The sequence below is a fragment of the Muntiacus reevesi genome, chromosome 4 (genome assembly GCF_963930625.1).
Source record: "Muntiacus reevesi chromosome 4, mMunRee1.1, whole genome shotgun sequence".
NCBI classification, from domain to species: domain Eukaryota; kingdom Metazoa; phylum Chordata; class Mammalia; order Artiodactyla; family Cervidae; genus Muntiacus; species Muntiacus reevesi.
Window position 1 is genome coordinate 127,248,328 of NC_089252.1, and position 1,153,433 is coordinate 128,401,760.

Genomic DNA, 1,153,433 nt, shown 5'->3' on the forward strand with positions numbered 1-1,153,433 from the left:
GATGAATGCCCTACATTTAATCCTCATAACTACACTTGAAGTAGGTAGCTAGAGTTACTCATTTTAAATATGTAGAATGAATGGATAGGAAATTTAGGTACTTTGCCCAAGGACATGAAAAGTGGCAGAACCTGTTTCATACCTAAGCCTTTCTTGGTTCCAAAGGTCTAGTTCATGACCACGAGAGCACATTTAAGTCCTCTTTTATTGTTCAGTATTAGCCAATTCATCTATACTGGTAGGTTTGCATTCTGTTTTAAAGTTTTATTAAGACTGCCAGATAGTCCACAGATTAATAAATTACTGAAAACTAGACCATTTGTTTTTGCTTTATTTAATCGAGTTAAAGCTTTACTCGGTAAATCTTATAATAAAGCAGAGTTCTTATGTGTATGGGCTATATACCAACTCACCTTAATTTCCTGCTGTGTTTTATATAATTTTACTTTCTAGAGCTTAGCTCAGAGCCTTAAATATAAGTGCCCAGTGAAAAATTGTTGAACAAGTGAATCTAGTTTATATTTAGGTCTTAAATGTGATTTTTTTTTTATAACTGTTGTCTTTTGTGTGTTGACTATGGCAAACTATGAATCACAATAATAGTAACACATCTGTTTTGCTTTGTAGGTGTAAGACTATGTTAACTGCTGTAAATATGTTAACTCATCTAGTCTTTGCAATAATCTTATGAGATTACTAGTACTCCTATTTTACAGATGAGGAAACTGAGGTAGAGAGCAATTAAGAAATTTGCCAACATCATATAGCTTGTCAGTAGTGAAACCAGGCTTTGAACTCAGGTTGTCTGGCTCCAGAGACTTACAGTCTCGATAGCAGTTAAGAGGAGAAGAATTGAGTAGTACCAACTTACCTGTAATCAAAGCTATGGTTTTTCCAGTAGTCATGTACGGATGTGAGAGTTGGACCATAAAGAAGGCTGAATGCTGAAGAATTGATACTTTCAAATTGTGGTGCTGGTAAAGACTCTTGAGAGTCCCAGAGAGGACTGCAAGGAGATCAAACTGGTTAATCCCAAAGAAAATCAACCCTGAATATTCATTGGAAGGACTGATGCTGAAACTCCAATACTTGGGCCACCTGATTTGAAGAGCTACCTCATTGGAAAAGATCCTGATGCTGGGAAAGATTGAAGGCCAAAGGAGAAGGGGGCAGCAGAGGATGAGATGGTTAGATAGCGTCACCAACTTATTGGACATGAATTTGAGCAAACTCTGAGAGATAGTGGAGAAGAGAGGAGCCTGGCATCCTGCAGTCCATGGAATCACAGAGTCAGACATGACTTCGCGACTGAACAACAACAGAGCTTACCTGGGAAACATCAGATTGCCTTTTCCTGTTTTCCCTTCATCTATCCTCATATTGTGCCACAACACACACACTTCTTCCACTCTCACCCCACTTCTTTCGCTCACTCCCCCAAATTGCACTTAGGATGGACAAATTATTTATCATTATAGACAAGGATAGTCTTGAGAGTAAAGTTCAATTCAGTTCAGTTGCTCAGTCCTGTCCCACTCTTTGTGACCCCGTGGACTGCATCACATCAGGCCTCCCTGTCCATCACCAACTCCCAGAGTTTACTCAAACTCACATCCATTGAGTCAGTGATGCCATCCAACCATCTCATCCCCCGTCATCCCTTTTTCCTGCCTTCAATCTTTCCCAGCATCAGGGTCTTTTCCAATGAGTCAGTTCTTTGCATCAGATGGTCAAAGTATTGGAACTTCAGCTTCAGCATTAGTCCTTCTAATGAATATTCAGGATTGATGTCCTGGTTGGATCTCCTTGCAGTCCAAGGGACTCTCAAGAGTCTCCTCCAACACCACAGTTCAAAACCATCAATACTTTGACGCTCAGCTTTCTTTATAGTTCAACTCTCACATCCTTCCTTGACTACTAGAAAAACAATAGCTATGACTAGGTGGACCTTTGTTGGCAAAGTAATGTCTCTGCTTTTTAGTATGCTGTCTAGGCTGGTCATAACTTTTCTTCTGAGGAGCAAGCATCTTTTAGTTTAATGGCTGCAGTCACCATCTGCAGTCATTTTGGAGCCCCCAAATAAAAAGTCTGCTACTGTTTCCATTGTTTCCCCATCTATTTGCCATGAAGTGATGGGACCAGATACCATGATTTTGGTTTCTGAATGTTGAGTTTTAAGTTAATTTTTTCATTCTCCTCTTTCAAGAGGCTCTTTAGTTCTTCTTTGCTTTCTGCCCATAAGGGTGGTATCATCTGCATATCTGAGGTTACTGATATTTCTCCTGGCAATCTTAATTCCAGCTTATGCTTCACCTATTCCAGCATTTCTCATGATATACTCTGAATATAAGTTAAATAAGCAGGGTGACAATATACGGCCTTGACATACTCCTTTCCCTATTTGGAACCAGTCTGTTGTTCCAAGTCCAGTTCTAATTGTTGCTTCTTGATCTGCATACAGATTGCCCAGAAGTCAGGTAAGGAGGTCTGGTATTCCCATCTCTTTCAGAATTTTCCACAGTTTATGGTGATCCACACAGTCAAAGGCTTTGGCATAGTCAATAAAGCAGAAGTAGATGTTTTTCTGGAGCTCTTTTGCTTTTTCGATGTTCCAGTGGATGTTGGCAATTTGATCTCTGGTTCCTTTACCTTTTCTAAATCCAGCTTGAACATCTGGAAGTTCACAGTTCATGTACTGTTGAAGCTTGGATAATTTTGAGCATTACCTTGCAAGCATGTGAGATGAGTGCAATTGTGCGGTAGTTTGAGCATTCTTTGGCATTGCCTTTCTTTTGGAGTGGAATGAAACCTGAACTTTTCCAGTCCTGTTGCCACAGCCATTTCCCAAATTTGCTGGCATATTGAGTGCAGCACTTTAAAGCATCATCTTTTAGGATTTGAAATAGCTCAACTGGAATTCCATCATCTCCACTAGCTTTGTTTGTAATGATTCTTCTTAAGGCCCACTTGACTTGGCATTCCAGGATTTCTGGCTCTTGGTGAGTGATCACACCATTATGATTATCTGGGTCGTGAAGATCTTTTTTGTACAGTTCTTCTGTGTATTCTTGCCACCTCTTCTTAATATCTTCTGCTTCTGTTAGGTCCATATCATTTCTGTCCTTTATTGTGCCCATCTTTGCATGAAAAGTTTTCTTGATATCTCTAAATTTCTTGAAGAGATCTCTAATCTTTCCCATTCTGTTGTTTTCCTCTGTTTCTTTGCATTGATCGCTGAGGAAGGCTTTCTTATCTCTCCTTGCTATTCTTTGGAGCTCTGTATTCAAATGGGTGTTTCCTTTTCTCATTTGCCTTTTGCTTCTCTTCTATTTGATGTAGCTATTTGATGTAGCTGTTTGTAAGTCCTTCTCAGACAACCATTTTGCCTTTTTGCATTTCTTTTTCTTAGGGATGGTCTTGATCACTGTCTCCTGTACAATGTCACGAATCTCCATCCATAATTCTTCAGGCACTCTCTATCAGATCTAAACCCTTGAATATATTCGTCACTTCCACTGTATTGTTGTAAGGGATTTGATAGGTCATACCTGAATGGTCTAGTGGTTTCCCCTTCTTCTTCAATTTAAGTCTGAATTTGGCAATAAGGAGTTCATGGTCTGAGCCACAGTCAGTTCCTGGTCTTGTTTTTGCTGACTGTATAGAGCTTCTCCATCTTTGGCTGCAAAGAATATAATCAATCTGATTTCGGTGTTGACCATCTGGTGATGTCCATGTGTAGAGTCTTCTCTTGTGTTGTTGGAAGAGGGTGTTTGCTATGACCAGTGCGTCTTCTTGGCAAAACTCTGTTAGCCTTTGCCCTGCTTCATTCCATACTCCAAGGCCAGATTTTCCTGTTACTCCAGGTGTTTCTTGACTTTCTACTTTTGCATTCCAGTCCTCTATAATGAAAAGGACATCTTTTTTTGGGTGTTAGTTCTAGAAGATCTTGTAGGTCTTCACAGAACCATTGAACTTCTGCTTCTTCAGCATTAGTGGTTGGGGCATAGACTTGGGTTACTGTTTTATTGAATGGTTTGCCTTGGAAACAAACAGAGATCATTCTGTCATTTTTGAGATTGCATCAAAGTACTGCATTTTGGACTCTTGTTGACTATGTTGGCTACTCCATTTCTTCTAAGGGATTCTTGCCCACAGGAGTAGATATAATGGTCATCTGAGTTAAGTTCACCCATTCCAATCCATTTTAGTTTGCTGATTCCTAAAATGTGGATTCCTAAAAGTTGGCTTAAAGCTCAACATTCAGAAAACTAAGATCATGGCATCTGGTCCCATCACTTCATGGCAAGTAGATGGGGAAACAGTGGAAACAGTGGCTGACTTTATATTTTTGGACTCCAAAATCACTGCAGATGGTGATTGCAGCCATGAAATTAAAAGATGCTTACTCCTTAGAAGGAAAGTTATTACCAACCTAGACAGCATATTAAAAAGCAGAGACATTACTTTGCCAACAAAGGTCCGTCTAGTCAAGGCTATGGTTTTTCCAGTGGTCATGTATGGATGTGAGAGTTGGACTGTGAAGAAAGCTGAGCGCCGAAGAATTGATGGTTTTGAACTGTGGTGTTGGAGAAGACTCTTGAGAGTCCCTTGGACTGCAAGGAGATCCAACCAGTCCATCCTAAAGGAGATCAGTCCTGGGTGTTCATTAGAAGGACTGATGCTGAAGCTGAAACTCCAATACTTTGGCCATCTGATGTGAAGAGCTGACTCATTTTGCAAAGACCCTGATGCTGGGAAAGGTCAGAAGGAGAAGGGGATGACAGAGGATGAGATGGCTGGATGGCATCACCGACTCAATGGACATGGGTTTGAGTAATCTCCGGGAGTTGGTGATGGACAGGGATGCCTGGCATGCTGAGTTTCCTGGGGTCACAAAGAGTTGGAGATGACTGAGCGACTGAACTGAACTGAACTGAAAATGTTGACATTCACTCTTGACATCTCCTGTTTGAGCACTTCCAATTTACCTTGCCTCATGGACCTAATATTCCAGGTTCCTATGCAATATTGCTCTTTACAGCATCAGTCTTTACTTCCATCACCAGTCACATCCATAACTGGGTGTTGTTTTTGATTTGGCTCCATCCCTTCATTCTCTCTAGAGTTATTTCTCCACTGATCTCCAGTAGCATATTGGGCACCTACCGACCTGCGGAGTTCATCTTTCAGTGCCCTATTTTTTGCCTTTTCATACTGTTCATGGGGTTCTCAAGGCAAGAGCACTGAAGTGGTTTGCCATTCCCTTCTCCAGTGGACAGCGTTTTGTCAGAACTCTCCACCATGACCCTTCCGTCTTGGGTGGCCCCACACGGCATGGCTTAGTTTCACTGAGTTAGGCTAACACTGGAGCAGTGGTTTCGCGGTGCTGGAGCAGCTGTGAGGGGATACCTTACGTCGCAGGGCTAAGGAGAAGCCCCAGGAAGACGTAAGTGCTGGAGCGCTGGCTGTGCGGCGCTGGAGTGACTGTGAGGATATAACGCACGTCCAAGGGCAGAGAAGCCCCATCAAAATGGTAGGAGGGGCAAAATTGCATTCAGAATCAAACCCCATACCCGCCAGAGACGCCCAGAGGGCTCAAACATACATTGTGCGCACCAGGACCAAGAGAGCCCACAGAGACTGAGCCAGAGCTGAGTCTGGGTGTCTCCCGTCTCGGTGCGGGTCGGCAGTGGACTGCGCAGGGGCAGAGGCTCTGCGTGCAGCAGACCTGGGTGTGGCATAAGCCCTCCTGGAGCAGGTCCCCACTAACCCCATCATAGAGCCTCCAGAACTTACCCAGGATTGGGAAACAGACCCTTGGAGGCACAGACAGAACCTTGTGGACACCAGGGCCCAGGAGAAGGAGCAGTGGCCCCACAAGAGACTGACCCAGACTTGCCTGTGAGTGTCCAGGAGTCTCTGGCGTAGGCATGGGTCAACAGTGGCCTGCTGCAGGGTTGGGGGCATTGAGTGTAGCAGTGCCTGCACGGGACCTTCTGAAGGAGCTCCCCATTATCTTCATTACCTCCACCATAGTTCTGCCTCAGGTCAAACAACAGGGAGGGAACACAGCCCCACCCATCAAACAGAAAATTGGATTAAAGATTTACTGAGCATGGCCTCGCCCATCAGAACAAGACTGTTTCCCCCTCAGTCAGTCTCTCCCATCAGGAAGCTTCCACAAGCCTCTTATCCTTCTTTGAGAGTAAAAGGTGGTGCTAACTGGATGGAATGCCAGGACAAAAAGCATAAGCACAGACTACCCTGGAAACCAGGATTTTGGGTCTCCTTGTTGTTGTTTGGAGTTTCATGAAATAAGCACAATGAAATAGATGTACAAAGTTTGCCAGCCCATTTTACAGGATATTAAGCTGTTTCCAATAATTTGCTATTTTTAAAAGAAAGCTGCAGTGTATAATATTATGCCTTCATGTTTCAAATCTATGTGTGAGTAAATCTACAGGATAATCTTTGCTGGGCTAAAGATTATATATACTTGTAGCTTTGATAGACATTGCTGTAATTCACTCCAAAGAGGTTTTACCAATACATATTTCTATCAACATGTATGAGAGTGCCAGATCCCAAATACTTGCCAACATACTATGCATAAACTTCAGAGCTTTGCCTATGTGATAGGTGAAAAATGACATTTCAGTGTGAAATATGTTTGCATTTCTCATTTTTATTTCCTTTTTATAAACTATTTGTACTCTTTTCCTATTTTGCTTTTTCTATTGAGTGGATGGCTTTGCTATTTGACTTGTGTGGGCTCTTAGTAACACTGGTTGAAATGTATTTTCCAAGTCTGTTATTTGTCTTTTCATTGTGCTCATTCATGATAGTTTCTGCTGTGCTGAAAATTTTTCTTTCTTATAATTGTATTTATTTGTATTATGTGTTTAGGTTTTTATTCAGACTTAGGAAGTCTCCCAAAATCTAAAGTTTGTGTTTAAAAAAAACCCAGCGTGGTTTCCTTAACTTTTATAGTTATTTTTTACATTTTTATAATTTATCCACCTGAAATTTATCTTATGTAAAGGGGCTAGTGAATTTGCTCAGTCGTGTCTGACTCTTTGCAGCCCCATGACTGTAGCCCACCAGACTTCTCCATCCATGGGATTTTCCAGACAAGAATACTGGAGTGGGTTGCCATTTCCTTCTCCAGGGGATCTTCCCAACCCAGGGATCGAACCCAAGTCTCCCACATTGCAGGCAGATGCTTTAACCCTCTGAGCCACCAAGGAAGCCCAAAAATACTGGAGTGGGTTGCTATTCCCTTCTCCAGGGGATCTTCCTGACCCAGGGATCAAACCTGGGTCTCTCACATTGCAGGTAGATTGTTTACCGTCTGAGCCACCAGGGAAGCCCTGTAAAGGGGCTAACAAATAGAATAAACTTAATTTTCAGAAGACTACCTAGTTTTCCAATACTATTTGTTAATCCATCTTTCCCCACAATTTGTAATGCTACCTGTTGTTGTTCAGTCCCTCAGTCATGTCTGACTCTTTGTGACTCCATGGACCGCAGCACACCAGACTTCCCTGTCATTCACCATCTCCTGGAGCTTGCTGAAACTCATGTCCATTGAGTTGGTGATGCCATCCAACCATCTCATCCTCTGTTATCCCCTTCTCCTCCTGCCTTCAATCTTTCCCAGTATCAGGGTCTTTTCCAATGAGTTGGCTCTTCATATCAGGTGGCCAAAGTATTGGAGTTTCAGCTTTATCATCAGTCCTTTCAATGAACATTCAGGACTGATTTCCTTTAGGATGGACTGGTTTGATCTCCTTGCTGTCCAAGGACTCTCAAGAGTCTTCTCTAGCACCACGTTTTGAAGGCATCAATTCTTCAGCACTCAGCCTTTTTTATTGTCCCTCTCTACAGCCATACATGACTACTGGGAAAACCATAGCTTTGACTATATGAACCTTTATCAATTAATGTTTTTTCTTTTTAATATGCTCTCTAGGTTTGTCATTGCTTTTCTTCCAAAGAGCAAGCATCTTTTAATTTCATTGCTGCAGTCACCATCTGCAGTGATTTTGGAGCCCCCTAAAATAATGTCTGTCACTGTTTCCATTGTTTTCCCATCTATTTGCCATGAAGTGATGGAACTGGATATCATCATCTTAGTTTTCTGAATGTTGAGTTTTAAGTCAGCTTTTTCACTCTCCTCTTTCACCTTATCGAGAGGCTCTTTAATTCCTCTTTGTTTTCTGCTGTGAGAGTGGTGTCATCTGCATGTCTGAGGTGATTGATGTTTCTTCTGGCAGTCTTGATTTCAGCTTTTATACTGAATTCTAGTATGTATTTGACCCTAATCCTGGATTTTTTGTAGTGTTTCATTAATCTCTCTGTCTACTTGTATGTAGGTAAAGATTGTTTTAATTAGCATAGCTTTATTATATATCTTAAATATATAATAAGGCTACTTCCTCCAGTTTATATATATTTTTGAAGAATTATCCTGTTCTTTTATGTCTTCTTTATATATAAAGTTTGGAATTAGATTGTCTAATTATGTGGATACATAAAATTTTTCTCCTATTGAATGGTTTACAAATACACACACAGACATACCAAACCCAAACTCACACATAAAACAAATAAGTTCTCTCCTACCAAAAACACAGTTACTGTTACAGTTATTAGAGAATATATGTTTATACACAGCATACACACATGTTATTTTATGAACTCAACTATACAGGTAAATAAGAGTATATAAGAATTCAATATCAAAACCATCACACATATATTACTCTTTGCACATTTCTTTAAGCAACCACAGGGCTTTTCTTCCATTACAGTTAGGCTGTGAATTATCTCCAATTTTCTAAGAAGAAGAGTTTTTTAGTCAGTGAGTGAAGTCAAGAGAATTTTAATTTAAATTTATTTTCCTGTCTTTTCTATCTTCTCTCCTTCAGCAGTGTCAAGGTTTGTCAGTGACATCAACTGTACATTCCAACTTTTTCTTTTAGAAAACTGAAGAAGTAGGGGAAACACAATTACCCAAAAATGCATTATCCAAACTCTTTGGTCCTTTTAATCCCAGAGAAAAATTTAGAGAGTTGTTTCTTTCTGTAATATAATTTTATTGGAATCACTCAATTTACTCATATTTACTTAAATATTCATTCATATTTGCTCAATTTATTTTATGATTTTTAAAAGAGAAAGAAATGTTTTTGCTTTCAGTAACTATTGTATTTTATCTCACATGATTCTGTAGTCATCATTGTGAAATACAAACAGAGTTTTGTGTTAGACCTCATGGCTTCCTTCTAACCCATAGCTATCCTGCTTACTAACACTGTGTGGCCATTCTCTTTAGTCATCCATGCTCATTTAAGATTTTTTTGCTTTTGCTTTTCTTGGTAACCGTACCAGTGTGGCTTCCAGAAGGAGAGGTGTTGATACATAAGTGATGTGTCTCACAGCTAGTAGTCTTTTTTTCCCCCCTGAAGTTGGCTTTGTTTGATCTCTCCCCTAAATGAGGTTTTTAGAATATATGAAGAAAATCTCTTTGGTAGAAAAAACAAAATTTCAAAAAAGAGTTTTTCTCATCACCATCCAACATCTTTGTGATGATTTTGTTCCTGAAGATAACTTTAGAAAGTCATCTCTGGACCATGAGAACACAAATTTGTCCTGGTTCTTGACAGCCCACAGTATTTTAGATGAGGACTTCTCTAAACAAGTAGCTTAATGTGATGATTATGAATGTTTGGGAATTCCATGCTGGATGTGTGAGGAGAAAAGTGTCACTGTTTTAGGAGGTGAACATTACTACTTAGACTGAATGTTCACTGATGTCTTGCAAAAGAAGTATTAACTGTGCAATAGCTAGGGATGCAATTAAGATGTGTATGTGTGTGTGTGTGTGTGTGTGTGTGTGTGTTTAGCCAAATACTGCTGAGGTATTAAGGTAGACTTGGAAGTCAGATAGACTTGGATGGGAACTCTGACTATACAACATATAAGGGTCATGAGCTTGGGCATACTGCTTAATCTCTCTAGACCTCAGCATCTTCAATCATTTTAATGGTGTGTGTGTGTGTGTATGTAAATGCTAACTTTGCTGAATTAACTAAGATATATAAATACACCAAACCAAGTGGTTAAAAAATAATAGATATTATTTTAAGTTTAAAAACTGCCTCTAGTAAGAATGTAATATAAATATTAAAAAGCCAGAGTCACTTATATGTGGAATCTAAACAAACTGAATTGTAAAGACAGAGAGTAGAATGGAGGTCAGCAGGGGCTAGGGGTTGGGGAGATGGGGGGATGTTGTTCAAGTGTATAAACTTGCAACTAGTGGATAAATAAGTTCTGGAAATCTAGTGTGCAACACAGTGATTATAGTCATCAATACTGCATTATAAAAATGAAAGTTGCTACGAGACTGGATCTTAATTGTTTTTAATGGAAAAAAGAAATGATAATTAAGTGACATGATAAAGATGTTAGCTAACAGTACAGTAGTGATCTTACTGCAATAAACAAATGGACCAAACAACGAAAAAAAAAAAAAGGTTAGTTGATAAGAACTAAAATAAGTCTACAAACTGAAACTTATATAACTGACTACACAGTCTCACCCTTTTTGTAATTAGCAGAGTACTCCTGGTTTCACTTCTTACTGGCTTTATTGCTTCGTGTTATTCACTCAGTCTTGTCTGACTCTATATTTCATGTGTAACCCATGAAATATAGGCCATCAGTCTCCTCTGTCCATGGAATCAGCTATTCTCTGTAGTGAGTGCTGTATGTGTTAATATTGTAATCACCTTATTCAGTTGTAAAGGGAATGAAATAGAATTCGTATCATAATGCCTTCTTCACAATACTTGCTAAGTAAGTCACTTCAGTCGTGTCTGACTCTTCGCGACGGTGTGGACTGTAGCCCACCAGGCCCTCTGTCCATGGGACTCTCCAGACAAGAATACTGGAGTGGGCTGCCCAGCCCTTCTCCAGGGAATCTTCCCAACTCAGGCGTTGAACCCATGTCTCTTATGTCTTCTGCATTGGCAGGCGGGCTCTTCACCACTGGTGCCACCTGGGAAGTCCTCTTCACGATGAATATTCAGTAAATATTAATTGCTGTGGCTGTCACTGTTTGCGTCTAGTTCCAGCTGTACATTAGCCCTTGGCTTACCGCAGTCAGATTAATTTTGTGCAAGTAACACTTTTGTCATGTTTTACTCACGCTAAACTCTCTCAGTGATTGCCTACACTTGTAATAGTGGTCCTCCTTAGACTATCTCTAACCTCCTCCTTTTAATGTATTCCCCGGGAATGTTTCACATGATCACTTCACCTAGTTAAAAGGTTTTCTCCTCGTTCATTGTTCGTCAAGAACTGTAACTAGTCTGAAATTTTACCTTACTTAGAAGCTAACAAATCAGCCTGCCACAGTTTCAGGGAAGAAGACTTGAAATTCCTGGGTCGTTACTCACAGCACAGCGATCAGCATGAGCCTCTTGTTTGCATCCACTCTTCTTACTCCCCGAATCCCAGTGGCGAGGGGGAGGGCGGTGGGGACGGCAGAGAAGCCCGGGTCCCGTGCTCGTGCAGTGAGCTTGTGTCATAGCTGAGGAACTTCAAGCTCAGTATGACTGATATTCTCTGGAACTCAATAGATAGTAATTTCAGAGAGCTTAGTTGTGATGTAGAACCTGAAACAGTATTTGTTACTATATTGTACTAAAACGGTCTCCATCTTTGAGCAAATATTTCACCCATGTATAATTGCATGACATATTTATCTTTTGAAAAATATTGGTTTCCTAAGGTTATGTCCATCTAATACTGACACATTTCCACATATAGAATAAAAGATTACATTTGTTCATATCATTTTAAACAGTAACAGAATAAAAAAATCTTTAAATATTGGGAAACAGTGAGGCTCATGGAATCAGATACAAGATTTCCAAAATTTCAATTTTCCTAATATCCTATTTAAGATGAATTGTATGCTTTTCTGATATTCATGAAAAAAGTGTTTTAGATATTCAACTTGAAACTCAAGGATTCACATAATTGCTTTTCTTTGAGACAAGCATTGTTTCAATATGTCAGAAGTGCTTTATATGTACTTTTAAGTTAATCCCACAGAATATTTAAGAGTTAAGATTTTGAAAAATGAGTACTTTTTGATGAAGCGGTAATGCAATGATATTCTAGTAGAGTTGCTGCCCCTGACTTACTCATGTTTCCAGCAGTTGTGTCACTGTTGTTTTTTGCACCATTGGTACAAATGTCAACACAGTGAAAATAGCAAATAACATCTTAGTATTTTTATGAATATAATTTTGACCTTGTGGACACCTGGAAAGGGTTTCCGAACTCCCCAGTGATCTTGGATCATTTGTGAGAACTGCTGAGGTAGGGAGACCTGTTAGGAGGCAATGACAACAGGAACTCGAGATAGGGTTGAACACAGAATGTGGAGCATGAAGGAAAAGTGATTTGAGAAATGGAGCACACTGATTCTAAGTTGTCTATGAAAAGTTCAGGTACAGATTTCTGGTAGCCTTTAGAAAATATGAGTCTGAATAGAAAGTCTGGTTTAATGATATGTAAAATGGAGATGTCCACACATAGATTGAAGTCATGGGATTGTGATTATCATAGTGGTTTAAGGTATAGGCTGCTTTATTTTAAATTCTAGTTCTGCTGCTTTCTTTTTCCAACTTATTTTTATTATAGTTGAATTACAGTGTTGTGTTAATTAAACAGCAAAGTGACTCAGTTATACACATGTATTTATGCATATACATTCTTTTTCATATTCTTTCCCATTATGGTTTGTCACAAGATATTTAATATAGTTCCGTGTGCTATACAGTAGGACCTATTGTTTATCCACTCTCTATATATCAGTTTGCATGTGTTAATCCTAAACAGATTAACCACTCCTACCCTCTCCCAGGCTTCCCTGATAGCTCAGTTAGTAAAGAATTTGCCTGCAATGTGGGAGACCTGGGTTCCATCCCTGGGTTTGGAAGATCCTCTGGAGAAGGGCTAGGCTACCCACTCCAGTATTCTTGGGCTTCCCTTGTGACTCAGCTGGTAAAGAATCCGCCTGCAATGTGGGAGACCTGGGTTCCGTCCCTGGGTTGGGAAGATCTGCTGGAGAAGGGAAAGGCTACCCACTCCAATATTCTGGCCTGGAGAATTCCATGGACTGTATAGTCCTTGGGGTCACAACGAATTGGACCCGTCTGAGTGACTTTCACTTTCACTTTTCCTATGCTCTCCGACCCCCCTTCCCCTTGGCAACCATCAGTCTATTCTCTATTTCCCCAATTTTTGTTTTTGTTTCATATATAGGTTCACTTGTGACATATTTTAGATTCCACATATAAGTAATATCATCAACTATTTGTCTTTCAGACTTAGTCTGATAATCTCTAGGTGAATCCATGTTGCTGCAAATGCTATTATTTTGTTCTTTTATGTGGCTAATTAGTATTCCATTGTATGTATGCATGATATCTTTATCCGTTCGTCTGTCAATGGATATATAGGTTGTTTACATATCTTGGCTATTGTGAGTCCTGCTACTATGATCATAGGGGTGCATGTATCATTTTTTAAATGATTTTTTGATGTGAACCATTTTGAAAGCCTTTATTGAATCTGTTACAAAATTGCTTCTGTCTTATGTTTTGGTTTTTGGCTGTGAGACATGTAGGACCTTAGCCCTTCAACCAGGGATTGAATCCCTGCCCCCTGCATTGGAAGGTGAAGTCTTAACCATTGGAACACCAGGGAAGTCCCTGTCTTTTTGAATTATAGTTTTATTTGGATATATGCCCAAGAGTGGAATTGCTGGATCAGGTGGTAATTCTATTTTTAGTTTTCTGAGGAACCTCCATACTGTTTTCTGCAGTGGCTTTGCCAACTTACATTCCCACTGACAGTGTAGGAGGGTTCCCTTTTTTCCATACCTTCTCCAGCATTTAAAAAAAAATTATTTATTTTAATTGGAGGCTAATTACTTTACAGTGTTGTAGTGGTTTTTGCCATACATTGACATGAATCAGCCGTGGGTGTACATGTGTCCCCCATCCTGATCCCCCTCCCACCTCCCTCCCACCCCATCTCTCAGGGTCATCCCAGGGCACCGGCTTTGAGTGCCCTGTGTCACAGCATTTGTTGTTTGTAGACTTTTTAACGATGGCCATTCTAGCTGTCAGCCACTTCCTTAATCTGTCTGTTGGCATCCTCATCTCGAAAATGGATAGATAATGTAATGATATTTACCTCAAGTGGTTGTTATGAGGATTATGTATGTTAATATTTGCACAATGCTTAGAATAGTTTGGCATATAGTAATACACACATGTGTATTAATTTATATATGAAATCCATATGCATATAATTTTAAGAATAAGTGAAGTAAAAAAATGGGAGTATATGAGATTATTCTGGGAGAATATTGGGGAAGAAGAAGGCTGAGGAATGAAGGCAACTGATATTAAGAGAAAAGAAAAAAGAAACAAGAAGCCAATTAAAGAGACAGGGATGAGAGATGAGAGAGGCAGGGGAAAACTCTGGAGGGCGGTTTTCTGGAAGCCCAGGAGGCGTGTGCAGCAGTGTGGACTTAGGCAGGAATGTAAACCCTGAGATGGCAGGTGCTGCGTCTGCTCTGTTCTTGGCTGATTTCCCCGGACTTAGCGTTGTGCCTGATAGAGAGCAGGTGCCCAGTAATTATTTGGTGAATGAATATTGTTATGGAGAAGTCAGGAAAGATAAGGCCCTGAATATATTCACTTCTGATTAGCAAAAGTAGGTCAGCTGGGGACTTAGACCCTATATATAGTGCCAAACTAACATCAGAATCAGATGTGAAAATGTTCCTACTCTGTAGTTTGACCCTTCGATTGTTTTTTATTTATTTATCTGGCTGTGCCAGGTCTTGGTTGCAGCATGCAAGGTCTTCGTTGTGTTGTGTGGGATCTAGTTCCCTGATCAGGGACCAAACCTGGGCTCCCTGCATTGGGAGCACAGAGTCTTAGGCCTGGAGCACCGGTGAAGTCCTGAGTTATTGTCTTTTATAACCATGGTTCCATTACAATTTTATGAAACCAGTGTGAAGTCTCAATTTTTCAAATAAGTAGATTCTGCCCATGTTCACAGTAATATTTTTAGTCTTTTTTCCTAAATGCCAGAATCAGTCATTAGATAGAAGACCTGATCATTAACCAGGTCACTGGATGACTCAAGATTCCGTTATTTGACCTCATACTGAAAATATGAAGGCCAAACAGAGTTTGTCTGACAAGCAGCACTCCCAGTGGTCTTTTCTGCTTTTCAGTTTTACTGCACAGGAAAAATGTAATCAGATCTAAAGCACTACTTTTCCTTTATTTGGACCAGTGGCAGCATATTGTTCTTCATTGAGATTGATCTGGCTGTAAAAATCTGCACATGAGAAGGTAGTTGCAGCTGAATACCAGCGCCACATTTTCTGGGCTGCTTAGATCAGTGGATTCCGTTTAACTTGTGTCAGATTAAATTTCCCTAATTATTACGTTAATTTTGCCACTTCCTTGCTCAGAAATGTTCTGTGGAGTGTACATTGAAGCCTATTTAATCTGCCTAAGTTCCCTTTGGAACTCGCCCCTGAAGAAATGCTGTGCTATGGTCACACTAGGCTACATTCTTTTCTTTTCTCAAACACTTCATTTTGCTACTTGTTTAACTTTTGTTAGATCTAGTATTAGAAATCTTATAATATTTGTTTTGAATGGAATAGTATATGTTATCTAATAGATTATTACTGGTACTTAGGAACATGTCATCAATTTTTTGTTGCTTTTTTATCCATAAACCTGGTGGCTTTTAAAAATTGTCATGCCTGAATATAGGGTCTGTTGAATTTTCTGTGGTGACAGCCATATTTTCCACAAATAATGACATGTCTCCTTCTTTCCAATTATTTTGCCAAAAATTTTTATTGACTTGTATGTTTTAGAACTTACCCTAAAGTGTTCAGTAGAAGCAGTGATAACTGGCAGCCCTGTCTTTTTGCTGACATTTAAAAGAATGCTTCTCAAATTTCATCATTGAGCTACTTGATGAATCAATGTATATGTGAGTCAGCACTCCAGATGTTTGTGAGATAGGGCTTTTGACCAATCTGACTGGGTTTTGTTCTAGCTTTGTCACTTATGGTAGTGTTCAGTTCAGTTCAGTCACTCAGTCATGTCCGATTCTTTGTGACCCCATGGACTGCAGCACACCAGGCTTCCCTGTCCATCACCAACTCCTGGAGCTTACTCAAACTCATGTCCATCAAGTCAGTGATGCCATCCAACCAACTCATCCTCTGCCGTCCCCTTCTCCTCCTGCCTTCAGTCTTCCCCAGTATCAGGGTCTTTTCAAATGAGTCAGTTCTTCACATCAGTGGGCCAAATTACTAGAGCTTCAGCTTCAGCATCAGTCCTTCCAATTAATATTCAGGACTGATTTCCTTTAGGATGGACTGGTTTGATCTCCTTGCAGTTCAAGGGACTCTCAAGAGTCTTCTCCAACACCACAGGTCAAAAGCATCAGTTCTTCAGCACTCAGCTTTCTTTATAGTCCAACTCTCACATCCATACATGACCACTGGAAAAGCCATAGCCTTGACCAGATGGACCTTGTTGACAAAGTAATGTCTCTGCTTTTTAATATGCCATCTAGGTTGGTCACAGTTTTTCTTCCAAGGAGCAAGCATCTTTTAATTTCATGACTGCAGTCACCATCTGCAGTGATTTTGGAGCCCCCCAAAATAAAGTCTCTCACTGTTTCCATTGTTTCCCTTTACTTGTCATGAATGATGGGACCAGATGCCATGATCTTAGTTTTCTGAATGCTGAGTTTTAAGCCAGTTTTTTTAACTCTCCTCTTTCACTTTCAACAAGAGGCTCTTTAATTCTTTGCTTTCTGCCATAACCTCAGATATCAACATCTAAGGTTATTGATGTTTCTCCTGGCAATCTTGATTCTGGCTTGTGCTTTATCCAGCCAGGCATTTTGCGTGATATATTCTGCATATAAGTTAAATAAGCAGGGTGACAATATACAGCCTCAATATGCTCCTTTCCCAATTTGGAACCAGTCTGTTGTTCCATGTCTGGGTCTAACTGTTGCTTCTTGACCTGCATACAGATTTCTCTGGAGGCAGGTCAGGTGGTCTGATATTCCCATCTCTTTAAGAATTTTCCACAGTTTGATGTGATCCACAGGGCAAAGGCTTTGGCATATTCAATAAAGCAGAAGTAAATATTTTTCTGGAACTCTCTTGCTTTTTCAGTGATCCAGTGGATGTTGGCAATTTGATCTCTGGTTCCTCTGCCTTTTCTAAATACAGCTTGAACTTCTGAAAGCTCACAGTTCAAGGCTGCCTTGGAGAATTTTGAGCATTACTTTGCTAGTGTGTGAGATCAGTGCAATTGTGCGGTAGTTTGAGCATTCTTTGGCACTGCCTTTCTTTGGGATTGGAATGGAAACTGACCTTTTCCAGTTCTGTGGCCACTGCTGAGTTTTCCAAATTTGCTGGCATATTGAGCGCAACACTTTCACAGCATCATTTTTTAGGATTTGAAATAGCTCAACTGGAATTCCATCACCTCCACTAGCTTTGTTCACAGTGATGCTTCCTAAGGCCCACTTGACTTCACATTCCAGGATGTCTGGCTCTAGGTGAGTGATCACACCATCGTGGTTATCTGGGTCATGAAGGTCTTTTTTGTATAGTTGTTCTGTGTATTCTTGCCACCTCTTCTTAATATTTTCTGTTTCTGTTAGGTCCATACCATTTCTGTCCTTTATTGTGCCCATCTTTCCATGAAATGTAGCCTTGGTATCTCTAATTTTCTTGAAGAGATCTCTAGTTTTTCCCATTCTTTTGGTTTCCTCTATTTCTTTGCATTGATCACTGAGGAAGGCTTTCTTATCTCTCCTTGCTGTTCTTTGGAAGTCTGCATTCAAATGGGTGTATCTTCCCTTTTCTTCTTTGCCTTTAGCTTCATTGTGTTACATTGGACAAATTAACTCTGACTTAATTTCCTCATGTGTAATAGAGAGGGAAAGAGCACATAAACACATGGTTGTTGTAAAGATTCAACGAGTTAATACTTGTAAAGTGCTTACAGACATCTGGCATATAGCAAACATGATATTAAGGTTCCTTATAAAATATAAGGCTTCCCTGGTGGCACAGACAGTAAAATGTCTGCCTGCAATGCGGGAGACCTGGGTTTGTTTCCTGGGTCAGGAAGATCTCCTGGAAAAGGAAATGGTAACCCACTCTAGTACACTTGCCTGTAAAATCCCGTGGACAGAGAAGCCTGGTAGGTTACAGTACATGGGGTTGCAAAGAGTCAGACACGACTGAGCGACTTCACATGGTCATAGTCATGGTCATAGAAATATATTGAATTAATTATTTGAAATTTCTCATTCAATATATCACTTTAATTTATAATATTATATTGAATGGCCTTTAAGTTCCTGACATAAATCATGTTTGATTGTGAGTTTAAAGGGATTGTATTGTAAATTGGTAGAGCTATTATAGGGAACAGAATGGAGGGTCCTTAGAAAACAGTATGGAGGGTCCTTTATCTATAAAAATAGAGCTACCATTTTTGTTGTTGTTGTTCAGTGACTAAGTTGTGTCCAACTATTTTGACCCCATGAACTTCAGCACACGAGGCTTCTCTGTCCTCTACTATATCCCAGACTTTCCTCAGATTCATGTCTATTGACTCAGTGATGCTATCTGACCATTTTTTCCTCTGCCACCGCCTTCTTCTTTTGCCTTCAATCTTCCCCAGCATCAGGGACTTTTCCAATGAGTTGGCTCTTCACATTAGGTAGCCAAAGTATTGGAGCTTCAGCTTCAGCATCAGTCCTTCCAATGAACGTTCAGGGTTGATTTCCTTTGGGATTGACTGGTTTGATCTCCTTACAGTCCAGGGGACTCTCAAGAGTCTTCATCAGCAGAATACAAAAGCATCAATTCTTCCTCGCTTAGCCTTGTTTATGGTCCAGCTCTCACATCAATACATTTCTACCAGAAAACTAGACCTTTGTTGGCAAAGTGATATCTCTGCTTTTCAACATAGTGTCTAGGTTTGTCATAGCTTTCCTTCAAAAGAGCAAGCCTCTTTTAATTTCATGGCTGCAGTAGCCATCTGCAGTGATTTTGGAGCCCAAGAAAATAAAATCTGTCGCTACTTCCACTTTTTCCTCTTCTGTTTGCCATGAATTGATGGGACCAGATGCCATGATCTTCGTTTTTTGAATGTTGTGTTTTAAGCCAGTTTTTTCACTTGCCTCTTTTACCTTTATCAAGAGGCTCTTTAGTTCTTCTTCACTGACTACCATTAGAGTGGTATCATTGGCATATCTGAGATTGTTGATATTTTCTCCAGCAATCTTGATTCCAGCTTGTGACTCATTCAATCTGGTATTTGCATAGAAGTTAAACAATTAGGATGACAATATACAGCCTTGTTGTACTCCTTTCCCAATTTGGAACCAGTCAGTTGTTCCATGTCTGGTGCTAACTCTTGCTTCTTGATCTGCATACAGGTTTTTCAGGAGGCAGGTAAGTTGGCCTGGTATTCCCATTTCTCTAAGAATTTTCCACAGTTTGTTGTGATCCACACAGTCAAAGGTTTTCGTGTAGTCAGTGAAGCAGAAATAGATGTTTTTTTCTGGAAATCCCTTGCTTTCTCCATGATCCAGCAGATGTTGGCAATTTGATCTCTGGTTCCTCTGCCTTTTCTAAATCCAGCTTGTGTATCAGGAAGTTCTCAGTTCACGTACTACTGAAGCCTGGCTTGAAGGATTTTGATCATAACCTTGCTAGCACATGAAATGAGTGCAATTGTACGGTAGTTTGAACATTCTTTGGCACTGCCTTTCTTTGAGATTGAAATGAAAATTATCTTTTCCAGTCCTGTGGCCCCTGCTGAGTTCTCCAAATTTGCTGATTTACTGTGTGCAGCACTCTAACAGCATCATCTTTTAGTATTTGAAATAGCTCAGTTGTAATTCCATCACCTCCACTAGCTTTACTTGAAGTAATGCTCCTAAAGCCCACTTGACTTCACACTCCAGGGTGTCCAGCTCTAGGTGAGTGACCACACCATCATGGTTATCCAGGTCAATGAGACCTTTCATGTATAGTTCCTCTGTGTGTTCTTGCCATCTCTGCTTAATATCTTCTGCTTCTGACAGGTTGTTATAGTTTCTTTCCTTTAACATACTTGTCCTTGCGTGAAATATTTCCTTGATAACTCCAGTTTTCTCAAAGAGATCTCTAGTCTTTCTCATTCTGTTGTTTTCCTCTATTTCTTTGCATTGTTCATTAAAAAAGTCCTTCTTATCTCTCCTTGCTAGTCTCTGGAGTTCTGCATTCAGTTGGGTATATCTTTCCCTTTCTCCCTTGACTTTTGCTTCTCTTCTTTCCTCAGTCATTTGTAAAGCCTCCTCAGATAATCACTTTGCCTTATTGCATTTGTTTTTCTTTGGGATGGTTTTGGTTGCTGCCTCCTGTAGAGTGTGTTTTGAAACTCTGTCCATGGGTCTTCAGGCATTCTGTCTACCAGATCGAATATCTTGAATCTATTTGTGACCTCCACTGAATAATCATAAGGGATTTAACTTAGGTCATACCTAAATGGCCTAGTGGTTTTCCCTGCTTTCTTCAGATTAAGCCTGAATAAGCGTCTGATGATTCAGCCACCTGGAGTCAGCTCCAGGTCTGTTTTTGCTGACTCTATAGAGCTTCTCCATTTTCAGCTGCAGAGAATATAATCAGTCTGATTTTGGTATTGACCATCTGGTGATGTCCATGTGTAGAGTTGTTACTTGGATTGTTGGGAAGGGTGTTTACTATGAGCAGTGTGTCCTCTTGACAAAACTATGTTAACCTTTTCCCTAACTCATTTTGTACTTCAAGGCGAACTTGCCTGTTATTTTGGGCGTCTCTTGACTTCCTACTTTTGTATTTCAATCCCCTATGATGAAAAGGACGTCTTTTGTGTGTGTGTTAGTCCTAGTAGGTCTTGTAGGTCTTCCTAGAACCATTCAACTTCAACTTCTTCAGCATCAGTGGTTGGTGAATACACTTGGATTACTGTGATGTTGAATTGTTTGCCTAGCAAGCAAACCAAGATCATTCTGTCCTTTTTGAGGTCGCATCAAAGAACTGCATTTCAGACTCTTTTGTTGACTATCAGGGCTATTCCATTTCTATTAAGGGATTCTTGTGTACAGTAATAGATATAATGGTCATCTGAATTAAATTCACCCATCCCCATACAATTTAGTTCACTGAGTCCTAAGATGTTCATGTTCAGTCTTGCCATATACTGCTTGACCACATCCAGTTTGCCTTGATTCATGGACCTAATATTTCAGGTTCCTATGTGATATTTTTCTTACCAGCACTGAACTTATTTTCACTGCCACATACATCCCCAAACTGAGCATCATTTCTGCTTTCTCCCAGCCACTTCATTCTTTCTGGTGCTAGTAGTAATTGCCCTCTGCTCTTCGATACACTTTCCGACCTATGGAGCTGGTTATCTTCTGGTGTCATATCTTTTCGCCTTTTCATACTGTTCATGGGTTTCTCCTGGCAAGAATACTGGAGTGGATTGCCGTTTCCTTCTCCAGTGACCGCATTTTGTCAGAACTCTTCACTATGACACATCTGTCTTGGGTAGCCCTGCATGGCGTGGCTCACAGCTTTATTGAGTTATATAAGCCCTTTTGCCACAACAAGGCTGTGGTCCGTAAAGGGGAGAGCTACCATATGATTCTGTGGTTCCACTCTTGAGCATATATCTGGAGAAGACCATAATTCAAAAAGATATATGCATCTCAGTGTTCACTGCAACACTATTTACAATAGTTAAGACGTGGAAGCAGCCTAAATGTCCACTGAAAGATGAATGGATAAAGAAGATGTAGTATTTTTTGCAATGGAATTACTTAGCCATGAAAAGAAATAATGTCATTTTTAGCAACATGAGTGAACCTAGAGATTATCATACTGAGTGAAGTAAGCCAAAGACAAATATTATATGATATTGCTTCTATGTGGAATCTAAAAAAAAAATGATACAAATGAACTTATATATGGAAACAGGCCCACAGACATAAAAGACAAATTTATGGTTACAAGGGGAAAGAGAGGGAGGAAGAAATTAGGAGTTTGGGGTTAACAAATACATACTACTATATATAAAGTAGATAACCAAAAAGGACATACTATGTAGCTCAGGGAACTAGTCTTAGTTTTTCGTGATTACCTATAAGGGAGAAGAATCTGAAAAATTAGATATATACATGTATATATAACTGAATCACTTTGCTATACACCTAAAACTAAGACAACACTATAAATCAAAAATTACTCAATAAAAATTGATTAATTAAAAAATACATAGTTCGCTTCTGTTCAATACTGTACTGGAGGGTCTAGTCAGGGCAATTAGGCAAAAGAAGTAATAGACATATAGTTTGGAAAGGAAGAGGTAAAATTATACCTGCAGTATAATGCAGGTATATAATGATATTATATACAGAAATCCTAAGGAATTTACACTAAAAAAACCTATTAGGGCTAATAAGCAAATTCAGCAAAGTTGCAGGATATGAGAAATATATGAAAAGCAATTGTATTTCTAGTTATCTAGCAATGAATAATTAAAAAGGAAATTAAAATAATTCCAGTTTTTTTTTTTTTTTATAATTCCAGTTTTAACTGCATCAAAAATAAAACATTTAGGAATGAAGTTAACAAAAGAAGTGTATTTGAAATCTGTTTCCCATATTGCTTTCTTTCCTGCAGTTAGAATGTGACTGCAATATTCAGGAACTTTGTTTTGTTCATTCATTTTTTCCAGCACCTAGAATACTGCCTAGCATGTCATACTGTTTGATAAATAGTTATTGAGTATGTAATTGTATAGATTAATGAAAAGGCTTGTATTATTAGATAATTATCATACTGGTTTGGTAGACAACATTGATAAAATCTCTAAAGTTGTTTTGTTTTGGGGCTCTGATCCACAGTAATATTGGGCATAGTACAGATACAGTTATGGGCTTCCCTAGTGGCTTAGTCGGAGAAGGCAATGGCAACCCGCTCCAGTACTCTTGCCTGGAAAATCCTATGGATGGAGGAGCCTGGTAGGATGCAGTCCATGGGTCACTAGGAGTTGGACACGACTGAGCAACTTCACTTTCACTGTTCACTTTCATGCATTGGAGAAGGAAATGGCAACCCACTCCAGTGTTCTTGCCTGGAGAATCCCAGGGACGGCGGAGCCTGGTGGGCTGCTGTCTATGGGCTCGCACAGAGTTGGACACCACTGAAGTGACTTAGCAGCAACAGCAGTAGCTTAGTGGTAAAGAATCCGCCTTCCAATGCAGGAGACGTGGGTTCAATCCCTGGATCGGGAAGATCCCCTGGAGAAGGAAATGGCAACCCACTGCATTATTCTTTCCTTAGAAATCCCATGACAGAGGAAACTGGCAGTCTACAGTATATGGGCTCACAAGAGAGTTGGACACAGCTTAGCGACTAAACAACAATGGATACAGTTATGGAGCTGGGGATCTTTGAATCAGTTTCTGATCTTAAGACGGTTCTTTTTATCCTACTTTCTCAGACCCAACACATCCTAATAAACCACAGTCCCTAGCATCAAGTAAGTTGTTTTTTAAGCATCCTACATGTGTATAGTGTTCCAACCCAGCTGCAGCCTTAGGCAGGATGCCTGGATCATGCTGTTTATCCTCCCAAGTCTTGCTCACTGCATGACTTTATGTTCTGTTTCTGGCCTGTGGAGATATTTATCTTGATTTTGTACCTAGCTAATGTCAGATGCTTTTATCTTTTTATACATTTCCAATCATGGCTGATGGCTTGAAACAACAAGAGCCTGGTAATTTATGAACTCACTAAACCATCTCAATTAGAAGTCCTCATGCATTTCCAAATAATGTTCAAATTATTGCCAAATTTAATACCCAGGAGACAGCACATAAAAATTCGAATTTACACTTTATCTTGAAAATTTGGAACATCTGGCAACACTCGGCTTGCTTTTCTGCATGTGACGACTGAGTGGAGATAAGTAAATATTAAGACCCTTCAATTGGTCATTACTGTACAAGTTGCCAAGTTCTCGCCACTGCACATGTTCTTAAACTTGACAGAAAAATGGCTTCACTCCTTTGCTTTATCTGCTTGACCCCTGTAGGTCTTTTAATTTGTGATCCATATTTTGGGTACCTGATGAGCTAAAGCATCACGTAATTTATTGAGAGGTTAAAAAACAAAAACCCCCCAACAGAAACGCAGGGATCATTTTGAACTGTGTGTTAGAAATGAAACAGGAGAGAGTCAGTGAGCTTTCATTCTGTGTCTTTGAGTCCCAAATTTCCAAACCTACTAAACTCTTTCATTTTAGGCCAACTTCTGCCCTTACAGTTTTTTTTTTTTTTTTTTCTGGATTAAAGTTTATACCTGTGAATGCCCTGGAATCGAGTGATGCAGTTACAGAGTGACTAATATAACACTAAGAATGTCATGTATCTAGTCTTCTGTCAAGGTAAGATCTTTTTAATTCAATAAAGAAATGACTCACTTAATGATACTGATAAGCTTTTCTTCCTAAATTGGACTTAGTGGTTATGAGAATCAAATTTCTCATGTATGAAAAATCTAGGTCATCAGCTCTTTTTGTCCACCTACCACAGATAGTCTTCCCAGAATAATCCTGGCCAGTCCCAAGTATACTTGGTTTGGTTTGGTTCTTAAGTCATGTCCGACTCTTGTGACGCCATAGACTGTTCCCCACCAGGCTCCTCTGTCCATGGGATTCTCCAGGCAAGAATACTGGAATGGGTTGCCATTTCCTTCTCCAGGGGATCTTCCCGACCCAAGAATCGAGCCCAGGTCTCCTGCATCACAGGCAGACTCTTTACTGACTGAGCCCCCAGGGAAGCCTAATTGTTATACCTACTGAAGAATAAATTTCTGGTTTATACTAAGTATAAACCATCCAAAAATGTGCATATGTCCAAGACTAGCAAGGGAATGGGCATTTGCCTAGTTTATGTGATTACTTGTAGAGTTTCAGAAAAAAACCCTATTGCTTCCCATATTTACTAGTGAGTCATGGCGCCAGAATGACTATCTCTCACTTATTCAGGTTGGCCCAGTTAAGCCAATGTTGAAGAGCAAATGCATCCTTTATGTTTGTGTCATCTGTCATCTTTAGTTAGATCTGCTCAGGTGGCCAGGACAGAGAGTCATTCAGGCAATGTCGTGTGGATAGGGATATTTTGAAAAGATGTGAGGTGATGAACAGCAATAAAGGAGCCTCCTTAGCAGCTTTACAGAGTGTCCTTCATGGAATCTTATTTGTCGCTGTTCAGTGTTTAGCTACTGCAACTCTAGTGATCTAATAGCATCTTTAGTAACGTGATCATTTGCCCACCCACAGAAGTGGGCATTCATTGGTCCTTTCAAATTTTAATGCCTCAGTTTTCCTTTTTTCTGCTTCTTTCTTTTTCTGATACAAAATCTACTGCTTTTTCCCTATTGCTTCTATTTTCTTGTGATGTAATTTCTCTCTATCTTATATTCTTAAATTCAAAACTACTTTTGATCTTGTTTGAACTTCTAATGCTTTGTTACTCAAAAACTCTGGTCCTATCGAATGCAATCTAAAGATTCAATGCAATCTCTATCAAATTACCAATGGCATTTTCCCCAGAACTAGAACAAAAAATTTCACAATTAATGCAGAAACACAAAAGACTCTGAATAGCCAAAGCAATTGTGAGAAAGAAGAATGAAGCTGGAGGAATCAACCTCGCTGACTTCAGACTATACTACAAAGCTACAGTCATCAAGACAGTATGGTACTGGCACAAAAACAGAAATATAGATCAATAGAACAAGACAGAGATAAACCCACCCAATAAAGTACTGTAAGTAATTTATTTTTGGCAAAGGAGGCAAGAATATACAATGGGGCAAAGATAGCCTCTTCAACAAGTGGTGCTTGGAAAACTGGACAGCTATGTGTAAAAGAATGAAATTAGAACACTTCCTAACACCATCAGTTCAGTTCAGTTGCTCGGTCATGTTCGACTCTTTTTGACCCCATGGACTGCAGCATGCCAGGCCTCCCTGTCCATCACCAACTCCCAGAGCTTTCTCACTCTTGTCTATTGAGTCAGGGATGCCGTCCAACCATCTCATCCTCTGTTGTTCCCTTCTCTTCTTGCCTTTGATCTTTCCCAGCATCAGGGTCTTTTCCAAGGAGTCAGTTCTTTGCATCAGGTGGCCAAAGTATTGGAGTTTCAGCCTCAGCATCAGTTCTTCCAATGAACATTCAGGACTGATTTCCTTTAGGATGAACTGGTTCGATCTCCTTGAAGTCCAAGGGACTTTCAACAGTTTTCTCCAACACCATGGTTCAAAAGCATCAGTTTTTCAGCACTCAGTTTTCTTTATAGCCCCAATTCTCACATCCATACATGACTACTGGAGAAACCATAGCTTTGACTAGATGGACCTTTGCTGACAAAGTAATGTTGCTGATTTTTAATATGCTGTCTTGGTTGGTCATAACTTTTCTTCCAAGGAGTAAGTGTCTTTCAATTTCATGGCTGCAGTGATTTTAGTGCTCAAAAAATAAAGTCTGTCACTGTTTCCACTGTTTCCCCATCTATTTGCCATAAAGTGATGGGACTAGGTGCCATGATCTTAGATTTCTGAATGGATATTGTCACCCTGCTTATTTAACTTATATGCAGAATATATCATGCAAAATGCTGGGCTTGATGAAGCACAAGCTGGAATCAAAATTGCCAGGAGAAATATCAATAACCTCAGATATGCAGATGACACCACTCTTATGGCAGAAAGCAAAGAAGAACTAAAAAGTCTCTTGATGAAAGTGAAAGAGGAGAATGAAAAAATTAACTTAAAACTCAACATTCAGAAACCAAGATCATGGTATCTGGTCCCATCACTTCATGGCAAATTGATGGGGAAACAGTGGAAATAGTGAGGGACTATTTTTTTGGGCTCCGAAATCACTGCAGATGGTGACTGCAGCCATGAAATTAAAAGACACTTGCTCCTTGGAAGAAAAGCCATGACCAGCCTAGACAGCATATTAAAAAGCAGAGATTACTTTGCCAGCAAGGTCCATCTAGTCAAAGCTATGGTTTTTCCATTAGTCATGTTTGGATGTGAGAGTTGGACTATAAAGAAAGCTGAGCACTGAAGAACTGATGCTTTTGAACTGTGGTGTTGGAGAAGACTTTTGAGAGTCCCTTGGACTTCAAGGAGATCGAACCAGTCCATCCTAAAGGAAATCAGTCCTGAATATTCATTGGAAGGACTGATGCTAAAGCTGAAACTCCAATATTTTGGCCACCTGTTGTGAAGAAATGACTCATTGGAAAAGACCCTGATGCTGGGGAAGATTGAAGGCAGGAGAAGGGCACAACAGAGGATGAGATGTTTGGATGGCATCAGCTACTTGATGGACGAGTTTGGGCAAGCTCTGGGAGTTGGTGATGGACAGGGAGGCCTGGCATTCTGCATTCCATGGGGTGGCAAAGAGTTAGAGATGACTGAGTGACTAAACTGAACTGTAATATTCAGCCATAAAAAGGAATGCATTTGAGTCAGTTCTAATGAGGTGGATGAACCTGGAGCCTATTATGCAGACTGAAGTTAGTTAGAAAGAGAACGACTAATAGTGTATATTAATACATATGTGGAATCTAGAAAGATGATACTAATGAAATTATTTGCAGGGCAGCAATGGAGACAGTGGAAATGGCAGCCCACACCTATACTCTTGCCTGGGGAATCCCATGGACAGAGGAGCCTCATGGGCTGCAGTCTATGGGGTCGCAAAGAGTTGGACACGACTGAGCCACTAACACATACGGTGGAGACAGAGACATACAGAACAGACTTGTGGACACTGGAGCGGGGAGGAAGAAGAGGGTGGGATGTGTGGGGTGAGTAACATGGAAATATATGCATTACCATATATAAAATAAATAGCCAGTGGGAATTTGCTGTAGGCCTCAGGGAACTCAAACCAGGGCTCTAATAACCTAGAGGAGTGGGATGGGGAGGGTGGTAGAGGGAGGTTCTAGAGGGAGGGGACATCTGTATACCTATGGCTGATTCATGTTGATGTTTGGCAGAAACCAACAGAATTCTATAAACCAATTGTTTTTCAATTAAAAACTAAGAAAAACTCTGGTCCTTAGACCAGCAATATCAACACTAACTTAGAATTTTTTAGAAATGCCAAATATCAGGTCCCCCCCGACTTCAAACTTGAATCATATTCTGCATATTATTAGCAAGAACTTCAAGACTGAAGAAGTATTGCTTTAATGTGGTAACCCCTTTGCCTTTTCCCCAACCATCAATCCCACCTTATCTTTTTCTTCTTTTCATCAACATTGTTTAATTTAGATCACACAGATGCTTTATTTGATAACACTATCAACAAATACTGTTAAGTCCCTGGTGCCTTTATCTCTTAAACACTGATTTTTAAAAATTTATTTGACAGGAGTCAAACTCTGAATCAATGCATCTATGTGCCATCTCTATACCTACTGCTGAATAGCCTGACATTGCCAAAAAAGTCACTTACCAGACAGATTGATTCCAATATATTGGATTCTTTAAGTCTGCCAATTCTTCCATGCCTTCCTGGTAAATTCTCTCCATTTTGAAAAGTTGCTTTAAGAATTGTACACTCCAGTCAAACTTTAAATATTTGTAACTCCTCTTCATTCTCAGCAGATGACTTCTCCTCCTACTTCCTGAAGAAAATAGAAGACATCAGATGGGAACTCCCTCAGCTTCCTGCTACCAAATTCATACAGTTCCATCTGTACCCATGATCTTCTCTTTTCCTCCTGTTTCAGTATAGGATATAGTCTGGTCATTGAGAGCCAGTCTTTCCCCCCGTGTTTGAATCTCATCCCTTCATGCCTTGTCAGAAATCGTATCAACTCCTCTCTGGCTCCACTCTGCTTTTTATTTGGCATATCCTTCTAAATTGGATTATTTCCGATTACATGTAAAGTTGTTCATGTATTTTCCATCTAAAAACAATGTTCTTTTATTGACTTCCATGTTCCCCCTCCAGTTCCTTTCAATGTTTTCCGTTTCTTTAAATCTAAAGTTCCTAAAGAGTAGTTTTCATTATTTGGTGAGTTCATTTCCTCACCTCTCACTGTTCAACCCTTTTCAGTATGGTGGTTTTTTGCTAGCATTGAACCAGAACATCCATGGCTAATATTACTGGTGACCTCATGATTTAAATCCAATAGATATTTTCCACTAATTTTTTTTTCTGATCTCCCAGAGCGCTTACTCACTATTTGTTTCTTGAAACGTGTTTATTTTGGTTTCCAGGGCACCATGTTATCGAAGTTTTCTGCCTTACTTTCTAGCATTTCTTTCTCTTTTACTTTGCAGACTTATCCTTCTCTTACTAGTTAGTTCTAAGCACTTTCCCTTTGTGTTTTGTACTCTTTTATAGGTTGGGTCCACTAGATCAGATGTTGTCATGATGAAGTTTGGTGTACAAGTCGTTCATTATGAATCAACACCTGGGGGAGGAAGGAAAAGATGTGAGAAAGAAGTTGAACTTTGGCAGAGTCCCAACAAAGCTTTGTCCAGCCTGAGAGTGGAGGTGAGGGAATTTTAAATCATGGATGCATCCACCGTTGGATTAACATGGCTGAGCTTCATACTCCTCCCTTACTTACTAGAAATGAGGTGTCCAGAAAAGGCATGAGATCCCGTGAGGAGGTTCTTTCAGCTGAGGCCGATGGTGGAGGAGCAGGAGGACATCTGTTGGGAGATGTAAATGATGCACCTTTGTGTCTATCACGAGTTCTCTTTCTGGACAGCACTTGCCATGTCCATGGCTCAGTTTTCACCAATTTGCTAATGTCTCCCAAATTTATACATCCATACCTCTGACCTTCTGACACATACACTCAGTTGCCTATTCAATATCTCTCCTTGGATGCCTCAAAGAGTTCATGAGGCCAGCATTTCTAAACCTCGTAACAAATCTTGTCAAACTTATCTCCTAAATATCTTATGAATCTGCTCACTTCTCTCCTTTTCTAAAGACACTGCTTCAGTCTGTACTATTTGCTGTAGCCCGATCTCCTGCAGAGCTATTCTGTTTGGTCTGTCAAGTCCACTCTGTAGCTTTCATCAGTTTATTATATTGCAGCTATAGAAATATTTTATACACGTTTGAGTGTGTTACCTCCTCTCTGTCCCCAACTCCCATCCCTTTAGGGACTTACCATTGTTGTTTTAGATAGAGACCAAAATAATGAACGTAGCCCTCAAAGGCTTCTGTATTTGGCTCCTATCTATGTCTTTAGCTTAACCTCACTCCATTCCTTTCCTCGATCCCTGTATCCCAGTGGCACTGACTGATTTTCCAGTGGGCTCACAAGAATCTCACAGTACTGTTCCCTCTTCTAGTAGTATTCTTCTCCAATTGCTCAGCTTGTTACCTCTAGTTCACCTTTATCTCTCAGCTCAATCCACCTTTTTTCCCCCAGATAAGTCTTCTTGAGCCTGTCATACTGAGTCAGTTCTCACAGCACTGTTTTACTTCCTCATAGCACATGTGTTAGAATATAAATGTATGCTCATTCATGTGACTGACTGACTAATGTTTAACTTCCCCATTAGTAAGCTCAATGAGCACAGAAAACAGCTGAACTTTCTTCAATGTCCACAGTATTTGGGGCCCTACCTAACCCAGAGTATATCCTCAGTCTATACGTACTGAATAAATGTAAATGTCCAAAGCTAGAGCACTTGAAAGGATTGCTAGCCACCATCCAATATAGAGCCCATCATGCAAACTTTTTATTTCAGGCTACCAAAAGGCTCTTGGTTCAGCCTGTTCATTGCTTCTGGGGAGGAAGTTGGTTTAAATCTATGTAGTCTAATCACATGCAACCAACCTCAGCCAATCTTGCATTAGGAGTTACATGTTGCTTTTTCAGAAGGTACCTATGGGTATAACGGGTCTTGGAGGATGAGAGGCACTTCCTTAGTTTCATATTCCCTAGTTTCATAGTTTATTTACATTTGTGATTAAATGACATTAGATTATAGTCTTGGTGAATATAAGAGAAAAAAAACTACCCATACTTTTCTTCCATGACTGTGATATTAGTGTCATTTTAAGCACAATTTTTAATAAGCAAGTCCTATTGAATGTGCTCTTAACTCTGACTGAGTAGAGTTATAGGAAAGTTACCTTAGAAATGTTCACTGTAGCTGGTATTATACAAAATCTAAATATTTTGCCCATATAAATGCATGAATACTAATGATTTTCCTCTGGAAAATTCTCAAAGTGATTTGCCAATACACAGAATGTTCACCAATACCAGCCAGGTCTGAGACTGCAGCGGGGGGAAGCTGGGGGCAGTTGTTTAATGTAGCATGATTAGGCTTTTTCAAAATGCAAATATAAAAGAATACCTTATTCAACTGAAGCTTCAGGGGAAATTTAGAAAGGCAAATGCAATTATGCAGGTCAGATAGCTGCCAAAGAAGGAGTTGGCCAACATCTTTAATTTTGTAAAGAGGGCTGTTATCATTTTATATATATAAATCTCCATCTGCCCCTGGGGAGATAATGAGTCCTTTAGGGTACAAAGTGAAGAAATATTTTTCATAAAGAATTAGTTATATGTAAATTATAATTATTGGTGCCAAGATACATATAGCATTTGCTATCAAATGGACAACCATACTTCATATAACCAATGCTAAGCAGTGGTCAAGGCCTAAAATTACTATGCATGAATTTTAATTTTTTAACTCTGTGGTGATAGCAGACAGAAGAGAAGCATATTACTTACCACATTGTCTCTTGAAAAATGGCTTGAGAAAATCTAGTTGGAACATATATAAACAGCTAGTGTTTAGAAAATAAATGTTACACAACACACATATGTACATATATATATACTTATTATTTTCCTTACCCGCTAAGCAAAATCCTGAGCTCAGTAAAAATTCTTTTAGGTTCTTGTGTAGTCTTGCTTTCATCAGAAGCCAAGAGATCAAATGAAAAGAGTTGATCTTTTTTTAATATCAAGCATTTATAAATAAATTCATTTTACTGTGTACCAAAAATGTATTCACCTGGGGTTGGGAACTAGGGATATGAGAGTGAGCAAAACTAGATGGTCTCTACCTTAGCATTTACAGTACATCAAGTATGATAGATTATAATGAAGCAATCATGCCAACAACTATAAAGCTACAACTGGGTCCAAAGATGTCAAAGAGAGGTACCCAGTACAGTTCCAAGAAAACTGAAAATAAGTATAATGGGTGAACTGTTGTGGTCAAGCAGGTCAGGGAGAATCTGTCATTCTCTGAAGAGGAGATGTTTGAGCAGAGCTCTGAAGAATGAAAACAGAAAACCTGCCAGGCAAAAACGAGAGCCTATGTGACATTTCTGTGGCGGTAGGTTGCCTAGTATGTAGGAATAACTGAAGGAAGACCAGTGAGGTACAGTGATGGGAGCACGAGGAAGGTATGACGGGACGCAGGGTCGAAGGACCTGGACTGCGTGGGTTCCACATGCCATGTCAGGTTGTTTGGTTTTTCCATCCAGGGAAACACAAAATATTAAAGTATTCTAAAGAGAAGGCAACAAGATCCAATTTGTATTAACTCCTCAGATTAATGTCAATTAAATTTAGACTGCCAATGTATATATACTGGTAACGTGTGTGGAATAATACATGTGTATAGAACATCAGCACATCTTATTTCATCCCATGTCCTTAAATATAGGGAGATATTTTGAAAATGAATTTTGGACTGAGACTGGTTGTGGGGGAGGGAAAAGCGGCAAAAGGGGATTATTCAAAGTACTGAAAACCTACTCCCAGGATCGAGCGCAGCGGCACCCCTAGGCCAGGGGCACCTCTGGTGTGGCAGAAGGTGATTGAATTACTCAGATATGAAGATCATCTTCTAGATTTTGTGTAAAAGGCCCCGGATATTTCAAGTGGCCATTTTGGAAGTACAGTGTTTTTGGATAATTTTACCCCAGAAGTTTATTAAAATTGGCAAGAATCATTCTGAAGTGAATTGATAGTAGTGAACAATTCTACAAGCTACTTAAACAGAGATCCAGGCATTTCTTCAGTATTTTGGTTCAAACGGATTATATAAATGGTTTAAGTGTTTCAGCTGGTGGTAGTTTTACCTTCCCCCAACCCCTCCCATGTTGTTGGTGTTCTTCAGCCAAAACTGTAAGATATATTTGATTTGTGTACTGAGTAGTTTGGCAGTTTCAAATTACTGTTTAAGTATTGCTGAAGTTTTTCATGGCAGTTTATTTTTACCTTTATTAAAAGTTTTAGGGTTATCGTTACCATCTTTCTAAATTCCATATATATGCGTTAGTATACTGTATTGGTCTTTATCTTTCTGGCTTACTTCACTCTGTATAATGGGCTCCAGTTTCATCCATCTCATTAGAACTGATTCAAATGAATTCTTTTTAATGGCTGAGTAATATTCCATGGTGTATATGTACCACAGCTTCCTTATCCATTCGTCTTCTGATGGGCATCTAGGTTGCTTCCATGTCCTGGCTATTATAAACAATGCTGCAGAGACACAGATGTATAGAACAGACTTTTGGACTCTGTGGGAGAAGGTGAGGGTGGGATGTTTCGAGAGAACAGCATCGGAACATGTATATTATCAAGGGTGAAACAGATCACCAGCCCAGGTTGGATGCATGAGACAAGTGCTCGGGGCTGGTGCACTGGGAAGACCCAGAGGGATCGGGTGGAGAGGGAGGTGGGAGGAGGGAACGGGATGGGGAATACATGTAAATCCATGGCTGATTCATGTCAATGTATAGCAAAAACCACTACAATGTCGTAAAGTAATTAGCCTCCAACTAAGAAAAATAAATGGGGAAAAAAAAGTTTTAGGAATTTTTGACCTCAGTGCTTTTCATGTCACAATGGGACAACTTTTCTAAATGAAGACACTGAATGAATACAGAGTTTTTTTGCTCTTATCTTTTATTTACGTGGAAATTTAAGATGTGGCAGTTTCCCAGCAGCATGGTAGTATTGAGATAACTGTGTGTCTCTGTTTATGCTGATGCTTAGGAATGCTCTTCAGATGTGAAATTTTCTTTTTGTTTTTGCTTTTGACTCATAAATTGGATTATTTCATCTGGCGTGGATAAGTACAACAGTGACAAGTACATGGAATAATAAAGAAGACTTTAAAATCTTAAAATCCAAGGAACTTGGGTAATTCTGGTGATAGCCATATGAAAACTTTAAAACAGAAGTATGGGTAGCTGACTGAAGTAACTCTGTGTCAAATAGCCATAGGTTAAGTGTCTTCAAAGAACTTGGATATTATTTCAGAGGATACAAAATAAAAAGCAAACTGGAAAACATAAGATTACGGAGACAAACCCAACACCTTCCTGTGCAGTCCTGTTGGAATTTGGACTTGCCATGAGGTATTGAAACCTTGTTTCGCTGAGTTGGAAAGACTGGACCTAAATGGCGCAGCATGACTTTGCTCCAGCCTGGCTTAATTTTCCTACCCCACCATCATCAACAAAATCGTCATTGAATTTTGAAAAGCATTCTGAAAACTTTTCATGGACAGAAAATCATTATGATGTGAACCGCCGATGATTCAACTCTTCAGATGGCTTTGATTCTGGTATTGGACGTCCTAATGGAGGTAACTTTGGAAGGAAAGAAAAAAATGAATGGCGTACACATGGACAAAATGGTACTGAAAACATAAATCATTGAGGGGGATACCATGGTGGAAGTTCCCATTCTCGTAGCAGTATTTTCCATTCTAGAAAAAGCCAAGGACTACATGAAAACAACATACCTGACAGTGAAACAGGGAGGAAAGAAGACAAGAGAGAATACAAGCAGTTTGAGGCTGAGGATTTTCCATCTCTAAATCCTGAATAGGAGAGAGAACCAAATCAGAATAAATCTTTAGCTGCAGGTGTATGGGGCCTACACGCCCAGACACACACATACCCAACCAAAAAAATCTCCCAAGCTCCTCTCTTAGAATATACCCTGAATCCTAAATCTAGAACTCAAAGGATGCTGGTCATTAAGAAAGGTAATACAAAGACTTACAATTATCTGGATTCCCAGTAGTAGGAAATCTTCAGCCATAGTCAGTTAAGAATGGGACTGGTCCAAGTGTTTATAAAGGCTTAGTTTCTAAACCTGCTGCTCTACCTACAAAACCTACACAATGGAAAAGCCAAACTAAAGAAAATAAAGTTGGGACTTCTTCCCTCATGAGTCTACATATGGTGTTGGCAACTTTAATGCTTTTAAATAAACTGCCAAGAATTTTAGTCCATCAACAACTTCAGTGAAAGAGTGTAATCGCTCAGATTCTTCTTCACCTGTTGACAAACTTAATCAGCAGCCTTGTCTAACCAAACTGACACGAATGTGCACAGATAAGAAGAGTGAGATTTTGAAAGCACTGAAAAGGGACAGAGTGGAAGAGGAACATGAAGATGAAAGCCATGTGGGCTCAGAAAAGGATGACGACCCATTTAATTTGCCTAACAGCAATAGTACTCACCAAGGAAGGGATATAAACCGAAACTTCGATGAAAATGAAATTCCACAAGAGAATGGCAATGCCTCGGTAATTTCCCAACAGATCATTCGGTCTTCAGCCTTCCCACAGATTGATGTTCTTTCTAGTTCACTTGAAGCAGAACACAGATTGTTAAAGGAGATGGGTTGGCAAGAAGACAGTGAAAATGATGAAACATGTGTACCCTTAACTGAGGATGAAAGGAGAGAATTCCAAGTTATTAGTGAACAGTTACAGAAGAGTGGTCTGAGGAAAAATGGTATTTTGAGAAATGGCCTGATCTGTGACTTCGAGTTTGGACCCTGGAGAAACAGCACTTTCAAACCCACTGTTGAGAATGACGGCACAGAATGACAGCAGTGACACATCAGATGACGACGATGTGCGAAGGATTTCTTGACAGCTTTAGAAATTTTAGTGTGATACATCTCTCACACTGTTTGGGGGAAATTATAAAAATGAAGAACTGTAATTTATGTAGTAAAATACCCCATTAGAAGATGATTTTTTGGGGGGACTTCAATATGAAGAAAACCAAAAATGTTGTGTTGGACTGTGTTGAACATTATTTCTTTGTAAATGAATGTTGTAGAAATGAGGACTTTGGTTGATCCAACATTGACTTTCTTCATCACTGCAGCATTTCTCTGACTAGCAATGTGATAATGTAACAAATGAGAGTTTCTCATTTAATAATTAAAAAATTGTGTAATGTTTAAAAAAAAAGAAAGAAAATGAATTTTGATACTCATCACTATTTTGAGAATGATTAATAAAGTAATTAAATGGAATTCATTAAAAAAGTAGAAATGGCTTTGTTTTTCAAACACAGAAACTATCTTGGTTAATGGAAGATTTAAAAAGGTGAAGATTAATAAGTATTTTGAATATAGATGGATAGAGGGTGAGAAGCAAGTGACAGAAAGATGGAAGCATGTAAACGAGAAATTGAAAAATATAAGGTCAAGTTTGGGTACTCAAAAATATAAAATGTTAAGTCTGGGCCTTGAAAAATAATGTTTAGTCTGAATGCAAAGGAGACACTAGAAAGTAAAATAAATGAGAAAAGTAATGTGCTTTTGAGTTTTTCCATTTTTTTCTGTTTTGCCATTCCTGCATTTTTTCTTTAGGAGGAGAACTCCCTCCTACAAGGGTGGTTCATGTATTTTGAGCAGAACTGACCCCACCCACCAGCTCCGAGGGTAGCCAATCAGAGTTCTTCATTTCCAGGGCCACAGATTGATTTAGGAATGGGCCTTTGATTCAAAGCCCTAATATTCATTGTAAACAGTGATGCTGAAGCTGAAGCTCCAGTACTTTGGCCACCTGATGCAAACAGCCAACTCATTGGAAAAGACACTGATGCTGGGAAAGACTGAAGGCAAAGGGAGAAAGCAGCAGAGGATGAGATGGCTGGATGGCATCACTGATTGAATAGACATGAACTTGGTCATGCTTTGGTGAGGGACAGGGAAGCCTGGCGTGCTGTAGTCCATGGGGTTGTGAAAATTCGGACATGACTTGGTGACTGAACAGCAACAGGTATGATTCAAGAAGACATAAAAGGAGCCATTCCTGTAATAATTTCAGAAGCTAATGGGTGTCCTCTCTCTTTGGGGGATGGCTAGTGTAGCAATGTATTAAGATTCAAGTATTCTGTTTTGCAATCAGTGAAGAATTTGTCTGAAAATGACAACAGAAAGTAAAGCAGAGCCAAGAAATGGAGGAAAAAACAGGTTGCAATTGACAGTGGTTAACCTCCTGGAACCAGATACACTTTGAAGTTTCCAGTTATACAGCCTAATCATTAAAAAAAAAAAAAAAATAGGTTTAAGCTAGCTTGAGTTGAGTTTCTGTCATTTGAAACTATTAGTAAAAGCCTTGCCTTTGCACCAGTCTTACAGAAAGCTCATACCTGGACCAATCTAACCATCTGTCATCTCTGTACACCTGGGATCTTAAAAATAATTGTAAAGTCACTGTAAGAATACTTCAGAAATGTAAAGTGCTGCTGGCGATTACATGAGCTTATGGGTTGGTGCCATGAAACAGCTGGGACTTCAACACTGCTTGGAGAGAGAGAGAGATATATATATATATATATATATATATATATATATATATATATAAAAACCTCATTAATAAATATAATATAATAAATATAATAAACCTCATTATATATATATATAAATATATATATATATAAACATCATTATATTAATATCCTCTATCCTATTAATTTTACCTTCATTCTTGGTAGATGATGCTTCCTTTTACTTCACTGAGAAAATTGAAACCAGAATGTCCCTCTGCCTACCAATTGCTCAGCATCTGCAGTCATCCTTTCTTCTTTTCCTTTTGAGACATCACAAGGAGAGGCTTTCTTCTTCCTGCTCAGAATAACTCTATCTTGTGCTTTGATTTCCATTTTCTTCACTTCCTTATGGACCTTGCTCTGTTGATCTTCTTGTTCCCTGTGTTATCACTCCCTCTCTATTGGTTCTTCATGTGTATTCTCTTCCGTTCAAAATAACTTTCTCGATTTCATATCCTCCTCCTCTATCTGTGGCACCTTCTTTATTTTTCCTTCACAACCACGCTTTTTGAAAGAGTTACTTAGATATCTCTATTTCCTAACCTCTCATTTGTGCGTTAACTCACTACAGTCTGACTTCTGCTCCTAACTTGGTTGTTTGCTCAGATAAAGGTCCCCAGTGACATCCATAGAAGCAAATCTTTTCACTCCTCATCTTCCTTGACCTTTCTGCAGCACCTGGCATTGTTGATGGCCCTTGGTTTGGAATGGTCTCCCCCTTGTCTGCCATGAGCCTTCTCTGCAGTGATGTAGATTTTAGCTCTCAGGTTGTTTTCTTCTGTAGCTCACCATTGAGGAATCAGCCTGCCTCATGATATGCACTAATTTATTAAACACATATATTGTGCCTGATCCATTAGCTATGTAATTATAAATATTCTTTTAGGTAGGTTCTATAATTATCTATGCTGTACAAATTGGAAAATTGAAGCCAAGAGAGGTTATATAACTTGCTTAAGAGAATGAGTCTTGTCCGACATGGAGTTAGGACTTGAATCCAGAGTCTGCTTTGTACTGTTTTAGCTAAGCTTTTAAATTATATACAAATAGGAAAATGAATGGCTTGATGAACTTTCTCAAAGTAAACATATCTGTATAACCAGAAAATAGATCAATAAGCAGAATGTTCCCAGAACCCCCAAAGCCTCCTTGTATCATCACTACACCTCCACAGAGGATAACCAGTATCTAGAATTCTAATACCACAGATATTTTACTTGTTTTTCAACTTCATATAAGTGGATCATGGAATCATTCAGGATATATGTAAGATTCATTCATTGAGTTATATGCATTTAATATGAAAAATTCATTCATTGTTATTACATTATTATATTTTAGCACTTCATTGTGTAGATATACCACTATTTGTCCATTCTACTATTGAATGGACTTTGGGGTTGCCTCTTGTATTTTTTTTTTTCCTATATCAAATTGTACTGCTGTAAGTATTCTTGTATATATCTTTTGAGGGACATTTTGTGCATTTCTGTTTGCTGTAGACAGAGGATTAGAATTGCAAGTCATGGGGGATGTCTATATTGGTATTAGTAGACATGACAAATGATTTTCCCAACTGACTTTATCTTCATGACTGACTATTTCAGATCCTGTGTGCTCAAAATAAGCTGATTATCTTCCTAGTATAATAGAAAGATTTTGTTTACTGATCATATCCCTTACATGTACCCTTCAAGCAGAATTTATTTTTATATGTATGGAGGGTACTTTTATCTGTACCAGGATCTGCATTTATTATTATATTGATAAGACTTTTATCTCCTTTATTGACTGCAAAAGTAGAATATTGCTCTGAGTAAAATTATTTTTAGATGTGCTTTGTTCTCTTTTATCTTTGCCCAAAGCCTATGGGCACATCAGCTAGAAGTCACTATAGTTATGTTGCTCTGAATGTGGCTGCCTTTCATTTGGCCTTGCTTAAATACTCTTCATGGATGTGGTAGTCAGAAATATCATAGTCACATCCTTTGCTTTAACATTTTCCCTATAAAGGGACAGGGTAGATTTTGCTTCACTTAGGGCCACAGTAGGTGATTAGTGCCACAGCAAGCAATTATTATTGCACAGTGCTCTAATTGTTATTCTTTCTTGGACCAGCTGAATCAAACCCTAGAAATTCATGTGTGATGGAAAACATACTGCTAACCCAGTGGTTTTCTCTAAAGGAAGCCCATTGTGAGGACTAATTTCCACTCTATACTTTAAATAAAGTCTCTTCATTCTTTGAGAGATTCCTTTATCCCACATGTGGATAAGTTAAAGCCTAGCATTACCCAGCTGGAATGTTACATGAACATATACAAGCAAAAATGCCCCAAATAATATTCTCATGTGTTTGACAGATATATTTAATTCCTCTTGTTTGCTTCACTCATATGCTCTGGCTGTCTCTTCTACCCATTTTATCAAGTGAAGAATATACTTGTTGGGTTCATCTTCTTTCATGGGATAAATAAATAGATATATAGATAGGTACATAATATGCTTTTTATAAAATCTATTTAGTATATAACATTATATGAGTTTATGGTATACAACATATTGATTTGACACACAAATACATGTAATATGTATCATTGTTATATGGTTGCCATTGTAACAATAGTTAGCACCTCTGTCATATTACATAATTATCATTTCTCTTTCTTTGTGGTAGAAATAGTTAGATCTAGTCCTTTTGTAAGTTTGATGATTATCATTCAATATTATTGTCTATATTCACAATTCTATATGTTAGGTCTCTAGGACTTATTTTTTAATTCTAGTTTTTATTGTTTAAAAAATACATCACTGTCATAAATACATACATATACATACTTTTCTATACATATATATCTAGGAAGAAACATAAACATTTAAACTTTATCACTAACTAGAAGTGAAAAGGGTTTTCAAAAATGTAATTGTATACTGAATAAACATTAAATAAGAAAAATAGGATGTAAGACAACTATGCTCATTTTCATTCTCATTACTGCTTACATTTTTTTGTTTGTATGTTTGTAGGACTTATTTAATATACATATAAGATGAACTAGAAATGTTAAGAGATTAAGTAGGAAGTTAAGAGGTACCTGGATAACAGGCAAATTTGGCTTTGGAGTACAAAATGAAGCAGGGCAAAGGCTAACAGAGTTTTGCCAAGAGGACGCACTGGTCATAGCAAACACCCTCTTCCAGCAACACAAGAGAAGACTCTACACATGGACATCACCAGATGGTCAACACTGAAATCAGATTGATTATATTCTTTGCAGTCAAAGATGGAGAATCTCTATACAGTCAGCAAAAATAAGACCAAGAGCTGACTGTGGCTCAGATCATGAACTCCTTATTGCCAAATTCGGACTTAAATTGAAGAAAGGAGGGAAAACCACCGGACTGTTCGGGTATGACCTAAATCAAATCCCTTAAGATTATACAATGACAGTGACAAACAGATTCAAGGGATTAGATCTGATAGAGAGTGCCTGAAGAACTATGGATGGAGGTTTGTGACATAGGTACGGAGGCAGTGATCAAGACCATCCCCAAGAAGAAGAAATGCAAAAAGGCAAAATGGTTGTCTGACGAGGCCTTACAAACAGCTGAGAAAAGAAGAGAAGCTAAAGACAAAGTAGAAAAGGAAAGATATACCCATTTGAATGCAGAGTTCCAAAGAAAAGCAAGGAGAGATAAGAAAGCCTTCTTCAGTGGTCAGTGCAAAGCAATAGAGGAAAACAATAGAATGGGAAAGACTAGAGATCTCTTCAAGAAAATGAGAGCTACCAAGAGAGCATTTCATACAAAGATGGGCACAATAAAGGACAGAAATGGTATGGACCTAACAAAAGCCAAAGATATTAGGAAGAGATGGCAAGAATACACAGTAGAACTATACAAAAAAGACCTTCATGACCCACATAACCACGATGGTGTGATCACTCACCTAGAGCCAGACATCTTGGAATGTGACGTCAAGTGGGCCTTAGGAAGCATCACTGTGAACAAAGCTAGTGGAGGCGATGGAATTCCAGTTGAGCTATTTCAAATCCTAAAAGGTGATGCTATGAAAGTGTTGTGCTCAATATGCCAGCAAATTTGGAAAACTCAGCAGTGGCCTCAGGACTGGAAAACGTGTTTTCATTCCAATCCCAAAGAAAGGCAATGCCAAAGAATGTTTGAAGTACCACACAATTGCACTCATCTCACATGCTTGCGAAGTAATGCTCAAAATTCTCCAAGGCAGATATGACCCAGCAATACCACTTCTGGGCATACACACTGAGGACACCAGATCTGAAAGAGACACGTGCACACCAATGTTCATCGCAGCACTGTTTATAATAGCCAGGAAATGGAAACGACCTAGATGCCCATCAGCAGACGAATGGATAAGGAAGCTGTGGTATATACACACCATGGAATATTACTCAGCCATTAAAAAGAATTCATTTGAATCAGTTCTAATGAGATGGATGAAACTGGAGCCCATTATACAGAGTGAAGTAAGCCAGAAAGATAAAGACCAATACAGCATACTAACACATATGTATGGAATTTAGAAAGATGGTAATGATAACCCTATATGCAAAACAGAAAAAGAGACACAGATGTACAGAACAGACTTTTGGACTCTGTGGGAGAAGGCGAGAGTGGGTTGTTTCGAGAGAACAGCATGTATATTATCTATAGTGAAACAGATCACCAGCCCAGGTGGGATGCATGAGGCAAGTGCTCGGGCCTGGTGCACTGGGAAGACCCAGAGGAATCGGGTGGAGAGGGAGGTGGGACGGGGGATCGGGATGGGGAATACATGTAACTCCATGGCTGATTCATGTCAATGCATGACAAAACCCACTGCAATGTTGTGAAGTAATTAGCCTCCAACTAATAAAAATAAATGAAAAAAAAATTCTCCAAGGAAGTCTTCAACAGTATGTGAATTGTGAGCTTCCAGGTGTTCAAGCTGGATTTAGAAAGGGTAGAGGAACCAGAGATCAAATTGCCAACATCCACTGGATCATTGACAAAGCAAGAGAATTCCAGTAAAAATGTCTATTTCCGCTTTTTTGTCTATGCCAAAGTCTTTGACTGTGTGGATCACAACAAACTGTGGAAAATTCTTAAAGAGATGGGAATACCAGACCGCCTTACCTGTCTCCTGAGAAATCTGTATGCAGGTCAAGAAGCAACAGTTAGAACCAGTCATGGAGAAATAGACTGGTTCCAAATAGGGAGAGGAGTACATCAAGGTAGTATATTGTCACCATGCTTATTTAACTTATATGCAGAATATATCATGCAAAATGCAGGGCTGGATGAAGCACAATCTGGAATCAAGTTTGCTGGGACAAATATCAATAACCTCAGATATGTAGATTACAGCACCCTTATGGCAGAAAGCAAAGAACTAAAGAGCCTCTTGATGAAAGTGAAAGAGGAGAGTGAAAAAGTTGGCTTAAAACTCAACATTCAGAAAACTAAGACCATGGCATCTGGTCCCATCACTTCATGGCAAATTGATGGGGAAACAATGGAAACAGTATGAAACTTTATTTTTTTGGGTTCCAAAATCACTGCAGATGGTGACTGCAGGCATGAAATTAAAAGACTCCTGTTCCTTGGAAAAATAGCTCTGACCACCTAAGATAGCACATTAAAAAGCAGAGACATTACTTTGCCAACAAAGGTCCATCTAGTCAAAGCTACAGTTTTTCCAGTAGTCATGTATGGGTGTGAGAGTTGGAGTATAAAGAAAGTTGAGTGCTGAAGAAGTGGTGCTTTTGAATTGTGATGTTCGAGAAGACTCTTGAGAGTCCCTTGGACTGCAAGGAGATCAAACCACTCAATCCTAAAGGAAATCAGTCCTGCATATTCATTGGAAGGCCTAATGCTGAAGTTGAAACTCTAATACTTTGGCCACCTGATGGGAGAACTGACTTATTGGAGAAGACCCTGATGCTGGGAAGTATTGAAGGTCGGGGGAGAAGGGGACAACAGAGGATGAGATGGTTGGATGGCATCACTGATTCAATGGACGTGAGTTTGAGGAAGCTCAGGGTGTTGGTGACAGACAGGGAGGCCTGGCATGCTCCAGTCCATGGGATTGCAAAATCGAACATGACTGAGTGACAAAACTGAACTGAACACTAAGTGATTTCTCAGTCCTTCAGGAATGTATAGTTTGTGATCTTTAAACACTTTGGAAAAAATAATCTTGTGAATGAATGCTTTGACTTAGTATGGAGACATTGTGACAATACAGTGGCAGTCAACACTCACAGTTCCATGAATTATTTTTCTATATAAATAATGAGGAAGAACATGTTTCTAGAAGTAAAGGCACTTTTAACCTTTTAAAATTAAGCTTAATATTTGCTGTGATTCCACAACCTTATGGAAGTAAGAAACTTGTGAATTGGTTCATGTTTGTGAGGAAAGGAAATAAAAATGACAGTTACAACAGAACTGAACAATTCAGAGACAAAATTTCTTTTATTTGCTACTCATTCACTCTTCAGAACACAGATAATATTAGATACTTATCATATCACGCAAAAGGAAAAGGGCAGACTTCATGGGACTGATCATCATTCACAAGCAATTAATTCTAGACGAAAACAAATATAAATAATGCATATCCCTCACTTTTTTGTCAGTATGGCTGCCTTGAGCCAGTATTTTAGCATTTAAGAAACAAATTATTCAACATGAATTGCTTGTGAATGATGATCAGTCCCATGAAGTCTGCCCTTTTCCTTTTGCGTGATGTGACAAGTATCTAATATTATCTGTGTTCTGAAGAGTGAGTGAGTAGCAAATAAAAGAAATTTTTTTTGTCTCTGAATTGTTCAGTTCTGTTGTAACTGTCATTTTTATTCCCTTTCCTCTTTTCAGTAAGTTGTTTGAAAATCTTTAATATCTCCCTCCACTATCGTCCTAGAAATAACTAGACTATTTAGAAGAGTTTTATAACCCTATTCAGAGGGCAAGATTTTCTTCTTTTTATGTTTCAGTCTTGCCAAGAGGGTGATATCTGTTGCGTATTGGAACCTGGTACAGTTAAAACTTCACGTGGATATCCATGGAATCAGGCCAGGCCTTACAGATCCTGGCTCAGTCTCTTTTTGTTGTGTCTCTGTGTTCAAGTAACTTAAATATATCAAATTCTTCTTTGATAAAATAGCAACTATAATAATGGCTCATATTTATTAACCTAGGCACTAGTCTACATACTTAAATATATTAACAATATCTATAAAAATTCTTTGCATTAGATAATATTATGATTACTAATTGCAGATAAAGGGAAGACATTAATACTGTAATTATTACAATTTTGCCAAAAAGAGAAATTGATGCTAGCAAAGATGCATTAAGTTACTTTCCCAAGGAACACAGCTAGTAAATGACAGAGCTAGAAGCTGAACTATACTAAATACTACATTGTCTGTTACTTGCCAGGTCTTGTTGTGAGAATTAGTTAATTCTAGTAAAAACACATCATCATGAACTTTGCCTAATAAGTTCTCAGTAAGTGGTGATTATAACTGTTTTCATTGAGATAGCAAGGAAGAAAAAAGGCATAGCAGTGAGAATGGGAGGTAGAGTATCTGTTATTTTCACTGTAGGTGTCCCGTACCTGGAACAGTGCTTTTTGGTAAATGAAGGGATGCATAATGATTGATCTTGGGGCAGGATGACATTGGATAGAATTGATGGAAACCTTGTCTAAGGGTACAAAACGTTCTAAGTGTGTCCTGAATGACCTTGTTCAGTTAGTGGCCCTTACAGTTCGTTACAGTTTGTGTAACCCAGGTGGCGCTATTGGTAAAGAACCCGCCTGCCAATGCAGGAGACACAAGAGATGTAGGTTCGATCCCTGGGCCGGGAGGACCCCTTGGAGGAGGAAATGGCAACCCACTCCAGTATTCTTGCCTGGGAAGTCCCATGGGCAGAGGAGCCTGGTGGGCTGCAGTCCATGGAATTGCAGAGTCGGACACGAGTGAGCCCACCTGCACACACAGTTTGTTTCTGTAATCATAATAAAGCTGAGAAGGGGATGTAGGAATAAGAGAAATGAAAAGAGGCTTTAAGAAAAAGTCCAAAAAGATGTTACTGTTATAATAATTTCAATTTTTTTTATTAATTGTAGTTGTATTTGGTAGCAGAAAAAGAGAAGGAAAAAAACTCACAATAAAATGTTAATTTGTTGTAGATTTGTTGCAATTGAAAAGAAAGAATGAACATCCTGTGATTTGCTGGAATTAAAAGTAATGATTATTCAACCTTTGGGAAATGTTGTGAATGCTATTTCAAGTTACTTTTTTGAATGAATACCAAAAGTAATATTAATGTGAAATTTTTGTCAGTTCATGTCTCTGTGAGGAGAAGGAACAAATTCACTCCATTGCAGTGTATATATTCACACAAATATTTCCAAGAACAGTGGTGATGTTTTGTTATCCTTGGCTGATGACATTCAACTACTTTAATTAAATAATTTATTTTATCTTTAATAGGTCACTATAGTAATTCAACTTTTAAATATGATACATGAGACAGGGCGCTCAGGGCTAGTGCACTGGGATGACCCTGAGGGATGGGATGGGGAGGGAGTGGGGAAGGGGGTTCAGGATGGGGAACACATGTACATCTGTGGCTGATTCATGTCAATGTATGGCAAAAACCATTACAATATTGTAAAGTAATTAGCCTCCAATTAAAATAAATAAAAATATTAAATAATAATAAACGTTATTATTTAATAAATAATAACTATTTAATAAATTATTATTAATAATAATACATGTATATAGTTTAGCAAAAAAGAAATCATTGAACCATTGTAAAATATATAATTTGTGCTTTTCTTGTATCATATGTGTTAATCATCTATAAGTCTGTCTTCTTAAGGATAAAGAGGCAAGATCTCTGTTAAAATAAGCTGTCACTATAGTAAATCTCTTGTAACCCTGGAGTAGTTAAAACTTTCAATTCTCAAGTGTTAAACATGCTGTATTAAGTTTGGCTAATACTATTTTTGTTTGAGAAAACAGGCCATTAGTTTTGCCAAACTGTATCTTTTTGGATTGCATTTAAAATTTTGTTTTAAAAAATATAAACAGGGTTTAAATCTAAACAAGAACAAATTGAAAAAAAATATGACTCTGTAGTCATTATCGTCACTCATTTTTAAATTCTGGGAGAAAACACCACCAAAAGTCAAATTTGCTTAAACAATTATAATTGCAAGAGACGGGTGCTACCTGGCAAGTTTCTGCTTTCATTACGCCTCTAAAGAATGAGGAAAGCAGGCACTCTTCCTGTTTGCTTTGTTTCCACCATGGCTAAAAACACACAAATTTGTATGCAATGGAAAAATGCATGTTTAACACTCAAATTGGTATACATGCTATGAATGCATCATACTGTATTTTGATATCAGATCCACTGAAACATCAGGGAGGAAATAATTCGTTTTTATTTTCTTGGAGACAGGGAAACCATTATTACTTTTAAGTATGCTCAAACATAGATTAAAAATTCTAATGCAGTCATTTAAGGTTAAATAATTATCAACATTTATATGTTTATTATATGCCAGGGACTTACAAGCACTTTCCATATTTTAATTCATTTAAGCCTCATTACAGACCTATAGTGTAGTTATTATCCTCATTTTAAGATGAGAAAATTGATTCTCAGAGAAGTAAAGCCGCACAGCTAGTAAGCAGTTAATAAAACGTTTGAGAAACCTTCGTTGTGTCAAGCACTATCCTAAGCACCAGGGTGCATGTGTATGTGCCCAGTTCCCAAGTTGTGTCCAACTCTTGGTGACCCCGTGGACTTAGACCACCAGGCTCCTCTGTCCAAGGGATCTTGCAGGCAAGAATACTAGAGTGGGTTGCCACTTCCTTCCAGAAATGAGTAAAGCAGAAGGCAATAAAAAATACTGAGGGTTTGCATATTTTGATAGGATAGTTGGGAAAATTTTCATTGGAAGGGAGAAAATTTACTTGGGTAAAGATTTTTTTCACAATTTTGAAAGGTTATACTTTATTTATAGTCATTATAAAATATTGGCTATATTTCCTATGTTATACAATATATCCTTGTAGCTTTTTAAAAACATTTACTTATTTTTTAATTGAAGGACAATTGCTTTACAGAATCTTGTTGTTTTCTGTCAAACGTTAGCAATAATCAGCTGTAGGTATACATATGGTCCTCTTGAAACTCCCTCTCATTTCCCTCCCCATCCCACCCCTCTAGATTGTTACAGAGCCCCTGTTTGAGTTCCCTGAGTCATACAGAAAATTCCAATTGGCTATTATTTTATATATGGTAATGTGTATGTTTCCATGTTACTCTTTCCACACATCCCACCCTCTTCTTTCTCCCCTCCCCCTGTGTTCATAAGTCTGTTCTCTATATCTGTTTCTCCATTGCTGCCCTGCAAATAATTTCATCAGTATCATATTTCTAGATTCCATATGTATGCATTAGTATACAGTATTTATCTTTCCCTTTCTGACTTACTTCACTCTGTATAATAGGCTTTAGGTGCATCCACCTCATTAGAACTGACTCAAATGTGTTTTTATGGAGTAATATTCATCTGTTGATGCACATCTAGGTTGCTTCCATATTCTAGCTATTTTTGTAAATAGTACTGCAGTGAACAGTGAAAATTGGGGTACATGTGTCTTTTTCAATTTTGGTTTCCTCAGGGTATATGCCTATTAGTGGGATTGCTGGGTCATTGGGTAAAGATTTGAAGGAATTAACTAAGGAAAAAAAACTTTTTGCCATGTGAAATTAAGGAAGGTTTTTAGATATCGAGCCCTGTAGAAGATTACAATTTGGAAATGAATCGGCTTGAGTTGATGATTAAATATAAACTATTTATACCAACTACAGTTTTGTACTGCATATTTTCTCTGTATCCGTTAAGACCCATTGTCTACTATTCAGCAGTCTCCTCTGTGCCCTAGGAGCTTGTGAGTATGTGCTGTTTTGGTGTCTTTGTTCTTTGGCTTCTGGTTTGGTTTGGCCAGTGGGAACCCCAGCAAGAGCAGAAAGGAAAGAGGAGAGGTCAGGTATTTATTGCCTTTTGGCTTCTCTGAGGGGTCTCTATGGGCTGGAGACACCTCTCTACCTAAGGTTGTGACCTCTATCAGATGTCTCCCTCCACAAGACTATGTCCTTTGGCCTCGGATCATTGTTCCCTCCCCACACCTTCTGGCTTAGGATGGTAAAGATGTCCTCCTGTTACTAGCTAAAGATGCTGGGCTGTCTCTTATGCTTTCCCTTGACCCCTTTCCTTTGCAAAGAGTCTCTTTATTAAACACTTTCTAAAGATTGCCTGAATATGCTTTCCTCTCCCTGATGTGATCTTGATGGACAGTCACCATGTTCCCTGCATATCTGGCATGCCACATCTTCTTGATAAGGTTTTTGAATTTGCTTGTCACCATAAATTCCTCTAGCCAACGAACATGAGTACAAATGTGTAGTTATTAGATATTTAATGCACTCAATGTTTGCATTTTCCCTCCATCTAGTCCCATCTTTTGATAAAGTATTTGTAATTGAAAAGCATTTGTAAATGACTATGAAATCCCTTTAACTTTTTTTTCTTTCATAACATGTTTATTGAGATAAAATTAGATATCACAAAGTTTACTTTTTGAAAGATATGATTCAGTTGTTTTTAGTATAGTCACAAATAATCACATCTGTATAATTCCAGAATATTTTCATTATCCCCCAAAGAAACCCCATTCCCATTAGCAATCACTCTCCATTCCCCTTTCTCCATTGCTCCTTGCAACTACTAATCTGTTTTCTGTCTCTGTGGATTTGCATATTTGGAATGTTTCATATAAATGAAATTATGCAGTATATGGCCTTTTGTGTGTGGCTTATTTCAACTTGCATAATTTTCTCAAGGTTTATCCATGTCATAGCATGTATCAGAACTTCATTCCTCTTTATGGCAGAACAATATTCCAGTATGTGGATATATCACATTTTGTTTATCCATTCATGAGTTGTTGGGTATTTGCATTGTTTCTACTTTTTGACTATTTTAAATAGTGCTGCCATGAACGTTTGTGTACAAGTTTTCCAATTCTCTTGGGTATATATATATATATATATATTTATATACCTAGGAATGAGAGTTGTTGAAGCATATGATAACTCTATGTTTAACATTTGGAGGAACTTTCATACTGTTCTCCAAGGTGATTTTACATTCCTGCCAACAGTGCATGAGGGTTGCACTTGTTATTAGCTGTTTTTTGATTATAACCATCTTGGTAGATGTGAAATAATATCTCTTTTATAGTTTTGATATGAATTTCTCTGATGACTAACAGTGTTGAACATCTTTCCATGTACTTGTTGGTTATTTATATACTTTCTTTGAGGAAATGCTTATTCAAATCCTTTGTCCATTTATTAAAACATCTTTTTTATTTGGACCATTTTTAAAGTCTTTATTGAATTGTTAAAATATTGTTTCTGTTTTATGTGTTTTCTTTGTTTTTGTTTTTGGCAGGTAGGCATTGGGATCTCAGCTCCCAGACCAGGGATCAAAACTGCAACCCCTACATTTCAAGGAGAAGTCTTGATTTTTTAATTAATTAATTTATTTTAATTGGAGGCTAGTTCAGTTCAGTCACTCAATCCTATCTGAGTCTTTACTACCCCATGGACTGCAGCATGTCAGGCCTCGCTGCCCATCACCAACTCCTGGAGTTTACTCAAACTCATGTCCATTGAGTCAGTGATGCCATTCGACCATCTCTTCTCTGTCATCCCCTTCTCCCACCTTCAATCTTTCCCAGCATCAGGGTCTTTTCAAATAAGTCAGTTCTTTGTATCAGGTGGCCAAAGTATTGGAGTTTCAGCTTCAGCATCAGCCCTTCCAATGAATATTCAGGACTGATTTCCTTTAGGATGGACTCGTTGGATCTCCTTGCAGTCCAAGGGACTCTCAAGAGTCTTCTCTAACACCATAGTTCAAAAGCATCAATCCTTCAGTGCTCAGCTTTCTTTATAGTCCAACTCTCACAGCATGATTACTGGAAAAACAATAGCTTTGACTAGGTGGATCTTTGTTGGCAAAGTAATGTCTCTGCTTTTTAATATGTTGTCTTGGAAATTCTAGCAAACAGAATCCAACAACATATTAAAAAAAATCATACACCATGACCAAGTGGGCTTTATCCCAGGAATGCAAGGATTCTTTAATATCCGCAAATCAATCAACGTAATACACCACATTAACAAATTGAAAGATAAAAACCATATGATTATCTCAATAGATGCAGAGAAAGCCTTTGACAAAATTCAACACTCATTTATGATTAAAACTCTCCAGAAAGCAGGAATAGAAGGAACATACCTCAACATAATAAAAGCTATATATGACAAACCCACAGCAAGCATCACCCTCAATGGTGAAAAATTGAAAGCATTTCCTCTGAAATCAGGAACAAGACAAGGATGCCCACTCTCACCACTACTATTCAACATAGTGTTGGAAGTTTTGGCCACAGCAATCAGAGCAGAAAAACACATAAAAGGAATCCATATAGGAAAAGAAGAAGTGAAACTCTCACTGTTTGCAGATGACATGATCCTCTACATAGAAAACCCTAAAGACTCTTCCAGAAAATTACTAGAGCTAATCAATGAATATAGTAAAGTTGCAGGATATAAAATTAACACACAGAAATCCCTTGCATTCCTATACACTAACAATGAAAAAACAGAAAGAGGAATTAAGGAAACAATACCATTCACCATTGCAACAAAAAGAATAAAATACTTAGGAGTATATCTACCTAAAGAAACAAAAGACCTATACATAGAAAACTATAAAACACTGATGAAAGAAATCAAAGAGGACACAAACAGATGGAGAAACATACCGTGCTCATGGATTGGAAGAATCAATATTATCAAAATGGCTATTCTACCCAAAGCAATCTATAGATTCAATGCAATCCCTATCAAGTTACCAACGGTATTTTTCACAGAACTAGAACAAATAATTTCACAATTTGTATGGAAATACAAAAAACCTCGAATAGCCAAAGTAATCTTGAGAAAGAAGAATGGAACTGGAGGAATCAACCTGCCTGACTTCAGACTCTACTACAAAGCCACAGTCATCAAGACAGTATGGTACTGGCACAAAGACAGAAATATAGATCAATGGAATAGAATAGAAAGCCCAGAGATAAATCCACGAACCTATGGACACCTCATCTTTGACAAAGGAGGCAAGGATATACAATGGAAAAAAGACAATCTCTTTAACAAGTGGTGCTGGGAAAACTGGTCAACCACTTGTAAAAGAATGAAACTAGAACACTTTCTAACACCATACACAAAAATAAACTCAAAATGGATTAAAGATCTAAATGTAAGACCAGAAACTATAAAACTCCTAGAGGAGAACATAGGCAAAACACTCTCCGACATAAATCACAGCAAGATCTTCTATGACCCACCTCCCAGAATATTGGAAATAAAAGCAAAAATAAACAAATGGGACCTAATGAAAATTAAAAGCTTTTGCACAACAAAGGAAACTATAAGTAAGGTGAAAAGACAGCCCTCAGATTGGGAGAAAATAATAACAAATGAGGAAACAGACAAAGGATTAATCTCAAAAATATACAAGCAACTCCTGAAGCTCAATTCCAGAAAAATAAACGACCCAATCAAAAAATGGGCCAAAGAACTAAACAGACATTTCTCCAAAGAAGACATACAGATGGCTAACAAACACATGAAAAGATGCTCAACATCACTCATCATCAGAGAAATGCAAATCAAAACCACAATGAGGTACCATTACACGCCAGTCAGGATGGCTGCTATCCAAAAGTCTACAAGCAATAAATGCTGGAGAGGGTGTGGAGAAAAGGGAACCCTCTTACACTGTTGGTGGGAATGCAAACTAGTACAGCCACTATGGAAAACAGTGTGGAGATTTCTTAAAAAACTTGAAATAGAACTGCCATATGACCCAGCAATACCACTTCTAGGCATACACACTGAGAAATCCAGATCTGAAAGAGACACGTGCACCCCAATGTTCATTGCAGCACTGTTTATAATAGCCAGGACATGGAAGCAACCCAGATGCCCATCAGCAGATGAATGGATAAGGAAGCTGTGGTACATATACACCATGGAATATTACTCAGCCGTTAAAAAGAGTTCATTTGAATCAGTTCTAATGAGATGGATGAAACTGGAGCCCATTATACAGAGTGAAGTAAGCCAGAAAGATAAAGAACATTACAGTATACTAACACATATATACGGAATTTAGATAGATGGTGGCGATAACCCTATATGCAAAACAGAAAAAAAGACACAGAAGTACAGAAAAGACTTTTGAACTCTGTGGGAGAACGTGAGGGTGGGATGTTTTGAAAGAACAGCATGTATATTATCTATGGTGAAACGGACCACCAGCCCAGGTAGGATACATGAGTCAGGTGCTCGGGCCTGGTGCACTGGGAGGACCCTGAGGAGTCGGGTGGGGAGGGAGGTGGGAGAGGGGATCGGGATGGGGAATACGTGTAACTATATGGCTGATTCATGTCAATGTATGACAAAACCCACTGAAATGTTGTAAAGTGATTGGCCTCCAACTAATAAAATAATATTTAAAAAAAAAAAAAAAACCTTAATATGTTGTCTTGGTTGGTCATAACTTTTCTTCCAAAGAGTGTCTTTTAATTTCATGGCTGTAGTCACCATCTGCAGTGACTTTGGAGCCCCCAAAATAAAGTCTGTCACGGTTTCCACTATTTCCTCATCTATTTCCTTGAAGTGATGGGACCAGATGCCATGATCAAATTGCCAACATCTGTTGGATCATAGAAAAAGCAAGAGAGTTACAGAAAAACATCTGCTTTATTGACTACGCCAAAGCCTTTGACTGTGTGAATCACAACAAACTGTGGAAAATTCTTAAAGAGATGGGAATACCAGACCACCTGACCTGCCTCTTGAGAAATCTGTATGCAGGTCAGGAAGCAATAGTTAGAACCGGACATGGAACAACAGACTGGTCCCAAATCGGGAAAAGAGTACGTCAAGGCTGTATATTGTTGCTCTGCTAGTTTAACTTCTATGCAGAGTACATCATGAGAAATGCTGGACTGGATGAAGGACAAGCTGGAATCAAGATTGCGAGGAGAAATATCAATAACCTCAGATAAGCAGATGACACCACCCTTATGGCAGAAAGTGAAGAGGAACTAAAGAGCCTCTTGATGAAAGTGATAGAGGAGAGTGAAAAGTTAGCTTACAACTCAGAGACTTTAGATGTCCTTTAAACTCTTTTTATGAAAATTTATGAATATATTTCTGACAGTGGTTAGGTATAAGGGAGCAGGGAAAGAGTGCATACTTTAAAGAGAAAAAATGTGTAAAACAGATTTCCTAGAAAGAATGTTTTTATTAGTGACAGATTTGGAGAAGGCAATGGCACCTCACTCCAGTACTCTTGCCTGGAAAAATCCCATGGATGGAGGAGCCTGGTGGACTGCAGTCCATGGGGTCGCTAAGAGTCAGACACGACTGAGCGACTTCACTTTCACTTTTTTCTTTCATGCATTGGAGAAGGAAATGGCAGCCCACTCCAGTGTTCTTGCCTAGAGAATCCCAGGGACAGGGGAGCCTGGTGGGCTGATGTCTATGGGGTCGCACAGAGTTGGACACGACTGAAGTGACTTAGCTTAGCTTAGCTTAGCTTAGTGACAGGTTATAGCTAATATGATTTTCTAAATGATATAAATACACTGATGTAATATTATGATAGTTTAAAAAGGAAATCAATAATAAACTCAAATATACTAAGTAAAGTGAATCTTTAGTACTCCCTCTGAAACACTGAGTAAGATGTTATAATCTTGATTTTCTGTTAGGATCACTGTAGACTTTATTTTCTAAATGGGAAAAGTTAAAAATAAGAATTGGGTCAGAAAACTTGCTTTTAATTGATATTTTAATTTTATTGCTAGATTGACATTACCAAGAGAAATGTTCCTAAGATGCATTAAAAAAATCAGCAAACAACAGAAAGCAGCAGCAATTTCAGTATCATTATTGACAGGCAGCAACACTGACTAGCAGCAGCCAACATTTATTGATTTTTTATCAAATGATAGGCACCATGCTAAAGTCATTGGATTTTCTCATTTAATCTGCACAATAATGCTGTGATTATATACTAATCCCCATTTTGCAGATGAAGAAGTAGAGTAGCTTGCCTGAGGTCACATGGTCAGTGAATGACTGAGCTGGAGTTGCAGTCCAGGCAGTGTGACCCTGTCCTTGTGACTCTAGGCTGAGAAGCTTTCTAAAATAGTTCACTGGTTGGACCAATGTAGACAAGCAAAATTTTTTTCTTAATGAGCCCCTTCTCAATTTGCACTTTTGACTTGCTTAATAGCTTAAATAAGGCCTCCGTATGTATTTCTTAGATTGATGTGCAGAAAACATCCTTGCCAGTGAAGTACATAAAATGGTATTCATTCTTCTTACTTACTACATTTGTAGTCATTGAGAATACTCTTTTTTTCCCAAAGCAATTATATTTCAACTTTTTTTCAAAGATGGAATATTTTTAATGATAAAAGGTACAATTTACAAAGAAGATAGACATCATAAACCATTAGGCACCTTAACACCAAAGAAAAACAGATACATAAAGGAAAAATCAGAAAAAATATAAGGGAAAAGAAAAAATATATAATCATAGTGAGACATATTAAGGTTTCTCTGAGACTATTTTATCAAGAGCAGAAAAAATAAGAATAGGAGCATCTTGAACTAAGTCATTAATAATTTAAATATAATAGATTTATATCTAAATAATTTATATTAATCATATACTACATAAATGTATTTACAATTTTGTATCTCATATGCTGTTATTAGATGTCCATAGGACATTTAGAAAAATTGGCTAAAAGATAAACTAAATTTAGATATTACTAAATTTCAAAAAGTAGAATTTTTTTGTGTGTGTGTATGATTCAGTTATACACATTATTTTTGAAATTATTCTCCATTATTGGTTATTGCAAGACATTGAATATAGTTCCCTGTGCTATACATTAAACCTTTGTTGCTTGTTGCATATATATATTTTTAAATTAGAAATCTAGCAGGGAATACTAACTCTTAATAAAGGAGAACTACCAAATAAATTTGACAAGTCAAACTTACACAGAGAATTAAGTCAATTATTTAAAAAATAAATCTATTCTAACATTTTGTTAAAATTTTACATTTTTTAAACATTAACCAGAAGCACTGTAATGTTGGAAGCCAAAAGCAAATCTGGAATGTGTGTATTTCAAATAGTCTAACAAAGAATTCTCAAGATCAACAAAACAATTAAATAAGATGGCATTGGAAGCACTGAATATAATATATCAACAAAGTAATTTTGAATTGTCTGATAGCATTTGGGGATAGAAATAAACAAGTAGGATATCATGTCCATTCTTTGCTGGTGAATATGTATTTTTAAACAAATGAAATAATACAAAAAAAATTTAAACACTGTATGTTCTTACTTAGAGTTCTTTTTTTAAGTCTATGTGTTAACTTTTGAAGGTGATGGGATAGAAAGGAGGCTAAGACATGACTGTTACATTAAAAGTGTCATATATTTTTTTCTGTTTATAAATGTAAACTCTGTTCTTATACAATAGTATATAGATTTATGGTCTTTTCCTAGGCCTATAACTTTCTCGCCCTCTCTCTTTTATGTCCAAGGGGAACTGGATTATCTGGAAATTCTGCCAAGTATCTGCATGGTCCTGCACATTGATAACATCAAGCTAGTTCAGTTAGATGAGCTAACTCTTAAGACCAGATGAGCCAAAAGTGACTAGCGGACTGGAGGCCTTAGTAAGACTCATGCATTCCAGAGGGTGAAGGGTAAAGAGATTCAGAGGGCTCCCACATCACTGAAATTGTTAAAGGCCTAGTGGTCAGGGTCATACTGGGGCATCCCCTCCAAAGTAAAGGACAAATAATTACATCTGAACCTCCTACCAGTAAGAAGGCAGTCTAATTCCTGTCTGACTTCTCTGGGTTCTGTGAGCACTGTTAGAGGGAGCACACAGGAAAGGTCAAATATAATGGGAGGTGCTTGTTATTTTTTCCTGTGGGGGAGATGGTTAACACACCATCATATTCTCTTTCTATAAAAACAAACTATATATTATCTGTATGTTATTTATTCTTATGGGAGGAGACAACAAAGAAATAGATATACAGTTTTTCCCTTGAAAACTATTTGTTCTTCCCATTAGACTGTAAGCTCCTTGAAAGTGGAAGATGTATCCCAGCATCTAAAATTATGGCCAGCACATAGCAGTCTCTCAGAGAGTATGTGATTGAATGAATGAATGAATGAATAAATGTAGAATATAAGCATAATAAATATATACTCATAAGTATATGGAAGGAAAGCTACGATAAACCTTGACAGCATACTAAAAAGCAGAGACATCATTTTGCCTACAAAGGTCTGTATAGTCAGTGAAAGTCGCTCAGTCATGTCCAACTCTTTGTGATCCCATGGACTGTACAGTCCATGGAATTCTCCAGGCCAGAATACTGGAGCGGGTAGCCTTTCCCTTCTCCAGGGGATCTTTCCAACCCAGGGATAGAACCCAGGTCTTCCTCTTTGCAGGCGAATTCTTTACCAGTTGAGCCACAAGGGAAACTGTATAGTCAAAGCTATGGTTTTTCCAGTAGTCATGTATGGATGTGAATTGGACCATAAAGAAGACTGAACACCGGATAACTGATTCTTTCAAATTGTAATGCTGGAGAAGACTCTTGAGAGTCCCTTGGAGTGCAAGGAGATCAAACCAGTCAGTCCTAAAGGAAATCAATCCTGAATATTCTTTGAAAGGACTGGTACTGAAGCTGAAGCTCCAATGCTTTGACCACCTGATGTGAAGAGCAGACTCATTGGAAAATGCTGGGAAAGATTGAAGGGCAAAGGAGAAGCAGCAGCAGCAGATGAGATGGTTAGATAGTATCACAGACTCAATGGACGTGAATCTGAGCCAACTCTGGAAGATAGTGGAGGACATAGGAGCCTGGTGTGCTGCAGTCCATGAGGTTGCAGAGTTGGACTTTGCGACTTTATGACTTAGCGACAAAACAACAGTATGTACATAAATATATAGTATATAATGTATAACACATAAACACACACATAAGTGTCAGTTCAGTTCAGTTCAGTCACTCAGTCATGTCCAACTCTTCACAATCTCATGGACTGCAGCATGCCAGGCTTCCCTGTCCATCACCAACTCCCGAAGTTAACTCAAACTCATGTCCATCGAGTTGGTGATCCCCAGCCATCTCATCCTTCCACATATAAGTGTGGAAGGGATATATCTCTTCATTTCCTATAAATTTGGGCCCTTCTTTACTCACTTAAGGTACTTGAGAGTACCCTGGTTTAGAAATAAACACACAGAGAAGCTTTAGCCTAAGTGTGAGACCGAAGATTTTGCCACTTGGCTATAGAACCATATTTTCACCTTCAAAAATTAGACATGAGGTGGGGGAAGGGACCAGAAGCATGGAGACACAATTGGAGAGAGGAAGGTGCAAAGGGAGTGGAGTTAGAAGGATAAGGTAGAGAAGGAGTTCCCATGGCTGGGTGAGGACCAGGGAATAGAGTGCAGTTTTCCTGAAGTGTGAATCACCCGTGGACATCCTGCTGCCTAACAGTGCTGCAAGCCCACTGAAAGGATGTGGGTGCAGATGCACGTGAAGGGAGACCTCCTTCTGGTTCATGTTGGAAGTGGTCAGAACCAAGGCGGTGACAGGCACACAGCCCCTGTCAGTAAACACGACCATCTGCTTAGAGTTCCTTCTATGTCCCAGGACTGTAGAAGCATTAGCCTAATAATCTTTATAATAACTCTATTTTTCAGACATTAAAAAAAAAGAAGATCAGGTCAATTATGTAATTAAGACAAAGTCATAAAGCCAGCCAGAACTGTTTTGGATTAAAATTCAGCTGTCTTAATTCCAAAGTTAGGTTTTAAAATTCCAGCGTGCTACCTCACTGAGCTCTTGGTCCTGGTTGTTTGAATAGTGCTCTCTTTTTCTACTTGGACAGGAATAATTTCTGCTACTTAAACACTGGGCAAGTTACTTCATTTCTTTAAGGCCCAGTGTCTATAAAAGAAAGATATCACTGATTTCATAAGATTACTGTGAGCCTTAAATGAGTTATCTATGCAAGTTGCTTAGACAGCACTTTGCTCAGAATAAGCACTTAAGGTTTCTTTATTATTATATCTGACCTTCTCCTGGGACTTTAAGAAAGTTTTTATTTTAAAAAGGAAAATACTTGAAATGGATGAGAACCTCTGCATTAGAATCCAACCTCATCTCTAAGGAGCTATGACTTGGAAAGCCACTTAAACTTTTTCTTATTTATTTTCCTATAGAGTGGTTTTAATGAAAAATGAGATTGCGCATATATATTACTAAACACAGTGTTTGAAAAACCATTAGTACTCACTATGTGATAAGGATGAGAAACATGATCATTATGATTTAATCGTTAGCCATAATTGAAAATTTACTTGGTTGAAATAGGAAATGTGTGACAGAATGAAGACAGCAAGACCACAATTTTTCAGCACATTTTATGAGTCTTTCTCTGTGCTAGACAATACTGTACAGTAAATAATGATGAGGGCCCTAACTAAAAGCAACTTACTGCCTAATTTGGGATACATGAGTGAGTGATAGTAGCTCAGTTGTGTTCGACTTTTTGTGACCCCACCTATTGTAGCCTGCCAGGCTCCTCTGTTAGTGGAATTCTCCAGGCAAGAGTACTGGAGTGGGTTGCCATTTCCTTCTCTAGGGGATCTAGGATATGGGATATGAATCACCCACAAATGGGATAATGTTTCTAAAGCTCTTGTCTGTCACAGAGTGGGAGCTCAGTCACTGAGAGCTGACATTATTGTTAGGTTATTATTTATCAGAAAGTACAAAGAGCTAACCAATATAATACCAGCAATTAGAGTCTAAGGTTTTGTATAATAAGGGGATTACTAGGAAAACAGTATGGAGACTCCTCAAAAAATTGAGCACAAAACTCTACCATATGATCCAGCTGTCCCACTTCTGGGTGTTTTATCCAAAGAAGGCAAAAACACTGATTTGAAAAGATATATTCACCCCTGTGTTCATCACAGCGTTATTTACAACAGTCAAGATGTGGAAATAACCTAAGTGACCATCAAGGGATGAATGGATAAAGAAGATGTGAGATATATATATCTATAGATATATATAATATATAGATATATATATAATATATATAGTTATATAAATATAAATATATTAAAATATATTTATAAAAATATAATTATATATATAATGGAAGTACTACTCAGTCATAAAAAAGATGAAATCTTGCCATTTGTAACAATATGGATGGGACTTGAGGGTATTGAGGGTAATAAGCTAAGTGAAATACATCAGAGAAAGATAAACACCATATGATTTCACTCGTATATAGAATGTAAAAAACAAACAAAAATAGATGAACAAACTGAACTAAACAAAAATAAGCATGTAGATATGTAGAGAACAAAGCAGTGGCTGCAGCAGGTAAGGAGTGGCAGTAAGTACAGAGGGCAAAGAGTGAAATGGGTAAATGAGATCAACTGTGTAATTTTTGGACAGAAACTAAATTTTTGGTGGTGAGCATGTGGTAGTATATATAGAAGTAGAAATATAATGTTATACACATGAACTTTATATAACATTGTAAACCAATGTAAGCTCAATAAAAAATCAAGTTAAGAACATCTAAATGAAACATTCTCACTGAGGTCTAACAAATAGATCTCAATTCCACTGTAGACAGTATTATGTAATCTGTTAAAAAATTTATTTATGATATAAAGTAAAAAATATAAGATAAAATAGCATAGAATAAAATAAAGATACCTTGCTACTGAACCAGGTTCATTTGCCCAACAAGTCTAAGATCCACCTCCCTAAAGGTGAGGGAGTAGGATCTTTATGGGGATAAGTGGGGTGGTCCTAGGCATGGGGAAAGGTGATTAGAGGTAGTAAAAGAATAAGGTAATCAATGCTTTGCACAAGCGCAACTGAATTACATGTTTCTGTATATTTTAAATCAGAGGCGCATAGCACAATTGAAGAATGGAGTTTTCTGGCCTTCTGATGTCAAAAAGCTAGTCATTGGACACCCTTGTAGGCCCAGTTTGAGAGGCTGTGGTCCCAACCAGCTCCAGACCATTTGTACTTGTCAGGGCAGACTCCAAGTTCCTGTAAAACAACTGGGCTTCCTGAAGCTGTCAAAGTGTGCAGTTAAAGAGAGGGAAAATTGAAAGAAAAGGGGGGAAAAAAGTGAGCTTCATCAGTGAAGGCAATTTACAAGTAAATGGGTTTTAACAAGCTGTTTCCTTTTCTGGTGTCCTGTAGCTCACAAATTTCCATTAGTTATCAGCTTCTGTTAATTCTGTGGGGCTCAGTTTCCACCTCATTTAATATACATTGTTGATTCATGAACATTGACCTCACAGCCATGTCAATATAACTTGTATCTGAGGTAAGATAATTTAACACATGTTCTCTCTGTAAGAAATCACAGCTTTCTTATGCTTAGGAATACTAGACAGCTTTTCAGTATGTGCTTGGGTGTCATTTTAAATGGCAAAATGTCAACAAAAACCATGAAAAGACAAAAGCATGGTATTAAGTAGAAGACAAAAGGGACAAAATTGGGAAAGGAGTATGTCAAGGCTGTATATTGTCGCCTTGCTTATTTAACTCATATGCAGAGTACATCATGAGAAATACTGGGCTGGATGAAGCACAAGCTGGAACCAAGATGACTGGGAGAAACATCGATTACTTCAGATATGCAGATGATACCCTTCTAATGGCAGAACGTGCAGAGGAACTAAAGAGTCTTTTGATGAGGGTGAAAGAGGAGAGTGAAAAAGCTGGCTTAAAACTCAGCATTCAGAAAACTAAGATCATGGCATCTGGTCTCATCACTTCATGGCAAGTAGATGGGGAAAAAATGAAAACAGTGGCAGATTTTATATTGTTGGGCTCCAAAATTACTGCAGACAGTCACTGTAGCCACGAAATTAAAAGATGCTTGCTCCTTGGAAGAAAAACTATGACAAACCTAGACAGCATGTCAAAAAGCAGAGACATCGTTTTGCTGGCAAAGATCCGTATAGTCAAAGCTTTGTTTTTTCCAGTAATTATGTGCAAATGTCAAAGTTGGACCATAAAGAAGGCTGAGCACCAAGGAATTGATGCTTTCAGATTGTGGTGTTGGAGAAGACTCTTTAGAGTCCCTTGGAGTGCAAGGAGATCCACCCAGTCCATCCTAAAGGAAATCAGTCTTGAATATTCATTGGAAGCATTGATGCTGAAGTTGAAGCTCCAGTTCTTTGGACACCTGATGTGAAGAGCCGACTCACTGAAAAAGTCCCTGATGGGAAAGATTGAGGGCAGGAGGAGAAGAGGGTGACAAAAGATGAGATGGTTGGATGGCATCACTGACTCAATAGGCAAGAGTTTGAGCAAACTCTGGAAGACAGTGAAGGGCAGGGAAGCCTGGTGTGCGTCCTTAAGGTCACAGAGTCAGATGAGACTCAGTGACTGAACAACAACAAAAGGGACACATTTACGATAGAGCAACTGAAATTACATGTGGAGTGTAGTCTTGTTTGAATACAGCTAGAAACATGCTGCCCTGTATATGTCATAAATGACTGAAAGCGCCGTTAAGTATTGATTTCAGGGTTACAAATAAATTTCAGTTAGTGCTGTAGGTGAGATTGCGAATGCCAGAATCTGTGAATAATGTATATTGTGAATCTGGAGGACTGACTTCATAGAAAAGGGAGTTTTGAGGAAGCCCTTGTAAGATAAGCAAATAAAGATGGGAGAGATAGGGGAGGGAGAGATGCCAGCCTTTATGGAGTCTAGTCACCCTCTTTTCTTTTTTTTTTTTTAATTTTGTTTTATATATTTATATATATATATATATATTTTATTAGCTGGAGGCTAATTATTTTACAATATTGTAGTGGTTTTTGCCTTACATTGACATGAATCAGCCATGGATCTACATGTGTTCCCCATCCCGATCCCCCCTCCCACCTCCCTTCCCACCCTCTTTTCTTCCTGACCACAGATTATTTGCTTACTCTAGGATATCATGCTGTCTCCCAGGCTGAATCTTACAATTAAATTTTGTATTGTACAGAAGCAGTTTTTTCTGTTCCTTAAAGAAGCAGTTTAATAATCAAACACAGGGTGGCATCTGATTTATAAAGTATTGTTATATATCTATCTATAACTAACCTTTTTTTTTTTTTTTGCCCATGAATAAAAATAGGCTGGAGATTTCATACTTGGGGATAGATATCAATTAAAAACCCTAGTCCAACCTGCAACTAAAGCTGCAAATTCAGACAGATTATTGTTATTATTTTGTTGTCATATGTCTACAATAGACAGAGGGGAGAGAAAATTGTGGGGAGGATGATCAAGGAGAGCCTTTCAAATCTTATAATGCTTCCCAATACCCAAATTAGTTTATGTTATTTTTGATTGTCTTTAAGTGGGGGAAAAAATGATTTCCCCTTAATCCGTAATTCAAACATTGCTTCTCAAAGTGATGAAAATAGCATGTAGGTATTAGTCAAGGATTTGCTTTTCCAAGATTTGGCTGAAAACCAAACCAAAACTTCCATGTGCTCCAATAAACCCAATGTTTCTCATAGGTTGCTATTTCTAATCCCTGTTTCCATGGAAATGGACTTTACATCAGCAAAAAGGGGATGAGGTACTGAGTGATTTATACCCTCTGTTTGATATATTAAGTGATTTGCCACTGTTCTTTTCCTTTTCTGTAGAAATTGTCTAAGAATATTTTTCTTGTAGGGCTCTCAGACCTTCAGATTAAAGGAGCTGTAGAAATATAACCCTTACGGGATAAAGCCAGGCTTCCCTGGTGGCTCAGGCAGTAAAGAATCCACCTGCAATGTGGGAGACTTGGGTTCGATCCCTGGGTTAGGAAGATCCCCTGGAGGAGGGCATGGCAACCCACTCCAGTATTCTTGCCTGGAAGATCTCCATAGACAGAGGAGCCTGGCGGGCTACAGTCCATGGGGTCGCAGAGTCGGGCACGACTTGAGGGACTAAGCGAGCTACACAAGGTTGATAAAGACACAGCTGGTACCTTCCTGATGGGACTCGGGGAGACAGAGGCTGATGTGGTCATAAGAGAACAAACCTCAAAGTCATGGTAGTTGGCTCTTCTACTCAAAATGCTTTACTCGAAATGGGAGATTTATGAAACATTTGCAATATTTCCTACAACAAGGTAAAATAAAATTATTATTAAAATCATAGTTTAAGAATGATGTTTATTTTTCCCTCTGGAGGATGATTTGGCCTTTGATAAATCTAAGAACCTCTGGAGACTCACTCAGTTGGGTATATCAGTGGTTTGATTCCAGTCATCTTCCAGGAAGGAAACTGGCAATTCTGACAGGTCTACTTATGGACCCCTGCTCTGTGGCCATTGTTGCTGCTGCTTCTCCATGAATGGGAATAATTCATTAATCAAAAGTCAGTTCTCAGGGAGTCAATTACACCTGTCTCCTGCCAGTTTCCTTTTTGTCTTGGGCTAAATTTACCTGCTTCCTGAGTCTGGAAAATAGTGATCCCTTGACAGGTTGACACTCTCAAAGTCTGTCCAAGAGCTCGGGACTTTCAGCTACCCTGTTGATAGCACTATTGTTAATTTAAAAATGTTGTTTCAATGAAAATTAGTAGTGAAATCCTGTATAGATTCCTACAGTTGATTTCAACATTGTAGAAAACACATGGTTTTTCAAACTACTAGAAAGTGCGTGACTGAATTCACTGTATTAACCTGAGTTCGAGTGTTATGGAAAACTCGTAACAAGTTCGTTATTTTAAAGAAGTTAATCTTTTTTCCTTTTTCCTTCAAACTGGTGTTGGTGAGCCATTCTTCCAACTCTAGAATGTTTATGCAAAGGAAGAATGATTCAATCTGACTGTAGTCATTGTGCTAAGATGAACAAATCCTTCCCTACTTTTGTTTTTCCAGTTCCTCTACTTTCACTTTTTCCATCTGTGGCTGTTTCCCATTTCAAATGGAGAAAATAATAGTACACTAAAAAAATTCTTTTCAGTTACCAAGGCAACTTTTTCTTAACTCCTCTCTCTGGCTCAGAAGCTTCTTGACATTCAGCAATTATTCCATTTTCTTTATGTAGGCATATATTCCTATAGCACTAGGTTCAGAGCTGACACTGATAAAGCATTAAACAGGAGTGTGAAGAAAATTTTATAATTCCTGCATACTTATGGATAGCATGCAATGAATGGCAAAACGGAAAGCCCCAATTAAAAAAAAAGAGTGTCTTTTGCTGTGATTCAAATATTTTCTTTAAAAGCACTTAAGACGTTCCTACAGAATCTCCTGCTTTCTCATTTTAACAAATCCTTCTTGCTCCTCCTACTTGCTCCTCCTATGTGAAAGGTTGATGTTTCCACAAGAGTTCAAACAGAATGGCGTAGTACAAGCCAGAACAGGCTGAATGCCTCTAAGTTCTTTTTGTGGTGGTGAGTGGGTGGAATGCATATTCTTAACACAGAGAGTTCTAAGTACTTTGAATATTTTAGTGTAAGAATCAAGGTAATCACATACATCCTCATTCTAGAACTTTTTCCTTCTCATCACCCCTTCCCAACAGTATCCTCCTTTCTGATGTTAAGGCTCTTTCTTGTATGCTGTCCAAAAACGCAAAGCTGAATGGAGACTGTTTTCACCCCTCGTTTACAGTCTGTGCTTCCTTACAATGCATTATAATTCAGTTTATATAAAGTAAGAAAAATAATTGTTTATAGTCTTGCTGTGACATATTCATCAGGAGGCAGTGTGGAGAGAATGTTAGAAGAGATGGTTTTAAAAAATAGTGCCTGATCCTATATATTTTTTCATCATTGTAATTGTGATTAAAATCTAATCATTGTAATTGTGAAAGAAGTTTTAAAAAAATGGACATCTAATAGATGAAAAAACTGAGACTAACACTGGTAAAGCAGATTTCCAAGGAACAGAGCTAGTTACAAGGGACACTTGAGGTTGGAGTACATGTTTATCTGAGTCCCATGATTTACACATAAAGAGGAAATTGTTACAGATAAAATGATGTGGTATTGATACCTTTAGTGCATTTTAACCGAAAGTCATTTGTGAAGAACTCTAAAATTAATCTGCTCCCTTTCAATTTTTTTTTTTTATTCTGGAGAAAGAGTATTTGATCTCCAAGGACCAACTGAAATCAAGTACAGTTGATGTTTGAACAGCTTGGGGGTCACCAACTCCCCATGCAGTTGAAAAACCCTGTTTAATTTTTGGCTCATCCAAAACTTAACTAAGAACCTACTATTGACTGGAAGCCTTACCAATAATATAAACTGTCGATTAATATATATTTTATGTATTATTTATTATATACTGTTTTTCTTACAATAACATAAGCTAGAGAAAATGTTGGTAAGAAAATCATAAAGAAGAGAAAATGCATTTAAAGTACTATACTGTTTATTGATAGCATAAGTTTACATTGTCTGTTTACAGAAGAAATTGTCAGTACCTACATCAATATTATCTTATATATTACAAATTTATATATTACAATATATATTTTATATATTACAAAATACATATTAATAACACTAGACCTCAAAAATGAAAAGATAATGTGAGATGATTGATAGCCTAGTGTAATTGATGGCTCATGTACAGTTTGTGTTTGTTTGGACAAGCTTTGGTAAATTTTAACTATTTATTATAGATCTTTATATATCTTATGGTGATGTTGTGGTTTAGTCCGTCATGTCTTACTCTTCTGCAACCCCATGGACTGTTGCCTGCCAGGCTCCTCACTCTGTGTGATTTTCTGGGCAATATTACTGGAGTGGTTTGCCATTTTTTCCTCCAGGGGATTTTCCCAAGCCAGGGATCAAACCTGCATCTCTGTGTCTCCTGCATTACAACCAGATTCTTTACTGCTGAGCTACTGGGGAAGGTCATATTTTATGGTAGTAAATGATAAAATAATATATGCATATATTTTATGTATTCATGACACATCTGTTGCTTTTTTTTTTTTTTTTTGGTATTCTATGCTGTGCGATTGGTTTATGAGTTTTTTCAAATTGTTCCAAATCTTCCCCCCAAATTTCCAATATATTTATTGAAAAAAATTTGCAAATAAGTGGACCCATGAAGTTGACTTTATTTTTCTGGGCTTCAAAATCACTGCAGATGGTGGCTGCAGCCATGAAATTAAAAGACATTTACTCCTTGGAAAGAAAGTTATGACCAACCTAGACAGCATATTAAAAATCAGAGACATTACTTTGCCAACAAAGGTCTGTTTAGTCAAGGCTATGGTTTTTCCAGTGGTCATGTATGGATGTGAGAGTTGGACTGTGAAGAAAGCTGAGCACTGAAGAATTGATACTTTTGAGCTGTGATATTGGAGAAGACTCTTGAGAGTCCCTTGGATTGCAAAGAGATCCAACCCGTCCGTCCTAAAGGAGATCAGTCCTGGGTGTTCATTGGAAGGACTGATGCTGAAGCAGAAACTCCAATAATTTGGCCACCTAATGTGAAGAGCTGATTCATTGGAAAAGACCCTGATGCTGGGAAAGATTGAGGGCAAGAGGAGAAGGGGATGACAGAGGATGAGATGGTTGGATGGCATCACTGACTGAATGGACATGGGTTTGGGTGGACTCTGGGAGTTGGTGATGGATAGGGAGGCCTGGTGTGCTGTGGTTCATGGGGTCACAGAGTCGGACATGACTGAGGACTGAACTGAACTGCTGAAGTTCAAATTGTGTTGTTCAAGGGTCATCTGTAGTATTCTTAACTCTGCAACACAATCTTTCGTTGTTTGATGTAACAATGTATTAAAACCAGGCCTCCATTAATTCCAAACCTGTAAATCTATTTGTCAGTTCAGGATGTGACCCACAAACATGGTGGGCAAAGAGAGACCAAAGAAAGAGGCAGGCAGCTCCAGATTGCTAGATGGCAGTTTTGATACACAAGAGAACTTACACAGGAGGCTTGTCTTGGGTGGCTGCAAGGTCAGCGTATCTCTGCTCTCCCTGTGCTGTGCTTGGTTCTCTGTTGTGTCCAGCTCTTTGTGACCCCATGGACTATAGCCCACCAGGCTCCTCTGTCCGGGGGGTTCTCCAGGCAAGAATACTGGGATGGGTTGCCATGCCTTCCTCCAGGGGATCTTCCAGGAATCAAACCAGGATCTCCTGGATTGCAGGTGGATTCTTTACCAGCTTAGCTACCAGGTAAGCCTCTGCATCTCTCTACCAGAATCTTAAAAGTTTATATAAAGGTCTTAACTGAGTTTGGCACATATTCAGTCCAGATGGTTGCAACACCTGTGGTTCTGGAGGAGGTCATCAAGAGGCTGTTGACCTGTGAACTGGACCAGGACAGTTGGAGGCTCCTTATACCCAACCCTGTCCTTGGAATGTACCTTCCACTCACTATTCCCATAGCCAGAGCTGTGGGCGAAATTTCAAGGATGCAACCTTGAGAAAGTTTCTGTTTAGACCATCTGAACACTTGCATGTCCAGACTCTGTAATCTTGTGGTGGGACCATGGTTCTGACTTTTTAAAAAGCTTCCCACATGACTTGCATAGTTACCCAATGTTTTGGGGATCACCGTTTTGTGGCTGACATGAATAACATTCTATATCCTACATGCAACGTCATGTCCTGGCAGGAAGGCACCAGAAGACAGGATTATTTTATAAATGAAACAGTTTCTACATTGTGTGCATGCAGAAAATACTTGTTGAATGTATGTATAATGCCATCATTTTGATATTATGGTAACCAGCCTCCTTTAAATGGGACACAAGATAGATGTACCATGTGAAAACTCAAGGCCAACCACTGCCCACCGACAGCTGTCACAGCTTCACAGCTCTCACAGATTCTGGAAAGGGGTGCTCAGAAAAGCCATGAGCATGTAGTGATTCAAAATCTGCTGCTCGTCATCATCACCTGGGGGTTCCAACAAATTGATACATTGGCCCCAGTCAAGACCAGTTAAATCAAAGATGCCAAGACAGGCATGTATGTGTGCTAAGTCGCCTCAGTTGTACCAGACTCTTTGCAGTCCTATGGACTGTAGCCTACTGGGCTCCTCTGTCCGTGGGATTTTCCAGGCAAGAATACTGGAGTGCGCTGCCATTTCCTACTCTAGGGGATCTTCCAGATCCAGGGGTTGAACCTGAGCCTCTTTCAACTCGTGCATTGCCTGGCAGGTTCTTTACCACTAGAGCCATGTGGGAAGACACAAGAGAGGCATATTCTGTGCTAATTGTGGCATCAAGCACTTAACCTAACTTGGGGAAAGACCTAACATTGTTGGCTAGTTGGAATCAAGTATACGTTTAATAATAAAATGGCCACGGTATCTTAATTCTTCATTGCCTTCCTTATTCTTCTAAAAAGGCATATCTTGGATCAGGGAGGTGAGAGCAAGGGTGTCGGTGAGGTTGAGGGGAGCTGCCTAAATAAGTACGTCTTAAGGGTGAGGCATTATTTCGGGTGTCTATACATAATGTCACCAGGGAAGGCAATGGCACCCCACTCCAGTGCTCTTGCCTGGAAAATCCCATGGACGGAGGAGCCTGGTAGGCTGCAGTCCATGGGGTCGCTGAGTCGGACTTGACTGAGCAACTTCACTTTCACTTTTCACTTTCATGCACCGGAGAAGGAAATGGCAACCCACTCCAGTGTTCTTGCCTGGAGAATCCCAGGAACAGGGGAGCCTGGTGGGCTGCCATCTATGGGGTCGCGCAGAGTCAGACACAACTGAAGTGACTCAGCAGCATACATAATGTCACACAAAAGCTTTAGTACTAATTGTATATCATCAATCTAAGAAATCTGGTGAATTCATAGAATATAAAATTATGAATCAGAAATGTTAGAAAATAAAACTAAAATTAATAAAACACGCTGAGAAAAAAATCTGTGACTGAAGCAGAAATTTCCTATCTTTGGGTAAAATGTACTTAGAACTATTTTAAGAATATATGCAATAGAGGTAACTGTGGGTTTAAAACATCTGTGGAGAGAAAAAATCAAAATAAATTTGATTTTCACTCAGTTATAAAATGCAAGAGGTAAAAGACATCCTGGGGTTCGTCCTTCATTTTTTAAAAAAGTTATTTACTTATTTTGGGCTATGCTAGGTCTTCCCTGATGGTTGGGCTCTTCTCTAGTTTCAGCGAGCGGGTGCTACTGTCTAGTTGTGGTGTGCAACTTCTCATTGTGGCGGCATCTCTTGGTGCGGAGCACAGGCTCCAGGGTGTGCGCGCTTCAGTGTTTGTGGCACATGGGCTCAGTAGCTGTGGCTTTTGTACTCTGGACCACGGGCTTAATAGTTTGGGCACACTAGCCTGGTTGCTCCACAGCATGTGACATCTTCCTGGACTAGGGATCGAACCCGTGTCTCCTGTATCGGCAGGTAGATTGTTTACCCAGGAAGCCCCATCCTTCATTTTAAAGAGAAGTTAGGGTACTTGTCTAAGGTCACACAGCTAGCTGGGAAGAGTTCTCATATACCAGCTAAATTTCTGAAGGAAATAGAAATAGTGATATCAATTCAGAAGATGTTATTTCAATATATCCCACAAATTTTACCTTTGCACTGTATATTTTTATTGCTCTTAGAAACTATTCAGATTTTTCTACTTAAGATTTTTTCCATCTGGACAAGTAAAACTAGTAAAAGTATTAACGTTTTTAGCCCAACCTATATAAATGTTTGAATATATATTAGGAATTGCAAGTATTGTGAAACTTTATTTTAATGCAAAAAGTGAAAATTGCTAATAACATTTTCTTTCCTATTCCCCAAATCTTGTCTTTGCTTACTACACCTGCTTTTTTTTTACCCAGACTTTATGATCCTGGATAAGAAGTGATACATTGATATCCCTGTCATGACTGGATTTAAATAACTATTTATGAAGATGGTTTATGGACAAGTTTACAAAGCACTGGAGCTTTACTGTGAATACAAGAGGGTTTTCATAATGGAAATCATGACTGGCTTGGTTCCAAATGGTACTGGGAAAAATAACATTAGCCATTTGCAGATAAAAACATTTCCATCAAAATATGAGCAGACTTTTTTTGGATGTGTTCAGAGTTAGTCATAAGACCAAATATCATTTCATTAAAAATAAAAGAGAATCATTCCAAGACCCACAAGGATGGAGGGATGCAAACTGTAACTACTGGTGTGATTGATGAAAATATTTGCTGCTTTCAAGGCCATGGTGTCTTGTCAGTTGTTATATTCAGATGTCATCAGTCACTGTCTGTGTGTGCAAAGTTTACACATGAGCCAGTGACAAGTGAAAGAAGGCTCTTTAGTTCTTAGAAGCTTCGTCTCCTTATGACATCATCACTTCTTCCTTCTATTTTTGGAACAGAATGGCCTTTACAGTACCAGGAACTACCTCTTGCGGATGCCATTGTATATTCAAGGTCTTCACAGCCTATGTCCAGGGTCTCATGTCACTGCTTTGTTCATCTGGTTTAGGTTTATTTCTCAATGGAGTAGTGGCCGCCTTTGTGTCTGTTTTCTCTCTCCAGAAATTGAGTGTCCATCTTCTTTCCCTTTCCTTTATCTTCCCTCTGCTTTTCTCCATCTGTTTTTATTAATTCCTTCTCTCTTCTTTATATATTTCTTCAGCTGATGCACACTCTTAGATCTTCAAGCAACTGGCACATATTCTATAGGGCATGCAGATTTTGCAACCATCTTGTGAAAGACACATATACACATGCATATTCACATGTACTGTGTCCCTCCCCCTCAACACACAGTTCTGTGCTCCATGCCTCACTAGTAAGTCCTTATCACTATGATGATTAGGATTGAGTCACTCCTTATTTTATAACTTCTTTGGCTATATGTGATTTTATTTTATTTTTAAAAATTTTTTTCATTTATTTTTATTAGTTGGAGGTTAATTACTTTACAATATTGTAGTAGTTTTTGCCATACATTGACATGAATCAGCCATGGATTTACATTTTTTAGCAATTTCACTGAAGTAAAATGAACTGCTTCCAAAACATTATTTTTCACTCTGTAGAATGACAGAAACTACAAATGAGTTTAATGTCCACTATTATATTCCCTTCTGTAATGATTAAAATCATATATACATGGGGGAACACAAATTTAGTGAAATGTTATTAAAATAGTTAAAAGAAGCATACATCTTGTAAGTTGCTAATATTGGGAACTTGGAAAATGGACTTTTACAATTCAGTCATTTAACCGATTGGCTTTCAGTGAACTGACTTTAGAAAATTTTATTTTTGGCATATTGATGTGCTTTCCTTTCAGATACCTTACATCATTTGAACTTTACAGTAATTCTGATGATTATTCTGCAATAATTCTGAATAATTTTTCATTTTGTAATGGCAAGTAGGTGAAGTCATATCCAGTTTTCTTAACACAAATTATTCTAAGCATTGTGAATCATAGCGAGATGCACACACTTTGCCAATTTGTCTCCTAATTGGTGATATGAGAGTTGATCTCTTGGCTAAAAAGTGGCATTTGCTAGCTGTTGCCATTGTTGTGTTACGTTTTTTTCCTTGTTGCAAACCATAGTAATCTATGTGAGAAATGCTATGAGAATATGTAAATATCCTGTTCAATAAACTGTCAACCAGTGGTTTTAACATCCATTGATGACTTTTGCTTAAATTAATTATTACCTTATTGGTTTCACAAAGGCTTTTCTTTCCTTTTCTTCTTTGGCATGCCACAAGTCTTTGTGAGATCTTAGTTCCCCGACAAGGGATCAAACCCAGGCTCCTGGCAATGGGAGTTCAGAGTCCTAGTCACAGGACCACCATGGTGTTTTTCTAATTCTAGTATTAATTCTACATTTATTAACTGGCATTTTTCTATAAAGAAGTTCTCTCCCACTCCTCTTTCCTTTGTATCACTCTGGATAATTGGATTTTAAAAAATAACTCACTATCATTGTTATTCTTTCTAAGTTGAAATTATCACAGGTTTAGCTTTAGGATAGCGCTTGTGTCCTCTGACTTGTTTCTCTCAGGTTTTGAGCCTTTCTTTGCTGTATAACATGACAAAATACCCCAGGCTCATCTTGTACTTTTTCTGCCCCACATCTGGAACCGTGAATTTCTTTGAGAAGACTGGATGGAAAGGTGTTTAGAAGCAAAAATCTAACACTAAGTGTGTTCACTGCTACTAGGCTGTTTTTTTTGGAACAGAATGGCCTTTACAGTACCAGGAACTGGTACTCTAGGCTCTTGCAGAGGTCAGAACTGGAAATAAAATTAAAAAATGAGTTCATGTTGATACCTGTATTTTAAATCAATCAAAAAGGGTTTTTCCTTCTTCCATTCCACATTTGCAGCTTCTTTCTCCCTCAGTGAAAACTGTTTCCCCAAACATTAATGTATTTATTCATTTGCTTTATCATGCAATTTTAAGTTCATAGTACTTTTTTTTGTCTCTGAGTTATGCTGTAAATATTCATTGTGAGACATTTTATTTGCTGTTCTTATTGATCCATATGATTTTTAAAAGAATGTTTAGACAAATTTGGATTATGACTTCATTATTCTGTGGGGACACAGAAAACTATTAACTGTGTTTTCAAGCTTTTAAAGCCTTGAGTTGACCCATATTCTATCAATCTTCATTTCATTATTACCACAAAAACACTTGATTTGTCACACCCAGTTTTAAGGGATGAGAGAAGTGGAAATCTATTACAGGCCTAGAGGGATAAGGAATACCGCCGATGACAAAACATCAATCTCAGTGACCAAAAATCACCTATAAAATATACAACCAAGAAATCTTTGTTAAGGCTTTAGCTATTCTCTTAGACTAGGTTGTCCAGAAAACAAATCCTGAGGCAAAAGTGTATGTGACACTTTTAATCAGGGAATACCGGGAAGCTGGTGTGAGTTAAAAGGAGAATGAGGCAGAGAAGGAGTGACAGCTAGATGAGGATATATTCTGAGCTGATCATAATATCAGCTGATATCAAATGCAAATGATTTCTCACTCTTGAAAGGCCTCCTTACAATGCTGCTAAGTCGCTTCTGTCGTGTCCGACTCTGTGCGACCCCATAGATGGCAGCCCACCAGGCTCCGCCATCCTTGGAATTCTCCAGGCAAGAACACTGGAGTGGGTTGCCATTTCCTTCTCCAATGTGTGAAAATGAAAAGTGAAAGTGAAGTCGCTCAGTCGTGTCCGACTCTTAGTCCCCGTGGACTGCAGCCCACCAGGCTCCTCCATCCATGGGATTTTCCAGGCAAGAGTACTGGAGTGGGTTGCCAAATAGAGCCTGTTAAATTACATCCCTGGCCAGTCCATGTTAGAAAGAAGAAATTATCCCTCAGTTCTCATCTTCCATTGCTCAAAGGATTACTTCATAAAGTGCTAGCTGCTCTGCACTTTGGGTTTGCATGTGTGTGGTTTGGGCAAGCGAGCCAATGTCTTTATACCTCAGTGGCAATAGGAAAGCCCTGGGTTAGGAGATGAAAGATATATTCATTGACATGCTGCTGCGTAAAACTATTGGAATCCCTATAGAATTGATTGTCAAAATGAAGGTTCGGGTGGACTAGTTGGACAAGGACCCCAAAGACACATGGGGCTAAGACTATATGTGGTGAAGCATAAGAAATATCTGACATAATCACTTTTATCTCTGAATCTTAGTTATCATCTTAATTATATCTATAAAATGGAGGCAATAATAATTATCTATGGGTAGCATATATTTATGCCAACAGGGAAGCCATGTTGCATATGTAATAAAACTCATCATGTCTTCTATAAGACAAGTCATTTTTCTGACTCTAATTTGTTCATTAATGACATTTGAATTGTTCTTATTTAGATTTAAGGTGTTGGAGCTATCTGTGACTCCTGCAGCTTTTTACTGTGCAATGACAGTTAAAAGCCTGGTCATGTAGAACCTAACTCCACAGTGGCTCTCGAATCTGTTATGTAATTCCCAACACCATCACTTTAATTCAGGCTGAGCACATTTTGCCTGAAATAGCCACCCGATGTTTTCTGTACTTTCCACCTCTTCTTTCTCTTGCTCGCTCTGAAAACAGTCCACAATAATCTTCCTAAAGCATCTGATAATGTTTTTCTTCATAATGTCAACTACTTCCAAAATTCTACCAAATTAAATTTAACCTTCTTTCTGTAGGGTATAGAACAATCCACAAATTAATTAAACCTGCCTTATCCACCTGGTCTGTTTTGCTAATATCCATGTGTCCGATTGTAACAAAATTAGATTCACAGGTTTTCTTGGACATACTGGACTTTCTTGATGTTATTCCTTGCTCATATTTTCTTAAATCTTTTTTAAAAAAATTGAAGCATAGTTGATTTACCATATTGTGTTAGTTTCATGTATAAGCAAAGTGATTCAATTTTTGTCAGATTCTTTTCCATTACAGGTTATTGCAAGATACTAAATATAGTTCCCTGTGCTATACAGTAAGTCCTTGTTTGTCTATTTTAGATACAGTAGTGTGTATCTGTTAATTCCCAACTCCTTAATTTATACTCCCTCAGTTTTTCCCCTTTGGAAACTGTAAGTTTTTCTCTGTGTTTGTGAATCAGTTTTGTAAGTAAATTCATCTGCATCATCTTTTTTATATTCCATTATAAGTAATATCTTATAATATTCATCTTTGTCTGACTTACTTCATTTAGTATAATAATCTCTAGGTTCATTCATGTTGTTGCAGATGGTGCTATGTCATTCTTTTTATGGCTGAGTAATATTCCATTAGGCCTTTTATACAGTTCATGAGGTTCTCATGGCAAGTATACTGGGGTGGTGCCATTCCCTTTTCCAGTGGATCACATTTTGTCAGAAACCTCAGCTATGACCCATCTGTCTTGGGTGGCTCTGCATGACATGATTCATAGCATCACTTGGTTATGCAAGCCCCTTTGCCATGACTGTGATCTGTGAAGGAGGAGAGTGAAGAACTGGCTTAAGATCAAATATTAAAAAAAAAAAACTAAGATAATGGTACCTGGCCCCATTACTTCATGGCAAATAGAAAGGGGAAAGGTGGAAGTAATGACAGATTTCCTCTTCCTGGGCTCCAAAATCACTGTGGATGGCGACTGCATACATGAAATCAGAAGACAGTTGCTTCTTGGCAGGAAAGTGATGACAAAGCTAGACAGTGTGTTGAAAAGCAGATACATTAGTCTGCCAACAAAGGTCCATATAGTTGAGGCTATGGTCTTTCCAGTGGCCACATAGCGTTGTGAGAGCTGGGCTATAAACAAAGCAGAACGCCAAAAAAATTGACGCCTTTCAACTGTGGTGCTGGAGAAGACTCCTGAAAGCCCCTTGGACTGCAAGAAGATCAAACCAGTCAATCTTAAGGGAAATCAACCCTGAATATTTACTGGAAGGACTGATGCTGAAACTCCAGTATTTTGATCATCTGATGCGAACAGATGACTCATTGAAAAAGTCCCTGATGCTGGGAAAGATCGACAGCAGAAGGAGAAGAGGGTGTCAGAGGAAAAGATGGCTGGACGGCATCACCGCTGCAATGAACATGAACTTGGGCAAACTCTGGGAGAGGGAGGCCTGGTGTGCTGCAGTCCATGGAGTCACAAGGAGTCAGACATGACTGGGAGCCTGAACAACAACAACAACAACAACAACAACAATAACATTCTATTATATGTTTGTGAGTGCTAAGTTGCTTCAGTAGGATACATACCACACCTTCTTTATCCTTTCATCTGTCAATGAATGGTTAAGTTGTTCTGTATCTTGTCTACTGTGAATAGACATGAACCTGCTATGAACATTGGGGTGCATATGAATTTTCAAATTAGCATTTTTATTTTTTTCCAAATATATGCCCAGGAGTGGAATTTCTGGATCTTATGGCAACACTATTTTTAATTTTTAAAGGAACCCCCATACTGTTCTCCATAGTGGCTGCACCAATTTACATTCCCACCAACCATGCAGGCTTCTGTGATGGCTCAGATGGTAAAGAATCTGCCTGCAATGTGAGATATCCAGATTTGATCTCCAAATCAGAAAGATCCCCTGGAGAAGGAAATGGCAACCCATTCCAGTATTCTTGACTGGAGAATCCCATGGACAGGGGAGCCTGGTGGGCTACAGTCCGTGGGGTTGCAAAGAGTCAGACATGACTGAGCAACTCACACACACACCAGCAGTGCAAAAGAGTTCCCTTTTCTCCACACCCTCTCCAGCATTTTTTATTTGTAGACTTTTTGGTTATGGCCATTCTGACTGGTATGAGGTGATATCTTTTTGTAGTTTTGATTTGCATTTCTCTAATAATTAGCGATTCTGAGCATCTTTTCATGTGCCTGTTGGTCATATGTATGTCCTCTGGAAAATATTTCCCTTGATCTTAAATGCCCTATGCCCTTTTTATTACTGCTGTTTCTTGAAAATATTCACCTTCCTTCAAAACATATCTTTAAAATTATCTCCTTCAGGAAGACTGGGCTGTGTCATCAGGCCTGCTGTTTTAATCATCACCGGTAGCCAATCTCTTGCGGGGTATTCTGTGTTCTTCACTTCTTATCTGGGCTGTTTTTAACCTTCTTTTAAAGAAAAGTGTATATGTGGTGGGTGAGAGTGTGTGTGTGCGTGCACACGTGTATATGTACATGTACATGTGGCTATTATATTATCAGTGCCACATCCTGAGTTGCTGTCCTGTTTAAGAGTTTAGCCCAAGGGAGGGAAGAGGTGAACTTGGAAGGCTCAGATAAGGGAAATTGGAGGTGATTATGCTCCTGTTTCCAGAACAAGATAACCATGTTCTGTATTTCCTAGATAAAGCTCCTTGATCATACAAACCTATAGAAAGATCTTTCTCAGCTGCCACCAGGCTATGAAGCATGATTGAGACAGATTGATGCTAATCAATTTTGCAAAGACTGTGTATGTATCTGCTGTTTTGGATAATCTGGCAGGATTGGGAAAGGGTCAGAAGAAATGTCTTCTTTTTCCTGAAAGCTTAGGAAGGTGAAGGGGACATTGAATCTCATGTACCAAAAATGTTTAATTACAAACAACTAAAGTCAATTACATTAAAAAAATTTAGTAAACAATAGTTCAACCAATAAATCTCTACCAGAGCCCTTTAGAGTAATGTAAAATATTATTTGACAGTTTTAAACACTCAGATATCACTTGCTTTATTTGGATGGAGTTATTTTTACTAATAACAAAATTGGGGAGAAATGACATTGCATATAAGCTAACATTTTGTACTAGTGAGAATATATTTTGGTAGGAAAAAGATTATGGCTAAAAATAGTAACCTGGAAAAGTCATTTTATCAGGCAGATTCTGACTGAGAGAGATCCTAAAATGCTTGTCTTAAGAAGCTGTTAACCTTAGATATGTTTTTCAATCATTTTAAGGAAAGGAACAAGATTGCCTCTTGATATTGATATTGGATATTAAACAAGGTTTCTGGTTTCAAAGTAAATAGGCTTTTATTTATTGAGAAGAGGCCTGGTTATAAGGAGGAAGCTGGCTAATTTTGGCCCATTTCCCTGGAATCACAGTTTCCTATTTGATGGGAATGTGAGGAGCATGATTGTTTATACTCCAGAAAAGACAGTGGGAAGAAGAGAGGAAAGAGCATCAGGGGACTGACCTTTTGACCCAGCTGACAGCCAAAGAATCCAAGATTTTAGAATTAGCTTGCAGTGCATCAGGGGTAAATCTTCCTGAGGCAAATGAAATATGATTCTGAGTTCTGTGAAGAATGCAGGGCTCTCTCCCAACTATCTCTTAAATTTGTTCTCTCTCCTTCATCGTTTCTCCACAGGATACATGCAACAGTTTCTTAGCTGGTCCCATTGCTAGCAGATTGACCAAGCTTCAGTTCACAGTTTGCTGCTAGTGTCATAACTGAAATGACAGAAATTGTCTGTTTTTGCTTTCCAAGACGGTATCTGGCAGTAATAGATAAATAAAAACACTTTAAAAATTAGTGAATGAATGCATTTTTCAAAATAAGAAATTCAAAAATTTGTTCTTGAACTCTGGGGTCCTTAAGCAGTGGTGGAACAAAGGATCATATGAGGCTAAGGAAAGGGGATGGCCTTTAAATTCTTCAAATCTTTGTTATCTACCCCTGTTGTGTATGAATGCATGCATGCTAGGTTGCTTCAGTCGTGTCTGTTTCTTTGCAACGCTATGGACTGTAGTCCTCTAGGCTGCTCTGTCCATGGGTTCTCTAGGCATGAATACTGGATTGGGTTGCCATGCCCTCCTTCAGATAATCTTCCCAGCCCAGGGATCAAACCTATGTCTCTTTCGTCACCTGCATCAGAAGGCAGATTCTTTACCACAAGCATCACCTGGGAAGCCTCCTGTAGGGCATACTGTGGTGCAGCCTCCAGATCCTGCCTTCATCACCAAGACCTTCATTCCCTCTAGGGCTGACAATGTTGGCTGTTGACGGTTCACAACTGATTCCTTCCCTAAAAAATTAATTTGGGGACTTCCCTGGCGCTCCAGCAATTAAGAGATTATTCTTCCACTGCAGGGGGCTTGGGTTCAGTTTTTGGTCAGGGAACTAAGATCCCACATGCCATGCTGCAACAGCTACAGGGAAAAAAAAAAAAAGAAAATTACTGAGTTAGCCCCAAAACCAACCATACCATGGTTCTAGTAGTGCTGAGCTGTCTTTAACTTCATTCAAAACAATTTTGTTACAATAGATTGTATTGTGACAGCTGTTATATCACTGTGCATTTAAGAAAACAAAAATTGCTGAATTTTTGTGTAGCCATTTTAATATTGAAGGTGAAAGAAAAAATATTTTCAACATATTATGCTTTATTATTTCAAAAAAGGTAAAAAAGCAACTGAAATGCAAAAAAGGATTAGTACAGTGTATGGAGAAGGTACTGTAATTGATCAAACAGGTCTAAAGTGGTTTGTGAAGTTTCATGCTGGGGATTTCCCACTGGATGATGCGCCGCTGTCAACTCGACCAGTTGAAGTTTATAGCGATCAAATCAAGACATTAATTGAGAGCAACTGGGAGAGTAGCATAGAAACACATACATTACCATATGTAAAATTAGATAGCCAGTGGAAATTTGCTATATGGCACAGGGAGCTCAAATCTGGTGCTCTGTGATAATCTAGAGGGATGAGAATGGAGGTGAGAGGGAGGTTCAAGAGGGAAGGGACATATGTATATCTATGGCTGATTCATGTCAAAATATGACAGAAACCAACACAATACTATAAAGCAATTATCCTCCAATTAAAAATAAACAAATTTAAAGAATCAATATCATACAGCATGGGAGATAGGCAACATACTCAAGGTATCCAAACAAGCTTTGAGCATCATTTGCAACACCTTGGTTATGTTTATTGCTTAGATGTTTGGGTTCCATGTAAGTTAAGCAAAAAAAGAAAAAAAAAAAACACCTTCTTGACTGTATTTCTACATACTATTCTCTCTATTGAGATGTAAAGAAAACATTCTGTTTTTAAAACAAATTGTGATGGGTGATGAAAAATGGATACTGTACAATAATGTGGAATGAAAGAGATCAGGGGGACAAGTAAAATGAACCACTATGATGCACGCCAAAGATTTGTCTTCATCCAAAGAAGGTGATGTTGTGTATATAGTAGGATTGGAAGGTCTGTTATGAGCTCCTTCCAGAAAACCAGATGATTAATTCTAGCAAGTGCTGCTCCCAATTAGACCAGCTGAAAGTAGCACTCGAGCATCCGGAATTAGTCACCCCACTCGAGCATCCGGAATTAGTCACCAGAAAATGTATAATCTTCCATTAGAATAATGCAAGACCACATGTTTCTTTGATGACCAGGCAAAAACTGTTACAACTTAACTGGGAAGTTCTGGTCCATCTATTGTGTTCACCAGACATTGCACCTTTGGATTTCAATTTATTTAGGTCTTCACAAAATTCTCTAAATGAAAAGAATTTCAATTCCCTGAAAGACTGTAAAAGGCACTTAGAACAGTTCTTTGCTCTAAAAGGTAAAAAGTTTTAGGAATATGGAATTATGAAGTTGCTTGGAAAATAGCAAAAGGTAGTAGTGAACAAAACAGTGTTTTGTCTATAGTTCAAATAAAGTTTGAACTATAGTTCAATTGTTCATAGTTTATAGTTCAATAAAGTTCCTGGTGAAAAGGAACAATATGTCTTTAATTTTTACTTTAAAACTGAAGGAAGTTTTTGGCCAATCCAGTGTATATCCATAGTGGGAGTTCTTTCTGGGTTTCTGTGGCTAGAGACCAGTCTTTCTGTCCCTCGGTAATCTTAAACAGGAACAATTTGTGCTGAGTTCTGGTGATTAGAAGTGTGCCTGAGTTACTGAGGAGTAAGACTACAAGAAATACACAGAAAATATATGGGATGACACATACTTATTGTTTGTACTTAGAACATGATTTTATAAACATGACAAAGACATAGCTGCAAAACCGTCATACAGCTAATATAAATAACTCAAGCCAAAAATATATCTGAGGCTCTAATGAACTTATTTAAGTAATTTAAGATTGATTCAAACATTGTCAAAGCTATTCTTTATTTTTGAGTTATGTAGATAACTAAAAAGAAAAAACGTACTTGGGATCACATCAAAGATTCTTATGCAGATACACTTCTACCTTATGAATTTAGTTCTAAGATAATATTCCCACAAGAAAGGAGAAAAAATGCACTATCACCCAACACTAAAATAATTTGAAGTGCCTCCATGTTCCCTCTTCATGGCCATTATGACATACTTTGATAATCAAGAAAGGCAAAAATTATTGTCCTTGTTTATTTCACAGGGTTATGGCAAGGCAAAAATGAGATAGCAGGCAAAGAGGAAGTTGAAAGTAAGGGACAATACAGTGTACATTGCACTGGTAATTTTCAGCACGATTATTTAATGGAAGAGGGGAATACTCTCCTAGCTGGTCAAGACGTGGCAGTGGAGAAAAAATCCAGATGTAGATTCAGAAGATAATTTCTTTGCATAATCTTTGCTGACTATGTTTATAGAAGTAAATGTCAAGGTAAGCTTGGCAAGGAACGAAAGAGATGAGTCACATTTCTCCAGTCTCATTCCCGAGATGTTATCTTTTACCTTTCTGAGTATGTACAAGGCTGACACTGGGTTTCTGATCCTTTATGGGAAACAGTATGCAAACACTCAAATAAGAGCAGGGCAGTCATTTTTCATATGGGCTTTGTTTTCATTTCTATGACTTGGAAAGACCAAGTTTCCAAACGCAGAAATCCATGTAGTTGCCCTGCAACTCAAGTCCTTGCTTGCACCCTGGACTTAATAATGCAATTAGTTTTAGCCATGCTCTTAGAAGCGAACTTGAGCTTTGAATTGAAAACACTTTTCTCTGTGTCTTGCTTTCACATCAAACACAGCCAAGTTCATTTAGTGAGTAGAAAGGTATGAATAAAACTTGTCAGTACTTCTGTCTTCTTGTGTTTTAAGTATATTTTCCTATGTCTCTGGAACAGCTTCTATATAATCAGCCATTATGCTATAACCTGCCAAGCCAACAGGTGTTAACAACAAGAATCTATGCCAGTTGCTTTTAGGATACATTGACTTTTATGGCTAAAAATCTTGGCTTAATATGCTAGTAGAAAAGACTATTTTACAACTTCCTTATAGCTTTATAATGAGCCCTTTCTCAGCTTCAATATTTTGGATCATTGTCTCATTTTTTGCTTTTCTTTTAGTTCCAAACTTCTTTACAATATTTTATATTTGTCACCTCTCCTTTCTATTTATTCTTTATTTTCTTGTGGTCTTGATTCAGCTCCCCTACTATCCTAAAATTTTCTTCACAGTTCATCACTAGTAAACTTTTAGGAAACATACGTAAAGACTCTTAAAACTGACATTTTTTGGACCTTCCTGTGACAGTTGTTTGTTGATTGCCCTCACTGCCTTAAACTCCTCCTTTTTTCTCTTAACTTCTGTGATACTACATAAGACTGATTCTCAAAACCAGCAGATATTCTCAATTTCTCTATTTTGATTATGGCTTAAAACCACAAAGTTATTCTGTACTCATCTCCGTCTCTTTTCTATTAAGTCTTAGCTCTTTTCCCTTTGTAATATTCTTTCTCCTTTCTTCCTTCCAATCCCACTGTTATTACCCTTGTCCAAGTTGTGTGTCATGCTTGTTCTTAACTGGCCTCTTTGTATTCAGTTTTTCCTCATTCCAACTGTTACTAAGCTACTGCTAGATTTTTTTCCCCCAAAACACTTTTTCTAAACAAGTCACTCCATCATGCTCTGTGCTTGAAAGTGGCTGGATTCAAGCCGTTTGGGAATGCATCTGTTTGAAGATGTATTTCCCTTAAAACTAGACAAATACTTACAGTGAAGATGCAGATCAGTAACTGCCTTGGATGCAAATACTGAGGTGGGCCAATTTAGTCTGAGGCTTGGAGTCAGATTGCGTAGGCTAGAAGTCAGGGCTGTGCAATCAAGGCAATTAAAAGGGTGAAATGTAGCTTCTGCAGAACTGGGTTGAGTACTATTAGGGGCTTTAAAGCAGAAAACACAGGCGAGTCTGAGTACGAATGAGGGTAGGTATTGTGGCATGTGTTCAAAGGAAAGAGCCAATCAGTGATTCTTTCTTATGGAGTAAAGTTGTGTTCAACTGTTTGAGAAAGAGTCTAAAGAAATAGGCTAAGGATTTCCTAGGCTGATTTGCAGGAGGGTGATTCTTCCATGAGTTCCTTTATATGGACCAGTTGTTTTAACCAGATGAATGTAATTAATTGTCCCCTAGCCCATTCTAGGGGCTTTTCAGGTAGCTCTAGTGGTAAAGAACCCACCTGCCAGTGCAGGAGACAGAAGAGACATGAGTTTTATCCCTGGGTCAGGAGCATCCCTTGGAGGAGGGCGTAGAAACCCACTCCAGTATTCTTGCCTGGAGAATCCCATGGCCAGAGGAGCCTCGAGGGCTACAGTCCATCGGGCTGCAAAGACTCAGGACTCGGCTGAGTGACTAAGCAGAGCGCAGCACAGCACCGCACGCAGAGCCCATTCTCACACCTCTGCTGTGTTCTGTCTGTCAGGCTGTGATCGTTCTCCTCTGCTTCCATGGATTCCACCTTTCCTTTAAAAATCACGTGTGTTTTATCTGCTGTCAGTTACTTCTATGTTCAAAGAAATGACAGTGAACGATGGCTAACTTAAGTCATCTATCCCTTCCCCTCCCACCAAAAAAGGATGGAGAGTTAGAATTTATTAGAACTCATAGAAACCATACTTAGGCTAGATGGCAAGGATTAGGGCAGCTGGAGCTAAGGAAACTGGAAGGGCAGGAAGCAAGAGACATAGCAAGCATCTTACGGCAAAAAATAGCCTGGTAAGGACTCCATCCCTGCTACTGCTGCCGCCACAATCGTGACCTCCAACTGTGCCTTGTTATTGCATCAGAATTCCAATGGACATGAGTTTGAGCAAACTCTGGGAGATAGTGAAGGACAGGGAAGCTCGGCCTGCTGCAGTCTATGGGGTCGCAAAGAGTCATACATGACTTAGTGACTGAACAACAAAATTCCAAGACCTGATATACAGCATCCAGTTGTTTGTTCTAGTTTGATCTCTGTTTTCCCAGTGTACAGAGAATAGTAGCTCCAACCAAGAGCATACACAGTGGGACTTTCCCCATGAAAAAAATGAATATTGCTAGGAAAAGGAGGGTCAGATGCTGGAGAGGCCCCAAGTGATATATTCCCACTATCAATTTCCTCCAATAACTGTTCCTATATATGCCAGCTCAAAGTGCCTACTATTGCTCTTTAAAGCTTTTATCCCCCTTCTGCTGCTCATTTGGTGTGTAATCCCCAACAGTTAATTCTGTTACTATATGTCTTTAAAATTTTTTTTTCTTTTTTTTTTTTTTTCATTTATTTTTATTAGTTGGAGGCTAATTACTTTATAATATTGTAGTGATTTTTGCCATACATTGACATGAATCAGCCATGGATTTACATGTGTTCCCCATCCCGATCCCCCCTCTCACCTCCTTTTTTTAAGAAGATGTAAAGACCTTAAAGAAGAACTAAAGAGCCTCTTGATGAAAGAGGAGAGTGAAAAAGCTGGCTTAAAACTCAACATTCAGAAAACTCTGATCATGGCATCTGGTCCCATCACTTCATGGCAAATAGATGTGGAAACAGTGTCAGACTTTATTTTTTGGGCTCCAAAATCACTGCAGATGGTGATTGCAGCCATGAAATTAAAATGCACTTACTCCTTGGAAGGAAAGTTATGACCAACCTAGATAGCATATTAAAAAGAAGAGACATTACTTTGCCAACAAAGTCCGTCTGGTCAAGGGTATGGTTTTTCCAGTAGTCAGGTATGGATGTGAGAGTTGGACTATAAAGAAAACTGAGCGCTGAAGAATTGATGCTTTTGAACTGTGGTGTTGGAGAAGACTTGAGAGTCCCTTGGACTGCAAAGGAGATCCAACCAGTCCATCCTAAAGGAGATCAGTCCTGGGTGTTCATTGGAAGGACTGATATTGAAGCTGACACTCCAATATTTTGGCCACCTGATGTGAAGAGCTAACTCATTTGAAAAGACCCTGATGTTGGGAAAGATTGAGGGCAGGAGGAGAAGGGGAGACAGAAGATGAGCTGGTTAGATGCTTTTACGATATTGCATTGCTTAAACTGCAAGAATAAATGTTGAATGAACATGCAATTTCAATAAACATTTCATCTTTCTTCATTAACTACTTGGGTTTCTCAGTATCACTTGGAAAATTGTTTGAAATACTGTTTTGCAGACCCCACAACAGACCTGCTGAATCAAACACTCTACAAGTGGGACCCCCAAATTTCTTTTTAAAAAGATCTGGATGATTCCGATGAATGTTAAGGCTTGAGAACTGCTAGCTTGTCTTCTGTCTCACTGTCGATATCTTTATGTGGCTCTATACTTATTTATAAGTCATGCTGAATGCCTGTAGTCTATGTATTGTATTTTATTATATGCCATAATTAAACTGTATTTGAATTTTCCTTTATATTTTCCAGTTCCTATTTTTAATTTGTCTTGTGTATTCATGGAGGGTGCTCTTGGTGAATGAGGCCTCACATAAAAAATCCAAAAATATTGTATGTTGAGTGTACTTATGTGAATGCCAGTTATTATATTTCAGGATAAGCCTCAGATCTGTTTTCCCAGGGTCCTGGACATTTTGTATCTACTGGGAGTGAAGCACAATGAGAAACAAAACTTCATCCATTCAGGCAAGATTTATCTCTGCCACTTTATGGCGTTTGTCAGAGGAGCTAAACGTTTTGGTCATTGATTTTACATTGCCTTCTCTTCCAAGCTTTGCTGGGGCATCAGTAAGGATGGCAGCATATAAATTATGTTTCCACATCTCTCAAGTCTACCTGGGATTCACTGGAAATCTGCCCAGATGCTCAAGATTTGATGATGCACGAGTTAAATGTTCATCCTCTCTTCTTTAAAACATAATGGTTGTCTGCTGGTCATTTTAGCCATCACACTTTTCAGGACCAGGTGTCTATTCCAAGTGAATGAATGTTCCTGCCCTGCTCTTCTCACCTGCGTATCAAACACATTGAACCTTATGAAGTTGGTTTTGAAGATAATGTTAGGATTTATGAATGTTTTTTCCCATTTTCAACAGGGAAATGAGTCAGAAATGGCAAAGTGACTAGTTAATTTCCCTTCTCTTTATGCAGCTCTCCTGTTACATTTATAATAAAAGTGTACTTTACTTGAGTCTAATTCAGTTCATTTATTCTGATTTTTGAGTTTAAAATACAAGTAAAGTGAGTAAACTAGTTTACATCGCCTAGATTAGGTTTTAGTTACTTCTTTTTCTTGTGTCTTTAAGTTTATCACTTGGATCTTGCTTCTATATTTAAAATGTACTTAATAAAAAGATCTTCTTTCCCTTCCCTCTGTCTCTCCTCCTTCATCACCCCTCCCCTCCCTCCTCCTGCGGCTCCCAGCTTCACTTTAATTATGAAAAAAGAAAAGAAAAGCCAACAAACATTTGTTGAACATTTATTCTGTCCCAGGAACTGTACTTCTTCAGATTCTTTTTTCAAGCTATTTTATTCATGGTAATCTTTCCTACTCCCACTGGTTCAACGATCATCTTTCTACTGAGACTTTCATTCTCTAGACAATGTGTCACCTATTTCTATTGACTCAGCTTCATAAACCTCCCTTAAATCTATCCTTACCACTCTATCATCACTGACTTACTCATCTTTCAGCCTAAGTGTCTAACAGAACTCTTAATTGGTTTCCCTGACCTCATTTTCTCCAGCCTTTAGTGCACATGTATTTTTTATCACTATCAAAATGATCTTTCCAACATGCAAATCTAGTCAGTGATTAATTCAGCAAAAATTTATTGTGTGTCTACTGTTTTCCCAGATGCTTTGTGCTGTGAATATTTCTTTGAATATGGCAAGGTCTAAAACCTCAAAATATTCCTATTTGGCAGAAGAGACAGACGAATAATTGGACAATTATTATGGAATGTAATATGTAAAAGGATAAAAATATGTGCACAGTATTAAAGAAGGAAAAATGAGTCTTGAGCAGTGAGTTGGTAGAGAGATTTAGGAAAAACTTGTTGGGCAAAATAATATCCTGAAAGGCATCTTGAAAGATGAATAGAAGATAATTTAGGAAGAAGATGAAGGTCAGGATGGACATGGATGCTAGAGAAAAAGATTACCAGGGGTAATCTTAAGCAAAAGCAACAAAAATGAAAGAGCTTGATGTTTTCAGAACTGAAGAAATTCTGTTTATTGTTAGTTTAAGCTCCTAATTTGGGGGATAGTATATTATGCGACAATAAATGCAGGAACTGAAGGACTGTTTACAAAAATAGTATAAAGAAAATTTGGACTAGATTGGTAGCTACAGAGATGGAGAGAAAGATATGGACATAAGCAATGCATAGGAATTAAGATCTTTAGGATATGGCGTTGACTAGATGGTAGTGAGAGTGAGTGAGGGAATAGAATCAAGGATGGCTCTTCAGATAAATTCCAACTTGGCCATAACATAGACACTACTCCCCCCAACACTTAAAACTTGTTAATGTTGTCCAGTTTCTCAGTTGTGTCCGACTCTTTGTGACCCCATGGACTGCAGCACACCAGGCTTCCCTGTCCTTCACCATCTCCTGGAGTTTGCTGAAACTCGTGTCCATTGAGTCGGTGATGCCATCCAACCATCTCATCCTCTGTCATCCCCTTCTCCTCCTGCCTTCAATCTTTCCCAGCATCGGGGTCTTTTCCAATGAGTTGGTTCTTTCCATCAGGTGGCCAAAGTATTGGAGTTTCAGCTTCAGCATCAGTCCTTCCAATGAATATTCAGGGTTGATTTCTTTAGGACTGAGTTGTTTGATCTCCTTGCTGTCCAAGAGACTCTCAGGAGTCTTCTCCAGCACCACAATTCAAAGGCATCAGTTCTTCAGCACTTAGCCTTTATTGTCCAGCTCTCACATTCATACGTGACTACTGGAAAAACCATAGCTTTGACTATATGGACCTTTGTAGGCAAAGTAATGTCTCTGCTTTTTAACATGCTGGTTAGGATTGTCATTAACAAATCTTGTTAATGGTTCTTCATTCTTTCTAGGAAAAAGATAAAACATCAACATAGATAACTCTGACTCTACAAGCTGTCTCTTTTCTTATCTTACCAAATTTATTACCATTTTCCCCCTTTTATTTCCCCTTCTCCTGCTATTGATTTTGGAACATATGTTCTCTTGCTTTTTCTTCCTTTTCTTCTGATGATCCCTATTTTAGGAATGTCTTTTCTCTTCGACTCAACCTCAACTGCTCACATGTACTTCAACCACACAAAACATTCTTTTAAGAATACCATGTTTCTCCCATCCCTCCACCCAAGTTAAATATTTGGTTTTCCCTGTTATTGCAGCATTTTGTGCTGTCGCCTACCAGGGTCCTTTGTTCATGGGTTTCTTCAGGCAAGAATACTGGAGTGGGTTACCATGCCCCCCTCCATGGGATCTTCCCAACCCAGGGGTCGAATCCATGTCTTCTGTGTCTCCTGCATTGGCAGGCAGATTCTTTACCACTAGCACCACCTGGGAAGCCCATATTGTCATATTACATTGTAATTATTTGTTCACATGTCTGCCTTTTCTTTTGAACTATGGACTTTTCAAAAAATGTTCATTATCTTACTTTTATTCCTGCTGTAACTGCCTATACTAGCATCCTATATGTAGTGTTTTAATCAGTGCTTATTGAATATATGAATGAAAGAATGTCATTTAAATCAGTGAAATATCATTATATCTTTGCTGAATTTTCAAGTTCTGTACTTTGAGATAACATATTGAAGATATTTACATATGAAATTTATCTGAAAATTAATGCAACTTTACAGAATCTGTGATCACCTGTCCTTGGTCTCTCCACAGCCTAATCATTCAATCAATTTTTACTTGGTTTGTGATTTTTTCTTTATTTTTTGTTACCCATAGTAAAATACTTTCTATTTCTGACATTTCTTCATATCCCAGTAGTCCAAGAAGATGAGAGGCATATGGAGAATCCCTGGTTTCAACTTACAGCTTGAACCTAAACCCAGTAAAGCTTAGGCTAGATGAGCCAGCCTACAGACAATGCACAGATGTGTGATCAAGAAAAAAAATACTGCTTTTTAGAACCACTGAATTTCAGCATTTTTGTTAAATAGAGTTATCACAGCAATAGCTGACTGATAAAATCAGTTCCTTTCTTTCTTTCCCTTCCATTCTCAATGCTACCATCCTCTTTCTTTTATTACTCACCTGTAGTATTGCTGTAGACCACTGAGAAAAGTCTTCCAACCTTTAATTTATTTTCCTTTCAACTTACTTTATGTACTACATCAGATTAATCTTCCTGTTCTAAACTGTTCAATGGTTTCATATTATTCTTCAAATAAAGTCCAGATAAGTAGTCTGTCTCCATTTGTTGAAATTCTATTTGTCCTTCAACGTCCATCTCAAATGTCACTTTCTTTAGACCCCTACTGTCTTCCTTCCAACTGATGGGCTCTGGTTTCTCCCAAGGACTTTAGCATCTCCCCTATTCTCCTGTGCCTCAGCCCCTGGTGACCAGTCTTCTGTTCGCTGTTTGGTTTTTTAGATTCTATATACAGAAAAGCATGTGATATGTGATATCGTATGATATGTGATATCATACAACATTTATCTTTATCTGTTTGGCTTATTTCATCAAGCATAATGCCCTCAAGGTCCATCTGTGTTGTCCAAATAGCTTGATTTCCACTTTTTTAAAGCAAATATATGTATACATATAAATACATATATACACACACATCCCCTTTATTCATTCATCTGCTGATATCTCCAACTTCTAAATACTGAAATTCTCCAGCATTTAGTCGTTGAAAACTCTTATTTTTGTTTATTCTGCTTAGAATATTTCATTTTCTTGAATTTATGGATTGATATATTTCATTAGGTTTGAAAAATTATTGGTTATCATCTCTTCAGCTATTGCCTCTGTCCTCTTCTTTTTGTAAATCCAGTTATATATGTTAGCTTTCACAGTGCAGTGTAGCCCTATTACCACATGCCTTGATTTTTGTTTTCTAGTTTATTTTTTGTGAACTCTTCCAGTTTTCTATTTTTCTTTTCAGTCTGATATAGTTTTCTTTTATATCCTTCCGTGATTTCTTAATCTTGGTAATTACAATTTTAGCTGTTTTCAAATTTGCTGTGATTTCTTTTTATGGTTTCCAGCTGTCAGCTTTCTATGAATAAAGTAAACATGATTGTCTCAAAGTCTAATTATGGAAATGTCAACATCTGGAACCCTGGTGGATCTCTCGACTGTGTACTATTTCTGCCATGTCTCCTTGTCTACTTTAGTATCTTTGATTGCATATCAGATATTGTATTTGAAGTTGGTTGTAGAACACTTTGAGGCCGACACATATAGTATGTTCTTTCATATAGGCTCTAATAGTTTTTATGAAGTTCCCGAGGGCACTAGCAATCTAGGATCACCTTAATTCAGAGTCAGTATTGAGATTTTTCTGGATTACTCAAATAATTTGAAGTCAGAATCTTTGATGCTTTTCTGAAGATATGCATGTTTTTATAATAGATAAGGATTTACTTTAAAAGTATGTATTTATTTATTTGGTTGCGTTGGTCTTATTTACAGCATGCCAAATCTTTTGCTGCATCCTGCGGACTTCTCCCTAGTTGTGGCATGCAAACTTAGTTGCCCTGTGCCATGTGGAATCTTAGTTCCCTGACCAGGGTTTGAACTCACATCCCTGGCTGCATTGAATCCTTGCATTAGAAGGTGAATTCTTAACCACTGGACCACCAGGGCAGTCCCAGCATTTACATTTTAGCGAAAGAATTATTTTGTTTACTTTCTTGTTATTCTCACTCTTATGCAATTTTATAAAATCTCATGACTTTAAACATTCTCTATACATAGGCTTGAATTTATTTCTTAACCCTGGATGTTTCCCTTGAATTCCAGTCTTTGTATATCCAGGGTCTACTCTGTTGTCTCAATTCAGATATTTAACAACATTTTCAAATTAAACCTGTCTGAAAATAAACTCCAGCTTTTCCCCAAAGCCTGCTCTTCTTGAAATCTTTCCAATCTCTGTTGATGGCAGATCTATCCTGTATACTTTGTCTAAAAATCGTAACACCTTCCTTCTTTTCCTTTCACATTCTCTTGCAAATCATTTGGTAAATTCGTTTAATTTTAAAGTTAAAATATGTTTCACCTTCAGCAATATTACTCTGGTCACAGTTGGTGACCAGGTCACAGCACTTATAGTGGATTAGTATCATTGCCTTCTATCAGGTTTCCCTGCATCCACATAGAGAGTAAGATACCTTTTGGACCTCATGAGCTATGCCGCATGGTATATTTTTGACCTCTTCTGCTACTTGGTTCCTAGTTCTTAGCTGGTTTTCAAACATTCCAGGAATGCTTCAGGCTCTCGGATGTGCTCACCCCTCTACCTGGACCATATTTTCTTCAGACAGCTGCAAAGGAAACTATGAGTCTTTTTTCAAATGACTCTTATCAGGGAGGCTTTTTCTGACCACCCTGCTTACAGTTGTCATCTTCACCCTACTCTAATCCTTCCCAATAGCTCATCATTCCCTGTAATAGTTCTGCTTTATTTTTTAAATAGCATTTATCATCCTCTGCAATACTATTTTATTTCTTTATGTTTACTTCCTATTTTTCTGTCTTTCCTTCCATTCCATTAAATTGTAAGCTTCACAAAGATCTTGATCTATTTTCCTTACTAACAAACTCCCAACACCAAGAATATATTGCATGGCACATGATAATGTTAAATAAGTATTTGTTAACTGAGTAAATGTTCCCAGTCAGAGGAAAAAAGTGCACATTTGTGGTCATTTTCAGAACTGAAATCTTATTAATGCAAAAAGCCTGCTTCCCTTTGGGGCAACGAAACAAGATTGCTTAAAATATAATCAACAATAAGTATTTAATCCCTCAAACTTTATCCTATTAAGTTGATTGTAGCTGTCCAGTTTATAATGAAATGCCAGTGGTTACTCTAGTTTTATGTTATAAAGGAATTTTGAGGCAGCAAATTAAAAAATGTCACTGAATTGATATATACTGAAAATTCAATTACCATCTGCTTCTCTATGCTTCTGGCACAATCGATTGTGAGTATTATTTTTGTGTTCACACAGTGAAAGGCATTGGTGTGGTGTTTCACACAGACCACTTTAATCTGCCTGGACAGTACTCTGATGAACTTCTGAGAAATGGCAGTGACCAAAATCTCTTGCCAAATTACATATTTGAGCCAGGACACATCGGGACACCGAGTTAGATGTTTTAATATTATCCTACTCACTGCTCATACCTTAATAGGCTTTCAAAACATTTAATGCTAACCAAATTCTGAGAATTTATTTTTAATCCTGATTTTACAGATGAGGAAGCAAATGGGGAAGAAGTTAAATGGCTTATTTAAAGCTGTGTCACAGATTAACAGCACACTGGGACTTTGTGCCAGGCACTCTTGTCTCATGTTTCTAAGTTTATTAATGTCATGATTTGATGCCAGCATAATCCAGGAATCTAGGCCTGAGGAACATAATTTATCTTCTAGGGATGCTGTTGTGATGACCTGAGACTTCCCTGTTAAAATCCACGGTCTGAAACTAGACCTGGTTCACACTGATGAACAATGGAGCTCTAATGTGTGTTTCTGCATATGAGTTAAATAAGCAGGGTGACAATATGCAGTCTTGACGTACTCCTTTTCCTATTTGGAACCAGTCTCTTGTTCCATGTCCAGTTCTAACTGTTGCTTCCTGACCTGCATATAGGTTTCTCAAGAGGCAGGTCAGGTGGTCTGGTATGCCCATCTCTTTCAGAATTTTCCACAGTTTATTGTGATCCACACAGTCAAAGGCTTTGGCATAGTCAATAAAGCAGAAGTAGATGATGTTTTTTCTGGAATTCTGTTGTTTTTTCGATGATCCATCGGATGTTGGCAATTTGATCTCTGGTTCCTCTGCCTTTTCTAAAACCAGCTTGAACATCTGGAAGTTCATCGTTCACGTATTGCTGAAGCCTGGCTTGGAGAATTTTGAGCATTACTTTATTAGCGTGTAAGATGAGTACAATTGTGTGGTAGTTTGAGCATTCTTTGGCATCGCCTTTCTTTGGGATTGGAATGAAAACTGACCTTTTCCAGTCCTGTGGCCACTGCTGAGTTTTCCAAATTTGCTGGCATATTGGATGCAGCACTTTCACAGCATCATCTTTCAGGATTTGAAATAGTTCAACTGGAATTCCATCACCTTCACTAGCTTTGTTCGTAGTGATGCTTTCTAAGGCCTGCTTGACTTCACATTCCAGGATGTCTGGCTCTAGGTGAGTGATCACACCATCGTGATTATCTGTGTCATGAAGATCTTTTTTGCACAGTTATTCTGTGTATTCTTGTCACCTCTTCTTAATATCTTCTGCTTCTGTTAGGTCCCTACCATTTCTGTTTTATTGTGCCAATCTGCATAAAATGTTCTCTTGGTATCTTTAATTTTCTTGAAGAGATCGCTAGTCTTTCACATTCTATTGTTTTCCTCTATTACTTTGCATTGTTCACTTAGGAAGGTTTCTTATCTCTCCTTGCTATTCTTTGTAACTCTGCATTCAAATGGGTATATCTTTCCTTTTCTCCTTTGCTTTTCACTTCCCTTCTTTTCACAGCTATTTGTAAGGCCTCCTCAGACAGTCATTTTGCTTTTTTGCGTTTCTTTTTCTTGGGGATGGTCTTGATTCCTGTCTCCTGTACAATGTCATGAACCTCCATCCATAGTTCATCAGGCACTCTGTCTATCAGATCTAGTCCCTTAAATCTATTTCTCACTTCCACTGTATAGTCATAAAGAATTTGATATAGGTCATACCTGAATGGTCTAGTGGTTTTCTCCACTTTCTTCAATTTCAGTCTGAATTTGGCAATGAGTTAGCACAAGCTGGAATCAAGATTGCCGGGAGAAATATCAATAACCTCACATATGCAGATGACACCACCCTTATAGCAGAAAGTGAAGAAGAACTAAAGAGTCTCTTGATGAAAGTGAGAGAGGAGAGTGAAAAAGTTGGCTTAGAGCTCCACATTCATAAAACTAAGATCATGGCATCTGGTCCCATCACTTTACGGCAAATAGATGGGGGAACAGTGGAAACAGTGGCTGACTTTATTTTTCTGGGCTCCCAAATAACTGCAAATGGTGATTGCAGCCATGAAATTAAAAGACGCTTATTCCTTGGAAGGAAAATTATGACCAACATAGACAGCATATTGAAAAGCAGAGACATTACTTTGTCAACAAAGGTCCATCTAGTCAAGGCTATGGTTTTTCCAGTGGTCATGTATGGATGTGAGAGTTGGACTATAAAGAAAACTGAGTGCCGAAGATTTGATGCTTTTGAACTATGGTGTTGGAGAAGACTCTTGAGAGTCCCTTGGACAGCAAGGAGATCGAACCAGTCCATCCTAAAGAGATCAGTCCTGAATATTCATTGGAAGGACTGATGCTGAAGCTGAAACTCTGATACTTGGCCACCTGATGCAAAGAGTTGACTCATTTGAAAAGACCCTGGTCCTGGGAAAGATTGAGGGCAGGAGGAGAAGGAGACAACGGAGGATGAGATGTTTGGATGGCATCACTGACTCAATGGACATGATTTGGGAGTTGGTGATGGTAGGAAGGCCTGGCATGCTGCGGCTCATCGGGTTGCAAAGAGTCGGACACTACTGAGCGGCTGAATTGATACTGATACTGCACGTGTGTTTCTCTTTTAGGAAGAAGTATCATTTTAGTGTTTCCCAACTTTATAGATAGAGGGTCTAAAATAATATGCTTAATGGAATAATAAAGAGTTCCACATGTTCTGATGTTAGTACAATGGAGTAGTTTATAGAGTTAGAATTTTCTTCTCCAGGAGAATAGAGTCAAGTTAGGTATCACTTTGCTAGACAACCACACACTCAGTTATAGATATGTGGAGTAGCTTGTTGTGTATCAAAATCCATGTGTTCCTTTATGGGTACAAGGGATTATTACTGTATCTTGTCCTTGGGCCAGGACTCCTTTCTTTATATTAGAAAGAGGGGCTTAGAAGTATAATTATACTAGGTTAAAACTGCCAATTGGTTGATAAAACTCTTTTTTTATTCTTTCATATTCTTAATTTCCTCATCTGTACAATAACGATCATTACAGACTCTCTCTAACAAAGTTGTTATAAGAATTAACTACAATAATATCAGGTTGAATGTTTGAAGCAGTGCTTGGCACAGGCCAAGTACTAAATGACTGTGTTTTCATTCTTCTCATTTTCCTCATAGCCATTATTAAATGATGATGATTATTAAATGAAGATGAGAACATATGTTCTCCAGATGAAGACAGTGGAGATAGTGAGGAATTCTTTTCATCCCCTATATTTCAAAGATTGGCTATGAGATCTTTTGCTATCAGGTGCAAGAACATCAACTACTTTAGTGGATAACTCCAACATGGAAAGTCAACAGCTAAATTAGAATTTTAAAGCAATAAAAGCAAATGTCAAGAAAATATTAGGTCATTTTTACTTAGATTTTAAAAATGGTATGAGTATAATAACAGACTCTAGTTGAATAGCTAATTGATGTGAACTCAGAAAATAGAAGTTAGAGTGAAGGTATCAGTATAAAACTCGTGTTAACAGGTGGCACATAAATAACGGAAATTTTGGGGGAGGTGAATGAGTAAATAATTTGGTGGGAAGATGGTTGTTCCCTAGCCTAATTACAAGTCTATGAAGATGTCCAAAGTGGCAGACATATAGATTGTCTTACCTATATCTTTTCCAACTTTCTTTTAATGTGTCCTTTTGTATTGCAGAGATTGGAAGCTAAAAACCATTTCTCCTCCACTCCTTTAAAAATGAGAGTGCCAGGTGTTGTTTAGGTCTTATCAGTCAGCTGAACTTGTATAAGATTTGAATTTGCACCTGAATTATGCCATGAAAAGAAGAGCAAGAGTATCCATTTTTCTGGTTGAGATTGCTGTAGAGGTGGATGCCACTGGGTCTGGCCTTGAAAGTGGCTGCTCCTAGAGTTCAGTTTTAAGGTTGATTTTGATGTCTGTTCTGTTAATTATTTGTGCCCAGTTTTGCCAGCAAGGTGTACATTTTCAGACAGTCTTACCATCTTTAATTAAACAAATAAATCACATCAAATTTCAACTATTATTATTATTGTTATTACTTTGTTAAGAAGCAGAGTACAATGTTGAAAAATGAGGACATTTTTCAACACTCATAACTGAGTTGGGACCACCCAGCCTGTGCCACTAACAGCCTGGTGACCTTTGGCAAGTTTCTTAATTTCTCTGTGTATCAGTTTCTTCATTTGGAAAATGTGGATAATAATATCTTCCTCTGAATGTTGTAAAGATTGAATAGTCAGTATACATAAAGTGCTTAGAATGGTACCTTGCTTGTGGTACATATATGGCATCAGCTGTTATTAATATCTTTCCAATTTGTTAAATGTGAATTTGAGCATTAAAGTGTCTAAATGATGTGAAATTCTGACTTATTAAAAGAGAACAACTAGTATTTCTGGGAAAACATGTGGACTTTAGTGATTTTAGTAACTGACTATTTTTTTCCCACATTTGTGAAATAAACATACACAGAATAGTTTTTTTGAGTTCACCTAATAAAAACAGTGTACATAGATTATTCAGATAATTGTTAATATAACATAGTTTGCTCCATGAGAGAAATAAAAAAGTGATCTTTCTGTAGGTCTTACAGATGTTTATTGGAACCTAATGATCTTTTTATTCTTATAATTTTTTCTTGAAAAGGAAGCAGTAGATAATACTCTGTCACATTTACTGGGTTCTTAAATTGTTTAAAGTAGGGTGATGATTTCAAAGAAAGAAAGTCAAGATATTTTTTATTAGCTATAGAAGTAAAATTAGGCTATGGAATGAATCTTCTCTTTTGCATTGGTGAGCCTATTTGTGGAACATTAACATCTATAGTATCTTATCTTTATTTTTCCTCCTCTAATGGAAAGGTGACTGTTAATGTTTCATTTTTCAAACATCAGGATACATGATCAGAAGGTGAAAGTGCTCAGGTATGGATACGCAGGAAATCAGGTGCTTCTTTGTTGGCGTGTGGTGTGCAGGGGTGAAGAATGCTGCCTCCAGAGAACCTGGGTGTTCTGAGCCCCCTGCTCAGCACTCACTCCGCTCCACTCCTCCAGGTGCTCACCACATGCTCGCTGATAAGCGCAGAGGCTCTCTAACAACAGGCAGGCTTGCGGTATCAGGTCTTGCCATGCCCTGGACTGAGCTTCTTCAAGGATGTCAGCTGCCTTTGCTTTCCTTTTCCAGTCTGTTTCTAGGATCTCTGAGACTCAAGGAAACGGTCAGCCACCAGTCAAGACTTTTTATGTCAATTCAACAAAGGGACATAAAAGTCAAGAATTTCGGGTTGCTCACATTCTAGGTAGAATGTTCAAAGTTAATGACTGATAAATCTATCTATCTATATATATATAGATTTGTAGTAGAAAGAATATTTATATTTTACAGTTTGCTGCAAAATTCATTTGGGGGAAGGATAGACTCTGTTTAAGAAAATACCCTCATGGTCACTGTGAGAATGATCTGAGAAACTACCCCTGACACACCCAGCTTTCACTTTTTTCACTCTCCTCCTTTTTTCTCCTGTGGGCTTGGTCAAGGTAGGATTGACTGAGATCAGGAGGGAACTGCACTGCTCACTTCGTATAAGGATAGGAGAACATTTGTGTTTCTGAGAGAAGATCAAGCGAGACAAGGAGAGAAGCTCTTAGAAGGAGGAAGATAAGAGAAAGATTTAGATCAGCACTATATATATATAATATTTTAATATTTATGTATTATTTGTATATGAAATTATTTAATGTATAAAATATAATGTGTCATATAGATATATAATTTAAAATTTTCCAGTGGGAAGGCTTAAAAAGAAAATGGTGAAGTTAATTTTAATAATATATTTTACACTCACAGCATGTCCCGATTTGGACTAGCCAGATTTCAAGAGCTCAGTGGCCCACGTGGCTAGTGGTTACTGTATTGGGCAGCACAGTATAGTGAGAGGAGCCCTACATCAAGTTCTGAGTTGTGGGAACAGATGAGGGTTCTTAATTTAAAAATTCTCATTCATTTTCTGTGTTATGCCAAGATTTAACCCCCTCTCCACCACCGCCGTGTCTTCAGTAAAGTGCTGTAATTGTATGTAGAGTATTTTTTGAAACTTATTTTTATCTGTACTGGCAGGAATACAGTTTCTTAAGTATTCACCCAAGCCAGGAACATAATGTCTCTCCCTCATTTCCAGAAGCCTGATAAAGCCAAGTCTCATTCATTCTACAGCCTTAACATCTCCTGTATTCCTCTCCTCCTCTCTATCTCCACTTTGCTTTGTTTGCACTGTATGCTAAAAAGAAAAGGGGCTGCATTCCACAGTTGGATTACACAAGGCAGAGAAATAAAACAGCCACCAGAAAACAGATGTGAGTGAGGTAAGAACCCAACCTCATGTCTGACTCTTTGCGACCCCATGGACTGTAGCCCGCCAGGCTCCTCTGTCCATGGAATTCTCCAGGCACGAATACTGGAATGGGCTGCCATTTCTTTTTTTCCAGGGGATCTTCCTGACCCAGTGGTTGAACCCAGGTCTCCTGCCTTGCAGGAAGATTCTTTACCATCTGGGCTATAGGGAAATCTCACAAGAACCCAACTGAAAGGACAAATCAGAGAAGGCTTAGAGATATGGCAAGTTTCCCACTCTGCACTGGATGGGAGCTTGACTCATTTTTATTCAAGTACTAAAATTAAAATTAAATTAAAATTAAAATTAAATTAAAAATTTGGAGAAGTTCATACCGTTCAAACAAGCAGTAATTTTTATGGGAAGGCATAGGTGTGAGATCTGAGAAAGGCTACCTAGGATGAATTAACATAGCAATATTCTATCTTGGGAAAGTAATTTGCTGGCCAGAACTAAATTACAGGTCAACAATATGGTATAGTACAGGTTTGGATACAAAACTGGTATTGACATATGGTTATTTATAGTCTTTGTTTTCACATTTAAGATGACTAACATATATTTTATAGCAGGAATATTAATGTATAATGGGGTGCTCCCTCAGACCCCATGTTTGGATGTGACATAATATAAAGTATATGCACTTTTTGCTTTTTGAAGTCCTCAAAATTTAGAATCTCAAATTCCAGGTGGCCTCTTGAGTTTCTGGTAAGGGACTGTTGACCTAAATTTGGATTGAAGGTGGGGTGAGGGCAGGGGGAGGAGGAATGGGAAAAGCTTTCCTAAAATGCCTCACATCACAGCCTTGACTTGTCAGCTTTCTGCTTACAGACACACCCCTTCTTCCGTGGTGATTGAACAAAGGTTCTTTCTCTCTTTTCCTTAGCAGCCTCATATCTTTCATTCTTTGTTGTTGGTCTTCCTCTGAAGTCCTACAGGGCTGTGTATAGTTCTCCACATAAAATCCTAGCAGTGTTGGATAGTTAGGAAAAACTCTTGAGTCTCAAATAAAAGTTGCTGTTAATCAGAAGTTCACTTCAGAATTTTTTTGATGCAAAAGAGAAGATTGACTCAGATTGATTACGTTTGAATGTGTAGCTTGATCTTGAAGGCATGTAGAAAGCAGGACATGGGCAGTAAATATGTGCCTAATGTTATGCATCTGTCACTATTTTATATATAGCATAGTGATTCTAATCCTTTTGGAAGAGTAAGCAGCTCATGGAGTATGCTATTCAGGTATACTATATAAATCTAGAGATTCTTTCATCTATAAGAGTTAACTGCTCTCTAGATGGGGCTACTAATTTGTGTGGGTTTTTTTTTAAGTGATTGAAGTACAATTGATTTACAGTATTGTGTTAATTTATACCATATAGCAAAATGACTCCGTTATATACATACATATACATTGCTGCTGTTATTCAGTCACTAAGTCTTTGCGACCCCATGAACTGCAACACACCAGGCTTCCCTGTCCTTCACTGTCTCCCTGAGTTTGCTCAAACTCATGTCCATTGAGTTGGTGATGGTATTCAATGATTTCGTCCTCTGTTGCCACCTTTTACTGGCCTCAGTCTTTCCCAGCATCAGGGTCTTTTCCAGTGACTTAGCTCTTCGAATCAGGTGGCCAAAGTATTGGAGTTTCAACTTCAGTATCAGTCCTTCCAGTGAATATTCAAGGTTGGCTTCCTTTAGGATTGACTGGTTTGATCTCCTTGCTGTCCAAGGGACTGTTAGGAGTCTCCTCCAGTTTCTCATTCGAAATCATCAATTCTCCAGTGCTTAGCCTTCTCTTTGGTCTAACTCTCACATCTGTACATGACTACTGGGAAAAAAAATGCATGCACATAAATATGTACTAATATATGCATTCTTTTTCATATTCTTTTCCATTATGGTTTATCACAGGGTATTGAATATGGTTTCCTGAGCTATACAGTAAGACCTGGTAGTTTATCCATTCTATATCTAATAGCTTGCGCCTGTTAATCCCAGACTCTCAGTCCATTCCTTTCCCACCCCCGTGGCAACCACATGTCTATTCTTATGTCCGTGAGTTTGTTTCTGTTTTGTGGGTAAGTTCATTTATGTCATATTTTAGATTCCATAAATAAGTGATTAGCTGGGGCTAATATGTTATATACCCAGAGAATAATTTATTGATACATGGCCAGAGAGATTTCTTGGGTATATTCAGAGGCATCCGCAATACTCTGATATTTTGTATCTTTCTTTATATAAAGCCTGATGCAAACTCTAGGAAGGAGTTTGTGCTCTCTCAAATTGAGAATCCCGCATGACCAAAAGTCTTTGTTCCCCACAAATCTCTTCAGATTATTTTTTTCTGTTTATCTTACCAAGCCAAACTTCTTTCAAGAATTATATTTCTTCTATGTGATATTCATTTTGAAAATGCTTCTCTTTCTATGTAGCAATGACAGAATAATGTGTTCCTTGCTGAACAGAATGCTGAGTAATTTCTTATCCAATAAAAATGAAAAAATGAAGCTGTTCAGAAGAAACTTCCAAATGGCCTGCAAAGAAAACTCCACCAGTAAGATACGCCAGCAAGCTGGGAGATCAAAGGGTAACATTCAGGACTCATCCATTTGCATTTATCTTTTATCTGGGCAGCAAATAATGTGCCAGTCATTGGCCTTTTACTGTTTCTAAGGCAGCAAACAAATATTATAGTAACTGGAGAAAAGACCTGCAGCCTTGTGGTTGATAAAAGAAAACTCTAAAGTAGGCCTTCAGTTTACAGGCAACTACCGTGATTGGTTTTCAGTCAGAGACCAGACAGAGCAGTAGTTATTGGCCTATGTTGAGTCCTATCACCACAGAAGAGTAAGGACCCTTTCTCCAGAAAGACGCATGCACACACAGTTTTACATAATTTAGGTATTAGTGTATGGATTCTCTGAAGCCTATGTCTGTACCCCAGAGTAATTCTAGAAATAGAAGAGCATAGAAAGCAAGTATAAATATATTTTTTAATTTTTTTTTAATTTTTACTTTTAAACTCTGTTCTGGATTATAATGCTTTGTTTTGTATTGGTATCTTAAAGAAATTACTAAGAAAAAGTAATGGTCAGTTATTTAATTCTGGAATTGTAAGTGACTGAAATAACAGACAATAGGAATCACAATAAGATTAATTTCAAAATCCTGGCAGGACAGACCATCTGGGGATTTTCCCAAGGACTAAAGTGTCAATTTATCTGGAGACACTAAAAGAATTCTATCAAAAGAGGCTCTGTGGGAGTAGAACCACCTTCCTCATACTTGAGTTAATGCTGCCATTCTGCAGCATGAGTTTGGACCTTTGAAAGAGTAGGGGGAATAATGGGGCTGAGAGGTCAGGGCAGCAGTTAACCAGGCAGTGACATCTCTGTGAATGGTCTCCAACTTAAAAGACATTAAAGAATTACTGTTAACTAAGGAGCATACTGAATTCCATGCCTCATGGAATCCAGCAACACTATCTAAACACTAACTTTCTAGGGCCTTGAAATTCATTTTCTGGGCAGTTTTCGTAGCTATTGTCCTTGTCTCCCTTTTTGGGCTGCTCCAGTGGCTCAATGGTCAAGAATCTGCCTGCAATACAGGAGACACTGGTTCAGTTTCTGGGTTGGGAAGATCTGGACAGAGGAGCCTAGTGGGCTACAGTGCGTGGGATCACAAAAGAGTTGGATGTGACCTAGCGACTCAACAACAATGACTCATATTTTATTCTTTTTGCAACCAGGTATGGTGATTATTACTGGGCTTCTCAGGGGGCACTAGTGATAAAGAACCCACCTACCAATGCAAGCGCTGTAAGAGATGTGGCTTCGATCCCTGCATTGGGAAGATCCCCTGGAGGAGGGCATGGCAACCCACTCCAGTATTCTTGCCTGGAGAACCCCACGGACAGAGGAGCCATAGGGTCGCAAAGAGTCAGACATGACTGAAGTGACTTAGCACGCATGCACATGGTGATTATTATTACCATTCTTATTTTTTGGATGAGGAAATGAAGGTCAGAGAGGTCAAATAACTTGCCTCTACATCCTCATTGTGATAAATCTGGGACTTCAAGTTTTTGATTTCCCTTCTTTTGACTCAGTCAAGAACAATACATGCCACATAGTGACACTTACAGGCATTGGTCTGGTTATCACTATCAGTGAGAATTTGTAAAATGAAACTGAGTTCTTATAGGGCAGGAAGGATCAGGGCCACACAAGTGTGCTAAGCTCCAAGAAGCATAGATCATTGGGGCATGGGCGATAGAGAATAGTGGCTCTTGGGATTTGGTAGCAAAAAACATAGAAAATAGAATCCTTACTTCTCAGTTCTCTCAGCCTACTCCAACATAGCACAGTTTGATGATGAGGTGAAAGGGGTCTTTAGAAATGAGAAAAAAAAAAAAAAAAAGCAGAGGCCCAGTCAACCATGTGCTTCATTCTTTACTAAAGAAGATGCTGGGAAGCTTTTTCCCTCCCCAATTCCAGTTTGAAGCTGAAAGGCCAGAGGCACTAGAACAAATAGTGACCAAGGCACAGTATGTTCTAAACCTCATGACAAAGTAGATGCAGATAAATAGCAGGAACTGGAGGGCACTCATCCAAGAGTCCCGAAGGAACACGAGAGTAAAATAGTCTGCGGGTCTAAGGCAATTTATAGTCATGGATGACCCTTGCGTGTTCCAGAGTTTGAGGACAGGTAACAAATCCAGTTCCCCGTTAACAAAAAATTCAACATTTGTTGCTGATTTGTTTTTATTTCTACTTAAAACCATCAACTCACAAGTGTTCATTGAGTATTTTGTGTTAGACATTATGACTTATTATGTTTTTGACCTTTCAGATTGACTTTTGCTAGATTTCCAGAAAGCTCAACCAATACCCAGACATTTCACAAGAATTCTTACAGATATAGCTAGCAGCCTGTGTATTCAGGACTTTAATCTATTATATGTTAAATACCACTAGTTTAGGAAAAGAAAATCACAGACCAATACCCAAAATCCATAATATAGTTGAACAAAATTAGTTTTCTTTCAAGTTATTTAACAGATGATGTTTTATGGATTTTTTCTAAATAGAAACGAGGTTTCTGAATGAGGATTACGGGAAAGTGTATGTTTATTTATTTTCTGTCCTGCTAAACTAGAAATGCTTCTCTGGATTTTTTTTTTTTTTTAATAGAAGGTTAGAATGACTTTGGGTTGATACTTTTAAGTTCTTTTATTCCACACTTTTCAGTCAACTTACAACACTATCAGAAAAAAGAACTCTGATAGCGTCTTTAACAGTGGAGATATTGACCCAAGATAAGCAGTATATAGGTGAAAAGGTACTTTGCTGATGGCTTTTAAAATGCAGCAATTAAGGCAATACTTTTGGCTGTAGAAGTTGCAAACTTTTTTTTTTTAATCTTTAAATAATACTAACCTGTAAAAGACAGCTGGATTTCTGCTCCCGGCTCCATCTTTCTATAACTCAGATGTTAAGGGAAGACAGAGGACCTATGGGAAAGAAGAGGGAGGAAAAGAAAGAGTCACACTTGGCTGTTCTTAATATTAATTGCATTGTATACCCCTGACTGTTGCTAGGACCAGGGTAGTAGTAACGAGTCTGTAACATATTTGTATATCTTTTAATTTTGGACGACATAGTATGATTATACATTCCTAGAAAGCGTCATGTAATGGTGGGTCATGTAATAGTAAGATTCCTTTCTATTTTATCTTTTCATTGTATATATTACCTGGTTGAAGAAGTGAGGTTTTTTTGTTGTTGTTGTAAAGAGAAGAAAGTTAGACTTCAAGAGGTTAGAGGAGGTTGTGTTTGACCTTCCTAAATTGTAGTCATTCTTAGAGACCTGTATTTTATAGATGGTAAATAAAGCTTTTCTTATATCTACCTATAAATTAGTGCTGGTCTTTGAGTGAGAAATTAATGTGTTCCTCAGAAATTGCTGCTAGTTACCTGGAAATTTTCTTCACAAGGAATAAGGAGTCAACATTATGTCTAAATGTAACATGAAGCCGGAGTTTATGAATGTGCTCTTCTTTGGAACTACTGTCAAAATTATAGAGGGCCAACATTTGTCTTTTTCTGCTTTCTGAAGTAAGTGCTGGTTGAGCTGAATTGTGATGAGTTGAATAGTATTCCAACTTCAAACTTTTGTTCATATTGTATCTCCAGACTCTACAAACAAACATCTTGAGCATCTATTAAGATCTGGGACATTGTGATGTTTAGGAAGATGTTGTTCAGTCACATGTCATGTCCAACTCTTTGTGAACCCATGGACTGCAGCACACCAGGCTTCCCTGTCCTCCACTGTCTCCTGGAGCTTGCTTAAATTCATGTCCATTGAGTCAGTGATGCTATCTAACCATCTCATCCTCTGCTGCCTGCTTCTCCTTTTGCCTTCAATCTTTCCCAGCATCAGGAGCTTTTCCAGTGGGTCAGTTCTTCGCCTCGGGTGGCCAAACTATTGGAGCTTCAGCTTCAGCATTAGTCCTTCCAATGAATATTCAAGACTGATTTCCTTTAGGACTGGTTTGATTTCCTTGCAGTCCAAGGGACTCTCAAGAGTCTTCTCTAACACCACAGTTCAAAAGCATCAGTTCTTCAGTGCTCAGCCTTCTTTATGGTTCAGCTCTCACATCCACACATGGCTAATGGAAAAACCATTTGACCATACGGACCTTTGTAGGCAAAATGATGTCTCTGCTTTTTAATATGCTGTCTAGGTTTTTCATGGCTTTCCTTCCAAGGAGCAAGCGTCTTTTAATTTCATAGCTGCAGTCACTGTCTGAAGTGATTTTGGAGCCCAAGAAAATAAAGTCTCTTTCCACTTTTCCCTCTTCTATTTGCCCTGAAGTGATGGGATTGGATGCCGTAATCTTAGTTTTTGAATGTTGAGTTTCAAGTCAGCTTTTTCACTCTCCTCTTTCACCCTCATCAAGAGACTCTTTAGTTCCTCTTCACTTTCTGCCATTAGAGTGATATCTGCATATCCAAAGTTGTTGGTATTTCTCCAGGCAATCTTGATTCCAGCTTGTGATTCATCTAGCTGACATTTTGCATGATGTACTGTGCATATAAGTTAAATAAGCAGGGTTACAATATACAGACTTGACATAATCCTTTTCCAATTTTGAACCAGTCAGTTGTTCCATGTCCAGTTCTAACTCTTGCTTCTTGACTTACGTACAGGTTTCTCACAAAACAGGTCAGGTGGTCTGGTATTCTGGTATTTTCTTTAAGAATTTTCCACAATAATTTTGTTGTGATCCACACAATCAAAGGCTTTACTGTAGTCAATGAAGCACAAGTAGATGTTTTTCTGGAATTCCCTTGTTTAGGAAGATAGGCTTTGATACAGAACTAGGTTGCCATTGTGGTTCCACTGCTAACTAGCCATGTAATTTCTTGACCTCTTTGTATCTCAGCTGTTTTATTTGTAAAATATAATATTAGTGCCTTCCTTATAGAGTTGAGGAACATAATGTATCAGGTTAGTCTGGGAACTGTTTGTGTTCAGATCTATTCCTTGCCCTTCCCCAGCTCTACTTTGTGTCCTAAAGAGGCTGACTCCTGGGAGCTACATTTCCCCAGGCTCCTGTGTCAGCAGACTGCTGGCCACTAAAAAATTGAGGGGGTGGAAAGAAGGGAGCCCTGGAGAAGGGAAAGGGTACCCACTCTAGCATTTTGGCCTGGAGAAGTCCATGGACTGTATGGTCCATGAGGTCGCAAAGAGCCGGACATGACTGAGCGACTTTCACATCACGTTCCCAGAGAAGGGAGAGGCCAAGGCATTTCCCCTTCCCTGGTGGCTCAGATGGTAAAGAATCTGCTGGCAAAGCCGGGGACCCAGGTTCAGTCCCTGGGTCAGGAAGATCCCCTGGAGAAGGGAATGGCCACCCACTCCAGTGTTCTTGCCTGGAGAATTCCATGGACAGAGGAGCCTTGCGGGCTTCAGTCCAGGCTGCAAAGAGTCTGATACGACTGAGTGATAACACTCTTCGTTTCAGGGATATTCTCGGGCAACAGCTGTATCTTTTCCATGGCACCAGCCCCTGCTGGACAGATGCATCTTGCTTCCTACTTCCTTCAGGTGTCCCTAGCTTCTAGGCTCCTTCCTCCTTTTTCTCTTCATCCTATGGGTTATGGTGGCTTCCTGCCACTACTGCTCTCTGACTTTACCTCACTCTTCCCTGTTTGAGTTTCAGCCCCTCCAATCACTTGTAGAACCAATTCCCTAGATTAATTTATCTGTCATAAATTCTTAACATGGTTTCTGCTTTCCTGCTAGATTTTTCACATGTATATAAAATATTTAGTGTACTGCCTGGCCAATAGTATTTTATCCTTAGATGATAGGTATAAACAAATACAAACCAAGTAGAAATGAGGAAATTTGTAAGCAGTTTAAGTATAAGGAAAAAAACCCACAGCATACATGTCCACAGTTCCAAAGTCTGTAAAATCTCTGAAAATCCAAGTTTTTAAAAAATAAGCTTGTGGCAAATTCATTTGATTACAATGAACTGACATGTTTCATTGCATGACATGGGAGTGTTTTATCTCAGAAGACCGATCAGGCTCTACTGGGAATGTTATGTAATAAATGGTATGTGTGTATATTCTTTATATAAACTCTCCAAAATTCTGAATTCAGAAATTCATTAGACCCAAGGATTTGGAATAGGGGATTGTGTGGTCATATCGGATTTCAGAAAAAGAAAAAATTGAAGTGGCTTTGAAGAATGGAGGTGACAGGAGATGGGGAATTCTGAGTAAAAAGACAATTCTAAAGAAAAATGTGGAAAAAAGAAAAAAAATGAGGTGAATGTGAAAAATAGTAAGTAGAAAAAGGAAGACGAAAAAAGAGAGAGTAAGTAGGATACAGATTATAAAAAACTCTTCAAATGTTGGATTTTATTGTTACGAAACAGAGAGTCATTGAATTTTGAGCAGAAGAGTGACTTAAATAAACATTGTGTTTAAATAAGTATTTATCTAGGTAGGCCGGCATAAAGAAAAAAACTTTTAGAGATGGAGATGCATTTAACAGGCTAATTTAACAGGATGAGTAAGTGCAACTGAAGTGACACAGTGGCATGACAAACAAAGTACAAATATAGACTCTATAGAACTTGATAAGTAATTGGATATGGGGGAAGAGAAAGCATCATGGTTAATTTTATGTGTCAGCTTGACTGGGCTAATGGATGCACACATAGCTGATAAAACTTTATTTTTGTGAGGATATTTCCAGAAGAGATTAGTATATGAACCAGTAGATTGAGCATAGAAGATTGCCCTCACCAATATGTGTGGGTGTCATCCAGTCCACTGAAGATCAAATAGAACAGAAAGACCAAGAAAGATCATGACCTGAGACATCCATCTTCTCCTGCCCTTGGACATTTGCGCTCCCAATCAGTAGGCCTTTAGACTTGGGCCAGGACTGACCTGCTGTCTTGGTTCTCAGAACTTTGGGTTTGAGTTGGATCTTACCACTGACTTTCCTGGTCCTCCAGTTTGCAGACTGCAGATTGTGGACTTTCTATAATTGATTTCTTTCTGTATACCTTTATATATCCTATTGATTCTGTTTCTCTGGAGAATCTTGACTACTACAGAAGGATATATAGAATAATTAAGTGTTTGTGTGGGCAATTGAAAGAACAGTGCTGCTGTTAGAAGGGATAGGCTACCCACTCCAGTATTCTTGAGCTTCTCTGGTGGGCTCAAGCAGTGAAGAATCTGCCTGCAATGTGGGAAATCTGGGTTCAATCCCTGGGTTGGGAAGATCCCCTGGAGAAGGAAACCACTACCCACTCCAGTATTCTGGCCTGAAGAATTCCATGGACAGAGGAGTCTGGCAGGCTACAGTCCCTGAGGTAGCAAAGAGTCGGACTTTGACTTAGAAGGTATACATACACGAGGCAGAAAGAGGAGCAAGTTTTTGTGGAAGATAGTATGTTTAAGTTATGATATATTGAGAGACTCAAATATTAAAACAATTTGGAAATGATAGGATATTTATGAAGATGGCAAGTAAATATCAATTTTGGTAGAGTCATTTATGGATTCATGAGATTTTGAGAAAATCAATTTTGAATATGTTTTTCATTTGAAATTAGCATGTAGAAATCTGATTGCTGAACTGATGTATTTGCTTTGGTAAAGCTCTCCAAAACAAAAGCCTTGGCAATGCTAGAATTTAAATATATATATATACTTTAGGTAAAACTAGAAATTTACATTCTGATGGTAACAATCCACTTTTCTAGCAAATGTGCCACAGTTCCAGAATTACAAATTCAATGAACCCATAATTATGAAAAAAATTCCAGAGTGACATTCATGATTTTCACTTCTTGTGAATGTGGAATTACCATTTTAAGGTGATATGAAAATTCTTATTATTTTAAAGTAGTTTGTAAAGTGGACATTCATCACCTTTTCTGTGACATGTCAGTCATAAAACCACAAGCATATTTCATCATTGCTCAAGTACCACTGAAACTGCAGTGTCACAGAAACAGATGGCCTTCTCTAATTATAGAGAAAGTGCCTTGCTTAAAGGCAAACAGTCTTCAAATTTACATCTAGCTCCTTTTTATTTAGTGGGTCTCCTTGTGGCTAGAGTGGAATTAACTGTGGTAAATACACACAAAGACACCTGTATTAGTGTCTTTAGAGCTGCCATAACAAAATACCCCAGATGGAGTGGCCGAAGCAACAGAAATTTACTGTCTCATGTGTTTGGAGGCTGTAAGTCCAAATCAAGGTATGAGCAGAGTTAGTTCCACTTGAGGTCTGTGAGGGAAGGATTTGTTCCAGGCTTCTCTTCTTGGCTTATAGATGACTATCTTCCTTATGCATGTCTATCTGTGTCCAGATTTCCCCTTTCATGAGGGCATCAGTCATATTGGATTGGAGTGTACTTTTATGATCTCATTTTAATCTTATTATCTCTTAAAGACCCTATCTCCAAATAAGGTCACATTTTGAGGCACCGAGAGTTAAGGGTCTACCGTATCTGTTTTGGGGGAGGGATACAATTCAACCTGTAAGAATGCTTCCTCATAAGTAAGGTATATTCCTACGACTGAAGTGCTCCTAAATCCCACTTTAATATAGAGAAATATTAGAAAAACGCTCTGGAATTTCTTGAGAACTAGATAGAAAGCTTGCTGCTGAGCAGATGTAAGGATCTCCTGGTTGGTAGGCAGGCACAGCTGTTTCAAGGAGGAAAATTGATAATAATTGAAAGATGATTATTTGCTCAATGAGTCTGCTTTACTTAGAATAAAGATATTATCTTCAAAAAATAAGAACCTGGATACAACATAATTGTCTACCTATGATTAAAAGCAATAATTTTGATATGGAAAATTTTTTGAGAGGTACTTTTATCTCATTTAAGTATTTGTCTTAACTTTTTATTTTGTTAATTATAAGTTCCTATTGACAGGGCTTTGTCTTATACTTGAAATGTAGTGAGTTTGTCAAGTGAATGAGTAAATTAGTGAGCAAATGACATTGTTATATAGCATTATCATTTGGGGGAAGAATAAGGAAGAGGAAATAAAAAATGAATAATAGAATCCCATATAAATAGAATTAAAATATCATGGAACATTATAACTTAGAGGTTTTGGAGATCTTTGTAAGTGGAAAGTTTATTTCCTCCTTTTATAATGGAGAATTGAGGTTCAAAGATGTCAGTGTTTCTGAGACCAAGTTAGTATTGTGGTGCAGGCATTTTGAAATCAGTTTTTGCTGTTTAACCGGTAATCATTTATTTTCAAGATTTGTAGGTCAACTGAGGGTTGACTGCTCTCAGCTGGACATGGTTGGTGACTCTGTTGAGACAGTCTGGGCTCTGCTCATACATCTGGAAGTCAGCTGAGCTAGGCTGCTCTTGACTTTGATTTGACTTTGCTCTCCATGTCTCTCATTTTTCTCCTAGCAAACTTGAGTATGTTCTCATGGCAATGACAGAAGAGGAGAAAGCCCAATTGTGCAAGCTCTTTCAAGCTTTTGGTTAGGTCATGTTGCTAATATTCCATTGGTGAAGTCAAAGGGCTGAGCTCAAGGTGAAGGGATGGGATGTATTTCCCCTCTTCAGTGAAAGGAGCTGTGAAGTTACATGGCAAAGGCCATGGATATGGGGGTGTTGTGAAGAATTGAGGCTTTAAACTACTGCAAGTGATGAATGTTGGGGAGGGTGAAATAGAGGGTGGGAGTTTGTGACTTTTTTTTGGCTAAGAATAAGGTACATGCAACCTTGGCTTTACTGCACATTTTTGAGAAAATTTGCTGTCCTCAGTTTCTTTATGAGCAGGGATGAATGATATCTGTTATTATTGGATAATTGTAAAAAATAAAGAAGAAGCACTTATAGAACATTCATCATGTAGTATATTTTGAAGGTCCCTTCCCTCCTTTTCAGGGTAATTTAGGGGTGTACATCCCTAAAAACCAAAAAGACCATTACAAAGCAAAAGGCAAATAGACACACAAGGTACCAATGTACAGCAGTGCTTTAATACAGAAGAGGAACAAAACAGGAGAACATTTTCTTGGCCTGAAGAAGACATTCAGCGAAGATTAACAGAGAGGACTGGAGAGGGTATTCCAAGGGTTGAGGACGATAAAACAAAATGTGGGGATTATGTCAAAATGAACATATTTCCAAGATGGTCTCACTCCAGTGTTTTCCCCCATGTGGGAGACTAGAGAAAGAGGCCAGTCCCAGATGCCCCTTCACTAACCTTCACTTCTGATTATGTCAGGGTCCCTTAGGACCCTGACCAATACACCTTTCTACTGTAAAGTCAGTATGAGAGACAGGTGGTGCCATTGTGCTCTTTCCAGAAGGAAGCTTTGCTGAATTAGTGATATCCTGTTTTTAAAAAATATCTTTCATACATTTGCCTTTTTGCCTGGAAAATGCTTTCATCAGGGCTATTTGTATTCTCTGACAGAAGATAGCAGGTACTGTGTCGTATAGTTGCTTTTCGCTTCCCCTCCTCTACTTTTCTTTCCTTCCTTCTTTCTACCCTCCCTTTCTCCTTCCTTCCTTTCTTCTTCTGTTTACTTGCTATGTGCAGAAAGATAAAAGAGATGACATTTGAAATCTAAGCAATGTTTGTACAAAACTATAGAGCTGGTGTTTTGTGGGGAAAAGTCAGATAATTTGGTTCCCATTTTATATTAGGAAAATTTTAAGTGCTGGTATTTCTATTTATGCATTATACTGTTTATGACATACTTCTAACCTAAATACCCTCACTCTCAATGACCTACTTGCCCCCTTGTAGTCTGTTGCCAAATTTTATATATATATTACTTCTACAATATCTCAGGGCTTCCCAGGTGGAGCTAGTGGTAAAGAACCTCCCTGCCAATGCAGGTAGACGTAACAGACCTGGATTTGATCCCTGGTTCAGAAAGATCCCCTGGAGGAGAAGATGACAACCTGCTCCAGTGTTCTTGCGTTAGAATCCATGGACAGAGGAGCCTGGTGGGCTGTAGTCCACGATATCTTAAGAACTGATTTTCTTTGATTCTATATCTGCATTCATCTTAAAATCTTATTCTATGGTGCATTTGAAATAGACACAAACTTGAATGTATGATGACTTAATTAGGTTTTTTTCTTCATAGCCAAACTCAACTTAGCCTACCAATCCCATGTACAAGTCTAGCAGAAACTCATTCTTAAATTCAAGGGCAACACAGTTATGCCATATATTCCTGGATGGGATATCAGACAAGAGCCTCCTCTGGGGTCTAGATTCTGCCTGCGTTGTTTCCTGTCTCATCCTCTGATGTTGTCACATGGGGCCAGGCTGAGCCATTTGCAGTTCCTCAAACAGTGCTGTCTCTGCCTCTGCTTTCAAACATGTGGTTCTTTCAGTTGAGTAAACCATGTCCCCCTTTCTGTCTCATCACTTATATGCAAGTGAATGAACAAATATCTAGTCTCTTTATTTGATCTCTCTTTCAGAAAATTCAATAAATACCTAGTTTACAAAAATCCTATGGAAGGGAAGTTATTCCCATTCCAAAGGTGGAGAACCTGATGTTCAAAGATATACTCAGGATCATAAAATTGATAAATATGTGAGTTATGCAGATGGAATTGAAATTTCTGCTTCTGACTCTAAATTTTGTGTCTCACACTCTACTTACCATAACCTATTTATTCATGTAGCAGATATTTGTGGAACTCCTCGTATGTATTAATCACTGGTATACAGAGACAGTTCAAAAATTCTCACAGTTCAGTGGGAATGGTGCATATGTGGAGAGATAAGCCCAATGACTGGAGAAGAATTAAATGGCAGTAGAATTAGAGGTAGAGAAAAGGAGAAGTGCCCCTTTGGGAAAGTGTGAGAATACTCCCAAAAGAGATAACATTCCAATTAATCTTTAAACCTAAGTAAGCCTTTCCTAAGCTGAATGAAATTCAGGCAGATGGTACTTCATTTAAAATGTTGGTAGTTTGTTTATTATGCATTGACTTCCATTTAAGAAAGCATTTACTTATTTGGCTGCGTTGGGTCTCACTTGTGGCACACAGGATCTTTGTCGAGGCGGGCTCTTAGTTCTCCAACCAGGGATGGAAACTGAATCCCCTGCCCTGGAATGTGGATTCTCAACCCCTGGACCAGCAGGGAAGTTCCTTGACTTAGATTTTTAAAAATATTACATTAAAGTATTTGTCTTGAGTTTTTAGGGTTTTTTTATTTTGTGCCCCTTTAAACTTTGTGTTTGAAGTAACTTTTCCAGTGAAAGATGACAGTTTAGGTTTGGTAGAGTGAAAAGTGCGAATTGGTATCAGTGATGGGGAGTTGGAGACTGTCCGTAGATAGGGTACCTGCTGGATTGTGTGACTGAGTAACAGATTAGAAATTCTGATTTTGATTTTTTTCAATAGTCGTTGGAAGTTTTTGTAAAAATTGAGAGTGGTAAAATCAGATTTAAACTTTGGAAAATCTCTTTATAGATTACTCAGTGGAGGGGGCAAGATTTGAACATGGCAGTAAATTAACAGCTGGTTTCATCAAATAAGATTAATATTAAAAATTTAAATAAAAGTCTAAAAGATAGCTATGCATTGGGAGTAATATGATCTTATATCGTAATTAAAAATTTCTCTTACTAATTATATAATTAATTCTTTCTTCATGGGATGCTAATTTGTCCAAGATTTTTAAAAGAAAAACCATCTTATCTTCTACTTTTTAATATTTTATTTGACTCTAAACTGTAAAATGATGGCAAAGTGCAGCTTTACATCTCTATCCCATAGTATCTTATCTCCTGAACATCGCTTTATGTGTTCTCAAAAAAAATCAACAGCATAAACCTCAGAGTTGATATTGTGACCACCAAGTGAAACACACATACACACAAAATAAGTGCAAAAAGCCTGAGCAATTAAAAGTATCTCCCAGTTACTCAGGAGTTCCCTCTCCTAATACTTTATAAACTTTTTCAACCCTAATGAGTAGAAGGCTCCTCCACCACATGAATGTTTAGCTCATTTAGTCTGGTTTTTTCATTTGTTGACTTAGCAACAGTCTTTGACTCTGAGAGCTAAAAAAAAATACATGCTATAAGCAGTAAATGCTGATTTACCTAACTAAGTAAGCATCCTTGAAGACAATTAGTTCAAATATAGGTCATCCAGAGTACGTCATGTTTTATTAAGTTGTGCTGATTTTTTTGAGAGGGTTCTCAGAGTAACTATACTGAAGAATTAAGATATGAAAATGCTAAGTGATGGCCGCATCCACTGTTCCCGAACAGTTTGCAACATGTCATCAACAAGAGTCATGGCAATAAAGGTATGAAGTTAAAAGAATGGAGCAAAGACTTAGGTAAGTTTTTTCCTGGAAAAATATTAATTACTCTGGAAGGTAATAAGTAACTTTATTTTGGTAGTAACTTCTGGCTGACCTGAAGGATATTGTTTAATAGATTTTTCTAAGTTTTCTTGATAGATTTTCATCATCACTCAGTGCTAAGTGCCATATCTTGGATGTTATCATCTCTTTTTTCAGTGGCCAGAGAAATAGTTGTTGAGAAGTCCCTCTCTAGTTTGGTAAACAGACCATCTTTAAGCAATTAGGAAAATGAATATGTATCTGTAGCAGATGTTATTTTGGCTCTGTGATCATCTTCCCTCCCCTTTTCTCCTTTGTTTTCTTTCACCCTTTTATAGTTTTATATTTTACATTTAGGTCTATGATCCATCTTGAGTTTTTTTTGTATAAAGTCGAAGTTCAGGTTAAGGTAATTTTTGTTTTTGTTTTTGTTTTTTTTGCATATGAATGTCCAGTTGTTCTTGCACCATTTGTTGAAAAGAAATCCTTTCTCCATTGAATTATTTACACATTGCCAAATACCAGATGACTATACTTGTGTTTATTATTCTGTTTCACTGACCTTTGCTCTTTCACCGTTACTCTGTTTTGATCATTGAAGCTTTATATAGTAAGTTTGAAAAATCAGATACTGTGATTCCTCCAACTTTGATCTTCCTTTGGTTTTTAATTGTTTTGGTTATTTTAGTTCTTTTACTTCCTCGAAAACTTTTAAAATCAGCTTGCTTATATTGTCTGGGAAGAAGAATCATGCTTCTTCTGGGTTTTTAATTGAGATTTTATTAAATTTAGATCAATAAATAGATCAATTAAGGGAGATTCCTCATCTTAACAGTATTCTGTCTTCCAACACATGGATATTGTGTATCTCCATTTTTTCATATCTTCTTCAATTTCTTTCATCTATGTTTTGAAGTCTTCAGCATATGTATTATGCAAGTATTTATCAGATTTACACCTTAGTATTTCATCTTTTTTGGAGTTGTTATAAACAGTACTTTTTAAAGATTTAGTTTTTATTTGTACATTCATAGTATATAGAAACAGGGATGGGTTTTTATATTGATGTGACACTGCTAAACTCACTCTTAATTCCAGGAGCTTTCTTTAAATATACTTTGGGATTTTTTATGTGCAAAATCATGTACTCTGCTAATAGGGGTTGTTTTATCTCTTTCTTTCCAAACTAAATGCATGCCTTTGTTTTTTCCTCTCCTGCTTTTTTGCTATGACTGGAATCTCCAGGAATATTGAAAAGGAATGGTGAGAGCAGATATCTTTGCCTTGTTCCTTATCTTAGAGCACATTCAGTTTTTTACCACTAAATATTATATTACTTGGTATTTTGCAGATTCCATAATCAGATTAAGAAAGTTTCCTTCTATTTCTCCTTTTTAAATATTTTTTTAAAATATCATGAATAAATTTTAATTTTGTGGAAGGCTTTCCTGCCTATATTTATATGATTGCATGGTCATTCTTCTTTAGTGTGCTAATAAGATACATTACATTGATTTTTGAATGTTGATCCAGCATTGAATTCCCTGGATAAATCATAGCCATGATGTATTATCTTTTTAAAATATTGCCAGATTCAATTTCCTAAGATATTTATATCTACATTCATGAGGCATATAGTTCTATAATTTTATGTTTTGTACTTTGGTATAAGAATAATGTGGCCCACTTAAATTAGCTTGAAAGTATTATCTCTACTTTTATTTTCTGGAAAAGACTGTGGAGAAATGGTATTATTTGTTCCTCAGAGATTTGGCAGATTTTGACAGTGAAACCATTTGTGCCTAGAATCTGCTTTGTTGGAATGTTTTTGAATTTTATTTAATAATTATATGAATATCCAGGTTAGCTATTTCTTTTTGAGTGAGTTTTAGTATATTTCTTATTTCAAGAAATTATTTTCTAGAAATTGGCCCATTTTACCTAAATTGTTAAATTTTAGGACATAAACTTGTTCATAATATTCCTTTACTATTAATATTCTTTGAGGGTCAGTGACGGCTGTATTGAACCCCTCTTTCATTATTTATATTAATGGTTTGTGTTTCTCTCTTTTATTATTCATCAGTTTGGCTAGTGGTTTATCGAGTTCTTTGATTTTTTTCAAAGAATCCTTTTTTTTTTCTATAAATGTACTGCATTGTTTTTTGCTTTTGATTTTCATTGCTTTCTGCTCTTTATCATTTCCTTTCCTCTACTTGTTTTGGATTTAGTTTGCTCTTCAAGTCTCTTAAGATAGACACTAGACCTTTCTTCTTTTCCAAGATAGGCATCTAATGCTGTAAGTTTTTCTTCAAGAAGTGCTCTGATTGAATCGCACAAATTTTGATATATTTTATTTATTTTCATTTTTATTTTGTTAAAAATATTTTCTAATCCAACCTCCCTTTGCAGCCTCATCTTCTAACACATCCCTCATGTATTAAATACCTTGCGTTGCAGGTATTTTAGTAAAGAGAATACTTTTAGAACTTAAAAAAATTTTAGAACTTTTTCTAAAACACTGTTTTGTCAGCTGATGAAGTAGGCACTTTATATACTTGTTTGATTTTATGCTTTTGTTCCTTTGCTTTTGATGTTTCTGTTACTGTGAATATCCTTTTTCTTAGTTCAATCTGTCAGTCTTATCCTCCTCAAATGTTATATGCTTCCTCTGATCACTTTCTGGTGAAGCAATATCTCTTCTGAGTTCCTGGAGTATATTATGCCTTGCTTATGTCATTTAATACTTACTTCCTTAGACTTACCCATTTTCTTTGACTCCAGAGCAGTGGTCCCCAATCTTTTTGGCACTAGGGACTGGTTTCGTGGAAGACAATTATTCCATGGACTGGGGCTGGGGTGGGAATGGTTTCTGGATGATTCAGGCACATTAAATTTATTGTGCTCTTTATTTCTAATGTAATGCTGCCATTGATCTAACAGGAGGTACTGGTTCGTGGCCCGGAAGCTGGGAACCCTTGCTCTAGAGGACATTGGTAGCTTTACTCTGAGTAAGGCAAACAGTGGTCAGAGAAAACAGTTTTCCAGGTTTTTTTGATTGCAGAATTTCCCTAAATGGTTTCTTTGTGTACTTGATTACTCCTACAGGTGCCAAATACCTAATTATGTGGTGATGATAGAGGCAGCATCTACTGACTCTTCTTTGCCAGCTAAACTTACACCCAGAATGCAGAAGAATATTTACCCTGTTCTTTGCTCAGGGTTTCCAGTGATAAAAAAATCTAGAGTGTACACATTTGGCATGTTTGTGAAAAATTACGTGTTGCACCGGTAGTCTGACTCATCCCCATGTACCAAATAAAAATCCATTTGCTTTCTTCAAGACTTCTCTTTCTTCCTCTACCACTGCCCTTCCCTCCAACACACTCTGCTTTTGTCCTTTTTATTCCTTCTTTTGTCTAGCTCGAGGTCTCTACCTTCCTGCCTGTTCAAGTCACAGCCCTATTCCCAGGAGTTAACAAGGCCCTTGTCTTATTTCTTTCAAATCATACACTGCTAAGTCACTTCAGTCGTGTCTGGCTCTGTGCGACCCCATCCCTAGGATTCTCCAGGCAAGAACACTGGAGTGGGTTGCCATTTCCTTCTCCAATGCATAAAAGTGAAAAGTGAGAGTGAAGTCACTCAGTCATGTCCAACTCTTCGCGACCCCATGGACTGCAGCCTACCAGGCTCCTCCATCCATGGGATTTTCCAGGCAAGAGTACTGGAGTGTGGTGCCATCACCATCTCCAAAATCATACACTACTGTATATGAAATAGATAACCAACAAGGATGTAATGTACAGTACAGGGAACTATGCTCAATATTTCATAATAACCTATAAGAGAAAAGAATCTGAAAAAAATATGTATGTATGTAAAACTGAAACACTTTGCTTTCCACCTGAAACTAATACAACACTGTAAATCAACTATACTTTAATAAAAGAAAAATAAAGCTGGGAAAAAAAAACACCAAATCATATGGATGAAGATTTGCCAATGTGAGTCACTGTTCTTCTTGTGACTGGCTCTGGAGAGGTAGATGTTGGCTCAAGAGGTGGGGAAGGGTGGTGGATTGCCTTGTACACTCAGTTCAGTTCAATCACTCAGTCATGTCTGACTCTTTGAGACCCCATGGACTGCAGGATGCAAGGCTTCCCCGTCTATCACCAACTCCTGGAGCTTGCTCAGAATCATGTCCATTGAGTTGGTGATGCCATCCAACCATCTCATCCTCTGTCTTCCCCTTCTTCTCCTGCCCTCAATCTTTCCCTGTATCAAGGCCTTTTCTAAGGAGTCAGTTCTTCACATCAGGTGGCCAAAGTATTGGAGGTTCAGCTTTAGCATCAGTCCTTCCAATGAATATTCAGGACTGATTTCCTTTAGAATTGAGTGATTTTATCTCCTTGCTGTTCAAGAGAATCCCAAAGTCTATTCCAACACCACAGTTCAAAAGCATCTATTCTTCAGCATTCAGCTTTCTTTACAGTCCAAATTTCACAGCTATACATGACTTCTGGGAAAACCATAGCTTTGACTGGACAGACCTTTGTTGGAAAAATAATGTCTCTGCTTTTTAATATGCTGTCTAGGTTTGTCAAAGCTTTTCTTCGAAGAAGCAAGCATCTTTTAATTTCATGGCTGCAGTCACCATTTACAGTGATTTTGGAGCCTAAGAAAATAAAGTCTGTCACTGTTTCCACTGTTCCCCCATCTATTCACCATGAAAAGATGAGACTGGACACCATGATTGTCATTTTTTGAATGTTGAGTTTTAAGCCAGCTTTTTCACTCTCTTCTTTCACCTTCATCAAGAGGCTCTTTTGTTCCTCTTCACTTTCTGCTATAAGGGTAGTGTCATCTACATATCTGAGGTTTTTCATATTTCTCCTGGCAGCTTCCAGCTTGTGCTTTATCCAGCCCGGCATTTCACATGATGTACTATGCATAGAAGTTAAATAAGCAGGGTGACAATATACAGCCTTGACATACTCCTTTCCCAGTTTGGAACCAGTCCATTGTTCATGTCCGGTTCTAACTGTTGCTTGTTGACCTACATACAGGTTTCTCAGGAGGTAGGTAAGTTGGTCTGGTATTCCCATCTCTTGAAGAATTTTTCACAATTTATTGTGATCCACACAGTCAAAGGCTTTGACATAGTCAATAAAGCAGAAGTAGGGTTTTCATGAAACTCTCTTGCTGTTTTGATTATCCAATGGATGTTGGCAATTTGATTTCCTCTGCCTTTTCTAAATCCAGCTTGTACATCTGGAAGTTCTCAGTTCATGTACTGTTAAGCCTAACTTGGAGAATTTTGATTATTACTTTGCTAGTGTGTGAGATGAGTGCAATTGTGCTGTAGTTTGAACATTCTTTGGCATTGCCTTTCTATGGGGTTGGAATGAAAACTGACATTTTCTAGTCCTGTGGCCATTGCTGAGTTTTCCAAATTTGCTGGCATATTGGATGCAGCACTTTCACAGCATCATCTTTTAGGATTTGAAATAGTTCTAATGGAATTCCATCACCTTCACTAGCTTTGTTCTTAGTGATGCTTCCTAAGGCCCACTTGACTTGGCATTCCAGGATGTCTTGCTCTAGGTGAGTGATCACACCATCGTGGTTATCTGGGTCATGAAGGTCTTTTTTGTATAGTTCTTCTGTGTATTCTTGCCACCTCTTAATATTTTCTGCTTCTGTTAGGTTCGTACAATTTCTGTCCTTTATTGTGGCCATCTGTGCATGAAATGTTCCCTTGGTATCTCTAATTTTCTTGAAGAGATCCCATTCTTTTGTCTTTCCCATTCTTTTTGTCTTTCCCATTCTATTGTTTTCCTCTATTTCTTTGCGTGTATTATTTAGGAAGGCTTTCTTATTTCTCCTTGCTATTCTTTGGAACTCTGCATTCAAATGGATATATTTTTCCATTTCTCTTTAGCCTGTCACTTCTCTTCTCTCCTCTGCTATTTGTAAGGCCTCATCAGACAACCATTTTGCCTTTCATTTTGGGGGGATGGTTTTCATCACCGCCACTTGTACAATGTCATGAACCTCCATCCATAGTTCTTCAGGTACTCTATCAGTTATAATCCCCTGAATCTATTTGTCACTTCCACTGTATTATTGTAAGAGATTTGAATTAGTTCATACCTGAATGGCCTAGTGGTTTTCCCTACTTTCTTCAATTTAAGTCTGAATTTGGCAATAAGCAGTTCATGATCTGAGCCACAGTCAACTCCTGGTCTTGTTTTTGCTGACTGTATAGAGCTTCTCCATCTTCGACTGCAAAGACTATAATCCATATGATTTCAGTATTGACCATCTGGTGATGTCCTTGTGTAGAGCCCTCTCTTGTGTTTTTGGGAGAGGGTATTTGCTATTTTCTTGGCAAAACGCTGTTAGCCTTCTACCAGAGTCTTAGAGTTTTAGTTTCTCTGTGCCCTCGGTGAAGTGGGCAGTTGGTTGGATCTGCACCTGCAGCCCCCGAGCTCCAGTGCCCCCACCGTGGTGCCGCTTGCTGCCTCCTGCTGTGCTGCCCCCTGGGTCTCGGAGAAGCCCTGGGGCACCACTCCCCCAGGCTACAGCTCCATGAGATGCCCCGTGCATCCTGGCGCGTTCCTCAGCTGGGCTGCCCAGCTGACACGTACTAACTGCGCTCACCAGGGGACTGCCCAGGCGGGCTATCTGCCGTGGCTGCCAAGACACTTCTGGGTTCAGTCCACCAGGAAAGCTCTTGGATAAGAATTGGCTCTCCGTCTTAGCTCTGTGCATGAAACTCTGTCCCAGATCCAAACCAAGATTCTCAGGAATGGGATTGCTGGATCATATGGCAATTCTATCAGTAAGATATATCAGTAAGATGGTGGAGTAGAAGGATGTGTGCTCATCTTCTCTTGCAAGAACTCCAAAATTGCAACTCACTGCTGAACAACCATTGACAGGAGTCCACCTGGGTCCCACCAGAAAAAGATACCTCATGTCAAAGGGCAAAAGAGAAGCCCCAACAACATGGTAGGAGAGGTGGAATCTCATTTAGAATCAAAACCCCACACCCTCCAGAGATGTCCAGAGGGTGCAAACAAAACCTCCTGTGCCTCAGGACCCAGAGACCCCACAGAAGTTGAGCCAGACTTGCCTTTTACACTGACTTGCATTTGTTTCTCCCTGGCTCAATTTTTTCTGCCTTCCCTGAGTATTTTTAAAAAGATGTGATCTAACATCATTCATGTTGAGTTCTTATCAATAGCTATCTTTTAAGATTTATATACACTCTTTTATGTATCTCCCAATTCTGTTAGCTTAGTCTTGGAAGATACATCATCTAATTACTTTTTCTAAATTTCTGTGGTTCTTTTCTCCTACCCATTGACTATAGTGAGCAGAAGGAAAGGCTCTTCATCACATTTGATATGTTTGTATACACACATATAAATTTTTATTCATGTGTTGCCCACTTATCATTACTTACCATGGTGCTGGACATTTTAATGAATAATATTGAAAATGAATGAGTTCAGTTAAGACACAGTTCAATAAAAAAACAAGTAAAATACCTGGTAAAGTTTCAAAATGAAGAAAATCTAATCAGATTTGCCAACCTGTTGAGGCAAACAATACAGAATTATTAAAAATACAAATTTGGCTCCAAATGCATAGAATGCATGAAAGAAGTACAGTACTTACCCAAAATGTTGTAAGTATATTTTCTATTCACCATATATATTCTCAGTGGAAATAAAACAAGAAGTATTTAAGTCACTCATATAGACATATATGGTAGAATTAGGTGATATGCAGTGCTTAATTTAATATCTATTTATGAGAATTAAGGCTTTCGAAACACACCTATCATCAAAGTGTTAGATACAAATTTCTCAGTTTTAGATATGAAGCTCTCAGATGAATCAAGTTGAAAATAAATTGGCATATTAAAATGACTCAGAAAATTATTTAAAACAAAAACTTTTTATTCAGGAAAATGTGTTGAATTGTGTTTTTAAAAGTGAATCCCACCTTTGGATTAATCATGAAAATAACTACTCTCTGAGCAGCTATGGACAGAGTTTATAGTACATAAATATTAAACTGTGAGTGGCTGTAAATATATGTTGACAGTTATTCTTTAAAAAAATTTAAAAGGAGTAAGCGTGATTCACATTTTTACTCAGGGGACCTTGTGTTCCTTCATCTAGAAAGGCAAATCCTTCTCTTCATGCGTCCTTAGGTTCTGCCCCTAAGTTTTTTTTCCACATTAAACACTTCTTTCATACCATGTGTCAGACTGGGTAGATTGGCAACTCCATTTCAGGTGTGGTCCTTGTCTGGGGGTAATGATGGGACCAATATCAAGGTGACTGTTATCCTGGCTTGCTCTTTTAGCTTTTGTCCATACCGAGATGAAGATTGAAGTTTCATTTCAACAACCCAGACATATATATCTATTTTAACAATGGTCAAATGAAGTTGCTTTAAAATAAGACTTTGGAATAATTGAGGTAAATTCTGAAAACACAAAATAAAGCTATCAGTAATTTAAAGATAAGCTTTAAAGTAGTAAATATAGGCTTATAAGTGACAAGTTACAATCAGTTCAGTTCAGTCGCTCAGTCATGTCTGACTCTTTGTGACCTCGTGGACACCAGGCTTCCCTGTCCATCACCAACTCCCGGAGCTTACTCAAACTCATGTCCATTGAGTCAGTGATGCCATCCTGCCATCTCATCCTCTGTTGTTCCCTTCTCCTCCTTCCTGCAATCTTTCCTAGCATCAGGGTCTTTTCTAGGGAGTTAGTTCTTTGCATGAGGTGGTCAAAGTATTGGAGTTTCAGCTTTAACATCAGTCATTCCAATGAATATTCAGGACTGATTTCCTTTAGGATTGACTGGTTTGATTTCCTTGCAGCCCTAGGGAGTTTTAAGAATCTTCTCTAACACCACAGTTCAAAAACATCACTTCTTCAGCACTCAGCTTTCTTTATAGTCCAACTCTCACATCTCTACATGACTACTGGGAAAACCATAGCTTTGACTATGTGAATTTTGTTGGCAAAGTAATGTCTCTGCTTTTTATTTTTATTTTTTTCCCCATTTATTTTTATTAGTTGGAGGCTAATTACTTTACAATATTGTAGTGGTTTTAAAAAACTGAAAATAGAACTGCCATATGATCCAGCAATCCCACTCCTGGGCATACACACCGAGGAAACCAGATCTCAAAGAGACACGTGTACCCCAATGTTCATCGCAGCACTGTTTATGTCTCTGCTTTTTAATATGCTGTCTAGGTTGGTCACAGTTTTTCTTCCAAGGAGCAAACATCTTTTAATTTCATGACTGCAGTCACCATCTGCAGTGATTTTGGAGCCCAAGAAAATAAAGTCTGTCACTGTTTCCACTGTTCCCCCATCTATTTGCCATGAAGTGATGGGACCAGATGCCATGGCCTTCATTTTCTGAATGTTGAGTTTTAAGCCAGCTTTTTCATTCTCCTCTTTCACCTTCATCAAGAGGCTCCTTAGTTCCTATTCACTTTCTGCCATTAAAGTGTTGTCATCTGCATATTGAGGTTGTTGATATTTCTCCTGGCAATCTTGATTCCAGCTGTGCTTCATCCAGCCCAGCATTTCTCATGATGTACTGTGCATATAAGTTAAATAAGCAGGGTGATATACAGCCTTGACATACTCCTTTCCCAGTTACAATATGTGTACTTAATAATCACTCTTTATTAGAGAAGAGGAAAACATTGGATTGTTTTTAGTTTCCTGCTATTACAAATAAGTCTAACTTCCATAGACATCCATGTGTAAGTTTATGTGTGGATTGTTACTTTCATATCTCTTTGGTAAAACTTGTAAATAGAATTTTTCTATCATATAGTAGGTATAAAATACCTTTTAAAGAAATTGTCAAGCTTTTTTTTCGAAGTAATTGCGCCATTTTACATTTCTAGTACAAGGATGTGAGAATTCCAGTTGTCCTGGAAATTTTAATGTTAATCCGTCTTCCCCTAGTGACAAATGATGTTGAACATCTTTTGATGTGCTTATTTGGCATCAACATATCTTCCTTTATCTTTCTTGGTGAACTGTCTGTTCGATTTTTTACTCCATCTTTAAAAATTTGTTGTTTGTTTTATTGAGTTATAAGAAATACGTATATGTATATATGCACACGCATATATGTTTTCATTCTAGATCAATCCTTTATTGGAAAAATGTTTTCTCCAAATAGTTTTTGAAGAATAAAAGTTTCTAAATTTGATGGAATAAAACGTGATGTTTTTATAGTTTGTGTCTTTTGTATTATATTAAAAAATCTTTGCAAAAACAAGGTGATGAAGATCTCTTGAATTTTCTGCTAGAAATTTTTGCTCTTAATTTAAGGTTCATGATCCATTTTAAGTTAATTTTATATAAGTTCCCTAACCACGTGGCTATCCAGTTGTCCCAGCACCATTTGTTAGGAAGATTTTCATTTCCCTATTGAATTGCATTACATTAGTACAGTTGTAGAAAACAAGCTGATCATATATGTACTGATCTATTTCTGTATTCACTGTTTCATTTTTCTGAGCTCATTGTCTGTGTTTTCAATAATACTATGTTGTTATTTATTGTAACTTTGTAATAGGCCTTGAAATTGAAAAGATAGATCCCTCAACTACATTTTTTAACAATTTTTTTTTTCTTTGCTGAAGTCTTTGCAGTTTTATTTTATGTATTTATTTTTTCCTTTATTTTTTATTATTTGGAGGCTAATTACTTTACAATATTGTAGTGGTTTTTGCCACACATTGACATGAATCAGCCATGGATTTACATGTGTTCCCCATCCTGAACCCCCCTCCCATGTCCCTCCCCATCCCATCCCCCTGGGTCATTCTAGTGCACCAGCCCTGAGCACTTGTCTCATGCATCCAACCTGGACTGGTGATCTGTTTCACACTTGATAATATACATGTTTCAGTGGTATTCTCTCAGATCATCCCACACTCACCTTCTCCCATGGAGTCCAAGATTCCGTTCTATACATCTGTGTCTCTTTTTCTGTCTTGCATATAGGGTTATCATTGCCCTCTTTCTAAATTCCATACATATGCATTAATATACTGTATTGGTGTTTATCTTTCTGGCTTACTTCACTCTGTATAATGGGCTCCAGTTTCATACATCTCATTAGAACTGATTCAAATGAATTCTTTTTAACGGCTGAGTAATATTGGTGTATATGTACCACAGCTTTCTTATCCATTCGTCTGCTGATGGGCATCTAGGTTGCTTCCATGTCCTGGCTATTATAAACAGTGCTGTGATGAACATTGGGGTGCACGTGTCTCTTTCAGATCTGGTTTCCTCAGTGTGTATGGCCAGGAGTGGGATTGCTGGGTCATATGGCAGTTCTATTTCCAATTTTTTAGGGAATCTCCACACTGTTCTCTGTAGTGGCTGTACTAGTTTGCATTCCCACCAAAGAGGATTCCCTTTTCTCCATACCCTCTCCAGCATTTATTGCTTGTAGACTTTTGGATAGCAGCCATTCTGACTGGCGTGTAATGGCACCTCATTGTGGTTTTGATTTGCATTTCTCTGATAATGAGTGATGTTGAGCATCTTTTCATGTGTTTGTTAGCCATCTGTGTGTCTTCTTTGGAGAAATGTCTGTTTAGTTCTTTGGCCCATTTTTTGATTGGGTCGTTTATTTTTCTGGAATTGAGCTGCAGGAGTTGCTTGTATATTTTTGAGACTAATCCTTTGTTGCTTTGTTTGTATTATTTTCTCCCATTCTGAAGGCTGTCTTTTCACCTTGCTTATAGTTTCCTTTGTTGTGCAAAAGCTTTTAAGTTTCATTATGTCCCATTTGTTTATTTTTGCTTTTATTTCCAATATTCTGGGAGGTGGGTCATAGAGGATCCTGCTGTGATTCATGTCAGAGAGTGTTTTGCCTATGTTCTCCTCTAGGAGTTTTATAGTTTCTGGTCTTACATTTATTTATTTATTTATTTAAAAAATTTTTTTAATTGGAGGATAATTTCTTTATAATATTGTGTTAATTTCTGCCATACATCAAAATATGAATCAGCCACAGTTATACACATGGCACCTCCCTCTTGAGTCTCCCTCCCACCTTCCACTCCATCTGGCTTTTTAGAGGAACAAAGACAGATGACTATTGACACTTTCGTGATTCTAAAATGATTGAATTGAGTGTCTCAAGTCACACTTGGATGATAGTCACCAGTTTTTCCTACTGGATAATCAAAGAGATAAACCAGGTGGAACATGAGCATCAGAGTGAGATGAATTTAAAAGGTGGTTACTGTTTACTGTGTGACCTTGTACACATTATTAACTTTTCTCAAAGTTTTCTCATTTGTAGCATAGGTGATGATGATGGTATTCATGGGGTACTAGCCTGCTTAGGCTCTATAGCAAAATACCACAGACTAGGTGGCCTAAAGAATAGAAATTCATTTTCTCACAGTCATTGAGGCTGGAAAGTCTAAGATCATGCTTTTAGCAAATTTGGATTCTGGTGAGATCTCTCTTCCTGGCTTGTAGATGACTGTCTTCTTGCTGTATCCTCATCTGGCCTTTCCTTTTTTTTTTTTTCCATTTATTTTTATTAGTTGGAGGCTAATTACTTTACAATATTGTAGTGGTTTTTGCCATACATTGACATAAATCAGCCATGGATTTACATGTGTTCCCCATCCCTCTGGGTCTTCCCAGTGCACCAGCCCTGAGCACTTGTCTCATGCATCCAACTGGTCTTACATTTAGATCTTTAATCCATTTTGAGTTTATTTTTGTGTATGGTGTTAGAAAGTGTTCTAGTTTCATTCTTTTACAAGTGGTTGACCAGTTTTCCCAGCACCACTTGTTAAAGAGGTTGTCTATTTTCCATTGTTTATCCTTGCCTCCTTTGTCAAAGATAAGGTGTCCATAGGTTCGTGGATTTATCTCTGGGCTTTCTATTCTGTTTCATTGATCTATATTTCTGTCTTTGTGCCAGTACCATACTGTCTTGATGACTGTGGCTTTGTAGTAGAGTCTGAAGTCAGACAGGTAGATTCCTCCAGTTCCATTCTTCTTTCTCAAGATTACTTTGGCTATTCGAGGTTATTTGTATTTCCATACATATTGTGAAATTATTTGTTCTAGTTCTGTGAAGAATACCTTTGGTAGCTTGATAGGTATTGCATTGAATCTATAGATTGCTTTGGGTAGTATAGTCATTTTCACAATATTGATTCTTCTGATCCATGAACACAGTCTATTTCTCCATCTATTTGTGTCCTCTTTGATTTCTTTCATCAGTGTTTTATAGTTTTCTATATATAGGTGTTTAGTTTCTTTAGGTAGATATATTCCTAAGTATTTTATTCTTTGTTGTTGTTGCAATGGTGAATGGTATTGTTTCCTTAATTTCTCTTTCTGTTTTCTCATTGTTAGTGTATAGGAATGTAAGGGATTTCTGTGTATTAATTTTATATCCTGCAACTTTGCTATATTCATTGATTAGCTCTAGTAATTTTCTGGTAGAGTCTTTAGGGTTTTCTATGTAGAGGATCATGTCATCTGCAAACAGTGAGAGTTTTACTTCTTTTCCTGTCTGGATTCCTTTTATTTCTTTTTCTGCCCTGATTGCTGTGGCCAAAACTTCCAAAACTATGTTGAATAGTAGTGGTGAGAGTGGGCACCCTTGTCTTGTTCCTGGTTTTAGGGGAAATGCTTTCAATTTTTCACCTTTGAGGATAATGTTTGCTGTGGGTTTGTCATATATAGCTTTTATTATGTTTAACATTCTTTATTAAAATTGTTTTGGTGGTTCTCTGTCCTTTGAAGTTTTACAAAAATGTCTATGGAGACTTTGTTTGGGATGCCGTTTAATCTATAGGTCAATTTGGGGAAAAATTACATCCAAACAATATTAAGTCTTCTAATCCATGAATATGGTGCATGTCTCCATTTACTTAGGTCTTTTAATTTTTGCAGTATATTTTGAATTTTTAGTGTACAGGGCTTACCCTTATTATGTTTGTTCTTTAAGATTGCTCTTAAGCTTTGTTAGAATAAATCAGAGCAACTTTTAGTCTGAGGTTAATTTGCTTCACTACCAAAGTAATACTCTTCCAAATACTTTACCCAGTACCTGTGAATTACAAAGTTTTCCACTATGTCTTATGGGAACTTGAACTATTCCTAGCCCTAGGTGGGTTGTATTTGTTGTTGTTTTTGCTGGCATCAGATGGTTTATACTTACATGCATATACTCACCAATACTCAAGTGCATTTTTAAGGGGGGCTTTCTGCAGGTTTCAGGATTGCTCCCCCGTCTTCAGTACTCTGTCTTGCAAACTCTGCCTGTCTCAGCCTGCTGCATCTCTCAGCTTGTTCTCTGAACTCAAAGAGATCACCAGTCTTTGCCTGGGATTCCCATCTCTACTCAGACACTAGACTGGGACAATTGAAATGCTCGATACTGTTTCTCTCAGTGATCACTTTCAGTGTTACCTGACATCCAGTATCTGAAAACCATTGTTTCATACATTTTGTACAGGTTTTTGGTTGTTTCAGTTGGGAAGGTAAATCTGGTCCCTGTTACTCCATTTTTGCGAGAAACAGAAGTAATATTACTTCTAAGATATTCCTTCTACCCCTTGTCTTTTAGCATTTGTACATTTAAGAAATTTTTGTTATTTTAATTGGCGGATAGTTGCTTTACAAATGTTGTGTTGGTTTCTGCTATATAACAATGAGAACCAGCTGTGAGTATACATATAACCCCTTCCTATGAGCTTCCCTCCAACCCACCCCCATCCCACCCCCCAAGTCATCACAGAGCCCGAGCTGAGTTCCCCGTGCTATACCCCTGCTTCCTGCTCAGTGTCTAGTTTCCACATGGTCGGATATATAAGTCAGTACTGCTCTCTCAATTCGTCCCACCCTGTCCTTCCCCTGCTCATCCACAAGTCCATTCTCTACATCTGTGACTCTATTCCTGCCCTACAAAGAGGCATTTGTACATCTTTATTTTGAAAGTTATATCTCTCTGCTTAGTATGTAAATTATGACTTTTTAATTTTAACTATTGCTTTTGAGGTGGAAGTTTCAGGTAAAACTTGAATCCCAGTAGAGAACTGAGATATAGAAACGGTTGTGCATTTGAAGGCTTATTAATCACAAAACGTGGCTTTCTAAGAAGAGTAAAGCTGGCGCCAAGTAGGTCTGAAAATGCCCTGAGCCAGCAGGAAAAGGAGATGGGCTTGGCTTTTACTTTGATTAGGTGGTGGGGCTATTCACCCTGGGGCAGGCTTACATGATTTGAACTTGTGCTGGAGCCAGAGGAGAGCTGTCTTATCAGCTTGCCCACATGTGGTACCAAAGAAGAAGTGGGAGTGGCGAAGCTTGAAAGCTGTCAACACTCAAACATCAGAAATGGAGTCATACTCTTAATTTACAACTCACTCTCATATTTGGCTGATGACTGAAAAGAGTCATGTTTCATTTAATTGAACTTGACCTTTTTAAAGTAAGTCATTATGGCTCTATGTAAGTCTTATAGCCTGAGGTCAGTAAGGGAGGTAAAAGCTTTATTAAATGCTTAGCAAGTGCCCAGCATTGTGATTTTGAGAAGGGAAATGAGTATCTTGATCACTTTCAGTAATGTTTGGAACTCTGATGCAGCTAGGTAGTGAGACCTTGTACTGTGGCTTTAAGTATGTGCAGAACATGTGAAATTTTAGTTTATATTTTGGGTATATACACGGCAAGATATTTCCAAAGCTCTTTACTCTAAATAAAGAAAGTAAATTAGAGATACCAAGGGAACATTTCATGCAAAAATGGGCTCAATAAAGGACAGAAATGGTATGGACCTAACAGAAGCAGAAGATATTAAGAAGAGGTGATAAGGATACACAGAAGAACTGTACAAAAAAGATCTTCACGACCCAGATAATCACAATGGTGTGATCACTCACCTAGAGCCAGACATCCTGGAATGTGAAGTCAAGTGGACCTTAGAAAGCATCACTATGAACAAAGCTAGAGGATGTGATGAATTCCAGTTGAGCTATTTCAAATCCTGAAATATGATGTTGTGAAAGTGCTGTGTTCAATATGCCAGCAAATTTGGAAAACTCAGCAGTGGCCACAGGACTGGAAAAGGTCAGTTTTCATTCCAATCCCTAAGAAAGACAATGCCAAAGAATGCTCAAACTATCGCACAATTGCACTCATCTCACACGCTAGTAAAGTAATGCTCAAAATTCTCGAAGCCAGGCTTCAGCAATACGTGAACCGAGAACTTCCAGATGTTCAAGCTGGTTTTAGAAAAGGCAGAGGAACCAGAGATCAAATTGCTAATATTCACTGGATCATCAAAAAGGCAAGAGAGTTCCAGAAAAATATCTATTTATGCTTTATTGACTACACCAAAGCCTTCGACTGTGTGGATCACAATAAACTGTGGAAAATTCTAAAAGAGATAGGAATACCAGACCACCTGACCTGTCTCTTGAGAAAGCTATATGCAGGTCAGGAAGCAACAGACTGGTTCCAAATAGGAAAAAGAGTACGTCAAGGCTTTATATTGTCACCCTGCTTATTTAACTTCTATGCAGAGTACATCATGAGAAACGCTGATCTGGAAGAAGCACAAGTTGGAATTAAGATTGCCAGGAGAAATATCAATCACCTCAGATATGCAGATGACACCACCCTTATGGCAGAGAGTGAAGAGGAACTAAAAAGCCTCTTAATGAAAGTGAAAGAGGAGAGTGAAAAAGTTGGCTTAAAGCTTAACATTCAGAAAACTAAGAACATGGCATCTGGTCCCATCACCTCATGGGAAATAGATGGGAAGACAGGGGAAACAGTGTCAGACTTTATTTTTTGGGGCTCCAAAATCACTGCAGATGGTGATTGCAGCCATGAAATTAAAAGATGCTTACTCCTTGGAAGGAAAGTTATGGCCAACCTAGATAGCATATGAAAAAGTAGAGACATTACTTTGTCAACAAAGGTCCGTATGGCCAAGGCTATGATTTTTCAGGGGTCATGTATGGATGTGAGAGTTGGAGTGTGAAGAAAGCTGAGCGTCGGAAAATTGATGCTTTTGAACTGTGGTGTTGGAGAAGACTCTTGAGAGTCCCTTGGACTGCAGGGAGATCCTGCCAGTCCATCCTGAAGGAGATCAGTCCTGGGTGTTCATTGGAAGGACTGATGCTGAAGCTGAAACTCCAATACTTTGGCCACCTGATGCAAAGAGTTGACTCATTGGAAAAGACCCTGATGCTGGGAGGGATTGGGGGCAGGAGGAGAAGGGGATGACAGAGAATGAGATGGTTGGATGGCACCACCGACTTGATGGGTATGAGTTTGAGTAAACTCTGTGAGTTTGTGATGGACAGGGAGGCCTGGCATGCTGCAGTTCGTGGGGTCTCAAGGAGTTGGACACGACTGAGTGACTGAACTAACTAGCTAACTAACTAACTAACTAACCTAGAGTAAGAAATTGTTCTTGCTGGACTAGATGAACAGACTAATGACATTGACTAAACAAGTTTTTTGGGCTTCCTTGGTGCCTTAGATGGTAAAGAGTCTTCCTGCAGTGCGGAAGACCTGGGTTCGATTGCTGGGTCAGGAAGATCCCCTGGAGAAGGAAATGGCAACCTGCTCCAGTATTCTTGCCTGGAAAATCCCATGGATGGAGGAGCCTGGCAGGTCCATGGGGTCACAAAGAGCCAGACACGACTGAGCGAGAATTGTACAAATGGTGCCAAAATTTTTCCAGGGCATCCTGTACATGATGTTTTTGATTGTGTTGGCTTTTGGGTTCCATCCATGCTTTGAGATATCCTAGTTAAAGCAGCAGCCCTTCAGTGAATATCCATCACATGTTGGTATTCATAAAGCACTGTTCATAAAGTACAAAAAAACCCACCTCCTTAGCTATTCCCTCAGCTGTTAGAACTGGACATGGAACAATAGACTGGTTCCAAATCAGGAAAGGAGTTTGTCAACGCAGTATACTGTCACCCTGCTTATTTAACTTACATGCAGAGTACATCATGTGAAGTGCCGGGCTGGATGAAGTACAAGCTGGAATCAAGATTGCTGGAAGAAATATCAATAACCTCACATATGCAGATGACACCACCCTTATGGCAGAAGACGAAGAAGAACTAAAGAGCCTCTTGATGAAGGTGAAAGAAGAGAGTTAAAAAGTTGGGCTAAAACTCACCATGCAGAAAACGAAGATCATGGCATCTGGTCTCATCATTTCATGGCAAATAGATGGGGAAACAATGGAAACAGTGAGATACTTTATTTTCTCGGGCTCCAAAATCACTGCAGATGGTGACTGCAGTCATGAAAATAAAAGATGCTTGCTCCTTGGAAGAAAAGCTGTGACCAACCTAGACAGCATATTAAAAAGCAGAGACATTACTTTGCCAACAAAGGTCCGTCTAGTCAAAGCTATGGTTTTTCCAGTAGTCATGTATGGATGTGAGAGTTGGACTATAAAGAAAGCTGAGTGCTGAAGAATTGATGCTTTTGAAGTGTGGTGTTGGAGAATACTCTTGAGAGTCTCTTGGACTGCAAAGAGATCCAACCTTTAGTCAATCCTAAAGGAAATCAGTCGTGACTGATGTTGAAGCTGAAACTCCAATACTTTGGCCACCTAATATGAAGAACCGACTCATTGGAAAAGACCTTGATGCTGATAAAGATTGAAGGTGGGAGGAGAAGGGGACGACAGAGGATGAGATGGCTAGATGGCATCACTGACTCTATGGGCATGAGTTTGAGTAAACTCCGGGAGTTGGTGATGGACAGGGAGACATGGTGTACCGCAGTCCATGGGGTCACAAAGAGTCAGACACGGCTGAGCGACTGAACTGAACTGAGTTCCCAAGGGGCTCCTCAGATAGCAAAGGGATCTTTGAGAGGGCTGACTTTGTCTGGAAATAAGGCATATTTATATGGTCAGGTACTGAAGGATAAGAGCTGTAGCTAAGACAGCTCCTCCTGGGAGTAAGACATGCCAGAAAGGCCGGGTTTGTCTCTATCCTGTGGAGACCATTTCTGTTTTAGCAGAGAGGCCTTGGGGGCCTCGCTGAGCTTGCAGAGCACTGTATTCATAACGCAAAGCATAATGGGCAGCTGGGTGTGGAGGACCGTGGTCAAGGCCTGTGAGAGCTTTAGTTTCCAGGATGACCCAGAATACAGTCAATGATTGTCCCTTTAACGGGGAAATCTGATATGGCTGAGGAGGGCAATATTTTACCCCAGAAGTCTGTCGGCAACTTATGGCCATCATGGATGGTCCATAGACTTCAACAGGCAATAGAGGGAGTTGCTAAAGCCTCAATATGGCGAAGTCTCTGGGGGAACACTCAGGAGAGTGCTCTAGTATTGTCATTTGGACAGATTCTAGAGCCTTTAGTGTGAGGATTCTCATTCAAGGTGGGTCAATTTGGGAAAAACAACATAAATGAGATTAAGAAAGATTTAAGTGAGGAACACCATCAGAACCTAACTAGGCTTGAAAGATGTTGAGCTTGTTTTAGCACTGTGGGTGCCTAGAGGGTTGACAGCTGTTTCTTGACAGTGCTGGGATGGAGTGGCTTTTAGGAACGTGACAGCTGTGGGTACCACAGTGACGACTCTTCCTCACATAAGTGACTGACCGTAGGTAGTCTGTATACAACAGGAGTGGGCCTGTATAGTCCACAATGTATCAGCCTTCCTCCTGAGTGCTGTCTAAAATTAGGGCCCATGCCTGGTTGAGACATACATCCGGTGGTCACAGGGTAAGAGTCATTCTCCTGAGTTTAGAGTCAGTCACAACTTATGCTGGGATCAAACTCATGATTCAGTCTGAGATACACAGATAGATTTGGTCCAGGACACATGACCCAGGGTCTCTTTAAGGAGGACCCCGAACTTATACTCCTATCTCTTAAATGTTAGTTTTGAAAACTTTCTGCTGAGGTCAGTTAAATCGAGAGGCTCAGCACGACACGGCAAATGCGGCACAGAGCAGCACAGCTCAAACTGCAAGCTTGCCAACACGCAGCCGCAAATCTCAAAGAACGTTCTAGAAAGCAGGCAGCAGAGCCAGTTGCTTGATCCAATACATTCCCTTTATACCAGTTTGCATCAGCATAGGAAAAGAAAAGTAAATAGTACATGGTTATACTAAAACAAAGAGCTCTTGATTTAGTATATCAGTTAAAAAATAACTCTATTACAGTGTGGCTGGTACACATGGAAGTAGGATGAAGGCACAAAAGAGAGTGTCATCATCTTTTCTAGGGTAGAGAAGGATTTAAAAAGAAGGGGACACTTGAGTTTGTCTGGAAGGAAGATTAGGAGTTTGCCAGGTGGAAAACTGGGGGAGTAGGGATGGGGTGGATTGGTATTATAAGCTGAAAGAATTGTACCTGCAAAAATGTGCAATAGTACCTTTAAATAATTATAAGAAGCTCAGGATGGTTGAAGCAGACCATTCACAACAACAGTTAGGCTAAAGCAGAAAATGGAGAGCTTTATGTTTCACTGAAGGAAAATCATGTTAAAATTTGCATTTGGAAGATCAGTATTGCAGCAGTATATGAATGCCTTAGGTGAAATATCTAGAAGCAGGGAGGCCCAAGGCCTCCCTTCACATTAGCCCATGTGAAACTTTTATGCAAATTAGATAATGGTATCCTGGAACACAGCAAACTGTGGACAATTATTAAAGAGAGGGGAATACCAGACCACCTTACCTGTCTCCTGAGAAACCTGTACTCAGGTCAAGAAGCAACAGTTAGAACCAGACATGGAACAATGGACTGGTTAAAAATTGGGAAAGGAGTATATCAAGGCTGTATATTGTCACCCTGATTATTTCTTATTTAACATCTATGCAGAGTACATCATGTGAAATGCCAGGCTGGACGACTCACAAGCTGGAATCAAGATTGCCTGGAGAAATATCCACAACCTAAAGTATAGAGTTGACACTACTTTAATGGCAGAATGTGAAGAGGAACTAAAGAACCTCTTGATGAAGGTGAAAGATGAGTGTGAAAAAGTTGGCTTAAAACTTAACATTCAAAAAACTAAGATCATGGCATCCACTCCCATCACTTCATGGCAAATAGATGGGGAAAAAATGGAAACAGTGACAGATTTTATTTACTTGGGCTTCAAAATCACTGCAGACAATGACTGCAGGCATAAAATTAAAAAACACCTACTCCTTGGAAGAAAAGCTATGTCAAACCTGGACAACATATTGAAAGGCAGAGACATCACTTTGCTGACAAAGATCCATCTGGTCAAAGCTATGGTTTTTCCAGTATTCATGTGTGAATGTCAGAGTTGGACCATAAAGAAGACTGAGTACTAAAGAATTTATACTTTCCAACTATCGTGCTGGAGAAGACTCTTGAGAGTCCCTTGGATTGCAAGGATATCAAACCAGTTAATCCTAAAGGAAATCAGTCCTGAATATTCATTGGAAAGACTGATGTTGAAGCTGAAGCTCCAATACTTTGGCCACCTTATGTGAAGAGCCGACTTGTTGGAAAAGACCCTGATACTGGGAAAGATTGAGGGCAAGAGGAGAAAGGGGTGCCAGAGGATGAGTTGGTTGGATGGTATATGATGCCATCCATAGACATGAGTTTGAGCAAACTCAGGGTCTCTCCCTGAAGGACAGGGAAGACTGGTGTGCTGCAGTCCATGGGGTCGCAAAGAGTTGGGCACAACTTAGTGACTGAACAACAATCCTTTCTCAAGGTATCTTATTTGTTAGAAAATTCATATTACTGATTACAGTGGATGTTTTATTGTGAAGTGAAAAACTTTTGTAAAAATTCATATAGATGTATAATGCGTATAAAGTAAATGGTGCCTTTATCAACAATCTCAAGTGTGGTGAATATGCAGAGCACACACTGTGCAAGCCTGCATATCTATCATCTGTCAAAGCCAGTAGCAACACCATAAGATGATATAAACCAAGGGCTTGATGATCTATGATTATTCAGACTTGAAATTCTAGATGTAAAATTTGAAAAAGGAGTAGGACTCTTAAGAAGGCTCCTGGCCCTTGGGAAATGGGTGGCTAATTGTGTCATCTACTAAAATGGGTAATAAAGGAAACAGGGTGGTAGTTGGAGGAGATATTTTAGGAAATGATTGTTTGGCTTCATTTTAGATGTACGAAATTTGTAGTGTTTTTGAATTTACCTATAGGCAGTTAGGGGCTTCCCAGGTGATGCTAGGGGTAAAGAACCTGCCTGCCGGTGAAGGACACATAAGAGATGCAGGCTTGATCCCTGGTTCAGGAAGAGTCCCTGGAGGAGGGCATAGTATGCTCACTTGGAGAATCCCATGGACAGGGGAGCCTGGCAGGCTACAGTTCATAGAGTTGCAGAGTTGGACACAACTGAAATGACTTTGCGCACGTGGAGAGGCAGTTAGATATGTTGATTTGGAACTCAAGACAAAAAAAGTAGATTTAAATCACAGATTAAATAGTCACCAACAAATTGGCAGTCGTAAAAGACATGATAATATGTCATGCTTAATTACAGGAAATTGCGTGGCTGAAAGAATCAAAAGTAAGCATGGTTCCATCATCTCTTTCTCCCAGTTTTTTCTGATACTGTCTCATGGTTCTTGTATGATTTCATCCAGGGAGAAATTGAGTCTCCCTAACAACTGGTATTGGATTTTCATTCTTCTACCCTGATGTGTGGGAACTTGGAGACAGATTTAATTCAGCTTTAGAGAAGTGAAGCCCTCTGCCTTTTCTTGAATCTACCAATTCATACTCTCTATGTAGAGGCGACAAAACTTCCTGGTTGAAGACCCTGGCTCTGGAGGCCAGTGTTCCTTCAGCATGAGAATGTGGCAGCCTAAAGTGGAACATGGCACGTATAGAGAAGAGCCAGCAAAATGGGGATAACACAATGATAAGGGAACTCGGGATAGAGAAGCAGTGGGTGAGGTGGTTAGGGACCTTGACTCTGAGATCAGATTGCCTGGGTTATAATGCAAGCTCTGCCTCTTATTTGCTATATTCACATGTTAATTCGTCTCATTGAGTCAATTTCCTCATCTGTAAGATGGGACAATAATGGAATGACCTCATAGAGTTATTTTATTAATCATAGGATTCAATGAAATGATGTGTATAAAACTTTTAATTTAGTGCCTACCACATTTGTCTTTAGCAAGTGCTAGTGATGTGCATTTTATATAAGGAATTATGTGCTTGCTGTCGGTGGCTGTGTCTTTACAGTCTGTATGGAAAATGTAACTATAATTACTTGATACTAATTCTAATTTATTCATAAAAGGATTTGATGTGGCATTATCGTTAGATACAAATATATAGAGATCAGAAGAAAAGGACAAATAAGTTGAGTCCTATAAAGCCAAGGAGACATAGAAGCACATGCCATAAAGTCCAATACTGTATCTTCAAGTGGCCATAATTCAACTTACCAAAATAAAAAGAGTGGAAGATATGTTTTGGGCTGTTCCTTCTTTCCAAGATAGTTCCTGGGGTTATGCCATTTGTATATTTTCACTCTGCACTCCTTGCACCTTGGCAGTAATGTTTCACTCTTCTTAAGAGAAAATGTTTTCAGAAAGTTCTTTTCTCTGGTCTTCCCAGTTTTGATTATGTGTTCTACCATATGCCCAACTCAGAAGTAAAACTTTGGGCATATCTTGGCTCATTTCTCCCTATATCTCCTCTATGTCTTCCTCCCTTGCAGTGCCTCTCCCATCAGATCTCACCTTTTCATTCTCACCGTCATCCCTCTGGTTTACATCTTCATAACTTCCTGGATGTCCTTTATATTATTTCCCTGTTTTTTCCCCCTCTCCTGTTTGATCTCACCCTATGTTTTATCTCTGACAAAAACATCCCTAGCAGATGTAGCTTCCCCAAACAGCTCTAATGCTATTATCCACTTGCTCAAAAGCTTTGAGTGGCTCCCTATCGCACTCCAAGTAAAAGATAAACACCTGATGTTCAAGGGATGCTCACAGTCTAATCCCACTTTTTATTTCCAGATTTATCTTTTACCATGTTCCAACACATAGCTGTGTTCTCATTACTACCCCAGTGCTTTCTTCTTTCCTTTCCCCGCATGTTAAGAGCAAGGTCTTAATGGTCTCTGTGCTCTGTGAAGCACAGAGTAGAATGCCTTGCTTAAGGTAGAGAGTTCAGCTAAAAACTGGAGTTTTGTTTTTTGTGAATTCAAAACCCATGGAGTGCTGCCCTCTTTTGGTTACAGTAGCCCAGAGTCCAAACCACCAAATAGGGCATGATGCTGAATGACTCATCTTTTCCTTCCAGTTAGAACCCTCATGGAAACAAATAAGGCAGGGTGAAATAATTCCACTCTCTTTTCTCATTTTATCTAGCTTCACAGATTGTTTGTTTAGGAAGATAGAAAGAAGATAAAATTCTGTATAGAAAACTTGGACCTCTACTGATTCAAAATCATATATTATATGTAAACTCAGAGCTGGAATAAATCCAGTAGTACTTTGAACATTTCCAGAAGTCCAAGAATATTCAGATTTTAACATAGACTTTTATGTAAAGATTAGGCGATAATCAAAGAACATATATTCCCTAAAGACTTTGTAAGGTTAAGGAGAGGCTCTGGATTAAAAGGATACTGAGGCGAGTAGCAAGGTGAGTTTTTCACACTGATACTTGGTGTTTGGTCAAGTAAGAAATAATGTGACCTGCCTTAGAAGATAAATAGTATTTCTCCTTTATTTCTTTAAATTAATTTTTTCATTGGAATATAGCTGATTTACAATGTGATGGTCTCTGCTGTCCAGTGAGTCAGTTACGCATATACATAAACCCACTCTTTTTTAGATTCTGTTCCCATATAGGTCATATTAGTAGTGAGTAGAGTTCTCTGAGCTATCCAGTAGGTTCTGGTTGATAAAGAGTACCTCTGCAGGGCCTTGCTGGGTTCCCAGTTTGTGACCTCACCTGAGCCTGTCTTGAAGACCCAGAAGAAGTAGAGAGGGAGAATGACTCCAAGTCTAATAAGAAAGATGGTCGTATTTTAAATAAGGGATGACAGGATAATAGATGCACAGGAAAAAGATCCCAAGTGAATAAGTCCTCTTGATTATGATATGAATGTCTAGGGCTATTAATTTTAGAGCTTTGTAACCATGTCTTTGTTATGAATCAGATTGACCCTCACTAGGTATACAGAATACCAATAGCAGATAAGCATGCACTGTAAAGAACAGGAAATCTCAATTAAGGCAGGCCTTCAGCTTTATCTGAGATGTCAGTAAAACCAAACTTCCTTGGATCTGAAAGGGAAAGGCCTTCTAAAACTGAAACTCAGTGGGTGACAGGATGCTCCACACCTCTCAGAGGAGGATGGAAATGTTGTGGGCTAGTGCCTAATGTAATCTTGGCACCATCTTTGATGAGGAGCTAATGTTAGCAGAAAGATCAGGTGTCAGTCATGACCAGAGTTATTCCTTACTATCTTGAGAAGGTCACCGGATTGTTGCCCCTTCTTTTTTGAAACCTGATCTGGGGACCGCAAACAGCCACAATGAGTTGGATCACTGCCACATGTTCTAAATTGGGCTGACAAGGCTGACTCGGTGCCAGGAGCAGACACAGGATGCAGCTTGAAATATTCAGATGGAAAGTGGGTCGGGTTCTTTTTCATTTTCAAGAATGCTATTTGAGGAGATAGGATTGTATAAGAACATCAAAGAGTAAATTGTTGATAAATGAGATTTGTCTTACATTTGGGTAAAGGAGGAGATCCACAAAAGTCTGCTCCCTTTCCATGTTAAATTTTAGGTTGTGGGTTACTGTGCTGTCTTGGGAGGCTGCTGTTTCTTTCCAATGCAGTGGACCTTCTCTTTAACATTGTAAATTTAAAATTTGTTCAAAGGTCTATATGAAACAATGGAAAATCCTTTTTGTGAACAAGGATATGTACACAGCCATAAATACAGTTTCTTTTATTTCTGTGTGAATTTTCAAGCAGCACCTCACTAGAGTTGAACTTTTGCTATATAAATAAAGACATCTGGTGTATCCAAGGAATTTCAGTCTCTAGAGAACAGGATCATAAACAATCGATCCTCCCAGAAATTTCAGTATGTTAGCTTGAGTGATGCTTTCCCACAGCACTACTTTAATCATTTTATCTGGTTTTAATCTTCTAAGGGCTTGATAATTTGGTCTCTCTAATCTAATCTTTTATTGTGGGTATATAAGGAAAAAGTCTACCCCACCACTTTTGGTAATGTAAAGAAAAATGCATCTTTTCAGGTATTTTGCTGAATGAATCACAGATACTCAAATTAAGAGAGTTTGGAAGACGGAAGTATATTATTCCATTTTTCTGATGGGAAAATGAGACATAGAAGGGGTAAGTTCAAGGTCCCACGTACCACAACTATTAACTGCTAAACGTGATCCAGATTTTGTGAATCCCAGCTGAATAATCTTTTTTACTTAACACTGTCTTCAACTTGATGTTTATTTTCTTTGAGGGATGAATATCAAGCATGTCTCTTAGTAAAACAAAGAAAATCCAATCTTTGACCAGTTGACCAAATAAGACCCACCAGCTGGGAAACTGGCTGTCTCATAAAAGTGAAATTAGCTTTTTTCTGCTTTTTCTTTTTTCTTTAACCTCTCCTGCACTCTTTAGTAGAAATTGTTTAGTATTGTTTCATTTCATGGAAGAAATGAATTTCTGGGAGGCTTCTGAAACTAGAATATGTTTGTCTAGAAGACCAAAAGGGATTGATCAAAAAAGTCTTATCACTGAATGCTGGCCAGAGAGTGACTCAATCCACAAAGCTGTATTAGAATCTTAAACATGAACACTACTGCCTGACCCCACACCCCGAAAGTAACATTTCTTTGGTCAGGGTGGGGCTCTCTAAAATAGTTCTAAACATGCAGGCCAGGTTTGAGAGCTACAATTTGATGCCCCTTATTCCATAGGGACAGTGAGCTTGTGGATTCCAGTCTTTCTGCTAGGGTGGTCTTCTGAGGAATAATTTTAAGTGAAGCTAAGAAATCAGATAGCAATATGGAATGAGGCTCCGGAGGGATAGAAAAACAGCTGAATGTAATGAAAAGACTCCCTTAAAACCTGTTTCCACTTTTTCCCTTAGGTTTGACTAGACCTCCAGTAAAGCCTGGGTGGTTGGAAGTATGGAAGGAACATAGATTGACAGGGCCTTCTGAGCATGGCCCCTGCCAGAACTGGCCCCAGGTCCTCCGGCACCATTTTCATAGCAAGTTGAAATACTCTGGACTCTACCTTTTAAATTTGGATGTATAACAATGCTGGGGGCATTCCAGGTGGCTCAGTGGCAGAGAGGCCACCTGCCTATGCAGGATATGAGTGTTGGATCCCTGGTTTGGAAAGATCCCCTGGAGAAGGAAATGGCAACCCAAATCCAGTATTCTTGCCTGGGAAATTCGATGGACTGAGGAGCCTGGCAGGCTACAGTCCATGGGGTTGCAAAGAGTCAGACACGACTGAGCGATTAAACAGCAACAGTGTAACAATGCTGTTGTTTTTATGATTTATTTTGGCACACAATGGCACTAATAGCAAGTATTCACTGAAATTATATTTGGATGTGACTTATGGACACACTATTATCTGCTGAGCTATTTGTTTGGGAACAGAATGTGCCCTGCGTCTTAAGTGACCCATAAAAGTATCTCCCGGGTCCAGTAAAACATATACTTCAACTAGTACAATTTTTAAATACCTTAATGCTTAGAAATAATACAAAGACATTCAAAGGAGTATAAAAAAATAGTTAAAGCTGATGTGTACTTTTTCTTCTGGACAAGAAGATATCAGTGGCATCAGGTCAATGATTGCAGTTTGGTAAGAAGCTATTCAGGAGTTTATCTAATGCCAAAAGCATGGGCAGAGTGAACACTTATAGCTCGGTATGAGAGTTAATTCAAGTGTTGTTTAGTGTTAGCATTCTTAGTGGTTCCTCTTTAAGAGCAGTTCTTCCTTTACTTTTCCCGAGCTGGGACGAAAGGGTCTGGTGAGGCTACAGCAAACAGCGAAAGGACAGCTGTCTACCTAAGGCAGCCAGTTCTCTGCCAGAAACTCTGTGAGCGTTCAGACTGCGCTGGGAAGACTGCCCTGGGGGTAGTTTCATCCATAGGCGTGAGACCACCATATCTTCACTTTTCAGGACAGATCCGTTCTGGCCACAAGACATACTTTAAGTTTATATTTATATTATGGCCTTATAAATATTGAATATTGCCAGATACCTGCTATTTTAGAACAAGGCAGGGAAGTGCCAAGTGATTTTTTTTTTTTAAAAACCACTTAATGTGTTGCTTAATACATTTAAATTTACTCAAATTTAATTCCTAAAGATTTGTTGTTTGTTATTTCTCCTTCAAAATGAGAATGACACGTCCAAACAGTTAACCTGTTATTGAGATGGCATATTAAGACCCTTTTTTGACAATTGGTTCTTTAAAGGCTTTGCTGTTAAACTAGTTTCTAAAGATTCGTTGTAACACATAACATAAAAGAGTGATGCTCAGGGCCTGCTAGTGTGAGTGAGTTCTGGTCCCAGCTCCTCCTCTCACTAGGTCTGTGACATTATCAGCAAATCATCTTGATCTCTCTTCCTAGAGCTATAGAATGCACTGGGACTTTTACACCGGCTTGAAATGCTATGGTGCACTTAACCACTGTTTGCATTTCATTGAAGAAATTCTAAAATGAAACTTCATACAGATTTGCTTTCAAAAAATCCACTCTGTATAAATTATGACATTAGTCATCACTTAGAAGAACCACAATTTATATTCAAGAATATGTACCAAATTATTTGTGAAAGAGGTAGCAAGATGGACCCCCACCGACCCTCTGCCCAATCCTCACTCTTTCCATCTATGGGAAAGCTCAACTTTCCTGGCCTGTGTCTGTTGGAAGTTCTGATACGTGCTTTTGTCTCTCTTGGATACTCTCAGGACATGTCATGTGGTAAACTTTTTGATGAAACTAGTGTGACAAGTCAGACTCCAGAGCCAGACTTTCTCCTTGGCGATGGCTTCCGTTCTCACAGACCTTGCTCTGCAGCTGGTCTTCCACCTCCAGCAAAGCCGGCGCAGTAACGCGGGGCCCCGGCCTGCATGTCCAGTCACTGTCGCCGCACTGGCCTGACTGGGATGGCCTCGGTCCAAGACCAGCCGGTCACCCGCCTCCCCCACCCACAGAATTCTCTCTCAGAGTCGTATTCTTAGTCCCTCCTTCTTTGCTGAGCCATATGACCTTACTTTCTCACAGAGCTCTATGGGAAAATAGAGGCTACGTGTGTGCTCCACTTGGTTAAAAGTGAATTTCCATGCAGGAAATGTTGCTTTGGCTAAAATAAGGTCCTGGGTTTAACATAAAAAGGGAAGTTTCTCCAAGATTCTGTGACGCATTACCCAACTGAAACTCTTGTCGCTTAAAATAAAAATAGCCTGTTCTCTTAATAGACAGGTCTTTTTGGTGGAAAATGCTGTGTAATCCTATGTGGAAAAGGATATGTATATTTTTGTCCAATGTATTATTATATTTTAAATGAGGGAAACAGCTGTCAAATAAAAAGCTTTGATAATTGATGAAAATAATTAAAACCTGGTAAGTGGCTGTTAGAAATTATGTTTAAAAAATTTTAACCATTAAACTTCTAAAAGTAAGCACAGTGAGTATATAGTATATATCAATGTTTCATGAATAAAAAGAAAGTTATTACTTTGATAAGCAGTTGAAATTAGAGAAAATGTCCTCTTCACTGTTACACAGTATGGCCTTATTCAATATGATTTTTTAAACATATCTGTTGAGTTTTAGAAAATTTTTGGTAGAGTTATAGCAGCAAGATTTAGAGAATTGGATATCTGTAATGGACACTCTAACCCCCTTAATCTGGAAAATATAAAATGTCCTCTAGATGGAGCACCAAGACTTTCCTTTGTTAAGATAAGGAAGTCTTATTTTTGTAAAAGGAACCCCAGGATTTCATATTAAACAGAAAATAAGGAACTTTTTCTTAACTTTGGCATGTATTACCCGGAAAACCTACTATTAGATGAAGGAAATGTTATATTTCAGGCAATTTATCCTTACATGTAAAATGTGTTTGATTTTTAATTCCAAGTGAGATCCACTGAGTTCTGGCATGTGGATGAGCCAGAAAAGCTGCACATGTTCTCTAAAGACTTGAGAGTGAGTATGAGGTGGGGACGGTGAGGGCTTAGAGCCACAGGGGTCAGGAAACGGCCCTTTACTAGACAGATGCATCTCCAAAAGTGGCTGCAATGTCTACCTATCTCCAAAGGTAACTGCAATGTCTGTTGAAGAAGTAAGCATGAATGTGAAATATAGAAAGGAAGCTAGAAGTCACCTAACGCATTCTTCTCATTTTGCCAAAGAAGAAATTGAGACCTAGAGAAGCAGATGTCTTTCTTTTAGCCTGATGCAAGTAGATGGGGAAAAAATGAAAACAGTAACAGACTTTATTTTCTTGGGCTCCAAAATGATTGCAGATGGTGACTGCAACCATGAAATTAAAAGACATTTACTCCTTGGAAGAAAAGTTATGACATACCTAGACAGCATATTAAAAAGCAGAGACATTACTTTGCCAACAAAGGTCCATCTAGTCAAAGCTATGTTTTTTCCAGTGGTCATGTATGGATGTGAGAGTTGGACTATAAAGAAAGCTGAGCACAGGAGAATTGATGCTTTTGAACTGTGGTGTTGGAGGAGACTCTTGAGAGTCCCTTGGACTGCAAGGAGTTCCAACCAGTCCATCCTAAAGGAAATCAGTCCTGAATATTCACTGGAAGGACTGTTGCTGAAGCTGAACCTCCAGTACTTTGGCCACCTGATGCGAAGAACTGACTCATTGGAAAAAGATCCTGATGCTGGGAAAGATTGAAGGTGCAAGGAGAAGAGGATGATAGAGAATGAGATAGCATCAATGATTCGATGGACATGAATTTGAGCAAGCTCCGGGAGTTGGTAATGGATAGGGAAGCCTGGCGTGCTGCAGTCCATGGTGTCGCAGAGTTGGACACAACTGAGCGACTGAACTGAACTGAATTAGTGATATCACAGATAAAATTGAATGAAGCTTTGTGGTTTTAGATGTTTAAAAACACGTTTTCTTCTAAAACACATTTTCCTTTGGGAATTATGTTCCCAGAAGTGTATGGACTCTCACGATGGAAACTGACATGTACCAGGAAATTCCTTCTGTATAGCCAAGGTTTAGTCATGTGACCTAATATTTGAGGAACTTAAATCTTGAGTAGAGTGTTTTGTTTTTTTTTTAAGAAGATAGGAAACAGTGTGAATTCATTTCTTAGGCAGCCTTATAATCTAATATCCATTTTACTAAGCATGATTCTTTTTTCCCCGAGCTTTACTGAGATATTATTGACTTAATTGTGTAAGCTTAAGGTGCACAGCATGATGATTTGAAATCCGTATACACTGTGAAATCTAAGCATGATTCTTCAACATTCCTATTAGTTCTGTGAGATGTCCAATAATCCTTTTGCTTAGGTTGGCCAGAGTTAGTTTCTGATACTTGCAACTAAAGAACCTTGTGATTTCAGCAATTGCCATCTACTCAATAAGGAAGCAAGACCTTTTAAATTTAAATCACCCAGCAGAGTTGCCTTAATTACATAATTTAAGAGTATTTAAGACTGATTTGTATGGGAAACATAAAAGCACTCCTATCTAATTGCCTTGACCAGAAACGTAATCTGAATATTATGTTCTAGATCTTTTGAGCAATGGTAAAAGTTGAATTCTAGTCATTAACCTAACAACACTATTGCAGTAAATACTTGTTTCCTCAGTAAGACAAGTTTTCCCGTATGTACTGTTATACTAGAGAAAGCTCTAAAATTATATTTAAGATAGCATTTACATTCTTTTCTGATGATATAAGTCATACGGATTTATTTTGCTCAGGCTTTTTCCTAAACTTAAAAATTACGTAAAATGAACATTGCTTCTTTTTGTTAGAAATGAGAAAAAAAATTCTCCAAACTGGTAAAGTTGTACAAATAGTAAGCTATAGAAGTATGTGAGTCAGACTAAAATAACAGTGAAATATTATGGCTGTTGAGATATTTTCCTCATTCAGATTCCTTCTCAAAAGCATTTGGCTTAACCCTGCTATGTCAAAAATGTGTATAAAAACCTCATTTTTCTTTCCAATGTAATTTCTTTTAATATACCCAGCAAATAATCACTCATTTCCACCCCCACCCCCCATTGGCTAGTATCTCAGAATATAATTTTTTAAAGGGACTTTGATGTTTATAAAAGTTTCTTAGGCTATTATAACTAATCTTTGGAATGATGCAGTATGATATGAGTTATAACCTGACAAGTGTCATGTTTTAACAATGAAATCTACTGGAAACAGGCCATTCTTATCTTAATGACATTTTAAGACAATATTTGCAGTTTGGCTTAGGTTGTGAAACAGGGGAGAAGAATGCTGCAAAGCCTGAGAGCAGGCACACGGGCCTCACAAGCACGCCAGCAGAGGGCTTTCTGGGCTTGCTGCGCATGCCTTGTTAATGGCACATTTACAGTGCAATTGAAGAAAACTTACCTGATAAAATATAAACTCAGATTAAAGGGAAATCAATTTCCTAGATATAAGCTACCTAATTAGATAGAAAGGCTGGTTGTAGATTGAAATTTATATGATTTATTTCAACCTAATGTTTGACTTTTTAATGTAGCATTCTTTTGAAGGTCGCAGTGTGTGTTAATCACGTAGAAGTGCACATTGTGAGGTCCACTTCTATTAGATTTTGATACAGGTAGTATTTTGATACAGGTAGTATTAGATTTTGATACAGGTAGTATCTTGCTGTGACTTTAATTGGGCTGCACTGTCGTGGCTCTGGAACCAGGTCCTACTGACTCATGAAAGACCATTATTAAATTTGCAGGAATTTAATGAGTCAGACATGAAATTAAAAGACGCTGGCTCCTTGGAAGAAAAGTTATGACAAATCTCGACAGCATATTGAAAAGCAGAGGCATCACTTTGCTGACAATGGTCCATATGGTCAAAGCTATGGTTTTTCCAATAGTTATGTACGGATGTGAGAGTTGGACTGTAAAGAAGGCTGAGCACTGAAGAATTGAAGCTTCTGAAGTGTGGTACTGGAGAAGACTCTTGAGAGTTCCTTGGTCTGCAAGGAGATCAAACCAATCAATCCTAAAGGAAATCAAACCTGAATATTCACTGAATATTCACCCTCTGCTGGCTCACTTTTGAAAGCCAATGTGCCTGCTCTCAGGCTTTGGAGCATTCTTTTCCCCTGTTTCACAACCTGAGCCAAACTGCAAATTTTGTCTTAAAACGTCATTAAGATAAGAATGGCCTGTTTCCAGTAGATTTCATTGTTAAAACATGACATGTCTGTTTAAAATCATATCATATTGCATTATTCCAAAGATTAGTTATAATAGCCTAAGAAACTTTTATAAACATCAAACTCCTTTAAAAAGTTGTATTCTGAGATACTAGGGGTGGAAGTGAGTGATTATTTGCTGGGAAGGACTGATGCTGAAGCTGAAATTTCAACACTTCGGCCATCTGATGCGAATAGCTGACTTATTGGAAAAGACCCTGGTGCTGGGAAAGATTCAAGGCAGGAGGAATAGGGGGTGACAGAGGATGAGATGGTTGGATGGCATCACCGACTCAATAGCCATGTGTTTGAGCAAACTCAGGGAGAGAGTGTAGGAGAGGGAAGCCTGGCCTGTTGCAGTCCATGGGGTTGCAGAGTCTGACACGACGTAACGACATAATGACAAAAATGAGTCAGTTGGTTTCACATTTGTAGCTCAAAACTGACCGTGGTGGGAGTATTTACATGATGGAAATCTTTAAACACTCTAAATCTGGGCCCTCCTCCCCCCGCCCCCCCCCCCCCCCAGCTGGTTGATATACATTTACCAGCACATCACGGGATATATTGATTTGAAAAAGGGGGAGATTTTCTCGAGAATCATGCCATCTCATACCATTTTCATGCCCATACATGCCACCTCTGTCCAGCTTGGCTGAACGCACAGAAAGTCGTTCCTGAAGGTTTGGTTTCAGTGCCTTCAGCATTGGGAGGTCAGTTTGGCTCTTGCTCCACCATCAAGTAGGTGGGGTCTGGAGATGGCTCTGGAATACCTCTGGGATTTGGTGGGGAGGGGGCTGGGCGGGTGAGACAGTGAGTGCAGGCCTCCGTGTGTCTGTGAGCACTGGACTGCAGCCCCTCTGTCCTCGTCCGTTGTTTATTTTCTCCCCTCTGATCTTTCGCCGGATGTAGTAAATGAGATTGTCCCAAGTGAGGTTAACCTGTCTTAGTTCTGTCTTGTAAAATGCTGTAGCCTTCACACTTCACATGCCATTTGGCATTGATGTAATCATATTATTTATAAATGTGGTGGGGCCTCTGTTTTATGAACACCACACACAGATGTGCAATAAAAAATTAAATTCTTTATTTTTTTCTGTAGCTGACCTTATTATGACCACCATCCAGGGCCTCTGCTTGGTTGGCTTAGGTTAATGTCCTTTAGAATTCCAGTTCCTTCCCCAGCTGTCATCTGGGTGTGGGGTGCACTTGTCTTGGACTGTATTTGGGACACTGACTCTGAGATTTGTGCAGCATTCTCTGAACTCGTGTTGGTCTCTGCTGGGAGTCACTGGTCTAGACTGCTCAGTAATCTTTGCTAGACAATCAATCTTCTCCCTAGTTTTTTTCCAATGTTTGCAGCTGCTGATGGTGGCTTCTGTAACTCTTGTCTCGTTCCACAGCTGTTTTCTCTGATGGTACTGGGCTCTCCCTCAGCTCTCACTGGCTTTGTGGAATACTTTAAAGTCTGAATACTTGGTCATGCAGTCCAACCCGCAGACTTCTACTTCTGAGGTAGTTCAGATAGCTACCGTCTTGAAGGTTCTGAAGTCAGAACAATCTTCTGCAGCATTCCCGTGGAGGCCTGGTCTCATCTGTCAAGAGGCATCTATCCAGTGGCTGGGAGACCTCCACTCAGGTCCTCCCTTGACTTATTCCAACTTGGTGTCTACCTTCAACATGTCCTTTGTGGAGCCACCTTCTTTCCTATCATTGATTCTTTCTGCTCCCCACAGTCTTTCTGGATATACGTGATGACCTGTAACTTCTTCCTCTTGCCACATTGGGAATCCTTTATAAAAGTCTATGACCCAGTTCCCCCGCCCCCCCAAAAAAAACTCTATGACCCAGTTCCTTAGTCCTGCCTCTTAATATGTAAGAGTGGGAGATAAGTGTCTATACTGTAGAACATCTCCTTCTTTGTTGGAAAAGCTTGGCTTTTAAGTTTATTATCTTTTTGCAGACAAAATATCCTATTTTGTAGGTTTGAAACTGAATATTACATTTTCCCCTTTTCCCTCTGAATAATTTGAAATCCCAAATACGGATGTATGCCTCCTTCTAACTTGGGAAGGGTCATACACATAAAATTGCAAAAGAGTAAAACATATTATTGATAACATATTTAAAACATTGTCCCCATTATGTAATTGTCACTTCACTCACCCTCTGGGTTATACACTTTATGCAAGAAGGCTCTCTTATGGCTCAAGAACAGTTCTCTCCTTTTTTTTTTAATTAAAAATTTTTTTCTTTTGACCACGCTGAATGGCTTGTAGGGTCTTGGTTCCCTGACCAAGAATTGAGCCTGGGCCCACAGCAGTGAAGGCGCCTAACCATTGGACCCCAGGGTACTCCCCAAGAGCTGTTCTCTTTTGAGCAGCCTCTTAGGGTTTGTGTTTTTAGTAACTCCCTCTTTGTGGTTTTATCCCTATCAATTCTTAAATAAGTAATTGTATCCCTTTAAATAAGCAAACAAGAAACTCTACATGGGCTTCACATATGGCCAAACTTGCTTTTCCTCTAGTGTTTCCTATCTCTAGTGACATCACCACCCACTCAATCTTGCCAGATAATGTCATCCTTTACACCGTCTTTCCTCTCCTGCCCCATGGCTGATTAACTAGCAAATTCTATTTCTTTACTTACAAATGTTTCTCGAATTAATTTCTTTTTCTCACTTCTCACATCTTTCACCCTAGTCCCAATTACTATCAGCTCTTAACCATTTCTTAACATTGGTCTCTTGCAGCTGTTTTCCTGCATTTACTTTCATTCCCAATGAATGTAGAGTAATCTTAAAACAAACAGATAAATAAAAAAAATAATGTATGCATGTGTGTATATTTTTGTGTATAGATTAATATATGTGCATAAATACATACATATGTATACATACACATACATATATATAAAATCTTGTTTATGTTACTCCTTTGCTTCAAACTCTCCACTACTTTCTAGTCTTCTGAAGATAAAGTTCAAAATTCTTTATTGTTGTTCAGTCACTCAGTCGTGTCCAACTCTGCGACCCCATGGACTGCAGCATGCCAGGCTTCCCTGTTCTTCACCATCTCCCAGAGTTTGCTCAAACTCATGTCCACTGAGTCGATGATGCTATCTAACCATCTCATGCTCTATCATCCCCTTCTCCTGCCCTCAATCTTTCCCAGCACCAGGGACTTTCCCAGTGACCTGGCTCTTTGCATCAGTTGGCTGAAGTATTGGAGCTTCAGCTTCAGCATCAGTCCTTCCAATGAATATGTAAGGTTGGTTTCTTTTAGGATGGACTGGTTTGATCTCCTTGCTGTCCAAGGGACTCTCAAGAGTGTTCTCCAACACCACAGTTCGAAAGTGTAAAAATTCTTCTTCCCAAAGCACTTGAATGACCTCGCTTTGCAGCTCCCAAATCCCAGTCTTGCTTTCTTCTCTCCCTGGCTCACTCTGCTCCAGAGGCACTAAACCTTTTATTTCTTCAAATTTCCTGTTCTCGCTCCTTCTTAAGGCATCTACATAAACTGTTTTTTTCCTGCTTGGTAAAGCCTTGGTTCTCTCTGGTTAACTCTGGTTCTCAGTTTAAAAGTAATCTTCTCTTAGAAGTCCCTCTGACCCTCCCCTTTCCTGCAAGTCTCTTTCAAGACATCTTGTACTTTCTTTAAGAACACATATTGCAATCAAATAATTTCATAATTATTTTAATGTTTTTTACCTCACTGAAGAGACTATCATATTCATTTTTCTTTCTTTTTTTTTTTCGCTTAGAATTATAGTGCCCTTTTAATTATAGTGCCCATCAATGAAGAGATGCTTTGAGTGTTTTATTTTTATATGTTTCATCTTCATACTAGCTAACATAGTGTTTTACCCCGAGTAAATGTCCTAAAACTTATACCAAAAAATAATTATTTTCTCTGTATTTTCCCCTCTGTCTCTTGCTATCTTCTCTTCCATAAGAAAAGGAGAGTTCTTTGTGAGATATTTCTGAAGATCAAAGCAATCAAATTCAAACCAAGAAGTAAGTCAGGTGTTAGATTCTGAAATATTGATTTCAACTTTCTGTAGCAGTTTGCTATCAGAGACTTTTTAAGAAAATGTCCTTTAGACCTTCTGATGGATCTCAGTTGCCTCCAGGAGCAAGTCCCTTATATTTAGCATGGAACATAAGGCTTTCCATGATCTGAACTTTGCCTCTCTTCCTCACCTCATTTTCATTACACTTCATCCTACCCACCAATCCTGCCTAATAGACCCACGCATCAGGAAAGGGAGATGATCATCAACATCATTATTACCATCCCCACTAACAATATTTATTAGGAATTAGTTTATATCAAACACTCTGTGAGCGCTTGTGGGGACATACAAAGATGTAAGCCAGAATCACAGCTCTCAATCACCTATTAATCTAATAGAAGTGACAAATATGAAAGATAAATTACAATATAAATTAGTTGACTAGCAAGTGCCAAATAGTGGTTGACAGCAGGAGTGCAATTTCCTGAGATGCTAACGGGTGCTCTGCTTTGGTTTTATCTTTCTTCAAGTAAATGTGACTCTGGGAGGGGATACTTAACGTTCTGCCCATTTCTTCGAAGATAAGTCCTATGATTTATCCACTTCTTTGTGTAATCTTCCTTCTTCCTCATCTTCAAAATTATTGTAATCATAAGGAACAGATATTTGTCAGTGACCAATGGGGCCTCATCCAAGTCTCCTTGAGCCCTTGGCTCACTAACTTTATAAACTCCACTTATATGTGGAGAGCAATGCTTGGATTCATTCACATGGTGGAGTTAACATGATCCATTGGATAATGCCATGCATTAAAATATAAAATAAAAGAGCCTTTGAAAACCCTACTTCCCTAAGGGTATTATAGCAGAGGCGTATATTAATTAGCAATTAGTTTTGAGACAAGGAGGAAAGGAAGTGATTAAAATGTGTTCCATGCCCTCAAAACCCCACAGTAGGTGAGACAGACCAGTAAATAAATAATAATATATTGTTCTGAGAGCAATGACAGTGGTATGGATGATAGGACTGAGCACCTTATTACTGGAGAAAGGCTACACAGTAGAGGCGATGTTTAAATTTTATCTAGAAGATGAGTGAGAATTAGCTTTGGGAATTCCCTGGTGGTCCAGTGGTGAGGACTCTATAATTTCACTGCCAAGGGCCCAAATTCTCTGGTTGGGGAACTAAGATCCCATAAGCTGTGTGGTGTGGGGGAAAAAAAACTCAAGAATTAACTTTGATCTACCAGAAAAGAGTGGATATTAGGTCTCCTATCTCTAATCCTGTGTATTTTCCCATCTGTTTTCCCAGAAGGAGTAGTTCTTAGGCATAACCTGTGAAGAAAAGTGAAACTAGATGCTTTCTTCCAGGCCTGGTGAAAGACCACCCTGAAGAGGAAGCCCTCCCAAGTGCCAGCCAAGGACAGACCATATCACCACCTCTAATTGCTCTATTGAAGCACTGAGCTTTTACTAATTCTTCTAAATGATCCTCTAATATTGTTGCATAAAACCAACAACCCCAAACCTTATGGCACAGTAGGTATTTATTTTTTTGGACCATGTGAATCAGCTCTTTGAGGCCATTTTACACTGGAATCTTCTCTACACAGTTCCTCATTGTCCTTGGACTAGTGGCAACCCAGGACAGATTCTTTGTCTGAGGGATGATGCAAATGCAAGGGAACAATCCAAAACTCTGAAGCACATGTAACATCTCAGCTGGAGTTATATCTGCTAACATTATATTGGCCAAAGAGTCATGTGACCAATTCAAACATCAATGGCAAGGGGAAATACACTTCTACTACTCCAGTGAGAGGTCCTGCAAAAACACACAGAAAAGAGAAGACATATGATTCTGTAACTCGGAGAATATGAATGAAGAACTGGAAACAATAATCTACCCAAGGGTGTTCCTACCTGTTGTCTGCATATACCACATAATTTTTAGATGAAAGCCTTCATCTCTAAGCTACAGTGCTGAAAAATGTCTCTCAAATTCCCAGTCTTGTCACAACTTCCCTGTGTCATTGAAGTTGCCACGACTCCTACCAGTGGAGTACTGTAAAAGAAGTATAACCTAGAGGTTCTCCTGGATCTGATGCTCAGATAGCAGAGCATATTCAGCACACTGCTTGGTGAAGACTATTTCATGTTGCGTTACTTCTGTTTCTCTTGGAGTTATCACTCATAACTTTCATCTCCCTCTCTTATCTAATGTTTTTCAAGAAGGCTTTTTGGGGAAAATATAATATCTTTGGGTATATGTACATCCTGGTTCTCTAGTTTTTTCCTATCTAAACAGACAATTTGGGAACCTTGGAATAGTAATCCAAACCTAATTTTAGTATCTCTTACAGTTATGGCAGAAAGTGAAGAAGAGCTGAAGAGTCTCTTGATGAAAGTAAAAGAGGAGAGTGAAAAATTTGGCCGAAAGCTCAACATTCAGAAAACTAAGATCGTGGCATCTGGTCCTGTCACTTCATGGAAAATAGATGGAGAAACAGTGAAAACAGGCAGACTTTATTTTTTTGGGTTCCAAAGCCACTGAAGATGGTGACTGCAGCCATGAAATTAAAAGGCACTTACTCCTTGGAAGAAAAGTTATGACCAACCTAGACAGCATATTAAAAAGCAGAAACATTACTTTGCCAACAAAGGTCCATTTAGTCAAGGCTATGGTTTTTCCAGTGGTCATGTATGGATGTGAGAGTTGGACTATAAAGAAAGCTGAGTGCCAAAGAATTGATGCTTTTGAACTGTGGTGTTGGGGAAGACTCTTGAGAGTCCCTTGGACTGCAAGGAGTTCCAACCAGTCCATCCTAAAGGAAATCAGTCCTGAATATTCACTGGAAGGACTGATGTTGAAGCTGAAACTCTGATACTTTGGCCACCTGATGCGAAGAACTGACTCACTTGAAAAGACCCTGATGCTGGGAAAGATTGAAGGCAGGAGGAGAAGGGGATGACAGAGGATGAGATGGTTGGATGGCATCACTGACTCAATGGAGATAAGTTTGAGTAAACTCTGGGAGTTGGTGATGGACAGGGAGGCCTGGCGTGCTGCAGTCCATGGGGTTGCAGAGTCAGACACGACTGAGCGATTGAACTGAACTGAACTGAACAGCTAATAGGAGGTCTTTCCCAAGATCTGTAATTGGCAAGCTAGAGACCTGGGAGGGTCAATGATACAGTTCTTGTCCAATTCTGAATCCGAAGGCAGAAGAGGACACATGTCCCAGTTCAAAACAGGCAGATAGAGACAATGAATCCTTCCTTACTTGCCTTTTTATTATATGCAGTTCTCCAGTGGGTTGGATGAGGCTCACCCACACTGCGGAGGGCAATCTGCTTTGTTCAGTCTACCAATTCACACATTAATCTCCTCCAGAAATACCTTCACGGACACATTCAAAATACTATTGATATTTAACTGAATATCTGGACATCCAGTGGTTCTGTCAAGTTAACACATAAAATCAGCTATGGCCATCCATTTTCTTAACTCCTCTGTTTCAGTTATTGATCATTGCATGTCAAGGAATAAAACGCTAACCAGGTTAACTCAAGTAAAAAGGAAGTGATCGGGTAGATGTCATAGAAACTAAAAATGTGATGAAGCATCCTCTCCATCACTTTCTCTGCTTCCTCTGGAACATCTGTTCCATTCTCCTATTTCTTTTTGCAGAATAGCTTTCTTTGCTTGTATAACAACATGTACATGACTGGAAAATAGCTGCCATCTCTAATTATGTGTGACCAAAATGTTCCAGGGCCCACATCCTTATAACAATATGTGACTTTTGTCTCTATGATTTGTGTTTCAACACCTGAGAAAGAGAACTGGATCTATTGTAGGACTACCATGTATTATTTTGTTTAACATCCAGTGCCTGTCCCTAGTTGGGCTTCCCTGGTGGCTCAGAGGTTAAAGTGTTTGGCCAGAAAATGTAAGTGCATGTTAGTTCCTATTGCTGCTATAACAAATGACCACAGACTTAATGGCTAAAAACAACACAAGTTTGTTATCTTTTGGTTCTGGAGGTCAGAAATCTGAAATGAGTTTCACTGGGCTAGAATCAAGATGTTGGCAGAACTGCATTCCTTCTGGAAGCTCTAGGAGAGAATCTTTTCCATTGCCTGCTTCTAGAAGCTCCTTGAAATCCATGGCTTATGGCTGCTTCATCCGTCTTTGAATCTGTCTTGCACTCCAATTCTTTTGATTTCTGCTTTCACTGATAAGGACTCAGTGGTTACATTGGGCCCACAGGGAATTAAATTAGTTAACTTAATTTCATCCATAAATCTCTTTTGCAGTGTAAGGCAAAATAGACACACTCTGGAAATTAGGACATGAATGTCTTTGGGGAGCCATTATTCCACCTATCATAGTGAGAGTTGCAAAGTTGTGATCCCAATGGAGCAGAAGCTATGTAGCCTCTGGGAGGAATTCCTCTGCATAAGAAGTGTGGAAAGAAGAGGAAGCAAATTAGCAAATTAAATAACAGACCCATTTCATCTTCCCAAACAAGGGACTGTTTACTAGCAGGTGATGAGGCTGGCCCTCTACCTCCACTTAATTTTTCCAACCTCTGTTTCGTTCTCCTCCAGGGGATCTGTCAGTGTCTCCATATTTGTAATTCACTTGCATTTCTTTTTTGGAATAGAATGGACTAGTTTGGTATTTAATGTCCCCAAAGCTAGATTCCCTTTTACAACACAAATGCCTAACCTCCTTAGATTCATGGTTCAGAAAACACTGAATGTGATGGAGCTGGGCTTGGGAATCTGTGTTTATAATATACTCCCTAGGTGATTGTCTTGCATACACCAAAGTTTGAGAATCACCTCTGTATTCTATAGCAAAGTTGATAAACTTATCTTGTTAGAAGAGAAGACTGAAAAAAACCTTCCAAGGGAACTAGTATGTTTTCACTGCAGCTTTTGGGAGATAATGATAACAATTTTGCATGTAACTCAGTAAGACTAATTCAGGTTGGTAGCCAGAGAAGAGGTCATGTCAAGATAAAGGGGAAACACTTTTTGGGGCTGATCTGACCTTCCTGTGACTCTCAAATCACAATGAAGGGCTTAGTTTTTTTTTTTTTGAGTTATGTTTTCGTATTGATTTGTGCTCTGCTGAAAACCACAATGATGCCGTCTCTAAAGGCAGTTTTTCTGTGTTAACCTTGCCAGCATAGTAAAAGTAGAAGATGATAAGCTGATGTTTGACTCTCCAGGCTGCAAGTTGCAGTGGCTATTGTCATAAATTTTCATCAGGTGACTGAGTTGGAATCTTGGTGTTATATGAAGCCATCCCAACCACGACATTTAAGGATCTGACAGGTTTTGATATATTTTAAATAGTTTGATCCAAGTATGAGATGTTTTGATATGCTTGCTTTGTAAGTTTGTAATTGTGTGTTTTGAATAACTTGGATATCATTAATACAAGAGTTAATGAGGTAAATATTTACCTGTGAATCATCAGTTCAGTTCAGTTCAGTCACTCAGTCGTGTCTGACTCTTTGCAACCCCACGAACCACAGCACGACAGGCCTCCCTGTCCATCACCAACTCCCAGAGTTCACCCAAACCCATGTCCATTGAGTTGGTGATACCATCCAACCATCTCATCCTCTGTCATCCTCTTCTCCTCCTGCCCTCAATCTTTCCCAGCATCAGGGTCTTTTCAAATGAGTCAGCTCTTCACATCAGGTGGCCGAAGTATCAGAGTTTCAGCTTCAGCAACAGTCCTTCCAGTGAATATTCAGGACTGATTTCCTTTAGGATGGACTGGTTGGACCTCCTTGCAGTCCAAGGGACTCTCAAGAGTCTTCCCTAACACCACAGTTCAAAAGCATCAGTTCTCTGGCGCTCAGCTTTCTTTATAGTCCAACTCTCACATCCATACATGACCACTGGAAAAACCGTCTAGCCTTGACTAAATGGACCTTTGTTGGCAAAGTAATGTCTCTGCTTTTTAATATGCTGTCTAGGCTGGTCATAACTTTCCTTCCAAGGAGTAAGCGTCTTTTAATTTCATGTCTGCAATCACCATCTGCAGTGATTTTGGAGCCCAGAAAAGTAAAGTCATAGATGGCTCTATACTAAAGTCTAATTCAGTTGAGAATGTATGTTGCCTAGAAAGAATGTATGTAATAGCCTAGAAAATAAGAGCATATAATTTTTGATTGTTGGTGGTTCTGTTTTTGGCAGTACAGCCGATTAAACGACCTAAAAATTTGTCAGCTATTAAATGCCTGGGCATGCTGAAAAGAAAAATAGTCATTTTTTAAGTGGTTGGATGGAAGTAGGGAATATCACCAGAGGCCAAAAACAAAGCAGAAACTAGATTTGGCATTCCCTTACTTTGAGTCTGGGATCTGAATTTTTACTCAGTACGTTGGGAACTCTCAAGTTGAGAAATTTGCATGAAATTCCTTACAGCAATTGGCAGAAGGAGATAGAAACTCTTTTTTGGAGGAGCACATTTTCACCCTTGGCAGTGAAGAATCATCATAGAAAATGTTGTACCACACATGGACCCCAAATTCAAAGTGACAAAATCTATGAGGTAGTTTACCCTAAGTTTGAGAAGCAAACATAACCAGGAACAAGGTTAGAAACCTCTTCCCCTTGAGAAATTCAGGTAACTTTATCCCTCCAGCAACTGTAAAATATAAATCCAAAATGATCAAAGATTAAAACAGAATTGAAAACATGAGAAACCAACTTAATTTATATTGTTATATATACATACAGTGCGTTGTGTATTACATGATATATTATAAATGCACATGCAATGTGCTATAGTATGTAAGTACTTTAGAAAAAAGAGAACTATAGGAAATACTGGTTTTATATCTTGAACTTGATGCTTAAATGTTGGCAAGATGAAACTTTAGTTGTAGGAACATTACTTCTTTCAAGATGAAAGATAGTGGCACCATAGCAACTTGAAAAATGAGTGTCCCTATAAAATAATACATTAACTTCTGTGGGTGAACTTTAAATTGAAGTTATGACCAATATAGATCTACTTATGACACACAGTCTGTATTTAGGAAAGCTGAGATAGATGTCATCTGGAAATTAATTTACATGAAATACCAGAAAGTGCCAAGCAACACACCTCATGAAAGCATAAATAGAACACTGAAAAACTACTTTATAATAAAGCAGTTAAATTCAGAGTGGTTAAAATTACATCAAAGATACAGGATTCTTTTTGCTGCTCAATGATAACATAATTCTGGATAAAATCACTAACCTGAAATGTGTTAGGTTTAGTAAAGCAAGTGAGGAATAATTGCATTTCACTAGTAGAATGTGATATGATGGGAATCAAATGTTATCTATTTTAGATTTGAATTCAATGAATGAAAAATGAGTGCTATACAAATCACCAAAGAAGTTAACTTTTCTTAAAGATGATAAACTTAATTAAAAATATTCCTCTGTTATTGATGTAAGCTCAACAATTTCCCATACCTGCCAGTTGTTTTTAATGTGATGTGTTGAAGCCAATAGTTTGTCAGGTGTCAACTTTCTAAAGATCATATTCCATGTGGGAAAATGTGCAGTGTTCTTGTAGCAGAAAGGGAACTACTTATCCCATGCATTATGTAGTTGCCTCAGACTTTTTATGAACTTAATATCTCTTCACAAGAGGGCGACTGACTCACTCTTTGCCAGAGTTCCTTTGTCAGGGTAGAATGAAATATAAAAGCTGTCAACTAAATTTTGACAGTAATAACTTCAAGTGGCAGCAGTCATAAATTTCTTTTTTGTGTGGTTCTGGGTTTAATCTTTCATCTAAGCTCTCTATTGTAGCTATTCATGGAAGTCTGTTTTGCTTATTTCATGCAGCCTACCATTTACTGTAATGACTTCATAAAACAGTCATTTGAAAAAGAACTTGGAATTTCTGGTATTGTTTCCTCTGCCATTGTTCATTCTTTCCTAATCTCCCACCTACTCTAAACCTGGATGCAGGAGGAATGGAAAGCCAGCACACCCTAAACCTCCAGCTATAAAGGAATGGTCACCCTGAGAAGTCTCACTATAATTTCTACTGTTTTCTTTACCAGACAAATTAATTTATAGGTTTTAAATACATAGAGTTCAAAATAGAATAAGAGTAATAAAAATGCCAGATGATATAGCCTTGGAATTTTCAACTTTAACTTGTGAAAATAGTTGCGATGCGTTTGAATTGAACGTTTAAAGATACTGTATGAAATTTGAGGTGAAAAGTTGAGAGTTCTTACATTTGAATTAAGTACATAAAGTATCTAAGTATTATATTAGAAGTAAATACTTTTCTCAGGCTTTATATTGCTGTTTACTTATCCTTCCTCACCAAGTTCTGGTAGTATTTAGAAATAACTGTAAATATTTTCAAAATGTTTCTTTTTTGAACCATGAAATTCAACTTTGGCTGCCATTTTTGATTTTTCTATAAGTATGTCATTTGTGAAAAGTTTTAAGTCAAGTAGTTACCAGATTGAGGAAAAAATAATCCTAAAATATGATTTATAGAATCTTCACATTTTAGGTTGATTTTTATAGGAAATTATGAAGCTAAGAGAAACTGTTTTAAATTAAGGAGAGGACTTAGTAATGTGTATTTGTTATATACATTTCCATGCTTTTCAGAAAGAGGTAATAAATATTCTGTTGTAAATAAATTTGGTGCATTGAATTAAAAATTTTTTTGTAGGAAAATTATTGTTCTCTAAACTAATTTCATGCTTTTAAATTTAATTTATTCCGTATTCACATCTTAAGTGTGTAGAATATTAATTTTAATTGTGGTTGAGTAGATACATATTTTTAGACCAATAATTAGAGTGTAACTATAAATAACTAGGCCTATCTGTTTAGAATTATATCAATTTATTGTCTAAGTAGTTTGAGTAATGACCAATAACCTTTTAATAAATATTTATTAAACACATGCTACACTTAAATTATTTAAACTAATTCATCAAAATTTTACAATGAGTGTACACATATGTGTGTGTGTATAGGCATAGAACTACTTATATTTTGAGGAAGTTTATGTGTTTCTTCATGCTTAAAATATGAATTTATAGGGAAGCATCTTCTCTTGGCTCATAGAATTAGCAATTATATAGGCAGTGGAAAGGCATTAAAATCATGTAAAACAAGAGTAAAAGATTATTAAGTTTGAGACATAGACAGGAAACTATATAATAGGTGTTGGGCATGCAATGTATCAGGATATCAAGGATATTTTCACAGAAAAGACCAGGAAGTCACTGCAAAGAAAGTGACTGAGTACAGCAAGATATTAAGAACTGCTGTGTGTTTTTTTCTCAAGGCAGTTCTTGTGTGGTTAGAGATTCTTCACTACTGTGTCCCCATCTGCTAAGTGAGTCTGATACTTGTGCAGGTAACTGAGGGGATCTGTTATGGAAATGTGCACTCATTGTACAATCATGGCCTTCACTCGTTTATGGGGCTTAGCTCATTTCTTTGGAGTTCATTGTGAAATATTAGAGTTGTTCTCTGATACTAATCCAGGTAATCAGTCACTTCCAGAGAAGAGTACACTTTCTGCTGAATTAAGAAGACCTTCCTTGTTGTCTAATTGGGTACGTGTCATAGAGGATGGAAAAACAGTGTGTGAAGGAAGGTTTTTGGGATTAGGTGAGTTACTTTATTTTCTTTTTAAAATCAAATATTAGACTCTCATCTTTTTGTATTATTTTCTGCTTCAATTGAAGAATGTTTAACAGAAAGATCTGTGGGCACATGAACAGTTCAACTTAAACTACACTGTAATGAGACTAGAGTTGAAAACATATGCACATAATTTTAGTTTACTTATAAATCTTAAAGAAAAGTTTATGAGAACATCTAGACATTCAGGGAATGATCGATAGGATTTTATTTCATCTTCCTTCAAAGGACAGTAATTATTTCATGAATAAAACATGGAAGAGATCAACAGTTAGGAATAATGTTTATCTCTTATGACATCAGGAGATAATAGTGTTTTTTGTTTGTATGATGCTACTGTCTTTAGAAGTCATAAAAGGCTAACAATATAGGCCACAAAGGGTATGATGTGCAGGAGTAGGTAGGGTGTAACTAATACGGGCTCAGGTAAGAAGCTGCCATGCATTGCTAATGACTCAGCCAAAGGGTTGCCTGCAAGTTCCGAAGCTTCAGATGCTGTATGTGGTTAGAGAGGCTGGAATTCCTTTCTGAATTCCTGTATTACAAAGCTACATTTATAAGAATTAGAGCACTCTACAAATACTCATACTTCTAAGATGCCATCATAGTAACGACCAACAATTTAGTTACATTTCAGGGGAAAAGGCTATACTGAAATGAACATTGTGAGAAAACGCAATTTAATGATACCTTGGAGTATATTCTTGCTTCATATACTGCTGTTTTCATTACAAGGTAAGAACTCATATTAAACTTTTACCTTACTTTACTGTTTTTTAGTCTTTCTTGTAAATGGTGGAAACTGCTTCCTCTTATACTGTAAAGCACTTTGAAGTCGTTAGAATAGGTATATACTAAATGACACTCAGATTATGGGAAAATTTTTAATAACGTAGATAATTTGGAACTTTTAGTTTTAAATTTATGAGTCTCTTTTTTAAATGTTAAAATCATGATTTTATTATGATATAAAACTGTACTAGAAGAAGCTCTGATTAAAATATTTGTATAAATTAAATATTTGAAAGTTTATAGTAGACAAGGAGACATTGAGTACTTAAACTTTCTTGATGTCATCAAGTCAAAGAATGGCAAAAGAATGTTTAGGAAGGATTTAACATTTGAGACTATGAATTGATTTTCAATTATAGCAAGATATTTATAAATTAATTTTTATAAAGTATTTTTATGACAGAAAGCATTTATGTACATTTAGCCATACATTTATTTACATTTAATCATTGAAAATGGCTGTATATTTTGGGACTTGTAGAGGAAGTGGGAAAAATTACTAAAGTGTAAAAAACTAGCATGGTTACAGACACTATCTTCCAATCCTAGTAGTGACTGAAACTCCAAGGAGAAATAGTCTAGTTGAGAGTTAGAGGGGACTTTGAAGGTGGACTTGGCCCCCACCATCATTTTGTGATGTGCTTGCTGAACTTTGGTATTTGCTAAGTGGTAGGATGGGACTAAAGCTTGGATCTCTGTCTTCAAAGACTAGTGCTTATTCTACTGTATTCACGTCCCTGTATGTACACTGCCCATTCTTTCTGGGTTACTGGTCACCCTGATGGTTCATAAGGAATTTGCTGGTCAAAATCTCAGTCTGTATTTGAGAATTACATTTAAACTTGTTTTATAATCAGAACACATAGCCAAGATATTTGGATAATTTTTTTCATTCTTATCACATATATTTATCTCTGGCAGGCTATATTTGTACATCATCCATCTTGACGAGAACATCAAAGTGAGTATTTCTTGTTCTTTATGTCCTCTGAAACATAAAGATAATGGGAATGAGCAAAGCTCAGCAGATTGTGTATCTGGTTTCAAAAAAATTAATGAAATACTTTACAAAACAAGGGCATGAGATGTAGTTCTTTAAACATTTCCACAAATTAAAAATTATTAAGCATTTACTTCCTTATCAATGGAACAAAATTATTTCCTTTTATTTTAATTATAAGAGGAATTTTTGGTGGTATCCAATGACTGTGGATACTAAGGAGACATTATTTTCATTTCAAAAGAAGTTATTAATATATTCAGTAATTTTCTATTGTTATTAGTATGCATCATTGATTAGAAATGTGCAATAATCTTAACAGATTAAAGCAGTTTTTAATGATAAAAAGAATAAAATGATTCTAGCAGTCAGTAATGAAAATTATTTTTTGGACTAGACTGATCTGCTTGATGAAAAGCAGAATTCTACCCATTGATTTTGATAATTTGGTTTGGTGTGCTTACTCACAGTAATGTTAATCTGAAGACATGGAAAAGAGAGAGAATTGAGTATTCCATTTGAAAAAAGTGAACCTGCACTTGTCGGATACTTATGAAGTATTTTATGAAGGCACGTGGAGCAATTATCCTGCATGTTGGTGCTACAGTGTTACACTATTTTGTTTATTTCTCTATCTCAAAGTTCCTTCCTAAAATGCAGTTTACATCAGAGACTGAAGAGATCTGGGCACACTCCCGAATTTTGTAAAATGAGACAGCGCCACCACACAAATCTAACCCCTCCAAAAGGGGGAGGGGGACCTTTTCAGTGTTAAACCAAGAAAGAGCTCTTTGATAAAGTGATGGAAATCGGGAGGAAAACATCAGCTCTCTCTTGGGAAAGGCTTGTTCAGGTTGCCTAGGGGCCTTTGACTATACAAGTTCTTTTTGTTTTCTTCCAGAAACAGGTTTAATGAAAATGGACAGAAAAGAGCTCTTTTAGCAGCCCAGGTAGGTTATGCCTCAGATGGAGAGAGAAGCCGAGAAATAATCCATTCTGCTTTGGGCTCTGCTGTCACTTTAACAATGAGACCTTTGTGGAGGCAAATAAAATGCTGAAAACAAGACAAGAAGGAGGAGGAAGAGGCAAAGTAACTTCTCTAGCGCTGTTCTGCGACCCTCCAGCTGAGGCTTAGTTCACAATTACTTGTTTGTGGTCAAATGCTTTTTTGCTATTCACCTCAGTTCCCTACTGATAGGTTACCACAATTTGTGAGAGATTTAATTTCATTACTTGCCAGAACATTTTAATTGGGTTAAAAATTAAGTACAATATCAGAGGACAATGAAAATAGGACAGATGCGAGCAAACAGGAGCAGAGAACGGTGTACACAATCTGAGTTAAGTACCACAAAAGGGCACCAGAGGTGTCCTAGTGTCCTGACAAACAGGTTTTATATTATCTAATAAATCTAAATTATAGCACTGATGAAGAAGTGATTTTTCTTTTTTTAGAGGGGTTCAGTAGCACTGAATTTGAGGACACCTTTTTGCTTGGGTCCTTTTATCTAAATGATATTACGTGACATAATCGTAATATCTTCAAATTATGGTTGGAATGTTTAAATGGGTGGATTTTTAAAAATATTTCTCTGTTAAAGATGGATGGTAAGATAAAGAATGCTAACTCAATAAAGGCATTTCTTTGGAAAGTAATATGACTTGAGTATTTATGTAGCAGACAGCTTATATATTCAAGGTCTTTGTCAAATGCTGAATTGTAATCAATTTCTATTAGCATTTTCTGATGGATGCCTGATTATTTTATATTTAAAGATATAAATATATCTTTAATATATTTATATATTAGATATATTATATATTTTATTATATATTGTATATTAGATATATTTAATATATAATTTAACTTAAAGATAATTGAAAAAAAAAGAGATCTGATATGCTGTTGTGACAATTCAGAAGACAGAACTAATTTATCCTCAACAAGAATGACGATCTTTGTACTAGAATAGGCAAAGAATTATCTATGAAAGGGAAACACTTTTTTTTTCTTAATAAGTATTTTGTGTACTTAAGTACTTAATGTATCATGTGAAGTGGTTAAAATGGTTTTTCTCTGAGAAATGTTCAGTACATGTTTACCAGTAGACCATGGTAGCCACAAAAAGACATCCACACGACTCAGTAGAAAATTCAATTTTGAGAAAAACTTCATTCAGGTAGAAACTACTAGATTGGAGGACCTGTGAAATACCCCACAGTTGTCATGTTAAGCAACCTATGGATGGGCTTATACTATTGACCCATTTGGATGTTTTTAGAATTTGTACAATTTACCCCCCAGAGTTATGTTAATGCCTGCCTTTTGTTAATAAGTGAGAAATGCACTTGTCTTGATTCCTTTTAGAGAGACTGAAGAGCTAGACACTTCTATTTCCTGCAGCTGGAGAACATGCACCAACATTATTTAACATCTGAACACACTTTAAGAGAAGAAATGTTAAAGAAGGGCAATGAGGTTGCAATGATGCCTTGCACAGCTTAGGACTGAAATTTCATCTGTGTCAAAGGCCATGCACAGATTCACTTCCCCACTCTAGGAAAACAGACTGATCTGTGCACCTAAGGACTCAGGAATACGCTGACAATGAGTTGACAGTGAGCAGAGAAGGGCGGATGCGTGCTTCTGCCGATGTCCCCGTCACTGTGCCCTGTCTCTGTACTGTCTCTGACTGTCTCTGTCCTGTCTCTGTACCGTCTCTGTACCATCTCTGACTGTCTCTCTGTCTCTGACTGTCTCTGTGAGTCTCTGTCCTGTCTCTGTGCTGTCTCTGTACCATCTCTGTCTGTCTCTGACCATCTCTGCACTGTCTCTGACTGTCTCTGTCTTGTCTCTGCACTGTCTCTGACTGTCTCTGTACCGTCTCTGTACCATCTCTGACTGTCTCTCTGACTGTCTCTGTACCATCTCTGTCCTGTCTCTGACTGTCTCTGACCATCTCTGCACTGACTCTGTGCTATCTCTGACTGTCTCTGTCCTGTCTCTGTACCATCTCTGTCTGTCTCTGACCATCTCTGCACTGTCTCTGACTGTCTCTGACGGTCTCTGCACTGTCTCTGACCGTCTCTGACTGTCTCTGTACCGTCTGACTGTCTCTGACTGTGTCTGTGCTGTCTCTGTACCGTCTCTGACTGTCTCTGTACCATCTCTGTCCTGTCTCTGACTGTCTCTGACCATCTCTGCACTGACTCTGTGCTATCTCTGACTGTCTCTGTCCTGTCTCTGTACCGTCTCTGACTGTCTCTGACCATCTCTGCACTGTCTCTGACTGTCTCTGACGGTCTCTGCACTGTCTCTGACCGTCTCTGACTGTCTCTGTACCGTCTGACTGTCTCTGACTGTGTCTGTGCTGTCTCTGTACCGTCTCTGACTGTCTCTGTACCATCTCTGTCCTGTCTCTGACTGTCTCTGACCATCTCTGCACTGACTCTGTGCTATCTCTGACTGTCTCTGTCCTGTCTCTGTACCGTCTCTGACTGTCTCTGACCATCTCTGCACTGTCTCTGACTGTCTCTGACGGTCTCTGCACTGTCTCTGACCGTCTCTGACTGTCTCTGTACCGTCTGACTGTCTCTGACTGTGTCTGTGCTGTCTCTGTACCGTCTCTGACTGTCTCTGTACCATCTCTGTACTGTCTCTGACTGTCTCTGACCGTCTCTGCACTATCTCTGACCGTCTCTGACTGTCTCTGACCATCTCTGACCGTCTCTGCACTGTCTCTGACTGTCTCTGTCTCTGTACCGTCTCTGACTGTCTCTGACCATCTCTGACTGTCTCTGACCGTCTCTGCACTGTCTCTGACTGTCTCTGGCTGTCTCTGATCATCTCTGACCGTCTCTGACTGTCTCTGTGCCACTCTCCCTTTGACTGTGTATTGCAGGATTTCTCTGCGCTCCTCACCCTCCTGTGGATCTGTAATCGGCACTGAGGAGGAATGGGCTGTCCTTTTTCCTCAGTTATGTGAATATATGCACCCACAGCTTGTAACTTTTTTTGCATTTGTGTCACATTTCAAAATTCTTCCCTGAAAGCAGAGGCAAATTGTTTATTAGAGGGCAGGGATAATTTGCATATGCCAGAGTGGGGTGAGGGGAGGAAAAGGAGCCAAGGAAGGGAGACAATCCAGTACATCTCTGTTAATGAGGGGTCATCCTGCTTTAAACATCTGGGGCTCAGTCTTGTGGGCATCCCTCCAAGGAACTTTGTAGAGTGTTTTAGAATTGTTTCTCCAAGGAATCGCGTAGCTGGGATACTTATCCACCCACACCTGCCTCTCACTGGTGGAGGGCAGCTTCTGGGGGCACTTAAATCTCCTGAAAGGCATTTCTCTTGTCTGTTCTGCTTGGACTCTACACTGAGGCAGAGACAAAAAGAAGATGGTGCTTGAGAGTTTCAGCGTGCTCAAACCCCCAGATGCAGGCAAAGTTCAAGATGGGCTAAGAGGATGTGAGGAGGGGCATCAACAGAACGTTTTGTAGTCATGGTTCTAAACAGCTTTGGGAGGCAGATCACTCCCATTTGCGTAAGGTCTATTTTTGGTTCAGTTGGTATTTGTTGACAACTTAAAAGGGGCCGTGCTAGACCATGAACAGCAGTGCTTGTTTTCTAGAAACTCAGAGTCTAGTGGAGGCAGACCTGTAAAGAAGTCCTTTCTGTGTGACTTGTTCATTGAATCGAAGGCACCACCAATTATTTGCTATTGTTTGTATAACATGAAAAATGAAAAAACCTCCAATTATAAACATAAGATATGCCATTCTGAGTTCAGATCTGTTGTAAAAATAAAAGCTGTGTGTCATGTCTTAGCATTAGTGAAACATTATAATATGATGCATAGAATGTCACAGTGAATAGGATATTGTGGTGACCTAGGTAGTCACTGTGGTTTCCATGGAGGAGGTGCAGCCTAAGTTGAGTGAAAAACATATTATATATTTTTGTCTTGGTCTAGTATTATCCAGTATAGTTAGTGAACTTTAATCAGTTTTTGCTTAATAATATAAGTAGGTAACATATTTACAAAAACTTATTATGAGCCTAGCACCATTCTTGCTGCTTTACTTATCTCATTTCATTTAATTCTCACAATTCTGTGAGACAGTTATTGTTATTCCATTTTACAGATTGGGAAACTGAGACTGATCAGGTTAAATAATTTGTTCTCATTAATGGGCCTGTATGAGCCAGAGCTGAAGTCAATATATACCGTTAGTGAGCACCAGCAATGACTCATTAGCACCAACACGAGATGAGTTTGGTGCCCGGTAATACCGGAGGTTGTGTTAGGTTTGGGCAGCCCCGGACAATATAGCTAAAGAGAGCGTAAGCCTTGTCTTGGGGGAATCCAGGTCATAGACTGTTGTGAGTCTGACTTAGTTTGAAGAGAGAGGAAAGGGCAAAAAGAGGAGGTTGGACAGTGAGGACAAAATCTCGGAGGAATGAAAGCAGACCACAGTGAGCCATGATATGGGCCAAAGACTTTAGAAAAGAGCCTTGAAGAGGTGAGTGGGGGTGTCCTTTTGTCTGCCATGGGGCAGCTTTGCCTGTTAAAAGAAAACTTTACCACGTAGAAAGGAGACCAGAATCTGTTGAAAAAGGGCTTTGTACCTGAAATCACATTTTTTATCCTCCTTTCTTCTTATCCTTCACTCTTTCCAGTTTTTCTAACATCCTCTGGTAGTCAATTTAGCTATTATGTGGCAAATTTGGGGAATATGTATTCTTCTGGTGAATGTAAAAATCCTATTGGAAAGGACATATTGCCCCAGATCATACACCAAATTGGCATTAAATTGGAATAAAAAGCCACAATTGATTAGTTTTAATAATCCACAATTATTTACTACTACCCCGTATTAACCTCTCTAAATCTTATAATTTTATCTGAGTTCCTTAGATTAATATACACCTCTTTCTTGCTAATCTTCTATGTATGAGATGTTATGCTGGAATCTTTATATACATTTATTAAAATTCATTGTTACAGCTACACAGTGAAGTATGTATCATTGTTCCCATTTTACAGACAAGTAAAAGAAGGCGCTAAGCAGTTAAGAAATTTGCCTTAGAGTAAATAGTGGCAGAATCAGGCCTCTAATCCAGAACCTTTTGATTCTATAATTTATGCTCCTAATGAACACCCTGATGTCCTTTGGGCTCTATGAAAAGATACATTTAACTGATCTATGAACTTTAGAGTGGCAGCTCTTTGGAGACTTAGGATGCCACGCTCCCACTTCTGCGGCTGAGGCTCCTGTGGATGGTGTCTTGCCCAGATGGGCTGCAGACAGCGGGTACACTTCTGTCTGTTGGTCCTTCCATCCTGTGCATTTTCTCCAAACTCATCTGTACTTGGAAATATTTAAAAACTGCTACTTCTGCAGGCAAGGCAGTCAGCTAATGCAAAGATTAGATTCCGACCAGGCTCTTTTCCAAAGAGGGCAGGGAGGCAGAACTGAGGTCAGAGAGGATGAAGGACTTGTCAGATTCAGGAAACAAAATCAAACCTTGAAGTCAAATCTAACTACAACCCAGGAGGAATCCTTTATGCCGCTCCAAGATTTTGCCTTACTAGTCCAAGGAAATATGGAATCAGTCAGAAATCTTTATGATTTCTGTGTTTATAGCTGTTTTCCAGGTTTTCCAATTTGCATGTTTGTCTTGAATGAAATAATTTAATTCTCTTGAATTCTGATTTCTTTCTTTTAAAGTTTGAAGCAACTTCTCCAAGATACTTCTTCCATGAAGCTATTAATTGGGGTGAGAGCAAAATAAAAGGTCAGTGCTAAATCTGCGGTTTTGTATTTGCTTTCTCAAAAGACCCCTTTGGGGAGTATAGTGAATGAACTCTGTAATTTCCGTATAATGCGTGAAGGAATCTGAACTAGGGTGGTGATAGTATTTAGTATTAGTTTAGGTTTGCTTCACATACAAATATGAATTATATTTGGAAACAAGCAATGTTAAACAGACAAAGCTCTTAAGCTGTATGACCAGGAAAGATATCATTGGATATCAGACTTTTTTTTTTTTTTTCCTGAATCAATTGATTCTTTGACATTGCTCTTTGCGCTTACCAGTTTCTCATTTAGCAGAATGCTAATGGTAGTTTGAAATTCAATTTGATTTTTTTTTTTTTTTTGTATTTAAAAAACAGGGGTTTCTGACCAGTTTTGTTTTGGTATCTGTTTTCAGGAGAATAAACAGGGTTGTAAATAAATTTTTGAAGGTGATAATTATGTATGCTTATGTAATTACTTTGACATTTATTGATTGGAAAAATACAATATTGTGACCTAAGGTAAAATTCAAAGATATATGTAGATATGTACCCCCACCAGAAAAAGAGAACTGCATTTAAATTTATGACAAATGTCATCTTTATCTATATTTATGATCAAAATTAAAACAGCTCATTTCTTGTCAGTTAAGATATAATTAGAGAGTTGTATGTCTTTAAAAGTGGAGACATTTTAAATCAATGGATCTTAAGGTGCAAGGATAATAGAGTTTTAAATTCTTGCCTTCTGCAGAACTGTGGTTAAAATACCACAATTAGACTAGTGCCTTTCATGACCTTACCATACTCCAAAGAGAGCCAGTCTTTAGTAAACACCTTATGGTCACTCAAAGATGTTCTCTAGTTCTCTTGATGTGCTGCTTAAATCCTTTCTGTTGAGGTTTGCCAGTGTTTCTTGTCCTCTCCTTATTAGAGGAGGGATTTTCACTGTGATTCATTTGCAGCTTTCAAACTCACTCAGGAGCTCATAGTTTCTTTCTTTCTCTTTCCAACATAATCCTTCAGGGTGATTTTTCTTCCCGTGAAAGAAAAAAATATTTTTGGTGACAACCAGCAGCAGCTTTGGCTTCTGCCCCATTAAAATTAGCTATGGGTCAGAAAGGATGCGTCATTTGCAATTAAGCCTGAGGATTAATGCACAACTTCAAATAGAATGTTTAATCGTTCTCTTAAAAAATAAGAATTTCTTTTCGAGTTCTATACTGTGCCTCATCCCTTGAGCTAATGATGGACGTTTGTCTTTAACGCCACACTTGCTCCTGGAGAGGTAGCTGATCAGTCGTGCAGCTGGTGCCAAATTCTGTCAAGGGAATCATCTGCAGCCTGTGTGTTTCTGGTTCTCATCATCAGGGACAGGGATTCCTTACATGGGAACTTGACCTTTCAATTGCCTGAAGGAGGCTAACCTTTGCTCTCAGGGTAGTTTGAGATGTGAAAGCCTGTCTTTCTTGTTTCACAGCACACATAATGAAATGAATTAGATAGAGACTTGAGGAGCTTAATTCTTTAGCTTATCAAGGCAGTAGGCCCAGGGTTCTGTTTGAGTTAACAGAGGTTACAGTTAGTCCAAGCTAAATCTTGACAGATTGTGTTTATAAAAACTGATGCATGCCAGAAGATAACTGATTGTTTTTGCCCTCAGGTTCTTGTCCTCATGAATGCCTTAACGGAGCTTTCTGTTCTAAGGCTGGTACATGTGACTGTCAAATATTTCAGGCTCTTGGGACACGGTGCCAGATTGGTAAGTTTCAGGGATACTTATGAGAGAATTATGAGGTGCTACAGAGAGCATGAAGGCATAATTTGCTGTATTAGTGTTCATCCTTTGGGATTTGGGACAATCACATTGTGTATTAACTAGAGTATACACGATTTATTTCCAGTAATTTTGAAACAATGCGAAAGAAAATGGGTATGCCCTCTTTCACTTCTCATTGAACTCTACTAGTTCAAGTATTTTTTCTGTTTTTAGATTTTTTATTTAATTTTTAAAGTATAGTTGACTTACAGTATTATTTTTTTTTTCATATTTTTTCTATCATGGTTCAAAGATATTGACTATAGTTCTCTGTGCTATACAATAGGACCTTTTAGTTTGCCCATTCTATATATAACAGTTTGCATCTGCTGGTCCCAGACTCCCAATCCAACCCTTTCCCATTTCCAACCACCTTGGCAGCCACAAGTCTGCTCTGTAAGTCTATGAATCTATTTCTGTTTTGAAGATAGGTTCATTTGTGTCATAGTTTAGATTCTACATATGAGTGATATCATGTGATATTTGTCTTTCTCTTTCTGACTTACTTTGCTTAGTGTGATAATCTCTGGGTCCATCCATGTAGCTGTAAATAGCATTATTTTATTCTTTTTTTTTTATGGCTGAGGAGTATGCCACTGTATGTATGTATCACAACTTTATCCATTCATCTGTCAATGGACATTAGGTTGTCTCCATGTCTCGGCTCTTGTGAATAGTTGCTGCTATGAACATAGAAGAGCATGTATCTTTTTGAATTACAGTTTTGTCCAGATATATGCCCAGGAATGGGCTTTTAGTTTTTTGAGGAACCTCCATACTGCTTTCCATAATGGCAGTATCTATTTACTTTCCCAACAGTGGAGTAGGAGGGTCCCCTTTTCTCCACATCCTCTCCTGCATATTTGTTATTTGTAGACTTTTACATGATGGCCATTCTGACCAGTGTGAGATGGTACCTCATTGTAGTTTTGATTTGCTTTGCTCTGATAATTAGTGATTTTTGTATGTCTTCTTTAGAAAAATGTTTATTTGGGTCTTCTCATTTTTTAAATCATGTTGTTTGTTTTGTTTTATTGTTATTGAGCTGTGTTGTGCATTTGAGCTGATTGTACATTTTTGGAATTAAGCTTTTGTTTCTCGCATCACTTGCAAATATTTTCTCTCAGTCCATAAGTTGTCTTTTCTTTCTAAGCTTTCCTTTGCTGTACAAAAGCTTATGTTTGGTTAGATCCCATTTGTTTATTTTTTGCTTTAATTTATGTTGCCTTGGGAGGCTGATCTAAGGAAATATTGGTATGATTTATGTAAAATAAAGCTTTGCCTGTGTTCTTCTAGGAGTTTCATGATGTCATATCTTATATGTAAGTCTTTAAGTCATTTTGAGCTCATTTTTGTAGGTGGTATGGAGTGTTCTAGCTTCATAGATTTACATGTGGCTGTCCAGCTTTCCCAACACCACTTGCTGAAGAGTTTGTCTTTTCTCCATTGTATATTCTTGCCTCCTTTGATAAAGATTAATTGACCATAGGTGTGTGGGTTTATTTCTGGGCTATCTATTCTGTTTTATTGATCCATATGTCTGTTTTTATTCCAGCACCACACTGATTTGATTACTGTAGATTTGTAGTATTATCTGAAGTCTGGGAGGGTTAGGCTTCCTGCTTCATTATTTTTCCTCAGGATTGCTTTGTCAATCCTGGGACTTTCATGGTTCATACAAATTTTAGGATTATTTGTTCTAGTTCTGTGAAAAATGTCATGGTTAATTTGATAGGGATTGCATTATATTGGTATTTCACTTTGGGTAGTATGGCTATTTTAACAATATTAATTCTTCCAACCCTAGAGCGTGGGATATTTTTCCATTTCTTTAAATCATCTTCAATTTCCTATATCAGTATCTTATAGTTCTCAGGGTATGAGTCTTAAACTTCCTTGGTCAGGTTTATTCCTAAAGTACTTTTTAAAAATGTGATTCAAGTTTTTTTTTTTTTTCCATTTTAAATTGTATTTGCCTATTAAAACCAGGTTTCCATTCATCCTTCTTTTGCTGTATAAATTAGATTTGTTATTTGGAGCCACTCATTCTTTTTTGACTTTGAATTAATGGAATATTCTGAACATGGGCTTTTCTGGCAGCTCAGACAGTAAAGAATCTGCCTGTAATTCCAGAGACCCAGGTTCAATTCCTGGGTCAGGAAGATTTCCTGGAGAAGGGAATGGCTACTCACTCCAATATTCTTGCCTGGAGAATCCCATGGACAGAGGAGCCTGATGGGCTACAGTCCATCGGGTCACAAAGAGTTGGATATGACTGAGCAACTAACACTTACACTTTTTGAAAGAGAGAAATAGTACTGAGAACTCTTCAGAGCAGAGGGTTCTTAAATATTTTTTTTATCCACAGTATCTAATATAGAACCCTACATCGATAATAAATAATAAAATCCATTTGTTTAATGAGTATTTACTGAGCATCTACTAGATCCCAGGCTGGACACTGGGAACAGTGAATAATATAGATATGTTTCTGCCCTGATGGAGATTACAGTCTAGAGGAGAGGACCAGGATATAGGAACAGTAATTACATTATGATGTGCTATAAAGTACAAGATTTTATGAAAATATGCAACAGACATAAGGCATACTATCAGAAAAGACTGCCAGAATAATGAATAACTAGCTCTGTATTTTTTCCTGGAAAGGTCTAAGTTGGCCAAAGTTAATCCGTTTACATAAATTACAAAAAGAAAAGATATGACTGTGCCTTCTCTCTATGCTACCTATAGAGTATATTAATATACTCTAATGTCTTAATCAATGAATGCTCAGTAAATGTCACTGATTCCCATATTAATTGAGAAAGAAGGGTAGAGAAAATAAAAATGGGCCATCCACAAAGGTGTAAAGGGAGATAGACATGGAGGCAACAGGAGATGACTCTGCATGCTGTAAGACAAACACTGCTTACAATGTGACCAGTTTGAGGTCATGAATTCTGAAATTCTTTGGAATTTGGATGACTAATGCTCCCCATTCCCAGGTCCCAGACTTATAAACATGACTTTTTGGCCAATGGTTAGTTTTCTCTGTGGATCCTAAGTTACTTTCAAAGAATTGCAGAGACCAGAACATTCTGATACTGCCAGTATAAATTTTTAGGATACTTTGTGGTGACATTCCTCTTTTTTAGAGCCATTATATTTGCATTATCACTGTCACCTTCTTTTACTGTATCATTCTTCCCTCTCTTTCTCTCCTCCAAAGTCTTTGTTTGAAAGCAAAAATTAAGGAAGTTTCTAGCATAAATCCTTTCTTCAACTTGAAGATCATGTTTTTCTTCAGGGGAACTTGATAGTTTTGAGAGCTGCTGGTAATTTGATGTTAGGTATTTTTCTCTGTGATATTGTCCACCAAAGAAGTAAGCATTACCTTTAATGAAAATTAGAATCACCTACCATGCAGATGGTGACTGCAGCCATGAAATTAAAAGATGCTTATTCCTTGGAAGGAAAGTTATGACCAGCCTAGACAGCATACTAAAAAGCAGAGACATTACTTTGCCAACAAAGGTCCGTCTGGTCAAGGCTATGGTTTTTCCAGTGGTCATGTATGGATGTGAGAGTTGCACTGTGAAGAAAGCTGAGCGCCTAAGAATTGATGCTTTTGAACTGTGGTGTTGGAGACTCTTGAGAGTCCCTTGGACTGCAAGGAGATCCAACCAGTCCATCCTGAAGGAGATAAGTCCTGGGTGTTCATTGGAAGGACTGATGCTGAAGCTGAAACTTCAGTACTTTGGCTACCTCATGCGAAGACTTGACTCATTTGAAAAGACCCTGATGCTGGGAGGGATTGGGGGCAGGAGGAGAAGGGGACAACAGAGGATGAGATGGCTGGATGGCATCACTGACTCTATGGGCATGAGTTTGATTAAACTCCGGGAGTTTGTGATGGACAGGGAAGCCTGGCGTGCTGCGATTCATGGGGTCACAAAGAGTCAGACACGACTGAGCGACTGAACTGAACTCAACTGAACCATGACTGAACTTTGTAAGAAACAACTATCATTTGTGTTTTATTCTACTGAATATTATCCTCTTTCTTTTCAGTGCCAAACATGGGCAATGGCAGAGATGGGATTTGCAAAACCTGGGGACAATACCACTTTGAAACTTTTGATGGCATCTACTATTATTTCCCTGGAAACTGTTCTTACATTTTTGCAAAGGACTGTGGTAATTTGGAACCTCGGTATACTGTGTGGGTAGGTGATCCTAGGACATAATTAATTCTTTCTGGCCAAGTCTGTATTTTTAAAGTACTAGATAAATGATGAAAAATATATAATAATCATAGCATGAATACTTAGTGCTCTTATTAGGGAAGGAGGGGGCTGATTCTGAATGGGATGGACCAAATCTGTAACTATTTTGAGCATGTTTCTATGAAGATGGGGCCTAGGACTGGGAGAAGACTGGTTTGGATCCATAAGGTAGGGACATGTAGGCAATGCAGGAATGTCTGTATCATGGATATTGTAATGTCAACTCCAGTTGATATACTCATTTTTCAATTTTTATTTAGCTTCAGGCATCAATCATGCTATTTGTATATGTTTCCTTCTTGGCATTTCCAGTGTGATGGTCATCTGGAGTTTCTTTTTTTTTTTTTTCATTTATTTTTATTAGTTGGAGGCTAATTACTTTACAATATTGTGGTGGGTTTTGTCATACATTGACATGGTTTTACATGTATTCCCCATCCCGATCCCCCCTCCCACCTCCCTCTCTACCCGTTCCCTCCTGGAGTTTCTTAAAAGACATATCTCAGTGTGAACTGGGGACTGGAGTTTATGAAATGGAATGTATGAGTCGCATAAACACAAGCTAGAGGATATGGGGACAGGTAGCTAATTTCTAGGTAGATTTATACTATATGATTAAACTCAGAGTTAGTTCTTAGTTGCAGCATTCTTGCTTCAGAAGAATTCATAGGAGAAACATCTCGAAATGTAAGCTTCAGAGTGCCTCTGGCTGATGTAAGGACGTCAGGAAGGGACCTTTTCCCCTGCCTGCGTCTTCTGAATTTTCTGATACCTCAAAGCAAAACCAGAAAACTGCAGTGCTGTCCTGTTCTAAAGCTAAAGCCCTCCATAACCATCATTTGTTTGAATCTCTTTTTGAATCTGTCTGACATGTTGGAGTTGCCTAACTCTCCCCCTCTCTTAGATGAGGGAAATGTTAAAAATTCAGTCCTGATGCTTTTTAATGGCAACAAATCCCTGTGACCTCAAAAGAAAATGGTCTATTGAAAGTTAACTTATGGGACATAAGGGTAAAACTGGAGGTCTCTTTAGATAGGGGAGTTAGGGATATGCATTTTTAGTTCACACAGGGCTCCTGTTCTCAGTTCACTGTTGTCCTTTGCTCCTCCACTCTGGGAAGGAGTTACTGACTTTATCACTCAAACACCTTCTGACTCTTTCATTGAAATGTTCTTGTCCAGTGTCTGGCCCTTTTGAGGACTGAGGTGTCAACTAGATAATTGGGAGATAACACACAAAGCTCTGTGCTTTCAGAGTTAATAGATATTGTTTCTACTTGGCTCAGTTTGGTTGGTGGAATTTGTTTTCATATCAACAAATCCATTTATTTGAAATGTCATCTTTTCTCTGATTGTAAAGTTGTTCACCTCTTTTGTAGAAAATTGAAAAAATTCAAAGTATAAAAATACTATTAGAATTATCAGTCAAGACTTACTAGCGCTAATGGCTTCATATATTTCCCTCTAAATTTTTCCTCTGGACTTTATACACACTTATAAAGTTGAAACTTTACTATGTATAATTTTCTTCCTCACAATTTCACCTAATATTGTATCAAGAACTATTTTCCACATCAAATGTTTTTGACAAACACAAATTTTTTTAGCTGTACTTGTTCCAACTATGGAGTACTGAAATTATTTAATTATATTGTTTTAGATATTTAGATTTTAAAATATTTCAGTATTTTAAAGGATATGTATTTATAAATATCTTTATGCATATATACTTTTATATTTTTGACTCTTTTTCTTTAAATTCAATTTTATTTTTATGAAAATAATACATATATTTAGTTTAAAAGATCTGATCAAGATACATGAAGGTAAATAGCCCCTCTTTCCTTCACTCCTTGACCCCAGCTAAAATCTGACTCTCCAAAAGCAATTACTTCAATTTTTTAGCTATTTCTTCTTGTTTTTACCTAACACATTAAAATGTGCTGTTATTTCTTTATTTTTCAAAGTTAGGACTTATTTATTCACTTTTTACTATGGAAAATGGGAAGTCATCTGTCACATCATCCTTCCTGCTTCTATACAAACACACACATGCACACACACACACTTTCCTTTCCTCTTGTTAGTGGAATTACATCACTGTTATTGGTTACATCATATGTGGTTTTTACATTATTGTCATTTACATATATCACATATATGAAGAACAGCTATATAAGTGTTGTTGAGAGCCTAGCCTCATGTTACTGTGATTTCATTTCTCTTTGTACAATTTTATAAAATTAAGTTATCTCATTTTTTGTTTGCTGCAATTTCTATACTTTAATCATTTTTTTCCTTCAACTCCTCTCAATATGGTCAGATAAATCAGGCAGTCTCGATTTCTCTTTCCTTCCCATGAGTTATCCCTTTCTCAGTTTTTCAGCCTCCTGTTCCAGTTGGGACTGGTTGCTTTTGAGCCTACTGTACACCTAGCATTGGGAATTTCTTTTCACATTTTCCTGGTGAGTTTCATTCTTCTCTCTCCTGGATTGGTCTCCCTGTTTCTTGTGCTTAGTCACTCAGGTATGTTTGACTCTCTGCGGCTCTAGGGACTATAGCCTACTAGCCTCCTCTGTCCATGAAATTTTCCAGGCAAGAATACTGGAGCAGGCTGCCATTTCCTACACCAGAGGATCTTCCTGACCCAGGAATAGAACCCGTATATGTTACATCTCCTGCATTGACAGGCAGATTCTTTACCCCTAGAGCCACACTTGTTTCTTAGGTCCTGTGAGATGTCTAGCAATTCTTGAGTTTTTGTTTGTAATTGAGACACAGGCTCTGAAAGCTCACTGGGTGCTCTGCTCATGTGGGCAGTGCTTGTATGTAGTACTTTCTGGACTGAGACGCTTGTGTGTGGCCAGTTGAAGGGGCAGGAATCCTTTCCAGTCTTAACCAGTTTAACTCAAACTAGGCTCCCCTGACTTCAAGTTCCTGGAAAACAACTTGGGCAACTTAGACTACCTGCTCCTTGGAGTACGTGCCTATCTTTTGTAGCAACAGTTAAGATGACCTTGATTAGTGAAGGCAAGTGAAATGGATTTGACTAGTGGTTATTCATATCTCAAGAGTGCATAGGAGGTAAATTTTTGAAGTCGGTTATAGTTTGGAAATCACTTTCAGAATTTTAAAATTCAATTCATTCTGATTTCTGATCATTTTGCATATGATCTTTTAAAATTCACCCTCTCTTTACAAAAATTTTTAGTTCTCTTTATCTCCAATATTTTGAGATATCATGTGAGTTGCTTTTTTTCCCCATATATTGTGCTGGGTACTTGATGAGCCCTTTCTAGCATTTCAAACAATTTAGTTTTGGAATAATATTTATTTCTTAATTTCCTCTCTTTCAGTAATTCTGTAACTCAGATATTGGAGCTCCTGTCCCAAGTGATTCCTTAATTTTCTCATTGATTCATTTCTTTTTTCCATCTTTTTGCTTTTTTGTTTTGATATTTCTTTCCAACTATTAGGTATTTATTTTCCAGAATTCTATTTCAGTTATAAGTTTTTCCTATCATATTATCAATATCCAATCGCTTATTTTTATTCCTTGAATTTCACTTTTAGCATCGTTTTTTCTTGTTTCATGAATGGCATTTTCTCACTTTTCTCCCTGAAGATACCAATTATAGATTTTTGGAAGTTTATTTTTCTAAATTGTTTTTGACTCCTTTAATCTCCTTTTTTTTTTTTTTTTTTGGTTTATTTGGCATCTGCCTTTCATGTTGCAGGCTTTCATCAAATGATCCATGAATGTTTATTCACATTTGAGTATTAGGTTCTAAAGGCTGGTTAGAAGCTCTGAATATGTGGATGGGGACTTTCTTGCCTAGTGGGAACTTGAGCAGGAAACCTCTAGTTTCATTAAATAAGCCCCAGATATTGATATCTGTGGGGCTTCCCTGATGGCTTCAATGGTAGAGTCTGCCTGCAATTGGAAAACCCAGGTTCAATCCCTGAGTTGGGGAGATCCCTGGAACAGGAAATGGCTACCCACTCCAGGATTCTTACCTGGAAAATTCCATGGACAGAGGAGCCTGTCCAGTCCATGGGGCTGCAAAGAGTCAGATATGACTGGGCAACTTTTATTTTCACTTCATTAGTATCTGTACATCTTTCTCCATTTTGTTTCTTCAAGGAAAATCTTCCACTATCCAGTCTGAGGTCCTATGTCTGGATTCCTGGATACCGAGAACATTTTAGTTATACTTCTACTTTAGACTTTTGCATTTGCTATTCCTTTTGCCTGGAATGGTCTAAATATCCACGTGGCTTGCTCTTGTATTTCCTTCATCTTTATTACTAGAATTTCCTCTTCTCAGTGAGGCTTTTGTTGGCCATTCAACCTAAACTGCCCCCCTGCCCTGACTGTCAACAACCCTTGATACACACACTCTCTGTCTCTTTTCTCCATTTAATATTTCACCATGTCATTTAGCCTAGTATATATTTCAGTTACATGTAATTTTATTTTTTATTAACTGTTTTCCTCTAATGAAATTTGTTTCATGAGGACAGGTATTTTTGTCTATTTTGTTTGATTAATATATCTCCAGAATCTAGAACAGTCCTCAGTACATAAGTGATCAGTAAAATTTGCCTATTAATCACTAAATTAATATATATTACATTCTTACAATATTAAAATTTTATATTATTATTGGTGATTTTCCTTATCAATTTTATGCTTTGAAAGTTCTTTTCTATCTATGTAGTTTTCTATATTTTTTTCAGTTATTTTCTGGTGTCATTATTTGGACCTTTTGAGATTTATGTTGGTGGAGTAAGAGAATCTGATATTCCTCTTCTCCTTTCTTCCTCTCCTCTCTTTTCTTCCTTACTTAAATTTTTTTTTTTACTGGTAAACTAATTTTCTCATCAAACTTTTGATAATCACTCTTCCCTGAAGTGCCTGCACAATTTTATTTTTAGAGAGTTTTAGTTACTTTTGCAACCTTTAAACATTACTCTATGTAGAACTCCATTTGAAACTCTATTTCATGATTTTCTGTTTCATAAACAGGTAAAAATTATGGACACGAAAATTACAAATGTGTTTCTTTGTGGTGCTCTACTGTCTTCCTATCAGAACTATTTTTTTTTCTTCTGATACATACCACATAGTTTTAGACTATTACATCCTGCATGTGAAGATTCAGCTCATTTAAATAAATAAGCTAGAATAACTTGTGGTTTATGAAGTTAATTCTGTTGTCCAATTCCTGAGGTCAATATCTTTTTTTTCTCTTGGAAATCCTAAATGTAGTTATAATTTTTAAAGGGTCATGGAACTAATGCTTTAAAACTGTAGACATGTGTTGTGGACTTAATAACTCAAATGAAAACATGTATATGTGTTGTTGTTGGTTTCTGTGCTTCCTCTTGTTTTTCTCCCTTTAAGGTTCATAATAGCCCTAAGTGCCTTGGTTCAGTGTATTACTGTTATCGCTCGATCAGCTTGTTCTTTTCAAACCAAGAAGAAATTCGAATTTATGGGCATGAAATAAAAAAGAATGGAATCAGGTAAGATATGATAAATGATATAATGAAAACATCACAGATTCACAGAATTTCTAACTATCTCACTCTGGAACTGAATGTGGAGAGTAGGAAGAGAGGATTTCTTCAGCGGTAACCTTTTAGTTGGGCTTCTCAGGTGGTGCTAGTGGTAAAGAACTCTCCTGCCAATGCAGGAGACATATGAGACACAGATTCAATCCCTGGGTTAGGAGGATCTCCTGGAGAAGGAAATGCATGGAGAATTCCATGGCCAGAGGAGCATGGTGAACTATGGTCCATGGGGTCTCAAAGAGTCGAACACAACAACAACCTTTAAGTTACAGCATTTGCTGTTGTCCTTTAGTTGCTAAGTCAAGTCTTTTGCAACCCCATGGACTATAGCCTATCAGGCTGCTCCATCCATGGAATTTCCCAGGCAGGAATACTGGAGTAGATTGCTATTTCCTTCTCCAGGGATTTTCCTGACCAGGGATCGAACTCATGTTGCCTGCAGTAGCCGGTGGATTCTTTATCACTGAGCCACCAGGGAAGCCCTGAATTAGAGCATGCAGACATCAAAATTTCAGTAGCTCCAAAGCTAGCCAGGTAACAAGAAATCTGAACAGTTTAGCCTCCCTAACGTTTGTGCAGGACACACATACACCTTTATTGGTAGAAATAAGATTGTTACATCTACTTGTAAGAGAGATTAAGGAAAAATCCTCATAGTTCAACTCTTAAATTATTTTTTGCTATCTTTCGTAAATCTTTCTTCTTCTTTTTTAAACAATCAAATTACAACTCAACCTCTGAAAATCCACTCCAAATTTGTGTAAATGAACTTTAGGTATCACTTAGGATCTTCTGTTAGAGTTACTTGCAATAAATAACTGGTCTTGAATAGATAAGAGAGCGGCTCACTTCTAGAATTGAAACTTTTGGGGAAATGGATGTCAATTTAGTTGATAGAAGGTTTTACATTTTAAACTAGAAGTACAGTGTAATAATCTATCTTCCAAACTTAATAAGTATAGAAATACTCAATTTTAAGTTGCCTCTCAACCCTTGACACATTCTGTTTTCTCTGCCTAATATTTCTCTTTCATGTCATCAAGCATAGTATATATTTTAGTTACATTTTGTCATAAATTTTGTTAACTGTTTTACTCTAATAGGGCATATTTTATGATGGCAGGTATTTTTTTTTCTGTTTTGGCTGACATTACTTTGTCAAGAAAAGTAATTATCTGATAGAACAATTCTATCCATCATTCAGAATTCACCAGCAAGTGTCTGAACCATGGGAATTCTTTTTGGTACAATAGCTGTAGCAACCTATGCTTTCTCAATTTAGATTCCTCAAGAGGCAGCAGGTGACAGCAGAAAGGCTTTAGATGAAGCACCAGGGGAGGCAGGCTCTGACCCAGGCTCTGTCATAGTCAAGCAACCCCAAGCACCCCCTCTTGGGCTTATTTTCTTGATCAATTGGGTTCTGTACTTTTCAATTTCTTATAAAAAAAAGCTTATCCATTTGAATGGGAAGGTAATATATTTATGTATATATTTCTTGGAGCTCAATTTAAATAGTGGTTTGGGATTTTTATATGGAATTTGGGGTAGCATAGTGGGCACCTAAAATTATGGTTTTATAAAACAAAAGTGTCATTCAATTAGATTTTCAAGAATACTAACCCTTTGTTAAAAATAGGAGATCACATTTAAATTTTAAGTCAGAGAAAATATTTTTTTGAAGATTTCCATTTGTGTAATAAAAAGGAGATGGTTTTCTTATTATTCAGCTACATTGCTTATAATAATGCTCTTCTTGGCCTAGGACCTATCTCATAGCAGGAGCTAGAGAAATGTTTACCAAAAGGAAATCAAATGTGTGAGACTTTGCACCTCATATTTTACCTTTCTCGATTTCAATTGCTTTCCCTGTGAAATGAAGGGTTTTGGTACATATGAACCTGTGAATAATTTTCAGAATGAATCTGTGCATTCATTTTAGTTTACATTGTTATTGTTTCCTGCCTGGGTTGCATGGGGTTTTTCTTAAATTTATGGGAGATTATCAAATTTTTAGAATCACCACTCCTCTTTACTAGCATCTTTTATTTTATTTTCAAAAATTGTGTACTTAATCAAATTTACTGTGAAAGAGATCATGTGACAAATGACTAAACCAAGGAATACCCACAACAGAGCAACTATACCTCCCTGCAGTGAACATCCCATTGCAATGGAATATCTTTATAAAACATGACTTACTTTTCTCAAGTATAGCTTTTGTAAACTTGCAAACTTAAAAAATATTATTCATACTAACTTTTACCTTCAATTTAAAATGAATTTCTTATGTTTTTAATTTTAGTAAGTATAGATTATGATAGGAAAGTCTTCTTATTTATTCTTCAATGTAAATTTTAGTTATTTTCTTATTCTTAAATGAAATCTTATAACTAGATAATTATCCGCAAACATCCTTGTGCAAATGATTATAGACATTTGAATCATAATGAGTATTCTTAATCTTATAGTTTTTATTTCATGTAGCCATGATCGCTTTCTGGAGAGGAACTCAATAATTCAAAATTTTTGAGAGAAATATATGAACTTACCTACTAACCTCTCATTTTACTCACTTTATTGTTTATAATTTTCAGTTACCATGGCTATTTTAGTAAAAATGATTTTTTTCTCTCATTTCCTTAATTACTAACACCTGCTCTTTCCTGTAATACTTTCTGATGGAAGGAGGACAGTGTTCTTTCAAAAGCATTCTAGGTGACTTACTGTGCTTTTAAAGTGCCTGACTTTTTCGTTTTCTTCAGCTCTATTATGTCTCTCAGTTCTCTTGTATGTGTACGTGTTTGTGAAAAGTGGAAAGACTAGACATTGGATCAGGAGTTTAACTATTCAGTGTGACCCTTGCTTAAATAGATCAAATTGTATGCAACTTAAAAATTATGAATATAATCCCTATGCAATACTGCATGGAAAGTATCTTTAAAGATATACTTTGCAGCATTAAAGCTGTAAATCATAATTAATGATGCCTAGACTTTTTTTGTGGGAAATGATGATTTGTATCCAGGTGATATTTTGAGGATAGGAGCTCTTAATTCCTTATAGCCAATTTTAAAACAAAATTAAACAAAATCACCACTGAATCAACGTGTTTACACACTTTGAGCGTTGTTTGTTCTTACTTCAAAATTGTTGAGCACTGTTTTTAGATGATCTTAAACTCTCTTTAAGTATAAAATCTAAATAAGTATGCAGAAATAGGTATAATTTTTCCTTCATTTATTTCAATATTAAAATTTCAAAAATGTTGGGATTTTCTATATGGTGCTTCCTTGGTAAATCTAATTGCATGGTTTATTCAACAATTTTGAATAATAATTATCTCTTATTTCTCCGTCACTTCAAGAAAGAAATAGATCATCTGTAACTGATGTTTCATCATAATTCTTAGATTGCCTGTGTTCTGTTTTTCAAGTTTGACATTGCCTCAGACAATTGGACAGGTTTTCATTGAGAAACTAGCTGACTATATTCTGGTGAAAACAACCTTTGGTTTTTCATTGGCTTGGGATGGAATATCTGGAATTTACTTGAAGCTGTCTGAGGAGCATAAAGGGAAATCATGTGGCCTATGTGCAAACTACAATGGCATTCAATCTGATGATTTCATCATTCAGCAAGGTGAGCAGGTGGAGGAGAAGAAATGGGTGGGTACCTCTGAGGTCTTCTTTCTGCACTGATCACTCTGTTTATATACCCAGAAGGGTACAAAACTTGTTCTAGGTTGGGTAAAAAATGGTAGCTATTACTTGCCTGCTTACATGATTTTAAGTGACGTTTGAACAGGAAAAGGTTTTTGTGTCATTCTTGACATCCATGAGCTAATTTACATTTGTTAAATTAATACAAGCCAGGTGTTACTCATGGAACGAATACTAAGCATTTACTTTGTGTCTGGCACTGTTGTAGGAGCTTGGGATATGTCAGGGAGCAAAGCAAAAACTCCTCCCTTCTTGGGGCTTATATTTTAGTGATTCAAACCCATTTGGGGCAAACTTTACTTTTGGGCAAAACGTATTTTGCTTCTAGTCTGGATAGGAATAAATTAAATGACTGCCACACAGTAGTTTTGTGAATGTAATAAAATGTAAGCAGAATTTATAAAAGTTGAAAAATAACTTGGAAAGGTTTTTTTTTCTTATCATGTATGATGATGTACACATCATTCACTCAACTTCATTCTAAGTCATGAAACTAATCTCCGTGAGCTATTAAAAATAGGTTCTGTTTTAGTATGGGTACTAGTGTGCAATGGCAACAAAATAAGAGAACAACAGGACTCACTCATGATTTACAGCTGTATATAAATGTGTAATAAAAAAGAATTCTGTGCTTAGTACCAGCAGACCTGGCTTTGCATCTTGTTCTAAGTCTTACAGGTTTTATAACTTGAGGCATCTCAATTAATCTCTCTGATACTCAGTTTCTTCAGCTGTAAAATAGGAATTAAAATAATTTGGAACTCACAGTGTTATTAATAATCATAACATAGATTCATAGTATTTCTAGTAATAGTTAATATGAGTACATGGGCTTCCCAGATGGCTCAAGAATCTATCTGCTAGGCAGAGGACGTGAGTTTGATCCCTGGAGCAAGAAGATCCCCTGGAGAGGAAAATGGTAACCCAGTCCAATATTCCTGCCTGGGAAATCCCTTGGACATAGGAGCCTGGCAAGCTATAGTCCATGGGGTCAGAAAAAATTGGACATGACTTAGCAACTACACAACAATAACATTTTGACTACATAGCTACGTTATCCCCATCTCTTACAACATCGTTCATGTAAGTGAAAGTCACTCAGTGATGTCTGACTCTTTGTGACTCCATGGACTATACAGTCTGTGGAATTCTCTAGGCCAGAATACTGGAGTGGGTAGCCTTTCCCATCTCCAGGGGATCTTCCCAACCCAGGGATTGAAGCCAGGTCTCCTGCCTTGAGGTGGATTGTTTACTAGCTGAGCCATGTAAGGTGGGTGGTATTTTCTTAATTTTACGATGAGGACACAAGGTGATGTGCCTGATGTAACATAGGTTACAAATGGTGCTATCAGAATTGAGTTATAGCTCCAACTCGCTCCCAATGCTATGCCTAGATAAATCTGTAAAAGTGCTATATAATACTTTTTGTTTTACATTATAAAATTACTGAGAAGAGTTGCCCATATGTTGTGTTTTAAGGGAATGATAGTCCTACTTAGAGTGTCTGGAATCAAATTCTGCTTTGCCACTTATTAAACTTTCTAAGTTTAATGGTATACTAATAGTGTATACTTCATAGAGTTGCAACATTTAAATGAGATAATCTGTGTAAAATACTTAGTACAGTGCCTGGCTTGGCACATTGTTAACTACTGAATTATTTACTGTTAATTATTGTTAATTATTTACTGTAATTATTAATTATTGTTAATTGCTGGCTAATTTATAGTCATCTCCAAGTGCTCTCAATAAGCCTATAATGGAGCCAACAGGAGAATGTTTGATTAAAGACATTGCTTTAAGAGGTCCTTGTAAATATGCTAACATTTCCCCTGTATGGATACTGCTTTGTCAGTGTTAGTTTACTAGTAGCTAAAGAGCAGGACTTCGAGGAGTCAATTTTCTTACATAAAAAATGGAGATAATAATAATAACCCTGAGGCTTTCCCAGATTGTGAGGATCTAATGAGAAAATGTAAACAAACGTGTTTAAAAGTGAGCACAATACAAATATGCAGCTTAGAGATCATCCTGAAATGGTGCTTTGCATCCAGGTGGGTATTTAGAGATGAGAGAGTTCGCAGAGTTGGCATGTTGAGACTGTATTAGGAAGTAGGGTTTTGGACCCAGGCAGAACCAATCAGATGTTAATTGATCTTTTTTCTTCTGTATCAAAACTTTATGAGTATTATTGAGAGCTAGAAAAGAGTTCCAGTAGACTGCTATGGGTAACTTCCCTGGGGACGTTTAGGGAGCATGGTACAGAAATGCAGATAGAAAATAGCGTCTGCTCTTGTTAGAGGCAGAGAGATTCAGATTAGGGTTTGAGTTAAAAGTCAGACAGACTTTGATAACCTGGAACATGGAATGGTTGCTCGCAGTGACATAATGGGGCTGCATGTAAAGGACTGTTAGCAGGTTATTTGTGGGAAAGACCAGAAGGAGGAAATTCGACTGAATTATGGCTGAGCTGGCAGTTGGCAAGAAGGATCCTGGAAAGTATGTGGAAGAGAGATTTCAGCTTTTTCACAATTTTATTTAGTGTATACTGTAAAGTAGGCGTCCCAGGTGGCCCTAGTGGTAAAGAACCCGCCTGCCAATGCAGAAGATACAGGAGACGTGGGTTCGATCCCTAGGTCGGGAAGATCCCCTGGAGGAGGACATGGCAACCCACTCCAGTACTCTTGCCTAGAGAATCTCATGGACAGAGGAGCCTGGTGGGCTACAGTCCATAGGGTCGCAAAGAGTTGAATATGACTGAAGTGACTTAGCATGCCTGCACATAGTGTAAAGCAGAATGATTTAAAGAACTAACTTACAATAATTTATAAGGATGTGGCTAGAACCTGCCTTTTGATTTTCTTCCATACTGTAATAATGCAAGAAGATGTCCACAGTTGAGCTGTATTACCTTTAGCTTAAAGATGCCTAGTATTCATATATCCCCTCCCTTTTGAACCTTCCTCCCATCTCCCAAATGTATACCTATAGCTGATTCATGTTCAGGTTTGACAGAAGACAAGAAAATAGTGTAAGGCAATTATCCTTCAATAAAAAATAAATTAAAAAAAAATGACTAGTATTTCCTTGAAACTAATCAGCAAAGTGTGTACTTTGCTGATTAGATAAATCTTTAGAGGCAGAGCAGTAGTTTGACTGAATGCCATTGAATTCATTGTTTCTTAACAGTGATTAAAATGGTATTTCTCTGTGCATTCCTATGCATTCTTCAGGCATGATTTCACAAAGAAATGAGATTTTTCAGAATTTCTGTAGATATAGAAAGATTTAAGTTTGTTGTCTAGTTGAGATTCTTATTCCATAATTCATGTCTATAGCTAACTACACACATCCTAGAACCCCTGATTTTCTCTTGTTTTTCCCAGCATAATAATTAATAGTGTCTCTCTTTCACTCTCAGAAGTGTCCCAATATGGACAATAAATTACTTCATTTGTAGCACATTTTATATGAAGCATTTTAATTTTAGTTTTGCAGGCTCCAGGACCACCAGTTGGTATGAATTTTAAGTCTCATAGTAATGCCATGCAGTGTAATAAAAATAGCTAAATATGTGGTTAAAAGTTGGAATTAAAATGATCTCTACAGGATTGCCCAGGTTGTTTAGTTACATTAAAATTTGTGTATAAATATGGGGAAAAGTGGGCCTCTAGGAAATATTTTTGATTTGTCAGACCTTTAAAATATGCTGGAGACTTCCCTGGTTGTCCGGTAATTAAAAATCCACTTTGTAAAAAAAAAAAAAAAAGAACCACTGTGCGGTGCAGAGGTGCAGATTTGATCCCGAGTGGGTGAACTAAGGTCCTCCACGTGGGCAGCTAAGCTGGTGCATCACAACTAGAGTGTCCGTGCATGACAGCGAAAGATCTGCATGACAACAAAGGTCTTGAGGGCAGCAGAGAAACCCATCGCGGCCGAATAAACGAATACATATGTTCAAAATGACCTTTGAAAGAAAAACTTATGATGATGCTTTGAAATGAAATGTGACTACAAATGTATTTAAAAGGAACATTAGTTTTCCCTTTAAAAAATTAAGTATGTTAGATCCAACCTATGCTTTGCTGAGTGTGACACATTTCCAACACTATCAGAGAATGAGGTGGACCAAACATCTAGGATTCTAATAATCTATTTAATAAACATGGCAAACTTCCTTGTACTTATTTGTTCCCTCACTTAGCAAATATATTTTGAGCACCCACTCTATACAAGATAGTAAACTAGGGATCCAGCAATAGGATAGCTTAGACAAGCTCTCCCCCTTCATTTAGTAGAAGGCAAAATGAATAAAGAGACAAATTAAAACACAATTTTTTGTGAGCAATAGCAGCTGTGAAAAAAAAGGGGGAAAGGAGACTGATAGAACAGTGTTTGTTTAGAGGGTCTAGATCACGTGCCAGAGAAAGCCTCTCTGAGGAGGTCATACTGAATAGAATTCCACATGAAGTCAGGGAGAGTGCAGAGGGAAGGTTGGGGGGAAGAGTGATACTGAAGGAGGAAATGCAAAAGCAAAAGCAGAAGCAGGGTGGGAATGAGCATGAGTGAAGAATGGTGTAAAGCCCAAATGATTGGAGTTGGTTGACCAAGAATAGGAGTGGAAGATGTAAGAGAGGTGGGGTGGGGTAGCGTGGATGAGGAGGTGGGGAGTCGGGGAAGTGCAGAGGCCAGATAAGAAAGTCTTTCAGGCCCCAGTAAAGTTTGGGATTTTATACTAACAGAGCAAAGCTTTCTAATGGGTAAACTTCCACGATCTTTCCAACAATTGGTAGTAGTAAGTAGACATCTTCTTATCTGGAAGAAACGGAGAGTAGTGAACCATATGACTTGCTATTTTTGATTCTCGTGGTGCAGTAACTTGTATTGTAGGTAGACCTGTGGCTGTGTATATCTCAGTGGTGGAGAAGCTAACTCAGACATGAAGGCTAGCTGTTAGATGGAACTTCAAGATGTCGTCTTGTTTGGATCTGCTAAGGAACCATGGTTTCAGATTCAGCCCTTGTCTGAATGTGGGGCAGAATTCATGTTCATGTCAGGCCCTGGACTTGTCCTCGGACGGACAGAAGGCCCAGAGTGCTCTCCAGAGACTGTCCGCTTGTTGCTGCAGTACATTAGCTCCTGAATCTTGCTTCAGAATACTGCCGGGATGGTATCTGGATTCTTAATCTGTCCTGAGCATCTTTAGAAACACTATTCAGCATAGTCACATGAAATTAATTCACTTCTTAGTCCCCTCTTCTCCAGCTGTCTTTTCCATTTTTTCATTGTCTGTCCATCCTCTGAAATCTCCACGAGGGCTCTAGGTACCCCTAAAGGGAGCTACAATTTTAGTAAGGTTCTGACTAATGTCAAGTAGAATGAAAGGGCTGTCTGAAAATTTTTATGCCAAACTTTTACTTACATTTTTAGTTTTATGCATATGTACCTCTTCTGCCGTATACACTGCAGGCTAATTAGTACTTTCCTGGTGTGCACGTGGTGCCTGCCACTCACTTTCAACCCTCCCCCATGCTCCTCCAAAGAAGCTTGCTTTTCTACTCCAAGAGTATTAGTGGTATTTGGTATTTAAACTTTGTTCAGTTTATTCTTATGGATATTATGCTAAAGCAATTCCATAGTCTAATATCATTGGTAATTATAAAGTTACTGAGTTTAGCTTTTTGACCAGAAATTTTATGTTGGTGAACTGTGTGATTGTGGAAAGTGATCCCATTACACATATTTGTATGTGTGTGTTTGTGTGTAATAGAGGACTATACAGAAGACATTGCTGTGTTTGCAAATAGCTGGTCGGTGCAGACTGCAGATGACACCAAATGTGTACCCACACCCTCAGATTTTCCAAATCCTTGCTCCAGCGGAATGCCAGCATTTGAGGTAAATATAATGTGAAAAACTTTGGCATGTTGGATACAGCACAGGTATAATTGTATTTGTATATTTCACATTAAGCATTTTTAGTGTAAACACAACATAATTAAACGCTGTTAAATTCCAGAAATGTAATGCAAGAAGAATAAATTTGTGTTTACTTCCAAAATGATGAATGCAATGAGCTTCATAAAAGTGGTGCTCATTATGAAAATAGTTAGAAAATGTTGTTTAAATTTATAAGCCTACATACCTTCTCTTTCCTATTAAGAACAGAGAATCTTGCAAATAGATCAACAGAACAAAATGAGAGTACATGCATATCATTTAGTATGTTCTAGTGACTACCATCTTTTTCTGCATAGGCAATCTTCTTCAAGTGTCAGATCCTGTTGCAATTTCCCTTTTTGAGCTGCCATGAATATATTGATCCATATTTATATATTGCCAGCTGTGTTAATGATCTTTGCAAGTAAGTGAAATAATTAGTATTTATAATGAAACTCTTTTATCCAAAAAGAAGAGCAAAAACCATTCTATAACTTTACTATCTCAGCAGTTGGGATGTAGTGGGAAATGTAAAACATAAGCTGTACTAACAGCTATTAAAAATTTACTGGGTAATATACACATTGCACTTGAAAATATGTGATGATAATGATGATGATGGTGATGAAAGTTGCTCAGTCATGTCTGACTCTTTGCGACCCCAAGAATTCTCCAGGCCAGAATACTGGAGTGGGTAACCTTTTCCTTCTCCAGGGGATCTTCCCAACCCAGGGATCAAACCCAGGTCTCTTGCATTGCAGGCAAATTCTTTACCAGTTGAGACACAAGGGAAGCCCGAAAATATGTGGGTTATTTTCAAGTATCTTTTGATACTGATTTATCACATAATTCCACAGTGATAAGAGAACAGACTCTATATGATTTCAATACCTTTAGGCTGTGAAAGTTTGGCACTTTGTTTTATGTCCCTGGATATGTTCCAGTGTCTCCTAGTTTATAGTCTATGGGAACTTGAATAGAATTTGTATCCTACTTTGTATGAAAATTGTATAAGTCTTAATTATTTTTCTTTGGTTCATGGTGTTTTCCAGGCCTACCATATCCTTCTACTTTCCTGTATATTCATTCTATTAATTTTTGAGAGTTTGATGTTGAAACTCCAACTAAAAAAAGAGTATAAATAATGAAAATATGAAGAAATGAGACATGAGTTATATTGATGATAAAGTTACAGATTCTGCTAAGAACATTGCCTTATGTATTGCCTGTGTGTGTAACTGAAAGAAATGCTAAATATAAACAGAAAATTAGGGAAAATAAACATGTAATATTTTTCACACCAAGGTTACAGTCTCCTACATTCACTCCTGGGGTAAGAACACCAGACAAAGGTGGTTGTCTAGGGAGTAAATTCAGTGAGACTCATCATAGTATGTTCATCAATATAGATTACCATTATTGAAGTCTTTTTATTTTTCAAAAATTTAACAAGTAAAAGATACATGCACACCAGTATTCATAGCAGCACTATTAACAATAGCCAATATATGGAAACAATTTAAGTGTCCGTGAACAGATAAATGGATAAAGAGGATGTGGCATAAGGGGACATATGTATATATGTGGCAGAGTCATGTTGATGTATGGCAAAAACCAATACAATATTGTAAAGCAAATATCCTTGGATTCAAACTAAATAAAGAAAGAAGATGTGACATATCTATATATACAATGAAATACTACTCAGTCATAAAAGGAATGAAATAACTCCATTTGCAGCAACATGGATGAACCTAGAGATTATCAGGTCAAGTCAGAAAGAGAAAGACAAATACCATATGCTATCACTTATATGTGAAATCTAAAATACTATGCAAATTAACTTATTTATTAAATAGAAACAGACAATCATAGAAGACAAGCTTATGTTACCAAAGGGGAAGAGCTGTGGGGAGGGATAAATTAGGAGTTTGGGACTAGCAGATACAAACTACTGTATATAAAATAGATAAAGAACAAAGTCCTACTGAATAGAGCAGGGAACTGTATTCAATATCCTGTAATAAAACATAATGGAAAAGAAAATGAAAATGAATGTGTATATATGTATAACTGAATCACTTTGCTATACACCAAAAACTAACACAACATTGTAAATCAATTATACTTCGATTTGAAAAAAAATTACCAAATGTATGTGATTAGCTATCTTGAATATTAGAGAGTATCTAAAGAAATTTTTAATATGCTTTTATTTTTTAAGTATTCCCAGAAGTATAAATGGGATATGGAAACATAGTTATGAAAGACCAGACTAATTTTTGTTTGAATAAAACCTCTGAAATTAAATCCTGGTAGCTTGTTAGGAGGTTTAAATTTACTAAAGGTGAAAACAAACGGGAAAGTTTGAGGTAGTGTGAAATTATGTTACTTATAATCACTCTGCCTTTAATTAGATTAAGATAATTATAAAAATAATGAATGCAATGACATTTTCCAGATATGAAAATGAGATTGTTTGGGATATTTGTTAATTTTGAGTTAAGTACAGTTATATCTTTATTTGTATGTATAGTCTAAATTTCAGGGATTTTTTAATTAATCCAGGAGCTTTGAAAGAATACTCCCTCTGCCCAAAATATTGAGTACTGACCTTTCTTTATATTTAACAAGATTCTGTTCTCTATTTGGTTTTACTTTTCATTTAAATGCTGTATTGTTATATCTCTGTTCTATCAGTCTCTTCTGGAGGGATCTGTAAGTAGTCCATTGCCCTTATTTCTGGCAGATCCAGAAAAGTCATTCTCCATTTATTAGTTGGGATACTGTTAGGCTGCTTCAATTGGCAGAATATCAGGGACTTCAATTAAATTGAATGCTTGTATTTCTCTCATGTGAAGTCCAGGCTGGCAAGCGGTCTTGGGTTCATAGTGTGTGTCTGCTCCCCGAGTTTTCCATTGACTCAGTGATACCCTTGGCTATGTCATCTCCCAGGGCCTAGGATATTATTCTCAATTTCATTGTCAAAAACCGTCTCACCACTGCCATGTCCATCTTTTAGCCCTTAGGAAGGGAGAAAAGGAAATAAAGAGCTGTCATAGCTGTCAGTAAAGAATCTGCCTGTGGTGCAGGAGACCTGGGTTCAATCTCTGGGTCAGGAAGATCCCCTGGAGAGGGAAAGGCAAACCCATTCCAGTATTCTTGCCTGGAAAATCCCATGGACAGAGAAGCCCGGTAGGCTACAGCCCATGGGGTCGCAAGAGTCGGACACGACTTAGTGACTAAACCACCACCACCAGCACTTTTCAGGAAGAGATCTAGAAGTTTCATGAACATTTTCACTTTTAACCCTTTGGCCAAAACTTAGAAACATGGCCACCCCTAGAAGTAAGGACAGCTGGGAAATGTTGTCTTTGGCTGGGCAGCCATATGCCCAGCAAAAACTTGCAGGTTCTAATATTATAAAGAAGAGGGACCTGGGCACAAAATGTAGCCTGCTGTACCTGCTTCATCTGAAATTTCATCATTAAGAAGTTCACATTTTTGTCTCTTGAAATTTTGCTGTGTTTACACTTTGAATTTTGAAACGTAGTTGCTTTCTTTAGTGCAAATAAAAACAGCAGAATAGTGAAACACCTTTACTGGTTGAAATCAACTGACACCTTAAGATATGTATTTGAGCTGAAGAAACCAGGCAAAGCAGGCATGTAAACCAAAAAAAAAAAAAAAAAAAAGACTATGCAAGTGAGTAAGTGTGCATTGATAAAATGGAAGAGGGAAGTTACCACAGTTGGCCTTTTACTCTCCTCAATAGTCCATCCAGGACTACACCCGCCTACATTCTTTTTCCCCTAAAGGAGATTCTGTTCACTTCTTATATTAAAGAACTGCCTCACAGGGATTCTATACCATGATTATATAATTATGAATCTGTTGACTACAAATTTCCTGCTTGGACTAGGATAGTATATTGAATTCAATTTAATACATATTTCCTGAGTGTCTATTCTGAGCTGAGCATTATGTCACATTATGTCACATCTTGGTGCAATAGAAACAATTTATTATGTTGATTTTTAATTTATTTTATTTTACTTTAAGCATTTTTTGTGAAGTATAATTGACTTACAATATTATATTAGTTTCAGGTATATAACATAGTGATTCCATATGTTTATGGATTCTTTTCTATTTAGAGTTATTTAAAAATATTGACTATATTCTCGTAGTAAAAAAAAAAAAAATTGACTATATTCTCTATGCTGTACACTTCATGTTTGTATCTTGTTTATTTTATACCTAGTAGCTTGCAGCTCTTAACCCCTATTTTCTCCTATTTTGTCCCACCCCACTCCCTCTCCCTACTAGTTTGATAACCACTAGTTTTGTTCTCTGTGAGTCGGTTTTTCTTTTGCTATATTCATTCATTTTGTTTTTTAAAAATTTGACCTATAAGTGAAAACACACAGTATTTGCTTTCTTACTAAGCATAATACCCTTCAGGCCCATCCATGTTTCTGCAAATGGCAAAATTGTGTTCCCTGTTTTGACTGTGTAATATTCCATTTATAATATGGTCTTTATCCGTTCACCTGTTGATGGACACTTAGGTTGCTTCCATATCTTGTCTGTTACAAGTAACGCTATGTGCTAAGTCACTTCAGTCATATCCAACTCTTTGCGACTCTCTGGACAGAAGCCTGCCAGGTCCTCTGACCATGGGATTCTCCAGGCAAGAATACTAGAGTGAGTTGCCATGCCCTCCTTCAGGGAGTCTTCCCAACCCAGGGATCAAACTCGTATCTATTATGTCTCCCGTATTGTCAGTTGAGTTCTTTACTACTAACTTCCCTGATGGCTCAGATGTAAAAAAACTGCCTGCAGTGCAGAAGATCTGTGTTCAATCCCTGAGTCGGGAAGATCACTTGGAGAAGGAAATGGCAACTCACTCCAGTATTCTTGCCAGGAAAATCCCATGGACAGAGGAGCCTGGCAGGCTATAGTCCCTGAGGTCACAAAGTCAGACACGACTGAGCAACTAACACTTTCATTTTTAGTGCCTCTTGGGAAGGATGGCAAAACAAATCTGGGGTGTTTACAGAAAACAAAAAGTGTGACTGGAGCATGGTGAATGGAAGAGAGAGAGAAGAGATAAAGTTAGAGAAGTAGGCAGGGTCTAGATCCAGATTACCCAGAGTCTTAGGGCTCATAGTAAGGAGTATGAATTTTTGCTTGATCTTATTTCATATAACCTGACTATTCTCAGAATTGAATTTGCCTTTTGCCTAGTTTCTTAACTTCTGCTTATTCCAGGTAGGTTGACTGTGTTTTAGCCTGGATTATGTCAGAATGTCAGTTAATTTGTTTATAATGTAATAAATCAAGGGGGGAGGGGGTAGTACAAAGTGAAAATGCAAGGCTCCTTGTTAAAAAAAAAAAATTGCTAAGCGTTCAAGATAGTGATAGCAGAGCATGAAACCAATGCAGGGTTCAGCTAAGTGACGGCCTGTTTGAGAGCAGGGCCTGTGTGACTGACTGCACAGGTCACGTTCCCGTGAAGCTGTTTCTGATGTTGGTAAATTTTGCTTAAAAAAAGTGAATGCCTTCTACTGATGAAAAAATAATGCTGCTGTGAACGTTGATAATAAGCATGTATCTTTTCAAGTCAGTGCTTTTGCATTCTTCAGATACATACCCAAGAGTGGAACTGCTTGATCGAAGGGTAATTCTATTTTTAGTTTTTTGAGGAATTTTCATTCTCTTTCCCATAGTGGCTACACCATTTTCCATTCCCACCAGCAGTTCACTTGAGTTCCTTTTTCTCCACCTCTTCACCAGCAATTTGTTATTTGTTGTGTTTTGTTTTTTTTGACAACAGCCATTATGACAGGTGCACAGTGATATCTCATTGTGGTTTTGACTTGTATTTCCCTGATGATTAGTGACATTGAGCATCCTTTCATGTGTCTGTTGGCCATGGAAACAGAAACACTTTAGAAATAGTCCCTGTCCTAGGAACTCAGATTCTCATGGGGCAGAAAAACAGGTTCTTAGCAATTGTACCTGGTTTAAGTGCAAAGTATAGTGAGTGTGGAGGAGAGAACTACTAGCCTTACCAGGGAGTGCCTAGAGAAAATGATAGCTGAGTTGGAATTTGAAGGATGATGCAATACCAGTCCTTGAACTCAGGTCCTCCTCATTCTGCTTCTAATAATGATAAATTTAGCAGCAAGGAAATGTTTCTAATCTTGCCACACCCAAGTCAATTGATTTAAAAACAATTGCTACTTAATGCTTATTTTCCTTATTAAAGTTAACATCCAAAATGGACAAGTAAACTAATTTTCCCGTCAGTAAATAATTTGTTGCCCAACTGTTGTTTTTATGCAATGCCATATGTAAAGTGCCTAGTACAGTTCCTAGTGTAACATAGACACAATAAACAATTAGAGTAATAGTTGCGTTATGTTGGAAAACCAATATTCAGTTACTTTATTAGCTTCCAAAGCCTCCCTTAATTGTAGGAAAAATACATACGTTTAAAGTAAATCATAAATTTAACATCTTTCTAAGAATTCAACAGTTTTAACTGACCCTGTTTTTCAGAGACCTGTTTGGAGATTTAGAATATTTTCTATGCTTCTGAAATCTTCAGTCCTTTTTTTTCTTCTAAAGCTTAGTTAATTGGACTAGATAATCTGCATGACTCCAATTACAGTAACACAGGATAAGGGCAATTTGAGATCAGTGGTTTTTACAATAGAAATACTGAAAATGCTAAGGTTCACAAAATACAACATTCCTAATGTTGTAAAGATATTTACCTATTTAGACTTTCAGTTGGGTTGAAAAACAAGCCCACTACCTTATAAACACTGTTGATTTTATAGATGCCTTATTAATCTGCTTTGGGAATTGGCTGACCTCTTATATTTGTTTGGGGGAGTTTCTAAGGTGATTATAAAAAAATACTTAGGGCTTATTCACTCTTGGCAACATTAGCAAAGTAACTGGCTTTAGTAATTTAAACCTGAAAGAATTAAAAATCTTCTAAATCTCAAATGAAATGCTATTTATTTAAACCTTCACAAGTGCTTATTATTAGTATTGATTTTATTCCAGCATGTAAACTATCAAAAGCATGGTATCTTAGAAATCATTTTCATATTTGATGTTTTTGTTGTGATAGAATTATTAAATAGGATTAATTAATAATAATATTGATAGGATTTATTAAATTTTGAAAGGCCTGGGATGCTTTGTGTGGGAGCAAAATAATACAAAGATTCTAGAACAAATGTCATAATTAAAATAGAAATCTTTTTCAGTATGGTACTCCTTTGAGTCCAAAGAAAAATGGCCAAATTATTGAAAGACTTAAATGAAACAATTTACTTAGTCTTTTAAACCTGGGATCCCATGTTTATATGTTTTCTGCATTATTATACATTATATACATATACATAAGCTGACATCAACTAATATTAGAATATTCACCACATAGTCAGCATTTCTCCAGAACAAGAGCTCAATGGCATAGTTCCTGTCAATATTTCCTGTATGACTTTTGATCTGTCTTTTCACTTTCCAGAACTCATGATGATGAGACCTATTGTCGAGCGGCCACCGAGTACGCTAGAGCCTGTTCCCATGCGGGCTACCCTATTCAAGATTGGAGAGATGACTTTCCAGCATGCAGTATGTTTCCTTAGTTTCCAGCCATGTCTGTGTACTTCTGTTAATTTTAGGCTTATCCTAGTACTCAAAACTTACCCTACTGTTCAAAACTAGTGAACTGCAAAGACTTGTTATTGATGCAATAATATTGGTAAACCTTTGAATACTTTTAAAACACTCTAATCTTTGTCTTTATCTGACTTTCTTCACTTATGATAATCTCTCACATATGTTGCTGTAAATAGCATTATTTCATTCTTTTTATGACTGAGTAATATTCTAAGATAAATACCATATGATAATGCGTACATATGGAATCTAAAGATAAAAAGAAACAAACGAACTTATTTCCAAAATAGAAAGAGACTCACAGACACAGAAAAAAACCAAGGGGAAAAGAGAGGTGGGGGAAGAAAAAACTAGGAGGCTGAGATTAAAATATACACACTATGAGGTATAAAGTAGATAACCAATAGGGACCTACAGTGTAGTACAGGGAACCATACTCAATATAATGTGATAATGCATAAGGGAAAATAATCTGAAAAAGAATTTGTATGTATAAACTATGCATGACATATATTTTATATATATATAACTGAATCACTGTGCCATACACCTGAAACCTACACAATATTGTAAATCAACTATACTTCAATAAAAAAATCAAAACAGACAAAAAAACCACTGTAATCTTTTTCAAAGAGAGTTGCATAGTGTTGACGTCCTGCTCACCTGTTTGCCCGTTTTAGTTGATAAATGTGATGACAGCTTTGTCCATCGGGATTGTATCAGTTGTTGCCCACCCACCTGCACATTCGAGAAGCAGTGTCTTGGGAGCAATCTCCATTGTCTCGATGGATGTTACTGTGCAGATGGTAAGTGCTTCCTGAAAGAAACCGTGTCTGTGCTCACTGTGGCTGGAACCCTGTGATCCAAGAGCCATGCCTTAGCGTCCTCTCTTGGGATGTTAGGGCTATTGCAAACTTTCTCCCCTTGTAGGATTTGATCCTTGAAGTGACTACAAGGAATGGATACTTTGCTTTAATTAAAGGCTTTCATCCCTGAGTCAGGAAGATCCCCTGGAGAAGGAAATGGCAACCCACTCCAGTATTCTTGCCTGGGAAATCCCATGGACAGAGGAACCTGGTGGGCTGCAGTCCATGGGGTCACAAAATAGTTGGACATGACAGCGACTAAACAACAGCAACTATAATTTATATATTTTCATTTTTTAAAGACAAAATCAAATTCAGAAAAAAGTCTTCATATCTTGGTAGCACAAGATTTTAGTCCTGATGTAGTTTTAATATTTGTAATTAGAAGTGACATAGCAAATGTTAGAGATGGGATTTAAATCCGCAATACAAATTAATAGATATTTATAAGAACATTGAGGATTTACTCAAACCCTTTTATTTTTGCAGATTAAAAAATACAATCCCAGAGATGTTGAGTATTTTCCTACTGTTGTGTACTTAATACGAGTGAGGACTACTTAAAATCAGATCTGTTGACCTCGGTCCACTGTTCTGTCAATGCTCCTCAAAGTCCGTTGGACCTGTGCCAGGCCTGAACTGTTTCTCCCAGTCAATGATGTGATAAGGACTTTGCACCAGAACATAAATCCATGCACCAGAATATAATTCCTTTGACCAGAAAGTCTTACTCTGGAAAATGATCAGCTGCATCAAAGAATGTGCTTAGTAACATTGGTTCAACCACCTTTACTCGTTAGAAAGAAGTAACAAATGTGGCTCTACTGTATTAGCGCTTTGCGAAGCATTTTCTGTCTCTTTAATACCTGTGTGATGATAATGTAAATCTCTCACTTTCACATAAACAGAAATTAAACAGGATAAATTCAATACTTTCTCCCTCCTCTCCTCCCCTCTTCTCTCAAAAGCAAAGAGACATTTGTTGCCCTATTTCTGTGTTCTGAGTCTTAACATTTTGATAGCAGGTAATGGGATAAGAAAGTTGAAAATCGCTGAAATAGTAGCTACTGATTGAGACAGAGCCAGGCTCCTTAAAAGTAATTTGTATTTCTAGCACCTAGTGAAAGCAAGTGTTCGATAAAAGTTGGCCAAATTATTTTATTCAAAGAATATAATTCTTATTATTTCTTATGTGCATTTGATATATTTTTCTTAAATAGGCCTCATAATGGAAAATGGGACTTGCATCTCCTTGGAAAACTGTCCATGCAATTTTCATGGATTAGCTTATTCAATTGGCTCAAAAATTGAACAAGAATGTACTGAATGGTATGTGATCAATTACAGCTAATTATTTATGGGTCCTGACTAGGGGACAATTGTATCTTGACATATATTTAAAGAGATATACTTTTTACTGATTTTTCTTCCAAAATTTCCCAGACTCAGTTTCATTGTATTTAAAGCCTTTACAGTAACATCGGGGTAGGAGGTATTTTCTTTTATGATGTAACTTTTCTCACTTCCGTTGGTAATTCTATAAATTTTTTATATCCATGTGATGAACTATTGAATAATCACTAATTTGCACATGCTTTTACTCATAGAATTTGACGGTTCTCATGTCCTTCTGTATTGAGTACTTTAAAAATTGACTCTTCATATCACCAATTTTGGGCCATGATTAGAGACTTTTCAACATTCTTAAATTAGCTAACTAGTTAGCTACTATAGCCAAAGATTAAATCCCTTTAGGGCAGTCTAAAAAGAAATAGAGGTATAAATGTCATTAGGCAATTTTCCCTTTGCTGTCTGTGTATATAACTGAAATACAATTGAAAACTAGCCCTGTTTTTAGATACTGACTTGAATTCCTGCCTTTCAGAGATTATTCTTTGCTCCAAAATTCATTATCTGTTTGATGGTAGAAGGCAGAATTTATCTTACAAAGGGAATATCTTTTCTCTCTCTTTAATGTCTGATGATCTTCAAAGCCAACTCTAAAAGTTTTAAGTAGATGCAGTGACTTGTTAATCTTAACTCGTTATTTGTATTTTTCTAATGATACAGGTGAATGCTTTATTGTGTGTGGCCTTTCTTTTGGTTTAAGCAGTGAGGGAAGGAAAGAAACAGTTCTCTGCTTAGTACTTTTGTTCTTGACTAATCTGTATTACTGTTGTATCATCTTTATTGATTTTTAAATACGGCATGCAATAAATAATAATTTAGGTGCTGACCTAAAAGTTCAGTTAATTGAGCTTTTGGAGAGGTATTTTTCAAGTCAGATTATTCTGAACCTAAGAAACGAGATACATTCGCTACATTAACCAATACATTACTGCAAACATTCATACAGTTTCTCTGTGCAATTAGATTAATATTTTTATCATTTTATTTAGTGTATGTGTTGGTGGAGTTTGGAACTGCACTGAGCATGACTGCCCAGGTAATCTTTAAAATGTTTTTAAAGAAAATGTCTTGATTTTTCTTGAAATTGAGGAGAAAGCTAGCATTGATATTCATAAGGTCTTTTCATATATAACAAGAGATGTAATGCTCTTTAAATCCAGGTATTTAGAGGATAAGTGGAAAATTGAATAAATGATAGCTCTGAGCAGACAACTTTGGCAAAAATTTATGAAAATTGTACAAATATTATAAACTCTAAAAAAATGTGGAACAGCTATAATTAAATAAATTTAAAATTTAATCAAATAATATAATTTAGCGAGTTTGTCAAACTAGTAAATTTTTAACACTTTAACTATTCTTTTTAATACCTAAATAGTTACTCTAAGTCGGTCTACTGCTTTTTTTTGACCTACTGCTTTTTAAGAATAAACATAATTTCTTCCTCCTTCTTTTCTCCATTTTTCTTCCTCTTCTCTTCCTCTACCCACCCCTGCTTCTCCTTCTTCTAGTTCAGTGCTCCGTTGTAGGTGATTCTCATTTTACTACTTTTGATGGTCGACATTATTCTTTCATTGGAATGTGCCAATACATCCTTGTAAAAGGAACTGGAAAAGATAAATTCACAATTACTTTACAGAAAGCTCACTGTGAACAGGTAAGAGCATTTCAAAATGACCAGAGGAGTGTTCATTTTTTTTGGCTCAAACTTCTTATCTAGGTTAAAAATAGTAACATGAATAGGTATAGTTGTTTTCTTCAAAAATCAGACACCATTGATTGTTAAGATGCATCATTATTCTGTATACCACAATGAAAAAAACATGTTGATGATTGATCTATGTATGCTATTAACTATATAATGTCTCCTGATTTCAAAGATAGCGAAATATAAAAAAGTCTTAGGTTAAATATTATATATTTATTGCATTTTTTTCTTAAGAATGGTGTTTGTATGTACAGATTTTTGAAACATTTCATGTATGACTGCATAATAAGATTCTGTTGCCTCAAAACTACTGTCTTAAAGATGATTTTTGACAGAATTTAATAAGTTTCACATCATTCTAAATAGATATGATGGCTTTTTTTTTTTTAGCTTGTGGGAATATTTATTTTAGATCTTTTCTTGAAATAAACACATCCATTATTTGTAAACAAAGAAACACAGATCTTTCATTTCTCTTTCTAAGTCAAGTAGTCACAATTTTGCCAAAATCTTTTATTCTACTTTTATTCCAACATAAAATGGTTGTTTCCAACAAAATTCCAATCTAGTTTATAAGCTTTTTTTAGTTTGATTTTTTTTTTCTCCTGTGCAGTATGTCAGAGTCTTAATTAGCTTTCTACATGGAATTCTAATTCTCTTGGTTCTTTTCTATACTGAATTTTTTACATCTAAATACCACAGATGAATTTGGAAAGGTACTTTATGTCCTATGGAAAACATAATTATTGGCCCTTTATTGAAAACATTTCTATTTAATAATCTGTGAAAGGCATATATATGCATATATGGTATATTTAATGTAAAGATATATTTTGTTAGTAATGGGGCTACATGAGATTCACAATAAAATGTGAGACTACTTTCTAATATTGCTTATTCTCAAGTCTTCTGTATACCAGAAATCTTTACCTGTGCGCACTCTCTCCTTTCTTCTCTCCTTCATCTTTTCCATTTTTCTCTTCCACTGTCCTTGTCCCTGACTAGCTCTCTCTTTTCCTCTCTCATTCCTTTAATTGATAATTTGATTTTTATGCAGAATCTTGGCTTGGTCTGCCTTCAGTCTGTAACTCTGATTCTGGAGGATGATTTTAACAAACAAGTGACCCTCAGTAGGGGAGGACAGATCCTCACCAGTCCTAACCAAGGCTTCAACCTGAATGGTAAGAAGCAATGCTAATGGTATATTTTTCTTACATTAACAATAAAAACACAACCTAAATGGAGTCTTCTTCCATTAACTGACTAACCTAACATTTATTGAGTGCCTGTGTGTTTCCAGGTCCTCAGCCAAACTTAGTGGAGACCACCACGTTTATGGGGCTTAGTGTTTATCTCAAGTGGCATTAGTGTTTATCTCAAGTGTCGTGTGGGACAGTGCAGACACAGAATATTTCCATTGTTGCAGAGAGTTCTATTGGGTAATGCTGTGCCTGGATATTTTCAGTTTGGATTTGATGCTGAAACAGTGGTAGCCATCTGAAAAACACTGAAAGAGGCTAGGGATCTCCAGTGAAAATGGAGAGAACTTGAGGTTTTGAAGACTGGCTTCTCTGATAACTCAGTTGGTAAAGAATCCTCCTGCAATGCAGGAGGTCCTGGTTCAATTCCTGGGCTGAGAAGATCCGCTGGAAAAGGGATAGGCTACCTATTCCAGTATTCTTGGGCTTCTCCTGTGGCTCAGCTGGTAAAGAATCTGCCTGCAGTGCGGGAGACCTGGGTTCGATCCCTGGGTTGAGAAGATCTCCTGGAGAAGGGAAAGGCTACCCACTCCAGTATTCTGGCCTGGAGAATTCCATGGACTGTATAGTCCATGGGATCACAAAGAGTCAGACACGACTGAGCAACTTTCACTTCACTTCAAGTGGCCTAGAGTTTGGAAGAGGAAAGATTCAAGTAAATGACCACTTAAAGATATGATAAACTCAAAGATATGAATAGAGACTTTGGGAGTCTAAATGATTAGGTATATCTCATCCAGCACTGGGTGTGCTGGTGTGGTCAGGAAGTTCTTCTTAAAGAAAGGATATCCAATTGAGCATTGACAGCTGAGGAATTGCCAGGATGAAGGAGATGGGGAAAGTGTTCTAGGCCTAGCAAAGAAGAGAACTATGTAGTATGTTAAGGGGAACTTTAACTAGTTTGGCATTGCTACAGCATGAAGAAGTTAAGTATAGAATGTCCAGAGATCAGAATAAGGAAAGAAATGGGCATGAGAATGAGGAGGGTCTTATTTTTTTGATTGAAGTATAGTTAATTTACAATATAAGTTTCAGGTATACAACACAGTGCTTCGATATTTTAATAGATCAAAGCCATTCCAAAACAATGGCTGTATTTCCTTTTGCTATACAATACATCCTTCTTCCTTATCTATTTTATACATAGTAGTTTATATCTCTTAATCTCATGAGGAAGGCTTTATATACAGGGCATTAATACTTTGTAATTTTCCTGGGAGGCTGTGTTCAGGCCCGTGTTCTAGTGTAGTTACTTATAACAGTCACTTTTGCTTTCAGAAGTGCTTGATTTGTATTAAAAATTACATGATCACACTCAGTGTCATCCAAGGGTATTGACTGAACTTGATATGAAACTGATATGCAATTGTTATCGTTTGAACTTGTTTGTGTACAAAGATGACAATCTCATATGCTTCAACCAAATAAGCAAGTGAGTTTAAATGAGGAGACTGACAGTCCTTTTTGTCTTGGTAGACTACTATAACAACGCTATGGACATGGATTTGAGAAGTATTAGAAAGGAGACATGGAGCATAGTTAGGACGTTATTAGAGTAGGGCATAAGGATTTGAGGAGGAACCGATACGAGGCAGTGACAGTAGAGATGGAAAGAAGAAAACAGATTGAACTTTTATTTAGGAAAAAAAGTGTTATCTACCCGGCGATGGAACGGCAATAAGAAAAATGATGTGTTCAAAGAATAATGCTCAGATTTCTGGGTCTGGTGACAGACTGATGACAGAAATTGTGATAGGGAGTGCAGGAAGAACTTTTATGGTGGCAAAAGTCAAATTCGATCTTTCTTTTTAAAACTAACTCATTTATTTTAATTGGAAGATAATTACTCCACAATATTATGATGGTTTTTGCCATACATCAACATGAATCTTGAACACAAGTTTCTCTTCTGTAAAGATATCTCATAAAATGATGCTTCTCTAGGGCTGTGCATCTCTTTTTCACTGAATGTCTCGAGGGAGTGGGGAATTTTTGAAAAAGTGACACTTCCTTATTGAATCATGACCAATTTGGGGGACATAACACACACACACACACACACACACACACACACGTAAAGGACCATAGATCCGATTTTAAATGTCTGACTGTCTATCCCCACCCCGTATGAGATGCTTGCCAGCTGAAATTACATGTAAACCTGACATTCTGTTAAAAATATCTGCTCTCCTCCAGAAAGAAGGGCAGAAGGGAAATGGAAGAAAAGAAAGCAGGCACAGGGTGGCAAAAATTGGCCCTGGGGCACAGAGCACTGGGAAGAAGTCTTTGGAAGCAGATCCCTGATGTTGTATATTAGCATTTCAGAGCGTTGCCTGTGAATCTCAGAGCTGATTTATGTATGTTCTTTTCCTGCAGGAATTGTTGAAATTCAGACTCTGTCATCCTTATTTATTCTTCTAAAAACCACATTTGGTTTAAAGATTCTGTTCGCTGTAGATGGGGAAAGAGTTTATATTCAGCTATCTAGTGCGTGGAAAAGAAGAACATTAGGTCTATGTGGCACATTTAACGGGAACATAAGGGATGATTTTCTGTAAGTATGATCTCTGAACATGACGTGATGACTAGTAATTTAGAGGATATAAATTCTCACATTAAAAATGCTTACTTACCTAATAATAGCTTAGTCATTGCTGTTCCAAGAGCTTGACATGGATCATCATATTTAAATATTGTAGCAACCCCCTGATTGGTAACTCCATTTTATAGATAAAGAAGCTAACTGACACCAAAGTGACAAATAAATAGCTCAAAATCACTTAGCTCAAAAACAGTGGAGCTGACTCTGAATTTAGTTAGCGAGACTCAAGAGGCTGAGGGCTACCCGTGGAATAACTTCCCACTACTCTCTCCCTGCCACCTATCAAGCTTAACAGTATTTTATTTTTTAAAAACTGCTGCCTTAAAAAAAACTTAATATCATTTGGTGTGAATGACAGTAAATTATACTTTAATAATCTTGATATCACTTGGTATAAGTGATATCTCTAAAGCAACATTGTGGCATCTAAGTTAATTGGATTTTGTCATAGTTGGTGTTTTATTAGGGAAAAAAAGCAATAAAATACATTTATATCCCTTGTATTGACAAAGCACTTTCACCTGCATATAGAACAGCTCAGAGTATAGCTTAATATAAATGCTTTGCACACCTGTTATTGTGCTAAGCACTGTGGGAAAATTAAGGTAGTAACATGTGGTCCCCATTCTCAAGGAGCTTATGTTGCAGACTGGGAGGGGATAGCTATCTTTAAGAAATAATTTATTCAGAACTTCCCTGGTGGTCCAGTGGTTAAGACTTCGCCTCCCAGTGCAGGGGATGTGAGTTTGATCCTCAAACTGGGAGCCAATATGCCACATCTTCATGGCCAAAAAAAAACCAAAACATAAACCAGAAGCAATATCATAACAAATTCAACAAAGACTTTAAAAAGGTCCAGGTAAAAAAGTTTTTAAAAAAGGAACAGTTTGTTCTAGGCAAGGTATTAATCATGCACGCACACACACACACACATACAGACACATAAATTCTGAGGTAATTTCAAAAAGTTAAGTGCTGACCTGTGTGGTCGTGGCTAGTAGCACAGGAGAATTTTAAGTAGGCAAGTGTGGATTGGGTAGGCAGGGAACATTTCCTGAAGGAGCCATTTTCCAAATGCCATTTTTAAAAAAGCACTTCTGTATATTCTTCCTGCTTTGGGTTCTTTTCCCTTCCTAGTGTTCCTCCTTAACTCCTATTTATTTTTCAAACCAACTGAGTCAGTATTTGTTTCAAAAAGTGAGTTTATATCCCACCAAAGTTAATTTTGACTCTGTTATCTATGAACATCTGTCATTGATTTCTCTGATTTCTACTTAAAACTGCAAGAGCTTTGAGAATAAAGACCACATCCTTAATAAATTCTTTATTCTTAACTAGCATAGAACCCTATATGCCTTAGACAGTTGAGCTGAATAGAGATAGGACCTTTGATACAGTACCAAGAATAAAAATTGGATCAGCAAAGAGAAAGAGCTTTAACCTTTTTTTTAATTTCAAAAGAGAGCTTCTTTTATATTTTCTCATGTGTAATTTATTTACTTTTAGGTCATTTAGGTTTTTGTTTCATTTATAGGTAGGTCAGAATATTGATATCTTTATCACATTTGTGAAACAGAAATATATTAAGTGCCTTGGTTAAGATGTACAGAGGCGGCATTAAGCTTTCTTTCTCCTCTTGTTTGTCAGAATGGGTTAGTAGTCAATGTTTAACAGACGGTAGATCTGTCTGCCTCTTTCGAAGGCACCATGTATAAACATTCAGGCCTGATAACAGTGATGGAGAATATTTCAGAGATAATTTTCAAACATTGTTTAGTTTTCCAGCATACGCAGTTAAAATTCCTTGCATCACAAAAGTTAATGTGAATCTGCAAACATAATGGAATGTAAAATATTAATTGCTTGAAAGTTTATTTTGTATGCCTTGTTTTAGTAAGTTAACCACGGTGAACTGAAAGGCTATTTTGTAAAATGAGATGCCATAAATAAATGGGTCTACATTTTAGCTCCTATTTTTTGGTGTTTATTATTTTAAGTGAATTAAGTGAAATAAGAGAGCCAAGTTCTGAGTCAGTTCCTCCTGGGACCCCTGAGTACAACCGCCACCTTGACCAGTTATTTTATTGTGCTTTGTAGGGTGGAGAGGAGTGGAGAGGCAAAGAAGGAGACCTAGTTCAGGTTATGCCATTTCTGTGAGTCTTTGTGTTCTCATTGGAGCAAAATGAGATTTTGGATTGGGTGTTTGTTATCATTCTATATATTTTAGAATAGTTTCATTTTGAGGGATAGGAAAAAGAAGGAAAGTGAAGTAGCTCAGTTGTGTCCGACTCTGCGACCCCATGGACTGTAGCCTACAAGCTTCCTCCATCCATGGGATTTTCCAGGCAAGAGTACTGGAGTGGGGTTGCCACTTCCTTCTCCAGAGGATCTTCCCCACCCAGGGATTGAACCCGGGTCTCCTGCATTGCAAGCAGATGCTTTTGCCATCTGAGCCATGAGCGAAACTAAAAAGAAGGAAAGGATGGATATAAGGAATGAGGATTGGGGAGTGGCTTGTATGGCCCCCTTTTCTTCTCCTGTCTCAGTCATTGTGGAGAGAAGCTCCGTATAGCTTCATAATGGTGATTGAAATGAATGGTAAGCAAAGTAGTTATGCTTACTAAGACACTAAAAGGGCCGAAATAAATGCTAGTCTGCTATTTGGCCATGCTGTAGCAATTAATGCAGTTATGGCTTGCATTGGAGAAGGCAATGGCACTCCACTCCAGTACTCTTGCCTGGAAAATCCCATGGATGGAGGAGCTTGGTAGGCTGCAGACCATGGGGTAGCTAAGAGGCGGAAACGACTGAGCGACTTCACTTTCACTTTTCACTTTCATGCATTGGAGAAGGAAATGGCAACCCACTCCATTGTTCTTGCCTGGAGAATCCCAGGGACGGGGGAGCTTGGTGGGCTGCCCTCTATGGGGTTGCACAGAGTCGGACACTAGTGAAGCGACTTAGCAGCAGCAGCAGCAGCCGCATGGCTTGCATTAGTAAAGTTTTGCTTGGTCAGATCTTCCTACAGGAAACCTAGTCCAATCTGATTCTTTAAGTGGTTCTGACAGTATTTGACACTGTTCTAGTAGGGATTATCTCCCAGTATCTATCGTCTGAAGAGTTCATAAATCTTGATGACTGCTGGAGGGGGCGTTTTAGTGTCAGGCTCTTAAACACTGTTGTGGTTTATAAGCCTGAAGGGTAGATATTTCTATCCCATTTTGGTTTGTTGAGTAAACTTGGATGAAGAGTGCCTTTTATACCACTTCTCCTCAATTTTCATTTGGTTTGTTTGCCCAACTTCACAATGGAACCTCTGTATTTCAGGCTTCATAATGAAGTATCCTGGCAGTATAGACTATGTATTGTTTAGGACATTTGTCTTTACCTTGAAAAGAATCACTTGAGTTCCCTACCTCTACCTCACTAAACACTGATGTTTTGGTTGTTTGCATTTTCATTAAATTGGTGTGAATTACATTTGAATCCCCACTCTTCAGCACTGAGTGTCACCAGCTGAGTGAGCGTTAATATTTCTCTAAATTTCTGCTTTTCCTTCTCTCTAAAGTGGGGAAACACTTTACAAGGCTTTCTTCACAAGGCTTATTGAAAGTGAAAGTGAAGTCGTGTCCGACTCTTTGTGACCCCATGAACTGTAGCCCACCAGGCTCCTCTGTCCATGGGATTCTCCAGTCAAGAATACTGGAGTGGGTTGCCATTTCCTTCTCCAGGGGATCTTCCCGACCCTGGGTTCCAACCCAGGTCTCCTGGATTGTGGGCAGATGCTTTAACCTCCGAGCCACCAGGGAAGCCCAAGGCTTATTGAAGTGATTATTAAATAAAATCATATATATCCAAGATTTGACATGTTGTAAAGTCTTAATAACAGGAAGCTAAAGCCATGTATATTTTAAAATGTAATAAAACATTTCAAACTCTAAGATATTTCTTGTAGATTAAAAAAGTAGTATTCTTTTTTCAATATTTGAAGACTCTGAAGGAAGGAAATAAATGGGAGAGACTAAGAGAATATTTGCTTTCTAGTTCTCCATCAGGCATGATAGAAGGTACCCCACAGCTTCATGCAAATGCGTGGAGAGTTTCTTCTACTTGTTTTGCACCTGTTCATGTTCCTATGGTGGACCCCTGCAACATTAATCAACAAAACAGTGAGTCTTTTTGCATGTCAACATAGGAAAATGTTCTCTTTATTACTGTAATTTTGTAAAATTAGCAATTTTAAATTCTCATTTTCTTCATTATGATAAATCAATGCCATTCCTTATGTATTTTTGTTTAATACATATGCCTCTTTATGTAATCTAGGTTACTTAAAAAAGAACTCCAGAAAATGACTATTTCATTTATTATTCTGCATTCGTAAATTTCCTTGTTTTAGGTGCTCAGAAAACCCTCAGTTGTTCTCAAATGTGAGCTAGCATTTTGTATATTGCAGATTTTGTAAATGCTAAAGAAAGATCTCTGGAGTATTATAACGCTCATATAATCTTGGGATGTTCAGTTTTGGTTCCATAGCATGACCGTGCATCTGGAATCTTCTGTTTATTACTGACACGTGATGAGTTCCTACTCATCATGTATTATTGCTTCATGAGCAGGAAGTCAGTGATCCAGAAAAGCTTTGTGCCATCAGGTGTGCAATAATTTGAGATGCTCACACTCCAGTTTCAGTTTACAGTGATAGTGCAACTCAGATGCCAATAATTTGGGGCTGTACTTTTTTTTTACTAGAGCAACAGCAGACCATGGGAAAGGCTAGTTTACTATTCAATAAAATAAGGCACTATTTTTGGTAAAATCACTTTGTGAAAAAAGTTGATGTGTATGCTTAAATAGACATTTGTATAATTTAATATTGTTCCTTTAACTATTTTGGCTAGTTTACTGTTATTTTGTGGTGGTTGTTTGGAGGGATTCTGTTTATTGTTCTGTGATCCTTATTATTAATTTGTGATTTTAGTGTTCTGGCAAGAACACAAGATAATCTTGATTTTGTGGGGGGAGCGGGGGGCGGTGCTCAGTCACGTCCGACTCTTGGCGATCCCATGGACTGTAGCCTGCAAAGCCCTCAGTCCATGGAATTTTTTCCAGGCAAGAATACTGGAGTGTTTTGCCATTTCCTACTCTAGGAATTTTCTTTTAGTACTGGATTTTTATCTAGGTCAACTTCTAAACTTAAAGAAGTTTGTTAATATCTTGGGTCATTTTTCCTGACTGTAATAAAAGGAATAGACTCGAGTATTTTGCTTTCTATGATTTAATGATTTTAACCTCATTTCCATTTAACAACACTTTCCTTCCCATTCTCTCCTCAACTTTTTACTAATAGATTTAGTCCTTCTCATTTCATTTTTCCTGCTCAGTTTGTTTCTAAAATTTTCACTTCCTTCCTTGATATTTTGATAATTTTATTTCTAATGTTCTTATTAGGATGTATCTTTTGTTTATTTATTAAGCTTATCTTTTATTCCATTACTATGTTGCATTGCATTGATTATTTTCAAATACTAAACTAAACTTCATTCATAGGATAAACCTTATTCTGTGATGAATTAGCATCATCATTAGCATTTTTATGTATTACTAGATTGCTATTATTTTGTTGAAGATATTTTACTTATATTATGAAGGATATTTGTTTATATTTTTCTTTTAGTGTCTGTGAGATTTGTGGTATCAGGGTTATGCTAGTCTAAGTGGCCAGCATATTTGATTGAAATTTTGATTGAATCTATCTAAACTTCAAGTTTTCTTTGTTAAATTATTTTTGAGCTCTTGAAAAAAAAAAAAAACAGCATGTAAAAGTTAGAGTAGAGTCCAGTTGATAAATTCAGTTTTTCTCTGGTTGTTTCTTTAATGACTTCCTTTATTACCTGCTATTTTGTTACATATATATATTTATCACTTTTGTCCTTGTATCATATGTCTTCTATGACTTATATATTTTCTTCATGCTTGCCTTGAACTTTTTTTTTTTAATTTCAAATAGGTAAATTCAAAAACATCCCCAAAGAAAGTAAAGTAAAACAGACAAAAGTTAATTCTAATGTGGATTCTGAAGGATATTTTTAAACAAGGATTTTTCTGAGTCACCCTTTCACTTAATGTCAGTAGGAATATTTTTGATCTACAAATCCTTAGAGCATATAATACAACTAACTCTCTGCTTGGAGAGCCTGGTAATTTGAAGTGTGCATGCCAATAGTATACTGTTACATAGTCTAAATCCTTTATTTTCACATATTATGTGCTTAACAATACAAAAATGTAATACTCAGGTAATTACTCATAATTAGCATGTGTTTCCAATAATATATTTAAAATACTTCACAAAATAGGTTCAGCATAATCCCTTAATAATGAAAAAATTCTAAAACTCTAGCAGCTCATCTTGTGTCTCAAAGACAATGACAGCTCCAAGACTGATTAATTTTTCTTCCATGAGGAAGTCAATGCAATCAAGGTCCATTACACCAAGAAATCACAGTAGGCTTTTTTCAGAAAGATGAAATCTAGATTGTTTTGTCAAACTTGGTTACTCCCACTGAGAATTATATCTGATCAGTCTTTCTCAAGGGAAAAAATCAACAAATTCAAAATCCGATTACACAGATCCCCTCAGATGGCTTGGTAGTGATACTTCAGAGCCTTTAGCATATGCTCCATTATCAACTTCTATTAATTATTCATTTATTCACAGATTCATTTATCAAACAGTATTGAGCTCCTAATATTTACCAGACATTGTGCACTGTGCCTTGTGTGGATACCGCATTCAATGATGATGTGGCATCTACCTCATTACCATTTAACTCAGAGACTCCACTGGGGTGAGATGATTCCCAGTCCTTCCTGGATAATGTATCCTGGGGAGTTGCTGTAACATCCACAATCTGGCACTACGTTGATTTTGTATGGTTGTCTGGAGATAAACCTTCTAATACTCATCAATTATTTATAGCAAAATTGGGGTGATTTCCCAAGATGATCCACAGGCAATGGGGTAATTGAGGCGACTTCTATCAGTTAACCTTTCTGTTACTCAAGTTATTCAGGTATGACACAATACCTTTTTTGCTAAAAGAATATTAAATATGGAATAAGTGCTGTTACCAATATTATTGAAAGCAAACCCCTCCCCCCAAAAAAGGTATAAGATGAAGATACTGACACTTACTGAATGTGCAGTACAGTGTACTTCTAGAAAAGTAAGATGCCTTGGCTAGTGCTGGAATTTGATACTTAGGGGTATTTGATACTAGCTAGACTAGTAAATGAAGTGCTAATGGGGTTCTTTGTCTGTTAGTTGGATATGCAGCACACTGTGATGTTATCCACCAGGAGCTCTTTGCTCCTTGCCACATCTACATTAGCCCTGGGCTATACTATCAGCTGTGCCGCCACGATGCATGCAAGTGTGGAAGCGCCTGTCTGTGCAATGCTCTTGCCCACTATGCCTACCTCTGTGGCCAACGTGGCATTCCCATTGATTTCAGAGCTCAGATTTCATTCTGTGGTGAGTATGATGGCAGTGGCACTGATGAAGATGATCAAATAGAACTTCAGAGATTTTTGCATTTGTAATTGTTGCTATTTTTCAATAAAAAGTAACATTTGCTTAAGTTATTTGAAATACTAATATAATGTGTCAACATGAAGAAAATGGGGGATTACCTTATTTCTTAAATTTGGAGCTCTGTTAGATAAGACAATAGCTTTTGACTATTTTTACCATAAGCAAAATTAGTGTAGCTATCCTGGCATCTCCTGTATTATGAACAGATTTCTTCTCATCTAGAAGTTGGCAAATTAAACCCTTGGGCTTCCTGTATTTTGTAAATAAATTTTACTGTCCATATGTTTGCATATTTAGCTACAAGGGCAGAGCTGGGTAGTTGTAACAGAGACTGTATAGCCTGGAAAGTTGAAACTATTCACCATTTCAGTTCAGTTCAGTTGCTCAGTTGTGTCCAACTCTTTGTGACCCCATGGACTGTAGAATGCCAGGCTTCCCTGTCCATCACCAACTCCCAGAGCTTGCTTAAACTCATGTCTTTCGAGTTGGTGATGGCCATCCACCATCTCATCCTCTGTCGTCCCCTTCTCCTCCTGTCTTCAATCTTTCCCAGGATCAGGATCTTTTCAAATGAGTCAGTTCTTGGCATCAGGTGGCCAAAGTATTGGAGCCTCAGCTTATCCTCAGTCCTTCCAATGAATATTCAGGGCTATTTCCTTTCAGATTAACTGACTTGATCTCCTTGCAGTCCAAGGGACTCTCAAGAGTCTTCTCCAGCACCACAGTTCAAAAGCATCAATTCTTCAGTGCTCAGCTTTCTATATAGTCCAACTCTCACATCCATACATGACTACTGGAAAAACCAAGGCTTTGACTAGATAGACCTTTGTTGACAAAGTAATGTCTCTGCTTTTTAATATGCTATCTAGGTTTGTCATAACTTTTCTTCCAAGGAGCAAGCGTCTTTTAAGTTCATGACTGTAGTCACCATCTGCAGTGATTTTGGAGCCCAGAAAAATAAAGTCTGTCACTGTTTCCATTGTTTCCCCATCTATTTTTCATGAAGTGATGGGATTGAAAAATAAAGTCTGTCACTGTTTCCATTGTTTCCCCATCTATTTTTCATGAAGTGATGGGATTGGATGCCTTTATCTTCATTTTTTGAATGTTGAGTTTTAAGCCAACTTTTTCATTTTCCTCTTTCACTTTCATTAAGAGGCTCTTTTGTTCTTCTTCACTTTCTGCCATAAGGGTGGTGTCATCTGCATATCTGAGGTTATTGATATTTCTCCCAGCAATCTTGATTCCAGTTTGTGCTTCATCCAGCCCAGCATTTCGCATGATGCACTCTGCATAGAAGTTAAATAAGCAGGGTGGCAATATACAGCCTTGACGTACTCCTTTCACTATTTGGAACCAGTCTGTTGTTCCATATCCAGTTCTAACTGTTGCTTCTTGACCTGCATACATATTTCTCAGGAGGCAGGTAAGTGGTCTGGTATTCCCATCTCTTTCAGAATTTTCCAGTTTGTTTTGATCAACGCAGTCAAAGGTTTTGGTATAGTCAATAAAGCAGAAGGAGATGTTTTTCTGGAAATTTCTTGCTTTTTCAATGATCCAACAGATATTGGCAATTTGATCTCTGGTCCCTCTGCCTTTTCTAAATCCAGCTTGAACATCTGGAAGTTCACAGTTCATATACTGTTGAAGCCTGGCTTGGAGAATTTTGAGCATTACTTTACTAGCGTGTGAGATGAGTGCAATTGTGGGGTAGTTTGAGCATTCTTTGGGATTGACTTTCTTTGGGATTGGAATGAAAACTGACCTTTTCCAGTCCTGTGGCCACTGCGGAGTTTTCCAAATTTGCTGGCATATTGCATGCAGCACTTTCACAGCATCATCTTTTAGGATTTGAAATAGATTAACTGGAATTCTATCACCTTCACTAGCTTTGTTCGTAGTGATGCTTCCTAAGGTCCACTTGACTTTGCATCCCAGGATGTCTTGCTCTAGGTTGGTGATCACACTATCATGATGATCTGGGTCATGAAGAACTTTTTGTATAGTTCTTCTGTGTATTCTTGCCACCTCTTCTTAATCTCTTCTGCTTCTGTTAGGTTCATACCATTTCTGTCCTTTATTGTGCCCATCTTTGCATGCAATGTTCTCTTGGTATCTCTAATTTTCTTGAAGAGATCTCTAGTCTTTCCCATTCTATTGTTTTCCTCTATTTCTTTGCATTGATCACTGAGGAAGGCTTTCTTATCTTTCCTTGCCATCCTTTGGAACCATTTAGCTTGTTCCAGAAAATGTTTGCTGACCTCTGCTGTAGGCCATCTTTTCAACTGAGTTAGGTGATTTTTTTGGACGTATTAGTTAAGAGCCTACCAGTTCCTCCCCTTGAAAAGGACCAACTTTCATTTTTCATTTCCTTAAGAGTTAAATATAAGGTCAAAAATCACTGCGACCCACTCTCGCTTTCTCTTCTTAAAGTTCTGTATTTTTTTTTTTACCTCTGTCATCCTAAGAAGTTACCTTCCCCTCCCCCCTCTTTTTTTTTCCTCACAAGAGCAGTTGTACGATTAACATTATTTCAGTTCTTTTACCCAGCATTTCTGAGGTGTCTGTGCAAGTGTGTTTTTAGAATATTTTAGTTTGCCTACTGTAATCAATTCAGTTTCTTCTAAAAAGAAATTGGAAGGATTTAGCAAAGGATATAAACATGATTTAAAAGGCAAAAAACAGGATCTGTGAGCATAGATCAATAAAATCAAGTTTTGTGTTACTTGTAGATGACAAAGTTTACTTAGGATTAAATAATGTCATAAAGAAGATGTGCCAACATAGCAGTAAACAAGTTTAAAATGTGAGGACAGTAGCTTTATGTAGACAGATAAAATACCTTAAATGTACTAAGAAAATTGTAGCACAGGCTGTTAAAGAATGTTATGAAATGGCACAGTTAAATATAGTTCACATAGAAATTGTATTCTGCTTTGGTTAAAGTTCTGTTGAGGCAAAGAATTGTTTGTTTATTTATTTATGTTATAGCAGTCAGTGATGTTCTCGGTTTATTGACGTAGAAGACCTTTTCTCATGATTTGTGTCTATCATAGACTTATCACCCAGCATACAATGCTTCTGGGTGCTGTGGAGATCCTTCTCAACCGATGCTTCTCCGTCCTCAGGGGTGGTGTGTCAGAAAGGCATGATGTACCATCACTGCGCGTCCTTCTGCCGCCGCTCCTGCCTCTCCCTCTCCTCCCCAGAGCAGTGCAACGATGACTGTGCTGAAGGCTGCAACTGTCCTGAAGGCAAATACTATGAGGACACGCTCAGCTTCTGTGTGCCCGTGTACGTCCCAAACATGTGTTGGCAGCATCCAGTTTTTAATCTCTTATCTCCCTTACAGGACCAATGGGCTGTCATGCCTGTTTCTTTTCTCCCTGTCTTTTTTTTTAATCAAATCAACTCAGAACCATAAATTTTTTCCACTATTAAATGTCACTTTTTCCATAAAATAAGTGTGCATATATGCAAGAATCTGCTTGTGAGTTGTTTCTTTAATATTTCTTAATATCCTTACTCTTATTTATTTATTTGTTAACCCTGTGTGTGCTCACAAATCACTACAGAAAGAGCTAAGGAATCTGAAGTGTAATCCCAAAGTTCATTCCTATGTGATTTTGCTGTATCAATAATAATAGCAAGGTTTATGCCTCGCTGTCATGTGGCAAATTGTAGTAGCAGGATTGTAATGTCTCTCAGCATTCAGAAATTTCTCAAATCTCACATGACATAAAGACTTTGTTGTCTACATAAGGTTACATGATATATTGGTTGTGTTTCTCTGAAATGCCTCCAGGGACATTTTTGTGACAAAGACAACATAGTCTTTGTGTGACTAAAACAATACAGCGTATGAGTTTTGGGAAACAAAATCTAAAGCTGCACAAGATTTCACATTTGTTTAACAGAATTGCATGGAATTTTGTGCAGTAATGTCATTGCTAGACTGTGCCTTTAAAGTACCAATACTGCATGTGGTCTGTGTGAAGTTCAGTGTTGTTTTTTCTTAAATATATCCTATTTTGTTAATTTAACCTTTTTTTCCCCCTTACAGATTTCACTGCCGGTGTCATTACAGAGGCAGTATTTACCAACCCGGAGAGCTCATCCCAACACCCTCAGGCTTATGGTAGATTTCAGTAATGGTGATTGTTCTTGACAAATAACATGGAGTGATATAACTTCTTAACCAAATCCATAAATTAAAATATGACATCCATAATTTGAAAAATACAGAACCTTAATATATAAACTGTTAAACCATATGTATTGCATTTATATATATTTAACTCAAATATATACATATATACATTAAACCACATACACACATACACACACACACACACACACACATTTCACTTCAGCATGGAATGCCTAAGTCTTGTGCTCATAACTGCAGAAAAGAGCTATGAGTTAGAGTGTCAAACAGTGAAATGGAATGCCTTTGATCAGTTCTCAATAGTTAAGGGTGAGATGGCTCTCACCTTAGTTCTCAAATAATAGTTAAGGGTGAGATGAATGGTTAAATGCTGTAAGTTACTGAGGTGTTTTAGTTTTGTGGCTTATGCATTGGCTCAGAAAATGCAATTTCAAATTGGAATTCACCATGTCACACTCTGGAGTCAGAGTGTGCCTCCCAAAGGACAACCATTCTAGTGAGAAAATGCTTGTTCATAAGAAAACACTCCTTCGAGTTGTAACCTGTTAAAAATGCAAACATGTCCATGCAGCAGTCCTCATAGATCTATATCCAACTCCTAACCCCCTTTTAGTTGCAGCATAGGGGCCCACAGATAATGACAGACATAAGTGGATAGTAGTAATAACCATTGCAATAATCGTATCTGTCCTTTACTGTGCACTTTCTATAGTCCTGGTATCATTCTGGGAGTTTTACATCTATTAAAACACCCATCACTCTAACCCTAAGAGGCAGGTACAGTTGCTACAGCCCCCGTGTACACGTGAGGAAATGAGGCACAACAGTTAAGCACCTTGGTAACAAAGCCAGGATTCATTCCCGGACAGCCTGGCTCTGCAGTGCTTGCTCTGTCTGTTTTGCTTTGCAGCTTATTTTGTATCCATGACAGAGTATTGTTTATGCACAATTTGTATTTACTGTTATGTGCATCTCCCTTCCTTTCCCTCAATCGAGATGCAAAGGCAACCAGCTCTTGGCTCTATCTACAGTAGCTTGCACTATTAGCCATAGTTTCCCAAGCCATAAATCTGGGAGCTGTCTTTGACTCTTTCCTCCTCTTCAACACCCCTACCCAGTATACTCCCAATGCCTTAGATTTTATTTCCTCCATACAGTTGAAATCCATTTCCTCCTTTCTATCACCTCTGTCTTAGCAATATCTCTCAGCATCTCTTCCCTGGACGTTTCTACTTGATCTTCTTGTCTTTAGTTTTGTCTCCTTCCACTCTACCAAGATGTTATATTGCTCTTAAACTTAACATAATTGAATTTAAGTAAACTTGGCAAAAACAAAGGAACCTTCCCACCTCAGTGAGAAAAAAATTCCATTTGTCTCATCGTCTCATTTGCCATTCCTCTTAAAAAACCCGTGTCCCAGAATCAGTATGACATGAAAGCCCTGGTTCTGTGACCTGAGATCCCTGTGTCTTGGTTCCTCTCTGCCATTTGCAGCGTGAGTCATATTTCTGAGGGTCATCCTAGTGTTAGAAAAAGAAGCATATTTTTTGTATTACATGGCCCTTTTCTGTTAGTCAGCTTCTTCATCGGGGCTCAAATATAGAAAGCATGATCTAGTCCAGAGCTGGAGGCAAAACTGTTTATGTTGGGCTTATTGAGAATTAGTGTAAAAATCTTTCTTTATCATGATAACTCCTTAAGGGATTTTCACGATTCATATTGCCTGAATTTGGTTTTTGCTTTATGCCCTGACTTTGGAACTCAGGTTGTAAGATGTGACTCCACAGTCTCTTCTACGTTGCTGCCAGAATGACTTTTCTAGAATTCAAACCAACGATATCACATCTCTTTAGTGACTCACTTCAGGGATACAGTCTTAGTGTCCTAATAGAAGCTGGCCTTTAACACTTTGCTGCAGGCCTCTCCGGTTACGTCCCACATGGCACTCTGTTGCATAGAAAGCTATTCCACCCCTACCTGACTTTTTACTACATCTTCACTCAGCGTGACAACATTCCTACTTTATCTATATTGTAACTTCCTTCCTGTCTTCAAAATTTTGCAGACTTTGTCTTCTTTCCCTAATGTCAATTGCTAACAGATTTTGAAACATTGTTACGTGTTTTACTTGTGTTAGTATGTCTTAAACAGTTGTATGTTGCATATCACACTGGCTCAATTATTTATTTGTATGTCTTCTCTCCTTCTGGAACATATTAGGCACTTGGGTAAAGACTGAGAATTTTGGTCTTTGAATTCATGCTAATCACAGTGCCTCAGACATATATCAGTGTTTGATAAAAGTGTGTTGAGCTGAAATAGCTCTCTTCAAATCAGTTCTAAACCAATAACTTATTTACAAAAACCTCTGGGAAAAAAATCTTATTTGTCAATTCTTGTATGTTATATTGTTTTTTAAACAGAAAAATCTTGAGGTTTGTTTCATGAATTAACTATCTGTTCACTTCTAGCCAGTGTTCAAATGGGACCGTGAAATGTGATGAATTAGCATCGCCCTCTACTGGTAAGACCTAGATAGATGTTTTCCTTAGAGAGAAGGCGTGCTGTCCCTACTGGTAGAGCAGAAGTTTTGAATTCATCACAGGCCTCCTTGCCAATGCGCGTGGGGGAACAGCCTTAGGAATGCTTTTCTACACGGGGCTCTCGTGCTTCCTAACTTTTTCACCTCTGGAATTATAATATTTGTTGGACAGTGTGGGGTGAACATGTAAGGCTGCTTAGGGCAGAGCTGATCAACCCAGGGAGGCTGTCTGATGCTCCCTGTCCCAGCACCACCTCAGGTCCACCGAACGCTTTAGGGATGTGTATCCAAGCACCTGCTGGAAGTCACTTGTGCAACAGCAGCTGGGAGACCCTACTCCAGACCAGCAATTCTTAGATTCCGAATGTACACACAAAAAAACCTAGGGATCTTGTTAAAATAATGATTCTGATTCAGTAGGTGAGGGTGATGCCTGCAACATTTCTGTTGGTGGCCAAAGTGATGCTAATGTTCCTGGGTTCAGGGCTACATTTTAAGTAGCAAAGCTTTAGGACTAGCAGCCATCAGTTAACAATGGTATGTAAAATGACATCGACTCCCATTCTTTTGAAAATATCATATTATGATTACATATCATTCCTGAAGACCATATATATTAGGAGACCTTTTGTATTATTTATTTTTCACCACCCAGAAAGCCTCAAATTTATGGTCACTGTGGAGAAATTCTAGGCAAATACTAAACAAAGCTACCTTCTGTTGATTTTAATGGATAGCAAGAGTGTAGGCTGATAAAACCACTTGTGAGCTATTGCTTTGTTATTTATTTGCACAGTTATATATTTTCTAAATTAGCTTTGAATTAATTATATGCCCTTGATTCAATTTATCAGGATTCAGGCTGTCTAGGGCTTATTTACAGGGTATGTTCATGAACTGTACACATACTTGGGAGCTGCGGGGCTCTCCCCGCCTTGACTCATCTGCACTGGGTGGCTCAGTATTGAAGGAAAGGAAGCCCAGGTGGCCAGGCTTGTCGCAGACGAATCCCCAAGTTTCCTTTTGGCCCCACATAAGAGGTGGTAATCCCTCTGAACTCAAAAGCTTTCTGGAGCAATATGTAGCCCCTGTAATTATGCCCATTTTCTGCACTTCCACATTATAGTGAAAGGTGTTAGTCACTCAGTCATGCCTGACTCTTTGTGGCCCCATAGACTGTAGCCTGCCAGGCTCCTCTGCCCATGGAATTCTCCAGGCAAGAATACTGGATAGAATACAAGGGGGTGGCCATGCCCCTTCCAGGGGATCTTGAGACCCAGGGACCCCAGGTTCAACCCTGGGGTCCCTGGGTCTCCTGCATTGCAGGCAGATCCTTTACCGTCTAAGCCACCAGGAAGGAGTAACATAAATAGTGACTCAGGGGTGAAGCAAGATCTAAAAGTATCATGTGTTGGTTGTAAACACATAGCTTTGTAAAAGTTTAAACATACGGTACTGTCAGTCCTCAAAAAATGATAATATATATTTAGATTAATCAAAATACCCTGTTTCTTGATCTCAGGAAGGTATATACTAGTTGTTGAGTTGTTTTCTTATGGAAGGCAGCTTAAGTTTTCAAACTCAAAATAGATTTTGGAAATTTAGGTGATTAAAGGAAATCTGACTAGAGAATGGTTTAAGCTCATGAACCAAACATCACAGAGTAAAATCAGTTATTACTGGGGTCATCAGTTATTACTGGTAAAATATACTGTGTTCTATAGTTAATTGTGTTTTGATGACAAACGCATGTAAATGTGATTGTGTATATGGAGCAAATACAAAGTTAAACATATTTTGTCTGTGCCTTGTTCCTGAAGTTCACATCTGCCCTGAGGGAAAGCAGTATTTCGACTGTAGGTTTCCTGACCCTGAATTACCAGCTGGTGGTATAAATTGTGAAACTACATGTGCAAATTTGGCTATGAACTTCACTTGCGCCCCATCGTCACCCTGCATAAGTGGCTGTGTTTGTGCTCCAGGGTAAGCACATTATTTTTCTTGATAATACAGAATGTTTAGGATTTGATAGAAAGCACAAAAGCACTTAAAAACATTATTTATAGAAATAGCTAAAATTGTGTTCTGATTGGTGGTTAGCTCTGAACTGGTAACTAGATTACTGCTGTAGTTATTTGTCTGTTCTTATGGGACATATCACATATGTGGGAGATGCATGCCACATGGACCACATGGCTAAATAATGTCACAATATGTTGTCTACATGATATAATTAAAGTAATGCAGTGAATTGAGGGGAGAACTCACTTCAGGATGGACTTAGCATTTATCCCTGATCCAACTGTGATTTTGGGAAAATTATAGTGAGCCACTTTGCATTCGAAATACTCGAAGTGCATTTCTTTTGTATACTCTTTTTTAAAAAATTAATTATTTATTTTAACTGGAGGCTAATTAGTTTACAGTATTGTAGTGGTTTTTGCCATACATTGACTTGAATCAGCCATGCGTGTACATGTGTCCCCCATCTGGAACCCCAGTCCCTCCTCCCTCCCCATCCCATCCCTCTGGGTTGTCCCAGTGCACTGGCTTAGAGTGCCCTGTCTCATGCATCAAACTTGAACTGGTGATCTCTTTCACGTATGGTGATATACATGTTTCAGTGCTACTCTCTCAAATCATCCCACCCTCACCTTCTCCCACAGAGTTCAAAAGTGCGTTCTTTATATCTGTGTCTCTTTTGCTATCTCACATATAGGGTTATCATTATCATCTTTCTAAATTCCATATATATGTGTTACTATACTGTATTTGTGTTTTTCTTTCTGACATACTTCACTCTATATAATGGGCTCTAGTTTCATCTACCTCGTTAGAACTGATTCAAATGCATTCTTTTTAATGGCTGAGTAATATTCCATTGTGTATATGTACCATGGCTTTCTAATCCATTTGTCTGCCAATGGACATCTAGGTTGCTTCCATGTCCTGGCTATTGTAAACAGTGCTGCGATGAACATTGGGGTACACGTGTCTCTTTCAGATCTGTTTTCCTCGGTGTGTATGCCCAGCAGTGGGATTGCTGGGTCATATGGCAGTTCCATTTCCCGTTTTTTAAGGAATTTCCACACTGTTCTCCATAGTGGCTGTACTAGTTTGCATTCCCACCAACAATGTAACAGGGTTCCATTTTCTCCGCACCCTCATTTATTGTTTGTAGACTTTTTGATAGCAGCCGTTCTGACTGGTGTGAGATGGTACCTTATTGTGGTTTTGATTTGCATTTCTCTGTTAATGAGTGATGTTGAGCATCTTTTCATGTGCTTGTTAGCCATCTGTATGTCTTCTTTGGAGAAATAACTGTTTAGTTCTTTGGCCCATTTTTTGATTGGGTCATTTATTTTTCTGGAATTGAGCTGCATGAGCTGCTTGTATATTTTTGAGATTAATTCTATGTCAGTTGCTTCATTTGCTATTATTTTTTCCCATTCTGAAAGCTGTCTTTTCACCTTGCTTATAGTTTACTTTGTTGTGCAAAAGCTTTTAAATTTCATTAGGTCCCATTTGTTTATTTTTGCTTTTATTTCCAATATTCTGGGAGGTGGGTCATAGAGGATCCTGCTGTCATTTATGTTAAAGAGTGTTTTGCCTATGTTCTCCTCTAGGAGTTTTATAGTTTCTGGTCTTACATTTAGATCTTTAATCCATTTTGAGTTTATTTTTGTGTATGGTGTTAGAAAGTGTTCTAGTTTCATTCTTTTACAAGTGGTTGATCAGTTTTCCCAGCCCCACTTGTTAAAGAGATTGTCTTTTCGCCACTGTTTATTCTTGCCTCCTTTGTCAAATATGAGGTGTCCATAGGTGCGTGGATTTATCTCTGGGCTTTCTATTTTGTTCCATTGATCTATATTTCTGTCTTTGTGCCAGTACCATACTCTGTTGATGACTATAGCTTTGTAGTATAGCTTGAAGTCAGGCAGGTTGATTCCTCCAGTTCCATTCTTCTTTTTCAAGATTGTTTTGGCTATATGAGATTTTTTGTATTCCCATAAAAATTGTGAAATTATTTGTTCTAGTTCTCTGAAAAATATCATTGGTAGCTTGATAGGAATTGCATTGAATCTATAGATTGCTTTGGGTAGTATACTCATTTTCACTATATTTCTGATCTGTGAACATGGTATATTTGTCCATCTATTTGTGTCATCTTTGATTTCTTTCATCAGTGTTTTATAGTTTTCTATATATAGGTCTTTTGTTTCTTTAGGTAGATTTATTCCTAAGTAGTTTATTATTTTGTCACAATGGTGAATGGAATTGTTTCCTTAATTTCTCTTTCTGTTTTCTCATTGTTAGTGTATAGGAATGCAAGGGATTTCTGTGTATTAATTTTATATCCTGCAACTTTACTATATTCATTGACTAGCTCTAGTAGTTTTCTGATGGTGTCTTTAGGGTTTTCTGTAGAGGATCATGTCATCTGTAAGCAGTGAGAGTTTTACTTCTTTTCCAATTTGGATTCCTTTTATTTCTTTTTCTGTTCTGACTGCTGTGGCTAAAACTTCTAAAACTATGTTGAATAGTAGTGGTGAGAGTGGGCATCCTTATCTTGTTCCTGACTTTAGGGGAAATGCTTTCAGTTTTTCACCATTGAGGATAATGTTTGCTGTGGGTTTATCATATATGGCTTTTATTATGTTGAGGTATGTTCCTTCTATGTCTGCTTTCTGGAGGGTTTTTTTTTTTTTTTTTTTTTTTATCACAAATGGGTGTTGAATTTTGTAAAAGGCTTTTGCTTCATCTATTGAGATAATCATATGGTTTTTATCTTTCAATTTGTTAATGTGGTGTATCACATTGATTGATTTGTGAATAGTGAAGAATCCTTGCATCCCTGGGATAAAGCCCACTTAGTCATGATGCATGATCTTTTTAATATGTTGTTGGATTCTGTTTGCTAGAATTTTGTTGAGGATTTTTGCATCTATGTTCATCAGTGATATTGTCCTGTAGGTTTCTTTTTTTGTGGCATCTTTGTCTGCTTTTTGTATTAGGGTGATGGTGGCCTCATAGAATGAGTTGGGAGTTTACCTTCCTCTGCAATTTTCTGGAAGAGTTTGAGTGGGATTTGTGTTAGCTCTTCTCTAAACTTTTGGTAGAATTCACCTGTGAAGCCATCTGGCCCTGGGCTTTTGTCTGTTGGAAGATTTTTTATTACAGTTTTGATTTCTATGCTTATGATGCATCTGTTAAGATTTTCTATTTCTTCCTGTTTCAGTTTTGGAAGGTTATACTTTTCTAAGAATTCATTCATTTCTTCCAAGTTGTACATTTTATTGTCATATAGTTGCTGATAGCAGTCTCTTATGATCTTTTTTATTTCTGTGTTGTCGTGATTTCTCCATTTTCATTTCCAATTTTGTTGATTTGATTCTCCTCCCCACCCCCTCCTTGTTTTTGATGAGTCTGGCTAATGGTTTGTCTATTTTATTTATCTTCTCAAAGAACCAGCTTTTAGTTTTGTTGATTTTTGCTATAGTCTCCTTTGTTTCTTTTTCATTTATTTCTGCCCTAATTTTTATGATTTCTTTCCTTCTAGTAACCCTGGGGTTCTTCATTTCTCCTTTTTCTAGTTGTTTTAGGTGTAAAGTTAGGTTATTTATTTGATTTTTCTCTTGTTTCTTGAGGTAAGCTTGTATTGCTATGAACCTTCCCCTTAGCACTGCTCTTACTGAATCCCATAGGTTTGGGGTTGTTGTGTTTTCATTTTTATTTGTTTCTATGCATATTTTGATTTCTTTTTTGATTTCTTCTGTGATTTGTTGGTTATTCAGAAATGTGCTGTTTAGCCTCCATGTGTTTGTATTTTTAATAGTTTTTATCCTGCAAGTTCAGTTCTGTTGCTCAGTTGTGTCTGGCTCTTACAACCTCATGGACTCCTGCATGCAAGGACTCCTGCCCATCACCAAGTCCCAGAGTTTACTCAAACTCATGTCCATTGAGTCAGTGATGCCATCCAACCATTTCATTCTCTGTCATCCCCTTCTCCTCCTGCCTTCAATCTTTCCCAGCTTCAGGGTCTTTTCAAATGAGTCAGTTCTTTGCATCAGGGGGCCAAAGTATTGGAGTTTCAGCATCAGTCCTTTCAATGAATATTCAGGACTGATTTCCTTTAGGATGGACTGGTTGGAACTCCTTGCAGTCCAAGGGACTCTCAAGAGTCTTCTCCAACACCACAGTTCAAAAGCATCAATTCTTCGGCACTCAGCTTACTTTATAGTTCAACTCTCACATCCATACATTACTACTGGAAAAACCATAGCTTTGTCTAGATCAATCTTTGTTGGCAAAGTAATGTCTCTGCTTTTTAGTATGCTGTCTAGGTTTGTCATAACTTTTCTTCCAAGGAGCAAGCATCTTTTAATTCCATGGCTGTAGTCACCATCTGCAGTGATTTTGGAGCCCCCCAAAAGAAAATCTGTCACTGTTTCCATTGTTTCCCCATCTGTTTGCCATGAACTGATGTGAACAGATGCCATGATCTTTTTTTTTTTTCCTGAATGTTGAGTTTTAAGCCAACTTTTTCATCTCCTCTTTCACTTACATCAAGAGGCTATTTAGTTCTTCATTTCTGCCATAAGGGTGGTGTCATCTGCATCTCTGAGGTTATTGATATTTCTCCTGGCAATCTTGATTCCAGCTTGTGCTTCATCTAGCCCAGCGTTTCTCCTGATGTACTCTGCATATAAGTTAAATAAGCAGGGTGACAATATACAATCTTGATGTACTCCTTTCCCAGCCACCAGTCTGTTGTTCCACATCTGGTTTTAACTGTTGCTTCCTGACCTGTATATAGATATTTCAAGAGGCAGGTCAAGTATTCTGGTATTCCCATCTCTTGAAGAATTTTACATAGTTTATTGTTGTCCACATAGTCAAAGTCTTTGGCATAGTCATTAAAGCAGAAGTAGATATTTTTCTGGAATTCTCGCTTTTTCGTTGATCCAACAGATGTTGGCAATTTGATCTCTCGGTCCTCTGCCTTTTCTAAATCCAGCTTGAACATCTGGAAGTTCACAGTTCATGTACTGTTGAAGCCTGGCTTGGAGAATTTTGAGCATTACTTTACTAGCGTGTGAGATGAGTGCAATTGTGGGGTAGTTTGAGCTTTCTTTGGGATTGCCTTTCTTTAGGATTGGAATGAAAACTGACCTTTTCCAGTCCTGCGGCCACTGCGGAGTTTTCCAAATTTTCTGGCGTATTGAGTGCAGCACTTTCACAGCATCATCTTTTAGGATTTGAAATAGCTTAACTGGAATTCCATCACCTTCACTAGCTTTGTTTGTAGTGATGCTTCCTAAGGCCCCTTGACTTTGCATCCCAGGATGTCTTGCTCTAGGTTGGTGATCACACCATCATGTGTGTGTCATGGGTCATGAAGAACTTCTGGGTCATGAAGAACTTTTTGTATAGTTCTTCTGTGTATTTTTGCCACCTCTTCATAATCTCTTCTGCTTCTTTTAGGGTCATACCATTTCTGTCCTTTATTGTGCCCATCTTTGCATGAAATGTTCCCTTTGTATCTCTAATTTTCTTGAAGAGATCTTTAGTCTTTCCCATTCTATTGTTTTCCTCTATTTCTTTGCATTGATCACTGAGGAAGGCTTTCTTATCTTTCCTTGCTATTCGTTGAAACTCTGCATTCAAACAGTAATGTCTTTCCCTTTCTCCTTTGCCTTTCGCTTCTCTGTTCACAACTATTTGTAAGGCCTCCTAAGGCAAACATTTTGCCTTTTTGTCTTTCTTTTCCTTGGAATGACATCTAATCTTGTGATCATACAAGATGCTTGAAATGATTTCAGTTTTTTTGAATTTACCAAGGCTAGATTTATGGCCCAGGATGTGGTCTATCCTGGAGAATGCTCCGTGTGCACTTGAGAAAAAGGTGTAATTCATTGTTTTGGGGTGAAATGTCCTATAGATACCAATTAAGTCTAACTGATCCGTTGTATCATTTAAAGTTTGTGTTTCCTTGCAAATTTTCTGTTTGTATGATCTATCCATAGGTGTAAGTGGGGTATTAAAGTCCCCCACTATTATTGTGTTACTGTTAATTTCCCCTTTCATACTTGTTAGCATTTGCCTTACATATTGTGGTGTTCCTATGTTGGGTGCACATATATTTATAATTGTTATATCTTCTTTGATTGATCCTTTGATCATTATATAGTGTCCTTCTTTGTCTCTTTTCACAGCCTTTACTTTGAAATAATTACTTTGAAATAATTTAAAAGTCATTTTGTCTGATGTGAGTATTGCTATTCCTGCTTTCTTTTGGTCTCCATTTGCGTGAAATATCTTTTTCCATTCCTTCACTTCAGTCTGTATGTGTCCCTTGTTTTGAGGTGGGTCTCTTGTAGACAGCATATATTGGGCTCTTGTTTTTGTATCCATTCAGCCAGTCTGTCTTTTGGTTGGGGTAGTCAACCCATTTACATTTAAAGTAATTATTGATAAGTGTGATCCCATTGCCATTTACTTTGTTGTTTTGGGTTTGAGTTTATAAACCTTTTCTGTGTTTCATGTCGAGAAGATCCTTTAGCATTTGTTGAAGAGCTGGTTTGGTGGTGCTGAATTTGCTCAGCTTTTGTTTGTAAAGCTTTTGGTTTCTCCTTCATATTTGAATGAGATCCTTGCTGGGTATAGTAATCTGGGTTGTAGGTTTTTCTTTTTCATCACTTAAGTATGTCCTGCCATTCTCTTCTGGCCTGAAGAGTTTCTATTGAAAGATCAGCTGTTATCCTTATGTGGATCCATATGTGTGTTATTTATTGCTTTTCCCTTGCTGCTTTTAATATTTGCTCTTTGTGTTTTATCTTTGTTAATTTGATTAATATGTGTCTTGTGGTGTTTTGCCTTGGGTTTATCCTATTTGGGTCTCTCTGGGTTTCTTGGACTTGTGTGGCTGTTTCCTTCCCCATTTTAGGGAAATTCTCAAATATTATCACCTCAAGTATTTTCTCATGGCTTTTCTTTTTGTCTTCTTCTCCTGGGACTCCTATGATTCAAATGTTGGGGTGTTTAACATTGCCTCAGAAGTCTCTGAGATTGTCCTCATTTCTTTTAATTGTTTTTCCTCTCTGCTTTGTTTATTTCCACCTTTCTATCTTCCACCTCACTTAGCCTATCTTCTGCCTCCGTTATTCTACTGTTGGTTCTCTTCAGAGTGCTTTTGATCTCAGTTATTGCATTATTCATTATTGCTTGATTCTTTTTTATTTCTTCTAGGTCCTTGTTAAACATTTCTTGCATCTTCTCAATCCTTGTTTCTGGTGTATTTATCTGTAACTCCATTTTGTTTTCAAGATTTTGGATCATTCTTACTATCATTATTCTGAATTCTTTTTCAGGTAGACTCCCTATCTCCTCCTCTTGTTTGGTTTGGGTGGACACTTATCATATTCCTTTACCTGCTGGATATTTCTCTGCCTTTTCATTTTGTTTAGATTGCTGTGTTTGGGGTGGCCTTTCTGTAGGCTGGAAGTTTGTGGTTCCTTTTTATTGTGGAGGTTCTTCCCTGTGGGTGGGGTTGGACTAGTGGCTTGTCAAGGTTTCCTGGTTAGGGAAGCTTGCGTCGGTGTTCTGGTGGGTGGAGTTGGATCTCTTCTCTCTGGAGTGCAATGAAGTGTCTAGTAGAGAGTTTTGGGGTGTCTGTGGGTTTGGCATGACTTTGGACAGCCTATACTTTAATGCTCAGGGCTGTCTTGCTGTGTTGCTGGAGAGTTAGTGTGGTATGTCTTGCTCTGGAACTTGTTGCCTCTTGGGTGGAGCTTGGTTTCCTATGGAGGTTTTTGGATGAGCTCTTGTCAGTTAATGCTCCCTGGAATCAGGAGTTCTCTGGGGTTCTCAAGTTTTGGATTTAAACCTCCTGCCTCTGTTTTTCAGTCTCATTGTTACAGTAGCCTCAAGACTTCCCCATCCATACAGCACAGATGATAAAACCTCTAGATTAATGGAGAAAAGATCCTCCACAGTGAGGGACACCCAGAGAAGTTCTCAGAGTTACATGGACAAGAGAAGAGGGAGGAGGGAGATACAGGTGACCAGGAGGAGAAGAGGGGGAATCAAAAGGGGAGAGAGCAATCTAGCCAATAATAAATCCCCTATGTGTTCTCCACAGTCTGGAACACCCAGAAAGGTTCATGGAGTTACATAGAGAAGAGAAGAGTGAGGAAGGAGATAGAGGTGACCAGGAGGAGACGTTCAGTTCAGTTCAGTCACTCAGTCATGTCTGACTCTTTGCGACCCCATGAATTGCATCATGCCAGGCCTCCCTGTCCATCACCAACTCCCAGAGTTTACTCAAACTCATGTCCATCAAGTTGGTGATGCCATCCAGCCATCTCATCCTCTGTCATCCCCTTCTCCTCCTGCCCCCAGTCCCTCCCAGCATCAGGGTCTTTTCCAATGAGTCAACTCTTCACATGAGGTGGCCAAAGTATTGGAGTTTCAGCTTCAGCATCAGTCCTTCCAATGAACACCCAGGACTGATCTCATTTAGGATGGACTGGTTGGATCTCCTTGCAGTCCAAGGGGCTCTCAAGAGTCTTCTCCAACACCACAGTTCAAAAGCATCAATTTTTCGGTGCTCAGCTTTCTTCACAGTCCAACTCTCACATCCATACATGACCACTGGAAAAACCAGAGCCTTGACCAGACGGACCTTTGTTGGCAAAGTAATGTCTCTGCTTTTTAATATACTATCTAGGTTGGTCATAACTTTCCTTCCAAGGAGTAAGCATCTTTTAATTTCATGACTGCAATCACCATCTGTAGTGATTTTGGAGCCCCAAAAAATAAAGTCTGACACTGTTTCCATTGTTTCCCCATCTATTTGCCATGAAGTGATGGGACCAGATGCCATGATCTTAGTTTTCTGAATGTTGAGCTTTAAGCCAACTTTTTCACTCTCCTCTTTCACTTTCATCAAGAGCCTTTTTAGTTCATCTTCACTTTCTGCCATAAGGGTGGTGCCATCTGCATATCTGAGGTTATTGATATTTGTCCTGGCAATCTTGATTCCAGCTTGTGCTTCTTCCAGCCCAGTGTTTCTCATGATGTACTCTGCATATAAGTTAAGACGGGGAGTCAAAAGGGAAGAGACCAATCTAGCCAGTAATCAGTTCTCTAAGTGTTCTCCACAGCCGGGAACATCCAGAGAGATTCACAGAGTTAAGTAGAGAAGAGAAGTGGGAGGGAGGAGATAGAGGTGACCTGGGGGAAAGCCAAAAGCAGAGAGAGCAATCAAGCCAGTAATCACACCCCTAAGTAAAAATGGATACTGAAGATTAGATTCTTAAAGGTACAAAATTAATACCAAATACCACAAAGAAAAAGATTAAAAATCTAGAGGTTAGACTCTCAAAAATATAATATTAAAAATACAAAACAAAATCAATCACAAAAAGTATTAAAAAAATATATGAAACTTGCTTTAAAAATAGGACCTTTTTTGCAAGGTAATAATAGTTTATAAAAATGAAAATGAGTAACAAAGAACTTAAAAATTAAAAAATTTTTACAAATAAAAAATGCTAATAGTAAAAATATGTCTAGGAATTTCTTTGGATCTGTTGTGGGCAGTGTGGGGTCAGTTCAGTTTCAGATAGTTCCTTTTTCCAGCTTGTACTTCTTCTCAAGGTCTATAATTCCCTTCTAATGCTTAGTCAATGTTAACTACAGGGTTTTAATCTGTTGCACCTGTCATTTCCAGAGCTGTTCCTCTCTTTGCAAGTCTCTCCAGTGTCTAATTTTCACTCTGACACAAGGGGCGGAGGTGGTCACTAATTTAGGCTCACTTGTTCAGTTGTGCTATGGGGAGGGAGGGGCGCTGCAAACAAATATCCCTGGCGTGTGTGGGGAGTGCTCGTGGTTTATGGACCACACTGGGTTTGCTCCAGCTCACTGCAGCATGCCCTTTCCTAGTCTACACTGCTCAGGTTCCAGGTTGCTCTGCAGGGGTGCTGTCCAAAGCAGACCCAGCACTTCATGCACCTCCCAGGTCTAAGCTGCTCAGGTTCAGGTTCTCGGGTCCTTCACAAGGGCGCAGACTGGGTTGGGCGTGCGTTTTGTGCCTTTCCCAGGTTTGAGCAGCTCAGGCGACCGGGTACTTGTGGAGCATCCTGTCCCAGGAGGACCGTGCGTCTTAATCACCTCCCGGGTCCTGGTCACTTGGTTTCCTGGGTGCGCTGTGAGAGCGCCGTCTCAGGAGTGCCGTGTGTCTCCTCTGGGGAGCTGATCTCAGGCTGCGACCCTACTGGCAGATGTCAACCATCCAGGATCCCGGGAAGACTGGGTTAGCAACTGGGAGCCTGCTCACAGTTTGGTGAAGGATGCCGGTCTCTGGGACCAAGATTGCCCCTTGCCTTCCGGCTCTGGCTGTCACACCCCGGCCTCTCCGCGTCCGGCAGAGGGCGTGTGGGGGAGAGGGCTGTACGCAGCCGGCTAACTCTCCTTTGGTATTCGCTCAATCCTTTGTTCTGTGAGTCGGCCAGGCTGCGTGTTAGGTTAGAGCCTTTCGCAGGAAAGTTCTCTCTCTGTCTTTTTCTCTCTCTGGCTATCCCACAGTTTGGGTTGCTATCTCACGTTAGCCCCCAGATTGTCCTCAGGGCATTCAGGCCTGGTCCTTGCCCTAAGCACCAATGATGCAGCCCGTGCCTACCTGACCAGTACCCGCTCATGGGTGGTGGATGCGAGCATCTGGGCTACTTACTTCTCTGCTGAGAGTTGTGGTTAGGTGCATATTTTCTGGGTTTTGTGTTTTTTCCACCCCCCCACGCCCCCCACCCCTGTTTATGTTGCCCTCTGAGATTCCAAAACTCCCCACAGACCCGTGGTGAGAGGGTTTACCTGCTATTTGGAAACGTGTCCTCCTTCACGACTCCCTCCTCAGGACGGGTCTCCATCCCTCTCTTTTGTCTCTCTTTTTGTCTTTTATATTTTGTCCTACCTCCTTTTGAAGAGAACAGTCTGCCTTTCTGGGTGCCTGGAATCCTCTGCCAGCAGTCAGAAGTTGTTTTGTGGAAGTTGCTTAGCATTCGAATGATCTTTTGATGAATTTGTGTGGGAGGAAGTGGTCTCCCCATCCTATTCCTCCGCCATCTTGGGACTGCCCCTCTTTTGTATATTCTGTTGGCTATTACTGTTGTTGATGTTAAGTTATGTTATTAATACCAGTTTCCTTATCTAATGGATGTTACATAAAGTGGTGTGTTGAGGTTATTTAGGCAGTGGGTAACAGTGGGAGCTCTGGCTTCAGACACACCTGTTTCAGATCCCAGCCCTGTCGATACTAGCTGAATGCTTTTTCTGCAAGTTCCTTTAAAGACCCAATTAAGCATTGTGAAATGTGGCGTGTGTGTGTGTGTTTGTGCACATTTGTGTATACTCATTAAATATGGGTGACTATTTTATGGCGGCTTCCCTTGTGGTCAGCTGGTAAAGAATCTGCCTGCAATACAGGAGACCTGGGTTCGACCCCTGGGTTGGGAAGATCCCCTGGAGAAGGAAAAGGCTACCCACTCCAGTATTCTTCCATGGGATTGCAAAGAGTCTACACGACTGAGTGACTTTCACTTTTCTTTTATGGCAGCATAATTTACTCTTACCTTTGTAAATTTGCTTTAGTAGCAGAAATCCCTAGTACTCGTGGAAGGTAAATACAGAATCTGGTGGCTCTTCACTTCCTCGCAGGCACACGTGGAATCTGGCCTCAGCAGCCTTCCCTCTTCTGATGATGGAGGGAAGCAGTGCACAGTGGGAGGGCCACTTAAGGCAAACAGGTCACGCATTCTTTCTCAATGAACATATTCACACAGAGCGATTTCTGAGCTCAATTCATATCAGCCGGGAGCAAAGAAGAGAGAGGTTTTGTGGTCGGTTTCCCAGGAGAGTAACATTTGTCTAAATGGTCCCCATCTGAAATAGGTTGAAGACAGAAGTAACTTGGGACTGTATCAATCTCTTTATTAAAGAAAGGACACAGAAGGAGTGTGAAAGAATAAAGCCTTGCATGGGAAAATAAAGGCAAGTAGAAATCAGGCCATAGAGCAGACGAGCAAGGAAGGCATTTAGTAAAAAGGACAAAGGAAATAAAATCTTTGTTATAGTAAACGAATTGAATCTTACAACATTACTTGATTTATTTGACTTGATTATGACTCAGGGATGCATGGTTGATTAGATAAAACTACATCCTAATTTTGTTTCATATGCTTGTGGTCAATGATATTATTTTAGAAAATATCTATTTGCTGTCCTCTTTGACTTTTATTTCAACAATGATTAATTAATTTGCTAGTCAAATCTTATTATAAAAACTTAAAGTAATTTTCTTCCACCTTCTCTTGTTTTATTGAAATAAATAAAGTTTGAATTGACTAAGAGTCTTCTGACTGGAAATAATTTTGTAACATAGAACTTTCTATTATAAAGTTGCTTATGGTACTATGATTTGGATTGACTTCCATGTGACTTGAGTGGCTTATTTTAGGACAATAAGCCTGATACCACTTGTTTTTGAGGGGTTTCTTATAGTCCCAGCAGTTTTTCAAGTACAAATGAACCTTAGTTTAGAAATCATACCTTAGTTTAGAAATCACTGTGGATTAAATAAATGTAAAGTAATATAGCAGAAAGAGACATACAGAACTGGGTTAAAATGCTGACCCTCTTTCTTATTAGCTAAAGTACCTCAGAGCAAATCTTAACCACGTGGAGTCTCAACTTTATTTTTTTTAAAACAAATGTACTATCTACTTCATAGATGGTTGAGTATATGCAGCACACCAGGCATATGGTAGGTGCTCAGCAAATGTTTATTTTATGACTAACCCCACTTCCCAAACCTGCTTAAAGCAGACAATTCATAGTGATTTACAACTCTCTTCTTCCTTCTTCCAGTTTGCATTAGTTATGAAAAACTCATCAGTCATCAGCATAACCATTTAAAACCACTGCTTTGGCTGGTTATACAAGAATTGTACTTACCACATTTAATGTAGTATAATCTATAAGAATACTGAATCACTATGCTGTTACACCAGAAGCTAACGTAATATTACAAATCAAACGCTAACAGAGTTTTGCCAGGAGAACACACTGGTCATAGCAAACACCCTCTTCCAACAACACAAGAGATGACTCTACACATGGACATCACCAGATGGCCAATAAATCAGCTATACTTCAATTAACAACTGAAGTGAATGATACTTTAAGAAATAAAAGAAATGAGAATTAAAAAAAATTGTGGTGCAGTTCAGTGAGGCAACCCTTATCTAAACAATTCAACATCCAATGTTTACAAACTACCTAATGTGTGGGACCTTTTATTAAGACATAGGGAAGATAGTACTAGAACAGACACATGTAAGAAAACAATAGAATCTACCTTACGGAATTGTCACTGGGATTAGATGAGTCAATGATACATGTAAAGTGAGTGGAACAATGGTTGGGCCGTGGTTAGCACTCAAAAATGCTAGTTTTTGTTATTGTTTTCTCTATAAGACACTTAATGAGTTACTTGCAGTTCATTGGATGAACCCTCCAATAAAGGTTTGTATAGATTGCTACGTATGGGGACTGTGGTACATAAAAGAATGCACTAAAAAGATTGCACTAAATTGGATCTTTAGTGATGAGAAAAAATCTTTTAGTTTTCTAGGCAGAAGATGCTGTCCTCAGTGAAAGTCACTGAAAGTTTGGGAAGGTTAAGGGGAGAAATTATGGGCTCTAGGGCACTGTTGTCAGAAAGAAAGCAAACTGAATGAGATGATGCATATTTATATAGACAGTTTCACTTCTTCACCTTTACTCAACGACTGTGTCTGCTCTGTGTTGGACATTGGAACACAACCATTGACAGGATATTCATGGTCTTTTGGAGTGAAACTTCAAGTGGGCAACATACACATTGAATAAAGACTCACTTTACTGTGTTAGATGAACTATGAGTGAGGAAGCAGAGAACTAGGGGAACATATGTGATTATTTATATTTGAGAGAGGAGGCAAGAAGTCAGGATCCCTGACTTGTGTGTTAATATTTGAAGCAAATATTGAAGAAAGGTACCTTACTTCCTCTTTAATTGTCTTTTCAGAATATCTCATGTTACCCAGAAATTTAGGCTCCTGTCTCCCTTTTATTGTACTAAGCGATAGCAAAAAGTTTAAAATATTGCATCCAGTCATTTGCCTGGCCTTTATTTCTGTGATATGAAAGATACTATGTGGTAAAATAGGGGAGAAAGACTGGATTTGACTCTTCCATGGTTTAGATAGAACATGCTTACAACTGTTGTAACAAATATAGATGGTTTTGAATATGACAAGATTGCTGATTTTTTTAAAAACTGAAATTAGTAGTTGATATTAAATAGCATTTGCTTCTTCTTGAAAGGATGGCAGAGCACAAAGGAAAGTGTTACATTCCTGAAAGCTGTCCCTGTATCTGGAAAGATTGGGAGTACCTCTCAGGGGAAGTGATTGCCACACCATGCTATACCTGGTAACGAGATCTGTTTATTGTACAACTTCTCTAAGAAATTTTACTAGTTCCAGTCATCTTGTATTTACTTAATGTGATAAATTTCATCAGAAAGCAAGCCAAATCTGAGTAAATACGATTTTAAAGGCCTTCAGGAGTTGATGAGAAGATACTACCTACAGGGGGATCATTATTTTTATGCCTATTTGTTCGACCAAGAAGTAAAAAATGAACTATGACAACTTGAAAATATAATAGGAAAAGCATATCACTAATTTATAAATAATAAATGTTCCAAAGAGAAGGTCATATTTGATGGAAAGTATTCTGTTTGGAAATAATCCAAAAGAATTCCATAAAATAAAATTAAAATACAGTTTCCTTGAAATGTGGATAAAAATTCAAGCTTGTGAATAAGTCCTGTCTGTGATTGAACAACAACAAAAGGTATTGAAATGGACTCAAGTAAAGGAGATAACATTGTAGTCTTTTGGTGACTGGCAGGTTTATGTTTAGTTTTTCGTTCCATCACCTGTTTTCAAAGTGACCCAGACACAATTTCTGGGCTTGTTTGTGATGTCTTAAGACAGAATGGTAAATATATGCCTTATCTAGCACTGTAATAAAATGTTATCAAAAAGAATTGGCCATATTTATAAGAGCTATTGACTCAGTGAATACCCTTGAATACAAACCTTCCAATACTTATGCTCCCTGAAAAATACTAATTAGATTATTTTCTAATAGTGTTTGTCGACGAGGAATGTTCAATTGCACATATTATCCATGCCCAGCAGTGTGCACAGTATATGGGGACCGGCATTATCATTCTTTTGATGGACTGGAATATGATTATATCAGTGATTGCCAGGTATTTTTGATAAAGGTATGTCACAGTTATGTTGTTTGGTTGCTAAGTCTTATCCGACTCTTTGCCACTCCATGAAGTATACCTGCCAGGCTCCTCTGTTCGTGGGATTTCCCAGGCAAGAAAACTGGAGTAGGTTGCCATTTCCTTCTCCAGGAGATTTTCCCGACCCAGGGGTCAAACCCAGGTCTCCTGCATTGCAGGCAGTTTTTTTTTTGTTTGTTTTTTTTTTACCGCTGAGCCACCTGGGAAGCAAATGTCACAATTACTTGTTTTAGTTACAGTTATGTAGAGACAATGTAAAAAACAAGTATGTTAAACCATGACATATCACATCCACATCTCTTTAGTAAAGCCCATAAAATTTATAGCAATTTTAAATTAATTTCCTTAACTAATTGTAAAGTTTTATTATTTGTAAGTGATGAGCTGATTTCATAACCTTTCTGTGCCTCTGACTTCTCATTTGTAAAATGAGGATAATAATTGTCCCTATCTCCCAGGGGTAGTTCTCAAGATTGAATGAAATAAATATAATAAATAAATGAAATGAAATGAAATAAATAAATATAGAATTCAAATCAATGAAATGAAATGCACATAGTACTTACTATTAGGTAACTGCTCAGTAAACATCAACTGTTTTTATTTTTATTGGTTTAATTTGGTGAATGTAAATATAGGGCATTAAATCATGTATTGGACCATGTATTGTTTATAATTGTATCAATTAAAATGACATTATCCTCATTTCTAGACATGCTATTTTGTTGATATGTTTTGGTAAACTCTGGGCTTTGTATATCTGATAGAATCCTTAAAATTTCTCATATCTTTAATGCATTTGGATTTTCTGTATCCCTAAATTTTATTTAGACATCGTTGAGTCCCAGAATCACATTTCTAAATGAAAAATATAAATTTTAGGAAGAAGTTGCCCAAGAATAAGCAAAATAACATCTTTTCACCCAGCAAGGTAACCTGTGATTTTCTTGAATGTGTGTTTTCTTCTGGGTAAGGCTTTTATGTTATTAGTATATGTCAAGAAAGTAACACCCATTTTGTATTAGTTATTAAACAAATAGTAAATCTATAGCCTTCCAAACTTAAGCAAAGCTCCTGCTATGTTTCAAGGGAAACCATCGAGTTTCCCTTTCAGTACTACTTTTAGCCTCTTTTATGAACAATTTTAAGTTTCTTAAAGAATAAATCCCTGGGAATGGATTTGGCAGTTAGATAATTACAGAAGATGACAAGGTGCCCGTAGGGGGTGTGTGTGTGTGTGTGTGTGTGTGTGTGTGTGTGTGTGTGTGTGTGTGTGTGTGTATGTGTGTGTGTGGTTTTGATACATCTTGGCGCACAGGAAAGTCACAGTGATACATATCCATTCTATGAGTCTTTGTCCTCTTCAAACAAGTATTATTTTGCAAATAATTTTACATGAGGATTTTCTTACCTCTTGAAGTTTAGTTTGTAAATTGAGAAGCCTGGAAAAGTAAAAAACAATTTAGAGATTTGAATGCATAAACTGATACTTTTTTTTCCTCACGATGTTTCAGACTGATTTTATACCAAATCCTTGCTTTCCTTGATATTTAGGTGTCTCTGATACTCCTTAAGAGCCCTCTTCCTTTGCATTTCTGGCTGTTATGCTCTTGTGGTCCTTCACTGTCTCTTCTGGTTTCTCCTTTGTCTCTTTGTTACCTTTTCTTTTTGCATAAGTCCCAGACCATAGATGACTGAGTTGGCCCCTTCAGGGCAAGGACCAAACCCTAGTCACCATTGTTTTAGCAGTGCTGACACCATGCTGGGAACACAGTTGTCCACTGAATGTTTACTGAACTGGATGTCTGTGCTGGGGTCTCTCTCCTTTCCTCCTAATGCTTGGTAAGGTCATCCACCTCTATAATTTAACCTCACCTACAAGCTGATGAGTTCCAAACTGACATGGACAGTTCTGACCTCACCTTCTAGGCTGCCTTCTGACTCAAGTTCATCCCTATAATAATACATATTTTTCGTTCTGTTAATCTAAGACTCACATTGCTATCATGTCATTGCTTTTTAAGAACTGCAGCTGACTCCCATTTACCAGCTTCCATAAAATCGAACTTCTCAGGATAATCCAAGGGTTTTTCTCAGGGTATTTTTCTGTACCTGATTGCCTCTACTCCCTCAAAGTGACTTTTCTAGTTCATATTTATCTGTTCTGTTCTTACACATCCTATAGTATTTGATAGTCCTCATGTCAAAAGTAAGCAACCCATTACATTCTGATTATTTCATATGTGCTCAATTAGATTGTGTGTCATTTTATGTCAGAGAATACATTTTATGTCAGAGAATACATTTTATGTGTTCTCTGTTATACTTCTTTCGAGTTCCTCACTAGGGCTAACACAATTATGGTTGTATTTTAAGAGCTAAAAAATTACTTGCTCTGTTTTTAACCATTTTTTAGAGGGTAGAATTCAAAAAGTTACATTTAATTAGTAATCTTATATTTGTTATAAATGCATACATATGCCTTGAACATGAAGTATATAGAGCAGTGTTCTTAAACTTTAGTATGTATGCATATAACTTGGAAATCTTGTTAAAATCTAGGTTCTGATTTTATGTGTTTGGAGCAGTATCTTGGAGTCTGCAATTTTAAGTAAACTACTTTGATGTTTCATGTCCATTGTCTACTCTTTGAATAGGAAGAATGTAAAGCATTTCCTTCTTTAAAACACCAATTTTAACCATTTTAAAAATTCTCCTCTTCTTCTGGATAGTAAACTTTGTCACATCTAGAAAAAAACAAAGTATCTGACAATACTGTATCAAATATGACTATCCATCATTAATGATACTGTTGCAGGAAGGGGGACCCCTTCCAGGGCCCGAAACTGGGCTCTTGTCTAACACTCGGAAATGAATTGTCCGAGGAGACACATGCTGACAAAGCAAGAGATTTTATTGGGAAAGGGCACCCGGGTGGAGAACAGGAGGGTAAGGGAACCCAGGAGAACTGCTCTGCCGCGTGGCTCGCAGTCTTGGGTTTTATGGTGATGGGATTCATTTCCGGGTGGTCTTTGACCAATCATTCTAATTCAGAGTCTTTCCTGGTGGCGCACGCATCGCTCAGCCAAGGTGGATGCTAGCAAGAGGGATTCTGGGAAGTGGACGGACAGGTAGTGTCTCCTTTCGATCCTTCCCGAACTCTTCCGGCTGGTGGTGGCTTATTAGTTCCGTATTCCTTATCAGGATCTCCTGCCATAAAACAACTCATGCAAATGGTTACTATGGTGCCTGGCCAGGGTGGGCGGTTTCAGTCAGTGTGTTTTCCCTAACAATACTGTATCAAACATTGAATATATCATTAAGGTTAATTAATGATGCTTTTTGTGGTTTCATTTTAAGTAGCAAAAAAAATTCTGCCAAACTTTGTTTTCACTTTGTGTATGGAAAAATTATTTAGAAGTATTTACTAAAAGCATTTTAAACCTTGTCCATGTATTACCATCTTTGTAAACATTTTCCAATGTGTGGTCTTTGCTCACACATTATCATTTCATTCATTTAATACACAATTTTCAGAGCCTATGTAAACTGTTAGCAAAGACATTCCTTCTCTATATATTAGGATAGATTTCTCCAAGAAAATTCTGAAGTTTTGAAAACAGGGATCATACTCTGTATTTCTTTTTTCCTTCCCCTCTATCGTTTTGCAAAATGCTGGGCATTTAGCAAACTCTTAATAACTACTTATTTGATCTGCCTGGCTCTTTCTTAACTCATAATCTGTCTTTGCCATAGAGAAATCATAGTATTTTCCATTGTATTTTCAAATAATTTTTCTTAGTTGAAGTATAATTAATTTACAGTATTATGTTAGTTTCAAGTATACAGAAAAGAGATTGTGCAGAAAGTAGAATATTTGTCTCAACCCTGATTCCTGACAAAATGAAATTATCTTCTCATGTCTGATGCTGAATGATGATAACAGTCATTTTTATTGGTACTGAATATAAGAGTGCCATTTTATTTGGCAGGCAAGAGCCATTAACGTTTGGTTTTCAGGCTTTGTAAACCTCATTTCCTCTCATCACTTCAATTTGCTGCTATATTCTTCTGTAAAGATACATACATCATATTCAGTCTCAAGTTTTAATGAGATATGCCTACCTGTAAATGAGAAGACATGTCGCAGGGAGTATTAGTCCAACATTTGGATAAAATGTTAAATATCTGGGTTAAGATCTATCATTAGGGTTCAAGTGGCAAAAATTAGGTATAAAGAGTATGAAAAATCTAAAGTTTTAAGTTTTAGAATTGTATATGATTTTTTTTCTCTGCCAAAGCAGAATTATTCTTTTTTATTTAATAATGTTCTTTTAAAAAAGAAAATGTGCTTACAAAGAATAATCTTTGAAAATTAAAAATGAAAACTTATGTTAGTAATTAATTAGAATTATACTAGTGAATTATTGATTGTATTTTAATGAGCATATTATTGAAATTAATAAGCCAGAACCAGGACCCCAGAATGGATGGGGTAGTTTGACCAACATATACTTAACAAGCCAAGAAATATTTTATTTGACCATGGAGTAGTAATGATTTCATATCAAAGACAAATTAGTGATTAACAAATGCAACCTAATAGTCATGGCTTTGAAATATTATCATGTCAGATAGTAAATTTTTCAATGCTTGGAGATGTTCTACTGCAATAGTTTTATAGTTGTTATTATTATTATTATTTTTGCTTATTCCATCTGCTTCTTTTTCATGGCAAGCTCTTTTTTTTTTTTTTTTTGAGAATCAGCATTTCCTTTGAGAAGGATAGAATGACTGCCAGCAGCATTCATTGACTTGCTGCTTTTTCAGAGGCAGGATCCACTTCTGTGGATAGCATATTTAATTCCTCCTTCTTTGTCAAGCAGCTCTCTTTCCTCCCTGTCTTGATTACAAATTCTAGGCTTTATCTTTGTCATTTGTAAAGCATTTTTATTTGGTAAAACCTATCATTTACTTTTTTGGGCCCTGTGAAGTATATAGTAATATAATTCATAAAAATTTCACTTTTATTTGCCAATTGGACTTTTAAAAATTAATGCTTACTCAACTTTATCTTAAAGTATAATGCTACTTGACTCTGACATTCAAAGGAATAGTAAGCCTGTTTTTTAATCTCTGGATTGTGGAGTCTTAGGAAACTTTGTTCCAAGTGAATACTTACCCTATCTTTGTTTATGTTTAACAAACTGTAAAAATTCAAATTCTCTGATATTTTATTCATTTTGAGGCTGTTTATGTTATACTGTACTATACTGTAAATAGCGCTTGGAATATAGCCCAGTAGTTTTTACATGTATTGAAGCAAACCTATGATAAAGTCATCATTGTATTTCCTGAGGTAAGACTTTTTTAAGAGTAAAAAGAGTTGAGAAAGCAAACAGCAACTTGACCTCTGCTATGAGCTCAGAGAAAGAGAACATTGGGTGTTTTCAGCAAAAGTGAGAAATTTAATATTCCAACTCCCAGATTTCGGAGTCAAACCTTGCTTCCATTACCTATGACAAGCCCCAGTCCCTGCTAGTTTTCTTCCTATAACTTGTTCTAGATTTGACTTTTCAACATTCTGTTCAGTTGATACCTCAAATGTTTGCTGCTCTCCTTAAGTCTCTGAAAACCCTTCTAATATCACTCGCAAATGTATATTATTGCATCATTTTTCATATCATTTTTCTGTGTGATTTCTATGTGTCAGGGCCTATGCTGAAAAGTGAAGGTAAAGGATGTGCAACATAGATATGAGTCTTGCCTCCTCCTTCAAAATTTAGATTGGTGTGAGAGAGTCTAAATCACCAAGTCACAGGATTCAGATAAAATTGCAACTGTAAAAGTTAATGATGACATTTGCAAAATCCAGTTGAAACTTTTTAATGTTTATGTTCCTTTTTGGAAGTAGTTCTTACTTTGTATTCTCTGAGGTATCCCTCCTGCCTCTGCTGGTCTTCGTCTTTGACCCCCCCCTCAGGCTCTTCTGGTGGACTCTTTCTTAAAACACTGGGTCTCACAAGTTCCGTATTTTCATGTCTGTCTCCTCATAAGATTCTTAGTTACCTGTAATCTCATGATATCTTGAAGGATAGACCTGTATGTATTTGTATATGTGTGTGTGTATTTATCCATTCATCATCCATCCATCTGTCTATCTAGGGAAATGAAAACAGAGAGTAAAAGAAGTCAAAGGAAATCATTACACTCTATTTAGGCAGATATAAAGATCTAGATAGAGCTTTCTCTGTCAAATAAGAGTAAAATGAAAATTAATGGCACAGTAATTATAAAATAGTGTGGCACTTCGAGAGAGAGAGAGAGAGAAAGAAGTAGCATGTAAACATTATGTGAAAATTTCACTGTGAATAAAATTTATCTCCCCATAAATAAAAATATTTTCTGCCTTCCAGAGGTTATGAAAGACATGATGGAATTAACTAATAAAATTTTAAGTGTATATTCAGGGGATATAAGTAAGTGAAAAAGAAAATGATAAAAATAAAGAACAAATTGCAGACCAAAACACATTGTAGAGTTGAGATGTAAGCATTTCTTTTAAAAGATAAGCATATGATCCTTTGCTTACTTTCCTTTCCTTTTGGTTCAAATGTGAGAGATAACTGGCTAGAGTTGTCTTTGTGTGTGTATGTGTGTGTGTGAAATACAGTCCCTTGGTCCATCAAAGAAGGTGCTGCTTTGAGGCCCTTCAGCTGTGGAATATAACCCATGGCTGACTGAAGCTGTTGTACCAGCAGTGACTCCTTGTGGTATAGTTATCCTTCATGGGGCTGGGACTATGACAAGTCTTCAGCTGACATGTCAAGTAAAATAATATATTACCTTCAGAGATACTGATGTTTTATAGTTCAGAATCACTTGGGAGAATATTCTCTATCAATGTTTTCAGTACCTAAGCATAGAAGTTTTGAGGAATCCATGTGGCACATGGCTCTTGACCTTTTTACTCTAGTTTTATAATCATTTCTTACTGTGTTGCTTAGCAACTCTGTAACATTATCTTCAAACCTAATATTAGCTTGAAATATATTAGAAATGGAAATTGGAGAAACATGGCTCATAGGAATTGATATTGTTTCAAGTTACTGTCCGCATAATATAATATTACCAGGCAGACCATACAATATAGACTACTTCTTGGCATTTCTGAGTTAATATACAGACTAGAGCTAATACTGAGGCACTTTAATTAATAGTAATAGAAATGTAATGGTAATAGAAATCCTTGCAGCCAGCTTTTCAGATCCCTTAATCTAATAAATCTTGCTGACAAAGGTTTGTCTAGTCAAATCTCAGTTTTTCCAGTAGTCATGTGTGGATGTGAGAGTTGAATCATAAAGAAAGCTGAGCACCAAAGAATTGATGCTTTCTAACTGTGGTGTTGGAGAAGACTCTTGAGAGTCCCTTGGACAGCAAGGAGATCAAACCAGTCAATCCTAAAGGAAATCAGTCCTGAATATTCATTGGAAGGACTGATGCTGAAGCTGAAACTCCAATACTTTGGCCACCAGATGCAAAGAACTGACTCATTGCAAAAGACCCTGATGCTGGGAAAGATTGAGGGCAGGAGGAGAAGAAGGGGATGGCAGTGGATGAGATGATTGGATGGCATCACTGATTCAATGGACATGAGTTTGAGCAAACTCTGGAAGATAGTGAAAGATAGGGAAGCCTGGAGTGTTGCAGTCCATAGGGTCACAAAGAGTCAGACATGACTGACTGAATAATCACAGAGAGGAAAAGTAAAACAAAACCCTGACTTATATATTTCTTCTTTGAAAATCATTCATAAGGGCAGAAATGTATGGCATTTTTATTTTTTTTTTGAGTAATACAATGCCATAATCATCTTAATGACCCTTATTATTCTCCTTTTCAAAATTTAGGCAATACTTTAGAAAATAATTATTAAGAAGAAGAAAAAGTTCTCAGTTCCTATGAGTAAGGAAAACTGGGTCACAAAGGGGCACATTAATTACTCTGTCAAGAGCATTCATTATAAACCTGTTGTCTAGGCAACATGCTATAGTAATTACTAATAAGACAGAATTTGGCCAGAACAAGAAATATGTTGTGCTAGTATTCATATTGTTGGTGATATAAAAAACTAAGTATGGAGAATTTATATCAAAACCTATATGATTTCCAGACATTTGAGAGAATTGTCAATTTCCTTTCTATGATATCCCACCTTCCACAAGTTAGTGGAAGGACTCGTAGCAATGGGGCTTTAACTTTCATAGCGATAAGGACCACTTCAAAGATGTAGTGAAAACCATGGACTCTCTTCCTAGAACATTATACATACTCAAAACAATCTTTTACAATGAGCTTCCAGGATCTATAGAAATATTGAAACCAATTCATGAAAATGGGATACAAAATCAGAAACTGTGTTTCCAGAGTGAGTTCTTGGTGGATTGGAGAGGGAAGTGGCTGAAGGCAGGTGATGGTAAGGATATGGAGAGCAGGTTGAATTTAGAGTGTGAGAGATTACATAACATTCTCTGAAACTAAACTTTCCCTATAACCTACAATTGAATTTTCTCCTCAACCATTTCTAAACTCTTCCTAATTTCTCTAGAAGTGGCATTAAGAAAAAACAGGGTTTTGAACTCTGTTCTTATTTAGCTAAATGACTTTGGACATTCATTTAATCCTTAACCTCTGTTTCTTTATCTATAAAATGGAGATAATGCATAATTCAAGAACTGTGATAAGACTTAAATGAGATCATGCATGTAAAGTTCAAAGTAAACCCTCATATGCATTATTTTATTTACTAACACAGTATCAAAGTTTTATATTTATTTTGATTTTATCTTTAGGCAAATAATTATTTAGCCAGAGAACTCCTTAAAATACAGCAAAAAATATTGTCTAAATGAAAATATCTCTTTTAAAATTTCCTTAAGTGACGTATCTTATCGGATGTTTGATGGGAAAAAACTGGTTGATAAATCTGAGCTGTAATAGTAAATGAAAAGTATGAAAAGGCAAAAAGACATGACACTGAAAGAGGAACTCCCCAGGTCAATAGGTGCCCTGTATGCGACTGGAGAGGAGAGAAGAAATAGCTCCAGAAGGAATGAAAAGGCTAAGCCAAAGTGGAGACAATGCCCAGTTGTGGATGAGTCTGATGGTGAAAATAAAAAGTCCAATGCTGTAAAGAATGATATTGCATAGGAACCTGGAATGTTAGGTCCATGAATCACAGTAAATTGGATGTGGTCGAACATGAGATGGCAAGAGTGAACATCGACATTTTAGGGATCAGTGAACTAAACTGGAAGGGAGTGGGTGAATTTACTCAGATGACCATTATATCTACTACTGTGGGCAATAATCCCTTAGAAGAAATGGACTAGCCCTCTGATCCATGGCTGATTCATGTCAATGTATGACAAAACCCACTACAATATTGTAAAGTAATTAACCTCCAAATAATAAAAATAAATGAAAAAAAAAAAAAAAAGAGTCTGAAATGCAGAACATGCTTGCAATCTCAAAAACAACAGAATGATCTCGATTTGTTTCCAAGGCAAACCATTGAATATCATAGTAATCCAAGTATATGCCCCAACCAGTAATGCTAAAAAATCTGAAGTTTAAAAGTTCTATGAAGACGTACAAGATCTTCTAGACTAACACCCCCAAAAGATGTCCTTTTCATTATAGGGGACTGGAATGCAAAAGTAGGAAGTCAAGAGGTATCTGGAGTAACAAGCAAGTTTGGTCTTGGAGTACAAAATGAAGCAGGGCAAAGGCTAACAGAGTTTTGTCAAAGAACGCACTGGTCATAGCAAACACCAGTTCCAGCAACACAAAAGATGACTCTACACATGGACATCACTGGATGATCAATACCAAAATCAAATTGAATTATATTCTTTGCAGTCAAAGATGGAGAAGCTCTATACAGTCAGCAAAAACAAGACGGGGAACTGACTGTGCCTCAGATCGTGAACTCCTTATTGCAAAATTCAGACTTAAATTGAAGAAAGTAGGGAAAACCACAGAAGGTGAAGTTGCTCAGTCGTGTCTGACTCTTTGCGACCCCACGGACTGTAGCCTACCAGGCTCGTCCATCCATGGGATTTTCCAGGCAAGAGTACTGGAGTGGGTTGCCATTTCCTTCTCCAAGTAGGCCATTCAGGTACAACCTAATTCAAATCCATTATGATTATACAGTAACTGACTAATAGATTTAAAGGATTAGATCTGATAGACAGAGTGCCTGAAGAACTATGGATGGAGGTTCATGACATTGTACAGAAGGCAGTGATCAAAACCATCACCAAGAAAAATAGATGCAAAAAGGCAAAACAGTCATCTGAGGAGGCTTTACAAATAGCAGAGTAAAGAAGAAATGCAAAGGAGAAAAGGAAAGATATACCCATCTGAATGCAGAGTTCCAAAGAATAGCAAGAAGAGATAAGAAAGCCTTCCTACGTGAACAATGCAAAGAAACAATAGAATGGGAAAGACTAAAGATCTCTTCAAGAAGATGGGAGATACCAAGGGAACATTTCATGCAAAGATGGGCTCAATAAAGGACAGAAATGGTAGGGAACTAAAAGAAGCAGAATATATTAAGAAAAGGTGGCAAGAATACACCGAAGAGCTGTACAAAAAAGATCTTCATGACCCAGATAACCACGATTGTGTGATCACTCAGAGCCAGACATCCTGGAATGAGAAGTCAGGTGGGCCTTATGAAGCTTCACTACAAACAGAGCTAGTGGAGGTGATAGAATTCCAGCTGAGCTACCTCAAATCCTAAAAGATGTTTCTGTGAAAGTGCTGCACTCACTATGTCAGCAAGTTTGGAAAACTCAGCAGTGGCCACATGATTGGAAAAGATCAGTTTTCATTCCAATTCTAAAGAAAAGCAATGCCAAAGAATGTTCAGACAATGGCACAATTTTCTTGGACTCCAAAATCACTGCAGATGGTGACTGCAGCCATGAAATTAAAAGATGCTTGCTCCTTGGAAGAAAACGTATGTCAAACCTAGAGAGCATATTAGAAAGCAGAGACATTACTTTGCCAACAAAGGTCCACATAGTCAAATCTATGGTTTTCCCAATAGCCATTTATGGATATGAGAGTTGGGCCAAAAAGAAGGTTGAGTGCTGAAGAATTGATGCTTTCAAACTGTGGTGCTGCAAACAGCTCTTGAGAGTCTCTTGGGCTGCAAGGAGATAAAATCAGTCAATCCTAAAGGAAATCAGTCAATCCTAAAGGAAATCAGTCCTGAAGATTCTTTGGAAGGACTGATGCTGAAGTTGAAGCTCCAATACTTTGGCCACATGATATGAAGAGCTGACTCATTAGAAAAGACCCTGATGCTGGGAAAGATTGAAGGCAGGAGGAGAAGGGAACAGCAGAGGATGAGATGGTTGGATGGCATTGCCAACTCAGTGGACATGAGTTTGATCAAGCTCTGGGAGATGGTGAAGGGCAGGGAAGCCTGATGTGCTGCAGTCCATGGGGCTATAAAGAGTCATACATGACTAGCAACTGAACAAGCACAGCAAATAATAAAATGGAAAGAAAGCTTTCTTGGAACAACATATTAAGAGGAGATATTATAGATAAAAGTTTGGAGATTGAGTTAACTTGCTATATTTTTATTAAATTCTTTACATTATGAGATAAAAAATGATTTTTATTTTAGGAGTAAGTTGTATTTCATTTTCAATATAATTCATTATAAATCTCAGAATTCTTTAAGATTTAATGAAAAATAAGTAAAAATTATTATAATATAGATTTGTATTAATATAATATTTTTGACATTTCAGAGTACAGATGATTCAGATATATCTGTCATTGCCCAGAACAAGAAATGCTTTGACAACGATATTGTTTGTTCTAAAAGTGTTTTGATTTCGGTTGGGGCCACTGAGATTTACCTGAATGATTCTCCTTACAAACAGGTTAGTGAATTATTTTTTGTAAAATCATTTTAACTTGTCCTGAGTATACTGAAAAGAAAATAGAAGCAGTTTGAGGTACTTTTCTTTATAAGTGGTTACTAGATTTTAATTTTTTTCTTTGTCATTTTATGTGGCTTCAGTAAATCATACTTGATTTGTCTCTTTTGTTTACACTCCACATCTCCATTTGCCAATTCTTTCCTTGCCATCAGTTACCTGGAGTATTTCAACATTATCCAAGATAGACATTATCCAAGCTATCCAAGCTAGCCTCCAGTTTTAGTTCATCCCCTCTGATCCATCTTGCCAGACTGTGGCCAGGGTGATTTTTCTAAGATGGATATCTCATCTCCTGTCACCCTTGTGTTTTGAAACTTTCAGATGACCTCCCATGGCCCTTACAAGGCCTCCCCAACCTGGCCATGGCCACCTCTCCTGCTGCGTGTCTCATCAGCTTCTGCTTCAAGCCCATGTTCTAGAAATTGGAGCTTTTATCAGTTCTTCAAATGCTCTGTATTTTTCTCTCACCTCTGACTATTAATGAATGCCATCGCTCCTACCTGGATCAACCTTTCCATTTAACCTACTCTTATGTGACAAGTCTTATCTTATCTCCTTCAAGGAGACCCTCCTCATGTGCTCAAGCTCCCTGTCAACATGTGCATCACACTTTGGTGAGATTACTTGTGAGGTGGTCTGTCTTTTCTATTTGTCTATGAGTTCTGTGAGAATTGAGACCACTGTTTTCTTTGTTCATTCTTGTACTTGGAGGTAGTGCAATTTGAAAGAATGAATAAATTTCATTCATTCACTCATTTATTCAAATGTTTACTTTATACCAAAATATGTGTTAATTATTGTGGCCACAACAATGAAAAGACACTGTACTTTGCTTTCAACTTATACTCAGTTGAGGGATCCATTCAAGTAAATGAGGCTGTGTGGTGTGATATGCGATGGTAAGAGTGTGCTTAGGAAAGCAGGACCATCCCTAAGAAGAAGACCTCAGCCAACTTGGGATGTTGAGGGTAGTTGTAAAGAGCATAGCCTTTGGAGTCAGTCAGTACTCACTTAGAACCCCTGTTCTGTCACCTGCTAAGTCCGTCACTTTGGGCAACCCCTACAAGCTGCAGCTTTCACATTTGTAAATTTGGGATGGTTATGAAACCCCCTTCCTAAGTTCGTATGAGAGTTAAATGAAAGATGTATTTCAGGAAATTCCTCTCCTCCTCACCTTCATCCTCCTTATTTTTGAAGGCTCAGAAGACATGCTTTGGGGAAAATGATTGGAACTGAATCTTTAAAGGTTAGCCAGGTGAGGAGAGAGCATAGAAAGATAGTACAGAGGAACAGTCATGTTGAAAGGAACAGAGTTGGAAGATAAAATGGCGTGTTTGGAGAACTCAAGCGGTCTAGTTTGGTGGAGGTGGATGGAGATGTTGGAGGAAGGGTGAGGCAAAGAGATTCCGGGAGGAGTGTCCACACTGACCTTCACGCAGGAAGCTTAGGGACAAGGGCAGTGATAAGACGGCTGTGTAATATATTTGAACTTACTTTACAAGGAAGACATTTTGGAATTAAGCAACATAATTTGACATATGGCCTTTAAAAGTGGCCTATTTTTGAGTTTTTAGATGAGCACTTCTCAGTCTGGTTTGCAAAAATTCTGCATTCAGTCATCTAGAATATTAATCATAAGCTGGTTCATGAACTCCACCTCAGGTATTAGAATGGCTGAAGCTGATGACAACATTTTAATGGTACCCCAAATTCTTCTGTACACTAATATTTGAGAATTGGTGCCCTAGATCAGAGCTCATGTCCCAGTCAGAAATGTTGAGACCAATCAGTCAGTGATCAAGATTTGAGTAAAACAGTATAAGTCATGTTGACATCTTTTTGAAATAATTACTGCAGTTTGGGGGAGCCTTCAGCTGGATATTAATTTATTGGTGAAAGTTTTCTCTAAGAAAAAAGATGTGTTTTAAAAAAAAGAAAAACTGAAAACAGTAAATGCTCTTATAAAGACTGTTTGTCCGGCTCTTTGCGACCCCATGGACTGTAGCCTAGCAGGCTCCTCTGTCCATGGGATTTTCCAGGCAAGAATGCTGGAGTGGGTTGCCATTTCCTTCTCCAGGGGGTCTTCCCTACCCAAGGATTGAAACCAGGTCTCCAGCATTGTAGGCAGACGTTTTATTGTCTGAGCCACCAGGCAAGTCCAAGAAAAAGGATGTGTTAAAAAAAAAAGAAAAACTGGAAATAGTAAATGCTCTTACAAAGACTGTTTGACACATTTTTGAAGTGGTAATTGCAGCTCTGTGTAACTTTCATCTTGCATTTTTCACCTGAATGGAGCTGTTGATGAATCTCCTTCATATCAGTTGTGAAGTATAAAAGAAGATGAAGAAAAATCATAAAAATAGTTCGACCCTAACAAATCCCTGGTTAATATTTTTTCTTAAACATCAAAAGTGAAAATAAGTACCATTTATTTTATGGCAGATGGATTGCTCATTTAGGGGAAGGGAAAAAAACCTGTTATTTTTTCAATAAATATACAATTCTAATTTTATCAAGTATGTAGGATATAAACATGAGTTTATTTAAGCTGTATTTTAAATTTTTTAATTCTTCACTTTTATAACTTATTTCTAACATCACTTGAGTTTATTTACAGTACTGTAATTCTCCTCTGAAGTGGTGGTCTCTATTTTGGGCAATGCATAATACTTCATTCTTATAAGAAGAAACATCTTTGCTTCCTAATCTGAAAAAACGGAAGTACAGTATCTCTTTCTGACCCAAGAGAATTGTTCTCTTGTAGCAAACTGCCCTGTCTAATAAAAATGAAGGATTTAGCTCTATAGGCAAATATAGAGAATGAACTTTTACATCAGGATAACTAATACAAAACCAATCTGAAGGAAGTCCAATAATCTTATCCAAAAATTTATTTTATGTTCCAGTGATATGTCAACCAGCCCGAGGGAAGTTTAATAGGAAAATACATGACAAAGTGTTTCATGGATTGGAAAGGAGCTCTAAGCTACAAGCATTTCACTTACTTCCTTTGATTATTGCTGCTCAGGCTGGAAGCTGGGAACTCTGAGTAGGCCAGTGCAAGAAGGTATTAAAAATATATGAGTTACCCTTGATCTAGAAGGTGCAGATACTGCCGTAAACTTGACAAAGTACATCTTGCTAGGAGCTAACATTCACAAAGGGAGGAAGACAGATAATAAAGCCAAAGACAAATCAGATGATGAAAAGGTCCTGAAAAGTATAATCAAAATGATAAAAATAGATTCTATGGCAGAGAGTGATATGGCAGACTGGTATGCTACATTTTGTGGACCTAGTGAAATGAAAATGTATACCGCCTTGATGAAAACAGGAATTTTTTCCCTTTGTTTTGTAGTCTTTCTTGACTTGCCATAGTGTTTTTTCTTTATTACTTAATGCCTTGCTTACTTGGACACAAGTATACTTCCAGGTTGAACGCAGACCCTTACAGGTACTGAGGACATTGCCCATAACTCCAGCGTGGTGCTTGGAAGCAGAAAGAAATGAGGTTAGGTAGAGTCCATTAACAAAATATTTACTGTCCTATACAATATACTGAGCACTTGCAAGTATGATGTTGGTCTAGGAGACTGAAAACTTCTTGTGAATATGAGTTTATGTGATTTACCCTATGAAAGACTTATAAAAATGTACACTCTAGTATAATGTTTCCCAAACTATGCTTTTGTTATTCCTTGGGAGAAAAAATAACCAAAGGATTTCATATCTCCTTCACAATTTTAATTTTGCTTCTGGTTAAAAATTTACTTTATTTGCTTTGATTTAACCATGCATTTTAAAAATTATAATGTGAGTTAATTTCAGTTTAGAGTCAGCATAATCTTTTGTAGGGTATAACTCTTACCCATAAAGAACATTGCATATTTTCACTTTAGGTTGAAGGTACTCTAAATTTTCCCAATAGATTCCATCCTTTCTAGCACACACATTATGTTCTTTTAGTACACAAACATCATCTGTCACTTTACTATTAAAAATCCTCTGTTGAGGGCATTTTGCATATGAAATAACAGCCATTGACTGTGATGGGAAACTTGATGGCAAAGAGTCTCAGACTATGCTTGTCATGGAATCCATGCTGTAGCTATCTGTGCTTTCTCTAGTTCTGTAAAAATCTCGAACTTCCTGCCCCCCCCCAAGCCTTTATTTAGCCGATTCCCTTTGCTTGCAATGATTTCTTTCCTCATTGTATTTTCCATCCCTTTTTATTTTCCTATTTATGATCTCCTACAGATCAATAATATATGTCCTACCTCTTGCAAGAAGCCTTCCTGAGTTCCTTTGATGGAGATTCATCTCCTCATCCTCCTTACCCCCTCTTTCTCTCTCTATAGACAGACACACACACATTTTATGCTTACGTTTTTCAATTATGCAAAGTCATACGTTTTTGGTGGTTGTTGTCTCTGAGTCCTGTCTGACTCTTTGTGGCCCGATGGACTGCAGCACATTAGGCTTCCCTGTCCTTCACTATCTTCTGGAGTTTGCTCATATTCATGCCCATTGACATTTTTGGTACTCAATCATATTTATTGACCATCAATATAGAGTTGTTGGCTCAGCAGGTGTATCCACCTAATGTACTGTATGTCCACGCCTTGTCTGTGCTCTTCTCTATAACTGAAATACATTTTTCTCTTTGCCCATTTATCTATGTTGAGCCTATCTACCAGTTTGTGTCTTGTTATCAACTGTATGTTTTTCCTATTTTATTCATTTGTTTTGTCTTTCATTATAAAATTAAGGAAAGATAGGGCTAAGCAAAAATGCTAGTACATAGATACTTATTGATGGATATTAATTTAATTAATGTTTGCATTTGGTGAGAAAATAAGAAATTCATTTTTTTCTTTATTATGTTTTTTCTCTTTTTTTGAAGAAACGATCGGGTTTTTTTCTGGAAAATAAACCAACGTATCAGTTGTGGAAGGCAGGGTACTACGTGGTGGTATACTTTCCAGAGAAAGACATCACTGTTCTTTGGGATGAAAAGACAACCATCCATATCAAAGTTGGACCACAGTGGAAGGTAAGTCAACCTACTTTGTAGGTCAATCCAAATGAGATACAAGAAGTGAAATTACATTTGACTTTTTAATGTTTTATGGAAATAAAGTGATTGATGTTTTCCTTTGAGAAATGTTATATTTTTAGAATAACTAAGTCAGATCCCAGGGAAGAGTAACTTTACCAAGTGTTGCATACCATTTTTTTTAACTTCAACCTTAACAGTGTCCAGTTTTCCAAAGTTACTTAGTTCGGCTTCTTTTATTCCCACTCCCTACAGCATGGTTATATGATATTGTTTGTAATACAGTTGGATTTATTAAAATTTACATCCATCTTTTCATCCACTTTCTGGATATTCTTAAGCATACATTCAGTAAAATTCTTTAAAAATGTGAAATAACTTATTTTTATGATCTGCAGTTCTATGAATTTTAACACATGCATGGAGTTGTGTATCCACCACCACAGTTCTAGAAAGAACAGATCTGTCAGCTTCCAAATTTCTTCTGTGTTGCCCTTTTATTGTCAATTGCTACTTCTAACCCTTCACCCTGGGCAACCACTGTATAGTTTTGCCTTTTCTGGATACAGTATAAACGAAATCATGCAATATATAGTTTTTCGGGTCTGGCTTCTTTGACTTGATGGAACACATTCAAGATTCATTCATATTTTTGAATGAATGAATTGTTTGTTCCTGTTTACTGCTGGTTGATACTCTTGTTGTATGGATGTACTAGTTTGTTTTATCCATTAATACTCAGTCTGTTGTTTATCCAGTTGAATACTCAGTCTGGATTGTTTACAGTCCTTTTCAATTTATATTTTACATTGTTTTAATGATTGCTTATTATTAAATATTGCACTAAATATTATTAGAAATTTTTATTGTTTTAGATGTTTAAAATTTTAGTCCTTAAATGTTGAAGTGAATATAGAATATTTCATGGTAATTTTCTTTTACTTTAGAACAAATTATCAGGATTATGTGGAAACTTTGACAAATGTACTTCAAATGATATGACCACATCCAATAACTTAGAAGTGAGAAATGCCCAGGTATTTGGAGATAGTTGGGCATTAGGACAGGTAAGTGGAATACATATTATATTTTAGAACAAAACAAATATTTTCTGGAGTATTTATCCACTAAAACATTTTATTTTTAGAGGAAAATTTATTTAGGTAATACTGTTTTATATAATATTTGTGTAGTAATTTATAGTTGACAAACTCAAACTTCTTTTACATTTAATTTCTCATGCAATCCTTGTGACAATCTGGTAATGTAAAGGATATTAACTGCATATTATAGATGAAGAAATTGAGGCTTAGGAAGGTTAAATTACTTGTCTACTATTGTGTATCCAGAAAGTCACAGAGATGATGGTCAAATTCTCATCTTCTAATCTCATGATTTTCCTTTCTAATGCTCTTTCAATATATTTGTATTTCTAATGATGTATCTTTTGTCAACTCAAGGTAATGAATAAATAAAGATGAAATTTCTTAACATTTGTTCTCCAGACAAGGCTGTGTGTGGGGTGGGGAGGGGTAAAGAGTGAATTCCTGGCCAACTACCTTAGGGAGCAGTTAGGATGAATTAAGTCAGGCATATTTCTTTTTTGAAAGATTTCCTGAGGCATTATATGCCTCCAGGGAAGGGATGTGTTTGAAGGAATTCCCACATTTACTGACACAGAGCTTATGCTTTTGTATATCAGTTCTCAAAGAAATAGTTTTCTATAGGATAGAATCTGAGAAACGCTGAACTAAGAAAACAGTCAAAATGGAAATTTGTTCTACTCTTTTCTTCTTCTTTTTTCTTAAACCTATTTTTTCTAATTAAAAATAGAGTCTGCAACTACAATTTCCTGGTTGGTTACTATTTGATTAGTTGTTTTACTATTTTGCCTAGTTTACTAATATATGTAAATCTCTTTAAAAAATTAAAAGGGGATTAGGGTTAAACATTCACCCAATTTAGTAAAATTTAAGCAGTATATTTCATTGTGATTTGCATTAAAAAGTATAAAGGTTTTATTTTTTGATATAAAATGAATTAAGGAATACTTAATTTATAATCATACTTAAATATTTGTACTAGTCAAAGAATTTTAAACTCATTTATACCTAATGGACAAAGCCGAAAAAAATTTTTTTTCATTCAGTAAGTTCTGTTTAGCACTTAATGTTTTCCAATCGAAATGAACACATAATGTAATTAAAACATAGCCACTGCCCTTGGGAATTTAGCTTAGCAGATGAGGTAGAAAAATTAGCAATGGTACAGTGAGACAGGTGCTTTGATATAGGTGCATTCAACATGGAGTTTGTGGTCAAAGGAAGATGCCATTGAGACGATTCTCACAAGACTCACAGGAGCAATAAAACTGGAGGTGATGGGAAAGAGCGTAGCAGCAAAGGAAGGAGCAGCCCTTTGGAAGGTGTCAGGAAGACTAGAGTGAGCATGGTGCCTGCGTGCTAAGTTGCTTCTTTCGTGTCCGAGTGTGTGTGAGCCCATGGACTCTAGTCCATCAGGCTCCTCTCTCGACAGGATTTTCCAGGGGAGAATACAGGAGTGAGTTGTCATGGCCTCCTGCAGGGGATTTTCCCGAGCCACGGATTGAACCCATGTCTCTCACGTTTCCTACATTGGCAGGCAGGTTCTCTACCACTAGCGCCACCTGGGAAGCCTGAGCATAGTGGTGGTTGTTGTTCAGTTGCTCAGTCGTGTCTGACTCTCTGTGACCCCATGGACTGCAACACGCCAGGCTTCCCTGTCCTTCACCATCTCCTGGAGCCTGCTCAAACTCATGTCCATTGAGTTGGTCATGCCATCTAACTATTTTGTCCTCTGTCGTCCCCTTCTCCTTCTGCTTTCAGCTTCTGATGCTTTCATAGCTTCAGGGTCTTTTCTAAAGAGTCAGTTCTTCACATCAGGTGGTCAAAGTATTGGAGCTTCAGCTTCAGCATCAGTCCTTCCAATGAATATTCAGGACTGATTTGATCTCCTTGCAGTCCAAGGGACTCTTGAGAGTCTTCTCCAACACCACAGTTCAAAAGCATCAGTTCTTTAGCACTCAGCCTTCTTAATGGTCCAGCTCTCACATCCATACATGACTACTGGAAAAACCATAGCTTTGACTAGATGGACATTTTTGTTGGCAAAATAATGTCTGTACTTTGTTCTCTAGGTTGGTCATAGCTTTTCTTCCAAGGAGCAAGCATCTTAATTCCATGGATGCAGTCACCATCTGCAGTGATTTTGGAGCCCAAGAAAATAAAATCTGTCACTGTTTCCACTGTTTCCCCATCTATATGCCATGAAGTGATGGGACTGGATGCCATGATCTTCGTTTTTTGAATGTTGAGTTTTAAGCCAGCTTTTTCATGCTCCTCTTTCACCTTCATCAAGAGGTTGTTTTGTTCCTCTTTGCTTTCTTCCATAAGGATGGTGTCATCTACATATCTGAGGTTATTGATATTTCTCCCCATAATCTTGATTCCAGCTTGTGAGTCATCCAGCCCAGCATTTCGTATGATGGACTCTGCATAGAAGTTCAATAAACAGGGTAAAAACATACAGTCTTGACATACTCGTTTCCCAATTTTGAACCAGTCCATTGTTTCATGTCTGTGTCTAACTGCTTCTTCTTGTTCTGTATACAGATTTCACAGGAGGAAGGTAAGGTGGCCTGGTATCCCCTTCTCTTTAAGAACTTTCCAGTTTGTTGTGATCCACACAGTCAAAGGCTTTGGCATAGTCAATAAAGCAGAAGTAGATGCTTTTCTGGAACTCTCTTGCTTTCTCTATGACCCAACGGATGTTGGCAATTTGATCTCTGGTTCCTCTGTCTTTTCTAAATCCAGCTTGAACATCTGGAAGTTCTTGGTTCATGTAGTATTGAAGCCTAACTTGGAGGATTTTGAGCATTACTTGTTAGCATATATAATGAAATGCAATTGTGTGGTAGTTTGAATATTTTTTGGCATTTCTTTTCTTTGGGACTGGAATGAAAACTGACCTTTCCAGTCCTGTGGCCGCTGCTGTGTTTTCCAAATTTGCTGGCATATTGATTGTAGCACTTTCACAGCATCATCTTTTAGGATTTGAAATAGCTCAGCTAGAATTCCATCACCTCCACTAGCTTTGTTCGTAGTGATGCTTCCTAAGGCCCACTTGACTTCACATTCCAGGATGTCTGGCTCTAGGTGAGTTGCCACACCATCATGATTATCTGGGTCATGAAGATCTTTTTTTGTATAGTTCTGTGTATTCTTGCCACCTCTTAATACCTTCTGCTTCTGTTAGGTCCATACTGTTTCTGTTCTTTATTGTGCCCACCTTTGCATGAAATGTTCCCTTGGTATCTCTCATTTTCTTGAAGAGATCTCTAGTCTTTCCCATTCTATTGTTTCCTCTATTTTTTTGCACTGATCACTGAGGAAGGCTTTCTTATCTCTCCTTGCTATTCTTTGGAACTCTGCAGTCAGATGGGTATGTCTTTCCTTTTCTCCTTTGCCTTTAGCTTCTCTTCTCTCCTCTGCTAGCTGTAAGGCTTTCTCAGACAACCATTTTCCCTTATGAATTTCTTTTTTTGGGGATGGTTTTGATCACTGCCTCTTATATAGTGTTACAAACTTCTGTCCATAGTTTTTCAGGCACTCTGTCTATCAGGTCTAATCCCTTGAATATATTTGTCACTTCCAGTGTATAATCGTAAACGGGTTTGATTTAGGTCAAACCTGAATGGCCTAGTGGTTTTCCATACTTTCTTCAATTTAAGTCTGAATTTGGCAATAAGGAGTTCATGATTTGAGTATGGTACCTTACAGGAATTTTATGCAATTCATTATGTCTGTTGTAAATGGTCTGAAGTAGGGAATGGCTGGAATGCAAAATATAGGGCTCTAATATTTGTGTGCTAGGATCTAAACTCAATGTCTCTTAACTAGTTAGGCTCTTATAATCCAACTAAGAAATGTTACATTTAGAAGATTTAGCAAACTGTCCAAATTTGAGAGACACCTGAAACATCAGACTCTGTTGAAAGGATTGCAAAATGAAGTATTGATTTGAAGAATTCAAGAAAGTCTCCCATCTTCCTGGATTACTGGTTAGACACTGGTGCCCTTCCGCTAGACAGGGCAAAGAGGAAAGTTGGTGGGAGGGAACAGTGGGGACAAGATAATGGTGTAAAAAAGAGTACAGGTCAGCATATGTTGAGAGAGAAGTGACAGAGATTTTATGTGGAAATGAGATTTTAGAAAAGAGTTCTGGGATGGAAATATGGAAATGTCCAAGTTTGGAGATTTCAGAAAAGAGATCTGGGATTTGGCAGTTACTATTATATACAGGGAGCTTCCCTTGTGGCTCAGCTGGTAAAGAATCCACCCACAATGCAGGAGATGTGGGTTCAATTCCTGGGTTGGGAAGATCCCCTGGAGAAGGGAAAGGCTAACCATTCCAGTATTCTGGCCTGCAGAATTCCATGGACTGTATTGTCCATGGGGTCACAGAGTCTGCTGAAGGCATGAGAAGTGTATAGAATGAAGAAAATAGAGACTCGAAGGTCAAGCCTTGCAGAGAAGGGAAGTGGAATGAGGAAGGGGAATAGCAGCGAATGAATTAGGAGGAAACCCACCAGAAAATGTTGCCGCCAGAATCATGTGAGCCATGTAAGAAGGGCAAAGTACAACACAGGGTCAGAGATAGGGAGAGATCAGATGAGATGAGACTGAAAAGTTGCCTTTATATTTAGTAAGGAGGAGATCAGTGATCACCTTTTCCAGGCCAGTTTGAGGGAGGTGGATTAGAAGAGGCAGGGACCAAATTGCCGAGTATCTGGGAGGTAAGCTGCAGTTGCTTGAGTATATGTGACTCCTCAGAGGATGGTTTGTGATAGAAATGAAAGACGTGCAAGTTAAAGGAAAAAGAATAATTCGCTTATGAAAAATTTTTAGTCATGTAGCACCACCGTTGACAGTTTAAAAATTATTTAACGTCACTCTCTAATATTGTTATGGTTTTAATAGTAAATTTAGTTACTTTCAAAAATAATATATGCTATTAACATGAACTGGCTGAGCACAGGTGCTCTCAGTAAAGTCTGTCTAAAAGAATGAGAATATATTAGATATGATTGTAGTGGGTGAAGTCAGACTAGGTTACTCTGGTTTCAGCTTCAGAAATTTCCTCATTAAAAACTTTCTTTTCTCCCTTAACTTTTTCCACAGTGCGAAACCCCGGTTGAATCATTTAAACCCTGTGAGGCGCATCAAAGCAAATTTCCTTATGCCAAGAAAGAATGTTCCATTTTGTACAGTGATGTTTTTGCTCCTTGTCGCAATATGGTGAGTACTTTATTAAACTTTCCGACTTAAACAAGTACTTCAGTGTCTTAATATTGAGATTAACTGGACAAATTATTTAAATGCCCTGTGGTTTTTTAGGTATACTGCCTAACCCTTATTAGGAAGACCGATTTGGTAATTTGTTTTTCTATAGAACTGGCACATTAGGTGATTTACATTCTTCCTCATGCCATCTTATTAACAAAGTACATTTGTACATATTTGTTAATGGTCTTTTTCATTTTACGAAACATTTTTATGTTCATTATCAAAGCTATAAATGCTTGGTTTTCTTCAGAGAACAACACAAATTGCATTTTTCTCCTTAACCCAAAGTATAGTTTAAAATGATTATTAGTGGCACATTTAAAATACTTTTAGAAGCACATCCCAAAGATAGAATGTAATTTGTTTAGAAATTAACTTTCTAAATGTCTTTCCAACATAACAATTTTAGGTCCCAATAGAAGTTTTAAAAGTAGTTTAAGATATCATTAAAAACAAAGTACATTTGGAAGCAGAACATTCTTTTAATGCCATGCAAATATGCCAATAATGAAACAATGTGCTTCTACAAAATATAAATCTGTTGTATTGAAGATATTGAAATTGTGTTTGTCAGTCCTATCCCCTGTTTTGCTAGTTCTTTGATCTTACATTTGCCTAATAAATTCTTTTGGGCAAATAGAGGTTTGAGATATTTAGAACTCTCTAGGTGGCAGTGTTAAGCTGATTACAGCAAATTTTGAAAATCTACCAGTTAGTTTTCTTTTAGAAGGCTGAATTTTAATCAACTGTAGTTAGTACGTTTTGAAATTAATTTATCTTTTACTTCATTGCAGATTGATGTCACTTCCTTTGCTAAAAATTGTCATGAAGACACGTGTAACTGTAACCTTGGTGGGGACTGTGAATGTTTATGCACAAGCATAGCAGCGTATGCATACAAGTGTTGTCAGGAAGGGGTTTCTGTTCATTGGAGATCATCTACTGTTTGTTGTGAGTACCCTAATTAGAACATCATCATTAGGTGGGAAGCTTATGAGGAGATTCATGTTGTCTTATCTTAGAAGTGATACCATGGAACTCATGGACATCAAATTTAAGATGAGTAAATTTTATATTCTTTTGACAAGGTATATAAATTGTAGTATAGCTAAAGGATTTATAAAAGAAACTTTGAAGTAAGTTTTTCTGTTCTGTGTTTGACTTATCACTGTAACATTTGCACTATAAATTATGTACCATCCTTGGAGAAATTGTTTAGCTCTCTCTTATGGCTATGAAATTCCACTGTTCTAGTGATAAGAAATATTGTTTTAAAAACATCATTTTGAATTTGTATTCAGATTTGACCTTTTAAACTTTTCGTTTACTCCTATAGATAGTACATCATCTGATAAACAGTTTATGATTTTAACACTTTCAGCAGACTATAGGTTGGCTAATATATTTGCCTACTTATAAAATAATCTTAGGAAATTTAATAAATTATTACACAGTACTCTTAAAGAATCCTCTTAGCTCAGAGAAAATTCCCAAATAATGATGTCATTGAGTTCTTTCACCTGGTTATTGGTAAATCATATTTTGTACATATTCAAGCTAAGTGGTCAGATTCTTATTTAGTTTAATATTTCTTCTTTTACCCTTTTAGCACTTGATTGTGACTACTACAATGAAGGTATGTGACATATAAAGATTATCGGGATACTATTTTATTAAATGTATCTTTGGATTCACAGTTTTTGAACAACTTTTCTGGGAACAAAGTATGAATAGTTCATAATTTGGCATACAGTTAATCCTGGAACAAGGCGGGGGTTGAGGGCACTCACCCTCCGCAATTGGTCACCCTCATATTCACAGTTCTATGTTCTCGGATTCAACTGACCATGGATTGTACTGTTGTTGTTCAGTTGCTTAGATTGTGTCTAACTCTTTTGTGACCCCATGGACTGTAGCCCACCAGGCTCCTCTGTCCATGGAATTTCCCAGGCAAGAATGCTGGCATGGGTTGCCATTTCCTTCTCTAGAGGATCTTCCAACCCAGGACTCAAATCCACGTCTCCTGCACTGGCAGGCAGATTCTTACCATTGAAGCCACCAGCGAACCCCACAGTGCTATATATTTCCTACTGAAGCAAATCTGCTTAGAAGTGGACTTGCACAGTTCAAATCATGTTGTTTGTGTCAACTGCATGACTCAATGAAAGCCATCGCCTTCTAAAATGTATCTAAATTTCTAAGTATTTGTGTTAAAATTTATTCCCTTGAAAAACAATAGAGTGTTGTAACTAAGTTCTCAGCATCAAGGAAGCTCTTAGTAGTCCTAGAATAACATGAAGGAATGAATGAATGAGTAAAGTTAGCTAATTTTTTTGGTAAAAAGGATGAAGGATATACATACCTCTTACCATTATGAATAAAAATGGACATTGTTTGAACTCTATTATGCTGTGGAAATTATAGAAAGAAATAATAATATAGAAATTTAGCTGTCATTTTACAGAAAATAATTATTTATATATTATCAGAATGAGAACTTACTGATTTAGTAATAATGAAAGTATCCTAGTCCCCCAAGCATTCAAATTTGCAACAGGAAGTCTAAAAGGAGTCAGTTCAGTTCAGTCGCTCAGTTATGTCTGACTCTTTGTGACCCCGTGGACTGCAGCACGCTAGGCCTCCCTGTCCATCACCAACTCCCGGAGTTTACTCAAACTAATGTCCATCGAGTTGGTGATGCCATCCAACCATCTCATCCTCTGTTGTCCCCTTCTCCTCCTGCCTTCAATATTTTCCAGCATCAGGGTCTTTTCCAATGAGTCAATGAGGCTAACAGGAGGTGCTGCCTAAAACCAAGGCATAGATGTAAGAGACTGAGAGTTATATCCTCATTGAAAATGCCAGACATTAGCAGAACCGATGCTGCTTTTTGTCAAACCTATTTGATGAGGAAGGCCTAGCCACTGAAACCTAATTCAGACAAAAAAAAAAAGATGATCCAGGGAGGTGTCCGTTTTATTAGTAACTGGGCAAAAATCCATGATGAATAGGTTAGATTAACAGTTATAGGAGAGCTGACCCATTACAGAAAAAGTCCAAACCAAATGAGCCAGGGAGAATAGTCAACGATAAAAGTACAAAGAAAGCCAGAAAATTTTAGTAAAATAGAGATGATACGTTAAAAAGAAAATGGACGTTTTAGTCAGAGGAGCCTGCTGTGCTGCAGTCCATGGAGTCACAAAAAGTCAGACACAACTTAGTGACTGAAGAACAACAAATCCCTAATTATAACAATAGTTTTTGTTGCATTAATGATATTTTTATCATATAATTTAAGCTTCAAAATATGCCTGAAAAGCTTAACATTGTTATTAGTATCATTATTAACACTACAAAGGAAGAAATGGAGCGTAGATGAATGAAATAACTTGGTCCAAGTCATATAGCCAAAATGTGGTAAATGGGTTTATGGACAATCTAAGTCCGAACCGATGAGCTTGGTCTCTGTGCTGCACTGTCTGGTAATGGTTAGCACGTCCCAGCCGAGGGAGGACCACAGCACATCTTTATCATGTGCTCTAACGCAACGTGCAGACCGTAATAGGAGAAAATGCGTCAGTAACGCCCTCACTTAGGAATTCCTGCCTCATACAGCTCGGCTGTGAAAAATCTCCATCTGTGCCTTTATACTTCCTGGTGTTCCTTCTGCAGTCTCTTGGAAGCAGAAGCAGAATTTTCTATGAATACTGAATTTCTACCTCTTGCTGCTTCAGACGTACTGCTTTTTGTTAATTAATCTGCTGCATTTCTTTCTTCTAAGGTGTTACAAGATTCTTGAAATCAGCTCTTCTAGTTTCATTTGTTAACACTGTATTGGTAGTATTCAGAGGGTGAGCAAGGGACATTTTCTTTCATGAGCGTCAAGAGATTCTGTTTCCTGTGATCAAAGTAATAGGCAATAGAGGCAACCTGCCAAGGAAAGGAAGAGATTGTGGAAGGATGCGATGCCTAAGGTGGATAATTGAAGGGGAATGAAGAATTGTGGAAATTGTTGATACTAATAAAAATAAATCATTTAAAATGGTTATCCTTAACTTGTTTCATCTCAATTTCACAACTATTGTAAAATTACCTAGTCTTTGCCCAGTCATAGCTGGTGTTTTCTCTGGACACTATGTTATTAAAATACTTAAATTATTCAAAACAAATGCAGAGATAAAAGACTGTGACTCTATAGGAGGAAATGTTTTTAAAAGTAGGAAACTTCAGAGGTTGCTGATGAGATGAGTTTATAACCCTTCACACAATGACTTTCTATAATAGTTTCATGTTCATTTTTATGGAATTTGCTAAAAATATAAAGGTTCTGTTGCTGCAAGGAGCAGAAGACTTCAATATTTTGCTAAAAATTGTTACATAAGTTTTTATGTTCAGAGTGCTTCTATCAGATCAGATATACTGAATACTGTTTAAATAATCAATACAGGAAATGATTACTTTTAGTATACAGAAATTATAATTCTCCCTACAGAAGATTAATGATAAAGTCAATGACTTTTGCCTTCAATTGCTAGTGAAAATGCAGGAAAGCAATTCACATGCAAGATATCCATCAACTGGGAGTTGATTCAGAAGCTTTCATTTTTTTATACAAATGGATTTCTCAGATGACAATTGTCTCTTCACATTGTTGTAGGAAGGCACTTGTCTTGTAGGGGAGAAAATATTTTGTTTAGTGGTCTGTCTCCTTTCTCCTATTCTCCTCTTGGACATCTGTGCCTGAGGGTGCTTGGAGCTCACAAGCTGTATTTGTATATGTCTTCTTCATTTTGAATTGTATTTCATAACTTATACATTTATGTACTCATTTGTACATTATTTACATATTCACACAAATCTATGTATTTATACGTTTATGTATGTTTTCTTCTTAAAAGTCTAAGTTACTTCTGTCTTTCCTAGAGAATGAACTTGTAGGTGGTGGAGATGATGATGTAGTTCTGTTTGGATGTTATAGATATTAGGTCCCAGAGAAACTGTGCAGGGTCTACATTTGTAACAACTCCTAAAGTCTTCACTGTATCTGATCAGTTCCATCTTGGTGTGGGAGCAACAATGTTCAAATCTCTATGTGTACTCAAGGTGTCTGAAAGTGAAAGTCGCTCAGTAGTGTCTGACTGTTGCGACCCCATGGATTGTAGCCTGTCAGGCACCTCTGTCCATTGAATTCTCCAGGCAAGAATTCTGAAGCGGGTAACTGTTTTTTTCTCCAAGGGAGCTTCACACCCAGGGATTGAACCCAGGTCTCCCACACTGTAGGTGGAATTTTGACCATCCAAGCCCAACCGTGTCTGGGTCCTTTTGTCATGGCTTAGAAGTGTTTCCAGCTCCTCAAAGTTGAAGTGTCTTGTTGATGAGTCAGTGGATGGGACAGTGCTTGAGAATAACTTCTTCTATAACCCCTTCTCCTGGCCCTGTGATGGAAATTTTGGGTCTTGCTCTCCTTCATGTTTGGGAGACTTTTAAGCCCTCTAATTCAATTATCTTCTCCCCTTCTCTTATGCCTGGTCTTGGTCCTGAAAGGGGAAAAACCCAGGTGGTTGATTTCTCTGATTTTTTTCCCCTCCATCTTAAGGATAGGTTGGGAAAGGAAAACTGTCCTTGAGACAAAAAGTGAAGAAAAGAGGAAAAATGAAATTCACTGAGTGCAACCAGATTGATCTTTTATGAAATCACCTACCACACCTATATTAGAATTTTATATAACCTACAACATAAATACCTAAATATAACTGTAAAAAGTACACAGCTAATAATTATGTGATTTAATTTGGATAATTCAGAAGAAACATCAAAATTTTATAGTACCTCACTTTTTTAAAAACATTAAACATCATAGATTGGGTTAAAGGTAAACTGACCTTGCTGTCATAAAACAATGCATAAGTTTATTTTGAATATCAGTGAGCTTTTAAAATAAATTATATGCTTTTCTTTATAAGATGAAGTTCTTAGAAATATTAGTTTGAGTTTCAGGTTTAGTTACATACTAACTAGTTTTTTTTTTTTACTACAGTATTTTCCACTTTATATGAAATGGTTTAAGTGCATAGAAATGATAACATATGTAAAATGACACTTGACTTCTCTGTTCAGCGTCATCTTATTTTCTTCTCTATAGACATACCTCACTGATGAAATTCAATAATTCCCAAAGCAGTAAAATATCATATATGATATCTGTGAATTCTGTTTTAATGCAATGAACCTACTAAGAAGAAATGATTTTTAGAAGACTAACAGAATGTCTTCCATTGATAGAACTAAACTTAAGTTTATGTACAGTAGAATCTTAAAATATCAAGGTGAAAGGTTGCCTAGACAAACATATTCATAGAGGTGAGGAAATTTGAGGTCTAGAAATCTTAAGTCAACCTTTAGTCATCACTGCTAAGTATTTGTGTATATATATAAACACACACACACACATTCATGTATATATATATCCTAAAGCACATATTCTAGGGACCTCCCTGGTGATCCAGTGGTTAAGACTTTGCCTTTCAATGCAGGGGGTGCGGGTTCAATCCCTGGTCAGGAAGCTAAGATCCCACATGCCTCATGGCCAAAAACCCGAAACATAAAAACAACAGAAGCAATATTGTAACGAATTCAATAAAAACTTTAAAAAACGGTCCACATCAAAAGAAATAAATGACATGTTCTAAATACATATCTATATATTCCAGATCAATATAATGCATCCTTTTTAATAATTTTATTTACTCATTTATTTTTGGCTCTGCTGGGTCTTGGTTGCTGTGCTGGCTATTTGGTGGAGAGTGAGAGTGTCTCTCGAGTTGCAATGTGTGGGCTTCTCGTTGTGGTGGCACAGGCTCCAGGGGTCACGGGCTTCAGTAGTTGTGGTGTGTGAACTCAGTAATTGTGGCTCCAGGGCTCTAGAGCACAGGTTAGATAGTTGTGGCACATGGGCTTAGTCGCTCTGGGTCATGTGGGATCTCCCCAGACTAGGGATTGAACTCGTGTCTTCTGCATTGTCAGACAGATTCTTTACCACTGAGCAACCAGGGAAGCCCTGATATAGTCTTTTTGAAAAGAGTTCATTTTGTTCATGATAAATGTTTAAATGCTCAATGATTTTGGAGTACTTTTGTTATTAAAATTTATTCCATTGAAATGACAGCTTGAAATGTAAAACTCCTGTGCAAATTTATAATTTTCTCATTTGTATTTGACTAGGACTTGGAGAAGGACCATATATGCTGGCAAGTTATGGACAGACTGGCCTTATTCTGGGAGCCAATATGACCAGTGGAAGCATTTTCTCTCTGCCAAGAAGTAGTATTCATGGCAATTTATTTTTTAATTTTATGATCACTCCAGGCCTTTTCAAAGAGAAGGCATCATGTAAGTAGAATTTGCAACAGAAAATAATGATGTAGTTTTTCATTTATACATGCAGTAAATGTTAATTGGGGAATTTAATATGTTTATGTCATCTTTCTAGGTGCTCTAAAGGATTTGAAATAAAATAAGACACTGGCACACCAACCAGCTCTCTCTTTTGTATATAAAATCATTTCTTTGTTAATCTATTGGTGTATATATATATAGATGTAATTAGAATTACAGTTGTTTGGTTGGGTTTTTGGTCCTTGGTAAAGCACAGCTTCAATTTTCATTCTATTAGTCACAGAATTTAATTAGAAACTTTTGACTATTTTTAATTGTCTGCTGATAATTGACATGTGAAAGATTTTAATGCCATATGAAAGAAAAAAGTCATAATTTAATATCAAGGAAGTTAAATTAAGAGCATAAATCAAAGTCTAGACAGTCACTGAGACAGACTGTTGTCCTTATGTGGCCTTGTCTGTCTTGGTACCTGGGCCCGCATTTACTGGCTTGCCCCTGTAGATTTATACTGGTTGTATCCACTTGGCATCTGTTCTAACTGATGGTTGGTGTCCCTTTCTGATGCATGATGTTCAGGGTACATTGTTACTATTCTAACCCTGCTTAGAACTATGCATGTTGTGTTCTATCAACATAGGAAATATTTATTGAATGAATGAATCTGACCTAACTTTTACTAATTTTGAGAACTCTCCTGATTTTCCAGTTAAAATAAATTGCTTTATTCTTGTAAAAAGAGCTCCTTTAGTTCTTTTAATCTGTGAAAACACCTATCACAGTCTAAGTTCTCGTTTATGTGTTAGTTATATATTTTTTCTTTTATAATTTTTAAATTCTTATTTTCATATTCCAGGGCTCAGTATAAGGGTTTGTAAATTTTAGGACACAATGAATTCTTTTGGAATCATTTATTGGACTTGAGAGAGCTCTTTATTGTATAATTTAAAATAATTAATGTTTTTAATAGAAAAATCCTTAGGTTCCAATTAAGTAAGACCTAAAGAAATTAATGCCTAAGAAATTAAATCTAAGTGCTCAGTTAAGAAACTTATACTGTGGGTTATACAAATGTAAGAGAAACTTTTAAAACACATAACAAAAAAGTGTGACATTGCTCAAAGGCTTTATAGTTTTTCATTAGTTTTTTGATCATCTCTAGGGAAATAGACAATAAGGTTGAGTAAATAGTCATTTCTTAATGAAGTAAAATCACTTGAAAGAACATTTGCTCATTAAGAATTCAGTAATATTGAAAAGCAGTGACATGTCTAAATTGATCTGTTTCTCTATTTCTTTTTCTTTTCTATCATCCAATTTAGCCATTTATAGATTTTTCACATTTGAAAATGTTAAAGCTTGCAAGTGCAAATGTATGTCCAATTAATTATTCAGCTATTTGTATGGAGTTGTACATTCTGGGGTCCCAGGTTGACATTTCTTTTTTTTTTTTTCCCTCCATGAACATGATCAATTATTTTAAAAAATAGAACTTAGGAAAGACTGGTATTTTTGGAGCTGTCACTCTTATGCATTGCCTTAAAATATTATTTTTTTCCTTTAGAGATCTGTAATTCATTCCTAAAATCTTTGAGAATGGCATTAACTATTCATGACAATTGTACAGTTCTGTTTTTGTCAACCTTATACGTGAATTTTACAATGCCAGTGCTGCTGATCCACCTTCTCCGGAGAGCCCAGGGAGTTGTCAAACAGACTGCTCTGTTTTCCAGCATTGGCACTCGTTTCTCTGGAATCTGCTGAAAGGCCCAACTACTTTCTCTGTGTCCACGATGATGACGCTCTTAGTTTGAAACTGTGGGAAGCGAATTCAGCCTTTCAGCGGAGAGCCACGTTTTTTCACCATCAGGACCTCTGGATTCCTGGTTACAGCGCTTTTGAGTTATACAACAAGAAAGGCTTTTTCATCATATTGACAGATTCTAGTGCTAAAGCAGCAAAATATGATGATTCTGAAGAATTTAAGCATTTAAGCAGCTTCAGTGTGGAAGGTATGTGTCCTGAGATGTCCATATATTAAGTAGATAATTTAAGGAGTGACAGAAAATATATTAGATTTTTAACTTAAAAATTATTTTAATGTGTATAATTAGTTGTATGACCTTAGTGAGTTTCTTAACCTCCCTATCCTTAAGTTTACACATCTTTCTCATGGAAGAAACAATACCTACTTTATAGGGTTATTTTGCTACATAAGTTAATGTAGTAAATTGTTTAGAATAGCCTTAAATGACATTATTTTTTATGATTGTCTCAATTTTTACTTTCAGTGCTGTCTGGGCTTTGGAAATAGAGCTTACCCATGTCTTCTTCTTGTAGAGTTTTGTATCTACTTTTTCTTTCATAGAAGGCAACTTCTCACTTAGTCTGATTCTTAATGACAAAGATGATGTGTTTATCTCTTTGAATAATTTGAATACTTTGAATGTGTTCTTTGAATACTTCGAAGTCCAATTCTACTGACCTCTAGATTTTTCTGGTTCAGCAGAATCCCCGTCTTATTTCTAGAGATCCTTGCAGTTCTATAGCTATTGAATTTTCTAAATTTCAGAGAGGAATCCTCACTGCCTCACCCAGTGTTAAAAGTCATGCTTTATTTTCAAAACCTAGGAGCTCAATATTTGCCTTGGATCTCCCAAACTTTTTCATTCTAACCAACTTTTCTAAGTAATTCTAAGAAAGCTAGTCATTTGCTTTTTTTTTGTTGTGGTTAAATTTCTATAAATCTCTTTGGATGTTAGAAAGTTCAAACTGAACTTCAAATATTTGCCTATTGAATGGGGTTCCTGGTCTCATGAGAAAGAGTCACTGACGTGTATACAATACTCTGTAGAGTAAGTGTGATGGTTTTACTTGAGTTTTATTAAAAGTTGAATTTTGCAAGCCTCTATTTCCCCTCCATTACATAAATCCACTCCATCATAACCAGACCCAGTGGTTATCTACCTGAGCTTTGAACAACTGCAGTCAATGGCATCATCCGAATCTCAGAAACCCATCTTTGTGGGCTTCCCAAACTTAGGAGACACTCTGGGTTTATTCTAGTCTTGGAACCAATCCTCTTTTATGACCCATGATTCTAGTAACCCAAGTTTAACTCTTATTTTAATAATGAGATGTATAAATGCCTTCCCAAGAGCCTCATTTTCCTTCTCAAACCTTGGAATTAAATTATATCTTAAGTCCAAGTAACATAACCTGTTTCCTGAACTTTCTGCCTTATGGAGCTCTCTTCTTCAGAGATAATCTTGGACTGCTGCAGAAGGACTGCTCTGTGATGGGGGAAGGGGAAAGTATTAGCTGAGTTTGCAGGAGAAAAAGTGTCCATTAAGGGAAGTTATTGTAACTACGAGCATGTATTATTAAAATCAATTCATTCATTTGTGTCATCAGATAATACCATGTGCAAGGCAATGAGTTAAATTCTGTGGGAAGAACAAAGTTGGAGTGGTCTCCTTAAGCTTCATGTCAGGCAATATGTCTTTGGTCTTGCCATTTTCCTAATTGAATTTGGCATGTCACTTGGCTCCTGTTAACCCCAATTTCCTCATTTATAAAATGGAGATAATATTCACTCAATAGTGTTGTTGCAAGGATAAAATAGAATAATGGACAGAAAGCTATTTTGTAACAACTTAAATTCCAAATAAGTGTGTGCTATTATCATGATACATAGATCAGTGAACACCAAGAAAACATAAATAAAGGAAGATGATTTAGAATTGTCCTTAGTCTCCTCCCACCTCTTGCTTGTTTAAATATTTGGAAGAAGAACTAACGTTTTGATGTTCAACCTGAGCATGAAATGTCTTGATCACCAAGCAGTTACACTGTTTCCTGCCCCCCTCCCCACACCTCTGTCGCCCTGTCTTTTCCACAGCATTATAATCAAAAAAGATTCAAACCCCGAAGGGTTTACTATTATAAACCACTACGTTCCAAGCTGCCCGTTAAAAATATGCACAATCTAAACTTCATTTTTTCCCCAGAAATCCAGGCCGCAGTACCCTACAGGAGGATGTGTGAATGGAAATATGAACCTTGTGCCTCTCCCTGTTTTAAAACGTGCAGTGACCCTGAAGCTCTCGCATGTAAATTTCTTCCACCGTAAGTCATGTTTAACCACTAATGAACAGATTCTAGCATTAGCAGATTCTGTTCCCAGTGATTATTTTTTTTAGATTAAAAAAATTCTCAAGAATAATTTATTCTAGTTCCCCATTCATGAATTTGTTTCATTTTATTCAAGCAGTAGTTATTGAGAGTCTGCTCTATGCCAGCAATTCTTGTAGCTGCTGGGATACAGTATTGAACAAAGTATTTATCTTTCTTTAGCTTAAACATTTTGCTGCACTGAGGCAAAGAATAAAAAATTAAAATGTAAATCTATAATGTGATCTATTGTTTAGATGGATGTATAATGGGAAAAAATAAAGGAAGGGAACAGGGAGCATAACACAGGTATGTGTGTTTGCTCATTAATACATGGCGATCAGGGAAGAACAGGTTGACAAGACAACATCTAGTAAGAGATGTGAAGGAAGTGAGGAAGCTAGCCATGTGGATGTCTGGGGGAAAAACCTTCCAATCTGAGAAAAGTATGAAGGTCCAGGGTGGGAATATGTCTGGTGTGTTTGGGGATGGGCATGGAGGCTAATTAATTGGGGCAAAGTGAACAAAACTGAGAGACATATAAGAAAACGCCGGAAAAAGTGTCTGGTCTATCATCTAGGGCCTTGTAGCCTGTCGTGAGGACTTTGTCCTTTTCTCTGAGTAATGTCCTGGTGTATTTCGGAGCAGCGGTGCGGACACGGTCCTTTCACAAGTTTACACTGGCTATTGCACTGACTTTGGGGAAGGGGGAGAACGAGGGCAGAAGTGGGCAGTGACACAGACAGGCCGTGAAGGGAATTTCACTGGGCTGGTAGCCCTGGAGGTTATGGGGGAAGTGAACAGATTCTGCCTGCATTTTGAATTTAAGCCCATAGGGGTGCTGATAGATTTAACACCAATTATGAGAGAAAGAGGCTTCCTCGGTGGCTGAGTGGTTAAGAATCCACCTGCGGTGCAGGAGACGCGGCTTCGATCTCTGGGTTGGGAAGATCCCTTGAGGAGGGCATGGAAACCCACTCCAGTATTCTTGCCTGGAGAATCCCATGGACAGAGGAGCCTGTTGGGCTGCAGTGTACAGGGTCATGAAGAGTCGGGCACGACTGAAGTGACTGAACATGCATGCGTGCACATGAGAGAAAGAGGAGGTGAGGACCCAGCTCAGGTCTCAGCATTTCATTGATTTCAGAGTCGTATGAAATTGCCATCTTTGTGGTCAAATCTGGTCAAATATCAACAAACTCAAATGATTCAATTTAATGGAAGGACTGAACTGCCAGTTACTGAGATAAGGAAGATACTAAGAGGAGCAGTTTAGGGAGAAAGTCAGGAATTTGGTTTCAAGGATTTTAAATTTGAGACTGAAAATTATTCTTTGGATTTGGTAATCTGGAGAATAGGAAGAGGCAAAATAAAGATTGACAGTGTAACAGCTTTTTTGCTTTGTTTTGTTTTAAAGCAGTTTTTTTTGTTGTTGTTGTAAAGTAGACCAGAAAAATGCAACAGTAGTAGGAGGGAATATTTTTAAATGAATCATATTCCATTAGTCATTTATGAGCTTCTGCTCTACAACAAATACTGGTACTACAGAAGGCTCTGGCATATGAATAAGTGAGATGCAGTCCCTATTTCAAGGAGTTCAAAGTCTTGAGGAAGAAGACAGGAACACTAGCAGATAACTGACAGTGTGGGGAAAGAGGCCCGGAGGAATAAATGCCACAAGCACAGCACAGTGAAGTATTTATATATAACACGACCCTCACTGTGCTAAGTGCTATAAAATGGGCAATCGCACTGTTCCTGCTGTCAGAAGAGAAAACAAACCAAGGCACAGAGAAGTTAAGCAGCTTGCCTCAGACCACACAGCTTTCAGGCAGCTGAGCCAGAGTTTGAACGACATCCTGTCGGGCCACATGTGCTATGGGAACAGAGAGAAGGAAATGATCAGTTCAGTTCAGTCACTCAGTCATGTCCAACTCTTTGCGACCCCATGAATTGCAGCATGCCAGGCTTCCCTGTCCATCACCAACTCCTGGAGTCCACCCAAACCCATGTCCATTGAGTCGGTGATGCCATCCAACCATCTCATCCTCTGTCGTTCCCTTCTCCTCCTGCCCCCAATCCCTCCCACAGCATCAGGGTCTTTTCCAATGAGTCAACTCTTGGCATCAGGTGGCCAAAGTATTGGAATTTCAGCTTCAGCATCAGTCCTTCCAATGAACACCCAGGACTGATCCCCTTCAGGATGGACTGGTTGGATCTCCTTGCAGTCCAAGGGACTCTCAAGAGTCTTCTCTAACACCACAGTTCAAAAGCATCAATTTTTCAGCGCTCAGCTTTCTTCACAGTCCAACTCTCACATCCATAGATGACCACTGGAAAAACCAAAGCCTTGACTAGACGGACCTTTGTTGACAAAGTAATGTTGCTGCTTTTTAATATTCTGTCTAGGTTACTTTTATTTTCTTAAAAATGAAAGCAACCAGTTCTTTCTGAAAATGAACCTTCACCATTCACTTGGATCCTTCACATTCACAAACCTATTTCCTGTCTCTGTTGGGAGCCATCAGCAGGTGGGGAAATAACATAGGGAGGAGAGTATGCTGGGGAGGAAGGGATAAAAGAGAGGCGAATAAGACCATCCCTGGAACTGGGAAGGAAATGGAGCTATATTTGAAGTGGCATTTAGCTAGTTCGTTTCTTGTGGCATATGCAGTCTCCAGGGTGGTTGAACCCAGACCTTCAGCGCTTCACTGTTTGGTCTATAGTTCCCCCAGAGTTTCTGCTTTGGTGCGGTTAGAGCGTGGAGCAGAGACTCAGGATGAAACTTCACCCCACCAAGCCAGTTCTCATCTCTGTCTTCATCACCGTTTCCTTTCTGCTGCGCCCCTTTTCTTGGCTGAGGCACCTCACTGTGGCTCCTCCTGGTCCTTGCAGTCCTGCGAGGAGACCCAGGCACTGGGTTGGCATGTCAACATCGCCCACACACCTCCTCCAAGTCCCCAGCAGAACCACCATGCTGGTTCTAGAGGATTTCCGTTTCTGGCACATAGCAAGTGTTGAAAATAAAAATATCTAGTGGAAATGAGAACTTTCATAAGAAAATATGCCAACTAGCATAGCCTAGAGCCCATATGTAAGTAGAGCTATTCCTATTACATAATATGCCTATTATAAGAACTGTTCTGCATCTGAGGCGTGTTTATCAGTCAGAAGTTGACTAAATTACCAGTTGTTTGACAGAGTAAAGAGAACCCTGCTATGTGCAACCATGAAGACATTTTAAAGGAACAAGTTACTGGGTTTTGGAAGATATTTTTAAAAGAATAGCTGTGGTTTTGACTTGCATAAAGCAGTTGCAAAATAATTGAGTTGCATAAAAAAGTGGTGTTTATTTGAGGAGAGCCAACTGTCCCTGATATTTTCAGTAATTTAGTAACTTTTTCTTATGTGCTTGACAAAATTTAGAGTAGGATAGGAATATCATATACTGGTTAAAGTTTTATTATTTAACTTCATTTTATGAAATAAATAATTGGTCTCATAAGCTAGGCTGTTCATGTTTCTTTAAAAAATTTGTGAAGAAAGTATCCCAGAGGCGACCACGCAGTCACCTGTTATAAGAGAAGCTAGCTTTTCTTGGGTTCGATTTCCTTCCACGAACAAGCGCCCTCTGGTGGCAACACATGCCCAGAGTATCTGGTTAGTTCATATCCACACTGAGTTGGAAGGGGGTTGTGTGTATTTTGGGTCCAAACTTTTACTTTATAGTTAAGGCAATTGGAAATATTTTACAAGACTGAGAGACATTCCTGGATGTACAGTGGTTAAAATTCCACTTTCAGTGCAGAGTGGGCTGGTTAAATCTCTGGTCAAGTAACTAAGATTCCATATGCCGTATAGCCAAAAAAATTTTATTTAAATAAGTAAAATATTAAAAATAGTATTATAGCCTGCTGGTGTATTTTAGAGGCAGACAAGCAAGCCTTTTAAAACCCGTATGTACATTAATTCTCTCTAGTATGTGTGAGTCTAAGAGCTAGCTGTATTTGAAGGGTATATTTCTTTTCAATCAAAACAAATTGAACTCTGACACCCAATTGAATGAGAAGGAAGATGTAGTGTCAGTCATCATCTTGGCTTCATTCCCTTAGAGCAGAAGCATTCAGGATGGTCTCATCTGTTTTGGACTCTTGATTCTCAAATCCATTCTTAAAACTTGGGATTCTTGAAAATGCAATGTGCCACATAAAAGATCAGATGTTTTGGAGCTTGAGGTTCAGTCTCCTTAGGCTCATATACAACCATCTCCTCTCTGAGCACTGCTGCTATTTCAGACACGGGCCCTGAGGCTCTTGAGAGAACTGTAGCCTCTGCCATTCCCCCTCTCTGTTCTCCTAGAGCAACCATATCCCGACTCCATGTCTGCCACCCAGAGATTTCTAATTACATTCCAAAGACCGTAGGGCTTAATAATGGGCAGAGACAGCCACTGAACATTCTGATTTTGTCCTACCAACATCCTTATGAATATTCAAATAGTGTCTCTATCTTCTTATATCTGAGGGACTGTAGGAAAATAATAGTATGATGAATATAGAGTAAAATCACAATAAAGGATTCTTCTGCATTTCCATTAATTTATAGAAATGGCCTTGGTGTGTGCCAAATTTAAGCATATGTTTTGAATATCCTGTGTTCAGATTCTGCCTCAATCATGACTATCTTGTTATCATCCACTAGCTGTGGTTTCATACAATGTGGTATGAACAGCAAGTGGAGCCATCCTTAGTGTTCGACAAGGAGAACAGAAAAAGTTTAGGAAAACTGTATCTTCAGTTCAGTTCAGTTCAGTTTAGTTGCTCAGTCAGGCCTGACTCTTTGTGACCCCATGAACCACAGCACACCAGTCCTCCCTGTCCATCATCAGCTCCCGGAGTCCACCCAAACTCATGTCCATTGAGTTGGTGATGCCACCAACCATCTCATCCTCTGTTGTCCCCTTCTCCTCCTGCCCTCAATCTTGCCCAGTATCAGGGTCTTTTCAGATGAGTCAGTTCTTCACACCAGGTGGCCAAAGTATTGGAATTTCAGCTTCAGCATCAAGTCCTTCCAATGAACACCCAGGACTGATCTCTTTTAGGATGGACTGGTTGGATCTCCTTGCAGTCCAAGGGACTCTCAAGAATCTTCTCCAACACCACAGTTCAAAAGCATCAATTCTTTGGCGCTCAGCTTTCTTTATAGTCCAACTCTCATATCCATACATGACTACTGGAAAAATCATAGCTTTGACTAGACGGACCTTTGTGGACAAAGTAATGTCTCTGCTTTTTAATATGCTGTCTAGGTTGGTTATAACTTTCCTTCCAAGGAGTAAGTGTCTTTTAATTTCATGGCTGCAATCACCATCTGCAGTGATTTTGGAGCCCAGAAAAATAAAGTCAGCTAGTTTCCACTGTTTCCCCATCTATTTGCCATGAAGTGATGGGACCAGATGCCATGATCTTAGTTTTCTGAATGTTGAGCTTTAAGCCAGCGTTTTCACTCTTCTCTTTCACTTTCATCAAGAGGCTCTTTAGCTCTTCTTCACTTTCTGCCATAAGGGTGGTGTCATCTGCATATCTGAGGTTATTGATATTTCTCCTGGCAATCTTGATTCCAGCTTGTGCTTCCCCCAGCCCAGCATTTCTCATCATGTACTCTGCATGTAAGTTAAATAAGCAGGGCGACAATATACAGCCTTGATGTACTCCTTTTCCTATTTGGAACCAATCTGTTGTTCCATGTCCAGTTCTAACTGTCTCTTCCTGACCTGCATACAGGTTATATTTTATATATATTTATATATATATATATAAGATATAATATGCATATATTAGATGCCATATATTGTTATATTAAATTTTTTCTTTAATTTTTTTCATGTGAAGGATTGAAGGATGCTTGCCCTACTGCCCTAAACATATGATCCTTGATGAAGTCACTCTCAAATGTGTCTATCCAGAAGACTGTGAGTTGAATCTTACTTAACTTATTCTGAAGTGTAAAATACTTGAATATATTTATATGGTGGCAAGTAACTATAAAAACAGACATTTTAGACAAACAATAAACCTTCATAAGATACTCCTTCATTGTCTTTTTCAAAAATTTTTTTTGTCTTGAGTTACTTTTAAAACCATGCAAATTTTTCTTCTGACATTCCTCTTGCATCCTCTCTCCCAAACATTTTCTTTATATGACCATTCTTATATGAACTGTGTGGGCTTCACTTTGAGCAAAACAGACTAAAGAAGAGTATCTTTGTTTCTTTGCAGGCATACCTCTGATTCCCACAGAGCCAGCATTAATTTCACCAGGTAAGCCATCTCTTACCCATGTTTACAAGTATTGTAATTTTAGACATTAAATTAGCATTATGTAGTTTAGATCTTCGCACACTTGAACAGCTGCCGGTGTTAGTTATACCCAGCCCACTGGAGAACCCAGGAGTCGCTTTTGTTTCACTAAGTAGCTGTTTACTGGATCAACGAGCCACATTTTCAGAATGGTTTCTGCATCTGGTCTGTCTCTGTCCTATTTCAGTTAGCACAGATAATGAGAATGCCCCTCGCATTTTTGCCTAGAATTTGTTTCTGTTCAGCCTCTCAGTCATGTCTGACTCTTTGTGACCCCAAGGACTGCAGCACACCAGGCTTCCCTGTCCTTCACCATCTCCCAGAGTTTACTCAAACTCATGTCCATTGAGTTGATGATGCCATTCAACCTTCTCATCCTCTGTTGTACCCTTCTCCTGCCTTCAGTCTTGCCCAGCATCAGGGTCTTTTCCAGTGAATGAGTTCTTCACATCAGGTGGCCAAAGTGTTGGAGCTTCAGCTTCAGCATTGGTCTTTCCAATGAATATTCATAGTTGATTTCCTTTAGGATGGACTGGTTTGATCTCCAAGGGACTCTCAAGGGTCTTCTCCAATACCGCATTTCAAAAGCATCAATTCTTCGGTGCTCAGCCTTCTATATGGTCCAACTTTCACATCCGTCCATGACTACTGGAAAAAGCACAGCTTTGACTAAACGGACCTAGTCAGCAAAGTGAGAGCTCTGCTTTTGAGTATGCTGTCTAGGTTTGTCATAGCTTTTCTTCCGAGGAGCAAGTGTCTTTTAATTTTATGGCTGCAATCACCACCTGCAGTGATTTCGGAGCCCAGGAAAATAAAATCTGCCAATTTCCCACTGTTTACCCATCTATTTGCCATGAAGTGACGGGACCAGGTGCCATGATCTTCACTTTTTGAATGTTGAGTTTTAGGTCAGCTTTTTCACACTCCTCTTTCACCTTCATCAAGAGGCTCTTTAGTTCCCCCTCACTTTCCTCCATTAAAGTAGTATCATCTGAATATCGAAGGTTGTTGATTTTTTTCCTGGAAATCTTGATTCCAGCTTACGATTCATCCAGCCCAGCATTTCTATGATGTACTCTGCATATAAGTTAAATAAGCAGGGTGACAGTATACAGGCTTGATGTGCTCCTTTCCCAGTTGTGAACTAGTCGGTTGTTCTATGCATGCTAAGCTGGGCTCAGTTGTGTTTGACACTTTATGACCCTATGGACTACAGCCCACTGGGCGCCTGTCCATGGGATTAACCAGGGAAGAATACTGGAGTGAGTTGCCATTTTCTCTTCCAGGGGATCTTCTCAACCCAGGGATTAAACCCTCATCTCTTATGTCTCCTACAGTGGTGCGGGTTCTTTACCATTAGCTCCACCTGGGAAGCCCATCATTTCTAACTATTGCTTCTTGACCTGCATACAGGTTTCTCAGGAGGCAGGTAGGGTGGTCTCTTATTCCCATGTCTTTAAGAATTTTCCAGTTTGTTGCGATCCACACAGTAAAAAGTTTAGCGTAGTAGTAGATGTAGATGTAGAAGATGTAGAGGAAGTAGATGTTGGCATAAATCCTCTTGGATGAGATTGCTATTAGCCCTATCATAGAGACTGCTGACTCTATGACTGGGCTGCCTTAGGCCAAGCAACTAAGGGGCCTCAGCCATCAGCAGAAAATTGGATTAAAGGTTTACTGAGCATGGCCCTGCCCACCAGAGGAAGACCCAGTTTTCCCCACAGCCAGTCCCTCCCATCAGGAAGCTTGCATAGGCCTCTCTTATTTTTATCCATCAGAGGGCAGACAGAAGCAAGAACTACAATCCCATTTTAGTCTGTAAAAATGTCATATTCTCTAGAAGTTACAACATCTAATAAACTATGAACCCAGCTTTTAGGACCAAGTAATAGAAGTTTTTATTCTACTGTATTATAATATGTTTTTAGAATATATAAAATAAGTTATTTATGAAATTTATTAAAAATTTATTTAAAAAAGTTTTCTCTGATGTCATTGTGGTAGACTGAATAATGGTCCCCCAAAGATGTCCTTGTCGTCATCTCCAGAATTTGTGAAAATGGGACCTTGCATGCTGAAGATGTAGTGAAGTTAAGAATTTTGAGATGGGGAAGTTTTCCTGAATTATCCGTATGAGCCCAGTGTAATCACAAAGATCCTTAAAAGAGTAGGATGGTCAGAGTCAGAGGAGATAATGCATGTGAGAAGTCAAAATTAGCAGGGAAGGACAAAGGGAGAGGGGGAAGAAGAGAAAGAGAGAGACTGGGATTTGAAAATATTATTCTGTGGTTTTGAAGATGGAGGAAGAGACCATGATGCATCAATATATTCATGCAATCCATAGTTGGAAAAGCAAGGAAACAAATTCTTCCATAAAGACTCCAGAAGGAATACAGTCATTGCTGATACCTTGATTTTAGGACTTCTGACTTCCAGAACCACAACATAATAATTTGGTGATGTTTTAAACCACTAGACTTGTAATAATTTGTTTGTAGCAGCCACAGGAAACTAATATGGTCATTTTAGATAGTATCAACAATGGATACTGCAATTACAGCTGGACAAAATTTCAGCCATTCTTTTTGGCACAAGGAGTTCATCAAAGCTGTATATTGTCACCCTGCTTATTTAACTTATATGCAGAGTACATCATGTGAAATACCAGAATGAATGAAGCACAAGCTGGAATTGAGATTGCTGTGAGAAATACCAATAACCTCAGATATTTGGATGACACCACTCTTATGGCAGAAAGCAAAGAGGAACTAAAGAACCTCTTGATGAAGGTGAAAGAGGAGAGTGAAAAAGATACCTTAAACCTCAACATTGAAAAAACAAGGATCATGACATCTGATTCCATCACTTCATGGCAAATAGATGGAGAAACAATGGAAACAGTGACAGACTTTATTTTCTTGGGATCCAAAATCACTGCAGATGGTGACTGAGTGTGTGTGCACAATCATGTCCAACTCTTTGCAACCCCATGGATTGTAGCCCATCAGGTTCCTCTGTCCATGGAATTTTCCAGGCAATAATTCTGGAGTGGGTTGCCATTTCCTTCTCCAGGATGGTGGCTGCAGCCATGAAGTTAAAAGATAGCTTCGGAAGTTGGTGATGGACAGGAAAGCCTAGCATTCAGAGGTCCATGGGGTCCAAAGAGTCTGACACGACTGAACGACTGAACTGAGCTGCTCCTTGGAAGAAAAGCTATGACAAACCTAGACAGCATATTAAAAAGCAGAGACATTACTTTGCCAAGAAAGATTCCAATAGTCAAAGCTATTGTTTTTCCAGTAGTCATGTGTGGATGTGAGAGTTGGGCCATTAAGAAGGCTGAGTGGGAAGAATTGTTGCTTTCGAACTGTGGTGTTGTAGAAGACTCTTGAGCGGCTAAAAATCAGTAGTCCTTCAGACTTTGAATGTTTTAGAGATCCCTTTATTACTAACAAAAAACTTTAGAAGGCATCTTACAAATACGTTTCAGTTCAGTTCAGTTCTGTTGCTCAGTTGTGACCAGCTCTTTGTGACCCCGTGGACTGCTGCATGCCAGGCTTCCCTGTCCACCACTAACTCCCGAAGCTTGCTCAAACTCATATCCATCGAGTTGGTGATGCCATCCAACCATCTCATCCTCTGTCGTCCCCTTCTCCTCCTGCTTTCAATCTTCCCCAGCATCAGGGTCTTTTCCAATGAGTCGGCTCTTCGCAACAGGTGGCCAAAGTATTGGAGCATCAGTTTCAGCATCGGTCCTTCCAATGAATGTTCAGGACTGATTTCCTTTAGGATTGGTTGGTGGGATCTCCTTGCAATCCAGGGGACTCTCAAAAGCTTTTTCCAACACCACAGTGCAAAAGCATCAGTTCTTCAGCACTCAGCTTTCTTTATAGTCCAACTCTCACATCCATACATGACTACTGGAAAAACCATAGCTTTGACTAGATGGACCTTTGTTGGCAAAGTAATGTCTTTACTTTTCAATATGCTGTCTAGGTTGGTTATGGCTTTTCTTCTAAGGAGTAAGCATCTTTTAATTTCATGGCTGCAGTCACCATCTGCAGTGATTTTGGAGCCCCCCAAAATAGTCTCTCACTGTTTCCACTGTTTCCCCATCTATTTGCCATGAAGTGATGGGACCGGATGCCATGATCTTCATTTTCTGAATGTTTACCAGTCATATTTCCCCTTTCCATGGATACCTTCTTTACCACATCCTCAACTGGGGTCTTGATTAGTCCATAGCATCATTTATTCTGCTTGCAAAGAAAACATTCTAGAGATTCACTGGGAAATGAATCAACCTCGCTATGTATTTTAAGAATTCAACAAAATTTTTAACTCCTGAGCAGTCTTTAGTGATACTGTTGGTATTTCTACCAGTTCAAACAAATGTGTTTCACCATCAAGGCAGTGAAGGTGTTTATAGAATGGTGCCTCAAAGCCAGGAATCAGAATTCCCAAGTTCAAATTCTGCCTTTGACACTTACTAGCTTACTTTTCTACAGCTTAGACTCCTTATCTGTAAAATGACAATAATATTATTATCTACTTCACAGGGTTCTTGTTAGAATTGAGTGAAATAATCTATATAAAATTTCTGATCATGGTGTCTGTCACAAATGAATTTTATACATGATCAATACCACTTCACTAATGTTGGGGACCTCTTTATTTCCTTCAGGTCCAGAAACGATTACTCCATCAGCCTTCACTGCAGTTGACATGCTAACAACGACGACAGGTTTGGAATGTGAGGTATGACTGAGTAATATCTTCAGCTATCTGTCATTTCCTGATTGTGTCTATTAATGTTTCTGTATCACTATACAAATGCTATTAAAATTCTCTTGGTATGCTCTCAAGTCTTTCTTTGTTAAATTAAGTATGCCTTACATTTTAACAATTGTATTTCCTTAACTGTCAGATATTTCTTAATAATTAGATTCTGGTTACACTAAGAAAAATGAAATGATATGCAAATGAAGTCTTAAAGATGATTCCTTAATAACAATAATTTTGTGATAATTAGGTGTAATAATAATTATGTGTGTTAACTTAATTCTCATTTATTGATTTATTACTTAGATAATTTATTCATTTGATAATAATAATTAAGTGTGATTAGTTAATAATTGTTCAACGATGATAATTCTTTATAATAATAAAGGGTATATTTTGGGTTCCTCTGTAAATTAGGCATTCAAAAATATTTATTAAGCAGCTACTATATGCCATCTGTTGATCTGTGCACACGTTCAGTCATGTCAGACTCTGTGCAACCCTTTGAACTGTAGCCCACCAGGCTCCTCTGTCCATGGGATTATCCAGGCAAGAATACTAGAGTGGGTTGCAATTTTCTCCTCCAAGGGATCATCCTGACCCAGAGCTCAAACCTGCATCTCCTGTGTCTCCTGCATTGCAGGCAAATTCTTTACCTGCTGAACCACTGGGGCACTGTGCAAAATGATGAGAATATACGAGTAAGCAAAAAAGATAAGGTCATTGGATCCCAGAGCTAGTAATTGTCTTGGCTGATACTTGAGAAATTATCTCCTTACTCCAAATATGCCACTTGTTCTGATAAACCAATTATTTATCCAACTGATATTTATTCAGCACTATTGCTGGCTAGGAGGTATTCAGGTAAATTACTGCTTTTACAGAGTCTACATTGTATTGGATTCTAAAGTAGTCAATAAGCAAAATTAATTTGCCAAGTTATGCAAAACATTACAGATTGCTGCTCAGGAGAAAAATAAAACTATTTTCAATGAAATGATTTTCACTGATCCTCATTCATAGAGTAACTGTTACTTTAAAGAAAAAATCTGAAGAAGCTGAGAGAGTGAACCATGCAGAGCAATCCAGGCAGAGGGGTCAGCAAGTGCAAAGGCCCTGAACTGAGAATGTAGCTAACATCATAAAACAATGAAAGAGTAGCAAGGAGGTCATGCAGTAAGTCCAGAGTAAGATAGTAGGAAATAGATTACGTAAGGCCTTGTGGATGATTGTAAAGACTGTGGCTTTCATTCTAAGTGATTTAGGAAGAGCAAACAGAGATTTTTGAGCAGAGGAATTGTATGATCTGATTGCTTTCAAGATCGTTTCGGCTTCTGTGTTGAGAGTAGGGTGTAAAGAGACAGTAGAAGCAGTTACAAGAGGCTATTGCGGGAATTTAGATGAGAGACTGCTGGTGATAGTAGTGAAGATGGTGAGAAATGCCTGGATTCTGGATCTATTCTGAAGATAGAGGCTATGGAAATTGCTGAGGAATTAGATATGGGGTGTGAATGAAAAGGGGCTTCCCAGGTGCGCCAGTGGTTAAGAACCGATGTGCCAGTGCAGGAGACATGAGAGACTCGGGTTTGATCCCTGGATCAGGAAGATTCCCTGGAGGGGGGCACGGCAACCCACTCCCGTATTCTTGCCTGGAGAATCTCAAGGACAGAGGAGCCTGGCAGGCTCCATAGGGTCGCAAAGAGTCAGATGTAACTGAAGTGACTTAACATGCAGGTACACGCTCAAATGAAAAAGAGGCATGCAGAATTCTAAGGGTTTTGCCTTGAACAACTGAAGGATAAAGTTGATATTAATCAGAATGGAGAAATTGTGGGACATGAAGGCCTAGGGTGGGTATAGCCAAGAGTTCAGTTTCTCCATGTAAAGATTAAGATTCCTCTTAGACATCAAAAGGCTATTAATATGTACATACAGATTTGGTGAACACGAGTGAAGTGTAGTGCAGAGATTCAGTTAAGCTGAAATTTTCATATTTCTCAGTGGATAAATGTTACTTAATATTTTGGGATTAGATGAGGTCACAAAAGGATTGAGTGTAGTCATGGAAGAGAGTTGACCACTGCAACTTCAACAATTGAGAAATAAAGACAAACATGCAAAGGATATCAACCACTGAAACAGCAGAGAATGGAGGAAGGGGCAGGTGACCTGGCAGCCAAGGGAAGAAAAATAGTAAGAAACATGGAGTAACAAGCTGGACTAAATATGCCAGTAGATCAAATCTGAGCTTAAAGATCCTTTGCTAGAGTGGAAGGTATAGATGCTTTAGGTAGTTTAGATGTTGTTTAGGGGTTTTAGTTTCCTTCTAACCACTTTCATTTTCTTGGTTAAATGGAAAGGAGGATCAATATCTAGGAATTGATACAATTCATACACAGATAATTTTGCAAGATTGAATTTGAATTTGACTATTTGCCTACCTTTGGCTTTTAAATTGAGAAGTCCTCACTTAATAATTTTACTATTTAGAAAATTATTTGCCTCTTATCCTTTTAATTTGATTACGTATAACATTGGAATGATAGAAACCAATCTACAAAATTTAGGGAGCTTAAATGAAAAGAACTACTTCATTAGTGCATGATACGTAATAGGTGCGAAAGAGGTGTTAATTTTCCTTCCTCCATTCCCTGAGATACAGTGTGAAGTAGTGGTCAACAGCACTGATTTTTCAGAGTAGCAATGCCTGAATTTAAGTTCTGATTCACTATCTACTAGCTATGAAACTTGGGGAATTTAGTTTGACCTTAAACCTGATTTCCTATCTATGAAATAGGGAAAAATTTTAATACCTACCTCAGAGGGTGTTTTTGTGGAAATAAAATGGACTAATTAGAACAATGTCTGGAGTGTAATAAGTGGTATGATATTTATCACTGCTACAGTTATTATTATAATTTATATAGAATATAATTTATAAACTTTGAAAAATCTGTAACTTTATCTAGAAATCTGTAAGCAATATGTGAAAAAATAAATTTTAGTGATTCTATTCAGATACTGCCAAACTGATATCACATTTGATTTTTAATGAAATATTTGGATAATATTAAGTTGTAATTTTTTAAACTGACATTAACAGAAGTCTTAATCATACTAGCTTTATACAACATAATATGAAAGGTCAACTGCCACTGTTTTAAGTCTGCTGACAGAACACTAATCTAGACAATTTAGGACAAGACTTCAGTTTTCTCAGAAGTTGGGTATGTGAGCAGTTCTGATATCAAATCAATATTAAGGTAAAGTTAAATGAATCATACTGCCGAGTATTTTAGAGAAGATACCTCAACAAAAGTCATTGTGAAATTTTCATTGTTCATTTTTGAAAAGATTTTGTATTTCGGAAGTGTATAGTATAAGCAATGTGAATGGGAAATTTAAGAATTAAAACATTAGTTGAAAATGGAAAAAAATGCATTAATTTTCTTTTTTATTAACAGCCTCAACAATTTGATCCTGTTTATAATTGTAGCCAATACATATGCCTTCACATGGAATGGAAGCTATACAACTGGTCTCTTCATTGCCCAAAGGCCTTGGAGATGCCTGACTGTGGTTTCCGGGGGAGACCTGTTCAAGTGAACACTGATATCTGCTGCCCCGAGTGGGAATGTCCCTGTGAGTGTGCATTTCTTATGTGGCAATCGATTTTAAATCTGGGGGAGATGGTTACTTTTTTGAAGCTATCACTTCATCAAGTCAAAGTTCATTTGACTTATGATTTTGGTTTCCAATAACTTTCAGAGTTGCTTTTTGTCAAACATAATAAAACCAATTTGAAAGATGTTTTTAAAGGAGAAGTTATTACTGTAATACAAATAACTAGCTAATAGACTAAATCTACTCGCTTTTTAGGTCGGTGTTCCATGTTGTCAGAGCTCAGCATTATTACTTTTGATGGAAATAATGCAGCATTATATAGTATGGCTTCTTATATCTTAGTGAGAATTCCTGGGGAAGTTATAGTTGCTCATATTGAAAAATGTTCCATGAATCAGGTAAGTCAGAATTTATTCTTGTGTCATTTATTCATGAATCAGCAGCTGAAGTATGTCACAACATTAGGTATTCCCACAATAAGAAGGGACTCAAGAATTCACTGAGATTTATCTTCTGGTACTTAAAATGTGAATATATTTCAAGTGAATATATTTAGAGGCATATAATATTAATCCAAATAATGTTTTTAAAAATCAAGTAGTGTATGTTTTTAAAGTGTTTTTTCTTTATACCTTTCTTTTTTTCAGAATGGAAACTCATTTAAAAAGCTAGTGAGTATTTGCAAAATGTCTAGTAAATTACTTCTGTTTATTGCTAAAATTATGTTTAACTCCAAAAAGTTTCAATTTTTTTTCAAATGAAGGCTTCCTCTGGAAGAGTCTCTGGACTTTGTTTTAAGAAGTTAAATTTGACCACATCTCTACATAAAGTACTTGTCAATCGGATAGCAAGAAAGGTAGGAACACAAAGTTAAAACATATCTTCACCTTAGATGAAACTGAGAAATTATGTAAGTATAGTTATTTCCCAAAAGAGGGGAATTAGGCGTGTCAGTGAATTTTCATTGCTATGATGTCTAATCATTCTTTTTACGGACAGTATAAAAGTGTGTTCATAATCTTATATGTCTCCTACCATAACCTGCCAACTGTTGCAAATGTCTCTGCCTTTGTGAGGTTAACCGAAACCACCATGTTAAACATTCTGAAGCTCTCTTGATAATGTGAGTTGCCAAACTTCCTAATGTTAGAGTTAATGTTAGTGTTTCAAACTAGACAAAGTGGAAATAAGGTGAAAGAGGGGATCATACGGAGCAAAGAGTAGCAGGCAGCCAAGAATACCAGAATGAAGACCACTGAGAGAACAAATGGAAAGAGTAGTTTTGAAGTATAGATGCCATTGATTGAGAGGTAAAATAAGAAAAAAAAATGAAAGAATAGTTAAATTTACTGAAATAAATGGGAGAAGAGCAATGCATCATTAAATAGTTGGAAAGGGAGCCTTTTGATTTTACGGGGAAAACCTTTATCCCAAGGAATTATGCTTACCCAATAGGAGTGTTGAAAGCTGGATGATTCACTCAGATATATAGTGCAGTGCGTGCTCAGTCGTGTCTGACTCTTTGCAGCCCTGTGGACTGTAGCCCACCCACCAGGCTACTCTGCCCATGGGATTCTCCAGGCAAGAATATTGGAAAGGGTACCATTTCCTCCTCCAGGGATCTTCCTAACCCACAGATCGAGCCCATGTCTCTTGCGTCTCCTGCATTGGCAGGCAGATTCTTTATCACTAGTGCCACCTGGGAAGCCCTCAGATATACATGGTGCTTTCAAAAATAGAAGAAAGTAATATAAAAAGGTTTAGCTCAAAATGACTGAGATGTTATGTGTTTTTCAGAAATACTTCTGTTAGCACAGGCCATAGATTCTGAACTGAAAACAGTGTTAAAGCAAGTCTATATACAGTAAAATGTCAGAAAATTTAGGAGCAGTGACCCTATAGGAGACTGATCCAGACTTGCCTATGAGTGTCCAGGAGTCTCCGGCGGAGACGTGGGTTGGCAGTGGCCTGTTGCAGGGTTGGAGGCACTGAGGTCGGCAACGCATGCAGGGGACCTTCTGAAGAAGGTCGCCGTTATCTTCATTACCTTCACCATAGTTTGGTCTGAGGTCAAACAACAGGGACGGAACACAGCCCTCCCTGCCCATCAACAGAAAATTGGATTAAAGATTTACTGAGCATGGCCCTGCCCATCAGAACAAGACCCAGTTTCTAGTCAGTCTCTCCCATCAGGGAATGTCCATAAACCTCTTATCCTTCTCCATCAGAGGGCAGACAGAATGAAAACCACAATCACAGAAAATGAATCAATCTGATCACATGGACTACTGCCTTATCTAACTCATAGAAACTATGAGCCATGCCGTATAAGGCCACCCAAGTCAGACGGGTCATGGTGGAGGGTTCTGAAAAAAGGTGGTCCACTGGAGAAGGGAATGGCAAACCACTTCAGTATTCTTGCCTTGAGAACCCCATGAACAGCATGAAAAGGCAAAAAGATATGACCCTGAAAGATGAACTCCCCCGGTCAGTAGGTGCCCAATATGCTACTGGAGGAGAGTAGAGAAATACTCCAGAAAAAATGAAGGGATGGAACCAAAGCAAAAACAACCCCCAGTTGTGGATGTGACTAGTGATGGAAGTAAAGTCTGACATTGTAAAGAACAATCTTACATAGGAACCTGGAATGTTAGGTCCATGAATCAAGGCAAATTGGAAGTGGTCAAACAGGAGATGGCAACAGAGAACATCAACATTTTAGGAATCAGCGAACTAAAATGGACTGGAATGGGTGAATTTAACTCAGATGACCATTGTATCTACTTCTGTGGGCAGGAATCCCTTAGAAGAAATGGAGTAGCCATCATAGTCAACATGCGTGCAATCTCAAGAATGACAGAATGATCTCTGTTTGTTTCCAAGGCAAACCATTCAATATCACGGTAATCCAAGTATATGCCCCAACCAGTAATGCTAAAAAAGCTGTAGTTGAAAAGTTCTATGATGATGTACAAGATCTTCTAGATCTAACACCCCCAAAAGATGTCCTTTTCATTATAGGGGACTGGAATGCAAAAGTAGGAAGTCAGGAGGTATCTGGAGTAACAAGCAAGTTTAATCTTGGAGTACAAAATGAAGCAGGGCAAAGGCTAACAGAGTTTTGTCACTGGTCATAGCAAACACCCTCTTGCAACAATACAAGAGAAGACTCTACACATGGACATCATCGGATGGTCAATACTGAAATCAGATTGATTATATTCTTCACAGTCAAAGATGGAGACACTCTATATAGTCAGCAAAAATAAGACGGGGAGCTGACTGTGGCTCAGATCATGAACTCCTTATTACAAAATTCAGACAAAAATTGAAGAAAGTAGGGAAAATCATGACACCATTCAGATATGACCTAAATCACATCCCTTATGATTATACAGTGGAAGTGACAAATAGATTCAAGGGATTAGATCTGATGGACAGAGTACCTGAAGAACTGTGGACAGAGGTTCCTGACATTGTACATGAGGCAGTGATCAAGACCATCCCCAAGAAAAAGAAATGCAAAAAGAAAAATGGTTTTCTGAGGAGGCCTTACAAATAGCTGAGAAAAGAAAAGATGTGAAAGGCAAAGGAGAAAAGGAAAGATATACCCATTTGAATGCAGAGTTCCAAAGAATAGCAAGGAGAGATAAGAAAGCCTTCGTCAGTGACCAAAGCAAAAAAAAAAAAAAAAAAAAAAATAGAGGAAAACAATAGAATGGGAAAGACTAGAGATCTCTTCAAGAAAAATGAAAGATACCAAGGGAATATTTCAGGCAAAGATGAGCACAATAAAGGACAGAAACAATATGGACCTAACATAAGCAGGAGATATTAAGAAGAGGTGGCAAGAATACATAGAAGAACTATACAAAAAAGATTTTCATGACCCAGATAACCGTGATGGTGTAATCACTCACCTAGAGCCAGACATCCTGGAATGTGAAGTCAAGTGGACCTGAGGAGGCATCACCATGAACAAAGCTAGTGGATGTGATGGAATTCCAGTTGAGTTATTTCAAATCCTGAAAGATGATGCTGTGAAAGTGCTGCACTCAATATGCCAGAAAATTTGGAAAACTCAGCAGTGGTCACAGGACTGGAAAAGGGTAGCTTTCATTCCAAATTCAAAGAATGGCAATGCCAAAGAACGTTCAAACTACCACACAAGTGTACTCATCTCACACGCTAGCAAAAGAATGCTCAAAATTCTCCAAGCCAGGCTTCAACAATATGTGAACCATAAACTTCCAGATGTTCAAGCTGGATTTAGAAAAGGCAAGGGAACCAGAGATCCAATTGCCAACATCCGAAGGATCATCAAAAAAGCAAGAGAGTTCCAGAAAAACATCTACTTCTGCTTTATTGACTATGCCAAAGCCTTCAACTTTGTGGTTCACAACAAATTGTGGAAAATTCTTAGAGATGGTAATACCAGACCACCTTACCTGCCTGTTGAGAAATCTTTGTGCAGGTCACGAAGCAACAGTTAGAACTGGACGTGGAACAACAGACTTGTTCCAAGTAGGGAAAGGAGTACATCAGGGCTGTATATTGTCACCCTGCTTATTTAACTTATATGCAGAGTACATCATGAGAAGTGCCAGGCTGTGTGAGGCACAAGCTGGAATCAAGATTGCTGGGAGAAATATCAATAACCTCAGATACATAGATGACACCACACTTATGGCAGAAAGTGAAGAAGAACTAAACAGCTTCTTGATGAAAGTTTAAGAGGAGAGTGAAAAAGTTGGCTTAAAACTCAACAGTCAGAAAGCTAAGATCATGGCATCTGGTCCCATCACCTCATGGCAAATAGATGGGGAGACAATGGAAACAGAGACTTTGTTTTTTGGGCTCCAAAATTACTGCAGATGGTGACTGCAGCCATGAAACTAAAAGATGCGTGCTCCTTGAAAGAAAAGCTATGGCCAACCTAGATGGCATTTTAAAAAACAGAGACATTACTTTGCCAACAAAGGTCCATGTAGTCAAAGCTATGGTTTTTCCAGTAGTCATGATGTATGGATATGAGAGTTGGACTATAAAGAAAGCTGAACATCAGAGAATTGTTGCTTTTTAACGTTGGTATTGGAGAACTCATGAGAGTCCCTTGGACTGCAAGGAGATCAAACCAGTCAATCCTAAAGGAAATCAGTCCTGAATATTCATTGGAAGGACTGATGCTGAATCTGAAACTCCAATACTTTGGCCACCTGATGCGAAGAACTGACTCATTGGAAAAGACCCTGATGCTGGGAAAGATTGAAGGCAGGAGGAAAAGGGGAGGACAGAGGATGAGATGCTTGGATGGCATCACTCACTCTGTGGCCCTCTGTTTGAACAAGCCCTGGGAGTTGGTGACGGACAGGGAGGCCTGGTGTCCTCCAGTCCATGGGGTCACAAAGAGTCAGACATGGCTGAGCGACTGAACTGAACTGAAACTTAAAATTGAATGCATGGCTTTTTTGGATGCTAGAGTATCTGTACATATCTTTGACTTTAATAAGGGTGATGTATAATAGAGGGTAGGAAATAAGCTTAAACCTGGTCAGCACTATAGTTGTGAGCATTTGGGTGGAAGGGCTTATTTTTGGCTTCGGCTGAACTGATGATTGGTCATGTATTCAGTTGAAATCTTTTTAACTTAAAAAATCATTTAGTGAGCTTATGTGATAAAATGAAACAGTTTCTGATCTCAGGTAACTTGCAGTTGTGTGTGGGGGTGCATACATGTAATTTTCTGCCAGTTAGAGGCAGCAGGAGCTAAAATGTTAACGTCATGACCAAGATATCATGGGAACAGAGATAAGGCTCATTTAAATGCCATGTATAGGAGGGTCAAATAGATATTTTTGGAGAAGGTGACACCTAAGATAAATCTTAAAGAATGAGTAGAAATTCAGCAGACAAAGGATGTTTCAGCTTGAGGGTGGCAGTATGAGGAAGATTTAAAGATTAGAAATTGGATGGTTAGTCAGGTATAACTTTGAGAATTTTACTGAGAGTTATATAGCTCATGGTTCATTGTCATCACTGTTATTTAAAGCACTGTTTTCAAAGGAAAATCCTTAGATTGCTTATATTCATATTACAAAGAAAGCATGTTAAAAATATAAAATCTAAATTCCAGCTGAAACCTTGAAAGTAGAATTTCTGAAAATCCTAATCTTTACCAAGCCTCACAGATGGTTATTATGAGCATTATAAGTAGACAAACACTGATTTAGATCAAAAAGAGAACCCAGATTAAAGAAAACCTCCTGATAAAAAAACTTTATCTTAAATTTATATTAGGAAGCAATAGTGTAATCAATATATATTGAGGGAAGCCAATTAAAATAGTATATAACTTAGAAGAAAGTTTGCTTTTGTAGAAAACAAAGGGCCATATTGTTTAGCCACTGAGCAGCGTCTGACTCTTTTGTGACCCCCGGGACTGTAGCCTGCTGAGATCCTCTGTTTATGGGGTTTTCCAGGCAAGAATACTGCAGTGGGTTATCATTTCCTTCTCCAGGGCATCTTCTTGACCCAGGGATTGAACCCAAGGCTCCTGCCACAACCCATGCATTGGCAGGCAGACTCTTTACCACGCAGCCACCTGGGAAGCCCCCAGATATTGAATATAACAAGACACAGCCAAAGAGCAATAAAAGGATTTAGGAGTTCTGAGAGACTGACAGCAACAGGGTATATGTTAAAACGTAAATATTGTTCTAATAGGTGCAAATGCATTATGTAATTTTAGGTAGAAGTGGATTCTGTTGTTGTGCCTTTGCCTTTTTCAAATCAAGATCTGTCCATAGAGGATTCTGGTTCAATGTATGTGATTACTACTCCAGCTGGACTAATCATAAAGTGGACTCATCTTACGGGGATCGTAGACATTCATTTTGGCTCTCAGTTTAACTTGTCATCCTACACAGAAGGACTCTGTGGTGAGCACTGCTTTTCAAATACCTGTTCCTTCTTCTTTTTCTTCTGTTCACATTACACAGCTTTGGCCCCTCATTCCCTGCTTTGTTTGGATTGGAGAGATGTTACTAACTCTCAGTACCTCACATGAATACTGAAGGAAACAGTCTTTCTATAAATGGAAAGGAAGAAGCAAGATAATACTGTTCAACTTGGGTGTTTTTAAGAGATACATGCTTACCACTATTGCTACAATACTGTTTGCATTCCTATTATCTCATCTTTATTAAGCATTAATGAAGTGTCAGGCATTATTTTACAAACTTTAACTCATTCGATTCTAGCAGTAGCCGTAATAAGTAGGCACCAGTGTTAATTTATAAGTGATAAAACTGAGGCATAGAATAATTAAAAACTTAACTTTGTTTCTTAGTTACTTTTTAAAGTTTGAAGTCAAAGAAAGCTTAGTTAAGTCATCTTGAAAGGTATGTTCTCAGAACCCAATGTTCTGAATATTAGTCCCAGTTTTGTTATGAAGTGTAAAGCCTAGATGTACCTTTACACTTAGGTTTCATATCATAATATCTTATATAGATACATAGTTACAAGCCAAAGGAAACAAATCAGAAATATCTCTAGGTATGTTAAAAAAATTTTTTTGACTGGTGTCTGCTAGGCTATCCCCTTTACAGATGTTTAAGTGAACATCAGTTTCCTTATCTTTTAAATGAGACTAGTAAAATCTACCTTCAAGATTGTTGTTAGAATTGAATGTGAAAGTTAATGTAAAACTCTGAAGACATTGTTTAAGGCCGTCAATAAATATTAGCTTAGCACAAATATACCTATTTTAAGCTCACTAAATATTAATTGAGTAAAACTTTATGAATGAGTTCCTGAGTATCTGACCTTATGCTTGATTCTGACGACTCAAAAGAAAGAGACCAGGTCCTTACTCTCAACAAACTGCCTGAAATACCCAAATTTCTTCTTCAAAAATGTGAAGCCTTTAGTGGAAAGTTTGGCTAAAATGGTTGATAATGTCCTTGCCTGCTTAGAGCATGCCAAACATAGCCCAGCCTCCTCTGGTGACTTAAGTTATCATTGTGGATATAGTTATTGAGTATGCATTGTATTGTGTGTACATAAAAATTCAATAGGTATTACTGAATAATAACTCAGAGACATTGGGAATGCATATTTTTTTCTGATGTATCACTTCTGTGTGCTGTGACTTCTGTTTGATTTTCATGTTTGTTTTCTTCTTTTACTGTCAGCTCGTGCTTTTATGGAGACAGTATGCTAACTGGAGTCTTAACTAATCACTACAGAGAAGGGGCTAGGGTCACCTTTTTGCTAACAAAGGTCACCCTCCAAACTTCCTGACTTCTACAGTGGGAGAGTGGTGGTTTGTTTAAAGAAAAGCAGGGTGCTGCCTGACAGAGTGGTAGTGACCCAAGTTGAGCATGGACCCCGGAATGGGAGGTCTATATTGACAACTTGTTCTACAAAGAAATGTGAGGTCTCCACGAGTGGTGGCTGCAGGGGCAATGAAAACGTGTTTTTACTAGCAATTACCTTTCCCCAGGAGAGTTAGACTTTTAAAACGGCTGTTTTACAGTATAGTTGACTTGAGGTATTTCTATTTTTGTTTGTTTGTTTTGGTTATTTATTGATTTATTTTTCGCTGTATTCAGTCTCCTGTATATTTACAGGTGTGGGGCAACTATGGCAGCAGAAACCCTTATTGATCTTGATATAACTGCTTGAGGATTAAGATTTGATACTTGAAAAAAAATGTTTAACTCATATCTTTTATAGCTAGGAGTCCTAGAAATTAAGAAAAACTTATATCTTAAAGTAGAGTGGAATTCAGGTAAGGTAAGATCAGGATCTAGGTCCATTTCTCTCTACTTCCCTTGGCTTTGCACTTGACTAGATAAAAAGTAAGTTATGCCCGCTAGTTTGGAGAATACCTCGTCAGATTTAAGAACTACTTAAATTAGGAGATAGTGGCGATAGTGAAAGAGGACTGAGACAGGATCAATCATCTCTTTCTTCTCCTATGATCTTTTCACAAATCTTGACTTCTAGGATCATGGTTTCTTTCTTACTTGGTTAAGAAAGCTCTACACTAATCCATGTGTAATTTTAAAAAAATCTATTAACATTAGAGTCAAAGGACGTAAATTTGGTACTTGATTCAGTAAATTATTTATTCATTTTAAAGCAGTTATTGAGTTGATTTATTTCTGCTGCTGGCTATATTAGGTTAAAGTGAAAAGAATTTTCTTCTAAACATCACACATCTTTTTAGGAAATTGCAATGAAGATCCAGATGACGATCTAAGGATGCAAAATGGCACAATCATTACAAATATGGAAGACATAGAATTGTTTATTAAGAGCTGGGAAATTGAGAAATCATTTGAAGTGACAACAAGAAGGCCTGTGAGAAACTGTACTGAGCATGACTGTAGTCACTGCATTGAGTTATTAAATAGAAGAGTTTTCATCCCATGCCATGATAAAGTAAGCTGAAAGCAACCATAAATCAGAACTGCTGTGTTAGACGTGTTGAGAGTAAAAGCCAATAAATTCTTGCTCTTGCCATGATGTTCTTCCACTAAGAATAGTTCATCCCCAGGGGAATTCAAAATCATTTACTGTTTATTGACTTACAGAACAGGAAGAATAACTTAACTTTTCCCCCATGTATTTTTATGAACTGTATCTCCAGCTTTCAAGAAAAATGAGACTTTGTCCTATGAATAAATTCCCATAGAGGAAAGAGATGAATGCTACTTGATAACCCAGCATAAAGTCCAAGACAGTGAGGCTTCAGGCAGCTGTCAGGTGTATGGCCTCTCAGGCGTGTACTTGTAATAGAATCTGCCACATGGTCAATCTAATTGCTCTCTCTTAGTCTCTGACTTCCTGACTTTAGGTGACTGGTAGATATTTACACAACCCGTATTGTTTAAAAAAGGATCCATTGTTAGAAACAAAGGACAAGCAGATGCAGCATCTCATGAATCATTAAGTGAAACGTTTATGAGTATCAAGCACCTGCTAGGTGCTGTGATAAACTCCTGTGATGCAAAGATGAGTCAGACCCTCTCCTCACTCTCCAGAAGTCTGGAAGGAAGGCAAGTCCGTGAACAGATTCATCACAGACACACTGCGGAGATGAATAGGAGCCCACGTTAGAAGCCTTCCCAGAGTTTCAGACATTTGAATTATTTGGAAGGATGTTTGCCAGGAGAGAAGAGGAGGAAGGGAGACCGAGGCAAAGGAAACAGTATGACAGGAGCTGGGTTGCTAGAAATGACTGCGTTAGGAAAACATTGAAATAGCTTAATGCAAGACTACGGGGAGGGGTCTGGGAAGGAGAGTGAGTGAACTGTCCAAGCAGGACTTCACTCTGCAGTATCTTCCATGCTCCTCCAGTGATTGTGGATGCCATAGACCTCAGCCTGTCCTGTGAGTTTTCTGAGGGAAAAGGCAAAGGATGTGAAGTCATGGGATAAAAATGGTGTATCTTTCCGGGGCTTCAGTTTTACTCAGAGATTTGCAGGCAAATACATTTTAAATGTTTATGTTTTAAAGTGCATGTGTATAAAAATGAAAAAAAATTGCAAATAATTTTAAACTCATTTCAGTGCCATTGTCATCTATCTTTTTAAAGCATAACAACTTTCAAAAATTGCTTTTTTAACTGGGAACTTATAAGATTGATTATTAAATCAGGAGACTTTTCAGCTTGACTATTCAAGGCATAGTGAAGCAACACAGGATACCATTTAATCTGTGATAGTCCCAGCTTTCCCTTCAGATCGTCCCAGTGAATTTGACGGCAAAAGAAGGGGTATTGTTTATTTAGTTTTCCTACCTCTAATATTCATCCTCGTTTGCAAATGTCCACATAGTAGGCAGATGATCTTTTGAAAATGGAAACACGATTGGATTATTTCTCTACCTAAAATCCTTCGGGGTCTTTCACTTACTTTTAGAATACATTCTTAACTTCTCATCAGGGCTTATAATTTCCTTTGTGCTTTGGCCTGCCTTCTTTTCCAGCTTCCTCTTGTCTACATTTTTCTGGTTGTCTAAGGTCCAGGCATTTCAGTCTCCTTTCAGTTGTTTCACTATTTCGAGATTTTCCTGTGAATGGGCTTTTATGCCTACAGTGTCCTAAGCTGGAACACTGCTCTCCTCTGATCTCTTTAAGCATGGTGACTCCTCTTTAGGTTCTAGATAGAGGCTTTAGCTGTGAGATCCACAAGAACAGGTTTGTTTTAGTCACCTTTGTATTATTTATGCATAGTAGGGTGCCTGATATGTAGTTAGGTGCCCAATAAATTGTGGAAGGATGCATAACTGAATGGATGAATGGAGGATACAGGAGAATCAGCTTTTGTGGGTTTAGTAGAGAAAGGATACAATTTTTTCATATTGAACAAATTAAGTCGTGTGGGACTTTAAGGCTAAAATACCCAGAAAAATTTTGAAGCCATTCTAGATCTCAGAAGAGACTAGTTGAATCCAGAGATTGGATTTGGGGAGTTATTAGTATAGGGAGTTTCTAAAATAACAATGACTCATATATGATGTGCCAGGGTCTGCTCTGAACACTTTCCAAATATTATCTCACAGCAGTCTTAAGTAGTAGTAGGGTTTTTATTAACTCTATTTAACTTACGAAGAAACTGAGGTGAAGATGTAAATGCCCAAGATGGTGGTAGAAACTGGGGAAATGGATGAGCCCAGGAAGAACATCTGTAGTGAATAGACAGGGCTATGGAAGAAAGTGTTAAGTTGCTCAGCTGTGTCTGACTCTTTGCAACCCCCATGGGCAGTAGCCTGCCAGGTTCCCCTGTCCATGGGATTCTCCAGGCAAGAATACTGGAGTGGGTTGCCATTTCCTTCTCCAGGGGATTTTCCTGACCCAGAGACTGAACACATCCCCCACACTGCATGGAAAAAGGGTCTAGACAAATATTCAGAATGAGGCAGGAAGAGAAGGCAACAATGAACAGACGAAAAGGCCCCAGAGTGCGGTGCTGTCAGAGTCAAAGGAGAGGGTCAAGAAACAGGGGGGCGTGCACGGCATCATAGGCCTCTGGGAGGTCGAGGAGGGTTTACAATATCAGTGTCCCTGGATTTGGCAAGTAGGGGGCCTCTTGATGATCAAAGCAAGTATTCCATGCTAAATGAAATGTTTGGAAACTGAGAAGATTCAATAGTTGAGACTAAAAAGGAGGTAATGTCTTGGTTTTTATAGATATGGACCTTGTATAAGAAATAATGGCATAAGAAAAATATCAAGTATTTTTACCTGATACTTTGCCCTGTCTAAATAGAGCATCTGAATATAGATGCTCAATATGTTTGCTGAATAAATGAGTAGAAAATAATGTAGTAAATATTGTTACAAGTTAAATTATTTAGATTTCAGGTATCTCTAGGTCAAAACGAAATATAATCTGTAGAAAAAAATGAGTTCCTAATTAAGTTGAGGCATGATAAATTATGCAAATTGTTTGACCAATGTTCAATATTAGTCCATAATTTTTGGAGAAGCTTTTATAACCTTATTTAATGAGCAATGCCATCTAAGAAAGCTGTGAAAAAAGTGAAAGTGTTAGTCACTCAGTTGCATCCAACTTTTTGTGACACCATGAATTGTAGCCTGCCCTGCCCCTCTGTCCATGGATTTCTCCAGGCAAGAATATAGGAGTGGGTAGCCATTCGTTTCTCCAGGGAATCTTCACGACACGGGGATCGAACTCGGGTCTCTTGCATTGCAGGCCGATTCTCCACTGTGTGAGCCACCAGGAAAGAAAGCTGTTGGAGCTTTTAATGTTACATATAATGGATCAAAGTCTTATTCAGTACATAAAAAAGAGGATATAATCCAAAGTGTAATATCAGAAATAGATTTTTGCTAGGACCACATACTCAATTTCTTTTCCATCTTTGTAAAATAGGTTTATTTGTAACATAAACAATTTTGTAAAATAGACAATATTTGGGGTTTCCCAGGTGGCACTAATGGTAAAGAACCTGCCTGCCAGTGCAGGAGGCGTAGGAGACGCAGGTTCGATCGCTGGGTCAGGAAGGTCCCCTGGAGAAGGCACGGCAGCCCACTCCAGTGTCCTTGCCTGGAGAATCCAAGGCACAGAGGAGCCTGGTGGGCTACAGTCCATAGGGTCTCAAAGAAGCAACTTAGCATGCACAGACAACATTTGTCTTATCTAAACTGTGTGTTTAAACAATTATAAATTCAGAAGTGACATCTAATACTATGAAAATTTAAAGCTCTCAGGCAAAGAGGAACTGTTATGAATACTGACTTCCTACTACCTTTTGATTCTCCAAATAGTTTTAGTCTTGGAGAATCAAAAATCAGTCTAGCTTAGGGCCTTCAGTTCAGTCCAGTTCAGTCACTCAGTCATGTCTGACTCTTTGCAACCCCATGGATGGCAGCACGCAAGGCTTTCCTGTCCATCACCAACTCCCAGAGCCTACTCAAACTCATGTGCATCATGTCAGTGATGCCATCCAGCCTTCTCATTCTCTGTCGTCCCCTTTTCCTCCCTCCTTCAATCTTTGCCAGCAGCAGGGTCTTTTCCAATGAGTCAGTTCTTCTCATCAGGTGGCCAAAGTATTGGAGTTTCAGCTTCAGCATCAGTCCTTCCAGTGAATATTCAGGACTGATTTCCTTTAAGATTGACTGGTTAGATCTCCTTGCAGTCCAAGGGACTCTTGAGAGTCTTCTCCAACACCACAGTTCAAAAGCATCAATTCTTCAGTGCTCAGCTTTCTTTATAACCCAACTCTCACATCCATACCTGACCACTGGAAAAACCAAGGCTTTGACTAGATGGACCTTTGCTGGTAAAGTACTGTCTCTGCTTTTTAATATGCCATCTAGGTTGGTCATAGCTTTCCTTCCAAGGAGCAAGCATCTTTTAATTTCATGGCAGCAGTCACCATCTGCACTGATTTTGGAGCCCCCCAAAATAAAGTCTCTCATTGTTTCCATTGTCTCCCCATCTATTTACCATGAGATGATGGAACTGGATGCCATAATCTTAGTTTTCTGAATGTTGAGTTTTAAGCCAACTTTTTCACTCTCCTCTTTCACTTTCATCAAGAGGGTCTTTGGTTCTTCTTCTGCCGTAAGTGTGGTGTCATCTGCGTATCTGAGGTTACTGATATTTCTCCCAGCATTCTTGATTCAGCTTGTGCTTCATCCAGCCCAGAGTTTTTCATGATGTACTCTGCATAGAAGTTAAATAAGCAGGGTGACAATATACAGCCTTGATGTACTCCTTTTCCTATTTGGAACCAGTCTGTTGTTCCATGTCCAGTTCTAACTGTTGCTTCTTGACCTGCACAAAGATTTCTCAACAGGCAGGTAAAATGGTCTGGTATTCCCATTTCTTTAGAATTTTCAACAGTTTGTTGTGATCCACACAGTCAAAAGCTTTGGCGTAGTCAATAAAGCGGAAGTAGATGCTTTTCTGGAACTCTCTTGTTTTTTCAATGATCCAACAGATGTTGGCAATTTGATCTCTGGTTCCTCTGCCTTTTCTAAATCTAGCTTGAACATCTGGAAGTTTATGGTTCACATATTGCTGAAGCCTGGCTTGGAGAATTTTGAACATTACTTTGCTAGCGTGTGAGATGAGTGCAATTGTGTGGTACTTCAAACATTTTTTGACATTGTCTTTCTTTGGGATTGGAATGAAAGCTACCTTTTTCCAGTCCTGTGGCCACTGCTGAGTTTTCCAGATTTGCTGGCCTATTGAATGCAGCACTCTCACAGCATCATCTTTTAGGATTTGAAATAGCTTAACTGGAATTCCATCACCTCCACTAGCTTTGTTCGTAGTGATGCTTCCTAAGGCCCACTTGACTTCACATTCCAGGATGTCTGGCTCTAGGTGAGTGATCACACCATCATGATTATCTGGGTCATGAAGATCTTTTATGTACAGTTCTTCTGTGTATTCTTGCCACCTCTTCCTAATATCTTCTGCTTCTGTTAGGTCCCTACCGTTTCTGTCCTTTATTGTGCCCATCTTTGCATGAAATATTCCCTTGGTATCTCTCATTTCCTTGAAGAGATCTCTAGTCTTTTCCATTCTATTGTTTTCCTCTATTTCTTTGCATTGATCACTGAGGAAGGTTTTCTTATCTCTCTTTGCTATTTTTTGGAACTCCACATTCGAATGGGTATATCTTTCCTTTTCTCCCTTGCCTTTAGCTTCTCTTCTTTTCTGAGCTATTTGTAAGGCCTCCTGAGACAACCATTTTTCTTTTTGCATTTCTTTTTCTTGGGGATGGTCGTGATCATTGCCTCATGTACAGTGTCATCAACCTCTGTACATAGTTCTTCAGGCACTTACTTCATCAGATATAATCCCATGATATAATCCCATGAATCTATTTGTCACTTCCACTGTATAATCCTAAGGGATTTGATTTAGGTCATCAGATACATAAAATAACATAACTTATCCCAGGCCACAATGTGTCTCTAGGTTTCACCACAAGACTTTTGTGAAAAGATGTGGATCAACTATACCTATTTTTGGAACTATGAATGTGATGCCCTTTCTGCATATGTGGCTGTATGCAACAAGTTTGACATTTGTATTCCATGGAGAACACCTGATTACTGCTGTAAGTAGTACACTGCAAACTGTATTTTCCAACAATCAAATAACATTTCAGTTTTTTTGTGTGCGTGTCTTTCTTTTTATTTTCATCACGAAATAATTTTGTAAGAATAAAATGAATGTAAATGTAACCTATAGTTAGAGGTCATCACTCCCCCTTAAGCACCTTTTGTTTTTATCCTGGTATAAATTTAAAGTAAGGGGGAGGATCAAGAAGGTGGCGTAGCAAGACCCTGAATTTCCCTCCTCCAACAGACATACCAAAATTACAGTTACTTACAGATGAACTATCTATACGACTGACCTGAAGACTAGCAGAAAAGATATTTCACAGATAAAGAGATAAGAAAAGAACACCACCAGAATGGGTGGGAGAGGCAGAGATACAGTATGGTCAGGACCCACACCCCTTGGTCTGTGACCCACGAACAGAAGGTGTACACCACGGTAGACCTCCTTCTTAAGAAGTGAGAAGTCTGATTCCCACATTGGCCTCCCCAGCCTAGAAGTCCTGCACCAGGAAGACGAGTTCCCAGAACTTCTGGCTTTGAAAACCAGTAGTACTCTTGGCTAGAAAATCCCATGGATGGATGGAGGAGCCTGGTAGGCTGCGGTCCATGGGGTCGCTAAGAGTCAGACATGACTGAGAGGCTTCACTTTCACTTTTCACTTTCATGCATTGGAAAAGGAAACGGCAGCCCACTGCAGTGTTCTTGCCTGGAGAATCCCAGGGATGGGGGAGCCTGGTGGGCTGCCATCTAAGGGGTCACACAGAGTCAGACATGACTGAAGCGACAGCAGCAGCAGCAGCAGCAAGGCTTATGCTGGGGAAAGCTGGAGACCTATAGGAAACAGAGCCTCTGCCCTTAAAGGAAATGCACAAAATCGCCTGTGCTCCCAGTCCCAGGGCAGAGGAAGTAGTCAGGAAGGACCCTGGGTCAGAACGACTTGCTGGTCTTGGAGAGCCTCCAGGAGAGGCAGGAGGCACCTAGGACTCCCCTGGGAACGGAGATGCTGACAGCATCCATTTCGGGAGCTGATTCTGTGATCACACTGGCACTGGCAAAAGACTGTTTTGGAATCCTTCCCTCGTCTGTTAGTTCCAGAAGCTTATCTGCCCTCCAGTGAGCCAGACCCAGCCTCAAGCCTTTTAGGATCTGCAGACAGCCATGCAGAAAGCCTGCCCCAGCCTCCAGGGTCCCCCAGACACTGAGGCATTGCACCCTGGCCACGGGCCAGCCTGGCCCACCAGGGCACCCATGGTGGCTGGCGCTGCCACCGCTGAGGCATGCACACAGGCTACGTAGGGGGCGCTGCTAGAGCACATAGCTCTATAGACCAGAGAGAAGCGTGCCCTGATAACAAAAAGCAGAAAAAGACACCAAAGAAAAGAAAATTACAGATCAATATCACTGATGAACATAGATACAAAAGCCCTCAACAAAACATCAGCAAACTGAATTCAGCAAAACATTAAAAGAATCATGCATTCTGATGAAGGGATTTACCCTAGGGATGCCAGTGATGCTTCAGCATCTGCAATCAATCATTATGATAAGCCACATTACCCAACTGAAGAGTAAAAATCATATCCATAGTTTAAAAAAAGATGTTTTTGACAAAATTCAGCCTCCACTGATGATAAAACTCTCTCAACAAGCCGGGTACAGAGGGAACATAGCTCAACATAATAAAAGCCGTATTTGATAAAACTACAGCTAGCATCATACTCAACAGTGAAACTTTTTCATCTCCCCCTCCCCAGATAGAATAAAATACATAGAAAAAGAATATATTGGAGCCTCTAGTTCCATGATTCCACTTCAGAAATAAGGCAGCTCCTGGTGTCCTCTCTCCAGGCCTCTCCTCTCCCTGCAGACCCAGTTCTTGTTCAGTTGCTCAGCCGTGTCTCTTTGTGACCCCATGGACTGCAGCATGCCAGGCTTCCCTGTCTGTCACCAATGCCAGGAGCTTGCTCAAACTCATGTCCATCAAGTCGGTGATGCTATCTGACCATCTTGTCCTCTGTCGTCCCCTTCTCCTCCTGCCTTCAGTTTTCCCCAGGATCAGGGTATTTTCCCCCAGAGGTAATCACTATTCAAGGGTGGGGTTGCTTGATTCATTGGGAACATATGACATCTTCAGTATCACTAGATTATGAAATCATTCTCTGCTAATATCTTACCAGTTTATGCCCCCACCCTCTGCATGTTCATTTTTTTATGAGTATGACTTTTTAAGATCACATAAAAGCAACATGAATTCTCTGAAACATCATTTAGAAACTGCTCAGCAACAGTAGTTTTTTTTGACAGTGAAGGATTAAGCCTAAACATGTGGCATTTTTCTTTTTTAGGGCTTGGTCGAGTTGCATAGTTAAAACATATTTCTGTTCTTATTCTGAGTGGACCGCTGGATCTCTTCCCACTGCACAGGGCAGTAACTTCATAATGGTTGACTCTATATTTATGCCAACCAAAGTTGGGCTGCGTATTGGTAGTATTTATTTGATATAAATCAGATGAACTTTCCCCACTGTGACATAATACCAGTTGGACACCTGGAAGATGCTCAAAAATACTCACTGATTGTTTTGTCTCTAATTTATGGTTACATAATGCTGAAAAATGGATTTGGAAGAGGCTGAGAGTGTGCAAAAATTTACTTTCAGAGACAAAACTGACATTTCTTCCTCTTACTAGAATTCAAGTAGGTCACTTTTATCATTACCAAATTCTGTCCTTGGTTATTCATAGCTCTGACTTGTCCAGAGGGGAAGGAATATCAACCCTGTGTGCGACCTTGTGAAGCAAGAACATGTCTGAACAGATGGTTCTATGAACATTCTTCATGTTTGAATTTAAGAGAAGACTGTGTGTGCAAAAATGGAACCATTCTTCATAGGCCGGATTCAACCCAGTGTATTCCAGAGAAAGAATGTGGTAAGCAGAAAAGTAAAACAACACCTTAGGGGCCCAGGAAATAAACAAATAAGACTTTTTAGACTTTTTTTAAATCTTGGAGAAATGTGCTGAGAAGGATTAATCAAAGTTCACCTAAGTGTTGGAAAGGAAACAAGTATGTTGTTCAATTGTAATATGATTTCAATCAAAGTTGCCAAAATTGGGGGATTCAGTGGTAATATGTTTTATTTCTACTTATGCCGATAATAACCAGAAAAGAATATGGCAAATTAAGAATGAAGAGAACAGTATGTGGACTCAATTGAAATTCCAGTTATTTCATGTATTAATGATTCTGCTTTACATGAGTCTGAAATTGCGCATCTGCAAAATGTGGAAAGTAATAGGACTTATACCACAAGGTTAGTGTGAGGATACATAAAAAAATAGAAGGAATTTTGCAACAGTGCCTAGAGAAAAATAAGCACTCAAGAAGTTTCAGAAAGTGCTATTATCTGAGAGAAAACATCCAGTATTTCTGCTTTCATTTTCAACCTATTTTATTTTGACACATAGTCTCTAAGGTGGTTGTGGATTTGAAAAAGTACAAAATTGAGAAAACTGCCATACAGCACTTTTTATCTATCACAAGAATCGTTGTTATGGTCAAAAGTAGAGAATAATTAAAGGGAAAGGCAAGTAGAAGCAAAATGCATATAAAGTTTCAGAAACAACTTTGTATTTGCCATTGAGAGAATATTTGTGGAAGAATTTGAGAATACACAGGCACGCTTATATATCTTTTTAGGGGCCTGAGAGATTGGTTTGGTCGTAAATAAAGAAAAGTTCATTGGAAGCTTGGAATATGGTGGTCACTTCATTTATCTTTATTATCCTTAAAGAACTACTAAAGGGCTATATTTGTTGTTAAGTAAAATGTTCATGATAAAATGACCAGAATCATTAAACAGTATTTGCTTGACTGCCTACTTCTCACATTTAGATTTTAAAGCTGGAATCTTTTGAATTTTGATTGACAAACATGTTGATGTGAGGTAGAGACTACTTTATTTTCTAATACTACTCAATTTTTGTAGTTAATATTTTAAAGCTAATTTAAATTTATGTTACTGAGTTTGTTTAAGTTAAATAAATTGTACTAGCAAGACTTAAAGTGAATACAAAATAATTAACAGATCATCTTATTTGTAGAAGAGGTCATGCAAATTTACAGATAGTAGTAGAAGGGAAAAATATTTTCCATGGACTACAAAAAGTTCATTAAAGAAAAATGTAAGCTAGTAGTTGGTGAGCAAAAAGAAGAAGCTGCGAAAAGCTAGGTAACATGACAGGTTATCTGTGCCCCTGGACCAAGTCACAGTCTGAAATCAAAACATCACAGCTTGATTTATTTTCATGCCCAAGTCCTAAGTGATATAACATTGACTGTCTTTTTAAGCGTGCACTGACAGTGAAGACCAGCCTCGAACTGCTGGTGAAGTTTGGAATGGGGGCATTGACGAATGTGCCCTGTACAAATGTTTCGCGAATGGAAGCATTATTCCCATAGAACCTGACTGTGATGAACAGCCCTCGCCAGTTTGTGAACGAGAAGCTGAAGTCGTCCTGGGCTTCGTTGATAGGTGGACCTGCTGTTCAAAGGAAGTTTGCAGTATGTATGCAGGCTGAAGCCTTATAGCCTATTAATGCCACAAAATATGTTGATATTCTTTGAGAAAAAACAGGGCATGTATGATGCTTGGTGTTAAAAAAAAATGTCCAGGGTTAAAGTAACTATTGCCATAAGTTACACTTTCTCAAAGCAACTTTTACCTCATTATAGTTTTGTTGATTTTGCAAACGGACATGCAAAACTCTAGCTATTATAAATTAATAACATTCTGAAAGACATAACAACAAAAGGGTCTGGGAGTCTTTGACTTATGATAACCAGGGTCAAAGACAATAATCGGTAACCTTAAATCTGCTGCCTTTTCACATATGACCATTCTGTGAGCTGAATGGGTTTAATTGCAGTGTAAAAACATGATAATGAGAATCCTTTTCCTGCTTTAAGTTAGAACCTCAGGATTTTAGTTGTGTACACAATTTTTTTTATATTTCTGATTATTTCCAGGATGTGACATGACTTTGTGTGAAACTGCCATTCCAACATGTACAAATAGTCAAAAACTGGTTGTTGGTCATAGCCCCATTTCTTGCTGTCCACAGTACCAATGTGGTGAGTAAACAACTAGGAAAAGTGAGATTCATTGTTCACTCAGAGTAGAGGATTAGATTCTCATTTTTGTGTCTACAAAAAAATTTATCAAACAGATTGTTTGCAGAACTGTCTTGCTAAAGGTAGTTTTTTTTAAACCTATGACTTCTTTGTAAATGTGTATATATATGAACTTTAATTATATTTATTATATATAATATATATGAGTTCACTTTAGAGATCTTAATTTTAGTATAAATATGTATTTTAAGTGTATACATTTGTATGTTTTAAATATAAAAAATCTGCTGTTTCCTATATATTTCTGCTGATATTTTATAGCAGTGTATATACATATATATACACACAAACACATACATGTATATAGATGATTAATCATGTATATATGATTAAGGTAAAGTATATATATTTTTTAAATGTATATTTACATATATTTTTATGTAAAATATTTATTTTTATATTAATAAACTGCTATTGCCTATATATTTCTTCTAAGATTAAGATTTTTTTAAATGAACTAATTATTACTAACTTCAAAGAGAAATGAACCACACTATTTCATTTATTCATCTTTCTCTATATAAATTTCCAAATAACTTGGTGTTTTTGCAGAATGTGACCCATTCAAATGCCCCACAATTTCAATACCAGAATGCAGAGAAGATCAATTCATGATTCAGGTTCAAGAGGAAGAGACTTGCTGCTTTTCTCCTCTCTGTGGTAAGTATTTTGTGAGATAATTTCTTGGAAGAAGAGGAAAGATCAAAGGAAAATCTCTTATATGATGTGAATTTCATGGAACTCATGGTAATCAATATTCTGCCAATATACTCATAAAATTCAACTAGATTAAAGTGGTAGAAAAAAAAAGATATAGCATTTTAAATGATTATTGACAATTATTACAATTAGTACTACTTGTCCCTATTGACAGACTATGTATATAAGTCAAAACCTAATCAAAGATAATACAATCAATTAAAAAATAAAGCTACCACATAGTTCTTTTTAGAGAAAAAATTTAGTCCTGACTTTCCTGAAGAACTAAGTAAATAAAGGACTCTACTTTGCAGTGTAGCTCTTTAAAACTTCATCTGCTGTATAGGATATGTATAAGCACAATGATGTCGAAAGAGAAATGAAAGGTGTCTAGAAAAGGACTATATTTGGTGCTGTATATTCTGTCTGATGAACTGGACTTTCAAACATAAACAGTTCTCTCTTTTTCATTTCATTGGGGAATTATCATATCAAAGACTGGTGATTAATGTAGGTTTCAGATGAACCCATGTAGATCACAGCACTTCTTTGTGTATAATTTAAGTTTCTTTGACTGCAGTGGCAACAACTGATTGATTCCGCATAGCCTACACACCATCAATTATTGGGAGAATTGGGGGATCAAGATTTTGTAGGATTGAGATGAATCAGAACAGCCAAACCCTGGGAAGGAGAGAAACCAGCTTCTTTAGGTGGCAGTCACTAATGATTGAGTCGGCCACATCCATTTATTTCCTGTCTTGATGTGCCTCTATGACTCAAATGGTATAGAAAGATATTCTGACTCATCTAAAGTGGGTTTTTCCTACACAAAGACTGATAAGAATGAGGCACCTTTATTTAGAGTCACTCCAAGACTGTGTGGTTGGGGCATTTCCTCAGATTCATTGAGAGTTATCATCAAAGCTGGAAGAAGGATACTAAGAGTTCAGAAGAACATGTGCCTACATGTTCATCCATAATTGGAGTAATTGTTCATCCTAATTGTTCATCCATATATTGGAATAATCAAGAGTAGTGAATTAAGAAAAGTTAAGTAAATCAATGGTATTTTTTAATCCTAGTAAGAACAAATTACTCCTGAGATCTCAATGTCCTGTACTTCTGGTAAGATGGTTCTTCTTATATCGTGGTGCTTGGGAAAGTATAAAATAATACATTCAGATAATATTATTTTTATGACCAAATAAGGAGGTCTGTTTTCTAAATCCTTATTTTCCTTGTTTCCTGTTTAGTTTTATATAATGTATTTTGTTTTGACTTTATATGTGTACAGTCATTTGACCTTCTAACTAGTTTGTTTTTAGCTCAACCATGACTTTGCCTTTTTGTTTCATCTTTAGTTTGCAAACCTTGCACTGAACCTATTCCACTGTGTACTGACGGAGAATTTCTCACTGTGGATCTTAATACTACACACTTCTGTTGTCCTCAATATTACTGTGGTAAATATATTTTAATTAATTAAAAATATTTAGATATGTTTGGCATTTAAGAAGTCCAGTGCCTCTTTTTACAATTTGTTTAAAGCTAATTTTTATTTGTTTTGTTTGTTTAGTCTTGGCTGCACTCAGCCTTCATTGCTGCCTGCGGGCTTTCTCTAGTTGTGGCGAGCAAGGGCCGCTCCTCACTGCAGTGCCCGGGCTTCCCACTGGGGTGGCTTCTCCTGCTGCAGAGCATGGACTGTAGGCATGTAGGCTGCATTAGTTGTGGCCCATGGGCTCTAGGGTGTGGGCTCAGTAGTTGTGAGGCTCAGGCTTAGTTGCCCATTGGCACATGGGATCTTCTCGGACCAGGGACCAAACCCATGTCCCCTGCACTGTCAGGCAGATTCTTAACCACGCATCACCAGGGAAGGCTCAGGCCAGTGCATGTTAGTTGTACGGTTATGTCAGACCTTAGCTGATTTCTAGTATATTAAATACAGAGTGCTTCTCGGACAATTTTGTTACCTCCCCAAAATAGATTAGCTATGAGGTTTCTCCTCATCCTAGACTTTCTAGATTTCCAAGTGATTCCATATCCTTTTCACTTCCTTTCTCTTCTTGACCCCTGCCATTTCTCAGGGCTCTTGACCAAAGGAGCATGTCCTAGCTGTACTGCTATTGTCTTATCTGCTTGCGAGTCCTTTGTTCTGTCCTTATCGACACATTGCAATTGGGTGGTAGGCGGGCAGCTCTGGGGAGATCCCAGTACATCAGTAACGGCAGTGGATGATAGCTAGTGAATGATAGCTAATGATAGCTAGCATTTAAATGAAGTTAATCTTTACCCATGTTATTTCTTAAATTTAGTGTGTGAGCCAAATCTTTGTCCTATGCCTCTACTCATCTGTGCAGAAGATATGAATCTTGTGAAAGAAAATGTATCTGGTCAATGTTGTCCAACATGGCATTGTGGTAACTAATTTTTATATTTTAAAGTCTTATTACGTTGTATTAGTATATTATGATCAATATAAATATGTTGATTTTTGCCTTTTAGAATGTAGCTGTGAAAATCTTGTTATGCCAACTTGTGAAGTGGTAAGAGCACATATTTTGACTGAATTTTAATATAATATAAATCAATTTTTTCTTCCTTTATTTCTTTCATTTCTGATTTCTTCTCAGAGTAAATGGAATTATTCTCTTTAAGTTGTAATGAAGTAAATTAAAAGAAATCTGCTTTGATATAGAGAGCAGTCAACATTTTATATTTTATTAGAGATTGGAAGTTCAGTTCAGTTCAGTCACTCAGTTGTGTCCGACTCTTTGTGACCCCATGGATGCCAGGCCTCCCTGTCCATCACCAACTCCCGGAGTTTACTCAAACTCATGTTCATTGAGTCGGTGATGCCATCCAACAATCTTATCCTCTGTCGTCCCCTTCTCCTCCTGCTTTCAATCTTTCCCAGCAGCAGGGTCTTTTCCATTGCGTCAGTTCTTCACATCAGGTGGCCAAAGTATTAGAGTTTCAGCTTCAGCATCAGTCCTTCCAATGAATACTCAGAATTGATTTCCTTTAGGATGGACTGGTTTGATCCCCTTGCAGTCCAAGGGACTCTCAAAAGCCTTCTCCAACACTTCTCCAACACAGTTCAAAAGCATCCATTCTTTGGCGCTCAGCTTTCTTTATAGTCCAATTCTCACAACCATACATGACTATTGGAAAAACCATAGCTTTGACTAGACGGACATTTGTTGGCAAAGTAATGTCTCTGTTTCTTAATATGCTGTCTAGGTTGGTCATAGCTTTTCTTCCAAGGTGCAAGTGTCTTTTAATTTCATGGCTGCAGTCACCATCTGCAGTGATTTTGGAGCCCCCAAAAATTAAGTCTCTCATTGTTTCTATGGTCTCCCCATCTATCTGCCATGAAGTGATGGGACCGGATGCCATGATCTTAGTTTTCTGAATGTTCAGTTTTAAGCCAACTTTTTCACTCTCCTCTTTCACTTTTATCAGGAGGCAGTTTAGTTCTTCTTTGCTTTCTGCCATAAGTGTGGTGTCATTTGCATATCTGAGGTTATTGGTATTTCACCCGGCAATCTTGATTCCAGCTTGTGCTTTATCCAGTTCAGCACTTCACATGATGTACTCTGCATATAAGTTAAATAAGTAGGGTGACAATATATAACCTTGATGTACTCCTTTCCCAATTTAAAACTAGTCTGTTCCATGTCCAGTTCTAACTGTTGCTTCTTGACCTGCACAAAGATTTCTCAGGAGACAGGTAAGGTGGTCTGGTATTCCCATCTCTTTAAAAATTTTCCACAGTTTGTTGTGAGCCACACAGTCAAAGGCTTTAGCATAGTCAATAAAACAAAATAATGTTTTTCTGGAACTCCCTTGCTTTTTCAATGATCCAATGGATGTTGGAAATTTGATCTCTGGTTCCTCTGCCTTTTCTAAATCCAGATTGAATATCTGGAAGTTCATGATTTACATACTGTTGAAGCCTGGCTTGGAGAATTTTGAGCATTCCTTTGCTAGCGTGTGAGATGAGTGCAATTGTGCAGTAGTTTGAGCATTCTTTGGCATTGCCTTTCTTTGGGATTGGAATGAAAACTGCCCTTTTTCCAGTCCTGTGGCCACTGCTGAGTCTTCCAGATTTGCTGGCATATTGAGTACAGCACTTTCACAGTATCATCTTTTAGGATTTGAAATAGGTCAACTGGAATTCCATCACCTCCACTAGCTTTGTTCGTAGTGATGCTTCCCAAGGCCCATTTGACTTCGCATTCCAGGATGTCTGGTTCTTGGTAAGTGATCACATGATCATTTTGTCCTATGGTGCCTGAATCCTCTGGTCTTATATCTACATAAGTTCACTGGTCTAAAATGAAGCACAATATTGAAAATATATTATCTCAATATTGAAAGTGTTCCCAGTGATTCTTTTAGAAAGTGTACTAATAATACATTTGTTTCAGAGGAGGAGGAGGTATAAATAGGTAACTAGTTGTCTGTACCTTCTTAGGAGTTATCTATGAACACGCAAACCTTCTAGGATTTACAAAAATTTAACTTTTAGAAACAATAATTATGACTCTGGTATCACTTATTTAACTATTTTAGATGGACACTTATGGATATGGATATCCATTATATGTATAACCATTATATCCAAGTATATGGATAATCATTAGATATGACACTTTGCAAGTCTTTTTATTTTTTCTTTAAATATTTACCTCTATGATATGCCTCTAAGAGTTGAGATAGATAATATATTCCTGGCCTTATCTATCAAAGAAGACATGTTTGGGCTTCCCTCATAGCTCAGTCAATAAAGAATCTGCCTGCAATGCAGGAGACCCGGGTTCAATTCCTGGGTCAGGAAGATCCCCTGGAAAAGGAAATGACAACCCACCCCAGTATTCTCGCCTAGAGAATCCCATGGACAGAGGAGCCTGGCAGGCTACAGGCCACAGTGTTTTTTTTTTAAAGTATCTTGTCTTTGACACTGAAACAAATATTTAATAATATATTTCTTTTTTACTAACAGCTTTATTGAAATATAATTCCCATATCATACAATTCAGCCATTTAGAGTGTGAAATTAAATGGTTTTTATTTTGCTTACAGATTGTGCAACCATCAGTACAATCAATTACAGAAAAATTGTGTTACCCTCTGCCCCAGGAAACTCTGTACCTCTTAGGAGTTACTAGTGTCCCTCAAAACTCCCTCAACCTAGGAAATCACAATATATTCTCTATCTCTATAGATTTTCTTATTCTTAATATTTCATTTAAATGAAATCATATAAGATGTGGTCTTTTGTGATTCCTTTTGCTTAGCATAAGGTTGTCAAGATTCATCTGTGTTGTAGCATGTATCAGTACTTCATTTCTTTTCTTACTCTTAAATAATATTCAATTTTATGGATATAACCAGACATTTGTCCAAATAAAATATGCAGTGGACAAGAGCACTTGCAGAGTTCCTTAACATCATTAGCTATTAGTTAGTGACTCAGATGGTAAAGATCTGCCTATAGTGTGGACCAAATTTGATCCCTGAATCCGAAAGATCCCCTGGAGAAGGGGGTGGCTACCCACTCTGGTATTCTTGCCTGGAGAATTCCATGGACAAAGGAGGCTTGCAGTTCAGTCCATGGAGTCACAAAGAGTCAGACACGACTGAGTCACTAACCCTTTCACTTTTTCAAATGCAAATCAGAACTACAGTGAGAGATCACTTCACACTCACTAAAATGACAGATATTAGTACATGTTGGCAAGGATGTGGAGAAATTGGAAACTTCATGCTCTGCTGTGGGAATACAAAACTAGCTGCTTTGGAAGACAGTCTGGTAATTACTCAAAAGGTTAAATATATAGTTACCATGTGACTCAGCAATTCCACTCCTAAGTATATATCCATGAGAAATGAAAACGTGTGTCCACACAAAGATTGAATGTTCATAGTGGCACCATTCATAATAGCTAAAAAGTGGAAACATTTTGAGGTGATTTTGCTATGACTGTAAAGGGGAGGGATGCTTGCTTGAGGATAAAAAAAAATACCATTATATTTGATTAATATTAAGTATTGGTAGAACAATCAAGGAGGTATTTCCTCTGATTGACATTGGGTACTTATGAGAATAAAAGTGTAACTAAATCTGTGAGTAGGATCTCAGAGGAAACAAGTTAGGAACGAAGATGAGGAGATTTAAGCCTAAACTTGAGCGGACACTGTGGGCATTGTGCTCTAACTATTGGAAAACAGGTAAGTGACTTAAAAAAGTTAGTGAGAGCCTACTTACTTATCTAATCTTTTGGAATAGTTTATGCAGTGGGAGAGCTTGATTTATTACTATTTTTAACTCTATATTTCTAATATTTTATTTCTAGTCCCACTGGAATTGTATACTGACTAAAAGTCATAAAAACATCAAATGTGTTAATGTTTATGAAATTACTTTGCAATCCATAAAGCACTATAAAAAGTAGAATATTACTTTTTGGAGGAAGTGCCTTTTATATTTTACTATGAATTTATCTGAGTTATTTTTTGTGTTGATAATCAAATTAGCGTTTATTACTGTCATATGAAAATTAAAGATACCCAGGAAAAGTTGATGTTTAAAATACAATTCTTGAAACTTTAGGCCTGAGTCCTACTTGAGAAGAACCAATACAGTTTTCCTAGTAAAGAAAAGTTTAAGCGTTGGTCATGACAGCAATTTCCTTACTATCTTGCCTGGAAGATGTCATGGACAGAGGAGCCTGGTGGGCGATACTCCATGGGTTGCAGAGAGGCAGACACGACTCAGCAGGCAGCAGCGCGGAGCAGAGAGAGAGAGAGATTATAGCGCTTCCTGTACATCAGCTTATGTGAAGCCCTTATATATGTTGATCCATTTGTTTCTTTCAACAGTTCTAAGAGGCAGACAGTATTGTCGCCATTTTGTAAATGAGGAAGGTGAGGAGCAGACTCCTTACGTAACCTGCCCTCGATCACACAGCTAGTAAGTAGCAGAGCAAGGCTGGCAGAAGGGCGGTGTTGCTCCTGAGCCTGGGTTATTAATCGTTCCCCCTTCTGCTCTTGTTTTATATGCTACAGCAGCGTTGCTCTGTGCATACGTCAGAGTTCTGGACCACCTCTATAGAGCAGAGCGAGAACATTTTCCTCAAGAGAAGTTTCTACAATTAGTAAACATTCTCTTATCTTGAATTGCCCACTAGAAGCTCCGAGTCAAACAATATAATTTTAAAGTTAGGACAAACCATAAAGATCGTCTTATCCATCTCCACTCATTTAATAGCTAAGGAAAGTAAGGTTTAGACAGACTATGTGGTCTATGATCATGTTGCTTATTGTGAGTTTTTTCCTTAGGTTACTAATTATGCTGGGTTAATCAAAGCTTGTTCCCGATCAAATATTTACTATGAAGTTGCTGTGTGGTTGTGGGGTAGGATACTTATTAGATGTTATATTGTGTATTTTTTTCAATGGTAATACAATAAACTATGTTGGTAAGTCATATAATAATAATAATATCTTTCTAATAGGGAGAATTTACTGCAATAGACTACAACTTTCAGAGTGACTGTGGATGTGTACAGTATCTCTGTGGTAACTATGTCTTTGAAACTTTTAAATGATAATCATATTATTGGTATATTCACTATTAAAATTAAAAATTAAATTAATTTTAGTTTTTAAAAAATTAAAAATTATTTTTGAGATATATTACACATTTTAAGCCATGCCAGTTTTTGAGTATAAAAAGTGTACTTTTCATTCTTTAATTTCCTCTTGTGTAATATTCCTAAATGTTCTGAGAAACTTCATAAGTGAAGTCGCTCAGAAACTTGTTAACAAGACATAAAAATTATTCTTTTTCAGAGGCTTCACAGAATCTAAAGTTGATGCCAAGTTTCTTTCTTGTGTATATAATTGAATTTAAAAATAGATAACATATAAAAGTGAGAGATTTTTGTTCACTCTTGTATTATTATTGATGTTGACACTGCATGGCATAAGGTTGATTTTTCTATGAAATAACAAATCTTCATATTAAGTAGGTTAATAGAAAATAAACATTTGTTCAATAGCTTGAAACTTTGGCATTTTTATATGAGAGAGGAATTAAGCCCAGCATTGGCAAGGCACAAAGAGTTTCTGAGCTGAATTCTTCATTACTATTCTAGCCTACCTAAAGCCACTTTCAAAGATATGATAGCGCATTAAATCAGCTACCTTCACTGTAAAGGATGACTTATATAATTATATATTTTGCAGCACAATAAAATTGAAAAATTTTCTCTCAGAATAACAAAAACATGAAACATCATGCAATCCCTTCATGAAGAGGCCTACTGTTATTGATTTATATTTTTGCCTTCATTTCTATCCATTCCCCCAAATTGTCATGTTATGTTTCCAGAGGAGGGAATAGCAAGTAGCTTGATGATCACTTTAGGCTAAAATTCTAGAATATGCTATATATTATAGATTTTAGAGAAAGTTCAAACAGTAAATAGTAGTTGAGTTTATATATAATTTCTTACTGTATGTTAAAGAATAAATGTCACATTCATTATTAAGTGAACTCTTGAGCCATTAACAATATATAAGGTTAAAGATCTTTAATGGTTTTTTAAAAAATTGCACATCACAATAAAAACATAGTCTTAAATAAAAGTTCTATTGATTGATTAATAAAAAAACCTGAATATCATACTTTTTGTTGACTTTTTATCTTTTCTTAGAAAAGGATGATGTGTGTGTATTTCAAGAAATATCAGTATTGAATCCTGGCCAATCTATGATAAGGTATTTGGAAGGGGATTTTTGTTACATGGTAGAGTGTCTTGAAGAAAAAGATAACCATACAGGCTTCCACACTTTGAACTTTACAATGGTGAATTGTTCAAAAGAATGTGATATTGTAAGTATTTTTTCTAAGTCATTCTGGTACAAGCTAATTAATCTTAAAATGGCAGCTGTAGAATTTGAACAAGTAAATACTCTATAATTTAAAAATATATACTTAAATAGTGCTTTAAAAATCTATCAATTTGTAATGTATCTATATAATACAGTATCCTTTTCCTGTGTATAACCTTGAGTTTCAGGAATCTTATTTTCTTTTCTTTTTTTAAAATTATTTATTTATTCACGTATTTGGTTGCATTGGGTCTTAGTTGTGGCACATGGGCTTAGTCGCCTCATGGCATGTGGAATCTTCCTGCACCAGGGATTGAACCCATGTCCTTGCATTGCCAAGCAGATTCTTAACCCCTGGGCCACAGGGAAATCCCAGGAGTTTTATTTTCTATACAGCTTGTTTGACCTGAGCTTTTTACATCTGCTTGATGAATCTTGGATGTTAACAACTACTTCACCTCCAATACAGCTATATAAAGTTATTTGATATGCCTCAAATTCAACCTTAGAAATGCTTACAGATATTCTAAGAGAGCATAATTTTTAAAATTTCTTTTTAGTTGGAGGATAATCACTTTACAATGTTGTGTTGGTTTCTGCCACACATCAACATGAATCAACCATAGTATGCATATGTCCTCTTCCTCCTGACCCTCCCTCTGAGAGCATATGTTATAATGGGAAGCACTTTCAGAATTATTTCATTAAAAATATCAGTACTGTTCTTTGCTAATTCAAATTATTATCACTATGCACAGCACCAGGTATATACTCCATCTCCAAGTGATTATGATTGTTGTGGTACCTGCAAAAATATATCCTGCAAATTTCAAATGGAAAATGGAACAACAGTTATATATGAGGTATGAATTACTTCGTTCCTGAAATGTATTCCTCTGGAGGGTGGCGCTCCATGCTATTTTCTGAATAAGGTGTTCACATAAATTTGAAAAATCTCTCTCTCTCTCACACACTGTTCTACATACAGTAAGTACACCCAATGCAGAGCACACTTGCAACACACAAGACATGGTTAACATTTTAAAGTCCGTGATTCTTTGTCAGATCCTTACTTTCCCCCCAGATGTTAGGAATGGGCTTTGAGAAATGTTGAGTTCTAATAATTAGAACAACGGAAAAGAGTGTTATTTTATTCACTCATTTGAAATGAAGCATTTTAACAAAAGTATGAAACTCAAGATGTTAGTACTTTAGTATTTCAGGTATTGAAGATTTCAGTAGGTAAGAAATAAGAAAAGATTTAAGATATTCGAAAAATTTTAAAAGAAGATTTCAAGAGTAATGAGTGCTGTATCACACCTTTCCATAATATAATAATTATTCAGAATTCTTCCATTATCTCATAATAACTCTATGTAGGTTTGCAGACTGACCCACTCTTCCCTTTTTTAGAACAGAAGAAGGAAACCATGTAATTTTAGTACAGTTATTCGTGAGGTCATCAGATTTAGGAGGGTCACAAATTCTGATTATAATTTGCGTTACCTGAGGATAGTTCCAATTTATTATTGCTATCCTTAAGTTTTTCCATTAATAGTTTACTTATATGGAGGTCTTATTTATGGTATTCTTAATTACATGGAATTAGCTATATACCCAAAAGGAAAACAGATTTCTCCAATCCTGTGCATTTTACTAAGTAAGAGAAAGTTAACAATTATCTTATTTTATAACAATATAATGTATGCTTATTGTCCATTTGTTTTATAATTATGTGAAAAATAGTGTTATTGATTTAAATAATGTTGATATTATTTATCTGTTTAATCATAGCAATGTTTCTGCTTCATATTATATTTTTTAAAGAGGGAGTCTTGAAAAAGCAAGCTTATAAAAATAATGAGAAGACAGGTGTCAGTGAGAGAAATGAATCAGAGGTTACTTGAAAATATACAGTTATGTGGGGATTTTAGTAAAGAGGAAAATAAACTCTATAGATGTCAATAATACAGAAACTATTGGTGTATATAATCAGTATTCACAGTGATAACTCTCACATTTAAATAAAAGATTAAATTATGTTTAGAATATTTATAATGAACACAAGTCATATAGGTAAATATTCATCAAGATTGTTATAATAACTCTTGGCTCTTTCAAAGATAAGTTTTATTTATCTAGAAATCTAATTCCTATGGAACAAATAATTTTTGATTCCAGATAAATTTGAATGTACTATTTGAATTGAATATTAGAATTAATATTTGATTTTGAATGTTTTATCTTCTTTTAGACCTGGACTTGTAGATCTTTTCCAGTTGAGGTTCATAGAGGATCTGAAGACATTTATAAATTAAAATAGAATCTACAGAAAGGGAAGCTTGTAAGAATTTTTGCTGGTCCACAAGGAATCTTCAAGTCAGAGTTTAACTAACGTTTTAAAATTTGGGTTATAAAAAATATATAGATTAACAATTACAGCCTAATAATTATAGTATAATTAGTTTCAGCTGATTTTATTTGTAAATAGGAATTCTGAAATCAGGAGTTAAATAAACAATTACTATCTTAAAAATTTGTTAAAGAATAGGGATACATTTAAAAATAACCAGAGGGTATAGAAAACTAGAACTATAAGTGAATAATCACTATCATCCAAAGATTTTTAAATTTTTTGGTGATAAGGGAGTAGAAGAAAAAACAAACATGCCTCAAGTGAGGAGTCATATTAACTAATATGATTTGTTGTTTTATAATTAGTGAGGGAATATTAGAGCAAGACCTTTGACACTTGGCCAAATTAGATAACTAATTTTGTAATAGAAAAAGACGCTGAGTTGCTTCTTTCCTCTCTATTGTTTTGTTCCACGTTTACCTCTCAGTTATAGTATGAAACCAAACACACCCACCCACCTGCCACATACACATATTTTTAATCATTTTAGATAGGTTTAGGTACAGTTCCAGACAGATATTTTATGTCACAAGAAGCTCTCTAAATCTTGACTTGACTTTTGATTCAGTAAGATGGGAAACATTATACTTATGAAATATAGCAGATTTTAATAAGCAAACAGAATCTTTCTCTTTTATTTTTAGGAGGGGAGCACCTGGCACTATAATTGTACAACATTTGAATGTGTTAAGACTGATGAAGGGGCAATGATTCTTAACTACAGTATGGTCTGTCCACCTTTTAATGAGACTGAATGCAAAATGGTTTGTACTTTGTTATAGCCAAGAAAATTTAGCATTAAATATAATTTTTAAAATGCATATTAATATGTTTTCCAAGGTCATACATACATGGTTTATTTATTTTGGTAAATGTTTTATTTTCATATATACATAAAAGTTTGATTATATTTCCTGTTTGACAGTTTGAGTTGTACATGGCACTCCAAATAATTTTGACTCTCCCTGAGTGGACATGATACTATCTCTGGGTTTTTAATATGTAGACCAAAGGATTATTGAAAAATCTTTTGATTAGCCGACTTAGCCTCTCTTTCAATATGGATTAATAAACTAATTGATCTGAACTTGGTCAAGTTTCTCTTACTTAAACACACAGCAGATTTTTGATGTCATTTGCTTTTTAATGCATGCTGGCCTAAGTGAACTTTGTCACAGATTCTCTGAGCATGGGTCACTGTGAAGCTCAACTTATGCCAGAGCATAGCTGATCCTTCAGTTTTGCTCTTCCAATTCCTTATTCTCCCAGAGAAGAGCCCGTTGGGACAGTAGATTTTTGAAAGTCACATAGTTTTTTAAAAAGATTCTTGTAGCCTTAATTATTTAGGAAATAATAATCCCTAATGAAAAGTAAACTTTATTCTATTGTGTGAGGCAGTATTTTTATTTCAGTGTAAAGAAATAGCATGATTTCATTGATTTTTTCCAACATGTGCCCTTTTAGTGATGATAGTTAGCTAGCTGGCTGAATAACAAGATATAATATGTACAAAGGTAATAGAATTTTAGCTCTTTAAAGAATCTTAGGCATCATCTTATTTCACAAATCCATTTTTCTAGAATAAATTATTCTTTTATTTGAATTACAATTAGTGAGTTACTAAAAGCAATCAGGAAATTATGGTAAGAATTCCAAAAGATAATCAATGAAATTTTCTTAATTTAGCCTTTGGCAAGAGACATTCAGAAGTAGAAGATTTGTTTAAAATAATACAATATTAGAGAAAAAGAGATATCATTTTAACATTCAGTTATATTCAGGAACTCAGTCTTGTTTCAAAAAGTAGTTTATTTCAAGGAGTCTAAAAAACACACTGATCTCTGTTTAGAGTGCCTCTCGACTTGGTAAGAAAATCTTTTGTTGTATTTTAAATGTGTTCTTTTAAGTAAGTTAATCTTTATGCACTCTTTTTCATATTACTTATGAAGAAATAACAATATTGAAAGTTTTAAAATATCTGCTCCTAATTTTAAAAATAAAAATTGTTATTAGATATAGTTGTTTCAATCCTTTTTCTATAAAAGTCTTTGTGATATTTAGTAAATATATTGAAAAGTTAGTTTTCTGTTTCTAATCTAGGAGGAAATGAGCAAACATTGAGTTTTAACACTATTCTTTCTCTCATCCTAGAATGAAGGGATTGTGAAGCTTTATAATGAAGGCTGTTGCAGGATCTGTAAGTGAGGACAAATTATATACATTAATTTGATTAGTTTTAATTGTTCATGATTATGATTTTTCTCATAAGATTCACTTCTTATGTTGCAATGAGGGAAATGTATTTTGTAATGTTTATTGTTTAAATTTTTTATGGCAAGTGGTTGATTATTTTGTAATTTAGTCTTTATCTTCTAGAGCATAAATACAGTTTTTAATTTAGGTGAATTTTAATCTAAATTTAATTTAAATTTTAGAAAAGTCTTTCTCACTGCATTTCTCAAAAGGTATTGCACAGAATTTCAGTAGGGCTTAAGTTTTATAAGTACTCTATGGTTTCAAGAACTCTATGTGCTTTATTTTTTTTTTCTTTATTTAAAAAAAATTTTTTTTTATTAGTTGGAGGCTAATTACTTCACAACATTTCAGTGGGTTTTGTCATACATTGACATGAATCAGCCATAGAGTCACACGTATTCCCCATCCCGATCCCCCCTCCCACCTCCCTCTCCACCCGATTCCTCTGGGTCCTCCCAGTGCACCAGGCCCGAGCGCTTGTCTCATGCATCCCACCTGGGCTGGTGATCTGTTTCACCATAGATAATATACATGCTGAAGAACTCTATGTGCTTTAAACTACACAAAATTGTATGAGACTCCAATAAGGACATAGAGAGTATGATATTTTCCAAACCTATTTGAACAAATCTATGGTTCTGTATAATTAATACATTTGAGAAATACCAATTTAGTGAGTTATATTTAAATAATATGTATATAAAATATCCAATAAATGCAAATAAACATATTTGTACATAAATTTATATTTATTTGAATTATATGGTTTATTTCATAGTGCTTTATAACACCCTTTGAAGAGTGTTCAAAGTAGAGGAAATGGCAAAGTGCAGTCATAGAATAGGAATGAAAGTGATAAAAGAGGATAAGGACATTAAAGGTCATGTTAAAGGTGAAATAGAATAGAGGGGTATTTGTGCAACTTTTATTTGTATGCTTCTGAATTTATTTTTCAACTACTTATGAGTTTATGTCCAGATAAAAATATAAATGTTAGAAAATTTGGCATAAACAGTAATTTTAATATTGTTTACAGAAGCTTTTGGGAAAAAGACTTCAACACAATTCATGTTAATAATGCCATTGTGTAGCATTGGATTCTTAGTCACAAGAATTCTATAACCCCATGTTTATTATTAGAGAAGTGAGTATATTTATGTTTTCTGAGGGCAGAGAAGGGAATATCTGTTTGACTGACCATATTACTACTATTGATTGTCAGCCACATGCCAACACTCTGTTAAACCCATTGCAGATAACACGGCAACCAGTCTTCACCACAATTCTGGGAAGTATGTGGGAAATAGGTGTGATTTCCCTTACAGCTGAGGAAACAAAGATTCAGAAAAGTAGATTACACTCATAATCAGTGGTAGACTTAAGTCTCTCCAGGGCCTGGCCTCAGGATTGTTCAGTTTGGCCCAGCTCCTTGAAGTTGCAGAATAGTAACAAGCTGCCTCGTTTTCTCCAATCTGATGTGTAAGAACCTGTGAGGTAGTGTCTGCTTTGGCTTTAGAGAAAATGCCAAAGCATTTTGTAGTCTTTGCTTTTGGGTGACCAGGCTTTATCAGAAAGACTGCAGATGTTGGCTATTATCACAGGTACTATGCTAAACAACACGTGTTAACAATTATGAAGACACTGAGGAATGAATAGAAAATGGCTCTTGGCACAAACAAATTCAATCAGCTAGGATGTCCCAGTTTCACTTATTGAATGAATGAACACAAACAAATGTTTGCTGAGCACCTCTCATGTGGCAGACACTCTTTTAGGTACTGGGACTGATAGAGGATGAAATGATCTCTGCACGCATCACACATGTTATCGAGAAGGGGAGGAAGCAGTAACTGGTAAACACACACCGTTAGGTCACGTGCTGACGAACGGTACAAAGAACAACAGTGCAGAAATCAAGGGATGGAGAGGGAGGGGGATTGGGTAGTTCATTTAAGTGGGTGATTAGAGAATGCGTCTCTGATGAGGTGTCACTTGAATAGAGACTGAATGTCCGCGGGAGCCAGTTGGGAAGAGTGGAGAGTGTTCACAGTGGAGGAAGTGGCCAAGTGCAGTCACAGCACAGGGGTTAAAGTGACAGAAGAGGATAAGGACTTATAGGTCATGTGAAAGATGTTTCTTTCTTGACTAGTCTTTCTTTTAAAACTTGTATGACAATAAAAGTGTTAATGAAGTAACCAATGCGTGAAAGCATCATAAGACATGAAATAGCTTGCCCTCTGTCACCACCACTGAGTCTCAGGCCATGCTGTCGTTGGAGATGCAGGAATGAGGATGACCAAGTGTAAGAGACTGTTGTTGTTCAGTCGCTCTGAACAGCTCATGACTGTTGTTCAGTTATGTTGGACCCTTTGAAACCCCATAAACTGCAGCACACCAGGCTTCCCTGTCCTTCACCATCTCCCGGATCTTGCTCAAACTCATGTCCATTGAGTCAGTGATGCCATCCCACATACATCTCATCCTCTGTCGTCCTCTTCTCCTCCTGCCTTCAACCTTTCCCAGCATTAGGGTCTTTTCTAATGAAGTGGCTCATCACATCAGGTGGCCAAAGTTTTGGAGCTTGAGCTTCAGCATCAGTCCTTCCAATGAATATTCAGGACTGATTTCCTTTAGGATGGACTAGTTTGATCTTCTTGCAGTCCAAGGAACTCTCAAGAGTTTTCTCTAACACCACAGTTCAAAAGCACCAATTATTCTCTGCTCTGCCTTCTTTATGGTCCAACTCTCACATCCATACATGACCACTGGAAAAACCATAGCCTTGACTAGACTGATATTTGTCAGCAATGTCTCTGCTTTTTAATATACTGTCTAGGTTGGTCATAGCTTTTCTTCCAAGGAGCAAGCATCTTTTAATTTCATGGCTGCAGTCACCATCTGCAGTAATTTTGGAGCACAAAAAAATAAAGTCTGTTACTGTTTCCCTTGTTTCCCTATCTTTTTGCCATGAAGTGATGGGACCAGATGCCATGATCTTAGTTTTCTGAATGTTGAGTTTTAGGCCAGCTTTTTCACTCTCCTCTTTCACCTTCATCATGAGGCTCTTTCCTTCCTCTTTGCTTTCTGCCATAAGGGTGGTGTCATCTACATATCTGAGGTAACTGATATTTCTCCCAGCAATCTGGATTTCAGTCTGTGCTTCTTCCAGCCTGGCATTTCACATGATGTACTCAGATGTAAGTTAAATAAATAGGGTGACAATCAATATACAGCCTTGACGTATTCCTTTCCCAATTTGGAACCATCCATTGTTACATATCAGCGTCTAGCTGGTGCTTCTTGACCAGCATACAGGTTTCGCAGCAGGCAGGGTAAGGTGGTCTGGTATTCCCATCTCTTGAAGAATTTTCCACAGTTTTTGTGATCCACACAGTCAAAGGCTTTAGCATAGTCAATGAAGCAAAAGTATGTGTTTTCCTGGAATTCTCTTGTTTTTTCTATGATCCAACGGATGTTGGCAATTTGATCTCTGGTTCCTCTACCTTTTCTAAATCCAGCTGGTATATCTGGAAGTTCTGGGTTCACATACTTTTGAAGCCTGGCATGGAGAACTTTGCTAGCATGTGAAATGGGTGCAATTGTGCAGTAGTTTGACCATTCTTTGGCATTGCCCTCCTTTGGGCCTGGAATGAAAACTGACCTGTTCCAGTCCTGTGGCCTCTGCTGAGTTTTCCAAATTTGCTGGCATACTGAGTGCAGCACTTTCACAGCATCATCTTTTAGGATTTGAAATAGCTCAACTGGAATTCCATCACCTCCATTAGCTTTGTTCATAGTGATGCTTCCTAAGGCCCACTTGACTTTGCATTCCAGGATATCTGGCTCCAGGTGATGATCACACCATCGTGGTTATCTGGGTCATGAAGATCTTTATTGTATAGCTCTTCTTGCCACCTCCCCTTAATATCTTCTGCTTCTGTTAGGTCCATACCGTTTGTGTCCTTTACTGTGCCCATCTTTGCATGAAATGTTCCCTTGGTATCTCTAATTTTCTTGAAGAGATCTCTAGTCTTTCCCATTCTGTTGTTTTCCTCTATTTCTTTGCATTGGTCATTTTGGAAGTTCCTTGTGTGCACCAGGACCGAGGGAAAGAAGCAGTGATCCCCACAAGAGACTGAGCCAGACCTGCCTTTGCGTGTCTGAGTGTCTCCTGCAGATACACAGCTCAGCAATGGCCTGCTGCAGGGCCAGGGGCTCTGGCTTCAGCAGACCTGGAGATATTGCATGTTGCTAAAGTCCTCTTGGAGATGGTTGCCACTAGTGCCACTATAGAGCTGCTGAGCAGACGACCCATAAGCTGGAGAACAATTACACCAAAAAAGTCCTCACACTGTTGTAAGCGTTGTAGGGCCCACGACAGATTTCCCAACCTGGGGATCTGGCAAATGGACTGAGAGCCTCCAGGGAAACAGACTCTAGGAGGGCACAAACAAACCATTGTGCACACCAGGACCCAAGACAAAGGACCAGTGTCCTCACGAGAGACTGAGCCAGACTTGCCTGTGAGTGCCTGGGAGCCTCCAGCAGAGATGTGGGTTGACAGTGGCCTGCTGTGGGGTCAAGGGTATGGACTACAGCAGTCTTAGGAGTAGCAGTGTGCTGGCATAAGTACTTTGGAAGGAAATCACCATTACCTCCATTACCCCATCAGCAGAAAATTGGATTAAAGATTTTTTGAGCATAGCCTTGCCCACCAGAGCAAGACCCAGTTTTCCCCACAGCCAGTCCTTCCCGTCAGGAAGCTTCCATAAGCCTCTTATCCTCATCCATCAGAGGGCAGACAGAATGAAAATCACAGTCACAGAAAACTAACTGAACTGATCACGTGGATCACAGCCTTGTCCAACTCAGTGCAACAATGAATCATGCCATGTAGGGCCACCTAAGATGAACTGGTCATGGTGGAGAGTTCTGACAAAACGTGGTCCACTGGAGAAGGGAATGGCAAACCACTGCAGCATTCCTGTCTTGAGAACCCCATGAACAGCATGAAAAGGGAAAAATAGGAGACTGAGGAGGAGACATAAAGAGACTGGGGGAAAACCAGAGTGTGCTCTTGGAGCCAAGTGCAGAAAGTGTATCCAGGAGGAAAGACTAATGGATTGACACAAACGTTGCTGAGAAGTCAAGTAGGAAGAGGACAGACACAGTCTTTGAATACAGCAACTGAAGGTCATGGATGACAAGAACAGTTAATTTTAGGCAATCTTGCTACCCATCTGTACTTCAACCAGAGTAGCTTAACTTTTATATACTTCACTTCATACAAGCATTTATTTTAAATAAAGATTTTGTAACTCAACTCATTTGAAGATTGGAGCTCTAACTCCAGTCTTTTGCAAATAAGGAAACTCAGCAGAATGGTTCAATGGCTTTCCTAAAGTGACAAAGCAAATTCTTAATAGTAACAGGGTGAGACGAGAACCTTGGTTGTTTTGCATCTTGCTTCAGGAATTACATCCACTATCATACAGCATTAAATATATATTATTGGGTTTATTATCAAGTGATAATCCATCATGCACACAGAGGCATAATAATATGTTATTACTTAATATAGGACAATTTCATTAGAAATTGTGACATCATTTCAGAGCCATAAAATCAAGTATGAGTCATTCATACATTTCAACATGGTTGGTAACAATTCAGTTACATTTATGCATAACTTTACATTAATATCCAGTAAGATAGTGATCTAAAATTTATCAATTTATATTGTAAAAGAGATTTATATATGTATGTATGCCTTAATTACGTACATGTATATTTATCTATATATAACATGGTTGATTTTTTTATCAGTTCGGTTCAGTCACTCAGTCGTGTCCGACTCTTTGCGACCCCATGAATCCCAGTACTCCAGGCCTCCCTGTCCATTACCAACTCCCGGAGTTTACTCAAACTCACGTCCATTGAGTCGGTGATGCCATCCAACCATCTCATCCTCTGTTGTCCCCTTCTCCTTCTGCCCCCAGTCCCTCCCAGCATCAGGGTCTTTTCCACTGAGTCAACTCTTCGCATGAGGTGGCCAAAGTACTGGAGTTTCAGCTTCAACATCAGTCCTTCCAATGAACACCCAGTACTGATCTCCTTTAGGATGGACTGGTTGGATCTCCTTGCAGTCCAAGGGACTTTGAAGAGTCTTCTCCAGCACCACAGTTCAAAAGCATCAGTTCTTCAGTGCTCAGCTTTCTTCACAGTCCAACTCTCACATCCATACATGACCACGGGAAAAACCATAGCCTTGACTAGACGGATCTTTGTTGGCAAAGTAATGTCTCTGCTTTTTAATATGCTGTCTAGGTTGGCCATAATTTTCCTTTCAAGGAATAAGCATCTTTAATTTCATGGCTGCAATCACCATCTGCAGTGATTTTGGGGCTCCCCAAAAATAAAGTCTGGCACTGTTTCCACTGTTTCCCCATCTATTTCCCATGAAGTGATGGAATCAGATGCCATGATCTTAGTTTTCTGAATGTTGAGCTTTAAGCCCACTTTTTCACTCTGCTCTTTCACTTTCATCAAGAGGCTTTTTAGTTCCTCTTCACTTTCTGCTATAAGGGTGGTGTCATCTGCATACCTGAGGTTATTGATATTTCTCCCAGCAGTCTTGATTCCAGCTTGTGCTTCCTCCAGCCCAGTGTTTCTCATGATGTACTCTGCATATAAGTTAAATAAGCAGGGTGACAATATACAGCCTTGACCTACTCCTTTTCCTATTTCGAACCAGTCTGTTGTTCCATGTCCAGTTCTAACTGTTGCTTCCTGACCTGCATATAGGTTTCTCAAGAGGCAGGTCAGGTGGTCTGGTATTGCCATCTCTTTCAGAATTTTCCACAGTTTATTGTGATCCACACAGTCAAAGGTTTTGGCATAGTCATTAATGCAGAAATAGATGTTTTTCTGGAACTGTCTTGCTTTTTTAATCATCTTTTGGATGTTGGTAATTTGATCTCTGGTTCCTCTTATGTTCATTCTTGCTCAGGCTCAAGCTGAGTCTTTTGTTTTGTACTTAGAATTTTTTTATGTATAATATTAAAATATACACTGCACACACAGATTGATGTTAGCATTACTCCATGTGTGAAATATGTTTGATTTATGATTGTAATAATTATTCTAAAACAATAAGGTAAAGAGATATATATATATAAAGCTAGATAATATGTGAGAAAATCTATTTAGAAATTAAAAATAAATATTGAACATAAACTACATAAGAGTAAAATTTCAACTACCTCATTGTAGAAATATATCTCATATAAATCTATCAGTTTTCAATTTTAAATATATTCATATGTATAATTGAATTAAGAAACAATTTGACATGAACCTTTGGATGAATAAATACATTCTATGTTTTATCAGGCAAACGAGAAGAAAGAATATGCCAGAAAGTCATTATTAAGTCAATTATAAGGAAACAGGACTGTATAAGTCAAAGCTCTGTAAGTGGATAAATATAATTTGTTATTACAGGTTCTGTCTTTCCAGAAGTATATGTGTGTCAGCACTGATAAGTTTGTAAGCAAACAAAATGCCAACACTTAAAATATTTAACTTTCAGATTATTCTTACATTCTAATATTGACATATTCGGTTTGTGAAGAAGTGCAAATTTATTCTTGGCATAAATAATCAGCAGTTCTGAATGATAATTTCAATCCAGAGAGATGGAAATTTAAGTCTAAATATACTTGACCATATATTGTCTTAAGTATGCAATTTTAATTAGCAAAAATAGTCTTATGTCTAAGTTTGTCCACTTTTACAAGACCTATATGATTCTGTAGTCTACTTAGTTGTGATATGATACAACTTAAATAGAATCATTAGATTGTGATTAATATATTCCATAGATCTATCTAGTTATGTGTTCATGTTTCATTCTTTGAGTTGTGTCAGATTGCCATCTTGGACAATCAATACGCTACCTTCAGTTCAGTCCAGTTGCTCAGTCGTGTCCAACTCTTTGCGACGCCATGGACTGCAGCACACCAGGCCTCCCTGTCCATCACCAACTCCTGGTGCTTACTCAAACCCATGTCCATTGAGTCGGTGATGCCATACCACCATCTTGTCCTCTGTTGTCCCCTTTTCCTCCCACCTTCCATCTTTGCCAGCGTCAGGGTCTTTTCAAATGAGTCAGTTCTTCTCATCAGGTGGCCAAAGTATTGGAGTTTTGGCTTCAGCATCGGTCCTTCCAATGAATATTCAGGACTGATTTCTTTAAGATGGATGGTTGGATCTCCTTGCTGTCCAAGGGACTCTACCTTAGTGGAATCAATATCACTGTTTTAAAAGTTTTAAGACATTTTCTCATTGTCTCTCCTTACAGATAAATGTTGCATCTTGTGATGGAAAATGCCCATCAGCTACCATATATAACATCAATATTGAGAGCCATCTAAGATTCTGTAAGTGTTGTCGTGAAAACGGGGTGCGCAACTTGACTGTGCCACTCTATTGCTCAGGCAATGGCACTGAAGTCCTGCACACTCTCCAGGAACCTATAGACTGCACATGCCAGTGGAATTGAACTCCTGGATTCTAAGAACTCTATGCAACATCATAAGGTCAAATGGAGTTAACTTTTATCAGCTCTTTTTAAGGCGCCTGGCAGATTTATACTGTTTAATAATAATATGTATTTTTCAGATTATTGGATATAGCAGTTTAACACTTGCTGCAAAATGTATACAATTTCCAAGAAAAATTAGATTTATTGATTTAGTCTATTTTACAGAATCAAATGAACTTAAGGTGTTCAGCTGAAATTCTGTTATGTAGATAACTGCAACATGAAATTATATTCTCATCTATTAGAAAGTTGTTTTGTAGGATTCTTTCAGTTTCACTCAATTTTTCTTTTAAAGTCTGCCATAGATTTTAAAATTAAGATACTCTTTTATTGCTAGTGTTTATTCTGGCAAATGTAATCAGCTAATAGTGACAATTTTAATTTAGATAGTCATAAAGAGCAGTCTGCATAGAGACAGATCATAGAACAATAGGATTTTAGATTATTTAAATTCTGAGTGGATATTAAGGATGTAATTGAAAATTTCCCTTAGTTTGCAAGTTTTTCACATAATCAGAGGAGCTGTGTGACTTGTACAAATTCATTTGGTGTAATAATATAATGAATTCATGTTAACAGTTGGATTAAGTCCTCACCTTTTACCTTCCAGTAATGTGTTCTTTTCTTTTGAACAGTGTGGTAAGGTGTGTATCACAGAACCTTTTATTCTTAAAGAGTTTGCTTTGCCTAGAATTAAGAATTTTAAATTCAGTGCCTTTAGGAAAGGAAAAATGCCACAGGTACATATGTATATACATCCGTATAATAGTTACCTGAATAATAAGGAATGGGGAAATATAGCATCAGTTGCTAAATAGTGGAGAGAGATCTTGGGTTTTTATTTTATTTTTTCCCCATTACAACTGTTTTAAAATAGGTAATTATTATTTTATAATGTTTAGTTAGCTCTTTTACTGTTTATTTTAATGTTTATTTTAGTTTATTTACTGTTAATTTTAATGTTTAGTTAGCTATTTTACATTATTTTATAATGTTTAGTTAGCTATTTACTGTCTCATAGATGTCTGTTTTTTGAGATGTATTCAATATTTGCCTATTGAAGCTGCATGCTGTTTTTCTGTTTATGTTGCTGTTTTGCCAATGAAGGATGAAATAAAGTTGTTTGAATGTATTAGTAATTCTACAATGGAATGCTGTACTCTTTAAATACAGTAGATTATTGACATTTACAATGAACATAGTCTGAGATTTATATAAATCTCCCAATTCTTTGCCACTCATAGTGTATAATTATTTGATTTTCTTCATCTGTAAAAAGGAGAGAATGCAGCACTTAATATGCTTATTTTGAGGATCAAATGAAGTCAAACATCAGTGAGAGAACAGCAAAATTGCAGTGAAAAGCAGATATGGGAGCCTGGTGGACTAGGCTGAGCTAGGTGATTTGGTTCTATTTCAAAATTATGCTACCCAGAAAAATTACAACAGGTTGGATATTTTGGGGCCTCCAAGGTTACTTAGAAATGGATTAAAGAAAGAAATGAACATTGCATCTTCAAAGCCCCATGATCTACTGTATATAAAAATTGATTTTATCTTATTTGTGCATAACAACACTTGTAAGTATTCTGTCTAAGACATTAACATTTCAATATTCATTGACTCCTGTTAACATCTAGACTGAATCAAATGTTTTTGGTTAAAATATGTTAACACTTTGCTTAAAGTGCCTCAAATGAGGCACATAATATTATATATTGTATACCACGATTTCTTTATTTTCATGTTCTGTTAAATATTTACTGTTATATTAAAATACTTAATTATCTTTAAACACATTTGTGGGAAAAAGGGAAACCTTCTCCTAGGACTTCATAAATATTCTAAATACAACCAACATATATTGAGTACCTCCTATATGCCAGGTACTGTTCTAAGCTCTGAGAATATGGGCAATATGAATAGACACCGTGCTTACCCTCATGTCACTTACAGTCTAGTGAAAAAGTAGGTATTGGATAAATAAGCACGCCTGTGGAGAAAGTCCATGAAGGAGAACCCAAAATTCTTTGAAAGGAGTTCAAGGTGGCCATCAAATCAGCAGAGGGGGCACAAATAGACTTTCCATAAATGGTGCTGGGACAACTGGATAGTAATCTGAATAAAGAGATGTTAACCCAGGGTTGATGCAGTCTGAGATATAAACTTCTCCATGTAGAACAATATATGTTTTGACTTTTGAACTATATCTGTATCATATATTCCTCATACTTAAGTTAGTTATAAGTATAAAGGATCTTAGAAAAGAACAGTCAGGCAAGGAGACTGAGAAAGAATAGTCATAGAGGTTGGAGTTAAGCCCAGAGCCTCAGTGAAGCAGCCACAGAATCCAGGGAAATAGAAGGTTGTGCCAAGGATTGGAGTTATGATCTGTCAAATGTTGATGAAGAATCATTTGATTTATAGAAATGGAACTCACTTGTGTTTTTTATTATGAGCAAAAGCCAAAATGAAGTGGTGTCTTAGTTTGGGCTGGTATAATAAAACCGCATAAACCGAGCAACTTAAAAACAACAGACATTTGTTTCTTACAGTTCTAGATGCTGGGAAGTCCAAGATCAAGGTGCCAGCAGATTTGGCATCTGGTAATGGTCTGCTTCCTGGTTCAAAGATGGTCTTTTTGCTGTATCCTTTCATGACAGAAGGGTAAAAGGACGTTCTGGTCTCTTATAAAAGGACACGAATCCCATTCAAGGGGGTTCCCCTCTCATACTCCATTCACTGCCCAAAGGACTCACCTTCTAATACCATCATATGAAAGGTTAGTATTTCAACATAGGAATTTTGAGGGAACGTTAACATTCAGCCCATTGCAAATGAGTTGAAAGGTGATGAGTAGACGATTAATTGGACTCAGTATGTGCACTGTTCCTGATGTACTCATGCCTAGATTTGGTCAGATACATGCTTCTGTTTCTGCAGCTGCTGTCACTGAACCCGCTCCCATCTCCATGGTAGTTTCTCCTCCCAGACAGCCTGAGGCTCCTAGACAGGAACAGCACAGCACGTGTGCCATGGGTCCAGACTCACCCATCTGCCTCCTTGCCTTATTCTGACCACTGAGAAAGGACTGCATCCTTCCCCCAAGCCTGCCATAGGGGATCTGGTTTCTCTCACCACTTATGAGCCTAGAAAAAGCACTATGCCCCCTGATCACCATGAAGAACTGAGAAATGCAGCCTGGAAAAAAAGGAGGAAATAATACCCTGTGGGATAAACTTTGAACAATGAAGGACAGGTCCAGGAACCAGCAGGTAAATTTCTCACTGTCACTCCTCATCCTCAATGACTGTTCCAAGATGTGTGATTCCATTTGGCCTTTCCAGATATATCTGTATTTTTTGTAAGCAGTGGCCTGCTCTATAACAATTGGACTTGTATTAGCTTTTGTTCCTCTTCTTTCTTACTCTCCTTAAATCAGTTCCTTGAAGAGTCTTCTTCACCTCAGTAAATAATAACTGTCAAACAGCTGTCAAACTACATTAAAACTACAAGTTGTCATTTATAGCTCTTTAAATCAAGAGTGTTTGATTTACTGTCATGTTGGAAAGAAGAGTAAACTCTCTTGTATTGTTTGTAGAAAAGATATAAAACATGCATATGAATGATTTCTATTGTTATTTTACTGGTTTTTCTCCCTGCCTCTCCTGATCCGATGTTAAATTAAGCATAATTTTTAATTTCTTTAAGGATTTTTAGTGAAAACAATCTTGAGAAAAAAAGAACAAAGCTGGAGTCAGCATGCTGCCTTACTTCAGACTATACTACAAAGCTACAGTAGTTAAAATAATATGGTATTGGCACAAAAACAAATACATGTATCAGAATAGAGAGCCCAGAAATAAACCCACACACCTATGATCAATTAATTTATGACAAAGGAAGCATTAAGATACAATGGAGAAAAGACGGTCTATTCAATAAATGGTACTGGAAAAATTGGACAGCTACACGTAGAAGAATAAAATTAGAACATTTTCACACAGCATATACAAAAATAAACAAAATGGATTAAAGACATAAATGGAAGATCAGAGACCATAAAACTCTTAGAAGAAAATATAGGCAGAACACTCTGACATAAATCATAGCAATATTTTTTTGAATCTGTCTCACAAGGCAAAGGCAATTGTTTCAAAGGCAAAAATAAATGGGACTTAATTAAACTTAAAAGTTTTTGCACAGCAAAAGAAAGCATCAACAAAAGAGTGAGACAAGCTACTGAAGGGGAGAAAATATTTGCAAATGATATGACCTATAAGGGGCAGATATAAAACATATAGACAGCTCATTCAATTCAATGTAAAAAATTTAACAACCCAATTTAAAAATAGGCAGAAGACCTGAATAGACACTTTTTCCCCAAGAAGACTAACAGGCATATTAGTCTTGAGAAAAAAAAATGCTCAACATTGCTGATCATCAGAGAAATGCAAATCAAAACCACAATTAGGTATCATCTCATTCCGGTCAGAAAGGTCACAATCAAAAAGCCCACAAACAACAAATGCTGGAGAGGGTGTGGAGAAAAGAGACTCCTCTTACACTGTTGGTGGGAATGCAAACTGGTACAGCCACTATGGAGAACAGTGTGGAGATTCCTTTAAAAACTGGAACTAGAACTGCCATACAACCCAGCAATCCCACTGCTGTTTATACACACGGAGAAAACCAGAATTGAAAGAGACACGTGCACCCCAATGTTCATTGCAGCACTGTTTACAATAGCCAGGACATGGAAGCAACCTAGATGCCCATCAGCAGACGCATGGATAAGAAAGCTGTGGTACATATACACAGTAGAATACTACTCAGCTATAAAAAGGATGCATTTGAGTCAGTTCTAATGAGGTGGATGAAACTGAAGCCTGTTATAGAGTGAAGTGAGTCAGAAAGAGAAACACCAATACAGTATATTAATGCATATATATATATATGTATATATATATATATATATATATGTGGAATTTAGAAAGACGATAATGACAATCCTATATGCAAAGCAGCAAGAGACACACAGATGTAAAAACAGACTTTTGAACTTTGTGGGAGAAGGTGAAGGTGGGATGATTTGAGAGAATATCATTGAAACATGTATATTCAGTTCAGTTCAGTCGCTCAGTTGTGTCCAACACTTTGCGACCCCACGAACTGCAGCATGCCAGGCCTCTCTGTCCATCACCAACTCCTGGAGTCCACCCAAACCCATGTCCATTGAGTTGGTGATGCCATCCAACCATCTCATCCTCTGTCGTCCCCTTCTCCTCCTGCCCTCAGTCTTTCCCAGCATCAGGGTCTTTTCAAATGAGTCAGCTCTTTGCATCAGGTGGCCGAAGTAATGGAGTTTTAGCTTTGACATCAGGCCTTCCAATGAACACCCAGGACTGATCTCATTTAGGATGAACTGGTTGGATCTCCTTGCAGTCCAAGGGACTCTCAAGAGTCTTCTCCAATACCACAGTTCAAAAGTATCAATTCTTCGGCGCTCAGCTTTCTTTATAGTCCAACTCTAACATCCATACATGACCACTGGAAAAACCACAACCTTGACTAGACAGACCTTTGTTGGCAAAGTAACGTCTCTGGTTTTTAATATGCTGTTTAGGTTGGTCATAACTTTCCTTCCAAGGAGTAAGGGTCTTTTTATTTCATGGCACAATCACCATCTGCAGTGATTTTGGAGCCCAGAAAAATAAAAGTCAGCCACTGTTTCCACTGTTTCCCCATCTATTTGCCTGAAGTATGGGACCAGATGCCATGATCTTAGTTTTCTGAATGTTGAGTCTTAAGATAACTTTTTCACTCTCCTCTTTTATTTTCATCAAGAGGCTCTTTAGTTCTTCTTCACTTTTTGCCATAAGGGTGGTGTCATCTGCATATCTGAGGTTATTGATATTTCTCCCGCCAATCCTGATTCCAGCTTATGCTTCATACAGCCCAGCATTTCACATGATATACTCTGCATAGAAGTTAAATAAGCAGGGTGACAATATACAGCCTTGATGTACTCTTTTCCCTATTTGGAACCAATCTATTGTACCATATACAGTTCTAACTGTTGCTTCTTGACCTAAATACAGATTTCTCAGGAGGCAGGTAAGGTGGTTTTGTACTCCCATTTCTTAAAGAATTTTCCACAGTTTGTTGTGATCCACACAGTCAAAGGCTTTGGCATAGTCAATAAAGCAGAAGTAGATGTTTTTCTGGAACTCTCTTGCTTTTTCAATGATCCTTTGGATGTTGGCAATTTGATCTCTGGTTCCTCTGCCTTTTCTAAATTCAGATTGAAAATCTGGACGTTCATGATTCACATACTGCTGAAGCCTGGCTTGGAGAATTTGAGCATTACTTTACTAGTGTGTGAGATGAGTGCAATTGTGCAGTAGTTTGAACATTCTTTGGCATTGCCTTTCTTTGGGATTGCAATGAAAGCTACCCTTTTCCAGTCCTGTGGCCACTGCTGAGTTTTCCAAATTTGCTGGCCTATTGAGTGCAGCACTTTCACATCATCTTTCAGGATTTGAAATAGCTCAACTGGAATTCCATCACCTCCACTAGCTTTGTTTGTAGTGATGCTTCCTAAGTCCCACTTGATTTTGCATTCCAGGATGTCTGACTCTAGGTGAGTGATCACACCATCGTGATTATCTGGGTCATGAAGATCTTTTTTGTATAGTTCTTCTGTGTATTCTTGCCACCTCTTAATATCTTCTGCTTCTGTTAGGTCCATACCATTTCTGTCCTTTATTGTGCCCATCTTTGCATGAAATGTTCCCTTTGTATCTCTAATTTTCTTGAAGAGTTTTCTAGTCTTTCCCATTCTATTGTTTTCCTCTATTTCTTTGCATTGATCAGTGAAGGAAGGCTTTCTTATCTCTCTTTGCTATTCTTTGAAACTCTGCATTCAAATGGGTATATCGTTCCTTTTCTCCTTTGCCTTTAGCTTCTCTTCTTTTCTGAGCTATTTGTAAGGCCTCCTCAGACAACCATTTTTCTTTTTGCATTTCTTTTTCTTGGGAATAGTCTTGATCACTGTGTTCTCTACAGTGTCATGAACCTCCGCCCACAGTTCTTCAGGCACTCACTCTATCAGATCTATTTATTCCTTTGAATCAATTTGTCATCTCCACTGTATAATTGTAAGAGATTTTATTTAGGTCATACCTGAATGGTCTAGTGGTTTTCCCTACTTTCTTCAATTTAAGTCTGAATTTTGCAAAAGGAAGTTCATGCTGTTCATGCTCTGAGCCACAGTCAGCTCCTGGCCTTATTTTTGCTGACTGTATAGAAACTAATATAATATTGTAAATAAACTATATTTCAATAAAAATAGATTTTACATTCTTAAATTTTTCTGCAGTTAAAATTATATATGCTGAATTGTATCATATCCATTAAGTAAATATTGCAATTTGTTTAACCAGTCTATAATAGGTACTAAATTTGTTTCTAATTTTCTATATTTTAAATCCTTATGCATGAAGTGGAACTGAGGGATCAAACAGGATCAACGTACTGGAGAATTTTCCACATGTCTTTCCTTATTTGTCTTTTACATTGCTGAATCAACTTATTCCTCCCACAAGAAGGTTATAAGGCTTTATTTTTATTAATCCTTTATCACCATCAACATTAGATAGGTACAGAAATAAGTCCTTGTTGATACAATAAGCAGAAAATGTCCATTCACATTAGTATATATGTTTGCGTGTGCTGCTCAATTCAAATATTTTTCTTATTTTATTTCTTGTCTATTTTTTTCCCCCATTTTCCTAGTGGTACTTTCACAGTGTGTCTATCAGACAAATAATTTGACAAGCTTTAATTTACCTCTCCCTATCTTTAAGGTTGTACTATAATTAATATACTCTGGGATTTAGGGTTCCATTTTAAAAAATTAAGTTTTCATTAATAAAACAAACCTCTTATTCATGTTGGTTTTAAGAGATGAATCTGAATAAACTACTGATATATTCTATTCAATGAAGTTGAAAAAAAGAAACAGACATGTACCCTAAGGCTCTGATACCCAAAAGGAGAACAGAGGCTCTTAATAGGAATTGGGCGGTTACTGAGCTTTTTGTATGCTGTTAATTACCATAGAATGTTTCAAGATTAACATTCACATTACACACAAAATAACACTAGTGAAATCTAGATATGTCAACAATTTCTTCAAATTAACCTATTGAGAACGTGTGTGGTTCCAATATACAGAGTCAAAAAATTTCAAGATATAGAATAAGTAGGACTCTGATCAGAGAACCTGGAGCCTAAGTGGATTAGGATTCACATTTACGCTAATGTTGCCAGGTAGGATCTCTGTCAATTATTTTACATTTTGGTCCCTGTATTAAAGTGCTCATCTGATGGGTGAGGATATGCTGAAATCTGACTCAGGTTCCTCAAGCCGGGTCATGAACCCTGCATGACAAAAGGCTGTTTCTGCACAGAAGGTGAAATTCCTTTTTCTTTGCACAAAGGCACTGGCCCCTTGCCAAACCAAACACCCATCTTTGGGACTGCATCTTTCCAGAGGGAGGAGCCTGTTTCTAATAACTCCTGAGGTAAGAAAGGGGAGGCATTTTCTAATTCAGCCATCTGACATTGTGCCTTGTTCTAATATACCTGCCATTAGTAGGCAGTTTTTGATAATTTGCACAAAGGTTAGCAAGTCTCTGTTCCCAGCTTTCACTTCTTTCTAATTAAGTCTTAACAATGGCTATATTGCTTGAAATGAAATCTTGCCTCTAGATCTTTGGCGGGGGGGGGGGGGGGAATTTCAGAGTTTTTCACTAATGACTGCTAATTTGAAGGTTTGAAGTTCTAGCTAAAATATTATATTATTAGTTTATCAAAAATGTTATCTATTACCAGAAAATACAGAGATTAGCAAAGCTTGAAAAGATAAAAGGAAAATTTTGTCTACTGAAAACTATGAAATTTAAGTTTACTGACTTCTCAATCAAATTTATTTTGTCTCAAAATTATGTGTCTGTTTCTATTAAAAGTGTAAACACATATAAATACATTTTAGCTTTGTAGCCCAATTTAATAGTTCTATATGTGAGTAAACTATAATCCTTACCATCAGTGTCAGTGGTTCCATTATTTAATTCTTATGTTTGATTTATTTCTTGGTTGTTTAATTTAAATCTCCAAGTTATTTTTCTCAGGAAAAGTACATGGATTGTATATCTTCCAAGTTTTTACTCACAGTATATCATGACAGCTAAGATCTTGGGCTCTCAGACCAATGAAGTACAAATTCAGATACTAACACCTTCTTTTCCTATGATTCTGAGTAAATTTAACAATTTTGCATTTCATATTTTTCAAATTTCTCACTGGGCTAGTGCAAGGCTAATGAAACTAATGCTCACATAGCACTTATTATATTTTTAAAGGGATTTGTATATTAGCTGAGTATTAAAATTAGAGGTTATAGCTTGCTTTCAAAACTGTAAGTATTGTTTTGCTGCATTTAGACATTGAGTGTTGCAAAAGAAACATTTGGTTCTAGCTGATATTTGGTTCCATTATGTTTCTTTCCCTTTTTCTTTTGAATGATTGCATATTAAAAATTTCCTTCAAGTTTTGCATTTTGATAATGTGAAAATGTGCATAGGCATGGTTCGTTGGTATTCTTTTGGATGTTTTGAAATCCTCCAATCTTCACAGAATCCTTTTCTAAAATTCATAAGAAGTATTTCTTCTACTGCTGGTATATATTTATTTGTTATGCTTAACTTTAATCTGGTTTTATATTCAGGAATATGAATTATGTGTATGCTGTTTCTCCTTATACTTGTGACATTTCTCTCATATGTCATAATCTATTTGTGTTTTTGCTCTCCATAACTGTAGGGGTTTTCAGGCTTTTCTTCCATATTAGTTATTCATACTTGCTGTGCTTCCATCACCATGGATTATAATTCTATGAATACATTTTTAGTTTCTTTGCATTTATTCTTATCAAATTCCCCTTTTAACCATCTTTAAACTTAAGGTTGTTTTCTATTTATACCACACCATTTTTTCCTCTCAATACTTTTCTCTATACTTCTGTGAAAATCATGTCTTTTTGCAAGTTTTAGAGAAAACCCAAAACTTCCTTGATTTTTTTTCCTGAATTTTGCAACAGGGTCCTTTCACTCACCAGTCTGTTCTTCCCGTCATTATTTTTTACCATGATATTCTTTGAAATATTTTTTCATAGGTCTCATAGCTTATTTTCATGTCACTTTTGCTGTTTATTAATAAATAAATTATATGGATTGCCCTCTGTTGTTGTTTAGTCACTAAGTCATGTCCGACTCTTGCGACCCCATGGACTGTAGCCCGCCAGGCTCCTCTGTCTATGGGATTTTTCCAGGCAAGAATACTCCAGTGGGTTGCCATTTCCTTCTCCAGAGGATCTTCCCAGCCCAGGGATAGAATCTGTGTTTCCTGAATTGGCAGGCAGATTCTTTACCACTGGGCACCAGGGAAGCCCCATGGATTGCTCTTGGTTATGCTCTATTACCACTGGAGGAATAGTGAAAATGTTCTTCTCCTATTTCCAGCTAAAGTCAAATCCTATTTCACGTCCCATGTTCTAGCTGGTATTCCCTAATATTTCTCAACTGTGCAGAAGTGACAACTTTCCCTTATACACTTTCATGCCTCTCTGATCGCTCAAATTATCAAAATTCGTGAAAAGCTGCAATTTTCTTCTTTCACAACAGTTGTTTTTGTTGTTGGCCGTCGTTCTTCATCTATGCTGTTTATTTTGTGATGGTCACTCATGAAATACAGTGGGATACTGATAGAATCTGTTGTTTCCTGGGAGCTACTATGTCTGAATAGGTATAGAAAGACCAGAGAGACAGTTAAAGAAATTTAGCTACTTTTGAAAGATGCAGTTTTGTAATAATATGGTTCCTGAACAGTGTTTGGTATTTACAGATCTCAAAACCCTAAGTTTAGGCATAGAAAATGGGAGAGATGTAAGTTATTTCCTTTCCTTTCTCCTGGGAGACATTGGTCTATCTATAATAACAGAATTTCTTCTGAAATCAATTTTGTTCTGTTAAACAATTTCAGTTTGTGAATTTCTGTTTTTATATTTTTATTTCTTCACTGTTTAGAGAAACATTAGCCAAAGATACATTAAAGTGCACCATTTTGAACTTGAAGATCCATTTAAATACTTTTTATAGTGCCCCAAATTTGGAAGCACCTTAAATAATCTACAATTCTACATTTGGTTTTTGTTTTATAAGTTATGTGATATCCATAAATTGGATTATTATGCATAATTCAAGGCTATATTGTCAAAAATTCTCTACTGAAGCAGCATATTTTGTGAACAAATGCAATATATAAAAGTAGATATTTCAATCTTGCTGAAAAGATATATATGAATTGCACAAATAATATCTTGGAAGGAACAGATAAATATGTTCAAAACTCGTTATCTTGGGTTGGTGGGATTATGGGTAAATTTATGGAAAATTATGGTAAATTTTCCATGTATACAAAGATATATACATCTTTTGTATACATCTGCATACCAAAAATGTATATGAAATATATACTTCTCTTTAATAAGCAAGTGTTTCTTTGGGGATTTAAAAAAATAGATTTATTTTTAAAGGAAAAAGTGAAGTCCTTAGAGAAAAAATTTTGGTAGATAGGATGAAAAAATAAAAATTACCCCAAAGAATAAATTTTATTACTTAAAACAGTGCATACTCATTCTTTGCACTTTTCTTTAGAATTAGGCATTTTGAATAATACAAACTTCAAACAAATATTGTAACACTTAATAGAAGAGAAAAATAGAAAACTGGTTGGTTAAAGGAGTAAAGGAGTCTCTATTCTAATTCATGTGGAATTTGTGGCCCATATTTTAAAAGAATGATGTTTATTTATATTAAAAGAGAAACTCCCACCAACCTTTGAAGATTTACTGACGTGGTGATTGCTTCTCTTCCCTTAAGAGTTAGAAAACTCTGAGGAGGACAATGCCTCTATCTATCATTGTCAAAAAATGACCATGTTCAGCAGCTGATTTTGGCTGAAAAAACAGGCATATCCAACATGTTTATGTGCCACATGAAACTGGAATAGAACACTGCATTTTCTCCTCATCTGTGATGAACACTTATTTTTTGTGTCCTTCCTTTCCTAGATTGGAACTACATATTCTATAATCCATATACAATACTTTTTGCACTCAGATCTTATCACTGATTTCACTTTAGCACAGTACAAACTCAGAAAGCAAACAGCAACTTTACACAAAATGTTTATAAAATTTTGAAAAGATGTCTTAAGGAAATAAACTGACTGTATTATTAACTTAAAAAACACTTAGCCAAATATGTAATTATTCAATTAGGAGAATAGTACAATAAAGTCAACATTTAGAAAATGATTTCTTAACTTTAGAAAGTACATAGGATATACATGTACTTGTGCTAAAGGTAGTACCTAAATATCTGTACTTTTTTAGTTATATTCATATCCTTGGTCTAGCCACAGCTGCTCTAAATTATATCAAATAAGGCAAAATTAATTATTTAGTCAATGAGCAAGGAGATCCTAAAGCTCTTTTTGTGATTAAGGGTTAGGAGAACAGACTCTGGACTAGACTGTCTGGGTAAATTCCAGTGATTTTACTTACCTACCTGGGAGGAGAAGCTATGGCATGAGTGCCAATCCAGTGGATTCTTTCTAAGAATTTAAGATAACCAGACTCTGAGGTGGGTGAGAGAGAATGAAATGCTGGGACTTGAATGCATTAATCTCTGCTTCCCTTACTCTGCTAGTTTCATCTCTCCCAGGTGCACCCAAGGTTGTTCCTTGTGTAACTTTGATAACTGCATACAGCCTTGACCATGCAGCTTTGGTGAAATGGTCTTTATTATGTTTGTTGACAAAGACAAATGGGCATCTGCCTCTGAGCTCTAGTTAGGAAATCCTGTGCAATGACTGGTCAGGCTTGCTTATCACCCCATCAATTACATTGACCACTGGGTGTGAATTAGCTTTCTATTGCCAAGAAATGAATTACCAGAAATTTTGTGGCTAGAAGCAGAAAGTTTATTAACTGACAGTTTCTGAGGGTCAGGAGTCTGGACAGGGTTTTTACCTGGGCATTCTGCTCAGGATCTCACCAGGCTGAAATTAAGTTGTTAGTTGGAACTGTGATCCATCATGCGAGGTTTGGGGGCTTCTTCTTGCAGGCTCATTCAGGCTGTTGGAAGAATTAAAGTTCCTTGTGATTGCAGAAAACTGAGGCCTGTTTTCTTGCTGGCTGAGGCCTGGGGCACACTCTCAGCTATTGACGATGATGCTCATGCTCCACCACTTGGCCTTCTCACATCATGGCTGCTTACTTCCTAAGAGCGAGCAGGAGACTCCCTCTTTTGTTCTGCTAAAATCAAGTCTTGTATACTGTAACACAGTCATGGAAGTGACTACTGTTTTTACAGGTCCCATCAACCATCAGGGGCGGGGGGCAGTAGAAGATGTGACTACCTCAGTCTGGGAATATTAGGTGTCATCCTAGAATTCTGCTTACAGCAAGGGTTAGAGTATTATGCTTGGACCAGCCAGGATCAGTGGTCATCTCTATGAACTTATAGAGCTCTGTCATCCTCTACCCTCCTATATAAAGAGGGATTAATTTATCCGGCTTAGAAGATTTAAGTAAGGATGCTTTTATGTTGGTCATTAATTTTTTTCTCAACTTTTTCAAAGTGTAAGGATAATGACCCTTCTCCTTTGGATAAAGCCCTTGCAGTAAGTCAGGATTTCATTCTGTGTGTCCTTTCCTTTCCCTCCATCTAAGATATTTTCTTCATCAAAGCTTCTCAGTAAAAGTTTACTGAACTGAATTCATTACATATATTAAATGTGTTGATAATCTCATTTAGAAATAAATTCCCACCCATCCTGGCATGCTTGCTAACAAATCGAGTAGGAAAGCCATAAACTTAAAGAACCAGACCTCTGAACTACTTCACAACCACCCCCAACCTGGAGATGAAGATCCTTGTTGTTTAGTCCCAATTCTCAACATGACATTTGCATTGTTTAGCCCGCACAAATGGATATAGAGGAATATAAATTTTAGTCTTGGATCCTGAAGCATAGCCCAAAACTCTTTATTGAACATAACATTTTCATTCAAAGAAAATTAATTTGGATTGTTTTGGGTAATTAAATATTTTCATAAAAGATAAAAATAACTACTTTTCATATTGTATAAATGAATATGCTAAAAGAGAATACCATATATTTAAAAGAAATTTTATAATGTATAAAAGACCAACCCTAGTTTATAGAACTAAAAAGCCAATTTTTTTGGCATCACATTTAAGAAATCAAATACAGATGAAAAATGCTACTAATCCATCTTTTATTTTCTTTCTCTTTTAACTCATGCCAGCAAAATAAAGCTTAGGAATTTTATAACAACAATGTCTTTCCATTAAGTAGTGATAGAAATATGGCTCACTTTGATTACATATCAGCTTATTAAAAGTGTTATTTTTATGAGAAAGTTTGAATAAAATATCTTCTTTGAAAGAGGAAATTTTAAAAAATCTGTTAAGAACAGGAGACATGAGATAAGGAAAGACAAAAAATAGTACCAATAAGACTAATTTTTCCAGTTCAGAAGATTTAAAGAAAAATGTTTTTTTATGTTGATCTTTAATTTTTAAGTACGGTTCCCTTTAAATATTAACACAGTACACTTTTCTACACTCTGGAATGGAATAGATTTTGGCCACTCTAAAGGTTAACACATAGTTTAAAAAACAAAATTCAACTGAGCATATTTTAAAGGTCTTATTGGCTTTATTTATGAATGCATGGAAGGAGCAGCACCCAATCTAGCAGACAGAAAGGAGCTCCAAGAAGCTATATAAAATGAAAGATTCTTCTGGACAAAAGGAATCAGGAACAAGGAAGCAAATGGTTATGACAAGGTCCTTTTCCTTTAGGTAATGGCAGATTACATAACTAGTGCTGATCAGGTGATTGCTGATTGATGGATTTAAGATTCCATTTCTGGGGAAGCTGAAACCACAATTAAGTATCAACTTGGTGATATGGGGCTTAACATAAGTGACTCCATTTGAGGCCTGTTGTTTTGTTTTTAACAACATTAAGAAAGATTCTCATGAACATTGCAAAGGACTCAGAAAGACAGAGTTCAAGACAAAACCAGAAGTTTACAGTAATATTATAAATCATGCATGAGTTTTTTCCAGAGTGTCATGACTCATGTCAAAATTTCTAGTTGCTTTTTCCAAAAACATTTTTAATCTTTACAATGTAGTAAATCCCAAGTGTCACCTAGAAAAGGGAGATAGTAGAGTTTCATAATATTACTTCAGCGTGTATTTATTCAAAAAATACATACTGAGCATCTACCATGTAAGGTATTATGATTGACTCCATAGATAATATGAAGATCGATGAAATATAAATCTTACCTTCAGGGAGATTATAGTTTGTAGCGGTGCCAAGATGTCCACAGATAACTATATAAAAATATAATTCAGTGAATCATCCATTAGAAGCATTAAGTGCCAAAGAAGTACAGAGAAGGGGCTAGGACTCTTGTAAAGAGTACCTAGGAAAAGTTTCATGAACAAGGTAAAGTAGAAGGGGATTTTTAAGGGAAAATACAGAGAACTGAAAATGCTTATAAAGTGAACTGAAAATGTTTCTGGAAGACTTCAATGGGCCGAGTAAGGAATGAGGAATGCTGAGGAGCCATCACAGTCATTTTGATAGGAAATTAATATTAGAACTGACTTTTAGGAAGATTTATCTTAAGGCAGTTGAAAATGGATTAAAGTAGGGAAAAACTAGAGACAGGAGAATCTGATTTAGATCAATCTAACAAGAAGAGATGAGGGGATGTCAAGTATCTTGATATGATGTTGTGATTTATATGATTTATATTGAGAAATATATATTTGGTCTTAGTCCCCATTTCTGGCATAGAGCTCCTAAAACCCTTGGAATTTCCTAAGTAATAAGAGTTTCCCTGGTGGCTCAGATGGGTAAGAATCTGCTTGCAATGCAGGAGAGCTGGGTTCAATCCTTGGGTCAGGAAGATCCCCTGGAGAAGGGAATGGGCTTGGAGAATCCCATAAACAGAGAAGCCTGGTGGGCTATAGTCAATGGGGTAACAAAGAGTTGGATAAGACTGAGCTACTAAAAAGGTAAGAGGCATGTTAAAACTGTCTCTTGTTATGTTAATATGGTAATTTGCGGACCTAAGAATGGGACCGATTGCCAAAAAATCAGTCATGTGATTAGATGGCTTGCTGACTTTCAAGGCTGCCCCCAACCTCTGGAGAGGGGAGGAGAGCTGGAGGTTAAATCAATTACCGATGGCCAAAGATGTAATCAATCATGCCTATGTAATGGAGCCTCCATAAAATCCCCAAAAGACAGGGCTTGCAGAACTTCTGGATTGGTGAACACTTGGAGATTTGGGGAGAATAGGTGACTCCAAGGGTGCATGGAAGCTCCACACCCATTCCACATGCTTTACCCCGTACATCTCTTCAATCTGGTTTCTCCTAAATTATACCCTTTTATAGGCTCAGACGGTAGAGTCTGTCTGCAATGAAGGAGACCGGAGTTTGATCCTGGGTTGGGAAGATCCCCTGGAGAAGAAAGTGGCAACCCATTCCAGTATTCTTGCCTGGAAAATCCTCTGGATGCAGGAGCCTGCCAGGCTACAGTCCGTAGGGTCGCAAGGAGTCAGACACGACTGAACAACTTTGCTCTCATGTTCAGTAATCTAATGAGTAAACAGGTTTTCTGAGTTCTGGGAGCCCCTCTAGCAAATAAATTGGACTCAAGTAAGGGTCTGTGGCAACCTCCAAACTGTAGTTGGTTGGTCAGAGCTCAGTTAACAACCTGGGCTTGTAACTGCCATCTGGGGGCGGGGGTCAGTCTTCTAGGACTGAACCCTCAGCCTGTGGAATCTGATGCTATCTCTGGGTAGATAGTGTCAGAATGGGCTGAATTCTAGGACACCCAGCTGGTATCCCAAGGTTTTCTTGGTGTTATGGGGTTGTGTGCCCCTCACCCTTGCTAACACACACACACATACACACCTCACATGATGGAATTCATGTTTGACAGACTTTATTTTCTTGGGCTCCAAAATCACTGCAGATGGTGACTGCAGCCATGAAATTAAAAGATGCTTGCTCCTTGGAAGAAAAGCTATGACAAACTTAGGGAGTGTATTAAAAAGCATAGACATTGCTTTGCTGACAAAGGTCCATCTAGTCAAAGCCTTGGTTTTTCCAATAGTCACGTATGGATGTGAGAGTTGGACCATAAAGAAAGCTGAGAACTGAAGAATTGATGCTTTTGAACTGTGGTGTTGGAGAAGACTCTTGAGAGTCCCTTGGACTGCAAGGAGATCAAGTCAGTCCATCCTAAAAGAAATCAATCCTGAATATTCATTGGAAGGACTGGTGCCGAAACTGAAGCTCCAATACGTTGGCCACCTGATGTGAAGAGCTGACTCATTAGAAAAGACCCTGATGCTGGGAAATATTGAATGCAGGAGAAGAAAGGGAAAACAGATGGTTGGATGCCATCACCAACTCGATGGACATGGGTTTGAGTAAACTCCGGGAGTTGGTGATGGACAGGGAGACCTGGCGTGCTGCAGTCCATAGGGTCGCAAAGAGTTGGACACGACTGAGTGACTGTCACAATTTCCCCTGTTTCCCCATCTATTTGCCATGAAGTGATGGGACCAGATGCCATGATCCTAGTTCTCTGAATGTTGAGTTTTAAGCCAGCTTTTTCACTCTCCTCTTTCACCTTCATCAAGAGGTTCTTTCATTCCTCTTTGCATTCTGCCATAAGGGTGGTGTCATCTGCATATCTGAGGTTATTGATATTTCTCCCAGCAGTCTTGATTCCAGCTTGTGCTTCATCCAACCCACCATTTTGCATGATGTACTCTGCATATAAGTTAAATAAGCAGGGTGACAATATATCGCCTTTATGTACACCTTTCCCAATTTTGAATTAGTCTGTTGTTCCATGTATGGTTCTAGCTGTTGCTTCTTGACCTGCATACAGGTTTCTCAGGAGGCAGGTGAGGAGGTCTAGTATTCCCATCTGTTTAGGAATCTTTCACAGTTTGTGGTGATCCACATAGTCAAAGACCTAGTGGAGAGACTGATGTAACTACAAAAGGTGATAATGTTTTTGATGGCTGCTTATTTAAAACGCAATTGTTTACCTAGTAAATGTGTGACAAAAAACCATATTGAAATATATACACTTTATTTAATTCACTTGATGGATTTTTATGTATTTTTTAGCAATTTCCTGATTTTTCTATCCCCCCAAGATTTGTAAGTTTAAACTTAAGCTGTTTAAGATGCACAGCAAAATGATTTGATGCATGTATATATTGTGAGGTGATTACCACAAGTTTAGTTAATGTCATTGATGGCTTTTTAATTTGATCATATTTCTCAAAGACTAAAAGCTAACTCATTGGCAATGAAATCATTTTGTGATATATTGCCTTGACACTTTCCACTTTCAAAGACAAATTATATGTAGGGCCCCCAGGAATTAAAACAATAGAAGCATAGTTCACATTTATAACTGCCTGAATTAAGACATAGTCTGTGTCATCATGAAGTTCCTAATCTGGCTAAGAACGTGAATACATAAAAAGTAAATGTTCATGTTAAAGTGTAAACAAAGTTCTATAGAAAAACACAGATGCAAAGGTTTATGGCCTGTTATTTCACTGAGGGTGTAAATTAGGATGCCAAGGAGGAGCGGAAAGAGGTGAAGTTGCTAAGTGAATTTGGCCAGAGGTACTCCCGGTGGCTCAGCAGTAAAGAATCCCCCTGCAACACAGAGATGCAGGTTTGATCCTTGCGTTGGGAAGCTCCCCTGGAGGAGGAAGTGGCAACTTGCTGCAGTATTCTTGCCGGGAAAATCCCAAGGACAGAGGACCCTGGTGGGCTACAGTCCGAAGGGTCACAAAGAGTCAGACACGACTGAGCGCCTGAGCATGCACATTGTAAGAAGCCAAGAGTCAGAAGAGACTTTTAAGTAGGCACCTAAAAGAAGCTTTTAGGCATGCTCATGTGTTTATTTCAGAAAGATCACAGTAGGTAACCGTGTGGAGGAAAGACTGGGAATATCAGATAAACAGCAGTCCAAGTATGAGTTTACCTGCCGTAATCCCAGTGAACCTCATTAACGGTCACTCTGTTAAGTATTTATACTTTATTAAATACTTTAGAAGCTTACTGTTGGCCACAATCAACTTTTTAGAGAGATGTTGTTCAGTCACTCAGTCATGTCCAACTCTGCAACCCCAAGTTCTTCACTGTCTCCAGGGTCCCATGTCCTTCACTATCTCTTGGAGTTTGCTGAGATTCATCGTGGTTGATGCTATTTAACCATCTCATCCTCTGCCACCCCCTTCTCCTTTTGTCTTCAATCTTTCCCAGCATCAAGTTCTTTTCAGAGAGATTACCAGCTGGTAAATGGAGCCATAGGATCTGAACTGAGGTTCAGATATCTTAAATATGGCATATACTTTCTAGGGAGAAAGATAATTTGGTTTTCAATTAAGCCCATGACTGTGGGAATAGAGAGACAGTTATCAACCTAAACATGTTTTAGAAGAACCAAAGGGATTTTTGAGTTCTTGGGTAGTAAGGGAAAGAATCTGAGCATGTAGAGTTGGTGATTTTTCTTTTTTCTCTTTTTTTGGTTGGCTTCCGCTGCGCAGGCAAGGCTGGGAGAAGGAAGATCATGAATTTAGTTTTGAAAAGATGGTTCTGAGTTGCCTGTGGTGGACAGCCAGATGTAAATGGTCAATGCAGATCAGTATATAGTGTTCTGAAGTGCTGGAAAGAAATGAGATCCAAGATGGAATGACTGGGAGTATGAATATGGCTGAAAATCATAAAAGGGAATGAAATAACTCCAACTCTAGGAAGGTGAGACAGGATGGGAATTGGGAGTGCTGGCACATGCACTTAGACCAACATCTTTTAGAGAAACAGAATACAAGGACACTGTAAGGGTCTAAATTAATTGCATAAATGCAGGGATGGGGCAAATATTAACAATAAGATACAAAAAGGCCATTTCTGAGGTGCCAAGAGCAAAACCAGGATTCTGCGTGTGATCCTTGCACACACAACCATCAAGGGTGTGCTCAGACCACCAAAGCCACCCCTCCATCGGCCCCACCGACCTGCCCTCACGGCCTTTTATGAAACCGACTCTTCCCACTCCCCCTCCAGGAATGGGCCAGGGCACCTGTTTCTTGCTCTCACTTCTTGCAGGTGCAGCAAGAATCCCAGTAAAGCCGTGTCTGAATTCTCCATCTGGCCTCTTACCAATTTCTACTGATTATGAGACAGGCTGGGACCTGAAATCTGGGACCTGAGACCCTTTGTTGCAATGCTTGCACATGGACAAATGTCTCCTCGTGCAACAAAATACAAAAAAAAAAAAAAAAAAAAAAAAAAAAACTCATAAGGAACTAAAAATAACTGTGTGCACGTGCAGTTGGGAAAAAATATAAACAACAAGGTGTATACACACACAGAATTCCACTTCTGAGGACTCAGGAGCAAAAGCAGGGCATCAACAGGGTACTACATAATCACCCAGCAAAGGGAGGAACAGACCCGCTAAGCCACCCCTGTCCTGACCCCTAGACCCTCACCCCATGTGGGGAACCAGCTCGCCTGACTTAGGGAGGGAGCAAGCAAGGACACCTGTTACTTGTTTTTGCTCCATCTTGTTGCAACAAGTGCCAATAAAGCCTTGTCTGAATTTCTTACCTGGCATTTTATGAGTTTCTATTGATGAGAAGTCCAAGAACACTGGCTGGTAACAATTAGAGTTTAAGGACCCTAGTGGTAACAAAAGGCATCTTGTGTTTTAGTCACTTTTGAGTTGGACTCTTCACAACCCTATGAACCATAGCCCGCCAGGCTCCTCTGTCCCTGGGATGCTCCAGGCAAGAATACTGGAGTGGGTAACCATTCCCTTCTCCAGGTGATCTTCCTGACTCAGGGATGGAACCTGGGTCTCCCACATTGTGGGCAGATTCTTTACTGTCTGAGCCACCAGGAAAGCCGGAAGACATCACGGGTCAAGACCATTTTTAAGCTGCAAATGTCAAGGGTGACTTGGCTAAGATGATAGAGGAACCAGGAGAGAGTGATGTCAGGAAAGCTACCTGAGAAGACCTCAGGATGGAGGGAGGGCTCCAGCAACATTGTCAAACGCTGCAAAAACCCAACAAGCAAACAGACCACACAGCTGTTAACAATGAAGGAAGGTGGCTTCATACCAAGCCCAAGGATGAACTTAAAACTGGGATATTTTTCACAGTCAAGGCCAGTCGACTTGTTTATCCTAAGAGGCCAATTCGTGTTCTCCGTCACCGCCCTGCCCTTTACTCCCTTCTGTGTAGTGCAAGTCTCCTTCACAAATCGCTGACTTGGGGGATCACTTCCCACTCCTTTCGCCTCCCCCCTACTTGCCATTTCCTTGGAGACCATCCCTTAATTAACCCAGGGAGAGAGGGCGTTCCCCGAGGGAACAGAATCCACCGGAGCCGCTGCTGAAGTAGCTGGAGAGGCGCGAGGGCTGGCTGAGCGGGGCCGGGAGAGAAGCGCTGAGCAGCCGCGAGGTGGGGGCGATGGGCGGCTCCCGGCCTCGGGACCCGGCCTCGGGACCCGGCCTCGGGACCCGGCCTCGGGACCCGGCCTCGGGACCCGGCCTCGGGACCCGGCCTCGGGGCGCAGCGCGTGTCGCGCGAAACGTGCAAAGCGCGGGCTACGCGGCGGGGGCTCACGGTCTGGGTGGCGTCAGGGCTGCGGGCTCGCCTGGGCGGCCGCAGGTTCCTCCTCTGAGCACCCATCGCGCTTTGGCGTCCAGGTCTCTGATCTTTCTTCCTTTCTCCACCAGGCTAACCATTCTTAAAAGCCCCGTCTTTTCCTTTAAACTCTGTTCTTTCCTCCTTTGGTCAGAGGTTCCGGACTGTCGCTAAAACGGCGCGCCTCGGGGCTGGTGCTATTTTTTTCTTCACTTTGGGAGCAACCGCTGAAATTTAAGAGCTGAATTTGAGTGGGGGTGGGGGCTTCTGTCCTGGAGAAGGAAACGGCGACCCATTCCAGTATTCATGCTTGGAGAATCCCTTGGACAGAGCAGCCTGGTGGGCTACCATCCACGGGGTCGCAAAGACTCGGACTCGACTGAGCAATTAACACTGGGGCTTCTGTGGTTTCTCAGACGGTGAAGAATCTGCCCGCAGTGCAGGAAACCCGGGTTGGATCCCCGGGTCAGGTAGATCCCTGGAGAAGGGACTGGCAACCCACTCCAGTACTCTTGCCTGGAGAGTCCCATGGACAGAGGAGCCTGGCAGCTGCAGTCCGTGGGGTCGCAAAAGAGTCCAACGTGACGACTAACATACTTTTGGAATTGAACAGGCAGCTGGGAGCGATATTTGCACTTTGGTGGTTTTGTATAGCCCACAAACCTTCGAAATTCTACTTGACTGCTTAGCTCTGGGGGAGAGGGGAGTTAATCCCACAGTCCCGCCGAAGGAACATTTGTAACAGGCTGCTGAGAAAAAATGAAGAGGGTTAAAGCTTTGCAGTTACGTGGACGAACCTGCGAATTGAATGTTAGGTATTTTTTTAAACCTGGCTGCATTTTATCTGAGGCGAACACCTGCTTAAGATTTAAGAACACCTACAGAGGATTTTGTGGGAAGAAACCTGCTGTAAAAAAAAAACGGGCTTTACAGAGCTTTAAGATTGATCCTGGGGACCTATTTGCTATTAATGGTATTTCTCAGTTTTAGACCTGTGTATTTCTTTCTTTTTTTTTTTTCTTTTTCTTTATATCTCAAGTTCAATGTGAGAGTTAAGTCCCTAGCGATGACGGTTCCTGGGAAAAATTACACAAGCTTTCTGGATCAATGCATTTTTAAAACAAAAGAAATCGAATGCTGAATTATTTTTCCCATTTAAGTTTCAATTTCACCCACAGTATTTGAAATATTTTTCAAAAAGATGGTATAATTTTAAAATGTGAGGAATTACTTCCAGCAAAGTAGCAGTGTGTAGGTGTTCTAGATTTTCATTAATTAAGCTTAAGTACTTTCACACAATGCAATGTAATTTTGTATAATTGCTGATAATTCATTTCACTGTTAACACCTCCTTTGTATTTAATTATGGCAGCTTCTAGAAGAAAATTGTTTGGCTCTTTGTCATTTGTTGAAGTATTGATGTATCCAGTTTTATTGGGTGGGCAATATCATGAAGCACTTACTTATCACAATGCCTTGACATTTGGTTGGATGAGCAGTCTAATTCGTAAAGACCTGATTTTAAAGTGATACATACACAGTCTAAGGAATGTTCAATAGTTTAGTTTTGAAGCTAAAAATACACACGTTTAATTGAGCTGAATATACTTTTGCAGATGGAGAAATCAATTATTCTACTGCTCTGCATACAATATTTTGTTAAGGTAAGACATTTTTTAATGTAACCTTTTTGGAATAACTAATGGGCAAGAAGTTATTACATTGAGTCTATCTATTTTGGAAAATAGAGTATAAGAGAAATAACACTAAATATCAGATTTAGTACCTAAGAAAAAATATCTTTGCTAGGTTGCTCTGCAAATATATGCATTTTGGTGGCAGCTGTTTTCACTGCTTGCAAATTGTTTGGGGGGATATTCACTGCAGAAGGAGAGATCAGAATTTGGTAAAAGACAAGGTAACAGTGAAACATTTTAAAGTTGTTTTTGGTAGGAAGTTTGAATATATCATTCTCTTGAGAGTTGAATTCTTATTTGTCATCTAGGGAACATAAAGGTCTCTGAAAATGTGGTCTGGCTGTTTTGCCTCAATTGCTAGTATTTTTTTTTTACCTACAAATGAACCAAGATTTTAAATTAGAGTCAAGTATTTTGCACTCAAACTTAGGTTCATTCTAAGTATTGTCAAGAATCTGTTATCATCAAGGCACACAGTTTGACATGCTAAGACAGTGTGCTGGGACTTCGTTTCTTTATTCCCGTTGACCCCAGAATCACTGGTTCCTACTGTGCTGTGTGTGTTAGCTGCTCAGTCATGTCCAACTCTTTGCAACCCGGTGGACCGTAGCCCGCCAGACACCTCTGTCCATGGAAATTTCCAGGCAAGGCCACTGGAGTAGGTTGCCATTTCCTATTCTATGGGGTCTTCCTAACCCCAGAATCAAATACGCATCTCCTGCATTAGCAGGCGGATTCTTTACTACCAAGCCACCTGGGAAGCCATGGTGTTTCCTACAGTCATCTAAAGTTTGCCTGCCTTTCTTTTACTTTTTGTAGTTGATTTACAGAGTTGCGTTAGTTTCTTCTGTACTGCAAAGTGAATTGTTTCTACATATATCCACTCTTCTCTTAAGATTCTTTCCCCATATGGTCTTTACAGAGTATTGAGTAGAGTTTCATGTACTGTATGGTAGGCCCTTATTAGTTACCTCTTTTGTGTTATAATGATATGTATGTCAATCTCAACCTTCCAATTTATCCCTCCCCAACCTTTACCCCTTATAAACATAAACTTGTTTTCTACATCTGTGACTCTTATTACTGTTTTGTAGATCAGTTCATTTGTATCATTCTTTTTCTGATTCCACATATAAGCGATTCCCATACGATATTTGTCTTGCTCTGGCTTCCATAACTCAGTGTGATAATCTCTAAGTCCATCCATGTTGCTGCAAATGGCATTATTTTGTTCTTTTTTCATGTTTACTTACCTTAAGATTTTCCTCAAACTGTGCTTATAAATAGTGTATCCAATGGATGTTATTTAATTCATGTGTAGAAACTAATGTTTCTAAAATATTTTAAAATTATAATTTGGTATAGTCTAGGTTTCATTTTTGTAAATTTGCTTATGAAACAATAACCAAGAATGCATTTTAATTTTTCTTCAGCATTATTTTTCTTTCTCATTTCAGATCTCAAAAAGTTTCCACTATATACCAAAGGATAAGCAAACAACAGTTTCTATTGAATGGGATGAATTTCCTAAGGGAGGAAGTCCTGAATTTTATTTTTTAAAATACCAACTTGTTAATAATTTTGCTCAAAAAGTAAGGCATTGTTTATTTTATGGTTCTGATAAAAGTGAGCATAGTAAATTTGTTATAATTAAATGCCACATTATAAATAGGAATTTAATAGTTATTGCAATTTCTTACTTTAATTTTACTAATATATATAATTCTAGCATTTTATGAAATATCTTTAATAACTAGATCAAAATAGCATTTGACTATTTCATCATTAGAATCTTTGTGAATTTTCCTTTTATAGAATTTATATACTACACAGTATTTAAAAAGTAATATTTTTATGTAAAATTTTATGTAATTTTGCATTTCATATTGGAAAAACTGCTTATGAAGATATACAGCAGCCAAACTTCTAATTATAATGTATCTTACTAGTTAATAAACATTTCTTAGGCAAATGAATCTCCTTATTTACAGAATGTTAAAAAGATTCTTGCAGACCCACAAAAGTTTTCAAAATCAATACTAACACTAGAAGAAAATGAAGATTATCACATTATTATACAGTCTGTAAAATATGGACAAATTTTAAGTGAAAAGTCATTTCAAACTCGTAAGTAATGTGCTGTATTGTTCAGCTATCTTACCTAATCGTGAAAGGGAAAATGTTTTATTTTCAGATAGTTTGAATTTTACAATGATGAACAGATATGTAATGGTAATCAAAAATCACATCATGATAGTGTTTTGTTTGATTATAATTTAGTTTTCAAAATTTAAAGAAACTGAAGCTAAAGTAAGAATACAGTTTTCAGTTTTGGAATTTAATGTGTGCCAATATGGTAGAGAGGTATAGTGTAGATTTACATATAATCCAGATTATCCTTAAAAGTACTATAATGTAGATTGTAATCTGTTGTAATTCATTCATTCTAAATATAGTAGCAGAAACTCCCATATAATCCAGGAAAGATTTTATAGTTAAATCAAGTTTTTCCATCATGGTGAGTCTTTGGTAATTCAACATCCTTTGTGTTTCATTCGGTTTTATTTGAAACTTTGCTAATTATTTGCCCTGATCTTTTAGGTGGAGTATCAGCTAGAAATATTAAAACAGTAGCAACAAGTACGAGTGTTTCTTTTAACTGGAGTGTGCTATCTTCCGATGACATTTTGGTGTCAATATCGCTTAATAACTCTTCACACATTATGCAGAATGTCATGTTTTATGAGTGGGATGATTTGAAACCTGCCACCTTATATGTTTTTACACTTGAATTTAAACAGTTGCATTTGGATTTTATAAATATACTTCAGAGATTGGATATTCAAATTGAAACAGGTATGTAAATATTTATTAATTTATATAATTATTATGTATCTTGTAGATAAATTGGTAGCCTTTAAAAAGTGATTCAGCCAAGTATTAACTACTTGTTAACAGCCAAGTGTAAACTACTTGTAAATGAATTAGCATAACCCTCTTTTTCTAACTATATTATTCTGATATTTGACTGATTTATTTAACAAGCCGGATTTAGCTGGTAAAGATAATTTTTCTTCCACCACTTCTTTTAAACTGAACCAAGTAGGTGCTCTTTCCTTTAACTCTGACAATGTTTCATATGGATTTTCCAGGAAGTACTAGAGGATAGAGGGGCCTATGTGTTGCAGTCCGTGGGGTTGCAAAGAGTTGGACGTGACTTAGTGACTGAACAACATATAGATTCCATGAATTTTTAGGTAGCTTCAACATATCAATGAATGGTCTCATTTTCAGATATTAAATTATCTTTAAAATATAGTATAACATAGGAATATTTCATTAGCACACTCAGAATGCAGTGGACCCTTGTAAATAATAAAAGGTGAAAAGTTACAGCTCAGCAGACTTAGAGCGCTACCTACCAACTCCTTTGGTCTCAAGTTATTTTTCAGAAACAGCATCCAGTTGGATGCTAGGACATTTAGAGAGATTCTAGTCCAGAATGGTTGCTTTATGGTATGTCAATGGATTGTATCTCTAAGAAGGAAATTCTTTTAAGAATCTGTGTCAAATAAATCTAGCTTTCCTGAAGGAGGAAAAAAATACATAAATTTTTCATTCTATTTGAAGTTTCTCTATTACTCATCCCTGATCAGACCTGACCTAAATTTGAAATACTGCAAGGGGGAGCAGAAGGTGTTCAATTTTTTGGTGTCTTCCTATTTCCTGTTCCTTCTCACACATGGTAGGAAAGGATTTGAGGACAGAGTCCTAAATGGCTAGTAGGAGCAATGCGCTTTCTGTGATGGGCTAAGAGTCCCATTTCAATACCCTGTATAGGAACAATAAATGAATCACAATATCTTTTATGATAAATTTTGTTAATAAAGAGACAATAAGGTAGTTAAAGCATTTCCTCTCATACTTTTTCCCCAGTGAAAACAAGACAAGAGTTCAAAATATCCTTACAGAGTGAACTAAGTCAGAAAAAGAAAAATATATATATAACACATATATATGAAATCTAGAAAATTGGTTCTGATGACGAACCTATTTGTAGGGTAGGAATAAAGATGCAGACATAGAGAATGGATCTGTGGACATGGAGGAGGGAGAGGGTTGGATGAATTGGGAGTAGCACTGACATATATACACAGCCATGTGTAAAATAGATATGGGGAAGCTGTCGTATGGCCCAGGGAGCTCAGCTCAGGCTCTGCCATGACCTCGAGGGGTGAGATGAGGGGATGGGAGGGAGCTGTGAGAGGGAGGGGGTGTATGTGTGTGTGTATATGTGTGTATGTATATATATGTGTGTGTGTGTGTATCTGATTCAGATTGTTGTACAGTAGAAACTAACAGCATTGCAAAACAATCATGCTCCAATTAAAAAAAAAATCCTTCTTACATCATCCTCACATGGGTTGGCCACTGATGCTTCATCAACGTGAACTGAAGAACAGTTTTTACTCTGAACAGGCTGATATTTTCCTGTCTTTCTGTGGTGTGTAATCTTGGAGAAAGGACTAAACGGCCAGTCATTCCAGTTTTTTTTTTTTTTTTTCTGGAAAGTGAACCCATTTGAAATTAAATGACAAAGAGCAGAATTCATAGCAAGCATGACGTCTTGTGTATGTGTGCATGTAATCCGAGTCATATCTGATTCTTTGCGACCCTATGGACCATAGCCTGCCAGGCTCCTCTGTTCCATGGAATTTCCTAGGCAAGAATACTGGAGTGGGTTGCCATTTCCTACTCCAGGAGAGCCCTCTGAATTAAAAAGAAGCCTGAAATATATTTAAGAAGTTCTCTAGCAGTATAAGAGTAAGGGAAAGGAAGGGTAACCGAAAGTAATTTAGAAAAAAAGCATTTGTGGTTTTGTGTTAAGTTGTAATTGGGCAATAATTCTGTATAATTAATTCTTAAAGCTACTTAAAACTATTTTAGCTGGTAGTAATTCACTTACTACTAGAATAAAGCAGCTTTAGCACTTTTATTGGTTTGGGAGAAATATAGGGAAAGTGCACAGTTAATACTATGAGGTTTTTAGAGTTAACCTCTGTAGATGTTAAGAAATATAATTATGAAATGTTATATTGCTGAATCCATCTTTAACAAAAGCATTTTTCTTTTGGTAGGTTCATGTTCACAAGGATGGGTAGCATTAAAAAATAGCTGTTATAGAATTAGCAAAGAGAGTAAGCCATGGAATATAGCCCAGCAATACTGTAAGCTGTCCTTAACTTCTGCACACTTGGTGGATATAAAAAACGAGGAGGAAAAAAAATTTGTATTTTCACATCTCAGGTCAAAGAATCAAATAATAATATGGACTGGGCTTAACAACTTTAAGGTCAGTACTTATAAAGGATATGTATTGTGATAAAACTTTTAACCTATGTTCCTTCATTCATTGATTCCTTCTTACCTTAATTCTATAAATATTTAATGAGTATTTCTTATAAGCGGGGGATTCCCTGGTGGCTCAGATAGTAAAGAATATACCTGCATTGTGGGAGACCTGGGTTCAATTCCTGGGTTGGGAGATCCGTTGGAGAAGGGAATGGCTACCCACTCCAGTATACTGGCCTGGAGAATTCCGTGGACTGTATAGTTGGACATGACTGAGCAACTTTCACTTCACTTCCTATAAGCCAGACACTATTTCTCTTTATTTTTCCAGTATCTCTCTTTTTTAGAGTATTTATAGGTTCACAGCAAAATTGAAGGAAAGACAGAGATTACCCATGTACCCTCTGCCTCCAGACATACATTGCCTCCCTCATTAGTAGCATCACCACCCAGAATAGTAATCTGTTACAACCCAGGAGCCTGTGTTGATACATCACAATCACTCAAAGCCTAGGGTTTCCATCATGGTTCAGTCTTGGTTTCATTCATTCTATGGGTTTGGACAAATGTAATATATATCCCATCATTTTAGTAAGGTACAGAGTATTTTCATTGTCCTAAAAACCCTGTTTTCCCTGTCTATTCATTCCTTCCCCACCTCCACATCTCTCTTTTGTAAGCATTTATTTCTTTATCTAATTTTGCTTTAATTTTGGTTTTTCCCAGACCCCTCTTAAATATGAGTGATCTTATCCATTTCTTATTTTTTTCCCACCTGAACCAGTTCTTAAATGTTTAGCTAGCCCACTTTCCTCTTATGAGTTTCAGACATCTATCTAATTTTCTTCTGCTTATTTATCCCTTTTGAAATTTTCTGCAGACAGTTCAATATTGCCAAAACTAACTTGTCACATCCTTCCCATCAAACCTGCTCCACTTCCTCTATTTCTTACCTCTGTGAACAATACAATAATATGAACCTGGAAACTTGGAGGTCTCCATTTTACTTTTTTCACTGTAGACATCCAGGTTTTAGAGTTCAGTTTTACTGAAGAGATACAGAACTCTCTGAAGATTTTAGTCAATACGAGTGGAATAAGGAGTGAGTGACATTTTCCTCCAAACAATCCTAACCCTATGGAATAGCTCATGAAATCTCATTTTGGTTAAAGTTGTGTAGGAAAACTTGAGACCAAACACTATCTTTGTCTAATCTGTGTTTTCTTCTTGGTGTTCCATTTATTTTTATTTCCTGCCACTCTGTTTTCCATGAGATACCCTGATCTCTCGTGACCCAAGGCAAATTCTATCAGTTTTGATACCAGTTTTTCTTTGAAACTTTGTGTAAGCTTGGGTGAAACTATTGGCCATCTTTGTATTGGCAATCTTTAACTGCATTTTCATCATTCCCTTAATGAGACTTCTTTATCTTTTAATGGGCAGTGAAGGAAATTATAGTAAAGATTCCTCAAACCACAGTTCATCTTAGAAGTCCCCCTTTCAGTGTGCTAGTCTCTTTCCAGTAGGCCAGTTATATACATTTATTTCTTTCCTGCTTCTAGCATGGTGGTTCTGAACTGTTTAAATTAGAATGCTTTCTTCCAATAGTTATGGTTACTGGTTTTTGTTATGAAGTTAGATCATATGCTCATGAGAGGCAAAGTGAGGCTCTCAAGGCATCCTTGTGGTGGTTATGGATTTTTCTAAAGTGTCTAAGATACAGATTCTGCTTTAAGATACTTAAAAATAATTTGGAAAGAGAATGAAACATCAAAGTAACTATTTAAAAAAACCTTCCTTTGTAATAATAGCTGAATCCTACCATATCTCCTAAGTGGTAAGTGTAGTTCTATGTGATTTACTTGTATGGCGGAGGAAATTAGCACACCTGTGGACAGGCGTCAGAGTCTGATCTTAACCACTATCCGACCTTTCAAGCTGGTCTCTTGAGGTTGACATCGGAGTTAACTTCTGGGTCAGTTCTTGTGGTAGACTGATGAAGTCATCACCCCTTTAAGTAAACCCATGCAGAGTAAGTGTGAGTTTGTTACTGGACATCATAGAAAAAGACTGATTGGTCATTACATCCTAGCTTCCAAATGGGACTTGGCCACTCAATAGGAACGTAATGAAAGATTAATAATTTCTATATTCTACTTTTGGAAGGGTTACATAGGTAATTCTCATTGAGTTCTCGCAACAACCTTATGAATAGGCATTGTAATTATTCTCATTTTATAGATAAGGAAAATGAACTCAGAAATATCCTGGGTCACATACCTAATAAATGGCCATGCCCGACCTCAAACCTGTATCTGTTTGACCAACACTCATGCCCTAATCGTTTGACCATGCTGCCTCTGAGCCTCTGTCTGTTTTCAAAATGGCAGTACAATATATGCAATACAGCAGACTCTTCAAGGAAGTGATATTCCTCCATTCTACTTGATGGAATTGGAATGTACTGTTTTAAAATCTCTTTAGAATATCTGAAGAGAGCAGGTCTTCTTAGTTTTCATCCATGCCACTTTCTTGGCACTGTGCTTGATGCTGGGGATGGCATCATAATCACAGTATGGACATAGTCTCAGTTTTCATAGAACTCATTGTCTCTAAGAATATTTGATTTTGAGGCACTGTTACGTGCCTGGTCTTTGGCGTTCATACTCTAAACCTGTTGACTGCCAGGCAGAGTAGTCCTGATTAGCTCCATTGCTCTGGTGAAATATTTCATTTCTAAGAGGTTAGCAGTTGTCTGTTACTTAGATAGTAAGTGGCAAAACTGTTGATTAGAATCCAGGTATGTTTTTGTCAAAGCTTCTTTTCCTACTACCCTTTTCAAGGAGAGTAGCCACTACTTAGAGATTTATTACTTGTGAAAGTTGAGGTTGATGATATTCACTGCTGACATCCTTACCAGAATGGTAATAGAAACCTCTTCTGATGCTTAAGACTTATTTGATGACTTGAATCAAAATAACCTCTGAATAATAAAGAGTCTGTGCTTGGCATTGTTTTGAACACTTCACATGCACTGCCTGTAATGCTCACAACAAATTAGATGTAGTTTCTATCATTATACCTGTTTTACAGATGAGAAAACAGAGGTTTAATGTGAAAATTTATTCTCCTGAAGATATGGCTAATGAATGGATGAAAATGAACTCTGCCTCCAGCTCAAAATCTTTATCATGAAGGAAATTTACCTGAAAATATGAAACTGGTTGATGATTTAACAATCTTAGAAAATCTTATAATATAGACATCTAATAAAAATCTTTAAATACACATATTTGAAATGCGACATTTCCTTTAAATTGGCTTAATTTGTTCATCTTATTACAGAAAGAAGGTCATCTCACATGGACGGATGGATCATCTTTTGACCTTAAGGGAAATGAAATGCTTTCTTTTCCACTACTACCCAAGAATGAAACAGATTGCTACATTTTACAGCAAAACTCAACTGGATCAAACTATTTCTTTACAGGATTTTTCTGTTATGTTCCCTTGCCATATATTTGTGAATATGAATGTAATTATTGTTTTAGTATTTGTCTATTCATGCATCTTATTCTTTTATTACTTTAAAGATAGAATTATAATTTCTAATAAAAATAATTCTCTTCTGTTTCTTTTAGCACCTTCTCTGCAGGAAAACCTTTTATTCTATGTAAAGGAAGTTGGAACAACTGAAGTTGTGTTTAGTTGGAATAATTTGAGTGCTTGGAATAATTTGAATAAGTGGCTGAAACTTGGGTATAAAATTATCATTAAATATTATTTAGATTGTACAGAAGAGCAGCATTTTGAAAGCATTCCCCCAGATACTACAGAGAAGGCAATTACACAATTGTATCCTGGCCGTGTTTACAGATTTTTATTCTCTGCAATAAATGAATGGGAGGCAAAAACTACTTTAAGTCCAGTATTCGTTGTTGAAACACGTAAGTTATCAGACATCTGAAAGTATAATTTTTGAAATATTTAATATCTTCATTAGCACGTAATTCCTGAGGGTCTGCTTGCTATTTTCTCATAACATTCTGAGAAATCTCTCTCTAACCATTTTAAATTACAATGGATCTGTTTATGTGTTTGGCTTTCCTATTAAACTATGCACCCAGCAGGGCGGAACTGTATCTTATTTACAGTAATTAGACTGGCTCCCAGTTCATAGTAGATAATAAGTTGGGGGGAAGCTGAGTTTTTGATGTGCTAAAGGAGGAGATAAGCAGACATGCGTCCTGGATTATGAGGGACTTACAATGGAGAGAATTAGTTAGGGATAAAATTAAGTGCAAACAAAATTGTATAGAAAAATGTAATTACCCAAATTCCCAGTCCACGGTATGTTTAATAAATGCTTTTTAAATGCATTAATTTATTAATTAAATAAATGCATTTAATAAATTCAGAGGGTGAGTGACAGGGGCAGAATTATGGAAAGGATAGGTTTAGATTCAAACTTGGAGGAAGAAAAGCACATCATGAGCAAAAGTGTGGTGATGTGAATTTGTCGGAAAAGAACAGTGTGGATCGACTGGAGATCTTCAGGCATGAGGGTAACAGTGGTCTGAGCAGTCGGTGACATCAGATTTGGGCATGCGAGCAGTCTTTCTTAGATGGTTGGACTTGACCTTAGAAACGAAGGAAATCCATGAAGACTATGGTTTCTAAGTCTTGCTTTACCTTTTCCAAGTACTTTTAATGCATTATTTTAGTCTGTCTCTCAGCATTTGGAGTAGCTAGAGAGAAATGAGAAAACTGAGCTTCAGGAAGGAGAAGTAAAGTGACTGGACTAACATGGCTTGTTAAGCCAGACAGGAATCCAGGCACCCGGATGGTCTTCTTTTAACTGTTGAACTATTGTTTCTTAAGAAAGAATAAAAAAGAATGTGTGTGCATGTCTGTGTGTTTGGAGGGTTGGGAGCGGATACAAGATTGAGGCTGATAATATGCAAGGTGCTGTTTTAGGAACACTAATACGGAGGGATTAACTGGGAAAATAACTGGCACCGGATGAAACAATTTGGAGTTGGGAAATATTTCTGTAAGAGGATGAATGCCTGAGTTCCGGCGATGTTAGGGATGAAGAAGAAATAACATGAAGTCCCTGCCCTCTTGTCTGACGAGGCAGAAGTCAATGACACATATAACATATGATGACCGAGTGCCAGAGTATCATTTTGGTGATGCTTGTAATAAAATTGAACAGTAGTGTGTGTCAAACATTTTGATGAGTGCTTTACCCTCCATATTTTATTTAATTTTCATAATTACTACTATAATTCCCATTTTATATTAAAAAAACCTGAGGCTCAGAAAGAATAAGTAATTCACTCAGGAAGTTGGATATATAAATTGGAAGGGTCAGGACTCAAATCTAATTTTCCTTTTCTCTCCAAATTTAGAGTATCATGGAAGTACTGAGAGCTAAGAGGTAACTCTGCCAAACCGTATTGCAGTATAATGCCTTTTTTTTGTTTGTTTGTTTCTTTTCATCTCCTAGGTCCATTATCACCCCCAAACGTCACAGTTACTCATGTGACCCCAACGGAAATATTTTTACACTGGGATGCTCCAGATCCTGTATCTTTTGACCATTATTTTGTGGTTATTTTGGATCCTGAAAATGCTAAATCAGAAGAAGTGTTTGTTGAAAAACCCAACACATCCACAACAATTGGAAATCTCAAATCTTTCCATCATTATCTGATCTATGTATTCAGTGTGGCAGAAAGAGGAACTCGAAGCTACTTTGAGAAACCTATTTCAGCCATTACAGGTATGGGCACATTTTGCATTTTGATCAGTACAAATTCAGCATACTTTGAAATACTGTTTTGTGGAAATTTGTGTTGATCCTTCATAGGTACAAAATGATCACAGTTGAACATTTGTCTAGATGTTGAATCATGATTCTAAGCATGGATTCTAAATACTAAATTAATTTAGATTTACATGAACTCCTTAAACATCTGCATTTTTCCTACCAGAGTTCCTGGAAGGAATATTTCTTATCATAGCCTTTGTTGGAAAATGAATTATCCTAGAAGATGATTAGTCACCCAGTTCTCTCTGATAGCTTCAGACCCAACAAGTAGGTCTGCACATGTAAGCATGCTCTTTTCCTACGCAGTGTTATGCGTTGACCTCTAGGGGGCAGTGTCACACCAGGACTTTTGGCAAATACGTTTCTAAACTACACTCAGCATAGCAGTTTTTGAATGATTGTCTAGAACATAATCATTAAAGTAACCTATCTTTTAATTAAGCATTCTATTTACCTCCTAAAGTCAGTCTTTTTTGAAAGGAGAAAACTCGATTCATGAAAGCACATAACTCAGCCCATTGTACTGTTTGTGCATGTGTGGTTAACACGTTTACATGCAAGGTTCTTTGAAATTTCACCAGCTAAAGTTTAAACACACGAGAACTGAGGGAGGAGAAATGGAAAACCTGCATGTGCACCGCCACAGATTGATTAACCTTCTCATAGGTGGGGATACTTGGGATTCTTTGAAGAGGACAATGATGATTATTGGTAAAACAAATAAAAAAATACATCATTTCATGCTTACTGAATGCAAATACTTAAGATGCATGCATTCAGTGTTGCAAATCCTAATCAGAAGTATTTTTCCAGTTGGATACTAGAGAGCAGATGTTTTCTTATCCCCAAGCTCAGACAAAGCATGTCAATTGATACATGCTTGATTGAGTTCCTGACACTTTAGGAAGATGCTTTCATTTTTAACTGACAGGCAGACTAGGAGGATTTCTCACAGAGTCATTAATTTTTAAATCACATTAAAATCTTCTGTGGGATGTACCTATTTGTGAAGTCGAGGGACAGGAGAAATGTGAGTCTTCACATTTAATTGTGTGATTTACTATGTATGTTGACTATAAACTGACATAGCAGTGTGTTTAAGGATTTAGTAATCCAGTGCTCTTTTACTTTGCTATGGATGAAGCAATATTCCTTTTTGTTTCATTTATTATTTACTCAATAGATTATGTTTTAGTGTCAGGAATTGCATTGGAGACTAGAAATGCAAAGATGAATAAGACTAGGATCTACCTGCAGAGGGCTTACATATTAATGGAATGAGACAAATTTTTTAAAATAATGATTCTGTATTATAATTGCTATGAAGGCTTATGCTCTTGATACTATAGGAGCATAGAGAGGAATCAGTTAACTCAGACCGGGGTACAAGGATAGCCATGAGAATCTTTGTGGAGGAGTGATACCCTGAGTCATGAGGGGAGGTAAGAGTGAGCCAAGCAGGAGTGGGGGTGCAGAAGGATGCTGCGAGGGGGGCAAACAGCATGTGAATAGACAGAGAGGACCGAAGCAGAGACATCCACCTAGCTACCGCTGGGAAAGCCAGAGAAGGCTTTTGGAAGGCTGACAACTGAACATTAGGAACTGATGAGTAGATTGGCATGGTTGGAGTACAGAGGGGCATATAGTGAGGGTCTAGAAAATGTAAGCCAGGCATTCAACAGGAAGAGACTTGATGGTGTACATTTTATTCATTAAAATTTAACTGTTTTGGGTTAATGGAATCTTTGAAAATGTGGGAAAAAATGGACTTTTTCCCATAAAAATGCACAGGTATGTATAGAAAATTCTTTGAGTAACTATAGGACTATAACAGACTCCTAAGTTTTGTAGGTGTGTGTGTAAGAAAAAGTATCTGAGGTTGTTTCACCATGGAATCTTTTGAACAGTTTTCTAATGGAACTATTCTGACATATCCTGATAATTTTATATAATCGATTTAAACACCTAGAGTCAAAGTAGCTTCAGTTTTGTGAAATGAAGTTGTGAAATGAATAGACCCAGAATATTTTCTTAAGAAATTAAAACATAGTGTTTGATTTGGTTGATTAGGAAATGAACTTCAAAACATATTAAAAATCAACTTATGGTTTCTGAAAACAAAGTGACTATGAAAATCATGGAGAGTTCTTTTTTAAATTATTTTTTAATTGAAGGATAATGGTTTTACAGAATTTTGCTGTTTTCTGTCAAACCTCAACATGAATCAGCCATAGGTGTACATATATTCCCTCCCTTTAGAACCTCCCTCCCCTCTCCCTCCCCACCCTACCCCTCTAGGTTGATACAGAGCCCCTGTTTGAGTTTCCTGAGCCACACAGCAAATTCCTATTGGCTCTATAGTTTACATATGGTAATGTCAGTTTCCATGTTACTCTCCCATACACCTCACCCTCTCCTCCCCTCTTCCCACATCTATAAGTCTGTTCTCTATGTCTGTTTCTCCACTGTTACCTTGCAAATAAATTTATCAGTACCACATTCCTAGATTCCATATATATGTGTTAGTATATAATATTTATCTTCTTTTTCTGACTGACTTCTCTCTGTATAGTAGACTCTAGGTTCATCCACCTCATTAGAACGGACTCAAATGTGTTCCTTTTTATGGCTGAGTAATATTCCATTGTGTATATGTACCACAATTTCTTTATCCATTCATCCATCGATGGACATCTAGGTTGCTTCCATGTTCTAGCTATTGTAAATAGTGCTGCAATGAACACTGGGGTGCATATGTCTTTTTCAATTTTGGTTTCCTCAGGGTATATGCCTAGGAGTGGGATTACTGGGTCATATGGTGGTTTTATTCCTAGTTTTTTAAGGAATCTCCATATCATCTTCCATAGTGGCATCATCAATGCCCTTTTGCCACACCCTCTCCAGCATTTATTGTTTGTAGACTTTTTGATGATGGCCATTCTGACTGGTGTGAGGTGATATCTCAGTTTTGATTTGCATTTCTCTAGTAATGAGCAATATTGAGCATCTTTTCCTGTGTTTATTAGCCATCTGTCTGTTTTCTTTGGAGAAATGTCTGCTTAGGTCTTTTTCCCACTTTTTGATTGGGCTGTTTGTTTTTTGGTATTGAGTTGTTTGAGCTGCTTTGACATTTTGGAAATTAATCCTTCATCAGTTGTTTCATTTGCTATTATTTTCTCCCATTCTGAGGGTTGTCTTTTGACCTTATTTATAGTTTCCTTTGCTGTGAAAAGGCTTTTAAGTTTAACTAGGTCCCACTTGTTTACTTTTGCTTTTATTTCCATTACTCTAGGAGGTGGGTCATAGAGGATCTTGCTTTGATTTATGTCGTTGAGTGTTCTGCCTATGTTTTCCTCTAAAAGTTTTATAGTTTCTGGTCTTACATTTAGGTCTTTAATCCATTTTGAGTTTACCTTTGTGTATGGTGTTAGAAAGTGTTCTATTTCATTCTTTTACATGTAGCTGTCCAATTTTCCCAGCACCATTTATTGAAAAGGCTATCTTTGCCCCATTGTATATTCTTGCCTTCTTTGTCAAACATAGGTGCATGGGCTTATTTCTGGACTTTCTATTTGTTACATTGATCTATATTTCTGTTTTTGTGTCAGTACTGCACTGTCTTGATGAATGTAGCTTTGTAGTATAATCTGAAGTCAGGAAGGTTGATTCCTCCAGCTTCATTCTTTCTCAAGACTGCTTTGGCTATTTGGGGTCTTTTGTGTATGAACTGTGAGATATTTTGTCCTAGTTCTATGAAGAATGCCATTGGTAATTTGATAGGGATCACACTGAATCTGTAGATTGCATTTAGTAGTATTGTCATTTTCACAATATTGATACTTCCTACCCAGAAACATGGAATATCTCTCCATCTGTTTATGTCATCTTTAATTTCTTTCATCAGTGTCTTATAATTTTCTGTATACAGTTCTTTTGTCTCCTTAAGTAGGTCTATTCCTATATATTTTATTCTTTTAGTTGCAATGGTGAATGGGATTGGAAAATCATGGAGAATTCTTTAAAGATAATTTAAGGCAAAGCTTCTCTGATAGCTCAGTTGGTGAAGAATCTACCTGCAGTGCAGGAGACCTGGGTTCAATCCCTGGGTTGAGAAGATTCCCTGGAGAAGGAAAGGGCAACCTACTCCAGTAGTCTCGCCTGGCAAATCCTATGTACAGAGGAGCCTGGTGGGCTACAGTCCATGGGGTTGCAAGAGTCAGACATGACTTAGCAATTAAACCACCAAACCAAGATAAAGCTATTGAGCAGTTTAAAATTGCATAATTAAAAAAATTGCATAATTATCCTTATAAACATGAACCAATTATTGATCATTGTGCCTGAGAACTACCAAAAGTTTAGGGGAGACTTGTAACATAAGACAATGAGATTTAAAGGAAGGCATTATAATTTCCAGAGAATAGTAGTGAAAATTGTAAGGCATGATATTCAAAAAATTGTGTAAGAAGATAAACTAGTGTCTTTTGTTTGGTTATTACAAAAAAAATCAAGAACATTCTCCAATACTTGAATAGTAATAGCAAAGACACATTTTTCTCTAAAATTTAGTCCTTTCAAGACATGGTGACATGAGGATTTGTTTACTTTAAGCATGAATTAATACTAAATTGAGATATTTTTACTCAACAGCATGAGTAATAACAGACAATAAACTAAAATTTATGTATTTATGTATTTCTCAAAGGTATTAATCCACCTCAGAAAATTTGTGTAAAACCTGAAGATGTGGATGAAGACAGTATAATTCTCCAGTGGGAACCCACACAAGATGGCCATGAGGTCTACATTCAAATCAAATCCATATCAGATACACAAGAAATCAGGAAGCTTTTTGTAAAGGATGCTAATAGATTCAAGGTTGATCACTTAATCCCTGGAATGACATATGACATTGGAATGGCAACAGTAATGAATGGGAATTTGAGCGAGCTGGTAACTATTCAACAAACTCTAAGTGAGAATCAGATACTTTTCATTTCTTAACAGATATTTGCTGATTTGGGGTTATTATTATATTATAATATTTATATTATATTATTTATAATTATAATATTTATAGTATATATTTATATAATTTGTATAATTATAATATTATACTTTATATTTATATTATATTATAAAATAGTTTCTGATAGAATTCTCTGGTAGCAGGTTTTCCCTTTTTAAATAGATTGTGTATTTCAGGATCTTGAGCAGTTTCCATCCATTGTATCTTGCAAATGTCCTATGCTTGTATAAAGGCGCTACTGTTTATGTTTAGGAACTTCATCCCAAAGTCACACTATCTAGGTTTGAATCTGAGTTCATCTATTTGACTAACCCTGGGCAATGCATTCAACCTGTTTATTCATCAGTTTCCAAATTTGTAAAGTGAAAGAAAATAATAGCATAGATTTCATGAGCTGTCCTGAGAATAACTGATTTAATAAATATAAGGACATAGAACATTGCCTGACATATAGGCACTGTTTGTAAGTTTTATTGTATCCACAGAGGCATGCTATAGCATAGCAGAGGGAAGTAGTGACAGTGTAGAAAAGGTTTAGGACCAAAAAATTTTTCATTTCTCAAACAACAATGTAATTCAATGAACAATAATGATTAAAAATGTCATAAGGAAGAAGAAAGAAAAGGAAAAAAAGTAAATACATTAAATAATATTCATAGGTATTTATAAATTGTGATAAACTTTAAGGAAAGCAGAAAAATTATGTCAATGAGAGTATTAAATGAAAAAAAAAAGCACAGCGTAAGATCAGTGAGTTGCAGTTTTATTCAGGGATCTTACTGAGGACTGTAGCCTGGGAGACAGCCTCTCAGAGAGCTTTGAGGAACTTGCTCCAAAGAGGCAGGGGGAGAGGCCAGTATACAGGTGATTTTGGCTAAGGGACCTATGCAATCGAGGATATGTCATGGTGGAAGATTACTACTAGTCACAAGGAACAGATATCTCAGTTAATGATTTTAGTGCTTTTCCAAGTATGGGGAAGATGTAAGAATACGGGGTCATTAAAATTTTTCCTGAAGCATATCCAGCTGTTTAAGGGCCTGTTTTCACAAGGCGTAGTGTGCTTCATTCAGTTCTTCATCCTGAATTCCTTCCAGGGTGTGTTGTAGGTCAGCAGTGGCAGTGGCTAGTAATTTACTGTTCCCTTGCTGGAAGAGTGTGGCAGTGACGCAGCTTGTTTACAAGAGTAATTGAAGAGGGGTGGAGATGCTACTGTAGATGGACTGTAATAGGAGTTACATTTGACGGAGGCTTAAATGATAAGGAGCCAGAGCAGAACAAAATGGTGGAAGGGTACTTTGGAAATGAACAACCGTCATGAAGAATGTAAGACAAGGACAAACTTGGTGTCTGAGAACAAAAAGGCCAGGATAAGGGAGAGGGAGAAGGGCAGTAGGAAATGACACTGAATGAGGATTCAGGGGTCAGAGCACAGGGAGCCTGCAGGCTGTGCTTCTGAGCTTGTTCTGAGGGCGGTGGAGAGTCATTGAGGGGTTTATACAGGAGAGGTGACAAGGTGAGATCACCTCGTCACAGAAACGTCCTTCCTGATACGGGCAAAGAATGGACCTGGGAAACTGGTTCCAGGGTGTTGTAGAGTCTAGGCAGAAGATTACGGTGAGCAAGATCGGGAAGTGCAGCTGGAAAGTAGTGGCTGCATTTTATTATATGAAAGTCCAAGCTTTCATGCTGGACTGCTTATGATGAGTAAACGAAAGTCACTCAGTCACGTCAGACTCTTTGCCTCCCTGTGGGTGGTAGCCCGCCAGGCTCCTCTGTCCTTGGAATTCTCCAGGCAAGAATATTGGAGTGGGTAGCCATTCCCTTCTGCAGGGGATCTTCCCAACCTAGAGATTGGACCCTGATCTCCTGCATTGCAGGTGGATTCTTTACCATGGGTTAGCAGGGAAGCCCCTGATGATGAGCAGAGGAAAGGAGAAACTGGGAATTTGACTTGACTAATTTAGGTGAATAGTGATGACTCTGAGGAAGGAAAGATCATTGGACCTCACAGGCCTTTTAGATAACCATAAGGGTAGCCTGGTGGGAAAAATGAATTAATTAAAAAAAATTATGTGTTAGCAGTGTCTACATTCAACCAGCATCAAATCTTCCCATTTTATCTCTCAAAGACTAAACTGAAATTTATTTCCATAGTTCCATACTTACATTTTTGAGAAAAACTACCTAAGATAATTATAATAGAAAGCAGTTATGAAAAAGAATACAATTTGATAATTAAGCAAGATACATTGCTAGAAAATCTATTGTATATCTACTAAACAACTCAACATAAATTTGTGTGCAGAATGGAAGTATGAAACTAAAATGTGTAGATGGGGAATGAACTGTTGTCTTAGAGCCACCAGTCATTACTAGAATGGGGTTAGGTTTTCTCCATATTGTCTCTGGGCCTAAGTTTTTGCTCCATAAGATTTAGATCACTGAATATGTTTTTAAACTGATTTTCATCTGTAAAGTCCTATTCTTCTTTGACTCTAGGGAACTTAGCATATTTCAACCCATTTACCATCTAAAAACAAATCTTACCATCCTTTCTAGATAGTCAGTTCCTTTGAAATCTTATTCAGATATCCCTCTTCAGGTACAAACATAGATCCAGACTCTGCTTAATTCAGATATTATTGGTAAAGTCAGTATCTAACATGAATGCTGAAACATGTATTAACACATATAAATCTGAGGAAGGATAATAGAATTTTAGGGCTTAACGTTCTGTTTAACTTTTTTAAAGTTTTTTTTTTTTTTTGAGCTGTTTATTAACGGACCAGATTACAAAAATAATCCTGGTAGATACCTTAGTTCATCCTTCTAATAAGCCTGTTGATCTGGTCTTCCCTGTTGTCAGCATCTCCACCTTCTACAAAATGGGTGGCCTTTTTCTTCATTCCACCTCTTGGAGAAGACAGTTTAAAGGGCCACAGGAAGTTGTTTGCTTCTTTGAAACGTTTTCCAACTGTGTAGATCTCATGAATCAGATCCTCCATGCAGATGAGTCCGTATTTCTCAAGAGATCGAGCAATCAATGCATTGTCTGTCAGGGCAATTCGCTTTTTGTTGATTTTGCCACAACCATGCTTGTAAATCAATTCATTTACAGACTTCAGATTTGGGTACCCCCATGCAATGTATGCCTCCACAATTCTCAGCTTGTTAATTGATGCTTTGTTGAGCTTCACAAAGGTGCCATTGAAGATCTGCCGGAGGCGAAGGAGCTGCAGCACCTTTCAAACCTTTGGGCTCACACCGTTGATATCTCTGATCCTGATGACAAATGCCAATTTGGGTTCCGCGGGTACATAGAAGTTGCTGGCTTTTCATGCCATCCTAGTCATTCGAATTTCACTTCTGTACATCTGCCTGTATTCCTTGTGGTAATGCTTAGCTTTTTCATAAATAAGCTTCCTCCTTGCCTTTCAAAGCATCTTTTGGGCAAACTTCTTTCTCAGGCACTTGATCTTAAGCTCTGAGAAATTCTTTTGCTTTTTCTTAAGGGTTTCTGGCACAGCAGGAATCTTCTTTTTCTTCTCTTCTGCACCCTCCATGGTTCCAGCCGGGAAAGAGCTGAACTGTTTTCAAGTTCAAAAACAGAGATCTTCTGGCCAGTGCAGCAAGGCTATACCATTCTTCTGATCATTGTGTAAGGCACTGTATAATTTCCCTCAACTTGGAGCCAGGTCTGTTACTCCAGAGTGTCACAAAGCAGATCTACTCATTGATTCATGTGAAAGGCCATCATGTTTGGAAACACCCATTAGTTGCTCATGGTGTCTATTATTTTCTCTCCTTCTGGTGAATTTTCCCCAGTTCCTTCAAGTACTCCACTCTTTCTTTTTTAAAAAAGCATTGCTTATTTTGGCTGTCCTGGGTCCTCACTGCTGGGCACGCTTTTCTTTGGCTGTGATGGGTGGGGAGGGCTGTCTGGCTGCAGTGCGCGGCTTCTTGTTGTGATGCCTTCTCTTGTTGAGGAGCACCGGCTCTGGGGCGCTCAGGCTTCAGCAGTTGTGGTTCCCCAGCTCTAGAGCAAGCCCCAATACCTATGCAGCACAGGCTTAGCTGCTTCATGGCCTGTGAGATCTTCTCAGTCTAGGGATTGATCCCTTGTCTCCTGCCTTTGCAGGCAGATTCTTTACCTCTGAGCCACCAGGGAAGCCCTCCACTATTTCTTATAATCCTGTCGATCCTTCTATCCAGTTCTTAAACTTTATCATCACTTTTGGCATCACCTGATTATTTATCATTCATCACTTTCACTTGTGTCAAGATGATTAAGCAAATATTAACCTATCCCAAGGTGCATAGGTAGACATTCTCTCCTTGTATTCATTTAGTAAATAATTACTGATGATTATCCTTCATTGGACTGGCCAAAAATTTTCGTTTGGGTATTTTCAATCTTATGGAAAAACCCAAATGAACTTTTTGGCCAACACAATATTATGTCCTGTTTTTCTTTCCTCCATACACTTTGAGGCAGTCAAGCATAGAGGGACTTTTACCTTTTAATGAGCTTCTACATGTTACTAACATGTAGGAAAAAAAATTAACTTGCACATTCCTTTTTCCTTTGAACCTTCTCTCTCCATCTGGCTGTGTTATCTCGAAAGCAACTATTGATAATGAAACTTGATCTCTGGTTATTAGCGTGCACCTGATCTATAAAATGTGCACTTTGGGAGAAGGCGGCGCTTATGACAACAGACCTTGGAACCAGATTACCGGGGTTAGAATCACGGCTCCACAATGACCAGCTTCTGTCCTTTGGAATGCCATTCAGTATTTCTGGTCCTCAGTTTTCTTCTCCCTAAAATGGGAGTGATGATAATCTTACCTACGTTATGCACTTAATATAATTTAAAGGCTCAGACCCCAAGCAAACACTGAGAGTCTTGGTGATTGTTATCATTCTTATCTCTCTCTGTAGAAGTAGGGTGGTGGCACTGAGGAGCTTTGGCCTTCTGTAATGGGAAGTGAAGTTGTTCTAGCTGTTTGTGTGTCTCTTTTTGTCAGAGGAATTAATGAGCCTGTTTTTCTTGACAGAAAGAGAGCTGTAAGAGAGCTCGTGTTTGAGTTTTCTTGTTTTCCTCTCACAAAAGAATAAATTTTAAGATAGACTGGGCATCCCTGCAGCTCAGTCTAACCAACCTATAATAAAAGCCTTTGAATTTGGCCTAGTTTAATTTATCTCATATTGAAAAAGCCTCATACAGCCCTCAGGCTGCCGCTTCCTCTGAAAAAGATTTTGCAGGAAAATAGTTAAGGCTGGAGGTCCTGGTCACAGAGGTGGAGACTTGTTGGAGTCCACCGGAAACGGCAATGCCTTTCTTTTTCTTTTTTTGAAGTGTAACCTTCTCCCACTTGAGGTTTCAGAAGTTTGCGGTATAGTTCTGAAGAGACGGAATAACTTTATCCTGTTCTACACCTTTCCAGCCTTGGTGCCCCTCTGCTTTAGCATATCGCTCATTAATACTGTTGGCTACATCTGCCTGGACAAGTGGAATTGATGTAAGGCTTCACATTCACCCACTGGAGGGAATGTTCTCAGCTGTCTACTTTCAGAGCCTGGAGTAAACTACACCTGTTTAAAGCAATGACTCTCCCTAGAAAATGATTTCATTTTCTATGATTTCATTTCACCGAGAAGGTGGAGATGATTGTTTCCATGAGTATGTCAGTCAGTCGTTTCCAAACCCCAGATGTTTAATTTCTGTTCAGAGTATCTTTAGACGTGTTCACGGGTCATTCCATAGATTCAGATGGGCTGGTTACTTGTGGGATATCATGCTAGTCTTGGAAAAGTCCTACTTACTGTGGGAGCTTTCCAAGCTGTATGGAATTTAGAGAGGAAACCCACCAAAGATGCTAGCAATGACAGAAGAAGGGAAGTAAATATAACTGGAAAAAGAAAAACATGGTAAATGTGCCTTGAAACCCAGTAATATACTATATGGAGTGAATATGGTTAGCATTGTGAACATTTCCTGATGACCACCAAGAACAGAACAGGAAAGTTCTATTATTACAGCTGAATGAATCGATGGAGATGGTGTACAGAGTTTATGTTCTATATTTCTAATTATAGATGTGTGTTTAAATCCTTTTAGACTGTACTGTCTCTGGGTAAAGTCAGATATTTAACAGTGACTTAGAACAAGTTCCATTGCATCAAACAAGATGTCACCAAAAAAAAAAAAAAAAAAGAAAAGAGAAGGTCATCTACTTATTCTCTGCAGAGGAAAAACAAAAACTTTTTTTAGAATGTATATTTGAGAAGGTATCTGTTTGGAAGAAAGACAGACCTAAGGATATACTGGTCAGTATCCCAATAATCTAAAAATAGAATTGAAATTAAAATTGATCTGAGGAAAAAATGATGTGGATAGAAATTATCTAAAATTTTAATCTGCTCTAAGTAGCACAATAAAGCTCTTTAATAGACGTCAGGGAGAAAATAAAACGTGAGTGAATCCTTCCACCAAATGTCTGCCAGAACCACATTCCTAAAAATGAAATGTCTGCTCAAAACCCCTGTGCAAACAGAAAAGTCTTTACCAGTCTGGCTCAGCTGGTAAGGAATCCGCCTGCAATGCGGGAGACCTGGGTTCAGTCCCTGGGTGGGGAAGATCCCCTGGAGAAGGGAAAGGCCCCCTCTCCAGTATTCTGGCCTGGAGAGTCCATGGACGGTATAGTCCGTGGGGTCGCAAGGAGTCGGACACGACTGAGTGGCTTTCCCCAGAGCGTGGCAGGCAAGGCCTCTCGGGGGCCGGGACCAGCCTCGGACCCTGGCCGGCCCTGTTGCTCAAACACGCGCTCTGCTTGAACCGCCCTGAGGCCTGCTGAGCCTGAGCAGGTTAGCAGAAACCAGGGCGCGGCGCGACTGAGAAGCTTGCCGAAGACTAGCAGCTGGAAACTCGTTGCCAAGAGCTGGTGACTAGTAACTTGCCCCGCTAGTAAGGAGCTGGACGAGCTTGGTGTTCCCTGGACACACGATGACGCCCAGGTTTTCCAGGCCTTGCTGACGCTCTTCTCTTGGTCTGGGGTTCCCTCCTGACTGCTCTCTCTGCCCTGCACGTTCTTTCTGGGAGGCTTGCTCTGTCCTGTAAGACAGATACGACCTTGTCCTCAACTCTGGAAAGCCTCCCCAGTGTTACTCCTGCTAGAATTCTCTCTCTCTTCTCAACAGCCTTTTGTTCGTGTCCCTCTAACCATGAAGGGACTCTAGTTAGAGATCTGCTCAATTTTTTTTTTTTTAAAAATGACAAATTTCATTATATTTGGATGATCCTTTTAGAACTGGACAAACACCATCCTAAGGATGAAACTAAATGTATGAATCACATGACACACAAATAGTATACTTAGGCATTATCTGTAGGTACATAGGAGCATGCAAGTTCCGAGTTTGAGAATTTTATGAAAGCAATCTGGACTTATTTACTTTCTTTGAGCATTCCTTCTGGTATGTAGGTTTTCAAAAGTATTTTCTTAATAAATAGATAAGAAGGTAAAAAACAGGTAGATCTCAGGTTTTTATGTTTTTTAGACTATTAATGAGAATAAAAAAATGAAAGTTAATTAGGCCCTTTCAATATATATGTATATATGATCTGTCAGAACGTCCTCTTTGTTTCTCTGTCCAACGCTAACCTAGTAAATGTAAGTTGAATATATAAGGATTTAATTGTCTCACAAATTCTAGAACATGTTAGAGAAAGCTTTAAGACCATACTAATTATTAATATCTCTTTTTATCTTTCAGAGCCCAAACCAGTTCAAATTGTTATTCCTTATGAAAGCCATAGTACCTCTGTAATCTTGTTTGTTCAGATGCCTAATATTGGAGTGTTTGATGGTGTTCATATTGCAAGTGACCGAGGCCCAAACGTAACCAGGCTTTTGAAACAAGACAACAAAATAACTGTTGACGATTTAACCCCAGGCACAGAATATAATTTCTTTGTTTCTACCATCAGTGGGACTAAATTAAGTAATATATATTATGTACCTGCAGTAAAAACATGTAAGTATTTTAGGACTTGCCTAAGGTGCTTCTCGATTTTGATTTTGTGTGCCATTTCAAATTAGTTCTCTGTGTTCACTGTAATGCAATCAGTTTCAAAGATCCTTTAAAACAATTGCAAAACCTCATTACTGAGCCTGATCTGTAATTGCCTAGTATACAGATAGAGCTGACCTTGTTTAAAATTGAGAAGTCATGAAGTTTTTGTCTATTACCAAAAAACCACATGTGCATATTAATTGGAACTTTCAATGACTTAATCCAAGAGTGAGGACATTATGAAAACTAGACCATCCTTTGTGAGTCTGGGAGCCCTGATGGTGTCTCATAAAGCACATGATAAGCGTGCATTTATTATGTACACTTATCGCGTATACTTCCTATGCTGCCATTTGTCTGGGAAAAACTAGTGCGCATTTTCTTCATATCTGTGAATATTTTAAATTATTATGTATAATATGTGTACATACCAATACTTTACATTTTGAGATTCACATTGATTTTGATTTAAGTCACTCAAAAATTCTACAGATGTTAATTTTGAACATTTGGAATACTTGACATTTGACCCCGCCGTAGTCTAACCTTGGGATCCAAGCCTGCTCAGGCTCCAGGGATGGGATGGCAGCCCAGGTCAGGGAGGTTGGAGGGATAAACATGGCTTTTTTCCTTTTCTTTAATTTTATGCTGACAGTGTGTTGGAGTATGGTCGATTTGCAATACTGTTCTTGTTTTCAGTGTACAGCCTCCTGGTTCAGTGATGATATGTATGGGTATATCATAGCTATTCTCTTTTGGATTCTTTTGCCTTGGAAGTTATTGTAGAAGCTCGAGCAAAGTTCCAAGTGCTGAACACTACTTCTTTGTGGATGGATGGATGAAAGATGGGTGGAAGGAACAAAAATAATCCTTGTGGATTATATATTACAGATACAGATCTCTGTGTATACGTTAGTCCACACACACCTTCTAATTCGTTCTTGGCCCTTCAGTTTTGTTTTTTGTTTTTTTTTTGAACTGTATGTTTGAATTCTCAGAGTTTCTTTTTGTGTCATAAATTAGTTCAAATGTATCTTTTTTTGTTTGTTAGTTTTGCCTAGAGGGGACATTATATGCTGTTGTCTTCCTCTGTGTGGCTGACTTCACTTAGTGTCATCCTCCAAGGTCCATCCCTGTGGCTATCAGTGGCATAATTTCATGTGTTTTTTATGGCTGAGTAATATTCCATTGTATGCACACACCACATCTTCTTTGCGCTTGAATGGGGTGGTGGGCATTTTGCTGGTTCTGTGTTTTGGCTTTTGTGAGTAGTGCTGCAATGAATCTTGGGGTGCATGTGTCTTATTGAATTATGGTTTTCTCGGGATATAGGTCCAGGTGTGGGAATGTAAAATTCTAGACTTAGCTCTCTTGTTGTTTTCTTTTTCTGGCATTTGGAGACTGTCTTTTATAGTGACGGTGCCAATATATATATATACCCACCAGCAGTGTATGTGGGTTCCCTTTCCTCCAGGCTTTCTCCTTCATTTATTGTGTGTAGACTTGTGAGGATGGCTATTCTGTCTGGTGGGATTTGATTTCTCACTGTAATTTTGATTGGCATCCCTGTAATAATTAGGGATGCTGAGCATCTTGTCCTTTGGTAGTTTGGATTGTTTTTCTTTCTTCCTTAAATGGAGTAAGGAAATTTTACCTGTTGCAATTGGCTTTGTAAAAGTCGGTAGTGTTTGGAATTTATTTCTGTAATATCTGCCCCAGGACACTTCCTGAGGGCAGCTGTCACTAGCAGCCACCCAGGCCCTGTGAAGTGGAGGTGCTAGTCTCTTAGTTGTGTCCAACTCTTTGCCACCCTATGGATTGTAGCCTGCCAGGCTCCCCTGTCCATGAAATTCTCCAGGCAAGAATACTGGAGTGGGTTGTTGTTCCCTTCTCCAGGGGATCTTCCCAACGGAGGGATCAAACTCCTGGTCTCCTGAATTGCAGCCAGATTCTTTATCACCTGAGCCCCCAGGGATTGGAGGTTCCAGTAAGCACTTGTGGTCAAGTTGTAGTTACAGAGAGTGTCCACAAGGCGGCTGCACAGCCTCAGGGAAAGCCCTGGGCTGTCAATTGGAGCAAACACCCAAGGGCTTGTGTCTCACTGCTTCCTTCTAAAGCTTCAGCCCCTTATACGGACTAATCCCAACCTGGACCCCATCACCCTGCAGAGGATGCTTAGGTGCCTGAGCTTAGGAGGTTGCACTCTCAGTAAGGAAGCTTGAGCTGGGAACCCAAGCACCAAGAGATGTGGAGGCTAGGTGACTTTTCCAAGGTCCCCAAGGCCAGAGGGTCAGGTCACCATCCTTGGGTGCGCTATGGACTCTGGTACCCGCCAGAGCAAACCATCCAGGCTTAAGAGAAGACTGAATTAAAGGCACCCTGCCTGACTGTCTTGACCTCCCCACAGTCCAGCCTGGGGAACCAAGCCTGCTCACGCTCCAGCGATAGGATAGCAGCCCAAGGCAGGGCGGTCAGAGGGGATAAACTAGGCGTGGCTTTTTTTTTTTCCATTTCTTTAATTTCAGGCTGATGGTATGTTGGAGAGTAGTTATTTCTAATGTGCTTCTTGTTCAGTTATGGTGTGTGAACCAGGTCAGTTCATGTGTATGAACACATACAAACACCAGACCTACTTATTTGGATTCTGTTGCCATAGAGGTTATTGCAGAAGGTCCAGCAGAGTTCCCTGTGCTGAACATCAGGTCCGTGGGGATAGAAGGAGTGGCGATAATCCTTGTGGGTTATCTATTATTGATACGGATTTCCGTTTGTATGTTAGTCGTGCGTGCACGTGTGTGTGCGTGCTCGGTTGCTTCCGCCATGTCCAATTCTTTGCGACCCTGTGGCTGTAGCCCTCCAGGCTCCTCTGTCCATGGGATTTTCCAGGCAAGAATACTGGAGTGGGTTGCCATGCCCTCCTCCAGGGGATCTTCCCGACCCAGGGATCGAACCCACCTCTCCTGCTTTGGCAGGAGGATTCTTTACCACTGGGCCACTGGAGGCCTCCATATGTTAGTCCTGACCTCCTAGTTCATCCCTGGCCCTTTACTTTTTTTTGAATCCCATGTTGAATTCTCAGAATCTCTTAAAATTAGTTTATTTGTATCTCCTTTTCCATTTTGCCTAGATGGTATGTCATATGTCTTCCTCTGTGTGGCTGACTTCTCTTAGTGTCACCCTCCAAGGTCCATCCCTGTGGCTACCGGTGGCATAATTTCATGTGTTTTTTTTTTTTATGGCTGAGTAATAGTCCATTGTATGCACACACCACATCATCTTTAAGCTTGAATGGGTTGGTGGGCATTTTGCTGGTTCTGTGTTTTGGCTGTCTTAAGTAGTGCTGTAGTGGATGTTGGGGTGCATGTGTCTCTTTCAACTATGGTTTTCTTGGGATGTAGACCCAGGTGTAGGAATGTCACATCCTAGGCTTAGCTTTCTTCATTGTTTTTTTCTGGCTTTCAGAGACTGTTCTTTACAATACTGTGCCAATGTATATTCCCATGGACAGTGTATGTGGGTCCCTTTCCTCCAGGGCTTCCGTGGTGGCTCAGTGGTAAAGAATCCATCTGCTGATACAGGAGACACAGGTTTGATCCCTGGGTGGGGAAGATCCCCTGGAAGAGCAAATGGCAACCCACTCCAGTATTCTTATCTGGAAAACCCCATGGACAGAGGAGCCTGGTGGGCTATGGTTTATAAGGTTGCAAAGAGTTGGCCTTGACAGCACACAGATGCGTCCACTTGATGTAGAAATTGATGGCAAGTAGGAATAAATGCCATACAAAAACTGCATGGTGTCCCGAAATCATTATATTTCTGACTACAAATGTAAATAAGTGTCAATGTTCTTAATGATTTGCTCTTTCTGATTACATGTCTTCACATGTCTTATTATACCATATTGTATTATGTATCTTTTCCCCCCAATTTATAATCCTTCCATTATTTTTTAAACTCATTTTTCCACAAAATAATCTCAAACTGATGTCATAAGTCATGTTATTCTAATAGCATTTTAACATATCTGTAATCAGCTCAGATATATGTTTATATTTTACTTTTGCTTGTAATTTTTATATACTTTTTATATTCTCTGCCTCTTATATTATGAATCATTGTGGGCAACATTCTGTTTTACAGTTCTTGTCTTTAAAAATAAATAATACTTGATCCTCTAACTATATCAATATCATTATATCAATAGCAGAAATACCAGTATATAAGACAATACTCTAAAGCTGACATTTTTCAGTTTTTAAAAAATAATTGTTCTCCTTTATGCTAGATGAAATCTTTAAATTGGGAAAATGAAACACTAAAACTCACCAGATAAAATTTGTTTTTAACTTCAGCCAATATTTGGTACAAAGGAATTCTTTTACTTCTTTGTTTAGCCTTCATATTTCTGTCTCTGCTGTGTTTTAGTAGTTTCAGAAAGCTTTCATTTCATTTTCCCCCTTTGAATGTTGTGCCTTTGCTCCTATGAATTTGTTCTCACTAGTTTTTGCTGTAGCATCAGAGTTAGCTGCATGTAATGGTGTATCCAGTGACTGAGTACAATTGATTATCATATTTTATAAGCTTCTATATGTATAAACAACTTTTTAATTAGGCTAGAGATAATTCATTAATAAACTACATTGTCCTTTTTTGGTGTGTTGTGCTTTTTGCTCTCTTTGAAGGGACAAATAAAAGAGAAAACTGGTTAGAAAACATCCAGGAGCAATTTAGTGTTTTATGTGTTTTGCGTAGGTCTGGAAGCACCATCAAATATCCATGAAGGCAAAGTTACAGACTCTTCCATTGAAATTCTCTGGACTCGAGCTGATGGGAATTTTCAGCATTATGAAATCACATGCGTAAACTGTGCTGCTGCGTTCATGGTGCGTTATAAGGGGCTCTCGGAGGAATTCAACTTTCATGCTGAAACCAAGATTACTCATGCTTACATCAGATCAGATGGTCTGGTGTGCCACAGTCCATGGGGTCACAGAGTTGGACATGACAACACATGTTGGATAGTAAAATTAAATAACCCCCAGTCTTTTCTCTTTTTTGCTTGTGTTTGATTGTGGAATGTTTCCTAAATGAACACTTGGGAAGTTATTCTTTTGGATTTTCAGGTCCAGAAGGTATCTCAAGAAGCTGCAGTCTTCTCTAACCTGGATCCTGCCACGGTGTACACCTTTTCAATTCGCACCGAAAAAGAAGGTTTTAAAGACAGTTCTCCCTACATAAAAGAAATACAGACAGGTACAGCTTGTGTAAGCATTTTTGATATTATTTTAATGCTCAATTTTTAAAAAAAATTCCACTTTTCAAAAATACTTTATTAATGTAATCAGAAGGATTCCATAAAAATGCTTTGTTTTATATATTATTTTCTTTTTTAAAGGAAAATTTATTTAGCCAGCTTTCATTGACTTGTAACATTTTATAAGTTTCAATGTTCAAATATTCGTTTGGTTCTTACAGAGAAGAATTAGTAAACAGTTCATTCTTTACAAATTTTCTTTATGGGCAGGCAGATTGCCTCTTGTCTGTTTTTCTACTTCCCCTTGCATGAATTAGCACAGCCTCTTCTGTTACTTGTATTTCCAGACAATAGAGTTGCTAACTGCCTGGGTTCTGGCCAGAGTCTCCCTTTGTGATTTAATGTTTCCACTGCTCAGTTAGACAGACAATGGAGTATGCTGTTTCCCCATTGTTAGCAACTCATTCCCAGTGGCAGATGGTGACTTATTCCATGGTAGTCACATGAAATAAAGGGTAATTGGAAAGGGTGTATGCAAAATGTGTACATTTTCAAATCTAGGTGAAGTGAAATTGTCAACTGTTCTGCTAAAATAACTATTTTAGTTATTCTTGACACTGATGGCATGGAAAGATTGATTTACGTATTTAGAAGCTGGTCAGGTCTGGTGTTCTTTTATTGTACTAATAAAGAACAGAAATGAGACAGAATATCTTGGCAGTTTTTTCTACTTTCCCACACATGGAAGAATTTTAAAGGAGAAATAAAATATATATTATATACTATATTAACATATTTCTTCAGAGAAATAAGGGAAGTATTTCATATTTAGATGGCAATGAACTTTCCTGTTGACTGACCTTGTTACTATTTGGTATTTAACTAGAATGATGCTTTGAAAATCTTTATAAACATTTCTGAGGTTGGTGGTTACACTAAACCAAGATATCACCTCTTTCTACATTATAGAGGCAGGGTAAATACTGCGTACAACTCTGCTGGGTACATATAAGTTCTGTTTCAAAGTTTAAAATGATTCTTGCTGTTTTTTGTTTTTTTTTTCACTCTCTTGACTTTTAATTTCTCATATCTACCATGAGGAATAAAAGGAACATCTTGGTTACCCTCAGAGTTTTCAGACTCAAAGAAATCCAAAGCAGTGCTTTCTATGGTAGAAAATGTTATTTTATGTGTATGTTTTACATGATATAGCCCCAAGTGCTGTTGAATTTATGAATCATAGTAGGAATTCAAATGCAGTAACCATTAGTTGGCCTCCAGCCAGAAGTCTTCTGGATGGATATATTATTTCAATATCCAGTGAAAGCTTAATGAAAGAAGAAATCCTGCCTTCCACAAAAAGGTATGAAAACATTAAAAAGAGATTATGTTAAGTTACATGTAACACAAGATTAACATTTTATATGTGCTTTTAGAAAGCTGTTTTAGTAGTGTAGTATATATAGAAATTATAAGAGTTTGCAGGACAACTTTTTGGACTGTAGTGTGATTAGCATAACTAAATCTGAAGTACAGTGCCAAATTATGTATGTGGATAGATAGTAATGAATTAATTCAGGATATCATCATGCTTGTATGCATGACATACACACTTTTTGACTTAAATTTCTCTACTTAAGAAGCTATGATTTCCAAATGGCTGTTTGTGTTTAAGCATAGAAAATTGTGTCCATAATAGAAAAAAATACATAAAATTCCAAATGTTTCTGAGCTAAATATCTTAATGGGTGATTTTTCTCTAATGTGTAGGACATTCACATTTAACAGACTTTCTCCGGGGACTGATTTTTTAATTAGCATTATGGCCACTAAGGGACTAAAGAGAAGCCATCCTACTGTCCTAATGGTTAGCACTTGTAAGTTCATTTTATATTTAATTAACTTTTTGTGGGTTAAGGGAAAATAAGGGAAATTGTTGTGTTTAAAGTCAGTAACTAGTTATGTGTGTGTGTAGGCTCAGTCGTGTCTGACTCTGCGACTCCATGGGCTGTGGCCCACCAGGCTCCTGTCCATGGAATTTTCCAGGCAAGAATACTGGAGTGGGTTGCCATTTCCTTCTCCAGGGGGTCTTCCCAATCCAGGAATCAAACCTATGGCTCTTGCATCTCCTGTATTGGCAGACAGATTCTTTACCACTGGCGCCACCTGGGAAGCCCCAATATCTAGTTAACAATCAATTAAAATAGAAGCAGTTTATGATGCTATGGCTTGAAGAGATGGGGCATTTCACTTACATGGAGAATGCCTGAATTATAGTCCTTTCTCTGGCATTTATTGTGACCTTGGGCAAAACTATGAAGTTCTCACCTAAACAATGAGAATAATTATTCCTGCCTGGGTGTAAACTCTTGTTACTAAAATCAAATGCAAAGCTTTTTGTGAAAAGTTCAGAGTACTCTAAAACCCTAAGGTATTGTCATCATGAAATACTTAATATTTTTCTAATATTTTGACTATATCTATGAACTATATCATTTTATGAAAAATGAAACTCTGAAACTAGAAAAAATAGATGGTGTTGTCTTTTCAGTTGCATTTATTGGGTCCAGCTTGCATCCTCTGACCTCGTTAGCATTGCTGACGTGTCTGCCTGCGTTGAACATATGCGGATGTTCCAAAGCGCCCTGTTACTTGTGGGTCAGAGTCACATGAATGTGTGCTCACGTACCCATGCCCAAGTGTGAGAGGAGGCTTCGTATTAAGGTTTGCGGTGTGGAGGAAGGGAAAGCACGGGAAAATGCAGCAATAAACAATTCTGGAAGATAAACTAAAAAAGTCTGAGCACTTATCGTGCCTTATCTGTGCTAAGCCGCTTCGTCGTGTCTGACTGTGCGCCCCTATGAACTGTAGCCCGCCAGTTTCCCTGTCCATGGGGTTCTCCAGGCAAGAATACTGTCACGGATTGCCCTTCCCTTCTCCAGAGGATCTCCCAGACCCAGGGATCGAACCGGCATGTCTTACCTCTAACCTGCATTGGTAGGCGGGCTCTTTACCATTAGTGCTACCTGGGAAGCCCAGGTGCCTGAGTCACTGTGTTTAATCTCCCTGCGTGACCTAAACTGTAGTTAAGGCTCAGAGGTGTGAGATTTAACCCAGGTATCTAACTCTCAGGCTGAGATGACACTCTGCTGCCTCGCACAAAGATCATCCTAAAACATCAGAAACAGATGAGAAAAGGCATTTTTTTTAAAGAAGCCTTTGTGTCGTTTTGTCTCGGGGAAAGCATCTTAGGTCGCTGCCTAGATTCGTTTGTGTTATTATCATTGCTCCTGTCATCATCGCCATCGTCATCCTTGCCATCACTCTGGTTTTCAGAGTGCTTGTCCTTTGTCGGGAGCTTTGCTAAGCACTTTCTGTGCTATTTGTCACTTAGTTCTCAGTCACGACCTTCACAACCTTCGTTCTACCAATCATGAGATGCATTTTTCTTTTTTTACAGATGAGGAAACTGAGGTTTAGAGAATTTCAGTAGCTTCTATAGGATGATAGATCTTCGAACCCACATTTTCCTGACATCACATTCTGTCCTTGTAACCATGCTGCTTTCATGGAAAGGCCACTATGACATAGGAAGGACTCTGACCCTCCCATTCCTGGCTCTTTGGCTTTGTATCACTCTTCCACTTGGACCTCAAGCTCATTGTTTCTACCCTGGGATTAACAGTACATTCTGCGTTTTAAGAGGTTTTTGCTTTGTCTATGTTTTCCAAGCAAACCTGGCAAACTTCCGCCCATCCCCACACACTCTCCACTTTACAATTTAACTTTTGTCTTCCACTGTCAATTAGTATTTTTTGGCCTTTTTATGCCTCTCCTTTTTTGCAAGCCACCTCAAATCCATTTGGAAGCAGATGGAATATTAACAATTATATGAAATAAACCTAGATATATCATGGGAATATGGGGGGATGGTAAGTGGTTATTAATAATTCCAGCTGAAAGGGAATATGCATAAAATAAAAATAGAGTAAAAAAGGGTTGTCAATCAGTGACACAGGTTTAAATTTACCACTGATTGAATTCATATAAACTTAAACTTATAAGTAAGGACAAAAATTCCTATAAAATTTGAATTTTAGAGGTGAGATTATTCCAATAAAATTTTAGCATTATATTTCTTCCAGTTAAGGAAAGAAATGCCATGCTTCTGTTTGAAATATAAATTAGAAATAGGGATGTAATACTGGTTTGAAAGGTAAGTTTCTAGAACCTCCTCAGATAAATGTTTAAAGGAAAAAGGAGTTTGGAAACTTAAGGGGGTTAGATCTATCTCTTAATTTATGCAGTGCATAAAATTCTCAGTTAAAATTCTCACTTCTATTAATTTCATACTGAATTCTGCTGTGAGAAAAATAAATATGAAATCCATATAATTATATTGTGAAAAAAGGCTTTCTAGAAAATGTTTTCCTCTTCCACCATTGTAGAGATGAGGGGACTGAGACTCTCACATAGCGCTAAAGCTGACTAGAGAAACCTAATTATCCTGCCTCTCTTCCGTAGTGCGAGGGCCAGTGTAGATAACATGATGATAGAAATGTTTGCTTGTTTCTTTGTTTTTAAGATTTCTTTTCATATTTTATTTCCTTGTCCTAGATCCAGACCCACCGTCAGATTTACTGATTTTGGGGCAGGAAGAAAACACAATATATTTGTCCTGGAAACTCCCACAAGGAGGTTTTGAGAAGTTTCAGGTAAAGCTGCTATTATGCAACCTTGATGTTTTTTGAAGTCTTTAGTTCACTCTTTTTCGTCCTTCATTTTACATTAATAACTTAAGAAATTATGATGCCTCTCCTTTACTGTAAGGTTTTCCTCCAAAATGTTTTCTATTTGTTGCTTTATAAATACAAAATTATCACAGGAGTTTTTCAAATTTGAGTAAAAGCTGGTGCTTGACTTTAAATGTTCGGGTTTTCCAATGGAGACAGACGTGTGCATGTGTAGTACAAAGCCGTGAGGGTGCTGAAGGACAGTGCTTCTGTGACAGCACAGGTCACAGCAAAGATTCCAGAAATTAAAGCTGGGTGATGGGCCCCTATCTTCCTTTCAGCTCCATCCTACAGATTTAGTTGAGTGGAAACTTGCAGTCCAGAGGGTAGGAGAGAAAGAGGTACAGAGAAGCTGCTTTTTAATTGTCTGTGATATAAATGCTGCATTCTTTGATGCTCTTTGTTATTAATAATGTAACCTGGTGTCAAGTGAGGATATATTATATACACCCTACATCCTACATTGTATGGTTTTCAGAGTGAGTAAGCTTCTGGAGATAGCATGTTTTTTTGTTTTAAAATTATTTATCTATTTAAAGAATTATTTATTTGACTGCGCCAGGTCTTCATTCTTCATTATGGCATGTGGGATCTTTAGATGCAGCTTGTGAACTCTTAGCTGCAGCATGTGAATTCTTGTTGCACCATGTGGAATCCAGTCCCCCGACCAGGGATTGAACCCAGTGCCCACCTTGAACTGGGGGCTCAGTATCTTAGCCACCAGATCACCAGGGAAATCCTTGGGGATAGCGCTGTTGCTTTGTAATCTATGGGGGCAAACAAGTTTTCCACACTTTCGTAGTAGTAGGAGATGGTGATTTTAGTTATAAAGAACAGAAAACAACCTAAAACAGTTAAGAAATAAACATTTATCGTATTAATGAAAGAGTGCCTCATGGAGACAAAGGCAAAGACTACAACTGGGTGTTTGGAAAAATCAGAATCAGATATTTAAGGCCATTGAGATCACAAGGATTGTTTTCTTAATGTCTGTCTACTTCCTTCTGCTCATTAGCCTTAGTTTATTTTTACTTATTTTTCCTGGTGACCAACTTTCTCTACTAAGCAATCCATGTGATGAGTGGAAGAATGCCATGTACAACTTCTAAGCATAAATGGTACATTATGAGCCACAGAAAAGACAGATGCTCCCTAAATTCCCAAGGAAGGGACTGTGATTATTCCAAATATTAGACACCCAGTCCAGTTTCAGTCAACTGTTGTTGCGGGCCCCATGTCATGTGAAAATGGTGGCTCTGGATCTGTGGATGGTGGGGGTTATAGAGTCATTAGAATTTGAACAACAAAAGGTGTTTCCTGAAAGTAAAAAGCAATATAGAATTTAATAATTTATAGAATCAATACTTCTAAAAGGAACCAGAGCAGTAAAATTGCCAGACACTTGAAATGAACTAATTAGTACATCTGAGTTTTATATCCAAGTATGAATTTCTTAACAATTACAGTTCATAACGAGAAACAAGATAATAGTTATTATATGATAGACATAAAAAGAATCCACATTTATTTATTTATAGTAGCTGGTACTAATGGAGAAGGCAATGGCACCCCACTCCAGTACTCTTGCCTGGAAAATCCCATGGATGGAGGAGCTTGGTAGGCTGCAGTCCATGGGGTCGCTGCAAGTCGGGCACAACTGAGTGACTTCACTTTCACTTTTCACTTTCACGCATTGGAGAAGGAGATGGCAACCCACTCCAGTGTTCTTGCCTGGAGAATCCCAGGGATGGGGAAGCCTGGTGGGCTGCCGTCTGTGGGGTCGCACAGAGCCGGCCATGACTGAAGCGACTTAGCAGCAGCAGTAGCAGCTGGTACTAAAGACAAAGAGGGTTGTGTAGAGGGCAGAATAAATGACCTTCCAAAGATCCAGCCTAATTTACAGAACCTGAAATATGTTATATTACATGGTAAAGGGGAAGCAGATGGAATTAAATTGGCTAATTAGCAGGTTTTAAAATAGAGAGATTATAGAGAGTCTGGATCCAGATGGTGGAGTGGGAAGACCCTGAGCTCACCTCCTCCCATAGACACTCAAAAACTACAACTACATATAGAATAACTATCTCTGAGAGTCACGTAATGACTAGCAGAACAGATTTTCTACAATTAAGGATGTAAAGAGTAGGCTACATTGAGATGAGTAGGAGGGGCAGAGATGCAGTCTAGCTAGAACCCACACACCCTGCATGTTGACCCACAAGTGGGGAGTACTGTCCCAACCACAGAGGTCCCCCTTGAGGAGTGAGGGCCCTGAACCCCATGGAAGGCTCCCCAGCCTGCGGGCCCTCCATGGATAGAAGAGCCACATGACATCTGGCTTTGAAAACTAGCAGGGCTTATATCTGGGAAATCGAGAAGGCTGTGGATTATCGAGACCCTCCTCTTGAAGAGCTCTCACACAAACACTGATTCTGAGTTCCAGGGAAGAGGCAGTAGCTTGAAAAACAGCTAGGTCATAAGAGAAGATTCATTGACTAGGCTGTGTGCCGGAAGGGTAGGGATCTGGTGGGACTTTCTTTGGGATTGGAAGTACTGGTAGGTGCAGCTTTTTTTCCCCTAAACTCTCCTTCCACCTAGCTGGGCAGGCGCTGGCAGACACCATTTCTATCACTCTCTGTCAACCTAACCAACACCATGTGCTCTGTCCCAGTATTCCCTGAGGGTCAGTCCTGCCCATCCATCCACCATGGCTAGATTCTCCAAAGTGACTCCTAACCTGTTCCAGATAACAGGTGGATTTGGACGGCCCCAGTGCCCCTCCTAAGCAACCCCTGCCTGGGGGATCAGTTCTGTACAACAGTATACTTGGAGCAGTTGCAACTGGGCCTCACAGCTAGTCACAGTGGGAACTGGTGCCACCCCCTGGTGGACCTGCAGTGAGCATGGCCCAACCACAAAAGGAGGGCGCACGCAGCTCACGTGGGAGATACTCCGGGGGCATCTCGCTCTGGTGACCAGGGAGGACTGTGCCACTGAGCATCACGGAAACCCTTCCAAATAAAGCCACTCTTTCAAGACTGGGAGATGTAACTGCTATATCTGATTGTGTTGTTCAGTCACTGAGTCGTGTCCAGCTCTTTGCTACCCCATGAACTGCAGCACACCAGACTTCCCTGTCCTTTACTGTCTCCCGAAGTTTGCTCAAACTCATGTCCACTGAGTCAGTGATACCATCCAACTGTCTCATCCTCTGTTGCCCTCTTCACCTCTTGCTCTCAATCTTTCCCAGATCAGGGTCTTTTCCAGTGAGTGGGTTCTTGGCTTCAGGTAGCCAAAGTATTAGAGCTTCAGCATCAGTCTTTCCAATGAATATTTAGAGTTGATTTCCTTTACGATTGACTGGTTTGATCTTTTTGTGTCCAAGGAATTCTCAAGAGTCTCTTCTCTAGCACCACACTTCAGAAGCATCAATTCTTCGATGCTTTGAAAGCATCAATTCTATTTGTTAGGTAAAGCTAATAAATAGAAACAAACACAGTTAGGAAAACTTGAGGGACAATGGCAAACCTTTCAAATGAAGGAACAAGACAAGACTTCAGAAAAATAATTCAATGAAATGGAGACAAACAATTTAACAAAAGGGCGTTGAAAGTAGCAGTCATAAAGATGTGCACTGAACTGAGGAGAATAACTGATGGCTACAGTGATAACTTGAACAAAGAGGTAGAAAATATAAAGAAGAACTTGTAAGAATTAAAGACTGCAATAACTGAAATTTAAAATACACTGGAGAGAATCAACAGTGCATTAGAGGATACAGAAGAATGGATCAGCAGTCTGAAAGACAGGGTAGCAGAAACCACCCAGTCAGGACATAAAAGGAATTTTTAAAAATGAGGGTAACTTAAGGAATGTCTGCAACAACATTAAGCATAACAATATTTATTTTTTTCAAGGGGTCCCAGTGGGAGAAAGAAAGTTCCAGTAGACCTATTTGAAGAAATTAGGGCTGAGAAAAATTTTAACCTGGTAAGGGAACCAAGTCCAGAAAACACAGATACCCAGACAAGATGAAGAGACTCACGTCAAGACACATTATAATTAGCGTGTCAGAAGTTAGAAATTTAAAAGCAGCAAGAGAAAAACTTAAAAGGGAACCCTCCTTTCAACTGATTAAGTTTTAGCAGAAACTTTATAGGCCCAAAGGGACTGGCATGATATATTAAAATTACTGAAAGAAAAAAAAAACCTTACAACCAATAATACATTATTTGGCAAGATTATTAATCAGAAATTAGGAAAGATAAAAAGTTTCCCAAACGAGCAAAAGCTAAAGAAATTTATCACCGCTAAGTAGCCTTACAGACTTCAGTGGTGGTCCAGTGGTTTAAGAATCTGCTTGCCAGTGCAGGGGACATGGGTTTGATCCCTGGTCCAGGAAGATTCCACATGCCTTTTTTTTTTTTTTTTTTTTTCTAAAAAACAAAACACAATAATTTTTACAACTCATTTAATGGCAACTGGTATTCATCAAACTAGCAATGGTTATCTTCAAAAATTATCACACTAGCTGTGCTACCATTTCTCAAGGTTGATCAGATACCTAGAGTCACAGACAATCCCCACACAAAATACGTCATGTAAATCAGACTTGGTTTATCACCAGCATTTATAAAACCAGACCTAGGCAAAGACCTAGGTCTGGGGACACATGCATGGTCTTAATATAGCGAATGTTTAGCCTGCCCTGATTATTACAAAATCAGAACAGCGAGAATATTTGCAGTCCACATGCCTTGAGACAGCTAAGCCTCTCCCTTGTCACACAGCCATTGAGTGCTCTTTCTTAAAAGTATTAATAAAATAAAATATCATTCTTTTGCTTAAGAATTTCCTTACCATGGCTTACTAGGCTCTGCCTGTCGCTGGTGACCCCACTACAGCTCCTCCATTCTTTCCCATCTCAGGAAAGGACCATGTCCTGAAATCACTTGCTCAGTTATCTTTGATTCTTCCCATTCCCTCATCCCTCAGTCTATCAGTGGGTTCTGCCACTTCTACTTCTGAAATGGATCCTTAATGTGTCCAGCTCTCTTTATCTCCACTATATCACCCTTGTCCTCATTTCTTAACTGAGACCAACAGCCTTGGTGACAAGTGACAGTCTCTTAACTCCTGTTGTTTTTTTTTTTTTTTTCTTTTTCTTTTAAGATGTGTGTGTGTTAGTGCTCAGTCATGTTTGACTCCATGGACTGTAGCCTGCCAGGCTCCCCGTCCAAGGGATCCTCTAGGCAAGAATACTGGAGTGGGTTGCCATATCCTTCTCCAGGAAATCTCTCCAACTCAGGGATCAAACCCATATCACTTGGGTCTCCTGCATTGGCAGGTGGACTTTTTACCACTCCTACACCTGGGAAGCCCCCCACCTTTTTAAAAAAATTAATTAATTTATTTTGATTGGAGGCTAATTACTTTATAATATTATAGTGGTTTTTGCCATACATTGACATGAATCGGCCATGGATGTACATCATGTGTTCCCCATCCTGAGCCCCCTCCCACGTCCCTCCCCATCCCATCCCGCAGGGTCATCCCAGTGCACCAGCCCTGAGCACTAGTGATCTATCCTGTAGAATGTTCCATGTCCACTTGAGAAAAAGGTGAAATTCATTGTTTTGGGGTGAAATGTCCTACAGATATCAACTAGGTCTAACTGGTCCATTGTATCATTTAAAGTTTGTGTTGCCTTGCTAATTTTCTGTTTGGATGATCTATCCATAGGTGTGAGTGGGGTATTAAAGTCTCCCACTATTATTGTGTTACTGTTAATTTCCTCTTTCATACTCATAAGCATTTGCCTTACATATTGCTGTGCTCCTATGTTGGGTGCATATATATTTATAACTGTTATATCTTCTTGGATTGATCCTTTGATCATTATGTAGTGTCCTTCTTTGTCTCTTTTCACAGCCTTTATTTCAAAGTCTATTTTATCTGATATGAGTATTGCTACTCCTGCTTTCTTTTTGTCTCTGTTTGCATGAAATATCTTTTTCCAGCCCTTCACTTTCTGTCTGTATGGGTCCCTTGTTGTGAGGTGCGTCTCTTGTAGACAGCATATATAGGTCTTGTTTTTGTATCCATTCAGCCAGTCTTTGTCTTTTGGTTGGGGCAGTCAACCCATTTGCATTTAATGTAATTATTGATAAGTGTGATCCCACTGTCATTTACTTTGTTGTTTTGGGTTCCAGTTTATACACCCTTTCTGTGTTTCCTGTCTAGAGAAGATCCTTTATATTTGTTGGAGAGCTGGTTTGGTGGTGCTGAATTCTCTCAGCTTTTGCTTGTCTGTAAAGCTTTTGATTTCTCCTTCATATCTGAATGAGATCCTTGCTGGTTACAGTAGTCTGGGTTGTAGGATTTTCTCTTTCATCACTTTAAGTATGCCCTGATATTTCCTTCTGGCCTGAAGAGTTCCTATTGAAAAATCAGCTGTTATCCTTATGGGAATCCCTTTGTGTGTTATTTGTTGTTTTTCCCTTGCTGCTTTTATTTGTTCTTTGTGTTTGATCTTTGTTAGTTTGATTAATATGTGTCTTGGTGTGTTTCGCCTTGGGTTTATCCTGTTTGGGACTCTCTGGGTTTCTTGGACTTGGGTGGCTATTTCCTTACCCATTTTAGGGAAGTTTTCAAATATTGTCTCCTCAAGTGTTTTCTCGTGGCCTTTCTTCTTGTCGTCTTCTTCTGGGACTCCTATGATTCGAATGTTGGGACGTTTGACATTGTCCCAGAAGTCTCTGAGGTTGTTCTCATTTCTTTTAATTCTTTTTTCCTCTCTGCTTCATTTGCTTCCACCATTCTATCTTCCACCTCACTTATCCTATCTTCTGCCTCAGTTATTCTGCTGTTGGTTCCCTCCAGAGTGTTTTTGATCTCATTATTGCATTATTCATTATTGCTTGACTCTTTATTATTTCTTCTAGGTCCTTGTTAAACATTTCTTGCATCTTCTCAATCCTTGTCTGCAGACTATTTTTCTGTAACTCCATTTTGTTTTCAAGATTTTGGATCATTTTTACTATCATTATTCTGAATTCTTTTTTAAGGTAGACTCCCTATCTCCTCCTCTTTTGTTTGGTTTGGGTGAGCACTTATCATGTTCCTTTACCTGCTGAATATTTCTCTGCCTTTTCATTTTGTTTAGATTGCTGTGTTTGGGGTGGCCTTTCTGTATGCTGGAAGTTTGTGGTTCCTCTTTATTGTGGAGGTTCTTCCCTGTGGGTGGGTTTGGACAAGTGGCTTGTCAAAGTTTCCTGGTTAGGGAAGCTTGCATCAGTGTTCTGGTGGGTGGAGCTGGATCTCTTCTCTCTGGAGTGCAATGAAGTGTCCAGTAGTGAGTTTTGAGGTGTCTGTGCATTTGGTGTGACTTTGGGCAGCCTGTATATTAATGCTCAGGGTTATGTTCCTGTGTTGCTGGAGAATCAGCATGGTATGTCTTGCTCTGGAACTTGTTGGCTCTTGGGTGCAGCTTGGTTTCCGTGTAGGTATGGAGGCTTTTGGATGAGCTCTTGTTGATTAATGTTCCCAGGAGTCAGGAATTTTCTTGTGTTCTCGGGTTTTGGATTTAAGCCTCCTGCCTCTGGTTTTCAGTCTTATTCTTACAGTAGCCTCAAGACTTCTCCATCCATACAGCAACAATGATAAAACATCTAGGTTAATGGAGAGAAGATTCTCCACAGTGAGAGACACCCAGAGAAGTTCTCAGTTACATGGAGAAGAGAAGAGGGAGGAGGGAGATAGAGGTGACCAGGAGGAGAAGAGGGGGAATCCAAAGGGGAGAGAGCAAGCTAGCCAGTAATCAATTCCCTATGTGCTCTCCACAGTCTGGAACACTCAGAGAGGTTCATGGAGTTACATAGAGAAGAGAAGAGGGAGGAGGGAGACGGAGGTGGCCAGGAGGAGACGAGGGGGAATCAAAAGGAGAGAGACGGATCCAGCCAGTGATCAGTTCCCGAAGTGTTCTCCACAGCCCAGAACACACACAGAGATTCACAGAGTTGGGTAGAGAAGAGAAGGGGGAGAGAAGAGGTAGAGGTGACCTGGGGGAGAAAAAGGAGAGTCAAAAGGGGGAGAGGGCAATCAAGCCAGTAATCACACTCCTAAGTAAAAATGGGTACTGAAGATTGGATTCTTATAAGTACAAAATTGATAACAAATGCCAAGAAGCAAAGATTAAAAATCTAGAGTAGAGGTTAGCCTCTCAAAAATGCAATATTAAAAAAAGAAAACAAAATCACAAAAATTATTAAAAAAATATATATGAAATTCACTTTAAAAATAGGGTCTTTTTTTTGCAATGTAGTAGCAGGTTATAAAAATGAAAATTAAAGGAGTAATAAAGGACATAAATTTTTTTAATTAAAAAATTAAAAATATTATAATAGTAAAATATATCTTGGAATTTCTCTGGAGCTGTTGTGGGCAGTGTGGGGCCAGTTCAGTTTCAGATAGTTCCTTTTTCCAGCTTATACTTCTTCTCAAGGTCTAAGGCCCCTTCCAATGTATTTGGTGCTAACTTCAGGGTTTTAATCTGTTGTGCCAGTCACTTCCAGAGCAGTTCCCTCTGTTTATTTTGGCTTCCTCTGTTTGCAAGTCTCTTCAGTGTTTAATTTCCACCCTGACACAAGGGAGCGAAGGTGGTCACTTATCTAGGCTCACTTGTTCAGTCGTGCTGTGGGGAGGGAGGAGCTCTGCAAACAAACATCACTGGCGTGTGTGGGGAGTGCGTGCAGTGTCTGGGCCACACTGGGTTTGCCCCTGCTCATGGCGTGTGTTCTTTCCCCATCTACACTGCTCAGGCCCCAGGTTGCTCTGCAGGGGAACTGTCTAAAGCAGGCCCTGGGTTGCGTGCACTTCCCATGTCTAAGCCACTCAGGTTCAGGTTCTCGGATACTCCACAAAAGCACAGACTGGGTTGGGCCTGAGTTTTGAGCCCTTCCCAGGTCTGCGCAGCTCAGGCCACCAGGTGCTTGGCACGCGCACTCTCCCCAGGTGGGCAGTGCGTCTTATCACCTCCCCCGTCCCAGCTCCTTGGTCTCCTGGGTGCGCAGCGGGAGCACCGTCTCTGGTGTGCCGTGTGTCTCCTCTGGGGAGCTCATCTCTGGCTGCAGCCCTCCTGGCGGGTGTCAACCATCCAGGATCCCAGGAAGACTTGGTTAGCAACTGGGAGCCTGCTCGCAGTTTGGTAGTGGTTGCTGTCTCTGGGACTGAGATTGCCCCTCTCCGGCTCTGGTTGTCGCCCGCCTGCCTCTCTGCCTCCAGTGGAGGGAGAGGCCAGTCTGTAGCCAGCTAGCTCTCCTCTGGTATTCACTCAGTCCTTGGTTCTGTGAGCAGCCGTCAGTGCCTTAGGTTAGAGCTTTTTGTGGGAAGGTTCTCTCTCTCTCTCTCTTTTTTTTCCCTCTCTCTCTCTCTGGCTATCCCATAGTTTGGGTTACTCTCTCACGTTAGCTCTCTCAGATTGTCCTCAGGGCATTCAGACCTGGTCCTTACCCTAAACAATGCAGCCCGTGCCTCCCAGTTCAGCCCCTGTTTGCTGGTAGTGGATGCGAGCTTCTGGGAGTTGAGGTTAGGTGCATAATCTGTGGGTTTTATTTATTTATTTCTCCAGGTTATGTTGCCCCCTGAGATTCCAAAACTCCCCACAGACCTGCCGGTGAGAGGGTTTCCTGGTGTTTGGAAACTTCTCCCCTTTCACGACTCCCTCTCTGGGGTGGGTCTCCATCCCTAACTCTTGTCTCTCTTTTTATGTTTTATATTTTGTCCTACCTCCTTTTGAAGACCATGGGCTGCCTTTCTGGGTGCCTGGTGTCCTCCACCAGCATTCAGAAGTTGTTTTGTGGAATTTGTTCAGCGTTCAAATGATCTTTCACGGAGTTCGTGGGGGAGAAAGTGGCCTCCCCATCCTATTCCTCCGCCATCTTAGGACCGCGCCCCTCCCACCTTTTTTTTTTTTAAGATATGTGTTTTTAATTAAAATTAATCATTTATTTTTGGCTGCGCTGGGTCTGTCTTCACTGCTGCAAGTGGGGGCTACTCTAGTCGCAGTACGCAGGCTTCTCATTGTGGTGGCTTCTCTTGTGGAGCATATAGTGTCTCTCATTGATTTAACAATGTCCTTTAGATTTCCACTGCCCATCACTTAAAGTCTAAACTTTATGTGTTTATGTAACCTTAAAGTGGTCTCCAACAGCTCACCTGATTGGACCTTCATCTGATTATGCTGCCTGCTTGGTTTCTATGCTGCTAGCATATTGGGCTCTCTTTCTAGTTCCTTTAGCATGCCATGCACATCCCCGCTGCAAGATTTTTGTGCTTGATATTATTCATTTTGCATGGGTATCTTGCCTTCAGTTTTGGTCGACTTTTTTCTATCACTGAATTCTCAGCTCCAAAATCATTTGTTGACTGTAAGAAAAATGCACAATGTTAGATCTGTGAGTTTGAGTTTTATTCAGAGACTTTATGAGAGCTATAACCTAGGAAATAGCTTCTCCATAGGTCTGAGGGAACTGTTGTGTGGAAGTAGGGGAGAAGCCCTAATACATGATTTAAGGCTAAGAAATACATGCAGTCAAGCATACCTCTCAGTAAAAGGTCACTGTTAGTTACAAGACACAGATAAATCAGTTAATGATTTTAGAATGACTTCTATGTATGGGAAAATGTAAGAATCTGGGTTCATGAAAATTCTTCCTGAGATATACATCTAACTTTCTGATGGGCTTGTTTATCCAAAGCACAGAATGCCTCATCTTGTTTTGTATCCCGAATTCCTTTCAGGGTGCGCTGTAGGTTAATAGCTGCAGTGGCTAATGACATAATCCTTGTAGAACTAAACTGTGAGCAATTATTTGTTTTATATTCTCATCTCCTTCCTTGATTACCTACTCTAAATAAAACCACTCTTTGTTTCCTCTGAGATGTAGCTGATTATTTCATTCATTTGTTTATTGAGTTGACTGTTGTTAGGTGTCACTATTAGAGTGTAACTTCCCTACGATGAGAAGTCTCTTTTGTCTTGTTTACTGTAAAATACCTAGCACTGAGAACAATGCTTTCCCTGTAGTAGATGATCAATAAATATTTAGTTAATAAATAAAACCTTGTGTAACAGTGTTCTCATATATCAGTGGTCCCCAATCTTTTTGGCACCAGGGACCAATTTCATAGAAGACAATTTTTTCACTGACTGGGGGTAGGGGGGTGGTTTTAGGATGATGCATGTAATTATGTATATATTACGTCCATAATGCATGTAATAAAAACATTACATTTGTTGTGCACTTTATTTGTAATTAATGCTGCCCCGATCTGGCAGGAGGTACTGGTCCATGGCCTGGAGGTTGGGGACCCTTGCCATATGTGACTGGGGTTCTGGAGGGAGAGTATCAATACTGAACATGGTTACCAGCAAAGGGTAGAACTCGAGATGAACTTTTGAGAATGGGTAAGATTCAGACTCACTGGAAAGAGAAGAGGATATTTTACATGAGCAAGTCTTGCGGGGTGGGGACAGTATTCTGTTTGTCATTTGTAAATGTCATTCAATGATTGGGGTGTCTTGAGTTATAAATGATTCATGAAAAATTCTATCCTTTCTAGAATGATTTAATTCATTCCTATACTTAGTATAGGTATTTCCTAAAGAAAATTCTAGGTATTTATAATATTAATTGTAGAAGATGCACATTTTTTACCCTTATCTGTTTGTCTTATTTCTCATTTTTCAAGGCAAATGGCTAAAAAGATGATCTTTCCTTGGGTTGGCCGAGGTCATAAAATTATTTGTTGTCAGATAAAATATATACTCCTAGAATTACTTTTTACTATTTTTATATGAACACTTTTTCTGACATTGTAATTTATGTATTAAGTAAAAGTTATTTTAAGAAATCATGTTAATCTTTTGTATTCAGATTATATTTATTAACTATATTAACTATCTCTAATAGTCTAGTCTTTCTCTACCAATGAGATTATTTGTTAAATTTTAATGAATTAAGCAACAGTATCCTGGTTACTTAGCAAAGTGTACATGCATAATTGGGATCGTTTTCCTAATCATATAAAATTAATCATTTCAGGTCTTCAAATTCTGCTTTAAAAGTAGAAATAAAAGAACAAATTACATTTTCTTCAGTTGATTTCTATTAGATACATGGAGTCCACGTAGTTGGAACTCCACAAACCTCTAATTTACAAATTTGTTTTAAAAATTTTCTTAATATTATCTTGAGATCACTGCAGTTGATGTCTTTTCCTTTCAGTCCTTCACTAATGCCTTGCTATGATTCTTTGTATGTCTGAGTTTAGCATTTCATTAAGGTTGTAGTCTTCCTTGACTACATGATACTTTCTCCTACCATCCTTTTTCATACCAGAAGTTCTCAGCATTCTGTTCACTTTTTCTATCTTACCATATGCCAGACAAACAAGATAATTGCCAGTGACACCTTATAAATCAATAAGCAGTGATATGCTTCTAGACCTCATGATTATCTTTCTTAAGTAACAAAATACTCTTCCCACAAGACAGCGATAAACATGTCTGCCCAGGAAATTTGTTTCTCTGACTCTTACCACATAACAAGTGATTTTTAAAGTGTAATATAATTAAAATTATAAAATGAATGTGACTACTTTCATTTAGATGTATCTTTCTTTTACACCTTGAAATATGGAATAAAGAAGAGTAAAGATTGTTATAAGTAGCTTTTAATGAATTAAAAAAGAAAAATCCCTGAAGTATTGGGACTATCAGATCAGTCCACTGAAAATTTCTGAAGGCAATGCCAGTTCTGAAGGTTTTAATGAATAACTGGCTATAATAGAAGATGGTTATAATGAAAGATAAACTGACATGGAACGTGACACATCATTCATTGAGTCAACAAAAATTGAAGTGCCTCCTCTATGCCAGGTGTTTATTTTTGTTGTTTTCTTTCTTGCTTTTTTTTTTTTTTTTAACTACTCCCTTGACTAACACTGACTGGCTTCCATTGATACCTGTTTAGCAGTCCTTAAAATAGTCTCTCTCCTGGGACACATATGTGAGTTCTTTGTGAGGGAGGTGGGGGTTACCTACACTACCTGCATCCTTGACATGACAGAACCAGGTCCAGCTCCAGCTCTATCTTTTCCAACCCTTCTCAGTTCTTCCTTCTTGTGTTCTATCCCACTACTGTTTGCTGCTCGGGTGTGTTTGCACAGAGATCAAACTTCTTGGGTGAGGTACTGGTAAGATGGTTCAAGTCTGATCACTCTGTGTGGTCATACTTGACCCACGGGAGACTGTGGCATCTTTGTCAGGGCAAAGGTGGGTGTACAGATTACTCTCAACTCTTCCCAGTTTCCTTTTTCTCTGATCAACCAGACACATGAGTGGGAAGCTTCCTTACCTTCCAACGAGAATGTGTCATTCTCTCCAGCAGACATCCTCCATGCATGGTTGCGATACCCACAGGGCCCTCCTCATTTAGCTGGACTGTGGGCAGAAGCACCTTCTTTCCATCCTTTTGGCAGCCAGGAGAAACCCATGGCATCAGAGACTTGGGACTTCAGCAATGTCTGCCTTCACTTCCTCTAGTCTTCTACTTACCTGGAGTTGGGAGAATGGGCATGCATGAAATGTTACAGGACAGTTTTTGTTTTCAGGTGAACCAGCAAGTAGTCTCACTCACATCTATTATATTATGCATATATATATATATATATATATATATATATAAATCATGTGTTTGTATATAGTGTATATATATATATATATACACACACACCTATACGTGATATTTAGAAACATTTGGAGGCTATTGGTCTTTTAGCATATAAACTCCTCTATGTTGGTTCGCTAAACTTATTGCTATGTGAATGTCACTACCTCAACTACCTCCAAATTACTTCTTGGTGAAGATAGGAAGTATCACAACCCCTATCTTGCAGTATTAATTTATGTGATGTGACTAGTATGGAGTTTTATAACAGATCCTTTTTAAGTCATGAAAAATATGAATTTATCTCTTTCTCTAGATATCCTATTGTATGACATCTAGAAGGGAAAAGCTATTTCAAGTAATTGTATATAGCAGCAAAGCCAAAGTAGAGAATCTGACTCCAGGTATGGACTATGTGTTCCACGTGAAGACAGTTAGAGGCAAAGATTACAGCGCATCTGTAATGGAAAACGTGGCTACAAGTAAGGAAATATCATAAATGAAATTTTCACTTTATAGTTTTATGAAAACTGAAAGTATTTTGCCTCCAGAATATTAAAGCTATTTTTAAACATAAAGTTTGATAATTAAGGAATAATGATGATCATGATATGATTAAGAGAACTCTCAAAAATATGTGAACTTCAAAAAAAGTCTTTGTCTAAATTTATTGGGGACTACATAGAGTTTTTTAATAATCTGAAGCAAACATGTATATATATATATGTATATATGTATCATGTATGCCACATATGTAGAATATATGTATGTATACACACGTGCTATATAACATGTCATAATGTTATAAGTATAGTTCATTTTCTATTGACGTAGGGGTTTGATAAAGGAGAAAATTTATTTTTTTCTTCCTTGATGTTTGTGAATTCATTGTAAATCAGTTTCATATTGTTTTTGAGTGGGGAGGAGTGATAGTATGTGTCACCAACAGTTCTTGTGAAAATTTATGATGCTTACAGGATCTCCTCTCAGTGGAGAACAAATGATAACGCAAGAAACAATATTACTTTGCCAGATGAACTGATTAAAAATGCAGCGATATAGAAATGCTGAAAACTTTGTAATTGGAAGAACCACATTTGAAAATACCTTTACTTCTGACCCTCACTTCCTCTCTAAGTTACTCTATTTCATCTCCATCCAATATCTAGCTATCTGTTAGGTGGTAGCTAACAAACCTGTAACTATATCATATAAGGATACTTCTGGTTACGAACATGCAGGAGGCATAATTCTAGAGGAATGTCTATTGGAAGTGATTCATGATTTGATTAAGGAAAGATATTTGGGAACTAGAGAGGATGTTAATGTGACTTAAAACTCATGTTTATATAATAGCCTATATTTCTCTATTTGCAGAGCTGAGCATGTAAGATATTATACTTGAATAAATTCAAGGATTATTACATAGATTTTTAAATTATACTATTTATGTTTGCTTTATTTTTTCATATATGTGTGCAGTTTTTACTTATATATATTTATCTTTTCAATAGAACCATCCAGGATTTGTGGCTTAACCTTGAAAGATGTGAATACTTCTTCTGCACATTTAAGGTGGAATCCAACAGAGACCAATTTCACTCATTACAAGATTTATATATCAAACAGAACATTTGCAGAGGAATATCTTATCTGGGGCGTGATGACTGAGCACACAGTTACAGATCTGACTCCTGGTGGAATATATAACATCACAGTATACAGAGTGAGAGGAAGTGTTGAAGGGTCTGGCACATTTATCAGAGTCATTACAGGTATATTTACAAATTCCTTTCGATATTTAAAAACTTCACATTTTGCATATTGTGCTGCTTAAGATAAAATTTCATTTTTTTTAATTTGAAATTTTACAGTGTATAGAATATTTCAGAGGGTAAAAATACTCATTGTATTCTAAGGATTTTGGGGATAATATACGTAAGATATAAATTAGATAACAGAGTTTTGGCACATAGTCAGTACTCAATAAATACGCCTAATACTATATACAATATCACATCAAATGAGAGGTCCAGCTAGTAGAATTAGGTGGTTGATTTGGGGATCATCCATTCTCCTACAACTGTATTCTTTGTCTTTAATATTCTACTATGTACTGTACATATGAAAAAGCACAGTCTTAGGGTGTGTGGAGAGGAGTAAAGATTATGAACATGGAAATACTTACAAGTCAAATTAAGAGATGAAGCAATGGAAGTATTTTGGTCTTATTGTGGTCGCACAGCAAGGGAATGATTACCTTTACTGAATGGATGGAAAAGTCTCTCCAGGGCTGCAAAAAGATAAGGAGTTTCCTAGGGGAAAAACTAGGGGGCTTGTGGGGTGTGTGCAAAGGAGGATTCGGAGAGAAGGAACAGCCTGTGCAAAATTATGGAGGTGTTAATGATATGGTGTGTTTGTGGAATTTTAAGCAATTCAACATTGCAAGGTTTTGTTTCTGTATGAGAAGAGAACAAAATCCTATTCTGAGTAAGTTAAAGCATCATTTTTGTATATCCAAATGAAGTTGTTGCTGCTGCTGCTAAGTCGCTTCAGTCGTGTCCAACTCTGAATCCCCTGTCCCTGGGATTCTCCAGACATGAACACTGGAGTGGTTTGCCATTGCCTTCTCCAGTGCAGGAAAGTGAAAAGTGAAAGTGAAGTCGCTCAGTCATGTCTGACTCTTAGCGACCCCATGGACTGCAGCCTACCAGGCTCCTCCGTCCATGGTATTTTCCAGGCAAGAGTACTGGAGTGGGTTGCCATTGCCTTCTCCAAAATGAAGTTGTTAAATTATTAATATTTAAATTTTCATAAGAGAACAAGATTGCAGTAATAACTGATGAGACTACATTTAAATGATCTTTAAGGCTATGGATCTGACAGATAATCCAGAGCAGACATATGATGATAACTCAGTCTGTAGAACCTTTGTTATGTGGGTGTCACATTGTGTTGTGGCGCTGTAACAAATTGCCACAAACTTTGTGGCTTAAAATAACACAACTGGACTGTGCCAGAGTTCTGCAGGTCATAAGTCTGACATGGTTTCTAATCAGGCTAAAATCAAGATATTGGGAGGCTCTAGGGGAGAGTCCTTTTCTTTGATCATTCAGGTTTTTTGGAGAATTCTGTTCTTGTGGCTGTAGGACTGAGGTTACACACAGGTTAAACCTTGCTGGCTGTCAGCTGAGATCTGATCCCCCTCTAGTGAATATCTCATTCCTTGGCTTGTGACCTTCTTCCTCTGTCTTCAAAGACAATAAAACAAAATCGGATTGCACTCGTGCTTCAACTCTCTTTCCATTTTTACTGTTACATCAGACTCTTCTGCCTTTCTCTTCCACTTTTAAGAGTCTTATGATTAGATTGGGCCCACCTAGATAATCTAGATTGCTCTCCTTGTTTTACGGTTCATATTCTTAATTCCACCTGCAAAGTCTGTTTTGCCTGTAATGTAATATATTCACAAGTTCCAGGGTTTAGGTTGTGAGCGTCCTCAAAGGGGGCATTAGTCTATGTATCTTACATACTATTATTCTCCTAAATGTGATATTTGTGTGATAATGCAAACAGGCAGAGTTTGCAATTCGTATACCAACTGCATTCCTGTATTTGACACTTGCTAGCTGAGTACTGGGCTTCCCTTGTAGCTCAGTCGGTAAAGAACCTGCCTGCAATGTAGGAGACCTGGGTCCGATTCCTGGGTCGGGAAGATCCCCTGGAGAAGGAAATGGCAACCCACTCCAGTATTCTTGCCTGGAGAATCCCATGGACAGAGGAGCCTGGTAGGCTACAGTTCATGGGGTCAGAAGAGTCAGACACGACTTAGCAACTTAACTACTACTACTAGCTGAGTACTATTGGGCAAGTTACTTAGAATTCAAGTTGATGATCTCTGAGATTCCTTATGACTTTAAAATTTTTTATTACATTTTAATTTTTATATATATAATAATATAGCATGTGATGTGAATTTTCAGCATGTTCAAGTGAAAGATGTGGGGACCACATACAATGGTGAAGAAAACACATTCATTGTTTTAAGAGTTATAACTGTATGGAAACCTTGTACAATGATATGGATAAATGCACATTGTAGGACATTTTCTAAAAAAAAAAGTGCATGTGTTAAATGATATATTGAATGTCTTTTTCTTCAAGATTTTATGATAGGTAAAGTATATAATCAAACACATTAAAACTGGGCCCATTGTAGAAGTTTTAGTCTATGACAAGTTTTCTTAATTGCCGTACTGTTGACATTTTGGGCTGGGTGATTCTCTCTTATGGGAATCTGTCCTGTACATTTTAGGGTGTTTAGAAGCATGTCTGACCTCTACCCACTAGATACCAGTAGGGTCCTCTTAATTGTGATAATTGAGGAATAATTAATTGTGACAACCAGATATTTTTCTTAACAATCCCCAGAAGTCGAGAAAATGCCAAAAATTGGGAAAAGCCCAGTAGGTCTGTGTTAAGCACCAATTAAATAGTACACTGAGCAAATGTTGAGCAAAGATATGATCAATAAAATGTTTTATTTATGAACAAGTCAAGGAGATAATGTGGTTAGTGTGAGTGACCGGATTTGCTCACTTAGAATTTGGTCAGAGGAAAAACTGAGCAAGATAATGCCAAAACAGGAAAGTTTTGTAGAAGATATGGAATATCGGTAGCCATTTTAATGAAAGATGGAAGCACTTCATGAAATAGCAGGAACTTTGTGTCCTGGTTGGATCATGTAGTTTAGGTGAAGGTTTTTGAGAGATTAGAGGTAGGTGTTGGAGAGCAGTGATTTGGGAGGTGAGCAGATAAGAGGAAATGGAAAAGGAAGGTAACCTAGGTTTGCTGACAGACCTCTGGAGCAAAAGTAGTGATGGCAGCGCTGGGCAGAGCTCTGCGTGGATATGAGGAGAGAACGATAACCGAGAAGTGAAAAAGAAGTCAAGTGTGATTTTACTAAGAGATGACGAGGATCTGTGAGGAAAGACAGCAGAAAGAACAATAGCTATTAATCATAGCTTGCATTTTAAGCTCTTGTTGTATTCAGACTACTCTTCTAAGCACTTTACATGTATTAACTTTATTCCCACATAAGTGTGTGGCAAAGAGGATTATTACCATTAGATGAGGCCAGAGAGGTACAGATGGATTAAGGATTTTGCTTAAATTCTTAATTTATGTGGCAAAGCTAGAATCTGAACCCAGTTATCCAGTAATAGGGGAGCTCCCCAGGCGACTCAGTGGTAAAGAATCGACCTGCCAGTGCAGGAGACTCGGGTTTGATCCCTGGGTTGGGAAGATGCCCTGGAGAAGGAAATGGCAACTCACTCCAGTATTCTTGTCTGGGAAATCTCATGGACAAAGGAGCCTGGTGGGTTACAGGCCGTGGGGTCACAAAGAGGAGGACATGGCTCAGTGACTGAGCACAGCATACGTCCAGTTATAGGGCCCATGACCAGTGCCCTTACTAAAAATTGATTTTTTTTAGACACCTGTTGCACCTAATTTGATGATGATTTAGTAAAGGATATATATTATTTTTTCAATATTTTAAAAAAGATTTCTTGATACAGACCATTTAAAAATTCTTTATTGAATTTGTTACCATATTGCTTCTATTTTGTTTTGGTTTTTTGGCCACAAGATATGGGGGATCTTAACTCCCCAACCAGAGATCAAACTTGCATTGAAGACGAAGTATTAATCACTGGACTGCCAGTCAAGTCTCAAGATGTTTATTTTGTTTACAATTTATACCTAGTCCATTTTCAAAGTATGCGGAAACTAAAGGAACTTGATAAATATATGTTGCCTTAACATTGGACATATTTTGACAGTTGAGGTCACCTCAACTAATCATCTTAGATTTGAAAGAAAAATTTATGTCATCCTATTTAATGCTTGAATCCTTTCTAAAATGCTAATATGTTTAGAATTTCTTCATCTGCTATTGTTCATAAGCCACTTTGTGAGGGTTATGAGAGTGCAGTTCTCATGGTGATCGAAACTCGAGCTCTGAAGATGTTGCTTCTGGGTCCAAGCCCTGGACCTACTATTTACCTATTTCTTTGAGACCTCACTGAAGTTACCTACATTCTTTGTTCCTCAACTTTCTCCTTTTTAATTGGCAGTGATCATAGTATCTCCTTATGATTTGTTACAGTGGTTACATAAGACAATCAGTGAAAAAGTTTAGAGCAGTGCATAGTGTGTTATAAACTAGATATGAATTTTCTTACTATTCTGCATGTCTGATATTTCCTTGGTCAGAACATATATTATGCCCAAGCTATGATAAATCATTAAAAGACTCGAACGTGATGTTGAAAGCTTATCATATACAGTGTCGGTACATGGGAAGTATAATAAAAGTTAATAATAATGGTGTGTTTTTAAGTCTTCACTTTTTCCTTTAAAATACCTGTCCACTGTAGGCCCTGTTTCCTTAGCACTGTTCTGATAGGCGTGTGTGACCCTTTATGGGTATCTCATGGTGTGTACCGTTGTGCTATCATTTCGTATGCACTCTTTTAAGAATCACAATCTACTGAGCAGCTGCCTAAGAAGCTCACTTTTCCATTTGGAATCTCTTCTTACTCTGCATCTCAAAGGTTAATCCACCATAGCTTGTATCAGAACTTAGTATGTGTGGTCCTTTTAACTCTTTTGAACTCTTTTCCTATGTAGACATCATAGGATCACACTTGTGTTTTTTCTCATCTTCTCAAAATGCAGCTGAGGTAAATTTACTGAAATACCAAGGGGAAGAGTTGAGAGATGCTTTAGAACTGCACTGTCCAGTAGGCAGTGATTAGCAACACACAACTACTGAGCCTTGAAAAGCGACTAGTCCAGACTTGTCCAAACTCAGATGGGCTCTAAGTGTGAGCGACACAGGGGATTTCAAAGATTTAGTATGAAAAAAAGTGACCACCTCATTAATAACTTCATATTGATTATATGTGAAAAGATATTTTTTATATTTTGTGTTAGATAAAATATATTTTTTAAATTAACTTTACATTTTTCTTTTTATTTCTTTAATGTTGTTTATCTTTTTAAAATTTTGTTTATATTGTGGTGGTTTTTGCCATACATTGACATGAATCACCCATGGATTTACATGTGTTCCCCATCCCGATCCCCCTCCCTCCTCCCTCCCCATCTCATCCCTCTGGGTCTTCCCAGTGCACCAGCCCCGAGCACTTGTCTCATACATCCAACCTGGGCTGGTGATCTGTTTCACCCTTGATAATTTACTTGTTTCAGTGCTGTTCTCTCAGGACATCCCACCCTCGCCTTCTCCCATGGAGTCTAAAAGTCTGTTCTGTACATCTGTGTCTCTTTTTCTGTTTTGCATATAGGGTTATCATTACCATCTTTTTAAATTCCATATATATGCGTTTGTATACTGTATTGGTCTTTATCTTTCTGGATTACTTCACTCTGTATAATGGGCTCCAGTTTCATTCACCTCATTAGAACAGATGCAAATGAATTCTTTTTAACGGCTGAGTAATATTCCATGGTGTATATGTACCACAGCTTCCTTATCCTTTCATCTGCTGATGGGCATCTAGGTTGCTTCCATGTCCTGGCTATTATAAACAGTGCTGCGATGAACATTGGGGTGCACGTGTCTCTTTCAGATCTGGTTTCCTCGGTGTGTATGCCCAGAAGTGGGATTGCTGGGTCATATGGCAGTTCTAATTCCAGTTTTTTAAGAAATCTCCACACTGTTTTCCATAGTGGCTGTACTAGTTTGCATTCCCACCAACAGTGTAAGAGGGTTCCCTTTTCTCCACACCCTCTTCAGCATTTATTTGCTTGTAGACTTTTGGATAGCAGCCATTCTGACTGGCGTGTAATGGTACCTCATTGAGGTTTTAATTTTCATTTCTCTGATAATGAGTGATGTTGAGCATCTTTTCATGTGTTTGTTGCCCTGTATGTCTTCTTTGGAGAAATGTCTGTTTAGATCTTTGGCCCGTGTTTTGATTGGGTCATTTATTTTTCTGGAATTGAGCTTCAGGAGTTGCTTGTATATTTTTGAGATTAATTCTCTGTCTGTTTCTTCATTTGCTATTATTTCCTCCCATTCTGAAGGCTGTCTTTTCACCTTGCTTATAGTTTCCTTTGTTGTGCACAAGCGTTTAAGTTTCATTAGGTCCCATTTGTTTATTTTTGCTTTTATTTCCAATATTCTGGGAGGTGGGTCATAGAGGATCTTGCTGTGATTAATGTTGGAGAGTGTTTTGCCTATGTTCTCCTCTAAGAGTTTTATAGTTTCTGGTCTTGCATTTAGATTTTTAATCCATTTTGAGTTTATTTTTGTGTATGGTGTTAGAAAGTGTTCTAGTAAAAATATGGAACGCTTCACAAATTTGGTGTCATCCTTGCTCAGGGGCCATGCTGATCTTCTCTGTATTGTTCCAATTTTAGTATATGTGCTGCCAAAGTGAGCACTAGTGTGGTTTATCTTGTATTTTAATCAGATTGTGCTACTTTAGAGAAGCACAAGTCACATATTTAAACTTAAGACTGAGTTAACCTGCAATAAAGGAAGCTGTTTCATGTAAAAAAGAAATTATTTGACAAAATGGTTTGATCACTGACATCTATTAAACTGTAGGGATTTAGGGTACTAAGGAATAATTTTTGGAAAATTCTGATCTAAAAAATTAACTAGGCCTAGAATTACTCTTGCTAGCCCTAATTAAATTGAACACAATGTGAGATATATATATATATATATATATATATATATATAAAAAACTCAAAGATATATATGATATATAAGATATATATTAATTAAACACAATGTGAGATATATATATAAAACTCAAAGATATATATGATATATATATATAAGATATATATATATAACTCAAAAGCTACCACACAACTTGATTTTATTGGTTAGTAACAATTGATTTGAGAGTGATATTTTTGCTTCATATTTTTCTACCTTTTCAGAGATTAAATTCCACGGGATACAAATCATGTACTTATAGTGGGATCTGTTTCATTAATTGAAACTTTCAGTTCTTGTCCAGAAAGCTCCACTCGCGCAATGACTGAAGTATCACTTCACCTCTCCTCCCTTTTCCTGAGGGCAAGCCTCCCTCCCCTCAGCTCAGAACCACAGAATCCTATTAATTGGCCTCATGCTGCCACTGTTGCCTTCCACCAGTTTATCTCCCATCTTCTGGGGTAATCTTGTAAAATTAAAAATAAGTCAGATTGACTTTCTGCTTAAAATTTTTCAGTGTTTTCCATTGCATTTAGGGGAAAAAAAATCTAAAATTTTATTGTGGCCTGCATGACCATCAGACGGTTCTTTCCTAAGTGGTCCCACACCTCAGTCTGGTTTTCCTCCGTCACTTTATTTTCTGTCCATTTGCAGGGCTTCTATTCACTTTGCTTTGAGAGGCGTTTACCAAACTGTCCTGAAGCTTTCAGGCCTTCCCTTTTTTTTATCAGATTGGAAGATATCCAGACAAATATATTCTTCCTGCTCTTGGTGAGACAGACTTCATCCTTGGCCAAGAGTTCTTCAGCGTGTAATTGTAGACTGTCCGGGAAACTGCATCCTCTCTTCCTCACCACCGTCTTAGTAAACAGCCCTTTACTTCTATATTCATTTTTCTTTCAAAGTCTCATTCCAGCTCTTTTTCTTGTTTCTTGAGTAAGGCTTCTTGAATGTTAGATACTTTTTTAGGACTCTTGAGGAAATAGTATTAGCCCTCACAATCAGTAAGTGTGAGTAGTGGTTGGACTTCTGTCATGTTAAACCTTTGTCTATTTTAACACAAACTGGTGAGGAGAATAAAGGCCTTTTCTCTCAAGCGTGAGAATACAGAGGACATAGATCTGTGTGCAGAATCATCCAGGAAAAATGCCAGCAGCTATGCCCAATGAAGAAATTGTGCCCATCACAAACTGGGTATTTCTCTGATCACCTTAGAAAGCACATCTTTCACCTTAGATGTGCCGTATTTCTAAAGAGTTATTATGAAACTGTGGTGCCCACTGCATAGGCAGTTGGGAGGTGATGCCTAGAGAATGTTTGTGTCTTTGAGGATGTCATGTGAAAATTAATTGATCAATATTATCTTCAGTCACTGGGCTTCCCATGTGGCACTAGTGGTAAAGAACTCGCCTGCCAATTCAGGTAGAAGAGACACAGGTTTGATCCCTGGGTCGAGAAGATCCTCTGGGGGAGGGCACAGCAATCCACTCCAGTATTCTTGCCTGGAGAATCCCACGGACAGAGGAACCTGATTGGCTACAGTCCATAAGGTCACACAGAGTTGGACATGACTGAAGCGACTTAGCACGCACTAGCGAGATGGTTACATTATAACCATTGAAGGAATTTTTCAAAGGAGATAAAGAAAAAACATTCTATGCCCCACCCCTGCCCCCCGCCAAATACACTAGGAAATTGCCTATTAAGATATGTATTTTATGCAATGTGCCCTATCAGTTATGTTAGGAAATGTACAATTAATTTTTTAAATATATTGATTTTCAAATCACTTCTGGTGGAAAAGGGAGTGTTAAAATGATAAACGGAGTTCAATGACTAATTCCAGACTCCTTTCTTTTGGAAATGGTGTTAGAGTGGATCTGTATCAGGATGTTTTTCACATGCTTAGCTTCATAATCTCCCTCCCCCTATATTGTTTGCCTGGAATCTGCACTAAAGATAAGAGAGTGCAAACTTGACTCACCTGCAACCAATCCAAAGAACTTTATGTGGAAAACTCCCTGCAAGTAGGTACAGGCAGCATAAACAAAACTTTGGAAATAGTGAAAGAAAAGGTAGAAAAAAATATGGTTGCAATGGCTAGGACAATTACTAGTTATTGTTTAAAAATTATCTTGTTTTCATTTCCAATATGAAAACTTTTCTTTTAAAGAAACACCTAACTAAATATTCATCATAAATGTATCTTTTTAAAAGTTTGGCATATTTCGTTATTTTTTTCAAATTATTTTCTGTTTGATAAATATCCAGGTAATTGCGTAAGTATTTTGTACCTACTTGTTTTTAAAATGATTTGATTTTTTAGTTAGAACATAAGCTTTAAAAAACAATCTGGTCAATCAACAGATTTTAGTAGATAAGGAATATCCCAGAAACAGATACATAAATTGATATATCATTTCTGTTAATTAAACTTAAAACTAGACATTTTAAAAGATATGCATGCCTAACACCTACAGAGGGTTAGCAATAATGTAAAGGCTCTGACACTTTCTAACAATGAGGTTGTTTTGAAACCTGGCCCTTAAACCATTGATTTTCCTTTTTCCTTTGAAAGTTTAGGAGGATAACTCTATTCTAAACCTCTATTTTTCATTACCAGAACCGGAAAAACCCAAGAAACTTAAAGCTTTCAATATTTCTGCACATTCCTTTTCTCTGCACTGGAGCCTACCCTCTGGCCACGTGGACAGGTTTCATGTGGATCTTGTTCCTGACAGTGGCTTTGTTACTATCAGAGATCTTGGAGGTGGAGAATATCAGGTATTGTTTTCATTATCATACTTGGCCAAGCCAACTTGTATTTTATATTTAGTCCAAATAGGAAAATTGTTTATGAAGCTCATCCACCATGAAAACTTCCTCCTTGGAGCCTCTTTAAAAGCATGAGATGAAGACACAAACACTGATGCTGAATTGATGAGTGTAGTTTCAGTATTGGCAGACTGTTACCTTAGCAATGCCTGTTTTTTTTTTTTTAAGTCTACCCTGAACCTACAGCCAACCATCCAAGGGTTCATGAATAGTTTAACAAAGAAAGGGCAGAGCTATTGAGTAATCCAGGCTCATTAATTGTGCACTTGCCAGGAGGATCTGTCTTTAAATCATTAATGCAGGCAACATTTCTCTCTAGAGCCATCAATGTGATTCTACTGCCTGAAAAATGTGATAATGATGGATTTTCTTATCATTTTCCTTTTACTTTTTATTGGAACTTCAGAGACACAGGTATTTTATGCACACTGTTAAATACCAGGGCTAATCAATGGACTATAGATTTCTTAGGACTCTTGAATAATCGTGACAATGAACTAGGATTGATAGAATTACTGATTTAGTCTTTGATAATGTAGTCTGTTTTGTAAGCTTTTATTGCATGTTATTTGGTAAATATTTCTGCTATAACAAATGTATATTTTTACAATAATAGGAAACACATTGTGGTAAATAGTACAAGTTATGTAGTGAAGTGCTAACTTTACTTTTTTGATTTTGATGGATTTATTGCTTTAGCTTTCCTACATTTCAGAATTTTTAACACAGTCATCTGTTTTTGGTGTTTTAGGCTGATGTTTCTAATGCTGTTCCTGGTACACAGTATGACGTAACCATCTCTTCCATTTCTGCTACAACATATAGCTCACCTGTTAGTAGAACAGTGACAACAAATGTGACAAGTAAGTATATGTTTTCTATTTTCTTTCTTTTTTTTTTTTTTTACAAAGTATTTGAACCCTTTATAAATCTATTGGATGGAGCTATTTACAGTGGCAATATGCACTGAATGCATGAAAACAGTTGAGTAATTAAAGCTGAATGGAAACTTAAGAAAGTGATCTGTTTAGAACCTGCATTCCGCTGGGTCTTTATCTTCCTCTACTTTCAAGGAGCAAAGATAATTTTTCCATACTTGTTTGTGAAACGGATCAGAGACATTGTTAATGGTAATATTTAAATAATACAAAACCATGAAAATAAACTCACTATACTCGCTCCAAAAGAATTACTCCTTTTGTAAGGTTGGTTCTTGCTTTCTTAGTGTTTGTGTATAAGCCTTGCATCAAGTGAGTGTTTCTGAAAAATGATTTGGCATTAAAACTATATTTGGCATGTAGTATTTAGTAACATTCCATTTTTCACATTCTTATAAAAGAATGTTTTTGGTATTCCCCATAGCATTTAATCATTTTTTCTCGGGGTAGCAAAGCTCTAGGGAGGATAAACTTACACTTATGAGACACTTAGTCTTTGGGAACTTTAAAAGTCTACAGTTTGTAAATATTTTTCTTACATATGTTTGTGAAAATATAATAATTGATTGACATTATAACAACACGCATTTTTTGAAAAATAGAACCGGGGCCTCCAGTCTTCCTGGCAGGGGAAAGAGTCGGTTCTGCTGGGATTCTTCTGTCTTGGAATACACCACCTAATCCAAATGGGAGAATTATATCTTACATTGTAAAATATAAGGAAGTTTGTCCATGGATGCAGGCAACGTATACACAAGTTAGAACAAAACCAGACAGTCTGGAAGTTCTTCTTACTAATCTTAATCCTGGAACAACATATGAAATCAAGGTAATTATTTTGTAAATAATATTAAAATATTTCATTCATTTTAAAAGTGAAGGAGTTTTATCCCAACAGGTCAAGCTTTTGCAGCAAGAGACTTGAAGAATGTTCATCTGAATCATGTCCTCATTGCCCATCTGGGCTTTTAAAACTTGAACAAACATTATGATCTTTGTGTGTGTGTGTGTGTGTGTGTGTGTGTGTGTGTGTGTGTGTGTGTATTTATATAATATATCTATTTTAGAAAGCATTAGTTTAGTGACTTTAAAAAATTAAAGTTTAATAGGTTTTGTAAGCACATATATTCTACTTTTTAATCAAATTTGAAGTTAGCTTTGTAATTTTTCTCTTAATCCATTTATATTTCCATGTTATTGTAATTTTGGATAATGATTTGAAGGTTTCTAAAGAACCAGTTTCTCTAAGAACAACAGATTCAAATTGGTTCCATTCAACAAATGGTTCCTGGATGTGTATGATCTCTTTTATGTTTACAAAAAATGTATGCCTAAATATACAAAATCTAAGAACACTTTATTAAAATATTAAAGAAGAGCATGCGAAAAGCAGTCTTTTATATTAGTTAGGCCATATGAAAACGTTTACAGTTAAGAGGCATGTGGTGACGCTAGTGGTAGAAAAATCCGCCTGCCTATGTAGGAGACGCAAGGCGAACTGCAGTCCATGGGATCGCCAAGAGTTGGATACGACAGAGCAATACACACACACGGTGTTTCCAGCGGGCAGTAAAGAATACAGGCATTTTCTCATCCCTCCCTGTTTTCAGTATAATGTCAATATGTTCTTTAGTCTTGACTCAAGAGAAAAAGCTGTGTAAATACGTGATCATACATAACTGAGATGACCATCTAAACAGAAGAAATGATAAGAGACACCTGTTTTTAAAATCTAACTGCAAGTATGCCTATTTGCAGAATCAAATATCATAATAACAGGAGAGTAGGCATACCAAGAGTATGCACCCCCCACATGACAAAAGAAAAATATAGATGCTTTTACTTATGCAGTGGTAAAAATCAAAGATCTGATGGCTCTTTCTCTGCAGAAACATGAGTTAAAGAGTAGGCAACCTTTTTCTAACTGACACCTGAAAATTATTTGGCACAGATATTTTCTGTCATAAGCTCATACTCAAATTAATTTATATGTTAAGATATGGTATTCAAAATAATAAAGATTATCTTTTAATGTGATGTAAGAAGCTGTTACTGATAGAAAGGTAATTTAGCCAACCTCATTCTGCTTAGATCTATTTTTACAGAATTTAAATTTTTATTCCTTTGAATTATCTTATTTCAGGACTGTAGGGAAGCCCCTATTCTCTTATTTACCCTACACTTTATTAACCACTGTAGTGACTTTTATTCTGTTCAAATATATGTTAACCATTGCAGAATCTCAAAGGGCATTTGAAATGGTATATTTGGTATCTTCAGATATCAATATCAAATCTACATGATATGGGGAAAATCCTGTTTAGTATTTTATATTGTTATTTCATTTAGTATTCAGAATCATCTTATGACATCGATATATTGTTTCCATTTTAAAGTAAAGGAAAATAGGATAACCTTTTTATCTGAAAATTGGTAGAGGTGCAATTTAAACCAGGACTGTCTTATTACAGTTATGGCATTTGGAAAAGCTTAAGAGTTCTCATTTATGACACTTTCTCTGTCTATTCTAGCGTATTTGACTAGATATTTCAAGCCAAAATAGTTTCTATCTTTTAAATTCTAGACTATTTAGTCTAAATGATTACCTATTTATTTTTAAAATTTGCCTAATTAGATTGTAAACGCTAAAGTCAGACACCGTGTTTATGGTCTCATGTTCATTACAGAAATAATCATGGTGTCTTAGAGAGAATATAGTAGAAAGAAATTGAGCTTTAGAAGTAAACACAACTTCAAATGAATTCTGATTCTGCCACTTATTCCTGTGACATGGGGCAAGTTACATGACCTCTCTCAACCAGTTTTCTCATATGTAGAATATTGACAATAATTCCTTGTACTTTGATTATGTGGATAAAATGAAAAGTGTAAAATCCCTAGTCAATTTCTAAGTGTACAGAAGTTGCTTAATAAATAGTAACTGAAATTGTTATTGCTACTAATAGACATTAAACTTGATTATTAATTTCTCTATGAGGAATCTGAGAAATCTGTTGATTCAGACTATGTTGCAAATATTCACTTAAGGGAAATGGAAATACTGAGTAGCTCTATATTTGCTTCTGCTTCGAGATTATTGTTAGGAATTAGAGGGGAAAGTATCTTTATCATTTATCTTATGGACAAATCAAAGTTTTACTATTTCAGACTCTGTTTAATTAGAGTATAAAGCTTGAATGTAATTTTTGTGGTCTATTTTAGGTTGCTGCAGAAAACAGTGCTGGCATTGGAGTGTTTAGTGACCCATTTCTCTTCCAAACTGCAGAAAGTGGTAATTTTCCTAAATCATTTATTCTGAATTAACTTAGTTAGGAGTTTTCATCATTTAAAATAAATAGGGATATAAACAAAATATGGCACTAAAATGCATAGAATTTTCAACAGCATGGCCATTCAATTACTTTTAGAGTCTTCTTGGATAGTGAATTTATTCATTAAAATATATATTATTCTTTCTGATGGTAAAAACACTAAGTGCTATCTTAGAAAACTTAAAAATACCCCAAAATACAAAAAAAAAAAAACCCAAAATGAAAGTTATCCATGGCCCTGTTATATAAAAACATACATTTCTGGCTGATCTTTTTTCTCCTATGAATATATGTCTTTGTGACTATATATTAGTGAAAATTGGCTTGTGCCATTTATGCAAATTTGCATCCTGCATTTTAAAATCAAATCATAAGTATTATTATGACATTAGAGTTTTTGAAATATGGATTGTAATGGTTATCATATTATTCTATACCTTGCAGTCATTACCAAACCAACTTAAGCTACCTCCATTTTCGCAGTGACTGAGAATAAAAATTTGACATCATCCTTGATTGCAATCAGTCAGTAGTACTGTATAATCTATCAAGAAATCCTGCCAGCATTATATCAAAATATATCCTGAATCTAACCCCTGTGTTAATCACCCTTTGTAATCTATCATCATTTCTTGCCTGATCACTTGAATGCCTCTTCACTGGTTTTCCTATTTCTAGCTTAGCTGCCTATAGTGTACTCTCCCCACAAGGGTCACATCACCTTTTAAAGCAGAAACTAGACTACCGTTCCTTCTCTCTTCCTAACATGGCTCCTGTCTCATTCAGAGCAAGAACCTGAGTCCTTCCCATGTCCTACAGTGCTCTGGGTGCCCTTAATCCTCGCTGCATTATCTCTTCCTATTCTCCACCTGCCTCCATCCACTCCAGTCACACTCATCTTCCACCTTAGGATCTTTTCTCTTGCTGTTCCTCCTGCCTGGAGTACTGCTTCACTAAATATCCACAGGGGCTTCCTCAATGGCTCAGCAGATAAAGAATCTGCCTGCATTGCAGGAGACGCAGGTTTAATCCCTGGGTCGGGAGGATTCCCTGGAGGAGGAAGATGGCAACCCACTTTGCAGAGAGTCAGATGTGGCTAAACAAATATCCATAGAACTCTCTGCCCAGTTGATGCAAATCTCACTTTACCTTTCCTGACTACACCTTTTAAAATAACCCCTATTTCCTTCTATCCGTCTTTATTGCCAACAAATTAATTTTTCTCCACTTGAATAGCTTGACATATAACACATTTATTTGGTTTTTATTGCATATATTAGCCTAGTAGAATATAGCATTTGTGATAAAAATAAGCTGTTACGGAATGGAAGTAATTTATTTAGTTAGTAATCTGGCTGTTTATTCATAACAGCAAGTAGAAGCAATAAATAGAAAAGTAGTAAATAATGGCATCTCCAATCAACAGCAAATATCTTCAGTGAAGTTTATCTTCTAGTGGGATAAGATTAAAAAAAATGTGTTACTAAGTAACAGATTGAAGGGTTACTCACTCAGTCCTTTACAAGTCTGCAACTCCGTGGACTGTAGCCCACGAGGCTCCTCTGTCCATGAAATTCTCCAGGCAAGAATATTGGAGTGGGTTGCCATTCCCTTCTATAGAGGATCCTTCCAACCCAGGGATCGAACTCAGGTCTCCTGCATTGCAGGCAGATTCTTTAAACCATCTGAGCCACCAGGGAAGCCCAAGTAATAGACTAGAGAAGTACTATAAAAAAGTTTCTATACTATTCAGTTCAGTTCAGTTGCTCAGTTGTGCCTGACCCTTTGCGACCCCATGAACCACAGCATGCCAGGCCTCCCTGTCCATCACCAACTCCCAGAGTCCACCCAAACCCATGTCCATCGGTGATGCCATCCAACCATCTCATCCTCTGTCATCCCCTTCTCTTCCTGCCCTCAATCTTACCCAACATCAGGGTCTTTTCAAATGAGTCAGCTTTACTCATCAGGTGGCTGAAGTATTGGAGTTTCAGCTTCAACATCAGTCCTTCCAATGAACACCCAGGACTGATCTCCTTTAGGATGGACTGGTTGGATCTCCTTGCACTCTAAGGGACTCTCAAGAATCTTCTCCAACACCACAGTTCAAAAGCATCAATTCTTCTGCACTCAGCTTTCTTTATAGTCCAACTCTTACATCCATAGATGACCACTGCAAAACGCATAGCTTTGACTAGATGGACCTTTGTTGGCAAAGTAATGTCTCTGCTTTTTAATATGCTGTCTAGGTTGGTCATAACTTTCCTTCCAAGGAGTAAGTGTCTTTTAATTTCATGGCTGCAATCACCATCTGCAGTGATTTTGGAGCCCAGAAAAATAAAGTCAGTCACTGTTTCCATTGTTTCCCCATCTATTTGCCATGAAGTGATGGGACCAGATGCCATGATCTTAGTTTTCTGAATGTTGAGCTTTAAGCCAACATTTTTACTCTCTTCTTTCACTTTCATCAAGAGGATTTTTAGTTCTTCTTCACTTTCTGCCATAAGGGTGGTGTCATCTGCATATCTGAGGTGATTGATATTTCTCCCAGCAATCTTGATTCCAGCTTGTGCTTCCTCCAGCCCAGCATTTCTCATGATGTACTCTGCGTATAAGTTAAATAAGAGGGGTACAGCCTTGACATACTCCTTTTCCTATTTGGAACCAGTCTGTTGTTCCATGTCCAGTTCTAACTGTTGCTTCCTGACCTGCATACAGGTTTCTCAAGAGGCAGGTCAGGTGGTCTGGTATTCCCATCTCTTTCAGAATTTTCCACAGTTTATTGTGATCCACACAATCAAAGGTTTATGCATAGTCAATAAAGCAGGAATAGATGGTTTTCTGGACCTCTCTTGCTTTTTTGATGATCCAGAAGATGTTGGCAATTTGATCTCTGGTTCCTCTGCCTTTTTAAAAACCAGCTTGAACATCTGGAAGTTCACCGTTCACGTATGGCTGAAGCCTCGCTTGGAGAATTTGAGCATTACTTTGCTAGTGTGTGAGATGAGTGCAATTGTGCAGTAGTTTGAACGTTCTTTGGCATGGCCTTTCTGTGAGATTGAAATTAAAACTGACCTTTTCCAGCCCTGTGGCCACTGCTGATTTCTCCAAATTTGCTGACATATTGAGTGCAGCACTTTCACAGCATCATCTTTCAGGATTTGAAATAGCTCAACTGGCATTCTATAACCTCCACTAGCTTTGTTTGTAGTGATGCTTCCTGAGGCCTGCTTGACTTTACATTCCAGGAAGTCTGGCTCTAGGTGAGTGGTCACACCATCGTGATTATCTGGGTCATGAATATCTTTTTTGTACAGTTCTTCTGTGTATTCTTGCCACCTCTTCTTAATATCTGCTGCTTCTGTTAGGTCCCTGCCATTTCTGTCCTTTATGGAGCCCATCTCTGCATGAAATGTTCCCTTGGTATCTAATTTTCTCTAAGAGATCTCTAGTCTTTCCCACTCTATCATTTTCCTCTATTTCTTTGCACTGATCACTGAGGAAGGCTTTTTTAATCTCTCCTTGCTATTCTTTGAAACTGCATTCAAATGGGTATATCTTTCCTTTTCTCCTTTGCTTTTGGCTTCCCTTCTTTTCACAGCTATTTGTAAGACCTCCTCAGACAGCCAGTTTGCTTTTTTGCATTTCTTTTTCTTGGGGATGATCTTGATTCCTGTCTCCTGTACAGTGTCACAAACCTCCATCCATAGTTCATCAGGCACTCTGTCTGTCAGATCTAGCCCCTTAAATCTGTTTCTCCCTTCCACTGTATCATCATGAGATTTTATTTAGGTCATACATGACTGTTCTATACTTTTATATAACTGTAGATATTTTTTATATTTAAAGATAAAAATCTTCCAGCAGTTCATTGCCAATGGGATAAACTGAAATGGACCCTGTGTATCTTGAGAGGATTATTCAGTTGTCGGTGTTAAAAGAAACATGTGACAAGCTTTATGTCCGGTTCTTACTTTAGACCCCATTGAGAGAAGCAGGTGAATACCTGCTCTATGCCATAGGAAGAATTAAGAGAAAATTCTAGAGTTTATTTAAAATTAGAAAGTAATGATTCTTGAAATCTATTACTGATATTGAACCTACTTATATTCAGATTATTAGCACAACTAAAAATTGAGAAAATTATTATTTTTAAGATTAAATATTCATTAGGATATGAAAGACAATTTATGACTTACACTTTTAGGGAAAATAATTGGAATAATTTTTGAATGACTTTACAAATAGCTTGGCCTTTTTTAAAAACACTCATCTTAGCAAACCTGGTACATTATGATTTCAGATTATGATTTCAACTTGACAGCATTTTGAACTTTATATATTTTATATTCTGCTAACTGACATAATTTCTAGAGTCATTCTCTCTCTTGAAAATTATGACTGGGACAAACTAACACTCTAGGTTGGCATTGAAATAATCCTGGAATGGGAGTTTCATTCTGTTTCTGACTTGCTGTGTTTTCTTGGAGAAATTACATAATCACATGATCACTCTTACCTTATCATTTTTTAAAAAATGTTGAGATTAAAATGTAAACCTAAGTTTAGCTGGATCAGTTATGTCCAATTTTTCCCCCCAAAGCCTCCTTTTAATCACTTAAGTTACGCAGAACTCAAATTTAATGAAAATTTCTGTGGAATAAATAAATTGCATTTACTATTATTAAGCCAGAGATAATTTCTGTCTCCATGAATAAAAATACTCCTGAAGTATTCAGAGTTAGCCCATTATACCATTCTAAGCTGATATTACATCCACAAGTACAAAATCTCAACTTTTTAACTCCCCATGCAGCATTATTTCAGACAAATGTAGAATTTATTTTAGCTTTAAAATATTAGAAATATCCCTTGTACCTTCATTTTTAACTTGATGGATCCTTAGTAATGTAGGAAAATTCTTTACAGAAGTCTCTGTATTTTATTTAGAAAGATTTTTTTCTGGTTCAAGAAAATGTATGTTTTGTATAGTGTACATTTTGAAAAGTTTTAGTTAGTTTCACATACTTGTATATTTATTTGTTTAGCTATGACCTCAAAGTGTGTGAAAGGCCTATCTGAAAGATGATATGACTTTATAAATAGAATTTTTTACTTTAGTATCATATCTTTACTTGGAGCAAGATGGATAAATTCAATCTATAAAAATCAAGAGATGATGGGATTTTGGTACCTAAAAGTCCAGAGGTAGAAACGAGAGTATTTAAAGTACACGAAGACCTGTCAGCTACAAAAAAGAGCCAGAATTAGTCTTCAGAAACCATCAAGTCAAAAAAAGAAAACATAGATTTTACTGGGGCAAAAATAATGTAAAGTTAATAAGAAAACCTCTTTTTCACTAAATGTTGTTTAACAGATTTAATTAATTTTTATCGATTATATTGAGTTTGCTTTAGAAGATATTTTGAAATCATACTTTGGAGTTTGTAAAGTTTGGTTACCTTATAAATTCAAATATTTCTACACTTGAGCAGATTCTCATGATTGCCAAGGTAGATTTGGAAATGTGCCAGTTTGTATGCAGTCTGCTATTAATACAAACTTCAGGCATTTTTACAAAATTTACATACTTTAGACAAAGAAATTTAAAACAGTGATTAATATTAATGGCAAAAGCTTTGGTTATTATAGTTCTATAGCATTAGATATTTGACAGACTTTTTGTTTTATTATATTTTATCTACCCAAAAGAAATTTTAGTGGTAAATCTTTAGTATTAGAGACTTATCATATTGTCATTGTCCTTCTTGAGCTTTAATTCCATTGATAAATTCCCTTGAAGAAAAAAATTTCTCTCCATTATGTCATCCATTATTAATGATTAGTCATCATCCCAAATTGTTATTTTTTTTTTTTCATTAAAATGCAGCTGTTGTTAAGTTTCTTATTTCCTGCTCTTTAATTCATATCATTCACATACACCTCCTCTTCCCAGGGCCCAACTTTCTTACATACTTTATATGGCTTTCATTTTCAGATCACATCTTGATATTCCTCTCTCAGTTATTTGGTTTCTTAATACTCTCTAGTTATTTGATTTCTTAATACTCGGCATGTTTTATCTCAAACATCTTATCTTTTTTTTTCTTTTGGCAGTGACTTGTCATGGTTGTTCTATATTCTAAAGGACATCGATTATTTACTTTGTCAGTTTTCTACAGTTAACCTTGAATTAATGGTCATCCCAATTAAAATAGTCCACAGTTTATTATTATGCAGATTACTAATATTTAATAACAAGGTATCATGAGTTCTGATGAGAGTTGAGTTTGAGGGTGTATAAAGGTTAAAATATAGTAATCACAACCAATTGGCGGTATCCACTTTATATTAGACACTGGTTATTTACTTATACTCCAGAAATGTGATTTTTGTGCAAATGGTTGGATAATTGTTTGAATTTGCCACTTCTTCATTATCTAAGAATTTGCTGCTTCTTCATTATCTAAGGAATTTACATAATTCCTAAGTATATCAGATGGTAAGATAGTCATTATTCAAACTGATATAACCACAAACAACTATTAATCCGACTGAATATTTTTCAGACTTATTTGAAATAGCTTATTGATGGATTTATTGACCTATTAATCCTGAAAAAAAGCTTATTTGCCTCTTAAACACAAGTCTGTGGGCCCAATTTCTAATTTGTTATTTAAAGCAAAATCAGGTTAAAAAGTATACCCAAGTATATATTTTAAGAAGTATTACCCAAATAGATTTTATCCAATGTATTACATATTTAATTTTATATAACATGGGAATTGTAACATTCTCAAATTATATAAATGTCATTATAAGTTTTATAACAATATTTTTCTTCTCCTTCAATCCTTTACACGTCCCCAGCTCCAGGAAAAGTGGTGAATCTCACCGTCGAGGCCTTTAACTATTCAGCAGTAAACCTGATTTGGTATTTACCTCGGCAACCAAATGGCAAAATTACCAGCTTCAAGATTAGCGTTAAACATGCCAGAAGTGGGATAGTCGTGAAGGATGTTTCAATCAGAGTAGAGGACATTTTGACTGGGAAGCTGCCAGAATGTAATGTAAGTCTCATTGAACATTTTCTATGTCTCAAAAATTTTAGGTAAATTACATCTTGAAACTCCCAGCATCTGGATACTATGTATTTTACCAAAGTGATTATTGGCTATTTGATTGCTTATAGTATCATATTATATACACTTGGCTATAGTCAAGGTAAAATAAGAGAAGAGTTTGAGAATTCAAGAGTGAAATATAAAAAAATCCCTTAGGGAGCTCTGGAAAGACTTGATAGGCATAGCCTTAGTGATAGGCCTTGAAATAAGTAGGTGGTTGTGTGAGGGTGGAGGATACTTTATAAGCCTTAAAGCAGGAAAGCATAGGATATCACTGGGAAAAAGATAATCCTTCCATGTGACAGGAGAGGAAGGGATCAAAATAGTAAAGTCTAAATTTGTGGAATTAGATTGTTTTTGTTGTATATTATCTTTAGTGAAGAATTTGTTACTACTCTAAGCACTGATGTGAAATCCTTGGAAATACTGTAATTATGCTTTTTTAAAATTAATGATGAAAAGACAAACAAAATAACTTTTCTTTTAAATGCTTTAAGTTAAAGAAAGTCACAAATATTTTTAATTTAGATATATTTCTAATATACATAAACATACACCCACATGTTCTTTTGGTGTTACCTTTTGAATACTCATGGGGAAAAATGATCATAATAGTAAGACAGTGATGTATGTTTGAAATTTCACAAAAGGAAAAGAAAAGTTTATCTGTTTGGCTCTTAAGCTTTTAATGTGGATTTAAACAATTTTTATTAATCATTTTGCTGTAGTTAAACCTTTATTCAAAGTCACATGAAATCCTATTCATAAGAAAGATTAAGGTATAAATAAGCACATTCTATTCTAAAACTGTGGACAATGGTATTAACCATGTGTCTGTAGATAATACATGGGGATAATTAAAATCTAGCATATTTATCTGTAGCTATAACGAGTAGTACACGGACAAAATAATATTTGTAATATAAACAAAAAATGAATCACGCGCATCTTTACCAAGGGATATATTATTTTCCCATTTATGTTTATTTTATTCACTAGGAGAATAATGAATCTTTTTTATGGAGTACAACCAGCCCTTTGCCAACCCTGGGGAGAGTCACGCCTCCATCTCGTACGACGTATTCATCTAGCACGTTGTCACGGAGTAAGATTGGCTCTGTGTGGAAAGAGCCTATCAGTTTTGTAGTGACCAATTTGAGACCTTATACGACGTATCTTTTTGAAGTTTCTGCTGTTACAACTGAAGCAGGTTATATTGATAGTACGATTGTCAGAACACCCGAATCAGGTATGGTTTTTCTTTTCTATTTTTTTGTAGGAAATAAAGTTAAATTATTCATAGAATAATCTTTCAATTTTTTTCATGTAGATCTTTTTGTTAAAGATCTTCGTTCTCTTTCAGTAACTTTTTTCTCCTTAATAACGGATAATAGGCATGCCATTTGGGGCATCTTCAATTTCAATATTCTTTTAAGGTACTGACATAAGCATCTAAAAGGAGAAAGGAGATTTGAAAGAAAAGATTGTTGAGCTAATAACCATGCTCTTAAGATCAGCTCTTATCATTCTGTGATCTCAGGGATTTTTAATAATTGCCTCTGTGTGTCTACATTTTACATTATCATCTGGTGATGACTTCTCTCACTGATATTGCTGTTACCAGATGTGGAGATAACACCTGCAGTAGCAGGAATATCATGTGATTAACATTCAGTATCAGAGAAAAACAGTAGTTAGAAAATGCCTACCTACCTGTATCTTCTCTGTACTGCAGTTTCTTTATGTGATGAATGGAGACATCTTCATTGTGGATATGGTGTTAGTACTAAATGAGCATTATTAGATGTTATTACTACTAAATTCTAAGAGTACATATTTCTAGGTATAGTATTTGCATATTTAATTATATTATGTAGGCAGTGCTGGGCTTAGTCGCTCAGTCGTGTCCAACTCTGTGACCCCATGGTCTGTAGCCCTCCAGGCTCCTCCGTCCATGGGATTCTCCAGGCAAGAATACTGGAGTGGGCTGCCATGCCCTCCTCCGGGGGAGCTTCCTGACCCAGGGATCAAACCCAGGTCTCTCACACTATGGGCGGATTCTATACCGTCTGAGCCACCAAAGAAGCTGAAGAATACTGGAGTGGGTAGCCTATCCTTTCTCGAGGGGATCTTCCTGACTCAGGAGCGGAACTGGGGTCTCCTGCATTGCAGGCGGATTCTTACCAGCTGAGATACTGTTATGTCACTGTATTACACACTACAAGACAAAATATATAATAGCAGACATTCAGTTATGATTGATAATTTTTAGATTGCTGGGCATTATTCCTGGTAGGGTAATTTTACTAAAGCATAGTATTTTTCCTGATGACTTAGGTGTTAAATCTTATCATTTCATTACACATAAGTGTGAAGGTTTTTTACCTTGACTTAAATAAAAATCTCAGAATAAGGCCATTTCCTCTTCCATACTCCTTACTTCTTATTAGGAAAAAAATAATTTCATGAGAGTCACACAAAGTGAAATTTGGTTGACAGGTTTGTTTTAAAAAATATTTGGAATGTTTTGTTTCAATTAAAGATTTTTTTAAAATATTCGATACATGTATGGGGAGAAGGAAATGGCAACCCACTCCAGTGTTCTTGCCTGGAGAATCCCAGGGAGGCGGAATCCCAGTGGGCTGCCGTCTATGGGGTCGCACAGAGTCGGAAATGACTGAAGCGACTTAGCAGCAGCAGCAGCAGATACATGTATGAAAAACAGACCCCAATGGACATGAGTTTGAGCAAACTGCGGGAGATAGTGAAGGACAAGAAAGCCTGGTGTGGTGCAGTCCATGGGGTTGCAAAGAGTCAGATATGACTGAGCGACTGAACAGCAACAAATGAAAAACAGACTTTTAAACATCATTATTATTTTTATGTCACCAAGATTACATTAGAATATAGGTTATAAATTTCCTCTCAGAAGCAAATCAAATGTTGAGAGAAAAAGTAAAACTATTGCCAGTAGATTCTGAAGGTTGAGTTACTACTTTGGCCCTTCCACCCGTGTACAACAGAGGGAGAGTGTTTATCAAGCCAGATGCTCAGGGCTTGTTGAGTGCAATGCATATTAATATATATGCTTCAGGACAATGTAACTCTACAAAGAACTGCATAGGAATGAAACACCCTATGCAGTCATGTACAACATTAAATAAAAATAGCAATGGTTGCAAATTAGGAGTTTAATGATCCACCATTTATTCACATTCTTCAATTATAGCCTATTTTTTCTTTAAGTTGAAAAAATACCTTGCTGTGTGATATTTTATTTTTTTTCTGATTTTGTATTTCATGTATTTAATAAGGTGCTTTCAATCCATTTTTTTCTATAATAATTTTAGTGCCTGAAGGACCACCACAAAACTGTATAACCGGCAACATTACAGGGAAGGCCTTTGCAATATCATGGGACCCACCAACTGTAGTAACAGGAAAATTTAGTTACAGAGTTGAATTATGTGGACCATCAGGTAGGTCTTAATCAATTTTATGTTTATCTTTTGGAGTAAGAAATGTATAAAATATTTTACTATTTTCAAACTTTTTAAAAAGTACTGGACTGTTTTTAAAAGACCCTTACCAATGTTGAAACTCTTAAAACTTTTTGTTTAAAGCCATAAATAAGGATGGTAAAGCCTTGTCCATGTTTTGTATTTCATGACAAAGAGCTGAAAGAATGAGAGAATCCCTCAAGAAAAGAAACATTAGAGGAGATAACATTTTTTCAAATATTTGATCAGGAGGACCTTGACTTGCTCTGATTGCAAATGTATTTTTGAAGAAAAATGGGCTCCAGCTATATTAAATCAGATTTCTGCTTAGAACAAAGAAGGCATTTCAATTAATTGGAGGTCTCTAAAAATAATATGAGCAACTTTATAGTGTAGTGAGGTTACATCTTTATGAAGAAGCAAGAGCTGGACATCTATTTGTCAGATATTTTGAGGACTTCAGAAACTATGCTAGTGGAAGTTAAGTAAGCTCTATAATTCTTAATCCAAGATTCTATGATTCAATGAAAGAAATTTATTTCAACTAGTAATGAAATAACATAAATGCACATATTGCCATTTATTTGAAGGAATGGAAAAATAGACAAAGGTTCAAATTAATCATTTTGAAATTTCTAGGAATCTGTATGAATCACATGGGTAACCTTTATTTCTCATCCCTGAGTACCTTCAGTTCAGTTCAGTCACTCAGTTGTGTCTGACTCTTTGTGACCCCATGGACTGCAGCACACCAGGCCTCCCTGTCCATCACCAACTCATGAGTTTACTCAAACTCATGTCCATTGAGTCAGTGATGCCATCCAAACATCTCATCCTCTGTCGTCCCCTTCTCCCCGCTTCTTCAACCTTTCCCAGCATCAGGTGGCCAAACTATTGGAGCTTGACCTTCAGTATCAGTCCTTCCAATGAATATTCAGGACTGATTTCCTTTAGGATGAACTAGTTGGATCTCCTTGCAGTCTAAGGGACTCTCAAGAGTCTTTCCAACACCACAGTTCAAAGGTATCCATTCTTCGGCCCTCAGCTTTCTTTATGGTCCAACTCTCACATCCATACATGACTACTGGAAAGACCATAGCTTTGACTAGATGGACCTTTGTTGGCAAAGTGTTGCTTTTCAATATGCCTTCTGGGCTTGTCTTAGCTTTTCTTCCAAGGAGTAAGCATCTTTTAATTTCATGGCTGCAGTCACCATCTGCAGTGATTTTGGAGCCCAAGAAAATAAAGTCTGTCACTTTTTCCATTGTTTTCCTATCTATTTGCCATAAAGTGATGGGACTGGATGCCATGATCTTAGTTTTTTTAGTGTTGAGTTTTAATTGAGCCTTTTCACTCTCTTCTTTCACTTTATCAAGAGGCTCTTTAGTTCCTCTTCACTTTCTGTCATAAGGGTGGTGTCATCTGTATATCTGAGGTTATTGATATTTCTCCCAGCAATCTTGATTCCAGCTTGTGCTTCATCCAGCCCAGCATTTTGCATGATGTACTGTGCATATAAGTTAAATAAGCAGAGTGACAATATACAGTATTAAGCTCCTAAAGTTCTGAAATGTTTTCAGATCTAAAAATATAGTCCTTTTCTCCCCTCCCTGTTCAATACACAGACATACATGGATACCCAGACACACCTCTTCTATTTGGTATCATTTTCCAAAATTTCGACAAGGTACTCTTTCATCTGTGAGGCTAAAAAGTCGAGATGTATCTACTAATTATTGACTTTAGCAACGTGGAAGTCATTAGCCATCTTAACTAGAGCAGTTATGATGGAGTATGTGGGGTGAATGCCTGATCGGAGAGAGAGCAAGAGAAGACCATTGAAGCAGTGGGTAATAGACAACTCTTGAATTTTGTTGCAAAGTGAAGCAGTGAATGGAAGTGGGTAGAGGGGTGGGGGGTGAGCAGAGTTAACAGGTCTTCCTTTCAGAGGGAACAAATGAAGCATGTTTGCTTGCTGACGGGAATAAAGAAAAAAGACTAAATCAATGATATAAGAAAGGCAAGAATTATTGGAAAGATGTCTTTGTTTAGGTAGAAAATGTAGGAATTAGCTTGAGATATAAAGGATAAACCATCTAGATTTTTAACAGTTTGTAAGGCAGAATCTATGGGTGTAGATGCTGTAAATACATGGTTGTGTTGGTGGGTGTATGTGGCATATGTCTTCTGAATGATTAGTTTTTCCAGTTTAATGAGAAGTAGTACCATCAATTGGGAAGGAAAAATGTAAATATTCCTCTCAAAAAGTAAAGAGTGACTGTACTACTGAAGTTAAGTCAGGTGTTGAGCACCATTTAGGGCTCATTTGAAGTGTGGTAATGAACAAAGTGATATCAGAATGGATTTGTATTTTTCTCCAACTCCCTTCAACTTAATGTAAAGCAGTGACTATTACTGGCAGTGTCACTGAGGCTGGATGAAAGGTGGACGTTCAGTGGTGAGGAACCTAACAAAAGTAGTGGTAAGATCAGTTTGTTTTGGCTTCTAGAGCAGTGATCAGGAGACAGAAAGTGAGAGCAGAGACAGCTGCATGGAATTGAGATAATGGAGGATTTACAGTTACTGCTAATAGGGATGTCTGTTATAATGGTGAAGGAGTGACTGAGATCTAGTGTGGGACTAGATTATTTAAGGAGAGCTTGGAGTGTTTTAAGGATGATCTCTAGGAATATAAAAATTACCACAAATTCATATGGCGTGTATACGTGCTTAGTCACTTCAGCTGTGTCCTACTCTTTGCAACTCTATGGACTGTAGCCCTCCAGGCTCCTCTGTCCAAAGGATTCTCCAGACAGGTACACTGGAGTGGGTTGCCATGCCATTCTCCAGGACATCTTCCCAACCCAGGAATCGGATCTGTGTCTCTTTAAGTCTCCTGCACTGGCAGGTGGGTTCTTTACTGTTAGCACCGCCATTCACAGGGCAGCATTGAAGACAGTGACACTGGAGCGGGAGCTGAACCATCCAGAGTGAGAGTGAGTGATGCTGGGGTGCAAAGGTCACTAGAACAATGAGAGTCAGTGAATGCACTGGTGGCAGGAGAGCTAAAGCTGTGGAGTTTTCCAAGCAGGGAGCTAGAATATTCTCAGACAGGGCCAGGAGGAGCAAAGAGAACATGTATCACATCTGACCACCTAGTCACTTGAGGGCTCTGGGGAAAAAGTAACCTATCACCCACCTTGAGGAAGACCTTCAGGGAACAGAAGCAATGGTCTTGGGGAGAGCTAGGTTTCAGTTACAGTAAGAAGGGGAAAGAGCTATTCAGAAATTGAGGATTTAAGGAATTTTGATGATGGCCCAGTTAAGAAATTTTGCTCAGTAACTAAACTATAGGACATTTCTAAATGTATCTTTTTATAAAAGATAGAAGATTTAGCATTTTAATTGAATTTGAGTATGAAACACTGTCACTGTTTTTATATTGGTAAAACCTAACGCATTCCTTTAAAATATGCCAAAAACAACCCATGACAGTTCAATAGGGCTTTATATTAATATAAAAGTAATTTTAAGCATGAAACATTTCTATGTTTTTTTTTTTCCATCTTGGTTAAATTGACACAAGTGCAATTCTAAGCTAAATGTTTAACATATATTCACTTTTTAAATTGTAATAGTGAATGTCAGTGCATAGGTTAACACTAATTCAGTTCAGTTCAGTTGCTCAGTTGTGTCCGACTCTTTGCGACCCCATGAATCGCAGCACGCCAGACCTCCCTGTCCATCACCAACTCCCGGAGTTGACTCAAACTCATGTCCATTGAGTCGGTGATGCCATCCAGCCATCTCATCCTCTGTCGTCCCCCTCTCCTCCTGCCCCCAATCCCTCCCAGCATCAGGGTCTTTTCCAGTGAGTCAACTCTTCTCATGAGGTGGCCAAAGTGTTGGACCTTCAGCTTCAACATCAGTGCTTCCAATGAACACCCAGGACTGATCTCCTTTAGGATGAACTGGTTGAATCTTCTTGTAGTCCAAGGGACTCTCAAGAGTCTTCTCCAACACCATAGTTAATTACTCTATACTTAATGTAAGAATGATTACATGCTTGAAGAATACATAATCCACAGTAATGTTTTGCTTTTTGTAGGTCGGATTTTAGATAATAGCACTAAGGACCTTAAGTTTGCGTTCACTAATCTAACACCATTTACGGCATATGACGTTTATGTTGCGGCTGAAACCAGTGCAGGGATTGGACCTAAGTCAAACATTTCAGTATTCACTCCTCCAGAAGGTAAGAACATCTCCTCTAGTGTGTGAACAAGAACTTTATTGAATCAGTTAAACATTGTATTAGAAACTATTTGGTTGATATTTATCTAATTCTTGTTATTTCCTTATCAGATGACTACCTAGTACATTCTGAACATGTGTTCCTCAGAACACTAAACCCATAGCAGGCTTGATGATAAGAGGGACCAAAGATCAAGTGAACGTTACAGCAAACATACACGCTGTGTCAGCCTGCATCTTCACAATGAATGCTACTGGCAAAATCTCAAGACTAAATACATTTAACATGGTTTAAACCCCATTATTTATTGTATATTCTGTTTTTCCACAAAGTGATGTTCAGAGAAATCCCACAGTGCCTATGGTGTTGTTGTCGCTCAGCCACTAATCGCGTCCAACTCTTTGCAACCCCATGGCCTGCAGTTTCTCTGTCCTTCACTGTCTCCCGGAGTTTGCTCAAATTCATTTCTGTTGAGTTGGTGATGCTATTTATAATCAAAAGGATATTCTAAGCAATTGAGGATTCCTGGAAGGGGCATAATATAAATTTACCAGAATAGACTGAAATTATTTTCCAAATATCTCCTGAAGAAACTTGTTATTTGTATGTGTTAGATACCACAGTCTAAGGCTAACTGTAGCGTTTAAAAAATGTTACCAGGCCATTTCACAACCTGTTTTCTGGGCCCACACCAAATTTGCTCATTGCCTTTATATATTGTACTTATTTAGGAGAATTCAACAATTTTTTTTTTTTTTATGATCACACGAACACTTGTAAAACAGGTTTTGTTTGTGTGATAGCTAACATTCAGTAAGTTGTGAGTTAAACACACGTGTGCACTTGAGCACATGCATAAACACACACAAACAAGGTTGGGCATACCTTCATCAGATAAATCATTCAAGTGTTTGTCCATGAGAGGGCAGCAACTATTAGGGAATTTTGTACTTCTCCCCCATTTCAAAGAATGACCCTTGAGAATATTTTGCTATTGAAAGGGTGTAAAATTTATATCAATTTCAAATGAAAATAGTAATGTGTACATGGTTTCGATACACAGATTAAACAGAAGCATCCTCATAAGCAAAGTGTTTTTATTTTTTTATACCAAAATTTCTCTTTTGCATTTATATCAGAAGAATCTTAGCATGTATGTCTTCTCCCTTAGACCTGAAATTTCTCTTACTTCTACCTAAACCTGCTCTTAAGGATTTTCAAGAAATCTAGACAGATTTATGTATGCCTGCCAAACACAACATGCCAGCAACGTGGCCTTTATCAGACTTAGAGCCCTTGAATCTGGTCTTTTCTCAACCAACCCAACTGACCAATTTCTATTCTCATGTTGTACAATTAAATAAATTCAATCTTAAATCAAACTGATTTTGGGGGCTCCTAAACTGAGTCCACAATTTAAGATAACTGGTTTATTGTCATCATTCTTGACCTACAGCATTTGACCAAAACAGGGAACTAGATAATATAATGTGTGTGTGTGTGTGTGTGTGTGTTAGGTGTCAAGTCATGTCCGATTCTATGCAACCCCAAGGACTGTAACCCACCAGGCTCCTGTGTCCTTAGGATTTCCCAGGCAAGAATACTGGAGTGGGTTGCCATTCCTTTCTCCAGGGGATCTTCCTGACCCAGAGATTGAACCTGAGTCTCCTGAATTGCAGGCAGATTCTTTACCGTCTGAGTCACCAGGCAAGCCCAGATAATACACTGCCACATACAATTCCGTTTTATTTAGGATATCACTTAAACATTTATTTCCCTTTCTTTATGTCCTTGTTTTTTAATTGACAAAATAATAAATAGAATATTTAAGGACATTGTTCAATGTACTTCACATGGGCTTGTTTTTGATGCCAAGTTATTTTGAATAGATGACTCTCTTTGCCCCGTATACCCAGTGATTTACCTCAGTTTTGTCTTACTGCCTCCTGAATTACTCATCACCTGCTCACCACATCCAAGTGGCTGTCAGAAATCCCTGGAAACTAAGGTGGCTTCGCTGCTGGAAGGGCAAGCAGGGCTGGTTCTTTCCTCTGCCTGCCTGCTTCCGCTGTGCAGTTCCCAAGGAACAGTTCAGCCAAAGGGGTCTCAGTGAAATACTGGGGCAAATGCATGAATGTATGCTCGGACACACTAATTAATCTTGGTCCCACTGATTAAAGATTTGCCATAAAAGAATCTTTAAGCTATATGAGAACAATCAAATAACTCATTAGAACATACACACTTTAAATTAAAATTGATACTTTAACTTTCTAGTATTCTTTTTATTCATTAATATAACGGTTCTTTGTATTCTGATTACTCAATTTTCTTCTTCATATTTAAAAAATAATAGTCTAATTAGGGAATCAATTTGGGCCAGATTTTAAATTAATATATTTTAAAACAATCAAGGTTCTAACAAATCTCCAGATAGTCATAGAAAAATATTGAATTGATTTTGTTTAGAAAATACATGTTGTCACATTATAACGGGGCTGATTTCATTAATACTGAGAATGATATAGTCTATTATCTATCAAAGAAAATCAACATGATGTTGTGAAAGCAGTTGCCCTGTGTTTTTCATAATGTTCCTGCATATCCCTTAATATTTTACTGAGTAGATTTCTACTTAGGCATGAAAAAGAGATGGTTTTTTAAAAAATTATAATAATCTCCAATGTTACAAAATATCATAGTTGCCATTCCAAAATGAAACAATCTGCTGAATATAGCATTGACAACAGATTTTTGCTTGTTATTTTTACGTGGGTTAAAAAAACCTTAAGTAAATTTTGCTGCTTCAAAATCCCCTAAAACTTCTCTATGACTAGTGTCAAATATCTTTTAAGGAAGTTTACATCATATCTTAAAAGCAAAAAAGGTATTGAAATCCATCTTTGCTCCCCCATAAATAGACTATTGAAGTGAAGACTTGTCCTCAGTAATTTCAATTTGCTATTTTCTGCAAATTATAGTAACATCTTTATAGGGAGATCACTTAGAAACTGTCAACACTGTATTTTTAAGGATTCTCCATGATTTTTATTTTTCATATTTTCAGATTCAGTAGATTTTTACAAATTTCACTTCCAATGGAAGTTTGATTTGCTAGATAAGGGCAAAAATTATTTGAATGTATTTTCTTTACCCCAGTGCCATTTGTCTCCATTGTTTTCTAGGAGTTTTTTTTTTTTTTAATTGGAGGATAATTACTTTATAAAATTGAGATGGTTTTTGCCGTACATCAACATAAATAAGCCACAGGTATACTCCTAATCATTTGGAATTTTTTTTTTTTTACCGATTATATGTATACTCTGTTTCTTATTTATTAGTAAAATTTATAGATGTATTGACCTGAGAATGATTCATAGGTCATCCTCATAGATAACACCTTCAGAATTAATGCTGAACCATGAATAATTGCCTTGTGTGTTTGATTTTCTTTAGTTAATTTGGTATCAATATTAAAGGAGTTTGATCTAATCCACACTTCTCAGGTTTCCCCATAAGAATTTGTGGGGTAACATATCGAGTGTCTTTCCAAAGACAAGATACAATGCTGTCTCCTTCATTTCCTTTATCCCCTAATTTTTTTCTTCTTTTATAAAAAAGAGACAGCCTTACAGTTGTTCTTACACAAGTTTGGGGTACATTTTTAGGGTAATAGAGAACCACTTAACTTTGGATTGTGATTTTTAGGCATTAGTGTTATGGGGCAATACTTATTAAGTTATATTGAAAAATGTAAATTATAAGATAAACAATGTCTAGTATTTTTAGGTTTGGCTAACAGAATAAGAGACAGTTCAATTTAAATATACTGTAGTGGGTAATTTTTGTTGCATCAGATGGTACTGACCATTTCAGTTATTTTATAGTAGGTAGGGTTTAGTTATCTGATGACTCTGATCAATGTAGTTATTAAACTGGTTTCTTCAATTGAGATTCTACATGAGTTCAAATTAGATGGGAAAATGTCAGATCTCTTCTTTGATTTATATCATGCAGTACTGACTAAGACTTCATCTACATAGCAACCCCAAAAATGTCAAAGAAAGTTGGAATGGAGCTTTGCCATTTAAATAGCTATGTTGTTTTCATACTCTGTGGTTAATTGGAAAGGTTCTCTACTCTTGAATGATGTAAATATGATAAATATGAAAAAAACATAAGCTTAGCAACAATGTATGATAATGAAATAAAACTTACATAAGAGGTGACCTGTGCGAAGGCTTTTTATCTGTCTTTTTCCTCCCTCTATCCTTCAGTGCCTACAACAGTGAACATATGATGAGTCCTCAGTCTGTTGAATGACAAATGAATAAATCATTTGTTGTGGGGTTCTAGTTTAGAACGCGTCCTCCATCTTTCAAAAATTAAATTGTTTTTCCTTCAGATTAAAATTCCTGTGGGGAAATCAAGGTAAAGAATTACCCTTCTGTATAGAGATACACCGAAATGTTTTTAGAAAAGGAGATTGAAAGAATTGACAAGTTATAAGTGTACCCATGTTACATTTATCTCTTAATTTTGAGCACACGTTTTACCCATACTGGATTCTGGAGACTTGACTGCAATAATCAAATAATAGGCTTCTAATCCAGAGTTCAGCTATCTAGTCATTCACTAGTCAACAAACATTTAGAAATGTTTATTAAAATATCTAAGGAGATTTTTTATTTGTACTGATTATAGAGATTAAAAAACCCAACTGTTAATCTCTAAGATGAAATACTACATGATTATGCTAATTCATGTTTAACTTAAGCTTGATTAGGTTCATTAATTATAAATAATATTTTGGAGAGTTATGACATAAATTTCTTTCTGTTATCTTAAAAAAGATAGAGTCATTCTTCATTTGTTTTTACCCTTAATATGTCTTTCTTCCAACTGGAGTTTGCTAAATCTGTGAAATATTTTACCTTAGTGAAATAAAATTAATGTTTGACCACATCCTAATCATAAAGAATAGTATTTTTGTGTCATATTTTCTCTTTCTTCAGCCAACATGTTATAAAGTCTTTTGAATCACTTATTCCTTATTGTAATCTTGTATAGTGATAGAAGGGATTTAATGACACCCATTTAATAGATAAGGAGGCTAAATGTGGAGGGAGGAATTGGCTATTTATAATCACACAATGAAATATAAACTAAAAGTGGACAAGTGGCCAGGGTAGAATTTTTCTTGGTTGATTAGTCCTATTGTACTGGGAGGTTTCCTAGTAGTTGCTCTTGACATACATACATTTATTTTATGTATTTATTTAGTAATTTGATGCTTTTATACATTACAAAATGATCACCACTTGGTGACTTTCTAACCGGAATTTAAGTACTTGGTGCCTTATCTAAAACCAATTGTTTTTCCTTCTTTTTCTTTACTATTTCAAAGAATAAGGCCGTCTGAAATTTGAGATTCACATAATTTATAAAATCAGCAGACAAAAATCAATTAATTTTTCAAACATAAATTAAAAATTCCCTAATAAAGTATACCAGCTACATGTAATTGCATTCAGAATATTCCACATATTATCTTTTGGTATGTTTTAATTTTTGTAAAACCTTCAAGATTTCTACTGGGAATTCATCAGTCATAAACAACTTTCCCTGAAAAGTTATTTTTATAAATTAATTTGTTCTGAACAAACATTATGATTTTGATTTGGGAAAATTATTCCATGTTACTCTATTTCTTGTGTACATGTGGAGAACAATGTATAGAAATTTAACATTAGCTATCTGTGTTTTTAAAGGATCTGATACAAATCCAATTGTTAATAAATTACTAAATTGTTTTAGTCTGTTTTCTAATAGAATTGCTTATATGTCTTCAGTCATGAACTGACTTCAGGAATTTTTAGAAATTTGAGAATGTATTTTTAAAGTTCCCTCCTCTTCTTCTCTTTTTTAGTTCCAGGTGCAGTATTTGATTTGCAGGTTGCAGAAGTAGAAGCCACAGAAATAAGAATTACTTGGAAGAAACCACGACAACCAAATGGAATCATTAATCAATATCGAGTGAAAGTATTAGTTTCTGAGACAAGAGTGCTTTTAGAAGATACTCTGCTCATTGGAAAAGATGAGGTACTGCACTTGAATTTCTTATTTTGTTGAGCCCTTTTTACCTGGTTTTGGCCCACATAACTTGGGAGATTTGCCAACATGGAAACATAAAATATTTGAGAAGCTTCAAAGTACAAAGTGAAGTAAATTTAGCTATGCTGATAATCTAGCTCATCATATTTCATTTCAAGACATTTATTATTAGTTAGGTGCTATTATTCTTTTTCAGCATATGAAAAATGTTAATTGGGCAATTAAGCAGGACTAAAGGTACTTCCATAAGTGAATATTATTATGGTAATAAAGTTAATGAATTGTTTGGAAGCTCCTGTTAAGATTTAAATACTCCTCCTAAGGTTGTGCTTGCAATTTGGAATAGTTGCCAAAGAAAGGCACAATAACTTTAGTAATTGCTGTTGACAAATGGTTTTGTCCTCATTAGTCTTAGGAAGCCAGATTTCTCAAAGCTACCTCGTTTAAAAATAAGCAATATACATTTGACTAAAGAAATCAAATAAAAGAGATGAAATCATCATAAATATAAAATAAGAGGACAGTGTTTGCTTTTAGTCACACTGGAAGCCTTCTTTTCCCCCTTTGTTTCTATTTGAAAGTGTTGTGTTCGCCAAAAAGTTTGTTCAGGATTTTCTGTAAGACGCTATGGAAAAATCCAAAAGAACATTTTTGCCAACCCAATACAGGCAGCACTAATTTTTCCTTCACCGTCTTCATTCACCTCATCCAGCCAGCTGTTCACCTGGGAAATCCTTCTAAGACTTTAGACTGATTGTATCCAAATATTGGTGGTTCCTGGGGCTCGTGAAAAATATATCTATTTAAGAACAGTGAGTGTACCACACACTGCAACTTGGAGGCCCTGCCTGCTGGTTATTCAGCAGTTAGGTTCCATGTGTTTGGTCCAGAATCATCACTTCTAGCTGTGCTCTTGTTTTTCTCCACGAACATTGTCCATTCTATTCCTAGTCCCAGACTTCCTCCATTTCTGACACCTACCTAAAAGTTACCTTACTGTGTGCTTAATGCATTCTGGCCAACCAGGACTCATTAGTACAAGTTGCTTGACCTCTGGCCCAGGGTTATAGTTTAGTCCAATGTGGACTCCATTCCTCTTGTGTGAAAGATGCTGAGTTGTGCTTTCTCTGATACTTTAGCCGACAGCTCAGGCCCAGGGCAAAAACTTAACCCTCTGCTCCTGCTGAGAAGGCCTTAAATTAGATGCTTCACTTTTTAGGATCGTGTGGCAGATCCCCCACTTCTGCTCATGATATATCTATTGAGTGATAGGCTACACCTCTTTTTCTCTTGAAACTAAGAGATTCTGGAAAGACTTCTTGTGACATGATCCACAATCCCTGTGACATAATAGAGATAACATGAGCTTTGCTATATACAAATCTGGGTTTATATTCTTAATTTGGTCACTTAGTGTGTTTTACAGCAGAGGGCTTAAGTGCATGGACCTAGGAGACAGAATGCTGGGTTTTAAACCTTGCTTTTGCCCTTACTGATGGTTTAACCTTGGAAGAGTAGACCTGAACTCTCTGAACTTGTTTCCTTTTTAAGATAGGCACTCTAAGAGTCTGTGTAACACAGAGTTGTTAGTGAGGATTTAATGGATTAATGTGTGAAGAGCTTAGAACTCCACTTGATGTATGGTGAGTTTGGTGACCTGAATAACTGTGAGCTGTTGTCATTATTAATCATGGCATTGGACCTTTCACCCTCACTGGGACACAATATTAGCTTCCTTCAGTTGCAATAAAAGGAGACATTATACTTTATTTCTGTGATTGCATATCTCTTCATTAGACAGGCCCTTATTGATATTTCTGCTTTCCCGTGTGATTGGTTTACCTTTCAGGAGGCTGATGTGGGGAGACACATGTGGCGGAAGCTCTAAGTCCAGATGAGCTAGAGTTCTAGTCCTGTCTCTGCCTTTTCCTTACCCCATGACCTCATTTTTAAAGCAGAGCTTATATGCCTGCCTTATATTGAAGGGTATGGTGAGGAGTAAAGGAGATAACAGAAAAAAACTCTGGCTTAGTAGATCCTTTTCCTTGGTGTAGGATAAGGAATTTTCTATTCACTCTTTAACTTCTCAGAGTATAGCCTCCACACCGCATCCTAAGAATTTTTGAAATCCTTGAAGTCTTGTTAGAATTTACCAGTGACCTCCCACATGTCAAATAAGGCGGATCTATGTTTTTAACTGTCCTCATCTTCCCTGTGTCCTTGACAATTCATTCCTTTACCTCCAACTATCCAGCTTTTGACACAACCACTTTCTCCCTAGTACTCGCTCCACTGGCATATACTGAAACTTTGCAAAAAAAGCTTGACTTGTACTATGACAAATGAATACTTAAGAAAGCTAGTTCTTTTACTACTTTCTAATTCCTTCCTGAGAGTTCTGTCTTCAGCCACTTCCTTTTGACAGCCTCACAGATTCAGTCACTGCTTCCTATTTGCATGACTCTTTCAACGTGTTTTCCATGATGATTTTTCTGACACTCTGCATCCCTAATTACAATCATTTGTGGTGAAGTTCTGCCAGGACGCATCACATTTAAACTCATCTACCCCCATAAAACAGAACAGAACAAGCATCTTTTTTGAGACAATAGGACTTGGTTCTTGATTGGAAGGAGGAGACGGTAGAGGTAGATAGAAATCCTGGGACAGTGATAGGGACCTATTCGTTTTCCAATGGGACAGAAGGAGAAAGTCTGTAAGGGCAATTGATAGTTTTAGTGATCAATAACAAGGTCAGAAGAGAGACTGAATTGAAACTCAGATAGGAAATAACAGCCTTAGAATTCCCTATCCCCTTGGATTGGTCACATCACAGATCTCTGATCTGAAAGTCATTGTCGAAGCATTTGGGAGGCTTTTGTGGCATTTTTATATGTCTGATGTCTTTCTTTTTGGATAATGGCACCATTATCTTTGTGAGGGCTTGGAATCTTGGAATTACCTCTGACTTTGGTTATACTTAGCATTTAATAGCTACTCAGTGTTGAGGCCAGTTCAAAGTGTAACCTTCATACCTCTGTGTTCCATTTTTGTGTCCTCACTCTAGCTCAGGATTGCCTGGACTATTTTTGTTAGCTTACTACACTAGTTTTCCATTGTATAACGGTTTTCCACAAGCTTAAAACAATTCACATTTATCATCTCGCAGTTTCTGTGGGTCAGGAATTCAGACAGCTTGTATAGGTTCCCTGCTGAGGGTCCCATAAGGCTGCTGTTAAGGGTCTTACCTTCCTGTGTTCTCATATGGATGCTCAACCGGGGAAGAATCTACTTCTTGGCTGACTTAGATTTTTGGCAGATTTAATTTCCTTTTGATTATAGAACTGAGGGCCCTGGATCCTTGCTGACCCTTTGACTAGAGACTATCCTTAGCTCCAGCTCATTGGGGTCCCCCACAGTTTCTTGCCACAGAACTTTCCCAACATGGCATTCCCTTCATCAAGCTAGCAAGGACAGTCTGTATAATATAACCATGGTAGTGACATCCCATCGCCTTTCCCTCAGTCCATTGGTTGGATGAAAATCACACTTCCCAGGCAAGAGGAAGGGATTATACAAAAGCATGAACAGCAGGAGGTAGGGATGGTAGAAGGATCATGAGAGAGGCTATGCTCTGCAGTCTCTGGGTTACAGTCCATCCAGATTGAAGTATTAATGCATTTACACTATAAAAGTAAATAAAAAATGAGAATGGACTTGGAACATGAATATGCATCTATTTTAGTAATTAATGCTTTTCTTTTGTAGCAGAAAGTCAATTGATACTGTCTAAAGTAAGTAACTCTTTGCGACACCATGGACTATACAGTCCATGGATTCTCCAGGCCAGAATACTGGAGTGGGTAGCCTTTCCCTTCTCCAGGGGATCTTCCCAACCGAGGGATTGAACCCAGGTCTCCCACAGTGCAGGCTGATTCTTTACCAGCTGAGCCACAAGGGAAGCCTAAGTGACCCTTAACGAAAAAGTAAAACATATTATCTAGTGATTTTAGAAGTAACACCATAAGAACTGGAACAGAAATGATTAAAAGTGTTGCTTCCAACAAATATACAAATATTGAATCATTATGTTGCACACTGGAAAGCAATTTGATGTTATATGTTGATTATATCTTAGTTAAAAAGAAAGACTTGATTTCAAAATCTCAAAAAAATGTTTCTAGAGAGTAAGACTTGCAGTTGGAAAGCTACAGACAGGAAAATATTATTTTCATTGTAAATCCTTCATCAGCTACCTGCATACATTGTGATGATGACACTTTTCAAAAAGTATTAAAATATAATCATCCTGTGCTAGGTTTGATCTGATATCATCACCCTTATTGAAATTTTTTCCAGTGACCTCTCATGACTTGTTTGTTTCTTAATAGACCGGAGTTATTTAAGCATGCTGAAATATGTATAGGATTTTACTCTCACTATTTAAACACGTGTTTGATTAAAAAAAAAAACATTGAAAATTTAATCTCAGGGTTTGAGGACTTTTATTTCAACTTCCAAGTTTATATATGAAGGTAATCAATCACATGACTAATAAATGATTGGAGATCCAGCCTCTGCTAAAATATTTGATCAACTCTGACAATAGGGTATCCACGACCATGTAATCAGTTCCTATTCTATAAACTTTAAATCATGCTTCTTTGTGGTCTCACAAAGGCATGCATTTCTTAGGTAACTATAAAGTTCCAGGCACTATGATAGGTCCAGAACATAAAGAAGAAACTACCATGTTCTTTAACAGTTTTGAACTGAAGTGTTTGTTCTCTAATGTTTACCAGTTTATCCCATTTCTTCTCTCCAGACCCACACGGTAGCTTAGAGTAGCTGGGATTCGCAACCAGGGAAATGTATTCCAGTCCTACCTCTTCTATGACTAGTTTTATGAACTTGAACAGCTGACTGTAAAATGGAAATGATAATATCTTTTTCTTTGGGATATAATCAAGTGATATCACACGGATAAAAATATTTATCACTGTACTTGACACAGAGTAACTTTAAATGTTGGTGTCTCCAGCAGTAATAACAATATGCAGTGATTTAACTTTTTATCATTTGAAAATAATCGTCATGGTTTCCCTAAGGCTTAATATCCTCAGTTTCTCATCAGTCATTCATATTATTGATTACTCTCCTGTGTATTTATTTTCCAGTTTATCAGTGAGCCTCTTTCTCAGCTGAACACTATATTCCATATGACTAGAGCCAAATTGAGCAGAATTATTTTCTCCTTTAGCATGAATTTTCTGCTTCTATCAATGCAAAGAATAAAATTCATTTATTTGGGATACTTATTCCACTAAGTTTAAAAAATCCTAAAGTCCACTCTTCATTAACTGCTCTCTAGTTGAATTTCACACTCAGATCTCATTCTGTACTTCTGTACTTGTTTTTCAGAGCTAAATCCTGAAGGATTTTCTCCCCAAAGACATCTTGCTATGTAGTGTCACAAATTTCTGAGATTTGTATAGATATATCTTTTCATCCAACATATTTCTCAAGTATATAAATGTTTGTCAGTGGTGAACATAGAACGCAAGCCAAATGCTTGGTCAATGGCTCCAGAATGAGGCTGAGGACAAGACTCGAAAGTAGTGTAGGAATTCTAGAGATGTTTACTTTATTGAGCATTAGGAACACAGACAGAATCAAGCCTTAAGGATTTGTCACCCTGCAGAATGATACAGTTTCCGTTAGAAGGCTTCCAAATATATACTAATTATAAAATTCTTTTTACCACTGGTTGAAAATAGTAAAAATCATGTTATAGTTTATAATAAAATATGGAAGCATTTCTTAAGAATAAGTCAACATTTTCATTAAATCAATTGAGCAGACTTCCAGAAAGTGTAAATTGATAGATATAGTGAAGTTTTTGAAAATACAATCTTATTAGCTGTAATGAAGACTGTTGCATGTAGAATCGGGTTGGTTTATTCAGGTGGATTAGGAACTGAACTCTGAAGACTTCTAATTCTTTCATATCAATTACAAAGACTCCTAGGTAGCATATGAGAAGGCTTTCATGTTGAGGAATTGTGACATTGCCTAACTCAGATGTTCTCGATCGAGGGCAGTTTTGCCCTCCAGGAGACGTTTCACGATCTCTGAAGTTTTCATTGTCACCACAGGGAATATGTTTCTAGTGGGTAGGGACCAGGGAGGCTGGTCCCTACAATGCCCTGCACAGCTCCCTATAACAAAAAAATTCTCAAACATGGAAGGTCATTAGTCCTAGGGTTGAGAATACTAGACTAACTCAATGAGGCCAAACTTGGGGGAGTTGTGATAGGCCTTTATTTCCTTCTCTATGACTCATTTCCACTCCTATTTCTCAGCCACTTCTCATTACTTTAAGTTCTGATTCTTTCCTATCATTTTTACTCTTAAAATTATTTCTTTTTCATCCTTTGAAAAACCTAATCCCTGTTTTAAAGAGGCGAAGTGTGAGAAATAGTCACAACGTGACACACTTGGTGATCGTTAGTAACCTTTTGGATTTTTACAAAACCAGTTCAAATTTATAAGTTCAAATCACTTATAGTTAGGGAGGGTCCTTCCAGTGTATTTGGGAGAAGTTCAGATAGTCAAAATTACTCAGTCACCTCTTAGGCTGGAACAGTAATTTGTCAACAGAGATGCTTAACTTAGTTAATTGATGGGATGCTACAGCTTAACTCTCAAAAATGTATCTGACATTGGTATAACATATTGTGAGATTTAATGCAAAATCACAGTTCAGGGGAAATTCTTTGTATTGCCCTGTTGTACCCTCTGTAAATGCTTTGTACACTGGATTCTCAAAGGGTGGTTGATTGATAGTGGAAACAGCTGTGTGGCTCAGGCATAAACTATTGACTGGAATACCAGAGCATCTCTGAATTATGTGTTTGTGATTCATGCCTTCTCTGATTTCCCAGTGGAAGTAAAGTTGAAGTGTGCCTTGGAAGGTGGAAGATCTTTAGTTTGTTCCAAGTATGGTTCCTTATCCAGAGTGCTTTATCATAATATTTTTGGAGTAAATATTATTGATATCTCCCTGCTTTTCATCACAATACTTCCCTGGGTAAAGAAATAAGATTTAGATAATTTTATCTTATAAATATCATTTGAAGAATTAGATATATCTTTGCATTTTTTCTCAGTTTTATTTCTCGGAAAAGTTAATATTCAAATGATCTGCCTTTGTAACTAGTTAAATAAGTAAGCAGCCTTAAAATTCCTTGCCTTCCTGATATTTTTCTGAGCATCTACTTTTTAAAAAAAAATACTAAGTGCTTTATGTTCATAAGGAATTAGAAGGCTGTTTTGGGCTCAACTCAAAAAATAATTAAAAGATAGGTGTACCAAAATTTATAAATTAAAAAAATCTATATTATGAATTAATTAGAAATTCTGAGGGTGCAAGAACACGGATTTGGAAGGAATAGAGTGATTTTCTTCTTTGAAAAAAAATCTTCTTAAAAAAAAAAGCGCTTGGAGGTGAGTCTTGAAGAAATTGACAAAAAAATAGTAGCTCTTAAAACATTGTCTTTTTTTCCCCAATACTTCATTTTGGAAAATTTTGAACTGGTATAAATGAAAGAAAAAAGAGTATAATGTGTATCCATTAACCTATCACCTGGATTCCATAATTATCAACATGCTGTCTGTTGCCATCTCTCATTTTTCCTGTTGATGCAGGTGTATTTTAAAATAAATTCCAAGGGAGGTGGGAGGGGGGATCGGGATGGGGAATACGTGTAACTCCATGGCTGATTCATGTCAATGTATGACAAAACCCACTGAAATGTTGTGAAGTAATTAGCCTCCAACTAATAAAAAAAATAAATAAATAAATATAAAATAAAATAAATTCCAGAGTTCATATCTTTTTGCTCTTATGTGCCTACGTATGGATTCCTAAAAAATACTGAAATTCTAATTCATTATGTAATTCCATTATCACAATTGACACAATTACTAATATTGTCTTGATATCATCTAAACCTAGGTTATTTTCAGATTTTTTCATTGTTTCAATCTATCATGCTGTGTGGAAAGAATGGAGAGAGTTCTCTTGCTGTCCTAATGTAAAACTCTACTGTATATACTTGTAACATGCTCATGATGTTTTATTTCATGTCATTATTTGCTACTTTGGTGAACTTGATTCATGTGGCGTACATGAATATTCCTCAGATCCATAGCCTTACATAGGTCTGTCTTGAACTGTTTGAAAACTATTGCCATGTAATTTTGTTCATGTCTGTAACTTCACTTGATTATAGGTTATTATTATTGACATATACCCAGTAGTCATGCAGGCTGCTCACACCTGGTATACAAATGAGGACATATAGATGGCAAAGTAAAACACATTTTAATAAGACAGTAGGCCTAGACAACTTATTATTGGGTGGTAAGCAGTTAAAATATTTTAGTCACGAAACTTTGCATGAGGACGGCTATTTTTCTTTTTTACCATTTTTGAGTCAGAGATAAATTATTTCATTTTTCACATAATACAGTATGGAGTTTTAAGATATGGAATTGATCATAACAGGCTACAATGATGCAGGATTTTAATAGTTTCAGAATGAAAATTTGGAGTGTAAGGGAGACAGTAGTCATGGAAATAATATTATCTTTAAAAAATTTATCATTTCAAAGTTACTGGTTTTTGAAACTAGTACTTGATTGAAGCCATTATTAAGTGTAACCATCACTGTCTTTGCAAATATTTATTTCCAGGTGCAGTATATAAACCCCATGGCTCCAGAAACTGTGAGCATAGTAGAGTCAATGGCAGGATTATTTGAGGGCTCAGCAGAGATGTCTTCTGACCTGTACTCACTTGCTTCAGTTATATATAACAATCATCCACATAATTACTTTCCTGTGAGCGGCAGAGCTGAAGACCAGCCTTCAGCATTTGGTAGGTACATTTTTTTGTTCTGTGTGAAATGTATTTAAACCACCAGTACTAGCTAGCACAGATATGAACCTTAGCTCAGAGTTCAACCCAATTATTAATGGTCCATGGGCTGGAGTCTGATTTTTTTTCTTTAACTGTTGGATAACCTCATGCGGCAAATGGAAATGCCACACACGCAGGAGCTGGCCCCTCCTAACCCATCTGACCTTCCTCCAGAGAAAGTAGCACCCGAGAGTCTCCAGCCAAGCTGCAGAGACAATCAGTTATTACAGTTGCCAAAGCAGGTGTGATGGGAAAGGATTAACATATCTTCAAATCATTCACAGGCCTCACACTCTCTGCAGCTTTTGACTAATAGGTTTTCAAATGTCACTGAAGGTAAATAGGTCAGAAAGTTACAACTCTAGTGCATGGGGTGATCAACAGGTGGAGGTGACCCCAGTGACGTGGTGATGTCATTAGTGCACACACTTACTCTTCAGGGTCAAGGGATCTTTTTGTTTCTATAAGGAGAATGTCATATATAGTGAATTAAAAATATTTGGTTAGAAGAAAGAGATCTAAGTTATCTGTTTTTTCTAAAATGCTAAGTGAGAAAAAAGGTTTTCTCTTGTTGCTTTTTCTCTATTTGGTATTTGGTCCCTTCCAAATTAAAATTTGTTATATTGATGGCAGAATTTGGCAAAAGTATCACATTGCATTCAATATATGCTTATTTCATTTACTGACATGTTTTTCCTGAGCAAAGAAGACAATTTTTAGAAGACACTAAAAATTAAGAGGCCCATGATTTCTGATACAGATTTAAAAAAAAATACTTGCTTTGGCCTAAAGCACTAATTATCACTGTTGGAAGTGCATAGTCTAAATAAGTCAAAAATAAAAACAACTAACTTATTTTTTGAAATAGGGATTTTTTGAAATCCTTGTCCAGACATATTTATGTGGCAGTTTTATAAGCATGTTTGCTTTAAATCATTAATGGATTTTTCAAATGTGTGGTGAATTTTGAGTCCAAATAAAATCTTATTTCCATGATTTTTATATCTTAATGCAGCATTGACTTATAATATTTCAATTTGATGTTATTGCCCAGTTGTTTTTTAGGGAAAGAATTCCTAACCTTGTCTTTTTCAGAAAGTTATATTTTTTCAAAACACTAATCTCTTTTTCTGGGATAGTGTATAACAGCTAGCAAAACTATATTATGGGCACACAATGTCTATATATGTTATTGGAGTACATTCGGTATATTTATGATTAATTATGTATCTACCTTTCATATAAGGGATTACATGGAGAGATTAAGGGATATTGTGAAATTGGGTTTAAAATTTCACTGTGGAAGCAAAAATGATTTTGATCACAAAGCCAGATACTTGTTAAATGTTTTAAAAACTGGTTTCAAATAGGAACTTCAAGGAATCAGTATATCACTGACGTTGCTGCTCAACAGCTGTCCTACGTTATCAGGAAACTTGTACCTTTCACTGAGCACATGATTAGTGTATCTGCTTTCACCATCATGGGAGAAGGACCACCAACGGTCCTCAGTGTTAGGACTCTTGAGCAAGGTAAGAATATATTTCCTCTGAAATAGTTACCTGCAGATATTGCTCTGGTACATTATAATACTTTTCATTCATACTAATTTTTCATTCTTCTTCTCAAGTGCCAAGCTCCATTCAAGTTATAAACTATAAAAATATTAGTTCTTCATCTATTTTGTTATATTGGGATCCTCCAGAATATCCTAATGGAAAAATAACTCATTATACAATTTATGCAATGGAACTGGATACAAACAGAGCGTTCCAGATGACTACTATAGATAACAACTTTCTCATAACAGGTAGAACAGAATTTTGTTTTGACATTCTTATCCTGATGGAAAATGCACATCTCTCTATGCCATTCAACACTGTGGGGTACATGTTGCATCATTGCAGATTTTGTTGTGCTGTGCTTCCATGGATATCTTTAAAAATACTTGCAGAAATAACTTCATTAAATGTTGTTTTTCTTTCACTATATTTATCTGCAAATAAAGTCATCAGACCACAGGTATCCTAAGAATATACTTGACCTATGGAATGTTATGCCTGGTACATCAAAATAATTCAGTATTGAAGGCTTGATTGACTGTATATGACCATCAGCTGAAGTAATTGAGCTGACGTGGTATTTGTGCCAAATCAGCTACATTCCTTGCAGTGTGCCAAAAATTTTCTTCAGTCTCAGACCATTGCCTTGATATTTTAGGAGAGAACTAAAACCTCATCAAGATGGAAGGCTCTCATACCAAGGAAGTTTGGGAGATTGGGATTATAGGAGACTGATTTAGAGAACCAGTCTCCCAGATAAGTTATTTTCACTAGTCTTGTGTTAAATGGCACTAATCCAGGAATAGTATTCTAGGGACTTTGAACAAATGGCCTATTTTCCTTACAGGGTTAAAGAAATACACAAAATATAAAATGAGAGTGGCTGCTTCAACCACTGTTGGAGAAAGTTCTTTGTCCGAAGCAAATGACATCTTCGTGAGAACTCCAGAAGATGGTAAGAATGTTAGGTGCAGCTTTAATAAAAAGAAGCAAGTGGTGTTGCATGCTTACTGTCATCTACCTCGTGCTGCCTTTAGTGTCTGAAGCAATAAACATGAAAAAATAAACATATTGGTTTTTTCCCCCAGAACCAGAATCGTCACCTCAAGATGTTGAAGTTACCGATGTTACTGCTAGTGAAATAAGTTTGAAGTGGTCACCACCTCAGAAACCCAATGGGATTATTGTTGCCTATGAAGTGCTCTATAGAAATGTAAATACCTTATTCATGAAGAACACCTCAACAACAGACATAATTTTAGGGGAGTTAAAACCTTACACCCTCTATAACATTTCTGTAAGGTCATATACCAGATTTGGCCATGGTGATCAATTATCTTCTATACTTTCTGTGAGGACTTCTGAGACTGGTAAGTTTTTTCCCCTTGTGTATGTATGTAATATATGTGTATATTTTTCCCCTTGTGTATGTATGTGAAGTATGTAATATACTTCACATACATATTAGTGAAGTAAACATGGCCAATAATTGTCATATTGTTTTATATTTTACATGACCTGAAGTCTGTCATTCTGTTCTGTATAATCCAGGAATTTATATGATCTTTGTGGAAAGGTGTGGGAAAAGACTTGCTGTGTAAATTTTTAAAATCTGATTTACATATAAGGGAACTCTGGAATAAAAGTCAGTGTTTTCTTTTTTCCAAAGGAAGTATCTTGAGACATCAGAAGTGCTTTCAATGTACCTATAAATTAGGTGGTTTTGAAACTAGGAAATAGCAGAGACACATTCATAAGAATAGAATCCTATACTACATATAATCTTTATAAATTCTGTGTACATCCATATGCATCTATCTATAAATATATATTTATACATATATATGTATAGATATGTGTGTGTGTGTTAGTCACTCAGTCGTGTCTGACTCTGCGACCCCATGGACTGTAGCCCACCAGGCTTCTCTGTCCAAGGGATTCTCCAGGCAAGAGTACTGGAGTGGGTTGCCATTTCCTTCTCCAGGGGATTTTCCTGACCCAGGGATCGAACCCACATTTCCTGCACTGCAGGTGGATTCTTTACTGTCTGAGCCACATATGTAAAGATGTAAGTAGATCTATAGATGTATAACCCAGGTATCCTGCATTTCAGGCAACTTCTTTACCATCTGAGCCACCTGGGAAGCCCATAGATGTATATAGACTTAATACATGTAAATTCTATACAAATTCTATGCATCTGTCTATGCACATGTGTATATCTATGTACATTCTTGAGGTGTATATCTAGGCAGAGGTGTAGAGTCTGAGCACAGAAGGACATGCCTGGGGAAGCCTCACAGAGGAGTTAGCATTGGACCTTAATCTTAAAGAATCAGGTGGAATGGACATTATATAGGTTGTTGTGGCCAGGGTGTGCATCCCATATAAATGAAATAATGTAAGCAAAGAATTAATTGTGTTTCAGTTTCAGTGTACAAGAGCAAATAGCACAAAGTAAGACATTTGCCTGATGATCTTAGTGCATTGTTTATATTATGCTTATAAACATATCCTGGAGCATCACTTTTAGGCCAACTCTGTAGTACATGCCTAGAGTTAAACTAAATGTAAAGTTACTATCTTATCCCTACATTTTAAAAAATAAATATTTGTTGACTGGCTTAATGACTGTTCATATACATCATAATTGGCTAAATATCAGCAATTTCATATGGTTCATCCAGATGCTGTAGGTGAGGCCCTGTCTCTGACCTTGAGGAATCAGGGATCTAGTAAACCAGCTTACCTTTGGGCAAAAGTACTCTCTTGAGACTGGTCACAGAAATTAATAAAATAAATTGATATAAAATTGACCATAGAGGATAACACAGACGGTAAAGAATCCATCTGCAGTGCAGGAGATCTGAGTTTGATCCCTGGGTCGGGAAGATCCCCTGGAGAAGGGAATGGTAACCCACTCCAGTACTCTTGCCTGGAGAATTCCATGGAAGAGGTGCCTGGGGGGCTATAGTCCATGGGGTTGCAAAGATTCAGATACAACTGAGCGACTGACACTTTTTTTTTCACTTTTCATCCTCTTGAGACTGTCACTTAAATTAATAAAATGAAATGACCTAAAATTGATCACAGGGGATGACAACAGTTGTAATGGCAGGAATGAGTAATGAAAAGAGCGGTTTTTTTTTTAATCATCATAAATTGTATATTATGGTGCAAAGTAATTGTTATTATATATATTAGCATGCTTCATTGCTTTTATAAACATATGGAAAATGAGAATTTTTGAGAAGAGTCTCTACCTGGTTTCATTTTACACCATGTCAAAGAAAGAAGCATATTTTAAGTACCTGCAGCATATTCTTCTATTGACTTTCACAAAAAGTGCCTTTTTAATTCTACAATAAAGCAATAAGGTATTATTACCTGCATTCCTAATGAAAAACTGAGGTCTGTGAGGTTCATCCTTCCAACAAATATTCAGCAAATAATTTATACTATAGCAACCTTTACCTGGGCTCTATTAGCACTGTTCAAGAAAATGCATTTCCACCCTCCTAAAGTTAATATTAATTACTGAGTGTTTGACAGGCAATGGAATCTGCATCAGTGACTTTTCCTAGATCATGTCTAGATCACCAATTTGAGTTCTTTTTGCAACAGAGGTAGCTAGAATTTTAAACATAATCTCAAGATGTCATTTGAAGCAGGATGTGCTCAGAAGCAACTGTTTATTCCCAGGGATCAATGTTCTTGTTAAATACAATAAATACACCCTCTACTCTGTCTCTAAAAATCAAGATCCCACTTTTCAATATTGTTTCATGAGAAATTGAGAGCTGTGCTAACTCAGCTAACTACAAAAGCTAACTACAGCTAATTAATAGTTTTAATGCTGCTAATTACAAATAGGAGCAAATTATTTGTTCAGATGTTTTATCTTGATTGGGGAATTAGAGTTTATAATGTTTGAAAGTAAAATCCTCATGTTTAAGCAGGAAAAATCAATATAGGATAGATCTTGTAGGTGTGTTTTAAGTATAGAATGTGTACTTAATAAACAAACTTGAGATTAATTTATACTTTCTCATACTTAGGGCACAGTAACCATGTAAAGAATTTTAAGTTCCCATACAGATTATCCTTTGATGATCTATATATGTATATTTTCTTTCCTTTCCTTTTTTAAGACATAATTTTCTTTACAGTAAGCCTTAACCACTGCCTTGAGTAAGTCTGAATTGGGGCAATAACTACTAGGGGATTGTAACTTAGTTGTTGATCAAAACTTTGTGTGGGATGTATAAGTTTATTCATGTTAATGAAATGCATTTTATTACTTTCTCTATGTAACATTAAAACTATCCATGCCAAACAATAATCTTCTGGTGTACCCAAGATAACATCCCACTATTTTAGGATGCTTGTGAACAAATTGTTCTTTATTTTTATGTTTTAATAGCTTCAGCTTATTCCAACTGATATAATAAATACTTTTCATTCATGAGTTATCCATTTTACATGCTACTTCTACAATTGGAAGCACCATTCTATTTCAGAAAAATTTAAATATGTGATTACAATTCAATTCACCAAGTCATTAAATCTGTCTTGCTTTATTTTCCCTTAAGATTCAGCATGGGTTATCCCCTAAGGAGAAATGAATAAAAATGCATAGGATGTAAGCCTGAGGTCAGGGCTGCATATTTATATCCTGACTGCTGGTGGTAGGTAGGCAGGTAAATCCACAGGGACGAGTTAGTGAATTCCAATGAGAATTTTTCAAAATCACAAGTTATACTGATTTATAAAATTCAAGCGAGCATCACTAATTCCTTTTTTCCCTTGCAATTAAAGAGCTATTCAATTCAATCTCACTTACTTAGATGTAAATTACTTTCCTTAGATGTAAGTTTACTTTCCTTAGATGTAAATTTCTCCTTTGTTTTAAATATATTCTGTACCATCTTGAGCATAGGCTTTCATTCACTGAACAAACTTTGTATGGATTCCATATCACGTACTACCACTGAACCAGGCACTATAGTTACAGCAGTAAGTAAGGCAGGATTTCTGTCTCTCTGGAATTTAATATTCTAGAAGGGTCAGAGAAGATACACTAGTAAACAAATAATATATATGATTTTTGATACTGGCAAATTCCTTGAAAAAAAATCAGGAAAAGAAAAGAGAGTTATAGAAAAATGAGCAGACAATCTGAGATGGAAGACTGAGAAAAGGCCTCTCTGAGGAGGTTATATTTGCCTAGAGATATTAGTAATTTGTGAGATTTATGTAGATGAGGATAAGGAAGAAAATGTTCCAAAGGAGGAATAGCAATTACCACGTTCCTGAAGAGGGAAGGCACTTGATGTGTCTGAGGAAGAGGAGACCATTCCTCCTATTTGAGCAGTGTGAGTTACGGGATATAACTAGCAGATGAGGAGGGAGAGAGAGAGGCAGAGGTGGGCCATGCCTTCGTGGGTGCCATACTAAGGAATGTGATGTTTAATTTTAATGTGAAGCTATTGGAGAATTAGGCGATGAGAGTTTGGTATGTTTTGCAGTTTTAGAAGATTGCTTCTGGATATATTGGATGTGGGAATAAAGAGGAAACTGAAGATTTACTATTAGGCTTTTGGCCTAAGCATCTTGGTGAATGAGGTGCCATTTACTGAAATGAGGAAGTCTGGGGAGGAGATCAGGTTGGAGAAATCTTAGGAGTTCATGTTTTGAACATGTTTGAAATACTCAAGTGCCTGTCGTGAAGGCAATTTGGCATGTAAATTTAAAACTCATGGAAAGGATCCAGGGTTGAATATATAATCTAAAAGCATCACCATATGTTGGGTGAGTGCAGAGAGAGTTGAAAAGAAGCATACCACTATGTCCTCAGGTAATAGGACATAGACACTTTGGGAAGTCAAGGAGGAGCCAGTCAAGGACTAAGCAGGAGTGGCCAGTGAGGTCGGAGGAGAGTCAGGAGAAGGTTCTGTCTTGGGAGTCTAATGAATAGATATTTTAAATTAGAAGCAATTTGTTTCCTATGTCAAGTGCTACTGAGTGAAGTGATGGTGGTTTAGTCACTAAGTTGTGTCTGACTCTTGCTACCTCATGGACTGTAGCCTGACAGGCTCCTCTCTGTCCATGAGATTTCCCAGTCAAGAGTGTTGCAGTGGGTTGCCATTTCCTTCTCCAGAGGATCTTCCTGACCCAGGGATCGAACTTGCATCTCCTGCATCGCAAGCAGATTCTTTACCACTGAGTTACGAGGGAAGCCCCTGACAGTGAAGTAACGGCACACGATCGATTAGTGGTTTGGCAGGATGAAGGTCATTGATGACACCATGACAGTGCGTTTCATGGTTAAAAATGAGGAGAAAATGCCTAACTGACGTGGGACTAAAAGAGCATGATAGGCAAGAGAGTGGAGAAAATGGGTAAAGGCAAAATTTGAGAAATGTGGATATAGAGTGGAGGACAGAATAGAGCAATAACTGATGTGTGTTCACTTGTATACAATGTGTGTGTGTATGTGTGTGCTTAGGCACTCAGTCATGTCTGACTCTTTGCAACCCCATAGATGGCAGCCCACCAGGCTCCTCAGTCCATGGGGGTTCTCCAGGCAAGAATACTGGTGTGGGTTGCCATGCCCTCCTCCAGGGGATCTTCCCAACCTAGGGATAGGACCAGGGTCTGCTTGCAGGCGGATTCTTTACCTGCTGAGCTACCAGGGAAGCCCCATACAATGTATATATCATGATAGAAATAATTCAGTGATGAGAGAAAAACTAAAAATACAACAGAGAGGAAAAAACATCAAGTCTAAAGTCTAACTAGGTAGATGGAATGGAATTTAGTGCAGAAGTGGACTAGGTTTTAGATAAGAAGGCAGTTGAAGATGAGTGGTAGGAAAATATATAGTCCTCTTTGACTGTTTTTATTTTCTCAAAATTAGAAGCAGGTTTATCAGGTTTGAATAAAAGGGGGAAAGGTGCTGGATGTTTGTGGAGAGGGAGATGATGAAAACAAGCGTAACAGATTAAAAGACTGGTTTAACTGAAACATAGATTGCCAAGTGATGGAAAAAGATTGAGATTTGAGGTTATAAATTAAAGTAAGGCTAGTCAGCATGGAGTGGTATTTTATTCAGACATGTTCACCTGTCACACTGTGGATGTATACTAGCCCTGAGTTCAGTTTAACCAACGTTGAAATTTTGCCAGAAAAGTAAGATAGAAAAAGGAGTTGATGGAGATTGCTAGGGAGTGATTTTAGTGATAGACTGTCTGACCTGAGTAAGCAGGGAGATGAGAACATTAAGAGTGGTGATGGACAGTAAAGACTTGATGAGGGTCAGTGACTTGTTGAATTGACGATATAGTGGTCAGTCAACTGGAGATGTAGATAGTTGCCAAAGAGAGGAATGTTGGCAGTTATTGGTCATGAAGGTCTCAGGTGTTGCCGTGAAGGCTACTGGTTAGAGTGAAGCGGAGGAAAAAAAACATTGGAATTGTGGAGTTCAAGGAATACAGAATCTAGGGAACTACACAGGTTATTTCCATCAATTTGACATCTCACAGTGGTAGACAGGAGGTCAGTTGTCAGGTGATTGCATTTTTAAGATGTTTGGAGAAATGGCAGAGAACCACTGGATGATTGTCTTAAAGGAGGGGTAGCACCTGGAGTTTTTCAGGAAGAGGAAAGAACAGATTTAGATATGGAAAGGGTTCTAGGCCCTATGGTTACAGAGATGATGAGAGAAAAACAAATAGCTACCAACACAAAAGTGCTATGTTGTAGTATTATCAAGCAGTTTTGAGATTTCACTTAGAGCCAGAAGGTTACGGAAGCAGAGTACTTATTGAGGATTTTTCTCAATTTAGTGTGTTGCTTTAGGAAGGTACTAGGGAAGAATTTGAGTATTTGGGGAGGGATTGTAAGATTATATTGTTATATGAAGCTGTGCATCGAATTAAAGTTCTTCCCAAAGTTTTGGAAATGTCAGCATTTTTATGTAAGTTTTTCCTGTTAAGTCTGCCTTAGATGCAATACATTCCATAACAGGTAATATTGGGGGTGAGGGGTACTTTTCTATATTTTCAAGGCTTCTGAATTTTCTTTACTAAATTTATTAGTAGCATATTTATATCCATTGTATTTAGAATACCAGTAAAAAGTTGAATTCTTTCTCTTGAAGGAAAAGAACTTGTAATGGCATTATAAGTATTGGCAATGATAATATATATATATCTAGTTTATATTGTTTAAACCTCAGGTTAATCATTATTGTTCTATGAAGGCAATTTTAAACCATTATCTTTCCAACTATGGTCTTTCATCTCCTGCAAGTATTTTCCTGTGTGAATGCACTGCTTACAGTTTCAGCTTGGTGAGATTACATTGATGGCTTTCTGTTTCTGATTGGCTGACTGTGTTGGTATTTTGCTCTTGTTAATTTTTCTGGGTAGAGAATTCCAATAGTTTTTCAATTGGTATCACTTTTCTGTCTAATTGTGACCTAAGTTAAAGTTGAGTCTCTTCAGAGAGAATGTGTTAGTTTCTGCTAGTTGCTTTTGAGTAATAGCAGCTCAGTATTACAAATTCATTTTAATTTCTGTTCTGAAGTAGAGGTCTTTTCAGGCTATATTTGTTCAGTCGCTCAGTCACGTCCAACTCTTTGCAACCCCATGGGCTGCAGCATGCCAGGCTTCTCTGTCCATCACCAACTCTCAGAGCTTGCTCAAACTCATGTCCATTGAGTTGGTGATGCCATCCAACCATCTCATCCTCTGTTGTCCCTTTTCCTCCTGTCTTTAGTCTTTCCCACCATCAGGGTCTTTTCCAACAAGTTGGTTCTTTGCATCAGGTGGCCAAAGTATTGGAGCTTCAGCTTCAGCATCAATCCTTCCAATGAATATTCAGGGTTGATTTCCTTTAAGATTTACTGGTTCAATCTCCTTGCTGTCCAAGGGACTCTCAAGAGTCTTCCAGTGCTACAATTTGAAGGCCTCAATTCTTTGGCACTCATCCTTTTTTGGGCTTCACTTGTAGCTTAGTTGGTAAAGCATCTGCAATGGTAAATGTAAACAGTCTTCAGTAGGTAAAGAATCTCCTGCAACGTGGGAGACCTGGGTTTGATTTCCGGGTCGGAAAGATCCCCTGAAGAAGGAAATGGCAACCCCCTCCAGTATTCTTGCATGGAGAATCCCATGGACAGAGGAACCTGGCAGGCTACAGTCCATGGGGTCGCAAGAGTCAGACATGACCTAGCAACTAAATCCCACCAGCATCCTTTTTTATTGTATAGCTCTCGCACCTATGCACGACTATTGGAAAAACCATAGCTTTGACTATATAGATCTTTGTCGGCAAAGTAATGTCTCAGTTTTTTAATATGCTGTCTAGATTTGTCATAACTTTTCTTCCAAAGACCAAGCGCCTTTCAATTTCATGGCTGCAGTCACTGTCCACAATGATTTTGGAGCCCAAGAAAATAAAGTCTATCATTGTTTCCATTGTTTCCCCATCTATTTGCCATGAAGTGATGGTACCAGATGCCATAATCTTTGTTTTTTTGAATGTTGAGTTTTAAGCCAGCTTTTTCACTCTCATCTTTCACCTTCATCAAGAGGATCTTTAATTCTTCTTTGCTTTCTGCCAGTAGTCTGGTGTCAAATGGATATCTGAGATTATTAATATTTCTCTTGGCAGTCTTGGTTCCAGCTTGTGTTCATCCAGCCCAGCATTCACACGATGTACTCTGCATCTAAGTTAAATAAGCAAGATAACGTTATACAACTTTGACATACTCTGTTCCCGATTTTGAATCAGTCCATTGTTCCGTGTCTGCTTCTAAGTGATTATACATGTTCCATGAATTTGGGCCACACATGCTCATAGGGATAGGCTTACAGTTCAAACAATGCATAGGTTTTTTTTTTTTTTTTCATTTTTTCTATTCCACCACTCTCTCCAGAGGCACAATAAGTGGAAAAAAGTTACTTTTCTGTCCTCTTTTGCTTGGTAGATTTCCTTCTCACTCCTTGTTCTGTGAGAGTGAACGTACCACACTGCACAAGTCTAGGAAGAACCACTCACGTTCAATTCTATGGCAATCTGCTGAAGAATTCAGAGTGCCCCCAGAATTGGCCTGTATCATGGGTCTTGTTAGAATTGCATTCTTTGGGGACCCACCACTTGGTGCAGGGATATTTTTTATCCTTCTACTGGCCCAAGGTTTTTGTCTTCTTTTTCTGGGTCTCCACACAGCAGTTAATACAGAAACTCAGAGTCACTGGGATTGACCGTTATCCAGTGAGTCAGAGCAGGTTTTTGTTCCAGCTTTCATGTCAGGACTCCTATTTTTACTTTGTTTTTTGGTTTATTTTATTTTTGTTTGTTTTTTTGTATTTGTTTTTGGTCCACCATAGATTTCTGACTTCTTTGCCAGCTCTGCAATTCCTTACAAGAAAAAGGTTAATTTTATATAAAGTTTTACTTCTTTTAATTGTAATGATCATTCAGTTTAGTGTAGCTTTTCCAATATCCAGTTTTCTGAATTGGAATCCCACGTGTAGTATTAGTAGTTGAATATATGTAGAGAACCATTTTGTGGCCACTGCATTCAGTATAATAAAAGTGTTAGTAGATACAGGAAATAGGTGTTTTATTTATTGATAAATTGTATTCTGGGGTTTCCCTGATGGCTCAATGAGTAAAGAAACCACCTGCAATGCAAGAGAAACAAGAAATAAAGGTTTGATCCCCGACCCAGAGAAGAAAAGGGCAATCCATCCAGTATTCTTGCCTGGAAAATCCCATGAACAGAGAAGCCTGGCGGGCTACAGCTTAGGAGGTCACAAAGAGTCAGACAAGACTGAGTGACTAAGCACACACATCCTTAGGAGACTGTTTTGTTACCAGGTTATTATATCCTTTCCTTTTACCTAGGAGAGGATCCTTGCCTTGTCATAGATCATGTTGTATATCAAAACTAATCTATTAACCATTTATATGTTATTATTAATGAAATGCAGAATCAAATTTTAAGTGTTTGCAAGTTCTCCTTCTTGTACAGTTAGCCTGTATCTGTGGGCCCTGAATCCACAGATTCAACCAACTGCACATTGAAAATATTTGAAAAAAAGTTGTAGAAAAAAAGTTCCAAAAAGCAAAACTTAAATTTCTTGCATGCTGGCAGGCAACTATTTATATAGCATTTCCATTGTATTTACAATTATTTACATAGTATTTCCATTGTTTTAGGTATTATAAATAATCTAGAGACGATTTAAGGTATACAAGAGGATGTCGTTATTTGCAAATATTGTGCAGTTTTATGTAAGGAGCTCGAGCATCTTTGGAGTTTGGTATCCATAAAAGGGGTGGGGGCATGGGGACCCTGGTGTGTGTGTGTGTGTGTATGGGCTTTCCTGGTGGGTCAATGGTAAGAATCCACCTGCAATGCAGGAGCCACAGGAGACACAGGTTCGATCCCTAGGTTGGGAAGATCCCCTGGAGGAGGGCATGGCTACCCACTCTAGTATTCTTGCCTGGAGAATCCCATGGACAGAGGAGCCTGGCAGGCTACAGTCCCTGGGGCCACAAAGAGTCAGACATGACTGAAGTGACTTAACAAGTGTGTATATGTGTCTGTATCCTAGACCATTGGGGTGAAAACATCAGCAGAATACATTATAAGCATAGAATTGTTTATGCTGTATATACATTTTGTTTGTTTTCAGTGCCTGATAGTGCACCAGAAAATATTACTTACAAAAATATTACCTCTGGAGAGATTGAGCTGTCATTTCTACCTCCAAGTATTCCCAATGGAATTATAAAAACATATACAATTTATCTAATGGAAAGTAATGGAAATGAGGAAAGAGCGATAAATACAACTTCTTTGATTCAGAATATTAAAGGTAAAAAAATATAATGTTGGATATTTACATTTATTTTGACTGAGTGACCACAAAACATTGGCTTGTTGTTATAAGTGCTGAGTGTAATTAGTTTTATACAGAGTGTGACAGCTCTGGCTCTTTGGTTCAATAACACAGAAGTTTATTGCAGATCACATGAAAGAACACTCTCAGTTCTTTCCCACATATTTCTATGTAGTTTTGTCTTCATAAGATGAGTTACTATTCCAAGAACTACATTTTCACTTAATTTTTCCTTTTGGAAGGTTGTTAAGAAACATTTCATAGTTTGTTTCCTGCATATATTTAAAGGTTATTTTGTAAGTCTTATCTATCTTATTTCTATTTAGGACTGAAGAAGTACACGCAGTATACAATTGAGGTGTCAGCTAGTACACTCAAAGGTGAAGGAATTCGGAGTGCACCCATAAATGTGCTTACTGAAGAAGATGGTAAATATAGCAGTGACTAGTTGATAAATCTTTAATCTGTCATGTTTCAAAAAATATGTATATAAAATGAAAATTATAATATAAGAATTCTCTTTGCCTTGAGTAGCACTTATGTGCTGCATCAGCTTTATATGGAGATTTCATTGTCATGGTTTAAAAGAAGCTTGCAAAGTCATATTTATGTTCAGTAAATCGGGTATAAAATGCATTTTTTATTCTTAAGTCATTCATATTCTGTAAAAAAAATCAGTAATTTTTTTCCCATGGAATTATTAAGGCTAAAATTTTGGTGCAAATAGCTTGAACATTAATCTGGGTATGTTATGACCATGTTTTTCACTTTTAACATTCACAAGAATAGACATTAATTAATAAGTTTTGTAGTAGATTCTTTTATGTCAACCTGCAGCATTTTTTAAATTTATTTTTTATTGAAGAATAATTGCTTTAAAGAATTTTGCTGTTTTCTGTCAAACCTCAACATGAATCAGGCATAGGTATGCATATATCCCCTCCCTGTTGAACCTCTCTCTCATCTCTGTCCCCACCCCACCCCTCTAGGCTGATACAGAGCCCCTGTTTAAGTTTGCTGAGCCAAACAGCAAATTCGCATTGGCTATCTATTTTACACATGGTAATGTAAGTTTCCATGTTACTCTTCCCATACATCTCACCCTCTCCTCCCCTCTCCCCATGTCCGTAAGTCTATTCACCATGTCTGTTTCTTCATTGCTGCCCTATAAATAAGTTCTTCAGTACCATTCTTCTAAATTCCATATATATGTGTTAGAATATTTACCTTTCTCTTTCTGACTCACTTCACTCTGTATACTAGGTTCTAGGTTCATCCACTCCATCAGAACTGACTCAAATGCATTCCTTTTTATGGCTGAGTAATATTCCATTGTGTATATGTACCACAAATTCTTTATCCAGTCATCTGTCAAAGAAGATCTAGGCTGCCTCCATGTTCTAGCTATTGTAAATAGTGCTGCAGTGAACAATGGGATGCATGTGTCTTTTTCAATTTTGGTTTCCTCAGGGTATATGCCCAGGAGTAGGATTGCTGGGTCATATGGTGGTTTTATTCCTAGTTTTTAAAGGAATCTCCATACCATCTTCCTTACTGGATTTATCAATTTATATTCCCACAAACAGTGCAAGAGCACTCTCTTTTCTCCACACCCTCTCCAGGATTTATTGTTTGTAGACAATAAATGTGATTTATTTTGTGATGGATGGCCATTCTGTCCAGTGTAAGGTGATTTTGTAGTTTGTAGTTTTGATTTGCATTTATCTAGTAATGAGTGATTTTGAGCATCTTTTCATGTGTTTGTTAGCCATCTGTATGTCTTCTTTGGAGAAAAGTCTGTTTAGGTCTTTTTCCCACTTTTTGATTGGGTTGTTTGTTTTTCTGGCATTGAATTGTATGATCTGCTTGTATATTTTGGAAATTAATATTTTGTCAGTTGTTGCATTTGCTATTATTTCCTCCCATTCTGAGGGTTGTCTTTTCACAATGCTTATAGTTTCCTTTGCTGTGCAAAAGCTCTTAAGTTTAATCAGGTCTCACTTGTTTACTTTTGTTTTTATTTTCATTACTCTATGAGGTGGGTCATAGAGGATCTTGCTTTGATTTATGTCATTGAGTGTTCTGCTTATGTTTTCCTCTAAGAGTTTAATAGTTTCTGGTCTTACATTTAAGTCTTTCATCCATTTTGAGTTTATCTTTGTGTATGGTGTTAGAAAGTGTTCTGTTTCATACTTTCACATGTAGCTGTCCAGTTTTCCTGGCAGCATTTATTGAAGAGGCTGTCTTTGCTGCATTGTATATTCTTGCCCCCTTTGTCAAAAATAAGGTACCCATAGGTGCAGGGGTTTATTTCTGGGCTTTCTATCTTGCTCTATTGGTCTATATTTCTGTTTTTGTGTCACTACTGCACTTGATGACTATAGCTTTGTAGCATAACCTAAAGTCAGGAAGGTTGATTCCTCCAGCTTGATTCTTCTTTCTCAGGACTGCTTTGGCTATTCAGGGTCTTTTGTGTTTCCATATGAATTGTGAAATTTTTTGTTCTAGTTCTTTGAAAAATGCCATTAGTAATTTGATAGGGATTGCATTGAATCTGTAGATTGTGTTTGGTAGTATATTTATTTTCACAGTATTGATTCTTCCTACCCAGGAACATGGAATATCTCTCCATCTGTTTGTCATCTTTGATTTCTTTCACCAGTGTCCTATAATTTCCTGTGTATATTTCTTTTGTCTCCTTAGGTAAGTTTATTCCTAGATATTTAATTCTTTTTGTTGCAGTGGTGAATGGGCTTGATTCCTTAATTTCTCATTCTGATTTTTCAGTGTTAGTATATCAAAATGCAAGTGATTTCTGTGTATTGATTTTGTATCCTGTGACTTTGCTAAATTCAATGAATAGCTCTAGTAATTTTCTAATACTGTCTTTAGGGTTTTCTATGTATAGTTGAGGATTTTTGCATCTATGTTCATCGGTGATATTGGCCTGCAGTTTTCTTTTTTTGTGTTGTCTTTGTCTGGTTTTGGTATCAGGGTGATGGTGGCCTCTTAGAATGAATTTGGTAGTGTTCCTCCCCTGCAAATTTTTGAAATAGTTTTAAAAGGATAGACATTAGCTCTTCTCTGAATGTTTGATAGAATTCTCCTGTTAAGCCATCTAGTCCTGGACTTATGTTTTTTCAGAGATTTTGGATCACAGCTTCAATTTCAGTGCTTGTAATTGGGTGTTCATAATTTCTTCTTCTTGGTTCAGTCTTGGAATATTGAACTTTTCTAAGAAGCTGTCCAATTTTTCCAAGTTATCCATTTTATTGCCACATAGTTGTTCATAATAGTCTCATAATCCTTTGTATTTCTTCATTGTCTGTTGTACCCTCCCCTTTTTCATTTCTAATTTTGTTGATTCTTCTATCTTTTTTCTTGATGAGTCTGGCTAGAGGTTTGTCAATTTTGTTTATCTTCTCAAAGAACCAGCTTTTATTTTTATTTATCTTTATTGTTGTTTCTTTCATTTCTTTTTCATTTATTTTTGCTCAGAAATAAATTTCTCTTTCCTTCTATTAATTTTTTTTGTTCTTCTTTTTCCAGTTGTTTTAGGTGTAAAGTTAGGTTGTTTATTCAATGTTTTTCCCCTTTCTTGAGGTAGGATTGTATTGCTATAAATGTCCCTCTTAGAACTGCTTTTGCTGCATCCCATAGGTTTTGAGTTGTCATGTTTTCATTGTCATTTGTTTTCTAGAAATTTTTTGATTTCCTTTTTGATTTCTTCAGCAACCTGTTGGTGATTTAGAAATGTGTTGTTTAATCTCCATATATTTGTGTTTCTTACAGTTTTTTTCTTATAATTGATATCTAGTCTCATAGCATTGTGGTTGGAGAAGATGCTTGATATGATTTCAATTTTCTTAAATTTACTGAGGTTTGATTTGTGACCCAAGATGTGTTCTATCCTGAAGAATGTTCCATGTGCACTTGAGAAGAAGGTGTATTCTTCTGCATTTGGATGGAATGTCCTGAAGATATCAATGAGGTCCATTTCATCTAATGTTTCATTTAAGACTTGTGTTTCCTTATTAATTTTCTGTTTTGATGATCTGCCCATTAGTGTGAGTGGGATGTTAAAGTCTCCTACTATTGTTGTGACAGTAGTCATTTTCTCCTTTTATGTCCTTAGTTTGTCTTATGCATTATGAGGTGCTCCTATGTTGGGTGCATAGATATTTACAATTGTTACGTCTTCCTCTTGGATTGATCCCTTGATCATTATGTAGTGTCCTTCCTTATCTCTTATAATCTTCTTTATTTTAAGGTCTATTTTGTCTGATATGAGGATTACTACTCCAGCTTTCTTTTGCTTCCTATTTGCATGGAATGTATTTTTCCATCCTCTCACTCTCAGTCTATATGTGTCTTTAGGTCTAAAGTAGGTTTCTTGTAGACAGTTCATATATATGGGTCTTGTTTTTGTATCCATTCAGCCAGTCTGTGTCTTTTTGTTGGAGCATTAATCCATTTACATTTAAAGTAATTATTGATATATATGTTCCTATTGTCATTTTCTTAATTGATTGGGGTTGATTGTGTAGATCTTTTTTCTTCTCTTGTACTTCCTGACTATATAAGTCCCTTTAACATTTGTTGTAAAACTGGTTTGGTGGTACTGAATTCTCTTGCTTGTCTGAAAAGTTTTGTTTTTTTTCCTCCATCAATATTGAATGAGATCCTTGCTGGGTAGATTTTTCCCTTTCAGTACTTTAAATATATCCTGCCATTTCCTTCTGGCCTGCAGATTTTCTGCTGAAAGATCAGCTGTTAAGCATATGGGATTTCCCTTGTATGTTACTTGTTGCTTCTCCCTTTGTAATTTTAATATTCTTTCTTTGTATTTAGTCTTTGTTAGCTTGATTAGTGTGTGTCTTGGCGTGTTTCTCCTTCGGTTTATCCTGTATAGGACTCATTGTCCTCTTGGACTTGATTGACTATTTCCTTTTCCATGTTGAGAAACTTTCAACTATAATCTCTTCAAAACTTTTCCATATCCTTTCTTTTTCTCTTCTTCTTCTGGGACCCCTATAGTTTGGATGTTGGTGCATCTGATATTGTCCCAGAGGTCTCTGGACTATCCTCAGTTCTTTTCATTCTTTTTACTTTGTCCTGCTCTTCAGAAGTTATTTCCAACATTTTATCTTCCAGTTCACTGATTCATTCTTCTGCTTCAGATATTCTGCTGTTGATTCCTTCTAGAGTATTTATAATTTCAGTAATTGTGTTTTTTGTCTCTGTATGTTTATTCTTTAATTCTTCTAGGTCTTTGTTAATTGATTCTTGCATTTTCCACATTTTGTTTTCAAGATTTTGATCATCTTCCTATCATTATTCTGAATTCTTTTTCAGGTAATTTGCCTATTTCCTCTTCATTTATTTGGACCTCTGTATTTCTAGTTTGTTCCTTCATTTGTGTAGTATTTCTCTGCCTTTTCATTATTTTTTTTTAACTTGTTGTGTTTGAGGTCTTCTTTTCCCAAGCCTCAAGTTTGAATTCTTTCTTCCTTTTGGTTTCTGCCCTCCTAAAGTTGGTCCAGTGGTTTCTGTAGGGTAAGATTTATGCTGAGTTGTTGTTTGTTTGTTTTTCCTCTGATGGGCAAGGCTGAGTGAGGTGGTAATCCTGTCTGCTAATGATTGGGTTTGTATTCTTGTTTTGTTTGTTATTTAGACGAGGTGCCCTGCACAGGTGCTACTGGTGGTTGGGTGATGCTGGGTCTTGTATTCAAGTGGTTTCCTTTGTGTGAGTTCTCACTGTCTGATGCTCCCTAGAGTTCGTTCTCTGATAGTCTAGATTGTTGGAGTCAGTGCTCCCACTCCAAAGGCTTAGGGCTTGAACTCTGGTCAGGAACGAAGATTCTACAAGTGGTTTGTCATGGCATTAAGTGAGATTAAAACAATGTCAAAAAAATGAGAAGCGAAAGATTAACCCCAGGCAAATGACAGTTACAAAATCAGGCAAATAATACTTAAAATAATGGAATATACACATATACATATAAACCCATGAACAAAGTCAAATAGTCCAACAAACACATAATACAGTAGGTTGACCCAGCAAACAAAGGAAATCAAAAATTATATTTACCCGTTAAGAACAAAACTAACTAAAGCACAAACTGGAAAATGAAACTAAAGCCAGGTGCCAAGTGAGGAATAAAGCAATGAAAACAAAACTAACAAATATGTTGAGAGGAAAGGACAGAAAGAAAAGAAAGAATAGATATGCAAAGTTAAATAGAGGGAGATGAAGAAGATTTATTTACATTAAAGATTAACTGCAAGGGGAAAAGAGCAGTAGGAAAGGCAAACAAAGGAATAAATGTAGAAAAAATATAATAGGTTTAAAAAAATTAAAAATTATAAAAAAGAAAAAGAAGGAATAAAAGGAAGAAGAAAGAAAAAATAAGTAAAACTCCATAGAACTGCAAAAGCCCAACACAGAGGCAGAGGTCTATAACAACAATAAAAAGTGTGACTGAATATAAACATATACATATATACCCATAAGCAAAATCAAAACAGTCCAACAAAAATAAAGTACAATAGAGTAACCTGGCGAACAAAGGAAAGTAAAAGTTATATTTACCAGAACAAAACTAACTAAAGCACAAACTGGAAAACAAAACTAAAGCAAGGTGCCAATTGAGGAATAAAGCAATGAAAATAAAACTAACAAATATGTTAAGAGGAAAGGAAAGAAAGAAAAGAAAGAATAGATATGCAAAGTTAAATAGATATAGATAAAGATTTGTATACTTTAAAGATTAACTGCTGCTGTTGTGTGGGAGGAGAGAGGCCATGGTGATGGTTATACCCCCTACACGTGACTGAGCAGTATCGCCTTGCTTCTATGGTTGCCTGGCTTTCCTCCACCGGCATTTCCCACCACAATCTCCTCCCTCACATCCCCTCAATCGGTCCCTCCACAGTCAATAGCAGCCCTCGCCCTGGGATTGCTCCACAATCCCTAAAGTCCAGCTCCCAGCCACTGCGCCTTCCAAGTGACCTGCCTCCCTGTTCGGGGTATATGTGACTGTGGGAAGGACTGTCTGATTCTCATTCCTTTTAGGCTGCCACAGATCAGCTATTTCTCTTTCAGACTTACATGTTTTCCCTCTGACTCAGACAGTTGCCCCAATGGGGGGATTGGACCCCTGCTTCAGTTCCCCCACCGACTGAGGGCAGGTCCAGTCCTACTAAAACTCCTGTTTTCCCCCTTCGTTCCTTCATCCTACCAAGTTTTGCCTGGTTCTGTATATTCTTTTCCGCTGGGCAGGTACTCCTGTCTACTCTTGGCTGGTGTTCTACATGGACTTCTGTGTCTGAAGGTGTATTCCTGGTGTATCCGTGGAGAGAGATGTACTCCACGTCCACCTATTCCTCCACCATCTTGTTCTCTCCTTAAGTTGATTTTTAATCTGTTGCTTTTAAAAGCAAAAACACCCCAGGGGACCAGAACTCATAACCTCTATCCTGTGCCAGCTATATTGCATACATGTGTCATTTCATGTCCCGGGTGACTTTTATGGAGTCCAAACTCGTTCTGCTCACCACACAGTTAAGTCAATGAATCTGAGACAAGGTGTTGAGATCAGCAAGGGCCTGCAGCATTTTTGATGTTATTAAGATTAGCTTGCTAATGAGTTCAGGCTATTTACCAGATTTCTGTCCATAATTTGTCAAGATGCTATTCCTGAATGTTAATAGCCTTCATTTTCAACTTTTAAGCTCACCTTTCCTTGCTTGAATAAAATCAACTTTACTACTGAGACCATTTTACAATGCTACTTCACCAACTTGTAGGCATATATCATGCTAAACTGAAAATTACTTTTGAGAGATGTGTTTTGGATTTGGATTTGCCTTTTATGTTTCTTACATTATATATTTTGAGAATATTCTTCTTTATCTGCAAAAGTAAGTCCCATTGCCAGGCGGAATAGTTCTGGATGTAACATGTGTTTGTAGAATATCTTTTTTCACGCTCTCAAGCTTTCCCCATCTTCTCATTGAACTGTGCTTTGTGGATGTTCAGATTGTGGTCATTCACCAGGTGCCCCAGTTTCTGCGTCTTCTCATGGGTTAGTCTTCCTCAGTTATTGCCTCTGCTTCCTATGCTTGTTTCTTCAGCAGAACTTACCTGTCCAAATTTTCATTTTTTCATAGATAGATTTTTCTTGCTCTCAAAGTGAAAATTTACCAAAAAAATGGGACAGTGGGACAGTAGGACAGTGGTTAAAGGCTAGGGTAGAAGGTTAGATTGTTTTCTATCTTAGATAATGTCTCAGAAACATTTTAGCATTTTAACTAGATCATTTTAGCAATGCCCTACTAGATATAGTACCCGCTTCTTAATTTCTAATCTAATTAAATAGCCCATGTGGTAAGAATTTGAGGTTGTTTATGAAGGAACCTAGACCAGTAAACAACATGTTATTATTTTGAGCAGTCAGAGTTTATTACTGTTCAAGTCAATAGTTTCAAAATATACCTGGGCTATTCAAAATATGAAATCATGGCAAACATCCATCTAAGTCCTTGGCTCAGTCATTGACATAATTGCTAACAAACAGGGTAAAGAACAAAATCCCCTTATAGAAAAATTACAGCAAATATAGAATGGATAAAGGCCTGAAAAGTTTTGCTTATTGATGGATATTAGGAACTCCTTACCTTCTTTAGAAGAGGTCTAAATTTGACAAATGTGTAGACAAATAATTTTTATAATTATAATTACTGGCATAAATGTTCACCAGGACAAAAAAAAGAACTTTAGCTACTCTGAGGCGTCCAGGAAAATGTAGCAGATTAAGTGGTGTTTTAGCTCTGACCTGAAGCAAGATGAGTAGAGGGAGAGTTAGGGATAGGAATGATTGTGCCAAGCAGAGAAAGTAAGAGCCTTATGAAGACCCTTCTCATCTATACTCATATCTCTGTCATGATGAGTTGGATAGATTGCAAAAGACATTGCATTTATTTATTCTAGTTTTTCCAATTTCATTTTTTAAAATTGCATTTGTGAGGCGAAAGTCACTCAGTTGTGTCTGACTCTCCATGGTATTCTCCAGACCAGAGTACTGGTGTGGGTAGCCTTTCCGTTCTCCAGGGGATCTTCCTAACCCAGGGACTGAACCCAGGTCTCCTGCATTGTGGGCAGATTCTTAACCAGCTGAGCCACAAGGGAAGCGCAAGAATACTGGAGTGGGTAGCCTATTCCTTCTCCAGTGGATCTTCCCGACCCAGGAATTGAACCCCGGTCTCCTGCATTGCAGACGGATTCTTTACCAACTGAGCTATTTCTGAAGAGTGCAAAAGTAATTTTGACAAATGTTAAAATGGTTAAAACTTTGTCTGATATAGTACATATGCAATATTTTACTTTAAAAGTCATGTTAATCACACTTTTTTAGTAATAAAAAGTGTGACATAAAAAAGAAACTACTCAAGAATATATTGAAGATTAAATATAAAACACCAGGAGTTGATATTCTACATAAACATCTTAAAGCATAAAGCATATTATCAAAGAGAAATGCTTAGTTACATGTTCTGTATCAGTGCTAGTCCTGATTAAAATTCTTTTTTTTTCCAATAATAAAAGTTTTACAGTGATATTCAGAAAAATATTACAGCATTTTGTTTTAACAAATGAAAGAAAGTTCTCAGTTAGAGGTAATTCATATCTTGGGAAACAAACACCTCCACATGATATATGGATTCTGTGATAATCAGGTTTTTTATTGTGGTGCCAGTGAGAATACCAACTGAAAACATAAATACAGCTGCTACTGTTATGTTGTGGAACTTATTTCATAAAGCTTTTACCTACTCAATAAACTCTTTTTTGAAAAATTGTTATTATCAAAATAATGAAAACACACATGCATGTGTACACATACACTATAGTTGGGATGACCCCAAAAGTCAGAAAGAAAATATAATTCAAGCAGCATCTTCAAATTACTGGAAAAAAGTGGTCTGCACAATACTAATCTATAAATTTAAACTGTTTAAAAAATCTGCACTAATTCTCAGAATTTCTACTAGATGTGAGTTCATTCTCCATGTATAACTAAAACAGTGATCAAAATTATAGTAATTTATACCCCTTTACATGAAAAAAACATTAATATTTTAAGACACTACTCTGCTATTATATAGCAACTGAGAAATGACATTCTAAATGTTTTATCTAAGTTGAAATATATACTATTAGTTTACAGTAATTTTTTAGTGTTTATTCAATGCAGAATGGCTGAAATATTTGAATCCTTACACTATTATAGCACAATTAGAAATAGACCCTAAAATGGTCTGTTTACTTGTTTATGTGCTACATTGGCATTTCCTTTGTAAACCAGTCAGTTTTGAAGATTTAGTGAACAGATTTTGATGCTATTTTGCAGTTTAATGACACAAATCAAATTGAGGAGTATAGTTTCCATTTGTGAGGTCAGTCATTTCCTCTCACAATGTTATGCTTATCACTTTACCGCTTCTTGGGTGTGTGATTTTTTTCCCCAATTCTTTTTATTGTTTGGGGAGTTCATTTCTTGTATATTTACTCACCCCAGTAATTTTATTTTTATTAGAGGATGATAATTTACCAAGATATACTTGAATGGTAGGTGAATCACAGTGTCGTAACCCTTGTTCTTTTTTTCTCATGAAATATTTTTTTCCATTGAATCACAGAAACAGATGTTCTAACACCACCATGCAAAATCTTCTTTTATCATCACATTTTGAAAGTAAACAGCCTCTCAAGCCCATGGAGAAAGGCCCTGTACCCAATTCATTCACCAGAAAGTTCAAAATAAAAATTTTGTGCGCTTCTATTTTAGTTGCTTCTTATGTATGTTTAATAAAATATTAATACATTATGTTATACCCTAACTTTTCAGCTCCCGATTCTCCCCCACAACAGTTCTCTGTAAAACAGTTGTCTGGTGTCATGGTGAAGTTGTCATGGCAACCACCCCTGGAGCCAAATGGAATTATCCTCTATTACACAGTTTATGTCTGGTAAGAACTTTTTTCTTTTTTGGAAATAGTTCTGAGAACAAGTATTAATCTGTAACATAATAGGAATGCAGTTTTAAAATTTCAGATTGTGAAGCTACATTAGAAATCTGATTATTAACAGGTTAGTTTATGTGTTTTTATTAAGAAACAACTTTTTCTCATATTATGTGGAGGTCCAAGCATAGTCAAATAATGTGAATTTTGTAATCAAAACAAAATAAATGTATTATGTGTAATTGCACTAGAATTCTGCTCTTCAGAGTCATGGACTGCTCATGTGACTACAACTGTAATTATATGTGAAAAGCTTTCAGAATATTACTCCAATGTTCTCTATGCCACTCTCCTTTTAAGTTTCCTTGAGCAGAATATTTTAAATTAAAATTTAACTAAAATATATTTCTCCAGAGCTCTATTATTTAAGGTCAATTGTCCATTGAAATGTAAGCAGTGTATTTATTTTTTACTGATCACCTTTACCCTACTTGCCTATTCTACTATAAACCCTGGTAAAAGGATTCACAAATGATATAACATATTTTCTTATGTGTTTTAAATATTTCAACTTTGAAAATGCAATTTACATAATGCTTTGTAGAATATAGACATTTCTTCTTTTATATTTCTTACTTGGAAGGGTCAGCATTGAGGGAAAGGCTATGTATGATGTTTTTAAGAAGTCTACTCTTCTCCTTCCTAAATTAAGACTCCCGCACCCCCAATCCCTCTTTAAACCCTTTGAATACTGCTCCTTAGGACTACCCTTCCTGTATTCTTCATTGCCTGATTCCAAGTCCCTTTGCTTACTCTTTGGCAAAATTAGGAGTGGCATGAGGGATGATAATGGGAGGAGTAGCAGTGAGAAAAGGTAACCATTCCTCTCTATTACCCTACTCCTTCATTTGTCAGTTCAGTGTTTCATTTCTTCACTCAGTAATATTGATAAAGTAGCCATGTACCTGTGAACAAGACACACATAAGACCCCTGCCATCAAGGAGCTTACATTCTAAAGAGATAAGTGGATTATATACTCATAAATAAACAAAAGAGAAGGAATCAGAGGAAAGAGGATTACTTTTGATAGTATGCTTCCAAAAGAATATATGGCCTTTACTTGTGATCTGAACAAGAGGGAACTTCTTGTCAAGTCAGGATCTGCAGGAGGAAGGAATATCAAGTGTATAGGCTCTGTGAGGAAACACATTTGTTTTGAAAACTAAAGTTTTGGTCAGTGTTGCTACAGATGGAGAGACAGAGGAGAGTTATACTGGAGAGTAGGAGGCTGGCAAAGGTCAAGAGTTAAGCCATCATAAGGATTTGGGTTTCATTTCAGTTTTAATGGGAATTATTAAAGAATTTCAAGCCCTTTGGGTACTTTATGCAGAAAGAATTGTAGAGGGGAAACATGCTAGCAGGGATTTTCTGTTCAGTTCAGTCGCTCAGTCGTGTCCGACTCTTTGTGACCCCATGAACTGCAGCACGCCAGGCCTCCCTGTCCATCACCAACTCCCAGAGTCCACCCAAACCCATGTCCATTGAGTCGGTGATGCCATCCAACCATCTCATCCTCTGTCATCCTCTTCTCCTCCTGCCTTCAATCTTTCCTGACATCAGGGTCTTTTCAAACGAGTCAGCTCTTCGCATCAGGTGGCCAGAGTATTGGAGTCTGAACTTCAGCATCAGAGGCCAGACAGACTGAAACCACAATTACAGACAACTAGCCAATCTGATCACAGGACCATAGTCCTGTCTAACTCAATGAAACTAAGCCATGCCGTGTGGGGCCACCCAAGACAACAGGTCATGGTGGAGAGGTCTGACAGAATGTGGTTCCCTGGAGAAGGGAATGGCAAACCACTTCAGTATTCTTGCCTTGTGAACCCCATGAACAGTATGAAAAGGCAAAAAGATAGGGCACTGAAAGATGAACTCCCCAGGTCAGTAGGTGCCCAATATGCTACTGGAGATCAGTGGAGAAATAACTCCAGAAAGAATGAAGGGATGGAGTCAAAACAAAAACAATACCCAGTTGTGGATGTGACTGGTGATAGAAGCAAGGTTCGATGCTGTAAAGAGCAGGGGTATTAGGTGGGAGATTATTTTAGTAATCTGGGCTATAGATGATCCTTGGATGGAAGAGAGAAGTGGCAACTTTTTATTACACTTAGGAAGAAAAGTTGCTTGGACCCAGTGATAGATTGGCTATGGGAATGAAAAGAAAGAGAAATCAATGGAATCAATGATGACTTCTGGATTTTTGAATCAAAGGTAATGACTCAGATTATGACACTGTTTTGCTGAGTTAGAAAAAAATTGAAAGTGAAAAAAGTTAATGAGATTCAAGAGTTTTCTGGTTGGGTTTCCAGTCCTACTCTGATAAACGGTGTCATTACTCTGTATAGTGATCATGCTGTGTTGAGTTCAACTCCTCAGTGGTACATTTTTCTCTCTTCTTTCAGGGGGTGTCCCATTTCTGTCTACTTCCTAAGATGGATTGTAGGTATAGGAGAGACCACGGAAAGTAGGATGAGGGGATCTCAAGTCTGGGATATTGTGACTCATCTCATTTGATTGTTGGGAACCATTCTGGGACTCCCCCCCTCCCCCCCACCATTATAGCTTCCAGTTTCGAGGTTTTTATTTTCTATTTTAGCCTTGATCCAACCTCAGATTTATTCTAGTGTTCTGGATCTCTTAGCATGTCTGTCTCAACCCTCAGGTAGCTCTGAACCGATCTGTAGTGTGCAGGATTGGAAGGTGGCTTCCACACCGTTCCTTAGCTCCAGTGGAAGAGCCTTTAGATCTTACCAGACATAAGTATTAATAATCACTGGACCTAACTACTTAACTAGACATAAGTAATGCCATACTGAAGACAGAGATTTTCTAAGAGGTTTACCATTTTTCTCTCCATCCTAAGAAGGCGAAACTCTATACTGGCACGTCATTCACAAACTGTTCATTTGTTTTCACCACCTACCCTCAACTTCTCTTCCCTGGTGGCTCAGATAGTAAAGAATCTGCCCGCAATGCAGGAGATCCACGTTCAATCCTTGGGTGAGGAAGATCCCCTGGAGAATGGAATGGCTACCCACGCCAGTATTCTTGCCTGGAAAATCCCCATGGACAGAGGAGCCTGGCAGGCTATAGTCCATGGAGTCAGAGTCGGACATGACTGAGTGACTAACATTTTCACTTTCACTTCACCCTCAACTTAAGATCCCAGGACAGCTTTGTCCTGTTCTTTCTCTCACCGTTTCTTAGTAGTGCAAAACTTTTTCTTTTCTTCTCTTTTTGACTGCTGAAAGCTTTCTTTTTGCATGTAATTCTTCCTTTCTACACCATGAATTATTATAAAACTTTATGGCCTATATTCATGCTGGAGTGACTCTTAATGTGGAAAAAGAACGTAGAAAACACTTTTTCCTCGATAGAACTTGGCTTTATTTCTCTTTCTCTCTCTCACACGCACCACACATAGAGAGGAGGTGAGTGTGATAGAAGAGGCAGAGAGATTAAGATCCTATCTGCTTCAAGATCTGGTTTGTTCATCACTGTATTGGAACAGGAAACAACCTGGCTCATAATTGGAAATTAAATTATCTGCTGAATGGATGACTGAATGAAGAATATATTTTAAGAGTTAAAAATTTAGTATAGACTTATTATCTTTTCATTTCTGGCATAAAAGAAGTGATGCTTTTCCAGACAATGGACACCTTCTAGTGTTAGAGCTTATAAAGAAAGAACGATAAAGGAAAAACATCTTAACATGTTTAAGAATATCATCTGTAATAGACTGAAAGATATAAATGGTAATGAAGTATATAAGAGATATGTTTTAAATTTCCAGCATCTTCTTACCTAAGCTGGAAGCTTTAGCCTCTATAGTTAAAGGGATATCGTGATCCAGGGCCCTTTTTTTATCACTATTACTGATCAGTAATGGATTTTTGGGACTTCCCTGGTAGCTCGGACACTAAAGCGTCTGCCTGCAATGTGGGAGACCTGGGTTCAATTCCTGGATTGGATAGATCCTCTGGAGAAGGAAATGGCAACCCACTCCAGTATTCTTGCCTGGAAAATCCCATGGATGGAGGAGCCTGGTAGGCAACAGTCCATAGAGTTGCAAAGAATCGGACGCGACTGAGCAACCTCACTTTCTTTAATGGTTTTTTTGGAACTCTTGCCATATCAAGCAAGAGTTAATTGGGGAGGATAGAAGGCATGTATCATGATACCATGCAGCACATTCTGTGTAGAGACATAGGTTTGAATGGTGACTCTCCCACTAAATGATCTGTGGTGTTCTTTTAAAGTACTGTGTAAGTGGTCTCTATTTTTATTAGCAGAGTTCCTGTTTCAGGGGTTCGTATTTCTCACAATACTCAATTTCCATTATTTTCGTTCTTTCACTAACTACCAAATTCTTTTTAAAAAACAAAATCTTTGTGAAGGAAGCAAGTTGTTCCATCTCATGAATTATGAAGAATGTTCAAGTAGAATTTTGTGTCGAAGCATATGATGAAGACTGAGGGCCAGTTGGAAGGCAGTGATATAGTCCCCACACGAGAAGGTGAAAGCCTGGTTTAGGAAAATGTTGAAATGTGCTAATACAAATGCGGAGGCTGATACTTCACAGAAATCTCTAATGACAGCCCTCAGAGACCATTACAGAATCTGACAAGTGATCATGGGAGAAAACAGGAAGAGCCTGAATGCCCTAAGAGGCTTTAGCCTGGATAACTGGGGACTTGCTCCAACATTAGGGCTTCCCAGGTGGCGCTAGTGGTAAAGAATCCACATGCCAATGCAGGAAACTCAAGAGAAGCTCAGCCCCTGGGTTGGGAAGATCCCCTGGAGGAGGAAATGGCACCCCACTCCAGTATTCTTGCCCGGAAAATTAAAAAACAACATCTTTGGATATTTGCTATTTTCATTGTGTCTGCAAATTCCAGGTTACCTACTATATTTATTATACTGGTCACTTCTTTCTTTGTCATGATTATTTCTTTGCAAAATAGCTCATGAGGATTATTGTGCAATCATTTTATTTATTTATTTATTTATTTATTTTAGTTCTACCACTTTATTGCTACCAACCCATTTCCCTCCACCCTCGTGCACACATGCTCAGTCATGTAACCCCATGGACTTCAACCCGCCAGACTCCTCTGTCCATGGACTTTTCCAGGCAAGAATACTGGAGTGGGTTGCCATTTCCTTCTCCATGTGCAATCATTTTATAACCACTACTGTGGGAGTCATATTTGATTTGTAGATAGTGTGTTCAAAAATCTTCTTTAACACATTGCATTTTAAAATAATGTATTCTTCTAGAGTTTGCTTTGGTAAAATAATTTTTGTCATCTAAGTAACACTTTTTCCTCAGTTATACTGGTAAATTATGTTTATACGTTTTCAAATGACAAACAATCCTGTTATTCCCAGGGCAACCACCATTAGACAAATACATTTCTATTAGAGCCCTCTAAGTGTATTCTTTTCATATACTTTGGATTGAGGTGTGGTATTATAGTAAACTGATTTATACAATGTATTTATTTTATAGTTGAATTCAACTTGGATTTGTTTAGCAATTCTATTTCTATAATGTCAGTAAAATTTAGCAGTAGTTTTATTCCTTGTTCATAAAACTTTTAAGTGAATGGTCCATAACATATAGCTAAAAGATTGTGGAATGAAAATGATGTTGAAAATTCTAGCTTATACACAGAACTTGGCTTTTAAACTTTTCTCAGTTCCTCGTTGTCATTGTGAGAAACAATTCTGAATCAGTCAGTCTGACAAATGTGTATTAAACTCTGTGGGGAGATTAAAAAAATATATAGAACTTTAAAATGGTTGTAGACTAATTAGAGATAACATATGCCCATGTGAAATAATTTAAAAATACTTGCTGAGCAAGTCAAAACAGTTTTACTGTAGATTTTTATTAAATGTTACAAGTCAAATGATTTCCCCTGTAACATAAAAGCTTACTTTTGGAAATGGGTTTTGTTATGCTAAAAAGGTATGTTTAGCCCTATTTCTTCCAGATTTTGAAAAGATTTTCACGCTATTTAAACTGCCTAATGGTTTCTGTGTCTGATATAGATCAATAATCAGAGTGGGAAGGGGACCATTTCAAACTTCCTGAGTTTATCTCACATTTGAAATGAAGATGATAAAGACAGATTAGTTTAGGGGAACATCTCAGAGTGGGAACGGTCTATGAAGGCGTGGAGGTAGCATGAGTAGACCCTGTCAAGAGGTGGATGCGTGGCATTGTAAAAATAGTGGAGCTGGATTAGGGTGGTGGGAGATACAGAGATGGAAGGAGTGGTTAGCACAAGGGTGCTTTTGATCATTTGACTTCTTGAGTTTTTTAGTGGGATGTTAAGAGCTCTGTCTTAGTTCATTTTTATTTATCATTTTCATCAATGAATTGGATGAAGCTTGGTTACCAAGTTGACAAGCAGGCTAGCAGTAGGCCACTCATGCTTTGCTGGACCAACAAACTGTTAATAAATTCTAAATAGAATTTTGTAGTATTTTTAAATGAGTAGGTATCTAGTGAAACTTCAGCTTCCTTTGTTTCTTACAAAAATCAGAATACTTTTGCCACGTTCCCTATGGAAAAAAAAATCAGCTGGAGTTGAATAAAGGCTGTCTTTAGGTGGAGCATTTGCTTTGCAGTTTAACTTAGTTCTCATCATACTCTTTTTTTTTTTTTCAATTTATTTTAATTGCAGGCTAATTACTTTACGATATTGTGGTGGCTTTTGCCATGCATTGTCATGAATCAGCCATGGGTGTACATGTGTCCCCATCCTGAGCCCCCCTCCCACCTCCCTCCCCATCCCATCCCTTTGGGTCTTCCCAGGGCACCGGCTTTGAGTGCCCTGTTTCATGCATTGAACTTGGACTGGAGATCTATTTCACATATGGTCATAAACATATGTGACAATGCTACTCTCTCAAATCATCTCACCCTTGCCTTCCCCAAAGAGTCCAAAAGTCTGTTCTTTATCTCTGTGTCTCTTCTGCTGTCTCACACACAGTATCATCATTAACATCTTTCTAAATTCCATACATATGCATTAATATACTGTATTGGTGTTTTTCTTTCTGACCACAATCTTTTATTCTCTTTTAAATTCATTTAGACATTTATTTTGCCTGTGTGGATCTTGAGTTTTAATACCTTCAGGGCTCTTTTCATCACATTTGTGAAATGTACAATGCTAGGAAAGATTGTGATTGGGGAACAAAACAAATTAGAGAGCTAAAGAAAAGGACTTGAGAGATACTGTAGCAGTTAATATTTGGGGACAAATTTTGTGTTTGGTATCTTCCCTATATATCCTTATTTGTTTTTCACAACAATACCATAGAATGAAGAAAGTTAGCGCCATTTTATAGTTGTGGAAATTAAGTCTTGATGAAGTTAAAGTGTTGCTTAAAGTTATAGAAAATGATAGAGCTGGAATCATAACCCGATCTGTATTACTCCCAAATCATGCTTTTCCCAAATCACTAGATGGTTTAGTTACTAAGTTGTGTCTGACTCTTGCAGCCCCATGGATTGTAGCCCACCAGGCTCCTCTGTCCATGGGATTTTCCAGGCAAGAATAATGGAGTGCGTTGCCATTTCCTTCTCCAGGGGAATCTTCCCAACCCAGGGATTGAACCCTGGTCTCCTGCACTGCAGGCAGATTCTTTACTGACTGAGCTATGACAGCTCTCTATATTGGCCTCTGTTCTTAAAACTCAACAGTATACTTATAGGATTAGAGAAGTCTTAGTTTGATAGCAGTATTTATGATAAAGACTAATGGAGTTATGGTAGATTAAACTTTAGTGCATTAACTCATATGGCATATTTCTACCAAAAAAATAATCACTGGCTTAATATTGGTCTACATTAGTTGATGGGCTTTATCCTTGATGGTTCAGATGGTAAAGAATCTGCCCACAATGCAAGAGATCCGGGTTTGATCTCTGGGTTGGGAAAATCCTCTGGAGAAGGGAATGTCAACCCAGTATTCTTGTCTGGAGAATTCCACAGACAGAGGAACCTGGCAGGCTACAATCCATGGGGTTGCAAAGAGTCGGACAGGACTGAGCAACTAACACACATACAGTTGATAGACTTTATCCCTTATGAGAGAATAATCATACAGCTTTATATGTAAATCAGTTGAATTACTGGTTCCCCCAGTTTAAATGGTAAATAGACAAAAAGTGAGCTTGTTCAGTGAGAAGTGATGATGATGGTGGAAATACTCAGGATCAAGGAATATGAGAAACTATTAAAGAATGGGAATAAGTGTTAGCCAAGATTTTTTTAGTTTCAAGCTATAGTACGCAACTTAAATTGTCTTAAACAAAACAATGATTTATTTAGCTGAGAAGTCCAGGGCTACACCAACTGGATATAGGAACTCAAATAATTTCATCATGTGTGGTTAATAGCAAGAAGCTTTGTGTGGGCAATAGCAAGATAGACTTGTCTCTTGGGTATAATGACACAGGAAGCAAATGGAAAGAGATGAAACTAGAAGGGTGGGCAGGCCAGATACATGGAGACTTGAGGCTTAAATAAGGATCTATTTATCCATCTATTTATCTATCTAGAGAGACGAATGGATCTCATTTTAAATGGGATTTTTAAATTTTATTTTAATCATTCACCCAAAGATTACACCCAGGAGAAAACGTTCAAAAGACTTGACTTCACTGTTGGAATAATACCCAAACTATTCTGGCCTGCGGTATTTTTGTGTTCATTCTTAGGGGTTGAAATCTTTCTCCTCCAACTTAAGTACAGTTCCTCATCTTGTCTTCTGGATCCTAATTCCTTATGTTGGCTTCAGGAGGATGGTTTATCAGTGCATAAATGAGCTTCAACCTCATTCTCTATAGTGGCTTTTTCTTCTAATCTTATAAGTGTCTTTTCTGCTAGAGGCAAACAAGCAAAACAAAGTCAAACCAAATCAAATGAAATTAACCAGCTAACCAAATGTTGAGAGTAGGAGTAAGAGAAACAATAAATGAATACCCCACCGAGACTCAGACTTCCTCTGAGATTCTAGAAAAGCTTTAGGATCATAGATGTGCAGTTATTTATGCCATGCTAGTTTGATCATTATTAACCTAGTGATACAATTCAGCTGTGTAAAGATTCTAGAGTAAATGCAATGTAGAAGACCAGCGTCCTTAGAGTGGGAAAATTAGTGAAATTGCTGGCTCATTTGAGGGGGAAAATTATTTGATAGAGTCAAGTATATGCATTGAAATTCTTTATTTTGGGGAATGGTATCTGGCTAGTGAAAGGATTGATGTAGAATATTTAGATAATAGCAGATTAAAGTTTTTATAATAAGTTCATAGGAATGTATAGAAATGGATGTATCATTGTTAGGCTAGGTTTCCCGCATGGAACAAAATATCAAATTATGAAATTTAGAATTAAGACCATGACCTTTCAGAGAGTCTCAAACTTTGTCTAGGAAACTATTCATGTTCACAGTTGGGAAAATAGGGAATTTTGTTTAAACCTTTCCATGTGGCTTTGGTATTTATGATTCCTCATAGGTGATTGTTGCTTGGCACAGTCTTGATGTGATAAGAAATGAGCAAAGGAATTGGTAAAGCAGAGCAAAGAAACTGCTCTTAAGCTCTAGGATTTCCTTTATGCCCTGATGTCAAAATGTGGCCTGTCTTTTGGAAAGTATAAATTAACTAGGAAATAACTTTGTCTTAAATCTCCATTAAGTTCAACTCAAGACATTTTCTTGTTGTTACCAGTGAGTGCAGATGAATAGAAATTTATTCAGAATAGTTTTATATTTATTCAGAATAATTTCAGTCATTAAAGTCTTTTGATTTCTCATTCAAAAAGGCTTTTAAAATGTTCTAATTTATATTCTAGTTTATAGAATTGAATCAGTAAAATGATAGCACTCAACACTCTCAAGAGTTTTGTGTTTTTTTTTTCCCTCAGTTTGAAAATCTGCACCATGTGAGAGGTTTGGCTGATTTTCTAAATATTGTGCGCCATTTATGTTCCCTCCATTTCCATGCAGTTTATGACTTTGGATACATAAGAGTTAGACCTGCTCTCTAATGGGCCTTCTCTCTTCCTCCCACTGTCTTACTCAAATCCCTATTCTACTCTCAAATCTTACAAACTCGCTCTCTACTGAACATTTTCTGCAGTTCTGGAGGCTGTAATTTATTTTCCTTTTCTACTCTTTGGTCCCAATTAATTTCTTCACTCATCTCTTTCTCTTTTTTCTTTGCTTTTAGCTAATAGGGGGAAAACTATTGTTATTAATGAATTTGTTGTTTAATTATTTACTGCTTTGTCTATCTGGAGGGTAGGGCCTGTCCCTTTCTCATTTACATCTAACATCATTCCTGACATAAAATAGGTGCTCAGTAAATTTTGTTGACTATTGATTGTATATATACCATTACTAAATATGGAAAGGATGGGGAATATGTGATTCCCCTTATGAAGATATCTCTTCATTTGGAACATTATCTAAAAGAAAAATATCTCCCTAACTCCTCAACATATGCTGTTTTCCATTTAAGGGACTAAAAATATATAAAAGAAAATTTGTAAATATGTTATTCCAAAATTAGGACTGCAAATGACCAGTAAGAAGATAATTCTTTTTCACTCATGATTAGATATGTGCACGTTAAATATTTCTGGTCAATTAAACTTGCAGAAATTAAGATTACTATCCAGATTAGTGGTGAAAGTTTGCCCATTTGTTGTTGTGACTCCAAATCATAATGACTTATCACTAAAATATTTTTTTAAAAAAACCCATCTGGTTCAGTCACACTATTGGGAATTTAACCTGTAGAAATAAAAGTACCGTTATGGAAAGATATTTGAATAAGAATGATTGCTGCATCATTGCTAGTAATAACTAAAGCAAAAGGAGAGAAACAGCCGAAATGTTAATTTATAGAGGGGAGGCTGAAGAACTATGACACATCCAAATTAAGCAACTTAGAAAAAAATAATGATGTAGATTATTGTTCTTAACACAAGTAAAAAATCAAGATATAAAATGCTGTTGTTTAGTCACTAAGTTGTCTGACTCTTTGCAACCCCATGGACTGTAGCCCATCCGGCTCCTCTGTCCATGGTATTTCCCAGGAAAGAATATTGGAGTGGGTTGACATGTGCTTCTCCAGGGGATCTTCCTAACCCAGGGATTGAACCTGTGTCTCCTGCATTGGCAGGCAGATTCTCTACCACTGAGCCACCAGGAAAGTCTTGTATAAAACATACTTTTATAAATGGAGATAAAATATTTTTAAACTAATAAGAACAAAACAGATTTTTAAACTAAACCAGTTAAAACCAGGAGAAAAAACATTGTAGCAGCATCAGAGTTGGGTTTCTCACCCATGGGAGGGAGTGACCCTCTGGACTGTAGGATTGTTCACGAGACGGCTGTGCAGACAGCAGAGAGCTCAGGCTCGGGTCAGAGGTTTCTGTGGGCTTCCACTGGTCTGGCAACAGCGTTAAGAGCAAAGAGGGTGAAGTCAGATCCTTGGGAACAGTGTCAATTTTCTCTCCTTTTCCTACTTCTGATTCTCAGTTTAATAGCAAACCGTTTCTTATGAACTCAGGATGCATTCTGAACTTGTATCAGAAGTTGAAGCTTCCACTGAAGTTTATGCTCAGATATTTTTCTGCCATAGTGATTCAAATATCAGCCATAATTAACTACAAAAGGAAACAAACAAACCCCAAACAGATAAGACTTATCAGGACCTGAAACATTTTTGTTAGCACTGTTCTGTCTCTGGAGATAAATCAGATGCATATACTATATCTGCTAACTGAGATGGACTATTGACTTTGTTATTCAGCTAATTTATAAAGACTGCCTTCTTTTTCCTGAAATACCCAGATATTTAAGACAAAATTTCTGTTTGACCTGCATTTTCCAAATAATTGCCTTGATTCTGTATTATCTATGGAACAAAGTTGGGGTTTTCCTTATTGTGGTGGTGATTTAGTTGACAAGTTGTGTTCAACTCTTGAGACCCCATGGACTATAGGCCACCAGGCTTCTCTGTCCAAGGGATTTCCCAGGCAAGAATATGGGAATGGATTGCCATTTCTTTCTCCAAAGGATCTCCCCAACCCAGGGATCAAACCCAAATCTCCTGCATTGCTGGAGGATTCTTTACTGACTGAGCCACCAAGGAAGTCCTTTATATATTGTAGGCAGATACTTATCTACAATATTTTGCTGTGAAGATTAGGGCAAGAAGGTTGTCACATAAGGCAGCAGATATTATTAAAAACATGCTGGAAGAGAAATTTTTGAAGTAGACAGTGCAATTAGGTTGCTTTAGCTAATTTCATAGCTTTAGAGATCTGAACTGGATTAGCTATATTGTAATGCTCTAATGATCCAGGAGTCTGGAATTGGGTAAAGTTTCTACAACAAGGTATCTTCCTCAGACTAATAGCCTAACATTTATAGCGTTAAGTTTTAAAAGATATTCTGTAGTCTCAGAGAAGTCAAAGAGAGAACTCAGTTCTCCCTGTGGCTTCTGGAAAAGGATGATGAAACTGTTTCAAATCACTGAATAGCCTGGCTAATCCTGCCTGTCTCCAATTGCATCCTCTGAATCCGTAATTCTCACTATGGTAAGCTTTCCAACTATTTTCAGATAACCATACTTGTATTTAGAGTGAGTTGATGCTTTTGTAATGGTAAAACTATGGCTGAAATGTATCTCTTTGGGTATACCCTTAATGCACTTAAAATCTTTTATTCCACTTAATGATTCAGGATTCATGTATTTTAGTGGTAGAGAAACAAAAGCATTTTATGTTCAGAGGGAGTATCCGTTTACCTCTTGGATGCCTAGTGTTTCTAAAGAAGAAAAAAGACATTACATTACATGAGATATGTATCTTTTCTGTGATGTTAATCATATTTCCTTATCTAAATCCTTTAATAATTAATTGTATTGCTCTTAAAAATATAAATTTGTTTTTAAAATGCACAGTTTTCAGTACTATTATATACATCTTCTTTAGCTTAGATTCTAATCTATATCCAGTTCTATGGAATCTGAAGTAACATATCTGAAATGAACTATAGTACCATATTACTTAGCAACAGTATGCTCTTTAGACATTTCCCCCTTCTCCTGGGACTTTGATACTTACTTGAAGAGTGTGAATCAATATTTACTTTCTTTTCCAAAGTAATATTTTAGATACATTTAAGATTTTAGCTGAGTAAGAGTTATAAGCTCGACTTTTTGTTTTCTTGTTATGTTTTACATCCATTATTTTAAATCTTGCTTCTAATTAAAGAATAACCCATACTCATTATTTTAGATATAGCTATTCAGATATTTTTAATTTATTTATTTGAATTGGGTCTGAAATAAATGTTATTGTTATACAATATTTATAAAATGGATTTGATAAATATACTGTATGAATAAGATTATGCCTACACTTCAAAAGAACAAATATTTGAACAACTAAAACACTGGCATGAAAAGGATGCTATAATTACTTTGAATACACTAAATTCCCAGAGATCTATTAAATTCAGTCTAAGCAAACTAATATGAACATCCTATTAGTACTTATTGAACTACTGAATATACTTGAAAGCAAAAGAAGCTTATGTATTGAATTATTCTGAAATTCATTCTTTTCAGCATTTCAGGATAAGTAGCATCTTTATCCTATTAGTCTGGATTAATAAATATGCATAAATTTTGCTTATTTTTAATGTACTTATGCTGAAAATGTATATATAATGTTTAAAGGTCAGTTGTACAAAGAATTTTTTTTTTCCTCTTAGGGACAGATCATCATTAAAAACTGTTAATGTAACTGAAACATCATTAGAGTTTTCAGATTTGGATCACAATGTTGAATATAATGCTTATGTAACAGCTAGTACCAGATTTGGTGATGGGGAAAAGAGAAGCAATATCATCAACTTCCGAACACCCGAGGGAGGTAAGTTCTTATGGGTGTAGCCCAAGTTAAAGAATATCCTATTCAGAAAAAACACATTAAATATAAAGATGTCTTATTAAGCCTAATATCTGTCATAAGTTACAGACAAAATTGCTTTTTGGTCACTCTAGCTGTGTGAGGTTGGGAAAGTTAGTTAATCTCTCTGTTCCTCAATTTCCCATTTGTATGAATATGGTATATCACCTACCTTATTAGGGTCTTTTGATGAGTAAATGAATTTATATATATAAATGCACTCAGCACAAAACTCAACACTTAGTTAGCAGTTAGTGTGCTTTTAATTTTTTTATTAACTTATAGTTTATTTTGTCTTCGGCGGTGCAGGGTCTTCATTGCTGCGCATGGGCTTTCTCAGGTTGCAGGGAGTAGAGGCTACTCTAGTTGTGTGTGGGCCGCTCACTGTTCTCACTGTGGAGCTTGGGCTCCAGGGTACAGGCTCCGCAGACCTGGTGCATGGCCTTAGTTACCCCGCAACACGTGGAATCTTCCTGGACCAGGGATTGAACCCGTGTCCTCTGCATTGGCAGGCAAATTCTTAACCACTGGACAACCAGGGAGATCCTAGTGCTTCTTTTTTATTTCATGAAGCAAAATAAAATGCATGAAGTAAGCTCTGTGCCTTTGTCCTCTATGATTCAATTTCAAAATGCTGAGTTAAATTGCAATTTCATAGTATGCATTCTATATTGGAAACTTGTCATAATGTTGTTTTCAAATCCAAGGCATTGCATGATTTAAAACTGGGATTTGTCCTCTGCTTGGATATTGCTATGGTAGAGTGTTAATGAGGATGGCCCAATGAGCCTTACGGATTTCATTTCTGACTTCTAATTAGATATTCTTAATTTTTAACAGTCATAACTTAGACACAGGTAATATTTAGAACAGTTCAGACATTATTTAGAGACAAAGGCACACTTTTGTGTTCAACTTTTTTTTTTTTTTTTTTTTTTTTTAGCACCAAGTGATCCTCCCAAAGATGTTCATTATTCAAATCTCAGTTCTTCATCAATACTTCTTGTTTGGACACCTCCTTCAAAACCTAATGGGATTATACAGTATTATTCCGTTTATTACAGAAATACTTCAGGTACTTTCATTCAGGTAAGACCTGAGTTTTCTCCTATTTCTTTATTTACATCTCTCCGCTGTTGATAAAGCCTTGGCATAGTAAAAAAACGTCTCTTATCTTGAGAATTATGTATAGACATTTTATAAAACTCCCATTGACATAGAAAGATGTGGTGGAGAAAAAAGTATATTTTAATCTGTCTATGCATGCAGACATGCACTCAAACACACACACACATCTCTGGATCAGCTTCAAATGTGTTACCAACAGTGAAGTTGCCACCTTTTTAACATTCTGCATATAAATGTGGCCCTCAGGGCTGTTTCTGCAGGGAATTGATGGTTTCACTTACCCTCAATTGTTTTTCAGCTAAAAAAAATTTTCCTTTGTTTGTATATGGTAGTTTTCATGCTTGGATGTGTTTGTGTACTTTTCTTTAAGTCTAAAAATTTTCCATTGTTAGTAGGAGGGGGTTATCATCATCATCATCATTATCACTTAGTATCAGATGTAATGAAAGTACCAAAATGTGCTTATTAAACTTGTGATATGCAAGGTTATAGGGTTGCATAATTTTCAGATGGACACTTTCTGAAATATGAACAAAACTATTTATTAAAATAGCTAAAGTGCCTTTCATTTAGTGAAATATTTTTAGTTTTTCAGCTGGATTCCTTTATTTCTCCAAACTAACTATTTCACAGAACTCTAACATATGAAAAGAATATAACTGGACAGTTGTGATTGAATCAGGAATCAGAGAGTTGGAATATAATTTTGAAAACACTAATATAGAAGAAATAATGACCATTTACAGAATACGTACCTCACTACTAGGAAGTGTTGACTGAATGTTAATTATTACTCTGACCACTATTAAGTCATTGTATCCTTTTTAGTAGAAGGAGAATAGAGAGGAGTCTTATTAATTCCAAGTTACCTAATTCAATTTGTGATTAATAACGCAAGTTTAGCCACTAGAGTTAGTTCTTGTGAGCAGAAACCTCTCTGAAGTATGACTTGCTTTAGTGCGGTTTAGGCTAGTGAGAAGAGTCAGAGCAGAATTCTGCACGCTGTCTTAGGCCCTACCCACCAGTGAGTAAAAGACAGTTCAAAGGTTGGCTGGATATTAATATTCTGCTCCAGGCCCTCTAAGAGTGAGGTTGCATAAGAAAGGACAGTCTGTTTATTTGTTTAACTCTGTACATCAAACAATTTTTGCTGCTTCTTTTTGATCTGCTCTATTTGGGGAAGGAAAATGGAAATGTAATGTGCATTTTTACCCAGTTTGTTTATAAACTTAATAATTTGTCATTATGTCATCAGGCCATTCAAATTGCAGACTTTTTTTCATGCATTTAACCAATATTCAGTATTCAAAATTCAGTAGATCTGAACCTTAGCAAAGGTTTTGTCTGTACTACAGTTTACTTTATGGCTTGTGTCTGATTCTGTTTTGATTCTCTTTGTCCACATCTAAGTAATCAAGGGCAAAAGTTTAACTATAATTTCAAGGTGATTTTATGAACTTTCTTATTCAAACCTGAATATATAATATGATCCCATTTGCAATTCCTCTATCTTAGAAAATGTAATCTTTTATTAAGTTATCTTAAGAATGCTTTTAAGTGTAACAGTTGCAAGAAGGCACAGGCTAATGATGTTAAGACATTGCTCATATTCCTTGAAGTTCATCTGTGCATTAATTTATTTCTAAAATTAGTTAAATATAGCATAAAAATCTTCACTACTTAGTTTTCTGTTTTGGATTGGTAGAGTAGAAGAAATCATCAAAATGAAAATTATATAGCAGGATAGATGTATAGCTATTTTCTTCCTTCTCTTTCTTCTTCCCATAGAACTTTGTAGTATCTCTTATGCATGATGCATCAGTCTACTTTCTATTCCTGGTGTCTGCTTCTTGTCTTAACTCCCTCATTCCATAGCAGTCAATGTGAAGAAAAGGATTGTGTGTGACTCTTGTCTTTTCATCCCCTGATATCCTCTGCTACTATATCATAATGCTCAATAAATGTTTCATCACAGAACATAAAAATAATTATAGCAGACCAACATTATTTTCAGTAATTAATTATGATTTGAAGCACTTGGGTTGGTTGTGAAGTGATCTGTCCTTCTTCTGACTTTGTGGAGGTTAAGCTCCTTGCTACAACTTGGCAATCCATCTTGCACCTCCTCTGATTGTGGTCCATTGTGTTTCATATTAATTCTTCTCCATTTTAACATTCACCCACTTGTGTCCCCTCCGTGTCCCTGACACAGTGTCTTTTATTAAAAAGTGTGAAATAAGTCCTGGTTTGATTAATCAAGTTTGAGAAGTTTTTACTAAATACCTTCCGACTGTATTTAGATTCTCAAAGAATAAGCCTTAATTAGATAATTTGAACCACAAGACTTTTTTTCCCCCTCAAAATAAATAGATGGATGGGGTAATCATCTGGATAATTGATCTGGTTCTAAATGTGTTACATGTCTGTGCATGTTTACTCACACTCAGCATGAATAAATTCTGGGTGATTCAGAGTAATTTGTTACTTAACTGTCATCAGGGTTGTACATAATCAGAGTAAATTTTATAGCAAAGAAAAATAGAAAAGCTACATTAATATTTTAAGAGGTAAATTATATAAGCCAGTTATGCGATCTGTATAGTATATGTGTTGGAAGATATTAAAGTTCCCAGATCATATTTTGTGTGAAATTAATCATGTCTTGTCTGTTACTTAATAAGTCACCACAAAATTGAAGTAGATCTTTTATGACAGTCACTACCCCACATACTGTCAAAGAACCACAAAATTTTGCAGAATTTAGTTTGTTCATACATCACCGAACCATGCTAACTATAAATTTTAGTCAAATTGATTATCCTATGTTATTAATTTAAATTAGCCTTTTGCTGTTTATTATTTTTATTATATCATATGCCAGAGATGGTGTTGTTTTATTTGCCTCATATAATCTAATCTTCAAAAGCCCTCTGTGAAGGCTTTTGAAGAGGTCCTTCCCATTTTACAGTTAGAGGATGAGAAGTTTTGTGATCAGATGATTTATCCAGGACTTCTGTCCAAATTGAATACAGGTCTTTGGCCTCTAAGGACTTCATGCAAATTGGAATGACTCAGATTTCTCTGTATAGAAATATATTATTATAAAATTATTCATACTTAATTCATATTTAATTACACGCATGACTTTTTTTAAAGTCTATTTTTCTTTATTTTAGAGTTGATTTCTCCATGTTTTGTATTTAAAATTTGGTAAAGGAAGGAATGATCACAATTCCTTAATTATCATAAAATGGCTTGGAACAAATATAACTAGGAGTCAGGCAAGAGAACTTAAAATTTTTTGTTCGCTCATGTGAGAATGTATCCAACTGCTTTCCTATTTCTCTACATGAGTGTAGAAAAAGAAAGGGCTTATGAAAGATGAATTATAACCATTTGAACTCAGAGAGCGAGCTGAAGACTTTCATAATTCCTACATTGTTGATAGGAAGGAAAAAAAGAAAATTCTTAGAATATTCCAAAACTTGTTTAAAAATATATGGTCAAATTTTGAAAACTACTTGAATGTTTTGTAAGGGAAACTAACACTGATCAGCATATTGTAGCCTTCTCAGTTCACTACTGAACCTTCCCCACTGCCAGCTAAGCTTGGAGTTTTAACTCTTTGCTAATCTGTGTATCAATTTAATGAAACTGCTACCACTGATTCCTCTTTCAGTGCAAATATATTTCCAGTTTAATTATTGCAATAAAAAAATTCTATGTTGATTTTCCTCAAAAATTAACATACTAAAACAATGAGGCGACCAATCTATGAATAATACTTGGAAATGCTTATGTATACTAAAAATATATTCTGAACAATTAAAAACGATATGTTTATTTTTCAGAATTTTACACTCCATGAAGTAACCAATGACTTTGACAATATGACCGTATCTGCAATAATAGATAAACTGGCAATATTCAGCTACTATACATTTTGGGTAACAGCAAGTACTTCAGTTGGAAATGGGAATAAAAGCAGTGCCATAGTTCACGTATACACAGATCAAGACAGTATGTAAATGAAAAGCATTTGTTAATCTTTAATAGGATTAATTGAAAACTTTATAATTTTTCAGAATCTTTTTCTATTTGTATGCATTGGTAATAACATCTTTATTTTATTCAGGCACATTTATCTAGTCAGAGAAATTTGAAAGTGCATTAATATAGATATAAACCTATTACACCAGTAACAACCTTTTCTATTCATGGAAACTGCTACCATCCATTTATAAAAGTTTTGTCACCTTTATTGCTTCAAAAGATATTACAGCCGTCGGTTATGGACGTGAAAAATACTGCTGCATGTGTGGACAGAGTTCCCAATACTTCATATCCACTTGCTCTAGAAGTGACATCGTTCCTCTCTCTAGCAGCTTGCTTCCTTTTCAGTCTTTGAACTCACAAAGGACTTTATGCTGCATTTTGTTCTTATTGTGTTTGTTTATGACTAATATACCCCAAATACCCGTTTTTTTTTCTTTTAACTCTGGCAGTTTCCTCATGTGGATTCTGCAGAATCCTGTTTGTGCGGACTATTCAGAAAACTATAATGATTGATGCTCTTGTTTTTTAGGTTTCAGTTTCGAGAATACAGTGATGCATGGATCACTGCCTATTTCTTCTAGTGGTTGTTTCTATGGTCCATTTATTTTTAAAGGCTAGTCTCTTATTGAGAAACGATATTGATCTAGATTGCTGCTAAGAGTAAAATTTCATGTTTATTATTTGAAGATTATAAATTGGCAGACACTTTAAGTATGAAGAGTGAATGCTTTCCCCGTTGTTGGGATAGTTTTTCAAATTGTTTACTCACTGATCAGCAGCGTAGCTATGATAGAATATGCAGAATACATAAGTTTGGGGAGTTTTAGCTAAAATGTTTAGAGCAGTATGTGGTCAACATCATTTCAGGCATTCTTTAAATGCAGATCTCTCCCAAGATTTTCACCAACCTATAATGCTTTATCAGTCAGTATTATGGCACCATGAATAATAAACCCTGCGCACTATTCCTGGTGAGAGATCCTAGGTGACTTCATATGTACAATAAGGATAATCTCCAGAAGAAAGAAATTAAAAATCTGGGTATACATGCATATATACATACTTGCACACTCATAGTCTCATACACATAATTTCCATCACACACTCAAAATCTACACAGACTCATGATACCCATTTTGTAGGAAAGAAAAGCCAAGACAGTATTGTATAAGACAATTCACATGTATTAGAGATGACAAGGTTTACCTTGAATGATTTGAACATAATTTTATTTTATTTATTTATTTTTTTAATGATCCTATTTATTTATTAATTTATTTTTATTTATTAAAAAAATTTTTTTTTATTTTTCAGTGGGTTTTGTCATACATTGACATGAATCAGCCATAGAGTTACACGTATTCCCCATCCCGATCCCCCCTCCCACCTCCCTCTCCACCCGACTCCTCAGGGTCCTCCCAGTGCACCAGGCCCGAGCACTTGACTCATGCATCCCACCTGGGCTGGTGGTCTGCTTCACCATAGATAATATACATGCTGTTCTTTCGAAACATCCCACCCTCACCTTCTCCCCCAGAGTTCGAAAGTCTGTTCTGTACTTCTGTGTCTCTTTTTCTGTTTTGCATATAGGGTTATATTTTAATGTAATTATTTAGAAGGTATTTTGTAGTAGATGATGTTACCACGTGTGGATCTAAACAACGTAGAAGCTTGTGATGTAGTAGTTGCCCTATCAACAGTGAGCCTCTGGTTTGTGAATTTACTTAAATTTTACCTAGGGTGACTGACGATCTTTATATTTTGCACATTACCTATCATAGTACCTGAAGGAGTTGTTGGAAACCTGACTTACGAGTCCATTTCGTCAACTGCAATAAACGTAAGCTGGGGCCCTCCGTCTCAACCAAATGGGCTAGTCTTCTACTATGTTTCTTTGAGCTCACAGCAGACTCCTCGCCACGTGAGACCACCTCTAGTTACATATGAGAGAAGCATGTATTTTGATAATCTGGAAAAATATACTGACTACATATTAAAAGTCACTCCATCAACAGAAAAGGGATTCTCTGATACATATACTGCCCAACTACACATCAGAACTGAAGAAGATGGTAGGCTGGACCCTTTTATTGCCTATTACGCAGATAGTTGGTGTTCTCGTATTTATGTTGCTTTCTGCTAGAAAACATTATTCTGATCACTACATAGATTCTGTTTGTTCTTAAGTAATTAGCCTTTCAATAAACACAATAAGGTTTAGAGTTTCTTAAAATTATTACCTGTTGATATAATTAAGCCCCAGTATTATTGAAGCCTCTTCTTTTTGATACTAATTCACTTTTGTTTCATTTAATATTCTTTTTTTCTTTTATAGTCCCAGAAACTTCACCAATAATCAACACTTTTAAAAACCTTTCCTCTACCTCAGTTCTTTTATCATGGGATCCCCCAGTAAAACCAAATGGTGCAATAATAAGCTATGATTTAACTTTACAAGGACCAAGTGAGAATTATTCTTTTGTTACTTCCGATAATTATGTAATACTGGAAGAGCTTTCACCATTTACATTATATAGTTTTTTTGCTGCAGCAAGAACTGTAAAAGGACTCGGTCCTTCCAGTGTTCTTTTCTTTTACACAGATGAGTCAGGTAAGCCAGAATCCATGTTTCTCCCAATGATTTTACTGTTGCAGCACTTGCTCTCTCTTTTTAAGGAAAAGCATGGAAAATGAAAGGATATTTGATTGACTATTTGTAACAGGCTGACAGCTATTCATCTGCTTTGCTGAACATTGTAAATTTGAGTTTCAGAACAAACTGTTCTGTTTAAAACTACTTTGGAACATCTGAGTTCCAAGTACAAAGCATCACTACCTATGCTCTTTATTTCTGCAATTAAAATGCGATCCGTTTATAAATCTTTAACTAGTGTCTTCCAGAAGCTAGAGTCACGCTGCTACTTTTCTGCTAAAAATGTTTTGAATGTAAGTTTTGTGATGTGTTTTCCTGCAGTGCCTTTAGCACCTCCTCAAAATTTGACTTTAGTCAACTACACTTCAGACCTTGTATGGCTGAAATGGAGTCCAAGTCCTGTTCCAGGCGGTATTGTTATAATATATAGTTTAAAAATTCATGAACATGAAACTGATACTATATTTTATAAGGTAGGTTGATTATAACACTGTATGTTTATTTCAAAAACTTAGAAATTCAAGTAAAATATTTTCACATGTGGGGGAAAATGGACCGTTTTAAATAACACAAAAGCCATCTTTTTTTAAAGAAAAAAATCTCTTTGGTTTCCCACAATTTAAGGATGCTTGAGGAAAACACAGCAAACGTTTGTCAGATGTGGAAGTAAAGTACTTTGTAGAGTATTTTAATCTAGAATGTAAAACTTTTAGATATCTGCAAGCTAAGAAATAATTACACCATTTTGTTAATGCTGCAAAAGTATACAGTAAAATTTTTCGGACTATTTATAGCCTGTTATTGTCTTAGTGTAATATATTTCTACAGTCATCCCCCTAAGCTGCAAGGGTCACATTCCAAGACCCCCAGTGCACGTCTGAAACCAAGGATAGTACTAAACCTATATGTACTATGTTTTTTTCTTATACATCCATAGCTATGACAAAGTTTGCTTTATAAGTTAGGCACAGTAAGAGATTAACAACCATAACTAACAACTAAATTTAAAAAATTATAATAAACTGTAATAAGAGTTAGATGAATGTTGTCTCTATCTCTCAAAACATCTTCTTGTATAAATTTAACACCTTTTCCATCTTAACTAAGCATTTATCAAACACTGTGGCCATAACTTTTGCAGTTTGAGATACAACAGCAAAATTGAGATACAATTTTTTCCCTTCTTCCCCGATTCACAGCATTTCACAGAAACTTGGCCTCAGCATACAATTTTTTTCTTTTCTTATTAAGTCGAGAACTTTCATCTTTTCACCTAAAAGAAGCACTTTACGGCTTCTCCGTGGCATCTCTGAATTGCCAGCATCACTATTCTTGTACTTTGGGGCCATTATTAAGTAAAATAAGGGTGTATTGAATACAAGACTGTGCTACCCCACAGTTGATCTGATAACCAAAGAGCCTGTGGACTAGCGGGCAGGAAAGACAGGACCCAGGGATAATTCACACCCAGGGCAAGATGAAGCAGGATGCCTGGAGATTGCATCACGCAACTTAGACTAGCTCACAATGTGAAAGTTATGAATTATCTGTCTCTCGAATTTTCCATTTAGTATCTTGAATTGAGCTTGACTGCAGGTAACTGAAACTGGAAAATGAAACCGTAGCTAAGGGAAAACTACCAAGTGTTAAAAGAAGTACTGAGTGAATATTTTTAACCTTTTCAGAGATGTGTTTATCCTGGACTTCTAGTAACCTTTCCAGATATAGTATAATTTCACACTAATTGATCTTTTAAGATATATCATTATTCTTTTTCTTTTACTGCTAATTAGTTTACATTCTAAACGCCCTTTTACATTTCCATTTTTAGGTTTCAGAATCAATGAAAAATACCCAAAGAACTAGTGTAACAAAGGATCTCAAATATACCTGTATGATTTATAGCACTTAATTGCCAAAATATATTGTAACACACTAGCATTTATTTGAGAAGTTGTTCTTTTTTCCCCAAAGGCAAATGAAGTACTGGAATGCTTTTCAGTTACAGCATGGAGGATGCAAAAACTCTGCGTAAACATTGTCCTCAGTATTATATGCATTATAATTTATTACTGATGGTAAATTATTTTTATAGCATGTGTAGCTTACAAAGTGAATAATAAAAAAATCAAAAGTAGTGAGTAATGCTATGGCATAGGGAATAATGATTTTTATTATCTTTAAATAATATGGAATGTGGCCATTCCTAGGACAAACACATATGAATATTGAAATGTGGATGTATATGTGTGATCTTTCCCTCAGAGCAGAGATGTCTACCATCAACACCATTAGCATAGTCATGAACTAAGGACTCTGGCATCAAATTATTGGTTGGAATAATTGGCAATAATTTCCAAATGACTGGAACCCTGCCTTCAAGACTTACTGTGCTGCCTTAGGGCAGTTACTTGACTTCTTATGTCTCAGTTCCATCAAGTGCATAATGTGATTTGTAAAGATGCAGCTATTAAAAAGTAAAGCTTGTAAAAGGAAAATCCATATGAAACATTTAAAACAATCCCAAGTATGTGAAAACATGCTACCTATTGTTCTTTTTGTCATAGTTTACAAAAGAATGAATTTCATTCAGCATTGTAATAACACTAAACCTGAAATGACAGTACTTCTTTACCTGAATATAAGTTATATTCTAAGATTTTTAGACATCTATTCTCTCAATAGAAATGCTGCCATTGACATTTCACTATAAATATTTTTATATTATAAGCATAATATTCATACCATAAAGTATTCAATATATCCTTTTTGAGGTGGAAAGAGTAGTTTTCCTTTAAAATCTACTACTGCTTTCAGTTATTTCTTTTCACATCTACTTTGTCTTCCATGGATGCTCATAGCCTTAGTTTCTTTCGGATTCCTTTGTATGTATCCGTATGCCATCTTCTTCCCTTTCCCAGTATCTAGGGTATCTGCTTTCCTCCCACTGTGTGCCTTTCTTTCTGTGGGCGTTGTCCTGTTTTCCTTTCTATTTTCAGCTTCCTCTGTGTCCCCACTATGAGTTTCTTTTCTTCCTTTTCTCTCTTACCTTTCCAATGATCTGTGTGTCTTTGGAGGCATAATAATTCTTGGACCACTCCAAATGTTCCTGCCATCCCAGTCAGGTCACTCACACATACTAAAAGAAATTATTTAGTAAAAAGTTCTGCTAAAAATAGGTTTGAAAATATTCCTTACTCATGTCTCCCTTTTACAGTTTACTTTGTCAGTCTGTCTACATCCAATAAGCTACTCACACTTTTTACTGTAATATCTTGAGTTCAGTCATTTCTCTGCTTACTCACTCACCCTTCCTAACCCAAGTCAAAATTTATCTGCTTGTGTTTAATTTTTTCTCCGTATATAGTTGTTGGTAGATTCTTCTAATGAATATAACAGTTCCTGGATGACAGGGACCACATCTTATATATCTTTATAATCTCCTGCTTATCTAACCATGTGCTTTGTAAATAGTAATTAAGAAAGAATGAAAGAAAATTGTATAATACAGTGAATTCATAAAGGATATCAATAACTTATAAGAGATTAATTTAAAATATAATTCAAACTATGAGTGCCCTGAGAGCTAGTATTCTTGCTAAATTTCTGCCACTGAAATGCTTAATGTATAAGTCAAACTGGTTTATATTTTGGATCAGATATAATGCAGTATTCTTTAAATTATACCACATAAGAGATCGTCTTTTTTTCCCCATAGGATAACTATTAATCTTAAGTGCTCTTTGTGTTAGGACAATCTTCTGTGAATGAAGTGTTTGTATTTGATGGTAAAATTTTCTGTGAGAAACCATATCCTTTTTTGTACATCTGTGATAATTGTTTTGTTCGATTTTTCATTTTCCTAAGAGATTGCATAAAATCAGAAATTTAGGAATTGTCTGGGAAAAACTCATGATTTATCAAGCTTTGCTTCATAGGAGCAGAGGTTCTGTTTCATGCACTGCTGTATTCCCAGTGCCTAGTGTATAATAGCTGATGAATAAATTAGTTTACAAATGGAATGTTACTGAGAACTAAAAAATGAATTTTGATGAATTCAAGAAAAAGTACCACTGACTGCTCATAAGTTGGATTCCTGTTGAGGACTTTAATTTTAACAAATTTAAAAGATATAATCATATGTGATTCTAAGTAAAAATTAGAGAGACAAAACAAAACACTTCAGCTTTAAAAACCAATGGCAATTATGATATTCTTCAGGGTTGACGGGTGTCCAATTCATCCTTGTGCGATTAGCTGAGCATACCCTGGGGCACACATACAACCTGTTTAATTTTTAAATTTTTAATTAAAAATACCCATGCTTATTAAATCATAGGTTAAACACACAAGACATAATTTTTATGTATTAAAATATTTCTTCCAATTATAAATAAGTTTTTTGATGATGCATTTTGACTAAGAATTTATTTTTCCTGCTTTTCAGAATATTTCAGGTTTTCAAACTGAAGCCAAGCTTGTTGGACTGGAACCAGTCAGCACCTATTCCATCAGCATAACTGCCTTTACTAAAGTGGGAAATGGCAATCAATTTAGTAACGTAGTAAAATTCACAACCCAAGAAGCAGGTTAGACATGGTTTTTGGATCCTAAAATGTTTGATTTTGTATGTAACACTTTTCCTTTCCTTTCTCAGTTTACATGAGATTTTTCTGAGGGCGTTGTCCTATTTTCCTTTCTGTTTTCAGCTTCCTCTGTGTCCCAACTTTGAGTTTCCTAAGTATCAATATTTAATTGTTCACTCAAAGGAGCTGAATTTTAGTGCTTTCAGACTAGACTGGATCTTGTTGTCTGCAATCAGATAGATATATACTTATACATGTTTTTTCATTTTGGACCAAGGAAGTTGAAATAAGACTAGCTTAGGAGCAAAGTATACTGCTAGATATATATGAAAAGTACCTCATTTCTAGTCCTACCTGAGATTGCTGGGAGGAAAAAAAAAGAGAGAAAAGCCATTAATCACTTTTAACTGGTTGATTCATATCTTCATGAAAAAGATCTATGACTTTTTTGTATATTGTGCAAAATATTGTCACAATATATACAATAATGTATATTGTGACATTTGAAGAGCACTAGTCAGCATGTAAGCCTGTATTTGTCCATGGCTCGTCTGTGACATGTGGTGGGGACTATGAAGACTATGAAACACCATTGGTCTCATTAAACAACTGACCTGTGTGTCATGACACACCATAGCTCAATTTTGTATGTTGAATAGTTTTCATATAGAACTGATTTAAAGACTTAATACTTTTCCTTCTCTCAACTGGAAGCACGTGTTTTTTAAAGGCATCTCTTCCTCATTCTCTCTCTCTCTCTTTTTTTTTAAATTGATTAAGCACTTAATTCTGTGCTAGTCATTTCTTCCCTGTAGGTCTGGATGCATTTAGTGAATCCCTAAATTGAAATTGTAGACCACTCACTGATAATCATTTCACATTAATTTGTGAATTCCTCATACTTTGTTTTCATGGCATACCCCTAAGACATGCTTAGTAAATAGTATTTATAGTTAATAAAAGTGCACGCTCTGAAATCAGTGTCTGGATTTGAATCCAAGCTCTGCAACTTACTAGTAAAACTTTGGCAAAGGCACATGACTCCTCTGAGCCTCTATATCTTTAACCAAAAAGAAACATATTTTAGCAGCAGCCACCCATAGGCTATTATGAAAAAATAATTGAAAAGATACATAGAAAGCACTTGTTAGAGTGTTCGATACTCAAAAAACATTACTATTGCCCTGTTCCCATAATTCAGATGAAGAAGCCATGATTCAGGCAGATGAGATGAAAAGGGCTGAGACAATTAGTGAAAAAACTGAACTGGAACATCGGCCTCTGACCTCTAGTGAAAAGTGGACATGACTATAGGAAATGTGTATCATAAATTAATGATACTATGGAAAAATGTTAAACCCATGAAAAAAGAAACATTTAAACCTTTTACACACATATTACATTGATAAAAATTAAGGCTACTCTTGTAGACAGTGTTCTGTAAACCTATAACTATATTTTACCAGTGAAATAAAATAATTCCATAAAACCCTGTCCCCTGATTGGTTAAAAAAAATTTTCAACTTGAAATGTTATAATATCTGCTGGTTAATTAATTGTTTTTAGGTTTATAGAGTCAGTAAAATGGATGTTCACAAAATCTAGGTTTATTATCTAAACTTAAGCACATTATCAACCTTCTCTTGTTCATTTACTTTTGAAAATAATGGTATATGTTTTTGAAAATAAGAAAGCAAACAATTAAACATATTTAACTGCCAGAATCTTGGATCAACAGAGGAATCATCTTTTCTTTAAATGCCACACACCCCACTAAGTTATTCTGCTTTAGTTCTGATGCCTTTATCTTACAGAGGATGAAGGATTTGTAAAGACAGAAATTTAGGCCAGAGGAAAGAACTGTAGGCAAGTCAAATATGACTTGAATGTTCTTTTAATAACTCTGCTTCCCCATAAGGACAGGTTTTTTCTTTTTACTGCTTGTTGTTTGTAATCCACAAACTGACAATATGCAAATTTTCTTTACAGCATCCTCTTTTATTGTAACAAGATAAGCTATGCCAACATGAGGGGACATTTAGATAATCAGACATTTCCCTAAGAAGTACCCACTCTCAGGGTCACTTTGGTGGGCCTGGAGTATTTCTCTCTAACCAGATTTGCTAAATATAGTGGCTACTTCCAAGGAAACTCAGGGAAGTTCTGGAAAAAACTGGGACTGAATTAAAAACTGGGGCTGGTTTCCATTTTCAGTCTTTTTTTTTTTAAAGTACTGAGGGATCAGGTCTTCAAGATTTTTACAAAAAAGTCATCTGAATATATAAGCAAAATCCCAAATTTAGTTACATGCTTCCTAGTACTCTTAGGCCACATAGGTGAGACACCTGCATCCGTATCTATGTGTGTGTGCTTAGTCATTCAGTCGTGTCTGACTCTTTGCGACCCTATGGACTGTAGTCCACCAAGCCCCGCTGTCTGTGGGATTTCCCCATGGCAAGGATACTGGAGTGGGTTGCCATTCCCTTCTCCAGGGGATCTTCCCGACCCAGGGATGGAATTTGTGTCTCCTGCCTTGCAGGCAGATTCTTTACCCACTAAGTCACCTGGGATGTTTTGCGTTAGAACGTTCCATCATAAAGTATGGCTAAGACTGCTCCTTCCCATTAAAAAATGAATAGGGCAGGCTTCAACCACTGCCTGAACTTGAAGCTGGCTACCCAGTTGCTTCTGAGTATTTGAGGTTGGGTCTAGGAGAATATTCAGTGGTGGATTCAGTATTGTAAGGATTAACATGGTTACATAGAAAATGGGCCATTTGATTCAGTCCATGTTAAGAAGTTTCTGAGCACATATTCAAAGGCTCACGTGGTAAAGAATCTGCCTGCAGTGTGGGAGACCTGGGTTCGATCCCTGGGTGGGGAAGATCCCCTGGTGAAGGGAATGGCTACCCACTCCAGTATTCTTGCCTGGAGAAGTCCATGGACAGAGAGGCCTGGCGGGCCACACTCCATAGAGTTGCAAAGAGTTGGACATGACTGAGTGGCTTACACACCTGAAAGGTTGATATGTTACATTTTTATTCTGTCTCTACTCCTAAACATGATTTTACCTAGCAATCGCATAATTAAATCATTTATCTGTTACATGTGTATAAATTTTAACTTTGGGCATTTGCTTGTCTCTTAAGTTCCAGACGCTGTACAGAACATAGAGTGTATGGCAACTAGCTGGCAGTCAGCTTCAGTGAAGTGGGATCCACCCAAAAAAGCAAACGGAATAATTACACATTATACGATCACAGTTGAAAGGAATGCTATAAACATCTCTCCCCAAGATCACATGTACACATTCATGAAACTTCTTGCCAATACCTCTTATGTCTTTGAAATAAGAGCTTCAACCTCAGCTGGTGAAGGTAATGAAATGACCTGCAACGTCAGCACGCTGCCTGAGACAGGTAACTAATGTGTAACAGGTGATTGACCTGAAGCCAGTCATTTACCTGAAAAAGGGAACTAACCTGCTATACATAACTGTTCCTGGACTGGATCTTAAGTTTGTCAATAGCATTTGTAATCTTTAGAGCATATTTGTCCAAAACTATATAAGAAATATTAAAAAATAGAACACATACTTTTTTATCCCACATGTTACATAAGGACCAGCTGCGTGATACATTGAACCACCTCCACAGCAATGGGAGACTGAAAGGAGGAAAAAAGAGAAAATCTTTTGTGTTTTACAAGTATGTATTTCTTATTACATAAACACCAAACATTGAATTATATCTTATAATAATTTAAAATAGGGGATAAATATATAATATCTTTTTAAAATTGATTTTTGTGGCATTCTTAATGCTTCCCTGAATTCCATAGTTGCAGTGTCAGCTCACTTTTTTCTATTTCCTTCTCTTCACAAGAGCCTTCATCTTTATATTATTGGGATAAAGATATCTAGGTCACTAAGCTCTAGTCTTCAAAAAAGAAAACTCTCATCACCCCCCCCAACAGTGATACACTCTATATCATAATCTCTTTCATCTTCTACCATCTCTAATTATTATACTTCTTCATATCAATGAAAACCTGATTCTTTCCTGGTAATACTACTTCCCTGGAGGTCCTCCCTAGTGGGGACCGTGGGGGTTGACATAATTGTTAACCTCTGGCACATCTAGATCCTTATCTTGGAAACATCTTTTAGCCCTTTCCTCCTTTTGAAATCAGTATCACCCAGTTTTCTCTACTTTTCTGTCTTTGAGGGTATACACCGAAGAGCTTCAGGACACAGCGTGCTTTCTCTCTGATTTCTGCATCCATGTCAGCATCCTTTTCTTCTCATCCTTCTAAAGCAACATTTCTCGAGACTTCAGGGTTTTCCCTGTTCATCTGGAATGGATGCATCTCAAAATATGTCACTGTGACTCATCTTCCAGGATATTCCCTACTCTGAATGGACCTCACTGTTTGTTTTCACTAGATGCTGGCTGATGAACAGTGCTGGAGAAAAATGTAAATGGTTCTACTTTGTTTAGCTATTTTCTAACTCTCCCAACTGCCCTACAATCTTCTATACAGTGTACATCCCTATTTACACTTCATCAATTTTCCATAGGAAAATTCTGCTCTTACTCAGAACATAATACCCCACTAACATCCATCTTTGATGTTCTTATTCATTTTACTAATAGCATCAAAGATATTGATTTGCTTTCCTTCAAAATTTACCCATATCTTTATTTATATATCAAAATATCCTCCATTGGGGATGTCACTACCTTTCTGTTTTCAGGAATCTAACTGTTCATTTTTGTTTCAAACTCATGTCTCCTCTAAAACATAGCTCCATCAATTTAATCTACTTTCTCATACACTTTATTTTATTTCTCACTCTTTTCTGTGCGTACACACACACAAACAATCCCACAAATTGTTAGAAAATTTCAACTGAAGCCCTGGTTGGCATTTCAACCCTCAGTCAGTTCAGTTCAGTTCAGTCACTCAGTTGTGTCGGACTCTTTGCGACCCCATGAATCGCAGCACGCCAGGCCTCCCTGTCCATCACCAACTCCCAGAGTTTACTCAAACTCATGTCCATCGAGTCGGTGATGCCATCCAGTCATCTCATCCTCTGTCATCCCCTTCTCCTCCTGCCCCCAATCCCTCCCAGCTTCAAGGTCTTTCCCAATGAGTCAACTCTTCGCATGAGGTGGCCAAATATTGGAGTTTCAGCTTCAACATCAGTCCCTCCAATGAACACCCAGGACTGATCTCCTTTAGGATGGACTGGTTGGATCTCCTTGCAGTCCAAGGGACTCTCAAGAGTCTTCCCCAACACCACAGTTCAAAAACTTCAATTCTTCAGCACTCAACTTTCTTTACAGTCCAACTCTCACATCCATACATGACTGCTGGAAAAACCATAGCCTTGACCAGATGGATCTTTGTTGGCAAAGTAATGTCTCTGCTTTTTAATATGCTATCTAGTTTGGTCATAACTTTCCTTCCAAGGAGAGAGCGTCTTTTAATTTCATGGCTGTGATCACCATCTGTAGTGATTTTGGAGTCCAAAAAATGAAGTCTGACACTGTTTCCCCATTTATTTCCCATGAACCCTAACGATATTCAAAGTGGAATTCATGTAATGTGAATTCTCCTTTTCTTCCTCACTTTTCTATACCTGTTCTTTACAATAAGTTGGGGACAAAGCCTCATATTTTTATGTGATTCTTCCTCCCACCTCTCCTACATATCAGGGCTTATCAATACATCAGGGCTTATCAATTCAATCTCTGCCATTTGCCCCTTCTTATTCAACTTGACTGTCCCCATTTAATTTCAGACTTGCTGCTTCCTATAATAATACCCTAAAGTGACCTTATCACCCATTTTATCCAGCCTGCCCATCAGTACCATCTCTCCACCCACTTACTTTGATAAAATTGGCTCTAACATACAGTTTAGAACCTTTATGTACTGGCGTTTGAATTTTATTTCCTAAAGGATAAGAATTAAATGTGTAGATTTAAGTATCTGAGGCATAGAGGTGATAATGAAAGTTGATGTGTGTAAGAGATGGCCCAGAATACTCCAGAAGTTTTACTTACTCTTGTGTACAAATCTTTAATGATATGCTAAGCATTAAAACTACAGATTCCTGGACTTTACCCTAGACTTGGCTGAATCTCCCAAGAGACGAAGCCTAACAACCTATACTTTTAAGCATCTCTCTGATGACTCTGTAAGTTTTGGGAATGACTGGACTAGATGACCTAGGAATTTTGATGGCAGGTGATATGTAGCAGAGAGGACAGGCAAACAGTGTCAGAGAGATCCAGAAAGGGGTGGCAGGTGTTTCCTCAGTGGGTGGGCAGCAGATCATCACTAAACAGAGTCTGAGAGAAGGAAATATGTTCACATCCAGGCAGGTGGTCTCCACCAGGGTGGTCTAGTACCAGGTAAAATGGTCCTGATCATTGAGTGGGAGCTGGGTCTTAGAGGAAGGGCAACAAAAGACAGGACAGAAATTCTGAGATAAATGAGAGGTTTAAGACTCAGAAAACAAGACAGAGGACTCATTTCTATTGATCCCACTGGTACTCAAGGTGGCTGCACAGTTATAGGAATGAAGAAGTTCAGTGAATAGAAAAGAGACGCATGATCAAAGTATGTACACTTGGTGTAGAGCCACCTGAACTTAAGGATGGGTCTTTGTAAAAAAAAAAAAAAAATCCTTTAATTAAAGGTTTGAATTAGATTTTAACTCAGGATTAAAAGATCACATGAATGGAGGTTGCCAGAATTCTAAACCAATGAATTAGGCAGGTATTAGACATATTGTACTAAGTATTCTGTACTCCCTTGTCGCTAAAGACAATGTTTCTCAAAGTTTGGACTTCCAGCTCCCTGCATCAGAACATACCTATACATCCCTGAGGCCCCTGCTCTAGACCTATGGGATCAGAGTTTAGAAAATAAAACTCACAAATCTTCATTTAAACAAGATAGGTGGGTGAGACAGTGCTGAAATTTGAGAACCATTCTATTCCACTGTATTTGTATGCTCTTTGCTTGTGGAGACTGTCTTACTTGTCTTTGTTTTACTAACAGTTCAGAGCAGAGAGACATGGGCATTCTAGGCACTCAGATTTTTGTAAGAGAAATGAATTATGTTCTCATGAAATTCACGATTTTTCATAAGGGTTTTACTCCACTCTGATACGTTATATCCACATTTCCATCAGGCAAAAGTGTAGATATTTTCTCCACAGTAAATGTAAAAGTTTTTTTCAATTAAGGAGAGTCATTCATGTGAAATATGAGTATTAATTGCTGCTTCAAAAATATTTAAATAATTTGTCTTTGAAATTAATTTTCAGATCTAATATGTAATTGTATTTATGAGGTAAATAATTTGCTTTTATCTGGGTTCACATGAATTGTTTGTGGATGAGACATTAGTAAGAACTAGAGATTCATTGTTCGGAATGGAAGCAGTTTTATAGCTGTTGCAAACTTCTAATTTATGGTGGTCTAAGATTAGTCACAGTGTAAAATCAGCTCTGAGTCACTGACTTTGTACTTATTTTTGACATGAAGTAAAATCAAATTTGCCTCACGCCCTTGTTGCCTAGTGTTTGACCTTAACATTCCTTCCAGAGATTATTGGGTGTTTTTCTCAGTGTAAACTTGGTGATATCTGGGCACAGTTAAACATGCTTCATGATGATTGAATTTATGAGCAGATTAGTGTTCAGTGCCTAAACCGGTTCCATTGTCACAGTCAAACATGTTGAAATAGGGCATATACAGATGAAGGCCCCTCAAACCTGATGATTTTAATAGTATTTTGTGTCCAAGTATATTATATTTACCAATAAAAATGTTATAGCAAGTTCATGTGGATATAAGACTTAACTTTTAAAATCTCAGATTGGTTCAAAAGGCTTACACTTCTCCATCTTATTTTCAAATCTTAGTAAATATGATGATTTAATATTGAGTTTGAAAAGTTCTTTTTGCTGGAAGCTAGTTTTATAGTTTGGATTTATTCAAAGGTCTTCCAAGTTCAGTAATTTAGAATCCAAAGAGGAAAAGAAGTTATATTCCTTGGATGCCCAAAACTTAAATGAAGGAAAGTGAAATATGCAGTTGTGGCTTTTAGGATGTTCTTTTCAGCAGTGATTTATTTTTTGATTCCCTTTTTAAAATTTTGTTTGTTTATTTTTGACCATGCTGGGTCTTTGTTGCTGTCCCTGGGCTTTCTCTAGGTGCAGCACGCGAGCACTTCTCTTGTGGAGCACAGGCTCTAGGACGTGTAGGCTTCAGCATTTTCCATGCATGGGCTTAGTTGGCCCACAGCTTGTGGGATCTTCCTGGACCAGGATCGAACCCGTGTCCCCTGTGTTGGCAGGCAGCTTTTTACCTCTGAGCCACCAAAGAGGTCTCAGCAGTGATTTCTTTACTAGTTTTTAATAGTAGGTATTAGGTTCCTAGAGGAAGTCCGCTGAGCTTTCACATATATTAGTGGATCAGCGTTGAATAGGAAAGTTTAATTTCCCTGTTTTCCCCCTTCTATTCTTGGTTCTTTCAAATGTCCCTGTACTGCTTAATAGCATACATGTGAACTCTCAGTCCCCTTATGCAATGCCATGACCACCATTCCCCTAAGAACTCTTTAAGTAATGTGTTTTTATGTACTTTCTTTGGTACCTTATTTTGTGGGTTTCTCTGAGCAGTGTCAAGATGACTGGGAAAAGTGTGATTATGACTAAATCTGACTTCCATTTACCAGTTTTTTTAAAAAGTAAAATATTTATACAATATAGAAGAAATCAGACCATTCTTAAGTACCAATAGAGTGAATGTGGGTGGTAAAAGTGTTTCTCAAGGTTGCAAGTTAATGTACTATTTCAAAAGTTTACTTTTTCCATTGTCTGCATCCCATTGACTTCCCTCTCCTCAGCTGAGGTGAGAAGTCAAACACGCAGGAAAATTGTGTGATCCTGTTTGTTCTTAAGCAAGTGAATTGCCACATTCTACTTACCAGTCAGTAATTCCAGAAAGCACAAAAGCCATTATAATTGCTTGTCACAGATCAAAGAGAAATAGCTACTAGTATTGCTACTTTAATTGAAGTTCAAATGCTTTACAATATATTTCATACAGACTTAAATAAGATTCAGCTCTGTTCAGTTCAGTTGCTTAGTCGTGTCCGACTCTTTGTGACCCCATGAACCGCAGCATGCCAGGCCTCCCTGTCCATCACCAACTCCCGGAGTTCACCCAAACTCATGTCCATTGAGTCAGTGATGCCACCCAACCATTTTATCCTCCATCGTCCCCTTCTCCTCATGACCTCAATCTTTCCCAACATCAGGGTCTTTTCCAATGAGTCAGCTCTTCCCATCAGGTGGCCAAAGTATTGGAGTTTCAGCTTCAACATCAGTCCTTCCTATGAATATTCAGGACTGATTTTCTTTAGGATGGACTGGTTGGATCCCCCTGCATTCCAAGGGACTCTCGAGAGTCTTCTCCAACACCAGAGTTCAAAAGCATCAATTCTTTGGCACTCAGCTTTCTTTATAGTCCAAATCTCACATCCATACATGACCACTGGAAAAACCGTAGCCTTGACTAGATGGACCTTTGTTGGCAAAGTAATGTGTCTGCTTTTTAATATGCTGTCTAGGCTGGTCATAACTTTCCTTCCAAGGAGTAAGCATCTTTTAATTTCATGGCTGCAATCATCATCTGCAGTGATTTGGAGCCCCCCAAAATAAAGTCAGCCACTGTTTCCACTGTTTCCTCATCTATTTGCCATGAAGTGATGGGACCTGATGTCATGATCTTCATTTTCTGAATGTTGAGCTTTAAGCCAACTTTTTCACTTTCCTCTTTCACTTTCATGAAGAGTCTCTTTAGTTCTTCTTCACTTTCTGCCATAAGGGTGGTGTCATCTGCATATATAAGGTTATTGATATTTCTTCCAGCAATCTTGATTCCAGCTTGATTGCAGTCATGAAATTAAAAGACGCTTACTCCTTGGAAGGAAAGTTATGACCAGCCTAGACAGCATATTAAAAAGCAGAGACATTACTTTGTCAACAAAGGTTCATCTGGGTCAAGGCTATGGTTTTTCCAGTGGTCATGTATGGATGTGAGAGTTGGACTATAAAGAAAACTGAGCACCAAAGAATTGATGCTTTTGAACTGTGGTGTTGGAGAAGACTCTTGAGAGTCCCTTGGACTACAAGGAGATCCAACCAGTCCATCCTAAAGGAGATCAGTCCTGGGTGTTCATTGGAGGGACTGATGGTGAAGCTGAAACTCCAATACTTTGGCCACCTGATGAGAAGAGCTAACTCATTTGAAAAGAGCCTGATGCTGGGAGGGACTGGGGGCAGGAGGAGAAGCGGACAACAGAAGATGAGATGGTTGGATGGCATCACTGACTCAATGGACATGGGTTTGAGTAAACTCCAGGAATTGGTGATGGAGAGGGAGGCCTGGTGTGCTGCAGTTCATGAGGTCTCAAAGAGTCGAACTGACTGAGTGACTGAACTGAACTGTGCTTCTTCCAGCCCAGCGTTTCTCATGATGTACTCTGCATATAAGTTAAATAAGCAGGATGACAATATACAGCCTTGACCTACTCCTTTTCCTATTTGGAACCAGTCTGTTGTTCCATGTCCAGTTCTAACTATTGCTTCCTGACCTGGATACAGGTTTCTCAAGAGGCAGGTCAGGTGGTCTGGTATTCCCGTCTCTTTCAGAATTTTCTACAGTCTATTGTGATCCACACAGTCAAAGGCTTTGGCATAGTCAATAAAGCAGAAATAGATGTTTTTCTGGAACTCTCTTGCTTTTTTGATGATCCAGCAGATGTTGGAAATTTACTCTCTGGTTCCTCTGCCTTTTCTAAATAGGATACTTTCCTTAAAAGTGAGCATGAGATGAAAAGTATCATTTATACTTGTGGTGTGTTGGACATTTGACCAATATATTACTGATTTAATGCTTACTAGGCCTAGGCTTCCCTCATAGCTCAGTCAATAAAGAATCTGCTGCAGTGCGGGAGACCCAGGTTTGATTCCTGGGTTAGGAAGATCCCCTGGAGATGGAAATGGCAACCCACTCCAGTATTCTTGCCTGGAGAATCCCATGGATAGAGGAGCCTGGCGGGCTACAATCCATGGGATTGCAAGAGTCAGACACGACTTAGCAACTAAACCACCACCACCATGCCCAGGCTCTGTGTTTGGGGTTCAAGACCTGTTTGAATCCCAAATGGAATTGGTTATCTCAATCCTATAGGTCCAAATAACTCTACCGTATTGTAAAAACACATTTGGTAAATATAAAGCAATTAAACACAAACCTTCAATTGTATGGATTGAATTGTGTGGACTAAAGAATCAAATAGGAATTTGGGAGAAATACATTTTATTGAGGGCTGTAATGAAAAAGTGGAATAGCAGTTGGATATTGCTCATTGGTAGCTTCAAAACTGCTTTATAGGAGAAGTTTAGATGCAGTAACCTAATTAGAAGATGATGATATGTTTTTGAATTTTAGAATTTCATAATCAGGTACTAATCTAATGTTTACTTAGGTTGCCTGATATCAATAAACTAACTTTTCTAAATATTCTTTATTGTTGTTCCTTAATATGCTGTGAGAAAATGTCAGTTGTACATATCAAAAAAATTCTTCTTTTTATTTGAGCAGTCTTAGATGGTGGAGTTTAGGAAGATCTGAAGTAGAATAAAGGATTGTAATACAAGGGGTCAGTCTGAGATGGAAGCCTATATAGACAGTGTTGTATTTTAGAGGATAAGAAGTGAGATTGAATAACTCAAGTGGACCTTACTCTGCTTTGTGTAATTGTAACAGAAGTTTGAATTCAATAGTATAGAAAAATGGGAACTTTGCTAAATTTGGAGTAGGAAGCAACATACATTGACTCTGAAAACAGTGATGCTTTTTTGGCAAATTCCTAAACACTGCAACAATCTCTTTAGACAGAGAAAGATTTTTTCATTACAGATAACTTACTGACTCACCCAAACCATGAAGAATAAAATTCACAGTCATTTTAATGGCCATAAGGTCCTTTTACAACCCAGCATTCTCTTTCTAAGTAATGTATGTATCTCCTCCTTCATCTTTTGAAAGTGAAAGTGAAAGTCGCTCAGTCCTGTCCAACTCTTTGCGACCTTCATGGACGATACAGTCAGTGGAATTCTCCAGGCCAGAATACTGGAGTGGGTAGCCTTTCCCTTCTTCAGGGGATCTTCCCAACCCAGGGATCTAACCCAGGTCTCCCGCATTGCAGGTGAATTCTTTACCAGCTGAGCCACAAGGGAAGGCCAAGAATACTGGAGTGGGTAGCCTAGCCCTTCTCCAGCGGATCTTCCTGACCCAGTGATTGAACCAGGGTCTCCTGCATTGCAGGCGGATTCTTTACCAACTGAGCTATGAGGGAAGCCCCTCATCTTTTGAAATTTACCCTCAAATGCTACAACTTCAAAGAGGTCCTGACTTATTTATGATTGAACCTCCTCCCAGCTAGAATTTTCTATCCTTCTCTCCTGCTTTACTTTGTATGGGCCATTGTCTGTGGATATCTGTCCTCATTACACTGCATGCTCCATGAGAATAGGAATTTTCCTTTGTGCAGTTTACATCTATTTTAAATGTCCAGAAATCTGTCTGGCATATAGGGATACTCAATAATTATGCATTATGAAAGAATGAATGAATCAATCAATTTATAGTTCTAAAAGAGAGAGAGGCACAGTGAATACTCAATATCCATACTTTAGGTGCCTTAAGTAGAAAATTTCAGCCACAAAATATTTTTAGAAAATTATGTGGTAAATCTTTAAGAAAGGCATGTCTTCTGTGATATATTTTTAATTTACCTTTTTATTTTGAGATAGTTATAGATTCATATGCATATATAAGAAATAATAGAGAAATCCCATGTTTCCTTTATTTGGTTTCCCCCAATGGAAACATCTCATAAGACTATAATACAGTATCATAACCACCTTAAATATATCAATACAATCAATTATAGGGGACATTTCAATGAGGACAATTTTTCCTGTTGCCTTTTTATGGCCACACTCACCTCCTGCCTACCTTCCTTGTACTTCTCATCTTAACCCTCTGACAACTACTAATTTTTTCTCTATTTTCTAATAATGTCATTTCAAGAATGCTATATAACATTATTTTACAGTGATTCATATGTTTACGTAATTTTCTTTGTCAGATTGTTAATATGATGGATTACATTGATTGATTTTCTAGTACAGAACAATCCTTTGGTCTTTGGAGTCAACCCCACTTGATCATCATGTACTTTTTTTTATTTATTACTAATTTCTTTTTGCTAATAGTTTAAGAATTTTTGCATCTAAATTCAAGAGGGATATTGATGTGTAGTATTGTGGAGGTTTTATTTTCTTTTTCACTGTCTTTGTCTGGTTTTGGTATCAGGTGGTATCCGGTGGCCTAATGGAATGAGTTTGGGAGTATTGTTTCCTTTGCAGCTTTTTGGTATAAGTGTTAGCTCTTCCCTAAATATTTGATAGGTTTCTCCTGTGAAGCCATCTGATCCTGGACTTTTATTTGTTGGGAGTTTTTTAAAATTATGGTTTCCATTTCAGTATTTGTAATTGAATAAGTTTTAGTTGCTCACTTGTGTCCGACTTAGTAGCTCAGTCGTGTCTGACTCTGTGAGATCCCATCAGCTGTACCCCGCCAGGCTCCTCTGTCTAATGAAGTCTCCAGGCAAGAATATTGGAGTGGGCAATATTCCCTTCTCCAGCGGATCTTCCTGAATGAGGAATTGAACCCAGGTCTCCTGCACTGCAGGCAGACTCTTTACCATTTGAGGCACCAGGGAAGCCCACTTGTGATCCGTCTCTTCTTATTTTCTATTTCTTCCTGATTCAGTCTTGAAAGAATGTACCTTTATGAGAATTTATACATTTCTTCTAGGTTGACCATTTATTGGCATGTGGCTGCTTGTAGTGGTCTCTCATGATCCTTTGTATTTCTGTGTTGTCTGTTGTAACTTGCCCTTTTTTGTTTCTAATTTTATTGATCTGAGCCCTGTCCCATTTTTTCATGATTCATCTCACTGTCGTTGTCTCGTTTCAGTATCAGGGAATACTAGCTTAATAATACAAATCTCTTCTAATTTCTGGAAAAAATTGTGTGCGTGTGTAGGCACTTCAGTCATGTCCAACTCTTTGTGACTCTGTTCTCACCAGGCTCCTCTGTCCATGAGATCTTCCAGACAAGAATAATGGAGTGGGTTGCCATTTCCTTCTCCATGGGATCTTCCCGGCGTAGGGGTCAAACCCTCATCTCTTAAGTCTCCTGCATTGGCAGGCGGGTTCTTAACCACTAGTGCCCCCTGGGAATTCTTCTTTAAACATTTGGCAGAGTTCCTTAGTGGAACCATCTAGGCATGGAGATATCTTTTCGAGGAGTTTTAAAATTAAGTTTAAGGCTCTCAGGATGCAAAATGGGAACTGAAATGTATTATCAAATCCAGTGGTAAAAAGTGGTACTTCTAAATAATACATTTGTCAAAAAGAAAAGAGAAATAAAAAATACAGTAAACTAAAATGTGTTGAATTGATATGAAATGAAAACACAATATATCAAAATGTGTGAAACAGTTAAACCAATGAAGAGAGGGAAATTTATATCACTAAATGCATATTGGAAAAGAGGAAACATCTCAGATTAATAATCTAACTCTCCTCCCCCCAACTAGAGTCTAGAAAAAGAAAAGGAAGATCTACTGAAGGATGTGAATAATAAAAATAAGAACAAAAATCAAGGAAATAAAAAACAGAAAGCAAGAGGAAAAATCAGTTAAACAAAGAACTGGTTCTTTGAAACGATGAAAATTGACAAGATTCTAGTGAGCCCACTGACATGGTGGATGGATCTTATTCCCTCTGGAAAGGGTGAAAGTTCTGGCCCACTGTTTTGCCTCACTCTATCAAGGATGGTTGGGATTACTGCCTAGTGAAGGCAGAAGACTAGTTTTTTCATTTGGCCTTTTTTGTCATGGGAGGGAGAGGGACCACAGCCTTTTTCTGTAGTTTTTGAATAGAGCTGTTATTGTCTAAACGTTTTCTATCTTGCCTAGGCTACACTGTTTTGTTTTGGTTTTCATCTTTTTGTTTTTTCTGTTAGAGGGAGCAAGCTTTTACTGAGGCTTTTGCAATCTGAGCTGGGTACAACTGGAGATTGCTGGCTTTGGGGATTTACACGGCAAAAAGGAAAACCCAGGGAGCTCACTGCCCCACTGTTCCCTGGGTTCTGAGTTCCCTAGTTGCTTTGCCTTCTCACCACCTTTCAGAGTCTTAGGTTTGTTCTATATTTAATGTCCATGGTTTTAGTTGTACTTTGTGGAAGGAACCAGGTGAATATATCTACTCCATCTTGAAAGCCTGAAGTTCATTAGTGAGGATATCTTGAATATCATTTTATCAGTCATTTCATCAATGATATCAATCAATATCATTTTATCTTGAATATCAATACCGTTTTATCCACATAGTCAAGAATAAGTTATTTAATGTGTATGAAATACTCTGCCAGGGGCTATTAGGATATTACAAAACAAAATTATTTTCTTATGCTTTTAAAATTTAGGATTATATAATCTTAGGTCTTCATTAGGTTTCAGAGATAACCCCATCAGTTGTTTCATTTTGCAAATTTGGGAAATGAAGCATAGAGGCTTAATTCATAGAGGATATTATCTACTGAGTTTGCGTTAGCTAATTATTAGCAGAACTCTTGCAAATCCAGGACTCTTTCTACTATGTTATGATACTTCACTTACCTTAGAAATTCACTGATCATTTGTATTTATTGGAATGAAAATATTTTTTCTCATTATTTCACAATATCTAAATAGAGTCATTATGGAGTAGGGAAATTCAGGAACATGATATGAATTTCACTAATTTGTGCAGGGATATTTATGTTGTAAGTATATTTATATACTTCTATCCAAATATGAATTTAAAATTTAGGAAAACTAATTTGCTATGATCATATATGTGCTTAACCTATAATACTAAAAATGCTATGAGTTAATAAGATCTATGAAATACTGAAGCCATTCTGTGAAATTGTACAGTTTCTAGAGAAATATCACATTTTTTATCCTGGATCAATTCCAAAGATGTAATGTTTGCCATTGTGAATTTGTGTCATAGGTATCAAATTCTAAATTATAAGTTTAAAAGTCCTTTTAAATGTAACTCCTTTTTGTAAAAAAAAAAAAAAATGAATTTGAGTTACTCTGCATAATTCTCCCTGACCCCACTGATGTTCTAATACCTTTCATTAAGTGGACTCCAGGCAACCACTGTTTTCTTCATTCCAACTCCAGCTAAAACCAGCTGTTCTTCAAGCAACATTTTTATTAACTTATTTAGGAACTGGGGCATATCTTATTACCCTATTTTCCATTCCTATTCTATGCAGCTGTAGTTGATACTTTTCATAACAGCCTTTACGTATCAACCTCCTCCTCAATTTCACCTCATTTTTTTCTTATTTTCTTTTACTTCCCTTTTGATGTAAATTATGCATGTGTGTGTACATGCAAAAACCCCTCTTCTTTCTTTTTGGTAACCTTTTGACTTAAAAGCTCAGGAATGTGCTTCTTATTTTTATGAGATTATAAACTTCAGGGAAAAACATTTACTAATGGTGAAACCCTGAAACGTAGAATAAATGGGTTTTAATGATAGCACAATTTCATTAACAATATTACATTAATTTAGACAATTAAAAAAAATCAGTGCAGTATGAATATAAAGAAAAGGCTTTAAACAAGTAGTAGGTTGTACAAATTATTGTTAACCTCAACTTCAGTTCAGTTCAGTCACTCAGTCGTGTCTGACTCTTCGCAACCCCATGAACCACAGCACGCCAGGCCTCCCTGTCCATCACCAACTCCCAGAGTCCACCCAAGCCCATGTCCATCGAGTTGGTGATGCCATCTAACCATCTCACCCTCTGTCATCCCCTTCTCCTCCTGCCTTCAATCTTCCCCAACATCAGGGTCTTTTCCAATGAGTCAGCTCTTCGCATCAGGTGGCCAAAGTACTGGAGTTTCAGCTTCAACATCAGTCCTTCCAATGAACACCCAGAACTGATTTCCTTTATGATGGACTGGTTGGATCTTCTTCCAGTCCAAGGGACTCTCAAGAGTCTTCCCCAACACCACAGTTCAAAAGCATTAATTCTTCGGCACTCAGGTTTCTTTATAGTCCAACTCTAATATCCATACATGACCACTGGAAAAACCATGAATTTCAAATATTTTCATGGTATATAAGAAAACAACTTTTGAGGGGGAAACCATTTTGTAAATATAAGATGTGCATAAATAGGAGTTACTCTATGATGAAACAGTTTCAGAATTCAGATCAAGTAACATTTCTTAGTATATTAATTTTATTATTGTAATTTAAATATCCATTACCCCCTATTCACCACATCCTTGAATTATCCATTAATTCAGTGCCTGGATACCTTATGAATTATTACTTTAGAAACAGTTTGCAGGGTTAGAAAGATAATTCAATTCCATATGGATCACAATAATGAAATCTACACGAATTAAAGGATGTGGTAAAATCCAGTAGCTCAATTTTCTGATATTTTTGCGTGTGTGAAAGTCGCTCAGTCATGTCTGACTCTTTGCAACCCCATGGACTGTAGCCTGGCAGGCTCCTCTCTGCCTGGGATTCTCCAGGCCTGATTCTCCAGGCCAGGAGTGGATTGCCTTTTCTTCCATCAGGGGATCTTCCCAAGCCAGGGCTCGAACCCAGGTCTCCCACATTGCAGGCAGATTCTTTACCATCTGAGCCTCCAGGGAAGCCCTTCTGACATTTATTACTAATTAAATTGGTCTACTTTAGATACGATTTTTAAAATTTATTATTTTATTTACTCTTGGCTGTGCTGGATCTTTGTTGCTGCACAGGGTTTTCTCTAGTTACAATGCATGAGCTTCTCATTGCAATGGCTTCTCTTGTTGTAGAGCACAGGCCCTATAGTTGTGGCTTGTGGGCTCAATAATTGTGGCTGATGGGTTCTAGAGCACAGGCTCAATAGTTGTGATACACAAGCTTTGTTGCCCCACGGCATGTGGAATTTTCCCGGGTCAGGGATCAAACCCTTTTCTTCTGCACTAGCAGGCAGATTCTTTACCACTGAGCTACCACAGAAGCTCTAAATAGGATTTTTTTTAAAGCCAAGATTCTATTAGTAACTTATTAAATGTAATAATTTAATATTAATGCTACTATTAATACTAATTAATAATACATTAATATTTGTTATATATGGCAGCATAACATTTTTAAGGTTTAGACTTGAAATTGAAAACTAATTTTGTATTTAGGACATTACTACAGAGAAATTAGTAATTATGTGAGACATACTCCTTAGAAACTGGATAGAATGCTATTATTATAAGTTCTATTAGGAAATCTTCCTGAAGATTGAACCATTACCAAAAGAGAATTGAATGTAGTTGTTGACATTCTTGGACTAATCTCTAAGGCTTCTTTTCTAGTATGGACATGTGAGAAATACAATAAAGCTCATGATTTTTTCTATAATATCTAGATTTAGAAAATATTAGTGTATCAGTATCTAGTATTTTAATTTTCTATATAAATGTATGACTTATTTTGAAATTATTGTTCCATTCTAACAGGAAAGCTTTTTTTTCTTTTTTAAAAACATTTTCTAATTATGGGAAATTATATACAGTGAGATGCACAGAACTAAATTGTACAATTGAGTTTCCACACAGGCGTATAGTCATATAACCATCACCGTTCAACACCGTATAGAATATTTCCATCTTCCACAGAAAGTTCCCTTGGACACTTGCTCCTCAAGGCAACCACTATCCTGATTTCAGTCAACATAGATTAGTTTCACTTGTTCTTCACCTATATGCACTCTTTTATATCTAGCCTGTTTCTTTCAACATAATTGTGAAATTCATGTTGTTGAGGGTTCAGCAATTTGTTTCTTTCATTATTGAGTCAATTTCCATCATTTGAATACTTCATTATTTGTATGTCTAGTGGCTTAGAGGGTAAAAAATCTGTGTGTAATGTAGGAGATCTGAGTTCGATCCCTGGGTTGGGAAGATCCCCTGGAGAAGGAAATGGCAACCCCCTCCAGTATTCTTGCCTGGATAATTCCATGGGCAGAGGAACCTGGCAAGCTATGATCCACGGGGTTGCAAAGAGCAGGACATGACTGAGCGACTGACACGTTCACTTTCTTTTGACTGACATATGGACTGTTGCAAACTAAGGTTGTGAATAAAAGTGCTATCGATATTTTTGTATAAGACTTTTTTTTTTTGGACTTCCTGGGTCATAGTCTAGATCCATGTTTTAACTATTCAAGAAACTGACAAGTGCTTGTAAGATTTTAAATACTCACCCAAGGGTGAGTAGTGTCAGTAGAATTTGGCATTATCAGTCTTTATAATTTTAGACAGTCTAGTTGTTATAAAAGAACTTCTATTGTGAGTTCAGTTTTCATTTCAGTGATGTTTAATGATGTTAGTTCCTTTACATGGTTATTGATCCTTCATATAAAGGCAGTTTTTGCTTTACCTGGTAGTGTGGGGCCATAAAGATGAGTGCAAACTGTCTGTAAAATGTGTGCAAAGCAACCTTAATAATCAATGGGGAAAGTGATGATTGTTCCATAACCTTCAAAAAAGTTTGCCACTATATTAAAAACTCTGTTCCTGTCAGTAACAAATACATAGGAAATGAAAAACAATAAAAACAGTATTTAGTACACTGTAATTTAAAACATTAGAAATACTGAGAATGAAAGCATTCACTTTCTTTATTAAAAACATATCAAGAGTGATTGCCTTCTTTTTCTCACTGTTCAGCTTATGATATAAAGAGAGCATCTTTTCTATGACTTGGCAAATTTTTATATTCCTTTCAGAGTTCAGATTAGCTTCCAACATGCATATGGGCATGTAACATATACACACGGAAGATAGGAAGCAATATAACTACACACTTTGCTGCATGTGCATGAACTAAATAATAGATGCACCGTGACCAATCAATGATAACTTTCAAAAGAAATGATATGTTGGGCCACAGGTTATAATGTACATCTGTCTTTTTAAAAAGTATTTATTTGGCTGTGCCAAGTCTTAGCTGTGTCACTTAGGATCTTCAGTCTTCATTGCAGCATGCAGAATCTTTTAGTTGCTGCAAGCGAACCCTTGGTTGTGGGATATGAGATCTACTTCCCTGACCAGGGATCAAACCCAGGCCCACTGCACTGGGAGCTGAGTCTTAGCCACTGGACTACCAGGATAGTCCCTACATCTATTATTTATGTAACGATTTTGTGGAGGGAACTGGTAGTAGTGAAGCACTTTATGCAAGTACTCATAGTTAATACATAAAGGTAACAAAGTTTAACCCTTGTTTTGGGCAGACAGGTGTTATTTAATTAAACCATAAAGTCAGAAATTCAGACATATTAGAACATGCAAAGTGAGGACTGGTCTGTCATTCTGGGGAGCTTTCCATTCAACACTTTAGCCTATATTTTATTGAGTGGCTTTTCTTTTTAGGGCTGAGTTATAGGAATTTTTTATATATTTTGAATACACATCCTTTATTAGATGTATGTATAACAAATATCTCTTAGTCAACGGCTTGACTATTTCCTTAATGGTACCTTTGGATGAGCAGATTATTTTAATATTAATGAAATCCAAATCAGCAGTTTTTAATTTCGCATTAGTACATTTTGTGTCCTGAGAAATATTGTCTACTTCAAGATCATGAAAGTATTATCCATTTATTCTAAAAAGTTTATAGTTTTAGCTCTAATATATATATCCATAAATCACCTAGAATTTTGTATATATACATAGCATGAGGTATGATTTAAAGTTCCTTTTTAATATATTTGCTCAATTTTTCCAAAACTATTTTTTTTAAGTTTCTTTTTCCTTATTTAATTACCTTGGTAGCTTTGTCAAAAATCAAGTGTTTGACCGTATGCAGTTCACTCTCTTTCTAAAATATATTCTCGTCTATTGTTTTGTCTGCTTTCATGAATACCACATTGTGTTTATTACAGTTTTGTAGGAAGCAAATCATGAAATCAGGTAGTGTAACTTCCATAAATGTGTTCTTTTCCAAGTTGTTTTAGCTATTTTGGTTCTTTGTATTTCCATACAAATTTTATATTTAGAATCACCTTGTTAATTTTTACCAAAATACCCTGTGGCATTTTCATTGGGATTGCATTTAATCTGTTCATATATTTAGGGAGAAGTGTCATTTTAATATTAAGTAATCCATGAACTTGGTATTATGTCTCCATTTTTAGACTCTAATTTCAGCAGCACTTTGTAGTTCCCAGCAAATGAATTTAGCATCTTTTGTTTAAATTATTCCTATCTAATGTTTTATGATATTGGAAGTAGAGTTATTTTAATTTTAGTCACCAGTTGTTTGAGGTAGAATCTAGAAATACAGGTGATTTTTGTTTTTTTGATATTGTATCCTATAACTGCTAAATTTGTTTATTGGATATAGAAGATTGTTGGTATATATTGCTTTAGAATTTTCTGCATTTAAAAATATCATTTCCTCTACAATTAATCTTTAGTCTCTTTCTTTCTAAAACTTATGATTTATTTTCCCTTACCACATTGCACTGGCTAGACTCTGATGCTATATCAAAAGATGTAATAAAAGCAGATATCCTGCATTGTTCCCAGTTGAAAGAGGAAGCATCTGTGCTTCACTGTTTTGTATGATGTGTGCTGTAGGATGTCATTAGATGCCCTTGATCACATGCTTTTTTCTCTTGTGTCCTTTAACTATGGTAAATTATGATTTACTGTGGTGTATGATTAATATTTTAAAATATTAAGTGGACTTTACCTTCCTGAGGTGTTCCCTCATAGCTCAGTTAGTAAAGAATCCACCTTCAGTGCAGGAGTCCCCAGTTCGATTCCTGGGTCGGGAAGATCCCCCTGGAGAAGGAATAGGCTACCCACTCCAGTATTCTTGGGTTTCTCTTGTGGCTCAGCTGTTAAAGACTCCACCTGCAATCCAGGAGACCTGGGTTCAATCCCTGGGTTGAGACGATCCCCTGGAGAAGGGATAAGGCTACCTACTCCAGTATTCTGACCTGGAGAATTCCATGGACTGTATAGTCCATGACGTTGCAAAGAGCTAGACATGACTGAGTGACTTTCACTTTACCTTGCTGGGATGGACCACATTTGATCAGATGCACTATCATTTTGTATATGGCTTGACAATTGTTTGTGAATTTTATTAATTTATCTAAAGAACTAACTTCTAGATTTTTTAATATTCTCTTGTTTATTTTTTATTTCATTGAGTCTTGATCTCTGTTACTTTCTTCCTTATAAATATTTTACTTTTAATATGCTCTTCTTTTTTCTGTATTTTTATGTGAGGATTTTTATGTATTTTATGTATTTTTATGTATTTTATGTGAGGATATAGACCATAGTTTTTTTTCTTTACTTTTTTTTTCTCCAGTTTTATTGAGGTATGATTGATGAATACATATTGGATACATTAAAGGTATACTGTGCAGTGCATTGATATATGTTCAGTTCAGTTACTCAGTCATGTCCGACTCTTTGCGACCCCATGAACCACAGCACGCCAGGCCTCCCTGTCCATCACCAACTCCCGGAGTTCACCCAAACCCATGTCCATTGAGTCGGTGATGCCATCCAACCATCTCATCTTCTGTTGTCCTCTTCTCCTCCTGCCCTCAATCTTTCCCAGCATCAGGGTCTTTTTAAATGATATATGTATACATTATGGAATGATTCCCCCTATCACACTATCCATCACCTCACACATTTACCTTTTTTGTGTGTGTAGTGAGTACACTTAAGATCTACTCTCTTAACAATTTTCAAGTATACAGTACATCATAATTAACTATAGTCACTTTGCTGTGCATTAGTTTTTTTATAACCTATTCATATAACTAAAATTTATACTGTTTGACCAATATCCTCTATCACCTCTCTCTCCCTTGTCCCTGGCAAGCATTGTTCCACTCTGTTTCCATGAACTTGCCTTTTTTATAGTCCACACATAACTACAATCTGGTAGTATTTATCTTTTTGTTACTAGCATATTTTACTTAACATAATGATTTTAAGCCTCCTTTTTTCAAATACAAACATTTACCACTATAAATCTCCTTATATATCAAAAATTTTGACTTTTTACTTTCAATAAAGATATTCTCTAATTTCCTTTGAAATCTTCTTTGAGCCATAGTTATTTTAAAATATATTTAATTTTTAATATTTGGAACTTTTCTAGATATCTACATATTATCAAATTTTGATTTATAGCCATTGTTAGAGAATATGTCTATAACAGTTAATTTTTAAAATTAGTTGGGACAGTTTCTATGGCTCAGCATATAATTTATCTTCTTGAATATTCTTCCATGCATATTTGAAAATAAGGTTTATTCTTCAGTTGTTGTCCATAAATGTTTTATGCATTAGTTCAATATGATAATGTTTTACAAATCTGTATTCTTATCACTTTTCAGCAAAAATTATACTATCAGTTATCAATAAGGAAATATAAAGTATCCAAATATATTGTGGATTTTTCTATTTCTTCTTTAAATCTGTCAGTAGTTTATTCATGTACTTTAGAGTTGTATTTATTAAACACATATACAGTTATAATTGTTATAACTTCCTAACTGACCCTTTAATCGTTATAAATTATCTCTTTTATTTTTAAAACCCTCCTTGTCTTAAAGATTCTTTCAGTCCAGTTCAGTTCAGTCGCTCAGTCGTGCCCGACTCTTTGCGACCCCATGAATCACAGCACGCCAGGCCTCCCTGTCCATCACCATTTAGTCTAATATTAATATAGGTACATGCTCTACTGTTTTGTATGTTTTTTTCTATCTTTACTTTTGAATTATTTGTATCATATTTAAACTGTATCTCTGGTGTACAAATTTTTTCTTGTGGGCAGCAGATAATTGGGTCTTTCATTTTTATCTTACTTGACAATCACTGTCTTCTAAATGTAGCATTTAATCTATTTATATTTAAAGTAATTAAGTAAGTTGGAAGTTAAAATGTTACTCACTCAGGCGTGTCCTACTCTTTGTGACCCCATGGACTGTAGCCAACCAGGCTACTCTGTCCATGGAATTCTCCAGGCATGGATACTGGAGTGGGTTGCCATTCCCTTCTCCAGGGGATCTTCCTGACCCAGGAATCAAACCTGGGTCTCCTGAATTGCAGGCAGATTCTTTACCATCTGAGACACCCCCTGGGAAGCCCATTAAAGAAAGAACAGAGGGGAAAAAAGAGCTGGAAAACAAATAGCAAATAGAAATAAACTAAATTTAATTAGTTGAGGTTAGTTCTATTCGCTGTTGGTTTTCTAGCTCTTTTCTAGTTCCTCTGTCATTTATTGCCTTCCTTCTTTAATGATTCCTTAATTGGAGGTTTTAGCTTTGTGTTTTAATTTCTCCATAAGACTTTTATCTATGCTTCTTTGTCATTATTTTTAGTGGTTAATCAAGGGGTTATTATATAATTCCTGAGTTTATTGTAGTTAAATTAATATTGTACAACGTCACATAAAATATATGAACTTTGCAAAAGTACAATTACATATATATTGTCACACATTTGACATCTATCTATTGTAAGTGATTTACCTATATTTACATTTTTTCCACTTATTTTTATTATTCGGAGGCTAACTAGTTTACAATATTGTAGTGGTTTTTGCCATACACTGACATGAATCAGCCATGGAGTTACATGTATTCCCCATCCTGATCCCCCCTCCCACCTCCCTCTCCACCCGACTCCTCTGGGTCTTCCCAGTGCACCAGGCCCGAGCACTTGTCTCATGCATCCAACCTGGGCTGGTGATCTGTTTCACCCTTGATAATATACATGTTTCGATGCTGTTCTCTCGAAACATCCCACCCTCGCCTTCTCATAATCTACGGCCATACCACCCTGAACGCGCCCAATCTCGTCTATATTTACATTTTAAACCTCACAATTTATGGTATTACTTTTACTTGTATAGCCAGTAGACATTAAAATAAATAAAGACCATATATTTCCCTTATAATTATGATTATTTGTATTCTTCTATTCCAGTAGTTATATTTGACATCATTCCTCCTTCAACTAAAGAACTCCATTTAGAATTTCTGCTATTGCAGGTATGCTGGCATGAAATTCTCTCAGGTTTTACTTCATTGAAAATAGATTTATTTTGTTTTCACTTTTGAGGAAATCTTTCTGTGGATTATATAATTCTGGGTTGATAGTCGCCCCAACCCAATATTTTTCTCTTTACAGATGTATTTCCTTTGTCTTCTGGTTCTTATTATTTCTGATGAGATGTCAACTGCTATTTACATCACTATTATGTATGAAAGGTTATTTAAGGGGCAATTTTCAAGATTTTTTTCTTTTAAGCAATTTTACAATAATAAGGTTAGTATGGTTTTTGTTGCATTTATTTTGCTGTGAGTTCATTTAATTTTCTGTATTGGTAAATGAATAATTTTCTAAAATTTGAGAAATTTGGAGCCATCATTTTTAAATTATTTTTCTGCCCTTTACTATTCTTTTCTTCTGGGACTTTAATTCCATACGTCTTAAAGGACAGGGCTTTATTAACATTTCTAACTTTTTTCCCTTTATTCTGTAGATCAGGTTTCTATCGATGTGCCATAATGTTCATTGACTGTATTCTGCCATCTTTAATCTGGCATTAAACAAATTCAGTATCATGTCAGGTATTATAGTTATAAACTCTATAAATTCCATTTAGTTCTGTTTCCTTATCTCAATTTCTCTGCTGAAATTCCTCATTTGCTTTGTTTTCCATTAAGTCAAATAAAATATTTATCATAGCTTCTTTAACTTAGCTTTCTGTGAATTCCCACACCTGTGTTATTCTGTGATTTTTCTGTTGAATTCTTTTTCCTCCTGACTATGAGACTCATTTTCCTGTCAGTAGAAATTTTCTTGTATGCATAGTAATTTTTAAAGCTAAGTTTTATGTTGTTGGTCATGTTGTGAAGAAACTCTGGATTTTGTTATCTTCTTTTGAAGGGTGTTGATTTTCATTCTAACAGGCCTCTAAGTTACTGAATTATAGTTTTGTGAATGTGTGATTTTGGTTTCAACCTTATCTGTGTAGAGAATTCCTTAATCCTGGGACAATAGAGCAAAATAAATGAATGATCCTTTTGGGTTTTGAAATGAGGCTTGCTACCTAATTTCTTAATTTGGTGTATTCAAATTCTGAATTTTATCACGTCTTGCACTAGGAAGCAACTAAAATTTCTAGTAAGTTTTTCATCTGTTTCTTTCCACTTTGCTTCTTGGCATGCCCTATATACTTTCACAATTATGAGAATGGCCAAGGATTTCTAGGGAGTTCAGACCGAGTTTGGGTCTAACCTCTTAGTGACTTCTTCCGTTTTCAACTACTCTGGCAATCCCGCAACCCTGCCATAAGCCAGAAGCTGTCCCTCCCTCCCCACAGAGGTCATAGTTGTTATCTGCAGAAGGATCCGTGTGACACAAGCTATTCTGGCATGATCAGACGAGATCTCTCAAACTTACTAGGTTGGGGTAATAGATGTGTTTATAGAACTTTTTGACTACTTCAGGAAAATTTTTGCATAATTTTGACAATTATAGTCACACCATGTACTTTTATGTGTAATAGCCTTACTGAACGTTTTGTGAATACATAAAGGAAGGGTTTACATTGCAATAATATACATGACTTTAAGTGGTATTTTTGTTCTTAAATATTTTGGCAATCCAAAATGTAACTGATTTTTCTATTAGCTACATTATTTCATGGGCTTCCCAGGTGACTAAGTGATAAAGAATCTGCCTGCCAATGCAGGAAACACAGGTTTGATCCATGGGCCTGGAAGATACCCTGGAGAAGGAGATGGCAACTCACTCTGGAATTCTTGCCTAGGTAATCCCATGGACAGAGGAGCCTGGTGGGTTACAGTCCATGGGGTTGCACAAGAGTTGGCTATGACTTAGGGACTAAACAACAACATTATTTCACAGTGCCGCCAGTCTCACTCAATCCTTTGATCCTTTCTCCTCCTGATTTTTCCACTACTTCTCTCCTTTTATTCTTTCTCTCTCAGAATCCCTGAAAAACCCAAATTCATCTATCTTATAGAACTTTCCCCCAACTTTAGATCCAGGAGTCTTTTTGTATATTTCACTCTATCAAGGTCTTCCATACAGTCAGTCTTTAAGAAAGAATGGTTTTAAGTAGCATTTGATTATAATCAGCATCGGTGACACTTGTTCATCAATCAGTATTGGTGACAGCATTGATGATATTCTCCTTGAAATCCATGCATTCACCCATGCATCCATGTATCCATCCGTTAGTTTGTTCACATATTCATTTATTTGTTAAATATTTCTTATGTACCAATGTGTGCCTGACATTATTGGCTTACATGAGCCTTTTTTTTTTTTTTAATAATTTCTTTTTCCTATTCTAATTTACCCTGGATTAAATATTGACTTGACAGAGACTCAGTTTTGTTTTGTTTTGTGTTTTTGGTCATCTGCTACTCTTATACTATAAATACCATTGCCCTTAAATGTTTATTCACCCTTCTGGATTCAAAGTCAAATTGTTTCTCCCTGCCTCTTACTCCTTCATGGCTTAGCTGGTAAAGAATCCGCCTGCAATACGGGAGACCTGGGTTTGATACGTGGGTTGGGAAGATCCCCTGGAGAAGGGAAAGCCTACCCACTCCAGTGTTCTGGTCTGGAGAATTCATGGACTGTATAGTCCATGGGGTCGCAAAGAGTTGAACACGACTGAGCAACTTTCATTTCACAATTTTTCAAAATTTGAGTAGAATTCCTTAATTGCTTCTTTCTGTTAAAATATGTTCTTTTCTCTTGGTTTTTGGTGGTCTCAGAATTTCTTTCTTTCACCTCTTATTCTAACCTAAACTTTTCCTTTCAAGACAACTCTATATATCCATGCTAATAAGACTTGAAAGTAGCATTTTATTTATTCATATCCATCCTCAAGCAAATCACCACTAACTAGTATATCATCCTCATTTCTTCTTCAGTGGCAGTAGTTCCTTAGTCTCCAGTGTTATGAATATAAGAGTGGTCTTAATAGACAATTAATTCTGCTATACAATTACTCCCCTAAGAACTCTTCTGATAAACTACTTCAAATCAAAGTTGTCATTTTGATAGATATTCTCATGAGATGACTTGCTATATAGAGCTGTCAAACTAATGACTCTATAAAACAAATCAACTCATTTTGCCTCCAAATAGAATGTGTCATCATTTTTCTTGTTGAGTTCTCCCCAAGAAAGTGACATTTTCACCCTGAATTTTACTGAGATATTTTTCTGAATCTTATGTTTTTAATAATATTTGGTTCAAAAACTATTATAGCTGTCGTCCATAGAATTTTGGATCCCTAATTGTCTACCTATATATGCATCATGACAGACACTTAAAATTATTTTTAGAAAACCTTAGTCCTGTTTATAGATAGTTTCTCAGTTCTCTTTCATGAAGATGAAATTTTCATGATTTAATTTGGCATACTAATAAGAGTGCATCATTCCATATTCTCAGCTTTGTATCACCTAAAATGATATTTACATAACAAATGTTGGGAAATTTTGTTTCAGCTACTGCAGAATCTGTCTCTGCTTTAAGCAAGACTGCCAGAGAGAAGTGTACTTAAAACTGAGTAATTAGAACCTCTGAAGAAATCAGTTTACATAAATGTGTTTGATAATTATTCCGCCCACCTACACTGAGAGACAAAAGAAAGAGCCAAGTTAAACATATTAAGTATTTCCTATGTAAGGATGTTTTTGATGACGCTGTTCGTTAAAATGTATGGTATTGTTTGTGTGATTTGGTGGGGGTCAGGGAGAGGTGGGAGAACAGTATCTTTGATCTCAGTACCAGAGTTTATTGCATGTTTCCTGTTCATTTAATTTGCCTTTATTTATGGTCACAGAGATTTACCATCTTAATTTTTTCCTTTGTATCATTTTCTGTTGCCTGAGAGCCAAATCATAGCCTACTTCTAGGAAGTGTATAATGTACATTTGGTCTATTAACTTAATTCTTGGGTTTATTCCACTTGTTTACTCCTGTTTTTTCTCTGCCTACTATATCATCACATTTTTTGCCAACATTCTTTTGCCTCTTTCTTTTAGCTCTGTTCTTAATTATTCTTTGTTATCATTGTAATTTACATTGTCTTGGATATATGTGGTATCTAACCAGTTTCTAGTAAGTTTACCTTTTCCTAATAACCAATTATACAGAGGCTCAGGTAAAGTTTATACTTTACCAGTTAATCTCTGTCCCATGTTTTCTGCAATAGTCATTTAAGCTCACCTCTCAAAGTTTTAGTGCCTTTCAATAGCACCACACTTATTACAACCACCCTCCCCCACCCCCCCACTTTTTTCTTATGACTTCCTTAGAATTTCTTTTCTCCAATCTGGTATACTTCCCAGCCCATGACAGATATCTTGTTGCTACTTAATATATCTCTCTCCTTATTAATCTACTTAAACATTATTTCTTCCTCATCTCTACTAATCATCAGTTGTTCCTTCAGGTTATACCTCCAGACCTTCTCTTTTCTTGGAATCTTCCTTTTGGCATCACCTATGTGTGATAGTTTATATTGGCTAAATCACACACACACACACACACACACACACACATATATATATATATATATATATATATATATACACACACACACACACCCTAAGACTTGCCCACACCACTCAATCTGTAAATGATATTGATTAAATTCAAGTTAGTGCAAAATTTATCTGGTATGAGAAGATTTTTTTGCACTCAACTTTGCAGGCATTTCAATGTTTATATTGATCCACATTATGTTGGTGTTAGGAGATTGTACTTTTGTTTGTTTATGCTCAGATCATGTATTTGTACCATGTGTTTTGTAGTTTATTTAAAATTAGTAGAGACAAAAATATCCCTAAACTGGGAAAGATTGTGTTGATACTTTGGTAAGTTTTATAGGTATTTATACATATAAAAATTTCAGATATTTGTTTTGCTTAAAAGAGAGTATATCTGTGCTTGAAGATAAATGCAGTCATAACTGAAGAATTAAGGAAACTTGGTCTTCCATATTACCACAGCTAACCAGGTTAATGCTACCATCCTATCATAAGAGTGTAGCAATTTCTAATAACTGATATTCAGAATTTTAGAGAGTAATTATATTTTACACACATTTTCACCTTCTAAGCGGGATATACTAAGTAATCACTAAAAACTGATATGCATTTAAACTGTAACAAATTTTACTTGTATAGATCTGTAGACTTTCATTTCAACCGTGATAAAAGTATTTCTCTGATAAGAATAATTTATGAATAAAAATATAATTTACGGAATACCTTGGCAGAGAATGTTGATCCCTTCATCACAGTTCAGTCATGTTCAGAAAATCTAAGCAAGCTGTGTGATTATTCCAGGAAGCATGGAATGATGTGTTCAAATGAGTACCATCTGTGAATAGAAAAAGTTTGAGGTTTTTAGTCATTCTTAAAGAATGGAAATCTGATTCTCCATGCTAAAATGAGTGTAATCCTTTTTGTATCTGTAATTCAATAGGGCAGTTGCTTGAAATAGTCTAGTTCAACACACAGTTCATCAAAAGAGAAGATGCTGGATATAAATGAAGTTTACTGCTAGGTATTTATGTGCACATCTGACGTAGCCTTGTTAAAAAAAAAACAAAACTGTCTGTGAAGTTATACTATATATTTGGCCTCAGATTAGATTTATTTCTGGTTCATCTTTCTAAATACATTTGAGTGAAAAATGTGGACAAATTTTTATACCACATGAAAACCAAAGGACTGTGTTATGAACCATAATTTAGTCACATATCAATACTTGCTGAGTGGCCCATACATGCCAGACCCTGGGTCTCTTGTGCAAGGCCCATCCCTGTGCCTGTCATAAGGAAGGCAATTGCAATTATTGTTGCTCTTCCTTAAGTCAGGTTAGAATAACTTGTATAGATCTTGCTTCTTTGTCAAGTTAAAATACTGTCCTATCTAGACCTTTTCTTCTCTGCAAAACTTATTTACAGAATATAGAGTCTGTGGACCAATATTAATCTGCTGTAGAGACTGCGGATCAATATTAATCTGCTGAAATTTTTTTTACTGTGCCACAAACTTTGCCATTAAAGTCTTCTTTCCTGAAATCTGAAGGGATAAAAAAGTTGGTCAGAGAGTCATGTACATCTCATCATCCCTTCTGCTGAAATACAGGGAAAGGGTAGCCTCTTCTGCCTTCTCCAGCTCCTAAATAGAGAATGCATCCTTTTTTCCTCCCACCTCTAGCTGCTCAGTAAACCCTTGGGAAAGGAAACATGAAAGGAGTAGTTGGTGATGGATTGGAAAGAAAGGAAATTTCTGATCATACACACTGGATCTTACGGGAGAAAAGCAGTCGATGGTTTTAATGCAAATTAAAAGGCAATACAAAACTTAACAAGTATTCCCACTGCACTTAGGATAAAACTAAAAATCTTGAATCTAGCCTACAAGGCTCAACATTATCTGATTCTGGCCTACACCTATAACTTTCTATCTTCCCATTCACCTCCTAGTATACCCAGTAGCCTTCTTTGCATGTTTCCACTGTGCTGTTTTATTCCAGCGTCTTAACGTGATGTTTTTCACCAGGGAGGCTACATCTTATCTGTCAGATCTCCAATTAAATTATAATTCATCAGGACCAGTCTGGTGACCATCTATCTAAGTTAAACCTCCTGTAATACCCTCTTATTCATTTGTTCATACTTTCAAAAATATTTATTAAATGCCTATTTTGTTCCAAGAATTAATCTAGACCTTCAGAGACACAATCTAACATGTAGGTATATATATATATATATATATATATATATATATATATATATATATATATATATAAAATATAAAATAAATTTGGAGTAATCGCTCAATGTTTTTTTATTGATTGAATACAGAATAAAAACCTTTATAGATCTTTGGTATAAATGTTGCAATAAAGTAGAAATGAAAATAGGATTAGGCCTGCTTAAGGTAGATTTTCAGTGTCGAACTAGGATTTATAGGATGGTAGATATCTGTTTAAGGAAGGCTGTACAAACTAATAGAGTGCTCTGGAATCAATTTTTTAAAAAGCCCCTCAAGATTTTGAGTTTGCCTTTGTATGTTTAAGAACAGGTTAGATAAGTAGACATTGGTCATTTGTTAGTGGAAAGTTGTATTACTTTTCTATTGTGTGTCATGAATTATCACAAACTTAGTGATTTAAAAGACAACACCTACCCATTTATTAGAGAACAGTTCTGTAGGTCAGAGTCCTATTGATGTGCTATACCTGGATTCTCAGACTCTCACAAAGTCTCACAAGGTCAAACCAAGGTTCCATGGGGTGAATTCTCATGTGGGGTGAAGGTTCTCTTCCAGCTAATATGGTTGTGGCAGAATTCACTTTCTTACAGTTGTAGAACTGAGATCCCCAATTCCTGGCTGGCTTCTGGCCAAGGACTGTCTAACTCCTAGAGAGGTCCTGAATTCTTTGTCAGGCGGTCCCTTCCTTCAAAGCCAGGAGTTGAGAAATATTTGTACATTGAATCTACTCTCTTGCTTAAAATACTTCCTCTTTGGTAACTAGCCAAAAAAAAAAAAAAACAAAACAAAACCTAAAAAACTCTCTGCTTTTAAAGGACTTGTTATAAAATCAGGGCCCTTGGATAATCTCTATTTTATTTTAATAAATTTTATTTTAGTCTTTATTTTTAAAGTATTTATTTACTTATCTGCCTGTGCCAGGTCTTAGTTGTGACATGTGGGATCTAGTTTCCTGACCAGGGATTGAACCCAAGTCCTTTGCACTGAGAGAGCAGAGTTTTAGCCGCTGGACCACCAGGGAAGTCCCCTCTCCTTATTTTAAAGTAAACTGATTTGGATTCTTAATTAAAGCTGCAAAATTTTTTGCATCAGCACCTATATCAGTGTTTGATTGAAAAACTGGAAGAAGGCATAGAAGGAGGAGAAAGTGAAGTCACTCAGTCATGTCCAACTCTTTGTGACCCCATGGACTGTAGCCTACCAGGTTCCTCCGTCCATGGGATTCTCCAGGCAAGAACACTGAAGTGGGCTGCCATTTCCTTCTCCAGGGGATCTTCCCTACTCAGGGATCAAACCTGGGTCTCCTGCATTGCAGGCAGATGCTCTGCCATCTGAGCCACCAGGGAAGCCTGGAAGAAGGTGTATGTCCTGAAATTCTTAGGGAGATGTGCCTCCATAAAGGTCAGACATAAAAGCCAGGTTGATGGAGATCATCTCTGAGCTGCCATCAAATTCTGATTCTGTGATCTTCTGATTCATCTGCCTGGTCTATGGATTCTACCACCAAAATAGATCTGAAAATTCACTTTTTTCCTATCGCTATCATCTTATTTGGAAATGGCAGCCCACTCCAGTATTCTTGCCTGGAGAACCCCATGGACAGAGGAGCCTGGTAGGCTATAGTCCATGGGGTCACAAAGACTTGGACACGACTGAGCGACTTCACTTTCACTTTCACTTCCACCATCTTATTTCTTCTTTGCTGAACAAATCAAATGGTCTATGAATTTGTCCCTTTACCTATTTGTGAGTATGACTGGATTTGAAAAAATATACTTCTGAACATCTCATTCTGACAGCTTGATATAACTTTCTATTGCTGGACAAGCGATCTATAATCTTGTGATGTAGTATGTTCCCAGACTCTCTTTGTTATTGCCAATGTGAATTATAAGCCATAGTCAAACTTGATTTAGATCACATTACCCTCCTCTTCTTGAATCTCTGCCTTTATAGTTAGTGAAATCTTCTCTGTTCATATGCAACCTTTCCTCTTAAAATTTTTTCTGAACCCCCAAATCAGTCAGGTTTCTCTGCTTTGTGTTAGAGTAGTTTGAAAATGTATCTTATCATCAAGTGGTCTGAATTAAAATTTAGTGGCTGAAGGATTTCAATAAATAATAGAAATTCTACTTTTTAGCCAATTATGAATTATGGATTCTTTCACTGCAAAGGTACATTTTCCTTAAAAATATCTTTTTCTCTAATTGCTCTTATACATAACACACAAGAGGGAGTGTGCTGTAAGTAGTTTAGTAAGTGTTCTATTTGTAAGGCTACATTTTTAGAGGCTAATGTTCAATTAAATACAGTAAGATATGATGATAAAAATATTAAATATTTGAAAACAGGCTAATTGTATATGATCATACAGCTTTAAGTAATCTACTGTTTGTTTTCTATTGCATTAGACTTTTTCTTCTCTTCCAGGCTTGTGTGTACTCGGTAGTTCAGTCGTGTCCAACTCTGCTATCCCACGGATAGCCTGCCAGGCTCCTCTGTCCATGGGATTTCCGAGGCAAGAATCCTAGAGTTGGTTGCCATATCCTTCTTTAGGAGATCTTCCTGATCCAGAGCTCAAACCCATGTCTCCTGTGTCTCCTGCATTAGCAGACAGATTCTTTACTACTGAACCACTTGGGAAACCCCTTTTCAGATTTAGGCAATATTAATATATAATCTATAGGTCTGTAAAACAAATAGAAATAAATATGAAATTTTAGGTTTTGCCTGTGCAGGATGATAATATCAACTATTCCAGTTTGTATCTTAAAAAAAAAAGAAAAAACACTTTTTTGACTTTTATTTGACTAACTTGACCAAATTGATTTGCTGTTTTTGAGCCATGGAAATAAGAGTTGTGATGTACTATTGGATAAGACAATTAAATGCAGATTGACTTGGCTATTTATTAAATTTTTTAATGTTGATATAGCTATTTGTGGGATTGACTTGTGTAATACAATTAATATTCACATTTAAAAAATTGTAGATCATGCTGTAAAAATTAAAGAGAAAATTCAAATTTTTTTAACTCAAGTCCAGACCTCTGTACAGAACTCCAGACTCATGCATACATCTATTATTTGACCTCTCTGGGTATCTGAGAGGCAATTCAAAGTTAACATGCTCAAAAGAAATCCTTCGTCTTACTCTGCACAGTCTACTTATTGTACAGTCATCCCTTTCTTGGTTAATTGTGACGGTGTCTTTCTTTTTGCACCTGAAGACCTTAGAGCTTTCCTCCACTCCTCTCTCTCTCTTATACCTCATATGTCACGTGTCAGCAAATCCTGTCAGCTCTCCTTCAAATTATATTCAGAGTCTGAATACTTCATTTCTGCTGCTGCAATTCTGCTCCAGGCCATCATGATCTCTTACGTTGACACTGCAATAGCTAAATGATTACTCTGTTTTCCCCCTCTCTCCCTTGTCCATTCTAAACAAAACAGCCAGAGTGATTCTGTGAAAATGTACGCTGGAACTTGTAGTTACTCCTGCTCAAGCGAGTCATACCAGTGTTCCACACTTGGTCATATACAATCGAGTGTTCAGTGTTTCTTTTCAGATCTCACCTCCTACTAGCCCACTGGCCTCTTTTTAACTCTTCAAATATTACCAGGCATGATTCCAACCTAGGAGTGTCATCATGCATTTCCCTCTGCTGGGAATGTTCTTCCTCAAAATACTCACATGGTTAGCTTCCCTACCTTCATCAGGAACTTCGTGTCTCCTCATCAGCGAGGCTTTCTCTGTGACTACTCAGCTTAAAATTTCACTGTCCTTGGGAACTCTTCTTCCTTTTCTTATTTTTTTCCATAACAGTAATCATCATGCAGGCTTCCCTAGTGACTCAGTGGTAAAGAATCCTCCTGCCAATGCAGGGGATATAGGTTTGATCTCTGGGTCAGGAAGATCTCCTGGAGAAGGAAATGGCAGCCCACTCTAGTACTCTTCCCTGGGAAATCCCACAATCAGAGGAGCCTGGTGGGCTACGGTCCATGGGGGTCACAAAGAGTTGGATGCAACTTAGAGACTGAGCGCACACGCATGCAATCATCATGCAAAATACTGTTGGACCTCTTTGGTGGGGGAATTTACTGAAATCTGAATATGATGTGTTTAGGAAGGCATGAGTTTTTAATGAATAACTTTCTAACTCATTTATTTTTTAATTTTATCTTTGAGGTACACATTAACATAATGTTTTTATGAATAGTGTAATTTTCATACAAATCCCTGTTTTCGTCCTCCCTATCTCAGTCTTCTTAGCAAAGGTCCTTGCACACATGCAAGGATAGGCATAGTTGAAAGAGTGCTCATATCACTTAAGTCATTGTTCTTTTATATTTCCAACTATAATACACTCACATTACTTGTCTAATAAGTGGCTACTTCTTGAAAACAAAACATAAGCCTGTGCATTTTGATTTCCTAACACCAACCCCTGAGCCTGACACATAGTATGCGTATAGCGAACTAGTAGATAATGTGAAATCTGATAATGATCCCAAGTAGGACCACATGATTGTAGGTGATACCTTATTCTGTGTGTTAATGTCAGTGTGGTTGATGATGTTCTAGAAAGAGTTTTACTAATTTTAAATGTGTGCAAAATAAAATAAAAATTACCCAATTATATAAATTATTAATTCAGTCAATAATGTTTATTTAAATTATTTTATAATCAGCATTTACTGTAAGATGTGCTTATATCTATCTAGTCATTTAAGTATAAGAATGTCTTTCTTGGGAATTGAATAGTAAAATTCAGACCATACCTCTGAAAATACATAGGATTATATAAGCATGCAATTTTCCTTTGTGCCAGTGTTTAACTTACTTTATAAGCACCTTGTGAGTAAATTTGGGACCAAATTAGGAATAAAAATATCACAATTGTTTTGTTCTCTAACAAATCATTGCTCTCTGAAGCATTATCTTTCACCTTAAGTTTCTGCTCATTAAATGTGGGCGTATTAATCTAAGGGCAGTTGTAATAAGAGATCACCACTATGTGCATAGTAAAAAAATATTTGTAAATCCTGTTTCTTCATCCCATTTACACAGTTCAGTAATTCTAATTGTTTTCATTTTTTCCCTTTAATTTTTAGTTCCCAGTGTTCCCATGAATATTGCTTTTTCTAATGTTCAGTCAACTAGTGCAACGTTGACATGGATGAGACCTGACTCTATCTTTGGCTACTTCCAAAACTACAAGATTACCACTCAACTTCGGGCTAAAAAATGCAGAGAATGGGACTCTGAAGAATGTGTTGAACATCAAAAATTTCAGTACCTCTATGAAGCTGACCTAACTGAAGAGACAGTCTATGGATTGAAGAAATTTAGATGGTATAGATTCCAAGTGGCTGCCAGCACCAATGCTGGCTATGGCAATGCTTCAAATTGGATATCTACCCAAACCCTGCCTGGTCGTAAGTACTGTCCTGTGTATGTATGTATATATAATTTTGGATTCAAGAAAAAGCCCTTTAAATGTTTTTCCATAGAAGTCATTCAGAATATAGGTAAAGATTGCTTTTGCTACTTTAGTTTTATATTTTAAAATCAACTGGCTAGCCTACTTGCTTAAATAACATCATCACCATCATAGCATTTAATTTTTGTTGAATTGACTCTTAATGGGAAGTTCAATTTCAGTCACTATTAGGGCTTTTCTCAAACTGCAGAATTGTATCAAGGTCATAGAGTCTTACATTGCAACAAAGCATTATGGTCTTCTCTGTGGTTTTTCATGAGGCTGTGCTGATGGCCACTGAGTACCCTTTGGCTTTGCCTACATTTCCCCTTCATATCTGGAAGCTCTGCGGCTTTTAAGTCAGGCTTTTACCACCTTGTCAGTGATTGTAGGCTTATGTGCGCGCGCACACACACACACATTCATACACACGCACATGGAGTTTCATTGATGCTATTGTAGATCTTTATAAATAGTGAAATAAACTTTGATCCAGAGCTTTTATTTTTTGGGGGTCACTAAATGTGTCTCTTGCTACTATTCCCAAGGGTACCTAGAATAATGTTTGTATGGTAAATATTCAATGAACGCTTGTTAATGCAATTAAGCATTTGTGATAGAATCCAGAAACTCCGCCTTCACTGCAAGTGTCCACCCTCTCCTCTGTGGCACTTGGACTCGGTTTCTGTAAGGTCTGCTCGCTGGCTTTTCTCTTACCTCCCTGATAGCTCTTTCTCAGTTTCCTTGGCTTATTCTCTCTCTCATTTTTCAAAGCTAAGTGTTGGAGTGTTCAAAGATACATAGTTGGCCCTTTTCTTTATCAATACATAATACCTAGGAGATCTTATCTTAAGAGACTTTATCCTGTCTGATGGTTTTAAAGTCTCCTTATATAGTGATCATTCTCAAATATCTATTTCTATGTCTGACTGCTCCCTAGAACCCTATCAGTATATGTACCTGATGAACTGACATCATTGGGCAGATGTGTCTAATATCCTCTCAAAATTAACGTGGTCTAAACAACTAAGCCTTCTCAGCATCCAAATGTAGAAAAAGAATCTTGCACTGTTCTTTTCCTCCTCTACTCTACTAATGACTTATTTTTACCATACTGTCTAAACACATCCCTCCTTTTGCATTACTATTAGTCCTGTCCTTCTTTACTGCTACAACTGCCTTAACCTAACTGACCTCCTTGGCTTTCATACTCATCTTTTAAAATGTAAATCAGATGATGTCACTCCCTTGTATAAAGCTTTTCAATGAATCTCCATTACTCTTGGAATACAATTCCAATTTCTTAACATGTTTAACAAAGCCCTCATGTGACTTTACTATTACCTCTCTAACCTCATCCTTTATCATTTCCCCATTCCCCGTTATCCTCCACTCATACTGGATAATTTTTGTGTTGCTTGAACACACTGAAGTCCTAGAACTTGGGGCTTTGCAGACCCTGTTCCTTTGCATTGGAATGCTTTTCTGTGTCCATCTTTGCATGAGCAGCTTTTTATAATGTATACTTCTGCTTGAATGATTCCTACTCAGAATGAATTTCCCTGACTCCCCAATCTAAAAAAGCTATGCAGTATATTTCAAGAATATCATCTTAATGAAAATGTATAATTACCTGATCACTTTTATTTTTATGTATTTGCTTATTTTTAGAATTTGTCTTGCTCATTACTATTTCCTTGTTGCCTAGCAACAGTAGGCACTCCATAAATATCTCCTGAAGGAGTTAAACTTGATTGAATAAGCTAAAATGGATGAGGGAATATGAACTGTTTTCCAAAGCAGGGAATAGAGAGGATGATAGTGCTATAAACAAAGAAAAGGAAAATATGGAAAAAATCAAGTTCGTTTGAGAGAAAGAAACAGATGCTTAGAGATTAGAACATGGGTAAAGTTAGGAATTTTAGTTGCTCCAGCCAATAACAATGATCAGAATTACAAGTGAGAGAAAATGGGCCACTGAATTAATACATGTTAAACTCACAGGGACAACTGTCACTGAAGACATCATACAGGTACCATAATGAACGAAGCAGACTGCTGATGCAAGGTGGTTGAGAGAGGTGAACACCATGGCAAATTAACAAAATGTGCTGCCTATGGGGCAACCGCTACTCACCCCTGGCTGATTACTGTCTTACAGAGAAGTCATGCTCTTAGGATGTAGGATGTGTTCAGAGAAATAGGAAAGCTAAATTTTTTATGGTGAAAATACTCAACTTCTTGTTGTAACAAGTTTTAAATTTAATAACTTTCAGTTTTTCATGTCAGACATGTCAGTTGTCCAAATCTGGCCTGTGGGCAACTAATTTGCTACCTTTGGTTAAAATGGGCTTCCCTGGTGGCTCAGAAAGTAAAGGATCTACCTGCAATGTAGGAGACCTGTGTTCGACCCCTGGGCTGGGAAGAGTCCCTGGAGAAGGGAATGGCTACCCACCCCAGTATTCTTGTCTGGAGAAGTCCATGGACAGAGGAGCCTGGTGGGCTCCATAGGTTGCAAAGAGTCGGGCACGATTGGGTGACTCACACTTCATGTTACTTACTTTGGCTAAAATAGACTGTATGCCTGGCCTGTACATCTGCTTCCACTGAGGCTTCCTGCCCTCCTCCTCCTGAGCATCTCACTTGGATAGTAGCTGCTTCTTCCTCCTACAGGGAGCCAGGAATTGGAGTTTCTAAACGCCTCATCTCCTTGAGCTCTCTAGACAAGGTGATAGTAGATGTTCGGTTAGCACTAAATGACTTACCTGATCAATTCACAAACTGGTAAAGGAAACTAGGAAGTTGGATTTTTACGGAACCCCACAGTCTTTTTTTTTTTAAGTTACATGCTTTAAAATTTTTTTAATTTTTATGATTTTATTTTTAAATTTATTTTGGGCTGTGCTAGGTCTTCATTGCCGTGCAGGATTCTTTTCTCTAGTTGCAGCAAGCAGGGCCCACTCTTGGTCGGGGTGCAGGGGTTTCTCATGGTGGTGGTGGCCTCTTGGTTGTGGAGCGCGGGCTCCGGGGCATGCAGGCTTCGGTAGTTGTCGCACGTGGGCTCAGTAGTTGCAGCTCCTGGGCGCTAGAGCACATTCAGTATTTGTGGCGAACGGGCTGGGCTGCTCTGTGGGATTTTCCTGGATCAGGGATTGAACCTGGGTCTCCTTCATTGACAGGTGAGAACCCCACATTCTTAATTCTGAAAATTTGGGAGCCTTTCCACTTGAGTGTCATTGCTTCTACCAGAGTCCCTTCTCTCCCTCTCCACCCTTAAGGTCTGTGATCCACTCACTAGAATTTGGTCATTTTCAGTTCTCTGCTATGCTACTTTGCTCATTCTGGTCTAACTAGTGTGAGCTTTTTTTTTTTTTTTAATAGCATTATTTTTCTCATTTTATTAGGATGTATTCCTTTGCCATTGGTGATTGGTTGATTAGTTTGTCGGTTCTTCATGCATTGGAGAGGATAATCTTGCCTTTTTTTCACTCCAGCTCCCAGATCTTTACTTGATGACTAATCCAAAGAGTACCTTTGTGTGGAGTACCAGTGTGAATTTTATCTGACACTTTTCCTCTCCCTTAGTCTAGTATCTCATTGCCACAATTTAAATTCTCCATCAGAGAATAACTGGCTGTGAAAAATACTAATAGATTAATAGTTAAGTAGACTTTCTATACTACTTTTATCCCCTTTTTCTTTATCCTTAAAAACTAATTTTCTACTCAGTTTGTCAATAAAATACAAAAGAGAATACAGTTGTGTTTCTACCACTGTGATTAAGAGAGAAAACTGAAAAGATTAGTATATTTCAGAATTTGTGGCCACAGGCATATTATTTTTCTTGGCATTCTCAAACTAACTAGCTTTTTATCTGAGTATTCATATGGGGATGGGAAAAATAAATTAGTTTTGAAAGTTATAAGAATGAGTTGGTCACTCTTCATTTAGTTTCATAAATGAAGTCAACATTTTTCTAATGATAAAAGAATTTTACTTACAGTAAAAAATGTGTTATTATATTAAGCCAAGGAGAGATATTCTGAGGTGGCATTTGATATGAAAGATGAAAATACACCATATATATCATTACAAGACAGTATATGTAGTGAGCTAACATATGTATAAGAATAAGAGAAATTAGAATAGTCAGGCATTTTTAAGATTAAATAAATAAGGATTAGATGCTGATTCTGCATACCAAAGTTGAAAAGCATTATAGACATTTTAAAAACATAAAAGGTAATCTGGATGAAGAAATCTATTATGTATTTTATCTGTCATTGATTCAAAAAAGTATTATGTCATTTTATAATATAAGAAAATAAAATTATGAAAATGAGTCATTTCTGTGAATTAAAGAAAACACTAAATAATATAAAATCAGTATTTAAAATTCATGCAATTTATTCTAATGGCATCAAGTCGTGCCCAAGCACTTACTACCAGAAACTTTTAATCAAAACCTGGAGCTTCTTTGGTAAGGAGCTAGTAATTGATGGCTAGTTTCAGGTCAAATGATTCAACATTTGAATAGCTCAAATAAAAAGACCACCCATTTGGAATAATATTATAAAATATTCTAAAATGGCTTATAGAATAAGAATATATATTGTATTAACTCTCTCTGAGCTCATAAAGAAGAACACTCAAATTGAAGATGCAGGGAACAATGAGAATGCAAGCTGAGAATTAAATTGGGTTATTTTCTGATTCTGGGTCTACCTCTGTACACTGAAGTGAATAAAAGTAACAATATTCAGCCAACTCAGGCACACATTTCTTTCTCCCACCTACTCTGATCTAGATAATTGAAGCCGAATTGCTTTTCTCCTTAAATCATCTGTATAACAGCTATTGCTCTCTTCTTCACAGTGAGTATGCATAGCTACAAACGTAAGCACAGAAATTACAAATGGCAGAAATATTTAACTTGAAACATGGAAGTCTTCCAGATTATTTTATGTATCTCTTACTTCTCTTGATTATCCTTAGACTCAAAAGGGATTTGAGTTGTATGTGGGGGAGGAGTAGAGAATGGAAAGTTGTTAAATATCTCTGTGGTCTGTAATAGGTACTTATAATGCTGAGGAAATGTACAATTTTAAGAGTGTGGGTGTGAAATTAGTATGGAATGAAATGGGACTCTCGTAATGTGCATCTCCTATAGACCACCAAGACTGGAAAGCAGCAAGAAAGGAAAATTCCTGGGGTAACACTTAGGTTGTGAAAACCACGGGATACCATACTCATGAGGAATTTTAACTACCCAAACATCTGTTAGGTTAAAAAAAATTCAGGAAAACATGCCTCATCAAAGAAGCTTCCAAGGAATGCAACTTTATGATTTAAAAAGAAGAAAACCAAATAGAGGGCAAAGCACTCTTTAACATCTTAAAAAATGAGACATTGTTGATGCATTATTATATATTCAGTTGTTTTTCTTAATATCTCCTAAATGGTGTAATGAACTTATAATGTGAATGCTATCATAATAGAGGCAGATATTCTACTTTCTATAAAGAAGCAATTATATAATGATAAGAGATGTCAGCCATAAATAGGAAAATATAATTCATGACATGAAGAAACCCAGTTGGTGGCGTGAGTTTTTATAATAGGCTCTATCCTATTGCCAGTAGAGGAAGCAAATATAATTTATTCTAGACATGATGGTTGTACTTCTGCAGAATTAATTAGTTGCTGTCAAAAGTCTTCTAAGTTAGTTACCCAAGGCTGCAAAATGTGTAATTCAAGATGACATCTGTCTCTTCTAGACTATAGATTGAAGTTACTAGTATGACCAGTTAGGTTTCCACAGGCATCTTGAACTCCATATTACTACTCTTCCCGCCCCATTGCATGCCTTCTCCTATTTAGATGTTCCCTGTCTCAGTGTATAATACATTGTTCATCTAACTGTTCAAGTCAGGGACCTAGGAATCATTCTTAATTCTTTTTAGCCATCCCCACCCCTCAGTCCATACCTGAATCAAATTTCCCTTCTAACTATTTCTTGAATTTTTTATGTTTCTCTGTTAAGGTTAAATTCATACTGTTAAAATACACATCATAGATTATTACAAAAAATATCTAAATGGTCTTTCTGTTCTCATTTTCTCTACCCCCCACCTAAACATAGATTTTTAATATATTTATTTATAATTTCTCTGTCTAAAATCTTTTGTAGTTTTCTGTTTCCTTTTGATATGCTCTATAAGATTACCAACATCACTGCAGACAGTGACTGCAGCCATGAAATTAAAAGATGCTTGCTCCTTGGATTGAAAGTTATGACCAACCTAGACAGCTTACTAAAAAGCAGAGACATTACTTTGCCAACAAAGGTCCGTCTAGTCAAAGCTATGGTTTTTCCAGTAGTCATGTATGGATGTGAGAGTTGGACTATAAAGAACTCTGAGCACCAAAGATTAATGCTTTTGAACTGTGATGTTGGAGAAGACTCGAGAATCCCTTGGACAGCAAGGAGACCCAATCAATCCATCCTAAAGGAAATCAATCCTGAATATTCATTGGAATGGCTGATGCTAAAGCTGAAACTCCAGTGCTTTGACCACTTGATGCAAAGAACTGACTCATTTGAAAAGACCCTGATGCTGTGAAAGATTGAAGGCAGGATGAGAAGGGAATGACAGAGGATGAGATGGTTGAATGGCATCATGAACTCAATGGACATGAGTTTGAGTAAACTTCGGGAGTTGGTGATGAACAGGGAGGGAGGCCTGGCATTGCGGTCCATGGGGTCACAAAGAGTTGGACACGACTGAGCAACTGAACTGAACTGATAAGATTATCTATGATTTTTGCTTATATTCCCCATACACCCCTTGTTGTTTCCCCTTTGTGCTCCAGAATCTTTGCTGCTCTTTCTTACTGTCATTTCTGTCCTCTTTTGGAGACCAAAAGGCCTTTTCTTTATGTTTCACACCAAATATCTCCTCTGCAAAGCCTTCTGTCAATTCCTCTTTCTACTCCCACCTTCCAAAAGTTGTTTCTAAACACTGAACCTATTACAACATAACTATTTATCTCTTCTTTAGATTTCTGAGCTCCTTAAAGACAGAGTTGAGCAGTGATCATGTCTTGTGTATGTTTCTACTCTTTATACCTACTCAGTATTTAAGACTGAATGAATGTGGCATTTGGACTCAAGGCAGGCATTGGCTTTAATGTGAAAGTATTTCAGTGTCAAAATTCTCCATTGCAAAATCATTCATACTAATTTTCTTCAAATTTTCTTTTTGTCAAATTGTCTTTCAAATATTTGCATGGTGCCTGTCAAAATTAAAATTCTCCCAGGCAATTTCTATTCATGTGTGACATGTTCAGCTTCTTTTTCACAAAACCAGTATATTTTATATTGTTGATATGTGTTTTTTCGTTAACATCAGTGAATTAATGCTTACAGGGAAGAACTATGCACATAAATTGAGTATTTCAAACCGTGAAAGAAAATAATTTCTTCATAAATTTCAGAGTAGATTGAAGTTTGAACAGTATATAAATAATTAACTGAGATAATAAGTTGTTAATGAATTTATGAAGTGGAATATAGTTGATAGTTCATGAAGAAGGCAAAGGAGAACAATATCTAAATTTGGGCTGCTAAGTATGTTTAGAAAGAAAGGATATTTAGGTGAAATCATAGTTTAAAGAACATACTAGTGATTATATAAAATTATTTTTAAAGGATTCAACTGTATATTTAATTTAAAAGAACATTTGCCAGGTTATTAACAGTTTTCCAGAATATAAATAAAAATATTTTGAAATTCTATTACATAAACATGTAGAATATTTTTCAGTAAAGTTGCTAAAAATTGAAGGATAAGAATGATTATTATTTTTCTAAATCATCAGTATTATAGAAAATCTGGTTTATCAAAAGGATAAAAGGAGAAAAAAATCTTTCTCCCAATAATAATTAGCAGTATTTTATCTTTTAATGATCTGATGAATTTTCCTACTTTCTCATTTCAAACTTCAAATCTCATGTTCAATTTAATTTATTTTGACTTTTCTGAGAATCTTCTCTCTCTTGGTTCAGAAAGAGTTGTGAAGTAAGTTTAATTCTTTGTGATTTCTGGTCATTAACCTCAGTTCAGGTCTGCCTCAGTATTAAACCCCGAGTCAACAAATTTTCAGCTCTCTTTTCTTCTGCATTTGTAAAAGAAGTAGGGATTTGACTACAGAAGACTCCAATTTCTGAAGAAAGTGTAGGATTGCTATGTCTGGTAGTGTTGGGCACTTTTGGCTGGGCCCAGTAACTGCGCTGAGACCCCTTGACTGGACAGTTAATAATGACAGCAATAACTGAGCTTAGCAAGGGTTTACTATGTACTGGTATTAGTCTAAGCTCTTTATACACATCAGTTTATTCATGAGCCTCATTCATTTCTAGGATAGAGCTTGTGCTCTTAGATCTTGACTAGCAAAGCCTCATGGTGGTGTGAAGGTACTAAGAGGTGGAAGATGTTAAGCAGGATTACAAAGGCAAGATAGGTAAAATCATAATTTAAAGGAAATTAGAGCATGGATATAAAATTAAACTATATAATAAAGTATTCAATTCTGTATTTTTTAATTTTTTATTGAAGTATAGTATGTTTGCAATGTTGCATTAATTTCTGCTATACAAGACATAGAGAATAGACTTGTGGAAACAGTGGGGGAAAGAGTTCAATTCAGTTCAGTCGCTCAGTCGTGTCCAACTCTTTGCAACCCCATGAATTGCAGCACTCCAGGCCTCCTTGTCCATCACCAACTCCCAAAGTTTACTCAAACTCATGTCCATCGAGTCAGTGATGCCATCCAGCCATCTCATCCTTTGTTGTCCCCTTCTCCTCCTGGCCCCAATCCCTCCCAGCATCAGGGTCTTCTCCAATGAGTCAACTCTTCGCATCAGGTGGCCAAAGTATTAGAGTTTCAGCTTCAACATCAGTCCCTCCAATGAACACCCAGGACTGATCTCCTTTAGGATGGACTGGTTGGATCTCCTTGCAGTCCAAGGGACTCTCAAGAGTCTTCTCCAACACCACAGTTTAAAAGCATCAGTTCTTCAGCACTTAGCTTTCTTCACAGTCCAACTCTCACATCCATACATGACCACTGGAAAAACCATAGCCTTGACTAGACAGACCTTTGTTGGCAAAGTAATGTCTCTGCTTTTTAATATGCTGTCTAGGTTGGTCATAGCTTTCCTTCAATGGAGTAAGTGTCTTTTAATTTCATGACTGCAATCACCATCTGCAGTGATTTTGGAGCCCAAGAAAGTAAAGTCTGACACTGTTTCCACTGTTTCCCCATCTATTTGCCATGAAGTGATGGGACCAGATGCCATGATCTTAGTTTTCTGAATGTTGAGCTTTAAGCCAACTTTTTCACTCTCCTCTTTCACTTTCATCAAGAGGCTTTTTAGTTCCTCTTCACTTTCTGCCATAAGCGTGGTGTCATCTGCATAGCTGAAGTTATTGATATTTCCCCCGCCAATCTTGATTCCAGCTTATGCTTCTTCCAGCTCAGCGTTTCTCATGAAGTACTCTACATATAAGTTAAATAAGCAGGGTGACAATATACAGCCTTGATGTACTCCTTTTCCTCTTTTGAACCAGTCTGTTGTTCCATGGCCAGTTCTAACTGTTGCTTCCTGATTTGCATATAGGTTTCTCAAGAGGCAGGTCAGACAAATTGAGAGAGTAGCATTGAAACATATGCATTACTGTATGTAAAATTAGATAGCCAGTGGAAATTTGCTGTGTGATGTAGGGAGCTCAAATCTGGTGCTCTGTGACAACCTAGAAGGGCAAGATGGGGTGAGAGGGAGGTTCAAATGAGACGGGATATATGTATACCTATGGCTGCTTCATGTTGATACATGGCAGAAACCAACACAATATTATAAATCAATTATCATCCAATTAAAAGTACATTTAAAAAATTTCTGCTGTGCAGCAAAGTGACTCAGTTAGCATGTATGTATTCTTTTTCACATTCTTTTCTATTATTGTTTATCATACGCTATTTAATATAGTTATCTGTGCTATACAGTAGGGCCTTGTTGTTTATTTGTTCTATATATAACAGCTTACATCTGCTAACCCCAACCTCCCACTTCATCCATCCACTAATCCCCTCCCCTGTGGTAACCACACGTCTGTCCTCTATGTCAGTAAATCTGTTTCATAGATAGGTTCACTTGTGCATATTTTAGATTCCACATGTAAGTGATATTGTATAGTATTTGTCTTTCTCTTTCTTGCTTACTTAAGTGTGATCATCTCTAGTTGCATCCATGTTGCTGCAAATGGCATGAATTCATTCTTTTTATGGCTGAGTAATAGTCTACAGTATACACGTACCTTAGCTTCTTTATCCATTCATACGTCAGTGGACATTTAGCTTGTTTCCATATCTTGGCTATTGTGAATGGTGCTGCTATGAATATGGCAATGCATGTATCTTTTTGAATTACTGAGTTTTGTCTGTATATGCCCAGGAGTAAGATAGCTGTATCTTATGGCAACACTATTTTTAGCTGAGGAACGTCCCTAGTGTTTTCCATAGTGGTTTACATTCCCACTAACAGTGTAGAAAGGTTCCCTTTGTTGCACATCCTTTCCAGCATTTCTTATTCATAGAGTTTTTAATGATGGTCACACTGACCAGTGTGAGGTGGTACCTCATTGAAGCTTGGAATTGTATTTCTCATTAATTGGTGATATTGAGCATCATTTCAAAAGCTTTTTGGCCATGTGTGTTTCTTCTTTGGAAAAATATCTATTTAGGTCTTCTGCCCATTTTTCAATTGAATTATTTAGTTTTCTGTTGTTGAATTGTATGAGCTGTTTATATATTTTTAAAATTAAACCCTTGTTGGTCACATTATTTACAGATATTTTCTCCCATTCTGTAGGTTGTCTTTTTGTTCATAATTTCTTTACCATACAAAGGCTTATACATTTGATGAAATCAATTCTATATTTAATGTCAAAAAAGTTTTCTCAGGGTGTTAAGGAAGTTTTCTAGAATATAAATATAAATAATTAGAAGTCTGCATTTGCATAAATAACTGGATATCTTTCAGCAAATCACTAAAAACCAAACAGTTAAAGGAAATTTAAAGGATAATCAGTATGTGATATTATTAGCTTTGAAAACCAAATCTAAGAAAGACCTAGAGATACTATGCAAGTTTCTAATTATAACCCACCTGACTCCATTCTCAAACAAATTGAATGGGACTTGCCCTAATACACATAACCTCTAACTATATTTTTGGTTTCTTTTCTCTTCAGTTATACCCTTGGTAGTTATTATACAATGATTACACCTACATGTAACGCATGTGAGAATGAAGTAGCAACACTTTTGTCAGTCCTAACTCTTTGCTGTGGTGATGGCCTTATCACCAGCTTGTCACCGAATTATTCCAGCTTGTTCCTACATGTAGCTTCAAAGTACCGTAGAACTGATGTTGTCTTATATTCTTAAGGAACAAGATGACCTCTTACTACTCTAGAAACTTTGGAAATAGAAGGGAGTGACGGTAGGGAGAATTCTCTATATAGTTCATCAATAATTAAAATACATGAAAGGTACAATGAGCCAGTGTGTGGCGTATCTGTTGTCTGGATGCACATTTCCATTTTTATCACCAGCTCCCAAGCCTTTCACCTCTAACTACATCCCTAGTCTTCACAGAAGCAATAATTTAATCCCCCTTTCCATCCTTGTTATCAAGAGTTCTAATCTGAAGGGCCCATGCCACAGCTTTTTCCAGTTGTACATTGATATTATAGAGCTGCTGCTGCTGCTAAGTCACTTCAGTCGTGTCCGACTCTGAGCGACCCCACAGACGGCAGCCCACCAGGCTCCCCCGTCCCTGGGATTCTCCAGGCAAGAACACTGGAGTGGGTTACCATTTCCTTCTCCAATGCATGAAAGTGAAAAGTGAAAGTGAAGTCGCTCAGTCATGTCTGACTCTTCACGACCCCATGGACTGCAGCCTACCAGGCTCCTCCATCCATGGGATTTTCCAGACACGAGTACTGGAGTGGGCTGCCATTGCCTTTTCCAGATATATAGAGCAGTGGCTCTTAAACTTGTACCCCAGGCATTAGAATTGTTAGGAGGACTTGTTAAAGCATGCAGTGCTGAACCCTCCCCACATCTGATTCAGTAGGTAAGGGATGTGACCTCAAAATCTGCTTTTCTAACAACTTCCCACATAATATTGATGCTATTGTGGAGACCACATTTTGGGAACCACTGTTATAAACAGTTGTTTTGTAAACATAATGCTATTCTAGAAAAAGTCATATTATTTTATTAAAAAAGCAGTGGAACTAATATGAGAATATTTTCATTCTTACCTGGCATGGCTAGTATTGGAAGTGAGAGATTTTTGGCATTTTCTATTTTTTCCCACTTAAGGCAGTCTGAAATGACTCAGAAAATGACTCATTCAGCATCAAAGAAAATAGTCCTACAATGAGGTCTAATACTGTAGGCATCCACGAATCATCCTTGGTACTCATCAGTCTAATAGGTCAGATTCTTGTGCTTGTAATATTTGCCCTTTGTGCTACCATCTTGCTGTTGGGAAATCTGGCTCCTCGTGGAACAAAATTAGTCTTGTAAAATGGTAGGAAATATTTCACACACCAGCAGTAGTGTCTCATACTGGGCAGTGAAGTCACTCAACTCTAGGGAAAGATTCACCACCAGGAAGGATAGCCAGCTAGTGCGGTATTGTAACCAGTGGGATATGTTCCGAGAAGGATAGCCAACTAGTGAAGTATTGTAACCAGTGGGAAATGTCCCAAGTGGCTCTTGGACCACACCAATAAGGTCAGTTTCACTGCTGAACTCTTTCAGGGCTCTTGATGCCCTGAATTGTTTAAGATGTAAGGAATCCACCCAAACCACCCAGCCAGTGAGATTCCCCTTAGTCCTGAGAGGCATGTAAAACTTAAAGCAAATTCTTTCAGGTATGGCAACTCAACAGTCTTAGAGGCTGTTAATATTTGTATAAGCTAAGGAAGGATGGGAATCATTCATTTAATGATGACAGCAGCTAGGAATCTGGTGGTCCAGGGTACCAAACCCTGAAACTAAAATACCCTGGAGTGAGGAACTTTTAAATAAACTTAAATTGAACTTAAATTCAAATAGATATGTGGATAGTTTAATCACAACGTGTATGGAACTCGAGATTTTTTGTCTTGTGAGCTGCTGTCAAGTCATTTATTTATTTATGTTTATTCTTTAGGAAGGTCACTGCAGCATGCATGGAAAACCATAGAGAATTTTCTACAACATTTTCATCATTAAATTTACAGGGATCTGCTGCAGGCAAAGTTACTAATAAGTCTTTGAATGTGCTTATTCTGAAAGCGCAGTATTAGACACACCAAAACTTGATGGTTCTTAATCGAAGTGGCATAGACTTGGGGGCACTCAAACTTTTATATGGACTAGGCAAAATGATGGTGTATCCAGACTCCCCTTTCAGCTAACACACTTAACACGGGGACACAGATGGATGGGAAAGGTGACCCTGACCCACAGAGGACCCACATTCCTGTGCAAGGATAGAAGCATGATAATCAGGAAATGATGGTTGTTAGTTACAGAAAATGCATTATTGTGAAAACCAGGGGAAAAGTGCGTATGAGAGGAAGTGATTGGATTATGGGGAATGAGAGAATAAGGATAGATCATTCCTACTGAGTAAATTGCTGTGATTTATAAGAGAAAGGGTATAGTGATATCTTGGCCCATTACTGACTAGATTCATTTCACAAACAATCCTAAATCAGAATGTGACAGTTTATGGGGAGACAAACAAAGTCTCCCAAAGATGCTTATATGTTACTAAAGCTTTTAAACTGGCATATTTTCAACTCCCCATACCTTTATTGCTTTCAGTTGCCTTTATTTTGGTAGTTGATGTTCATAATGATAATGTTGTATTCCCCCATAATTTCATATTATATAACTCTAATAATAGTCTATTACACACTGGAATAAAAGACAAAAATAATACTGAATTATTTTATTATGCATTTTTAGAATTTTGATAAGTTCCAAGAGAAAATTGTCTAAAAGAAACTTGAAAATGTTATTTGCTTAAAAGTCCACTATAATATTTGAACAATATTAAAATAATTAGATGCTCTTCTATAATATACTTTGAGCATTTTGGTGTTCTAAATATTTCTCTTAAAATATCCATGAATTAATCAGATGTTTATCTTTCAGTGCTCTACACAGATGAAATATATATTCCATTATATACTACGTGCATATAGTATATTCATATTTAAGTTAGTTAGGTATGTTCATTTTTTATTTCTGATTCAGAAGGTCTTTTTCCATCATATTGTAATTCTTTAAGAATATAGATGAATATAATATGTTCTAAGAGAAATATTTCATAAAAGATTTAACAAAGGGGACACTTATGTAACAAAAGAGGAAATGTCATCAAGTTTACTGCAAATGCAAATGTTATTAACAGTGATTATTTCTTTTAAAAAAAAGAAAAAGGACCTTAGGCAAGTTCAAGAATTAAAGCACAGTTCAGCCAGGGGGTAAATGCCTTGCCTTTCTATAATGATTGATTTGTGTACAGAACTTAAAATATTTAGTAATTCAAGTAGTTAGTGTGTTCCATGAATGATCTCTGAATGTCATTTTCCTCTCAGCTCTGCTTGGGGTAGCAGACACTCCCTGATGAGGGCTTTGATTGCTGGTATTAAAGGAATGGATGCAGGGTTGACATTTTACTATGAAAGACGAGAAGTTGAAGCAAGGCATCATACTGTTTTCTGAGCTGGTCCACAGACACACTTGCAAGGCTAGCTGAAGTTTCCCTTGGGAAATGTTTTGAATCTGTCCTCATTTGAGACTCCAAAGATCTAAAGTGCAAAGCAGAGATGACACAGACATAGAAGAATTATTTCCTGAAAATATTTCTATAAACATGCTACCTTCAACTTAATCACAGAAAAAACCTTCGTCAACTTTCTTATCACAGGAAATTTTCAGTAAGCTGTCCGTGTTATTAGGGCAATGATAATGTACCACCTTGCCTGTCTGCTACAATGAGTGAGGTTTAAAAGTGTAGTCCCGACAGTCACTGAGTTGATATATGTTGTAAAGCTGTAGGAATCAGATTTCTGGAGATAATCTGTCCTCTTTTGATATAGTGACTTTTTGTCCATCATCCTGGTAGGAGTTAGATACTGAACATCAAAACCTATAGAGGCTTCTTCTAGTTCATGATGTTAGTGTATTAAACTATGGCTCTTATCTTTCTTGTCTATGAGGGCAGTTCTTACAAAGACTTCAGTCATGGCATTAAAGACCCTGAACAATCTGGCCTCATTCCTTCTCTGACTCTTATTCTAATTACTTGGCTCCAGCCTCACGGGAATCTCTGTTTTTCTAGAACACATTAGGCACAATCCTGTCTCAGAGACTCTGCAGTGGACATTCTCTTCCCCGTGACCCTCTTCCTTCAAATATCCCCATGCTCTTTCACGTCCTTCACATCTTTGTTTAAATGTCACCAGTTCAGAGGGGCATTGCCTGACCACCGTATTTTTTAAAATGGTAACTCCTATCCACCTTCCTATTCCAATTATCCTGATTCATTTTTTGTCATGGTACATATCACTTCCCAACAGTATATAATTTAATTATATGTTACATATTTAAATTTTTATAATGTGTATTATTTTTCTCCCTCTCCTGAAACAGAGGTCCATGATCTTTGTAATTTTGGTTTTTTCCCTCTAATTCAGCACCTCAGATATGGCTGCCTTGAGTATCAGTTCAGTTCAGTCGCTCAGTCATGTCCAACTCTTTGTGACCCCAGAGACTGCATGCAGCATGCCAGGCCTCCCTGTCCATCACCAACTCCCAGAGTTTACTCAAACTCATGTTCATTGAGTCGGTGATGCCATTCAACCATCTCATTCTCTGTCGTCCGCTTCTCCTCCCGCCTTCAGACTTTCCCAGCACCAGGGTCTTTTCAAATGAGTCAGCTCTTTGCATCAGGTGGCCAAAATATTGGAGCTTGAGCTTCAGCAACAATCCTTGCAGTGTATATTCAGGACTGATTTCCTTTAGGATGGACTGGTTTGATCTCCTTGCAGTCCAAGGGACTCTCAAGAGTCTTCTCCAACACCACAGTTCAGAAGCATCAATTCTTCAGGGCTCAGTTTTCTTTATGGCCCAACTCTTACATCCATATATGACTACTGGGAAAACGATAGCTTTGACTAGATGGACCTTTGTTGGAAAAGTAATGTTTCTGCTTTTTAGTATGCTGTCTAGGTTGGTCATAACTTTCCTTCCAAGGAGTGAGTGTCTTTTAATTTCATGGCTGCAGTCACCATCTGTAGTGATTTTGGAGCCCAAGAAAATAAAGTCTGTCACTGTTTCCATTGTTTCCCCATCTATTTCCCATGAAGTGATGAAACCAGATGCCATGGTCTTAGTTTTTCTTGTGTGTGTGTGATGTTACAGTTTTTTAACTTTATTTTTTAATTGAAGGATAATTGCTTTACAGAATTTTGTTTTTTTCTGTCAAAACTCAACATGAATCAGCCACAGGTATTCATATATCCCCTCCCTTCTGAACCTCCCTCCCATTCCCCTCCCCATCCCGCCACTCTAGGTTGATACAGGGTCCCTAATCTTAGTTTTCTGAACGTTGAGTTTTAGGCCAACGTTTTCACTCTCCTCTTTCACCATCATCAAGAGGCTCTTTAGTTCTTTTTCACTTTCTGCCATAAGGGTGGTGTCATCTGCATATCTGAGGTTAGTGATATTTCTCCTGGAAATCTTGATTCCAGCTTGTGCTTCATCCAGCCTGGCATTTCCCATGATGTACTCTGAATTTAAGTTAAATAAGCAGGGTGACAATATACATCCTTGATATACTCCTTTCCCAATTTGGAACCAGTCCATTGTTCCATGTCCAGTTCTAATTGTTGCTTCTTGACCTGCATAGAGATTTCTCAAGAGGCAGGTAAGGTGGTCTGCTATTCCCATTGTATTGAAGAACCTTCCACAGATGTGATCCACAGAGTCAAAGGCTTTGGTGTAGTCAATAAAGCATAGGTAGATATTTTTCTGGAATTTTCTTGGTTTTTTGATGATCTAACGGATGTTGGCAATTTGATCTCTGGTTCCTCTGCCCTTTCTAAATCCAGCTTGAACGTCTGGAAGTTCTCCGTTCATGTACTGTTGAAGCTTGGAGAATTTTGAGCATTATTTTGCTAGCGTGTGAGATGACTGAAATTGTGCAGTAGTTTGAACATTTTTTGGCATTGCCTTTCTTTGGGATTGATTGAAAACTGACCTTTTCCAGTCCTGTGGCCACTGCTGAGTTTCCCAAATTTGCTGGCGTACTGAGTGCAGCACTTTCACAGCATCATCTTTTAGGATTTGAAATAGCTCAGCTGGAATTCCATCACCTCCACTGTATTTGTTCGTAGTGATGCTTCCTAAGGCCCACTAGATTTCACACCTCCAGGATGTCTGGTTCTAGATGAGTGATCACACCATCATGGTTATCTGGTTCATGATCTTTTTTGTATAGTTCTTCTGTGTATTCTTGCCACCTCTTCTTAATCTCTTCTGCTTCTGTTAGGTCCATATCATTTCTGTCCTTTATTGTGCCCACCTTTGCATGAAATGTTCCCTTGGGATGTCTCATTTTCTTGAAGAGATCTCTAGTCTTTCCCATTCTATTGCTTTCCTCTATTACTTTGCATTGATCATTGAGGAAGACTTTCTTATCTCTCCTTGCTATTCTTTGGAATTCTGCATTCAGATGGGTATATCTTTCCTTTTCTCCTTTGCCTTTAGCTTCTCTTCTTTTCTCAGCTATTTATAAGACCTCGTTAGTATACCATTTTGCCTTTTTGCATTTTTTCCCTTGGGCATGGTCTTGATCACCGCCTCCTGTACAATGTCATGAACCTCCATCCATAGATCTTCAGGTGCTCTATCAGATCTAATCCCCTGAATCTATTTGTCACTTTCATTGTATAATCGTAAAGGATTTGATTTAGGTCATTCCTGAATGGTCAAGTGGTTTTCTCTACTTTCTTCAATTTAAGTCTGAATTTGGCAATAAGGAGTTCATGATCTGAGTCACAGTCAGCTCCTGGTCTTATTTTTGCTGATTGTATAGAACTTCTCCATCTAAGGCTGCAAAGAATATAATCAGTCTTACTTCAGTATTGATCATCTGGTGATGTTCATGATCTGAGTCACAGTCTGCTCCCAGTCTTGTTTTTGCTGATTGTATAGAGTTTCCCCATCTTTGGCTGCAAAGGATATAATCAGTCTGATTTTGGTGTTGACCATCTGGTGATGCCCATGTGTAGAGTCTTCTCTTGTGTTGTTGGAAGAGGGTATTTGCTATGACCAGTGCGTTCTCTTGGCAGAACTCTGTTAGCCTTTGCCCTGCTTCATTCTGTACTCCAAGGCCAAATTTTCCTGTTTCTCCAGGTGTTTCTTGACTTCCTACTTTTGCATCCCAGTCCCCTATAATGAAAAGGACATCTTTTTTGGGTGTTAGTTCTAGAAGATCTTGTAGGTCTTCATAGAACCGTTCAACTTCAGCTTATTCAGCGTTACTTGTCAGGGCATAGACTTGGATTACCATGATATTGAATGGTTTGCCTTGGAATCAAACAGAGATCATTCTGTCATTTTTGAGATTACATCCAAGTACTGCATTTCGGACTCTTTTGTTGACTATGATGGCTACTCCATTTCTTCTAAGGGATTCCTGCCCACAGTAGGGAAAACAAAACAAAACAAACCACCACCACCTAGCTGCGGATGGGACTGGTGATAGAAGCAAGATTCAATCCTGTAAAGAGCAATATTGCGTAGGAACCTGGAATGTTAGGTCCATGAATCAAGGCAAATTGGAAGTGGTCAACAGGAGATGACAAGAGTGGACATTGACATTCTAGGAGTCAGTGAACTAAGATGGACTGGAATGGATGAATTTAACTCCGATAATTAAAATATTAATTATTAATTAATAAACACCTTCATAAAGTTTTACTTGGCTTCTGACCCATCCTCTTTTAGAGCCAAAGGCAGGAGACAGGCCTTTGAAACCCACAAAATATCTTTACATTTTTCAAAGCAGATTTTTCCATGAGGAAAATATATAATGATGATGAGTAATGGAATACCTGATCCTAAAGCCTGTCCACTCCTCACTTAACAGTTAAACACAGAGATTCAGAACTGCTATTTGTTAAGTTGCTACTTGTTAAGGTGGGTATAACCTTTCTAAGCAATATCCAGGAAAGAAAGAAGTGGCCACTTGTTTTCTCTAAACATACATGTGTTTTATTTTTTGACTGTGCTGTGTCTTCATTCTTTGTTGCTACGTGCGAACTTTTTCTAGCCATGGCGAACCAAAGCTCCTCTTTGTTTGGCGTGTGGGCTGCTCGCTGTGCTGGGCTCTCCCGGTGCTCCCGGAGCACCAGCCCCAGCTCTCCGCGCACAGACTTCGAAAGTTGCAGCAAGTGAGCCCAGCAGCTGCGACGTGTGGGCTCGGCAGCTGTGGCCCATCAGCCCAGTGGCTCTGCAGAATGTGAGATCCTCCGAGAGCAGGCACTGAACCTACGTCCCCTACATTGGCAGGTGGATTCCCAACCTCTGGACCTCCAGGGCAGCCCAGGGTTGCCACTCTTGAATATGGAGTGCATTCTCCTTTGAGGCATCCAAAAGCAATTAGTTATGCTGGTGGCAGAGTCCTCTCATAGCTATCATTTGTTAAGTCCAGGTATCTAAATGAATTATGCTACAATTTGAGGCCGTTTTCCTAAATCTAGGACCCCAAAATTAGAATATGACTGAAGATCTCAGTATATGCAGCTTGTGTTTAAGTGCTGAGATGCCATGATCTCTTCTACACTAATCACCAGAGAAATCATGTACTTTATTCTGTCATTATTATTAGCACCTCAGCTCATCACACCTGGGAATCCTGGAGCATCCCTTCCTCCCCCTCTCCCCTAGATGTCATATAGACTGCATCTCTGAGTCAGTGTTCAGAGTATTGCACAAAATTCAGTAAAGGTACAAGTAGAAGGATATGTTTGTCATCCACCAACCATTTTCCCACATAATATTTCTTATATATCCTCTATACTAACATTTAAGTACTTCTTTAAATTATTTCAATGCTACTATTAAAAAATACTTTATGGACTGAGTTGAGAGATTCTCTGGTGGATCCAAAGGTGAAGAATCCAGGTTGAGTTGGGCATCTAAATTCCAAAACACATAATATCATTTCTCCTGGAAATGTCCTAAATACCGAGAACTCATTAATAGTCCAAAGATTGTCATTACTACGAGCATTTTAAATACTTAGCTCGTGTTGAAATAAACCTTCTGGCTTTCTTCAGAAAGCCTGAAACAGATATACTTGCCATATTGATACTATCCCAATTTGTAAGGAATTACCTGAAATTTAACAGACTCTTTTCATCTTGCTCCCATCTCCCTTGTTCTAGACTCAGTTTTCCAGTTGCAAGGTAGGCATCTCAATCCATGTCAGTATCTCAGGCTTAATGAGTACAGATCCAAATTTAGCATCCCCTGCCAAGGTCTTGGAGAAGGCAATGGGACCCCACTCCAGTCCTCTTGCCTGGAAAATCCCATGGACGGAGGAGTCTGGTAGGCTGCAGTCCATAGGGTCACTATGAGTCGGACATGACTGAGTGACTTCACTTTCACTTTCATGCATTGGAGCAGGAAATGCAACCCACTCCAGTGTGCTTGCCTGGAGAATCCCAGGGACGGGGGAGCCTGGTGGGCTGCTGTCTATGGGGTTGCACAGAGTCGGACATGACTGAAGCGACTTAGCAGCAGCAGCCAAGGTCTTATCCCCATCAAAACTAGTATCTGTTCTTGAAGGTGCCGTTGTGAATTCTGTCAGCACTCCCCCAGTGTTAATACATGAATTAGCTCTTTACTACACCCTCTGCCTCTCAGCTAGTCAGCCCTTAAGTTCTTTTTATTAAATTTTCTCAGGACTCTGGGGTTCATCTCCTTCTTTCTCTACCTACTGTCACTCTTCTACTTTTGGCTCATCAGATCTTACCTGACATTTTGGAAACTACCTGTCTGAACCCACCGCTTCAGAGCACTTATCTTTTTCATAGCTGCCTGAGATTTCCTCCTAAGTCATTGGAAAAGTACTTTCCTTTTCGAAACTTTCAGGGACATCCCATTGTTTAAAGAATGAACCTCAAACCCTTTATCATAATCATCGAGTGCTGCCTAACTTAATTTCCAAATGACTGGCTGGCTTGTTCCCTCCCCAACCCCTTCGTGAACACTGATCTTTCTGTGATATGTCTATTCCTTGAATATAGGGATTCTGAAATTTTTTTGCACCATGGGTTCCTTCAACAGTCTGGTGAAGTGTGTGGACCCCTTCCTAGAGTAATATTTTTCAGTGTATAAAATAATAAACATAAGATTACCATGGAAAGCCAGGCTGCAGAAGTAAAATTCTATCTGTCTGTGGACCCTGTTGTTTATATCTTTGTGGCTTTGCTTATGACCCTCTTAGCAAAGAAGTGCCCCTGAGCCTGCCCTTCTGATTATTGAAATCCGTCTCACGTTTCAAAGTCTCTTCAATCCCCATCTCTGCAACTTTACCTTGACTCCCTGCCCATCTGTACTCACCACTTTGTCCTCTGCCCTCTCATAGCAGATTATTTGTATTTCTAATTAGTTCTAATCTTTCCTTTGCCCTTTGTAATAATAGTTTGTATTAATTGACAAAAAGGAGCAGACACTAATGGGCTACTTTCACACATTTTGTGCTTGCTCGCTTGTAACTCTTTTTAAAGCACTGTGAAATCTGCATATAAAGAGGACACTGAAGTCCAGAAGTTTTGTTGTTTGACAAAGATTATACAGCTTGTTGCTGTTACAAACTTATTTCAGGAAAGGAATATTTGATTTTCTTCTTTACACCTTCTCAGGATCTAAGGAATGATATTGTTAAGTAATGTTTGTTTATGTGGGTTTAAAAATCAGAAGTGCTGGGAAATACTCATCTCCCAATATATAATGCCCCTAGTATTGACGGGAAGAGGCAACGGTGCCCCACTCCAGTCCTCTTGCCTGGAAAATCCCATGGATGGAGGAGCCTGGTGGGCTGCGGTCCATGGGGTCGCTAAGAGTCGGACACGACTGAGCGACTTCACTTTCACTTTTCACTTTTATGCATTGGAGAAGGAAATGGCAACCCACTCCAGTGTTCTTGCCTGGAGAATCCCAGGGACGGGGGAGCCTGGTGGGCTGCCGTCTATGGGGTCGCACAGAGTCAGACACGACTGAAGCGGCTTAGCAGCAGCAGCAGTATTGACGAGGGGCCATACTAGGAGAGAGATGTGTACGGCGGTGTTCCTAGGTCAATGTCTATGTCAAATTAACCGTGACTAATTCCTTCTTAACAAACTGAAAACTCTTCTCGTTCCTAGTCATTTCAAAAATTAAAATTTACACAAGAGTTTTCAGCAGTCAGTTCCTTAAAATGTTATCCCTTGTTCTGAACTCCTGATGAAAAGACAATAATATTAAAAGTAGGACAAATTAAAGAATTTGTTTGGAATCAAAATGAATTCAGGAAATATTTACATTTGTAACGATAAGATCTGTTGTATAACCTATTTCCTATGTTATCACCTCAGTGAAGACAATAAACCAATCCAATTTACATTTGTAAGAAAATACATTTTAAATTAATTCACTTGAACAAGTTGCATTTTTCTGTAGTCAAATGCATTCCTGCTAGTTTCTTAAAACAACATTATTAGGCTATTTTGAATAAATAAAACTATTTATTTATTCAAATGTTTATTTTAGCAATTAGTAATGCTTTCTTTTCAAAATGTTGTTTTGAGATTAAAAATCATGTATTTATGATCGATCAGTAATTTCTCATGTGGGAGTTCTTTATGTATAGTAATTATTTTTAAAGGAATTACATCTTTTGATTTGGGAATGCCTTTTAGTATGCTGTGAACTATAATATATAATTCATTATCATTATCCTTCTTATGGCCTTTTCTGTCATCATATTGTGGCAAATACTAGCTTAAATGTACAAAGGTAATTGAATTTTTTTCTATTTTCATAGCTCCAGATGGTCCTCCTGAAAATGTGCATGTAGTAGCAACATCACCTTTTAGCATCAACATCAGCTGGAGTGAACCTGCTGTCATTACTGGACCAACCTTCTATTTGATAGACGTCAAATCAGTAAGGCCTGTCTTGTCTTCTGTGAAAGGTAGCATAGAGCATGGTTAGGAATACAGGCTTTGCAACCAGACTGAATTTTAATCTTAGCTCTGAGGCCTTCGGCAGCTTCCTTTACTTGTTTGTGTTTCAGCGTCCACATCTGTGAAATAAAGCTAGATGATACTGCCCAGGGTGCAGCGTTTTTGTGAGGACTAAGTTAGTCAACATACATAAAGAGCTTAAAACATTGCCTGATACCTAGTAAATATTCAAGAAGTGCAAACAAAATATTGTCGTTATTGTTATTTATCTTCAGGGTATTGATGATATAGATAAAAGAGGTTGAGTTTAAGTTGACAGTAATATATTGGTTTAAAATACAGTGGAAAAGAACTTATAAAAGAATGGACAAGGCATTAGGAGTCATACCTCCAAAATAAGACAATATGAGGGCTTAACTTCGAAAATGATTGAAGCAGAACATGAAAGGTAGTGCAAATAAAAGTGTAAAAAGTTAGCTTCATTCAAGAAAAAGCAAGTAGTTTAGGCAGCGGAACATTCGAAAAGAAAAGGCTGAGAGATGAGACTCGATTGGGAGGCCGACTTAAAACCTGTTGTGGAGTGTGGGTCATGCTAAGTTCAGTGGGGTGCCAACTGTGGAAATAAAGCAGCATTGGGATACAGATTTCTGTTTTACAGAATCAGTATGATCACATTGTAAAGCATAGTTTTAGACCAGTCCTGAGGGTACAAAATTAAAAGAGGCAGGAAACCATAAGAGTAAAACTGGGCAAGAAAAGATGAGGAAATGGAGTGAAGATAACAGAATAAAAAAAATAAAATTTAAATCTACAGGATCTGGAGGGAAAAAACCCATGGATGGTGAGTGAAAATAAACATCAAGGATGACTTTTTGAGATATACATTTTGGAAACCTGTGAGGAGGAACAGATTTGTAGAGGAAAGGCATAGATTCAGAAGTAGATGTACTAAGATGCCTGGGAGTCCCCAGGTGAAGATAGCCCATTAGCAGTATCATTCATGAATCTGTAGCTCAGGAGAGGAAGTTTATATTTCCCGATTTGGGAAGCATAGGTGTTCAGATGATGGATGAAATAATATGAATAGATGAGATTAACCATGAAACATTTAGGGTAAGAAACTCCTCTGTAAGGACTAACCTGAAGGTAGTGTCCTGGGAAATATGAACATTTGAGTAAAAGGCACCTGCAAACGCTGAATTGGAGCAGCCATTCAGACGGTAGGAAACCCAAGCACAAGAGTCAAGCCTTTTGTCTATAACAGGGTGCTGTGCACTGTGAATAATGCAGAGTCATTAGCTAGGGTTAGAACTGGAAACTTCTCCTGGCATCCTGCTTGGGTTTTACTGGAGCTGATGAGCAGTCCCTTCTGGTGGCGTCTAAGGCATTAAATTAGGTAATCCACAGTGAATTCTCCTCCCCCTCTTGCTGTATTTATTCATCTCTTAACTTTCATGATTTTTTAAAATGCCTTTATATTATTTCTTAAATGGAAATAATTCTATCTCAAAAGGCCTGTCATGATTAAAAGAAAACTTAAAGGATTATTGGTACATTTTTTTCTCCCAGTCAGTCTTCAGTTTATGATCCTCCTTTTTTTAGAGCATATTTGTGAAGACTTTTAGTTCATAATCAGCCAAAAACAATCAACATGAATGACAAATGCTCTGAGAATATCATTAAAAGCAAATTTTAAAATGTTAACATTGTGCTCTGTTAACTAGAAGATGCTTTACTAGGGAAAATAGCTCTCTCGTGGAGTTTGGTTGTGTTGAAAGGAGGGAAAAGTAAAACATTAAAAAAAGGTGATTTATCACCTAATTCTCTCAGTATTCTTATTGAGATTAAAAATGAGTAAGGGAAAGAGAGAAGGATGGAAAGATAACTATTGTAATTGCTGAGCTTGTTTCAGCTACATATTAGCCTCTTCATATGCATTGTATTATTGTATCTTATCTAATAACCTTTTGATGTAAATATTAAAATCTTACTTTTGTATATAGGAGAACTAGGGACAGAGATGATAAAAAAAAAAAAAAAAAAAAAAACTCAAACAGTTAAGACCTGGCTAAAACCAGCATAATGGTGTGATGGAAATAGAAAAAAAAAATCAAAAAGCAAATAAAATTTGCCAAATTGAAATATGTGCTCACCAAAACATCTTTGGATCAAAGACAGCAAAAATTTAACAGATTCTAACACTTCACAGTTTCCCTAGGATTCTTGGAACTAAAGCGGTCTTCCCTTCATTCTTTCAACACAATTTTAGCTTTTTTTTTTTTAATTTTGTTTTATATTGGCACATAGTTGATTAATAATGTTATGTTAGCTTCAGATGTACAGCTAAGTGATTCAGTTATCCATATACATGTACCTATTCTTTTTCAAAGTATTTTCCCATTTAGGTTATTATAGAATATTGAACAGAGTTCCCTGTGCTATATAGTAGGTCCTTGTTGGTTATCTATTTTAAATATAGTAATGTGTACATGTCAATCTCAAACTCCCAATGCAACTTTAAATGCATTCAAATGCCAGCATTGTGCTGGGTGCTGGGTCAAACCCTCATCTCTTCTGGCTCCCACACTGGCAGGCGGCTTCTTGACCACTCGTGCCTCCTGAGAAGCCCAGAAGTCATTGGCTCCCAGGCCAAGGAACATGTGTCCTTGAATTTAAGATTTATGCTGCACCTTGGCCTCTGCCAAATACTAGCCACAAGGGCATATAGCTCTTCCCCTAAAAGACTTGAAGCAAAAATGGACACTCTTTAATAAAGATACATGGACTTCCCTGTGGCTCAGATGGTAAAGAATCCACCAGTAATGCAGGAGACCTGGGTTCGATCCCTGGGTCGGAAAGATCCCCTGGGGGAGTGCTTGGCAACCCACTCCAGTACTCTTGCCTGGAGAATCCCCATGGACTGAGGAGCCTGGTGGGCTACAGTCCCTGGGGTCGCAAAGAGTCGGACAGGACTGAGTGACTAAGCCCAGCACAATAACGATATATGGGCTCAGCTATCACCCTGGATGATTCTACGAGGAATTGATGCATTTTCTGGCCTTTTGTTTGTTCTTTTTATTTTAAATTTATTATTTAATTGAAGGGTAATTGCTTTACAGAATTTTGCTGTTTTCTGTCAAACCTCAACATGAATCAGCCACAGGTATACATATATCCCCTCCCTTCTGAACCTCCCTCCCACCTTCCTCCCTGCCCCACCCTTCTGGGTTGATACAGAGCCCCTGTTTGAGTTTCCTGAGTCATTCAGCAAATTCCTGTTGACTGTTTATTTTTCACATGGTATGGTAATGCAATCTTCCTTGTTTCTCTCTCCATACATCCCACCCTCTCCTTCTCCTCCATCCCCCTCCGCCAAGTCCAAAAGTCTGTTTTCTATGTCTGTGTCTTCATTGCTGCCCTGCAGATAATTTCATCAGTACTATCTTTCTAGATTCCATATATATGCGTTAGTATACGATATTTGTTTTTCTTTTTCTGATTTATTTCATTCTGTATAATAGGCTCTAGGTTCATCCACCTCATTAGAACTGATTCAAATGAGTTCCTTTTTACGATGAGTAATATTCCATTGTGTATATGTACCACAGCTCCTTTATCCATTCATCTGTCAGTGGGTTCTGGGTTGCCTCCATGTTCTAGCTATTGTAAATAGTGCTGCGATGAACATTGGGGTACATGTATCTTTTTCAATTTTGATTTCCTCAGGGTATATGCCTAGTAGTGGGATTGCTGGGTCCTATGGTGGTTTTATTCATAGTCTTTTAAGGAGTCTCCATACTGTCTTCCATAATGACTATATCAATTTACATTCCCATCAACAGTGCAAGAGTGTTCCCTTTTCTCCACACCCTCTCCAGCATTTATTGTTTGTAGACTTTTTGATGATGGCCATTCTGATGGTGTGAGGTGATATCTCATTGTAGTTTTGATTTGCATTTCTCTAATAACGAGCGATAAAGGAGATCATTCCTGGGTGTTCATTGAAGGGACTGATGCTGAAATTGAAACTCCAATACTTTGGCCACCTCATGCGAAGAGTTGACTCACTGGAAAAGACCCTGATGCTGGGAGGGATTGGGGGCAGGAGGAGAAGGGGACGACAGAGGATGAGATGGCTGGATGGCATCAGCAACTCGATGGACTTGAGTTTGAGTAAACTCCGGGAGTTGGTGATGGACAGGGAGGCCTGGTGTGCTGCGATTCATGGGGTCACAAAGAGTCGGACATGACTGAGCGACTGAACTGAACTGAACCTAATAACAAGCGATGTTGAGCATCTTTTCATGTGTGTTAGCCATCTGTATGTCTTCTTTGGAGAAATGTCTGTTTAGGCCTTTTTCCCACTTTTTGATTGAGTTGTTTGTTTTTCTGGTATTGACTTGTATGAGCTGTTTGTATATTTTGGAAATTAATCCTTTGTCAGTTTCATTTGCCATTATTTTCTCCCATTCTGAGGGTGTTTTTTTTTTTTTTTTTTTAATCATTTTTATAGTTTCCTTTTTTGTGCAAAAGCTTGTAAGTATAATTAGGTTCCACTTGTTTATTTTTTATTTCCATTACTCTAGGAGGTAGATCATAGAGGATCTTGCTGTGATTTATGTCATGTGTTGTCATTTATGTCATGTATTTTTCTCTAAGAGTTTTATGTTCCTTTTATTTTTTAACTTACCAAATACTTAGTAGCTTCTTTTCACCAAGACAAAGATGGAAAACATAAAGTTCTGCTTCCAAGTAACTCACAGTCTAGAACACCAGAATATAGATAATTATAGAGTATGAGGTATCCAGTCTTTTTGGACTATAATGTTACAAAGTAATTAAAGTTTCTGTTATAGGGGACATAAAACATAGAGGAGACTGTACAGAGAAGGTTAAATTTAGTAGGCTTAGTGAAGACAGAAAATGAATTTTTGTACATGCTGTTTTTTGAGGGCACAGGATTCTTTTGGAATTTTACTATATATTTTATAAGATATGGTACATCACATGCATTTTATTTCCTACTTTACTAACTGCAGTCTGTTATCCATTTTTTAATGAAGGCATTGGAATAATTTAATTTTACTTTATAAGATCAGGTCTCATGACCTTGTGGTTGTGTAGAGAGGTCTGAACTCTTCAAAGACCTGGGATCAAATCCTACCGCAGTTACCAAGTAGCTGTGGAATCTTGAGAAATTCAGCTCAACTCTATAAAACCAGAGTTGAAATAGCTCTAGTAGCCAGTTAAGGAACATGAAGAGCAGTCAACATAAAGCTAAGTGGTGGGCAGTGATGAGTTGGAGACCCCTACCCCGTTATAAGAGTTACCCATCATTCATCTTTAGATCAGTGTTAGCCAGCATATGTTTAAGCCTAGTCTTAGGGGAAATTTAAAAAGCCTGATTTGTATGTGATATTTAAATGTTGACAACCAACTAAACACACACTTTCCAACAGAGGATACATGAACCTGATCAGCTGGATTCCTATGCTGATCTGTTTTTCTTCCCCCACTACTCTCTCTCAAGATGTTTCGATCTGTTTGATTTTTTTTTCAATACCGATATTGTATCTGCTTTTTCTGTACTTTTCATAGCAACGTCTTTTTCTGTTAAAAAAAAAACTTAGAAAAGAGCATTTGAAGAACATATTGAACAAAAATACATCTTTTAAAGTTATAAGAAAGGGTCAAGTTGAAAATGAACTTGTTAGTGATGACAGTGTATCCAACTTGTTTTTAAGTGTTTGAAGTCAAGTACCTGATAGAAGCAGACATGAGGATATTGAATTTTCTGTTCATCTCAGGAAAAGTCCTTTTATTTAGTGCTAGAAACTTTAGCTATGTTTAGACCCTACAGTGAGTAGACCAAATTTTCCATCAAAGACAGGCTGTTTTAATAAGTAGTACAACTGTGTTTATTATACCTAAGCATACTCATTTGTACACATTTAATAATTGCACCTACATTAATTGATTCCTTATTTAGTACCATGCATGGTGCTAGATCAGTTTTTCAAACTCCAGTTATGACCAGCATTTTAAAAATGAATTGGAATAAAATTTAAAAGAGCAGAAAATATCAAAGTGCATTTTAGAAAGAAGTTGTATTTCTGAAAAGAAGTTTGCAGTTATAAAGAATACACATTCACACACATACATCCTGAATGTGTATGGATATTATGCTGCCAAATGTATTTCACTTTTGTGGGTTATGATAAAAAAAAAAAAAAACAAATTTCTTTGCTAGCTACTTCAGATCTGTTTTTTTAAAATCATCAAAATATTATAAATATTTAGATATCATCACCTTGATCTTACATACATAGAAAGTTAGACACAGCACATAAATGACTTATCAAATGCTGTGGAAGTTACTAAGTGACCAGGTTGGGATTTGAACCCTTGATGACTAGGTACCAACCTATATTCATTCCTCTGTAAAACACTGGAGTAGAAGAAGTTTCATTGACTACAGAGATGGTTTTTGCTTTTTCTGATTATTGTGGTTGATTTTTTTCTTTTACTTTCAACTGTTGAAATAACTGCTAGTTAGTTGACTCTTAGAGTAGCATGTTGGATTTCCCAGGACCATCTGACTGTAAATAAGAAATTTTAAATCTTGGTTAGAAAGATATATCACTATTATTATGTTTTAGTGATTTGTAACTCAAGTGCCGCTTCCTCTATTAGCTATTTTTTTCCCCTATAGGTAGACAGTGATGAATTTAACATTTCCTTAATCAAGTCAAATGAAGAAAATAAAACCATAGAAGTTAAAGATTTGGAAATCTTCACAAGGTATTCCGTGGTGATCACTGCATTCACTGGAAACCTCAGTGTTGCGTATGTGGAAGGAAAGTCAAGTGCTGAGATAATTGTTACTACTTTAGAATCAGGTGAGGTCTATTTTTCATTACTGCTAAAAATTGACTAAGTGTCTTTCTTACAGTTTCTCACACTCTACCCTACAAAGCATGTGTGGTACAAGAAAATTTTAAGCATATAAGCATAAAATTCCATGACTCACTAGGACTGACAAAAGTGAAGCTTTCTATTTGTATTTTTGATGCCAAATGGAATTATGTAGCATAGTCAATACTTGTAAATAGAAAAATAAATTAGTTCATAATAAGGTGTCCAAATGTATTTTTTTGTGTGTTGATTATCAACACTAAATATTTTAGAAGTTGGACAACCTTACCTATGAGATGATTTTTCCAACTGTCTATAGCCAATGAAGCTTCATCTTAAATTCCATTTTAATTATTTATGTCCCATGGTTTAAATGTACATTAAAGTAATAATACTCTATTATTGGGGGCTTCCAATACTCTATTATTGAGGGCTCAGTGGTAAAGAATCTGTCTGCAATGCAGGAGACCCAGGTTCGATTCATGGGTTGGGAAGATCCCCTGGAGAAGGAAATGGCAACCCACTTCAGTATTATTGCCTGGAGAATCCCAAGGACAGAGGAGCCTGGCAGGCTACTGTCCATGGGGTCGCAAGAGTCAGACACGACTTATCGACTAAACCACCATAAACCACCACCACTCTTATTAAATTATCTGGGCTTTCCAGGTGCCGCTAGTGGTAAAGAACATGCTTGCCAATGCAGGAGATGTGAGAGACATGGGTTCAATTTAATCTCTGGGTCGGGAAGATCCCCTGAAGGAGGGCATGGCAACCCACTCCAGTATTCTTGCCTGGAGAATCCTATGGATAGAGAAGCCAATTAAACCCCCAGCTATGTTTTCCATATCTGTTCTCTTCACTTAGTCCAGTGGCATGTTTTATTATATAATCTAATGACAAATGTCAGAATCCGTACAGATTGCCTCAAGTTCGTATGGACAGGGTCTGAGTGGATAGTAAGATTGTAACCTGTGAGAAATTACCGTGGAAAGTCAACTTCCCAGAACTCGCTTGCCCCATCCTCCTTCAGACTCCTGATGTTCTTTGCCAGCAGATATATCTCTGGAAAGAGCACATGAAGGGATGTGTTGCTATAGTTTATTTGTTGCTATCTGTAAGGTAAGTATAGGAGGTAAAAAAAAAAAGATATTCTTTTCACTATGCTGTATACTCTATTATCTATAAACTTACAGTTCTAAATTGAAAGGTATTTCTTATCCTCAGCACCCTAAAATTCTCCTTGTTTCCATTTAGTGGCCATGTTCAGGCACTTATTTTCTTACTTTTTTCTATTCTCCCTTATCCTGCCCATCTGTGAGAAAAGTTGCTGCTAAACTTGTTCATGTTCATACCATAAAACTCTGATCAAAAATCTTAATGTGACACCTTTTCCAAGGGTACTGTAGTTTAATAAATCTTTAGTAAACCTCTAAGAGTAGATTTTAGATATGAAAACAAAGATATCTGGAGGATAGGAAGTTCTTTCTAACACTCAGGTAATTTTTTCACTTATTCAACTTTAAAGCTGATCCTAATTTTAGAGAAACATCTCTCATAAAAAGAAATATATATATTCCTATATGTCATAAAAATGTATAATAGCAATTGTGAAAATGTGTGTTGAACCAATTTAACTTTTATATCAGCTATGTATTTCTTCACATTGTGATATTTGCACAATAACTTATTTATCTGCTTCTCTCTTTTTTTCTGTTATTTATTTACTTATGTTTTGCTTGCCATAGGGAACTATCTCTAGATATCTCTGCAAGTGTATCTGAATATCTGAGCTATTCATAGTCAAATATGAACAGTCTTCTTCATGGAAATTCATTACCTAGAATGGAAGAATATGTACATTTCAATGTGATTAAAATAAATATGTTCATTCAGCCATTAAATTTATTTTAAAAAATACTAATATAGTTTGACAAGAATTAGTTATTACTAACAAACTAATTTTATCCTGTGTTATTTTTCATAATAATTTACCGATATTTGGCTAGTTATATGTTAGGGCAACTTTTATTAATCAAAAATAAATAGGAATATCTAGAATATATAAAGAAATATTAAAATTCAACACTTATAAAGAATCCAGTTAGAAAATTTCAGAGGGGACTTCCCTGGCAGTTCAGTAGTTAGGACTCCAAGCTTCCACTGCAGGGTGCATGAGTTCAATCCCTGGTCAGGGAACTAAGACCCGACATGTCATATGGCCAAAAAGATAAGAAAAGGCAACCGAAAAAGAACATGAACTGATATTTCACCAGAGAGGAAATATGATTGGCAACTAAACTCAAGATATGTTTTCAACACTATTATCTGTTAAGAAAATGTAAATTAAAACCACAATGATACATCACTGTGCATCTACTAAAACAGATAAAATAATTTTTAAAGTAGTAATAATACCAAATGCTGGAAAAGGTCCAAAGAGACTGGATCACTCATACATTGCTAGTGGGAATATAAAAGGGTATAACTATTGATACAATGGAAAAATAGTTTGGTATTCTATAAAACTGAACATGCACTTACCATAGGTCCACAAATTACAATCTTAGAAAATTATCACAGACAACTGAAAACTTAGTGTTCATACAAACATCTTTATATGAATGTTAACAGGCTTATTAGGATTAACAACAAAATAACTGGAAACAACCCAAATGTTTTTATGGTTAAACAAATTCTAGTACAATGGAACACTACTCAGCAATAAAGACAGAATAAACTGTTGATATACACAGCAACTCTGGATCTCAGGGTCATTGTGCTGTTCTCTTTTGCAACTAATAAAAACTATGGAGATGGAGACTGACCAGTGCTGAGGAGTGATGGAGAGAAAATATAAGGGGAGAGCAAGAGGACTTTTCTTTATGGTGATGGAATAGTTTTGTATCTTGTTTCTGGTGATGGTTACAGGAATCTATACATGGAATTAAATTGTATAAAACCATACAAAAATATAGGAAAGCATGAAAAATGGTGAAAACTGAATAAGACCTATGTCAAGTTAATATTATTGTGCCAGTTCTGTTTCCAGGTTTGATATTTAACTACAGTTATATAAGACGTCACCACTGGGGAAAGCTGGGCAAAGGTTACAGGGAACTGAATGTATGATTTTTGCAACTTCCTATGAGTCTAAATTATTTTTAAGTTCAGAGTGTCATAGAAGTTCATTCTGTGTAAGATAAATACATATAAAAGGCTAAATATATAAGCAAATAAATTGGATCACTGTTATGGTTTCTGTGATCTATAAATGTCAATGATTCTGTAATGAACCAGCTATTTTGCTTTTCATAATTAAATGATTTGTGTAATACTCTTTGTAAAGAGAAATTTGAGAAAAATTTGAAGCAAATCAGTTTTATATGGAGATCAAAGTGAACACAGATTTTTAAATAATTTTAACTGCTAAATATTTTTAGTCCCTAAGGATCCACCTAACAACATGACATTTCAGAAGATACCAGATGAAGTTACAAAATTTCAGTTAACATTTCTTCCTCCTTCTCAACCAAATGGAAATATCCAAGTATATCAAGCTTTGGTTTACAGAGAAGATGATCCTACTGCTGTCCAGATTCACAACCTCAGTATTATCCAGAAAACTGACACATCTGTCATTGCAATGTTAGAAGGACTAAAAGGTGGACATACATACAACATCAGTGTAAGTATACATAGTTTTTAATTATCTATTTTACAAAGTTGATTGAAAAACTCAGCATTCAAAAATGCTGCAGCTTATGTAATACTCCATTTTTCTTATCTCTTTGTGGAATTGCTTAAGACATGCCAAGTGAAAAATATTTGGCGAAACAGAATTGCTGATTTCCTATTTTAATACAGCAATTCATGTGAAAATATGTAAATAACAGAAAAGTTTGCACAATTATAGTGGAAATCCAAAAATAAAGCATAAAGAAAATCCACATTAAAAGTTAAAAAGCAGTGATATATAGATAGTTCTGCCTAAAAGAAGACTGTTTCTGTGTGATTATAAATGGAAAATGGAAAAGCAAATAGCAAAGGCAAAGGGCAGAAATAACTATTTGTATGATTGAAATTCACATGTATTTCACACAACTATTACTAAAAGCAAAAAGCATTTTATATCTTAATTCTAAATTATCCATTTCAGAAAGTAAATATATATGTGAGTTCATATACATACACATAGACATAATACACATACAATTTGTTTCACCCTTTTGCTATTTTTATAGCATGTCTTGGAATTTTCAAAAAGAACTATATAATTCAGAAAATCATCTATTAAGCAAATATAGAATTCACCCTAAGCATTCAAGTAGCTCAAGTAACTAAAGAGTCAAGTAACTAATCTTCCAACAAAGTCTTCATATCAGAAAACTGTCATTAATAATTTGTGTTATTTCCCTCACTCACTATATAATCTGACTTGCTAGGATTCTTGTTGCACACACCATTAAATGGACCCCCATTAAAAGATCTGTTAGAGAGAAGGTGGTGGTTAAGAGAATGAACTGACCTAGATTCAAATTCTGGCCCTGCTAGTTTCTTTCAGGGCAGTTTCTGCAACTCTACCCCTCTTTTTCCTTATCTGAAAAATTAGTAATCGGAATAGTAATTTTTATAAGGATATGAATAGTGATGGTAGGAAACAAGTGTTAGAACAGTTTTGGCTCTCACAAATAAAAGAAAAATAGGAAATAAAGTACAACTAATTCCTAATTTTTAAATTATTCATGGGTCTTCGTTGTGACGACTCGTCACTGCAGGCCTGGGCCTCTCATTGCAGCGGCTCCTCTTGTTGCAGGGCATGGGCTCCAGGCGTGTGAGCTTCAGGAGCCGCAGCTCACAGCCTCTAGCGACAGGCTCAGCAGTGGAGGCACGTGGCTTAGGTGCCCTGTGGCCTGTAGAATCTTCTCAGTCCAGGCATCGAACCTATGTCCCCTGCACTGGCAGATGGCCTCTCATTCACTGTTCCACCAGGGGAAGTCCACTTATTCATAATTTAAAGAAAAATAAATCAATCTTTGGATTATTTGCAAGGTGCAATTTTCATTGTCCTCAACACCTGAGAAATTACTAGAAATGTGTAACTTTCACATGGGTCCTAACCTAATGAATCAAAGCCTATAGATTTTCATTTAACAGGGTTTGCGAGTGACTTCTTTGCTCACTGCAACTTGAGAAGCACTGCCCAACTTTATTATTCCACTTAAAGGTTAGGTTGTAAAGAAATATAAATAATCAAACACATTGTAGCATCACTTTTCATTTTAAATATTTTCTTTTTAAAGTTTACATACACCAGTAAATATTTCCTTTAGATATTTTTAAAGCTACATTTATATACCTGCCACATCGTATATGTTATTTTAATTCAATCAAAATACTTCTAAACTGTGCATAGGGTGGAGGGTGGACCACTAATGTATGAAACAAATTTATTAATTCCAATAAAGATACATTCTGAATTGTCTTTATTGAATATAATGAAATTGACAATAATAGTCATTATTTTATTAATATATAGTGAGATACAGTGAATTAAAGAAGAGCCTGTGTCTGCAGCTTCCTAAGCACAAAGTTGATTGAAAGGACTCACATTTGTGTAAATCACCCTCTGTAGATACAAACAGAAATGCTTTATGTGTATATGCTGCATTATGCAGGTTACAGCGTCAGATAGTTAGGGGCAGGGGTGAAGCAGGGCAGAGAGGGCAACTTTCAGAGGGATGATTTAATACAGGAAAACTGGGAGGCTGAGGGAATAGGGTTTCATCTCAGAAGGAAAAAAAAAGAGTCTTGAATATGGATTTAAAGAAAGCTGGAGTTACCTAGCTACAGAGAAAAGGAACAGATGTCATAGTAGATGAAGAGAGAGTGTAGACAGTGCCTCTTCTGCTCTTTCCTCCTACGGGTTCAAACAGAAGCCACATCTTTCTTAGTCTCTATGATAGGGCTGTTTAGGTCACTGAGCCTTTGTTCTCAGGGCTTAGTACCATAATACCAGTTGTAAGAACTAGTTTATTGCTAACATTCTTCCTCCGTATATTATATAAATTTGAGTGCAAGAAAACTATAATAGACTATATGAATTGTTTTTTAAAATAGAATAATTTTTAAACAACATATAATCGTGATTGCTTATACATACAACTGTGCAATAATTTGAAAATAGTAACAAGATGTTTCTTTGTTTTAGGTTTATGCGATCAATAGTGCCGGTGCAGGGCCAAAGGTTCAAATGAGAATAACCATGGATATTAAAGGTACATGAGCTGCCTTCCCATGAAATGCTATTGTCTTCAAAAGTAATTATAATTTATATTCTGTATTAGAGTTATGGATGTAGTCAAGCTTTTAAATGATGCATATACATATAGTAAGCATACATTAAGTAATAAGTAGTAATATATGCTTATTAAAGCTATAATTAAAATACCTAAGTCATGAGGCAAATTATCATGTTAATTACAGAGAATGTCTGCTATATTTCTTTTCTACTAAATTGAAATTTTGCTGAGACAAACTTTATAATTGTATTTTATGTTTTTCAAATTTTATTGAAAAGAAAACTCCTTCTTTAAATTACCCATGACTGGACTTTGACTAGTTCTAAGTAGATTCTCTGACTGATCTTTTTTTGAAAGTCAGGTTCTTTTAAGTTAATAAAATGGTGTTTACTGAACTACCATATAATCAACTTTATGATGTTGGCTATAAAGTAGATCTATCAATTCATCATTGACAGGGATTTTTTTTCATAGAAAATATATAAAAATTTAGAGACTCCTTCCCTCACCAAATCCCACAAAACCCACAGAAGATTATTAAGAGGACTTTAGGGCCACTCAGTTATTCAGGGTGCCTTCTTAAGAATGAAAATGTGCACAGTTTTGTCACTTCTCTAAAAACCTGTGTAAAACCTGCAGAGATTTTTTTAAAAAATATATTGCGCTTTGGTGGAATTCCACCTGATCCTCCTCTTTCTGAAATGAAAAGCATCTTCTCTCAGTCTTTGGTAGCTACAATACAGCACAGTGATTGAAAATGCCATCTTTAGGCTGGTCGAGGGTCAAGTCGCTGAGGTTGAATCCTGGGTTGGCCACTCGCTACCTTGTTTGGCTTTAGACAAGTTTCTTAACACCTCTAAGCCTGTGTAATGGAGATAATACTAGTTCCTATCTCATGTTGTGAGGATTAAGAGAGAATCTGAAAAACCCACAGTGTCTAGAAATTTGCTTTGTTAAGAATAAGAAATATTCAGTGTAAAATGGAAGCTGATAAATTTTTGCACCATTGGGTGGTTTATATAACTGTAATACTATTTCTTTGTTATTCAGTGGCAGACTTACTCATATATTCAGTATGTAACAATAGATGCATTATATTTATTTAGTAAAACTTCCCATTTCAGATACCTTGCTCATCCTCCAGTAAAGATGGTTAGTTCTGACTTCCCACACCTTACATAGAGCAGGTAGACTTATGACCAGTTATCTAGAGAAGATGGATAGTACTGGTGGCAGTGATGGGGTCTAAAAAATTGAATTTTTCTCCAGTAATATGCATAATTTTATTAAAGACATGGAGTAACACTGGCTTAACAATTGTCACATCAATTTGGACAGTACTGTCCAATGGCAGATTCCTGTAACTGGAAACCCTGTCTTGGGGCTATTCCTGCCACATCCTTTCTTCCTTCCTTCCCATTTACACATGTCAGAACTGTGATCTTGCCACCTACTATTGCTCCCTGCTTCCCTATTCTTCACAAATATTTCCCCCAGTAAACTTCCTGCATATCTAATATCACCATAACCCTGACATCTCAGAGGAGTGAGCCAAAGGATCGAGTCAAAAAGATTTGGTTCACATCTTGATATTTCCCTTTCACAGCTACGTGGCATAAGGCTGTTTTCCTCATTTATAAAATGGAAATGATATAGCCAATTTTATGGTGTGGTTAAGAGGCTTTTTAAAAAGATTTTATAAATATGACAATTAAAGTTTGATTAAGCAACTTACTGATGTTCAAATAGCTAGTGTGTGGAGCTCTAAGATGAAACAAGCAGAACTTCTACAAATATTAGTTTTGAAGATACTTGTATGCATTGATGGTAAAATGTGAATTATCATGACACTTTTAGAAATTATTCTGGAAATATGTGTTAAAGTTAAAAGTACATGTATCTTCTGCTCCAGAAATTCTGCCCTTGGGAATATATTCTATAGAAATAAAAGAATCAGTGAGTAAGGCTACAGATATAAGGCTGCTTCGTGAAGCAAGTGGTCAAAGACTGAAGTGAAAGTGAATTCCCATCACTCGGTGAATGATTGAATAAATGTGATGCAGTTGTACCGTGACATATAATATAGTTATTAAGGAGAATGAATTAACCCAGAACTTGGTGACTTGAAAAGATTTACACAGTCATTGTAATAAAAAGCAATATGTGGTGTAATTATAATACTTAACATTAAACATATCATTAAAACATATCAGCTCCATTAAAACATATCAGTGAGAGAAATCCCTTATGACTTTATGTATTTTTATATGATTATGTGAACATAAAGAAAAATATGAGAGGATATCATCTAGTTGTTTGGTATGGATAATTGTGGGGTTGGAGGGCAGGGCTCCTGGTATGACTAGAACAGAAATTAGTGAATCAGCTAAAGGAATTTAAGAGAAAAAAAAATACTAAAATATTAGTATGATTTAATACATTTGTGAAAATTATATATATATATGTATATATCATTTGAATTTCTTTAATATGTGAAGGGGAATCAGATGTCTGAAAATCACACCTGGGCTCCATTATCTCAGGCAAGTCTCAAACATATAATCATATCATTAGGAGGTAATAATTTCCAAATATCTGCAGTATCCAAACAAAAATGTTTCATGTTGTTTATGTTTGTCATCACTTTATCTGTAAATCACCTGCATGAAAGGAGAATTTAAAATGATTTTCTCTTTTCTGTAAGAACAAAAAATCAACAGGTAGTGATATTTCTTCTTCATGTTTATAGCTCCAGCACGACCAAAAACCAAACCAACCCCTATTTATGATGCCACAGGAAAACTTCTTGTGACTTCAACAACAATTACAATCAGGATGCCAATATGTTACTACAATGATGATCATGGACCAATCAAAAATGTACAAGTGCTTGTAGCAGAAGCAGGAGGTATCATCACATGCCAGGTTATCTTGTTAAATTGTGGAGTGTGGACTGCTGAATGCTAAAGACATTTCAATTCAAAATTAGTAATATAAGATTGACTCTTGATTATTACACATCTTTTGAGCTTAGTAGATTGTCAATATTGTCATTAATTTTACTGATCATTAATTTATACCTAAATGGTTTATCAAAATTAAAAGAGATATGGTTAAAATATTTATTCTATATGCTGGTAGGATTTTGGCAGGATGCAGTCTTGATAGCTTCTTTGAAGGTGGGAGAGAGTTACTCTTGGCTGAAGAATGCTTTTTCTCTGAGACGTCATTCTCCACAACAGTGTCTATGGATTCATGTGTGATGGGATGGATAGGGTTACCTGCTTATCCAGGTAGATCAGTTGAATCATCCCTGGCGGTTCAGAAAGTGAAAGATGTTGCATCCAGATTTTCCTCATGCAATTATAGAGATGCCTTTTATAAATGTGAAAATACATTTGGGTATGACTTGTAATACTTCTTCTTTTTTCTTGAAAATAGCTCAGCATGATGGAAATGTAACAAAGTGGTATGATGCATATTTTAATAAACCAAGGCCATATTTTACAAATGAAGGCTTTCCTAACCCCCCATGTACAGAGGGAAAGGCAAAGTTTAGTGGCAATGAAGAAATTTACATCATAGGTGCCGATAATGCATGTATGATTCCTGGTAATGAAGACAAAATCTGCAATGGACCTCTGAAACCAAAAAAGCAATACTTGTAAGTATAGTTAATGCTTACTATGCATCATGATAGCAAGCTAGTAGACATTTTTAACCCATCCACCTACCCCTCCTTTCATTTTTTCCAGTAAGTACTGGATATCCATAATATATTGTGACCTGGTGCATGATAAAGATCAATAAGGCATTGTCCTTTCATTCAGTAAAAGTACAGTTCTAGGGAAAGTAGGCAAACTTAAAAGTAATTATGGTTTGAAATAAGTAACTAAGGGCAATATGAATATTGTGCAAACTGGAGAATTCAGGTAGGAGAATTTTATTCTTTTTGTAAATTGTTATGTGACTAATGTGTGATGTTTTGTCTTAACTCATTATTATGCCATGCTTGCTGATGTATATATGGTTTTAGAAAACTATCCTTGTCTTCCAGTTAACTGTGGCTTCACTTTACGTCAGTCATAACAATCATTTTCAGCTCTTCATATTATCAAACATCTAAATGTTGTATTAAAATATTTACATTTCACTTTAATATTTGGTACTGTGTAGATTATAATAGTCTAATATAAAAACAGATGTCAGTATTTTAGCTCTATTAAATGCTTTGCTAAATTTGGCTTTATTTTTTTTCCTACTGACTATTGTGATTATAATTTTTAAAAGTTTAACTTCCAAAATATAATTTTTAATATTAAATTTTAAAAATACAGCTAGTTTCACTTTTGCCTACTAGTTAAAGCATTATTAAATTCTTCATAAACATCCTAGGGCAACTTAACATTAGAAAGAGAAGTTAGAGGATTTTTTTTCCCAAATGCCTATCATCTGTTATTAAGAACACTTACTTAAGTTACTAAGTTATGCCCTGAAATTAATCATCATACAATAATAGTTACAGATATGATATACTACAAAGTTTTTAATCTAAGAATTATTGATTTTGCATAATTTTACCAAAACATTTCATATAAACAATAAAATCATAAGAATTTGAGAACAAAAGAGATTATTAATGTAGGTTGATTTTATATTTTAAAATTCTTGTATGTTCATAGTTTTAAAATAAGGTAAATTTTGGTTGTCTCTGTGGTGATAGTGATATGTAGTGTCTCTGTGTGTGATCCAGTGATTTTTAAGGTTGATTTTCTTCTGCACCCATTTTCTATGTTGTATGTCATGGAAGCATATAAAGTGAAATATAGCTATGCACACTCAGAATTAATAAGCAATATTCTTTGTTTACACATGAGCAAGGTAAGTTTTATATGATCATTCTAAATCTGTCTCACTGGTATTTTCAAAGGTGTTTGAAGTGTGGTAGTTATGTTTAAAGTGTGCTTGTGCTGACATTAAGTCATTTCATCCAAATAAACCTATGAGAGAGATGATCTACTTAATCTGATTAACTGCTGGCTAGTCATGAATCTGATCAAATTTTTAGCCACACTGTGATGAAGTTGAAAAGGTCTGTGTCCAAGATAATTATTCATCTCACATAAAGATACTATTTGTTCTGAATGTGGCAGATTTCTAAGTTTATACTTTGTAAATTCATGGTCTCTGAACAAAAATGTGTTTTTCCACAGATATTTGTTTAAATTATACATAGAAAAAAAAAAGTCATATGTAAATTGTTTTTCTTCTTCCACAGATTTAAATTTAGAGCCACAAATGTCATGGGACAATTTACTGACTCTGATTACTCTGATCCTGTTAAGACTTTAAGTAAGACATTTTTCTAGTTTAATTTCATTTATAATCTCAACATGCTAATCATAGCTATAATGTTCCTTAGTAAATGTATTCCATGACTGAATGTTCTCAAGTATAAAGTCATTTCAAGGTTAATCATCTTGACTAAGGAAAAAGTAGTATTTATAATACTCTTTTAAGTGATGGATGCTCCATCTATTCAAATTTGGACATAGATTTCAATATGGTATTCAGTCTAGGCTGATGTGTATGGACATTACACTAAGAAAATATTTGGTTTTTTAATATGTAATCTTCTATGTAAAAGATTTTTATTTTGTAAAAATGAAAAAGGATTAAGGAAAATTTTCTGAAATAATCCTAAAAGTTAGAAGCTTATGTCTTTTTTTCTTTCTGATCAGTGCTTTCATGAGTTTTTCAATTATATCCATCGAGTCAGGCCTGGACAGAACATAAGTACCATTCAGTCAGATGCAAGTATACTTCTTCCTTTTCTCTTTCTCCCCCTTTCTCTCCCCTGACTGATCCCCTTCCTACTTCTCCTCTTTCTCTCCTCCACCTCCTTCACCATCAACATATCTAACTTTAAATATTCTGTGCCAGACACACTCTGAGGTCCTTCATATGTATTAACTGATGGATTCTTCACAACTGTCCTTTAACTTAGGTCAGTGGTTCTCAACGGAGTGATTTTATTGTTTGGGGATTTGGCAGTGTCTGGAGCCATTTCCAGTTGGGTCGTCGTAAGTGTGGGGGCTGAGCTAGTGGCATCCAGGGGGCAGAGAGGTCAGAGATGCCGCTGCCTATCCTCCAGGGCAGAGGCCGGCCCTCCAGCAAGGCATCATCTGACCCCTAACAGTGTGCTGAGGTTCAGAAACCCTGTTAGGTTGCTAGTGTTAGTTCCATTTTGCAGATGAGGAAACCGTGGCCCAGATTCAGTAATTAAGTGGCTCTGCCAGCACAAATTTTATAACCATTAAACTGCAAATGCAGGATTTAGATCTGGATTCAAATCTTGACTCTACCACTTGGGAAAATAATTTCTATTACCCTCAGTTTCCTTATTTGGAAAATGGTGATATTATCTGCCTTGAAAGATTAATGTAAAACAATATGGGTAAATATATTAACCTTTTATAGCTAATAAAAATAGCTGAATGCTTAATAGCTTTTTGATAGGTTATAATGAAAGATTTTAAAATTGTACTTCCTTGGGAGCAATTCTTTCCCTAGGATTTCTCTGAGTAATTTGCAAATTTCTATCTCCTGTATATCAGTCTCTGAGCCTGTGCAAATCAATGTGTTGTTCAGATCCACAGTATATATCATCAATGCAGTAGATTTCGGTGAGAGTTATGGTTGAGAGAAGATAGAAAATGTTCCACCATTTTTAGTTAGAAACTCTCATCTGGTTCTGGACCATTAGCTGTATAAAAAGCCAGTTTCTGCGGCCTGCACTTAGTTAAGGAAACTTTGGATCTTGAAGAAATGAAGAAATGTAGTGCACCATTTGCTACATTAATGTTTATAAAAGAATGACAGATTTCATTGGCTATGCTGTCTGCTTAATTCCATAAACATCACTGGTTTATTTTTACATAATAATTCAATCATTTTAAACTTTTGTCAAGGGTTTCTGCATTTGGAGGCTGTGTTTATCACACCTGACACTGCCACAGTAAATGTTTTAGTGGCATCAACATAATTTCCTTTAGGGTATAGAATTCAGAAACCACATATTACCACAGCTAAGTGCTGACCCCAGTATATTAACTGGTGGAAGATAAGGAACATGGTACAAATGGATTGGCTCATATGTCTTAGAGAAATGACATTTTGTAGATGCAGTGCTAAAAAGACATTACTTTGCTGTATTATTTGCTGTTTATTATTCATCTCACAGCTTCTTGGGTTTATATAGATTATTGATACGAGGACAACATATTCAACTGGTTATCTGGAATGTAAAGTTGACACATCTGGGTTAATAGGAATGAAAGAAGAGGGCAAGTCGAGCATTAGGACCCACAGTGTACAAGGACGTGACTCCTCAGATACTGCAAACAGCATCCTTGTGGCCACGGATGGGCCCCATTCAGCGCTGGCCACTGTAGTCTCAAGATGTTTCTCAGCGATGGTCTCTTCTTTTTCTTCCTGTCTCTCACAGCCGAGGCAGTGGCATACAATAAGTAATTCTAGAAGGTAGGAGAAACACGCTTGTGAGTTCTCTGACTCCTCTCCTGGAATCACCACCACCCTCAGTCACCCAGGTGCTGACGTGTGCGCCCTGGTACCAGCAGGAGTGTCGGAGGATGGAAGACGCAGAGGGCAGGGCAGAGCCCCAGGTCTTACCAAGGCTGGAGCAGGAGGGGCTGGGAGCCAGCTTGGACTCTGCAGGTGGAAGGCCACGGGGCTGGTCAGGGGTAGTGGCAGGGAGGGTCATATGTATGTACGATCAGTTTTCCAGGGTTCATATGTTATTTGTTGGAGAAGGAAATGCCAACCCACTCTGGTGTTCTTGCCTGAGAAATCTGATGGACAGAAAGCCTGGCAGACTACAGTCCACGGGGTCAGAGAGTCAGACGCGACTGAGCATGCATAGACCAGTGACCTAAGGACAGCCTTTCAGGTTCCTCCTTAGAGTGGCCTTCAGCAGGCTCTCTCCTGGCAGATAGCAGCTCGATAACAGGCTTTTGTTCTGTAATGCTCACTCTGACTGACCACATGGAATTCTGCTACCTAGATAGTTATCTGTAGCTCGAAAACAGTACCAGGCAGGAGTAGACGGAGTTTAAAGGCGTGCAACCCTCAGTTATGGCGAAATGAAATGTTCAGATTTGTAACGTGTCATGTACCACTGGAGCAGAATTCTTTGATGGAGAACAAGTAGCTTAGTCATTCTGCTGGTGAATGGATGTAACACCATCGATTTCTGGCCTCACTTTTTTTTTTTTTTACCTAGCTATTGGATATTGTGGTTCTGTGTCTGCCAGGTTCACTCTGATGAGTCAGGCACTAAAGTGCACCCTCCAGAGAAGGTGCTGGTCTACAGTTGATATTCACATAAAAGACCATGAAGTCATAGTTTTTGGAAAAAGAACATTGCTGAGGAGGATATAGTAGAGGATATACTCTACTTCCTTTTGAGTAGAAGGACTCAAAAAAGAAATAAAGTTGACCATTTCTTTAGTTGGCAGTGGTCAATGGCCAGAATGATTTCACGGCTGTGAGACTGGGGGCCAGCAAATAGTAAATGCATTGGTATAATATCCCCGGGGTCATAAGAGTACAAAGGATGTACTTTGAGTCCTCTCTCTCGAATATGTCATGTATTAGGATACAAGACTAGTGGCTCCCAGCATTTCTAACAAGCCTGCCCAATACTTAGGTGTATCTCACACTTTAGCCAAAGTCTAGGTCCCATCTAGGTCATCAAACCACCACTGATGTACAGTCATTCACTGGTATTTTGCACACCACAGGCAAGGAGCTTCAAGTTGAGTTACCTATCAGTACAGTCTTCAGGATTTAAGCACCTTTTGAAGTCTGTGTTTTGAAGTCAGTATAGGACAGGCACTTACAAGACAGACTATTTTGATAGTGGTTGTGACTGTAGAGATATTATTATTGGGATGTTAAATTAGGGGCAGAGAATCACTGATGAACTAAAAGGTTTAGTGAAAAGGCTAGCAGCAGGACAAGCGAGAAGGGGCCAGACAGGGCTTTGCTAAATAAAGATGAATAAGGTGGAAGAGGAATCACACCTGGGGAAATCTTGATGACCTGTAGGAATAATACAAAATGACACATGCCATTATTTTAATCCTAAAGATATACTTACAACTTATTTGATTTTATTTGCATTCAGGACTAAGCCTTAGAATTTTTATTAACCAAATTCACAAGAATTCATCTTAAATTCATTTTTAAAAACTCCTCCTTAGGTATATACATTTATGGAAACTGCTTGCAGGCAATGTTTTGATTACAAGGTTTCATTATAGAGGATTCCTGTGATTTGAACTCCACACACTCCTTTATGCACCTCATAGGGCTTCACTAAAGCTGAACGAGAGGAAACAAACTCCACAGCAAAGGCACTTTGGATTTTTTTTTTTTTTTTTGTCATAACACTCCTTATTTAATTACTGTGCTAACAATGAAAAGTTCCAGTATTCTCACTTGGGAAGAAAAACAGGGAGTCACTATATATATATATTTGTGGCAAAAGGAACAGGGGGAAGTTTTATGATGTTCACAGGCAGTAGTAATGTGATAGTGAAGCTCGTAAACTCTGCAGCCAGACAAGCAAGTTTCAGGCCATTTTGGCATATATGGAGTTTGTGACTTTGAATTAGTCACTTAACAAATTAACCTCTGCAGTCTCATTTCCAAAAGCAGAATAACACCCAATTCATAAACTAGCTGGACTTCTCTGGTGGTTCAGACAGGAAAGAATTTGCCTGCAATGCAGTAAACTCAGGTTCAATTCCTGGAGAAGGAAATGGAAACCCACTCCAGTATTCTTGCCTGGAGAATCCCATGGACAGAGGAGCCTGGCGGGCTACAGTCCATGGGGTAGCAAAGAGTCAGACACAACTGAGAGATCTACACTTTCACGTCACACTTTCATAAACTTAACTGGGAGATTAAATCATATCATATTTAATGATAAATCATTAAATCAATGATCATTTATGATCATAAATCATAATTACATAATTAATGTAATTAATCATGTACATTAAATCAGTGTATAGATTAATGAAGAAAGGTTATTAATATATGAAACATTGTTTACTTATGTGCCAAACCCTTCATGAGTGTTTTTCTATATAGTCTCATTTATTTTTTCACTACAACCCTGTAATGTGATTTCCTATTTATGTGTATCCCTAATGTCAGTCAGTCAGCCAGCCAGCCCAGTTGCTCAATCATGTCCGACTCTTTGCGACCCCATGAATCGCAGCACGCCAGGCCTCCCTGTCCATCACCAACTCCCAGAGTCCACTTAAACTCATGTCCATCGAGTTGGTGATGCCATCCAGCCATCTCATCCTCTGTCGTCCCCTTCTCCTCCTGCCCCCAAATCCCTCCCAGCATCAGGGTCTTTTCCAGTGAGTCAACTCTTCACATGAGGTGGCCAAAGTATTGGAGTATTGCTATGAAATCTGAAACTGGGTCTTTAAGCAGCTTGCCCAAGGTTACAGAGCTGGGGAAGCACACCACCAGCTTTTAGACCCAGGCAACCTGACTTCCGGCAATGTTGTGTTGCCTAGAAACTACTAAGTACCCAAGTAGCTTTCAATTTCATCACTATTGCTAATTTTTCTGCTCCTGCACACTTCCTATCCTTGCTGTACCATTTTCTCTTCTCAGTATTTTAAACTATTTCTAGCTTTTCTCTTTTCACCTTCTCAGCTTTTTAAGGCTAGCATTAATACACGAGTATGCTTTATTTTTACACATAAAAATGAAGTAATTCCTTTTGTTTTTTGTAAACAATAAGTATGACTTTTCTCTACATCTTGGAAACAATTGTTTAGTATCTACTTCTAAGATTTTGCATAGCTGACATATGAAAGTAACATTTATGTAGGGTATTTTAATAGATATTTCTTGAATTATGACATAGAATGACTTTTAGTAAGCTCTGTGCAGTATTTAAATATTTTGGATGGCTAGTACAGGGCTAAAAGAGAACTTTTTTACTTAAGTTCTGTCATAATAAATGAGCTATAAAGCTCAAAGTCACATTCTGTTATGTAATATGTATCTGTATCAAGAGACAGACATTGTCCTAGGAGCTTTATAACTCATTTAATTCAAGCTTCTTCTTAGAGATATAAAAGTAGCTTAAAAAGTCAGATCCATAGGCTGAGTTTAAATAGTGATAACTTTAATCAAAAGATAATACTTATGAAAAATTAGTGATTTATAATTATGATTTGCTTAATTACAGTAGAACATTCTGTTATGAAATAAAATGATTTGACCTTTCATAGGATTTTAAGTCTCATTAGGAAATGACTTGTATGTATTACAAAAAGAATGCTCATACTTTCAAGCAGAAGAGTTCCATTTTCTGTGAAAGGACTTAGAGAATAACTTCATTCTGTACTGGTAATGCTCTGTGGGAACATACATAGCGGTGAATCAAAATTTGTACTGGAAAATCACAGGACATTTTGTCCTTTCCTAGTAGTACATTTGTAATGCACATGCCAAAAGGATTACCTACTGTTTATTAATACATTATATGTCATTTCTTCACTTCACTTGGCTGGTGCTTTGAAATGGTAATCTATCTAATCTGAACATTTCTATGGTCTATGAAGTCATTTTTTTTTCCCACTAGATTCCAAGGTCTAGTGACTCAGTACTACCTGATAAAGATGATTCTTTATTCATCTTCATGTTTCCTTTCTCAAGCATATCCAATTAGGAATAAGCATGTGAAAATATATGAAACAAGCCATTTATATTTTAATGTGTAAAAAAGGTGTAACTGAAATACTATATGAGCTATTATATGCTCATTTAGTGTCTTCTAAATTTAGGTGAAGATTCTAGGTGACCATGAAACTTGATTGTTAACATTTATAAGCACCAAGCCAGGGGAATAAAGGTGAAACATTAATCCCTGTGTATTTTACAAATAGTTAACCTATGTTGTCACCTGACTTTAATACTTTTTACAGTAAAATTATATAACTTAAAATTGATGATAATTACTATTTGTATAAAAAACAAACACTTTATAGTTATTTGGTTTAATGCCTAATCTTCAACCTGAAGACTTTTAATTTCTACTTCAAAACTGAATTTTTAACCAGTAAATTTTTAAAGTATTTAATATTTGCTATGTGCCTGATATTATTCTCAGACTTCATACACAGTTGTGAATAAAATAAAGACTCCTATCTTCAGGAATCCTACTTCTGGATGGGTAGTAGGGTAATAAATAAATGAATTTTAAGATATGTTAAGATGGTTATGGAGGGGGGAAAAAAGTAGAACAGAGTGCAGAGGAGTTAGGAGGGGGACGACAGCAAGTGGAGGAGTTGTAACTTTCCATCTTAAATAGGGTAATCTCTGAGTCTGCCCAGGCTGCCATTACAAATACCATCAGTTCAGTTCAGTTGCTCGGTCGTGTCCAGCTCTTTGCGACCCCATGAATCGCAGCACGCCAGGCCTCCCTGTCCATCACCAACTCCCGGAGATTACTCAGACTCATGTCCATCGAGTCGGTGATGCCATCAGCCATCTCATCCTAAATACCATAGACAAAGCTTAAACAACAAGGTTGCTTTCTCACAGTTCTGGAGGTAGGGGGGCCAACACAGAGTTGCAGCCAGCTCAGTATGTGGTGAGCGGTCTCCTCCGTTTCACTGTGTCCTCCTCTGGCCTCTCCTCAGTATGTGCACACAGAGGAAGAGAAGAGTTTCTGGTGTTCTCTTCTTAAAACAACACTAATTCTGCTCAGCCCTTAAGACCTCAAATAACATTAAGGACACCCTTACTCAAATAATGTCACATTGTATTTGTGTTAGGGTTTCAGCATATGAATTTTGGAGGGACACATATATTCAGTCTGTAAGAGGCATCATTGACTAGGTGACATTTGAGAAAATTCTTGAAGGTAATGACATGGCTCCCCAGGAAGGTCTACAAGAGAAATCCCTTTCCAGGCACAGGAAGAAGCTGGACAAAGCCCTGTATCAAAAGTGACCTGGTGTATCCCAAGGACAGTGAGGAGACAGTCTGCCTCCAAAGCAGTAAGTCAGCTGGCGATTAGAAGGAAAGTCAGAGATGACAGGGAACCAGAGTGTTCATGAGGGACCAGAGACCATTAACCTATGGTGTAGGCCATTGGGAGGACTTTGGATTTTGTCTGTGAGAGATGAGGAGGGTTTTAAGTAGAGAGGTAATATGTTAAAAGCATTATTCTTGCTTACTATGCTGAGAATACATAGAAGACAAGGATAGATACAGGAAGACTTGTTAGGTGTCCATACAATAATTCATGCAAAACAGAATGGTGGCCTTGATCAGGTTACTTGCAGAAGAGGTAGTAAAAGGCGAAGAGAGAGTACACAAAAGTTTCGAATAGTATAATGAGCCCCAAGTGCCTATGAAGTTTGCCACATCTGCTCTATTTGTGCCTTGGTCATTTTATTTCTGAAGTATTTTAAATTACAGAAAGCATTATCTTCCACTCCAAATACTTTAGCTTATCTCTCTAATAAGTCTGTTTTTATTATATTGTTGCAGTTAAACAAAATTAATGTTCAATCCTTGGTATTATGTAAAACCACATATTTTCAAAACATCCTCTGATTTTTTTTCTTTATAATTTTTTGAAACAGGATCAAATGAGGGGTTCACATTTTTTTTTCTTGATTGTTGTGTCTCTTAATCCGGGATTCCCTGGTGCCTCAGATGGTAAAGAATCCACCTGCAATGCAGGAGATGTGGGTTTGATCCCTGGGTTGGGAAGATACCCCAAAGAAGGAAATGGCAGCCCACTCCAGTATTCTTCCCTGGAAAATCCCATGGCCAGAGGAGCCTGACGGGCTATAGTCCATGGGATTGCAAAGAATCACAAACAACCGAGTGACTAACAGTTTTCACCCTTTCTCAATCTATTTTCATCTAGAAGAGACTTCTTCCTCCCGCCTCCCCACTCCTATGCCAAAGACTCAGAGCTGTCCTGTAAGGGGTTCCATGTTCTGAACTTGTCTCATTGCTCTTTATTGATGTCATTTTATTCTTGAACTACTTTTCCTACTTTCTTATAAATTAGAGATAAGATCTAAAGGTCTGAATATGCACAATGAACATTTTGGCAGGAATACTTTATATGGGTTGCTGTGTAGATCAAAACACCTCACATCAGGAGGTATATAATGTCTCGTCACATTTTCAGTGATGTTAAAATTGATCAGTTAATTTAGTGATACTGACAGCATGATTCTTCACTGGAAGTTTTTTTCCCATGTTATAACCAGAAAATAATCTGTGAGGTGTTAAGTCTGACATTCCCTAAATGTTCAAGTCCCTATTAACCTCCTAGTCATTTAAAGATGCATTTGTGATTGTTACCTGAGTCAGTTATTTCATTAGCAATGCAAAATTAATTTTCAATTTTATTATTTCTTTCACATTTATTAAACAGAATTTTCCTCTAAAAAGGAGCCTTTTCTCCTTAATTAGGGCTTTTTTTAATTCATAAAAATAGAAAGTCAGGGGGGAAAATGCTTAATTTTCTCCCTTTAATTTCAAAGTTTTAGAGTGTGAAAGAAAATTAATTTAGCTAAAACCAGAGGTTACAAAGTAGCATTTTTTGTTTTAATTTTCATTTCTATTTCATTGAATAATATTAGAACTCATGGATTTTTATACTGATATTGAATATATTTCTATCAGTTTCAGTTTTTATTCATCATAAAGTTTAAAATGTTCCATCTTTGGCCAGTAGGACCTCTTAAAGATGACCTTTTGTTCTTTCTACACCATTAGCCTTTGATAGTTTCTTAGCTTTCTTGCCCCATTAGATGTCCCAAATTCCTTTTGTGCCCTAATCACAATTTGGGATTACTACCTCTCCAATTTCCCCTGTTTTTTTTTAGTGAAAAATGTGTATACTTAGAGTCAATAGGATTTCCTCAGAGATTCTGGATGTGTTCTGTGAATGAGAAAGTCAAGTATGACTGCACGATTTGGGGACTGAGCAACTAGAACAAATGAAGTTGCCATCAACTAAGAAGAAGAAAGATGCAGTTGAAAGGAGAGACGGATAGGAGTTCAGTTTGGGACATTCTGATTTTTGAAATTTAATTACATTTCTATGTAAAGATGTATAGTGGGTAACTGGATATACACTTTGGGAGTTCCTTAGATTACAGTTAAGTAGACATCATCATATAGATGAAAATTAAAACCATGAGTTTGCATGAGTATGTCAAGGGTGTGAGTATAGATAGAAAAAGAGGACCAAGGATTGAGCCCCAAAGTTAAAAGATCTAGAAGATAAACACATGTGTACATTTTATTAATATTATTGAGAGATAGGCCGAAGTATATATTTTAGACCCAACATAGTATCCCATATAATAATAATTAATGATCATGTTACACTTTCTCTTCAGGTGAAGGACTTTCAGAACGAACTGTAGAGATTATACTTTCAGTCACTTTGTGTATCCTTTCCATCATTCTTCTTGGAACAGCTGTTTTTGCATTTGCAAGGTAAGAATATTTGCATAAGACTTATTCCTAAGATGCTTTATGGGCAGTTACAGTCTAATTAGGAGACAGAAGCCCACAGTGGTTACTAGAATGGGAAGCATTTAATAATAACAACTGCTCCATGAACAGTATGAGAAGACAAAATGATAGGATACTGAAAGAGGAACTCCCCAGGTCAGTAGGTGCCCAATATGCTACTGGAGATCAGTGGAGAAATAACTCCAGAAAGAATGAAGGGATGGAGCCAAAGCAAAAACAATACCCAGTTGTGGATGGGACTGGTGATAGAATCAAGGTCCGATGCTGTAAAGAGGAACCTGGAATATCAGGTCTATGAATCAAAGCAAATTGGAAGTAGTCAAACAGGAGATGGCAAGAGTGAATGTTGACATTCAAAGAATCAGCAAACTAAAATGGACTGGAATGGGTGAATTTAACACAGATGACCATTATATCTACTACTGTGGGCAGGAATCCCTTAGGAGAAATAGAGTAGCGATCATAGTCAACAAAAGAGTCTGAAATGTAGTACTTGGATGCAATCTCAAAAATGACAGAATGATCTCTGTTTGTTTCCAAGGCAAACCATTCAATATCATGGTAATCCAAACCTATGCCCCAACCAGTAACGCTGAAAAAGCTGAAGTTGAACGGTTCTATGAAGACCTACAAGAGGTTTTAGAACTAACACCCAAAAAAGATGTCCTTTTCATGATAGGGGACTGGAATGCAAAAGTAGGAAATCAAGAAACACCTGGAGTAACAGGAAAATTTGGCCTTGGAGTACAGAATGAAGCAGGACAAAGGCTAATAGAGATTTGCCAAGAGAACGCACTGGTCATAGCAAATACCCTCTTCCAACAACACTAGAGAAGACTCTACACATGGGCATCACCAGATGGTCAACACCAAAATCACACTGATTATATGCTTTGCAGCCAAAGATGGAGAAGCTCTATACAGTCAGCAAAAACAAGACCGGAAGCTGACTGTGGCTCAGATCATGAACTCCATATTGCCAAATTCAGACTTAAACTGAAGAAAGTAGGGATAACCACTAGACCATTCAGGTATGACCTAAATCAAATCCCTTATGACTATACAGTGGAAGTGAGAAATAGATTTAACAGACTAGATCTGATAGACAGAGAGCCTGATGAACTATGGACAGAGGTTCGTGACATTATACAGGAGACAGTGATCAAGACCATCCCCATGGAAAAGAAATGCAAAAAGGCAAAATGGTTGTCTGAGGAGGCCCTACAAATAGCTGTGAAAAGAAGAGAAGCGATAAGCAAAGGAGAAAAGGAAAGATATTCCCATTTGAATGCAGAGTTCCAAAGAACAGCCAGGAGAGATAAGAAAGCCTTCCTCAGCGATCAGTGCAAAGAAATAGAGGAAAATAATAGAATGGGAAAGACTAGAGATCTCTTCAAGAAAATTAGAGATATCAAGGGAACATTTCAGGCAAAGATGGGTTCGATAAAGGACAGAAATGGTATGGACCTAAAAGAAGCAGAAGATATTAAGAAGAGGTAGCAAGAATACACAGAAGAACTGTACAAAAAAGATCTTCATGAGCCAGACAATCACAATGGTGTGATCACTCACCTAGAGCCAGACATCCTGGAATGTGAAGACAAGTGGGCCTTAGAAAGCATCACTACGAACAAAGCTAGTGGATGTGATGGAATTCCAGTTGAGCTATTTCAAATCCTGAAAGATGATGCTATGAAAGTGCTGCACTCAATATGCCAGCAAATTTGGAAAACTCAGCAGTGGTCACAGGACCTGAAAAGGTCAGTTTTCATTGCAATCCCAAAGAAAGGCAATGCCAAAGAATGCTCAAACCACCGCACAATTGCACTCATCTCACACACTAGTAAAGTAATGCTCAAAATTCTCCAAGCAGGCTTCAGCAATACGTGAACCATGAACTTCCAGATGTTCAAGCTGGTTTTAGAAAAGGCAGAGGAACCAGAGATCAAATTGCCAACATCCAATGGATCATCGGAAAAGCAAGAGAGTTCCAGAAAAATATCTATTTCTGCTTTATTGACTATGACAAAGCCTTTGGCTGTGTGGATCACAATAAACTGTGGAAAATTCTGAAAGAGATGGGAATACCAAACCACCTGACCTGCCTCTTGAGAAACCTGTGTGCAGGTCAGGAAGCAACAGTTAGAACTGGACATGGAACAACAGACTAGTTCCAAATAGGAAAAGGAGTATGTCAAGGCTGTATATTGTCACCCTGCTTATTTAACTTATATGCAGAGTACATCATGAGAAACGCTGGGCTGGAAGAAGCACAAGCTGGAATCAAGATTGCTAGAAGAAATATCAGTAACCTCAGATATGCAGATGACACCACCCTTATGGCAGAAAGTGAAGAGGAACTAAAAAGCCTCTTAATGAAAGTGAAAGAGGAGAGTGAAAAAGTTGGCTTAAAGCTTAACAGTCAGAAAACTAAGATCATGGCATCTGGTCCCATCACCTCATGGGAAATAGATGGAGAGACAGTGGAAACAGTGTCAGACTTCATTTTTTGGGGCACCAAAATCACTGCAGATGGTGATTGCAGCCATGAAATTAAAAGATGCTTACTCCTTGGAAGGAAAGTTGTGACCAACCTAGATAGCATATTAAAAAGAAGAGACATTACTTTGCCAACAAAGGTCTGTATAGTCAAGGCTATGGTTTTTCCAGTGGTCATGTATGGATGTGAAAGTTGGACTATGAAGAAAGCTGAGTGCTGAAGAATTGATGCTTTTGAACTGTGGTGTTGGAGAAGACTCTTGAGAGCCCCTTGGACTGCAAAGAGATCCAACCAGTCCATCCTAAAGGAGATCAGTCCTAGGTGTTCAATGGAGGGACTGATGCTGAAGCTGAAAGTCCAGTACTTTAGCCACCTCATGTGAAGAGTTGACTCGTTGGAAAAGACCCTGATGCTGGAAGGGATTGGGGGCAGGAGGAGAAAGGGACGACAGAGGATGAGATGGCTGGATGGCATCACCGACTCGATGGGCATGAGTTTGAGTAAACTCCGGGAGTTGGTGATGGACAGGGAGGCCTGGCATGCTGCGATTCACGGGGTTGCAAAGAGTCGGACACGACTGCGCGACTGAACTGAACTGAACAAATACAGTCAACTATTAAAGGAGTAAAAGAGAACACTAAGGGATCCAAAAGTAGCAACTGCAACAAATCTCCTCGCTCTAGTCTAAGGGAAAGTGGACAATATGTGAACAAACTGAAGAAGTTGTCTTGCTCCCAAGTTTGTCATGGAATGGCCACCACAGGCACATGTTTCCTATTACAGTGAGCTAAGAAATATGACAGCGAAAGCAGCTGGAGCTGGTCTGTAGAAAATGCCCATCATTACTGGAGGGTAGGCAGCCTTGAATTAGACAGTGAAAGCAGTCCATGCTGCCCGATTGTGGATGGGCTGAATCTACTTAGCATCACTCACTGATGGGATGGAGACAGCTTGAACTTTAGAAGCAGCTAGAACTCATTTAGGTGGACTACTGGCCTTCCACAATGAATTATAATAATGCAGTCCTAGAACACACAAGGGAAGTATCTTCCTGTCCCTACAGCCTTGCCGGATGACTCGTGTCTTCTGTTAAAATGGTTCAACATCCCACCAGCTGGCCAAGGAGTCTAGCTCCAATATCTGAAAGCGGGACAAAGAAGTAGATGTAGGATGTAGAGACAGGTTTACACAAAAGGGGAAGGTGCCAGGCTTTCTACATCTTTGAGTATTTATAACTCCGTTAGGTTTAATTAGAAATATTTTAATCAGGTTTGATCTTTGGGTTGGGAAGATCCCCTGGAGGAGGCCATGGCAACCTACTCCAGTATTCTTGCCTGGAGAATCCCCATGGACAGAGGAGCCTGGTGGGCTACAGTCCATGAGGTCGCAAAGAGTCAGACATGACTGAGTGACTAAACGCTGCACACAGCACAGGGAAAATCTTAGCTGTGATTCTAAAACCCAGTTTCATAAGATAGATTGCCAAGTTAAAGGGACCTTCCATTTGTAAAAATAGCCATTATACCAATTTCCTAAGTAGCTCAGTAGGCTGTTTTATCTGAAGAATGTTGTCCTGTATTGTGTTTGCCAAGCATCCTCTATTTCATCTTGAACCTTTTAAATTATCATTTTGATAGAAAATTTGAAGGGCTCTTGAAAGATATTTTTCTTACACTAGATAGTGTTCTCAGATTCAGCCAGAAGACGGTGAGAGTTATCTTGTGCCAGCTATGGTCCTTTCCCCCAAGGGACATGCAACCACTGTATTCGCAGTGTTCTTCTGCTCCCAAATCATTTCTTTATAGGGTGAGCTCCTAATCTGGGCAGAAAACGGCCCCCTCTTATTCCCTACAACTTTCCTACATGTGGCTTTTCAGCCAACAGAGTTCAACCTCACCTGAAGGTCCCCTAGGCTTTCACACACTGCTGCTTGGGTTCAGTCAACTGTAAGTATGCTTCCTCTGCCTTCTGCGACACCCAAGTCAAACTACTTTTTATTTCTTCCAAGTGCCAATAGTTGTAATCACATATCATTTCATAACTGATCAATTACTGTTTTACAAGTTGTAATTTGAATATTTTTCCTCTGTGCTTTTTCTACATTCCAATCCTTCTCAACTAAATTATATCCTTGAGGATAAGGACCATATGTTATACTTTCTGCATCATCCTCAACACATAAATCATAATAAGTTTTAAATATTTGCAGTACAAAAGATAGAAAAGCTAAATATTACTTTATGTTTAACATCAATTTGATTTGAAGATCCATGTGACTTCTATTTTTGAACCTGAGTTTTCTGGTTCTATATTATAGTCTTAGATTATATAAAGAATATATAATTATATTTAGATATAAAAATATTGCCAAGTATATATAAAACACTTATGTATCTTGTCATATGTAAGTGTTTTATGCATGTAAAAACAGTGGAAGGTTGTCTATTTGAACTGGTGCTGATAGCAATGAGCTGTGTCCACACTGGCATATTTCCTTTTTATGATAAATCTATGGGACAGCTTGAGGGAGGAGACACAAGGTCACAACATCCGTCTCGTTCACTCTATACTTTAAATGTGTCAGTGATTCAGGCCTTGAAGAACTAATTCTCATTAAAAATAGCATGTTAAAAAATTATAGAATACAGTCTGTGGAATTAAAACAGGGAGAAGAATTTGAGTAGCTATAAATTTGCAATGTGTTCACAGAAGTGACCCCAACAAAGAAATTATTTGACTAATGTCTTAAAAAGAAATCTAAATGCAAATACATACTTTCTATGCTAGTTCCTCCCTGAACTTTACTACACTTACTTTTAGAATTCGACAGAAGCAGAAAGAAGGTGGGACATACTCTCCTCGGGATGCAGAAATTATTGACACTAAATTCAAGCTGGATCAGCTCATCACTGTGGCGGACTTGGAACTGAAGGACGAGAGATTAACGCGGTGAGCACACTCCTCTGGGCGAACAGTGGTCCAGAGGGCCCGGAGCCATGACCCTATTGTGACCTGTACTTGTTGGAAGTGTTTGTGGGGCTTCTATTTACACAGGTCACAGAGATTTTCTTTCAAAGGGTGACCTCCATCTTCCACACACTTCTCACTGATGTTCAGAGAATCACTTAATCTTCCTAATACTTTGAGTTCAATATGAACCTGGGTCTATAATGTTCGGCAAAGCTTTTTTTCTTCCTGAGACAATATTTGTATACATTAAACCTTTAAAATTATGTCTAATAATTCACTACATATGATAGTATTTTTTTACATTGGATTTTTCCTGTCCATGTTTTAAATTACATGTTTATTTAAATTTGTAACTAAAACATGATATTCTTTTTATCATTTTTATAAAAGCCTTTCTTAAGCTATTTATTTAATGTAAAAAATTATTTTATTTAATGTACAGTTACATTAAAGTCTAAATTATATAGTAACACTTCATTTTTTAAATTGCTTAGTACTTAAGGATTAAATACAAAGTAAAATTTATCTTTGAAAGGAAAAATTTAAAAGTATGCGCTAAGTATGTACCATCAATATGTTTTGGAAATAAGAGTACTTAATTGTAAATGTTAAGAAATTTTATATTCTTTTAAAATCATAAGTTTTTCAAAATATTGGCACATTTGAAAAACTTCTATTAAGATAATTTACCAAATTCCTAATAAAAACTATCATCAGGAAGTTTTAGATTCTTATGAGATTCAGTATTTTATGATGCTCATAAGCATATGACAATTGTTACAAAGTACCTGCACAGTTGTGTTGAACATTTAGAAGTTATTGCTATGAAAATATGGCACCAAAGGTCTTAAACTTAAAAAGGAATTAATCATTTATAGTTGTCATTTATCAAAGCCAGTCTTTACCTAAGTGACATTGCACAAATATTTCCAGCATGTCTAAAAATATCTAATATGTGCTATAGACGGAAGTGTCGTCTGATAAGCAGAGTCCTTTCGAATGCTACAAAATGAAAGTTATTTAATGCTATCAGTAAATTACAAAGTACTTTGGTTCGTTGGGTATGAAAATTCGTTTATGCTTATCTACGTTTGTTTATGTTCTAATACAGGTTGCTCCTATCTCAAATGGATAGTGCTCCAAAGACTGTAAGATAGTTATATATTAAACACATAAAAGATCAATAGATCTGCAGGGTAACCTGCCCAAGCTAAATCATATCATAGCACTATAGAACATCAGTAGTATCAGGCTCTGCCTCAGTTCTGTAAGGGTCCTGACGCATAATAAAAGGAAGTTTCTTCTCCCTTACCCCTGTGGGCCCAACTCCCTTTCCACATCCCTTTCTCAATTAAGGCCTGGGATCTCTGTCCTTCTTCTATATGTGAAGTGTAAAAGGAATGAAACTTCATATCTCGGAGTGTAATTAATTTTAGTTTTTTGAACAATTTAGTTCATGTGAATTTCTAAGCATCCAAACATGTTTACAGTATTTTTTAAAAGTGAAAGTCGCTCAGTCATGTCCGACTCTTTGTGACCCCATGGACTTTACAGCCCATGGAATTCTCCAGGCCAGAATACTGGAGTGGGTAGCCTTTCCTTTCTCCAGGGGATCTTCCCAACCCAGGGTCTGAACCCAGGTCTCCTGCATTGCAGGTGGATTCTTTACCAGCTGAGGCACCAGGGAAGCCCAAGAATATTGGAGTGGGTAGCCTATCCCTTCTCCCGTGGCTCTTCCCAACCCAGGAATCAAACCAAAGAATCTTTATTAATCCCCCCAAAGTCTCTAGTATGTGAATCTTTAGGAGTTATAATACAGTGAGAAAAGCCAGTCAGTACTGGAGAAAGTATTCTTTTTCAAGGTTACCATTCTATAGAGGCCATGTGAGGTCAGATCCTCTAAGTTCTGTGTGTTCACAGCTTGCCCCCTACTCCAATGAACACAGCCATTATCAAAAAGGGATAAGATATATATTTTAAATATCTGTCATGATAGCTAATGGAAAAGGTGGGCAAAGACTGTATAGATTGTTTATTATTGGGTACTTAAAATTCAAGGACAGCCTCATTTAACATTAACTCATTATTTATTTTCCTGCTTCCATGTTTGTTTATATATGTCACTTTATTTGTATATATATGTCACTTTATTTGTAAATAGATGTAGAATTGTCTTTAAAGTATATTTCAAATAATTTTTATCTACTTTCACACATAGAAAACTGGAATATATTACTGCTAGTCATATCAAACTTAGGAATTTTACTTTTCAATGCATTTTGCTTCTTTGTTTGTTATCACTCTAGTAACCAAAACTGTAATACTTACTGGTAATTCCAATGTCACATACTAATATGCTTTGCTTGATTACAGAAATTTTTTAAAGAACTGTCTCCAGCTTTATTATTTATTGAAGGTTTTTCATGTTCATAAAGTCACATACATTAGATGATAAGACTAGAAAAAATAGTAATTAGCAGATTCATAATTAGCCATGTGCACATATGCATGCGGTCATGCTTCAGTGAAGCGCTAAGGCTCTTTACCTGTATTTCAGGTACTGGAAAGTCTAAATCTATCAAAAGCCACACATGTCTGATGAGGACTGAGCCACAAAGACTGATGGTAGATTCTGAGAGTGAAGAATCAAGGAGTTTGAGTTAGTTTCCAAATTGTTGAGCAACAACTTACGCCATGTGTCTGTTATTTACAAGAAGAAACTTAGACAATTTCCTTTAAATCTACCCAACTAAATCTACCCAACTAACATATGCTCTTTCCGCTTGAGGTTTAGGCAAATTCTTTTCCTTCCAAACTGCCCACTTTCTTCATACTAATTGGACTGCCAGTTTTCTTCAGTGTTATATGTTGTCACTTGTCTGTAACAGAAATGATTAGATATCTAATCAGCAGTTAAAATATTAATTTTAATGGAGTTATCTGACTAAAAATGGTCATTACAATAATTGATATTAAACCAACTTTAGGACTTAGGGTCTTAAGAAATTATATTATATCTGCATGTATAGCTATATACATTTTTAAAGATTCTTCCTATAATTTCCATATATGGAAACTCATATCATTTGATTATACCTTGTTTCATAAAGGACCTGAAGATGAATTCTCTCATTCTTTTTCTTCTTGAAAATTAATGAAATTCAAAGATTTAGTACTCTATAAATCCAAGAGAACATTCAGTGATATGCAAAGAAAATTTTTAAATTCTTGTTTGGAATGATAATGATATCATTTCATTATGCCATTTTCTATATATTTTTAATGAACACAAGCTATATACATTAGGAAGAATATTTAATATTTGGGTTCATGTATTCTATATTCACCAAATTAGAAAATAACACTGAGATTTGCTATTTGATAAACAAATTCACAAAACAACATTTTGTGATTGCTTTTTCATCATTAACACATTGAAGTGAGAAATGTTTCTACAAGAAAATATTAGCAACATAAGCATACACACACACTGGTAGCACAAATCTGTCTCTTTAAAACTGCTGAGCCTCGATCACAGAAGAAATCGTTAGGAAATCAAAAAATACAAAGACAAATGAAAATGAAAACACGATGATGCAAAACCTATGGGGCACAGCAAAAGCAATTAGAGGGAAGTTTAATGATACAAACTTACTTGAGGGAATAAGAAAAATCTCAAACAACCTAACCTTATATCTAAAGCAACTAGAGAAAGAACAAGCAAAATCCAAAGTTAGTAGAAGGAAAAATATCACAAAGATTAGAGCAGAAATAGAGATGAAGAAAACAACAGAAAAGATCAATGAAACTAAAAGCTGGTTCTTTGAAAACATAAACAAAATTAATAAAACTTTCACCGCACTCATCAAGAAAAAAAGAAGGGGACCCAAAATAATAAAATGAAAAAGGAAAAGTTACGATGGACACCACAAGTGTACAAAGGACCATGTGAAATTACTACAAGCAACTATATGTCAATAAAATGGACAACCTAGAAGAAATGGACAAATTCTTAGGGACAACCAACTAAGACTAAACCAGGAAGAAACAGAAGGTATGAACAGACCGGTTACAAGTACTGAAATTAAATACGTTACTCAAAAATTCACAGCAAACAAAAGTCCAGGATCAGATGGCTTCGCAGATGAATTCTACCACACATTTAGAGAAGATTTAACACTTATCCTTCTGAAACTCCTCCAAAAATTGCACAGAAAGGAATACTTTTGAACTCATTCAATGAGACCACCATCATCCTGACACCAAAACCAGACAAAGATAGCACACACACACAAATTACAGACCAATATCACTAAGTCTGCAACAAAATACTAGCAAACTGAATTCAACAGTATACTAAAAAATCATAGACCATGATCCAGTGGAATTTATCCCAGGGATGCAAGGATTTTTCAATATCTGAAAAGCGATCAGTGTTATAACACCACATTAACAAAGTGAAGAATAAAAATTAAATGATCATCTCAATAAATGCAGAAAAAATATTTTGGTAAAATTCAACATCCATTTATGACAAGAAAAACTTTTTAGAAAGTGAGCATACAAGGAACATACCTCAACATAATAAAGACCACATGTGACAAATCCACAGCTAACATCATACTCAATGGTGAAATGCTAAACATTTCCTCTAAGATCACGAATAAGACAAGGATGTCTTTTATTTAACATAGTTTTAGATGTCCTAGCCACAGCAATCAGAAAAGAAAAAGACACGAATGGAATCTAAATTGGAAAAGTGAAACTGTCACTGTTCACAGATGACATGATACTATACATAGAAAATCCTAAAGATGCTACCAGAAAACTACTAGAGCTCATCAATGAATTCAACAAGGTTGCAAGATATAAAATTAATGTACACAAATCTGTTACACTTCTATATATTAACAATGGAAGATCAGAAAGAGAAATTAAGGAAGCAGTTCCATTTACCATCACATCAAAAAGAATACAATACCTAGGAATAAACCTAAAAAGGCAAAAATGCCTGTACTCAAAAAACTGTAAGATGCTGATGAAAGAAATCATAGACAACACAAACAGATGCAAAGATATACTATGTTTGTGGATTGGAAGAATCAATATTGTGAAAATGACTATACTATCCAAGGCAATCTACAGACTCAATGCAGTCCCTATCAAATCCCTATGAAATTTTTCATAGAACTAGAATAAAAAATGTTTACAATTTGTACAGAAACACAAAAGACCCTGAACAGCCAAAGCAATCTTGAGAAAGAAAAATGGAGCTGGAAGAATCAGGCTCCCTGACTTCCGACTATTCTGCAGCCATCAGGACAGTATGGTACTGGCAGAAAAACAGATCTATAGATCAATGGAACAGGGTAGAAAGTAGAGATAAACGCATGCATCTATGGTCAACTAATCTATGACAAAGGAGGCAAGAATGCATAATGGAGAAAAGACAGCCTCTTCAATAAGTAGCGCCAGGAAACTGGACAGCTACATATAACAGAATGAAATTAGAACACTCTCAAACACCATACACACACACACACACACATATACACACACACACACACACCCCTCAAAATGGATTGAAGACCTAAATGTAAGGCCAGATACTATAAAACTCTTACCGCAAAATACAGGCAGAACACTTTCTGACATAAATCACAGCAGTATTTTTTTTTTTTTTTGATCCATCTCCTTGAGTAATGGAAATAAAAATAAACAAACGGGACCTAATTAAAATAAAAATCTTTTGCACAGCAAAGGAAACCATAAACAAAGCAAAAAGAAAGTGCACAGAATAGAAGAAAATATTTTCAAACAAAGTTACTGACAAGGTATTAATCTTCAGACTATACAAACAACTCATGCAGCTCAATATCAACAAAATAAAACAAACAAACAAACAAATTCAAAAATGGGCAGAAGATCTATATAGACATTTCTTCAAAGAAGACGTACAGATGACTAAAAAGCATGTGAAAAGATGCTCACCATCACTGTTAGAGAAATGCAAATAGAAACTACAATGAAGTATCACTCACACCAGTCAGAATGGCCATCATCAAAAAATCTACTAACATCAAAAAATCAACTAACAAATGTTGGAGATGGTGGAGAAAAGGGAACACTGTTGGTGGGAATGTAAATTGGTATGGCGGCTATGGAGAACAGTATGGAGGGTTCCATAAAAACTAAAAAGAGTAACCATATCCTACAATCCCACACCTGGGCATATATCTGGAGAAATCTCTAATTTAAAAAGATAACATGCACCCCAATGTTAACTGAAGCACTATTTACAATAGCCAAGACATAGAAGCACTCTAAATGTCCATCAACAGATAAAGAAGATGTGAAACATATATACAATGAACTATTTAAAAGAATGAAATAATGCCATTTGCTGCAACATGGATGTACCTAGAAATTATCATACTAAGTGAAGTAAGCCAGACAGATAGCATAGGATATCATTTATATATGGAATCTTAAAAAAAAAAAAAAAGATGCAAATGAACTTATTTACAAAACAGAAATAGACTCACTGACAGAGAAAACAAACTCGTGGTTACCAAAGGGAAAAGGGAAGGGTGAGGGATAAATTAGGAGTTTGAGATGAACATACACACACTACTATATGTAAAACAGATAACCAACAAGAACCTACTATCCAGCACAGGGAACTATACTCAGTACTGTAATAATCTCTAAGGAAAAAGAATCTGAAGAAACTATAATATATATATATATATATATATATATATATATATATATATATATATATATATATATATATATATAATGGAATCACTGTGAGGTACACCTGAAACTAACACAGCGTTGTAATTTAACTATATTTCAGTTTTTTAAAAAGTTCCAATGAAGTTGAAAAAATGCAATACTTTCATTGTATAGATTATCTATATATGCTGGAAAAAATTCTATATTAAACCTAGGATTAAATTCTTGGGAAAGTTTAAAGGAATAAAAGATACAATTTTAAAGAGAAAAAACACTGCTCAGCCCTGTGGTTTGCTTTTAACTAATTTAACTGTAACACAGATTGCCTTTCCAGAAGAGTTATAACACAAAATTAAATAAGCCAACAGAATTTTGAAAAGATAAAGATACTACTGGCTAATAATTAAACTGAATATAGAAGTCGTGTTTCTTTTGGTGACTAAGTCAGAAAAAATAGAAAATATTAATCAGTGTCACTAATATTCTTATTTGACAAATACTCCTTTTCTTCCAGTCCTCAACTTTTCCCCTCAAATTTTGGGCATCATTCCATACTAGTCTTCTTGCCTATTTTAGTTGAATGAATGTAATGGTGCATTATCTTAAGACCAAGGCCCAATCTAGTAATCATGAGTGGAATTAAAATTCTAACAAAATGAAGCAAACAACTGAATGGCTATTTTAAGAGTATCTTTCATCAATAACTTGAGAAGTTTGCATATTGGATTTTTATCAAATATATATGCCTTCAGAAGTTTACCATTTAAAAGAATCCTATGAATGTGTTTTGTAAACTGTAAATCAGAATACCTTCAGTATTATTATTGTTATTTATAATAATTGTAAAATTAAAAATGACCCCAGTCTACTTTCACATATAGGATTTGCTAGCATAATACTGTGTGGTAAATTTCGTATGTAATGATCTCAGCCAAGTCATTTACTCTTTTGTGGTTGGTACCCAATCTCCATTTAACAAAGGAAAAATATAAGACGCCTGGAGACTTTAAGTAACTGTCCAAGGTCATGCATCTAGTTAACAGGACAGCCAAGATGACAGCAGCAGGTCAGTTTGATTTTGAAATATCAACATACACCTATAATTTTGTGTGCATGTATGTGACTCTGAAGCATACTACATGGAATCTGCACAAACACACTTAACAAGACAAGGGCCCGTGATATCCTTCTTCAAGTAGTATTTTCTATGCAGAGTATTTTCTTCATTCAAGTAGTATTTTCTTTTCTATTCTAAGAACTGCTTCTTTTGAATTACTTATTCTCCAGTGATATGGGGAAAAGAATGATAGCACTTTAGTATAGGTTCAGTTCAGTTCAGTTGCTCAATCGTGCCCGACTCTTTGCGACCCCATGAATCGCAGCACGCCAGGCCTCCCTGTCCATCACCAACTCCTGGAGTTTACTCAAACTCATGTCCATCGAGTTGGTGATGCCATCCAACCATCTGATCCTCTGTCATCCCCTTCTCCTCCTACTCCCAATCCCTCCCAGCATCAGGGTCTTTTCCAGTGAGTCAACTCTTCACATCAGGTGGCCAAAGTATTGGAGTTTCAGCCTCAGCATCAGTCCCTCCAGTGAACACCCAGGACTGATCTCCTTTAGGATGGACTGGTTGGATCTCCTTGCAGTCCAAGGGACTCTCAAGAGTCTTCTCCAACACCACAGTTCAAAAGCATCAATTCTTCGGCACTCAGCTTTCTTCATAGTCCAACTCTCACATCCATACATGACCACTGGAAAAACCAAAGCCTTGACCAGATGGACCTTTGTTGGCAAAGTAATGTCTCTGCTTTTTAATATGCTATCTAGGTTGGTCACAACTTTCCTTCCAAGGAGTAAGTGTCTTTTAATTTCATGGCTGCAATCACCATCTGCAGTGATTTTGGAGCCCCCCAAAATGAAGTCTGACACTGTTTCCACTGTTTCCCCATCTATTTCCCATGAAGTGATGGGACCAGATGCTATGATCTTAGTTTTCTGAATGTTGAGCTTTAAGTCAACTTTTTCACTCTCCTCTTTCACTATAGTATAGGTTCAACCTTACAGAAACTGAAAAGTATTTATTTTTTTATTTAAATTATTTATTTTACTTTACAACATTGAAAAATATTTAGTAGTGCAATTCCTGTGCAATTCCTATGACTTCACTAAGAATACACAAAATTTGACTAATACATGAAATACTGTGTAAAATTGTTAGCATTTTAATTTCCATCAGTTCTCTGACAGATTCTGGTCGTTAATTTTACTTCTGTCTTAAACTATTTTGCAAGCAATGGTAAAACTATATGAATCCAGATAAGAAATGTCTGAACAAAATGTGAATTTGGGACAAGAAATGTCCTACAGTAGAATGAAATCCAAGATATTTCATGCTCATGTTCTTATAGCAGCAAGTAAAAAAACAATGCAGTGTGTGTTTTTATACTAAAAAATTAATCTTTACTTTCAGATACTCTTCATTTTTCTTTAGACGAAAGGAGATTTTTGTCATCCAGTAAGTTACTGTGGTGATGCAGAGCTCTGCTGTGATTAATCTTTTCAGATGGTGTGCTCTATATTTTAAAATATATAGAAAGAAGTGTTTTGTTGTTTAATATGCTATTTTTTTCCAAAGACAAAAAACAGTTAAACTTTCTGTTTAACTATTAAACAGTTAACTTTCTACTTACTAAGTGTCCTCTATGATACTGCATGCTATTGTAAATTAACCTTCCCAAAATGCACATTGACACAATGTGCATGGCCTGAGAAATTTGCTGTGTTATCATGTTGTGTTAACTCTGATTGTAAAATAAGTTTTTACCTAGAGTTCTTCACATGTTTCCTGGCCTATTATTACGATGACATAAGAGTTCTCTGTCTGATGGGTGGAGTCTGGGTTCACATGCCATACAAGCTCATTTCAACTACTACAGGTAGTAATCTGTGAGAACCAAGACAATCACATTCCCTGTTTCATATAATTTTGACTTCCACCCTACCCAGTGGACAGCCAACTGTGCACACTTTCAGACATCCCCCTAATACCCAGAAGTGCCACTATTATCCTAGGATAAAAATTGCTGTATACATCCTGAGGGGAGCATAGCAAAATGACTGCATTAGTAGGGACCCAGCCATTGAGTGTGGCAGAGATATTCAATTTCTTCAGTAAAGGATATGAATGGAGGTAGAGAAGGAAAATGCCTTTGATTTCAGAATCCCAGATCTATGACAGAGGAGTCAATTCCCATGAGCCACAAGGCTGGATGGAGCCAAGACTCCTGACATTCTCTTGACTGTGAATAGTACTCAGAGTAATAATTCAAACAGAGGAAGGCAGACCCATCGCTGCTCTAACCACATTTCACATTTTGGAATCATAGTTAATCTTGTTTTATTTATTAACTAATTGCCAAGTCCCCATTGACAGAATTAGTTTCATGAAGATACATTTTCCTCAAAGGACCTGCTTGATCAGATTCCAACATCTGCCAAAAACACTCCTGAGCTAAAGATTTCAGTGATCACATCACACAGAAAATACCATTTCCAACCAGCACTCAAAGCTGACCTCTCAGTGTTCCAGACTCACAAATGGTCTGGTTGAGAAACTCTGCCTTTCTCTGTCACCATTAAACAGAATCCTTTTACTTTTCTTTTTGGCTTCATGCCATCGGTGGTGATGGCTTAGTCACTAAGTTGTGTCCAACTCTTGTGACTCCAGGGACTATCGCTTGCCAGGATCCTCTGTTCATGGGATTCTCCAGGCAAGAATACTGGAGTGGGTAGCCATTCCCTTCTCCAGGGGATCTCCCTGACTCAGGGACTGAATCTGGGTACCCTGCATTGCAGGCAGATTCTTTACCAGATATACCATTAGTACCTCAGGGAAAAATGCTTCCATTTTATCGAACCCCCACTGCCTCTCCTCTATAACCACATTCTCTTCTAGAATCAGTCAACAGTGCTCTGTTTGGTCAGAGCTCCTACTCTGATAGAACTGTATAGTTTGGGCTAATCAGAGCCTTTAAACACCTCTGCTGCTGCTACTGCTGTCACTTCAGTCGTGTCCGACTCTGTGTGACCCCATAGACGGTAGCCCACCAGGCTTCCCCGTCCCTGGGATTCTCCAGGCAAGAACACTGGAGTGGGTTGCCATTTCCTTCTCCAATGCAGGAAAGTGAAAAGTGAAAGTGAAGTCACTCAGTCATGTGCGACCCTTAACGACCCCATGGACTGCAGCCCACCAGGCTCCCCCGTCCATGGGATTTTCCAGGCAAGAGTACTGGAGTGGGTGCCACTGCCTTCTCCTTAAACACCTCTACGTACATCAAAACAGTTCAAATCTAGTTTTCTGAGGTCACCTTCTAACCCCTGAGAGAGTAATTTCTGTGCTTACCTGCCTGCCTGTTTGGACTGTCAGGACTTCCTTTTAGATGATGTTATGTCATCTGTCTGCTCTTCATTAAGTCCCCTCCCTGAGAACCTTTGCCGATCTCCCCACAGAGCTGTCGGCAGTTTCTTCATACTCTTTACTGTTTCTGCCCTCTTGCCCCTGAGGTAACTAGGTCTATGACTACAATTTTAATTTAGAGTACATGGTTTACAAAATAAGAATCTGTCAAGAGTTTATTTTCACATGTGCTCAGTAATAAGGAAAATTCAACTCTTGCCACCCTGGAAATCTTACATCACCTCTTTGACGACAGCAAGAACGTTGCTTTCCCTGTATGTATCTAAAAGTCCATTTCACCTTGCTTGGATGAAAGAAATATCAATTGGGCATCTACAAGTGCTAGGGTCTGTGAATACTGTGATTAAAAAAATTACATAACTCCCTTATTAAGGTGGCATGTTTACCTTATAAACTAAAGTTTGAGAGTCAGCTATACAGTACTAGCCATTGGTTGGAATAATATTTTTAATTTGTACTAAAGACCAGAGAGAAGTCACTGGTGATTTGATAAGAGTCTGAAAAAATACTAAAGCCTATAACGAATAAAAACAATAGGAAAAAAACAAAAACTAAGATCCGTTTGAAAGCATTACAGTAAATGCTTTGGATAAGTAACATAGTCACTGTAGAAATAAACGTGAACATTGGAAAAATTAATGAATTGAAATACATAAACTAAACACCTCACACTCAATATTTTATGAAACTTAGAAAAATCAATTAACATGTTTTACCAGAGATTCTTCAAAATTTTTCATTGAAAATGAAGTACATATTAGTGTGAGAAATACATATTTTTATAGTAAAGGCAGTAAAACTTTTAACCTAACTTAAAACAGGTTAAGCAGAAAACAGAGCTTCTCGCATTTGTCCTATGCCACTGGTAATGCTGATTTAAGCTGCCCATCTATAGGCTATCATTTGTAGCTCTCTATTTGGGCTATATTTTAATTCCCTATAGATTTCAACTAATTGACCTTGAGGGAAAGCTGAGTCTCTGTGACAATATGGTCTTCAATCACCACTGCCAACATAAATAAATGGTTCCTCTCTGGATCTATCAAGAGTAATCTGAGTGGAATTTAAGTTTTTGATAGACTTTGAAAAAAATGAGCCCAGACATGAAATAATACCCTTTTCAACAAAAGGGCATAGGATTTAAACTAAGATTCATGTAATAAAATGTGTTTAGCCCTTTATATTAGAAATTGGTCAGTTATCTTATTGAAATCTGGACAATTCCCAAACTGATTTACACACTAATGAATATGATTTGACAGTATCCTTCACTATTGTGAGTGAATAACTACTCTTATTCACTAAAGTGTCTAAAACACTCTCTATATAGCAAGTTTTTAAGTTCTTTTAAAATGTGAATAAGTTTTTTTTAGTCTCTCTGAGTATGTCTATAGATTCCTTTATTTGAAAAGCACTCCTGAAATAACATTGTTGATTTTCATATACATTAATTTCTGTGAGTTTTTTTTATGCTTATCTAAACAAATAATTTTCCATAAAGGAATTTAATTTCTTCACCAGTAATAAGTCAGTGCATTTTCTTCATAATATATGCCATCTCCTTTTTCACTTCCCTGCATAATTGTTCAATTACTATTTTTTCCTGTTTACAAGTAAAACTTTAAAACTTCAAAGAAAGATAAAATTTAGAATGCAGCCAGTACTTTAGAAAAACACACTTGTTCAATATGAGGCTAAGAATCAAGGCAATGACAAGGAGACTACAAACAAAAACAAGAAAAAAAGTGAATTGTTATTTGAAACAGGTAATTTATACCAAAATATCTTCTCAATTTTAAGCTATCTAGGTAGGTATTTATTTCAGCTCACATGTAACTGTGAGATAAGCATAGACTGGAAAATTTCATAAAAACAGACTATGAGAAGCCTTATTTCTCACATTATGTAAAAACAAATGTGAAGAACAGCTTATGTAAAATGACCGGGTTTAAGGGAGTGAAATGGAAAAGTAAATAAAGCCAAAACAGATCTTGTTTTATTAAATCTATTTTTCTAAATTACTGTGTAGACAAGAGCAATTTTATTGTTCATGTAACTTCCTAAGTATCTAGCACCTGTTAACTTCTGTTGTGAGAGGATTTGATATGGCTTTGTTTAGACTTGTATACTGTTTATTGGTGCATCTATTGATCATATTTGTTTAAACCTTTGAGTAGCATCTCTTGAGAATTCTCAATTAATATTTTTGTGGATTAAAATAATAATCAGAGCACTTGTATTCAGTTTACTATGTATCTTAGTCTAAATTCATCCACAGTTGTATATTTAACAATGATTTATTCACTGTCTACTACAAATAAGTTTATGAGTGGCTTGCAGTAAGCCAAATGTTAACCCCACCCCTTCCTTCAAGTAATACATGAACCTCAATGCATGGATCCTTAATACATGTACTTATATAGCCATGATAGAAGATGGAAGGTGATTTGTCCATAGAAGTTTAGTTTCATAGAAGCAGGAAATTATTTTCTCTGTAATAGAATAGGGTGAGGTCCTTAGAGGAGTTAACATCTGAATTAGCTATTAAGCAATCAGTAGCATCTGGTTGTGGTAAAACACCTGGAATGGGAGAAACTAATAGAAACTATCTGTGGTGTAAACAGGGTAGTGTGAGGGGTAGCTATAAAGAATAATGTAAAAAATGCAGGCACAATTAGAAATGCTTTCACATGATGATGTGAAAAGAGATTACAGCCTTTATACTATTAAGGATTAATTTATAATTTGAATTGAGAACTGGAAAACCGACCTTTTGATTACTCTTTATTCTGGGATTCTGATTAGGAAGAATAAATTATAGGAAATCTCCCTGCTTAATTTAGCACAATCTAGTCTTCCCAGCTTTGAGTAAAATTTAGGATATTCTTTTAGAAACAAACAAAAAAATTCATTCTTTTTATTGGTTTAGAAACAAAAAAATTCATTCTCTTTATCAGTAGCAAGTGTAGAATAGACTTGTAGAAAGAACTTGAATTTTACAATAAAACTAGAACTAGCAATTATAATAGTAATGATAGCAAACAACATTTATATACTGCTTCCAAAGTCAGGGGTAGACATTCCCTAGCATTTTACGTACATGAGCTTGATTTACATATATTTGCCCTAATGTCTAAACTGGAAACTAAGAAAGGTTGAGGTAACTTACTCAAAATAATATAGCTGGTAATTGTTGGAACAGGTATTTGAAGCCAAAAAAGGGCACTGTATTTTGTGAGAATTCACAAATATTCACCCAAATCTAATACCTAGCCAGGTACAGTTTAAAATCACTATACACCTAAAACAAAACATTGTAAATCAACTACACTCCAATAAAAGAAAATAAAAACAACAAAAAAAATCCATATCTCTAGAGAGATCTTTCAAATGTACAATAACAAAATCAACCTTCTGTGGAGTTCCTCACTGAAAAGACACTGACTATAAAGATAAAATATTAATAATTTTTAAATAAGAATAGGTCATTAATGGAAATAGAACAAAGATTTGAAGAATAATAATCTGAGCTATTTCTTGCTCTACAAACTAACTCTATTTCAGGTTAAACACAGCCAAAAGAAATATTTTTTGCCAGTACTATCTCAAATAATCCTGGATCCTCTGGGAAAAGAGTATCTCTCCACTACGGGATGGCTATCTGACAGTCCTTAAATAGATAAATCACAGGCTTGTCACTAAAGCAGATGTGGTGTTTGAACTTCACCATTCATACAATGAATAATGTCTCTGATATTATAAAAGTGATCTCTACACAAGTCAAGAATTTCCAATTCTGCATGGTAACAAAGACATCGATCTTGTTAATTCAAGTATCTCGTTCATTTCTATCTTAAGCTCAGTTCTGAAGATTTGCCCAGCCTGACCCCCATTCCTTTCCTGCTTCTGAAGAGAATCATGGCATAGGAACATTAGGGTACCATCCTGAAGAGCTTGGGTAGTTTAGGTCTTTGTTGTTCTTCATGTCCGACTCTGCGATCCATGGACCACAGTACACCAGGCCTCCCTGTTCCTCACCATCTCCTGGAGTTTGCCCAAATTCATGGCCGTTGAATTGGTGTGGATCTAGCTTGTGATTGTCTTTTCTTGCTGGTTTGCTGAGAGGTAATTATTTTCTATGGGGACTGATTTTTGCCTGAGTTCCCACTGCATGTGTCAGAAGTCAGGACCTCCAATTCATATACTTCGTCTTCCTATCCCCAGATTAAGGAATTTTCTGATTCAATGTCCCATTCAGTCATCTCCATATCCATCCTTCTCCAGGGGATCTTCCCCACCCAGGGATTGAACATAGGTCTCCTGCACTGTAGACAGATTCTTTACCATCTGAGCCAGCAGGGAAGCCCATCTAGTCAGTCAGGATTTCTCTGTTGCCTCCTTAGAAACACTCTAAGGTGTTGTGAGAAGCCGACTAGCTCAACCACCAAGACTTTGCTTTAAAAGTGTAAGTGAAGTTGCTCAGTCGTGTCCAACTCTTTGCGACCCCATAGACTATAGCCTACCAGGTTCCTCTGTCCATGGGATTTTCCAGGCAAAATTACTGGAGTGGGTTGCCATTTCCTTCTCCAGGGGATCTTCCCAACTCAGGGATTGAACCTGGGCCTCCCGCATTGTAGGCAGATGCTTTACTGTCTGAGCCACCAGGGAAGTCTTTGCTCTAGTAATGCTATTTATCACTGTGATACCATGCTGATTATGAGTTGCTCTACGAGGTTATACCCTATGGAGCTGAGAGATACTTCCTTCTGCCTGGGGACACCTACAGCATTAACGAAGAATTCCATCATTCTTGATAACAGCTACTGCAGCACCCCTGTATTTTTCACCAGTTCCTATACTGTAATAAAAATATACTCTGACTCATGTTTTCTTCACTGAACAAACCCCTCTGTGACCATTTTCACAGTATTTATTAAGCCACATTTTCCATCAATTTTTTCATTTGTCCTTTACTTCAAAATCCACATCCTCTTATTTTTGTCACTTAAGAAATATAGTAAAATTATCCCTGATATTTAAAATTATAAACTTTAATAAAGGTGTATGTTTTTCATTTTATTTCACACTTCTGCCTTTTGTGTTTTTTTGCAGTGCTAATTTGTTGTGCATGACAAATGTGTTATTAAAGATATGCCCACCTCTGAATTTGGGCATTGCATAGTCTATTTAACTGCTTAAAATTATTTCAATTTTTAGAGTATAAATAACTTGACTAATGAACTGTCACAAAAATGTATATCTAAAGTAACTGAAATGACTGTCATTTTTTATGGCTATATATTCACAAAGACTCACTCAGGAAACAAGATTTAGGCAATTTGATGTCATTTTTTCAAACAATCACCCCCCTTTATTCACCATGCTTCATGGACAAAGAAAAAAGTTTAATTCACATTTACATTTTTAGGGCAATAAATACTATGCAATATATTAAAAAGTGACCTGTACTGATGTAATGCTCCAAATGCCTAGTAATATAAAACATTACCTTCTTAGCTTGAGAGAAAAGCCAAATTATTATTTAGCCATATTTGGGTCCAAATAATATAATTTCAAAAATGATGTAGAATTTAAAATAATGATCACATATCAGTTAAAGGTATAACATGTTATAATTGCTGATTTACCATGTTTTTCTAATTTTAATCTAGAACTCAGAGCTGTACCCTCAACTCATAATGCATTTAACACAATCTCTGTTGCAGGTTACTTAGTTATAGAAAATCCATCAAGTAAGTTTGTCAAGTATCTTTTCTTCTTTTTGAACACCGACTCCAGATTCCCTGATTCAATGAATCTTAATGTGTGGTTCCTTTTTTGTATGTTTGGTAGAAAAACCTCCAAGCTGGATATAAATCATAAAAGCATGACTAATTGCATGGTAACTGGAGAAATGCTTTCTCTCTCTCTGGGGTGAAGCCTGCATGTCTGTATTTTAGCTTGGGAAGTAATACAGGGATATTTAAACTCCTTAGGGTTTAGAAACCATGTCATTATGAGAATGAGGTCACTGCAATATTTTATATCTTCTAAAACCTTGTAATGTATAAAATGTTCTCTGTATGACAAAGAGGTATTATATGCATTAGGATTCAATGATAACTTTATGCCCTTACATTTACTTGAAAAACTTTCTTCATTAAAATGTGCAATCATTCATTTAAAGTCACTTAAAATTTGAAGGATTTCTGTACCATGAAATACAGAGAAAGTGAACTCAAAGGGGGAAAGCTAATTTTATAAATATGACAGAGTGCCTTTAAAGGGCTGTGTGGTTTTGAAATGTCCTGTCCTCTAACTGGTCAACTATAAAAGCAGTGTCCATACTAAAGGAAAAGAAATGAACCTAACATAACTCCATTTTATACCTTTCTTTGCTTGGAGGCCGATAAGCAAGAAATCCTTCCTGCAACATGTTGAAGAGCTTTGCACAAACAACAACCTAAAGTTTCAAGAAGAATTTTCGGTATGTTACTAGCAGTTGTCACAACATTGCCAGACCTCCAGTCGTTTCATGTGTCACATTTCATGTCCAGTTTAAGCTTGCAAGGCCATGAAGGACTCTGGCCGTGATAATCAATACCCAATTACCAGGTTGATTGTTTGGATAGTAACATTACACTAGCAGCCTCTGGTGCAACCTGAACAGAATTATTCACCTACTGTGTCGGGAAAAGGTGCTGCTCCTCAGACTTCACCCAGCAAGGGCAACCTGGCCCCGTTTGTTCTCTCTGCTCATCACCCAGATGTAGAAGCAACGCTAGAATGCTGGATGCATTGGTTTTTGTGTGTGTGCAAGGTTTGGGTGGTACCATATATTTCACTAACTTTTAGATTTAGAAACTAAATAATTTTATTTCATATTTGCCTGCTTAGTTTATGTTAGTGGTATAGATGAACCTGAGAATAGAATTTGATGTTTCCAGAAATTATAAAAAAAAAAACAATGTTTTTTAGAACTGTAAAAAAACAGATAAATTACACCTGTGCTTTACAGGTTTATTTTTAAGTTATCATGGGATAAGTGCTCTATCACATTAAAGAGAATATATGAAGAACTTGTCACTTTAAGACTATTTGAAAATTAGAAGATTAATTTTATTGCTTTTAGCATTTTATATATCTACAAAATTAAAATTACATTAAAAACATAATACATGTATTAGATCTATAAGCTATCTTAAAATTTGTGAGGTCCTTTCCTGACTTATTTTATATTAGAAAAATAAAAACAGATTTCTAAATGTTACCAAATATCTGTTTTTTCATGAACGTTTTAGTGTGTGAACAGACTCAAACAATTGGCTTGGATAATTCAGGATTGTAATATTTCAGTCTCTCAGCGAATAATAACAAAAATGTGAGAAGATTAATGGTATTTCCTACAGCTTTTTGGTTATGCTTCTTAAATATTCATCTGGACTTAACAAAATCATTGGTACCATAAAACTCTTCTTAGCATTTATTCAGCAAGAACTTTCAATTTTTCAGGAAGCAAAGGGTAGTTTCATTAGAATATAGCAAATATAGTTCCATTATACATGACTGAGTTATCTGAAAAGTTTTATTAGCAATAACATTTTCACATATACTGAGAAGGTTTCTAGTTTAACTGTTTTGGAGATCATGGTTTTAAGTACTTGGGTTTTATATGTGTGTATATATATATATGTTGTGTGTATATACTAAGTAAATATATATAAATATGTAAGGACGTGGCTTTTTAAAATTGCTTTTAATACTACTGCTGTGTCAATTTTTAAAGCAAAACTGTTTTAATAAACATGCATCTTTGATGCATATATTTGATAAACCTTGTACTCAGGTCATATTCACTTACACTTTAAATATCAATAAGCTCTTACTTGCACTAGGCATTGATATATGTCAATTCAGCATTTTATAGCTAAGTGACCTTGGGCAAATTACTGAAACTCTGTTCTTCAGTGTCCTCCATCTGTATCTATCTTACTGAGTTGTGAATACTAAACTGATTGAATGATGTGTAATGTGGCTGGCACAATAAGCATTTGTTATTATAATGATGATTTCTATCATAACGAAGTTCCTATTTATGATAAGAACTGCAGGCATGTCTAAGAAATCACAAATACACAGTGTCATGATAGAGATACACAGGAAGAAGTGAGCATCAACTCTGTCTGGAGAGCAATCAGAAAAGCCTTTACTAAAAAGTGACCGGCCAGATGAACTTTAGGATAGCACAGAAGTCCAATGTGTAGAGAAAGGGGGAAAGGTATTCTAGAGAGAAAGAAGAATGAGAAAGCATAAGGATACAAAACCATCTCACTCAGCTGTGATCCACTAAGCAGCAGAAACAGTAGGAAAAGAGCTAAGTATCTAGGAGGGCTGGTTGAGGCCCCATGTACCCTGATAAGAAGGTCACTGAGTATAATATTACTAACTAAACAATCGGCCTGGTAACTGAGTATTGATTATCAAGGCCAGAGTCATTTCAATCTATAAATGGAAACTTCTGTAAACACAGAATAGAAGGTGATTCCAATTCACCTTTCTTCTCCCCTCTGTTTGTCTCATATAAATATGCTGATAGATACTCCCAAAACCTGACACAAGGAAGCTGTTCCAGGATTCCTCATTTGGTTAAAATTTTTTCGAAGCCTCTGGTTCCAGAAGACCAGAATTCAGATGTTTAACCTTGTCCCTCCTACCTGACACATACATACATGCAAAAGACTGCCCAGAATTCTCAGAGGAAAAATAAGGGAGAAGGGAAAATTATCCAATTAATAAATTAATTTTTAATAATGCTGAAAAATGGCAAACCCCACAGTTTTAGCACTAACTGGTAAATTGAGACATTTCTGATATGGAAAACTATAAATTTCATAAGTGTAAATCATCAGCTTGATAAAATAACCTATTTTCTTGCACAGCTTTTTTAAATGATCAATGGATATCATGATTTTCCACCAAAATATCAGTAACAGATCTCCCTGACACTCCCTCAGTGTCTGATATTTCTTAATCCCACCTCTGCATTCTGCTATCGACTTAACAATGCCTACTGAGAACAGGAACTGACCTTTGGCATCTTCTCAAACTGACCAATGTTGTACCAATTAATAGGCATGAAACCACACTGCCCAAGGAGAAAAAACAAAAAATAAATCACCAGTTCCCTTCCCCTACTAAGTAGATGTTGAAATATTAAATAATACACAGGGACTATTTGATGAAACCATCAGTAAAGTATGAAACGCAGTTGCTAGCATGGTTGCCGCACCTCAGAGCTTCACAGAGGACAAAGAAACTAAGCCAGAGAAAGCAGGAGCCCAAAGGACCAGTACTATTCAGGATATTTTCAGTGTAAATTCATGTAAGTTCTTTACTGTTAATTTGACGCTGCTTCTGCAGTTACGAGAAGTGTTTTCGTTTTAAAAATAAAAGGACTTAGAATAGTCTTTTACTAAGTGGAACTTCGTGTTGACCTCTGAAATAAATCTAAACTTTGCAATGACTTCAATCCACAGGAATTACCAAAATTTCTTCAGGATCTATCTTCAACTGATGCTGATCTGCCTTGGAACAGAGCAAAAAACCGCTTTCCCAACATAAAACCATGTATGTGTCATGCTATTTCTGGTTTTAGATACTGAAAGCTTTTCAGATGAGTGCAAAATGCACTTTAGCATTCTTCTTAAATATGTATTGCATATTAATTGAATTAGAATAATGCATTTTGTTAGTAGCAACTTACAAATTGTATCTCTTTGGCTTTGTTAATATTGACTAAAGTTAATGTACATGAGTTTCAGCTTGTTCACACAAGGTTTATTCATGCAGGTGTAAGAAACTGTAGCCCTAGTACTTTCTGAGCTTTGTAATTTAACCCGAGGAACAAACCTCTCTAATATCTTCCTATAGACCTAGTTCTCAAATGAAAAGAGAAAGTTCACGTGTAACTGTTCACATTACTTTCCTTAAGAGCATAGCAGTGCTTTGTAAAGGAATATAAAAAAGTGCATTGCAAAATATTTGTGGAAGATCAGAGTAATGTGTGGTCACCAGGGTTGGTTTTTGCAAGGGAGGCAGGCCTGTGCTTTACCACAGGCAGCATTTTTCAATCAGTAAGAAACCATGGTATATGCTACACTGTTATTATGTCCTTAAATGTCATTAAAATGAATGTGTATACTGACGTGGAAAAAAGAAACCATATTATTGATGTAAGAATTAGCAGTAATGTGAAAGAACAAACATGGCAATCCTCTCTAAATGATGGCTGTGTTTGCTGTACTTTTCAACATATTATCCTACTAAGTATATTCTGATTCAATACATTTTTACATCATGAAATTAAAAAGTGATATGTTAAGTTCTGAAATGTCAATACTGTTTCAAAGTCTAGAGCTGTAAAATATTCCTAATTTTAGAGTTAGTGTATATATATTTTTCCATGTTCTATGCCTTTTCAAAACTGTATTGGGGAAAATTCCATACATATAAAAATTGATCTCGTCTGTCTAGAAAGACACAGACTTTGATAAACATGTAATCACAGAAGGTAAAATCATAAGGATATGAATAGCCCCCCCCCCCCCAAAAAAAAGGACCATATTGTGTTATTCTAGAACTAGAGGATAACTGAGGCATGAAGTAAACAAATTTAGGGAAACATGATCTAGAAGTCAGTAACCTAATGGAATCTGTTAATTCCCAAGAATTAGAAAAGGATGAAAATACAAATAGCTTTAATCACCTAAAATCCTTCCCGGAACAAAACAAATCATAGGTAAATGACTTTAAGAGTAAGTTGACAAACAAGGCATCTTTGTAGGAAATAAGGAATGTTAGGATTACATCTCTAAATTCCTCTGGCATGACGTTTCTTAATAAGTCCTTTTGTTTTTCCTTTCAGAGAGTTAAGCTGGGTGGGATACATCCTAAGTTTAAGAGATATGGAAAGTCTCAGGTTTTTATATTCATCCATATCTAAATTTCCTTCAGATTCTCTGCTTCATGCTTAATGATATTCTGTGAAAATAAATACTACAGTCTGATTGAAGGACAGTTACTATGGAATATTTAATATTTATTTATAATAATGTATGTGGCTGAAGTAATGTATATCACTGTATATCATTATATATAAGTAAATTAAACATATCTAGCTTATTTCCAAAGATTGAAGCATATTTGACCTTAAATATACAAAAATTTGATATGTGAGATTTTTTATATGTAACATTTTGATCTTTTGTTATTAAGATTTCAGTGCATTATTTTCTGGGTTCACATAATGGCCATTAAAGTCATATACTGCTGGCTTGCTCACACTTACAGCATAAGAAGAATATAACTAAATAAACATCCTTAAAATAAGGAGAACTGAGGAGTAAGACAATCCCAATATCTGAGGCTAAGACAAAAATAACTAGTGATGCATAAGACAATAAATAACTGTAAATCAAGGATGTTTGGGAATATCATGAGCATTGCACGCTTTTTTACCACCTGTGCTAGAGTCAAATGGATAATATCCAATTGTTTTCTGTTTTTTCTTCATTTCAGTACAGAAAACTTAGTAATTTTTCAAATAATATACTACATCCACATCCAATATCCTTTAATGGGTTTTGGGGTAAAGTTTTTTTCCTAACTGTCCCTTTAATAACTGAAGGTTCTATAATAAATAATTTTATTAAGCATAATTTTATACTTTTCAATAATTTTATTAAGAATTTATTAATTCAACTAGTACATACTACCTGCTGTATAGTAAAATGACTAAAAATATGGGCTCTAATCAAACTTCCTGGGTTGCATTTCTGTTTACCTAACAACTACTTTAGTTATTGGACATTATTTAGTAATGTCAACCGCATAACTTTAAGGATTAGATAAAATAATCATATAAATCACTTTGCCCAATATAGAATACAGGAAGTTCTCAATCAATATTAGTTCTTACGATTGTTAGTAATTAGTAAATTGCTTACTTTTAAAAGCCTCTAAGTTTCTGGGTGACTAAAATTTAGTTACAGGCCCTTAGGGTCTATGGTCTGGAGATAACAAACCGACTTCCCTAATCTGGGTTGGAAGACAAGCTGTAAACTCACATCTACTCATACGGACAAACAGACCCACATGCTCCCAGCTCCCTCCCACCATCACACACACATACACACAGAAGATGCAACATTTAAACTAATGTATTCTCCTATTGTGTTTTCAGAGAAGCCATAAAGCTGAAGAAATTTTTTTCCTCCCATAGAGAATGAATTCATTTTAGTAGAGTCTGAATTTTAGTGTGAGCCAGCTAAGTGAGATTCATTGTTTCCCCTGAGTAATGTAGAAAGAAGGATTTCAAATATCACAGTGCATTTTAGAACATATTAGCTTACAGGGCTTTAAGATACTAGAATTAGCAGCAAATGTGTACAGAAGAGATTTCCAAATCTGTTTGACAGTACACTATGACCTTGAGAAGTGTTCCAACACCATGAAGAAAAGTTTAGCTTGCTGTTGACTCAGTTCAGTTGACTCGGATAGTTCACTCAGATATTGAGTGAAGAGAAACCTGCTGGCCTCCCTTTCATAGTTACATGACTGGCCACGACGTCATTAAAATCGGCACAGCATGCCAAATTCAAAATCTTTGGGACAGAAATGGCTCACGTAATCTGCTTGAATGATCCCCCTTCTTTAGATTCAAACACATTGGTTGGGTCATTATACTTAATGATACAGCAAAGTCATTTAACATAGAACATGTGCTTAATTTTAAGAACTTGAGAATGTGTTCTGTGTTCCATACAGAGCTATACGTTTTGTAAACTTTCATATGTTTTCCTCAGAGGATCCTACAAAATAAATATTATACCTGTATGTTATAGCTGAGGTAACAAACAAGCAGAGGAGTGAAATAATCCACCCCAGGCCATAAATGGCAGATAGAGCATCTGGAGCTCCCAATCAAACCCACTTACCCATTTTTGCTCCCTACTCAGTGCCTTCCAGGAAGATTCGTTTTAAAACTTCAAAAGAATTTAGTGATAGATGACTTTGTATCATTTCCTTGTCTAGTGAAAATTAGCACTGGACATTTCAACTGCAATACCAATTTGGCAAAAATTCTCAGGGAAAAATAATTTTTGATACTTTTCTTTGAAGAGAAATAATGAGTAAAGGGTTATCTAATTTTGCTAGACTGTAAAACAGTCTAAATAACAGTAATTCAAATTTTGGTGTGAAAGAAAGAATAGGCATCTAATTTAAAGAAAGAGCTCCAGAAATAGACCTAAACACAGAGAAAACTAGTGTATAATAAAGTGGTATTTTGAATAAGGGGGTACAGATGCACTATTTGTTGTTCTAAATGGCAACAACAACAAAACATAGATTTTCCCTCATTCTGTCTCCAAATAAAAGAAGCCCAATAGATCAAAAATCAAAATATTTAAAACAAAAGCAATAAAACCTATTAAAGCTCTGGAAGACACTATCAATGAATCTGTGAAGATAAGAATATTGGTGTGACAAAGACTTTTGTATGTATCATGCAGAAAGCCACAGTGAAAAATGAGAACTTTGATTACAATATATATAAATTTTATGTATGGCAAGATAGCTAACAGATAAATTGAGTGAGTCAAAGACAAATGACAAACCAAAAAATATTCAATACATGTAACATTTTTAGTATAAAATATTTTTTAAAATAAAAAATAGTATAATATGAAAAGGCAATTATAGAAAAGATGTTTAAAATGGCCAATACACAAGCAAAGAAGCTCAACTTCACTCACAGTTAAGGCAGTCAAAATAAATGCTAAGATAAATCAGCTGGTATCTCTCAGAAGGTCATAAATTAAAATGTTTAACAGTATCTCATGGCAGTAAAAGTGAGAAGAAACAATTGTTCAAACTGTTCAAACACTTGTTCAGAGTGAACTGATATAATTTGAGAACAATTCATCAGTCTTTCAAAATTTGTGAAGCACAATATGATTTGGGAATTTTACTGCTGGTAATGTATTCTATAAACAGACTCCAACATAAATGCAAAATTTCAGTTATTTATTCAGCATTTTATAGTAACAAAATGATATGATTTTCAATTATCCTGAAGAGCTAAATAAGTATTTTATATTCGTACAATGAAATACTATAGGCCCTTTTAAAGTAATGAACTATTAGGTCAGTAAAGGTATTTGTTCAGGTTTTTCCATAACATGCTATGGAAAAATTTGAGCAAACTTTATGGCCAACCCAATAGATACTGTTATTTGCATGAATATGGAAAGATATGGCTAAATAATTTTCTTTTGCAGAATAGAGGGACTAACACCCCATTTGTGGTTAATTTTATATGACTATGTATAGAAAATCCTGTAAATATATATGAGAACATATTAACAGTCATTGTCTTTAGGTCATGGAAATATGGACGAGAGGGAACTTCTACTTTAAAATTTTATAGCCATCTGTAATTCTCGAACGTTATATCACCAACTTCTTTGTATTTTATAGAAAAAAGTATGGTAATTTAAATAGTAAATTAGTATATCTTATCTTTCCTTCTAGATAACAATAACAGAGTGAAGCTGATAGCTGATGCTAGTATTCCAGGATCAGATTACATTAATGCCAGCTATGTTTCTGTAAGTTGCTATTTTATATATTTTTTAATAAAACATAAATACAATTTAAAAAAATGTTACTCTTCCGGCCATTGAAAACAAGAAATTCATTACAACCTCTATAGATTTAATGTACCAGTTCCTTACAACATTAGGTATACCATGTTTTATACATGAGGAAGTGGAAGCTCCAAATAGAGATTGCAATTTACCCAACAATCATTTCACTAATAAGCAGCAGATGTACAACTTCAAACTACATATCCACTGGACTTTCCACTGTATCTGGTGTTTGTCAGAAGATCCTCTGTATACAATGAGGTCAGCCAATTTTTCAAAGAAAATTAGTCAAATGGATAGTCATGTCCATATAATATAAAAACCCACTGTGCTTTTCTTCCCTTCAAGATTTTCAGTCCTTCAAGGGAACCATGATGCCATGTTCTTTCCACCCTCTGCTACTTAGAGAACGTGTACTCTTTTGCAGCCACTCAATAAACATATCTTAAGTGATCCAATGTGGGGTGAACTGTGACAGGCTTAAAATACTATGCTGCACATCACAGACAATAAATTCTTGCCACATAGGATCGAAAATGGAACATAACCAGAGTTTTCCAAGAAGGCCTTTCTCCATGACTCTTGATCTCTCAATGCTCACCACTATCTTAGGTACACAGAAACCTTATATGCACCCAAGACCTCCACTTGGGTTGACACAGCCATGAAATCTCAGAGGAGTTGCTCCTGTGATTATTTAATCCAGTCATTTAAAAAATCTTTCTGAAAAATGACTGATAATTAGAGATCAGCCTCTCTTGACACTGACTTGCCTACTTCCTCCCTAAGGCAGATGATTCTCTCTCTGAACTACTCAAATATACAGTCGGTTTGTTTTTAGAAAACTGCAAAGAAAAAGCTTAATTTCAGAAACTGCGTTCACCATGTATAAATACACTAAACATAGTCAATGCAAATTCAGATTAATAATAAGTACAGTATTCTAACAAAACGCCAACTTTTCTAAAAGGTAATAGGCAAGTCAGTGACTTGTCTCACCCATAATATTTAACTAGCTTGAATTAAGGAAATGAACTCTTCTATAGGTGGGAAAGGAAAGGATGGAACAGTATATAAGCAGAGCCCCAGTGGGACCAAATGAGACGGCAGGCCTGGGCGAGACATTGAGGCAAAAACTTTGAAGACGTTTTATTGTTAAAAGAAAAAAAAAAACAATAAACTGATGACTGATCCTCCATCCTGATGCCCCTGAGATTCTAAAATACCCCACTGATGGCTGAATCTTGGATATTATGAAAAAGAAAACCTAAAATACCTAACGCTATTCTTACAACTGTAAAGTAGCAATCTTCATCCCTGTTAATAAGCCACCTCTTCTAGAAAGAACTGTATACATAATTTGATCAAATATAAATATGGAGCACTTCATGAATTTGCCTGTCATTCCTGTGCAGTGCCCATGCTAATCTTCTCTGTATCTCCCCAAGTTTAGTGTATGTGCTCGCTTACAAAGAATGTGCTGCCGAAGCAAGCACATACAGTTTTTTAAAAACAAGATGTGTACCCTTAAATCTTCACCACGGACTTCAACTCTAATAGGTAGCAAGGTTAACCATGGTTCTCATTATGATTCTACAGATACCTGAAGCCTTCCTTTACTGCCCATACTCCCATTTAAAAAAATTTTTTTCCTTATCCATCATCTTCTCGCCTAGGCCTGCCATTTCATTTGGTCCCACTGGCGCTCTGCTTATGTATTGCTCCATCCTTTCCCCAACATCAAACATAGCCTGTCCTGTGTCCCCCTCCCCACAAGCCTCTGTTAAGAGGGAAAAGAATTCATTCATTCAAAATTTTACTTTGGTTAGTAATTACTCCAGAATGACAATTATACACTGAGTCTTACCTACCAATTAAGTAGACACAAATGAATACCTCATAGCCTAAAAGGTTCAACTAGCTATGGGATGACAGTATAGGATATGAACATGATTAGGAAGGCAACCAGACAGCTTTAGGAGGTATAACTGAACCACACAGATTACATAAACAAAGGAATATTAATGAACTCCCAGTGTTCCCTCTAAATATTGTAAGTTTTCAGGAGACAATCATAAGAAGAAGATAATGCAGAATGAACAATAAACTAAGTCTGAATATATATAGAATATAAACTTTCTTCTGTGGTCAAGTGATGTTGTAATATAATAAACCTTACAACAAAGTCGCTATGACCCATATGTAATGATATGTATCATCCTTACGGAGCTGCATAGTAAGCAGGTGCAGATGGAAAGCACTTGATATTAAGCCAAGTTTCAGTATTAAATGGGCAGTATATTTACTGCTTTTACTTTCAGGGCAATCTCCTTTGGGATGTCAGGAGAAGATGGAAATAAACTCATAGGACTGTAGTGGCCTCTCACTTTTCCATCCCCAAGTTTAGGCAGTCTTCACTTCACAAACAGTAAAGACTTCTCAGAATGAAGGACACCTCAGTTTCTCCCCACTCCCCAGTTTTCCTCCATGGCACCTCTGTGTGAAAGTTCATGAACACTTGATCCAGGAGCCAAAGATAGAGGCCATCTACAAATGGACTCTAGATTCCTATTTCTTTGGATGCTAGAGGAAAAGGGAGGAGAACTATAGAGCGAGAGAAGAAAGCAAAATAGGTAGTGTTTAGATGAGGGGGAAAAGTGAAATCTGAAGAAGGGAAAAGGAAATACAAGTAGGTGGTCTGAAGTATGTGCTTTGAGGCTAGGAAACAGCAGGCCAGGATCTGTAATTAGATTACTGTATGTTTACCTCTTGGGCCTTGGCTGTTCTTGGGAATTATACTCCTAAAGCTAGGACTCAATGAGAAGCTGGAAATTTTTGTTTAAGGGTGGACTGTGGGAGAGAGGTAGAGAGGAAAATACATACTTGCATCCTAAATAGCCAATAGTTGTACAAGTGAGTTTAGAAATGTTTTCAAGAGAGCAAACAAGAATATTATGTAATGGGACAAGAGGAAGACTCCAACCCGCTAACCCAAATTATCTCCCCTGTCAACCTAAGATGCCTGAAATTACTTCAGTTTGAGGATAGCTTTTACCATAGTTAGGCTGAAGATTAAAGGCTATGATGCAAATGAGCCATAATCATATCAGAAACATCAGATTTGGTCTATGCTGATAGAAGATTATAGTACCAAAGGATGTTGATCCCTGAAACAGGGAAATGCAGATGACTAGGAGAAATGTTTTATAAATTGATAAATTACCCTTTATTGTCCTCACCCTTAAGACACTTTCTTCATTCGGCTTCTAGGACAACATTCTCTTGATTTTCCATCTACACCTTTGACTCTTTCATCTCAGCCTCTTTGGTTCTTTCTTACCTCCTTGACTACCAAACACTGAAATTATCTACAGCCCATTCCTTGAATTTGCTGCTTCTTTTCAAACTCATTTCCTTGATGATCTCAACCATTCTTGTGATTTTAAGTAAGATCTACTTGCTGACTACTTTAAAATTATGTCTCTAGTTTGGACTTCTTTGTGAACTCCAAACTCATATACCCAATTGCCTTGATGACATTCCCACTTGAATATCCAAATGGGATTTCAAGTTTAATATGTCCATTGTGAATTCTTGATTTTCCTTTTAAGTCTGCTTATGCTAGGTGTGGGGAAAAGGGAACCTACCTACCTACACTGTTGGTGGAAATGTAAATTAGTACAGCCAGTATGGAAAACAGTATGGAGCCTCCTTAAGACACTAAAATTAGAGTTACCATATGATCCAGAAATCCCACTCCTGAGCATGTATCTGGAGAAAACTCGAATTTGAAAGGATAAATGCACCCCAGTGTTCATAGCAGCACTATTGACAATAGCCAAGACGTGGAAGCAACCAACCTGTCCACTGAGAGAGGAGTGGATAAAGGAGATGTGATGAGTGTGTATTTATACATCACATAGATGGTATAGATGTGTGTGAATATAAGTCCACACAGAATGTTGGCCATAAAAAAGAATGAAATAATGATATCTGCAGCTACATGGATGGGCCTAGAGATTGTCACACTAAGTAAAATTTGTCAGAAACGGAAAGAGAAATACCATGTGATATTACTTACATGTGTAACCTAAAATATGATACAAGTGAACTTATTTACCAAACAGAAATAGACCCACAGACATAGAAAACAAATTTATGGTTACCTATGGAGAAGGAAATGGCAACTCACTCCAGTGTTCTTGCCTGGAGAATCCCAGGGACGGTGGAGCCCGGTGGGCTGCCGTCTATGGGGTCACATAGAGTCGGACACGACTGATGTGACTTAGCGGCAAGGGGAAAGTGGGTGGGGAGGGATAAATTAGGGCTTTGAGATCGGCAGATACAATGTACTATATTAATAAATAATAAACTCTAATGCATAGCACAGGGAAGGATTTTCCATAAACTGCAATAAACTAACAGAAAAGACTAGGAAAAAGAATGTGTATTATATATGTATAACTGAATCACTTTGCTTTACACCAGAAACACATCATAAATCACTATACTTCAATTAAACAAATTTTTAAAGTATGTTCATACTAAAGATTTTTTTCCCCATCTTTATTTGGAATCGTTACTGACTCCCATCTTTCTTATACCCAGTATCCGATCCATAAGCAAATTCTCTCGGCTCTGTCTTCAGAATACACCAGATTTTATTACTTACCACAATGCCCATTCCTATCACCCAGATTGCATTCCTGGGTTGAATTGTTGCAATATTCTAACTACTCTCCTTCCTTTCCCTTTTTATACCACTATCAGCTTATTGTAGAGTAACTAGAGTGAAACTATTAAACACACTTTATGTATGTTGAGAATCTTTCAATGGCTTTCTATGTCATCCAGTGCAAAAACCAAACTCTTCTAATTACCTGCTCCAGGGCCTAACGCACTGCTGTCCTCCCTCTCTCGTTCTCTCCGTCACCTTCTATCACTGTCCCCACTTGCAGTTCCTGCAATTCCAGACACATCTCTCCTTTAATGCTGTCACACTTGACTTTCGACCTGGAACACTTTTTCTTCAAATCCTGAAGGGCTTACCTCTTTCTGCTTCAAGTCTTTCGTCAGATTTCACCAATGAGCCTTTTCTGAGCACCCTGTTTTCTGAAATTCTCTCTCATACCATTTATCACTTTAAAAAAGCTATGTAAATTGCTCATTTAATAGACCTGTTAACAGATTTAATGTCTGTTTCCCTTAACTAGAATACAAGACAAATCAGGGTAGGAATTTTAGTCGATGATGAATCCTCAGTTCCTAGAATAGTGCCTGGCACACAGTAAGCATGCATAAATATTATTTGAATGGAGGAATGTGCATTTTAAAGGCTGTAAAGAAATTAAAATATTAATGGTGCTTCATTCTGGATAGTGAGATTATAGATGAACTCCACATTTTTAAATATATATTTCTGAATTTTCCTAACATCCTACATTGATTGTATAGTACTATTTAACCTAAAAAAAAAAAAAAAAAAACCCTTTACAATAGAATTAATTACATACTCAAGTATTTCAACTGAGACTGGAAACAGAAATGCTTCAGCACATAGTCTTTGTCTGTTTGTTTTTAGGAGACTGAAGGTTTTGTTCCAGAAACCGTCATTGACTAGCACTGTGATTTGGAAAAAATCACCTAAAGTGGCTCACCATTCTTCAAAGTAAAATAAACTGGTTGGATTAGATTTTAGGACCACTTGAACTTTAAGATGTATACTATTCTGTGTAATACTCTATTCTCTGGCTACTGAGACAATCCAATTTAAAAATAAAATTCACCCTTAAACCTCATTCCTCAAAATATTTCGATGTTTGAAATAGATGTAATTCCATTCCTTTTTAAAAATTTATACATAAACTTTAAGAAAAATCCATAGATGCTACTCACATGGCATGCTTACATTCTAGGTGAATAGACCAAGTTTAGAACAACTTGATAAAACGGACAAGAGCTGTCGTAACAGGGTTGAGACAAATCTCAGGTCCTACAATAGTTAAGTGAATCTTCTTATCATCTCCACATTACTCTTGGTTTTAAGCTCTGGAGAATAATTACTAATACCATCATTTATGTAGATAATTTCTTGCAGGGATATATGAAAACATCTGCACATTTTTTAAATTTGTAACAATAGCTAGTGGAGTGGGTAAGACAGCTGGCTCTGGATCCAGACTATCTTACTGTGAGACCTTGAGCAAATTCACATTTCTTAGCTTCCATCTTCATCTGTAAAATGAGGATGATAGCAGTACTAATTCATAAGATTTTTTATAAGAAATAGATTAATTGAAAGATATTTAACATATTGTCTGCCACAAAGTGGTATTATTATTATTCATCCTTACTCTTTTATTCAAAGTTAGAAATAAACTTTAAGAACAGCTAGTTGTATATTACATTATGAGGTTAAAATTAATGTTGGAAATTTGAGTATCTTTTAGCATTCAAAAATATATAGTATTTTAGAATATTAGGTTATCTTATAACTAGTGTGTTTTCATATGTCTCAAAAACTAAAAAGTATTATGTATATATGTAAATATTGATGCAACGTTGTAATTATATCATTCTAGGGCTACTTATGTCCAAATGAATTTATTGCTACTCAAGGTCCATTACCAGGAACAGTTGGGGACTTTTGGAGAATGGTGTGGGAAACCAGAGCAAAAACATTAGTAATGCTAACACAGTGCTTTGAAAAAGGGCGGGTAAGTTATTTGAAAAGCTTTTCACAAAACCTTTATTTTACATTTATATGTGGTGTTGGGCTTCCCAGGTAGTGCTAGTGGTAAAGAACATGCCTCCTAAAGCAGGAGATGAGAGTCCAATCCCTGGATCAGGAAGATCCCCTGGAGGAGGGCATGGCAACCCACTCCAGTATTCTTGCCTGGAGAATCCCTTGGACAGAGGAGCCTGGTGGGCTATAGTCCACAGGGCTGCAAAGAGTCAGACACGACTGAAGTGACTTAGCACATGCGTGACAATTTTAGCTAATACTCTGACATATCAATGTATATAGCAGTTATACCTTAGTAGGAATAACTTTGAACTATATATATATATATATATAAAATGGTTCTTATAACTGGTGAATTTTCTCTTGACTACAGATCAGATGTCATCAATATTGGCCAGAGGACAACAAACCAGTTACTGTCTTTGGAGATATAGTGATTACAAAACTAATGGAGGATGTTCAAATAGACTGGACCATCAGAGATCTGAAAATTGAAAGGGTAAAAAAAAAAAAAAAAAAAAAAAAGGAAGGGAGAAGTCAAACATGATAAAAAATATGAATGCTCTAAATGTCTAAAGTAAAATTAATTTCTAGACATATTTCTGTATATTCAGTAATGCTTTTCTATTATCTTCAAAATAGAAGTTTTGAGTTGGCATTTGCCTTCAATATCTATGTCATGATGTTTAATTCCAAATTACTTGAAGTTTATATTAACTAATTAACTAAATTTGATATTAACTAATATCAAATTCTTAGGTAAACAAGGAACGAAATAGGAGGAAACAACTGGATCACTAGGTTTATCTTATTTTATGAAGAAACTGTAAAATTTTATTTAAAACAGGAATTTCTGAAATCACAGGTCTCTATCTATATCTTAATCGTTGGATTTTCTATTTAATCCAGAACTAATACAGAATCAATAACATAGAGACCCTGCCTTTATTATGTAAATATCTATACACATAGAAAATGATATAAGGATCTTTATACTTTCTGACATTATCAGATACTCAATACTAGTGTTTTGAATAATTTGTGAGCATGTTTATTTAAGTTGTTAGGTCAAAACTGTTCAAAACCCACTATTCTGGTGTTACAAAATGTTACACTACATTGAATGTAAATACCCTACATAATCATCTGTTTGCAAGATGTGCAACAATCATGCTCATTGTTTGCATTCATACTGAAAGGCAATTTTCTGTAGTGCAGCAACAGCAGAAGACTTCTCTTATAGGAAATCAAGAAACCACAGTTTCTTTGTTTTGTAAACTGTCATTTTAAAAGATCACCTTGAAAACCTGGGGAGTCAGCTACATTCAGATTTTGCTGTGATGCTTAAGTAACTTTTTCATGTGTCTTTAATATGTCATTCTGTCTAGCATGGGGATTGCATGACCATTCGACAGTGCAACTTTACTGCTTGGCCTGAGCATGGGGTTCCTGAGAACAGCACCCCTCTACTTCACTTTGTGAAGCTGGTTCGAGCAAGCAGGGCACATGATACCACACCCATGATTGTCCATTGCAGGTAAGAAAGGTTTTCAGAACTTTTTGTGAAATACTCGAAACAGGATTTAAACTCAACGTGACCTTTATGTTATCATGACACCATTGATTTTCTAGTAGAATATTAATGTAGATTCAATCCAGCTTTTAGTTTTCAGATATTTTACTGGTTATAACAAATCAAGATGTAGTTTTATAAAAGGTTAGATGACAGAGATAAAAGCTTTTAGTTTTCAGATACTTTACTGGCTATAACAAATCAAGATGTAGTTTTATAAAAGGTTAGATGCCCAGAGGGATGGGTAGAGAGGGAGGTGGGAGGGGGGATTGGGATGGGGAATACATGTAAATCCATGGCTGATTCATGTCAATGTATGACAAAACCCACTACAATATTGTAAAGTAATTAGCCTCCAACTAATAAAAATAAATGAAAAAAAAATAAAAGGTTAGATGGCAGAGATAAAATGAGTAATGACTGTGGCTAAAAGGAAGACAAAATATATATATCCTCGTACAAGAATTTTTATGAAATCTTTACTGGATTATACCTCTCAAAATCCTTAAAATGTATAAAAAATTGTAGCCCACTACTGATGTGAATGAGTCTGGGTGTGTAGAATCTTTTGAGTTTTATGAATAAACTCTTGATCCTTCATTATTTCAATTGAGATTAGTCTACTATATTAACTTAAACTTTTTTGTTAAAACAACTTCCGAGATTTGAGTTAAAAGATTTAAAGAAAATGAACTTTAAAATAAAGATCAAATTAAGTGACCAACCCAAGCATGATTCTAAATTTTTGCAAACTATTCAAATATCTTTCTTTGACCTAGCTCTTTAAACATGATAAATAGAATAAATTAAGGTTTTCACTTTTATTTTCATTGGTATTTTATACCACTGAAACACCAATACTCCCCCTCAAAAATAAAGCTCACAATTGTTTAGAATTCAGAGTTCTGGACATACTGATATAATTTATGCTTTCTAACATGTTATATCTAAATTAATCTCAGCATGAGTCTCTTCAATAGTTGTAGTTTGTAAATGAGAGAAAAAGTGGGTGATAATATTGTTTTATGATTCTACTTACATGAGGTACCTAAAAAGGGGGTAAAAACATAGAGACAGAAAGTGGAATTGTGGTTTCCAGGGACTTAAGAGAAATTGAGAGCTACTGTTTAATGAGTATAGAGATTCTTTTTGGGATTATGGAAATAGTCTAGAAACAGATATTGGTGATAGTTGCATAAGACTGTGAATGTGCTTAATCCCACTAAACTGTGCATTTAAATACAGTTAAAATGGTAAATTTTGTCATGTATCTTTTGTTACAATAAACATTTAAGTAATGATTTTTAACAGCATTAACAAAGTAATTATTAATTATAGTAACTCCAAAATCAATTGATGGATAATTATTCTAATGGGGATATATATACTATAATTAATGTAGTTAATATTTAAGAAAATATTAATCCATCCAGTTTTTAAACTTTTATTTAGATAAACTCAACACATGATTTAAATAAGTCTACGTTTTCCAGGAATATTTTAGATTTTTTAAATTATAAGAGTAATACATACAAGTGTCCTCATTATGAGATATTTTTTCACATTTAAAAACATTTAAAATTAAAAGTAAAAACCTCATTCTTACCCTCCCAATTCCATATACTCTCCATACACATAAAATTTTTAACAAACTGGTACATTTTGCCTTTAAAGTCAGTGATTGATTTTCAACTGGCATTATTGATGATTAAAGTGTAAGCTGCCTGTAATGTCTCCCTATTTTACCCATACACTGCCACACTGGACTATAATCGTGGATTTAAAAATTCACTAGAAAAGTAAAGTACCTTCTCTCTTCTAGACTCAAAAAGAGTAGCCTCATCCTTTGTGACTTAGCTACAAAAGCAGAAAAAAGCATGCTTACATTAATAATCTTTAAGTATCATTATAAAACTTTCTCCTAAATGATCATGGCCAATCTGAACTTCTCACCTTAGCTTTTGACCTACACATTTAGCTTCCAGTTCAACATGACAGCCTATTAATAAAATGACCACAGTATTCTGAAAATATAATGTGTCCAAAATAGAATGCTTGGGCCCATCTCCAAACTCACTCCTTCTCATCCCATCTTGGTCAACAGCAGTCCATTCTGCTTGGCCCAGAAACCCTAGACTCATCCTTGACTCTCCACTTTCTCTCACATTCTACATCCAATCCAATAGCAAATACTCTGATCCATGCCCCCCATCACCTCTCCACACACTTGCACCCCCTACCCTGCCCTGGTCTCCTTGCTTTTCTTTGAACATGCAGAACACCCTCCCAGTCAGATCTGTTCCCTTCCCTCACCTTCTGGCCATATCCTCCTCTCCTGGGTACCAACATGGTGCACTTCTAACCCTATTCAAGTTTCAGTGTCAGAGAATCTGTCTCTGATGACCCTGTCCTGCCCTATCACCTTTTATCTCCTTAATTTTTATCTTTCACCACAGCATTTATTGGGCATCCCAGGTGACGCAAGTGGTTGAGAATCTGCCTGCTAATGCAGGAGACGCAAGAGATGCAGGTTCGATCCCTGAGTTGGGAATATCCCCTGGATTATGAAATGGTAACCCATTCCAGTCGGAGTAGGCAATGGCAACCCACTCCAGTACTCTTGCCTGGAGAATCCCATGGATGGAGGAGCCTGGTAGGCTACAGTCCATGGGGTCGCTAAGAGTCAGACACGACTGAGCGACTTCACTTTCACTTTTCACTTTCATGCATTGGAGAAGGACATGGCAACCCACTCCAGTGTTCTTGCCTGGAGAGTCCCAGGGACAGAGGAGCCTGCTGGGCTGCCGTCTATGGGGTCGCGCAGAGTTGGACACGACTGACATGACTTAGCATTAGGAGCAGCAGCCCATCCCAGTATTCTTGCTTGGAAAGTCTCATGGCTCAGAGGAGCCTGGCAGGCTACAGTCCATGGAGCTGCGAAGTCGGACATGACTGAGCGCACACGCACATAGCACTTATCACCACTGAGCGTACCTTATGCGTGTTTCTTTTTTGTGTGGACTCCCATCCTTCCTCCCCTAGGATCTAAGCTCCGTAAGTACTGGAGACTTTGTGTGGTTCGCTCCTGCACCCCAGATGCCTAGGGCAGTGTCTGACACTCTAGGTATACTAACAATGTAATGGCTAAATTACTCTGCTGGGGCATATATATGTGTTATCGTGTTCAGAGTTATGTTGTAATGCCATTTCTTAGGCTGACTCATAGGCACTGACAACATTCAACTATTCTTTACCTTCAGAAGTAGTTTCTAGTTTCTGTATTGTTTTGTACTTTTCAAAGTGACATTTGTAAGACTAGGTGACCTTTCAAATGCCTTTTTTTCAGATTTACTTCCTATATTAACCATTTAAGTAGAGAGGAGTCTTGTCTTTCTAATTGGAATTTCTGAATAAATCTTGTCAGGTTTATCAATTAACAGTTTATATGGAGCACATACTGTCCTTCAGTATTTAACTAAATTCTTAAAAGGAAACAGCTTTCCAATGTCATTATCTATGGAAGGAAAAGGAAATCCTAGGGAAAGTGAAAAGAACACATGAGAGTCTATTTATCAATAAAATGTAGAAGAAGTGCTATCTGGGCTAAACAGGTGACATTTTCCATGTTTAGCATCCCTACTGGTAATCAAAAATATATTCAAAGTTTCTGGTGTTAAGACTTTTCAGTGATTTTTAAAAATATTTCCTGTACTTCTCCAACTACACCTCTTAAAACATTATAAAAGAAGAAGAAAAGTTCAACTGGTTTATTTATTTTTTTAATTTATTTATTTATTTTATTTTACATCATTGTATTGGTTTTCCATACATTGACCTGAATCCGCCATGGGTATCAACTGGTTTAAAAAATAGAACTCCAATATTTGATAGCATGTTAAAGATAATCATCTTGCTCCTTCTCAACAGTCTTGGGAACAATATAAGTACAAAGAAACTCCAAAGAAAATCCACTTCCAAATAAGAAAAGAAACTATATGTAATTTATTGCTACCATAGTTTATCTTCTTCATCACCATCCACATTTTTGCTGAATAATTTGCATGTAATTTCACTCTTCCTACAGCGCTGGAGTTGGAAGAACTGGAGTTTTTATTGCTCTGGACCACTTAACACAACATGTAAATGATCATGACTTTGTGGATATATATGGATTAGTAGCTGAACTGAGAAGTGAACGAATGTGTATGGTACAGAACCTGGTAAGGCCATCTAAAACTGCACGCAGTGTCGGCTCTAGAATGTTTCCTGGGAGGGCCTTAGTGGCACCAATCCGGTTAGACACGGACTACGGCTACAAAGCAGACACTCTTTCCTTATGTTATAAACCTCTGGGGTGGGGGCAAGGGCTTGGGGCTGGCAGCTGATGGAGATTATAGGAGAACTGGTCCACATGTCGCAGTCACCCTTCAGCATCATTACTGATGACTCATCCTAGCTTGTCTGTGCCGATAAGCATGTAGAAAAGAGATTTGTCTTTAGTACTTGGGAAGCACAGAAAAGGAATCAAATTAATTTCTTTCGTAAACATGCTAGAAGTTGTAATTGGGAAAAGTTTAAAATATTAACTATTAGGTTGGTCTACGTATTTCACTTGTCCATATTTATCCCTTTTGTATATTAATACCAATAATGTTTGTTACAGGATATTATCAACTGAGAGTCTTTGGTTGTTTTGGTTTGGAAACAAAAGTATTTTTAAAATCTAGATTTCTGTCATAAAAGAAATCACATAGTATAATGGTAATGAAACTGAGATCCCTCTGCTGAGTATCTAGTAGGTTCCAGGTACTATACTAGATCATTTACATGCATTATCTCATTTAATTCTTTATTTGTAAAGCAGGTCCAATGAAACTAATCAATAGGCTAGGTATAACTGGCTCTTCTTTAAAAATAGGGAAGCAGATGTTCCAAGAGTTTAAGTGATATTCAATGGTTATAAATGTCAGAGCCAAAATTCAAACCCCAATCTGTCTAATTACACTGAGATGTTCTTCTCATGTCTTTGGATTGATATTTTTATACTACACAGATTTTTCTCACAGTAAATATGCAGATCTTCTATAATGGTATTTTCTAGGGTACCAACTAGAAAACATAAGTGGCTTTACAACCGTTAGAGGTGGGAGAAAACAGGCTCTTTGCTAAAATAAGTTTGAGAAAATTTCTTAGAGCCTCTATGCTAATGTGCATTGACATTTATAAATACAGAGCCCTTGTGAACAACATTTCCCAAACTTATATGACTATGGTATCCTTGAACCCTTTGACCCCAAAACATGTAATGCCATATCATGGAACATTAATGTTCTCAGGAAGATGTGGCTCTAGATCAGAGACAACCAAACTTTTCAAAATGTACAGCCTTGTCAGGAGAAAAGTTTCAGCATTCAATTCCTGGGCTTCCCTGGTGGCTCAGATGGTAAAGAATCTGTTACAATGCAGGAGACCTAGGTTTGATCCCTGAGTAGGGAAGATATCCCAAAGAAGGAAATGGCAACCCACTCCACTATTCCTGCCTGGGAGATCCCATGGACAGAGGAGCCTGGGAGACTACAGTCTGTGGGGTGGCAAAGATTGACAAATACATACACACATAAAAACACATACATATTTTTTAAATGTAGATTGGGCAATTATGTATATTATAAAGTATACACAAATAAATTGAAAACCATGAGGTAAAGGTCAAATAAGCAATTATGACAACCTTACTAATAGTGATGGTGTGGCTCAGTCTGTAAAGAATCTGCCTTTAATGCAGGAGACCTGGACTTGATTCCCTGGGTTGGGAAGATCCCCTGAAGAAAGAAATGGCTACCCACTCTGGTATTCTTGCCTGGAGAATTCCATGGACAGAGAAGCCTGGCGGGCTGTGGTCAATGAGATTGAAAAGAGCTGGACATGACTGAGGACTGGAATGCAAAAGTAGGAAGTCAAGGGATACCTGCAGTAACAGGCTAGTTTGACCGTGATGGAAAAAATGAAGCAGCGCAAAAGCTAACACAGTTTTGCTAAGAGAATGCACTGGTCATAGCAAATGCCCTCTTCCAACAACATAAGAGACTACTGTATACACGGACATCACCAGATGGTCAACACCAAAATCAGATCGATTTTATTCTTTGCAACCAAAGATGGAGAAGCTCTATACAGTCAGCAAAAACAAGACTGGGAGCTGACTGTGGCTCAGATCATGAACTTCTTATTGCCAAATTCAGGCTTAAATTGAAGAAAGTAGGGAAAACCACTAGACTATTCAGGTATAACCTAAATCAAATCATTTATGATTTATACAGTGGACGTGACAAAGATTCAAGGGATTAGATCTGATAGAAAAAGTGCCTGAAGAACTATTGGACGGAGGTTTGTAACATTATACAGGAGGTGGTGATCAAAATCATCCCTAAGAAAAAGAAATGCAAAAAGGCAAAATGGCTGTCTGAGAAGACCTTACAAATAGCTGAGAAGAGAAGAGAAGTGAAAGCCAAAGGAGAAAAGAAAAGATATAACCAACTGAATGCAGAGTTCCAAAGGATAGCAAGGAGAGACAAGAAAGCCTTCCAAACAGAACAATACAGAGAAACAGATGAAAAACAATGGAATCGTAAAGACTACACATCTCTTCAAGAAAATGAGAGATACCAAGGGAACATTTCATGCAAAGACGGGCTCAATAAAGGACAGAAACGGTATGGACCTAACAGAAGCAGAAGAGATTAAGAAGAGGTGGCAAGAATACACAGAAGAACTATACAAAAAATACCTTAATGACTCAGATAACAATGATGGTGTGATCACTCACCTAGAGCCAGACATCCTGGAACGTGAAGTCAAGTGGGTCTTAGGAAGCATCACTATGAACAAATACAGTGGAGGTGATAGAATTCCAGCTAGGCTGTTTCAAATCCTAAAAGATGATGCTGTGAAAGTGCTACACTCAATATGCCAGCAAATTTGGAAAACTCAGCAGTGACCACAGGACTGGAAAAGTCAGTCTTCATTCCAATCCTTAAGAAAGGCAATGCCAAAGAATGTTCAAACTACCAAACAATTGCACTCATCTTACATGCTAGCAAAGTAATGCTCAAAATTCTCCAAGCCAGGCTTCAACATTATATGAACTGAAAACTTCCACATGTTCAACCTGGATTTAGAAAAGGCAGAGGAACCAGAGATCAAATTTCCAACATCCATGGATCATAGAAAAAGCAAGAGAATTCCAGAAAAGCCATCTACTTGTGCTTCATTGACTACACTAAAGCCTTTGACTGTATGGATCACAACAAACTAGAAAATTCTTCAAGAGATGGGAATACCAGGCCACCTTACCTGCCTCCTGAGAAATCTGTATGCAGGTCAAGAAGCAGCAGTTAGAACCAGACATGGAACAATGGACTGGTTCCAAATTGGAAAAGGAGTACGTCAAGGCTGTATATTGTCACCCTGCTTATTTAACTTATATGCAGAGTACATCATGCAAAATGCCAGGCTGGATGAAACACAAGCTGGAATCAAGATTTCCAGGAGAAATATCAATAACGTCAGATATGCAGATGACACCACCCTTATGGCAAAAAGCCAAGAGGAACTAAAGAGCCTCTTGATGAAAGTGAAAGTGGAGTGTGAAAAAGCTCACTTAAAAGTCAACATTCAAAAACCTAAAATCATGTCATCTGGTCCCATCCCTTCATGGCAAATGGATGGGGAAACAATGGAAACAGTGACAGACTTTCTTTTCTTGGCTCCAAAATCACTGCAGATGTTGACCGCAGCCATGAAATTAAAAGACAACACTTGCTTCTTGGAAGAAAAGCTATGACCAACCTAGGCAGCATATATATTACCAAGTGTAAAATATATAGCCAATGGGAATTTGCTGTGTGGCTCAGGAAACTCAAACAGGGGCTCTGTATCAACCTAGAGGGTGGGATGGGGAGGGAGACGGGAGGGAGGCCCCAAAAGGAGGGCTTATATGTTTATCTATGGCTGTTTCATGTTGAAACTTGACAGAGAACAACAAAAGTCTGTGAAGCAATTATCCTTCAATTTAAAAAAGAACTCTCCCCCCCAGGCCAAAAAAAAGTAGAGACATTACTTTGCCAACAAAGGTCCATATAGTCAAAGCTATGGATTTTCCAGTAGTCATGTCACATGATGGATGTGAGAGTTGGATTATAAAAAAAGGCTGAGGGCCAAAGAATTGATGCTTTTGAACAGTGGTGTTGGAGAAGACTCTTGAGTCCCTTGGACAGCAAGGAGATCCAACCAGTCAATCATAAAGGATAGCAATCCTAAATATTCATTGGAAGGACTGATGCTGAAGCTGAAACTCCAATACTTTGGCCACTTGATGTGAAGAACTGACTCCTTGGAAAATAATATGATGCTGGGAAAGATTGAAGGTGGGAGAAGAAGGGGGCTTCCCTGGTGGCTCAGAGGTTAAACCGTCTGCCTGCAATGCGGGAGACCCGGGTTCGATCCCTGGGTCGGGAAGATCCCCTGGAGAAGGAAATGGCAACGCACTCCAGTATTCTTGCCTGGAGAATCCCATGGACGGAGGAGCCTGGTAGGCTACAGTCCACAGGGTCACAAAGAGTCGGACACGACTGGGGAGGAGAAGGGGACAACAGAAGATGAGATGGTTGGATGGCATTACCAACTCGATGGACATGAGTTTAAACTTGCTCCAGGAGTTGGTGATGGACAGGGAAGCCTGGCGTGCTGCAGTCCATGGGGTCACAAAGAGTCAGACATGACTGAATGACTGAGCAGCAACAAAGTGACTAATACCTACTTATATTATTATTAGGTATTTTCAAAAGATAAAATATATACTTAGCAGAAAATAATTCTGTTTCAATAGTGGTCTTAAAATATATAGTTTAAATTACTTATAGTTTTTATAAGTGATCTAGCTCACTGAGAGATTTGATTACATTGTTGTTTTCATCTCTTAGTATGGCTATTAGATGGTTATTCTAGGGGTATGAAAAATGTTAGTCCTACCATTTTCTTGTCATTCATTTGTATTTTGCTGATAAATAATATCTTTAATCCTGAGTCTTTTTATAGGAATCTTTTAAAGCCACTTAAATTATGTAATGGCTAAGTACAACTAGGTACTGTCATCCATATGCATTCCCTTAAATGCTGAAAGGGAACACATGAAAGAAGCATCACTCTTCCCTTACTAAACTTCAGAAATGGACTGTGACTTGTGGCCAGGCTTGGCTCCATGAGTATGCATTCTATTCAAACTTATGGGTCCCCACCTTCAAAAGGGCCTTGCACTTGATTTGATGCCTGCTATCACTGTTTTGAAAAATCTTTATTAATTTTGAGGAAAAGTGTTAAGTCAACTCTTTGCAACCTCATGGACTGTAGCCCACCAGGCTCCTCTGTCCTTGGAACTCTCCAGGCAAGAATACTGGAGTGGGTAGCCATTCCCTTCTCCAGGGGATCTTCCTGACGCAGGGACCAAACCCTGGTCTCCTGCATTGCAGGCAGATTCTTTACCATCTGAGCCACCAGGGAAGCCCCAATTTTGAAGAAGGAAGCTCGTATCTTCACTTCGTAGTGAGCCCCACAAATTTTGTAGCTGGTTCTTATCCAGGGATCTTTTAAGGGTTTCAATATCAATACAACTATTAGTGATTATTAAAACATGAGAACAGGATAAATAGCTAACGTTTTCCTCCACGTTCCTAGGTGTGCACATGTAGATGATGAGCAATGTTCTTGGTACTGATCGAGATGGGTTGGCTTTCCTGGATGAGTTAAAGGATGGGGATGAGTAAGATTTCTTTCCTTCTGGAGACTAGGTTCAGTCTTCAAATAATAAAAGGTGGATTCTGTCATGTTGTACAGCTTCATGAAACCAAACTTTGTAACAAGTGTGTTCAAGAATGCCTGTGGATAATTTCACACAATTTAGTACTCAGTATGCACTATAAACTTCATACATTGTGCTGGAATAACCAGCCAGGGGAAGCTGTTGTAGGCTGAGTAGGGGCATGGGAAGAGCATGAATTTTGGAGTCAGAGAATTGAGTTCAGATTCCAGTCCTGCTAATTTCTGGCTCTGTGAATTTGTTTAGTTAACTTCTCTAAGTTTCTTCTCTTTTGTAAAATAGCTGTGTTACACAATCTTATTGTATTAAATAAAAGAAAGTATCTGCAAGCACCAAGCATGCAGCAGATGCACAGCACGCAGTAAATGTCTGACAATGTAGTTGTGCCCACTGCTTTTGGGGATAAAAAGGTGGCGGGTCATTAAAATCCTGATAAAAGTCACTGAATCAATAGGGAGAAGTCATGAATATTAGTTGGGATATTTGAGATAAATACATCTTCATCTTCCCTGGTGGCTCAGCAGGTAAAGATTCTGCCTGCAATGCAGGAGACACAGGTTCAATGCCTGGATGGGGAAGATCCCCTGGAGAAGGAGATGGCAACCTACTCCAGTATTCCTGCCTGGAAAATCCCATCGATAAAGGAGCCTGGCTGGTTACAATCATGGTGTCACAAAGAGTCAGACACGCCTGAGCACAAGGCACATCTCCATCAGTATCCATAAAAAGTATAGGTAACCTTCCCTTGGTGGCTCAGATAAAGAATCTGCCTGCAATGTGGGAGACCCAGGTTCGATCCCTGGGTCAGGAAGATCCCCTGGAGAAGGGAAAGGCAACGCACTCCAGTATTCTTGCCTGGAGAATCCCATGAACAGAGGAGCCTGGTGGGCTACAGTCCATGGAGTTGTCAAGAGTCGGACATGACTAAGCGATGAACACTTTCAGTTCCACCCTTTCCATAAGAAGTTATAAAATTAAGGTAGATCCATGTTTACTAATTAGCCTCCACTCTGTAAACCATATAAATCACAATTCTCAGATCCTTGCTTAAAACATCATACTGCATAGCTAACGGTCTTTCACCTGACTTTGTTCCCAGAAGCTAAGGTCTCTACTGTCTTTTCTCTGTGATGAAAAAAAGGGAAATGACCACACCTTGGCTCCAGTCCTTACAAATCAGCATTGCCTTGCACAAGAGTGGTTTCTTATTTTCTCCTATTGCACTTGGGTATGATCCCAACGTCTGTGAAGAACGCTGTATCAGCACAGATGGCAGCAGTCATGGCCAGGGGTGGGGAGGTGGAAACCTCAGCGACAGAGCACCATGGAAAGACACCCGAGGGGTTTAAGCAAGGATAACCAAAAGTTCTTTCTCTGTGTACCAAGCCACAGTTCACAGCAGCCCCAAGAGATCTGAAAGAGCCTTCTCAGAGAATACTCTGCAGTGAGATAATACCCTGAGATACTATTCCTGCCTCAAATAAGGTTAATCTGGATGAAATCCCTTTCCTGCTCCGGATCTCTTGAAAATTGACTGATGTAAACTCCTGAAGAAGAAGAAAAAAGAATTATTTCGGGTGCCTAGTTTTTCTTTTTGCTGCCAGATCGATCGATTGATTAGTCGATCTGTCTATCTATCTGGCTGGCCTTAAATCTTACAACATAGCCTTTCTGATCCCCCAGATGAGGAAACCGAACATCAGAAAAATTTAATTCGTATGGTAACAGGACTATCTAGGGTAGAAACTGGAATTAAATTCTTCACTGACACTTTGGCAATAACACACCACTGCAGAGAGATCTTGGAACATGTAGCACTGCCCTGTGGAGCTCGGCCTGCTAATTTCTGCTGGCAGAGTTTACACCCATCATTCTTTCCAGTGGAGAAGACGAGATCTGGACAGTCAGAAGTTTTGCATATCAAATGTGACTTCAAGTTCAAATGTGTTTTTTTTTTTAATAACGGAAATCATAAATTTACATGAATGCTGTTTTCAAAGAAATTATATCATGTTAATATATTTCTGCTAATAATGCTACTTACTGTGTGATGTACATTTTAAAATATTCTTTTAGAATTACCTTGAGAAGAATGTCAAGAGCAATTTCAATAGAATTTTTATTCCCTTATAACCCTTCCTTTCTCACCAAAATTGAATTATGCAACCTGATCATCCTTCTTACATACAAACTTGATCTCTAATGACCTCTGTATGCTCCCCAAATCAAGCCTGTCCTTAAATGGTAAAGATCGACTAACTGTGAGAATTAAATGAGGCTAGGTCAACAAACATTCATTACGCAACTACCACATTCCAGCCACTATTACAAGCAATGGGAATATAGCAGTGAATATGACAGGGTTCTGTCCTCACAGAACCGACATACCACAGATGAGACGTCTGTGGAAACATTTTGTAATCCACGAAGAAATACGTCTTCCTGATAATGACCAGCAATTTCTGAAGAGCGTCTCAATAGTGTAATTCCAAAAAGGTTTTGTTAGCAATATACCAAAACTATACCAAAAAAGGTTTTGGTATAGTTACCAATAGATATAAATATAACTTCTTAAGATGGTCACTTAGAGGACATTCTATTTAAATCAGCTGTCAGTGTGTATGTGTGTTATCTTAAACATTGGGTTATATTCCTTTAACTTCAGGTACCTTTCCTATGTGAAAATGAGGGTGCTTTTCTATGATTGTAACCTTAACTAACCTCTGGAAAAGTCCAAACCCAGAAATGCTAACAGGTCATTGAGTTATATTGAATAAACTTAAAGAACTCAGGTGGTACTGAATTTATTTCAAACTTTAGATGAAATGTTACGAGTCTTTGGATATCTCAGTGGTCAACTGCCTTGTATTTACAGAGACCAGATCCTTGACATTAAATAGGCCAAATGTTGGGTGATTAACAGAAATATTAAACATACTCTACATGTGCCTTTGGTGTGTAGATATGCTCAGTCACAGATTTTGAAAGTAAATTTAGCATCTACATTCCAAAAGCCATTCTAACAAGAAAAGTATAAGAAAAATTACTCAATTATGCCTAACAGGAAAAACATTAAAAAATTTGAATAATATAATTTTTTTTTAGTTTTTATAATCACAGCAAGAAAGAACATATGAACACTTGGTACTTAATGACAAGTACTAAAAAAAAGAAAAAAAAACTGGAAACTACAAAAAAACCCCACAGGTTAGCAAACTTTATGTTTGAAATGATAGAAAATCACTTATATACTTGGTGAATTGTGTGCCTTTAACTTAGCTGTTTAACATTTGTTGAATTCAATATTACTTTTAACTGTAAAAGTATAGCCCTTCCTTTTAAGAGAAATCCCCATCCCATCCATTTATTTAACCACCCTTTCTTTGATGTCTAGGCACAGTATATCTTTTTACATCAGTGCGTTCTGGATCTCTTATCGAGTAAAGGAAATAATCAGCTCATCTGTTTTGTTAACTATTCAGCACTTCAGAAGATGGACTCTCTGGATGCCATGGAAGGTAAACAGAGGCACTGTATATCAACTTACGAGTTTACCACCTATAACAGGAGAATTAATTCAATAATTACCATTTGCTGAAAATGGTTTAGAAGTTTGGCAAGCAAACATATCAATTTTTTAATTTCTCTCTAATCCAAGTCAGGATAATAGCCTTTCCATGTACATTATATTTTTATCATGAAACATTTAAATCTTTTTAACTGTTAACTTCAATTCTTTCTTATGGCATGTTTTTATGTTATAGGTGATGTTGAGCTTGAATGGGAAGAAACCACCATGTAAATATTCAGACCAAAGATTACAACTGGAAGATATTTTCAAACCCCAGGGGCCAAAATTATCCCCTTATTCTTCTGATTTGAAATGTACAGCCCTAAGTAAAACTCTATGTTGCTCTTACTATGCCTTACTAAACTTACATTTTATGAATAGTCCTAGGAAATAGCTAATTCCAGATAGTTGTCGGTTTTGTACAGAATATTATAAACTTAAATAGTTTAAAAAGAGATATCCCAGAGATTTATGAAGCCATTCTGTACTTGGGGAATGAGTCAAATATAAAATTATACTTAATGCTTCAATGTGAATTTTCCCTACATATTGGATTCAATCTTGAACAAAAGTTGTAAATGTTGATTCAGTAGTGTTATTTTGGCCTCCAGGGTGTTGACTTTTCTCGTGGATAACTTCCAGGACTGTCATAATGATCTGTACCTCCATGTAAGCTCCTGTGTTTTGAACCCTCTGTTTTATGAGTGCTGAGATACCATCTCATGATGTCGAACAGCTGACAGTACCCCCCTGACACTCCCCGGATCACTTGGCCTTTATACAACACACAGTAGCTCTTTGGATGACACGTAGGGCTATTTCAGTTGCACTGTAATATTTAGCTTGAAAAAACAGAAGGGAAAATTAAACAGTGCAATTGATCATATGAAGTTGTCTGGTACTTTTCTAGCCTGTCTATATCTGTATGTTTTCAGGAACAAGCTATACCACTATATTGTATGGTTAAACGTATCAGTATTTGTCCACAGATATGCATTCAACCTAGTAACAATTTTGAAGGATTTTTTCAGCAGAAATGTATGAAAACAGTAATAAAAAGGTAATGTGTCTCAAGTTTGAAAACCCAGGATGTGCTGCTGTGGTGCCAACAGACACTTCTGAATAGATTACATAAAATGATCTTTATTTCATTTCCTAAGGCTGAATATTAAGGAGTATATTTGGTGGAACTGAACACACAAAAAAGTAACTAGACCCTAGCAAATTAGAGATTTTTTTAAAGAAAATAACTCACCCTCCTTTTGTTAGATAGTAACAACGTGCTAAGTTTTGAACTATATGAAATTATTGTCATAGATTTCAATTAAGGGTCATAAAATAGTATTATTTTATTTCTTCTATGGTAAGAATCATAGTATGTTTATTTCTTCTGGAATACACATATAGAAAATGTAATGGCCAATAAAATTGAATTTTAAGGAATTGAGTTACTTTGCAGCATGATTTCAGAGGTCCTTATAAACAAAAATTTGATTTTGTATCACATATTAAGATATAATTAGTGATTATCTTAACTGAAGTATATTATATATAATTACAATAATGTAATGTAGTATAAGTAATATATGATCATTTCCCAAGGTACTCAAAAATAGTAAATAATTTTAAAAATTGAATTTATCATCCAAGAAATTAAATCCTTTCGTTTTCCCAGCAATTCCGCTTTCTGCTTTTTTTAATGACAAGAGTGTGTAAATAAATACATTAATGTTCCAGCCAGAAAGTAAACCAGAAAGTTTACTCTATAGAAAGTTAGAGAAAACAGTAAGAAATGATGAGAACTCTAAAATATTCAAATTGGACTGAGAAGTTCTTCAATTTGTTTCATGTGTCACTCATTGAAAGCATGCGGTAAGCCAGTACGTATGAATGTGAACTTTTTTATTCATGGAAGACAGACCTGTGGAACGTACTGGAAGTCTACTTTTAAATGTATTAAATAAGAAAAGAAATAGTTCAATCCACAAGCAAGTCCATTTTCAATAGTATCTATATAAAGCAGAGTGCAGAATAGAGTTGACCCATGTGTATGTGCATATGTGCATATAAAACAAAGTTTTGAAACAAAGCCTCCTCTGAGAGTGCTTACCAGTCTTTCCTGTGCATACAAATCACCAGGGGATTGTGTTAAAATGTAGATTTCTACTTCAGCAGGTCTAGGATAAGACCTAAGACTCATCACTTCTGGAAAGTACTCAAGTTATACTGCTGCTTGATTTCAGGCCATACAATGAATAACAAATCTCTAAAAGACAGGATCAGAATAACTTTATTTCCACCTGAAATTATCTGAAACATGTCTAAAAAGATTCGTCTTCATTATATATAAAACACCTGTAACAGAGCACCTGTTAAGTGTATAGTTCACTAGTTGCATCACAAAACTGTAACTGAAACGAAACTGAAATTCACATATTAATGATAGCTAAATTTTCTCTTAATTATACTATGAAAAAGGCTAGTTTACAGCCAAGTTTTATAGGTGGCTACCAAGTGCAAATTAAAATAATGAGGAACATCTGTAACATTTTTAGATTGGATTTGTCAAAATACATTGAAGCATATGTACAATAAATGAGCAACATGTGTTTCATCTGAACCAGATGAAACTGGAGCCTCTCAGAATTGTTTGTCAGAAATGAGAGCAGCTGTGGGTATCACCTCTACTTTCATGCTGCTTTAAAACACATAATTTTCTTCTTTCACTTTATAGGTGAAATGTATAAGTCTTTTGAAAAAGCTAATTAAACCTTGCCCTCTTCGTAGAGGAGATGGCGATTCATTCTTCACATCTGGTATCAAATACTAGATTTTAAAAATGAAACTGAAGTTCAGCAAACTACTCTCTAAGTCATGACATTATTGTGACAGGTCCATTTTTATAGGCCAACTTTTAGAAAACTCCCAGTAAAAATTTTGATGATGCCATTAACACAAAATGATCTGAAATTCTTAACTGCCTGATACTAAAAGTGAAAATGTGGAATAAAAATGTTTATAAAGCATAATCTTGGCTTGCCTTCTTTGGACAACAAATACTGTGTGGTAAATGACATCATAAACATGCATAAAGATACCATTTGGAATCAAAACTCATATATCCATCAGTTAATGAAGATGTTCTACAGAATAGATGAGATCACACATATGAAAGTGTTTCAAAAAGTACAAGGAATTGCACAAAGATAATTTTTTACAATATTTTATCCAGGCTGGACAGTGTGTATGCTTATCAGTAAGATAACACACCCCGCTTTACGATTGTATTGTACCTTGTGATATTAGTTCCACATTTGTATGTCTGTGTCACATGCACACGTTAAAGAGAAAATTATAGCAGATATGTTGACTTCTGCTAAATAAGACCAGTGACACTTTCTTTTCATAAATGATTAAGAGCATTCCCAAGGAATGTTTGGACTAAAGTGAATAGATAAAGATGTATACAGATAACAAAATGTGATTTGGAAAACAAATGAAGATGATTTCCATTTCAGATGTTTCAAATGGACATACCAAATCAGTGTCCGCAATAGTTATTTGAAAATAAAATTAACTCAACAGACAGTGATGAAAAGTATTATTCTCCCTTGTTATTGGGATTGTTTCTTTAGAATTGCAAGCTTGAATTATTTTCATTTTTACAGAACATATTAGATTGAGAAGCCATTTTAGTAAATTAGAAACTTTTTAGAATACTTTGACACACATATAATACTTTTATACCTGATTAATCCTTATAAATTTCTCTAAGATTCTAAATTCCTCTGCTGTGTCCATTATCACAGATAAACATAATAAAAGCTTAATAGATGCACTTGAGACCACATTTAGTAAAGCTGGAAGCTGCATGCATATCATAATCATGTCACTGAAAGCCAATGATAAAGATAAAATTTGTAAAGCTCACAAAGAAAAGAGACCTATTTAGGAGTTCAAGATAAGAAAATATCCTGGCTTCTATTTAGAAACAATGCAAGCCAATTGACAGTGAAACAACATATTCAAAGTGCTCAAAGTACCACCTAAATTTGATTAATGGCAAATACAACATCTACAGCTAATGTCATGAAAGTGAAAGTCGCTCACTTTGTCCAACTCTGTGATCTCAAAGACTGTAACCCGCCAGACTTCTCTGTTCATGGGTTTCTCCAGGCAAGAATGCTGGAATGGGTTGCCATTTCTTACTCCATTTCTTACTCAGGGGATCTTCCTGACCCAGGGATCAAACCCAGGTTTCCTGCATTGCAGGTAGACTTTTAACTGCTTGAGTCATCAGGTGAAATATTAGAGACCTTCACCCTAAGAGCAAAAAAAGGCAAAAATGCCCACTTTCACAACTTCTGGGAAGATCCCTGGAGCAGGAAATGTCAACCCACTCCAGTATTCTTGGCTTAAAAATCCCATGGACAGAAGAGCCTGGCACACTACGGCCCATGGGGTTGTAAGGGTCAGACATGACTGAGCAACTGAGCGCACTCACAACTTCTTTTCCACATTGTACCGAGGTTCCTAGTCATTACACTAAGGCCAGAAAAAGGTTTGTAAATGAAGAGACAAAACTGTCCATGTGAGTGTAATTATTTATGAGGAAATTCCTGAGGAAACTACAAAAATCGCTATGTATGATAAATAGCTTTAAAACATATTACAGAATATAAGATCAAGATACAAAAAAATCAATTTTATCTTGACAACTGAACTGGAAATGGTAATTAAAAATGCCATTAAGGATAGCATCCATAAACATGAAATGCTTAGAATAAGTTTAACAAAGTATTTGCAAGAACCATACACTAGAAACAATATTGATATGAATTGAAGCAGGCTTAAATAAAATTTTTATAATGCATGTCCATGAACTCACAACATCAATTCTCCTCATACTGATCTATGGATTAAATGGAATATTAATCCCATAAGGCTTTTTTCTAGAAATCAATAAACTTGCTTATAATTTATATAGAAATGATGCAAAAAATCTAGAATAGCCAAAGTATTCAAATAGAACACTGCTGAATGATTTAGACTGCATTGATGTATACATACATGTATACATATAGCATTTATATTAAAAAAATACAAAGTAAAAGTGAAAAAATGGACTCTCACATAGCTGGTCAATTGGGTGTCAACAAAGGTGACAAAGTAATTCAATGGAGAAAAGATTGTCTTCCCAATAAACAGTGCTGGAATGACTGGATGCCCATTTGAAAAAACATGAATCGTCATCTTTAGCCTCATCCCTAGCCTATATAACACACACAGATATTAACTTGAAATGCAATACAGACCTAAATGTAAAGCTTAAACTATAAAGCTTATAGAAAAAAAGTTAATAAAATCCTCATGACTTTGGGACATGCAAAGATGTCTTAGAGTACAAAGAAATATAACATAAAAGAAAAAAAATTTATATATTGTACTTCATCAGAATGATAACATTCTGCTCTTTAAAAGACTATGAAGAAAATGAAAATTCAGGCTACTGGCTGGGAGAATAGGAGAAAATATTCACAAATGTGACAAGATGCAAGTCCTGGGATCAGTATTCAGAATGCATGTATATTTACAGGATAACACACACACACATGGGCAATACATGGAAAGATGCTCAACACCATTAGTCCTCAAGAAAGTGCAAATAAAAATCAGAATGAAGTAACCATACTAATAAATGCTTAAAGTTAAAAATGACAGGTAATATCAAGTCATGCTAGCACAAATTTGGAGAAGCTGGAACTGCTATGGTATATGGTGCAACTACTCTGAAATACAGACTGTTTCTTCCTAAGATAATACCCTATTGCCATATTACTGAGTATTGCCAGGCCTACTCATTTATCCAAGAGAAGTTAAAATATATTTCCAGAAATGGACTTGTATTAATAGTGCTCTTAGCAACTTTATTTACAATGGCCAAAAATGGAAAGAATCCAAATGCCCATCAGCAGAAATGAGCAAATAAGTTGTGGCATTTTTTGGCAATAAAAAGAAAATGAAATATTGATACACATGAGAACAGCAAAAATCTTCAAAACCATTATACTGAGTGAAAAGAAGACAAATATAGGGGAATACATACTGTACGAGTCCACTCAGATGTAGTTCTTGAGCAGGTGAAATTAATCTATAGTGACAGAGATCAAATCGGCGGTTACCTGGAGTGGAGTTTACATGGGGAATTGACTGCAATGGACGAAAAGGATCTTTTGGGGGTGATGAAAGTTCTATATTTTGAATAGAGCGTTATTTATACAGATATATTCATTTGTTTAAACGTTTTCAGTTGTATACATACAATGAATGCTTTTTTCATGCAAATTATAATTCAATAAATTTGGTTAAAATAGAGTAATGAAAAAGTATTAAGATATTTACAGTAAGCTACTCATATGTTTTAAAATACAAGTAGTGCATATTTAATGGATTCACTGATTATAGTACGTATGTAAAATCATAAATAGTAATGTAAATGCATCAGAATCGTGATTTCCTCTGACATGGGAGGAACCCGGGAAGGAAGATGAACTGCCATGATATCAAGAGGATCACAAGAGTTTCAAACGCATTTGTAAACTTTGTTTTAAAGTCTAAAGCTTATATGGCCACATAGATTTGTTAAAATTAAGTAATGAATAAAAAATATTCTTTAATAAAGTTTTGTGCTTGAAATATTTCTTAATTTTAAAAGTGTGAGTATAATTTAAACTTTAATAACTTACTACAATGACTTAAATGTTTATGTACCATTTTCACTAATCTATCAAAGTATCCTGCTCATCCACTTGAATGAGGGCAACATGAAGAGAAATATTTACTTTGTTATTCACTCCATTCCCAAATGCCTAGCAATCAGTGTTTTAAACATTAAATATAAAACCTGACACTGCAAGTGCTTTCCACAGAATTCACTAGTTCTTATTCACTTAGTATTTATAGTTCACTAAAAACTATATTCTTATTCACTTGGTATTTATAGTTTGAGGTGAACGTCCATGGAAGATATGAATTCACTTGCTGGACTCTTATACTGGAAAACAGAGCTTCATCAATCTAAGGGCACCACATTCCTAAAGTTGGTACATATTAATAGGATCAACACCTACTTCTCTGGGCTATCATCTCAGAGTTTTTACTTATTTATATTTTAAAGGATACACTTACAATTGTGATACGAACCATTTGCATGAAATAGACTTATAATTCTATTTACCATGAATAATAATAGCTTTCTTTAATGAATCATTATGTGCCAAGCATTCTTCTAAGGATTTTATAAATATTAATCTCCTGACAATTCATGGAAGTAGGTACCGTGATTTGCCTTTTACAAATGAGAAAACAAAAGCAAAAAAAAAGGTTAAATAACCTGCCCAGGTTTACACATCAAGTAGGTGAAACAGCCTAGAACTGAAACTGGAAATCTGACTTTAGAGTCTACAGAATCAGCTACCATACACCACCATATTATCTAGAGACCTTCAGATACACAGTAGCTTTGATCTCACCTATTTGGACACGGAACATACATGTGAACTCTCATTATTCTCATCCTCAAGAACAGACATTTCTGGATATCATCTAAAATAAGCCCTTTTATGCAAGTTATTCATGCTATATAGTCAGCCAGTGGTAGTGCTACCCTTTGAATTCAAGTATCAGGTTTGATATTCTTTCTGCAATTTGCTGCCTCCTCCAATATGTACTGATCCAAACCAAGATGTACTATTTGTTTTCCCCAATTCTCAGGAACTCGTTGCCAGATTTCTTTCCCTAGCTCTCAGCTCTATCATTTTACCCATCCATTTGGCAGCCTGACATTGCCTGTTAAGTTAAACTCATAAAATGTTTTTCCCACAGTCTTACTCCAATTTTCCAGACCTAAGTCAAACTATGATACTTGCTGCCTTAATACACCCTACACGTTATCAATACCATGCTTTAGCTCCTATATTCTCAACAGATCTTATCCTCCACTCACGTTACCCCTCTTACTGGATTGTCAGCTGCTTGTGAATAAGGACTAACTCTCAAAATTTTAACCCCACTGCATTTTGTATAACATCATCTTCTGTATGAGATACACCTGAACTAATATGTGCAATTGGAAAGTTTCCCTTAGAAGAAGTAAAATAATGTTGCCTATGTGACAGCGTATTTTCCTATCAATCTCCATTTGCTAAAATACCTTATCCAGCAGCAAATAAGCACTACTGGATCAAAGATAAATGAAGGCAGGGGAGCAGGGACAATGAGCAGACAGTAATCTGTCATTTATTCAGGATCACCAGTTACCCAGAATGAAACTAAGATCTTAACAGGATGCGAAAAAAAAAACCTTGAACAACAGGTGACAAAAAGGAATTCTGTACAATTGGACAACATACTCAAAACGAGTTCACCAGTACTTTTTGTCTTATATTATAGACACCAACAAACATGACTTCCCCATACACAACAGTTTGTAAACAGCAAAGCTAATGGCCAATATTCTTATATTGTATGCATACCAACACACATCTCACTTCCCAAAAGCATGTAAAAAGCATGCTAAAAGCATGTAAGCCTTCAAAACATAAAACTTGGGGACCACTTAGAGAAATTCAATATATTTCAACAGCCACTGGAATATTACAGCCAAGGTACTCAAACATTTTTTTTAATTACATTATATTTACTCCGTAAGGAGACAGGTAGGGGTTTAATATGTTTTTTTTTCCCCCAAAGACTCCATCAAAACTAATTAGACTATAAAAGCAGGGACAGGCAGTTTCAAAAGAAACTTGGAACAAAATATTCCAGGAGGCGAGACAGGTGCTGAGATGCAGAGGCAGGTCTGGACTCGGCTGCCAATCTGTACACAGAGGGAGGCAGACAGCAGGGCCAGAGGGGACAGTAACTAGCAACAGGTGGCAAACCAGGCTAGCAGGACACATGAGGGTGGATTGAGAGGAGGGATCATATCATAACAGGCAGGTGGAGCGAGGCTAAAGAGAATCCAGGAGCTGGCACCGCTCAGATCCAAGAAAGGCCGGAGGAACGGAAGTGGCTCATTAGGGATCAGGGTCCTACTGGCCAGCTAGACTCAGTAGCATCGCCCTTCCTCGGGGACAGACACGAAGTACAGAGACTCAGGCTGGCTTCCCTAACCCCTCACTTTCTAAAGACAGATGTAGACAGAGATAAACAAACACATGCATCTCTATATATCACTCCTCAGTGTGGCTGAACAGTACTAAAGCTTTAAATAAGGCACAAGAGAAAGATTTGAGAGACAAAGATTTTATCAAAATCAGGTACCAAAAAATACATACTGCTTATCTAACCAAAGCAATAAGAAAAACAAAAATAACATAAGTCAAAATTGTCATTATTTGATGCAAAAATATTGCATACTTAGAAGATACAAATAAGTAGACAGAAAGACTTTAATAAAAGTTCTTGAATACAAGTGACCACAAAGTAAATATTCAAAAATGATAACAACCAATTAATGAGTGATAAATAATGGGAAAAATTAATTCACTGATAACATCCAAAACATAAAGTACCAAGAGGCTAACCTCGGAGGGCACGTCTGAAGAAAACTACAGAACAGGGAAATCTAAGATATGATCAGATTTTTTGGTAAGGGAAGCCTATTATAAAAAACACGGTTATTTTCAAATTACTTCATAAGTTTAACATGACAACTTAAAAATCTTAGTGTTAGATTATTTCAAATTTATGCAAACATCTTAAGTTCACATTATGAAAACATCTGGAAAAATAAATAACAGAAATAAACTTTTGTGTGATTAAGAGTGATGAGAACTTTCCTATGTTAAAATATTTTATTATAAAAATAAAGTTGAAGTGTGTAACTAATATAAGAAGCAATATCTAATAAAACAGACAAGTTTTCAAATACAGGCCACATCATAAGATTTTAATATATCAGAAAATATCGCCCACCAAGGAAGAAAAGATATGTTGCTATTCAGAAACGATGCAGGGAAACTGGCTGCTAGGAAAAAAAAAAATGAAATCATGTCAAATTTAACCCCCTCGTGATAAACCAAGATGGATTTTGGAGTGAATAAATCTTAGTATGTTCCATGCCTTATTTCCTTTGGTTTTAATTTCCTTCAAAAAAAATCATAAATAATTTCACCTTTTCAGGATAAACACCAACTTCTAATGCCAAGTGGGTCATATTAGCTGAGTGTGAAACATTAACATTTTCTCCAAAATTTCTAAGAATTCAAACAAGCATGTCCCCCAAACAAAATAAAAGGTATCCAAGAGGAAATAAGAGGTATCCAAATTGAAAGGGAAGACGTAAAATTGTCATTATATGCAGATGATCCAATACTTTAAATAGGAAACTCTGTAAGACTCCATACAAAAACTACTAGAAGTAATAAACAAATTCAGCAAAGTAGCAGGATATAAGATTAACATACAGAAAGCTGCTGCATTTCTTAATACTAATAATGAAATATCAGAAAAGTAAAAATCACTTTTAAAACAAAATATTTGAGGGCAGATTTTTTTTCTTTATACCATATTCTAGCTAATAAATAAATAACAGACTATCACAACTTCTCATTCCATAATGTATCTAGGCAAAGATCACAAATGGCTGCTAATATTAAAAAAAGAAAACGAAAGAGACAACCAGACACGTTTGTAGAATAAAAAAGTACAATGTAATCTTACCAGCCCTCCCTCTCCCATCGAGTCTGAATCCAATCAAGAATCTACATCCAGCTACCAATTGATGAAATTATAGACATTAGAAAAACATGTTAGATTATGCCAAAAAAAATGCAATCAACAAAATTCAGAGTTTGGAAAATCGTACAGGACAAACGACTCAATTCTTTAAAAAATTTGGAAAAGATATAAAGCAGTAGAGGAGGAAACATAGAAACCTAAAAGATTTATCAACTAACCACATTGTGGAGGCTTTCTTATGCTACGAGTTCAAACTAAGTATGACTCCACACAAACGGTCGCACATTTAAGTTTCTACTGCAACATTATTCAAAATAGCCAGAAAAACAGATAAATAAATGTGGTACACGCATACAATGGAATATTATTCAGCCACAAAAAGGAATGGAGGACTTATTCAAACCTCAACCTTGAAAACTTTATGCTAAGTGAAGGTGTTACTCACCGGTTTGTTTTGCCCAACTCCCAGCAAGCCAAAACGGTGAGACGCCGAGGTTTGCAGCAAGGCAAAGCGATGGGAAAATAGGTCTCAAATCACCTGAGAGAAGCCAAGGGAATCTTCGTACTGCACAGGCGTCTAAGCTACAGGACTCTGCACATTTTAAAGGTCACAAGTGCGCATGCCTGCGCACGCCCAGACCCGCGGTCAGCGGTCCTTTCTAGCCCTAAGGAGCGCAGCTCGGACTTGAAACAGCTGACTCCTGGCTCAGCCTGAACTAGGTGCAGCTGACTCCAAGTTCCTGGAAAACAACTCAGGCAGGCATCTTATTGTTCAGGCTGCCTGCTGCCTGGAGGACGTGAACGTCTTAAAACTTTGATCAGAGAAGGTAATTGAAGTGCATTTTACCCATGGTTTCTAAAGAAGCCAGACATATTTCAATTATTCCACTTAAACTAAATATCCAAAATAGGCATATCCATAGAAAGTTCATTAGTGGTTGCCAGGAACTGAGCAGGAAATGGGAAGTGACTACTAATGGATACAAGGGTTCTTCTTGGGGTGATGGAAATAGTGGTGATGATTGTACAACTTTGTGAAAACACTATAAACCACTGAAGAACCCATTTTAAAATGGTGAATTTTAGGGCTTCCCTAAATTTCGGGCTGAGTGGTAAAGAACCTGCCTGCCTATGGAGGAGACACGGGTTTGATCCCTGGACTGGGAAGATTCCACGTGCCTCAGAGCAACTAAGCCTGCGCCCCGCAACTACTGAGCCCTTGCTCTAGGGCCCCCAAGCCCCAACTGTTGAAGCCCAACTGCTCTAGAGCCTGTTCTCTGCAACAAGAGAAGCCACTGCAATGAGAAGTCTGGGAACCAGAACAAAGAGTAACCCCCCAGTTACAGCAACTAGAGAAAGCCCATGAGCAAAAATGAAGACCCAGCCCAACCATAAATAAATGTGTTTTCATGAAGCTATTTAATAAGACAATCTGGGAGTTAATGGCATTGGCCAGAAGTATGGCCATTTCACTCTCAGAGTTTAGGCCTGAATTACATGTAATTTACAAAAAAAAAGTATTTAATAAGTGAGTTCATCAAAAGATCTTAATTAAGTCACATGAAAGGCGAGATCTGCTCTACTAAGTGTTCCACTATTAAATGTTCTTTTCTAGAAGTTTATTGAGGCCTAATTATTTCAACAGCACCTTATGCAGACTACTGTGATCATTTCAAAGATGTCATAAATGTATTGAAAAGAAAGTGAAAGTCAAAGTGTTAGTCAGTCGTGTCCAGCTCTGCAAACCCATGGACTATAGCTCGCCAGGCTCCTCTGTCCATGGAATTCTGCAGGCAAGAATACTGGAGTGGATTGCCCTTCCTTTATCCAGAGGCTCTTCCTGACCCAGGGATCAAACTCAGATCTCCTGAATTGCAGGCAGATTCTTTATCATCTTACATGGGTTACATGATATGAAACATTTAAGATACCATTTTTTAAAAACAAGGATTAATATTAGACTAAAAAATGTACAAAATTATTTCAAGGTAAATTAGAATATTTTTATTATTATAAAGCTAAGACTTTATTAAGAAGAACGTTGAAGGATACAAAGAGGGGAGTTAAGGATTACTGGTTCCAGTGCTGGGTTCCATACTATTCTACCTCAGGAACCCAGGCAACTCTGAACAAATGAAATTCAGGAAATGAAATGGTGGCAACTGGAGAGTGTTCAGAAGAACGGCCTACACTAAGATACCACATGTCCCAAGGCCTTCACCCTCAGGGTCAGCTGGGAGACTCTCGCGACATGGAAGCCAGGAACAACGAGGATGACCAGGTATTAAGGAGCTGGGTGACTAGGAACAAGCAACCCACAAATACTTCTAAAACAAGTGGCCAATAAATTATCATACTGTCTTCTTACAAACATAGCAGGAGTGCCTACACACAAATTGATGTACTCTAATTTTGTTGTGACAGCCAGACTAAGCAATTAATTACTTAGATTTAGTATCCAAGGCTTAGCAATTTCAGCTCCAAAAATAAAGCTTGATATATAATTTCATTTTTTTTTTTTTTAAGCAGAGTGCCTCTTATCCCATAAAGTTTCCAGGAACTTCTGCTAAAATAAGAAGAGCACTGTATCTTTCACTGATCTAGATGCACAATGTTTTGGGCAAAGCACCAAATCACAAACAGAAATAGAAATAAACAAGTATCTGATAAGGAAAGATGCTACTTCATCTCAGGGAAGATGATGAGGGTTTTGACAATTATCACTCAGCAGATCTTACATAGTACCTGTTTTCCACCAGGTAGTCTTCTAAGCACTGATGATTACATAGTTCCTGCTCTCCAGGGTGGACTACATGAACAAAAAAGCACGAGAGGGCAATGTGATAAGAGCTTGGTTATGAATAACCACAGGAGCAAGTACTGTAATCAATATGAGACATAGGAAAGGAGGCAGTTGTGAAAAATAGAAATCGCCTGATGATCCACACGCCATAAATAGTCCCTTGTGAGTATTTTCTTACAGTCAGAAACTTTGAAATAGGAACATACTAGACAAAATCAAGTGCTCCCAAGCTTCCTGTGATTCTGTGCTTTTTTACCAGATTCTGTTACCAAGGAAGCATACTATTAAAAAGACATGATTTAGGCTAAGGCCTTTGATTTTCAAAACATTGTGAGTTGTTTTATAAAAAGAGTAGATTCTGATAGAAGCCTAGTGGTCAATTCTGAACTCAGAGTGATTTTATAACCCTCCATTTCCCCTTCTAGCTTTTCCCTTCCTTCTCTCCTCTCTCCCTCTTTCCATCCCTGCCTCTCCCCTTCTCCTTCGTCCTCTGGCTCCATTATTTGTCTTTATTCTAGATAGACTATTAAAAGCCCCAGAGCCCCAGAAAAGTCTTGCTGCCCACTTCTGAAAGTAGAGCTAAATTACTGCACCCTCAGGAAATCTCACACTAATCTTATAAGATCGTGCTTCATTTTTTCCTGTGGTTGAAGTTATTGCTAAGATAATGCATTTATAAAACATTTTAAGTAACACACCACTGCCAAAAATAGTATTATAGTATTATCATATGTCCAAAAGCTGATTTTAATCGTCACTTTAATCTTCAAAAGATAACTTATTCCATAGAGAAGACTGGGATTTTCTTCAAAGTCAGAAAAAAAAAATAAGCTTTTTAGTGAATTGAAATGAATAAGATTAAAGAAAAAATTCTGCTATGGGAGCTTTAGAAAGCTATATAAAATACCAAACACTCCAAGAAGTAAAAATAAAGTTTGAAACATAAGAAGTCTAGCTATTGTAGAATCATGTAGGGAACATTAACGAATGAATAGCTTGAAATTACTTAGTTAAAGCGGCATATGTTCTTAGTGTTATTATATCGTAAGATGAAACAAAATCTGAAAGATTAAACCATGTTCACTGATTTGAATACAAAGGTAAAATAAAACAATCAAATATCACATTGCACTTATCTTTAAGCATAGCAACCACACACACAAAAATTTGCTACCTTCTGGAAAACATCAAATACAAACATTTCCAGGAACAGCACAACAGATTGGTAAAGTGTAAAGTAGTCCCTGATTCTTACATTCTTTCTTGCTGACGTGCTGTTTCTCACTAACCCAAAACAAAACTTGACACACAAGAGAAGAACTTGCGCCACAGAAAAGTCACAGTCAGTCCCACTTCATTTTATTACAAAACAAATACTTGACTCTTCTACAGCCATTCCTTCTATTATTCATTTTTATGCTCTTTAATCCTCAAAGTACTGGGGGTTTCCCAATCATGAATAGAAATTAGCAAGGTCGTTCATATTTCACAAGGGGCTACAAAAATCATTCTCTGTTTCCTGGGTTCTGTTAGAGCTTCCAATCATGGCAGGGAAATGACCTCCCTCACACAATCGTGTACACACACCTCCCAATTGGAAAAAAAAAAAAAAATTCTGTAAACGAGAGATCTATTGGATCCAGTCAGCTTGGGTGTGTGGAACAGTGGAGGTTTGGAAAGAAAACACTGGCATGGATTTACTTGATATCAAGACCATTCAGTCTTGCTGGAGAGAACTAATTGATTCTGTTCTTTTGACTTTTTAAGGGGTCAGCTGACGTCTCCCTTGGTGAGAGTGGAAATGAAACAAATGGTAAACTACACTAATGACTCTCTGACATACTTGCAGGCTCTGGTGTTATACCGTCTCCTGAACACAGAAAGAATATTCAACAAAGAGCCGTACCAGAAGAGTTTGTAAAACCGTAAATTGCCACAACAGCTGAGAGAATAGTCCTATTGAAAGGAAATTAATGAGCAAGTGTCAAAATGGGCAGTTGGTGTCAATTCCTAGAGGATTTGAAAGTGAGAAGTGGACTTGAGGAAACCATGTTAATAGAGACCTGGTTTGTATGAAAAGAAAATCATACTTTACCAAATATCCATCATAAGAGTCATGCTTGTCACAATCCACATTAGTCTGTGTTTTGAGAAAAGAATGCTTTCTTAAGGTCTATGTAAGCACTTTACCTTGTTGATCTCCAAAAGCATATGATCGTCTGCTTTCTTGAAAACAAATTTAGAAAGAAATTCTACACTCAGCTGATGTGGTAATTCTTGGAACAAAACATATCCACCATTTTTTTTTTTTTTTTTTTTAAAAAGGAAGCTTTCAAGTCCAAACTATTTTTTTAACAACTTTCAAAAAGAAGCAAAGAACAAGAGATAGTAAATGGCAAATAGAAATTAGAGATTATGAAACTTTTATAAAGAGAGATTTATGTTAAAGAATTCAAAGAAATTAGGCAAGATACTAGAAAATATCAAGCAACAACAATTCTATTAATATTTGAAAACATGTAAAGAACTGTTCTGAAAGGAGCTATAATATATATTTGCTGTTACTTAAGAATATTCAATGCTACCATAGAGTATAAGAGAGTGGATGAAACTAAATATAAAAGCAAATGATGAGAAAACAGGTCATAGACAAAGTGAGTACAGCCTATGCTTGTCAACATAGAAAGGGCTGGAGGGCCAAGTAAGCATCAAACAACCAAATGTGCCTGAGAAACCCCATATTCAAGAAGTCTTAAAATGAATCCTTATTGGTGAAACCCAGTTTGGTCCGCATAATCTGCTGGCCGCCCAGTAGATATAGTAGATACGGCTCCCTATAGGTGAGCTGTAGTTTTGACTAGGTATGTAGAGCATCCATGTATTTGTTCAGACATCTTCTATCTGGTGAAATTCCTTGCTCATCCTTAATTCTGGTCCTTGTACTGGTGTACTGTAAGCAGGGAAGACTGAAGGGGAAGGAAGGAAGGAGGACATAAATGCATTGTGTAGGCTTCCCGGGTGGCACTCTTGGTAAAGAACCCACTTGCTCACGCAGGAGATGTAAGAGATGTGGGTTCAATCTCCAGGTGGAGAAGATTCCCCAGGAGGAGGGCATGGCAACCCACTCCAGTATTCTTGCCTGGGAAATTCCATGGACAGAGGAGTCTGGTGGGCTACAGTCCATGGGGTTGCAAGGAATCAGACATACTGAAGCGACTGCACATACACACGCACATACGCATTGTCTAACTCAAGACTTGGATAGTAAGGTCTCTCCACCCCACCTTTACCCTGTCGTAAGTGTGTTAAACTACGCTGGTCTTTCTCTTTCCTTACTGTGTATTTTTAAGTAAACAATAGACCATGGGTTCCAAGCATTTGAATTTGAGCTTCAATTTCATGACCTCTGGGACAGGCTGCCTGTACATGGCACTGCACATGGAAAATACCTTTGCATCATTATTTCCCAATGGGTCAACACAGGTCCAGATCTCAGCCAACAACTATCAACAGCACCTCTTTTGGTCACTAGGAAAACGGAAGTTATCCTACAGGTGGCCAAATAAACCCTGAAAGGTCCTCTAAGTTAACTTGCCCTTAGACTTTTCTTTTCCATTGCAGACTGCTCTTCTCTTGGGCACTGTAAGGAGACTCAGACTAAGGACTTCTTTTTGATTATATAAATCAATTTATGAGCTGTAAGAGCTGCTCTAAGAGCCAGAATTTAGTTAATAAGCATGCGATTTAGGCTAATTAGATTTCTCGTTGTTTTATTCCCTTTTTAAAATGTAGATAAATCATATTGGTAAAACATTGCAAAGTGAAGTGAAAGTTGCTCAGTTGTGTCTGACTCTTTGCGACCTCATGGACTATACAATCCATGGAATTCTCCAGGCCAAAATACTGACGTGGATAGCCTTTCGCTTCTTCAGGGAGTCTTCCCAACCCAGGGATCAAACCTAGGTCTCCCACATTGCAGGCAGATTCTTTACCAGCTGAGCCACACAAGGGAAGTCCAAGAATACTGAAATGGATAGCCTATCCCTTCTCCAGGGGATATTCCCAACCCAGGAATTGAACTGGAGTCTCCTGCATTGCAGGCGGATTCTTTACCAACTGAGCTATCAGGGAAGCCCAAAACATTGTGATATATAAAGAAATCATTTATCTAAAGCACTTCAGCACAGGAATTGCCACTTTTTTTTCTTCAAAATTGACTGATGGCTACAACCTTAAAAAATAAATTATATATAGTACTCTTTATGCTACACTCTAAAAGTACAAATCTTGGAATATTACAGTGTCAAACAGCTTTTAATCTCATGTAGTTTATATTTAAACAGAAAAAAAATTTAATTACTTAATAAAAAGATTGTGCTTACATTGTGAAATTATACAGCATGGCTTTTCCAATCACGACACCTAGCCCAGATCTTGAAATCAGGGAAGATAAAACTTAACATGATTAATTTTTATGTGACTAGCAACACACTGAAATAATTCCTATACTTAAAAAGCACCAGATTATATACAATGTAAACATTTTATCACTTTTGGCATGCTTCTGCCACTTATTATCCTAAAAGCAAACATGTATTATCTCAAGGTGAAATGTCTGAACTTCTGAAAAAGTGTGAAATGTGTGTGTTCGTCTGATTAAACAACTTTTTTTCCAAACTGGTAGAGAAACTTTATGGGATAAATGTGTTTGTACAGTGGTGACTATTTGTCACAGTAGGCTCTGACATAGGCTTTAAAGCACCAACTATTTTGGACAATATGTCATAACCAGCCAGTTGGAGGGCAGTAACAAAATACTTGGCTAACCATTCTATACTAGAGACATCTGTTTAGCTTAGCAAGCTGGTAACACCAGACCCTACTATAATTTGGATCATCTGAAGATCACAATCATTTAGTTTTTAAAAGATGTAAACAACATTGAAAGGCCATTCCATATTTTAAACAGTTATTATGGAGCATCATGGAAAAAGTTTATTATTACATAAACCATTAAGTTTAAGTGAAAAAGACCATATATACATGCTATTATATTATATTTCTATTCTTTAAATTATTTAATATAAAATTTACATTACATAATATTACATTATATAAAATTTTTGGTCATATGTAGGACATAAAAAACAAAGTATGATTTATTCAGGCAAGAGGTAGATGGGTGATTTTTCTTTCTTCAATCAAGTGAAATAATACCAGTTTGTATTGTTTACTATGTTCTGGACACTGTATATTATTAACATTGTTTTAATCATTAAAACAACCTTATAAGGTAATGTTATTTCCATCTTATGGACTAGCTGAGACATAAAAGAAGTTAAATTAAAATTACTTGTCCAAGGTCAAATATTAGCAAGTGGCAGAGCTGAGTCTAGAACTTATATCTAACATCAAATCCCATACTTGTAACCACTATAATTCTCTTTAAAGAAAAAAGTCTATACATCCTGTACTCTGTTCATTGCTCGTATCTATGAATAGATTCTACCTGTCTATCCTGGATAGATGCTTACAGCTTGCTTTGACTTGCCTGGGAATTTCCCAGGCTTCCTGCCAAAAGCAGGACCTTAAGGGTACTGGTCTTAAGCAAACCTTCACCAGTTGGCGACCCACAGAGTAGGAACACTTAACCTAGAAACACTGTAATGGTTCACGAAAGTTGCTCTAAAATCCCTCAATCTGAGTGAAGACAGGGAGTGCGCAGCATTATAAAGGGAAGTTCCTTTTTTAAGCACCAAGGAATGAGAGTTTCCGGGGTACAGGAGAAACACTCCTATTTGTCGTCTCTTTCCCTGGATGTTGTGCCTAGAAAATAAATGAGCAGCAGCGTCTTTGTGTCTAGTGCATGAACTGAACACAGGTTTTTGCGGAAGTTGTGTTCTATTCCCAACAGGAATGGAACGGGGGTTGAGAGCAAAGAGTAAACAAATAAATTTCTTGAAACATCTGAAGAGCAGCCTCTCTGGTTCCTCTCAGCTTGTCTTAGACACATTTCTTCAGAGCTGCTTGAAAAAGGCCACTGCCCAACCCAGCTTTTCTCTGCCCAGCTTCTCACTGCCACTATCCGGAGGTTGCAGAGGATTTGCCTCTGGGACAAATGGAGAAAGTGGCGTCAACATATACACATGATCGTGTGTAAAACAGTTAGCTGCTGAGGAGATGCTGGGTCACACAGGGAGCCCAGCCCGGTGCTGTGTGGTGACTTAGATGAGTGAGATGGGGAAGGGGGAGAGGCTGACCAGAGAGGGGATGTACGTGTGATTATCACTTATTCACGCTGTTGTCCAGCAGAACCAACACCTTGTAAAGCAATTTCCCTCCAATTAAAAAAAAAAGTTTAAAATATAACTACAAATAAAATTCTTATTGAATTAAAAAAAACAAGCTTCCCTCCTCTGCGTGGTTTGGCCCCTCCCCCTTGTCCTCAGCAGTGTACATGCAGAGCTATATTTACCAGTGTTTGGGACTCTCTCGGCACAAACCGGCTGAAGATGAGGTAAATTACAGGTGCACCGGCTCATGTTACTCATTTAGCAGCCACAAGTTGAGAGCACTAATCTGCCCCTTCTGAATTTTCCCTTTCAGTCAGCGGCCCTCCCTTCGCCTTCTCTTCTCTAGGGCCGCTCCCTGGCCTTGCTCGCTGACCCTTCTTCTCCCCACAGGCTGGACTTCATGCTGTTCACTTTCTTTCTCTCCTTCTCCTCCTCCTCCAGCCCCTCTTTCTTTTATTCCCTTTCCTCCTCTTTCTTTCCGCTGCTGTAAAAGTATAATTATTTTCTACCTGCCCCCCCGTTCTGCTTTCTCAGCTCTAACGGAATCTTCTTTTTTGAACCCGGTCTGACTGACTCAGTGGGCATGAGTTTGAGCAAACTCGGGGAGGCAGTGAAGGACAGGGGAGCCTGGTGTGCTAGGCCACGGGGGTCGCCGAGAGTCTGACAGGACTTAGTCGCTGAATAACAAATGCAGGAATCTAGCCCCGGTCCCTAGGGGTAACACACGAAGACCTCTTCATCAGTTCCTGACTGATGCTGTGTCTGTTTCTTCCCTGAACTTGCTCCTACTGTCACCACCACCCTAATCATCAGGTCTATTAAAAGTCTTCAAGTCTGCTCCGTAGAAATAGCAACCCAACATCTTAGGAACTTCCCAGACCATTCCATCCACTCGTGACAGATTCTTCATTGTTACACACTCACAAGAAACCACATTCTCTTCCTCCAATTTCCTAGTCACTTGTGTAATTTTTTTTAAAAATCAGAGTCTGTCCCCCTAGTAAACTAGAAATTTGTTGAGGGCATAAATACACGAAACACAATTACTGGAGTCACTAGTGCTAATATTCCCTGGTGGTTCAGACAGTCAAGAATCTGCCAGCAATACAGGAGACCTGGGTTTGATCCCTGGGTCAGGAAGATCCCCTGGTGAAGGAGATGGCAACCCACTCCAGTATTCCTGCCTGGAGAATTCCATGGACAGAAGAGCCTTGAGGAATACAGTACATGGGGTCGCAAAGAGTTGGACACGACTGAGCAACTAATACTAGTGCTAATATTTTCACTTCTGTTACACAATTAACACAAATGAATCCCTAAATTTATCCTAAACATCTGTCTTAACAGATCTGCATATTTCAATGAATTCCCTTTGGCTATTTCAATCAGAAGCCGTATGAATTGGGAAGGAAGGAAATTAACATTTTTGAGTGCCCACTCCATAATATGGACTCAAGATATATTTTCCCATTTTATGCTAACAATAAATCTATGATGTATGTATTACATATACCATTTGATCTCTTTTAAAACAAGCTTGGAATGTATAATTATGAATGGCTAGAACTTAAGTTTCTGACTTATCCAAGACTCTGCTTTGCCACCAGATACAACACCTTCCCAAAGGCTCACAGTGGAAACCCACTGTTGGCTGGGCTAGCCATAATCCTTTTCTTCCTACTCTTTTTCACAGAGAGGAAAAGCTGGACATATTCAAGATTTTGTGGAGATGATGGGAAGAAAATGCATTTACAAATAACTAAGCATGAAGTAAGAATAATTTGAAAACTATTTGAAAACTCTCAATTCTATCACTAACTTACTTTCACATTTTGTTATGAACTCTAGGCCCCTGAAGTGACTTACTGATATTTAATTTTATTATTCTATTATTATTTACTCTTTCCATAATTAAAAAATGCACTTGAACTATCTAAAGCTTGGAGGATAAACCCGTTTTGACAACTTGTCAAGATCTGTGTCTCCCACGATGTACTGAGAAATAATGTAATTGCAATTACAGGCATCTCACATTCTGTAAACAGTTTGAGTTCCAAGAGTTCACTACTTAGTTGTTTGGAATCGTTGTGTATTTTCCCATTACCTAATCTAATAAAAAATGGTTATTTCCCAAGTTGGCATTTCCTTTTTTCTCTCTTCCCATCCCTACCCCAGCCCTCAAAACAACAAAAAGGGAAAAATCTGTTTGAACAAGGTGAATAACAAGACTAATATTATTAGCCTGAATTCTAGAGAATGTTGTTATAGGGATTTTGTAATTTAATAAAAAATGACAATTCAGTAGTGATAGCTGGATTCACACAAAGAAATGCCACCCCTATCTGGGAAGTTGCTCTTGATTAGCACCCCAAAACTTTTTCCTCTTCTTTCTAGAATCTTCTCTGTCTATATTTTGAACTCACTGTTTCTCCAGTGGCGATATTTAAATAAGGGAAAAATTAAGGAGAAAGTGCACTTCCATATTCTTTAGTAGGTTCATGATGCATAGACTGTCTCAGATCTACCCGAAAAGTTTTAAAATCAGGGGCAAGTCTGAGAACTGTTATCACCTTACATATTACTTCTATCATCCAAGCAATGAAATTCTGAGAAGCAATATTTTTCTAACCTCATTTTTTCTGTAAACCTAATTGCAGTAATAAAAATACTTTTCTCTTATGGGTATGCAACATTTTTGAAGTGATTTTGCATTTTTAAAAACTTTATCATGACCTTTGAGAATATGATATCTTTGCCATTATAAAAACTGAGAATTTGAGATATTAGGGTTGACTAAGTTCTCAGAGGCCCAAAATAATTGTGATCTAGGTCTTCTACACCCCAATTCAAGGGCTGTTTCTCCCATTTTTAAAAATTGCTTAGTCAATCTCACTCACCCTTCTAGATTCCATCTCCATAAGAAAAGGGATCATTTTTCACTGCTTTATTCTTGGCACCCAAGACTATCTGGCACTCAGTAAGTAACTCAAAAATGTTGAATAAATGAATTTCAGATATCATTTTCTTAATAATCTTAGCAATAATGCTATATAATTTTACTGCTTAAAATGACTTTTCAAATTGTCTTCACATTAGAAGATAAAGCACTGAGTGAAGAAGAACACAGGGTAATTTTCCATAATATATTCAAGGCTATTCCAGGAATTCTTGGAGTCTCCAATCTGTAGTCTCTACTGCTGATATTAGCAACCAGGGGACTGGCAGAGATAGGAGAAACTGCACAAAAGTAATGGATTCTTATTATTCCCTGTTCCTCCTAAACATTTTTAAAAACTGAAAAATGGTTCTCATCCTTCACAAGGAATATACAGCTGCACAATAACAAAAATGTAAAAACAGCACAAAATGGCAAAACTTAACATCTCAGGTCTACGGCTCGATAGGAAAAAACTATGAAGATTTATCTTCTGGAGTAAGCGACTTAACTCAAAAATGTAACTAGTTTCTACACTGTCTGACCATTGAGTCCAAGGACATTGTTTTCAGCCTACTCATTTAAAAAAAAATGAAATCATATTGAGCGTAGCATCTCTGCTTTGGGTAGAAGAAGATATTATGTTGCCATCTGGTTTTTCAGGCACTGACTCTAATCGCCAAAACCAGAGGTGACTGTCATCCCAAAGGCAATTTATAGTTGGAAAGAGTCTTCCAGAGCTCTGGGAAGGAAAGGAAAGGGGAAGGAAAAGGAAAGGATATAACAAAATAATTTCAATAGGAGGAAAAATTATCTGCTACAATTGTGCTTCATTTCCTTCATAAGAAATGGTCTTAGCCTTGACATAGCCTTATGCTTTCAATGATAACTAATGTTCATCAAGCAGCTAATGTAAGGTTATATGCTTCAGACGCATGGGATCAGTTTATCGAATTGTCCTCAAAATTCTATAAGGCAACCATTGATATCTTAAGAGAAATCGAAACCTAGTATTACCTAGGCACACAGAAATAGAAATTAACTTAGCTAGGACTTGAAGGGACTTCTTTGGAATTTAGGGGCCTTGCACTTCATCCTTATCTTGTACTACCTCCCCAGCCACCATTCTTGTGTGTACTGAACCACAGGCAAGCTGCAGTTAAACACACTCTTCCTTGATTTGTGTCTTCGTTGCTACCTTTCTCAGCTGAATCCTATGAAACAATTTATCTGGCATCAAAGGGTGCCAAGAAAGCTAATGAAAAGCCATGAGCACGCAGTGTAGAACAGGAGCCTTAACGGAGGAGACAGAGTGCCACGCTGAATCCTGGAATATCAAATAGCTATGAGTCTTATTTCCACTAAAACTATTACTCAGGAGACATTATTACAATCATTGCATTCCCATCCTCAGTCCCACCCCTTACCTTATAGGTACTACTGGTCCACCATGGAGGGGTATGGAATTCGGATCTTAGTTGCCACCCTCCAGAAAAAGATAGCCAAGGAAGGAATCTGAGCACCCTCTAGCCACCCCTTCCAGCTCCCAAACTGTCATACAACCTTAGTAAAAGAGAGGAAAGAGATTTACCTGCTGCTATGGAGGCTGAAGCCTGAAAGTCATGTATAACCTTGGAAGGACTGTAATGGTTTTATCACAGGAATAGCATCTTTTTGAGAGGCAGGAGAGAGAAAAGAGCTGAACCACTCTGCAAATATTAACCAAGCTATTTTGGAGCAATGGCTATTGCCTTTGAAATCTTTCATCATGGGTCTATACTTAGAATTCAGATGAGCCTGGGGGAGGGGGAACAGTGCAGTGTTAATCCCCAGTTGTTTTGAACTTTTCCTGTAAGCAGGTTAGCCACTTTAGAGGAAGTGTTCGATGCTTTGTTTAAATTCTAGGAGTCTATGTATTTTGTTTTAACCTGTCCTGCATATAGGTTGTCACATCATTCTGACGGTGACACTTCTCAGTTTTCTTTCAAACTCGATGTTCTAGAGAGCACTGGCTGTAATCACATTGAGAGACTGATGCTCCATGACAGCTAAAAGTTGGATTGAGTTTCAGGAGCTACTATATATAAAGCTGGGGCGACTTATGTCACCGCACTAATTAAATGCCATCTGGGTAACCACCCAGAACCTTCTGGTTTTTGAGCCCATCACCCCGTTCAGACCAAGTCAGAGGCCAAGGAAGAGAACATGATGATGGACCTTTTTGAAACTGGCTCCTATTTCTTCTACTTGGACGGGGAAAATGTTACCTTGCAGCCCTTAGAAGTGGCAGAGGGCTCTCCTCTGTATCCAGGGAGTGATGGTACCCTGTCCCCCTGCCAGGACCAAATGCCCCCGGAAGCCGGGAGCGACAGCAGCGGAGAGGAACATGTCCTGGCGCCCCCAGGCCTGCAGCCTCCCCACTGCCCCGGCCAATGCCTGATCTGGGCTTGCAAGACCTGCAAGAGAAAATCTGCCCCCACCGACCGGCGGAAAGCCGCCACCCTGCGCGAGAGGCGGCGGCTCAAGAAAATCAACGAGGCCTTCGAGGCACTGAAGCGACGGACTGTGGCCAACCCCAACCAGAGGCTGCCCAAGGTGGAGATTCTGCGGAGCGCCATTAACTACATCGAGCGGTTGCAGGACCTGCTGCACCGGCTGGATCAGCAGGACAAAATGCAGGAGTTAGGGGTGGACCCCTTCAGCTACAGACCCAAGCAAGAAAATGTAAGCCCAGATGCTGCCGCCGGCGCCGGGGAAAGGACAGGCTGATTAGACGCCTTCCTCGGGGCCTTAACCTCCCCCTGCTCGGTCTCCGTCCCCGTCCCCCTTCCTCGCCCGCCCCTCCCGCTCCCTCTTTAATGAAGCCCCGGTGACCCGTGAACACGGGGTGCCTGCAAGAGGCAGGAAATTCGTACCCGGCCTGAGGAAACAGGGGAGACACCCCCGCCGAGGGCCCCCTAACCCACCCCCGGAACCCATGCTTCTTGACTAATCTGCTGCCTCGGTTTTCCTCCAGCTTGAGGGTGCGGATTTCCTGCGCACCTGCAGCTCCCAGTGGCCAAGTGTTTCGGATCATTCCAGGGGGCTCGTGATAACCGCCAAGGAAGGTAAAGTGAAAGGACACAGGGCCACGAGAGGACACCCCGGGAGGGGGCTGGGGAGCCCTCTGGGCGCAGAAAGCAAGGCTCCGAGCCGAGCGGGAACCGGGATGTGCCCGAGCGGGCGCTCCCAGCGCGGGGACCGCGGCTCGCGCGGGGAGCAGAGCTGCCTTCCTTCCATGGGGAGTATGTTCATGTGTCTGTGTGTTTTCTGCTCCCAGGAGGGACAAGCATTGATTCATCGGCCTCGAGTAGCCTTCGATGCCTCTCTTCCATCGTGGACAGCATTTCCTCGGAGGAACACAAACTCCCCTGCGTGGAGGAGGTGGTGGAGAAGTAACTCAGTGCTCCAGTCGTTCTCCACGGAGCAGGAAGATCCCACCCCCACCCCCACCCCCTGCTTCGCCTAATCCTTTAGGTCACGTTACGTTAATATTTAGGAAGACAGACCCAGGAGTTTATGATAGGGAAGGAGACATATTCACAAAGAAGCTTTCTGGAAACTGCTGTGCACGCTCGGATGAAAAACCCTTTCGGCTTTGGGCTTGTATCTTGGGAACCGCGAGTGGCTTAGATCTAGCGGTTTTACTTTTTGTTTGGTTGGTTTTGTAATATATTTACTTTTATTATGGTGATCCTTTTGTGCCATGTTCAGAAGAAGTTCATTCCTGTTTCAAGCAAAGTGGAAACGTTGCATCTAAATGTTAGTGGTATTGAATGTATTTTTGTAAATAACATTAGTACTTTCTTTTTTTATGTAAATCTAAGAAATATATTTTAAATGTGGAGTGACATATTGTATATAAAATGTGAGAGGATCCTGGTATTGTAATATTAAAAGATAAGTTTCTATATGAAGAAAAGTTGGTCTAATTTGATTCTACTGAAAAAAATATATGTTTAGAGGGCATAAATAAAGGTGAACCACATTTTAATTTAGACACCACCGAAACCCATTTATTTGGGTGTCTATCTATGGGTCGACTTAAAAGGACGAAAATGGGTTGTTTTCCTGTGTCTGAATTAAAACTGTCCACTTTCCTATCTCATGTAGATCTAACCACATTTGTGGTTAGAAGTGAAGACCATCCGGAAGGAATCTGTCCTTTTCCTTTTTATCAATATCCTGTTTCTTCTTGTTTTAGTTAAAACAGAGAGCCCTTTACCTGCAGATCTGGGTGAGATTTACATTATCAAAATGAACAACTGAATCTTCAATCCAAGAAAGTCTCGTCCTTGTAAGAAATAACCACACACACCAAAAAAAGGAAAAAAAGAAAAAAAAAAAAGTCAGCTAATTTTGCCCCAATTACTTTCCCTCTCCGATTCCACGGGCCCAGCACTTCCTTAGAAGCATGCATATGGTGAACCAAGGGCCGGCCTGGCCTCTAAGCAAGGTCTCTGGTCCCAGCCTGGTTTTCTTGAACTAGACTGGTAGTTAGAAGACTGGAATATCCTCTAGGCCTCTTGTGGTTTGGGTTTGTTTTCCAAATAGAAAGGTAAAAGAAGGGGACGATCTGTCTCCCGAGGTGGGGTAGGCGTCTTTGATGGGAGGTTGCTTCCAGAGAGGTAAGGGTTAACTGGCTGAGGGCAAAAGACCACAACACACATGAAACCTCTTAGCCGGACTAAACGGCAAACCCCAGAGAGGCCTGAAGCCCCAGGAGCTCCTCACAGTGAGGGTTTTACAACGTGTGCCAGGTTTGTTTATCCTGTAACCTCAGGAAGAATCGACCACCAAGGATCGCAGTGGGAAGCAGAGCCTAGGAGGAGGCCAAGTCACTGCTTTGGAATTGCTACTTCTCTCTCATTCTGTAGGTGGCACTTTCACTCCCTCCCCCTCCTCCCTTAACACCTTCCTTTCCTCCTTTTCTCCACAGCTATTGCTCAGCTCAAAAATGTGAAAAATCAAATCGAACGCAGCACTCCCTAGCCCAACCTTGCTACGCAATGCCCCAGCCTGGACCCTGACGCCCACCGCGCAAGTCGCAGATGCCGCCACAGACGGCGCCCCCTGCAGGCAGGGAGCAGTATCTTGCCCTTTTAGCATTTCAAAAGGCCTCTGCCTGGGTTATAACCGTTGCGGATATTTCTGGGCGCATGATTAATTCCAGTTTCTCCTAAAATACTTTTAAAATGTAGAAAGCTACATAGAGGAAGCTGATCTGGACATACGATCCCTCTCAAAAGTGTGAGAGCAGCAGGTGGGAGAGTGATGGAGGCAAACGCTGAACGTCTGTGGGCTGATAACTGGATTGAATCGTCGCGGCTCCTCTCTTTGTTCTGTTTCCTCATTTATATAATTCCAGGGGTTGTGAAGGTTCACTGTGAAGTCTTTAACCAAAATGGGACACAAAATAAACATTAAATGTTAGCTGTTTTTATTTTTCATTAGTAACTAGATTTACCATCAAGAAGCTTTTCTTCCACCAAAAGTCACAGTTCCTGCAGATTTAGTTTTCGAACTTCTTTTCAGGGTCTGACTGGGATCGTATTAATAACAATGAGACCAACAGCCAGGTGAATAAGCCATTCCTAACACTTTACCTGTTAACTTATATAATCCTACAAAGATATGTGAGAGAAGTCCTGCTGTTATTTCTTATTATGAGAAAAGGATACTTTGGGGGCAGAGAGAGATTCTTCCTTTTTTTAAGTATAGAGCCAGGATTTTGAGCTAGTCAACAACAATGGCTTCAAACTTCCTCTCTAAATCGTTTATGTATCATGAAAGAGAAACCTTGAGAAAGGAGAAGGTACATTTATGGACTGTAGGATAATTTGACTGAATTTGACAACTGTTTTTCAAAAGCTCTTTCTGGAGAGTGATTAGCTAGTAAACTCCAAATTAGAGAAGTCATTTAATTAAATGTGGTCAAGCATTGCAAAGTATCTAATCTGAATACATGTGAATGAAAATGTCTTGATTGTATATATACCTCTTAATCATGCTTTTTATGTATCTATGATTTTTTCTGAGAATCAAGTGATTTCCATATATATATATGGAATATATACATATATATACATGCACACATACACACACCCCTATATTTTAGGAAATCAGATTCATGCCACAACTAAGATATCACAACCAGCAGGTAAACTCATTTAACTTTATAATAGCACATATATTTATAATAAGATTTGTGTTATAAGTTGCTCAGCAACAGAATGTTTTTTATCAATTCATGGACTTTACTTTTATTTGGTCTTCGCAAACCAAATCCTCTTTATCTTTCTTAGTTGAGTAACCTGAGAAATTGTTTGGAATAAGTTTGCCCATAGAAAGTCTCTTCATTAAATAGAGCAAATATTTCCCAAAGACTTCATGTGACCTCCACTGCTACAACTGACATGGTAGGCTTCCCGATGAATCCTTGGTGTGTTTGCAATTAAAATGTTTTTATTTGATATTAATGATGATAATCTTGACTAAGGCCAAAGCCAAAACAAACAGGGCTGTGGAAACAGAAAATCAAGATGTTAATAACTCGGTAAAGATCAGCAATTTGAGATTTAAACTGAGCCTCATTTCAGAGGTTATTAAGTATAAAATAACAAGTGATTTTCTCTTATATGTTACCGAAGAAATAATCTGTAGAACATCAAATGTTAGCTTTCTTAAACTAACTTTAATCATCACACCTGGATCATTGAATTTCAAGCCTGAAGATAGTGGAAATACCTTTTGTCTAAAGTACTCTTTTTTTTTTCATATTCTTTCATATGATTTGGGGGTGGAGGTATGATGCTAAAAATCAGCGATCCCAACTCCTCTTGAGATTGGTAGAGAAGTGTTGGGTTGCTATAGTGACCTTCACCCTTATTAAGACATTTTAAAATTCAAAGTTAGAATTTACCCATCTGTGCTTTTCTCTTAGTAATATTTTATCCCTTTTATTTTTCTCAAAATGTTCTTCCTACAACAACTTATCTGGAAAAAAACATTTTAAAAAATTTTAGTTTAAACTTTGAATATCTCATCTCCAAATCTAATGCATTAGTAAATTAGCAATAAGATGGCATTTCCTTAAAGAGCCAAGCCATCAAGGCATTTCTCCAACAAACTCCTCCAGTCACTCCCTTAGAGTCAGCAGTGTTACAAAAGATGACCCTCCTTCCTAGAGGTTTCATTCTGAAAAAGCAATTTTTTGTAAGCCTAGTTCAGAGTCAGCCTGTGAGATGGAATGCCTGTGCCATGTGCTGGAACAAAGATAATGCTGTAAGGACTGCCCACTTTCTCTACTCTCAAGGCTGCTTAAAGTCCTTACTTAGGCCTTTGATCTCTCCTGGGAGTCTTCGAACTAGGCAGAGGCCAATGTCTTCCTCAGCTGTCTTCTCCACAAATTCTTCCAGCAGCTTTGGCAGGTACTAATGTGTTTACTTAGGTGTTTCTGGTTCCCGGAACTAATAGTGGTTTGAAATTGTTTGGCACATTGTTATGTCAAATATAATAAGAAAATTTTAAGAACAACTTCCATTATCCAGGAGTTGATAAGGGTCTCAGGGAGGGGCCGAAGTGAATTGAAATGAACCTGCTTCCTATGTATATTTAATTACTCCTGCTGAGAGAAACACGGAGAATTTTCAATCATGCAAAATTCCGAGGGTGGGCAACTTTTACTAGAAAAGGAAGCTCTGAGCATCATTTTGCTGGTGTGGTCTGTCCATCAACACTAGGATTGTTGCCATTATAATGCTCAAACTAAAATAGGCTCTCAAAAAAAAAAAAAAAGTTGATGATTACTTAAAGGTCTTTGCAATTAAAACCTACTCCTAAGTCTAAATTGTAAGAAAATTAAGTATGTGTTTATTTTGCTTCAGAATGTAAAATAACACAAAAATTTAAAAACCATTATATCTGCTTCATCAGAATCTTGGTGAGCATTTATTTATATGACCCAGCTGGACTGACTTTTCCTCTCATCTTCTGCCTACTGTGATATTTTCCTAGCAGAGTCAGTGGTGGAACATGGAAGACATCCACGTCCCTGGAGAAATAGGGTATAACAGATTGTATTTTCATTCTTTTCTCTGAGAAGTGAAAGCCAATATGGTCTGATTTTGAGAAGAGGCCACCCTCTTTTCTTGAGTAGAGGAGCAATAGAAAAGACCTTTTTAAAAAGTAAATTTTAACTTTTTTTTTATACTTCTCTGTTTAATTTCCCCCCCTAAAAAAAAAAAAAAAACCACTGTTTTTCTATGTCTCACTCAGTTTCCCATTTTTCCCTTCCATGGTGTCTCCTGGGAAAAGAACAGGGGAGTTATCTCCTGATTTGGGGGGCCCAGGCATCTCTGAACACGTTGGCTTCCTACCTTTTTTGTAGCCTGCTTCCCATTTTTTGATCTCTTTCTCCTCTAGCCCCTGACAGAGGTCTCAAAGTTTTGTCTCGGTTTTTAACTTTGGTGCTCTGAGATCCTCTTTTCAGCGCTTAAGTCCCAAGGGTCCTCAACCCTGGACCCTGTTTCCCCCCCAGCAAGTTCCATTAAGCCGCCGGGCGCTTGTGTTTTCTCGGCTTCTTTAGTTCCACTGGCCCGCGGCACTCTGGTAAATTTGTTTTGAGATCACCTTACCAAAGACAGCCTTAACCTCTGGTTCCTGACAGGGCCTCCTGAGTGACAGCGTCTTCTCAGGCCGGGAGCCGAGGGAAAGCTCCCCGGACCTGCGTTTGCGAGTCTCTGCTCTGGAGCGCTAAGGGCACGCATGGAGCCCGAACTGATTGGAGAAGGAAACAAATGGAATTCACCTCTAGGAGCTGAAGCCCTCCAGAATGGGTGCCTAGTTTCCAATTCTGTGTGACCTGGGGCAAATGACTTACTCCCCGAGCTTGGCTACCTTCTCTTAACAATGGGTCCAGTGACAGTTGCCAGAGAATTGTTGAAAGTCATAACTGAGTGCATACATAGCAAGTGTTGGGAACAGTGCTTCCCAAGAGAAAACAAGTCATAATTGTTTGTTTACAAATATCCCATGCTTAACAACTTTGGGGGCAAAGGACATTAGGTGCCTTGTGGAAAGAAATCACCTGAAAGGCAAGCCAGAAGCATAACTTCTATCTTCCACTTAAACTTGAAGGAGCAAATTTATTTGTGCCCGAATCTTAAGTTTGTGAACAGGTCTGTATTAGCTTTGGCCGGTGTGTGACAGTCTGGACTACATAGCCAAAGAAAGTGCTTCTGTCGCTGCTGACCAGAACCTGCCTGGATGAGAATATCTACCCACTACTGTGCTTCCGAGGCGGTAACCTGCACGCTTTGGAGTGTTTCCACTCCCCTGGATGGGTCCTTTAGGAACTCAATTCTTTTATCTGGTGTGGCCCTGGCTACCTATTCATTTCAAAGGCATCTACTTGTTAACAGTTCTAAAAATAAGGTGCAGATGAATACCCACTGCCCATTGGTATGAAAAGGAGTCAGATTTTCAAGGGCTGGTGGTGGAGGTAGTGTCTTTGTCTTAGAGACGACAGAACTTGGGAAAGGGGACAGCGGCAGGCATATTAGTAGCAAACTTCGGTGACTGACATTTTCCTACCCCTGATTTCTGGGGCCTTCACTTTGGAGAGCAGATTTCACCCTGAGAATGTTAATCCTTCTTTGGCCCCTGAAGATGGGGGAATCTGCCTGCCAGGGTTGCTTTCGGGAAATAATTTTAGAAAAATGTAATAGGAAAGAAGGTCTCCTCCGCCCCTGTTAATTTGGAGTCACAACAGTTTACTGGACTCTGTGACCCAAGATCAAGGTGCAAACTCACTTCTTTTAATGAGTCCACAAGCCTGGTCCAAAACCTCAGAAAATTCAAGTCTGTTTGTGTAGCTAGACCTTGAAGTAGTAGTTTTTTCCCATATATAAAAACTATCCTCCCCCCATCCTCTACCGCAGGTGATTTTGATAGTGAGTGAAGTCAGGGTGGAGGGGGACTGACAAAAGTTGATTAATAGGTTCATTGTCACTTAAATGGAGGCCCTTCCCTCTCGCCTTCTAGCCACGAAGTTTCAAAGACCCTGCTGCGATTGCTTTTCTGTAAGGCTTTTGTCGCCAAAGTGTGTGAAGTTACTCTGGTCGAAGGAGTTGGAAATTTTACACGAGCCAAGAAAGCTTGCCCGGCCGGCAGCTGGGACGCATCTGTAACGGTGTTAGTTTGCCTGAAAGCAGAAAATTAGCGACCCCGAAGCCCAGCTTGGCTGTTTAGACTGTCGAAATGACAGGGCGGGGCAGAAAGAGGGAGAAGGGAGACTAGCCCTCGGGAAGGAGTTCATCATCTAAAACCCGGTTTCTTAGAACACAAATCTTAGCGACGCAGTCAGGGTGGATCTTCCGCCTGCTCAGGTCCATCACTGGAGGAGGCGCTCAGCAAACAGGCGCAGAAGCGGGCAAGAGGGGAAGCCGGGTGTGTTCCTGGTCACCTGGCCCTGCTATGCCCACGCCCTTCAGAGGAGCAGAGAAAAAACTCAGAGCGAGCTGTTTTTGGAGAAAAGGAACCTCCCAGGTTACCCCCAAATAACACAGAGACTGTTAATGGCAATCTGATGAGAAACAAAATAGATTAAAAAAAAATCTAGAGCCACTTCATTATGGAAAGTGCCAGTTCAAGATTTTAGCAACTGTTATTTGGCCTAGTGGCTGAGAAAATTCCTGACACAACTAAAGTTCACGAAAAAGAGAAATACCTGAAAATAAAGTTGATCACTCATGTCTCGCATTGGGAAGGAGGGTCCGCGTTTAGTGTCAAACTTTAACGGGGAGTTCTGTTTACTGATTATCTTTTTAAACGTGAGAGCAATTGTACGAAGTTGGATTTCCTTCGTTCCTTTTGTCTGTGACACCCTAAGTGTCCCTTGGTTTAGGTAACCGAACGAGTGCAAGTAAGCGGACTGGGGCGCCATCACCTCCGCCCCAGCAGAAACGCAGTAAAACCATTAGCGTCAAAGGGGCAGTAAACAGCAAACTGTCTCTAGAGAAAAGGCGGAGGTTTGCCCAGACAGCCCCGGCGGGGGTTGCGGTGGGATATGCTAATAGTGCGGGGCCACAGAGGCCGGCCTCCCTCCCCCAAGAATATATAAAGAGCCCCAACCCCAGCGCGCAGACCCAGGCCGCCAGGCGTCTGCCCTTGCTAATTACCAGAGACACCGACCAGCGAGCTCAGCCCGGGATTTCCCTGCCCTCGGCGGCGCCAGGCTCCGGTTTCTGCCCTATCTATCTCGCTGCTGTCCAGGCCCACCCCCTGCCTCTCTGCAGACGATGGACATGATGGACGGCTGCCAGTTCTCGCCCTCTGAGTACTTCTACGACGGCTCCTGCATCCCATCCCCCGAGGGCGAGTTCGGGGACGAGTTCGAGCCGCGAGTGGCTGCTTTCGGGGCTCACAAGGCAGACCTGCAAGGCTCAGACGAGGACGAGCACGTGCGAGCACCCACGGGCCACCACCAGGCCGGCCACTGCCTCATGTGGGCCTGCAAAGCCTGCAAGAGGAAGTCCACCACCATGGACCGGCGGAAGGCGGCCACCATGCGCGAGCGCAGACGCCTGAAGAAGGTCAACCAGGCTTTCGACACGCTCAAGCGCTGCACCACGACCAACCCTAACCAGAGGCTGCCCAAGGTGGAGATCCTCAGGAATGCCATCCGCTACATTGAGAGCCTGCAGGAGCTGCTAAGGGAACAGGTGGAAAACTACTATAGCCTGCCGGGGCAGAGCTGCTCCGAGCCCACCAGCCCCACCTCCAGTTGCTCCGATGGCATGGTAAGAGAGGCTCTGTACCTGCAAGGACCCAACTTTTACAAAAATCCTTACATCTCATTTAGACCAGGTGTAGCAACCAGATATTCGGTGGTTTTTGGTGGATAGCTGGGTGTTGGGGGGCAGCGTGGGGCAGGTACTGGCAGAGAAGACAGATGCCACATTTAGACAGATGCGGGCACACAGACAGCTGTTGAACAGGATTTTGTCTTGACTTCCTACCTACTCTACGTGCACATTGACGGAGCAGGTTGTCACTTGAGATAGCTGGCAGTGAATGATCAATCAGATGTTTTCTCCATTACTCAGTTTATTTCCAGTATATACTACCAGTGGACCTTGACATGCACTAGCATCTAAAGGCAACTGTCTGAGACCTCCACGGTCCCACGGTTTGTAACTTAAGGGAGAAACAGAAAGAAATGCCTGCAGGGCCCCAGCCCCTACTCTGCTGAGGCCAGGCTGGAAGAGGTTCATGCATTCTTTTCAGACAGCGTTTGCTCCAAGGCTGCCAGGTTTTAATGTGTTTCTGCCTTGGGAAAGTGTTCTCTCTCTGAATTAGTGTGGCTTCCTTCTACTCCAATCCATTTTGCATGGTTAACCCAGTGCACACTGCTGCTGAATTCCACCCGCCCTCTGCTTTCTGCTGCCTCTCTCCTCTTCTCCAAGCACAGAGAATGACCTCACTGCCCTTCCTAAATCAAGGCAATAACGGTGACTGAAAGTGGTCAGTTTATGGAGCTGGTGGGTGAGCACTGCCTCACCCGAATCGCAGCACCTTTCGCCAAGACCTGAAAACAAACGCCTTCTTCTGTGTCTTTTATTATAGCCTGAATGTAACAGCCCTATTTGGTCCAGAAAGAGCAGCAGTTTTGACAGCGTCTACTGTCCTGATGTACCAAATGGTAAGAACCCATGACTTCAGAGGAGTTTAAAGACCAGTTCACCTTCAGAATTTAGCCTATCAAAGTAGAGTCTGTTCTTCCATGCAGTACTGGGAAGAGAACAGAATGGTATTTATGGGGGTATTGGCAGGGCAAAATAAACACACATCTTCTGCTCAAAATCCTCCTAACAGATACATCCAGGCACATACACACAGACGTGAGCTTTTGCTTGAATATTACCCAGGTGCTTCTCCACTCCCCACCTTCATCCCCATGAATTGCTAGATATTTGTTGCAAATTTCTACATCAGGCTTTCTGTGACCACCTGACCTTTGGGTTTCGACGGAGCTGACCTGCAATTTAAGCGGCAGCATAAGCAAGGATTTTTTTAATGCTTTTCTCCTTGTGTCCTTAGTATATGCCACGGATAAAGGCTCCTTATCCAGCTTGGATTGCTTATCCAGCATAGTGGATCGGATCACCAACTCGGAGCAACCAGGATTGCCTCTCCAGGATCCAGCCTCTCTCTCCCCGGTTGCCAGCACCGATTCTCAGCCTGCAACTCCAGGGGCCTCTAGTTCCAGGCTCATCTATCATGTGCTATGAACTAAAATTCTAGATCAGTTCTGCCGGAAGGTCTATTACACAGGAAGAAGGAGGCACCAAAAATCCAAAAGCAAGACAACCTGTAAATAAGCATTTCTTTTCTGTTGTAAATTTGTAAATATTATCTTGCCACTTTATAAGAAAGTGTATTTAAAAAGTCACTATTGCAATTTATACTTTCTTTTTTCTTCTTTTCCTTCATCTTTGCTTTAGATATATAGTCCCAATGATATTATTTCTTATACAGGCAGTTCATCAAAAGGTAGTTTGTTGCAATGCTTAACTTATATTTTTTATAAATATTGCTTATCAAAATATTAACTCTGATATTTAGTGCTTTATTTTTTTTCTTTAAAATATTAGAATAGATGTAAATCAGTTATAGGAAGTTTTAAATATATTTAATGGCTTTGCTTTTCTCTTTAATCCTTTGATTTACATTGTGTTAAATAAAATATAACAATACTGCCTAATGGTATATATTTTAACATTTTCTTATAAGAAATACATTTTTAATCTAAGCACAAAATAGTACTTTGTGGATGATTTCAAGATATAAGAGATTTTTGGAAACTCCACCATAAATAAAACTGTTTAAGTGTGGAAATATTTTGGTTTATGATTTTGTTAAAAGAACCCCCTAATGGAACTGGCAGTCATTGATATGATGTCTTTAAAGTGGGGCTGAAAGTACTGAAACAGTCGGTTTTGTAGATAAGTCTAAATAGCATCTCATGGACTCAGTTTAGGTCCTGTTGGTGTCACAGATGAAAATACCACATTTCTACTTCAAGCATATTTCAAAGGTGCCTGCTAACTAAAATTTTTCTTTTATCTTAATGTTGTACCATATAACAAAGTTGTGTGTACGTGGAGCAAAGTTAGAAGTTATTCTGGACATTAACAGATTTTTAAACAAAAAGAATGTACAACATTACATCATTATAATATCTACAGTACATTAGAAATCATGAGTTAAGGTGATATATATCTATTTGCCTGAAAATACCTTGATACATTAGTATATTAATATTGTCAATAAAATATCTAAAGGCATTGAGCTGTTTTTTCCTATCACTAAAGTGCTGGCATAAGAAAATTTACACAATGTATAGTAAAGTGAAGCAGACTCTAATTACCTTCTTCCTTTTCACAGCCTTTTTTATTTTATTAATTATATTTTATGATTCTGTGTTGTGCGCATGATGGACGTGTACCTTTTTGTTCATCACTTAAATCTCCTTTAGAATGAATTGAGATGAAAATACAACAATTAAGTGGAAAATTCGGTAGTCAATCATTGGACTAATTCTCACAAGGTTATTACCTTTGAGAGAGATAAAAAGGAAATATCACTGAAGCATCTGAGTTGGCTGTTCATAGAAAGCAAATAAAGATAATTGTCTTCTCCTCTAATTGGTTCAAAATTTCTAAGGGTTTGCAGTTACATGTATTCATCAGCCAAAGCATAGGAGCTCTGCTGGAGTTTGGCAATTGTACTGTTCTCAGGAAGGTTTGCCCTTATTTCTGATGTGATTTTTCTCCTGCTCGTCCAGTCACCAGGGTTAAAAGAATAGACATTACTCCATAAAGAAAAGGAGAGGAGACGGGGTGGGTTCAAACAATACTGTAGCCGGCGTCACTGTTAGCAGCATGCCCTGACATGGGGTGCTGACCTTTGGCACACAGATAAGTCTTCCTTTATCCATGATTTGACAGTGTGAGGATTTGAAGTAGAAAGATTTCAAGAGGGCATTATAAAGATTCACATATAATTTCAACTTCAGTTTGAGTGATTCACTTTTGTTAGACAGTGTCTCCTACTTTTGTGAAGAAATTGGAAGTTTGTTGTTTTTAGTAGAACTAGAAAAAAAGGAACTATCTAAGGATTGTTTTTTTAAGAGTTCAATTTTAAAACACATGACCATATTCTGTTGCATTTAATAAAAGTAAGCAGAGAATCAATGTAATTTTTAATTCAAGTGAATAAAAATTAATTTTACTACCAAACCCCAGTTGCTTGCAAATGTATTTGATATTCTCAGTTAATATAATAATGCCTCAAGGTATTTAAGTTTTCAGTGCTCTGGATTCAATACAGATGGTGATCAATGTATGATTAAAGACAATACTTTCCATGATAGCTTTGCTTAATTAATCTCATTTCCAGTGGACTAACAGTGAAGGCTGGTGTCTTCTCAGTAAACAGCTCAGCCCGACACACATCACATCCAGTCATATATACTTTTTGACAAGGGCCTTTGGGAGTTGGTTACAATAATCCAGACCCAGAAAAACCTTCCCTTCTCCAACAAAGTAGGGGAGAAGAGCGGAGAAACAGTGATACTGACAAAATATTCAAGTAAGGACAGGATTTTGCCATCTTACAAATTCCTTGGAGTGAACAGGTGGCCTGCCACTAAGACTACACCAGACCCACCTCAGCTGGTGGAAAACATGCCGCCAACAGTCAACTTATCAGAAAACAAGGAAAATATTCCCTTTCCCATTTGCAGTCTGATTGGGAGGGGGTTCTCTGGAAGTAGGAGTCAAAAGAGATTCCTTTCTTCTTATGGCTAAGAAATGCAAGTTCACTGGGTTACATACGAAAACTGAGTCCAGTGAGGTTATGGAAATTGGGAAGTACTATTTGGAAGCAAGCTGCTATATAAATCAAGGTGTCTTGATTGCTCCTACTTTTTTCTCATTTGAAAAACACAAGTCAGATATAATTATTGGCTCTATTATAGACCTAAATTCTTCTTTAAGGTGGCATTCCTAATCTGAGAGTGGTATTTCCTGAAATTCTCTATTTGAGGTTACAACAGTTACTAGATTAATGAAGTAATTCAATTCTCTGACTTTCAGAGGTGGTATTTCTGGGAATGGTATTAGAGTACAGCTATTTGTAACTTCAGAAAAGCCCTGCTCAAATGGCAAAGTACCCCTGAAAATATCACCACTTAATATTCCCACACTGTCACAAAAAGCACAGAACATCAAATTTATTTCTTTAAGAATTCTGGTTTGATTTTTGTGGACTAGTAATTTAATTGTTTAACACAGTACATTTGCTGAGCAAAGGATCTAAAATTTAATGCAAAGTCTAAACTGGCTCTAAAATTATTAACGTATTGCTCTCCTTTTAATTTTACTTGCCACAATGATAGCTTATGATAACACGAATAGTTATCACTAAAATTGTTATAGTATTAAATTCTTATACAAATAATCCATCATAAAGGGAAAGCCAAATCTTACCTCCTTTTATGCTACTTAATTCCCTTCATTACAGATTAAACGAACACGAATGATAATCCAGCAACTAAAAATTACTGGGTGTGTATTACTATGCAAATAAAGAAATAGAGGCTTGTGGATTTTAATGTTTTCCCAAGAACACTCTATCTGGGCCTCTTCATAGTACATGCTCCACGGGGCTCGGGTGGAAATCACAAGACTCCTTATGATCTAGTATGTAAAGTCCCAGAAAATGACATCTATTGCGTTCTTCTGGTCAAGAATGTCACTAAAGCCACCCAAGAATCACCCAGAAGCAAACGAAACTCCAGTTTCAATGGATGAAGTAGTAATGAGTCTGTGTCCATGTTTAATCTACCATAATGACTAGGATATACTTGCAGTCACAATTTCATGACCCTTCTCCCATTCTACTGACTGTAATCTGGCTCTGCCTCTATCCCTTTCCATTGTCATTACAGCCTTCAAAATAATTAGACTGTTCCAACCCTGGGCAAGCTTATCCTCCAGCCCTGATGTCTTCTCTGATCGTTAGGCCTGTATATCCAACTACATATCCAACTGATCTTTAGATTCTTAATATCTCTTGAGTGTCTCAATGTTACCTCCAGGTAAACATTCCAAATTAAGCTCATGCTGTTCTACTCTCTCTGCATCTTAACCTGGTGCCCTGTCAGTAGGGATTCTCTCAGTGAATGATAGATATATACAAACATGAAACTTAGGACATACTCCTGATATTTCAATCTTCCTACCTCTAGTCTAATTCATTACAAAATCCTACAAAATTATTCTCCTTAAATACCTTTCAAATCTCTGCCCTCAATCCAAACTACGGCTATCTTGATTCAGGAATATAAGACCTTAACCTGTCCCCCATAACTTCCCTGGACCCCTCATTTCTGGAGACAGCATCCAAGTCTGTCCTTGGGGACTGTCCCTTTCCTCTCCCCAGGCCATGTGGTTCAGGTGGGATTGATTGTACCTCAGGAGTCTGACCATGAGTGTGTCCTCTTCCTTGGCCATATGATTATTTCATGAATGGATGTGTGACCAAGTTGTTCAGTAAGTGTCAGTCCTGGAATATTTGCTGGAACTATAGAGGGAAAGTTCTATTTTTGTTAGGGCAATAAAATGAGAGTTTTCCTCTAGGCTGAAGCTGCCATGTCACTCCAGGAGAGGAGATCTTGCCTAAAAATAAAGTCAAGACAATAGAAATCAGACCTATGATGTAGAGTGATATACTCCTGAAAACATCATTAAATATATGGATTGCAATATGCCTGAATATCTGCTGGTGATCATGCTTTAAAAGTTTGTTGCCAACAAAGATCTTTAAAAAAAAAAAAAAGTATGAGTAGGAGCTTTGTTGACTGAAACAAAGAATCCTGCATAACGTCATTATTTGATCTTTGACTACATACTGCAGTCTTGGAAGAAAAGCTATGACAAGCCTAAGACACTGTATTAAAAAGAAGAGACATCATTTTGATGACAAAGATCCATTTAGTCAAAGCTGTGGTTTTTCCAGGAGTCATATACAGATGTGAATTGGACCATAAAGAAGGCTGAGCACTGAAGAATTGATTCTTTCAAACAGGTGCTGGAGAAGACTCTTGAGAGTCCCTTGGACTGCAAGGAGATCAAACCAGTCAATCCTAAAAGGAAATCAACTCTGAGTATTCACTAGAAGGACTGATGCTGAAGCTTAAGCTCCAATACTTTGGCCACCAGATGCAAAGAGCTAACTCACTGGAAAAGACCCTGACGCTGGGAAAGATTGAGGGTAGGAGGAGAAGGGGGCCACAAAGGATGAGATGGTTGGATGGCATCATCGGCTTAATGGACAAGTGTTTGAGCAAACTCCAGGAGATGGTAAAGTACAGAGAAGCCTGGTGTGCTACAGTCTGTGGCATTACAAAGAGTCGGACAGGCCTGAGTGACTGAACAACAACATACTGCACCCAGAGCAACCATCTCAGAATATTCATCCGATCATGCCCACCATCCCCCTCCCCCTCCCAGCTTACTGAATGTAGGATTTGCACAGAACATGCGCGTTAACATGACCCTCAAGCTCGCGTGTGTCCATATTCTATCTATCACTCTAGCATTACCTCTTTCTGGTCAACTCCTTGCTCTCTCTACTCCAGCCACACAGAAGACTTCTCAGTCACGACATGCCCTCTTGCCAAAGCCACTCTGCACACTCTGTCTGCATGCTCCTCTCACTTCTGGTCCATTCCCACTCCTTTCAGCTCTCAACTCAGGCATCAAGTCTAAGCAAGATCTTCTTGAATTCTTTCACAGGATTGAGTCCTCTTACTCTATGATCTCAAAATACTATATACCTCTTCTCTATCACATGTCTCAGAACTGCAATTGTACATTAATTTCTATGACTACTAACATTTGTTTCTTCCACCTTAAGAGCAAGGATCTATTGTTGCTCAACCCTGGACTATATGAGAAATGATGTTGCTGAAGGTTTTGTTGCTGTGCAATGCATCCTTAATTTTTGAACTCTCTTTGGAATTCCTTGACATTATTTTTTATTTTTCTGCTGTTCTCTTAATTTTCTGTTTTATATCAGTTTCTTATACCGACCTCTCTTATGCTGGCCAATCTTCAGATATTTATTTCTTATGGTTCTATTGTGTGTCCTCTTTTCTTTTGGTTCACTGTGGACCTTTCCTTCCTACCTGTTCTTATGGTAGAGATGCTTCTACAATTGCTTCAGTCATTCATCTCCTAAGGGAAGCTGCCCCACATGCATCCTGCAGGCCTGGTTATCCTTATTACTGTTAGTCAGGGACGTGGATCTTACATGAGGGCAACCAAGCAAAAGACTGACCAGCATTTATAAGTGCATGGCTTGATCTCAATACTGTGCTGAGATAAACAAATACCTTCCTGAGTTCAGACAAAGAAAGAAAAAGAAAGTGAAAGTGAAGTTGCTCAGTTGTGTCCAACTCTTTGTGACCCCATGGACTGTAGCCTACCAGGTTCTTCCATCCACGGGATTCTCCAGGCAAGAATACTGGAGTGGGTTGCCATTGCCTTCTCCAGGGGATCTTCCCAACCCAGGGACTGAACCCAGGTCTCCCGAACTGTAGGCGAGATGCTTTACCATCTAAGCCACCATTTAATAGTGGGAACTAAACTGAAAAGTCATGATATTGATGGGGCTGGAGAGTTTGTAAGAGGTCGTACTCAGGCTGAAATTACGAGACAATCTGACTTAAGTAAACCAAAGAAGTCAAGTGATAGTGGGATACAGTGAATTCAGAAACAGAGGAGAGAACAGCACCCAGTATGACCCCACTATTTCTGATCTTCATTAGGCCTGGACAAGAGTTGAAGTTGATTCCCATCTAATTAGCTGAGGGGACTTAAGTAAGTTACTTAGATTCTCAAAAACTGTTTACTCACTTATAAGTGAAGTTACTCAGTCATGTCCGACTCTTTGCAACCGCATGGACTGCAGCCCACCAGGCTCCTCCATCCATGGGATTTTCCAGGCAAGAATACTGGAGTGGGTTGCCATTTCCTTCTCCAGGGGATCTTCCCAACCTAGGGGTTGAACCTGGGTCTCCCACATTGTAGGCAGATGCTTTTACCATCTGAGACACCAGGGAAGTCCCATACTCACTTATAGATGTGGATAATAATAGAATAAATCACAAGAATTTCATGAGAATTACATGACATAAGGCATACAAATGGAGTAGGAAATGGCAACCCACTCCACTATCCAAGCCAGGAAAATTCAATGAACTGAGGAGCCAGGTGGGCTACAGTCCATGGGACTGCAAAAAGTTGGACACAACTGAGCGACTGGTAAAGATTGAAGGCAGGAGAAGAAGGGGACGACAGAGGATGAGATGATTGGATGGCATCATCAACTCAATGACATCAGTTTGAGCAAGCTCCAGGAGTTGTTGATGGACAGGGAAGCCTGGCATGCTGCAATCCATGGGGTCGCAAAGAGTCAGCAACTGAAATTAACTGAGCAACTGATCATGCAAAAGGCACACAACATACTTAGTTTAGTGCCTAATATATAACACAAACTCAAAAAATGGTAATAAAAGAAAAGTACAATGATTGAGACTTAGGATGATGACTCATATATGCTTAATGTGGTGATCTTCAAAATTATCTTAATTCCAGAAAAGTCCTCCTGCTCTAGTGACCATTGGCTCAAGTGAAAGTCACTCAGTTGTGTCCGACTCCTTGCAACCCCATACAGTCCATGGAATTCTCCAGGTGAGAACATGGAGGGGGTAGCCTGTCCCTTCTCCAGGCAATCTTCCCAATCCAGGGATCAAACCCAGGTTTCCCACATTGCAGGCAGATTCTTTACCAGCTGAGACACTAGCCATCATAGTCAATAAGAGTCCAAAATTCAATACTTGGATGTACTCTCAAAAAAACCCAGAATGATCTCTGTTCGTTTCCAAGGCAAACTATTCAATATCACACTAATCCAAGTCTATGACCCAACCAGTAATGTTGAAGAAGCTGAAGTTGAACAGTTCTATGAAGAACTATAAGACCTTCTAGAAGTAACACCCAAAAAAGATGTCGTTTTCATTATAGGGGACTGGAATGCAAAAGTAGGAAGTCAAGAAACACCTGGAATAACAGGCAAATTTGGCCTCGGACTACAAAACAAAGCAGGGCAAATCTAACAAAGTTTTGCCAAGAGAACACACTGGTCATAGCAAACACCCTCTTGCAACAAAACAAGAGAAGACTCTACATGTGGACATCACCAGATGGTCAATACCAAAATCAGATCGATTATATTCTTTGCAGCCAAAGATGGAGAAGCTCTATACAGTCAGCAAAAACAAGACTGGAAGATGACTGTGCCCAGATCATGAACTCCTTATTGCCAAATTCAGACTTAAATTGAAGAAAGTGGAGACAACCACTAGATCATTCAGGTAGGACCTAAATCAAATCCCTTACTATTATGGAGTGGAAGTGACAAAGAGATTCAAGGGATTAGATCTGATAAGAGTGCCTGAAGAACTATGGATGGAGGTTTGTGACACTATACAGGAGGCAGTGATCAAGACCATCCCCAAGAAAAAGAAATGCAAAAAGGCAAAATGGTTGTCTGAGGAGGCCTTACAAATAGCTGAGAAAAGAAGAGAAATGAAAGCCAAAGGAGAAAAGGAAAGGTATACCCATTTGAATGCAGAGTTCCAAAGAAGAGCAAGGAGAGATAAGAAAGCCTTCCTCAGTGATAAATGCAAAGAAATAGAGGAAAACAATAGAATGGGAAAGACTAGCGATCTCTTCAAGTAAATGAGAGATATCAAAGGACTATTTCATGCAAAGATGGGCACAATAAATGACAGAAATGGTATGGACCTAACAGAAGCAGAAGATACTAAGAAGAGGTGGCAAGAATACCCAGAAGAACTATACAAAAAAGATCTTCATGGCCCAGATAACCATGATGGTATGATTACTCACCTAGAACCAGACATCCTGGCATGCAAATTCAAGTGAGCCTTAGGAAGCATCATTACGAACAAAGCTAGTGTAGGTGAGGGAATTCCAGTTGAGCGATTTCAAATCCTAAAAGATAATGCTGTGAAAGTGCTGCACTCAATATGCCAGCAAATTTGGAAAACTCAGCAGCGGCCACAGGACTGGAAAAGGACAGTTTTCATTCCAATCCCAAAGAAAGGCAATGCCAAGAATGTTCAAGTGAAGTCACTCAGTCATGTCCGACTCTTTGTGACCCCATGGACTGTAGCCCACCAGGCTCCTCTATCCATGGAATTTCCAGGCAAGAGTACTGGAGTGGGTTGCCATTGAAAGAAAGTTCAAACTAATGTACAACTGTACTCATCTCACATGCTAGCAAAGTAATGCTAAAAATTCTCCAACCAGGCTTCAACAGCATGTGAACCATGAACTTCCGGATGTTCAAGCTGGATTTAGAAAAGGCAGAGGAACCAGAGATCAAATTGCCAACATCCGTTGGATCATTGAAAAAGCAAGAGAATTCTAGAAAAGCACCTCCTTCTGTTTTATTGACTGTGTGGATCACAACAAACTATGGAAAATTCTTAAGGAGATGGGAATACCAGACCACTTGACCTGCCTCCTGAGAAATCTGTATTCAGGTCAAGAAGCGACAGTTAGAACTGGATATGGAAAAACAGACTGGTTCCAAATCGGGAAAGGAGTACGTCAAGGCTATATATTGTCACCCTACATATTTAACTTATATGCAGAGTACATCATGCAAAATGCTCGGCTGGATGAAGTACAAGCTGGGAACAAGATTGCCGGGAGAAATATCAATAACCTCAAACATGCAGATGACACACTTATGGCTGAAAATGAAGAAGAACTAAAGAACCTCTTAATGAAAGTGAAAGAGGAGAGTGAAAAAGTTGGCTTAAAACTCAACATTCAGAAAATTAAGATCATGGCATCTGGTCCCATCACTTCATGGCAAATAGATGGGGAAACAATGGAAACAGTGACAGACTTTATTTTGGGGGGCTCCAAAATCACTGCAGATGGTGACTGCAGCCATGAAATTAAAAGATGCTTGCTCCTTGGAAGGAAAGCTATGACAAATCTAGGCAGCATATTAAAAAGCAGGGACATTACTTTGCCAGCAAAGGTCCTTCTAGTCAAAGCCATGGTTTTTCCAGTAGTCATGTATAGATGTGAAAATTGGACTATGAAGAGAGCTGAGTACTGAAAAATTGATGCTTTTGAACTGTGGTGTTGGAAAAGACCCTTGAGAATCCCTTGGACTGCAAGGAGATCCAACCAGTCTATCCTAAAGGAAATCAGTCCTGAATATTCATTGGAAGGACTGATGTTGAAGCTGAAACTCCTATCCTTTGGCCACCTGATCGAAGAACTGACTCATTAGAAAAGACCCTGATGCTGGGAAAGATTGAAGGCAGGAGGAGAGGATGAGATGGTTGGATGGCATCACTGACTCAATGGACATTAGTCTGAGTAAGCTCCAGGAATTTGTGACGGACAGGGAAGCCTGGCATGCTGCAGTTCATGGGGTCGCAAAGAGTTGGATTCGACTGAGCGACTGAACTAACTGGCTCGAGTGATTCCCTTAATTTTCATGTGTCATATATGAGCTACCTTGAATGGATCTGCAAATGAAAGAATCAATAAAACATTCTCCAAGTATTACTCTACAAATTTTTCTTCAGAAGGCCATTCATATATTCAGTGAACAACAGACTCTCTTGATGGCAATTTCAACATGGACATTATTGAACTTATCTTTTACTCCTACATATCCTATTTCATTTTATGGCACCATATGCATAAATAGGCATGCCAGAAATTTTAGAATTTTTAAAAATCCCTCCTGTCCCCTCAAAACAATTAATTTAGTTTCTCTAGATCATAATGCAAAAAGAAATTGCTAAAATTATAGAAGTAGTGGCAGTAGAAATAATAATGTATTTCCTTAATAATAAGCATAATTTCCTATGCCATAATTTATTAAATCAGTCTTTCCCTACACATAGTGGAACAGGATTCCTTTCTCCTCAAAAAGTTACAAACCAGTATATAATCAACGTATTTTATGGTAAGTATTAAATGTAAATGAAGTTTAAGAAGGGACATTTATTCATCCCTTTTTTCCTATTAGAAAGTGAATTTTACATGGATTTTTGATGCTGATCATGAGTAGATAAAAATAATTATCTCCATTCATGGAGTGACTATTATGTTCCTAGTAACAGATATCTAAGTCTGATGCACAAAATATATAACTAAGCATAAAAACAGCTCACAGAGTTGAGTATTATCCACTCAAGGCTACAGATGAGGGAGGCCTTACACACAGAGAGGTAAATAACATGATAATTTATAAACAGAGTTTTTCAAAACTCTATTACATACCTATGAAGCAACTAGAATTCAGTGAAAATCTGAGGCAAGGCAAAAGGCTCTTGAGGAAGTAACTAAGATCTTGAAACTGATGTTTTAGTATCCTAGTTTGTTTGGAATGGACTGTAAAGTTAAGAGAACTAATTAGCAGGATACTGTAATAGCCCAAGCAAGAGGGAACATTTACTTTAGCCCTTGCTGAGTTGTCCAGCACAAGGGTGGTGGTGGGTTCTCAGTGAAAACTGTCGACTGATTGAACCACTGAGGTTGTGTCTGCATGATGCCAAACATCTGGATATAAAGACTAAAATCCAGTCATCCAGATGGTAAGGTTACATGATACATCACCATCAAACATTTAGAACTTTTAACTGATCGACCGCCCTTCTTATTTTTCATCCAGAGAAACAGCATTGAGTTAACTCAGCTTGAGCATTTACCAATCATTATTCCTTGCTTTTTTTTTTAATTAGGGAATGGTTACTCAGGTTGCCAATGCTGATGAATCACTAAAATAGGAACAGTGGTATAGTAAACAGGTGAACACTGGAATAAATGAAAACTAGTAAACAGTGAAGAAAGTAAAAGCTTCATCTGATCAGAGATGAATTTTAAATACTATTTGTTGTGGTTGCACTCTTTTTATTTGAAAATTTTTCATTGGGTTGGGTGTCTCCGGCTTACAGCATTTCAGCTAAGTAACTATTATTTTTTCACATCAAAGCTAACTCCTTGAAAATATGTCACAGACAATTAAATGTTAACACTTTCCTTCTGTGCACTGTTAAAATGCGATATAAAAACGAAGCACTGCAATATCATATTCAGTTCACTAAAAGTAGATTTTATCCTACTAAATAACTATTTTGAATATAATAATGCATTTTAATAATAAGGTATATTTTTGAAATGTAATAAGGTATTTTTGAAACACCAACTTTGATAAAATCATTTCTGTAATTAAGTAATGATCATGACAGAAACATACCTTTGTTCTTTGAAAAATTATCTCCAAACTAAATATACCTTGAAAATAAACATATTAGTTTATCATTGAAGACACTGCCTTTGAGTAATATTCATTCTATGTCCAAATGCTAACCTGACTTGTAAGTCAAAGTTTGAGTAAAACAACAGGCAAGCTGGGTGTTTGGTGTGATGATAAAGAGTAATTGATATGGAGTTGGCCATTTTTTCTTCCTTGAAGAAATTACTTATTTTTAAAATTACTTTTTCAGTCACTTGGTTGGCTTTACATTTTGTGAACAGGGATAATACTATCTTGGAAGATAAAACCTTCTACACAGGAAACTGACAAAGAATTGAGATGACTTCGTGGATAACAATACCCACAACTCCATTGATTTAAGCTGTCAATACTTTTTGGAAGGAATGTGAGCTTGTGGCTAAAGAATACTAAAAGTATGTGGGTTTTGAATTTTTTGCCACTAGGTTACGGGTTCTCCCAGTGCAGGACTATTTTATGTATCCCCAGCACTTGGACTTGCTTCAGGCATGTAAAGAGTATAAAATAAAAGCTCACTGAAGTTCGTATTCTCATATTAATCTGTATTCTTGTGCAGAACCTCTATTGGAGGAATTCAAACTTCTTCCCGTATCTAATTGTAGATCTATCCTGCTTTACATGTTATAATCTCTTTCAGAAAGACAGGATATATGACACGAATAGTCTCATATAAATTTAGAATCAATTCAACATGAAGAAATGTGTATCTGCTACAAAGACATCTCTTCACAATCACAGGCTTAATAACAGAGCAAGAAATAATTGCATAAGAACAGTCTGCCAACATTTAAATGGCAGAAAGAAATGTTTATAAAGTTACATGAAGAGTTTTTAAAGTCTTCCAGGCTTGCTATGCTGGAAGGATGAGTGCCTTTTATATTGACATATTGGCAACTCAAAGCATCTAAAAGCCCTTTCAGAATTACATATAAACACGAATCATTTCACCCACCTCTAGGCTGGAATGTGACAGCTGGTTCAAGTAAGCATAGCAACACCACACAACAATGTCAAACAGGATGAACGGCTTAACCAATCAAAAATAGAGCATCACAGTAAAACTGCTCAAATTAGACTTCTGGCCAGGCAGAAAGGGTAAGTGTTCCATACTGGTATGAAGTCTCCAGTATACTTGATGACCACGAAAGGCATCTTGGTATAACCAACTCAATTCATGATGTGATTCAACAGTTCAAGAGGTCTTTAGTACTATCACAAGGAAACTCTTTGTGGTTTTCTGATCCCACATAAAGAATGTAGAAAGCTATGTGTATGGTAGTTAAGGGAACGACCTGTGAAGTAAGAGTGACTTTGGTTGAGTCACAAGTTGCTAGCTTATAAGTTGATCAAGCGACATTCCCTCTTTGTGTTTTATATTCCTCAGTCATAACAGAGTTCTTAACACCCATTTCTACAAGCTGTTTTTAAGGTTAGTTATAGATATACATGTAGTAACTCTGAAATCAATTCTTAGTATATAGAACACATACCATATGTGGAGAAAATTGTTTTGCCTATTAACAGTCAGCAAAGTTCATACAAAATGCCAGGGATTTTGAGAATTATTTCCTAATACACTAAACTAGTCTTAACCTAGGGATCTGACAAGTTGTTGGTAGCTTGGTTGTTTTAACTTAAGATGTTACAACACTAGAGATAGATTAAAATAAATGTCATAACCAGAAGTTATATTTATGTGGACCTAGAGAAAATATAAGCATACTATTTTTTTCCTTTTTTTCCTGCCTAGCAATACATATTTAATCAAAATTCCAAGGTAAATTGTTTCAAGCTCAGTTTGACAAACTCTAGAGTTTTCAAACAGATATAACTGTTTCAATAGGAAGTTACACAATGCTATATTAAAGTTATTTAAATAAACTAACCAAAATCACTGTTCCTTTTATTTTGATTAATTTACAAATTCTAATAAAATCTTATTTTCATAACTCCAGAGATTGTATCTCCTTCATTCCATCTTTTTTCTAAAGTTTGGCCTTCATTCTTCAAATGAATAACTAAAGATAGAATTTTAAAATGTTTTCACAGTATAAATTAAATTCTGAAATATGAACAAATATGTGAACATATGATACAAACGTGCTACAAAAACTAGTTCCTATATAATCCTTAGAGAAAAATATCTGAGTTACATACAGAAATCATATACCAGTGATTGGTATATTGCAGTCACAGTTTTCTTCAATTTATTTATGTTAATATGGCTATTTCACCACATGTGGGAATATCAATCTTAACTCTTGCTCAAGTACGGTAGGCAAAATCACCCCTTCTGAAGTCAAGGTATAACAAAAGTAGAGTGGCAAGACTTAGAGCTTGCTGAAACTAAAATACATAGGATTCAAACTATTAGTATAATCCTCTCCGGAGGTTAATTCATAAAATCATGGCTATCAGGTTTCCTGTGTTATATTTACTGTGGCATTTGGGAACACTGACAAAGGTTGAGTATCTCTGGTATGCCCATTCTAGCTTTGCTCACTGAGCCATATCACTTGCTGGTAAGTTATATAAAAGATTCCTATTTTTATGGGTGGTATTTTTTTTCAGTTACTTTATGTATTAGCTCCCGGTAAATGTTCAGTCAAAAGGAAGGACAGTTGATAGAATGTTACAAACTTCTCCATGCCGAACTTGTACTATATATTCTAAGTATTAATGTACAAAGAATGATAGCATGTTTGGATGAGGGAAGTATAAATTTAATTGCTTCATTATTTCAGTGTATAACAACCTATATACACTTATATCAATATTACCCAATCTGTTGGCTTTTGAAAGCAGCCCTAATGTTTCATGTGTGCTTGCATACAGACATATCTACTCTCATTAGATTTGACCAGAAGAATAAAGGGTGGGGATGGACTGGGAGAGCGGGAAGGTGTATATGAAGGATTACTTACCAGACGTACTGAAAACCCCTTAAAGTTCCTACAGAACTCTGACAAAAGGCTACGTCTTTCCCTACTGCCCCAGTGATCATTTAGAGCACCCCCTATAAAACTGACACTTCCCACATATTATTCATACTCAAAATATCTTTGAGGAAGACCATAGTAATTTGAAGACACATAAAAATAATGATTTCAATCCAAGAGCTTATTCCAAGTTTATTTCAGGGCCAAGAATAGGTGCTTATAATTTGCAACTCCACTATCTCTGACTCTCAATATTTAGCCTTTAAATGCAATCATTAGTTTTAGCTTACTGAAGTATGATAGTTTATGCCAATCCCTCTGCATAATTTGTATTAATTTTTACAACTACAAGACAAGCTTCATTCCTATAGCCATAATTTAATTAACATTTAGAAGTACATTTATTACAACTTTATCCTTCCCTCATGTATTTTTTTTTTCAGTAGACAGAGTCATCTCCCCCTGAAAAAAACAGGTGGTCAGAGTTATTTGGAGAATATTCCAGAAGTCCTAGGAAAATATTAGTCTTCGCTGAAGACAGGAAATGAAGGGCATATAAACCTTCAACAAAATTCTAAAGTAATATGAAGATGCACACTTTATGTTACTTTCCATAACACATTTACAGAAGTTTTTCTAATAAAAATGATGGGCTGGCTATAAATTAGTGATAAAGAAGAGAAACTAAATGATGAAAATTTTTTCATGGGAATTGCTGAAGTGAAATACAGGGGATTATCAGAGATGAAATGGCATGGCTTCATAGAAAGTCTGACCAGAGGAGGATATGGAGCCACCTGGAACACATCTCTTCATTGTTCTTCTCCTCTACCAAATCCCTTCCTATGTTTTTGCTCATGATTTTACTGTAGTGGCATATACCCTCATATTTCAAACATTCTCTCAGTGAATTATGAACCCTAAATAGCTCTGAGTAATATCTCTAATGCTTGCCTTCTAAAGGACTTAAGCTGGGCTGCATAGTTTATAGCTGATAAACTGGGAGTCAATCTTTCACTGCAATGATGTATTCACCGCACTAAGAACTATTTCCATTGTAAATTAATTCTCGAAATGTTGGACCATAAATGTCATCAGCATCATTACCCAATCTGCTCCCAGAAGCAGTGACTCTGTCAGTGTGGTGCAGGTGCTGGCTTCTAAAAGCAAGGTGCTCCAAACCAAACACATTAAACCATGACTCCATTCTTAAGGGCAACTGCTTTCAAAGGCCCCTTTGCTTTATGCTGCTTGGCAAAGAGATTAATGGATGCCATTTCTGATATGCAACTGGCTTCAGGGTTGTTGTGTTTTTTTTTCACCCTTTTAGAAGGAGGTACCTTTGAGTGTCTCTTTAACAAATGTATTTCCCAAATGTTCCTTCTTTAGAAGGCTATGCTTGTTCAGTAGGAATTCACCCTCTTTATGCCTCTGTTTGGAATATATGAACTTAAAATATAACCAGCTGTCAGGTCTTTATTGAGTCATCAATGTGCAGAAAACTTACGTGGAGACTTAAAAGAATCAGGCAATACAGGGCTGCCCATGAGGAGGTTAGGTTTTTGTAGGATGAAAAGCAACCTGACCACAGTGAATCAGGCAACAAATAATATGTAAAAACAATCTCAAGTTATTAGTTACTCTTTGTACATTTTTACAGCATTTACTAGAAGAAAAGGAACTGCTCTTGGAGAAACCAGAGTATCATGGAGGTATAACTTTGGACATATATCTTGTTGAATAGTACATCTTCAGAATACTAAACTGATCCCACAATGGCTAGGCAGAGTTGAGAGAATTTAAAGGTAGTTTTCTTGTTTGTCTTTAGAAGATAGTCTTTCTTTTCAAACTGTTCAGGCTAATTCAGTGAAGTGTGCATGAAACCTAAAGCTCAGGATGTATCAGTCTGGTGAAAAGCCTTAGGTGCTAATGAAGAAAACTGTTACTTCTTTCAACTGTCTTCTGATTCTGAATCCCAGGTTAAGGACTAAAGAAGTGTTCTGCTCCTTTAAGAAGTGTAGTCGCTAAGTCATGTCCTTTCATCTTCATCAAGAGGTTCTTTAGTTCCTCTTAGCTTTCTGCCATAAGGGTGGTGTCATCTGCATATCTGAGGTTATTGGTATTTCTCCCAGCAGTCTTGATTCCAGCTTGTGCTTCATCCAGCTTGGCATTTCGCATGATGTACTCTGCATATAAGTTAAATAAGTAGGGTGACAAGTACTTGATGTACTGCTTTCCCAATTTGGAACAAGTCTATTGTTTCATGTTTGGTTCTAACTGTTGCTTCTTGACCTGAATACAGGTTTCCCAGGAGGCAGGTTAAGGTGATCTGGTATTCCCATCTCTTCAAGAATATTCCAGTTTGTTGTAATCCACACAGTCAATAAAGCAGAAGTAGATGTTTTTCTGGAATTCTCCTGCCTTTTCAATATTTATTGACAATTTACCTAAGGAGAGTCACTGCCACATTCCTATACATGCATTATTTTACACATTATGAAACTAGTTAGATTAAGAAGTTTACTCAAATGTTAGACTAGCATTCAAGCTCAAGGTGTTTGACAGAATCCCTTCCTTTTTTCATATAGTTAGATTATTTCCATTCAAAAGAAGTCAAAGTAAATCTAATTATATCTTATCTAAATAATCTACATTTTGATCTTTTTTTCTTCCAAGTTCTGACCACCTCCTCTTCATTATGTCCATCCCATCTCATCAATTCATAATTTTAAGGCCAACATAAATGCTATGTCAGCGCTACTTGACTTGCGTACATCAGTAAACATGTAAAATAAGGGCAAAAGAAGAATTAGTTATTATTAATTATTATTAGTTTTATTAGTATTAATACTAATAATATATTAACATGATGTTATTATTAATTAATATTATTAGTTATTATTATTATTATTCTGGGCACTTTTTTCCCCTAAGAAGTTAACATTATTCAAGTGATAAAAAACATTTTATGAGCCCTTCAAGAATGAACAAATTGTGGTACCTACTGTATTTTCAAGATGTTTACAATCACATGTGGAGGAAAGAAACAAGACATTTTTTTGCCTTTGAGTTTCAACCTGACTCTAACGATGATCTTCAGGCACTAGTTACTGAACTCACTGATTAATAACACTGTAGGGAAAAGGAGCTCAAAACACTCTTTGATAACTCCATCAATCAAAAATATTTACTGATATTTCTTAAAAATTCAATGATGAAATGATGAAAGGCAATTGGATCTATATGTTTAAAGTTTTAAAAAGGACTGGGATGGAAGTAAAATTTTGAGATTTTAAATTAGCTGAAAGAGTCACTGAAGTGATGAAGAGACCGAAAGGAGTGTAGCTTAAAGAGAAAACAATTAAGAAGGATCCTTTTAAGGATCTTAAGACTGCCACTATTTCAAGGAAAGGAAGAGAAGCTGATGAAGGAGGCTGGGAAAGTGCAGTCTGAGAAGTCTAAGAAAATTAGGAAAGTGTTGTATGAAAGCCATGGGTCCAAATATAATACATGAGGTTGTCGTCCTACGTTTGGTTTTGTGGCAAGGAGCAGTATCAGCTGATCCTGATTTGATGGTGGAGTCACCATGAGTCTATTGCCAAACCTGTGCTCCATAATGCCTTTTGCTCTCACGCTCAGTCGCCAAGTCGTGTCCAACTCTTCTGTGACCCCATGGACTGTGGCCCGTCAGGCTCCTCTTTCGTGGAATTCTCAAGGCAAGAACACTGGAGTGAGTAGCCATTCCTTCTCTTGGGGATCTTCCTGACTCAGGGATTGAATCTGGGTCTCCTGCATTGCAGGCAGATTCTTTACTGCCTGAACCACAGGGGAAGCCCTCAGAATACCTCTAGGTAGACAGCATTCAGGAGCTGAGCCCGGATGGAATGGGTGGCAGGGGAGTGAGCAACACAGGGTGCTAAGAAAGAGCTGAACTTCTGGTTTCAACTCTGACATGGAAAACCTTGGAAGTCATATACCTGTCCTTTGATTGCAGAGAGAAGATGACTGTATATAAAACTTAAATATACAAATCACTAAGGTTCAGGTAGGTGGCTAACTGTAAGATCAATATCTAAAACTTCCTTACTGCTTGGCAGAAACTTATAAAACTGTACTGTTAGACATGCAGACATGTCTGACTAAAAATAAAGGAATACAATATTCAAAAATAGGGGACTATGATTTTTTAATGTCAATTTTTATCAAATTTAACCTCTAGAGTCAATGTAATTTCACTGGGAAATAATATGACATAACTCTAACATTTACGCTGAATGACCAGGATACAACTGAAGAAGCCAAAGGTGGGGTTACATGCTGTACTTGATATTAACATTTACTATGAAAGTTATGGTAATTAGACAGTTTGGTATTGATTCAGAAGCAAATAGAGCAGTGAGGCAGAGGAAGTATAATACACTTAATGTATAAAAGTAGTGGTATTATAAATTCAGTGGTGAAATGGCTCTTCGACAAATTGTGCCTGGATATTTTATTATCCCGGGAGAAAAAGAAAGAGATAGAGGAAGGAAAGAAAGGAGGGAGAAAGGAAGTGAGGAAGGAAAGAATGCTTCTAGGTAGAATATAAATGTGAAAAGTAAAGCTTTTAGAAAAACATACAGAAGAATATCTTTATGATGTTCAGATAACAATGGATTTCTTACATAAGCACATAGCACAAAAACAAAAAGTGATACATTTTTCTGTGTTAAAATTTTAAGTACTGTTCATCAAAAAACATGATATAAAAGTGAAAATATAAGCCACAAATAAGTTTTATAACACATCAACCAGAAAGGATTCTACCTAATATACTTACATAAAAGTATACTATATATATTTTATATATGCATATTAAAATATTTCAAATAAATAATGAAAAAGACAATCAAACACTGTACAAAATACATAACCCTGAAAAATCATTAAAAAAGGAAATTGGTAACCTGAATGGCCAATAAACATAGAAAGCTGCTCAACTTAATTTGCAATCAAGGAAGTACAAAATGAAACTACAATTGGCTCTCATTTTATGCATACCAGATTGACAAATGTTGAAAAATCTGAGTCTCAGGTGTTGATAAGGATGTGAGCTATTGGGAGCTCTTACATGCTGTTGGTGGGAGTGTAAATTAGAATAACTATTTGAGAATCACTTGTCCCTCAAATAATTATCTTAATCATGCACATTGTTATGATAAAACAATCTCATTCCTAAATATACAAACCCTAGGGCAGAAGTCTTCAGGCTGAGTCACTCATGTATCTCAAAATATATGAAGACTTTTCAAGGTAATTTCAAAGGAAGAGATTTTCAGATACTTAATTCCTATATAGTGAAGTCGCTCAGTCGTGTCCAGCTCTTAGCGACCCCATGGACTGACTGCAGCCCACCAGGCTCCTCCGTCCATGGGATTTTCCAGGCAAGAATACTGGAGTGGGTTGCCATTTCCTTCTCCAGGAGATCTTCCTGACCAAGGGATTGAACCCGAGTCTCCCACATTGTAGGCAGACGCTTTACCATCTGAGCCACCAGGGAAGTCTTACACACTTGTTTAAACCGTGTGTGCATGAGAACACATCTCAGCAAGTTTCTGATGTGCTCCTCTCCATCTCTCTTCTCACAACAATCTGTCTTCCATTTTAGGAGTCAAAGATATCCTCTCGTCCATCCTGAATCTTACTAGGGTACACTGACCCCAGGTATAAATATCATCAGGATGCCAAACAATGGAACAAATTTAAATGCTGTTATATATTCAGTGAACGACTGTAATGACTGACTAAGATAGCCTTATGATGACAAGTGGTTTCTAATCACCCCCTTTCACTTATTTAATGGAGGATCTAATTACGGTACTTACTGATAGGTCATTAAAAATAGTGTTTTATTATAGAATACTGTGTGATTTTGATATATAACTTAGAAACAATTTGATGAGCTAAAAGACATTAGTTATTAGTCAGTTACCTTTCATTCATACTTAAGTGAATAAAACGTCTTGGTGCTTATTTTTATTAAAAAATGGATCTGAATCCTGTTTTACTTTAGTGATAAATAATAGTCATTCTTAGATATATGAATTGACAAGAATGACTGCCTCAAAACAAGTATGTACTTCATTAAGGGATATTTGGGCTTCCTTGGTGACTCAGACTTTCACTTCAGGGATATTTACAATATAATTTTACTTTTTATGTTTAAGAATTATCAAGATATGTAAGCATTAGCTATTTTCATCAATTATGCATTACTACTAATTGTAAAATCTTAATCCCACAGAAAAGTTTTTAAAAGGATTTTATATTCAGAGGAAGTCTCATTTTTTTAAATTTAAATTTTATATGTACCTTTATTGAAGAAAATTATAAAAGTGAGATCAATAAAGCATACTGAATCATAACAATTACAATGCATTAAGATTATGTGTGCAAAATAAATAGAAGCACGAGTTTGAGGAAAAAAGGATGCTTTAAGGTTAATGTATTTTAAGTGGAGGCAAAATATGAAGTAGAATGCAATACTACTTCATAGCATTTTAAAGAAAACAATACTTACTCTTATTGCATTTAATCAGATCATACTATATGTAATAAGTACTGTTTTCCTTAAAACACTACTTCAGTTATATGTGTGTGTATACATCTATAGGCTTCCCGGGTGGCCCAGTGCTAAAGAATCCACTGGCAATGCAGGAGACCTGGGTTTGATCCCTGGGTTGGGAAGATCCTGTAGGAATGTGTGGGTATCTATGTGTATAATGAATCACGATGTAAAATAATGTTCATGAGAGTAACAGCAAAAATCATCCTGATTCAGGTCATTCTGATGCATCAATTCACATAATCAGAAATACTAACCTAGGAGCAGTAAGAGTGAAAGATTAAAGGACTTTGTCCTACCAAACAGATATTTTAACATATATGCACTTGTACGTGTATGTATGCCTAAAATTATTTAAGATCTCAAAATATTTACTTGGGAATCAACCTGAACTCTTGAGGAAGAATTGATACTGAATAATACAGTTTTTAGGAGGCTATGGAGTGCAAGACACAGTCAGTAGCCAGAAGAACCCTAAATTTTAGAAATAAATTTCAAGAAAAAGAAACAAAAACACAAATGTACCACCACAGTATGAATTAAGTTGATGGGGAGAAAAATCCTACGAAAACAAGCAGATCTAGCTAATTCAAAAACATAGACACATGGGTGAGCCTTGAGTATGAGAATACTCTTACACTATGAAAGAAAAAGGACTACCCTGGTGGCCCAGTGGTTGGAAGTCTGCCTGCCAATGCAGGAGACGTGGGTTTGATCCCTGGTCCAGGAAGATCCCACATACAGTGGGGCAACTAAGCCTGTGCCGCAATTACTGAGCCTGTGCTCTAGAGCTTATGGGATGCGACGGCTGAGCCCATTGCTGCAGCTACCGAAGCCTGTGTACCCTACAGCCCGTTCTCCACAACGGGAAGCCAGCTCAGAGAGAAGCCCAAGTACCGCAACTAGACAGTAGTCACCACTCACCACAACTAGAGACCCAGCGCAGACAAAAAGAAATGTTAAATTAAAAAAAAAAAAAAAAAAACCTGATGAAGATCTGTTCTTTCACGTCTTAGGTTAGGAAGTTGGCATCTCCAGAAGTAGGTCTCAAAATAGGGCTTCATGTACAAGTAGTTTATTGAAGAAGTGTCCCCAGAAAAATGTGGATGGAGTGACAGAATCAGAACAGGGAAGGGGAAGAAGCCAAGAAAGGATGTGATTTCAGACAAAGCTCCAGTCATGCCTGATCTCGTGGGGATCTCTGGAATGTAAATTCTATCTCAGGATTTGTCCACACTGTAGGCAGAGGATCTGGGCTTTCATATACCGAGTCAGTCATCGCCTAAGGGCCCTGCTGGTGACTTCCCAGGAACTTCCCGCTCTCTGCATTTACAGGGAAAGTGGTTCCAGACAGGGTATGCACTTTGTGTGGAAACAAAGCACATAGAACCTGGAGATGGACACACAAGATCAGGAATGTGAGGGGACCTGGGTAGAGCTAGAGTACCAATGATAAAGTCCACTATCCTTTGATTTTCTCTCAGTAGGAGACAATGCTATAGAAAGGGCTAGTTAGGGTTTATCAGAAGGGTAAACTGGACCATAGATAGGAAGGTTCCCAGGGGCTACTAGGGAAAATGAATAAAAATCAAATCAACCATCCACCTGTCCCTCCATAAAATAATTTTTTAAAATACAAGAATGGGAACTGAGCTAGACTGTTGTTTAGTTACTCAGTCATGTCTGGCTCTCCAGCCCCATGGACTGTAACCCATCAGGCTCCTCTGTCCATGGGATTTCTCAGGCAAGAAGACTGGAGTGAGTTGCCATTTCCTCCTCCAAGGGATCTTCCCAGCCCAGGGATCAAACTCCAATCTCCTGCATTGTAGGCAGATTCTTTACTGCTGAGCCACCAGGGAAGCCCCCCAGCTAGAATGTTTAAGAATATATTATTCTAATCTTCTATATTTTCTTTAATGTTGTAGGAGTAGAATAACTTTGGCATGCCAGTCATAATATATACATATGAGTTAATTAAAACTATGGTCCATGGGGTTGCAAAGAGTCGGACACAACTTAGTGACTAAAGAATGGTGCACTTTATAAGCTTTAAAAAGGAGCTGTTTGGCATAATTCAGAGGGCTAGGGGAGGGTATGCAAGAGAATCTATTTCCTAAGCCTAGCCTGAATTCATGCCATAATGAATCTGCCAGTTTGCTGACTGTCTCTCTAGCTACAGAAAAGAAGACATTAGGAAAAGTACAGAAGTACAAATGTAGGTATTTTTCAGGTTTATTGAGATAAAATTGACAATAAAGATTGTTTATTTTTAAGGTGTACTGCTTAATGGTTTGATATATGTATACTTTGTAAAGTGATCACCACAACAATCAAGATAATTTAACATATTTGTCAGTCCATCACCTCACATAGTTACCATTTTCTTTTTTCTTGTGGTGAAAATCTACCTCTTAGATTTAAAGTTTACAAATATTTCTTGACTGCTTTCAGCACCAGGTGAGAGAAATGCAAGTCTGGAATTTATGACTTTATAAGGATGCCGATATAAAAATGAAATACCAGTAGGAGTTGTAATCTAATAGAGGAAGATATGAGCAATGGTGCATATTAAATAGCAGTTTGATGAAAAGGTTTAAAAACTCACTTTCTTTGGAATGTGCTCAGTTGCCTCAGTCATGTCCAACTCTGCAACCCCGTGGACTAAAGCCTGCCAGGCTTCTCGGTCCATGGGATTTTACAGGTAAGAATACTAGAAAAGGTTGCCATTTCCTCCTGCAATTTCTTTGGAATAACCAACTATAATTTTTTAACTATAACTTTAAAGTGATCAAGGTTGACTCTTTCAACCATATACCAGCTAGAAATGCTTTGGGCTGAAAGAATGGTTAAAGAAATAGCATAGTATAGTGGTCAAAGAATAGGTTATGAACATGAATCTTGAAGATTCAAATCTTAGGTAATAAATTTACACAGACTAGTTAATTTCTCTGTGTCTCAGAATACTCTTCTAGAAATGCAGACAATGATGGTAAGAATTGTAAGAATTAAAGGGAATACTTGTAAGGTACTTGAAGTTGCACATGTATATAAAATGGTACCTGAAACACAGTCAATAATATATAAAGAAATAACTTAAAATTTGTCTTACATAAATAAGAAAATGGTTTTATTGATATATATTTTTATAATTCCTAGAATAAGTTTTATCTTAATAAGTTTTATTAATTCCTATAATAAGTTACCAAAGGAGGTAGAGACTGTGTTCCCTCCACCTCTGACAACAACCTGGGCTTTATTTGGAGGAATGGGATAATAAATTCTGTGCCTATTCATTTTTTATACAAATAGAATACCACCTGTTTTTTTGTTTGTTTGTTTCACACCTTGCTTAAAGCAAAATTCAGACATCTTTCCATATCAGCACATGTAGGTCTTCCTCATGTTCTTTAAAGTCAGTACAGTGCCCCATTATATGACTATAACATCATTTACTTTACACTTTACAAACTAATGAGCACTTGCTTGTTTACAAAGCAAGTGCAATGTATACTGTTATGTATACTGCTGTATATAGAACTTTGGATATTTATATAAATATATTTTCATAGTAAAATTGAGATGAAGCACTTGATGTGACCCTACTTTGTGTAGACTATTATGGTAAAGATTAAGAGGAATTCAGGAAGATGAGAAAAATGATTGAATGTGTTAAAATGAGAATTTTAAATATATTCCACATGACTTAGAACATTATATGGTTAAACCTAAGTAAATGTATGCCAAAAACTAGGACTGAATATTTTAAATTCGGTTTGACTAATCTATAAGGAAATCTACCATCAACAAGTTCTTCTTAGGTATACGTATAGAGCTTCTGATCAGCTTTATAGAGTTGAGGTTTTAAACATGAGCAGACAATGAAGAATAAGCAGATGTACAATGAAAGAAGCCAAAATAAATGGAAAATAAAAACCTGGGGGAAATAGACAGTGTGCAGAGAGAGAAAAAAACAGTCTTCAAAAATCTATAAAAATATCTCCATGGATAATCATTAAACAACTATCTCAGTGCCTGCTATGTGTCAGGCACTATGAATTCAGCACTAGGTAGAACAGACAAAAGGTTCAACCTCTGTGATGCTTAGAAATTAGTATATCATGAAATAAAAATAATCCTACAAAAAAGGAATGTTTGGAGAGCAAAAGAGTTCATGGAATTATAAAATATAACAATGAAATTTTCAAGAGAAGTACTGGACAATAAAATTAAAGATACCTCCTACAAAAGTAGAAAAGAGAGAAAATAGCATAGAAAAGATTAGACATTTTATTGAGCCAAGTCAAGTGTTTCAACACATAAATAATAAGAATTCTAAAAACAGAGGGTAAAGAAAGCAGTAGAAAGAAAAATATGAAAAAAAATTCCTCAGAAATAAAGAACAGGGTTTGTCCAGTTGAACTGACATTGGTACACAATGGGTGAATATTAGCCCAAATCAAATATCAGTAATGCAGTTTGAGAAGATGAAGGGCAAGAAAAGTTTCTAAGACCTTCCAAGAGAACATAGATTTACTCACATGATCGATATCTAAAAGGCAATAAACATCTTAAGAGTAATATTGAAATCTAGAAGACAGCAGAACAATACTTTCAAAACTCTGTACAATTAGTTTTGATCTAGAGGGTTTTTTTTTTTTTTTTTGCAATTAAATGTGAAGGTAGAAAAAGGGCATTTTTAAAATAGTAGACATACATGGCTTCAAAAATTTTACCATCTTGCAAAACATTTCTAAAGGATGCATTTCACTAGTAGGAGGGAGTTTTCAAAGAAAAAGAGACATAATATCCATGAAGGGGGAAAACAAATGCAATAATGGGTTAAGGGGAAATTTCAAGGGGACAGCCATTCTTCTGACCAATCAGATTGGATCAAGTCAGAATTCACCAGAGTAAATATGTTCAGGAAGAGAAAACTGGAGAATATCTTCTGTTTTTAAATGTGTCGAGAAAAAATTATGTGGGAGAGTGGTGATGGATGAACTTAATATAAAAAATGTACCCCAAAATTCACACAAGAATAAAAGAAAACAAAAATGAATTCTATGGAAAACAAATATTGTGCAGAAGGGGAGAGAATAATTGTTATGATATGGGGCCTCTCTGTGAGCAGCATTTACAGAACCCCAAGATTTAAGACTAGGAGGATGACATCATAGGCTGGTAGGTGGATTTTAATTCAGATACTTGAGGTCAGTTCTCAACTGATCTTGCCCACAAAACGTCAACAGTTTATTAGTTGATCGGATGGACTGAAAATATAGCCATAATATTTTGCTGCATATCAACCGTGGGCTGATCTTGCAGCTTGCTTTGGCAAATAAGATGTCATGTAAGTGATATTGTACAGGTTCTTGTCTCATGTACAGGTTCATGAGACCTTGTAGCTGTCCCCCCTCACACCTGGAAATCCAAGACTCCATAAAGAAGCTCTATCAAGCCTTTCTGAGATAAGAGTGCCTGGAGAGAAAGCACCTGTCATTCTAGCTGCGACAGCTAAGCATAATCCCCAAGGAGTCCACCAACTGAAAATAGTCCCGTGAGGAAGCTCCAGTAAGACCAGCAGAAGTCACCCATCCAACGCACAGAATCATAGAGTGATAAACTTTTGTAGTTTTAATCTACTAAATTTGGGGGGCACACTGATCTGCAGCAATAGATAATAGATATAGCAGATTGTATATAAGTGCACTTCCAGGAGCACCTCTTCCCTTCCCAGCTCAGTTTTATCAATCTTACTGTGAATATTGCTAACTGCCACTTTTCCCAAGAGATTTCCTAAAGAAGACAATATTTCCATTATTAAAACTTTATGTTAAAAAATGTTTATTTTTAGGTTTCATATTCCCTTCTAACATACACTCAGTATGTTGTACTGAGTGTACATATTGTAGATCAGGCCTTTTTTTTTTTTTCTTTTTTAACATGAGATCTAGCCTCTAACTTCATTTCTGGTCATTACTTTATTCCATCACTTGACCTAGTTGCAATCTTCCAATTGTGACATTTAACTCATGCCTCTTAGTCTTGAAGACACTGTTCCGTCTCTCTGGAAAAATCTTCCTTCCTAATTAATCTGGCAAATGCTTGGCTAAACACAGTGATACTGCTGTTTCCTTGCAGAGTTTAAAAATTTGCAATGTGGGATTCCCAGTGACTAAGTCTAATTTGATTTACTCAGCATGTTCAAAAGTTCTTTATTTCCATCTCCCACTAGAATCTGTGCTTCTTATGTTGTAATTCTACACTAAATGACAAAGTCTCCACTTCCTCCTGGGCCCAAGCATAGTGGCTGCTCTCACTGCTTTTCATTGTATTATTTTTTAGTTTTGTGAAACCAGCATGCTTGGGATCTCCACATTTGCTCAACCACAGACTCTCCTTCAGCAGATTCCTGAACTGATGCTGCTGTCAAAATTTTGAAGCTCACGTCTCAGGAAGCTCAAGACCAATACCTCGGCCATGTGCTCCCCAAGACATTGTCTTCTTGAAGCTTTTGAAAGTTCCAGATCTTTCTCATGCATACTTTTATACAGAGCTATTATATTTTATTTCCCTTTGATATTCTCCTACTCTGCTTAGAAGAGTTCAGTCCAGCTTTTATAATTTACCTGATTCTTAAGTTGCTCCCTTTCCTAGTTTAGAGAGGTGGAATTAGCACTATTGGCCAAATTTGAATGTGTTATTCTTTCTTTTCCTATCTTTGTTTTCTGGCTCAAACTTTATCTTTCATCCATATTTCTCTAGATTTTGTTTTTCTGGTGTCTGATTTAGACAAGAACATCAAGTTTATGGGTCTGCTAAAAAAACTCCCATAATTCAAACAAATTATATCCACCTTTATTTTCCCCAAGTCAGTTAATTTCACTTAGGAGATGCTCTTCTATCAGGCCAACACTCAGAGCAGTCATGGACTCTATTCTCATTCTGCCCAACTTCCCTTAGTGCGTTATTTTGTCTGTGTCTTCCCTTGGATTCGTGATGCTATATCCTTTTAAGACAGAGGCAATATACACAGGCTTGTTGACAATAGCTGTCACCTTGAAAGTTTGCCAAGTAATCCTTGAGTTTCTAGATCAGTGTCCCTAGCTTTCTCTTCTCAGTAGGTCCAAATCCTCTATATTGAACCTTTTGACATAGTTATTCAGGGTGTGTGTGTCTAGGTGTTCTCACTTTGTGTGACTTTACTTGAGTAACTGTGCTGATCAAGGTCAGCAATTTACTGGATCCTTCTCTTGGTGTAGCATTTTAACCTGCATGTTAAGATCGTGCCTCTCTTCATCTATTAGATGTTACCTGGTCCTAGTTACTCCTTGTGAGTAACAGAAATAATTCCTTTTATTTTATACTTTCTCAAGAAATGAGACCAGGAAGCATTTTCTTTAGTTTTTAAAAATATCTGTTTATTGTAGCCTTGAAGATCTAATGCCATTTTTCTCTTCCTATCTGTCTAGAATATCATCTATGATTGTAAAATTAAAGAACGTTTTCTCTTCCTCAAGTTTACTTATCTGCCTTTCTTCTTTATTTGTATTCTTCTCTTGTTCCTTTCTGAGTATATGTCCGAAACCTATTTTTCCAAACCATTTCTTGATTTCTTGGGAACTGTGATTCCAAGATATGCTATTTCAGGCACAGGTCTCTTTAATTACTTTCATAACTTTTAGTTTTGCGATGCTTCTTTGGGTTCTTTTCTGCCTCCGACAAAGAAGAAGGTATATTCTCTTTAAGGTAAAAAAAACTACCTAATTTTACTTTTTCTTCCATAATTTCCAAAACTGACCAACCTAATATAAATAAAATCAGCTTGGGCCTCTGAAATTTAAACTAAGGTTAGAACTTCTGTGATGAATGAAGGCCCAGCCATTTTGAGACCATGTGGTGATGGTAATGGAGGGTGCACATGCAGAAACATGTGGATAAGGAACATGAATCAAAAATGTTAGCTCTTCTTCTTGCAGGAATGCAGTTAAGGCAACAAACAGAAGGATGGAATTTCAGGCAGCTGATCTAGCACTGTCTGTTCAGGCCTGGCACTAATAATTTTAAGTACGAAATTCATTAGTGTAGTTCATTTGGAACTCAAGAGCCTCTGCTATTCAAATTCCCAATCTGGAGGCCTGGCTCTAAAAGCAGAATATAAGTGGCAAATGTTCTCTCTTTATTGATGTGAGAAAAAGAACAAAGGCATTTTCCCATCTCTTTTGCAGTGCCATGGCAGGATACTGCTTACAGCCAAGCTACACAGCAGCTTACATTCTAGAGCCCAAGCAGTCAACACGTGACAAGGCCATTGTGGCCCATTTTTGCTGAGATACAGTCAACTGACTGAGGATAAGGACATCTTATGCTGCAATGACCTGTCAAGATCAAAATAACCATGGAGCCTGCACTCACAAAATCCCGAGTCCTGAAGCCACTCACCTAAATCCTGCCAGTTTAAAATAAAGTCAATTGTGCACGTTTATGTGCAGCTCAATCGTGTCTGACTCTTCGCCGCCCCATGGACTGTAGCCCACCAGGCTCTTCTGCCTATAGGATTTTCCAGGCAAGAATACCGGAGTGGGTTTCCATTTCCTCCTCCAGGGGATCTTCCCAACCCAGAGATCGAACTCAGGTCTTTTGCGTCTCCTGCGTTGCCAGCTGGGTTCTTTATCACTGGTGCCACCTGGGAAGCCTGTGTGACCTAATTTAGAGCATCCCATGGTAGTACAGATTTGACTATCAGTTAGGTTTGACAAAATGAACACTTGATTAAGTAAATCACCACCAAAACTGTAAGCTCCAGCTGGAATACCAGCAATAAGAGCAGACCATAGCTGTGTTCTCTGGAGGCAAACAGATCCCAAAGGGCATCCAGAAGATGCAGGCCAAGCAGGCTCAGTTCCTTTCCTCCAAGTCTCCACACAGCCAAGCCTCTCCTCCTCTACAAGAGGCCTGGGATCCTACTGAGCACAGTCACGCGATACGGCTAGTTGTCACCAGATGGTAATTTTGCCCCATGACAGTATCTGGAGAAATCTTCGGTTGTCAAAATCAGAGGGTGTTACTGGCATCTACTGGGTAAAGGCCAGGGCTGCTGCTCGTCATCCTACAAACCACATCCTCCTACGACAAACCGTCCAGACTCAAAAGGTCAGTGGTGCTGAGGCTGAGGAAGATGGCTCCATACGGAAATATAAAAGTTGGGAAATGATTTTTCTCTCTAATATCAAATTCGCCATCTCACCAACATTACACACACAGGGGAGTCAGACGTGATACTCCACAGACAGCCATGCTGAGAGGAAGGGGAAAGATACTAGAGGATAAAATGACTAATACCCTTTGCAAACTTATGCGTGTCTTTGAAATTATTAAAAGGAGCTATCTACATGGCAAAATTTTAGTTGATTTTAATTCTAACATTTCTTTTTACAAAAGTAAAAAGCTTCACTTATATTAAAAATGTCCACAATGAATTTCTATAGTGATAAATTTTAAGGAAGATGTCACTTCCTCTACTTGAGACATCCAGTCTGAGGCCAAGTCAGGGAAAACAGAATAAATCCTGACATGATTCTGAGCCTCCCCAAAACACCAGGGAGCCTGTATCCCTCATTGTAAGATTGTAGAAAGGTACTGTTCAGATTCTGACAGCCCTGCTGGGGATAAAGAAGAACTTACTACAATTATTATTATTTATCTTCCAAATGGCAACAGAATTCTCTCTGCTCTGCAGAATATAAAGGAACACATGACTCGGCATATTCTTCATCATGAGTTCTCTGGTGCCTGTATTTTCCCCTTTTGTGTGGCATAAATGGGAAGACAGAACTGCTTGATTCCTACCATATTATTAACTCTAAATCACATCTGAAATGAGAGGCCTGCAAGGAGGATTTAGATAACGGCACATCAAAGAATAAATGCAGTCTAAAAATATTTGGTTTAAAACCTCATTCACAATATGCCAAGTATTATTTTCCTTGACATGCTCTCTTGCTTGCCATTGCAAAACTATAATCAGAATAATTCCTCACTCATATTCAATGGTGAAAAGGCTGGGGATTTTGTGACCCAGCTGGAAAATTTGTAGAAACTAAGGAAAGTCCAGTTCAAAGAACTCCTGAGTCATAAACGTCTGGAGTAAAGAGAAAGTTATGGTCATCTAAACTAACTTTCCTAGTTTTAAAAACACAGAATCTGAGACCCCCGGATGGACATACATCTTCCTGAAGATCACACAGTTCATTAACAGAGGAGCCAAATGTCTTAACCAGTCCTTTCTTCACTACAGAGATCACTTTCTAATCTACTGTATTAACTTTTCATCAAATATTCATTGAACATCATTATAGGCCCTTTGGTAATCCAAAAACGAAGCAGAGATCTCATAGAGCTAACAGTTGAATAAGAGGAAGGACTTATATACTGATAACTACAAGAGCAGGCATTGTGATACATTGAGATATGGGCACTAAAAGAGAAAATCAGGGAAAAGACATTCAAACTCCTATAGAAACAAAACAGATAATGTAAACGTGTAAAAGAGTCTGTGTGTGATTAAAGGGACTAGTGAGGATTGGGGCAAATACAGAATCCAGGGTGTTTACACTGTCAGCTCTAATTATCACCAAGTAAGAATGCAGGCCTGTTTTTTTTCAAGAGAAAGTAAGAATCTCAGTTGTTGTGTAAAACTGTCGTATTTTTAAATGGTGTCAACTAAATGAAATTGTGTTAAAGTTCTAATTTTGTACGTGCATTGTCAGGAAAAGGGAGGAAATGATGAGGCAGAGAGAGGAAAGGGATAAACTAGACGTGATTAAAGGCTCTGGGGCTGAGATGGCCATTCAGGTAGGATGCTAAATGTTACGCAGTTCACGGCTGACCTTGTCCTGGCAAGCCCTTTCCTCGGGATCCTGTTATATGCCATGTGATTTTGGTGGTTTTGTTTTAGAGTGAAGCAATTATGGAACTATCTATTTTGAATGTCTTTTCATTATCTCATAATAACACGCATTTTCTAACAGGCTTCACATGTACCCTGGGTACCAGCATTCGCATTTTTCTTACAGATTGAGACGTGAACCATCTCTCTGCAGCTTTCGTGACACTCCTTTAAACCTTAGGTGGGCAGTGAATCTCTTCTATGACAAGTTCCTACTGAAACTACAAAACAGATGGGACTTGGCTAGAAATCATAAAGAACAGAGAGAAGCCAGCTATGAATTACGTTTGCCAAGAAATCCTCCAAAGTTATTCCGTATTAACTAGCATGGAATATACTGAAGACCCAGAAGACTGAAAGAATAATCGAGTAGTTGTTTTTGCCAAAGATTAGTGAAAGCTTTTTGATAGATATGAAGCACCTGCTTTCCTTCTCCCAAGATAGAGGTGGATAAAGCTTTCCTTTTAGACACAGAGTAGGTTAGGGTACAGCGCTTCCCTCGCGGCTCAGCAGTAAAGAATCTGCCTGCCAATGCAGAAGACTCAGGTTCAATCCCTGGGTCAGGAAGATCCCCTGGAGAAGGAAATGGCAACTCACTCCAGTATTCTTGCCTGGGAAATCCCATGGACAGAGGATCCTGGTGGGCTAGAGTCCATGGGGTTGCAAAAGGGTTGGACACGACTGAGCAACTAAACAACAAACAGTTAGGGTCTAGGATGGGGAAATGGTTGGTATTCAGGTCCTTTTTGCCACCCACGACATGGGCTGCAGTGCCATTCAAATGTGAAGTGTGGTGCATCGAAGACACAGATTCTGTCCTTTACGACATTTAAAATAGAATGTGGGCAGGAGTTAGTGCTATTTCAGCCGTGTATCGATGCAGCAGGACATGAAATGATACTGATTTTAAATGAAGGTAAGCAAAGCACAGAGTAAGTCAAACTATGGATGATTTTTTATTTTCCGTAACTGTTCTGCTTTTCAATGAAGGAACCATACAACCACTGGGTAAACCTTCACTGAGTACTTACTCTGTACACGGTATTGTCTCTCTGCTGGGATCTGTCAGATGAAAAATGCAGTTCTTAACATCTGCCATGCTCCCCTTCAGCCTCTCAGCCTTGCAAATGATGTTTCTCCTTTCTGTAATACAATTCCCTTCTGCTCATTCTTAGACCTCAGCTTAAAAGATCTCTTCCCGTGAAAGCCTTTCCTGTCCCTGCGAGGCTGGATTAATGGCTCTTTCCTATGAATCCTCATGAATGTCTGTGCACATCTCTACTGTAGGCCTGGACTTCCTGAGTCCTCTCTGAATGGTAACTGCAGCCAGTTTTATTCAACCGTAGATCCTTCTTACTTCTCACAGTGCTGAGTATACCCTCACACAATCAATGAATGAATGTTACAAGAATGAATAGGTGAAAGAATAAAGGAATGAACAAATACATGAATGAATGACTGCATGGGTGAATGAAACATACTTAAGAATACAGAGCGAATGACTTACTTCCTCTAAAGGAATCAGGAAAGACTTTACAGAGAAGAAAGAAATATTTGTGGGGACTTTAAGCATTATTCAACTCATTTAGAAAGGTTTCCTTGAGGGTCTACTCAGTACTGTATGCCTCTCTAGGTGATAGGTATACAGTCCAGAACAAAGTCATCAAGGCCTCTGCTATCAGAGCTTAGAGTAGGACTAAAGAGACTATAAACAACAAACTGATAAGCAAATTAATGATAAATAAGTAAATAAGAACATTTTTGATACTGATACATACTATGATGAAAATAAAACTGTATATATGAGAGGGCACGAATAAAGGCGAAAACGAGTACAACTTTTCCAGAGTTTAACAAAGCAAAACTATCACTTGGTTGAATGATTCTGTAGCTCTCCAGCCTGCAGCTTACCCGATGTCACAGCTGTCTTCTGGAAGGCATGCTGCTCTAGCCAGGCAAGGTATTCAGCCTTCTGCTGCCCCATCATCTGCCTCCTTTAGCGTTTCTTCCGTTTTCTTCCCTCACTCAGCAAGATCCCTTCCTCCTGCTCATCCAAGCCGAAAATCAAGCTCCAAATTTCTTATCATACAAGCTGTACCCTCTTTTGTGTCTCAAATCAAATGATGCAAGAAGAAGACAAGAAAAATGAAGAAAAAAGTGTATTATGTTCGGTTTTTGAGTTTAAAAAAATAGGTTGTGGGAGTGGGCAATCAGCAGGCACTGAAGCAAAAGTGTCTTCTTCTTAGATGGGAAAAACAATACTGTGGCTTTCAACATGGACATGTAATAAATCTTAAATCTTTGGGTAGCATGAGATGGATGGCAGTCTGAAGTTTTTCTGCAAACCTGTTTAACAATAATCAAGGAATGTGGATGCTAGTCAACCCAGAATACATATTACAATCTAAAAACATCTAGTGGAAGCACTGAAGTGTCAACAGAGTTGTCAAAATTCTTTCTTTGATTGAATGTGAGCATATTCAATTCAGGCATTTTATGACTCATAGCCATAGGCATTGTGGTTATGTTCTATAAAAATCCCAAAACTTATTATAAGAACTATGGACAAGTCGAATTCCACTCACATTGAGTTCTTAGTAAGCTGTACTCTTCCAAAAAGCAATGTATAGATTTTAGATACTCAGACTAACAAAAGGCACATTTGTTGTCTGAAGCATCACTGAGCATGAATTACAATATCCATTATTCTAGCTTCTGCATCTCTAAGGCAAAAAATTCAGTTTCACGGTAAATTTAAGATACCCATATTACATGCAGAATCTCTCAACATAACATGCTGCTTCTTGGATTTCTTAAGTGGAAAAAAATAAGCACTTTAAGAAAGCTGTGCCAAGAGAATAGATCTTAAAAGTTCTCATCACTAGAAACAAAAATTGTAACCATGTATGCAGACGGATGTTAGGCTGACTGTGGGGATGAGACATGGGTTTGACTGCTTGATCTGAGAAGATCCCATATGCCATGGAGCAACAAAACCCATTTGCCACAAATACTGAGCGTGTGCTCTAGAGCTCTAGGGTGCAACTACCAAAACCTGTGCGCCCTACAGCCCATACTCCACACGAGAAGCCACTGCAGTGAGCAGCGCCCCCTAACCAGAGATCAGCCTCCTCTTGCCACAACTCGGGAAAAGCCTGAGCAGCCATGCAGACCTAGCAGACAAAAATAAGTAAATAAATAACATCACTTTTATAAACGGAAGAAAAGAATAAATGCAAAAAGAGGAGGAAATGAAAGCTGTTTTCTGTTCCACTAAAACACAATGACAAGTACTTTGTATTCACTGATTCACTCAACAAATATTAATAAAAACCTGCTATGTAAACTGTCATTGTGCTCATTGCTGGAATGAAATGGGACGTACTTTCTAAGTAGGAAGATATTGCTCAAATAATCATTCAGATAAAAACTAAATTACAAAGGATACAATGGTTAAAAAGGAAAAACATATGGTGCTTAAAGAGTAAGTGACAAAAGTCAGGGAACGCTTCCCTGAGGAGGAAATAAACATTGTGAGATTTACGGGAGTTAACTGGGTGAATGGAGGGTAGGGACGTGGGGTCAGGGAAGAGATTTCCAAGCAGAGGAACTGCATAAGGCTCCATCAAGAGGGCCAGGATGGATGAAAAGGCTCATTGTGAGGTAAAGGTGTGTTGAAGCCAGGCCTTGTAGGATCCTGGTAGCCACTTTAGATATTTTAGTCTTTGTCTTAAGAAGAGCAGTACACCCTTGAAGAATTTGAAGCAGAAGAATGATAATATGGTCAGTCATGTGTCATGTTTGAAACAGTTTTGTTAAGTATGCCTCATCCTTCATTTTAATCAAATGAATAAAAATCTCTTTTGTTGTGCTTAAGGTGGTAAACAAACTTCCCCACCAAAAGTATTCTTTGCTTATAAACATGTTTTTCTCACTATTTGTTGAAATTGTAAACATGTTTACCTTGTTTTGGGTGCGCATAGAGCACTTCAGTTAAAGAAGATAAACATCTGCTGTGCCTCAAAGATGTAAACATATTTTGAAAAGTAAAGAAAGTTCTGGAATATAATTATAAGGGGTGATATAACTTGCAAAAACATTATACAATCAATGAAGTAATGGCTTTGGGTTTAACTTTGGGTCTAACCAATCAAAATGAGGTTGATACAACTGCAAACTAATCAAACATGAGGCCCTTCCAGAGTGCCCAGTTCCCCCAATTAGCATTTAGGTTTCCTGGGGAGACTATGAAGCACATTGGCTCCCGAGGCCTCCAGAATGTGTAGAGCTGCTACAAATGGCCACATGCAGACCATCAGGTGAGCCTGGCAATAAGACCAGGAGACAAATCTGCTGGAAGTGAGCAATGGCTGAGCTAGTGAGAAAGACTGTCAATCACTGGACAGGTATTTTGTGCCCTCTCCCCCACTCCACTTTGCTTGCTTGTGGATGGCTCTTAGCTTTGTTACAAAATTTTTCAAAAGTGAAAGCTTTTTGAGCTCAGTGGTGTTTGTCTGCAATTTCTCTTGGTCTTTTCAACTGATCAAATCCCCAAACCTAGGTCCTTGGTTTGACCTGAGGTATATTTCCATAGACTAAAAAATGACATGCCTTTAGAAAATCTCTTTTAGACTAGATGAAGAATTGCCTCCCGGAACACCCTTTACTTTTTTTTTTTCCCTGATTTTTCTTCATCTCTCTGATCTAAAAATGTTAGAGCAACTCAGCCATCAGTGTCTTTTTATATTGATATAATTATTTCCTTAGTGAAATCATTCAATCTCATGGCTTAACACATTATCAAATAGTGAAGTCTCCCAAACTTCTCTTTGTAGTCTAGCTTTTTCCCTCTCAACTATAAGTTCATAAATCCAACTGTCTGATGGACCATTCTACTCAGATGTTTAATAGGCTTCTCAAACTGCACATGGACAGACACAATTTTTTATCTTCCCCATGCAGTAAATGACAATTCATTTCTTCACTTACTCAGGCAAAAAATAAATAAATAAATAAACTCTTTGTGTAACCTTTGACTCTTATTTCATACACTATAATGACTTATCAAAATATCCTGTTGACTCCACACTCTAAATATACCAAAACCCAAAGAGCTTCTTTTCATCTCCATTGGTACCATGCTGGTTTGATTAACCATTTTCTCACACAAGGTTACTGCAACACCTGCTCACCTAGTCTCCTTGCTCCTGCCTTGCCTCTTTCAGTCTATTGTCAACATGCTAATCGGAAAGTTCCTGATGAAGCATACATCTGATCATGTTATTCCTCTGCTCAAATACTTCAATAGCTTCTCATATAATTCAGTACAAAAGTTAAATTCCTTAAAGTGATCTACAATGTCCTTGAAGAGGCATCTCCGTGTTATGGCTCTTATTTTACCTGTACTGTTCTTTCCCCTCCTTGCTGTTTATTGCACACATTCGTTCACTCCTACATTGGGACTTGAACTTAAGTTTTTCTGTACCTAGAATAATCTTCCTCCAAATACCCATGTGGCTCAAACCTTCATTTCCTTTAGGCCTTAACTGAGATGTCACCTTCTCTGAACACAGAGGTGTTTGACATCCCTAATCCTTGCACACATCTTACCCCTCATTTCCTGCTTTATTTTTTTCTAGTATTTATCACCATCCAACATCATCTATATTTTACTTACCTTTTTTGTTTTTGTTACCACTGGTATAATCTTGATTATTTTAATTACTTAACAAAAACTTACAAAGCACTTTCTATATGTCAAACACTATATTATATAAACACTAAGTGCTTTACATATTTTAACGTCTTTAATATGATTATTATGAGATAGGGACTATTGTTATCCCCATATGACAGATGAGGGGAGGCATAGAAAGGTTATTTACTTATTTATCTTGTTCATCATCTGTCTCTGACACTAGAATGGTTCTTCCCCAGTGGCTCAGCGGTAAAGAATCCGCTTGCAATGCAGGAGACATGGGAGACATGGGTTCAATCCCTGGGTCAGGAAGATTCCCTGGAGGAAGAAATAGCAACCCACTTCTGTATTCTTGCCTGGCAAATACTATGGACAAAGGAGCCTGGTGGGTTACAGTTCATAGTGTTGCAAAGAGTTGGACACAACTGAGCACATAATACCACTAAAATATAAGCTCCTGAAGACATTTTTTCGGTCCATTATATTTCCTCTTATTATCTCCAATGGCCTAGAAAATTGCCTGACCCTTAGCTGTTGCTCAATAAATTGATGCTGAATAAAAGAATTCGAATTCAGATCATGGAATAGGGCAGTGTGACATTTATACACTTTTTAAACTCATTACATTGAAATAATATCATATTTATTAACAAGTATATCTACCTACATGAATTAGCAGAATGAGGGAAGAAAAGAATGGTAATTGGAAGTACAGGGGGGAAATAATAAAATATGAAGGAAGAGAAGCACATTACAGGGACTGATGATGACAGTGTGCTGTGAACTGAGGAATATGAGTCACCCAATTCTCCACACCTGGGGCCCCAAAATAACCACACACACAAACAGGAGTCACTCTGACCATAGAGTGGAGGATGACTTGTTGGGGAAAGAGTCAATGTAAAATACCCAGATATGAACCCATAGTGATTGTCCAAGCGAGATACAGTAGATGGGACTAGAATAACAGTGGAGATGGAGATAAGTGGATACATTTAAAAGACACTCTGGAGGTAAAAGTCTATAGGATCTGATGCTGGATTGGCTATTGGATGAGAGGAAAGATACAGAGATGTCAAAGATAATTTTAGGTTTCTGATTCTGATGTTATCATTCACTAAAAAAGTGAATATTAGCATGGGAATTTCTTCATCATTCTTGATCTGGTTATACATTTATAATATTTATTATCTATATAAAATGCATTCAGACATCCATGTTTAATGTTAACACTATAGTATTTTTTATCAATAGATGCTTGAATTATGTCTTATATGGAATTCATATTCTATATTTTCTCATTCATTTCAACTTCACAAAAAATGATGAATTGAATTGAGTCCAGTTAGCACTTTAGATTATGGAAAGTTACTAGATTAAAAAAATAACTTTAAAGCTCCAAGATTCAGGGCTTTGGACTTTGCAAAGCATTACTTAAATAAATTGAGGTAGTGACAAACGAAGAGTATAGAGTCTGATAATATAATATAAAACCCACAGCAATTATTGGTAGTTGGCGGAGGTCAATTTAGTTGAAGCATCTTGCAAGAGATAAACACATACACAAATTTAAACTGAAATTTAAAAGTGAATATCTCTATTAATCATTCCTATTCCTATCTTTCTATTGTATGCTGTACCTTTATGATAGCACTTATCACTTTCTGCAGTGAATTATAATTATCAGTGTTACATTCCTTTTGTCTCCTACTCAATTATAACCTCTTACTGAGAAAAGACAATGCCTCATTGTTTTTATCCTACTTGTCACTCACACATTGCTTATACATAATGTCCACTCAGTATGTTTGTAGAATTCAGTTATCTTTTAAATTACTAAGTTTAACTTCTGCTGAGACTTTTTAAAATAATCTGGATCCAAAATAGTTTTCCTAAGGAAATGAAAATGACTTTACAAGCACGGGCTTGGATTTGACGAACCTAACTGCTAGACTCTGAAGCATTGTAAGGCTGTACTAATGCACAATTTGAAACCCCTTTCAAGTAATTTTTCATGTTCTTTTCTTTTTGATCCCCCCCCCCCATTCTTGTTACTCTTACTGTTCTGTCCCAGCTATATGCAAAACATGACTATTGTATTTCAGCATCTGCAAAAGCAGCTCCTTGGTAAGAAATGGAAATAAGAATCCGTGCTAACAGAAGTTTGACTTTTGCCAATCTCACATAAAAGAGGAAACCAAGTGAATTTGTATGTGGAAGTGCTTAGAACAAGGATCAATAAACCTTCAATGTGTCTTAACTCCTCTCTACATACTACTTATCCCCATACACTCCAATTTAATTTCGGGAAATAATGAGTATTTGAGGTAGTTGGGGCACATCAATAAATAAAAAGAAAAATACCTGCTTCTGTGAAACTTATAGTCAAATGGAGGGAAATAGACAAAAGAAAATAAGCAATATAAAAGATGGAGAAACAGAGGGAGAGAAAGAATATAGACACAAATGTATGTTGTTAGAAGTGATGAAACCAAGGAACAAACGATTAAGTAAAACAGGGAAATAAGGGCTGGGGATGTGAGGGTTGTGGACAGACAAGTGGCAATATTAAATCTAGTGGTTGGAGTAAACCACACTGTGAAAATAAGACCTGAACACAGTTTTGAGAGAAAGGTCTGCAGGAATAGGTCAGAGAGCGGAGAATGTTTTGGGCAGAGAGTGCAGCCAGCTCAAAGGCCTGCAGGTGGCCATGCCTGATATTACTGAGGAATAGCACGGAAGCCAATGTGATCGAGGAAGGCGAGTGAGCTACCGGTAGGTCTTAAGGCAGAGAAGTGAGGGCTGGGTCACAGGAAGCCGAGAAAGACATTGTAAGAAACTTGGCTTCAGTTCTAGGCCAAGAGTCATCACAGAGTTCTCAGCAGAGGAGTGACACCATCGGGCTTGGATATTTAAAGAATCTGGCTGCTGTGCTGAGAATAGACTGGGCTTGGGGATGTGGAATCAGAGAGACTGGTTAGGAAGTTATTACAGCAACTCAAGTGAGAGATGCTGGCTGGGACCAGGATGATGGGAATATAATTAGTGAAAAGTGGTCAGCTTTAGGATATGCTCTGAAGGTTCAGGCAACAGAATTATCTAACACACTGAACGTAAGATGTGAGAGAAGGAGGGGAGTTAGCGGGTCCCTCCAATGTATACGGCTTACGGAACTGGCAGGTTGAAGCTGCCATAAATTATGAGGTGAGGGTGCTGAATGGGGGTGAGGCGGTCAGTTCAGTCTGGATGTGCTGGATTTGAGATGTCTATCTGAGAACTTACCTTTGAACTTCTTAATTGAAAAACAGCTTTGAGATTACAATAAATAGAATATTTGTCTGTCTAATCAATAATGTGTATTCACAAAGTAAGAGGTTCATTGGTAGCAAGGATTAGATGGCTTGTTCAGGGCTACAAAGCATGACAATTGTTGTCATGAACAGTTGTTCTTTCAAACTGCAATCTAGGCCTTAAGTCATAGCCTTGGTCCAAATCCTCTGACCTATTTAAGGGAAAACCTGTCAGGGGTAATGATTCCAGTCACCCGAGAAGGGGCTTATGAAAAGCCCCTTGTAATGAAGACATACAGCTAGCACTCATTAAGAGTCTGCATCACGCCAGACACACTGTCCCATGATCTCAGTCAAGGCTCACAGCCGTCCTGTGACTAGGTCCTGGAACTATTTCCCATCTTACATAAAAGGAAAAGAAATCACACAGAAGTTAAGCATTTTGCTAGTAAGGCCCGAGCCGGGATTTAAATCTAATGTTCTGACTTCTGACTCTAAAAGTTTTGCACCTTCTCCCTGCAGCTTACATGTTCAAGACCTGTAAAAATAGAGTCAGCACTCAGAAGGGAACTTTGAAAGCCAGTCACCATGTCTTTTATGGCAACTGAGGTTAGAACAACAGGTGTTTGCGGGGGCGGGAGGAGCAATCATGTGACTAGTTGGCACTCAGGAAAGATGGGGTGGGGTTACAGACAGTATAAGAGTCAAAGGCCTGGGAGGAGGAAGATTAGAACTCCCATATATCAAAGACAAGTTTTTCAGCTTGATTCTACCTACGATTAATTGTCCTCTGGAGAAGGCCTGTTTCAATAAAACCCAGGGGAGGTTTTTATGAAGAGATTGTAATCATACCTTGGATAGATCGAAGGTTCAACTCCACCTCACCTCAAGTCACAGATTTTTTTGTTAAAAGCAACTCAGGTCACAGAATTTTTAAAGCAACTCACAAATTCTTTTGATTTCCCAGTGCATAGAAAAGCTATGTTTATACTACTGAGTGTACAATAGCGTTATGTCTAAAAAAAAACATACCTTAATCAAAAAATACTTGATTACTAAAAATTACCAACCATCATCTGAACCTTCACTGAGTCATAACCTTTTTGCGATAGCAACATCAAAGATCACTGATTACAGAGCGCCATCATTAATATACTAATGACAGTAATCAAAAAGTTTGAAATTTCAGCATTACTGAAGAGTGACACAGGGACATGATGTGAGCAAATGCTGTTGGAAAAACGGTGCCAACAGACTTGCTCATCTCAGGGTTGCCTCAGATTTTCAATCTGTAAAGAAAGCAGTATCCACAGAGTACAGTAAAGTGAAACACAATAAAATGAGGTATACCTCTCCTTTAAGTTAATGAAAAGTACACACATGGTGAGCTTGTGTATGAGAGGATAATTTGTTTAAAGTTACCTAGGAAGAAGAACTTTATACTGAAATTTTACTGATTTTACAGTTGGTAAATTGGAGTCTAATTTAAAATCTGCCAATGGCTAAACCCTTGATTAGCACTTACACACTAGATTTAATTGAGAATTCCCTTTTTCTCTTTTTACAGCTAGCTTTATTATGACTTCCCTGGTGGCTCAGATGGCAAAGAATCTGCCTGCAAATGGGAGGACCTGGGTTCAATCCCTGGGTTCCATCTCTGGGTCAGGAAGATCCCTGGAGAAGGGAATGGCAACCCACTCCAGGCTTCTTGCCTGGGAAATCCCAGGACAGAGGAGCCCAGTGGGCTACAGTCCATGGGGTTGTAAAGAGTTGGACATGACTGAGCAACTGACGCTTTCACTTCTCACTTCATTATGTCTAAAGACAACTTCTAGGGAAGTCTCTGTCAATAGGTTAACTATGGTGACGTCCACAGTGTTCCCCTTCTTTAGACAAGCCAGGGAGTTCCAGGAAGCAGGCAGGGTACACAGGACACCATTCCTTTTATTAGTACTTGCTCACCTTCAGAGGTAGGAGCTCTCACTTCTTTAACCCAGACCCACAAAGTAAATGACAGTTGATAAAATCTTTAAATATATTTAAGATGGAAGATGGCTGAGGTGTTTTGTTTTAGCTTATGCCTTCTGGCATCTTTTGTTTTTTAAATGAAAGAACCACTGTGCTTATCAATCACTTTGTGTCCTTGGCGCTATTTACGTTCCTTTTGTTCTAAGTTTTTGACATTTTATGTTCAAGTGATTGAAGAGCCTTTCTTGCAAGGCATTTGTCTGCTACCTGGTGGTCAGACAGAAAATTGCACTTTCAAACACTGAAGAATCATATGTCTTCTGAACCACATTAGAAAATAATAATAATGTTTCAAATTGGCATTCAGAAGTCCATTGTCTCTCATCTTATCAGCAGGTGGGTGCTGCATTAGGTTAAATCATTGTTGTTGTTGTGGTTTTTAATTTCACTGAGGCTTCAAATATCCCTTTCATTATAATATCCTAACATTTATACAGAGAAATTTTTGTTTCATTCTTAGTGTACAGAGCTATCCTCTGGGACATCAGGTGTTAGGGAACCAAAACGGGGAAAAGAGAGACTGAGTCATTCTTGGGACCAGGAGGAAGACTGGTGTTTCACAAGATGTTTCTGAATTGCTGGAATGGTAGGTAAGACCTAGGCTTTCCCCCGGTTCATATTCTTTAAATAGAGACACACACACACACACACGAACAAAAAGGAGAGGTTTTCTTGGTAGTAATTACTCGATTTTTATGATTTTCCATTTTGATATCCAGGCCCAAAGCAGTGTGGCAACTGTTCAGTCTAATCCAGCATTCCTAGAAAGACAACTGCATCAGCTTCTCCTCTCTAGGTTTTCTCTCCTATAAGTTAAGTCCCGAAATCCCCTAAATCATATGCACACCCAACAGGAGGTAGGCTTACCCTACCCATCTGCAAGTAACTCTGAAAATCTGTAAGCTGAGGCAGGATGACTGTGAAACTAATGAGACTTAAGCTTTGGGCTCCTCACAGCAGCCAGCCCTGCGAAAGGCCCTAGCAAACGTTTTCATACTATCATGTGTTTCTATACGATTTGCAAAAAATAAAGTATTTTAATGTAAGCTGTTAAAACCATTTTTCACTATGACTGGTCCTTCTTTATATTTCCCCTCCAGTGGCCTTGGGCATTTTGAGTGTAGGACAAGAGTATGTTGAGTTACAGATACTCCATGTCATCTGTAATTTATAAAGACAGCTTGGAATGTTTCAATAAAGCAAGCGAGAAATTATAAACTCTTGATATGAATATTTATGAATATAATTTTGTCACTTTAAAATGTATTTAATAATGAACTGAGAGAACATTCCAGTTCATATGACCAAAATATGAAAAGAAAAGGTCACAAAAATGAGTGATTAAAATCAATATCATTTAATCTGACATTGAAGAGTAAATTATAGCAACAGAAACAATAAAATCAGATCCTAACCAAAAAAGCAATTCATTAAGAGGTAAAGATAAAGATAAGCTTGAATGGAATTAATAAGTAAGCTCTTGGCTTGCTAGATAATCCAATCAAAAGGATGTATTAATATTTCATATAACAGAGTGGGAAAAGATTTGTTTTTTTATAGATTTGATAAGAAACACTGACAGAAGAAGAACACTTTAAAAACTTGTAATGTACTACCACTATATTACAGTGAGGACACCGATATCAAAGCGTTTACAGACTGTTGTCCTAAAATAAATCGACTGCCAGGTATTTCCACAGCAAGGATGAGTTTATTTGTGATCAGCAAAGAATTGCAATTTGGGGTCTGCAACCATGGTTGCATGGAGTAATATCAATAACCTCAGATAGGCAGATGACAACACCCTTATGGCAGAAAGTGAATAGGAACTAAAGAGCCTCTTGATGAAAGTGAAAGAGGAGAGTGAAAAAGTTGGCTTAAAGCTCAACATTCAGAAAACTAAGATCATGGCATCTGGTCCCATCACTTCATAGCAAATTGATGGGGAAACAGTGGAAATAGTGGCTGACTTTATTTTTCTGGGCTCCAAAATCATTGCAGATGGTGATTGCAGCCATGAAATTAAAAGACGCTTACTTCTTGGAAGGAAAGTTATGACCAACCTAGATAGCATATTAAAAAGCAGAGACATTACTTTGCCAACAAAGGTCCGTCTAGTCAAGGCTATGGTTTTTCCAGTGGTCAGGTATGGATGTGAGAATTGGACTGTGAAGAAAGCTGAGTGCCGAAGAATTGATGGTTTTGAACTGTGGTGTTGGAGAAGACACTTGAGAGTCCCTTGGACTGCAAAGAGATCCAACCAGTCCTTAGGAGATCAGTCCTGGGTGTTCCTTGGAAGGACTGATGTTGAAGCTGAATACTTTGGCCACATGCTGCGAAGAGCTGACTCATTTGAAAAGACCCTGATGCTGGGAAAGACTGAGGGCAGGAAGAGAAGGGGACGACAGAGGATGAGATGGTTGGATGGCATTACCAACTCGATGGACATGAGTTTGAGTAAACTCCAGGTGATGGTGATGGACAGGGAGGCCTGGCGTGCTGCAGTGCATGGGGTCACAAAGAGTTGGACACGACTGAGTGACTAAACTGAACCTAACCATGGTGAGTCACATGCGAGTCCCTCCATAGCAAGAGAAGAACACAGAGGGGAAAAAGGAAGCCCGGGGTGCTGTGGCAGAGTCCAGAGCTTTTTACTGGCTGAAGCCCTCTGCCAAGAAAGAAGGGGAGTCTTTCTCCTTCCAGATGGGCTCTGCTATATTTGCAGGGCATGAGAGCTCCTGTTCTGGTTTCCAGACTCTGTTTAACTGAGGTTTCTCTTTGTTAATTTTTTACAAGAGTATTGTCAATTCAAATAGAATTAATATTAAGATAAATCACTGAGCAAAAACTGTCCTGTGAATTTATGACTTATATATGACAGAAAGTTTTCCAAATTTAACCACAGCCCTAAAAAATTAATTTGATGTTCCAGATATAAGTTATAAAGTTGTAAGAAATTCATCTCAACTTACAAAAATTGAAAAAAAAAAAACAAAAACAAAGTTTAATCAACCAAATATCAAGGAGACAGCTGAAAGATCTATATTTTTCATGGAAAATGTTTTTAAATCAATGTTGCATCATGAGGAATTCAAAGAGTAGACAGCAAAAAGAAAAAAGAGAGATAGAAGAAAAAGAACAAAAGAGCAAGAGAGGGAATGTTAGGAATTAAATAATATCTAGATTTTATGGTATTTGTCAAGTTGTGAAACTTTATAATTTTTTGTGATTTCTATTCTCACACTAAATGAATATGCAGCCTTTCACATAGTTTTTAAATTACTTTTCTTAACATGTTTTGTTTTCCAACTCCCCTCAGTACAAGTTTCAGGTCCCTCAAAACCAGAATCTACCTTTATACCCTATATACCTTCACTGTAACTGTTACCAAGGAAAAGTTCCTTCTTAATTCTTATAAAGCAAGCTCTCTTTCCCTCTCACACACACTCAATAGTAATGAATTTCCTCTGAGAATAAAAACCAGGGGGCTTCCATCACTAATTATTAAGAGAAATGCAAATCAAAACTATAATGAGGTACCACTTCATACTGGTCAGAATGGCCATCATCAAAATGTCTACAAATAAATAAACGCTGGAGACGTCAGTCAGTTCAGTCACTCAGTCGTGTCCAACTCTTTGTGACCCCATGAAGCGCAGCACTCCAGGCCTCCATGTCCATCACCAACTCCCATGTCTACCCAAACCCATGTCCATTGAGTCGGTGATGCCATCCAACCATCTCATCCTCTCTCGTCCCCTTCTCCTTCTGCCCTCAATCTTTCCCAGCATCAGGGTCTTTTCCAATGAGTCAGCTCTTTGCATCAGGTGGTCAAAGTATTGGAGTTTCAGCTTCAGCATCAGTCCTTCCAATGAACACCCAGGACTGATCTCCTTTAAGATGCTCTGGTTGGGTCTTCTTGCAGTCCAAGGGACTCTCAAGAGTCTTCTCCAACATCACAGTACAAAAGCATCAATTCTTCTGTGTTCAGCTTTCTTTATAGTCCAGCTCTCACATCCATACACGACCACTGGAAAAACCATAGCCTTGACTAGACGGACTTTTGTTGGCAAAGTAATGTCTCTGCTTTTTAATATGCTATCTAGGTTGGTCATAACTTTCCTTCCAAGGAGTAAGCGTCTTTTAATTTCATGGCTGCAATCACCATCTGCAGTGATTTTGGAGCCCAGAAAAATGAAGTCTGACACTATTTCCACTGTTTCCCCATCTATTTGCCATGAAGTGATGGGACTGGATGCCATGATCTTAGTTTCCTAAATGTTGAGCTTTAAGCCAACTTTTTCCACTCTCCTCTTTCACTTTCATCAAGGCACTTTTTAATTCCTCTTCACTTTCTGCCATAACGGTGGTGTCATCTGCTTATCTGGGGTTATTGATATTCCTCCCAGCAATCTTGATTCCAGCTTGTGCTTCCTCCAGCCTAGCATTTCTCATGATGTACTCTGCATATAAGTTAAATATGCAGGGTGAAAATATACAGCCTTGATGTACTCCTTTTCTTATTTGGAACTAGTCTGTTGTTCCATGTCCAGTTCTAACTGTTGCTTCCTGACCTGCATACAGATTTCTCAAGAGGCAGGTCAGGTAGTCTGGTATTCCCATCTCCTTCAGAATTTTCCACAGTTTATTGTGATCCACACAGTCAAAGGCTTTGGCATAGTCAATAAAGCATAAATAGATGTTTTTCTGGAACTCTCTTGCTTTTTTGATGATCCAGTGGATGTTGGCAATTTGATCTCTGGTTCCTCTGCCTTTTCTAAATCCATCTGGAAGTTCATGGTTCATGTATCGCTGAAGCCTGGCTTGGAGAATTTTGAGCACTACTTTGCTAGCGTGTGAGATGAGTGCAATTGTGCAGTAGTTTGAGCATTCTTTGGCATTTCCTTTCTTTGGGATTGGAATGAAAACTGACCGTTTCTAGTCCTGTGGCCACTGCTGAGTTTTCCAAATTTGCTGACATGAGCGCAGAACTTTCAGAGCATCTTCTTTTAGGATTTGAAATAGCTCAACTGGAATTCCATCACCTCCACTAGCTTTGTTCATAGTGATGCTTCCTAAGATCCACCTGTAGAGAAAAGGAAACACTCCTACACTGTTGATGGGAATTTAAGTTGGTGCAGACACTACAAAAAAAAAACAGTATGGAGGTTCCTTTAGAAAACTAAAAATAGAGTTGCCATATGATCCAGTAATCCCATTCCTGAGCATAAATCCAAAAAAGATGAAAACTCTAATCTGAAAAAATACGTGCACCCCAATGTTCATAGCAGCACTGTTTACAATAATCAAGACATGGAAACAACCTAAATTTCCACCAACAGATTAATATTTAAAGAAGATATATAAACATATACATATAATGGAATATTACTCAGTCATCAAAAAGAACCAAACACTGCCATTTGCAGCAATATGGATTAATCACACTAAGTCAAATTTGTCAGACAAAGACAAATACCATACGACATAACTTACATGTGGAGTCTAAAACATAATACAAATGAATTTATTTACAAAACAGAAACAGGCTCACAGACATAGAAAACAAACATAGTTACCAAAGTGGAATGTGGAGGGGAGGATAAATTGGGAATTTGAGATTAACAGATATATACTAATACACACACACATACGTGTGTGTGCTATGCTAAATCGTTTCGTTGTGTCTGACTTTGTGACCTATGAACTATAGCCTGCCAGGTTCCCCAGTCCATGGAATTCTCCAGGCAAAATTACCAGAATGGGTTGCTGTACCCTCCTCCAAGGAATCTGCCTGACCTAGGGATAGAACCTGAGTCTCTTATGTCTCCTGAATTGGCATTAATACCACCTTGGAAGCACACACACACATATAATAGATAAAAATAAAGATTTATAAAGAACAGAAAACTGTATTTGATACCTTTTAATAATCTATAATGGAAAGAAATCTGAAAAAGATTCTAATAGATCTATAACTGAAATCAACTCTGTCGTACACCTGAAGCACTGTAAAAAAAACACCATACTTCAATTTAAAAAAGTTTTAAAAAATCCAATTTTTTCCAAAAACTATTTCATTAACATAACAAAAGACATCTTTGTTCTCATCACGGGAAATGCCAAGGGTTTTAGGGGCTTTATGCCAGGAAGGGGGTTAAAGACCAAATCCAGTCCTAACTGTGTATTCAGGAGAGATTGGTATTCCAGGACGCCCAAGGACGCTCAAGTCTCACATAAAATGGTATCGCGTTTGCATATAAACTATGCAGCACATCATTTGATTCACTTTAAATCATCTATATTTTACTTCTAATACCTATTACAATGTAAATGTTATGGAAATTGTTGTAAATAAAATGTAAATGCTATGGAAATAGTTGCAGGTGTGTGGCAAATTTGAGGGTTGCTTTTTTTGTAACTTTACAAAAAAATTTTTTCCCCAATATTTTCTATCTAAAGTTGCTGAATCCTTGGATGCAGATCTGGAAGATATGGAGGGATAGCTGCATTTTTTGTTATAAATAATATCATTCAGGGCTGGGTCATAGAACCCAGAGGTAAGAATCAGGAGATTGGAAATATATAAAGTGCAGCGAATATTCAATTTACCAATATACTCAGTCTGTGGCACACAATCACACAACCTTGCACAAAGTTAGTTATGCAGAAAAAGGGACAAGGTTAGGAACCACTCTGAAGAGAAATCCAGGAAGCGGCGTCTCAGCCTGACAGATGGTCTCCACTTCAGCAACAGGTCTCATGCTCATCCGGAAGATGCCTCTGTACCTACAGAGCTTCCGGCAGCTCTCAACAGCTTAGAGTCTGGTCAATTCGTCCATGGCCTCATTTAAGGAGTCCGCTGGTAGGGTGAAACAATGATGCCCTCCGGGGCCTTGCCTCTGTGAGATCCCCTTCGTTTCAGTGACGTCTTTCCATGGACATTATTGAACAAATATATTATCTAAAACAGCACCCTCACTGTCCTATACTGGGTATTTCAAAACAACTAACAATGGCAGTTCACACTGGCCACTTGACTCCATTTTGAATGATTGTTGTGTTCAGCTAAAATCTGAGTTTCACACTCAATCTGAGTTTCACACACGATGAATAGAAATCATAACACAACGGAAATCACATCATAACAGGCTCTTGTAACCACAGAAAGTGAAAGTTGCTCAGTCCTGTCCAACTCTTTGCGACACCATGGACTATACAGTCCACGGAATTCTCCAAGCCAGAATACTGGAGTGGGTAGCCTTTCCCTTCTCCAGGGGATTTTCCCAACCTGGGGATAGAACCCAGGTCTCCCCCATTGCAGGCGGATTCTTTACCAGCTGAGCCAAAAGGGAAGCCAGTAACCACAGAACCAGTCCCAAACCGGCTCGGTCCTGTTCCTAACAAGATGCTGCAGTGTTTTGCAGAAAGCCAACAAAACTGCAAGTCACACAGCTGGAGCATGCATGGGAGGAAAAATTCTAACCTTAAACACTACCCAGAACCAAAGTTTTGGGGGAACCAAAGGTCCAGAACTTGACTGGAGCCTGAAGAAAGGAACACTGTTGGAAGTGAGCGCTCAGTAACCTCGGAAGATTGTGTGCCTAAGCCTCTTTACGTTGTTGTTGTTTAGTCGCTGAATGACCAAATCCCAAAGCCCTCCAGTGGGAACCTGCCCCGCTGGTGCCTCTGCATACTAGCTCTGCTCTCCGGTTCATGACATCCGTGACCTCATCCCAGATTGGGGTGACAGATTTGAGCCCCTCCGTCCGTCTCCTTGCAGGTGGACCTCTCAGAAACCAGTGCTATAACACTGGATTCTGGGAGCCTCTGGCAGTGAACCCTTGGTTCAGTCACACTGTTATCTGATTCCTTATTTTGAAGCAAGTCCTTTGTTATGACTTTAATCCAAGGTAAGCACACACAAAAGGATTTTTTAAGTTCAAAATTAGAATGTAACAATTATAGCTTTATGGGTTTATTGAAGAATCTCTATACCTTGTGGGGTTTTTTGTCTCTAATCTTCCCCCCGCCCCGGCAACGTTTTGGTGACTTTCTCTCTTGCAGCCCTTCTTGGTGACATCATGGACAGAATCCACAATTTTCTGGTAGCTTATTTTATTGAAATTAAACCTGATTTTATTTAAAATTGCAATCTTTATGTTTGATACACAATTCTACAGAGTGTACATACGCTGCTGTTCAAAGTGTGGGTGATAGATTCTTTCTGGCCCATGAGGTTTGCTACCGGTCAGAGGCAAAGTCAGTGAGAATAAGCAGTTAGCAGCTTGTAAGGTTACCAGACAGGGCTTCCCCAGTGGCTCAGCAGTAAAGACTCTGCCTGAAGTGCAGGAGCTGCTGGAGACTCGGGTTGGGTCCCTGGGTCGGAAGATCCCCTGGAGAAGGAAACGGCAACCCACTCCAGGATTCTTGTCTGGTGAATCCTATGTACAGAGGAGCCTGGCGGGCTACAGTTCCTAGGGCCTTGAAGAGCTGGACAGGACTGAAGCGACTTAGCACTCACGCACATGGCGACCTGACGTTGACATAACATCCAAGTCCCTCTGAGTTCCACACTTCATCACACGGAGAAAGTGACGCTTTTGAGGCCCTCATCTGTGAACCTCGAGGGTCACAGGGAATTGGGATGCAGTGGACATTTGCCCGCATCGTCTCCTCAGGTCCCACGTTGCCTGCAAATCCTGCTGGCACAAACCTTTGCAGGGGGCCCCACAATCTTCAGTCTCTTTGTGTATGTCCACACTCCTCAAGGAACCTGTCTCAAAATTCTCCCAAGAACGCTCTCACGGCACTCAGCTGCAGCAGCAACGGCAGCATTGGGGAACGATAGATTTCTGCAATCTTCCAGCTGGGGAGTGAGTTTCTAGCAATTTTTTTCCCTTAAAGTCACTTCTACTCTTTATGAGAGATTGTCTTGAAGCTCCCCTCTCTCACATGGCTTGGCCTGGTTAAGAATGAAGGTAGAGATTGAAAGCTTTCTCTCCAAAAACTGCATCTCCTACATCTCTCTCTCCCTCTCTCTCCCCTGTTTGGTGGTACCTGAGGGGTTGAAGTGAGTTGGGCTAGTTCTACTACCTCTTACAAGGCCAAGGTTTTCTTTAGATTATGGGAATCTATGGTAATTTCTTGTTTCAGCTTTGGACTTCAGCCATAATTCTGGCCAACAGAAAACCAAATTCTCTCGACATCCTATTATATCTGCCTTCGTGGATTGCATTCTGTTTGAGAAGGAAAGGTTGAAACCACCTGTGATGATTAATTTTATGTGTCAACTTGACTGGACTAAGCAGTTCCCAGAGACCTGCTAAAATGTTTCCTGGTGTGTCTGTGAGGGTGTTTCTGGAAGGCGTTAGCACTGGGATCAGCAAACTAAGCAATTATCATGCTCACCTGTGCAGGTGGGTAGCCATCCAATCCATTCAGGGCTGGGGTAGAACAAAAAGGCAGAGGAAGGGTGAACTTACTCAGCTTGAATTGGGACATCTGTCTTCTCCGGGAGTCTAACACAGGTGCTCCTGGTTCTCCAGTTTGCAGATGGCCAATCGTGCAACTTCTCAGCCTCCATAGTCACAGGAACCAATTTGTATAAGAAGTCTCCTCTTGCATACATCTATATCATTGGCTCTGTTTCTCTGGAGAACCCTGACTGATACATCATCTTGTTAGCTGTTGCTTTCTACACAGGCAGCTGGGAACCCAAGCAGCGGCTATGCAGAGTAGTCTGACTTCTGATGAGGGACAGCAACCCAGAGTCCAGAAAATTCCTGACCTTGAACTCAGCTGCTTCCTTTTCTAGTAAGGAAGCCACATCTAGACTTCCATATGCAGGCAGTCTATTTCTCTGCAAGGATTAAAATGTGCTAACATCCATGAAGCTCTTAGAACAGTACTTGGAACATGATAAGCACTTAATAAATGTTACCTGTCAACTCTGTTAACTTTGTCTACTGAGGATGCATTTCCAATCATCTTATTTCAGTGAAAGTACTCGTGGATTGACTGCAAAAATGGCTCAGTTTTCTGTCCCTCTGTGTATGCATGCCCTTTGCAATGAACTTCTCTTTTCAAAAGACAGAGTTCACCCCTAATCCTTCAATGTGGGATGGTCTTGTGACTTGCTTTTGTCAGAAGAATGTAGTGGAGGTGACATTGTGTCAGTCTGATTCTAACTCTCAAGAAAGGCTTTGTGGACTTTTGCTCTTTTTTTTTACACTTTTAAAAATTTATTTTAATTGGAGGCTAATTACAATATTGTGGTGGTCTTTGCCATACACTCACATGAACCAACCAAGGGTGTGCATGTGTTCCCCATCCTGAACCCCCCTGCCACCTCCCTGCTATCTCTTGATTTCTTTCCCTTTGTCAAGCCCAGCCTATCCTGCTGGAGGATAAGACACCATATGGAAGACTGCTGAGGCACCTCAATTGGGAGTCAACCAACCTAGAAGCTAAGCTACTGAGCTGATGGGCAACTAATTATGGACACTTCAAGAACCCCAGACAGCCAAACCTACAAGGACTTCCTGTCAGAGCCCAGCTTACGTTGGTGGGCTTCAGAATTAAAACTGATGCATGATTCTTGTTTTAATACAAGATTGGAGATAGTGCTCCGCTTCCAATAAATGTCTGTCTCAAAGCTATTCCAGACTCCTTCCATACCTCTCAAATCCTACTCAGATTTTACCATCCATTTAAACTGGTATCTAAGAGGATTCTTTTAATTCACTGGGTACTGTGTTATCTCACCTGTAGGTGAACCCCCTTTTTGATATCTGCATTACTTTGTGGTTCTTTTCCTAACTTGTCTTGAATACAACTGCTAGTATGCTACTCTTCCTGGATTTCCTGCAGCTAACAAATGATACCCAGTAGGCATGTGGGTCAGAGAATGCAATGGCACCCCACTCCACTACTCTTGCCTGGAAAATCCCATGGATGGAGGAGCCTGGTAGGCTGCGGTCCATGGGGTCGAGAAGAGTTGGACACAACCAAGCGACTGACTTCACTTTCACTTTCACGCACTGGAGAGGGAAATGGCAACCCACTCCAGTGTTCTTGCCTGGAGAATCCCAGGGACGGGCGAGCCTGATGGGCTGCCATCTATGGGGTCGCACAGAGTCAGACACGACTGAAGTGACTTAGCAGCAGCAGGCATGTGGGTGTGACCTAGGCTAGCCAGTCATGCTACCTTTTTCCTATAGTGCCTCAGGAGGTGAGCACCAGAGCCAAGCAAGGTCATTCAGAGTCTGCCTATAGGATACAGACTGTAAGAATAAGAATCTAGCTTCCTTTTTAGATTAAGAGCTATAAGGACCTATGCCGGATGGTGCAAAGACTAAGGCAGGAACAGACAAGGAAGAGAAACCAAGCTGCAAGGAGAACAGGGGTCACAAACAAAGAGAGGGACATGCACAGTTTAGGAAAGAGCTGAGAAGAGGCGAGAATTCTGTCAACAGTGAGACCTCAGACCCGACCTGCTTTGCCAGCAGTCAAGTCCTTTTTCACTCAAGCTCTATTGAATCTGGTTTTGTTTACTTGCAATGGAATAGAATCCTCCCAATCAACCTGTGAATTGAAGAAGGTTAATAAGTATCATCATTCTAGGGCTTTATCATTTCTAAGTAGGTTGACAACATCTTGTGTTGTCTAAATTGGGACACTTCTGAGAGTTAAAGGGGGTGCTATTAGTAATTATTCTGAGAAGACAGATGGTAGCTGAGACTGTCCCTAGATTTCCTAGGGAAAAAAAACAAGCCTGGGTCTGCAAAGCTGAGGACCAGATGCTGGAAAAGTTGTGCTATGAAAAATTCAGGTATAGACCTGGTAAGGGTCTCCTATGGCAGCCATTAGCCTCTCACTCCTACAGCTCTTTTAGATACAACAATATAGTTAATGAACAAAAAGCCCATAGGAAGCAAGATTTATTGGACAGGTAGCAATTAAAATAAACTCTTTGAAATTTGAAATTGTATTCATGTAGGATATTTCTTGAAGTTCTGTTTGTAATCATTCTAACACAAAGAAAGAAAGAAAAAAAAGAAGTGCAGTTCTTACTGTGGGAATTTTCCTTTAGGATGCTGTGGGTTTTCTTTTTCCTTTGGAGTTGGGAGGGAGGGATTAAATAAATATATTTAAAAGTTGAACATATTGTTATATAAATGTCACACACAGATAAAACTTTGTGCTGGCCACACCAAAAAAAAAAAAAAAAAACCACAATATATGACTAATACTAGTGAAATGCTATGATTTTGATAAATTTTTATTTTTCAGGGTAAACTAAAGCAGTTGAGACAATAGTAATTATTCTCCCAAACCCCCATTCCAAATGCAGTGATTTGGAGGAGTTCGGAGGTGGGAAGGACTGACGAAGAGTAGGTAGTTCTGTGTTCCTTTGGAGAGCAGCCATGGAGAGGACCATTAATGCAGGACTAGTGTCCAGTTGGAAGTGGTACTACGGTGCCCATCTTGTTTGGCTGTTGACTTGAAACCCAGTTTTACCCTTCATCATTTCTCCCATGGAATAAGCAACCAAATATGTGGGGATAAACCAGCAGTAGATCTCTGTGTACTTGTGCAGAGGGGGTGGTGGTGGTGACAGTCATCTACATTGTTCACATCAACCTCCAGATTCAGGGTTTTTTCCAACGAGTTGGTTGTTTGCATCAGGTGGCCAGTATCAGCATCAGGTAAAGCTTCAGCATCAGTCCTTCCAATGAATATTCAGGGTTGATTTCCTTTAGAATTGACTGGTTTGATCCCTTTGCAGTCCAGGGGACCCTCAGCACCAGCACCACAATTTGAAAGCATCAATTTATCAGTGCTCAGTATTCTTTATGGTCCAACTCTCACATCTGTACATACTACTGGGAGAACCATAGTTCTGACTATACAGACCTTTAGTGATGGTTGGCAAAGTGATGTCTCTGCTTTTATATTTATGTTCTATTTTTAAAAAATAAAAATTTCTCAATATACCTATCTTACTCAAACTCTTGCAGAAAATTGCAGATGAAGGTAAACTTCCAAACTCATTCTATGAGGCCACCATCACCCTAATTCCAAAACGAGACAAAGATGCCACAAAAAAAGAAAACTACAGGCCAATATCACTGATGAACATAGATGCAAAAATCCTTAACAAAATTCTAGCAAACAGAATCCAACAACATATTAAAAAAATCATACACCATGACCAAGTGGGTTTTATCCCAGGAATGCAAGGATTCTTTAATATCCGCAAATCAATCAACGTAATACACCACATTAACAAATTGGAAGATAAAAACCATATGATTATCTCAATAGATGCAGAGAAAGCCTTTGACAAAATTCAACACTCATTTATGATTAAAACTCTCCAGAAAGCAGGAATAGAAGGAACATACCTCAACATAATAAAAGCTATATATGACAAACCCACAGCAAGAACCACCCTCAATGGTGAAAAATTGAAAGCATTTCCTCTGAAATCAGGAACAAGACAAGGATGCCCACTCTCACCACTACTATTCAACATAGTGTTGGAAGTTTTGGCCACAGCAATCAGCAAAAAAAGAAGTAAAAGGAATCCAGATAGGAAAAGAAGTGAAACTCTCGCTGTTTGCAGATGACATGATCCTCTACATAGAAAACCCTAAAGACTCTTCCAGAAAATTACTAGAGCTAATCAATGAATATAGTAAAGTTGCAGGATATAAAATTAACACACAGAAATCCCTTGCATTCCTATATACTAACAATGAAAAAACAGAAAGAGAAATTAAGGAAACAATACCATTCACCATTGCAACAAAAAGAAGAAAATACTTAGGAGTATATCTACCTAAAGAAACAAAAGACCTATACACAGAAAACTATAAAACACTGATGAAAGAAATCAAAGAGGACACAAACAGATGGAGAAACATACCGTGTTCATGGATTGGAAGAATCAATATTGTCAAAATGGCTATTCTACCCAAAGCCATCTATAGATTCAATGCAATCCCTATCAAGCTACCAACGGTATTTTTCACAGAACTAGAACAAATAATTTCACAATTTGTATGGAAATACAAAAAACCTCGAATAGCCAAAGTAATCTTGAGAAAGAAGAATGGAACTGGAGGAATCAACCTGCCTGACTTCAGACTCTACTACAAAGCCACAGTCATCAAGACAGTATGGTACTGGCACAAAGACAGAAATATAGATCAATGGAACAGAATAGAAAGCCCAGAGATAAACCCACGAACCTATGGACACCTCATCTTTGACAAAGGAGGCAAGGATATACAATGGAAAAGAGACAACCTTTTTAACAAGTGGTGCTGGGAAAACTGGTCAACCACCTGTAAAAGAATGAAACTAGATCACTTTCTAACACCATACACAAAAATAAACTCGAAATGGATTAAAGATCTAAATGTAAGACCAGAAACTATAAAACTCCTAGAGGAGAACATAGGCAAAACCCTCTCCGACATAAATCACAGCGAGATCTTCTAAATGACCCACCTCCCAGAATATTGGAAATAAAAGCAAAAATAAACAAATGGGACCTAATGAAAATTAAAAGCTTTTGCACAACAAAGGAAACCATAAGTAAGGTGAAAAGACAGCCCTCAGATTGGGAGAAAATAATAGCAAATGAGGATACAGACAAAGGATTAATCTCAAAAATATACAAGCAACTCCTGAAGCTCAATTCCAGAAAAATAAATGACCCAATCAAAAAATGGGCCAAAGAACTAAACAGACATTTCTCCAAAGAAGACATACAGATGGCTAACAAACACATGAAAAGATGCTCAACATCACTCATTATCAGAGAAAACCACAATGAGGTACCATTACACACCAGTCAGGATGGCTGCTATCCAAAAGTCTACAAGCAATAAATGCTGGAGAGGGTGTGGAGAAAAGGGAACCCTCTTACACTGTTGGTGGGAATGCAAACTAGTACAGCCACTATGGAAAACAGTGTGGAGATTTCTTAAAAAACTGGAAATAGAACTACCATATGACACAGCAATACCTCTTCTGGGCATACACACTGAGGAATCCAGATCTGAAAGAGACATGTGCACCCCAATGTTCATCGCAGCACTGTTTATAATAGCCAGGACATGGAAGCAACCTAGATGCCCATCAGCAGATGAATGGATAAGGAAGCTGTGGTACATATACACCATGGAATATTACTCAGCCATTAAAAAGAATTCATTTGAATCAGTTCTAATGAGATGGATGAAACTGGAGCCCATTATACAGAGTGAAGTAAGCCAGAAAGATAAAGAACATTACAGTATACTAACACATATATACGGAATTTAGAAAGATGGTAACGATGGCCCTATATGCAGGGCAGAAGAGACGCAGAAGTACAGAACAGACTTTTGAACTCTGTGGGAGAAGGTGAGGGTGGGATGTTTCGAAAGAACAGCATGTATATTATCTGTGGTGAAACAGACCACCAGCCCAGGTGGGAGGCATGAGTCAAGTGCTCCGGCCTGGTGGGCTGGGAAGACCCAGAGGAATCGGGAGGAGAGGGAGGTGGGATGGGGGACCGGGATGGGGAATTCGTGTAACTCTATGGCTGATTCATATCAATGTATGACAAAACCCACTGAAAAAAAAAAAAACAAATTAAGACTTCTTTCCCTTTAAAAGTTCTGGTGTTGAGTTCTCAGTTCACATGTACTTCATGAGTGAGCTACTGAGAATTGAGATAAGCCCCCCAAATAATCTGGAAGTCACTCTGTGAAGTTGACAAGTGAAAGGTAAGTTCTTTTATGACATATTAAGCACCCATGCCATATGTAATTACTAATTTCAGGGGAAATCAAGATGCTGCTGCTGCTGCTGCTAAGTTGCTTCAGTCATATCCGACTCTGTGCGACCCCATAGACGGCAGCCCACCAGGCTCCTCTGTCCCTGGGATTCTCCAGGCAAGAACACTGGAGTGAGTTCCTTCTCCAGTGCATGAAAGTGAAAAGTGAAAGTGAAGTTGCTCAATCATGTCTGACTCTTAGCGACCTGATGGACTGTAGCCCACCAGGCTCCTCTGTCCATGGGATTCTCCAGGCAAGAAGTAATGGAGTGGGGTGCCACTGCCTTCTCCAAAATCAAGATGATAAAGACACAAATGGATATGCATAAGACAAGCAAAGAAAATCAGTAAGGAGGGATGCAGATACCACAATGAGATTTAATGATGGAGAAGATGACATCAGACCTGGAAAAATCAGAAAAAGCCTCTTGGAAGAAGCACCATCTGAAATGGGCCATAAAAATTGAGGATTTTTTTTTTCAGGGAAAGGAGAGGCATTTCAGAAAAATCAAAAGCTCAGGGGAAGAAATGTTCAGGAGTTTGCAGGAATAGATAGTGGTCAACTTAGATGGAAAGACAGAATGGGTAAAAACAGTGCTATATAGTGGGGAAATACACATCTCAAACCATGCATTAGGCCCAAGTATGGTTTGAGATGCGTATTTCCCAACTAGATAGCACTTTTACCCATTCTGTCTTGCAGCATGGGGCTTCCCTCATACCTCAGTTGGTAACGAATCCTTCCTGGGTGGGGAAGATCTGCTGGAGAAGGGATAGGCTACCCACTTCAGTATTCTTGGGCTTCCCTTGTGGCACAGCTGGTAAAGAATCCACCTGCAATGTGAGAGATCCGGGTTCAATCCCTGGGTTGGGAAGATCCCCTGGAGAAGGGAAAGGCTACCCACTCCAGTATTCTGGCCTGGAGAATTATTGCTAACAGTCAGACATGACTGAGCGACTTTCAAAAAAAAAGTTAGAATAGGGCTTCCTTAGTGGCTCAGTGGTAAAGAATCAGCCTGCCAATGCAGGAGACATGGCTTTGACCCCTGATCCAGGAAGATTCCCTGGAGAAGGAAATGGCAACCCACTCCAGTATTCTTGCCTGGAGAACACTGTGAAGCCTGCTGTGCTACAGTCCATGGGGTCGAAGAAAGTCACACATGACTTAGCAACTGAACAAATGTTAGCATCTTAGCCTAACCCTGCACGTTCTCTCTCTCCCTCCCTCTCTCTCTCTCTCTCCACACACACACACACACACACAGAGACACACAACCATCACCACCACAAGCAAGTATTTGGAATTTTTAGGTCATATTCCAATATAGTCTTGTATCTTCACCACAGAACACTGGTGGTCTCTCATTGCATTTAATTTCATCTTGAAGAAAAACTTGCAATATTTTTCAATGTCATAGGACCCCATGACAGTATTTCATAGACCATGTACCAGATTTCCATATCATCACATTTCATGTTCTATGTTTTGCCTTTGTGAGAGGAGGATACTATAAAGTTCTTTTCCATCATCATGTTAGTATTTCTCCTCCTGCCCCCAATCTTTCCCAGCATCACGGTCTTTTCACATGAGTCAGCTCTTCGCATCAGGTGGCCAAAGTATAGGCGTTTCAGCTTCAGTATGTAGAAATCTTACATTTTTTTTTGAGGGACCCCTTGGAGGATTTTGAGCAAAGGAATAAATGCAGGAGGAGTTATCAAGCATCGAGATATAGAGAAATATATATATGGGTATGCATGATAATTGGGAAAACAGTTTAAAACTCACAAAAGTCATAGTAAGAAGTACTGTTTCTATTCACAGGTAGGAATATAAAAAAATGTGTGCGAGAAGATAGTTGAAGACTTTTTCAAAGTAAAAATCTAAAGAATCTAAGAACTGATGTGAATGACAAGAAAGATCAGTAAATCTGTACAAAGACTAGTAGTATCTCCAGTAAAAATGAAGGTGTCAAGAGAAGCAGAAATAAAGTATGGCTTTGGACAAAAGCCTTCATTCCTTAGTGCTGTATTATGTGTGATGTTAAACTGTCCAAAATTTTAATTATTTAAAGGAGTAATTAGTTGGAGTAGGAAAGAATGAGGAGATAATAAAAAGTTTTCATGAGAAGACTCCTTGCTTCCACAAATATGAATCAGCATTTAAGTTGCATCACATGCTTATTTAACTGGGAAGGGCCAGAGAGATAACAAATTTAAATAATGAATATGATTCCTCTTTGTTGATGAATGAGATGGGAGCTGCGAGTTTACTGTTCCCAAAGGCGTCAGTTCTTGCTCACCTCTAGAAATAGGAACACTGATCTACGTGATTGTGGTAATAATGTTAGCCCAATTTCAATTTTTGCCTTTCATATTGGTTTTAGAACCTAACCCCTCAGGAGCATGATCTCACAGTGTGGTCTGGAAAGGAGAAACATGAAAAATTTAACATCCAAATAATCAGGTGTCTGGAGCATTTACAAGTCCCTCTACATTCATGCTTTAAAAGAACTTAAATTTGATAATGAAGACAGTACTTCCAATCTGGTATCTAGTACTTTTACTTCCCAGCAGCATAATACCACTTTGGTCAGGTTGAACCACTGCACAATTTTGCAGCTCTTTCAGAAAAATAATGAAAACAATTAGAAAGACAAAGTCACATGCAATGGTGAGAAAATAGTATTACTATCGCCCAATCTTTCCCCATACATGTGAAATATCCTTGACTCATCTCCACACTGTGTATTTATTATAAGCCCTTATAGCAAGGGATTTTGTTTCTTTCAGGTTTTTTTGTAGCACCAAATAGACACAGTGGCTAACAATAAATAATTCAGAAAAGTCATTGCAATATTTATCGCATGTCAGAAATTGTCTGAATCTGTATGTTTATCCATTTCCCTGGCTTGATGTATTCTTCATGAGTAAGCTGCAACCTAAGATTGAGTTCCCACTCTCTTTCTGCCACTGATGTGGTTTGCCAGTCACACTTTACTAATATCTCATTGTGTACTACTTTACAATTTCAAAGTACTTTTTATATACAGTGACACATTTATTTTAATGTAATGGTATCCCCCAAGCCACAGAAAATGTGAAGACATATGAGCTCTTGTGTTACACTGTGTGGGTTCAAATCCCAGTTCTATCTGCTGTGTGACCTTGGACAGGTCACATACCTGTGCTTCAGTTTTCTTGTCGATAAAATGGAACCTACTAAAAAGAGTTGTTGAAGGGATCCAGAGATATAGTCTATGAATGTCCGAGCACAGAACTTAGTAAGAGCTATGTGTTAGTTATGAGTAAAGTATTATCTACTTCACGGGCGTCTATAACTATGGTTTTGGATTCCTTGAGCAGCATATTTGTGTGGTATTTTAGAAAAGCAAGCTTATATAAATATGTGTAGAGAGCCTTTTATGATTTCCATGGCATAAGGGATTTCATTTCTCCTATCAGCTATGAAGAAGGCCCCATGAGACGGTAAACTCCAGTTAATTGCTAGAGCAAGTGTTGAGTTCCTCACAGCAAACTCCAAGGGGTGGCTATATCTGTCTTGTTTGCCATTTTACATCCCAAACCTAGCATATAGTAGGTACACAATAAATGTTTATCAGATGAATAAACACATTGAAAAGTCTTAATTGCTATGTGATTAATCTTTAGCTCGGATATATTCTAAGAATCAAATGAGAAAGGAAAAGTGATTTTTTTGAAAGCAGAACATTTAGAGATGGTGTCTCTAGTCACAATGAATTGCCTTAGAGAAAAGTTGTTAATGAACACTGAAGGACATACTATTAATAATATGCTTGATAATTTAAATTTTCTTTTTTTAAAATTAAAATATTATATTTTACAAAGTTTATAAATGGAGTTCCATGTATGGATCATAACTCAGGGAGCTTTCATAAATAACAAGAAAGGTTGAGTTTTATTCATTGTAAAAACTCTGAATATGCAAACATGCCTATCTAAATGTCCTCAAACTCTTGAACACTTTGAGGTAATTGATTTCAAATTCATATATCTAAAAAGTATGAAGAGTCAATTCTAGTTCTAATTATGTAATTCGGAAGTTATAATGCCCATCAGTATAAAATAAATTGGTGAATTTTTTCAAATTATTGGAAGGTAAAACTCATTTATTTAATTTCATTCATTTATGTAATTGTTTATTCATTCGGTAAGTACTAACTGAGTGCCTCTATTGTGCTGGGCATGTTTCCAGATGCTAGGAGACAGCAGTCCACAAGGCAGTCACAGCCCTTTCTCAGAGATTTTATAATCTAGAGGGATGAGATAGGCAAGACTACCCCCGTGTTTTGGGAGAATTTCCCTTATGTTGGTCTCCCTGAATTTTTAGAGCATTGATTTCTACTTCATGATGCTATGAAAGCTGGTCTTACTAAAAAGCTGTGTTCATGACAAACCCAAACTAGCCAAAAGATGAGAAATTCAGACATTATTCACACATCCACAGATACCTATAGATGTTAAAAATAATGTAGACAAAATTGCTCAATATCTCAGAGTCCTATGGGCACAGCTTAGTAAAATGAACTGAGATCAGATCACTTTGATTTGTCGTGGTTGAAAACTGCATTTGTAAATTGGTGTAATCCATCTCTAGTGAAGTTCTTCAGAGACAGCCTTGAATTCTTAAAAAGCTCCTGAATGATAGATTTTGCATTTAGAGCTCAGCATTGTCTTAAAAGATAGTGGTAGTTCACATAAGTAGAGAATTCCCTATTGATTACATGATTGAGGAAGCACAAAATCTGTTATTCTTTCCAAAGTCAATTGTAATTTAAGTCCATTATCTCCCTGTGGATATTCTACTTCAAACAGCAACAGAATCAAAATGTAACTGCCTCAATGAAAAGGTTTGAGGATTCTTTTACTGAACTATGCTCTGTGTATTTTGCCTTCAAAAATCATAGCAGGAAAGAGTTTAGAAAAAGCTGGCTACCAACCAGTCCGAGGGAAAGAACTAAATTTCATTAGGATCACAGATGAATAGCTACAACAAATTTTCACCCTTTTAATATCTCACTTGTTTATGATAATAAAGTTTGAGTTTCATATAGGAGCAACCTATGTCTTTATTTTGATATGATTTTGGACATCTCAGTGGCTCCAATGGAATCAGTAACAATAAAAGGTATTAATACAAGTTGTAGTAATTTTTTTCCTTTCCCCTCTGACTTCAATGAACCTTTAGGGAACCACAAGGGACCTCTCTAAGTCTTAGGGATGGCTACTTTTGATATAATCTTCACAGGAAGGCTTACATTTCAACAACTAGATTTTACTAAAGAAAACTGGCCATTTGGCTGGTCATTTGTAAGCAGGACCAATGTGACATGTAATCTGCCCTTAGATGCCTTAGGTGTGATGGACTGCCCCTTCACTTAGACGACTTGGCATACATTTATTAGCACTTAATATTATGCAAATGAAGCACAAAATACAAAGACTTCTAAAAACACCAATGTAAGCTATCTGCTCATTTGACAGTTGCTTCTGTAACACCATGACAATATTTATGCTGACGTGAAAACACATGATAATTTAATATTAACCAACCACTTACAGCTAAATGAAAATATACCTTAAGCTCCAAATTTATACAAGGTACTGAGATGTGTTGAAATGACCATTTCCTCATTAGAAGGGTGCAATGATTTCCCTTTATGAGAGTGTGTGGCATAGCCTGAATAACTTTAATATTTTTCTGTTAGATGATAACTAAAATATATGTTTTATTAAATTTTTCTTATAAAAATGAGAACTACCTCTTTCAAACTGAATACTACTCACATATTCTCCATTCATTCCCTTTAGTCATGCTTATCTCTTTTGTAAACCTATTTTACATAACATTCAGGGTCCTCACCCTTGCCCCCCTCCCCCCCACCTCCATTCTCTCCAGTAAAAAATGATATGTGTGCAGGAACGGGAATCTGTCACCATGGCAGGACACTGCTGAATCAGGCTCACCTCCTGGTTTCCTTACCGTCTGTCCTCTGCTGAGTGATGGACTATGAGGAATAGGAGAATTTGGTACTGACCGTAATGACCACCTGAAAGGGCAAAGTGAAACATGTGTGGTGGTTCCACTTGGTTTCATTTTCAAGAAAGCAGTTCCTAAACTGAGCTTCTTAAATTTCTAACTTGGGGGACTATCTGAAATGTGAAATTGTCTCTTGGGGAGTCAATGGCTGCATTTGAGAAAAGGGAATATTCAAATATTTCCCTCAGTTTTAATGATCTCTCTAGAATGTTTCAACTGGACATTTATTCCTTCTTCAGGTACATGTGTGTGGCTAAGGTATCCCAAATAATTACTGCTTCCTGCTAATGCCATAAAGTAAAATCAGACTTTTGTGCCTAGATTCACAAGTTAAAAGTTATGATCAGTGTAGTTGCCTCTAACAGATAATTTTCCGTATATGATACTTTCTGAAAGGAAATGTCTCACTGTCCATTCACCTACATAAACATGTGTAATGAAGTAGGTGGATTTTCACCCTGGAAGCAGCAGTAACTTTTCACTCACAATATTAATGTCACTGGTTTCTAGATGCCTAATTTGAAAAGGAATTATACTTTTGATCTTATATTGCCAAAAATATCCATTTTATATTTGAGAAAATTGATCGAGATTTTGTATGATATATTTCTGTATATATATGCACATCTATAATTTAGTTTTGTAAAGCCCTAGGCTTTAAAATATCAAATAGACTTCTATGATAGAACATCAGTGTAGGTAAAAAGAGTTGAGATTTCTTCAGTTTATCAGTCAAAAATATAAAGTTAACAAAAAATATTTAGAGAAGGGTTATATATAAATATTATATGAGGATCAGTTCATCCTTGTTTGTATTCTCTTGCCAGATTCATAACACTTGGTAAGAAAAGACCTAATTTTGTAGCAAATATACTCTGATAATATTTACTTGTGGAATAAATAAACATTATATTCTGTTAGAACTAAGAATAGATACAAAGCTTAAATTTAAAAAAAAAACAGTACTAGAGTTCTCTATCCTTGCTTCTAACGAACTGAAAGTTGAGCTGAAATTGCCTCACTATTAATGCATAAAAAAATTCATGGAAATGGAAAATAAAAAGCCAATTGATTCTAGAACCTGAATAAAGTATAAATATAGTATAATAACTTGCCATTTTCAGGAGGGGAACAGAGGTTGAATTTGCAATTAACTGGAATTCTCATTCAGACAACTCAGCATTACGGATGCAGAACAGGTCTAGGTGAGGGTCAATGTGTAGATTTCTTTTAAGTAGCGACAACCTTGAACTGATGCAGTTTGAACTATAGCCTAATAAGGGATTTGTTAATCTCTGGAAAAGCTATAGACCCAAGATTCACTTAACCCTGGCCTTGGTGATTCATGTGAAAGTCACAGACTTTATTCTTCTTGTACTGTTTCCGTCTGCAGACTGGAAAACCTCTCCCTTCACACACTGAGAACTCCCACTGCAGTGAATGGGAGGTCGGTGTGTGGGATGAGCACGTGAGCGGCGGGGGTTCAGCCCCAGAGAAAGAAAGGTGTCGAGCTGTCTTGGTAAAGAATTTACACACCACGTGTTCACAGTTTCTTGACAGGTATAATTATCAGTGTTGTCTTTTCCTTTACTATGTGCTGGGATTCTGAAGCACGGTTTCAAATTTGTGACTATCGAGTGTTTGATCAAGGAGCTTCAGGGACCTGAAAGGGTGGAGGGAGAGTGGAGAGAAATCAGTGATTAGTATTCATTTGTCAACTACAATACGCTAAAAATATCAAAGGAGCACCTGCTATATGAGAACAGCGAGGATAATTTTAGGCGCTATCATTCATGCAGTCTTCCACAGGCAAAAAAGAAAAAAAAAATTGATGTTTGCAAAGGAAGTAATTATCAAATGAGGATGGGAAAGACATAGTTATTCCCTAAGATTAAATTTTTAAAAATCAGTTTGGAAACATCTTAATAATCGCTTCTCGGCCTTTTGGCTAAGATCAAGTGTGGAAACATCTTAAAAGTAAAACATTTTTTCCTCTCAATTCCAGATAACTCTATTTTTCTTCACGAAGGCAAAGGAGAGATAACTTTTATATGTTATGACTCTGAGTGGTGCTCCCGCTGAGGTGCATGCAAGTACAGCCTCTCTCTGATAGGCTGATCCTACCAACATCCCTCTGTGAAGCAGTCAGGAGGCCCGGCTCTTCTCCCACGAGGTCAGCCTGACACAGGGCAGAACAGTGGAGGCAGATGCCCCAGGTGGTCAGAGCCAGGGGAGCAGCCCCCCCAGACCTGACATTTTCCCACTGTCACGGAGTCACTTCTTCAGAAAGAACAGTGGTTTCAATCTTTGTTTTTAAAGCTGTGGATATTTTTATTTCAGTGAACGTAGAACACCATATTTAAAAAAGATTAAGGAATTGGTTGGGTCAATGTGAAAGTGTGCGTTGCGTGTAGGTTTGCAATCTGCCTCCTCTGCATCAGCACTCTCCAGCTCAAAGCCTTCTAGAGAAATGCCTAAAAGCACCTTGGGCCTACAGAATGGAACTGAAAGTCAAGCATGAGGCCCCTGTACTTCTTCAGGAATCACTTAACAAGATACTGCATAAACATATCTGCCATTAACATTGTGACCATTATACCAACACTACTACTGTTACTAGAGTGCTCATCAATTGCCACATATTTTAAGTTCTGCATATTTTTTCTTATTTAATTTCCATAAGAGGCCATTTTAATGAATCTTACATTGAATAACTTCCTCCTAGTCCCTTAGCTTCCAAGTGACAGAGCTACCAAATGATTGAGTTTTTAATTACTTAACTTATCATAGAGTTACATGTCCCAAGGGAATGGGACTCAGCAGGTGAATTTCAGTAAGAGGCTTGGGTCTCTTCATCTACCCAGAGGGGAAGTGGGCCCATGGGCTATGCCAGCAGCTGAGAGATCAGTGGGCCTCCGAAGGGTCACTGAAATACCCACGGGGAAGAACCACCTGCACAAAATGTTCTCTATTTCCCTCACTCTCCTGATTTGTAATTGAACAGATTCATGATTCTTTTTTTTTTTTTTAAAGCCTTTCCCACACAGTATAAATTTTATTGATCAAATTGCTTTCCAATTTTTGAATGAGCCATTATAGTAGGTAGAATAATGACCTCTGAAATATGTCCACGTTCAAATTCCCAGAACATGTGAATGTGTTAAGATTCCATGGTAAAGGGAAATTAAAGTTGTAGATGGAAGTAAGGTTGCTAGACAGTTGATGTTAAAATAGGGAGAGTGTCCTGAACTGCCCAGGTGGGTCCAATACCTTGTACTTAGAAGTGGAAGAAAGTGAGAGAAGAAAGAGTCAGGGAAGGGAGGTGACGGTGGAAGCAGAGGTGAGTGGGTGCAATGTGAGGACTCTCCTGTCACTGCTGGTCTGGAGGAAGGGGAGGATGGGGCTGGTCTGGAGGAAGGGGAGGACGGGGCTGGTCTGGAGGAAGGGGAGGATGGGGCTGGTCTGGAGGAAGGGGAGGACGGGGCTGGTCTGGAGGAAGGGGAGGACGGAGCTGGTCTGGAGGAAGGGGAGGATGGGGCTGGTCTGGAGGAAGGGGAGGATGGGGCTGGTCTGGAGGAAGGGGAGGATGGGGCTGGTCTGGAGGAAGGGGAATGGAACCAGGAGGTGAAGAGTGCAGGCAGCCCCTAGAAACTGGAAAAGGCAAGGAAATGAATCTTTCCTGGAGTCTCTGAAAGCCCAGTGAGATTGCTGGGCTTCTGTCTTATAATACTGCTAGAAAATTAATTTGCATTCTTTAAAGCCAGTGGGCCCCAACATTTTTGGCACTGGGAACCAGTTTCATGAAGACAGCGTTCCCACGCGTGGGGGTGGGGAGTGGCTCAGGTGGTGGTGTGAGTGATGGGGAGCAGATGAAGCTTCCCTTACTCACCCCACCACTCACCTGCTGCGGTGTGGCCTGGTTCCTAACAGGCCATGGACCGGTACTGGTCCACAGCCCAGGGGTTGGGGACCCCTGTTTTAAGCCATTAAATTTGTAGTAATTTGGGGGACAGCATTAGGAACCTAACAGACCTGTGATGCTGAAGTACTGTGAAGCATAAGGCACTGTTTTGGAGGCAACTGGTGGGGGTTAATGCCAGCTTGGAGCAGTGTGAGACTGAATTCCTGGAAAGCTCATGCAAACGTGTCTACGATGAGGGATGGGACACGTAAGGGCAGGTGTCGCCGAATACAGAGGTGGAGCAGCACAGTTGTGAAAACAAAGAGGCTTTGTAGCCCACATCTCTGAGTTTGGATCACAGCCCTATAACTTCCTAGCTGTGAAATCAGTAGATTTAAAAAAAAATCCTACATGACTCAGTTTCCTTCTTTAAAATGAGATTTAAAATAGTACCTAATACTCAAAGGATGATTGTAAGGGTTAAGTGATTTTACATATGTGAAACATTCAGAAAATTTCTTGGTGTACCCTGATTCCTTAACAAATTTTATCCAGCATTATGATTATTTTCTGGTTCAAGTTTTCTGCTTGATAAGTCTGGGTTCCTTAAATTCAGTTTTTATCAGAGTTATCCTTTGGGACCTCTCAATAAGTGGGCTGGCAGTTCTGGCAGTGGTTTCCAGGATCAGAACACAAGGCCTGTGACTGTGGCAGAGGAAGGTACAGAACAGGATGTAGTGGATACAATAAGGGAAGTGGGGCCCTGAAGAGCAGGAGGAGAGAGTCAGGGAGGCTGCTGGCAATGCTCAGCTGCTCTATATTAATGGATTTGCTAAGATGCAGCCTGTATTTGAATGTAAATGAACTCTGGATCTGCCAACAGAAGCTCAGAGAAATTAAACAAGCTTTTGGTCTTGACTTCCTCAGAATGCTGACATCTGAAAAAAGAATTTCTCTGTTCTTCTCACTTTTATTCCTTGGAAATCTGAGAATCTGAGTGAAATATGGATTTACATAGACTCACACTTTTAAAAATGAGATGCTTATGGGATGGAAGGCAAAATAGGTGAAGGGAATTAACAGGTAGAAACTTCCAGTTATAAAATAAATAAATCATGGGATACAATGTACAGCATAGGGAAAATAGTCAATAGTACTATAATAACTCTGTATGGTGATGGGTGGTAACTAGACTTATTGTGATGATCAATTTGTAATGTATTATAAATGCTAAATCACTACGTTGTTTGCTTGAAACTAATAATCAAAGTCAACCACACTTCAATTAAAAAAAATAAATGCTTAAAGAAATGTAGTACTGTTCCTCAAAACAGTGGTTATAGTATTTTTTTTTAAAAAATCCTATATTCATAGGTTTCTATAAAATAATTATAAAGTGATACTTACTACATTTTAGAAAATGTAATCTATTCTCTCTGATAAACAAAGATGGAAGTTAGGGAAAAGACAACTGAGATGTACTTCAGGGGAATTTAAAATTAAAAGTAGGCAGATGACACACTGTCCACACACTACTTGCATTAAACCTGTTTTCCATCTGTGTGCACCACTGACGATTGCTAGTTATTTCATAACTTCTACCATCTCATATAAAAATATTATTTCTAATTTATAGAATATAAATTATATTTCATGTGATAAAAAAATACGATAGTATCTGACAAGTAATTTTGCTTTACCTGGTCTTTGCTTGACTTGTCAAAATTAAAAAAAAATTAGCAATCTATTCAAAGTAAACAGTTTCAGATCTCTTCTCAAAAGCAACCATAGACCAGAGTATGAGTTAGCAAGTGTAACAAATCCCATTTAATCCCTAAAAATCTAATTAATTAAACGTTGAATAAGAGCTAATATAAGTCTCTTTGACTGAATCCACCATAAAATCCATGGATGATATGACTTAGTTGTACTTTGCTTGTACTTGAAATGGTCACTAGTTTAATCTCAAGGGGCCATTATATCGTCTACTGCAAGTGCTATCTTGGCAGGCATAAATATAAATTTCATGTTCACTTAAACAGAACTTTACCCTATCCTGTGTAACAAAAAACATGGTTTTAAATGTTTTTTATTAAAACTGCTAGTCTGATAATGAGACAGCAGGAAATCCTCAGGTGATTTCAGGAACACTGATGGAACAGAGAATGGTCCACCAGTATTGTGGCCAAGTTGTATGCTTCCAAGGATGACTGACTGAGCACAGGAGGAAGCTTTTAGTTAAGATCTTAGAAGTCTGAATGTCACATGCTTCTTTCAAAACACTTAAACAATTTTTACTAAGGGCCAGTGCAGTAAAACAATTAGGAGAATTGGTACAAGTCTGTATTATTGAGAATGGAAGAAAAAATGAGTTCATGAAAAGAATGCCAATGTTTGGCTGAAGAAGAGTGAGTTGTTATTATTAGCAAAAAGACATTTGAAAGGATTCTGGAAGTACAAATGGTCAGTACCTTTGTGTTTGAAATGGAGTAGAGAGGAGGAGGAGATGGACAAAATGACTTGTCTGTATGCATCCAAATCATTCCATCATCCCAGCCAGTTCAAACCACCATATCTCTTGCCTATTATATAATAGTATCCTAACTGGTCTCTATTTTCACTCTTATCCTGCAATAATTGATTCTCCCTGTAGCACCTAGAGTGATCTCTTTTAACATATAAATCATGTCACTCTTTTGCTTAAAAACCTTCAGTGGTTTCCACTGCAATAAAATCCAGCTTCCCTCAGCGGTTTGTAAAGCTCTCTGTAACCTGGCCTCATCCGCCTCACCGTCCTCCTCACTCTTTATCACCTATCTCTGCTTTCTTTCTATTCCTCAAACATCAACTAGCCTCATATCTGTCCCAGAGCTAATGCACCAGCCTATTTCCTTCGCTTCCGATGCCTGTTTCCTGGCTTCTCCTTGTCATTCAACCTCAGCTTCAGTGTCACCTCCTTGGAGAGGTCTGGCCTGATCACCTCCCAGAAACTCATCACCTGGCCAGTCTCTATTAAAACACACTATTTTGATTCTACTAAGTACTGGTCTCAACAGGGTATTTTTAACCTACTTGTTAATTAACTATGCCCTCCAACCATAATGTAAGCACCTGGATAGCAAAGACTGTGCTTTATTCATGCTGTTTCCAAAGCCCATTAAATAGTGCCTGGCCCTTCCCAGTAACAAATAGATATTTATTGTTGAATAAATGTAGTTTTTGGAATGGAATGTAATTTCAGACAAAGACACCAAACTGTGGTATCTGTAATAAAATAGGTTATAAAAGAAATATAGTTGAATTCCCAGGACCCTCTGCAAACAAGTCCCATACTCTATTTAACTTCCTCATGTAGCTTCTTTTCATGAGTTGTCACGAAAAATTGAAAATCTCTTCTCATATCCAGTGTTTCTTGTTGTGCAAACAGTAATCTGATATTGAATGAGTTAAAACCACTATTACCCACTGTCATCTTCCCAAGAATATTTGAATCTCATTTTAAATACACATTTGCATATATTATAGTATAGAGGTATCAAAGATTCAAACTCTTTCAAAGGATAGAAAGGAAAATGTATGTAATTCCAGAATTCCTAATGTTGGCAGAAGAATTACTTGGCACAGTAAGAAGGAGAAATAATTCTTTGCTACTTGTAAGCGTGGCCATGGGGAATCCACTGAAACTATTGCAGCTTCATATCATTCATCTAAAAAATGGTGTTTTCGTGATACTTGCTGTGAAGGGTTTTTGAGGATTAGGGATAACACGTGAGAAGGGCCTAACACACTTCAGGCACTTCAGAGATGGTGATTCTTACTCTTAACAATTTTTCCTGAAGTTTCTCTCTCTTTCTTTTAAATTTTTCTAAAAACATGAAGCAAAACCTGACTTACCCTTGTCACAAAGTGGAATTTAGAAAGACAGGTACACCTGAGACACATTTTAAGTGAAGACCCAAAGAGAATTCCAAAATCTCAGAGCATAAACACTGGTATGTCTCTATGTTGTTCTCTTCAACAGAGCAGCTTTCTAGTAAACAGTTTCAGTAGTATAAGGGGGATCTTCCCAGGGTTAGCACTATATGGTTGTTTAGTTCGTACACTGGGCTAAGGCAACTGGCCAGGGAGGTGAGTGGGGCTGGAATGTAGCCCATACTCCTATCATGAAACCATGTGCTGATCTGTACAAAGGCATCATATAGTCTGTACCTGGCCTTCCCCAAGTATATAATTTTTTCAAAATAGCTTACATTTCCAAGGAATTTGGCTAAATGCAACATAAAATAAGCAACTGTCTCATTAACACTTTCTGAGGTCACTGTTTTGTGTTTGATTGATTTTGTTTGGATTATTAAGTCTAAAGGTTACATTCCAGCTGTCTAAGAAACTATGCTTTTTAAGGAAACCAGACTTATGTGTGTATGGGGCTTTCCTTGCGTGGAGGGCACCTCTCACCTATGACATGTGGTTTTGCTGTGTTTGTTGCTGCTGCTGCTGCTGTTGCTGCTGAATTAGCAACTGCTGCTGTTGCCGACGCCGGGCTGTCCGTAGCTTTTCAAAGCGAGCCTCCATTTCTTCTAGGACTTTCGGGGTGTATCGCACCACCAGCTTGACGCTGTCCTTAGCAGCTTTAAGCAGTTCTACAGCTTTTTCATGGTGCTCTCCTTCCACACTCTGAAACGACAGTGATATCTCATAAGGGGACGGTTCCCATGTTCTTTTCTCTGGAGTGAAATGCAAAATGAGTGTTATAGTACAACCTCTAACAACTTGAAATTTAAAGAAGGTATGGCAAATTTATGGCCACCAATGTTATCATTTACTTCATTTGTAGTTGAATCACAAGCAGGTTAGCTGCACTAGGATACAGGATGGATGAAATGGAGATTCAAGATCGGAGGAGGAAAAATAATGAAGACCTAAAAGATAGCACTTTTAGAATAGGACTGCTAAATTTCACCTGGCAGAGTAATTGCACTGGTCCAGAAACCTTGGAAAAAATTTAAAAGGAATAATGAAGGGGGATAAAGAAAAGGAATTCCTACCTGGTATTATTAGCACTTAAAAAGAATCTACAATGCTTAAAGTTGTGTCTTATTGATGTAGTAAGAGGAGAATGAAACAGAATCTAAAGCAGATTCACTGCATAAAACGTATGTTACATGATAAATGTGAAATTCAGACTAAAGGAAGAAAGGATTGTTAAATAACGATGCTGGAACAGATAATAATTAAATGATACAAAAGAATGGAGATTCCAGTTTCATAGTCTATGCTACATATAGCAGAGTGATTAACAACTTAAATATAAAAATAAAACCATGAAACAACTAAAATAAAGCATAGGTCAGTGTTCATCATCTTGCAATGCAAAAATAATTCTTAAGTAAAAATATCAAAAAAAGACACCCCCACAATATCAGACCTAAAAATTGGAAGTTTTTAGACTGAAAAGAACAAACCTCTGGTTACCAGGGGGGACTTGTGGGAGGAAGGGATAGTTAGGGAGTTTTAGATGGACACGTACACACTGCTATATTTAAAATGGAAAACCAACAAAGACCTGCTGTACAGCACGGAGAACACTGCTCAATGTTATGTGGCCGCCTGGATGGGAGAGGAGCCTGGGGGAGAAGGGATACGTGTGTATGTGCCCGAGTCACTCTGCTGTGTACCTGAGACTACCACGTTTAACTGGCTCTGCTACTGCTGCTAAGTCGCTTCAGTCGTGTCCGACTCTGTGTGGCCCCACAGACGGCAGCCCCCCAGGCTCCCCCATCCCTGGGATTCTCCAGGCAAGAACACTGGAGTGGGCTGCCATTTCCTTCTTCAAAGGAGGAAAGTGAAAGTGAAGTCGCTCAGTCACGTCCGACTCTTGGCGACCCCATGGACTGTAGGCCACCAGGCTCCTCTGCCCATGGGATTTTCCAGGCAAGAGTACTGGAGTGGGGTGCCATTGCCTTCTCCGTAACTGGCTATATTTCAATATAAAATAAGAAGTTTTTTAAAAAATGTAAATTTCTATGTCTCACACACTATAAAAAGGTCAGATAATAAACTGAAACAAATATTTTCAATATACAATAGTCAATTCGTTAATACTCTTCAAACGAAGAGCTCTTCAGTTCAGAAGTTCAGTCATGTCCAACTCTTTGGGACCCCATAGACTGCAGCACACTAGGCTTCCCTGTCCATCATCAACTCCCAGAGACTGCTCAAACTCACATCCATTGAGTCGGTGATGCCATCCAACCATCTCAGGCTCTGTCTCCCCATCTCCTCCTGCTTCAATCTTTCCCAGCATCAGTGTCTTCTCCAGTGAGTCAGTTATTCACATTGTAGTGAAAAGTACAGAGCCAAAGTATAGGAGCTTCAGCTTCAGCATCAGTCCTTCTAATGAACACTCAGGACTGATCTCCTTTAGGATGGACTGGTTGGATCTCCTGGCAGTCCAAGGAGCTCTCAAGAGTCTTCTCCAGCACCACAGTTCAAAAGCATCAATTCTTTGGTGCTCAGCTTTCTTTATGGTCCAACTATCACATCCATACCTGACTACTGGAAAAACCAAGCTTTGACTAGACAGACCTTTGTCAGCAAAGTAATGTCTCTGCTTTTTAATATGCTGTCTAAGTTGGTCATAGCTTTTCTTCCAAGGAGCAAGTGTCTTTTAATTTCATGGCTGCAATCACCAACTGCAGTGATTTTGGAGTCTAAGAAAATAAAGTCTATCACTGTTTCCATTGTTTCCCCATCTATTTGTCATGAAGTGATGTGACCAGATGCCATGATCTTAGGTTTTTGAATGAGTTTCAAGTCAGCTTTTTCTCTCTCCTCTTTCCCTTTCATCAAGAAGTTCTTTAGTTCCTCTTAGCTTTCTGCCATAATGGTGGTATCTTCTGCATATCTGAGGTTATTGCTATTTCTCCTGGCAATCTTGATTCCAGCTTGTGCTTCATCCAGCCCTGCATTTCGCATGGTGTACTCTGCATATTAGGCTAAATAAACAGGGTGATGATATACAGTCTTGATGTACTCCTTTCCCAATCTGGAACCAGTCCGTTGTTCCATGTCTGGTTCTAAGTGTTGCTTCTTGACCTGCATACAGATTTCTCAGGAGGCAGGCAAGATGGTCTGTTATTTCCACCTTTTTAAAAATTTTTCATAGTTTGTTGTGATCCACATAGTCAAAGGCTTTGGCATAGTCAATAAAGCAGAAGTAAATGTTTTTCTGGAACTCTCTTGCTTTTTCAATGAACCAACAGAAAAGCTCTTACAAGTCAATAAAGATCTAAGCAAAATGGGCAAGTGAACTCTTGGACAAATAATAATTTTTTTAAATGGCCAATAAAAAAAAAAAATGGCCAATAAACCTATGAAAAAACTGCCCAACCTCCCTCATAATCAAACAATGCAGATGAAAAAATATTTTGCTTTTAATTTAATAATGGTGAAGATGTATTTTAAAATATGGTGTATTGACAAGGATGTAGGGAAAAGGTACTCATACACTGGTAATATTGTGACAAAAACTAGTACAGTTTTTCTGCTGGGCACTGTTGTTATGCAATGGATAAAACCCTTTATAAATAATTTTATTTTAGAGAAATGTACTAATGATAAAATCAGACATGCACACATACCTGTAAGACAGATATGATATGACAGAAAAAAACAAACAAAAGAAACACATCAATTCTTAGCTTTTGAATCTCAAAAATACTCTTTTGAACATAATGGCATAGACAACAGTTGGGATAACTAAGTTTACTATAAGTAAACACCAAGAGGCTTCTCCCAGAGCTTCAAAAGTATCTCTAGGTTGGGATTGATGGTTTAGGTGCCAAGTTGTGTCCAACTCTTGGGACCCCAAGGACGATAGCCTGCCAGGCTCCTCTATCCATGGGATTCTCCAGGCAAGAATACTGGAGTGGATTGCCGTTTCCTATCCAGGGGATATTCCTGATTCAGGAATCAAACCTGAGTCTCCTGCACTGCAGGCAGATTCTTTACCGACTAAGCTACAAGGGATTAGGGAGAAATAAAACAATAGAAAATTATAATCAGACATCATAGAACCCTAAGTAGAGGAGACAGTCCTTTCCACTCAGCTGACCCCAGGGCAGATGACACAACCTCTAGTTTATAGGATCAAAGTGCAAAGGCCTTTTTTTACTTATTTCCCAGGTAAAGCTCAAAGAAATGTGTGTGATGTGACAGACCGGGATCAAGACAGGCTTAAATACTGCCAGAACACTTAAGAGTAGCACTGAAGTGGCAGAAAAGGCCACCCCAAAATCGGTTTAGATTACATTTTCACAACCCAAGCAGAAGGGAGACTCAAATGAATATTACATTGAGTTACCAAAAAATAATTTTCAAGCACACAAGTTATATCTTGAGATTCATAATTACAACCATCATACATATTTGAAGATTTAAAAATTGCGTTCCATTCTATCATTTGCTTCGGCAAGGTGGACATGGAGTGAGGGGGAAAAAAAAGCTTTGAATTAAACAATGTCATCGGTGGCCTTCAGTCATGTCTGAGAGCCAGGCAGATGCTAAGGACTTAAGAAACGACTGTGGAGAGCCCTGGGGGCAACTCATATAACCACTCGTTTGCCAAGTCTGGACTAACTAGAGAGCAGGGGGTTATACATAGCTGTTGAGCAGAGTGAATTTTTATCTGGGCTGAAGTCTAGGAAAGCAGGCTCACTCATTGATTAATTTATTCATTTAACTATTCACTCAGTCATTGACTTGGTCATTCAACAGATGTTTATTAAGCATTTATTTAGCTGTATTCTACTAAGTTCTTCGGAAGAACATGCACGGGGGGAATCTTTGACAACTTTGTACAGTATAAATTCCCTTTCAGTGTGGTTGAAATTTCTTTGTCATTTGCCCCAAGGTGAACTGTTAATGTATGGAATTCCCCTTTAAAAGGAAAACTGGATGATTTGCTTGTTTATGCCCGTCCCTAATTTCTTTTTTAATATTAAAACTAACAAGTTCTATGTTTTAGTAACAATGGTTCACCTGTTTTCTACGCCAGATGATTAGTCTCCAGACTTCTTTTTGGCTTTTGTCCTATTTGCTTTCATTTAATAAGGTTGGAAACTCTAGGTCAGACCTTGAGATGCTCATTATCCCCAGGTAGGCACTCTGCCTACAGTTCAGAGTTGCCCCAGGAGGGCTGTGGGATTAATACATGGAGCCATCAGGCTCTCACCACAGTGGATAGCTGAGAGAACTATGGCTGGGGTTTCATACTCCACCCTGCAGAACTGGCAAGGCTACCTCACTCACCCTCAGCCCTGCTCTCCACCAGGTATGCATGGTTGCATACTAAGTCACTTCACTCATGTCCGACTGTGAGATCCCAAGGACTGCAGCCTGCCAGGCTCCTCTGTCCAAAGGAGAGGGCTACCATTTCCTTCTCCAGGGGATCTTCCCGACCCAGGGACCAAACCGCATTTCTTATATCTCCTGCAGGGGCACTGGCAGGCAGGTTCTTTACCACTAGTGCCATCTGCTCTCCACCACACACTTAGCAATTGACAAAAGGCAGACTCCAATGTTCTTTGAATCCAGAATTTTTTTTTGTCTCAATGCTCTATCTTTGGCTCAGATAGTGACTCTGATTTTTAGGGGCTCAGCAGAGTTAACAGGCCTCTTGGTCTGAATGTACGTTTCACTGTCTTCCCCACCAGGGCACAGAATTCACATGGGATCTGGTCAGGGTGTCACGCTTCAACATTTCCACTACTAAAAATGCTATGTTAAAGATAATACACATTACATGATTAAGCAGTATAATAGAAACCAAGAGGTAACTCAGAGACTTGAAGAAATATAAGCATCTTTGTAGAATGTATCATTTCAAACACTTGTTAACTTTGTTGTTTAAACTGTTTTCAGAAAATCTGCATCTAGAAGACTGTTCTGGGTGTCTCTCCTTTTCCACTGGCATTGTCTACTTTATTGATATTTTTGAGGGCATATGTTTGTCTTCTTAATCTATAATTTATTTTGGAAGTGCTTTCAGTTCATCAGTATAACTTCTTAATAAAAATAAGACAGTTTTCTCTCCTTTCTTTCCCTTTTAAAGTAAGAACAAAAAAGCAGACAACCTTTCTATGGAGTTCCTGTTCCATGAACTAAGAAAAGGTCAAGCTATCTGCTCTGTTAGGATACACATGCTGATGAACAAACACCCATCAGTAGGATTCCCTAGCCCTGACAGTTTATCATTTGTTGCTACTTTTGACTTTGTCTCTTTCTCACTCTTAATGAAACTAAGCCTTATTTCAAGCTAAATATTTGAAATATGTTTTGAAATATGATAGTTTATTTGTAAAACAGTTAAGCTGTCTTCCTATTACAGATATATTATACACACACATTTAGGAATTGTCCTTTATAAAAATTAGCCCAGTTTGAGCTACTGAAAACTTGTAGCACTAGCTTTTCACATAGGATGAAAATGTGGCCCTTATGTGATTTGAGGAGACCTAGGAAAACTTCTGATTTTAAAGTGGAATCCCCTCCTCCATTAAAAAACCTGAAATTGCATATTTTCCATAAGAGCTTTCCATACTTTCTAAAACAAATTTTTGTAATTTTAGATTTCATCCTCTTGCTTTAAGAGTTCTGTTGTACCTACTGCAATCTGAGGAAGTCATTAGAATGGATTAAGTTAACAAGACTTTCCAACAGACATCAGATCAAAGATGTATGTCATGAAGGAGATGAGGGATGGTGAGGAAGGCATGGGGTAAACTAGGTTTCCAGGAAATATTTAGACCAAAAAGAAGTGGTCCAAAAAGAGAAAAGCCCTGAAAAATATTTCCTACCCCACAGAAGCACCTAGTCTGGACATGAGCCTTCACCGAATTAAAGGGCAGAAGGAAGGATGGACATTCCCATCTTGAAAATATTTCTTTCCCTTGCCAAAGTTTTAGAAAGTACACGTAGAAATCAAAATGAAAAGGAGAGTTCAAATGGTTCTATTACCATTTCCAAAGGCTTAAGAACTGGATCTTCTATAATGTTAATATATAAAGTAATATATTTTCATTCAGGAATGTGAGAAAAATTAGATCAGTAAGTAACGAGATGCATACTTGTTTCATTAGTAATCTCTTGCAGTAGTAGAAAGCTCTGGAAAGGTTTAAAGTTAATCTCATTGAAGTTTAACAAATCAGTAGATGGCGAAAGAACCAACTGTTCAACATGGTCGTGTTCCGATTTTTCAATAGTTTTTATTTCCACACATTGTGAGTTATCAAAGTGGCTACTGTTTCTTGGTACCCTCAGTGTCCTGGCTGATTAAGAATCTTAAAAAGAGGGAGCTCTGGATTACATTGCACACTTGCTCATGATAGGTACTCTCTCTTCCCTGTTATAGAGAAACTAGCTGCTAAATTTTGATCTCAGACCTCTAGTGGAAGAGATGCCTGCCTGGAAAGGGACCTCATTATCTGAGCACAATCAACTGCCAAATGAGCTGCACCCAAGACTCCATGGAGTTCTTTCTCTGTGAGGATTACAGGGACACAATCCTGACCCAGCTTGCTGATAAGCTGTTTAAACACTTTTGTTGGATAACCAAGAGTTGGCTCTACCTCTCAGTTACTGTAGTAGAGCCAAGTTCATGTTTAGGCTCCTAAATACATCAGCCATTCTTTTGGATTAAAGGCTAAATGATGTCATCAAGAAATAAATGGAAAAAAAAAAAAAGAAAAAAAAAAAGAAACAAATGATATCAAGGATATTGGGTTACAATATTTGGGTACAACTAAGCATCTCAGAAACTCAGAACCTTCGTGCTGTAAAGGCCCTTAGAAACCAGCTCATTTGTCTCCTTGCATCTTAATACATAAGAAAATAAAGACTTGAGAGTGGCCGTGACCTGGTCCATTTTATAAACTTGTTAGTTGCAATGCTGGATTAGAACTCATTATCTTTGATGACAGTTCTTTTAACAATCTCATTCTGCATTTCGAGATTAACTGATTTAGACTGTGGTGGGTCAGTTTTTACAGGATGTGAAGGATAGGAATTAATGACGAGTATAAGAAGTGTCAACTCCTAGCTCTAAAGCATATAAGTTGGCCAGTGAAGAAGCACTATGAAACTACATGCTCACTATTACTGGATTATAATTCTCAACATTGAAAAGGCCCTCTATAGCCAAAAACAGACCCACTTCTTTCCTACAAAGGTAACTGTGGAAAATTATTCCATTTGAAATGAAATGATCACTTATACATAATAAACATGGGTGTGTGTGTGTGCGTGTGTGTGTGTGTGTGTGTGTGTTCTAACATTCATTGAGCACTTACTCAGTGCAAGGCACTGCTAGCTGCTTTGTGTGCATTATATCTAATCCTTATAATAACACCATAAGAAAGGCAATACAGAAATTTGTGCCCGGTACCTGACTAGTCAGTGAAACAGATGGAACTTAACTGACATCTGTTTCCAGAGACTAGACTCTTACTGACCAATCCATAACCTTGAACAAGATAATGGAAAGTAAATATCGTATCAGTGGCTCTCCTTTTCATGGGTACTTTCAGATCAGTTGTTCTTGAACTTGAATGTACATAGAAATCAACTTAAGCACTTACAAAATACAGAGACCTAGGCTGCATCCTACATTTGCCATATCAAGATCCACAGCAGTATGACCTAGGAACGTGCGACATCATAAAACTCTGATACAGCCAGCCAGTCACTAACATGAAGATTAGTGTTTAGACATGGTGCCCTTGACTATAACTACCTTGAATAGTAAATGCCCTTTTTAACAGTTCCTTTACTATGTCACCCCAGGAGAGAGGTCTGGGTAGGTGAGGGACATCTTATAATACTGCCTTGGTGTAGCCCTCTAGTCAGTATTTTTGGTCACTAAAAAAGGCATATTGATTGGATGTTTAATTAAGAACAGAATATCCCCACACAAATTACAGGATGTATTCAGGAAAAAAAACAAAAAAAACTATGACTCTCTGATCCTCTCCTTTTCTCAAACATGTTAATATCCTTTCTAAATGTATTCTTTTTTCCTGAAGAAAAGTGGCAAGTATAAAAAGTATTACCTTTATCCTTTGGAAAAAATATGCTAATTCTCTCCCAAAGTACTTTGTTCCTGCCTAAATGCTAATATCTATTTCAGTGCACTGTAATTTATCAGTGTACAATCATTCTGCAGACACAAGACCATCCTAGAGCAGGATGAGTCTTATTTATCTCTGTGCAGCATCTATTGTGTGCTCCATAAATACCGAGTCAATGAATAAGTCATATATACACACATATATATTTCCTATTAAGCTAAGGAGCCAGTACCACCTAGGTTTGAATTTGAGCTTCTTCACATAGCAGCTTTGTGAGCTCAGACAAACTGCTTAGCATCCCTGAGTCTCAATTTTCTCATCTGTAAAAAGGGTATCAGAGAGTATCTACTTTATCGAATCATTACATTTAACATACACAAAGCACATGGAAGAGAGCCTGGCACTTTAAAAGCGTCCAACAAACATTGGCTCCTTGCTGAACCGTTTCCTGTGCGATCATGTTACTGTAAGGCTTCAGGCTTTCAAGGACAACAGCAGTAACAAAATATAATTTGCCTTTGGAATAGGTAGACGCTTCTTTTATATTATCTAGGAAGTAAAAAAAAAAATGTATTTACTAGATTAATAAATAATGTATGGAATGTTGGAAACAGGTTTAAAACTACTTAGGTTAATCAACGGCTTCTAATCACAGTCAAGTAATTTAGAAGCACCAGTTCCCTACATAACAACTGTTATGCTAATTAAAAATGAAAATTCATGACAAACTGCTCTCTCCATCCCTCCACGGTGCCACACTTTGTTAGGGAAAGAAAGAGTGTGCTAGAGACTCATCATGTGTGCAAACCTGAGAGGGGGGAGCTACTGAAGAACCAAACACTACGAGAGAGCAATGTGATCATCACCTGGAGCCAGACATCCTGGAGGGTGAAGTCCAGTGCGCCTTAGGAAGCACTGCTACGGACAAAGCTAGTGGAGGTGATGGAATGCCAGTTGAGCTATTTATTTCAAATCCTAAAAGATGATGCTGTGAAAGTGCGGCACTCAATATGCCAGCAAATTTGGAACAGTTGGCAATGGCCACAGGACTGGAAAAAGTCAGTTTTCATTCCAATCCCAAAGAAGGACAATGCCAAAGAATGTTCAAACTACTGCACAAATGCACTCATTTCACATGTTAACAAAATCCTGCAAGCTAGGCTCCAACAGTACATGAACTGATAACTTCCAAAAGTACAAGCTGGATTTAGCAAAGGCAGAGGAACCAGAGATGGAAGACTCAACATCTGCTGGATCACAGAAAAAGCAAGGAAATTCCAGAAAAACATCTACTTTTGCTTCATTGACTACACTTAAAACCTTTGACTGTGTGGATCACAACAAACTGTGGAAACTTCTTGAAGAGATGGGAATACCAGACCACCTTACCTGCCTCCTGAGAAATTTGTATGCAGGTCAAGAAGCAACACTTTGAACAAGACAAGGAACAATGGACTTGTTCAAAATTGGGAAAGGAGTACATCAAGGCTGTATATTGTCACCTTATTTATTTAACTTCTATGCAGAGTACATCATGTGAAATATGGGGCTGGATGAAACTCAAGTTGGAATCAAGATTGCCAGGAGAAATATCGATAACCTCAGATATGCAGATGACACTACCTTTATGGAAGAAAGCAAAAGAGGAACTAAAGAGCCTCTTGATGAAAGTGAAAGAGGAGAGTGAAAAAGTTGGCATAAAACTCAACATTCAAAAAATGAATATCATGGCATCTGATCACATCACTTCATGGCAAACAGATGGGTGAAAAGTGGAAAGAGTAAAAGAATTCATTTTCTTGGGCTCCAAAATCACTGTAGATGATGACTGCAGTCACAAAATCAAAAGATGCTTGCTCCTTGGAAAAGCTATGACACACCTAGACAGCATACTAAAAAGCAGTGACATCACTTTGCTGACAAAGTTGTGTACAGTCCAAGCTATGGGTTTTCCAGTAGTCATGTATGGATGTGAGAGGCGGACCATAAAGAAGTCTAAATACCAAAGAATCGATGCTTTCAAACTGTGGTGCTGGAAAAGACTCTTGAAAGTCCCTTGGACTGCAAGGAGACCAAACCAGTCAATCCTAAAGGAAATCAGTCCTGAATATTCATTGGAAGGACTAATGCTAAAGCTCCAATATTTTGGCCACCTGATGCAAAGAGCCGACTCATTAGAAAAGACCCTGTTGCTGGTAAAGATTGAAGGCAGGAGGAGAAGGGGATGACAGAAGATGAGATGGTTGGGTGGCATCACTGACTCAATGGACATGAGTTTGAGTAAACTTTGGGAGATGGTGAAGGACAGGGAAGCCTGGCGTGCTGCAGTCCACGGGATCACAAAGAGTTGGACATGACTGAGCAGCTCAACAACTACAACAAAACATATATATGGCTTCCCAGGTGTCTCAGTGCTAAAGAATCTGCCTCCCAATCAAGCAACTCAGGAAACACAGGTTCAATCCCTGCATCGGGAAGATCCCCTGGAGCAGAAAATGGTAACCAACTCCAGTATCCTTGCCTGGAAATTCCATGGACAGAGGAGCCTGATGGGGTACAGTCGATGGGGTCACAAGGAGTCAGAGATGACTGAACACACACATATGCAAACATATGCACACATGCACACATATACACACATGCACACACATATACACATATACATACACATACGTGCACATACCTACAGCCATCTTCAAAAGTACAAATGTAAACACTAGAGTTGTGAAACCAGAACAAAGCTGTGTGGAAAAATATTCCTAGAAAATGAGATCTTTAAATCAGTCTGTTAAGTTTTGAGTGGTAGGCTTTATGTGGGAAGCAAAGATTATAAGGAACCCTACCAATCATGATTCATACTGATTTGTGCTTCCAAAATACATGGTCTGCCCAGCTACACTCTCCCAAGCCATGACACCCTGACACTAAAACCCCCCACATCCACTCCACAACCCCAAGCAGAGTCTTTTGCAAGTGTTCAGAAGCAGGAACATCAAAACTGCTGACTCTCAATATTTGCTTCCAGGTCTGGTTTGGTATCTTTTCTTTGGGTGTTAGTTCTAGACGGTCTTGTAGGTCTTCATAGAACTGTTCAACTTCAGCTTCTTCAGCATTACTGGTCAGGGCATAGACTTGGATTACTGTGATACTGAATTGTTTGCCTTGGAAATTACCAGATCATTCTGTCATTTTTGAGATTGCATACAAGTACTGTATTTCAGACTCTCTTGTTGACTATGATGGCTACTCCATTTCTTCTAAGGGATTCTTGCCCACAGTAGTAGATATAATGGTCATCAGAGTTAAATTCACCCATCCCAGTCCATTTTAGTTCACTGATTCCTAAAATGTTGATGTTCACTCTTGCCATCTCTTGTTTGACCACTTCCAATTTGCTTTGATTCACAGACCTGACATTCCAGGTTCCTATGCAATATTGCTCTTTACAGCATCGGACTTTGCTTCTAACACCATTCACATCCATAACTGGGTGCTGCTCTTGCTTTGGCTCTTGTCTCTTCATTCGTTCTGGAGTTATTTTCCCACTGATCTCTAGTAGCAAACTGGGCACCTACCGACCTGGGGAGTTCATCTTTAAGTGTCCTATCTTTTTGCCTTTTCATACTGTTCATGGGGTTCTCAAGGCAAGAATACTGAAGTGGTTTGCCATTCCCTTCTCCAGTGAACCACGTTTTGTCAGACCTCTCCACCATGTCCCGTCCATCTTGGGAGGCCCTACACGGCATGGCTCATAGTTTCATTGAGTTAGACAAGGCTGTGGTCCATGTGATCAGATTGGTTAGTTTCTGTGATTCTGGTTTTCAGTGTCTGCCCTCTGATGGAGAAGGATAAGAGGCTTATGGAAGCTTCCTAATGGGCAAGATTAACAGGGGGAATACAGACTTCCCTGGTGACTCAGGTGGTAAAGCGTCTGTCTACAATGCAGGAGACCTGGGTTCGATCCCTGGGTCAGGAAGATTCCCTGGAGAAGGAAATGGCAACCCACTCCAGTACTCTTGCCTAGAAAATCCCATGCACGGAGGAGCTTGGTGCTGGCTACTGTCCATGGGGGCGCAAAGAGCTGGACATGACTGAGTGAGTTCACTTTCTTTCTTTCTTTAACAGGGGGAAACTGGGTCTTGTTCTGATGGGCGGGGCCATACTCAGTATATCTTTAATCCAATTTTCTGTTGTTGGGTGGGGCTGTGTTCCCTCCCTGCTATTTACCTGGGGCCAAATTATGGTGGAGGAAATGAAGATAATGGCTACCTCCTTACAAAGATCACATGCATGGACTGCTACACTCTCTGCTCCCAACCCTGCAGTAAGCCACCACTGACCCACGGCTCTGTTGGAGACTCCTGAACATTCCCAGCAAGTCCTTTTCATTATAGGGGACTGGAATGCAAAGGCAGAAAGTTAAAAAACACCTGGAGTAACAGGCAAATTTGGCCTTGGAGTACAGAATGAAACAAAGGCTGATAGAGTTTTGCCAAGAGAACACACTAGTCATAGCAAACACCCTCTTCCAACAACACAAGAGAAGACTCTACACATGGACATCACCAGATGGTCAACACTGAAACCAGGTTGATTATATTCTTTGCAGACAAAGATGGAGAAGCTCTATACAGTCAGCAAAAACAAGACCGGGAGTTTCAAGACCGGGAGTTGACTGTGGCTCAGGTCATGAACTCCTTGTTGCCACATTCAAACTTAAATTGAAGAAAGTAGGGAAAACTACTAGACCATTCAGGTATGACCTAAATCGAATCCCTTATGGTTATACAGTGGAAGTAAGAAATAGATTCAAGGGATTAGATCTGATAGAATGCCTGAAGAACTATGGACATGACTATAGACATGATCAACTATGACACTGTATAGGAGGCAGTGATCAAGACCATCCCCAAGAAAAAGAAATGCAAAAAGGCAAAATGGTTGTCTGAGGAGGCCTTACAAATAGCTGTGAAAAGAAGAGAAGTGAAAAGCAAAGGAGAAAAGGAAAGCTATTCCCATTTGAATGCAAAGTTTCAAAGAATAGCAAGGAGAGATAAGAAAGCCTTCTTCAGCGACCAATGCAAAGAAGTAGAGGAAAACAATAGAATGGGAAAGACTGGAGGTCTCTACAAGAAAATGAGAGATACTAAGGGAACATTCCATGCAAAGGTAGGCACAATAAAGGACAAAAATGATATGGACCTAACAGAAGCAGAAGACATTAAGAAGAGGTGGCAAGAATACACAGAAGAACTGTACAAAAAGGATCTTCACGATGTGCCCATGTTCTCCTCACCTGGGTTGCCACCTATTCACCTGAAAACATAGTTATTCATATCCATGAAGATTTTCACTGAAGCAGGGTTTACAATAACAATGAAACAAATCAAAACAAAAAAACTCAACTGGGTAGCAAGCTAAATGTCCATAAACAGGGGGATGGTTGAATTAATTCTGCTACCCACATACCATGGAATACTCTACAGCAGGTTAGAAAACTTGAGTATGTAGTCAGAAGACAAGATATCCAAGATGGTTCTAACTGAAAAAGCAAGTCATAGCAAAGTACATATGGAAATATTAGTATATTTTAAAAACTTAAAATAGTAAGAACATTCATTGAGTGACTTCTATCAAGTACTTTTCTAAGTGATTTAAATTCATCAAAATAGTCCCTCTTCCTAACAACCTGGTAAGGTATATAACGTTGTCCTCCCAATTTTATACATGAAGAATCGGAAGCACAGTAAATTTCCATGGGAACACTATAGAGGATAATAAATCTGTCGCCAAGTCTGGCCTTACTTATGGCTCTGTATTGTCTTTTACATTTTATATCTAAAAATGAACAAATAATTGACTGTGTGTGTCTCTGTGTGTGTGTACTTGAGTACCAAGGAAAACACTTGAATAAATACCCACCATCACACAGTGTTTCCTCATGGGGGGAAAGGAACAGGAATGGAGTGATGGAAAGGAAAATGATTAAAGAGGCTTTTAAAAAATCAGATTTTAGTTTTTTAACATTGAATTCTTTGGAAATTTATAAGGATTCATTCAACATATTTCTTGTATAATTTGTTCTGATACAGTATCCCAGAATCATCATGAGGAAAGTGAGCAGGAAAGGCATTCTAGGATAAACTGAAGAAGGGGGGACAAAGGATAATTTTAAAAGTGGTTTGAGGCACAGCTTTGAAGTAATTTGAGCAAAAAATAAATTCTACCTGCAATTGCCTGGGCAATTTAGGTGAAATGAAGGGGTTTTTGCGACATTACCTCAGAAATCATGGACACAGAAGAGTGGTTTGTGGGAGCTTCAAAACCCCAATTATAAGGGAATGCCACTGAGATTCCATTCGAACCGTCATGACTGAATGCTTTTTCTCCTGGCAACACTGTTAATTTGTTGAAACCTGAGTTTTCCTTCCCTCCATTTCCTCGTGGTAGTTTATTTGTCCATGCTAGCTTCAGTTATGTGGCCTGCTACATCACTCATGTTTAAGTGTGAATGCTATAAATCCAGGGTGATGTTTGATTGAGAAATGGTGAGGAAGGATTATGAAATACTGCATGGTCAAGTTTTCGTTTCTCACTAATGACTCCTGAAATGAAAAACTACAGTGATTTCAAGCTTGATGGATGGGAGATCCCAGAGTGAGTTACAAATCAGTTGACCTAGAAATTCTTTTAAAAATGAAAGGAGTTGGTTTTATAATTTTTCTTTGGTATGATTATTACCATCCTCTCCTCCCATTTCCCCAAACAACATGTTACAACAAAGAAACATAGCTGTTACATAATATCTGTTTCTTCTTTCATTAAACATTCAGTTTAGTTCAGTCGCTCAGTCAAGTCTGACTCTTTGCAACCCCATGAATCACGCAGTACGCCAGGCCTCCCTGTCCATCACCAACTCCCAAAGTTTATTCAAACTCATGTCCATCGAGCTGGTGATGCCATCCAGCCATCTCATCCTCTGTCGTCCCCTTCTCTTCTTGCCCCCAATCCCTCCCAGCATCAGGGTCTTCTCCAATGAGTCAACTCTTCGCATCAGATGGCCAAAGTATTGGAGTTTCAGCTTCAGCATCAGTCCTTCCAATGAACACCCAGAACTGATCTCCTTTAAGATGGACTGGTTGGATCTCCTTGCAGTTCAAGGGACTCTCAAGAGACTTCTCCAATACCACAGTTCAAAAGCATCAATTCTTCTGTGCTCAGCTTTCTTCACAGTCCAACTCTCACATCCATACATGACCACTGGAAAAACCATAGCCTTGACTAGTCGGCCCTTTGTTGGCAAAGTAATGTCTCTGCTTTTTAATATGCTATCTAGGTTGGTCATAACTTTCCTTCCAAGGAGTAAGCGTCTTTTAATTTCATGGTTGCAATCACCATCTGCAGTTGTTTTGGACATCAAGTTATATCTATCCCCCGGTTACCCTGCTTCAAATTCCAGCCTCTTCTAGCCCACTGCTCAGATTGCAATCACAGTAATCTTCCTAAAATGCAAATGTGATCATGTCATTCCCTTGAGTACAATTCTTCTAATCCTCATATGGCTTCCCTGATGGCTCAGTGAGTAAAGAATCCGTCTGCAATGCAGGAGACACAGGAGCCACAGGTTTGACCCCTGGGTTGGAAAGATCCCCTGGAGGGAGAAAATGGCAACTCAACTCCAGTCATCTTGCCTGGGAATTCCCATGGACAGAGGAGCCTGATGGGCTGCAGTCCATGGAGTTGCAAAGAGTGGGACACCACTGAGAGACTAAGCCTCCAAATCTCCATATTGCTCAGATACAGCCCCAGGTTTGCAGTCCAGTTTGCTTTGCATTACGATCTGGCCCCTGCTTATATTTTAGCCTCACTGGCCAACTCTTAAGGGTCCAAAGAGATGAACTGGCAATTTTCTCATGTCTGGACTCTAGGATTGTTTACTCTGAGGTGGCTCTTTCACCTCACTTACTGCCTCCTTTCACCTACCCAACACCTACTTGCCTGTGAATTTTCTTCAGAGAATAAACCATCTCTGGCCCTCCCATGCCTGGGTGAGATGCCTCTTTTATGATCTCCCATGGAACCCTATACTTAACTTCATTTACAAAATAACCTATGTTGCAAAGATTATCTTCTTCACTGCCTATTTCTCCTCATACTTGTAAGGGTGAAATCAGGGTATTTATTTTTTTATTTCACCAGTGACTAAAACAGTACCAGGCCGAATAGTACTTTGCCAAATGAATGAATGAATCCATATCTAAGTTTTATGGATTAAAGTTCATCAACAAACTTGTAACTTAACTATGTTGTCACTTCTCTGAGAAAACATAATGATTTCTAATTTAAACCAGTGGCTGCTCCCTTAATTATGAACTCGTGACAATCAACACAACTAACTTATATAGTACCTACTATGGGTCAGGAACTACATTATGTCACTTAACCACCAAAGCATAAAAACGAGGTAGCCACTGTTATCATCTCTTAGCAGTGAGGAAACTAAGGTTCAGAGAAGTTACCAGATGGTTCCTCAAGTTTCATAGAGTACACTGAATTAGTTTGTGAGATTAAATTGCCCAGTGCATTTAGAGTGCTGAGCAAATGCTTGGCCTGTAAGCTCTCAAAGGAGCTCTTTTCTGTTACTTCTGTTAGCAGCTTTGTTACAACACCTGGGGTCTGCCTGCTTTATTTCTAAACCTCATGTTTGGGGATTTTCAAACTATGATGCTAAATGGGGCATATATATTGAGTAGAAGATACACTTTTTTAAAAGTTGCATTTTTTTTAATAGAAAAAACTTTAAAAAATTAAAAATGTGAGCTGCTACTGCTGAATTCATCTCGGGCTTCCATGGTGCTTCTCCAACACGCCAGTGCTCTTCCATCTTAGCGTCTCTGCACCCATTCTTCCCGCTGCCTGGAATGTTTCTCCCTAGATACTCACAAGACTCCCTGCCCACCTTCATCTTGATTCTTCTTAAATATCACCTTCTCACTGAGGCTACTCTGCTCAGCATCACATCCTCCCCTCTCTACCCTGTCACTCCTTGTACTTCTTCATATGTACTGATTTCTCTTTTTTCCTTAGTACTTGCCACCATCTAACATTATATATATATATATATATATATATATATATAAAACATGCATGTATATATATATATATATAACACACACATTATTTACATGTTTATTGCTTTCTACTCTACTGAAATGTAGACTCCAAGAAGGAAAGGATTTTTCTTTTTCTTTTTCACGGAAGAATTCAGATTGTCCCAAGTAATGCCTGGTACACTGAGATGCTTAATAAATTTTTTTCAATGAATTTTTTTGGGAGGGTTATTTTAATTGAAGTATAATTGATAATAAATACTTTTTGAATGAATGGATGAATATTGCCTATGTCCAGGCAATGTTGTATGTTGTATAACCTCATTTGGCCACACATGTGCTCCTGATACAGGGTACTTATGTATAGTTTGTTAACATACTGCCCTATTCAGTAGCTCTCACACTTAGGGTTTGGTAACTAGCTGAGCAGGTACCCAAGTTTTGATCTAGGAAGAATAACACAACCAAGAAAGATAAGGCTACAAGTTCAAAGTAGGCTACCCATGTTCCTATATGTATCAGTAATAAAAAGTGTGTCAAAGGGAATTTTAATTACTCTATTTGACTTGTTTTCTTCATGGAATAATAGAACATGCTTACTAAAAATTGAACATAATTAAACCCCTGACGATTTCCTTAAAATTAAATAAGTTTATTAGAGGTGAAGAAGGTTAAAGTGATTGGCTACTTTGTGGAACACTCAAAATATGTGCAAAATTATATTCAATGCAACTGGAGGAAATTACATTTTAATATCTATAGCTGTTGATACCATAAAATGATGTGAGATCTGATAACTAGCATCAGAAAGTTCTTGCATTATTCCTTCTGCCAGTTGCATCCAACAAAAGAGGACCCATGTGAAACAGTATGTATAGTAGGTCCCTGTGGTAATTAGCTGGAAATTGCTACAATCTGGTCAGTAATATTTAAAACTGTTTCTAAGGTTGTGCAAGAGTGAAGAACAATATAATAGTTATCATTTCATATAAACTGTAAAATAATTTAAACAGATTATGGGCACCAAAATACAGAGAATTTCAGAATGAGAAGCTGTCCCCCTCCTAACCTTGTGGCCTGCCTTATTTCAGATCCATTGTAAAACTCAGAGGGCTCATAGGTTCCCTATAAACTTCACTTTTGGCTTTATTGAGTAGTCAGATAGATACTGTGCCTTCTAGACTTAAGCAGAAAAGTAGTGAGACCTTACCATATTTCTGTTTATGACATACTGACATAGAATTTCTACAAATCACCCAAAGCTACAGCTCAGGCCAATTATGAGTAATACGGTTATCTCTATTTATGAAAAATTTAAATTGAGGTTTCTAGGAGAATTCTAGGAGAATAAAAGTGAATTTAAGGTATGAAAGAAAGTGAAGTCGCTCAGTCATGTCCGACTCTTTGCGACCCCATGGACAGTAGCCTGCACCAGGCTCCTCCGTCCATGGGATTTTCTCGGCAAGAGTACTGGAGTGGGTTGCCATTTCCTTCTCCAGGGAATCTTCCCAAGTCAGGGATTGAACCCAGATCTCCTACATTGTAGACAGACGCTTTACCATCTGAGCCACAAGGGAAGAGGTATGAGGTATGTTTAATTAAACTGTCCCTTCCCAGTGCCAAGCACATGGCATGTGGTTAATAATTCTTTTTTGGTAGCCTGAATGAAGCCTTTAAAATGGCATTCTTAAAGTACTATTTGCCTGTAGAGACAGGTTCAATAATGGGCTGTCAATCTCCTGGCCTTTGTTATAGACAGTAATTAGGATCAACTGCAGGGCTCTGCCTCACAGATCCTCAATTCAGAGACAAGCCTTGGATAAAGTCTCTTTGCAAGAATTGGCCTCATTTGTGGAATCCCCTGCGTGCTGTGATTTGGGAGAAGTTCATTCTATTCACATACACCATACAGTGTATAATGTATGCAATTTAGATTTTAATGGTGCAGCTAATATTTGGTTTTTATCAGTCTCCAGGAAATTGTACCAGTTTAGTTTAAGGAAATGGTTCTCAGCTAGGCATGATCGGACCGCTCTGAGGAGAGCTGGCAATGTCTGAGACTCTTTCAATGGTCCCGACTGGAAAGCGGAGTGTGGCCAAGGGTGCTGCCAAACATCCTACAATAGACAGCACAAACTCTCTAACAAAGACTTACCCAGTTTAAAACCGCAACTGTTCAAAGGCTGAGAAACTCTGATTAAGACAAATTTAGAGAAAACTTTACAGAGTAGAATTAAAAAAAAAAAAAAAGTTTTCTACTTTAAAATGCTGCCAGTTTGCTAGAACTGTTATTGCATTTAAAATTACCCATGACCTAAAACCTATGTCCTTCTCCAAAACCAGATGACTCATTCTATTTTGTACACTTTCACATTGATGACCCACAGACACTACAGTTTACTGAGTACTGGGCTTCTCACTTTCTTACCCAAAACATCTTTTTTTTTTTTTAATTGCCAAGTCACCAGAACACACTTTGGATCATCACCAAGTGGAAAGGTACTCTTGGGCCTGGAAATGCAGTTTTCCTTACATCTGTCCTTGATGACTGTGGGCTCCTGCCTCTGATTGAGGCCACCGAGAGCTCCGGCTGAGACATCTTTCCTCCTGTATAGGCAGGAGGCAGGATCCACGCCAGAAACCTGGGACTTTCTTGGTAATTCCCTCCCCTTCATCTCTCATGTCCAGTCAACCACCAGGTCTTGCGTATAATACCATTGTCTTCAAAATAGTTTTCAAATCTCTTCCTTTCTCTTTATCCTTTTTCTTTCCTCACAAGACCATCATCACATCTCTCCCAAACTCACAGGTGTTCCCTACTTGATCTCCTCACATCCAGTTTTTCTCCAGTCCTTCACATACTCCTACAGTCACATGCTGGGAGTTGCCAGAACAATTATCTCAATGCAAATAAAAGCATGTGATGCTGGCCATTTTCTACAGCCTTCAAATGATAAGACCAGGCTCTTTATTGTGGATTATGGAGCACAGGACAACATAGCCCTAGCCCATCCCTCCAAGATCAATCCCACACACTGCGCATTACTCTTTAACTGCAAACATCATGTTGTCCCTTATAAGTTTGTACGTATGTTTTCTCCTCTTCCTGGATTAACCTTCCATCAACCTACTCGCTCTGACATTTCTATCGATAACTACTCTTTATCCTTTTAAGATTCTATTTATATATCATCTCCTCTACAAAGCCAGAAGGTGTTGTTTTTTTTTTTCCATGGATTCTGAACTATCAGCCAACACTGTCCATGTTATCCAATGACAGTGACTAGCTGGAACTGTGATGGGGCATCTCCTCTCTGGACGGCCACAGCTCCCACTTGGTCATCCCCGTCTATGTACATAATCTCCTCTTGGTCCTCACCATAGTTACATCTTTCACTCCTACTTCTACTTCAAGGAAGCCAAATGTACTCTTACAAAACCAAGTCTACTACAGCACCATGCTCCCTTGGCTTTCAGAGGCAGAAGCTCAGTGACTGTCTAGAAGCCTCAAGTTTTCTAATGTCACAGTTTACTAAATTTCTGAATACGGACTAACTGCTGCATAATGGCGATGAGCTCAGAACAAAAAAGTGAGTTGAGATGCTGGTGCTGGGTGATGAACCAGGCTGATGCTAGGAGATCCGATCTTGTGTATACCAATCATACAAAGATTTAAATTCCTCTTCCATCAAAAACATAACTGCAACATATGCAGACTCTATAACTCCAGGATGTAAAAGTCTCAAGCCTTGCCTCATATTCGAAGTTACATTCTTAAATCTTAAGCTACCCTATATTTGCATAGTTGCTGGTGATGCCCGGCACACCTATGAATAGAAACAAGATTTCTGAGAAGCCTTTAGATGCCACTGAAGAGCTACAATGTAATCTACATTTCAGAGTAAAGTCAAGAGTAATAAAATTACCAGCTGATGATTCTGCCTCCATGAGAGGAGAGAGAGCAAGCCAAGGAGGGAAGGCTTACAGTTCAATATGACACGCATTGTAACCTTATTAAAACTGTCCACACTCCATGACTGAACTTAGAAAAGGTGTGGTTCTGGTACCATAACTTCCAAGACTCTCTCACTGAGTTTCCCATTTCTGAGACTCAGCAACTAACATCTGACTTAAAGTTCAGGCATCTTACATGAACCTGTCGGTAACCACATATAGTGTGATTACTCATGCAGTGTTATTTGATTCCCATCTGTATCAGTGTCTTCTTTCTTTGAGTACGAGAGAAGAAAGTTCTTATTTCTTTAAGAACCAAGTTCTTGCTTCTTCGAGAACAAGAGAAGATCAAAATCCATTCTAGAAAACTGTACAAACTCTGAGATTAACTTGGTTTGAATTTTATTGGATAGACCTATGGAGCTGTGGCTATATTAAAAATTTTCCAGCTTTGCTTTAGGCTGGTACTAGTAGTCTCCAGGCCAATATTTAGTTAAGTGAGAAGAATGGTCCTTCTCAAGCAAGCTGGGCTTAAATCGAATCATAAAGAACAACTTTTAGGCAACAGAAACTGGCTTCTCCAATAATGGTTAAAACGATAACTGATAATTGGGTTTAGTGAGCTCCATAAAGAATAAATGATGCCAGAAAGTGACCTAGCACAAAACTTGAAGGCAAACCCTGTATTCCTTCACAGGGAGCTGCCTGCTTCTCAGCTGAGAGAAGAACGATCCTTGCTCTGCTTACATTTCTGCTTTTGTAAATTAAGACTTTGCTGCCACAAAAGATATGAAGACAGGGGATTTTATGACAAAGTTGCTTAATAATAATACACAGCAATAATGTTTTATTTTTGTGGGAAGAGAAAGTCATATGTTTTTGCCAGTGCTATATTTATCAATTCCCTTTTATATTCATTAGGAAAGGTAGTTAGGACAGGTGTCATTACATCAGTTTTGCTGACGTAAGGACACCTAAAATTTCAATGACTTGCCAATGATCAACAGCACACAAGTGGGAGCCAACTGCCTCTGAAATTAGAATGTTTAATGGAAGACTTTTATTGTCTCTTGAAAATAAACAGAGAGCAGAGGAAATCACTTAGTCTGAGCTAAAAGTTTAAATCTACATGCAGGCAAAATTATAAGATAGGAAGGAGACTATTACCTCCTTCCAGAAAAGAAATTTACATTAACAGTTAATAATAACTAATAGTTAGCAGCTATTGAATTTATAAAAGTTATCTGCCACAGTGGCAGATACTTTCATATACTTTCTTTTATATAACCTTCAGATCAGCCATGTGAGAAAGGTTTTATTATCTGTTTTACAGATGATGAAATAAGAGTCCCTAAATTGTAAATGGTCATATTATAGTTAGACTAACCTCAAGCTCTTCAGAAACTGTAAGAACTTGAGCTGTAATGGCATTTGAAATTTTGAAAACATCAATTGACAATAAGGCTTTCTAATTTTCATTAAAAGTAGAAATAGAAAGAAAATGACTTTAAAGTTATCAGATGCTAGACCTTATTCAGGTGGTTTAAGGGTTTAGAAAGAAAATTTCAATATAGAAAAAATACTACTACTATACTAAAACAGAAAAGGTATAATACATTTCATTTTGTAGTGACTAGCCATAGTTGTTGCTGCTCAGTCCGTAAGTCATGTCTCTGCAAGCCCATGGACTGTAGCACGACCAGCCACAGTAGGTATCAGAAACTCTTGGCACATGACCAGATTTTAGGATTGATGGACAACACAGAGATTCCTATTGCCCTTAAAATAAAACATAACCTTTCTGGTCGCACCTCTAAGAGTCTGACCTGTCTGGCTCCCACCTCTCCTCAGCTCCTTTTGTCCGTCTCTCCATGACCCCCCCCCCGCTCTTCTTTCAGCCAAGGCTGAGACCACCTGGGACCCTTTGTGACAGTGCTCGCAAATGGACAAATGTCTCCTCCAGCAACAAAGTACAGAGAAACTATAAAGGACTAAAAATAACTGTGTGCGTGAACAACTGGGGCAGATTATGGACAGCAAGATATAAAACGACCCAAAACACACTGCCTCTTTTGAAGAGTCAGGAGCAAAACCAAGGTGTTGGGAGCTAAAAACAGGGTATCTGTTTTTACATGAACCCTACACTCAACATCACAAAAACAGGCGGGCAAACCACCTGATCCATCCCTCTGGCCTGACCCCTAGCCTCACCATATATAAGGAACTAGCTTCACCCCCTGCCCCTGGGGAGTGAACGAGGGAACCTGTTACTTGTTTTCACACCCACCACCCACTGCTGCAGCGAAGGCCCCAGTGGAGGCTTTCCCGGATTTCTTCTCGGGCTTCTTATCAATCTGTAGTAAGGAAGGCCAAGAATCCTGGTTGGTAACAATCCTTCACGAAAGTCACGGGCTTTCTCACCTGGATAACGTCACCCCAGCTCTTATGATGACGACCGACTCTTCCTCGCCCTTTTTGTTTTTAGTCAGTAAGTCATGTCCGACTCTTTGCAACCCCATGGACTACAGCCCTCCAGGATCGTCTGTCCATGGGATTTCCCAGGCAAGAATACTGGAGTGGGTTGCCATTTCCTCCTCCAGGGGATCTTCCCAACCCAGGGATCACACCTGCGTCTCCTGAATTGGCAAGCAGATTCTTTACCTGAGCCACCAGGGAAGCCCCTTCCTCGCCTTCAGTCTCAGCCTAAACGTCTCCTCTAGAAGCGGCCATCCCTAACACTATCATAAGGGGCTCCTCTTAGTCTCTTACACGGCACCTGTTTTCTTCTCCTCTTCCCCCTTTAACACTTCTTACAGTATTTCATTACGAGGCAGTGTTAAACTCTGAAGTATAAATTTGTGGGGTTTTTGTGTATTTCCCCACCCCTTTTGCTTCCTTCAGCCCACACCTAGGGAACAAACAGAACTCAAAACTAGCTGAGGCAGAAGCAGAGGGCTGCATTTCCCCCACATTATCTAAAGGCTAGGTGAAGGCTGGGGTTGGGGTAAGGAGGAAGAGAAGGAGGACAAGCTTCACTGACTGTACAGGCAGAAGTAAAAGGAGAAAAGTCCTCAAAGTGGGAGGGGGAAAAGGAAGCCGCATTGTCAGAACCAGGAGTAGGGTGGAAAATACTCAGCACAAACTATCCAGAGAGTAGAAAAACCAGTGTGCTCATGGGCTGTGGACGACTGATCCCTTTTGATGGTCCTGGAAACTCACAAGTCCTCTGAATTTAGAATAACGGTTTTCCATGACCAAGTTTTACTCACTGGAACTTGTAAAGTTGCCTTGTATGGAAAAAGGTCTTTGCCGATGTGATTAACTGAACAATCTTGATCTTGAGATAAGGAGATTATCCTGACTTATTTAAAAGCTAACACACTTTAGTCCTGAAGGACTCTGCAACCCTATGGACTGTACCTCCTCTGTCCATGGGATTCTCCAGGCAAGAATACTGGAGTGGGCTGCTGAGCCCTAGTCCAGGGGATCTCCCCAACCCAGGGACTGAACCCATGTCTCTTATGCTTCCTGCTCTGGCAGATGGGTTTCTTTATCACTAGCACCACCTGGGAAGCCAGGGGAGCTTCCACACAGAAGTTAGAAGAAGAGAACTGTCTACCAGAGCCTCTGGAGGGAGTCCAGCCCTGGCTGACAGCCTGGTATGGGGTCATTCAAGCTGACTTCTAACTTCCAGTCTCCAGAACTGTGAGAGAATAAATTCTATCAATTAAACCATCAAGTATATGGTAATCTGTCATAGCAGCCGTAAGAAACTAATACACACGTGGAACAAAAATCTCATTCCTATGAGCAGCAAGGAACTGACCTGAATCTCTGGGGGAATTTCCTTTATGCTAGGATAAGTGGTGGCTATGTCCACAGTTACATATACATTTATATGTATACAGGCATATCTCAGAAATACCAAGGTAAATGCCTCCTTTTCCAAAATGCTACTATTTTTAGGAATGGTTCTCCACTTTTTAAAAGTCAAAGCCCTTTATAAGAAACAGAAAAGCAATACTCATCCCAACCAAAACTTCTTATGCAAACCTATACAAGTGAAGAAACCTTGATCTTTTCTATACCATACAGGAAACCACTAGTCTTTAAAGGACTTGAGAGATAAGCTGACCCCTACGTTAGGATGAATGAAGCCAGACCGTCTTTAAAGGACTGAGAGGTTAGCTGACCCCTACGTTAGGATGAATGAAACCAGACTGCCCAGAATACACTCTCCAGCTGTACCATTCAGTTGGCTGTGCGACCTTGGGCCAGTCACCTGATCTCTCTCTTCCTCAGTTCCCTCATTTATGAGAGTGACGATAAGAGCGCTTACCACAAAAGATCATCATGAGGAAACAACTAACTCAATATGTAAAGTGCTTGGAATGTTGCCTGGAGGTAAATATATATGGAGCTTTGACTATGTACATAGGTGCTTCTAAGGGGGCTTCCCTCATGGCTCAGTCATGAAGAAGATGCCTGCCAAAAGGAGATGCAAGTTTGATCCCGGGGTCAGGAAGATCCCCTGGAGAAGGAAATGGGAACCCACTCCAGTTTTCTTGCCTGAGAGTCCCATGGACAGAGGAGCCTGGCAGACCATGGTCCATGGGGTCACAAAGAGGGGGACACGACTGAGCACACACTCGTGCTGCACTAAGACTGCAGAGAAGGCAATGAACAAAAATGACTGCTGTCAGTGGGGCATGCGTTTCAAGGCAGAGCTTAAATGTTCATAGAAGTCTTCTGGTGTATTTCACAGTAATTTTAAAAAAATCTTTATATTTTCTCTGTTTGGATAATAGATAAATAAGATTTAATATAGATTTCCCATGTGGACTCCGCAGTTTCACAAAGCTCAAATCTACAGGGTTCTAATCTTTGTTTCATCCTCATTCCACATCTGACCGCCTTTCTGCATAAATAATTCGGGCTATGAGTAGTCACCCTACCTATGAGTACTTCACCCTTGGCAGAAGTATTTATAAAATGGGAGAAAAGCCAGGTTCCAGGAAAACAAATTTATTCTGTTCCCTCAACTTTTACTCATTCATTTGTTATGCTTAAAAATCAATTAGCACTGTTCATAGACTGTATCAACAGCTTTATTTAGGATTAACTACAGAGCTGGGCAAATTTAACTGCCATTTCCCCACCAATGATGCTCAAAAACAATGCCTGGATTTCAGGAGCTAATGAAGGTCTCCTTTTCACTATGACATAGTTTCAAATTTCTTATGCTTTTATTTTATCTTTCTAACCTCTGCCTCCCTGTTCCCCACCTGCCTTCTCCCCCGTCGGTATAGGAGGCTATCATACTGATTCTTTTGAACCTTCTCCCTTTTAAAATATTACTAGGAAATAATTATTAAGTCAGAGACAGTTGAAAAGAAGTGTACAAGGAGACCCTATGGACCCTTTAGCCAGCTTTCCTCAATAAACATCTTGTAAAAAAACAACTGATTTTTTTAGTATTAAAATCAGGGCATTCACAGGCACAATCCTGGAGCTTACTCAGATTTCATTGGGATTTACTTTTTCAGTAACCAATTATTACACTTGGTAAGCATCAGTTATGGTCATAAGAAAGGCTGAAATTCACTTTTTATGCATGTGTTTGGTATGGGCTTGGGTGTGCAAAGGTGTATCCATTTCTCTGTGTGTATCTGTGTGTGCGTGTGCATGGGCGTATGTGTAAAAGAGAGAGAGAGAAAACAAGCTCTGCCCCTATCCATTCACAAGACTTTTTTGAAGAACAGATGAGAGAATCTTAGGTAAATACTGTTCATAAATTGTAAAGTACTAAATTAAAAAACAAATATATTGTATTCCATGCCTAATACTTCCGTTTAAGATAAATTTCCCATTAGTAAGGTACACAGAGCGCCTCTTTACATGTAAGAGGATAGTGTGTGTGTTTGCGTGTGTGTAGGGGTTTACAGGAGTCTGAGCAAAATACCATCTGGAAACACAGAGTCACAGAGTTAGAAGGGACCTTGGGGTCAACTGTTGTAGCCCTCTATATTGTACACACAATTTGAAATATTCTTGCCAGTTGGTCTTCTAATCTTTGATTAAAACTTCAAATGATGAGCATATTGTGACTTGTGATTCCGTGTTTTTCACAATAAGCCCTTCCTAAAATCTGCCTTCCCTGTGGCTTTCCCCCACTGGCTTTGGCTCTGCCATCTGCTGCCTCGCACAGTGGCGGACACGTGAAGACAGTCATTGCTCCCCTGAGTCTCCTCTCTGTCCTAAACAAGCCTTCTTCCTGTACAAGACTGCTTGACTCGGGACGAGCTTCTTGTTCTTTGCAAAGTTGGAATCAGGATCAGAGCGCAGTGGGGTTCAGAGCTGAACCAGTCTCTTCTTCCTTCCATGTTTATACATATTTGTATTAATGGCCCCTATAATCACATTTTCCAGCCTTAACTTGCTTCAGATTTCTCTTGAAATCAATTTAAACCCCCTAGACATTTTTTTTCTTCGGGTTTTTTTTTGTTTGTTTCTTCCTTCAGGTTTTGATATTTAGCCATTCCTTCCTGATTCTGCCTAATTTTGATCTTCCCTGCCTGATTCCCTGGTGATTCAGACTGTAAACAGTCTGCCTGTAAGGCAAGAGACCCGGGTTCAGTCCCTGGGTTGGGAAGAGCCTCTGGAAATGGCTACCCACTCCAGCATTCTTGCCTGGAGAATCCCATGGAGAGAGAAGCCTAGTGGGCTACAGTCCATGGGAAAGAATTGGACACAACTGAGCTACTAAACACACTTCCTGATTCTGCACATAGGTAGAATGTTTGGCAATGGGCAGGAATTCACACAGATTCTTATTAAATTTAGCTTATTGTACCATTCCATTGGCATTTTTTTTTCCTTTTCATATATCCAGACCCAATCACTAAATGTATTTACTGTTCCTGCTGGCTCCACACTGGCTGCAACCTTTATATATAGCCCTTTAGTTCTTTCTTGATATTGCTGATGATACACTTGGGTATAAGAGTGAAAAGGAGATCATTAGAAAGCTATAAATTCTAACTGTAACATTTTGACTTCCTGTTAACTTTAAGCTTTAACTGAGTATTCAGTTCTAAGTTTTTATTGAGGGTTGACCTAAGAAGTAGCCATGCGCAAAAGGCCTCGGCATTTTCTATAAAATTGTATTAGGTAATTCAATATCTCATTTGTAAAAATCCCAGGGGAAATTTCTCCTGGAGCTCAGGGACAGAAAAAAAAGTCTCTACCAATGATGGCTGAGCTGGTATGAGTCTCCTGTTTTGATTTCTAAGACAATAAAAGAAAAAAATATTACTTGCTCTATTGCTGTATCTTTTAAATTTTTCTATTTATTGATTTTTCCCCCTTCTATGCCATGACATGCCATGTTAATAATTCTTCATTAACATATTTTACTTTTTACCAGATATCATGATTTAAAAAAAAGTAGTCGTTCAATCACGTCCAACTCTTGCAACGCCTGGGACTGTAGCCTACCAGGTTCCTCTGTCTATGGAATTTTCTAGGTAAGAACAGTGGAGTGGGTGGCCAGATCAAACCCAGGTCTCCTGCACTTCAGGAGGACCCTTTACCATCTGAGCCACCAGAGAAGCCCAGATAATCATGATATATCCCTTCTAAATGCAGTAGAGCATACATGTAAACATACATAATCAAGACATCTTTTCAGGTATCTTTTCAGATGTTTAAAAGTCCATGCAACAATTTCCTTACTTTTTAAGTAGGACAGTAGGAAATTTTCAGTACAAGAAGACTTGTACTGAAGTAGTAAGGTTGGCTTCAGCCCTTCAAATCACTCTTACAAAATTTGTTCTCAGTTTAGGATGGTATGTTCTGAAAATATTCCATATTAATTTTCCCAAATGGTACTTTACTTTAAAGTGTAAACTGGATCATTTGCTAACATTTTCTCTTTTGTGGTCCTTCCATTACAGAACAATTTTTTTTTCATTAAATACTGCTATCTGCCTGGAATTATTTATATTGAGAAGACTTGTGGACTCAGTGTTAGCAGCCCAGGGTTATTGCCTTGGATTAACCACTTTGACTGACAACTGGAAACCCACTAGGTTATGAAATTTCTCACTTACAGAATGAAAGCTATCTTTTGATGAATACCTGATAAATACTAGGTGCCGTTAAAATGTATATAACTTACCTTTAGGTACTTTAAAATGGGTAGTTTATAATACATAGTTTGATTTTATAGATATGCAATATTTTACATTACAAATTGAGAAGCCTAAATCAGTCTAGGTGGTCAGCAAACATTACATCAGAAAGGTATGACTCCAGAGGCTGGTCGCACTACAAAAGCCTTTGTTATACCCATCTTAAGGATGTTTTGTTTATTAGCAACTGTTTGTCAGAAATGGATTCTTACTGGCAAAATTAGTGACTTAAGAACTAGCATGATAAATGGAACTTAATCAACAAAATTAAAGGTTTTAAATGTAAGTGGAATACTAAAGATACTGGAGATATTTCCCACCTTTGCATGACCAGGTCGCAAAAAAAGGAGGCTCACAGCTTGCACCAAAGGATTAGTGGCACAAGTTTGATCACTAAAGCTTCTTATTTCCAACTGCCAGTTTAACAGAATTTCTGGTTGTCTGATGCTGACTATAACAAAAATCTTGGCTCTGGAATGTTATTTCATCTGCCTCAAATAAACCCCTTTTTCAAGGTAATGATTGGAACATCTGAATGGACCAAGAACTAGGATGTTATCAAACTTAAATGCCTTTTTGCTAATAAATGTTTGCTAAAATAAGCTTTTATGGAGAACAGACTTTGCTTTAAAACCTACATAACTAGCATTAGCAATATCATAGGGGGACTGCTAACTCTCTTCAAGTTTCTTCACTAACCACACTTACACACTTCATTTGTGTGTAACAAATTGTCACAGGATAGTTCTCAACAGACATTTTGCCTCATTTTAATTTTCATTCAACCTCTGAAAACTAGTCCCTGCTCACTTTATTCAGATTAGGAAATTCAGTTTAGGGCTTATTAATCCATTAAATAAATGTTTTTCTACTGACTGGAAAAGGTCAGTCTTCATCCCAGGTCCCAAGGAGGGGAGTACTTGAATGTTCTAACCATCGGACAATTACACTTACCTCCCATGCTAGTAAAGTCATGCTTTAGAATCTTGTGTGCTAGGCTTCAGCATTACATGAACCAAGAACTTCCAGATGCCCAAGCTGGGTTTCAAATGGCAGAAAAACCAGAGATCAAATTGCCAACATTTGTTGGATCACAGAAAAACCAAAGGAATTCCAGAAAAACATCTACCTCTGTTTCATCGACTATGCTGAAGCCTTTGACTGCGGAAAGCTCTTAAAGAGACAGGAATACCAGACCACCTTACCTATCTCCTGAGAAACCTGTATGCGAGTTAAGAAGCAACAGTTGGAGCTCTGTATGGAACAGCTAACTGGCTCAGGACTGAGAAAGGCGTATGAGAGGGCTGCCTGCTGTCACCTGTTTATTTAACCTATACACTGAGCTTCCCTGGGCCTCAGATGGTAAAGAATCTGTCTGCAATATGGGACACCTGGGTTCAATCCCTGGGTCGCGAATATCCCCTGGAGAAGGGAATGGCAATCCACTCCACTATTCTCTACTGGAGGATTCCATGAACACAGGAGCCTGGCGGGCTATAGTCCCCGGGGTTGTGGAGAGTTGGACACGACTAAGCGACTAGCACACACTGGGCACGTCATGAGCAATGCTGGGCCGGATGAGTCACAAGCTGGAATCAAGACAGGCAGGAGAAACGTCAGCAACCTCAGCTATGCAAATCACAGCACTCTGACGGCACAAAACGGAGAGGAACTAAAGAGCCTCTTGATGAGGGTGAAGGAGGAGAGGGAAAGAGCTGGCTTAAAACTAAATGTTAACAAAACTTAAGATCATGGCACCCGGCCCCAATACTTCATGGCAAATAGCAGGGGAAAAGGTAGAAGTAGTGACAGATTTCCTATTCTTGCACTCTAAAATCACTGCGGATGGTGATTGCAGCCATGAAATTACAAGACAATTGCTTCTCGGCAGGAAAGCTACAACAAACTTAGACAGTGTGCTCTGTATAGTCAAGGCTATGGTCTTCCCAGGAGTAATGTAAGGTTGTGAGAGCTAGACTGGAAAGAAGGCAGAGTGCCATAGAATTGATGATTTCAAACTGGGAAGACTCCTGAGGATTCCTTGGACAGCAAGGATATCAAACCAGTCAATCTTAAGGGAAATCAACCCTGAATATTCACTGGAAGGACTGATGCTGAAGATGAAGCTCCAGTATTTTGGTCACCTGATGCAAACAGCCAACTCATTGGAAAAGTCCCTGATGCTGGGAAAGATTGAAAGCAGGAGAAGAGGATGTCAGAGAATGAGGTGGCTGGATGGCATCACCGATGCAATGGACATGAACCTGGGCAAACTCTGGGAGATGGTGAGGGCCAGGGAGGCCTGGCATGGTGCAGTCCATGGGGTCTCAAAGAGTTGGACATGACTGGGTGACTGAACAACAACAATCTATTAAATCCATGGATACTGAGTGGTAGAGTCTGACGTGTCTGTTTCCATTGCTTCAGTTCTGCCCACAGTCTGCCAGATAAAGTCTCAGATCATTGCATGGAATGGCGAAGTGATTATTAAATGCTAACAGCTCTGTTCCCTACAAATGTATGGGTTAAATGAAGGTTCTTTTGCCCTTCTGACAGACAGCTTAAATAAAGTCAACTAAATATTGATTTAATATAAATTTCCTGTGGCTTTACATAAATACACTTACTATGAATATATTTTTGGTTCTTTTAAAAATATATATACTCTTCCCTTGATCTACCCAATACATTCAGAGAAATCATAAATTCACACAGTGAGGCACAGATTACTTTGTGACATAACTGCATGACCTAGCTTTAGAGTCCCCCCCTAGAAAACTTGATTATGAAACTATCAGTTGAAACATGCTTTGAAAAAGTGCTAGTTATCTAAAGGTCAATAAAAAGCTCATCTTAAAGCATTGTTGCATAGAAAAAAGTAAATGAAAAGGTAATTTTAGAATTGGAATGCTGAAGGGATATAAAATATTCATGGATTGGTGATTTTGATGTACATGAGAGACCAGCAGAGTTGAATAATTTGGGGTTCCATAAAACTACTAGTCAGGCCAAAAAAATTCAAGATATAAATACAGAAGAATTTATTTCATGGTTATAAACAAAATATCACATTTCAAATGCATTTATTTTGGATATTATGTCCTTAGCAGAAATCACTATGACCCCAAAGAACACAAATCTAACTTATTTTTTTAAACCTTAAGTTCTTAAAAGACAGATCCCAGATGAAAAGAAAAATAAGCTTTGATATGTTTCTATTCATATTTCTGAAATTTTTGCTTTTGGGTTATTATTTTTGATTTAAGTAGAAGTTATAAGGGAAGAATTATTCATTTCACATGACACCATCTCATTAACAACTCATTATTACATGTGGAGGTAATGGCATCCAAAGAATATGAGGCTGTGAAAAAATATATGTTCATACTTTTAACTTCATGTGAAAACTAAGATAAATATAATGAATAGATACTCGCTCTTTTTTTTTATTTTTTTTCGGGAAAGGGGCTAATATATTTTTATTTTACTGTAGCTGTTTACTTGACTTAAAGAATTACCTGTGCATTAGCGTTTTCCATGTGTGTTATTATTATACATATTAAAGCCATCCTTCCTCTATAATGAAAGTGAAAAACTAATAGGGTAAAAGTTCTAGCTTTGTTTTTTAAATGTGTATATTTGCTTACAGTAACTTTGAATAACTCAATGGACATGAATGTGAGCAAACTCCGAGAGAAAAAATGAACTTGAGCAAATCCACTCATATCTCTGATGAAGGATAGGGGAGTCTAGTGTGCTGCAGTCCATGGGGTTGCAGAGTCAGACACAACTCAGCGACTGAATAACAACAAACTGAATAAAAGTGACTTGAAATTATGTTCTTTTAAGTATTAATACAACTAGAGTATTATGTGGGGAAAATTCTACTAGCTGGAATAATATCTTGGGATGATTTTCCCAGGAGGTCCTCTTTATTATCCCTGAACAAGACAAAATGAGACATCAAAGCTATAAAATTATCTCTTTTGTAGGTTTGATATCCATCAATGCTGAGGAAGTTGTTTGGACACAAAATAAAGATTTGCTCTAGGATTTCAATACTGATTCAATAACAGCGGTGGGGGGAGGGGAGGATGCACTTAGAGTGAAAAACCTCTGATTATGTTATGAACATACCACTCCATTCACTGACAGCAGCTGGTCTCCTCTCTTGAGGCCTCCGTGTCTTTCAGCCACCCCTCCAGGAATGATGCGAGAGATATAAATGGGAGAATTTTGCTCCTTTCCTCCCATCACGTTAAAACCAAGGCCTTCATCTGTCTTTGGCAGTTCGACTACCCGAGGGTGGGAATGGCCTTCACTAGCTGCAAAAGCTGCAACTGTAGCCTGAAAGAAAAGATGATCACTTGGTGATAAAACGAGGGAAATAAGGCTATTCACACGATTTGCAGTGCGTAGACCAGGCAACTCCTCCTATTTTATAGCATTCTCCTGTGAAAGAAAGAATACAAAAGGGAGGGGCTTTCTTCATTTAGATGTCCTTTATTTCCTTTCTCTGGTAAAGCTCAGCCCAACTATTTCCACCTTTCTACATCTTACCCATTATGATAAAGTTTTCCCTTTTTCATAAAAATCTTTCCCAGAGAACTTGGTTAGATGCAATTCCTCCTATCCTTGGATTCCAAATAGCTTTGGTGCATATAATAACTACATAAACTATAATTATTGCATATATTATATATGTGTGGATCACCAGCACCTTAAGGGCTGAGATTGTGGCTTCCACTTTTTTGTATTACACAGTCTAACCGGGTGTTTGTGCATGCATGAAGTAGCTTCAATTGTGTCTGACTCTGTGACCCTATGGTCACACATGGGGTTCTCTAGGCAAGAATACTGGAATGGAATGCCGTGCCCTCCTCCAGAGGATCTTCCTGATCCAGGGATCGAACCTGCATCCCTTACATCTCCTGAATTGGTGGCCAGGTCCTTTACCACTAGTGACACCTGATAAATATTCATAAATATTTACTCAATACACCACATGTATATATACACACACACACATATATATATACACATATATGTTTCTGTATACATACATATATATACATATACATGTATCCTGGTGAATACATCTAGAATTTTGCTATTGCGAAACCACTGGCTTAGCAAATTTAGTTCCTTTTTCCCTAAATTGAAAATGCCTAAAAGAAAAAAAAGCTAAAACAAAATAATAGATTCAAACAGATTATAATATTTCACGTCAGTATTCCATATTATTATGAGAGGTCCTCTTATCTGGCACAGGTTTTTTCCCCCTATATTTAAAATTAATATTTCAACTACTCTAGCAATGTAGGTAAAATGAAAAGCCCATGGTTTTACACCTAGATATACAAAATGCAATTTAATATGGACATAAGTTTATTTTAAAATTCATATATATTAGCTTAAAAAAATAAGTTAAAGAAACAACTTACCATTAGTTTTCACCCCCTCCCTTCCATGGAAATAAAGTAAGAATATTGCCTGCTTCTTATTTTCCACCTCCAGTAACCTGCCTTAACCACAGCTGGTTAGATGTCTTTTATAAAGTGATTTACTCAATACTGTGAAAATACTGATTCCCAACAACTGTACGTTCCTTTTCACACACAGCATTAACACATCAACTTAGCATTATGTTACTGTCTGCATTTAGTGAAAGATAGTGAATGAAATGGAAATAATGGCTTGTTTTTAGCTACATGCATTTACTCATGCAAACCCTGTTGTCATGCATAGATTTTAATGGCTGACATGGATGCAATGCAGACAGCCCAGAAACAACCAGAAAATATTGTGCTATTGCAACATTATGCTGCTATCCTGCTGTTCTACATGAATAAGAAATGAGAATGGTAAAATACTACATAATTCACTTTCCCCTTAATTAAACCATGTAGGGATCATTTTTCTGTGTGTGTTTCACTTCAGTACAAGCAAAGCATGATGTAATGATAATAATACCCTTTTTGTGCCTGGGTTAAAAAAAACTAAAAAAAAAACAAAACAAAAATAGTCACAAGTCTACAGTGTTCAGTTACAGAATGAAAACTTAAAAGTCAGGAGAGAAACCAAGTAAGAGGTGATGTAACACAAAAGAATTAAATGGAAAATTCTGATTATTTCCAACAGTTATTTCTTATATATTATTAGAAAGAGAAAAGCTTTTAAAAAGCAAATGTGTTATCTACTATAACATTTCTGCACTTATGAAATAAGAACTGCACTAGTGATTTTAGGTTAAAACTTATTTCCTATGGCCTATTTTCCATATAATCTCACGATCCTACTATTGCAACATTTTCATTTGTAGGGTCTCTGCAATCTCTGGATTGGAGTTTTTCAAGAGCAAATGTAGTCTCTACCACAATAGCTGACAAGCCTTCCCTTTAGGTCAATATTGTATTCGTTCAGCTGCTCTGCTGACTAGTACATGGGAAAATCCTGCATCAGTGGGTATCAGGTGAGTTCTTGCCATGTCTAGCTTGAGTCAAACGTTTAGACTTGTGCAAACAAATTTCCATGCATTGAACAGTGAACAGGTTCTTTTGGATCAGAAGAATGTGTCAGAAAACCAAGAAGTATTTCATACGATGAACCAGTAGATTTGCTTGTGCCAAATGAACATTTAGTGAGTTTAATGAAATCATTCTCCTTTCTTAAGCTACAGAAGCAGCAGAAACGTTCAATTTTCCATTAGGATTTTTACCTGGGAAGTAGTACTGGTTCTAGACTCTGGGCTGCCACTGATGTCTAAATTCTCTTACAGTGTACACACGAGAAAACCTGAAACACACACGCGCACAATCAATTACTAGATCACTGGGGTTACGTCTGTTTCTAAAGCTGCTCAAGTCTTACCTTTGCTGTGGCCCTGGCACGGAATTCGGGACAGCCATTAACAGTTATCGTTTCATGCATGTATTGATACACCTAAAATGTGCACATAAAAAAAGAATGCGTAAGAACATTAAGAATATCAATCCTTTCATTGCAGATACGACAATAAATTTTCATTGTTAAGACACAAGTTCCCTATCACAAAGTGAAACAGGTCTGGATCAATTATCCTGATGATTTAATCCAAAACTTCCTCCTATTTCTTTTTGGATGGGGTGGAGGAAGTTGTAGAAAAGATAACGCAATCACTTTTATTCAGAAGTTTTAAATTTGGCATCTTTGTTTATCAATTAATAAAACTTTTATATCTGGTTTTATAAAAAAAAACCTTTGGTAAAAATTTTTACCATTATTTATAGTTCTATCTCTCAAATATGTAATAAAAATGATGTAAACAGCTATTTCCTGAATCTAGGTGATACTTTAAAAACAGTTTTCAAAATTAATATTCCACAACAGTGAGATTACAAGATCTTTTCCTTGAACACTGGAAGGTATGCATGTTGGAATGTGTTATTGATACACACCCATAATTTGTAACTACAGAGAATCAGGAGCAAAGACAAGTAAAGTAAGAGAATCTCAGAAGTGGCATACAGAACAACATATCAACCACAGGTTCATGTTAACATTTGGGTGAAACGGAAAGAATGGAGGGGTAAAATCTGAGTCTAGAGTGACTCAGTGATAGTAAGCACATAGGTTTTGCTGACTAATGGACCTGTGTTTGAGCCTTTTAATACAATTTGGGAACTATGAGGTCTTGGTTGAATCACTTTGATTCTTTTTGCCCATCTGAAAAATGAGTAAATAAGAATGATTATTTAGTATGGTTCCTTTCATCTGAAATAACACTCTCAGAACGCCAAACCCAACAGGTACTTCTTAGAAAGAACATATTATTACTAAGTATGATTCTAGACACAACTATAGAGGTTTTTGAAACATAACAGAAATACTGTTTTTCCTCTAAACTACCAGGGATGGGGCTAGGAAATCAGTTGCTAACATATACTGCTGAATTTTAGATAAACTGAACTGCAGAAGATGACTTTTAAAGGACAGTTTGGAGAAGATGTCTTGAAAAATAGCATGATTAAATATGCTTGTTATATGCTCATTTTGAAGATTTAAATAATAAACCCTCCCATGGTGGGAACTGTTCATGCATGCCACATCAAGCCTCTCATTTAAGTTGTTAAAGTAAGAGTCCTGTCTTTCTCTCACTCCCAGCTTAGGTCTCTTCCTGGGTTCAGTGTCCTCAAAGTGGCACCTCCCTCTTCCCATGGTGGCTCAGACAGTAAAGAGTCTGCCTGCAAAGCAGGAGACCTGAGTTTAATCCCTGGGTCAGGAAGATCCCCTGGAGAAGGAAATGGCAACCCACTCCAGTATTATCGCCTGGCAAATCCCATGGACAGAGGAGCCTGGCAGGCTACAGTCCACGGAGTCGCAAAGGGTTGGGTATGACTGGGCGACTAAGCCCACCACAGCAAAGCACAAAGGTGAAAGTCCCTTTGGCATTATACTGGAGCATATTTCAGGGGTGACCCTGAAGCTACATCAATAAAAGATAAAATCGGAAAATTTAAATTGAAGATTTTTTTTCCCTTCTATTAATCTTACTTTATATGCTTAAGTTAAAAGTTATTAAGGTCAATTTAAAAGTTGATCAATTCATCCATCCAACAACCATTCACTGAGTGTCTGGGACTAATTTCCCAACATATTTTTATTGGCTCATTTCTCAAATACATTTGGTTGAATTCCCCACTAGTGCTGATTCATCTTCTCCAGGTAGCATATTTAAGGAGGAGAAAGACAAAGGAGTCTGGACTAGAAAGGCAGAAGGACTACTTAGAATCTACCTTTTATCTTGTACTTCCACTAAATAACCGGGTTATCCAATTTCTGTAGGAAGTCTAAACAGGGAAGAGCACAGTTTTCTGAAAAGCATTTTGTGGAACTGGGATCTGTTCATTCAAATTCTTCAGATTATCAAAAATAGCTGCTATACATGTTTCCATGCTACTTCCCAGAAGGTACATAATTTTGTTTCATAGAAATAGCCCTTCCACAAATGCTGCTTATTTGCTCTTACAGCCTATTTAAGAGGAAGATTTTCTCTAGCCTGTTTCACTTGTTAAAACTCTCTCAAATTTGACCCCTTTGCTCCATCCTGACTTACTATCTGTTGCTCAAAGCACTGCATTAATGTCAATTGGGTCTTTCCACCAATAAAACACTATGGACTTTAGTTATCATCATCAACCAGATCATGCTGCTTCGGTGCTCCTGACTCCCTGTTGCCCTTACAGTAAAGGTTGCAAAGTCAAATGCTTAGAAAAGTCCAGCCAGCAAAACAATGCAGAACCCAGTCTCCTCTCTTTAGTCTTGTTTTCCTACTTCCTTTCCTCCTCTCTGAGCATTAACCAAACATAGCACACCCTCTGAGTTGTTCAGGCCTTTGCACAGGTTGTGAGTTCTGTTTGGAAAGCCCTTCCATCAGGAAGACTCTCATTTATCTAAGTTTAACGCAATCTACAGATTCAATGCAATTCTTATCAAATTTCCAAAGACATTTTTCATAAAAGTAGAACATAATCCTAAAATTTATATGGAACCACAAAAGACCTTGAATAGACAAAGCAATCTTGAAAAAGGAGAACAAAGCTGGAGGCATCACCCAGCTTGTTTTCCAACTGTACTACAAAGCTGTAGTAACCAAAACTGTATGGTGTTGACACAAAAACAGACATAGATCAATGTGACAGACTGGAGAGCCCATAATTAAACCTGTGTGTGAATGGTCAATTAATTTATGATAATGGAAATAAGCGTACACAATAGGGTAAGAGCGGTCTTACAGATAAACACTGCTGAGAAAACCGAACAGCCACAGGTAAGAGGATGGAACTAAACACTGATCTTAGACCATACGCACAAATTCATTCAAGGTGGATTAAACACTTGAATGTGAGACCTAAAACCATAAAACTCACAGAGGAAAACATAGGTGGTAAGCTTCTTAATAGTGATCTTAGAGATAATTTTTTGGATCTGACTCTAAAAGCAAAGGTAACAAAAGCAAAAATAAACAAATGAGACGACATCAAATTAAAAAGCTTCTGCACAGCAAGGGAAGCCATCAACGAAATGAAAAAGCAACTTACTGAATGGGAGAAAATATCTGCAAATCACATATCTGATAAGAGGATAATATTCAAAATATACGAACTCACACACCTCAACAGCAAAAACAAAACAATCTAATTTTAAAATGGGCAGGGGATCTGAATAGACAGTTTTCCAGAGAAGACATACAGATGGCCTACAGGCACAGGAAAGGAAGCTCAGCATCACTAACACATCGCTAATCATCAGGGGATACAAATCAAAACCATGATGAGATATCATCTCACACCTGTTAGAATAGCTATTACGGAAAAGACAAGAAATAGCAAGAGTTGGAGAGGATGTGGAGAAAAGAAAGCTGCCCTGCACTGTTGGTGCAATTGTAAATTAGTGTAAAGTGAAAGTGAAGTCGCTCGGTTGTGTCCGACTCTTTGAGACCCCATGGACTGCAGCCTACCAGGCTCCTCTGTCCATGGGATTTCCAGGCAAGAGCACTGGAGTGGGGTCCCATTGCCTTCTCCAGAGGGTCTTCCCAGGGATCGAACCTGGGTCTCCCGTACTGTAGACAGACGCTTTACTGTCTGAGCCGCTAGGGAAGTCCCATTAGTGTAACCACTATGGAAAATACTGCAGAATTTCCTCAAAAAATTAAAAACAGAACTACATTATGATCCAGTAATTCCACTTCTGGGTATTTACCCAGAGAAAATGAAAACACTGACTCAAAAAGATATACGCACACACCATGTTCATTGCAGCATTATTCAGGAGAGCCAAGGTATAGAGACAAACTAGGCAGATATCAATGGATAAACATGCAACGGAATACTAGTTAACCAAAGAATAAAATCTTGCAATTTGTTGTAAAGTAGATGGATCCTGAAGGCATTATGCTAACTAAAATCAGTCAGACAGAGAAACATAAATACCACATGATCTTACTTATATGTGGCATGTAAAAAAACAAACAAACAAAAAAAACAAGCAAACAAATAAAACCAAGCTCATAGATATAGAAAACAGATCGGTGGTTGCCAGAGAAGGGGGATGGTGTGGGCAAAAAGGTCCAAACTTCAGTTACAAAATCAGTCCTGGGAATACAGTGGACAGCAAGGTCACTGCGGTTAACAGTACTTGTGCACATATGCCTGCTTAGTCATGTCTGACTCGTTGCGACCCCATGGAGCTATGTATTGGATATTTGAAAGTTGCTAAGACAGCAGATCATAAAAGTCCTCCTCACAAGGAAAAAAAGAAAAAAAGTTGTAACTATTCACAGTTATGGATGCTAACTAGACTAACTGTGGTGATTATTTCAGAATGTAGACAAATATTGAATTGCTATGCTGTACATTTGAAACTAACATATGCTAATTATATTTCAATAAAAAATAAAAGGAGGAAAATTGAAGCACAAAAGCAAAAAAATAATTTTCTAAGAGTCTGAGAGAAATACAAATTAAGAATAATTATCCTTAACACCCCAGTATGAATTGTGAATTTAAAAACGGGCTATACAAGAAGTAGTGTGTATAGATAACAGCACAGGCTCTGAAGGAAACAAACCCTGCGCCACTTATTAATTGTATGATCTTGATCAGTTACTTGATTTCTCTGCAGCTCAATTTTTAACTTGAAAAATGTGCTTAAAGCAGCAACTAACTTGTAGTTCTTCTGTTGTCAAGATTCAATGAGATAAGAACTGTCCATAGGATATAGCAAATGCATAAAAAATTAATTACTATTAGCACTGTTTAATGTTTCCCAATGTATTTGACCCTGGGAACTTTGAAGAAGAATCTTCTAGGACTAGGAGGCTGTGAACACTTTTAGGAAGAATTGATGAAAGACTGTGGTTCTCCATAATTATTAAGACTGGGAAGACCCAGAGGAATTGGGTGGAGAGGGAGGTGGGAGGGAGGATGGGGAATACATGTAAATCCATGGCTGATTCATGTCAATGTATGACAAAAACCATTACAATAAAAAAAAAAAAAAATTAAAAAAAAAAAAAGACTGTGGTTCTCAACTAGGGACAATTTTGCCCCCACCTCCAGAAGACACTGAGCAATGTCTGGAAACATCTTGGGTTGTTACAAATGGGGAGAGTGATGGTGTTGCTGGCCTTTAGTATGTAGAGGCCTGGGATGCTGCTAAACATCCTACAATGGTCAGGGTAGCCTGCCCCCACTCCAATAATAAATTATCTACCAAAACGTCAACGAAGCTGAGATTGGAAAACCCTGAACTAATAAATAGAGATACCTATTTTTTCTTTCGATATGTAATAATTAGTGAGCTGTAAAATATAACTTGTATAGCACTGAGTAAAGGGTCTTGTAAATGTTCAATGAATAACTTTTGGAGTCAAATATCAAGTATAGGCCAAGTATAGTGCTAAGCATTTTTATATCTGAGTTCATTTCATTCTCACAACTTGTGGTTCAGGCATTCTGCACACAAGAAAACAGCCGTGGAGATGGCAACATGCCCACAAATCACACAGCTAGTCAGTGGTCAGTTTGGTCCAGAAATTCATATCTAACTGCTCCCAAATCTTTCCTCTTTTAACCACATCAGGTCTTCTTATATTGAGACAACATCAGACCACTACTGTTTTGACAGCATGTGTTGAAACAGATGTGCAGCTGTCACAAGTTCTTATATTCAGAATAAAAGTTTCTGGATTTTATATGGTATCTACCACTAAACAAGTGGTGGCTGTAAATTTACAAATATATCACTCCAAATGAAAGTGAAACAGCATTTTAATCCTCTTTTCTGGTTATAACATACTAAGTGAAATCGAGCATTATTGTCAGCTTTCATCTTATAAAATACAATAGATTCTGATTACTTGGCTTTCAAAATTGAGCTATAAAGGTCATGTTCTAAGTCAAAGCCTGGAGACATTAATTATTTTTTCAATAGCTGTGTCATCTTATGAATGTTTCTTAGTCTTTTATTTCCTAAGGGGCAAAGCCTATCCCTGCCTATCTTACTTTTCAAGAACAATTGTAAAAGTATGAATTTTTGAAGAAAGTTGTTATGGAAGGCTAAAGTACTTTACAGATACCCTGAGAAAGTTTCTGAAGGGAAAACAGAAAACTGCCGTACGGGCTTCTTCAAGGGACAGTGGATGGGGCTTATGGTCCTCTGAATCTTTTGGGTCCCCAAACGTTTGGCAAACTTCACCTACACTATTTCTAAGCACATTCTACTGGATATGATACATTTAATTCCTAGTGAAAAGTCAAAAAATTTATAAAAACTCTTCTACAGAGTTTTACTTTACATTTTAATCCATAATTCCCTAACCTTGAATAAATCCCACAGGTTCAACAAGCATTTGTATATTTAGAACCTATTCTGCTATGCTGTGCCATGCTGAGTTGCTCGGTCATGTCTGACTCATTGTGACCCCATGGACTGGAGCCCGTCAGGCTCCTCTGTCCACGGGGATTCTCCAGGCCAGAATACTGGAGTGGGTTGCCATGCCCTCCTCCAGGCGATCTTCCCAATCCAGGATTGAACCCAAGTTTCCCGCGTTGCAGGCAGAGCCACCAGGAGAGCCCAGAATCTATTCTAAGATACTGAAAATCAACAAATACAGATCAATTCAATAAAAGCATTGGAAGTGTAGTGAGTTGGTTCAAAAAGATTCATTCATTAATTCATTTAGCTAATATTCACTTGTGGGCTATTCTACTCAGTATGTTAGGCAAATGGGCCAAAATATGAAAAAAAAAATACTGGCTGCTTCTAAAACTTTGAGCTAATATTATTGTTTACTATAGAGGGGCTATTTTAAAATATTTTAAGTGAAAAAGTTTAAATTTTAGTTTTTCTTTATATTTAAAAGCAGATAGTTTACTTTTTCTGGAGAGAAAAAATGTCACTGAGAGAATAACAAATGCAAATATAGCAAAAGCTTCTCTTGTGTACCAAGTTTACAGTTCCCATTTAGATAGAGTTAAAACAAATAGCTAAAATTCAAATGCAAGAGGATTTTTGCCTCTGAGCTTTCATTTATCATAGACTATGTAGATAGTATCAATATAAGCTTTACATTGAATCATTGTTCTTGATCTTGAAAACTCTGATTGGTACAGAGATATAGGAAAGGGATGACAACTTTATATCATGAGTTTCTTGTCCTCAGTCCCTTTTCCATGTGACTTTAAGGGACGTTCTATCTCTGAATCTTACTTTTCTACTGTGTAAAACACTATCTTTAAGAGTTAGCCAAAGAATAAAAAGTTATGTGGCTTCATGAACCATGACATCTTATTCTTACACTTTTATTATAATAGCTCCCATATTTTTATTATTACTATTACATGCATGTCTAAGATTCAGTTGGAAAGATGCCTTTAGCGTTTAGCTGCTTGGCCAGCAAGTATAGAAAAAGCTTTTGAGTTCAAAACTAGATTCTGATTGTTGTCTTCTGCTCTTGCAGACAGTTTTATTGACTTGTGCATTCTGATGTTATTTTAAAGTTGCTGCGTGAGACAGACACAGGTAGGTTCACCTTACCCAAGCCTTCTTTTCAATCCCCTCCTCCCAGCACCGACTAGACACGTGACCCAGTTCTGTCCAGTGAGAATTCAACTGGAAGTAGATGAGAGGTTTCTGTGAAAGTGTTGCTGTCTTGGTACAAGTACTGTCCTTTTTTCTCCCTCTGTTTCTCGTCTGAGTGAATATTATAAGCTGTGATAGCAACTTTTAACTGCCAGGGAAAAGCCAACAAAACGTATAGACATTAGCTCTGATCACATGGGACTCCTGAATCCCTGTGATCAGCCGCCTACTCTCAACTTCTTGTAATGAAGAAGAACAGTCTTATTTGTCTAAGCACTCAAGTTGGATTTTATGCTATTTTCAGCCAAGAAAAATTCCTCATTGCTATATTATTCAAGTAAATGTTATACGTAACTATGCCACATTTGGAGTCTGTTTTCTTCTAGCCTCTTCCAATTCCAAAAGTTGCAAGTTTCGTTAGAAATCAAAGTAAATTTGTTAATATGAGGGTTTAGAAACTAAGAGTGAAGAATAAAAACATAGTTAAAAATGCAGAAATTAACTAGGAAAATGAAAAGACAAGTTGACCGAGAGGAAATGTTTGCAAAATACATAGCTAAAAATGACCTCCTATCCAGAATATATAAAGAGCTCTCAAAAGTCAGTAACAAGAAAACAATCCAATTAAAAACTGGGTAAACTAGAGTTTTGGTGGCCGAGAAGTTAGGTTTCCAGACTTTCACTGCTATAGCCCAGATTCAATCCTTGGTTGGGGAACAGAGATTCCATAAGCTTCCTGGCAAGTCATATAAAAAAAAAAAAAATGGGTAAAGTATCTGAACAGGCATGTCATCAAGGAAGATACATGGGTGGCAACTATGAAAACACAGTCAACATCATTAATCACTAGGAAATTCAAATTAAAACCATAGTTAGATCCATGTACACATTTACTAAAATGTTGAGATTTTTTAAAAAATCCTGACAATAACTAGTATGGAAAGAGTGTTAAATAACTAGAAATCTTGTACATTGCTGGTGGGAATGGAAAATGCCACATTCTCCTGAGAAAACAAAATAATAGTTTTCTATTGATTAAAACCTAACCTTGTAAGATTCATTACCTACATTTAGCTATTTATCCAAGATAAATAAAAATGTGTATTCATATAAAAATGAATAAAGCAAGCATGCTTTATTCATAATCACCACAAACTGGTAACAACTCAGTAGCCTTCAAAGGTAGATGAATAATCAAATGGAAGCACGTCCGTACCATGGAATACCGCTGGGCAATAAAAAGGAGTAAGCTACTCATACATGCAACCATGTGGATGAACCTCAACTGCATGCTGCTCAGTGAAAGAAGCCAGAATCTCTAATGATTTCATTTATATGACACTCAGGAAAAGGCAAAATAATAAATAAGGACAGAAAACAGATTGAAGGTTGTCAGTAGCTAGGGGTGGGAATAGACTGACTACCAGGCACGAGAAAATTGGGGGAGTGTTAGAACTGTTCCAATACCTTGATATAGGTTATGGTTAAGATGACTGCATGGGATTAGTAAAACTCTGAAACTGTACACTGAAAAGGGGAAGTATCACTTTATGGCAGTTATACTCCTGATTTTTAAAAAGGCAGAAAATATTTCTTACGAGATGAAAATATTCAGAAACTGAACTGTTATTTTGGAAACTAAAAATACAGACTTCGAAACACAAAAACCTACATATATTTAAAGTGAAAGACACTCAGTCATGTCCAACTTTTTGCAACCCAATGGACTATACATATACAGTCCATGGAATTCTCCAGGCCAGAATACTGGAGTGGGTAGCCATTCCTTTCTCCAAGGGATCTTCCTAACCCAGGGATCAAATCCAGGTCTCCCACATTGCAAGCAGATACTTCACCATCTCAACCACCAGGGAAGCCCTACATATATTTAATAAACTATTTAATATAATAAGAAGATGACATTAGCCCCCATTCGTCAAAATTTATAAATGTGGAAAGCAACGCATATTTTAATGAATGGTAATATCTCTTTCAAACACAGAAAACTCCAGTGCCTTATTACAGACAAACTAACTACTAATATGTCAATAGAATTATAGTCAAGATTAAATAAACCCCTCCATATCAGTGACTGGAAAAAAGAAAGAAAACTTTCAGCAACATTGTAAAAAATGAAAATGACATTAAACCTCAAGAGGGAGAAAAGCAGGAAGACATATGATCAGATTACAGAAAACGAATGAAAAAAGTCTAAATGGGAAAATTATATGGCCCAAATCCTACCATATTATCGTGTTCATTAAAGCTTGTTAAGTGTAGGTTTTTATTAAAAAGCAAGCAGGAAAAAAAATGCAATGTGCGTATTGAGACTGATACTTATATCTACAGCTATCTATAATTTTTAAATGAATTTCTTGATTTTTCAGAATTGGAAACTCAGATTAAGAGTTGAATAAAGAAAAATTATTTAATGTGGACTCTGATTTTAAAATATTAAATATTTTCATAACATTAAAAGTGAAGGTTGAGATCCCTCATGTTCTTATATAATTAAAGGCCACCTAGGTTTTTGGACAACATTCACAGTACTAAGCCAGTGTATTTATCAAAATATAAACTCAGCAGTTTTTATTTTAGTAAATTTTAGGCCAAGGGAGGTATTAATATATAAAATAAATCTGTGTGGCTCTAAATTTAATTGCATTTAATGGAGTCCATGCATGCAGAAATCAAGTGCCCTGATGTGAATATGCATACTGTACTAGATGTGACTAGAATAAAATAGAAATAGAGATTATGTCACCAAATACATAGTCTACTTATTTTAGGAGGTTTTGTAGAAATAATTTCAGATCAATTGAAAGTGGCCCATCTATTAAGGAGGAGATAATTTTTAAAATATCTAATTTTTGTCTAGAATTTTTTCCTTCATTTTGGAAAAACAGCAGCCATAATTAAATTTTATACATTTAAATCTATAGCTATTCATGTATAGATATAGTCCCCATATGCTTTTCTTACTGTGGTAATGTTCTGTTTAAAATCACGTGTTAGAATTCCTATAAACCACAAATTTAGGGTATAAAATTTAATGTCTACAACCAACCACTTTTTCAAAAGAAAAGAAAAAAGCACACACTGGTTACAAGTCATGTCTACTACAGTTATGATCATCAAGGGTCAAATCAATTCTGTGAAAAAAATTCTCGAGTAATGTCTTTTCCCAGATGGCTCAGTGGGTAAAGAATCCACTTGCAATGCAGGAGACACAGGATCGATCCCTGAGTCAGGAAGATCCCCTGGAGGAGGAAACGGCAACCCACTCTAGTAATCTGCCTGAAAAATCCCATGGACAGAGGAGTCTGGCAGGTTATAGTTCAAAGGGCTGCAAAGAGTTGGACAGGACTGAGCAACTGAGCACACACTACATCTCTCTAGGATCACCGACTTGGACGAAGACATGCCAGCCTTTTGGACAAGAAAAATACTGACAGGTATAGAGAAGCAAAAGACAATACACCTCTATTAGGTTGAAATGATTGAAAAACAGGGTTTAGTCAGTAAAGCAGATGTTTGATGGTAATACTGGTAAAATCAATATGTCAACTGACATTTCCTGCCAGAAATGATGGCACTACTTATAACCAAAACCAAAAATAATAAATGCTGAACTTGAAGATTGAAAACAAATGTGACATGTGGGTGAACTAAATGTTTCTGGTCCTTCCCTTTCATGTGTTAGCTTCTGTACAACTGTCTACTTATTGCCTCAATATCCCCCGGGAAAGAAGACCTGTCTGCACAGGTGACTGGTCAGCATTCAGGAACTGTTATTAGGCTATGGTTACTGGTAGGGTTTCTAAAAGGTCAGAAGCCATGAGACCCATCTTCTGCTCTTTTTGCACCCATGTCACAGGAACTCAGGTAGGGGCAGCTGGCTTGGACGAGATGCACCTGTTCCTCTCATTTTCTATTCTACCTTGTTAAGCCAAACCTGACATCGCAGATTCAGACTGGAGGAAATAGGGAATTCATTTGGGTATCTAGGCCCAGACTTCATTCTCCAATCTACGTTTTACCAGAAAGAGACACACTAGAGAGGAGGATTTGGGTGCTTTCCACGCTAATAACAAAGTGGTCATTTGTTTTCTATTTGGGTCCTTCTCTTTGGTTGGTACCCCCTTAAGAAGATGGATGGAATGCAGGAGAGGATTTGTGCACTCCTGGACCACTGGCTATGATAGCATCTGGTGGGGGTGGGGGTGGTTTAGTCACTCAGTCATGTCCGACTGTTGCGACACCATGGACTGTAGCCTGCAAGGCTCCTCTGTCCATGGGATTCTCTAGGCAAGAGTGCTGGAGTGGGTTGCCATTTCCTTCTCCAGGATGATACCATCTTAATAGCACTGAAATCTAAAGTCTACCTCTCATGGCTCTCATTTCAAATCTCATTTCAAAACTCAACTTCGTAACTCAAGATTTTCTGATGCAATGTGATACAACCTTTTGCGATTTGCTTTAAAGGACACAAGGAGACTACAATAGCAGAAAAGTCAAATTAAAATGGCCCATAATTTGTGACCTAACTCGTGTGTTACAGTGAATTTATGAAAACAGTATAACCAGGCTTAAGGAAAATACAGTCTCAAATTGCAAGTGGTCATCAATGCTTAGATATAGATGAAGGTAAAACTGATGGCTTTAAATACCTATCCATCCTCCTAAGCAAGTTATAAAGGGATGGGAACTTTTTCTAAAATGTTGCTCATGGGCTAATTCTAATGAGAAGTGCACATTAAGAAAGTTCTCCAGCACTCTACTTCCCAAATGATGTGGCAAGGATGAGAGGACCCTCAAGGAGGGTAATGTGAGATCACTTCCCAAGGAGGATTAAATGCCCTCTCATGCCTGATGGTAATTGGATGGCATACTGTATTTTTTTCTTGTTTTAGTTCTGGAGGGACTCAGTACGGAGGCATAAAACTATTGGTTTAAGTTACATATCACAGTCTTCAGAATCTCCATCATTTTAAAAATTACCAGAAGTTAGTTATATCATTTAAGTGAATTAAAATGATTCTGGATATACTTAAATTTTCCAAAAGGAACAGAAGATACTTTGTTCAGTTTTATAGTTTCACAACTAATTATAATTATTCTGTTATAAAAAGCAGAAGCATTAATTGTGAAACTATAAAAGTAAAGGATGATTATAATTTTAAAAACTATGCTGTTAACTATTAATGTCTCTATTTATTTTTATAATTGGTTTATATTTCCTAGTGGTTTCTTAACACACAGAACTTTCATAAGGTTGAACAAATTAAATATTTTGTACATATTATTTAATAACTTTAAGGAAAAAATGAGATCACAATGGAGACTTTCCACAGGGTCTACATGACAGGTGGCCAAGCCACCAGGGAGAAATCTCCTTCCTTTCCGTTGTCTAAAAAAGAAATCCCTTAAGGCAGCTGTTCCCATCCTGTCCTTGTTACACAGCCAGAGTCCCCTGGGACAGGATACGCCTGAACAAAATTTTGGGAAGATGTCATTTCTGATTAGTATACACCATTCAAAGGAACTGGACAATCTCTATGTGCTTATTTTGGGTAAAATTCAAACAAAGTTTGGGGCTTAAAATCTTTTTTTCTGGTTGAATTAAGACAATGTGAAATCTCAAGAAGGATCCCAAAATTCTAGGATATTGGCTAAGCAGACTTGAAATTTACCAGTGTACTTACAAGTCTGCAAGATTTGTAAAGTCAATCTCTACTTTTTAAATTATGTATTTATCAGGAAAATGAACTATACATTTTGGATCAAGTAGGTATATACTGTCATTGTCATCTGAGTTGTTTAAGTTAATCGAATGAATAGTAAAGAAAAAACTTAACCCAGTAAAAGTCAGTCTGATTATTCAGTTTTGGAATAAAATTATTATAGCTAATAATAAAGTTGCTAGAGGTAAAAGTAAAAATACAGGATGCCTCATTAGATTGGATTTTGAGATAAACAATGAATAAATTTTTAGTTAAAGTATGTTCTGTGCAATATTTAAGTTGTTATAAATGGATAATGGTTGAAAATGAGAGTATTATTTTCTGGCAAGCAAGAGAAGCTGAATGTACTTCAGAGCAGGATGGTAAATATAATTAAGGAGTAAAATAAACAGAATTGGGTGTTGGAAGTCTCCGGGTGAGAAAAGATGGAAAAGGGTCTAGTTTGGTGGCATGGGCATGGATGCAGGATGAGTTTAAATCACCGTGTCATCTCCAAAAGATGCTCAGTAGACAGTTACATGTAGGTCTGAAGATCAGAGGAAGAATATGGGCTGTATGATATAATTTGTGAGTTATCTATTTAGTTAATTGGTAAGTGAAGTCCTGTGTGTATATGTTATCTTCTGGGAGAAACTTAAGAGTCAGAAGATGTGAGGGTCTTGAGGGATTCCAACATCTATTTATGTAATTTATAAACTGAGCCTTAGTCTTATATTTAACTTATAGAGCCAAGGCATCTTTTTTTTACTTTAAATAACTCATATATTAGCCTTTTTCAAAATATATTCAGGAAAGAGGGAATATCACAAGATAAATTTTTAAAAAGTGATTTGACAGTAAAAGTAATCCACATACACTACAGAAAATTTATACAACTGTACAAGAAACTAAAATTATTCATAATTCTGAATCAGGGTATAACCACTATTAATATTCTGGGGTATTTATTTCTAGTCTATTTATTGATTTTAAGAATTCGGTATCAAGTCAGTCATTGCATATCTTTTATAATCTGATTTTTCACTTAAAATACTGGAAACATTTCCCCCATGCATTAATATTCTTCTATATTATTTTGGTGGTGCCACCATACTTAATCTTATATACGTGCCAAATGTATTTATGAAAGTGACCGAAAAACAGAAGATGCTCTATATGTAGATCTTATCATCTGTTCACGTGAGAGATCTGTTCATTTATCAATTACCTGTTTATCATAGTTTATATACTTCATACTTGGTTATTCCTACCTCTGTCTTGTGTTCTGACAGACTAAAGAAAATACAGGCCCATTTACTACTGGTAACTAGAAGCCTGATAAAAAATGAAAGAAATGTGATGGGATTGATAAAAAAGATAAATAGTATTCATAATTATTTTGTGATCTACTTTAGCATATTCACTGCCAAATTTATATTAACTCCTGAGCATAGAAGTATACACTGTATAATTTAACTAAGTATTTCACCAATTAGATCAGAGCCAGATCCTTAAAACGCAAAACCAAATTCTATCTATAAGCATTACTCATCAGAATCCTAACGGCACAGACATGTTAAATAGTTGGTTCTGATATTCATAACAAAATGTGAATTAGGGAAAATTCTACTGAAGACAGCGATAGCTTTTTAAACTATAGAATTTTATGCCTAACCTACCCACCCCCAATTATCAGAATCAGCTTGCGTGACTTATTTTATAAACTACTAATTATTTTTGTTTTGCTTTTTTTCCTATTTTGATTACTTGAAACTTAAATGAAGTTAAAACTGAGTTATAGAGAGGTCAATAAGAAGAGAAGATATTAACAAATTATAGTTTTAGTAATTCCCTATCTGATTTTCTGCCAAATTATTTGTATATAGGAACAAATTTCTTATATACTCACATAGGAAGCAATGATTGCAATAGATAAATTTTTCTGTAACAATTAAATGGTAAAAAGTACTAAAACATATTACTTCTGAAATTAGGTCAGTACAAAGAAAGACTATTTAATAAATAAAGCTTCAGAGTGGAAGAGGTTATAGACACATGTTGAAAATGAGTAAAAAGGAATACTGACTTCTGGTCTGGATTTTAATACCAAATGATTTCATCATCACTTAAACTTTCCAAAGGTTCTGCAGATTCTCCTACTATTTAGAAAGTGCTTTTAAAACATGTGCCAACTCACCACTTAAAGACTTTTTAGACAGTAGTTGTGTAGCCTTCAAAATAGATCTTTAAAACAGAGAAGCAGAAGATTTAGTCCTTTTCCAATTAAGTTATCAGGCAGTAACTATAACTGTCTCAGTTATGACTGAATCTTTCAGTGTACACTAACCCTACAATGAGGCACATTTTGGTAATCTCTGTGGACCCTACAAAAATAGCTTAATCATGTTTCACAATGTCCAGATACATGGAGAATTATGAATTATGATTCTTTATATTATACAACTGCATTCCTAGGCTTGATCTCTCCTCCTGAATTGATTATATTGAAAATGAGCAACACCACTGATTCCTTTTAGTTGAAATATTTCTAGTCTATAAAGTCTCTGCAAACACTGAATTAGCAAATACTGAACCACTCAATTCAGTTCAGTTGCTCAGTCCTGTCTGACTCTTTGCAACCCCATGAATTGCAGCACGCGAGGCTTCCCTGTCCATCACCAACTCCCAGAGCTTGCTCAAACTCATGTCCTTTGAGTCTGTGATGCCATCTAACCATCTCATCCTCTGCCGTCCCCTTCTCCTCCTGCCATCCATCTTTTCCAGCATCAGGGTCTTTTCAAATGAGTCAGTTCTTCACATCAGGTGGCCAAAGTATTGGGAGTTTCAGCTTCAGCATCAGTCCTTCCAACGAATATTTAGGACTGATTTCCTTTAGGACGGACTGGTTGGATCTCCTTGCAGTCCAAGGGACTCTCAAGAGTCTTCTCTGACACCACAGTTCAAAAGCATCAATTCTTCGGTGTTCAGCTTTCTTTATAGACCAACTCTCACATCCATACATGACTACTGGAAAAACCATTGCTTTGACTAGACGGACCTTTGTTGGTAAAGTAACATCTCAGCTTTTTAATATGCTGTCTAGGTTGGTCATAGCTTTTCTTTCAAGGAGCAAGTGTCTTTTAATTTCATGGCTGAACCACTGCTCCACCACTGCTCCTATGGAAAATTCAGAATTGGGATCCTACAAGTCTTTGGTTACATTTCCATCAAGCAATTATTAGTCTTTTTATGTGAGTTTTTGTCTAAAGACAACTTATTCAATACATACTGTTGATCATTAACATTGAACTCAAGGCCAACAGCACTATAACTCATGCCTAAACAAAGTTAATCTAGCAAGAACATTCTCTGTGAAAGCTACATCATAGTTTTTGTCCTTAAGAACACCGGACAGCACCTACCCAAAGATGCACATGAACTTCACCAAGCTGCTACTAATGGCAGATTTCATTTGACTTGAGTTATCCAGATTGCTCAGGTCCCTTCCCGTTCTATTCTGATGAGTTCTTTATGTAGTATGTCCTAATGACTATGATTGCAGTGTCAACAACAAAGGAGAAAGAAGGCTCAGAATAACCCCCTGGCAGTAAATACGTCTTGAAAATGAGAATATTTTGATACAGGCCATCTGATGTCGCATTTTGACATAGTCTTCTAACAAAGACAAGTAAATATAAAACATTATATATTTTTTAATGACCAAACGGTGGGTACACTGCACATCTCTGGTCCTTATCCATCCTGTACCCCATCTGCGGGTCTGGGTCAGGCTTATGGTGATGCTCAGGAATAAACATATAATGACTTTCAGGCATGCACAATGCTTACAAACAGGATAAGTGCTAATACCACTTCAAGATCCTGATTTCAATTCTTCTGGATAAATACCCGGAAGATGGGCTGCTGGGTCATATGGTGGTTCTATTTCTAATTTTTGAGGACCCTCCATTTGTTTTCCATAGGAGGTGCACCATTTTGCATTCTCACTGACTCACTAACAGTGTATAAGAATTCCAACTTCTCGTTAAAAAGCCCAGACCTGAAAATGAGCTGAACTTCACTTAACTTTTGGGAGAACCCTTCAGAATGCTCCTCTGAGGGTAGGGCAACAGCAAACATTCACTTAAACACCAAGATGTATCTATAGTTTAGTTTGGAAAAATCTCAGCTGCGGTTTTGCAAAATTTCAGATTTTTAAAAAATAAAAAAGATTTGTTAAATTATATATCAATTATACTTTAAAAAATTTATTTAAGATTATTTACATAGATCTTTCATTATTTCCATCTCTGTAAATCTCTAAAGACAAAGTCACACTCTTAAATTTAAGGATATAATACTAAGAGCAACTATATTTATTTCTTTATTGAAACCAAATGAGCTCACCTATACATAAGGCTCAAGATAGCATGGCAAATCAATTGCAAGAGTCAATTCCCAAAGATTGATGCCATGTTCTAATTGTAACCTTACGGCTCTAAACATTCCCACTCCACTTGGAAATCATGTAAGATTTTGGAGAAACTGGTTCCATATCAACACCAGAAAGAGAAGTTTCAAAAAATGACTTTATGGCAACAACAGAATACAGCAAAAATGATGTGGAGAAAGTAATGGACTGTTTACATTTGCCATCTTAGGATAAAAGCATCTGAATTTTTCTGTTTTGAAAAAATGGTATGTTTTTATTTGCCAGGAAGTAGGCATGCATTTTCATTAGGGATATTGTTGGAAGATTCTCACAAAGACAAACATCTGCATCATTATCACTACTGTCAGAAAAATTCTACGGCATGCAAAGCAGTGAATGCCACTTGTCTCAGGCAGCAGAGATGCTAACTCATTAAAAAGCCCAGACCTGAAAATGAACTGAAATTCATTTAACTTTTGGGAGTGATATGCCAGGTTTAATTATAGAATGTAAGAAGAAAGGCACCAAAATGCAATATTTTTTATGTGAAAATATTTCATAAGACATTTTTTCTCTGAAAGAAAAAGTGGGTCAATTTTATCAATGTGGAAGATGAGCTGAATCTGAATGCATAATTAACCTGTCCTTAGGCATGACAAAAACCTGCCTTTGTATTTCCAAATCCTTCAAATTAAATCCTATAAGAATCTAACTTTTGATAGGAGGGTGGGGTGGAAATGCTCAGAAAGTTTTAATTAGGCTGAAGTGTTTCATTGGTATCTACCCTCAATCAAGTAAATGCTATCAATCTAGACTGATGGCAAGAATCTTTTTCTCAGTCACTGATTATTCCCATCACATTGCTTGTTAATTTTTATCAGAGATAATTGTCAGCATAACTCAGCATCAAAGGAAAACAACCTTCTGATTCCATGCCTGATTCAAACTCTATAGTGTCCTCTTTATTTTCTTACTACCTATATAAATGTATATTTTTTAAAGTATTTAAAGAATAAGGTTGTGTAGTCACTCCTGTCCTCCGTTAAGCAAATTATCACTGTGTACTATAAAATTAAAGAAATTTTACATTAATATGACCAATAAAATGAAAAGCCCATATACCTGTCAATTTACCAGGCTTAATTTTTTAAATTGAGTGGTCTGTTCTGCTGTCTAATGAGACTAGAGATGCTTATTATATAATATCTATATAGATTTTATTATCTTACATAAAGACAAAGAAATCAAAACCCCAGTACAGTGACTGAGCAGTGGAAAAAAGGGACGGGGTCAATGATAGCTGTGGGCTATCAAGAACATCTTTGACGAAACCAGAAGTTTTTTTCTGGCAGCTGTCATATTAGATCATGATATAGTGTCATCACATACATGGTCAGGATGTAGAGTGCCCAAAATATCTACTCTTACACAACAAGGTGACACTGAAAATTCTCAGCAAGATTCGGAGTTCAAAGCACAGTGTTTCATGGAAGTGTGAGAAGAGAAACAGGCTGCTGTCCTCTGGCTCTTAGATAAGAAGATGAACTGAAAGAGTTATTCCTCTGTGATCGCCATCCTGTAAAGGCAGATGACAAGAAACTACCCTCCTCAACATAAGAGGAAGTGCAGCCTTCCAGACAGTGAAAAATGTTTCTTCTATAAAGTGGTTGAGTCACAAGACTGTTGCCACGATTCACCTTGAGCTGTCAGGATTGTTGCCTGTATCTCCCATGTGGAGCATGAGTCACTGTGGACCATTTCTTAGATGCTTTCTAAATTCAATATTATGATAATCATGGGCCAGGTAAGCAGATATCAAATGGTCTTAATCTAATTCACCAGTGTTAAATAAAAGTGTATGTGTGTGTGTGTGTGTGGTTGAGGAGATTTCTTACAGCTGACAAGAAAAATAAATCTTCCTTTCTTGAAATCACATATAATAAAAGCCCATATTTGTTTCTATTTGTAGACCTACTCTTCAAAGACTAAATGTAATAAAGATGAAAGGATTCTCTCACTTTTAATTATTTTTACATAAATTAAACTTCAGGTTATTAAATAGATGCAAAGCTTTATAAAAAAGGAAATAATCGGTTAGACTACTCTATTAAGAGTTGTAGGTACTTAATTATATTTGAATATGGTTCAACTAGATTGCTAAGTAACTGACTTCGCAATTCCTTTTGCTAAATTCCTTTTGAAAACTATTAAAGCATTTTTCTGACTTTTTATTATCATTTTTTTTACTGTTATTTCTTTTTGTAATCCAATATAGCTATTCATACAAATTATGTTTTTAGTTTTAGTTTAAATTCTGTTGTTTCAGTTAGGGAGCACTCAGATGAAAATAACAAAAGAAGTAATTCAAAATGGCTCAAACCAGATGGTTCCCAAATGGTGCTGCATGATGGAATCACCGGGTAATCCTTAAAATATACTCATGTCTGGCTTCCTACCAACACTCTGATCAAACTTCAGTGGGGTGAGATCGGGCACTAGGATTTTTGAAAGTGCTCCAGGTAATTCTCATGGTGCAGTGAAGTTTGGGAACCATGGGCTCAAGCACTGAGAATAGCTAGTAAAAAGAAATTTCAAGGTAAGGTGAATCTAGACAGTACAGAGTCTTCATCTTGTCATCAAAGACCCAGGTTTTTACTCCTCTGGCATGCTCAGAATGTCAGCTTTGTCTTTGTAATCCTCAAATGACTGTTATAGTTTCAAAAATGATATCCAGACAGGATAGTAACTAGTAGAAAAGACGGGATTACTTGCTCAGATGTCTCTTTTTAATAGCATTGATACTTTCTCAGAAACTCATTGCTGGACTTGGACTCATGCCACCTTGGCTAGATTAGGGTCACGTTCCCATCTTGTTGGACTTCCCTGGTGGCGCAGACAGTAAAGTGTCTTCCTGCAATGCGGGACACCCGGGTTCGATCCCTGGGTTGGGAAGATCTCCTGGAGAAGGAAATGGCAACCCACTCCAGTACTCTTGCCTGGAAAATCCCATGGACGGAGGATCCTGGTAGGCTATAGTCCATGAGGTTGCAAAGAGCTGGACACGACTGAGTGACTTCACTTTACCACCTTGCTAAACTAACCGCTCACAAGAGGGATACTGCTGTGGCATCTGCCTTATATTGACCCATCTAGCTAGGGCTTGGGTCACTTTTTCCTGAGTCCTGCTGGGGCCAGGAGTAAACAGGTAGGGGTGTAGCACCTGAAAGAAATCGTATTTCTGCCAGTTGGAGAGAAGAGGAGTTGTTTGGTAGGAAGCCTGGAGGATCTGCCGGACTCATTTTTTCCATTTTCTACTTCACAGCGTGCCACCTACCTCGACTGGTTTCCTCTTATGCAAGACTTCTGTGCATTTTTTCCTTACACTCCTTTCTTTCTATGAACAGTATGCTCCAAAAACATGAGAAATCAGGAAAACGTCAGGGCTCAGAGGAATACCACCTAGAACATCTCATTCTCAAAAAACGCTTCCGTGATAGAAGTTGTATTATAGAAATTTTTCATTCTTTTCGGTTTACGCTTTTCTAGTATTTGCAACCTACCCCCTTCACACCCAGAAATGTGTAAAAAACTTTCGCTGCATGCTTCTTATACTGGCAATTTAACATATTAGTAGTATTTCAACTTTCACTTAAGCATACTTCAGATTTACAGTCCACATGAAAATACTTATCTCTGAAGTGTTACTACACTGACAGCAGAGCAAGGGAAAGCTGGAAACAGCTATTTTAAGCCCCGTGCGGTGAAATTATGGATGGTTAGCAGCTTGACTGCACCTTGGTAACTTCTCTTCCCTCTGATTACGCTGAAGTTGCCTCCCACAAGCTTGTAATAATAATTATGGGAGCCCATTCGCCTAGGAGCAAGGTAATCATTCACAAAGTCAATCCAATACGTCACTGTTTTGTCTACTCAAGGATAAAGACACTCTAGCCCTGCTGATACTGAAGGAGTTATGCTGTTCTTCACAACTGTGTGTTATTTGTCTTTTGGCATCATTTAGGGTCAAAGTTGCCAGGAACTAATTGATTCAGAAACCAAAAAAGTGGCCAGTAGTATCTCACTGAACTGCCCTCAGACAAGACAGATCAGAAATGCTACCTGCCACGGCACTCAAAGACCCACTGCTGAGCTTTAGTTTACTAACTGAGCATATACAACCTACTGGATGAGACCCGTGCAGGCAGTACCTGCCTCTGGGCTGGCTTTACGAGGGGCTCTGATCAACCATAACGGCTATCAAGTCGCAGGACAGGCACAGCCTTTAGGAAACCCTAGAGAAGACACTGTTTCCAGTGTCAAAAACCTACTCACTGTATCTCAACTGCTCTGCCCTTGACAGCTTAGGAAGACTGATAAGGATATAATACCCAATCTAAACAATGACACAATTCCCAGCAAAAAGCTGCAAGGTGAAGCATAAGGAGAGCTTGAGGGGGCCTAAATTGTGGGCTGGGTGGAGAAAGGATGCTGGCATTCAACAGTGCATATATGCTTTCTGGTCCCACATGAACAGAGCATGCAGTCTGATCAGAGGATTCCTCAGTGGGGGCCGTTCTGTGGACACCGGGATTGTCCACGCTTTATACCCAGTGCAGTCAGAATGGTCAGAGTGCTTCGTGGGCTGTGAATAGAGTCATCCTCAGGCAGAGGGCACGTACTCCATACCAGCACCATGGGATGTGCTTGGCAAAGAGTCTCAGATGTTTAGGTCAAAAACCAAATCTGCTGGCACCTTTTGATTTTTTTAAATTCACCTTTCAAGTATCCTCAAATAGCCATATCCTTAATCATAAAACTGCTGGGAATCATTTCACTGGATACACACACTTTGGAAGATTCTAAGAAGTGATAGCCATACAATAGTATTTTGTTGTTTAGTCACTAAGTCGTGTCTGACTCTTTTGTGACCCCATGGACTGTAGCCCACCTGGCTCCTCTGTCCATGGAATTCTCCAGGCAAGAATACTGGAGAGGGTTGCCATTTCCTTCTCCAGGGGACCTTCCCCACCCAGGAATGGAACTCAGGTATCCTGCACTAGCATGTGGATTCTTTACCAGTGGACCACGTGAGAAGCCCCAAACAGTATATGCAATGCTATAGATTTAAACAACTATACAGCTACTAACAGCCTAACTCATCTGAATTCTTCCTTATGCAATGTTTTTTGTTGTTGTTGTTTTGTTTTGTTTTTACAAATTTTCTTTTCAGTCTAAGAGAAGGTCACATTTGAATACTCTTAAATCAGGCCCATGGGTTACTCAGAGTAAGTGGACGTGAATTATATAACTGTGTTGTACATAAAACAATCATACAAAATAGAAAATTATAGAATCAAATGTTTCCAGTAAGCATTTCTCATCAACTCTGGAGTTCTTCATGGAGAGGAAATAACTAGATGATTTAAAGGAAGGGACACCATGCTGTAAGGGGAAAGTTAAAAGAAATGATGATGTTAAATCAGGAAGAGGAAACTTGCTGGTTTCAGAGCTCCAAGAACTTCTGCCAAATCCTAATTTGTGGTCTCTCTCAGAATGTCAATGTACATAGTATTGCCTCTCCATGATAAATGCACAACATGACAAAGAAAATGTTATGAGAAATCCAGTCCTATTCTTAGCACAATTGGTGCTTCTGTGCCTATTAGAAAAAGCTGGCCCTTCCTCAAGACACAGCCATCTGCCAGGAAATTGTAATAATATTCAAATTCAGGACAACCACAAAACTGAATGGTGCACCTAAAAGGTTCAGTGCACATTTGAGAAGTTCAGTACTCTTGAGAAGTTCAGGAGACTTACTAATGTAAATATACTCTCCTTTTCAATAAAAGGAAGTTGTTCCTTTATAACAACTGACATTACATACAAAAAATGCCCAGAAGTACTGGGCAGAGGGCTAAGGACAAGCAGTTGCTGCAAAATAAGCAGAAATGGGGAGCACAGAAAACATAGAGGATTCAAGAAATGTTCCAAAGGTACACTAAATTTTAACTATCATCACAAACACCTACCATGCTTGGCACCATCATCTATTGCCTACTGGGAGGCCACAAAGGAAGACAAAGCCCTTCTGTAACTAGACGTTGTGAGCAGAAGGTAACTCTCCAAGTTTCCACTGAGCCAAGACTGTGGCCAGGCTGTATAGAGATGTGTTATGAACTTCACCAAGAGCTCCTCCAGCTACTAGCTGCATACTGAAAATCAGTATTTCTTTGCATAGGGTATAGTATTTTTGTTGCACTATCATAGGTACATTCCAATTCACTAATTTCGAGCCTAAATTACTGTTGTACCTGAAAAGTGTAAATGTAATATGTCTGTATCATTTTAGGCAGCAAATAAGGATTCTAAGGAATTATGTGTATACTTTAGGAAAGGTCAATGGAAAATTCTGCTGTAAATGGAAAAAGCATTCATATAAAAAACGATCTAAGCACCAAGGTCAGAAACCCAGGACTGCTACATTAAAAAAGAAGAAGAAGAACCAGTATCATCACAGAATTAAAGAACCTTAGGCTAAAAAGAGAGTGCATGTGGGCTGGAGGGGGAGTGCACCCACCTCACTCTGTTCCTTTCCTTCTTCCAGATACTAACAGGTAAAGGCTTTGGGAGGACGGAAGGTAAAGACAATATATCAGTGGTTACTAGGTTTTCAGAAGCCAAGTGAATGGAGAGGTGGAGAAGAGTGGGAAACAGGAAATGTCGCTCAGAGTTAACACAGCATATAGTTTATGTTATTTATTTCCTAAATAACTTGCTCCATTAACATCAAATTATACATGTTGAACTGCAGTATCTGAAATGATATCTCTACAAGGTTACTCTTCTATTAGGAATAATAGAGGAATTATTAAGTAAATCAACAAACTTAATTACAAGGCAACTACTTCTGAATCCAATTAAATAGTTTTATATATTCAAATTAGCCACTGTATTGAGGAACACTCTCTTTTTGCTCCTTTCAGTTGCTAATATGTACATTGACACACTTCCCAGGTGACTCAGTGATAAAGACTGGTGTGTGTGTGTTGGTCTTTCAGTCATGTCCAACCCTTCGCAACCCCATGGACTGGAGCCCGCCAGGCTCCTCTGTCCATGGGATTTTCCAGGCAAGAATACTGGGCTGGGTGCCATTTCCTTCCCCAAAGCAGTGATAAAGAATCTGCCTGGAACTCAGGAGACAAAGGATGTGTGTGTTCGAGCCCTGGGTCAGGAAGGTTCCCTGGAGAAGGAAATGGCAACCCACACCAGCATTCTTGCCGGGGAAATCTCAGGGTCAGAGGAGCCTGGCGGGCTACACAGTCCATGGGGTCACAAAGGGTCGGACACAACTTGGCAACTGAAAACAAAAACAATGTACATTGATACCAAACACACTGAAATATAGTTCAATAAGCAGGTGTTTTTCTAATAATTGCAAATGCTGCTTTCCTCAAAGGAAACCAATATTTGTAAACATCTGAACACTTAACATTAAATAAACAGTCAGATAAATGATTAACTTTTGAGTCTTTTGCCTGTAAACTCATATCTAATTAAGCATCCTTGTAAAACATCTCTCAAAATTATATAAGTATTTGATGGTCAAAAACTTTCCAGAATCTTATAATAAATGAACAAATGTAAACATTTAAATCACCAGAAATTCAGTGATTGAAAAACATTTTATCTTCTACAGAATGCAAATATTTTAAGAAATATAATCACATTAGTCAATATTTATTTTTCTCACTATTAGATCATTATAACTAGCTAATAGAGATAGAATAAATGTTATGGGAACCTTTTTTAAGCTATAAACTTCACAGGGTCCAATTTCAATTATACAGAAATTCAAATTGGGGAAATTCATATGTGTAGTCACATGTTCAAGTATTTGGACACTTCAATCTGTCTTTGCATTTGGCAATACAAATATTATTAAAGTTGTAATTATAATAACAGTCAATTTCATTTGCTTTTATTTTTATACCATGATAACTAAATCATATTTTATATGAATTCTTTATTACCCAAATTTACTCTTTCTAAGATGAAAATCTGAACATCAGGTATGATGCAGAGCAGGGTTCAGTGGGGCTCCTAGGCATGAAGGTCTTTTTGTCCCCCATTTCTTATAGGCAAGACTCCAGACTTGAGGACCTGAGATCCAAAGGGCAGAACAGTTCCTAATCAAAGGAGAAGCAGCCAGGAAACCATCTGAGGCAAGATTAAAGGACAAGATAATCTCATCAAGATTAGGAGACTGATCACCTAAGACCCTGCACACACCCTATTCTTGACAGCAACCTCATCATTTTGAAACTTTGCAGAAGACAAAATACACGACTCTTACTGCCTTGATCCTTTTCACATACTCCTCCCCAGACTATATAACCTCTCACGAGGTGGGGGGAGGAACAGGACAGTTCTTGAGGCGCTAACCTACTGTGTTTCCTCTGCCTGGCAAAGTAATAAAGCCACTCTTTCCTTCTCCACCGTAACTCTGTCTCCATATTTCTGTTTGGCATTGACCCACAGAGAGCCAAGATTTTGGCAACAGGTATGATTCAGCAATTCTATTACTTTTAAGTCCTGAAATCATGGCTACTACTGCTGCTAAATCGCTTCAGTCATGTCTGACTCTGTGCGACCCCACAGACAGCAGCCCACCAGGCTCCCCCATGCCTGGGATTCTCCAGGCAAGAACACTGGAGTGGGTTGCCATTTCCTTCTCCAATGCATGAAACTGAAAAGTGAAAGTGAAGTCACTCAGTTGTGCCCGACTCTTAGCGACCCCATGGACTGCAACCTACCAGGCTCCTCCATCCATGGGATATTCCAGGCAAGAGTACTGGAGTGGGGTGCCATTGCCTTCTCCACTTAAGTCATGGAGATCTTGATAATTCCTCCCTCAGCTGTAGTTGTGTGATAAAATTAATCAAGGTAAATGAACATTCTAAATGGATTTCTTCTTTAACTATTGTTTGAATATTTGCCTATGCTTGACAAGGTATTTTGCATAAAGTATCAACAGTGTGATTTAAATCATACTCATGATTACAAACTCTTCAACCACAGTAATTAATACATTACTGACCTCTCATGGGACTATGTTCAAACATTTAAAGTATTTATTATTGAAAAGTTCTACTGAACTACTACAGGGCCTCCATAATTTTCTAAGTCCTTTAATTTCTTCCAACTTAATTATTTGGATATAGTATTTATTGAAATATAAGTGACATGAGTCTTTGTCATATCTGGAGGAAGCACACATTTTAGAGCTTGCTGACACTAGTCTAATTTACTTAGCTAATGTCTGGTAATAACAATTCTCTCAATGTGCAGTGATAGTTATTTAATCTCTATCCTAGACACAAAAGTAACTGCTGTCCCATCTGTGAGGAAACTGAATGATTTTCAAAGAAATTTTTAATAGAATCCAGTTATAATTCACTTTCTGAAATAAGGAGTCAAAAATATCTGGCAGTTAAATAAGTAGTCACAGAGTAAATTTAACAGAATACTCTTTCCATCAGAAACTTCAGGAGGCAGTATTCTTTAATTTCACTACACAGCCAGTAACCTTTCCCACGTTGATTCCATATGAGTCTGTAGTTCTCAGAATAGTTAGCCCTGTGTATTCTTTAAGAAATACATGGTACACTCCGTCATCTTTGTGTAATTGCATGCCTACTGATATTTCCAAGTGGACAGGATCTAAAAATTGTAATATCAAGGTGTGTGGAGAAAATTATATCAAGAAAATCAGTGAAAGAGAAATAATCTATTCTACTGGGTGTTCCAGAGAGGGCTAATTTCCCTTTCTTTTCTTGACCTTAAAGAAAGAGGAGCATTGCTGTATTTAATGCAGAAGGTACACATCTGTCCACTGTCATCAAGATGATGCTTTTGTGAGCTATCCAGAAGTCCATGGTTTTCCATTACTGGTATTTCTGGCAAGTCCCATCTTTCCAGTATTAAGACAGAGGAGAGGAAGAGTGTGTGTGACAGCTAGGCCCTAATGGTTAACGGAGTTGCTTTTGTTGTTCTCTAGTTAGTTCTTTGTTTGTGTGATCTTTATATTTGGTATGTCTTTGCATAGCCCCTGAGAAACTTGGAAAGATGCCTTTAAAAATGGCTGTTATCACAAAAAAGACTGCCATCAGAAACAGACCCAGAGACAGAGAAAACAAACGTATGGCTTCCAAAGGGGAAGGGGCGGGGAGGGATAAATTAGGAGTTGGGGTGAACATATGTACAGTACTTTACGTAAACCAGATAACCAACAAGCATCTACTCTATAGCACAGGGAACTATACTCCGTATTTTATAATAATCTACAAGGGAAAAGAATAGGAAAAAACAGATATCTATGTACATATAATGGAATCATTTTGCTGCACAGCTGAAACTAACATCAACATTGTAAAACAACTATGCTTCAATAAAAAGAAATAATTAATTAATTAATATGACTGCTGTTTCCTGCTCATTAACTGGTAGGACAAGATGCTGTGATTTCACCTCCAGTTGCTGGCAACTGGGAATAGAGAGCAAAGGAATTTTTGGCTGGACTTTAGCCAGTCAGCCAAGCCTGGGATGCGCTACTGTCGATTTATGGGAAACAGCAGCAAAGAGAAAACGCAGTTCAATAGTTTTCAAGTATCAGGCTTAATGAATATTAGGGGTCTCTTATAATATGACTAACAGGCGCACATGAGGATACAATGTAGTTCTGGAAGATAAGATTACCGGTAACAGGTTTCTTTTCTTTTTATCTAGGAAAGCAAGCCTTCTCCCTAAAGTTGTGGTTATTGGTTGAAATGGCTTCTCTGTTTGTAGAGCTGAGGCTTCCCCAGTGGTTCAGGAGTAAAGAATCTGCCTGCAAACCAGGAGCCACAGGAGACACAGGTTCAATCCCTGGGTCAGGAAAATCCTCTGTAGGAGGCATGGCAACCCACTCCAGTATTCTTGCCTGGAGAATCCCATGGGCAGAGGAGCCTGATGGGCTACAGTCCATGGGGTTACAAAGAGTAGACACGGCTGAAGCAATTTAGCACACACACATGTGCATAGAGCTAACTTAGAAAAGGCCCATGGACACATTTGAACAGACATGCATGTGTGTGATATATCCTTAAAGACTTCCTAAAGCTTGATCTTAAAAATGCTAAACTAAAACATAAGCAGACTCACAGCTCTAGAAAGCAAATGAGTGGTTAATTACCAGACGGTAGAGAGGTTGGGTAAGGTACAGTATAGGTGAAGGGGATTAAGAGAGATAATTTTATAGGAGGCATAAAATAAACAAGTTACAAGAATGTAATATGCAATATATAGCACTGGGAATATAGCCAATATTTTATAACGTTGGAGTATAACCTATAAAAATATCAAATCACTATGTTGTGCACCTGAAACTAATATTACTATAAATCAGCTATAGTTCCCCCAAAACCCCAAGTTATTCCAGAAGGGACTCAAATTTTCTGGCAATGTCATAACTGTTTTGGTGATATAATGCCAATTATGCCATGATTAGTAATTAAATTTTTACACTGCCTTCTGGAAATCTGTATAATAAATATATGATATAATACATTATGAAAACATCATGCATTGTCTCATGCTAAATGAAGCAAAGAAAATAACTGGAAGCAAAAATTTTAAATAATGTTGTTGGCATACAAGGAACATGATATGAAGAGGAATTATGGAAATGGAATCATGATGCAATTTTCCAATTATTTTAGCTCATTACCAATAAGTAGTGAAACAAATGTTTCACTGTTTCCACATTTCAGAATATTCTGTTTTTGCCACTGTTCACAACAAGTGAAACCAGATTAGACTAGGAATCATGAAATTTGATTCTATACTAATTCAGGCTCTAACTAGCTTGAAAGACAATGTCAACTTTACAGATCTTATTTTCTCATCTGTAAAATTAAGAGATTAAAAAAAAATCAAGATGCCAAAAGGATCAGTTATAGAGGATTTATCAGCCTCTGAACTAAAAAAAAAAAAAAAAAAAATGGCATATTTACATATTCTGGGAAAAAATTGCCCATAGTTTTTACCAGATTCACAATCATCAGAATCACAAAGAGTTTATAACTTCCTAAAGGTAAGAAACACATGTTTTACCTGGGATTTGTAAGAACTCAGAGTCCTATTTGAAATTCAAGACTTATGAAAATCAAATATATCTTTATCTACAAATGAAGATAAGCCATCTTAATGAATTTCTTCATGCACTCAACAAATAATTATAAATACTCATTATTTGGCACACACTATACACTAGATGCTAATTATACTGTGATGATTGAAACAGACATTCTCTTACTTCATTCTAGTAAAACTTCAGTTAAAACCTTAATTAACCTTGATGAAAGAAATAGACGCCCACAAATCATGAATGTGAAACTATTCTCTGAGTATATTTTGCTATGTGCTTTTTCTTTTCTTCCTTCCTTGGACCTCAGGTGCAAAGAGCAGAATTGGAATTATCATAACCTTTAATTTATGGCGTATATTCATCATTGTCCACTGATCCATGAATGACTTGCTCTTATTAATTTACACACACAAAAAAGCTAGGATCAAAACCAGAAAGAATTAAAACTAGTCCTCATTCCCTGTTCTCCCCACCTCCAATATTTATTGCCTTGGATCTCCCAAAGAGCAAATAGCGAAATGATGAAGAGATAGATAAACTGACCAGTTAATCAGAAAAACCAAAAACAGATCCATGTATATAGTTTTTGGTATACAATGATGCAATAAATCAGAGGAAACCATGAATTATTTAATAAATATAGCTGAAAATAAAGTCATCTTTACAGATTAAAAACACTGGATTCCTACCTCATACTAAGGACATAAATTTTAAAAATAAAAGCTTTACTTTTAATAGAAAATACAGGTGGAATATCTTTTAGAACCTGAGGTAGGGAAATGTATCTGAGGCGAGATAACAAAAAAGCACTGATTATTTAAAAAATGATCAATATGAATATTTAAAAATTAACAATTGTAAGACATCTTAAAGATAAGATACAAAGTAGCAGAATATATTCACTAGTACCAGTAAAGAATTGAAAATAAGAATATACTAAATATATATGTATATATACATACATATATAAAAGCACAAACTAATAGGAAAATACATAAACTGATGTTTCAGAGATAAAGAAACATATTTCACCAATAATCAAAAGAAGGGATACTCAACAATTTAACGATCAATTAAATGCAAATGATGACTGCAATGAGATCCCATTTTAGTATATTCAGTTGGTAAAAATCAAATGCTTCATATTCAAGGATTAGAGGTAATGCAAGTACATAATTTCTATATTGCATTTGGGGTATAAATTAGAACAACCAAGTTTAAAAACTGGTATTATCTCTTAAAAAATTGAACATTTTATACCTTATGATCCAGAAATTCTATATCTACATATATATATCCATGAGAAGTCTTAATTATCTAATAAATACATGTATGCTAATAGCAGCACCAACGATCATAAGTGAAAAAGTACAAACAACTCACATCCTCACCAATGAGAGAGTGAATATCACACAACAGTCAAAACAAGTGAATCACAGCAATACACACAATAAAAGCTTGAACTTAGCCCTATAATATTATTTCCTGGAGAAGGGAATGGCAACCCACTCCAGTATTCTTGCCTGGAGAATTCCACGGAGAGAGGAGACTGGCAGGCTACAGTCCATAGATTTGCAAATAGATGGACATGACTGAGTGACTAACACTTTCACTTTAAGTGGAGAAGAATATATTCCCAAAGATTTCATCAGCATGATACCTTTTTATAACATTTTAAACACATAAAATTAAAATAAATGTGCTTCAGAATTAAACACAAGCACTCAGACTATATAAAAATCAAGGAAATTATGCATACAAGATGCAGTGGTCAGTTTTCAGCCCTAAATCTTATATGAAAGAAAAAAAAGAAGAAGGAAGAAGGGAAAAAAGAAGAGAGGGAGGAAGTTAGTAATTGCCTTGCATATATTTGAATTATAAGTGATACTAATTTCATTCCCTTTTCTGAGTGCAAATCACACTCAGGGATAACAGCAATCTTGTTAAAAACACCGATTTGTAACTTAACATTCATTTTAGATGGCTTGTACAAATGGACTTGTCTTCACATGTGTTGGCAATATTGAAGCAAGGGAAGGTTAAATGATTTGTTCATTGAGAAAAAAAAAAAAACGTTCTCATCATTGGTGCTAAAAATAGAAGTTCTGATTTCCAGTCCTATGATCTCAACAGAAGGCAGAATGTTCACTTTATCTGACTGATATAAAACACAACTTCTCTGAAGATTCTATTATTTTGAACTACTGTGTAAGTATTACATGTAACTACATGTTTCTGGAAATATGTACTGTTTATCATTTGCAGTAGCAAATAGAAAGGCTGGAGCTGAGTATTTATTTACCCAACAGTGATGCTAACAGCCTAGTGATGCTCATCATTACAGACGATCTATAAGGGTCTGTTTAGATATCTGTAAGATCAATGACCCATTAGTGCAATTACAGTCTGAAATGGTTCCTGCCACAGAGACCCTGTTCTTGCCACCAGAAAGTGACATGTTGATGCTATAAACGCTCTTCACATTGTTTAAAATGCGTCTTCGCTCTGAAAAAGCTGCAGGAATAGAAATAGAACTATAACTGTAGTTTACAAATTCTGTTTCTCATTGCTTTTGCAATTTCCTGTGATAAAATGATATTAATAGATTAGGTTCTCCAAAAAAACTCAACCAAATGAGGACACGTTACTATTTTTATCAGTTTAAAAATCTTCATGGTATCTGTCTTTCCTATATCTAATTGATACAGAGTCTCACATAGTCATATTCCTACCATGCATACATGCTCAACTTTACATAATTCCATTTAATCTACACCAAGGAAAACATTAATTACTTACTACATAACTATGTATGGATTCATAGAATTGGAGGGACCTTAAGTCAGATGAACTAGTCATGAAGTTTTTCTCAACTGATACCATCACCCTTTATTAGGGAGTTTTCTTGATTTTTTGAGGAGTGAGTTGGGAGGACATATCATGGACCCTTTTGAGAGTCTAATGAAGTATATGGTGTTATCCCAAGAAAAACAGATGTGTAAATATTCATGACATTGTTTTCCCTTTGACACTGAATCACTTTACAAACGATACTATGGCTCTCTTTTTTTGTGTGTAAAAATTAATCATTTCCTGGAAAATACAATAATTCCGAATTAAACAATTCATATAAAATAGGAAAACTTTGTGACTACTTAAAGTATGCCTCAATAAGAAGGCTGCTTTATTTGTTTAGAAAAAGGGAAAATTTGGACTGATCTTTACAAATATTTAGGTCGTTTTTAATTTCCAATCCATTAGTGTCTGTTCTCATAGCAGCAAGTGCTCAAAGCTGCAGTTCAGATCAGCTTCAACAGCAGTGGGTTAAATCCTTCATCAGAGCAGAGTAGGACTTCTATTGACACCTGAGCTTTCTCTAACACACTTCAGGTTGAATCAGGTTCTAGCAAAGCCTTTATCCTGAGGTCAAATGATGTTATTTTTGGAAAGGCTGGCATCAGCAAGGAGGCCTCTGTCAGCAAAGAATGACATTTGAATCCTTTTTTCATTTAAATCATCTAAGCAGAAGTAACCTTTAAAAGAGTTTTGTAGGCTTTTCAGTTGTTGCAGATCTTCCCTGTGGATACACTGACAAGGCTTTCTCCTTTTCAACTCCCTTCCCCTTACAGATACCCTTTCAGCACTGGAAACATCACAAATTTTCAGCTCTAAATCTCTCTGGCCAAAATGGCAACTGTTTCCAACAGTAACCACAATAAGATCAGCAAACCTGGAATCTAGGGACTACAGCCTCCTCCTTATGTCCTAATATCGCTACAAGAAAATCCAGCCATGAAGGAGCATCTCTTGTCAAACTGTGCTAAGATATAGCAATCCTTTACTTAGAAAAATAAACACTGAAATTTCTGACCCAAGTTCAACCAAGCATATTAACACTTATCTTCTGGAAAGCCAAGAATCTTTTGTCAAATAAAAAGAAAACATTTTGTTCCATGCCTAAATAGAAACTTGAAAATATACATTCCAGGCTAGGGCTGTGAAATTACTGGACCACTTTCCACAGAGTAGGGAAGGCCAAGCATCTTTTAGGATAATTATCAGAGTCCGTGACACTAATTTACCCTGATGCTAAAAGAAGTAAGTCTCTATGAATAAAGTGGGAATACCTGTCTTCACCAGAGCAAGCAAGCTGGAGACTGGACCCAGAAATTCCACATGTAGTCCACATTTGCATATGGTAGCAAAGAGTTTTCTTCCATTAGAAATTCTGCTTGACAAAGAAGCTGTTCACTGTTGGAACAACTGACCTTGAAAATACTCATGAGGTATGTTAACACACACACACGTTGGGGTATCAGCATTCGCGGGACAGGTAAAAATCAGAACTTCACCGAAACAATCATAGCTTTCACCCAATAACAGCATGTCAAATGGAAATGTTCAGCTATTATTTTCACCATAACTGGCTACAAAATATTAGCCAAATGTCAAAGTTCAGAATTAGGTGAAGTGAACAGAGACACTCATAATTTTTTTGCTTGACACTCTTTTTTCAAAAGACAGAAAAAAAGACACTTTTCTGAGCAACCCACCAGTTCAAACATTTCTAGAGTACATGATTTGATCAAGCTTTTCTCAATTACTTAATGGTTTCTTTTTGCTTGGAAATGTGTCAAGATACACTGGGAAAAATAGAAGTCTTAGTTAGATTTTCACTTTTTAAAAGCTGAGCTTTTTCTGTAAAAAAATGAAAAATTCTATAATGTGTAATGTGTTTTCAAGATGCTCAGAAATAAGCTTCCTTGACTTCACGTTCTTGTTGACAGGAAACTTATCACAAAAGAAAGCTTGACTTTTGTGCCCCATCACATTTAGCAATGCAAATAAAATCAAAGGAAATGTAAGAGCAACCAAGCTTTCTTTTCTTTGTCATCTGCCAACTTACACTAAGTTCAATACAAACAAAAGATATGCATAAACATAATTTGAGATACATTTTTGTTCATTCTGATCTGTGTAATGCTATTCAAGATGCCATTATGTAACAAGGATGATAATTTTATACAATGAATCCATGCCACTATTCATATTTGAAGTAAAACTTTAAAAACATATTTTGCCATAAAATTTTTGCCAATAAAAAGAAAGAAAGAAAAATATATATACTTGTTCTTACTTCATCTACAACATGAAGCCTATATATGGTGTGTATTAGTCATTCAGCTGTGTCCCGCTCCTTACGAAAGCATACTCTGTGGCTTGCCAGGCTCCTCTGTCAGTAGGATTTTCCAGGCAAGAATACTGGAGTGGGTTGCCATTCCCTTCTCCAGGGGATCTTCCTGACTCAGGGATCAAAACTGGCTCTCCTGAACTGCAGGCAGATTCTTTACCATCTGAGCCACCAGGGTCTATATATTACATTAAGTTAAAAACTCTTGTATCTATAGTAACCTGAAATATGACCAAATAACCCCTGTTGTTATTAACTTCTTATCATATGGCAAGGTTTCCAGATTCCATACTATATTTGTTTATTCTAACACTACTAGATTGTAACATTTTACTTAAAATGTGGATCCTCCTCCTAAGAAAAAAAATTCTACATTTATTTGGATGATTGATAATTATAGATAATTCTCTATATTTGTAACTAATATTTCTATTAAAACATATTACAATTTTGTATTATCACTAAAACCACTAAACTTTTCACCAAAATAGGCACCATTTCCTAACTACTTCCTCTTTTAGCTAGGTACATTAGTCAAGGTATTTTGGGTTTTTTTTATCTTGTTTGATCTAAAGTTACCTTATTTTATGTAAAAAAAAAATAAAAGAAAAGCTAAACAAAACCAAGATCACAGACTTTAAGTAACTTGCCCAAGATCACACAGTTAAGGCCAGGCAAGGATTTGAATCCAGGCTGTCTGAATGCGTTGTCAATGTTCTTTCTGACTCCATGTAACGCTCCTTCTGTCTTTCCATTATAGTACATTATGCCATGAGTAACGTCAACCAGCCTCCCTTCTCGCCTTTCTTCCTTCATTCCTCTCACTCTCCCTTTCTCCAACTCTTCTTTCTCCTTCTGCGTATCCTTGTTTCATCTCATCTTGTCACTATTGATTTGAGGATATGTTTTCTTAAGATAATTAGAAATCTATATGCTATGATATGACCAATCACTAGCCGCCTTCTCATAAAGGTAATTACATTTGCTGTTTGTGTTCTCATCCACACAGTAAATTAAGATGAACAAAAGAGCATCAAGAACAAGCACTTGTGTCATGATGCTATGACCCATATGATTGTGAAATCAGGATGCGATCACTCAATTTGTTTTAATACATAGCAGTGGGGGCAAAGAATATGTCTATTAGCCTGCTGGGTTTTCTTAGATCTAGTCTATAGAGGCTACCATTTCTTTCCCCAGTTGTTATCTATTTCATGACGTAGCAAAACACTATACCCAGTAATGATCTGGGACTCTACTCTTTGATAATAATAGCATTCACTGGTTTTGTAATTATTGGCTGCCAGACTGTACAAGGTGGTTGTACATGTATGATCTCTAATTATCAGAATGACCTCAAAGCTGATGGTACTACTCCCCCTATTAAAAATTGACAAATAAAATTTTATGGAGGTCAAAAATAGGTAGCTAAGATGGCATTCAAACATTGGAGGACTTTACTACAACCTGGCTCTGATGATTTTGCTGCTCCTTCCGATCAGACAAAATATCTCGTAGTGACATTTTTTCCTACATATTACTGGTGGGAGAATTACAGGGATGATTCCCAAACTACACATCACTCTAGGAAAAAATCTTACTGGAGACTAAAGGCACTTGAATAGCAGACCAATACATTCTATTTCTTTTATGTTGATTATACCTTAAAGTGTATAAAACAAAGAAATTCCTTCATAAAGAAATGGTGTGGGAGTTAGATAGGGTGGGAAGTGGTGCTGGAAGGTTAGTAAGCTCCAGCCTAAGGAAGAAAAAAAAGAGTGTAAGAGCAAGTAGGAGCTAGAAGCAAACAAAATATGACCAAATGTATGAGACAACTAATGAGCATTGGTCCTTATATCAGATACCAATTTTACATAGTTTCAAAATGATTTATCACTGCTTACTAAACATACAACCTACCTTTTAAAAATTAACTTTGTTTTATAGCAGTGAAAGGGCTGATAAAAGCTTATAACCTTTTGCCAAGGTAAATTTGGCTTTGTAACTGTTTTAGTATCAGTCAGGATACTTGGGTATTGCTGTGGTATGATAACCCCAATGTCACGGGGGCTGAGAATAGCAAAGATTTACTTTTTTTGCTGAGTCAATAAGTTCATTAAGAGTTGGCTAAACCCTGTATTTCTGACTTTCTCACTCTGTAATCCAGAATGATTGATTATCATATAAAACATCACTTTGTTGTTGTCCAGTCACTAAGTCGTGGCCGACTCTATGCAACCCCATGAACCGCAGCACATCAAGTTTCCCTATCCTTCACTATCTCCCAGAGTTTGCTCAAACTCGTGTCCATCAGGTCACATGAAAAGGGCAGGGAACATAGCAAACACTGCACTGACTCAAAGGCTTCCATGAGGAAATGGCATGCATAACCTCAACTCGCATTTCCTTAGCCAACGCGGCTCCTGTAACCCCATGGAGCTTAAAGGAGGATGCGGAAGACCAACTGCAACATGTGCTAAGGAGACAAGAGAACTATAGTATTTTTCAACGATCCTGTGTAGAGTCGGTTTTATTTTCTTATTCTATAGTTCTACTACATTAGAAATTACTAACACATCCCATCTGGTGATTGCCCAAGGAAGGCAGTCTTTGGTAACTACGTCATTCAGGTCTGTATATCTGGTGACAGGCATACTAGTGGGAGTGAGTGCTCACCACAGTCTGCCTACACCAGATCCGTAAGCACATGACTCTGAAAAGCAGGAAGCCTAGATGCCTTAAAACTTGGAAGATAATGGTAGTAAATAGATGGCTAATTCTGTTTTTTTTAATAATTTTCATTTCAGAAAGAAATTTTTGGTATTCTGTTGCAGAAATTGGATGTCCTCTTAAAATATGACCATTCCTATATTATTGATTTCTTACTCTGAGGCACGAAGAATACAAAGTGTTGGAGGAAAGTCCATATCTTGCCAACTGAGCTATTTGAACTGCATTTCAATTATCTTAGGAAATTCTCTTATCAAAAAACCAGCATTTAACAATCCTTTTATTTCAATCCTTATTTTCCCCTATATTTTAATTTATAAGTTTGGATCACTCAAGTTAATTAACACAGGGATGAACTGAAACTTGAGAAAGCCACTTAAAGTCACAGAAATAGTTTTTGCTGGGAATATAAGGATAATAAATTTATAAATTTCACCTCTCATTCTAAACTTTGTATGAACTTTCCTTGTGAGCCAATGCCTTTCACTTTAGAAAAGCAGCATCACTCGTCACTCCATTCTTCTGTCACATACTCCAAAATTACTTGTACTGAATAGGTACAAGTAAATTATTAATCAGTCCTTTTAAAATCACTGAGCAAAAAAACACAATCAAGATAAGTATTGCCAACCACTATCTGTATTCCGTGAATCCATTCTGTGAATGGACTGTCATTCAAGTGTAACTCATTTATTAATAGATCAGTGCTTTATTTGTTGTATATATAGATGGCCTTACTTCAGTACCAATCACAACAAAACCTTTTCAGTTTTTTTTATAGACTAAATAAAATTAGTTAAGTAGAGAAAACATGTAATCTCTTTTAATCACCCATTTTCATTAAAAAAATTAAATTTCATTCAATTATTCTCCCCATATAATTGCTGCACATATGCCAAAAGCTGATTCAGTGGCTTTACCTGACTGTAAAGCAAAATATGGGAGTGCTTCAACATAAAATGATAATTACCATTAACACTTACATATGGCAGGAAAAAAAACCCACAAAAAAACTGCAATAGGTTGTTCTGCTTTCTTTGTAAGCATAATTTGGGTTTTACAGTCTTGTTGGCAATGGGATGACCTGCACCTATTCTTTGCTCCAGTGAATGCAACTAAGAATGATGCCTCAGACTTCCACGGTGGCACAATAGACAGGAAGCCACCTGCCAGGGCAGGAGGCACGGGTTCGATCCCTGGTCCAGGAGAATCCACATACCGCAGAGCAACTAAGCCCGTGTACCACAACTCCTGAGGCCACACTCGAACCCACAAGCCACAACTCCCAAGCCTGAGCGCCACAACTCTCAAAGCCTGAGCGCCACAACTCCCGAAGCCTGATGCCACAACTCCCGAGCCTGAGGGCCACAACTCCCGAAGCCTGAGGGCCACAACTCCCGAAGCCTGAGCGCCACAACGCCCGAGCCTGAGGGCCACAACTCCCGAGCCTGAGCGCCACGACTCCCGAGACTGAGGGCCACAACTCCCGAAGCCTGATGCCACAACTCCCGAAGCCTGAGGGCCACAACTCCCGAGCCTGAGCGCCACAACGCCCGAGCCTGAGCGCCACGACTCCCGAGCCTGAGCGCCACAACTCCCGAGCCTGATGCCACAACTCCCGAGCCTGATGCCACAACTCCCGAGCCTGAGCGCCACAACTCCCGAGCCTGATGCCACAACTCCCGAAGCCTGAGGGCCACAACTCCCGAGCCTGAGCGCCACAACGCCCGAGCCTGAGGGCCACAACTCCCGAGCCTGAGCGCCACAACGCCCGAGCCTGAGCGCCACGACTCCCGAGCCTGAGCGCCACAACTCCCGAGCCTGAGCGCCACGACTCCCGAGCCTGAGCGCCACAACTCCCGAGCCTGATGCCACAACTCCCGAGCCTGAGCGCCACGACTCCCGAGCCTGAGCGCCACAACTCCCGAGCCTGATGCCACAACTCCCGAGCCTGAGCGCCACAACTCCCGAGCCTGATGCCACAACTCCCGAAGCCTGAGCACCACAACTCCCGAGCCTGATGCCACAACTCCCGAGCCTGAGGGCCACAACGCCCGAGCCTGATGCCACAACTCCCGAGCCTGAGCGCCACGACTCCCGAGCCTGAGCGCCACAACTCCCGAGCCTGATGCCACAACTCCCGAGCCTGAGCGCCACAACTCCCGAGCCTGATGCCACAACTCCCGAAGCCTGAGGGCCACAACTCCCGAGCCTGAGCGCCACAACGCCCGAGCCTGATGCCACAACTCCCGAGCCTGAGCGCCACGACTCCCGAGACTGAGGGCCACAACTCCCGAGCCTGAGGGCCACAACGCCCGAGCCTGATGCCACAACTCCCGAGCCTGAGGGCCACAACGCCCGAGCCTGAGGGCCACAACTCCCGAAGCCTGAGGGCCACAACGCCCGAGCCTGAGGGCCACAACGCCCGAGCCTGAGGGCCACAACGCCCAAGCCTGAGGGCCACAACTCCCGAAGCCTGAGGGCCACAACTCCCGAGCCTGATGCCACAACTCCCGAAGCCTGAGGACCACAACGCCCGAGCCTGAGGGCCACAAAGCCCAAGCCTGAGGGCCACAACTCCCGAAGCCTGAGGGCCACAACTCCCGAAGCCTGAGGGCCACAACTCCCGAGCCTGATGCCACAACTCCCGAAGCCTGAGGGCCACAACGCCCAAGCCTGAGGGCCACAACTCCCGAGCCTGAGGGCCACAACGCCCGAGCCTGAGGGCCACAACTCCCGAGCCTGAGGGCCACAACGCCCGAGCCTGAGGGCCACAACGCCCAAGCCTGAGGGCCACAACTCCCGAAGCCTGAGGGCCACAACTCCCGAGCCTGATGCCACAACTCCCGAAGCCTGAGGACCACAACGCCCGAGCCTGAGGGCCACAAAGCCCAAGCCTGAGGGCCACAACTCCCGAAGCCTGAGGGCCACAACGCCCGAGCCTGAGGGCCACAACGCCCAAGCCTGAGGGCCACAACTCCCGAAGCCTGAGGGCCACAACTCCCGAGCCTGATGCCACAACTCCCGAAGCCTGAGGGCCACAACGCCCAAGCCTGAGGGCCACAACTCCCGAGCCTGAGGGCCACAACGCCCGAGCCTGAGGGCCACAACTCCCAAGCCTGATGCCACAACTCCTGAAGCCTGAGCGCCACAACTCCCGAGCCTGATGCCACAACTCCCGAAGCCTGAGGGCCACAACTCCCGAGCCTGATGCCACAACTCCCGAGCCTGATGCCACAACTCCCGAAGCCTGAGGGCCACGACTCCTGAGCCTGACGCCACAACGACCGAGCCTGAGGGCCACGACTCCCGAGCCTGATGCTACGACTCCCGAGCCTGATGCCACAACTCCCGAAGCCGCGAGCCTGCACTCCACCAGGAGAAGCCACCACAGTGAGAGCCTGTCTACCACAATGAAGAGTCAGTGTCCACTCACTGCAGCCAGAGAAAACCGCACACAGCACCAAAACCCAACACAACCAAAAAATAAACAATGATGGCTAAACAAGAAGGATGTCTCTGTAGTTCTAGTTCTTTTCTCCTCCTGTGATGACAGCATGTATAACTTTCACACTGGAAAGTATTAACTGGCAAATATTTCTGAAAACTCAAATAATTTAATCAAAGAGACTCTGAGTATTATTCTTATTATGAATAAGAAACGTACACTTCAGTGCCTTCACTCCAGCATAACAGTCAATACCGAAGAGACCAGGAGTAAAATTAAAGCTAATTTTCAGGTAGTCAGCATCTTACATCATACTTCTTAGTTGTACTTTTCTTTACTGGCTTGTGGATTTACCTATCCATCAACATGCATTCATATCTTATATTTTACTGAAGAACTTTCATTAGATGAGGTCACAATGTTATTCTATGATTCAGAATTGTTGTATACACATTGGCTACTTCTATCATTACTTCCTATGTTTAACATAAAAATACGATAAGGATGATAAAAATTCCAAACTTAAATATAAACACCACCATGCAACTACTATGAAATGTTAGCTGAGATGAAGGGACCAAATCAATGTTTGTATAACATGTATTGCCTTTAAAATTATTACTAAGGACAGTAATGTGAATATAAACTAATTTTATTAGTGTAATTTATAAAATGTAAGGTAGATAAATTATACCATGTTTTTTCTCCCTTCTAAAACTTCTGAACTGCTTATACATCAGTTATAAATTCCAAGGACTACTAATGATAACATACTTTACCACAGAGTTTGTAAGATGTATTTATAATATCTATACAATGGCTCTGTATTTCTTTACATTTTCCCTTGTTTTACTCGAATCTTCTCTTTCCTTAGCAAACCCTTTAAAGAAAAAGGCCTGTGTGTTTATTTGAACAGGTATCTACACTGCATTTACATCTCGATCATCAGTTTCTCCCCTGAGCTTCAGACGTAGATGTCTACCAGACATCTCTAGGTGGATTTCGGAAAAGAACCATCAGTTTGCTACATCCAGAACAGAGTGCTTGTATAGTCTACTCCAAACCTCGTCCACCCCCGAGGATTCCCATCTCGTTACATCACATTGATCCAATTCTTCAGGTCCAAATGTAAGAATCCGTTGAGACTTCTATCATTCATATACTCTATAAGTCAATTCCTATTGTCTTTATTCTCAAAACCATATATATTGAATCTGACAACTCCCTACAACTTGTACTGTGGCCACCTTCATCCGGGGTGCCATCATCTCATCTCCCGAACTGCTCATTACCTTATTACTGATCTCTTTGTTTCCACTCTTGCACAGACCCATGTATTCTCAGCAGTCAAAAAAACATTTTTAAAAAGCAGACCAGGTGAGGTCAAAATGCTCCAAGGGCTTCCTATCATGCTTAGGATAGAATCCACTGTTCTCACCATGGCCTGTGAAGCCTAGTGTTTCCTGTTCTCGAACTGCCTCTAGGAAGTCTACCTTCCTTATTTCACTGAAGGCATAGCCGGCTTTTGGACTATTGCTTCCATGGATTAAGGTTAATTCTTGTCTCTGGGCTTTTTCACTTGTGGTTTGCTCTGCCTGGAACACTATCCCCTCCAATACCTGTGTGATTTGTTCCGTGACTTCAGTTATTTTCTGATCACTCTAATTTAAGAGAGTCCTACCTGTACTCCCCTAATCCTGCTTCATTTCTCTCCATAGTGCCATTTTCTGACATTGTAGTATATATTTATTAATCACCATTTTCTCACTGGAATTTAAGTTCCATAAAAGTAGAGACTTTACATGGGTCACAAGCCAAATTCCCAATGAGCAGAGAGATATATTTAATGGATACTATTCTTCAGTTAATTCTGTGGAAAATAGAAAGGTGACAGAATATCTTAGATGAAAAGTCAGCCACCAAATCCCAGGGGAGTAGCACTCTGTGAAGGAAGAAAAGAATGTATAGGGGATGTAGCCTTAGTCTACAGAGTGACTGCGGGAGGCCCGCGGGATTTCTTGCATGTTATACCTTTCCCACTGAGCAGTGGATGGCCGAGAATTCATACACTTGGAGAAATTTTCTTTCAGTCCTTGGTCAAATTCACAGATTAAAATTTAGAGATAGAATTATGGCTACTTCCTTAAGCTGTATTCACTGCAAACAAAAATTAAGTAGTTAACAACCTCACCGTAGTAAAGATTTAGCACAAGCACCGTCTAAGTCAAATCCTAGCAAAATTAAAATATTAACCTCATTGGGTAGGCATGGCTTAAATATGCAGTGAAAGAGGTTTTGTATATCTTAAATGTTAGTCACGTGAGGCTTTCTACTTAGTGACAACACAGAAGCTAGTGCTGTTCAGGCAGAGAACATGCATTAACCACAAATACAGTTGCACAGTGGAAGGCTGAGGACTTCCCTCATGGTAGAGTGGATAAGAATCTGCCTGCCAATGCAGGGGGTGCAGGTTCAAGCCCCAGTTTGGGAAGATCGCACGTGCTATGGAGCAACGAAGCCCACATGTCACTCCTGGCCAGCGCACAAGAGCCGCGAGTCACAGCCACTGAGTCCGCGTGCCATGATGACAGCAGCCTGCACTCCTAGGGCCCCGGGGCCACAGCTCGAGAACCCGTGCGCCACAGCTGCCGAAGCCCACATAGCCGAGGGGCAGCGAGTCACAACTATAAGCCCTTGTCTGCAACTACTGAAGCCAGCACCCTTAGAACTTGCGTTTCACAACAAGAGAAGTCACTACAGTCAAAAGAAGTCACTACAAACAAGAGAAGCCCGCAAACCACAGCTAGCGAGTAGAGCCCGCTCTCCACAACTAGAGAAAGTCCACCAGCAACAAAGACTCAGTGCAGCCAAAAATAAATATATGAATAATAAATAAATATAGCAGTGTGTTTATGTCAAAAAAAAATTTTTTTTTTTTTTAAAAAGGAAGGTTGATACAAGCTTCTCTGAGAGATGCATGCTCTCTGCTACAAAGACCCTCTTGGAAGCCATTGGGATCAACGACTTTGGAAAGGATGACAGTACATAATTTACTAATTGAGGACTTCGGGCAGGACAAATAATGCTGGATATATGTACTTTAGGTGCTAATTAAATGCGGAAGAGGTGATGGGCTTACTGAATAAAGCATTGTAGAGTATATACCTAAGTGAACTATCTTATAACCCGTGAAATTCATTAATTGACTAGTCAATTCCACCATGAATTAATAAAAAATTCAAACAGTTATTTTAAACACACTTATTCTACCTCAGGCTTTTTGAAACCATTAATAGGAAAGCATTGCAAAGATTTGTTGAAGAGCCTATCAACCTGTTCCATTACTGCACTAGACAGTAATTTTCGGATGCCTATAACTTTAGTCAGTAGTGAGTTACTCTTTCAGATTTACCTGAGAAAGATTTAGTTGAGTGTTCTTTTAAGAAAAGCTCAGTCCCCATTAATGATGACTACTTCTACCTGAATTTCCAGATGACTTCAAGTGACTACTAAAAAGTTTAAACTATGTGTCAGAGTCAACCACTGAAGTAGTCACTTTATGGGTACCATAAGCTCAACATTTGGTTGTACATGAGTGCATAAATCCTAACTGAATCTAATTTTGGAATTTAGCAGACTAAATTATATTTTATCATCTGTCTAAGCAGTTAAAAACAGAAAGCTTAAGTTATAGTTACACTCTTAACTAGTTCAACTGTTTGTGTGGAAAAGACATGCTTTCTATTCAGAAGGCATAGAGCAGAATATAGCTACAAAATATTAGTCCCATACCTCTCGAATAGCAGTACAAAACTCACTCTGAAGCACTTTTTTGAGGGATTGTAGTTTGTGCACTGGTACTTCTCCAGATTCCTGTAGTTTTTCCAGTAATTCAATTGCTCTGGCAACATCTGAATGAAAAAAAAAAATCAAAATGGAGAGAGATATGCGGTATACTGTATCTTATCAAAAAGTACCATTACTCCAATTAAACAGTGACTATGAAAAGTAAGTGGAATTTATTGCAAAACCAGAATTTACAATTCATAGTTTTTTAATCTCATTTTTTGGTAAAAGGTCATTTACATCTGTTCCATACCACTTGTCACATAATACATCTTCCTCAATGGTATTTCTCGTATGTTATTTCTGTTACACAAATTAGTCTGGATATTCTTTCAAAAAAGAAGAGCAGGAAGCAGGTCTTTTGTATATTCTGATACCCCAATAAAAAATTAAGTTCTGTCAATTTTACCTCTGAGAGGCTTTTTTTCAGTTCTTCTTTTCTCATTGCAAATTTATCAAACCTGCATGTTTACATTTATTAGTATGATGATCTGATTTATGTGAGTAGAGAAGATGATCTTCTCTACTTGTCTATAATCTCCTTGAGGGTAAGAATTTAATTGGGCTTATTCACCACTGCATCCTCGGAGTCTGGTGTAAACCAGTAAATAAATACTTGATATCATAATTTATGAAAGAATGAACTAGCTCTCTCCATTTTACTGCCATTGCATTATTACAGACCCTCAACGTCATCTCTCCTCTGTCCAACTGGAATCATTTATTCTCCTCCAGCCACTTCATATGATCCATAAAGTTGTCTTCTGAAAATAAAAATCTGATCATGTACCCACCTAGCCATCTCTTAGCACCAAAAGAGTTTTTCAACAACAATTAGCTTAAATGCTTCTCTTTCACCTGATGATATATATCAAGAAACACAGTCGTTTATAACCATAGCTTTAAAATTCCCAGGATGGTTTTGTACTGTCAAGAGAAAATGATAAGATGAAGGCCATTTAAAAAATAATTACAGTGATCTCTTCTACCTCTGTTGCTGTGGCCAATAACTCACTGAAAAGACACTGAGACATTACATACAGAGATTTTCAATTCCTACGTGATTAACTCCAGGAAGTACCCATATCCCTGCCATCAGATTATTAATTAATTAAATAATTCATTCATTCATCTATCCATCACTTTGTATACTTGGCACTAAGACTGACAGGAAGAATAAGACAAGCTTCCTTTCTGAACACACAATCAGATGAGGGAAAAAAACATAACAGTATAGTCACCCATCATCATAAGACTGAAAGTGAAAGTTGCTCAGTCGTGTCTGACTCTCTGAGACCCCGTGGACTATACAGTCCATGGAATTGTCTAGGCCAGGATACTAGAATGGGTAGCCTTTCCCTTCTCCAGGGGATCTTCCCAACCCAGGGACTGAACCCAAGTCTCCTGCATTGCAGGCATATTGTTTACCAGCTGAGCCACAAGGAAAGCCCAAGAATACTGGAGTGGGTAGCCTATCCTTTCTCCAGGGGATCTTCCCAACCCAGGAATCGAACTGGGGTCTCCTGCATTGCAGGCCGATTCTTTATCAACTGAGCTTTCAGGGGAAGCATTGCTACGACCTAAAAATTCAGGTGGGGTTGGCATAGGTTTATGTATTTAACCAAAGACAAGAACCAAAAAGTAACTTTAATGGAGGAGACTCCCTTGAAGTATTGCCAATTGCAGCCCAAGGAAGCACAAATCATGAAATCAGTAAGACACTGTCAGTTTCAAACATCTGTCTTTTTGTACATTAACTGAAAGTCAATATAGTCAGTTGGACAAAACCAGTCGCATCCACAATCAATAAGATACCAAGCTAAGAACTGTATGCACTTCTGACTACATGAAAGACTCTATCTAGATTCCAATAGGTACTTGGAAATCTCAACATGTTTAAAACTGTGCTTGTTATATTTTTTCCTGAAAGTAGCTCTTCTCTTCTTACATTCCGTATTTCCATTAATAGCATCTCCACCCAGCCGTATTTCCATTAATAGCATCTCCACCCAGCCTGTCTTCCAAGCCAGACCATGGCATCTTTTACATTCACCTCCACATGTAATTAGTCAGCAAGTGCTATAGGTTCAATCTCAAAATGCCTTTTGAATGGAAACCCTGTGCTTTATTGCTTCAGGGAAGCCTTTATTATTTTCCACCTAGGGACTATAATATCTCCTAATGTTCTTTAAATGGCTTTTCTTTTTCAGTCCACTCTCCACACTGCTTCTAGAGTGATAAACCTCATTATTATACTCCCCTGCATAAAACCTATTTCTGGCTTCCTGTTGCACAGGGTGAAGTTCAGACCATTTAGGAATACATACAAAGCCCTTAACAATCAACCTCTTCTGACTCATCTCTGAAAACCTCCTCCTGCCAAACTTATAGATTGATCATCCAAAGTTTTTGCTATTCTAGAACACAACACAGAACACCATGTCTCTGTGATTTTGAACATATCATCCCTGTTCCTGGAATGCAATACTTTATTCACCCAGTAGTGCCAGACATGAGAGACAGTGGTAATAGAGACCACCGGTTGCTCTTGCTTTCATGGCATTCACAGGTCTGAAGGACCACAGATACCTAATAAAGGGGGCATGAGCTATAAAAGCAGCTCTATAGGCTAGTACATGGATGTCTAACCAGGACATGTAGCATCATCCAGGAGGTCAGTGAGGAGCTCTTTGTAAAAATGACAGCTAAGCGGAGCCCTAGGTAGGAGGTACAGATGAGAAAAAGGAGAAAAAAGGTCCAGGCAAACAAACGCAGACTACTGAAGTTTCATCAGGAGAGTGTGGGGCATTCAAAGAACTGAGAGTTTAATATGTTCAAAGTTGAAGCCAGATCAAGAGTAGCAAGAAATGCAGTAGAGAGAAATCACATCATGGAGGGTGTGACAGGTCATGTAGGGAGGACTTGGCCTAGACAGCTTCTCCTTAGACATGTCTTCCCTGACTCTCCAAGGCAGCTTCAGTTGCTATCATATTGGTATTCCCACAGTCCTTTGTTCACTTATCCATTGTAATAATTACTACTCTCTGCGATAGCTCTTTTTATATGTATGTCTCCCTCCTTCACCCTGCAAAAACATAAGATTTTTGAGAGGTCAGGAGCAGTGTATTATTTATCATCATATCCATAGTTCAATGAAGAGTCCTTGACAAATACTGGGTGTTTATATTTGTTGAATGAATGATAGATTAGTTGATGAGACTAGAAAAGAAGGGGTTCGAGGCCTATGTCTAGGTGGACATATAACTAACTTTTCATGAGAATAAGCCTCCAGATCACTATCCGCTTTGGCCAAGACTGGGTTGGGTCTGACATGCAGAAGGATGAAAGCCTGAATGTGTAGGCTAAAGGGTATCAAGTGCCTGAACTGGAATTTCAGAAAGCTGAAAATGGCTATCAGGAGTTCTTATCTTGAGCTGCACTTTAAAATTACCTGGGGCACATTTAGAAATTATTTATTTTCCCCTCAATTTCACTGAGACATATTTGACATAGAACATTGTGTTAGTTTAAGTGTACAATGTAATTATTTGATATATGTATATTGCAAAATGATTGCCACAATAAGTTACTAATGCCTGAGACTCACCCCAAATGAATTAAACCAGAATATATGGTACAGTGGTCCTCGATCTTGGCTTCAGACTGCAACCATGTGGAGAGCTTTGACAATCTTGGATGCCTGGATCTCACAGAGAGACTCCAGTGTGACTGGCACAGGTGGGGCCTGAGCGAGAGCTTTTGGAAGCCCTCAAGGGGATGCCAATGGTTGATAAAGGCCGTGTTTGAGAACCCCTGGTCTAGTTGGCATGGGTGTTTTTACAGCCCTATGTGATTCAAATGTGCCTGTTGAGAACCTCTGCTAGAAATGAATGGTTCTAAAACATGAGTGTGCCTAAGAATCCCCTGGGGAAATGTATTAAAATATAGGTTCCTGACATCCCCCCCACTGCCACTTGAGGGACATTGATTCAGGAGGCATGGGGATAGGGCTCAGGAATTTTAAAATTATTCAAGTGATTTTTCAGTTTTAGCTTTTATAAAAAAAATTACTAGTGCATGGTTGATTTAAAATGTTGTATTAAAAAATAAATACAATATTGCATTAATTTCTGCTGTACAGCAAAGTGAGTCAGTTACACATAAACATATATCCACTCTTTTTTAAGATTCTTTTCCCATATAGGTAATTACTGAGTATTAAGTAGAGTTCCCTGTGCTATACAGTAGGTTCTTATTAGTTACCTGTTTTATATGGAGTAGTATGTATATGTAAATCCCAAGATTCAAGTGATTCTAAAGTTGTTGTTTCACAGAGATATGAACAAAATGATAGTTCAGGTTTCCTTTCGTCCCAGCATTCCCCAAACTCCTGCACTTTCTATTATTCTCTGACATCCTATATAACAGGATACTGAATGGGATTCTTTTGAGAGCCGTGGAATTATTGACAAAAGTCCAAAATGAAAGTAAGTGGTGTCAAGTACCCACCCTATTCTGAAAGTGCTCCTAGCAAAGGCTGGTCGCCCTGACCGCTGTGGGGTCGTACAGCCAGCCTGCTGCCCGGACTTGGATAACTGTATTCACAATCTCTAAGTGTGGAATTCAGTCATCAGGTTCTTTAAGATTCCAGGTGATTCCTACGACCATTCAAAATGGAGAACCACTGTTCAAAAATGAGCTATCAAGGAAACTAGCCACGCTTCACTCCACCAAAGAATACTAAAGGCTGGGCCAGCTCTGTTACATTATACCATAGGCCTTTTCCAGTACATATGAAGAGGTAACTGTGAGATGAAAAAAAAAAAATTCATGAAGAATTGTTAAGTCATTAACTTCGGACAAAATACTAGGTCTTTTCCTCTCTTCAACGAGCCAAGCAAGGCGTGTTCCTGCAGCCACTGGGGTCGCCTGCAGAGGGAGACGGCCGCTTTTCCGGTGGCACAGGTGATCTGCCTGCCCACTGCCCATCGGGTCAGAGGCGGAGACGTGGACAGCAGGGGCACCAGAGCCGGCTCGCTGGCACCTACCCAAGCAAATCTAGCAGGGTGAGGTCACGGCATTATACGGCAGTTGGTAAAAGCCAAAAGAAGCCCCCAAACTAAGAATGGCAGAGATCGGGTCCTTCCAGCCTAAGTCTGGCTGGTGCTGCCAAGATGTGGTGAGTGACAAATTGGTTGTTAAAATGCAGTTTAAATGGAGTTTAAAATTAATTCTGATTCCCTTTAGCTCTATAAAAGTACCAGAAACCGGGAAGGCCCAAGATCTGTAAGGAAGTCAAATAAACCTTTCAATAATTTAAAACAACTACAATAAATTGTGTGCAGTTTATTTACGAGCCCCCTTAAGGTTCTTGCTAAGAACCTCCTTACACTCACTTTATGAAACTTCTCTACAAAATTTGGTTACTAACACAGAAGTCTGGGTTTACCAGGATAGCTCACATTGGACAGAATATTAGAAAAGGCCTGGGGAGGCTGCTTGATAAACACTAAGCAAGCAAGAAGATCTCAGAAGCTTCTCCTGAAATGAGCTCCTTCTCTCGTCTACCAACTCTCAGGTCCATACCTCCATTAGCTATCCTATTATCTAAGCACAGTCCTTGGGCATTGCCTTTGCCCCTCCTCACTCTCCCTCACACTCTGGATCCCATTAATCTCACTTCAAAAAGCAACCATAACAATAAACTTTTATTTAATATCTGTGGAGTAGGAGTCACTGCAAGCCAAGAGCTTTCCATCTCTTTACCCATTTTATCCTTCTAACAACCCTGTGTGCTGCATGCCTGCTAAGTCACTTTAGTTGTGTCTGACTCTTTGTGACCCCATGGACTGTAGCCCGCCAGACTCTTCTGTCCATGGGATTCTCCAAACAAGAATACTAGAGTGGGTTTCCATGTCCTCCTCCAGGCGATCTTCCCGACCCAGGAACTGAACCCTGTCTTTTATGTCTCCTGCATTGGTAGAAGGGTTCTTTATCACTGAGTCACCTGGGAAGCCCCTAACAACCTTATGTGGTAGTAAATATCCACATTTTACAATGAGAAAATTGAGGCTTACAGTGAATTTAAGTATTTCATTAACAAATAGGAGACCTGGGTTTGGAGTCTGGATCTAAGTGATTCCAGACCCTGTGCCTTTTATTTTTATTCCAATAATAGATTTTCTTTTAGTAGCTGTTTCCTTCAACATTCAATATTTTTATAATAGCCCTGTGTCCTGCAGGCTTTCTTGGTCAGAGGCTGAGCTCTTAATTTCCCTTTCTCAATAAAGATTAACCTCTACTTCATTTACCAGTACACCTCTCTCAAGTAATATTCAGTGGTCATCTGAATTATCTGGAGAGCTTTTCTTTAATTCATTTATTTATTTTGGCTTATGGGATCTTAGATCCCTGACTAGGGACTGAACCCAGGTCCTGACAATGAAAACACTGAGTTCTAACATTGAACTTCAGGAATTCCCTGGAGAGCTTTTAAACGACAGGGAAGAAATTTTATCAGCCTTTGAAACCCACTGGAATCACCTGCAGGAATTGAAAATAAACAAACATACAAACAAAAACCAGATACCTAGATCCTAGCTACATATTATTTCTGATTTCACTGTTCTTGCATATGGCCTGGGCATCAGAGCCTTCAGAGCTCCCCCATGATATAATGTGTGGCTATGCTGAGAATCACTGCTATGGCCTCTTAAGGTGTACCCTGTGGGTTCTAAAAACAATGCTACTTATAATACTAATTGCTGTCATGTATCGACTTTAGTACAGCATGAATTTTCAACATTTTCCTTCTCTTAGCACTATGAGGTGCATACTATTATCTCCATTTTACAGGAAAGGAAATTGAGACCCATAGAGTTAAAATTACTTCTCTGGAGAAAGAGCTAGTAAGTTGTTGAGTTAGGATTTGAATCCTGGGAGTATGGCTCTAGAATCTGGACTACATTTGAGATATGGCTCAGGAAAGTATATTCTTAAAATCATTCTCAGCACTTCTTATCCAAGCCTGTTAACAGAGATTAAGCTAATCTGATCAATAAATCCTTGCTTGGGAATGCAATCAGTGGTTCTCAAATTTTAGTCAACAACAACAAAAAATTAACCCTGTACCATTTATTAAAAATTAAGATTAAAAAAAAAGGAGAAGCTGACAGGGAAGTTTTGAAATTTTGTCTTTTACTAGTCATCTTGGGTGGTGCTGATACAGGAAGTGGTCCACAAATGCACTTTGTAGGTTAATGATAGTTTGATATGCAATCCAGAAAAAGGTGAGTTAAAGGCCATCATTCACTTTCATGTGCCTTACTTAGATCATCTTATAAAATCCTCAAAAACATGTAAAAGGATTACTTACTACTGTCCTCACTGAATAGTTAAAGGAGAACTTTAAAAAACAGCTAAGGTTGAGAAAGATGAATTATCTAGCTCAAGGTTACATAGCTAGGGAACGGTAGAGTCAGAATTCAAGATCAGATGTGTCAGACTCCAGTGCCCATGCTTATTTATTTTTCTATCTTGCTGTTAAAAAGGATTAGAAATGAAACAATAAAGGTATTGCAAACTTATTTTTAAATACAGCATCATTGCAAACTGAGGCAAACAGACATAACATTTATCCAAAGTCCTGGAAGATAACCCTTCAATATGTTACAGTATAATCAATGTATTCTTGCCTTGAGAAACCCATGAACAGTATGAAAAGGCAAAAAGATAGGACACTGAAAGATGAACTCCCCAGGTTGGGAGGTGCCCAACATGTTACTGGAGATCAGTGAAGAAATAACTTCAGAAAGAATGAAGAGACAGAGCAAAAGAAAAACAACACCCACTTGTGGATGTGACTGGTGATGGAAGCAAGGTCCGATGCTGTAAAGAGCAATATTGCATAGGAACCTGGAATGTTAGGTCCATGAATAAGGCAAATTGGAAGTGGTCAAACTAGGAGATGGCAAGAGTGAAAGTTAACATTTTAGGAATCAGAAAACTAAAATGGACTGGAATAGGTGAATTTAACTCAGATGAACATCATTCATATCCATGACTGTGGGCAAGAATCCCTGAGAAGAAATGAAGTAGCCGTCATAGTCAACAAAAGAGTCTGAAATACAGTACTAGGATGCAGTCTCAAAAATGACAGAATGATCTCTGTTCATTTCCAAGGCAAACCATTCAATATCACAGTAATTCAAGTCTATGCCCTGACCAGTAATGCTGAAGAAGCTAAATTTGGATGATTCTGTGAAGACCTACAAGACCTTTTAGAACTAACACCCAAAAAAGATATCCTTTTCATTACAGGGGACTGGAATGCTGAAGTAGGAAGTCAAGAAACACCTGGAGTAACAGGCAAATTTGGCCTTGGAGTACAGAATGAAGCAGGGCAAAATCTAATTGAGTTTTGCCAAGAGAACACACTGGTCATAGCAAACTCCCTCTTCCAACAACAGAAGAGAAGACTCTACACATGGACATCACCAGATGGTCAACCGAAATTAGAATGATTATATTCTTTGCAGCCAAAGATGGAGAAGCTCTGTACAGTCAGCAAAAACAAGGCCGGAAGCTGACTGTGGCTCAAATCATGAACTCCTTACTGCCAATACTGGGACTTAAATTGAAGAAATTAGGGAAAACCACTAGACCATTCAGGTATAACCTAAATCAAATCCCTTATGACTACACAGTAGAAGTGAGAAATAGATTTAAGGGACTAGATCTGATAGAGTACCTGAGGAACTATGGATGGAGGTTCGTGACATTGTACAGAAGACAGGGACCAAGACCATCCCCAAGAAAAAGAAATGCAAAAAAGCAAACTGGCTGTCTGTGTAGGCCTTACAAATAGCTGTGAAAAGAAGAGAAGCAAAAAGCAAAGGAGAAAGGAAAGATACACCCATTTGAATGCAGAGTTCCAAAGAATAGCAAGGAGAGATAAGAAAGTCTTTCTCAGTGATCAATGCAAAAAAATAGAGGAAAACAATAGGATGGGAAAGACTAGAAATCTCTTCAAGAAAATTAGAGATACCGAGGGAATAATTCATGCAAAGATGGGCACAATACAGGACAGAAAGGGTATGGACCTAACAGAAGCAGAAGATATTAAGAAGAGGTGACAAGGATACAAAGAACTATACAAAAAAGATCTTCATGACCAAGATGATCACGATGGTGTGATCATTCACATAGAGCCAGACATCCTGGAATGTGAAGACAAGTGGGCCTTAGGAAGCATCACTACAAACAAAGCCAGTGGAGGTGATGGAATTCCAGCTGAGCTATTTCAAATCCTACAAGATGATGCTGTGAAAGTGCTGCATTCAATAGGCCAGCAAATTTGGAAAACTCAGCAGTGGCCACAGGACTGGAAAAGGTCAGTTTTCGTTCCAATCCCAAAGAAAGGCAATGCTAAAGAATCCTCAAACTACCGCACAATTGCACTCATCTCACATGCCAGTAAAGTAATGCTCAAAATTCTCCAAGCAGGCTTCAACAGTACGTGAACTGTAAACTTCCAGATGTTCAAGTTGGTTTTAGAAAAGGCAGAGGAATCAGTGATCAAATTGTCGACATCCACTGGATCATCAAAAAAGTAAGAGAGTTTCAGAAAAACATCTACTTCTGCTTTATTGACTATACGAAAGTCTTTGTGTGGATCACAACAAACTGGAAAATTCTTCAAGAGGTGGGAATACCAGACCACCTGACCTGCCTCTTGAGAAATCTGTATGCAGGTTCAGGAAGCAACAGCTAGAACTGGACGTGGAACAACAGACTGGTTCCAAACAGGGAAAGGAGTACTTCAAGGCTGTATATTGTCACCCTGCTTATTTAACTTATATGCAGAGTACATCATGAGAAACGCTGGGCTGGATGAAGCACAAGCTGGATTCAAGATTGCTGGCACAAATATCAATAACCTCAGATATGCAGATGACAGCACCTTACAGCAGAAAATGAAGAAGAACTAAAGTGAAAGAGGAGAGTGAAAAAGTTAGCTTAAAACTCAACATTCAGGAAACTAAGATCATGGCATCTGGTCCCATCACTTCATGGCAAATAGATGGGGAAACAGTGTAAACAGTGGCTGATTTTATTTTTCTGGGCTCCAAAATCACTGCAGATGGTGACTGCAGCCATGAAATTAAAAGGCGCTTATTCCTTGGAAGGAAAGTTATGACCAACCTAGACAGCATATTACAAAGCAGAGACATTACTTTGCCAACAAAGGTCCATCTAGTCAAGGCCATGGTTTTTCCAGTGGTCATATATGGATGTGAGAGTTGGACTATAAAGAAAGCTGAGCACAGAAGAATTGATGCTTTTGAACTGTGTTGTTGGAGAAGACTCTTGAGAGTCTCTTGGACTGCAAGGAGATCCAACCAGTTCATCCTAAAGGAGATCAGTCATGAGTGTTCATTGGAAGGACTGATGCTGAAGTCGAAACTCCATACTTTGGTCACCTGATGTGAAAAACTGACTCAATGGAAAGGACCCTGATACTGGGAAGGATTGCAGGCAGGCAGAAGAAGGGGACAACAGAGGATGAGAATGTTGGATGGGATCACTGACTCAATGGATATGAGTCTGAGTAAACTCTGGGAGTTGGTGATGGACAGGGAGGCCTAGCGTGCTGCAGTTCATGGCGTCGCAAAGAGTCGGACACGAATGAGCGACTGAACTGAACTGATAATCAATGTGCTCCTATTGATAACATGCTTTAATCATCAAAAATGATTGATTCATCATCAACTGCCTGATGATAGTAAGATAACATGTTCTGGAAAAACTTCCTTTAAAATAACTGAATATTATAACCAAAAACAAAATATTGAAACTTAACTGGGAGGAGCTTTCAGTCATCTGGAATACTTCAATTATCATATTCTCTTTCATTAATGATGACTTTTTATTAACTTTGCTAACATTTAGACTGCAGAATTTAACCATGACTCATTCGCATCTGGAACTTGGATGAAGATGGAGCTGGGTCATTTAAGACACATCATCACAAATATCATAAAAGTTTATTGAGTATTATGACAAACAACATGAATTATCTACCCCAAAGTCATCCAAACCCTCATGTTCCTTGCCTTCTTCTACTACAAAAGCTGGAAAGCAAACACACTTCTCTTTCCAGACTCTTCTGTCATTTGGCCAAGTTGTTTTACGTGGTAAAATCACTGGGCCTGGCTTCAGGAAGGCTTTTTAAGTGGATAAAGTGCTGGCACACACTTCAGCAGTTTGGTCTTTGCACCCTTACTCTTTCCCCACCTCTTGCCAGGCCCAAATGTGCTGAGGCGTGAACTGGCTATTTTGCGATCATGAAAAGACCATCATGTGCTAAGGAAGGTGGGGTATGAGGAAGGATGGGACCAAGCCCTTGATGTCATCACCAAGCTATGCACTGGCCTTGAACTGTACAACCATGATTCTTGTCTATGAGAAAAACACATGCTTAACTATTTGGTTCTCTGTGACTTGCAGCCAAATAAAAACTAATACCAAATGAAATGACTTTAAAGGCATTCGCAGGAATAAGGTTGATGTTATTGAGAAACTGTGGTCACACACGGATGGTGTTCCTTTGATTAAGATAGTCATGGAGGGGCTTCCCTGGTGGCCCAGTGGTTAAGAATCCTCCTTGCAATGAAGAAAATATGGGTTTGATTCCTGGTCTGGGAACTAAGATCCCACATGCTGCAAAGCAACTAAGCCCACATGCCACAACTACAGACACTGCATGCCTCAGCTAAGGCGTGACACAGCCAAATAAATATATTTTCTTAGAAAGATGGTCATGGAAAGCCTCTCTGAGAAGGTGACACCAGACTGAGACTTGAATAGTGACAAGGAGCCAGTCATATGAAAATCCAAAGAAGGAATATTCAGACAAGAAGAAGAGCAAGTAAAGACCCTAAACTGAAGGGAGCAAGCCTACATATTAGAACAGAGAAAACCAGTTGTCAGTGGAGCACTATGTGAGAGAGGGAGGAAGCAACAGCCACAATGGTATACTGGTAAACGATTAACAACCAGTTCTCTAAAAAACAAAGCAGAAAAAGTTATTTGTAGCACTTTCTGATTTCTGTTCATGGGGTTCTCATTCAAAAAATGAAGATCATGGTATTCAGTCACATCACTTCATGGCAAATAGATGGGGAAGCAATGAAAACAGTGACAGAATTTATTTTCTTGCATTCCAAAATCACTGCAGATGCTGACTGCAGCCATGAAATTAAAGACACTTGCTCCTTGGAAGAAAAGCCATAACAACCTAGGCAGCATATTAAAAAGCAAAGACATTACTTTGCCAGCAGAGGTTCATATAGTCAAAACTATGGCTTTTCCAGCAGTCATGTACAGATGTGAGAGTTGGACCATAAAAAAGGCTGAGCACCAAAGAATTGATGCTTTCGAACTGTGATGTTGGAGAAGACTCTTGAGAGTCCCTTGGAGGGCAAGGAGATCCAACCAGTCCATCCTAAAGGAGATCAGTCCTGGATACTCATTGAAAGGACTGATGTTGAAGCTCCAATACTTTGGCCACCTGAAGAAAAGAACTAACTCATTGGAAAAGACCCTGATGCTGGGAAAGATTGAAGGCAGGAGGAGAAGGGAATGACAGAGGATGCGATGGTTGGATGGCATCACCGATTCAATGGACATGAATTTGAGCAAGCTCTGGGGGATGGTGAAGGACAGGGAAGACTGGCGTGCTGCAGTCCACAGGGTCACAAAGAGTCAGACATGACTGAGGGACTCTCCAAAAACAACTGATCTCTGTAGTGCAAATACTCCTACCATGACCAATTTCAAACTACTGACATGTTATCATTGGCTTGAAGAATTCTTGACTACTTAACAATCAGCTCTCACAATGCAGAAAGTACCAATTCCAACATACCATTGTATAGGAAACAGAGGTTTAGACTTTATGCAAAGATCTTATAAGAAGATTTTATTTTCGTGTAATTACCAAAAAAAAAGTCATTGAAGAATTTTTGGCAGAAGAATGATATAATTTGATTCATGTTTCATAAATATCATTATGATCATTGTTTGAAATCAGTCATAGCAGATCAATGGTATACAAAGAAAACCAGTTAGAAAGAAGGCTATAACAGTGGCGTTGGCAAGAAATGGTGAAAGCTTAGATTAAATGGTGGCTGCGGACACAGCAAGACATGGACAGCACAGGTAGGGGGAATAATCAGTACCCCAAGGGGATGCACATCTGTGTGATGAGGTCTCAAAAAAATGTCTCTTGAGCAGAAAAGCATTTATTAGTGAATACAGTCATACATGTTAGCCTGCTTCATCAGTAATTATGTCTGCTGCTTTACCCATAAGCAAATGGTATCACAAACTTCACAAGTAACGAGAGTAACACGGTAGAAGAATAGCATCAGAACCCTGAAGACAAAATTATTTTAAAGAGACATTAATAACAGGGTGACATTTTCTCTCCTGCTTAACCTCTTTCTGTCCATATAAGACCCCTCCATTCAGGGTCAATTAGAGATTATATAAAATGTTTTATCACTGCACCAAGTGGTTGGAGAATATGGATATAAACCCAAAAGTCAGAGACCTGAGAACTATAAAATGTGGTAATACTGATCATATAGCTATTATGAAGTATGAAAGAGAATATAATTATGATGAGATTTTCATAGAGAGTGCCTGGCAGACAAGCTATATATGAGATCTATACTTCTAACCCTTTCTTTCTATGAGTCCTCACTTCCTATTCTAGGGAGTGGAAATGTTTGAAGAGGAAATGTTAAATTACAGGAATGAAACTATGCTACTCAAATTTCCTCTGAAAAGGTGAGTAGATGTCCTCTTTTTAAAGACATAGCCATGTATGATCAACAGAGTTTAAGTAGGATGGCTTTGAACCACTAAATTTAGCCATACATTAGTATTTCATGTACAGTATTATAGAAGTCATTATTAAGTCTACATTTTAAATCGTGTACATGAAATACTGACTGATTACTAGCTTTATGATGTATCCAAAAATTGGACCAAAGAACATCCAGTTTAAAAATCTAATGCTGCACAACAAAGCATGTGTACCAATGAATTAACATATGTGGACAATAAAGCTTTGCACTTGCATTGCTCTGACATGGAAAGCAACTCTGCCAATTTACAAGTTATAATGAGACATGACAGCCAGTGTGTCCTTCTCACATGACACTCATCTCTGTTTGGATCCACTCACAACTTGCCATGTTCCTTCAATGCAGACAGTTTGGTAAACCTCAGGATGAACTAGCTCAATCTAAATGTGCTCAAATTAAAAATTAGTATGCTGCTAAAAAATAATCCCACTTTATATTTATTATCAAAAGCTGAAATGAATTCTCTTCCCAGGATTTGGGACGACATTGAAGTGTCACCACAAAGAAGTTTGACAATACTAGAATCTTAAAATTCTGAATTTATAGAGTGAAAAACCCTGGTCCAGACTCTGCTCAAAGTGTTTGCCAAACCTACTGCAGTCAGAGGAACACTTTATGTAACAAAATGAAAAGCTGTAGTTACTAAGCGATTCTCTGAAGTAGTAGGTACCTGTTTCATTTGAAAGTGACTACTTACTCAATAAACAAATCTTTAGGTATACAAAGCTTAATACAGCCTTCTTTGTCAAACAATCCCTGTTACATGGTCTGAATGAGTAACATGTTGCCAGTTTTTCCAGGAACTATATTCAACATTTTCTTCTTTTTCTTTTCTTCCTTTTTAAAAAAATTTATCTGATTTTCCCAGGCAGCTAAAATTGAAGCTTAATTTGCCTACCATTACCTGAAACCTCAGGAGATCAAAAGTTTCAACTTCCTTTTCTGTTTGAGCTTTATCTCTACTCTATGTGATGTCTTTCCCTTTTTTCTATATTTTCACCTCACTTTTCTTTTTAATCTTGCCTCCATGTCTTTACATAATGAAAGCCAACTATAACCTTACTTCTAATGATGGTGCAATTAGCTCATCTCATTTTTTTCTTGTTTCCAGCCTTTTTGGCAACTACACAAATGAACACCTGATTTGACTGTATTGGGGAAATATACGAGGACTTAGACCTGGCCAAAATGTAATCTATTCTTGCATGTCTAAAAGAAGTGGGACAATCTACAACTCTTTTTCACACTAAATACTAGAACATCAGTGTCCTACTAATTTCTGTATGTTCTGTTGTATCCACTCCAGAATCATGATAATTGTAGGCACTTAAAAACTGGTTGCTGAATAAGACTGATTGTTAGGAATTAGATGCTGTTCTAAGCAGTATATATTATACACTTTTAATATTATGTAAGTATTTGTCTTCACTAGTTAACAATGATACTATATCAAGCCTGATTTGACAAGATTTAGATTTTTTTTACAAAATGTGAATTCAGAGAAAATTAGGATTTAAAGGAGTAGACTCCATCTTTTTATAAAGATCAAATTTAACCGTCTACAAATGGGAGGAGTAAAAGAACCATGGGGATGACTTGGAAAGTAGATCAGAGTTTATTTTAGAACTTGTGAAAATTTTTAGAGAAGCCTTATTTTTAACTCTCTGGGATGTATTTTAAAATACTTTCTCAAAACTACATTGTGTACACAGACAAATTGTTTCTGAAGTTTCTTAGAAAATGAATATAATGGGTGTTACTTCATTAGCCAATTAAGTACTGGGAGTATAGTTTCAGGAATACAACTTGCACATACAGATTAGCAAGATGATACCTCAATGGTGCATCACAGCTAACCAGCCTGTCCATCCACTATCCCCTATTTATATTTCATCTAAGACCTCAACTGACTTCAGATACAATTGGATGAAAGAACAAAAACATTTTTCACAAAGCTTTACATTGAACTCTGTATTTTACTTTTCCTTTCATAATTCCTTACCTAATGTTTCTCAACAAAAAGTTAAATCATTATTGCCTAACATCTTAAAATACTGTATATTGTTACGATGCTTAATTAACTTACATGCAAGGTACATCATGAGAAATGCTGGGCTGTATGAATCACAAGCTGGAATCAATACTGCCAGAAGAAATACCAATAATCTCAGAAATGTAGATAACACCATCCTACTGTGGTGTTGGAGAACTCTTGAGAGTCCCTTGAACTGCAAGGACATCCAACCAGTCCATCCTAAAGGAGATCAGTCTTGGGTGTTCATTGGAAGGACTGATGCTGAAACTGAAACTCCAGTACTTTGGCCACCTCATGCGAAGACTTGACTCATTGGAAAAGACCCTGATGCTGGGAGGGATTGAGGGCAGGAGGAGAAGGGGACGACAGAGGATGAGATGGCTGGATGGCATCACCAACTTGATGGGCATGAGTCTGAGTAAACTCCAGGAGATGGCGATAGACAGGGAGGCCTGGCATGCTGCGATTCATGGGGTTGCAAAGAGTCGGACACAACTGAGCGACTGAACTGAATGGCAGAAAATGAAGAGGAACTATAGAGCCTTTGGATGAAGGTGAAAGAGGAGAGTGAAAAAGCTGGCTTAAAACTCAACATTCAAAAAGCTAAGATCATGGCATCCAGTCACATTACTTCATGGCAACTAGATGGGGAAACAACGGAAACAGTGACAGACTTGTTTTTTGGGCTCCAAAGTTACTGTAGATGGTGACCGCAGCCATGAAATTAAAAGATGCTTGCTCCTTGGAAGAATTAGACAGCATATTAAAAAGGAGACACATAGGAATGCAAGGATTCTTTAATATCCGCAAGTCAATCAATGTAATACATCACATTAACAAATTGAAAGATAAAAACCATATGATTATCTCAATAGATGCAGAGAAAGCCTTTGACAAAATTCAACACTCATTTATGATTAAAACTCTCCAGAAAGCAGGAATAGAAGGAACATACCTCAACATAATAAAAGCTATATATGACAAACCCACAGCAAGCATCACCCTCAGTGGTGAAAAATTGAAAGCATTTCCCCTGAAATCAGGAACAAGACAAGGGTGCCCACTCTCACCACTACTATTCAACATAGTGTTGGAAGTTTTGACCACAGCAATCAGAGCAGAAAAAGAAGTAAAAGGAATCCAGATAGGAAAAGAAGAAGTGAAACTCTCGCTGTTTGCAGATGACATGATCCTCTACATAGAAAACCCTAAAGACTCTTCCAGAAAATTACTAGAGCTAATCAATGAATATAGTAAAGTTGCAGGATATAAAATTAACACACAGAAATCCCTTGCATTCCTATATACTAACAATGAAAAAACAGAAAGAGAAATTAAGGAAACAATACCATTCACCATTGCAACAAAAAGAAGAAAATACTTAGGAGTATATCTACCTAAAGAAACAAAAGACCTATACACAGAAAACTATAAAACACTGATGAAAGAAATCAAAGAGGACACAAACAGATAGAGAAACATACCGTGTTCACGGATTGGAAGAATCAACATTGTCAAAATGGCTATTCTACCCAAAGCAATCTATAGATTCAATGCAATCCTTATCAAGCTACCAACGGTATTTTTCACAGAACTAGAACAAATAATTTCACAATTTGTATGGAAAAACAAAAAACCTCGAATAGCCAAAGTAATCTTGAGAAAGAAGAATGGAACTGGAGGAATCAACCTGCCTGACTTCAGACTCTACTACAAAGCCACAGTCATCAAGACAGTATGGTACTGGCACAAAGACAGAAATATAGATCAATGGAACAGAATAGAAAGCCCAGAGATAAATCCACGAACCTATGGACACCTTATCTTTGACAAAGGAGGCAAGGATATACAATGGAAAAAAGACAACCTCTTTAACAAGTGATGCTGGGAAAACTGGTCAACCACTTGTAAAAGAATGAAACTAGATCACTTTCTAACACCATACACAAAAATAAACTCAAAATGGATTAAAGATCTAAATGTAAGACCAGAAACGATAAAACTCCTAGAGGAGAACATAGGCAAAACACTCTCCGACATAAATCTCAGCAGGGTCCTCTATGACCCACCTCCCAGAATATTGGAAATAAAAGCAAAACTAAACAAATGGGACCTAATGAAACTTAAAAGCTTCTGCACTACAAAGGAAACTATAAGTAAGGTGAAAAGACAGCCCTCAGATTGGGAGAAAATAATAGCAAATGAAGAAACAGACAAAGGATTAATCTCAAATATATACAAGCAACTCCTGAAGCTCAATTCCAGAAAAATAAATGACCCAATCAAAAAATGGGCCAAAGAACTAAACAGACATTTCTCCAAAGAAGACATACAGATGGCTAACAAACACATGAAAAGATGCTCAACATCACTCATTATTAGAGAAATGCAAATCAAAACCACAATGAGGTACCATTACACGCCAGTCAGGATGGCTGCTATCCAAAAGTCTACAAGCAATAAATGCTGGAGAGGGTGTGGAGAAAAGGGAACCCTCTTACACTGTTGGTGGGAATGCAAACTAGTACAGCCACTATAGAGAACAGTGTGGAGATTCCTTCAAAAACTGGAATTAGAATTGCCATATGACCCAGCAATCCCACTCCTGGGCATACACACCGAGGAAACCAGATCTGAAAGAGACATGTGCACCCCAATGTTCATTGCAGCACTGTTTATAATAGCCAGGACATGGAAGCAACCTAGATGCCCATCAGCAGATGAATGGATAAGGAAGCTGTGGTACATATACACCATGGAATATTACTCAGCCGTTAAAAAGAATTCATTTGAATCAGTTCTAATGAGATGGACGAAACTGGAGCCCATTATACAGAGTGAAGTAAGCCAGAAAGATAAAGAACATTACAGCATACTAACACATATATGTGGAATTTAGAAAGATGGTAACGATAACCCTATATGCAAAACAGAAAAAGAGACACAGAAGTACAGAACAGACTTTTGAACTCTGTGGGAGAAGGTGAGGGTGGGATGTTTTGAAAGAACAGCATGTATATTATCTACGGTGAAACAGATCACTAGCCCAGGTGAGATGCATGAGACGAGTGCTCAGGCCTGGTGCACTGGGAGGACCCAGAGGAGTCGGGTGGAGAGGGAGGTGGGAGGGGGATCGGGATGGGGAATACGTGTAACTCTATGGCTGATTCGTGTCAATGTATGACAAAACCCACTGAAATGTTGTGAAGTAATTGGCCTCCAACTAATAAAGTAAAATTTTAAAAAAAGGAGACACATTACTTTGCCAACAAAGGTCTGTATGATCAAAGCTATGGTTTTTCCAGTGGTCATGTACACGTGTGAGAGTTGATAAAGAAGGCTGAGCACCAAAGAACTGATGCTTTCAAACTGTGGTGCTGGAGAAGGCTCTTGAGAGTCCCTTAGACAGCAAGGAAATTAAACCAGTCAATCCTAAAGGAAATCAGTTTTGAGTATTCACTGGAAGGACTGATGCCGAAGTTCTAATACTCTGGCCACCTGATACAAACAGCCAGCTTATTGGAAAAGATCCTGCTGCTGAGAAAGATTAAGGGCAGGAGGAGAAGGGGGCAACAGAGGATGAGATGGTTGGATGGCATCACCGACTCAATGGACATGAGTTGGAGCAAACTCCAGGAAATAGTGAAGGATAGGGAAGCCTGATGTGCTACCGTCCATGGGGTTGCCAAGAGTTGGACAGGACTGAGATACTGAATAGCAAATCTTAAAATACTAGACACTAAAGAGATATGGATCCTTAGGTTCTATGAGTTTTAATATATCTCCAGCTTAGTACATCAAAAATTACCAAGCTTTTACATTGGTAGTGATTCCACCTGAAGTAACTGGCAATGAAGGAGACAGGAGTTCTAACTCCCTTCAGTCAAGTCCAACTCTCTGTGACCCTATGGACCATAATCTGCCAGGCTCCTCCGTCCATGGGATTCTCCAGGCAAGAATACTGGAGTGGGTTGCCATGCCCTTCTCCAGGGCATCTTCCTGACCCAGGGATCGAACCTGTGTCTCTCATGTCTCCAGCATTGGGTTCTTTACCACTAGCATCACCTGAGAAGCCTGATTCCTCAGGTGTATATGGCAAAACTGAATTTTTCCTGGTAAGTATTACTAGCACATTCCAATTCCCTTTTTTATAGTGCTCAGGAAGTTGTAAGGGAAAAATTTTATCAGGGAATTGCTGGAAAGACACCCAATCAAGCTGGGTGTTTTCAAAGAGCTCATTATAAAGAAATCTTACAAATTTAACTTTTCATGTCCTCAAATATCTCCTAAACTAGAGAACAGATGAATGTTTTTATTGAAACTGACACTCTGATATATTATTCTGCTATCAAGCTACTTAATAATATGTTTCCTCTGTTACAGTATCACCACTATATCATGCTGTCACTCGATTTTTTAGTTACTTTGAGGATTGTATGGTGAGGTTAGTGTGGTGCTATCTTTGTCTTTAAAAGATGATTAGAGGACTAAGCGAAGCTTGGTGTTTGCAGCAATTGCTATGGTGAATGAATAGTTACTGAGAATGTGATTATCATCAGGCTGTACAAAAGATGACTTAAAATTCCAACGAAAAATGAAGAAATAATGAGTTCCTCCTCATTAGGTTAGAATCCCTGGGGCTGCTTTGTCAGATTTTTCATAGATGTTTCTTTTCTAAAACAAATCTTGGGAATAGAGGAGGAGGAAAAATAATTGAGTAACTTATTGTATTTGCAGAGCAAACTAATAGTAACTAATAAAGTGCTATTTGGTCATGAGTATAGTTACACAATCTATTGAATAAATTTAAAGATGACAAGAAGCAAATGGCAACTTTTCCCCCTTATTACAAAATAATTCACTTCTCAGGGTGGTTTACAGGTAAACATGAATTTTACAGGTAAATATGAATTTTAGTCCTATGCTTTAGATATTTTTCTTTGTTTAAAAAATGTGTAAAATGTTATCAAGACTATCACTAATCCATTTTTCTAAAATTAAAACTTCCAAAGATGATTCAAAATAATTTAAGTGAATAACTGTAGCTTAAGATTGAAGTAGCTTTTTTATTTTTCTCTAAGTCCCCAAATTCATTATTTTACAAAGGCTTTTAATTATGGGTATATGGAAATTTCATTTCTTTAAAATTTGAGTTTTATGATAATCATTTTCTTTATATTCAGATCCTTTATATAATAAATAAAATTCTATCTAGTATTTTACTTACTGAGTTACCAAATATTTTCCATTAATGTTAACATATACTTTGGAATAAAAGTATTTTTCTGTTATTTGAAAAATATTTTTGTAAATGCATCAGGAAGGACCTGTGACCTTTCTTACAGTTAAGTTTTACCTTTTTTTTCCCCCCAATTTCTTCTGTTACTGGGCTGTTATGATTTTCTATTACTTCATGTTCAATGTGAAGAATTCCTATGGCCCTACAAGGTATTGCTGTTGTTTAGTGACTAGGTTGTGTCTGACTCTTTTGCAACCCCATATACTACACCCCACCAAGTTCCTCTGTCCGTAGTATTCTCCAGGTAAGCATACTGGAGTGGGTTGCCATGTCCTCCTCCAGGGCATCTTTCTGACCCAGGGATTGAACCCGGGTCTCCTGCTTTGTTTGGCAGGTGGGTCTTTACCCCTGAGTCACATGGGGAGTCCCCCTACAATGTATATATATTTCATCTTAATTTTCTTTCTTTTTTTTTTTTTTTTTTTTGTTTTTTTGCTCTAAGGTTGTATACAGTGCTTGATACTTTAAAAAAAAAAAAAAACTCTTCAGTATCTACAGCTATGTTCTACTTCTTATTTCAAAGTTATTTATTTATAACATTGCTCTTTTCCTTGATCAAACATGGAAATATATTAATTCATTTTCTGGTCTTTTCAAAGACCCAGCATTTGATTTTATAAAACATATTTTGTTTCATCACCATTCAGTAATATCTACCTTTATCTATACAGCTTCCTTCTTTATCGTTTGCTTAGACTTATTAATCTGTGTGTGGGGGGGTGTGTGTGTGTGTGTGTGTGTGTTTTAATTCCCATTCTCCTGAGGATCTTCCTGACCCAGGGATTGAATTCAGGTCTTCTGCATTACAGGTGGGTTTGAGACACCAGGGAATCTGTGTGTTTTAATGACCCTACTTTTTTCTCAGAATCCCATTATACCAATATCTTGCTTATTTTGACAGATCATTTCTTTGTAGCCCACCACTTAATTTTGATCTCTTAAAGTGAATACTTTACAGAAAAATGATTTTTTTCAAGGGAATGCTTTTAAGAGAATTGTACTTTACTCTTTATTTTTTGATTGCATCATATATTGATCAGAGAAAATTACTTGTGTGAGTTCTCATATCACATTTTAACAAATTTTTGGAGTAATACATGGTAAATATGTCACAGATGTTTGAAAATAACAGATAATAGAGATACAAATATATATAAAATGTGTGCTTGAGCTTGTTAACTGTTTTACTGAGATTTCAAATAGTCTAACTTTTTATTGTCTATTAGCTGTCAATCTCTGAGAAAGTTGTGTTGAATTGCTGATTTTTTCCACTAACAGTTTCTGACTCATACACATATACTGCTAAACTGATGCTAGGTTTAGGATTCTAATAGATTCTTACTAATGTTTCTCTACTAAATATCATCCTTTGTCATGATTAGTTTTGGCTTGAATTCTATTAATATCATTCTGCCTATTTTTGTTCTAACTTCTCCCTGGTATGGCATTTTCCATCTCCTTATTTTCAAATTTTCTCTTTATGACTGTTTGTCATATCAGCTTATTATTTTCTTGATATTCGGATATTTGTTAAAGCAGGTATTGTTTATTCTATTAACTCTATTTTCTGAGTAATATTTTCTCTAACATAGGTGCCTTTATAAAAATTGTCCGTCTCAAAGAGTGGGTGATTTCTTTTTTTGTTTCTACTTAATATTTAGCTTTAGGATTTAGATAAAATGGTATTATACTTCCATAATCAAATAGGCATTCCCATTCATCAGTGAATACAGTTTCTAATACTAAAAGTCTGTTTCCAGGACTAGGTATGAAACTACCTGAGGAATGGCCACTTCAGCAAGGAGGAAGAGGGATGCTTTGCCACTGGATGTGATGGTTCGGTCATATTTGATATTTTCTCTGTAGTCTGACATGTCAATGATGAAGTCGGAATTAGAACTAAGATACTCTGAACCCCAAGCCTGATCTTTATCCATTACACTACTCAACATTTGATTGAAATTGTTCAGATTTGCCTTTGTCACTTGGTCCTAACTAAAAATAGCTTATGGTATACACAAATCTGTACAATTCATTAGAATGACTGCAATATTTTCTAAATCAATACTCTCATATCTGCTACATCCTTTCATATGTTTACCTGCCATCTGTACATCTTCTTTTCTGGGGTGTCTATCTAAATTTTGAGTTTATTTTTTTAACTAGGTGATTTATTTAAATTGTTGAGTTTTAAGAGTTCTTTATATATTTAGCGTGAAAGTGAAGTGTTAGTCACTCAGTCGTGTCTGATTCTTTGCAACCCCACAGACTATAGCCCGCCAGGCTTCTCAGTCCATGGGATTTCCCAGGTAAGAATACTGGAGTGGGTTGCAATTCGTTTCTCCAGGGCATCTTCCCGACCCAGGGATTGAACCTGGGTCTTCTGCACTGAAGGCAGATTCTTTACCATCTGAGCTATTCTGGATACAAATCCTTTAACAGATATATTGTGAATATGTGAATATTTGTGAATATTTGTGAATTTTTGTGAATATTTGTGAATATTTGTGAATTTTTGTGAATATTTGTGAATATGTGAATATATTGTGAATATTTTCTCCTGGTTCTTGAGTTGTTTTTTAATTCTCTTAAGAATACCTTTTAATTGAAAATTTCTTTAACAATACCCTTCTTGACAATGCCAACAAATTAAAACTTATTATCATTTTCTACTATGGTTCATGCATTTTACATTCAGTCTAGGAAATCTTGGATTAACCGAAGCTCTCAAAGATTTTCCTCTAAATTTTACTTTAAACGAGTATAGTAATTTTAGCTCTTACATTTAGAACTATGGTGCATTTTGAGTTGAGTTTTGAGTATGAGTTTTGAATATGATAGGAAGTGTCAGGTTTGATTTTTGCATAGAGTATCAAATTCTTATAGTACCACTTATTAAAAGGACTAGCCTTTCTCCATTGAGTTTCCCTAGCACAACTATTGAATATCAATTGGCCATACACTTGTGGGCCTATTTCTGACCTCTATCCTATATTTCACTGCTCGGCATATCAATACTTACACCAACATCATCTTGGTTACATATCTTTATAGAAAGTTATGATGTGAAGTAGCAACATAAACCTTCCAACTTTGTTCTTGGTTTTCAATTTTGCTATACTATCCTATCTGTATTTTCATACAGATCTTAAAATTATCAATTTTTAAAAAATCACTAACATTTTATCTGGGATTGTGTTACAACTGTGTAACAATTTGGGAAAAAATGACATCTTTACAGTGCTGAATCCCTAAACACATGAGCATCGTATACCATTCTATTTAAATCTTTATGTTCTCTGAGCATCATTTTGTACATTTTAGAATCCAGTTCTTACACAAACTGTGTTAAATTTGACTCTAAGTATTTCATGATTTTGATGCTATCATAAATATTATTGTTTTTTGAATTTTAGTTTTCAATTGCTCACTGTTGTTATATAGAAATACAATTGATATTTTCCTAGTAACCTTACATCTTCTCACCTACCAAAGTCATCTATTCATTTCAGGGGGCTCCCTTGGGGGCGCTAGTGGTAAAGAACCTGCCTGCCAATGCAGGAGACATGAGACATGGGTTTGATCAATCCCTGGTCAGGAAGATCCCTGGAAGAGGACATGGCAACCCACTCCAATCTTCCTGCCTGGAGAATCCCATGGACAGAAGAGCCTGGCGGGCTGTATAGACCATAGAGTCACAAAGAGTCAGACACCACTGAAGTGACTTAGCATGCACACATGTAGGATTTTGGCCACAGACAATCATTCTGTTTGTGAATGAAGACTAATCACTCCAGTGTCTCTGGCACCATGTTCTATTTTGAACTCTTATTATAGGCTTACTCTCTTTTATTTGCCATGGTCCATCCTGCCACAAAACCTTGTTTTTCTCTTTGTTTGAAACTCTCTTTCCTATACCATTTGCCAACTGAGTGATTATTCATGCTTCAGATCTCAGGTCAAATATAACTTCCTCAGGGAAGCTTTCTCTAGGATAATTCTCCATCTTATCCCTTTCATTCAATTATTTTTCATTAATCCAGCCAACAAATATTAAGTACCTACTGTTAAATGCCTACTCTGTGCCATGGTTCTTCCATAGTACATCTTTGTTTCCTAGTACTGATTATTATAATTTTATGTTTATCTCCAGGATTATTTGACTAGTTCTTCTCTCCTGTAGATTGTAAGCTTCAGGAAAACAAGAACCGTGATTGTTTCTGTTCTTTGCTGTCCGCACCCAGTGGAAGGCCGTTAACAAGGCAGGTACTCATTAAATATTTACTGAATAAACAAATGAGCCAAAAGAAAACACACGTCCAGGGATGGAGGAAATATTTTGGAGTAGGGGTGACTTATATGATGCTATTCAACACACTGCACGAAAAGACTGTCCCACTGACTCTGTAACCATAATTTAACTGCTGTATGCATGAGAATGTATCAGAAACATTTTTCAAATGTAATTCTAAGGAAGTTCTAGGAGATAGAATTTGGAGGTTGGGATGCAGACTCTAAGCATGAGGAGTTAAATTTAAAATTCACAAATAAAACATTTAATTGGATAAAAACAGATGCTGCAACTTCAGATTAGATTAAAATAACAATATTTTCTTGTGAGATGAAAAAAATTTAATCCCATAGACCATTAGATGCCCTTAAAATTATACTTGTACCTTTTCTAATTCATGAGTCATTAGGATCTAATTGACCTCAAAACAAACAGGCAAATGCAATAAACTTGAAATGACTTGCTCAACAAGGTCTTGAATTTATAGGAAATAGCTGGGTTTTGTTCCATTTCAGAGAAAATTATATAAAATAAGGTTAGCTTTGTTTTATCTTTTGAATAAAATAATATCCCAATACTTAAATCTGAGTATGAATTCACATGTTTTAATGCAAAACAAGCTACTCTTACATTAAAATGTTTAATTTGAAAGGCATTATTTTTCAAGTGTCATTAATATAAGCCACACCTGCCATAATTTACTGAGTAGTTTTATCTTATCTTTAATTATACATACACTGAATACCTTAACTCGGGTGCAAGAACATCATCACATTCTAATAATGCTTTAAACAAATTTACTTTCATTACATTTATCAAGGATATCTTTAACAGGAAAGGAAAAAGATTAACATGTCTCTCTTAGGAATCCTTCTTCTCCTACATGCATCTCAATGTCAACACTTATTAATGCATATAAATGAAGCAAAAGAAAAAGAAATTGTGTTGGTTTATTAAGCTTGGAAAGAGGTAGCGTTACTATTTTTATCTGACATTTCAATAACAGAATGCCAGTTCAAATGCCACAGAAGTCTGAAAGCAGTGGCTAAGAAAAACATATTGTTTACCTGAAAATCACTGTGTATTTAAAGGCATTATGTTCTTCTATTATATGGGATTAGATGATATACTTAACAACAGACTGTCACAATCAAGGAACATTTAGACTAAATTAGACATGAAATCAATACAGCTATTTTTATCACAAACCATAGATTTCCTTTAAAAATATATTCTACAGAAAAAAAAAAATATATATATATATATACACACACAACTGAATAGTCCTTAAAAGTTACTCAAGCCAGTGTCCTGAGAAGTGCAAAAAGAAATCCTTTATATGAGTTGAACCACTATCATACCAGGCAATAAACTGTAAAATTCAAATAAGCATTTTAGGAATTCCAAAATATGAATGTGTTATTTCATTTCAAGAAAAAAAAATATGGGGGTTCTGGTGGAAAAAATCAGAACTTATTGTTTTTATTTGCAATTAAAATGTCAAATATAAGAATTCACATGGCACAGAGTGAGTTGAAGAAAACACAGGTGCCTAATTCGCAAACTACAAAAAATACAGTATAAAGATGACCATCTGGGGAGAGCTGGCTGACTTAATTTTCCTATGAGCTTACCGTCTGCTCCATATTTTTCTTCCAAACTGCACATTCTGACCTTGAAAATGCATTTACATGTTTTGCAATGTGCACCTCCTTCTGAACAGAAATGCAGGTAGATGCAATTATGCAAAGGATATTAATACAACAAAGGACACACTGTGTTGTATATTTTATTTAATCTCAATTTTCTGATACCTTTTCAGCCTTTCACAACCATTCTATAGCTTCCTAGACTTTCCATGATACACCTGTAAGGACCGACAGCACAGTTCTAGAGAACAAGCGCCTCTTTGAGAGCGGAGGTTCACAAGGAGGCCCAAAAGGCAGACTTGGGAGAACATCAAGGACAGGAGTCATAAACCTAGGATGGTCCTCCTCATATGGACACAGTGGACAGATGATAAAGCTGAAAAAGTGAGGAATTTCCAGCTTATCACAATATACTGACTACCCAAGTATGCAGAGGATTTTAACTGACATCCTTCAGGATTTCTGAAAGAAGCATCACACTTTACTGACATGGGGAATTAATATGCTAAGCAAAAAAACAGATTTCACATAGGTTATCTTTTTATATCTCAGTCCAAATACTGAAAATGATGCTTACTTTCAAGTACTTGCTGCTGTGATTTTCTAAAACTAGTCTTTTGCTGTACCCCATATTTTTTTTTCTGAAAAATAAAAAGCCTGCAGCTATACTTCTTCAGTATCCCTAATTTATGCTTTAATCATTTCAAGATTATCCTCGTGCACCATATGCTACATGGTATCTGTGCTCCTAAAACTTATTTCCAGCCTTGAATCAAGCCTTCCAGGTTAAAGCCCTAATTTAATTGTTGATTTACAATATTATATCGGTTTCAAGTGTGCAGTATAGTGTGTTGCTACCCTTTTTCATTACAATCATGAAACTATGGTTGCAGACAATAAAAGTATTCTCAGGGGAGAGGAACCCTAATTTACTCATTGGTTGTCTTCCAGCATCTTAAAAGTTCACGAGGTGCTAAGCTAAGCTCATCAAAGCTGTGGACCCACATTTTCCCTTTGACTTTTTCCTCTCCCATTTTCACCACCTATCATGCTTATCATTATCTCTTCCTTCCTTTCCATTCTCAAAACTCCTTGTCAAATTCATGTTAGGTCATTCAGATTACAACGGTAATATGATGATAGTCCAAAGTTGTCAAACTGTTCCAAAGAATAACAGGGTTCCTGGAATAAAGAGTTCCATTATCTGCATATTCCATACAACTTGTAGATTCACAAGGTATCTTAAAGGTTACATATTAGAGAAACATCTTTCAGTTTGTTTAGCCTGATGTTTCAGAAACCCAATACTTCCTAATTCATTTTACCATGGAAAGTTTTTCGAAGAGCATCCAATAAAATCTTCCAGGGTTATGTTTGTAAAGCATTCATCTTCCCCATATATTAAATCCTGCAGCCAATTTTCAAACTAACCAATAAATATACAGCTCAAATGATTTCACTTCCCTGCTCAAAAGTTTAAAAAAATTTTCTTTAATTTTCCCTGCTCTAGATTACCCATCAAACAAAGCTAAGCGCCACTCACTGCAACCTACATGTTTAATCTTATCTTTCATGAAATGGTATGGACCTAACAGAAGCAGAAGATATTAAGAAGAGGTGACAAGAATATACAGAAGAATTATACAAAAAAGATCTTCACGACCCAGATAATCATGATGGTGTGATCACTCACCTAGAGCCAGACATCCTGGAATGTGAACTCAAGTGAGCCTTAGGAAGTACCACTACGAACAAAGCTAGTGGAGGTGATGGAATTCCAGTTGAGCTATTTCAAATCCTGAAAGATGATGCTGTGAAAGTGCTGCACTCAATATGTCAGCAAATTTGGAAAACTCAGTAGTGGCCACAGGACTGGAAAAGGTCAATTTTCATTCCAACCCCAAAGAAAGGCAATGCCAAAGAATGCTCAAACTACTGCACAATTGCACTCATCTCACACGCTAGTAAAGTAATGCTCAAAATTCTCCAAGCCAGGCTTCAGTGATATGTGAACTGTGAATTTCCAGATGTTCAAGCTGGATTTAGAAAAGGCAGAGGAACCAGAGATCAAATTGCCAACATCTGCTGGATCATCGAAAAAGCAAGAGAGTTCCAGAAAAACATCTATTTCTGCTTTACTGACTATGCCAAAGGCTTTGACTATGTGGATCACAATAAACCATAGAAAATTCTTCAAGAGATGGGCATACCAGACCACCTGACCTGCCTCTTGAGAAATCTGTATGCAGGTCAGGAAGCAACAATTAGAACTGGACATGGAACAACAGACTGGTTCCAAATAGGGAAAAGAGTACATCAAGGTTGTATATTGTCACCCTGCGTATTTAACTTATATGCAGAGTACATTATGAGAAATGCTGGGCTGGATGAAGCACAAGCTGGAATCAAGACTGCCAGGACAAATATTAATCACCTCAAATATGCAGATAACACCACCCTTATTGCAGAAAGTGAAGAAGAACTAAAGAGTCTCTTGATGAAAGTGAAAGAGGAGTGAAAAAGTTGGCTTAAAGCTCAACATTCAGAAAACTAAGATCATGGCATCCGGTCCCATCACTTCATGGCAAATAGACGGGGAAACAGTGGAAACAGTGGCTGACTTTATTTTTGGGGGCTCCCAAATCACTACAGATGGTGACTGCACCCATGAAATTAAAAGGCGCTTACTCCTTGGAAGGAAAGCTATGACCAACCTAGACAGCACATTAAAAAGCAGGGACATTACTTTGTCAACAAAGGTCCATCTAGTCAAGGCTATGGTTTCTCCAGTAGTCATGTATGGATGTGAGAGTTGGACTATAAGGAAAGCTGAGTGCTAAAGAATTGATGCTTTTGAACTGTGGTGTTGGAGAAGACTCTTGAGAGTCCCTTGGACTGCAAGGAGATCCAACCAGTGTCTTCTAAAGGAAATCATTCCTGGGTGTTTATTGGAAGGATTGATGTTGAAGCTGAAACTCTAATATTTTGGCCACCTGATGGGAAGAGCTGACTCATTTGAAAAGACCCTGATGTTGGGAAAGATTGAAGGAAGGAGGAGAAGGGGACAACAGAGGATGAGATGGTTAGATGGCATCACTGACTCAATGGACATGAGTTTGGGTAAGCTCTGGGAGTTGGACAGGATAGGCCTGGCGTGCTGCGATTCATGGGGTCGCAAAGAGTCGGACACAACTAAGCGACTGAACTGAACTGAACTTCATGACTTCACTCATCTCTATAGTCACCATATGTCAAGCCTAGGACCTACTGTACTTCAACTGCTCATCTTCAAATCAAATAAATGTGTTTCATCAAATAAATGTGTACCATCATTTAGCAATGAATCAACCTTTCACACACAACTCTGATACTACAAACATCTCTTTAAAGACTTAATGGTTTCTCTGCTATGCTAAAGAAAAACGTATTTCCCTTCTTATCTCCATGATTTGAAAAACTATAAAGTTACCTGCACTGAATATTTTTAGCAAATTAATTTGTCATTATTGCACTGTTTTCCTGAAATAAAGGTGGTATGTGGTACTTAGCATAATTGAGTCAGATAGGAAATTGGTAAGTAGATGTAATGATCACATTATCTGTGATCACTTCATTTCTTAACCAGTGTCAAAATACCTATTCTTATCCAATTTTAAAAAAGTAACATTTCTTGAAAATACTTCTAAATCTTAAAATTTTTTATTACAATTTTAACTGAAATGGTACTTATTGTTCAAGAAATAATTAGTTGTACATTTGCTTTTGGTCAGGCAATGGTACCAGGCAAAACGCAGTCAATAAGATGGATATAGTTGTTATCAGTGTAGTTCTTACCATTCTTACAGACACAGGAGTTGCAGGCGTGCTGAGTATTTTATCTCCCTCTAGCTACTACTATACTATCTCTGAAAGCAAAAGTTATCCAAAAAAGTTGTCCATACTGTCACTAACATCTCTCTTCTTATTCTCTCTTGAGCCTATACCAATGAAGCTTTTACCAGTATTTCAACCACTATTTCAAACCAGTGTCAGGACCATCAGTGACCTTCACACTGCTAACCACAGTGGTCAATTCCCAGAAAAGATCTTACTTCACCTTGTATTAATATCATTTCACATAGATAAATCTTTCCATCTTCTTAAAAGGATTCATTTACTTGGCCTCTGATCACCGCTCTCTAGTTTTCCTCCCTGGCTGGTGCTTCCACATCTTCTCAACCTTTAAGTGTTATAATTACCCAGAGCTGAGTCACCAAACATTGCATTTTTTCATCCTCCATATGGCTTTCAGTTCAGTTGCTCAGTCACATCTGACTCTCTGCGACCCCATGGACTGCAGCACGCCAGGCCTCCCTGTCCATCACCAACTCCCAGAGTCCACCCAAATCCATGTCCATTGAGTCGGTGATGCCATCCAACCATCTCATCCTCTGTTGTCCCCTTCTCCTCCCGCCTTCAATCTTTCCCAGCATCAGGGTCTTTTCCAGTGAGTCAGTTCTTCACATCAGGTGGCCAAAGTGTCGGAGTTTCAGCTTCAACATCAGTCCTTCCAATGAACACCCAGGACTGATCTCCTTTAGGATGGACTGGCTGGATCTCCTTGCAGTCCAAGGGACTCTCAAGAGTCTTCTCCAACGCCACAGTTCAAAAGCATCAATTCTTCAGCACTCAGTTTTCTTTATAGTCCAACTCTCACATCCATACATGACCACTGGAAAAACCATAGCCTTGACTAGACAGACCCCAGGCACCTTTAAATACCATCTATACGTTGATAATTCCCATATTTGTATCTCCATCCTGGCGTCTTCTCCTGAGCTCGAGTTTTATATACAGTTGCCAGTTCAAACTCTCCACTGGAGTGTCTAATAGATATCTCTACAAGTCCAAACTTGGTATTTCTCCTGTATGTAACCCCTTCCCTCCTATGTTCTTCTAGAGTCTTTTCAATATCAGGTGAGATGGCATCTTGTCTGATTCTCAAACCAAACACCTGATTCTCTACTAACCGCTTTGTTTCTTCTACACATTATACTCAATCAAGCCTTCATCAAATCCTGCTGGCTAACTCAGCAAGTCCAGAATTTGACCACTTATCACTACTTTCCACAGTCACTTTCCTGTGACTACCCAGATCCGAACCACCATCATCTTTGATATGGATGGATTCCTTTAATTACTTTCTAATCTCCCCGTCTACCTTTTACCCCTACTGTCAACACTGCTGCAAGAGCCCGTTCAAAGTAAAAACCGTACCACCTGTAGTTTTATCATCTTAGGAATAAAAGTCAAAGTCCTCAAAACAGCAGGCGTCAGGCTCCTCTGGGCGGCGGGCCCGTGGTCCACCCGAGGCTCCTCTGGGCGGCGGGTCCGTGGCCTCCCTCAGGCTCTTCTGGGCGGAGGGCCCGTGGCCCACCCCAGGCTCCGCTGGGCGGCGGGCCCGTGGCCTCCCTCAGGCTCCTCTGGGCGGAGGGCCCGTGGCCTACCTCAGGCTCCTCTGGGGGGCGGGCCCGTGGACTCCCTCAGGCTCCTCTGGGCGGCGGGCCCGTGGCCTCCCTCAGGCTCCTCTGGGCGTTAGGGCCCGTGGCCTACCCCAGGCTCCTCTGGGCGGCGGGCCCGTGGCCTACCTCAGGCTCTGGGCGGAGGGCCCATGGCCTACCTGCAGCGCTCGCTCCGGACCTCGTCCGCCCCACAGTCTTCCCTGAGGCGGCCAGACGGCCCTCAGTGGCCGCAGTCACCCCGCAAGGCACGACAGCGCCTGCGTGCTGACCGGGGGGCCGGGACCCTGCCCCGGCCACGCTGGCAGCTCTGAAAACTGCTGCGTGCACACCTTCTGCCGCGGCGGCTGCGCTGGGACAACCAAACTGTCCCTCAAACAGATGGGCGCCACCAGGCCAGACCCCGGACCGCAGCCCGAAGCCAAGGCCCTCTAGTCTGTCCGCGGGCCCACCCGCCGGGAGGCTGGGCCTGCCAGCGCCGAGGACCCGGCTCCCAGCCTCGGGCCGCGCTTCCGGGAGGGCCTGGCGCCGCCTCGCGGCTGCTCCTGGGGCTGCACCTTTAGGACCCGGCTTTCTGAGGACTCCCCGCGCAGAACCCACACCCTGCGCCTTCCCCCTCAGCCCTGCCCGTCTCACACGGAACTGCGACAACTAAAACGACACCACTTGTCCGAGTGCGATTCCTGCTCAGTCGTGTCCGACCTTTGCGACCCCATGGGCTGTGACCCGCCAGCTCCTCTGTCCATGGGATTCTCCAGGCAAGAATACTGGACTGGGTTGCCATTTCCACCTCCAGGGGATCTTTCCCACCCCAGGATGGAACTCCGGTCTCTTGCATTACAGGCAGATTCTTTACCATCTGAGCCACCAGGCCGGCCCGCTGATTCATCGCCCTCCCACCCCCCCAAAAAACTGGAGACCCAAAAGTCTCTTTGTCTTCATCGCCTTCTGCCCTTCCCGTTGTTGACTCTGCCCCAGGCATACCAGGAAAAGCATACCGTGCTTTTCCTAAAATACTCTCAGAATATTATTCATTCAGGCCCTTACCCTTGCCGTTTCCCCTGGGCTGCTTTTCTCCAATTATCCTCAGGGAAAACTCCTTATTTACTAACACCTAATGCAGGAGGACTTCCCCGGATCCACCCCTACTTCCTTGCCCTATATGTCTTCAGATGACTTAAAGTTATAGAAAGTTCTATGTACTCACTTGTTTGTCTTGTCCGCCCTCCACCCTCACCTCACTAGAATATATGCTTCACAAGAGTTGAAATTATGTCTGTGTTCACTGCTGTATCCCCAGGACCTAGAACAGGAGTTAAGACTTGGTAGGCACTCAAGAAATATTGAAGTGAGTATCTGAGTGAATTTACAAAAGGGCAGGCTTCCCAGATACCTCGAATGATAAAGAATCTTCCTGCCAATGCAGGAGATGCAATAGACTCGGGTTCAATTCCTGGGTCAGGAAGATCCCCTGGAGTAGGAAGTGGCAACCCACTCCAGTACTCTTGCCTGGAAAATCCCATGAACAGAGGAGCCTGGCAGGCTACAGTCCACAGGGTCACAAGAGTCAGACACAACTCAGTGACTGAACACACACACACACACAAAAGGGCATTATAAACTTCTAAGGAAGCATAAAACGGAGGCAACTAAACTAGTCTCAGTGATCAAGAGAAGATCCTTTGGGAATCTGAAACCCAAATGCTAAAAAGACAAATAGGAACTTGCTAAGAAAAGGGAGGAAGAAGAAGGGAAAGCTTCTGCCCACAAAGAGAACAGCGCTAAGACTCTGAATCTGTTTATTCAATGAACATTCAGTAAACACCTACAATGTGCCAGGCTGTGTTCTTGGCATCTGGGACATACATAGTAAAAAGGAAAGGCCATACACAAATTATTTTTGGCATATGGTCAGTTCATAAAATTAAGAACACATTAACGTCTATTTAAAATGCTGGAAAACGATCAGCCACCAAAGAGTTTCGCATTTCAGAAAATCAAAACTAAACATAAACCTTACCCCCAGTTCCTGGCTGTTTTGATACTTAACCGATAATAGCTCCCATTCAGGTTCCACAGTCATTTCTAATTTAAGCCCACAGTATCAGATAAAGAAAAACAGTGCTAATTTTCCTATATGGAAATTTTTTTAATGATGTTATAAATAGAAGTTTTCAAGTTTTTCAAAACTTTAATATAATTTAATGTCATTTTATTTTTAAAAAGTCTTCTCTCTTAGCATACTTACTATTTTTCAGTGTCATGTTTTTTCCTTATAAGTTCTATTTTTTAGAGTGCACTTTTAAATCATTATAAATATGCTTATGGTCTCTTTCTGATTTCTTCTATATTTCTCATTCTTCTCTCTGCATTTCTGTTCTTTCTGCACAAAACACAGTTCTCACTCACCCCCTGACTTGTTGTCCGCACTGACTCACTCCTATGTTCTCCTCATTTGTTCTAATGTCTATTTGTGAGCTCCCATTTGGCAGGGATTATTTCTTCTATGAGAAACCAGTGTGACTGGATGTTTCTTAAGAGTGCTTTCATTTTACTTCCTCTAGTCTGTCCTAGGCTGATTCATTTTATCTAAGTTCCTTGAGACAAAGTGTTCTGAACTAACTCAGTGGTATATAGTCAGGCTCCAAGCTAAGTAATACAGTTTAGGGTACGGGTATAATGAAAATTTAACATATTCCCTCCAGTACCTGCTTTGTCCCTGGCCATAGGGCTTATTTCTCAGTCTGTGACCACTTGGCATCCACTTCGTCTCCCTCTGTCCTCATCTACCAAGATGTCAGCTCGATATCACTGCCATTCCAGCCTTCACTTCCCCTTTCATCCCTGGCCCCTGGAGATTATGCTTTCTCACTTGCAATCCAAACTATAGAGAGTTTTTTAATTGTTAGTTTTTATCTGGCACATCTTGATGTTTGTAATGGGAGAGGTTCTGTGTTAGCTCAGTCTGCTATGGATTCACTCAAATTAGTCTATAAATGGAATTTTAATTTGAAATGTGAGCAACAACATAAAGACAGTCTGCCTAACCAATAGTTGCTCAGATGTGCAAATAAATACCAAATATTAACCAGGCTGCAAAAATGCTTTCAAAGTCTGTCTTCCCAACTGGGAACACACTTTCTTACTCAATTAGGTTAGTGTGAATTACAGCTCACAGAAGATGAGCTAACTTTGCACAACAGAAATAGTAAAAGGTATAGAAACCCATCCAGGCAGAGAGGGAAGGTGATCCAGGCGGAGAGGGAAGGTGAGCCAGGCTCACACCCAGCACGGCAGGAGAGACACTAGGTGTCACACAAGTGGGGAAGGAGAATTAGCTAAAATGTTTAACTGACTGAGGAAAGTCCAAACATGAGCTAACATGACAATATAAAACCTCTGGGAGTGGCATATAATTCCAGACCTTCTTTTCTTCAAGATTTTTTTTTTAAATATGGGCCATTTTTCAAGTCTTTATTGAATTTGTTAACAATAATATTCCTGTTTATGTTTTGGTGTTTTGGCTGCGAGGCATGTGGGATCTTAGCTGCCTGACCAGGGATCAAACTCACAACCCCTCCTTTGGAAGGCAAAATCTCAACCACTGGACCGCCAGTGAGAAAGCCCACTCCTGAAAATCAGGAACAGGGTCTTCCTGAGACCAAGGCTGGGCTGGGACAACAGAGAAGCTCCTTTGTCGCCCACCACCAGGCTCGCAAGTACCAAGAATTGAGCAACAGTAGTCTACCTCTGGGGAAGTGGAGAAAGCAAAGAGCAAGAACCACCTGGGACACTGTGTACAAGGAAGACTGCAACTTGAGGGTCAAGCAACTCAAATGGTTAAACTGAATGCAAACAGAAAAGCCATTCTCTCTTTCCTATTTCTTTAATGTTCTAAAAGATTGGCAGGCATTGTCTGTAAAGAGCCTGAGAGTAAATAGTATTAGCTTTACAGACCAAATGGTCTCTGTTGCAATTATTCAACTCTGCCCCTGTAGCCGGAAAGCAGTCATAGACAAATGAATGAGCATGGCTGTGTTCCAATAAAACTTTACTTATAAACATGGATATCTGAATTTAATACAATTGTCATGTGTCACAAAATATTTTTCTTTTTTATATTTCCAACCATTTTAAAATAATGTAAAAAAAAATCATTTTTAGCTCAAAGGCTAAATTTGGTTTGGGGTCTATAACCAAGCTCTGGTTTAAAGCACGATTAGTAGCATTGAATTATGCATTTATAGCACAGAAATAGCAATAGCATAAAAGCCAGGAGGAAGCAGCCAGAAATATATTAAGGAAGGCTGTGATAAGTTAAAGACACATACTGTCAACTCTACCCCTCAACATTAAAAGAAAGACTTACAGCAAAAAGCCTTTCCCTTCTCCAGGGGATCTTCCCAACCCAGGGATCAAAGCCAGGTCTCCCACATTGTGGGCAGATTCTTTACCATCTGAGCCACAAGGGAAGCCCACGAATACTGGAGTGGGTAGCCTATCCCTTCTCCAGCAGATCTTCCTGACCCAGGAATTGAACCTGAGTCTCCTGCATTACAGGCGAATTCTTTACCAACTGAGCTATTAGGGAAGCCCAAAATAAGCAAAAGTGAAAGTGAAAGTGAAGTCATTCAGTCGTGTCCAACTCTTTGCCACCCCAGTGGACTGTAGCCTATCAGGCTCCTCAGTCCATGGAATTTTCCAGGTAAGAGTACTGGAGTGGGTTGCCATTTAATAAGCAAAGGCTTATATAAATATTAGATCAGTAAAATATTATTTGAATGTAACACGCTTGGTTACAGCTCCTTTACATTTGGAAAAGACGTAATTTACAAACAGAAGATGTCATCTTGAAAGATACCCAGGAGAAACCTGTAAGAAAAAAATAATTCAATGTATTTAAATAATTCAATGTATTTGAAAACAATGGAGAACAAGAAAAGAAGCTTTGAAAACATGTTAGAATTGTAAAACAAAGATTTCTTTCTTTTTGGCTGTTCTGTGTGGCATGTGGGATCTTAGTTCCCTGACAAGGGATCAAACCTGCATCCCCTGCGCTGGACGCTCAAGTCCTAACAGCTGGACCACCACGGAAGTCCCAAGACAAAGATTTCTAAACCCACTTGGGGAAGAAAATGAAACTAAGCAGGAAATCATGCATACTTCAGTGTACATCTGTGTACAACCAATCTTACCCACTGCTAATTTATTCAACTACTTAGGACAGAGGATTGCTGAGGCCAAGATCATGTGATGAGTGCGACAATGTCTTAGCCTAAATTGCTATAACAAACTACCATAGCCTAGGTGGCTTAAAACACAGACCCTTTTTTTTCTCACAGTTCTGGAGGCTGGGGAGTTCAAGATCAAGGTGCCAGCAAATTCAGTTTCTGGTGAGAATCCCTTCCCAGCTTGCAGCCATCTGCCTCCTAGGCGTATACACACTCACACGGGTAGGACGGGGAAAGCCTTAGCGCTCTCGAGGTGGTTAGACAGTATCACCGGCTCAACGGACATGAATTTGACCAAACTCTGGGAGACAGTGGAAGACAGAGGAGCCTGGTGTGCTACAGTCCATGGAGTCACAAAGAGTTGGACGCGACTTGGCACCTGAACAACAAGTCTCATCATGACCCCCACCCCATGACCTCATCTAATCCTAATTATTGCCTAAAGGCGCCACCTCCAAACCATACTGGGGCTTAGGACTTCAGCATACGAATGGGAGAGGGAGAGACAAAAGACTGCAGTCCATAGCATACACAATCTTAATATTTTGCTACGTGAAGTTATCATTTGGATGCCAAACTGTCAATACTTAGAAAATGTAAGCAAGGTGAAAAGACAGCCCTCGGATTGGGAGGAAATAATAGCAAACGAAGCTACAGACAAAGGATTAATCTCAAAAATATACAAGCAACTCCTGAAGCTCAATTCCAGAAAAATAAATGACCCAATCAAAAAATGGGCCAAAGAACTAAACAGACATTTCTCCAAAGAAGACATACAGATGGCTAACACACACATGAAAAGATGTTCAACATCACTCATTATCAGAGAAATGCAAATCAAAACCACAATGAGGTACCATTACATGCCAGTCAGGATGGCTGCTATCCAAAAGTCTACAAACAATAAATGCTGGAGAGGGTGTGGAGAAAAGGGAACCCTCTTACACTGTTGGTGGGAATGCAAACTAGTACAGCCGCTATGGAGAACAGTGTGGAGATTCCTTCAAAAACTGGAAATAGAACTGCCATATGACCCAACAATCCCACTTCTGGGCATACACACTGAGGAATCCAGATCTGAAAGAGACACGTGCACCCCAATGTTCATCGCAGCACTGTTTATAATAGCCAGGACATGGAAGCAACCTAGATGCCCATCAGCAGACGAATGGATAAGGAAGCTGTGGTACATATACACCATGGAATATTACTCACCTGTTAAAAAGAATTCATTTGAACCAGTTCCAATGAGATGGAGGAAACTGGAGCCCATTATACAGAGTGAAGTAAGCCAGAAAGATAAAGACCAATACAGTATACTACCACATATATATGGAATTTAGAAAGATGGTAACGATAACCCTATATGCAAAACAGAAAAAGAGACACAGATGTACAGAACAGACTTTTGGACTTTGTGGGAGAAGGCGAGGGTGGGATGTTTCGAGAGAACAGCATCGAAACATGTATATTATCTAGGGTGAAACAGATCACCAGCCCAGGTTGGATGCATGAGACAAGTGCTCGGGCCTGGTGCACTGGGAAGACCCAGAGGGATGGGGTGGGAAGGGAGGCGGGAGGGGGGGTCGGGATGGGGAACACATGTAAATCCATGACTGATTCATGTCAATGTATGGCAAAAACCACTACAATATTGTAAACTAATTAGCTTCCAACTAATAAAAATAAATGGAAAAAAAATTAAAAAAAAAAAGAATGAAGAAACAGACTCAAAGGTGAACAAATGTTTTGTATTGAGGATAGAAATATCCAAAATTAGCATATTTGTCTACAATAAGAAATAATGGAAAATATTGGCATTATAAATAGGAAATCTTCAGAAAGATCATTTTCTTAAAAAAAAAAAAAAAAAAAGAAAATGTAAGTCATCAGAAGAAATGAGTGTCTACATGATCCAGAATACCTTATTTATCCAGAAGCATGTATCTGTCAACCTCAACTGACTAAAACAAGTCTGAAAAGCTGGTGGGATGCAGAATTTCCCATTGAGCCATGCAAATAAAACCTCATCATTCCTTTAGTAACATGCACTGGTGTACTGCTTTACTTATTTTATCTTCCACTATATTTTTACAAAAACTTCATTTTCCAGAGAACATTTGCTGTACCCAGAAAAGAGAAGGAAATAAATCCTGTATTTTCAGGTGAAAAATGGTTTAAAAATTAATAATTTGGCCTAAAGGAATAATTTTAAGTTACCTTACAGGAGGTTTGCTTAGGTGCTAGACAAATACGGCATAGCTTGGACCACTGAAACACAAGTTAAAACCCCAAGGCATTTAGTTTATGATCATGGGTAAGCATAGTATACCCTTCAGGATATTTAGAGCCAATCTTGAAGGAAGAAAAAGAAGTCACAATTTTTCTCTTTGTGCCTGAAAAGTCAGGTTGTGCTGCACTTGTTCCACTTAAAGGAAAAGATTGTAGAGAAAGGGACCTGGGGCCCTGTTATCACTTTTCCAGCTCCCTCTGTGAGCCTGTCAACACTCCAAGCCTGTGAAGTTTCACCTGCACATGACAGATCACTGAAAGAAAATCCGAATGTCACAGTCATTATCTCTGGGTTCACTGGCACAGCATGGAAAGAAAGATCAGAATGTGGCTAGTACTTTCTTATAATTTCATATATTGGTATTCTCATCTTTTGTACTGAGAAAGTAATAGACATGATTAATAGTAAGCACACTGTGTATGAAACACCTGCTGTTTTCAAATAATTATGCTAGACTCTAAAAATACATCGCAATTAGTCTCTACCAACATTGGTATACGTCCCTTCTGTAAGCTTTGGCTTTCCCTTCTGTCTGGACAATGAACTCTCCCGGTGGTACCTCCTACCTGTCCGTCTGCTCTTTGAAGCCTCTGCAGGCACCTCTGTGCCTGCCATGCCTTACAAGTTCAAGTTCCTCGAGGCTTGTTATAGACCCTGTTACAGACCTGTGCGCTTGCTCTCCGCAGTGTAGCACCGGGATTAAGCTCAAGGCCTCAACATCCACCAGCCTGAGTTCCAATCCCTTTATTTAGCCTCTTTCTGCCTCAATTCCAACGTCTTCAAAATACTAATAGCACTGATACCAGAGGTTTGTTTTCAGGACTAATTGAAATGAAATATGAAAACCTCTAAGCACAATGCCTGGCGTGTAGTAAATACTCAACATGTGTGAGCTGTTGCTAAAATACTCAAACTCTGTTATCATAAATTATCTGACCATGTCTGTCTTCCCTGGGCTGCACGCTCTACCCAACCTTGGACTCGGTACCTGGCACATGGCACATTCTCCTTCTGTTTTGCATGGCTAAGAGAGGGAAGAACCAAAGGAATGCATCACCACACAAAGTGGGCATCACTATTGCTATATTAAGGATGAAAGAAATAGAATGTGGAGAAAGTAAGCAGTATTCTGAGCTCCCACAGATAGTAAGTGGCAGAATTGCAATTCAAATCCATATCTGTCTAAATCTGAAGCTTGTGCACTTTACATCTATTGCACTGGGAAAAATCCATGCCCTGGGGAGAAGGGGGTGGGGACCAATCAATCAGTATTGAGCACTTACTTAATAGTATCAACTTGGTGGTGTTCTAAGCACTTACATACGTTTTCTCACTTTTACAGTAAATTCAGGAGGAAGACACTACAATTATTGGCAACTTTATAGATGAAAAGTAAAAGACAGAGAGACGATTTTAACAGGCTGAGATTATAGAGCAAAGGAGGGGGCAGGAATAGGTAGGATTTGAACCCAGATGTCTGGATCTAGCTCTCACACCCCTGAATGGCACCTGCTTGCCTCTCTCAGCATCCTGGGATGGTTCACAATTAAACAGCTAAACAAGAGTCAGAGAGTCACTCTTGGTGATAGATTCAATCATTATGTTTAACTTCTTTATTTTATATAGCCGACTGGAGTACAGCTGAGTAACCATGTGTTGATAGGATCAGATGAACAGCAAAGGGACTCGGCCATACACGTACATATGTCCATTCTCCCCCAAATTCCCCTCCCCTCCAGGCTGTCATATGACATTGAGCAGAGCTTCATGTGCTATACAGGAGGACCTTGTTGGTTATCCATTTTAAACACAGCACTGCGTACCTATCCATCCCAACTTCGCAACTATCCTTTCATCCCATTCTTCTCCCCTGGGAACCACAAGTGTGTTCTCTGAGTCTGTGAGTCTGCTTTTGTTTTGTAAAAGTGCATTTGTATCACTTCTTTTGAGTTTCCGCATGTAAGGGATGTCACACGATACTTCTCCTCTATCTGACTCACTTCACTCAGTATGACAATCTCTAGGCCCATCCATGTTGGTACACTTTTGATATCTGCAGATAAATAGAATAAAATAAAACCCCCAAACATCTACATAAATTCTGGTCCATGTCCTTGACAATGACTAAATCTTAAAAGTCCATCTATAACAACTTTTCCAATTTGTCACTCAACTTTTGCCTGTACTTTTCCAGTAATCCAGTAATAGGATGTTCATGAATTCCCGGAAGGCACCTGTTCTAATTTTAAACAGAATAAATGCAGGAAATTTTTTCTTGAATAAAAATTCTGTCATCTTGTATCCTTTGGTAACTTACCTAGGTTTATCCCCTGAAGCTATGCAGTATTTGAAGGAAAAAAAATTAATGTATTCAGCACACTTTTGAGCACCTATCTTTCAGGCACTGTGATAGGCAATGCATACACAAAGATGAATATAAATAACTTATGCTGCTAGGGTGACAGCAGTGTAAATGAAAATTTTCTACATTGTTGTAGTACAGTTATGAAAAATAATGTTACAGAAGCATCAAGAAAGAAGGGATTTGGGGAAAGAGGTAGCTGACAAATTAGGTAATTGAATAGGAAACTTTTTTATTTTGACCTCCAGGCATCTCTAAAGTGCTTCTTGCTTCTACAGAACACCAAAATAAACATGGTCTCTGCCTCTTAAGTGAATAATGAAAAGAAATAAGCAAAGCAATGGAATGGGAAAGACTAGTGATCTCTTCAAGAAAATTAGACTAAGGGAACATTTCACGCAAAGATGGGTACAATAAAGGAAAGAAATGGTAAGGACCTAACAGAAGTAGAAGAGATTAAGAGGAGGTGGCAAGACTACAAGGAGAACTGTACAAAAAATTCTTAATGACCCAGATAACCACAATGGTGTGATCACTCACCTAGAGTCAGACATCCTGGAGTGTGACGCTAAGTGGGCCTTAGGAAGCATCACTATGAACAAAAATAGTGGAGGTGCTAGAATACCAGCTGAGCTGTTTTCAAATCTTAAAAGATGATGTTGTTAAAGTGCTGCACTCAGTATGCCAGCAAATTTGGAAAACTCAGCAGTGACCACAGGACTGGAAAAGGTCAGTTTTCATTCCAATCCCAAAGAAGGGCAATGCCAAAGAACATACAAACCACCATACAATTGTACTCATTTCCCATGCTAGCAAGGTAACACTCAAAATCTTTCAAGTTAGGCTTCAACAATATGTGAACTGAGAACTTTCAGATGTACAAGCTGGATTCAGATGAGGCAGAAGAACCAGAGATCAAATTGCCAACATCTGTTGGATCATAGAAAAAGCAAGAGAATTCCAGAAAAACATCTACCACTTCATTGACTACACTTAAGCCTTTAACTGCATGGATCACAACAAACTGTGGGAAAGTCTTAAACAGATGGAAATACCAGACCACCTTATCTGCCTCCTGAGAAACCTGCATGCTGGTCAAGAAGCAAGAGTCAGAATCAGACATGAAACAACAGACTGGTTCCAAATAGGAAAAGGAGTACATCAAGGCTGTATATTGTCATCCTGCTCATTTAACTTATATGCAGAGTACAAAATGCAAAATGCTGGGTTGGATGAAGCATAAGCTGGAATCAAGATTGCCAGGAGAAATATCAATAACCTCAGAAATGCAGATGATACCACCCTTATGGCAGAAAGGGAAGAGGAACTAAAGAGCTTCTTGATGAAGGCAAAAGTGAAAAAGCTGACTTAAAACTCAACATTCAAAAAATGAAGGTCATGGCATCCAGTCCCATTGTTTCATGGCAAATAAGGAAAAAATGGAAATAATGACAGACTATTTTCTTAGGCCCCAAAATCACTGTGGACAGTGACTGTAGCCTTAAAAATAAAAGATGCTTGCTCCTTAGAGGAAAAGCTATGACAAATCTAGACAGCATATTAGAAAGCAGAGACATCACTTTTCCAACAAAGGTCCATATAGTCAAAGCTATGGTCTTTCCAGTAGTCATATGTGGATGTGAGAGTAGGACCATAAAGAAGGTTGAGTGGTGAAGAAATGATGGTTCTGACTGTGGTGTTGGAGAAGACTCTTGAGAGTCCCTTGGACAGTGAGGAGATCAAACCCGTCAATCCTAAAGGAAATCAACCCTGAATATTCATTAGAAGGACTGATGCTGATACTGAAGCTCCAATACTTTGGCCACCTGATGAGAAGAGCCAACTCATTGTAAATCAGACGCTGATGCTGGGAAAGACTGAGGGCATGAGGAGAAGGGGGTGACAGAGGATGAGATGGCTGGATGGCATCACTGACTCAATACACATGAGTTTGAGCAAACTCCAGGAGATAGCATGGAGAACTATCCACGGACAGGGAAGCCTGGCATGTTGTAGTCCATGGGGTCACAAAGATTAGGAAATGACTTAGCAACTGAACAAGAACTGCCTCTTAGTACCATATGCTTGAAGACAACGAGTCTTATCTGGCCCTGCCTCCTGGCAGTATGGTAGGAGTATAGTTGCCCCTCCATATTTGGGGGTTCACTGTCTGCGGATTCAGCTAGTCACAGATGGGTTGCTTGAATATCGGAATGCAGAACATAAGGGCCTAAGGATGCAAATGATCAACTGTATCACACCTTTCTATATAAGGGACTAGAGCACCCAAGGATTTTGTTATCTCCAGGCAGTCCTGGAACCAATGCCCTGCAGATATCAAAGGATGCCTTTCTGGACTTTGAAGACTCGGAAAAAATAACTATCATTGTTAAACGGTTCCCATGTGTCAGGCCTGTTTTAAGTATTTTGCACATATTAACTCATTTAAAGTCCATCTAACTTGAGTTTAAATATTATTGCCATTCGTAATTCCCATTATTCTATCCCTTTCCCTTCTTTTGGTGAAAGATGATTCTTGGATAGAAAGAAAAAAAAAAAAAAAAACAGATCATACTGAAATTTCGTTAACTATCACCACAATAGGTAAGTAAACAAAAATAGCAGAACCAGTTGGACTTGAAATAGCTACTGTGTTTCTAGAGGAATTTACCACCAGTTTAATTTAGAAGCCCTTGTTTTCGAAGATAGATACTATCTGAGCATAACTTCAGTTTAAGTTTCAATTCAGCATGACTTTTCTTCAAGCAGTCTTTGGGCATATTTACTTTTAATAGGCAAATCTTCAAATTCAGCTAGTGCATTAGGTAGGAAAACTCAGTCATGGAGAATAAAAAACAACTTTATCACCTAGACTAGAGTTACCTTTGGTAACATTGATGTAATCAACAGGACTTAAAGGTTGTATTTTCATTTGCCAACCCAGAGTGATTTCAAATTAAAGCCATTCTAACTTGTTTATCAGGACACATCTCTATCATTCATCCATTTGTGGTTAAAAGAAAAATAAGGCAGTATAGCTTATGTGTGCGTTTGGGGTTGAGGGGAAGAGGTGGATTCTGCTTGGCGCTCCTCCTGTCTCTTTTTCTAACCTTTTCAGTTGTCTTCTGGCATTAACTTGTCTGGTTCAATTAGCAAGTTAAGATGACAGGTGGATGCAGGCAATGGACGTTGGGCTACAAGCCTCAGCACTGGCAACTCACATCCTTTCTTGGCCCTGGAGAGCATTCCACATTTAGGTCTGCTACACACACACACATACACACACACAAAGCAAAGAGATTAAGTATGGTAGCTACCACTTTTACATTATTACAGGTTGGAATACTTTATTATTATTATTATTATTATTATTAAGAATGACTCTAAAATAGCTAGTCCAACTAAGTCAATTTCATTATTCCATTTATTCAATCAATCAATATGAAGAGTGCACCAACCATGTACCAGACGATGCATTGAGCTCTCTGCAAACAAATTCAGCAGTCTCTGACCTAATGAAGACTGCATCCTAATAGACAGGTGTCAGAACTAAGTAAAGAGCTTTCTCCAAGAGAAAGCTTATAATAGCACATCTAAAACACAGTATATATCCTCCAATTTGATACTACTCTCCAAATATTCTCTCTTCCCTATTAAATAGCTAAACTCTACCTAGTGATTCTGAAAAAGTACTCCAAAAGCAAAAGCATTACTTTCACAAATGACCAGAGTGTACCAAATACAGCTCAGAGCTTAGACGGCTGACATAGGAAACTGGAAGGTATTCACCAAACTACTGTTTCTTTATCTGAAAGTTCGATCCTTAATTTTTCAATTTCTTTTTTTTTTTTCTTTTTTTTTTAAATTTTTCAATTTCAATTTTAAAATGGTGTCTAAAACTCTCATTAAATGGAAAATACCTTTTTCAATAATCAAGGCTTTTTAGAAGTTTGGTTCCTTCTCTTTCAAACTTTTCATATCAGACAAAAAAGTATAGTGCAAAAAGAAACTCGAATATTGATTTCCAAAGAAAATTCAATAAAAGTATATTTTTTAAATGTTTAGTGAAGCTTATGGAAAACACGAGAAAGAATGCAAATACTTAATGTTTGTAGACTAAAATATACCTGGCTAAAATATAGCTGATGTAAAAAGATTTTAGGACAAGAGTCAGAAAATACAGTTAAACCCTCTTTCTTTCCTCCCCACCACAACTATCAGGGCATACAACCTTAAAACAACATAAAGACTAGTTTAATTTTTACTTTCCTTATTCCTTAATCTCTCCCTATACTAAATAAACAAAAAATGAAGACAGAGAGCAGAGGAAAGTCCTTTGGACTGTGAACAAAAGTGATTTTCAGGCAAATACAGATTTTATATAAACTGGTGAATATAGCTGATTAGAAAAGCTATAGGTTGCCCAAGGCTTGAATTGGGAAATATGTAAGGTAATAAGCTCTGCTTGCCTTGGAAAGGGAAAAGGGAAAAGAGAAGAAAATTTAATGTATCACAAATTTTATGAAAAGTGTGGCACTCATGGGATTTTCATTTGCATTCAACTTTTGCACTCATTTCTTTTTCATAAGGTTGAAACCCACAAAATAAAAGCTCTTGGTTTTCTATTAGAATTTTTAAAGGGCAAAAGTTTTAAGTTCTTAAAGAAAAAACACATCAAAATTTGTTTAATCAATATTTTAGATTACAATTTATTTTAGAATTCAAGAAATCAAGATTTACATTTTTGCAATGTATCCAAGTTGAGTTTAACTCACAGAAAAATTTGATGGCCGTGACACCAGCATTTTATTTTATACTGGTGCTTAAACGCAGACTGTAAACTATTGATCATGTTATAAGTAAGGTCTCAAGTATTGAATATTACACAACTTCAATTACTCTTGGAAATTATTTTAGTTATCGATTTTTATCCAAGAGTTGAATTTGTGAGTCTTCTTTATAAGTCATGCAAAGACTTCCTTGTAAGTCATGATTTTTTTAAAAAAAATCTGCTTAAAAATAAGGGTAAAAATATAAGCAGAAGTAAAATTTTGAAGAATTCCATTGTATTATCTTTTCTGACCTTGAGATGGAAAGTGAAAGAGAGTTGGGGCTACTGGACTTAAGAAAAGTGCCTGAATCCATGCAATTTTTAAGACAGTGAAGTATTCCTATGTTCTTTGCTATGATGGTATTAAGTATATGGATTGCACACTGCTTTATTCCCTTGATTTTAGCTGAAGGTCATTCCTGGTGTAGAGATTAAGATCTGGGCAAAGATGTAGGAATTGCACTGGACATTTTATATTCTGGAAGAGACTATTCACACTAATCTCCTTATCAGCATCCTCTCTTTGCCACAAGGGTAAATTACAGCTACTACTTTCTACATCACAGTCTAAGATATTACACCAAAAATGAATATATCTCATCATCACTTGGGTTCCACATGTAAATCTATACATAGTGACATGTACATTATAATGTTCAGGATATCTTTGAAAATCTAATTATAATATACAGGGCTTTAGTCTAGCAATAAGAAGCAGTCAGTTGATCTATAGATTCTCTTGGTATACTTATAACCAAATGCCTACTCCAAATACATACTTAGTGTTGTTATTTCTTGGTGGTTTTTCTTTCCAATCATTCGCTCAGTTATGGATGTCCTCATGGGATGGTAGCCAAGTTGTGCATGTAGAACTGCTCTTTCATGTGTTCTTCGCTCTATTCATAATGTTTTTCCTAAGGATTTTATTAACACATCAGAACTCAGATGAGATTTTACTTTCTCAGTGAGCCATCTAAATAGGTCCTTCCTCATTATTCTCTATCTTTGTGTCATGTTCATTGTTTTCAGAGCATGTCATATTTTCAACTAATCTAAAATCCTAATTATAAATTACATCACCTGGCCCCTGTCCAGTTCACAAACCCTTTGCTGTTTTGGTTTTTTTTTTTTTTTGCCACTCTTCCCTGTGCTCACATTTTCACACTGACTTTCTTGATGCTCCCAGGACGCAGGCATGAGGTCCTTCTCTCGAGTACATTTCTCCAGATATCTGTAAATTTTCCTTCCTTACTTTCCTCAGATCTCTCCTCCCATGGCACCAATTCTTGACTATCAAGTTTCAAGTTAGTACCACATCCCTCCCTTTGATCCAGTCTTAGTTTTTCTACGAGCACTCATATACCTATGTGTTCAGTGTGTGGATCTCATTGGTATGTCAACTCCATTAGCCTTTATCTACTTTGTTCATTAGGACCACCACACTGCTTAAAACAGTGCTTACCAAAAGGCTGACACTCAGTACTTAGTTGTTGAATGAATGAATTTCTTACTGATGTTTCCTTAGATTCTTAAGGACCATAAAAGCAGAAACTTTGTCTCTGGCATTCCTGTAACATCTTGTATACAGAAGGTGATAAATGAATATTTATTCAATGAATGAATGAATGATTTACATGAGCATGTGTGTATGCGTTTAATCTCTTTCCCTCCTTAGACTCTAACTACCATGAAGACCATGTGGTATTCTGTTTAGCTCCCCAATATGCAGCAACCCCACAGGAGGGTCTGATTTGCTGTAAGCACTCAATTAGTCCTCCTAAGGACAGGGACAAGAGGGAACAGGAACTTACTATGACCAAAGCCACCCAGAGGCCCCCACAGAGTTAATCTGTGGTCTTAGTTGCAGAAGGAAAAGAATTTAGGATATACACAGAGCAGTGAAAACGTGAAGCCACCCTGTTTGTCCTTTCAGGGGCCAACCTGGTTCCGGCCAAGGCTTGCTTCCCGGACAAGACCCAGGAAGCTAGCGCAGACTACTGAGCTTTACTTTCAGATGATATCTTTGGAGTTCTGTGGTGTTCCATCTTAATTTCAAGCTCTAGCTGTGATCTGATTGCTTAAAACCACTGCCCTAAAGATTCCAGATGAATCTGTGGATAATGCCAAAGGGCATCAAACAAGAAAAATTAGATTTTAGCATAAAATCTCCCACTGACTAGCAGAGTAACCTTGAAAACATCTCTTATCATTGCTTCTTTCATGTTTTTCACTTGAAAAATGAAGATGCTAGAAAAGAACCTGTAGAATACACATGGATTATGTATTCAGGTTTGCTTGATAAGATGCCTGGGAAGGGGGCTTTATGAGGCATCTTCTCTCTCTCCTTCGCCCACCGGCCATGACCCTCCTTGCTTAATAATCACAGCTCAATGAGCTATGGTTGCTGATGGAAGGAAAGAAAGCTTAACAATCACTGGCCTGTGTTCTCCCTGCCTTTCTTCCCAGGGTTAAAATGTTGTGAATCTATGAGCTGTACTTTTCTGTTCACGATGCTGCTGCTGCTAAGTCGCGTCAGTCATGTCCGACTCTGTGCGACCCCATAGATGGCAGCCCACCAGGCTCCCCCGTCCCTGGGATTCTCCAGGCAAGAACACTGGAGTGGGTTGCCATTGGTATTTTAACAGTGCTTAAGTTGTTGCAGTCCTTTAGTTCACGTACATTAATTTTTTATTTTCTACTGTGATCAGGGAATATGGAAGGCTTTGAGAACACAGAGATAAATTTAGAAATGGTCCCTTCCCTCAAGGAGTTCCGTTCGAAAGGAGATAGATGCAACAGTTTGAGAAATGCTTCGATGAGGCCAAAGTACTGGGTGACCTCAGAGCACGTCAAAAAACACCTGGAAGAGGTGGGCGAGGAAGTCATCTGTGAAATCCTCCAGTAGGTGACCACAAACTGAGTCCTAATTTTAATTCACTGAATTCTAGGCTCCTAGAGTTGCACATTGTCTGAATCATTCACTCCAAACTCCTTATGTGCCAAAAAGGAAAGCTGCTCCCCAAAGAGGCTGACCAACTCCTTGAAAGCAAGTATCAAGAGTTATGCCTAGGAACCAGATAAGTACTATCTTTTCAGAGATTTTTTGCTTTTAGTAGGAAATTTTTCATCAGTTCATTTCATCAATTTTATGATATAATTAACAAATTAATCATATTTTAACAACTTAGAGGGGAAATTATGAATATGTATTGACTTCATACACAGTAATGATGTCAATAACCCACCACCCGTAAATTACAAGACCTTGAAGCAAATTTATTCAGATACATTCAGTCTCACCCAACTTGCCTCTTGAGCTACTGAATCACAAATGGGAAGGACAGGTACAGTCCGGCTGTGAACAAGAACAAACTTTAAGAACAGATCTTAATCTGACTGCACTTCCTCTCCAAAATTGATCAGGCATTTAAAGTAAGCCCTTCAAAGTGGAATGTTTTTAGTAGTAGTAGTATATAAAATTGCTCAGGTATGCAATTTTCTTGGAGTTTGCTTGCTTTTTTTTTTTTTTTTTTCCTTTCTTTTCTAATGCAGTCGTTTTACTTGGGATGTTTAAAGATGGTGATATTGGAATGGGACAATATAAGATCTCATTACATTAAAACAGAAATACTTGGGAGTCCATAATTTCTAATAGCTTGCCATCTGTTAGGTTCTTAGAGGCAATGGATTTATCCTGCTTAGTGGAGATGATGATACTGGGGAGAAATCATGGATTATGCAATGGATTTCTGAACTCTTTAACTACTATTATTAATTTACTAGCAGGCAAACCAACATTTCCCAACATAAAATCAATTATTTTTTTGTCTTTCAACTCATACCCCGAGTAAGGTTGCTATGGGTGCCACATAACATCTCTTCTGGCGCCAACAGATTGCGTTAAAGTCACCCCACAATCTCTCCAAATTAAAAAACCTCCCTAACTTTGCACTGGCTTTTTCACTGTACTCGCAGCAGGATGCTGTTTTGCCTTGCCCCGCAGTCCGGTTTAATCCTCCAGAAAGAATATTTTTAGAGGCACATCGGACTGAATCATTTTCATCTGAGCACACCATTTCTAAATGGCCGCACAGGGTCCTAAATTCGGCCGCTGCGGGCCAGGACGAGCAGGTGTCCTCCGCAGCAGAGTCGTGGGACCCCGGAGCATTCATAACTGGACGTCGGAAAGCCAGAAAGAAAACTCGAACACGCAAGCACAGCTCTAACCCCGCAGCGGTGCGCGGGAGAGGCCGCGATCGCAGCAAAGGACTCCATCCTTGGGCTTGGGGAAGTCCTAGAAAGGAAGCAAACGCTGCTTCCCCAGTCAAGTCAGAAAGCAGGACGCACTGGGTCGCAGGTCAGAAGTTGAATTGCAATCCAGCCTGCGCTCCGTCCCAGCGCCTTCCGCAGCCCGGGTATCGCCTTGGCACCGGGCTGGGAGAGAACAAGGCTGGCTGGGGCAGGAGAAACTGTGAGTTGCACGGCCGGAGAGCCGCCCCCGGCGAGGGCAGACGCGGCCCCCGCCGCCTTCCGAGCGCGAAGCCGGGAGAGCGGGGCGGCTGCCGCGACGCTGCGCCCCCGGCCCCGGCTCCGCTGCCCGCGCTTCGCTTCGCCCTTTGCGCGGAGGGCAGCTCCCAGCCGCCGCAGCCCCGCCGCCGTGCCCCCGGGCACCGGCCTCCCGGGGGGACGCCTGACCCTCCCCCGGGCAGCTGCCGGGGTCTCCGCAGCCGGACCGACCCCTGCCCCCGGCGCCGGGACAAACTTCCTTCGTCCTGGGCCCCCAGCCGCGCAGGCTGCCAGGCGGCTCCCTCGGCAGGCTTCCCTGGGCTCCGGCTGCAGGCGCCCTCGCCCGGCCAGGCGAGCTTTCCTCCCTGCCCCTCTCCAACCCCGAGCCCCGGGCGAGCGCCTGGCGGTCCCCGCGCCTCTGCTCCAACAAAGAGGGGCTGAGAGGGGCGGCGTGGGCTGCTGGAGCCCCGCAGAGGCACCCCTGGGCCGGGCGGTGGTAGCGCCAAGGGGCGGCGGGGACGCGGCGGGCGGAGAAAGGGGAAGAAAGTGTCCTGCTGTCGGCGCGAAAGCCCTCTCGGCTCGTCCTCGCCGCCCGGCTCCCCCGGCCCGAGCGCTGCCCGGCAGTCCGGGCGGGAGTTGGCGGCGCCAGGGGAGGCGGCTGGCGGGGGACGCGGTGGCCTGGAGCGAGCCGCTCCCTTACCTCTGTCCAGAGTGAGCGGCTGGACCACTGTCAGTGTCGCCATGTCTGCCGTGGGAGCCGAAGTGACGCTCGGCTTCAGCAGCAGCCGCCGCTTGTAGTGAGAAAAAGAGGAGGAGATTGGGGGCGGGGGTGGTGAGGGAAGACGGAAAGGAGGGGGCGGAGGGAAGGTGGCGGTGGTGGAGGAGAAGGGAGCCTGGGTGGGTTGGCAGCCAGATGGAGACGCAACTGTTCCGCGGCGGGCAGACCTTCAGATGCGGCGTGAAGCGGAGCAGGTATCGGAGAGCGAATGCCTCGCTGGCTCTGGGAGGGAACTTTGCCGTTCCACGCGAGGAGCACCGGATGGGTGTAGCTAGCGTGTTGCTTTCTTTCAACTTTCCACTCGAATAAAATGGTCACAGCTTACGTGCGTTTGGGGGAAGGAGAAGAATGAAAGGGGATAGAGGGGAGGGAGGCAGAGATTTTTTTTTTTTTTTTTCTGATTAAGAGTTTGTCAATCCCCTAGTTGTAATCGAGGGGAGGTAATCCCATCCCCTAGAGAGAAAATGCTTCTAGTTCAGAAATGTTGGGTTGCAATTGCGGTTGCCGTTAATTTCTGTTAACGTTTATTTTGGAATGTTGACTCTTAACAGTACACAGGATAACTGACTTAAAGCCAGGGTTCCATTACCCCTAGGTCTCCATTAAGGACCTCAGTATATTGCCTAGAAAATAAATTATTTTACAAGTAAACTTCTTTTAAGATGGTTTTAAATTAAAAATCACAAAGAGAAGTTTTTATCACAGAGTTTGAAAGACAGGTACCTAGCACTTTTCCAGGTTGTTCTATAGCCAGTGGTTACTCAGAGTTGCCACTTGCTGATTAATTAACATATTTGACAGGAATTGAACTAGGCCATCGCCTGACTTGGGGGATTCAGTACAGTCCCTGATTCCAGTAGCCAGCGATCTAGTGGGAGATGATGTTTTTAAAAGGGTGACTTTAGAGTCAATCAATCACGAATCAGTGACTAGAACTTTCAAATTTTGGTTGTGACCCCTTCACCCTAACAGATTGCTTTCAGTGTCTTGCCACATAGGGACTCTCATTTTGATCAAGAAATTAAGATATAGTTATCTTATGTAAGCAGAATGGTGATGACTATGAGTTCAGGATTGGAAATGACAAAGCTGCCTCCTTCCCTCTCCTCATGACAGAGCAGAATTGTTTTGGCTAACAGTATACTCCTGAAGACAGACACTGTTTTACAGCAAAATATTTGCACATAATCTACATCATTGTCTTCTGATTACAATATGGTTTCTGCAGACTTTTCCCATCTCATGGTTTAAGTTTGAAAAAGAAAAAAAAAAAAAGATTTCACTAGTGATTTGAGAAAGTCAAAGATGATTGGTCAAACCCTAACAGACCTTAAAGACATACCTAAAATAATAATTGTTGCTTATAATAGCATGCTTATATTTTCATTTAGTGTCTAGAAAGAACCCTAATCTTGAAATTCAAGGCTTAGTTATATGCTGTCCAGAAACCACATAATCTCTCACTGATCCCCAGTTTCTTCATCTGTCAAACAAGGACACTTTTAATCTTCAAGCTTATTGAGATTCTGTAAAATGAGGGAATTAATTCTTGCCTGCAAGCTCACTGAGTTTTGTGAGGGTCTAATGAGTTCATGCACATGTATGTGCTTTGAAAACAGTAAAGTATATACAAATATATGCATACAACAAACACACATTCCACCTGAACTGTGTGGCAAGCACTCTGCTAGGTGCTAGCCAAACAAAGATGAATAAGACATGGCCCTTTTTCCAGACAGTACACAGTACGAGTTGGAAGACAAATAATGAGCAGACTGTGAGAATATGAGTAAGCTCTGAGCGAAAATGAGAGCAGTAAGTACTCTAAGCACCGTGGAAAGATAAACTGGGAGAGAGAGAAGAAGCAACAATTCTGACTGATTGTCATGATTTACATCCCTTAAATCAAACAATAGAAAGAAGTTGAATCATGGACAATAGCAATAGAGTATGTGCCAGGGTTTTGCACAAAATATCAAACCTCATTCAATAATTTAGGGTGAAAAGAATATACAGATCCTTTGGCCACTAGAGTAGTTCTTAACAACAAATGTTATCATGAATATGTATTTGAGTGGCTTGATTCATAATTCTAAAAACCATTTCAACACAAATCCCAGACTGTGAAGTCCAAGAAGGTTACCTTTTTGTCTTTTGGTTTCCTGATGTATTCTCAGCATCAAATATTTAATAGCATGTTTCTGGACTTAGGCTTTGAGCTCCCTAATTGAAAATTTACTCTACCATTCTCCCTCTGTGTTGACTCTGGAGAGTTCTTTTAAGGATTGAAAGAGAAAGTAAGAGGAAGAACAAATCACCATATATCTTTGCAAAAAGTCAGACATTTTAATTATTGTTTCTAGTAGTGGCAAATTCAATGCCTTTAGCTTATGTCTGCACAGGTATAGAAAATGAGTAGTAAATAATTTATTATCTGTCATGAAGGATGAGTAGCTACTGTCTCTCCAATAACATTTGTGAATTTCTATTTGAGTTATGTATAAATGTAAAGTGAAAGTCACTCAGTCGTGGAAGAAAAGCTATGACCAACCTAGACAGCATATTAAAAAGCAGAGACATTACTTTGCCAACAAAGATCCGTGTAGTCAAAGCTATGGTTTTTCCAGTGGTCATGTATGGATGTGAGAGTTGGACTATAAAGAAAGCTGAGCGCCAAAGACTTGACACTTTTGAACTGTGGTTGTGGAGAAGACGCTTGAGAGTCCCTTGGACTGCAAGGAGATCCAACCAGTCCATCCTAAAGGAAATCAGTCCTGAATATTCATTGGAAGGACTGATGTTGAAGCTGAAACTCCAATACTTTGGCCACCTGATGTGAAGAACTGACTCACTGGAAAAGACCCTGATGCTGGGAAGGATTGAAGGCGGGAGAAGAGGACAACAGAGGATGAAATGGTTTGATGGCATCACCAACTCGAGGGACATGAGTTTGAGCAAGCTCCAGAGTTGGTGATGGGCAGGTAAGCCTGGCGTGCTGCAGTTCGTGGGGTTGCAAAGAGTCGGACATGACTGAGCGACTGAACTGAACTGAACTGATTTGAGATTTGTAGAAACACAATCTTGCTTTGGCAGATAAAGGCCATATTTGTACTGTGTGCTGCGCTGGGCTTAGTCACTCAGTCATGCCCGACTCTTTGCAGCCTCATGGACTATAGCCGGTCAGGCTCCTCTGTCCATGGGGATTCTCTAGGCAGGACTACTGGAGTGAGTTGCCATGCCCTCCTCCAGAGGATTTTCCCAACCCAGGGATCGAACCCAGGTCTCCTGCATTACAGGGGGATTCTATACCATCTGACCCACCCAGGAAGCCATACTTAGGTCGCTTGAATAACTGTCTGGATCACTCCTGTACCAGTCGCAGTGTTTCATCAAGGTCAGTATACTTGATCTATTCAAGTATACTGAATATGCTTTGCTGATTGTGTATTAATTAGGAAATTATCAAAGACACCTGTGATTATACTTTTATCTTAGCTATTTGGTTACACAGTCAATACACTTTTTCATTAAATTATATGTAGCAGTATACTTCTGTGGCATCTTTATTTTCAATGAAATTCATTAATTCAGAAATACTTAGTGAACACTTTCTGTGTGCCAGACTTAGGGCTAGGTTGGCTTCTCTGTCCTTATCTTTTCAGCCTAGAGGATTAGGTATTATTATACCATTTTATAGATAAGTAAACTGAGACTCAGAAAGGCTAATCAACTTGCTTAAAAATAGTAGCACCTGTATTCAAGAACCCCTGTTTGTTCTATTGAAAAACACACTTCATCCTGCACTACTCAAGATTTAGTGATTTCATCCTTTTATTTCAGAGTGAGTGTATGTGTGTGCATCCTTTATCTTTTCATGTTATGCTTGAGATAGACTCAAAGAGAGAAATGCATGGAGGAAATTTAGGTCACAGGAGGAAAGAACTACAATACTGGTTCCATTTTATATAAATACAGGTTAGTATTAAAGCTGACTATCTACTTTGAATATAAAATCTGTTCTTGTTAAATTCATTCAAAGTTACGTTAAGGTCTGTTTCACTTATTTGAATCTTTGTGAATTATATGACAAAATCAAGAGAAGGTTTGCATAAAGCATTAGCATACTAAGAAAATGTGTTTAGTTAGATTATAAATGTAGTAGAATAAGCACAGTTTCATATGAGGAAAATAGCACCTTCAAACTGGAATTCTTTCAGCCTTGGGTGTTAGAAATTATTTTTGACTGATTCAAGATATCACTTTATCTTCTTTAATTCTCACAGCTTAGTCAAAATAGTGCTAGATTAAGATGAAGTGCCAACCTATACTTTGGAATATAAATGTTTGTGTGTTTTTTTAAAATAGTCATTGAAAATCTTGTTATATTTATTTTTCCTTAGACTTTTTTAAAAGTGGCAAATATGTTCATGTTAAAATATCTGAATCCTAGACTTAATAACTATTATCTGTTTGTTCATTCAATAAATACTGTACTTACTATATCACAGATGCTTTTGTAGGCACTGCTATATTGTAGCTAACTTGAAAAGGCCCTGTTCTCACCTGGCTTATATTCTACAGGGGGAGAAAGACAATAGACAAACTAAGAAACACAAGAAAGCAGTTAATTAGTGACTATGTGTTGTGCAAAGAATGAGTGAAGATTGGATTGAATCTAGAATAATGTCAGGATTACAAAAGACAGATAAGGGAAAGGGGCGTTCTGAGAAACAGGAGAGAAAAGCCAGGCATGAAAAAGCGGACGTGGTATATGTTTGGGCAAAACAGGCAGTTCAGTTGGGAGCATAAGAAGCGAGCCTGAGAGGGCCATGGAGTGGCAGGTTGTGACGGACAATGTAATTAACAGAAATGCGATGAGCCTTTCACGAATTGCCTTGTGCCCACCATACAATGAAACATACAAAGACCATCTAGGCTAAGAAGAAAAAAATTGTGTTGTAGCATCTAGATTAAAAATTACTAACATCAGAATGAGTTACTAATTCAGTGTTGGATGTCAGAAAATTGAAGATGCAATAAAAATATAAAATGTCAATTTTAATTATTTTTCATTTCCTTCAGAAGAAATTTTTTAAAACTCTGAAAGAAATATGAAATCTGAGTAATTAATCTTAACTTGTAGGATCTTATTTGCATTACTTTACATTATCTGTTATGCAAATAATGAATATAATAATGTTTGCTCTAATTCTGCCATAGGCAATAGCACATATAATAAGTGCAAAGGCTTCCTGGTGATAAAATGTTTTATTTATGCTTGTTTAACTCATAAAATATAAAATGATGTTTTTGTTTCATTTTGAAATGAACATTTTTCTATTTTCACAGTTAGAAGTTATGATTGATATTTTATAATGAGTTTAAATTCAAGACATAGTTTTCTTCATTTTCTTTATGCATTCCATTCTCATATTTCCACCTTTGGGAAAGCCTAATAGACACAAAGAGGCAAGATAAAATGACTTTTAAAAGTGACACTGGACTCATCTCTTTCTCACATCTGCTCAGGAAATATTTCTGAACTTTTAGAACCCACAAATTTTACTGGTTTTTAAAAAATATTTTTATTATCATAACATTAAAAATTTTAATATATTCAATTTTGAGTCTATAGTTTTATGCTTTTATCCAGCAAATGTTTATGAAGTGAAGTGAAGTCGCTCAGTCATGTCCGACTCTTTGTGACCCCACGGATTGTAGCTTACCAGGTTCCACTGTCCATGGCATTTTCCAGGCAAGAATACTGGAGTGGGTTGCCATTCCCTTCTCCAGGAGATCTTCCCAACCCAGGGATTGAACCCAGGTCTCCCACATTGTAGGCAGATGCTTTACCGTCTGAGCCACCAGGGAAGTCTCAATTGTTTATGATGCACCTGCTATATACCAGACATTGTTCTATGTTCTATGGTAAACACAGGGAATGCCTTTCCTTATAGAGCTTAGTTTTTCTGAAGGAAACAGGTAAAACACAAATAATCAATAAATCAGATAATCTTAGGGAATGGTAAGAGCCACTAACAGAGATAAGCCTGTTTACACTGTTATGTGAGACCCAATTATTGTGGCTTTTGCCCCAATGTCGTTTTTTGTGACATCACACTGGAATCTTTAAACTGGCCAAGGTAGGAGTATTTAGCTTGCTTGCTTTCTTCTGGAAAGCTGGTTGTTAAATACTTACCAGTATACCATAAAGTCCACAAATAAAATAAAATAGAAAGTTGTGATGAAATATGCAGTAGGGAACAGGCAACATTAGAATGATCAGAAAATAAGTCACTTTACGCTTGATAGAAAATTTTCAAAAATAACTATCCCGTATTTGATGGAGTATTGACTAGGATACTGGACCTGGGATGGAGTTAGAAGAAATAGGAGACATTCAGGTTATTTTTGAGGAATTACAAAATATTTGGAAAGAAAATAGAAGCATCAGTAGAAAATCAAAGATTTAATTACACAATGACATATCAATAAGAATAAATGGTTGTATAAATCTCTATGTGTTAAAGGCATACGGAATCAAAGGAAAGTCCAGATTCTTTGAATGCTTCTGGAGGCTGTTTACAATCACGTTTAGAGGAAACTTGGAAGTATTTTTTCTCCTGTATGCAGATAATAAAATGTCACACCTCTGAGGAGAAAGCTACACTGTGCAATTTTGAATCAAAAGATTGCTAACCAAGTGGACCAGGATCTTCTACAGGATTTTCTGAGAACTAAAGAAGAGGAGGGACATGATTATCACAGTTGAGTGTCTTTGTTGCTAGAGAATCTTACCATGGTGAGGGAACAACTCTATTGCCTTGATCCTTAAAAAGGACACTAATGATGGTTAAGGGTTATTTGTTTTGGACTTTGGCTTTATTTAAAATTTGGTTTCAGTGGCTTTTTCTTTTCAACTTAATTCCTGATTTTCATTTTTTTTCTTAATCCTTCCCAACTTATTCATTTCTCTCAAAATCTGGAACTATGGAATTAATTAGAAATAGTAGGAACAGATGAAAAGGACATCTTCGAGTTCTTCCCAGATTGTGACACTGTACAGTAATTGAGGCAGTAACAGAATTTACTGTAGGTGTGCTGAGGGCCATACTGCCAGTAATTAGCAAACTTGAGAGCAAATTGCAACATTAGCATGGACAGCATGTTCAGGAGAGGTTACAAACTCTTGTTTTTATCCTCCAATGCTCTAAGCAAGAATGATTACAAATTTAATTGGTTTAATATGATCTTTCTGGGGCTCAAACTGAAGCATAAAGATCAATTCCTTAAACTTCTCAGTACGGTCAAATTATGCTTTTCTTAAACTAAGTGCCTCATTCTCTCCTTCTCTGTCTTCCCTCCTTTCCTGGTCCTCGATTAACTCCCATCCCCTTGCTCGTGCAGGTAGATCTTTCTGTTGCCTATAGTCTTATGTGTCATTCCCCAAGTCCATAGCTATGCAAGGTATATCCACTTACTGAAATACCATCTCTGAGAAATTTCCTCTTTCAGAGATTTTTAAATTTTACTTCTTGCTGAAAGCATTGACTTGCATCAGTTCAGTTCAGTCACACACTTGTGTCAAACTCTGCAGACCCCATGGACTGCAGCACACCAGACCTCCCTGTTCATCACCAACTCCCGGAGCTTACTAATATTCATGTCCATCGAGTGTCAGTGATGCCATCCAACCATCTCATCGTCTGTCATCCCCTACTCCTCCCGCCTTCAATCCTTCAGAGCATCAGGGTCTTTTAAAGTGAGTCAGTTCTTCGCATGAGGTGGCCAAAGTATTGGAGTTTCAGCTTCAACATTTGTCCTTCCAATGAAGATTCAGGACTGATTTCCTTTAGGATGAACTGGTTGAATCTCCTTGCTGTCCAAGGGACTCTCAAGAATCCTCTCCAACACCACAGTTCAAAAGCATCAATTCTTCAGTACTCAGCTTTCTTTACAGTCCAGCTCTCATATCCATACCTGACTACTGGAAAAATCATAGCTTTGACTAAATAGACCTTTGTTGGCAAAGTAATGTCTCTGCTTTTTAATATGCTGTCTAGGTTGATCATAGCATTCCTTCCAAGGAGCAAGTGTCTTTTAATTTCATGGCTGCAGTCACCGTCTTCAGTGATTTTGGAGCCCAGAAAATAAAGTCTCTCACTGTTTTCATTGTTTCCCCATATATTTGCCATGAAGTGATTGGACTGGATACCATGATCTTAGTTTTCTGAATGTTGAGCTTTAAACCAACTTTTTCACTCTCCTCTTTCACTTTCATCAAGAGACTCTTTAGTTCTTCTTCGCTTTCTGTCATAAGGGTGGTGTCATCTGCATATCTGAGGTTATTGATATTTTCCTGGCAATCTTGATTCCAGCTTGTGCTTCATCCAGCCTGGCATTCTGCATGATGTACTCTGCATATAAGTCAAATAAACAGAGTGACAATATGCAACCTTGAGAGGAAAGTGAAAAACTTGGCTTAACGCTCAACATTCAAAAAACTAAGATCATGGCATCTGGTCCCATCACTTCATGGCAAATAGATGGGGAAACAGTGGAAACAGTAACAGACTTTATTTTTGGGGGCCCTAAAATCACCGCAGATGGTGACTGCAGCCATGAAATTAAAAGACACTTGTTCCTTGGAAGAAAAGTTATGAGCAACCTAGGCAGCGTATTAAAAAACAAAGACATTACTTTGCCAACAAAGGTCCATCTAGTCAAGGCCATGGTTTTTCCAGTGATCATGTATGGATGTGAGAGTTGGACTACTAAGAAAGTTGAGTGCCAAATAATTGATGCTTTTGAACTGTGATGTTGGAGAAGACTCTTGAGAGTCCCTTGGACTGCAAGGAGATCCAACCAGTGTCTCCTGAAGGAAATCAGTCCTGAATATTCATTGGAAGGACTGATGTTGAAGCTGAAACTCCAACACTTTGGCCACCTGATGCGAAGAGTTGACTCATTTGAAAAGACCCTGATGCTGGGAAAGATTGAAGGCAGGAGGAGAAGAGGATGAAAGAGGATGAGATGTCTGGATAGCATCACCGACTCAATGGACATGAGTTTGAGTAAACTCTGGTAGTTGGCGATGGACAGGGAGGCTTGGAGTGCTGCGTTCCATGGGGTTGCAAGGAGTCAGACACAACTGAGTGACTGAACTGAACTGACGTACTCCTTTCCCGATTTGGAAACAGTTTGTTGTTCCAATGTCCAGTTCTAACTGTTCCTTCTTGAACTGCATACACATCACTCAGGAGGCAGGTCAGGTGGTCTGGTATTCCCATCTCTTGAAGAATTTCCCATAGTTTGTTGTGATCCACACAGTCAAAGTGTTTGGCATAGTCAATAAAGCAGAAATAGATAGTTTTCTGGAACTCTCCTGCCTTTTCAATGATTCAACGGATGCTGGCAATTTGATCTTTTGTTCCTCTGAGTTTTCTAAATCCAGCTTGAACATCTGGAAGTTCATGGTTCATGTACTGTTTTAGCCCGGCTTGGAGAATTTTGAGCATTACTTTACTAGCATGTGAGATGAGTGCAATTGTGAGGTAGTTTGAACATTCTTTAGCATGGCCTTTCTTTGGGATTGGAATGAAAAACTGACCCTTTCCAGCCCTGTGGCCACTGCTGAGTTTTCCAAATTTGCTGGAATATTGAGGGGAACACTTTCACAGCATCATCTTCCAGGATTTGAAATAGCTCAACTGGAATTCCATCACCTCCACTATCTTTGTTCATAGTGGTGCTTCCTAGGGCCTACTGGACTTCACATGCCAGGGTGTCTGGCTCTAGGTGAGTGATCACACCATCGTGGTTACTTGGGTCATGAAAATCTTTTTTGTATAGTTCTTCTATATATTCTTGCCACCTCTTCTTACTATCTTCTGCTTCAGTTAGGTCCATACCATTTCTGTCCTTTACTGTGCCCATCTTTGCGTGAACTGTTCCCTTTGTATCTCTCATTTTCTTAAAGAGATCTCTAGTCTTTCCCATTCTATTGTTTTCCTCTATTTCTTTGCATTGATCACTGAGGAAGACTTTCTTATCTCTCCTTGCTATTCTTTGGAACTCTGCATTCAATTGGGTGTATCTTTCCTTTTCTCCTTTGCCTTTCACTTCTTTTCACAGCTATTTGTAAGGCTTACACAGCCAGTTTGCTTTTTGCATTTCTTTTTCTTGGGGATGGTCTTAATCCCTGTCTCCTGTACAGTGTCATGAACCTCCATCCATCCATAGTTCTTCAGGCACTCTGTCTATCAGATCTAATCCCTTGAATCTATTTGTCATGTCCACTGTATAATCATAAGGAATTTGATTTAGGTCATACCTGAATAGTCTAGTGGTTTTTCCTACTTTCTTAAATTTAAGTCCAAATTTGGCAATAAGGAGTTCATGATCTGAGCCATAGTCACCTCCTGGTCTTGTTTTTGCTGACTGTGTAGAGCTTCTTCATCTTTGGCTGCAAAGTCCGATTTCAGTGTTGACTGTCTGGTGATGTCCATGTGTAGAGTCTTCTCTTGTGTTGTGGGAAGAGGGTGTTTGCTATGACCAGTGCATTCTCTTGGCAAAACTCTATTATTAGCCTTTGCCCTGCTTCATTTTGTACCCCAGGGTCAAATTTGCCTGTTACTCCAGGTGTTTCTTGACTTCCTACTTCTGTGTTCCAGTCCCCTATAACGAAAAGGATATCTTTTTTGGGTGTTAGTTCTAAAAGGTCTTGTAGGTCTTCATAGAACTGTTCAGCTTCTTCAGCATTACTGGTTGGGGCATAGATTAGATTACCGTGATGTTGAATGGTTTGCCTTGAAAACGAACAGAGATCATTCTGTCATTCTTGAGATTGCACCCAAGTACTGCATTTCAGACTCTTTTGTTGACTATCATGGCTACTGCATTTCTTCTCAGGGATTCTTGCCCACAGTAGTAGATATAATGGTCATTTGAGTTAAACTCACCCATTCCAGTCCATTTTAGTTTGCTGATTCTTAAAATGTCGACGTCCACTCTTGCCATCTCCTGTTTGACCTCTTCCAATTTGCCTTGATTCATGGACCTAACATTCCAGGTTCCTATGCAATATTGCTCTTTACAGCATGAGGCTTTACTTCCATCACCAGTCACATCCACAACTGTGCTGTTTTTTCTTTGGCTCCATCTCTCCTGAAAAATGTAGGGCTTGATAAATGCCAGAACAGTAAAACATGAATAAAGGATTTCATAGAACATGGTTGGCATCATGAAAGAGATGGCATTTATACTGGGTCTTTAAAAACAAAACAATTTCTTAAAAAAAAAAATCTTTGTGTATTTGACAGCTTCAGGTCTTAGTTGTATGTGGGATTTCTTAACTGTGGCATGTAGCATCTTGTTCCCCGACCACAGGTTGAAATGTGGTCCCCTGCATTAGGAGTGCAGAGTCTTAGCCACTGGATCACCAAGGAAATCCCAGCAAAAGCATTTCTTAGGTGGAGGTAGAACTGAATAGACTTTCAGTTGAACTGGACAGAATGTATAAATGTATGCCTCAGAAAGCAATGGCATGTACGGTATTATTGAAACAGTATGAAGATGTGAAGGAAGTAGCAAAATTGTAAAATTAGGAAGAAGCTGGTAGAGGAAAGGAATGGAAGGTACCATAGAGGGCTTGTGAAGTCACTCAAAAAAGTCAGAATTTATTCAAAAGGCCATTAAAGCTTTTTAAGCAGGCAGGTGATATGAGGTTCTTCTTGATATAGTATATTAAAATTTATTATAGAAAAATGATTATAAACGCTGAATAGAGTAGCAGAAAGTCAAAATTATCCATATCAACTGATGATGTTCTAGTCGCATATGAAGAGAACAGACCCATTCTGAGGTCACACAGACAGGCCTTCACACAGAACTATAGCTTGGTTGAGTGGGTGGAAACACTTAATGCCATCTTCACTGTCACCATGGCAGATCGGCAGCCCACTCTGGCATGCTTGCCTGGATAATCCCGTGGGCAGAGGAGCCTCGTGGGCTACAGTCCACGGGGTCGCAAAAGAATCGGACATGACTGAGCAACCAAACAACAAAACATAAAAGTAATGCTGGTGTACAAAGGAAAAGTAATCAGTGACTTAAATTTGAAATTCTGAGGACCCAAGATTTCTTAACACCTTACATCTTTCCTAAAACATCACTGTTTATGCCCCAAGTAACTCTCTGCTTTTTTGTGAACTCTACTAACTGTAGTAGCTTATCTTCAGATAGTCTAAAAAGAAGAATGAAGTAACAGGAAAAATATGAGAGATTTCGTTATAGATAGGATGTGATGCAGATACTGCTATTACATCAATAAAAAGATATTCATTAGGATAGATTTTAGGGACTAATTGAGGAAATCTGTTCATTCCAATATAAACTTTGAAGTAATAATATGTTCATTCAGTTGAAATGCTTTGAAGAAACATTTCTTCAAATGTCCTCCCTGAGGACAGGGAGTGGTTATAGAGATTTAAATGGTGGTGTCTATACTGGGTCATTTATGTCCATTGTAATTATTATTAACACCAGTTTTAAAATTAGAGACAAAGCCTGAAGAAAAATATGGAACATGTTACTGAGCCTGTAGAAATTATAACATCAGGTGGGAGGTATCTTCCTTTTCTTAGTCAGTGTTAGCCACTCAGTTGTGCCTGATTCTGTGACCTCATGGACTGTAGCCCACCGGGCTCCCTGTCCATGAGATTTTCCAGGCAAGGATACTGGAGTGGGTTGCCATTTCCTTCTCCAGGGGATCTTCCCAACCCAGGGATTGAACCCAGGTCTCCTGCACTGCAGACAGATTCTTTACCAACTGAGCTACAAAGGAAGCCCTCTAAAAGAAAGTGAAAGTCACTCAGTCGTGTCTGACTCTTTGTGACCCCATGGACTGTACAGTCCATGGAATTCTCCAAACCAGAATACTGGAGTGGGTAGCTGCTCCCTTCTCCAGGGGATCTTCCCAACCCAGGGATCGAACCCAGGTCTCCCACATTGCAGGTGGATTCTTTACCAGCTGAGCCACAAGGGAAGCCCAAATGGACGTTTAGATCTGGTTTTCTTGCAAGCAGTGAGTGAAGCAGGGATCCAGCTTCCCTCTGCTTAGAGGCTCTATTGTGGTGATTTAGTCACTAAGTCGTGTCTGACTCTTGCGACCCCATGGACTGTAGCCTGCCAGGCTCCTCTGTCCATGGGATTTTCCAGGCAAGAATACTTGAGTGGGTTGTCATTTCCTTCTCCAGAGGATCTTCCCGACCCAGGGATTGAACCTGGATCTCCTGCATTGCAAGCAGAATCTTTACCTACTGAGCTACAAGGGAAAGCCCTCCTTTCTTTATCCCAAGTCTTTTTGAACAACATTCCCACCCTTGATTTTCAGTGTCATAATGTTAGTATATAGTGACTGGCATTTTTATCCAGATTAGTTGTTATAGAAAGCTAAGATTCATAGATGTGTAAGACATATTTTAAGCATAGATATGAGATTTTTAATCTTCTATTTTAATGTGAGATATATATAAATGTTATAACTCTTAAGACTTAAAGTACCTGTATTTGATGTCAGTGGAACTTTTACAGTAGGAGATGAGATAAAATATTTAGGGAATAGGAGAGATGGTAAATGAGCAAGTTAACAATTTTGTGTTATGTGCAGCTCATAATTGTAGCTCTGTGAAGAGCTCCCACTGAGTCAATGGGAGGTGTGGGTGGAGGTTAGAGCCAGGTTAATTGTTGCATTCAACATCATTCAGGAGAAAAAGTAGAGATAAAATTGCAGCATTTATATTTCTGCCCTTCAATTTTCCTTCATCTCTATACTTGTATTTTCTTCACTCGTTATTATTTATTTCCCATGTCTGAATTTTTTCCTCCCTCGACTCCTTTAGGTTATTGAAGAAATACAGTTCATAAAGTTGACTTTCAAGGTGTTTTAAAAATAAAGAAAATGCCAGTCATCTATTCATTTTCAATATAGTGTTGGAAATATAGTTCCTCAGAAAGTATTACCAAGTAATCGGATTGAAAAATAGATTTTGGGAGGAAAGAGGTATTTTACTACATGTCTCTCTGGCAAGCTAGGGACTGTGGTGCACCATCACTGCTAGGCCTGCAGGTATTTTAATTATCATCCGACAGGTCATTTTTCTCTTTTAGTGGTTTTCTAGTCCTTTGGGATCCACCTTCTCAATGACTATTAGTTTCTTCTATGTAAGGAAAGAACCTCTGACTCCAAGTATGCAGCTTCAGTAATTTGGCCTTCGTATTCTCTGACCTCTCATCTTCACAGTGTGATTTAGATCTGGTTTATGGGATAATGTCTCAGGATACTACTGCCTAATTATCACCAACTCTGGGTAGCAGTTCTCTTCACATTTGAGACTTTAAATTATTATCAATGTTCTTTCACTACTTTGTTAATTTAGAAAGTTAACATTTGTGTAGATTAAAGAATGCCTGTATTTTGCTTCTTGTCTTCTTGAGTATTATTTTATTCTTCTCACTCTCCTAATTTTCTACTTCTGTGTTTGCTTTTATTTTCACCCAGGTTATTTTACCAATATTGTCTTTTGAAATTTTTTTGAGATATTCCATTACTAAAGTTGGAAAGCATTTATACAAATCCTGAGGGAACTGAAGGTATCAGAAAGAAATATAAAACAATATTTTATGGACTGTTAAGTTGTCATGCTTATTAGATGCAAAAAAATCCTTTTAAAGAGGAATAAACAAAACTTTCTTTTGTGTCTTCATCTTTCAAAGAGAACTCTGGAAAACAACTTTCCATCAAGTTACAAATTTTATTGCATAATTTAGTGAAACAATCACACAAACCAAGTTTTTAGCTTTGGGCATTAAATGCACATGTGTATAAATTTATCATTACCTTGCTTATCCCATAATTTAAGTTTTTTGACAGAAAAAGTCTATTTTGATTTTTAAAAAATCACTGAAAATTGTCTTTTAATTTTTACAAACCTGAATGTATTCTATCATAAAAACGGTTGTATTTGTGTCACTGGCTTATTGGTGACTTTCATTTTTCTTTTAACTTCATAGAATCCATGAGTCATACATTCGTTTTCCTGGATATACAACATATACGCTCATTGTAAAATTTAAACAAATATGTTAAGATGTCTTTCTAAAACTTGGCAACACCTCCATTAGATGAGATCTTCTCAGATGGGCATTACTTTATGGCAATGAAGAACTGTAATTGTGTTTCCTCCAGAATGAGATGTAGGTTGAACTGCCTCATCTTATTGGTCTAGAATCTCTGTCTCCTACAGAGTTTATTTAGTAATATTCTAATGTTACTCATGTCCTAGAAGTTTTCATTTGTACATGGTAGCATTTGGGCATCAAACTTGTCTGATTTTATTTGTATCATTGGAAGAGTTTAGAAGCTAAAATTCAGGAATTTTTATTAAGAAAATTTTAAATGTAGAGATATAAAAACAGAACATAGACAACTGAAACTAATTTCCCCAGCTTGATAACAGATGGACATTTTTAAGGCTAAACACATTATTTCTATTATCTAGAATTAAAAGAAAATATTGTGATGACAAATACATTTACCAAATTCAAGTAGGATCCTTACAATCCTTATCTTGTACCAGAATTTTACCCATTAGAATTCTAAAATATTAATATGAAAGCATAATTCTATGCATTTAAAATTTTTCTGTGGTTTTAGGCAAAAGATTCAGTTCCACTAATGAACACTGGGCATGTTTCTAAGAGTTAAGCCAATACTGAAAAATATGAAAGCTCCTTATTGTTTTAAAGGACGTAAGCTGAACATGGACAAGACCATGTTTGAGTTTTGTTTTCTTTTGTTTTAATTTGTATGCATACCTAACATACAGTAGTGAATGAATAATAAATAGATCAAAAGAAGGAAGGAAAAGAGGAAAGGGACAAATGAATGAACAAACAAATGAAGAGTGATCAAAATTTGTCTGAAAAGGCAACACTGCAAATAAAAAATATTTCTAAGTATTTATTTTATATCTTAAATATCATACACTAGCTGCAATACAGCAAGTAGACTAGTGTTACCTAAAAACTTCTGAGTCCCAATGAACAGATAAGTTATCTGTAATTGGCATATCCCAGCACCCTGTTAGGGAGAACTGACTTCCACTTATGTTTCATTTTCTTCACAGGCTGGCAGTGATCTTGCAAATTACAGTGAGATTGCTTCTTTCTAGGGTTAAGTTCTAAAGTCAGCTACTAACACAAAAAATGCCCTTGAAAGATCCTTTCTACCATCTATAAAACTTGATTTGGGATCTATATCCTTATACAGTGGGCTTCCTGGTGGCTCAGACAGTGAAGAATCTGCCTGCAGTGCAGGAGACCTGGGTCTGATTGCTGGGTCAGGAAAATCCCCTGAGAAGGGGATACCCACTCCAATATTCTTGCCTACATAATTCCATGGACAGATGAGCCTGGCAGGTTACAGTCCATGGGGTTACAAAAGAGGCAGACTCAACTGAGTGACTAACACTCACTTTCACCTTGATACAGTAGTTCTTAAATGCATTAAAATTTCAGGAGTACTGTGCTAAACTTAAGTCTAAAACAAAGTTGAAACCCTCAGGAGTGAATAACTCAGTGCTCAGTGAGAGGATGGCTTCAAGATTAAGAGTCTCTGCTTTGATATCAGCCTGCTGTGTGAATCCCAAGTCCAGTGATTGGAACCTGTGTGACCTTGACTAAATGACAGTATGTCTTGCTCTGTTTCTACATCTACAAAACTGGATTACTTAATAGGTTGTTATGAACCTAATAGGTTGTCATGAAGGTCAAGTGACCTTCATGTAAACTGTTTGAAATGGTCTGGCATGCAGTAAGCGTGTTTGCTATTCTTCCTGACTTTATGACAACTATTAAAATTCCTAATAGAGAACAAATGATGGATGAGAATTATAAAATGTTTTTGTTTGCCTGAAGGATTTACTCCATTCTGTTTTAATAAATCAGCCTCTGTAAACTTAATGAATATAAATAAATGTGTCTTAGGAGGAGGTAACAAGATAAAGTGTCACTGGCCCACAGTAGGCAACGCTCACTGGATTTTAACCAAAATTTTGCATGTGAGCAGTTGGACATGCATGCCATTTTTGAAAAAGATAGGGCAATGACCTTGACAGCTTACATCTATCTTTCCAGACTGTCAGTACCTATAGAGGCCTCACTGAACAGGAATCAGTCTCCTGTGCTTAGGCATTAAATGCAAATTTAGTGAGGGTTAGGTTCTAAATCCCACTCAAAAGTTGTATTCCTATTAATATAATTCTCCTACACTAAAATGTACCAGTTCACTTCTGCATATTTTATTATTATTATTATTTTTTTTTTTTGCCTACTTGAACAAAGAGCCTCCTCTACCATTACACCTGGTAATGGTTTCAATCTTATATGTAGCCCCAGCTAGAATTCCAAAAAATGTTTTCTCTAGCTGTTCTGCCTTTAAAGTCTCTGGTTCCGTTATCTACTCTGCACCTCCCTACCTAACACACACACACAAACACACACACACACCCTCTGTAACTGTAGTTCCTTAAGCTTCAGTCCTGTCAGACTCTTTGCAACCCTCTGGGTGTGACCCTCCAGGCTGCTCTGTCCAGAAGATTCTCCAGGCAACAATATTGTAGCAGGATGCCATGTCCTCCTTCAGGGGATCTTCCCAATCTGGGGATTGAACCCTCATCTCTTGAGTCTTCTGCACTTGTAGGCAGGTTCTTTACCGCTCGCGCCACCTGGGAGGCCCAAACTTCTACCCCTTTATCATATCACCTCCATTGAGCTTTTGCCTGAGGAGTCCTGCCTCTGCATGTGTATAAGGACAACCTGTATCTTTTCCTCCTGAAACACGTAGCAGATGTGTCCCTTGCATACCTAGTCTGAATATTTCATTCATTCATTCAGCAAGCATTAAGTCAGTATGGCAGCACAGCAGGGATGATACACCTAGGATACTGATAGGTGAAGGAGGTACCCTGATCTCTGGCACCTTTGAGCTGGGAAGAAAGAATGAAAATTATATTCGTGAAAATTTGCCATAATATATGTCATCAAAGCAAAGCTGTAGCTAACTTTCTTTTGTAGGCTGGCAAGACTGGAATACATCCTTCATAAGTATGAAACACTTGTGAGCATTCCGATACAGGCACTGTTTGTATTTGAGTGGCAAGGGGAGTCACTTGAAAAATAACCATTTTTCCGTGTTCTACTTTTCATCTATGAAGAAGAGAAGGTCCAAAAGAGTTGGACATTTTTCTCATTCTACCAATTGTTATATGATCTCATTTGGGGTGACTATTTCTTTTTTGTTTTGAAGTGGGAAATGAGGAAAACACTGTTTCATGGACACTGTACCTCTGGCATATTTGAGTAGAGATATTATCTTTTCCTCACTTTTTCTCATGCAGGTAGGAGCCAAGATTTTAGGATATGAAACTGTTGGCCAAAGCTGATCATGATTTTTTATAAACATCTGGACATCTTATAACATCACAAAATGTTGCTTTTTTAACTGATATTTTTTAGTTATATTAAAAAGTATGGTTCCAAAATAACAGATATAATGATAGTGATAGTGACTGAGGGCCCATTATGTGGCAGGGACACACAAATATTAACTATTTTTCATTTAATCTTTGCTGAATCTCTAGGAGGAAGATATTATTATTCTTTATTTACAGATAATAAAATCAATACCCCGAGAAGCTAAGGAATATAACCACCCTCTCTCATGACCCTAATTTCACAGCTTACCTTTTCTCATTCTGCATTACTCCCCGCCTCCAAAAATGACATTCAAAGACTGGCTATGGACCACATCAACTTTTCACCGCTATTCAAAAACTAATTTATCTGTTGCCATCCCCGTCTGTTTCATGTTGATAGTTCTGATATTAATATTCAAGGTTGGCAATTATTTAAATGCCAGCAGGTTGCCTGGCCAAGAGGATCTGAATTGATATGAACACGTTTTTGAATAAGACTCTAATGTGGACAAAGCAGATAGAGACACCGTAATTATAAAAGACAATGTAAATCAGCAAAGAGATTGATTTATTTGATGCTACAGTGGATTACTTGTGGAAAACTAACACTCTCGAAAATGTTTTTCTTAGCTTTGTTACAGATGTACCTGGGCTTCCCTGGTTGGTAAAGAATCCACCTGCAATGCAGGAGACCTGAATTCAATCCCTGGGTCAGGAAGATCCTCTGGAGAGGAAATGACAGTCACTCCAATATTCTTGCCTGGGAAATCCCATGGAGAGAGGAGCCTGGGCTACAGTTCATGGAGTCACAAGAGTTGGACATGACTTAGCGACTCAACAACCACCACCACCAACAAAGATGTATATAATTGGTCCTAAGGATTGCCTAGTGGTTTGAATGCACAACATGCATGGAGGAAAATCTTGTTTCTTGTACATTTTGATCTCTTTACTCATTTAAAGTGTCCATCTTCTAGCTTCTTTTGAAAAATCTTCAAGTATTCTCAAAGTGCAGAACCAATGCCTTAAAAATTATTTGCATTTTACATTCAGCTATTTCAACTACTGTGAATGACTTCCTTTAGTTTTTGCTCTGTCTTTATCCTTTGTTCTGTTACCCAAATTGCTTTGAAAAGTTTAGCTTGGAAAACAGCAAAGGACCAGATGTTTTAATTTTCTTAGCTGGCTCCTTCTATCTTAATAAAATTTCTTGTCTGGATTCAAAGTAACTTTTGTCATATATGTTCTCTAACGTGATAGCTTTAAACCAGTATAAAGCAGGGACATAGATGTAATATCGCCAAGATGTTCTCTGAAACTATTTCCTCACAGAATCCCTTATTCATATTTCTCCTACCTTATTTTTTATATTATTTTAAATATTGTACTCTGTAACTTTATTATTGCTATAAATGCACTGAATGAATTCATGTGTTTAAATCTTAACCCCCAACATGATGGCATTTGGATGTGGGGCCTTTGGGAAGTGATTAGGTCATAAGGATGGAGCCCTCATGAATGAGATCCGTGCCATTATAAAGGAAATCCTAGAAAGCTCCCTCTTTCCCTCCACCATGTGAGGACGCAGAGAGAACACAGCAATCTGAGAACAATGCAGAGGGCCCTCAGCACAGAGAGAATCTGCTGGCACCTTGATCTTGGATTCCCAGGCCCCAGGACTGTGAGAAATATATTTCTCCATATAAGTCACCCAGTCTCTGATATGCTGTTACCAGTCTGAATGAACTAAGACAATTATGAAATTTTATGTATCAACATATCAAAGATAGTTAACAGAAAACTTTTAAACTTGCACCCAAAATTATCTGTCCTATAAATGTCAAACATTCAAGTTATCATTTCATCCTTTTTTTTTGTATTTTTTTATTTCCTCAGTGTGAAATTTTTTAAATAGCTTTATTGAGATATAATTCATATGCCTTAAAATTTACCCATTTAAAGTATTCAATTACGCACACTCATGAAGTTGTACATCCATCACTACTACATAACTTTGGGCTTCCCTGGTGGCTCAGATGATAAAGAATCTGCCTACAATGTGAGAGACCTGGGTTCAATCCCTGGGTCAGGAAGATCCCCTGGAGGTGAGAATGGCAACCCACTCCAGTATTCTTGCCTGGAGAATTCTATGGACAGAAGAGCCTGGTGGGCTACAGTCCATGGGGTCACAAAGAGGCAGACACGACTGGGTGACTAGCACTTTCACTTTCACTATATAACTTTAGAATTTGTTCATCACCACTCCTCATTCCCACCTTCCTAGCCTCTAGCAACCACTAAACTTTTACCTCTCTAGATATCCTAACCTGGACATGTAATATAAGTGGAATCACAAAATATATGCATTTTTATGTTTGGTTTTATTCACTTAACATGATGTTTCAAGGTTCATCCATGTTATAGCATAAGTACTTAATTCCTTTTTACTGACAAGCACTATTCCTATATTTTTAAAAATATAATATATTTTAATATGTAAATTTTATATATATATATATATATACACACATATATATTGCTGCTTGTGGGCTTTTTCTAGTTGCGGCAAACAGGGGCTACTCTTCATTGCAAGGTATGGCTTCTCATTACGGTGGCTTCTGTTGCTGCTGAGGCCAGGCTCTAGGGCACTGGGGTTTCACAGCTGTGGGGCGTGGGCGCAGTAGTTGTGGTTCCTGGGCTCTGGAGCACAGGCTCAGTAGCTGTGGAGCGCAGGCTTAGTTGCTCCGCAGCATGTGGGATCTTCACAGACCAGGGACTGAACCCATGTCTCCTGCATTGGCAGGCAGACTCTTTACCACTGAGCCACCAGGGATGGCTTAGTCTTTACCTCGTTCCTAGGCAGAGCATCAGTATCAGTCGAAGGTGAACTATTAGGGCATTTCAAGTTCATTCCTGGGGATATGCACAGTCCTGCATATGAACATCACCTTCTAGATTTTCAGGAATTTTTGGACTCTTTCAAATCCCTCAGTAAATATCTCATTACCCTTTTCTTTTATGAGACTTCTGGTCAACCTCTTGTTAGCTACAGATGGTATCACTGCCTCAGCTAGCTATAATATCAAACAATTACTATTAAATATTTTCTACAAATATCCTGGAGATAAGAGTCACACAGAGAGAGTTCTGGGTTAAGTCAAATAAAGGCAAGTTCTAAGAAAGAAACTTTGCCTAGCAGCTGCTAGAAAGGTCAAATAATAACATTTCTCTGGAGATGAGACTAGGAAAATCCAAGCCAGATTTTCCTAAATTTTCTATCAAAATCCAGAATTAGGAAAATCTGTACCTCCAGTGGTTGCTAGACTTCTGGTTGTTACAGCTGTCTAGTTGTGAGTCTGCAAGTTTTCAGTTCTACAACAGAGCTGAAGAGGGGGTAATGGGAGTCAAACAAGGTAAAATGCCACAATGCTTATTCTTCTTACTGAGATCCAGTCATTTTTATTGCATAATAGCTTCTGTAATTGTTGCAAATCTTTAGTTAATTTCAGGAGTCTTTAAAAAGTTGACTTTGAGAATAATTGCTTATGTTCTCATTGTTTTTATAGGGAGCAGATTTTTGGAGATCTTCACTCTGTCATTCTGGAAGTGCTCCTTGGGTCATCCCTTCTTGTATGTTTCAGTGGTATCTTAAAATGAACATCCCAAAATTGAATCATCAATTACACATCACATTTCCCCAAATTTTAATAATCTTCTTTTATAGGCTGTCTTCAATACCCATGAGGCTGTACTAACCAGAAGTCTCCTTTATCTCCCGCCACTATATTCAACCCATCAACAAGTCCAGTGTATATTATTTCCTATATGGCTCTCAAATCTATCCATTTTTAGCAGTTCCAGTAAAAACATCATGCCTCCTCTTCTCAAAAACTGACTTCTAAGTACTATAATAACCCTTTGAGCAATTTACCTGCTTCCAGCCCAGCCTCTCTCACCATTTATCCACACATAGACTGCATGACATTTTTTAGATGCAAAAATAATCATGTAACTTTGGGTAAAACTCTTAAACACTGTCCCTGTCCTCTAAAGGCAAACATTTTTACCATGATCTTCAAAGCTTATCCATGGTCCAAACTATCTTCCACAGTAAGTTAGTAGCACATATTCTACTCTCTCCCTGGGAACTTTTCCTTCTTCTCTTGGTCCAATGAACTTTTTAATCACTATATTTGAGCCCAAGTATGAGTCTCAGAGAAACTTTCTCCAAATCTGACTAAATCACATAGCACCAGCACTTGTCCTTCCTAGGAATTATAATAAGAGCAATCTGTCTCATTTTTTAGGCTATAAACTCCACGAGGACAGAGACTCTGATTTTGATTACAGTTGCATCCTCTGAGTTTTAGCACAATAGCTGATGAAAATTTTGCCATCAATTAACATTTGTTAAATAAATGAATGTTAATAAATGATCTATTTAAGGCAATAATGGAATAAGCAAAATTAATTCCTTTAAGCCAAGAAGTTAAACAATATAACTAGCAAGCAATCAAAGGAATCAGTCTGTCTGTTTCACCTTAAATGTTTTACTCTTCATTGAAAGAAATATTAGTTGCTTTAAAAAAAAATGTTCAAACTGTGGACATCAAGCCACATGTGGACAAAACAGGCATATGTAGAATTTATATATTCAATTTGGAGTTTATCAGTAAAATCAGATTTTGAAAATTACTTTGAGAATTAAGTTCATAACAGCACATTGTATAGATTTTCTACACTTAACTATTAGCATAGAGTACCAATAAACTAATAAATATTTTCTATTTAACAGATATTCTCTGATATAGCATCACAAAATAGATACAGTTAAGTTGCTTGAGTTGCTTGAGGTTAATCCATTTAAAAAATCTATTTTCTACACAATGGCAGGGTGGGTCTAATTTTTTTTTTCTGTTATGTCAGAGGAAACTCTTGAAACCACTCATTGTGGTTAACTACATTCCTAAAAATATGTCTTTTGAAAGGACTATCATAAGTCTTCTACATGATTAGATTGCTTATCTTCAGGTAGACTGAAAAGAGTTCGACCTTAAAGAAGGCTGAGCACCAAAGAATTGTTGCTTTCAAACTGTAGTGTTGAAGCAGGCTCTTGAGAGTCCCTTGGACTGCAAGGAGATCAAACCAGTCAATCCTAAAAGAAATCAATCCTGAATATTCATTGGAAGCACTGATGTTGAAGCTGAAGCTCCAGTACTTTAGCCACCTGATGTGAAGAACCAACTCATTAGAAAAGACCCTGATGCTAGGAAAGATTGAAGGCAGGAGGAGAAGGGGATGACAGAGGATGAGATAGTTGGATGGCATCACCGACTCAGTGGACATGAGTTTGAGCAAGCTCCAGGAGATGGAGAAGGACAGGAAACCCTTGTGTGCTGCAGTCCATGGGGTTGCAAAGAGTCAAATACGACTGAGCAACTAAACAACAAGATTGAAAAAGATATTTTCTGAAGATTAACTCAAGGTCTATCACTTTGCTTCTAGCATCAGAGGCCCAGGATATCCATGATACCTTATTCCAACTCGATGTGACATAGCCCTTGTGAAGTATCATTACTCTTTCAGTAAGATTGCCAGTATTGCTTCATTTGGTTTCGAACCATCATTTTATAACTAAACGCGTTGTCACAGATTTAAAATGCTTCAGATGGCAGCTGTGGATTTCTTTGCTTAAGTTTTTTTAAAGTATTGAAACTTTAGCAATCTCTTCAATGAATTGTGTGTCAATTTTAGATGTATCCTTGACATAGAATTGCCCTGCATTTCAAGCAGCACATTATAAGCTGCATATTTTCTACCTGGGAGATACTTATTTGGGAAATGTGTTCATGATGTAGACTATTTTTTTCCTTTAAATGTGGAAAAACTTGTTTTTTTTCTTATTATGCTGATTTTTCCCTCCAAATATACAAATGAACTGCCATTCTATTGTAGCAGGCACTTTGATTTCCCAGATGTTATGCTAACCCTCTTACTGCTTTTGGATAGTTTCCAAAATACAATACTTGGATTAAATGTGTCCCCGGTAGATCTTACCCTTTAGCTGTGTCCTTCTCTCCTTTTTATACTGCTACTATATAGAGCCTCTCAATGACTTTATTATATTTCAGCGTATGACTGCTATTTCCTGTCATTTTTGTCTTTTCTACTTGAAAAAGAGTTTCTTATTTCTCTAGCATCTTTAGGATTGGAGATCATTAGTTATATATTCTAAAGGTACACATTTTTCATATAAAACATGTCGGTATGGTATATGACTGTGAAAGAATAAACATATTTGGAACTCTGTCTTCATTTTATTCTGCTTTGTTGGGTCTATAAGGTGAAATAATTTCTGTATCAAAATGTATAATTTATGGTCATCAAAATATAATAACTTTTCAGGCATTCTGCCAAATATTAAAACATTTTGTTTTACAATAGTTTTAGATTTACAGAAAAATTACAAAATAGAGCAGAGTTCATGTATGCCCCAAACCTAGTTTCCACTATTGTTAATAGCTTATATTAGTATTAAACACTTGTTACAATTAATGTGGGAATAAAATCAGAACATTATCATTAACTAAAGTCTATAGTGAAAGATTTCCTTAGTTTTTACCTAATATTCTTTTTCTGTTCCAGAATTCCATCCAGAAAAACACAATGCATTTAGTAGTTATATCTTCTTAGCCTACTCTGGGCTGCGACACTTTCTCAGATTTTCCTTGTTTTTGATTACCTTGACAGTTTTGAGGCATATTAGTCAGATACTTTGCAAAATATACCTCTATGGGGATTTGTCTGATGTTTTTTCTTATGATTAGACCTGGGTTATATATTTTGTGGAGAAAGACCAGAAAGGCAAAGTATCATTCTCATTATATCATATCAAGAATACATTCACATCAATCTGACTTATCATTGATGATGCTGACCTCGATCATCTGGCTGAAAGAGTGTTCTTCAAGCTTCTCTACTGTAATGTTACTCTTTTTTCTTTCCCTTTTCTCTACTGTAACTCTTTGAAAGAAGTCACCATGTACAGCCCACTTTGAGAAGTAGACAGTTATGTTTCACTTCTCAAGAGCAGAGTATCTATGTAAAGTATTTGGAAGTTTTCTGTACTGTAGATTTTTTCTATCACCCCCATTATTTATTTATTGAATCAGTTATTGATATCAGTATGGATTCATGGAAATTTATTTTAGACTTTGAGCTATAGATAAAATCTATTTATTTATTTATTTCCTCAAATTGTTAGCTTTGGGAATTGTCTCATGTCTCCTGTGTCCTGTTGACACACTCCTGCCTTTGTCTGTTTAGTTTTTATTTTTTGCATTTCTTTAATTTCTGGCACTACAAGATGCTCCAGGCTCATGCTATGTATTTCCTGCCTCAGCCCATAGAATCAGACATTTCTCCAAGGAGCTCCGGATCCTTTTATTAGAAACCAAGATCTGGGCACTAGATGTTCTGTTGTATTATTTTTCTAGCTAAAGAAATGAGACAAATTTCTTGAGCTTCTACTATTATTTAAGCCAGAGGTAAGCAAATATGTTCTGTAAAGGACCAGATAGTAAATATTTTAGCCTTTGCAACCTATCATCTCTCACAATGACTTTGTTGTGAAAACTGACTTTGATGTGAAAAAACAGCCTTAGGCAATATGTAAACAAAGCTGTATTTACAAAAACAGATGACAGGCTGAATTTGGCCTGTGGATCATAGTCACCTAACTTAAGATATAAGCTGTAGGTGTGGCCCGTGTGGTGTGTGTGTGTGAGAAGGAGGGGGATAGAGGAAAAGGGAGAAGCAGATATACAAGATATGAATTCATCCTTAGAGTGAAAGAGTCAGGGACTGAGCTCAAATGGTCTTATTACAAAGACAGTGTTATTTTTCTTTTGCCATACTGTCTTCTGGGCTTCCCCAGTGGGTGCCAGTGCAGGAGATGTAAGAGATACTGGCTCAGTCCCTGGGTCAGGAAGATCCCCTGGAGGAGGACATGGCAACCCACTCTAGTATTCTTGTCTGGAGAATCCTATGGACAGAGGAACCTGGCAGGCTACAGTCCCTGGGGTCAGAAAGAGTTAGACATGACTGAGGTGACTTAGAACAGCATACATACTGTCTTCTAATCAATGATTCTTCAAATTTTATCCCAGAAGTTCCTTGTATTTTGTTTTTCCAGCTTGCAGAAAGTCTCACGCATAGACTAATCAAGTGTCTCAAGTGGTATAACTATAATAATGATGCTGGCTTACATGTCATACCTGGATATCAATCTTATTTACTTTTAGTCACACGTTATATAGTTACAAACTCTAGGTTATTAATAAAGAGGTCAAGATAGCCAAGCAAACTGTTTGCTGAAATAAACTGTTGGAAAAACTTCATTCAAAGTAGAGACATTTTCCGACTGACATGGTTCATGACCAGCTATATTGTGTAACTGTGTAATGAGGAGTCTCTTGCTTGCCAGCGAAAACCAGAGTAAAGAGACGACAGTTCAACAATAGTCTTCTCCAGAGGCTAACAGAGAAAGACAACGAGAAAAGATGAGTATAGCTGTTTCAAAACAGAACTCAACTCTTAAAGAGAAGGAAGAATTAGAACAAAGGAAAAATGTGAGCCAGATCGATCTCTGAACATTTCAAGTTAATCGTTGAGGTTCTTTTCCTTTATATCAATTCTTTTACAGACCATTTTCCAAATTGTTCCCCAGTTTTAAGCTCTCAAATTCACAAATCCTTCTATGAATTTATAATTCTGGGTGCTAAATCCATTGATCATAGTTTCTCTCACCAAGGCATTTTCCCTTACTACATTAGCTTCAGCTGTGAAACAAAGTTACTTGATGGTATATGTTTTCTCCTTCAAACTGTGATAAGTCATGGGTAATCAATAAAGAGCTGGAGAAAGATAATGTATTAAAGGTTAATCACACAGTATGCCTTATATAGGACATAAGAGCTCTCCTGTTATTGATTATACCTTTCTTTAATTGTTCAAAGTCCATTCTCCAAAATAATATGATCTTTCTTAGACTGGTGTCAAATGAAATAAATCTCCCTACCTACTAGTTCATTGATCAGTGACAGATATACACCTATAGTGGTGTATTTAAATGATGAACCAGTTCATATAACAATTGATCGTTCACTCTATATGCTTCTAGCTCAAGGATGAAATCTGTAGAAAAAAATGACTAGAGTGGTAGATTGGAAAAATTGGATAAGAAGGTTATATTTTTAGAATTTTGGTTCATAGATAATATTTCAGAGGATATTAATAATAACATCAATAGTATAATTGACATTAATAATGGAAATAATATATAATTAATAATGGACACGGTAGTGACTGTGTCCATCAGTCAGAAACACAAAAACCACTCTAGATATTTCAAGTGTAAAGGGATTTAATGCACAGAATTAGTTAGAAAATTATTGGAAAAGCTGGGTGAACCAGAGTTTAGTGCTCTATCCATTGATACAAAGCTGGTACCATTCCTGGGCCGAAGCCTTGCCATGCCTCTACTCTGACGGAGGCTATGTCCCCACTGGTATTGCAGCTGAGTGGGAACCTGGGTCATGTATGGATGTGAGAGTTGGAGGCTATGTTGGAGGATGTGATGGAGGCTATGTCCCCACTGGTATTGCAGCTGAGTGGGAACCTGGGTCATGTACGGATGTCAGAGTTGGACGCTATGTTGGAGGATGTGATGGAGGCTGTGTCCCCACTGGTATTGCAGCCGAGTGGGAACCTGGGTCATGTATGGATGTGAGAGTTGGAGGCTATGTTGGAAGATGTGATGGAGGCTATGTCCCCGCTGGTATTGCAGCCGAGTGGGAACCTGGGAGCCACATTCCCACTGCAGAGCCTGTGTGGCACTCCTGCCACTACTCCTGCTGAAGGCATCTCCAGAAGCAAAGAAAGACAGCATCTCTCTTCCTCTTGCTTTCCCACATTCTGTACCCAACTAAAAAGGGAAATGCAGTTTGCAGGCTCCCACTTCTACAATTCAAAAGGGAGTGAAGGAAGGCAAAAATGGAACTTATGCCAAGAGATTATCAAAATGCATACAATATGATGGGTACCATTTTAACCATTTTCAGATAGACAAATATTAATTTAGATCTCATAACAACCCTGTGTGGTAGATATGCTTTATACTTATTTCACTGATGAGGAAACTGAGGCATAAAGAAGCCCAAGCACTTAACAGAGAATAGCCCTTGCTTGCCACAACTAGAGAAGACCCAGCACACTAAAGATAAATAAATATATATTTTTAATGTGGTTGAAAATACAACGATTTTAATACAACTATTAAGAGGTGGAATTAGGATTTTAACCTAATACAACTATTTTCATACAACTATTAAGAGGTGGAATTAGAATTTTAACCAGGAAATATAACTCTAGTGTTCATACCTATAATCATGGTACTACAAGTCAACAAGCCAGGCGTTCTGGACCCTGCTTCATTTGTCCAAAGTAAAAAGCTAATTTTTTCCAGGACCCCCGTTCAAGTGTGTCTGATACAAACCTGCCCAAGTATCTCAGATACATGCCTGCACAGGTATTTCAGATGTCTGATATTCGCTGGTATTAGCCACATTTGATCAACAGAGCGCCTCTCTTTTAGATGACCAACCATTTCAATGGTGAGTGATTTCTCTTGCTAGTCATCCCCTTTAGCCACTGCTGTCAACATGAGGAAAACCACTGCCCTTCCCCTTTTACTTCATGCCTTCCCTGGTGGCTCAGATGAAAAAGCATTGCCTACAATGCTGGAGACCCGGGTTCAATCCCTGGGTCGGGAAGATCTCCTGGAGAAGGAAACGGCAACCCACTCCAGTACTCTTGCCTGGAGAATCCCATGGACGGTGGAACCTGGTAGGCTACAGTCCATGGGGTCGCAAAGAGTTGGACACGACTGAGCAGCTTCACTTTCACTTACATGGATACCTCATGCAAACAGAAAAGAGACCCTCTCTGTAAGTTCCCACAACACAGCTAAATGTGAGGCTATAATACCACTTGGTTGGATTTTAGTGAAAGCTGGAGATAAAGGATTTGAAAATACAAAATAAACTATAATTACACTATAACAAGGTTGCTCTTGGAGTGTGCGCGTCCAGGCCCATCTCTGAAGAGTCCCAGTCCCAAGGCACCTCCTGGTATTGTTTCAGATCCATCTCTATTTTTGTTTGTTTGTTTGTTTTTATTAGTTGGAAGCTAATTACTTTACAATATTGTAGTGGTTTTTGCCATACATTGACATGAATCAGCCATGGATTTACATGTGTTCCCCCTTCCGATCCCCCCTCCCACCTCCCTCTCCATCCCATCCCTCTGGGTCTTCCCAGTGCACCAGCCCTGAGCACTTGTCTCATGCATCCAACCTGGGCTGGTGATCTGTTTCACCCTTGATAGTATACTTGTTTCAATGTTATTCTCTCAGAACATCCCACCCTCGCCTTCTGCCACAAAGTCCAAAAGTCTTTTCTATACATCTGTGTTTCTTTTTCTGTTTTGTATATAGGGTTATCATTGCCATCTTTTTAAATTCCATATATATGCTTTAGTATACTCTATTGGTCTTTATCTTTCTGGCTTACTTCACTCTGTATAATGGGCTCCAGTTTCATCCACCTCATTAGAACTGATTCAAATGTATTCTTTTTAATGGCTGAGTAATATTCCATGGTGTATATGTACCACAGCTTCCTTATCCATTCGTCTGCTGATGGGCATCTAGGTTGCTTCCATGTCCAGGCTATTATAAACAGTGCTGTGATGAACATTGGGGTGCAGGTGTCTCTTTCAGATCTGGTTTCCTTGGTGTGTATGCCCAGGAGTGGGATTGCTGGGTCATATGGCAGTTCTATTTCCAGTTTTTGAAGGAATCTCCACACTGTTCTCCATAGTGGCTGTACTAGTTTGCATTCCCACCAACAGTGTAAGAGGGTTCCCTTTTCTCCACACCCTCTCCAGCATTTATTGCTTGTAGACTTTTGGATAGCAGCCAAAAGTCAATCAGTCAGTCAGCCAGTCTGATTGACTGGTGTGTAATCAGACCTGTCTCTAAATGGCTGGGGCCAACTTCCTCTTACCACCTGGCATGTTTTTGAGTCTGTCACCATTCACAGAGTCCTGGCCCACTGCCCAAGCTCCAGCTAGAGAAGTCCCTCTCAAGACTGAATTCCCAGCTTTTGTTTCTTTTCCATTCCTAAAAAAAAGTATCCAAAACTTGGAGTGCAATATAAACTCAGATTTGTTTGATTAATGATTTACTAATGATAAAGTTCCACACTCTATGCAGTGAGAACTTAACCTTTAGTGAAAGTGAACTCACTCAGTCGTGTCTGACTCTTTGCGACCCGATGGACTGTAGCCTACCAGGCTCCTTTGTCCATGGGATTCTCCAGGCAAGAGTACTGGAGTGGGTTGCCATTTCCTTCTCCAGGGGAGCTTCCTGAGCCAGGGATTGAACCCAGGTCTCCTGCATTGCAGAAAGATTCTTTAATGTCTGATCCACCAGGGAAGCCCTTGTTAACCCTTCAGTTCAGTCGCTCAGTCATGTTCGACTATTTGCGACCCCATGAACCGTAGCACGCCAGGCCACTCTGTCCATCACCAACTCCTGGAGTCCACCCAAACCAGTGTCCATTGAGTCGATAATACCATCCAACCATCTCATCTTCTATTGTCCCCTTCTCCTCCTGCTCCCAATCCCTCCCAGCATCAGGGTCTTTTCAAATGAGTCAGCTCTTCACATCAGGTGGCCAAAGTACTGGCATTTCAGCTTCAACATCAGTCCTTCCAATGAACACCCAGGACTGATCTCCTTTAGGATGGACTGGTTGGATCTCCTCGCAGTCCAAAGGACTCTCAAGAGTCTGCTCCAACACCACAGTTCAAAAGCACCAATTCTTCGGTGCTCAGCTTTCTTTATAGTCCAACTCTCACATCCATACATGACCACTGGAAAAACCATAGCCTTGACTAGACGGACCTTTGTTCGTAAAGTAATGTCTCTGCTTTTTTAATATGCTGTCTAGGTTGGTCATAAGTTTCCTTCCAAGGAGTAAGCGTCTTTTAATTTCATGGCTGCAGTCACCATCTGCAGTGATTTGGGGGCCCAGAAAAATAAAGTCAGCCACTGTTTCCCCTGTTTCTCTATCTATCTGCCATGAAGTGACAGGACCAGATGCCATGATCTTAGTTTTCTGAATGTTGAGCTTTAAGCTAACTTTTTCACTCTCCTCTTTCATTTTCATCAAGAGGCTCTTTAGTTCTTCTTCACTTTCTGCCATAAAGGTGGTGTCATCTGCATATCTGAGGTTATTGATATTTCTCCCAGCAATCTTGATTCCAGCTTGAGCTTCCCAGCCCAGTGTTTCTCATGATGTACTCTGCATATAAGTTAAATAAGCAGGGTGACAATATACAGCCTTGATGTACTCCTTTTCCTATTTGGAACCAGACTGTTGGTCCATGTCCAGTTCTAACTGTTGCTTCCTGACCTGCATACAGGTTTCTCAAGAGGCAGGACAGGTGGTCTGGTATGCCCATCTCTTTCAGAATATTCCACAATCTATTGTGATCCGCAAAGTCAAAGGCTTTGGCATAGACAATAAAGCAGTTAACCCTTAGAAGATTGTTAAATTGTTAATGATTTTTTTTCATTTGAGATACAAATGATTTCTATCTAATTGAAAAGATAACCTAAAAGGTTACATTTTATGGTTGGAAGTTATTAAACAGTTTTGCATTTCATTCAGCAATGTCATTTCAGCATTTTTTTTCTCTGACTGTAGTATATACTTTGTCCTTTCTTGTATTGCATTGAATCAGTTTAACATTTGGCTTAATTCCTCAGTTTTTGATTTGAGTTTACTTATTGTTTCTGTGCGTTATATTTTTAACTTTTAGAAAATTATACTTTGATACTTTGATTAGCTTCTTCACAAGATTAGTAAAAATAGAAATGACTACTTCCTTCAGAGTAAATCATCCTCAGATTTATACCTAATATTTGTGGGACTTGGAAAATATTACAAATATAGGTCCATATACAGTAAGACTAAATGTTTGAAACATAAATTGTGACTACAGGCCATTAAATGAAATATATTCTTCTCTCCTCCTTTGACAAGTGTCACTTCATAATAGGGCTTCCCTGGTGGCTCAGAGAGTAAAGAATCTGTCTGCAATGCAAGAGACCTGGATTCAAACCTTGGGTTGGGAAGATCCCCTGGAGAAAGGAATGGTAACGCACTCCAGTAATCTTGTGTAAAGAATTTCATGGACAGAGGAGTCTCGCAGGCTAAAATCCTTGGGGTCACAAAGAGTCGGACATAACTGAGCAAATAACACTTACTTACTTCATAATAAACACATTGAAAAATATCCATTAGGCTCTGGTAATTTTTATTACCAAAGGTCAGCAAAATACCAAAAATGAACAAGTTTAAATATTATGATGCATACTTGGTTAGTCTGTTGAAAATAGGAAGATATTTGGATGAATAATAAAGCAAAAGCAAATTGAAATTATATATTTATTTCATATAATTTAATATTTTAACCCTCAGCAAAATTACTTATTACATTGTTATAATCAAGGTTTTCATATAATTTGTATTCTATTGACAGTAATGCCAAATTAGATCTTGACTGAATATTATAATTCTTAAATATGTTTATTTGCTTTAAAAACTTCAATTTGGAAAATTTTGTCTGGAGTTGTTTATAAAGTTATAATGCAATACTTGGAATTAGTCTATAAAGTTTCATGTTTGAATAGTGTAATGAAGGTAACACTTGAAAAATTAACACTCCACAGAAACTATCATCATCTTATGTGACCCTGACTCATCTTTTTATTTCATAAGTAACTTTCCAAAGAAGAATACACAATGTCTACAAAACAAATACTTTGGCATTGCAGGGCATCTTTCTGTAGACATATTCAAACAAAAGAGAGAAAGACATTTTGGACAAAAGAATAATCAAGTAGAGCTTCGATTTAAAAGCTCCAAATAATTGTACCAGTTTCTCTCAAGAACAAAAAATAGGAGGCAGAGTGCTTGCTTTATTTGTGTAACTGAATAGCCTAATGAGGTGTTTCCCTTCCCCAAGAAAGCAATCAATGTTTTAAAGGACTATTTGAATTCCATCACTTTCTCCAAAGTTCCTTTCCAAGCCTCCTTTTCTACTTTTATCTAATGCCAGAATAAAAGAGTAACATTTTTTTCCAAATTGAGATCTAAAATTATCAATGAATTTTTTTATTCATTCATTCAAATATTTTATATTATATTAATTCTATCCCACAACTACTCTAGTTTCTGGGGGTTAAACTTCACAATCCACGTTTTTGATCTTTTAAAGGATATATGCCATTGTCTGACTTATTTATTTGTCCAAGTGAAAATATTTCTGTAGGCAAGGTGCCTTGGGAACACGGAAGAAGGATCTATTAGATGAGCAGGCATAACATCCATTCCCAGTGCTATTTCTCCAGAGTAATGAGAATTAAATTCAATTCCCTATATTAATCTGCATTCATTTTCTGACTGTTGATGACCTTGAAGCCATGAATAGCCACTGGCAAGGGGGTTGAAGAGCACAGATGGGACTCCCCTTCAGTAATATACTAAAGACATAGAAAGAAGGAATTCATCCTAGTAACAGCCACATGTTTAGTCCCCATAAAGGTCCGCTTGTACACAACTGCTTACTCTGTGGAAAGGATCAATGGATTATCTGTTGTTTCTGATAACTTACATCATTATTTCTCTCTATTTAGGAATAAAATGGTGGATTTAAAATAAGATTAAGATTGACGATAACACAATGACTTTTAAAAGTTAACGTGAAGAATATAATTTGTTAACTTTAGATAGCCACTGACTTACCTGTTTGTAGTTGTAACACAGGGTAAGAGGGTATGGGTGTGTTTCCGAATCTAGGCTCAACAGACCACCAAATGTGCTAGTGAGTGTTGGCCTGTGAGGACTTCCTAGAAGGATCAGAAATAACAAAGTCAGGAGGAAATCTATAGCATTCATTCTGAGTCACCTGAATCAGGAGATGTGTCACGTCACTGATTCTTTTACTGAAATATGTTGAATATATTTATGCAATTTTCTTTAAAGTATAAAAATCTTATTAAATGCTCATTCTATAGCTCCTCAACAAAACTAACATTAGCCACATTCTAATTTGTATATTCTTTCAAATTGTCCCAAAAGCATGCTCATTCAAATGTCCCAAAGCATGCTCACATATATTATTCCAGTTATCTTCATAGTAGCACCTAGGAGATACAGAGGGGTTATTATTATCACCTCCTTAGAAACAGGAAAGTGAGGGAACAATAGGTTAAATTAATAGAGGCAAGCATAAATTGATTCATAGCTTCATAGCCCTGCAAAATAAAATCATGCTTAGTTTACAATTTATGTTTAGAAATTATAGTTTTCCAGGTATTTTAAAAGCAATATTTATCACTTAGACTTTATCTGATAATTGTAAAATGTAGTGGCATTTCAATTTCCCTAGAGGCTTTTATTTTATTTCTGGAGACACACTGCACATAAGAAAATAATGCCAGAATGATGTATATCTTAATATTAACAAGATCTTGGTCAATAATTAACATAAGATAATTCAACAATTTTTCCTCATGCATGAATACTTGAGTAATTAATTTATGGATAAATGTCAAAAATGCAATTCACATTTCCCAGTACGACTTTACTATTCTAAACATACCTCATACAATCATTCACTTTCAAAAGTGTCATATTGAGAGATTTCATGAGGATGTAAAATGGCTAATATATAATTCAGAGGACTTTTATAACCTTGGTTCAAATGAAAACATAGGAGAAAAAAGTCCATTATGCTATAGTTACAAAAAGAAACAACAAAAACCCAGACAATAAATAAGACAGTCTCTCAACCTTGCGTTAATAGACAGTCTGCTCTTGTGAGGCAACCCTTGGGGGATGGATTAATTCATGTCCTAGCCTAAGGGTGTATGCCGCAGAGGCTCTCAATCTGCGTTCCAGCGTTTAGTTCTTCCCTTCATCTCCTCCCAGTATTGACATTCTCTTTTCGTTGCTGATCTTACCTTATAAAATGCTTTTTTAAAAGAATCAGAGGCAAGACAATAGAATCCTTTGTTTACTTTCTTTCTTGTCCTTTGTTTTCTATTTCTTTTATCAAAGATATTATGCATGTATAATTTGCAAATGGTTACAGCACAGAATTCTCCATCTCTTAAATACAGTCTCGATATTGATTCTGTAAATATGCACTTTTAATCTTTTATGAGTTTGTGTTTACTTGTCTTATGGGAATATGCACACTGCTCTCCTGAACTGATAAACTATACAGAAATGGAGCCTCCCTGTTTATGCCCCAGTAAATGCTGCAGAATGACCTGAACATAACTGAAGAGTGTGTAGAAGGGCCAAGGTTGATATGCTGGTAAAATATTCCAGTTGGAAATGGAAGGGCACCTGGGATGAGCAGCCACCAAAAACACTAAATAAAAAGCAGTTATCTTTTCCTTCTTTCCTTCAGTCTGCAGGTGTCAGGTAGGTGATTGCCCAGCTTTTGGAAAGTCATCCTCTGTATGAGCATGAGTGAGAAATTCAGAGGGAGATTTTTTAGCTTTGCACGCAATGAGGCTCAATAACTGCCCTCCTAGATGTAAATGAAAGACTCAAATCCACTGGGCATTAAGTCTTGTTGACCACGTAATCCACATGCTATTAGCTTTTTTAAAGGACTATTTCATTTACTGTCGACAGAGAACAAAATACCTTTGGTATCCCCAAGGCACTTGAACTTGTTTCATTTACTTTTTAAAAAGTTTGGTTTTGATTAGAATAATTCGCCTTTTCATATCTATCAATAAAAGCTCTGTGATGAAAGTGAGGGTCTTTAGTGAATATAATACTGATGATATTTTCAGATCTGAAGTGAGTTGGCTTTGCATGCCTCCAGGCCTGGGGCATCACTCAGAGTCAAATGCAGAGTCAGAATGTAGTATGATTCACCACTTTCACAAACCCTGATCTTGTTCTGGTAGAAATTTGTGGCTGGATTTGGATCAGGCCTGACGGTTGGAAGGGAGGCCTGGCGTGCATAGTAACACAGATTCTCTGGAGTCAATCTGGTCCTAGTTCTTCCCCAGTTCACTAATATTTTGGAGGGTAGTTTTCTATCTTCTACTATTTTTGTTTTGCTTCCAGGTGTGTAGTCACCTGGATGAGTCCACAAGTAAAGCAAGGAGTCTTTGCTGACCACCCAATCTAAAGTTGGAGAAGGCAATGGCAACCCACTCCAGTACTCTTGCCTGGAAAATCCCATGGACAGAGGAGCCTGGTAGGCTGCAGTCCATGCGGTCGCTAAGAGTTGGACATGACTGAGCGACTTCACTTTCACTTTTCACTTTTATGCATTGGAGAAGGAAATGGCAACCCACTCCAGTGTTCTTGCCCGGAGAATCCCAGGGATGGGGGAGCCTGGTGGGCTGCCATCTGTGCGGTCGCACAGAGTCAGACACGACTGAAGCTACTTAGCAGCAGCAGCAATCTAAGTTGACCACCCCCAGGCATTGCCTAGTCCAATAACTGTTCAATTTTATTTGTAACCCATATCACTATCTGACATTTTCTAATTCCTCTGGTTTCTTGTATATTATTTATCTGTTATCTCCATGAGGGCAGGGCCACCAGTACTTAGAAAACTACCTGAACTACTTATCATTATAGAGTAAATATTTATTTCAATAAATAAATAAGTGAAGAATGCAAAGGGTTTTAAGGGTTTCCTCCGTAGGTAAGTAATTATTGTTCTCAGGCTGATGTGTTTAATTTAGGTTAGAACTGTTCGGTTATTAGAATAGGAAAAAGGAGTCCAAAATGGTGGTGGCTAAAAGACAAGGAAGGGAAAAGCCTGCAAAAATAGAACAAAGGAAGGTCCAAGGACCTCAGGTAAAACAAACAGACCCCTGGCTAGCCCAATTTACATAGGGTAGGTTCATGGGGAGGAGAAAAAACATATTTAAAAAAAGGAGCCAAAATTGAACCAGGGGCTTCTCTTCTCTTCATGTCTTTTGGGTCGGCCTGCCCTCATGCCTTGAGGATATATTTTCCTTTGCTTGCCAATAAAACTGAGCTATAACAATGGTCCGTCTGTTGCTTCAAATTTTTGCTGCAGCGAGACAGAACTGAAGAAATTACAAACTCCACCCCAAAAGAACTATAGACACATCCCTGGGAAACAAGAAAACAGTTCTGTTCCTATTACACCCTTCATTTTCCTGCAGTGAGAAAAAGGAAACCGGAATGACCTAGCCTTCTACATTTCTTAAGATCTGTGAGTACTGACAGCTACTTTTAAGTACTATGAGACAGATACCAAAGGAACACTGGGCTATGTCAAATCACAGGAGCTAGGCTGGAACTGAATATAATTAGGAATGCAAGGAACCCCCCCCCCCCAAAAAAAAAAAAATGATTGATGGTAATTATTTTGAGAAAGTAGAATTTATTTGTAAGAAGGATGCTGGATAGGAAAGCATTCTTTTAGTCATAAGGATTTGTCTTTCATCAGGGTAAAAGTTAAAATATCAATAGAGAGAAATAGTGGCTATTTTACTTGTGTAGCCAGAGATTTTTCTATATTATTATTTTAATGGGGCATGCAATCTTCCTTTTCACTCACAAGTATCAACAAGGTTGATAAAGAATTTCTGCCAAGACACTGACAGATGGACCAATAATACTGTGAGGTCAGGCTGAAACAGTGTAGCTAATGACTTGTGTAGCCCAAGTGATCAACTTTTTGAAAGATATATATGTCTAGGAAGTTTCAATAAAGTTTACTCTTTATTTATGTTACATATATGAACATGGGTTAGCCAGAAAACTGTGCATATCATGGTGACACAAGGATATGCTAGTTTATAAACTGCTCTCTTAACGCGATGCTTCCGTCTTCGCCCTGGCAGGGAAGAGACAATGAACATTTGCTCTCTGTTTGGAAATGCTTCTATCCAAGAGAAGAAAACAGACACTCATTACTGCTGCTCACATGTAACAGACCTAAGCAAGTCACATGGACGTTCCGATTTTAAGAGGACCTATTTTCTTCTTGTCTATCCAGGAAAGCTCTAGTTATGTCTGCCATAACAGCTCTGAGTATATAGTTACAATAGAACTATTGTAGGGTAGCATATAGAACTGTTGCAGGGTAGCATAATGTAAAAAGATGTGGAGGGGAAAAAAAAACAACATTCTTTAGCAAACAATCCAGAAGTATAGGCAACAGGAAAGTGAAGATGGCCATGGTGAATTCAGTAAAAGGGAGAAATGTCACCTCCAACCATCTCCTCCTTTCTTTTCTTTACCTTGACTTTCCTTTCTTTTTATTTCCTCCTTCCTTTCCTTACTCTTCCTTCTTCCTTCCTTTCTTCCTTCTTTCTCTTTCCATTTCTCCCTCTTCCTCTCTCTCTTTTTTCCCCTTTTTCCTTTTATCTTTCACCCAATGTCTGATGTGTTACAAGCATTTTGCTAAGAATTGTGGTTATAAAGTGTTTTTTTAAGTGCATGAGTGATGTCTAAGCATGTCACTCTGGTTATAGACCTGACTCCATGCCTGTGTCAAGTTCTATGCTTTAGTCAAATGATGCCTTTACCAGCATGTCGTCATGGCAGCCAACAGAGCAGGCAAGGCACTTGTGTGACTCCATTAGCTGTTCCTGAAAGCAGGCCTGGCACCACCACCTTTCAGATAGCTGAGCAATTGAAAGGATGTTTCTTCTTTGCCATGACCAGAGATGCTCAGCGGGTTCACTTCAGTTCTTCCTAGTCCATCATGCTATTTAAATACAAAGCGACATGTACATAGTCATAACAAACTGTCTTCAGTAAGAGCCTAAGGAACTTCCCTGGAGGCCACCTTGCAAATGCAGGGAACAGGGGTTGGATCCCTGGTCTGGGAACGAAGATCCCACATATCGCAGGACAACGAAGCCTGTGCTCCACAATAAAAGACCCCGAGTGATGCAACAGAGGTCCCGCATGTCACAACTAAGACCTGGCGCTGCCAAATAAATAAACATTACAAAAATAGGGGCCTAAGAACTTTTTCAAAATTTTTTAATTTCAAGTTGCCAAATTTGTCAACCAACTAGACAGTCTTTGGCAGAGGTAACTATTAACCATCAAACCCTGCCTAGAATATTCCCAGGATTTTCTCTGGTCAGAAACACAAATACTATGTAAAAAGAATTTATAATATAAAAGATAGAAAAATAAAAAATAATAACTAAAAATTTCAATGTGCTAATTTTATGTTTTTGGATAATGTTTAGTAATAAAACTCAAAAAGAATAACAAATATTTTGATGAGCATTTACTGCGTGCTAGGCATTCTGTTGGGAGAAGGCAATGGCACCCCACTCCAGTACTCTTGCCTAGAAAATCCCATGGACAGAGGAGCCTGGTGGGCTGCAGTCCATGGGGTCGCTAAGAGTCTGACACAACTGAGTGACTTCACTTTCACTTTTCACTTTCATGCATTGGAGAAGGAAATGGCAACCCACTCCAGTGTTCTTGCCTGGAGAATCCCAGGGACGGGGGAGCCTGATGGGCTGCCATCTATGGGGTCGCACAGAGTTGGACACGACTGAAGCGACTTAGCAGCAGCAGCAGCAGCAGCAGGCGGCACTCTTGAGCCTTTTACATGGATAATTAATTTCCACAGTGAACTTATGACCGAGGTATAAGGCATATGCTTACACACATATGCAAGAAGCTACAGGAGCAGAGGAAAAGTTCTGTCCAAGTTTCTCTGAAGAAATAAAATCATAAGAACCTTCACAGAGAAGGTGCTGTTTGGAGGCAAGACATGAAGAATGATTAGGAGCTTGCCAGCCATGTAAGCATTGCAAGACAGAGGGAAAACGTGGTAGAATAAGATATAGGTTGAAAGAAGGAAAAGGAAGTAAGACAGTAGGTTCTGGGGATCAAATAACCAAGTGTGGTATGTATAGTATAGTATAGAATGAAATTTAAGCCATACTAAAGAGTGTAGGTGGTAGGAAACCTCTGAAAATTTATGAGCAAGAGGTGACTATATTAGTTGCTTATGAAAAAAAGCATCCTGTGATAATGGAGGATGGATTGGAATAACATAGAAGGAAGTCATAAACTTCCTTAATAAAGGCATAAATATAGACTCAGTCCTCCCATAAGAAGTCAGAGAAGGTTCTATATATTATCCATGAGGAGACATCTGGTGAAAACAGGAAGAACATTCAATGGGCTATGGCTTTTCAGGGGATAGAAAGCAAAACCCATTATGCCACAGGGACTAAGACTCTGATCTCAGCAAGGCATATGAGTGGAAAATTTTTGCTCTTTTGTAGATATTCCACATAGAGCTACAGCAGTATTAAGGCAAGAGAGATGGCAGCAAGAGAAAGCTTCTTACGATAGTTAAGGCTTAAAAAAGTCTTAAATGTGTAAACATAATTTTGATTCCATGGTACTTAAAAATATGTGTGTAGCATATCCTCCAACATAAATATATCAGTTATAGTTGAAAAATAAACACAAAAATTACTTTAAATAATCCAAGAGGAAGAGATTTAATATAAAGAACTGGAAGCTTCGAAAACCATTGTCTATGTTGGAAGAGTAAACGTAAGAAAAAGTTACCATAACTTTCAGATTCACTGCTAGCTTTCTGAGACTCAGGCTATTTCAGGAAATTGTAGGGATCTACTATGTAGGTTTACAGTTGCCTGAAGCTCCAAGGCAGATAATTTGCAGAAAAATTCTTAGAGGTTATTGCAAAATTTCACATCCACTGAAGTTCAAATATATCCCACTGTTGACCAGGAGCAATGCTTTTTGTTTCTCACATGAGAGCCTTTCTTAGTAAATCTAGGCCACAATCTTGTTGACAAGGGAGACAGACAGTGAATAGAATGATTCAGAAATGATCCTGTTTCCAACTAACATAGATGAGGGAAAATGACATTTATACTAATCCAAGTAGGTACACGCTAAGTGAGATAAAGGCATTTATAAAGTTTTTAGCCTGGCATTTTTTTAAAAAAAAGAATAATGAAATTTGATTTTACTGATACATGTACTTTCAGTATTATTTATTTATACTGTGTTATGTTAAATATATATATATTTCATAGATGAATAACAAGCAAATAGAAATGCTAGTTGTGGCCATTAACAATTAGAATAGTCTTTCAACAGAAAAGCACTAGGAAAACTAGTTATCTACATGCAAAAGAATTAAATTAAACCCCTACCTCACATAATATACAAAAACTAACTCAAAATGGATCAGAAACCTAAATGTAATAGCTAAATCTATAAATCTCTTAGAAGAAAACATAAGAGTAAATCTTCATGATTTTGGATTAGGCAATGGTTTCTTAAATATGACACCAGTGGCATAAGCAGCAGAAGAAAAAAAATGGATAAGTTCATTTTCATCAAAACTAAAATGCTTAGATTCACAAAACAGCATCAATAAAGTAAAATGTCCACCCAAAGAATAGGAAAAAATATTTGCAGGAGGGAATCAAAGTTGCAAATCATATAACTGATAAGGGAATTGTATCAAGAGTATACAAAAGACTCTTACAACTCAACAGTAAAAAGACAAATGATCTAGTTCTTAAAAGGGAAAAAAAGTATTTTAATATAGATTAAACCAATGAGACAAAAAATACACATGAAGAGGCACAACAACATCATTCTTTCATTATGTGTACATGTTAGTCACTCAGCCGTGTTCAGATCTTTGTGATCCCCATGGCTTTAGCCCTCCATGCACTTCTGTGCATGGAATTCTCCAGGCAAGAATACTAAAGTGGATAGCCATTCCCTTCTCCAGGGGATCTTTCTGACCCAGGGATTGAACCCAAGTCTCCTGCACTGCAGACAGATTCTTTACCATCTGAGCCACCAGGGAAACCCTCACTCATTAGGGAAATGCAAATTAAAATTAGAGTGAAGTACCACTTCACAGACACTAGGAGGGCTTAAACAAAACAGACAATACTAAGTATTGGTTAGAGTGTAGAGGAACGGAAACTCTCATATACTGTGATGGGACTGTAAAATGCTACAACCACTTTGAAAAACTGCAACACATTTTCTCAAAATGTTAAACATAGAGTTACAATATGACGTAGCATTTCCAGTCCTACCTATATTCATACCTATATAAGTATGTATATACCTATATATATACTCAACACAATTGAAAACACAAGTCCACAGAAAAGCTTGCATATAAATTCTTATAGCAGCATTATTCATGGTAGTCAAACTGTAGAAACAACCTAAATGTCAATCAACTGATGAATGGATAAACAAAACCGGTATAATCCTATAATCCTATTCATCCTAAAAAGAATAAAGTACTGATACATGCTAGAGCATGGACAAATTTTGAAAATATCATTGTAAGTGAGTGAAACTAGATTAAAAGTTCACATACATTATTTCAAACCAGTGGATCTTAAAGGAAATCAACCCTGAATATTCATTGGAAGGACTGATGCTAAAGCTGAAGTTCCAGTGCTTTGGCCACCTGATGCAAAGAGCTGACTCATTAGAAAAGACCCTGATGCTGGGAAAGATTGAAGGCGGGAGGAGAAGGGGACAACAGAAGATGAGATGGTTGGATGGCATCACCAACTCAATGGACATGAGCTTGGGTAAGCTCTGGGAGTTGGTGATGGACAGGGAAGCCTGGCGTGGTGCAGTCTATAGGGTTGCAAAGAGTCAGACACGAATGAGTGACAGACAAACAACAACAAATACATGATTTCATTTATATGAAATATATTGAATGGAAAAATCCATGGAGACAAAAAGTAGATAGTGATTTCTAGGGACTGAGGTAAAGGAGGAATGAGTAATGATTGCTACCAGGTTTCTTTTGGGAATAATCAACTGTTCTAAAGTTAGACAGTGGTGAAAATGCCAAAAACTACTGAATTATACACTTTAAGTAACTGAATTTTATGCTATGTGAATTATATTTCAATATAATTGTAATTTTAAAAATGGCAAAGCTGAAATCTGAAAATGAAAACAAAGAAAGTAATGCTAGTCATTTAACCTTCTACTCTGACAAACAGAATTGTAAGCTATAAAACACAAAACTATAAAACAATGAAATGAGATTCTAAAATTTTATTTACTCATTTTATATAAAATGAGGAGGGATATGGAGTGGCTTCTAAATTAGATTACATGGTACCAGATGAAAATGAGCACTTATGCTTTACATTATATTAAACTGTGGTGTCAACTCTACAATATGGATGCCTAATACAAACTCATGCGAAGAGCTGACTCATTGGAAAAGACCCTGGTGCTGGGAGGGATTGGGGGCAGGAGGAGAAGGGGACGACAGAGGATGAGATGGCTGGATGGCATCGCCGGCTGGATGGCATCGGCATCTGGATGGACGTGAGTTTGAGTAAACTCCGGGAGTTGGTGATGGACAGGGAGGCCTGGCATACTGCGATTGTGCTGCAATTCTTGGCGTCGCAGAGTCGGACACGACTGAGTGACTGAATTGAACTGAATACAAACTTTTAATGATGCTTCTGTCTCAACTTCTTCCAGCACAGCAGTGTTAAGAATGTGAAATTCTGAAACTTTTAGACTTAGTGAAATTAAATAATCTAGAAGTATATTCTGATTTTTAATAAGTCTGTTATTTGCTCATTACCATAAAGATAAAGGTATAAAATGTGAATTTTAAAATAAACAAAATAATTATTAAATAACATTAAATTGGAAGAAACTGGGGGCAAATATGTTTTTGTATTTATCATGTTAAAGTTGAACTAAAGAAGCCTATTTTTAAAACTAGCAATATCTTTCTGATTTATAACAGTAGCATGAAGGTGACTAACTTTACTAGGAGAGAATGACATTGAATTATTCAAGAGAAATATTTAAATTTTTTTAGAACAGTGGCAACTAAGAAAATGAAATAATGCATCAGCATATTTCAGTTTTAAATATCTACATAAAGATGAACACTGGGCATATTTAAATTTCAAATAAAATCTATGATTTTGCTGCATCAGCACTGTAGCAAAATGCTATTTTTTTCTATACCAGTCATGTTTGCTTTTAGCACCAGGGATATTTTCCCTTTCTAGATACTAATTTAAAAAAAAATAATTATAGTAGACAGAATAATTCATAAATAGATTATCCCAGTATTCTTTATAATCATTGCTTTTTTTCTCTTGCCTTATCCACACTTTTGCCTCATATTCATTCAGTTCAGTTCAGTTCAGTCACTCAGTCATGTCCGACTCTGCAACCCCATGGACTGCACCACGCCAGGCTTCCTTGTCCATCACTAACTCCCAGAGCTTGCTCAAACCCACGTCCATTGAGTCGGTGATGCCATCCAACCATCTCATCCTCTGTCATCCCCTTCTCCTCCTGCCCTCAATCTTTCTCAGCATCAGGGTCTTTTCTAATGAGTCAGTTCTTCGAAACAGGTGGCCAAAGTATTGGAGTTTCAGCTTCAGCATTAGTCTTTCCAATGAATACTCAGGGTTGATTTCCTTTAGCACTGACTGGTTTGATCTTGCATTCCAAGGGACTCTCAAAAGTCTTCTCCAAACTCATATTCATGATCTTTCTAAAAATCAGTTTTAATTTCTAACTTCTATCCTATGATCCTATTTGTTAACTCTTGTCATTTTACATGCTTTCTTTTTCTTTTTACATAGTACTTTTATCCTATTCTTAGATATCACTTTTATTCACTGGCTTTATTTTATAAATCTGCTTATTAGATATGAAAATATTTTGAATCTTTCTAAAGCAGTAATTCACATAAATTAAAACCCTGTAGTCTGTCTTTGAAGTTAAACTCACAAAAAATATTGCTAGTAGCAGTTTTTTTTTTTTCACCTACCAGGATTATTTTAATTTTCTACATCACTACAGGAATTCTCTATAGCAGTCTTAATCATCTCTTCAACCCATAGTGTTTGGGGTTTACTAATTGATACCATCCTTTGGACATCTAGTTGGTTGATATACCAACAAATTTCTCAGATGCCTTGGCATTACAAACAATGTGCCGGAAGCTGAGTAATAATCTTCAGGATTACTCCAGGCCTTGCTCTCTTGGTGAAGTTTCCAAAGTGTCATTGGCCTATGTCATGATGACATACATAGTCCTCCCAGAGTAACAGACAAATTGCTTCATCTTGCACCTCACCCCCTTATCATGGAGAAGGCCCCTCTAGATTTCATAGGCCACCTGCATTGCCACAACTCCCTCCACATGCTTTGTGACCTCATGGGAAGGTTTTTACAGCCAGTCATATGAGAAAAGAAACCTTGAAGGATGGTTTACATAAGAGAACAGAACTGCGACCAGTCAGAATGACACAATACACCATAACAACTCCCCTCAATTGGGGTCCTAGCAGACTTGGCGAGACCCGCCTAGTGGGCAGAAGTTTGAGCTATAGTACATTTAGTGTTTCACTTGGCTGGTAATGGAAATAGCGAGATACATGGAAACAGATCTTCCTTGACTTATCCTGGGGTTACATCTTGATAAACCCATTGTAAATTGAAAACACTGTAAGTTGAAAATGTTTTTAGTATACCTTGCCTATCAAACATCATAATTTAACCTAGCCTATCTTAAACGTGCTCAGAACACCTACAGCTGGGGAAAAAATCACCTCACACAAAATATATTTTATAATAGAGTGTTGAGTATCTCAGATAATGTGTTGAATACTGTAGTGAAAGTGAAAAACATAATGGGTGTATGGACACAGAATGGCTGTAAAAGTGTCCGTTGTTTATCCTCACGTGACTGACCAGCATCGCTGGAGAGTATCAGATTGCTTATCACTAGCCTGGGAAAAGATCAAAATTCAAAATCTGAGGTAGAGATTTTACTTGATGCGTATCACTTTTGCACCATCATGAAGTTGAAAAATCATAAGTCAAACCATCATAAGTGTGTATATACCAATTAATAGATGGTCTCAATGAATTTACTGAGTAACGATGAATATGGAATGAACATAATTGGAGCATAATTAACAGGGAAGTCAGAGGAGGAAGAAAATGGGAAATCAACAGAAGAGAACATTTTAGGTAATTACTAAATGTGAAGAAAATTGTATTCTATATATACCCTGTCTTATCAAAGGGCATATAGTGCCAAGACTCTCAATAATCAAGTAGCTAAGATGACATGACCTATAGATGTTAATCAATCTCTCTCAATAGCCACCCCAGTGTTTGCTCAATGATTAAAGAACAGTGTCCAAATCATTCAGATGGAAGTAAAAAGTTAAGCCACATAGGCATACTTTCTCTAAGGGTAATCTGGCCACTATCTGATAATCTGAACACAATTGCTGAATATGCAGTCTGGCAAGACTTGAGATGAAAGCTGAGTCCCTAGTATGGCACCACTAGTATGGTCCATATGGACCTAGTATAGTCCCAGGATCAGCCACTCACCTGGTGACAAACTGACATATTGAATTTTTGTATCTTATTAAGGGTAGCAACTTGAGCTCCTTTAGTTCAGGTCAGTTGTTCAGTCGTATCCGACTCTGCGTCTCCATGGACTGCAGCAAGCCAGGCCTCCCTGTCCATCACCAACTGCTGGAGCTTGCTCGAACTCATTTCCATTGAGTCAGTGATGCCATCCAACCATCTCATCCTCTTTGTCCCCTTCTCCTCCCACCTTCAATCTCTCCCAGCATCAGGGTCTTTTCCAGTGAGTCAGCTCTTCGCATGAGGTGACCAAAGTATTAGAGTTTCAGCTTCAGCATCAGTCTTTCCAATGAATATTCAGGACTGATTTCCTTTAGGATGGACTGGCTGGATCTCCTTTCAGCCCAAGGGACTCTCAAGAGTCTTCTCCAACACCACAGTTCAAAAACATCAATTCTTCGGTGCTCAGCTTGCTTTATAATCCAACTCTCACATCCATACATGACTACGGAAAAACCATAGCTTTGACTACACAGACCTTTGTTGGCAAAGTAATGTCTCTGCTTTTTAACATGTTGTCTAGGTTGATCATAGATTTTCTTCCAAGGAGCAAGTGTCTTTTAACTTTATGGCTGCAGTCACCATCTGCAGTGATTTTGGAGCCCACCCCCCCAAATAATCTGTCACTGTATATGAATATTCCTTAGTTCTGTAATCCTTTCCCAGAATCCTTTCCCAAAGTTTTGGGCCCATGAATGTCTTATTCATTGTCATGGAACCTCAAACATTGTTTCTGACCAAGAAACTCATCTACTGTGCAATGTGATGCAATTTACTGACCTTACCAGCTACCCAATCATCTAAAAGTACAATGAGAACATATAGATGTGGAACTAAGGGAATAAGTGGGAATGATTCAAATCAGTACTATTGTTTCCATTCCTGTCCTAATAACTTCAGGCTCCCTGATACCTAAGGGAGGAATACTTCTACCCTGGAACCAAACAAAATTTCTATAACACTAGAAGTTGAAATTACCAATGAACCAGCAGGCAAAGGAGAGGTTTACTGAATAGTCTTAGATGAAGGGTCCTGATAATTAAGGAAAACTAGGCCCTTGCTACACAGTGGAGTGGCCTGTGATATAGAAGGAATTCTCTGAGAAACTCATTGCTTCCATTTAGGGTGGAAGAAATGAATGGAGAATTACAGCCGCCAAATGAAGGTGGGGACCACAGAATTCTTTACCTAGCACTCCACCAGATAAAAAGCCAAAAGAGCATCTGAGGGAGAAGGGGACAAAGAACAGCTACCAGAGAAAGGAAGTAACTAATATCAGCTGTTGACTCACATCCAGGTGCAGACATCACCGTAGTGCCCAGGCATGGTATAATTTCTTGCTTAATTTGCTATGAATATATTTATGTATATTAACCTATGTAATTTTTTTTGCTTTCTACTATTTCAAGTATTTTGGTGGTGATTAATTTTATCACTTATTTTTTAAAGTTTGGGCTATTTATCCCAAAAGAATTGTGACCAAACTAGAAGGATAAGTATATCACCTTATTTGGATAAAGTTCAGTTCAGTTCAGTCCCTCAGTCATGTCTGACTTTTTGCGACCCCATGAATCGCAGCACGCCAGGCCTCCCTGTCTATCTCAAACTCCGGGACTTTACTCAAACTCATGCCTATCAAGTTGGTGATGCCATCCAGCCATCTCATCCTCTGTCGTCCTCTTCTCCTCCTGCCCCCAATCCCTCCAAGCATCAGGGTCTTTTCCAATGAGTCAGCTCTGAGCATGAGGTGGCTAAAGTATTGGCCTTTCAGCTTCAGCATCAGTCCTTCCAATGAACACCCAGGACTGATCTCCTTCAGGATAGGCTGGTTGGATCTCCTTGCAGTAACTGATGGAATTTGGGACCATACCTATACAGGGAGAGACGTAGCATATTCTTATTTGAATAAGAAATAATTATATGTTAGAGTTAGTAATGTTATTTTAAAATTTGAATATAGGTCGAAGGTTCTATATGCATGCTGAATAGCCAAAGGAATGACTGTGTTGTGTATTATTTGAGGGGAACCAACCAGCCTGCACTCTAATTTCTTTTTCTTGCTGTCCTTATGCCACAGTGACTGGAAGCCTAGGAAATCCATTTCCCAGAATCTCTTGTCAGTAGGTTTCTGGCTTAGAGTCCACCAGGAGAGGCCACAAAGTCTGAAATGCCAAGGGAAACAGAAACAGTTGCTCTTCATCCAATCAGGAGACCTCCTTGACTTCAACAAGAGATGCTTTGCAGCTCCACTGCGTCCTCCCAGAAGTTGTTCGTCTGGTTAGCGGTGACCTGAGATCATCGCTGGAAGTTGCCTGGGATCCTGGAAGTTCCTAATGCGCTTATGGCTGGAGATGCAACAATGACTAATAAGGAATGCTTTCTATGGTCCTTGCTTCCCCAGCCCTTCCTATGTATTTTTAAGCCATTAGTTCACTGTATTGAATGTCTTCCTGCTTGCAATACCAGACTGGTTTCTTCATTTTTATGATTGAATTCTGACTGATACCACGCAATTGCTTAAATCAATTAAAAAATTTTTAGATTTGGCAATACTGCTTATTTTAGCCTCAATCTTGAAATGAAAATTTTATAGATCAACTCTCACCACACTAAACAAAATCCTTAAACAGGCTTTTCAGGGTAAGAAATGAGAGAATATTATTGATTCTTGGGGAAGAATATAAAAAAATCTATGATACTTTATAATTACATTGAGTTAATACTTATTGAATGCTTACTTTGTGTTGGGCTGTTTTCTGAAAGCTTTACAATCCTCACAACAATCCTATGAGGCAGGCACTATTTTTACTCCTATTTTAAGGATGTAGTAACAGAGGCTCAGATAGGTAATTTGTCTGACATTGCAGAATTTGAAAATGGTAAAGATTACATTTGTATCCAGGTTTTGTGGCTCCAGAGACATGACTTTTATTTAAATTTTTTTACTTTTATTATTAGTATTACTTCGGTTTAAAAAACAAATACTTATTGTTTCACAGTTCGGGAGGCTGGAAGCCTAAAAGTCTCAAATCAAGGTGTCAAGAGGTTTGGCTCCTTCTGAGGGCTGTGAGAGAAAGATCTGTTCCTAATCTCTCTCCTTGACATCTTCTCCCTGTGTCTCTTCACATCCTCTTCCCTCTCTGACAGTTTCAGTGTCCAAATTCCCCTTTTTACAAAGACTCCCATCCTGTTGGATTCGAGAGCACCCTAGTGACCTTGTGCGTGCGTGCTAAGTTGCTTCAGTCATGTCTCACTCTTTGCGACCTCTTGAGCTGTAGCCTGCCAGGCTCCTCTGTCCATGGGATTCTCCAGGCAAGGATAACGGAGTGGCTAGCGATGCCCATCTCCAGAGAATCTTCTTGACCCAGGGATCGAACCCAAGCCTCTTATATCTCCTGCAATGGCAGATGGGTTCTTTACCCTACTGCCACCTGGGAAGCCCTCTGTGCATGCTAAGCTGCTACTCTGCTATGGACTGTAGCTCGCCAGGCTCCTCTGTCCATAGTTTTCTCCAGGCAAGAATATTGGAGTGGGTTGCTGTGTCCTCCTCCAGGCTATCTCCTGACCCAGGGATCGAACCCATGCCTCTTAACACCTCCTGCACTGACATGTGGGTATCTTTACCACTAGCGCCACTTGGGAAGCCCCCAAAAAGGAAGGGGTGTGGGGGATCCCCCTCATGACTTCATTTTAACTTTACTTCTGTAATGACCTCGTCTTCAAATAAAGTCACACTTCTGGGTACTGGGATTAGGACTTCAGCATATGAATTTGAGGGGACACAATTCAACCCTTAACATTTCTCAATGGAAAAGTCTCTAGCACTATGAGAACTCATAAGAAGGGGCTTGAAGTAGTTCCAGTGACTGAGGAAGACTTCCTAAAAGAAGTAAAGCTGAGTGGAGATCTGAGGATGAATGGGCATTTACTAGCAAAAGAGGAAAGAGAAGGTTGCTAGCCACAGAAATCTTTTGGCAAGTGAGAGCATAGTGACTACAAGCAGCTGAAAGAAGGCTAGAAAAGTTGGAGCAAGGCAAAAGAGTGATGTGACTTCCATAATTTAAAATATTTTTTGGAAAATCTTGTTGCTGTGGTTTAGTCGTTAAGTCATGTGTGACTCTGCACCCCCAAGAACTGCAGCACGCCAGGCGTCCATCACTCTCTCCCTGACTTTGCTCAAACCCATGTCCATTGAGTCGGTGATGTCAATCCAACCATCTCATTCTCTGTCGTCCCCTTCTCCTCCTGCCTTCAATCTTTCCCAGCATCAGGGTCTTTTCCAATGAATTATTCTTCCTATCAGGTGGCCAAAGTATTGGAGCCTCAGCTTCAGCATCAGTCTTTCCAATGAATATTCAGGACTGATTTCCTTTAGGATTGACTGGTTTGATCTCCTTGCAATCCAAAGGACTCTCAAGAGTATTCCCTAGCACCACTGTTCAAAAGCATCAATTCTTTGCCACTCAGCCTTCTTTATGGTTCAACTCTCGCATCTATAGATGATTCCTGGAAAAATCATAGCTTTAACTATATGGACATTTGCTGGCAAAGTGATGTCTCTGCTTTTTAATACACTGTCTAGGTATGTCATAACTTTCTTCCAAGGAGCAAGCGTCTTTTAATTTTGTGGCTGCAGTCACTGTCCACATTGATTTTGGAGCCCAAGAAAATGAAATCTGACACTGTTTCCACTTTTCCCCCAACTATTTGCCATGAAGTGATGGGGTCAGATGCCATGACCTTCATTTTTTTAATGTTGACTTTTAAGCCAGCTTTTTCATTCTCCTCTTTCACCTTCATCCAGAGGCTCTTCAGTTCCTCTTCACTTTCTGCCATAAAAGTGGTGTCATCTGCATATCTGAGGTTGTTGATATTTCTCTTGCCATTCTTGACTCTGGCTTGTGAGTCATCCCTCCCAGTATTTTGTATTATTTCAAGTTAAATAAGCAGGGTGACAATATACAGTCTTGATGTACTCCTTTCCCAATTTTGAACCAGTCCCTTGTTCCATGTCCAGTTCTAACTGTTGCTTCTTGACCTGCATATAGGTTTCTTAGGAGGCAGGTAAGGTGGTATGGGGTTCCCATCTCTTTAAGAATATTCCACAGTTTGTTGTGATCCACCCAGCCAAAGGCTTTAGCATAGTCAATGAAACAGAAGTAGATTTTTTTTTTTTAATTCCCTTCCTTTTTCTATGATCCAGCATATGTTGGCAATTTAATGTCTGGCTCCTCTGCCTTTTCCAAATCCAGCTCAAACATCTGGAACTTCTCAGTTCATGTACTGATAAGGCCTAGTTTGAAGGATTTTGAGCATAATATTAGTAGCATGTGAAATGAGTGCAACTGTGTGGTAGTTTGAACATTCTTGCCATTGTCTTTCTTTAGGATTGGAATGAAAACTGACTTTTTCCAGTCCTGTGGCCACTGCTGAGTTTTCCAAATTTGCTGGTATAATAAGTGCAGCACTTTCACAACATCATCTTTTAGGATTTGAAATAGCTCAACTGGAATTCCATCACCTCCACTATCTTTGTTCATAGTAATACTTCTTAACGCCCATTTGACTTCACACTCCAGGAAGTCTGGCTCTAGGTGAGTGACCACACCATTGTGGTTATCTGGGTCATTAAGACCTTTTTTGTGCAGTTCTTCTGTGAATTCTTGCAAAAGTAGTAAGTGAAGAGATATCTGGAATAACAGGCACATTTAGCCTTGGAGTACAAAATGAAGCAGGGCAAAGGCTAACAGTTTTGTCAAGAGAATGCACTGGTCATAGAAAACACCCTCTGCCAACAATGCAAGAGATGACTCTACATATGGACATCACCAGATGGTCAGTATCAAAATCAGACTGATTATATTCTTTGTAGTTAAAGATGGAGAATTTCTATACAGTCAACAAAAACAAGACCTGGAGCTTACTGTGGCTCAGATAATCAGCTTCTTATTGCAAAATTCAGGCTCAAATTGAAGAAAGTAGGGAAAATCACTAGGCCATTAAGGTATGACCTAAATCCAATCCCTTATGTTTACACAACAGAGGTGACTAATAGATCCAAGGGACCAGATCTGGTAGACAGAGTGCCTGAGGAACTATGGATGGAGGTTCGTAACATTGTACAGGAGATGGTGACCAAAGCCATCCCAAAGAAAAAGAAAGGCAAGAAGACAAAGTGGTTCTCTGAGGAGGCCTTACAAATAGCTGAGAAAAGAAGAGAAGTGAAAGGCAAAGGAGAACGGGAAAGATAGAGCCAACGGAATACAGAGTTCCAAAGAATAGCAAGGAGAGATAAGAAAGCTTTCTTAAGATAAAGAAGCTTTCTTAACAATGCAAAGAAATATAGGAAAACAATAGAATGGGAAAGACTAGAGATCTCGTTAAGAAAATTGGAGATACCAAAGGAAGTAAAGTGAAGTGAAGCTGCTCAGTCGTGTCTGACTCTTTGTGACCCCATGGACTGTAGCCTACCAGGTTCCTCCGGCCAAGGGATTTTCCAGGCAAGAGTACTGGAGTGGGTTACTATTTCCTTCTCCAGGAGATCTTCCTCACCCAGGGATTGAACCCGGGTCTCCTGCATTGTAGGCAGATGCTTTACCATCTGAGCCACCAGGAAAGTCAAAATAAACTTCAGATGGTAGCTACCTCTACAGTGAGCTGAGCCAAGAATAATGGAGTGGGTAGCTTATCCCTTCTTGCAGGGGATTTTCCCGATGCAGGAATCAAACCAGGGTCTCCTGCATTGCAGGCAGATTCTTTACCAACTGAGCTATCTGGGAAGCCCTACCAAGGGAAAATTTCATGCAAAGATGGGCACAATAAAGGACAAAAACGCAAAGACCTAACAGAAAATCTTACCAAGACCTTACTTTTAAACACTGTAATGTGCTGCTTTTTAATACAAGCAAAAAATAAAAGTTAATCCAAAGAGGTATAGTCAATGCTGCTGCTGCTAAGTCGCATCAGTTGTGTCCGACTGTGTGCGCCAATAAAAGTAGTTAAAATGTATAATGTAGGTGAGCATATTAAGCTCGAATGTTTTCAGAGGCTCTCTCTTATAACATAATTATGCTCCTTGCCTGTCTTTCTGCACCCCCCTTCTCTTGACTCCCACCGTTATTCTGGTATTGGCTATTTGTTAAAAATAATGATGATGGCTATGTTAATAACTAATGTTTATTGAGTGGATATTGGTCAGGTACCATGCCAAGCATTTAAAAAATGCATAGCAACCTTATAGCTGCTCTCATTTCACAGACTGGAAAAGTTGAGGCTTAGGTGATGGAGTGGTTTTTTCCATGTAGATGACAGTATCAGTAATAACCCAGTCTATTCTCTCTGGAGCCCAGCACCTAATCAAACTATCATGTTTGGAAAACTGCCACCATGAAGGGAATCCATACGTTCATGTGCCTCAGAGAAATCCCCAGTATCTTGAAGGCACTGGAGAAATTAAAATGTAAACTTCTCTCTTTTTCCTCCTCCTCTTTATAAATACCTCTGTGAAAATAAACTCATGCCCAGGGCCTAAATTAAATGAAAGTGGCAAAGAAAATGAGGACAGGAGGCCTAAGAGAAAATCTACTTTCTGTTTTGTGGATAGTGGATTTTTATAGGACACTGCTTCTTAAGGAGAATTTTGGATTTATTTCGTGTAGGTGAGAACTTTTATATTCTTAGTTTAAAAGAAAGTGGAACTAACCAGGGGAGGATGCAGAGATATAAGGCAGAGTTTTGCAGATATCTTGATGTTTGAAGCAAGCATAAGGCATGCATTTGCCTTTCTATTCCTCTCCTTCTCAAGTGAAATGAACACCTATTTTGGGCTGGTGAGGGGAAGAAACCTGGATCTTAGCTCTTTGAGGTTTCAGGTTCCAGAACTCCAAGAGGAAGTGAGGATTAACACAGCATTTTGATGTCAGCAAACTGGCACACCACACATTACCGTGTGCCTCCGTTTGATCTGCTTTTAACATATCAGCTGGAGAAGCCCTGTACCCATCAGCTGCCAGCCTTAGAGTGATCCAGATCTCATCTTAGCATTCCCCAGAAACAAACACTGCTTCTTGCAGAGGCAGTTATCTGCCAGGTGCCTCATCACGTGATTTCACAGCACCCTACTGAACTTGGTGGCACTTACCACAATTGTTCTATTTGTAAAATTATTCTCTTTGTATTTGTCTCCTCTTTGGCCTGGAGATTATGTTCTACTGTAGACTAAAGAAATTGGTTTAGTTGTAACTGTTGTAAATTAACAGTCAAAGGCAATAAACATATGGTTAAAAATAAACAGGAAAAAAACACTTTTTCAGGGGATAAACTAGTGAACTTAGGTTTATGTTTTAGAACTTTGGTGACTATATCACTGAGCAGGAAAGTGAAAAAAAAAAAAACCAACACCCAGATTTAGAGCAGGCTTTATCAATAATTCTAATTCTATTGACACATTAGTATTTGGGAGCTGTCAAACCACTAGGTTAAAAATAAAAGTAGTTTGGAGATGCTACATGTAGATTCAGTTATGGTGTAAAGAATCAAGAATTTTAGGCTTGGAAGCAAGCCAAATGATGGTCAAATCTTCTAATTTTACAAGTGAAGAAAGCAGGTGCTCAAAGTCACATGGTTATTTAGTTTCAAAGCTGAAATTAAAAGTAGAGGGGACTTCCCTGGTGGTTCAGTGGCTAAGGCTCTGAGATCCCAATGCAGGGGGTCCAAGGTTCGCTCTCTGGTCAGGGAACTAGATCCTACATGCTGCAGTTAAGAGTTCACATGAAGCAGCTGAACATCCCACACACCACAATGAAGATCGTAGATCCTGCCTGCCGCAACCAAGACCTCGTGCAGCCAAATAAACAATTATTCTTTTAAAATGATGACTGTATTGAAACAGAATGAAAGGCAGTAAAAAAAATTTTTTTTTAAAGTAGGTGTATTCATATTAACACCAGTACCTTTTCCAATCCATGAAAGACATCGATAAGTTCCACAGATCTGCATCAGCCAGTGAGTGCCCTCTATCGTAAGCAATAGAAATGAACTCCAATTAACTTCAGCAGAAATGAAATTGACAGAATAGCGTCAGGAATTGTGAAATAAAATCACCATGGACTTGTCTTCAGTTGGGCAAACCAAGAGGCAGACTTTGGCCAGAACTCAACCAACCATCAACAAATAATGTTCATGAATCAGGACTCTTTGAGAAGTAATCCCTTCAGCGCAGTTTCAAGTTATATTGCTCCCTCTTTTGTGGAGGATCCTCTGTTTTCACACATTTACACACATAAATATCAAAGTTCTGAAGTTCTCTGAGTCTGTATGAAACATGCTCCAGTTGGAAGCCTGGAGATCATGAGTATGATTGGGCCATTGGATATGAGGAAATTGATTTAATTGTCTACAGGATACTCTCATGCAAGGTGATTAGTTGTTAAGCAAATGAAAAGGATTTTTAAAATCTGGTTCATAGGATTGGATAATGAGGGTGCTTTTTCAAATCCTAATAATCTCACTTATATAACCATACCTACTGCATCTTTACTGTTTCTGAACCAGTACCATAAATTTTGAGCCAGAAATGTGAGTTCTGCACCCTAATGTTCACCACAGCACTATTTATAACAGCCAGGACAGGGAAGCAACCTAAATGTCTATCAGCAGATGAATGGATAAAGAAGATGTGGTACATATACACAGTGCAGTATTACTCAGTGATAAAAAAAAAAAAAAAAGAATGAAATGATGTGATTTGCACTAACATGGATGAACCTGGAGTTGACGTCATACTGAGTGATGTAAGTCAGACAGAGTGAGACAAATATATGAGAGACACGGTGCCTGAAGAACTATGGACAGGGGTTTGTAACATTTTACAGGAGTCAGTGACCAAAGCCATCCTCAAGAAAAAGAAATGTAAGAAGGTAAAGTGGTTGTTTGAGGAGGCTTTACAAATAGCTGAGGAGAGAAGGGAAGCAAAAGGCAAGGGAGAAAGGGAAAGATATACTCAAGTGAATGCAGAGTTCCAGAGAATAGTAAGGAGAGATAAGAAGGCCTTCTTAGATGAAAAATGCAAAGAAATAGAGGAAAATAATAGAAAGAGAAAGACTAGAGATATCTTCAAGGAAACTGGAGATACCAAGGGAATATTTCATGCAAGGATTGGCACGAGAAAAGACAGAAACAATAAGGATCTAAAAGAAGCAGAAGAGATTAAGAAGAGGTGGCAAGAATACACAGAACTATACAAAAACGGTCTTAATGACCTGGATAACCACGATGGTGTGATCACTCACCTAGAGCCAGACATTCAGCAGTGTGAAGTCAAGTGGGCCTTAGGAAGCATTACTACAAAAAAAGCTAGTGGAGGTGACGGAATTCTGGCTGAACTAAGTAAAATCCTAAAAGATGATGCTGTTAAAGTGCTGCATTCAATGTGCCAGCAAATTTGGAAAACTCAGCAGTGGCCACAGGACCATAAAATATCAATTTTCATTCCAGTTCTCAAGAAAGGCAATGCCAAAGAATGGTCAAACTACTTTACAGTTTTGCTCATTTCACATGCTAGCAAGGTTATGCTCAAAATCCTTCAAGCTAAGCTTCAGCTGTACTTGAACCAAAAACTTCCAGATGTATAAACTAGATTTCGAAAAGGCAGAAGAACCAGAGATCAAATTGCCAACACTTGATGGATTGTGGAGTAAGCAAGGAAATTCCAGGAAAACATCTACTTGTGTTTCATTGACTACACTAAAGCCTTTGACTGTGTGGATCACAACAAACTGTGCAAAATTCTTAAACAAATGGGAATACCAGACCACTTAATCTGTCTACTGAGAAGCCTGTATGCAGGTCAAGAAGCAACAGTTAGAACCAGACATGGGACAACGTACTGGTTCAAAACTAGGAAAGGAGTACTACAAGGCTGTGTGTTGTTACTCTGCCTATTTAACTTGTATGCAGAGTACATCATGAGGAATGCTCAGTGGGATGACTCACAAGCTGGAATCAAGATTGCAGGGAGAAATATCAACAACCTCAGACATGCAGATGATACCACTCTAATGGCAGAGAGTGAAGAGGAGCTAAAGAGCCCCTTGATGAGAGTGAAAGTGGAGAGTGAAAAAGCTGACTTAACACTCAACAATCAAAAATATAAGATCATGGCATCAAGTCACCACTTCATGGTAAATAGAAGAGGAGAAAGTGGAAGTGGTGACATATGTAATTTTCGTGGGCTCCAAAATCACTGTGGTTGGTGACTGTAGCCATGAAATTAAATACCTACTCCTTGGAAGGAAAGTTATGACAAACCTAGACCACATATTAAAAAGCAGAGACATCACTTTGCTGACAAATATCCATATAGTCAAAACTATAGTTTTTCCAGCAGACTTGGTTTCTATTCCTGGGTCAGGAAGATCCCCTGGAGAAGAAAATGCCAACCCACTGCAATATTTTTGCCTTGGAAATCCCATGGACATAGGAGCCTGGTGGGCTACAGCCCATGCGGTTGCAAAGAGTCAGACATGACTTGACTAAACAGCAGCATGCTGTTAAATACTTAAAATTTTAAAAACTATATTTCTGGTTTTAATAAGTCAACTTTTAAAAAATCATAATCCTTCATAAGGTTGCCGATGTTAATAGTTTTGTAGGTTTTTTTTTTTTTTTTCCTGTGCCAGGAGTACAGTTTTAGAGGCTCTCTGACTGAATTATTTTGAAGTGATAAAAAAGCCTTCATAAACTCTTTATCTTTGTAATTTTGAAGTTTTCAGAACTTTAAAGTTGCTAAGAAAAAAATAATTTAGCTTTGAAAGCAGCTTTAAAAAAAGCATTAAAAATCTTTTGTTATGATATAAGGGCAGTGGTATTCAATAATTATTTTTAGTGCAAGAGGAAGACAGTCACAGAACTTACCATTTATATTAATTTCAATGTCACTGTACTAGGATTAAAAATGCATTTTTATTACAATTTGTCATGTCATCTGTTTCAAAAGTTAGGAAAATAATGTATGTTATGCCCCAATCTTTCCCATGTTTCATTTTCTCCATATAGTGAAACATAAAAATGACTGCACAGTGAGCTCTGTGGGATCAAGGGATCCCACATCACATCCTCACCACAACTAACTAATAAAGCCTCTTAATCAAGAGAACTGTATGTGGGACATAGGACAGCTGAAGTGTGATTCAGGGGCTGGCAGACATATAGCAGTGAAGAACTAGGGACGTTTAAAAATGAGTTGTAATCCAGTCTTGATTGACTCTAGATGGAAAATGACACAAGGAAATTCAGGTGCTGTTACAAGTTGCAGTCTGTTTTGTCTCAGTACAGATTTTCAGGTAATCAAAAACATTCATTGATACCTAACAGAGTTTATGATTAGGACAATACTGCAGAGTCATAATGTAAAGATAAGCCTAGCATTACCAAGAAATCAGTTATGATTTTATTCTATTTTTTATTAAGTGCCTGTTATGAGTACATATGAAATACATAATGTTAAAACCACATACCGAGGTACTTAATTCAACTTCCTTATAATGGTTTAAAATGCCAATTTGGTAAATGTGTCCTAGCTGATTACATTGGGAGTAATTTGATGTAATCAGCCAGCTAAGTGACTATTCTCCACCTGGCATATTGCTGCTTTCTTCATTCTGCTTCAGGTACTAGTGGCAAAATGAGCTATGATTTTAGCTGCTGTGGTATTGATGCACCTGCCTTCTCAGTTATAGGACAGTTGGCTTCATGAAACACTGAGGAGCACCTTAAATAGTAGAGAAACCAACTATATCAAGAGTTTTTATTCCCCAGAGTACCATCTATGCCAAAGACAGGAAAAAAATCAATCGGATCCGAGCTGTCTTGTATATTTCAAGCGGAGTACTCTTTACAGTGAGAGGCAAGTCACAATGAAGATGACCGAAGGGGACCCAGCATCTGAAGGGAAATAGAGAAGCAACCTACACAACATAACTGACTCAGTTTTCTGGCTCCTACTACATTCTCACCCCTTCATAACCCATGCTCAGATCATCATTTCACTACTAACTTAACATCTTTATTGTAAACATGAATCGAGACTACGGATACCTCATTCTTATTTTCTATCTCAATAGTATGCCAAACGTTGCTTTCTTTATAACACCCCTGACACTTTCTATGTATATTTTTCTGTATGGTCCATATTATTCTGTTTTTTTTTCTTTCTTTTTTTGGTTTATTCAACAATATTTATTGAGAACCTACTGCATTCCAAAAACTATTCTGGCAGCAGAGACTGGAACGTGGACAAGGCACATATTATTCTTGACATCAGAAAACGTAAATTCTAAAGAGGAAAGGCAGACAACAGATAAATAAATAAGTAAAACAGACATTATCAGAGGATGATAAATGCTATGGAGCGGGCTTCCCTGCTGGCTCAATTGTAAAGAATCCGCTGGCCAGTGTAAGAGACATGGGGGTTCGATCCCTCGTCTGGGAAGATCCCAGGTGCCATGGAGCAGGAAGCCTGTGCATCACAACTACTGAACCTGTGCTCCCGAGCCCCGGAGCCACAGCTACTGAGTCCACTGGCTCCACTACTGAAGCCTGCCTGCCCTGGAGCCTTGCTCTGCGACAAGAGGAGTCACCGCAGTGAAAAGTCCATACGCTCAGTGAAGAGCAGCCCCTGCTCATCGCAACTAGAGAAAGTCCTCACAGCAACGAAGACCCAGTAAAGCCAAAAAATAAGTAGAAATTAAAAAAAAAAAAAAAATGCTATGGAGCAAAATATTTCAGGATAGAGAATATAGGGGACTTTGGAGGTATATTTTTAAATAGGATGGCCAAGAAAGATGTTGCCAAGAAGCTAACACTTGAGTTACCACTTGAAAGAAGAGAAGGATTGAACTTTGTAGCTATCACAGTTACGTTATTAACAAGAAAATGGGTTTGTGCAGTTGGTGTGAACTACATGAAAATGTATCAATGTAGGTATCATAGAAATTATTAATGTAATTACCACAACACTACTATAGTACTTTTGACAGAAGTATCCAGTTTACTTTTAGCAGAGTCCATAGAGCCTCTGCAAACTACTAATCAAGCTAACCATGGATGTGTATGCGTGTGTGCTCAGTCAAGTCCGACTCTTTGCGACCCCATGGATTATAGACCACCAGGTTCCTCTGTCCATGGGATTTTCCAGGCAAGAATTTTGGAGTGGTTTGCCATTTCCTACTCCAGGGATCTTCCCGACCCAGGGATTGAACCTTTCTCTCTTGAGTCTCCTGCATTGACAGGCGGATTCTTTACCTCTAGCGCCACCTGGGAAGCCCCAGTCAAGTACCCATGAAAGGTATGAATTAAAATTGCAAACTAAGTGTAAAACAAAACACAACGTGCTGTGTTCAAAACTATAACCAAGGACTTTCCTGCTGGTAGAGTGGATAGGAATCCGCCTGCCAATGCAGGGGGCGCTGTTAAGATGAACATCCCTGCGCTGTTCAGATTCCACGTGCCTGGGGCAACTACAGCGCTCCTGTCACAACTACTGAAACCGGTGCACACTTGTCCAGGGAGCCACAACTACTGAGCCTATGTGCTGCAACTACTGAAGCTCTCTCTCGTGCCTAGAGTTTGTGCTCCACAACAAGAGAGGCCGTAATGAGAAGTCCTGGATCGCAACCAAGGAGAGCCCCCAATCATCACAAGTAGAGGAAGCCCGCATGCAGCAGCGAAGATCAAGTGCAACCAAAAGCACATAAATAAATAAAATTTAGAAAACTGAAACCAAAATATAGTGTTGGAAATGAGCCAAGCAAAAGGTAGCAACTTTTAAAGGTAATCATATATGGCAGTTTGAAATGTGCATGCAATTTAATATTATGAGACAGGTTAGTGCTCACTAATATAAATCTACCACTAGAATTTTTAAAGACGATTTTGTTAGCTGGAAGAGAGACGATGATATTATGATGAATAATAAGCTTATATGTAGCAGGCTCACGTGTAGCTTGGGTAAGAGTGGATCTTGTGCATAGATCACTATTTATAGCCTGTAACCTAAAACTTGAAAATCAGGATCTCAATAATACTCTTTTAATGAAAGATATTTTTAAACTTACATTAATAAATATTAATACCTTTCCTCCATTTAGAAATCTGGAAGGACTTTCATTTTATATTTAAAAGCTAAAAGAGGCTAAAATACATAGTGACTTGATCGTATCATATCATACATAAAAATCAATCAAATCAAACTCAGAAAAGAAGTCAAACAATAATACTTCACTAAGTCATATAAATAACTGAGTCCATGATAAAAAATAGGTTATTCTAGCCATTTACTTAGTTTTCTAAGTATTAAAAACATTCAGACAAAATGCTTTATAATCTAGCTACCACTGTTGGTATAATTCCCTAGGTATAAAATCGATTTAGTTTCTAAAATGTTAATCATACACTCTCTGAATAGATACAGGATGACTGAACATTAATTAAGGTTAGATTAGTTGATGAAAAAGTTTAATTCAACATTAACTTTAGTAGTAATGAGACACTATAAAAAGTATATTCATATATTCAATGAGTAGAGACTTTGGTGGAGAGAAAAGATTCTTTTTGCTGTAGCAGATTTATTAAGTTGCTATGAATAATTTACAAATTCAGTCTCCAAAAAATAGTAGCAATGGCTTAGTTATTTATCTTCTCATTGCTCTTCTAGAAACCATACAGAGCATCGAGGAGAATGGAGAGGGGAAAAGGAAGAATCTACAAACTATATTTTCTACAAAACTGGGAAGCATGGAGATTGTGGAAACCACATGTGCATATAAAGAAAGCATATGAAACCTGTGGAATCTGAAGGAGAAACTGCTGGGTGCAGGACGTCAGAGGAGAAAAAGAAGTTCTGATTGGCAAGTATTAAACATTGATAGGAAATAATCTCTCTCAGGAGAGAGACTTTCAAAGGGTAAGAATTTAAAATTTTAATTTAAAAATTCCCAAAGCAACTATTTGTTCAAATAGAAAATAAAATCTGCTTTAAAAAACTTCTTAGATAAAAAGAAAAATGAGAACTTAGGGGATACAGCCAAATGTATACTCAGAAGTAAAATAACATCCTTCAAAAGGGGCATCATGTTTTAAAAAAGAAAACATTGATAAATTATTCATATAAAGAATATAGAAGAGATGAAAATAGTTTATAGAAATATGAGAATGAAAACAAATGGGATCAAAGTAGAAAGATGAAAATTTTTAAAATATTAGGAGAGAAACAATTCATAAGTAAATCCAAAATTTGTGATTTCTGTTGTACTTATATTTGTTTTTGCATGTTTGTGGAGAGTAGGGATAGAAAGAATGTGTAACACATAGAGCATAAACTCTATAACAAATGTGATAAAAGAAAATATTAATTTTAGACATAAAATAGAGATAGTCAGAGAAATGAAATTTGAGACTTTTCATAGACCCACTAATAAATTTGAAAGTATTATCAAAATATGCAATTTTCTGAAAGATTACCAATACTGACTCCAAAGTAAAAAAATTTGAATGATAACTATGGAAAAATAAAAAAATACATTATTAAATTTATTAAAGAATTCTTTCCTTAATGACTTAATTGTAGAGGCAACTGATTCTATACAAACTACCACAGGTTAGAAAAATAAAGTTTTTCTGTCAATTTCAAAGTGAACATCCTCCTGAGCTCAGAACATAGTAAAATTCTCTTTCTTTCACTCACTGTAGGCAAACCTGCTTATGAATATGTAGCATACAAAAACACCTTTGGGATTCATTAAAAAATCACAACAGAAGCAGATACAGACTCACAGAGAATAGCCCTGTGGTTGCCAAGGGGGATGAGAAGTGGAGGAAGACTGAATTGGGAGTTTGGAAGTAACAGATGCAAACCATCATATATAGAATAGAGGAAAGACAAGGCCCAAATGCAGTTCGCTGGGAATTATATTTAATATCCTGTAATAAACTATAATAGAAAAAGAAAATGAATCACTTTGCTATGCACCAGAAACGAACTCAACACTCTGAGGTGGCTCAGTGGTAAAGAATCCGCCCACCAAGGGAGACGCAGGAGACCGGGATTCAGTCCCGGGGTCAGTAAGTTCCCCTGGAGTAGAAAATGGCAACTCACTCCAGCATTTTTACCTGGAAAATTCCATGAACAGAGGAGCCTGGCAGGCTACAGTCTGTGGGGTTGCAAAGAGTCAGACATGACTGATGGACTGAGCACACGCTTCGGTAAAAAAAATCACAAGCTAATAACCCTCTACAACCACATCAGTTCAGTTCGTGCCTGACTCTTTGCACCCCATGAACCGCAGCACGCCACGCCTCCCTGTCCATCACCAACTCCCAGAGTCCACCCAAACCCATGACCACTGAGTTGGTGATGCCATCCAACCATCTCATCCTCTGTCGTACTCTTCTCCTCCTTCCCCCAATCCCTCCCAGCATCAGGGTCTTTTCCAATGAGTCAGCTCTTCACATCAGGTGGCCGAAGTATTGGAGTTTCAGCTTCAACATCAGTCCTTCCAATGAACACTCAGGACTGATTTCCTTTAGGACGGACTGGTTGGATCTCCTTGCAGCCCAAGGGACTCTCAAGAGTCTTCTCCAACACCATAGTTCAAAAGCATCAATTTAGAGTTATCCATAGGAATTCAAGGATATATTAGTATTGGGAAAGATATTGATATTATATCATCAATGTATTATAGAAAAATATCACTGTCTCAATAAATTACCAAAATTATATAATAGAATTACAGATCTAGAAGCTGATGAACCAGGAGGAAAATTAGGCAAAACTGGTATTATAGAAACGTAGAGAAAAATGTTTCAGTAATGGGTGGGGTTTTGGTTCTAAAAGTTGAAATACTATGAAGATAGAAAGAAAGCAATTGCATTAAGATGGCAAGCACAGTGACCAAGATAAACAGAGTTTCAGTGGAATGCAGGGCATAAAAAGGAGAGTAGAGTACACAGAAAGGAAATATAGATAAATCTATGATATTGGCTCTGAGGTCAGCAACATATAAATAATCGGATTGTGTGGCAAACAATACAACTACTTTAATATCAAACTTTGGAATAACTAGAATTTAGAGGATTGTATTCCCAACTAGAGGTTCTATCATCTATCATATACATTCATTCTTTCATTCACCAATAGCTGAGCAGCTACTAGGGGGAAAACACTGTAGCAAAGGATTCCAAATTATATTCTGTTCATGAGGAGTTTGCATTCCAGTTTTGGAAATTAAGATAATAAAAATACATAATAGAAGGTTTAGAGCTATAAAAAATTTTGTCTAGGCCAAACACGTACACACATGCACAGGAAGCAAGACACTTCATAATTATTTCTTACAGATCATAGTTTAAAGCATATTCCAGAAAAATGCACACTAATACTTTAAAAATCATATTTTAGCTCAGAAAATAAAGGCACAGATATTTAAATATATTATACCATGATAAAGTGTAAGTCTAAACAAAAGACAATTACTTGGATGCTTCAGGCATAATGAATGATTAAAATGAAGTCATGATCTTTCAAGGAAAACTGTTGGTTGTTCAGAATTTGTTTGGCTATCACAAATCTCATTTTCTGTTTAAATACTGACCTAACTTTAGCAGTTTTTTTGAAGAATATAAGTCAATCAAAACCTAAAAATGCCAGGAAAAACAGAACTGGACTAGGAAAACAAAATTGTGGAAGTTGGAGAACAATAGGATCGATAGTGCAGATAACTAATCCAAAACTACTTTTTATTTGTTATTTAACTACAAACATGGATTCTGAAAAGATTATTTATTATTACCCTGTGTAAGGTATTATGACATACAATAGGAAGAATATATAAAGGAAGCAAAAACAGTCTGCCCAGTCACATTTTATAAAGTCTTTAACATTTCCAGTAGTGTAGATATCTGAAATGAATTCAGTTCTGGCTTATCTCAAAAAAGTGTTTCTCATTCTTACTGTTAAAAGAATAATTTTCATAACATCAAATTCTGATTTCTTAAAGCACATAGAATTCTGATTTCTCATTAAAGATGCTATTGCATTTTCTTTGTTTTTTTTTCCTAATGAGAAAGAAGTCTACCTAATTTATATAGCTATTCCTCTGATAGTAATGTGTCTTTTCCCTCCTCTTGCTACTTAAGACACTTTGTTTTTGATACTCATTTGTAGTTTGATTATGATGTCTCTCAGTGTGTTTTCTTTGTATTTATCCTGTGTGGAGTTAGTTGAACTTCCTGTTGGTTTCCACAGTTGTGTAAAATTTCTCCAATTAATCTGCCCTATTCTCTCTCTCTTATATTTCTAGAACTTCATTTGCATGAAAGTGAAAGAGGAGAGTGAAAAAGTTGGCTTAAACCTCAACATTCAGAAAACTAAGATCATGGCATCTGGTCCCATCACTTCATGGCAAATAGATGGGGTAACAGTGGAAACAGTGAGAGACTTTATTTTGGGGGGCTCCAAAATCACTGCAGATGGTGATTGCAGCCATGAAATTAAAAGACACTTACTTCTTGTAAGGAAAGTTATGACCAACCTAGACAGCATATTAAAAAGCAGAGACATTATTTTACCAACAAAGGTCCATCTAGTCAAGGCTATGGTTTTTCCAATAGTCATGTATGGATGTGAGAGTTAGACTGTAAAGCAAGCTGAGTGCCGAAGAATTGATGCTTTTGAACTGTGGTGTTGGAGAAGACTCTTGAGAGTCCCTTGGACTGCAAGGAGATCCAACCAGTCCATTCTAAAGGAGATCAGTACTGGGTGTTCATTGGAAGGACTGATGTTGAAGCTGAAACTCCAATATTTTGGTCACCTGATGTGAAGAGTTGACTCATCTGAAAAGACCCTGATGCTGAGAAAGATTGAGGGCAGGAGGAAAAGGGGACAACAGAGGATAAGATGGTTGGCTGGCATCACTGACTCAATGGACATAAGTTTGGGTGGACTCTGGGAGTTGGTGATGGACAGGGAGGCCTGGCGTGCTGCAGTTGATGGGGTTGCAAAGAGTTGAACACTACTGAGTGATTGAACTGAACTGAACTGAACAGACCACGTAGTATTTATCACAGTTCAGTGATACTCTTTATTTACTTATTTATTTTTACAATTTTTTCTTCTATCTTCACACTGGAAAATTTCAGTTGACCTATGGTCAATTTCATTGACATCTTTTTTGTTGTCCCTGATCTACTGTTAAGCCCACTGAACATATGTAAAACCCTTATCTGTCATTTTCAATACATCAGCCATCTTAGAGTTTTTTCCTACTGAATACTTAAAATTCTTTTTTTATTGACGATGAATCACTTTTCCCTGATTCTTTGAGGTTGAGTACTTTTTGTTACATGTTAGACATTTCGGGGGAAAGATGTAAAAACTGAATTCTGTCATCTTCCTCTGAAAGAGTTTACTTTTGTTCTAACAGTTAAATTATTGTTCATTCACCTTGACTTTGTGGAGGCTTGGTTTAATACATTATTACTTTGTTTTAAAATCTGAAACTTCTCATTTTAATGACTGATATTTCAGTAAATCTAAGTAAGATATAGTTGAGAGCAATTATAATAACAAAAACAAAAACATTAGTGGATTACTTGACAACCACTTTTAAAAGGTATTCAAATAGAAAGAGAGAAAAGAAGAAAGAAAACAAGTTGGTTGCCTTCCCCTTGCCCTTAGGATAAATGTAATCTCCCCAAACTGAGATACATCACCCTTTATAGTCCCATCTCAGAGCAACTTTCCAGTTTTCCAGTCTCTTCTGTCTTCTAACACCCAGCAGTAGAACCTAACTCAGTTCACGACTCAAACTTTTACATGTGTTCCCCATCCTGAACCCCCTCCCACCACCCTCCCCATCTGATCCCTCTGGGTCATCCCAGTGCACCAGCCCCGAGCACTTGTCTCATGCATCCAACCTGGACTGGTGATCTGTTTCACACTTGATAATATACAAGTTTCGATGCTGTTCTCTCAGATCATCCCACCCTCGCCTTCTCCCATAGAGTCCAAAAGTCTGTTCTATACATCTGTGTCTCTTTTTCTGTCTTGCATATAGGGTTATTGTTATCCATGGCTGATTCATGTCAATTTATGGCAAAAACCACTACAATATTGTAAAGTAATTAGCCTCCAACTAATAAAAATAAATGAAAAAAAAAAAAAGACTCAAACTTTTGCAAATGCTGTGTTCTACACCACAAAAAGGCTTGTGGCCAATACCTTTTCCATACTACTCACAAATTACTCAAAAAAACATGCCCTAATTCTGTTAGACAGGGTTAGGTCCTGCATCCTGAGACCTTTAACAATACTTTTTTCATGCGTCTATAACAGATTTTATCATATCAGTTCTCTAGTGGAATTCTTGAACATCTATTCATTTATTCAACAGCTATTCTGTACATAAGGTGTAAGAGATATTGGTATAGGTGCTCAGAATACCATGATGAAAAAACAGAAGTGATTTTTTTACCTCAGAATGTATTGGGTGTTGTGTTCAGATTTTGTCTTGAGAAGCACTGCTAGACACTGGCTAAGGGAACAGACTTTGGAACTAGACTGTATTGTTTGCAGTACTCTTGACTATTTATGAGCTAAATACCCTTGAAAAGTTACTTCTCTGTGCCTCATTTTCACCATTTGATAATTGTCAATAGGATTTCATAGTTTTCAGTGAGCTTAAAATATGTAAACCAGTAAAATGGAACCTGGCATACAAGAACTCAGTAAATATTTGATATTATTTTCTTCTCATCCCTATATTATGATGTCCAAAATATTGTAGGTGCAGACAACATATTGTTGAATGAATGAATACCTATGTTTCTGTTTTAAAAGGTACATATCACTTATCAAAGAAATTTTATATTGCTTCTCTATTTTTTTTCTTAACCAATAAGAAGCCATATAAGAAGTTAGAACTCAGGCTAAGAAATATTAAAAGTGGATTTGTTAATGCAATAATACATTTGCTTATTTTCTACTTGCTCATTCAAGAAAATTTTTTTTGCTCTTCTTCATTAAAAACAAAAAATGTATTCTTTTCTTTGGGAGTTTATAAGTTAGACAGGAGATTGATATGTATTCAATTACATATAATAAAGTAAAATACAAAGTAGTATGCAATGAGGAATGAAATAAATCACACATTTGAAAGCATACATGAACTGCTTGGCATATATTAATTTGAATTACATAAAACTACCAATATTTTAATGGTTTGACTAGTCAAATGGCAATTTTATATGATTCAAAACATAGCAGATAATAAATACATTCATGTATCAGAATAATATGTTATTCAGAAGAGGGGAAAACTTTCAAGGATTCCATTTCTCAGGATGACAAATAAAGCTTTAGAATAAGAGGCAATTGGAATAGATTTGAAGAAAAAGTAGATAAAAATCAAGTGACTCAGTGATTCTTGAAATGTGGTCCCACAATTTTAAATGAGCATAGGAAGTAATGACCAAAATACAGCTAACCTGAAAGAACAGTGGTCAGATATTTTTTTTAAATGTCTTTAATTTCATTTACTTTATTTTTGCCATAGTTTTTCATTTTCTGAAGTTGGAAGGGGAGGGGAAAATTGCTCAAGACAGAGTCTTTCTAACTAATGAAATAAATGTTCTTACAATTAAATGTTATAGATATAGAAATTTTATAAATCTAATATTTTTACTTTTATGTTTTGGAAACTCCACACAGCTGGCGGGATTTTGTTTCCCCAACCAGACATTGAACTAGGCCCTCCAACAGTGTGAAGGAAGTGTGAAACCCTAACCACTAGACTGCCAGAAAGCACCCTAGAAATCTAGCAATTTTAAACACCTATGTCTATGTACTTTATGATAATATTTCCTCCCAGTTATTCTTACTCAATATAACTTCTAAAATGTAGTGCACTAAAATATTCCGTGTTAAGTCAGAAGAATTTAAGTTTATTTTCTTGATCTACTTAGTCATTCACTTAGTAAAATGCAACAGCATGCGTTTCAAGGAGTCAGTTCTTTGTTCAAAATATTCCTTTAATGAATAGAAGGATACAGAGCTGCAGGACACTCAATATTTAAAGCACTGCATAAAATTAAAAACACTGAGCGAATTTAAACTAAGGATTTTTAGTAAAGTTTCATGCTTCAAAGTGCAAGTAATTTGAACTGTAATTAAAGACAGACTGTTTATTAATACTTCTCACTTGAATACTTGGATTTATGCTTTTTAAAATGGAAATTCCAAACGATATATGTGTTATGTATAAGTTCACTTAGCCAAGGGAGAATTTTGATTAGATTTTATATTAACTTATATGCATTTAATAGGGACTTCCCTGGTGGCTCAGATGGTAGAGTGTCTGCCTACAATGCGGTAGACCCGGGTTCAATCCCTGGGTTGGGAAGATCTCCTGGAGAAGGAAATGGCAACCCACTCCAATACTCTTGCCTGGAAAATCCCATGGACGAAGGAGCCTGGTAGGCACAGTCCATGGGGTCACGAAGAGTCAGACATGACTGAGCGACTTCACTTCACATATGCATTTAATACTGATCATGTCATTTCAGCATCTTCACATGACATGAAAATAAGTAAATAATTACTTAGTCTTTGAACAAAATATACACTAAAACATATGACTTCTACCACTGATACTAATAGCTAGTCAACACTGCTTGGTCTAAAGCACTTACTCAAAAATTACCCCAATATGCTAACTAATCTGAACATTATTGTCTTACAGATATTAGTTCCATCCCTGAAACAACTATAAATAAAAACAAATATGTAAGGGAGACAATGGCATTTTGATGTTGTGGAATCACCTCTGAACTGGGATTTAGGAGATTGTTTGTCACTTGGGAAATGAGGGGTGTAAATTAGATTGTCTTTATCAGCTCTAAAGTTTCATGAAGCTGATACTAGATTGCAAAGATTCTGAAATTCAAAGATTCCATTAGGGGCTTAGTGGAAAATACAAAGGGTTTGCCAGAAGATAAGCTGTGTGTCTTCTTATCTTTTTCTTTCCCATAGTTTAATCTCAGTCTGTATATATCTACTGTGTTTAGAAAAAAATCTTTTATGCACAAAGAAGAGGTATTTGTTTAACTGAAAATCTTTCAAATATAGCAGACAGGAGAAATAACTCTCCCTTCATTTAAAATAACCCATATGAAAGGATTAAAAATATAATTTGCAACTTTAATAAAGTGTCTTTTTCAGTTGATCCCACTTACAAAATAAATGTATTTTGACAAAATCAACATACGTAAATATATGACAAATCTATAGGAAGATGCTTACTCCTTTTAAGGAAGGTTATGACCAACCTAGATAGCATATTAAAAAGCAGAGGCATTACTTTGCCAACAAAGGCCAATCTAGTCAAGGCTATGGTTTTTCCGGTGGTCACGTATGGATGTGAGAGTTGGACTGTGAAGAAAGCTGAGTGCTGAAAAACTGATGCTTTTGAACTGTGGTGTTGGAGAAGACTCTCAGGAGTCCCTTGGACTGCAAGGAGATCCAACCAGTCCATCCTGAAGATCAGTCCTGAGTGTTCGTTGGAAGGACTGATGCTGAAGCTGAAACTCCAACACTTTGGCTACCTGATGTGAAGAGTTGACTCATTGGAAAAGACCCTGATGCTGGGAGGGATTGGGGGCAGGAGGAGAAGGGGATGACAGAAGATGAGATGGCTGGATGGCATCACCAACTTGATCGACATGAGTTTGAGTAAACTCTGGGAGTTGGTGATGGACAGGGAGGTCTGGCGTGCTGCAGTTCATGGGGTCGCAAAGAGTCAGACACGACTGAGTGACTGAACTGAACTGGTAGGAAGACAGCTTTCTGCATCCCAAACATTTAATACTAACACTATTTTTAAACTGATTTCTCCCTATAAGGCAAGTGTTCAGCAGTGTAAGGTATGAGCCTACCCTGTGGAATATACGTGGATTTTAACAATGAGGACCAAAAGGGGATGAGTACTTAAGTGGTGGAATCTGAATACTATAGTATATTTAAGCAATGTTCTGGTTCATCAGACCACCAAATAGATACTGACAGAGAAAGCTGGTCATACATTTGCAACTTCATAATAAACAGTTACAGATCTATTTCCTTGGGTTTTAGGCTCAAACTCAGGTTTACCTTGGCATAAGAGAATAAATGGCATAAACCATTTAAGCATTAAAGATATGGGTAATGACGGACAGGTCTAGAGAGAGGCCATCAAAGGAATGTTTGGCAGCAAGAGGAAAGAGTAGTTGGCATGTCAGCTGAGTATCAGCCAGAACCGACCCAGACAGAGAGAGGGGGTAAAGCATTGAAGTGTACAGAAGGGACAGACTTCTGTCGGACTTCAGAGCAAACACAGTATATGTACGTGGTGTGTGAAACGCTGATGACACTTATCACACAGCTCAGGCTATTTAGCTCATACATGTCCTTGTCTGCGCATGCATGCCCTCCATCGATCCCTCACTAACCCCTCCAATAACTTGCTACATCCTTCCAAGAGTACCTAAAACAAAGCAAGAGAGTGAAAACACCCATCAACCAATGAACAAAATCAGGCAATTTTTATTTGCCTAATTTTTGTTTTTCACTTTATAGAGAACAGTATACATTGAAACTTTGCTTCTTTATACTTTGTAAAAATAAGTATCTCTCTAGCTGACAAGAGGATGATATAGTATTCTAAGGTTAGTTTCAAACAAGTAAAATTTTGGTACAATTTTAAGTATTGGTAATAATAAGTAAAAACTAAAAGACATAATAAAGAATTAAAACTCAAAATTCGGGTTGGAGGAGCCAAGATGGCAGAGGAGTAGGACGGGGAGACCACTTTCTCTCCTACAAATTCATCAAAAGAATAACTGAACGCAGAGCAAACTTCACAAAACAACTTCTGATCGCTAGCTGAGGTCATCAGGCGCCCAGAAAAGCAGCCCATTGTCTTCGAAAGGAGGTAGGACAAAATATAAAAGATAAAAAGTGAGACAAAAGAGTTAAGGACGGAGATCCGTCCGGGAAGGGAGTCTTAATAGAGGACGTTTCAGGACAACGGGAAATCCTCGCACTGGCGGGCCTGGGGGAAGTGTTTGAATCTTGGACGGCAACCTGACTGGGAGGGAAACAATAAATAAAACCCACAGATTAGGAGCCTAAAAGCAACTCCCAGCAGAAAAGTACCCCAGACGCCCGCATCCGCCACCAGCAAGTGGGGGCGGAACGGAGAGGAGCAGGACTCGCCCAGCCCCGCCAGAGGCAGGAGGCAGGGGGGAGGGGAAGGGGGCAGGCTCTGCCCCAAGGACCGCATCCCCTACCTCACTGCAAACGGGCCTCGTTTCTATTCAAAGACCTCCTGAGATTCTGGATGGTCGACATCCGCCGGGAGGGTGGCTGCGAGACACAGAGCGCAGGCACCCGACCGGCACGGGCGGAAGCTGAGGCTGGGACCGCGGAAGGGAGTGGGCGCGCTCACCCGGGGAGAGTGCGCCCATCAAGCGTCAAGCCCCTGGCTGCCTGGACCGCTTTGACAGGGAAGGCACAAACAGCAGGCGCAGCTTTCTGTTCCACGCTTTTGTGGAACACCCGAGGGCTGGAACCGCGCGCAGCACGGGGCACGCTCCATATAGAGCAGCCGGGAGCCCGAGCAGCGCAGACGGAGAAAATAGCGCCGGCCCCTCCCCCCAGCGCGACGGAACTAGCAACCTGAATGAGTCCACCTCCGCCCGCCTGTGTCAGGGCGGAAATGAGGCTCTGAAGAGACCCCCAAACAGAAGCCAAATAAACAAAGGGACCGGTACAACAGATTAAAATCCCTGTAGAAAACACTGACTACACCAGAAGGGGCCTGTAGAAGTGTAAGCTGACACGAGGAGCTATCTGAAGCTGAGCCGAACCCACACTGACCGCAACAGCTCCAGAGAAATTCCTAGATATATTTTTACTTTTTTTTTTTTAGTAGAAAAAAAATTTTTTTATTCTTTCTTTTTTATTTTTTCTCTTTTATTTTCCTTTAAAATTCCCTGTTACTCCCCCATTACTCCTTAACTTTCATTTTCATAAATTTTTAGGATTTTTTTAATTAAGGAAAAATTTTTTTTCTCTTTATTTTTTTCTTCTTTTTTTTTTTTCCTTTTTCTCTTCTATCTTTCTATTTTTCTTTTTCTCTTATTTCTTTTAAAGTCCTATAGTACTCCTCTACTACCCCTTAATTTTCATTTTCAATACACTATAACCTTACCAAAAAAAAAAAAAAAGAAGAGAAGCCCTATTTTTAAACCAAACTTCATATATATTTCTAAATTTTTTGTGTGTGTGTTTTGGTTTTTGTTTTTAATATAGTATTTTTAAGAGTCTAACCTCTACTCTAGATTTTTAATTTTTGTTTTTCAGTATATGATATAAATTGTGAACATTTAAGAATCCAATATTCAGTTCCCATTTTTATTCAGGAGTGTGTTGGTTATTCTCTCCCAATCTTGACTCTCTGTTTTCTACCTCAGAACACCTCTATTTACTCCTTTCCCCTTCTCTTCCCAATCCAATTCTGTGAATCTCTGTGGGTGTCTGGGCTATGGAGAACACTCTGGGAACAGACAACTGCATAGATCTGTCTCTTTCCTCTTGAGTCCCCCTTTTTCTCCTCCTGCTCATCTCTATCTCCCTCCTCCCTCTCCTCTTCATATAACTCTGTGAACCTCTCTGGGTGTCCCTAACGGGGGAGAATCTTTTCGCCATTAACCTAGAAGTTTTATTATCAGTGCTGTATAGTTGGAGAAGTCCTGAGACTACAGGAAGAATAAAACTGAAATCCAGAGGCAGGAGACTTAAGCCCAAAACCTGAGAACACCAGAAAACTCCTGACTACGTGGAACTTTAAGTAATAAGTGACCGTCCAAAAGCCTCCATACCTACACTGAAACCAACCACTGCCCAAGAGCCAATAAGTTTTACAGCAAGACATACCATGCAAATTCTCCAGCAACACAGGAACATAGCCCTGAACATCAACATACAGGCTGCCCAAGGTCACACCTAACACATAGACCCATCTCAAAACTCATTACTGGGCACTCCATTGCTCTCCAAAGAGAAGAAATCAGGTTCCACGCACCAGAACACTGACAAGCCAGTCGTCTAACCCCACCCACTGGGTAAAACCTCCACAATAAAAAGGAACCACACACCTCCAGAATACAGAAAGCCCACTCCAGACACAGCAATCTAAACAAGATGCAAAGGCAAAGAAATACCCAACAGGTAAAGGAACATGAAAAATGCCCACCAGGTCAAACAAAATAGGAGGAGATAGGGAATCTACCTGAAAAAGAATTTAGAATAATGATAATAAAAATGATCCAAAATCTTGAAAACAAAATGGAGTTACAGATAAATAGCCTGGAGACAAAGATTGAAAAGATGCAAGAAATGTTTAATAAAGACCTAGAAGAAATAAAAAAGAGTCAATTAAAAATGAATAATGCAATGAATGAGATCAAAAACACTCTGGAGGGAACCAAGAGTAGAATAACGGAGACAGAAGATAGGATAAGTGAGGTAGAAGATAAAATGGTGGAAATAAATGAAGCAGAGAGGAAAAAAGAAAAAAGGATCAAAAGAAATGAGGACAACCTCAGGGACCTCTGGGACAATGTGAAACGCCCCAACATTCGAATCATAGGAGTCCCAGAAGAAGAAGACAAAAAGAAAGGCCATGAGAAAATACTCGAGGAGATAATAGCTGAAAACTTCCCTAAAATGGGGAAGGAAATAGCCACCCAAGTCCAAGAAACCCAGAGAGTCCTAAACAGGATAAACCCAAGGCGAAACACCCCAAGGCACATATTAATCAAATTAACAAAGATCAAACACAAAGAACAAATATTAAAAGCAGCAAGGGAGAAACAACAAATAACACACAAAGGGATTCCCATAAGGATAACAGCTGATCTATCAATAGAAACCCTCCAGGCCAGAAGAGAATGGCAGGACATACTGAAAGTAATGAAAGAGAATAACCTACAACCTAGATTACTGTACCCAGCAAGGATCTCATTCAGATATGAAGGAGAATTCAAAAGCTTTACAGACAAGCAAAAGCTGAGAGAATTCAGCACCACCAAACCAGCTCTTCAACAAATGCTAAAGGATCTTCTCTAGACAGGAAATGCAGAAAGGTTGTATAAACGTGAATCCAAAACAACAAAGTAAATGGCAACGGAACCACACCTATCAATAATTACCTTAAATGTAAATGGGTTCAATGCCCCAACCAAAAGACAAAGATTGGCTGAATGGATACAAAAACAAGACCCCTATATATGCTGTCTACAAGAGACCCACCTCAAAACAAGAGACACATACAGACTAAAAGTGAAGGGTTGGAAAAAAATATTTCACGCAAACGGAGACCAAAAGAAAGCAGGAGTCGCAATACTCATGTCAGATAAAATAGACTTTCAAATAAAGGATATGAAAAGAGACAAAGAAGGACACTACATAATGATCAAAGGATCAATCCAAGAAGAAGATATAACAATTATAAATATATATGCACCCAACATAGGAGCACCGCAATATGTACAACAAACGCTAATGAGTATGAAAGAGGAAATTAATAGTAACACAATAATAGTGGGAGATTTTAATACCCCGCTCACAACTATGGATAGATCAACTAAACAGAAAATTAACAAGGAAACACAAACCTTAAATGACACAATGGACCAGCTAGACCTAATTGATATCTATAGGACATTTCACCCCAAAACAATCAACTTCACCTTTTTCTCAAGTGCACACGGAACCTTCTCCAGAATAGATCACTTCCTGGGCCATAAAACTGGTCTTGGAAAATTCAAAAAAATTGAAATCATTCCAGTCATCTTTTCTGACCACAGTGCAGTAAGATTAGATCTCAATTACAGGAAAAAAATTGTTAAAAATTAAAACATATGGAGGCTAAATAACACGCTTCTGAATAACCAACAAATCATAGAAGAAATCAAAAAAGAAATCAAAATATGTATAGAAATGAATGAAAATGAAAACACAACAACCCAAAACCTATGGGACACTGTAAAAGCAGTGCTAAGGGGAAGGTTCATAGCATTACAGGCTTACCTCAAGAGACAAGAAAAAAGACAAATAAATAACCTAACTCTACACCAAAAGCAATTAGAGAAGGAAGAAATGAAGAACCCCAGGGTTAGCAGAAGGAAAGAAATCTTAAAAATTAGGGCAGAAATAAATGCAAAAGAAACTAAAGAGACCATAGCAAAAATCAACAAAGCTAAAAACTGGTTTTTTGAAAAAACAAACAAAATTGACAAACCATTAGTAAGACTCATTAAAAAACAAAGAGAGAAGAACCAAATTAACAAAATTAGAAATGAAAATGTAGAGATCACAACAGACAACACTGAAATACAAAGGATCATAAGAGACTACTACCAGCAGCTCTATGCCAATAAAATGGACAACTTGGATGAAATGGACAAATTCTTAGAAAAGTATAACTTTCCAAAACTGAACCAGGAAGAAATAGAAGATCTTAACAGACCCATCACAAGCAAGGAAATCGAAACTGTAATCAAAAATCTTCCAGCAAACAAAAGCCCAGGACCAGATGGCTTCACAGCTGAATTCTACCAAAAATTTAGAGAAGAGCTAACACCTATCTTACTCAAACTCTTCCAGAAAATTGCAGATGAAGGTAAACTTCCAAACTCATTCTATGAGGCCACCATCACCCTAATTCCAACCAGACAAAGATGCCACAAAAAAAGAAAACTACAGGCCAATATCACTGATGAACATAGATGCAAAAATCCTTAACAAAATTCTAGCAAACAGAATCCAACAACATATTTAAAAAAATCATACACCATGACCAAGTGGGCTTTATCCCAGGAATGCAAGGATTCTTTAACATCCACAAATCAATCAATGTAATACACCACATTAACAAATTGAAAGATAAAAACCATATGATTATCTCAATAGATGCAGAGAAAGCCTTTGACAAAATTCAACACTCATTTATGATTAAAACTCTCCAGAAAGCAGGAATAGAAGGAACATACCTCAACGTAAAAAAAGCTATATATGACAAACCCACAGCAAGCATCATCCTCAATGGTGAAAAGTTGAAAGCATTTCCCCTGAAATCAGGAACAAGACAAGGGTGCCCACTCTCACCACTACTATTCAACATAGTGTTGGAAGTTTTGGCCGCAGCAATCAGAGCAGAAAAAGACATAAAAGGAATCCAGATAGGAAAAGAAGAAGTAAAAATCTCGCTGTTTGCAGATGACATGATCCTCTACATAGAAAACCCTAAAGACTCTTCCAGAAAATTACTAGAGCTAATCAATGAATATAGTAAAGTTGCAGGATATAAAATTAACACACAGAAATCCCTTGCATTCCTATATACTAACAATGAAAAAACAGAAAGAGAAATTAAGGAAACAATACCATTCACCATTGCAACAAAAATAAGAAAATACTTAGCAGTATATCTACCTAAAGATACAAAAGACCTATACACAGAAAACTATAAAACACTGATGAAAGAAATCAAAGAGGACACAAACAGATGGAGAAATACACCGTGTTCATGGATTGGAAGAATCAATATTGTCAAAATGGCTATTCTACCCAAAGCAATCTATAGATTCAATGCAATCCCTATCAAGCTACCAACGGTATTTTTCACAGAACTAGAACAAATAATTTCACAATTTGTATGGAAAAACAAAAAACCTCGAATAGCCAGAGTAATCTTGAGAAAGAAGAATGGAACTGGAGGAATCAACCTGCCTGACTTCAGACTCTACTACAAAGCCACAGTCATCAAGAAAGTATGGTACTGGCACAAAGACAGAAATATAGATCAATGGAACAGAATAGAAAGCCCAGAGATAAATCCACGAACCTATGGACACCTTATCTTTGACAAAGGAGGCAAGGATATACAATGGAAAAAAGACAACCTCTTTAACAAGTGGTGCTGGGAAAACTGGTCAACCACTTGTAAAAGAATGAAACTAGATCACTTTCTAACACCATACACAAAAATAAACTCAAAATGGATTAAAGATCTAAATGTAAGACCAGAAACTATAAAACTCCTAGAGGAGAACATAGGCAAAACACTCTCCGACATAAATCTCAGCAGGGTCCTCTATGACCCACCTCCCAGAATATTGGAAATAAAAGCAAAACTAAACAAATGGGACCTAATGAAACTTAAAAGCTTCTGCACTACAAAGGAAACTATAAGTGAGGTGAAAAGACAGCCCTCAGATTGGGAGAAAATAATAGCAAATGAAGAAACAGACAAAGGATTAATCTCAAAAATACACAAGCAACTCCTGAAGCTCAATTCCAGAAAAATAATTGACCCAATCAAAAAATGGGCCAAAGAACTAAACAGACATTTCTCCAAAGAAGACATACAGATGGCTAACAAACACATGAAAAGATGCTCAACATCACTCATTATCAGAGAAATGCAAATCAAAACCACAATGAGGTACCATTACACACCAGTCAGGATGGCTGCTATCCAAAAGTCTACAAGCAATAAATGCTGGAGAGGGTGTGGAGAAAAGGGAACCCTCTTACACTGTTGGTGGGAATGCAAACTAGTATAGCCACTATGGAAAACAGTGTGGAGATTTCTTTAAAAACTGGAATTAGAACTGCCATATGACCCAGCAATCCCACTCCTGGGCATACACACCAAGGAAACCAGATCTGAAAGAGACACGTGCACCCCAATGTTCATCACAGCACTGTTTATAATAGCCAGGACATGGAAGCAACCTAGATGCCCATCAGCAGACAAATGGATAAGGAAGCTGTGGTACATATATACTATGGAATATTACTCAGCCATTAAAAAGAATTCATTTGAATCAGTTCTAATGAGATGGATGAAACTGGAGCCCATTATACAGAGTGAAGTAAGCCAGAAAGATAAAGAACATTACAGCATCCTAACACATATATATGGAATTTAGAAAGATGGTAATGATAACCGTATATGCAAAACAGAAAAAGAGACACAGAAATACAGAACAGACTTTTGAACTCTGTGGGAGAAGGCGAGGGTGGGATGTTTTGAAAGACCAGCATGTATATTATCTGTGGTGAAACAGATCACCAGCCCAGGTGGGATGCATGAGACAAGTGCTCGGGCCTGGTGCACTGGGAAGACCCAGAGGAATCGGGTGGAGAGGGGGGTGGGAGGGGGGATCGGGATGGGGAATACGTGTAACTCTATGGCTGATTCATACCAATGTATGACAAAACCCACTGAAATGTTGTGAAGTAATTAGCCTCCAACTAATTAAAAAAATAAAAGAAAAAGAAAAAAAAAAACTCAAAATTCCCAAATGTTTAGTCTAATACTGTCATTTCACATTCATGAATTATTCCCAATCTTTAAAAAATATTAAAATAGTATTTATGTAAGCATTAACTATATGGTAACAAGCGGCTTCCCTGGTGGCCCAGGCATTAAAAGTCTGCCTGCAATGTGGAACCCCAGGTTCGATCCCTGGGTAGTGATTCTCTGGAGAAGGAAATGGCAACCCACTCCAGTATTCTTGCCCGGAGAATTCCATGGACAGAGGAGCCTGGAGGACTGCAGTCCATGGGGCTGCAAATAGTTGGACTGAGCAACTAACACACACACACACACATACACACACGGTAACAAATTCCAGATTTCCCCAATCAAGTGTGTTTGCTAAGGTGACTCCATGGTAAAGAATCTGACTGTAATGCAAGAGATGCAAAGACATGAATTCAATTTCTGAATGAGGAAGATCCCCTGGAGCAGGAAACAGCAACTTACTCCAGTAATCTTGCCCATGGACAGAGGAGCCTGGGGTCACAAAAGAGTCAGACAAGACTCATTGACTAAACAACATCAACATATGGTAACTAATTCCAGATTTCCCCCAAATTCAGGTGTATTTCCTAATACTTTAGTACCTATGTACAAAAGTGTCTCTAGAATACTTAAAAATATATATCCATATAATGAATGAACTAGTCAAAATATCATGTATTTTAGGTGGAAGCTATCAATATTCAAATGGTTATTCAGACTTTTCACATTTTATTAGGATATTTTGACATTATGAAGACATGAAAAAATTCATTTTTATTGTAAGGTATATCCACATTTGGTGACTTATTGAGAGGATATTTAGATGACTAATTCATGACAAATTTCAGTGGATGGAGTAGCATGCAAAGAACAGCCTGAAGTCCTTTCAAACTTTTTACTAGCTCTCTGATTTTAGCTACTGAGATTTCACTAGCAAAATTTATAGAAACAAAAATCTCTTTTTAAAAAAGGATTTAAAAGACACAAAATATAAACAAAATTTACTTGATTGTTGTTTATGGTCAATTAGTTATGAGACAGAAATGGAAAATTTTCAAATATCTCAACCATTAGTAGTAAGCTTACGTAACAGCTTCTGAAGAGTTTATGTCAATAATTAACTTACTGTCTATTGGTAGTTGAGTAGGGGTAGAGATTCTAGAAGCCTGAACTGAGACTAACACAGAAGGACAACAGGATAAATGACAGGAAAAGTTCCTTAACAAAGATAATTTACCGAAAATGACGTAATAAAAAACAGTTTCTGAACAGTTCTATATCTATGGAAGACACTGAATCTATAAATTAACATTCACAAAAGTATAAATACCAGCCATTACTCATGAGTCCTTCTAAACATACAAAAAACACATAACATTAATCAAAGCAAAACCTTCTTTGGCATATAAAGAGAGGGACTACATTCCAATGTATTTTATAGGTCAGAATAAATCTGATACTAAAATATGACAAGGACAATGTAACAGAGAAATATCACAGGCCACTATCTCTCATGACATGTAGGCAAAATCCTTAAATATTAGCAAGTCAAATAAAGTAATATATAAAACATATGATGTGCTATCATGATGAATTGTGATTTGTTTCAGGAAAGCATGCTTGCATTAATATTAGAGGAGTTAATATGACTAACCACATTAAAAGAATGAAGAATAAAAATAATTTAGCTATATCAATCAATACAGAAAAGCCGTTTGACAATATTCAACATCAGTGATGATAAAAAAAATTCTATGAAGTGCAATGGAGGAAAGCTTCCTAAATTTCATAAAGGATATTTACTTTAAAAAATCCACAGCTATGATTACATTTAATGATGAAATATTTAACATTATTTCCTTAGGTTGGAAAAGGCAAGAATGCCATTATTACCACTTCTATTAAACTCTGAATTGTAGCTTCGGTCCAAGTCAAAAAGTATTGAAAAAGGATAAAGATGGAGAGGATAAAGGGAAACAGATGACATGATTGTGTATCTTTATAAAATCTAGTAATATTTCCAGATAAACTAGGAGAAATTACTGTATAATTTGGCAAGATTCAAAACTAATAATAATATACAAAAGTAAATTTTATTTCTATATGTTAAAAACAAAAAATAGAAAATAATAGTGAAACTATCACAATATTTGTTAACTGGTTATACTTGAATAAAAAGTTTAAGAAAAAAGGAAAATAACAATAAAATGTCATTTATAACACCAGAAATCTAATTCCTAGAAATAAATCTTCCAACAGATGTGCTAAAACTACAAAGTCTGGTTGAAACAAGTTAAAAATAACAAAAATGAATAGAAAGAATATCATGTTCCTGCACTGGAACTCACTACTTTGTACCATGCAGAATTTTTTAAACAGCCCTGGTGAGTGCAGCCATGAAATAAAAAGATGCTTATTCCTTGTAAGGAAAGTTATGACCAACCTAGCTAGCATATTAAAAAGCAGAGACATTACTTTGCCAACAAAGATCCATCTAGTTAAGGCTATGGTTTTTCCAGTGGTCATGTATGGATGTGAGAGTTGGACTGTGAAGAAAGCTGAGTGCCAAAAAATTGATGCTTTTGAACTGTGGTATTGGAGAAGACTCTTGAGAGTCCCTTGGACTGCAAGGAGATCCAACCAGTCCATCCTAAAGGAGATCAGTCCTGGGTGTTCATTGGAAGGACTGATGCTGAAGCTGAAACGCCAATACGTTGGCCACCTCATGCGAAGAGCTGACTCATTGGAAAAGATCCTGATGCTGGGAGGGATTGGGGGCAGGAGGAGAAGGGGACGACAGAGAATGAGATGGCTGGATGGCATCACCAACTCAATGGGCATGATTTTGAGTAAACTCTGGGAGTTGGTGATGGACAGGGAGGCCTGGCATGCCACGATTCATGGGGTCGCAAAGAGTTGGACATGACTGAGTGACTGAACTGAACTGAACTGAACTGAATGATTTATACTATTGCATTACGTCCTCCTCTTGGAAAAGTTGGTGGGACTTTTAACTTGCTTCTAGTCTATAGAATACATATGGATGTGAGTTGGACTATAAAGAAAGCTGAGTGCCGAAGAATTGATGCTTTTGAACTGTGGTGTTGGAGAAGACTCTTGAGAGTCCCTTGGACTGCAAGGAGATCCAACCAGTCCATCCTAAAGGAGATCAGTCCTGGGTGTTCATTGGAAGGACTGATGGTGAAGCTGAAACTCCAATACTTTGGCCACCAGATGAGAAGAACTAACTCATTTGAAAAGACCCTGATGCTGGGAAATATTGAAGGCGGGAGGAGAAGGGGATGACAGAGGATGAGATGGTTGGATGGCATCACCAACTCAGTGGACATGGGTTTGGGTGAACTCCGGGAGTTGGTGATGGACAGGGAGGCCTGGCGTGCTGCAGTTCATGGGCTCACAAAGAGTTGGACACAACTGAGTGACTGAACTGAACTGAACTGATGGCAATGGTGAAGGGATTTTACAGATATAATCAATGTCTCTAATTATTTTTTTAAAGGGTCATTGTCCTGAGTGGGTCTGGCTAATCACATGAGCCATTTAAAAGAAGTTTAGACAGCGAAGAAGGAAGAAGTCAAGAAACTCATTCCTCCTGGTCTTGATGACGCAAGCTGCCTTGATTTCTATATGGTGAAGGAACAGATACTGATTCCTGACCTCTGAGTGAGCCTGAGGCAGATCTGATGTAGAAAGAGTCCAAGGTCTCAAATTAACAAAGAGAAATCACATAACCAATGAGCTGATAAGGTCCTTCATAACATTTACCATGTTTGATGCAGGGGTCAAGTAAGATGCAGGGGTCAAGTAAATATTATCGCCCACAATGATTCAGGCCACAGTCAACTCCCAGATTCACCCTACACTGACAGTTCAGGAGATCCTAGAGCTCATTAAGAACTCTGTTTACTGTGTCCAGTTACACATGCTAAGTGCCTTTGACCCCTATTCATCATCCAATTTGATGACCTAGCTTTGGGCTACCAACTGCTCTATCAGATCATGCAATCCATGTTTGTATAGGTCAGTCTTAGCCCTTAACTACTACTGTAATTACTATTGTAACACAGATGTTGTTGTTCAGTCACTCAGTTATGTCTGACTCTTTGTGATCCCATGGACTACAGCACACCAGGCCTCCCTGTCCCTCACCATCTCCTGAAATTTGCCCAAGTACATGTCCATTGCATCAGTGATGCTATCCAGCCATCTCATCCTCTGATGTCCTCCTCTCCTTATGCCCTTAATCTTTCCCAGCATCAGGGACTTTTTCAATGAGTTGGCTATTTGCATCAGGTGACCAAAATACTAGAGCTTCTTCAGCTTCAGCATCAGTTCTTTCAATGAATATTCAGGGTTTATTTCCTTTAAGACTAACTGGTTTCATCTCCTTGCAATCCAAGGGACTCTCAGGTGTCTTCTCCAGCACCACAGTTCAAAGGCATCAATTCTTTGGCACTCTACCTTCTTTACAGCCCAGCTCTCCCAACCGTTCATGACCACTGGGAAGATCATAGCCTTGACTATACAGGTCTTTGTCAGAAGAGTAATGTCTCTGCTTTTCAACACACGGTCTAGATTTGTCATAGATTTCCTGCCAAGAAGCAATCATCTTCTGATTTTATGGCTGCAGTCACCATCCACAGTGATTTTAGAGGGCAAGAAGAGGAAATCTGTCACTTCTTCCACCTTTTCCCCTTCTATTTGCCATGAAGTAATGGGGCCAGATGCCATGATTTTAGTTTTTTTAATATTTAGTTTTAAGCAAGCTCTTTCACTCTCTTCCTCCACCCTCATCAAGAGGCTCTTTATTTCCTCTTCGCTTTCTGCCGTTAGAGTAATATCATCCGCATATCTGAGGTTGTTGATGTATCCCATGTATCTTACCTCCAGCTTGTAACTCGTCCAGCCTGGCATTTCTCATGATGTGCTCCGCATATAGGTTAAACAAACAGGGTGACAGGAAACAGCTCTGTTGTGCTCCTGAACCAATCAGCTCTTCCATACAGGGTTCTAACTATTGCTTCTTGACCCGCATACAGATTTCTTAGGAAACAGATAAGATGGTCTGGTAATCCCATTTCTTCTAGAGCTCTCCACAGTTTGTTATGATCCACACAGTCAAAGGCTTTAGCATAGTTGATTAGACAGAGGTAGATGTTTCTCTGGAATTCCCGTGCCTTCTCTATGATCCAGCAAATGTTGGCAATTTGATCTCTGGTTCCTCTGCCTTTTCTAAATCCAGCTTGGATGTCTGGAAGTTCCTGATTTGCATAATGCTGAAGCCTAGCATGCAAGATTTTAAGCATGACCTTACTAGCATGGGAGATGAGTGCAACTGTCCAATGATTTGAACATTCTTTAGCCCCACCCTTCTTGGGAATTGGAATGAGGACTGACCTTTTCTAGTCCCATGGTCACTACTGGGTCTTCCAGACAGCTGACACTTATATGAGCCTCGCCATGTGCATCTACCACTTCAACTTGGTCCACCTTCAGCCTTAGGGCTTCAGGAGCATCCAAGAAACCAACAATAAAATCACAGTCCAAATCTATGAGACCCAGGTGAAATTAATATTTGAGTTGATCCAGAGTATTGACTTAGGTTTGGGGCCACTTTCACACATTCACAAACTGTGAGGTTGAAGAGCCAACTGTATTAGGGGTACCTCACCTTGGGACAGGACTAACCTAAAAGGGAAAGCTTATGTTGATGAAACTGTTGGTCAAAACCTCACTGTAATACTTTGCCTACCTGCTTACCTCTAAACTCACCCAAGAACAAGATCAGGAGGTAAGGGAGGGCACCAGGAACCTGGTTTTCCCTCTATCCAACTTCTCCACCCCTCAGGTTAGTAGCTTCCTGACCTCTCACCCCCATCTTAGAAGGCATCTGGCTTCTTTGCTTTATATTGGTTATTTAACTACTCCACCCTCCAGGTCTGACTTACCAGATGCAGGTTTGAAAAATTTGAACCAGCTTTTACCTGTTGAAAGTGTTTAATTCAGGGCATTCTTGATGAGTGGTTTTCTCTAGGGCTTATATATTTCCTCTTGCTGTAAATTCCTTTCCTCTTTTGCGCTCCTCTCTTCCTGGATTATTTAGTTATCTCTTTGTTTGTCCTTTCCCACTCCCCATTCCATCCCCGATTCTCCAATTTATTTTACATCTGGAGCAAACTGTGACGCTACCTCAATTGTTACAACAATCAGTCAAATCAAGTGTTCTGTGCAGCAAAAATGGAAAACAAAGGAAGAAGAAATGAATACTTAAAAGAGGACACTGAGTTTAAGATCCGACTCCAGACTCTGCCAGCAATTTGACTGCAGCCTTGTGGGCCCTGGCCCTGGGTAGAGCACCCAGACAAACCATACCAAGACTTTGAACTGTGGAAAATGAGATAATTAGTGAGTGTCATTTTAATTCCCCAAATTTGTGGTAATTTGTTATGCAGCAATAGAAACCCAAAGCACTAAAATTTCTAAATCACACCCAAGTTAATCTATAAATTTAACAAAATTCCAATAACAATCCTAGCAGCTTTTTAAAAAATTAAAATTAACAAGCTAATTCTAAAACTTTATTAGGAAAATGCAAAAAAAATGAGTCAAAGAAATCTTGAAGAAGAATAAAGCTGGATTACTTATATTCTTCGACATCAATACATAAATCTACAGAAATATTGGTGCAAGGATAGATATACAAATTAAAGAAACACAACAGTGAGTTCTCAGATTCACATGTGTGTGCTCATTGAAATCCCAGTTTACTCAGTGGTAAAGGATACACCTGCCAATGTAGGAGACACAAGAGGCATGGGTTCCATCCCTGGGTCAGGAAGATCCTCTGGAGAAGAAAATGGCAACCCAGTCCAGTATCTTTGCCTGGGAAATACCATGGAGAGAGGAGTCTGGTGGGTTGCAATTCATGGGGTCACAAAGAGTTGGATATGACTGAGGACGCATGCACGACGACTCAATGTTCATGTTTGGTGATAAGAATGTCACTGAAGTTTGTGTTGTACAAAAATAGTCTTTTCAATAAGTGGTGCTGGGTCAGCTGAATATTCATAAATAACATGGATAAACTTTGACCCACAAAAATTTAATTTGAGATGGATCATAGACATAAAATGATCATAATAAACCTTCCAAAACAAAATATAGGAGGTCTTCAAGTGCTTGAGGTACTCAGATATCCCTGAAACAGTTCACAAAAACCAAATGATGAAACAAAAAAAATGATAAGTTGGTTTTTATGAAATTAACAACACCTGTTCCACAAAGGACACTGTTATGAGGGTGGAGAGATAACCCACTGGCTGGAACAAGATAACTGCCTCACATACATCCATCAGAAAACTTGTCTTCAAAATATGTATACCTCTTATTCAGTAGAAATCAATCAATAAGATTAAGAAAATTAATCAGTAAGAAAACCACAGATCACGATTTTATAAATGGGGAAAAGGTAAAGGCTTACAAAGAGAGGAGATTCAAGTGACCCAAAATATGAAATCATGTTCAGAGTCATTATTCATCAGCAAAATGAAAATTAAAAATATAGTGAGGTATCACTGCACAGAAATTGGAATTGTTAAAATTAGAAAATTAATGATACCAAATGCTTCCTTCTTTAAAAGAACTTGGATATGAGATAAACATCAGATTTTTGATTTGAGATTCAGTTTAAATTGATAATGCAGACTCTTTTAGGGTCTTACTAAAATTCATTTATTTTTAATTGGAGGATAACTGCTTTATAATATTGTGTTGGTTTCTACTATATATCAACATGAATCAGCCATAAATATATGTCCCCTCCCTCTTGAAACTTCCTCCCACTTGCCACCCCATGCCACCACTCTAGGTTGTCACAGAGCACCAGGTTTGAGCTCCCTGCATCATACAGAAAATTTCCACTGGCTATCTAATTTTATAGGTATATTAAAGCATATATTTATATGTATAATATAATATATATAGTATACATATATTTATATGTATATAATACATACATATATTTAATGTATATAATATATACATGTATTTATATGTATATAATATATACATATATTATTTATATATTCTATTAAATGTATACATATTTATATGTATATAATATAATAATATAATATAATATAATATATGTACTATATAATATATTATATGTACTATAATATTTATAGTACACATATGTTAGAGTGTATATTTCAATGCTATTTTCTCAGTTTGTCTCCTTCCCCAGCTGTGTTCATAAGTCTGTTTTCTATGTCTAATGCAGGGCTTTATTCTTTGTTTTACTGCACATGTTAATATTCTCAGGGAACATTACAGATACTAACTAGTAAGTTTTTGGGAAGAAAATCTGTGGTTCTTCATGTTAACAAAGAAAACTATGGTATTCTTCAGTACCTTGGGGAGAAAGCACAAACAAGAAAGAAGAGAGAGGTTCATAGACAACTTCTGAGCAGAACTCAATTACAGCATATATTACTCTCTATGAAATGACGTGAAGAAACTTCTAGAGACATCATGTCCAGGGAACTGATAATTGCACTTCTGTGTTTTGTTTGCCTTTTTAGTCTTTCTTCAGTTCTTTTCTTGTAGAAATAACTAAAAAATAATAAGTATAATGGAAGAATACTTGCAGACAGCAATGTAGCATTATTGCAGGGTTCTACAAATTTTGCTAATTATGTGATCTGTGCTAGTATAAGAATTTTAACTATAATTTCTGATGGAAGTTTCTATTCCAAGATAAGTTTATAACAATATTAGGATGGTTTTTTTGACTCAAATGATGAGAAACTGAATGAGAATGAATCAACTCACACTACAGAGGAAAACAAGTGTGCTGTGCAGTTAAACACAATTAAATAACTTGAAATAATTCATACACTTTTCCACACTCATCACTAAAGCACTTGCTCAGACCCTTAAACATAAGATGAAGGACCCTACCTTATAAAGTATCTTTCCTTTTTCTTTGTTCAGACTCTGCTGGTTTCTTGTATGTCCCAATTTCCTACAGTCCCACTAAGCAGTGATATAAAATTGCTTCCTTTTATCAGAGGCTTTATTACTAACAGCAAAAACTGACGAATCTATAATGTATTTTCTCCTCATCTGGTTCCTTTCTGTCCCCTTTCTTCTCCTTCTTCTTCTTTTAAACTATAAGATTCCTCCTCCTGGATGTAGCTGAGTGACTCATATATGGACACTTGACCCTAGCTAGGTCAGTTAGATTCTCTCTTCCAGAAACTTGAAGCTATGATTCAGAGACAGGTAGACAGTCTCCGTGTGTCAGTCAGTCAGTTCAGTCACTCAGCTGTGCCCGACTCTGCGACCCTAGGACTGCAGTAGCCAGGCTTCCCTGTCCATCACCAATTCCCAGAGCTTGCTCAAACTCATGTCCATTGAGTTGGTGATGCCATCCAACCATCTTGTCCTCTGTCATCCCCTTCTCTTCCTGCGTTTAATCTTTCCCAGCATCAGGGTCTTTTCCAATGAGTCAGTTCTTTGCATCAGGTGGTCAAAGTATTGGAGTTTCAGCTTCAGCCTCAGTCCTTCCAATGAATATTCAGGACTGATTCCCTTTAGGATTGACGGGTTTGACCTCCTTGCTGTCAAGCGATTCTCAACAGTCTTCTCCAACACCACAGTTCAAAAGCATCAATTCTTTGTGTGTACGTGAATCCAAAGTTGTAACTTCTGGAAATACAGAGCTCCTGTGTAGGAGATCGACACTACTTAAAGAACTCGAAACTTGGGATGAAGTAAGTCAGAAAGAGAAAAGCAAATAGCACATATTAAAACATGTAAATGGAATCTAGAAAAATGATACAGATGAATCTATTTTCATGGCAGGAATAAAGATGCAGACATAGAGAACAAACGTTTGGGCACAAGTGGGATGAATTGGGAGATTAGGACTGTCATATATACAGTACCATATGTAAAAGAGATAGCTAGTGGGAACCTGCCATATATCACAGGGAGCACTGTGATGACATAGATGAGTGGGATGCGGGCATGTAGAGCAGGTCCAAGAGGGAAGGGGTATATGTGTTCATACAGCTTATTTAGTTGCTTGTTGTACAACAGAAACTAACACACATTATAAAGAAACTACCCTAATAAAAATAAATAAAGAGCTTGAGACTTACCACATAGAATAGATGTGTGTAAGTGTGTCTGTGTGTGTTTGTGCTAGAGGATGACTATGAAAGCATTCTTTCTTATAGTGATTTATTCAAACTATAAAGATAACTTCGAAAAGCATACATTGTATTAAAGACAGACATACTCAGAGTTCACAAATAATAATGTGTACTACAGCATAAAGGACCATAACAACCTTTCACAAGAAATGTCACTATTTTGAGGATTAAAGGAATTAATGCATAAAAAAAAATTTAAACGGTCTACAAGAAATAATGGGCACTCAATAAATTTTAGCTGTTATCATTGTTACAGAAAACTGGATTTGGTGAATCTCTTACACACATAAGAAGGAAAGAGAAAGTGAAGAGAATAAAAATGACATTTTCATCAGAACATGTGACGAATTTGCCCTGCAAGTTTATGAGAGTGCGGTGGTCAGAGTAGAAAATAAAACTACACAGCTTTTAATATGTAATCCTCTGAAGAGGATAGCCGTATAACTGTGAAATGAGGGTTTTCTTCCCTTCAATTTTCTAAAGTGTGCTTTAAAAAAATCCCCCATTTTGTTTTAATCCCTTTAAGTATTCAGCCAAAATTGATGCATTTGAAAGTGTATCATGAATACATGCAGTTTGAGAACCGACGGACTAGTTAATGAAATTACTGTGGTTTTTATTGCCAAAGCAGCTGTTGCTAAAAGATTAATTTAATATATAAATATTTTTCATGGAAAAAAATGAAGGTGGATGAGAGAAAAGAATTGTTGAATCAAGATATATGATTTGGTTCTCTTCTAAGCCCAAATTCAACACATAAAGTTACAGCAGTCTAATTTAGTTATATAGAATTATATCCTAGAACAATTATTTTTAAGATACTGACTGTATCTAATCTTCCCTTCAATATTTTCATTTGCCTACTAATAAAATTATCAAATAAAATAAAAATAAAGTAAAAAACAGTAGAAGGATGTTATTTAACATTTATGTGTCTTTTACTGTGTATCGGAAGCTCTGCTCGGGGCATTACATACAAATTTTCTTTCAGTCTACAACTACCCTAATAAAGCAGGCCACATGGGACACTGATTTTGGCATCCCAAGCCATCATTTCTCTTCTGTCACTGTGAAGCTGCTATGTGGTCTGTTTAAGATTGAACGCAGCCCCAGATCAACACATTGGTCTAAACCTGTAAGAGCGCTCCTTGCCGTTTTTCCTCTGATAGAAATGATTTTATTATTATTTTTTTCATTTATTTTTATTAGTTGGAGGCTAATGGCCTCTGGATGATTAAATCCAGATGAAGTCTGAAGGGCTTGTATTTGACATTTGTGGGAAGAGTAGGGTTCTCTTCCTCTGGAGGGAACAGGGTGCAACAAGAGGATCACAACTGCTAGACATTTGCCTCGTCCAAAGTCAGCCAGCACTGGCACACAGCCTTGTAACAATGGAGCCAGAGCTGTGATCAAAGCATTCTTGAAACTTCTGAAATCTCAATTTACACAAGCTAATACATTTTAGCTATTCAAATTGGGGGGGGGGGGGTAGTTTTTTGAAACTTATTATCAAGAATCCAAAATGATTCAGAGATGTTTTATTATCTCCATTACACACATGGGGAAAATTAAATTTGCTATGTCATTGCCTAAGAATGTAAGTTCTAAAAGTAGAATTTGGATTCTAGAAGTCAGAACTCTAGAGTTATAATGTTCAATCATTATGATAGATAGTCTTCCTAAATGATGTTGGGAAACATTGTAGCATTTACTATCACATTCAAAAAAGTTTAAAGAAGTATTTTTTTATTATTTCTTCATCTAATTGAAAATATTTTGATGGTGAGGTTGGTTTTTGTTTGGGGTTTTGAGGCTTTTTGTTTTGTTTTGTTAATTTCTTGGAGCAATGTGAAATAAAGGATAGAATAATGATTTGGATGTTTTGGAATCCAAATAGTTGGACCACTCTGTATTAAAAAAATGAATTTTCAAAGTATGAACAGTCATAACACTTCTTCCATTTCTCTAACTTGGAATCATTGTTGGGGTCTTGCAAGTCCTCTCTATTTGATGTATTGAGCAATTGATTTGAAATAGTGGAAAGAGCATGAGTTTAGAGGAGTTTGGAGACCTTAGATTAAATTCTGATAAATCCCTGAAAGGCTCTATGATGTTGATTAGTCTTTGAACTTCAGTATCTTCTATAAAGAGGGGTTAATAATACTTTTAATACTTTTTCTTTTTTTCACTGGCATGTTTAACAGATGAAATATGATAAAAGGACTATAAATGGCAGAAAATGAGCCTTCAGTAAATGGTATCTAAATCATAAAAGATTTTTGTAAATTCTAGTAGGTTAAAAGTACCACAATTGCTTTTGTGCCAACCTAATATATCACTATGTGAAAGTAAAGCCGATCAGTCCTGTCAGACTCTTTTGAGATCCCATGGATTGTAGCCTATGAGGTTCCTCCATCCATGGAATTTTCCAGGCAAGAGTACTGGGGTGGGTTGCCATTTGTTTCTCCAGGGGGTCTTTGCAGCCCAGGGATCAAACCCAAGTCTTCTGCATTGCAGGCAGACATTTTACTGTCTGAGCCACCTGTGTTCCTTAGGTAAATGGTGTTGGCATATATTCATTCCTTCTCTACAATATGGAATAGCATTAAGAGCACACTTGTGCTCTTAATGAACACATTTGCACATATTATCACCCTTAGTCAAAATTTCCTATTTACTTCTCCTTGTTGCATGGTGTTTTAGATAGGATAGGACACAGACTCTGTACTCATATAAATAGTTCAAATCTTGATTCTGATCCCAACTCTGATACCAACCATGCAAACAGAGGAATTGCTAACTTGTTTCAGGTCTTTTGTCCAAAAAAAAGAAGAATGTTTTTTTTCTTTTTAATGAAATGAGTGGATTACAAGAGATAGAATCAACCACAATAATAATATAAATATGTGTAAAGCGCTCTGCATAAATTAGTCATTAATGTTCATTTCTATTTGTCTCTCTTGTATATCTCCTTCCCCAAAGTCACCTAAGCACCACATCAGAGTATTTTTTTTTAATGTATGGAGGAATCAGCACTTTTCTCCTTAATGAGTGAAAATTATTCTCTTTCAAATCTAAGGAAATTGGAAAATTTAGAGTTATCCATCTTAAAGATACCCACTTAAAGTGTTCAAAGTGACCAAAACTAAATCAGAGAATATTTCTCCCTATGTTTAAGACAAATTAATGGATTCCTTCCAAATACCACTGGATAATATTGCTTCCAAAACTACACTGGGCTTAATAAATGCAGGGTTCTTTGAAAATCTTTTATTTACTGTAAAATTTAAGATCAAATTTATCATGAGCATTAGAATATCAAGATTATAATTCCATGTATTTTGCTGTGTATGCACATGCACACACACACAAAAAGGAAACTATACATAAAATAATGTGCCTAAATTATATAGATCTAAAGTCTTTTTCTCTTTTTATTTATATATATATCAGAAATTTTAAGCTGAAAAAGCATGAGTAATTATCTTAGTTCTCCATTTTTATGCATTTCATAGATCAACTTTTACTCTTTTAAATTAACTTTGCTTGCTGTCCCAATAGACTAGTACTACGTAGCACATATTAAACATGTAAAAAAGGTGCTTTATAATGCATTATCTTCACCAAAGTAAATTAAGGCTCTCTTCCAATGGAAAAGAATGTCTGTGTAGAATGCTAATAAGTTAAATGTTTGTTTTTATGGCAACCATTTCCAATATAAACAATAGTGGTTCTTTAAAAAAAAAAGAAGGAGGAGAAAAGCAACAGAACAAAGCAGTAGTTTATAAAATAAAACCTGAACAGGTGCAGAGAAATACAGTAACCTCTGCCTTTGGGTATTTGTCATCATTTATATACTTGGAATTATTGTGGTGTCTGTAGGAGATTAATTTACATGAAGAACGCCAGATTGGAAGTAAAGGCCTCTCTAAAGGAAATGTATATTATGTAGGGACTATCTATCATTTTGTGTTCTGAGACTGCGTCTAACAAGGGGCCATATTAGTATGCAAGCCCTTGTGTTTTATTCCTTTTCGAGTTTTGTTCTTGGAATGAGGTATTCCCATGAAACTCATTAAACTTCCATTTCTACAGCTGGCACACCACTCAGGCATGAATAATCTAAGGGGTAAATAGAAAGTTGATATAAATATGCAAACATTTTTGATAAAATATAAAATAATAGGTAGCTAAAAACTGGAAGTGACTCACTGACACACAAAAAAGAACATTTTATCATTTTTCTTAAGATTTAGTTATGAGAAACTCTGATCTGAGTTTTAAATTCTTGTCCAAATGAATGTTAGAACTCTTTAAAATCATCAAGTGCTGTGGACACAGCAGTGGAAGAAGAGGGTGGGACACATTGAGAGAGTAGCATTGAAACATATACATCACCATTTGTGAAACAAATAGTGGGAAGCGGCTGCATATCACAGGGAGCTCATCCCAGGGCTCTGTGACAACCTAGAGGGGTGTGTTGGGGTGGGAGGTGGGAGGCAGGCTCAAGAGGGCAGGGGTATGTGTATACTTATGACTGATCCACAGTGTTGTATGGCAGAAACCTACACGACATTGTAAAGCAATCATCCTCCAATTAAGTATTTTTTTAAAAAATTGTCCAGTGCCCATGCAGATATGTTAATAGTAGTAGTATGAATATTTAAAGCATGGGCATGAGAAAATCCAAATAAATAAACATAAATTCCCTTTCCTTGATCTTCTATAAAATAGCGTCTTACATACAAGGTAACAAGGCAAGGGAGGAATGCTTAATACCTTCTTTGGGATATTCGCTTATCACTCTGAAAGAAGTAGATTAGGATTCACAAATCATACAAATTCAGAAAACAGCCCACTTTGAATTTGAAGTAATTATATATTTCAAGAAAACAAATTGAAAGAAAAAATCTTTGTAAAATGATTGCAGATAAAACAATTAGTATTCATCAGATTGGTTCAAATTAATGTCTGATGACACTCATAAGGAAGCAGAATTCATACTTCGTCGGTGATAGTGTCAATTCAAAAATTCCATTAGGAGAATAATTTCTTAATAGCTACTGAATGAAAAATGTGCATCCTTTTCATCCCAGTCCTCCACTTCTAGGTGCTACCAAAAGGAAGCACAGCAGTACCAGCTGCAGCATTGTTTGTATTAGTGCAAATTGGTCTAAATGTGGTTATTGATATGAAAACATAAATTATTAGAACCATACCTTACATTTTACCTAACATCTATTCCACATGGGTTAAAGACTCTAATGTAAAAGCAAAACTTCATAAAAATGTTCAAGAATTTACAGGGCATTTATTTTTGTTACTGAGGTAGGAAAGAAAAAAAAGCCCAAAAACATTATACCACAAACCATATATGAAAACTTGCTGAAATATACATTATATTAAAATTACAAGGTTTATTTTGAGAAGAGATATTGTAAACTAAAAGGACATATATTAAAAAGATATTTAACTTAAAAAATACTTAAAATCTATATAACAGAATATACTGTTTTTCAGGATAAATAAAATTATTATGAATCAATAAGAAAAACAGAACCAACACAGAAGAAAAATAAAGGATGTGAGCAGATAATTCAGTGAAAGCATGATAAAATTACATTAAAAATGCTCATTGGTAATCACAAAGATAAAATTTTCAATAATATTTTGATACCGTTTCATGCCCAATAGATTGGAAAAACTAACAGGCTGACAAAAGAGGTGTGTAATAAATACAGAACTGTTGATTCTCTAAGATACTGACTGAATATAAACTAGCACAACTATTTTAAATAGCAATTTGGGAACATTTGAAACAAATTTGAAGATGTTCCCAAACCTTGATAGAGCAATCCCACATCTGGGCACATGCCCCAGTGAAACTCTAGCACATGTATTCCAAGTTAAAGGTACAAAATATTTATAAGAGCATTTAGAAAGTCAAATTTATTTTTTTTAGTTCTGTCATATCATTGCTGAGAGTGTCTAATTCTGATTCCATGTTGCATCTTTATTAGTTTCTTTATTATGTCTTTTTCTTGATATCTTCTAGCTCACTTAGCATGGTTTTAATATTTATCTATTGTATGTCTTTTCTGGGGTCTTTGAATTGTGTAGATGTTCTTCCATTTCTTTTTTATTCTTTTTACTTATGAGATTCACACATTATTTTTCTCTTACTCATTTTTTTCTGTGAAATTAATTTTCCTGAATTTTTAAAGGAAGCTTTTGTTTGATTTGATTGGTTCTCTGATCTCACAGAGCTCACTCTTCTGTCATTTCCTATAGCAACTTGCTTCCTGACATACCTGCCTCTCTTCTCTCCCCAATATTACCTGAACACCCCTATTCCTTCCTCTCTGTTATCTATGTCATGATAAATTTGGGTTCCACTTTCAGAAGTTACTCCCTGGGGGCCCTGCCCTGGAAGTTAGCCTTGGCAGGTCAATTTCAAGCCTTCTTAGAGAAGGAATATCCCCACTCCTTCAGGCTTCCTTACTACAAGCTCTCGCATTTACCTACATTTGGAACATGCCAAAACTCCCCCCCAGTGTCAGTTCTGGTTGTTACTGTCTTTCAGGGTTTTCTCTTCTCATGCCCTGTCTGAGGCTCCACCGCTTGCTTCTACTCCCCTCCACTGGCAGCCTCTTCATCCATACACACACACACCCATACATGTGTAATTATTAATGTATTTCTTATTCTATGTAGCTCCTTATTTACATTACATTCTCTCTCTGTCATAGAGCCCTTGTTCTAGAAGAAGCAAGTTGCTATGTTATTGACTTCCCTATAAAGAGGCCCATCTGGCAAGGAAATAAGGAAAGCCTCTGGACAATAATCCATGAGGAACTGAGGCCCTCTGTCTAAAAGTCTTTAGGGAACTGAATCTTGACAACAACCATGTGAATCAGCTGGAAAACGGATCCTCCCCAGGCAGGCCTTCAAATGAAGACACAGAACTGGCAAATCCAAATTTTTACAGTCTTGTGAGACTTAATGAGTCAGAAGACTCTAAATAAACTCTGCCTGCATTCTGTGTCCACAAAAAAATATGAGATAATCAATGCTTATTAATGTTAAAATGTGAATTTATTACATTATAATAAATAGCTGATATAACTCATATGAGGAGGCCATGGCAACCCACTCCAGTATTCATGCCTGGAGAATCCCATGGACAGAGGAGCCTGGCGGCTATAGTCCATGGCGTCGCACAGAGTTGGACACGACTGAAGTGACTTAGCATCCGTTCACAACCCATATAGGCAAAATTATATATGTATGTTATATATTGATGCATTATTTATCATTGCTAAAAAATAGAAGCAATCTAAATGTACATTAATAGAATAGTAGTTGAATAAGTGGAGGTTCATCCAAAAATAAAACATGACGCTACACCAAAAAAGGATAAGAAGCCTTTTTATGCACTGATATGAAAAGATAACCAATAAGTTATTAAATGAAAGGGCAATGTACAAAATAAAACATAACATGCTAACATTTATTTATGCCTATAAAACTGTTCTGGAAAGATACAGAGAAAACTAGTAACCATGGGTACCTATTTTGGGGGACTGAGGTGGGCGGAAACTGAGTGGCTGTAAGTACAGAAGTGGGAGGGAGACTTTCAACTCTATAGTTTTTTATGCTAATTGACTTTGGAATCTATGTGAATGAATTAGCTGTTTCACAAATTAATTAAATGTTTAAAGGCTTAAAGGGGAAAATAAGTAAAATGTTTAACAGAAATTCATTTTCTTTTTCTAAAACAAAACACAAAATTGAATAAGAAAAAGAAAATTGCATTCTGTGTAGTGCATTTATATGCTTTTACAATAGGCAAACATTATATAACTTACTGGCACTTGTTTATGTAATATATAAGTAATATTACTGGATGTATGTAAGACTTATTACTCCTGTGCCCCCCTTCTCATTTTCCAATTCGCATGTCAGTCCTTTCTACTGCCCAATCCTTTCATGCCACTTGCCAGCACATCCTTCTCTGATTTCTCACTGTCCACTCCCACTTTTGCTCTTACAGTGTCCTCTCTCCTCGCCTAGATCAAGATCTAAAATAACACTTGTTGCATCTTAAATAATAGCAGCAGTAAAATCAATAGTCCAAGATAAGCCAGAATCAAGATTGCAGGGAGAAATACCAAAAACTTCAGCTATGCAGATGACACCATCCTAATGGCAGAGAGCGAAGAGGAACTAAAGAGCCTGTTGATGAAGGTGAAAGAGGAGAGTGAAAAAGCTGACTTAAAACTCAACATTCAAAACACTAAAATCATGGCATCATGTCCCATCACTTCATGGCAAATAGACATGGAAACAGTGAGAAACTTTATTTTCTTGGGCTCCAAAATCACTGAGGACAGTGAGTGCAGTCATGAAATTAAAAGATCCTTATTCTTTGGAAGGAAAGCTGTGACAAACCTAGACAGTGAATTAAAAAGCAGAGACATCACTTTGTCAACAAAGGTCCATAGAGTCAAAGCTATGGTTTTTCTAGTAGCCACATATGAATGTGCGAGTTGGACCACAAAGAAGGCTGAGCCCTGAAGAATTGATGCTTTTGAACTGTGGTGCTAGAGAAGACTCTTGAGAGTCCCTTGGACAGCAAGAAGATAAAACCAGTCCATCCTAAAGGAAATCAATCCTGAATATCCATTGGAAGGACTAATACTGAAGCTGAAGCTCCAATAATTGGGCCATCAGATGTGAAAAGCAGACTCATTTGAAAAGACCCTGATGCTGGGAAAGACTGAGGGTGGGAGGAGAAGGGGATGACAGAGGATGAGATGGTTGGATGGCATCACTGACTCAATGGACATGAGTTTGAGGAAACTCAGAGAGATAGTGAAGGACAGGGAAGCCTGGTGTGCTGCAGTCCACAGGGTCGCAAGGAGTTGGACAGGACTGAGTGACTGAATAACAACAATATATAACTCAATAAAAATATGTAATCAATAATATGCAACTTGATACTTGCTTATGTAATAATAATAATTAATATGCATGGGAATGATAAATTCCAAATTTAGGCTAATAGTTATTTCTGGAAAGAGAAAGATATGAATAAAATTGGAGAAGAAGCGAGGTGACTTCAACTGTATCTTTCACATTTTCATTTCAAATTAGGTCATACAGATTGAAAAAGTACAGAGAAGGAGAGAAGTGTGGAAATACTTGATGCTTTTGGGTAAAGGAATTATTGTAGGAAAGCCACTTAAACATATTTTATATCTTGATGATGGAATTCTATAAAAAATCAGCATGAAATTTAAAAATGGCTATACTGTATAGCTATTGGACCTATTTTGAGGGAGTTCACATAAAGAACATAAAAGCTCCTGTATCTATCTTTGATATCAGGAACTATCAAAGTAAAAGCGCATCCTTCTGACCTACTAGGTGAGAAAGTGAGCTCTGAGCATCTTACGGGTAACTTTTTCGATAGCCATTGCTTGAAGTTACAAATCTACACTTGATAGATTGAACGCAATCAAACAGCCATACCTAATTTATTGGGAAATGTAATTTAGTTGTGTGCCCAGGGAAAGAAATGAGATTTTGTGAGCACAAAGTATTGTCTCTTCCACAGGGGATGACAGCTGCTCAGCATGTGGGAATGCTGACCTGTGATGCCAGACCTTTCTATTTTTTAAGAGCAGATAGAAATTCAACTTTCTTTAAAATTTGATATCTCTGATTTTTATATGTTGGCAACTAAATCATTCTTTTAATGACCTTATATGAGTCAAACAAAATATGTCTCCTAGCTGGGCCCGGTCTATAGGGCAATAGTTTACAAACTTTGATAAATAAAATATCCTATAATTGAACATTGAGAGGGATCAGAGTTCGAGATCTCTTTGCCTGTGGATTTTGGGTACACAGTGTTCCAAAATTACCGCATTAGTTGGCACTTAAAAGAAGAGTTGGACAGTGATGCCACAGAAGCCAAGGGGTAAGACAAGATTACGCCCAGTAAATTAGGATGTGGACTCAAAGACCATTGGATTGATCCAGCAAATCAAAAGCTAGGGCCAGCCACACCCTGTAATAAAGTTATACTGCCTTACTTCTTGGAACTTGGGATGTTGTTGTAGAAAGGCCTCATAGACACAGAACCATCTACAACACAATATAGTTCAGACTTTGCAGTATAGACTGAACATCAAAATTAGAGAGCTATATCCTCATTTTGAGATGTGGTTGTTAGGAAAAACTTCGTGAAGTAGAGGAGATGTGAATTACAGTTTGAAGAATGTAACAAAAAAGAACCTTGAGTATATTCACATAGTAAGTGGAATTGTGAGAAAGAAAGACAAGACAGGACTTCTAATGAGCTGAATTAAATCTCAAGCTCTGCCTTCACCAGCTACCTGAGTACAGAGGCTTCTAATTATCTCCTAATTACTATTCTTACTTTATTCTCAATTCTTAGCTGGGCACGGAGCTTCCTTGCTTTTAGGAATGATTGTATGCTAAGTATTAGCAAATGACTATAAGGAGAACAGGGTGCACAGCTTCTAGAAAATGCTTTTAAAGAGGATCTTTACATCCTTCTCTTCTTGCTGGTTAAAATAAGCACCTAAATGCTGACTCTAACAGTTATCAGGGACCTTGAGGTAGCCTTGGGAGTGGAAATCCTTTTTAGCATAGTAACAAGACAGGAGCCTAGGCTTGAAACCTTTGGGCTCTCTGGATGTGTGAAAGACATAAGCTTGTCTCATTTATGCCATTTTGCTTTAAAAAATACTCGAACTTGAGCATATTATTTTACTTCCCTGAGCTGGAATTTCCTTAAAATGATGGAGGTAAGTTTGTTAAAATAGTCCCATTGATATCTTCATACTTAACATTCTGTATGATTTAGCAGGAAATTTTAAAAAAATCTATTTGAGCAACTGCGCCATGTCACAGTTTATATCAACACATCTCATATAAAAGTAAAAAGTTCAATTACTCAGGTATTTTCAAATGTAGGGAAGTTTCTCTTTGAGAAAACACATGATAACATACAAAATACCTAAATGGAATACAATATACAGGTATCTGCCTCTTTTCAAGTTTGCTTTATACTACTTTGCTTTTACAAAAGACCTGCATTAACACCTGTTTTTGCTAACTGAAACAAATCTTACGAGGGTTTTCCTTTTTAGGGAAAAGGGCCAAAATGGACCTAAGTATTCAGTATTTGTTTTACAGGGATCCCGCTGTAGAGGCAGTGCTTATCCCCCCAGCAGCAAAAGGGCACCTCGAAACTCCTTTCCTGGGACTACGCTCAGCATCTCCGTGTCAGGCCGCCGTAGCTTTGAAATGTCTGTGAGCATCTGCGCTTTATCTCTATTCATTTTTGTATGCTGTTAACAAGATGTGCCCTAGGGTAATTGCTTTTTTTACTTTAGTCTATTTCTGCTAACCAAAGTTTTCACAAAAACATTCTACTTTTAGATAGTGAAAGAAGATAGCAATAGAAGTTGGAATAGAAAATTATTTCAAGTGTGCTCATTCATTAACATGACACTTCAAACAAAAAATTACATCATTAATGATACTGTAGAAAACTTTTATAATTGATCCCTTAAAACTGATGATTACCTTCCTCCTGGTCAACTTTTCCCAAAGTATATTCATTTGAATGAAAATCTTGACAAGAAATCAACAAAATACATATACTGGGGTGGAAGAACTGTTTATACTACTTTAATCCATATTTTCTTTTGAGAAATTCACCAGACACATTAGAATAGAAATCCTGAGCCATGGGGTCGCAAAGGGTCGGACACGACTGAGCGACTGAACTGGACCTGAGCCATCTCAAACAAGCAGATAAACAAAAATGTTTATCTGTGTTTAATCAGTTATTTCTACAATATATTTGACCATAACAATGTTTTTCTTTAGAAGAGTGGTTGGAAAACAGTTCTAGATGGTCTACTTTTCCAGGATTCTTTCTTTATATCCTGCTGTTTCTCCATTTAGGAGAGTAAACACAGCCCCAAGGTAACAGATAAGTTAAATTCTATTTGCTATTTCACAGCACTCCCTGCAAGAAAACTGTAAACCACAGCTTGAGATTTTCAGAGGGAAAGAAGAAGGATCAGTGAGCTCAGTTTAGACACTGTGCATTTAATTTTGTCTTCTGGGCTCTGTCTCTTGTAGCAAAGCTCTGCTTTAAACTAGAAGTACCATTATCATATTATGAGCTTTAGAAAGATACTTGACATTCACCCTGGACTTAAATGTCCTTGGAGAGAGATTTCAAGAAGAGAATTTTAGTGATTGATTTTAGACCTCTCCTTGTCTGTAAACCTTACAGTTTACATAGGCAATAAATATTTTTTGAAATCAGTAAAAATGGAAGCAAGAGACTAACAAATGAGTGAAGTGCAATACAAAAATAAGTAGTTAGTACATGGAAATGCCTCCTTTCTGGTATAGCATAATTTTTCTGCTGTTCTTTTAAATGTTTTGTCTACCACGAGAACAGAAATCTTCTACAAGGACTAGAAGATGCCATCTGGTGATTTTATACAATATCAGTACTGAAAAAAGCTCTATTTTCCCCAATTGTAATAGGTCTAAAAGCTCATTCTTTTGAGATTTCAGTGATAGGGTCCAGAAAAACACATTTTTTAAAATTTCTTTTTAGCATTAAGCAAAATAAGCTAAAAGTTATTTTCATTATTTAAAATACCTATATGATTTATAATATGAAATAAGGAATGCAAAATAAATAAATAAATGAAATAAAATAAGGAACAGAAAGAAAAACTGATCAGATCAAGAAACATAAATTCATAAAATTGCTCAGAATCCAAAATAACTTGAGAAATATAATAAAAATTATATTAATACATTTCCTCTGGAAATCATAGCTATCAAAAAGCTATAAAAGGTCATGTTACAAACATGTGGATTTTTAATCCATAGAACAGATGGCCGGTTTTCATTTTATTCAATGCTTTACAAATGGATGAATCAAACATCCAGTAGAATTTTTATTTTTATTTCATTTAAACTTATAACTATAATTATATATAATGGAGTGCTAAGAACAGTTAGAATGTTTTTATAGGATCATAATAATAACAACATATGATTATTAATTCAAAACTGCCATTTCTGGGAAAAGTCTAGAAATCAGTAGGTGGCAAGTAAAATATGCAACATTTGCTCAGAAACAGTTGTCAGCTTTACATATCAAAATATATGGATGGTCCTGCATAGTTTTTGTTAATGATTAGTACCGGTGCATGTCGTTAGGTTAAAACAATGGATATATTGTGCATGAAAGAAAGGACGTCTATAGAAGATCAGATTGCCAATTTTGGTTTTTAGCCAAATTAAATTTCACTGGGTTGTTAATAACTTGATTGGAGGTAACTGTTGTTTCTTTCGGGAACCTGTGAATTTTATATGATCACAAAACGTGTTAATGCATATATAGCTCAGACTGAAAAATACACAATGCTGCAGATATGAGGGATATATTTTCCATTTTGATTTAAACATTTACGTGTACACAGCAGTATTTTATGAAGCCCCTGAACTACGAACCCATGCCAGTCTGCATGGCTGGTTTAACATGTCCCTTGTTTGATTGTTCTTCTGAATGACCACTGGTATTATTTTGTGGACATAATTCACAATATTCTATTTTGAAATCCAACATAGCATTTCATTTCAATCTGCTGATTTAGTCCTCTAGGAAGGACAGAGACTATTAAATTTTCAAAGCTTCATAGTGCTATTCCCGTATCTAATAGAAATAGCCAATTGAAAATAACCGCTGTGGTTTCTCAGGGGAACCTAGCTGTATTTTGTTTCATGGTGTTCATTTTCTGACACATAATGCAATAATCATTAATCTCAAGCTTATTAACTTTCTGTACCAGCCTTTAGGGGTGACTTTTTATAAGAATACCTTCTAAAAGTTCCTAAAGAAGCAGTGAGACACTGTCTGTTACTAATGTCATACACCTGCTGCTGTTTTGAATTACTTTGCTTCAATAAATGAACTTCAGATAATGAATTGTTTCTTTAAGTATCAAGAAAAACCTTTTAAAATAACATGTATTTCAAGTTATGATTCTACTAACCTGAAAATACAATATTATTTTTTACTAAAATAAACACACTTATCTGCTTTTTTCAAGCAGAAAATATCAAGTATAATTTAGGTCTTCTTTTAACGATTAGAGTCATGTTTACAATCATCAGTTTTATGCTTGACTTTAGTATGGTTGCTTCTATATTTTCTTTCTTACTATTATTTAGTTATTAAACAACAGTTTGTTAGTGAAGTGCTGAGCACATGAGAAGTTTTAAAAAATATTTATGGAATTAACACACAAATTCTCAGATGAAGCTCTTACTAATGTAATGCGGACAGAGAAGTAAGATACCCAAGTGTTGAAAGTGTATATTCATTATATCTAACGTTGACTCAATGGTCTAGCCAGTAGACAAGACACATGAAAGTTACAACACTAGGTATTTCAGTTGATCAGAACTTTATCCATTTACTATAGGTTCTCAGATTTGTTAGATGTTGAGTTTACCAAAGACTGACCACTGAATAAAACAGATATTATTATCAATGAGAAATCACACGTAGAAATAATACGTAGTGCTCCTGGGTAATCCTATTACATTAAAAAGTATATGAAAAGTGAAAGTGAAAGTCGTTCAGTCGTGTTTGACTCTTTGCGACCCCATAGACCGTGTAGTCAGTCCATGGAATTCTCCAGGCCAGAACACTGGAGTGGGTAGCCTTTCCCTTCTCCAGGGGATCTTCCCAACCCAGGGATCGAACACAGGTCTCCCACATAGCAGGCGGATTCTTTACCAGCTGAACCACAAGGGAAGCCCAAGAATACTGGAGTGGGTAGCCTAACCTTTCTCCAGAGGATCTTCCTGACCCAGGAATCCAACCTGGGTCTCCTGCGTTGCAGGTGGATTCTTCACCAACTGAGCTATGCTTTGCCTTAAATGATTTTTATATTTAGTTTTTGATTTAGCTATAAACAAAAGTCACACATCAACTTTACAATCTGCTGTCTTTCTATGTGTGGGGCCAGAATCAATTCTATGCAATGCTACCCTGAGAGGATAATGTGGTGTATAAGTGGAAAACTGGGACTAGTGAGCATCCTTTGGGAACTCTCTGGGTTTCTTTATATATTCCCAAACTATTCTCTGTGTTTTTACTCATACTGATATCTGCAGAGGGCTGAAAATATTACCTTGTCTCTGTAACATCTATGTTACAGAGGACTTCAATGGATCTCTAAAACTCATTTGTTTTCATGTACTTGAAGACTATTCCCAGACCCTAGTGATGTTAACTTGATTAAGTCAGTGATAAATTAGAAAACAGTGACCAAAAATAAGTTTAGCAATGTTGTTAGATAATTATTTTTATAAAATATCTGTGTACTGAAGCAATACTCTTTTCATCTAGATTGTTGGCGTCCCTACAAAAATATAATTTAATTAGAACAATTGTATTTCTATATTTTTAGTCATTCACTTGTAGTTTTGGTACATTTATTCTTTAATAAAGTTTTTAAAGAATCAATAGATACTAAAGTACTAAAAATTGTTCTGAATTTTAACATACAATGTTGATTTTGATAATTTTCCTCATGATTTTTCTTGAAATTTCTCAATAAAATGGCAGATTACTTAGATATGGTCGTATCTATTTTGATATTTTTAATGCATCTCCAGTGAAATTCATTTCATGAACAGTAGTATAGACTTTTTTTATAGAGAATGATGTAATCTCTAGTTCATGACTGTCTTGGATTTAGATGGCATCTGTCTAAAAGTTGGAAAGCATACTGCTCATAGAACCTGAAGTTGGGATCTTCAGCCCACCTGGATCTGAGGATGTATTCTGTGGTTTTTTAACAATCATTTCACTGGACAATTTAAAAAAATTGTGCTGCATTCTGTGTATGTGTGCTGAGTAGCAATGTTCTTATTAAGTCCTAAATTCAACAACAAAAAAATGAAGGCTGAGAAAAAAGCAGCATCAATTTTCTGCATTTTAAAGAATGTGGAAAATAACAAGAGGCTACAAGCTCTCTGATGGCTGGTTCCCACTGCTCATCATTCCTAGTTTCTATCCCAACCCTAGAGTGTTTTAAACCCCAGCAAACAGGGAGAGCTGAAATGCAATTAAGTTGTGAATTATTGACCTAAAGAAGAAACTATGGATTTTCACTTCCTTGCTTTAAGAGTGAAGAAATGGTGTTTACCAAATCCATGAGAGTAGTCTCAAGAAGTGCCACCACCAGAAATGAGAAGTCAACACTGGTATCTTCAACAACATTGGTATCTTACCGCCCAGGTGAGTTGTTTTCTTATGCAGCATACTTGTTGATTTATGCATATCTGTTCAGAGGTAAGAGAACTAGATTATGGATACAAAGTGAATGTGATTTACTTAAAATTTCCTATAACTGTACACTTAACATGTATTTTTTCTGGAACCAGTTGGTTCAATATGATCTGTAATTCATCAAAACACAATAACTAAAAGCAAAATTTTATTAAAATATATAATAATTTCTTAGAAATGAGTCTTGGTGAGATTAAGTTATTTCAAAATATTAGTTTGTGTATGCAGTGATGACTATGTCATATTTCTTAGTGTTAGAATATTTTTTATATTTCTTGGCATTAGAATGCAACAAGTTCACATCAATTCTATCTCTATTTCAAATTTTTATAGTTGTACGGATCAAAAATGGCTTTTATAAACATTTTGGTAGGAAAGACAGTATTTTTTAATATAAATAGCACTCAATTATTTGAATTCTTTTTATAAGTAAAAATAACATTATTATAAAAAATTGCTGTTAATAACCTATTTTCTCATAGCTCAATTAGGTCCTTCAATTTTGTCAAAATCTAAACATTTGAAAAATACTGACCAAAAGGATTTGTTACCTCATGGTCATAGTCATGTACTTTCTTCATTTCTGGGAAATATATTAGGAATACTAATTATATTCCTAACTATATCAGGAACCATATGAAATTGCTGTAATTATAGGTCAAAAGTGATTGAACACAGAAATTTCATACAATTTAACCTATATCTTAACCATTTGGTCCTCATCACAGCCATATGGATAGGTCCTGTTGATATTCCATTTAAAAGATGAAAACTGAAGTCCAGACAGGTTAAGTCATTTGCCTAATATTCCTTGGATAAAAAGTGATAAATTTGGAATGTAAATTCAGGTCATCTTACTCAGGTTTGTTCTCTTATCAACTGAATTAAAAAATGCTCCTCAGTGTACTCAGTAATATTTGGAAAATAAAAGCATTTCCAATTTCAATATATACTTACCAATATAATATTTTTTGATAAAATGTTTTTATCTTGCCATGTGCCTTAAATAGACTTTAAAAAACTTGGAGCTGCAGATTTAGCTAAATTTGATTACCAAGCAATTTAATTAGTAAAGTCAGTTCTCATTGTCAAAGTAAAAAGCCACTATCATGGAAAACTTAACTTTATTTTTCTACTCAAATAAGTATGTCAATACTTCTTTTGAAAAGTATTTTAAAACCACTGAGAAATATAGTGTAGAACATGTAAGGTAGCATCCTCTTAAGACAAGATTAATTCATACAATTTTATAATTCATAAAATAAAATTATAAAGCAATATACTATTTCTTATTACTTATTTTTAATAATGCAATGTATTACATAGCTCAGATCATAAGTAATTTAGTTACCTAGAAATATTTCCTTGTTAGATCTATGTATACATGTATCAAACTCTAATGCTTGGTCATTTGAATAAATAAAGAGTGTGTAAAACCAGAGGGAACTCTTATTAATTTTACTAGCTATCATTATCAAACAAACTTATCCTGTATCTGAACAGAGAAACTTCTCTATAGCCAAAACTAACAAGTCTGGCTTGCATTTACTTTTACTTTTTATTAACAGAAGATAGAAAATATAGTCATTTTATAAGATGAAATGAGTGGAGATTTAAATAAATATCTCACAATATGACTTGACTTGATAAAATAGATTTTAACTACTTTGAATAATACATACCAAATCTGAAAGAAAGCATAAAGATTTTGTCCATGAGTTTTATCCAGCGTATCTTGAAAATTTTTGTAATCTCAAAAAATATTCCAATTATGTTAAAAATATTCCAATTATGATCTACTTCATTAAGCTAGAGTGCTCCAGCTCTTCAAAGTTTTTTTTCTCTTTTTAGCTAATGATGTTTCCCAAAGATGAGTCTTAAGAATAGCTGAAAAGAAAAAAAAAAAAAAAGAATAGCTGAAAAGAACTGCTTATATTTAAATACATGAAAAAAAAAACTATTTTTGTTATTTAATGTTTCTTAACTATGTTATTTGCTTTACTGTTCTGGAACTACCTCAAAAATTGATGCTTTCTTTGACAATATGAAAAGTTGGAAGAAATGAAATCTTTAAACAACAATTATCAACACTGATGCATTTTAAACACCAGTTTTTCACTTGTCACACATTATTGAGCTGAGATGTATTAATGTCATAGGCATTTGTTTCTGCAAAAATTCCCCTGTCAGTAGTAATGTGTTAACAGAAATATCTGCAAGATGGAGAGACATACATCCTGATGTGGTCTGTATTTCCTTGGCTATGCATTGACACTGATTTGTTTTCTGATGCCAATATTTTGAAGTCACCTGCTTGGATGTCCAGAGAGATTTCTGATATGTGTGCCTTTCTTATGTGAAGCAGGATAGAAGAGATAGGAAGAGGAAAGGGAAGGGAGGAGACTGCCTCGAAGTCTCTTCTGCAGTCACTCCAACTATGCCTGTCTCAGGAAAGAACACATTATTGCTCCATCATTCCTTTTAAAGTCTTGGCATTATAGTGGTTTGCATACCAAGGTTTCACAACTGCTCCTGAGAGGATTGTTAAGCCAGTGATTTAAGAAAACTAAAGCTCTCTATTTGTACCCAACGAAGTCTAGTGTCTTCAGTAACCGAAAAGATAGATTTGCATGTATGTATACACACATTTTAGATCATCTGATAGATTATTTTTTTTCATCTGACAGACTATTTTGTCATCATGCAATTGTGTTGTACTTTCCAAGTAAATCTGTGTTTCTGGTTTCATTAGACCAAGATATTACCAAATAAGAAATATGTGCTGAGTAGGAATTTTAGACATCTGTTTAATATGTAATTATAGTATTTCTCAATCTAGGGTCCACAGACTCTTTGGGATCCACAGAAACGTTCTCAATCATCTGCAGGGCCTCAGGTCTGAGAAATTTTGGTTAATGGACTGTCATTAAGAGCTCAGATCATCAGAGTCAATCTCAAATTGCAGCTCCCTGCCTTACCAGCTGTGGATCCTTGGGGAAGTTTCCTTCCTCCTCTGAATCTCAGTTTTCTCATCTGTAAAATGACAATGTACAATGCTCTTATCCTCTTAGGTTGAATTAATTAAGAGAAATACTTCATTTACCCATAAAATCAGTAAGTCAAAAATGCTATTTCAGAACAACAGAGACTTACTATTTGGGTTCTGTGTATAATTAAGTCAAAGTAGTGTACACCGCTTCTGTAATATTTTTGTTAGCCATAAGGACCAAACTTTTTGTGTGCATTTAAAGAATAAGAAACTTTATATTGCTAAAAATTAATCATTCTGATAGCTAGCATAAAATTCTAGTTTTCTATATATATTTTTTCTATACATTTCTATATATTATATATTTCTATATATAAATATATTCATTTTATAAGTTCAAATAATTTGAAGGCTAACTCTAACTGGAATGAGTTTTTTTTTTTTCCATTTATTTTTATTAGTTGGAGGCTAATTACTTTACAATATTGTAGTGGTTTTTGTCGTACATTGACATGAATCAGCCATGGTGGAATGAGTTTTAACCACCAATACAGCTTTTCATTAAATCAAACTCCCAGAATTCCAAATTCTGCTTTTTCTGCTGATAGGAAATTGTCTTAGCAGAAAATACGGAGCCTGTGGGAGAGGAAAACATCAGTAATCATTAACAAAATCATTTCAATGTTTTGTGGAACAAAAGGGGAATATTTTGGCCCTATGGTAAACACTGTATAATCATAATTTAGACTCACATTTCGTATTGCAGAAATGCTAGAAACAAGCGATAACTAGATTTCTTAGCAATATCCAGATCAAAGCTACCCTTATTTAGACCAATTGGTGCATAATTAATGATACTTTAGCATGCAGCAAGGTTGAGGATGTTGAGAGGAAAACAGGAGACACATTGAATCTTTGGGGCTTTCCTCACATCCTTTGTATTATTCACGTTAGGCTACCTACCAAAACAGACTACCCCTAAATCTCAGTGTCCTAACACAATAGAGGTTTATTTCTCACTCACGCTCCATCTAACCTAGGAAGTGGTAGACTCTGTTCCTTATGATTTATCAGGGACATAGATTCTTGTCAGGCAGCTTTACCATTTTCTAAGGTCTTGGAGTCTTCCACAGAACTTTTGCAGCCAGACAGCAGACATAGAAAAAATTATCGAGAGTATCTCATCCAAGGGTTTGGGACCCAGCTCAGATAGTATGCTTGCATACATGCTAAGTTGCCTCAGTCATGTCCAACTCTTTGCGACTCTAGCCCACCAGGTTCCTCTGTCCATGGGATTCTCCAGGCAAGAATACTGGCATGGGTTGCTGTGTCCTCCTCCAGGGGATCTTCCTGACCCAGGGATCGAACCCCATCTATTACATCTCCTGCATTGGCAGACAATTTCTTTACTGCTGGCACCGCCTGGAAAGCCCTTGGGTAGTATACATCATTCAAAAAAAAGATGAGGACATTGATATTAATCCCAACTGAATGGGCTCTGCTAATCCTCTATAGAAATTCAGGATTTGATTTAAATTCAAAGATCTTTGTTGATTTTTGTTTTTTTCACAGATGTTTCTGTTACATTCAGAAACTTTTTATTTAATCATAAGTGATATTAATTCATTCATTTCTAACTCTGAGATTCCAAACAGCCTTGTATACATATTGACTTAATTTTATTGTAAAGAAATTTCATCTGTTATAACAAGATCAATTAAGTAATTGCCAGCTGGTTAAATATGAATGATTTAAAAATCTAATTTCCTAAAAAGAATCCACAAAGATTAAGTACAATTTTCCATAATACTCAAGTAAACAAGCAACAAAGCTCAAGGTTAATAATAAAAAATGACAATCATAAAAGTAAAAGCTCATAAGAGATCTTCTTGCAAATAAATTACTATATTTATGGGTGATAAGACATAAATCTTATGATGACAGGATCTAACAAGAAAGGAACAACACCCAAACCTTGCTAAGTTAAAGGTGTTTGAAGTATAGATATTCTTCATCATCTATTGTACTACTATTTACCAGATGTTAAAGCCTGGCCCATTGCTTTGTATTTTCAAAATATTTGTATCAAGAACTTTAAGTTTAACTTTAATTCTCTCAATATTCTAGTCACTCAAGCTTGGAGGTGCCATTTACATTTATTTTAATTAATGTGCATTAAAAATATTAGAGATATAGATTTTTAAAAATACTCCTAAAAATATGTTTACTCTGAGAAAAACTAGGCAAATGCTGTTGGTTAAAAATGGTGATATTTGTTTATCAGCAGATGTAGATTTGTTGTAGTTGTTCAGTTGCTAAGTCATGTCAGACCATTTGTGATCCCATGGACTGCAGCATGCCAGGCTTCCCTGTCTTTCAGTATCTCCTGGAGTTCACTCAAACTCGTCTATTGAGATGGTGATGATATCCAACCATCTTTTCTGCTGTCACCTCCTTCTCCTCCTTCCCTCAATCTTTCCCAGCATCAGAGTCTTTGGGTCATGTGGCCAAAGTATTGGAGCTTCAGCTTCAACATCAGTCCATTCAATGAATATTTAGAGTTGATTTCCTTTAGGATTGACTGGTTTGATCTTCTTAAAGTCCAAGTGACTCTCAAGAGTCTTCTCCAGCACCACATTTTGAAAGCATCAATTCTTTGGCACTCAGCATTTTTTATGGGTCAGTCTTCACATCCACACATGACTACTGGGAAAACCATAACTTTGACTTTACAGACCTTTGTCAGCAAAGTGATGTCTCTGCTTTTTAATATGCTGTCTAGGTTTGTCATAGCTTTCCTTCCAAGGAGCAAGCATCTTTTAATTTCATGGCTACAGTCAGTGTCCAAAGTAATTTTGGAGCCCCCACAAATAAAATCTGTAACTGCATCCACTTTCCCTCCTTCTATTTGGCTTCCCTTGTGGCTCAGTTGGTAAAGAATCAGACTGCAGTGTGGGAGACCTGGATTTGATCCCTGGGTTGGGAAGATCCCCTGGAGAAGGGGATGGCTACCTACTCCAGTATTCTGGTCTGGAGAATCCCATGGACTGTATAGTCCATGGGGTCACGAAGAGATTGACATGACTGAGCAAATTTGACTATTCGCCATGAAGTGATGGGACTGGATGCCTTGATCTTAGTTTTTTGAGTGTTAAGTTTTAAGCTAGCTTGTTCACTCTCTCCTTTCACCTACATCAACGGGCTCTTTACTTCCTCTTTGCTTTCTGCCATTGGAGTGGTATCATTTGCATATTTGAGGTTGTTGATATTTCACCCAGCCCTCTTGATTCCAGATGGTAATTCATCCAGCATGGCATTTTTCATAGTGTAATCTGCATAAAAGTTAAATAATCAGGGTGACAATATACAGGCAGCCGTGCCGTACTCCTTTCCCAGTTCTGAACCAATCTGTTGTTCCCATGTCTAGTTCTAGCTGTTGCTTCATGAGCTGCATGCAGATTTCTCAGGAGACAGGTAAGGTGGTCTGGTATACCCATCTCTTTAAGCATTTTCCACAGTTTGTTGTCATCCACACTGTCAAAGGCTTTAGCATAGTCAATGAAGCAGAAGTAAATGTTTTTTTCTGGGATTCCCTTGCTTTCTCTATGATCCAAAAAATGTTGCCAATTTGATTTCTGGGTCCTCTGCCTACACATGGCCCTGCACAGCATAGCTTATAGCTTCACTGATTTATGCAAACCCTTTACCATGACAAGGCTGTGATCCATGAAGGGGAGATGTAAGATATCTGGGACTAATTTCCAACTCTCAGCTTTCCCACAGTGAAATAAATCATGACCACATGACTCACTGTATGCTTTGGATCATGTGGTCCATGACCCACTGTTTGTTTGGGTAATGCATTTACTCAAGATTCAAATACTAGGTGGACTACAATACTTTTACCCACATATTTTCAAACTTTAAAAAATGCAATTATTTTATCATGTCCATAAAACTGTGGAAAACCAAAGTTTATAAAAGGTGTTTATAAAAGGTATAAAAGTTTATAAAAGGTATAAAAGTTCATCAAAGGTGACCATATTATTTCACTGTAAATATCAATACATGTGAGTTTACTTAGTAATCAAAGTTCTACAGCACTTAACACTATTTTTGTATTTACATTTTACTCTCTAACTCAAAAACTTTTCATTTCTGATTTGATTCTAGGCCAAGCTCAAGGCAAGTAGATGGGGAAACAATGAAAACAGTGACAGATTTTATTTTCTTGGGCTCCAAAACCACTACAGATGGTTACTGCAGCTATGAAATTAAAAGGTGCTTGCTCCTTGAAAGAAAAGCTGTGACCAACCTAGACAGCATATTAAAAAGCAGAAATATTACTTTGCCGACAAAGGCCCATCTAGTCAAAGCTATGCTTTTTCCAGTAGTCATATATGGATGTGAGAGTTGGATTATGAAGAAAGCTGAGTGCCGAAGAACTGATGATTTTGAACTGTGGTGTCAGAGAAGACTCTTGAGAGTCCCTTGGGCTGCAAGGACTTCCAACCAGTCCATCCTAAAGGAAATCAGTCCTGAATATTCATTGGAAGAACTGATGCTAAAGCTGAAACTCCAATACTTTGGTCACCAGATGTGAAGAACTGACTCATTTGAAAAGACCCTGAGGCTGGGAAAGATTGAAGGTGGGAGGAGAAGGAGATGACAGAGGATGAGATGGTTGGATGGCCATCACCGACTTGAAGGACATGAATTTGAGCAAGCTCTGGGAGTTGGTGATGGACAGGGAAGCCTGGCGTGCTGCAGTTCATGGGGTCGCAAAGAGTCCGACGCGACTGGGCGACAGAACTGATGGACTGACAAGCTCTTCTAATACTATGAGTTTAGTCTTTAGCAAGCTATTGATTTTTCAGATCCCACTCTAATGGTAGAAGTTGAATATGAAGTAAAGAGCCTTTTGAAGAAGGTGAAAAAACTGGCTTGGATATCAGCATTCAAAAAACTAAGATCATGGCATCCAGTCCCATCATTTCACGGCAAATAGAAGTGGGAAAGGTGGAAGCAATGACAGATTTTATTTTCTTGGGCTCCAAAATCACTTTAGACAGTGACTTCATCAATGAAATTAAAAGACACTTGCTCCTTGGAAGGAAAGCTATGACAAACCTAGACAGCATATTAAAAAGCAGAGACATCACTTTACCAGCAAAGGTCCATATAGTCAAAGCTATGGTTTCCCCAATCATTATGTATGGATGTGAGAGTTGGACTATAAAGAAGGCTGAGCACCAAAGAACTGATGCTTTTGAATTGTGGTTCTAGAGAAGACTCTTGAGAATCCCTCAGACTTCAAGAAGATCAAGTCAGTCAATCTTAAAGGAAATCAACCCTGAATATTCATTGGATGGACTGATGCTGAAGCTGAAACTCCAATGCTTTCACCACCTGAAGAGCTAACTCATTGGAAAAGACCCTGATGCTGAGAAAGATCGAAGGCAAAGGGACAAAGAGGAGGCAAAGGATGCAATGGTTAGATTGCATCATCCACTCAATAGACATGAATTTGAGCAAACTCTGGGAGATAGGGAAAGACAGAAAAGCCTGGTGTGCTGCAGTCCATGGGGTTGAAAAGTGTTGGACATGACTTAGGAACCAAACAACAACAATTTTTCTGAGATTTAAATTCTTTGCCTATAAAATAGGGATAAACCTATTGTTTTAAAAAGGTTTTGTAAAACTTAAATAAGATGAGTGGTAAACTCTTTGTAAACACTATGGGAGAAGCATCAAAAGTGTTTTGATTTTTCTTTTTTATCCAGGCTTTTGAAGTTTTTTTGTCATTTTGATTTTTGACTTTTTGTGTGTGGGTTGTTTTTTTTTTTCCTTATCAATTCACTCACCCATTAACTCAGTTGTCAAATCAGATATGGTCTCCAAAAACACTTACTAAATAACTACTATGTAACAGTACCACACTAGATATCATGGATATCAAGGTAAGCTTGACCCTTACCCTCACAAGATGGAGTTTATTCTGGCAGAGAGTGGAGTGTGATGAGTGCTAAGACAGTGGAAACAGAGGCATCTACTGTACTTAGAGCTTCTTGGAAGAGGCAATGTATAAGGAGAGATCTTAAGGCTGTGGAAAAATTATCTGAGAAAAAAAAATGTTTAGCAAAATAACATACTGTGTATTAGCAGAGAAGTATGAGAACCAGCCATAAAGAAACTGAAAGTCCAGGGAACCACTTGGAGATGTAGTAAGAGAAGAGGAAGGGGACCTAAAGAGAGGCGAGGTCATGGAGGGCCTTGTAAGTTAGGTTGAAAAATTTTTAGTCTATTTGGAGTGCAATGTTTTTGATCAGTTACCCAGTTATGTCTGACTCTTTGGGATCCCATGGACAGCAGCACGCTAGGCCTCCCTGTCCCTCACCATCTCTTGAGGTTTGCCCAAGTTTATGTCCATTGCATCAGTGACGCCATTCAACCATCTTATCCTCTAACACCCTCTTCTTCTGCCCTCAATCTTTCCCAGCATCAGGGGCTTTTCCAATGAGTTGGCTGTACGCATCAGGTGACCAAAATACTGGAGCTTCAGCGTCAGTCCTTACAGTGAATATTCAGGGTTGATCTCCCTTAAGATTGACTGGGTTTATCTCCTTGATGTTCATCCAAAGAGTGGAATAGGCAAATCAATCATTTTTCCAGTTCCTCTTCTGTCTCTGACCTGCATTTCTTGGGTCATAATTTAGCTTTCTCTGGTAGTTTCGACAGTAAAGAACCTGCCTGCAATGCAGGAGACCTAGGTTCGATCCCTGGGTCAGGAAGATCCCTTGGAGAAGGGAATGGCAACCCACTTCAGTATTCTTGCCTAGAGAATCCCATGGACAGAGGAGCCTGTTGGGCTACAGTCCACGGGGCCACAAAGAGTTGGACACGACTGAATGACTAACGCTTCCACTTTCACTTTAGCATAGAGTCCTCTGTGAGTTTTCTCAGGGTATAGTCGTGTGTCTGTTGTCACTGCCCTAACATTCAGCAAACTAACAGCATGGCATCCGGCCCCATCACTACATGGCAAATAGGTGGGGAAACAAGGAAACAGTGACAGACTTTATTTTCTTGGGCTCTAAAAATCGCTGCAGATGATGACTGCAGCCATGGAATTAAAAGACTCTTGCTCCTTGGAAGAAAAGCTATGACAAACTTAGACAGCATATTTAAAAGCAGAGACATCACTTTGCTGACAAAGGCCCAAGCTTTGGACCATATAGTCCAAGCTATGAGTTTGAGCAAGCTCCAGGAGTTGGTGATGGCCAGGGAAGCCTGGCATGTTGCAGTCCATGGGGTAGCAAATCGGACACAATGGAGCAACTGAACTGAACTGATATATTCTGCATATTTAAACATTTATATCTGGTTGGGTACACTTTTCCTTCCTGATACACGTTATCAGTCTAGTATCATAGCAGATACTGTTTTCACATTGACCATGGGGCTATCTGAAACAATGCTATTACTTGAATCTTCTGGATCATTCCATCTATCTGTCTCTTTTCTCAACAGCCAGGAAGATCCATTTCTCCTTTCTTCAAGGTAACTGATAAAGTATAATGGGGAGTATAAGCCTCCAGGAAACAACACTATCACACACACACGGGTACATGCACATGTATTTAAAAAAATTTCAACTTCTTGTGATTTTGTAGATAAATTCCATATAATTTTAAGTGGCTTAAAAGGCACTAATATTAGGTTGCTGCAAAAGTAATTGCAGTTTTTGCATTGTGGAACTTTGCCATTTGATATTGGAATACATGGTTAAATGAATATGGTTATGTTACTTTAATGTGTATTTCGTGCTTTATGTTTTGTTTTTTTTTTCCTGATAACTTATTTCTTGCTGCTTATTTTATATTTATTTTAAACTAGGGAAATGATGTTAGACAAAAAGCATATATGAGTGATTTTCTTATCTGAGTTCAAAATGGGTCATAAAGCAGTGGAGACAACTGGCAACATCAGCAATTCATTTGGCCCAGGAACTGCTAATGAACATACAATGCAGCGGTGGTTCAAGAAGTTTTGCAAAGGAGATGCTTTTTGTCTAACATCATTTCCCTAGTTTAAAATAAATATAAAATAAGCAGCAAGAAATAAGTTATCAGGAAAAACAAAAAACAAAACATAAAGCACGAAATACACATTAAAGTAACATAACCATATTCATTTAACCATGTATTCCAATATCAAATGGCAAAGTTCCACAATGCAAAAACTGCAATTACTTTTGCAGCAACCTAATATTAGTGCCTTTTAAGCCACTTAAAATTATATGGAATTTATCTACAAAATCACAAGAAGTTGAAATTTTTTTAAATACATGTGCATGTACCCGTGTGTGTGTGATAGTGTTGTTTCCTGGAGGCTTAAATGTGTTGATTTTTACAGCTCCTATTTTGATTAATAAAGATGTATTTGAGCCTAGTTATAATGATTTAAAATTCATGGTCCAAAACTGCAATTACATTTGCACTGACCTAATACAATCTTATCCCAGGGATGGGGGAGCCTGGTGGGCTGCCTTCTATGGGGTCGCACAGAATCGGACATGACTGAAGTGACTTAGCAGTAGCAGCAGCAATACAACCTTATAAGTCCTGGCCACATCTTCACTTGACCATTAGTAACAACCTCTGTGTTACAGTGGGTACACAGAGGGAGAGTACAAACAGGCTCAAGTGTGTTCAGACAGAGATTACAACACATGAAAATGGCCAGAGATGAAGATGAGAAAAGCATATGCCTATCTGAATTTCTGAAAAAATTCCAGTCATTTTCATAAGCTTTTTTCCCCTGTCTGGAACACTCTTGCGCCTCATTTCTTGCTCAACCCGTCTGTTCTGCATTTCTAGCTTAAAAATCATCTTCCTCAAGCAGACATCTCTGGCTTACCTCCTTCCCCAACTTTTTTCAAGAATTATCAAGTGCTTCCACACTCCCACAACACTTTTCTTGTAATTGATTATTTTAATTTTCTCTTATTAAACTATAAACTCATGACAACAAGAATCTTGCTCCTGTGATATTCCAAGTAGCCAACAGAATGCCTGACATAAATCTGATAACTAAAAAAAATATGTTGAATGAATAAATAAAAAGAACCATCCGTTTAGTGTCAATTATGAATTAAGCATTTTACCAAGTGCTTTATCTACACTCTCACTTAAGCTCCCCAATATTGTTCCCATTGTACACATGGGGAAACTGAGTCTTAGAATAAGAAAGTGAGAGTCGCTCAGTCTTGTCCAAGTCTCTCTAGGCCAGAATACTGGAATGGGTACCGTTCCATTCTCCAGGGGATCTTCTCAACCCAGGGATCAAACCCAGGTCTCCCACATTGCAGGTGGATTCTTATTAGAATAAGAGACTTGTTCCAGATTAAAGAGCTAGTAAGCAACAGAGTAAGGACTGAAGGCAAGGACTGTCTTACTCAAGAAACTGAACTTCTATCCTCTCTGCTATAACAATTCCCCTTGTTCTTCCTGTTATGCATACTTTGTGCTCGTCGCTTAGCTGTGTCCAACTCTTTGTGACACCACGGACTACAGCCTGCCAGGCTCCTCTGTCCATGGAATTTTCCAGGCAAGAATACTGGAGTGGGTAGTCATTCCCTTCTCCAGGGGATCTTCCCAACCCAGGGATCAAACCCGCATCCCTTGTGTCTCCTGCATTGGCAGGCAGATTCTTTACCACTAGTGCTACCTATTAAGCTTCTTGGTTCTATTCCTTAATAAGAGGACAGGTTGCAACTAAGTTTAGAGTTAAAAGAGTTAAGCTCTTTTGCTCTTAATAAATCTGTTTTGACTGCATATCAATGGTATTATTGTTATTTTTAAATGGTTTTTAACCTATGTTCCATTTCCAAAGAGAAATCTGAAGTGGGTTGCACTCTTTCCTTGGCAAGCTTTTCTGATTGTTATCTTTCTAACCTGAACTGATTAAGTATATTTTTGTGAGACAGCAAGAATACTGCCTGCAAAACCCAAATCTCTTAGACCTAGATCTTGCACAAAAAATCTTGATCAAATTGCCAAAAGTAAAACTGCAGCAAGTTCAGTTAAATATTCACAGGATTATTTATTTTGAATTGATTTAAAAGTGTACTGCAATAAGTCACTTAAATGTTGCTTTCTAATAATATTTGTGGAGAAACAAGTCAACTTTGGGGTTATCGTAACAATCACAAAAATGTTTGGTTACCATTCAGTTATATACAACATAACTAAAATCCCCAGGATAGATTTAATTTAGTTTTTTTGTTTGTTTTTTATTTTTATTTTTTCCATTTATTTTTATTAGTTGGAGGCTAATTACTTTACAATATTGTAGTGGTTTTTGTCATACATTGACATGAATCAGCCATGGATTTACAAGTATTCCCCATCCTGATCTCCCCTCCCACCTCCCTCTCTACCCAATCCCTTTGGGTCTTCCCAGTGCACCAGGCCTGAGCACTTGTCTCATGCATCCAACCTGGGCTGGTGATCTGTTTCACCCTAGATAATATACATGTTTCAATGCTGTTCTCTCAAAACATCCCACCCTTTCCTTCTCCCACAGAGTCCAAAAGTCTATTCTGTACATCTGTGTCTCTTTTTCTGTTGTAATTTAGTTTTTACAGTAACCATCTTTATTCTGCTCTACATAGGTATTTTGACTTTCATAGAAATTTAAGAATTTTGTTACATATGTTAATTACAACTTTATTACAATACTTTGGTCTTTCTAATTATCACAAATGCATTTACAGTGTGGAGGCTCAAATTTGTTTTACTTCTATAGAGTCTTATAGAGTGCTACTACACACAGCATTATTTGATTCAATGGGCGTTGCACATGAAGTGAGTAACAAAGAATACAGAGCAGAAGTTAGTCACTTTTCTAGTATTGCTTACCTAATCCTGAAAAGAATAAATGTGTATGTTTAGGGAAATTGTGTTTTTTGAGTTAAACTTTTAATTCAAATATTGACTGTGGTCTAAGTGTCATTCAAACAGTATTGTTCAAACACAAAATAAAGGTTTTGTTCAGTTCTGAGTGCATATGATCTCTTAAATTATAAATTATAAAGGAGGCGTCCACTTAACTGAGTTTTTGCCTCTTCTGTACTTATTTATATAAAATGATTTCTGTTTGTTTTCAATGTTTTCTCATCACAGAGAACATACATGCAAAAAACATGTCTTGATAATATTGAGGAAAATGTGTGTGAGGAAAGGGGTGAGGAATATCTTTAAAATCACTAATCTTTTGTCTAGGTTAGTAGGCTAAGACTTTCGTTAAGCAGGCTGGATGCTCTGGGCCTAGAATAGCCATTAAGTGTATTCCAATTTGGAAAATGATTGTCAGTTATGACAGTGAATGAATAAGGGTAGGGGGCATTTGGCATTATTTAGTAATGTTAATATTATATACTTTGGGAGGGGGTGCTAATGCACTCAACTTTTCTTGAGTCTTAGGAAGTCTAGAATGGAGTTTGAGATGTTGAACATTTTGGGTTTGTTTGTTTAGGTTTTTTAATTTGTTTTTGCAAGTGAGGAGAATAAAATTTCTTTATAGCTCTCTAATATGGACAAGACAAGAGAATCAGCAAAGGCTGAGAATGATTGAAGAATTAAGTGCCTGTCTATACAAAGATAAAACTGGAATACAGTCCAGGAGAAAGAGTTTCCTAAACTTGAGTCAGGGTGGGACTCAGTATTAAAATTTTTATGAAATAAAAACATCATAGATAAAGAGACAGTGTGCCACTAGCAAACCCCAAGCCACCTCTTTGAAGGCCTTTTGTTATAGATGTAAAGACCAGAATTTGTGTGTGTGCTTAGTAATGTCCAGCTGTTCATGACCCCATGGACTGTAGCCTGAAAGTCTTCTCAGTCCATGGAATTTTCCAGGCAAGAATACTGTAGTGGTTGCCTTCTCAGGATCTTCCTGAGCCAGGAATGTCTCCTGCATTGGCAGGTGGATTCTTCACCACTGAGCCACCTGGGAAGCCCCAAGGACCAGAATAAGGAGGGTCCAAACCCCAAAACTTTATAAGCATAAATCAGACACACTTCTATTTTTAAAATCCATCCAGCAGCTCTCAACCACATTTGGAATAAAATCTAAAACGCTTTCTGTATTCTATAAGGTCCTTTATGATCTAGCTCCTCCTGTCTCTAAACAGCATCTCTCCATCTTTCAACATGCTCCAACACCATCTGTTAACTTTCAAACTCCCATATTCATCAGGTTTGTTCCATCCATGGAGACCCTGCAGGCATTCTTTCTTTTCTTCTATCTTCCCCCAGATACTCATATTGGCAATTCCTCCCTATAGATCAGGTCTTCATTTAAATATCACCTCCTAAGGGAATTCACTCACTTGCCCTTTCAGTTCAGTTCAGTCGCTCAGTCGTGTCCGACTCTTTGCAACCCCATGAACCTCAACACACTAGGCCTCCCTGTCCATCACCAATTCCCGGAGACAACCCAAACCCATGTCCATCGAATCGGTGATGCCATCCAACCATCTCATCCTCTGTCATTCCCTTTTCCTCCTGCTCCCAATCCCTCCCAGCATCAGGGTCTTTTCAAATGAGTCAGCTCTTCACATCAGGTGGCCAAAGTATTGGAGTTTCACCTTCAACATCAGTCCTTCCAATGAACACCCAGGACTGATCTCCTTTAGGATGAACTGGTTGAATCTCCTTGCAATCCAAGGGACTCTCAAGAGTCTTCTCCAACACCACAGTTCAAAAGCATCAATTCTTTGGTGCTCAGCTTTCTTTATAGTCCAATTCTCACATCCATACACGACTACTGGAAAAACCATAGCCTTGGCTAGATGGACCTTTGTTAACAAAGTAATGTCTCTGCTTTTTAATATGCTATCTAGGTTGGTCATAACTTTCCTTCCAAGGAGTAAGTATCTTTTGATTTCATGGCTGCAATCACCATCTATAGTGATTTTGGAGCCCCCAAAAATAAAGTCAGCCACTGTTTCCCTATCTATTTGTCATGAAGTGATGGGACCGGATGCTATGATCTTAGTTTTCTGAATGTTGAGCTTTAAGCCAACTTTTCCCACTCTCCTCTTTCACTTTCATCAAGAAGCTCTTTAGTTCTTCTTCACTTTCTGCCATAAGGGAGGTGTCATCTGCATATCTGAGGTTATTGATATTTCTCCTGACAATCTTGATTCCAGCTTGTGCGTCATCCAGCCCAGTGTTTTTCATGTTGTACTCGGCATATAAGTTAAATAAGCAGGGTGACAATATACAGCCTTGATGTACTCCTTTTCCTATTTGGAGCCAGTCTGCTGTTCCATGTCCAGTTCTAACTGTTGCTTCTTTACCCGCATACAGGTTTCTCAAGAGGCAGGTCAGGTGGTCTGGTATTTCCATCTCTTTAAGAATTTTCCACAGTTTATTGTGATTCACACAGTCAATGGCTTTGGCATAGTAAATGAAGCAGAAATAGATGTTTTTCTGGAACTCTCTTGCTTTTTTGATGATCCAGAGGATTTTTAAAAATCACAGCCCACATCATTATCTCAAATAATATTTCTGTATTGTGTTATAGTACATGCTATGTTATTATTTTCTATATCTGATCACTAGAATGTAAATACCATGAGGTCTAACAAAAAGTTTCTGTTTTCCATATACACCTGACATAAATTGATATTCAATAGCTCTCCTCTAAAAGGACTGAAAGGTTATTGCTGAACCATGAAAGATCCTGAGATTCTTGGCCTCTGGAGGAGAAGAACTCAATCCAGGGCCAGTGACAAGGCTTGATCGCTCAGAACTTTTGTGTCATAGAGTTTTATTAAAGTATAAAAGGGATAGAGAAAGCTTCTGACATAGTCATCAGAAAGAGTGCTCCCCTGCTAATCTTTAGTTGGATGTTATAGAGCTACTATAAAGCTGTTAATTATAGAAAGGAGATGTCTCAAAACTCAGAGTTGCACCAGGCCCCTCACCCACAACATGCATTTTGAGATAACATTGGCACCAGTTATCCCGGGCAATAAAATGATTGGCATGAATCTTGAAGAGAGGCAGGTTTCCAGGTAAATATATAGTTTCATTAAAATAGATTAGGAGAACAATGTAGGAGTACAACATACTGGTTTGTTGAGCCCTTATCAGTTCTGAGTCTTCAGTGGAAACAACTTGAAGACAGAGTCTAGGGAAAATACATAGTTCAATAACAAGGCTTAAGAAGAAACATTTCCATAAGAAAAACACATTGGTTAGCTTAAGGTTTGAGAAAAGTTAAGTTCAGGTGGACTCAGGTGTCATCCTGGCAACACAGAGTTTTAAGAAAAACCTCTTTTTAAATTTTTATAGAGAAGGGGGGAAAATCTAACATTTGTTTGTTTCCTCCTGCCACTAAGAGAGAGATAAAAAATGTCTGACACTCACAGCCTATTTCCTCCGTTTGGAGACCCCTGGCCTTCCTGTCTGTTACCCTTTCAAGACTACCTGAATAAATGACTTAGGTAGTTAGAATAGGAAAAAGGAGTCCAAAATGGTTCTGGCTAAAAGACCAAGAAGGGAAAAGCCTACAAAAATAGAACAAGGGATGTCTGAGGACCAGATTGAGGACCTCAGGTAAAACAAACAGCCCTCCTGGCTAGCCCAATTTCCATAGGGCAGGCTCAGAGGGGAGGAGACAAATGTATAAAAGGAGGAAGCCTAGAAGGATTGGGGTTTCTCTTCTCTTTGTGTCTTTTGGGTTGACCTGCCATCACACCTCTAGGATGTATTTTCCTTTACTTTCTAAATAAAACTGAGCTGTAATATGGGGCTATAACACTTCTTCATCCGTCGCTTCAAATTTTTGCTGTGACAAGACAGAACTGAGGAAATTACAAACTCCCCTGACATCTATGGTGCTGTGACTCGGATTTAACCCGGCTGAAACAACCTCAGCCTGGCCCCCGTGAGGTGGAGGCCAAGCACAGTGGAAGCTCGACGCGGCGAAAGCTCCCACAGTGAAAGCAGAACGCAAAGAAAACCCAGTGCAGGGGAAGTGACAAGAAGCCCAGAGAGCCGGAAACCGGACAGCAAAAACAAACTGAGCAGAAAGCTCGCGCAGCTCAGTCTCAGATTCCAGAAGACCTCTGGTTAAGGTAGGAGGTCCTTGCTCCCATGGCTGGAAGGACATATGGCTAACAAAATCTTAATTTCTCTACAACCTCGTGTCTCTCTTTTCCTCAACCTCCACCCCCACCCCATGAACAGGCAAGCAGCAGTGGGTGCAACTGAGGAACTCTGGCAGGGGCTACCCCTCAGGGGGTCCCAAAGGCTCCACTATCTGCTGGGCCCCAGTAGCTGTTGCCCAAGTGGGTAAGGGCCCTTCTGTCTTTGCTTTTCTTTAGACCAAGGATCAAGCCAATGAAAACTGTGAGCACAGGTCAGGTATATAACAGATTTTCTGGCAGGTTATGAAGGGGATTCCTTGGCACGTTTTTCCCACTGCTTTTTCCTCCCATCCTCAGCTCCTCTCTCCCAGGGCTTGAGCCCAATCAAAACCCACAGTGCCTGGCCTCAGGACCTAATGAAGCTCAGGCTCTGATACCGCATTGCAAAAATGCAGTGAGAGACACAGCGTAGGTAAGAGGTGGATGTGTTTGGATTCAGAGAGAAACACACTCCACAGGGTGTGGGCCATTGCAGGAAGAGAGTGCTTCAGTCAGGGAATGTGGTGTGATTTCCAAGCTGTGATCTCATATGCTTATGTGTGGGAGGATCATTCCAACCTTTAGGGAACCAGCCACTCCTTGGAACTGTCCTGGTGCCTCTGGGTGTGTCATTTAGCTTGCAGATTGAGGATCAAGGTTTAGTTGAATTTGACTTGTCATCTTGGACCCATTTGATTTTAATCCATTTATCTTATACCCTTGGGCTCTGTCATTCTTTCAAATGTTGTGCCCTGCTCCCTTCCCTCCTGTTTCATGCTCTTTTCCTGAGCCCTGTCTGGGCCTACAATGTTGCCTCTACAATCTTCTGGAGGAACAACCAGAAAATAGCTGGCCCTTGGGAGGGAAATGTTGTATAATATCTAGTCTTTCTAGATATTCAGGCCTTCATCTTCCATGTTTCCTATAACACGTGCAACAACAGCATCTCTCAGTGAACCTGCTAGGGTGGGTGACAGGCACACAGTGCCTGCTAGAAGTCCATCTGTTGGCATCCCTTTGTTAGGTAGTTAGAATAGGAAACAGGAGTCCAGAATGGTGGTGGCTAAAAGACAAGGAAGGGAAAAGCCCACGGAAATTGAACAAAGGAAGGTCGAGGACTGGAGTGAGGACCTCAGGTAGAACAAACAGCACTCCTGGCTACCCCAGTTTACATAGGGCAGGCCCGGGGGGAGGAAAAAACATGTAAAAGGAGGAGCCAAAGCGCGCGCGCGCTCGCTCTCTCTCCCCCGCACGCTGGCATGCCCTCCCTTTCTCTTCTCTTCACGTCTTTGGGTCGGCATGCCCTCATGCCTCGAGGATGGATTTTCCTGCTATTTTCTAAGTAAAATAGAGCTGTAACACTGATTTGTCTAAGAGCTGTAACACGGTCTGTCCAAGACCCGACAGCGGTGACACGCCGAGGGCTTTAATGTCCATCACTCCAAATCTTTGTGGTGACGAGACAGAACCGAGGAGCATACGCTCGCCTGACACCTTCAAGGGCAATTGGGCTTCCAGGGATAATGCTTGCCACTTTGGGAGTTAGCCCTGCAAGGCCGTTTGGGCCCACTTACCACCCTTCTCCTAAAATTTGCAAACATACCCCTGGATCAAATCTCCACTCCACTTTTATGGAACATCTGGTCTGTTGTCTCTTACCAATTTGTTCTTAAGTCACTAATTCCTACAACCAGGACCCTGCCCACTCGTAGGCAACATCACTCCACCCTGCTTATTATTATTAAAATACTCTTAATGCCCCTAACAGAACCAGATAACCCATTCCTTTGTCATTGCTTCTGTTACTACCTAGAGTGGGTCTATGACATGAAATGTTTACCATTGGAGGTACCCTAACCTGCTCTTATAGAGGATTAGGGGAGGGAATCAGTGACTTACATTCCCTCAGAGCAATAAGAGGATAAGGCATATGGCTATTTCTCTAGTTTCCAGTCTCAGGGACAGGCTTGGGTTGCTTTACATCATGGTATCTATTCTTATCTGTTGTGGACAAGCCAGCAATAAATTAAGATTACAACCCCTTAATCCTACCCAGTACTAGTCAGATTGGAGACGTTGGGGATGCCCAACTTCAGCCTGGGGACCCCAGGAGGTCGACCTGCCTCAACCTGCCTAGGGATCTGCCAGTCCAGGGGTCCCAGGAGGTCGACATGCCTCAACCGGCCCAGGGACCCAATGCCCCGACCTACCAGGGATTCTGTCTCCAGGAGGCTGTCACACCTCAGCCTGCCTAGGGGTCTGCACCCTGACCTGGGGACGCCTGGCTCCCAGATTGCAATAGTACTGGGTAGGGGAAGCTTCAAAAAGACTCACCCCCAAGGAAGTCCACCCATGGAAACTGAAGGAGGCCTATTAGTTTCTTCTTTTTTCTTTTCCTCCCTGTCATCACTGTCTTTCAGAGGGGAAATACCAATCCACTTCCTGACAGATGCCCTTGGGATGCATCCTTATTAACATAGGAAGCTGTTTGATCTTCTATCTCTAAGGAGAAGTTCCTTAAAATTCTTTTGTGCTACTACTTGGCCACGGTATCCTCTGGAGTACAAGGAACACTGACCTGAGGATTGGAGCTTAAATTACAAAACCATCCTATAGCTAGACTTATTCTGCAAAAGACAAGGGAAATGCACAGAGATCCCCTATGTCCAAATTCTCTTCCGACTAAGAGACATGAAGGAACTCTGTCTTAACTATGGGATTGTTGTATGCCCTAAAAGTGAGCCTACTAGGCAAACAGTGTTAGGCACAGACAACCAAGAGAAGGAACTTGTGGCCCCAAAGTTATCTGATGCTCCTTCCTTGTATCCAAATGTGCTCCCATATCCGGGAGCACCCCCTCCACAAAAGCCAACTCGAGTATGTCCCTTAGTCAAAACTGGAGCAGAAATCAGACCAACCCAGGTCCATAAGCCCTTCTCCCTCTTAGAACGAAGACAGATCAAATAAGACCTGGGCAGCTATACAGATGGCCTGGGCAAATATTTAGATACATTCCAACACATTACCTTGGCATTTGACTTGATGTGGAAGGACATCATGGTCATATTTACTCAAACTTTATATGACACTGAGCATGCTAGGATCTTAAAGGAAGCCCAAAGGTATGCTATGGGGCTTCACACGTCAAGCGATATATACCCAGTAGGGGAAACTGTGGTCCCCTCCTGAGATGCTAATTGGAATCATAATGACCCTGAGTACATCTGGGAAAGGGATCATTCTCTGATCTGGGTATAGGTAGGACTGAAAGCAGCCCAGAAAAAAGTAATCAGCTATGCCCAGGTCTCAGCAATAACTCAGGAGCCCAATGAGAACCCCATTGCCTTTCTGGAAAGGCTAAAAGAGGCCCTCCAAAAGTTTACCAATCTGGACTTGGACTCTTATGAGGGACAGGTGATTTTAAAGGACAAATTCCTGTCCCAGTGTGCATCAGACATCAGGATAAAGTTACAACAGCTACAGCAGAGCAGGACCCTGCTTCCTCTTTAGATGAGATGGTCCAGACAGTCACCTTTTATAACAGAGAACAGGGGAGGAAGGCCAAGGCCCAGGAAAGGGAGAAAAGGAAAGAGATAAGGCATGCCCAGACACTGGCTGCCCTCCAGGGAAGCCCTAAGGCACACCCCGAGTCCTTGAAGGACAAGGCATGAGGCAAATGCCTAATCTGTAGACAGGCAGGACAATGGGCCAAAGAGTGTTCAAACTGAAACAAGGCTCCTAAAATGGCTTGCTACAAATGCAATCAGTTGGCATGTGCCCTCAGGACCCAAAAACCTCAAGGTCAAAGGCCAAGACTTCCCTCGCAATGGTTCAACAAGACCTTAGCTGAAGAAACCCACTCCAGCCAACCTGCCTGGCACAGATAACTATCACAGGGCTGGAGCCAAGGGTGCAACTGCATGTGGCAGGTAGGTCCAAGAATTTCTTCGTTGACACAGGGGCTACCTATTCTGTCCTAACCTCCTACTCTGGAGCCTTCTCCTCCCAAACCTGTACTATTTTGGGTGCTACAGGAAAAAAGTTACAAAAATATTCACCTGAGCACTTCTTTGTTGCTGGGGTGGACAAATATTTTCCCACCAGTTTCTGGTGGTCCCTGGGTATCCTATTACTCCCTTATTGGGATGAGATCTTTCCCTGCCTTCGGAATCTTGCAGATATTGCAGTCCTGATAGAAGATGCTTTAAAACTCTCTCTTGGGGGCAAACTGACTGTTTTTACCAGCCAGAAAGTTAAACAGCTCCTGAACGGGAGAAGCCATTTATGAATGTCTGATCAAAGGACACTCAGATATGCAGTAGTCTCCAATTTTGAGACCATAGAGGCTAAAGCTTTGCCACCAAGTACTTCAGCCCGATGATCTGAGCTCATAGCCCTGACTCAAGCTTTAGAGCTGGGAAAAGGAAAAAGAGTAGCCATTTACACTAACTCCAAGTATCCTTTCTGGTGGTACATGCACATGCTGCTATTTGGAAAAGAAAGAGGTCATTTGGGGACCAAAGGTCCCCAAATATAGTGACTGAATCTTTAGGCTCTTGGAGGCAGTACATCTGTCCACTGAGGTTTCAGTCTCCCACCGTAAAGGACACCAAAAAGGGAGCACAGAAGTGGCATGAGGGAACCAAGCAAGACTCCAACCAAGATCAGGGAACCAGCCAAGATCAGGGAACCAGCCAAGATCAGGCAGCTCAGAGAGCAGCATTACAGAGCCATGACCTAATAGGTGTTCCTACCTTAGTTTCACAGACTAATTTGCCAGAAAATTTCTTCGTATACTGAAGGTGAGACTCTTAAAACTAAGAGTGAGGGCTTCCAAGAAGATCGTATGGGGTGGTTCCAAAAGGAGGGGCTCCTTTTTCTGCCTGGGAACCTCCAGTGGAAGTTGGTTAACTCCTTACATGCCACCACTCACTTAGGGGAAAAGGCTCTCCAAAGATTAGTAGAAAGGTCCTTCAGAGGAACAGGCCTCCAAATGATGATAAGGCAAGTGGTCTCCTCTTGTCCCACTTGCCAATTAACCCCCAAGGAGCTCGAAGACGCCAGCTTGCCCAGCCTGTCCAATGACATGGGGCCTACCCAGGAGAGGACTGGCAGATGGACTTCACCCAGATGCCACTTTCTCAGGGTATAAATACCTATTAGTAATGATAGATACATTCACAGGTGCCGGGAGCCGGCACATGAGATCCCACCCATGACAAGGTCATGAGGGAGAAAACCTGACAGGCAAGACGGATCAGGTTTTCAGGGATTTTGAAAAGCTGCCCCCGGCACTCACCTTAAAGATGATATCTGTCTTTCTGATGCCTGCCTCAATAGACTACTCCCTAATTTCTGTGACACAGGCAGAAGGCCTTCCCCCATCTCTTCCCAAATAAGAATCAATTTAGAACTTTAATCAATAAGTTTCCCAGGTGGTGGTATTTTATGAGATTATCCAGGGTGAAAGGGGTGTTTTAATTTAAACTCCTTTGCTGGTATTTTAGTTTGTTTGGCAAATGCATTTATGCCATTGGTACTAATATGCATGATTGCTTGTATTAATACCCTAATCATATAATAGCATAAAGAACCTGATCATATAAAGGCCCTAGTAGACATAGAGCCCTTCGGGGAGTGAGGAAGTCCTGTTAGAAAACATAAGAAAAATTATTCTAAAGGTGGTTATTGGGTTGACGTTTGCTCACTGTGTTTTGCTTGTTGTGTTTTTGCTTTTAATGTGCTAAGGTTGTGTTATAGAAACCATTGTTAATATAGCTAAAGATCTAGAGAAATAAGAGCCTAGAGAAATACCACCCTAGTGTGGTAACAATGAGATGGTTGTTAATTGTCAGCCAGGAGTGCCAGGCAGAAGCTGCCTCACCGAAGCCGCAGAGTCTGTGTGGGGTAAACTTCTTAGTTAAACGCAACTGACAACTTCTGCAGAAGGATTAATTTTTGTGTTAACAAGTTTATACTTCCACTCTGTACTGTTGCCCTATGAGACTGCTACCTTTCAGTTAAGGTCACCATAGAAACAGAAAATAGGTTTACATTAACCTGACCTGCATAAAATGTTAATAGGCCCCAAGACCAGAAGATAATGTACAAGACTCTCATAAACAAAGAAGTATGCAGAAAACACCCTGGTTTTGTGAAGGACAAGATGATGTAATGTTAAACTATCTTCCCCTTAGAAAGGTACTAACTTAGGGTATAAAAGCTATGGTAAAAAATAAAGCATTGCCAGACTCTGCCAGACCCTGCAAACACCCCCGTCTGGTCATTCTCTCACTCGCTCTCTTTCTCTCTCTCTCCCTCGCAGACTTGGCCCTATCAAGGCGGGTCTCACGTGTCTTCTCTCTCTCTCGCTGACGCTGTTCATCCTGAGGGTGCCCCCTGGATCCTGCCAAGGCTGGACCCCGGCACACAGGATGGATTGAAGGCTTTCCCACCCAGACTGAGAAGGTTGAAGAGGTCGTTTAAAAAAAAAAAAAAAAAAAAAAAAAAACTCCATGAAATCATTCTGAGATTTGGTCTGCCCAGGTCATTACAAAGTGACAATGGGACATCAATTACTTCTAAGTTCACCCAAGAAGTCTCTAAAGCATTGGGCATTACTTATTATCTCCACTGTGCCTGGAGGCCTCAGTCTTCAGGAAAAGTAGAAAGAGCCAACAAATTCTTAAAATCAGAGATAAAAAAGATAACCCAGGAGACCTCCCTCGGATGGAAGGAGGCCTTACCAATAGCTCTTTTCCACACCCGTATTGCCCCTAAGGGTCAGGTTGATCTTAGTCCTTACCAGATGCTCTTTGGGAGAACTTTTGCTTATGTCAATGACCTCTTCCTAGATCCAGGGGCTCAGTCCCTCTGGTCTTATACCATGGCCATTGGGCAATTTCAACAGGATATACACTTGTGGGGTGTCAACCAGGACCCAAAAGACTCCAAGGAGTCACCACTATATGCTCCAGGGACTCAAGTCCTAATTAAAGTCTGGAAAGATGGGTCCCCAAAGGCTCAGCTCCAGCCCACATGGATGTGCCCCTTCCCTGTAATACTTTCTACCCCACAGCAGTCATGGTTCCAGGACAAGACGCCTAGATTCACTATTCATGAGTCAAACCATGGAAGAAAACAGAAGATGACATTCAATCCACCTGTGAGCCCCTGGGAGATCTCAAATACCTACTCAGAACTACAAATGAGTGCCATTTCAATGAACACCCCCAAAATCAAGTTTCTGGGGATAAGATTTCTCTTGATAGCACTAAAGCTCCAACGCAGCTTGGCAGGGGTTGTACTCCAAAATAGAGAGAAGATAGATCTCCTGATCCTTGAACAAGGAGGGACTTGAGCCATCATGAATGAGACATGTTGTTTCTGGGTAAATACTTCCAGCTAAGTTAAAGAAAGTCTACAGTTCAGTTCAGTCACGCAGTCGTGTCTGACTCTTTGCAACCCCATGGACTGCAGGATGCCAGGCCTCCCTGTCCATCACTAACTCCTGGAGCTTACTCAAATTCATGTCCATTGAGTCAGTGATGCCACCCAACCATCTCATCATCTGTCGTCCCCTTCTCTTCCTGCCTTCAATCTTTCCCAGCATCAGGGTCTTTTCAGATGAGTCAGTTCTTTGCATCAGGTGGCCAGAGTATTGGAGTTTCAGTCCTCAAGAAAAACATTCTAGATCCTGTTGCTGCTGCTGCTGCTGCTGCTAAGTCGCTTCAGTCGTGGCCGACTCTGTGCAACTGCATAGACAGCAGCCCACCAGGCTCCCCCGTCCCTGGGATTCTCCAGGCAAGAACACTGGTGTGGGTTGCCATTTCCTTCTCCAATGCGTGAAAGTGAAAAGTGAAAGTGAAGTGGCTCAGTCATGTCCAACTCTTAGCGACCCCATGGATTGCAGCCCAGCAGGCTCCTCCGTCCATGGGATTTTCCAGGCAAGAACACTGGAGTGGGTTGCCATTTCCTCCTCCAATGTATGAAAGTGAAAAGTGAAAGTGAAGTCGCTCAGTCATGTCCAACTCTTAGAGACCCCATGAACTGCAGCCCAGCAGTCTCCTCCATCCACGGGATTTTCCAGGCAAGAGTACTGGAGTGGGTTGCCATTGCCTTCTCTGTTCTAGACCCTACAGGACCTCAAAGAATGAGCTGGAGAGTTCCTGGGGTGGCTACCATCTCTCTTTGGGGGACCCTCCTGGTGATGGGAAGTTTTGAGTTGGCTAATGCCCCAATAGTTCCTGTCATCATGATATTGATCCTGCTCATGATTGCTCCATGTATTGTCAATTGTTTAACCCATTTGGTCTCTGCCCAGGTCAACAAGCTACAACATGCAGTGCCAGTTCAACAAGGATATATAAAACTACACCTGACCACAGAAAATATCACTCACCCTTAGATGGACACTGCTAAAAGGACTCTGAGGCCCGAGACTAGCAAGAGGGGGAGGCCCAATGCCCCTCGCTGTCCCAGTTCATCAGGAAGTAGCCAGAGACACCTCGGTGCCCCTGTTCCCAAAGAATTGGGCCTCCTATCTCTTGAGGGGGGAATATTAGATAGTTAGAATAGGAAAAAGGAGTCCAAAATGGTGGTGGCTCAAAGACAAAGAAGGGAAAAGCCCACAAAAATAGAACAAAGGAAGGTCCAAGGACCAGATTGAGGACCTCAGGTAAAACAAACAGCCCTCCTGGCTAGCCCAATTTCCACAGGGCAGGCTCAGAGGGGAGGAGACAAATGTATAAAAGGAGGAAGCCTAGAAGGATTGGGGGCTTCTCTTCTCTTTGTGTCTTTTGGGTTGGCCTGCCATCATGCCTCTAGGATGTATTTTCCTTTACTTTCTAAATAAAACTGAGCTGTAATATGCAGCTGTAACACTGGTCCATCTGAGGACCATAACATAGTCCATCCATCGCTTAAAATTTTTATTGTGATGAGACAGAACTGAGGAAATTACAAACTCCCCCAACATGTTGAACCAGTCATATCTCCAAACTGAATATCAGAGGCATTTTTGAGCAGGTGAAGGCCCAGGAAGTCACCAACATCTGGAAAATTTGGCAGAAGTTTGTCAGGGCACATTTATGACTGGCAGGTTGAATCTTTCATAAGGAGAAATTCATGAAAATGGGCAATTCTGGAATTCAGCACTAGGAGCAAAATCCAAGCCCTAGTAGGATACTAAATTATTCCTAAATAGCATAGATGCTTTAGTTAATAAACTAATCCTCAGGTAAATGCATTTGGATATTACATTAGCTCTTTTAGAATAGAAAGCTTCAATTTTCATAGTTTCAGATTCCTCTTGCCCATAACCTGGCCCACTTGGTGCTTGTAATGTCTCTTTTAGAATAGTAACCTTTTGATCTATTACTGCAAATTCATTTTAATAAATTTGATTGGCTGTAGCACATTTAGAATTTGTATTAACTCTTTGAGCTTAACATTTAAACATCATTAAATGTGCTGAGGCAGAATTATTCTTTCTTGATTTAGAGAGGATCTTAAATTCTTTAACATGAACATTTTCTGAAAAATAAGTATATTACTCAGGTAGTGCCTCCTAAAATTCATAGACATGTCTATGAAAATATAACTTTCAGCTATCTTTTTGACAAAGATAAAAAACATATATTAAAAAAATAGATTATGGGATATGAAGGCAAATTTGTACTAAAATGGGAAACAAATAGAAGAAAGCAGAGTCTGGATTGAAACAGAGCAGATCAGCTGTTCCCAAGCTTTTGCATTCTGCAATTCTCACTTAAGTGGCACCATCCTTGCACGCTCACATACAAAAACACAGACAACATGCCACTAAGTTGGTCATTCATTTAATTAACTTGTTGTATTAGGTGTTTTCCATGTGTGGTAACTGTGTAAGGCCTGGGGACACTGAGAATAAACTTGTAACACATTATTGCAGAGGGTCACAACCTTCTGAAGGAGAAGGTAATAATTACAGCAGTGTAATAGATGATATAACAAATATATGGATAGGGCAGAGAACATCAAGGGCTCATCTGCTTAATGCCATCAGGGGACACATTCAGGAGATGAAGAGATTTGCATATATTAAATCCTAAAAAGAGAGTTAGAAGGGTTGCCAAGTTGAAGAAGGCACTGCAGCTGAAGGAAGATTTGTGGAAGTTGAAGGACTAGGATTTTATAGGGAACTGTAAGAAGCAAGGTACAAATAGAGCCAGGTGTGATTATGTAGGAGAAAGTAGTGTACACAAGGGTAGAACAGCTATTTGCAACACTGTTGGCAGCTTGCTAGGGGGTAATAATTCTTTCCTGTACAAGATTTTAATATCCCTGGTCTTTACCCATGTTAATAAGTAAACTCCAGTCATTATGAAAAGCCAAAAGTGCTCTTACTTTTGGCAGCCAGCCTCCAAGATGGTCCCCAGTCATTCAAACTCTTCCTAGTCACACCCTTCTATAGTGTCCTTCCACCCTGTAGCAAAGTTTGTCTGTGTGACCTCCACCATAAAACAGAAGTGATAAATTGCCCTTCTGAGACGGGACTGGGAGTACAAGTGCAAGATGGTGGAGTAGAAGGACGTGCACTCATCTTCTCCTGCAAGAACTCCAAAATTACAACTCGCTGCTGAACAACTGTCGACAGGAGAATGTTGGATCCCACCAAAAAAAAGATGCCCTACATAAAAGGGCAAAGGAGAAGCCCCAGCAAGATGGTAGGAGGGGTGAAATCATGTTTTTAATCAAAGCCCATACCCATCAGAAACACTTGGAAGGCTCAAACGAAACCTTGTGTACACCAGGAAACCCCACAGAGACTGAGCCAGACCTGCCTGTGAGTGTGTCCCGAGGAGGTACAGGTCAGCAGTGGACTGCCGCAGGGGCAGGGGTGTTGGGTGCACTAGACCTGGGTATGGCATAAGCCCTCTTGGAGAAGGTCAGCATTAACCACACCATAGAGCTGCCAGAACTCACACAGGACTGGGAAACAGACTCGTAGAGGGCACAAACAAAACCTTGTGCTCACCAGGACCCAGGAGAAAGGAGCAGTGACCCCCACAAGAGACTGACCCAGACTTGCCCAGGAGTGTCCAGGAGTCTCCCGCAGAGGTGTGGGTTGGGGGCACTGAGGTCTGTAGTGCATGCTGACCTCCTTATGAAGGAGGTCACCATTATCTCCATCACCTACACCACAGTTTGGCCTCAGGTCAAACAACTGGGAGGGAACACAGCCCCATCCATCAACACAAAATTGGATTAAAGATTTACTGACCATGGCCCCACCCATTTGAACAAGACCCAGTTTCCCCCTCAGTTACTCTCTCCCATTCGGAAGCTTCCATAAGCCTCTAATCCTTATCCATCAGAGGGAAGACAGAATGAAAACCACAATTATAGAAAACTAATCAAACTGATCACATGGACCACAGCCTTGTCTAACTCAATGAAAACTATGAGCCATGCCATGTAGGGCTACCCAAGATGGACAGGTCGTGGTGGAGAGTTCTGATAAAACATGGTCCATTGGAGAAGGAAATGGCAAACCACTTCAGTATTCTTTCCTTGAGAACCCCAGAAACAGTATGAAAAGGCAAAAAAAAAAAAAATAGTACACTGAAAGATGAACTTGCCAGGTGGGTAGGGGCCCAATATGCTACTGGAGAACAGTGGAGAAATAACTCCAGAAAGAATGAACAGATGGACCCAAAGCAAAAACAACACCCAGTTGTGGATGTGACTGGTGATGGAAGTAAAGTCCAAGGCTGTAAAGAACAATATTGCATAGGAACCTGGAATGTTAGGTCCCTTGAATAAAGATAAATTGGAAGTGGTCAAACAGGAGATGGCAGGCATGAATATCGACATTTTAGGAATCAGCGAACTAAAATGGACTGGAATGGGTGAATTTAAATCAGATTACCATTGTATCTACTACTGTGGGCAAGAATCCCTTAGAAGAAATGGAGTAGCCCTCATAGTCAACAAAAGAGTCTGAAATGCAGTACTTGGATGCAATTTCAAAAATGACAGAAAGATCTCTGCTCGTTTCCAAGGCAAACAATTCAATATCACAGTAATCTAAGGGTATGCCCCGATCAAAAATGCTGAAGAACCTGAAGTTGAATGATTCTATGAAGACCTACAAGACCTTCTAGAACTAACACCCAAAAAAGATGTCCCTTTCATTATCAGGGACTGGAATGCAAATGGAGAAAGTCAAGAGGTACATGGAGTAATAGGCAAATTTGGCTTTGGAGTACAGAATGAAGCAGGGCAAAGGCTAACAGGGTTTTGCCAAGAGAACGCACTGGTCAGAGCAATCACCCTCTTCCAACAACACAAGAGAAGACTCATGGACATCACCAGATGGTCAACACTGAAATCATATTGATTATATTCTTTGCAGCCAAAGATGGAGAAGCTCTATACAGTCAGCAATAACAAGGCTGGGGGCTGACTGTGACTCAGGTCATGGACTCCTTATTGCAAAATTCAGACTTAAATTGCAGAAAGTAGGGAAAACCATTAGACCATTCAGGTTTGACATAAATCAAATCCTTATGATTATACAGTAGAAGTGACAAATAGATTCAAGGGGTTAGATCTGATAGACAGAATGCCTTCAGTCTCTGTACAATTCCTGACATTGTACAGGAGGCAGTTATCAAGACCATCCCCAAGAAAAAGAAACATAAAAAGGCAAAATGGTTGTCTGAAGAGGCCTTACAAATATCTCAGAAAATAAGGGAAGTGAAAGGCAAAGGAGAAAAGGAAAGATATACCCATTTGAATGCAGAGTTCCAAAGAATAGCAAGGAATGATAAGAAAGCCTTCCTCAGTGAGCAATGCAAAGAAATAGAGAAAAACAATAGAATGGGAAAGACTAGAGATCTCTTCAAGAAAATGAGAGATACCAAGGGAACATTCCATGCAAAGATGGGCACAAAAAAGGACAGAAATGGTATGGACCTAACAGAAGCAGAAGAGATTAAGAAGAGGTGGCAAGAATACACAGAAGAACTGTACAAAAAAGATCTTCATGACCCAGATAATCACGATGGTGTGATCACTCACCTGGAGCCAGACATCCTGGAATGTGAAGTCTAGTGGGTCTTAGGAAGCATCACTATGAACAAAGCTAGTGGAGGTGACGGAATTCCAGTTGAGCCATTTCAAATCCTGAAAGATGATGCTGTGAAAGTGCTGCACTCAATATGCCAGCAAATTTGGAAAACTCAGCAGGGGCTACAGGACTGCAAAAGGTCAGTTTTCATTCCAATTTCAAAGAAAGGTAATGCCAAAGAATGTTCAAACTACCACACAATTGTACTCATCTCACATGCTAGCAAAGTAATGTGCGAAATTCTCCAAGCCAGGCTTCAGCAATATGTTAACTGTGAACTTCCAGATGTTCAAGCTGGATTTAGAAAAGTCAGAGGAACCAGACATCAAATTGCCAACATCTGTTGGATCATTGAAAAAGCAAGAGAGTTCCAGAAAAACATCTATTTCTGCTTTATTGACTATGCCAAAGCCTTTGACTATATGGATCACCACAACTGTGGAAAGTTCTTAAAAAGCTCTGGAATACCAGACCACCTTACCTGCCTCCTGAAAAACCTGTATGCAGGTCAAGAAGCAACAGTTAGAACTGGACATGGAACAGCAGACTGGTTCCAAATTGATAAAGGAGTACATCATAGTAGTATATTGTCACCCTGCTTATTTAACTTATATACAGAGTATATCATGAGAAACGCTGGGCTGGATGAAGCACAAGTTGGGATCAAGATTGCTGGGAGAAGTACTAATAACCTTAGATATGCAGATAATATCACCCTTATGGCAGAAAGCAAAGCAGAACTAAAGAGCCTCTTGATGAAAGTGAAAGGAGAGAGTGAAAAAGCTGGCTTAACACTCAGCATTCAGAAAACTAAGATCATGGCATCCAGTCCCATCACTTCATGGCAGATAGATGGGGAAACAGTGGAAACAGTGAGAGATTTTATTTTTTTTTGGGGGGGGGGTGGCTCCAAAATCACTGTAGATGTTGACTGCACCCATGAAATTAAAAGATGCTTGCTCCTTGGAAGAAAAGTTATGACCAACCTAGATATCATATTAAAAAGCAGAGACATTACGTTGTCAACAAAGGTTCATGTTGTCAAAGCTATGGTTTTTTCCATTGGTCATGTATGCATGTAAGAGTTGGACTATTGAGTGCTGAAGAATTCATCCTTTTGAACTGTGGTGTCAGAAAAGACTCTTGAGAGTCCCTTGGACTGCAAGGAGATCCAAACAGTCCATCCTAAAGGAAATCAGTCCAGAATATTCAGTAGAAGGATGCTGAAGCTGAAACTCCAATACTTTGGCCATCTGATGTGAAGAACTGACTCCTTGGAAAAAGACCCCGATGATGGGAAAGATTGAAGGCAGAAGGAGAAGGGGTTGCCAGAGGAGAGGTGGTTGGATGGCATCACTGACTCAATGGACATGAGTTTGGGTAGGCTCCGGGAGTTGGTGATGGACAGAGAGGCCTGGCGTCCTGCAGTCCATGGGGTTGCAAAGAGTTAGACACGATTGAGCGACTGAACTGAACTGAACTGATGGGAGTGGGTTATATAAAAATTGTGAAGTCTGTCTTGCTCTGTCTCTCTCTCACACACACCCACACATAGCACATCATTCAATCAATCCATCACTCAGTCACTCATCTTGGTCAAAGGGAAGTCAGTTGTCATGTCTTCTGAACAGCGCCATGAACTGAAGCTTCCTGGCAACAGCCATGCTAGTGAGCATGAAGCTGATCCTTCTGTCCATTGGGATGATCATAGTTCTGACCAAGAGACTGCCTGGCTACCACTGCATTAGAGCCAGAACCATCCAGCTAACTAACGCATCCTGATTCCTGATCCACAGTGGCTCACATGAGAGAATAAACCTCTGTTATTTTAAGCTGCTCAGTTAGGGAATAAATTATTAAACAGCAACAGATAATAATATACTACTCATTTCCAAAGACTTCTAAGAGGAGCAGAATAGATCCCAAGTGAAAATGACAAATCAATGCTAACAGCTTCACAATCCTCACTATAGGTGGTGGGAAGCCATTGACAGATTTTATGCAAGGGAGTGATACAATTAATTCATGTTTTAGGATGATTACTTTTGCCTTAGTCATAGGGTTTTTCCATTCCATTTTGGGGTCCTTCCTCCACTATTGCTTTTTCATCTACCTCTGAAGAACCTAACAGTGTATGACACTTGCTGTCTTATTTTCCTGACTACACTATGAGCTACTCAGGAACAGAAATGGATCTATTAGTACCTCTTAGTAATTTATAAATAATTCTTGGTGCTCCCAGAACCCTGCTGAGCATTAGGAAGGAGAGGACTCCGTAAACACTTGCAAATTAATTGAGTGATAGGAGGTAGTTGGGCTAGCAAGTTACTAGATTAGCTTGTTGAAGGAATGATGAAGGAATGGCCTTTAGAGATGTCAAAGGAGAAGAAAGGAGAAATCAGTCATTTCACACACACACACTGATAGCTAGCTTTGCAGGTATAATCACCTATTAAAAAGCTTAAACCTTTGTACTGCCTCCTGGTGTTGTCACAGCAGAGATCAAAGGAAGAGAATTCTGGTAGCTGGAATAGTCTGGCAGAACCCAGCAATCTTATTCATAGTTCGTAGATATAAAACAATGCTACCAAAAAGTGATTAAAAAGTAAAAATAGCAACAATAATTGTCTTACTCTTTCAAAGCTTATGACTTGGTTTGTACAAAACTAATAAAAGTTTCAATGGAAAGAAGCAGTATAATGTTATAAAGAAATAAACCCTATGACATATCCACATAGTTATAAGTTTACAGATATAAAAAGACAAATTTTATATTCACACCAAGTTATAGGGGTATCTGGATTAAGCAAAAAAGCAAGTGTAATCAAGTAACAAAGAGAAGTCCAATGAAATCCTTTCTATACACAAAACATCTTCACTGAAGATTCTGAACACACTCTAGAACTCTAAATATTCAGTTGTTTACTTTTTTAAAAGGTAGGGATTTGAATCAACAGGTAATGCATAAGAGTATCACAAGAATCAACCAAACTCTCCTCATTCAGATTGATGGTTGGAAAAAATGTCCAAATACTTTAAAACTGTCTTAAGCATATAAATGAGATATCTGTTTTTATGATCTACTAAAAGTAATTTCTTGTCTCCACATTTTCTTCCACTTTAAAACAGTACTTCATTTGAAATACTTGTGTTGTCTTTAAAACCTCAAAGTGATTACCCACTTCCTTGTTATGTAAGAGCAACTCTTGTTTTGGACTTGTTTCATTTTCTGGTTTAACTTTGTATCTTCCAAGTACACACACGCACATGCACACATGTGTACACACAAACTGGGAACCTGAAGTAATGTTAGGTAATCAGCTACATTTTACAAAAACTTTTATTATAAAGGATATTTCTTCTCCTTTTCATCATTCGTTCCCTGACAATGAGATCCTTTCTTATATAAAGTTTTATTATTAATACAAAAATTGAGTAACAAGCAGTGGTCTTTGTTTAAGACTATAAAATAGAAACAATACTTTCTAAGGAATTATCTTTGAAGAAGAATTAAAATGATTTTTAAAGGATTTTGGTGATCAGATTAAAATATTAACCATTTTTATTCACAGCTCCATTGATGAGATTTTTTTCCCCCTACAACTGTAAATTGTTATACAGAGAAAAACAAACACAAACAAAACCCTCAAGAACTTGAAAAAAAAATGATTAGAAATATTTGCCTAGGTTATTCCTTTTCAGTTTTTTTCAAATAAAAGCAACTATTTTTATAAACTTTTACTAAATAAAAATAAATTTTAAGATGTTTTATTTTTTACTTTAAAAAATTTTTAATTTTGTGTTGGGGTTAGAGGTGACCAGTGAAGGGACTCAGTCATACATATACATATATCCATTCTCCCCCAAACACCCCTCTCATCCAGGCTGCCCCACATAACACTGAACAGAGTTCCATGTGCTATAGAGTAGACCCTTTTTGGTTATTTAAAATGGATAATATGGAGCTAGTGGTAAAGAACCTGCATGCCAACGCAGGAAATGTTAAGAGACGGTGGTTTGGGTCGGGAAGATCCCCTGGAGGAGGACAAGGCAACCCACTTGGGTTTTCTTGCCTGAAGAGAAAATCCCCGTGGACACAGGAGTTTGGCAAGCTACAGTCCATGGGGTTGTAAAGATTTGGACACAACTGAAGCAACTTAGCACTCACGCAACTGATAAGGATATCTTTAAAAAATAAAAATTAAGCTGGTGGATGAATCCCATACCTTATATTTGGTTGATAGGATGAACTGAAGTTGTAGACTTCTTCCCATCCACCGAAATACTATTTGTTTTAAAACAAGTCTTTCATCTGCCTTTTCCTCCTTGACTTTATTTGCAGTTAACTATGTAAGCAAAAAAGAAAAAAGTTTCAAAACAGGAGTCTATAATTACATTACTATTAGATATTTCACTTCAGAAGTTTTAAAAATATTTACTGAGCTATGAAAATCAGCATATTTTCCAGAAATTCTTTACTAAATCAGAATTAATCTGCAGTGTTTCTGCAGGCTCAAATTTCAGCACAGTCTGTACCTGCTGCAAAAATAATTTATGCAAATGCTTCCATGCCAAGTTTTCATAATATCCAGGAAATCTGATACATGAGATTCTTACTTTTGTCAGTAGTAAAAATCTTAGTAGTTCCAATACACAAAGGTAGACATTTAATTCTAAACAAATTTATGTGAAAATTCTGTAGCCAGCAGAATACATGATCAGGGTAGTCTACACTTATTTTTAAACTGTGTACTTTTTAATTCCTTTTACTGTCTCTGTTAACAAAAGCCTGGATAGCCAAGGCTATGATTTTTCCAATAGTCATGTATGAATATGAGAGTTGAACCATAAGGAAAGCTAAGCACAGAAGAATTGATGATTTCAAATTGTGGTGCAGGAGGACTCTTGAGAGTTGCTTGGACTGCAAGATTAAACCAGACAATCCTAAAGGAAATCAACCCTGAATATCCATTGGAAGGACTCATGCTGAAGCTGAAGCCCTAATACTTCGGCCCCCTAATGTGCAGAGCTGACCCATTGGAAGTGACCCTGATGCTGGGAAAGAGTGAAGGCAAAAAGGGACAGGGGAGGCAGAGAATGACATCGTTAGAATCACGAGCTCAATGGATACGTTTGAACAAACACCAAGAGATAGTGGAGGGCAGGGAAACCTGGTATGCTACAGTCCACGGGGTTCCAAAGAGTCAGACAAGACTTAGCCACTGAATAACATCTCTGTCTGCAAAAAAAATTTAGCCTGTACTAAGAATGACTCATCATAGGCTGAAGTTATAATCCTAGGAAAAAGTTGTAGGATTTCTGTATCTTTTTCCTCTTAATTCTAATTCTACTCTGCCTTCCTAATTTTCAACATCTTTTTCTTAGGCAGTAAGTGTTCCAACTCCAATTTCCTTCCTTTCTCTCATTCTTTCTTGAGTAGTCTTTCACACTTTTTTGAATCTCTATATGCTTTCCTTGCATGCCTCTTTATCATATGGAAGTTTCAGATAATCTTGATCTATTAATCTTTGCTCAAGGTGTTTAATATGTCATCTTGAAGAGCATATTAAACATACCATTTATTGCCATACAATGAAATAAATATTGTACTTATTACAAATAGCTAGAATTTTAGAGGGCGTGAAAACTGAAAAGACTGCAACTACGTTGCCCCCAAATTCGTTAAAAATATAATTTTGCTTTTTTGAAGAAGTCCAAAATGTACATGCATGCTTCAATTAAAATAATTTCTTGCAAAAATTTCTGACTGTAAAATTTTAAGGGTGTTAGTGAAGTTGGAGGTTTGAGGGATTGATATTTTGGACTGGGTGTTGGTTTGCTAATGCCTAGGTGCTATGCAGTTTATATATATTTAAATCTTGTAACAATCCTGTGAGACAAGGATTATCAGCCTCAAATAATGTTTGATGTTAAAGGTGAAATGGTCTAACCTCAGGCAGACCTGCATTTGACACTACTTTCTAGCTTCCTATCTAGCTCAAGTTTCTAGTTTTACTGCTCACTCCAGCTGTGCATCTCCACTACTCTCCTCCCACGGGCTGACTTTCACTTACGCTGTTCCCTTTTCTTGAAATGAAACCGGTATTCACAATCTATTTAAAAAAATACTTAAACCAAGACGGCACACTGCAGGTTCCAGAAAAAAGTTTAATCCAGCAGTGTGGGGGTCTAACTTGTCTTACACAATCTTTTAATCAGCGCTTTTGTTTTTAAGTCCTTAAACTTCGTCCTGAACTTTTAGAGGAACCCAGGGCCTCCTAATGCTGAAACATTTCAGGTTTCTGATAAGGAAATCCATTTTCTCCTTTCAGCTTCCCCCTGCCACCCTCCTACCCCCTTAAGTCATACACCATGAATTTAAGTTCTTTCCATTGTCTCATTTGGTCCATTATCCTCTCCTGTTTTCTTCATTCTTACGGATTTTTACCACCACCATCACAATCACCACCACAACCATCACCACTGTCCTTTCTTTTTTTAGAAAGAAAAAGAAGATGAAGAAGAGGAATGGATGTGGGTAGTCACCTTGTTATATTTTGTTGGAAGTCTAAAATCTTTCTTCTTTTTAATCATCAGCCTGGTGTGAAAATCGTGGACTTTGGAGTCAGATTCCCCACCTTTTCCAAGTTGGGGCACAGAGAGAAAATGTATTTGTTTGGTATGCTGGGGTAAATGGCAGCACTAACATGACAGGTCAGTGCATCTTGAATTACAGGTGTGCCAAGGCATCCACCACATTGTCTCAAGGTGGTAAACATGGGGATTCCAGTTCCTGCTTCTTCGCACTGGTTGAGAAATGCAGGAGCTAACATATCTGAAAGTGCCAGCACAATGTTGACACACAGGAGGAACCCGCAGAGATCTGCTTGCTTCCTTTATATCCATCCCCGCCCCCAGTCAGTCTCAACTTACACAATGCAGGGGCTAACATATTTGTAAATGACTAAGATGGACGTCACTGTGACACCACAGAGGATGAACTGGGGTCAGAGCATCCTTTGGACCAGATAGCAGCTTCACACAGCTGGGCAGAGGAGAGGAGGAGGCCAGGAGGGTATCTGGCTTCCAAACTCTGCACTGAAGTGACAAGTGCCTTTGCTTTTGGAAATCACTGGCCCTGAGGCCTTAGGAAGAGTTGGCTGCAGGTGTTAAGGAAAAGTCTAGTGGCTTGTGTTTTAGATGAAAGGCAAGAGCTGAGGTGAGTAAAGATATGTTCTTTGTTTTATTATATTTAGCTCTGTTCTGTTTAACCTTCACTTTCACATTATTCTTTTCCTGCACACACAAAAAATCTGTTTACAGCTTCTCAAGTTTACAATCTTCCTAGGGTCGGGGCATTCATTCTTTGTTACTTCGGATTTGGGCATACACATCCTTACAGTTAAAAGTGCAAATGCGGTCAAAGCAAACAGCATGTGGCATAATATAAGGCAAACGAGATAGACTCTGAATTTCACTAATGGGTAAAGAAAACAAACCCCAAACCCCAAACCAAACAGAACAGTGAGGAGTTTAAAGAATGTTAAGCCCACTAGACATTAACTTACACAGCCTGACTTTCTTTTTTGTTTCCTCAGCTTCCTCTTTTTGGATTCATTTCACCTTGACTTTGCTCTTCCTTTTGACTGAAATTTTTGTGTGTGTTTTTTTGTTTTTTTTTTTTTAGTTTTTTGACTCATCAAAAACAACAACAACAACAGTAAACACCCAAAAACCCGGCCAAAGAAACTCCAAAGAGGCAAATGGGAAGGGAGAGAAAGCAACAGGTCGTCCTGCTTTCTGCCGAGCTCGCGTGGGGAGTCCGATCCGAAGCTCCCATCCCGGGGTCGGGTGCGGGGTACCTTCCTGCGGCCTGTCAATCACCCCCACCAGGCTCTTCCCAATTCGGTTGGGCAACCTCCCTCTTCTCCTCCTCCTCTCTCAGCTGTCAGGAAATCCTGGAGCCGCCCTCGCCCCGGAGCCACTTGTTTTCTAAGTGGTCGGGGATGGAGCTTTGTTTTCAAAAGAATTAAAAAAAAAAAAAAACAAAAACCCTGAGATTCAGGGGCCCGAGGGCCGCAGAGTTCTGCCGGGCAGACGGCTCGTGCCGCCCGGGGCGAGGCGGCTCCTCCCGCCAGTTCTCGGAGACCGACCCCGAGCAGCTGCGCGCAACTTGTTTGTTGGAAAGCCGGCGGCACTGGGCCGACGGGTGCTCGCCTTAGGGGCTCTCGGGTGTCGGGGCAGGGCGCCCTCCCGGCGGAATCGCGGGGCTGCGGACGCGCCGGTTTTGCCGCCGGGACGCGGGGACCCCCACCCGTCCCCGGCTCCGCGCCCCCTTTCCAGCCTGGGGCTTCCCCCCGCCGCTCCAGGTCGGTTTTTCCCGGCGACTCTGGTGGTGCCTTCCAAAGTCCCAGGGCTCTGGGCACACCTCGGGGTTTTCTCCCGCCTCCCGCCTGCTCTGCTTGGGGCCCCAGGAAGTCGCGAGCGCCCCATGGGTGGTGCGTTAAGGGCGGCGCGCGGCGGAGCCTGCAAGGACTTGGGGGAGGAAGGGGCGACCCCGTCGGCAGCGATGAAGCCGTCTTGGCTGCAGTGTCGCAAAGTCACCGGCGCGGGGGGCCTCGGCGGGTCCCTGCCCGTGTCCTCTCCCGCGCGCGGAGCCGGCCCGGCCCGCCGGGCGTACGTGGCCCCCGGCCCGCGGGGCGCTCTCGGGGGCCGGGGCTGCGGGGCGCTGTCCTCGGGCGGCGGCGAGTACAAGACCCACTTCGCGGCCTCGGTGACCGACCCCGAGAGGTTCTGGGGCAAAGCCGCGGAGCAGATCAGCTGGTACAAGCCCTGGACCAAGACGCTGGAGAACAGACATTCGCCTTCCACCAGTTGGTGAGTGACTCCTGAGCCCACCCCCGGCTCTTTTGGGCGTCCAGGCTCCACGTCCCCTGCATCGGAGCCTGGAGTTCTTTTGGGAAAAGAGGATGAGACTGGAGGTGTGATCACACCTTTTAAATCCGTGTTTAATTTCAACTTCATAGTCAAGCTCTCTTGCCTTGTCTTGAGCGATTCGGTTACCTAGGGTGAAAACCCTGGTTGCTACGAACAAGAATTTACCTGTATGTCCAGGCTCTGCTTAGTTGAGCATGAGCCAGCCCTCCGGAGACCCACCGTCTAGAAAGGGAAGCAGCCACCGCAACAGGTGCAAGCAAAGTGAAGAATTAAGGGAGTTTCTAAGTATCCTCACCCTGTGAGGAGGAAGAGAGTGGGTGAAAGACTTCAGTAAGATCACACCTAGAGATTGGAAAAGTGGATATGTCCTCTCAAAGTTGACAAGGTCCCAGTTATTAAAGTCCAGGACATAGAACACAGGTTGAAATTTGACTGTTGATGTGGCTGCGAAGAATTGTGTTGGTGGGAAAGGGGACTGGTGAGTCAGGGGTTGATTTGGGAAAGGATTTATGCATCACGCCAAGTAGGTGGGATCCGGTCCACAGCCCTATCCTGTATATGAAGCTGCAGTGTATTCCAGAGAGAACACGCAGTACATCTGCCTAGGAGATGCTAGAAATCGTGGTAGGAATAAAGGTTTTTTTTTTTTTCTTTTAGAGTTGCCATTGTAAGTAGTTATAAATACTGTTTTTGTGTTACAACAAACAAAAGATACATTTGTAGAATAAATGCCAAACTTGTCAGATTCTTAAGGGTGAATCACACAGGAGGACTGGAGAGTTATGGCTGCTCTTTGGGCCATGTGCCTAGCCCTTAAGAATGTAATTGCTTTCCTCAGCCAGCCCTGAGAGAGAGAGGTTTTCTCTAGAAGAGTCTGCAGAACACTGCAGTGGGGTTTCCCACTACCGTTTCCAAGTCCCCAGCAGTGAAATGGGAGAATGAGATGGTCAGGTTTGCATGTGATGAATGTCTTCTTGTTGAGAGTAGGAATCTGGAAGGGAGAATGACCTCTCGACCAGAGACTTGTTCTCTGTCCCCACCATCTCTGTCCCCTTTTGATTGTTCGGAGCTGTTTACATGGGTTTACCTTTAGAGTCTAGCACATTTCCCCATCCAGCTCAAGTTTTCCAATAGTGTTTGATTGATCCTCTCTTATGTACGTCAGCGAATCAAGCACTTGATATGCATGTGGCAAGGGGGGTGGGGAGGGGTCATGATGGTTAACAGCCTGGTCTCTGGGGCCAGAAGTTTGTGTTTGAGTTCTGGCTCTTTACAGTTACTGGCTGTGTGTTCATAGGGAAGTTGCTAAATCTCTCTGTTCTTCAGTTTTGTCATATATAAATGTGTAACTAGTAAGATTAATTTAGTAAAGGATTAAGACCAAGTCTCAAAAGAAATAGACCCTATAAATGTTAGAGTAAGAATAGCTATCTTTGCCCTCTCATTCCACAGTTATTTAAGAGCAGGAAATCTCGCTAGATCTGAGAAGATCAAAACACAGAGATGATTGTCTCACCTAAGAATGTGTTCTCAAAGTTCTGTGTCCATATATCTGTCAAAAAGTATGGAACAGAAATTATTTATGGGACCACCGTCCCATAAAACTGTGCAGAAAACTCAAGAAATCACTGGGATACTCCAAGTAAAAACCAATGAGGGCCAGACCTAAAGTAGTGGCAGTGGCGATGCAAAGAACAGGTTTCTAGAGGCTTAATTGAAGTTGGGGAGGACTCAAGGGAGAACAAACAATGTGGAACTCAAAATGTCCATCAAATCAACCTTTAAGATCTAGAGGTTTTCCCTCTATGTTTTCTCTCTTCTTAATTTCTAGTTGCTTGCTGGAATTTTAAAAAATTGTTTGCACAAAATGTCTGCTTTTAAAGAGGTATTTTGCCAAAGGGTCCTTGTATGTATTTTCAAAAATTCAGTACATTGTAGGTCACAGTATTTGATAATACTGTATCTGAATTCTTCATCTTTGTACTCGTGGAATCACGTGGCTCTACCTGTTTTATAGCAGCCCAACAGATCAAAGTGAATAACAGATAAGTCTTTGAGTCTGTATTTGTTTTAGCAGTGTGATTCAATCTTACTGAGAAGTTTGGTTGGCAGAGCAGAGTTGGAGAGGCAGGTAGACATAGGAGACCATCCGTCCAATCTGAAACTCCATTCAAAAAATGTTTTTAATCTGAATCCTATTTGCAGATATTCTTTGTTGGTTAACATTTTTCTGCAAAGGTAAACTCAGTTCAGTTCAGTCGCTCAGTCATGTCCGACTCTTTGCGACCCCATGAATCACAGCACCCCAGGCCTCCCTGTCCATCACCAACTCCTGGAGATTACTCAAACTCATGTCCATCGAGTCAGTGATGCCATCCAGCCATCTCATCCTCTGTCGTCACCTTCTCCTCCTGCCCCCAATCCCTCCCAGCATCAGGGTCTTTTCCAATGAGTCAACTCTTCACATCAGGTGGCCAAAATATTGGAGTTTCAGCTTCAGCATCAGTCTTTCCAATGAACACCCAGGACTGATCTCCTTTAGGATGGACTGGTTGGATCTCCTTGCAGTCCAAGGGACTCTCAAGAGTCTTCTCCAACACCATAGTCCAAAAGCATCAGTTCTTCAGTGCTCAGCTTTATTCACAGTCCAACTCTCACATCCATACATGACCACTGGAAAAACCATAGCCTTGACTAGACAGACCTTTGTGGGCAAAGTAATGTCTCTGCTTTTTAATATGCTGTCTAGGTTGGTCATAACTTTCCTTCCAAGGAGTAAGCGTCTTTTAATTTCATGGCTGCAATCACCAAAAGGTAAACTCAAGGTCAGGGCAAATGTCCACCCTGCCCCACCCCCTCGCCCCTTTATATCCCTCTGTTCTAGGGCAGAACAGACATATGAATTTAAAAAGTGACAGGTAATAGGATACATGGACTTGCTGATTTTTGATTCTGCATGTCTTGGGAGGTGGCAAGTGGATACAGGCACAATCTGATGTGAAGGTGCTTTGCTTACTTCTTTTTGAAGCTGGGATCCGGGGAAGGGAGATGTTGACCACCAGTCCTTAAGTAAAATGAGGAAGGGTTGCTACAGCTAGCTGTTCCCTTTGAGGTGGAGCTGACATAGGTGTGTAGTCAAGACCTCTGAAGACCCATGGTTTTCCAGAGGTGAGACGGATTCTTCCTCATTATACACTTGTCTGTTTATTCTTCGTGGAAGCAGACTCCCCTCTAAATCTGCAGGCCTACCAAAAGCCCCAACACATAAATAGCAGTGCATATTAGCTTTCACAGTGGCATAAACTACCCAATAGTAGTTTACACACGCAGTAGTATGAGCATGGAATAGAAATCTTTGAGGGCGATACATTAGGGACCTTCCATTGTAGTGAATAGCCCTGTAAAATATATTTCTGGGACTTTAATCTCTGAGATCTTTGAAAAACAAATTACATGTAGGTGCTTTAGGAACATGTGAAGAATTACCTTTCCTCATGGTTTGTTGGTTAACTCACACTGTTGACACCTAGCTTTGGGGAGAATAAAGTCTCTATTACAGAGACTTCAGTGGAGAACTGAATATACGGTGAAGCAATTAGAACCCCTAGAAATTCTCTAATCCTGGAACCACAGAATGGATGTTTTGGTTGTTTTCTCCTGATGAATTAGACATCCTACTGCCTTTCCTGAAATTGAAATCCAGCTATCCCTCTCTGAAGAATTAGGCAATTCACTTTTGCATTATACATTGTGATTAATTTTTTCAGTCTGGGTCATTAATTATCCCTTTCTCTGGAAACATCACAGTCCTGTTTTAGTTTATTTTTATTTAAACAACATTCAATGATTAGACTCTCACATACTGTTTGATTTAGAATTTAGTATGTGTTAACAGTGACTATAAGCTAACAAAAATCTAAATGCAGATGATTGGAAAAGGATTTCTGCTTGGTTAACATATCTACAATGGAAATTGTGTAGGTACTTTTTTTAACATGCAAGATCTCAGTTTCTGACTAGCTGTGAGGTAAAGGTTGTTGTCTTAAAATGGCTTATAAGTGTTAAAGATGTCAATTATTCACTCATTGTGTGTATAGGACAAAGAAAATGATGAAAGAGATGGGAAACATACAGTAAATTATTACAAAACTATTCCTTTAGAGTTGTAGTAAGTGCTATGAAATAATAAGGGGATTTACCATAATCTTTTCTGGAAGGATCGTGGTGGGAGTCTTGAAGAAATGATGGTTAAACTGAGATCACAATGTGTAGGGATTAGACTCAGAAGGAGGAAAGAACATTCCAGACAAAGAGAACAGCACATGAAGAGGTCATGAGGTATGAAGTAGCTCAGTAAGTTCTAGGAACTGAAAGAAGGCTAACTTGGCAGGTAATAATTAAGAAACAGACATAGAAAGCCATATTGTGAATGATCTGGTGAGTCATGTTAAGGATTTAAATTTTTTTTCCTGGCACAAAACAGGTCACATAGTGGATGATCAAAACTTGAACTTCCTACTCTTCTTTCTGCACTGGAACAAGAAATGTTTGAGTTCAATCCCAGCTCTGCCACTTGCTTTGGATAGGCTTCAATATCCGTATTGGTGAAATAAGAGTAACGATAGTATCAATTTCTTAGGATTATGGAGGTGGGTGGGAGTTGTAAACTGTCTAGGACTGTACCTGACACACAGTACTAGTTACTGATGTTTTTGAAATCTGGAAGAGAGATTCCCAGAAGCTAGTGTGGACCAGAAAGTCTTCAGAGAAATGGTAGCATTTGGACTCAATCTTAAAGTAGGATTTAGAGAGAAAGAAAAACACTTTTTGTGTGCAAAAGAAAAACTTCTGTGTGCAAACCAAACACGACAGAGGCATAGAGGAGAGAAAGAACCAAATATACTTGTAGGTCAGAATGAATAGCAGATCAGTTGGCTTGTAGTGGTTATTTTGGAGTTACAGGTACTCCAGAAGGTAGTTTCAGGATGGTTTTGGAAGGCTTGGAATAGCAAGCTCAGACATTTGCATTCACTTTTTAGGCTGTAAGTCACAACCTCTCTGTAAGCCCGCAGATAGGTTTTGTGTGACCTAGGTGCTGGGTTTTTGTTTGTCTGAAGTAGTTGTTTTTGAAGTATTTGTCAGTGTTTAAACATTGGAGGATTTCATCTAAAATTTAAATTTCCTTTAATGATTCAAGCTGGGGGGGCTTCTTTTGGAAAAAAAAAGCAGATTAACTGTCAGGGCTTGGTCAGCATTTTCGCCTGGTAACACTTGGCTGGAACCGAGTGACTGCTGTCCCAGGTGAAGTTAGACGTAAGGATCACCAGGTGGGGTGTAGGGAAGTAAAGAAGTTATGATAAACCTGAGAATTTGACTCAGATACCCAGGTGGAGGAATTGATTGTGAATTAAAGATAATGACTTGAAGACTTGGCAAGGGCTTGTAGGATTATAGATTTGACTGAAATTTGTAAAGGCATGAGAGCTAAAGCTTAGTAAATGTTGAGTGGGGCGGGGGGTAGAGAGAGAGCAATTTAGAGAGAGAGAGAATGAACAAAATACTAAAAACTGAACTGGGAAGATAAATAGAAGAGGGGGGATGAAAGAGTGTGAGAGTGGATGAGGCTTGTTCAGAGAAGTAGGATAAGGAAAAGCAGAATATTTTGGTGCCATGGAGTAAGAGGGAGAGAAGAGATAAAAATAGGGAAGGTCAATAGTGATCAAGGGCTCTAGAGATGTTTTGAAGCTATTGAGGATTGAAAGATAACAGTTTTGACGCAGAAATCTTCAGTGATTTTTAATAATGTGATGTCAATGGAGAGGTCAAGGCCAAAACCAGGATCCCAAAATACAGAGGGAACTGGTGGTAGGCAAAACCAGTCCAGGGACATATTGGACAGTGACAGGAAGGGAGGAGAGATGCCAGCATTTGGAGGAGTCTGGGTTACCTGGAAAGAAATTTCCTCATTATCTTTCCTTTCCCCACCTCACCCTTTAAGAGAATCTCTTGTTTAAAGGAAGAAGTGAAGAAATCTGTGAAATAGGAATGAAGGGAATTTTGCTTATTTTGAAACCTATTCCTCATTAACATTACTCCTTGTTTTTACAAGTTGAACTTTGTGTGGTTTCTTATCTGTTGTTTTCTTTAGATGCCAGAAGTTCATGGAAAAAACAAAATGGAAAAGTCTAAAAGATGGAATAAAAAGCTACTTAACAGATTTACATGTTCTTGTTATGTATTGCAGAGATTCTAGTGAGCTAGATATCTAAGCATTTGATGGTGAGTTTGACAGGGAAGATAAAGAGACAGTTAAAAAAGAAAAGATGAAAGAACTAATATTTGTTGATTTGTTAAATTATTCTGGGGTTTCAGACCTGTCAGTAAGTGGTTCAGAGGGAAAAAAGTTCTTTATCTTTTACTTGCAACTTTTCTGAGTTTGACATTCTTTCAAAGGAAAACAAATAAGGAAAATATAATGTGGATTTTATATAATCAGAAAGTAATTTATTCCTCCACTGAATTTTGATTCTTTGGCAAACAATTAGCCACATTAAACTGTCTTGGAAATTCAGCCTCCCTCCCTCTCTTTCTTTTCTCTAAAATTTCCTTCATATTTATCAGATATTATTAAAAGTGTATTTACTTCTAGTTGAAAGGTGAGAGTTTTATCTTGGGATGAAAAAAAGGTATCCCCTCTGACAAACTCTAAATGAAATGAATTTATTCATAATATTGTGCACAGTACAGATACATTTAAATTTTAAATTATCATTTTTTATAAATGAAAAAATATTTTATGAGGGTACATGGTAAGCATGAAAAATGGCCTGTTAGCAATACTTTCCCTCAGATAGACTCATCGAGAAAGACCAATTTAAAAAGATGGGCTTTATTTTATATTCTGAAGGTCAACAGCTTCGTGCTATGCTATATCTAATTTTCTCAGTCTGTCATGCTGCTGAAAGTTCAGGACAGAACAGAGTGAACTACTGGAATGCTGCGATTACATAAGCAAGGATGGATTGCCTGACAAATGGCACAATCAATGAACAATGGAAATTCAATCAGCTGTGACCAGTCTTCTACCAAGGGTGGGGTAAAGTCCACACTGTTAGTACCTCCTGGAAGGTGGCTTACTTTTTCTTTGTCCATGCCATATACTATTAGTTGAGAAAAAAATCCAGTAGTTGAAGTTATTTTTCTCTTCTTCTCCTTTTCCCCCTCCAACTCCTTTTTCTCCTCATTTTCCCCTTCCCCTCCCCTTCTTCCCCGCATCCTTCCTTGTTCTTCTTCTCCTTCTTCTTCTTCTTCTTTTTTTATTTTTTTTTTAAAGAATTTCCACTTAAGCAGTGACTCTGTGAAGGTGGAATCATTTCTTTCTATTGTGTGAAATTTCTGAGAGAAACATGTGGGAGGCTAATGAATATTTGTGATAATGTATGTGAATGTAATAACCTCTTTACAGTTTTAGAAAACACATCTGACAAACTTATATTCTTTATGTAAACCATGTGGTTAGAGAACTTATAGAAAGTATGAATTATATGTACTTTTGCTGGCATTATGGCCAAATGAGGTAAGGGGCAATGCATAGGAAGGAGAAGTATTATTCTTATCTAGGAAAATTGAAGTTTAAGAATTTCCAGTTTGAAATCATCCAGCTGAAAGTCTTAGAATAGCTGAAAACAGATCAGGTAACTATGTTAGAGGACAGAGTTTGATTTATAACTTTTAGGTAAGTAGTGAATTTTACTGATTTAAAATATTAGTTGCTCTAAGTGGGATAAAAGCATCTAAAGTCTGTAGGTCTTGACTTAAGACCTAACAAGAGATAACTCTCGACAGGAGGAATACCTTCTCCAGGTTTTGATGTTAGAATAGCAACACTTCCCAAGTATAATTTTTGAGTTGTCTCTCCCAAAGGACATTAGTTGGGAAGATTAAGGGAAAAGGAAGAATGCTCTGTAGACATGATCAATATAGATATCTGTGCAAAAAAAGTAGTACAATAAAATGATAAAAAGAATTTAGTAGCCAAAGGGACATAAAATCATTATTATTGACTGTTTGCTAAAATAACGATAAGTGAAAGCACTGGAACTTAGAAAAGTCTACTTTTGCACTAATCTCACTTTGCTTTCTCTCCACACTTTTTAAAATTTTCAGTTTCACTGATTCTCACTTGTGACCTAAGTGCTTTTCTAAGCCACAAATGCCCTGACATTGCCTTGCTCCCAACTCTTCCTGCTTAACCAAGGCTGAATGCAGTTTACCACTGTTACTGATGCAAATTTGTACACTATGCTATCATTTTCCCCTTGGGTAAAAATATGGGTAGGGGAAAAAGTGTTGAGGAGTGTTATTAGTGGAGAAAAACACATTGACTTCTGAGTTAAAACTTAGGTAACCACCCCCCCCCAAAAAAAAAAAACTTAGGTCCCCAATCCTTGAGCAGTGTACTGTACCGAAATGTGGACCGTGATGAGGATCGCTGTTCAGCGGTGTCTGTTCTCTACTTTCGAGCCCACCAGAGGGTCCGGCTTCCCCTCCTGGGATGGTTATGTGATTAGCTTTGGCTGAAGCAACCAGGGTTTCCCTGGTGACTCAGAGGTTAAAGCGTCTGCCTCCAGTGTGGGAGACCTGGGTTCGACCCCTGGGTTGGGAAGACCTCCTGGAGAAGGAGATGGCAACCCACTCCAGTACTCTTGCCTGGAGAGTCCCATGGTCGGAGGAGCCTGGTAGGTGGTATGTTACAGTCCACGGGGTCCCAAAGAGTTGGACATGACTTAGCGACTTCACTTTCACTTTCAAAGCAACCAGAGAAAGGCGTGTTTCTTCCTGTGAAACCATTAGCGGCTGTGCTTCAACCCCTAGTTCTCCCTGCCTCTCAGAGCCACTGTGGAAGCACGTATAGCCTGGGGAACCGAGCAAATGCGTAGGTGATGGTTCTTTGGGGAGTCCACTTGAAGCCTCATCAAGGGTGCATGAGTGAGAAATAAACATTGTTTCAAGTTATTGAGTGTTCCCTATTGTTACTGTGTGTAATCCAGCCTATTTTATTGATTGTGAAATCATTAATGTATATACTAACAACATATAATAATAACATAGAACTTTTTGAATGAAAGTGTCCAGCATATCGTGAAAACAGCTAGCCTTACGGTATCTGTGCTCTGAGTCAGATAGAATACTAAGTACTTGAATTTATTTAATGTTTCTAACAACCCTGGTGAGGTAGGGGGTCTTTTACTATTATTTAGTGTGTATGGAAATGAACATACAGAGAGTTTAAGAAAACTTGCCTAAACGTGTAAAACTAATAGGTAGCAGATCTAGGATTTGAACACAGGCAGTCTGAATTTGTGGAGAAGGCAATGGCACCCCGCCCCAGTCCTCTTGCCTGGGAAATCCCATGGACGGAGGAGCCTGGTGGGCTGCAGTCCATGGGGTTGCTAAGAGTCAGACACGACTGAGCAACTTCACTTTCACTTTTCACTTGCATGCACTGGAGAAGGAAATGGCAGCCCACTCCAGTGTTCTTGCCTGGAGCATCCCAGGGACGGGGGAGCCTGGTGGGCCATAGTCCGTGGGTCTCAGAGGGTCGGACACGACTGAACACAGCAGCATAACTCAGCACAGTACAGGTTGAACTCAGGGTCTGTACTCTAAATATACACTGCGTTCTATTGTCTCCATCATAATGGTCTTAGTTAATTTCAGCTTTCTTTTTCTTTTCTTACCCCTTCTCCACTAAAACCGCTAAAAGCAACTTTAAAAATCTAGATTTATATCTCAGAAACATTTGGAAAATATCTCTATTTTATTTAGAATGATAGACTGATATTCTTTGAAAAAATAAACTGCATGTTTTCTGTAAAATATATAAAATGTATACAACAGTCCCAAAAGTGGTGGGAGAGGGACTTTATATTAATTGTTACCTACTTTAGAAATGCTTCCTGAATAGTGGAAAGCAATATTAATCCCTTCTCTTAAGAAGGCTATGTTGGTTTTCTGTCTTAAGGAAAATCTATAATGACCATATTATTACTCGTTGCTTGTAGTGTGCTTTAACATTATTTTTATGAGAACATGGTAATAAATAGCCTAATTAATTCATCTAATTATGAGTACTTGAAAAATTTCCTTTCCTCCAAGTTCTCAGGAAAAAATAATAGGACTTGTTACATGTTTGTAATTATGGAAGTTGTTTGTTTTGATTACTTTTTTAAAATGCCTTCAAGTATAGTATTTTTTGCTGTTTTGTTTCCATTGCTTTTCATCTTGATCCTAATGCAGGTAGACAGACCTTGACACATAACATATGTTAAGTGCAGAGATGAGTTTTTTCTCAAGGAATCATATTGCATCCATCTCCCTTATTTCTAACATGAGTATCTTATTTTTGAAATCCAGTACAAGGACCATAAACTGTGGGCTCTCTCACTAACCTGTGTTATTCCATAGGTGTTTTCAAACTTTAGGGAACAAATGATCTAAAAATGTTAAATCTTCCTTTGAGTGTCTAAGGGATGAGCCACAGCAATATTTGAAGAGTCTGTAATAGATTGAGAAGAAAATATACATGATTGTTCTATAGCACATGACTGAGTTATTCCTTCTTTAAGACTGATGAATGAGTTTCAGTAATGATAATAACAGTAATAACAATCTTGGCAATACAACAGAGGTCACTATGGAGCACCTTTGCTGGGTCAGACTCTATGCTAATACTGCACGTATACTTTGAATCCTTCTGACTCCCTATGAGATACGTATAATTATAATGCGTTTTTATGACTGTGTAAACTGAAGGACAGAGAGAGTAAATGACTTGTAATATAGTGGTAGACTTAATTTTTCACGCCCATTGGGTCACACTGTAGGAGCCCAATTTCTGTAATGGGTTGTGACTACACTCTTTAAAACTTCTTTTGCCTGATTGTCACATGACTGTACCTGGAAAGTACAAAGGAATGAGAGCAACTTTTGAATTAAAAAAAAATATTAATCAGAGATGTAACTTCCTTTCTCTCATTTGCCATCTATGTTTCTATGTGTCTTCCATTTTCTTCTCTCATTTTAGTGGAATTTAAATCTTCACTAGTTTCCCAGAGTCAGCTTGTACCTGTCTTCTTGGTAAATGGTTCTTTCCTAAAAAACCTATCACCTTGAATCTTATTTCCCTTTAAGCTAGTTTGGCAAAGAATGCTCAATTCCCATTTGCATTTAGTCACTATACATCCACTATATAAGCGCATACTCCACTGATACTTTTCTTCTAGCAATAACTTAAAAGATCTCAGCTAGGTGACAGAAGGGCAGGGTTCAGGCCTCAGACATCTTCGTTGTCTCCACGGTGGAATGCAGCTGACTTTGTATATGTCTGTCAAACTACTTCAGGTTTAAGAGTTGTATCAATGTCATTTTACCAGATTGTCATGCTTTGTCACCTTATTTAGTAAACACATTAGCAGATAAATGAAAGAAAACTCACTGTTTAAAAGTAATAAAAGACAAATACCATATGATCTTACTTATGTTGTTTAGTCACCAAATCACGTCTGACTCTTTGAGACCCCATGAACTGTAGCCCATCGGGCTCCTCTGTCCATGGGATTTCCCAGGCAAGAGTATTTGAACTGGGTAGCCATTTCCTCCTCCAGAGGATCTTCCTGGCCCAGAGATCAAACCCATGTCTCCTGCATTGCAGGTATTATTGACCACTAAGCTACCAGGGAAGCCCTGATCTTATTTATATGTAAATTCTAAGACCCACAACAAACAACAAAACAGAACAAAAACCAGGCTCACAGATGCTGAGAACAGACTGGTGGTTGTCAGAGGAGAGGGAGTTGGATGCAGGTGAAATGGGTGAAGGGCATCTTAAATACTTCAGTACTTGCTTGAATCTGTGTGCATACACATATGTGAGTGTGTTTGTGAGTGTGTTAAAGCATTAAAGAATACAAATATATATTATTACAGTAAGAATAGCCCCAGTAATATTCCTTACCATAGTGTTTTAACTTCTCAAGAGCATGTGTTCTTAAAGAAGAATTTAGAGAAAGTTAAGTAACTTGCTCATATTCACTTAGAAAGCAGGTGGCAGATCTGGTATGAAAAACGAGATCTGTTAGACTTCAGCTTCTTATTGTGTCATATTTCATCTCCAGTTAATCCTATTTTATCCTCGTAATACCAACGTTAACAGATTAAAAACATGTCAGGTGCATACATACACACACACACACACACACACATGCACACACACTTATATGTTTGCTGACCTGCTATAAAAGTGGAGTTTTTTTTGGCTCTAGAACTTATTCATTCTAAATCTGTTTGTTCCTTCATTTACCCTTTCTTTCTTTCTATTGTTCACTCATTAAATGCTTGCTGAATGCTCATATAGGCCAGGTAGTATTCCAGGTGCTGCATTCCAAGTAGACTATAACTTTGAGGAGTGATTTCATACATCAAAGGAAAAAAGTGTTTTTGCTTGTAATAAGATAGCTTTCATTTTCCTATTTAATAAAAGGAGAGTAATCATGAGTGATATGGACTATCTAGTTATTTCCTGAAAATACGGGTAATAAAATTTGCTTTATTTTGCAATCAAGTCTACTCTGAATTACCTTTGACCATTGAGGTGTGAGTAAGTAGAATATACAGGCTCACATTATGGTGAACTGTGGCCATTTTCTAACTAATAAATCCTTTGATCCATAAAATAATCAACCAATTTTGATTTTATTCCTTTGTGCAGCTTCTTATTTTCTGCTAGAAGTGCTAACACCCAGGAAAGTGAGGGAAAGACAAGTAACACGAACAGGATAAAGAGAAATAATGGGCTTGGTTAGCATCAGCTAGGTAATGAACTCTTGGATAATTGAGCAGGCTGCACTGCATTCAAGTTTCAAATTAACGAAATGTGAATGGAAAATGTTTATGATATTATATGTAGACAGTGAGGGAATTGGCAAGGATAGAGCAAAGACATAGTTTGTGACCTTGTTGTTAGATTATTTTGAGGATAAGACTAGGGAAAAAGGCAATAAAAATTTTGTCTACTTTTCTTAATGTTTTAATTTACACTCAATGGTATCTGGTTGGTTGAGTTGGCTTTAGTTTCTGGCTGTGTGGTAAGGTTGTTTTGACGAGAGTGAAGGTGGAAATTTGGAAGAGATTTAGTGGGGTTTAACTAAAAGAGCAGAGATTTTATCATCCAAAAACCTTGGTTTGAGACATAGATTTTGAATTACTTTTCATTTGCATTTCTTATTCAAAAGTAATTCTGATTGAAATTTAGGTTTATGCTTTTTTTTCCCAGATAGATGCAGTGTTACTTTATATTTTAATTGTGTAAACTCAGGAAAGCCAGAATAGATGGAATATCAATTATAGTTCAATATCTAATGTCATTTATATCTTGGTATAGTTGGTGTATTTCCTTTCAGTCTTTCATTTTCTTTTTAAATTTTTGTTTTGGAATAATTATAGACTCCTAATAAGTTGCAACAATAGTACGAAGTTGCAAAAATAGTCATTTATACCCACCACTTAGCTTCTTCCAGTGGTAGCACCTTACATGACTATAGTGAATTATCAAAACAAAATTGACATTGGTTCAATACAATTAACTTGACTAACCAACTTATTCAGATTCACCAGTTTCTGTTTTTTTGTATGTGTTGTGCTTTTTAAAAATCTATTATCTATTTCTGTTTGTCAGTTTGTTTGACTCTCTAGATCTCTACTGTTTTTCTTACAGAAAAATAGAATTATCAAAAGATAGAATTATAGAACTATATTGTTCATATTGTTTGATAGCTTATTTTCCCAGTTGGAGTAAGTTATGCTTTTTTTCATACCTCTGTTCTTCTATTGGAGAAGGCAGTGGCACCCCACTCCAGTCCTCTTGCCTGGAAAATCCCATGGATGGAGGAGCCTGGTGGGCTGCAGTCTATGGGGTCGGGAAGAGTCGGACAGGACCGAGCGACTTCACTTTCACTTTTCACTTTCATGCATTGGAGAAGGAAATGGCAACCCACTCCAGTGTTCTTGCCTGGAGAATCCCAGGGATGGGGGAGCCTGGTGGGCTGCCGTCTAGGGGGTCGCACAGAGTCGGACATGACTGAAGCGACTTAGCAGCAGCAGCAGCTGTTCTTCTCTTGCATGATTTTAATGTATGCAGAATATTTAAACATATTGGATGAATGTAAAATTATTTTTTTTCACAATCCCTTCCTGTTGATTTTTAGGTGGTTTCTCTTTACTTGCAAGAATACTTTCTACTTTGGAAACAACATTCCAAAGATCTCTCTGTCTCTGTGTCTGACTGTCCATCTGTCTCTGTTTCTTTCCTTCCTTCTTGAAGATGATTTCTTAGATTTCTGAGTCAAAGAGGAATTATATGCTTTCTGATATATATTGTCAAAATTTTTCTCCAAAAATATTAATAAATATTGTGAGTAAGGCTCCAAAACCTTTTTTCTTATGAAATATTTAGAGAATCAATAAAGATAATAATTTAGTGGACTGAACTTTGGGTGTTTTAAGATCTTAACATTGTGTCACATTTGTTTCAGCTCATTTTATTTTAAGAAATAAAACAAAATTGATGCTCCCTGTGTATCTCCCCCAATTACATAGTCTTTATAGAAACAATCTCAGAATAATTTAGAAGTCTCAATGGGAAGAGAAAATTCTTTTTAGACATTCTAAAATGATTCATTGTATTCTTCCTCTTTAATAAGAGCTTGTATAGACCATTTCTCTGCGGACATGAGCTAAGTGTGTAGAATGAGTTAATAAATGTGTCTGCCTTCTGGGAGCCTCAACTCTAGAGGACAATTTCCTTAGAACATTGCAGTGTCATTCTGCCTGAGTTACAGTGAGAAAGAAATGGATAGCACGATGAAGACATAGTGTGAACGTAGAAAAAATACACAGTCCTGAAGTCCTCAGGTTTAGAGCACATTAGTTTCAATCCTCTCTTTTCCCCCTCTGTTCTTCTCATGTCTCCCTATCCAGAGCAAAATAATACCATGTCATCAAATTGGCTTTTTCTTCCCTTGCATGGTTGCTCTCTCCTTTATTTTTTCCCTTTCCTTTTTGTTCTTTCTTTATCACGTCATCATCACTGTCATCAGCATTAAATGCTAAAAGGCGTCTTTTCTTTCTTCCAGCAGATACAGGTTGGCACTGGAGAGTGTGCACCCTCTTCTGCCCCCTCTGATTCTCTGGATGGTTCGGAGATTTCAGGGTTACCTGCTTAAGGTCTTCATGCGCATCCTTGTCTGTAGGCCTGGTTTTCCAGGAACCTGCTCTGAGTTGGAGTTCTGTTCCTCATGAGCTCATCATGATCTGTTTCTGAGTTGGTTGACTGAGGACCACTGCTCCTGAGTGCCCTAAGTAGTTCTTTTGAAAAGGGCTGACTGATAAAGTTAACTTTCCTTTAGAATGTACTTTTAAATATATATATATTGAGGATTATATTTAGATTTTAATAAATTTATGCTTTGAAATTTAAATGTCTTGATCTTTTACATTTGACCTTTAACTTTACTTAATTATGATTTTAGCTTTTCCTTTTTTGAACTGCATTGAATCCTACTCCCTTTTGCTTCAATTCTTCATTTTTCCTGCATTTCCTCTAGAATAAAAATAAAGCAAATGAGATAAAATTGTGTCCTCATCTTCTGCTTTGAATTTCGCTGCCAGGCATGACTCACAACCTCGGGCTCTTTAGGATCACTCATTCATGCCTTTTCTGTCTATTGACAGTGGATCCAGTTCAGATAACAGGTATTGATTTCTTGAAAGCCTTTCTTCTTACTCTTTTTCCTGTTGGCTGCATTTCTCACCACTGGCAGTTCTCTCTGTTTTAATCCGAGATGATCTGGCGGGGGTGCAGATCATTATTTCATGTCCTTTCATGCTGAGATGGGACAGTCTGTGGTGAAAGCTGGTAGGCTGAGGCCAGGTTCTGAGTGTATTTACTAGTGTGGAAATTATCAGTAGGGCTAAAGAGCACCTCTCACTCTATGTTAGGTTTCTGTGTTAGAATACTGTCCTATAGAGAGATGTGCTTTCCAGCTTCCTTTACAAACACAATATCCCTAGTGGTTAAATGAGCATGAGGTTATTATGCTGTCCCAAGTAAGCAATTACCCAATTTGGAGGGTTTCCTGGAACAGTCAGTTGATACTGTCCAAGACCAAGTACCTGTAACTTAGATGAGATGTCACAGTGTGAGAAAAGCAATATGATGCCCTCTTAAAAATGCTTAAAGCCTTCTCTGTGTCCAATAGCAGTCTTTTGAGCTAGCCATTGTTTTTGCTGAGCAGTTACCTCATGGGACCCTTATTCTTATTTGTGTTAATGTGTCAGAAGGGTGCTATTTCAATATACATTCATTTACACTTGCAGCATTAATTTAAAAATAATAATTGAGCATTTGCAATATGCCATTAATGAGCTAGCACATGGCCTGTGCCCATAGGAAATGGTGTCTAGTGAGGGTACAAAAATTACTCAAATTAGCACACAGACATGGAAGATTGGAAATTCATCACATTTTCCCTGGCGTTGGAAAGTACTGGGTTCTAGTCTGTGATGTGTTAGTTTGATAATTCTGGGAAGTTTTTTGACCTCTTTAAGCCTAATTTCTCATCTGTAAGATAGATATAATATTGTCTTTCTCAAGGGATAGCGCATGGATTAAATGCTTTACCAAAGTCAGTTCAAATGACCAAACTCAGAACCTGGCCCATTATTGGCAATTAACAAAATGCTATTCCCTCTCTTACTTCAAAAGTATTTATTTTTCTTTTTTATTTCAGGTCTCCCTTAAAGAGAACATAAACCTGATACCCAGAAATGATAAAACCTCAGTTTTCTTTGATACACCCTTCTTCCTACTTCAAGCTCCTTTGATTTGTTTCTACACTTCCCCCACTTTTTTTTTTTTTTTACTTCCTGTGATTTTCTGGGCTAGTCAATAGATCCTCACTGATTATCTTTCCTTGTTTGCCTCCCAGTGTGACGTGAAATCCCTTTCTGAACCAGGGCATTCCCTTTAAAAGACCTCCCCTTCCTTAACAAGGTATTCAAGGCTTACAAGGCCTGGTCTTTCTTGCCTTAGCTGTTGTCATGCTCCCAGCCCAAACACACGTCTCTTCCTTCCGCAGCACTGATGCACTTGTAAAACAGAACCTGATCTTTGCCCTGTTTTTCACTTTCCCACTTGCCAATGCCATTAAAAAACAAACAGTATTTCCACTAGCGTTCAGTCCTTCTCTCAGCTACCTTCACGTTCTACCCTTCTCTTTTAATAAAATCCAGCTGAAAGATCGGCATAAATAAAGAGAAACTTCTCTTCATGTCATAATGCCTTGCCCTGTTGTCTGTTTTCCAAGTCCTTTTCCCTTAAACTCCTGCGTCCACTGAAAGGTGACCTCAGGCCTCATCACTCGACCCAGATTCCTCTTCCAAAAATCCATCAGTGTCAATTTGTTGCTTAATTCTACGTATTGACTTGAAGTCCTTAGCTTGTTTGATCTCTCTTTAGTGTTTGACCCGGGACCATCTCTACCCCTGAAATTCCGCATGGCTGTGTTGTCCAGGATGGTAGCCTATAGCCACATGTGGTTACTGAAATTTAAGTTTAGTTTAATTAGAATTAAATAAAATGTAATTTACATGGCTAATATGACTATTGAGTATTTGAAAGGAGGTGAGTGTGACTGAGGAACTACATTTTAAATTTGTGTTTTAATTAGTTTAAATTTAGTCATCCACTTGTGGCAGGTGGCTATTCTGTTGAGCAGTGGAGATATAGTACAGTTCCATTATCACAGAAATTTCTGTTGGACAGGGCTTCTCTGGAGTAAAGACTGGCAGAATTTTTCTTTAAGGGGCAAAATGGTAAATATTTGGCTTTTCACGCCAGATAGGTGCCATTGTAACCACTTAATTCTGCTGTTGTCAAGCAAAAGCAGCTACAGAAAATATATAAACAACTAAGTGTGACTGTGTTTCAACAAAGTTTTATTTATAGAAAGAAGTGGTGGGCCAGATCTGGCATGTGGCCAGAATTTGCTGACCCTTCTTGAGCCCTGGTTTCTCTTCCTAAAACATTTTCTTTTCATTCTTCTGTATTTCTCAGATCTCTCCTTCCTTTCCATCTTTATCATCACAATAGTTGATTACTGCAAAAAATCTCATCAGTTCCCTCTCCTTGTGTTCTGCAGTTCATTGTACCATTGCCACAGAACTGTTCTTTCATAATTCAGAGGTCAGATCATCATTTGTCAATGTATGTAGTGATGGTAATCACCTCATAGGGTTATTGAAAGGGGTCAATGAAATGTGTATAAAATTGTGCTGATGGTGGATTTAGATTTCTCTCACATTAACTCATCCACATAGAATAGTGTTTGTGATCCAGAGTGTGACATCCCGACATCCAGTTCCAGTTTGTTGGACTCTACTATGGACCTGACATAGGCCACATAAGTTCTGTGTACCTCAGTTTCCTCATCTGCAAAAAGAGGATATCAGTATACATGGAAAATTTTTGGGAGAATTAAATAAATTAATTTGTATTAAGTGCTCATAGTATTATGTTGATACAGAGTAAGGGCTACGTAGTTGGTTTTCATTGTATTTTTCTAGTTTCATAGGTGATTGAAGAAAGACCTAAATATGTTAATTTGTCTGCATCCATGCAACTTGTAAATGGCATGTCTGAGATTTGAACTCTGGTCTTTTGACTTTAAAGCCCAGGCTTACTACATTCATTTCAACATCCACCACTCCTTACACATATCCTAGTTGGAATTAATCTCTTTTTGCTCTGCTTTCATCATACTTAGTTTGTACTTCTCCCAGGAAATTTGCCACATTTTGCTTCTTATTATAGTTATTGCAAATTAGTCTGCCTTTCAGAGTAGAGATGTACCCAGTTATATTTTTTCCCCTTCCTTCACAGTCTCAGCTAATCAACAAGAAATTGTTTATTGTTAAATTTGTTGAATAGAAAAATGTTTTAAAAATATTACAGATAGTTAATAGTGGAGACTGTAATCAGCTATAGTCTTCTTGTAAAATAATGAATTATTAATTATAAAGATTATATGTTTATTATTATTTTAGTTCATAGATTTAGTATTTTAGTATACAGATAACTAAATGTATTCACCATCATCAAATTGTTTTCAGTATGTTGCTTCTGGTTTATTTAATTTTTGAAAAAGAGCTTGTAATTTCTTTTTTTCCCCTGAAACTATGATGAAATGAAGACCCACATAGGAGATCTTCAAAGAAGGAAATTATAATTTGATCCAAGGAAGAAAGCTCATATCAGAAGGTAAATTATAAGTTAGACTTTCCAGTTATTTAGTAATGAAAATTTGCAGAGAAATCAGCAGCTGAGTATATAGAGAGGGTTACAACGTTGTCACCACTAAATATGGTTTTGCTGGAAGAAGCTTTCAATAGTTATTTCATGGAATCTGAAATATGGCAGTCTGTGAAAGAGTTTCACAGGCCACACTGTTAAAAGCATTGCTTTATTAAATTTTATTCTTGGCATGGGAGGCAGTGGTAGAATTGAGAGGAACATTTTAGACTTTACTGATTTAACTTTTCATTGCTGGATAATCAGATTCACAGAATAAATTTCTATCAATTTCCCCTCCTGAAACAAGGATTTTTATTTTTTTGAGTGTCAGAGTTTCTTTTTCCTTTTGTAATGTTTGAAGATTGACTTAATAAATACATCCTTAAAAAGGAAAAGTTAGCCTTCAACCAAGGGAAGGTTGGTGGTGATGAGAACTGATGGAAACAGAAGAATCATATACACATTTGCCACTGGCTTTTTCTGGCTTCAAGAGATCAAGACCATGGAACTTGTTAGGCTCCCTGCTTCTGAAAAAAATTTCAGATATCCACCCACATTCACCAACTTGGCCCACTCTGTAGGCCAAATACACACTCCGGTCTAATGCATATGATGAAAAAGCTGAAGTCAGATACAGCATTGGCTAGAATCAGCTATTAGGAAAGACAGGGAAGATTCAGGGTAAGCTGAAGTGAAGAAACAAGAAAAATACAACTCAAGGCAGATTTTTTTCGAAGAGCTAAGTCTAAGATTTTATGCTAGATATAAGCTAGCAGGGGTTGATGTGGAAGAGGCAAATAAAAGTAGTAAATTATCTTCAGGAAATCTAGAAGGAATTTCAAGATGTTTCTTCTTTCCAGCGCCCCTTCTAAAGGGGGACTTTTCAGAGTCCCCCTTAGTCCCGCCTCTGTGAGCTCAGACACGGATAATAGCTCATCTCTGACTTCTTTTCAAGGAATCTAACATGACTGCTACAGAATTACACTAGCTGAGATTCCTCCCATTTCATTTGTCCTAGAATTCTTTCCTTTGGCTCTTAAATTATAAAATAGGACAATTTTTAAAGCTAGTTTGAATTTGTGAAAGTGTATGGATCTTAAGACTTGTATCAGGATAGATTAAGTCATCCTGCAGGAATAAACAGCCCTCAAATCTCTGTGTTTTAAAATAGCCCAGGTGTATCTCACTCATATTACAGGTTTGTTTTGGGTTACCCAGGAGATACGCTCCTTGTCATCCATCCTAACCCAGGGATATAGGCTGACAGTATCCTTGTGGCAGGGAGAAGGAGAAGTTGTCAGCGTGCATTTGCTCTTGAAGACTCTGTATATTACCTCTGTTGCCATTTCATGGGCCACAGCAAGCCACAGAGCCATACTTCATTTCAAGTGGATATGAAAGTGCAGTCCTACGAGTGCTTGGAATGAGGACAGCCAAAATCATAGTGGACAGCAGGAAAAATGACCACAAATTTATGACAGATCTCTCTATGTGATTTGGAGGTTCTATCTAGCTATTATTGACTCTTCAGCTGCTTGAGGTTAATTCTGGTGAAAAAAAATAAAAAGAACAAAGGTTTTATGGCCCAAATTTTGGTTTCTTCAAACTGAGTTTAGACATTATCATATATGTAAGAAGTGCTTCTTTTTTACCAGAAGAATATTCAAAAGGGATGTTTTTATTATAAAATTTTTCACTAATGGTAGCTATGCTGATTACAGAGTTGATGATTCAGTCAGGTCAGGAGAAAAGCCATCTAGACAAAGCATTTAAAGTTATTTAAATGTATTTAAACCACCTATTCAATATATAAATACATGCTCATGAAAATTAAATAACACAGGAAGTATTTGCCATATAAAAATACAGACTATCCCTTCTCCATTCTGTCCCTCAACTTTCTCTTACACAGAGTTTACCACTGTTAATATTTTCCTGTTCATTTTTCTAGACTCCTTGTGCTTTTATGCAACACAGAGATGAACATGTAAGCAACTTGCTATAGCTATGTTAAAAGTATATTGTGTGTGTATGTGTGTGTATGCATATTCCTAAATTGCTGAAGTAATTTATTTGCTCACCTACTTTATGTGAGAATGCCAGTTTCTTTCTACTCTCACCAACAATGTGTATACTATATTTTTTATCCCAGTTGGCTCAGATGGTAAAGCATCTGCCCACAATGCGGGAGCCCCAGGTTAGATCCCTGGGTCAGGAAGATCCCCTGGAGAAGGAAATAGCAACCCACTCCAGTACTCTGGCCTTGAAAATTCCATGATGGAGGAGCCTGGTGGGCTACAGTTCATGGGGTCGCAAAGAGTCAGACGCAAGTGAGAGACTTCACTTTCACTTTCAGTGTAGAAAAATGACATCTCATTATTGTTTTAATGTTCATTTTTCTGATGTTTGTAAGACTGAGTACCATTTTATGCTTATTGACTATTATCATATTTTTCCTCTGTGGATAGTGTGCTGAAATTCTTTACCTATTGGATTTAAACTTTTTTTCTTACTGACTCATAGAAGCACTTTGCATATTACTGAAGCTGCCAATGTACCCTTCCCCTTGTTAGTTAGCACTTCCAGGTAACTCAGATGGCAAAGAATCTGCCTGCAATGCAAGAGACCTGGGTTCGATCCCTGGGTTAGGAAGATCCCCTGGAGAAGGGAATGGTTACCCACTCCAGTATTCTTGCCTGGAGAATACCATGGAGAGAGAAGCCTGGCAGGCTACACAGTCCATAGGGTCACAAAGAGTTGGACACAACTGAGCGACTAACATGTACTTGCTTGTTAGTTATGCTGAGAATATGCCCTTCCCACCCTTCCCACACCTCAACTTTATCTTGTCTTCTATTTTATGCACACACAAACACTTAGTATACACACACACCTGCACATACACCCAAACGTGCTCATCTGAGTGTGAGGTTCAGCAGGCAGCTGAGTGGAGAACATTTCCAAATCCAAGCAAGGATCCATGTTCACTCAGCAGTGGATGCAGGTTTTGATTGCTGCAGTCCTTCTTTCTATAATTTTTCAGGGAGAAGAGGGAATTTCCACGTGGCAATGGTATACAGAGTTTCTGGGCCTCTTGGAAGTTATATCGAGCATTGTTCCTATTTTACAGGTCTTAAATCTTTAGGACAGTTATGCATGCAGAGACTATACTTGTTTCAGAAAGACTCTAGGAAGGTAAACTTTTGCATGATGCATATGTGTGAGTGTGTGTTTGATGATTATTAATTTTCCACCTAAACACCAATGACCCATTCTTTATTCCTACCTGCCTCTGATCTAGGAGTTATTTCAGAGCTTTATTAAAAGAGAGGTTTTCTGTTAAGTGTTTGTATTGCCTCCTTAGTATTTATACATTCCGTATGAATGTATTCTGGGGTAGGGCTGTGTACATTTTTCTGCTCCTTCTTCTTCTTTCTTTTATTTTAACTTAGCAGTATATAAAATGTCACAAATTCTATGGGTCTGCCACATTTCTCATGATTTCTAGATTTAGCAGTCATCAATCCTATCTGTTCTATAAATTAAAAATTTTTCCACTTTTCTGATCTAGTGGGAGCACCATTTCTAGTGGTTCCATATTGCTTTCAATTTTATTTCAGTTTTACATTTTTTCTGTTATTCAGGTAGATATGGCAATTTCAGATTGCTTCCAATTTTCTGCAGAAGGAATTCAGGGCAGGGGTTGGATAGGATAAAGAATATGACATTTTTTCCTTTTTACAGCAGAATTAAATCTGACTGAGTCTATATGTATACACTATTTCTGTGTGATACATGAAATACTAATACATTTGGGAAGACTGGAGCATCACAAATGAATGAAAACAGGATTAGTCAAAAAAGTGATGCTTGGCAAGCTGACTGCTGATGAATAAACAAATTTAACTGTACTGCCACATCAAAATATATATATATATACACACACACTTATACAAACATGTATATATATATATCATAATGTGTGCCAATTCACTTCATTATGTCTGATTCTTTTCGACCCCATGGACTGTACCCTGCCAGTCTCCTCTGTCCATGGGATTCTCCAGGCACGACTATTGGAGTGGGTTGCCTTGCCCTGCTCCAAGGAATCTTCCTGACCCAGGGATCAAACCCAAGTCTGTTATGCCTCCTGCATTGGTAGGCAGTTTCTTTACCACTGGCGCCACCTGGGAGGCCTATATGTCATAATATAAATGTTAATATATAATACATAACAGGTTTTACACACAGATTACATATGTGTATAAATATATTAATGATACTTTTAAGACATCGGTATTAAAAATTAAATCAGAAGACAGTAATATTAATTATCTTAGAGGGGAAATTGTGATGGAAAATTGTGAACTTATTTAACAACATATGAATTTAAAGTATCTTTCTGTCAGGAAATATCATAAATTAAAATTTGTGATAAATTGAGAAAATAATTGATAAGTGTTAGACTTAAATTCAATATCGTCTATAAAGTACCTTTAAAAATTGGCAAGACATCACATAGAGCAAAACTAAAACAATTTTTACTTCTAAAAATGAAGAAGATTGAGAACAATCTGTGTTTAGAGTAGTGTGATATAATGAACTTTCAGGTAATGCTGATGGTAATATAAATTGATTTAACATGTTCAGAAAGCAATTTGGTCATTTGGTGTGTGAAAGTGTGTGTGTGTGTGTGTGTGTGTGATTGTAGGAATTTTGTTGGCATACATAATAAAAAGCAATGTGACCAATATTTCTCTAAAAGAAACATCATCCTGGGATCATTTAAAATAATGACAGTATTGTGAAAAGCAATTTGCCACAATGCAGAGTAACTTTGTGCTTAAACAGTGCTGCCGAAGCTATTATTGAACATCAATTGAATGGAATATAATGCCTTGATTAAACATGTTTTGAGAATTTTTCAGGTCATTGGAAAAAACTTATAATGTGCTCTTAAACAGAGGCAAAATATTTACATGTAGAAAAAATAAAAGAAAATACTCCAAAGTGTATTTTCTGGGTTTTCTGCAGTGAGCAGTAGGGATTTTAATAATCTGGGGTGGCAAACCATTTAAAATCTTCTCATAAATTTTTAGAAGGGGTGATGAAGAGACAGCACATAGAAGGCATCCAGTTGATCTGTACTGAAATGATTTGATTTGAAATGAAATAAAATCTTGTAATGGTAGAATAATCAGATCTTTGAGCTGTGAGACCTGTTTGCGGGTCACTTGGTCCCGTTATCCGCAGTAATCCGGCCCTTAAGTTTAGCCTGTTTATAGCGGTATATTCATTACCTGTAACCACCTCTGGATCCACGCCAACATGTCACTCCATTCAGCAGTTCTTGCTTATCAGTGCTTACAGGCCTTTCCTTCTGTTTGAATTTCTTTCCTGTCTGTCCCAAAGGGTACCTTAAAATTCTTTAAATTTCTCTAAGGGCATCCTTAAAAAAGAAAATGCTAGTGTGCAAATAATTTAAATTTTAAGTCACCCAAAATTTGCAAATAATTGGGGGAAAAAAAACCCAAAGTTCTTTTGAGTATAGGTGAATTTTGGGTGCCTTCTATATCTTGGCTATTGTAAATAATGCTGAAGTGAACATAAGGGTGTATATATCTTTTTGAATTAATGCTTTTATTTTCTTCTGGTAAACACCCAGAAATGAAATTGCTAGATTTTATGGTAGTTCTGTTTTTAATTTTTTGAGGCACCTTGATACTGTTTTTCATAGTTGCTGAACCAATTTGCATTCCAACTAATAGCGCACAAAGGTCCCTAGGGTTGTTTTTTGATTAGATGACTTTATTCACATGAAATATTGGTCTAGAGTAAGCTATTAATAAATATTACTTAGAGACTTTCATGACAAGGTGGACAAAATGTACTTTTTCTTATTCATTCTGTTCAATATAGCTAAAAACATAGGATATTACATATAAAATTCACATAAGACTCTGAAAGGAAAAGAGAAGAAACCAAATCAGCTCAGATTTGGGACCGGAAAAATGACATGACACTTGAATTCCCCAAGTTTTCTTTTTTGCTTATATGTCCTAGACTGAGCGCTGGAGAAGGTGGCAATTCAGAAGTGCCAATGGGTGTAGAAAAAAAGTCCCAGAAAATTTTCTCTTTGGATCCCTCCCTCTACTCCCTAAATAAAAAGGAGTAGGGAAGGGCAGGCTGCCAAAAGAGGATCTTTGGACAGTCACCACCCTAATCCAGTAAGGGAAACTGTGATCCCCATCCCATCCTCATCGGTGAAAAGATGATGAGGAATCTAGACTTCTACTTTGCCAGGCTGTATTAAGGGTGCCCTAAATATTGCCAACTCCCCTAGCGGTATCAGAGAAGGTTTTATCAGGAATTGGAACTTTCATTACAGCTAGGATAAGAGGTAAGGAGGCTCTTGGCGCTGGCAGTGGCAGTGGGGTCCATGTGGGGAGTCTCGTGAGATGCTGTTCCCCCTATCATCCAGAATGATGGAATGGAAGCCTAGTGGGAGCCTGAACTTTGACCCCAGCTCAGTGGTAAGGAGCTCCCTCTTACTCTCATGAGTGGAAGCAGAGGCCTAATGAGGAGCTGGAGCTTAAACCTGGGTAAACATTTTTTACTTTTTTCTTGATGTATTAGTTAATTATGGTTGTAATTATGCTTCATATCACCATAAAAATCTGAGTCAGGAGATGCTTATTCATCAGCTAGTCTGTAGGTTGTCATGGGATCAGCATGACTGGAAATGTTGCTCTCAGACATCTATCTGGCTGAGTTGGGCTGCAGGCTGAAGAGGAGGCAGCAGTGATACCCGGAGGCTCTCCTCCAGGGGAGGGTCGAGGTGCAGCAATAATACCCAGAGGCTCTTCTCCAGGAGAGGGTCAAGGTGCAGGAGAGCGAGCCTGATTATATCTGCTGTGTCAAGGGCTTTCAAGTCAGAGCGTGCCTCATGGCTGCTGATTAGCCAAAGCGAGGCACACGGGTGGCCCCAAAGTCAGGGGAAGTATTCTCCACTGATGAGAATGGAGGCTGGAGGAAGAGAAAAATTATTTTTAATAGAAGAGGCGAGGAGAAGAGACCGTGTTTTTCAACAAAGGTGGAATCTATTGCACTTGGCAATTCAGAATCTCTGTGTTAATTACTCATTGTGCTGTACTGTGAGGCCATCATTTTCACCATCATTGATGTGTGCAGGGGCATTTGATGCTGACTAAATGATCCCTCCTCCTACTGCCTTCTGTATCTGCTATTTCTTATTGCTGCCACTGTATCTGTAGATGTATTACCTGCTTCCTATCACACAGGGCTCTTTGAATGAGTACCTGATGGTGACACTCAGTTTTATAAGGGGACTTTTTATAATATTTGCTAATCTGATGTTGGAACAAATGAACCATTACTGGACTTGTATTTTTTTTATCTAATATTCTCTTCCAAAAAAAGTGGAAAATTCAATTCTCAGGGAAATGAGTTATATTTTCTTAAAAATTATCTCCATCTATCTACATTATATCTGTATTTTCAAAGGGATGCACTCAGCAGTTAAGAGATAAGGTAGTGAATTGAGAAGTTTAAAAAATTTTTTGACCATATGTGCATGTTGATTGCTTATTCAAATTATGAACTGTCTCAAAATTCTGAAAAGAACTTACCTATACTTTGTGAAATTGGGGGTATTACATTTAGTTGAAACAAATATATATCTTTCAAGGAATATAAATATTTCAGAGAAGAATTGATTTTTTCCCAGCAAGTCTGTCTTTTTATAGCAGATCCCTAGACTCCAGTCATGCATCTACTATTTGCCCTCTCAGTGTAGTGCATCTGTCCTGGACTTGGATACAACTCATTTCATCCATGTAAAGTTGATAATTTTGGTGCTGTATACTCTAGTTTCATCCTAAGCAATAAAATCCACAAAATTGTCACCTTGAAGCGTGAGGCATATTTTCTTCTAGTGCACATGAAAATAAATGCATGTTTATTAAAATCAAAATGTCACTTCTGTACCATCTTAAATAGTTTACAGCCATCATTACTTGGTATAACATGCACGGGAAAACACTGTTTTAAGGACAGCTCACCAAATTGGAACTATGGAAACCTAGTTAAGCAACATATATGTTTTGAAAAGAGTCATTCACTTTTACTTTCCAATTATTTTTCAGGTTTGTGGAAGGGATGCTTAACATTTGTTACAATGCCATCGATCGTCATATTGAAAATGGTGAAGGAGATAAGATTGCTATCATTTATGACAGTCCTGTTACAAACACTAAAGCTACTATTACCTATAAAGAAGTCCTGGAACAGGTAATATTATTAACTTTCTATGCACGTTCTTTGGAAATCATACTGAAATTAATTTAAATAGCATACATTCTCATTGCATAGCCTTAATTCTCTTAGTTCATTGACATGCTGTTGTACTTTTAGTGCACGCTGTAAACAGATGTGTGTTTACTCATTTAAATTGTTTTTATTCTTTATATTTTACAGTACTAAAAGATACTCACTTTATTACTTGTAAACATTTTTATTGCATTATAGTTGCTTTACAATGTTGTGTTAGCTTCTGCTGCATAGCAAAATGAATCAGCCCTACATATACATATATCCCCTCCCTTTTGGGTTTCCCTCCCACTTAGCCCCCCAGGGTACATTAAGTAGAGTTCCCTTTGCTACACAGTATGTTCGCATGAGTTGTCTATTTTATATATAGTATCAATCATGGAGCATTTCCCAGGTGGCTCAGTGGTAAAGAATCTGCTTGCCAATGCAGTAGACATGGGTTTGAGCCTTAGGTGGGGAGAAGGAAATAGCAACCCACTCCAGTATTCTTGTCTGGGAAATCCCATGGACAGAGGGGCCTGGCCGGCTGCAGTCCATGAGGTCACAGAGTTGGTTGGACATGACTTAGCGACTACACGACAGCAAACATCAATAGGCTGTATGTATCAGTCCCAACCTCCCGGTTCTTCCCAGCCCACCCCTTTCCCCCTTGATATCCATGTTTGTTCTCTACCTGTCTGTCTCTCTTTCTGCTTTGCAAATGAGATCATCTATACCATTTTCTAGATTCCACATATATGCATTAATGTATGATTTTTCTTTCTCTTTCTGACTTCCCTCCTGTATATGACACTGTCTGGATCCATGGAACCAGACAGACATCCCAGAGATAAACCCACGCACATGTGGTCACTTAATCTATGACAAAGGGGGCAAGAATATGCAATGGAAAAAACATAGCCTCTTCAATAAGTGGTGCTGGGAAAATTGGAAAACTATATGTAAAAGAATAAAAACAGAACACTCCCTAACATCATACACAAGACTAAACTGGAAATGGGACCTTATTTTAAAGGAAGAGGTTAACAGATCTCTGACAGTGTGCTTTTATTCTCTCTGGCCTCCATTTTCCCTCCACGCTGGCATCACCTGGCCCTCTCTCCAACCTTTGTGCTGTTGAAGCGGTCCCCCTGCCTTCTGACTCACCTGTTACCAGGCTGTGCTCCTGTCACATTGTCACCTAAGATGACACTAGAATTTTCTTCCTAAGAAATGACTTATTACTCTACCCCCACTTGAAAACCTTTTCTTTAAAAATTACTGTTATTTAGAGAGCAGAATCTGGATTCCTGTGATGTATAAGACGCTTTGGAATCTGATCACAGCATCCCTCCAAGCTTCATTTCCCAATACTCTTGGCCATGAACACAACTCTTTTTCACCCTAGATGTCCTTACACTCCCTCAGGCACTCCTGGCCCTTTAAAGATCTTTGTACATGCTCATTCATTTCCCTTATTTACTCTTTCCCCCCTCCTCCCATCTGGGTAGTTCTCAGGTGAATCATGATATTGGCAGATAAGTTATGAGATTCTTTTCTTCCAATATTAGGGTAGAAATGAGATGTCATAAGTAATTATAAAAGTATTTGGGTTTTGTGGCCTGGAGGAGACTTATTCTTGCTCTGGGGGAGGGCATTTATTTATTCGTGGTTGGAAGGGAGCTAGACTGGAGGGCAAGGCTCCTCAGCCTTGATACTGTTGACATTTTAGGCCAGGTAGTTCAGTTGTGGGGAGCTGTCGTGTACACTGTAGGGTTTTTAGCGGCGTTTCTGGTCTCACTCATTAGTTGCACCCCTTTCCCAGTTGTGATGACCAAAAATGTCTGCAGATATTGCTGAAATCTCCCATGTAAATGCCTTTACTTTTATATGGAGGCTTTTTGAATCACATTCTTCTATTTTGCTTTTTTTTTAAACTCATGTAGAATTTCCATGCAAGTTTTAGAGTATTTGGTTAACTTCCCCTGGCTCTCTGAAATAATATCCTTTTGCACCATCATTGTTTCTGTTTAGCCTTCTAAGGGATTTCAAAAAAGGCAACTGAGGGAAAACTATTACTGCCCCAATCCCGAGTTGCTGCAAGCCATAAAGTGAGGAAACAAGGAGGCTTTGCAGCCTGGCTGCAGCAACAAATTCTGCCTTCCGCTGACCGGAACAGAAGAGGAATTTATGAAAAGTGAAGACCCCAAGGGAGAAGGGCTAGCAGTGAAGAGTTAAGGAGAAGCCACCAATTGCCTAAGAAGTAGAGCTGCTGACTTGACTTCTAGACTGCCAGAGTAAGCACCAGTTGGCTCACGAGCTCCCAGGCCTCCGGCCCGGGGCAGCTGGCAGGAACTGTCTTGTCGTTGCATTTCACAGTAGGAATAGGGCCTTGCCTCTTTCTGGGACTCATACTAGGGAAATTCCAGTCTAATAAGAGAGTTCAAATACTGGGCAGCTGACTACAGAAAAAAAGAAAATAATGCTGCAAATACACTGTTGGACACTCTTCATGAGTCTGTACGTGGGAACTGTGTATTTTCAGAGTGAAGTATCTAGAGACAGAGCTCACACTGGTCTGAGGAGGAAACGCAGTCTGTTAGCAGATGATTTTGGTTTTCATCTGAGGCTGTGTTTTATTTTAAAAAATAAGTCTCCTGATAACCTTTTATATTCTGTGTTTTATTTTAGGTTTGCATTTTCAGCTTTTAGACAAGGTTTACAGCCTGTGTTCAAAAACTGAATCCTGTGATTGTGGGTATATGGCCATAGGCTCATTAATAATTAAGACAGGTTGATATTAAGATGGGCTTCTTAGGTGGCTCAGTGGTAAAGAATCCACCTGTAATGCATGAGACATGGGTTCAATCCCTGGGTCAGGAAGATCCCCTGGGGAGGGTAATGTCAACCCACTCCAGTCTTCTTTCCTGGAGAATCCCATGTACAGAGGAGCCTGGTGGGCTCCAGAAAGAGTCAGACACGACTTAGTGACTAAACAGGAACAACAACAATATTAAGATCCTGGTTAGTCTTAATTGCTATCCTGCTTAGGAAACTTACTTATATATTTAACATATATGATCTATATCAGTATGTTGAATTTGATACATGACCAAACATCAGAGTCAAAGAAGACACTTTGGAATGTAAACTAGAAAGTGTTAAATAAGTTGTTCCTCCTCTCATTTTCTGCTGTTTTGTTTTTAATTAGTAAGTGTATGTGATAAGTACACACATGCATTTTGCTTTGAGGCCATTCTGCTAACTCATCTTGGTTTTCTCATATGGAGTCTGGACTCTTAGACCCTTTTGAGGTTTGTACTGGTTCATTGGTTTCAGTTTGGCCTGACATCAAAATACTTAAAAGGCCTGTTTCTCTCACCTGCTGACAGCTTCTGATTCCCCAGGGTTTTCTTCTCTAAAGTACTAAAGGAAGGACTGTTAGGAAAGAGGGGGGTGTTGTGCTGTATTTTGATTACCTGCTCCTGGTTCCCTGTGGCTTTTACTTTATAAAGTAGAGAAAACAGGGAAAGAAAGATTTAATGGGTAAGGCCATTGAGAACAAACAAAAAGAAGAGCCTTTGTACTTTGCTTGTTTTCATCTCCGCTGCCTCATTTCTGCTGGGAGTTTCTGTCTAGGTAAAACTAAAGTTCGTACTTCTTAATTAATGAACCAGAACATTTTAGGCTAAAGTATTTCAGTGACGTGAAGGATCTGAAGATTTTACAGAATGATTCAGAGTTAGAGCTCTTCTCAAACTGTCATCTCTTGTAGGGAGCTGATAATGAAAATGCTTGTTTAAGATATTTGTACTGTACATCTGTGTCTCTTTTTCTGTTTTGCATATAGGGTTATCGTTATACCATCTTTCTAAATTCCATATATATGTGTTAGTATACTGTATTGGTCTTTATGTTTCTGGCTTACTTTACTCTGTATAATGGGCTCCAGTTTCATCCATCTCATTAGAACTGGTTCAAATGAATTCTTTTTAATGGCTGAGTAATATTCCATGGTGTATATGTACCATGACTTCCTTATCCATTCATCTGCTGATGGGTATCTAGGTTGCTTCCATGTCCTGGCTATTATAAACAGTGCTTCGATGAACATTGGGGTGCACATGTCTCTTTCAGATCTGGTTTCCTCGGTATGTATGCCCAGAAGTGGGAGAAGGCGAGGGTGGGATGTTTTGAGAGAACAGCATTGAAACATGTATAGTATCAAGGGTGAAACAGATCACCAGCCCAGGTTGGATGCATGAGACAAATGCTCGGGGCTGGTGCACTGGGAAGACCCAGAGGGATGGGGTGGGGAAGGATGAGGGAGGGAGGATGGGGATGGGGAACACATGTAAATCCATGGCTGATTCATGTCAATGTATGGCAAAAACCACTACAATATTGTAAAGTAATTAGACTCCAACTAATAAAAATAAATGGAGAAAAAAATATATATATTGGGCAAAGTGGCCTAATATAATAAAATATAAAAAAAAAGATATTTGTAGAGAGACGGCTTGGTTCAAGATCCCTTGTTCATTCAACACATACTTAGTTTGCATGCCACACCTTCCTTGGAACAAGGAGTACAGATAAATGACTTATTCTTTATATATAAAGAGCTAAAAAAAATTATGAAACATAACACCCGGTTATGTAGGGTAGTGTTGTATTTTGTGGGAAGGCACCCAGCTCAGCCAGGGGCAAATAGGGCACAGGAAAGCTTTTGCAAGAGTCAGTGTCTTATATGAGTCCTGGGACCTCCTCCCCACCCCCCCTTGCATTGCATTGCACACCCCAGCAAGCACCCACACCACCCCCTCCCCCCCGCCTCATGTGGTCTAGTCTCCAGGCTTGCTGCACACCCACCTTCAAGCCTTTATACTTGCCTGCCTTCTGCTTGAGATGGTGTTTCTTCCAGATATCTTATGATTCATGGCACCTGAATATTACTCTCTCAGTGAGATCTTCCTTGGCCATATTAAATAAAAAGGTTCCAATGCATACCACTTTATGAGTCCTTTTTCTGCTTTCCTTTTAAAATTTAACTATTTATTACTGAGTACCAGTCTTGATATTTTATTTATCTTTCTTTAGTATTTTTCCTCTTCTAGGATGTCAGTTCCATGGAGGAAGGCATTTTTGTTTTGCTCACAGAATAGTGCCTGGCATGTAGTAAACATTTGTTGACTGGTGAAGCAATGAATGAATGAATAGGCTTCCCAGGTGGGCACTAGTGATAAAGAACCTTCCTGCAATGCAGGAGACTGTAAAAGATGTGGTTTCAATCCCAGAATCAAGAAGACCTCCTGGAGGAGGGCATGGCAACCCACTCTAGTACTCTTACCTAGAGAATCCCATGGACAGAGGAGCCTGGCAAGCTCCAGTCTATAGGATCAGGAAAAAAAGTCACTTCAGGACATGATCGAAGTAACTTAGCATGAATGTGCAAAAAAATTAATGAATGAGCTACCATTTGGAATTTCTAAGTGACTGTAGCTTCCTTTATTGTGGGGATTTTTTATCTTTGAATTGTACCAGTAGTTTAACTTGATCTTCTTTCCAAGTAAATTCTAACTTCTTACTATCTGTGAAAGAAATTGTAGCTTATTTACATTTGGCTTGGAAGTTCAAGTTGAATGTTTCTTTCTTGAATTTCCCACACTAGCAACTCTAGTGTCCACTCCAGGAGATAGGTGTTTATGGTGTCCTTCTCTTCAGTTCCATCGCTCAGCCATGTCCAGCTCTTTGCCACCCCATGGACTGCGGCACGCCAGGCCTCCCTGTCCATCACCAACTCCCGGAGCTTGCTTAAACTCATGTCCAGCAAGTCGGTGATGCCATCCAACCATCTCATCCTCTGTCGTCCCCTTCTCTTCCTGCCCCCAATCCCTCCCAGCACCAGAGTCTTTTCCAATGAGTCAGCTCTTTGCATCGGGTGGCCAAAGTACTGGAGTTTCAGCTTCAATATCAGTCCTTCCAATGAACACCCAGGACTGATCTCCTTTAGGATGGACTGGTTGGATCTCCTTGCAATCCAAGGGACTCTCAAGAGTCTTCTCCAACACCACAGTTCAAAAGCATCAATTCTTTGGTGCTTAACTTTCTTTATAGTCCAATTCTCACATCCATACGTGAAAAAACCATGGCTTTGACTACGTGGACCTTTGTTAACAAAGTAATGCCTCTGCTTTTTAATATGTTGTCTAGTTTGGTCATAGCTTTTCTTCCAAGGAGAAAGTGTCTTTTAATTTCATGGCTGCAGTCACCATGTGCAGATGACTTTGGTGCCCAAAAAAATGAAATCTCTCACGGTTTCCATTGTTTCCCCATCTGTTTGCCATGAAGTGATGGGGCCAGATGCCATGATCTTAGTTTTCTGAATGTTGAGTTTAAGGCAACTTTTTAACTTTCCTCTTTCACTTTCAAGAGGGTCTTTAGTTCTTCTTCACTTTCTGCCATAAGGGTGGTGTCATCTGCATGTCTGAGGTTATTATTTCTCCCGGCAATCATGATTCCAGCTTGTGCTTCATCCAGCCCAGCATTTCTCCTTCTCTTAGTTTTTTTTCAAATTACTAGTTATATCAAAGCTCAGTGACATAAAAGAGTGTGTGAGTTTATATTGCATGTGCATGTGTATATTATATGTAGTAGTTATTATTTTTAGAAATTCCTACTTTGAATTTATCTTCTCTGCATCTAATTACATTTTAAATTTACTTCTACATGTGGTAAGTTTGTATTTTTTTGGTATTCAGATAGTTGTAAATTTTTATGTATGTATTCACTAAACAAAAATATGAGCCCCTACAGGGCATCTGAGAAATTTTCATAAGTGTATGTATGCAGGGAAAATGAAATCCAGTGTGTACTACATTTTCCTGATTTAATTCAAACTGAAAGTGTCTATTATCTTTACTAAAGGTAGCTTTTGAAATATAATTATGGCAGGAATTGTAGTTATAAAGGCTGAATAATTTCGAGGAGAAAACTACTCTGAAATCAAGGGCTATATCCCATGAGAAGTCCTTCCAACCTCTGCCCCCTTTAGGAAGCTCTCTTCAAAATGTGAATTTCATCTTCTCAGAAACATGTCAGGGCAAGATCGTCTCATATTTCTTTGCTTGCCACATCATCAGTATTTCCATAAGTAAACTCCTAAATCACAAAAGCCAGAACATGAAGTCCAGCCCTGCCAGAGGTTGCCTTATTGAGGAGAAGATATACAGCAGTGTGTATATTTAGTTTTCTTTTCTTAAACTTCCTAAATAAGCAATAAATACTTCAGTTGTATTACAGTCTGCATCACTAAAAATTGTATCTCTGTAAAATGATGTTTTCCATGTTTGGTAAATTGTGAATGAGGATATTATGAGATTGAATTAACAGTGGTTCATGTATTTTTCTAGCATGAAGTTTTTTAAGCTTCTATTGAAATGTGATATACATTTAGAATAGTGTACAGGTCATAAGTATAAACTTGACATATTTTCACAAACAGAACCCACTCATATCACCAGATCAGGGAACAGAGTATTCCTAGCTCCCAGAAGAACTTATTATGCTTCCTTTAGTCATTTCTCTCTCAGCACGCACGTGATTGTTATCCAGACATCTAAACACCATCTATGATGAGGTTGCTTTGCTTTCTTGACCTTTGTGGAAGTGGAATAAATCAATATACTTTTTTTCTTTCAACTTTTTGTTCATGAGACCCTTTCATTTCATCGTAAGAGGCTGTAGTTGGGTCAGTTGAGTAATGACTAGTTTGGGGCTGTTATAAATAGTGCTGATATGAATATGTTTGTGTGCAAAGTTTGGTGACAATATGTGTGCATTAATTTTGGGGACATGCTTAGGAGTAAGATGGCAGATTACGGGGCAGGCACATGCTTGACTTGCATAGATAAGGTGAAACAATTTTCAGAGTGGTTGTACCAACTTAACATTCCGAGTGGTGGTGGTAGGAGAATGCTAGTTGCCAAAACTTGATGTTGACCATACCAGATCTTTTGAGTGTAGGCCTTTCAAGTAGCTGTGCAGTGATATTGCCTTCTGGCAATAAGTATATTTTAAATATTTGTGATTTATCTGGCTGTGTTGGGCCTTAGTTGTGGTTTGCGTGGACTTCGTTGCATCACGCAGGACCTTTAGTTGCGGTGCCCAGACTCAGCAGCTGCAGCAGGTGGATCAGCAGTTCTGGTGCACGGGCCTAGTTGCTCCAAGGCATGTGGGGTCCAAGTTCCCCGACCAGGGTTTGAACCTGCATCCCCCTACACTGCAAGGCGGATTCTTAACACCGGACCCCTGGAGAAGTCTGGATTTAATTTCTTTATCCCTAGAGGCTAATGCAGTTAACTCCTTTTCCTGAGCTTTTGGGCCATTTATTGTTCTACTTTTCTGAATTGCCCAATCAGGTCTTTTGTGCATTTACTTTTCTTTTGGATCGTTACGATGTCAGGACATTTTGGTGAGAGATTTTCTCACAATTGAAGAGGATAACTTATCAATATCTGAAAACCTTAATAATAAAAGATGAAGATCCTTTAGTAAAAGTTTTGATGATTAAGTAGCTTTAAAAATCTAAAGATGAGGACATTGTCCCCTGTTTTAAAAATAATTAATGTGAAAGTCTGTTCTTTACTATTCTTGACTAACCTTTTTTCTTTTTTTTTTTTTGAAGAAAGTTTGGAAGCAAATTCCTTGCAGTAGAAGCAGGAAGCGTGAGCTCCAGTGTTAAGGCTGTAAATGATCTAGTGAAGATGATGTTGTGTTAGCACTTTCATGGATGTTAAAAGGCTCTACTCACATTGATTTTTGAGTGGTCTGGCCTCATCTAATTTTCCCAGAATCCTTGTTATTTTTGTGAGCTAATTTGTGCAGTGCAAAGTTGTATAATGCAGTTTAGCAGAAACATTTATATTTCATTTGAAATTGAAGATGTTTATATATGAACTACTGATTTAAGTTTTTGTATAAATTGTAACTGGAACTTTATTTGAGTAACTTTTCAGCTTAATGAAATTTAAGTTAGATTCTGAGAGTACTCCACAGAAGGAAAATAGGTATTAGATCAATCTAATAGATAATATAGAAGGGAATAAATTAAATGAGGAAACACCATTTTGGTATTTCCTGGCTTCTTTTTTTCCCACTGTTAGAGGCATGCATTCAAAACTAGAAATGTCTAAAAATAGTTTTTACATCAACCCAGAATAGCAACAATATGGGCAACCCTTTCGAATTGTCTCAGCCAGGTTTTTAAAGTAATTGTATTTCTCTAATTTTCTGAAATCAATATTCTGTCTGGAGTATAAACTCATTTCTTTTCCATTCTCCCTATGCCAGAAATCCTCACCATACTTCAAAGTCCAGACCACTTTACTTGTACCTTTCTCTAAGCACTGGTTTCTTTTTGCTTTTTATATTACTTAGCAGTGTACCTACACTTTTGGTGTACCTACTTATTTATTGATGTACCTCCTGACTGTAGTAAAAACTTCTTGAGGATAAGGGTTATATTTTATTTATCAATTTATTTTATCTATACAATGCTTTATCATTTATACTATATATATATTTATATATATTGATATATATATTCCAATATATATATCATTGGAAGGACTAATGATGAAGCTGAAACTCCAATACTTTGGCCACCTGATGCAAAGAACTGACTCACTGGAAAAGACCCTGATGCTGGGAAAGATTGAAGGACAGAGGAGAAGGAATGACAGAGGATGAGATGGTTGGATGGCATCACCGACTCGATGGGCATGAGTTTGAGCAAGCTCCGGAAGTTGGTGATGAACAGGGAAGCTTGGAGTGCTACAGTCCATGGGGTCACAAAGAGTAGGACATGACTGAGCGACTGAACTGAATTGATTCAATGTTTAATATAGGCCTCATAGCATAAGCTCATATTACATATTGAATGAATTAATAAAGAGAATATTCAATAACTTTCATTAAAAAGTAAAGAAAAATTTAACTCTTGTCTAAGAGAAATAATCATTTCCAAAAATATCACTTGTCTCTTCCACATTGTAATTTTTTTTTATATTGGGAAATTTAAAATTTTTAATCAGGTGAAAATCTTCTTTATTTTAATGCATTGCTTGACTAAAAGTTTCTATCTTTCTGCATTTAAAAGCTCTGCTTAAAACATTTACCTAGCTTGGTCATTTTGGAAATGTAGAAGTCTGGTCTCTAGTAGTTTTTATTCCTGCATTTGCTTAATGAATTTATCTTTATCATTCATTGGTAGGTTCTTGTTAGATGATTTGTCTTATCTACAAGGTGGTTAAACTCTGACCTTTTTGAAAGTTAACTCTGTAAGATCAGTGGATGATCTGCTTTCCATTTATATTCTTGGACTGGGATGATGATGGAGCCAAGTTTATTTATTTGTTCAAAACATACTTTTAGAATACCTAATGTGTATTTGGCACTTCTGTGGACACCATGCATTACAGTAGTGAATGATATAGTCTTTTCCTACAGGAAAATTGCATTCTAATTGGGGAGATATGTTATGAATAAAAAGATAATACAAGTGAAAAGATAACACAACATAAGGGAATAAAAACATAAGGCTAGAGTGACCTGGACTCTCTTTTATATAGATTTGTCTGAGAAAACTGCTTATCACTGAGGAGATAACCCAGTGACATAGACTCAGATAAAGGCTGGGAGAAGCCCTGTCAACATTTGGAGGAAATGATATCAGGCAAAAGGCTTCCTAGGTGGCAGTAGAGGTAAAGAACCTGCCTGCCAATGCAGGAGATGCAGGAGACATGGATTTGATCCCTGAGTTGGGAAGATCCCCCGGAGGAGGACATGGCAATCCACTCCAGTATTCTTGCCTGGAGAATTTCATGGACAGAGGAGCCTGGTGGGCTGCAGTCCGTGGGGTTGCAGAGAATTGAACATCGCTAGAGTAACTGAGCATGTGCACAACAAATACCAGATTTTAATGTATAAATAATTGTAGCCTGTTAATGTTATAATCGACATTTTGTTTGAACAGTTAATAATTCTTCAGGGAGACAAATAATAGCTGAAAACAAAGTCCCATAGGTGGCATACTAGAGATGGAGAAGGAAGACGTCTTCCATGAATGTATATTCAATCATATATTGAATGCTTATTGTATGAGGCAGTTAGCTCAGAAAAATGAATGTTTCCTACTCTCAAGAAACTCTTAGTTTGCCTGGTGAGAATAACACAAAAGCAACTGTGTGTAATGTAACAAAAACATTTGTAGCACAGAGGAAGAAGGGACTCATCTGGCTCCAGCACTTGAGAGAAGGCTTTGCTATGAAAGTGAAGCATCAGTTGGATCATAAAAGATAGAAATATGTGCCACCTGTCTTGGCTGTTGTAAATAGTGCTACAGTGAACACTGGGGTACATGTGTCTTTTTGAATTTTGATTTTCTCAGGGTATATGCCCAGTAGTGGGATTGCTGGGTCATATGGTAGTTTTATTTTTAGATTTTTAAGGAGCCTTCATACTGTTCTCCATAGTGGCTGTATCAGTTTACATCCCCAGCAACAGTGCAAGAGGGTTCTCTTTTCTCCACATCCTCTCCAACATAGAAAAATATCGTATATTAAGGCATATATATGAAATCTAGAAAAATGGTTCTGAGGAACCTGCTTTCAGGGCAGGAATGGAGATAAAACAGATGTAGAGAAATCGGTGCCCCATACGCAGATGGCCTCCCTACCAGTGTCCCTGGTCTGTAGCAGATTTATCCGAGAGTTGGACCTGATATGGTTCATAATGATGGTGTGCACGCTGAAGGCAAAAAGGACTGCATTTGCTGACCTAAGTGGGGCCAACAAGATGGATTAAATGGGATCCCAAGTGGAAAGATGGTTGAAGAGTAAGAGAGAGAGAGACCGGTACTACAGTCAATAAGGCACAGAGTAGAAAGAGAAACACGTGCTCCTGCAGGCGGAAGTGGGAGGACTTGGTAACAATTATTTTTCTGTTGACTAGCCCCTGCATCTGTCGTATTGTCAGCAACTTCAGGACAGCGGAGCGTGTCACCAACATTGTTTCTGACCTTTAATATTAAATGTTTGAAACTACGAAATTATTTGACTCGATAGAATTTTCAAAGCAAGTTGAGGATAAAGCTAATTAATATAATTGAAAACATTGATTGGCTTAAGTGATGCAAATCAAGATATGAGGATAGAATCATATTTCAAGTATATGAAATGAAATATTTTGTTAGACTTTTTGAAATCAGTAAAGATCTACACATGGGAAATGATGCTATTAACTTTAGTTTAATTCATTTGACAGTTTTATACTCATATTTTTGACATTTGTACTAGTTAAGTAACATAAATGTTAATAAATCAATGCATGTTGCTCTCAGTTGAGTTATTGTGAAGACTGGAGATTGGAGGGGAATTGATTGTTCATTTTTTTATGCTATACTTGATTGAAGATATTTTTGTCTCCATTATAAAGCTAAATTATGTTAACTTTATCATATGTAGTTTTTATGAGAAATTTTATCTGTTTATGAGTATTTATGATATATTCTTGGCATTTGTGATGGTCTACATTGCTTTGTTTATTAGCTACTGTGCATGCATGCTTGCTCAGTTGTGTCTGACTCTTTTTGACCCCCTGAATTGTGGCCCACCTAGCTCCTCTGTCCATAGAATTTTCCAGGTAAGAATACTGGAGTGGGTTGTCATTTCCTTCTTCAGGGGATCTTCCTGACTCAGGGATTGAATCCGTGCCCCTGTGTCTCCTGCAGGCACATTCTTTAACACTGAGCCACTGGAAAGTCCTTATTAGCTACTAGTGTGTGCGTTATATTTGTGAATTTTTCATTTTTTAAAGATATGCGTGCCTTTTTTTGGTGAGTGATGGTAATGCTATTGGGAACAGACCCAACTATTGCAATGATCTTGTGTCCTTGTACAACTCCTGCGATATTTAGCAACTTCTCTGTGAGCCATTTGTATATATTCATTGACTTCTAGATTGTATTGACCAATGAAATCATAAAGGTTAACAGGAACACAGGCAGATTCTGGGAAGTATGATTGGTGTACCCAGAGTAGTTGTCATGTTTATGTACTGTCTATAAAAATGCTGAGGGTGTTTGTTTAATTAAAGCTTTGATTAAATAATCAGTGTAGAATCGATCTAAATGATGCAAGGTTCCTGTTGACATCTGTTGCCATCTCTTGCTGCTTTTTATATTTGTCTTTATGAGAAAAAAGATCAATGAAGCAATTTTTTTCCTCTTAAAAATTGAGACATACAAATACTTCATAAAAGAAAAGCATTCTTACATACTTTTTGTATTGACACAATTTATTTTTTAATGTGCAATTAAAACTAAGTTTTAATGTCTTTTCTTTATAGCTCAATGCATACATAAAGCCATCTATGATTTATAAGCCAGGATAAAAACAAATCTACAAAGTCAACCAAGCCCAGATTGACAAAATTAATTTCATTGTGAGTAATGTTGAGGTAGAACTGAAGGTCTAACTGCAAGATGCTTATGGTTTGAGTGCTGTGGCCCTGGGTCCTTTGAGTTTGGCAACCTGTTCTCTGTGATGCCTCAGTTCTTCCGTCACGTGTGTGTGTGTGTTAGTTGCTTAGCCATGTCCGACTCCGTGCAACCCCACAGACCGCAGCCCACCAGACCCCCCTGTCCATGGGATTCTCCAGGCAAGAACACTGGAGTGGGTTGCCATTTCCTTCTCCAAAAGGAGTGATAGAAAGAAAGTGAAGTTGCATAGTAGTGCTTAAACTTTCATAAAGCCTTTTATTTTACAGTTGTATTATAAAAAAATCATGACATCACCTGGCTTTTACTTAATATGCATTAATTATTAAAAAATTACAAATAAATACAGTGCAATTGCCTGAGTGCTCATAAATCCAGAATATGCTTCATGTTATTAATTTTTTAAAAGTTGTCATCAAAATACCAAGTTTAGAAATTCTCATAGAGAATTCATGGATGACCATGAGAATGTCTCCATAGACCCCAGGTTGAGAAACACAACAGTAAACAGTTTATTAGATCAAGAAAAAGGAATCTAATTTTAATTCACTTCAGTTCAGTTCAGTCTCTCAGTCGTGTCTGACTCTTTGCGACCTCATGAATCGCAGCACGCCAGGCCTCCCTGTCCATCACCAACTCCCGGAGTTTACTCAAACTCATGTGCATCGAGTCGGTGATGCCATCCAGCCAGCTCATCCTCTGTCGTCCCCTTCTCCTCCTGCCCCCAATCCCTCCCAGTATCAGGGTCTTTTCCAATGAGTCAGCTCTTCAAATCAGGTGGCCAAAGTACTGGAGTTTCAGCTTCAGCATCAGTCCTTCCAATGAACATCCAGGACTGATCTCCTTTAGGATGGACTGGTTGGATCTCCTTGCAGTCCAAGGGACTCTCAAGAGTCTTCTCCAACACCACAGTTCAAAAGCATCAATTCTTCAGTGCTCAGCCTTCTTCACAGTCCAACTCTCAGATCCTTAACACTACCACTGGAAAAACCATAGCATTGACTAGACGGACATTTGTTGGCAAAGTAATGTCTCTGCTTTTTAATATACTGTCTAGGTTGGTCATAACTTTTCTTCCAAGGAGTAAGCATCTTTTAATTTAATGGCTGCAATCACCATTAATGCTACTTAAAAAAATACTTTCCATTGGTCTTCTAACATGGTGTTTATAGCAGCCACACTATAATTTCTTTTTAAGTATTAACTTGTTTTACATTTTGCTTGTTTACTACTATATACACAAATATGTACAGCAGTGATTTTTTATCATGGTCTTTATGTTCATTGAAGAATATAGCCATATCCATGTGACTTACATGAATTTGTATTTAATTGAATATTCTTTATTATTAGAGCATAGTAGATTCTGTACCTTTTAAACATATAATACATTTGGGAAAATGTGTACATTAACTACATTATACTGTAGTTTTTTTTAGAATGTCTTTGTAAAGTTATGAGAGTACAAAATTATGAAAAGTGACTTCTCTAATAGTTGAATTCTGTTTCATTGTAGTCCAGGTGGGTTATATTGTAAAAAATGTAATAAAACTTGCTTTAGGACTTGGAATATTTCCCTTATAAACCCTCTAGAAAGCATACAGAAAGTAATCAAGTTTGACTTGAGCTGTGCTTTAAAAATTCATTTGAGAAGTCTATAATTGGAATCTGTATAAATTTCTCCATGTGTCTCTGAATGGTGCTTTGGGTTCCAGACTGGCTACCCACATAATTTAGCTGGAATACAGTGCATTAGCAGTGACAAATAATAAAGTCAATATGCTTGCAATACTTGTAATTCAGGGATTAAGGGAGGAATAGAAAATGAATGAAAATTTATTGGAAGTATTGGTACTAGAGAAAAACACGTGCAATCAGAGGAGAGTGTAGAGATAGAGACCAGTGAGTTAGTTGTGAGAAGTCTTTCTGGGCATTTTAAAGGGTTAGAGAGGTGGATGTTATTGTGAAGAAGACAGGTGGAGGTGGTCTGTAAGGAGATTCGCCTAAGGTGGGATAAACTGAGAGGATGAGCAGTGGAGGGAAAGGGGACATGGTGAAATGTCTCTGGGGCAAAAGGAGGATGTTGTGAGGATCAGCTGGAAATGGATCCAGGAGGGGACCCTGGAGTTTGGCTTTTTTGGTAGATGGAAGGTGGGGAAAGGGTCAAGATCACATGCAAATTGGGGTTTATAACTTTCATAGTGTCTGTTTTAAACCTCTGGTAGATACTGCAACAAAACCACATTTACAGTCTGCGTATTTATACACAGTATCACTTTGTTGTTGTTGTTGGAGGAAGAATATGACTTTATTTAAAAAGCTGGCTGATCAAGAAGATGGCAGACAAATGTCTCAAAGTTTTAATATCATAGTTTGAAATGGCTCTGTGTGTAGTCGCTACCTAAGGGTTCTTCTGTTTTTCTCTCTCAGCTCCCCAGCTTAGACTCTTTAACAACACAGCCCTCTTGCTAACATCCTCACCTGTCTTACCTGTTGTGGTTCCATCTCACCTCCAGGATGGAACCGCAGGCCTTGATCACCCCAGTTCTTTGCCATCTGCACATCTGTATCCTAATGTATTGAATGCATGCTGTGTGTGCTGAGTCGCTTCAGTTGTGTCTGACTCTGTGCCACCTCATGGACTGTAGCTTGCCAGGCTTCTCTGTCCATGGGATTCTCCAGGCAAGAATACTGGAGTGGGAAACCATTCCCTTCTGCAGAGAATCTTCCTGACCCAGAGATTGAACACACATCTCTTATGTCTCCTGCATTGGCAGTCTGATTCTTTACCACTGGTGCCACCTAGGAAGCCCACCTCGCTTGAAAACTGTTGAAGAAAAATGTCCTAACTGCAAATACTGGTTTACTACAAATTCATCGTCCCCAGTATCCAGGGATTTCAGTGCTATATCTTTTTCCCTTTGGCATTTCTTTAATAAATTTTGTCTTCTGCCCTCCAAAGCCTATTTTAAACTTTTGACCTTCCCATTTCCATGCCTCAAGCTTAACAGGGAACTTTGATTCAAGCCTGGCAACCAATTTTGGAATGAAATCGTTTGCAATATCATTCTTCAAATGCAAACCTGGACCCGTTCTTTCTTTCCTACTGTTACTTCTTGCATCCTTCAACCATCATTCCCCTTATGGACTACACAAAGTATTTCTCAAATCATATCATTTATTTTTTATCACCACTGTCACAGCCCTAGATCTTGCAAAAATAATTGCATTGTAAGGATAAGGAAAGTGCCTACTTCTACAGAGATCTTAACTTGAATATAAATCTAACTTAACAAAACTTAGCAAGGTTCTAAAAGATACATGGTACTGAATCTCTATATCTTTCCAAGTCATCTTACAACATTCTTCACCCTGAATTCTTGCTCTGTCTATTCTGAACTGCTTTACTTTCTCAGATAAATGCCTAATCAAAATATCAAATTTCCTGAGGATTAGGAATTTTGGCAGAAATTATCAAGTGCATAAAAGCAGGAGGAAGTCATTATTACTCAACCATTAATGCCCTGAGTGAAAAGATGTTAAAATGGTAAAAAGTGGAAGCAATCCTTAATTATTCTTTTCTATATAGTTTCTTTCCTTTTTAATTATACATACGGTAGTCATGTCACGAGTAAATGTTAGGTATCAATTACATTTTTTATTCTTTTAGACCTTGGACTTCTTGATGGAGGATTATTTTCTCTGTCAACAATGGCCAGACTGAAATAGAAGTACTATTTTAAAATGAACAAGACGTCCTTTTTAAGATGTGATAAATTTTGATGATCTACTTGTAAATCACAGCATATCAACATTAAAGAAATGGAACAACATATTCCTTATCAAGTCTGTGAGCACACATGCATAGAGAAGTGTGGGATTGAACTAATTTTCTGTGAAATACAGTCTGAAAATCACATTAGTCTTGAAAGTCACAGATTATTGAAATTGTGGTTATTTTGAGCCTGAACTAAATAGATGAAACAATTCTCCATTTCATTCTGCTTGCAAATACACAGCCTTAAAATGACCAAATATTGATTGAAACCCACTTGTGAAAAAAGTGGGAATGAGAAAAATGATTATTCTCAGGAATTATATTTATTCCTTCATTTGGGGAAAACTCTTTGAGAAGAGATGTGTTAGTATGTATTTTCTAGCTCATTATCAGATAACTGTTTTGAACATAAGGTACTACTTTATATTCTTTTCTAAAACTCAATAGAATTCCATTTTAAAATATGAATATATATTCTTTGTTTTAGATAGTAATAATACATTTTACTCTTGAATATAAATGATATAGTTTTATCTTTTGAAGAAAGGTTGATTTCTCTTCTTTTAATAACATCACATCACCTCTACTTTCTTTCTATTGAAAGGCATAGCTCACAATTGAATGGACTTAATATAGCATCATATTTAAAAGAGAATTATCTCAATGGCATATCCAATAAGTAGTCACTGTCTTAATAAGTTACATTTGTAGAAACTTCTTATGTTAGGTGAAAATATTTGCATTCTTGAAAGGTTCCTTTCGAATAAATAGTTTTAGTATTATTTCAGATCTTAAGTAGTTTTGATATAATTTATTCTTTTCACAGATACTTATTTACCTGGATGCATGGTTGGTGCATGACCAAAAGAAAAAACAATTCATTAGAGATAAATTTTTACCTTCTTGGTGGCTCTCTATGTATGTACAAGTAAAGAAAAAGCAAAAACATGTCTGTATGATGTGTGTGTACCAAATATGTGATTAAGTTATATGTTTAAAAGTAAAATATAGGTACTTTAGGTACTTAACTCTTTCTATGGGAAATTATGTATAGTCTGAAGAACAGGTCATTCATATCCAATTTGAGTAAACTGTTTCCTCAGATATCATAATTGATATTTTTTTGGTAAAGAGCTACTTTTTAATCACAATTTTATTTATTTCATGTTGGTTGCACGTGGTCTTTGTTGCTGCCTGGGATTTTCTCTATTTGGGACTTCTCCTGAGTTGTGGTCCACAGGCTTCTCCTTGCAGTGGCTTCTTATTGCAGATCACAGGCTCTAGGGCACACGGGCATCAGTAGCTGTGGCCCCCTGGCTCTTGAGCACAGAATCAGTAGTTTTGGTGCACGGGCTTAGTTGCTCTGCAGCATGTTGGATCTTCCCAGATCAGGGTCGAACCCATGTCTCCTGTATTGGCAGGCAGATTCTTTACCACTGAGCCACCAGGGAAGCCCCTAAAATTGATTTTTAAGCTATTTACATTTTCTGATATTGACTCAAGCAGCATTTGCAGAGTAACATCATTGCTTTTTAGAGATATGCTTTCTCTCGTCTTCTCTTTCATATAATTTTCTTTGACGTGGCCCTGAGGTTGCCTCTGATTGTTATCTTTTCACTATAATTTGGACACCAATGCTATCTTTGTCGTACAAACAATGATTTTCTTTAGTGGACACACTAGCAGTTTGTGAAGCAAGTGCTAATTTACTCTATGGAGCATAATCTCTGATCAGTTTTGACTAATGTTTATATTTGTGTTGTGGGAATATTTTTTAATGAAACATTCTCAAATGCTTTCATATTGTAAATCCCATTTTCTTCTATGAGCTGGTATTTTATTTTTCATGAGTGTGTTTATTAGAAGTCTTGAAACCTATTTCCCCATTCATTTTCATATTTATAAAAATATATTAATTATATTTATTTTATAATTTACAAGTAATGGTGGAAAATTTTGCTGGAGTAACATTTAGTCCCAAAAAGTACTAAAAAAAAAAAAAAAGGTATTTTCTGTATTAATCATATAAACTGTGTGTCTTCATAGCAACTCAAGTGTGGTTAGTATAGCATCTAAACATTGAGGAGCCGCTGCCTGGAGGGAGGTTAACAAGGCCAAATGTGCACCATCTAGCGGTGACACAGACATAGTGCAGCTTAATTTGACAAGATGGTCCCAGGGCCGTGGTTAACAACTCAGATGCCTGCGGGAACCCGGCAGGTAGTATATATGGGAGAAACGGATGGGAGAAAAACCAGTCAACCATGTATATCACATCTCTATGGGCTTCTCTGGTGACTCAGCGGTGAAGAATCCGCCTGCCACTGCAGGATACGTGGGTTCAATTCCTAGGTTGGGGAAGATGCCCTGGAGAAGGAAATGACAACCCACTCCAGTATTCTTGCCTGGGAAATCCCGTGGATGGGGGAGCCGGGCAGGATACAGTGGCGGAGGGTCGCAAAGCATCAGACATGTCTGAGTGATTAACAACAGAGCTCACGTCTCTTTAATTATGGAACTGTGGTGTAAGCACATGACGAAATAAACAGGGTGTAGAAGAATGTATTTTAAACTAAGAAGGAAAGAACAATGCAAGCTCTGTTATGAATTGCCCTAGGGAATGGCAAGTTCATGGCAAACCCAGCAGCTGATCTTTGGGTGCAACTGATTGTTGTCGTTCAAGAACACAGCCACTGTGACTAGACCTTCCAGTTTTTTAAGAGAAACTGGAAATCTGATTTTGCATATGAAATCTTCTGATTTTAATATGTTGGCTCTTTGTCTTTTTTAGGTGTGACATGACCTCACCTTAAATAACATCATAACATCTTGGGGCTACATTTAGCCATTGTCAGATCTTTTCTTTTCTTTTTATCTAAAGAAAAGAGCTGAATTTATTGATTTTCATTTCTTTAAGAGGACAGAAAAGTTTTAGACATCATCCAGCAATGTTGTGAAGTGAGACTGGATTTTAAAGTTACTGAATCACTGCTGGATTGGGTTTTGGTTGAAAATGCTTTTTATTCAACACTGTTTAAGATGCCAAGACTGTAGCTGTGAATAGAACAGACTCTTCTCGTTGGGCTCTCCCATGCTGCACCTTAAACGGAACACCCAGTAATGCAATCCCAGAGCGTGGCCACTTTCTGCAGGGTTTACAGGGAGATGTCTGGATGTAACTTTTGGTGTTATCTTGGTTCTTGAACTCCTTTAGGAATTTAAGTTCATGATTGATGTTACTTTGATTTTATTTTTCTTATAACTTCCTACTGGGCAACTTGGGGTTCTTAAAAAATAGCACAAAAGTAGAGTTTGCAATATAGGGCAGGATGAAACACTGAGATAGCTGTTTGTTACTTTCTGTATTTCCCCAGAGCCCTTAACCTTGAGCACATCTTTTGCCATCTGCACAGAGGAAGTGAATAGAGAGAAAAAGGAAGAATGATCAGGATTCAGAATCCTTTGAACTTGTTCAAAAAGTAGGAGAGGCAGAGTGAAGTGAAAGGAACCGCTAATAGTGGTGTGGCCTAATTCCTTCTCCTAGGCCTTCTCTTTTCACTCTTTTAAACGTCACATTTAAAGGCAAGCATAGTCCCTCTATTGCCCAGCGGATCCCTACCACTCCTTCAGTTCTCTGACCTGATATGTGACTACTTTCTCATTTGTTCTTTCTGTTTCAGCCCCCCCGGTCTCCTTGTTCTTCACTCACATCACATATGATCCCTCTTACACCACTGTTCTGGTGTCCTGTCTGCCTGAAATAGTTTCCTCACAGGTGGCCACTTACTCTTGACCTCCTTGTCATTGCTCCAGTGTCACTTTCTTAGCTCTGTCCTGATTGTCCCATTGAGAATTATACCCCCTGTATCCCAACCCCCTCTGGTTTGCGCTACTCCCCCCATCAAATACCACTCAGTACCTTTTAACGTAATATATGATTATTATGTTTATTTTGTATCCTCTGTTAAAGCAAACGTAAGTACTCTGGGGGTAGAGATCTTTGTCTTGTTTGTTTACTGATGTATCAGAAAACAATGTGTGTGATGTATGGGAACTCAGCATGTATTTTTTAGATGAAAGAATGTTGAAGTTCTTCACTTAAATCTGTGCATACTTCCTGCAGTCTGCTGTAATGGAAAGGTTTCTTGCAACAAACTATATCATGTGTAGGCTTATGATCTATGTTGTCTTTGGACTTGGAGTTGCGTGCGTGCTCAGTCATGTCCAACTCTTTGCAACCTCGTGGACTTTAGCCTGCCAGCCACCTCTGTCCGTGGAATTTTCCAGGCAAGAATACTGGAGCGGGTTGCCACTTTCTTTTCCAGGGGATCTCCCCTACCCAGGGATCGAACCTGTGTCTCTTTGCGTCTCCTGCATTGACAGATGGGCTCTTTACCAGCTGAGCCACCAGGAAAAACCCGTTTTTGTCTTTATTACTAGAAATACATGTTAAGATGAAAGAAATATTTCTTTGTTTGGTTCCTAAATGCATGTTAGAAGTAAAAAAAGTTTGAGTGTATGCTCTTAACATGGCAGTCACTTTGTATAAATAATTAGTATTAAAAACTGCAAAGAAAAAATACACTTGCTTTTAGGGCAACAGAAAGAACCAAGAATATGAGGTCAAAAGGCCTGTAATGAATTCTGGTTACACCTAAAGTTAGCTATTATTTCTGAGTGTCAGTTACCTTTTCTTTAAAATAGGAATAATAATAATAATAGAATCTCTCTTATTTACCTTATAAATGTTTGAGGATATGTTTTCCCTGTTAATCCATGCTTGTTTCCTTCAACAGTGAAGCCAACATATATCTGAATTTGAGACTGGTTTATTTATCTGTTCACGTGACAGATCACCCTTTAACATACAAGCTCCACAGGGAAAAGCCTGTGTTTTTGGTTTTTGGTGTTATTTTCCCAACCTTGAACACAGTGGCATATGATAGTTTTTCAGTAAAAATATTGTTGAATGAATAATTAAGCAAATTTAAGGCATGAAATTCACATGGCATAATAATAGTAAATCGGCTTGTAGTCAAGTGAAGTGAAGTGAAAGTCGCTCAGTCGTGTCCGACTCTTTGTGACCCCATGAACTATACAGTCCATGGAGTTCTCCAGGCCAGAATACTGGAGTGGGTAGCCTTTCCCTTCTTCAGGGGTTCGTCCCAACCCAGGGATTGAACCCAGGTCTCCTGCATTGCAGGCGGATTCTTTACCAGCTGAGCCACAAGGGAAGCCCAAGAATACTGGAGTGGGTAGCCTATCCCTTCTCCAGCGGATCTTCCCAACCCAGGAATCGAACTGGATAGTTCATTTACCAAATGAACTATCAGGGAAGCCCTGTAGTCTATTACGATAGTCCAAATGTCAGTTGTTATTGTCATCATCTAAACTCTTATCATCATCATCAGTATGTATTACTCAAGCTTCTATAATCCACCACCAATGTGGGCATGAGTGTCTTCTAGGGTTGCTCCTATAACTTACAAATTTAGTGAATTAATACGGAGGACACTTTGCTGATCTGAGGATGTTGTTACAGGTCTCTAAGCTGGCTGGTGTCTTGGTCAAGTATGGTGTCAAGAAGGGTGACATCGTGGTTATCTACATGCCCATGATCCCACAGGCGATGTTTGCCATGCTGGCGTGCGCCAGGATAGGCGCCATCCACAGTCTCATATTTGGGGGATTTGCATCCAAAGAACTAAGCACTCGCATTGATCACGCGAAGGTAAGTGTTTTACTTGGGGAAATCAAGCACTAACCACATATGGTCCAGCTGTGTTTATCTGCAAACGAACCATGCAAGAGTGATTGTGTTTACTAGACCCTCTTATCAAATGAGATAAAGTTGACTTTTTATTTGGCATACACTATTAACCAAAATTTTATTTTTGAGTCAGTCCTATGTGAAAGATATCATTCTAAATACTGTGAAGAGTATAACACATAAGGTGCAAGTCTTTCAAGTTAACTTGCCATTTACATTTGGATGTATAAGACATTTAAGAAAAATAGTAACTAATATACTCATTCAGCATATATTCATTAAGCTTCCACTCTATGTCTGGTACTCTCCTTGGAACTGGTTAATAAATGATACTTATCACATGGAGAACTAGGGGCCCATGACTAGTTTTATAACCTATACATTTATAACCTATACATTTCCATATAGCATAGTGGTTAAGAGGGAGGGTCAGGGATGGGTGAAGTTGTACATTTAGATGGGGTACTGACATCTCAAACTTGAAAGGCTGTTGTGACAGATCATTGAGATATTGAATTTAAAACACTTAGCATGGTGTCTGGCATATAGTACCCATTAAAAAAAAGGTTAGCTGTTATTATTCTATGAATTTAGAGCAGGGATTAGCAAACTTTTTTCTGTAAGTTACCAGATAATAAATATTTTAGGCAATGTGGGTCACATGTGAACTTCTGTGGAAACTATAGAGCTGTGTTGTTGTAGCACTTAAGCCCACAGAAGCGAAGGGCATGCAGTGTCCCAACACCGCTTTACAGAATGTAATTTGGGCAGGATTGGGCTCTGAATCATAGTTTGCAGACCCCTGATTTAGAGACAAGAATGATATCTCTTAGTTGGGGTGGCTGAAGAAGGCTTCCCAAAAGAGGTGAGATTTGAGTTATATAAATATCTTGGTTATGATTCAGCTAGTTGAAAAGAATGATATAGTCGGATCCAAAAGGTGAGAAAAAGAATAAGAAGCTAGTACTAGAGGCAGGAAAGGGTAAAATCCTTTTGAAGGACAGCAAATAGATGCATGTGATTGGAAAGGAAGAGAAGGTGAGCTTGCAAAGGCAGCTTTTGTCTGCGTTGTATCCTGTAGATGCTGACCAACCAAGTTTTTGAGCAGGTGACTGTCGAGTTTTGAGCAATGTTAAGAGGAGGCAAGCCTTGCAATATGGTGTGAGTAGGAGAAAGGCTGGAATGGGAACCTTTGGTCGCTGGTCTCTGTGAATCAGTGGCCAGTGAGCGACGTACAGGAGAGGAATAGCAGTGGGAAGGTTAAAGAAGGACTGCCATTATGGAAGTAGGAGATGATTGACCTGGAGAGTTTTACAAGCGCAGGATGAGACATTCTTAATATACACTGAGGGTCCCCTGAGTGCTAGGCAGGGAGTGAGGTTTTACACATGTGATTTCATCTGGTAATAGATCAGTTATTAGAACTAGGAAGCTAGTTTGCATACAAATTGGCTGGTTGTTTTTTTTTTCCTCTCTCCTTTTAGAAACATGTTGAGTTAGTCCTTTGAAGGGAAGTCTAGGGGGAAATGTGTCACTGATCTGCAAATCAATGGGCAGTTGGAGACTTCTATAGTTTTTTAGCTACAGAAAGTCTTGAACACCTTTTGGGCATTTGGGTTGGAAAGATCTCCTGGAGAAAAGAATGGCTACCCTCTCCAATATTCTTGCCTGGAGAATTCCATGGACAGGGGAGCCTGGCAGGTTACAGATCATGGGATCAAAAAAGTCAGACACAGCTGGGCAACTAACACATAAGATGCACTGTTTTTTAGAAAAAGCTTTTATATGACATGGGGAAAAATATATATACACACACGTAATAAGAATTTATAAAACTTATGCTGCATTACTGGCATTTTTCATTCATAACAACGCGCACACACACACACACACACACACACACACACACACACACATGCACACACATGCACCCTGATCTTATTGAGGAGTTTAGGCAATAAGTGTGTGTTCTTACAGATAAGACTTTTGAGCAGGTCAAATTAATGATGAGAAGATGGAGACAGCAATACATACCTGAGATATTTGAATATAGTTAATATTTGAAACCAGGAATGATTTTGATGTCATGATTTTCATCTAAATAGCTTGAAAAAAGTTTTATTTTAATAGATGAAGATGGGAAGAATATATTCTGATTGAGATGGAATAAAACCTGCAATAAAAGGCTGTTAATAAAATGCAAAAAGAATGATTTTCTAGAGGAAGAGTCTAATCTTGATTTTATTAACATTCAACTTTTGATATATTCTATACATGTTTTTAATTTGATGTGTAACTTTCATTTATTCAGAATTCTAATCATGGGGAGTGTTATCTAAAGTTATTTTTGTACATATTACAGACATTAGTATGTGAATTATATTCAAATATCTGATCTTTAAACATAATAATAAAAGGATACATGATTTACTTTTTGATTTCTTTCCTATTTTTTTTTTTTTTTTTTTTGCTTTTAAAAGGCAGCTTGAAATAGTGGAATGAGGAACATTTTGAAATCAGTCAGAACTAGCCCTCTTTCTGATTCCACCACTTATAAGCTGGGGCTCACTCTGCCACGGGCAGTGGACCTCCGTTCCGTGAATATTAAATGATATTGAAAACTAGAAAGTGCTATATATGCATATATTTGGCATAATATAAACCTTCCCTAGAGGAAACATATTGTAACCAGAAATCAAAATTCAGGAATAGATGTACCTTCTGGGATTGATTTTTCTGTCTCCTGAATAATTTATCTGTCTCCTTTGCTTTGGATTTCTCTGTGAAGAAGCAGTGTACTTAAAAGTACAAGGACATGTTTGTTTTGTAAATTACTGGGAATTTTGGTTCCCTGCCACAGGTATTTTGTTGAGACCTTATGTTTGACAAGCATTGACCAGGCATAGGAGACATGGGGTGCTGGGCCCAGATTTGTCCGTGGCAAGCTTCCTGTGCAGAGGTGGGGATGGAGGAGCACCTTGACTCTAGATGGATGTCTGAGGCCTGCTCAGAACCTACCAAAGAGGGAAGACTGACCGAAATCTTTCGGCTACACCTGCGCATATCTTGAAGAATAACTAGCCAATTGTCGGGCAAAGAAAGTGCCAAGTGTAGCTTAATGACAAGAGCAGACACAAGACTCGGTGGGACTTGAAACTTAAATCGTTTGAGGGCCCTTTTAAGAAACATATGACACATTTACAATATAATATTTCGTGAAAATGAATATGCATTTGAAACGAGAAAGAATCATAAAATAAGTATTAGCGATTCCAGTCTCTTCCTTCGGGGTCACTTTAGGTGTTTAAGCAGAGACGCTTACATGAAAAACCTTAGAAATGCTTATTGATAGCAGTCAGGCTGGTTTCACCCCTCTAAGAAATACCACAACTTCAGTAACAACCAGCTGTTATGTGGGCGTATGCAAGTGAGGGGACTCTAAGATTCCACTTCACTGGTTCATGGCAGATTTACATCTGCCTGGCTTAATGAATTCTTTGGAAAGTATTTTTTTTAACAGCTCCTGTTTGTTAGCCTAAAGCATCTTTGAATGTGGAATTCTGAACAGGTAAGTGAGATTTATGTGGAAGTGGTTGGGGTTATACCGTTTAAAAATAGTTGGTTGGTTTTCAGGCCATTTATACACGAGAGAACAGAATCATTTCTAAAGAAATGTTTGTCAGCCTGTACCTGAAATATTGTGATTGCCTTAACTAGGACGATTCAGCTTTGTCATTTGTTTATTTGTTTTTCATTGTAGCCCAAGTTGGTTGTTACAGCATCATTTGGCATTGAACCTGGAAGGAAGGTGGAATACATACCACTTGTAGAAGAAGCGCTGAGAATAGGACAACACAAGCCAGATAAAGTTCTCATCTATAATCGCCCAAATACGGTAATCTGAATTTTGAATTTGGTTCTTGCTATGGTGGTGTGCTAAGGATGATTCTTGTTGACTATTTGACAGGAGCACTTGATTTATAAACTCTTAAGTATCCTTTATGAATGTCACTATTTGGGGCGAAAAAGAATGACATTTTCTGTCTTTATAAAAAAACTAATTTAAAACAAAAAGATTGAAACATAGAAATATCTGTAATATTAATGAGTTGGATCCAATGAATAGTCTATTTTGGTGTCCTTTATTGATTTACACTATAACTACAATAATAATATAGTTAACCCAATGCAGGGTTTAAGGACACCAGCCCCCAGACAGTTGAAAGTCTGCTTGTAACTTTTGACTCTCATGAATTTAACTGTTGTTGACTGGAAGCCTTACCAATAAAATAACCAATCTATTAGCACATTTTGTATGTTATATGTATTATATGTATATTCTTACAATAAAGTAGGCTAGAAAAAAGAACTGTATTTATCTGAATTATGTTTATCCATATTGTAAGTTTATGTCTGTTTATAAGAAGAACTATCAGTACCTGCATCAATATTGTCTTATATGATATAAAACACCACAGATGTACTATATATTATAACACTAGACATCAAAAATGAAAAGATAATGTTAAATAGAAATTCATATTTAGTTACAGATGTCATGATTCACGCATTCATAGCAAAGAAGCAACAATACAATTGTTTCATGATAGCCTGGCCTATACACTAATGAATGAAATACAGTTTTTATGGCATATGGCATGGCCTTACAGTCATGTTCATTGGAAACATTGTTAAATTAAAAAAAAAATCAGTTCCCTGTGATGATAGACTGATGCCCAGTTTCTCTAAGTACCGGAGAAATAAGTATACTATACAGTAATGTAATTCTAAGTTGGGAAACAGTAGGAACTGTTTTTTAATAATACTACCACATTATTAATTTTATATTAAATATCACTTACTTTATGACTATATAAAGACAAACTAGTATCTCCACTTATGCATTCATAACATAACTTTTTCTTAAATTTTTCAATATTTCTAAGTAGCATGGTACATTTGAGAGTTTTTCAAATTGCTATAAATCTTCAAAAATTTTTTCAATATATTTACTGAAAAAAATCTACATGTAAGTGGACCCTTGCTTTTCAAACCTGTATTGTTCAAGGCTCAACTATACTAGAAACATTTACTGATGGCTTACCATATAATTTTAAGACACTCCATTCATGGATAATTTTTTTAAAATTTCCTGATAACTTTATGAGCTTGGCATTATTCCTGTTTTAAAGAAGAGGAGTCCAAGGAAAAGAGAGATAAAGTAACTTGTCTAGCTAGCATCAGGGTCATGATCTGAATGCATGCATTCTGACAGTATGCTTAATCTCTCAGCTACCTAGTCTTGTGGTGAGGTATGATTAATTTCTTTTTAAAATGTCTTTTAAAAACTTTAGAAAAAGTTATTGGTCTGGAAATAAAGACTATGTTCAGGAAAACAAAATATTAATATTCTAAACAGATAAATTATCTGTGATCCATGAAGGAAGAAAAAGCAGTATAATACATAAATGACTGTGTTTTACAATGCTTTTCCTAGTAAATTTGCCCAAATAATCAGCTTACTTCTGCATCCCTAGCTAGGTCTCCAGCTATTTATAGTTAGACTCACTGGGGTTTCTAGCAGATTAAAATTTTTTACAGAAGGAAAATTGCAAGTGTGCAAGGAATCATGTATAATTTGTAGAACTCTTGAGAGGTTATCTGTGGAAAAATGCTTAAATGACAAGATATAAGAACAGAGAGCATTAGAGCTCTCTCAGTTTGATTACCACCTAGGAAGTCCCATTACCACTTTCCACTCCAGTGTAGTTTGAGTAGTCTGTGGTTCTTCATGAAAGGCTGCACTCAGGGATTTTATTATTTTCAGTGTCTTGAAGAAGAATTATAAATTTCTTTCAGATGACCTCCAGCATGTTTTTAAAAAAGGCTTGCTGCTGTTGAGTCAAGGAATGTAAAGTCAGTAATACAGAAGGCTTTGAGTAAGAAAAGCTTAGGGGAAGGGTTCAGTTCAGTCAGTTCAGTCGCTCAGTTGCGTCCAACTCTTTGCGACCCCATGAACCGCAGCACGCCAGGTCTCCCTGTCCATCACCAACTCCTGGAGTCCACACAAACCCATGTCCATCGAGTCGGTGATGCCATCCAGCCATCTCATCCTCTGTCATCCCCTTCTCCTCCTGCCCCCAATCCCTCCCAGCATCAGGGTCTTTTCCGATGAGTCAGCTCTTCGCATGAGGTGGCCAAAGTATTGGAGTTTCAGCTTCAGCATCAGTCCTTCCAAGGAACACCCAGGACTGATCTCCTTTAGGATGGACTGGCTGGATCTCCTTGCAGTCCAAGGGGCTTTCAAGAGTCTTCTCCAACACCACAGTTCAAAAACATCAATTCTTCGGCACTCAGTTTTCTTCACCGTCCAATTCTCACATCCATACACGACTACTGGAAAAACCATAGCCTTGACAAGATGGACCTTTGTTGGCAAAGTAATGTCTCTGCTTTTTAATATGCTATCCAGGTTGGTCATAACTTCCCTTCCAAAGAGTAACTGTCTTTTAATTTCATGGCTGCAATCACCATCTGCAGTGATTTCAGAGCCTAAAAAATGAAGTCTGAAACTGTTTCCACTGTTTCCTCATCTATTTCCCATGAAGTGATGGGACCAGATGCCATGATCTTAGTTTTCTGAATGTTGAGCTTTAAGTCAACTTTTTCACTCTCCTCCTTCACTTTCATCAAGAGGCTTTTTAGTTCCTCTTCACTTTCTACCATAAGGGTGGTGTCATCTGCGTATCTGAGTTTATTGATGTTCCTCCTGGCAATCTTGATTCTGGCTTGTAATGGTAAAAGAGCAATATAGCATAAGAACCTGGAATGTTAGGTCCATGAATCAAGGCAAATTGGAAGTGGTCAAACAGGAGATGGCAAGAGTGAATGTTGACATTCTAGGAATCAGCAAAATAAAATGGACTGGCATGGGTGGATTTAACTCAGATGACCATTATATCTACTACTGTGGGCAGGAATCCCTTAGAAGAAATGGAGTAGCCATCATGGTCAACAAAGGAGTCTGAAATGCAGTACTTGGATGCAGTCTCAAACATGACAGAATGATCTCTGTTCATTTCCAAGACAAACCATTCAATATCATGGTAATCCAAGTCTATGCCCCAACCAATAATGCTGAAGAAGCTGAAGTTGAATGGTTCTATGAAGACCTACAAGACCTTTTAGAACTAACACCCAAAAAAGATGTCCTTTTCATTATAGGGGACTGGAATGCAGAAGTAGGAAGTCAGGAAACACCTGGACTAACAGGCAAATTTGGCCTTGGAGTACAGAATGAAGCAGGGCAAAGGCTAATAGAGTTTTGCCAAGAGAATGCACTGGTCACAGCAAACACCCTCTTCCAACAACACAAGAGAAGACTCTACACACGGACATCACCAGATTGTCAATACCGAAATCAGATTGATTATATTCTTTGCAGCCAAAGATGGAGAAGCTCTACACAGTCAGCAAAAACAAGACCAGGAGCTGACTGTGGCTCAGATCATGAACTCCTTATTGCCAAATTCAGGGGAAGGGTAGGAACACACACAAGTGTTCAATGTGTGTGTATGCTATTCACACATGTATGAATTCATGTAGAATTTACAAAGAATTTAAGGCTAGGCCCAAAGTACTTTCAGATGTTCTTTATTCAATCCTTACATTCTTACAAACCAGTAAAGTAGATGTTATTGCTGGCCCCGTTTTACAGATGAAAAAACTGGGTCATTGTTAGGTCACACCACAAAGTCACAGCCAGTAAGTGGTAGAGCCAAGATTTAAACTCAGTTTAATGACTTTTAACCGATGAGCTGTTTTCTTTTGCTTTATAAATGCTGTGGATATGGATATGTTTCCAATCAGATTTTTCTCAAGCAAATATCATCTTTTACCTTTTTTATTATTAATATTTGCATGCATCTCTATTTGACATTCACATCTTAATACAATATTATGCATACTATAGGCACTCAGATTATTAATTTTTGAGATATAATTTAATACATTAAGATGGACAGATCATAAGAGTACATTTTGATGCATTTTCAAAATTGCATGCACCTATATAACTCCATCCAAATCAAGATAGAGAATTTTTCCATATTTCTTCCTTTTTCCAGTCAACAATTCCCCATTCCTAGAGGCACACGCTTTCTGATTTGTACTGTCATAGATTTTTTGTTGTTGTTGTTCATTCCCAAGCTTCAAATAGATCAAATCATACCATGCATACACTTTTATGTCTCCCTTCTTTTGTTCAATATAATGATCTTAAGATACATTTCTTGTGTGTCAGGTACTAATAGTTCATTGTTTTTTACTGTTGAGTAGTATTTCATAGCATGAATATATAAAAAATTGTTTTTCTATCCTTCTATTTATGGAAATTTGGGTTATTTCCACTTTGGAGCTATTATGACTAAAGATGCTATGAACATTCTTAATCGGGTCTGTGTGTGGATCATGTGCTTCCATTGCTCTTATGTAAATATCTAGAGGTAATATTGCTGCTTCATATAGTGATATATATTTGACTTTACTAAGAACTTTGACACAATTTTACATAGTGGACGTAATCATTTTACTATTCCAGCAGAAAATTATGAGAGTTCTAGTTGCTCATTTTCTTTATCATTTGGTACTTTATCAAAATCTGCTTTGTTATATAACTGTTTAATCTTGTACTTTCAGTTGCATGATGTAACTTTCTCCCATGTCTTTCTTTTTATCAGTAATGTGTTTGTATTAAAAAAAAAAAAAAGAAACTCTCATAGATAACATTTTGGGATCTTAATTTTTTTTTCATCCAGTCTGACCATCTCTGCCTTTTAAATAAAGTATTAATATTAAATTCATGTACATTTGATTTTAAAAGGTGATAGCCTTCTCTTTCCTCTTAATAGGTAAAAATCCACTGTCACTTTCCCCCCTCTGATAACTAGCTCGCTTTCTCCCTCTCCTTATTTTTCCTGAGACCTTTCCTCTGTTTTGACTTTCCTTTATTTTAGTTGGATGTTTCTTGTCCTTCATATCTGACCTTCTGTTGAGGCAGTAATTAAGCCCAGTGGATTGGCTTTGCTTTGAGTTTAGAAAAGATACAAATTATGAGGCTCAGTGATGCATCTCATAACTAGGACTGCTTTTTTGCCAGAGGAGATAAAAACCTGGCTGCCACTCCTAAGCCTCAGGGAGGCCGTGAGGGCTCAATTGGCAGGTCACATCATTCACCTGCTGTGCTGCCCCAGGACTGCCTTTTAAGAGTGATAACAACTAGGAAGGATATGTCTATAGAAGTAAATGCATGTATGAAATGGCTAATGTTGATTTTTCCCCTGTCTTCCTCTCATTAGATCTTCTTCAAACATGCCTGCATTTCTTAGCCTGAAGAATAACCCTTCATTCAAATCCTCATTTCATTTGAACTGCAGTTATTTTTGTGATTACTCAATTGACATTTTTTTATTACGCAGTGTGATGATTTTTTTTTTTTTATAGGTTTGTAACTGTGATGCCCTAGGCTTGATAATTTGAGATGAGTTGTGTTTATCAATGCATAAAAGCAAATGGAAATGGAAATATACAGTTTGATCACAGTTAATTATATTTATTTATCTAAATGGTGCCTCCAGGACACATCCACGGTGAGGCTGGGCCTAAAACTTCCCCTTCTTGAAGGTCCATTCAGATTATTGTCTATCAATGTGCTATATAGGCATTATATTTGTGATACTATTAATATATTGAAGTATCAATTTTTAATTGTATCCATTTAAATATATGACCTTTTTTTTTTCAACCCAATCAATAAATTAAGGAACCAGAGAAACAGAAATGACCTGGCTTTTAACAATCTGTTAGTGTCTCTGAATTTAGCTGAGGGATTACCTGGATGAAATGTAATGGTTACACGCTCTCTAGGTGGTGAACTTATTTTCCGTGAGGAGTGTGTAGTCTTGCCTCGTGCCTTTACCAACAGGTTCACCAACTGTAAATTTCCTGTTTTGTTATCTTGAGATTAGTCAACATTTCAGAAAATAACTAGACGTGTACTGGATCATAACTCTAATTAGATAGCTATAACTCTCGGCTACAGTAATTTTTCCGTAAGCCACTTTCTTCTTCTTCCCTGGCTTGTTTCACTGGCACCTTTTGAAGAAACCTGTCTAACTTAAGATGTGTCTGTCCAATTCATGGCTCAATTATCATAGAGTTTATAACACAGAGCTTGGTTCTAGGAACAAAAAAGAAAACAAGCATTTCTACCATATTAGTCACTATCGTTGATGGAGAAAAACTTGGGTAGCATTTTATACATGTCTCATACTCTCATTAATTTCAGAACTGATTTTGTTCTTAAAAAAGTGAAAGTAGATTACTCCTCCTTCCCTGAAAGTGATTTAGTATTCTCCCGTTTGGAAAAATGGCCACAGTATTACCGTTAACTGGCCCTTGTGTAAAGAGAAACTTTAGTGGATTAGTTGAGATTTCATTGTGAAGACAGTAGTTCCAAAGTAAAAAGAAATAGATTATGATAGGAGTTAATTCTTTTAAAGTTGATAGTGTACATACAGTTGTAGAAATATGAACCTCTGTTAGTTAAGCTCTTACGGTTGATGAAATCATGCCTGCATCACATTTAATTTCTTAAATATACCTCTAGGTTTAAAACATTTTCTGCGATATGTTCAGTTGAAGTCAACATCAAACTGTTGAATTTCTTATGAACATTTATCTTAACTCAAGAGCCTGAGATATTGAGTTATAGGTCTGATATTTAGCTGTCTAGGCCTCGATTTCAGTCAGACACTCAGACTGATACAGATTTAGTTACTCTCCAGCCTTTTTCTGATGTAATCTCTTTTGTTCAGTGCATACTCCTGTGTTTTTGTTTTGTAGGAAATGGTTCCTTTGGCTCCAGGTTGTTATCTTGATTGGGATGAAGAGATCGCAAAAGCACAGTCCCATGACTGTGTTCCTGTTCTTTCTGAACATCCACTGTATATCCTTTACACATCTGGAACGACGGGGTTGCCAAAGGTATGTTCTCCCTTGCTGCATTCTTCAGTCGCTCAGTCGTGTCTGACTCTTTGTGACCCCATGGACTGCAGCACGCCAGGCTTCCCTGTCCTTCACCATCTCCCGGAGTTTGCTCAAACTCATGTCCATTGAGTTGGTGATGCCATCCAACCATGTCATCCTCTGTCGGCCCCTCCTCATCCTGCCCTCAGTCTTTCCCAGCATCAAGGTCTTTTCCAATGGGTCAGCTCTTCCCATCAGGTGGCCAAAGTAGGCACTCTCTTAAGGGTAATTATAGTGACAGATTTTTTTGCACCAAGAATATTTGATTACTGATGGAAAATGTTTGCAGACTTTATCTTGAGATTTAGGCTTAAGTAGTGTATATCTTAAAGAAATACTGTGTCTAAATATATAGAAATATTTGTTATATTTAATGCCAAATGCTTTGTCCTTATTTCATTAAAAATCATGACAAAAATCAGCAATATTCAATTGCTTTAGTAAGCTATTAAAATTAAAATATATTTGATTGAATATCAGTTGGCTTAATAAAATTTTATAAAATATATTTTAAGTGATATATTTTTATTTTTTAAACTGAGGTATAACTTTCATACAGTATGAAATTGATTTTTGATTTAGAGGAATTCAATTTATCATTATAAATGCAACTTGGAGAACTGGCCTAGACAGTTTGAACAACAGGTAATTTATCCAGAGTGTTGAGCTATTTGATTTACAGCACTGAAGACACTCAAGGATTTTTAAATCTTTTTACCCTGAAAGGTGTTTTCACAAAGCAAAGTTAAAAATGTCAATATTCTTGAACATGTCAGATACCAAACGATTACCACGTTTGCCTGGCATCTCCAAATAATACTGTTTCTTTATATAACTCATAAAGATTTGTGCAATCATCTTTCATCTATATTAGGGAGTTCAATATTCATTGAATCACAGAATGTTACTGGGCAAAGGGACTTTTCACAACCACTCAAATCCTATAAGATATTGGCCTCAATTAATATTGGAACTCTATAGCATCAGAATTCTGAACCATAATCTGTTAATATTCTCAAAATTGTGATTCTATTAGTTTAGACTTAAATAAAGGAAGATCAAGACTTAAAACATTTTGTATGAAGCACACTTGCTTCTGAAAAAACATTTGATAGAAGAATATATTCTCTCGGACTACAGACACAGTGTTTTGTTACATTTTGGTGTACCATCGTGTTCTGTATGTAGTTGGTACTTACACTTTTGTTGTGTGAATAAATAAATTAATGCATATACATAAAAATATTTGTGTCGTCGTAGAATCAAAGCCTTGTGCTTTTTTAAGAACTCTGGTCATCTGAAAAATAAATTTTTCTTATGTTGCAGATTTGTCTGTTTAAGCAGTCCAAATGATTACTGGATGCCGTCTGTACCTTCCACTTTTTTCAGTTAAGCATTATGTACCAGCCACAAAGAATCCAAATGAACATTTGGCTATGAAATAAAAGGGACTCAGCAAGTTATAATCTAATATAAAAGTATCAACATGAGAGGAAACCACTGACCCTGAAAACATAGTTTAGCCTAACAACAAAAACAACAAAAAATTCAGTTTAGCTCCTTAAAAGCCTGAAGGAATCTTATAAAAACTTTTGGTGCTACCTTGAGACTTTTAATCACTGAAATTCACTGTTGCCTGGACGGGGATCTATATGAGAGGGCAGAAGAAGAGTTTGCCATCAGTTTAAAATGGACTCAGCTAGTGTAGTGGAAATAAAGGTAATATATAGGGCATTAAATCTGAAAAGTGATGATTCCAAATAAGGAAGAAACCTAGATATCCCATGTTTTCTCTGGGTCAGGAAGTACTTTGTGGAATTCTTAGATGCCCAAACTGAAGATTGCTTCATGTTTTAATCATCCCCCCCTTTTTTTTATTAAATTAGTAATACCATCCTGAAGATAAATCTATTTCTATAGATTGGAGAAAACTTTAATTGTTTGAAGATTTCTATTCACATTGAATTTAGTTCATGGATGTTCATTAGGAGCTAGAAGAGATAAAAAACTAGTAAACCACAGTGCCTTCAGCATAGTGGGGTTGCAATATGTATCAACACAGATGATGTAAGATAGACTGTGATCTTTCCCTTAGAGGAAAAAACCCTTCTTGTGTCTCTTGAAGAAAAGATAAATTTGAATGGCATCTGAAGGATTAAATTCCGCTAGTTCAACAAATATTACTGAGCACCCAAATACATATCTGACCATCTCTTTAGAGTTCTGTGGCTGGATACAGGCGCTGAACAAAGAGCTGTGTAATAGGTGATGTGTTATGAGGCAAAATAAAACAGAGTAAGGGTGATGGGAGAGTAAGAGTGCTGTTTTATCAGGGAGATGTCACGGAAAGCACTCGATGGTATGACATTTGAAGGATGGGTAGAAATTTTTCATCAGGTGACCTCATGGGGAGGAGGGCATTCCAGGTTGATTGGGTCAATATAAGTAAAGACAGGAGCGTGTAAGGTTCCAGAATGGCTACTGCAATTGGTGCAAAAAAAAGTAGAGAAATGGCCAGACTTGTAAGGAGGGGCCAATTGTTTAAAATTTAGCGAAGAAGTTTAGGTTATATACTGCCTGTAAGGAATGGAGAGCACTGTTTCTTAGGAAAGAGGCAAAAATATGAAGGAAGGTAACCCTTGCACCATTACACAACGGTAGCTAGGAGATTGGATTTCAAGCTGTGCTTAGCTTTGGACCATTTATTAGGGAGCAATCAAGAATAAGAGTAAGACAGAGCAAGAGTACAAGACTTTGAACCTGAGAACATAGGAAAGTGGTTTTGTTTATTTACTACACTAGAAACAAAGGAGAATGGTTTGGGGCTGGGAAAACTGGGAGGTTTTGTGAATACTGAGTATGATGTCTCTTTGGGACATTAACATGGAAATGCCCAGCCAGTAGTTGGAAATGAAGGTCTGGGTCCAAGAGTACATCTGGGTTTGGAGAGAGACCCTTGGAATATCATCAGCTGTAGAGGTCTAGTGTTTAGTTCATGGGATCGAGTAGGTTTTACAGAGCAGGATATGCAGAATGGCATGACAAAGTAGTCAATTTTCCAGGTCTTTCAGAAATATTTCTCTTATCCCTTCAGTGGACTTTAGAGTTTCAATTGCATTGAAAGTATATGTTGCCAACAAATACTTCTGTCACTTATTTTATCCTACTTTTGAAATATATTACTTTTCATTTACTTATCTTCATAACATTGCATGTTCTCTAACATTGTAGAATTTATTTCATACACCTTTGAATCTAGTATGGCATTAACCTTAGAACTGGGTCATAGCAGATCCAAAATATTTAATAATCTACTTTTCCAGTTAGCTCCAGATGCCTCTTATTTTTTAAACTGAAATATAGTTGATTTATAATATTGCATTAATTTCAGGTGTACATCAATGTGATTCAATCATTTATGAATATATATATGTTAAAATCAATTCATAATTTAATAAAAACTACATGAACCAAAAATCCCATGTATATAAATATATATTCTTTTAAAATATTATTTTGCATTATAGATTATTACAAAATATTGAGTATCCTGCTGCCTCTTTATTCATAAGATTCTCGCTTCATTTCTGGTAGGTATAATCAGGATTAATAGGATCTGAATTTTTAATATTGAGATCCCAGGAATAGAAGTATAGGAAAGATGAGCATACATGAAACATTTAAGTATAAATTTCATGTCATCATTTAGTTTGTTTTCTTGATCTACATGAAGAAAAATAGTGTTGTAAGCCCATAAACATATTCTACTTAAAACTGCTCATTTCCCATAGGTGCATGTAAGCCACACACAATTCAGTCTGTTCTTTGGCTGGAATTTGCAGATATATTTAGGGCCTATTTGCATTTCTGCATCTGCCAACTCTGGATTTGTCAGATTGTTGTATGACAGGTTGATCTTGCTAGCTGCTGCACATATTCTAGCATATTCTATGACTGAACTGCTTTGCATACATTTCTGAATATTGTTATGCATGTTTAGTCTGTTTGGTTTGGTTGACTATATTCAAGTTACTTAAAGGAACTACACAATAGAAGAATAGCTCATCTGGATGGGGTGTCATTTTGGGAACGGGAGATTTAGTGATGGTCATATTTATCTTCTTCCAGCTTGCTGTCATGGAGGTATGGTGATAACCAAAAAAGAAAAAAAAAAGTACCACAGGAGTGCAGGGGAAAGAATTAGAAAGGAAGACATAAGAGGAAGGTGGTAGATAAGGCCTTTCTTCTGATGTGACTTTTCTATAACTTACACCAACTTTTATTCCTGCGTTTTAGGTGACTTATTTATATTCTAGACTGTAGCAAAAAATAAGAGGAAGTTAAATAAAAAAACCTGTGAAAAAAATTTTTAACCTGTAGTACAATTCTTGTGGCTTCCCTTGTGGCTCAGCTGGTCAAGAATCTGCCTACAATGTGGGAGACCTGGGTTTGATCTGTGGGTTGGGAAGCTCCCCTGGAGAAGCATAAGGCTACCCACTCCAGTGTTCTGACCCTGAGAATTGCATGGACTATACAGTCCATGGGGTCGCAAAGAGTGGGATGCGACTGAGCCACTTTCACAATTCTTGCAGCTAAAGGCTGAACTCGCTACACCTTTGCCCCTGATCTCACAGTTGCTCGGATCCACAAAAAAATTATACTGCTGCTGGAGAAGGCAATGGCAACCCCCTCCAGTGTTCTTGCCTGGAGAATCCCAGGGACCAGGGAGCCTGGTGGGCTGCCGTCTATGGGGTCGCACAGAGTCGGACACGACTGAAGTGACTTATTAGCAGCAGCAGCAGCTGCTGAAGTATCTTCCATGGAGGTGGTTTCAGAGTCATCAGAAAGCCTGCAGCAAGAGATTTTATGTTTGAAGAAATATACCAAATGGAATTGTTCCATTTCTACTAATATGGCATTAAGTTCTGTAAGTTTCAAGGATTTTTCTTGAACAAAGAATAATATTTTTAATTATAGTTTTTTGTTTTGTTTTTTTTTTTTAGAGTGAGGATGTCATCTCCTATTCTTAGTTTTCTGATAGCTTCCCCTTGCCCCATGGGTGATTCTTTATTTTATTTTTTTTCCATTTATTTTTATTATTGGAGGCTAATTAGTTTACAATATTGTAGTGGTTTTTGCCATACATTGACATGAATCAGTTATAGTTTTCATATATTGCTTATTCATGTAATTGTTCACTTTTGAAATCAGTCAACATATGTATTAATTGTCTATTCTATGCTGAAGATACAAAGGCGATCTCATGGTGCTGGAGTGGAGGCGGACACTGAGCAGTGGGCGGATGTTGTTAGTGGCCAGAGGCTCAGAGAAGCTTGCAGGACTTGTGGCGGTGAAAGAGGAGGGAGAGGCTTTTAACACAAGCAGTGGGTTTGGATGGCTTCCAGAAGAGGCGGCACGTTCACAAGGTTGTTAAGTACTCCTGTGATGAATTAGGAGATAACCAGGTCCAGAAAAGGGGTAAGGGCTCATTTGAGGAAGAGGGGATATCGTCTGTAAAACTACTATAAGAACAAGAATATTGTTGGTTGTTGGATTTTTTAAGTAAGCAGAGCCGTCCATACCTCATACTTTTCAACTCATTGACTCCAATGGTTCCATGGTGGTGGATTTCTTTTTTTCAGGTAATATTTTTGTTTCCCCTTTCTTCTTGTTTTGTTCTTGCTTAATTTGCCAGACTGAATTGAAATGTATATATAAGCATGCATACATACTAAGCAAATGCATAATGCATATGCATGTGTACATATAGACATATATGCATATGTATTTACATATGTATGTGTGAATGGATATATATGTATGGATATTTGTGTGTTTGTCTTGTGCAAGTCTTTATTACTTCCCTGATGGCTCAGCAGGTAAAGAATCTGCCTGCAATGCAGGAGACACAGGAGATGTGGGTTCGATCCCTGGGTCAGGAATGTCCTCTAGAGGAGGGCATGGGAACCCACTCCAGTACTCTTGCCTGGAAAATCTCATGGACGGAGGAGCCGGGCAGGCTATAGTCCACAGGGTTGCAAAGAGTCAGACACAACTGAGTGACTAAAATTCCCAGCACAGGTTAATAGTGGGGCTTAACTTAGGAAGTATGTTTTGTTGGTTACTCTATGTAGACTTCTCCTACCTGAATATTTTGAGATTTGCCATTCACATTTTTATAGATCTATTAAAACACATTTTTCGGGTAAGACTCCCAAACTCTTAATCTTAACCGCATATCTCAATCTTCCTTCCTTTTTGTACTACAACTGATGTTATTCCAACTGCATTCTGCTTGAATTGTAGCACCCAAACAGTACACACTTGATATAAACATGTTTTCTGTTTTACATTAACTGACCCATTTATGATATTTTGTGGCTTTCTTTGTTAAAAGGCAGCTCATTAAACTGGAAACCATAAAGAACCATCTGGGATTAACTGTTGTCTCATTCCTGGGGGATAAATAATCAGCCTTTAGTTTCACTTGTGTGGATTGAATTTTTTGAATATCTGTATACATTAAAAGTGTTTTGTGTTGTTTAAAGAACACCTTCACATTGTCGCCTTTTGTACTGAGATAGAATTCACTTTTGTGTCTTTATTTGAGACACAGAGTTTTATTCCCACCTGAATGTCTTTAAGTTTTCCAGAAGAATTTAAGTATTATGCTGATCCTACAAAAACCAAAGCAGTGTATTGGGAGGTTATAGGGCTTTTCTGAAAATATATTAGGTCATCTAATGTCTTTACTTTTAAGGAAAGTAGGATATAAGTGCATAAAGTAACAGATTCAAAAGAGTGAAATGCAGCATGCGTGTGTTGTAGGGGTAAGCACTGATGATCAATAGTATTTTTGCCTCATACTCAAATATACTTCAAAATGCCATTTTTTGTTTCTGGTTAATTTTGCATACTGGAATATAATTTGTGGGTTTTTTTTTTTTTTTTTTTGAGCACAGTTTATGTATTTTCAGAGGTTGAACAGAGTTTATCTATTGCATTTTAATTATCATTACCTGGAAAATATGATTAGAAACAAAAATGCTTTATCATATTAATTTTAACACATGTTAGTATTATAAGAAAGAAACTATCTTTTTAAAACTAATCTTTCAGTGTTTTTACTCTTGAACTTCTTATGAAAGATCTACATGGAGTGTATGATATTATGCAGTTTTTTCCTACACTGTACTAAATAACCAGAAAATTGAAAGCTGTCATCTGAATATGTTAGAGGCAAGACCAAATTTCATATTGAGAATCTAGATTAATGAATAGACAAATGATGCCAGATGAAAATTTTATACTCATTGTTAAAAAATTAAAAGTAAGTGGATATTAAAGATCAATGATAAACAGACATGGCTTTTCTGTCTCTGTTAGCTCTGTTTTCATCATTTTTAATGAGAATCTCTGGTAATAACCTCTAATTTTTTGACATTTCTGTCTTTTGTGTGGGGGAAAAATAAAAACAACAGTAATTGCTAGAATTAATGAAATAATTTTGCTTGTAAGATGTTAAATTATTGACTGTATAATTTTAAGTTTTTTCATGCAAATTTTCATTTTTAAGTCTAACTTTTTTGGGGTCAAATGATTTAAGTAGCCACCATTTTATAGACAAAGCAACACTGTAAATAACCTTTAAAGAAGGGTTCACTTGAGAGGTAAGCGGAAATTTGACAAGCTGTCCTTTAAATTATCTTCTAAGTTTTACAAATGAATTACTAGTCATTTATGTTCACTTTGGCCTTTTATTCCTATCACTTCCAGTTGATTACTCTTATTTTCTATCATTTAATATAAAAAAATTTACCCTTTTGTAATGATATTTAGAATTATTAATTAAAAATGACCTCTAAATGCAGGGACAACAGACAGGTGAAGAGAAATTCTAAAATATCTTAAGTGAAATCATGCCTGATATTAAATTTCACAGAATATTGGTAGCATATTGTCTATCAAAAAACCTCCTAGTTTATCCTTTACCAGATGAATAAAACTTTTTAGAAAAGAGTGTTTGCAAATTGATTCATGTAAAATTCATCAAGATTTTGAACTGTAGGAAAAGACCTTCTCAATAGGACAAAAAATTAACAAAGTACATGGAAGATGTGTACAGTATATACTGATTGAAGACCTGCTCAGTTTATATGGGAAAATGCATGTGTGAAAATTATTGGCAGGAGCTTAGGATTTCTAATTCTCCCAAGATGATCAAAAGAGCCAGCTGCATGCTAACCATGTCATACAAGCTAGAAAGCATACCTGTCAAATGCCAGCAAAGCTCCCTGTGACATTTGCCAGGAGACCAGGTGTTGCTGCTGATAGATAAAACGTATTCCACAGCTTGATACCTAAGTTTAATCAGTGGTACCTGAGGAAAGCAGCAATTTTAGTAACAAACAGAAAGTCAACTTCGTTTTCATTCTCCTGACTCATGTATGTGTGTTATAGTTACAGAGCTGTGCCAGGATAGTTCAGCCAGTAGCACGTTCATTAATTAGAGCCATATGTGCCCTTTCAGGTAAAATAATTATTTTCTTCACAGAGGGATTTATAGTTGCTCTACTAAGTGATGTTTGAAAATGCTTGTGAGTGAACTATAACATATTTCTTAGCAAGCATTCACTTTCTCGCTCTGAATATTCACATCCTGAAGTCATTGTGAGCCAATAATGATTAATGTTTATAATGAAGCAACAAATGAAATTAGTTATTAAATTTGCTGTTAGTTCTTATCTGTGATGACTCTTGCACTTACTTTTCAAATATTAATCTTGTATTAACATTGAACACATTCACTGCCAAGAAGACCTGCTCACAGACTGATTCATGAAAGCTGCGGTGCTTGGTGTAACAGTCCCTACTTTTCCCCAAAATGTAATATAAGGAAAATCTGTCGGCCTCAGATCTAACTCATCGGGAGTTAGACCTGAAGAACCGCTCAGCTCTAATACTGCGATAGCATGGTCCTTCAGGTTAGCATTTTAATGAGACTCCAGTTAGAATATGACTGTTTCCTCTGGGCATCCTATTATTATTTAATACTATCAGGGAAGAAATACTCTTATGGTAGTCTGTCTTAGGCACACAGCTCTCTTTGACCTTTCTGTGGACTTCATTTTGAAAGTTTTCATTTTTGTTATGGAAATATGTGTTAAAATGCAGTGTTGATAATTGATGTTACCCCTGGAAACTTTTCTCTTTTTTCTTGAATGTGATTCTGTGAAATCATGTTTTCTTTAGAAAGTCCAGAATGGTCTGTGAGAAGGAATTCTATAAATGGACTGGTACGAACAAATTATTCTATGTTTGTTGTTGGAGGTGTCAGAGAAATAGTGATTCAGATACAATTATTAATACGTGACAGCCAAAGTTATTTATAGCTTTAGAATATGAAATACTTTAAACAGGAGCTTTTCTTCAGTGGAGAGTATGAAGAAAGAGCGTCTTTTAACACAGTGTTTATTGATTTTAACTTCATCTCTTCTTTCCTTTAGGGTGTGGTGAGGCCCACTGGGGGATACGCTGTAATGCTTAACTGGTCGATGTCTTCCATATATGGACTTAAACCTGGAGAGGTAATCGTGGTTTTAAATTCATATTATATGACATTTCTCTAATTAAGATATATGCATTTTATTTTCTTCTTATTGTTTAGGTGTGGTGGGCAGCTTCTGACTTAGGCTGGGTTGTTGGACATTCCTATATCTGTTATGGACCTCTTCTACATGGAAACACTACAGTTTTATATGAGGTAATAAAATAAAATCATACCACATATACATAGTGTTAATTTTACTGAAAGTTTCTGAGAAGTAGTCTAAGTAGGAACAAAAAAAAAAATTGAATGGGGACAGGGAACATTTTTATGTCTTCTTCCAGTTAAAAATATGATTTCATAAGACAGAGAAATATATAGAAAAAAATAAACAGCTATTTAAATTGTGTTGAACAAAGCCATAAAATTATATTCTGAAAAATATACACTAAAAAGCTTCATGTCTGTCCCTTTCTAGAAAATATCATTGGACTGGTCCTGATTTAGAACCTTAGAAAACAGTCATCACAAAACAGAGATTTACCTTTTTTGTGTTTTTAGAGAATTAATGGATTTCAACTATATGGTTTCTTTATTTTAGCAGATATTTTTGGTAGTTTCAGATGATTGTTATATGTATAAGGAAGAGAGTCCTAGACTGATCAGATTGAGTCTTCATAGCTTTAAGATTCAGTTGCATGGATTAATGTTACCCAGGAATAATATTTTTGTGTGTATACTAGAAAATTCTGCTCTTATGCCTATTCTATTTAATTTTAGTAAATGCCTTGTATAAATACTTAAAACACACGTCGGATTTGTAGGATATCAGAAGTTGAGAGGAACAGTAAAATGGTAGTTTGCTCAATCAGTACACAAAATAATCTTGGACTTTCAGGATAAAAACACACAAGATGGGAGAATATGGAAATCCTTTTATAATTATATTAAAAATATAATTGCAAAAATGAAGTCAGGGAAATTTGAGTTGGTTGCAATTTATGTAGTTAAATCCCTGTGATTATAATTGTCTGTAGTTCAAACATCAGTGGTTGATAGGATGACTTTAAAAAATAGTGACCATATGCAATAGTATAATCTTATTTCCCTTTTCACATTTGGAAATTTATGTTCAGTTTAATGAGGAGGAGAAAAAAAATAATTAACTTATTAGCATTTGGATAAAAGGGAATAGAGTGAAAATGTCATACAAGAAAGCGATGAAGGAATTGTGAATGGTTAGTCTGATAATAGTAATATATTTAGTGTGCATATATGTTAAGAATCTTTTGGCATTTAAAGAGTTGCCACATAGTAATGTAGTAATGTGGAATTCCAGAGACCTATCTTTTGGGCATAATCAGAGAAAATTTGACTGTTCATTAGTAGAATAGGCAGCTTCTGAAATAGAAGGCTCTCTTTCACTTAAAGTCTTTCAACATCAAGAGAGGAATCTGAAGAAGAGAATTTTATATGTGAGGTGTGGAAAATAGTATTAGATTATGTCAAAGTTCTTTAAGATCTTAACATTCTGCAAGTCAATGATTCCAAAAAAATCACAGACTGTTGTTAATCTTTGTGGCAATCTCCTAGTCCCAGCCAACATTTAAAAGCATGGTTATTCCCGCATTTTCGGCTGGCTGGTTTTCTGTATTGAAATGCTCAGAGATATTAAGGCAAACTTTGACACAAATATTATGCCATCTTGTACTACTCCTCACCTTTTATAATATGCCTCTGTCTGTAGACTTAATATGTCCTGTGGTGTTTGTAATAATTAAAATGTAAAATAATCTTGACAGTTGTGTCCCATACTGAAATTCTTGCAATAGAATAAGTGTTTTTTATTAAAATAATAATTTCCTTTGAAGTAAACAAAATAAGCCTTAACACTAAATACTTATAATAAATTGTGGAATTGCTAATATAAAATGACAAAGTCAAAGATGCCATTATATTGATAAGTATTTATAAGTATTAGTTTGCCTTTAGGACTATAGTACATGTAATTTTTGAGCATGTACCATTGGCCTTTTAAAATTTTTTTAAGCTTATTTAAAACAATTGTAACACCATTAAAAGGGCTCTGTTGTTTGTCTTTATCTTGAAATGATGAGCTCAAGAACAGTGTAGATGCTCTATCAGTATTTGTTGTACAAAAGAGTGATTTTTTTTTCTTTTTTTTAATCTTTTAAATCTTATCTGTGCACTCGGGTTTCTTTCCTATAACTTATAAACATCCTCAATTCTCTCTTATTATAAAACAAAGCCTTTTAGACTCCTGCACATTTCTAACTATCACATCTTTATATTCTTCTCCACTGAGTCCTTGGAAAAAATACCCTTCCCGTATTGTCTGAACTTTATATTCTTCCAGTTATTCTCCATCCCAGTGAAGTCCAGTTTTTCTCCACACTGTTTCATAAAGCTACTGTATCAGAGGTCAGTGGTGGCTTAGTAAGGGACAAAGTCGAGGATTTTCTTCAGTTTGATTTTATTTTTTCTCTCAATGGCATCAACCCTGGTGACTGTGTTTGGTGATGGTAATTCTCTCTGCTCTCTTGAGTCCCCATATCCTTTTGCTATTGTTTAGGCTATTTCTTTTGCCTTACATGACTTTTCCTCTGTCTTTCCCTGTTTGGTTAATCCCAGCTGTCTTGTAGACTCTGATTAGATATAATCATCGCTTGGAAAATTTCCTCAAAGTCTTTGACTGCTCAGTTCCCCTTTCTGTGGTCCCATTGCCCCTTGAATTTATGTCTGTTGGTTAGCTGACCCCACTATTCTGAAATTATATCTAGTAAAGGGAGGGCCTCACAAGCCAGTCTCAGTGTAGTAGACAATAGACACTAAACATGCAGTAAGTCCTTATGGAGCTAAATTGGACGCTACTTTTCTGTTCTCATTCTGCCTCTCTGACATTCTGTCTTCCGTTTCCTCCCTTGATTTCTTTTACTTTGATCCTCAACATTGGGTGATAGTAGAGTCTTGTTCTTAGCCCTCTTTTCTCATTCTGCTTTTATTTCCTGGATAATCTCCATGCAATTGGATTTGAGTATTACTAATTAAACCCAGGCTCCTAACTCCTCCTGTCTATGTCTAACCTTCTTGCTAAGCACCAGCTTATTATTAGGGACTTTCAGATGGCCTGGCATCCCTTATGATCAAGGTGCTGTGAAATGAACTCACAATCTCTACTTTTCCCTACAAAGACATTTCTTTCCATGTATTCTGCAGTGTTGTTAACGTTACCTGCTTTTACTCAGTTGGCTAAACTAAGGATCGAGAAGTGATCCTAACTCCATTCTCCTTACATATCCTATTCTATTGCTTACCACATTTTGTTGAGTTACATTTTTTGTTCTTGTTGTTCATCTGCTCAGTCATGTCTGACTCTTTGCAACCCCATGGACTGCAGCACGCGAGGCTTCCCTGTCCTTCACTGTCTCCCGGAGTTTGCTCAAGCTCATGTCCACTGAATCCATGATGTCATCCAACCATCTCATCTTCTGTCACCTCCTTCTCCCTCTGCCCTCAGTCTTTCCTAGCATCAGTGTCTTTTCCAATGAATCGGCTTTTCACATCAGGTAGCCAAAGTATGGGAGCTTCAGTCTCAGTCCTTCCAATGAATATTCAGAGTTTATTTCCTTTAGGATTGACTGGTTTGATTTCCTTGCTCTCAGATGTGAAATGACAGGGTAAAACGTGTTTGAGGAACTTTCAATGAATCTTTGTGTTGGCTGCTATAAGATGCTATTTGAGAGGAGTTCAGTTGCCTGTAAGAAGTCTGGCCAGATTTTGGAGCCCAGGAAAATAAAGTCTGTTACTGTTTCCATTTTTCCTTATCTATTTGCCATGAAGTAATGGGGCTGGATGCGATGATCTTCATTTTTTAAATGTTGAGTTTTAAGCCACCTTTTTCACTTTCCTCTTTCACTTTCATCAAGATTTCCTCTTTGCTTTCTGCCATTAGGATGGTGTCATCTGCATATCTGAGGTTATTGACATTTCTGCCAGCAGTCTTGATTCCAGCTTGTGATTCATCTAGCCAGGCATTTCACATGATGTATTCTTATTTAACATAAATTAAATAAGGGTGACAATAAGAAGCCCTGATGTATTCCTTTCCCAATTTTGAACCAGTCCATTGTTCCATGTCCAGTTCTAACTGTTGCTTCTCGACCTGCATATTGATTTCTCAGAAGGCAGGTAAGGTGGTCTGGTATTCCCATATTTTAGCACCTGTCAAAAGTGTCCTCTTGTTTCTATGCCTCCCGCCACATAGTCAAGGCTGTGACAGTTTAGTAAGCATGTTGCTGACTGGTGTGTATTCTATGTTTGGTCTCTGATCTCACTTGTGCCTGTGCTTTCCAGTTGTATATTTCAGGGCCAGTCTAGACCATGTTCTAATAAATACTCCTGCCTTCAGATGTCTTTCCAGGCCATCTCTACCCAAACTCTAATTTCTGAGCTCTCCTCATTATCCATCTAAAATGCAAAGATTAATGCAGAACTTCGTTGCTTAAATTTTTTCAAAGGGTTGAGTTCTGCCTCCAGGAAGTTAGAGATGACATACTATTCTTCTATTCCTCCCGCTAAGTAGAACTGAACATTTTAGGCATTATGTCTAAAACAAATGTAAGACTAAAAGATGGAGAGAAGAAGGAAAATTGACTTTAGGGAACTTGTGATTTGAGAAACAACATAGTGAGGAGACCTTGGCTTTCTTTTTCCCTCACATGTCTTAGATTTGTGTCTAAAGAAGCTGACAACCTAGAAGTGCCAGCAACTGCAGACAAAGCAAATCACAACGAAACTAAACACTCTGAAAAGGAAAACAACAACAACAACAACAAAACAACAAGCCTGACCTCTCAAGCCAAAGGTTTAGGAAGGAGCAGCTTAAGACATGAAACTTTTAGATGGCTCCATTCCAGACAAATGACACAGAAAAATCCATGATTCCAGCCCCACTGCCAACAGCAAAGGCTGAGTGGGAAGTTTAGACTTCCACAATTGTTAGGCTTTAAGGAGGAGCTTAATCCTAACCCTCTTCCCACAGGGTGGTGTCAGAGGAGTTTAATTACAGAACCAAGATTTTCCTTCCTGTTAGGTTGTAATGAGGACCCGTTGAACAAACAGTAACAGTAGAGAGCAAATAAGGAGCTTGGACTTATCCCCCTAACCTTCCAGTAATGAGATACCCCTTCCATTCTGCATTGGGATAGAGTCAGTGGAAGCCTTGTAGAGAGTCAGGATTTTGGAAGAGACCACGTGTCTCTTCCCTGGATATCAATGGAGGCCTTGTTGGGAGCAGGAATAGGGAGGTGCCATTAGAAGCCTATGATTAGAATGGGAACCAACCCAGAGTAATGAGGAGCATTCTCCCAAGCTATTCTCTTCTCCAGGGGCTCTTTCCCACCCGGGAATCAAACCCAGGTTTCCTGCATTGCAGGCAGATTCTTTACCATCTGACCCACCAGGGAAGCTCCAACTGGCTATCAGTGGAGGTCAAATGATGAACCTGGATTTTTACCCCCTATGTCTTCCTTCTTTGCTGGAGTGAAATCTAAATAAACCACCTGAAACAAGATTTAAATACGAGTCTGTCTCGTAATACCAAGAAACTGTCCAGGATTTGATGACCTCATCCCAAGAACTAAAAAGATCTCAAGCTGAATGAGAGGAGACAGTTGGCAGGTGCCAGAACTGAGATGACAGAGATGTTAGAATTATCTGACAAAGGTTTTAAAGCAACTGTGGTAAAAGTGCTTCAACAAGTGATGATGAACATTCTTTAAACATTCTATTTTTTTAAGGTCAGAAAATAGTTACAGTTAAGAAATTAAAAGTTTCAGCAAAGATATAGATGCTATAAAGAATAATCATAGGGAAATTATAGAGTTGAAAAATGTAATAACAAAGATAAAAACTCAGTGGATGGGCTCAATACCAGAATGGAGGGGACAGAGGAAACGCTAATGAACTGGAAGAAGCAGCAGTAGAAATTATCCAATCTAAACAACAGAAAGAAAACAGATGGAAAAGAAACAACTAACAGAGCCTCAGGGATATGTGGAATGATAACAGAAAATATAGCATTTGTGATTTCAGTCATGAAAGGTGAGGAGAAAGAGAGCAGGCCTGAAAAAAATGATGGAAAGCTTCTGAAAACTTCTCATCTTCTCAGATTTGGCCAACGATATATATCTGTTGGTTCAAGGAACCGAGTAAACCCTCAAACAAGGTTACTCTAAAGAAATCCACATACACAAAAAAATCTTAAGCTTCTGAATATTGAAGGCAAAAAAAAAAAAAGGATTTCTTAGCTGTATGGGTAAAACCCTTTGAATGATAGGATTTTTTAGAAACTATGGAGGTCAGAGGAAAGTGACAGAATGTTTTTCAAGTGTGAGAAGAAAGGAACTGTCAATCCAAAATTCTGTATTTATGCAAATATATTTTGAAGATAAAGGAGAAATGAAGACATTCTCAAGGGAGAGAAAAATTTGGAAAATTTGTTCCCACTTTCTTATTGTTTAGTCATTAAATCTGTCTGACCCTTTCGCAACACTATGAAGTGTGAAGCCTGCCAGGCTCCTCCGTCCGGGATTTCCCAAGCAAGAATACTGGAGTGAGGTGCAGTTTCCTACTCCAGGGGATCTTCCTGACCCAGGGATTGAACCCGCGTCTGCTGCATTGGATTCTTTACCGCTGAACCACTGGAGGAGTCAGAAGCCTCTCTAAAAGGGACAGCTAATGACCAGTAGTTAATAATGAAAGGCTAAGTACTTCTTATGTTTGAGAATAAAGCAAGGATGTCCACTCTCACCTCTTTATTCAGTTTACTTCTGAAAGTTCTAGTTAATTTGATAAGGCAATATATGGAAACAAAAAGAGAAACATATCAGAAAGGAAGAAAGAAAATTGTCTCTATTTGCATGTGGCATGATTGTCTAGGAAATTATAAAACATATTTAAAAACCTGTAATTAATAAGTGAGTTCAGCTGAGTCTCAGGACACAATATAAACATACAAACATCAGTTGTTTTTCTACATACTGCAGTCAACACCTTTGGCTACAAAAGGGCAACATCTCCTTGTAGAGATGTTCTTTATCTTGATTATATCATGTCCTAATTGTGATATTAAGCTATAGTTTTGCAAGATGTTACTAATACGGAAAGCTGTTAAGGGTACATAACAGACTTCTGTATTATTTCTTACAGTTTCCTATGAATCTATAATTATTCATATAAAAAACTTAATTAAAGGTTACTAAAAAGGACTTCAAAGAACTGTCAAAGAACAAAATTCAAACTTACTTGCATGATATGAATGATCTGTAGTCATCTGCTCTTTGCCCACCTTTAAAATCTGTCTCTTGTTCTGACCTCTAATTCAGCTTCGTACTCAGCAATCCAGTCATTATTAGCACTTACAGGAACAGAAAAAAGTGAAAGTGAAAGTCGCTTAGTCATGTCTGATTCTTTGCCACCCCAAGGACTATACAGTCCATGGAATTCTCCAGGCCAGAATACTGGAATGGGTAGTCTTTCCCTTCTCCAGGGGATCTTCCCAATCCAGGGATCAAACCACCAGTGATTAAGTTGTCTCCTCTACTGAAAATCCACTTTTGTTCTGATCACGTGGCAGAGTGGTTCTTTTTCTTAAGGGATCAGCTTGAATTTCCTCTTCCCTCTGATATTTTCATGCCTTCCTCTGGCTGATCAAAGTTCCTTATAATTCCATTATGCCATCTGGATTCCTTTGGTCTTGTGAGTACAGGCCTGTGATACCATAAACTTTGAGGGCAGGGGACGTTTGTCATTTCTGTACCCCCAGTGTCCAGCACAGTGCCTGTCAGGAGATACAGAAAATTCATTCTGTAAATGAATTTCTAAGAGGATTAATTGCCAACTGGAGCATGCATAACACAGGGTGAAAACTTGCTTGATTAATTAAAGCAAAACTAAAATATAACAGAGTCCTGACTTGTCACTAGGCCAGAAATGAAAAAAGTCTTTATTAATTTCCACAAAATAATTGTACCACTTGTGTCCCAATTTTAGTTGGATTGCTAAACTAGCATTGTTTTATTTTAGTGTTATTATTATTTTTAATTTAGGAAGCTAAAATCTTCCATTATATAATAAATATACATTCTTTTTATAGTGAACAGAATAATTTAGTAGATCATTCATATCTTCATAGGATTATCTTTTCTGAATAGAAATAAACTCATAAATTTAGTTGATCAAAGATTTATTTTTATTCTTAATGAATTATAGCATATCAAAACTATAGTATGAGGTAGACAGTGAATTGGTATCTGTGATGATATTTTTCCCTAGTGATGCATTTTAATTTAACAAAAATAGACATTCTGAAGTATTAGGAGATTTGCAGATCACTCTGTGCCAAATCATCTAAAGTACAAAAATCAGCTCATGAAACATTTCTCTTTTATTGAGTACAATGGTTTATGATATTTTATGAATAAATAATTATATTAGTTGAAAAAAATTAAGCATGGTTATAATTAAGTTGGGTATTCAGTGAAACCTCCAAGTAGAGAAGAGTTACCCACTTGAAACAATCTGTGTTTCACCATAAAACTTACAGTGGATATTGAAATAAGAGTTTCTTTTTGCCACAGAGCAGCAGTCCCAACCTTTTTGGCACAAGGGACCAGTTTCATGGAAGACAGTTTTTCCACGGACTGGAGTTGGAGGATGGTTTCAAGTGATTCAAGCACATTGTACTTATTGTGCACTTTATTTTTATTATTATTACATCAGCTTCACCTCAGACCCTGGAAGTTGGGGACTCCTGCCATACAGGCCATTTAGGCCTACATTTTCCTGGTTGTCTGCTTTTATTTTAGCTTCCTGGTAATTGCCAAATTTTCAATACATTCCTGTTTCTTTCAGTAAAACAAACAGCAACCACCCCCCGCCCCGCCATAAATCGTTGGTTCCCTATCCCCATGCAGTTACAACTTTCTTCATCTTTGAAGGCTCTTGCCTATACCCAAAGCTCCACTTTCTAACCTAGAACTTAACTTCGCAATCCTCTCAAACTGGCCTCTGTCACCTTCATTTCATAATAACAGCTTTTGATAATTTCCTTAGTGACTGGAAAAGTCAGTTTTCATTCCAGTCCCAAAGAAAGGCAGTACCAAAGAATGTTCAGATTACCATACAATTGCACTCATTTCACATGCTAACAAGGTAATGCTCAAAATCCTTCAAGCTAAGCTTCAGCAGTACGTGAACCGAGAACTTCAGATGTATAAACTGGATTTAGAAAAGGCAGAGGAACTAGAGATAAAATTGCCAACATCCTCTAGGTTATAGAAAAAACAAGGGAATTTCAGAAAGACATCTACTTCTGCTTCACTAAATGTACTAAAGCTTTTAACTGTGTGGATCACAACAAACTGGAAAATTCTTAAAGAGATGGGTATACTAGACCACCTTACCTGTCTCTTGAGTAACCTGAATGGCAGGCAAGAAGCATTAGTTAGAACTGGACATGGAATGATGGACTGGTTCCAAATTAGGAAAGGAGTACATCAAGGCTGTATATTGCCATCCTGCTTGTTTAACTTATATACAGAGTATATTATATGAAATGCTGGGCTGGATGACTCACAAACTGGAATCAAGATTGCTGGGAGAAATATCAACAACCTCACATATGCAGATGATACCATTTTAATGGCAGAAAGCAAAGAGGAACTAAAGAGCCTCTTGATAAAGGTGAAAGAGGAGAGAGGAAAAAGCTGGCTTAAAACTCAACATTCAAAAAACAAAGATCGTAGTATCTGGTCCTATCACTTTATGGCAAATAGATGGGGAAAAGTGGAAACAGTAACAGATTTTATTTTCCTGGTCAAAATCACTGCATATGGTGACTGCAGCCACGAAATTAATAGACACTTTCTCCTTGGAAGAAAAGCTATGACAAACCTAAACAGTGTATAGAAAAGCAGAGCCATCACTTTGTCAACAAAGCTCTGTATAGTTAAAGCTATGATTTTTCCAGTAGTCGTGTATGGATGTGAGTGTTGGACCATAAGGAAGGCTTTGGTGCTTTCAAACTATGATGCTGGAGAAGACTCTTGAGAGTTTCATGGACTGCAAAGAGATCAAAACAGTCCATCCTAAAAGAAATCAGTTCTGACTATTCATTGGAAGGACAGATGCTGAAGCTGAAGCTCCAATACTTTGGCCACCTGATGCAAAGAGCCAGCTCTTTGGGAAAGACACTGATGCTGGGAAAGATTGAGGGCAAGAGGATAAGGGGGCGACAGGATGAGATGGTCAAATGGATCCCTGATGCAATGGACATGAGTCTGAAGAAACTCAGGGAGATAGTGAAGGACAGGGAAGCCTGGCATGCTGCAGTTCATGGGTTGCAAAAAGTTGGACAGGACTTAGTGACTGGACAATGACAAGAACAGCTAGTAATTACATTTTTTCATACGCCAGTGGACATTTTCAGTCCTCTTCATATTTGACTCTTCAGTGTTTGAAAGTTTTGACTTTCTTCTACCTTATGTTCTTCCCTTCTGAGGAAAGCACGCTTCTATTTTTCTGAAGTTATTCTTATGCTCATCTCTGCTACAGGGATTTTCTGACTCGTTGCCTGGAATATATTCCTCTTACCCTTTCCAGCACAGCCACGTGTCGCTTCCCGGGAGAAGCCTTCCTGGACCTCTCTGACGAGGGCAAATCTCTGTAGTCTCTCGTAAGCACCTTGGGTTTCTCCTTCTTGGCTTGTGTCACCGTTGCCACTGCACTTTAATTTTTATGCTCCTTTGATTTATCTGCCTCTCTCTGCTCTATACTCTGTGAGGGAAGGAGTCATGTCAGTGTCTGCTCACCAGGTCTCAGCTTTTAGCCTTGTTCTGGACAAATTTTCAGTCCTCAATAAATTTGTTAATTTATTTGTTAATAAATACCTGAATGAAAATATCAGGGGGAAAAAAAAGCTTGATTTGTAAGTAAAGACTTTTTTCCCTGAGAAAGGAAAAAGTGATTCTAATTTTCTCTTTAGTAGAGAACTTAACGAACAAATTTAAGTAATCCATTGTACCTTTTTTAAGAAACAAAGATTTATTTTTGTTCACTGACCTGTACTTATTGAATATATGCAATTCTGGAAGTCACATTGGACTGCCAAAATATGCAAACCAATTCTGAATAATTCAGTCCTTTATTTCTCATCTATAAATGTTACTATTAATAGTACCTTTCTTAAATGACATTAAATTGGTTAATCCATTGACATACCTTAGGATAGTTGCCAGAATATAATTGTGCCATAAATGCTAGATATTATAAGCTACTGTTATTCAAAACTATGAATATTTTCTTTCCCAGAATAAAATTGTACAATATTATAAACACCAGCCGTTCATTCCCATGCAGTCTAGCCATTGTAATGCTCGAATTTTCACATATTCCACATTTCTTCTTTCAAAGTGTGTTTGTCCTCCCAACTCTGAGGCAGTCATCAGGACAGTAGAGTCTGCTCCCTTATGGAGCCCATTAATTCTTCTAAGCAGCAGTCAAGGGAATCAGCACACGGGGATGTGTTGATCCTGCTCCTACCATCTTTGAAGAAGGAGCAGCAGATGTGGAAGATAACCCAGTGGTCTCTCCCCTCCAGAATCTGTCCTTTCAGAGTAGAACTCGTGATTGAAATGAGAGTGGCCTGCAAGTCTTTCATCTGCAAATAATACAGAACATTTCATGGTTCATTATTATCCAAACCTATATAACCTTTCACTTCTACTTTTTGATGGGCTTTATCATGAGAAGCTTTTAAACTGCCTGTGTATCTTTCAAAACTTCAGGGTATTCAGCTTGATAGTCTCTTTCTGAATGTTCTTTTCCTGATTTCATGGGAAGAGTTTAGATAGCCCTATTTTTTTTCTTTCTTTACAGTATGGTTAGTGTAGAAATGAACTCTGTACTCTCCTTGACTTATGTAAAAATTTAGTAAAATAATGTATGTGAAAGTAGTTTGAAAGCGTCAAAGAAATATTATGATATGGATATGTATCTATAAAATATATGCAAAATGTTATAGCATGTACAATATCAATTTATATAAAATAGCGACATTATTATCACCATATATACATGGATCAAAACGTTAAAACATTTTGCAATATGAACGTCTCATGTTGGTGAATACTGAGGATACTTCTTTGAACTACTTTCAAGTTATTTTAGTATTGAACACTCTTGTTAGGTCACCCCCAGTGTTTTTTCAATGTCTGTCATCTACTCTGTTTGGCTTTGTATCTGTAATCTCTGTGAAGACTTCCTATGATGTATTTTCCACATGTGGATGTTCTGAATTCTCAGCGCCTCCCAGGCTTCATTTTGACAATGTAATTCTAATTTGCACTTCCATCTGTGTTAACCTGTTTTCTTTATTATCCCCTTTTCAAGGACAGAGATTTGCTTCTTTCCAGTATGAAGTCTGTTACTTTTTTTTTTAACCACTAATTGCCATAATATTACTAACTAATACACTCCATAGGCATACACCAAAGACTTTCTCTCTTTTTCCTCAAATAATGGAAATTTATTTCTTTCTTTTAAGTCTAGTATAACAACAGTGTATTTTTTGTGTTTGTATGAAATGAGAAAAATGATGACTCAGTTATTACTTTGATTCAGGCTATATAATTTCACTATCTCAGGTGGAACAGATTGTAAATCTGATGCTAGCATCTTTTAGGTTTTTTACAAGACTAGCTGTTGAAAGATTCCTTTTTCCGAGTATTTTTCTCTGTGTGTGCCTGTGTTTTATGTTAGAACAAGCATAGCTCCAACAACATTTATTGGGTACCTGTTGTGAGCATAGCATCTTGCTAGGATTGATAGAGAAACAGAGAAAGTATCAGATGCCCTCCTTGCAATGAGAGCACTGACAATATAGTCAAAGAATTAAGAGTAGTGTAAAGGAAAAAAAAAGAAGAGTCGTGTAAAGGGCAGAAAGCAAACAAGTTGAAGACAGCACCTAAGAAACATATTACAGTGTGTAGAAAATGTGAAAAAATTTCCAGAAGCTACATTGAACCATTAATACTCTACATTAAATGCTTGCACCTGGTTTGATGCAGTTTTCTGATGACAGAACTAAATGAAGATCAAAGAAATTAAATAAGCTGCCTTAGGTCACATACCTTGTAAATGGATTATATCTGGCTCAAAAATCTGTCTATTGGTCCCTTAAGAGAAGTTTAGGACTAGAGGAGACAGGTAAAGGTTTGTGGATGATACAGTACAAGTAATAACAGCAGCTACTATGGATGAGTGTTGGGTGATAGGAACGCCTCTAAGCAGTTTATATGGTTTTAATTCTGTCTCCAAACTCATGGGATAAATATTTTCCATACCTATTTACAGTTGTAGAAACTTAGTTTTGGAGAAATTAAATAACTTTACCAATAGCATAGGAGTGATGGAGCTGGGATTTGAAGCAAGGTTTTCTGGCTCCAAAGTCTGTATCCTCGGGTTCATAATTTTGAGATGAACAGTTGGGAAACTTGAGCAGTGCAAACTAGTTTGCACCACTGTATACCAGAACCAGAGTATTAGTGATCTGAACATGAAGGAGAAGGCAGGATGTTAGAGTGTCCGGTGGATATTGCAAGACAAAGGTAAAAAAGGAAATTGAAACTAGTTTAGATGTCTTCAGCTAGGACAGCTGCTATAGTGGCAGTTGTCAGCTGCCTATACTATAGTGCTATAGTAGGAGTGACAGCTATTGTGGAGGAGAAAACACTACTTTTAGTTTTGGTAATGTTGAGTTTAAAGGAGCTACTCAGACATTTGTGTGGTGTTGGGAAGTGAGGTTTGAAACTCAGAAGAACTTTCAGAATTAGAAATGTGAAAGAGTTAATAATTCAGGTACCTAAAAAAGTGATCAAGTTACGCAGAGAGGTGAAGTCTGAGAAAGGAAAGCAGTATAAATTGAGAGTGAGAAAGTGAAAAGCGATAGAAGAATCAGAAAGCAATGCCCTAAAAACCAGTGGAGGGGAGGTTTTCCAGAACATGAGGGATCGGCAAGCCAAGTGCTATGGCTAGAGGACTGGTAGGACAAAGCTGGAGAGAGCTTGGGCAATTTGGGTGTAGCTAGTCACCCTTATAAGGGCAGTTTCCTCGGAAAATTTGTTCATTTTATTTTTTAACATGGAGAAATATGAGCATGCTGAAGTTTGTATTTGGTAAATTATGGAACAGTGTGGAAGAGTTAGACTTTGTACAGCCTCAGGTTGAATTGCCGTATACATATGTAATAGTCACACTTTATTTTCTGGGCAGAAATCTGTTGGTGTAGTAATTCAAGAGGCCATTTAATTTCTCTAACAGTGAATTCTCACTCCTTGCTATGAGTAAAGAGAGCCTGAATTTGTTCCTTCATTACAGGATATAGCAGTGATTGCTCATCAGCATGGAGGAATTCAGAGGGGAAAGCAGTCGTGCTTTTATCTAGCCTTCAACTACCAGCTATCCTAGTGATAAATGTTCTCTGATTGCTGAGAATGGTACATGTGTCAGAGTCCCTAATTAGCTCAGCACTGGGTCTGTGGAATTACCAATTACTGTGCTCAGCTTCATTTACTTGGCATTAATAACTTTTGAAAGTAAGCATCTTTTTAATATGTTTATTACCTAGGTGAAGGAAATGGTTCATCCCATTGGGGATAAGATCGTCAAAAGTGTCGGTATGGTCAACTCTGAGTTGGGAAAAGGCAGGGGAAGAAAACAAACCAAAAAGGACAGACCTATTTTTGATTTTTTAGAACTCTATTGAGGTATAATTGGCAACTAAAGTTTAGGCTGTTTGATACATGTGTACATTATAAAGGGCTTTCCAGGTGGCTCAGGGGTGAAGACTCCACCTGCCAATGCAATAGATGCAAGAGACACAGGTTCGATCCCTGGGTCAGCAAGATTTCCCTGGAGGAGGAAATGGTAGCCCCCTCCAGTATTCTTTCCTGGAGAATCCCATGGACAGAGGAGCCTAACAGGTCACAGTCCATGGGGTCGCAGACAGTCAGACATGAGAACAACTCAGCGCGCATGCCTGCATGTACATCATGAGAGGATTTCTCCCATTTGCTTAACTAAAATGTCTCACATATTAATCATTCTTTTCCTGTTGAGAATGTTTAAATTCTACTCTCTTAACAAATTTCAGTGATACAGTATTTTCAACTGTTAGTCACTATATTCTATATTAGATCCTCAGATTTTGTTCACCTTAGAGCTGAAAGTTTGTACAAAAGGGATAGATCTAGATGAGGTTGTAGCTCAACATATGCAGGCTGAATATAGTCATGGAGAAGTCTTACCTTTTCAGGCTGGAAGCTAGAGCCTGTCCTTCTTAACCGAAGAAAGGCAAGGACTCAGACCTGAGGAATTGCAACTCTTGGTATCTACCACAGGAGATAGTAAAGAGGGATTGTCAAAATAGCAAATTTATTGAAAGCATTAATTTGAACCATATGAAACTGCTGATATTTGACTGGCTTTGATTTACAAAAATGGCAAATTCTTGTAATCAAAATAATAGGAGGATAAAGAAGACAGTTTGGTTGGGCACCTCAGACAGGACACTAAGTTTGGATTTTGAGACTATTTGTAGCCCTTTGATAAAAGTGGATTAAGAGGGTAGCAGTAGGGAGGCTTATCCACCCCGTGGCGGGGGGTGGGGGGTGGGAAATGAACTGAGTTATGATATCTGCCTGTTCATCTGCCCTCTAGCTTCATCAAACTGTTTCTCAGAGTGAAGCAAAATCTTAAAGAGATTTTACCTAGAAACCTAGAGATATATGTAGAAATATTTTGCTTACGAAGGATTTCAGAAACTGATAAAAGCAATTGACTTCCTTCCCTAGGAAAAAGGGCATATACACATTTAAAAAAATCAGAATATTTATGAACCCCTCTGAAATTCAGGTCAGAAACCCTTCATTTAAAGACAAAGGTATATTGCTTTCAAGCAGTAATAAAACCAAAGTAAAATCCCAAACTAAAACTTAATTTTCAAAGGTCTCTGGACAACACGTTAACCTCTGCTGAGCAGGGGTTAATCGGTTCATCTTTGTGGATAAGGTAGTTTTACACAGGGTGCTGGGTCTACAAATCATGATATATATATCTATATATAGATATAGATATCTCCAGTCTGGAATCTGATTTAGGGATCAAGGCATAAGTAATTGGGGGAATAAGGCAATTCTCTCCAATTGTTTTCTCAGTAAATGGCCTCCTATTATCAGATTTCACTTATATTAGTATATTCTTTTTACCAATACTTAGATTGGCTCATTTACTGATAACATATGGAAAAAAGGCAGCAAAATTTAGTGTTAAATTCTAGGCTCATCTACTAGGATAACCAGGCAGGTAGATATTGAAAAAATAGCCTAGCCTTAGGTAATGTGTTCAATTGTTTCAATCATGTCTGACTCTTTTACAACCCCATGGACTGTACCCTGCCAGGCTCCTCTGTTCATGGGATTTTCCAGGCAAAAATACTGGAGTGGGTTGCCATGTCCTCCTCCAGGGGATCTTCCCAACCCAGGGATCAAACGTGTGTCTCCTGCAACTCCTGTATTGGCAGGCAAATTCTTTACCACTGGGCCACCAGAGAAGCCTTAGGTAATGCTTAGTATCTAAGGACTAGGCATTGGTTTCTCAATCCTGGCTGTGGATTAGATGAATAATTACTTTGGGGACACATAAAACATAACAATGTCCAACCCCATATCAAAGCTGATTAGATCAGACTCTCAAGGAGTGGGGACCAGGCATGGGTACCTTTCAAAGGAATTCTGAGAAGTTCTAATGAATATTTAGGTGTGGCAATCACTGGTTTAGAATTGATGTAGATGGTGGTATGGATACAATGGGGGCTTCCCTGGTGGCTCAGTGGTAGAGTCTTCCTGCAGTGCAGGAGACCCGGGTTCAGTCCCTCGGTCGGGAAGACCCCCTGAAGGAGGGCACGGCAGCCCTCTAACACTCTCAGAGAATCCCACGGACAGAGGAGCCTGGCAAGCTGCAGTCCTTAGGGTTGCACAGAATTGGTCACGACTGGTGACTGAGCGGCAGCAGCAGCAGCAGCATGGATACAATGAGGGAAAGCAAGATGAAAGCATATTCTCACAGGGGAGACCCACGGACTGGTGGAAGATCTCTAGCAAATAGAGTCAGTCAATATATTTTTTAGTTGTTAAATTGTCTTTATAGGTATATTTACCCTGGGTCAGGAAGATCCCCTGGAGAAGGAAATGGCAACCCACTCCAGTACTCCTGCTTGAAAAATCTCATGGATAGAGGAGCCTGGTAGGCTACAGTCCATGGGGTCGCAAAGAGTCAGACACGACCGAGTGACTTCAGTAGTCACTAGTTACTCCTTAAAAGGGGGTCTGCTCTAGGAAGAAAAATCTTACAGCTGAGCCTCTTAAAGCATAGGGCAACCATCCCATCTGGCTTTAAAGCAGTGGTAATGTTTTCAAAATCAGAACAAAATAATATGAGCTATCAAGAACTGTAGGGAAGAAAAAGCCCATCTTTAAAAGAGCTTATGCACTCATGTGGACCTCCCTTGGGGCTCAGTGGTAAAGAACCTGTCTGCCAAACGGGAGATACGGGTTTGATCCCTGGGTCAGGATGATCCCCTGGAGAAGAAAAACGGCAGTCTACTGTAGTATTCTTGCCTGGGAAATCCCATGGACAGAGGAGCCTGGAGGGCTGCAAGTCCATGGGGTCGCAGAAGTCAGACATGACTTAGCGACTAAACAACAAAGCATATAGTCACTTGGCACATATCTCAGAGCTCACAAAAGGGTAAAGAGCGTGTATCTCCCTGTTCTCTGTTCTCAGCTCTCCAATTTCTCTCACTGGAAGCGGTCAATCTCTTGTTTATAGTAGCTCATTCATGTATGAACCGTGTCTTTTCTTTTTGTATACAAACAGCCTTGTACGAATGGTATGCACACTATTCTATGTTTGGCTTTTTCACTAAATAATATACCCTGGAGAATTGCTTATGTTTTGACAAGTCTCAAGTTTAGATGTTGCATGCCCAAACTCGTATCCCTTGATAAAGGCACCAGGCATATAGTAGGAACTCAACAAATGCTATTGCCAATTTCATCATTCTCCCAAAATAAATAAGCCGGCACTGCTGCACCTGTCTTCTGAAATGAAATTCAGGAGTAATCCATAAGGGATTTTTGCTGTCTTCACTTTAGAACTGCAATAAAAACATGCCTTCGATGACGTTCTCAGAAGTAGTGTTCAAAAAGAGACCAAGTGTATTTCAAATCCTGCCACAAAAAGAGGTAAAAACTGTAGTTGACTCAAAAATGTTATGTCAAATCTAAGAAATCATACATACTCTTGACCCCCAAGCCTTGAATAAAATGAAATCATAGGATTAGTAATTAAGTCAATTTTTTTTGCTCAAAAATTTAATATTTAAGTATACCTTTGTTTTAAGTTGTTGTATTCCACACTCTTCTGTGTTGAAAAATTAAGCTCTTGGAAACTGTGAGAAGTCTAGATATTACCTGTTTTCTAGCTCTGAACTTACACTTGTGGTCCATTAATATAATACCTTGAAGCAGTAAGGCTTAAATGGTTTATAAGTGAAGGTTAATTTTATGATATTTGGTGTCTAAGAAAACTGTCATGTTCTCCATGCTTTGTACCGTTGCTAACCACAATGTAAATATAAGCAGTTGATATTTTATAAATCTCCAATGTTAAAAATTCATGATTTGTAACAGCTGAAAGCTCATAATCTCTGCTTTGCCATTTAGCGATTGCTTTATGCCTTTGTTTTCTTGGGTAGCAACCAAAACACTGTAGGCTTTAGAGGAAGGAAATCAAAGCAAATGGTAATGACATTGACTGAATTTTAAAGAGATTTTCAGTTATTGTTACCTTTTAGCTATACTACTGCTTTGGATGTGTGTGTTTGTTGAAAATTCCTATAATCTTAGACTCTTTTTGTTTTAAAATTGAATGGGTTTGGGACTATTGCCCCTTATTGAATATGCGAGTTCTGGAGTCAGTGTCTCCAAGCAACTCAGCAGGCTTAGTGTATTAATGGCTAATTTTTAAAAGCATTGTAAAGGAGTTGTATTACTTATGTGTGCATGCATGTCTACATGTGCACATGAGCCCATGATGTGCAGGAGGGGAGGAGCGGAGAGTATTCCGTTTGATTATTATTAAGTCATTTTCATTTAGAGTTTGTGGTTAGAGAGGCTTACTAGCTTTGCTTCAGTTTTCTGAAGCTACCAGTGCTGAAGACATATGGGTCCTATGTTTATTATGGTGGTCTTTTCTGTTATTAGACACAAAATAGCTTACAGCACCTACTATGTAATTTTTAATAGTATTACTACATGAAAGTGAAGATGTTAGTCATTCAGTCATATCTGACTCTTTGCAACCTCATGGACTGAAGCCTGCCAGCCTGTCCAGGCTCCTCTGTCTACTGAAGTGGGTAGCCATTCTCTTCTCCAGGGGATCTTCCCAACCTAGGGATTAAACCCCTATGTCCTGCACTGCAGATGGATTCCTTACCATCTGAGGCATCACGTCCTCCCTAACCCCCCATAATTACTAGAGTATAAGTTCCTTTAGAGCAGGACCTTTCCTGGCTTATTCAAAAAATTATCCCTAGAATTTTGAAGAGTATCTAGCCCATAGTAGATGACTGATAAATATTTTTTAAATTAATGAATATGTTAGCACTGTCTAATGTATTATGATCGTATGCAACAGTGGTTTCTGATGACAGATCTTATAGCGCTGTGTTGTATTTGCTGAGCTGTTATATTATTCAGAACCTAATGTTTATTTTAATCATCAGGCTGTTTTGGGAAACAATAATTTCTTTGATATAACATCTTTTAATCAAGATTTGAGATCAAACATAAGTTTTAAAATAAAGAAATAAATTCATAAATATTAAAGTAATTCTGAAATAAGGAGTTCATAATCATGATCTCCTCATTGCAAAATTCAGACTTAAATTGAATAAAGTAGGGAAAACAACTAGACCATTCAGGTATGACCTAAATCAAATCCCTTATGATTATACAATGGAAGTGACAAATAGATTTAAGGGATTAGATCTGATAGACAGAGTACCTGAAGAACTATGGACAGAGGTTTGTGACATTGTACAGGAGGCAGGGATCAAGACCATCCCCAAGAGAGAGAAATGCAAAAAGACAAAATGGTTATCTGAGGAGGATAACCTTACAAATAGCTGAGGAAAAAAGAGAAACTAAAGGCAAAGGTGACTGTAGCCATGAAATAAAAAGATGCTTACTCCTTGGAAGGAAAGTTATGACCAACCTAGACAGCATATTAAAAAGCAGAGACATTACTTTGCCAACAAAGGTCCATCTAATCAAGGCTATGGTTTTTCCAGTAGCCATGAATGGATGTGAGAGTTGGACTATAAAGAAAGTTGAGCACAGAAGAATTGATGCTATTGAACTGTGGTATTTGCGAAGACTCTTGAGAGTCCCTCGGACTGCAAGGTCCAACCAGTCCATCCTAAAGGAAATCAGTCCTGAATGTTCATTGTAAGAACTGATGTTGAAGCTGAAACTCCAGCACTTTGGCCACCTGATATGAAGAGCTAACTCATTTGAAAAGACCCTGATGCTGGGAAAGATTGAAGGTGGGAGGAGAAGGGGTCAACAGAAGATGAGATGGTTGCATGGCATCACCGACTTAATGGACATGAGTTTGAATTAACTCCAGGAGTTGGTGATGGACAGGGAAGCCTGGCATGCTGCAGTCCATGGGTTCGCAGAGTTGGACATGACTGAGCAACTGAACTGATACTGATACTGAAAGGCAAAGGAGAAAAGGAAAGATATTCACATTTGAATGCAGAATTCCAAAGAGCAAGGCGAGATAAGAAAGCCTTCCTCAGTGATCAATGCAAAGAAATAGAGGAAAACAATAGAATGGAAAAGACTAGAGATCTCTTCAAGGAAATGAGAGACACCAAGGGAACACTTCATGCAAAGATGGGCTCAATAAAGGACAGAAGTGGTATGGTAACAGCAGAAGATATTAAGGAGAGGTGGCAAGAATACACAGAAGAACTATACAAAAAAGATCTTCATGACCCAGATAACCATAATGGTGTGATCACTCACTTAGAGTCAGACATCCTGGAGTGTGAAGTCAAGTGGGTCCTAGGAAGCATCACTACGAACAAAGCTAGTGGAGGTGATAGAATTCCAGTTGAGCTATTTCAAATCCTGAAAGGTGATGCTGTGAAAGTGCTGCACTCAATATGCCAGCAAATTTGGAAAACTCAGCAGTGGCCACAGGACTGGAAAAGGTCAGTTTTCATTCCAATCCCAAAGAAAGGAAATGCCAAAAAATGTCCAAACTACCTCAAAATTGCACTCATCTCACACACTAGCAAAGTAATGCTCAAAATTCTCCAAGTCAGGCTTCAATAGTATGTGAACCATGAACTTCCAGATGTTCACTCTGGATTTAGAAAAGGCAGAGGAACCAAAGATCAAATTGCCAACATCCGCTGGATCATCAGAAAAGTAAGAGAGTTTCAGAAAAACATCTACTGTTACTTTATTGACTATGCCAAAGCCTTTGATTGTGTGGATCACAACAAATCTTAAAGAGATGGAAAATTTAACATGCCAAGCCTGGCGTGTTGCAGTCGCAAAGAGTTGTACATGACTGAGTGGCTGAACTGAACTTGAATTCCATAATAAAAAAAATCACTCATTGCCTCATGTTCTTCTGAGGAATAGACAATCTAATGCAAGACAACTGAACCTTTTGTAGTTCAACTAACTTACAAAAAAATGTGAGATTTTATTCATCACTTCCATTAGTATCCTAATTGTAATGACATGTTATCATTTTTTATGCTTAAGAAATATAATATTGATGGAATTTTGTTTGATGCAGGGTCAGAATTTATTACCTATAAAAATATGGTACAGTTTTAAACTATTATTTCTAATAAACTATTGTTTCATTATCCTTAGATATAATTAATTTGAAGGTGCTGTAAAATACAACACATGGTGTCCTGTGTGTAGGTAGTCATTGTGGTGTAGCATTTTCTTTATGACTAGTATCATTCTTCATTGAGTATGTTATCATTGTCTTGTGATGCTGGCACTGTAGTGGAATTCAACTCAAATTGGCTATAAAATCACCTTCTTCAGTAGAGGTCAAACCACTTTAAAATATTATCTCAGGGCTTTTAGCTTATCAAAGACTTATTGGAAAAGCGATTTATTCTTATTTAGCAGACAAGAAAATGGCAGCATTGACAGGGCAAGTCAATTGTGTAAGGTCAGTTGAAAAGTCACTTATATGGGGGTGAGGTGAAGTTTCCAAGGTTGCAGTCTGCCTCCCCTGGTGATCATTGCCTAAGACAGACTAAAGAAATAAAAGTCAAATGTTTACCTCCCTTGGTTAGAAATAATAAAGTTGGTGCTGATATGCTCATGCCTTCAAAATGTATAAGTTAAATTACATACATGAGTTGCCTGTATGTATTTGGCAGCTTTTTATACTATGCCAATGTGTTGACCTGTGTGGGATGGTAGTGAAAATAAATTAAAATCAGGTTTTCAGGGTAGTTGTGATAATAAAAATGAATTTCTAATTGCAAGAAGTATCTTCTTTGGTATTTAAAGAGCAAAAGGAGAAGTAACAGAATATAATAAAGAGGTAATTAAAAAAAGAAAAATATAACTATATTAAAGAATATTGAGAGTAACTTTAAAAAATATGTAAAATCTAAATAGTACCCTAGGAGAGATCCAATTAGAAGTGGATCAGTTCAGTTCAGTTCAGTTCAGTCACTCAGTCATGTCCGACTCTTTGTGACCTCATGTAGTTCAACTAACTTACAAAAAAGTGTGAGATTTTATTCATCACTTCCATTAGTATCCTAATTGTAATGACATGTTATCATTTTTTATGCTTAAGAATAATTTATGCTCATGAATTACAGTACGCAATAGTGAATTAAAATTATTAAACGGCTATGGTTGGCCTCATATCATCATCCACTCCTTTATTAGTTGTTTGGGGAGACCTCTAATTTGGCTTCTAGCAAATTCTTTTCTTCCTTCCTCCCTCCTTCTTCTTTCTTTTTCTCTTCTTTTCTTTGCTTACCATAGTTCAGTGTTTCCCAGGTGTGTTTTCCAGGATATAAGGTCCAGAGGATGCTCATACTCTCTTCAGTTTTCAAGAAATGGTCCAAAATAGGGAACCAATTTATCTCAACCACTTCCAAAAGGATTTGACTGTGAAATAGACACATATACATATAAACATTCCAGGACATGACTTCAGAAACAAAGGAAGAAGTACCAGTGATGAGAATGGATTGAGAAATGAGGGAATATAGTTGAGCCAACATAGATTTTATGGGATACTTTGATTTTTTACAGAATTACTGATTTATTTATGTCATGTTCATTTTCAGTTAAAAATATTTTGTGTCCTTTTGAATTGCATAGTCCATGGAGATTGTTAAAATTTTTGTGAGTGGATTATCTGTTGAACATGCATAATGTCATTTTGAGGCTGTGGAAAACCTACATTTTGAGATATCTTATTAGATTTTTTTTTAATTCTTAGAAATTGGTTTTCTTGAAGCGAGACATTTAATTGAAAAGGTCAATGCTGAGAAATCACTGTGATTCCAGGTTTTTCTGTCTTCTCATATATTTTGAGACTTGCTATTGTCATTTTTAATGGAGATCATGAAAAATGCGTAATGTTAGAAATGCATAGCAACCACATTTCTCATTTAGTCTGCCAGACAAAACAATATATTTAATTGCTTGGAAAATAGAAGACTGCTAATCACTGATTTGAATTATATATATATATGTGTGTGTGTGTGTGTGTGTATGTATGTATGTATGTATTTCTAGTCCTTTATGTTTCAAAATTTAAGAAAGGAAAAGTTGCAATTTGAAAAGCTTTAGGATACAGTATTGGAGCAAATCGCTTGTCTGATGCCTGGGCATTTTGTTTATTTATGATAGAACATGGGAACATATTAAAACTCAGATACGTTGAGAACCCCATTTTATCAATATTGCTGTTAAGTGTGTAAGTATTGAGCAGTCGATGAAACATGAGACAGTTCACCCCGTGACGTTCTGAATGACTCGTTGCAGGGGAAGCCCGTGGGAACGCCGGATGCTGGCGCCTATTTCCGCGTGCTTGCGGAGCACGGAGTGGCTGCCTTGTTCACAGCGCCGACTGCAATTAGAGCGATCCGTCAGCAGGACCCTGCGGCAGCCTTGGGGAAGCAGTACTCTCTGACAAGGTGAACTTGGGATGCGCAGGGCAAATTACATTAAAAACTGCAATCACAGTGAATAACTGGACACTCTATATTTTTTTCTAGCACAGCAGTACCATTATGGAAAAAGTCAAAGGTTCTGAATGTTAAGAATGGCTGTTCTAAATGTATTTTTGAAAGAGTTGGAAATTTAGCTATACTGCAAATATTTTTTAATACCATGTCCTGTTTATTTCTGTTCAAATTTTCTCAAAATAGTTCTCTTTGTAAAATCACTCTGCTTATATCTTCCTTCAAGCAGAAGGCTATCTGTGATTTATACATATATGTATATGTATGTGTGTTTGTAATCTAGTTCTTTACCACTAGCGCCACCTGGGAAGCCCCACTCTCTTTGATAGGAAAGAACCCACCTGTCAATGCAGGAAACATAAGAGACGCAGGTTTGATCCCAGGGTCAGGAAGATCTCCTGGAGAAGGTCATGGCAACTCACTCCAGTATTCTTGCCTGGAGAATCCCATGCACAGAGGAGCCTGGCAGGCTACAGTCCATAGGGTAACAAAAAGTCAGACAGAGTGAAGCGACTTAGCATGCACATGTACATATATATAAATATATATGTTTATATATATAATATCTACCTTTTGAAAATAAACTAATAATCTGAATAGAGGGAAAATACTTGATTTTACTTATAAAGATAAAATGTGCAAATTATAGTCCAAATTACCTATGTTGAAAGAGTGAAGGAAATTATTTTCCTGTTGTTTTGTAATAATGTGCTCAGAATAGTTTAGATACTTTTGTGCTGGTTTATTGCCATTCATTTTAGCTTAATGATATGTACATTCAGAGATAATTATAGCAATTTGTGTCTTCAAGGCAGTTTCCAGCATCAGTTCTCATTGAACCTTTCTGAAATAGGTCACTGCTATCATAAACTAAAAGGATTTTGTAGTTTCTTCAGGTCAAAAGTGGTTTTAAATTAAGTCAGTTTGAAATTTTTAAATTAAATGCCAGATGTTATGAGTTTTATGCTGCTTTGGCCTAAAGAAGGAGTTAGAACGGATACCATACAACAATTGCAGATGTAAGCAAGCATATTTCAATTTGGGCAGGGTCAGTGATTTGGTTCATTTGTTTCTTTTTTGGGGAAAAAAAAGGATCTGGATTTACATAAAATGTTCTTAAGATGAGTGTACAATGTGTTCATAAAATAATCTTATATTGTATTTCCGTTCACTTTATTTACTGCATTGTGATTTAGCTTTCCCCATTTCGGTAAAAGAAGAGAAACATAGGTTTTGGTAAAAACATCTGAGCCTGTGTATAGTCTCCATGTCTTGACACAACTCCAGGGGTTTTGAGGAAATAGTGACCTTGTTCTTGCACTGTCCTTTTCTGACAAATGCATTCTGATTACAGGGCATGGAGGTGTGTGACAATCGAGCTAAAGTCTGTTGTTTGCTACATCATCTTTCCCCATTTGTTACGTGGGTTTCAGATGATATCCTTTACTATAAAGGCAAGAAGCCATTTCTAATTTGCCTCAAGTATAAAGCGTCAAATAAATACCAAATGAATACCTATTAAGTCACCAATAAATGAATACCTATTAAATGCCAGATTTAATAGGTATTCATTTGGTATTGAATGAATTTCAATACCAAAATACCAACTCTTTAGAATGAATAGGTGTAGACATAGGGTATGAGATTTTAGTCCGTGAGATTTTAATGTAACAGAAATTGCAATAAACTCCCCCCGTCATGCCCCTTTGTCTTTAGGCATTTAAGTTATTCATAATGATAACTTGTGAACCTATGTTTTTAGTATCTATTTAGGAATGCAGACTCTAAAACAGCCTCAATTATTCAAATGACTACTGTTAATAAATGCAAACACTTGCTGATCACCTGCTATGTGCTAGGCATAAGCAGCCAAAGTTTGTTGTCTCACTGGTTATCACAATCAGTAGGAATTGTGATTATTCTCATCTTATAGGTAAGTGAGGTTAGGGTCAGAAGTTTAGTGACTTCTTAGGAAGAAACTAACTCAGGTGATCTAACTAGAGCCTACACTCCTTACTAAATACTTGAAAATAACATTTCCTATGAAAAGTAAGTTAGGAAACTAACCTGATCTAGGGATTTTTGTCATTCACGGGATAAATATAGCTTTTGCTTTTCATATATTTATAGTCTATACGAATAGTACCTTCACTGACCTACTTTGATAGATTCTGACTTGTGGACTAAGAGGATGCTAGAAGAGACCTCCAAAATCCAACTATCTTACTATAGGCAACTGAGGTTCAAAAAAAGTTAGGTTTGGATTAGAGGCAGAATGAAAACCAGAACCCAAGTCTTCTCATACAACTATACCTTCAAGTTATATTTATGTTCAAGACAATTTCATGCTGACTTACTGAGTGGACGTTTCTTAGATATTACAATTGCAGCCTCGTGATTGATTTACAGTTTGCTTCTCTCTTCTTTTACAGAAAGTTTTGTGATGGTATTTTCTTTTTAAATGTTACATAGCTCATCAAAGGTTGTTTTAAAATAAATTTAAAGATGTTCCCCTAAATTTAAGAGGGTACTCTGAAATAGGTAACTAACCAGAGCTATAAATTATTTTATCAGACAACTAGAAATTGGAAAAATAGGTAAGACATCATTTAGTGAAATCATTTCATTTCACAGTAGAGAAAACTTTGCCACAAAGAGGTAAAATAACATTCCCAGGATTACAGAGCTACTATAGGGCAAAAGCTGGGCTAGGCAGTACTGTATGGTAATTTGGATTCTGACTATGGAGTTAAACTCCGTGGGTTCAAATCTACCATTTACTGACTATGTGGCCTTCAAAAGTTATGTAGTCTCTCTGTTCTTTTTGTGTGTGTGTGTGTGAATTAGTGCAAGAATATAATGAAAATAGAAGGTACATAATCCATGCAGAGCACTTGGAACTGTTAACATAGACTGTCCTAGCTATTATTATCATATGTCTTCTAATTCACTGCTCTTTTTCATACATCATAGTGATTTTTATTTCCCCCCATGATCTTCTAGTTCAATTTTAGTAAAGTTAGAAAAATAACCTGTGCTGGGATTTCCATTCAAGATAGCACAGTACCTCATACTTTGATGTAGCTTTTCTTTTCCAATTATATAGCAATGAGTTAATACAAAAAAGAAGAAGCAGAGCATCAGCGCTGAGCTGAAAAATAACCATTTCTGTGCACTAGAAATGGATTAGAATGGCAAAATGGTAAGGGTGGCTGAAGCCAGAGGCTTGCTCCGTGTTCAGGCAAGTGTTGGCAGAGTAACAGGGACTCAGCGTTGCCTTGTACTCCCGATGGAGTCAGAGTTTGCTCAGTGATTGAGGATGGGCTTGAGGATGGGCTGGGGTGTTAACATGCCACTCAGGAAAGGTGGCTGATAATAATGACTGTCAGTTGTTTTCTGGGACTGTGACTTACAGCAGACGTTGGTCTAGGGGTCTGAATGAGACAAAGGTCAGCCCAGCAATCAGAGACTGAACCAAACTGCCCATCTGTCATCCTGGAATAGGATCTGTGATATCCCAAGTATCACTGTGGATTAATAATTCTGAACCATCATTATGGCATTAGATGTCACCAACCTATTGAACAGAGAAGGTGAGCATAGGACAGAGAGAGAGAGAGATACAAATAACAACAAAGAACTTCTATCTTGAAAAGATTGTGGGAAATAAAATTCCAAATACATGAAGAACTCTAATTAAATCAACAGAACATGGATTTATTCCAATTGACCTTATTTTTGTAATATAGTCAAATCAAACTTGAAAATAAGTATTTTGAGGATAATCAATCATAAACTAATCACTTTTATGTAAAATTATTAAACTTGGATATAAAACAATAAAAAGGTACAGTGGATAGTGTAAACTAAATAAATAAATATATGGACACAATGAAAGATTCTGCTAAAATTATAGGATATTACTGAAGAAATTACTCAGAATGCAAAACAGAGAGATGACATAAAAAATCTGAAAGAACAGTTAAGAGACTTGGAGGGAAGAATCAGTTCTGTTTGAACAGAAGCCAAAATAACAGTAATAAAATGGTGGAGAGTTTTTTTCAAAGGGTTATTTGAATTTTCTAGTGGGGAGAAACAGAAGAAAATAGAATGAAGGAAAAAGATGGAGATAATCACTGGGACATTGATGTAAAAATAATGATGTTCTGTTGTGTGAACTAGAAGTTGATGAGGTATTACTGAAATAATACATTTTATTTAACCTATGTTGACACACGTGAAGAGTAGTTTTCTCTTCTTTGGTAGCTTATGGACCTTGAAAGAAATATTCATTTTAGTTTTCTTCTGCTTATACTTTATTACCAAAAATTCTTCACCATAATTTGGTTTTGGCTTTTTATCCATTACTATATGCAGGCCAGGAAGCAACAGTTAGAAATGGACATGGAACAACAGACTGGTTCCAAATAGGAAAAGGAGTACGTCAAGGCTGTATATTGTCACCCTGCTGTTTAACTTATATGCAGAGTACATCATGAGAAACGCTGGGCTGGATGAAACACAAGCTGGAATCAAGATTGCCAGGAGAAATATCAATCACCTCAGATATGCAGTTGACACCATCCTTATGGCAGAAAGTGAAGAGGAACTAAAGAGCCTCTTGATGAAAGTGAAAGAGGAGAGTGAAAAAGTTGACTTAAAGCTCAGCATTCGGAAAACTAAGATCATGGCATCTAGTCCCATCACTTCATGGGAAATAGATGAGGAAACAGTGGAAACAGTGTCAGAATTTATTTTGGGGGGCTCCAAAATCACTGCAGATGGTGATTGCAGCCATGAAATTAAAAGACACTTACTCCTTGGAGGGAGAGTTATGACCAACCTAAACAGCATATTAAAAAGCAGAGACATTTCTTTGCCAACAAATGTCCGTCTAGACAAGGCTATGGTTTTTCCAGTAGTCATGTATGGATGTGAGAATTGGACTGTAAAGAAAGCTGAGTGCTGAAGAATTGATGCTTTTGAACTGTGGTGTTGGAGAAGACTCTTGAGAGTCCCTTGGACTGCAAGGAGATCCAACCAGTCCATTCTAAAGGAGATCAGTCCTGGGAGTTCATTGGAAGGACTGATGCTAAAGTTGAAACTCCAGTACTTTGGCCACCTCATGCGAAGAGTTGACTCATTGGAAAACACCCTGATGCTGGGAGGGATTGGGGGCAGGAGGAGAAGGGGATGACAGAGGATGAGATGGCTGGATGGCATCACTGACTTGATGGACATGAGTTTGAGTAAACTCCGGGAGTTGGTGATGGACAGGGAGGCCTGGCATGCTGCGGTTCATGGGCTCGCAAAGAGTCGGACACGACTGAGCGACTAAACTGAACTGATACAGCATCCTATGTATTTTGGAATAAAATTAATTTAATAACAGTACCATTTTACTGTTTCCCTTATTGCTTAATTTTCAACTTCATTTGAGTGTTGAATTGTGCTCGATTTTATATAGAAATGAGGAAAGATGGATAGGTCTCATTCCCATTCATCTCTCTCTCCATTTTTCTGTTCTAGATACTGTATATTGTCATTCTGTTTATCCTTTTAGTGTTACACATTTGGAAGTAGGTTCATCTTTTCATGTGTTGCCATCATCAGAGTATCTCTCATATATTGAATTACTCTGTACCAATCTAGGGCAGCGCTATCCAGTAAAACTGATATCTACAGTATAGTAGATGTCACTACTGAACTCTTGACAAAGGGTTACTACTGTAAAGAAATTGATATTTTTAATTTTTTTCAACTTTAAACTAAATTTTAAATAGTCAGAGATAGTAGCTACCATATTGTAGAGTGCGGAAACAGGATGTATATAATTAATATGAGTGAGTTTACTCTCCAGAGAGTCCATGTAACTGTGAAAAAATGGCTAATTTTCACTTTTATAAATTTTTAAATAAAAATATATTTTTGAATTTTTAAAATGGGTGTTCATCTGTTATTGTAATATTAATAAAATAGTGGCAAGGTCATTAATGAGAAATTTCACTGTTGGAAAATGTTAATATTCCTTTTTTGCAAATCTAAAGGACTAAATGTCCTTTAAAAAATAAGAATACAACTCTTGTCCTTAGGCATGAATTTATCTTTAAATTATAATTTGTCTTTCCATTATAGATTTATACTAAGTAATCATTTGGTTTTAAAAATATATAATTATATAGTATGGTTTTGTTTATTGTGAGGAATTAGGAGTTAAATAATACTGGATTAAATATTTATTAAAAGATTTTAAATTTTTCTGTCAGTTATGTCTTATTCTTGAATTTTATCTTTGTTTATAATGTGTTTATACTCATTATATAATTTAAAGTTGGTAATTGATAAAAAGAGTAATTTTGGGGCAGTTTTAGGAATTTTAATACAAATGTAGATTGACAGTTTCTAGTGTATTTAGGGAGAAGAGATCATCTATGCTATTTGATGTTAGGCAAGAAATACTGGAGTAGGTTGCCATTCCCTTCTCCAGGGGATTCTTCCAACCCAGGGATTGAACCCAGGTCTCCAACATTGCAAGCAGACTCTTTACCATCTGAACCACCAAGGAAGTCCCTAAATTACCAGTAAGCCCCAAATTTTACCTCTGCTTTTGGTAAATACTCAGGTGATTTTAATGAAAATGGAGGGATTTTTCTGACTTGCAGAGAAGGCAAACACCACTTTTACTATTGTTTGTTGAATATCATACCTTTCTATTTTGCTTATTAGTGCCATTATGAAGATTGCCCTCATGATGATACTAATGTATAATTAAAAGATAAAAAGACAAGAGAGTTATAATATAAAACCATAATATTAAATTATAAGTTTAAAGACACATAAGGCTGAAATTTATCATGAAATAAGGAGTGAATGCCGTGCATGGTTTTTTTATTATTATAATCAATTAAGTTAGTTGAAGTTTACTTGGCTAGGGAAAAAAAGCCAAAAAATTAATCAAAAGTTAAAAAAAAAGTTGGTAATATCAAGGTATTAGTTGCCCCTTGATTAGCAAAAGATTATTTTGTATTGTGTGATAGCATTTTTAAATGACTATATTTTACATTGCATTTTCATTACTAAATACTCTTGAAATCCTAGTTCTTAAGCTTCATATATAAACTAAACACATGACTATCTGGACCTTGTAGAGCTTTTTGAAGCCATCTGTGGCTTGATAGATGATGGGAATGTGGCCTCTGATGTCCATAAAGTACTTCCTTTTTGTTGTTCTTTGCCTATAGTATTAGAATCAGCTGAACCTATTCATTTCATACATTTCACTACAAATTATCTAAATGCATATTCTTTTTCAGACCTCAGACAGTTGGATATTTACTTCTGCTCTTAAAGAAAAATTTGAGACTAATAAATTCTGTTACATGTGTTATTACAAAGAAGGTAGAAAAGGTACCATATGCTCTAGAATATGATTACACTTTCAGTGAAAAAAAAAATAACTGCTCTGTTGGTTAGTAAGAAAACCATGCTTAAAACCTCCTATAGTCATAAATGGCAAAAATACAACAGAAATTCTAGTAGGTACATATACCTGTATGTGTTCTTTCTGTTCTTCAAATTTCCGGTAATATTATACAACAGCAGTATGATTCTGTAAAGTTAATCTAAATTGTGAGGCAAGTGTCCATGATCAGTCATTAAAGGTGTCTGTTTAGTATGGTTTGAGACAGCCCCAAAACAGTGAATAGTAGACCTTTTCATTCAGCCTTTTTTGTTTCTATGATTTGTCATGGATACCTGTGTTTTCCTTCTAATCCTGTTTTCCTGAATTTTACTTTGATTTAGGATCAGGTATTTTAAAGTTTGGGTTTGATGTTTGTTTATGTATTGGTTTTTCTTCTTCCAATGACATACAAATATTTCTAAAAGGTTTTTCAAGGAAACAGGAGTTGTCAGAGGTGATAAATCCTGTTGCTCAGGCCTCTCAGATAATCTGCACCTCCATCCTTCCCCCCGGGGCTGCCTGGGTTCAGGGCTCACCACTTCTCTGTGATGGGAACAGCCTCCCAAACCCAGGGCCCCTGGGCTCCTGCCCTGACCTCCCTTCTATCCTCCCCACTCCTGCCAGTGATGTCTTCTAAACCAAAAACCTCACTGTGCCACTCTCCTGCTGAAAAGCCTTAATTGACTTTAATTAGCCTCTCACCACCTTCAGGATGAAATCCAAATTCTTTAGAAAGTTCTATAAGCTCCTTTGTGACAAGGCCCAGGACTGGCTCTCCAGATGGCTTCTTGCTCCTCATTTACCCTGCTGCTACTGCTGCTGCTAAGTCACTTCAGTCGTGTCCAACTCTGAGCGACCCCATAGACGGCAGCCCACCAGGCTCCCCCATCACTGGGATTCCCCAGGCAAGAACACTGGAGTGGGTTGCCATTTCCTTCTCCAATGCATGAAAGTGAAAAGTGAGAGTGAAGTCGCTCAGTCGTGTCTGACTCTTCACGACCCCATGGACTGCAGCCTACCAGGCTCCTCTGTCCATGGGATTTTCCAGACAAGAACACTGGAGTGGGTTGCCATTTCCTTCTCCAATGCTTGAAAGTGAAAAATGAAAGTGAAGTCACTCAGTCATGTCGGACTCTTAGCGACCCCATGGACTGCAGCCCACCAGGCTCCTCTGTCCATGGTATTTTCCAGGCAAGAGTACTGGAGTGGGGTGCCATTGCCTTCTCCCCTCATCTACCCTAGAAACATATAATATACTTAATCACAGAAGTTTTTTAAAAAATGTTTTGATAGTTTGAATAAGATACAATTAAAATATGTTCATATTTTTCAGTCATAAGATTATCAACAGTATGGCGTTTATATCCTTATTTTGTCTTGTTTTTATATAGCATCTAAAATCACAGATGTATCAACCTTATTTTAAACTTTAAAACTTTAATCTTTGTTATATTTTACCTACTTTAATAGCTTAATGTGTTACTATTTATTTCATCCTGCTATAACATTTCTGTCTGATGAGGTTATAATTGATAATCCAGATTTTAATTTCAAGCAAATTATAAATGAATACATATTTGATTACTTAAATTTTAGGTAATTTTAGGTAATATATTTGCTTGAATTGCAAATATATATGTAGTTTCCTTAAACTTTAAGTATCTAAAAGTCTCAGATATTTTGACTGGTATTGATGTCATAAAGATGAATGATCTTAAGGAGCTGTGAGAAATAAACAAGAGGCAAGAAATTATAGAATGAGATATATGTTTGTAGCAGAGGCAGCATAGAGGCTCTATAGTTGTGGACCATTGTGTGGGAACATTTGAATCTTCATGAGATTTTTATGAAATAAGGAATGATAAATCTTTTATGGCTATACTACATTGTACAGGATGGGTAGGCAGGTTTTTACATTTGATTTGTATTTATTTATTTATGTTTTTATTTTAACGATAGTGAATTAGCTCTTCATACACACCTTCTTTGTTTTGACAGACAGACCATGGAGCATTGAGAATGGAAGAAAAAAATAGTCATTCTCTCAATGAACCACCAGTTGGTGTCAACCCAATTCTGTTTTTTTCTATTTCATCCTTTCTACACTGTGGCACAGTGTTCCCTGCAAAGGATTGTTCATCTCTTAGTAATCATTTATTCCTTTTGATAAGAGCCTTTTTATCCTGGAAGGCCACAATGCCATTTCTTTTAAAATCACCTACCTTTCCTATATATGTCCTTGGAGTAGGAGAAATATATGTTGAAATCAGAGTAATGTTTATTGAAGTAACTCATGAGAAAGAGCAAGTGCATCATATCTATGAGCACATTTGTTGCCTTTGCTGATCCTCTAGAGTATATTTTTGTGCATAGACTTAAATAGAACACAGCAATCAAATTTGGAGCTAAAATTAGCAGAGGTAATGTCAAGGAGGAAAAGATTTTTCATTTTTTGATTATTAGACGAATATGACAGATATATTACAAAGATCAACTCAGTTGCTTTTCTCAAAACTGAAAAGCTATAGCTGTGAATTCTGCTTTTGAAGCATTTCCAGTGCTGTGATACGCCTTTAATTACACTGGGGTCTTCCTGCATGGCCTAGTGATGAAGAGCCCACCTGCCAATGCACAAGTCTTAAGAGACCTGGGTTCAATCCGTGGGTTGTAAAGATCCTCTGGAAGGAGTGCATGGCAACTCACTCTGGTATTCTTGCCTGGAGAATCCCATGGACAGAGCAACCTGGTGGGCTACTGTCCATAGAGTCGCAAAGAGGCAGACAGGAGTGAAGTGAGTTAGCGCTGCATAGCATGCTGGGTCCACACAAATGATGCCTGCATTCTACAACCATTCTACAGTGTTTTCCTCTGAGAATTAATGTGATTAGATTCTACAGTGCTTAAAAGAAGGCAAAAACTGAAATTATTTCAGTTTTTTTCAAGGAATAATTTGAATTCACTCTCCCTCTAATATTCAGGTTCAAAACACTATTTGTGGCTGGAGAACGATGTGACGTGGAGACGCTGGAATGGTCCAAAAAGGTCTTCAGAGTACCTGTGCTAGACCACTGGTGGCAAACTGGTGAGAATTTTCCAAACATGTACATAAATATTGCAGAAATGCTGAGAAACACTGCAGGGATGGGAGGAAATTCTGAATTGTGACCATCAGGCACAAACAGCAATCAGGCGGTTCTGGCTTCGGTAGAAGTAAGCAGTTATCTGATTATCTTTTTGTTAAAAAAAATCTTAAATTACATTGATGCTATCATTCTCCTGACCCTGGATATAAAGCCCTGAGACCTCTTTTGCTTTCTCATCCTCTTGGTTTCATATATCTGGTGAGTCACTAAATCTCAGATATTCTTTTGCATTCATCCCACCGTCAGCACTCCAATTGCCTTTGAGCTGCAGCAGCCACACGGTCATCTACCCTTATTGAAATTATTGTCATCACTCATGTCTGTTCTCTCTGCTTTCCTGTAACCTAGCTTTCCTATAACTGCTCCAAGAGTACTTTCTTAAAGCACTGTTTCTTTGATAGAATTTCCTGTGCTTCTCTGGTCCTTTATTAGGATCAAATATCTTCTGCTCAGCACTTGACAGACAAATGTATTTTTCTCCAACACACTTATCATTATATGTGTAATTTATTTATTTACTTATTTATTCTGCATTTTCCTCCCACTGAGTGATCCTTGGGAAACAACTTGTCATATTAAGTGGATAGAATAAAACTTTGGTAACTTCTTTTGAGGGATGATTGTGTACATATGTGCAAGTAAGTAGTTCATCTGGAATTTGTTTTCCCTGTCACCGAAGGTAGCAATTTTGCTGGCTTTGCCATCTGGCTTACTGAAAGTAGCTATGAGTTATGCGAGCCGTGTAGCCTTCATATGGATATATTTCAGTTCAATCCTACTTAGTTCAACTAATTAGATCAACGGTTATATATGAGTGTTTTCAGAATTTACATCTTCTGAATGTTTTAGGCAGGGCATCAAATTTGAATTAAAATAATAAAATTTCTTAGCAAACCTTAGATCTCATTTTAAAATGACTCAGTCTAGAAGACTGAGAGACGAAAACTGAAGTTTAGTGTTTAATATTTAGAACTCTTTGATTCTGATAAAGTATACTTTTTCTGTTACCTTCTTGCTCTTTTGGAAAAATTGTGTTTTCTATATTCTTTGTAATTTGGAATATAAAATGAATGATCAGAGAAGAATACCCGTTCTTTAAATAAGATGAAAATCAGAAAGAAAGGTTCTATTCCGTCTAATTTGATTTGCTAAGAGAAATTTCTTATCTAAATTCAGATTTGTAACTATTTGGGAAATAAAAAAGACAAGATTGAATGTGGAGAAAGCAATGCTCTGTGTAAAATATATATAAAAACAAGTGAGGAATTACTGCTCTGTATGGAAGAGTGACTATAGACTTGACGCATCTCCTATTCACCAGGAAAATTCCAACAGTTATTTTCCTGGGCATAAAGAGGAAAATAATTGATTACCTTTAAGATTGCTTTCCATGATGGTTTTCCTTTCCTGGTCAACATGAAATTTGTTTCCAATATACAAGTGACCTTATACAGATACCTGCAGAAGAGTTCCGTCCCCCACCCCAACTACATTAAAGGTGACTATGCTGAAGATTGCTGAAGGAAACCAGTGCCTTCATAAATAAAATTATGATTCCTTTACTTTTTCGTGTTGATATTTGCACATAATAGCCTGTGCAGATGTATGCAGTGAGTGAATCCAGGCTTACAGAAAAGCTCACTGAAGCCTGAGAAACAGGCATAAGAGGTCTCTGGTGAGTACTGAGTTCCATGTGAGTTTGCGGTTTTTCTTTAATGTTTTTCTTTCAGAGGGAATTAATCACCACATTATGTCCGTGTGCTGTCACCTTAATCAGCTTTGAATGGCTGCTCATTACTGTGGAAAACATCATGAATTTCTAACTGATTCTTTCCATCCACCACATTTATTTTGGCAGCATTTGATACTGTATCCAATTGAGTACACAAATACATACATAGGGATAGGTATGTAGGTGGGTAAGTATCTAGCTGCATGTCCCTGGTAGCTTAGATGGTAGGTAAAGAATCTGTCTGCATTAGCCTCCAATTAAAAAAAAAAAAAACAAGGACCAAGTTGGAAATGGTCCTAGAATAAAGGCTTACATATTTTGATTTTGAAAAAAAAAAAAAGAATCTGCCTGCAGTGCAGAATATCTGGGTTCAATCTCTTGGTCAGGAAGGTCCTCTGAAGAAGGGAATGACAGCCCACTCCAGTATTCTTGCCTGGAGAATTCCATGGACAGAGGAGCGTGGTGGGCTACAGTCCATGGGGTTGCAAAGAGTCAGACATGACTAAGAAACCTACACTTTCACTTTTCGCTTTCAGATAACTAGCTAGTTTAGTGGTTTTGATCATCATAAAAAAAATTCATCCTAGGTGGTGCAGGTGTCTGCAAATAACAGAAAATTTAGTTAGAATCTTTATTCATTGGCACAAAAGGAATTAGTTCACTATTTTCAATGATACATGTTGTGGTAAATTAATGAAAAATGATATTGAAGTTTAATGTTTCCAACTGTTCACCTTTCTTAAGATATCAGATCAGTAGGGGAAAAGGTAAACACTTTATGGGTTATTATTAACTCAGAAAGAAGAGAAGATGTGATATTTCTAGCACGTTTATGATTTTCCTAATATTTTGCATATCAAATAGATGGTGTGTGTTTCTCTAAGAGGTATGTCATTAAAAACCTGATAAAATTTGGAGGAAGGTTAACCTTTCACCGAAGGAATATTTTTCTTTATTTAAAATTTCAAATTTTCTACAAGGTTGTTCTTACTTGTTATTGACTTAGAAATTGATATTATTTTATACAATCATACACTTTTATGAGCCTCAGATACAATGCATAATTTATGAATTTGCTCTCTGATTACATTAATATATGTATACAAATGAGCTGTTAAGAAACCATGATGTGTAATTTGGAATTAGTAAGGGATATGTTAAGTAACTAAAACGTATGAGTGAAAATTGATTAGTTCCTGTGACTTGGGTTCTGAGAAGGCATTCTGCAGTCAGTCCATTTATATTACAACATGGTTTTTGTTGGGCTTCCCAGGGGGCGCTAGTGCTAAAGAATCTGCCCGCCAGTGCAGGAGATGCAAGGGATGCAGTTTCCATCACTGTGTTGGAAAGGTCCCCTGGAATAGGAAATCGCAACTCACTCCAGTATTGTTGCCTGGCAAAGTCCATGGACAGAGGAGCCTGGTGGGGTACAGTCTGTGGAGTCAGAAAGAGTTGGACATGACTGAGCATCTCAGCAGCAGCAGCATTTTTTTTGTTGTTGTTGTTACTCAAGTGAAATTAACAACAATAGATTACTAGTCACTCTTTTGATCTGTTAATATCAACACTCTCTGATGTCTGATTTAAATAACACCTAAGATTCTAAATCTGCAAACTAATCTGTAAAAAAAAATCCAAGAACAGATCAACTCCTTGTAGGGGCATTTAATAAAGAGTTGCCACTGTTCAACACCAGTGGAGCATTAAACCCTTGTTTTGGATTGTAGTAATGTAAACATGAAGTGCTTTCATGAAGGAAATTGGTCTTGCTAGTTTATATAGGAGAGTTGTATCTACATGATTCATAATTCTGGGTAATAGATGAATTGTCATTTACCCAGGTGCTTTATCTTCACAGTAATTTATCCATAAAATGATTGAAAGCATCCGGATTATCGACTGAATTTTTCTTTTTTTCTTTTTGTTTTTTTACATGGAGTTTGAGAAACAGAGGTGTTGCAGCCATAATCCGAGAAGGGGAAATTAGGAGAATTGATGATTGTTCCCTTAATATATGATAATTTGTGCACAAAAATATGAACAGCCAGAACTTCATTATCCTCAGTTGTACAATCACTAGATAAAACACTATACTGTTGTAGATCATTTTTAGTCCTAAGATGAGCTTTTCCAGTAATCAAACGGCACAAAGAAAGAACTCTCAATGCAGCGCATTGTGTCTCTAGCAAGAATTTTTTTTTCTGACTTAAGATGACTGTGAAGGAAATGTTTTCCTTATGAGTGAATCCCCTAGTGTAAGCAACTAACTACTAAAATGTAAAACATAGTAGACCTTATTCCTTTTTGAAGTTTCCTCCTTCCTTGTTCCCTTCTTTCCTTCCTGCCTCCCCTTCTCTTCCCTTTTTCTTTCCTTCTTTCTGTCCTTCCTCCCTATTTACTGTAAGATACGGCACAATCACTTCCAAATCTGGGCCATGCGTGAGCAGCCACTTCGGTCATGGCAAAGAATCAGACATGACTGAGGCGACTGACCACGCATGGCACTGGTGCAGAACTGATTGTAACAAAAAAGTTGGGCATCCTGCTTCATTATGTTATTTAATTAAGAAGAAATACTGTATTCTTTCATTTGCTATCAGTCAGTTAAAAGGTATTGACTGCAAAGTTAGAATACTTGAGTTCTACAGTAGCTTTTTTAAGAGGCAACTTGGTGAAGGGTTTAGATCAAACGAATCCATGATTCTTTCCACCTGCTGGCAGAACAAATCTCTGTGGTTTCCATCAGAAGATACAAAGCTTCTGTTGAAAGTGTTTTAAGTGATGCCCCGGTAGTGATGAAGTAATTGAAATGAGGTAATGACCACCAACTTGAGTAGCACTGGGTGATTTCGTTGTTTTGTTTCCATCACTTTAATGGAGGAGTAAAATTCTTCCTAGAATTTTTAAAGCCTCTAGGAGGGATTTCAGTGAGAAAATGGTAGTCTGCTAATGGATTGAGACATTGGTGCCGATTGAAGTTATTGATCTTACTTTAGCTGCCTTGAGTCATCTTTGCTGAGTTCTTATATTTTAAAGCAATCACAGTGTTTCTCTCCCTGTTTGAACTGCTGCAGTTTTAATTGCAATTGCTACTTCTGAAGTAAATATATTCTGTCTATAGCCTAAATCCTCCTCCTTTGAGGAGGAATCTGATAATTCTGGGTTTTATTAAAGTAGACCCACAGGCTCCAGCAAAGTTTAATCAAGCTGGCTCTTAAATCAGCATCATTGATCCTAAAGGCACATACATCCTAACACCATATTATTAAAATATGTCAAGGCTGCCTGATCCAGTAATCCTTATTTATGTAGTATTCAGTAGGATATACTTCCTGAGGGCCACAAAGATTGGTTAGGTTGACCAGATTCAGTCATTATCATTAGGTGTATCTGGAGACTATCCATTAGCCCAGGATTTTTTAAAGGCAGCAATCCTTTTTATTTACAAGAATCAAAACCACAAAATGGAGTAGTTCATTGTAGTTAGCAGTTATCCTAAACAGAGAGCTCTATGAGAAATGATGCAGGCTCAAATGTAGTACTGTCTCCTTCCTCCTGGGTAGACGCATTGTGACTTGATACTTGATAGGTAGAATGTCAGCGTTTGTCATGCTTTTTTTTTTTTTTCTCCGAATCATCCTCTTCCTTTGTTACATTTGTGTTTTCACACATTCCACCTTCAGGCATCTGAATTGATATACTTACTGCAGAGGAATTTCCATCTGTCAGTGTGTAGTCCTGAGTTTAGTCTGTGATGGGGGTTTTCTTCATTCCTGGAAGTCTACATTGGGAATTTTATGAGTCTCGTTATCGTGCCTTTGAAAAATCCATGTTGCAACTCTGTGTTGGATGTGTGACTTTCTTCCATCTTAATATACCTAGCTTGGCCCCATGCAAAATCCTGTATGTTTTCCTGCAAACTGGCTTCCTAGGGCTAAGAGATAAAAAGCTCTGTATGGCTAACAGTGCAGCGAGGAAAAGTATCTTCCTGGTAATTTGATCTTGATGACACTATCTTTAATTATTCAGAAATCTGTTTTCTGTGGTTTGGGTGCCTATAGTCACTAGCAAACGTTCCTTTTGTTGCAGATCTTAAAGTAAAAGATTTCTATATACAACCAAATGCTGCCTTCCTAGATTTTAATACTTGTAAACTGTCATCCCTTGCTTTCTGGGTTTTACTTAATATTTTCTGAGCCCATCAAATTTGAGCTGTGGTTGTAGGGTTTGGTTAAAGTATAGGCCTCCATTTTTAAAGACAATGGATTGCACTAGACTTTTGAAATACGCATTATGGAACTCAGGGAGCTGGGTCAGACTGAACAGACAAGGCCACTGCCCCATGAACTGGTTTGTCCAGAATATACCCTATGGTGCAGAGTGTGAAGAGTCTTTAGTAATAGGAGCGAATCAGTACTGTCTGATGCATTTTTGTTTTTCTCAACATAATCATTGAAAATAAATTCATCTTTTTTTTTATTCACTCATGGAAAAGAAATTGTAGGTAGTTTGGCATGAGAAGTTGTGGTTGGGAAGAACCGTCATAGGACACAGAGTCATCTCAGCAACATTCCGCTGGTGATGCTGTGATAGTGTTCATCTGGTGAGAGAGGAAAAACTTGTCTTGATGTCGTCTTTGTTGCCTGGCAACTGGATTTTTTTTTTCTCATTTAGAGCAAGACTTCATTAGTCTAAAGTAGATAATTTTTACTGATAATTTGAGAAGAGCTTAGAGGTAAGCTACATGAATTTGGTTTGTGGAAGGAATAATCTTTTGTCAAATGTTAGACTTGATGAGGCTTTCTCTTTTTGAAATGAATAACTGTTTACAGATTGTTAATCCACCTGAAAATGAATATCCCAAGTCAAATAGCAGCCATTGAATCAGACATTTTCATCTTAATAGCATTATAATGTGGGAAGAATACCATGTTGTTATTTTTTCAGATGTGATTACTATACATGAAGCTATTCAGATATGTATAATTGCTTTTTAGAATCTCTATTTATGCCCATTATTATATTAGTGATAATCTTTTGGATCATTTTTAAAGTCTTTGGTGAATTTGTTACAATATTGCTTCTGTGTTTGTTTGTTTGTTTGTTTTAATTTTGGCCATGAGGCATGTGGGATATTAACTTCCTGACAGGGAATCAAACCCATATCCCCTGTATTCGAAGTCTTAACCACTAGACTGCCAGGGAAGTCCCTTAGTGACTAAACACTGAGAAATTAAGAATATAAAATTGATTTGGTCTTAGAAATATCATCTAATTGCTCTACACTTGGCAAGAATCACATTTAATTCATTCTAGAAGGTTGAAAATATGTAATGATTTTGTAGATCTAAAAAGAGTTCCTAAACCCTCCCTTGATAAACTTTATTGTATGGAAATTTGATTTTCCCCTCTTGCATGCACTTCTCTGCACTGTGGACCCACTGGCCCTATGAAGTAGTGGTCCCCAATTCCTCTTTTGTTGTCAGTTCTAATTAGAAAACAAAAAGTGACTCTCCTCCTGAACAAGCAACGTGGGTAGTAAAAAGTGACACCGAATCCCAATAAGACTGTTTAAATCCTGGTTTAGTCACTTAATGTGTAGCCACTGGCAAGTCCTTCATCTCTAGTGCACGTCTGTTTTCTCAAAGGTTTGTAGGAATCCTGAAATGAAGTGAAATATGTATGAACAATGCAGCAAGTTCCTGGATTATACTAACACTCAATGAACGTTTTTCTTTTTCTTTCATTTCTATGAATAATAACCTTTCATGAATATAAAGGCCATCTTTTAGCATTCTGGTCTGTACGTAGTTCAGACCCAAGAAACCTTAGAACATAAGAACTTAATTCATAAAAGAAAATATTAATCATAGAGAATTTAATTTCTTAGAGTCTGCTAGTTAAGATTAGGACCAGGAGTCTCCTTGTTCTGTGTTGATTAGAGCCCTTTCTTCGTAGGTTTTATCTTATGCCTTCATTAATTCAGCATTTCTTATCTAATTCAACTGCAGGTTATTTATGAAAGTCTCTAAGGTGAGAGGCAGCATGCTGGTAAGAGAGTAGGATAAGACCAGTGTCTCACAGCTTGAATTAATGGTCTACTCCCAGTACCAAAAGTTAGGCTGCTTTGAATTAAGTAGTTTAAACTGTAATCGTCCTATCTCGTGAACACAAAAGATTAAATTGATTTTCTTTCACTGTGGTACATCTCACTGTTTCTGCTTTCTTTCTGCTACCACCATTCAAGTTATTTATAGCTCACAGTATAGATTTAGAGGTGTAGAGAATGGTTTCTTTACAAATTGCTTCTGTGCCCATCATGATGCTGTGATTAATATGACTCAAGGGTCCTGGGCCACTGAATTGATTTATTTCCAGGACTTTAACTCTCTGCATGGGCCACCAACTTCTAAAATCCATATTGCTTAAATGTAGTGTTTCTAGAGCCTCAGTGGGAGCACAGTGGCAAACTTCCAGATATAGCAGGAGCTCTTATTTGTAGATCTAAACCTGCATAACATTCTTCCTCTTAGCCCTCACTCACATCTGCTCTTCTTTCTATGTTGTCTTTCATCTGTAAACCAAAACCCTGGAGGTTGTCCTGGATTTCAACCTCTTTTCCTGTCTCTGTATCCAAACCATCAGGCAGGCCTTTTAATGCTGAGTGTAACTCCAAGTTGGTCTCGTCGGCTACTACCGCTGCCTCAGACCACCAGCATCTGATTGATTTCTTGCTCTGGGTTGGGACTCTCATTTTCGTGCTCCAGTTTGCAACTGAAGAGCTTTTTCTAAAATGCAGTTCTGAACAAATCTCTGTTACAAATCCCCGAGTCCCCCAGTGTTCCCAGAATAATAGCCAAACTTCTTAACATGGTGCGGAAGGCACTTTGTGATCCTCCTTTGCTCCCCTCTTTCATTTTGGTCCTTGTTATCCCTCTTACTTCACCTCTTCTTCTCATGCTCGACCTCCCCCAACTCCCGCAAAGTTTGCTCTGCTAAATAGCTTGAGATCAGTCCCTTGGTGGTTGGTCTAACTTCTCAACTTTGCACATCCTTCTATTTCTGTTAGGCATGTCTTTCCACCTTTAACACTACTTTATCCCCAAAAGAAATGCATTAGGTAAGTCTGATATATTTAATAAATATTTATTGAAGGACTGACCTTTGAATATCATTCTTAGAGTAAGAAAAAGATTGTAGCAGAATTATAACAGAAATATACAGCTATTTTTTTTTCCCTTTCTCACTTACCTGAATCTTCTATTTGTCTTGCTCTCTTATTCATTTTGGGATTGCATTGTGTGATTTGCTACTTATTTTTTTAAGAACCTTGATCTTAATACTAGAAGCCCGAGCCTAAATTATGTAAGTATGTATTTACTAGTCAGAAAACATTTCCTGAGCACAAAATGTCAGGGATTACACCAGTCCTACTGATAGAAATGATTCTCAAAGCATTCAAGAAGAATCTGATTTCAGCTGCAGGCTAGAAGAGTGTTTTCATATGATTACATGCACAATTCTTTTCTGTTGTAATTTATAATGGCACGTGTTCCAAGTATATACTTAAAACCTAGTGGCTTAAAACAGCCACCCTAATTCATGATTTTATGGATCAAAGATACGAGTTGAGATCAATTGGGGATTTTGACGATTGATTGAGACAACTCAGAGAAAATTGTGTGATGAATGAGCTGTTCCAGAGGGTCCAAGATGGCTTCCCACTCATGCCTGGGATAGGCCGGAAGGCTGGACTCAGGTAGGACTGCTGTCTGGAAAGCTTGCAAGTGGTATTTTTAGCTTGGAGGAGCTGGAGTAGCAGACCGTCTTACGTGGTACCTCACTCTTGAG

The 1,153,433-nt window shown here is 37.9% G+C and overlaps 6 protein-coding genes, 3 non-coding genes and 2 pseudogenes across 17 annotated transcripts in view; 6 read left to right on the forward strand and 5 right to left on the reverse strand.

Moving 5' to 3' along the window:
* The first annotated feature begins 34,660 nt into the window (after positions 1-34,660).
* LOC136167510 (vasculin pseudogene) lies at positions 34,661-36,188 on the forward strand (annotated as a pseudogene).
* Positions 36,189-163,277: 127,089 nt separating this feature from the next.
* OTOGL (otogelin like) lies at positions 163,278-334,168 on the forward strand. Its single transcript, XM_065935470.1, is given in 59 exon segments — positions 163,278-163,356; positions 164,335-164,374; positions 165,315-165,363; positions 171,146-171,212; positions 172,877-172,975; positions 177,104-177,258; positions 182,725-182,846; positions 186,328-186,533; positions 192,384-192,511; positions 192,871-192,977; positions 200,106-200,212; positions 200,944-201,069; positions 202,350-202,458; positions 203,529-203,575; positions 204,051-204,196; positions 205,305-205,428; positions 207,883-208,060; positions 212,153-212,277; positions 215,436-215,645; positions 218,834-218,999; positions 219,769-219,843; positions 222,345-222,397; positions 224,236-224,398; positions 238,838-238,945; positions 239,672-239,810; positions 251,669-251,803; positions 256,767-256,916; positions 257,867-257,986; positions 263,138-263,254; positions 264,097-264,253; positions 264,912-264,938; positions 270,524-270,691; positions 272,431-272,709; positions 274,708-274,825; positions 280,762-280,841; positions 281,149-281,201; positions 281,203-281,218; positions 285,914-285,987; positions 289,476-289,653; positions 289,891-290,033; positions 290,283-290,306; positions 290,399-290,491; positions 296,384-296,573; positions 298,868-299,082; positions 305,103-305,244; positions 307,997-308,182; positions 309,603-309,815; positions 310,281-310,385; positions 310,998-311,105; positions 312,509-312,610; positions 313,460-313,564; positions 313,650-313,690; positions 318,668-318,731; positions 319,871-320,049; positions 320,807-320,911; positions 323,109-323,228; positions 324,616-324,661; positions 332,113-332,192; positions 333,083-334,168. Coding segments are annotated over 59 exon segments (7,062 nt in total). The 3' UTR covers positions 333,284-334,168.
* A 20,801-nt stretch (positions 334,169-354,969) lies between these two features.
* On the forward strand, positions 354,970-646,367 carry PTPRQ (protein tyrosine phosphatase receptor type Q). 4 transcript variants are annotated; one of them, XM_065934147.1, is made up of 63 exons: positions 354,970-355,079; positions 356,882-356,929; positions 358,420-358,554; positions 358,954-359,089; positions 359,564-359,818; positions 362,101-362,315; positions 365,660-365,849; positions 365,956-366,261; positions 367,827-368,102; positions 372,856-373,125; positions 380,960-381,220; positions 386,012-386,142; positions 386,383-386,512; positions 387,726-387,876; positions 388,284-388,390; positions 391,131-391,228; positions 405,353-405,518; positions 406,551-406,811; positions 416,418-416,578; positions 417,381-417,492; positions 418,170-418,396; positions 420,790-420,859; positions 427,770-427,969; positions 429,023-429,272; positions 431,374-431,502; positions 435,632-435,778; positions 441,708-441,880; positions 450,650-450,833; positions 452,246-452,407; positions 452,506-452,685; positions 453,285-453,392; positions 453,526-453,807; positions 464,146-464,328; positions 464,679-464,780; positions 475,263-475,383; positions 489,262-489,422; positions 490,402-490,547; positions 494,438-494,606; positions 496,424-496,714; positions 496,978-497,253; positions 497,617-497,768; positions 501,743-501,884; positions 505,030-505,299; positions 539,113-539,436; positions 562,711-562,832; positions 569,565-569,751; positions 573,208-573,452; positions 575,976-576,042; positions 578,816-578,974; positions 579,508-579,730; positions 581,345-581,418; positions 591,558-591,657; positions 597,017-597,145; positions 614,114-614,140; positions 614,793-614,874; positions 617,924-618,014; positions 622,980-623,056; positions 629,677-629,811; positions 630,214-630,339; positions 631,229-631,377; positions 635,498-635,633; positions 644,682-644,805; positions 645,052-646,367. In XM_065934147.1, exons 2-63 carry the CDS (start codon positions 356,882-356,884, stop codon positions 645,087-645,089), a joined length of 10,149 nt encoding a protein of 3,382 aa, XP_065790219.1. In that variant the 5' UTR covers positions 354,970-355,079; the 3' UTR covers positions 645,090-646,367. The 4 variants fall into 4 exon arrangements, with proteins under 4 accessions (XP_065790219.1, XP_065790220.1, XP_065790221.1 ...); XM_065934148.1 differs by lacking the exon at positions 614,114-614,140; XM_065934149.1 differs by lacking the exons at positions 496,424-496,714; positions 496,978-497,253.
* On the reverse strand, positions 375,999-376,745 carry LOC136167021 (large ribosomal subunit protein uL30 pseudogene; annotated as a pseudogene).
* Positions 395,922-396,053, reverse strand: LOC136168089 (small nucleolar RNA SNORA72). The gene has a single exon (XR_010663243.1). It is a non-coding gene; the product is annotated as a small nucleolar RNA SNORA72 (small nucleolar RNA).
* LOC136168009 (U6 spliceosomal RNA) lies at positions 413,403-413,508 on the reverse strand. Its single transcript, XR_010663176.1, has one exon. It is a non-coding gene; the product is annotated as a U6 spliceosomal RNA (small nuclear RNA).
* On the reverse strand, positions 624,466-624,572 carry LOC136168055 (U6 spliceosomal RNA). The gene has a single exon (XR_010663216.1). It is a non-coding gene; the product is annotated as a U6 spliceosomal RNA (small nuclear RNA).
* A 23,397-nt stretch (positions 646,368-669,764) lies between the features above and the next one.
* MYF6 (myogenic factor 6) lies at positions 669,765-671,659 on the forward strand. The gene is made up of 3 exons (XM_065935471.1): positions 669,765-670,356; positions 670,649-670,739; positions 670,952-671,659. Exons 1-3 carry the CDS (start codon positions 669,838-669,840, stop codon positions 671,068-671,070), a joined length of 729 nt encoding a protein of 242 aa, XP_065791543.1. The 5' UTR covers positions 669,765-669,837; the 3' UTR covers positions 671,071-671,659.
* Positions 671,660-678,836: 7,177 nt separating this feature from the next.
* MYF5 (myogenic factor 5) lies at positions 678,837-681,386 on the forward strand. Its single transcript, XM_065935472.1, has 3 exons — positions 678,837-679,472; positions 680,299-680,374; positions 680,773-681,386. Exons 1-3 carry the CDS (start codon positions 678,972-678,974, stop codon positions 680,961-680,963), a joined length of 768 nt encoding a protein of 255 aa, XP_065791544.1. The 5' UTR covers positions 678,837-678,971; the 3' UTR covers positions 680,964-681,386.
* Positions 681,387-741,214: 59,828 nt separating this feature from the next.
* On the reverse strand, positions 741,215-889,749 carry LIN7A (lin-7 homolog A, crumbs cell polarity complex component). 5 transcript variants are annotated; one of them, XM_065934152.1, is made up of 6 exons: positions 889,667-889,743; positions 836,984-837,102; positions 791,732-791,803; positions 788,999-789,208; positions 754,937-755,155; positions 741,215-741,335 (listed from the first exon to the last, which is right to left on the reverse strand). In XM_065934152.1, the coding sequence occupies exons 1-5, from the start codon at positions 889,707-889,709 to the stop codon at positions 754,937-754,939; spliced, it is 663 nt and encodes a 220-aa protein (XP_065790224.1). In that variant the 5' UTR covers positions 889,710-889,743; the 3' UTR covers positions 741,215-741,335. The 5 variants fall into 5 exon arrangements, with proteins under 5 accessions (XP_065790224.1, XP_065790225.1, XP_065790223.1 ...); XM_065934153.1 differs by lacking the exon at positions 741,215-741,335 and adding an exon at positions 743,061-748,243 and having other exon boundaries at positions 837,010-837,102; positions 889,667-889,749; XM_065934151.1 differs by lacking the exon at positions 741,215-741,335 and adding an exon at positions 743,061-748,243.
* Positions 889,750-1,036,778: 147,029 nt separating this feature from the next.
* Positions 1,036,779-1,153,433, forward strand: part of ACSS3 (acyl-CoA synthetase short chain family member 3) — a 162,395-nt gene continuing 45,740 nt past the window's right edge. The window contains exons 1-9 of one of the 2 annotated variants that reach the window (XM_065934157.1): positions 1,036,779-1,037,251; positions 1,064,885-1,065,029; positions 1,087,926-1,088,114; positions 1,091,914-1,092,048; positions 1,099,056-1,099,196; positions 1,108,745-1,108,825; positions 1,108,906-1,109,001; positions 1,133,046-1,133,197; positions 1,143,686-1,143,789. In XM_065934157.1, the coding sequence (XP_065790229.1) occupies positions 1,036,866-1,037,251; positions 1,064,885-1,065,029; positions 1,087,926-1,088,114; positions 1,091,914-1,092,048; positions 1,099,056-1,099,196; positions 1,108,745-1,108,825; positions 1,108,906-1,109,001; positions 1,133,046-1,133,197; positions 1,143,686-1,143,789 (1,429 nt within the window). In that variant the 5' untranslated portion in view covers positions 1,036,779-1,036,865. Of the gene's footprint in view, positions 1,037,252-1,064,884; positions 1,065,030-1,072,156; positions 1,072,282-1,087,925; positions 1,088,115-1,091,913; positions 1,092,049-1,099,055; positions 1,099,197-1,108,744; positions 1,108,826-1,108,905; positions 1,109,002-1,133,045; positions 1,133,198-1,143,685; positions 1,143,790-1,153,433 lie in introns of those variants that run through there. The other variant, XM_065934158.1, reaches the window with a different exon arrangement.

Excerpts from the sequence above, each read along its gene's own strand:
- PTPRQ (XM_065934147.1), top strand. The coding sequence starts at position 356,882 with ATGGAGAAATCAATTATTCTACTGCTCTGCATACAATATTTTGTTAAG. Across the intron at positions 569,752-573,207 it reads TGTTACTACTTTAGAATCAG|TCCCTAAGGATCCACCTAAC; the intron begins GTGAGGTCTATT and ends AAATATTTTTAG. Across the intron at positions 629,812-630,213 it reads AGTGCTTTGAAAAAGGGCGG|ATCAGATGTCATCAATATTG; the intron begins GTAAGTTATTTG and ends TCTTGACTACAG.
- MYF6 (XM_065935471.1), top strand. The coding sequence starts at position 669,838 with ATGATGATGGACCTTTTTGAAACTGGCTCCTATTTCTTCTACTTGGAC. Across the intron at positions 670,357-670,648 it reads ACAGACCCAAGCAAGAAAAT|CTTGAGGGTGCGGATTTCCT; the intron begins GTAAGCCCAGAT and ends GTTTTCCTCCAG. Across the intron at positions 670,740-670,951 it reads CGTGATAACCGCCAAGGAAG|GAGGGACAAGCATTGATTCA; the intron begins GTAAAGTGAAAG and ends TTCTGCTCCCAG.
- MYF5 (XM_065935472.1), top strand. The coding sequence starts at position 678,972 with ATGGACATGATGGACGGCTGCCAGTTCTCGCCCTCTGAGTACTTCTAC. Across the intron at positions 679,473-680,298 it reads CCAGTTGCTCCGATGGCATG|CCTGAATGTAACAGCCCTAT; the intron begins GTAAGAGAGGCT and ends CTTTTATTATAG. Across the intron at positions 680,375-680,772 it reads CTGTCCTGATGTACCAAATG|TATATGCCACGGATAAAGGC; the intron begins GTAAGAACCCAT and ends TTGTGTCCTTAG.
- LIN7A (XM_065934152.1), bottom strand. The coding sequence starts at position 889,709 with ATGGCGACACTGACAGTGGTCCAGCCGCTCACTCTGGACAGAG. Across the intron at positions 791,804-836,983 it reads TTTGTACTGCTATTCGAGAG|GTGTATCAATACATGCATGA; the intron begins GTATGGGACTAA and ends TGCACATTTTAG. Across the intron at positions 789,209-791,731 it reads GTGCCAGGGCCACAGCAAAG|GCTACAGTTGCAGCTTTTGC; the intron begins GTAAGACTTGAG and ends CTTTTCTTTCAG.